Source organism: Phocoena sinus, chromosome 6 (genome assembly GCF_008692025.1).
Source record: "Phocoena sinus isolate mPhoSin1 chromosome 6, mPhoSin1.pri, whole genome shotgun sequence".
NCBI classification, from domain to species: Eukaryota; Metazoa; Chordata; class Mammalia; order Artiodactyla; family Phocoenidae; genus Phocoena; species Phocoena sinus.
This window is the reverse complement of record NC_045768.1, coordinates 54,754,338-55,907,770: the sequence shown is the minus strand read 5'-3', so window position 1 is coordinate 55,907,770 and position 1,153,433 is coordinate 54,754,338. Positions and strand designations below refer to the sequence as shown.

The following is a 1,153,433-nucleotide window of genomic DNA, read 5'->3' as shown; positions in this document are numbered from 1 at the left end:
GGCCTCTCCCGTTGCAGAGCACAGGCTCCGGACGCGCAGGCTCAGCGGCCTTGGCTCACGGGCCCAGCCGCTCCACGGCATGTGGGATCTTCCCAGACCGGGGCACGAACCCGTGTCCCCTGCATCAGCAGGCGGACTCTCAACCACTGCGCCACCAGGGAAGCCCCATAAAGATTTTTTTAATGAGAAAGAAAAATAGAGGATTGGGTAGCAAGACTCAAAACTGCAGTACCACTCAGAAAGTCTTGACCGGGTCAATAGGGAGTCTTCAAGCAGAGACTGCCTATTAGAGGAATTGCATGTGGAGCAAAAATGACCCATCTCTGGTACTCCTACCATGCTGAGTCACTGGCTAGGAGAAGCCTGAGAGAGCTTGGGGGGAGGGCTCTCAGTGTCAACTCTGCAGTAAAACTAAAAGTGGACCAACAGGAGGCCGTAAGCCAACTCCACACCTCCCAGCAGGTTCCCTTCAGCAGAGCACCTCCGTGGCTGCCCAAAGTAAAAGAAAGCAGGTTACATGGGTACAATATGGACAGCTAAGGCTTCTGTTCACCAACTGATTCTCATTTTTTTTTCCTATGCATAGGAAGCAAGATCATCAACTGACAGTGAATTTGGGTGGGAGGGGGTAGAGATGTTGAGGTTTGAAGATAAAAGAGAGGGCATGAAGAAGTTATCTACAAGAATAGAAGGATGAAAAGACCAAGGAGATGTAGTTTGAAAACCAGGCAGTGTTAAGAGCCCACTAGACGGCAAGAATTCAAAGTTAGACTCATCAGCATGGTTGTGGGTTTTTCTCCACCCACATTCAGCTGCATGAGACAAAGCTCAGAATAGAGAAAGCTTAATTAAAACAGTGTTGAAGTTTTCCTGGATGAGTAAGAGGAAGTGAAAAAGAGGCAAGGAAGTTGGGGGTGTATGCAAATAACTGATTATAATAGTTGATCATGGAATTTTAATTCGGTAAGCAAGGAAGTGAAGATATGAGGTAGGTGACAGCAACAGAAAAGAATTAGTGGTTTGTCCAGTAGGGGATTGTTTGAAGGACTCTTGGAGTTAGGGTACCTGAGAGAGTGACCTAGAAACAAAGGAGGTGGAACTACAGAAGGTAGTTGGGTTTCAGGGAAGCTTCTGCTGTCAGCTTTCCAGCTCTATTCCTATTACAGTCATCCCTCAGTAACCAAGGGGGATTGGTTCCAGGACACCCTCGGATACCAAAAATCTGTGGATGCTCAAGTCTCTTATATAAAATGGCATAGAATTTGGATATAACCTATGTACACCCTTCTGTATACTTTAAATCATCTGTATTACTTATAATACTTAATACAATCTAAATGTTATGTAAATAGTTGTAAATACAATGTAAATGTTATGTAAATAGTTGCCTGCATGTGACAAATTCAAGTTTTGCTTTTTGGAACTTTCTGGTATTTTTTTTCTAATATTCTTAATCTGTGGTTGGTTGAATCCACGGATGCAGAACCGATGGATACAGAGGGCCGACTATACTCCAAACAGGTTTTGCCTGTGCCTCATGCTTTGGAGGACTATCGTCTGCTGACCTAGTCTGAGTTCAGCAGCCACGAGAAGTCTTCTCTCACACAGTCCCTCCTCATATTTTTGCTTCACGATTACAGGCGTACCTCTAAGATGTTGAGGTTTTGGCTGTGGTGGCATGTCACATAAATTTTTTGGCTTCCCAGCGCATATAAAAGTTATGCTTATACTATACTGGAGTCTACTAATTATGCAATCGCATTATGTCTAAAAAAACAATGTATATACCTTATTTAAAAAATACTTTATCGCAAAAAAAAAAAAAAATACTTTATCGCTAAAAAATGCTAACCATCATCTTAACCTTTAGCAAGTCGTAATATTTTTGCTCGTTGAGGATCATGCCTCGATGTTGACGGCTGCTGACTGATCAGGGTAGTGGTTGCTGAAGGTTGGCACAGCTGTGGCCATTTATTAAAATAAGACAACAATGAAGTTTGCCACATTGATCGACTCTTCCTTTCACGAACTATTTCTCTGTAGCCCACAATGATGTTTGATAGCATTTTACCCACAGTAAAACTTCCTTCAAAATTGGAGTCAATCCTCTCACCCTGCTGCTGCTTTATCAACTAAGTTTGTATAGTATTCTAAGTCCTTTGTTGTCATTTCAACAATCTCCACAGCACCTTCACCAGGAGTAGCTTCCATCTCAAGAAACCACTTTCTTTGCTCATCCATAAGAAGTTAGCGCTCATCCATTAAAGTTTTGTCATGAGACTGCAGCATGTCCGTCACATCCTCAAGCTCCACTTCTGATTCTAATTCCCTTGCTACTTCCACCACATCTGCAGTTCCTTCCTCCACTGAAGTCTTGAACCCCTCAAAGTCATCCATCAGGGTTGGAATCAACGTCTCCCAAACTCCTGTAAATGTTGATATTTTGACCTCTTCCCATGAATTATGAATGTTCTTAATGGCATCTAGAATGGTCAATCCTTCCCAGAAGGTTTTCAGTTGGCTTGGCCCAGATCCATCAGAGGAGTAGCTATAGCCTTACAAAATGTATTTCTTATAAGGCTTGAGGTCAAAGTGACTCCTTGATTCATGGGCTTCAGAATGTATGCTGTGTTAACAGGCATGAAAACAACATTAATCTCATTGTACCTCAGAGCTCCTGGGGTGACCAGCTGCATTGTCAATGAGCAGTAATATTTTGAAAGGTATCTTTTTTCTGTGCAGTATGTCTCCAGAGGGCTTAAAGTACTCAGTAAATGATGTTGTGAACAGACGTGCTATTGTTCAGGCTTTGTGGTTCCATTTATGGAGCACAGACAGGGTAGATTTAGCATAACTCTTTTTTTTTTTAAGTGTATAGGTTTGAGAGATAAATATTTATTTATTTGTTTTTTAGCTGTGTTGGGTCTTCGCTGCTGCGTGCGGGCCCTCTTCAGTTGTGGTGAGTGGGGCCCACTCTTCATTGTGGTGCATGGGCTTCTCATTGCGGTGGCTTTTCCCATTACGGAGCATGGGCTCTAGGCATGCGGGCCTCAGTATTTGTGGCACGCGGGCTCAGCAGTTGTGGCTTCTGTGCTCTACAATGCAGGCTCAGTAGTTGTGGCGCACAGGCTCAGTAGCTGTGGCTCGCAGGCTCTAGAGCACAGGCTCAGTAGTTGTAGCACATGGGCTTAGTTGCTCTGCGGCATGTGGGATCTTCCCAGACCAGGGCTTGAACCTGTGTCTCCTGCATTGGCAGGTGGATTCCCAACCACTGTGCCACCAGGGAAGTCCCCAGCATAATTCTTAATGGTCCTAGGATTTTCAGAATGGTAAATGAAGACTGGCTTCAAATTAGTCAACAGCTGCATTAGCCCCTAACAAGAGAGTCATCCTGTCCTTGAAGCTTTGAAGCCAGGCATTGACTTCTCCTCTCTAGCTATGAAAGTTCTAGATGCCATCTTCTTCCAAAGTAAGGCTGTTTCATCTACATTGAAAATCTGTTTTTTAGTGTAGCCACCTTCATCTTAGCTAGATCTGGATAACCTGCTGCAGCTTCTACATCAGTGCTTTCTACTTCACCTTGTACTTTAATGCAAGTTCTTCTGAATTTTTGCATAATCACATATATTTCAATTTGGGAATAAAAATTATTTTCTCCGTTAATTTTGAATAGATCTTCTCACTGGTATTTCCATTTCCTAGAATTATGGCTGACGCATAAAAAGTCAACAATGAAAGTTTTTTTAATAAATCATGAACAACTAAATTTACCTACTGGCTACAAGCTATTATATAAATGAAGATTTCCAAATGTATGCTCCACTTAAGTCTAACTGAATTCCTCAGAATAGATTTCTTGTATTCTCTGTACACTGAATCAAAGGATTCCAGTCTGTGCTTAGAGGGATCAGAGGTTGTATGGAAATGGTTCAGGCTTTCCAGAAACAGTGGCATAACTTCCCATCAAAGAAAAAAAATTTAAACAGCATTGTAAAATTTGTATAATTATTATGTCTGCTTTATACAATGGGTTTTGCAGATAAATTTTTAAAGAACTTTGCCACTGCTCTAGTACGGTGAACCACCCAATGCTTGAATCTTTTTTAAAACCTGTCTGACAAGTGGTTCTATCTGAAACATTTCAATGTTACCTGGGACAACACATTTTTCCCTAGCTGTTTAATTAACTTTCCCAAATAAAATATCATTTACCAGAATTTTAAGTGTAGGCTAATTAATTATTATTAACTATCTTAAAGTATGGACCTCTATATAAAATCCTATATTCTATCTTTTTATTTTTTTAATTGAAGTTTCATCCAGATGTCCATACAATGGCAAGACTCATTGCTACTCAAAGTGTGGTCCACGTAACCAGCAGCACTGGTATCACCTGGGATCTTGTTGGAAATGCAGAATCTCAGGGCCACCGCTGCTGATTCAGAATATGCATTTTAACAAGATCCCAAGGTATATATACATGAACATGTGAACATATATGAACATATGAACAAACATGTATGAACATATATGTTTGAGAAGCACTGATATAATTAATTCAGAGCAAAGAGGATATCCATATTAGGCGTGAACTAATTTACATAGAGAAGAGGAGGATGTTTTCAAAAGGTCACCAAACTGGGCCACACATTTTAATTATCTGGGGAGAGAAAAAAAAAAAATACTGATGCCTGGGTCTCACTCCCACAGATTCTGACTCAACTGGCCCAGGATGAAGCCTGAGTATCTGGTGATTCTAATGTGCAGCTGAGTTTGAGAATCATTTCTCTAAATTAAAGGCTCCTAATGTGTGGTTGCACGTGAGAGTCACTTTAGGAGCTTTTTAAAAATATCAGTGCTGGAGGGGAAGATGGCAGAAGAGAAAGACACGGAGATAACCTTCCTCCCCACAGATACACCAGAAATACATCTACACGTGGAACAACTCCTACAGAACACCTACTGAACGCTGGCAGAAGACCTCAGACCTCCCAAAAGGCAAGAAACTCCCCACGTACCTGGGTAGGGCAAAAGAAAAAATAATAAACAGAGACAAAAGGATAGGGACGGGACCTGCACCAGGGGGAGGGAGCTGTGAAGGAGGAAAGGTTTCCACACACTAAGAAGCCCCTTCGTGGGCGCAGACTGCGGGTGGCAGAGGAGGCGAAGCTTCGGAGCCGTGGAGGAGAGCACAGAAACAGGGGTGCGGAGGGCAAAGCAGAGAGATTCCCACACAGAGGATCGGTGCAGACCGGCACTCACCAGCCCTAGAGGCTTGTCTGCTCGCCCGTCGCGGCAGGCGGGGGCTGGGAGCTGAGGCTCGGGCTTCGGTTGGTCCGATAGCAGGGAGGGGACTGGCAGCGTGAACACAGCCTTAAGGGGTTAGTGCACCACAGCTAGCCAGGAGGGAGTCCGGGGAAAAGTCTGGACCTGCCGAAGAGGCAAGAGACTTTTTCTTCCCTCTGTTTCCTGGTGCGCAAGGAGAGGGGATTAAGAGCGCTGCTTAAAGGAGCTCCAGAGACGGGTGCTAGCTGCAGCTAACAGCCCGGACCCCAGAGACGGGCATGAGACCCTAAGGCTGCTGCTGCCTAAACCAAGAAGCCTGTGTGTGAGCACAGGTCACTATCCACACCTCCCCTCCCGGAAGCCTGTGCAGCCGGCCACTGCCAGGGTCCCGGGATCCAGGGACAACTTCCCCGGAAGAACACACAGCGTGCCTCAGGCTGCTACAACGTCCCAAGGGCCTCTACCTCCGCAGGCTCGCCCCGCACTCCGTACCTCTCCCTCCCACCGGCCTGAGTGACCCAGAGTCCCCAAAGCAGCTGCTCCTTTAACCCCGTCCTGTCTGAGCGAAGAACAGATGCCCTCAGGCGACCTACATGCAGAGGCGGGGTCAAATCCAAAGCTGAGACCCTGGAGCTGTGAGAATAAAGAAGAGAAAGGGAAATCTCTCCCAGCAGCCTCAGAAGCAGCGGATTAAAACTCCACAATCAACTTCATGTACCCTGTATCTGTGGAATACATGAATAGACAACGAATCATCCCAAATTGAGGAGGTGGACTCTGAGAGCAAGATTTATGATTTTTTCCCCTTTTCCTCTTTTTGTGAGGGTGTATGTGTATGCTTCTGTGTAAGATTTTGTCTGTATAGCTTTGCTTCCACCATTTGTCCCAGGGTTCTATCTGCCTTTTTTTTTTTTTCTTTTTAAAAAAAATTTTTTTTCTTAATAATTATTTTTTATTTTAATAACTTTACTTTATTTTATCTTATTTCTTCTTTCTTTCTGTCCTTCCTTCCTTCCTTCCTTCCCTCCTCCCTCCCTCCCTCCCTGCCTCACGCTCTCTCTCTCTCTTTCTTTCTTTCTTTCTATTTTTTCTCCCTTTTATTCTGAGCCGTGTGGATGAAAGGCTCTTGGTGCTGTAGCCAGGAGTCAGTGCTGTGCCTCTGAGGTGGGAGAGCCAACTTCAGGACACTGGTCCACAAGAGACCTCCCAGCTCCACATAATATCAAACGGCAAAAATCTCCCAGAGATCTCCATCTCAACACTAGCACCCAGCTTCACTCAATGCCAGCAAGCTACAGTGCTGGACACCCTATACCAAACAACTAGCAAGACAGGAACACAACCTCACTCATTAGCAGAGAGGCTGCCTAAAATCATAATAAGTCCACAGACACCCCAAAACACACGACCAGACGTGGACCTGCCCACCAGAAAGACGAGATCCAGCCTCATCCACCAGAACACAGGCACTAGTCCCCTTCACCAGGAAGCCTACACAACCTACTGAACCAACTTTAGACACTGGGGACAGACACCAAAAACAACGGGAACTACGAACCTGCAGCCTGCAAAAAGGAGACCCCAAACACAGTAAGATAAGCAAAATGAGAAGACAGAAAAACACACAGCAGATGAAAGAGCAAGATAAAAACCCACCAGACCTAACAAATGAAGAGTAAATAGGCAGTCTACTGGAAAAAGAATTCAGAATAATGATAGTGAAGATGATCCAAAATCTTGGAAATAGAATGGACAAAATGCAAGAAACACTTAACAAGGACCTAGAAGAACTAAAGATGAAATAAGCAACGATGAACAGCACAATAAATGAAATTAAAAATACTCTAGATGGGATCAATAGCAGAATAACTGAGGCAGAAGAACGGATAAGTGACCTGGAAGATAAAATAGTGGAAATAACTACTGCAGAGCAGAATAAAGAAAAAAGAATGAAAAGAACTGAGGACAGTCTCAGAGACCTCTGGGACAACATTAAACGCACCAACATTTGAATAATAGGGGTTCCGGAAGAAGAAGAGAAAAAGAAAGGGATTGAGAAAATATTTGAAGAGATTATAGTTGAAAACTTCCCTAATATGGGAAAGGAAATAGTTAATCAAGTCCAGGAAGCACAGAGAGTCCCATACAGGATAAATCCAAGGAGAAATACGCCAAGACACATATTAATCAAACTGTCAAAAATTAAATACAAAGAAAACATATTAAAAGCAGCAAGGGAAAAATAACACACAAGGGAATCCCCCCCATAAGGTTAACAGCTAATCTTTCAGCAGAAACTCTGCAAGCCAGAAGGAACTGGCAGGACATATTTAAAGTGATGAAGGAGAAAAACCTGCAACCAAGATTACTCTACTCAGCAAGGATCTCATTCAGATTTGATGGAGAAATTAAAACCTTTACAGACAGGCAAAAGCTGAGAGTTCAGCACCACAAAACCAGCTTTGCAACAAATGCTAAAGGAACTTCTCTAGACAAGAAACACAAGAGACGGAAAAGACCTGTAATAACAAACCCAAAACAATTTACAAAATGGGAATAGGAACATACATATTGATAATTACCTTAAATGTAAATGGACTAAATGCTCCAACCAAAAGACACAGATTGGCTGAATGGATACAAAAACAAGACACATATATATGCTGTCTACAAGAGACCCACTTCACACCTAGAGACACATACAGACAAAGTAAGGGGATGGAAAAAGATATTGCATGGAAATGGAAACCAAAAGAAAGCTGGAGTAGCAATTCTCATATCAGACAAAATAGACTTTAAAATGAAGACTATTAGAAGACACAAAGAAGGACACTACATAATGATCAAGTGATCGATCCAAGAAGAAGATATAACAATTGTAAATATTTAGGCACCCAACATAGGAGCACCTCAATACATAAGGCAAATACTAACAGCCATAAAAGGGGGAATCGACAGTAACAAATTCATAGTAGGGGACTTTAACACCCCACTTTCACCCATGGACAGGTCATCCAAAATGAAAATAAATAAGGAAACACAAGCTTTAAATGATACATTAAACAAGATGGACTTAACTGATATTTATAGAACATTCCATCCAAAAACAACAGAATACACAGTTTTCTCAAGTGCTCATGGAACATTCTCCAGGATAGATCATATCTTGGGTCACAAATCAAGCCTTGGTAAATTTAATAAAATTGAAAGTGTATCAAGTATCTTCTCCGACCACAACGCTATGAGACTAGATATCAATTACAGGAAAAGATATGTAAAAAATACAAACACATGGAGGCTAAACAATACACTACTTAATAACGAAGTGGTCACTGAAGAAATCAAAGAGGAAATCAAGAAATACCTAGAAACAAATGTCAATGGAGACACGACGACCCAAAACCTATGGGATGCAGCAAAAGCAGTTCTAAGAGGGAAGTTTATAGCAATACAATCCTACCTTAAGAAACAGGAAACATCTCGAATAAACAACCTAACCTTGCACCTAAAGCAATTAGAGAAAGAAGAACAAGAAAACCCCAAAGTTAGCAGAAGGAAAGAAATGATAAAAATCAGATCAGAAATAAATGAAAAATAAATGAAGGAAACGATAGCAAAGATCAATAAAACTAAAAGCTGGTTCTTTGAGAAGATAAACAAAATTGATAAACCATTAGCCAGACTCATCAAGAAAAAAAGGGAGAAGACTCAAATCAATAGGATTAGAAATGAAAAAGGAGAAGTAACAATTGACACTGCAGAAATACAAAAGATCATGAGAGATTACTACAAGCAACACTATGCCAATAAAATGGACAACCTAGAAGAAACAGACAAATTCTTAGAAATGTACAAACTGCCAAGACTTAATCAGGAAGAAATAGAAAATATGAACAGACCAAACACAAGCACTGAAATTGAAACTGTGATTAAAAATCTTCCAACAAACAAAAGCCCAGGACCAGATGGCTTCACAGGCGAATTCTATCAAACATTTAGAGAAGAGCTAACACCTATAGTTCTCAAACTCTTCCAAAATATAGTAGACGGAGGAACACTCCCAAACTCATTCTACGAGACCACCATCACCCTGATACCAAAACCAGACAAAGATGTCACAAAGAAAAAATACTACAGGCCAATATCACTGATGAACATAGATGCAAAAATCCTCAACAAAATACTAGCAAACAAAATCCAACAGCACATTAAAAGGATCATAGGGCTTCCCTGGTGGCGCAGTGGTTGAGAGTCCGCCTGCCAATGCAGGGGACACGGGTTCGTGCCCCAGTCCGGGAAGATCCCACATGCCGTGGAGCGGCTGCGCCCGTGAGCCATGGCCACTGAGCCTGTGCATCCAGAGCCTGTAGCTCCTCAACAGGAGAGGCCACAACAGTGAGAGGCCTGCGTACCGCAAAAAACAAAAAACAAACAAAAAAAATGGATCATACACCATGATCAAGTGGGGTTTATTCCAGGAATGCAAGGATTCTTCAATATATGCAAATCAATCAACATGATACACCATATTAACAAATTGAAGGAGAAAAACCATATAATCATATCAATAGATGCAGAGAAAGCTTTCAACAAAATTCAACACCCATTTATGATAAAAACCCTGCAGAAAGTAGGCATAGTGGGAACTTTCCTCAACATAATAAAGGCCATATAAGACAAGCCCACAGCCAACATCATCCTCAATGGTGAAAAACTAAAAGCATTTCCACTAAGATCAGGAAAAAGACAAGGTTGCCCACTCTCACCACTCTTATTCAACATAGTTTTGTAAGTTTTAGCCACAGAAATCAGAGAAGAAAAGGAAATAAAAGGAATCCAAATTGGAAAAGAAGAAGTAAAGCTGTCACTCTTTGCAGATGACATGATACTATACATAGAGAATCCTAAAGATGCTACCAGATAACTACTAGAGCTAATCAATGAACTTGGTAAAGTAGCAGGATACAAAATTAATACACAGAAATCTCTGGCATTCCTATACACTAATGATGAAAAATCTGAAATTGAAATCAAGAAAACACTCCCATTTACCATTGCAACAAAAAGAATAAAATATCTAGGAATAAACCTACCTAAGGAGACAAAAGACCTGTATGCAGAAAATTATAAGACACTGATGAAAGAAATTAAAGATGATACAAACAGATGGAGAGATATACCATGTTCTTGGATTGGAAGAATCAACATTGTGTAAATGACTCTACTACCCAAAGCAATCTACACATTCAATGCAATCCCTATCAAACTACCAGTGGCATTTTTCACAGAACTAGAACAAAAAATTTCACAATTTGTATGGAAACACAAAAGACCCTGAATAGCCAAAGCAATCTTGAGAACATAAAATGGAGCTGGAGGAATCAGGTTTCCTGACTTCAGACTATACTACAAAGGTACAGTAATCAAGACAGTATGGTACTTTCAGAAAAACCGAAAGATAGATCAATGGAACAGGATAGAAAGCCCAGAGATAAACCCACACCATATGGTCACCTTATCTTTTTTTTTTTTTTTTTTTTGCAGTACGCAGGCCTCTCACCGCCACGGCCTCTCCCGCTGCGGAGCACAGGCTCCAGACGCGCAGGCTCAGCGGCCATGGCTCACAGGCCCAGCCGCTCCGCAGCATGTGGGATCTTCCTGGACAGGGGCACGAACCCGTGTCCCCTGCATCAGCAGGTGGACCCTCAACCACTGCCCCACCAGGGAAGCCCGGTCACCTTATTTTTGATAAAGGAGGCAGGAATGTACAGTGGAGAAAGGACAGCCTCTTCAATAAGTGGTGCTGGGAAAACTGGACAGGTAATGTAAAAGTATGAAATTAGATCACTCCCTAACACCATACACAAAAATAAGCTCAAAATGGATTAAAGACCTACATGTAAGGCCAGAAACTATCAAAGTCTTAGAGGAAAACATAGGCAAAACACTCTATGACATAAATCACAGCAAGATACTTTTTGACCCACCTCCTAGAGAAATGGAAATAAAAATAAACAAATGTGATCTAATGAAACTTCAAAGCCTTTGCACAGCAAAGGAAACCATAAACACGACCAAAAGACAACCCTCAGAACGGGAGAAAATATTTGCAAATGAAGCAACTGAAAAAGGATTAATCTCCAAAATTTATAAGCTGCTCATGTACCTCATAACAATAAAACAAACAACCCCATCCAAAAATGGGCAGAAGACCTAAATAGACATTTCTCAGAATAGATTTCTTGTTTCTTGAATGAACATTTGACATTTGTTTTTGTGATCAGAAATATGGCTAGTAAAGAGTGGCATTCAATTTTTTTTCACCTTGAAATCTCTAGTGCTTCATATAAATCCCAACCTAAAACAACTTGTAGAATACTGAAAGGTGGACTGTCGCAGTGATTTGTTTGCCAAGTTCCTCTCTGAACAAGAATACATGGTAATTATTTCACAAAGTAATTTGGAAGTAACTGAAAAATAGGACTTTATCTTATAGTTGTTGTAGTTCTCACAAAGCTAGAACAATAAACACTCTCTCAATACATACTTATTGAATTGACTTGAGATACAGAAAAGCCAAATGGCATGTCCAGAACTCTTTTACCCGACTCTTCCAGCATTCCCATCAGGGAGGACAAAAAAGAAAGTTCCTCTATCATGTTAATGATGATAATGGATAAATAAATTATGAGGCTCAATTATATAAACTTAAAATAATTTTCTACATAATTTTATCCTTTATTTTCCAGGACATTAAGTAAATGATTGAATTATCCAATGTCTTGAGTGAGGGTGGGTTGTATACCTTGAGTAAATATCTAAATACCTATTAAGAAATTTGAGTTTATTTAGACTAGCAGTAATCTTTAAAATTGACCTAATGAAAAATAAAGGTGTTGATGAACACATGTTTAATATGGAAAAGATATTCTTAGACACATTTGTATACTACGTGAAATTTCTGCAGAGAAATCCATGATACCAAAGAGGCCTATGCACATGAATGACAAAACTGAAAATATTGCTTATCTGGATAAAAGACTATCTTTAACATTAATTTTAATATCAGGCTTTAAGCCTCAACATACTCCTTAAAGAGAGGAGCTCTCAAGCTGGGTTTTTTAGTCATAACCACAGGCAGTGTGTCTAATTTTACTTCTTTTTTCTTTTGCCTTTACTAATATCAATAACAAACTTTCATCCTGTTCCTAATCTTCAAACTAATTTAGATAATTTGGGGAGATTACTTTCTTTGGAACATTTTCTTAAATGAGATTTTTCAAACTTGCTTTATTTTTTAAAACTCAGGAAAGGCTCTCCTACTTCCTTTTCTGTCACAGCTTAAGCCTCAAGCCTTAGTACTCACAGTGGGATCAGACCAGCAGCATCAGAACAACTTGGGAACTTGTTAGAAAAACATGGTCTTAGTCTCCACACAGGTGTACTGCATCAGGTTTCACATTTTAACAAGATCTGGGGGTAACTTTTAGGCACATTTTTGCAGTTTGAGAAGCACTTCTCTAAAACATTAAGAGAAAGTAAAAGTGTATATTACTTCTCGAAAAGTCTTTTGTCAGTTACAGAACCACTGCAAAAAATTCAAAGTTTAAAATTACTTATGAGGTTGGAGTACAAATTAGTATAATCCTTTTGACAATTTAGTAATAGTATCAGGAATGTTAAAATGGTTATACTTGCAGACCTAGTAACTACACTTCTGAAATGTATCCTAAAGAAAGAATCCAGTGAAATGATAAAAGCTTTATGTACAAAAGATGTTCCTTGTAGATATATCTAAAACAGCAAAAAAATTAGAAACAAATTAAAAGTCCAATCTAATAATAGAAAAATGATAAATAAATTATGGCAATCTACCAGACAGAATATTATTCAACAACCAAAATTCTGTTCATTAAAATATATATCATGGAGTGAAAATGGTAGAGTAGAGAACTCCAGGATTCTGTCCTTCTGCAAAAGCAACTTATGAGCTGGCTAAAACAGTCAGAATCACAAGATTCAACACACATTTTTGACAAAAACTCTCAATAACAAAATGAGTACAGGGACTTCCCTGGTGGCCCAGTGGTTAAGAATCTGCCTGCCAGTGCAGGGGACATGGGTTCAAGCCCTGGTCCAGGAAGATCCCACATGCCACGGAGCAACTAAGCCCATGCACCACAACTACTGAGCCTGTGCTCTAGAGCCCATGAGCTACAGCTACTGAGCCTGCGTGCCACAACTACTGAAGCCCGTGTGCCTAGAGCCCGTGCTCCGCAACAAGAGAAGCCACTGCAATGAGAAGCCCATGCACCGCAATGAAGAGTAGCCCCCACTTGCCACAACTAGAGAAAGCCTGTGGGCAGCAACGAAGACACAACACAGCCAAAAATAAATTAATTAAAAAAACAAAGTTTGACATATACCTTAACATAATGAAGGCCATATATGACAAGCCCAGAGCTAACATCAAATTCAGTGGTGAAAGCTGAAAGTTATCCCTCGAAAACCTGGAACATGACAAGGATGTCCACTCTCGCCACTCTTATTCAACCTAGTATTGAAAGTCCTAGCCAGAGCAGTTAGGCAGGAAAAAGAAATAAAAGGCACTCAAATTGGAAAGGAAGAAGTAAAATTATCACTATTTGTAAATAGCATGATTTTATATAGAGAGAACCATAAAGATACCACCAAAAAATTGTTAGAAATTAATAAATGCATATAATAAAGGCACAAAATCAACATGCAAAAATCTGTTGCATTTCTATACATTAACAATGAGCTAGCAGAAAGAGAATTAGAAAAACAATCCCACCGACAATCACAACAAAAAGAATAAAGTACTTAGAAATACATTTAACCAAGGAGGTAAAGACGTGTATATTGAAAACTGCAAGGCACTGTTGAAAGAAACTGAAGAAGACACAAATAAAAGGAAAGATATGCTGTTCTCATGGATTGTAAGAATTAACATTGTTAAAATGTCTATATTACCTAAAGTAATCTATAGATATGATGCAATCTCTATCAAAATCCAAGGACATTTTTCACAGAAATAGAACAAAAAATTCTAAAATTTATATGGAACCACAAAAGACCCTGAATAGCTAAAGCAATCCTGAGAAAAAAGAAGAAAGCTGGAGGTATCACACTCCCTGAATCAAACTATATTACAAAGCTATAGCAATTAAAATAGCATGGTATTAAAAAAAATAGCATGGTATTGGCAGAAAAACAGATACACAGAACAATGAAACAGAATTGAGAGGCCAGAAATAAACCCACACATACATGGACAATTAATTTACAACAAAAGAGCAAAGCAAATGCAATGGAGAAAGGATAGCCTCTTCAGTAAATGGTGTTGAAAATCTTGACAGCCACATACCAAAAAAAAAAGAGAGAGAGAGAGAGGGAGAGAAAGGAAGGAAGGAAGGGAAGAAAAAAAGGAAGGAAGGATAGATGGAAGGAACTAGACCACTATCTTCTGGGTATTTATCCAAAGAACACAAAGACACTAATTTGAAAAGATATATGCACTCCTATATGTTCATCAGTGTTATTTACAATAGCCAACATATGGAAACAACTTAAGTTCCCATCAATAAATGAATGGATAAAGAAGATATGGTATACATATACAATGGAATACTACTCAGCCATAAAAAAGATAAAAGTTTGCCATTAGCAACAACATGAATGGACCTTGATGGTATTAAGCTAACTGAAATGTCAGATGAAGTAAGATAAATATCACACGAATTCACTCATATGTGGAATATAAAAACAAAAAAATAAATTAACTAATCAAACCTAACAAAAATAAACACATAGATACAGAGAACAAAAGGGGAAGGGGCAGAGGAGGAGATAGGTTGAAAGGGGTACAGGGGACTAACTGTATGTTAATGAATGGAAACTAAATTTTTGGTGGTTAGCATTCTGTAGTGTATATAGAAGTACAAATATAATGTACACATGAAATTTATATAATGTTATTAACCAATGTTACCTCAGTAAAAAATAAATCTTAAAAAAATAAGTCATAATCAACTTCTGCAGAACTCTGTAACCTAGTCAAAAACTTACAACAACCAGAAAACTTAGTGAAGAAAAAAGTTGCTCCTTTATGTTGAGAGTGCTGCAATGTTTTAAATTGCCCATCAACCATACCCCATGCCCCAGATTAACAGTGATAAATGACTGAGGATCAGTAGGAAATTGAGAGAGTCTTCCTTGGTGGGATAGATGTGTACATGGTGATCGGCATCCCCTGTGAACAGATGAAATCGTGCCTACATACCCACACCCTTCTCTCATATAAAGAAAAATCAATAAGCTTTGAACTATTAAAACTAAAAATCAGTAACGGAAAACTATCTGGAAAACCACTGAAGAACTGGAAATCAACAAACACAATTTTAAGTACATCTATGGATCAATGAAAAGTATCACAAGGGAAATCAGAAAATAACCTAATGACTGAAAATTAAAATTACATATCAAAATTTGTGGGGTACAGCGAATGCAGTTATTAGACGGAAATTTATACCATCAGTTGATTATCTTAGGGGGAAAAAGGGTCTCAAATAAATAACAGAAGTTTGGGGACTTACCTGGTGGTGCAGTGGTTAAGAATTCGCCTGCCAATGCAGGGGATACGGGTTCGAGCCTTGGTCAGGGAAGATTCCACATGCCCGGAGCAACTAAGCCCATGTACCACAACTACTGAGCCTGTGCTCTATAGCCCACGAGCCACAACTACTGAGCCCATGTGCTGCAACTACTGAAGCCTGTGCACCTAGAGCCCATGCTCCACAACAAGAGAAGCCACTGCAATGAGAAGCCCATGCACCACAACGAAGAGTAGCCCCCACTCGCTGCAACTAGAGAAAGCCTATGTGCAGCAACAAGGACCTAACACAGCCAAAAATAAATAAATTTTTTTAAAAAGATCTGATTGTGAATAGAAAAATTATAGTTTTAAAAAAATAATAAAAAAGTTTCCACTTTATTAAAATAGGAAAAAAGAGCAAATTAAAATGAAAGCAAACAGAAGGTAGAAAGTTATAAAGATAAGACTCTCAAGCAATGAAATTAAAAATAGGAAGACAACAGAGAAAACCAATAAACACAAAAGCTGGTTATTTTTAAAAATAAATAAAATTGATAAGCCTGTAGATAGACTGAATAAGAAAGAAGAAACAGAAGACAAAAACTACCAACATTTTGATAAGAAAGGGGACATCACTGCATACCACATAGTTAAAGGGGTATTAAGAGAATAATATGAACAGCATACTGCCAGTAATTTTGATAACTTAGATGAAACAGAAAAAACTACCAAAAGTCACTCAAGAAGGAGTAAACTGAATAGTCCAATGTCCATACAAAATTTAATCTGGAGTTCAAAAGTCTTTCCACAAAGAAAACAAACAAACAAATGAAAAATGGTGGTGAGGATGGCAGGTTGCTAGTGCCAGAGGGAGCAGTATAAACCTTATTCTCAAACTTCTATGGTTATGGGTCTTGACCTCTCTGATAGCTCCATCAAGGACCTACACAAAGGCTTCCCTTTGTTTCATCCTACTTAGAGCATTCCCTGGGCTGGGGCCACTTCGTGAGCAGTTTTTGCTGAAAGCGTTTAAAGTCAAAGGTATTAGACACAGCAACCTTGAGAAAGGGACAACACTTGGGATAAGAAATAGAATGAGAGCCATGGAAAGAAAGGGATTGGGAAAGGAGATACATAGGAGAATAGGGATTGTAAAGGCTCCCACGTATACTGGAGAATCAGAAGACCATGAACATACACAGGGCAAGACACATGCTCAGGAAAGGCCCAAGAAGATCCAAAGCTTTCACATTCAGCTGGCCTGCAAATTCTATGCAAGCAAAAATTAAAGGCTAAGGCAGGGTTATAAATCATGTGGCAAGGCATTGACAGAGTGCCCCAACACAGAGCCAATCTATAAAGACTAGAAGAGGACTTTTTCCCTCTTTTTTTCTTTCATTGGTTCCAGGCACTTAAGGTAATTCTGTAAAAACACAACCAATGACTAGGTAGCAGAACACAGATTTCAGTGGCCATACATGACAAAGAATACACACTTTAGAAAATAGTTTAGAAGAGTCAGTTAATAAGCAAATAACAACAACCCATAACAAAGAACAACAACAAACCCTGGAGAGGGGGTAGAATCATATTTCTATAGTTGCCATATCATAATATTCAAAAGGTCCAGTTTTCAACAAAAAAAAATTATGCGGCATGCGTGAGTTCCGGAAAAATCAGAAGCTGAGGCCCTGAGGCCTGGGAGAAGAGGCTGGAAAAGAGCCTGGTCTTCCTCCACAGCAAACTGGGAGGGATTATTTAGGATCCTCTCCTTTCCCCTTCCATCCTAATTCCAAGGGAAAGAGGACAAAAGTGCCTTCCAAAAACACACCTGCCTCTCTCCCACCTCCACCTCACAGATGCAGTAAGAAGCCTCAGGGGACATGGGTTCGAGCCCTGGTCCAGGAGGATCCCATATCCCACGGAGCAACTAAGCCCGTGTGCCACAACTACTGAGCCTGTGCTCTAAAGCCTGCAAGCCACAACTATTGAGCCTATATGCCACAACTACTGAAGTCTGTGCACCTAGAGCCTGTGCTCTGCAACAAGAGAAGCCACTGCAGTGAGAAGCCTGTGCACCCTAATGAAGAGTAGCCCCTGCTTGCCACAACTAGAGAAAGCCTGCATGCAGCAACAAAGACCCAACGCAGCCAAAAATAAATAAATTAATTAATTTTTTAAAAATTATGAGGCATGAAAGAAACAAGTCAGTATGGCTCATTCAAGGAAACGAAATTAATAGAAACTGTCTGTGAAGAAGCCCCGGCATTGGACTTACTAGACAAAGACTTTAAATCAACATCTTAATATGCTCAAATTGCTAAAAAAAAACTAGGAGAATGATTTCTCACCAAACAGAGACTCTCAATAAAGAGGTAGAAACTATAAAAAGAAACTGTGTTAGTCAGTTTGGGCTGCTATACAAAGTATCATAGACTGGATGGCTTATAAACAACAGAAATTTATTTCTCACACAGTTCTGAGGGTTAGAAGTCTGAGATCAGGGTGCCAGCATGATCAGGTTCTGGTGAGAAACCTCTACCAGGTTGCAGACTGTCAACTTCTCATTGTATCCTCAACGTGGCAGAAAGAGAGTGAGCAAGCTATCTGGCCTCTTCTAATAAGGGCATTAATCCCATTCACAGGGCCCAACTCCCATGACATAATTACCTAACAGAGGCCCCTCCTGTAAATACCATCACATTGGGGATTCCATTACAACATATGAATTTTGGAAGAATACAAACATTCAATTCATAGCAGAAATATAAGTTAAAATTCTGGAACTAAAAACTAAAATAGCCATAATGAAAAATTCACTAGAAGGGTTCAACAGCAGAGTTGAACTGGAAGAAGAATGAATTCGTGAATTTGAATAGGTCATTTGAAATTATCCAGTCTTAGGAGCAGAAAGAGAAAAGGATGATGAAAAATGTACAGAACCTAAGGGACCTGTGGAGCATCAAGTGTACACATAATAGGAGTCCTGGAGTGAGAGGAGAGAAAAGTGCAGAAAGAATATTTGAAGAAGTAATGGCTAAAACCCTCCTAAACTTGATGAAAGATATGAATCCACACATCCAAGAAGTTCAGTGACTCCAGGTGGGATAAACTTAAAGAGTTCCATACAGAAACATATTAGAGTCAAATTGTCAAAAGCCAAAGATAAAGGGAGAATCTTGAAAGCAGCAAGAGAGAAGAAACTCATTATGTACAAGGAATCCATAATAATCTGATAATCTGATTAATCTGATAATCTGATTTCCACTGAAAACCATGAAGCCATGAGGCAGTGGGATGACATATTTAAAGTGCTGAAAGGAAAAAAAAGCAAAACTATGCTTCAAAAATGAAAGAGAAACTTCCAGGAGCTTGGAAGTCCTCATTCCATCTTAACAACAAGTAAAAAGCTGAACAAACAAAAGACCAACAACTCTTCTTTGACCCATCAGAGAAGTGAACTCACAGAGCAAACTGCCACCCAAAACACTGGAGTGACAGAGTGGCAGATACAGACAATCAAAGCTTACTAGAACAGAAACTCTCAAGTAGAAACCTTCAAGGGAACCAGTGCCAGGTTAGGAAAACCTAAACTGTAACTGACAAATTGCTGGAGGTTTGGTGCCTGAGGGACAAAACTCAGTCAGGGGGCCACCATATTTTCGCAAGTTTTACCTCCAAGAGCTTAACTTTGTTCTCACAGCGAATATTGGAGAAAAGTCCCCCCTAGCTTCCGGCAGGTAGAAAGTAACCATTTTCAAATATGGCACAGCATTCTACTGTTCTTAACAAGGCCTACCCTCAAGAGGAACTATTTTACCAGAGCCTAAACTACTGGGGTTTTATCAGAGCCTAACTGACCTGAGGAAGGGAAATACCCAATTCCAATCCATTGTAGCCTTCCACGTGGGAGAAAGGAAATACCCAATTCTAGCTCACTCTAGCCATCCTGTCCCACCTAACATGGCAGGAGTAGGGAGAGAGACTGGGAAGTATTTGTGAGGTTCACAGTCCAGGGGCACAGGCTCACTAAAAGACTAAGACCTAATCATAGGACTATAGAATGCTTCCCCTCCTCCCATACCTTACCACCACACCACTAAAGCCCTATTTACCAGAGATTATTTTATCGAATACATTGTGTCTGGCTGTCAACAACAAGAACAAAAAATTATAAGACATATTATAAGACAGAAAACACAGTTTGAAGAGACAGAGCAAGCATCAGAACCAAACTCAGATATGGTGGGGATGCTGGAATTACCAGACTGGGAATTGAAAATAATTATGATTAATACACTAAGGATAAAGTAGACAGCATTCTTCCAATGGATAAAGTAGACAGCATGCATGAACATATGGGCAATGTAACAAAGAATCAAAAAGAAATTTTAGAGATCAAAAACACTGTAACAGAATTGAAGAATGTATTTGCTGGGATCGTTAGTCGGGTGCACACAGCTGAAGAAAAATCTCTGAGCTTGAGGATATGTCAGTATAACTCCCCAAATGGAAAAGCAAAGACAAAAAGAAGATTTGGAAAAAATAAAACAGCACAGAATATGCCAAAACTGTGGAACAACTATTAAAGGTATAACACATGAAAGAAACAGAAGAATTATTTGAAGCAATAATTGTTGAAAATTCTCCTCAGTTAATGTCAGATACCAAATCACATATCCAGGAAGCTCAGAGAATACCAAGCAGGGTAAATGCCAAAACAAACAAGTAAATACACAAGAAAACCCTACTCCCAGGCATATCATTTTCAAACTGAAGAAAATCAAAGATAAAGACAAAATCTTACAAGAAGCCAGAAGAAAAAATGCCTTATATAGAGAGGAGCAAATATTAAAATTATATACAACTTTGCCAAAGAAACCATTGAAGTAGAAGAGGGTAGAGTGAAATATTTAAAGTGTTAATAGAAAACAACCACCAGCTAAAAATTTGGTACACTGTGAAATTATTCTTCAAAAGTGAAAGAGAAATAAAAACTTTCTCAGACAAACCAGAATTGAGGGAATTTTTCACCAACAGATCTGCCTTGCAAGAAATGTCAAAAGAAGCTCCCCAGAGGGAAGGAAAATGATATATGTCAGACACTTATATCTACATATGGAAAGAAAGAGCACTGGCGAAAGAATAAGTGAAAATAAAATAAAAACTTAATTTTTTTATTCTTAATTGATCTGATAATTTGTTCAAAATAAAAATAGCAACAGTGTATTTGAATATATATGTCCATATATGTAATATATAACATATATATGTATATCCTTATGCATGTTTATGTATAAGTGAAATGAATGCTAGCAATGATACAAGAGATGAGAGGGAGGAATTAGGATTATTTTGTTATTACAAAGTACTCGTACTACACATGAAGAGGTATGTTATACGAAAGTGGACTTGGATTAGTTGTAAATGTATACTGCAAACTCTAGGGGGAAACACTAAAAATAGTTTTTAAAAAAAGTTCCACCTACATGCTAAGAAAGAGGAGAAAATGGAATCATATAAAATGCTCAGTTAAAACCACAAATGACAGAAAAAGAATGGAAGACAAAAATAGGAACAAAGAACAAGGGCAACAAATAGAAAATAGTAACAAATATTGTAGATATTAATATAACTATATCAAAAATAACTTTAAACATCAATGGTATAAATATACCAATTAAAAAGATAGACAGTGTCAAAGTGGACCAAAAAACAAGATCCAATGTATGCTGTTCACAAGAAACCCATCTTAAATCCAAAGACACATAGATTTACTAGGGTATTGCAAATTAAAACAACAATGAGATACCACTCCACACATTTTAGAATGACCAAAATCCAAAACACTAACAACACCCAATACTGGGTGTGAAGCAACAGAAATTCTCATTTATTGCTTGTGGGAATGCAAAATGGAACAGCCACTTTGGAAGACAGTTAGGCATTTTCTTACAAAACTAAACATACCCTTACCAAATAGTTAGCAATCATGACCCTTAGTATTACCCAAATGAGTTGAAAATTTACACCAAAACTTGCCCACAAATGTTTACAGAACCCTTATTCATAATGGCCCAAACTTGGAAGCAACCAAAATGTCCTTTAGTAGGTGAATAAATAAATAAACTGGTACATTGGAACAAAGGGATATTATTCAGTGATAAAAAGAAATGAGCTATCAAGCCCTGAAAGGACACGGAGGATACTTAAATTCATATTACTAATGAATTTTACTAATGAAATTACTATTACTTTGAATATTACTAATAAAAAAGCCAGTCTGAAAAGGCTACATACTGTATGATTCCAACAATATGACATTTTGGAAAAGACAAAACAATAAAAGGATCAGTGGTTGCCAGGGGATTGTAGGGGGAGGGATGAATAGATATAGAGCACAGAGGATTTTTTTAGAGCAGTGAAACTATGTTTGATACTAAAATGGCGGATCCATGTCACTGTATATTTGTCCAAACCCACTGAATGTATAACACCAAGAGTTATCCCTAAGGTAAACTATAGGTTTTGGGTGATGATGTGTCAATGTATTCTCACTGATTATAATAAATGCATCACTCTGGTGTGGGATGTTGATAATGGGGTGGTTTTGTGTGCCTATATGGGAACAGGGGTGTATGGGAAATTTCTGTACTTTCCACTCAATTTTTCTGTCAATCTAAAATAGTTGTATCCCTCTCCTACCAAGGCCATCAGAACCTTGGCTGGTAGCTAGGAATTCCCTGGGATTTGGGGGAGCAGCCACAGAGCGGGTGCCCGACCTAGGGTAGGATTGATAGCTGTAAATGCTTACATCAAAAAAGAAATCAGGGCTTCCCTGGTGGCGCAGTGGTTAAGAATCCACCTGCCAATGCAGGGGACATGGGTTCCAACCCTGGTCCAGGAAGATCCCACATGCTGCGGAGCAACTGAACCCGTACGCCACAACTACTGAGCCTGTGCTCTAGAGCCCGCATGTCACAACTACTGAGACCATGCGGGACAACTACTGAAGCCCACGCATCTAGAGCCCATGCTCGGCAACAAGAGAAGCCACTGCAAGGAGAAGCCCGTGCACCACAGCGAAGAGGGGCCCCTGCTCGCCATAGCTAGAGAAAGCCTACACGCAGCAACAAAGACCCAACGCAGCCAAAAACATAATAATAAAATAAAATTGTATATAAAAAAATGAATGACTAATAAACTATGGTTATTTGGAATTGGGTAATGGCAGACATTTTCTTGAATTTTGGAACCCTAGTATCTGCCAACATTATTAGCTTGACAGCTTTTCAATACTTAAAAACTTTTCTGATAAGATTGATAGTGCTATGAATAAATGTCATCTTTTAAATTTTGTATAATCAGATGTGTCAACGTTTGAAAGGTCTACATAAATCAGTAAACCAATATTCTGCATCAAAAGGCACTGCTAAGCAAATGAATAGGCAAGATACAGACTGGGAGAAAAGATTTGCAAATTATATATCTGACAAAAGATTTATTCAAAATATATAAAATCCTACAATTCAATATTTAAAAAGCAAACAACCCAATTAAAAATGACCAAAGATTTAAACTGAGATTTCACAAAGGAAGATATAGGAATGCCATAAATACATGAATAAGTGCTCAAAATCATTAGTCAGTGATATACTGCTCTAAATGCATAAGAGTAGCTAAAATAAAAAGACTGACAATACCAAATATCAGTGAAGATGTATAACAACTGAAACGCTTATATACTGCTACTAAACTAAGCTGTGTTGAAAAATATCGTAGTAGTGGTTGCCTTTTGAGGGATAGGTATGTGGGGATTGTCTGAGAAGAAGCATGAGTGAACTGTCTGGTAAGGTGGGAATATTTTATATTTTGATAGGGGTTTAGGTTACCCAAGCATATGCATTTGTCAAAATTCATTGAGTGGTACACTTAAGATGGTGAATTCCCAATATGTAAATCTTAGCTAAAAAAAACCCATAAATAAATATTGAACTCATTAATAATATGTATGCTGAAGTACTAGCTGAAGTATACTGATGTTTAAACTTATTTTGAAATGCATCAAAAAATAAGATGGATTGATGGATGGAGGGATCAATAAATAGATGGTTGGATAAATATGTGATAAAGCAAATTAACTGCTAATTGTAGAATCTAGTTGACGAGTATATATAATTCACCGTGTAGATGTTTCAGTTTTTCAGTATATTTGACAATTTTCCTAATAAAATGTTGGAAAAAAACTATGTATAAAAAAGCCTGATAGGAAACACACAATTGAATTCAGATGTTGCAACTTTGGAAGACTCTTCATGTTATTTATAATGTTGCATATTAATCTTAAACAAAAAAATGTACTTCGTATTTTTAAAACTTCCTACATTTCCTTGAGGAAGAAACAAATAGGTGTGTTTTTCATCCTATACTAATCAGTGTAATACAACTTTCTAGTTAAACAATCCATTTTAAATGTTAAAGACATGAGAAAATGAACTTTATTGTCATAGTTAAATCATTTTAATAAGGATAAATTACTTGAAGCACATTTTCTTTGAGCAGTCATAGGGCATTATATGAATTTCAGGGGTCAGAGTTTAGATGTGCTCAAGAGCTTCACATTCTGACTATGGCGCTAATACTAAGCAGTTGTCACTTTATTTAGAAAATGTAACCTATTAGAGATATCTTTAAAATGGCTATTAAAATGCCTGACTCACTTTCCAAAATACTATGAAATAAAATAGAATGATGGATATAAAGACACTTTAAAAAATTAAAGTCATAAAACTCTGCTGAGACATTATTAAAACACATTCCTCTCTTAGTCCATGCTGAATACTGGCCTTTGGAAAAGCATAAATATTACTTTTATGCATTAGTCAAAGAATTAATTAAATCCTGCAATCTTTTGATTGTAAAAAATGATTGCTATTACTCGTTAAATTACCCTAGTTTTGTCTGTTCAAGAAAAAAAAGCCCTTAAGGCTATAGGGATCTTGCCTCACTTGATTGCTTCCAGAGTGCCAAGTAGCGGGAGTGTTGAAAATTGTGCTTTCTTCATTAATGAGGGATAATTGCTGGTTAATAAGAATATGTAATTTCCTTTTTCTTTAGAAAAAAGGCAAAGAGATGTGCTTTAAAGTGCCAGTTCCATTTCAGGAGGAAGTCCACTAAGCTGGGACAAGAAATGTCAGACTCATGCTTTAGTGGCCCCATTTATCCATCTAGGCAAAGCTAGATGAACTTTCTGAAACTGAAATTACTCCATCTTTCTCTGTTATTGACCAATTCTCTAATCCTTCATATCTATACAACTTCTAATCTGAATCTAAAAAATCAGGAAAAATATGAAGAAAGGCCGCTGTTAATTAAAAAAATCAGACAAAAAAAAATTCCCTAACCAGTTTTCTTTAAATCTATTACTTGCTTTTACTCTGAGCTATCAGCTCTTTTTCCCTAGAGTTTAAAGTTGTGGGACTTCCCTGTTGGTCCAGTGGTAAAGAATTCGCATTCCAATGCAGGGAATACAGGTTTGATCCCTGGTCAGGAACTAAGATCCCACATGCCGCGGGGCAACTAAGCCCGTGTGCCACAACTACTGAGCTTCAACTAGAGAGCCCAAGAGCCACAAACTACAGAGCCCATGTGCACTGGAGCCCATGCGCCACAACTAGAGAGAAGCCCAAGTGCCTCAAGGAAGAGCTCGCACGCCACAACAAACAGATCCCGCATGACTCAACGAAGATCCCATGTGCCTGCAACTAAGACCCGACGCAACCTAAATAAATAAATAAAATATCTTAAAAGAATTTAGCTTTCAAAAAAAATAATAAATATAGTTGTTTTTGAAACCTATCTAGCTTGAACTCAGATTTTATTTATCCCTTGCCTTTGCTTTTTACATTAAAACAAATGCAAAAATTTCTTAAGAAGTGTTCTCATTTTGAAAAATTAAAACAGAAACCTCCAGTTTAAAACTTTTGCCTTAAATCAGCTTCTTTTTTAAAAGAAGGCTTATTTTTGTAGAGATCCATAACATAGTAAAGTTTACAACCACAAGGAACTTCTTTTCTTGAGTCACCTTTACTTACCACATAGCAGTTCGGCTTACCAAGTGATTTCCTTTCAGGGTACATTTTACTCACTGATTACAAACTCCTAAAAACAAGTGGGGTGTGTGTGTGTGTGTGTTTGTGGGTGGGTTGGTGTGTGTAAAATCGAAAATCAGAAACTCACCTACAAGTGAACCAACTCCTACTTGGCCAGACACCCAACATAGTCATAAGCAGGAATTGTCATTAAAATGTAGTGAGCCTGTACATTCTTTAAAAGAAATATGAGGTAACTGAGATATTTTATTGTTTTCATTAGTCTAATTAGAAAAATGGAATATTTTTCACACATGGCAATAATGCTATTTATTCTGCAAGTCAGTGGGTTTTCCTTTTGAAGTATTTGAATTAATCTGTTTACACATTGTTCCTTATAGTAAATTAGATAATTGTTCTCAATTCTTCACCCCCTCCCTCTGCCATATGAACATCTAATGAGAGTTATTTCCCCATCCCAATGACTTTGGGTATAGTCATTATGTGACTTGCTGTGGCCACTGAATAACAGCAAATGTGAGTACAGGCCCTAAATGAGTGGTTTGACTTGGCCTGCCTCTTGTGCTTGGTGACCCATCAGGAAAAGAATGTACCTCCTGTAGCTAATGGGATTTTGAGGACACGTGGAGCACAGTTGATCCCAACCTGAAGCTTTGATACAAGCCTAGCTGACCTGCAGAAACAGGGCAGTGCTAGCTCATCTATGAGCCATGAACAAGGAAAATAAATTCTTGTTTTTTATGAGCCACTAAGTTGTGAGGCTGTTACTCAAATTTAGTGTAACAACAGCTGACTAATATATCCCACATTTTGGTGTGCCCAGTGGCACACACGTATCTGAAAACTGACTGACAGTCATATCCTTGTGTTAACTCTTGGTCCCACAATCTGCAATGACCAGGAGCTTTGGAGACTCAAATAATCAAGCACATCCCAATAACTAGTGTTTCTTGCTACTACCAATGGGGACCTCAGACAAACAGGAAACACTAGACAACCTTCCATAATAAAGTTGGAGAAGAAAAACAGAATAAAGAAGTCAGCCAAAATGTGCGAAAATCCTAGCTTCTGTAAAAGTCCAATAGAAACAGCAAGAGCAGGAAAGAAAGTTTGTATTTAACCAAGCAATCTGCCTTCTGCTCCACTGGCCAAAGAATCAGCAATGTAGTCCAGCTCTGAATTTTCCTCTGGGTGTCAGAGGACCCGGAGTGTTTTACTCTCCCAGCAACTCCTCCCTTTTCCTCTCCTTCATTTGTAACTAGCCACATTAGTACTTTTTCCTCCCAGAGTTCAGGGCAGTAAGCAGGGTATCCTAGAGAAGAGGAGAAGGGGTTTATCTGTTAGCATCTTATTGATACTTCAAAATTCTGCTTCTGGAAAAGCTCCTTTTCTACTCTGTGGTCTCCTCCAGTTTTGTTAGAGGAGTAGCACAGGAAGAAATTAGGGGTTGGGTATATACCTAAGATGCTTATTTTCAGAGAGAGGCTTTTACATTTATATTCTTGACACATCCCCCAAAAGGTTATAGTAATAGTTGTATATTTCTGCTGCTCAAGGTTAGTGACGCAGTTCTTGGCAACAGTCCAGATGAAAATTAATTTATACAGCACTTTTTGGTTTAAAAATGAGGCACTGGGTCATTATCTTGATTAATTATTAAACTATTATAAAACTTTCTATCATAAAAATAATTTCAGTGTATTTCTTTGTATACATGATTTTTTATATACTGCAAGAATTTTTTATGTGGCTACAAACTAGTGAGTCTCAGCATTTTTCTGCTTCCACCCCAATGACTTACTCAAGATTTTTCCTCTAGGACCATCTGGATTACACCAAGTGTTGTTTTTGTAATCATTACTTGTAATGGCTGCCTAATCTCCCACTGAGCGGATGTGCCATAATCGAATTAACCATTTCCTATTGTTGGATTTTTACGTTGTGAACCATTTTTTGCCATTACAAATAATTGTTCTGTAACAGATTGCAAATTTTCATCACATATTTTTAAATCTTCTGATTATTTCCTTAGTACAAATTCCCAGAAGATTCTACTGGGCCAAAGGATCTGATATTTTAAAATCACAGATATTACTAAATTGATTTCTAGAAGATTTTTACAATACTAATGGTAATGGATGAGAGTACTAATTTTACTTCTTCCCAACAAATATTAAATATTACTATGGGTGTTGCTTTGTTTTGTAGCTAAATGAATGGAAGAAAAAAGGTACCTCATTATCATTTTAATTGTTACTTTTTAAAATCAAAAGTGAAGTGGAACATTTTCCCAAGCTGGTTAACTAGATGATCTCTTCTCAATATCTAGTCATTTTACTTTGCCACACAAGAACAGAGGTAGCTTTCAGGCAGTGCCTATCAACAGGAAAAATATACTGATTGTTTCTTTTTTATGTGGATGCTTTATGTGGGTTAGTCTATGGATTTGTATATAAGCCTGTTCTCACAAAATGAATCTGTAAATTGGGAGCATTCTTATTTTAAGAAAGCAGTGGCAGTCATTCTGAAAACATAATTGCTAGAACATTTTACCACATTTACCTTGATCCAAAACATTGAGTTTATAGAGGAATCTAATCAACTTAGCAAATCAGCCAAAAACAACAGTACATGACAGATCAAATTCCATTTGAACAAATACCACACAGACTGGGCAATTCCAGAGGGCAGAAGTAAGACCAATGAGGGGAAGTTGAAGGGAGACAAGATTTTTGCTAATGATAGGAAGGATTTTCTAACAATAAACTCAAACTCAAAGTGGATATGAGCTGTCCTCTGAGGGAGCAAGTTTCTTATCACTCTGGTCCAGCAAGGATGTCAGGGATAGTTTGGGGTACTGTATGGGTGTGGGGGAAGCCTGATGGGGAGTAGCATGCATAGCCTCTAAAGTCCATTCCAACTCTATTTTCCCTAGAGCAGCCCTTGGACCTGGACCTCTTGTCCCAGGAATAGGGACTGATTTGTATAGGAGAGAGAAGAGGAAGAACCTATCTTGCTCTTCTTGTGGGTGGGGCTGACCCTAGCCAGAATTTTGAAATAGTCAGACTCTATCGTTGGCATCTTCCCACTTCCCTTTCTGTACTTTTGCTTACAGTCTCATCCAGACCTCAGCCTCCAAGCAGGACCACTCCTACTTCATTACTCCTCCCTCTCCAACCATTTCAAATGTCCCATTCTTTTAATACAGCTAAGCTAACCTCAGCTAAGTGTTGAGAGGAAAGCAATTTGTTTAAACCACTTCACTCTAAAATGTGAATGACTGGTAGCCCCATGACCTTCCCAGACAGATATGAGTTTTCAAAACAAGGTGTTTCTAAAACCAATGGCATCTTTAACTGACAACACTTGGTAAATTAAACTCCAATTAATAACCTTTCTAGAATTCAAGTTCAAGCACCATTACTTACTGTCTGGTCAAGTTGAAGAAATTACTAAGCCACTCTGAGCTTCAATATCTCATCTGTAAATGAGTAAGATATATTATTAAACCAAAAAATGTATATAGCCTGCATACCATAATGTCTGACATATATGTTAGTAAATGTTAGTTATTTTTCTCCCCTCTGCAGTCTCCCAGAAAAAGGTAATCATGGATTTCCTGCTCTCTTTCTTCTGTTTCTGTTTCAATGTCCATAATCCATATTCATTGGCCCGGGAGGTGAGTATCCAAATCAGAGAACAGGCAGCTGAGATTCTAATGTAAAAGGAGAACTTTCTCAAGTTCAGCTGCCTCTACTATCATTTTCTATTGCATTATTTTCTGCCATTACATTTTTTACATTTTCCATTCTCTTTTGTGTTCATTTTGGGGTTTTTGTTTGTTTGTTTGACTGCTGAATTGGGAGGTTAACTTTTGATTTGAAAGTTTGCTTAATTTGTTTTCTTTTTTAAATAAATTTATTTATTTTATTTATTTTTTACTTTTGTTGCTGTGCACGGGCTTTCTCTAGTTGCGGTAAGTGAGGGCTACTCTTCATTGCAATGCGCGGGCTTCTCATTGAGGTGGCTTCTCTTGTTGCGGGGTACAGGCTCTAGGCACACGGGCTTCAGTAGCTGTGGTGCACAGGCTCAGTAGTTGTGGCTCGTGGGCTCCAGAGCACAGGCTCAGTAGTCGTGGTGCATGGGCTTTGTTGCTCTGCGGCATGTGGGATCTTCCTGGAAGAGGGATAGAACCCATGTTCCCCACGTTGGCAGGCGGATTCTTAACCACTGCACCACCAGGGAAGTCCTCTTATTTTCAATATCCCTTATTTTCTATATACATAACACTATAGGTTTCCTTCTGGGTAGCATGTTGACCATAAACCACAGATTTTGTAAAGATTTTACACAGATTTTGTAATGCTTCTGTGTCCATTCATCTTTACATGATTTTTAATTTCCATTTGATTTTCTCCTTAACCCAAGAGTTACTTAGTAATGTGTTTTGATTTTTTTTTTTTTTGCAGTATGCGGGCCTCTCACTGTTGTGGCCTCTCCCGTTGCGGAGCACAGGCTCCAGACGCGCAGGCTCAGGGGCCATGGCTCATGGGCCCAGCCGCTCCGTGGCATGTGGGATCTTCCTGGACCGGGGCACGAACCCGTGTCCCTTGCATCGGCAGGCAGACTCTCAACCACTGCGCCACCAGGGAAGTCCAATTTGTTTTTAATGCATGGCTTTGGTGGATACTATTGATTTGTGATTCATGAATCGTCTTACTGTCTCTATATTCACATAATAAATAAATGTAGCACTTTAGGTGTTAGAAGGCAGCAGGCATCTGGTGGCTCTCTCTCCCCTCTCTATTTCTTCTCTATATATTTAGAGCTCTGTAAATGACACTAACTCTTAAAAGTTTATATTAAGTATGGGTGATCTATAAATGAGAGGATGCTTCATTAAATATATTTTAAAAACAAATAACACAGTATAGTGCTTTCAGTAAACAAAAGCAATAGGTGTCCATTGAAATTATATCCTGCAACAATAAATCAACTGTGGTCTGTTAATGTGGTGAAAAATGATGGAAGCCGTAATTAAAACAAAAGTATGCTAAGCCAGAAAAATAAAACTCTTCTTGTGCATGTAATGCAACATCTTCGCAGATGAAGGTATATCATCTGCAGATATTTATCTTTGCAGATAAAAATATTTATCTTCACACACTAAGCTAAAATTTGGCAATGTTTTATTAGTGGTTTAAACCAGGTAAGTATAATTATGTAACTGTTGCTATTTTTGTAGCCACATTTGGGAGTTCTCTGCTGATTATGAGATTGTCTTATCAAAATGAGATAGGAGAGCTGACATCCTCCCAAACTGGGTGACTTGTTTACTTACTTAAAAATGTTATCTTCTTCCCACAGGTACTGGAGACCAAGTTAGAAGCTGTATTAATGTTAAAATTAAGAGACCATAAGGCACCTTCAATTTTGAGTCCTTTGGAGTGACCAAATACTGTGGTTTGACCTGTACTGGGGGTTTCCCAAGATACGGAGAACTTTCAGTGCTAAAATGGAGACAGTCCCAGACAAACCAAGACAATTCTACTTATTTCCCACCAATAAGTCACGGCATTATCCAGGGCCGATCTTACAAGCAGGCAGATTAAGCTAACTGCCATTGACTTTGTACAATTTAAGAGCTATCAGAAAGGCCTTTCTGTCTCCCAAATTACCCCAGACTCTAATAGCACTATCCTCTTTACTGACATGCAATTTCCATGTCATTCCTTACATTATTTTTCTTTTCAACTAGAATTAGACATCAAAGGCCCAGGCATCATCTTTAGAAGGACTTTGCTACAAAGCCCAAACCTGGAAAGGAAGATGCTTCTAGGACTTTCTTCTTATCGCATAACCCAAAGAACCTTTTGAAAAACATAAAAAACCAGTCTGGTGAGGATGACACAAAATTATTTAGAGGTCTCCCTCTGTATCCCCAGCCTCCCCTTCTCTGCACCCTCTTCAGGCTGTTGGTATCTTCATTCTATCTCTCCTGTCTCCTAGAACAAACCCTCTTCCAAGAACTGGAGGTCACAAGTGGACTTACACTAAACTGTAAGGTTTAGAATGAGGTTTACATCTTCATAAAGTTTAAAGCATTACCTCTTCAAAGGACATATGCATTTTAAGTGGGACTAAAGCTTCTATTTGTCTTAAGTCAAAGAAAATAGAAACAAAGGGAGAAATTTCAGGCACAGGTACTGGCAGCAGAAAATCTGTAGTGGCCCAGGTTCACTCAGGCAACTACCTCCCCCACCCCGCAATCATGCAGAGGGTACTGTGGAGCTCCTGCAGGTAGGAAGGCTTCATTAGAGAGTGAAAGAATCCATTCATTCTTTCAACAAGCATTTGTTAAGCATTTACTACATGCGGTTACTAAGATCAATGAGATGTCCTTTCTACACACACGACCCTCTACAAGTACTGTACAAGTACAAGGACCTATACAAGTACCATAAAGACGCATGCCTAAGGTGTCACAGGAGCAGAAAGGGGGAACCCCGGTTGATAGTAGCTGAGGGAAGTCAGGGGTGGCAGGATAGTCATGGCAAGCACAGAATTTAGGCCCACGACACCTGTGCTCCTATAATAGACTGAGAGAGAAAGCCATATCCTAACAGCAGAATTCTCCCCACTTAACCTAACCTTCCTCTGAAACCGAGTTTTAAACTCAAACTACCTTCTTTGACTATTAGAAAAACCCTAAACATACAAGTTGGAAGAAAAAATATATATATAAATTATATAAAATTAAAGTAAATTTAATAGTGTAAATAACTTATGCAATCCTATGGGAACTGCAAACTCAAAAACTATTTCTCTAGGGGTGTAATGATTCAAAAATCCAAATACAGGGCTTCCCTGGTGGCGCAGTGGTTGAGAGTCCGCCTGCCGATGCAGGGACACGGGTTCGTGTCCGGTCCAAGAGGATCCCACATGCCGCGGAGCGGCTGGGCCTGTGAGCCATGGCCGCTGAGCCTGCGCGTCCGGAGCCTGTGCTCCGCAACGGGAGAGGCCACAACAGCGAGAGGCCCGCGTACCACAAAAAAAACCAAAAAACAAACAAAAAAAAATCCAAATAAATGGGAAGATTTCAGCTTTTGAGAGTAATGGGCTTGGCTTTTTATAGAAAAAAAGTCATTTGGCTTTTATCTCTTTCTGTTTCACTTTCCAGAAGTAAACACTTGTCTCTAGTCCATTATTTCCACTTTTTGAATTACATTACACACTAACTGAATCATCTTTCATGTTTTGTCTCATAATTAAAATTCGAACCCACATTTCCTTCTCCTGACTTTTATATATCAGGAATTTAGCTAAATTAACTTAGGGAGTCTAAGTTTGCTCCTACTTATTTCAACAGCACAACTTGGCACTTTCTTCAGGAAGCACTGCAAATTTTCAAGGAGACTAAGGAGATTATTATATTTTATATTACCCACCACTGTCTTATCAGTGGGCAAACCAAGGTTCAAAGTTCAGCAGTGAAATGGAACTCTTAGCTAGTAAAAAAAGAATCACTCAAGGGAATTATGGACCCTTCGCAAAATCTCTTGGTCAGACACTCTCTTGATGTATTTACTTAGAGGACAACCCTAGGGACGAAGAGATGGACTGAATCTTGAATAGGAGTCACACATTAGGTCGAGGTTGTAGGTGACCTCTAAGGGCCCTTCCAAACCTAAGATTCTGTAAAATTACTCTTTGGGATGTCTGAGAGTCTTGACTTGTCAGGACTTCACTTGTGCCACAGGAACCATGGATTCTGAGTCAGGTGTCTTCTTTTATCAGCTTTTCTGCAAGGAAACAACTGACTGACCCAACTCTTAAACCTGGGCTCCCTGATTCTGCTGCCACCCCAAACCAGAAGTCAAACAGAAAATGAACAAACATTGAGTGACCACATTTTGTATACAAGCTGCTAAACTAGATCTGGGGGGAGTTTTCAATAGTTGGCAACATGACATGTGAACAATGAAAATTTTAAACACCATGAAAGTTAAAAAAAAAAGAATAACAATGAAAAGATGTCACCAGGAAGTCTTGTACAGTGAAATGGAGGTGAATAGATAGTTTTAGATTCTCACACTGTTTACTAGCTATGTGACCCTGAGCAAGTTATTCAATATTACTAATCCTTTAACCACATCAGTAAAACAGGGGCACTAATAGTACTTTCATCATAAAACTGCTGTGAGATCAAGTGAGGTGACTACGTAAAATGATTAACAGGGTCTGTGCAGAGGAAGCGTTTGAGCTTGAGTCTTCCATTTGCCCTTCCGTACACTCTGTGCTCCTCTCCACCCGCCCTGTGCACTGGGGAGGCTGGCCTGTGTGCCTTCTGCCTGGATTTAGTCACCTGAGAGCCCTGGCAGGGGAACGGAGGGAGGAAGGAAGGAAGGAGAGTGAAGGTGAGATGTATATTCTCCAGGTCCCTACCTGCAAGGTAGCCATGGGACTGTCGAGGTCCCTTGACAGGTGGCCACAAAGCCTATGAAGTGGTCCTGTTCACATAGCCATCAGGCCTAGATGAGGTTACCGTGCCTGCCTGGGGTTACTGCAGTCTCCCTCGTGGTTTCCTACACACTTCCCACAGGACTGTAAATAGCCCCTTTGTTAAACTCTCATTAGATTACCCAGCTGGCGTGCATCATGTGATAAAATAGCCAGGGAACCACAGTAGCAACCCCAGCAGCAGCAGCAGCCATAGTTAAGATTATTTGGAGCATAAAGTTAAGCACCCAATGAATTTTACAGACACTGCAAACTACACGGTGTAATGCAATACATTCCCCTACCTGCAGAACGTAGCTAGAATATCTCAGACACAGACCATTTCCTAATTCTCAGACTTTTTCATAACATACCTGAGGAATAGCTTTTCCTTTGAAAAATCTGTCATTAGGGTTGCCTGATTTAGAAAACAACAAAAACAATGAATAATCTTTTAGTGTATGTCACAAACATTGATGTTGCTCAACTGAAATTCATTGTTTACCTGAAGGTCAAATTTAACAAAGCGTCCTATGTCTTATTTTCACTGTTTCTTAAATATGTTTTCAAGAATACACTTGCCTTTACAACTGGGTAGGAAAGTCAGGCTTCATGATTAACCAGTACTTTCCCATGTAAAAATATGTTCACTAACAACCTGAGCACACAAGTGATAAGTACAGAGAGGCCAACTCCGAGTCACATGCTATTTTAGACACACCAACAGTGTCTGCCTTTCCACTCCAGCAACTTCCAAGTACAACTGCCCTATACAGCCCACCCCACCCCGCCCAAGGAGACTATGAAACAATCACTGGACCAGAAGGACCACTGCTTGACAGTGATAGACATTATCTGGTACAGAAAGTTGAGCTGGACCAATCAGATTTCTGGTATCTCTAGAGAATTTTGCTGGAGAGAACGAGGTGGTTAGCAATGGCAGCTGTACGAGCTCAAAGAAGCCTTGGTAAGCCTTATGCAAAATGAATTTGTAAGAAGCAGAAGTTGCGGTAGAGGAAATATAGTCATCAAAAAGTGAAAGAATACAAGTGCATAACAGAAAGAAGCAGGCATACAAAGAGTAGCTAGGATCCATTGATGATGGCACACCAGAGGAAAGCTCCATTCACTCAAGAGAGAGGTCTCCAGAGCCTCTCGGGATGCAGAACCAACCCAAAGCTCTTGTCTCCCCAAGGATCAAGGTGTCTTGTTTTCCCTTGAATGGTGAAGGATGCAACCTCTCTTGTATCCTTAAAATGCCCTCCTTCTTACTTGTGATAATTCAAGTGAGTCTCCTTGTGAACAAAAGCCCAATCACTCTGTATCTGCATCACAGGCTGCTGGGCCCCAACCAGGTAAGGCAGTCTCCAACCTTAAAGAAGTTCCCATGCAACCTCAGCCTTGTGGAGGTTCAGAACACTGCTATCAGAAAGCGGGGAGAGTGGCCTTCAGCCATAAAAAGAAACAAAATTCTGGTATGTGCTACATCATGGATTAACCTTGAAAACACTATGCTAAGTGAAATAAGTCAAACACAAAGGCCGCATACTGTGTGATTCCATTTATATGAAACATTCCAGAATAATAAATACAGAAAGAAAGAAGACTAATAAGGGTTGGTGAGAATGAGAAATAAGTGCTGAATTGGTAGAGAATTTCTATTTGGGATGATGAAAAAGTTCTGGAAATGGATAGTGATGATAGTTACAAAACACTGTGAAGGTACTTAATGCCACTGAATTTTACACTTAAAATGGTAAACTATATCTTATGTATTTTTTTACCACAATTAAAAAAAAATTAGTATGTCTGAGTCCAGGGTTTCAGTGAATTTCCATATGCCACTAAAATAGTTCTAAGGCAGTGGAAAATGCTGCACATTAGAATTATCTGGGGAACACTTAAAATTCCCACTGTCAGGACCACATCTCTGACCTAGTCAATCAGAATCTCTGGAGGTTGGCATAAGTTTTTTTTTTTTTAATTAATTTATTTATTTATTTATTTTTGGCTGCATTGGGTCTTTGTTGCTGTGCACGGGCTTTCTCTAGTTGTGGCGAGCAGGGGCTACTCTTCATTGTGGTGCACAGGCTTCTCATTGCAGTGGCTTCTCTTATTGCGGAGCATGGGCTCTAGGCGCATGGGCTTCAGTAGTTGCGGCACACAGGCTCAGTTGCTCCGTGACATGTGAGATCTTCCCGGACCAGGGATAGAACCCGTGTCCCCTGCATGGGAAGGCAGATCCTTAACTACTGCGCCACCAGGGAAGTCCCGGCATAAGTATTTTTTAAACCTCCCCAGTTTATTCCTGTATGCAGCAAAGTTTGGGAAGAGTGCTCCAAGGCAATTTGCTTCTCAGATGTTAATGTGCATACAAAGAATCTGGACATCTTGTTAAAATGCAGATTCTGATTGGTAGACCTGTGGTGGATCCACAGTTCTAACAAGTTCACAGGTGGTACTAGCGTTGCTGGTCTGTGGACCACACTTTGAGTAGCAACTCCCTAAGACTCATCCTGGCCGGTTATGTATCTATCCTTTTAACAAAGAAAATTACATCAGCACTTAAAAAGTGATTTTAAGACTTAACAACCTTCATTATTAGGAAGGTCTTTATATCCATTCACATTTTCATTACCTATATTTCTTCAGCCTAATAAAACATTCCTCCATGGCCTTCCTCCAAAGGCCCAGATGTTATCATCAACTACCTTGAATTACTGAATATTTCCTATTATCACTTCCGTTTTTGTCTCATTTCACATGTTCCTGTAGATCTGAGTATGGATCCAGAAATATCCATTTAATGAGCTAAAGTTAATTCCACATCTTGGTTGCAGTATATAAAATATAACTATCAACATTTCAGTGAGACTTGTGCCTGATAACACAAGAATAAATTATACAAGATCTTGATAGCTTTGCTACTGATGTCAAAATCATTCCCTTTCCCAATATCGAGCAGTAATAAAGTTGAAAAAGTATATTTAAGACTCGCAAGGAAATGAATTGTAAAATGATACCAGTTATTTATAAATAAAGTGATTTCATCATACACTTTTGTTGACAGAGAAGATGTGGAGACTTCTGGCTCCAAAGGATCTTAAACAAAATGCATGAGGTCTCCAGTAATGATTACAATTAGGAATTTAAATATTAGCAGCCAGAGGTTTGAAAAACTCATTGGTGAGGCATTTGTAGAAGGGGTGGCAAATAGGAGTTACTACAAAACACAGTTCACTTTTAGCATCAACTTTTCAGATCATATATAAACCAAGGAGAATAGAAGAGGAATTTCAGAGCTTCACTCTAAATTAACTTTTGCCTGAAGTTGGTACATACAATCCTAGTTTAACTGGCAGAGTCCATCTAGAAGATACATAGTTCAAGAGCCACTAAAAGTTCATAAACCTGAAATGTGCAGCAGGAATGAATGATAGCAATGTGCATGTAAAGACGGTATAAAATCTAAAAACATCGATGGGAGGAACAGAAGAGAATCAAACCAACTGAGCAAATATTTGTGATAATAATTACGTAAAATATGGCTAACTTAAGCAAACTCATAATGACAATTTAAGGGTTTAATTATCATATTTGATAATGTCAATTTTATAGCAAAAAGCATTGAGAGTCAGCACTTAGAGCAATAAATAAGGACCTAATACTAATAGAAGCCATAATAAATAATGCAAAAAAAAATCCTGAATGTATGTTGCAAATATAGTAACAAATACCTAAAGTAAAAACATAAAAATAAAGTAGAAATGTAACCATGACCAAGATTCAACCAAGATTTTAATCATTGCTTTCAGAACACTATCAAAAAGATTGAGCATTAATAAGGATACTGCATATATTATATATGAATAATTTATTATATTGTTCAGTGCCTCTTAAAGATTTGCATGGCAAATTCCTCTCAGAGCTCACACCCAAGACAGAATTTCCTCTCCTGATGAACAGATACTCTTTTTTAGCTATACACCACTTTAGTGCTATTTCAGAACAATTTAAAATACAAAATCCATGTAGTTCCTGTTTTGTTGCGGCTGCTAGAAAGCTCAGGGCCAGGGACTTCCCTGGTGGCGCAGTGGTTAAGAATCCACCTGCCAATGCAACGGACACGGGTTTGATCCCTGGTCCAGGAAGATCCACATGCCGTGGAGCAACTAAACCCATGCACCACAACTACTGAGCTTGTGCTCTAGAGCCCGCGAGCCACAACTACTGAACAAGAGAAGCCGCCACAATGAGAAGCCCACACACAACAACAAAGAGTAGCCCCCACTCGTTCCACAACTAGAAAAAGCCCACGTGTGGTAACGAAGACCCAACGCAGCCTAAATAAATAAATGAAAAAAGCAACCGCTTATTTATTTATTTATTTATATTTATTTTTTGGCTGTGTTGGGTCTTTGTTGCTGTGCACGGGCCTTCTCTAGTTGTAGCGAGTGGGGGCTACTCTTCGTTGTGGTGTTCGGGCTTCTCATTACAGTGGCTTCTCTTGTTGCAGAGCTCAGGCTCTAGGCGTGCGGGCTTCAGTAGTTGTGGCTCACGGGCTCTAGAGCACAGGCTCAGTAGTTGTGGCACACGGGCTTAGTTGCTCTGCAGCACGAGGGATCTTCCAGGACCAGGGATCGAACTCGTGTTCCCTGCACTGGCAGGCGGATTCTTAACCACTGCACCGCCAGCGAAGTCCAAAAATGCAATAGCTTTAAAAAAAAAAAAAGAAGGAAAAAGAAAAAAAAAAAAAAAGCTCAGGGCCAAACTTTGATCTTAATGATGTCATTTTTCTTCAGCCACAACTTTTTAATATAGTATTTATTTTCCCCCTCTTACTTGTATTTCTGCCTTTTAAGCTGTATTATTGGTTGTTTGTCTTAGTGTATTTGTGCTTTTATTCTAAGCCACCTCAAATCCTTTTTTGAAAGTATATCATAAAAAATAAATCAGTATAAATGCAGATCTGAACATGACATCTAATAAAATAGAACAAATTGTACAGACCTGTTGGAAATCCCTGGCCATCCTCAGAATGGGCTCTTTTAAGACTGGACAGGGCCAGGCAGGCTTCCCTGGGCCACGCTTTTAAAAGACTCCTTAGCATTTGCATAAACCAGCATCAAAGTGTACAGCCTAATCCTGGTTCAGATATGAGATCCTTTCACTGACCCTGTCATATAATCCCTGCTGCTATTGTTTGAATCCGAATCTCTGAGAGGCCTTGTGTGCATGAGGTGGTCCATCTCCTTCCCAGTTCCTGGCTTGCTGTCTCCACTTTGGCTCCACAGCACTGATCTTTTTCCAACATTTACTGGCATCCTTACTAAGAACCATTCTCACCTAGTGAATCCAGAAAGCTGGCTAATTCCTCCAAGAGCCAACTCTCCTCCACTGCCCAGATCTGATCAAGCCAGCCTTGGTCCTGGCACTGCGGAAGACAGCATGAAAGTCACATGGGAATCAAGGGAATTCAAAACACATGCTTTCTTTCCAAGTGTCTCTTTCAATAAAATGTGGATTACAGAATGAAAAACAACCAACAAAGCACTTCATAATTATAAAAAAGTATCAGTTCCATATAATGGTGTAAAACTTGGAAAAAAAATAAAGACAGGTAGAAATGCTAATAATGTCTCAAAATCTGTGCAAAGAAAAACATTACAAACTATCTTAGCCTCAATATCTCTCTGCAGTTAAAAGCACAACTTTCCAAATTTCTTTTATATATCTCATTCATTCACTTATCAAAGAGTTATTGAGCATCTACTGTGTGTCAGATCTGGGCTGGGCACTAGGGATACAAGGGTGAAGGAGAAAAAAAGAGCTTGCTGTTCAGTGGGGGAAGAGACTCTACTTATAAAATGAATAAGTACAGGATGTTGTAGAAGCACAGACAAGAGTCCCCTAAGTGTGTTGCAGGAATGGGATGAACTTCCTGAGTAATGGAGACCTGAAGGATGAGTAAGGGCAGGGCAGGACAGAAGCTGTTGTGGGCGGGAGAGAAAATGAACTAGAAATGGGAGCTGGTAGAAATGAGAGAGGTATAGGGTGTAAGAGTTAAAGATGAGGTAAAATTGATGAGATTTGATGACTAAAGAGTAAGACGTGGGCAGGGAAGAGGAATGGATAATATGCAGGGCCTGGTTTGGGCAGAAGGGTGGTGCCATTCACTGTGACAGGCAATACAGGAGGAGCACGACTGGGAGGGATTATGATACACTGGGTGAGCCATGTTTCTAAGTGATGAAGGAAAGAGAGAGAGGGAGAAGAAAACGGGAGAGGGAGAGAAAAGAAGAGGGAAAGGGGGAAAGATGGTAGAGGGTTGAAGATTGATGATCCCAGATTACTGACATCTCTACTGACCACAGATGCTGGAGGAAAAAATGAAGATGACTCTAAACATACACTTGCCTTTTCTTACTAGCTGGTTATTGATTCTACACCCTTATACCTAAAGACCTAAAGGAGTCCATTTGTCTAGGCTAGAAGCAAGTTGGGTGGCTTGGAGAGAAATTTGGCAAAATCATCTTCTTGGCCCGATTCCCCTGGACCCACCACTCATGGAAAGGAGGTATGATAACCCAAAAGGAAAAATAGAAAAAGAGAGATTCTCTGGAAGTCTTGGAGTTGCAGCCCACAGACCTCCATTTCTCTAGTTCTGATCTGGTTTTCTAAGGGTGGGTATAGGGTACACTTCTTCCCCAAATAGAGGGTTCAGGCGCCTCTCAGTGCAACAGCATGTAGGGGCCCAGATGACCAAGAGACAAGCCAAAGTAGATTAGTGAGCCACAAACAGGCTGGATGAAGCAAATGTTGGCTGGATAATGCCAACAGCTCAAGAAAAACTGTTGGACTCAAAGGATAATGAACATGGATCCTAACTCCAAATATGGGGAAAGGCCTTTATAACCGTTGATTTAAACTGTCCCAATACGTTCGATTCATGGAGTAAAACTAACTGGAATAGAAGTAAAAATGCTCAGTCCCTAGAGGCATTTGACAAGTCCCAGAAGTGGGAAAACAAATCATAATTTTCCTTTGACCCACTGACAGCTGACCTAGGTAGCCAGAAGTACAGAAGGCCTGATACCTAATTCAGAGCAACCAACCAGAGTCCCACTGTGAAAGATCTCAGGACAGACAATGGGGTGCTTTTGAGAGGAAGAAGAAAACAAAGAGGTAGCCTTTCACCCAGACGTGGAGACAGTGTTAATTCAAAGTAGATGAGGATAGAGAAGGATTTTTTTTCAAATCTACACACACACACACACACACACACACACACACACACACACCCTACTAGCTTCTGAACTCTGGAGGTATTAGTCCAAATACTATTTAAAATTATTCCTTAACCACTAAAAGGTTTAGATTAGTGAAATGCTTGAGGAGTCAATGAATACCATTTCCTAGGAAATTTACAGAGTACCTCTGTGTAAACTATCAGATCTTGCACAAGCTTAGTCATGTGTTCATGGGATAGTAAGGGTAGGACCTGTATGACCTAGGGCCTCTCAGAGTCTAGGGCAAATAACAGGTGCCCTCTGTCTTAGGTTTGACATAAGGAAAGTAGAGTAATGGCCTGCCAGGTTCTGACAAGTGTTTCTTCTTCTAGCTTTTTCCTAGCACTTCTCTGTGCAGTTAACCCAACATGGAAAGTGAGTCCTTTCAAGGTGAGCTTCAAGAGAGACCTTTACCATCTTCCTCTAAGAAAGTGTCCTTTGCCATCTTTTTCTAAGAGAATATAATAATCTATTTTAGGGAAGCATAAAAGACAGCTGGGTAAGGGGTAGAGGGAAGAAGGCCTTCAAAGTAGGTCCAGACTCAGATTAGAAAGAAGGCCTTCACTTTTCCAGAGATCAGTTTTCTCACCTAAATGTCTGCACTAGCCTCCTAATTTAGGGGCCCTGGATGAATATTGTTGCTGTGATTGAGAATAAAATCTGACTCTAAGATCCCCAGAAGCCAGTGTAAAGAGGAGAGCTTGGTAAGAATTGTGTGTAGTTAGCTGAGAGAAAAAACCGTGAAAGTGCCTGAGAGGAAAAAGGTTTTCCTAGTAATGAATTCTGAGACAAATTCCTTGCAGGATACCGTATACAGGAAAACTGAGTGATTTGTTGGAGTTGTTTTGCAAGTGCAAAAGCTGAAATAAAACTGTTTTATCTTGTAGTAACAACTGATTAAATTAGAAAGCATAATATTCAAATTTAATTCAGTGAAGGAGATTCTGTTCGGAGTTGAGCTGAGTTGGGCCAAGTTAATAGTCTTTCAGGAGTTGAACCTGACTCAAAGACAGAATTTAAAGTTAATAGAAGAATGTATAGATAGTATGTCTTTGAGTTCTGTTTCCTAAATTCATTCCTCTCAAAGGGGATTTTAATAGGAGCTGTGAAGATCCAGATTATTCTCTCTAGCAAAATCCTGGAGTGCTGAAGGTATACCAAGATCAGAAAACTATATCCTGTGGGCTTAATATGGCCCACCACCTGTTTTTGTATGGCCCATGAGGAAAGAATATTTCTTGCATATTTTTATTTGTTGGAAAAAAATCAAGAGAAGAATAATACTTTGTGACGTGAGAATAATATGAAATTCAAATTTTGGTTTCTATAAATAAAGTTTTATTGGAACACAGCCACTCATTCACTTACATCTTGTCTTGTTTCATACTACAACATGAAGTAGTTGCTACAGAGACTGTGTGGCCTGCAAAGTCTAAAATATTTACTACATGGCCCTTTACAGAAAAAGTTTGCCAACATCTGGAATATACTGCTGATTTATGACAGACCTCTAAGCTCTTGAGATCAAATAAGTAAACGACAGAATTCCTTAGTGGGAGCCACTGTTGGGTGACTAGGCCCAAAATAATTTAGAGAGAGAGCTAGAATTTTCTTAAGTCTCGTTTAACCTTTTACCAGTTAGTGATGGCTCTCCTCCTATTTGTATAGATGAGAAAATGGACCTCAGATATTAAGTGGTGGAACAAACAGATTTCAGGAAAAGATGGTACAACAAAGCAGGACTGTAGAATCTTCACTGGCAACATTATTGAAATGAATAAAAAAAGAAGAAAATCTAAAAATGTACCAAACATGAGAGAGCACTGTGGATACTTCCAATCTTACAGAACATTGATCTTATGCCATAGACTTCAAAACTTGGTTGGTAACCAAGAGAAAAACAGAAGCATAGCACTGAGGAAAAGTTAAGTCAATGACATCGTAAGAACTCACTAATTATCCTCAATTTGTAAATAAAGTGAGAGATAAATAAGCAGTCCTGGGAAAAGTCAAAGTCAGGGTTTGCAGAGATAGGAAGGTCTGCTGGGGCTTGTCATTTTCCAGGGTGCTGTGCTGAGTCTAAAGAATGAGTAAGAGCCCTTGGAAGTAGGATATTCCACTGGCCGAATGGAGTGAGCTCTTTGATCTCACTCTTCTGAGGTTCCGCAAAATCTCAGCAGACGTATAAGAACCCAGCTAAAGACTGTACTTGGTCCAGACTAGCTCTTTCCTCCTTAACACCCATACCCACACTCTTGGTTTTCAGAAAGTGGATAGAAAGCAACATGTTGCTCCTAAAAGGGGTGGAATGGGAAAGATAATCTTTTCCCAGTGAAGGTGGAAACAATGACAATTTGAATTGATGGCATGAAGGAAAAGATAATCAGAGTTAATGCTGAAGAAAAACACAGAGAAATTAAGGAAGTTAAGACAAAAGATGATAGACCAAGAGAAAAATGATTGTCAACTTTGGGGGACACAATTGAGTTAGTCTCAAAAAACTCTTCAGCAACATTAAGAGAATAATACTTACAAAGTTCTATGGAAAGGGTAACCCAGAAATATCACAGACTGCAAAGTTCTTGTTTAAACAGGCAGATATTATTTCTCAAAATTTTAGAAAACTCAGATCACACAGAATCCATAAAACTCTTCTTGGAAAAACTACTTAACTATGTAGTCCAGCCAACCAAATTTGACTCAAACTAAATTCAGAAATGTAAAAGTCATGGTAAAAGGGTTAATGGTGATTACAGAAGTCTTGTATATATTAAATTAAGACTGAACAGTGGTGATCATTTTGTAATGTACAAAAATATCAAGTTACTATGTTGTATACCTGTATACCTGTATTGTAAGTTGATTATACTTCAGTAAAAAGTTTTTAATTAATTAAATTTTAAAAATTCTTAGGAAAACAAAAAATAAACAAGGAAGACTAAACAACTGGGGGAATTACAATCGTAATCCAGAATGCAAATGTTATCATTCTTAACAATGTTGAAATACATGAGCAACAAAAATCAGAAGGTAAATGCAAAGGGACGTGGGAGCAAATACAAGCGTCCATAGGACCTCCTTTCCCCCAACAAAGAGTCCATCTGTACTGTCTAAAGTTAAGCATATTTTATTTTACAAGTTACCAACTTAATGATTTTCATAATTTCTTTTCTTAACCCTAGAAGGATAGTCTAGAAAATATTCCTTGTAGTGAAAAAAATCATTATCTGAAATTTACCAACCCCTTCAGTTTCTATTGCTTTTGTTAAATTCAAATAAAATTAAAGTACTATTTATAGTGTGATTTTATGTATAATTCAAGTAACATTAAACAGCAATACTATTTATAACACAATTATAGAGTTGAACTCCAGAGTATAAGGTGTATTTATTTCTACCGATCCTTTTCTGTTTCTCATCTGTATGCAGACAGAGAGAGAGATTTGAAAATAAGTTAACCAAATGCCCCCCTCATTTTGGGATGGGGTGAATCGCTGCTTTTGTCTCTTCTTATATTTCTATATTTCCCAACCTTTAATGCATTATTTTAGTCACTTTTAAAATTTACATAGAGTAAAATTCACCCATTTTGGTATACGGTTCTTTTGAGTTCAGACAAATGCATAGTCATGTAACTGCCACCAAAATCAAGACGTGCAAGAGTTTCATCACCCCACAAACTTCCCTCTTGAGCCTCCTTTGCATTCAACCCCTCCTCCCACTCTCTGGCCCTCAAACCACTAACCCATTTTCTCTTCCTATAATTTTGGCTTTTCCATAATTTCTTAGAAATGGTATAATTCAGCATGTGTCTTTTGAGTCTGGCTTCTTTCACGTAGCATAATCTATTTGAGATTCAACTACACTGTTGTATTAGTGGTTTGTTCACTTTTAGTACTGACTTTCATTGTAAGGACGTTCCATGGTTTGTTAATCCATTCACCCGTTCAAGAACATTTGGGTTGCTCCTATTTTTGTGATCATGAATTAAAACACTGTAAACATTAATGTATTAATGGTTTTTGTGTGAATGTAAGTTTTCGCTTCTCTTGAATAAATACCTAAGAGTAGGAATGCTAGTTCACATGGTAGGTACGTGTTTAACTTTATAAGAAATTGCCAAACTGTTCTCCAAAGTGGCTGTACCATTTTACATTCCCATTTGCAATGTGAGAGTTCCATTCACTCTGCTTTCTCATCATCACTTAGTATTGTTAGTTATCTGGGTGTGTTTGTGTGTGCGTTTAATTTTTAACTATAAGTGTGCAGTGACATCTCATAGTTTTAATTTGCATTTCCCTAAGCATGATTTTTTTAAAAAAGAAATACGTCATTTTTAGAAAAATGTTTGGAAACTACTAAAAAAAGAATAGATCATAAAAAAGATTTAGAGTTTTCAAAAAAGTGATGAGATATTTTCAGTTTTTGCTTTTGAAGTGTGATGTGTAGTCAAGCTAGTGGCACCTTATCTTCTTTTCCTCAAGAGACTGTGTATCAGTCCCAGTTCTGCCACTATGTAACACTGAGACCTGATCCCCCAGGGTCTGATGCCTCATCCAAAAAAATGAGGGTTTGGACAACACTGATTGTTCTCAACTTTGGCTGAATATTAAAATCACCTGGAAAGATTTACAAATTCTGATGCCCAGGCCACACTCAAACCAGAAATTAAATTAAATCAGAATCTCCAGGAATGGGACCCAAGTGTCAGTATTTTAAAGCTTCCTAGGTGATCCTATGGGCTATCAAGGTTGAGAATGGCTCAACTAATCTTTAAATCACTTCAAATCCCAAAATTCTATTAAGTCTAATTTCAGCTTTCTCAGGCATATCTAACTTAGGTCCACTCTACTGGATAATTATCTGTTGGGGGGTGGGGGGAGGCCTCTCTTCTGCATCCCTTTCTTCTACCCACCCCCATGCCAGTAGAAGACCCCCCCCTTACATGTTGTGACAACCAGACACTGCCACACGTCCCCTTGGGGGCAAAACTACTCCCATTTGAGAACCACTGCTCTACTGCACGCCACAGTAAATCAAACACAATTCAGTGGCATTTAGAAACTTTTATAATTCATAACAGCCTTTTCTTCTGTGTTTTATCCTACCTACTAGTGTCTCCAACCCAAATTTTTATTAAATAAATGAAACAACTCTATTTCCAAACATTAATTTTGATGTTGCATTGCCAACAACCAGCAGAGGGCACCTCTAAGGTTGACAGAAACTTCTCATTTCTTCTGAGCTCCTGTGGGGGAGTGATAAGCTAAAGGCACAAGCTGGCAGGTCGGTCCCACAAGCCCTGTGTGTGGGACGAGGGGAGAGTAGGGAGGAAGACAAGACTGAGGGCTGACGAAGGATCTGAGGAGAGAAAAGATAACACAGGAGAGCCAGGGAGTTGGCAGGCCAAGCGGTCAGAGATGTGGGCCACTGAACTGGAAATTCATTACAGAAACTAAAAGCGTTTCCAGCTACATGGAGAGCAGAGGTCACTTTCAGCTTCCTGGAAAGGACTGGAGGGGGTATGGAAAACACCTAGACTTCTTCCTCTTTTTGCCTAGCCTAACCCAGCTGCCCCTGAAGAGGAGCACGTGGCAAAGGCAAGAAAAACTTCTTCCTACCTGTGACCTTGGGAGAGAGCCCGAGACACCATGTTGCACCTGCCACCACGTATCACAATTTAAAATTGCTATAACGTATTCCACTCAGGGAATATCATCTGGTTTTCTAGAAGGTCTAAAAGTTCCATAGGTCTTCTCTCCAAGCTCCTGTCATGCTGGCTTTGCTATTATTCTCAGTAAAACACTGCCATTCACTCAGTCTTCTTGAGAGCCATGAACTCTTCTAAAAATAGGTCTTCTAAAGTCAGCTTTGATTACATACCCCATCTCATTTACCAGCAGGCTTGATTTTCCCTCTAGCTTGCTTTTTTCTGAGAGCAACTTTGCAAACTCCTTTCAGAGGGGGCTTGGCCTGATGGTTCAAATAGCTCTAGCCTGACATCTCTCTAGTCTTTTGGCAAAATCAGAGCGGTACCCATCTTACAGACAGAACAGCCACCTAAGGAAGGGTCCTTTTTTTTTCAAAAAAAAAAGAATATCATATATTTTCCCATTTTAAAATAATGCATATGCAGAGGAAACTTAAATGTATATTACTATGTGAAAGAAGCCAATCTGAAAAGCCTACATACTGTGTGATTCCAACTATACAACATTCTAGAAAAGGCAAAACTATGAAGACAGTAAAAAGATCAGTGGTTGCCCGGGGTTAGGTGGGGAGAGACGAATGAACAGGTGGAGCACAGAGAATTTTTAGGGCAGTGAAACTACTCTGTATGACACTATAATAGTGGAAACATGTCATACATTATCCAAACCTATAGAATGCACAACATCAAGAATGAACTTTGATGTAAACTATGGATTTTGAGTGATAATAATGAGTCAGTGTAGGCTCATCAATTGTAACAAGTGTACCAGTCTGGTAGCAGGTGCTGATGATAGAGAGGGTTAGGCCAAGTGGTTACAGGGGGTGGTATATGAGAAATCTCTGTACCACCTGCACAGCTTAGCTGTGAACCTAAAATCTCTCTAACAAATGAATTATATTTTTTATTTTTTAATTTTTTTTCCTGGCACACATAATGTTTATTGAATACATGGATGAACATGATTGGGCTTCTCAGGCAGACCAGAGGGACATTGGTTTCCTCTTTGGATTAGATGGAGCACTGGGTGTAAGGACAGAGTTGGGCTGGGGAGCTGTATTGGAATGAGGGAAGAAACTGGGGGCCCAGGTGTGAAGGCAGAAGGTTGTGTAGGGATGAGGAGGGCCAAGCTGGGGAGCTTTGCAGAGATGATCTGTTCCATGGAGTACAGGAACTGAGACTTCACCACATATTCTGGCATATCCTGTTCTCCAAAATGTTTCTCTGATGTCATTTCCTCTGCAAAACCGCAAACTCCTTGAGGGCAGATGTGGTGTCACCTCTTTCTTCCTCAGAGGAGGTGGTCCAGCATTCACTTCCCTCCCAAACATGTAGCTAGTGGCAGGTCTCTGATCCAGCCCCTCCCAGTGGGCTTGGGCAGGGGTGCTCCCTGCTGAGTGGAGGGGAGAAGATGTCTGCAGCAGGCACTAGACTTTGTACAGATTTGGAATTTGGGAGGCCTTGGGCACTGGCTACAAGCTGCTGTGCATTGTACTGGGTCTGGCCGATGCCTACATGCTCTCAGATGGCACCACCCTTGCTTGGGACACCTGAGGCCCCCATGCCCTGCTGCTGGCCCTGGTTGGAGAGCTAGAGGGCAGCCTGGCTCTGCTGTGTGGGGAGGGGGCAAGCCCACCCCAGCTCATCTACCACCAGCCAGTGCCAGGCACCTACGGGACAGAAGCCTGAGCTAATCAGGTGGCTTGGTGGCATGAATTACATTTTTTAAATGTTAATAATATATACACAATACCAAAAATTTGCAAAGTAGAGTAAAAAAAAAGGAGAAAATAATCAGAGTTGGTGTAAATTGAGGAACAAGAAAAATCTCTGCCAGTCTGATATTCCACCATTCTAACTAAATCCTTTCCATCTTCAAGAGTCTCTCTCTATTTGAATACAATTATCTTTGGAGGCAAAAGATTTTAAACTTTAATCTAAATTATTCTTTGGAATAAAGTTACTATACAGATTAAGAACTTGGGCTCTGGAATCTAGCGGGCTTGGGATGGTTACTGGTTCTGGCACCTACTACCTGTGTGATCTTGGGTAAATTGTTTTATCTCTTCAGGTGTCAGGTTCCATCACTAAAAAATGGGGATCACAATAATATCATTTAACTCTATTATTTTGTGAGGGTTAAATGAGATAATGCATATAAATTCCTTAGGAGACACTCTGGGGCATATAGCATGCATCTTTGATTCCTGTATCTAAGAACTTTGTAATGTCTTTTGAACATACATTGGGTTTTAAAAGTCCTAAATTCTTGGGCTTCCCTGGTGGTGCAGTGGTTAAGAATCCACCTGCCAATGCAGGGGACATGGGTTCAAGCCCTGGTCCGGGAAGATCCCACATGCCGCGGAGTAAGTAAGCCCATGTGCCACAACTACTGAGCCTGCGCTCTTGAGCCCATGAGCCACAACTACTGAAGCCCATGTGCCACAACTACTGAAGCCCATGTGCCACAACTACTGAATCCTGTGTGCCTAGAGCCTGTGCTCCACAACAAGAGAAGTCATTGCAGTGAAAAGCCCTCACACCACAACGGAAGACCCAACGCAGCCAATAAAATTAATTAATTAATTAATTAATTAATTAAATCTTTTTAAAAAGTCCTAAATTCTTAATGAGGATTATGGTCTTTGGAGTATCTTTACTTGCCAGTTTCAACATATATTCAGTTCAGTATAAAGGTCCCTAAAAGGAGTAATAAAATATTAAAGTAGTCCAATACCCTACTTTATAGATAAATAAAGTTAATTCCAGAGAGATTAAGTGTCTGACCCAAGAAGGTACAGTTGATCTCAGAGCTGGGAGAACTTTTATTCTTTAAAGAAAATATTGGAAACGTGGTTCTGAATCCATTTTTAAGCCAATTTCTTATTCCAAATGTAGTTCATCCCAATTTAATAACATCACTTGTTTCACAGATGACAAATCTTGGTAAATTATAAACCAGAAGCTTTGGGGTCACTTGGGCCCAGGTTTGAATGTTGATTCCACCTCTTAAAGTAAAAAGATAACTGTGACCTTGGGCCTAGCCCAGTACCTGGCATACAGTCAATGATTAATATTGGTTGATAAAACACAAATTAATATTGTGAAGAGTATTGGGCTTTCCTTATTTATATTTTTTAGTGAGAGCAGATCAGAATATAAATATGCCCAATAGCAGATTATTTATGCCTAAAAGCTAAAAGACACTGGAGAGAAAATATTAGCACTTAGAGACAAAAGCTGGGGGTAGACATTAAAGGACAGTCCAAATGAATGATTATATAATTTGGAAGGGATGTAGATTATCATTTATTAAGAGGTTGTAAAACACTCTGTCTTATACTCTACAAATGAATAGATAAATCAAATGGGAAGCTTTGTTGGTACAAACATTGGAATATTGGAATGATTTGTCTTTGGTCTCAATTTCAGTATATTTTTCCATTTGCCGTGCAGATACCTGGGCCAGTCAAAGATGATATTTATTCTTCCTTTGGGAAGAATGACAAATACTTCAACACACCATTTTCAGCTGCTTTGTGGTACTTCAACTCAAGACTTTCAGCTGGCCTCGTTGGTCAGAATGTGATAGAGGAGTATAACTTTAACAGCAAAGAAAGAGAAAACATGCTCAATGCCCATACTTGGTTAATTATGGTTAATTTAATTATGGTACATCCAGGGAATGCCATGCAGCCTTTACAAGAATGACATAGGGCTTCCCTGGTGGCGCAGTGGTTGAGAGTCTGCCTGCCGATGCAGGGGACACGGGTTCGTGCCCCAGTCCAGGAGGAGCCCACATGCCACGGAGTGGCTGGGCCCGTGAGCCATGGCCGCTGAGCCTGTGCGTCCGGAGCCTGTGCTCCACAACGGGAGAGGCCACAACAGTGAGAGGCCCGTGTACAGCAAAAAAAAAAAAAAAAAAAAAAGAATGACATAGATCTATCCGCGCTACTATGGAAAGACATCAGTTATAGATATCAATGGGCCCTAGGTCACTCCCCTCAGTCCTAACCTCAGCTGCAGCTGTGGGGACAGTTTCCATGCATGCTCAAGGCTTCCCAACTCAAGTACCAACTGCAGTCTCAAGCGCTCTTCCAGAGCTTCCATCAAAGCTGAGAAGCTTTCTCAGCCCTCCCAGAGTGGACTGTAAGTACAGGGCAATTAACCTCTTGAGGCAACCCTCAGCAAATGAGGTTGCCTTCTGTTTTCTGGAGAGACAATTCTGAAGTACATTCTACATGGTTTCTTAGAGTCTCCATGACATTGGTCCCTAGGCCCACTGTGCTAGTCAGCCCAAAGATCCTGCTTTTAGTGGTTTGCCCTCCTCTATAATATTCTTCCTAATATTTAATTCCAGCTCATTGGAAAAGAGAGAGATAGAGATAGAGATAGAGATAGAGATAGAGACAGAGAGAGAGAGAGAGAGAGAGAGAGAGAGAGAGAAAGAGAGAAAGAGAGAAAGAAAGAAAGGGAAAGAAAGAGAGAAAAAAGAAAGGGAAAGAAAAGAAAGAAAGAAAGAAAGAAAGAAAGAAAGAAAGAAAGAAAGAAAGAAAGAAAGAAAGAAAGAAAGAAAGAAAGAAAAAAGAAAGAAAGAAAGAAAGAAAGAAGGAAGAAAGAAAGAAGGGAAAGAAGGAAGGAAGGAAGGAAGGGAAAGGGAGGGAGGGAGGGAGGGAGGGAGGGAGGGAGGAAGGAAGGAAGGAAGGAAGGAAGGAAGGAAGGAAGGAAGGAAGGAAGGAAGGAAGGAAGGAAGGAGAGGGGAAAAAAGAGAGAGGTTTATTTTATTATTTATTTACTTTTATTTTTTTGGCCTTGCTGTGCAGCTTGCGGAATCTCAGTTCCCCAACCAGGGATTGAACCCATGCCCTCAACAGTGAAAGTGTGGAGTCCTAACCACTGGACAGCCGGGGAATTCCGGTTAATGGTATCTTTGGATGATCAGAAATTTTTTATTTTGATAAAATCCAATTTATAAATTGTTTATTTTATGATTTGAAAATGTTCTCCCATGTTCTTTCAGAAGATTTATAGTTCTGTTTTCATGTTCAGGCCTATGAGTTATTCATCTATTTATATCCATATAGGTTATCCATCTTAGTTTATGTACAGGAAGCTTTCTCTTACTCATGTACCCTGATGACTCCCATAAGAACATTCCCAGGTTGCTGGAGGATAAAAGGCACATGGAGCACACCTAAATTACACCAGTCACCCCAGCCAAGAACCTTCTAGATGAGTCGTTGACCTCCCAAACATGTGAGCAAGCCCAACCAAGATCACCTAAGCTCAACCTGAATTAGGTAACTAACTACACAGACACCGGCAACTAAATAAATGTTTATTTTGAATGCTTCTGAGATTTTGTCATTCTTTGTTTTGAAACATATTTGTGTCAATAGATAATTGATATACAGAAGTATAGTACTGCTGTAGCAAAACCTAAAATTTGTGGCACTTAGCTTGAGAAATGTGACCCATGTTTTGTGGTGGAAAAATATTTGGTAAAAGCACAGCCTGTGATAACTTAGAAGACAAAGATGTATCCAATGAACACTGGAACTTGAGCATAGAGATTTTCAGGTAGGATGTTGAAAGTAGTATCAACTGGCTCTTACTAGCTGCTGAAGATAAATAAATAAGCCACCTCAAGAAAGAGAAGAACTCAGAAAGGAACTAGCCAGTTTTCAGGCAGAATTTATATAGAATATAGAGGGGCCAGAATTTGCTAAGTTGGGAAGTAGAATCGTTTTTCATGTCCAGTTTTTCAAGGCAGTAAATGGGTTTCAAATTAAGAAATAGCCTCAGGATATAGGCAAATCAAGGGTGGGGCTATGAGACTTTTGTTGGAACCTCTGAAAGATGCAAGGTAGTACACAGTAGACCCACTCAGTGGGACAAAAAGGCACCTGGGCCTCCCAGCAGTCTGATGTTCCCAAATTAGCACTGATTCAATCCAAAAGAGTGGTATGTCCCCCGAAGAATTTGGGGTATGTTTTTCAAAACATGGAGTTAAGTCAAGTTATATAAAACACACAAATCATTGAGAGAGCTATAATGGAAAAAGTAGCCACAAGATAAAACTAAATGGGATGGAGAGTGTTCAAAATGTAAAAAGGCCTCTCGGCCTCCTTCTCTGGACAGGAAGCAGACAGAAGAAATTGCTCTGAGGGCAAATTCGCTAATATCCTCTTCAGAAGAGGTGTCAAGGCGAGCAATGGAAAATGTAAAGGCCTATCAGAGAGCAGAGCCAGCAATTGTGGAGAATAGACAGGCAAACCATTCCCAGATAGCAGAGCCATGGTCTAATTAAAAAATATTTCCCACCCCCAGACTAGGGGAATCTGCCAATATTTTCCCAGCAGGATTTCAGAACTACTATGGACCAGTAACCACTATGTGCAACCTATTCTTTTACTTTGGGGATAGGAGTGTTTATTGCATTTATCTTGTCCCTGCCTTACCACTTTAGGTGAGGTAGGTGGAAGCAGATAACTTGTTTTTTTTAGTACACAAGTCTCTGCATCAAGAAGAATCACATCCAGAGTTGATATAAATCACGAGAACCTGGACTTCAAGCACACTTCCATGATTGGATGAGACTTTTGGAGGTCTTAGTAAGGGTTTGAACATATTCTGTATGTGAGAAATATTTGAACAATTTTGGTCAAAGGGAAAACCATGATGTTATAAGAGTGGCCCTAATTCTTTACCCCTCCCTATCCACACCCTTTGCTAATTATTAGAAGTTTGTAATGCTCTCTCACTCTAACTCCAAATTCAGTAAAGTGACTTGATTTGGCAATAAGATATTAGCAAATGTGACACAAGCAAAGCCTTGAAAAGTTTGCATGTTCAGGTTTGCTCTTTCTCTTGTACCTTGACTCACCTAAGTCACCTTAATAATCTCTGTAATCCCAACTGAGATGAACCAAATAGGCCAATAGCCAGCCAAGCCCTAGAAATATGAGCATGCACAGCCAAGATCAGCAGAGCCACCTAGCCAATTTGCAGTTGACTACAGATATACAAGCAAGTCCAGGCAAGATCACGTGAATCCAGTCCAGGTCACCTGAACTCACAGACTAAGCTAAGTAAAGATTTATTGTATTAATCCACTAAAGTTTTGTGATTGTTTATTATGCAGCATTATTGTGGCAATAGATAAATGATACAGATTCTTTACAGAAAAATTCAGGAGTAACTAGTAACTTTCTAAAATCAAATATACAGAGTCATTTACTTTGAGGGAACTTTTCACTTTGCTTCTTATCAGTTCTCACGAAAAGGTTTATTTAGCTCATGTAACAAAGTTATGTGTGTTGAAGGCTATAAAGGTTTGAGTAATTCTAGAACAAGTTAGCATTTTCCATCAGTTTTTCTGGTATTTTGGGCTGGACTTAATTCTATCTTGGGGTATGTATTAGAATAGGATGCAGGGTTTGGCTTTTAACTATACCATTATCATCATCACAACAATTTCTCTAAGTGTTTAGTATGCAACAGGATTCTGCTAAATGCTTTACATATGTATCTTAATTAGTCCTTGCAAAAAAGTCTTGGGAGGCAGGCAGTATAACCCTCATTTTACAGATAAGAAAACTGAGGCTCAGTTTCCGTCTTCCAATGTCACCAATTCCAATTCTTCCCTTATGCTTCGCCTCAGTCAGCACTTCCTCTCGGAAACCATCCTTGATCTCCAATTTGAGTTTGGTGGTATCTCTAAATTCCTATGGTAACTTTTATATCTTGATTATTACACTCATCACATTGTAAAACCAGAGTAAGGTCTTTCTATGTCTATATGGCTCTTCCCAGACTCTAACCTCCTAGAGGACATGGACTACATCATATTCATCTTTGTAATCTTAGTACTGTCACAGAACCTGGTATAAAGTAGGTGCGCTATAGATGTTGAACTGGTTTGCAGAAAAGGAAAGAGATGACATGGAGAACTATTAGGCCCAGAGCATACACATACCCCAAACCACAAAATCCATGCACGAACAACTAAAACCTCTCTATCTGATTAAACACTTCAGAAACAACTGACTAATATCCTTTGTCTCTAGTAGCACAGCAGTGATCTCCACAGGCAGACCACCACAGATCAGAAGCCAGGGTCCCTATGCTAGAGCTGGCTGGAAAATACTTAGACTTTATCAAAGAGTCACTCTTGGTACCCTGGTCATCATCCGTTTCCCCAGAGAAAAGAGGGACACTATACTATCTGGAGAGACTCCCTTCACTGCACTTCATAAGTTTAATAGCTTTTAATAAGATTAAAGTGGTGGGCTTCCCTGGTGGCACAGCGGTTAACAATCCGCCTGCCAATGCAGGGGACACAGGTTTGAGCCCTGGTCCGGGAAGATCCTACATGCCATGGAACAGCTAAGGCCAGGCACCACAACTACTGAGCCTGTGCTCTAGAGCTCACAAGCCACAACTACTGAAGCCCGCGTACCACAACTACTGAAGCCCACACACCTAGAGCCTGTGCTCCACGACAAGAGAAACCACCGCAACGAGAAGCCTGTGCACCGCAATAAAAGAGTAGCCCCCACTCGCCGCAACTAGAGAAAGCCAGTGCGCAGCAACAAAGGCCCAACACAGCCATAAATAAATAAATAAATAAATAAATAAATATATTAAAAAAAAAAAGATCAAAAGTGGCCCGATTGTCCATTTGCCCCTGAAAAGGGGAAGGAATTTGTGTACTGATTCTGTGCCAGGCACTGTCCTACAAATTTTTACTTCACTTAAAGACAAGTATTCTTCTCTTTCTGACTTATTTCACTCTGTATGACAGACTCTAGGTTCATCCACCTCACTACAAATAACTCAATTTCGTTTCTTTCTATGGCTGAGTAATATTCCATTGTATATATGTGCCACATCTTTTTTATCCATTCATCTGTTGATGGACACTTAGGTTGCTTCCATGTCCTGGCTATTGTAAATAGTGCTGCAATGAACATTGTGGTACATGACTCTTTTTGAATTACGGTTTTCTCAGGGTATGTGTCCAGTAGTGGGATTGCTGGGTCATATGATAGGGAACCTTCTTGCACTGTTGGTGGGAATGTAAATTGATACAGCCACTATGGAGAACAATATTGAGGTTCCTTAAAAAACACTCATTGTGATCTTTTTAATGCACAAATAGTGTTTTTAAATTGTTTTCTTATAGAAAATAAAATCCTATAAAAGTGAAGAAAGTAGAATAATGAGTCCCTTTGTAAGGGATTCATTACCCAGTTTAAATAGCCATTATTATTTCACCTAATCCTCATTTTTTTTTTGAGTATTTTAAAGCAAATCCAAAACATCATATTGTTTCACCTATAAATATTTCGGTATGCACATTATCTGGTAACATTTTTCATAACCAACATAACATGACCATACCTAACAAAATTGACAACTATTTCTTAAAATCTGTCTGAGTCCATTCAGGCTGGGTGGATCATAAACAATAGGAATTTATTTCTCACATTTCTGAAGGCTCAGAAGTCCAAGATCATGGGACTGGCGGGTTTGGTGTCTCATAAGAGCCCCATTCTTCCTCGATGGCGTGCCTTCTCACTATAATCTTCACAGGGCAAAGAGCAATGGACCTTTCTAAGATTTCTTTTATAAGGGCACTAATCACATTCATAAGGGCTGCACCGTTGTGTCCTAATCACCTCCCAAAGGCCCCACCTCCTAATACCATCGCCTTGATGTTTAGAACTTCAACATATAAATCGGAGGGGATACAAACATTAAGACCATAGCAATATTTAATACTCAGCCCATAATTAAACTTCCCAGAGGGTCTCAAAGGTATATTTTTACAGTCAGTTTGTTTGACTCAAGATCTAAATAAGGTTCTCACATTACATTTGATTGTTTTGTCTCTTAAACCTTTTTGGTTATGTAACAGTCCCCCTGCCATTATTTTTTCATGTCTTAGATTTTTCAACAACTTTACTGACGTATAATTACACCATACAATTTACCTGCTTAGAGTGTACAATTCAATGGTTTTTAGTATATTTGCAAAGTTGTGCAACTATCATCATAATCAATTCTAAAATATTTTAATCACCCTTAAAAAAATAAATTTTGTACCCCTTAACCATCATCCCCCAATCCTACCATCTGCCTACCAGTTGTAGGCAACCACAAATTATTTTTAGTCCTTATAGATTTGCCTATTCTGGACATTTCATATAAATGGAATCGTACAATATTTAAACCATTGTGACTGGCTTCTTTCTCTTAGCATAATGTTTTCAAGGCTCACTGATGTTTTAGCAGTACTTTCTTTTTATTAACAAATAATATTCCATTGTATGGATATATTGTAGTTCAAGTCATGAATTTTTTAAAAAACTGAGTTGTTTATCTTCTAGATTTGTCCTGTAGATTTGCTGACATTTTGGGGGTTTTTTGTTTGTTTTGGCTGCCTTAGGTCTTTGTTGCTGCATGTGGGTTTTCTCTAGTTTTCTCTAGCAGTGAGCGGGGGCTTTGGCTGATTGCTTTCTCTTGGTCTCAGTTAATGTGTGTTTCGGGGAGGGAGGGTGGTAAACTGATAAAGGGGTTTGACTAGATTAAGAATTAACATCATAGATAAGAATACTTCAGGTAATGCTGAATTTTTCCTGTCACATCATATCATGAGATGTAATGTCTGGTTGTTCCTTTTACGAATGTCAAAGCAATCAGAGGGTTAACGTGGCAACAGCTTGACTCCTCTACTATAAAATCCCTCATTAAATTTTCACTTTATGACTTTAATATTCACTGACAAACATGTTGGTTAGGTCCATAGGGTTGCAAACTGGTGATTTTCTACTTCTATCATTCCTTCTGCATATATTATTTGGACTTCTTCCCTAAAGAACTTTCATCAATGGTTTGGTTATTTTGAAATAAAGTTTGAAAGGCAGAATAAATACTGATTCTTTCTTTTTATTTATCAGTTTGCAGACGAGCTGGTGCCCTAGTAACCTTCTGTGGCAACCAGTGAGGTTTGTTATGTTTTACGTTATTAGGAAATTTTACATATCTGATATAAATGCAATGAATTGCAATTATTGTTCTTTTTCTGAAGTCTAGATTTTTTCCATTACTTTTTGATAACTTGCTTATTCTCTGGTACAATAAAATAATCCTGGTTTATCTAGATACATTTCTTACCACAAACCTTCAATCAGCCATTTTTCCAAGAAGCCCAGGTTCCTTTTAGTTGAAAATCCACAATTTGGAAACTAGGGGTGCTCATTGCTATTGCATTGTTATTGCTTTTAGGTCTTTTCAGAATTAGGAAGGTTAGGACAGAGTTAGGAAGTACACACTGGTTTTTGAAAGAAAAAATTCATAAATCATAAATTAAACTGATACATCCATTTCAAAGTTCAGATTACAGAGTGCTTACTTCTCTAGATTTATATGTCTTTTTTCTCCTAAAGTGAAAATCATTGGTTTCTAACATTAACATGATTATTTACTTTCTTTATCCTATGACAGACCTATAATAGTTAAAAAATAGCATTACCAGTATTATTTAAAACAATAAGACTACTGAGTGCTATTTAATATTTTTGTGGGTTTTGTTCTTAGGATATATCCTACTAGGGATGTAAACTCAAGATACTACACTTTAAAGTCACTTCTAGTAATGATTTTCTTTATGTGGGTTTAGCATCAATATGATCTACAGTTATGGCCATTTGTTTTCAATTTTTAGGGACTTCTTTTTATTCTTTAGTAATTCAATTTTTATATCTAAAACATTTACATGGTTCCAAAGTTAAAGCTATATAACAAAGTAATTTGACAAAAGTCTTGCATTATGCTTGCCTGCCCCCCTAAATGTTGTTTCTCTACATAGGCAACATATTTTATTAGTTTTTTATTTATAACTAACTGCTTTAAAAATATGATATACATATTTATGCCCCCCTTACACAAAGTATTTAGGCTACTGTAAACAGTGTTCTACATCTTACTTTCTTCATTTAAAATATATCCTATAGATAACCTATATAATGTACAGAAATCCTCGTCGTTCATTTGTACAATTGCATGGTTAAGAGAGATCTTTTTAAAATATAAATCAGACCATGGGATTTATCTGCTTAAACCTTTTTAAAGGTTCCCCAATGCACTTAGAATTAAATCTAAACTCTTGACCATAGTTCTCAAAGTCTTGTCTTATCTGGACTGCTAATAACTTCAAACTCATTTCATTCTCTGCCCCCTGTAGCCCACTGTTTCTCTTGGACATATTCTTAAAGTGAAATTGCCAGATCACGTGATATTTCTGTGTTTAATGTCTTGAAGAACTGCTAGACTCTTTTCCACAGTGGCTGCAACATTTTACATTACTACTGGCAGTATATATAGGGTCCAATTTCTGCACATCTTTACCAACACTTATCATCTGTCTTTTTGATTATAGCCATCCCAGTGTGTGTGTGAAGTGGTCTTATTTATTTTTGACTGCATGAGTTGTTAATTTGTGAGAGAGGTCTCTTAAATTCTCCCACCGTGATTCAATAAATTACAGTTCTTTATCAAAGAGCTATACTCTAGGTATTATACTAGGTGTTGAGTGATAAACATGTTTCCCTTCTACACAGTACTGACATTGAATGTCATCAAAAATTTGTGATTTAATAGTAAAAAGGGCACAATGGTGTTAAAGTGATAGAAGATAATAAATTGAGTATGTTCTCAAAGGATATCCTTGGGACTACTAGGATTAGCATTATTTGGGAAATCTTAGAAATGCAAATTTTCAGGCCCTAGCTCAGATGTGCTGTAAGAAAAACACTCACAGTGTAAACTTTTATATCTAGTGAAATAGGCTTTGAAACTGAGGGTGAAATTAAACTATTTTCAGATAAAGAAAAGCTTAAAAAAAACATTGCCAGAGGACTGACACAACAAGAGATGCTAAAAGAAGTTCTTCAGGCTGGAAGAAAATGGTATCAGATGGAAGTATGAATCAACAGGAGGAATGAAGAGTGCCTGAAATGGTAAATATGTAGGAACATATAAAAGGTTATTTTTTATCTCCTTTTAATTTCTGTGAAAGAAAACTGACAGTTTAGAGGAAAAACAATGATATTATTGTGGAAATTATTACATAAGTAGATATAAAATGAATAGCAACAATAGGTCAAAGGATGGAAAAATTACTGCTGTAAGATTCTTACTTTTTATGTGAAGTGGCACCATATTATCTTTAAGTAGACTGTGATAAACTAAGAATACATATTTTAATGACTAGAGCAAACATTTAAAGAATTATATAAAGAGATATAGCTGTAAAGCCAATACTGGAATTAAAATGGAAAAATTTAAAAAAAGAATTTCTTATAAACCTAAATATGTATCTATCCAGTTCCACTCCTAGCTATATACTCAAGAGGAATGAAAACATGTCCACAAAAAGACTTGCAGAAAATGTTAATAGTAGCTTTAATGAAAATAACTGAAGACTAGGAATAATCAAAATGATCATCAACAATTATAGTATATTTATACAATGGGATACTATTCAGTAATAAAAAAGAACAAACTACTGATACATACAACAACATAATTGAATCCAAAAAACACTACGTTGAACAATAAAAGCTGGACATCAAACACTGTATGATTCCTATAAAGTTCAAGTGATAGAAATCAGAACAGAAGTTGCTTATGAGGGATGAAGATTAACTGGAACACAAGAGAATGATTCTGGGATGAAGAAACTGTTCTATATCTTGACTGGAGTGCTAGTTACATAACTGTATCTAATTATAAAACTCATCTAATTGCAAACTTAACACCTGTGTGTTTCACTGTTGGTAAATTTTACCTGAGTGAAAAAACATTTTTAAAAATTCACGAAATTCAATTAATGTAATCCATTACACCAACAAGCTAAAGAACAAAAAGCACATGATCATATCAATTGATGCAGAAAAAAACATTTCCTGAAATCCAACACTCATTTGTAATTAAAAATAAACAACAGGGCTTCCCTGGTGGGGCAGTGGTTGAGAGTCTGCCTGCCAATGCTGGGGACGCGGGTTCGTGCCCCGGTCCGGGAAGATCCCACATGCCACGGAGCAGCTGGGCCCGTGAGCCATGGCCATTGAGCCTGAGCAACCGGAGCCTGTGCTCCGCAACGGGAGAGGCCGCAACAGTGAGAGGCCCGCGTACCGTAAAAAAATTAATTAATTAATTAATTAAACAACAAAACAAAAACCTCTCAACAGGGGCTTCCCTGGTGGCACAGTGGTTGAGAGTCTGCCTGCTGATGCAGCGGACACAGGTTCGTGCCCCGGTCCAGGAAGATCCCACGTGCCGTGGAGCAGCTGGGCCTGTGAGCCATGGCCGCTGAGCCTGCGCATCTGGAGCCTGTGCTCTTCAACGGGAGAGGCCACAACAGTGAGAGGCCGACGTACAGCAAAAAAAAAAACAAAAAACCTCTCAACAAAGTAGAACTAAGGAAACTTCCTCAACTTGGTAAACAACACCTTTTAAAAATCTATATCTAACATCATACTTAATGGTGAGAAACTAGATGATTCCCCCCAAAGATTAGGAACAAGGCAAGGGTGTCCTCTACAATCAATCCATTTCAAGGTAGTTCTGGAAGTCCTAGCTATTAGAATAAGACAAGAAAAGGAAATAAACGGTATACACACTGGCAAGGAAGGGAAAAAAAACTGTCTTTGTTGGCAGATGACATAATTGTCTACGTAGAAAATCAGAAAGAATCAACAACAACAACAAAACTTCTGGAACTAATAATTATTATATTGCTATAATCAATTTTTCAGGATACAAAGGTAATATACAAAATTCAATTGATTTCTATATTCAGCAGTGAAAGGTAAATTTGAAATTAAAAACGTAATACCATTTACAGTAGCAACCCCCAAAATGAAATGATTAAATATAAATCTAACAAAATAAGTACAAGGTCTATGTAAGGAAATCCACAAAACTCTGATAAATGAAATCAAAGAAGCACTAAATAAATGGAGAGATAGTCCATGTTCATGGAGAGTTACTGTCAAGATGTCAGTTCTTCCCAACTCGATCTACAGATTCAAAGCAATCCCAATCAAAATCCCTGCGAGTTATTTTGTAGATATTGACAAACTGATTCTAAAGTTTATATGGAAAGACAAAAGATCCAGAATAACCAAACAACACTGAAGGAAAAGAAGAAAGCCAGAAGACTGACACGACCCAATAGTAATACTTACTATAGAAAGATAAATACCATATGATTTCACTTATATATGAAATCTAAGAAACAAAACAAATGAACAAAACAAAACAAAGCCCATAGATACAGAGAAAAGACTGGTGGTTGCCAGAGGGGAAGGGGGTGGGAAATGGGTGAAATGGTGAAATGGGTGAAGGGGATCAGGAGGTATAAACTTCCAGTCATAAAATAAATAAGTCATGGGGATGTAACATACAGCATGGGGGCTATAACTGAAACTGAGCAGGATACTGCAGGGCCTTCCCAGGAGAAGATCCCCTGTATCCATCTGCCTCTTGTATGTAGAAAAGCTTTAGCATCCTAAGCCTTCACCAAGTTCCAAAGAGCAAATTTAACCAGAGAAGTAAGAAAATGCAGAAAGAAAGGAAAACAGTCAAGCAAGACAAATAAAGTAGTTTAGCCATAAAACAAAGCCAAAGACCTTTAGTTCCTCCTCAAGGGCTATAGATAATATCTTGAGCCATATCCTTGAGTTGTTTTGCAGATACTAAAATCCCCACCAGGTGAAAGGAGTTAACTGCTGGTCACTACTACATAGACCCCAGACCAGTTGGAGCCAGAAAATTGATAATTGAGATTCCTGAAACACCACCCTGTTACCTCACCACCAGCCAATCAGAAGGATATACCTGAGCTGTTCACACACCCTGTGATCCTCTCCCTCACCTTGCCTTTAAAAGCCCTTCCCTGAAAGCCATTAAGGAGTCTTTTAAGCATGAGCAGCCCATTCACCTTGCTTGGCTTTGAAATAAATGCTATACTTCCTTTCACCACAATCTGGTGTCAGCAGATTGGCTTTACTGAGCATTGGTTCAATAACATAGTCAATAATATTTATTGCAAATTTGAACGTTGCTAAGAAAGTAAATCTTAAAAGTTCTCATCACAAGAAGGTAAAAAAAATCTTGAATCAGATGCTGTCCAGCCCCTGGATCTGAGGTCTGATTGTCTTTCTAAATCTCCATTTTCTCATGTGTAAAATGTAAATAATAATACTGATCTTTAAGGATCATTGGGAGAATAATATGAAGTGCTATATACGAAGATATTTAGTAAGCAGTCTCTTATTCCACAATTATTTACTGAGCAACTTTCTAGCCTCAAGGAACATAGCAAGATGAATAAGGCCCTGTCCTTCTGGAGAAAGACAGTAATCACATAAACAAGTGAATATCCAATATTATCTCAAGTAGTACTAAGTACAATGAAGAAAACCAAGTCAGGTGTGGTGGAGGTGAGATCCACCTTCAGGAGGGAAGGGCTTGCTACCCAACTGAGGGAGGGTGGTCAGCTGATGGCCTCCAGCTGTGTGCCCCTTCAGGACCTGCCTCAGCTGCGGAGAGATGCCTCCCCGAAATCTCACTGTTCCTGGGGCAGCCTCCACCTGGAACTAAGCAAGATAAGCTGGAAAAGCCTAGTCATTTTGGCCCCTAGGCCATCTCTGATGGGCAAAACCGGTTCCCAAGCTCCCCAAATCACAGTTCCATTTCTTCCTCTGCCCAGTCCTACTTCCACCCTCTCCTCTGCACTGGCGTTGATTCCTCTTAAATATCTTGCATCCCAAACTCCATGTCTGTGTCTACTTCCTTTTGGAGAACTCAACCTGACAACAGGGTGGGAAGAAATAGAGCACTTGTGAGTTTGGGTAGGGGGTCAGGGAAAGACTTTTAGTGCAGGTGACATTTGAGCAGAGCCCAGAATGAAGTAAGGGCAGGAACAATGAGAGCATCTGGGGAAGACTGGTGCAAAGCGCAGCCACACGTGCAAAGGCCCTAAGGAAGGAAGGGCCAGGAGCAGTGCGGTCAGAGTGGAGTGGGTAAGGGGAGAGTAGTAGTAGATGAGGTCAGAAAGAGGACAGAAGCCAAGATCACATGGGTTGTTGAATCATAAAAACTACTGGCTTTTATTCTGAGTGAAATGGGAAGCTATGTGCGTTTAGAATTGGTAAGTCACGTGATATGTCCTATGTTTTAAATGGAGCACTCAGGCTGCTGTGTGGACAATGGGTTGGGGGAGGGGGGACCAGAGGAGTAGAGGAAGCAGGGAGACAATTTAGGAGAGTATTACATGACCACAGTTACCTGTTAGGAAGTAGTAGTCATCATTGTAATACAGTAGTAATACAGTAATTATAATAGTAGTTGCTGTCACAGTGGTTGGTAGGGAGTTTCCTTAATCCCACAGCACTGGGTTGCCATGTGGTATTTGCATGATGCTCATTTGCACATGGGTCATCTGCATAAGGGCTCCCATGGTGCAGTGGGTGTGTTAGAGTCTGGACCTTTAGTGATCTTAGCCCCACACGCAGCTACTTCCATCTCTAGCTATGAGAGGACACTCTGTATCCAAATACTCAGTGTACAGATTCTGGTCTCAAGCTTTGTGAGTACTGATTTCATTTTCCAGAAATTTTTATCACCCATTTCAGCTGCCATACCATCTTCTTTAGTAGAGGGCTGAGCAGAGTATGTTTTCTTCAACAGAGCAGCTGTAAACCTCAGCTCTAGGGAGGCTGGGTCTGTCTTTCTCTGCTCTGCCTTCTCAGACTCCGTATCCTTTTCCTCAGATTTCTCTTTGGCCACAGGAGCTACTACGGGTTGGAGAGGGCTGGAGTCCTGCTTGGAGAGGGTTCTTGAGGCCCTAGCTCTGGAGGAAATTCAATAATCGACTAGACTGAGTGATGTGTTTAGGACGCCAAGGCTGAAACAAACTATAATTCACATTCCCTAGGTGCCCTACTCTGTAATAAAGCCTGAGTGTCAGACAGCCCAGCCAAGAGCTAACATATCTGTTTGCACTAGTCTTGTGCTAACTGAAACATGTCAGAAAAGGAAAACATTTAGCCAACTGTCTAATGCAAAGGGGTTCTCTTCAGCCAAATGAAGCATGATCACCTATATGTGGCTATATGAGTGTGTTAAATGTTAATATCTAAAAAAGTGTTGATCCACTTAAAAACAAAAAAGACTCACTATAAAACTACAGTAATCAAGACAGTGTGGTATTAGTGAAAGAACAGACAAATATATCAATGGAATACAATAGAGAGCCCAGAAATAGACCCACATAAATAAAGTCAACTAATTTTTGACAAAGCAGCAAGGCAATACAATGGAGAAAAGACAGTCATTTCAACAAATGGTGCTTGGAACAATTTAACATCCACATGCAAAAAGATGAATCTAGACACAGACTTTATACCCTTCACAAAAATTCACTCAAAATGTATCACAGGTCTAAAACTATATAACTCCCAGAAGATAACCTAGGAGAAAATCAAGATGAACTTAGTTTAGGTACAACACAAATGCACAAGTCATGAAAGAAATAATTGATAAGCTGGACTTCATTAAATTAAAAACTTCTGGGCTTCCCTGGTGGCACAGTGGTTGAGAGTCCGCCTGCCGATGCAGGGGACACGGGTTCGTGCCCCGGTCCGGGAAGATCCCACATGCCGCGGAGTGGCTGGGCCTGTGAGCCATGGCTGCTGAGCCTGCGCATCCGGAGCCTGTGCCCCGCAACGGGAGAGGCCACAACAGTGAGAGGCCCGTGTACCGCAAAAAAAAAAAAAAAAAAAAAAAAATTAAAAACTTCTGCCATGTGAAAGACACTCAAGGGAAAGGGAAGTCAATCCACACTGGGAAAAAATATTTGTGAAAGGCATACTTGATAAAGGCCAGTTATCCAAAATATACAAGGAACTCTTCAGTGCAACAGTATGAACACAGCCTAATTAAAAACGGGCGAAAGATCTGCACAGGTACCTCTCCAAAGAATATATAAGGATGGCAAAAATGCATGTGCTCAACATTACCTGTCATTAGAGAATTGCAAATTAAAACAATAATGAGGCAGACTACACCTGTTAGAATAGCCAAAATCCAAAAACAAAACAAAACAAACAAAAAAAACCTGGTAATAGCAAATGCTAATGAGGATGCAAAAAGTAACAGGTACACTTATTCAAAATGGTACTTTGGAAGATAGTTTTGCAGTCTTACAAAGGTAAGCAAAGCCTTATCATAAAATCCAGCAATCATGCTCCTAGTTAGTTACACAACTGATTCGAAAACTTATGTCCACACAAAACCTGCATGTAAATATGTATAGCAGCTCTACTCATAATAGCCAAAAGTTGGAAGCAGTCAAGATGCCCTTCAAGAGACAAATCAACAAACAAACTACGGCATACCTAAACAATGGAATATTATTCAGCAATAAAAAGAAATAAGCCATCAAACATGAAAAGACAGAGATGAATCTTAAATGCATATTGCCAAGTGAAAAAAGCCAGTAGCAAATGCTACATTCTGTAATAATGCCTTATATGACATTCTGGAAAAGGCAAAACTATAGAGAAGGTAAAAATTATCAGTGGTTCACAGGAACTTGAGGGGGAGAGGAGGAATATCTGAATAGATGAAGCATAGGGGACTTTTGGGGGCAGTGGGGGCTTTAGTTGTTAAAATTATAGTCCATGACGGTATGGGTTAATAATCCTGATACTGCTATACTTACATATTGTAACTGAGCAATTAAGGAAATGGATGGCAGATGGTAGAAGTACAGACAGATAAGCAAGGGAAGAAAGCTAGAATGATCCATGTGGTAATAGATTTGAGTCAGAGACATCAGTATGAACTCATGTGTAGCTTAATATAGATATAAATAATTACATATAGAAATATTTATTATATGTGTATATACACAGATTATCTACACACATATATTTCCTTGTTCAGTCAGCTGAGAGGGTCTAGAAACAATGACACCCCAGTAGCAACAAGCATATCTAGTGCTCAAATGTTGGTTTTTAACACCATTCTCCAATCAAAGGAAGCAGAGCTCTTTAGAGAAATGACTCATTCTAGGACCAGAACAGGAAATATGCAAAGGAGTCTGCAGCATCTTATAGTGTCAGAAAGTAAGGAAGTGCTACAAAAAATCCACAATACCACAATAATGGGTGTTTGGAAAAGGGACACCACGGCCAAGTAAAATATCTCCAAACAGCCAAAACCGAATCAATTTAAGCAACAAAATAAGTAAGGTACTATTGGACTATAATCCAAAGTATAAAATAAATATCCATGAGCCCATACTGATATAAATAAGTGATTGAATTAATTAATAAGAAGAGACAAATCTCCCTTTCAGAACAATTCAAAATAAATTGTGTAGGTATTCCAACCTCAAAGAGGTGAGCATAACTCCCCATTCTTTATGTGTGAGCAGTATATAGTAACTTTCTTCCAAAGAGTAAAACGTGGAAAGGGGGAAAAGAGTAACTTTACAATTGAGAAACCTGATACCCCTCAAAACCGTCAAGGTCATCAAAAATAAGGAAAGTCTGAGAAACTGACACAGCCAGGATGAGCTTATGGAGACAAGACAACTAGATGTAATGTGGTGTCCTAGATGGGATTCTGAAATAGTAAAAGGGCATTAGATTAAAAACTAAGGAAATCTAAATAAAGTATGGACTTTAGTTAATGATGTATTTAATGATTCATTAATTATAATAAATGTACCATATTAATGTAAGATGTTAATAATAGAGCAAACAAGGTGGTGACTATATGGGATTTCTGTACTATCTTTGCAATTTTTTGTAAATCTGGAAATTTCTAAAAAATAAAAATTATTGAAAATTTTTGAAGGTTTTATATCTACACAGTTAGAAAATTTTAAATATCCTTCTAAATAACATTTGGGTAAAAGAGAAAATGGAAAGAAAAATTACAAATACTTTAGAAATATACAACATAAGTACATTATACCTGAGAAGCTCTGCAATATGGATTAAGCAATATGCAGAGGAAAATTAATATTTGTAGCCTTAAATGTATCCTTTAGAAAATAATAAAGTTTGAAATAAACTGAGCACAGAACTGAAGAAAAATAGTAATGTAAAGTAATAAATGAATAAATAACATAAAATTTAAAAGTAATATAAAGAATATAAATGGAAGGAAAAATTAAATTTTTATTAAATGTATAAGATCATTGGGGTCTTGATCAATAAAAGTATGTTCCTGGGCTTCCCTGGTGGCGCAGTGGTTGAGAGTCCGCCTGCCGATGCAGGGGACATGGGTTCGTGCCCCAGTCCGGGAAGATCCCACATGCCACAGAGTGGCTGGGCCTGTGAGCCATGGCCGCTGAGCCTGTGCGTCCGGAGCCTGTGCTCCACAACGGGAGAGGCCACAACAATGAGAGGCTTTCGTACTGCAAAAAAATAAATAAATAAAAAATAATAATAAAATAAAAAATAAAACTATGTTCCTAAAAACCAATAACTATAGGCAACTATAATTTTTTTAAAAGGGACTACAAAAAAATACCATTTAAGGATGAGAAATACTTAATGACAGGTATAGGAGAGATTTTTGAAATTATAAGAGAATTATCTATATTATTTCTATCCATAAATTTGAAAATTTAGGAAGTTTATTAGTCAAAACTGATTTGGATACAAATGACAGACACTCATTTCAAAATAGCTACAGCAAAAAAGATACTATATTGATTCATATACCTGAGAAGTCCATAGGATAGTGCTGGTTCCCAACATGGCTGGATCCAAGGGCTCAGTGTCATAAGACTATCTCTCTCCCCACTGTATCCCTCAGCTCAGTTTATCTCTCAGTTCATGTATCTCTCTCCATGTATCAGAGAAAACGGACATCTACAGCCACAAAATTTCATCTTCCTAGTTTAAAAACCAAAGTAGAAAAAGAAAAATTTCCCTCTCTGATGTCTTATATCAATCCAGGAGAAGATTCTGATTGGCCCTGTTTGGATCTTGTGTCCATCCCTGTGACTGAGTGTTCCAAGAATGACATTTCCTTAATTTGGTAAAGAGAATCAGAAAACTCAACACCATATTTAGTGATGAATCATTAGAAGCATTTCTGTTAGAGAAACAAGAGAATGAACTCTGTCACCACTATCTTTGAACACTGTACTATAGTTCATAGCCAATGTAATAAGACAAGAAAAGGTAAATACCTTGGAAGAAATAAACTGTTATTAGTTCCAAATATCTAACTTTGAAAAATCTAAGAAAATTAAGTTAAAAAAAAAATTAATGACATAGCAAGATTCAAGACAGACAATACAAAACTCATTAGTTGTCCTACATTAGCAATAACCAATAAGAATATAAAGTAAAGTCAATTCTTGGGACTCAGGATTGGCCACCAGAACAAAATACAGACAAATATATGTTTAATGAAAACTAATATTTGAAATGGAAGCATAAGAGCCTCTATTTACCTCACCACCACCACCAGTATCTCTCTCCCCATCTGCCACACTTTAACTTGTCACCAGAACCTCATTGGGAATTATCTTGTTAAATCTCTATCCTCTTTGACATGGAGGGATCCCTACAATATTCACAGTACATTCTATTTCTATTCAACTGTACCATTATTTTTTATATCAGAATTATTTGTGTGTGTATCTTATTTCCTCTATAGATGATCAGCAACTTCCTCTTTGTGTGCCATCCCCACAATATTTTGGGTGCAGTAGATACACCATGATTATCAACTTGAATTGATAATTCAAGATGGTATGAGTAAGAAAGAAGGAAATGGAAAACAAACTAATGAGGAGTGGAATGATAAGGGTCAGAAAAGGTTGGTGGAGACAAGTCATTTGAGCCTCTCTTATGCATTCCTTTCTCTGGGTAAATCATCATTATCTGAATTCCTTAAATTTCAAAATGATAAAAATTCTAGAGCAGAGAATTCAGTATTTAGGGAATTGCTGGTGAAAATATTAGGAAATATTCCCCATACAAAATAGCCAAAGTATGGAGGGCTTCCTGATTTTTTGAAGACTTGAATTTAATTCTTGCTTTCCCATTCTCCACAAATTCTCCCAAATATCCCTTTCTCTCTCCTTGGCCTCACCTCTACTTTGCTTTTATTCTCTTCTGTTTTCCCACCCTCTTTCCTTTCTTCTCTTCTAAATCTAGAAGGTTCTCCCTTCTCTTCCATTAAGCCTGGTGTCAAAGGGGGCTTAGGAAGCCCTGGTTTTGTGTCTAACTCAGTCATGTCCTCTGTGGTATAGGAATGAAGGAGTCAGAAGCAGTCAAGTATTTACTGAGTGCATTCCATGTTTGGAAAGAGTGAGCATTGGGGAATTAAATAGAACTGGGTTGCAATCAGGCTCCACACTTATAATCTGTGCGCCTCAGTGTTCTAATCAGGAAAACAAAGACGATACTAGCAGCTCCCATAGAGAGTTGTTCTATGGATTAAATAAGATATTGTTTGTACAATGTCTAGTTCAAAGTAGGCACTCAGCAAATAATGACTATTAGGGAACTAAGGTTGAAAACCAAGGAAGGGAACAGAAAGCTCATACTCCAGTTTTTTCTCCCACTTTCCTCCCCTCTAGACTAAATTCATAGGAGTGTGGAGAGGAAAGAAGGCTGGGAGGCGAGGGTACAGGCAAAACAATACTAAACCCTAAATCTCAATCCCTAATTTAGCTACTGAATCAAAATTAAAGACATCGTGATGACAGTTTATATTTCATATACTGGATTTATCATTTATTCCAGAGAAATTACCTAAGCAATAACATTGTATTTGGAATACAAATCTCAAAGAGGAGAATGCTCTTAGACAAAAATTACAGCAAAACTGACACACCCCAATTACTCACAGGCTTCTCAAGAGAAAAAGAAATCTGGTGATGTTATTCCTGCCCTTACCCACTCGAATATCAATACAATTTCAAATTCTCAGAGGGTAATAAAAGCTCTTGTCTTTCACACAATAACTAACAAAGCAAACTCCCCAAAACCCATGGGGGTACTGTGGTTGAGGGGGAGGGAGCAATTTTATCTAAATAATGAATTTTCCAAACATTTAATATTTGTTCTGCATAAAAAGTATGAATGCCTGTTGTAGATCATTTATTCCTAGTGGTAAGTAATTGCAATTCATTTGGAAAGCATCTTCAAAGCAGGTAGACACATTTTTCAAAACATCATTTGACTATATAATTACTGCTAAACTTATAAGCATTCCTCTGAAGAAAAACAAAAGGTGGGGGGGAACAAGTTTCACTACAGTCCCCTAAGAAAATGTTTCACTTCTCTCTGTTATCACTCAGTCTTGGCCATGTCTGATTTCAGTGTTAGTGAATCTACTGCACTTTTAAGTAATAAAGAAAAGAACACATTCTGGTCACTGCTAAAAAGAAATTTCATCAGTTTTCCTGTTAGTATGAGTCACAGTAGAGAAGAATTTGATGATTTGCAAGAAGAAACCACAGTACACTAATAAGCACTCCAAGCCTTTAGACCACAAGAGAATGGAATCAACAACAAATTTTACTCTAAGTTTTTTCTTTGAGTGCCTACTGTGTACTAGCACTCTTCTAAGATTTGTGAATACTCCTTTTAAAAATACAGGATATAGTATCTGACCTTAAGGAATGCTTAACTTGAAATTTTCTTTACAACAAATCAGCACTCAAAGAAAGAAAGAAATCAGCATTCTTTGAATCCTCTAATGTTGAGACTTAAAAAAGCAATCCAAAGAGCTCGGCCTTCACTCACCATTAGAACAAGGATAATAATAACATTAATACCCAAATTTCACCAGCTCCAAGCCTCCCATTGGCTTGACCATGGGAAGTCCAATTTCTTAGAATCTCCCCTTTAAAGTCATTTCCTAGAGTCTGCAAAGCTACCTACAAACATACACAAACATCCACAAACACTGAGCTGGGGAACTCAGAAGGGAAAGACACCATAGCAAAGTTGTTTGAGCCTCAAAGTGTTAAGTGGTTAGTCCAGCAAACTCTTTCATTTGTCACCTTATTAGCAGTTTCGGCACTGACAGTTCACCAAGGGTGTCACGCCATCCTACCAATGCTGGACATCTACTCACCTAAAACTGACCTTGAAAAATGAGAGGGAGTTGGGGATGTTCCACAGGAAAGTTGTTCAGTCCCCAAATCGTTCTGGACAGCTCACTCACAAGTTAGAAACAGCCATTTTCCTTGGAGCCCTTACTCACCAGGCTGGTAAGGTCAGGATTTTGGTAGCAATCCCTATGGTGCACCAGGAGCAACCACTCCATAAAACACTATGGCCTTGCTGCTGGGTTTGGCTTTGCTATGGCAGCTTCCTTCTTCCCTTATGGTGACTTAGTGCTCCAGTGCTCCAGTCATTTCTCCCTGTTGTCGGGCTTCTGTGGGAGCTATTCTAGTCCATCAGGCATGCTGCCTGAAGCCAGGGGTGTCAGGATCCAAGTCTTGTGTTCCAGGACGTTCCTTGGCCCCTGTGTAAATCAGTGTCTGGCTTTCCTATCAGAATCACCTGAGCCCCACCTCTGGCCCGGCCCAGAAGCTCTGTAAGGCCAACACTGGGAATATCACTACCAGATGAGTGATCATAAATGACAGACCAATGTTAATGGTAAGCACACTGAAAATGTAAAAAGCCTTCTTGGTACAAAATGATATTTTTACCTATCAGTTACCCAGTTCAAGGAGGGCAGAGGTGGTTGTGTGTGATTAGATGGCTATTTAAAGCAAGTAGTGCAAGAGAAACTTATTATGAAGTCCACAAGAATTAATATTTTGCTTACAACTTTTCTTTTCTCAAAAAATTAAAATATTTTGGGCTTCCCTGGTGGCGCAGTGGTAGAGAGTCCGCCTGCTTATGCAGGGGACACGGGTTCGTGCCCCGGTCCGGGAAGATCCCACATGCCGTGGAGCGGCTGGGCCCGTGAGCCATGGCCGCTGAGCCTGCGCATCTGGAGCCTGTGCTCCGCAACGGGAGAGGCCACAACAGTGAGAGGCCCGTGTACCACAAAAAAAAAAAATTAAAATATTTTATTTCAGAATATTATGTACTCAGAACCAGAAAGCAAGCAGCAATATACCGGAAATAATCTGCTTAAGGGATTTGAGAGATTGAATATAGCAATTTGGACATATTTTAGTTTCCAAGGCCCAGAAAGATAGAGGAGATGATAGGTAATGTTTATTGAGCAGTTTCTATGTGTCAAACATGGTGCTAAGTAATTTACATGCATTGTCTCACATGATCAAACAATGCCTTGAGGTAGCTACTATTATGATCTTCACTCTACAGATAGGAAAACCGAGATTAAGAAAATGTTCCAACATTCTAAGCTAGTAAGAGGTGGAACTGGGATATGAACACTGGGCCTCTGATTCTGACACCTCTGTGCTCACCGCCTCCCCCGTGGCTTCATCATGGGTTTGGCTGCCAAATTTGACTTCTAACCCCATTTCTGCTCCTAAAGGGTCACTTAACCCCACTACCTGTCTGTAAAATGGAAGAATGAGAATTCTCTGAGCTAACATTTGCAAAGACTCAATGCAACATTATCATTACATAAGAGGGCAGAGTTCATCCCTCATGAGAAGGATGAAGGAGTCAGAAGACCCTCCGGCTGCAGAATCCAGCTCTGGGGCACCATCAACAATGCCCAGGCACATCTGAAGAGGGGCAGCACTGTTACCAGGTGTAGTGATAATGTGATTTGAGGCTTGAAAATAATGTGGGCACTCTAGTCACACTGCTGACCTCAGACCACCACTGACTTCCGACAAGGAGGTTCAGACACACTGGATTTACTTTCATTCTTACCCAGACTATTTTTACCTTTGTCCAAAACAGCTCAAGTCAGGAACACCAGGATTATCTGCTTCTTTCATTGTCATAAAAGTTGTCTCAGTTACCAAAGCTGATTATTTTCCACAGATGCTCTCATGCTTCTTATCACAGTGTGTCAGAACACAAAAGCTCAGAGGCCCCTGACTATTTGGCAATCTCTTTTCTAAGGCTTGGATTCCCCTTTAAATGATACAGATACAGCTAGTCTATGAAGTATCTATTCTATCTTCAGTTTAAAATTGTTACCGTCACAGAAGTTTTGTTATTAGGCTCTCCATCTATACAGGCAGCTGGACACAGACGCACTGCAGGTAGCTACCTATGGAGCTTTGTGCTTTTGATGAAGTGTAATAAGGTAAGAGGAAGAGGGGAATGGGTTGAGCCCTTAGCCAAAGGACTGAGCATTCCAGCCAGCTGATGTCCTGGTATCATTTGCCCTGAAAGGTGACTGCAACAGAAGAGAGCCGTCTGCTACAGTCTGCCTGTTTAAGAAAGCCCAGTCTCTCTCCATATCCAGTCCATTCTGGGTTGAGCACTGATACTGAATATTTATCACTGAGTCCCTATATGCCAGTTCGTATTTAAATCCATCATTTGTTAATTGATTGCTATTGTCATTTCTATTGTAAATCAACATAAGTAATTTCCATGTGTGGGTTTGTTAGTATCTTATTCATTGCCCATGGACCTGGAAATCAATGGAAACCAAGTAGAGTTCCCTCTTTTCAGCTTTAATTGTAGGTAGTTTCCATTGGTCTCTCCTGGATTTTCAGGGTTCTGTTCACAGGATTGCCTCATTTTCCCTTAGACTAGACTCCCCTGATGGCATCATCAACATAATGTCAACATATGTTGAGTACTTACTATGCTTGTGACATTGTGTAACTAATACACGTATACTTCCCATGAATGACCTCACTCAATTCTATAAGGTTATTATCATTATCATTACCTCTATTTTATAGTTGAGGAAGTTAAGTCATAGAGAAGCCTCCTGCCCACAGATCACAAAACTAGAGAGGGCTGGAGCTGGAATTTATGCCCATGTGTGTGTGACTCCAAATTCTGAGCCCTAAAGAGCTCCACCATTTACACTCCTCCCTGACTAGGACCAAAAAAAAACTTCATTTCTACCAGTTTCACTAAACAGTGGCCCAATGAATGGCTCTCTCTGGGGGCAGGTTACAGGCTATTTACTAAATTATAAAAACATGAATTTAGTCTAAAGTGAAGGACAGCTACCTAAATGTGGTAAGTCTAAGTGATTGTCTAAATTAATCAGTTTCAGAAAAAACTGAGCTGCTTTGTAAGGGAAAACAGTTGGTGGGAGGAAATATGGGTCTCTTCTTTTTATTCTTTTCTGTGTGCCATTGGGTAAGTCACTTAGCTTCTCTGTGTTTCAATTCCTAGAATTGGACTGGATACAGCTTAAAGCAGTGTTTTTCAAACTGCATCTCACAAGCCATTAGTGGGTTATGAAATCAACATAGCCACAACCATTATATTTTAAGACATTAAACACAATAGAAGAGTAGAGCATAAATTTTTTTATTTTCTACTATTCTAATACTATAAATAGTATAGCACTAATATTATAAATATATTTATATATATATTGTTCAACATGACTCCATGAATGATAAGAAACCAAGGTAATACAACTAACCTCATGATATCAGCTCTGCATGTCATAACGTCTCAATATATAGGCAAAATCCTCATGAGATACTGGGTATATTCTTCTGATCTCATTTGCTTTGAAGCAAACAAACTTCTCTTGTTTGCTCAGATAGGGCTTAGAAATCTGTATATTATTAATGATGGACAGCATACATACAAAAAATGTAAAATTCATAAGTGTATGGCTTGAAGAGTTTTAACATAGTAAACATATGATAACTAGGTAACTAATCATATCAAGAAATAGAACATACTAACATACCAGAATCCCTCTCATGTTCTTTTCCCAGACTCTACCTCTTTCCAACAAGGTGAGCCAATATCTTGACTTTGAACAGTATAAACTGGTTTTGCTTTTTTTTTTTTGAACTTTATATAAATGAAACTATACAATATGTACTTTCCTGTGTCTGGCTTTCTTTGCTCAACATCATGATTGTGAAATTTATGTTGTCACTATATTTGTGGTTTGTTCATTCTTTCCACTTAAGCAGTGTTACAAATAGTGCTGAAATGATCTTATACATCTTTTGGTGCACATATATATGTATTTCTGTTGGGTAAATATATAGGAATGAAATTGTTGGGTCTGAGGGGAGAGCTCTTCAGATGCTGACCATGCTGGCACCCTGCCTGGTCTTGGACTTCCAGCCTCTAGAATCGTGATAAATTCCTATTGTTTAAGCCACCCATTTGGTGGTATTTTGTTATGGCAGCTGGAGCCTACAGGGTTTGAATGCCATTTTAATAATTTAACTAGGTTCCAAAAGAAAATTGGAAGTTAACTTTCAGAGGGATAACTTTGCCAACTATTTCAAAGCATTAGTTCACTTATTTCCAGGGAAAAAGCATTCTCATTTCTGTCTTCATCCCAGAGACAAACCCTTCAGAGGTATGTGTAGGTTGGCCTAAATCCACAGTTCCAATACCCAACATTGGCAATAATGGTCGTTGATGTAGACAAGAGCTTCCCCCCCAAAATTATTCTATACATAAAAACTGAAAATGAGTCCTAAACATGCTTATGACTCAAAACAATACTGATAGTACAATTTTTGTAAGTCTATCTATCTATGTATATCCATACACTCATACCTATAAACAGGAAAAGAAAAGAAAAAGCCTAAATGGGGAAACAGAGAGTTTCATATATGTCAATAGGACTGGAAATTGGTTAGGCCTTTGTAGAAGGCAATTTGACAAAACAGCTGTCAAATTTTAAATGCATGTGCTCTGGGCTTCCCTGATGGTGCAGTGGTTAAGAATCCGCCTGCCAATGCAGGGGACACGGATTGGAGCCCTGGTCCAGGAAGATCCCACATGCCGCGGAGCAACTAAGCCCGTGTGCCACAACTACTGAGCCTGTGCTCTAGAGCCTGTGAGCCACAACTACTGAGCGTGCTGCAACTACTGAAGCCTGCGCTCCTGGAGCCTGTGCTCCGCAAAAGAGAAGCCACCGCAATGAGAAGCCCGCACATCGCAACAAAGAGTAGCCCCCACTCGCCACAACTAGAGAAAGCCTACACACAGCAACGAAGACCCAATGCAGCCAAAAATAAATAATAAAATAAAATAAATAAATTTATTTAAAAAAAAAAGATGTGGTAGGTAGTTCTCTACATGTACTGATGTGGAAAGCTGTCTATGATGTACTGTTAAATGAAAAAAGCAAGTCAACAGAGCATTATTTAAAGTACAAGCCCAACAAAGAAACTTCCTATATATGACTCTGTGTGTGAAAAAGCATAGGAAATAGGTCTGGAAGAACAGTGTTGGTCATGGTTGCCCCTGAGGAGAACAGTAGGATAGAGGGTAAAGGGTGTGTATCCATGTGCTAGGGCTGCTGTAAAAAAATACCACAGCCTGGGTGGCTTAACCAACAGAAACTTATTTTCTCACAGTTTTGGAGGCTAGAAGTCAAGGTGCTCACAGGTTTCTTCTGAGACCTCTCTCGTTGGCTTGTGTATAGCCACCTTCTTCCTGTATCCTCACGTGGCTTTTTCAGACGGGATACCAGTCTGATTGGATTAGGGGCCACCCTAACAGCCTCATTTAACTTAATCACATTTTAAAGGCCCTTTCTCCAAATAGTCACATTCTGAGGTACTGGGGGTTAAGACATCAACATATGAATTTGGCGGGACACAATTCAGCCTATAATAGGGTGACTTCTGCATTTTGTCTATATTGTCTCAAAATTTTATGATAAGCATGTATTTTTTAAAATAAATTTATTTATTCATTTTTTTTTTGGCTACATTGGGTCTTCGTTGCTGCATGCGGGCTTTCTCTAGTTACGGCGAGAGGAGGATACTCTTTGCTGCGGTGAGCGGGCCTCTCATTGCAGTGTCTTCTCTTGTTGCAGGGCACGGGCTTTAGGCACGCAGGCTTCAGTAGTTGTGGCACGTAGGCTCAGTAGTTGTGGCGCACGGGATTATTTGCTCCGCAACATGCAGGATCTTCCTGAACCAGGGCTTGAACTTGTGTCCCCTGCATTGGCAGGCAGATTCTTAACCACTGCGCCACCAGGGAAGTCCCAGCATATATTTCTTTTGTAAGTTTAAAAACAATTAGAAAGATAGGAAAATATTGACTGGAAGACAAGTGTTAATAGCAAAATATCAATAGGAGTTATCTCTAAGGGTTATAGGTGATCCTTATTTTATTTCCTCCATGTTTTTTAATGTTTCTCTCATGTTCTTCAATGAACATGTATTGCTTTTTAATTAGAAAACAGAATATTATTTTTTAATGAAATGAATAAATCCAACAGCTTCCCCTTCAGTAGCCTGGAAATTAGACATACTCCAGGAAAGCATCTACCCTTTGGAACTGGCTAGTGTTCTCTAACAATTTACGATGACACTTCACTTATAATAAGCTATTTAAAATATGTGATCATTCAGAGATGGTATGTGATTCTTAGGTTATGAAAACTTCTCTCAATTTTCTAGGTTACAATAGTAAAGTGAATCTAATCTTAAAGTAGTAGCCTTTTCAAGCAATTATTCAAATTAAAGATTTTTCAAATGAGTATTACATTATGCCTATGGTATGAACTGCACACTTTTTCTTAATTTACTAATATTTATTAAGTAATGAGACTTAATCCCAAAACCAATAATAATAATGTCCTATACATATAGACTATTCTTTCCAAAAGATGTACATCATAGTTATTAATTAGATAACCCCATTATATTATGAAATCACCTGTGGAGAAATGTGTTAAGAATAAGAAAACAGGGCTTCCCTGGTGGCGCAGTGGTTGGGAGTCTGCCTGCCGATGCAGGGACGCAGGTTCGTGCCCCGGTCCGGGAAGATCCCACGTGCCGTGGAGCGGCTGGGCCCATGAGCCATGGCCGCTGAGCCTGCGCGTCCGGAGCCTGTGCTCCACAACAGGAGAGGCCACAGCAGTGAGAGGCCCGTGTACCGCAAAAAAAAAAAAAAAAGAATAAGAATAAGAAAACAAAGAGCTTGTGAGTCAAACACTTACCTGCTTTGCCACAGGGTTTGGAGCTCACTCAGAAACACCCATGAGATTTGCTGACTTCTGAGTTAGGCAACTTTTCCTCGTAGCCCACGTGAGCGAAGTTCCATCAGGTGATAGGTTTGTCAGTCTAGGTCTCAGGAGAGTTCCAGTCTGCATGTAGAGAAGCACAGGACAGAATTTCCTAACAAGGAAATTGCTGCACATTCCCCCATGTGGCTACTTGAAGGATGAAGCAATGACATCTTCCAAAGTGGCATCTCCTTTTTTTTTCCTTTTTTCCTTAGAAATTGCCTTTAGTGCTGGTAAGAGTGGATTTTCCAAAGACAGAAAGCAATCTAAAGTGACAAATAACTGGAAATTTTGAAATTTTCCTTTTTGTGGTCAGTAATCCCAACAGCTTTCTTCCCATTGGGGAGCCACTCATAACTCCTGACCATTCATCCACTGGAAAGTAGCAGATTTGGAAATTCCCATCCACCATTCTTGTCAGGGATCCATTTCTTCACCATGCCAAGTCTTGTCAACCACAGAAATATGCATTTAGAAGTGGGCAGGTTTTCTATTTCTTTCATGCTTTAGGAGCAATAAGTCAAAACAAATACTTTGAGGACTTTCCTGGCGGCGCAGTGGTTAAGAATCCGCCTGCCAATGCAGGGGACATGGGTTCGAGCCCTGGTTCTGGAGGATCCCACATGCTGCAGAGCAACTAAGCCCGTGTGCTGCAACTACTGAGCCTGAGCTCTAGAGCCTGCGAGCCACAACTACTGAGCCCACGTGCCTAGAGCCCGTGCTCTGCAACAAGAGAAGCCACCACTATGAGAAGCCTGTACACCACAAGGAAGAGTAGCCCCCCACCCCCAGAGAACAGGAAGGAGGCTTTTTGCTGAGTTTTTTGGCAGGACGGGGGAGGCACCTTGTACTGCTGGATTAGCTGAGGGGATTCCACGTGGGCAACTGAGCAGCATACTTTATCTATCTATCTATCTATCTATCTATCTATCTATCTATCTATCTAGTGTTCTCATCACATTTTTTTTCACACTTTAAATGACAGGGACCAAAAGAAGCCAGAGGAAGAAAGGTGAGAGGAGGCTGCTGGGCAATCATGGGATGGATGTTGGCTGCTCTTCCTTGTTATACCCTGGCAAGCAGTGAGGTGAATCCCTGCTCACCGACACTACATAGTCCTTTACAGTTTACAAAGCACTTGTACATACAATAACTCAGCTGGCTTTCTCAACACCCCTATGCTCAAGAAATAAACAGTATACACAGTAAATACTATTCTGTATCATATTTCATTACGTTTTCAGGCTTTTGAGTCAGACTACTGGGATTCAAATATTAATTCAGTCACTTTCTGGCTGTGTGAGTTTCACTAAGTTATGGTAAGTGAAATATACCAGCCACAGAAGGACAAATACTGCATGATTCCATTTGAATCAGGTATCTAAAATAGTCAAATTCATAGAATCATAGAGTGCAATGGTGGTTGCCAGGGGCTGGGGGAGGAGGAAATGGGGAGATGCTAATCAGTGGGTATAAAGTTTCAGTTAAACAAAATGAATAAACCCTAGAGATCTACTGCACAACACTGTACCTAAGTTAACAATACTGTATCATACAATGAAAAATTTAAGAGGGTGGATCTCATGTTAAATGTCCTTACCACAATAAAATTTGAAAAAGATTTAAATGTAAAACATAAGACCATCAAAGGAAATATGAGTGAATATATCATATTAGGGAGGGAAAGACCTTTCTGGGCATGATACCAAAGACAGAAACCACACAAACACACACTGATTATGAATATAGCTAACATCTATTAAGGTCTTACTATTTGCTGGGCCATGTACTGAGGACTTGCATTTTTAATCCTCACGTCAATCCTCTGAAGCAGGTATGATCTTTATCACTCTTTCATGAACAAGAAAAATAAGGCACAGGGAAGTGGATATTGTCAGTTGTCTTGCCAGAATCCATCGTTGTTCTCCCCTTCATCATTTCTAACTGAACCTCAGTTTTGTTCAGGTATCTACTGCTTCCTCATGCATAACTTGTGACCCCAGAAGTGAACTAATTATTAGTATAAGCCAACAAGTGATTGGTTCAGGAATGAGTATATGAGTATATGATTGACTTTCAGCCAATAAAACACAAGTAGATGGTTGCTGAAGAACTTCTGGGAAAATTCTTTCTTGGCTTTAAGAGAGACCAGTGTCACTTACCTGCTGAATGTGAAAAGAAGCTGTAGTTATTATTGGCGTCCATCTTGTAACCATGAGGGAAACCAGCCTCAGGACAGACAAACATATGAGAAGAAAGAGCCAAGACAGTTGAAGAGAAATGGATTGAAAGTCCTGATCATACTGCACCTGAAGTCTATAATACTGGACTTCTACCCAGATGAGCCTCATTGTTTACCAGTTTTACCCTGGTGTTTGATATTTGCTGTATCTTCAAGTTAACTGACTTCTGCTATCTCTATTCTGCTATTAATATTTCCAGTAAATTTTTATTTAAGATATTGCATTTATTAATTCTAGAAGTTCCATTTTGTTTTATTTATAATTTCTATTTTTTCTAGTGAGATTTTGAGCATATATATCATTATATATGATATAATGAGCACATTTTCATCTATCTCTATTTGTTGTTATAATAGTTATAATAGCTGCTTTTAAACATTTATTTTCCAAATCCAACATCTGAGTCATTTTAAGTTAGTCTCCATTGATTCTCTTTGTTTCTTGAGTATGGAATAACATTTCCTATGTGTCTAAAAATTTTGGATTTTATGTGGACACTATGAACATTGTAGAGGCTCTTGATTCTGCTATATTCCTCTGAACTGTGCTGATTTGTTTATTTTATCAATTAACTTAGCTGAACTCCATGTCAAATCTGCCTCTCCCTCAGTGAACTGTAGCTAAAAGTCTCTCTTCTAGCTTCAGCTGATCTGTTTGGAATCTATCTTAAGTGAAGATATCAAGTAGGTGGTTAGTTGGATACATTTATTTAGATCTCAGGAGTGAGATATGGACTAGAGATGAAAGGTTGAGAGGAATAAGCATATAGATGATAGATGAAGCCACTGGAGTAGATGAAATCACTCAAGCACTAAGTCAGAAGAAAGGAGGGTGTATTGGTTTGTTTCCATACCAACAACCAATTCTCCAACTCTTCGGACACCAACTGGGTATCCAATGATTCACTTCAATTCTGACACTAAATACCCAGAGTTAGCATCAGACTCCACAGCTTATGGCTCAGTCTGCCCCCACTTCAGACACTAATCAGAGTCCCAGGCCTCTCCTACTTCTGACCAACTTGCTATAAATTGGTCGCTCCCCTTGAAGCCCTCCTTAGGTTTGATAATTTACTACAATAGCTCACAGAACTGAGGAAAGCACTTTACTTACTATTACCAGTTTATTGTAAAGAATGTTATAAAGGATACAAATGGACAGCCAGATGAAGAGGTAAGTACGTCGAGGTCCAGAAGGGACCCTAGTACAGGAATTTCTGTCCCCAGGGAGTTGGGATGTGCCACCCTACTGGCACATGGATGTGTTCACCAACCTGGAAGCTCTCCAAACTCCTTAGTTGAGGGGCTTTTATGCCATTAAATAGGCATAATTGATTAAATCATTGGCCATTGGTAATTAACTCAATCTCCAGTTCCTCTCCCCTCCTGGGAGGTCAGACAGAGGTTGGGGGAGGCTGAAAGTTCCAACCCTCTAATCATGTGTTGGTCTTTCTGGCAACAAATCCTCATTTTGAAGCTACCTAGGCCCCCCCCACCACCACCACCAGTCATCACATTAGCATGCAAAAAGACACTCATCCCTCTGTAGAAGTTCTTGTGCCAGGAACCAGGGACAAAAACCAAGTAAATATTTATTATATCACAATATGACAACCATGTTCATGGATTGGAAAATACAGTATCCTTAAGGCATCAGCCCTCCCCAAACTGACCAACAGATTCAATGTAATCACAATCAAAATCCTACCAGGCTTATATTTTGCAGAAATTGACAATCTAATTTCAAAATGTATATGAAAATGAAAAAAATTCTAGAATAGCCAAGATAACTTTGAAGAAAAAAAAGCAAAACAAGTTGGAGGACTTCAACTACTGAATATCAAAACTTACCATAAAGCAACAGAAACACATCTCATCTGCTGATCTGCCTTACCTACACCCGTTTACCACCCACCAAGGAGTCTTTTTCGCAGTGAAAGGACAGCATATAGATATCCTAAGTTAAGTCAAAGCCTTCCCAAGGATACAAATTGACTATACACCTCAGTGCTATCATTTGGTCATGCTGTTCACAGTACAGACACAGCCAAAGCAATAAGAAAGTTCTTGATCTCAGAAGAAAATTATCGGCCTGCCGTAGATTGATTTTTGATTCTGTTTACCTCAATCCAATATTTCCCAAAGTGTATTACTTGATAATCCTGTTTTATGGGAAAGAAAGAAGGAAGGGAGGGAGGATGGAAGGAAGGTAATTCTTAACCAAATAAATTTGGGGGTTGCTGATTTCAACAAACTTTGATTTTATTTGTCGCAGGACTTCTCAGAACCTTTAGTATGCTAATGTGTATTATAAGTCTGTAAGATGGCAGACAGTAGAATTTTGTATTTGAAACCCTTTTTAAAATTAACTAGTGTTCAGTGGAACAACATACTTTGAGAAATGCTATCTCAGGCCAATGGGAAAAAGCTGCAAATATAAATTTATTATTTTTCTCTGACTCAAGAGTGAAGAGCTAAACTTCAAGCTTATTAAGTGAACCCTTATATTTTAAGTGATATGAAGCATCTGCTTTTGAACAAAATAACATAGGATTAGGCGGTAGAAAAGGTGCTCTCTTCTAAATAGCTGTGTGACCTTGGGTAAATATTACTTTGATCCTTTCTAATCCAATTTCTTCCCTATAGCTGTAAAAGCAGAAATCCCCTGGTCACAGAGTTCTTTGCCGCGGCCAAATATAAATGTATTTGAATAACACAGAATTAAAGAGGATACAAATGTTAGGATGGAAAACCCCAGACTGTCCAGTTAGAAGTTCCCTCCCATTGTCCCTGTTTCTGCTCTTTGAGTACTGACCACAGTTTGATGTTAGGCTTGGTTCTAGTGTCCCCACAGGCAGAGTGATGTCAAAGGTGCACACTGCTGGGCAAAGCCATCAGGGATGCCAATGAATAAGGCTCCACTTTATAGACCGTCCCACTTGTGGCTGTGTTCACTCAAATGTCCCCTCCCCAACCCAGCCTGTGGGAACAGGCATGGGGGTTAAGAGGCAGGGAGGGATCTTTAAAGCACACAAAGTTATGACAATCCAGAATAATACAGATAGTTAGCCCTAAGGGGAGAATCTGAAAAAAGGCTTAAGAGTTGGTGAGAATATACATGCTCCAAAATATTTTTCACCATATATTTTTTTTCATTTTATCTTGTTACAGTGAATTCTGCTAGAGATTGATTAAATGTAAGCTGATTTTAGAAAATTGGAAATATTTCTAGGAAGGTTACAGAACTATTAAACATTCATCTGGAACGTGAATTTGCTCAATCAGGCCACTTTCCTCTTAATACCTGAAATGACTTGCACTCAGGGGACAGGACTGTGATTGGCAGTGTGAGGAGTAAGAGGAGCCTGGGTGAGGGAAGGCTGCTGCAGCTGGGGGAGTGCCTGGTGGGGAACAAAGGCAGAGAAGGCATTCATACAGTGACAGAGAAGTGCAAAAGTGGAAGTGTGAAAAAGGAAGATGTTAATGATAACTTATCCAATTCCAAATGACTCCTAAGGCCTATCATTCTTTCATTTCTTCTTCTCTCCTCCTTCATTGTATGCTCTCCTGCTCAAAAGAACCAGGAAAGCTGGGACTAGGGTTCAGCTACATCATGGGTGAACTTGGTTTTTATAAGCTAGTCTGACAAGCTAAAAACCACCTATCTTTGTGAGGCCAAACGTGTTCCAAATTCCAAAGGATCTCCTTACAAGAGAAATTGTTCGGGATATAATCTATTCATGAGTTGGAAGTTTCCAATAATATCTAGTCAATAAATATTTACTGGGTACCCACTATGGGCAGGCACTGCTAGGTACTGAAGTTACAGTAGAGAATGACAGACATCATCTCTGTTCTCACAAAGCTTAATGATCATGTTTATATTTCAAAGGTCACTCATGTGCAGAAAGTGGGTTGGAGGAAAACAAGATTGGAGCCAGAAGACTAGCTTGGAAGCAGTTTCAGAAATTCAAGGAAAGAGGTGGTTCTTAATCTTCACTGAACTTTTCTGAGTGGAAGAACATTAGTATTTTGTATTTTCAGCAGAACTTGTTATTTTGATTAGTGGAATAATAGGCACTCTTTGCCTCTCTGTAGATTTATAATTAATAATTAGTTTCATTTTAATATTCTACGCCAACACCTGTTAGTCTTTGGCTGAGGAATGGCCACAGAGAGCCCTCAGACAGAACGTTCAGCTGCTGGCAGGTGAAAGTTCTGTCCTGCACTGAAGTGATAAGAGTAAGATGGTATGGTTAGGGCACACACATATCTGCTGTCCCCTGTTGGGGTGGACAGTGACTTCCACATCCCCCTACAAGTTCTGGAAAGATCACGGAACAAAGAACATTATCTTAGCCCCATCCACTTCGATACCTCTCTCAGCCATTTCTAACCAACTGTATGGGTGTATACTACATGCTCTGGTGACCCACATTTTGAGAAACACAGCTCCAGTCCTTTGCATAGCATCTAGGAATAAACATTGGTTGAAATGGTGGACATACAGTTTGTTTATGGAACAAGTTTGTGTGCATGTTCTCTATCATGTCTGTCTTCATTTCACAGTTTTAATTTTTTCTCCTGTTAGCACTTGTCCTTCTGTGCTTAAGAAGTCTGGCTTCTCAGACTCACAGATATAGTGAACAAATTATTGGTTACCAGTGCGAAGAGGGAAGGGCAGAGGGGTAATATAGGGATAGGGGAGTAAGAGGTAAAAACTATTAGGTATAAAATAAGCTACAAGGATATACTATACAACATGGGGAATACAGAATATTTTATAATAACTATAAATGGAGTGTAACCTTTAAAATTCTGAATCACTATATTGTACACCGGTAACTTATACAGTATTGTACAGCAACTATACTTCAATTCAAAAAAGAAGTCTGGCTTCTTTTGGTGCATTATCATTTAGCCATCTTTCCTCTAGGTTCTAACACCCCAGTGTATCAAAGATACTTTGATTCAATTTAGAAAATATTCCTGAGCGCCTACCATGTGTCAAACTCTGCCTTGAGTGCTGTGGGGGCCACAGAGATGACTAGGAAGAACACTGGCCCTTCCTTCATAGAGTACTTCTTTTGACCTTTTCTGACTCCATTGAAATTTTCTTTAATCCTCTACTATTAACTCCCTAGTTCTACCCTCTCTAGCTCCCCACTGCCTCTGAAACATAAATTTCCGGGCTATGATAGACTGTTACATTAAAGATCCCCAAAGAATCACACCATTCCCCAGGATAGCTCCCTCCCACATTGAAACTGAGCTTGGCCATATGACTTGGCTTTGGCCAGTGGACATTATCAAACACGATGCAAGCACAGGCTTGATAAGCATTGCAGCTTTGTCTCTTGGAATACTGCCACTACCATGTGGGGAAACCTGGTCCAGACTCCTTGAGGATGAAAGCTCCTGGAGAGAGAAGCCCAGCTGAGCCCAGCATCAAGTGGTCCTCCCAGCTAAATGCAGCCACAGGAGAGCCGAGGTAAGACCAACAGAGGAACCTCCCAGCCTTGCCACAGAATCATAAAAAGCAATTATTGTTTAAGCCAAAGTTTTGGTTGTTTTGTTATGCAGCAGTTGATAACTGAAACATATGCCTTATTTTCAAGGCCTTTCTCTGACTCTGTCATGGAAGAATTCCATTTCAGTACTGAAGGTCTCCCTGCTATGCTAAGGTCTATTCTGCAAGAAGGAAGAACCTGGGCTCTGGCATCAAGGGCTTCTTGGCTACAGGGCTTTGGATAATTTACTTAACCTTTCTAACCATCAATTTTCTGCATTAGAACAGTCTTTCTCAAAATGTGGTCCACCTGCATCAGAAATATCAGGGACATTTATTTTAAAAAAATAGTCTTAAACACCTATTTTTATAATAGTTCAAACTGGAAACAATGTCAACATACATCAAATGGTGAATGCCTATGATATATTCATACAATGGAATACTTCCAAGCACTAAAATGGACAGAACTACTGTTACATTAACATGGTTGAATCTCTCAGATATTATTTTGAGCAAAAGAAGCCAGACACAGAAGAATACATATTGCATGGTTTTATCTATTTTAAGTCTCAGAATGGGCAATATTGATTTGTGATTATCAGACAAAACAAATTGATGAAATTAGAGTAGTGATCACCTCTGAGTGGGAGGTGGGAAGGACTGACTGAAAAGAGGCATAAGGGATCACGCTGGCATGATGGAAATGTTCTGTATCTTGATTTGGGTGTAGGATACATGAATGCATGCATCTGTCAAAACATCAAACTGTACACCCAAGACCTGTGCATTTTTATTTGAAAATTATACCTCAATTTAAAAAAGAGATGGCAGAAATCATGCAGATTTGGCCTGCCTTCCAGGTTGGATACTTAAATTGGCTTTCTCAAATTCTATCTCTTATATGGAGAAGTTGGAAAGCAGAGAACATATTTCCCTGGTATCCTCAGAGCTAGGCTTCTGGGTGTGAATTGGTTCTGCCACTTAGGTGTATTCATGAGAGATTTGCAAAGTGGAAAGAAGGCAATTCCACTTTGCCATCTTTCCATGGAGCTTCAGGTCAATAAATGGGCCCTGACAAGTAGGAGTACTGGCAGGGGCCAGACTCCACACTCCACTGTGGGTGGGTGGCAGTGACAACAGTGACAGCCTAACAGACAACAGGGGCAGACTGACAGGTCAGCAGACATCTGCATCTCAGCTGTGGTGGAATGACCTTGAGACCAAAAGCCAAGTGGCTTCCTCTCCTTCAGCCCTTTCAATGATTTTGTAAGCACCTCATTCCTTGTTCTAAATCTCCTTCTGCTGGATATATCACTGGACAAGATGTAAGAATCCATGAAAGCCTAGGTGTGTGGTGCAAATACACACTCCTCTTGAAAAATATCAACCAAACTCATTCTTTCCTGCCTAACTTGCCATGGCTTGTGCTATTGCCATCAGGTGAAGCCAAACATGCTGCCTTAGCCACAGCTCTCTGAACTAGAGATTGGTAAAGAAGCCAAAGGGCACCAGACTTGGGCTGGGCAGAAGGGAGGCCAAATGCCCTAAAGCAGTTTGGTTGGATCTCAGCCAACCCTGCCCAATAGCCTTCGCACGTGGTCTCTCACATCAGCTCTTAGCCTGCTACAGTCCCTTCTCCATGGGGACTTTGAAATCTTTCAAGTTTGCAAATCAGATCATATCACTTCCCTCCAATGGCTTCTCCTTGTATTTGGGGTTAAATTGTAGGCCCTTGAAAAGCTTAGCCAACAAGGCCCCTGTGATCTAGTGTGTACCTGGTTTTCTGGCCTAATCTCACACTACTCTTTCCCTCACACCCATGCCTCAGATTAAGGTGGGTTCCCTACTATATTTCCCCTTGGACATTTTCCTTGGAACCACTTTCACACCTGTAATTGAATAATTTATAATTACTTAATACTCCGCTTCCACACTAGATGTAAGCTCAATGAGAGCAACATTTGTGTATCTCGTTCATTGTTGTATCTCTGGTACCTAGCTCAGTGCCTGGCACATAGCAGGTGCTCAGTGAATTTTTATAAATGAAGAAATGAACTAATACATCCTCATACCCTCATTGGAAAAGCATCAGCCAGGACAACCTTAGGTCTTTATGGAGGTGCATTCAGCTCAGAACCAATTTGCCTATTTAAATCTGCAGGTTGGCAATGCTCAAGATAAAAAAATAAGATCCTGGCAGTTGTGATGAGCAGATGGCAGAGTCGAGAGGTCCTGGGGCCACTGGGCTGAGAGATTAGATTCAGGTGCAGTTTTTGTCTTAGCCTCAGAGTAAGACCAGAAACTAGTCCTATTGGTCCTCAGCTTCCTTGTCCACCCTTGCAGGTACCCTATCTGGTAGTTACCACCCACACCTCAGGAGGCTGCTGCTAAGAGGACTATGTGAGACATTAGGCACCAAAGGGTTTGAAAAAAATTAACCAGTTTCTGGTGGCATGCTTTATGGTCATAAGTACCCATTTAAAAAGAACAGATTCAGAGAAATCAAATAAACTGTACTCTTTGTGTGATTGTACCTTTTAAAGGATTTTAATTTACAAGGAAATAGAAGTACCCACTGTTTCCACCCAAAGCAGAGTCAGAGCTTATCACAGCTTAGAGGGTCCCAGAAAATTCCCTTAGCTCTTCTGAAGCTCCTCAGAAGCAAACTTTCCTCCTAGAGAAAAGGCAGAGGTAGAGGCTCCCTTTTTCTTGTTTTTCTCTTCTCATTCTTTATGGTTTTCCTGAAGAATATTCATCACACACCCACCTACCATTGAAGCATTGTGCTGAACACAGGATATTACATAGTCTTGGTTCCTGTAGCACCTGTAACTCAAGGGCAGGCACCCAATGAAAAAATTATACAAACCTTCCTAACAATTCAATGACAAAAGAAGGACTGAACAGAAGTACTACAAAAACATAAAATAGGGTAGGAACTGACCGGGTTTGAGAGGTCAAGAGAATATCCATCTGCAAGTCATGGTTGAGCAGAGTTTTGAAAGATGGGTAGGAATCAAGTAAGCCAAGGGTCGGATGTGAGAGGTGCAGGCAGAGGGAACAGCAAGAGCAAGGACTCTAAAGAAGCAAGGCAAGGTTCCTGTTTGCCAGTGTTTTGTGTGCATCTTCCGTTTTATTTGTTGTTCTCACTTTTCTCTATGGACTAGAATGATGGGACTTATTAAGCCTAAACATGATGTTGTAGAAAAAGTTGGAATGGAAGTCCTGGGACCTGCGCACTAGTCACGATCTAGCCAAGTCATTATCTGGCTTCCGTGTGTATGTATGACATCTTGAGTCTTTAACCTTTTGGGGCTTCCATTTCTTCATCTGCAAAATGAGTCTTAGAATAAATGATCTTTAGGATGATTCTAGGGACCTCATATACTCTTCGAAGATTAACTGACATATGTTGGGAATTTACTGGACCTTTTTCCTCTGTGTATACCATGTTTCTAGGGTATGACCTCCCCCTAACCCCCAACCCCCAGAGCATAATTGATTGGTTTGAGGGGGGAATTGACTCAAGCTGGGCCAAACAGATTTTATTCCTTGGGAATTTTAAACTAGGCTAGCTCCTGGAATGAAGGAGATAAAAACTGGGAGGTTGTAGGGAAACCACTTTCTTCCCACTGGGTAGACTAAGCAAAGAAAGGAGGACTTCAGAGAGAGAAAAATGAAATATATTGGCAGAATGAAGCTGCCTGGGTCCTGGCCCTAAGGCCAGCTGTATGCCTTCCCTTACATTCCACAAGACAACTCTATATCCTTTTCATAAATTCCTTTTTTCTTTTAAGCTAGCTTGAATTATATAGTGGATTGTAGCAGGTATTGTGTTTGTCTAACAATGTGTTTCCCCACCCCCCTCTTTGGATTTCCCGGGGGAATTCCTCCCCCAATTTTCATGAGGTTCCAGTAGGATAAACCATCATGGATACTCCCCTCAAGGGTGAGTACATGATCTAGGGTGGCCAATCAAGGCACCCTATCTGCCTGGCCACAATGATTGGTTGGTGTATGGGCACATGACCCAAGGAAGGCCAATCAATGTCTTCTCGAGGATTGATACAGGGAGTTGGAAAGAGAAATTCTTTCTGCTGAGGTGGCTAAACTGAGATGATGTGCATTTGGGACTCAGCCACCATTTTACCTTCTTTGTGAAGAGGCCCTGTCTGCAGAATGACACCCAGCAGAAACAAGCCAAACCCAAGAGATGAAGGGGGGCGGGGAGAGAGAGAGAGAGATAGAGAGAGAGAGAGAGAGAGAGAAAGAGAGAGAGAGAGAGAGAGAGAGAGAGAGAGAGACCTCTGAAACAATGAACCTTAGATTCTATCCTGACTAAAGCCAGATCCATTCCTCGATTTTCTGGTTATGTAAGTCAATATATTTATTTCTTTGTTTAAGCCAACTAGAATCGGGTTTCCATCACTTGCAATCCAAACAGCCCTGACCCATGTAAGTTCATTTCTATTAACTTGCCTCCAAAATCCTAACTAAAGGAGCAATATAAGCAAATACAAAGTTTTATGAAGTCTTGGAGTCTAGAAAACTGTGCCTATAGAATTAAAAAGACCATTATTTTGGCAGGGGCTCTCAACCCCATAACTCCTTCCAGTCCACTTGCTGCAGATCCATCAGCCTTTGGTTTCTGTTATGGGTTGAACTGTGTTCTCCCCAACAACCCCCCCAAAAAAAAGATATGTTGAAGTCCTACTCCAGTACCTCAGAATGTGACCTTATCTGGCATTACAGTCACTGAAGATGTAATCGGTTAAGATGTGGTCCCACTGCAGTAGGGTGGGCCCTGAATCCATTATGACTGGTGTCCTTATAAGATGGCCATGTGAAGACAGAAACCCAGAGAGCACATCATGTGAAGATGGAGGATTGGAGTGATGCATCTACAAGCTGAGGAATGCCTAGAGCCACCAGAGCTAGGAGAGAGGCATGGAACGGATTCTCCCCTCAGAGCTCTGAGAAGGAACCAAATCTGCCAATAAGATTGGTTATTGGTTGGCAATAAGTTTCTGTTATTTTAAGCCACCTAATTTGTGCTACTTTGTTGCAGCAGCCCTAGGAAACTAAGCCAGTCCCCAAACCATGATGCACTGTTTGGTTGATGGTTGCAGGTACAGAAGGTGCTACACTCGCTGCCTCCCATCAAGGTTGTAATTTTATTTAGGTCAGAACAGCTGTCCTTAGACCACCTTCCTATTCCACTACTGCCCTCTCAGTTTCCTTTTGCTCTAGGGAAACTGAAAGGCTAGATGAAAATTCTGATAGGGTGGCCTAGGTTCATCTCCAGTGGAATTGGGTTCAGAGCCCAGTTTCGAGGGACACAAGCATCTGAGGAAGTGGGCGTTCATTGACTGGCTACAAGGTGGGAATACAGAGACGATGAGAACCACGTGCCTTGGCAGAGCCAGCAGCGAGCCAGGCACCCACAACAGCTGGTACCCAAGGTCCCATTCCCAGACTTTGTCTGGGCAGTGTGTCTGGTAACCATCCTGGAGAACATGGGGCTTGTCCTTCTCTATTCCCAACAGCCAGCCCCATAATCCAACACTACCTCCCAGGGCACAAGAAAGGGAGAGGAGTGGAAGGTCAGACAAGAAGTGAAGCAAGTACAAAACCTGGCATCTCTGTCTCTAGGAGAGACAAACAGAGAGAACACCCAGCTTGACTGCCTGTTCTCCACAGCAAACTAACGAAAGATGGAGATGAAACGCACCATGCTGAGAGCCACATGGCTCCACTGGAGGTGGAGTCTCAGAGAGCTGGAGAGAGATTCAGAAGATGAACTGGTATCAAAATACTTCTCCTCTAGAGGTTTTCTTCTGAAAAGACAATAATCTCCTCCCTCATTTGCTAAGTCCTCACTCTACAAGTTGAGAGGACCCCTGACCTGCACACTATGGGCCCTTCCAGCTAATTGTGGGAGCAGCTGTTGAGTGCATCTTCAAGCCTCATCAAAGGGTGGGAGCATGGAGGGGAGAGGGCGGGAGGCCACTTTCCTACTGAAAGAGAATAACCTAAAGAACAACAAGGAACAAGTTGTGGCTTTAGGAAAAAAAAAACTCCTCCTAGGAGATGTCAGATACTTGATTCCCAGCAACAGCTCCATTCAATTGTCATCTATTGATTTAGTATTCAAGTGAGGTCAGCTCTAAGGAGTAGATAAAGCTGTTCTTGCCCTTTAGTTCAAATGGGTTTTGGTGACTGAGATCCCACAGGCAGTGAGTACAGGTCAGTGTACAGGTCAGGTTCTCTGCACAATGCAGAGAATGTCTCTCCCAGGCACTGTCAGTGACCAGCAGCCTCTTCTCTCTTTCCCTTACTCCACCCCAGACCTGTCCATGCCTCAGGGGCCCTGTCCAGCCCGCACTCTTCTCTTCACTCACCTGTGAGCCCAACCTGAGCCCCCAGCTTTTAGAAATCTCTGGGCGTAGGGATGAGGGCGCTATGGGAGAGGATCACACCACACCAAGTTCTTCACCAGCTTGAGAAAGGCTGGTGTCTCCAAGGCCACCAGAGATAGTTCTTCAATGGAGATTGTCTTGGGGAGCAGAAATAAAATCCTGGATCTGGGATTTTTTTTTTTTTTTTGCATTGCTTTCAGTTTTGGATATACCACTTAAAAGTGTGTCAAATCTTGAAGGTGGAATTATGCTTAAAGACAACCCACTCCCACATCATGCCATGCACCAGCGTAGGCCCAGTGAAAATTTAATCAAAAGACCCCAAGGGGCACAGTAGCGGTTTGACCAGCTGCTCTGTTCCCAGCTTGCTTTCAAACCCCTGTGCCCCAACCCCACCCATCTGGGCATCTCCTTCTAGTGCCCACCCCATGAAAGTTTAGAGTTTCACTTTACTCCAGGTACATCTCTTTTGTGTTTTGCTAAAGGGTTTGCTTACAGTTGATAAGACGGAACAAGAAAGAAAAAAATGACTCAGTTTTATCCCCCTTTGCCATCTCTTTCTTTCCTGTAGACTCTATAAGAAAAAACTCAGTGGTCCAGAATTACCAGCATCCTTAGATGTACAAGTGATTCAAAAGGATACATCCATGGCCACTGCCAGTCTGGCCTCTGCAGGTTTCACTTGGTACAACAGAAGGATGAGGTAAAGGTGGGGATAGAACCAGGCCCTTTTTGAGAAGCAATCAGCAGAGGGAGAGAAGAGCAAGAAGTCCCAAATATAGCTGGAGCCACCAGACACTCTCAGGCAATGGTGTGAAGGGCGCCCCTGCTTATGTAAATGAACAGGATCTTCCCAAAGTAATCATCTGCGAAGGTGAGATCCTTATTTCAACAGAGAAGCCCTGTGTTATAAATATTCAGGAAACCTTCTGTTGCCTATAGGATTTATACTTTATTATGTTAGATGTCTGATGTCCTCAGCAATGGCAAATCTTTATCATTTCAGGACACATATGAGGACAGGAACAAGTCTAAAGTCATTGGGAGTAAAGCCTTACCAAGAAGCTAGGCAATTCCCTTTTAGGTCAAAATCTGGGTGTGGTTGGCTTAGCAATTATCTTTCTCTTATACCTTGTAAATTGCCCAGAAGGAGGGAGGCCAGGCTGGTGGGGCAATGATCATCATGCCCACCAGCCAAGAGGGTCTTGACAGTGTTAGGTCCAGTGGACCAAGTACATTTCCTAGCAGGGTCAGTGCCATGGAAAGTCCTTATTCTTTGAAGACCTTCACTTTTCTGGGTCTGTGACAGACTCATGTTTGGGTCCCGAGTCTTCTCTCCAACCCCCAGGTCCCACCCAGTTCCCATCAGTGGTACTTTACCAGTTTTCCTCAAACCTTGTGTTCAGGGCCAAAAGGGATTCCCCCAGATGTCCTACTATGGCTTGGTGCCTCCTCCTAAATCACTTTGACAACAGAGAAGAGAGAAAGCAAAAAGTGAAAGTCCCCTCCCCAATCTTACAAGCCTAGGCTACTCCTAGTAACACCTAGCATGTTTCCTCCCACGTGGTTTCTGCTGGGGGACTCTTAAACATGCTCTTTTAACTAAATCAATGCACATATTTTGAATGATAGAAAGAGTCCAGTGCAGTGAGCACACTGACCCACCCATTGCAGAGCCTTAAGTAGGCTGTGATTACCTCAGGCCACGATGGCTTAATTTCTAAGTCTGTATAGCTCTTCAAACAGCTACAACCCACACCAACCTCAGGTCCTAGCAGAACCCAGGTGGGTTGTGGGACAAAGGAAGCTATTCCGCTGGGCTGCCCAAGTGGCAGGGCCAGCGGTGCTTGCTAGTTCCAGCAGGCAATGGTCTAGGGCCAGGATCTGATCTAAACTCTGCCCTGACTTGGCCGAGTCCCTCTGCTCTCCAACTTCCTCACCTGGTAAAGACAAGAGGTGGAATAAGAGGAAGCCAGTTGGTAAGATGCCCAGGGAACTAATCTATAATGTAATGGAATAGAGAAAATTGTATTGATCAGCACTCTGCTTAGGGAGCATCCTGAATGTTGTTTAAGGGAATATACCGAAAAGCTGCCGGGTGTTAAAGGGGCCGGGAGAATGTTTCTATAGTACATATTTGCCTTGGCCTGCCCAGTATCCATCTTCTTGTCTTTTGGCACCAGAAGCAATATTTTCCTTGGGGAATCACCTCCCCCACTCTCAGTGCAAATGGTTTGGGAGCTTGACTCCCACATGGCTTGACGCCATCTGGCTGTAGGAATTGGCATGCAACCCAGGCATGGCCAATAGGAGCAGCAAATCCCCCTGGTTATATATAGTAAGTGATTTCTGGTTGGGCAAGTGACCCAAGTCAATTCCATGATGATCAACTCTTTGGGGACACTGCTGGGAACTGTTAGGGAGATTCTTTCTGTTGGGGCTGCTGAAAGGATAAGATGTAAGCCAAGAAATGACAGCCTCTTGCCACCGTCAGTGAGAAGACCCTGGTGGAGAATGAAATAAGGGAAAAAAGAACAGAGCTATGGAGCAAAAGTGATGGGTTTTGATGACATCATTCAAGCCCATGGATCCAGCTATGCCCAAAGTGAGATACTTCCCTGGACTTTATCTTTAAATGATCAATACATTCCCATTTTTTCCTTAAACCTATTTGTTTTCAGTCCCTTATGCTAAAAAAAAAAAAAAAAAAAAAAAAATCCTGACTAATATAACTTCCAAGGGGAATGCCTGAGCTGCAAAGATAAAGCAGGGCTTTAGTTCTGCTGAGATGTAAAAAACTGGGATGCTACCTCTAGCATTCTGCTTTTCTACCCTTTCTTCACAAGAGTTATTTCTGTTATCTCTTCAACTCTAAATCTGGATAAATATTTGAGAATACCCATTTGAAAGGGCATAGAGGCATGACCTGCTACAGACACATGCATGCCACGGTTTGGAGCTAATGGAACCAAAAGCTTTGTGTCCATGTTCCAGTTTCTCCACTAACCATGTGAACTTGGTTAATAAGTCTCATAGCGTCTTTAAGCCTAAATATATGTGCCTGTGAGGATGAAATGAGATAACGTTCGTTGAAGTGTTTTGAAATCCATAAAGGAGCGACAATTGTGAGTCAAGGAAATCTGAACACTTGCCACCTTGGAAGGCTGCTACTTTGTGGAAGAAAACATTCTGAGGGAAGAAAGCATCACTTTCTTTATCTTGAAGCAAGGAGGCTGAGCTTGGAAACATTTTAGTTATCAGCAGATTGTGATGCCAAATGGAACTTCATCTCTTTGAATGATTATTGAGAATAGCTCAATAACTGAACTGACCTCCAGTCTTCCCTCTGCCTCTCTCTCCTAACCTACCCCTCCCCCAGACACAAGCAGACAGTCAAGGTTTGTGCCAAGAAGTTCACACATTCCAGAACATTCCAGAACAATCACATGACCAAGTAGGTAACCAACAGGAGACTACTACTGGGCAGAAAATAATTACACACAATATAACAGTCATTCCACCCTTTTCAAGAAAGTATGAGGACCTCTTTTAAACATCTAAAATTTTCACAGACAGACCTGTTTCTACAAGATAGAATTTGTTGATTGAGAAAGCACTTCATGGAGTAAGTATGAATTCAGTGTTGCTTTGACATGAATTTGTAAATTATTCATAATAGCAGTAGTTCTTAACATTTGGTAAAGGAGTCGCACAAGAATGTACAAGTGGTATTAGGAATTTGGTGTTCAGTCCCCTCAGTTCGGGGGCAAACAGATGAGACAAGTAGGACAGCCCCTGAGGGACTGACCCCTGCTGTTCTCCCAGCAGCCCTCCCTGTTGTACCAAGGCTGTTTTCTTGCTAGTGTTAACTAAGGCACTCCCCACTCACGCCCTCCATCAGAGGTTTGGTTGTTTTCCAACTCCCATTTGCACTCTTCTTCCTCTCAGGTGGGTGAACAGGAGTTCAAGTTTGCTTTGTTCTTTCCTAACCTGGGTCATGTTCAGGGCTCTGACCGAACCTTTGCTGCTATTTCACCTTCTGAACTCCCAAAATACAAACCTCAGAACTGCAAATAGTACCCACTCAGGTTGTTAAGAGCTGCAAAAGCTTTTCCTTGACGTACAGCATCAACAGCTTTAAAAAGCACCCACTTAAGTTCTAAATTTTATAGACACTCAGAGTATCCACTCAGGCTCTTTCCTGGAAAGCCCATCAGCTGAGGAGCAGGGCCGGTAGGGGCTTGTTTTAAGTGCAATGTATCTTTCTAAATGCCCATTTAAAAAGCCCAATTCCTCTCCCCATTCCCAGGTTCACTGCCTTGAGGGCCCTGTCTTCACATCTTGGTGACAGCTGCTGACAAGTGGTGCCCAGGTCAGAGTTCTGAAAATCCAGGTGTTTGGGGGCTCAGGCTTGGCCTAACAGTACGGCCAACCTTTTTTCCGTGGTGCTCACTTCCTAAGGGCTTCTCCCTATTACCAAGACTTGGGCTAAGCCTCCACAAGGCTCTGGCCCTCTCCCTGAACCCCCAAGTCAGTAGAACTTCCACACACATCTTCTGACCCCTTCTTGCTGAGAGCTCAAGTGGGTTCTCTAACATGTTAAGGTTCTGAGCCAAGAAGAAAAGAACAGTCAGTGTGACTCTCAAGAAATTGGAGACACTGTAATTTATCACATGACACAAAAAAATCCCAGCCTAACCACATACCTGACCACTGTAATTCCCAGAAGCCCAGACAAGAAGGGAAGATGGTATGGGACTGGGTGGAGCCAGCGATTTGGAGCTCCTGTGTGTGCATGTTGGTGCTGTAAGGCGGGGGAAGGGTTAGCCACCAGGTTCCCTACAACTGCTCGGCTTCTTAAAAATACTTCCATCAACAACGGAAGAGTTTATACTTTCCTAAAAAATCCTACTAGAGCAAGTACCCCCAAAGTATGATCTGCAGAATAAGGGCACTTCATGTAATACTTGTGCAGGGGGCGGGTAGGGTATAGAAAGGTCTATGCTCAACTCAGTTTGAAAAGCAGTAGGCTAAAGAATTTCAGCTACAGGACTTCTCAGAGCTTCTGCTATGTTAGTGCACGTTGTGACCTCCAAACCTGGGCTAGAGACTGCAGCACTGTCTACACCTCTACTAAGTGCTTTTCAGGGAAAGCATCCCATGATGATAGTGTACCACGGAACATGCTCTGGGAAGCACTACCGCAGACCTAATGTGATCTAACTTGGAGGTGAAGCATAGTGCTCTGACCCAGAATCCTGAAGAGAGGCAAGGTACAAGTAAGCCACTTAGGTAGCATCACGAGCAGGCCTTGGACTTGAGATTCCTCTCCATCTGTGGCACTTCCTTTCACAGGCCCCAGCCACATCACAGGTTAAGTTGTGTGTGTGTGTGTGTGTGTGTGTGTTTCTTTAAGGGAAGGTGCAGAGGTGTGGGACAAAGGGGATGCTTGATCTTTATTTGCCTTGGAGCTGATGGAAGATCACAGGAGTTGTACCTGAGATTCTTAATATAAGTAAACATATACACACATAGAAACAGGTATATAACTATGAAAACAAAATAGTGCAAATTATTTGAAAATAATAGAAATACCTATCATGCCCCTATCCTAATCCCTGTCATCCCTTATATATGTCTTCAGTGCTCTTCCAGGGGTAGCTTTTTACATCGTTGTCGTTGTCATCATTTTAATTCTTGTATTCCTGGCAATGGAAAAAAAGTCCTGATCTTCCTCCCCACTCCTGAATCTGTCTTTCCAGAGGCTGAGAAAGACAGAACCACGATCAATGGACATTGCACGGGGACCCCTCTTTCCTTTAGGCTGGCCCTTACCTTTCCTCCTGGTCCACAACCCACCTGGTGCTCCCACACCCAACTGGTCACTGCCACTTCTCCTCCTTCTGTGTTATCATCCTGAGTATGCTCCCCCTTCTAGCCCACTGGCTAAAATGATAAACTTTTGCCCAGTGTCCATATTAACTTTGGCCTTCTGGATACAACAGTCTTGCCTTTGTCAGGCAACATGTGTTGAACTGAATTCATCCTTGTCCATGCGATTCTATACCATAATCCCGGAAGATTTTGGATGGTGAAAGATGGTGGTGGGCAGGCAGTGTTGTAGGATATCCTTTCAAGAGTATTCAGGGAATTAGGTTATGTAGTCTATAGTGGAAAACTTCATCTCTGCCTTCCCAGTGTCCATTCTCTTCTTTGTAAAAGCATTCAGATTTTCCTTTGGGAATCACTTTTCCTGCTCCCCTCATTCCACACAATTTGCGTGAGGCCGACATCCCTACCACTCCAGGGATGGGAACAGGACCCAGATCTGGTCAATCAAAGCATTCTGGAGTCAACAGAGGGAGACACAATTCTGGGGGATTTTTTAAAAGAAATATTGGGTAGAGAGAATCTGTCCACGAGGGTTGCTGAGAAAGTTGAATATTGAAGAGAATGCCTGCTGGAGAAGGGAGACACCGAAAGCAGAACTGGGAGATGGGAGACAGTTGACTCCTGACGACGTGCAGTTGCTTACATGGTAGTCATAGGCTACACTGTGGCCTGATGACACTGGAGCTCCTCAGTTTGGTTTGGCGGACACAGAAGCTCTAGGCTCTGACAGCCCTGAGGCCACCTGCCTGCTCACTTCACCCTGACTAGATGGGTCCTGTTGGAACACGGAGAACTTCACAGAGATGCCTGTAGGCCTCTTTTTAACTCTGTAACATCTGTCATGAGGCAGTTTGACCCCAACCCATGTACAGGTGCCATATCTTGCCTCTGGTCTTCTGACTGAGTCCATCCAAGTACCAGATGTAAAGGTAAACCCTATGACTCATGGAGACATTAACCTGTTAGGTAAAAGACTGCTTTGAATCCTCATCAGGGGGTTAACAGCTAGAAGGAATCCATTTAATACATAACCATTACATTTAATAAATCCCGTCGATACCAGGGTGGATGGCAGCTATTTCCCATTTTACAGATGATGCGGAGGATCTGCCTGATGCCATGTGTCTACCAACTCAGCTAAGATGCAAACACAGGTCTCACTGCTAAGCCTGTGTTACTTCTGCAGTGCTCGAGTGAAACTCAAGAAACCAAAATCTTTCCTCACAAATGACTGAATTCATCTTTTTTTTAAATAAAGGTTTTCAAAAATAAGTTTAAAATCATAGCCACACCAAACTTTAAAAGATCAATCCGCTCCACACCATAATAGGTTAACACAGGAGAATTAAGCAACAACTGAGTGTGTGAAGTGTGAAGACAGGGGAGGCACCCAGGGGTGCATGAGAACGTATAGTGGGGCGGGTGGTGCCCGTCGGGGCGGGTCCCTCAGGAACTGCTGAGGCGCTAAGATTGTAGAGGTGGCTCAGGGAGGAGGGAGGGCTTACGTGGTTTTACTTTCTAGGCCTCTTATGACAGCGTCGCCAAACCACACGTATTAAAATGTAGCCACATGCCAAATTTCTGAAAGGCTCTTTATAATTTTGCCTTTTAAATTGCTCGGTTGACCAGCAACCCATTTAATATATGATTAGCAATGATTCCTTGCAATCATTGCATGTGCTTGGGAATACTTGTGAAGAAACTCTCAACTGTATTGTTCTCAACGTTTTAAGTTTGGAAATGTTTCATTTTGTGGATATTTAATTATTTTTGCTCTTTTTTTGCATAATTTGGAGCCAGTATTTTTTTATTTTTTATTTTTTTGCAAGCCTTCCCACTGGTCCTTCAAAACTTACAGATCTTAGGCACGATGCCTTTAACTGCCTAATGGGTAAAACAGCAGAGAGGTGGAAACAGAGCACGGAGAGAGAATGCAGGAAGTATGGGAGCCAAGTACACTCAGCATTTAAAACCACCTGAGGTCAGCTGTTACGGTCTGAAATTGGATCCCTGCAAGCAGCGAGCCAGGCACCATTTCAAAACACGCAATCCCCACCAATATCTTCCCTTGAAGACTATATAGAGATGTCTTCAGGAATGTCCTACCATCCACAGATGCAGCAGGAACAGGAAGCTGCCTCTGCCATTCCCCTTCCTTTGGGGCAGCATCTACTCCCAAGACAAGACCAGTTACCCAAACAGCCACCAATGAGTCCGGCAGCAAGCCCAGCACCCTCACGGCCGTGGTGACAGGGTATTCACAGAGTAGACACGTGAAGTTGCCACACGTGTCATTGCTGGGCTTGTTCATTTAAGTTGGTCTCTAATTTCTAGAAATTCACCTGCCTTCATCAGTTTGAATATATGATTTCCCAAATCACAGCAGAAATTATTAATGAATTAATCAATCTGAAATTTTTGAAGTAAAGCTCTTTAAGAGGGTTGGGAACGGGGAAGAAACACACAAATAAAGAGTGTCCTGAGACCTCAGAAACATCTTGATGTTTAAAATAAAAATACTCATGCCAACTAACCTATCTGCCACCCCAAATAAACACATATAATGATGGGGGAGGAGGAGGCAATGATGCACATCTTTCTGTTTTGTGGAGCACCATCTCATACATCCACCCTGATTTCCCAGAGGAAACCAAGTGTGGGGAGGTGAATTACTTATCCCATCACAGCTGGTTAGTAGCTGAACTGGGCCAGAAAGCAAGCTGGGCTACTTAGCTCGCGAGGTCACCATCACCTCCCCTGCAGACTCAACAGAAGGGTGTCAGCAGAGCAGGATCCACATCCAGAGCCACCAGTATCAGAAGAACCAGGAAGAGAGGAAGTGGCCCATTTGTCAAAAAAACTCTGCCCTGGTCCATCCAAGATGCCAAACACTGATAAATTGTCCCACTCAAATGGCTTATTTTTTTTTTAGTGTTTATTTATTTATTTATTTGGCTGAGCTGGGTCTTAGTTGCGGCATGCGGGATCTTCACTTGCAGCATCCGGGATCTTCACTTGTGGCATGCGGGATTTTGTTCCCTGACCAGGGATCGAACCCGGGCCCCCTGCATGGGGAGCGTGGAGTCTTAGCCACTGGACCACCAGGGAAGTCCCTCACATGGCTTCTTCTGCACCCTGCCTTGGTCCCCTCACCTCAGCCAGGTGAATCCCACCCCCACCTTGGGCATGGTTAAAACTGAAGCAATCCCTTAGTTTCCTGGTGTTTCCTTTTCTCTATCTACTTTCAATTTTGTCCACTTCCACAGGCCTCCTCTACTCCAATCTGCTACTTCCTTCCCTGCCTTTTAACACCCTCAACACTTCCACTCAGTCACCACGAAACTAACTGGTCACCAGCACTGGTCTCACCTAGGAGCCTCCAGACACAAAAGACCTAGCGGAATGGCCACCTCATGATCTTCCATCGTAGCATGACAGTGAGGACAGGCACCACGGTGCAACCTAAGTTTTGGGGCTTTTTGGTTGGGTCTGTAATCAGTGATGTCCTTCACCACTTTTTATCAGAAAAGATTAAGACAAACAAACCACGAGGTTCAGCTGCCCTCTGAGGGCAATGTGGATATCAGCAGTGCCTCCTACTGCTCTTTCCCCATCAGCACGTCATGTTGCAATACCCCAGCTTCCCCCTACCCTTATCAACTGTCTTGATGAAGATGGTAAATAATCATGATGGAGGGAGGCTGGCTGGTGTTCACACAGAAGGACGGTGAAAGACAGAAGCAGGGCCTGGTACATGACAGGAAGGCAAAGGCTGTGATTCTGCCATGAGCTCCAAAACATCACAGATGTATATGCCTTAAAAAAAAAAAACAATCACTAGTCTCGCTGAACTCAGAGTGGTCTGTCTCTGTCAGCAGAGAGGAGTAGACAGGTCAAGATAGAAAGCCAAGTCCAAAATGCTGGAATCCCCCATCAAACTGCACCAGGGGTAGCTGAACCAATCAGGAGCTACGCTAAGAATAAGGCAGAGAATGAAGGAGCGGAATGTCACGAAGATGCACCAGCAACTTCTACCCAAGGAGTGCAATTGCTTCTCTTGGGCACCTGAGAAGGGGCTGGCAGTACGCTGTTTAAATAAATATTAAATTTGTCCTCCTATTGGCAATAGCATCACCACTACCACTCCAGAAGTAGCTGTGCCAGATGAGGGCTGGGACACTTCCGTGTTTAGAGCAGAGAGGGGCACATGTCCCTACTACTGCTTGCAATGATCTGCCTGGAGTCTTACATGCCACCCTAAACTGACCAACAGTACCATTTCCAGAGCTTGTCCCGAGGGACAGGAAGCCCCTGCAGGACACAGCCAAAGCCACGTGGTCCCTTAGTTCTGTATCTGAGCATGGGCAGATCTGGAGTCAAACGTCAGCAGCAGTAAATAAAACTGCAGTATGTGTGGCAGGCAGAATTCTCAGATGTCCAAGAGTCTGGGCCCTGGCTATTCAAATACTAATCTAGGTACTGCTGTAATCAGATGACCTTAAGATAAAGACATTACCCTGGTATCACAAGAAGTCAGATTCAAGCATGAGAAGGATTCAATGCCACAGAAGGATTCAGTGCATTGTTGTTGGCTTAAAGATGGAGGGAACCAAGTTGCAAGGAATGCAGGCAGGCTCTATAAGCTGAGAGTTGTCCCCAGCTGACAGCCAGAAACAGGGACCCCAGTCCCACCACCTGAATTCTGCCAACAACCTGAATGCGGTTGGAAGCATATTCTTGCCCAGAGCCCAGCCTGGCTAACACATTGACGTCAGCCTTCTGAGGCCCTAGCCAGAGAACCCAAGCAAGCCTACCAAGACCTCTGACCTACAGAACTGTGAGATGATAAATGGTATTCTTTTAAGTTGCTAAGTCTGTGGTAATTTGTTACACAGCAACAGAAATCTAACACACTACGTAGAGTTCTCAGTAAGTAGAGAGCCACAGTTCAAAATGGCCTGACCTCCTTCAGCGTTAGCCTTTCACCTCCACATCCTCCCACACCCCCAGACACGAGAGCACAGACACCTTCTGGACCCCTTTTACTGAAAAAGAAAAGGGGAGCAAGAGAACTGGGGAGGTAAAGACCTTTCCTTACTTCAAAAGCCCACGCTGGGCTTCCCTGATGACGCAGTGGTTGAGAGTCCGCCTGCTGATGCAGGGGACGTGGGTTCTGTGCCCCGGTCTGGGAAGATCCCACATGCCGTGGAGCGGCTGGGCCCGTGAGCCATGGCCACTGAGCCTGCACATCTGGAGCCTGCACTCCACAACGGGAGAGGCCACAGCAGTGAGAGGCCTGCGTACCGCAAAAAAAAAAAAAAAAAAAGCCCACCCTAGGTGGAAAACACCATTTGGAATCCTAATAGAAAGAATCAGATATTTCCCCTTCTACCAATTCTGACCCCTTACACACACCACATGTAGCCTCTATTAGTTGCAGACGAAACCACCACAGGTCCTGCACATTCTTGCTGGGGAGGCCTTTACCACAACACTTTCTCATCATGTGTTCATAGCAAGCAATCTTGAGAGGTGAAGTAATGTCCCCATCTGGAACAAAGAGCAGGCCTGCTGTAAGAGGTGGAGTGCCCAAGTGTGCATGTGCCTTGGCTCTGATGCAAACCCCCGGCATGCATGGCATCTACCTGCGGCCCCTACACATCACCAGTGTGGGACTTGGGGAGAAAGAAACCAATACAAACGTGAAGCTCATGCTGCTTGCTGTGCTCTGAGTAATAAAGTTCTTTGTCTCTGACCTGAGATATCCATTTCTTCTGCTAGCATCCATGAAACAGTAATCATCTAACTTATTAGCTTGCAAGTAGGGTGAAATTCTAGACTCTGACACTATTACACTTAGATCTTTTAAATCAGGAGATCTACTATCTTTACATTATCAATTTCAAAAGAACAGAAGTTTTTAAACAAAACCCTTTTTAAATTTTTCTTGTGGACATAATAAAATTTGCAGCACTGGGCTATTGTGGGAATAAAATGAGAAAACACATAGCACACCTGAGATACAGAAAACATCCAATAACTTTCGTTAGATCCCTGCTCTCCCTAGTCACTCATCCTCCCCAAAATCCACATACAATGAACCAGATGGGGAGCAGTATGTCTCCAAGATAGCAGTCCACTCAGAAGACAAGGGATAAAATAGTCTACTACACCAATTTCTGACATTTGCATCACACTGCACTACTCATAAAGGGCTTCCACCCATATTATCTCATTTAATCCCTACACAGAAACCAAGGTTCAGAGAGGTCAGTCCTTGCAGAACGAACAGTAACTCCACAGGTCTGGAAAAATAGCCATATGGCAGAAGCCTGGGGATGTGGGCTGAGAAAGCATTGCTGAAATGCAGCTGTGATGTTGTTCTAGCAGCACGACTGTATCCTGAAGGTACACTCTTCATCCAGGTAAGCCAAGGGAGTTCCCATCATGAATAGGCCTCCTGAGGAATGTCTGCCCTGGAGAAATGGCTGGAAACCACAAGATAGAGAAACATCTTTTATTCAGATATGCTGATGGTTTTTAAATGGAAAATTTTTAAAGTCCTTAATATAAGAGGCCATCCTGTCCTGGATGAACTTGGTCCCTTTGGTTCCTTGGCAGCTTCTGCTGTGTCCAGAGGCCTTGGGGCCTTTCATCTTGTGACAGTGTCACTTGAGGGTCTTGCTGAGGTTGGAGAAACCAATGCCAACACAAGTCATCAGCACTTTATCCCCTCCCTTGAGTTCTTCACCACATGGCTTGGTTTCAATTTTAAACATAATCTGGAAAAAGCTCTTCAAATGCCGCAAAAATTCTATCCTAAAAAATAAAAATAAAAATTTAAAAAAGGGAGGGAGAAATGAAAGAGGAATTCGGCTTTTAAAAAATTCTTCTCCAGCCTAGAACTGAAGCTTTTAATTTCCCAGATCAGGAGGAATAACTGAAATTAAGAACTTCTATCAATGCTGATTAAACAGCATTTATTTACAGCCTGCCAGATTCCAAAGATGATTTTAAACAGCTTGCAGAGATGCACACAACGTAAGACAAATTAAATAAAGAAAAAGAAAGGAAAAGGTTAGAGGTTAGTCCTACACATGCATTAGAGTGGACATGAATACGCCATTAATCTTCAAGAGGCTCATGCAGAGAGAGAAACACGTGCTTTAATGAGTCACAGTATCATGAGATTAAAACCAAGCAGGGTGACTGCTGCTGATGCTGAATGAGAGAAGTCTCTCTCTCCATTGTTCAATCTCGACAGCCCTTTCATTCATTCAACAAATATTTATTGAGTGCCTACGATGTGCCAGGCACTGTTCTTCATGCTGGAGATATTGCAGTCAACCAAAAATCCCTTCTCTCATGAAGCTTTCAATCTATATCCTTGAAATATATATATACTGCCTCCATAGTCAGAAATTTAAATAAAGTAAACAAGGCAGATGAGAAGGAAACGTAGGTATAAAATATTTGTGTGTATATGGCTGAAGGCAATACTAAATAAGGTGGCGAGGGAAGTGCTCACAGTAAACATGCAGAGGAGGTTCAAGGGGCTCTTTCTTGTCATCTCCCTTAAGACAGAGCGATGGCTTCACCCCAAGAGTACCTTGGGAACAGCAATTCCGTGGAAGGACCATGGTACTGGTCTGGCCTAGCAGATTCGGCATCAACCCAGCGAGACTGACCATAGGACTCACCTGGAGAGTTCATTTAACAAGCAGATTCCTGAAGGTTTCAATCAACTGGCAACTGGTGGAGAGGAAGTGTCCATGTGGAAGAGCCCAGAATCACAGGCCACATGTCCCCTCCTCACCCCTTACCAAGCCGTGTCTCCGCAGGGCACAGGGGCCAGAATCCTCCCTGGTGATTCGTACCAGCCCAGTTTGCGAAACACTGGTTTAGTTAAGAACAGATGATCTGCACGTCTTTTTTTTTTCTTTTTTTTTTTTAACATCTTTATTGGGTATAATTGCTTTACAATGGTGTGTTAGTTTCTGGTTTATAACAAAGTGAATCAGTTATACATACACATATGTTCCCATATCTCTTCCCTCTTGTGTCTCCCTCCCTCCCATCCTCCCTATCCCACCCCTCCAGGCGGTCACAAAGCATCGAGCTGATCTCCCTGTGCTATGCGGCTGCTTCCCACTAGCTATCTATCTTACGTTTGGTAGTGTATATATGTCCATGCCTCTCTCTCGCTTTGTCACAGCAATCAGAGAAGAAAAGGAAATAAAAGGAATCCAAATCGGAACAGAAGAAGTAAAGCTGTCACTGTTTGCAGATGACATGATACTATACATAGAGAATCCTAAAGATGCTACCAGAAAACTACTAGAGCTAATCAATGAATTTGGTAAAGTAGCAGGATACAAAATTAATGCACAGAAATCTCTGGCATTCCTATACACTAATGATGAAAAATCTAAAAGTGAAATCAAGAAAACACTCCCATTTACCATTACAACAAAAAGAATAAAATATCTAGGAATAAACCTGCCTAAGGAGATCTGCACGTCTTTAATGAAGTAGTTCAGCAACCCTGTGTTGTGCTGCCTCCCAATCAAACCATACAAACAGTTCTCACACAGAATGTACATGGAATCACCCGAGGAGCTTTCAAAATACTGATCCTGACATGCAGATCAATGGAACAGAATTGAGAGTCAAGAAATAAGCCCACACACTTGTGGTCAACTGATTTTCAAAAAGGTGCCAAGATAATTCAAAGAGGAAAGAATAATCTCAACAAATGGTGCTTCACACGCAAAAGAATGAAGCTGGACCCTTTACTCACATCACACACAAAAATTAACTCAAAACGGATCAAAGACCTACATGGAAGAGCTAAAGCTATGGAAGAAAGAAGAAGAAAACACAGGAGTAAATCTTCATGATCTTGGGTTAAGCAATGATTTCTTAGATACAGCATCAAAAGCAGAGTGATAAAAGAAAAAATGGATTAACTGAACTTCATTAAAATTAAAATCTTTTCTGGACACTATCAAGAAAGTGGAAAGACAACCCCCAGAATGGTAGAAAATATTTGCAAATCATTTATCTGATAAGGGTCTAGTATCTGGAACATATAAAGAATGCACACAACTCGATAATAAAAAACCAAATAACCTAATTTTAAAATGAGCAAAGGATGTGAATAGACATTTCTCTAAAGAAGATATGCACATAGCAATAACCACATGAAAAGATACTCAACATCATTAGTTACTAGGGAAACACAAATCAAAACCAACAGAAAGGCTATGATCAAAAAAAAAAGATAATAACAAAAGTGTGGGTGAGGAGAAATTGGAACCCTCAAACACTGCTGGTAGAAATGTAAAATGGTACCACCACTGTGGAAAACAGTCTGGCAATTCCTCAAAATGTTACACAAGGAGTTAGTTACCATATGATCCAGCAATTCCACCCTAAGGTATATACACAAGAAAAATGAAAACATACATCCACACAAAAACTTGTACATAAATATTCATAAGAGCATTATTCATAACAGTCAAAAAGTACAAACAACTCAAATGGCCATCAATTGATGAATGGATAAACAAAAGATGGTTTATCTGTACAATGGAATATTATTCAGCCATAAAAAGGAATGAAGTACTAATACATGCTACAATATGGATGGACCCTGAAAACATTCTGCTAAGTGAAACAAGCCAGTCACAAAGAACCACATATTGTTTGAGTCTATATGTATTGGACAGAACAGGCAAATCTATTATAGCGACAGAAAGCAGATTAGGGGTTGCCTAGGGCTGGGGGGAGTGAGAGGAATCAGGAACACCTGTGAATGGGCAAAAGGGTTTTCTTCCGGGGTGGTGGAAATGTTCTAAAATTAGACTGTGGTTACATTTACACAACTTTGTGAATATACTAAAAACCCACTGAATTGTACACTTTAAATAGGTAAACTGTGTGGTATGTGAATTATATCTCAATAAAGTTGTTTAAAATAACTATTTTATTTGTGAAGTTAAAAAAAAAAAGAACTGATACATGGCTCCCGTCCTCACACAGTATATACCAAACTAAGTATAAAGCCTACTGCAATGCATTTTCCACCCTCTCCCGTCCCTTTATCCTAGTTAATCTAGTCAAAGGAGGAAAAAGCAAAAAGGGGAAAAGAAAGTCTGAACAATTCCGCATCCTGTCTGCCCGAGATGGGCTAAGAGATGGAACAGTAACTAGCCCGGACAGTAGGAGTCCCGGTGATGGCTGCATGCTCACAGAAAAATTCCTCACTTCTTTGCTCTCTCTTCCACCTTGGATTGTGCTACTTCATCTCCATCTTTTAAATAACGTCCCATTTGCCACCTATTCTACGAAGCCTTCTCTAGCCAGTAACCCCTCTGGGTTTCCATAGCATTCTTGGCTCTGCTTATGGAGTCTAATGAAATGCTCATGTGTAAGTGTCTCACAACTGCCCTGGCCCCGCTCTTGGTAAATTATATAAGCACCTCCAGGGCAATGACCTTAACCCATTACACCTGCTAGGCACTATATATAAGGCACTCAGGAATGGGGCACCCAACAGAATGTGGAGGTTAGGGTTTAGGGATACTTTTTTTTTTTTTTTTTTTTGCGGTACGCGGGCCTCTCACTGCTGTGGCCTCTCCCGTTGCGGAGCACAGGCTCCAGACGTGTAGGCTCAGCAGCCACGGCTCACGGGCCCAGCCGTTCCGCGGCATGTGGGATCTTCCCGGACCGGGGCACGAACCCGTGTCCCCTGCATCGGCAGGCGGACTCTCAACCATTGCGCCACCAGGGAAGCCCCAGGGATACTTCTGAGAAATGACTTCAACATTCTTAGCAATTAAGGGAAGTCAATTCTTCCCCTGCTGGCTTTCTCATTTTACTAACCAATTGAAATTTTCAGGTTTTTGCTCTGTCCCAGCCTCACAACCTCCCTAACCCTGCCCTAGGAAAGAAAGAAAACAAACACATCAAAAAAAACCACAGATAAACAGTCCACATTTGTGGGCACAGCTTCCGGCTGGCAGCAACGCAGAAAAAGCCAGCCATCTCACCCACTTGTCTGCATTCTAAGGAGGAAACAGCCTGTTCTCTCTCGCTGCTGCTTCGGTTCTAATACAGGCCCGAGGCACGCTCTGCTTCCAGAGCCTCCCCAGCCTACTTCATACTTCACCCTGAATCGTTCAACTGTGCTGGAAAAACCAGACACCTTCCCCAGCTGGCAGAATTCCTAAGAGGCCGCAGCCTGCCTCTGATCTCTTAGAGAAGGAGGGGAGAAACACAGGCTTGAGTGTGCAGGCCTGCATAGTTGCAGCTTTGGGGTATTTGTAGCCTTTGGAATCGTTAGAAAAAGCAAAGTCAGTTTCACTTTTTACATAATGTTCTGCCAACCCTTCAGCCTGTCTGAGGAAGACTGTGTAAGGACTGAGTTAAGGTACATTTCATGATGCCCTCCACCGCCAGCCCCATTCTCCCTAAGTCTCCTGTGGCTGGGATAGCGTAAAGCAACCATGCTCAGAAGCTAAGAAATAACCTCAGGCGATATGAAATACTAACAGTATCCTTAAGAAAATGAAAACCAAACAGAATAAACTCACCCACATCTATATGCAGTTGAACAAAGTCAGGTCCAGGGCCGGTCCGTGTCCTTTTCCACAGCCCCACGCGGCACCGCTCCCCTTTCTTTCTCTTCCAAACACCATACGGTAGACCCACACTTTCTAGACACAGCTCCCCAGCCACAGAGCCAGGCAGAAGAGGCACACCGAGGACACCGAGGGCACCCCCGCAACAGTGTGACTGGAAGATTTTCAGACTAACCCTTTTAGGCAACTGGGACTCCTGACTTAAGAGAGGTATCCTTAGTGAGCTTTCTTCCCCCAGAACAAAGTGATTTATATCTTTTAAAAAATGAAAAAACAAAAAACCACCAACAACCTACTTTTCCTGAACACCTCCAGTCCATCTGACAAGCAGGTTTCAGAGAATCCTGGAGCACAGAGGTAATTCTTCCTGTGTATTTTCCAAGAGTGGGCTGTTCCCACCACCATTGTTGGTCAACAGGTGAAGGCCACTGGGCTCACAGTCATCTGCCCATTGGATCCCAACTGCCTGGAACTTGCCAGGTTGCCCGGCCCTGCCCCTTAAAATACAGCCCCTCATACCAGGTTCCCCTCTGAAGCCTGCTAGAGAGTGGTGGTGACGGGGATCACGACGCGCTCTCTCTGGCGGCTCTACAACAACAAACCATGATAGCGGGCCCCGCCTCCTGCTCCACCAAGCCACCTGGACACTGGGGTCACCTACTTCTCAGATCTAAGGAGTTGCTCTGCAAATTGAGGGGATGGAAGATCTGGGGGTGGGAAGAGAATCTGCTCAACAGGGCTCCCTGTAGTCACGACACGGCATCTTTTAAATATATCGGTGGTACTTTTTCTGCCGAAGAGCTGTTTTCCGAAAGACCAGCTGACCTCTGCTCCAGGAATGAAGTTATTAAACTCCGTTATAAAGGCAGCAGGAAACAGAGAGCCAGGCTGGCTACACTCTCAGGAGACATGGATACCAGGCCAAGTTCAGCCAAGAACTCACTATGAGCAGGTGACTGACCTCTTTGTCATCTGAAAAGTAAGGATATCACTTGTTTTACCATATGCCAAATATGTCCTGCGGCTCAAAGAACATAATAAAGGAGAACTGGGCTTTGCAGCATTTAAACCATTTCCCAGATGTAAGGTGGCGTGTGCTGTGCTGGCTCCCAGAGAGGAGTTGGGCAACTGAACCCAAAGAGCAGCATCTCACTGATCTTCACATCACTGTGCTACACACTGGGTGAACCAACTACCCCGATCAGTCCGTGTTTGACAAGGACCCTGGGCTCTCGCTCCCCAGCATGTCACAAAAGTGAAAAGAGGTCATTTATTAAAACTAGAATAAAACAAAGTGACGTAGTTTATTTTAGACTTCCAATGAAAGACAGAAGGAGATCATTTTATGACAATTTGAAACGAGGATTCTGAAAAGATACAGCAAGGCACCCTGGGCTCAGGCAGGGAGGTGCCTGGAGTCCAATAACATGTGTGAAATCTCAGCTTTTACTAAACAGCACAGTGGGTCAGGGAAGCATGCACTCTGGATGAGACGTCAGAGTCTGAACCCCAGGTGCTGACTGTGTGACCCTGGGCACACGACTTGACCACTCTGTGTCTCAATCCGCTGACCAGTAAAGTGGAGTGTACCTGCCTTCACCACTTTACCACCCTTGTGAGGTTATCATGAAACCTGAAAGAGTTCGTGTTTGTAAAGTACGTAAAACATCTGGCCCACAGCGAACACTGTTAAGTGTTCTTAAATAAACATCCACTTACAGAATTCTCAGGAACAGTAAATAAGATGTGTGTAATTTGTTTAGTAATGTAACTGCAGGAAGTTAGTCATAAATTTAAAAATTAGTGGATACAGGGACTTCCCTGGTGGCGCAGTGATTAAGAATCCGCCTGCCAATGCAGGGACACGGGTTCAAGCCCTGGTCCAGGAAGATCCCACATGCCGTGCGGCAACTAAGCCCGTGCGCCACAACTACTGAGCCTGCACTCTAGAGCCCGCGAGCCACAACTACTGAAGCCTGTGGGCCTAGAGCCTGTGCTCCACAACAAGAGAAGCCACCGCAATGAGAAGCCCACGTGCTGCGACAAAGACTAGCCCCTGCTCGCTGCAGCTAGAGAAAGCCCGCGTGCAGCTATGAAGACCCAACACAGCCAAAAATTTAAATAAATAAATAAATAAATAAAAAATTTTTAAATCTTTAAGAAAAATAAAAATTAGTGGATACAGATTTAGATAGCTGAGCAGACGATTTACAGCTGACTTCAGGCCTGAGGTTACCCAAAGCAAGTTTACCAGGCCTCCTGGTGTTCAAAGTGAACTTCACAGGAGACTGGACGTCCGTGTGCGCCCAGCACTGATGGAGCTCTGCCAGGCACACCGCGCTGCTGGGAGAGCTAAGTGCCCGACCGCATTTAAGCCTCGCTCCACCTTCACAAGCCCATAACTTCAGGACCATTCACTTTCTCTGTGGATGAAACTGAGGCTCGGAGATGCCAAAGACCTTGTCCATGGTCTCCCAGTGCTGCAAGGTAGAGCCAGAACTGAAATCCAGATAGGCTGGACTCCAATACCTGTGCACTGGCAGAACACAGAAAGTTCCGGTCACCGCAGTCTCTGATCATAAACAATTTCTGAAAGTGCTAATTAAGACGCTCGTTGATATATACTCCTACTTTCAAATAAAGTATACATCATCCTTAAACTGTAAAATTAAGCTTTTTCAGGGGAAAGTAGAACCACCATCACTAACTGTAAACCACCTAAAACTCCGCAAATTGAAAAGAAATAGATTCTCCACATACCAGCATGTTATCCAATACTATTTTATTCTACTGAAAAAAAACCTCTCTGGCCTTCCCAAAGAATTTCACACATATAGACTTACTTTCTCAAATAACACAGAAAACCATTACCAGCCACGTTAGACTTACTTTCTCAAATAACACAGAAAACCATTACCAGCCACGTCCTGCAGTAAAACAGAGAGAAGAGGAAAGGGGAAAAACAGAAAGACCCTTATTTTCCAGAAAGGGTTTGAAAGCAACACTGCTAGAAAACACTATCCTGCTTAATCCCAGTGCTCTGTAAATAGACATTTAAAAAGCTATTTATACAAATCAAAACATGCAAACTGCCAGAAAAACTACATTTCTTTAAACCAAAGAGGGTCTTGCTTCTGGTTTTCTTTAGAAATCTGAGGTTACAGAAAGCAGATTTTTATGATTTTAATTGGACATAAAAATACATGTGATATTATGGTCTCCAAAGCTCTTGAATCCAACTAGGATAAGCTGTTCCCTCACCATGATCATCCTGACTGTGGATTCTGTCCTTTTTACCCTTAACTGTATGCAAACGCACGATGATAATTTTGCCTGTCCTGGAGCACGCCTATTTCTTCCCACCTTTGCCCTTCATCTCTTTGGGCTTCTAGAGCTTTCCACAATGATTAAAGGCAAGAAGGGTCCCAAATAGATACAGCTTTCAAAAAGAAACTCCCTCCTCCTCCCTTGTGCTAGCTTACTGAAAGAAGGGAGGCTGCCCTTTCCAAGCCCCTGGCCGCCCTTCTTGCCGGAAGCCCTGGGGGGGTCAAGTAATCCAGAGGAAGACTGTCCTGCAAGTCCTAGCCCCAGGGCTCAAAACACAAAATTTTGTTATTTGTCCCACTCCTGTAAAGCTCCATTCAGAGCAGACCACTTTGTTTTCCCAGGAGATGTGTAATTTTAGGCAAGGTTTCTGGAAGACAAGACACTGCAATTAATGTTTGGTGAGGGGGTGTGTCAAGGACACAGGAACTTTTAAAAATGTCCAGTCACATCTTGACGTCTCCTCAGAGTTTGCTGACTTAAAAAGATTATACAAGGCCCTGAAGACAAACTGAAAAAAAAATCTCTAAAAGCAAAAAAAAAAGTGTCAAGGAAAAATAAAAATATACATTCCATTTTTCACATAATGTTCTGCCAAACCCCATGCCCCAAGACCACACACATTTCTAGACACCGCCTCATGCTGCCCGAGCAGCCAGGCCTTCTGCTGCCCTGAAGCCAAGGCTGGGAAAGCAGCAGCCATGAGACCAGCTAAGAGGGTGAAGGGCACTGTGGCGGCCACACGGCTGTCAGCCACTTCCAGCAAACTCGCTGGGAAGCCAATCTCTACACTTAGGGTGCTGTGCACCCAGCCCTCACCTCCTCTCCAATTGCCTTAACTACAAAGTCTCTCTGGGCAATGTTGATTCCTGATGTCAGCATGCCACTTAGGATTACTCAATTTCAGATTTCCTGTCCTGTGAAATACTTTACACAAGTTATCGGGAGATAGTGTGGTCCTCACCAGTTTCCTGCTTTCAGTCTTCCCGCAATGCTAACAATGTATTCTCTTCCATTTCCTTGTTCCAAAAAGCCTTCCACCACCAACTTACAGAAGAAAAAAAAAAAGCCTCCAAAAGAATCTTCTGGTCTCTATACTCCCAGTTCCCGGGTCCAGTGATACACTGCCCCCTCTACAGTGCCCGCCCCTTTCTCAATGTGATGGCACCACCATTCTTCAGTTATCACAGTACTGTACCTTTCAGATATACAGCATCGGTACCATGATAACCGAAAAAGGACAGTTCAGTCTCATATCTACCTGAATATTTCCTCGAACCCAAGGCCCATTCCCCCCGCCAGCTTCCCACCCACAGGTGGCCATAGAATGATCTTCAAGTATATAGACACATGTACAGAGATGTCAGTGCTCAAACAGGCTGTTTCACAGCAACCTCACTGACTATCAACAGGAGTGCTTCTTTCACTGTGCTGTTTAGAATTCAAGTCTTCTGAGGACCTGCTCTTTTATGGAGAATGCCTGCTTTAATACCCCAACAGTCAACCTCAAACTCACCTCTGCATTTCCCTCCTAGTCCAGTGGTGTTATTATGAACTTTGCCTCTTGGACAAAAAGGCAGTCCTTTTTGCTAAAGCTAACAATAAAACCCAAGCTATAACAGAAGCAGGAGTTTACCTCCAAAATGGAAACAATATCTAAAGCATAGACAGAACTGTCTAGTATAGATCACGCAGTCTTAATGACACAGAAATGACAGATGGGAAGGAAGAAACTGCAGGAAAGAAAGGAAAGCAAAATCCTTGTTAAATGCCAGATGAAAGCGACAACCTCCAGCACGTTTAAGGATCAGCATAATCAGGTGGGAACAGGATAGTGCTCATCATTTTGTTTGACTGGAGGATTAAACTGGACAGCATAAGGGGGCTGAAAGAAAACAACTCACGTGTAGGGAGAGAGTGGTCCGAGAAGGACCTTGGAAACATCCTGCTGTCCAAGGGTCATGAGTAACAGAGCCAGGCTTTGGTTGGTCGAGTCCACACATCCACCCTGTAAACACAAACACTTTAAGGATTAATCATTGTACCAAACTAGATAATGGAAAACCAACAAAACAGAGGGAAAAAAAAAAAAAAAAAAGACACAGATGCCCAGAGTATCAGAACCACACAAGAGCAGACGGCAAAATTCAAGCAATAATAAAACAGAATAAGTGTCTTTTAAAGAGTTATCCTCATATCAAATAACTGTAGGGGGTTAAACTAACAGTTAATCAAAACAATTGTAAGAGTTGAGACTATCAGAATGAATAGACATTTAAGTTTACCGAGGTATATCTAGTGAAAAATGAAACTTCGCCTTTGTAATTAAAGCCATAGCAGGACATAAAAGCAAAAAAGCATAATCATTTATAGGCAATGCATAATTACCAAGGGTTAAGTGAATGACATTTCTACTTATTTAATCTGTCATAGAACACCACAGCTAATCTGACATGAGAGGACCTTTCCCTTTCAAGGGTCTTACCTACAACACATTCGATGACATTCAGAAAACTGCCTGCCATGTCACATTAGATTCCCCTCTTTAACCCTTCCTGTGTGCCTTAGAACTGGAGAACTGTTCAGACCAGATCCCTCCATTCTTATTATTTATGCATTATGTTCCCCCATTTTCCCTGTTCTTCCAAATCAATAAGCAGGACAAAATTCTCTTCAAAAACTTTCTCCTGAGGTACAACTACTTTGGTTGCCTTTCTTCTTTCATTCTCGAATTTTTCAACCACTTCAGCCATTTTGCTTCTGCTAGATGCATGCATTACTGCTGCTTCCATTTGTGCCTTGAAGAATGTCTTTATTTCAGATCATCCTCTCTGGGATAACTTTATAAACAACAACTTAAATTTACACTGTACATACTGAAAGCAAGATGACCTTGAATGTCTACATACTTTGCATATTTCACAACAAGAAATCCAGTTTCTAACCATGGCACATCACTGTTCAAGGCTAGACTCTCCCAGACTTGGAGTGGGATAAGTGGTCACCCACTGCTGCTTACGTGGGTACACCTCTCTCCTTTTTTAATGCACGTAGGGTAGGGAATAAATCTCTTCTCAGGTACAGACACTCATTCTCTGCCGTTAGACTTCATTGAGGGCAATGGAGTAGGAAAATCAGAAGTGGATCCTACTGCCAGCCTTTATGAAACCTACTGCTCTTCCTCATTACCTGAGTTAATAAAGGACAATATTTATCTCATTTAGCAAATTTTAGGACGAGAGGAGTTCCAGCACATATATTTCCATCTAAACGGAAAACCTGACCCATGGAGAATAAAAGAATATATAACAAAATATATTAATGTAAGAAGATTTAACAAAACTCTTTGTTTTACAGAACTTGCTCCTTTTCATAAGACTGCCTAAAATTAAACCGTTCTCTTCAGTCTCTGCTTCCTAGCACTATGTTGCTATTCTGCTATTCTCAATTGATTTTTTTTTTTTTTTTTTTTTTTTTTTGCAGTACGCGGGCCTCTCACTGTTGTGGCCTCTCCCGTTGTGGAGCACACGCTCCGGACGCGCAGGCTCAGCAGCCATGGCTCACGGCCCCAGCCGCTCCACGGCATGTGGGATCTTCCCGGACCGGGGCACGAACCCGTGTCCCCTGCATCGGCAGGCGGACTCTCAACCACTGCGCCACCAGGGAAGCCCTCAATTGATTTTTATTATGTACCGAACCAAGATTTTACTGCAGTAAATATATTAGGGTCTGTGTACAGGATACAACAGAGGAAGTGGTGGGGCCGCCCGGACAGCAGGACACAAGCCTTGTGCAAAGTAGCTTCAATCTCATTACAAAGACAAAATATGCGCAGGAACCAGTAACAAGTGAAGGTGAAGACGAAGTTACGCGGCAGCTGGGGGCTGTGGGCACCGGGACTAACAAGGTGGTGCGAGAGGGGTTGTCACTCCCCTGGCACCAGAGGGAGGCTTTGGGGAGGTGGGGACTTGAGCTGGCCCTGAAGCGATGAGCAGGGTTTGGAGAGGGAGGAAGAGCAGGAGGATGTGGGAGATACAACCCAGGGCAGGCAAGGACCAGCCAGTAGGCCAGCCTGAGAGTGGCTGTCTGCTCTCTGCGGAGAAGTATGCGGAACTGCAGGGATAAGGTGGAGTAGGCAGACTGAGGTGGGGCTTTTCTAACTGGGCCACAGGTTTTGACTCTATCCTGGGGAAGTGAGAAGCTGGTGAAGGTCTCCGAGCACAGGAGTACCAAGATCAGATCGCAGCTTTAGGGGGAGATTTAGGCTGAAGAGGATGCTGGAGAGGGTATGGAAAGGATTTCCCCTCTGCAAGTAGAGAGCGCCAGTACCTATATCGGGGGAGGGGGGAATGGAAGGGAGGAGGGTGGTAGATGGGGGCAGAGAGAAGGATAGGAAAGGGCAGTTCCAGAAAGCCTGGGACAGAATCAAGAGGGCTTGGTAACTGATGAGACAGAAATGGAACAAGAGGAATTAGATCAGAGGATTAAAACTTTGGCATAAATAAACGGTACCAAAGGGGATGGATTTTTATTACTTATTTAAACCATGTCACATCACAGACTTACAAAGAATTATTATAAAAACTGCATGCATTTTCATCCTTTTAGCAATTAAAGATCATAGACACACACAAAAGAAGTTTTCTTAATGACTTAAAACAAAAAACTCAGTCCAGCCACTACTGAACGGTTTAAAGCAGAACTTAACTAGAGTAAAGAAAAAGTAAAATAAAATAACCTAATCCAGATAGCATGTTTTCGCTCTTGGGGACTGGTGGACTGTGCTTTCACCCTGAGGCTTTTACTCTGCCATTTACGGAGATACAAAACCCATATTCCAGCTGTGTCCGGGGGCTCCCACTGGGCTATCCTGTAATGGGATACATCCAAATCCCCCAGGTCCACTGGAAAGAGAGGGATGTGTCCCCACAGTCAGAGAGAAGGCCTGCAGGCCACCCCAGGACCAAGGCAGGGAAACCTGCACAAGTCAATAGCAGCTGAGGGATCCACGTGTGTCTCCAGCAGTCTTTCTTCACAAATATCTAGATGACAAACTTCCTGAACTGAGTAATTGGCACGGCAACCTCTTGGTCATTTACTCCATTTACTCCCAAATTTTAGTTACTATCCATCTTTCAAAAATCACTAAGTTTAGCGTCAAACATTGGAAAGACTTTGCATTGAAAAAGCTGAGGCCAGATCTTGACTGCTCAAGAATTATTAGAACATATCTCCTCGCTCAGAGGGATTTCTTGTGATAGACTATTTCCTTCCTCCACTATTTCCTAGCTGAATGGTGAGTAGAAGGAATGGGGTCCCTCTACTGAGGACACAGCTATAGGTCCTTTGTCTTCCATTTAATTAGATAGACACTAAATAAGCTGGAAATTTTAATGAACTTTGAAACAGTTCATTCCTACTTGCTCCACCTTGTGACCAATGAGATATTTTCAAAAATGCTGACTTTGATCAGGGGAGTAAACTGTGGCAATAAGCTGTTTTCCTTAGTGAGGCCTGTGCAGGGATCAATACCCATGACCCAGGCATCACCTTGCCACATTGATTAATAAATTACAGTGGCAAAAGGAAGAATTAAAGAACAAAATCACCACTGTACCAGCCTTACTGATTTTTTTTTTTTTTTTTTGCTGTATGTGGGCCTCTCACTGTTGTGGCCTCTCCCATTGCGGAGTACAGGCTCCAGACGCGCAGGCTCAGCGGCCATGGCTCACAGGCCCAGCCGCTCCGCGGCATGTGGGATCTTCCCGGAGCAGGGCACGAACCCGTGTCCCCTGCATCGGCAGGCGGACTCTCAACCACTGCGCCACCAGGGAAGCCCAGCCTTACTGATTTTATTTCACTGGGCTCACGTGTGATTTTTGCAACTTTAAACAGAGCAAAACTTCCTAGAAGACTTCAGGAAAGAACCACAGAGATGTCTAATAACTGAGAATAAATACACAGATAGTACAGAGATGAAAGGCTCTTCAACTCTTCAGCTGGAGAAAAAAGACAATTTACAAACACTCTACACCATCCAATAGCGAATCACCCAGAGTACAGTCGACTCTCCATATCCACAGTTTCAATCAACCACAGATTGATTTTCAATTTCAGATGACTGAATCAGCGGATACAGAACCTGTGGAGACTGGGGGTGGGGGGGGGGGGGACGGGGGGCGGGGGGGGAGTAATGAAACACAGACTTGAGCATCCACGGATTTTGGTATCCACTGCGGGGAGGAGGGGTCCTGGAACCAATCACCTGTGGACACCAAGAGATGAGTGTATAGTTCTTGCTAGTGCTCAGTTTAAGAATGTGGGCCCCAGTGTGCATCCACAGCATAGGACTGAACATCCCTGGAGCCTGTCCTGGATTCTGCATGTCAAGGAAAAGGTTTCACCTTCCTGAGGTGCAGACTAACAGAAATCTTGGAGACAGGTTTGTGACGCTCCTCTAACCAAGTATATGTGATCTTAAAGAATGAATTTTCAGGCAGCTTATCTTATTTCTCCTGCCATCATCTTTCCTTCTCTTCCAATTTCCTCCTTGCTCATTTTGGGTCGCCTCAGCTGTCCCTGGGAAACAGAGTAAAGTGTGTGTGTACATATGTGCATGTTGCTCTTATGGATCAACAGAGAAAAAGGATTGTAGCAACTGAGGGGACAGGCTTGGCCAGACTGGTCTACGCCATGTCCCACCAGTAGGGCAGCAGAAGCAAAGTGGTAATCAGTGCAGTCTTGTCCTCAGCATCGTGTCACCTTTTCTTTGTCCCCTCTTCCCAAGCCCCTACTGTGCTCTGACACAGGCTGGCCTTCCCTAGACACTCTTCTATGTGCTCCCAAGCACCCTACAAAATCGAGCCTGTTGACACTGTTTTCTATCTGAATTAAATGTCACATACAAATCCAGGTTTCCAGCTTCTCTTGAAAAATCTGAAAAGAATGAGCCCCCATCCCCCTATGGCAACGACACGGGGCTGAGAGAAGGTCCCTGCTTTGCTCCGGGGGATGTGTGCTCTTCAATTGGCCAATCACTGCCTAACCTGCTTCATTTTTCACCTTCTCTCTCCTGTATGACTCTGTTCCAGTTCTCTGCCCTCCCGATCATTAAAACTTACCTGCCAGGACTTTCCTGGTGGTGCAGTGGTTAAGAATCCGCCTGCCAGTGCAGGGGACACAGGTTCGATCCCTGCTCTGGGAAGATCCCAGATTCCGTGGAGCAACTAAGCCTGTGCGCCACAACTACTGAGCCTGAGCTCTGGCGTCCACGAGCCACAACTACTGAGCCCACGTGCCACAACTACTGAAGCCCATGCACCTAGAGCCTGTGCTCCGCAACAAGAGAAGCCACTGCAATGAGAAGGCTGGGCACGGCAACGAAGAGCAGCCCCCGCTCGCCGCAACTAGAGAAAGCCCGCGTGCAGCAACGAAGACACAACGCAGCCAAACATTTAAAATAAATAAATTTATATATTAACAAAAAACTTACCTGCCATATGTAACAAACCAGTGGGGCTGGGCCTCTGCTCACTGACTAGTTTAGCCAATCCATTAAGCTAGTTAATGCTAAACTGTCTAAAGGGTAGGAAGAGGCTAACTCCTCGACTGAAGCCCTTAAGAGAGGAAGAAAGTTGCTAACGAATAAAAGTGACAGACAAAGAACTGCTTCCTGATGGCTCCTCTCCCGGACCTGCAGAAGCGGAGGACATACCCTATGGATTTCTTCGAGCAGCAGCTTGGCACAGTTCCTGCCGAGGTCCTCGGGAAGCACCGCTGCCCCCTGGCCCTGGTGGTTGGAGACAAGTTCAGCGCTGAGGAAGGTGCCGTTGGTGGTTTCAGCAACCAGCCACAGTCCAAAGCCCGGAGACCTGGGGATTCAAAGGCACAGACACTGAGTAGCATACGAAGTGGGGTTCACATTCACCAGTAAAAAGAGAAGACAAACATCTTTTTGATGGCATTCTGTCTGGTCACATCAGGTCTTATTAGAGTCCCTCCCAGCTCACACTGGACATATACATGACGCAGTGAGGGCACACACGTGACAGAACCAAAGGTGATGCAAATTTGCATTGCTTTTCTTTTCAGCCCTCCCTTCCCCTAGCTCTCCCTTACCTTTCCCCACTCACTACATTGTAAAAGATCCTGCTGTGAGAGTTTGTAACAGTCAACATATAGAGCCCCTAGTTTCTGAGGTAGGGGCTCGACACTATTCTGCAGAGTAAATAATACCATCCCCACCTTACAACTGAGGAAATGGACAAATCAAGCGACCTGCACCAAGTCCATACAGCTAGAAAGAGACTGAGATGTGCTTCAAACACAGATCTTCCAGACTCCAAAGCCCTCGCAAGTTCTCCACCATGGCACTCACTCAGCCCTCAGTCACAACCAGCCCAGAAGTACAAGCAGCCTGGAGACCATCTGATTACAGCTCTCCTTGAGAGACAGCAGGCTGTTGCCCCATGATGAGAAATACCACACGAGGAGAAAGGGCCTAGAGAAGGCACACTTTTATGTTTTTGTCCCCAGGGGACATCTCTAACTCAGAATTCACTTAATATAATCAACAAGCCAGCACCATGCTCTCACCTGTGTGTTTCAACCCCCAACAGCCAGACTCTAACACCCTTCCTGTCCAGGACCACAAATGACTCACGTACGTGTACATCCAACAAACATTTGGGGGAAAGCTTCCACAGACCCGGGAACTGGGGCGCCATGGTAAGCACAGGAGTCCCTGCTCTCACGAGGCTTAGTGACAACCAGTTGGATGCAAAACAAAATCAGTCCACAAACAATAAAAACAAGCATCTCTCCACAAAATTTCCAGATTTGACACCTCACATCTACCTTGCCCGGTGCCTCTTAAACACACACAGCTGACCCTTGAACAACACAGGTCTGAACGGTACAGGTCCACTTATAGACTTTTTTCACTAAATACGTACTACAGTACTGCGTGATCCTAAGTTGGTTGAATCCGAGGATGTGGAGGGTCAACGGCATTAAGTCCCACGCAGGCCTCTGACTGCAGGGAAGGTCAGCACGCCTAACCCTGGCGTTGTTCCAGGGTCGACTGTACCTACTTCCCAGCAGTACACTCCACATGCAAGCACAATACAGCTTTAATAAAGCCTCCTTTAACACAATCCAACATACATATTCATGAAGCACTTTCTATGCATCTAGCACAAAACCAGCCAAAATATTTGTTTCAGAAAAACGACGCATAGAACTTATGTTTCAAATGTACTATATATGAGCTCACAATAGGGAGGAACTATACTGCTCAGTCCTTAATTTCTTTTAAAAAAAAGTGATTGTCTATGTAGCCAAGGATTAATAACACCTGCCAAGGCAAGAGGGTGCAGTGAGAATGCCGGTTCCAGGGCACTCTGAGTCACACTCACAATCTAACACCGTGCCACCCAGCAGCATCATGGGACATTTAAAGCACAATCTCAAGTTGCTGATGAGTCACTTGACCAGGAGGAGGGACTGGGCACCCGGCTCATCAGTAGAGGCAGCGGCATGCCAAAATAAAGAGCAGAAAATGCAGGGAGATAAGCCACCATCACTGCTCTAACCCACTTACATGCATTTCCTAAGAACTTCTAAACTTTTCCATCCATGTCAAATGTTTGAGGCGTGTGTTACTTATTGCAGTGAACTTCATATTTAATCAAGACCGTTCCATTTGATATTGTATTTGTTTTACAGAAAACAACACAATAACATACTAAGCTCTATGTACTCTACGCCAATCCCCACCCTGCCCCCCAAGTTGGGGTATGTGTATTACCAGGCCTATTTCAAGTTATGCTGACAGTGTAGTTGATCACCAGTGACCTCACTGAAGATGCACATTGCTACAGTTTGCAAATGACAGCCTCCAAAACTTTCCAACTGGCGAGGGACTAGATTTTTCAAAAAGTTACGACTGTGAGAATCAAAATGGGACCACACTGGACAAATGTGCACCGGACAAAGAGCTGGCACAGCCCACCAAAAATCGCTGGCCACCAAGGTTCCAGGCCACGGCCACACATAACTCTCACTCCCAGACTTCAATAAGCCTAACTTATGTGGATACTTCACTGAATTAGAAGAGAATACCTACCCATGACTTTATAATTTCATAATGGAGAAGGAAGATCACCGTTTGTCAACTGTAGCTTGAGATTTAGAAAACGGAACACAAACTTAACATCATGCACTGGTTTTAGAGGTAAATTTTAAAGTTGGAGCTTGGAGTTGATAACCCACAAGGCTACATTATGCCCACATCTCCATCCACGTGTGAGCTTCCTACTCATTGTTAGCAAGTATGGCTCTTGACCAGCACTAGGGTCCACTGAGTCGATGGCATTATAAAAAGCCACACTCTAGCTGGAGGCAGCATGGCCTTCAGGTCTGCTCTGCTTCTGTGTAGAGTGAGAGGCCGGACGACAAGCCACTGAGTCAGGCCATTCAGACAGCTGCTACCGCTACCTATCCTCCCCCATCCCTCATAATCCCCTCCCCAGAAAACAGCTGACACATAGTTCCAGGCCTGTGGCCAAGAAGAGAAGAGAAAGGAAATAACGGCATTAGCAGCTACCATTTCTGCTGCACCTATTATGTGCCAGGCATTGCATCGGTGACTTACATAGGTGACCTTTTCATCTTTACAGTAACCTAGGGATGCAGTTGTTATCACTCCCACATTATGAATGAGGAAAACACTGATGGTATTTGAGCAATACACCAAAGGTTTGGGACCAACACTGACGTTTCCAACTCCCAGAAAAAGGGCCAGCTCTGCACACAAACCCTTTCCCAACTCTAACCTCTGACATCACCACCTCTGTTGCTCTGGACTATGAGCCACCGCTGCATTTCTGAAGAGTCACCTGCATCTTTCCCTTGGGCTTCATGAAGGTCTGAGATCCCATAACACACTCACCCCTCCTTTACCCTCTTTTTCCTTCTTTTCCTGAAGTTAAAGAAAGCTCAGACAGAAGAGCTATGAAAAAGGATGAGCTGTGGTACAACTTAGGAAAAAACTGATTTTTTATCCCACAACAGTCAGTCTCTGATGTTCTTATTTTTAGAAGACACAACCTGAAAACTTCAAATTCAAAGTGTAAAGATACTGTCATTCACGTCGAAATGGTTAGGCAAAAACAAAGAAAACCCACGCACAAGGAAAGCAAATTTGGCAAAATATTCATTGTTAACTACAAGTAGTAGGAATATACAAGTGTTCGCTGTATTATCCTTTCAACTTTTCTGTATACTTAACATTTTCATAATAAAAAATTAGGTTTTAATTGCTTCCCTAACTCGCTGGTTTCTAAATATACAACCAAAGCCTAAAACAGATATTTTCATTACACAGATCATCATTAACTTTTTATTTTCTAAAGTAAGGTCTTCTGCAAAGGCTCTAACTAAACCAAACTCAAATCTGCAATAACTTTCTTTGGCTCTAGGGGTGTTTTTCCCCTTGATGGAGAGAGAAGCCGACTGGCACTTAAACCAACAAAGGATTTTTTTCCCCTAAACCGTTATTCACACAGGATAGAAGAACTTGTTTACTTTAATTTTTTGTGGGAACAGAGGACAGATGGGATTTAAAGCTTGCGGCACTGTTTATTAATAGCTGGGCTTTAATTCCCCTAGGCTGGCGTCTCAACCCCTCATCACCCAGCACTGGGCACCGTGACGCTTTCCATGTGATAGGTGCTCAAAAGATGCCTGTTGCTGACAATGGCGGTAAGTTGGAAGGAAAAAAACTGTGAATCATTCTTCCTCTGGCTGCCCAACCTCAGAGCTGGCAACTTTAGCTTCAATCAGACCAGGAGTATGACAAAAGCTAGGGTGGCTAGGGGATTAGGCTCCAAAAACGCACAGACACTTACCTCCCAGAGTTGACTCCTTTCATGTGGTCTGTGTAAATATAGATATCAGGTATAAACTTGTTGAGGATGCTCCTTGCAGAATCCACAATCCTGTTTGCCATCTGAGGTGATACGCGTACCGAGTACCTGCAACCTGGAGTTAAGGGTGTCATTCTGCTTGGACTCCACAACAAAGTCAGTCATAAAGCTAGCGAATATCTGTGGAACTGTCGTAACAAACTGGGACTTCTAATCCATTCTATTCTCCACCTGTATTTAATTACTTAACTTTGTAGTACCATAACTTAATTTTTACATTATTCTTTTTATTTATTATTATTGTATTATTATATAATTTTTTGTATTGTTATAAAAAGCCCTCGGTGAAAAACATCTAAACAATATAGACACTTGGAAAGTATAAAATAAAAGCTGTCAACCCTGCTCTAGACTGCCTACCCATCCCTCCTCCCCTAGAAATGGTTCACCTCAATTTTGGAACAAGTAAAGGCAATTGCCCCCCTGTAGGGCATGAGCCAGGCTCCCTCTGAAGTATTCTCTGACCATCCCCACTGCTGTAACCACTGAGTCTTTCTCTTAGGAACCTAAGGCCAGAACAGACACCACACTGGGACTGACCTGGGTCCCTGTGTGACCCAATCCACCCCCTGGTAGGCTGACAGGAAAGGCAGAAAAACATTAGTGAAAGAGCATAGTGGGGCTGTTTATAAAGGTATAAACAGGTTTTTGTGTTTAACTTAAGAGCCTACTTTCAGTTATTTAAGTGCTGATGATTCTATTTATGGATGATACAGGCTCCTCACAACTGCTACCCTGTGGTCAGAATATTAGTAATTAGCACTTTTACAACAGGGCACCCTCAGAAAGGAAAGGAGAAAGATATTAGCAACTCAAATGTAAAGGTTGGTGCTTGAGAAAGTGGAAACTATTACCTAAAATTAGACTTTGTTACAGAGACTGGCTCTCCCCAATTCCACCTACCAAATAAAAAGTAAGTATGTACTAAGCACTTCCGATGTTCATTGTACGGTCCAGGGGCAGCTGCGTATGTGGGACGAGGGGCTACCAAAAACAGAGAAGTAACAACATGTGATCTTCCCACTACTCTGATCCAAACCCCATGCAGCAAGTCTAACAAGGAAAACAAGGTGTGTAGTCTGCCCAGCCTCGCCCAACTGTTCGAAAATTCCTGTCAATAACGCATTTAATTTTCATTTGAGCTGCAGAAACAATATGCTCAGAGACTGAGCAAAGAATTTGACTGGCATCTGGCTCCCCTTTCTGACCCATCCTGAACATCCACAAAAGATCCAGTTTCCTCATGCTAAGGAGAATCTCCCAGTAACTCTGGGCCCTCCCAGATCTTGAGATTGGACCCCCTAGTCTGCTCGGTGTTCATCCCCAAACAGACACCACCACCCCCAGCTCCACCAACCAAAGCGTTCAAATCCTTCGGCCTGATCTGCCTGCCTTCATTCTTCAACCCAGAGCTCCCGCCCTCCTGAAATCCTCTGGGCAGCACCGACTGTGGCCTGCACTTGATCTTACCACACGTCTCCCTTCGTATACACTCATGCTGTCCTTGCTCTTCGATGAGACCGCACACTCCATAAGGAAAGGGGCTCTACTTCTGTATCCCTCAAGTCTCTAATACACTACTTTTGTACTCAGAAATGCTCGATAAATATTTGACTTGACTCAAAGGACAAACCCGAAATGAGGAAAGAGCAAAGAGGGATTTTTCAATACACACACAGACCCAGTTACATCACCACCTCTTCTGTCCAGAATGTACTTTTGACCACAGGCAGCTTAGACAAACAGTCCCAGGTCTCATACCCTTTGGACCAGGAGGGTGCTATCCTTCTGAGGTCTGAAGCTGCCCACTCTGTGTGGGAAAATACAGATGTCGTTATCCTGACACAAAAGCCCACAGCATTCATGTCTTCCAAAGTTCTTTAAGGTACATGATCATCTTATTTTATGCTCATGGTAACCCTGAGGCAAGGGCCACATATTCCTGGTTCCAGGGTCACACTTAGGACAGCTGGGTCACGGAACTAAGATTCAAAATTAAACAGATCCGAATTCCCAGAGACAGCCTTCTTCCCCCACCCTTCCAAGGATGTGGAAACCAGGTGGCTAACAACAGTGCTAATGAGGGCCAGTGGAAGCATATACTAGAATTCAGGCAGTGGAGTAAAGAAGGAAAGGGACTTTAAAGTCGGCTGCATCCCAGAGTCATTATGGAGCTATCTGGCTTGGCGTGGAGGCCCTACCATGATTGGCTAAGGGTTCTAGAATCAGATTATCTGTGTTAAGTGTCAGCTCCAGCAAACTGCATCATTCTGGGACTAATGTGCTATTCTTGGTGCCTCTACCTCTTCATCAGTAAGAAAAGGATAATCATAATACTCTCCTCACAGGATCTGGAGGCTCAAATGAAGTAATGCACGTAAAGTGCTCAGCGGTGCCTGGTGTGTGGTCGGAGCCCAGTGGATGTCAACTATTGCTTTTCCTACTGGTAGTCCAAGATTCAAATCCCAAAGCAGAGGTTCTTTCCTCTCAGGAGTAAGAGACCTCTCTGAGAATCTAATGAAAGCTATGAACCCTCTCTCAAGAAACACGTGAACACATAGTTTTGCAGACAATTTTGGGGGGTGGTGAATGTCCTGAAGGCCGTTTATGAGTACCACACTGAGAACTCATATCCAAGAAACACAAGCTCATGGCTACAGCCCGCATGGAACTCCTGCCCTTCACCCTCCCTGGTGTTACAAGTCGGAGAAAGCTAAGGTGTGTGTGTGTGTGTGTGTGTGTGTGTGTGTGTGTGTGTGTGTGTGTTTGTGTATACAAAGAAAGAGACTGATTGTCTAAGTACCTTCCCTATAGCTAGAGAAAGGAAACCAGATTGTCCAACAAATTCTACCTCACGCCCCTCTTCTGCCAGCTTCTTCACTTAACTCTTATGTACCCAGTCATGAGCTACTGGGACAGCATCACGAAACTAAACCACAGTGTTCCTTTCTCTCTCAGGCAGGGGGAGAATGAGAGTGGGTGGCAGTAAATAAAAGGCAACCGCACTGTCCAGTCACAGCTGCTGGCAGGAACACCACCAGCTCCCTCCCAATCCCTGGCCAGTCAGAGAGATGCACTCTGCTGCGGTGGGTGGGCTGGAGGGTCGGGGTGGGGGTTGGAAGGGGGCATCGGGGAGCCCAGTTAAAACCACAAACACACACCAGAGAGCGGGGCTAGTTCTCCCAGCTCGAGCCCTCCTATGGGAAATACAACCTCCAAGCTCAGCCCAACCATTAACCGGCCTTGCAAGTAACAAACCACGAAACCAGCTAAAGCTTTTTCCAAAGGCAGCTTTTTTTTCCCAGGCTCCAAAGTTGGCCAAGAAGGTGATCTCAATTCAAACCCACATTCCTTTGAGGTGTTCACGAAATAGGCAGCTTTGCAGACCAGTGGCTGGAACGTTTGGTTTGTAGACAGGGATCTGGGCAAGGGCACTGTGTCAACTCTCCTGGGGAGTTCAGAGGAAGGCTCTAGAGTCGGGGTGTATCGGGCAGCGTTCAGGTGTCCTACCCCCAGCCTCAAGGAAGGTGAGGGGCTTGGGACCTCACTGGCATCCTTCTGGCTCAGAGTCTACACAGGGAAGGCTCGAAGAACACGAGAGAGAAGCCGGGGAGGAACAATGTTGCACCCCAGGTGCCCGGGGCACAACAGCTCTTTCGGCTTTTATGTAAGACACTGTACAACCCCGTTTCCCGCCGTCTTCATCAAAGGCTTCAAAACTCTCACAAGGCTTCTGCACCCAGTACAGCGAGTACAGGTGGGATCCCACTGTAACTGCCTCTGTGAAACCCATGTTGTTACCATAGGACTGTGGTAAACAAACAGAACACATGCTGGAAATCACATTTCCAAACTAGAAAGAATGGATTCCAAGCAGAGTTCACTGCCACGACATAGCATTGAGGAAACAAATCTCAAAAGAGAAAAAACAAACTGAAATAGTCCTGAGAGTGTGTAGGAACTCCGTGTACAAGGCTATTAACCCATTAACCGCAGCATTTTTGGCAACAGTGAAAAACAGAAGACACCCCAATGGCCATCAACAGGGTTTAATTTGGAATTCTTTACATAGTGAAATACAATGTTAATTAGAATGAGGTTGAGCTATAAGTAACTGACATGGGTCAAGCAGAACAGGCATATTAAAAAAAAAAAAAAAAAACCCCACCTACTCACATCACATTTCCATCTCTCTATAACCTGTTTCTACCTCCTCTGAATCGGAGAACTTGAGAGCTGAACATCACCTTGGGTCATCAATGGAAGTATCCATCAACCTGGGGGCTCCCCAGGACAGGAGCCATTTCTCCCCCATTCTCTCCTCATATACACAGGTCTTGACCATAATCCATGGAAGAAGCTTTGTTATAAATTCCTCTGTTCTTGATGATGCCTACAAAGAACTTCAGGTAGCACCCCAAGTTTGATCTTTTATCTCATCAATGGCTCTCTCTGCCCTGTGGCTATGCCATGCCCCCATACCGTACCCTCACCACACACTGTTCAATCTACTCAAGGCCTCTGAAAAGTTAGTCCACTCCATACTTCTTTTCCTCCAAGAAGAACTACCCCAAAACCTCCTGAGAAATACAAAACTTGACTTTAAGCCCCTATCACCCCAAGAAGCATACATCCTGGTCCACCCCACTGTGTCAAATTCCCACCAGGAAAGCCACACCCAACCCCATCCAGCCCCCACCCCACCCCACCTCTAACACTTGCCCTCACCCAGATCTTGTTAGTACCTAGAATTCTACCACTCTTAATATCTGAAACCCCAAGACACAGTTCCCTAAACATAATTTCTTGTTCTTCTACACAGCACACATATCTACTTCCATTAAACCTGCTAAGGATCCCAAACCCATGACCAGGTGCTTTCTCCAGGCTGGCGAGCCCCTGCTGCATTACTCAGTAAAGAGAGCACTGGCTGTCACTCCAATGCCACGCTCACCAATATGCCCTCTAACCCGTCCTTCTGCATAACCCACTCACCCTGTCAATCCACACCCAGCCCTGGATGAAAATGGCCCTCTTGCCTCCTCTACTTCTCCTTCTAGGCTGCCAACTGCTGCTGGACCCACGGCCATGCAGCTGGCACCATGATAACATCTCACTTCAGCTGAGCCCTTATTGAAGTCCCACAGCCTTTCTCTTATCTTTAGTTACTACGTCCCTATGGGCACCCCACCCCCAATAGTGGCCCCTATGCCACTGTGACGGCACATCTTTACCACCCCTGTTACATTCCCTTATCATACCCGTGCTGATCCCCTTATCCTAGAACCCACCCTAACTCAGTAAAATTGAAAACTCCTCCTACTGGCTTCCAATCATCGTCAGACTGCTCCATCCTTACCATATACCTGCCATTTTCAATCCATCCCCTCTCAAACAATAATAAAAATAACAGCAGCCACAACTTACGAAACACTTACTTATATACCACCCCAGTGTCTTGTATCATACATCTATTACCTCATTTAACCTTCTTTACAGCCCCATACAGTAGTCGTAAGCAGGCCCAATGATAAATGTGTCAAGCAAGGCTTGGGGCCAAACATCTCCACCAGTGAGTGGCAAAGCCAGTTAGAATCCACATTTGTGTGACTCTAGTACCTGTGCTTTAATCACCTTGTTACCTTGCTTTATCAGTCTCCCTCTCTCATATATAAATCTACTTTACCCAAGCTACAAAAATACTCAAATCATCACCAACCTTTTTGTTAAAAAGGAAGGGAATCTTCTCAATTCTCTTCCTCAAGTCACCACCTTATCTTTCCTTCTATTCTCTTTCTTGTCAAAGTTCTTGAAAGAGTGGCCTCTGCTCTTCACCATTTCCCTCCATCACCCTGCAACCGAGAAATGGTTATCTGGCCTCTGCCTCTACCACCCTCTGGAAAGAGCTCCCAGGGGTATCAGTGGCAGCCTGCTGTGAGTCCCTCAGCTTGCGCCCCATCCTAATGCTGACTCCTCTGAGCCCTTCTAAGGCGCTGACCTGGGTGGGCTCCCAAGAAGGTACATTTTCTTTTTTACCTCTTTTTAGAAAAAAAACGATTTGCAATTTATTCATAAACAAAGAGTTAACATCCCTGCTAAACACAGACTTTCCCTCACCAACTTCCCTTCATCAGTTTGTACAGGAAAAGCAGAATAAATGCTTGTCTCTACCAATTTTCAAAAGAATGAGTTGATTTCCAAGTATGATGAATAAAGGTTTATTTTTTTTAAGTATCATAATAAATTTGTGGATGTAAACTTATTTAATGTATTTCGATCGACTGTAATTGTTCCTATTGGTGGTTGGATTGTCCCACCTTTGGCTAGTAGGAGCCTCTTCAAGTTGGCTTCTGTGTCTAGTTGACATGACTCTAGTAGCCTTTGACAGCTTCCTTGATTTCTGGGAATTTTGCTAGATATTGTCAAATTCTTAACCATAGGGGTTATACTGTCTCACCTTCCCACCAGCCTTTCAACAGAATATGATGTCAAACTTTAGTTTTTTACCAGTCTGATTAGTGAGAGATGGTACCTCAGTGTAGTTTAAAAAAAATTTTTTTATGTATTTTTTAAAAATGAAATATAGTTATTTGATTTCCTTATTCTCCTCTCAACTCTCTGATTTTCCCTAGTCTTCCTTCCTGGGAGCACTTACTTTGCTTTTGCTTTCAAGTCTTAGTGACCTCTCACGGTTCCACCCTCCTCCCTGCCTTCTACATGGTACCTGACTCCAAATCTTTCATTTCTAGCTCTCCTGGCCCCTCAGTTACAGTTCTACATTCCTAACTTCTAATAAGTCCTTTCTAGACTTATCCACTTACCTACCTGGGACCACCAAACCCAACATGAATAAAACTAAACTTATCTTCACTGCCACCCACACGGCCACACCCCACTCCAAACATTTGTAGCTTCTATCTGAACAAAATATTTCTATTCAGGTGCATAAGTGAGAAACATCAAAGTCACACTCAAGGATTCCCTGTTCCTCTAGCACAGACCCAGGTGATCGCTGCATCCTATCCATCCTGCCTCTAGGACCTCCATAAACTAGCAGCCCTCACCTGTCCCCCAGCCCCTACCCTCACCGGCTCTCTTTAGGGCATGATAATTCCCCACTATCTTTGCCTCTAAGTGATTGCCATCAGGTGATTAGATGGTTTTTTGTTTGTTTTTTTGTTTTTTTTAACTTGCACCTACCAAAATTTCTACAACGAGCCAAAAATAGCCAAAAGTTCTTTCAGTACCACCAGAGTTATCTGCTTGATGTGCAAAATTCTCTCTCCAAAAGAAGATTACTGACTCTGAATGAAGGTCGACTCCTCGGCACAGCCTCCCACCTTTACAGGCTCCTGGCCCAACTTTTTGTCCCATCTTCTACTACCAAACACCCCTGACTGACCTGCATTCAGGCCACACCACGTTGCCTGCCACTCCCCGGAACCACTGTGCACTGCTCCCTCCACACAGGCCCACATTTCTGCCTGAAGAACTCTGCCTTCTTTGCCCCATTTTACAAGCCTTTATTCTTCAAGGCTCAGTCCAAATGCCCTGTCCTCTCTATAGGAAAAAGCAGAGGTTAAAAGCCTGGGCTTTTAACAGAGACAGGGTTCAAATCCCAGCTCTACCATTACTAGCAATATGACGTGGGAGCAAATTCCTTTTGAAGCCTCAGTTTCCCCATCTACAAAACAGGATGTAAGAGAATTCAAACTCACTTTGAGGCTTAAGAATAAAGTATATAAAATATAAATGTATTAAACTCCACAATCAAAAGACATAGAGTGGCTGAATGGATAAAACAAGATCCAACTACATGCTGTACACAAGAGACTCACTTTTGATATAAGGACATAAATAGGCTGAAAGTGAAGGCACAGAAAAAGATACTCCATGCAAATGGTAACCAAAGAAGAGCAGGGGTGACTATACTTATATCAAACAAAATAGACTTTAAGCCAAAAAAGACTTCAAAGTCACTAGAGACAAAGGTTATTATATAACAGTAAAAGGCTCAATTGAACCAGAAGATATAACAGTTATATAAATACATGCACTCAACATCAGACCACCTAAATATATAAAGCAAACATCCACAAATCTGAATGGAGAAATAGACAGCAATGCAATAATAATAAGAGACTTCAGTACCCCACTTTCAATAATGGATAGAACAACCAGAAAGAAAATCAGTAAGGAAACAGACTTGAACACTATAAACCAAAGAGAACCAACAGACATATATAGAACATCCAGCCACCAGTAGCAGAATACACATTCTTCTCAAGCACACGTGGAACATTCTCCAGGATCACATGGTAGGTCACAGAACAAAGTCTCAACAAACTTAAGAAGGATGAAATCACCCCAAGTATCTTTTCCAACCACAATGGAATGAAACTAGATATCAATAACAGCAAGAAAATGGGAAAATTCAAATACATGAAAATTAGAAACATGCTTCTGAACAAATATTGGGTCAAAGAAATAAAAAAGGGAAATTAGAGCATATCTTGAGACAAATGAAAACAGAACAAACCAAAATTTATGAAATGCAACAAAAGGAATACTAAGAAGGAATTTTATAGTGATAAGCGCTTACATTCTTTCTACAAAAGAAGAAAGATCTCAAATAAACAGCCTAACTTTACACTAGAAAAAGAAGAAACCACATTCAAAGTTAGCAGAAGATCAGAGTAGATATAAATAAAATAGAAAAACGATAGGAAAAAAATCAACAAAACAGCTGATTTTTTGAAAAGATAAACAAAATTGACAAACCTTTAGCTAGACTAAGAGAAGACTCAAATAAGTAAAATCAGAAATGAAAGGAAACATTACAACTGATGCCACAGAAATTGAAAAAGATCACAAGGGACTATTATGAATGATTATATGCCAACAAATTGGACAACCTAGAAGAAATGAATAAACCTAATACCTATCAAGTCTGAATCAAGAACACAGAGCTTGAACAGACCAATTACATGTAAGGAGACTAAATCAGTAACCAAAACTTCCCAACAAAGAAAACCCCAGTACCAGATGGCTTCAGCAGATGAATCCACTGGTGAATTCTGCCAAACATTTAAAGAAGAATTAACATCGATCCTTCAACTTCTAAAAACTCAAACAGGAAAAACTTCCAAACTCATTTTCCAAGACCAGCATCACCAAAGCCAGGCAAAGACAATACAAGAAAAGAAAACTATAGGCCAACATCTCTGATGAACATGGATGCAAAAAACCTCAACAAATATTAGCAAACTGAATTCAACAGCACATTAAAAGGATCATACACCATGATGGACTGGCACTTATCCCTGGGATGCAAGAATGGTTCAACAAATGCAAATCAATCAATGTGATACACCACATTAACAGAATGAAGGATAAGAATTACATCATTGTCTCAATAGTTGCAGAAAAAGCATTTGACAAAATTTAACATTCTTTCATGATAAAAACTCTCAACAGGGGCTTCCCTGGTGGCACAGTGGTTGAGGGTCCGCCTGCCGATGCAGGGGACGTGGGTTCGTGTCCCAGTCCAGGAGGATCCCACGTGCTGCAGAGCAGCTGGGCCCGTGAGTCATGGCTGCTGGGCCTGCACATCTGGAGCCTGTGCTCCGCAATGGGAGAGGCCACAGCAGTGAGAGGCCTGCATACCGCAAAAAAAAAAAAAAAAACTCTCAACAAATTAAGCATGGAAGAAACTTACCTCAACACAATAAAGACCATATATGAAAAGCCCAAAGCTAACATCATCTTTAATGGTGAAAAACTGAAAGTTTTTCCTATAAGATTTAGAACAAAGCAAGGATTCCCACTCTTGCCACTCCTATTCGACATAGTACTAAAAGTCCTAGCCAGAGTAATTCGGCAAGAAAAAGAAAGAAAAGGCACCCGAACTGGAAAGGAAAAAGTAAAATTATCTGTTTGCAGATGACATGATCTTATATGTAGAAACCCTAAAGAATGGATCAAAAAAAAAAAAGAAAAATTATTAGAACTAATAAATGAATTCAATAAAGTTGCAGGATACAAAATCAACATACAAAAATCTGTTGCATTTCTACCCACTAACAACAAACTACCTGCAAAGAAAATCAAGGAAACAATCCTATTTACAATAGCATTAAAAAAAACCTAAACACTTAGGAATAAACTTCACCAAGGAAGCTAAAGACTTATACACTGAAAACTATAAAACACTGATGAAAGACATTTTAAAAGACTTTTTAAATGGAAAGACAGTCCATGTTCATGGGTTGGAAGAATTATTGTTAAAATGTCCATATTTTCCAAAGCAATCTGCAGATTCAATGCAATCCCTATCAAAATCCCAATGTTCTTTTTAATAAAAATAGAAAAAAAAATCCTAAAATTTACAAGGAACCAAAAAGGACTCCAAATAGCCAAAGCAATTTTGAGCAAGAAGAATAAAGCTGGAGGCATCACAGGTCCTGATTTCAAAATATGTTACAAAGCTACAAAAATCAAAACAGCATGTCACTGGCATAAAAACAGACATATAGACCAATAGAACAGAACAGAGGGCCCAGAAATAAACCTATGCATATCTGGCCACCTGATCTTCAACTAGGTTGCCAAGAATACACAATGGGGAAAGGATATTCTCTTCAATAACCAGTGTAGGGAAAACTGGATACCTACATGCAAAAGAATGAAACTGGACTCATCTTACACCACATACAAAGATGGACTCAAAATGGACTAAAGACAAACATAAGACTTGAAACTGTAAAACTAGAAGAAAACATAGTGGGAAGATTTTTAGCTTTGGCAATTATTTCTTGAATACCAAAACACAGGCAAAAGAAACAACAAAGTGAAAAGGCAACCTATGTAATGAGAGAAAATGTCTGAAATTCATATATATGATTAATACCCAAATATAAGACACTCATACAACTTAGTAGCAAAATAAACAGACAACCCAATTTAAAAATGGGCAAAAGACCTGAACAGACATTTCTCCCAAAAAGACATACAAATGGCCAACAGGAACATGGAAAGGTACTCAACAATCACTAATCACCAGGGAACTACAAATCAAAACCATACTGAGATATCACCTCACCCCATTAGGATGGCTATTATCAAAAAATAAATAAATAAATAACAGGTGTTGGTGAGAAAAGGGAATCCTTGTATACTGTTAGTGGGAATATAGGTTAGTGTAGCCACTATGGAAAACAGTATGGCGATTCCTTGAGAAATTAAAAATAGAACTAACCATTTGATCCAGCAATCCCACTTCTGGATGTATATCTAAAGGAATTGAAATCAGGATCTCAAAGAAATATACACACATTTCAATACTCTTTTCAGCATTATTCACAATAGCCAAGGCATGAAAGCAACCTACATGTCCATTGACAAACAAATGGATAAAGAAAATATGATATTTGCATGCAATGGAATATTATTCAGCCTTAAAAAAGGAAATGCTGTCCTTTGTGACAACATGGGTGAACCTGGAGGACATTATGCTAAATGAAATAAACCAAAGAAGAACAAATACTACATGATCCCATTTATATGAGGAACCTAAATAAGTCCTAGAGACCTACTGTACACTGTAATGCCTGTATTCTATACTTAAAAATTTGCTAGAAGGGTAGATCTTATGTTAAGTGTTCTTATCACAAAACAATTAAAATTTTAAAAATGTAAAATAATAAAGACGGTGAAAAGAAACTTTTGGAGGTGATAGATGTTTATGGCACTGATCATGTTGATGGTTTCACAGGTATATACGTATCTCCAAATTCATCATGTTGTACACATTAAATAAATACAGCTTTTTGTATGTCAATCACACCTCAATAAAGTGGTTTTTAAAAAATAAATAAAAATAAATTAAGTATATAAATTATCATAGTGCACAAAGAGTAAGCACTTAATAAATGGCAGATGTTATTCATTATTATTCATTCCTCCCACATCTTCCAGACAAATTTGCTACTCTTTACTCTTAGCTCCCCCAACCCACTGCACATCATCTATATCACTTTACACATTATAGCAGAATTATGTGTTTGTATATTTGTTTCCTTCACCAGACGATGAGCTCTTCTGAGGGAGGAACTGCGATGCATTGGTGGCCCCCAAATCGAAGCCCTCAGGATAATGTCACATACACTGGAGCTGTTTGCTTAAGTGTTAACTGAAAAAATAAATGAATCAATCAGTCAATCTAGTTATGGTGAGGCAGGTAACAAAATATCCTATCTCAGCCAATAATTATAAATTAATTATTAAGACTCTTCCAAGATTGTTGTCTAAAATGTAAATAACCCTGGGAAGAAGTAAATCGTTATGAGTTATTCTTATCTTAGGGAGGCAAGAAAAAAATAAGAAATCTGAAGCAAATGCAAAGGATACGCCATTCCTCTGATACGTTTGATCTTTCCCGGATCTGTGAGCTGAATGGGCTTCAGGACCTTCCTTACAGGACATGAGAAAAACACTTCGCCTCCTCCTCCAGGGAGCATTCCCCGTCGCACAATCTGCACCAAGTGAGAAAGAAGACGTGAGAGTTCAGTAGAGTGGATGACACCCAACCTGGCTGGTTTACACCAAGAATGACAACCACCATTAGAAAGCAGCAAGCTCTTTCATACACAACTTGTCAATCCCTTCAAGATGAACAGCACCTGATGTTAGCTCCACGGGGGCATGTGTTAAGCAAGGAGACTGTGTGGTATGTCGGAAAGAGCAGTGGACACAGAGCCTGCATGGCCCAGTCAAAGCCAGACAGGTCACTTCACCACCAGAACCTGTTTGTTCAACCTTAAAATGAGGGACTGGCCTAGTTCATCAGCTTGTCCCACTTCTTAACCATCAGGAACCCTTTTCTCCTTCTCTGGAATTAACTGATCTATCAAAACTCTACATTATTAAATAAAAATGAAGTCATTTTCCTTGTTTAAAAACATCATTTTAAAAAATAGAGATGCTAAACAGCTTAAGATATCCAGTGTTATCACATTGGATTGATGTAATTCCCTTAAATAGCAAACAAATAGATGCTTAAATTACTTCGACTAAGTTTTGAAAGTAACGTACTAAAAATTCTCAGGGACATTCACGTTGGGAGGCTCCGGACACAAATTAAGATAAATGATCTAGATCAGAGAGGCAGCATGGTCAGAATCCTGGCTCTACTACTTATTAGCTGAGTTGTTATGAGCCAAGGAATTAATACATGTAGAATGCTTACAACATCGCCTACCACGAAGTAAGTGCAGTATAACTGCTGGCTACTCCTGTCATTACTAAAGGGTCCCTTTCAGCTCAAAGTCTGCAATGTTTGGTTCATGAATCCTGTGGGTCTTCTAATAAATGGCGACTGCAAATGTGCCACACACATGTGAGGCATATAGCTCTTCCAATGAGTTGGTAAGAAAATCTTTCACACTGGTATATACCACTAACAATTGTACATTCTTACCTTTAACTCAAAGGATTCACCATCAATCCCAAACTGTTTCAATAGAGGGAGCGCTGTTGCCTTAAGAACATCAACCTGTAGAATTATTTCAGAAAAAAAAAAGCTTAGTTAAACCTTGAGAGATGGAAAGAAGAAAGAGCCCGCGAAGCAGGTGAAGGCTTAGCCTCCAGGTAGATGAAGCAGTCTAGTAAAGAGAAAAGAGGCTGGCTTACAACTGAGGGTGTGGGCCGGCTCTGCTCCCGAGTATAGACTGTGACTTTATAAGCCACTGGCTCTTGCGGGCCCCTTTTCCACATTTACAATATCATACACCTACCTTATGAGTCATCGTGAGCATCACGTGCACCAGGCAAAAAGCACCAAGAAACTGCTGGGCTCATAGAAAACAGAGACCTGTGCTCAGTCTTCATAAGTATAAACACTATGCAAGAAAATCACCTGTTTTAGTATTCTTTTTCCAACATGACTGTTTAATGTTTAGAGTTGGTGGCACTCGAGACTAAAGCAAATCAAATGAACTATTCAACCTAAGAGTCCTACCTAAGAATCCTGCTGACACCCACCACAAAGGCATTTAAAGGCGGTGATTCTACAAGGCAGCGAGGGCCTCGGGGGAAGGACAGCCTCAAACTGCACGAAGCAACACAAACCCCAGAGTGCAATGACAGCATCCACAGTTGATGACAAGACAGTGCCAAGTGTAACTGTTATCTCCTCCTCAATCAAAACCCCTTCTTGTTCATTTGTGGATTGCTCATAGAGGATAAGGTGACATTCAAATCAATGGCAACTTGCAAAAGAACAGCAATCCCTTGCTTGTTCCCAGTGGAACAAGAGATGTTTCTCGGCCCTGCGGGGGCTGACTCTATAGCAGGAGGCGCTGAGGGCACAAGTGGCCCAAGCAGAGGCTGCAGGGAAAAGCCCTGATCCTGGCCCAGGCTCTGTCTCCAGCTAGCTGCGTGGCCTCAAACAAGAAAATCTCAACTGTCTAAATTTGCTTGTCTCTGAGGTAAGGAGCTCAGCCTGCCTGTCTCCGAGGTGCTACCAACTCTAACGTGCTAAGGGTCAATAGAACGATACTCCAGCAAGGCTTTACAGCAGAGAATGCGCCCCAGCTAAATATTCTCATATCAGAAAATTAACCAGAGGTAGCAATGACCTATGAAGCCTAGGAACATGTTCAGCATGGATGAGGTGGGGCAGAAGTAGTTACTGGGAAAATTCATTAAAGATGAGCTGAGCTCATTTCAATTAAATATTAAAGCTACACACACCCACAAACTTAAAATATGCATTTGGGATTGCCAGAACCAAGATGAATCAGTCTAGGCTAGTGTTAAGGGCAGTTGGGGAGAAGGCCAAGCCAGATTCTGGAAAACGTGAGGGCTGCAAGAATGCAGGACACTCTTGCCCACATGACTCCTGGAACTAGGCAGCCTCCAGCTCTCTTGGGGAAGAGAAGCGCAAGAGAACAGAATATCCCTTCAGGTCATCCTACTTACACCTGGAGCCATAAAAGATGAGGTCAAATTGACTCTGAGGGTCAGCCAGGAGCCCAAGTGTAACTCCAGATGTGGTCCTGTCTCCTAAGTCACTCTCCATCTGACATGGAAGGCAGGCAACTCGGTTCGGTGTGACAATGGCTGGAAAAGCAGTTGTGGGCTGAAGCCCCACTCTGCCTCTTACCAGCTCTGAGACCTGGACATTACCTCCCCAAGGCCTTGGCTTCCTGCTGTATAAAGAGGGGCTGGACTGGACAAGTTCCACAGCCTCCCCTGGCTCCACACACTGGTTCTAGCAGGGCGAGGGTGGTCTGTAGGTTTTGCTTAACGGAAACTGGGCTGTGACTCTGTGCTCAGAAAGGCAGAAGTCTGACCCAAGTAGAAGCTCAGGGCAAAGGTGTCACCCTTACAGTCCAGTCAGTCAATCAACAGGTAGAAATATGATCAGGCCGCACCAAACAGAAAAAGGGAAGCAACCTGCTCTTCAGCTCCCTTGTCTGAAACAGTGATAAGAACACCCACCTCCCCTCACAAATCAAATAAATATGGATACAGACGTAAGTATACCTACAACAGTGCCCAGCACACAGAAGACTTCTTTACCCTTTCAGGACAGTACTAAAAAAGAATGGACTCTTCACACACCAACTGGCCAGCTGTTGGCACCAGTAAATATCTACTGCGGGCTCTAATACCAAATCACTGAGATTCAAAGGAGACCTCCTAGAAGTTTTCTTCTCAAAATTTCTCCCCATTTCCTATCTTTATGACTCCAAGGAAAAATGTCCCTACTCCTTTATACGGCACATCCCATCGCTGCCACTTTCAACTCTCATCCTTGTTGGATGTCTGCAGAGCTACCCTTATTAAATCCCCCTACCCATTTTTTTTTTTTTTTTTTTTTGCGGTACGTGGGCCTCTCACTGTTGCGGCCTCTCCCATTGCAGAGCACAGGCTCCAGACGCGCAGGCTCAGCGGCCATGGCTCACGGGCCCAGCAGCTCCGCAGCACGTGGGATCTTCCAGGACCGGGGCACGAACCCGTGTCCCCTGCATTGGCAGGTGGACTCTCAACCACTGTGCCACCAGGGAAGCCGCCCCTACCCTTTTTATTTCAACTCTTTCCTTCTCCATTACACCTTCGCCTCAGCCTACAAACAAGTCCAAGTTTTGTTCGTTTAAAAATTCCCAACCTCAGCTCTTAAGGAATCATCCTATCTAACTTCTGGAAGAATCTCCTAACCTTCCATGGTTCTATTTCCTACTCATTCTGAACCTGTGCCTGCCCTTGCATTCCAATGGCACTGCTCTCTCAAAGGTCAATAAAACTTCTCACTACTGAATCTCCCTGCCCAATTCCAACTCAAATCCTGCAAAGATTGACTCTTGGATCATCCCTGGCTTCTCAGAATTCAATTCCTGCTTGGCTTCTCCAAATAATTCTATCTCCACAGTCACTGTCTGCAGCTCCTCTTCCCCAAACTGACACCTTACACACTTATTCATCTTCTTTATTATTCTCAGTCCCTGGAACCATGGGGCCAAAATTCTACTGCCCACAGAGGCCAAAAAGGGAAGTTAAATGAATGATGAGGTCAGCTAAGACCTGTATGCAGCTGAAGATCTCATGCCTCATCCAAAGAGGGCAGGTGCTCCTCAGCTCCAACAGATGGCTGTCGTGGAGAAATAGCCATCCAGCGCTGCCACACCAACCTACTACCATGTAAACTCCGGGGTTTCAAACATGAACCACCAATTCAGATACACACACCACCACCACTACCAGCACACTGTACAGGCCAAAGGAAAAACACCTGTCAGATTAACTGAGCCAAAAAGCCGCCACTGTTCAGTCTTGGCACTGGTCAATCTCGGTCTCCTAGGGAATGAAATGTCAGTAGGTAAGATCCTGATGACCTATCTCTAAGGCTCCAGACAATAATTTCCAACTTTCAACTGGACATCCCCTAGGGATGTCCCACCAATATCTCAGGAAACAGGACTAAAATCAAACACACCATCCATCACCCCACAATTTTCCTCTTTCTGATCACTATCCTTCAAGTCAACCAGGACAGAAATCATGGAGTTATTTATGATCCCTTCCTCCTATCCCATCTCCAATTAGTAATATAGTTATGAAGTCCCTCCCTCCACACTGCCCTTCATATCTGTCCCTACCCTTCCACTCCCCTCTGCATAATGTTCAAATCAGTTGACACCTCTGCAATTCATCCTTCTCTCAACCTCCATAGTTACCTTCCTAAAACCATGACTGACTCTGGGGCTTCCCTTCCTCCAGAAAGCCCTCCCTAGCCCTCAGCACTTTGCTTGTGCTTCTACCAGAGCCCAGAGGTATTCAGCTTTGTAGCCTCCCTAGCTGTGTTCACAGCTGTCCACCCCATGAGACCACGTTCCCTACGGGCAGAACTCATCGTATTCATCCTTGTGTGCAGACAGTAGATGTGGACATAAACTGATGGGGAAACCACACATTAAAGAGAAAGTTCAAAATGAAGAAGCCACAGGTTGAAGAAGTTACTCTTTATCCGGGATTAGATGTATTTATTTTATCCTGGGCTGGAGCCAGGTACTAACCAAGGTCACTTCAGTCATGCAGCTAGCAAAAGCAGAAAGTCCTGTGGCATGTGAAAACAAACAAACAAAAAAAGGTTTTTAATACTCTGCAAAAAAAAGAATTAAGTACCCTTTCTAGGGAATTCATCAATTAATCTTTGTCACTGTTAATATGTAAATTTTAATACTGCCAGTGATAAAAGCTTTTAAGATCACTGGCAATTACAGAAAGAGAACAAAACTGGGACACACGGTGCCAGCGTCTCCTGTCTGCTTCAGGGCCTTTTCCCAACATTCAAGGCACCTTCCCCCTCCCATCCCAATTGGAAATGGTAGAGATCTCCTCTCATACTTTTAACTGAAGGACCCATTTCCTAGAATCTTCTGGAAAAAAGCAATCATTTGAAATTACTTTAAAATTCTAAACAGTTTATGCAACATTCCTATACAGCTAAGAATTTCAGATCTTGCACTGTACTCAGGATCCTGAGAAGAGTTTATGCACCTGAATTCAAGAATTGGGGCATAATTCTCTTAATGCCTAAGAGCATATTAACTGTGTTTATACCCTAGTCAGTGCCCTGGTAAATACCAGCAGTCCCCACTTTGGGGCTAACTGCACCACCTAATTGGACTTCCCTGGTTAGGGAAGCCACACACTCTACGTTCTGCCTCAGAAGCCACCCCTTCAGTGGTCTTGGTCCAATGTCTGCAGAGGTGAAGATAAGCGTCCTCAGTGGGAACTTCACGTCATGGCCCTCAGCTTGAAGACAGCTTCTCTGAACAGCAGAGGAGCCGAAGGGAGGGATCGTTGCCCCACTACGAGAGGCCTAAGGCAGGCCTGCTCTAATCAGTTAATCTCCCTCACCTTCTGCTTCACCCTCCCACACACACATACAAAACAAACCTATCCCAGACTGGCATTAAGACAGCTGTGGTAGCCACGATGACTACTCTATCTGTATATTAAGCTATCCTCCCAACACAGGCAGGAAAATTAGCACGCTTAATAAGAAGTGTGCTGGTGCCCCAAAACTAGCAACGCTCATATATACCTTCCCTGCCCTTGTGCCCTTTTTCTACACCTGCAGACTCTTCTCAGAAGAAGGAAGTCCTAAAGTGTATGGCTGAAGCCTGAGTCCAGATCATGCTGCAGCAATGCCAAGGAGATGTTATTCTCGGCCTAAAATGTTGGTCTGCTGCCTTCCAACCTCAACCATCATACGACCTTTTGAAAATTCCACTCTCATGCACTTCAGCCAACAGAGTCATATTTCATGTCAACCACGATGAGACGGCAAGCATCTGTTCTGAAGGTTCTTAGACGTGACAACAAAAGGCACCTTGACGAACATTAACCATGGTGACTGAATGTGGTGATTATGAGTCTTGGCTCATCTCCCTCCTGGAGTGATCAACCTCTAAATTTCTAGGTAAATAACAAAACACTCTCTACAATACACCTGTGTGTTATCAGGAACTGGTCTCTCAAATGTTGGGTTGTGACAAGAGACAAATAAACTCACATCTTGGTATGGCCTCATTACTCACCGAAGGGTCCACCTGGTCATTGGTCACTCCTCGCAGAACTATTCTCAGCGGGTGCTTCATAAATGGAGCCAGGCAGAGAAGACTTTCCAGATAATACCCAATGCCGCGAAGGATGCTGCAGTCATGTTCCACAGACCCACCATACAAGAGGCCAGGCTGATAATATAAGGTGGTTCCTTACACCGGAGAAAAGAAAGTCAGCAGGAAAAAAAAACTTAGTGTCACAAAGGCAACGAAGGCAGTAAGTCCCAAGGGGAAAGTCTGGCAAGGGCATCCAAGAGAGTTCAAAATGCCATTCCTAAGAGTCCACATACTTCACTCCAAAAGCTGACTCATTACTGTCAAGCCCCTGTAACAATAATAAACTGTGAGTGTAATTTAATAAACAGTAATAAATTAAACCCCTCCCTGAGCCATCTGAACTGCCAAAGCCGTGGCAGGGCACAGAGGAGATATCCTAACAGGCACCCTAGTCTCCCAACAGCACACTCTCAGACTGTGCTGATGTGGGGTTTACAAGTGATGTTCTGAAACCATCATGCTGGCAATCAGCTGCTTCTAGGCCCAGGAAATGAAATTCCCCATATACCACACTCCCCAAACAAGGTACCTAGAGAAGGCAAGTACTTTATGGCACTCACTTCCATTAATAGTAGCTATTTTAATTTAATAGTAACAAATGGAAATGGCTAAAATTATTGAACAGCTTTAGTGGAAACTCTTTGTTATCTTTATTTATTCTTTCAAATATTCACATCATCTAAAAAATTTCTTACTAGGTTTACATATTAGAGGAAGAACCAAATAAAATAGATGATTCAGGGAGTATGAATAAGTGAACACAGTATTTTTGATGCTAATAATCTTTGGCCAATGTCTTCTGGCACAATTTACCAATAAAGAAATTTAACATTAGAGGAAGAACTATGTTTAGTCACCAAAAGAAAAGCAGCTCTGGGCTTCCCTGGTGGCGCAGTGGTTAAGAATCCGCCTGCCAATGCAGGGGACACGGGTTCAAGCCCTGGTCCTGGCCCTGGTCCCACATGCCACGAAGCAATTAAGCCCGTGTGCCACGTCTACTGAGCCTGCACTCTAGAGCCCACGAGCCACAACTACTGAGCCCGTGTGCCACAACTACTGAAGCCCGTGTGTCTAGAGCCCATGCTCTGCAGCAAGAGAAGCCGCTGCAATGAGAAGCCCACCCACCACAACGAAGAGCAGCCCCCGCTCACTGCAACTAGAGAAAGCCCACACGCAGCAGCGAAGACTCAACACAGCCAAAAATAAATAGAATAAATTAAAAATAAATAAAAAGAACTAAAAAAAATTTTTAAAAATCCCTACATTCTTTAAAAAAAAAGAAAAGAAAAGCAGCTCTTAGGAGTTTCATAAAATAAATATAGGTTTTACTATATTAAAAACCAAAATCCCAACCATCACAATCAGAATCATATTCTGATCAAAGTGGGAAAAACTCTACATCGGTTATTCTAAATACTATTAAAGTCACAAAACAATCTTTCTTTTAGGTCAAAAATCTCTCCTTCCTCCCCCCCAGAAAAGACTCTATAACCACTGAACTCTGCAAATCTGTTATGCCTGCAAATTAACCAAATGATAAACTGACCAGATCATCAGAATGAAGGCTTCCCGGGGTGGGGGGAGCGGGGACAGACACATGAGGTGGAAAGAAGCAGGATCATGTAAATGTCTTATTTCTCAACCTAAGTTGTAGATATAACCAGAAAAGAATAGAACTACCTGCTCTCTGAATCACCAATAAAAATAGCTGAAAAAAATCCCCAGCAATTTCAAAGTAAACAAGCCAAGGAAGACTAAGGGAATCATAGCTTGCAAAGGGCATCTGATGTTTTATGCCTGAAACCTGCTACAGTTCAACAAGTCCCATGGCCACTTATGAAGCCAAGCTTGTCTTCTTTCTTAAGAGAGCCAACACACAGAAAAGTTCAGTTCCCTTTGTTGAATATATGAGCAAAGGCACATAGTAAATGGAGCCAAAGGATGCTTGCCATGATCGTCTAACAATGTAGATAAAAGAGTTTCTAGGGGGCTTCCCTGGTGGCGCAGTGGTTAAGAATCTGCCTGCCAATGCAGGGGACACGGGATTGAACCCTGGTCCGGGAAGATCCCACATGCTGTGGAGCAACTAAGCCCATGAGCCACAACTACTGAGTCCATGTGCCACAACTACTGAAGCCCACGCACCTAGAGCCCCTGCTTCGCAACAAGAGAAGCCACCACAATGGGAAGCCTGCACACCACAATTAAGAGTAGCCCCTGCTTGCCACAACTAAGGAAAGCCCGCGTGCAGCAACAAAGACCCAGTGCAGCCATAAATTAATTAATTTATTTTTTTATTTTATTTTTTAAAAAAAGTTTCCAACAGCAAAAAAACCAAAAACAAACAAACAAACAAAAACACTCAGACAAAAAACTAGAAACAACCTAAATGTTTATCAGTAGGGAACAGTTAAATAAGTTATCATGCTTCCATACGGTAGAATACAATATAAGGCCCACTGAAATACTGAGATGGACCTGCATGTGCCTGGCAAGAAAATTCCCTGAGACATCTGTGCTAATGAAAAAAACTGGCTGCAGAACAACATGAAGAGCATGACCCTGTTGATGGTTTGACATACAAAAGTGCCCACGTAAGCAAATGCACATAAAGGAGACCAGGACACAGTCCCCACACTGTGACCACCGCTGCCCCTGGGAGAGAGAATGGAAGAGGAAACAGGGTGAAGGGATTTTTCACATTTTTTGCATATACTTGTATAAACTTACTTTAAAAGACAAAATAAAACAAAAAAATTCAGCACGTACAACTACCTCAGACAGTTTGTTAGAAGATTTTATTGTGACAACATAAGTTAAATGGACATTGAAAAGTTGTATATAAAAGGTATAAAGTGTTTTTATTGTTTAAAAAGAAGAGGTGCTCGTCTGTTGATCTGAAATTTTCACTCTTCTAACTTACTTAAATCAAGTGTATTCTCCTTAAATTGGCAGATTTCACATACCATCTCCAGACAATTGTATCACAGATAGGAAACTGGGTCTTTCCATCCAAATACAATATTTATACCATCAAAAAGAGTGAATAAAAAAAAAAAAAAAAAAAAAAAAAAGAGTGAATAACAGAGGAATATTTAAGTATTACATGTAGGTGCTTTCAGGAATGGGAAGAAAAGGAGCTTACCTGTTTGGTTTATTTCAATTCGAGAACCATTAGTTATTTTGTCCAACAGCCTTATGAAGCTGGCTTCAAAATCTGTGGGGAGAAAAGAAAACAGATTGGCCTCATGCTAGGTCACCATTTCCAGAGCACATCCTATTCAAGTACTGCAGTGCGGGGTAGGTTACTTCCGGCATCATACCTGGGTTCTTCTCAGGACCTGGGTGGCTCACTGGCTAAGGAATCTGAAGCAGTTGAAAAGCACTGACTAGCATATATATGTTTAGTAGAACTATTAGAAACAACTCAGGTTTCGTATTTCACAAAAAAATAGCAATTCTACCAGCAATCTAATGGGATATTAATTTTAGCAGAGTAACACCCACCTGTCCTCCTAACCTCAGGAGTGTGTGCCAAATAAGGGAGAAAGAACAGAAAGTAGGAAAGAGTTTTAAACTCAAATTCTTACTTGCCGCAGAACACCTGACAAGGAAAATTAAATCGAGGACCACCCTTCAGTCTCAGAGGCAGTAAGAGGTTACCGTCTCTCCCATTCAACAAAGCATCCCTGGCTCCTTTCCTCTATCGTTTACTGATCTAAAAGCTATCTAATCAGTTCAGTTTTTAGTTTTATTACAAAGGTGACTGAATATACAGTATTACTGCCACCTTATTAATGCATGAAAAAAGACTGGAAGAAAAAATACAAAATGTTAATAAATAGGTTTCTCTTCATAGTAGGATTTTATATGAATTTAGTCTTTTGTTTAAATTTTAATGTATAAATTTGCTTCAACTACTTTTATGAATAAATTGTTATCTAGAATATAAAAGCTGGTTATTCTTTACAAGGTGGGGGAGGGTAGATTTTAAATGTGAAATATGGGAAGAGGTAGAGTGAAGACTCAGGATTAAACATCCTCTGTCCTCCTCAGTAGATTTTACACACACACACACACACACACACAGGCTTTCGCTTCAACCTCCCTCCCATGAACGGGGACAAGGAAGACCAAGTCTTCTGCACAGAAGGCATGGTGACTGCATGACACTTTCAGGCAGTTCCTACTCCTACAATAGACTAGCAGAGTTTGAGAGCACAGACCTTAGAAGTCACCTAAACTGATCCCAAAGGATGAAGCAGATCGACTAAGCAATTCCCATCTACCTGCTCTGTTACTTAACACTGTCCCATAACTCCTGTCATAGCAGATTCTGCAATCTGTACAAAGAGCACTGGGCCAGAAGTCAGAGAAACTCCCTTAAGTCCTGAAACAAGGCATAATGGCTAATAACAGCAGCTGTGTATTAATGCTTACCTATGTAATCCTTATAACCAGTAAGCAGGAAGTGTTTCCCATTTTACAGAAGGCTGAGGCCCAAGAATGCCCTCTAGCTTGCCCTGGTTAAACAACTGGCAAGTGGCAGAGGCAGGATTTGAACTCAAGCCTGCCCTTCTCCAAAGTCCATGCCCTGAATCACACCATAACTCAGTTTAATCCCTCAGAGTCAACCTCTTCCTCTAGAAAATTATGGTACCTTTCAACTGTAGGCAATGATTTAACTGAAGGACCCTGCAGATGATTTAATAAGTTCCCAGTCTACATTTATTTTTAATGAAATTAGAAAAGAATAAACAATATCAGAGTTACATAGTAAGGGTGCTGTTTATGAAATTTTAGTCTCAGTTTTACATATACTTGTATGTGTATTAGGTTGTGGTATAAGTAGCAACACAAAAGTTCAAAAGTAACTCAACTACAAAATCTAACTAGAAATGCTTTCTATGGTCTTTTTATATAGAATATTCTATGTTTTTAAAAAGTAGGCATGATCTATATAACACAATGCCACTTTCTACTTATGTTTACAGAAAATGCAAGGTATTCTGCACAAAAAAGGAAAACCCTTGATTTGCTCAAGCTTTCACAGTGCCTAAATGGGAGACAGGAGCAAGCATTTATGAATAAAGCCAAAGATTATCAACTCCATAGCTTTTACAGATTAGGAAAGAAAAGAAAACAAAATTACTTTAGAAGTAGTTTTTTTCTGCTGTTTTTTTTTTTTTCTTTTTGTAATCCACAGGGGCTCTTGAGCATGAACATAATTAAAAACGCCCAGCAGAGGAACATGAGTAGGAAGAGAATGGGCACCTGAAGAGACCTCCAGGCAGGACCATCCCCTGGTCACAGTAAACAGGTTCTTCAGAAGCAGTACTTCAAAGAACCAACACAGAGCTAGTTCCAGAATCCTGGTAACAGTGAAGATACAGCTGCATCACCTGGTATGAAAAAGATCTCAAGTTCACCTAATAATAGTCATACTGAAGTGTCAAACTTCATTAAGACAAGATGTATAGGATTCCTTGCCCCTTCACTTCTTCAAGACTGCTCCTAAGAGTACAGAACGTCAGATATCTAACAACATTAGGGGGAAAAATCCCCAAAATAAGCACAAGCACAATTTTACCGGATGGTTTAGGAATACATAATTAGGTTACACAGCTAGAAAGAGAATCAACATGAAGACCATAATGGTCAGGAGACTGGCTACCATTAGGGGCATGGAAGGGAGTGGTGAATGAAAGAGGCACACAGGTGTGCACAATGTTCTATTTCTTGAACTGGATGGGATCACACAGATGTTCATTTTATAATCCTATAAGACTAGTTTTATGTCTTATGAATTTTTTATGTTATTGTATTTCATATTTTAAACAAATCTGTACTATCAGGACCATCAGTTTCGGGATTTTTAAAATACTAACTCCTATACCTACTGCCCTCCCCCCTTCCCTAGCCCCCAAAGAAGTGAACGCATCATTTCTTTAAAGGGGCTGGTAACTTCTAGAAGACTTAGTGGTGGTCATCAACCCGACCCATTCCTCACTAAGAAAGGCAAAACCGGGCTTCCCTGGTGGTGCAGTGGTTGGGAGTCTGCCTGCCAATGCAGGGGACACGGGTTCGAGCCCTGGCCTGGGAAGATCCCACATGCCGTGGAGCAACTGGGCCCGTGAGCCACAACTACTGAGCGCGCGCGTCTGGAGCTTGTGCTTCGCAACAAGGGAGACCCCGATAGTGAGAGGCCCGCGCACCGCGATGAAGAGTGGCCCCCGCTTGACGCAACTAGAGAAAGCCCTGGCACAGAAATGAAGACTCAGCACAGCCAAAATAAATAAATAAAAAAAAAAATTAAAAAAAAAAAAAAAAAAAAAAAAAAAAAAAAAGAAAGGCAAAACCATGTCTCCAAGAAGGGGAGCAAGAGAAGGAATACAATCTAAAGATCTATAATTTATAACAAGATCTATACTATAAAAACAAGGATTTTTTTTAAAAAAAAATCTCAATAAGCACTTTCACTTAAAAGTATTGTAACACAACTCAAATTCTAGAAATATTAGTCTGCTTAAATAAATTATGACACATATACATACCAGAACTCACTGCTTCTATAAAATGAATAAGTTTTTTTTTATATACTGATATGAAACATCTCCATAGTATACTGAGTGGAAAAAAAGTAAGATGCAGATGGCCTTTGAGAAAGGAAAAAGTGTGTACTTGCTTATTTATGGGAAAAACAGCCCTGAAAAGAAACACAACAAACCAACGATACTGTTTGCTTCACAGGGAAAGAAAATTGGGAAAGAGACAGACAGACAAACAGAGACAGACTTTGTAAACCATTTTGTTCCCTTTGAATTTCATGTCATGTGTACGCGTTTTAAAAAAATACATAAAAATTAAATTGAAAAATACAAATAAAGGTATTGTAACAATTTAAAGAGCCAATAAACAATGCTCTCATTAAATAGCCTATGAAAGATATTTATAATACAATATAGCCATTATTTTTTTTAAACTGCTTAATTACATAGGGAAACGTTCACACTATATTAAGGAAAAAAATTTTAAGCAATATATACAGTGTGACTTCAATTTCATTAGAGATAACTAAAAGGTAAGACAGCAAACTATTAACACATGAAATTAGGAGTCATTATTTTCATCATTAAATCCCAAAAGGCAGAAATTACATATACCCAAGTCTCAGAATAAATTAAAAGATGTTTGCTCACTTGAAAATAAGGTACATATAAAAAATTTACGTATTTTATGTAATTATGCATAATGTGATAGATAATAAATTATATTTTAATTTAAAGAAATATTTACACATCTTTCCTAAATTATGAATAGGTCAAGAAAAATACATTAAAGAGACATATCAATTTTATCAAAATATATGGGGGTCTACAAAAGAAAAACTTACCACTCTAAACACTTTAGTAATTAAGAAAAAGAAAAGCAAGAGAACAATGAACTGAGATTTTAGAAATGGAAAAAAATTTCAAGCTAAAAAATAAATGACAGGGGCTTCCCTGGTGGCGCAGTGGTTGGGAGTCCACCTGCCGATGCAGGGGGCGTGGGTTCGTGCCCCGGTCCAGGAGGATCCCGCATGCCGCGGAGCGGCTGGGCCCGTGAGCCATGGCCGCTGGGCCTGTGCGTCCGGAGCCTGTGCTCCGCAACGGGAGAGGCCACAGCAGTGAGAGGCCCGCATACCGCAAAAAAATAAATAAATAAAAAATAATAAAAAATAAATGACAATAATAATCTCAAAAGAAAAGATAAACAAAATGGAAAACATAGCAGAAAAAAAGCTAATTCATTGAAAAAATACAACACAAATCAATATCCTCATTCATTTGTAAAAGGAAAGAAAATATGAATTAATAAAATAAAAAATATAATTAATACAAAAGATTGAGAGCTTTTATGGTAGACTATTCTCTATTATTTACTGACACATTTGGAATTAAAATGGATGGTTATGTAAAAAGATAACAAATCAAAACCGATAAAACAAATTTTAAAACAGGCACAAAAAGATAAACCCAAAACAAAGGGAATGCGAAAATTTATCAAGTAATAAACAGAAAAGAGCACTGATGAAGTTATTTAAACATAGATAGCGTACATAAATTGTGACGTATTAATAAAATGTAGTATCATGACACAGCAATGAAAATCCACAAACTATTGCTGCTACAACAAAGATGCATCTCACAAAAACAATACAGAATTAAAGGCAGACACACACAAAATATGTACTCTATGACTCCACCTATATAAACCATGGTTAATATTTTAGAAACCTAATCTATGTTGTAAAAAGTCAATTTAATGTTTACGCTGGGGATGGGAGGAAATGGTGTGACTGGAAGCAAGCATGAGAGGGGTTTTGTGGGTTGCTGGTCATGTTTTATTTCTTGACATGCATAATGGCTACCTGGGTGTATCCACTTAGTCATAATTCATCAATTCATTAAGCTTGTGCACTTTTCTTAATGTGTAGTATAATTTGATAAGTTTATTTTAAAACATCAAGTTCAAAGTAATAACATCTTTTAAAATATGAGAAAAGCAAAGAAACCCAATCATCTCTCAAATTTACCATGACACTAGAAATGTGATTAAATATATCTCAAAAAAACACAGTGTCACTACAAGGAAGAAATAACAATTGAGGGAAAGGCTATCTTACCAATTAAGCAAAAGGATTTCACACACTTTGATTTGACCCCACATTCCCATTTTTTATTTTAAAGCATAATTTTTGACCTGCCAATTCCACATCTAGAACTCTATCCCACAGAAATAGAAATATGCTAGACTATTGCACAAAATTTTTTTTTACTGCTGCTTTACATATAATAATCATCACTGAAGGTTACTTTTTTGCCCCATACCTTCAAATTTTCCTAGATATTTTATTTTGCTTATGTAAAAACCTGTAAAAGAAGTGAACTCAACAAAGGGCAACTTATTTCTCTGATTTATGCTGTTTTTACCACCTTCAAGTTTCCTATATTTGTATCCAGTATCTTCAGTTCTAGTCCTTTCCTTTCTCTAACCTAACCTTTCTCTAACACTAAAGCACTAGAGTATTTCCTCCACCTCAGGAAATTACTAAAGATGCAGCAGGACATTACATAATAATAAAAGGGCCAATCCACCAAGAAGACAGAGCAAGCCTAAATGCACCAAACAATGAAGGTGCAAAATATATAAAACTAAAACTGTTCAAAATGAAAGGAGAACTCAACAGTGCCATCAACCAACAGAATCCAATCAACATTTATAGAACACCCAACTCACAACAGCAGAATATACATTCTTTCCAAGAGCCCATGGAACATACATGAAGATAGACCAAATCTTAGGCCATTAAAAAACATCAACAAATTTAAAGTAATTGAAATGAATACAGAGCATGTTCTCCAAAAATAATGAAATCAAACTGAAATCAATAACAAAATGATAACTGGAAAATATACCCACACTTGGAAGTTAAACAACACACTTATAAATAATCCATGGATCAAAGAAAAAGTCTTTTTTTTTTTTTTTTTTTGTGGTACGCGGGCCTCTCACTATTGTGGCCTCTCCCGTTGTGGAGCACAGGCTCCGAACGCGCAGGCTCAGCGGCCATGGCTCACGGCCCCAGCCGCTCCACGGCATGTGGGATCTTCCCGGACCGGGGGACGAACCCGTGTCCCCTGCATCGGCAGGTGGACTCTCAACCACTGCGCCACCAGGGAAGCCCTCAAAGAGGAAGTCTTAAAGGCAAAAACACATTGAACTGAATGAAAATTAAAACATGCCAAATCAAAATTTGTGGGACACAGCTAAAGCAGTCTTGAGAGGGAAGTTTATTGCACTAAATGCCTACATTAGAAAAGAGAAAAGGTTTCCAGTAATCTGTCTCACCTCAACTTAGAAAATGCACAAAATAAATCCAAAGGAAGTGAAGGAAAAAATAAAAATAGCAGAAACAGATGAAACTGAAAACAGAAAAATACAGAAAAATCAGTGAAACAGATGGCTCTTTAAAAAGATAAATAACATGACAAACCTCTAGCAAGACTGAAAAAAAAAAAAGACACAAATCAACATGAGGAAACAGAGAGTATCACTACAGATCCTGCAGACATCAAAAGGATAATAAGGGAATACTATGAACTCTACATATATAAAACAATTTAGATGAAATGAACCACTTCTCCAAAAAACACAAACTACCACAACTCATCAAATGAAATGGATAATTTAAATAGCCCTATCACCTATTTCAATTCAGGAAATTGAAAGCATATTTTTTAAAACTCCCCAAAAATATATCTCTAGGCCTTTATAGTTTCATTGGAGAATTCTACCAAATGTTTAAAGCACTAAAATCAATTCTACACAATCTCTTTTAGAAGACCAAAAGGAAACTGTTTCCAATTCATTTTAAGCTAGTATTATTCTAGTTTAAAATACCAAAACCAGACAAAGACAGTACAAAAAAGAAAACTACAAATCAGTATAACTTATGAATATATACCCAAAAATCTTTAACAAAATGTTAGCAAATAAAATCCAGCAATATAGAAAAAGAATTACACATCATGAACAAGTGGGGTTTATACCAGGAATGCAAGGCTGCTTCAATATTTGAAAATCAACCCATGCAATATACCATATTAACAGACTAAAGAAGAACAATCACATGATCACATCAACTGGCGCAGAAAAAGCATTTGACAAAATACAACACTCATTCACACACACACACACACACACACACAAATCTTAGAAAAATAGGAATAGAAGAGAATTTCCTCAACTTGATTAAAAAAACATCTAAAAAAATATACAGCTAACATACTTTGTGGCAAAACAGTGGACACTTTCCCCTTAGGATAGGGAACAAGGTAAGGAAGCTTGCCCTCATTACATTTATTTAACATAGTCCTAGAAGTCCTACCCACTGCAATAAGGGGGAAATAAAAGCCATAACGTTCAGAAAAGAAGAAATAAAACTGTTCCTATTTGCAGATGACATGACTGTTTACATAAAAAAATCCCAAAGAATCTAACAACAACAGCAAAAACACACACTTAGAACTTTTAAGTAGGGGACTTCCCTGGTGGCACAGTGGTTGAGAATCTGCTTGCCAATGCAGGGGACACAGGTTTGATCCATGGTCCAGGAAGATCCCACATGCCATGGAGCAACTAAGCCCATGTGCCACAACTACTGAGCCCATGCGCTGCAACTACTGAAGCCTGCACTCCTAGAGCCCACGTTCCACAAGAGAAACCACCACAATGAGAAGCCCGCACACTGCAACAAAGAGTATCCCCTGCTCGCCACAACTACAGAAAGCCTGCACGCAGCAACAAAGACCCAATGCCGCCCCCCAAAAAATGAACTTGTAAGTAAATTCAGCAAGGTTGCAGAACACAAGACAAACATCCCAAAAAAATGAATTGTATTTCTATTTACTACCAATAAACACATGGAGACCAAAATTTTAAATTAGATACCCTTTACAATTGCTCAAAAAAGTGAGACATTTAGGTGTAAATTAACAAAACATGTACAGGACTTATATGCTAAAAACTACACAATGCTGATGAAAGAAAACAAAGATCTAAATAAATGGAGAGATATGCTATGTTTATGAATTGGAAGACTCAAATACAGTAAAGATGGTAACTCTCCCTAAGTTATCATATAGGTTTAACACAGCTCCTGTCAAATCCTAACAAGATTTTTTTTGTATAGATGAAGACAAGATTATTCTAAACTTTATATGAAAAGGCAAAGGAACTAGAATAGCTAAAACAATCATGAAAAATAAGAATAAAGTTGGAGGGATCAGCCTACCCAAATTCAAAATTTATTATATACATATAGTAATCAAGACAGTTGTGGTACTGACAAAGGGATAGACATATAGATTAGTGGAACAGAACAGAGAATCCAGAAAGAGACCCACAGAGTATGCCCAACTGGTTTTTTACAAAGGTGCAAAAGTGATTAAATGGAAGAAAGATAGCCATTTCCACAAAGGGTGCTAGAGCAGTTGGACATCCATAGGCAAAAAAAAATGAACATCGACCTAAGTTTTAAACCTCATACAAAAAAAATTAACTTAAATATAAAATATAAAACTTTTAGGAAAAAAAAGAAAACCTTCAGGATCTAGGGCTAGGCAAACAGTTCTTAACACCAAAAGCACAAGCAATAAAAGAAAACTTTGATAAATTCTATTTCATTAAAACTTTCCCTCTGCAAAAGACCATGTTAAGAGAAAAAAAAGACAAGCCATAGAGTGGGATAAAATACTAGGAAACCACATATTTGACAAAGGACTAGAACATGTAAAGAACTCTCAAAACCTAACAGAAAAAGAAAACAATCTTACTAGAAAATGGCAAAAGACATGAAAAGTTGTTTAATATCATTAGCCATCAGGAATATGCAAATTAAACTAGAAGACAGCAGTACACACTAATCAGAATAGCTAAAATTAAAAATAGTGACAACACCAAATGCTGGCAAGAATGCAGAGAAACTGAATCATGCCTACATTGCTGGTAGGAATATAAAATCTACACTTATCATTAGTATAGTCGTCAGGCCTCCCCCAATTCTAGTTATCAACAACTTTGAGTCCCAAACAATACTGAAATAAAGTATAGGTGCATCCTTGTGGTATAACAAGAAATGTATTTGGTCTTTGTTCCTGGCACAGAGCTCCTAAAACACCAGAAAGTTCCAGAGCCACAGGAGTCTCTTTTAAGTTATTCATATACAGAGGCCCTTTTGAGCACACCTGACTTTATGCTATGAGTTGACTTAGGGTGGAGCCCCTAGACAGCCTCAGGATGGGGCCAATCACCAGAAAAACCAAATGATTAGAGGATTGGAACTTTCAGTCCTACTCATTGACTTCTGCGGGGGTGGGGGGGTGTCAAGGTGTGCCTAGAGATTAAGCCCTATAAAAACTCTTGAACAAGGAGAGAACTTCCAGGTTGGTTAAAAAAAAAAAAAAATCCACATTCTGAGAGAGTAACAAAACCCTGTTTCACAATAACAGAAGCTCCTGTTTCAGGACTCTTCTGGACCTGGCCCTATGTACCTCTTCATCTGGCTGTTCATCTGTATCTTTTACAATATCCTTATTGTAAACTGGTAAATGTAAGTAAATGTTTCCCTGAGCTTCATGAGACATAATTTTAGCAAAATATCAGATCCCAGGAGGCGGTCTGGGAAACCAGAGGTATGAGTGACCTGGACTTACGACTGGGACTTGTGACTGGCACCTGAGGGGGTGGAGGGCAGTCTTGTGGGATTGAGCCCTTAACCTGTGGGATTTGATGCTATCACCACAGAGACAGTGTCAGAATTGAGTTAAATTTGTAGGACACCAGTGAACATCCACTGAGAATTGGAGAATTATTTGGTGTGGTGAGAAAAACCAACACATCTGGTGTCAGAAGTATTGAAAGTAGAGGATAAAAATAGTTTTCCCTTACAATCCTCCTTTTAGAACATCCAATTTATGAACAGCCAGATTTATCCCCAAAACAATATATCAGTTTGCCAAAAGATATGTTACCTTTAAGGATCTCTATGTGGTATGTTTCCTCGGCACATTTTAAAGGATTCTTTTCATTAAAATTCCACTTACCCCTCCTTTTTCAGAATCTCATCTGCTTAAGAGCAAATAACTCCTCTCTCCAGTTTCACAGCGAGGCTTAGTCATGTGACCTACTCAGGGACTTGGGTAGCAGCAGTCCCGCGTCCTAACTGCTAAACCAGGGCTCTTGCCCAAGTCCATCATTTCTGTATTCCCACTTTAAAAAATTATCATTCTTGTGGAATTCTTTCCATATGGACCTCACCTTATCCAGAAAATGTTAACTCAGCTGAACCCTGCAAAATACAGCCCTCATGAAACCCAGAAACAGAAGCACTTTGGACAGCTGCTTTATAATCTGAAGAACACTCAAGTCCACCAAGCAGTCAGATGGGAGAACAGGCCTTCCAGGCTGGAGCTGGCTGCCGTCTGTTTCCGGCTCTGTCACTGACTGGATATTCAACTTCACCAGCTATCTTACTTAACTATGTCTTGCCTTTTTTACCTTAAGTAAAACAGCAACAAAAAAAATTTTATTTCGTCCTCACTGAGGGAAAGAGTCTAATGAGACAATATAATCCTTCATGTTCCTCAAGAGTGAAGTAAAAACTACACATGTGGTTGCATAATTAATAAAAACCATTCCAGGATCATCTTTCTTTGGGATTCAAATTCTTCTCATTCTTTACAATTCCTCTTTCAAAGGAAGCAGTTTTATTTAAGAGACTAACAAATCTGCCAGAAGTCACAGAGTCTGACCTGTGTCTCATCCCCTTCTGAATCTTTATGCAGTTTTCTTAGTACCTCATGCTGCTATTCCCAACCATTAGGGATACAAGGAAAAGAAAAAGGTTAATAATTTAGTAGACCAGGGTTTTTCAACATCAGCACTGATATTTTGGACAGAATACTTCTTTGTGTGAGGAGCTGTCCAGTGCATTGTAGGATGTTTAGCAGCATCCCTGGGCTCCACCCACTAGGTGCCAGGAGCAGCCTCCCAGTTGTGACAACCAAAAATGTCTCCAAACACTGCCAAATATCCCCTGGGGAACAAAACTGCCCCTGGTTAAGAACCACTACATTATACATATAACACACAAATATTTGGAAGCCATCACCTAAAAGGAAACCTTTAGACTGAAAAGAAAACAGAAAAGACATAATTCTCTTTAAATATTTGAAAAGTTACCATATAGAAGCAGGAAAAGATTTCAAATGCCAGAGAATAGAACTATACCAGTGGACAGAAGTTACATAATAATAAAACCAGCTCACATCTATTCTTCCTACACACCAGGCACTGTTGAGTGCACTTTCAAATATTATTTAATCCTCACAATAACCCTCTGAAGTCAGTAGTATTGGCCCCACTTTACAGATGAAAAAACTGAGGCTCAGGAGGTCCAACAGCTAATAGCAAAAGCAGAACCCCATCTCAAACTGAGATCTAACTGAGCTCAAGCTCTTAACTCCCAAGCTACTACGACCATAACAAATGAAGATTTTACCTCCACATAATAAAGAAAATGAAGAACTTTTTGACTTAAAAGCTGTTTCTTTCACCAACAATGATTCCTGCAGCCACCATCTCAATCCTATCCATTCAGATCAGAAAATCCATAGAGCTTTCCTTCATAACCTCAGGGGAAGCCTCTGCTCTAACTCTGCTGAGCCCCTTTACAACTTCCTACTTCAAAGTACTCAGGCTACTCTCTCAGCTCTTCCTTAGAAAGCTCCTCGAGAGTGTGGCAACTAGCTTCTCACATTTACAACTCCACAAAGCCTTGCACATACTGGGGCTCAATAAACCTTTTCTGAATGACTGTTCCAGAGGTACCACCCCCACCCTCCAAAGCTCACACCAGAGGGGATATTTAAGCAAGCACCTTCAGGAGATATAATTCTTGCACTTGAGCTGAAGATTTTATTGCAAATGCTGAGTTTTTTCCAACTCTCAGAATCTGAGTCAGGAAGAGTCAGAAAGGAATATGACAGATAAGACAGTCCGTTGGCTACATGTCCAATCAAGCTACCACAGACTTGTTTGACTATGATCACATATCATGTGTCAGGGGCTACATGTATTTATGTATATGTGTGCATGTATACACACTTATACTTACACTTGGGTATGTATACAAAGACACATATATATGTCTATGAACGCCTGTATATACGTATACCTCAGTTCCCTCTTTAGAAATTAAGCAAATGTCTATAGTGTTCCTGAGGCCTTGAATCCAGCCAAGGAAGTCTAAATTAGGGGTCTCTTTTTTCCCCCTAGTATATTAATAAGGTAAGGCAAATAAGGCTATACACAGTATTCCTCATAAAATACCAGCACATGTGCCAACCAGTACTACCTTCCCCAGGTACCAGAGTCTGGTATCTTTTCAGGAAAATGCCAAGTGGCCAAGCCCCGTTCACGTGTGTGGCAGTGAAGAGATGCTCATGAACAGTGCACGGAGGAGAAAAGGAAACATCACTAAATTGTATCTTATGGGCACTATATTTCCATTAGAAATTGCATGTCTCCAGGCTAAAGTACTTCTATTTCTCTTCTTTAAAAAAAGCTATTCCCAGTGTTCCACAGAAGTAGAAGCCTGTCTTCTTACCACAACCAGCTAGTGGTGAGTTCTCTAGGCTAATTTAGGGGTGAAGGGGAGAGTTGGCTGGGAAGGCCAGAGAGTAGAGCAGTCAAGCAATTGCTTTGCCCAAGGGCCAGACTCAAAATAAAGGCAAGGAATGTTGAGAGGAAGAGCACCTGGCATAAACCATGCTAGGGGGCCCTCAACTTCTTCAGTGTTTTTGAGCAGTACAGTGAGGGCAGTAACAATCATGCACCAACACAAGCCTTTGTTACTGTCACCTGGTTCCTCTCCATGGTACAGAGGTTCATCTGATTCTTTCCTTCCTAATCTTCTATCTCCATCAATGACATGGCATTTTCCGCTTATGTGCAACCAATCACCATTCAAGAGAAGCAGAAATGTAACCATCCAGAAGGTGCATTCAGACTGATGATGAAATAGGCTGGCCACCTTGTACAGGAGCCAGTGCAAAATTAAACACATCAACAGGGCCCAGAAATCTTTGAGGACCAACCACAAACCCTCTCCTCCTTCAATTTGCAAATAGGTTTTTCCTTTTTTTCCTTGAACTGATTTTCCCAATTTGGGATAACCAGACAGAAGCTTTTAAATATATGAGTCATTTCAGGGGGCCAGCTGAAACTTGGAGACAATTCAACTTCATATGGGTTTAAATGGGGCCTTATTTTTCATCTATCCACCTTCGCAGGGCAAAAAGAGAGCTTGGAAGCCTATAGTTTAGCACTTGTCATCAATCCTTTACTAAAGTCAAGGCAATTAGGCCCATGATTGTTAAATTTTATCTCAAAGCTCCTGTCCTGCACAAATCAATCACAGCCACTGCTGAAAAAAAACACAGAATTTTAAAAGATTCTTTAATCCACACCCAAGGAGATGTGTGGGGGCTGCCGAGAAATCATGACGACAGGGACAGCCGGTGGTGTCCAAGGGGGCAGCTGTTTCTGAGACCTGTTTTGGGACAGGGGACAAAACCAACCAGTGGTACTTTTCTCTCCAAATTTCTTTCCATCTTTACATCTGCCGATTCACCACATTTCGGTCCAACAAACTGTTTTTCTCCATTGCGAGGTTTACAGCGAGAGCAAGAGGGACTCAAGACAAGCGAGGGGGCGAAGTCTGGGATATGTTGCAACACGTAATGCTGGAAAACGTGTAGCTGTTTACTACCAGCTCCCGGGAGACGCCGAGCGCCGAGCGCAGAAGAGCTCAGCCCCTGGTGCGCGGCCCCGCCTCCCACACAGCCTCCTGCGCGTTCGTTCGGGTGTGGGGGCGACACGCAATGAGCCCTCCCCAACGCGCCCCGGAGGCTCCTTGTGCGCCGGCCCCCAGGGCATGAGCTAGGTCTCCCTTCGCGCCCCACGCCCACGCTGCGCGCTGCCCGCCCCGTAGTTACCTCGGAGGCCGGGGTTGTCGTCTCTGGCCCGAATCTTTCGGATTTTGACAGGGCGCCCGCTCAGAGTAGACAGGACCAGACGCTGGCGCAAGAAGTTGCAGCCCGCGTAGCTGAGGGAGTGCGCCTGGGTCGCCATGTGCACGCCCTCTGCAACGGCGCGGGCGGCCGGGGCGAGGCGACTTCGGACAGGCGCGGGTATCGCGGCGACGGCGGCGACGGCGACAGCGGCAGTGGCGGCCCGGGCTCCCTCCCGCAGCCCCGCAGCCCCAGGCGCGTCCACGTGGTTTGGAACAGGAAGGGAGAGAGACGATACACCGGGTCAGAGGGGAGTGGGGCGGAGCCGGTGACCGCCTCTCCGCCTCCCGGCCCGGCTGGGGGCGGACCCAGCACCGCGCCACTCCGCTATTGGCTGGTGCAGGATCAGGGCGGTGCCCGGGGCGCACCGCTATAGGCCTGCACTGGGGCTAGGCGGTGCCTGGGCCACGCTACCATTGGCCTGCGCTGGAGCTGGGCGGTGCCCGGGCCCCGGCAACAGCGCTTGGCTGGAGGAGCGCGGGACGGGGGAGCGGCCTGGGAGCGGAGGCGATTGAGCACGCCTTCCCCACCAGTTTCCGCGGGGTCTTTCCCCGCGTGGGGGCAAGGGGAGGCGATGGACTGCGTTTGAGTTCCTCCTACATGCCCGGTACTTAGCCACACTACTTACGGCAACCTCTGGGATGTGTATGCTATTAGCTCCCCAGCCTTTTTCTTAATAGAAGAGAAAACAGGATTGGCGCGCTTTACCCTGTTGCAGACACCGTGCTGAGCGCGCAGCCGGCCCTATGCCCTCGCGCCCGCTGTAATCCTGAAACGTAGTGCCATTCCCTCCCTACACTTGGGGAAAGACTCGAGGAACATTGCAAGGCTGGCAGTGGCAGCATGCACAGGAACCAAGGTCTTCCGACACCAGGCCATTACTTATGAGACACCAAGCTTTGCCCTTTTCACATCAGTGGCTTCCCTTTACAGCCACTGTGCTTTTTGCCAAGTCAGGTCCTCCCATTTTGCATTCCTCAAAATGGATAGTTGTAATAACTTACACACACACACACACACACACACATAGCTCTTTCCCATCCTCTTCTAATCTTGCACACCAAAAGCTTCCCAAAGATTGGATTATGTCACTCCTCTGCTCAACAACCTTCAAAGATAACGCAGTTATCTATAAAATGATTACAAACTTGGGAGTCCAATACCATAATACGGTTGGTTTGTAGCGATTCTTGGACAATGTCACCAGATTATGAGTTCCAGAACACATGGGGGAAGAGGCGGTTCTGGAAGGGGTCAGAGCTTGAGTAAGATTAAAGAAGGTGGCTAGCGTTATGCGGGTAAGGCTCAGTTATGAGGAACCACTGGAAGGTCTGAACTCCTATAGGGTGACAGGTTATTAGAGGTGTATGTTGAGTTTAACAGAATCAGCCCTGAAGTTCATTGAGGGAGGTGGGTAATCCATGCACATTATTGCCATTTCTTGAGACTTCTTTTAGGAAGTTGACAGTATTGAAAACTCCAGGACCTCTGAGGGCCTCCCTTGAATCCTGCTGTGGAGGATGCCAAAGCAAGGAAAGGAACCATCACACCAGGAGTGTATGTTTTGTATATCATCTCATCTTAATTAGTCAACAACCTTAAAAAACAACTAATATCTTCTGTAGCAATCCCTGTCTGTGCCCTGTTCATATCCCTTCAGCTCTTACTATTTTCAGTGCAAACGTGCTTAATTATCCTCCAACAGCACCTAGATCTCTTTGTCTGAGGGTTTTTCCCACCTGTATGGAACTCAGCAGGGCAAAGGTGCTGGGGAATTAATGCCCCGCTCCCCCTCCCCCAGAGTCCTCAACCAATGGCTGATGGGAGTTGATGTATAAATATCCCAGCGCCCTTAAACTTTGAGTGAGATAGCTCTGAGACATAGATTCTACAGCGTTTCCCCAGGGACCCTCAGAGATTTTAATCTTCAGTTGCCTACAGCAGGGGTCCCCAACGCCGGTAGAGGTCCGAGACCCATTACGAACAGGACCGCACAGCAGGAGGTGAGCGGCAGGCGAGCAAGCAAAGCTTCATCTGCCGCTCCGCGCCGCTCGCATTACCGCCTGCACCATCCCGCCCCCACCATCCTCCGTGGAAAAATTGTCTTCCACGAAACCGGTCCCTGGTGCCAAAAAGGTTGGTGACCGCTGGCCTACAGGGGTTACTTGCTTAAGTACCTTTTACTGGCTTCCTTCCCTTCCCCGTATCCTTCCTAGCTCCCTTCTGATATTTCGTGGGATTAATTTTCAAATAAACTACTTTCACTCAAATTATTGCCTCAGGGTCTTCTTATGGGCACCTCCAATATAAGTTCTGATTTTTGATATTTGAGAACTGAGGTTCAGAGAGAATAAATGACTTGTTTAAAGTGACATCACTAATAAATGGCAGAACCAGAATAAAAACTGTCTGCCTGTCACTGTCTGTCTGTCTCTGTCATCTCATATCTTTGGAACCCTGAACCTCTAATAAGAAGTCTGGCTACCACGAAGCTGCCATGCCAGAGAGACCACAAAGATTTAGTGCCAGCTGTTCCAGCTGACAGCATCAGCTGCCAGACATGGGAGTGAGGAAGCCTTCAGATGATTCCAGTCCCCAGCCAGCCTCTGACAAGTCTTTGGAGTCACCCTAGCTGACACCATATGGAGTACAGATAAGCTATCCTCACTGAAGCCTGCCCAAATTGAGCTAAATAAATGATTGTTAGTATTTTAAGCTATGGGTTCAGGGGTAGTTTGTTACACAGTAATGGATAATGAAACTACATATCCCCGAATCCCCTTCCCTGCATAATTCTGGGTTAGCAAACCACAAGAAACATCTTGCATGAGATTTCAAAGGCAAACGTAAAGTCACAGCCACATTTTTTATGTTTGAAAGGTCACTGCAGGGTACCAGGCTCTCTTGCAGCTCACGTAGTTACCTTGTTGGCATGGAGCAGCAGCCAGGCCCAAAGCTCCTCCAGCTTCCACCTGATCCTACTTAGCAACTCCGATTCCTGGGCCAGCTGTGTATCTACCTCCATGACAGAGGACACCATCTTCTGCAGGTCACTCCCATCATTGGAGTCAGAGGCTTGGAGTCAGTGAGAGACTGATGCAAGTTCCAGCTCATCCTGCTGACTTTGGGCTCTATCACCAGGCGCAAAGACGACAGCTTCATACAGACTGTGAAACCAGCCCTCACAATAGCATAAGGTCAGATCCCTACAATAAACCTCTAGTGAGTGGTTCTGTTTTTTTTTTTTTTTTTTTTTTTTTTTTGCGGTACATGGGCCTCTCACTGTTGTAGGCTCTCCCGTTGTGGAGGACAGAGTCCGGACACGCAGACTCAGCAGCCATGGCTCACAGGCCCAGCCGCTCCGCGGCATGTGGGATCTTCCCGGATCGGGGAATGAACCCATGTCCCCTGCATCGGCAGGCGGACTCTCAACCACTGCGCCACCAGGGAAGCCCGGTTCTGCTTTTCTGTTTGAACCCTGACTAGTGCACAAGCCATTACTGAAAGCCTACTGAAATTAAGGCTCTATGCTAAAGTATTTACACACATGATCTCATTTGGTCCTCACGCCAACTACTTCAAAAGTTGGGTTGTATGTACATAGGGGTTTATAATACAGTTCTCTCTACTTTTGTTTATTTTCAAAATCGTCCATTACAATTTTTTAAATCTGCTCATAGATTTTTCTTTCACACTAAATGATAAATTACATATACCTTGCTTTGTAATCACTTCCACAAATACTTCCACTTTAATAATGATAAAAGTGTGCTTGGCTCAGTAGTGGATTTGGGGGCCAGAGTAGAAACAGATTCTTCCCAGTCCATAGAGAAAGTTACTCAACATCACACTTCTGCCCACTCTGCTATCTCATCATCTCCTTTATTCAAATCATAATGGTTCAATGGGCTTTCTCTCACCTCAGCCTGGAACTAATGCTTACACCACTCCAATTTTAGGATGAATGTTTGTGTCCTGTGCTCCTCCTTTGGGCTCCCACAATAACTATTCACAAGTACATTTCTGCATATATATCGTCCTTTTTTAAATTATTTATTTATTTATTTATTTTTGGCTGCATTGGGTCTTTGTTGCTGCACATGGACTTTCTCTAGTTGCGGCGAGCCGGGGCTACTCTGTTGCATTGTGCAGGCTTCTCATTGTGCTGGCTTCTCTTGTTGCAGAGCACGGGCTCGATGCACAGGCTTCAGTAGTTGTGGCACGCGGGCTTCAATAGCTGTGGTTTGCGGGCTCTAGAGCGCAGGCTCAGTAGTTGTGGCGCACGGGCTTAGCTGCTCCGCGGCATGTGGGATCTTCCCAGACCAGGGCTCGAACCCGTGTCACCTGCATTGGCAGGCAGATTCTTAACCACTGTGCCACCAGGGAAGCCCCCATATATATCCCCTTATAACCTCTTGAAACCTGTTTATGTGGCAGCCTACCTAACAATACTTTGTGATCCAGTGAGTGTGAGGACTGTGTCCTATCACTTAAAGCAGAAATCGTCTTATCATTGTATGCCCAGTGCTTAGCACCTAGTAGGCGTTTAATAAGTGTGACTATAATTAATTCTAGTTTAATAAGTGTGACAATAATTAAACACACATGGCTAGCCTAAATCAATAAACTCAAACTGTCTAAAACAATGGTTCTCAAACTTTATCATGCATCAAAACTGCCTGGAGGGCTTGTTAAAACACATATTGCTAGGCCTCATCCCCAGAGTTTCTTCAGTACATCTGGGGTAGGGCCTGAGATTTTACATTTCTAACAACTTCCCAGGTGATGTTGATGCTTCTGGCCTAAGGATCACACTTTGAGAAGATTAAAAAAAAAGTGGGGGGTGGAATTCCCTGGTGGTCCAGTGGTTAGGACTCCACGCTTACACTGCAGGGGGTACAGGTTCGATTCCCTGGTTGGGAACTAAGATCCCACAAGCCATGCAGCACGGCCAAAAAAAAAAAAAAAAAAACACACATATGCTTACATACACAGAATAGGAGTCCCAGAAGGAGAGGAGAGAGAGACAGGGACAGAAAGAATATGTGGGCAAAACTTCCGAAGTTTGATGAAATGCATAAATATACACATCCAAATACTTAAAGTCACTACTTTAGAAGTTGAAGTTTTATTAGAAGTGGAGCCTCCAGACGAGAACCCAGTCCTGGCTGACACCTTGATGAGAACTTTGTGAGGCTGTGAAGCACAGAACCCAACTAAATCATGCCTGAACTCCTGACCCACAGGAACTGTGAGATAATTAGTATGCATTCAAGCCACTGAGTTTGTGGTAATTTGTTACACAGCTATGTAAAATTACTACACTGGGGCTTCCCGGGTGGTGCAGTGGTTGAGACTCTGCCTGCTAATGCAGGGGACACGGGTTCGAGCCCTGGTCTGGGAAGATCCCACATGCCGTGGAGCAACTAGGCCCGTGAGCCACAACTACTGAGCCTGTGCATCTGGAGCCTGTGCTCCGCAACAAGAGAGGCCGTGATAGTGAGAGGCCCCTGCACCGCGATGAAGAGTGGCCCCCGCTTGCCACAACTAGAGAAAGCCCTCACACAGAAATGAAGACCCAACACAGCAAAAATAAATTAATTAATAAACTCCTACCCCCAACATCTTAAATAAATAAATAAATAAAAGGTGAGCAGGTGGACCTAGAGACCCCCAGGCCCCTGTTCATCTCCAGAGTCCTACGACTTTAAAAATAAATAAATAAATTACTACACTGGTTTTCAAACCCAGGTCTGTCTGGCTTCCAAAGTCTGTGCTCTCTCTCCTACACCTGATTAAACGTCTTGTGAAAGGTGTTAACCGAGGAGTTGATGGAGGTGATAGACTTTCCAAGTTTCAAGAAACACAAGTCATATGGTCCAGCCTCTCTATGACAAACAGATGCCCCTCTCCCAAGGGAACATCAAAGAACAGTGGTCCCAAACCTTTTCAGCACCAGGGACTGGTTTCATGGAAGACAATTTTTCCACGGACCGGGCGTGGGGGGTGGTTTTGGAATGACTCAAGTGCATTACATTTATTATGCACTTTATTTCTATTATTATTACATTGTAATATATAATGAAATAATTATACAACTCACGATAATGCAGAATCAGTGGGAGCCCTGAGCTTGTTTTCACTTGCCACTTACTGATAGTGTTTTGATATGAGTCTGCAAGCAACTGATTTATTATACTCTCTGTGCAGTCAAACCTCTCTGCTAATGATAATCTATATTTGCAGCCGCTCTCCAGCCCTAGCATCACAGCCTCAGCTCCACCTCAGGTCATCAGGCATTTGATTCTCATAAGGACCACGCAACCTAGATCCCTCGCATGCGCAGTGCACAGTAGGGTTCGCGCTCCTATGAGAATCTAATGTGGCCGCTGATCTGACAGGAGGCGGAGCTCAGGTGATAATACGAGCGATGGGGAGTGGCTGTAAATACAGGTGAAGCTGCGCTCGCTCACCCGCCGCTCACCTCCTGCTGTGCGGCCCGGGGTTCCTAACAGGCCACGGACCAGACCAGTCCGTGGCCCAGGGGTTGGGGACCCCGGTCTAAGAAGGTTGGGACATTGAACTATAAGACAACACCCTGAGTCCCATTTATATTTAGATGATGACTAGGGACAACCATAACTAACACTTTTAAAGATGCTTATAATTCTCAGAGACACCCTAATTGTGATATTTAACCTCTGTTTTTCTATAATTGTTAACAGTAAAAACACTGATAAAAGCTGAAAAAGTTTCTGTGCTTGTTTCAGAGCCTTTGGGAGAGGAGCAGGATGGGGGACCTCAGTCTTATTTCACGATCATAAACTCTCTTCATTGACTGTGAGAGTGAAAGAGAAGTGGATGATCGGCAGGTGATAAACTATCAGAGCAGAATTTTTAAGGCACCAGCTGCCAATCCTTTTTTTGTGTGTTTTTGTTTTCTGGCCACATCACGTGGCATGTGGGATCTTAGTTCCCCAACTAGGGATCAAACCCGTGCCCCCTGCAGCGGAAGCACGGAGTCTTAACCACTGGGCTGCCAGAGTAGTCCCACAAGTTGCCAATCTTGAAGCCATCATATCATAATTATTAAATATTAGGATTTATAACTATGAAACTTCAAATGTTAATTGATGCCTAATACACAAATGTGGCATTGTTACATAAATGACACATTCCTGATTTTCTAGGACTGTCTCAAGGTCCTATATTTTATTCACTATCTCCATCAAATCACACTCATCACTCAACAAATCACACGTTCCAATATTTGATTCAGAACCATCTATATAACAACTCTTTCACTGTCTTAAAAATGCTTAACGGGCTTCCCTGGTGGTGCAGTGGTTGAGAGTCTGCCTGCCGATGCAGGGGACACGGGTTCGTGCCCTGGTCCGGGAAGATCCCACATGCCGCGGAGTGGCTAGGCCCGTGGGCCATGGCCGCTGAGCCTGCGCGTCCAGAGCCTGTGCTTGGCAACGGGAGAGGCCACAACAGTGAGAGGCCTGCGTACCGCAAAAAAAAAAAAAAAAAAATGCTTAACCATAAAAAGGAGTGTATTGATTCATTAAAAGTTAAAGGGTATCCAAATGTCCATTAACTGATGAATGAATAAACAAAATAGAGTATATCCATGGTGGAATATTATTCAGCCATAAAAAGGAATGAAGCACTAATACATGCTACATCATGGATGAACCTTGAAAACATTATGCCAAGTGAAAGAAGCTATACACATACACACATACACACACACACATTTTGTATAATTCCATTTAAATTAAGTGTCCAAAACAGGCAAATCTATAGAGGCAGAAAGTACATTAGATGGAGACAAACATGGTCATTAGAAAATCCAGGCTCATCTTCTACCAGTTTGGCAAACCCACCATGAATAAGCCACCTCTTTCCCAGCAGCATCAGCAAATGTGGAGTAGAGCATTCACTGGCCCTGCTTGGATCACATACTCATTTCTGAACTGACCACGGTTGTCTGGAGGAGTATGGTGCTCTGATTGGCCAAATCTGAGTCACATTCTCATCTCCTTTGTACAAAAAGTAGTATCAGTGCCTCTCAAACTACAAGAATGGAGCAAGAGAGAGGAGTGGTTCCCCTAAGGAAAATTAAAGTTCTGTTATCACAAGAGGTAACAGATGACAGATAGGCAAAAACAATACATGACAACTTCACCAAACCCACACAAAGCCCAAGAGTCTCATTACCTAGAATCTCTTCATGACTTTGTGGAGTTAAAACTTCACAATATGTGGATATTTTCCCAACTCAATTCAATTCCATAAAAATTTATCTAACACCTACTAGAGTGCCAGTGTTGGCCATGCCAAGAAATGTACAAGGATACAGGATAAAGGTCTAAGAATGTAGAGATGAGAAAGACTCACACCCTGTTTCCAGGATGTTTCACAGCCTAATCTAGTGATTCTTGACTTTATTGTACAAAAAATTCACCTGGGGCTCTTATTAAAAATGCATACTCCTGGGCCACAATCTAAGATTTTCTGATTTCTTAGGTGTGGGATTGACTCTAGAAATACGTCTTTAAAAATTCCCAGGTGCTCATGCTGCACGGGGTCCAGGAACTACTCTTTGAGATTCTCTGATATGATGGAGAAGAAACACATGCAAAAAGGAAAATACAAGGCATCTGAGAGTAGCTGTACGACCAATATGAATGTCTGGGAGGTACAGAGGAAGTAGTGCCCTTGTTTAGCTTATATCACACATTTTGCACAAGACAGGGTTTTCAATAAAGGAAACTATAGGATTATATCCAGCCTACTGTGAACGTTTCTGATAATGACGAGCCTGGGGATATCTGAGAGATGAGAAGCTAAGAGCTGGCTTCATTCATTACTTGTAACAATCCTGTATATTTGCTCTCCTTTAATTCCACTGAGCATTTTTAGTGATATTGCAAATGAATTTACCCTTCAGAATTTATCCTACCCTTCAGTACTTTCTTAACTGAAAATCTTCATCCTTATATGTTCCTTTCAAATTGTTTCAACGTATAATTTTCACCTTTAAAAATAATTTACTATTATCTACTACTAGGGCTCCATTTAGATTGACTCTTCTGATCATAAGTAAGAAGGCACCTTAACCTCATGAGTAAAAGGTAGGTACCGTCCTTCAATATATTGAAAACCAACTCCGTAGTCTTTTTTATATTAGGAGAGTTTCTGAGACAGTAGTTTTATCGCTTTAGGATGTTACAGACCTGTAAAATTAAAAGGAAAAAGGAGACCAATTGTGGTGGTTTAAAAAAGTCCACAAATTCTCTGATACTCCCTTCAATAGGTAGATCCTAATTAACCTTCCTTTTAGTGTGGTTGGACTCAGTGACTCACTGACTCACTTCTAATGAGTAAAATATGGTAGAAGTGACAGTTTGACTTCTAAGACTAGGTCATAAAAGGCACTGCAGCCTTCTGCCTGTTCTCTCTCTTGGATTTCCCACTGTGAGTGAAGCTAGTTGCCATGCCATTAGGCCACTCCAGCAACCCCGTAGACAGACCATGTGACAAGGAACTGAGGCCTCTAGTCAACAACCATGTGAGTGAACCATCCTGAAAGAGGAACATCCAGGCTCAGTAAACCCTTCAGATGACTGCAGCCCCAGCCAATATCTTGACTACTGCCTTGTGACAGATACTGACCCAGAATCACCCAGCTACACGGCTCTCAGATTCCTAACACTCAGAAACCATATGAGATAATAAAGTTTGAACCTGCAACGTTTTGGAATAATTCGTTATGCAGTAATAGATAGCTAATACACTGACAGAAAAAGATGCCACCCTTTTATTTTAAAGTAAAGGACATTAAAAAAAAACTACCATCTGTTATAACCATCATTTTATAAAATACATGATTAAAATCTTTTAACGTTTTAATGTGCACAATTTTAACATGCCAGAGAAAGAACCCTCATGTACTTATCTACCTAATTCAACAATTATTAATTCACAACCAATCTTATTTCATCTAGACCCACATCTATCCATCCATATCCACCTTAAATTATTTCAAAGGAAATTCCAGACAACATAACGTTTCATCTGTAAATATTTCTAAAAGACCCATATCTCTGAAAGATAAACACCCCCTTTTAAACATAACCAGAGCTTCCCTGGTGGCACAGTGGTTAAGAATCTGCCTGCCTAAGCAGGGTACATGGGTTCGAGCCCTGGTCCGGGAAGATCTCACATGCCATGGAGCAACTAAGCCCGTGTGCCACAACTACTGAACCTGTGCTCTAGAGCCCATGAACCACAACTACGGAAGCCCGCGTGCCTAGAGCCCGTGCTCCACAACAACAGAAGCCATTGCAATGAGAAGCCCACACATTGCAATGAAGAGCAGCCCCCGTTCGCCACAACTAGAGAAAGCCTGCACACAGCAACAAAGACCCAACTCAGGCAAAAATAAAATAAATAAATAAATCTATTTTTAAAAACCATAAACAAATACCTTTACAACACCTAAAAGGATAATTTCTTAATATTGTCAAATATCCAGTCACTATTCAAACGTTTTAAAATTTGTTTAGTTTGTTTGAATCAGGATCAATTGCTTGATTTGTTTCATAGGTCTCTTTTAATTTAATGGCTCCTCATTTCTCTCTCTCTCTCCCCCCTCTTCCTTGCAATTTCTTTGCTGAAGGAACTACTTTGATTGTCTTTTATGTAGAGTTTCCCACAACCTGGATTTTGTCGATTGCAGCCCTAAGATGTCAGTTGACATGTTCCTCTGTTCACAGTATATATAATTGTATATAAATTGATTTTTTGATCTCAAGTGGGTTTCCTCAGACTCAGTTTTCTCACTATTGACATTTTGGACCAAATATTTCTTCATTGTGGGTAGCTGTCTTATGTGGTGTAGAATGTTTAGCAGCAATCTTGGCCTCTAACCACTGGACACCAATAGCACTCTCTCTCCCAATTGTGACAACCAAAAACAATCTCCAGATGTTGTTAAATATCTCCTAGGAGTAACTGATATTGGACGACTCAGAAGATTCAGGTTCAAATTTGGAGGGGGCTACGGAACAGGAGGCATACTTTACAGGTAGGATGTGCACTTCTGTCATAAGGCATGTAACGTCTAGATGTCTCTTCTTTTTACCTGTTGGCAGCCACTGATGAGCACTGCCTACTTCTATTAATTCATTAGAGGTTGCAAAATAGTAACATTCAAATTCAATTATTTATTTTTCATTTATTATCTCAAATATTTCCATAAAGAGAAACTTACTCTCAACCACTATTCGGTTACCTGAGGTGCAGTTCATAGAGGAAAGGTAAGATGTGTGTTTGTTCCTTTTCATTTATCTACCAATTTTCAAAATAATGAGCTCTTCAAAGGAGTCCACTGGGGATTTGGGGGTGTGTGAGCCTTTATGAGCTCATTAAGTTAAACATATTTGATGTGTTTCAATCCATTGCAGTTAATATTCTTAATAATGTTCAAATTATCCCCTCTCTCCAAGATGTGACTCTTGAACTTGGTTGCTGAGGATTTTTGCATTATTCAAGTGTATCCTGATAACTTCCTTGCTTTCTTGGATGAGATGATGTTCCAGCCTCAACTTGTATATTTTCTGTCTCTAATCTGGAATCAACCATTTCCCCAAGAAACTCTGACTTCTTTTAGTGGGAATCAGAGGCCATAATCTGGGCACTCTTTGTTACTTTGTCCTTGTTTCTAGGCTTTTTCAGTAGGCAAAGCAGAGAAACACCTTTTCTTTTTTAAGATAAAATATACTGTGAATTCATAGTGGCACTTCCCATTCAAATTCAGGATTCAAGGTATTTAAGTTAACTTCATTGTTCTTACATTTGTATCTCTTTGCTCCCATTGCAATAAAAGCTTAGTTCCCAAGGACCCCAACATAATTACTCATTTGCTTTATCCCACAAAACACAAAACTAGTCTCAGAACAATACTAACACCAACAATACAGTTACAGAAAAGAGTTTACAATATTTTTTTGTCCCCAGAGTATACTCCAGGAGGGATGTATAGTGAATTTACTGTGTTTTAAAAGTCTTAAATAGTTCTGCTCTGTGTAGTTGTACCATCTACTCAATATAGACTTAGGCTTATTTGTTTCATTTTGCTTCCAACTTTTAGGGATTAAGAAAATTTGTTTAACTTTGTTTCACAATTATATAAAATTTACAAAACATTATATATATAGAAAAATGTAGTTACTACCTCCATCCTTTCTATCCTGTCCCTTCCCTCCCCCCTATAAAAGACTGATTTTTAAAAAGTTTTTAGTTAATCCTTATTTTGTAAAATATAATTTTATTCCCTCTCCCTTCAGCTTTCTTAGATAAGCAGTACCGTATCACACGGAATTTTCTTCATGTTGGTTTTCAACTGACAAATACATATTAGAAATCACTCCACAGCAATACATAGAGTTATTTCTCGTTTCTCTTTACAACTTCCTTTGTGTGGATGGGCCATTTTATTAAACAATCCACAACAGTTTCCAGGGTTTTGTTATTGCAACTCTGCAGCAATTAATAGCTCATTTGCACTGTTCCTCAATGTCATTATTTCCAGACCATTCTCTTTCCCAGTCCCTCACCTCTGGACCATTCTTCAGTCTAATAATCAGGAGGACTGTGAATTTGATATGCACTAGTCTCTACTCACTTCCCCTGCCCGCTCCTCCCCACTGCCACGTTCCCAAGCTGGTAGCTGCAGGATTGGAAGCCCTTCCATAGTAAAACCCGTAAAAGACACTTTTGCTGTGACAATCCTCTAAGAGATCAAAACCATACAGAGTAGAAGAGCTAGTAGTTAGGTCTGGGACTAGAATAATAAAAAAAGGACAAATCCCTGAATTTTGCCTTCAGGGAGAAGTACTGGAACAATGGGCTTATTGCATAATTCCAGCCCACTGATTTTGGGGACCAAAGCTGTCTAAAACCAGAGAAGGGGAACCAGCTGTAGGGAATTCCAAGAAACATCAACATGTGTGTACTTCTTGGAGGGAGAGCTCCAGTGAGTTGTGGGTACATTTAGTAACTTCTGTATTTACGTATGTTTGGTGTGTAAAGGCAAGTGCTCACCCCAAAGATATTCATTCAGAAGTAGATATAGTGAGTCTTTATTTTTTAGTTAAAAAAAGTTTCCTACTTTTTTCCTGATTTATAAAATACTATACATTATCAAAAAAACTGGAAAACATGAAAAAATATACATAAGTAGAGATTAAATCATATGTGACAGGTACTCATACAATAAAATCTTTGCATATTCAAGAGACAACAGCATACCTATTAATGGTCATGTTTTATGTAACAAAATTATGGCACAAAATTATTTGTGTCCTTAAACACAGGATTCATAATTTTCAAGTTTTAACTCTCTCCTTTCTGCTAGAATTAAATACTTTATTGTAATTCCTTAATTAATAAACCCGATGACTACTTCATGGCTGACTAAACTGTCAAAGAAGTTTCCCAGTTTGGGTGTTTTCAATGGCCCATAAGAAATACTTATAGTCATTTCAAACTCAACATATCTAAAAACTGAACTCTTCCAGTCAAATCTGAGGTTTTTTTCCAGTCATGGAAAAAAACTTCTTTTTTATTCCTTTTTTTTTTTTTAGTTTATTTATTTATTTATTTTTGGCTCCGTTGGGTCTTTGTTGCTGCACGCGGGCTTTCTCTAGTTGCGGTGAGCAGGGGCTACTCTTCGTTGCCGTGCGTGGGCTTCTCATTGTGATAGCTTCTCTTGTTACGGAGCATGGGCTCTAGGTGCACAGGCTTCAGTAGTTGTGGCACGTGGGCTCAGTAGTTGTGGCTCGCAGGCTCTAGAGTGCAGCCTCAGTAGTTGTGGTGCACGGGCTTAGTTGTTCCTCAGCGTGTGGGATCTTCCCAGATCAGAGCTTGAACCCCTGTCCCCTGCATTGGCAGGTGGATTCTTAACCACTGTGCCACCAGGGAAGTTCCATCCTTTTTCTTTTTAAGAGATGAAGTAATGTTATTTTTCTGGTTCACCAGACTTACAGCATCAATGCCTCTGTCTTTTCTTCCCTACATATTCACAAAGATAGAAATTCTCCCTTTATCTCATCACAAGAAGAAAAAGATTTCCTTTATTCTTTTCTTCTTTTTTAAATTGTATCTTTATTAGAAGATGGGTGTTAGCCAAACGTATTTTAGTTATAATTTCACAACATATGTAAATAAAACTATCATGCTGTATGCCTTAAACTTGTATAGTGATGTGTGTCAATTATTTCTCAATAACACTGGGGGAAAAAAAGAACTCTCCTTTAAATTATTTAGAATTCTGTCTTGACACCACACTAGGCCTCATCAACGGGAAACATGTTAGTAAGAGGATTCAAGTTAATGTCCATCCAGCTGCCTCCATTATTCCCCCAACACGTCCTTATGTTTCATCGGTCCTTTTTCTGAACTGTGTGATAGCTCCTCGTTGTTTATTGACTAAAATCTAAACTATTTGACCTAACGTCATTCATTTTAAAACTATTCACTCTGTGCCAGGCATTGTGCTAGGCAGAAAGGATACAAGGATGCATTTAACAGACAAAGTTCCCTGCCCCCTGGTGCTGCATCTAGTGGGGGAGACAGACAATAAACTGCATGACAAGATAAGCATGCAACTTGTGACGGATGCTCTGAAGGAAATGACCAGGGTGCCCAAGAATCACAGAGAGGGTCTACTGATTGGGGGCAGGGGGTTGCTGAAAGAGGAAGTGGGGAGACCAACAAAGAGGCTCCTCCCATGGTCTGGGCAGCAGATGACAATGGTTTGGATTATTGTGGTGGCAGTGGAGAGAGAGGGAAGTGGTCATAGTAGAGATTAAGAGGTAGAAATGATAGGACTTGCTAACAGATTTGATATGAAAGGGAAGGTCTGAATCAAAGATCATGTCTAGCTCTCTGGTTTAAACAATTTGGCAGATGGTGGTACCAGTTCTGAGATGAGGAATATGAAAGAAGAGTGGATTTGGGGATTAAAATAAGGAGTTCCATGTTGCAGCTACTCAACCATCTAAGAAGATAGAGGAACCAGCCCTAGGATCACAATAGTAACAGCCACCGGGCAACAGGCTCCTGTGACCCCATCCCTTAAACCCAGCTCTCCCAGACAGAACCCAATCCTCTGGGCAGCCAGTGGCTGATCCTTATCCCAGCTGGGGACCCAGCCCAGGGCAGCTTTGACAGATGGTGAGTTTCTCTTCTACAGCCTCCAGGGCAGGAAGAATCTGGTCAAAGTTCTTCCCCTGCAGCACCTGCTCCTAACCCTCCCCTGGCTTAAGGGAAGGTGATCTCTCCAAAGGCTCCCACATCCAGCAGGGCCACCCTCTCTAGACTGCTGTGCAATAGAAGGGGAGCTCCTCCCTCCCAACCTTACAAGGGCAGGATCCCTTCCAGGAGGAAGCATTGCTCTCCACAATTCCCTGTTGATCAGGAGGAAGGTTATCTTCCTCTCTCTGATCTGGAGGATGTGCTCTCCCTGCTATGAGCAGAGAGAGCCAACGTCAGCCCCTCACTGGTCCACGGCCGTCCTGAGGCTGAGTCCTGGCATCGCTGGCCAGTGTGGATAGGGCCTCTGGCTGGCTGGCCTCCTGCTCTCCTCCAGACAGCCCTCCCTGGACAACATGAGCCAGATCTGCCTCCCTTGATGCATCACGTGTTGTGTTGTGCGGCCCCTGGAACCTGCCCCCAGCTGCTTACTCTCAACTCAGCCACCAGGGCAAGGCCCTGGACTTCCTGGAGAGAAAGATTACTGGTAGTGCTGCTGCGTTTACCACTCAGGCTGCCCAGAATCTGTAAAACATGTTCCCTGACACCCAGGGCTCACTCTGGCCAGAGACCATCGGTGCTGGCCACAGCTGGGGCAGACATGGCTCTCCTGCTTCCAGGGGACAGCTCCCTTGGGCCCAGACATGACCTTCCTCCCGGTTTGGGGGAGGGGACACTGGACAAAGACAAGAACATCTGCCACCTGACACTCTCCTTCTTGGTGGTCTCCAACCTCCCGGCCACTGGCCCCATCCAAAGGTGGCTGTGGGCCTACCCCTCATCATGAGGACAACCAAACGCACCTGGGGGATCTGGGCGGATGCTCCCGCCTGCGGCTGTGACCAGAAGCCGGCCAGGAAGTCCCAACTTGCTTAGCTCCCCACCTAATGAGTTTTGAACTTGACAGTTCAAGGAGTAAAAAGAAAGAGAAAGGGAAACTGTATCTTCTCTCATTCCTTTTAAGCACTTCCATCTAGTTTATGCTGGGTCACTCAGAACTTGAAAGTTCTTCCCACCGTGTCGAAATTACTGTGATGCCTTTAAACTGTGCCTTCCAAATAGGACTGAGACTGCGCTGAGGGCAGGGGTTTTGCTTCTCCGTCTTTGCGTCTATCATTGTGTCTACTGCTCCCTACCCCCCACCCCCGCTTTGCAGAGCGCTGGGAAGCCCCTTCCCAGCCATCCTCCCTGCGGAGGGCCTCGGGCAGAAGCCCCTACCCCGCCCCCCTCCCTGCCGAGGGCTTCCGGTGGAAAGCTCCGTGCTGGGAGGAAAACAGCTCAGCCTCTAGCTCTGGCCCTGCCTGATAGTCTTCCCAGGGCCCCACACCAGCCCTATCACTTCTGTGCACGTGGATGCCCCTGGGGGTCGAGAGGGGAGGCTGGAAAGGGGAGCAAGAGTGGGCTATGGGGCCCCTGGCTTCTAGACTGTGAGGCTCACTTCCAACACCTCGGGAGAATCAAGTATTCAGCCCAGGAGGAAGACTCAGGCTTTCAGACGTTGCATTGCAAGGGAAACGACTTTAAAAGGTTAGTCACATAGGCATTTGACAGTCTGTAAAGGAAACGTGGATGACTAACAGAATTACAGGATGGCTCCACCCTCTTACTGAAATGGCTTATTCTTTTGAATGCTTTGGGTAATTTCACAACACTTAGCGCTCGCTGGGAGCAGCTTTCCATCAGGAGGATGGAATAGGGGTAATTAGAATATCCTTCCCTTCTCTTTCATTACCTGCTCAGCTTTCTGTGACCAGCCTCTTTCCACTTGTTTTTCTTGTCTAAGTCTTCATGCCTTCAGAAAGCAATTTATTCAGGCAGGTGGGACAATGGTAGACAAACTGGGTAGGAAAAAATAAATTACTCAGCAGTCTAGTCTTGAATTCCTGTAAAACAAAATTTCCCATCTTCCTCCTCCCCGCCCCCCGGCGTAAAAGCATATATGTCGTCACAGCGCCATCTGCTGGTATCTGGAATCGCAGTAGCAGAATATTCGCTTTTTATTTGTGTTGCCTTGACCAGTGCTGCCCATTTCACTCATTGATTCGCAACACATGCATTGTGTGCCTACTTTGTGCCAGGCACTATGATAGATGCTAGAAGTACAAGAAAGCATGGCCGCTGTTTTGTCTAGTGTCAGGATCCTGGCACAAGTCAGAATCTTCTCAGGAAATTTCTAAATGCAGACTCCTTGGCTCTACCCGGTGAAGATTTTGAGTTGGTGGGACCAAGATAGGTCCCAGGAACCTGAATTTTCAACAAACTTCCCAGGTGATTCTGAAGCAGGGGGTCCACGAATTATATTCTGAGAGAAACTAATGATGGAGAAGCAGACAGTGGAATCTAATATTGAAATGTAGCCTACTAAATGCCACATACTATGGCAGGGTCTACTGGAGGCACAGAGAAAAGATGTCTAATCAGCATAGGGATGAGATTGGAGAAGCCTTCCCAAAAGGTAAGACTCTAGATACATAGGAGTTGATGAGGTGGAGAAGGGGAGCAGAGGATCCAGGCAGAAGGTGCAGCATATGCAAAGGCAAAAGGTCATGAAACTTCATGGGACTGCAGGTAGTGTGGGAAGCTGGTTTGAAGTGTGGCAGAGTGTCAGAAAATGAAAGGCCTGGAATACTAGGCTAACTTTATCCTAAAAGCTCCAGGGAATATAGAAACTTTTTTTTTTTTTCGGTACATGGGCCTCTCACTGTCATGGCTTCTCCCGTTGCGGAGCACAGGCTCCGGACACGCAGGCTCAGCGGCCGTGGCTCACGGGCCCAGCCGCTCCAAGGCATGTTGGACCTTCCCGGACCGGGGCACGAACCCATGTCGCCTGCATCGGCAGGCAGACTCTCAACCACTGCGCCACCAGGGAAGCCCTACAGAAACTTTTGAAGCAGGAGAATGACCTAGCCAGATCTGCATTTTGCAAAAATCCCTCTGGCAGCAAACTCAGGGTGCAGGACTAAAAGCAGGGCATCCCTTGGGAAAGAAGTGGCAGGACTGTGAGTGGAAGCAATGGCAGAGGAGGAAGAGGAGGGAGCAGATCGGGAGGAGTTAAGAAGGTACAGACAGTAGAACCTAATGGCTGACACACGGGGCAGGCAGCAGGTGAGATGGGTCCAAGGATGACACTAAGGGTTCTGGTCTGGGTGACCAGATGTCATTTCCCAAGACAAGACACACAAAAGGAGGGACAGGGTTGGGGAGGGGCAGGGAAGAGTAGGAGAGACACAAAAGGGAGAGAGGAAATGGACAGTGTCCCTTTCTAATATAATTGTCACTGCCCTCCTCCGCCGTTTACTGTGTGATCTTAATTCTTCCTTAACCCCACTATGCCTTGGTTGTTTCATCTGTCAAATACAGATCGTATTAGTATCTACCTCATAGGGTTGTTGTGAGGATTAAATGAGTTAATACATGCAAGGTACTTAACAAAAGTGCCCAACACTTAATAAGACTCAGTAGATGTTAGCTATCGTTTTATTACTTTTTATATATTATTCATAATAATGTTTATTGCCAGATTACTAATTGTGGTAACATTGGGTCATTGCTCCCAATGCTTCATTCCCTCCATGTTTTAGGATTTTACATCCACGTCCTTTGCTAAAGGACTTTGCACTAGGCTAGAGTACATCCCCCTGTTTGGCATCCATGACTTGCTCTGGCCAGTGCAGTATTAGTGACACTGTGACACAAGCAGAGGCTTTAAAGGTGCTTGTGAGGTTTGGCTTGCTCTTTTGTGCTTATGTCATTCACCAACCATGACCTTGTTAGCCACTGGGGGCTCAACCCAGAGGGGGCCAAGCCAACCTGTAGACTTGTGAGCAAGAAAACAAATGTTTCTGGTTGTGTGTCACTAAGATATGAGTGTTGTTGTTACAGAGCATTATGGTAACAATTGTGAACTAATACACTGATGTGGGAAAACATTCTCTGGCCAAACTTTTACACCGTTTCAGAGACTTTTGTGTCTCTACACTAGGTTCCTCGCAAGCAGAGGCTGCCTAGGCATCCTAGATCTCTGACAATATACCAGGCCTTTTCAGCCTTTGTCAAGAGTAATCATTTTAGAGGCTTCCCAAGTGGTAGCCACTGAGGGGTTACTTTGGGTGTTTTCATGTCCACAGAAGAGAGGCACTGAGCTGGAAAATTGGCAGGTGCCCAACCCACTTCTGCTTATACCCTTCCTTCCCCTTGACCAAGCTCAACTCATGGCCCTGACCACAGAATAACCCAACAAAGCTAAATTTAACTGTATGTTTGAAACCTAGGGGTGAGCTCAACTTGACCTCCAACTCTCCTAAGAGCAGCACTATTCCCAAAGCCATTCTCTGCATAGGTTGGCTACTAGAGTGGGTCTTCTTTCCCTTTGTCAGGAGCTCTTGTATTTGACAACCCATTTGCCCACATGCCATGCAGCAACTAAGCCTGTGCGCCACAACTACTGAGCCTGCGCTCTAGAGCCTGTGAGCCACAATTACTGGGCCCACGTGCCACAACTACTGAAGCCTGTGTGCCTAGAGCCTGTGCTCCACAACAAGAGAAGCCACCACAATGAGAAGCCCGCACACCACAACGAAGAGTAGCCCCTGCTCACCACGACTATAGAAAGCCCGCACAGATCAACGAAGACCCGACACAGCCAAAAATAAAAAAATAAATGAAATAAATTAATTTAAAAAAAAAGAATAAAAAAAATAAAACTCCATTTCTCAGCTGTATTTGACAATCCTCCTTTACTCTAGACAGCAGAGTGGGAAAGGCACTGGGTCAGGAGTTGAAAGACTAGCTCTGCCTGTCTGACATTGAATAGTCACTTAAAATGGCTGACTTTCAGTTTTCCATCTGTAAAATGGGGATAATAGAACCAGCCTCTAATTATCACCTAGTTATAAGGACCAAATGAGAAAGTGCTCACAAAACTGTAAAATGAAATATAAGTGATAAGTCCTATCACTAGGAACTTCAGTACTGGGGGGTTGGAGCAGGAGGAATAATTCAGGAATGGCGCCTCCTTCTGTGTGTCTCAGGAACTGCAACACATGACTGAGGGGCAGCCTTCATCCAGAGTGGGGATTTGGAGCCTCAGGCATTACAGGTTCCCCCTATCTCAGGTTCCCAGCATCAGATGCTTTACAACTTTCCTCCTGGTTTCTTTGTCACCACTCTCCCATCCCTCAATTTGGCTTAGTCTGGGCACAGGATCTTCAGAGCAGCTTAGAATTCTCCGCCACCATATCCAAACCCCAATCTCACTGTGCCCTGAGGCATCACAGTTCTGCTGCTTAGACTAACTTGAATAACTAACTTTTAAAAAGTTATTTTTTAATAAATCTGTTTTATAATAAATATATTTTAGGTGATAGTATCTTAATGTGCTATCTTAAAAGACGTTTGTTTTTAATAGCAATCTTTAAAACCTTGAGTCAAAAATGGGGGTGGTAGGGAATAAAGAGAAAGAGACTTACAATTTCAAATCACAAGCTTTGCCTAAAGAGATAATTTGGAGACAAAGCCTTTGTTTACATAATGATAAAACGTGCCCACATCACTAAGATCCTAAGTAAGAGCCCCACCACCACTCTGGGACAGGCGTGATCTCCATTTTACTGTTGAGAGTGAGGCGCAGAAAGGTCAAGTACTTGCCGAAGTTTACAGAGCTAATGAGTGACTGAGGCAGGACTAGGACCCAGCTCTTCTACTTTGCACTTCGTTCTTTGTCACTTCATTCTGTTGTAGAGAGTATTTGATGAGGCAGATATTGCAAATGTTCACTGAAGAGATAGTGATATTTAAAAGAATTGCCTGCAGATTTAAATTTTCCTTTGCTTTATTATTATTATTTTTTATTTTTTTCACAGTACTAATTACTATCCTCTTTCCCTTCCACATACGGGAAGGAAAACTTGAGTATAGAGGTTTTGCTGCGTTCACTGCTGCTACATTCCTAGAACATCAGTAAATGCTAATTGGATTAAAATGAATCTAATTCATGAATAATAAAAGTGTGATGTCATCAATTATACTTCAATAAAGTTTTAAAAAGCTGAAGAAAATCCACTTTTAAAAAAAAATAAATTTATTTATATTTATTTTTGGCTGTGTTGGGTCTTTGTTGCTGTGCGCAGGCTTTCTCTGTTTCTCTAGCTGCAGCGAGTGGGGGCTACTCTTGGTTGCGGTGTGCAGGCTTCTCATTGCGGTGGCTTCTTTTGTTGCTGAGCATGGGCTCTACGCGCGCGGGCTTCAGTAGTTGTGGTTCACGGGCTCTAGCACAGGCTCAGTAGTTGGGGCTCACGGGCTTAGTTGCTTTATGGCATGTGGGACCTTCCTGGACCAGGGCTCGAACCCGTGTCCCCTGCATTGGCAGGAGGATTCTTAACCACTGTGCCACCAGGGAAGCCCTGTCTTTTTTTTTTTTAAGGTGATATATTAGATGGGATTTGTTGGGGGTTTTTTTAAGGTGATTTTTTGGGGGTAAAAATTATATATGCTCATTAAAATTTTTTTCAAATGAAACAGAAAAGTAAAAAAAATCAACATGTCACATCTGTTATGATGGCATACACACACAGAAAAGAGGCCATGTGATGATGCAGTGAGAAAGTGGCCATCTGCAGCCCAGGAAGAGAGCTCTCACCAGACACCAATCCTAATGACACCTAGATCTTGGAATTCCAGCCTTTAGAGCTATAAGAAAATAAATATTTAAGCCGCTCAGTCTATGGTATTTTGTTGTGGCACCCCCGCAGATTAATGCTGGAAGTATGTTTACATTTCTCTTGAGTAACTGCCTGGAAGAGAGACTGCTTGGTTTTTTTGGTAGGTGTGCATTTAACTTTACAAGAAACTGCCAAACTTTTCCAGAGTGGTTGTACCATTTTGTATTCACATCAGCAATGTATGAGAATTGTAGTTATCCCAGATCCTCTTCAATATTTGGTGTGACCTGGTTTTTAAAATTTTAGCTGTTCTGGTGGTATACACTGGTATCTCATTATGGTTTTATTTTACATTTTCCTGATGACCAGTGATATTAAGCATCTTTTCATATGCCTGTTTTTCAATCATATAGCTTCTTTGATGAAGTATTTGTTCAGATTTTTTGCCCATTTTGTTATCAGGTTGTGTGTTTTGTTATTATTGAGTTGTAAGAGGTCTTTACATATCTTTTATTAGATATATATTTTGCAAAGATTTTCTCCTAGTGTATGTTTTTCCTTTACATTCTTTAAACATTGTTTTTCAAAGAGCATAAGTTTTTAATTTTGGTTAAACTCCAGTTTATAATGTTTTTCTTTTATGGTTCATTCTTTTTGTGTCCTATCTAAGAAATCTTTGCCTAAGCAAAAGTCACAAAGAGTTTCTCTTAGGTTTCTTGTAGAAGTTTTATCATTTTAAACTTTTACATGGAGGTCTATGATCCATTCTGAGTTAATTATGGCATAAGGTGAGAATTGAGTTTATGTTTTTCCACGTGGATATCCTTTTATTCCAGCAACATTGTTAAAAAGACTATCTTTTTCTCCTTTGTCAAAAATGAATTGACCCTATGTATGAGTCTATTTCTGGACTCTATTCTGTTCCATTGATCCATATACCTATCTTTACATCAACAGCACACGGTCTTAAATACTGCAGCCTTATAGTAAGTCTTGAAATCACGTAAAGTTCTCCATTTCTGTTCTTTCTCAAAATTGTATTGGCTAATCTAGGTTCCTTTTATTTCTACAAATTTTAAAATCAGCCTGTTAATTTTTATTTAAAAAACAAACCTGCTGAGATTGTGATTGAGACTATGTTGTATCTATAGATGATTTGGAGAGAACTGAGATTGTAGCCAAAACAATCACTGTTGTGGCCTCTCCCGTTGCAGAGCACAGGCTCCAGACGCGCAGGCTCAGCGGCCATGGCTCACGGGCGCATCCGCTCGGTGGCATGTGGGATCTTCCCAGCCCGGGGCACGAACCTGTGTCCCCTGCATCGGCAGATGGACTCTCAACCACTGCGCCACCAGGGAAGCCCCAAACTGAGTGTTTTGATGCATATACATAGTATGTCTTTCCATTTATTTAGATCTTCTATAATTTTTCTCCGAAATGAGTTTTCAATATTCAGTTCTTGTATTCAATTTCTTAGATTTACCCCCAAATATTTTTTGATGTTATTACAAATGGCATCTTAAAAACTTTTTATTTGCAATTGTTTCTAGTGTGTAGAGATACCAATGTTGCTTTGTATTTGACTTTGAATCCAGAACACATTAGTTCTAGTAGCTTTTTTGTAGATTCCTTATGACTTTTTATATATATGGTCATTTGTGAATAAGATAGTTTTGTTTCTTCTTTTTCAATCTTCCTTGCTTTACTGCACTGTCTAGGAGCTCCAGAACACTGTTAAAGAGACACGATGACAGCAGATATCTTGGTCTTGTTCCCCACATTTGGGAGAATACATTCACCATTAACTGTGATGTTAGCTTAGGTTTTTTATAAATGCCCTTTATCAGATTGAGATGGTTCCCATCTATTCCTAGCTTTATGAGGTTTTTTTTTTTTTTTTTGCGGTACGTGGGCCTATCACTGTTGTGGCCTCTCCCGCTGCGGAGCACAGGCTCCGGACGCGCAGGCTCAGCGGCCATGGCTCACGGGCCTAGCCGCTCCACGGCATGTGGGATCCTCCCGGACCGGGGCACAAACCCGTGTCTCCTGCATCGGCAGGCGGACTCCCAACCACTGCCCCACCAGGGAAGCCAGTTTTCTGAGTTTTTAATCATAAATGGGTGTTGAACTTTATAAACTGATTTTTGCCTCTATTGAGATAATCATATGGTTTTTCTTTTTAATTTGATAATATGGTGAATTATATTGATTTTTTAAATGGCTATTGAGATATATTTCACACATCATACAATTCACTCATTTAAAGTGTACACTTCAGTGGTTTTTAATATATTCACAAAGGTGTGCAACCATCACTACAGTCCATTTTAGAACATTTTCATACCTCAAAAAGAAACTCTGTACCTTTTAGTTATTACCACCCTATCTTCCTTGTTCCCCATATTCCCCAGCCCCAAACACTACTAATCTACTTTCTGTCTCTATAGATTTCCCTACTCTGGACTTACATATAAATGGAACTATATAATATATGGCTTCTTTCACTTAGCATAGTGTTTTCAAGATTCATCCATGTTATAGCATGTATCAGTACTTTATTCCTTTTTATGGCCAAATAAAAAGTTTCATTGTATGAATATATTACACTTCATTTATCCATTCATCCATCGATGAACATGTGAAATGTTTCCACCTTTTGGCTATTATGAACAATGCTGCTATGAACATTCATGTACAAGTTTTTGTGTGGTGGACATATGTTTTCCATTTTCTTGAGTGTATACCTAGGAGTGAAATTGGGTTATATGATAACTCTATGTTTAATTGTTTGAGAATTATCAGGCTGTTTTCCAAAGTGACTGAATCATTTTACATTTCCAACAGCAGTGCATGAAAACTCAGATTTCTCCATATTTTCACCCACACTTGTTGTTATCTGCCTTTTAAATGTTAACCTCCTCCTTTCTTTCCAATTTTTCTCTTTCCTTCTGTCCTTCCCTTGTTTCCCTACTTCATCTCTTCCCTTGGACAAATATGCACAATTTATAATATTATTGGGACTAAAGTATTTCCACCAAGAAACCCATTCCTCTGTGCTTTTAACACCTAAAAGCCTCTTCACTTAAAATCACCATTGACCTCTACACCCACATTTCTACTACATTTATCTTTGAATTTCTAATTCTAGTGGCCAAGCCTCCATCTGAATGTACTGCAGTTCATCAATACTTCTAAGGACCTCAGAGTCTGAGAAGAACCTTAAAAGTTTCCTAGTCTAACTTATTTTGTTTAATGAAGAAAAGGGTGGAGGGAAGATTGAATGAAAAGAAGGTGGGAAAGAAGAGGAGGGAAGCAGAGCAAGGAGAAGAGAAGCAGCACCTAGCATATGCCTGGCATTTTACGTACACGATCCTATTTAAATTTCACAATGATCCCATGGGATTAATATCACCCTCCCCCTATTTCATAAATGAGGCAACTGAAGCTAAGAGAGGTTAATTATTTTGCTCAAGGTCCCTCAGCTTGTGAGAGTCAAATTTAGCTGTGTGCAACTCCAAATCCTGTGACCCAGAAAACTCTTGAATTTCAAGGAGGAGGACTACCCTCAGGGGCATATGATTACCCTATCCCTGGGTCCTGGGACAGAAATGCCCTGGATGGACCACAACTTCAGAACCGACGAGGCGTTATTAGGGGAATAACACAGTGTCTCCTCTCTGGAGGGAAATCAGTGCTCTGATAGGAGTAGTTTTGTCCGAAAGGACAAGCAATGCCTCAGGCTAGGACAAAATGGTGAGGAAGTATGTTCTATGGCCAAGTTACAGTATTTGTCGCCTGGCAGGAACGACAAAGTGAGCTATGTGAGATGGTATGGAAAATTCCAAGATAAAACTTCAGAACATGCGTTACCCCAGTAGCAAAGGAAGTAACTCAGATTTCTGTAAGCTATTCAAAGAGCAGTAGCAATTATAAAAATAGACAGAACCGAGTCATTACACAGCCATGTTCATTTGTTTCATTTTGCCTTTAACTTTTACGGCTTGCTTTTGGAAACATTAAAAAAAATTAAGTCTTGCTACATACTTAACAAAGTCACTTGAATAAACCAAAGTACAATCAGAGAAGTCTGACCTCCATCTGCCCCATTCCTTCTGCCTCATTCCTTCCTTCCCCTAGAGGTAATCAGTTTTTGTTTAAATAAAACAAAAATTTTAATTTATTTTATTTTTAAATTTTTTTTCTATTTTTCTAAAACTTAAAGATATATTCATATCTTCCTCCCCCCTCTGGTTAAGTGGTAGTATATAACCTTCAGCTTTGCCTCCTTGATGTTTTTTCACTGGCAATCATGCCATAGCACTCTACAGAGATATTTCTCATTTGCTTTTACAGCTGTGTAGTATTCCAATATGTGAGTGGATCCTCATTTATTTGACCATTCTGATGGACTCTGGGATTGTTTCCACTCTTTTGCTATTACAAATACTGTTCATTGCACAACCCTATGTATATATCTTTTTGTATTTTTGCTAGTGTATCTTTAGGTTAGGTTCTTAGAAATGGAATTTCTGGATTGACAAGTGCACGTATATGAAATTTTGCTAGATATTGCCAAATTTCTCTCTCCATGGATTGTACCATTTTTGTATTCCCACTAGCAAAATGTGAATGCCTGTTTCCTCACTACCTTGTCAACACATTACGTTGTCAAACTTAGATTTTTGCCAATCTAATAGTTGAGAAATAGTATCTCACTATAGTTTTAATTTGCATTTCCTTTGTCATAAGTATGATTTAACATCTTTTCATATGGTTCTTTCAAGGGCTGTTAAATAGAGCCCTTTATTTTCATTTCTTTGTGCCTCTTTTCTCTTCCCCTACTTTTGAGAAATAGTATCTCACTATAGTTTTAATTTGCATTTCCTTTGTCATAAGTATGATTTAACATCTTTTCATATGGTTCTTTCAAGGGCTGTTAAATAGAGCCCTTTATTTTCATTTCTTTGTGCCTCTTTTCTCTTCCCCTACTTTTGTCTAGATCTTCTCTTTCTTTTTTCTCTAATATCCTTGTTCTGGACAGTTTGAATTCTACTCCAAGAATTCCCTCTCAGAGAAAGCATTTTCTATATTTCACCTAACATTTTTTGAAATTACTAATTCAGTTGTTGAATAGCTATGGGATTCTTGGCAAAACTATCCTCTGATATTTTCATCTATGCATTGTAAATGAAAAATAATCTTTTTTTTTTTTTTACGCTTAGAAATAATTTCAGTCAGTTCTCAGTCCTATCAGCAGAATCTGACTCATTTAATCACTCCCTCCTTCTTGAAACACATTCCATCGACTTCCAAGATACTGCACTCACCTGTTTTCTTCCTAATTAACTTGCCTCTCCTCTCAGGCTCCTTCAGTGTTTCCTCCTCATCCCAAAATTTTGGCAAACCCCAGAACTCAGATTTCAGACCTCTTCTCCTCTCGTCTAAACTCACTCCCTAAGTGACTTTGTACTAGCTCATGAATTTAAATATATCAACAACTCCCAGATTTTACATCTCCAGCCTGGACCTCTACTATGTAGTCAAAATTTGTACATCTAACTGTTTCCTTATCAATTCCTGTGGATGTCCCAAAGGCATCTCCAACTTAACTTACCCCAAACAACACTGATATTCTCCCCAAACCTGTTTCTCCTACAGTTTTTCCAATCTCAGGTAATGACAGTTCTATTTTTCTAGTAGCTCAGGGAGAAATTCTTTCTCCACTCTCTAATCCACCTACCCCTGGTGGTGGATTAGAGAGTCCCGTGGCTACAACTGGCAGCTCAGCTGGAATGGCTGGACCGACTCAGATCGCTGGCCCTCTCTCCACATGGTCTTCTCTCAGACTTCTTTGGATCTGGCCTCTTCAGGAGTTCTAGAGGGCAAGCCCCAACATACAAGCATTTTTACGTCTCTTTTTGACTCACACTTTCTGTTGTATTAATGTATTATTTGAGCTCAGTGTCTTTACCACTGGGGCAAGTTCAAGGGTGAAGAACCAGCCCATACAAATATGTGTGCATGGCCAAATGACTGTGCTAAGCCCAGCTGCCAGGAGATTTCTCAGTTTGGCAGTTACTTATTCATTCCTCATTCATAATCCACAAACTTTAGCAAAGCTGCAGTTAGTTGGCATTTTGTGGGGCCTGGTGATGTGACCACAACACTCAGCTTTTCCTCCCCAGTGATGGGATGATTCCTCCGCTATTTTGTTTGTTTTCTTTCTAAGCCAAATATCCCCAGGATTTTCTTTCAGGTTTGTTTTGCAGCTAAACCCTCAAATGTTCCCAGCTTTGGAGATTAGAAGGACTCTCTATGCACCTAGTTCTCTAGTGTTTCGTAACTTGTATTTGTCCAGACCTTTTCATTCTTTTGTTAGTTCTGTTTCTTAAGTTCTCTGATCCTTTCATTTATGTTCTTTTTCTTTACTTAATCCTTTCCTCTGCTTTCCATGGGTTATTTTGATGTCTTTTTTCTAACTATATGAGTTGAATGCTTAATTCATTTATTTTCTTTCTTTCTTTCTTAGTAATAGATACATACGAGCTACTAAATTTCTTTCCAAGTACAGCACTGTCTACCTATTAAATCCCCCCATCCACTCACCCAGCTCAGATTCACTGGGGAGCAAGATTTCCCTTACCACCTCACTCTGAAATAATTTCTATCTTTTAAATTGAAAGCAGTTTTGGGCCACTCATTCGGTAACTTCTGAGGAGGACGGAACTGTGTTTATTTTCACAAAGCCTTCTCGCTGCCTTAGCATAGTGACCTTCCACAAAGAAACGATAATTATAGTGGATGACTTTAATGTAATATTGAACACTTACCCTGTAGCTGGCATTACACACATTATTTTAACAACTCCATACTAATCTTCCATGCCCATTTTACAGAGGAAATAGGTAGGAAATTTTTGTCTTGTGTTTCTATTCCTGGAACATGACAAACATTCCACGTTAGGGCCTTTTCCCCTTGACTTTGTCCCTCTCCCTCCACCTTCCCATTCAGTGCTAAGAGCAAATGCCATTTCTTCAAAGCTTTACTGACCACCCAATCTAAGACAGCCTCCCTCTACACATTGTATTTTATTTTGTTCATAGTACTATCTCAAATTACCTTGCTCATTTATCTGTTTCCTTGTTATGACCTGCTTCCACCACTAGACTTTCAAATCCAAGGGGCAGGAATTTTACTGAATAAATATTTATGGCATCAATGCAAACAGTGGAGCCTGAGGAGGAGCCAGTACTTTTAGGCTCGTCTGCGTAAAAGCAACAGTTCCTTTTGAATCCGAAAGTGTGATCCTGGGAAGTAAGAGACACCCCTCAACAGACCTGTGACTTACAGCACCTCACTCATTTTCAACTGGGATTCCTCTTCTGTGAAATGAGGAGGAAGGCCCTTTTGGTTCATTGCCACCCACTGGGACTCTACCTAGACAAACGTACCTTAACGGCCTGCGTGAGAATGCAAGGGAGCAGGAAAAGTCGCTCAGCAGCAGAGGAGGAGAGGGGAAGGGAGGGGAGGGAACTGCGGGCTTGGGAGGAGGAGAGGGGGACCTCTGAAGACCCAGGGAGCCGAGGGGCACGGGTGGTGGCGAGGGGGCAGCAAGTGGGAGCCGCGCGAAGGACGGCGCTGGGGTTGGGCGAGGCCCCGGGCGGGCGCTGTCGATCCCCTGGGACTGGGCAGGACGGGGCGGGGCACTGACAGGTGCGAGGTGTGGATCTGAGGGAAGTAGGGGGCATTCAGGGGTCACGGAGGAGGGCCCCCAGAGGCAGAGGACAGCAAAGGGGATGCTGAGGGAGCTGGCGGGTGGGGAGGAGGCGCGGAGGGCCGCGGGCTGTGTGGGGCGGCCGAGTCGCTCGCAAGGGTCGCTGCTGAAGTGCCGAGGGGGCGTGGCTTGCGCGGGCCGGGCGGGGTCAGGCGCGGGGGGTGGGGGGGGGGGGTTCCCGGGTCGCCAGGGGCGGGCGCGGCAGCCCGGCGGGGCTTGGGTGGGGCTGGCCTGGAGGCTGTCGCCTCACTTCCGGGAGCGCCTGGGCGAGGAGGCCGTAGCTTTCTTGCAGCGCTGCCAGCCGGCCGGCCCCGGCCTGCGGAGCGGGTGAGCGCGCAGCCAGGCCGAAGCCCCACTGTCCGCGCGGCCCCGGCCTCTCTCGGCGGCCATGGGGGCGTCTGCGCGGCTAGTGCGCGCAGCTATCATGGGGGCGCCGGGCTCTGGCAAGGGCACCGTGTCCTCGCGCATCACCAGACACTTCGAGCTGAAGCACCTCTCCAGCGGGGACCTGCTCCGAGACAATATGCTTCGGGGCACAGGTGGGAGCCCGGGCGGGAGGGGTGGCTGTGCGCTGTCGTCCTGGTGGGGATTTGTGGGCGGAGGGACCGAGGCTCGGGAAGTGGGTCCCAGGAATGTGGGTCCAGGCGTGTGGGCGCAGCATCTCCCAATTGCCGCCCGGGGGGTGGGGGTGGGGAAGTCCTCGAGCTGCTGAGATACTGTTCCCCGAAACCTCTGGCCTCTGTGGATAGCTTCAGGTGGGTTATTGAGGGAATGCACTAGGAAGTTAGGACACATTCGAAGTTCAAAGATTAAAGAAAACCACATGGCTTTGAGAGGTAAGTCCAGCCCCAGTCGCAGCTGCTCCTAAGGGTCCGTGATCTGTGTGTGGCTTATTCTCTGTCAGCCCTTGCGCTTGGAGAACTGTTAGAGCTCTCTTTCTTTTCTTTTTTGTTTTATAAATTTATTTAATTTTGGCTCTGTTGGGTCTTCGTTGCTGCGCACTGGTTTTCTCTAGTTGTGGCGAGCTGGACTACTCTTTGTTGCGGTGCTCGGGCTCGTCATTGCAGTGGCTTCTCTTGTGGAGCACCGGCTCTAGGTGAGCGAGCTTCAGTAGTTGCAGCGTGTGGGCTCAGTAGTTGTGGCGAGTGGGCTCTAGAGCGCAGGCTCAGTAGTTGTGGCTCACAGGCTTAGTTGCTCTGCGGGATGTGGGGTCTTCCCGGACCAGGGCTTGAACCCCTGTCCCCTGCATTGGTAGGTGGATTCTTAACCACTGCGCCACCAGGGAAGCCCAGCGCTTTCTTTTTTAATTTTTTGTTTGTTAAACGCTATGGAATTTTCTGGTTTTGACCTTTCCCCCATAATCTGAAGGCCAATATTATTTACCCTCCTTGCTGTCACAAAATTGGCTTAGATCTTTAGACACGAAAGCTGTTCTTGTGCATGGTTATCTGAAAGATTGTTTTGTTTCTCATGCCAAAAAAATTCTTGCAACTCAGCACGAAATCGAGTCAACAAACTGTACACTTTACAATGGGTGGATTTTATGTAAATTATATCTTAAGAAAGCTGTTTTCCAAAAGTAACAGCAAGGTGAGTTTTTTTTTTTTTCTCTCTCAAAAGTGTTGACCTTTACTTTCCAAAACAAAGTCATTTTGAAGCTCCTTTTAAAAATTAGGACTAACCCCTTGCACAAGGTAAAAAAGGATTGGAAACAGTATGGAAGTACATAATATTAAAAGTAAAACTCTCTCTCATTCCCTGCCTCAGTCTCATTCTTCAGAGGGGAGCAGTGTCATGTGCTTGCTTTTAGAAATCTGTATTTGTGTATAAGCACATACAGGGTATATGTATATCCCATGTTTTATGCAATATGTAATCCTACTAAATATGTGTTCTGCACCAGTGTGTTTTCTCTATATCTAGGATATTTTTCCACACGAAAATACAGAAATCCATTTCATTATTTAACATTTGTATAGGTATCTATTTGCTGGATCTGCCATGGTTTATTTAACCGATCCCCTATTGATGGGTTATATAGGTTATTTCTAGGTGGGTTTTTTTGTTTGTTTCAGAATACTGACATTCAAATGAAAAAACTGTTTTTAGCTTGTCTTGTGGAGTTCTTTGGTTTATCACCTAATCTGGTGAATTACTACTTTTATTTTTCTCCTAACATTGATCTTTAAAAAAATCATAAAGTATTAAACTTCAGAAGGTTAAACTGTTTGGCTCACTTCGTAGTGTTCTTGATGCAACAGATTGCATTAGGTAACAATAAACAATCCCCGGTACTGCACCATCTTGGGGCAAGGTTATTCAAAGTGGGAAGGAGTAAAGAATACTTAAGCGATTCTCTGAAAAATAACTCAGCAGTGAGGCATAATTGAGTGTTAGAGAACACCTTCAGTGAAGAGTTAAAGATATGTTAACTTGGGAAAACACAAAACATTGAAAAAAATTAAATTTAAAGCAAATTAAATAAACTTTTATTTTAAATTAAGAAACAACCCTCTTTGTTTATCCTTAGCATCCCATGACAAGCCCGCCATCCTCTTCCTGACTCCACAACATGAAAAGAGAGGCTAGAGGGAGGGAGGAGAGGATCACTGGGAAAGATGTGCAGCCTGCCTTAGACGCTTGCTCTTTCTGGAGTCTCTACAGGCAATTCTTTAACAAAGAAAACAGAAAATGGAGTTGAGGGAGGTGTCATGAGATTGTTATTACAGATGTTCTGTATCTCAGGACTAAGAATATATTCTCAAAAAATATTTGTGAATGGATTGGATATTTCCTCCAGGATCAGAGCCAAAGGAGAGGTGTAACCTTTTATTTAAAAAATACTGCTTAATGTTTTTTGATACCAAGAGTAAAGTATATTTACTAGAAAGGAAGGAAAACACTTCATGGGAGTATAAAAAAGAAAATTGAAGTCCTGTATAGTTCTACCACCCAGAGACAATTATAATTAACCCTTTGGTGCTTTTTCTTTTTTTTCTTTCTCCTTTTTGTTTCTTTTGTTTTTTTAAATGTATATTTATTTATGTTATTTATTATTTTTGTCTGTATTGGGTCTTAGTTGCGGCACACCGGATCTTCGTTGAGGCATGCAGGATCTTTCGTTGCAGCACAGGCTCTTCCTTGTGGTGCGCGGACTTCTGTCTAGTTGTGGCGTGCGGGTTTTCTCTTCTCTAGTTGCGGTGCGCAGGCTCTAGGGCACGCGAGCTCAGTAGTTGTGGTGTGCAGGCTTAGTTGCCCCATGGCATGTGGTATCTTATTTCCCTGACCGGGAATGAACCGGTATCCCCTGCATTGGAAGGCAGATTTACCATTGGACCACCAGGGAAGTCCCTCTCTTTTTTTCTCTGTTGCATTTGTATGTCTTTGCAGACTAAATGATTGCTTAGATACCTTTTTTCACACTTATGTGAGCATGTTCACACATCACTAAGCAGTCTTTTAGTTTCATCAAGATTGCACAATTGTTAATTGAAACATTTTCCTATTATTATACACTTATGTGGTCAACCATTCTTTGTTATAATTAATACTGTTATGACTATCCTTGTACATGAACATTTGGCAGCATCTCTACTTATTTGCTTCAAATAAATTCCCTAGTGATGAATTTCTATAAATACAGTACCATCAGATATGCTAAGGAAGGATGGTGCCAATTTACTTTCCAACCACCATTTCATGATGATGCTGTATTATATAACCCATGGCTGTATTTTATAGCTAAAGTTTAAAATCATCCCAGCAGATGCGATAAAGACACTGGAAATATGTGGGAACCTGTTGACTGTAGCAAACCTGGAGTAACTGTAGACCACCACTGAACCCTGCAGTCAGGAAACTTGAGTCTTCCCCTTTGTCATTAGTCCAGCCCTCTCATTTAGAGATGAGGAAACCGAGTTCAGGAGAGGTTAAAGAACTTGCTCAATAATAAAAACCAGTCGCTGGGAGACAAAAGTGGACACCCAGGTCTCCTTGTATGCCAATTAAATTACTCTCTCCATTATGCAACATTTCCAAAATTGAGGTTCATGAGATAATTTTAGGTAGACAAAAACATTTCTCAAAAATTTTTCTCAAAAATTAAATGCAAATAAAAAATCAATAGAATTTTTAATTTCAAAGTGTATTTGAAAAATGATAACTAGCACACCAACCCTTTAATTTTGTGAACATTATAGCTTATTAAATTAAAAAGCTGGACTTCCCTGATGGCCCAGTGGTTAAGAATCTGCCTGCCAATGCAGGGAACACAGGTTCGATATCCCTGGTCCGGGAAGATCCCACATGCTGCGGAGCACCTAAGCCTGTGTGCCACAATACTGAGCTTGCACTGAAGAGCCCGTGAGCCACAACTACTGAGCCCATGTGATTCAACTACTGAAGCCCACGTGCCTAGAGCCCGCGCTCCACAAGAAAAGCCACCGCAGTGAGAAGCCCATACACTGCAACAAAGAGTGGCCCCCACTTTTAGCAACTAGAGAAAGCCTGCACACAGCAATGAAAACCCAACGCAGCCAATAAATAAATAATTAATTAATTTTAAAAAAAATTTAAAAAGCTGGGTCACTTTAAAGAAAATTATACAGTAAATAATAGTTCAGCTATGGCAGAAATTGTAAGGTTGCCATGTGATTGCCCAAAGTTTGAGAAACTGCACTGCAGCTTAGTGCTTCTCAAAGACATAATCCTGGACTAGATGGCTACCCCTTTTGGATCTCATTTGTTCTTATTTGTAAGTTGGGGAAGTTGAACTCAGTAGGTAATCCTCAAAGCCTCTGTCAGCTCCCAAGTTTCTGTATGTCTAACAAAACTTCTATTATGTACACACAGGCAGCATAGATGTGCCTAATTAGAATGATACTGACAGAGCAAGTTATTTTTGTAATGGCAAAAATTTTGATTTGTATTGAAAATAGGCAATACATTTACATGGTTTTGAATTCCAAAAAATTTAAAAGGACATTTAGTGAAAAGATCCTTTCAGAGCTATTTCATGCACATACAACCCAGAGTTTACCTATTCTTCCCTCTGTTCTTTTTTACACAAGTGATAGTAAACCGTTAAGCACAGTTTTCTACCTTTAACAATATTGCTTTCTGTGAGGATTGCTCCATTTCTTTTTTTCTAACAAGGTAAGTTAGGCCTTTCAAAAATTCCATGGCTAGAATCCAGGATAGGGACTTCCCTGGTTAAGTGGTTAAGAATCAGCCTGCCAATGCAGGGGACATGGGTTCAAGCCCTGGTCCAGGAAGATCCCACATGCCGCGGAGCAACTAAGCCTGTGTGCCGCAACTACTGAGCTTGCGCTCTAGATCCCCCAAGCCACAACTACTGAAGCCCACGAGCCTAGAGCCCATGCTCTGCAACAGGAGAAGCCACCACAATGAGAAGCTCACGCACTGCAACAAAGAGTAGCCCCTGCTCGCCACAACTAGAGAAAGCCCATGCGCAGCAGCAGAGACCCAATGCAGCCAAAAGTAAATAAATAAATAAATATGTATTTATTTATTGGGGGGGGAAAAAAAGAATCAAGGATAATCCAGGCAGCTCATCTCTCTAGCTATCCATTCATTCATCCATCCATGGATTTGTCGAGCACCCAATGTGTGCTGGGTACTGGAGATACAGAGACAAATATATTTCACTGCAGGTGCTCACAGTTGGAACATGGGCAGGCCGATGGCCATAAGTCTACTCAGGCTGCCATAACAGAATAGCACAGACTAGATGACTTAAACAATAGAAATTTATTTTCTCATAGTTCTGGAGGCTAGAAGTCCAAGATCAAAGTGACAGCAGGGTTGGTTTCTGGTGTAGCCTTTCTTCCTGGCTTGCAAATGGCCACCTTCTCACTGGGTCCTCATGTGGTCTTTCCTCTTCCTCTTCTTGTAAGGACACCAGTCATATTAAATTAAAGTTCCCCTTTATGACCTCATTTAACCTTAATTACCTCCTTAAAGGCCCCATTTCTAAATACAGCCACATTGGGGGATCAGGGCTTCAGCATATGGATTTTAAGGGACACAATGCAGTCCATACCAACATGTAAACAGGTAGTTTCAGCAGTGTGATAAGTGCTGAAACAGAGATAAGTTTGTGACATTATGGAAGTCCAGAGGAGGAACTTTTGGTTGCTTCAGAGGTTGAGGGACACCTCATCATAAAGAACCCTTTAAGATGTATCTTGAAAGATGAGTGAGAGCTTATCAGGCAACAGAGAGGAGAAAGAGGCGTGTGCAAAGGCTAGGAGGACCCAGAGTATGTGGAGCTCCTTGCTGGGGCCATAGTTTGATGGTTGGGTAGAAATGGTGGGGAGGTAGGTCGGGGAGAGATAAGATGAGGCCAGACCCACTTGGACCTTTATACAGTTCTTGAGTTGACATTCTATCCTGAAGCACAGTGGGAAAGGGAGGAATATAGACCTGGAATGGGAATTCTTTCTAGGTGCTTCACTGAAGAGGAGTCAGATTGAGTGATGGTTGGAGGGAGGACCAGGGTCAAGGGATGTTTTGATTTTCAGTATAATTCTTGTGAAATATCCCATGCATGAAAGTATTATAATTTCTTTGACGGTTAGAAGAAGAATAAAATGAACACCCATTTACCCACCATCAGACAGAAAACCAGTACTTTTGGGGTCCCCATATGTGCCTATCCATCACATTTCCTTCCTGCCCCCCCAGAGGTAACCACTATGTTGACTCAGTCTTTATTATTTGAGAAAGTATTTTTTTTTTTAAGCCCGTGATTGGGTGTAAAGCTATCATTTGACTCATTCCTGTTGTTTTCCTAGTTTTATTTCAACATGTTTTTAAAGTTTTATGCACATTATAATATAACAATGCTAAAAGCACTTTTTTTTTTTTTTTTTGCGGTACGCGGGGCCCCTCACCGCCGCGGCCCCTCCCGCTGCGGAGCGCAGGCCCAGCGGGCATGGCTCACGGGCCCAGCTGCTCCGCGGCACGTGGGATCCTCCGGGACCAGGGCACGAACCCACACCCCCTGCATCGGCAGGCGGACTCCCAACCACCGCACCACCAGGGAAGCGCTAAAAGCCCTTTTGGCAGGAACTAGATTCATTCTCTGTAGCCCTTTCTCTTGGCGTATATAAAAGAGAACTGTATTTACAGGTTGGTCAGGCCCTCTTTTGTACTTCATAGCTGCTCAAACAATAAGTTGTTTCCAGTTAGTTCGGATATGAGGTGTGGTTGGTTTGAGTAGTCTTATAAGAATGACCAGATGTTAAAAGGAGATATAGAATTAAAAATGGTTTTTTTGTATTAATGTTTCTGTGTTTTAGAATTTCTGATAATTATCCTTAAAATCAAAAGCTGGTTTTAACCCTTCCTATTCCCTTTTAAGCTTCCTTTTCTGTTTTTATTTGTGAATAACTTTATAGAAAATCAGTTTATTTTGAATGATTTACTTTTAAACTAGATTTTTGTGTTTTGTAGGTGTGGAAGCTCCCAAATTCGTTAACTTTTTGAATAAAAAAGGACATTTTTTTTTAATGTGGAGTCTATTTAGATACATTAAATTATACGCAATCAAGGGAATAAAAATTTACTAAATGTCCAAAGAATATGCTGGACAAAAGTCCTTGTGTAATTTTAAGAGGCAGTAAAAACTTGAAATGTAATAAACAAACTGCTTAGACTATGACGTAGAGAGTTGAATCATTTTTATTTTTCTTTTAAATGGAAGCATTACAGGCTTCAGATTTTGATAACTATTGTGTTTAGTGATATAGAAAGTTGTTAGTGATATGAAAATGATTATTAGACTATGCATGGGACTATCTACTCATAAAACAAAATATTTGGAGGTTTGTATATTATCAGTTTTTTGTGTGTGTGTGTGGTACGCGGGCCTCTCAGTGTTGTGGCCTCTCCCGTTGCGGAGCACAGCCTCCGGACGCGCAGGCCCAGCGGCCATGGCTCATGTGCCCAGCCGCTCTGCGGCATGCGGGATCCTCCTGGACCAGGGCATGAACTCGCATCCCCTGCATTGGCAGGCGGACTCTAAACCACTGTGCCACCAGTGAAGCCCTGTATTATCAGTTTTGATGATAATTATTCCTGAGTAATGTTGGTTTTATGAGTGGCTTTTTGTTGTTGTTTTGTTTTGCTTACCAGGTATTTTTTATCTTTAATTTTTTTTTTTTTTTGGCTGTGTTGGGTCTTCGTTGCTGTGTGCGGGCTTTCTCTAGTTGTGGTGAGTGGGGGCTACTCTTTGTGGCAGTGCGTGGGCTTCTCATTGCAGTGGCTTGTCCAGTTGCGGAGCATGGGCTCTAGTTGTGCGGGCTTCAGTAGTTGCAGCATGCAAGCTCAGTAGTTGTGGCATGCGGGCCCTAGAGCATGCAGGCTTCAGTAGTTGTGGTGTGTGGGCTTAGTTGCTCCACGGCGTGTGGGATCTTTCCGGACCAGGGTTTGAACTTGTGTCCCTTGCATTGGCAGGCGGATTCTTAACCACTGTGCCACCAGGGAAGTCCTACTTTTTCTAAAAAAACATCTTTATTGAGATATAATTCACATTACATAAAATTAACCCTCTTAAACTATGAATAAGTGTTTTTTTTTCAATTACATTCAGAGTTGTGCAACCATCACCACAATCAATTTTAAAACATTTTTATCACCCCAAAAAGACACCCTATTCCCATTAGTAGTCACTCTTCATTTTCCCCCAATGCTCCCAGCCCTGGACAACCACTGATCTTCCTTCCGTCTGTCTAGATTTGCCTACTCTGAGCATTTCATATAAATGGTGTGATGTAATACGTGGTTTTTTGTGTCTGGCTTTTTCCACTTGTCATGTTTTCAAAGTTCATACACTTTGGGACTTCCCAGGTGGTGCAGAATCCACCTGCCAATGCAGGGGACACGGGTTCGAGCCCTGATCCGGGAAGATCCCACATGCTGCGGAGCAACAAAGCCCATGTGCCACAACTACTGAGCCTGTGTGCCACAACTACTGAGCCTGCATGCCACAACTACTTGAGCCCGCGTGCCTAGAGCCTGTGCTCCACAACAAAGAGAAGCCACAGCAATGAGAAGCCCACGCACTGCAATGAAGATTAGTCCCCGCTCGCCGCTACTGGAGAAAGCCCGCGCACAGCAACAAAGACTCAACATAGCCAAAAAAAAAAAAAAAAAAGTTCATACACTTTGCAACATGTATCAGTACTTCACTTCTTTTTATGGCTAAACAATATAATTTTGTATGGATATTCCACATTTTATTTACCCACTTGTCATTTGATGAAGATTTGGGTTGTTTTTGCTTTTTGGCTATTGTGAATAACGTTGCTGTGAACATTCACATACAAGTTTTCGTGTGAACTTACATTTTTATTTCTCTTGGAAAAATATACCTGAGTTGAATTGCTGCATCATGTAGTAACTCTGTTTAAACCTTTGAAAAACTGCCACACTGTTTTCCAAATCGCCTATACCATTTATAATCCCACAATCAATATATGAGGGTTTCAATTTCTCAACATTCTTGCCAACATTTGTCTTTTTTTTGTTGTTGTTATGTCTTTTTGATTACAGCCATCCTGGTGAGTGTGAAGTGATATCTCATTGTGGTTTCCATTTGTTATTTCCCTAATGACTAATGATGTTGAGCATCTTTCCATGTGCTTATTGGCCATTCATATATCTGTTTTTTTTGTATTTAGATCCTTTGCCCGTTTAAAAAAATGGATTTCCTTTTTAAATGCTGAGTCGTAAGAATTCTTTAGATAGTCTAGATAAAAGTTCCTTATTAGGTATATGATTTACAGGAACGTTCTCACATTCAGTGGATTGGATTTTCACTTTGGTGATGGTGTTCTTTGAAGCATAAAAGTTTTAAATTTTAATGAAGTCCACTTAAGAGTTTTGTAGTTTTAGCTCTTATATTTAGGTCTGTGATATACATATTGAGTTAATTTTTTAATATGGTGTTAGATAGAGGCCCACCTAACCTAATCTGTTCTTTTGTGTATGGATATTCAGTTTTCCCAGCACCACTTGTTGAGAAGACTGTTTCTTCCCCCATTGAATTGGCTTGGTATCCTTGTTGAAAATCAACTGACCGTAAATGTGAGGGGTTATTTCTCGGCTCTCATTTCTGTTCCATGTGTTCACACAAAAACTTATATATGAATATTCATAGCAACATTATGTCTATCCTTATGCCAGTACAAACAGTCTTTTGAAATCCGAAGTGCATGTCCTCCAACTTGGTTCTTCTTTTTCAAGATTGTTTTCAGCTATTCTGGATACCTTGCATTTCCATATGAATTTTACAGTCATTTTGTCACTTTCTACAAAGACACCAGCTGGGATTTTGATAGGATTGCATTGAATCTGTAGATCATTTTCAAGGAGTCTTGCCATCTTAATATTAACTTTTCTAATCCACGAATATAAGCTATCTTTCCATTTAGTTAGATCTTCTTTAATCTCTTTCAACAATGTTGTGGTTTTCAGATTACCAGTTCTGTGCTTTTTTAAAAGAGTATATTGCTAAGTTTTTTATTCTTTTTGATACAATTGTAAATGGAATTTTCTTAATTTCATTTTCATATTGTTCATTTTTGTATACTTTTGATCTTGTACCTTGAAACTTTGCTGACCTCATTTATTAGTTCTAATAGTTTTTTAGTAGATTCCTTAGGATTTTCTAAATACAAGATCATGTCACCTAGAAATAGAGATAATTTTACTTCTTCCTTTCTGGATGCCTTTTGTTCTTTTTCTGGACTCATTGCCCTGGCTACAGTCTCTGGTACAGTGTTGAAATGGCAAGAACAGATCATCTTTTTTTAAGGCTATTCTTATACTTAATATAAAATTAGGTACTTTATTAGTTAATCCAATCATCTCAATCCATTTGTTGCCATTAGTTGAGGGCTTGGCCTGAAGAGTGAGAGGGGAGGGGAGGGACCAATACTAGTTTTAGGGATTCAGCCTTGGAGAATTATGATTTTCCTCAATACTGAGTTTGAGCTCTGTGTTCCCTAGAGCAGTGGTCAAAACCCTGACAACAGAGAGGTGCACACATATTAAGTATGTGGACCTTTCCAAGAGGGTATTTTAGAGAGTCCTGGGCGCTCTCAGAACCCAGGGCCTCTTCCAGATGCTGTTTATAAACCCAAGCAGTATACCTGTCATACGGCAGCCAATTTCCATGTAGTTAATGTGTTTAGTTAGAAATCTAAAGTTTCATGAATTTGACAATTTAGGATATGTTCTGAAGTCAGTATGTCAGTCCATACCAAGAATTATGAAAACAGTCATAAACTTTAAAAAAAAAGCTTTATTGGACTATGGTTGCTTCACAACGTTGTGTTAGTTTCTGCTATACAGCAAAGTGAATCAGTTATATGTATACATATATCTCTTCTTTTTTAGATTTCCTTCCCATTTAGGTCACCACAGAGCACTGAGTAGAGTTCCCTGTGCTATACAGTAGGTTCTCATTAGTTATCTATTTTATACATAGTAGTGTATATATGTCAGTCCCAATCTCCCAATTCATCCCACCCCCTCTCCCCCCTTGGTATCCATGAAAACAGTCATAAACTTTTACTGTTTAATCTCTGAATCCTGAGAATTTATCCATCAGAAATAACTCAGAAGCCCACCCCCCAAAAAAAAGAAAAAAAAAGAGTGTTAAGATCTTTAAAAGCAGAAGTGGTAGGGAAAAATCAAGACTAATTTAAAATTTTAAATGTCTAACAGTATATATTGCCATGATAGAGTATATATTTTTTTATTTTTTTTTTTAGAGTTTTTTTTTTTTGATGTAGACTTTTTTTTTGGCTGCATTGGGTCTTCATTGCTGCACGTGGGCTTTCTCTAGTTGTGGCGAACAGGGGCTACTCTTCGTTGCTGTGCTCATGCTTCTCATTGTGGTGGCTTCTGTTGTTGCGGAGCACGGGCTCTAGGTTGTGCAGGTTTCAGTAGTTGCGGCACGCAGGCTTCAGTAGTTGTGGCTCGCGGGCTTTAGTGCACAGGCTCAGTAGTTGTGGCGCACAAGCTTAGTTGCTCTGCGGCATGTGGGATCTTCCCGGACCAGAGCTCGAACCCGTGTCCCTTGCATTGGCAGGCGGATTCTTAACCACTGTGCCACCAGGGAAGTCCGAAAGAGTATATTTTTATCAAACATAGATATATACTGATGGAGTATTAGTTACCAAAAATGACTAAATGACTATATAAAATCACTGAAAAATATTTACAAAATCATGCTAAGTGAAAAAAGAGCACAAAACTATAAGTACACAGGTTTTTTTGTTTTTTTCTTTGTTGGTACGCGGGCCTCTCACTGTTGTGGCCTCTCCTGTTGCGGAGCACAGGCTCTGGACGCGCAGGCTCAGCGGCCGTGGCTCACGGGCCCAACCGCTCTGTGGCATGTGGGATCTTCCCGGACCGGAGCACGAACCCGTGTTCCCTGCATCGGCAGGCGGACTCTCAACCACTGCGCCACCAGGGAAGCCCAGTACACAGGTTTTTACAGTGGCATGAAAAGTTCTGAATGTGTGTAAATAGTTTGGTAAGAGATGATGAGGAAATGAAAATACTGTTGTGTAAGAATGACATACAATTATAGGTAATACATAAAAGTTGTTCATAAATTCTTTTCATGTATTTCATTAGTTAAAATATAACATGATCACAGTGCTGATCTGGTCAAAAACTGAATTGTGACAGCAGCATCACTTAGAGGATTAGAAAAATCTCTATAGTAACATGATTGCCAGCACTTAAACTGAGCCACTTAAAAATAATGACTATTTCAGTTTCTTATTTAAAAAGAAAATAATTTCAGTTAGTATATATATTTTTTCCCATAGAATATTTAGAAAAACACAGAAAAGTGAAAATATGTTAAAAAAAAGAAAAGATAACAATTCTAACAGAGATGACTACTGCTAACATATTGGTTTATAGCTTTCCATTATTTTTATGTAATGGAGATTTTGAAATAGGCGTAGATTATTTTGTAATCTCTGTTTTTATCACAAAAGTTGATGATGCACATTTTCAAATGAGTGTGTTATCCAGGGAGCGTCTTTAGGTAACCAATTTCCTAGAGGACTAGAATAGGGTAGAATAGATGCACTTGCTGACTTTTCTTTTTTCCCGCCTCTGCTATAGAAATTGGTGTGTTAGCCAAGACTTTCATTGACCAAGGGAAGCTCATCCCAGACGATGTCATGACTCGGTTGGTCCTTCATGAGCTGAAAAATCTCACCCAATATAGCTGGCTATTGGATGGTAAGTGGAATATTGAGAATATTTCAGCTGCCCAAAAGGATGCGTGCAGACAGGAGAGTGAGGATTTCATGCGCTACAGACATGGATGGTGGGCAGGGGACCTGAGTGCTGTCACTCCCCACCCTGGGGCCTTGGGGGCCAGTCATATTCTCTGGCCTGCTTTTTTTTAAATGCAAAGAGGGAAATGGACTGCATGATTTCTAAGCTCCTTCAGATATGACTTTTTGTTCCTTCCCCGCTCTTTGAGAATATTTAGGATAAGGGAGGATCACAAAAGGAAGAAGGAAGGCTGGAGAGTAACTTACAATCAGCTGTAAACATTCCCCAGCCAGAGGTGTGGCGGGATCCTTGAGGATATGTTGATGTTTAGTTTCTAGAGAGAGGTGTTTATTATAAGGAATTCGCTTACACAGTTATGGAGGTGGGCAAGTCCTAAGATCTTCAAAGTGAGCCAGGAACCTGGAGACCCAGGAGAGCCGGTGGTGTGATGGTGTAGTTTCAGTCTGAAGGCAGATGAGACCCAGGAAGAGGTGATGTTTGAGTTTGATTTCAGAGGCAGGAAAAAGCCATGTCCCAATTGCAAGGCAGTCAGGCAGGAGGAATTCCCCTTTATCTTCTGGGGAGGCCAGCAACTTTATTCTATCCAGGCGTATCCACATTAGGGATAACAATCTGCTTTACTCAGTCAACTGATTTAAGTGTTAATCTCACCCCAAAAGACACCCTCACAGACACACCCAAAATACTGTTTGACCAAATATCTGAGCAACCTGTGGTCTGGACAAGTTGACACATAAAATTAACTATCACGGCTGCCCTACAACTACAACAAGGTTGTCATCCGCCTTCCTGGTGTTATTGCTTTTGTTCACATTGCTCAATATTAACTAATTTTCTTCCTTCTCCCCTTTCTCCCCATGGCTCTTTCTTCCTTTGTTCATTTTTTTTGTTTTTTTTTGCGGTACGCGGGCCTCTCACTGTTGTGGCCTCTCCTGTTGCGGAGCACAGGCTCCGGACGCGCAGGCTCAGCAGCCATGGCTCACGGGCCCAGCCGCTCCGCGGCATGTGGGATCTTCCCGGACCGGGGCATGAACCCGTGTCCCCTGCATCAGCAGGCGGACTCTCAACCACTGCACCACCAGGGAAGCCCCCTTTGTTGATTTTTAATTTACTTTGTAAAGGTTTTCCAAGGACACTTCCACAGGCAGAAGCCCTGGATAGAGCTTATCAGATAGACACAGTGATTAATCTGAACGTGCCCTTTGAGGTCATCAAGCAACGCCTCACTGCTCGCTGGATCCATCCAGGCAGTGGCCGTGTCTACAACATCGAATTCAACCCTCCCAAAACCATAGTGAGTATTTAGGGGGGAACTGACTTGGCCTTCAGCGTAGCCAACTGTCTCCAGTCCTCTTGCACTCACAGGTGACCTTGGATACCCTTGGATGACCAGAACTCCTGAGGGCATGTTCTCAGGTTACTTGGTGTAGTCAAATCGTCTAGTCCAGTCAGCTTGGTAGTAAAGGCATCCCCAGGAGCAACGGGGGTTATTCCTTCAAAAGCATGTATTGATTTCCTACTCTGTGTCAGGGAGTGTGTTAGAAATTGGGGCAGTAGGGATTAATGACACCTTGGGTTATTTAGGGCTTGCAGTTGAGATTCCCAGTCTGTAGCTGAATCTTTTTGTATATATATGTTTTTAATGTAATATATATAATATAATATATAACATAAATATAATATATAATATAAAATTATCTAGAGGCTGCTTAGAAAACCTTTTGCTCTAAAGAGAAGGTGATTGACACTGTGGAAATGATCGTGGGGTCTCATGGCTCTGTGTCGCAATGACCTGGATTTGGATTTGATTCCATTTATTTAAAAACACATTTTTGTTTGCTGCTTGCATAGATGTCTGTTTAAAAATCAGTTAACTACCTATAAAAATATCCTTCAAAAATATGATATTTGATGCCAGCATCTTCTAACTCCCATTTAGGGCATTGATGATCTGACTGGGGAGCCTCTCATTCAGCGTGAGGATGATAGACCAGAGACGGTTGTCAAGAGACTGAAGGCTTACGAAGCCCAAACAGAGCCCGTCCTGGAATACTACCGGTGAGTTGGTCACTTTTCACAACTTCTCTTGTATGATGAATCACTAAATCATTTTCTGATTATCCATGCTTTATAGCCAAAACGCTAAAATACCAGAAGATCCAACTCAAATTGGTTTAAATAATAAAGGAAATGTTAAAATGTTGTATACTTTGATAAATTGTCTATCAAAACAAAAGCTTAAGCTTATAAGAAAGTTTTTTGCTTTCATTTGCTTTCATTGTAATAGCTGTGGAAATCAATAAAATAGACTCTTAGCAAAAAAAAATAAAAATAAATAAAGGAAATGTATTTGCTTGTGTAACAGAGAAGGCCAGAAGGTAGTTTGGGCTTCATTTGCCCCTAGGTTTGATCGGAATTTTGCTCTTCTCTCTGTTTTGTATTGGCTCTGTCTTCAGGCTTCCTGCATAGTTATACATGGTTGCCAGGAACAGCCACAGCATTCTCTTTATGAAAGGCTGAGGGGTCGCCTTCCCCACAGTGAACAAAAGCCTTAGATTGAACCAACTTGAACAGCCACTGTGGTCAGGGAATGCTTTGTATTCTAGGCCTAGGTTACTGCCCATTCCTGAATCAGTCACTGGGATGGGAGAGATTACACTCGTTGGTCCACACCCAGAGCAGGGAGTGGGTCAGTCTCACCCAAACTCTGTTGTCTAGTGGAGGGAGAGCTGGAATGAATGCCGGGGAGGCAAACCTAATGGTGCCCACTCCCTGTGACAATAGAGGACACTACAGCACAGAAGACTCTCAAAGGACGTAATCCTCAGATCATTTATTTGCCAAACAGTCTTTAGAAGTTTATATTCAAACATAGTTTTGTTAACTCTTAAGGGAAGTCATATCCCACCACAAATATGGGAACTCTACTGAATTAATAATTGACTCAGGCTAAGAAATAATTCCGTTTCTTTACTCAGCCTTCCCCTCTCCTAACAGAGGATTGATTACATTCACTTTCCTTTCATTCATTCACTTACTGAAAAATGACTCAGCATTAGGACAGGACAGTGCTGGGGTTAAAGCACAGACTCTGGAGCCAGAGTGCCTAAGTTCAAATCCCAGCTCACCATTTATTAACTTGACCTTAACCTCTTGTTTAACCTCTGTTTTCTCCACTGTAAAAGGGGGATGAGACTAAAGGGTTGAAAGATGGAGTTAATATGTGTAACCCTTAGAATTGTGTCTGACACACATTAAGCACTATATGATTATTAGCTATTATTATTGTTGTTGTAATGGGGTAACTATGCAGTGAATTCTGAAGCAGTAGTCTCCAAATTATTTTAATAGTTATTTCTGGAGGGTGAAATTACAAGGGAGTAGCTGTTACTATAATTTTGTGATTGATTATATAAAGAGCCTGGCTCTGCAGATTACCAGCTGTGTGGCCCTGGGCAAGGTGTTTCAACTTCTGTGCCACAAATTCTTCACTTGTAAAATCAGAGCAGTATTAAATAGTACCCACTTTATAGGGTTGTTAAGGGAGTGAAGTGAGAGAGCCCCTGTAAAGACTTACAGCAGTCCTGGCACTGTTAAATCACTCAGTGGTAACGATTATAATTTACTCGGTTGACACTGTGCTAGCTAGGCCCCTGGTCCACACACGTAATTAGACCCAGTCCCTGCCAGCCCCAAAGAAACTCACCTTCTTTATGAGGCAAAGTGCTGGGTAAACAATATTCATCATACAATGTGATACGTGCTTATGTGAATCAGAGACCTAATTCACCCTAGCTTAAGCAAAAGGGAAATTTATTGGTCATGTAACTAAAGGGTCCAAAGGTAGATAGTTTGGGTCCAGGTGTTCAAACAGTGTCATCAGGCCTTGGTCACTCCACTTCCTTATGTTGGCTTCAATCTCAGGTGGGCTCTCCCTGTGTGAGCCCCTCAACATTCCAGCTCACGTCCTACCAGTTTACCCCAGCAGAAAAGAGAGCCTCTTTGCCTGCAAAAGTCCTGGAGTTAGTACTAACTAGCTCTGATCATGTCCATACTTGAGTCTGGGAAGTAGGGACAGTACCATCTGAATCTCACAGACTGAGTTTGATGAAAAGGTTGTTTCCCTAAAAGGCGTTTGTTATTCGTTCAAAAGTAACCAGAAGAAGGGAGAACACATTGTTGCTGAGCAGATAAGAACACTGTGAGGCTATTAACAGAGGTAATAACAGAATGCAGTGGAAATACAGTGGCTGTAGGGATTAGTTCTGTAAAATGTGGGAAGGGAATTTGGGCAAGACTGTAGAGATGAAGTGTATGGCCCGGGTCCCTATTTTCAGGAGGTACCCTAGTCTTTCTCGGCTTCTGGCTTTTGCTACCTCTTGGCATCAATCAAAGCATTTCCGTCTAAGCTCCTGCACATAAAACTAGGACTAGACTTAACCAACAATTACAAGTGGTATTTGCAGCAGCCTTAGAGTCTGCATTGTTATTTTAAAATACCGACAGTTGTATTGTTGCTCTTAAAACTTCTCAGCTGTGGGACATCTGATAGTGTAATTAAGTCTGCGTTTACAAGCGATATGATGCTTTTACTTTTTAGAGGAACAATAGCTGAAGCTGGCTCCATTTTATTACATAGAAATTAAGGTGACACATGTTTGTCCAAGGTACACAGCTTTAGGACTGAATAGGTGCCTATAGTTGTTCCTTCAGTAATTAACCCACTTCTGACATTGGCTTGACTTTAAGGTGGCTCTTCAAGAGGCTTACAACAGTTAAGAAGCTTGTTCTCTTGAAAGTTTTACAAGATGTCTGTGAATTTAGAAGCAGGAGGGCTTTAACAGATGTTTCTTACCAAGAAAACAGTGGGAATTATTTAACATAGTCTTAACTGGCAAATCTTATGAGGTATCCAGAAAGGAATGCTTTTGTTCCCAGTGAAACATCTTAAAATCTAGTGAAAAGGTTGCACAAGTATGACAGATCCTGTTTTTAGAAAGTAATAAACCAGAGTTCTTCATTTGCTCTTCTGCGGCCTTTAAGCCAGTGTGTATATGAGTAGCTGGAGGAGGAGAGTAAATAAGAGGAATGCCAGAATCTCTGGCAGGAATCTGTTTTGAAAAGCAGCCCCTGGATTCTGATACTTATCACCACTGAACCCTCAGGAAACTGGAGTGAATAGACTTTGGCTGCTGGCATGGTAACAAGCCAGACAAATCTGCCTGGGGAGAAATGGAGAAACCCAATAGGAAACAATAAAAACAACGTTTTAAAATTCCCTTTTCCCTAAAATGCAGAAGGAGAGCATAGAGAAAAAATAAACCAAGTGAAAGAAGGAAGGATAATCAAGTATTAGAAAGCTGTCTTGCAAAGGGGTAAGTAGACAGAGAAAGCCAAGGATGTTCTGATGTTTGGCAGGACCTGTGTTTGGAAACCTACTACCATTTTGGTGAGTTGGGTTATTGCTTTACATCCCTAACACATAGTTTTATCAGTAAAATAAGGAAACTTGAGCTTTAAAGAGGATTAAATGAATTATTAGCACTTAGCACATGCTCAAAAAATGATAGGTGCATCTTAAAAGTGACCATTTGTGTTAGCCAGAGTGCACAACTGAAACCAAAATCTAGGTTTTCTAACACCCAGCCAAGTGCCTTTCTCTTTTGATCACACAGACCTATACTTACTGACACCCTTAAATCTACACTATCATCTTTTAAGAATCATTTTGAAAAGCTCATTAGGAAAACCCAGACCTGTGGGGTTTTTTTCTTTCATTTTTTAAAAATTGAAGTATAATTGACTTATAATATTATATTAGTTTCAGATGTACAACATAGTGATTCAATATTTTTTTATTAGAAAATGATCACAGGGCTTCCCTGGTGGCGCAGTGGTTGGGAGTCCGCCTGCTGATGCAGGGGACGTGGGTTCGTGCCCCGGTCCGGGAGGATCCCACATGCCGCGGAGCGGCTCGGCCCGTGGGCCATGGCGGCTGGGCCTGCGCGTCTGGAGCCTGTGCTCCGCAGCGGGGGAGAGGCCGCAGTAGTGAGAGGCCCGCGTACCACAAAAAAAAAAAAAAAAAAAAAGAAAGAAAATGATCACAATAAGTCTAGTTACTGTCACCATACAGTTATTACAATATTATTGACTATATTCCCTATGATGTATATCGCATCCCCATGACATTTATTTTATTTATTTTACATTAAACTTCTGTAGAAACCAGAAGTTTCTACCTCTTAATATCCCACACCTATTTCCCTTATTCCCCTGTATCCCTCCCCTCTGGCAACCAGCAATTTATTTTCTGTATGTGGGTCTGTTTTTGTTTTGTTATGTTTGTTCATTTGGTTTGATTTTTAGATTCTACAAGTGAAATCATACAGTATTTATATTTCTCTGACTTACTTCACTTAGCTTAATACCCTCTAGGTGCATCTATGTTTTTGCAAATGGCAAGATTTAATTCTTTTTTATGGCTGAATAATATTCCATTTTATATACATACTACATCTTCTTTATGCATTCGTCCGACACTTAGGTTGTTTCCATATCTTGGGTATTATAAATAATGCTACAATGAACATGGAGGTGCATATAGCTTTTCGAGTTAGCGTTTTTGTTTTCTTTGGATAAATGCCCAAAAGTAGAATTGCTGGATCATATTGTAGTTCTATTTTTAATTTTCTGAGGAACCTCCATGTTTTTCACAGTGGCTGCGCCAATTTCCATTTCCACCAACAGTGCATGATGGTTCCCTTTTATCCACATCCTCACCAACACTTGTTATTTGTTGTTTTTTTGATAAAAGCCATTTTGATAGGTGTGAGATGATATCTCATTTTGCTTTTGATTTGCATTTCCCTGATGATTAGTGATGAACTTTTTTTTTTTTTTTTTTTTTTGATGAACATCTTTTCATGTGTCTGTTGGCCATCTGTATGTCTTCTTTGGAAAAATGTCTGTTCAGGTCCTCTGCCCATTTTTTAATCAGATTGTTTATTTTTTTTGATGTTGAATTGTATAAGTTCTTTGTATATTTTGGAATTAACCCCTTATCAGATAAATCATTTCCAAATATCTTTTCCCATTCAGCCCATGATTTTCTTTTTTTATGCTGTCAGACCTGTCTTTTTTTTGTTTGTTTTTCATCCTTAGGAAAAAAGGGGTGTTGGAAACATTCTCCGGAACAGAAACCAACAAGATCTGGCCATGTGTATATGCTTTCCTACAAACAAAAGTTCCACAAATAAACCAGAAAGCATCAGTTACTCCTTGAGGAAAAGTGCATATAACTAGTAAGATGAGCAGAAGCTCCTTGTCTGTGCATTTAGAAGTTCATTGTCCTAAGACTCTGGCATGTATAAATTCTTTGAAAATTGTGTTTTATTTCTGCTGATTTTATTCTGGAAATTAAGGATGTGCCAAATGAGTCAGACGTGAAGATTCATCTTTTGAAATGTCTATTGTGTTTTATCCAGTTATCTTCTATGGATGCACAATTTAAAAACATCAGAGATGTCTCAACTTTTGAAAATTACTGAGCATAATTAAAAGAGCAGTTGGTAATAATCTACGTTTTGTTCAGAAGAGGAGTGGTTGATAAAGTTTCCTTATTTTTCTTGAAAAGTAAAAAAAAAATTCCATGTCACTTGTGCGAAGTGTCTTATCAGAGGCTTTTGTGTAGACTGATGCTAAAAGAGATCTCTAGCACTGTGGTACACAGTTTTGTGGGACACTGTGCCTACAGAATTCCAGAAAAAAAGCAACGGGATTTACAGATTAGTTGCAGAATGCAAATTCACTGCTGCCTTTTATTGACCTAAAACAAATAGACTGCCAGGTATTTCTCCAGCAACATGGGTTTATTCGAGATCAGCAGATAATTGCAATTTGGGGTCTGCAACCATGGTGAGCCATGTGCAAGTCCTCCTCACAGCAAGGGAAGGAGAATGCTTTTATAGAGGGAAAAGGAAGTTGGGAGGGCTATAGTAAACAAAGAGTCCGTGGCTTTTCATTGGCTGAGTCCTTGCCAGGAAAGGAGAGTTGTCTTCTTCTGTTGGGCTCTACTATCTTCACAAGTCATGAGAGCTCCCCCTTCTGGTCTCCTGACTCTAATTGAGGTGTCTATTATTTTTTTACACTTTACACTAGCAAACTTATAGTAGCCATATATGCTATATTTTGTTGTTAAACATACTTTCAGTTTACTCCAGATTTTTGATTTGCTATAAAAGTGTACCAATTAGCATATAGGAAAATATACTTTTCTATGACTTATTTTCTTTTGAAAATAGTTGTGTACTGAGGGATATGATTTGTTAGAAATTGACAGCATAAGTTCTTGCAAAAGCACCAAAGTTGAATTTTCAATAGAATATGTAATTAAACTCTTATGTTTTCAGGTGTTACTCAGGTTAAGAAATGTGTGCTTTAGGATCTACTTGCCAGTTTCTCTTTTTGATCCAAATGTATGATCTGCCTTGATGAGTAACAAAGAGAAAGAAAGAAAGAGAAGAGACAGAAAGAAAGAAAGAAAGAAGCATAAGAGAAAACCCATGGCACTACGTAAAATAAGCATACTTTTTCATTAGGAAATCAATCATGTTTGCCTGGGGAAAATTCCCTTGACATAAATAACAATCATGATTAGTAAAGGTGTAGCAATTAAAAGGATTTACATGACATGTTAAAAAAAACAGGAAACTGATTGATTTTGCTTAGAAGAGTTCTTTATTCCTAATCAAAGAAGTTGACAGCTACTAGTGTTAACTGCTATCCTACCTTAATGGGGAAGAATTCTGCCGGTGAATGTAATCTGAACAGCCATTTTAAAACGAAAATGATTTGATTCTTTAGTGGGGCAACGGGATGTGTGCTTACACGGTGGCCTGTTAGGAAGAGCAGGGCAATGAGAGGTGAAGGAGAAATCCGACAATATCTTCAATCTCTTACTTGGTGCTAGATGAAATGAAACAAGTCATCGTATAAACCATTATTAACTACCTTTGAAAATTTGGCCTGTTTTATGCTAGGCACTGAAAATACAAATGCCAGCAAGCGATTCTTACATATCTTGTGGGGAAAAAAACCTTACTTTTCTTAGATTTTTAAAAATTCAATATTGATCTTTCAAAAATGTACCAAGGCTTTAAAAAAGTATTATGGTAAACATTTCATCCTTCACAAAACTTCCTTTAATGCCTTATTTGAATGTTAATATGTGCATTCTAAAAATGTTGGGAACTACTAAACTTATGAATTATCAAACATACATTAATATCAGTGTATTAGAATTAAATGAAAATTTAGAACTGTGGATATTACATTGTCTTTGGTAATTCATAGGGCCCACTCTATCTCACCGTCCCTTCTGCTGCCCTGATGTCTCATTTGCTTCTGAATTAGTCTGCTTTCTAAATAATAATTGTCTTAAAACAGTACTGTTTTAGATATGTAGGCTGGTTTCATTTTACACTTTATCTCCTGCCATAATACTGCAGCCATACTGGCCTTCTTGACACCTTCAGGAGATTTAGAAATCAAAAAGAGGGATAGAAGAACATAGCTATGAAAATTAAGACCCTTCTTCCTGTGATCATTCCCTCCCCACTCCCAAAACAACCCAAAGTTTTGCACATACATCCATTACTTTGGGAGACGCCTGCACTATTAAAAAAAGCATTTGTTTTCTGCTATAATAACTATCATTATGATTTATGTGTCACATGAAAATATGTCTGGAGTTGAATGCCATGGCCAGAAGCTATCATGCCTTAGTTAAAAGCTAATAAGACTTCAACCCATTACCTTATTTTCTAGAGTACCACAAGTTATTTTGGTACAAATTTCATAAGCAGAATGTGCTGTGGGAAATGCAAAGTGGCGGTTAGTACCATCCAGAAATCTTATTTAATTCCATTTGAAATAGTTCAGATTTCTAAACCCTACACCACAGCTGCTTCCCCTCCAGCTATTTACAATGGTATTTGAGCAAAATATTTTGGACATTCATACTTTGTGACAAAACTTACCTATGTTAACAACAAATCATGGTAATTACAGACCTCAGATTATATTAAATTTCTGTAATACTGTAACCAACAACAATAAATTTGTATTTTAAAACATAAGTTGTCTTTTCATTAACAGAAGAAAATATTCCAAGACACTGGTAAACTGCAGAAACAGCCCTCCTATCTTTGCAATTCAAGATTCTGATTTTAGAAGTTATAAAAATTTTAAACACAAAATAGTCTAGCTGTGTTTAAAGCTTCTGGTGAAAGCCCATATGTTTTGCAGAGTCCACACCCAGCTCTAGCTTTTTTTTTTTTTCTTTAGCTCACTAATGATCACGTTTTTCCATATAGCATTGAGTAAAAAGTTAAACTGTCGTGCAGGTCAAATTGCACGACAAAGTGTAAATCAGTCTGGTGGTGTCATATTTTACCAAAGGACTCTTAAGTGTTTGAAGAGTAAATAGCATGACAAATCATGCCATTTAAAGAAACAAGTGAAATATGTGAGAATCTTTAAAAATCATTTTCATACTTAGAAAACATCAAACCTTAAATGTAATTCTTCAAGCCTTATGAGAATGGCTTCAACTTCATTATTAGATGGTAAGCAATTCATAATCAACTTTTATTCATCTTTGTACCCTCCCCCCCAGTTAGCTTACCTAGTAAGCAAGCAAATAAATACTTATTAGATGAGTCAGCTTCTTAGAAGACCTGTGAAATAGTATGTACATGTCCATTACAGATGGGAAATGAATGCATAGACTTTTAAAATGCATATGATATAGCAGCAGTGAAATGAAAAGCCTGGCCCTCAGCTGAGACAAGTACGTTTCTGTCCCATACATATCAATTTAAGAACTGAAATACATGACTGACTTTGAGAACAGTAAACTGACATCTTTTTATTTTTCTCTGAAAATGTGCCAAGATTAACTTCAGGATCCCTTTGCCTAAACCCACAATGTTTTCATCCTGTAAGAGAATCTACTTAACTAAACTATATCCATGTTCTTTGGGCATCATCTAATTAGTTCACTTTTAAAAGGGTAATAGGAATGCCAGGCGGACAGAAGTCCCAATTTTCCTAGAGAGAAGTTACAGGAGATTGTGAGCTTTTAGGCAATATTTGAAAGAGCCCACTAATGGTACAATTGGATGAGAATGTTACTCGTCTTTCTCTCCTAGAGAATAATCTTAAATCAGTATTATTTCCACCACCATTAATAAAATGAGACTGAGTTAACAGGGAATAGTGAAAACTATTTTTTAAAAATCTTAAAAAAATCTTTTATTGGAAGATTAATTTTATCAAATGAAATAATCTCTGATGGACACTTTGATGTCAAAGGTTTCACTTATTTGTTTGGACTTTCCATGGTTTGTATAGTTTGGAGAAAATTGTCTAACGTGAAATATAAATTATTCCTTTGCTTAGTATACTCTTATTATTTAAGAAACAGAAGACATTTCTCCTAATAGGAGTTAGTTCTTAGTAGTAAAGCAAAATAAAGAAAAATAAAAAGGATATCAATTTATTGTTCTGAGTACTATAGTACTGCTAAATTGTAAGTTATAGTCTTTAAGTGCAAATTATGGCATCAGTCAGTAGTTCCCAAAATAAATCCAATCACTTTCACACTGATACAACACTTCCCTTTGAAAGTAAAAGAATACACATAGCCAAATTTTAAATAGTTCTTCTGTTTTAGAAAACAAAAGCCAAAAAATCCTTCCGGAATAGTTTACTCAGTTTGTTGATAATTTCTCTCCTTCCAGTCTTCAGTTTTTAATACCTCTAACCTAAGGCAAAATGAAATTCAAAACAATTTTAAAGCTTACAGGCAAATCCTGGGGAAAAGTGAGAAGAATGGAAAGTAATGGTTCAAGTTACATTTCTGTGAAACTGGGGATTTTATTCCTATGTTCATTCTCCATTTGATAGGAAGGAAAAAGCAAGAGCTTGCTCCAGAACAGAAAAAAACAAACAACAACAAAAAAACTTCTATAACTAGGTCATTGGTTAAAAAAAAATTCAGGCTGATGAATACTACCATATAAATTAGTCAAACATTTTATTATAGAGTATGTATTTATATCAAAAGCACAAAAACAGCTTTATTCTTAAAACCAGGAAGATTGTGGTGTTACATACGTAGATTCAATAATTCCAGTCCATTTCTATGGGTACTAAGTGCCTTATCACCTCAGATTAGTTAAAACAAGGTGCAAATGAGGCCAAGATAACAGGTCTGATCACCATGTGGGTCCCTTGGCGTTACCTGGCTTCTCAAATTGAGACGCATAGTCCAAATCCCATTTAGTCATCTTCTAAATGTTTGCTACTAGTCTCAATGGGACTGAGCCAAAGACTACATTGGTTTCCAATCAAAGCTCATGTTCCTATAAGTCAGAAGGTTAATCCTCAAATAATAAGGACAGAATAATTAACATTGTCATCTCATTCCAAATAAAATGAATAATCAAATATCCTGGCATATTTAAAGTGAATTATATAGGAAGTAGTAAAGCTCAGAAGCATTCCATGGTAACTGAGCTAAAGAGAGGAATGACAAATGTAGTAAAAGCCATCATTACCAGTAAGGATCACCAAATTCTTAGAAATATGTACTTAGCTCCAAAAGATTTCTCTTGCCTTTTTAAAAAAGTCTTTGGGCCATATCAGAGTAAAACAAACAATAACCACAATTTTAAAAATCAGATTATTTTTCCCTATTTGTTCTTACAGGCCATTAGTATTCTTTTAAAACTTGCTCCCTGAGAGATCCCAGACTATGTCAAATAAAGAAATTAGGAGTGAGATTGAAGTTCCTCTCAGTAAAAAAAAAAGAATCTGTATTAGCTTTATCACTTTTTATATCACTATATAACCCTAATATTAAAATGTCAACAGGGTAAAATCAACTACTAAGGAATATAGTTCTGAGAATACTTGGGGATAAGTTTAGTATCTATATAAAATTGATATTATAGTCAAGGATTTAACTGATGGTGCCGAAAAAAACAAATGTAATATTATTTTAAGGGGAAATATTTTGTTTTAATTTGTACCACCCCACTTACTTAGTAAAGTAGATTATCAACTACTGATTTATTGCTTTTAATATGATGAAACACCAGATTTGACAGCTAAATTAGCAATAGGATACAAGTACATTTTTATCTTTAATCATTTTTGTAGAGTAGGACATGTACATATCCATATAAAAAGACTGTAGCAGATGCCTCCTAGAATCAACCAGTTCTTGTAAACATTGCATTTGTGCAGATTTTCATACTTTGATTCCAAAATTGAGAACAATAAGATTAAAGGCAAATTTAGTAGCTAAAAAAAACAAAATAATGTCCAGTTTGACTTCTTGCAACATGTGGTACCACTCCTCTCTTCAGAAAAAAAAACAAAAGAAAAAAACCTAGCAGCACATGAAAAAAATTTTACAAAACGTTTCAGTACTCTTTGTTCTCCCTCCCATCAAAAACCGAACAAAAATAAAGTGCAGCACCCATAAAAGTGTCAAGAAAATAGCCAAGTTCTTCCTTTCTTGTAACAAAATAGCACTTGGCTTCAGCAGTCTTAACCAAATTATACAGTGTCCATCATTTTGGGTTCATCATCATCTTTATGTACCACTGAGTTTAAACTGCAGAGAGCTGTATTGATAGAATACTGAAGATAATCTGGATTCTGAAAAGAAAAAAGAATGAATGAATGATCATCAGTTTTATGCCAGTATATGCAGTTGCATATTCAGTTTTGCATTCTCTATTTCTCTGCAGTATAGCAGAACAGGAAAAAAGATGGACTTTGAAGTCAGACTTGGGTTGAAACCCAAGAAGATAAAGAAGAAAATTAAATAGATTATTACCACTTAATCCAAAGAGATGTGATAAAGAGAGAATGATGTATGTGAAAAATAGAAATGTAATAAACACTACCTTTTTCCTCTGTTTAACAAAACTCTATAATTTTAATTATTTAATCATATAAGACTGTATCTTCCATATGATTATATGTACACAGCTATTGATAATTTAAAAGATAAATATGGCTTTAAGCCAGCAATGTATTGTATGTATTATGAAGATTACTAATTATAACAGTAAATACTAAAATTACAAAAACACTTGAATAAGGAAAAAATATATTTACTAAGAAAATATTATAGCTATCTTCAGAGTCTATTTTGGTTTCTCAAAGGTTAAAACAAACCCAAGTGAGAAATGGTTAATCTTTTGAAAGGTACTTAGACTCGTATTTAAAAAGTTGAAAACAAAAGAACAGTTTAATTTAGGTTTTGTTTATTTTTTAAACAGCAGAACTCAAAAATATTCTAATTTGTTCATTTCTAAAACTAGGAATAGAAAACTTTATTCAATAAATGCAAAAATAAACCCATTATTATTAAAGCATCATGAATAGAGACATAAGCCCTTAAGACCTAGGACTTTAGGAAATTCTTCCCCAAGAATTCAGTTTTATCAGTTGTTCTGAATATCTGCTCATACTTAGAGTTTTATTATGTATCACCTACTTTCATCTGTTTATTTTATTTAATAAACATCAATGAGGAAAACAGTCCACACAGGGCATAGATATCTTAAACCTCCCCATACCAAAGGGAGGCAGGGTTTTCAAAAGGTCTCCTTAATAAAGTACAATACTTTGTGATTCTTTTATTGTAAAAATCAAAAAGTAAGCCAGAAGTTAGTTGGATTATTCTCAATCAGGTTTTTATGAAGGAAGTGGCACAAATAACTGACTGAGGTCTGGAACACTAAAATAACTTTGGACCTCAGTTCTAACCCTACCTCTTCCACTTAGTATAATGCCATCCTCAAAGAGAAAATAATTCATCAAAATTTAATAACATTAAAAGCTAGTATACAGGATAAGCCTAAGGTAACTGTTACTTGTATCTCTGTCCAAGAGGCCTTGGTTTAGTTCTCTCAAAGCTAATGATAATGGTATTTGGCTTATTTCACGAGACTGCTGTCAATTAAAAAAAGAGATTAAAAGCTAAAGTGTTATCCAAATTTAAGTTTTATAAAAAATTATTAATAATCTTGTTACGTTATCCCATTCTCCAAAGAAACAGAGTGCTAAGATCTTTTCTGACCATCCAGGCCCAATTCCAAAGGCCTTCAGAACAGAGCTTACAGTTACTCTATTAAGACTAGGCTCCAGATTTTCATGGAGAATTTTGAGTATTAGAACTGGCTAAAGAGATTCTCTAGAATTCATCTACCCACCTCCTTAAGAACTGAAGACATCATCATGAGGAGACTTAAAAAAACAAAAAGCAATCCATATACCTAACCTAATGTACACTTAAATTCCACTGATTACCCTATATTCTCATCTAATAACATACTCAACACATTTCTTGTCCCAGAGACCAGTTCCTCCCAAGAGCACACAACTGAGTGTCTTGTCCTATTTCTAGCATATGATTCAACAATATTCTATGATGTAGGTCAGTGGTCCCCAACCTTTTTGGCACCAGGGACCAGTTTTGTGAAAGACAATTTTTCCACTGGCCTGGGGTAGGGGTGGGGGGATGGTTCAGGCGGTAATACAAGCAACGGGGAGCAGCAGATGAAGCTTGGCTTGCCCGCCGCTCACCTCCTGCTGTGCGGCCCGGTTCCTAACAGGCCACGGACTGGTACCAGTCAACGGCCCGGGAGTTGAGGACCCCTGATGTAGGAGAATGAATAAGCAATGGAGTAGAACAGAAATCCAGGATTAGCATATTAGCTCCATCACTTACTGTATTGACTTCAGGTAGATTACTTAACCTCCAGGAGGTACAGTTTACTCATCCATAAAATGAATGAAAATGTGTCACAGCATTTTTGAGAAGATTAAATGAGACACCATGTAAAAGTGTTTTGCAGTTTATAAACTGATATAATAAAAATGGGATGTTATTGTTATGGTTAAGCTCTTCTTCCAAATCTCCTCTCAGTTGACAACTTAGTCCCTCAGCTTGTCTCTCATCTTATCCTATCTATCATCTTATCCTTCTCTCAAATAACAGTGTTTCTGTGGATCTAGCTGAAATCTTATCTTTTCCCTCTTACGTTTAGAATCAACAACATCCTTCAAAAGTCTTTTCCTCTGCATTCATTATGTAACACCTTAGTTTTAGGAGGTTTATATGTTGAACTTACAGAGACTTAGTCAAAAAATTCCTTTGGAAAGACTGCGTCCCTATGGGCTCTTTCTCACAGAACTGAAGAGAAAATTTTCATTTTATTTAAACAGCATTAAGAGGTAATGTGTAGGACAGATTGAGAGAGAATATTGCTTACATGTCTAACTAAGGGTTAACATTACTAATTATTTAAAAATCGGACCTTAATTATTTCTATCCTTGAAAATAATATTTTTGGCTGAGTTGAATGTGATCAATTGCTTTCCTTAAATTGTCCCTTTGGCCTACAATACATATAACTAGAATAGTGAAATTATAGATACATAAGGTCAAGATATTGAAAATCTCAATTTCTACCACTCTTGAGATTTAAAAATAAATACAGGGCTCTCCTCACATTGCCTTTTTTTTTTTTTTTTTTTTGTGGTATGGGGGCCTCTCACTGTTGTGGCCTCTCCCATTGCGGAGCACAGGCTCCAGACACGCAGGCTCAGCGGCCATGGCTCATGGGCCCAGCCGCTCCGCGGCATGCGGGATCTTCCCAGACTGGGGCACAAACCCGTGTCCCCTGCATCGGCAGGTGGACTCTCAGCCACTGCACCACCAGGGAAGCCCCACACTGCCTTTTGAGTGAGACTTCCCTTTCACTGTGTAGGCAACAGGCTAAACTGGCTAAAGCTGTTCCTAAAATCTTAGGTCCTAAAAATGAGAAAATGAGAGATGACTGGTTCAATTTAAATGCTACTAGAACCAAAATGGGCAGTAACTTTTAATAACTTAAAACAGTAATCCTAAGTAGAATCAGGCAGTCCTGTGGTCCAACCTCCTCTTTGACATAAATTCTTTCACACTAGTGACATGGTTTTAGCTTATTCTAATAGCAGATTTCCAAGGGGCTCAAAGAATTGGCCAATATTACCATAAAGAACAGCTTAGCATAAGTTACATTAATTTGTAGTAAGATGTTACATCTGGTAGGCAACACCAACATTCAAAAAGATAATACTACTAAACTCATGCAACAGATCATCTTGGTTGCTACTTGGACATATGCTTTGAAGCTAATTCATCTCAATAAATTCTTAACAGTATAGTTCTACTTAGAATGAGATGTTCCTCAGGAGCCATCCTGAGAAGTTTATGATTGAGATGATCAATAGTTAACACTTGCCCTTAAGAATGCTTAGGTGGTCCTCATCCCTTCTGTATTTAAAGGAGTGGAATTTGGTATCTCTCTAAATACCTAAGAGATGAACAAGATTTAATGCCAAAATATGGCATGAGATGAAACTCAAGAGTTATCTTTTGAGGCAAGAATATTTAAAATGACCACACATATATAATGTATAAGAAGAAAGAGAAGTCCAAAAGAACAAAAATTATGTAAACTAATATATTTATAAAATAAATATTTACTTTTCCAACTTACCTGTGGTAAGGATTCTAATAAACCTATAGATCCAACACCAGAATGGGGAACATTATTCTGAACTGTCATAGGTTGGAAACTTGGTGATTGAGAATAAAGTCTTACTCTTGACTTGAAAGCTTCAAGTTCATTTTTGAATGCTTCAAAATAACCTTCTTCCTCTGCCTAGAAAATACAAAATATAAAGACTGTGTTTTTCAAGACTTCCAGACCACAGAGTAAACTCTAGCAAGCATATATTAGGCCTGAAGTGGAAGAAGTAAAGATGAGGTGAATAGTTTCAGTGTAGAAACCACCAAGATCTCTGTCAGATTTCTGAAAACTGCCTGTTTTATATGAATATTGAAGATTGGTTTGTTCCATTTCCCTTTGCTTCAGCACAATAAAACAAACTAATAAGAAACAGCCCGTCTTTACACATACACACTAATAAAATGAAAGAAGGTAGGCTTCCTCTGTATTTCTCTTGATTTATCTATATGCTTGACAGGATCCAAAATAGTCCTCATTTAACCTCTCATGTTCTCCTCTCCTCTTCCCACTGCCAAGCAACAGCCAAGGGATATTCTTTAAACCTTCTAATTCTCTACCAATTAATGAGGGAACACTATTATTGTTATTAGTAATTCTCTGACCCTAAAACCCCTATTTGTAAAAGCCATGAAAGCCAATTAAACTCAACATTCAACTTCGTTATGAAAATACCTTAATGTTTTAGTTAAGGAAGTACCTTCTTTTCAAGATTATGGAAAGAAAAAAGTACGATGAGTTATGTTGAGGGAAGGGAATTCTCTCTCCCAAGGTGTATTTAATATAAAGCAAAATTCTTAATGCAAAACATCCTTTTGGCAGTAGCCTCCAATTATAAACGTTTCCTTTGCAGATTAAAAAATGACACAGAGCACATCCTACACAATAGATCACAGAATTTAAGTTCAAGTGGTGGAAGAGATTTTGTCGAAGTCTCATTCCTGAATATCAATGGGCCCATTCGTCTGCAGTGCAATTTTTTTCTTTAATGTAGTTTACGTTGTGTAACTGGATTAAAACCTATGGATTAGTTACTAGCATCAATATCTATACAAATAATGCAGACAATGTTCTGTGCTGCCATTCTATCTTTTTAAGAATTTAGGAATCATTTCTTTAATTATATTATAGCATTTCACTTTAGTCAATATACGGTACTCGTGTAGACACATGTAATGTTAGCCTTCATATCCAAAAGTAGTCCTTCTGAAATGGTTATGTAGCAAACCATTAAAGGAATCAAGTGACACAACTGCTGACCTTACTTCATGCCTAAGGCCTAGGGATTTAGATCTAGAGAGACTTGATTGATTTTTGTTTTATTAAGCAACCTATGGGTCACTTGCTCAGTTTCTCTATGCTAATTTCCTCGTTTGTAAAAAAAGAAATAAAAATCCTTACAAAATGTTATGAGGATTTAATGAGTTAATCCATGTAAAGTGCCTAGAATAATACCTGGCACAAAGCAAGCACCTCATGAAAGTTATTCCTTAATTTAAAAGAAATTATTAAGAGCACAATGTTAAGATCTAAGACTGCATAGCTGTTCAGTTCTATTTTGTCAAAGTAAATTTCAAAGGATACATATAGTTTGACTATGTTCCATTATCTTACTAAGCACTAGTTCAAACATATCCATTAATGTAAGATGAAAAAGAAAGTATGATTTTATTTTTAATGCCTATGTGTCAAGTGAAAATTTAGAATAGTCATCAGAAGCCTAACTAAAATACCAACTCAATCGTTTACTCATTAAGGGCTTCCCTGGTGGTGTAGTGGTTAAGAATCTGCCAGCCAATGCAAGGGACACGGGTTCGAGCCCTGGTCTGGGAAGATCCCACATGCCATGGAGCAACTAAGCCTGGGTGCCACAACTACTGATCCTGCGTGCTGCAGCTACTGAAGCCTGTGCACCTAGAGCCTGTACTCTGCAACAAGAGAAGCCACCGCAATAAGAAGCCCGCGCACCACAACCAAGAGTAGCCCCTGCTCACTGCGACTAGAGAAAGCCCGCGCGTGGTGATGAAGACCCAACACAGCCAATAATAAATAAATAAATAAGTTTATTTTTTTTAAAAATTGTTTACTCATTAAAACTACTGTCTTGGGAAAATTTTGTATTTTAACAGTAGAAGTAGAAGGTAGGACTGCTGCCATACTACTTTTTTTTATTTTAAAAACACAATGTTTTTCTCTATAAAAGGAAATATGTTGACTGTAGTATATGAAAAAGAAAATGGAAATGACTTATACTTCTACGACCCAGGTATAATCAAAATTAAACTTTTGGTATATTTCCTTCTAACTTCTAATTGTGTATGCTAAAATATATCATATATGCAAAAAAGAGCATGTAAAATATTTACGTACAATTTATTGGGCAAAAATCCCACTATGTACCCACAAAAATTAGGAAATAGATCATTACTAGTATCTTAGAGATGAGTTTCAAAGAGCATTCCATCTCTCTCTGAGGTTACCATTATTGTAACTTGTCCTAATCACTCCTTTGCCTCTTCAGTTTTACTGCTTAAAATTTATGTATCATCAACAATATATTTAGTTCTGCTTGTTTTTGAACTTTATAAAAAATATAAAATTTAAAAAATGATACCAGATATATCATTCTAAGACTTGGTTTTTTTTTGCTTTCTTGTCTTTTTATCCATGCCAATGCTGATTAGTATATTACCAAATGAATATACCACAATTTATTCATTCTACTGTTAACAGACATTTGGGTTGTTCCCAGACTTTTTGCTATTATGAACAATTCTATTAAGCACATACATGAGTGTCTCTAGGGCAGCAGTTCTCAAACTTTATAGTCGCAGGACTCCCTCATACTCTTGAAAATTATTGAGAAACCTAAAGAGTTCCTGTTTATGTGGGCTATATCTATCAATACTTATGTGTTAGAAATTAAAACTGAGGAATTAAATATATATTAACTGAAATATAATAACAAACTCATTACATGTTAACATTTATAACATACTTTTTTTAAAAAAACTCTATTTTCAAAACAAACAATTTAGTGAGAAGTCTGGCTTAACAGAAGATAGCTGTATTCACACATCTGCTTCTGTATCAATCTATGCTGTACACTGATGAGAGAATGAGAGTGAAAATGGCAAATAACATCTTAGTATTATTATGAAAATAGTTTTGACTCAGGACTAATGGAAAGGGTCTTGAAAACCCTCAAATGTCCCTGGACCACATGTTGAGACGTTTTTCTCTAGGGTATATACCTAGGAGAATTTCTCGCTGTAAGCACTTGTCTTGTTCAACTTTACAAGGAAATTTTCCAAAGAGGTTATACCAATTTATACTCCTAGAGTCAGTGCATGTGAATTCTTATTGCTCTACTTCTTGTACAACTTTTAAATTATAGTAATAATTTAAATTAGTAAATTTAGTGAGTGTGAAATGTTAATCTTTCTAGACATACCTATTTTTCGTTAATATAGCTGACTTCATCCTGTATACATAAACATGTATCACTTCTTTTGACTTTATAGCAAAGCATTTTCTCAGGTTAAAAATTTTTCATAAATATAATTTTGATGGCTGAATAATATTCTGTGTACTACAGATTTCTTTTAACCATTCCTCTAATTTTCCTGAATACATACATTCATGTAAATGGCTCTCAATTTCACATACATGCTGTATAGTATAGCTTCTTATATAGCTCCTTTAAATCTATATTAGCATGAAAACAACAATATAATTTTTCTTTTCCTTATAAAATCTACAGAATTTAGCCTGTGGCATCCTGGTTGGATGGCTTCCATTGATGTGTATGGACAAATGAGGTCTCAGCTAAAACCTAACCTTCCCATTTAACAATACCAAATAGCTACTTACTTTGGCTTTCTGGAAAAATAAGCGAAAACATCCTCTTGGATCCACATTACAGTTTTTGGCCATTTCCATAATAAACTGCATTACAACTGCTTGATGTGCTATTTGTTCCATCAGAGCCCCTTTCTGAAAGTAACAGATTAAAATTATAAGAAATATATTTAATATTGTGATTACTATTTGGATTTTTAAAATATGATTTTTAAATAGGTTAAAAAAGAAAAAGGTTTATAGTATCAATACATGGGAACAAGAGAGGTGAGGGGGCAGGCAGGCAGGGAAAGCACATTGGAAACAAGTTTCCCTATGCTAACTGAAATAACTAAAAAAAATTCCAACAGTAAGCTCAAGTAGATGTGAAAACAAAACAAAATTATAATTTCATTTAATGACCTTCCTACTTTCATTTAAAGTAACGGAAAAAACAAAACAAAAAAGTAAATCAGAATTCCACTAATGTTCCCAGAAATTCAAGTTTCACATGATACCTGTTCAGCTTCTAGATGAAAACACCATAAAATAAGATATTTAGCAGTTTCTTCACATACAAGGTATGGATGGTCAGACAAAAATCTCTGACTATCATCCCATCGACTTAACATACCTGTAAAAAAAAAGAATTAAACCATGAATGTCAAATACTTTCCTCCTGTAAGCAAAGAAATGGTATTTTAAAATGATTCTCTTTAAAGACAACTCACATTACCATAGCAGTATGTTATTGGAATACATACTAGCTACTGGAATACCCAGCATATTGGAAATAGCTTTCAAAATTCATAGCAAACTTTATTTCAAATAATGTCAGGCTGAAGTAGGGTGATTGGTTTAAAGCCGTAAGTTCTACATCTGGGGAATGCCCGAAGTCCCAGGCAAATAGAGACTCCTGGTCATTCTAGGCTAAAGTAAGTACAGATAATTTCAGGAGATTCAATATTATTTATTCAGAGAATACAAATTTTTCTGTTAGAAAGATGCATAAGAAAGCAAAACCTCAAGAAACTACACTGAGCAAACAAAGACTTAATAAAAGATTCAGAAAAACTACATTTCTTCTAATTTATTAAAATATGTCTAAGATAATATGGTAAAATGTCAACAGCATGGGAAACCAATCCAGTAAGTGTTATAATAGTAAATATACTTTAACCATTTTAGTCATGTTAACCATTTAGTCATGATGACTTTATACGTAGAAAACAAAATCTTTTTAAAATTAGTTAAGCATATTTGAAAATAGCTGCCATTTTGCTTCAGAATACCAAACCAGTCCAAATACTACTAAAGGTGTACTGTCATCTTTACCCAAATTAGTTAAGAAATTTGGTCAAAAAGTTGATACCACCCAAGTAATTAACAGAACCAGCAAAGTGTTGAGCTTTATTTAGACTCATCCAACCAAGAAAGTTACTGAGTCATCATGGAAATTTTATAAGGCTATCTCAATAGTTTGGCAATAAATCTTTCCTCTAGACACAAAGTGAACTTCTGAAGTTCCACATCAGAACACAAGTAAAAACAAAACTGAGGACAAATGTCTTACTGAGAAATACACAGCAACACATGGAAATTAATTAAAAATAATGATTTTTTCCTCATTTAAAAAATTGGAAAAAAGCATTTTAGCATTTTCTCATAAAGAGTTTTACAAGCTTTAGAGAGTTACTTCCCCAACACTTTGGATACAGTGACTAGGTCATTTTAAATTCTGAGAAACGATGATTATTTAAGTTACTTTAAACTACTTCTCAAATTATATAAAGAATCTAATTAATAATTTCTGTGGGTCAGATCTAAAGAAAGCATAATTCTATTTCTTATACCTGAAGCCATAAAATAAATCCTATAAAGCAATTTTGCCTTAGCTTTGTTACACTTCTGAAGAGGGAATATTTTCAACTCTATCAACCATTCAGAGATCACTGCTTCTCCGTTTACTTCTCCATGGGCAGCATTGTGACTTAGGCACCAAATTCCTACCCATTCTGGTTTCTTTTGCAGGAAAGATATATACGAAAGGGTTAGTGACACTTGTAGGGGCCGTGAAGAAGGGTGTCACTAAACGTTAAAGGTTTTAAACTATCCACTTAATAACTGAGACAAAACTAACACTTGAGGATGACCATAGTTTTTCTTTACCTGAAAAAGAATTGTCAATACCTGATTTCAAAAATGCATACTAAATTATTATGAAATTGAGAAGTTACGTTACAAGTAGTCCATTAAGACCTCTGTGGGAAGAGTGTGGAATTTTATGAACAAAATATATCAAGAGAATCAATGGCTTAGTGGAACAGAACATACCAGAAAGTACACATATTACTTTGGAATTTATAAAGAAACTAAAAATCAAATGGAGAGTAACACAATCTAACATGATGACTCTAGGACTAAACTGCCTAGGTTCAAGTATTGGCCTTACCACACCTTGGGCAAGTTCTGTTATACCTCTATGCCTACATTTCCCCATGTGTAAAAGAGGGCTAAAAACAGCATCTAACTCATAGGACTTTTGTGAGGACTAAAGGAGTTAATACATATAAAGCACTTAAAACAGTACCTGACAGAAAGTAAACACCTGATAAATACTAGGTATTATTAACACAATATGAACAATTCATTCATTCATTCATCCATCAAATGTTAAGCTAATCCTTTTTTTTTTTTTGCGGTATGCGGGCCTCTCACTGTTGTGGCCTCTCTTGTTGCGGAGCGCAGGCTCAGTGGCCGTGGCTCACGTGCCTAGCTGCTCCACAGCATGTGGGATCTTCCCGGACCGGGGCACGAACCCGTGTCCCCTGCATCAGCAGGTGGACTCTCAACCACTGCGCCACCAGGGAAGCCCTAAGCTAATCTTTTGGTTAAGGATAATCTAGTCATTTAAACTAGCCAACCAACTTCTCTGAATGCTTGAAAAACCTTACTTTGACAAATTAAAATATTTTAATTATGTATCTTCACCCATATATTTTTTTTCTGGTGAATGTCTAAATCCCAATCCACCCTTTAGCTCTCAATATTCCATCTGATTCCTAAAATGGTCCCCAAATACACTTCATTATTTATTTCCCTTTCCTTTTTGCATTATACTGATAGAATGATAGATTTCAATCCTTTGAATTATACTAAGTATCTTAATTTGTCAATATACCAAAAACCTCCCAACTAGGTTGTGAATTTCTTAATGAATGATATATGACCTATTTTTCAATATATCCTGAGCTCCAGATCTCCTGTATTCCCAATCACCTACCACCAGACAGCTACTTCTACCTACATGCCTGCACATAAACTCATCTTATTTGAAAATGAACCCATTCTTCTCTCCCTGCCCATCTACATTGCTTCCTAGGTTCCATGTCACCCAATCAGGTATTTCAGAGATTCTTCTGACATTTCCATTCCTCCCACATCAAACTTATCACTAAGTCCTGTGCTTATGCTATTGCAATCTGTTAATATGGTGAATCACATTAATGAGTCTTCTAATGTTAAGCTATCCTTGAATTCTTAGGATAAACTCTTTAAAAATATTTCTTTTTCAGATTATAAAAATAAAGTATTTTCATTGTGAAGAATTTGAAAAATCCAGAAAATAAAAACCACCTGCAATGCTTACAAGAGATAATCAATGTTAACATTCTGATGTATTTCCCTCTGGTTTATTTTTTAATGACTTTTAGAGAAACAAAATTAGAATCATATCATACATATTAATTTCCTACTCATTTCACTTCACATTCTAAGAGTACTTTTATTAATGTTTTTCAAAAATAGGATACTGATGTGTTTTTGAAAAGCAATATGTAAGTGATTACATTGAAGAGACTGAATATCCACCTACAGCACAACTGATTCTAACATAGTATCTATGCAAATATTTACAGCTTTTAACAAAATCTCCAGTGGCAACATCCCACACAGATTCAAAGAAATGCTGAATCACAGCTAACTTTGGTTGGAAGTGAACAGATGATGTGCCATGAAAAACTGTTAGATCACCAAAAATCAGCTCTAATCATCATAAAGACAGTGATGTCAAAGATGCATATGACTTTGAAGAAAACTGTTCTGTGAAGTTTAAAAGAAAACAGACTTTATTTCTAAATTGGTATTTTATATTTATAAAACACGAATTAACTAAATTAATAAGTAAACATAAATATGGGGGAAAAAATTAATACTTCACAATATTCCATGACATGGTTGTACCATTAATCATTAGATGGTAAATTCCATCTAATTACAAGGGGTAATAAAAGCAATATAAGAAAAGACAGTCAAAAAATATCAAAAGATACCATAAGGGAAAGTTAGGAGGAAGTCTGAAGAATATACGTACGCATGAGACCACAAAGTAGTACAGTGTCAAGCCTTTGCAGCCCTTCACAACCTCCCATGTTCTAGGCCCATGTCTTCCAAGAGTCTGGAATGCAAACCAAGTTTGGAAAGCCTCCAGCTAGAAGCTCTAATCACAGCTGCTATTCCAAATGTGTTTACTTCAAAGGATTATATGAATGTAGTCATTATTCTGACAAATGCCTTTTTTTCCTTTATTACAACAAGCACACAACTCCAGAAACATCTGCTTCCACCCAGGTGGGACAATTATTAAACTTTCACTGTCTTGCCTCAGGTCTCTCCATCAACTCTGTGCCATAATTTAGTCCCCAGAGACTTTGGCTATCTCATCATCCCACATGACTGCAAACTGGTCTACTGTACTATGATGGAACTTGGTGAGCAAGAAGGAGCAGGTATCCCATTTGTCTTGGTACGATACAAACAAACATGCCAGAAAGTGGGAAATAAAAACACAGGAAAATTTTGGGAGCCTATACTACCCTAGTAACATTTCTGGGGATCCAATGGGCTGTGGCAAGTAGGATATCTTGCCCAAAGTGAAAAGTCAAGTGTATTTCCACTAAGAAACAGGCACAATGTGAATCTGGGAATGGCTATCAGGTCTGGTTGGCTTTGAAGACAGTAAGGCTCTGGTTAGTATTAAAGGATGAGACATGGAAGCCCACTCATGCAATGGCAAAACAACTGTTTATTAGTCACATATTTCCTCAGCCATCTGATTGTTTGTACAATATTTTATAAACTAAGGAGTCATGGTGGTAGATTTGAGATTATGCAGAGATTCAACAGCATGGGATCTCTTCATCAAGGGTATTCCAGGTTAGCCACTGAATACCTAATTTACCAGTAGCAGAAACCAGTGCTGAAACCTCAATATTGAAGAGGCCAGCCAACCATCAAGTAATACGTCGATAATCTTGGTCCCGTTTCATTTTGGAGGGACCAGTGGTTCCTCACTTGAACAAGACCATTTGAGATCTGGTATTGCCCTCCCTCTTTGCCATGCTTCTACCAGTAATGCATCTGTGGTCTTACTAAATGGGATGTTCCCCATACCACATTATTTCTTGACCCCAAAACTCAATTTACAGCAAAAGAAATGAAGACAACAGGCTCATGAAATTCACTGGTCTTATGAACATTACTACACAGAAGCAGTAGGTTTTATAGGATAGTGAAATGTTTTATTGAAGACACACATAATTATAGTGCCAGGTGGGTTACTACACCTAGTGAGGTAGGGATATTTTCCCAAACAAAATTCCTTCTGACCACAGCACTCAGTTTATAGCAAAAGTGAGGGAACTATTTTACATGCACTAGGTTCCCCATGGCTCCAAAGCAACTGGCCTACAGAATGCGAGCTCTGTGAAAGCACCTTGAGGGATGCTATTCTACCAGATGCATCATGCTCTGAAAGAGTAATCAGTACATGGTACTCCTTTTCCTACAGAACACGCAGGCCTGGGAAGTAAGGGCTGTAGGTGGGAGCTGCAACTCACATTATCACAACTAAGATTCATTTACAAAATTTTTGCTTTTTATTCTTATAATTCAGGGCTCCGCTTATTTAAAGATTTTAATATCTACCCAAGAGATGACTGTATATCCATTTTTTCTATTGTAAATAATACTGGAATGATAATATTTGCAAAAATAAACTTCGCTTACTTCTTCAGACACTATTCTTGAATTAAACAGAATACGTAACTTATTTCACTTTTTAAAAATAAAAAGTATGAGGGCTTCCCTGGTGGCACAGTGGTTAAGAATCTGCCTGCCAATGCAGGGGACACAGGTTCATGCCCTAGTCCAGGAAGATCCCACATGCCATAGAGCAACTAAGCCCGTGTACCACAACTACTGAACCTGTGCTCTAGAGCCCGCGAGCCACAACTACTGAAGACCGTGCACCTAGAGCCCATGCTCCTCAACAAGAGAAGCCACTGCAATGAGAAGCCCGCACACCGCAACGAAGAGTAGCCCCCGCTCGCCACAACTAGAGAAAGCCCGCACGCAGCAACAAAGACCCAACATAGCCAAAAATAAATTAAATAAATAAATTTATTTAAAAATAAAAAGTATGAGAAAAATGAATAAATTTTATGAATAAACTTTATGAAATAATTTATGAATAAACTGCAAAAAAAGGAAAAAATCTAAAGTAGTATCCGTTGTACTGACATAAGGATGAATGAAATTCTAAATACTTTGGGAGAGAAACACCAATAGGAAAAAGGTCTCAAAATGTCATTTAAAAAGCTTATTAACATACTCCAAATAAAAACTATGTTTACTAAATTGACACATATATACTTCCCAGTAGCATTTTCACTCCAGCAGTATTGTCACTGCTTATAATTCTTAGAACATAGCATACTGTTTCCCGACTCTGCCTTTGGACATGCTGTTGCCTTGCCTCCCTTATCTACATGGAGAACTCTTACATGTTCCTTATAATCTAACTCAGACGTTATCTCCTCTGGGAAGCCTTCACTAAAATCAACCCCCATCCCACTGCTTTTCCCCAATAGAGAAAACTATTTTTCAGTTCTTTGTATATGTATTTCTATTACTTATTATTTATTATAAATTATATTCTATTACTTATTAGTTATCTGAATAACAGTTGAAGCATCTACATAAATTGTATAGCATCATATCCAAAACCTGAAAAAAATGAATGCTAATCTTACAACCATAAAATAATCAGATACAAAGGAAGCAAAGATGAAAAAAGACAAAAGCAAAGACTAGTTGGGAAATGGAAAGAAATCTAGGTAGTAAAAAAGACCATGTTTTTAGAGGGTAGGATTATATAATAATAGATTGAATTTTGCTTCTCTTCACAATTCAGTTTACTCTGTCACTCTATTTTTTTACGACCAAAAAAAAGTCTAAAACAAGAGCTATACAACTGTGCCAGAAGCAGCTATGCAACTGGAGTTTGTCACTTGTCTTCTTTTTGGTCCCCATTTTATAAATCCACCTTTTGTACACATATTTATGGTACCAAACATTACAAAAGAAGGAAACTCAAGTAGTAAACTTACCAAAATGTCTGATTTTCTGCTCATGTTTCTGCATAAATGATTTTGATTTATCTTCATCTTCTGTTTCTTTTCTTTTATCCTGATTAATAAAACTCTAAGAAAAAAATTTTGAAGTTAAAATCAGATTTTATATTCTAATTGGATTTTTTCTCACTTATTGAATGCCTAGCAATCCTTCTTATACACACTATAAAAAGGTGATGTAGTAAACTCATATTACATCATTAAATTCATCTGTAAAACTCTATTAAAAATTAAAATTTTCTTGGGCTTCCCTGGTGGCGCAGTGGTTGAGAGTCTGCCTGCTGATGCAGGGGACACGGGCTCGTGCCCCGGTCCGGGAAGATCCCACATGCCACGGAGCGGCTGGGCCCATGAGCCATGGCCGCTGAGCCTGCGCATCCAGAGCCTATGCTCCGCAGTGGGAGAGGCCACAACACTGAGAGGCCCACGTACCGCAAAAAAAAAAAAAATTAATTAAAATTTTCTTGTAATGAAGTTTCATTAGTCTTACTTAAAGTGATATATATGTAGAAAATTATACAATTATTTTAGAAATCAACAGAGAAAAACAAATGAATTAACCTTTCTGTAAAACTGAATTTCCCTATCAAAGGCAGGTACAGAAAGATCCTTTACATGCATAATTTATGTTTTGCATTATTCATTTCCATTAAATATTTGCAGCCCTACTGTCATCTATGGAGTTCTTGCTGGAAACAAACTCAGAAATTCAAAGCATATAGAGTATATTTACAACAAAATTTTTGATAAGACATAAACCTAAAACAGACCTTTGCTGTAAACTTTTTTTAGGAGAGGCTAAACAGTTCGATTCTGAAATCAAGTACAAATTTCTATTAAGGAAGTGCTTCTTTTCAGTTAAATAAGTCATAAAACAGACGAAGATGAAGTTTTTATCTGGCCAGAAAAACTGGCAGAACAATTTCTCAGAACATTATGTGATCACGTTTAAACCTTGAGATCATCACTGCCAAAAATGAAAATTGAAAACTAGCTCTCTGACAGTTTACAATCAGGAAACACACAAGTTTATATATTTCAAAATAAAAGCATTTTTTTCTTTATATATTCTCCATCTAGACCAGCACTGTCCAATAGAAATATAATCCAAGCCACAAATGTAATTTAAAGTTTCCTTTCAGCCATGTTAAAAAGCAAAAGAAACAGATGAAATTAATAGCATATCTATTTAACCCAACATATCCAACATATTATCATTTCAACATGTAAGCGACACAAAAAAATTATTAATGGAATATTTTACTTTTTTTGATACTAAGCCATCAGAATCTGGCGTGTATTTTACACTTACAGCACATCTCAATTCGGACTAGCCACATTTCAAGTGCTCAATGGCACATGTGGCTAGTGGCTATCAAGTTGGACAGCGCAGACCTAGACCAGTCCTCTCAAGTCTCAAGCTCCCAGACAAAATCAATGTACGATTTTGAGCAAATGACTGGAACATAAAGAGAGTCCTAATTAATTTGTGGTATAAATGTAAGCTATGTTAGAATCCAACTTTAAAAGAAAACAATTAAAAGAAGAGACAAAAATATTTTCTTTGTGACCACTGTGTTAACAGAAGAGACATTAACTTTATAAACAAAGAAACACTGTTTTGACAATTCCCTCTGGAATAAAAAAATTATTTTAAATAGTTTTGCGGTATAAATGCAAACCAGAAATAAAGTAATACTTAAGATGACACATCCCTTAGAACAACATATACAGAGACAGCGAATCATTCAGTGAAAGAATTATTCTGTTGAGGGGAAAGAAAAATATATAAATTAGTACAATCACAGAAAAAGTCTAGAAGGATATGACTCACTGTTAACAGTGGTCATCTCTGGGAAATGGAAATGAAGGAAGCCTTTCAATTCTACTTTACAGGTTTATGTTTTTGTTTTTTACAAGAAGCATGTTGTACTCTTACAATTTATCTCCATTAAAGAAAGAAGTACTGATAGGGCTAGTGGTACTAGACATTTACCTGTGTGTATTACTTATTGCTGTAGCAGGACTAGAGCTAGTCCAGGGGAAGGAAATTAAAGGTGCTTGGGGGGGAGTGTTGAGAGTGGATGCCAGAGCAGAAACAAGTAGTGTTACACACTACATGTAGAGAATGACGGTTAAAGATAAACTGAATGCGGACTTAGACAAGAATGAGCAGTCCATACCTAAGTCTTGAGAGTTAAGTTTAGTACAAATAGAAAGAGTACTACTTTAGACATTAGATGAAAATGACTTTATTTCATTGCCCACTTCTTTTTCAGATACAAAAGTCAAAGAATAAGGCCTATATATGTAATCCAGTGAGAAACAGAAGACCGCTCTTAACAAACTAACTTGGCAAAAGTATTTTACTACTCCTTTCAGCAATAATGCTTGTAACACTAAGACCAGATTACTGTCTGAGGTTTACTAAATACATACTGGTAAATAACAGTGAGAGACTTTGTTTTATTTGATAAAACCAGTAACGATACATTAGTGTTACAAAATTGAAAGCAAGCTGATAAGCATAGCAACATCAGAAAGCACTGGTAACATCTGAGTTTTACCACATACCAGGCCCCATGCTATCTGCTTTTAAGATGTTACCTTATTTAGCTTTCATACCCACTCTTTATAGTTGATGAAACCTTAGAGAAGTGACTTGCCCAAGGTCACAAAGCCAGCTTGTGAAAAGTTGAGATTTGAGGCAGTCTGACTCCAGAATCCAGGCTTATATTCATTGTGCTATGCTGTAGCCATATAATTGGATTAAGGACTACCCACATTAGACACATTTCTGTAACAATCACTTTTCCTAAACTGTCAACACTGAATACTGTTTATAAGATTCTGTTGCTTTGTTAACAGATATGCACAACTGGTTTGTACAAACACTTCAGTCTTTCCTTCTTTCATTATGGTCCAATAAAAGAGAGTACCTTATTAAAAACATCCTTGCTAATGGCATCCATGTTCCACAGACACATTCTCTCTCTTTGTACTAGAGCCTCTTCTTTCTGCCGCCATTCTTCTTCCCGTTGCCTCAGTTCTGATACTGCTGTTTGTGCTTTGGCATGTTCCTGATCCAAGGACTCAGAGTTATGCAGTGCTAAGCTACCAAGTTTCTGCTGAGCTTCAGCGAGATTCCATTTGCACGCCACAGAGCTCTTCACAAACTCTTTCTGCTTTTGGCAAGCCATTTCAATTCCATGGCTATACATCTGGATTAAAAAACAAAACAGTATTTTTAAGAAATGAAGAAGGCAACAGAACAGGTATGTTTATGTAGCACAGTTCAAATTTCTATTAGTCATGGATTTCTGTACAATGTTTTTGGTACACAGGTATTCAGCCTTCTGTGTTTGCAGTTTAGAGTTTTATATTATAGACCTTGTTTCATCAACTAGACTCTAAGCTTTGTTGTTAATTTGTGCCTCTCCCCTGACAACTAACAGCAACAAAAAGCCTGGCAACTAGCACAGTGTCCTGCATACAGCGGGGCCTCAACAAACATTTGATTTATAGTCTTCATAATCCTGAAACAGAATAATGAAAACAAAAGCTTAAATCTAGTTCATCATCTTATCACTCAACATGCTGAAAAACAGACCTTTATAGAGCTTTGCTTTGCAAGTTCTTCACTCAAAGAACCTTTTATTTAGAAGTAATCACTTCTTGGTTTCTATTTTCTTTCTGTGTTACCCCAATCCTTGGTAATCTGAGTTGTTATTATTGGAAATTTCTATTTAAAACTGACTACATCAGATAGATAACCTTTAACTTAATCCTAATCAAAACAAAGTTGTTTTAAAAAAAAAAAGTCACTGGTCCACCCTAGTGACTCTTTTTTTTTTTAAGATCTTTACTGAAGTATAATTGCTTTACAATGGTGTGTTAGTTTCTGCTTTATAACAAAGTGAATCAGCTATACATATACATATGTCCCCATATCTCTTCCCTCTTGCGTCTCCCTCCCTCCCATCCCTCTAGGTGGTCACAAAGCACTGAGCTGATCTCCCTGTGCTATGCAGCTGCTTCCCACTAGCTATCTATTTTACGTTTGGTAGTGTATATATGTCCATGCCACTCTCTTACTTTGTCCCAGCTTACCCTTCCCCCTTCCCGTATCCTCAAGTCCATTCTCTAGTAGGTCTGTGTCTTTATTCACATCTTGCCCCTAGGTTCTTCATGACCTTTTTTTTTTTTAAGATTCCATATATATGTGTTAGCATACGGTATTTGTTTTTCTCTTTCTGACTTACTTTACTCTGTATGACAGACTCTAGGTCCATCTACCTCACTACAAATAACTCAATTTCATTTCTTTTTATGGCTGAGTAATATTCCATTGTATATATGTGCCACATCTTCTTTATCCATTCATCTGCTGATGGACACTTAGGTTGCTCCCATGTCCTGGCTATTGTAAATACAGCTGCAATGAACATTTTGGTACATGACTCTTTTTGAATTATAGTTTTCTCAGGGTATACACCCAGTAGTGGGATTGCTCGGTTGTATGGTAGTTCTATTTTTAGTTTTTTAAGGAACCTCCATACTGTTCTCCATAGTGGCTGTATCAATTTATATTCCCACCAACAGTGCAAGACGGTTCCCTTTTCTCCACACCCTCTCCAGCATTTATTGTTTGTAGATTTTTTTGATGATGGCCATTCTGACCGGTGTGAGATGATATCTCATTGTAGTTTTGATTTGCATTTCTCTAATGATTAATGATGTTGAGTATTCTTTCATGTGTTTGTTGGCAATCTGTATCTCTTCTTTGGAGAAATGTCTATTTAGGTCTTCTGCCCATTTTTGGATTGGGTTGTTTGTTTTTTTGATATTGAGCTGCATGAGCGGCTTGTAAATTTTGGAGATTAATCCTTTGTCAGTTGCTTCATTTGCAAATATTTTCTCCCATTCTGAGGGTTGTCTTTTCGTCTTGTTTATGGTTTCCTTTGCTGTGCAAAAGCTTCTAAGTTTCATTAGGTGGTGACTCTGTTCTACTAAGAATCAACAGTAATTAGTTTTAACATTTATTTAAAAATTTTTTTTAAATAAACGTATTTTATGTATTTATTTTTGGCTGACTGGGTCTTCGTTGCTGTGCATAGGCTTTCTCTAGTTGCGGCAAGCGGGGGCTACTCTTCGTTGTGGTGCGCAGGCTTCTCATCACGGTGGCTTCTCTTATTGCAGAGCACGGGCTCTGGGTACACAGGATTCAGCAGTTGTGGCACACGGGCTTAGGTGCTCCGCGGCATGTGGGAATCTTCCCAGACCAGGGATCGAACCTGTGTCCCCTGCACTGGCAGGTGGATTCTTAACCACTGTGCCACCAGGGAAGCCCACTTTTAACGTTTATTGAACCACCACGTGTAAAGCATCGTGACGGATGTTTAATTCCTTATATTCCTCAGTTCTATCAAACAAAAGCTAAAGGCACATTCTTTATGATTTCTTAGCCAAAATGTAGATCAATTTCAAACTAGGTATTCAGAATAATTTTACTCTAATCTATTCCCTTATCTTTATCACTATTCAAGCCCTTGTAATTTCACACTTTAATTATATAAATACACTCTTTCTCATTTCAAGCCATTCTCTACTCTTCTAGACTTGGAGTGATTTCTCCAAGAAACAAATATGATAATTTTACTCATTCTTAGAGTCTTGGGATAAAGTGCAAACTCTGTGGCATGGCATGGTCCCTCATGATCTCACTTCCTATTATCTCTCTAGACTCAGTCCTAGTCACTCTTCTACTTGTTTGCTTATTCTTTACATCCCCTTCCCACCCCTCCACCCCATTCAATGTGACAACTCCCCCATCCCTAAACCTCCTATCTCCATCCCAGATTCCAGCATCATGTCCCTTCCCTCTTACCCTGTCCCTCTCCACCCAAGTTATGCATATTTCTAAAGTGGTGTTTTCACACAATACTGTGCTTATTTGTTTAACTATCAGCTTCTTGAGGGGCTAGAATGCAATAAATCTTAGATGAATAAACGACTCGACTTCTTGGAATAGACTAGTGGTGGTTAGGAATTCTAAGGCAAGTGGCATGCAAGGCTGCTTTTTTAGCTAAGTCTTCAGGCAAACTTAGATTTCTATTGGAGGGAATGTGGACACTTGCTATTCAGATGTTTTACTTGTTTAGCAGGTTTGGAGCCCAGATACCACTTGGTCCTAACCAACCAAGTAAGGTATTTATTTTTACTTTTTGCTACCTTAGAATAGGGTTAAGAATAACTGCAGACTAGCTATGCTTAAAAAGGGACTAGGAAGAGGAGAAAAATGAAGCTATAAAATTTATTTTGTAAGAAAAGTCAAAGAAATACTAAGAAAGGTAAGGACAAATGAAAATATCTTGCATTGTCAAATTATGCGGGAGCAAATTCTCAAATCACCTCTCAAATCAAACACAGAAATCTTATTTCTTAATTCTAAAAATGATTTATGTTTATATCCTTCTGCACAGACTACACAGACTATGTTTGGGCATTTGAGTAAACTATCCAACATGTATTGAGATGACTGATCATATTTTAATAAACAAAGATTTGAAAAAAGAACTGTTAGCATTAAGGTCTACTAATGTAACTTTACATTAAAAAAATTCCCAAACAGGATCTCTAAGTTCCAAACTGCATTTAACTGGATCTCAGAACTATACATCACATATGACATTAATATAGCTAGTTTCCTTATATTTGGTAAAATTACACCAAGGCTGTTTATTTATAAAGATTATAAAATGTTTATATACTGAATTAAATATTTTATTCTTTCCAAATATTCCAAAAGAAAAACTTAAGTTCTAAAACTTAAATCCAGCAAGACAAGTAAGTAGGTTTGTTATAAACACAGGAACTAATTTAGGATTAGAAATCATTTTGCAAATCTTAGTACCATTCAAAGTTAGTTTCAGCCAAATAAAATTTTACATTACATCACAGGATGGGCAGTACAGTAGGTGGGAAAAAACACTGTACTAGGTGTCAGAAGTGGATTCTACTTTTAATTCTGCCACTGCCTACATGGCCTCAGGGAAATCACTTTTAATGTAGGATTTAAGCCTAATCATTTCTAAAATTCCTTTCAGCTAAATAAGCTTATAAATTAATATACAGCTATTTTTAAAATTCAGTTTCTCTTAGGTTACTCTTTAGATTCAACCACAATGCAGTGAAATTCTTGAGACCTTTCTATCCTCTCTATACTCCTTCAAAACTGACAGTGGCAGCTGCTGTTCATTCTTTTTCTATCTCTGTAACACATTCATTATGTGCTTATATAACACATTTTGTATATAAAGATGACACCAGTGATCCATAATTAGTGGGTGACTACCAACCTATCAACTCTCATTCTGTCCTCCTAAAAAAATGTCTTGCACTTTCCAGGTGACTAGCTGGCCGAAGTACAGTCTGTGGTTATGAAACAGCATTTTTCTCTGTGCAGCCAACCAACCCTGTGAGCTGGGCATAGGATCGATGACCCTACACTTATTGGCAAACAACTTAAATCACTCATTTTCATTAACAGCTAGCAAGATGAGTCTAGAGAAAAACTGTTTTAATTCAGTTAAGCCCTGGGGGACCCCATTTTGCAAGAAGCCTAGAAGGCAAATACCTATAATCCATTTCATTGAACATATTAGTGTTTAGTCCGTGATCCTGAAATATACTTCGAAAACACTCAGGTTAGGAGAAAAACCGAGACAAGGTGATATGAGTACCTAAGCACTCCCTAAGATAGGACCAGGAAAATCCTAAGTGGCAGTATATCACATTTGGATAAGTTTCAGAGGAAAGAAGGCTGGGCTGAAAACCACAAGTAGCGGCAGGAATCTGAGGAAGAAGTCTGAAGGAAAAGGCAAACGTGTGCCTATATATTTTTACTGAAGAATGGTGTGAAGCAAAACTAAAATCAGAAACGTAAGGGGAAAATAGTCACGCGAATGGGCGAGATTTATGCCAGCATCAATAGCAAGGTTTACAGAATTTGCTCAGATGTCAAAAGTCAGTGATATAAACTGGATCTGAAATCTTTATGTCAGGAGCTCAGTGAATTATTGAAATACAACCATTCACTGTTCCCATCAACTGTGCACAATTATTAGTGCCTTCAAAAGAATAAAGTGCTCGGATAAGAGCAGGCACAAGAAGACAAAGGGTCAATGTTATAGAGTGAGCTGTCCCAAATCTGGGTACCGTCAGAAGAGGGGTGGAGGGGAGAAACTTCTTCCAAGGGTGAGGAATTAGCCAAGGTGAAAAGGTGTGCGTGGAGGTGAAGGTTGGGGCTATATGGCCAGACCCTCTTCGAAGACCTCAGTAGATGCTACAAAGTGATGGGATGGCTTCAGGCTCCCGACGCCCGAGGTTGGGGGTCCGGAGTCGGGGGCGGGGGAAGGGGGAGGTGGGGACTCAGAACAGGGCACAGAAGAGGGTCGCAGAGACAGAGGGCTCTGGGGGCCTGGTGACGGCACCTCTCCATCCCCCCGCAGAACACGGGCCCCTTCTCACCTGGGTGCCGCCTCCGGGCAGCTGCGGGTAGCGAGGAGAACCGGGGGACACGTCCAAGTCACTCTCTTCCTCAGCCTCACCTTCTGCCCGAGGGAGGCTCCAAGGTCCTGGCGGCGGCCACGGCTGCTCCATGTCCGGCTGCCCCCGGCCCTACAATCCCCACTGCCAACAGACTTCCCGTGAGCGGAACCTACTGCGCGGAGCCAGCCGCCCCAGCCGGCTGGGGCCGTTACCCAGAATCCCTCTGCCGGCCGCGGCGCCGACGCACGCCCGGCGCCAGCCTGTGCCGCGCCACCGGCGGACGGTGGAAAAAGACGTACTTCACTTGTTACGTCACTTCCGGATAGGAAGGCGTGGTCGAGGGAGGTACGTCCCGGATCCTGGGAGGCGGCTGTGGGTCTGGAATGGTTTCTTGTTTAAAACTAGTTTTTCTGAAGCCTTTCAGTGCTGCAAGTTTACCCTCAACAGCGCTGAGGGTCATGTAGTATTAAATACTTGTTGTCTGGAGTTTCCTACGCAGTAAACGGTGGGTCCTAGGGGCGGGGAGGTGTTCGGACCAAGTGTTGTCCTCCACTGCGTATTGTGTAAAAACTGCAATTCATTCCTGTACTCGTTACTGATATGTAAACCAGTTTCTGAAGCGGGGGTGAGGGTGGGGGTAGTTGAAGTGGAGAGAAATTTTAAAAACAGAGACAACTTTCCTCTCGTTCTGAGTTACGAGCAACGAGGATTCTGCGAAACTTGGCTGAGGAGAAGAGTATGCCAAAGATAAAGTACTGGAAGGAGCAGGACTTTAAAAAACACAGTACCATATATACAATGGAATATTACTCAGCCATAAAAAGAAACGAAATTGGGTCATTTGTTGAGACGTGGATGGATCTAGAGACTGTCATACAGAGTGAAGTAAGTCAGAAAGAGAAAAACAAATATCGTATATTAACGCGTATATGTGGAACCTAGAAAAATGGTACAGATGAACCGGTTTGCAGGGCAGAAATTGAGACACAGATGTAGAGAACAAACATATGGACACCAAGGGGGGAAAGTGGTGGTGGGGGGCGGTGGTGGTGTGATGAATTGGGCGATTGGGATTGACATGTATACACTGATGTGTATAAAATGGATGACTAATAAGAATCTGCTGTGTAAAATAAAGTTCAAAAATTATTAAAAAAATTAAAAAAAATAAAAAATACAGTACCACAAATAGCGGATGTGTAGGAAGGGCTTCAGTGTATTTCTACGTATCTCGTTTAATCGTAAAGATTTGTGCTCTCATTATCCCCTTTTTTGAGAAGAAGAAATAGACCCCATTATGCCTAAGGTCACACATTTTAAGGGGAAGAGGTAGGATCAGCCCAGGGCGTATGACTTCAAAACGTGCACGTTTAACAATCAGGCATTGCTGCCCTACTCATAATTAGAGACCCAAATAAAAATAACGAGACGCCATTTTTTCAATCTTTTGAAGTTTGTCGATACCAAGTGTAGGCAAGGTGTGAGGAGATGCTGTTAGAATGTCATTTGTGTAACCTTTCGGGTGGGGTAACCTGAGAGTATCAGAGGTCTAAGTGCTTAGATTCGGCAAATTAACTACCAGCAAATTATCCAACAGTTATTTTTGCACCGATAACTAGTGATTTATCCACAAAGGTGTTTATTGCAGCTTTTTTCTTTTTTCTTTTTTTTGTGGCAAGGAACAGAAAGCAGAAAGTATATATAACTGTGCTGATATAGAAATATCTCCAAAATGTGAGTAAAAAAAGGCAACTTACTTTCTTATATGTATATTTATATAGCTATACGTATCTATCAAGAGACAGTAATCCAATTTATGTAAAAACAGTTCTGTGTGTGTGTGTGTGTGTGTGTGTGTGTGTGTGTACATGTGATAGAAAATTCCTGGAAAGTAAACAAGAATTATTAATGATTACTCCTAGTGGGTAAGGCTGGAGAGGAAAGTTTCTGAGCATCTTTACTTTCTTTTTTTTTTTTTAATTTTTTTGCTGTACCCCGCAGCATGTGGGATCTTAGTTCCCAAACCAGGGATGGAACACATGCCCCTTGCATTGGAAGTGGGGAGTCATAACCACCGGACTGCCAAGGAAGTCACTGAGCATCTTTACTTTCTACTCTTAAGTTTTCCTGTATTATGCTGTTCCAGTATTTTCCAGTGACTATATCTTATACCTTAGTAACTAATTACAAATAAAAGTTGAGGAGCACTGTGCCTGAACCTTTCGAGTTCAAGAGTGAAAGCCATAGGAGAAAACATGACAGCAGCTAAAGCAGGAAGGGAGAGGAGTGAAAAACAGCTTTACTCACTAGTGGCTTTTTACTACTTGAAGAACATTTCTCAGAAACTTCCAGTGACTTCCCCTTATATATTATTGGCCAGAACTGGCTTAAATAAATTGATTCATTCCCTAGACCTAAATGCATTGCCACCTGCACAAAACCGGGATTCCATTGGCAAGGAAGAAGAGCTTATGGCTCTTAGGGAGGCAATCACATTGTCTTCCATGACTGTTTAAGTTCTTCCATAACTGTGCCATCTAGTGCCAGCCTAACTCCTGAGTGTCATTTCTTAACTACCTCTACCCCCTGCCCAGTTTTCTCTTATTATGCTCATTGGCCTCCTTTCAGTTCCTCAAACATATCAATTTCTTTCCTGACTCATGGCCCTTTACATTTGTTGCTCCTTTTGCCTGGGTATCTTTTCTCTTTGTTCTTTAAAAGTCTTGTTAGTGGTCATGCTTTTCTTTTTAGGTCTTAGATCAACTGTCATACCCTTAAAGAGGCTGACCTGTCCACCGGGTCTAAATAGGGTTCTTCTTCCCTCTAACGTGTAACTTTCTATCTCACCCCACTGGATATTTCCTCCCTAGCATTTATCATACTGTTATTATCTATGTTCACATATTTATTTTATTTCTTACTTCACTAGAATGTAAGGTCCACAAGGGCATAGATTGTTTCTTGTTCACTCTTGTGCCTCCATGGTCCAGAACGGTACCTAGCACATAGTAGGTACTCAATAATATGTGTTGAATTGATGAATAGGGAACAAATGAATGGAAACAAGGATAAAAGGAAAGGTGTAGGATTACACAGAGACAGAAGAGGGTAAAACGGGAATGGGAAGAGTTATATTTTGTTAGGAGAAGAAAGGGTGGATATAATGACGTCAGAAGTAGCCTCATCTTAGCCATGGCCGACTTTGGGGCCTGAATCCTGTGCCCAAGTACAGTGGATACTTTTTACAAGTCTTGGAACTAAGTCATACTCTTTTCTGCTTTCTTATATCGGATAATATAATTCCTTGGAAATTGCTTTGGGTCATAGTTATCCTACTACTCCCATGGACATAGAACTAGCCAGCTGAAATGCAAAGGAGCAAATTAATTTTTCCTGAAGAGAAATTACTTTAAAATGGAAGGATATGCACTATGTACGTAGTCCAGAATGCCCAAGGGCAGTCCTTGTGGAAGGTTTTGTGTGGTATCATTAAGTAAGTATTGAGCCTACAAAAGCCAGTCAGTCAAAGCAGAAGCCAAAGAGTAACATGAGTTTGACTCATGACCTCTAATATAGTTTGTGAAATAGATTTCATGTGTGGGTCCAGATCCCAAATGACTTCAAGATTGTTAAAAGCTGTTCAACTGCAAGTTAATTCCTTCCCTGGAAGCCTTCCTGATACTTGGGGAAAATTCTCAAGAAGCATGTATGCTTAAAGAAGTAAGCAAATTGCCAGCTCCTGTTTTGGATATTCATGCAGAGACCACAGTTATTATAATACACTGCTGCTTTTTTGAATTACTTGTAAAGTATTACACACCACAGTAATTTTCTTCTGTTATCTGAATTTGAGTTGAATAGATCCACCATATTTTTTCTTTAAACGTATGTAAGACTTTTTTTTTTTTTTTTTTGGCTGCGTTGGGTCTTTGTTGCTGTGTGCGGGCTTTCTCTAGTTGCAGCGAGCAGCGTCTACTCTTCGTTGCAGTGGGCAGGCTTCTCATTGCAGTGGCTTCTCTTGTTGTGGAGCACAGCACACTGGCTTCAGTAGTTGTGGCTTGCGGGCTCTAGAGCGCAGGCTCAGTAGTTGTGGCACATGGGCTTAGTTGCCCGTGGCATGTGGGATCTTCCCGGACCAGAGATCGAACCCATGTCCCCTGCATTGGCAGGTGGATTCTTAACCACTGCGCCACCAGGGAAGTCCCAAACGTATGTAGGACTTCTGTCAAAGAAATTCATAGTGATGCCACCAAGAATCTTCTTGATGGGCTATCTTAAGACAGAATGAGGTTTACATAAGGATATGATTACTTTTCTTATTTAAGTATGTGTTAAAGATTTTTAAATTGTTATTATATTTTTAAATACACAAAAGTATATTATTATAGTAAACTCCATATGTCCATCACCCAGATCAACAATTATCAAGATTTTGCTACATTTCCTTTATCCATTTCTTTTGTTAATTTGCTGGAGTATTTAGAAACAAAATCTTAGGCATTAGATCATTTCTGCTACATACTTCAATATGCATCTCTAAACAATGTTGATATTTGTCTTCCACAAACACAGGGACATTATCATACCTATCAAAATTAATTAATTTTGATTAATTAATTAATTGCTTGGTGTTATCTAATACCCAAACCATAATCAAATTTCCCTAAGAGTGTTCAATATTCTGTTTAAGTTGGTTTGTCTGAATCAGGGTTCGAACAAAGTCCACATATTATATTTGGTTGTCAGGGCTTGTATCTTTTAATCTAGAACATTTCTCCTCCCCACCTTCCTTTTTTTTTTTTTTAATTTGCAGGGTTTGACTTGTTGCAGGCTAACTGGGTTAGTTGTCCTATAGAATGTTTCACATTCTAGATGTGTCTGTTTGCTGTCTTGTGGTGTCATTAACATGTTTCTCTATCCTCTAGGAAGTGAAATTAGCTCTAGAACAACACTGTTCAATAGATGTTTCTGTGATGATGGAAATATTCTACTTGCACTATCCAGTACAGTAGCCACTAGCCATTGTGGCTATTGAGCACTTTACAGGTGACTCGTGTGAGGAAATGAATTTTAAATTTTATTTAGTTTTAGTTAATTTAAATTTAAATAGCCATATGTGGCTACCTTACTAGATCATGTAGCTCTAGTGGCTCAGATTAAACTTCAAATTTCTTGGCAAAAGTGCTTCATAGGTGCTTCCTATGAATCACATATGAAGAAGACATGTGATGTCACCTTTAGTGATGTTAAGATTGATCAGTGGGTTCATATGGTGACACCCTCATCCCTCTAATATGGAGTTCCCCCAAAGGATATGATTTTAACATTAAGATTTTAAAAAAATATAAACTTCATCTTTGTGCAGTTTTTGAGAACCAAGGAAAGAGCCCAAAATAGCTCATTGAGCTCTTTTATACATTTATAGTAAAAGTCAGAAAGGTAAACTTTTCTCCTCCCTATATCAGACTCTAAGGAAACTATACTGTTAAAGAACATTTCAGAGAAAGACTTTGAAGAAGGCCAAACATAAAACACAATTAGTTCCTGAGTCTTGAGGCTGGGTCTACACTTAAAAAAAAAAATCAGTAATCTGCCATTGCTTTAGGGCTGAAATAATCCAGATTGTTTCAGGTACTTGAGGTTTCCCTGCGCCCAGGCGTTTCTCCCAAATCCTAATGAACAACTCGCTTTGGAAACTCAGTTTGCTGGTGTTATTCACATTTGCTAATGAATAATTCACTGGCACAAAAGATTGTAGGGCCTAACAAATGAGTCTGAGTCCAGACATAAAATAATGGCCTAGAACAGGACTTTGAAGATCTTTCTCACTTATTATTGAATCCAGCTGCCGTTGGAGAGACAGCTGGCTCTAATAAGTGGGCATGAATGTGATGGAGAGAAGAGCCCCTCTTTCCTTATCTGCTCATTGTCAGGTAACATGGGTGGCCCTTCTTTTTGCTATAGCAGGGAACTGAGGGCATGACAGTGGTTCCAAAACCTGATTGGACTAACTCTACCCCTTCCAGACTCCAATGAAAACTACAGGCTCTCTTCCCAGAAAAATGCACATATGCACATGCATGAAAGGTTTCCTATCATCTCAGGGCCTTTAGGATCCCTGACACATCCAGGGGTCACAGCATAAGACACCCTGCACTGGAAGCAAAAGTATCAGACACACTTGCGTGGATATTCTCACAGTATGTGGTATACAGGATGGAGCCCCAATGCTGAAGAAGCCAGTTCCTGGTCCTTCCTATCCTCCCAGATTTATCCGTTCTATTATTTTATATTTTCTACTTGTTTTAATTCATTTTCCTTTTTAGACCAAATAATGCAAATACTTTGCAAAACTATTTTAAAAGTATCTAAGGCTATTCAATGAAAAGTAAGTTTTCTCTCTGTGTCTCTACTCTAGGTTCTTTCCCCAGAGGCATCCACCATTAGCAGTTTCTAGTTTTTTCTTTCAGAAATATTCTAAGCATATATGTCTATATCATATTCTCTGTTTCTTCCAAATGGCAGCACAGTTTACACATTTTTGTTCCATGCTTTTTTTTTCTTAGCTCTATATTTTAGAGAGTTTTTACTGCTGGGACTTAGAGCTCTGCTTTATTCTTTTCCCATGCTGCATACTATTCCATCTTGAGGCTTAACCATAATTGATTTAATCTGACCATACTTAATGAACATTTAGATGGTTTCCAGTATTTTTTAAACTACAAATATTGCTGTAGCATATGTTTTTTGTACTTGTGAAAGTATACCCATATATACCTATTCCTAGCAGTGGAATTCCTGAGTAAAATGAAAAATTTTGATAGATATTAACAAATTGCTCTCCAGAGAAGTTACATGTGATAGACAGAATAATGGCCCCCAAAGATATCCATGCCCTAGTACCTGGAACCTGGGGACATGTTACCTTTCATGGCAAAGAGAAATTAACTTGAAGATGGAATTAAGGTTTCTAATCAGCTGACCTTAAAATAGGGAAATTATCCTGGATTATCTGGTGGACTCTATATGGTTACAAAGGTCCTTAAAAGAACCAGAGAGATGGTAGCATGAAAAGGAGTTGGTTCAATGTCGCTGGCTTTGAAGATGAAGGAAGGGAGCTATGAGTCAAGGAATGAAGGCAGACCCCTAGAAGCTGGAAAAGCAAGGAAATGGAAAAGATAAGGAATGTAGCCCTCACATTTTGCTTTTAAAGATCTCTGTTGGATTTCTGATCCACAAAATCAAAAATTATACATTTGTCTTGTTTTAAGCCATTAAGTTTGTGGTAATTTGTTATAGTAGCCATAGAAAATTAATACACTTTATGTATTTACACTCCTACCAACAATGTATGAATGTATTTTCCCACATCCCTGCCATTAGTGATGCCTTTTTTTAAATATATTGTCCTCCCCTCATATGAATACTCCTTCCAATGTTATTTGAAAATAAATGTTTACAATTTAGTGTCCTGTATTTTTTTAGATAAAAGGAAAATCTCAGCTATAATTATCTGTAATATTTTGTTCTTTTCTCATTATAATTAACTCTTTGGAAAATCCCCATCTGGGACATGTACCATTTTCTTGGCAGTGGCCAGGATGTGAGCAGTATGCGTGACTGATGTGTCATTTCTGCAATGCTGTTGTCACTGCTGATCAGCCTGCACTGCAGAAATACTCTGGGACTAAGAGTTGTTTAATGAGATTTGTTTTCTGCCACCTACACAGGTACCTACACAGGTAATAAAGCCAGTGTCTGTAAGTGGTGACAGTCCAATGGCTTTGCTTGACCTCCAGTGGAGGTGGCAGCCTCAATCTTTGCAAGATGGGCCAGAGGCATTGTATATGTAGCAACTTCTGTATCTCCCTGGCAGCTACGTGCCTCAGGTGACTGGGGTGGGGGAAATTAACAGAGTGTAAATATTTCCTATCAGCTAAGTTAATACACCCATGCCCGACTAGCAGAAGTAGCTGCTAGTCGGGCATGGGTGTATTTCTCATTTTGCATATTTAGTTTGCAATGTAGTGGTGGGACTTCCCCTTACCCATGTACATACATTAAACCCTATAGCCTGGCTTGACCATCTCTGAAATTAACATCTATTCAGGATAATTATTGAGCATCTACTCTGCTAGGTATTTAGGACACAAACTCTTAGCCATGCAGAGCTTACAGTTTATGGAGACAAATAGTAATCAACAATCGCAGGAGCAAATGTAAAACTGCTATTGTCACAGTTGCCAAAAAGAGGATATATATGTATGTGTGTGTGTGTGTGTGTAAATAAACAGTAGTGAGATTCTACCTTGTCTGGGAAAGTATAAGAGAGGCTTGGGTGGGATATGTAAATCTGTATACATTTGCTAATCCATACCTACATTGGATGACACCCTAGGTAAAGGATATAGAGGGAGGAAAAGAAAGAACTAGAAACACTGCTTAGCCAGGGAGAGGAGGAAGAATGGCCAGAGAGTTGAAGGGAAACCAGAAAAGGGCTGTGCCCTAGGAGTCAAGCAAGGAGATTCCAGTTATATCAAGGAGAGTTAAGCAAGGAGAGTCCAGTTAAGGCTAGGAAGAGCATAGAATGGGACACTGTGTCTCAGAATCAATAGGTTGTCTATGTTACAATGGCAGAGACGTGGTAGGGCACACCTGGATTCAAGTGTGGCTCCTTCCCTTTAGATGTGTGGCATTGGACAAAAGACTGTCTGGCTTCAGATTCTGCACCTGTAAATAAGAATAATAATATCTCCCTGAAAGAGTTACTGTGGGGATGAAGTTAATTAGCATATGCAATATCCCTACCAGTTTGTAGGTTTTCAATAAAGATTGATTCCTCCCTTCCATTATGTCTGACCACTTACTTATGTTTTGGTTGTCACTATCCTTGATGTCTTAGCATTGGTGTTGATGACGTACTTGTAAGGGTCAAGGCAGGTCCTGTCCCTGTATATAAATGCATTAGTAAGGGTGCCAGCAAGTTGTTGTGAGCTGACAAGTCAGTGCTCTGGATACTGTAGGGAGCCAAGCACCCACTGGTGTGCCTCTTGCTATGCTGACAGATCATCGAGGATTGGATAAGGACATAGTACATCTTCCTTCATCACACTGAGTTTTTCCCTTTCAGGGAAAGGCACTCCAGTTACCAAAATTAATACCTAATTCTTGTCTCAGGACATCTTTCTGCACTCACATTTCTGCAAATGCATAAATCTCCAATGCAAAATATTAGTAATAAATGACTAATTCCAATAAAATTTGTTTTGTTTAGAGACAGCATTGGCCCTCCCAGATTTTTCTGATTGGCTAGAAGCAGCCACTCCCTCCTTTATTCCTTCATTTTTGTCTGTTAAATACAGTGAATGGGAAAAAATGCAATTTCTTCTATTGGTTAAGAACTCTTGCCCTGCCTGCTACCTCTGACGGTTTTTACAGTGTAACCCTGGCTTTGGCAACTATGGTAACTACCCATTGGGAGATTATGTAATTCATTGCTTCCCTTAAGTTAACTAAACCCCAGTAAAGAGACTGAAAAATATTTCTATTGGGACTAAAACAGGATACGTAATTTTTAAACCTCTTTAGGAATTGTCCTTGTTTTGTTTTGTGGTACGTGGGCCTCTCACTGTTGTGGCCTCTCCCGCTGCCACGCAGGCTCAGGGGCCATGGCTCATGGGCCCAGCCGCTCCACAGCATGTGGGATCTTCCTGGACCGGGGCACGAACCCGCATCCCCTGCATCGGCAGGCGGGCTCTCAACCACTGCACCACCAGGGAAGCCCTGTCCTTGTGTTTTTAATTAGCACACGTTTCATTTCTTATTGACAGTGGGCATGTTTTATGAACCAAACATGAGGACGTAACATTTCATAAATATGATTTTTATAAGCATGAGAATACCTTTAGGGACATACTACTATTTTAATTGTAATTGTTACAGAATTTCCAGGGCTTGGGGGTCGTATAGATACTAAAAATGGGCAGGGCTTAAATCGTAACGGAGCTATGATCACATTCGACTTTTAGAATTGACACTGTAAAATAAACATTTTAACATAGTGATTGGGGCCCTAAAGAGAGTGGATGGAAAGCGTGGAAAGGAAGCTAGGGCTCTTAGCATCTCGTGATCCGGCCACCAGGGCATATACACTAGGACATTCTCTCGCGTTAGTGCAGTCTGGAAGCCAGCGTCGTTCCAAGTGGAGCACAGGCGGCTCACACTCTGGCGGCGCCGGGGGCCTCGCAAGCGTTCCTTGGTGGAAGGTTGCGTGTTTTGAGTGTCCATAGCAACGCGACGCTTCAGCCTTCTGGAAGCCTTGGCTCCAGCTCGCGCTGTATGAGACCCGTACCGGTGGAAGGGACCTGGGCTGGTGGGAGAACTTATGGGGGTACAGTGGGGTGGGGAGCTGGGGAAACTACTGGGAACATTTGCTCCAAGGATTGAGTTAAACTTAAGAAAAATCGGTCCAAGGCTCAGCGCAAAAGGATCTTTTCATTCCAGTCCTTTCGCCCACGTAGGGAACTATGCCTTTGGAGGTGGTGGTGGAACTACAGATCCGGGCGGTAAGAGAGATCGACGAACCTCTCCTCTTTGGCCCAAATCAGACTCTTTCCCCAGGGTTCTAAAATGGTTATGGGTCGTTTTCACCACCCCTCGCCCCACACACATCATTAATACTACCTCTGTCCCTAAGATTCTCCACATTGGTCTTTTCTTACTTTCTAACCTTTAGTTCAACTCAACCTCTTCCCACCCCTCCTGCCCCGCCCCCCCGCCGTCCCGCCCCCAAGCCTGTTTCTTGGCTTTATCTGGAATTTTTCTGTTCTTTTAAAATAACCTTGCATTAAGTCCAAGAAGGATTTTATTTTCTTTTCCGGGATACAGATTTGTGAAGATTAAAAAGCCCCTTCTTTAAATAACCAGGGAAGATTTTAATTTCAGAAAGCCAGATCACTTCCCTGATAATTTGCCACCTCTATAAACCAATCAAGTATTTCTAAGATACTTCCCCTACAGATGGCTCTGGCTTGCTAATTCCAAAAGGGATCAATCAACAGCTGTTTAATAATTATCCACTGAATCCTGCTTAAGTGAGGTGCTGTGGCAAAGTGACTCCATTGTTCCTGTTTGGGGTCAGTCGTTCCTTATTTCAGCTTCCATTTTCCAACCCTTCCATGTGTAGTTGGTGACAGACTGTCAGGCAGCTTTGCCTGAAAGCTATAAGGAGCTTCTCTACTGGCCAGGTTTATAAGCAGAACACCAACAGTTTATGGCCGTGGAAAATCTGGTTAGCCTCCATACAAGTGACAGATGCTGTGATTTCATCCTAAGTGCAGCTCTGAAACAAAGATGGAAATCTCCTGGATTTGACTGATTTTGCTGACAGCAAATAGGACCAGACTATATCATTTGTGCTATATCAACTGTGACCTCTCACAATTGTGTAGTAAGATGAAGGAATTCTTGAGACGAGTGATAAATCTGTCTTCCTACTTATTAAGGCAAAAATTAAACAAGTTTTCATCTCACTTCATTCAACATTACCGGTTAATTTTATTTTGATTTTTAAATGGTATTCTTCAGTGTACAATTAGTTAACAGGGGAATCAGTTTTTTTTTATTCTACAGTACTTAGGATGCTTCAAAAAAATCAGGTGAATTGATCTGTGCTTTAAAAGCCAGCAAACTCAGGCCCCAGCAACCAAGATAAGGGAATTCCAGAAAAATAACCAGAAAGGAGGTGAGCCTAATTTTGATCTCCCAGTATTCAGACTTGTAGATGCTGCAAGAGGAAAAACTGCTTCCAAATATCTGGCCTGAATATTGCTGCAATTAAAATAAAGGATCTCTTTAAGTCTAAACAATAAAGGAAACCACTTAGAGTGTCACAGTTTGGCTGATTCAGGAAGTGAAGATGTAGTCTGTGTTCAGGATGTTGTGGAAATGCAAATAATTTTGCTTCATTTTGAAAAGTAGCTATTCCTTTTTCAGTGTTCCTCTCACGCTCAGAAAGTTCACACTTCCACCCAATCAGAGCCTACCTGTCACAGCCATTCTCCGGATTCCTAGGTACATCTCTATATGACAGGTCAAATGCCATAATCCTTTCTATTTATAAATGTCAAAATAATTGGTTAAGATTATCTAAAGACACCAGTTCCATAGGTAATTTAAAGGTTCATATTTTCAGGCAGAGCAGCATTTAAAACACACACCCTCTTCCATCTTTCCTGATCAAAGAATAATGAGCAGAGTCCACCCTGCATTTGGAGGTTTTTGGTCTTGTGATTTGGGGAGGCACCATCGATAAACTGCTTTAATTGTGAGGGTCAATATAAATGGAAATTTAGGAGTTATATTTTGTGCCTGGTATAGCAGTAGGCTCCACTTGATGAATTTCAAGTTAAATACTGTTACCTAAAGTGTGCTGTATACAGGGAAATGGAATTCCATATGAAAAATATAATATACAGGGTCATCCTTGTGGTATATATTTGAAAGCTTATGCTGTTGCATTGCAAAGAATCAAGTTATTTTTCCATTTTATTACCTCATTAAAGAAGCATTATTCTTTATTCAGTAGAGATGGTAGGCAGCAGGGCCCATCTTCTTCCATGTTGGTCCACTGACAAAGTATGTAGTGAGCCTACCCCCAGACTCTCAGTTCCTTTGATCTCCTCAGCAGCTTCGCTTTTCTGTCCTCTGTCATGCCATGCTATTTGCTGTCAACAGAATTAAGCATGAGGCCATAGTCCCATCTTTCCTTTTCTATGGGCACTGTCGATATGACCGCCTTTAAGTGTTTCTTCTTCAGGTAAGTTCTTGGTTTGTTCTCTGAATGCAGAAAGACAATATTAGTGGGAAATAAATATCTTTTTAAAGATCTTTTGAGGAGGTAGAGGAAAAGGAGAGAAAGATATGTACTATAATCTCTCTTCTCACTACCTGATGCGCAAAGATGTAAGAGACAAAACTAAGAAAGCATACCAAGAAAATTAGGAGTAAGAATAAATCTTCCCAACTGTGGTAACAGATCTTCAGAGGATAAATTAGAATAACCTATGTCTTAGACTCTTAAAGTACTGTTTAAAATCTACCTCAGGAAAAGAACTAGGATTAGTATGTGGCTCATCTGCCTGTATATTTACAGAATGAAGGTGATTTGTTTTTTCAAAGTTCAGTTTACAAGTGATATGTTGACTTACAGGATTACACAAAACAAAATTTTCTGATGTCAACTTTTAAAAAGCAGCAATATTATAATCACCTCAACTTGGTTTCTTTGCAGTTGTCCTGGAGATATAAAAAGTTGTTGAATAGGTATATAATAGAGGGGGGGGTTGCTTTCTATAATATGGCTGTCATCAGTAATGGTCAGCACTGTGCTCTAGCCTAGCAACCCATCAAGATTGTAGGACACCTGAAATACCAAAAGGAAGCCTGAAATCCTTAGGGGGGCAAGCAGGATGGCTGCTGGTTTATGTCAGCATCGTCACGTGTAGAAACTTTCAGATCTGGTGCCATAACAAGTGAGATGGTGTCATGGTTGGTTCCACAGTACAAAGAGGACTGGAGCATTGTGCGGTGAAAGCCAGCAATAGTCCACGATGCTGTACTGCATGTAGCCCAGAAAAAAGCCAAAAGCCACGTCGGTGACATTGTGCCGCCCCAGCATGACCCTGGAGAGGCCCAAGATGAAGGCCCACAGTACCACGAGCACCCTCAGTGGAATGGCCAGCACTAGGTGGTTCAGGATGAACCGTGAGACTAGGGCGGCCCTGGTGGCATGGCCCGAAGGGAAGGAGTACTTGTCCACCGAAAGGGTGAAAAACATGTCCATCTGGTTGTGGGCCGGGCGGCGCCTGCGGACCAGCCCCTTGATCAGGGCCACCAGCAGCAGGTCCAACAGCAGGGAGAAGAGTAGGTTCATCAGCACCTCTCGCCCGGCCCAGCTGTCGCTCCTGGACAGGCAGTAGAGGGTGCCCAGCAGCCAGGGGATGCCGTGTCCCGAGATCTCCAGCAATTTCATAAGGGGCCGCACGCTGCCCCAGGATGAGCTCTCCCCCGCACACACCCCCAGCTTCTTAGACAGCCACAGGTCGATGGCCAGCAGGGAGCGCAGGGCGATGCCCAGGAAGGACGGGTTCAGGTCCATGCGGTCCTCCTCGGGCAGCGGGGACGGGAGCGCCGGCGAGGAGCCCGCCCCGGCCAGGGCGAACGAGCCGCGGCGGTGCACTGGGCTCTCGGATGCGCGGAGCCGGGCGCAGGTGGGGTCGGCGCCCGGCGCGCGGCTGCTGAGCAGGGACTGGAACTCGAACCTGCCGCCGCCGCCGCCGCCATGGGCCGGGCTGCCGCTGCTGCTCGGGGCGCAGGCGGCCAGCGGGCGTCCCTCGGCGTTCCTCCGGGGGCTCGGCATCGCGGCGGGCGGCCCGGACCGCAGCACCCGGCCAGCCTAAGGAGAAGCTTCCCGGCCCTGCAGCCTCTTCCGCTTCCGCACTGCCATCCTGGAGGGGCGGGGAGAGGAGCCAGCGAGAGGACGATTGTGACACCTGGCGGAGACTTGGGAGGAAATTGGAATTTCCAGTTTGAGCGAGGAGAGGAGAGGGGGAGGGTAGTGCTATAGGAGAGAGGTGAGGGTTACGGTTGTGGGGGAAATTTGACATTGTTTGTGGGAGGTTAGGGGAAATAGACCCTTTACAAAGCAAAACGCAAACCCTGTTCTCTATTTTTTTCTTTGTTTTTAAGATTTCTTGCCCAGGGGTGTGCCTTCCTGACAAGCAAGATGTGTTCCTTGGGGTTTACCTCCTGAATCAGTACCTGGAGACACACTGCTATCCTTCCGTGTTCCCTATTATGATTCAGCGGAGCATGAGGTTTGAAAAGGTGATCTTGACTTTTTCATTGCTAAATAGAGAAATTCAAATTCTGTTGTCTGAGGATCATTTAGTGGTTCTTATAAAAAACACAGCTTTTATAAAGTTATTTTGTAAATTTTCTTTAAAAAAAAAATACATGAAGGCACCTCAGCACAGTGCAGAATCATAGTTGGAGGACTTGCTTTTGCATCCCAGATCTGAGCCAAGTTCTGTCAAACTAGTGCTAAGTACCCTGGTAGATGTTTTCTATTTTTGGAACTCCCATGGCATTTTCTAACTGGAACAGAGAGCATTTTCTGAATGTTCTTGGAAGTGTTAGAGGCAGCTGTGTACATTCTGACAGAGATTATCAATAAACTAGCAGACCTTAGAAACAAACTTTTTTAGATTCAGAAAAATACCCCAGACTAACCAAATTAGTTAAATCCTGTATGTGAAATCCTGTAACAAAACAAGAAGGCTTTTTAGATTTACTGAGTTTCCTTAGGTCATATCTGGTTTATTTAGCTGCAGTGATAAAAGCTAGATTCCATTCCAGTGAATGTGATCATAATATAAGTAGCCAAAACGTTACCAACCCTCTTCCCACTTTCATATTTAATGGAACATTAATTTCATTACTATCCAATCACTGACAATCTCTTGAAGTTTTTGTTTTGGAATTTAGAGATTGAATCAGTTTTAACCTTGATAAGCCTATGATTTTGTCCCAAAAAATATCACTGAGGTGGTTCTATTGGGGAGAGGATGAGAATGGGAAGGCTTCAGGGTAGGGCCTGTCACTTTTAAAGGTCTGGATAGTCGTGCCCTGAAAATGATCTGTCTATTTCAAACAGAGTAGCAGAGGAAATCAGGATTGATTTTTGAAAGGGCTAGGGCTGTGTGTAATATTTTTATAAATCACAGCCCATTAATTAATTTTTTACATCTTTATTGGAGTATAATTGCTTTATAGTGTTGTGTTAGTTTCTGCTGTATAACAAAGTGAATCAGCTATATGTATACATATATCCCCAGACGCCCTCCCTCCTGAGCCTCCCTCCCACCCTCCCTATCCCACCCCTCTAGGTGGTCACAAAGCACCGAGCTGATCTCCCTGTGCTTTGCAGGTGCTTCCCGCTAGCTATCTATTTTACATTTGGTAGTGTATATATGTCCATGCCACTCTCTCACTTCGTCCCAGCTTCCCCTTCCCCAGCCCCCACCGTGTCCTTAAGTCCATTCTCTATGTCTGTGTCTTTATTCCTGTCCTGCCACTAGGTTCATCAGTACCATTTTTTTTATGTTTCCCTTGTTTTATTTTTACCTCAATTAATGTACTTTATAGATGTGATAAAATATAAGTATTATGTAAGGAGTGGGGAGAGAACAAACTATAGCCACACAATTCTTAAAACATAGAAACACACATACAATAGGGCAACAACACCAAAAAATTCTCATCTGTTAATTCAGTTATAATGTGCCTTATTACTTAATATTGATCATTACTTCCTTGTGTATCATTAAATACACATTTATGGCATCATTTCCAAAGGCTTTGACCCCTTTCCAACATACATTTTAATCCAACCTCCATTGCTGCCTTTGGTTTCTTTTTTTTTTTTAACATCTTTATTGGAATATAATTGTTTTACAATGTTGTATTAGTTTCTGCTATATAACAAAGTGAATCAGCTATATGTATACATATATCCCCATATCCCCTCCCTCTTGCGTCTCCCTCCCACCCTCCCTATCCCACCCCTCTAGGTGGTCACAAAGCACCGAGCTGATCTCCCTGTACTATGTGGCTGCTTCCCACTAGCTATCTGTTTTACATTTGGTAGTGTATATATGTCCATGCCACTCTCTCACTTCGTCCCAGCTTACCCTTCCCCCTCCCCGTGTCCTCAAGTCCATTCTCTACATCTGCATCTTTATTCCTCTCCTGCCCCTAGGTTCATCAGAACCATTTTTATTTTTTTTTTAGATCCCATATATATATGCATTAGCATACAGTATTTGTTTTTCTCTTTCTGAGCCAGCCTGTTAATTTAAATAGTCTTCCAAACTGTTTGGATAAGAGAGGAATAAATGGATATTACCTTGGAACATACAGTCCGAATCCAAAGGAACCTAGTTCTAACCATTTCAATGTTGGTCATCGTTAAAAAGTGGGTGGTGAAAATCCAGTCTATTTTTTTCCCCCAAGAATTTCCTTATTAGTTTTATCAATTGTAAATTTGCTTTTCTAGAAGACTTTAAACATCTTTTTATAAGAAGCCCAAGGATGTAAAATTGTAGAAGCTGTAAATCAATCTGTAAATGACCTTGGAGGTCATCTAGTCCAAGCTCCCTGACTTGCAGAAGAGGAGAATGAGTGTCAGAGTCACACTCTAGATGTCACAAAGCTGTGTATTTGAGATTACTAGATATCACAGACCATTTTTCATTTTATAAAGTGCAAGTAAATAAATGCTTTATTTTAAATTTTGAAAAGTTGCCTTCTTGTGTGAGCTGTTTGAGTTCATATTCAAGCTTTCTACCAGTTGGCTCTAGCTTTCTTGTATCTGTTCCATTCTCTAGCTGCAAATACTTGCAGGGAGTAGTGAAAACACTTTCTCCTCCTTGGACCTTCTGTATAATTCAGAATTCAATGTTCTAAAGCATTCAGATAAACAAGAAATTACTCATAAAGAATGTATGAGCCATTGTGTTTGAGCAGTTCATGTTGATCATTTATTCCCCACGATCATCCTTGAGAAAATTCTTAGACATGGATGAAGAGAAGGGATGAACTAATATTACTGGAAAAATTTTGGAAAAACCCCCAGCTCACTCACATTTGCTTGTTAAATCCAAGTCAGTAAGACAGAAGTGGATTACAGGGGACAGCCTCCACTTTTGTGGTTAAAGCAGACCTGGTTTTGGATCAAGAGCAGATTTTAATCATGCTTAAGGTTAAACACCGTTTAAATCAGAAATTTAATGCCTGAAAACAAACTCTGCTGAAAACTTATGTTTCTTACAGGGTTCTAGAGTTCAGGGAGAGGGTCATGTTATGCCTTTACCTCAGTCCCCCTAGGCCCTTTTATCTCAAGGACAAAATAAACATATTTGGCTGTGGGTAGACAGGTATCACAGTGTTTTTCTTGTGCTTCATGATACACCTAAAACTTATGAGGCTCTCTCTCTTGTTATTTTTGGATTCTGTGGGAGTCTAGCTATGAATACTTAGCTTTTCTTTTGTGTTGCACATAGAATTTTTATTTATGTTCCTTTTTAGCACAACCAATGGCTTGGGAAGAGAAGCCATTTATTCAGTTAACATGTAATAAGTATCTGTTGTATTCAGGATGTTTTTCTAGGTACTCAAACAAGACTCTTTCAGGTAGATGCCAGATGTGCTTTTAGCAACAAACTGTGGGGCTAGGTCAAGTAGATGACGTTTTGAACATGTGGTAGATTCAGCTAACTTAAATTTTCCTTGTACTTGGTGTTGTGTTCATTCTCATTCATTTATTCTATAGTCATTTGTTGAACTTTTAACCACATACCTGTTAAAGGTACTCCTGTTGAATCCTAAAATATTATATGGCTGGATTTGACATGTGTTAATTATTTGGAAGAATATGCTCTAGATTTTCTATAAGTATATATTAATAAAACTTTGAAGATTTATTTTCCCCATTTTTTTTCCTGCAGGTATTTGAAAATGCAATAGATCCTGGAGCTGTAGCAGACATTTTAGAAAGTAGGTACTCCCCCCTTCACCCCCAACAAAAGAGAGAGAGACTATTGTGTATATGTAATTCACAGATATAAAATTCTATTTTCTAAGTTGTGATACTTCCACATTTACCCCATATTTATGTTCAAGATAGTCTGTGTAAAATTTCAATCATGTCATTGATTCAATTACAAACCCTTTTCTAGATATGTATGGCATTTACTGGATGGTATGATTATGTTTGTTTTATTACAATTAAATGGTTTTTATATCTTAACAGAGTTGTTTAACCATCACCGTAATCAATTTTAGAACATTTTCATCACCATGGAAAGAAACCCTATACCCATTCTTCCTCATCCCTTCCAGCCCTAGGAAACTACTGACTAATCTTTCTGCCTCTATAGATTTGCGTATTCTGGATATTTCATATATATGGAATTATATAATATGTGGTCATTTGTAACTGGATTCTTTCATTTAGCATAATGTTTTCAAGATTCTTCCTTGCTATAGAATGTGTCAAGATTTCACTTCTTTTTATGTCCAAATAATGTCCCATTTTATGGATAAACCACATTTTGTTTATCCATTCATCAGATGATGGACATCTGGATTATTTTTGCTTTGGTGCTATGATGAATAATGCTGCTATAAATATTTGTGTACAAGTTTTTTTTGTAAACATGTTTTTATTTCTGTTGGGTATATGCCTAGGAGTGGACTTGCTGGGTCATATGGTAACTCAGTTTAATTTTTTGAGGAATTTCCAGATTATACCAAAGGAGTTGTATCATTTTACATTCCACCAGCAATATATGAGATTTGATTTCTCCACATCCTGGCCAACACTTGTTATTATTTATCCTTTTGATTGGTAGCCATCCTTGTGGATATGAAGTGGTACCTCGTGGGTTTGATTTGCATTTCCCTGATAGCTAATGATGTTGAGCATTTTTTCATGTGCTTATTGGCCATTTGTATATCTTATTTGGAGAAGTGTCTATTCGGATCCTCTTCCTATATTTTAATTGGGTTTTTATTATTGAGTTGTAAGTTCTTTATATATTATAGATATAACTTTCATATCAGATGTATGATTGACAAATACTTTCTCCCATTCTTTGGACTATCTTTTTGCTTTCTTAATGGTGTTCTCTGAAACACAAACGTTTTTAATTTTGATGAATTATATTTTATCTATTTTTCTTTTGTTACTTCTGCCTTTGATGTCATAACTAAGAAACCATTGTGTAATTCAAGTCAAAGATTTATGTCTATATTTTCTTCTAAGAGTTTTATCATTTTAGCTCTTACATTTAAGTCTATAATACATATTGAGTTGATTTTTGTAAATGGCATGAGCTAAGGGTCCAATTTCATTCTTTTGCATCTGGATATCCAGTTGTCTCAGCACCATTGTTACTAAGAGTAGTTTTCCCCCATTGAATGGTCATGGCACTCTTGTTGAAAATCAATTGTCTGTAAATGTGAGGTGTTTTTTGGGGGGGGTCTCAATTCTATTCCATTGATTCATAAATCTATCATTATTACAGTGCCACACTATTTTGATTATTGTAGCTTTATAGAAAGTTTTAAAATCAGGAAGTGTGAGTCCTCCAACTTAGTTCTTCTCTTTCAAGCCTGTTTTTTGCTATTTGGGTTCCCTTAGTTTGCCATACGAATTTTAGGATCAGCTTGTCTGTTTCTGCAAAGAAGCCAGCTAGGATGTTGATAGGCAATGATAGATTGCATTGAACCTGTAGATCAGTTTGGAGAATGTTGCCATCTAAACAATATTAAGTCTTCCAATTCATGACATGCCACGTGGTGAGAATTAATTGAGTGTAAGGAATTTAGAGACTGAGATAGCTTAAACGCTTTACATTACCATTGGGGTGATGGTTGGAAAAGATATAGTCCTTCTTCCTGTTTGGAAAACCCAAAATTATGGGGTGTCTTGGCTTTTAAGTTTCTTGGCATTTAAAATTCTGTCCTCATGTATTAATGTTTTTCATAAATCTACAAAGGGAGAATTTTTTTATTTTTTTGTATATATTTTTTATTGTATATATTTTTTTCAGCTTTATTTGAGGATATAATTGACATACAACATTGTGTAAGTTTAAGGTAACAGCATGTTGATTTGATACTCAGATATTTAGCAAAATGATTATTACAGTAGTGTTAGCTTACACCTCTAGCATGTTACATAATTACCATTTCTTTTTTGTGGTGAGAACATTTAAGATCTACTCTCTTAGTAACTTTCAACTACAGTATTAACTATAATCACCATTATTGTCTATATTAAAATGTTTTTCTAATATGTTGTGGAAATTGTCTTTACTGATTTTTTATTTTTATACCATTTGTATTTTAAATTACTTTCAATATTTAAATTTTATTCTTGGCCTTATAGACATTGAACATGGGCACACTATTTTTTTTTTTTTTTTTTGCGGTACGCGGGCCTCTCACTGTTGTGGCCTCTCCCATTGTGGAGCACAGGCTCTGGACACGCAAGCTCAGCGGCCATGGCTCACGGGCCCAGCCGCTCTGCAGCACGTGGGATCCTCCCAGACCAGGGCACGAACCCGTGTCCCCTGCATCTGCAGGCGGACTCTCAACCACTGCGCCACCAGGGAAGCCCTCACTATTTTTTTTTTAACATCTTTATTGGAGTATAATTGCTTTACAATGGTGTGTTAGTTTCTGCTTTATAACAAAATGAATCAGAAAATGAATGAATTTATACCTATAAATATATCCCCATATCCCCTTCCTCTTGTGTCTCCCTCCCACCCTCCCTATCCCACCCCTCTAGGTGGTCACAAAGCACCAAGCTGCTCTCCCTGTGCTATGTGGCTGATTCCCACTAGCTATCTATTTTACATTTGGTAGTATATATAAGTCCATGCCACTCTCTCACTTCGTCTCAGCTTACCCTTCCCCCTCCCCATGTCCTCAAGTCCATTCTCTACGTCTGCATCTTTATTCCTGTCCTGCCTCTAGGTTCTTCAGAACATTTTTATTTTTATTTTTATTAGATTCCATATATATGTGTTAGCATGAGGTATTTGTTTTTCTCTTTCTGACTTACTTCACTCTGTATGACAGACTCTAGGTCCATTCACCTCACTACAAATACCTCAATTTCATTTCTTTTTATGGCTGAGTAATATTCCATTGTATATATGTGCCACATCTTCTTTATCCATTCATCTGTCGATGGACACTTAGGTTGCTTCCATGTCCTGGCTATCGTGAATAGAGCTGCAGTGAACATTGTGGTACATGACTCTTGTTGAATTATGGTTTTCCCAGGGTATATGCCCAGTAGTGGGATTGCTGGGTCATATGGTAGTTCTATTTTTAGTTTTTTAAGGAACCTCCATACTGTTCTCCATAGTGGCTGTATCAATTTACATTCCCACCAACAGTGCAAGAGGGTTCCCTTTTCTCTACACCCTATCCGGCATTTACTGTTTGTAGATTTTTTGATGATGGCCATTCTGACTGGTGTGAGGTGATACCTCATTGTAGTTTTGATTTGCATTTCTCTAATGATTAGTGATGTTGAGCATTCTTTCATGTGTTTGTTGGCAATCTGTATATCTTCTTTGGGCTCACTATTTCTAAATATATTTTGAACTCAGGAAATATTAAAAAAATGTTGTTTTATGTCTAATTTATATAGTCATATAGCATACTGTTTTAAGCAAAATAAGCTTTTATAGGTTGATGGATAACAGTTGTATTTTGAATTTTTTAAATGAACAGTAGTATGTTGTTATTTCCGTGATTTATGAATACATCTTTAAGAGAGAAAGTATCATATTTTGTCAATATTTTTCAGGAGACAAAATGCTATGTTTTTTTTTTGTTTGTTTGTTTGTTTTAAATGCTATGTTTATAAGTCAGTTATTCTCACCCCATGCCCCTAATTTACTGGGTCTAGAAATACCTGAATCATTGTTGGTATGCCACTGACTATCAGTAGTAGTAATGTAAATGGGGTGTTATGGCAGTTTTAAACTTAGTAATTAATGAAAAACTCTGACAGTATTCTAAAGTATTAATATCTCATTTTTCCTTTTTAGGCTTTCTAACCAGGTTTGAGTTAATACAGCTAGTGCCTCCAGGTAATGTGCCAATAAATGAATTTCTAAATTAGTTTAATTTAAATTTAAAAGGATTTTGGCATGACAAAATGGGGACTGGCATTTAAAAGCTGTGCTTTATATAACACATGCTGTTTACCCCCACCAGTCTGTTGAGCTTTGCCCACTTTCAGAAGAGTAACTTTATGGGTTTGAAAAAGCAGTAAGCATAGCTTAAACAGGTTCTTTGACCTTCCATTTTTTCATAATTTTATCTAATAATCATCAGATAATTTTTTTAGTCCTGGCTCAGCTTCTTTCAAGTGTTTGCTTTTGGCTGTGTCGTAATTTGTAGAGTGAGTGAGTGAGAGTGTGTGTTTGTGTGTGTGTGAAACCCAAAGCCATCTTCTCTGTTGATGCTAGAACAGGGTTGGCAAACGACAGCCCCCAGGCCAAATCCAACCTGCAGTCTGTTTTTGTATGGCCTGTGAGTTAAGAATGGCTTCTACATTTTTAAGAATTAAGATTTACTTCATATACTATAAAATTCACCATTTTCAAGTGTACAATTCAATTGTTTTTAGTATGTTCACAAGATTGTGTGACCATCACCCTATCTGATTTTAGAATTTTTATTACCCTCAAAAGAAACCCTCTACTCATTAGCAGTCGCTCCTCATTCCCTCCTCCTTCCAACCCCTAGCCACCACTAATCTACTTACTATCTCTAATTGATTTGCTCATTCTGGACATTTCATATAAATGGAATCACAATTTGTGCCCTTTTATGTCTGGCTTCTTTCACTTAGCAAAATGTTTTCAAAGTTCATCCTTGTTGAAGCATATATCAGTATTTCCTTCCTTTTTATGACTAAATAATGTTCTTTTATATGAATATGCCGAATTTTGTTTATCCATTCATCAGTTGATAGACATTAGAGTTGTTTCCCCTTCTGGATATTATGAGTAACGCTTCTGTGAACATTCATGTACAAGTTTTCACACATGAAAACACATGAATATGTGTTTTCTGTTCTCTTGGGTATGTATTTGGGTATATACCTAGGGGTGGAATGGCTGGGTCACATAGTAACTCCATGTTTAACTTTTATTTTTTTTTTTTTTGCGGTACGCGGGCCTCTCACTGTTGTGGCCTCTCCCGTTGCGAAGCACAGGCTCCGGACGCGCAGGCCCAGCGGCCATGGCTCAAGGGCCCAGCCGCTCCGCAGCATGTGGGATCTTCCCGGACCGGGGCACGAACCTGTGTCCCCTGCATCAGCAGACGGACTCTCAACCACTGTGCCACCAGGGAAGCCCTCCATGTTTAACTTTTTAAGGAACTGCCAAACTGTCTTTGGCTTTTACATTTTTAAATGGTTGGAAAGAAATTTTTTTAAAGGAGAATATTTATTGATACATGAAAATTATATGAAATTCAAATTTCATCATCTGTGATGTTTTATCCATGCTCATTCATAGAAGTATTGTTTATGGCTGCTTTTGTGCTGGAATGAGAGTTCAGTAGTTGTGACTATATGGCTTGCAAAGCCTAAAATATTTATTCTCTGGCCCTTGCAGGAAAAGTTTGAGACCTCTGTGCTGGAATCATGGGACTTTAGGAGGAAACTGTTCTGTGATGACTTTGTTTTGTGTTATGCAAGAGACCTGAGCTAGTGAGAGCAAGTAGGAACTGCCACCTGGTGACACCACTTCTCAGAGTTTCTCAATGTGGCTGATTATCTGGTGATTTTAGAGTCTGTGTGTATGTGTGTGTGTGCATGTGAGAGAGAGAGAGAGAGAGAGAGGATACCTAAAACTCAGAAACATTTCTAATACTCTTCTCATATTTGCTAACATAAGCTTTGCCCTTTCCCTTCCCAGCTTCACAGTTTTAACTTGTAAAAAGCATCCCCAAATGCTGAGGAAACCTTTATTTATATTTTGGTGAACATGTTTCTTGCTATTTCTCTGTGGTTAGAAGAACACATGGATATGGAATTTTTACGTAAATAATGTCACATACATTTTCTTCTCTTACTAACTTCCCCAATTACATGTTACTGTTATACTGTAATTTTTAAAAACAGATTGAAAAGCATTATTTTTGGTATCATGAAGAATTTCATGAATTTACTTATGTGTTTTTATAGGTCTATAAAAAGTCTGTAAATAATATTTGGGGTTTTACTTTTTCACTCTACATTGTTACCTGTAGGTAACTTATTTGTCATTTTCAATAGGTATGTATTTTCCATAGTGTTATTACCAATCTTAAATTGATATTGCTGCTCATTAGGATTTCTTTGTCTTTCATATATTTATAACAATTATTTTTTCTCTTGATATATTTGTAAAGAATAGAATTGCTAGATTGAACCATATCTTATAACCCGAGAGTAAACTGATCCCCAGCAAGTTTCCATTATTTCTACTGCATTCAGCACTGTATAGAGTGCCTGTTCCCCATATCCTAGCTAATGCTGGATGCTATCATTTGGATTTTTTGTGTTTATAAAGTGTGTAATAATTCTTTAAAATATATTTCACCATATTTTCCGGTCCCTTCTTTTTAGATATGATTTGTGACAACCTTAACATTTTAAATTTACTTCAGAAATTTTCCATTTTCCCATATTATAATTTGTTTTCTTTCTTTCCTTCTGTATAGTATGACTGTCAGTGTCCTTTGATTACTTGTGGAGTGATGTCTGCATATTAACATTGCATTTTGGTATAAATTCCTGATATTTTCACCAAAGTTTTAAATCAGTTATGCTTAACACATATGTATTTCCCCTGTTTTGTTGCATTATTTTGATATTTTATTGTGTGAAACTTTCTTTTTCTTAAGAAAGCATAGGAGAAGGAAGGTGAGTCTGGTAGATGCCTCAGCTAAAGCAGAGGTGGCTGTGGAGGCTTTTATGAGGATCATGGCCCTGCCTACTGTGGCTGCTCTGCAGCAGGTCAAGGGCCCCAGTGGAGTGGAGTGGACCCAGTAGTCTGTAGTTCTTTCTTCTGCTGCTTAGTTTGTTGGCAGAGGCATGTCCTGAAAACAGATAAGAACCCCACTCTCGGTGGGTCTAGGGATGGACACACTTGTATATGTCAGTGCTTTCTTAGGTAGGCAGAACAGAGGGAAGATCAGAGATGCCTCCTACCTGCTTTTCAGAAATTCTCACTGAATGTTTTTTAGCCTAAAAGTAGCAGGCTAAAATCAGGGCATTGAGTTTTCTTCCATAATTTTTTTTTTTTTTTTTTTTTTTTTGCGGTACGTGGGCCTCTCACTGTTGTGGCCTCTCCCGTTGCGGAGCACAGGCTCCGGACACGCAGGCTCAGTGGCCATGGCTCACGGGCCCAGCCGCTACACGGCATGTGGGATCCTCCCGGACTGGGGCACGAACCCATGTCCCCTGCATCGGCAGGCGGACTCTCAACCACTGTGCCACCAGGGAAGCCCCATTCCATAAGTTTTTTATTTGACCCAATTTTATGTTCAAACGTATGTCACTGTTAACTGGCAAGTTATATTTTAGTATGCTAACAAAATAGAAGCAGGACCATTTTGATCTTATTTAATTTTTCGTGAGTTAAAAAGATTACCCAATATCTATAATAAATATCCTCACTGTAAAAATTGTAAATAACAAAATAATATAAAACGAAAAGTAAAAATTCACATTCTTCAACAACCTCTGACAATAATTACAATTAACAATTTGTTGTATATCTTTCTTAGGCCTTTTATAATGCATTTAATATGTATAATGCATTTAGTATATTCAACCAATTCTGAAATATATAGACATATACACAAACACACACTCACATATATATACATAAATATTAAATATGTCTAATATTTAGTATATGTTTATTTAATGTATATATGTATATATATAGGTTGAATGTATATTTCCTGCAACTTTTTAAAATTTGGTATATTTTTGACTGCCAGTTTTTTTTTACTTGACCGGAAATCCACCTGTGAGAAGGTTGCAAGAATGGTTCAAAATTGTGATGACTGGAGAATATTGAAGCTGGGTGCATGCTTACAGGTTATAACTCAGAAGTTAATCAGATACAAAGTGGGGGCTTTATTGTACTTGTCTTCCTTTTGTCTACAATCCTTCAATTTCAGATTGTAATTTTAGTGGAATTAAACTTGAATTGCTTGATATAATTAATTTTGTTTAGCTTCAGATGCATTACAGATTGATCCATTAATTTGTCCAACATATGTTTATTGAAGGTGTACTTAGAAAATGCCCTACACTGTGCCATTTCCTGGTGGTATGCCAGTGGCACCAGGTACAGAGTGGTGATGGTGAGCCGCCTTGATCTGCTGGTTCTTGATACTAGCTAATTAAGTAAAAATTATTTGCTTAAAGTCTCAAGTGGACTGTGCTGTGGGGTCCCATGGGCCACATTTAGGTTCTCAGGGAACAATTCTTCTTTGGCCGAATTGTTACCTTTTCATTTTGTTGTAGATATTACTGTATTTGATATTGTTTCATAGCACTTTCAAACACACTTACTATAATCAAAAGACATATTATGACCATTAAGTTTGTGATACAAGTACCTCAGATTTGCATACAACTTTACTTCTAAAGAATGAAGAGATCCAATGATTTGGCTTAGAAGTAATAAAGACTCCTCTGGGTCTTCAGTTTACGAAGATGGGAAAAAGCAAATAGACACAGGAGGGCAGCATAATTCTGTTTGACAGTGAGCTTGGTGCTTTTTTTTTATTGACCTCTTACACAGAAACTTCTACTTTGGGATAAGTCATGTATATTCAGTCCAGCTGTAAAATGCTCTTTTTTAGTGGGCACCCATTCCGTGAATCAGAGCTTGATTTTTTTTTAAATTAATTTATTTTTGGCTGCGTTGGGTCTTCGTTGCTGCTCGCAGGCGTTCTTTAGTTGCGGTGAGTGGGGGCTACTCTTTGTTGTGGTGCGCGGGCTTCTCATCGCGGTGGCTTCTCTTGTTGCGGAACGCGGGCTCTAGGCACGCGGGCTCAGTAATTGTGGCTCACGGGCTCTAGAGTGAGGGCTCAGTAGTTGTGGCACACGGGCTTAGTTGCTCCGCAGCATATGGAATCTTCCCGGACCAGGGCTCGAACCCGTGTCCCCTGCATTGGCAGGTGGATTCTTAATGACTGCACTACCAGGGAAGCCCCAGAGCTTGATTTTATACTTCATAGTGATGTTTACTAGGCATCAGCAAGGAAAGAACTCCTGCCTCAGATGATCTGGTTTTGAATTCCTGCTTTGCCATTTGGCATCATGACAAGTGTCTTCAACTCTCAGAGCCTCATTTATCTGTAAAGAAGGAATCAAGTGAGACTCCATATGGGGAAGCAAGCTGTCAATTCTGATATGCTCTCTAAATACTAGATGTTTCTAGAAGCAGTATCGTTATTAAAATTATTATTTCTCTTAAAGTCTCATTTGTTTCCTTTTTCAGAGAGAAGTTTTTCACTAATGGCATTGACGATGTCCCTGTCTGTGCCGTTAGCCTATTAAGAACACCAAGCTTTTTCAGGCATTTTACTTGGCTTATGAGACTTGCTCAGCCTGTGCACATGTTTATTTATTATTTATAACCTAGGCTCTTGCTGTAACATCCCCTTGGTGTGCTGACATTTTCACACTGGGTGGTAGTTTGGATCTTTAGAAAATGACCAAACCAGACAGATAGAATTGAGAAGCTTCACAACCTTCTGTTTCTCTAAGCCTATTTCAGTTTCTTTTTTATTCCAGTGATTCCAAAGATAGCAGATAACTCACTTCCAATTCTCGGACCTCTCATTTTTATCTTAATTCTTGCTAAATGTATGAATAGTAAGTAATAGCTATCATTTTGGATGCAGTGACAAGAACTAGCCAAAAACATATGAAAGGAAAAAGGAAAAGCCCACTGTGTAGAGCATCATAGCAGGTGTTTGTTCCCAATAGGAACATACGATCGAAAACACACGATGTTTGTGCAGACCAGCGTAGTGTGGGGAGCACTGCTGAGCTGGTATCACAGATCATGGAATGTATGATGCTAATTAAGTTAAGAATCTCAAGGTGAGATTATCCTGGATTTAGAGTGAGCCCTAAATCCAGTACCTTTTTTTAAATATATGTATAAATTTATTTAGTTAATTTTTTGCTGTGTTGGTTCTTTGTTGCCGCATGCGGGCTTTCTTTAGTTGCGGCAAGCTAGGGCTACTGTTTGTTACGGTGCGCGGGTTTCTCATTGAGGTGTTTTCTCTTGTTGTGGAGCACAGGCTCTAGGCGGGCTTCAGTAGTTGCAGCATGCGGGCTCAGTAGTTGTGGCACACGGGCTTAGTTGCTCTGTGGCATGTGGGATCTTCCCGGACCAGGGATTGAACCTATGTCCCCTGCATTGACAGGCAGATTCTTAACCACTGCGCCACCAGGGAAGTCCAAAGACGGACAAATCTTTAAGGTAGAGATGACCTCGGTGTGTTTGAGGGACAGCAAGAAGGGCAGGAGGGATGCTATGGAATGACCAAGGAGGAGAGTGATAATAAAGAAAGTAGGAGAGGTGATTAGAGGCTTGACTATACAGAGCCTTAAAGGCTAGGATAAGATGCTTAGATTTTATTCTAATATGATGGCAAGCCTATTGGAAGGTTTAACCACGTGAAAGTCACAATCTGATGTAACCTCACAGTGTGTAGGGAATAGATTTGAGTTCAGGAAGAATGGAAGCAGGGAGACCAGCTAGGAGGTCGTGGCAGCAGTCCAGGAGAGAGGAGGGTGGGGGCTTGGATCATGGTGGGGGCTTGGACCATGGTGGTAGCTGTAATAATAGAGAGAAGGGAACAAAATTTAGATTTATTTTGGAGATATAGTCAACAGAACTTGCTAATGGATTGATGTAAGGAGTGAGAGTGGAATCAAGGATAAATCCTAGATTTTTGGCTTGAGTAACTAGTACTGGTTCCTCTGATGGGAAGGTAGAGGAGAGCTGATTTGTGGAAAAAAGTCAAGAGTTCTATTTTGGACCTGTTATTTTGGAGATACTATAAGACACTTAAGGTGAAACTTGAAAGATGAATAGAATTTCAGCAGGATGGGGAGGAAGAAAGGATGTTTTGTAAGAAATAGCATAAGCTGAGGAAGTACAGAGCAGACGAGGGAAAGACACATCATCAGTCCTTTGTGGCTGGAGCATGTCTGAGAAGGGAAGAAGAGAAAGAAATATGATGAAAAATGTAGAACACATTGTTTTTGCACTTTGATCCTTGTTAGAATCCAAACATTCATATTAAATGGAATAAGTAGGAAGAAATTAATCCATCATATTATTTGATGTAAGGTCAGTTATTTTCTACACTTGCACCAAAATATACCCTCATCAGAATTCTTCAGACAAATAAAATAGGAGTCACAAAACAGTAAAGTTGAGACAGGCTGGGACCTGGGACCCTTTGCTACAATGCCTACACCTGGACACATCTATCCTCCAGCAATGAAACACAAAGAAACTATATGGGACTAAAAATAACTGCGTGCATGGGCAGTTGGGGCAAATTCTGGACAAAAGATACAAAGAGACCAAAAAACCCACCTGCCACTTCTGAAGAGACTGGAGCAAAAACAGGGTGTCGGGGAGCAAATGCAGGGTCCTGAGCATGCCGCCTGCACTCAATACATCCCACTGGAGGGGTGGGCAAAACACCTAAGCCACCCTCTGGCCTGATCCCTGGACACACCCCTACCCTCACCCCCTTATAAGGAACCAGCTCGTCCGGCGTCTGGGACCGAGCAAGCAAGGGAAACATTTGGTTTTGCTCCCACCTGAGGTCGCAGGGGCCCCAATAAAGCCTTGCCTGAGTTTCTTATCTGGCCTCTAGTCAATTGCTATTGATTGGGGAAGGCCAGGAACCCTGGTCAGTATCAAAGCTACCTCACTGACTACAGCTAATTTTTTGGTGGTGCTCTGTACAGGGGCCACTCTTGGTCCAAACCACTTGTATAGCACCTGTTTTGTAGAAGGCACCTTCTCCATCATTTAGCTCAGTGATTCTTCAATTTTTTTTTTTTTTTTTTTTTTTTTTGTACGCGGGCCTCTCACTGCTGTGGCCTCTCCCGTTGCGGAGCACAGGCTCCGGACGCGCAGGCTCAGCGGCCATGGCTCACGCGCCCAGCCGCTCTGCGGCATGTGGGATCTTCCCAGGCCAGGGCCCGAACCCGTGTCCTCTGCATTGGCAGGCGGACTCTCAACCACTGCGCCAGCAGGAAAGCCCATAGCTCAGTGATTCTTAATCATATTACACCCAAGATGATCTTTTGGTAATGAGTATTTCATACTATCTCTTTTACCGTACTGAAATAATATTCACAGTTAATATAACCAATTATATAGGTCACTGCAAAAAATATATAGTATTCCAGCCATAATATAAAGGAGAAATACAAAGGAAAATTATTTAAAATAAAATGACATGTATACTAATATGTAGATGTTGAGCAAAATGTAATATTTGGATGTGATATGATTTTCAAAATGCCAAAAGGGTCTTGGTAAATATCCAAACAAAGCAAAGTACACTTGTTCCTTAATTTACCTGGTACCTGTATTCCTGAAAATTCAGTGTATTTTTAAGTTGTACAAAAAAATGCTTTGTGTTTATATGTAACAGTTAGATTCCAGGCTCAGATAACTATAAAAAGTTTTCTTGCCTGAAAGAATGTCTGGTAGGGTGTTAAAAAGTCGAGCAGGAGTGTCTTGAGCATTGCAGGATACCTTGAACTTTGGTTCCTGCCTGTGAAATTTCTCCACAAATTTCCAAAATGTCCCTGGGTTTGTTACCAGTACTGCTGAGAACCACAGCTCTGGCTGTTCTCTGAGCCATTGGGATGCTGACATTCCTACATCACAGAACACATGGAACCCTAGTCTACACTGTAACCTTTGAGTGAGCAGGGCATTGTCTGCCTGTTCTATCCCTAGGACCTGGCCCACGGTATGTCCTTACAAAACATTTGTCTCCTTAGAAAACATTTGTCGATGTTGGATGGAAAGAGATGGATGGAAGGTTTTCCCTTTTGTTCTATTTTGTGGAGCAACCCTTTAGGTAGTCTTTTTCTCTGCAGTGACTTGGGAAGGCTTTTAAAAATTATGCATGAGACAAAAAGTAGTAGAAGTCGTTGCCTCTTGAATAACAGGTGCTGTGATCAAAATGTCTATTTTTATCTGAGTGCCGTCTCTGCCATCACTTGTCTAAGCTTTTATTTTGTTGAACTCAGGGTTGTAGATACATCATTTTCAGAACATAAATCTGCTTATGCCTTTTTTCCTTTGTTTCTAGCGTGGGAAGAGTTGGCCTATTATGAAGAAAACACGCGGGACTTTCTCTTCCCTGTACCCAGGCTGACACCTTCGTACCCTGGGCTGTGTAGGGAGGTGCTCATGAAGACAGTTGAAGGTTTTCCGGTAAGTGATCTGTGCCCAGCTGGGCTTCTGTTGGGAGAGGGATTCTCGGGACCTGAACATTTTATTCCTGACAGGACCAGTTTGTGGGCAGATCACTTCATCTTGGTTAGTGCCCCTGATGTTCTCTTCAGCAGCCCTGATTAGATGCCCCACTCAAAATAATAAATGATACTGATTCCCACTATTGATCTGAGATGTGGGAGTCTTTTTTTTTTTTCATTAAATACATTCATTTTCGCTTTCTTCCCACATCGAAATACTCGAAGTAACCAACATTACTGTGGATTGCCCTGGTTCCTGTAGGAGTACCATAATTTAGCACCATTTATAAGAATACAGATCAAGGCATTTTTCATTATATAAAAGGTCTTAAGTACAAAAAAATTATTTTAAAGTTCAAAATTAAGCTCAAACACCCCTGGTTACTGGGGAAAAGATTGCCGAGACTGTGGTTATCTCCAGCCCCATATCCTTTCCTTGGATTACCCATGTTTTGGCGAGTTCACCCCTGTGTCACAGCTACACTCAGGAAATCAACAAGAGTGAGATAAAGCTCTGGTCAGTGTTCTCCCTCACTATTAATGAGCATTCAAAATATGGAAATATACAGATGGCCATAAAGGCCTGGTGACAGAGATATACGTAATAAATGGCTTGTTGATATGACTTTTCACTACAATTGTCTATTATCTCCAGGCTTAACGACCACTCTGTATAGTTCAGTTATACTTACTAACCCATCCCACCATTCCCAGTAATAAATTTCAATTTACCATGAAAAAAAAAGCAAATGGCACAGCTCACCTTCACCCTCCCAAATGTGGCCAGGTCTCAGGCTGTGGGACCTTGCATACTTAAGGACGTCACTTTGTGACTGCAGGCCAGTGAGCAGGCACATTCATACACACGCATACATTCCTTCTGGTCATGGCCGAGCCTACCTTGCTCCTACTGCTACTGCTACCAAGGGTGGGAGCAGCCAAACCAGTTTAGTTTTGTGCTTCTCATGGCTCCAAGTTATTAACTGGATCACACAGGTATTAATCATCAGCTGCCCATGTCTTTTTCTTTTGACCTCTCACTGTTGTGGCCTCTCCCGTTGTGGAGCACAGGCTCTGGACGCGCAGGCTCAGTGGCCATGGCTCACGGGCCCAGCCGCTCCGCGGCACGTGGGATCCTCCCAGACCGGGGCACGAACCCGTGTCCCCTGCATCGGCAGGTGGACTCTCAACCACTGCGCCACCAGGGAAGCCCCTGCCCATGTCTTAATTCACTGCATAACTCAGCACTGGCTCCCTGATCTCTCCAGCCACTCAGAAGAGATCACCGAGGTTTTCTGAAAGAGTTAAGCATTACATAGTCTTCTTCTGTTAAATAGGCAACTTAAACTTTAGAAAAAGGAATTTGCAGAATCCAGGCACCGAAGTCTTCCACTGGTTCAGACTTTTATCCTTGTATAACGTAAGCCATGGAGGTCTGTCAGGCATGAGATGTGGGAGTCTTATCTAACCATTCTAAGTCACTGCCATATTCACACCATCACATAGTTATAAAAAGGTTTCTTCTTTCACCTCTTTTTTTAATTAAAAATTTTTTAATTGAAATATAGTTGATTTACAGTGTTGTGTTAGTTTCTGGTGTATAGCAAAGTGATTCAGTTATATATATATAATTATTCCGTTTTATATATATTATATATAATATGTTATTATTTATATATATTATATATAATAATGTGTTATTTATATATATTCTTTTTCAGATTCTTTTCCATTATGGTTTATTACAGGATTTTTTTTGAATTAATTAATTTTATTTATTGTCTGCTGGGTTGGGTCTTCGCTGCCGCGCATAGGCTTTCTCTACTTGCGGCGAGCGGGGGCTACTCTTCATGGTGGTGTGTGTGCTTCTCATTGCGGTGGCTTCTCTTGTTGCAGAGCACGGGCTCTAGGCACACAGGCTTCGGTAGTTGTGACACGTGGGCTCAGTAGTTGTGGCTCGCGGGCTCTAGAACACAGGCTCAGTAGTTGTGGTGCACGGGCTTAGTTGCTCTGCGGCATGTGGGATCTTCCCTGACCAGGGCTGGAACCTGTGTCCCCTGCATTGGCAGGCAGTCTTAACCACTGTGCCACCAGGGAAATCCCTATTACAGGATACTGAATATAGTTCCCTGTGCTATATATAGTAGGACCTTGTTGTTTATCTATTCTATATGTAGCAGTTTGTATCGGCTAATCCCAAACTCCTAATTTATCCCTCCCCCACCCCCTTTCCCCTCTGGTAACCATAAATTTGTTTTTGTGTCTTTTTTCATCTCCTCTTAATGCAGACTAACTGAAAGATTTAATATCCGTTTATTTAATCATAGCTATTGTTTTAGTAACAATAATAGTAAAATAGAGTAGTGATAGTAATAATGCTACCTCTCACTTATTTTGTGCTTGGGTTTTTTCATGTGATATCTTATTTTCCTCATAACAGTTCTTAAGTCAGCCAAGGCAGATATTATGGTCTCTACTTAATGGAGGGGAAACTGTCAGAGGTTCACAGACTGATATTATCGAAGGATCTTAAAAGATACAGCAGTTATTTTTTTTTTTGATACAGCAGTTATTTAGTTGATTATCTAACTGTTTGGGGGGCATTATCTGAACCCAAATTCAAAATATTCATTTTGATGTTATCTGGGATGATTTTTAACACTGCAGAAACTCTGACAATTTTCTTTACTTTTATGTCACTTGAATGACCTGTTTTAAGGGCCACATCCTTGTGAATTATAAAAAGCATACTTAATACTCAACTTTTCTGTTACTGCCCCATGAATCACCATTATTATAATTTAATAAAGTGTTATTGTCTCCATTTTGTTGAGAGTACTGTGCAGAATACATAACACGCAGGACCCCTGTTTCTAGGATGTTTATGATGACAGGACTTCTAGTTCTAATACTTCAAACAGCAGGCATTCATCAAAAGTTCTCCTAATCTGAATTCCTAATGAGCATAACTTTAAGTCCTCCAATAATCTTTGAAGGTTTGGTGAATATCACTGACATTTTTTTTTCTCAGAGATGTTCTTTGTGTATCACTTATACCCATGGTACTTGTGAGATGCTTGTCTTTATTATGTTGAGTTATTGGGATTTTGCTCTTCAGAAGCAAAAAGGGATAAAAACTAGTGAGAATTAGGTGGGAGATACTCTTTATATTAACTTTGGTTTGCCCAAGTTTTCTATTAAATAAAATCTATCTACAAACACTGGGCTGGTATCCAGCTAAGTATCAAGACAAGAAGAAACACACTTTCTCATATTTTCCCAAATGTTATCTTTGTTTAACTTTATGGGCATAAGTAGGGAGAAGAACCTATGGAAGCTGTGTTTGTAGTTATTCATAAATGCAGGTAATCATAAGTGAAAGAGCTTTAGAACTGCAGGGAAAGATCTTCATGCATTAGAGGTAAAGTATCAATGCTTACAATGAAGTTAATGAAAGTATACTTTAAACAATTTGTAAAAAGATAGAGGAGCTCAATTTCTCTATGTTCTATAAAGCAAAATAAAACCAATTGCTGAAGCTTTACTCATAGCTGACATTCATTGCATGTTCGCTAGATGCCAGGCACTGTGCTGAGCTCCTTACACGGATGATCTTGTTCAATCCTCCTTAACCCTGCAAGGTGGCTACTGAAATTTTCCTCATCTTAGGCATGGGGAAGCTGGCATGGAGAATTTATCAAAGGTACTCAGAGTCACAGACCTGGTGAGCAATGGAGCAGGGATTCTCATGCTGGCCTGTCGGGCTTCGAAGTTTGCACTCGGTCACTGCATGAGGCTAAATCTCTCATGTTTATTTCAGCCCAGGGTCCAATTTCTTTTCATTAATGTTGTAGGATATGAGAATAAATGACATGTGCGGGTCAGGCAAATCATTCACTTCATTTATTTTCTCTTCTTAGTTCATTAAGAATTAGATTTATTTCCTCCAATAAAGTGTGACTTTTTCTTTGTACTTCCATATTTTATTTCATTTCACTTGTTATGCTAACAGCCTTTTTTGCCTCCTTTTCCTGCTGAGGTCAAGAATTCTGAGGAGGGGAATATAATCTGTTTTTTTGTTAGGTAAAGGCTGAATTTGTAAATTAAGCGGAAACAATATTTTTTTAATTATTAATTTTTAGTTAATAATTTCCATTTTTCTTTAGTGCAGTGATTCTAGGAAAATCCTACTGTTAAATACATTTATTGACCTAACCATCATCACCACCATCCCATTGCTGAGGGGATTGCACAAGATAGAGCCTGTAAATTTCAGCTCTAAACTGTTATGCTAAAATCAGTACTTCTATGAAAAATACCTTCCTCCGTATTGTCTGGAAGTCACTGCCAGGAGTGGAGGTCAAATAGGTGAACAAGATGGTGTTACAGGCTGTGGATTCCTTACTGGTAGGGGACCCTCTTCGTCTTCTCCAGGCAAAGTGGAGCTGCATGTATAGCGGTTACGTGTGGACTCAGGTGGTCTGGGTTCAAGCCCAGTGTTGTCACTGAATGACTGTGTGATTTTGGGTAAATTACTTAGTCTCCATGTACCTTAGTTTCTTCATCTGTAAGATGGGACTGGTAATAGTTCTTCCCTTATAGGGTTATTAGGAGGGTTAAATGAGGTAATATATGTATAGTCTTTAGCATAATATCTGGTGTATAGTTAAGTGCACAATAATGTGAGCTGTTATATTTTATTAAACTGTCGTTCAATGGTTAATACTACTTCTCCATGAGGCATTAAGAAGACTACACCAGTCTGTGGCTTAAGAGATAACTTGTTCAGGCTCAGGCAGCTGGGCCACTGGGGACCTGGGGCTTCGTGCACCCATGAGGTTTTGGATTTCCACCAGTGGTGCTGTGGACCCTGAAACTCCCCTTCCCCCACCCTCTTCTTCATGTGGGCAGTCTTGATAACTGGAGGTGAGGCTGTGCCGGCCATGTTATTGTGCATACTTTATGGAACGCCACCTCCCCGCCGCCCCCCCACCCCGACCCCAATTATTCAACTCTGTGCAGCAACTGGGCTCTTGTGTTTATAAGCCCAGAAATCTTGAGTCACCAGTCCGGGCCTAACACTCTTATGGGCGTACTGTGCATTCTAGAGGCAAAAAAAAAAAAAAAAGAGGAGGGGGAGCTGAGGAGGTAGGTTGTGCCTGTGAGGACCTGTTCTGTAGACAAGATGAATGTACAGGACTGAATGTGCATCGGAATGAATGAATGCACAGGAATCGAGCTGACTAGTTCATCCATGAAGCCCCCTGAGAGGTAGCATGAGGTAATGGAAAGAGGATGGGTTTTGCTGTCCAACAGAGTTTCAACTCTTGGCTCTACTGATCCCCAGCTGTGTGACACTGGACAGACTAACCTCTTCAAGCCTGTTCCCTCACATTTAAAGTGGGATATAATTGTCGACTACACAGGTTGTATGAGGATTAAATGAGATCGCACATGTGAAAGCCTCTAGGAGCACCTGGTACCTGTCTAAACATGCAGTGCATGTTGGTTCCTTTTCCCTCTAGGGCTTCGGCCGATGCAAATTCTTCTTGCAAGTACTTGGAGTATGTTATATAAGTGAAATGAGCTGTTAGCAACTGGAGGGAGAAGTCACTATGGGTGTGCCTGGAGGGGAGAGGGTTAGGCCAGGCTTCAAGAGACAGGTAGGATTTGGATTGGCAGCAAGAAGAAAGGGAAAGTGTCCCCAGAACAAAGGGGTACCTGGCCAGGCGGTGTTCTCTGGGGGAGAGGAGAGCAAAGGGTCATGTTCAGAGGGGCTGCAGGTAACTGGATGGGGTCAATTGGAGACAGTGTAATTCAGCTCCAAGTCCTGTACCTGTTTTGACATTTACAAGACACGTGACCTTGGGAAAATTGCTTAATATCTCTTTCTGCCTCAGTTTTTTTTAAAGAAAAATAATTGTATTTTTTAAATATACAGTAAAATTGACTTTTTTGATACACAGTTCTATGAATTTAACACATGTATAGATTTGTGAAACCACCATCATAATCAGGATACAGAACAGTTCCATCACTCCCCAAATCTCCCTCATGCTATCTCTTTATAGACACATCCTCCGCCATAATCCACTAATCTGTTCTCCGTCATTAAAACTTTGTTTCCTCTTGAGAATATCACATAAATGGAATCACATAGTCTGTAACCACTCAAGACTGGCTTCTTTCACATAGAACAATGTTTTTAAGATTCATCCATGTAGTTGTGTGTATCAGTAACTTGTTCCTTGTTATTACTGAGTAGATTCCATTATATAGATATACCATAGTTTATTCACCTATGAAGAACATTAGAGTTGTTTCAAGTTTTTGTCCAGTTCTCAGTTTTATCATTTATAAAGTGGGTTGACGTTAATAACTGTACTTTCCTTATAGCACTATGAGAATTAAGTAGGATAGGGTATATGTATGTGTATGTATATATATGTGTATGTATGTATATATATATATATATATATATATATATATATGTGTATCACCATGTTTTAGATACGATGGTGCCGAGCAGAAAAAGAAGTATTGATCAATGAAACAAAATGAAGAGTTTGGAAATGAGTATAAATATTTTGTATGAGATATAAAGCATGTTTTCAAAGCAGGTAGGTAGGGAAGGAGAACTTCTATCCATCCCTCCCCCTAGGTAATCTCATTCAGTTCCATGGTCCGGTGTTTTAAATAGAGTAGCTAACTGCGGGGACACAAGTTGCAATGCCTGGATTCAATTACCAGCTCTGCCAGTACTAGCTGGACAAGTTGCTTAAATTCTCTGTACCTTAGCTTACACATCTACAAAGTGGAGATACTACTGGCACCAACCTCACAGGGTTGTTGTGAGGGTTAGATGAGTTAATATATGCAAAGCCCTTTGGTTGGGCTCTGGCACATAATATGTAGTATTATATGTGTTTAGCTATTCTTATTATGTATGTATTTTATTTTCAGCTTTGTTGGTGTATAATTGACAAAACCTGTATATATTTAAGGTATACACATTTATTTTTGTATATACATTGTAAAATAATTGCCACAATCAAGCTAATTTTTTTTTTTTTTTTTTTGGCCGTGCTGTGTGGCTTATGGGATCTTAGTTCCCTGACCAGGGATGGAACCTGGGCTCCGACAGTGAAAGTGCCAAGTCCTAACCACTGGACAGCCAGGGAATTCCCACAATCAAGCTAATTAACATATCCATCATTTAACATTGTAAACTGTTGTTTTTGTTCTTTTTTGTGGTGAAAATACTTAACATCCACCCTTTTAGAAGATTTCAAATATAAAATATGGTATTGTTAACTGTTGTCACATTGCTGTACATTCCACTTCTAGAATATGTTCATCTTGCCTAACTGAAACTTTGTATCCTCTAACATCTCCCCATTTCCCCCATCCTCCAGCTCCTAGCAACCAGCTTTCTATCAGCTGTTTCTATGAGTTTGTTTCAGATTGCGCCTATAAGTGAGACATGCAGTATTTGCCTTTCTGTGTCTTGTTTATTTCACTTAGTATAGGGTCCTCTGGTTTCTTCTATGTTGTCACAAATGGCAGGATCTTCTTCTTTTGAAAGGCTGAATAATATTTCACTGTACATATATTCGTTATGTATGTATTTTAGATAATGTGTGTAGATTATGCCAACTACAGAAAAGAGCATTTAGGTTCTTGGATGATTTCAAGTTAGGATAGGATGAGCAAAGACCCTCTTTCCATTTTATTTGTTATCTTTTATGCTGTTTTATTTTCAGGGCATTGCTCCCAAAATAGAGTTTTCTACGAGGACAGCCATCAGAGAACCTGTGTTTCTGCATAGAAACAGATTTCTTGTAAGTATAATTGAGAATCCAGTGATAGAAATGTTAGAAATTTTCTCCACAAATTTAAAGAATTTCAGCCTAAACTCGGTTTACCAAGTTTAGATGCAACTGGACAAACAGAAACCTGGAAACTTATTACTAGGTTTGAATTTCCATAGTCAAACTGTTCGTTCAGCCTGTCACATTAGAGTGAGTATGTTTGGCATGTATTCATCATGGCATAATTGGTGGAACAGAATGATCCAGAAGCTACGATCACAAGCTTGATGTGTCATTTAGTTAGCTTTCGTTGTTGTTGTTCCATGACTTTTACTCTTGATTTTATCAACAGTAGTGTTTCCTTCTTTCCTGTGCTGAGGCTGAAGCTCAGAGTTGTATTTGTGGGCCACCTTTGGTAACAGTAAGGGTCTTGGGGCATCCATGAGCACTACCTTCATTTTACTTTCTTGTTCAGCCCTAATTTCCCCTTCACCCTGACTTCTTTCTGTTTTTGTTTTACCTTATTGTCCATAATTTTGCAACCATGTAAAATCGTTTCTAAAATGATATAGAGAGTTAATGAATATAGTTTGTAGACCTCACCTGGAGTCCTAGAAAATGTGGGCTTTGGGTTAAGAGATACTGAATGAGAAGGGTCACTAATCTGTGCAAGTCCGTCAGTCCCCTGGGCACCATAACTCATAAATGGGAAGCCAGTGGTTAATTTTCAGGAAGGCAATAGCTGCTTTTTAGTCTCTCCTTATTTACCCACTGTTTTCTCCAATCTATTTAAGTGTGCACAGTGATCTTTCAGTTTATTATTCTTTTTCTTCTACTCCACCATTTTAATCTTGTTTTAATCTCCTAATATAGGTCTTCCTATATTAACTTTTTTAAGTGTTAACTTTTAAAAATAATAGCTTTCATTGTTTTCCTATAACAAAAGTATCCCATTTATTTTATACAATTAGAAAATACAGATAAGAAAAAAGGACAAAATAAAAATTACCTGTTATTCTTACTATCTAGAGATGAGCATGACTACTTTTTTGAATATATTCTTCTGTACACACACACACATATTGTTTTAATTTTAGAAGATTAGGACCATACTACAATAATGATATTATTTCATATCATATTTTCACTTTGAATGTCATGAACGTGTTCTCATGTCCTTAAGTATGCTTAAGCCAGGCAATTTTTCATGGCTTCATACTATGCCATTGTACAGAAGTACCATAATTTTTGGCAATTCATTTTTCTGTTGTTGGGTACTAAGCTGATATATTAGTCAGGGTCCAGTCTGGAAAACAAACCATACCTGTTACTTTAACAGAAAGATTTAATGTAAAAAAAAAAAGGGCTAAACGAGGGTTGGAGGACTGAAAGGAAAAGGGGAACAGTGAAGTGATGGAGATAGTAACTACAGGAAGCAGCTTCCACCTCTAGCGTTGGGGGACCAAAGGGAAGAGGTTGGATCATCAAGAACATAGAAATTGGAGGAAGAAACCCCATAGAAAGGGCACCCAGACATGTGGGGAGGGGCTGCTCTCCCGGGTGTTTCCTCATGATTTCAGAGGGGAGACTCTGATGAGCTGGGACTCAGATCTCTAAGGAGGGACACTGCTCATTGCTGCTGTCCCAGGAGCTTGGAGGAAGGATCCTGTGGGTCTAGACTCAAATCTCTGAGCAAGGGGCTCTCTGGCCACCTGGTGCTGTGAGGCTAGTTTTGGATTATGATAGGAAAAAACTATAAACTGGAGCCATTTGCTGCTGTCAAGGTGAAGAATGGTTGCTGGGGTGATGCTGACAAGAACAGAATGCAAAACTGGAAGTCCCCAGTCCCTTCCTCCTCCTCTAGTCTTACGGTCTCCTTCTAGCGCCCTCTAGTGGTGGAGCCTAACAAAACAGCTGGAAAAACCGAAGGGGGTTTGCAGAGTGCCGGGTCCAGTATCATAAAGCTGAGTGTAGAAAGGTGGGTTTGGAGCTGAAAGGAAAGTGCTTACTTACCAATATAGTTGGTTTCTAATTTTTGAAATGTTCTAAGAATTTCTGTAGCTATACATATAGCCATAATTATTTCTTTATAATAAATTCCTTGAAGTGAAATTGCTGGACCCAAGTTTATGCCAAATTCTCTCTCTCACTATATTTCTACATCTGTCAATCATCTGTCTATGATGGGGTGGGGGTGGGGGTATCTGATACTTTCCAACTTTCTCATAATGCAAATAAATCTCACTGCTAATAGTTGAAATATACTAGTGATACTAACCTGACCTGAAGAAAAATTTTTAAATGCCCTTCCTTAAGTTCATGTTTTATAAATCTGAGATGTTCAATCTTCTACCTTAGTTAAAGTTCAATTAAACACAGTTATATTCTGATTGAGTTTTCTTCTTTAAAAATATTGTTTCTTTTTTGGGTTTTCAGGAAGAAAGATGTAAGTCACGAAGGCCTTTATCCACATCAAATGGACCAAAATTCCACTTAAGTAGTATAAAGATGAAACCAAGGGAGAGTAATCTCGACAGACTGCCCCAAGGCATGCAGTCCCGGCCGCCCTCTCCATATTTCACCAGGTGTTCCTTTCAGGACCAGCCAGCTCAACTGAATCTTGGAGATAGTTTCAAAATACCTGGAGAAAGCAAACCTCCATTTGTAGTAAGACATGTGAGCCTAAAATTATTTTTCACAGTCCTTTGGAATGGTGAGGGTGTGAATGAGGGTGGAATAAAGGAAGGTTGGACCATGAAAACAAATGGGTAAGTAAATAAATAGAGGAAATTCAAATTGAATGACCCCTATGATTAAATTATGTTCACTTCCTAGAGTCATTGTCAGGAAAGATGTCTTATGCAGAAGACTTGCTTAGTAAATGTCTGCCATCCCTATTTTTAATTTCTGAAGATTATTAATAGAGAGTGTTATCTACATATGATAACCTGCCACTGTCCAGAAGAATCAATGAACTGTCAGTGGTAGAAGATGCATATCAAAGGCTGGCATATACTCTGTACCAATCTGAAACCAAAGCCTCATCTGTTTTAAGAAAACTGGTTTGAGTTTTCTTAGTGAGGTTGTTGCTTAATGGCCACACTTTTAAGAGCAGGAAACATATGTCTGCAGGAAGATGCAATGATGTGCCACAGTCAAAGCCCTTAATCAAAGTTATTTTAGATTTAGCCCTCAGGAAATAGTAGGCAAATTTAATCACACTTGTTCTCATAGTCTCAAGATTTTTTGACTACTATAAAAGTAAAGGAAAATGTAGAAGAGTTCAAGACAAAAATTGCCCACAGGTTCACCAGAATAATAAAATCATTGTTTAATTTGATACATTTTCTTTTGCCTTTTTTTGGTATTCATAATGCCTTATTTTTTCCCACAAAGTTGTAATTATACTGTATATACAGATTTGTTTCTTGATATTTACAGTTAATATTACATTAAAAACACTTCCAGTATTAGTTCATATTTTTCATGAACACCATTCCACATTCTAGTTCATGACTTATTCTTCAGAATGTTAACTGTTGATATTATTGTCAAGTTGATAATTTGACTTAATGATGATGTTTGTGCATTAGACACAAGAAATGAAGCATGGTAAATCTCAAAGGCAAGGTGCTTTTGAGATGACTGGATATAGAGTTGGTTTGTAGGTAGAACAGAGACGTTGTTTGGCTAGAAAGTACAGGATAGCTGTTTTCTTCATGGTGACCTGGGTAAAAATGTCTGGCAAAATCTAGCAATCACTCTTTAAACGTGGCTTCATACAAATATTGTTGAATTGAGTTTACTGAGTCTGATTTATATCATTTGACATACATTTTTATAAAATACAACTTTAGTGTATGCCATTATGGGCTAAATAAGCTTAAAATCTTGGAAGGTTTCTTAGGGAATTAAAACTTGCTTGATACTTTTATTTAACAAATTCTTATACAGTCTTTACTAATGTGCCAAGCTCTTTCCTAAGTGCTCTTTTATTTAGCCAGATTTCCTGATATCTGAAGTTTAAGTAGCAGCATTAAAATGTAGAGGACCTGATGTTGTCAAGATTGTAAATTCTAATCAAAGTATTTCTTGAAGTAGATTGAAGAGTAATATTATAACATGCTTTCTTGAAATTAAAAAAAAAACAGAAATAAACAATGTTACAAAGAAACTCCAGCAACTCTATGTCATACATATTCTGGAAGAGTCTCTATTTCAAGTATTTTGACATGTTGTCCAGTGTAGGAAAATACGGTTACCTTAAATAAAATAATACAGTCACCACTATTCTTTTTTTCAAGAATATAGACACTCAGACTGGAAGGGGATGTGGAAGGCTGAAATGTCACCTTGTGAAAATCCCTTGTCTTCAGGGAGGACCACACCTAGGCCAGTACTGCTCAGACTGTTTAGGAACATGAAACTCTGTCTGGTTCTAAAAGAATGTGAAGTAAATGTCACTTGCTGTTTTCTGGGCTGGAGCCTTACCACTGGTTAGAATATGATTTGTGCCTAGTGCTAGGCCATGTCTTCGTGTTCTAACCTCAGTGAAGGTAGGGACAGACAGGTTTCCCTGTTGGGTATAACATTTTATATACTTGGAGACTGTGATTTAATCTGTTTCCAACCTCTTTTCTCACCTGCATGACTGTGACTGAGGGGGAGAAAGGCATTACAGGCAATGAGGAGAGGGTAATACAAGCTACAGTGGGTTCAAGTCTCATTCCTTTCCTTTCCTTTCAGGTGGACAGTGCAAAGCCCTTTGGTGAGAACAGTTCAGAGCATCATTCCCAGAAGTCTAGAAGAAAATCTGCCTTTTCAAACTTTCCATTTCCAGTGAGAAGAGGTACTTGAGTTTCTTGTTATTCCTATACAGTTTCCCCATGGGAATGAATGCATTCTACCTACCTCTAAGTCTTCTTTCATTCTGAGGAATCACATGTTTCTTTGGAAATTCAGGGCCTAATTCTCAGGTGCCCTCCCGCTGTGGAGTTTCCAGGGAGGGAGTTCCCATGAGCAGAGTCAGCTGAGAAGCTGTTTCAGAGTTCCCCTAGCTGTTGAAGGAGACTGCTCTGAGTAGTGTGACCACTGAGCGTGCTCTAGCTGTGGTTGTTCCCTGGCTGGGCTGGAAAAGCAGGGAGCATCTTGTCCTGGTGGAATCTTCTTGCTAAGGCACCACTGATAGCTAACATATAGGACTCTCCATTTCTCTGGATAGGAAGCAGCAGGGGATTATTGGAGATCAGGAGATGCAACACTTACTTTACAAGATTCCATGTCAGCAAAGGAGGGGAGGCAATTTGTCTGAAGCAGTGAGGTTAAGGCAGGGGATCTCAAATGTTTAGATTTCAGTACCCTTTTGCATTAAGTATTATTGAAGACCCCAATGAACTTTGTGTATGCAGATGATATCTATCAATATTTAGTGTTAGAAATTAAAACTGAGAAATTTGTAAAATACAAGAATATACAAGCACACATTCCATTAACCATCAGAGTGGTGACATCATGACATATCATGTAGCTTTTGGAAAACTCCATTATACAGTTGTGAGAGAAAGAGAGTGAAAAAGAGATTAGTATTAATAGGAGAACAGTTTTGATCTTGCAGAGCTCCTGAAAGGTCTTAGAGACCCATGGGGAGGCCCCTGGATCACACACTGAGAGGCACTGGGTTAAGACCTCCCTGGGAGGCCTTTACTTTATGATTGAAATACATGAACCATGTCAATACTGAAGGTCAGGGCAGTGAATTTCAACCATTCCTGAATTAATAAAAATTCTTAGGCTAGAAAGGGATGGTGGTGGCCCATTCTCTTGACTCTTGGTGAGACTGGACCTGTACCATCCCTGACAACAGGGTTTCCTATGTTAGGCTGAAAGGTTTATACTTTTAAGGGGCTGCACATTCTCTTGTGGTAACTCAAGCCGGTGTCCTTGAATCACTGTGACTGTTCTACAGCAGCAAACCAAGGACAGAAGACAGGGTTTGAAGCAGAAAGTGCTTCATCACCTCTGACATTTAAGTCCTTTGGATTGAAAATCACCCATGTAGCCCATAAAAGCAGCACTGTCTTCCCCAATTACTCTGAAATCAAGCAACAGGAAATGTACTTTCCCAGGGAGGACAGTTGGGCTTAATGCTAGCTCAATTACAACAGGACTCATATATCACATTGGTCTCAGCCTTTGTCTTTCTTAATCCTGGCAGGTGGAGAACTAAGGTTCCAGAGAGGTTACAGAGTGTGTACAGGTCACACACCAAGTTTTTGGCATACTTACATTTAGAGAAGAAGTTCAGACCTCGGGGCTCAGATCCTTGGAATCCCTGTAGCTTCCAAGCCAGACTTTTCCTTAGGTCACCTGTCAGCTCATTCATTCAGGCCTAAGGCAGAATAAAGCAGTGCTTCTCAAACTTCACTGTGCATTCGAGTCACCTGGGCGTCTTGTTAAAGTGCGATTCTGATTCCCTAAGGCTGGGGTGGGGCCTGGAATCCCTCTTTTCTAACAAGCTTCCAGGTGATACCAATGCAGCTGGTCCATGGACTACACTTTGAGAAGCTAGGAAACAAGGGCAAACTCCCCGTGAAAGGGAGTGTTCAAAAATCAGTAGCAAGGGGGTTCCTAGGCAACAGGGCAGATTTATGGTTATAGCTGAAAAGGGGCTTAGCATTACCAATTCCCTGCTCAGCTGGGAGTTGGGTGGAAGAGAGCTTCTGGGACAAGATGCCCACACACCTATGTGCATGCCCAGAGGATATGACAATTAGCATGCTTTAAACAATCCCTTTTTATATCTTCCTTCTTATTACCAGTGGCATTGGGGAATCAGCAGACCCTTGTCACTGCCTAAGCCCCAGTCATGCTGGGGGAAGCCCCGGTGGCCTTAGCATAGTCTTGCAAATACTCATTTCAAAAGCATTTTTTTTTCAACCTGGAAAAATCCCATTTATTCTTGGTTTTATCTGTGTGTATTACTTCTAGTAATTCTTACCATTCTATGGCATTAGGTCTATTTACTTATTATGATTACTTGGGTAATCATAATGATTTACACTTTTGCTGTGTTGTTTTTCCAAGCTCTTATGTATTCATTTTTGTATCTACCTTGGACAAGTACACTCAAGAGTTTCTGCATAAGTAGGATTTTATGTAAACCAAATATAAAGGGAATGCCAGAAGAGGCAGAGGGTATGAATTTTACATTGAGCCAAATGGCTTTCTTTTAGGCCCTGGGCACCTGGGCAAATAAGAGTTTTCCAGGCTGCCCAAGGGCTACTGAAGTTATTGCTTCACTTTAGACTCCCGCTTACTCTTCCTGTATCCATACGTGCTGTCATTAATATAACCTCATTGTCGACCTCAAGAGGACAGTAAAACTAATAGATAAATTGCTATGACTTCAGGAAGACTTAAAGGTGATGGTATAATTTACAAGGGAGCATTTAAGTTCTCTGATAATTCATTCATTGTGTAATATTTTTGTACTGCTGTGGAATAAGTGTAACAGCAGCTTTAGGGGTAACTGGTAATAATGAGTCATTGAAACACCTGTTCCTCTTTCTTCTAGCTTCTTCTCTTGACAGCCTTGAAGCTAACGTAAAGGTAATTTTAGAAGTAGCATTTGTAAACTGATTTATTTCCAGCTGTCTAATGTCAATTATTGTGCTTTCTCCCATGAGTGGTGGAAAGTATATTTCTAGCTAATGCTGCTTATGGAATTCCTGTAGTTTAACTTGAGTTGCTTTGCTTTAGTTGGTTTATTCCCCTCACATAAACTCTTTTCATTTGTAGGATGAATCACCAGTGAGGGTGTATGTAGGCCCAATATCTACTTTATCAGTAGGGATTTTCATTACTTTTTCTCTAGTCGAGTACCTTTGTATATGAGATGGTAAATCACTTGTTCTTAAAGTTTGATTGGTTTATTCAGGTGAAGGTGCAGACTTCCATGTTACAACATGAGAATGGATATATGCAAAGAAAATGGAGTACGCTGAGCTTCCTTTGCCATAGCAGTTAAATATTTTGTCTAAAAAATTATGTCTTTCCCAAACCCAATAATCTCCAATCCTCACAAACCAAAGCTCAGAGCATGAGTTGATTTTGGCTTGTGAATATATGCCAAATGTACAGTTTTGGTTATCTTTCCTTGCCCTTGACTGCTGAGCGTTTTGTCTCTAGTCTTCTCTATTCCCACCCCTCTTTTATTTGCAGGAGATCCCTGTGGCAGGTATTCTATCATCTTGCCCCCAGTTCTCTTCCCTGTCCCACCTGGCCCCCAGCTCTAAATTAAGCAAACCAAAGCAAAAACTACAACTAACGATTAATGCACATTGTCACTCAGGTTATCAAAGAGCCAGATGAACGGATTGTTTTAAGGAATGAATCACCATTATCGTTAGATTCAAGTAAGTTTGGAAAGCCCTCGGCCAGTTACAGTCATCAAGGGGATGCCGATTTCCACTGGGAAACTTCATTTGCCACCTCCCAACACTCCAGAACTCCCAGCCCTCTTCTGGATCAGCCCCTTCTCCGAGAAAGGTCAGCAGCAAGCACCCATCTCTTTGCTAGAAGAGTGCCTTGTGGTCTGGCAGGAGTAAAGTCAGGTCACTTCATCAGTTTGCTTCCTTAGGAATATTCAGCTGGGGACACCTTGATATGAAAAATTATTATTCCTTGAAAAATAATCCCAAAAGTAAGAATTGAGACTTTTCTCTTACCCTGGAAAGCATATCTCAGAATGCTTGTTGAAAATGGGACAGACAGCTAACTTGGCATAGGTACTATTTATCTATCCATTATGATCTGTCATAAATTTTAGAACTCAAGCTTTTGGTTTCACCAGTATAAAAGAACTCACTCTCGAAAGTTTGGAAATTATAGAAAAATGAAAAGGAGTGAAAAAATAAATCACCTATAGTCCTGCCACCCAAAGATAAGCATGATTAATATGTGGGTGTATTTTCTTTCTCTTTTTCTAGACATGGTTTGTTGGCTTGTTTATATTATTGTCACACACACACACACACACAAACCCACAATTGCGTATGTCTGGAGGGCAGGCCAGAGATTGAGAGCAGGGAACTTTATTTTCCAAACTGCACTCCCAGCTGATGTGACTAACCATCTGGTTTGCCCCAGACTGTCCTGATTTTAACCCTGACAATCCTGCATTCTGGGAAACTTCTTGGTCCCAGGCAAACCAGGACAGTTGGTCACAACTCCAGTGAAGTAGCACAAAAGATAATAGTTTTAAGATAGTTGTTTTGAATGAAAGATAGGCCAGTCTTGGGCTTCCCTGGTGGTGCAGTGGTTGAGAGTCCACCTGCCGATGCAGGGGACACAGGTTCGTGCCCCGGTCCGGGAAGATCCCACATGCCGCGGAGCGGCTGGGCCCGTGAGCCATGGCCGCTGAGCCTGCGCGTCCAGAGCCTGTGCTCCGCAACGGGAGAGGCCACAACAGTGAGAGGCCCGCATACTGCAAAAAAAAAAAAAAAAAGGCCAGTCTGCTTTTCTCTGCATTGTTAGTGATGAGAGTAAGAAATCTCCACATAAAAATAATACAGTTGCTAACAAAGAGACTTGTAGTAAATATCCCAGAACAAAAGTGGCACTGAAATTTTAGTAGGAATTATAAGAAAGTGACAATGCATTCTTAGACTTTTTTCAGAAATGATAGAATACCTTTATATTAAAATGGACTTGAGGAAACCAAGTAAAATATTTTGATAAAATCTACTAAGTAATGGTGAGTCCTTGATTAGTTACTGTATTGGAAGAAAATAACACAACATAGATTTTTAAAAATTGGCCTTGGCTCCCAGAGACAGGTGGTGAGAGACACATTTACACCCGTCTCTGGGCCTGGTCTCCCTTCTCTTCTGGCTTCTTCTCTTTCTACCAGCCTGCAGCTTAACAGGTGGACAGAGCAGGTAGGGGGTTACCCCAGATGTAAAGACTTAGAATTTCTTTTAAACAGAGAAGGGGAGGAACCTTCAACTGGTGGTAGTCAGGACACTTGAGCTCTGCTCAACCTGTCTCCAAGTGCTATGTGATCTCACACAAGTACTCAGCCTTTTAGACCTTAGTTTCCTCAGCTGTAAAAGCGGTTTAGTGACCAAAGATCCATCCTCTTGCAGCCCAAAGTGCTTCTTTGCTGCCAGAACTGGAACAAGCTCATGGATTTTGCCCATGTGCCTTGTTTTCGTACATCACCCAAACTCCTTATAATCAGCATAGCAAGGTTTTCTGAGTGACTGAATTGAGCATCCATTTATTGAGAACCTATTATGTGCAGTGTATGTGATCGTGACACGTCCTGGCTTCCCAGTGGCTCACACACTAGACAGGGTGGCAGGCATACCCCCGTGTCACTAAATTTGAGATGGATTATGATGTGCACTTAACAGAAATATAAACAAAATGTAGGGGAAAGGCAGAGCAAGAAGAGGTTAATTCCATTAGGAAGGAGATCTAGGAAGGCCTCGTTTCTTTTTAAATAAATTTGTTAGATGGTTTATGCATTCATTCAACCAGGCTTTCCTGAGTATCTTTATGCAGCAGGACAGTAATTCTCAACTCTGGCTCACTGAAGAATTGCCTCATATTGAGTCAGAATCCTTGAGATTAGGACTGGGTGTGTGGAGGGGAATGTAGAATCTCTGTGATTAAAAGTGTGCCTCACCAATTATACCTCAATTAAAAAAAAAGACACATGAAGAATCAGTTACCAATTCATGGCACTTAGTAGACATTCAATAAATACTTGCTGACACAAGGGAAAAAAACAGTGCCTCAGAAGGAAAACAGGATTGATAGTCAACCTGCTAGTCCTGGAATAGAAATGCTAACATTTAAGACATTTCTTCTGATCTCTGAGAACTTGCAGAGGATGTTAAAAAAAAAAAAATGTACACAGAGAGTTTTCTACAAGGCAGAACTTTGAGAACAGTACAGACCAAATGCTATCAGAGTATAAAGGAGAAGGAAAGTACTCTGGAATGTTTTATGGAGGAGGTGGCATTTTCATGGGGGCCCAGAGGGAGGGGATTGGATTGTGATAGTTAATGGAGGGGAGGGATGGGAGGTGAGAAGGCAGGGGGTGCTGTCAGGTTCTAAAAGTTAGAGCAGCCTTAGGGAAAAGTAGGTGCCAAGGCTGAGGGTCTGAGGGGGACTGTGGAAACCAAGCTAAGGAATTTGGGCTCAGTTGGAAGGCAGTGGGGAGCTTTTGCAAGTCATTCACAGGAATTAGCACAGTTGACTGTAGAATGATGACTCTGGCTGCAGACCAGAGTTTTAATCATTTATCTCTGATGAGTCAGCAAATTCTCTGTCCAAAGTCACTCTAAACTGATAAGTTTGGAACTAATCAAACTATGAATTTGTAAATAAGGTGACAAAGTATAACATGGTCACACAAAGGCTATCTGGTTTGCCCAAGACTGTCCTGGTTATAGCGCTGAAAGTCCTGCACTGTGGGAAACCTCTTAGTTCCAGGCATCCAGGAGAGCTTGTCACCTTAACCTCCAGGGAAGTGGCACTGAAGATAATAATTTTAAGGCAGCTGTTTTGAATAAAGGATATCTCTTTGTATCCTTGGGGAAGAATCCATTCCCCATTGACCTCAGTGTAGGCCCTGTGGAAGAATCCATTCCCCGTTGACCTCACAGAGGTAGCCCTTGGAACACTAGGTGTTACTGTTATCGAACCAGGTTCGTTTGCCCTATGCACAGCAAGCCAAATGCTGAGGTGCAGAGAAAGTTTATTCACAACGCAGCCAAGTAAGGAGATGGGAGAACAAGTCTCAGCTCCACCTCCCCAAAGTTAAGGGGCTTGAGATATTTATGGGATAAAGAAGCAGGGTGGTCTTAGGCATGAGGAAATGTGATTGGAGGTAGAGAAAAGGTGAAGTAATCGGTACTTTGCCCAGGCATATCTGGGTTACATGCTTCTTCATGGGATGCATGTTCAAAAATGGAGGTACTTAGCATGATCTGAGGGTGGAGTTTTTGACCCTCTGAAGTCAAAAAATTGTTCATCAGATAACTCTGCAGACACAGTTTTAGAGTTAGTTATCCCAACCAGTCTTAGCCAGCTTGAACTAGACAGGATCCAACTCCACGTTCTTGTAAAACAACTTAAGCCCACCATTACTATAGTGACCTGTGATGTCAGAGGCTTTATCTGTAGGGGTGGTTAAGAAGTCTTGTGATATATTACCCTAGGCTATGTGAAGCTTGGAGGGTATGCAAATAAAGAAAGGAAAAAAGAATAAAAACAACTAAAGCAAGCTTAATCAGTAAAGGCAGTTTGTAAGAAGAGGGGTTTTTAACAAGCTGGTTCCTTATCTTCTGTAAGTCAAGCTCAAGAATTTCTGGTAGTCAACCATAAGGGGCGTAGTTTAACTACCAGTGCTTAGGCTCTGCCTCACTCACCGTTCTTTTCACATGAGCCACTGGGACTAGTCTCCCTCTGCTCAGATCACAGAAGTGCATGAGAAATACCTTTTGAGTTTCTGCTGACTTAATACTGAAATCAGCAAGGGCCAAGTTTGCAAGAATGAGATGGGAGGCAAGTTTTGGAGTGAGAATCAGCCCAAGGTTTTAATGGAGGAAGTGGAAAACCCTTTTAACTAGCAGCATGGGAAATGGTAGTCCCAAACGTGGGAGAAACACTCTCAAGCCGGTTCCCTAGCTCCAGTGTCCGGATAGAGTCACATCCCTTCAGCATCCATCCGCGGTTCAGCATCCATCTGCAGTCATCCCACTGCACAAGGAGAAGGCCATAATCAAGGCAGAGCACTGCTCTTGCCTGTTGACTCATCATTCTCAGAGGTCTTCAAATATAGTGTTGATTGTATATAGTAATAAGGGTAACAAGTGTACGGATAATTCTGGCACTGGTTACTCAAGACCAATGAAAAAGCATTTGCAGTGTCCATTTGGTGGCTATTTTTAAATGCCAATTTTATTTATAGCTTCAAAATATTTCTATTCCTTCATCTTAAAAATTCTTAGAGGAGTGTAGAAATGATGTGCCTGGCCTTTTCTTAAACATGGGCAGTGCTTTAGGTGGTTCGTTCATTTGCTGTGAGTCATTTTCCTGGGTTGGTAATGGATTTGTGTAGATCCAGTCATTCTCTTGGTCTTGTCTCCCTGGAAACCAGAGGGTACATGCTCGTTACAGGGAGCCAGGATGGGTGGCCTGGATGTGGGTCCCAAACCGAGCAGAGGGGCAACTGCACAGGGACTCATTAGTGTGGTGGCCACAACAACAACTGGATTGATTCTCACATGTTTCTGTCATTTCCAGTGTTTACTGTATATTAGTTAAAGAGACGATTTTATCCAAATTGCTAAAAGTTTTAGGCATTTTAAGAAAACAATATCTGTGCTTTTCATAATCAAACTGCAAATTCTGCCTCAACTTAAGAATTGGTACTCACTTCCCTCCCCAAAATGAATGAATGAATGGATGGATTCAATCATTCAAGAAATATGTATTAAATTCCTACTGTGGTATGCAAAGCCCTGAGATGAGCTATTAGCCCAAGAGGCTCAGTCCCAATTTCAGTCTAGGAGGAGAGACAGACATTAACCAAATAGTGACAAAATGTCCACTGGGGGAAGTGCTATGAATGAGAGGTGAATGGATTCCAAGTGCATGAAATAGGGAAGCCGACTCCCTCTACAGCAGGGGTCCCCAACCCCCCTGGGCCGCGGACCGGTACCAGTCCATGGCCTGTTAGGAACCGGGCCGCACAGCAGGAGGTGAGTGGCGGGCGAGCAAGCGAAGCTTATCTGCCTCTCCCTGTCGCTCGCATTACCGCTTGAACTCCCCCCCGCCCCACCCCGGTGCCAAAAAGTGTCTTCCACAAATCCGGTCCCTGGTGCCGAAAAGGTTGGGGACCACTGCTCTACAGGAAGGGGCTCAGGAAGTATCTTCCTGAGAAATCAGTAACTGAATTGAGCTCTGAAGGTGGGTAGGACTCAACATGAGTGGGGATGGGGCTTGGGGGTGGCAGCATTCTACCTGAGGGAGCAGTGCTGGCAAGTGCCTATGGAAGGGAGAAAATGTAGCCTGTTTGAGGAACTGAAAGACACTGAAAGATCTGTGGTTAAGTTTGGGTCTGGGTGGCCTAAAGTAAATGACACATAAAAAACCCCTGGTAGAAAACAGTTGGGATTAAATTTTGTATTAAAAATTTTGGGGTTACATGTTTTAAAAGTAAAAGCAGGATTTGTTCTTTAGAGAAATATCTAAAATACACAGTAAATTACAAAGAAGAAAAGAGTCACACACCCTGACACACACCACTTTTAACATCTTGCTTGTTTTTATTCCCAGTGCTTTTCCTATACCTAGGCTTAATAAAGACATTGAAACCATGCTATGCACACTGTTTTGCATGTTGCTGCTTTTTTTCTCACCTTTAAGTTCTAAATATCGACCCTTATTGTTATGCACTCTAAGTGTCTTTTTTATCAGCTGCATAATACTCCACCCTGTTTACTCTGTTGAGCAGGTTCCACCCTGGGTCCCAGTCCATGTGGAAGAAGATCCACGAAAGGGTCTGTAGTCATCTGACGTCCCACAGATCTCAGCAACACCTAAACAAGGTCAGGGCTTCTGATGGAATTAGATCTTTGCTGATAAAATAATATGGGGACTGGGTCTCACAGTCTAGCAGGGGAGACATACATTAATCAAGTAACGACAGAAATAAATGTAAATTGTGATGCTCACCAAGGAGGTTACATGGTATCCTGAGAGTGTATGAAAAGGAGTATTGGACTTAGTTGGCAGTCAGGGCAGGCTTCCCTGAGGAAGAGACAGCGGAGCTTCAATCTGAGTGATGAGTAGTAGCTACGAGTGATGAGTAGCAGCTACTTTGGAGAACAGCACGCATCAAGCAGAGGTCCTACAGCAAGAGGGAGCATTGTCCTGTCAAAGAACTTAGAGAAGACAGTGTAACTGGCCCGAAGCACATTTCCTTCTGCTCTGGACAGGAATCCCTGTCCAGGGAAGAATCTAGGGACGTGTGTGGTCTGCATGAGCTCACAACATGGAAAAAAGTTTTCCTCAAAGTGCATAAGGTGTTTTTCACTGTTTGACTTTTATGGGGGTGAGGGGAGTGTTTCTGATCCATAGATAGATAAACCCAGCGCTTTGTCTACTGCAGATGTACAGCCATTAGCTGTGACCTGTCACCAGTTCAAAAGAATTCAAATGGAAGGTTGACAGTGCCCCCTCTGGTTGGATTTAACTATACCATGTAGTTGAATTGGTCATCTTGACTTATTTAAATGCTGGCATTTAAATGAATTGTTTAAATGAATATTGATTCCCCTAATCACCAGGGTTGTGGATTACGTTATGGCCTGTCTGCAAAGTCATTTGCTTTGCTTTGTTAATTCGTAGTTTTTTCAAGTAAGGGAATCCCTTTAAAATGTAAAAAGAAGAAAAGGAAGAAAGGGAAGAGGGAGGGGGCTTGGGAGAGAAGAAGGAAGAGGAAAGAAAGAAAGCGATAAAGGGAAGGAGGGAGGGGGAAAAAAATAGTATCTATATACACACATGTATCATGAACACAATATATACGGCATATATGGGATTCATAGACCTCTTAAATGCAAAACTACACATCCAGATATCCTTGATCTGTATTACATTATGAGTAATGCAATTGCTGGATTTGTTTTTGTTATATAGGAAGACTCCATCTCTGAAGTAAAGAATATCCTTGAAAGACCAAACTACCCTCTGAAGAAATATCCGGTTCATAAACAGAGATATTTTTAAACTGCTGTCCTGTGTAAGTAAGCAGCTTAAGTGCTTCTTGTTGATTTGCTCAAATAATTTCAGCTTCCTGCTACCACATAAAGTACCTAGAAAATGTGGCGGACAGGAGTCAAGGAGGAGATAAGAGCCACATTCTTCCTTCAGACAGCACATATGAGGGTCTGCCAGCAGTCTTGCCTCTTGTATGCTCCCCCTACCCCCTTACCTAATGGTCCCTCTTTCAGCTCCTCAAACACAAGCTCCTTCCAGCTGTGGGGCCTTTGCATGTGCTCTCTGACTGGAATACTTCTTCCTGACCCTGTATGGGTCACTTCTCTTTACCTTTCGGGTCTCATGCCTTTCCATGACACCCCCTCCTGCTCTGAGGTACACCTTTTTAGCCCTCTGCAGTTTTCTTTCATACAGTATGACACAGTTTGTTGTTATATTTTTATGTGGGTTGATTGCTTAAAAGTCTGCTCGAATGATACCTTCCCGAGGTCAGGGACTCTGCCGTCCTGCTCACTATTTTACAGCCAGAATTACAGTGGGATCCCATTTAACTTAGGTGAACTGAACCACACATGCCAGGTGTGTGCCCTGAACAAGAGCCTTCCTTCCCTCCACCACCCTGTCGCCACCCTTGCATCAGATGACCTTCCACTGTGGTTGGTGCTCAGTAAATATTTTTTTGTGGGAGGCTATTGAATGAGGTGATGAGGCAACTCTTGAATTCAGGTGTGTGGTAAGAAGTTCGACATTTTGAGGGCTGTTGTCATTTCTCAGGTTTTTTCTTCTTTCCCTTCCTACCCAGGCCCAGCATAAGAATAGCTCTTCCTTATTAAGTGCTTCCTGAGTGCCAGGAACTGGCCCGAATACTTCACTTGTATTAAATGAACTAATATTTAATTATCACAACAACTCTGTGAAGTAGGTACTATCACCAGTTCCATTTCACAGATAGGGAAACTGAGGCAAGGAGAGGTTAAGTGCCTTGCTCAAGGTAACATGGCTAGTGAATGGCTCAGCTGCCGTCTGAAGCCAGGTGATCTGGCTTTTAACCATTACATTCCATTGTTCTCCAAAACTGGAGTGTGTGATAGGAGAACCCTGGGGAGAAAGAGCAGAGCCCTTTGGAACCTAAGCAGAATTGGTGGACAATGCCCTTGAACATCCCCCAGAGGGTCCTATGGTGTTGTATCATGTAGTCCCTCATTCTAGCAACATCAAGATAATTAACGAATCTTTTTAAACAATAAAGGAGTGTGGGATGATGTGCTAGGTTTTCACTGTCCTCAGGCTCCTGAAATTCTGGTTTGAGGGTCATTCGTGCTTTAGGGCACACATTGCCTTGCCCAGGGCTGGCCAGGATTTCCCGCCTTCAGCACAGAGGAATGTAGAGGACAGCTCAGTAATTTCCCACTTTGCAGACTTCTACCTTAGAACGTTCTGCTTGGTAGATTAAAGGATGGCTTCTGGGCCACATAATCTCCGGTTGCCAAAATAGTCATCTAGGCATTTATTAGGTGTTTATACGGAACACAGGCCACTTAATTACCACTTAGGGAACGTGGCCCACGTAATTACCAACTGCCAAATTGTGTTGAATTTCAACATGGCTAACATCAAGTTACATAAAGCCCTGAACCGGCAGATATGTGGACCCTGACGTGAAGAGATAGAGAGAAGGTAAGAAAAAAAAATTCCGTCTTAGTAAATAGCTTTCCTTTGTAACATGAGTTCCCACTCAGTGGTTTGGAATATGCTCATAGGCCTTCTATGAAAGCTCTCCATACCATTCTCTTCCTGTCCCAATTTGGGTCATGGATTCCTGGTGAGGCAGGGGTCCTGGAGGACTGTCAGTGAAAGTTTTCATGGTTGTAAAGAACTCAGGGGACTTTGACTCATCTTAAGCAAACAGGGCATTTAGTAGAATGAAGCTGTCTCAGTGAATCCAGGGAAGATCCAAACAAGCAAGGTCAAGCAGCTAAAATGGGACCGTTATGCCTATGGGCTGGGTAGACAGCAGCAGAGAGGAGCATTCGGCAGAAGACCCAGTGAGTTTCCACTCCATGTCCCCTGCCCTGCTTTTCTCAAGGACTCTCCTGCTTACAGCACCAGCGCTTGTCCTTCCCTTCTGCACTTCTGCTCTTTCACTGTTCATCATCTTTCCCTCTCCTGGTTTCCTGGTGACCTCAAAATTCAGGGGAAATGAAAAAGTAGATTCTTAGCACTTAGGGATTAAGTTAGGGATGCTTGGACCAGAAACCATGAGTCCAATTGTCTGACCAGGGAATGTGTGGAAGAGATGGGTCGAAGGGGTTGGACACCTGTTTCTCCTTACTCAGGATGGTTTGGGCCTTGATACTTTTGGTGTAAAACAGATGATCCTTTGTATACTTTAAGATGGTGAATTTTAGGTTATATGAATTTTACCATTAAAAAAGTCCCATAAGCGTGCACACACACACACACACACGCACACACCCATTATCCGTAGTTCTCCTGTGAGGTGTGATTGCCTCGGTGTCACCGTCCTTATCAAGAGCTGATTGCCCACGTCTGGTGTGTGCTCACTGAGATTCCACTTTCAAGGTTGGGCTTACAAGGCCTCCTCTGTGAAACCTGCTGGTCCCTCAGGCAGACTCAGGCCCTCTGCCTTCTGCCCCTCCACGTGCCTCCACTAAGGACTTCATTCCTTCATGTATTGTAGTTGGTTTTCCTTATGAAAACTCTCCCAAGAAGAGGGCAGAGGACTGGAGGGAGGTTTCTGCAAAGGGATGGGAGACTGAGCAGATGGCACCAGCTCTGGCCCACCGACCCTCCCATCCCTGTGAGCAGCTCCCATGATCCCAGCTGCCGCCGCCATGGCCAGCCTGCAACGGGACCTGGTCCACTTGTAATGCTCCCAACTTGAGGGAGGGCAAAGAACCCAGGCCCAGACACAGACAAGAACTGTAGCACAAAAACTTTTCTAAAATTAAAGAATAGCAAAAAGGAAATAAACCAAGAAAAGGAAAGAAAAAGGACAACAGTGAATTAAAATGCTGGTTTCTGATTCTGTCATGGCTCCTTAGGCCTCCAGCTCCAAAGGGAGGGGCTGCTATGGCTTCCAACCTTACCATCTCTGCTGGGCAGGCAGGAGCCATTTTACTTCCTCCCATGGGGCCCCTTCACCTCCCGTACAACCAAAGCAAAAAGCAAACCAGCCTACAGATGCCAAGCTCCAACCTCGAGGCCCTCCCTCTCTGATTTGCTCACCAGCTTCGGAGGGATTTATCATTTGATGGTTTGTGGTGATTGACACATGGATAATGACACACCTCCCTTCATCCCAGGGGCTCCTGGTCCTGTGAGAGTCTAACAGACAGACCACACAGGCAGTGGCCATACACCCAAATCACATGGCAAATTCCTGGGTCAGCAATCCTCAATGAGCATTAGAATCACCTGGGGGTGCTGAAAAATACTGATGCCCAGGTCACACTCTGGACCAACTTAATTGGAATCTCTGTGGGTGGTGCCTGGCATCAGTATTTCTATAAATGTTCTTCAGGAGATTCTAATGCACATTTAGCACCGAGAATCTCTGCAGTAGGCTGCAAATGTCTTGAGAATGGGGGACTCAGAACACCCCCCCAATCCTATACTGACCCCCTCCACTATCAAAAATAATTGTTCCATGGAATAGAATTGATTTGGGCATGTTTAACAGTTCAGCTCAATAACACCTAGCAGTTTCTGCACATTTACTATGTGCCAAGGACTGTACTAGCTCCTCAGAGTAACACTAAGAGGTAGATACTTTGCTTGTCATCATCCTGATAGTATACAAAGAGGCCAGGTAACTTGCCCAAGGTCACACAGGTGTTTGTCTTGCTAACCTAACATTGCCTCATTCCTACACGTAGAGCTACATGCCAAGATTTGGATAGAGGGAAACCATCTTCTTCTCCTTGGTTGTGTTTATTGATGGCCTTTTTCTCAGTACCACATGTAGTGTATGAAGTTGTCTTCACACTTCACAGGGGAGACTGAATGAAAGCTGGAGGAGCACCATGAAGAGCTCACTCATCAAGCCAACTGAACAACAGTTTTTGTTCTGTGTATCAAAGCACCAGTGTCTAACCCCCATTAACTCAAACCTGTACCCACCCAGTCTTTTGTACCCAGGTAAGAGTCATTGATTAAAGTGTCTGCTGTTTGGGGCTCAAGTTTTCTTGTCAAGCTGGAAAATTTGTGTTTTAGTTTGTTTATATGCTTGTTTTGAGCTTGAAAACGAAAATAATAGTTGGGTGGCCGGTGCTTTTTCATTTGGAAAGTGCTTCTTAAAATTCTGATGAGAAGGTGTCAAGATGCCTTTTCAGGTGTTCCTCATTTTTGGCAGTGGATGTGTTCTTGAAAAGTTCTTTTCTTTCCCTCCTTCCTCATTTTTTCCTCCTTCCCGCTTGTCCTCACGCCTCCCCCACCTCTACCTATTTCCCTTCCTTTTCCTTCCTGTTCCTTCCTGTCCCTTCCTGTTCCTTCCCTTTCCTCTTACATTTTCCATGAGCTCGAGGAAGCTGCTATCTAGAGGAATAAACTGATATATCCTCTAGAAAAAGACTGTCACCCTGACTTTCCATTTTTGGTAAATCTGTTTTTTTGTGGTTGTTTGTTTGCTTTTTAGTGTTAGGCTTGATTTACATGATATCAACTGAAAACCTAGGAAGAGGGAGCATTACTTCTGGAGAATTCAGGTCTTGCTTTAAAGGTTTAATTTCTATGCTACATTTGTAAGAGGAGGCTAATTTCTTTTGTTTGTTGTTTAAACCACTCCTTCTGTCACCTACCCCTCCTTTTTCCCAACAATTCTTAAATAAATTTATATGAGGAACAAAACCTTCAAATATTTTTCTGAAATAACTACACTAAGTTTGGCAGAAATGACTGTCAAAACCAGATTTAAAATTAGTAGAAGGGTGCCTTTATGAAATGCTTACCCAGTTTGAGGAACAAGAAGAGGATGGGGGTGGATTGAAGTGGACATTTGTCTTCATGGGTCTACAGACCCAGAGAAGAGAGGGCTTGAAAACGGAAACCTTTGTCTTTCCTTCATGCTATATCCTGAGCATTTTCCTCTACCATGCCCTAAAACCCTTTCAGTTTTTACAAGATTCAGTGAGAGTCAAGTTTCCTTATCTCATTATTACCACAGGAATTGGTTCATTAGGTAAATTAAGAAAACGAAATTTAAAATTAAAGGAGAAAAAAAGTCCAAAAGCCAAAATAAAACAAAATTCATTTATCCCCTTCTCAGAATTTCAGCCTAATAAAGGTATATATCACAACAAGCATTCCACCTTTGAAAGACAGACGATATGCTTAAATTACACCTGCTTGTATGTTCTCAGTGTGTCTGAAACTATAGTTGTCAGTTTGTTATTTTGAGGTCTAAGTAGTCATCAATAATAAAAAATACTGTATTACATTAAGACTGTGGTAGAGTTCTCAGAAAAGGGCCACTTAGGAAGGATATAAGCAGCTGAAGGAAATCAGTTCTAATGAATTGGTATCCGGTGGCAGTTATTGTTCAGATACCCACTGTGACACTCATTGTCCTTTTTTTCTTTTTTTATGGTTTGAGCATAACTCCTTAATTCAATTTAGGGATAAGATCTTAAATGCCCATTCTCATTTAAAGTCTTTTTTTTTCTTTTGCAAATCAATCTGCCTTTTGCTCACTTTCTGATCTGCTAACTCTATTGTTTAAGTTATTCCTATTTTATCTTTTTATTTCTCAAGGAGTTATTTCAGTTTTGAGGACTTACATTGGGGCCAGGATTGCAGCAGGATTTTGCTTTTGGAATATATAAAAATGTGAATAATTTTGTGACTTATTGGGGATTACTTTGGGAAGATCTGTGTCATTAAATGTAATAAATATCCCCACCTGTCTTGCTTCAGTTTATTACTGTTTTCTTGACTTTCACAGCGGCAGATCTATCAAAGCCTGGACCGTATTTTACAAATGTATTTTACAGGGTCTGGGTTTACAGAGGCTCCTGGGAAAATCTCCTTGGTGGAGCCTGGGCCCTCCAAGCAAAAGCCACCATACAGTAAGACCATTTCCCTATTGTCACCTGACTGACCCAAAGTTAGCTGAAGCCTATAGACCCTGAATTATAAATAAGATTTTAAAAATGAGAGTGTATATAATATGTTTAACATAAGAGAAGTCGGTCGGTTTTAAATGCATAATTGGGTCGGACTGATGGATTATGTATGCAAGTTCACCTAGCCCCTGAATGCCTGGCCGCTCTTACTAATAGTCATGGCTGTTCTTGATTAGTTCCATTAAAGGAGCCCTCTGACCTCTCTGAGGGCAGCCCGAGGAAAGGACGTGCTCTCTAGTCCGTGTGTGACCAGTGAACCTGCTAGTACTGCCTGACGGGACTGCTGTCCTTCCCTGAATAGGGGGCCCATCCCAGCACTCCTGGGGGATGTGCAGGTCTTGGAGAGAACTCCGTCCCCTCTTCCCATGGAGTGGGAACCCTGCTGACAGTGAGCGGAGCTGCAATCTTACTGCTCCTTGGTCTGCTCCCCCGGCCCCTCCACATGGGGCCTAGGGGAAGCAGTAGTTACTTCGATCATCAGAGGAAAGAGCCTGTGCTTGGTTTCACCTTCAGAACTAGGAAATTTGGCAAAAGCAGGGTCATGCCTAGGACAGGCGCTTTACCCTGGTGCAGATGGATGGCTGGCTTGTCGGAGCTTCTTCAGCAGTCCGAAATTTCCCCCTTGGGCTTCTGTATTTTTAGAGTGATCCTGCAGCACCCCCGTAAGTATATTTTTATATTCATAAATGTATATTTATGTACTTTTCTTTCTCTTATCTTTATTTTAAAAGTACCCTGTAGCCTATAGTATAATATCAACCCTCCTCATCATTCACCATGAGAATCACCTGCCAGGGCTCATTTATTTGCTCTCTGTGGTGACCACAGCTTTGCCTCTCCAAGACGCTGTGGGCAGAAGGAATACAGCATATTCTGTGGCAGGGTTTTTGTGTCATCTCAATTCCAGGAGCTCTGAGATGGCAGCACTGAGGGCCACCATGCCTGCCCAGAGACGGTGTGGGGAACTGGGGGCTGCTAGGCGGCTCAGGTACCAGGATTAGGATTTTCAAATGAAGAGAAGAGGAAGAAGGGAGACCTCTGGCAGGGCGGAGTTCGCTGTAAGGTAGGAGAGCTGAAACATATGTGATGGGTCTTTGGTTTTTGACTGGCTGGAGCTGCTTTTGGCTCAGCCAAGGTATGTCACTGCACGTCTTGCTCAGCCTGGGTGGGGGTGTGGAGTGGTTTATTCTAGGTCCTTCCACAGAGGAGGCCAGGACAAGGGCAACATCCAGGGACTTGGGAGAGCTACAGTCTGTTTTGTTTTGGTTTTTTTTTGCTGTATGCGGGCCTCTCACCGTCGTGGCCTCTCCTGCTGTGGAGCCCAGGCTCCAGACGCACAGGCTCAGCGGCTCAGCGGCCATGGCTTACAGGCGCAGCCGCTCCGCGGCATGTGGGATCTTCCCGGACCGGGGCACGAACCCGCGTCCCCTGCATCGGCAGGCGGACTCTCAACCACTGTGCCACCAGGGAAGTCCCGAGCTACAGTCTTTTAAAGACCTTACCAACTAACTCTGGGAGACCTGGAATCCCAGGAGAGAAATGGAGTAAAGGTCTTTTTCCCTCTTCCTGCCCCCTTTTTCTCTCTTTTATTCCTGTATTTACTGCCTCAGTTTGCCAGGTGCTGTATCAGGTGCTTCCCAAGGGCATTAGTAGGCGGTGTTAAGGTTGAGGGCCCTGGAGTGAGAGCACCTGGATTTGAATCCTGGTTTTACCATTTACTGGCTGAGTGACTTGAGCAAATAACGTAACCTTTTTTTGTGCCTCAGTGTCCATCTATGTGAGATGGAGTCAATGGTACCATCTATTTCATAATGTTGTTGTCATAAGCAAATGAGTTAATGCATTTAAAGCCCTTCAAATCAGTGCCTGGCACAAAACAAGCACTCAGTAAGTGTTAGCTGTTATTATGCTCATCTCATTTAATTATTGAGGAAAGCATTCCCCTCCCCCCATCCCCCCCTTTTTTTTTTGCTGAGGACACTTAGGCTCAGAAAAGCTGAGTGTCCGAGCCAGTTTCCAAACCCTGGTCTGTCCTGTCTCCAAACCTCATGACCTTTCTGCTACTTTCTGCCACCCCTTGGTTGTCACTTGATTGTCCCTGAGACTGGTGCACGCTGGATAATTCAACCTCAAGGGTTTGAAAAAAATGAATTCAGCGTCCTTCAGTAAAGTGACAGGGCAACTAAGGTCTCTTGACAGGAGTTGGGACGAGGTTAACCACTTCTTGCTTAGGCCAACAAGAGATGCTTTCTGCTCTCATTTCCTGTCATTGGAATATTATGTTTGTAAACAGCATTTTTAGGAAACCACCCCCCCTTCCCCCACCCCAAAATCAACATCCCTGTTCCTTTTCCTCCAGGAACTGGCACTTATTTAGACTGATATCTTGAACTGAGGTAAATATCACACCTATTTTAGTGGGACGACTTCTGGGAAAGACTGTAATAGGTGTCATTGCTGGAAGTGCTGGATTCATGGTGAGAACTCCTTGTCGTGAAAGCTCGTTTGTCCTTGCATGAGGGGAGTTCAACATGGCGAATGATGACATCCTTTGTTCACTGAGTCATATGGTCCCAGCCCTGACGATTAACTGAACTGGTTCTGTAGCCTTGCGTGCAATCACTGTTTTTTTTTTTTTTAACATCTTTATTGGAGTAGAACTGCTTTACAATGGTGTGTTAGTTTCTGCTTTATAACAAAGTGAATCAGTTATACATATGTCTCCATATCTCTTCCCTCTTGCAGCTTCCTCCCTCCCACCCTCCCTATCCCACCCCTCTAGATGGTCAAAAAGCACCGAGCTGATCTCCCGGTGCTATGTGGCTGCTTCCCACTAGCTAGCTATTTTACATTTGGTAGTGTATATATGTCCATGCCACTCTCTCACTTTGTCCCAGCTTACCCTTCCCCCTCCCCGTATCCTCCTCAAGTCCATTCTCCAGTAGGTCTGCATCTTTATTCCTGTCTTGCCCCTAGGTTCTTCATGACGTTTTTTTTTTTTTTAAGATTCCGTATATATGTGTTAGCATATGGTATTTGTTTTTCTCTTTCTGACTTACATCACTTTGTATGACAGATTCTAGGTCCATCCACCTCACTACAAATAACTCAATTTCGTTTCTTTTTATGGCTGGGTAATATTCCATTGTATATATGTGCCACACCTTCTTTATCCATTCATCTGTCGATGGACACTTAGGTTGCTTCCATGTCCTGGCTATTGTAAATAGAGCTGCATTGAACATTTTGGTACATGACTCTTTTTGAATTATGGTTTTCTCAGGGTATATGCCCAGTAGTGGGATTGCTGGGTCATATGGTAGTTCTATTTTTAGTTTTTTAAGGAACCTCCATACTGTTCTCCATAGTGGCTGTATCAATTTACATTCCCACGAACAGTGCAAGAGGGTTCCCTTTTCTCCACACCCTCTCCAGCCTTTATTGTTTGTAGATTTTTTGATGATGGTCATTCTGACTGGTGTGAGAAAAAAAAAACAGCTGGAGGAATCAGGCTCCTGGACTTCAGACTATACTACAAAGCTACAATAATCAAGACAGTATGGTACTGGCACAAAAACAGAAATATAGATCATGGAACAGGACAGAAAGCCCAGAGATAAACCCACACACATATGGTCACCTTATCTTGGATAAAGGAGGCAGAAATATACAGTGGAGAAAAGACAGCCTCTTCAATAAGTGGTGCTGGGAAAACTGGACAGCTACATGTAAAAGAATGAAATTAGAACACTCCCTAACACCATACACAAAGATAAACTCAAAATGGATTAAAGACCTAAATGTAAGGCCAGACACCATCAAACTCTTAGAGGAAAACATAGGCAGAACACTCTATGACATAAATCAAAACAAGATCCTTTTTGACCCACCTCCTAGAGAAATGGAAATAAAAACAAAAATAAACAAATGGTACCTAATGAAACTTAAAAGCTTTTGCACAGCAAAGGAGAACATAAACAAGACGAAAAGACAACCCTCAAAATGGGAGAAAATATTTGCAAATGAAGCAACTGACAAAGGATTAATCTCCAAAATTTACAAGCAGCTCATGCAGCTCAATATGAAAAAAACAAACGACCCAATCCAAAAATGAGCAGAAGACCTAAAAAGACATTTCTCCAAAGAAGATATACAGATTGCCAACAAACACGTGAGAGAATGCTCAACATCATTAATCATTAGAGAAATGCAAATCAAAACTACAATGAGATATGTTTGTTTTTCGTAATACTACGTGCTCCGTATTGTAATGTGCCCTGGGGGGTATGGGATGAGATATGCTAAGGAGTGTAAGATACAACCTGTGCCTCCTGCAGTCTCTGGAATTACTAGGGCAATGAGATGTTTCACGTGTGACTATCAACTGACCAGGTCTCTCCCTTCCCACACCCATCGGAGTGCGTGAGATAAAAGAACAGATTAGGGAAGGAAAAGGCAGAGAAGAAAGAATGATGGAAATGTTTATTGAGACTGAAATGGAACATTGTTCTCTTTTATGAGTTAACAGCACAGTGTGTTAAGAGGCTGGTTACAAACTCACTCCAAAATAAGGATGACCTGCAGTTCACGAATGGCTCTGTCAACTCCAGTGCCTCAAATCAGAGCAGGCTGCCAAGAGGGTAGAACCATTCAGCCCAAGATAAATTACTGATTCAACTGTATTTATATTTACTTCCTAAACAACAACCCAATATTTGCACGTTAAAATTCACATTGAATCATGGGTCCATAATTTATGTGTACATGACCATTTGGTATCATCCTCTTGTAGATTTCAGGTGCAGGTGGTCAATACTGAGCATTTTGTTTTACTATTCCATGATCTTTGGCACAGTTTCTGGTTTCTTAAATATAAAAGCACAGGCTTAAATTGGCTACGCAATACTGCAGAAACAGGACTATTTTGGATCTCAGTGTAAACACAAGTATATGGTAAGCATTATTTACAAGATGAGAGCCGAGCACAGACTTCAATACGCTGTCTTCACAAATGAGCAGAAGAATGACAGGCAACAGATTTTAATGAGCAGGGGCCAAGATTACTAGACTACTAGTTAGTTAGAACAAACTTCCCTGGAGGAGGACACAAGTTTCATACAATGGAAGAATTTCCCTGAACCACTGATACCAATGTCTCATGTTGTGGGATTTACTCTGCAAGAATCTAGGGTAGGGACAGTGCTTTTCTGGCCAATGTGGCTTCTTCAGTCCATCAAATCCATATTAAAATACAACTTAGCTGGTAGCTTGCCATTGTTGTTTGGGCCTGGTGGGTAGGAAAGGGCAAAGTACTGTCTTTTTACGCAGGTATAATTGACTTTGGAAGAATTATAGTTGGATAATATAATTATTGTATTAAACACATCCAGTTGGATAAAAACACATCCAGCCTTATATGAGTGACAACTTTGTCTATAGTCTTATATAGAGCTGATATGGATTCCCTCCCAGAAGTAGAATCTGGAAGTTGTAAATGAGTGGGCCGTGCCACCTCAGAGTATCACCAGAATAACATCTCTGCTTTGGGGCTGATACACAAACGTGAAACGATCAAACAACATGATTTCTCATTCTTATGCTTATGAGAGAGGGGTTCTGATTAAGCCCCAAAGCATATCTGGATTGAAATTGTAGTTATTATTCAAGTACAAGGAGAGCTCTGTATTTCACGTTGACAGTTCTATTGTGATCTCTGTCTGGCAAACTATATGAAAATAATAAATATATACATATTTATATATATATATCTAGCTCTATACTGAACACTGGGTTAATAGTTACCAGCGTCCCAATACAGTACATTGAAAAAAAGAACCCTTCTCTCTTCTCCCCAGACCTCACATACATCTTAAAACTGTTACTGCAGAACCGTGCTGGTCTGTTTTCTTTCAGAGTAGTTTCTTTGAAGTTGGCCGGAGATGAGTTCAAAATGGACAATTTGGCACATTAACTTGCGGGGGGGCGGGGTGTTTAGATGCATTATAATCTATAAAAATGTGAGAGGTCAAAGGAAATCCATGGCAATAAAGCCTGAGTAATGACAGAATATTTTTTTAAAAAACCCAAAACACTGGTCTGTGCATGAGAAAGCAGTTTCTCTTTCACATCTATTGATATTACCTAATTAAAACAGTTACTACTTTAAATACTTCCTAACTCTGTCTCCCACAGGATTTAAAAATTCCAGGTAATACAGCTTTCCTTTCAATCAATTTTCTCTCATCTTACCCCACCCCCAAATCCCAGAACTCGGAGAGCAAAAGCTGTGAATTCAAATATAGAAAATAATCCAGAGGTCTGTATATCAAATCAAATGTACAGTTGGCTGTTAGTGTTTTTCTTTTCCTTACTTAATGTTTGAATTTGCTAAGAGATGACTCTCCTGGAGAGGTCCTTCACCACTCCCAGTTTTCCAAAGCCACGGCCCTAGAACTGTGAGGTCTGGGTGAATGAGATGGTGTCGGACTTGTCGACAGCAAAGCCTCCGTTGACATAGGACTTCTTGGTGTCCAAGTCTTCATTGTCGAGTGTCGTGGATTCCAAGGCAAAGGGGTTCACGATGTTAACTTCAGATGAAACATCCATCTGCTCCAGCTCCTTCTTAGAGAGCTTCTCCACGATGCCAGTCCCGAATGCATCGCCGAGGACATTCACCATGGTCCTGAACCGATCCCTGGGGAGGACAGAGGGAGTCAGACAGAAGGCCCAGATTTCATTTTCCTTCAAGTTGGAGACGGGAAAGGACCCAAGGAATTCAGTTACAAATTAAGCAAAGCACAAAGTGCTGTCCCCAGGGCTGGCTGACCAGAGGCTCTCCACTTCACAGGCCTGGGCCAGAGGTGGTTTGTAAAGGCACAGAATGAGCATACAGGCTGCCCTGGGTCCCCGTCAGTCACAGTGAATCTCCTGAATTCAGCACTGAGCTCCCTAAACTCCCTCCTCTCCTCCCAAAGAAACGTGAACACGGTCTTCACAGATATTTGGGGGGGAGCTGAGGGAGGGTCAGGATTCATTAGTCTTTCACCCAACCTCTTTCTTATGGGCATTTCTGAGCCTTCTTTTGGCTAAGATGAGAGAACTTGGATGTTTTGTGGGTGGTGTGTGTGTCCCCAGTGTGCTCCTTTCTTTCCCACACAAGGTCACTCCATGAGCAAGCCATCAGGGACACCACTGAGCATAGGGTCAGAAACCCCAGCCAGACTGGGAATAGCTTACTCCTTGTGGCACTCTCAGCCAGTGGTACCCCCCAGACAGCCCAGAGGAGAGGCTGGTGGCAGGAAGCCAAGTAGGTGAAGGAGGCATCCTGGATGCTGGAGCACTGTTGCTAGGAAATGTGTACATGAATACTGTGAAAGCTACACCTGCAGGACAGAAAACGCTTACGCACGTGCTTACACACGTCCATTCTGGGTGCCCTCCTGCTATTTAGAACATGGATATTGAACTAGACCCTGGTGTGGACCAGCTAGTGTCTTCTTGTCTGTGGATCAGGTCAGGACTTTGACTTCTCTGGATGTCTTGGAAGTGAAGGTCACTTGTGTTTCAGGAAGAACCAGGGAAAGGAGAGAAGTGCAAATCCACCATCACCTCTAGAAAGAAAAATTGAAGCACCTGCCTCAATGGTAGGGTGTCTTGGCAAGAAAGGTGCCACCTCAGTTGGGCCTTGAAGAACCAGCTAGCTGCTGAGGGGGCCCCATAGCAGCTTCCCAAGTGCAGAAGCTTCTGCCTTCTGGGATGTGACGGTATCTTCAAAGCCACATGGAATGTTTCTGCTTCCCTCTCTACTATTTCAGCTGCTACTTGCAAACTACATAGCACTGTACTCCCCAGTAAAGCTGGCTGGTTCTGAGTGAAGGCTCAATATGGAGCAAACTCTCCTCTGATGGCCAGGGGACAGAGCCACACCCAGATGCTGGAAGACCACTGCACAGAGTGGGTATCAAGGTTAAAGCCAGGAACCAGGCTCATTCTAACTTTAACCTTGGGGGTCACAAAAGGCATGTTCTTACCCAGATGTTCTGCTGTGTTCCTTAGGTAGGTGTGTGCATGCGTGTGTCTGTTGTTAGAGAGAGAATGAATTGTTGGTTCAGGCCTGAATGGTCCAACTCATTCTAATCATAACAATTAAACTTGCTGTTAATTGAGCATATACTGCCAGCCAGACACTGTTCTGGACACTCCTCTCATTGTAGCTCACTCAGTCCTTATACCAACCCCATGAACTAGACAGAATCTTTCCCATCTCATAGGTAATGCAGCTGGCCCCCAGAGAGGTTAAGGAACTTGCTCAAGGTCAGAGAGCCAGTAAGACACTGAACCAGGATTCAAATCCAAATTAGTCTCATCCCAAAGCCTTTGCTTGTGCTACTGCCCTGATGGTACTGACGATCTTGGGAAGGTAGGCTGACGTTGAACCAGGCGGTTCTGAACCTATGATGCTGGGATAGGCTAGGGTGGCCTATTGGGTTTGGAATGTCTGGGGCCTTGCCCAGCTTCTTCACCTTATTATTTTATGTTTATCTCATCCCACACCCAGCTCCTAACCTTGAGCATTACCAGGTATAATGAGTTAATGGAGATCACAAGCTTTATAAAATCACTGCTTGCAGTTATGAGGAGTTAGTTTTTAAGCATGTTATCAGATGGCCTGGGCAGAGGGAAATTAAAGCAGCAACAGATGGCTCATTAGGCAATCTGAGGGGAGAATGATGACAGACTGCAGATTATCCATGGCTGGGAAGCCTGCCTTCCCATCCGCCAGAGGCAGTGCGTTTATCCCAACTCACAGGAGCCAGTCGACAGCGATGATGAGGGTGACATCCTCAGCGGGCAGCCCCACGGCACTCAGCACGATCACCATGGTCACCAGGCCGGCCTGGGGCACACCGGCAGCTCCGATGCTGGCGGCTGTGGCCGTGACACTGTAGGCAAAACACACCAACACAAAAGGAGTCAGACACCCATTTCTCCCTTCAAGGGCCCTGGTCCAAAACGGTTAGTCCTGTTGGCTGTTACTGCTCTGTCCCTAGACTGGCCAGTCAGAATCTGTTCTCTGCTGGGCACAAGCTCTGCCTCATTAGACAGCTGTGGAAGACTGAGAAGAGCATGGTCTTTTTCCAGGGGGGAGATATAGCAAGTCATTCTAACATGAGGAAGTGGAGAGGAACTGCGTGAGTGGCACACAAAAAATGAGCTAGAGAGACACTTAACAGGAAGGCAAGAGTTTACCAACCGAGGTGTTAATGGAGGACTTTATCCACCCATCCATGTAGCCATCCATCCTAAACAAGTGCCAAGTACCTCTCCACGTGCTTTCTTCCTCCCTTCCTCCATCTATTCACCCAGGCAATCATTTATTGAGCATCTAATGTGTGCCAGGAATTTACACTGCCTTGAAGGATGGTGAAGGGGTGGGGATGGGGGTGGATGGGCAAGGGTATTCCAGGTGAAGGCAAAGGAATGAGGCACTGGCCAAACAGGTTTCAGTGTACTTTCTTTTACATCACAAGTCTCTTGACCTCTCTGGGAGCTGCCCTTTAGGGCACTGAGTTGAGAAATAGCTGTGACTCCTGTCCAAGGTACAAGTGTTTATTCCCGACTGCTCCTTTTTACCAGTGGATGCACTTTGTGCAAAAGGAAGAAAGATCTGGAATCCAGGAGAGGCAGCCAAATGAACTTCGTTACCTTGTATTTAAAAAGATCCCTCTTGCACAGATCAAATGTGGCACTAGGGATCTTTCTCTTTGGAATGTGCAGTTTTTCATCAGCAACATCTTCCTGATTTAAATCTGGTCATTTTGGAGAAAACAAGAGTTTGCCCTGCCCTGAAATGTCCCTGGATTTGAATGAGCTTGAGGGGACCCCTATATTTTCTGGATACACCTTCTCATCCTTGGGCCAAGGATGCCATTGGATTTAAAGCTGAAGATGGAGACACTGTCAATTTAAACTAGAAGAATCCCTGATTCTATCTACAATTCCATACTCTGTGGGCTAAAAAAGCCTCAGAGTTCTCACCAAGCTGATTCTACTGTTCATTCATCTGCCTAGTGATGTGTCACAGGTGGTCTCTGAGGGCACGGTCAAACACAGGCCAGAGTTCTTTGACAAGTGTGGTTTCCTTCAGTGGCTGTGACCACCAACTTACAGTAAATTAGAGATTTCTGGGGCTGTCCCAATTCCTCTAAAAGTTTCAGGCTTGCATAATCCTTTAGATCTGTTCTGACTTAAGTAGTCTTTGGAAAACCTAAGTTTATGTCAGTGGTGGTCGAAAACATTTAAAGTGAATGCATCAGTGGGTTTTCTTTGTCAGAAGTGATTTGTGTCCATACCCACTGATCCCTCTTGGAAGACCCAACACATTATGGTTAACCATGTCCCTATGGATTGAGGCTGGGCTTGAAACTCAAAATCCATTTAGTCAAAGAAAACTCTGCCCTTGAGCCTTGACCTTGCTGATTAAACTTCAGCCATTTGCCTGGCTTAGGTCTGAAACTTGGAACTATAAATCTTCAGATGGGGGTAAAAATATAAAAAACCTACTTCTTCTTCTTGAACATACCCCACTTTGACTGAAGAGGGTTTCACAGAAGAAAACACAATAATCATTGGTAGAAAGTTCTTTCCTAGCACTGAGATCTAGTTTTAGGTCAGGCCATTTGAAACTCAGCTCTCCATACAGGTTGGGGACTGAGTCGTGAGCTAGAGTGAGCACAGGTTTTAGAGGCAGACAGATCCAGCTCTGCCGTTTTACTAACGGTGTGTCCTTAGGCAAGTTACTTCTCTGAGTCTCAATTTCTTGCCTGTAAGATGGGGAGAATATGTCTACTTTGCAGGGCTGCTGTTAAGATTAGATGAGGTACTATATGTAAGGCATCAAGTATAGCACCTGGATGTAGTAGATGCTTAAAACTGATGCCATTTTGCTACGTCAGCAGCTGTTACAACTACTACTGCTGCTAGTATTACTATTAAAATTATCATAAAAACATCTACTATTACCACTGCTGCTACTTTTTCCCTCTAAGCTCTTTCTAGGCCCCAAATCCCATAATTATCTTTTGTTATAAGAAACTTTATCCCATTTTCAATCAGTTGTAACCTTTGATAAGTGAATATTTTGATAAAACCACGAAAGGGAATGTTTTAGGTGGATGGTTTCTTTGATGTCCAGTCCAAAAGGACCATAGAAAGAGATAAACTATGGATCCAAAAATCTCTGTAACCATCAACCACATGAGCCACAACTGTAACCTGTAAAATTGAAAAAAAAACAAAAACACTTATTATTTGATTCTCTCCCAGGTAGAGCCAGAGGATTTTTTAAGTCAATGATTACTCTGGGCCTCACAGTTGTTGTTATTTGCTCTGGGCCAGTAGTTATCAGCAAGTATGATTTAAGAATACACCAGAGGGGCTTCCTTGGTGGCACAGTGGTTAAGAATCCACCTGCCAATGCGGGGGACACGGGTTTGAGCCCTGGTCCAGGAAGATCCCACATGCCACGAAGCAACTAAGCCTGTGTGCCACAACTACTGAGCCCGCATTCTGGAGCCCGTGCTCTGAAACAAGAGAAGCCACCGCAATGAGAAGCCTGTGCAGCACAACGAAGAGTAGCCCCCGCTCGCCGCAACCAGAGAAAGCCCGCGTATGGCCACGAAGACCCAACACAGCCAAAATAAATAAATAAAATAAATAAATTAAAAAAAAAAAAAAAAAAGAATACACCAGAGCAGGGAGAGAGGTTTTTCATGTGAATTGATTATTTAGTCTCTAGGCCCAAAGTTTATTTCTCTAGCAGTGAGGTTTAAAAAAAAAAAAGGGTTAGAAAGATCTAGGAAACTTATGACTGAGGCAGAGGAAGGGAATTCATCCCCCAAATGGCAAATACCCAAAAGAACTGGCACCTCATACAACCACTCCTTGGAAATAAGTTAAGCACAGACTGGGTTCCACAGGCTGTGGTGAGGGAGGTGGGAAAAGGCACTTGGAGAAGTAAAAGTAACAACTGCTGGAACCACAGTGGTTGTGGAACTTTCTCAGGCATGATTCAGGGTTTCACTTTTAACATACTCACTGCTACTCAAATTACAGAATTTTACCCATGCTCCTTGGGGTCTAGCTTCCTTAGCCACTGATACATTTTACAGATCAGGAGGCACTGGTATAGCTTCCTGGCTGATGTGCCAAATGGTCTAGTTTGTACTTGTCTTCAGTTAATTTCAAGCAAACTGCAGTACATACTTTATGATTTAGGGTTGGGAAGATTTAAAAATTTACTGCATTAGAATGCTGCAAGAACTTACTTTATGCCTGGGATTTATGCCTGTGTCAAGTGCTGAGGATGCAAGAGTGAATTAGCTCTGAAAGGTTCGGATTCAACTGTGTGTAGGCCTAGGGACCCGGTTTAGTCTTAAACTTCTACTCTAAACTGAAGTCTCAGGATTAACTCTAATCCCAACCCACTACTTCAAAGCAGCACTGTCCAGTAGAGTTTTCCACTATGATGGCACCTATTTCTACAGTGACAGAACCTTCGCTGTCTGCTTTGTCCAATTTGTGTGTGTGGCTAATGGCTACGATATTGAACAGTGCTATTCCAGAGAAACATCTCTGGCAAAGCTCACTAATGAGGACTTCCCTGGTGGTGCAGTGGTTAAGAATCCGCCTGCCAATGCAGGGGACACGGGTTCAATCCCTGGTCCGGGAAGATCCCACATGCCGCAAAGCAGCTAAGCCTGTGCACCACAACTACTGAGCCCGCGCGCCACAACTACTGAAGCCCACACACCTAGAGCCTGTGCTCTGCAACAAGAGAAGCCACTGTAATGAGAAGCCCGTGCACCACAACGAAGAGTAGCCTCCACTCGCCGCAACTAGAGAAAGCCTGCGTGCAGCAACGAAGACCCAACGCAGCCATAAATAAATAAATTAATTAAAAAAAAATTCGCTAATGACATTTTCACCATCTACTTGAGCAGACAATTTCAGTCTTCATTTGACTACAATTCTCTGCAAGATTTTACTCTGTTGACCATTTCATCCTTGAAAATCTCTCTTCTCTGGGTTTCCATGACACCATGGTTTCATGGCTCTCTTTACCACCTTTCTATTCCTCCTCATTCTCCTGTTGGGTTTTCCCCTTTCTGCCTGCCTCTAATATTAGGCTTTTCTAGGGCTCAGTCCTTCGTCTTTCTCTCTTCTCTACAAACTCTCCCTACGTAATGTCATCCATTCCCAACATTTACTGAGTGCTCAGGATACAGGCACTGTTCTAAGCATTTTATATGCATCATCTGACTTAATTATCACTCCTTGCATAAAATGTAGGTACTATTATTATCTTCATTTTACAGGTGAGAAACAGAAGCTTAGAGAATTCGAGTAACTTGGTCAAGGTCACAGCCAATCATGGTTAAACATACATAACTGACTCACGACCCACATGCTTGATGAGCACCATCAAGCTGATGACTCTGACTTCTGTATCTGCAGTTGTGACCACATTTCTCACTGCATATTTCCACCTGCACGTCTTAAAGGCATTTCAAATTCAATGTGTCAAAAAGTGTAATCTCTTTACGTTCCCACCTATACTTGCTTCTCTTATACTAGTCCCTGTTCTGGTAAGCACCATCCATCAATCCAGAACCATCCACCAATCCTGGGGGTCATCTTAGCCTTCCTCTGTCCCTCACTCTGAATCCAGTAAATGCCTCTTGAATTCATTAGCTCTTCTCCATCCCCCGTGTCAGTACCTTAATGTAGGCCTTTTCATACCTTACTTGCAATAGTCTTCTAACTGGTCTTCTAGCTTATGGTTCCTGCCCCCACTGGGGCCATCCACCATATTACCAGTTACCTCTCTAAAATGCAAATCTGTCCATAATATGAAAGACTGTCTAAGACCCTTCCATGAGCTCCTCACACAAAGCCCTTCAGGATATGATCCCTGCCTTCACATTGTACTCTTTATGTCAACCATACCAAATAATCTGTACTCTGTAACTAGGCCATAGTTACATCAAGACCCCTGTTAATGCTATTCCTTTTTCCAAAATGCTTTTAGCTTCCTTCCTGCTACTACTAAATTCTTATTCCTCTTCTAAGACTTAGCTAAACGTTCCCTTCTTCCAGGAAGCCTTTCCTCGCCTTCCCAGGTAGAGCCAACCCTTTCTTCTTCAGTTCCCTTTGTGCCCCCTCAACTCAGACCTCTATTATAGCCTTTACCGTACCACTCAGCACTTATTTAGATATCTTCGTACCTTACCGTTCTACCAGGAACCCCTTGAAAGCAGGGACTGGTCCTTATTCCACCTTGAGTCCTTGGTACCTACTCTGTGCCTAGCACCTAGTGGGTGCACTGGACTGAGAACACAGGGATGCCTTTGGCTATCCAGACCTGAAGCAGTTTTATGTACCACGATCCCACTACTTGTAATATAGTTGTGCTTAATCTCGGGAAGGGACTTTGTAGACCAAGAAAATCAGCCTATCACTGGACCATCCTTGATCTCCCTTCACAGATGATTTTCACTTGAGGCAATTCCAGTAAGAGAGATGAAAAGGAGTGTGACCTCATGCCCCACCTGATAGTGACAATCTGCCCAATGCTCAAGTCCAAGTCATTCAACTGTGCAATAAACACAGCTGCCACTGCTTCATAGAGTGCGGTCCCATCCATGTTGATTGTAGCACCAACGGGCAACACAAATCTAGTGATCCTCTTGTCCACCCGGTTCTTCTCTTCAGCACAGCGGAAAGTGACTGGCAGTGTTGCTGAGCTGTGTGATAACAGAGAAAGGAACTGATGGTCTAGGAATGCTGGTCCTCGATCCCTGCCTGAAGAGATACCTCTGTTCCAAAAACTAAACCGAGATCTCAAAGCATGATGGCACTTTTGGCAGGTCCAGGAATCAGAAGGCGCTGTGCTTGCCACTGCCCCCAGCTACACTATAACCCCTTCCAGGCTGCAGGCTCTGCCAAGAGGGCAGGAAATATCCAGTAGGTGAGGGAATATGTTTAAGGACATGGGCGGAGACTATGGACGTCATTTCTCAAATTAAAGGCAGCTACAAAACCCACCAGCTGCAGCCAGTGCTTCATCAGGTGAGGTGAGAGTTGCTAAGGCTTGGTTCACAGACTTCTTCCAGACACCCCTCTTCTATTTACCTGGAGGAGATCATGACAGCTGTCAGAAGAGCCTGGGCCATTCCCATGGCGAATCGGAAAGGGTTCTTTCGTACAATTAGAAAATATATCAGTGGGAGAATTACAATGGAGTGGATTGCAAGCCTGTAAACAGGAGAGAAACAGGTTCATAGATGATATCATCTCTTCATACTACTTCTTTTTTTCAAACAGCAGTTTTACTCATGATATATCATTCAACTTTCATAATGACTCAATGAGAATATGAAAAAGAGGACAGGAATATATGTCTCCAGTGCACATATGAGGAAGAAGAGACTCAGCAAATCAAATATCTTGTCAAAGATAATGGCTAAGCCAGTAGCTGAGCCCATGTTTAGGGGCTCACAGAACAAGTTGTGTCACGTTGCTGAGCCCTGTACCTGCGCTTCCTGCTATACGTGTTAACGTGCTTTCACTTCCTTCTGCTGTTGAATTCTTATTCCTCCTCTAAGACTCAGCAAAACTTGCCCCTCCTCTGGGAAGCCTTCCTTCACCTTCCCAGGTCAAGCTGACCTTTCCCTCCTTGGTGACTCTGTGGCCAGTAGTATTATAGCCCTTATCACAGCGCTCAGCCTGGGCCACGCCACTGGCTGGATGGCACCCACCACCTAAGAGGAGAATCAGGGTGCAATAAGGAGGAAGTAATCCCTGCTTTTCCACAGTCGTACTTCAGGACTGACCCTCTTTTCTTTGTCATTCCTATCTTCCAAACTATTCCTTGCCAGGGGGCTTAAGAAATGAGACTGATTTAATAGATGCCATGTAAGTGGGAACTTAGAGTTTACAGATCAGTTATGTGAAGCGGAAATAATAAGAAATGGTCATGGAAAAAAACAGATCCTGGAGGTCAGGAAAGAGGATCTTATAGACAGAAAGCCTGTGGCTTAGAACTATGAGAAACTGACTTAGTTTTCTGTTAGAAACCTAGATAGGTCAATAGAGCAGAAACCAGCAGAACCCCATTATGAAATAGCTCAGCATAATAAACCTCAGCCACACCATGACCTGGACACAGCCCCTGGCCTCCAGTAAGGTGGATGGTCCCACCTCCATTACTTCTGGGGCCCTGGGATTTGATTCTGGCTTTCTTCTCCATTGACCAGCAGGGCTATGCTTTTGGTACACACAGATTAAGAACTAAATGCTGTACCGTGGAAAGTCCCCAGTGCATCTGAGTTCCAATAGGTGAGCTGATTGCTCCAGTTGGGTGTTTGGGGGCAAGGACCTATGGGAGTCAATTGATGATGTTTAGTCATTCCCTTGGTCCATATTTCTTAGCACATGTGACGTATCCTGCCCCTAGCTAGATATCTGGGCACACCACTCATAACCTATCCCACCACATCTCCCCTCAAGAACCAATAAGTGGGCTACAATAAATATGCACACAACCTGTCTCCTACTGCCCTCCTGCTTTGCACAGTTCTTACCAATCTAAAGATTCTCCTAGCACCCTCTCCAATGATGCAGGCTGTGACTGTGCCTACCAGCCCCACCAACAGGAGTGGAACCAACCAGCCATCCCACTCCTACTTGCTCCAGTCTGATTTAATTTAGGCCCTGCTTAATTTCTTTCAGACTCGGGGTACGTGGGGCCTGTTCTCATTGGTTTGGTTGGTTTACATCCTTGAAGAAGTTAAGGCCAGGAGCAGACCAAGAGAGGCCACCAGTGGGTTTTTCTTTTAAGAAATGATTTTAAGACAACTAATAAAGGCAGTGACAAAGCATGGTCCAGGCTGTTCTGCCAAGATCTGGAAATTAGCACAGTGCGATCCACCTCCAGTTCAGCCGTTAAAGGGCAGCCCTCCTCCCTGCTGCTCTCTTATCTCTGAACCCCATCTTTCCCTGCACGTGGGAGAGAAGCCAATTTTAACCAACTGAATTGCAGGCTCTCAGCAGAAATCCATTGGCTCAAATGATGTTTCTGTTTCTTCCCTCGAGTCTGACATACCCACTCAGGACGGTGGCCATGTAAAGGCCCAGCTTGCGGAATATTTCCCAGTCTTCGACTTCTATGATCTTCCCGGCAATCAGGAACAAAATACCAACCGGCATGTAGCTAGAAAGTAAACATAAGAAAGACTCACTTCTGTCATCAAGTATTTTCTCAGGGTGGGAATGATGGGGAAGAAACAAGCCAGGGCATGCACCTGGGCTTGGCATGTGCCCTCAGCTGGGAGTCCACAATGAAGCTAAGGTCTCACTTTCAGCCCTGCTGGACCACATTGGCACCAGGTTTCAGCACCCCTGTGCACCTTAACTTCTACCCACCTAAGCTACTGTAAGGGGTACACTTGGTTAGAAGGTGTGGTTAAATTGGTACATACCCCATGCCTTGCTTCTGGTACACAAACACCCTGCCTACTGTCACATCTGCAGATCTCTCCTTAGCTTGACTGTCCAAATATGGCCACTGGCTCTTTCTGGACATGGTTGTCTTGTTTCCCAGGTAGTGGTATCAGCAACAGAGCAGTAGAACTAGTCGTGCAAGTCGTCGTAATAGCTCTGTTTGTGGAGCTGTCATTACGTGCTTTGTGTTGGGTTAAGAATTTTACATGCACCATTTCACTTAATGTACTTCTCCCAGCTCTAGCGGCAGACGTTATTATCCTTTTTTACATATGATGAAGCTGAGGTTCAGCAGGATTAAGTGACTGAAATGTCACTGCCAATGTCTATACTTTGAACCAACTTGCCATGAGATAAGCGGGGCAGAGGTCTCCTAGGAAAGGTGGACTTTCTGGCATCTCTAGGGACAGGGCAGATACTCAGGTGGTGCCACTGCTATGCTCACCAACGGCAGCTTTTATTTGGATGCGTTAGGGCCCATGTCGTACCAACTGTAAATATTCTGAAAATCCCTTCTGCCTGGGGCCTGGGAAGGAAAGCACCTTGTGTTCTGATGTGCAGGAAACTCTTTCAAATCACTCCTTTAAGAGTTATTTCTTACATAAATGTTGCTTGGTTGCAAGATGATCCAGGACTTTGGTAGAAAAGACAATGGCTGATATCTAGACTTTTGTTAGTGACCTAAGTCCTAAGTAATACATGGAATTGTTTAATACTCCAGTGTCTGGATACCCTCTTCTAAGGTGAGGTCAACTGAGAAACATAAATCTCTTCATGCTAGTTTTGAAGGGTCAGGGGAAGCAAGATGGCATTAACCGGCGTGTGCTCACCACATAATGATTTGAACGATTTTCATGGTTGCGTCACTCAGAGCATTGAAGAAATCCACCAGAATCTGTCCCCTTTCTCCCATTTTTCCAATGACAATTCCAAAGACGAGGCAAAAGACAATCAAGCCCAGGACATTTATGCCGTCTGAATACATGCCTATGACTTTGTATTCCTTTGTTCTGTTCTGTGGATCAAAACCAAGAAAATACATTGATGCATGAGTACAGTCTTGTTAGAATGCATAGACCCTGAAACAGAAAGATATGATAGCCAAACAAACCAGTGGCTCTAGCAAGAACTCTGGATCAACAACTTTGGGAAACATAATTAAAAACACAAACACCTACGCGTGGGTCAAATTTTACTGCCCCCCACCCTCTGCCACTGAAGTTTAAAGTGTGTCTTTTTTCCTTTCTTTCAACAAATCCATATTTGAATATTTCTTTTGAAGATTTCTTATTCTGGGGTGTTTTAAATTTTTAATAAGAACTTTAGAATCAAGGCACTTTTCAGGGTTATTTTAACTACTAGTTACATTTGGAGTCTGCATAAAAAAGATACAGATTAATAATGCAGGAAGCTCAAAATATTTACCAGTGTGGACATTTTTAGGACACTTTACTATCTGTTTTATCCTGATAATGAACACAGGAATATTCTTTTCTGCCTCTAATCCTGGATGACCAATAGGATTTTAGAGACATAAAAATTAACCAGACATATACTACTGTGAACCATGTCTTTGTTTTATGCTGGGTAAGAAGAGCATGAGATATACCGAGAGATAACTCAATCTGCGTTGTGCAGCTGAGATTTACTGAGAGATTTCACAGGGAGATAACGTATTCTGAGTGGTGCAAACCAGGTTTACAAAGAATTATGTGGACGAGCCACTGGGGTACCAATTATTTCTTACTTATGATCTGACATGATCAAACATATTTATTGAGCAGTTAGTGTGCTAACTGCATTGGCTACAGCATAAAGTCTTAAAATGCAGCTGGACAGACAAGACTAACTGTGAGAAACAGAAGCCAATGCTAGCAAGGTGGTGTGTAATTAGCTGCACAGCCAAGCTATGAGTTACAGGCATCATATGGAGACTGGGGACATGAATGAGGGCTGTGAGGTTAGGGAAAGCTAGGCCTGAGCAGTAGGCAGCCAGGAGATGAAAGCACAGTCCAGAAAAATGTAAGGAAAGGCAAAAGTCATCACGCACCAGGTCCCTGTACCCTGCTTGAATAATTCCTACTCATCCTTGATGGACCCCAAACTAATTTAAACCTCCCCGCTGAATGCCCCAGAGTACCCTATTCTTCCCTGATTTAATATTCATCACTCTTCACATGAGGGCATATGTCACATCTGTCTTTTCTCTACTGTAATCCCAATGCCCAGCAGGGCTTGGCTCATGGAGGGTGCTCAGAAAATCTTTATGGAACCATATCAAAAAGCAGGAATAGAAACTAATTGAGGAGGTGGATCTGGATAGAATAGATGGGGCTCACCAAGAAATAAGCTGGGAAACCAGGGAGGAGCTAGGTCATGGAGGGCTTTCTGTAGGAAGAAAGAGGAAGCTAACTGTGGCCTACTTAACCTGAACTCTTACGTCTACTGAGTATTTATTTTTTCCTTAAATCTTTCCTTTCTGTGTGAAGGCACAGTACCTTCAGGAGCGATCTACAGGACTACAGATATACTACTTTAGGTCCACACGATCTAATCTCCAATGCTGAAATCCCCAAAGTTCTCAAAGCCTGTTGATTTCATTGATAAATTTATGGCAAACTCTTGGTGGCAAAACCTATCCCGAACTGAGATGAGGCTACATATAGCCTATTTTTCTTACTTGGTAGAACATTCACAAGTTAGTTGCAGAAATACTGATGTGCTTGATTCTAGAATGTTATTGTCAATTCCACTTAAGGATGTTGTATAACATATAGTACATACACCACCTGGACCTTCTAAAGTGAAAAGCTCTGAACTCAGTATCAAATATGGGCAAAGAGTTTCAGATAAGGAACTGTAGGCCTGCAGTTTAAGTAGTCTTGCAAATCTAACATAGTTCCCAGAGGTGCCCAACTCAACTCTGGGTGGCAGAGATACAGAAGTGAGAGGGCTCATTCTTTTCTCTGCGTGGTTCAGTTGCTTCTCATTATTCTCAGAAGTTACACTCTATAAAGTGGCTGCGAACACTGAATTAGTGAATATTGAATCAATGTTCCTAGGGGAAATATAGAATTAGGTTTCTGGGAATCACTAGTCACAACATTTTTGCCAAATAATCAACATAAAACCTTGTTTTCTCTGTGTTTCAGTTCAAAGACACCTTATTTAATATATATTATTTAGTTGTTAACATTGAACTCACAGCCAACACACTTTAACTCATGTCTGAATGAAACTTATCTAACACATGTATTTTCTCATATGGCACATCAGCCTGCCTGCCTTTGGGAAAACTAACTAGACAGCACTGCGGCATGATGCTTGGGGAACATTTCAAACAGCGACATCACCAAGACAGAGTACAAAAATGTGAAAAATGTGGCATAAACACACCGCACAAAGGACACTTATTTACCGTGTAAGAGCTGAACCAAGAAGGCTGAGCTGTAGCCTTGTTCAGCCTCAGCGGGGAACATGTGCATTGGGCAACTTAAAACTTTCACCACTCTTTGTGTGTCTGTGAATGTGAGTAGGTGAATTTACAAACGTGGAATCTGCGAACAATGAGGATCTACTTATTTCCATCTCCTGCTCACTCAATGGCTCGGCCCCTGCCTACCAGGGAAGGGAGCAAACAACAGGATGGAAATGGTACCTTGGAAATAGCAGTTGTCATGATGGCTGTGACAGACGCCTCCGTCCTGTTTGTCCCTGGCTCATTGGGACGTTTCACTTCTTCACGTGTGGTTTTGTACTGCACGTTGGAGGGGGAAAAAGGTCAAAGAAACAAACAAAAAAAGAATTCTTTTTAAGCTTCTGAGGCTAAAGGAGTATTACTTTGGCCAGACAAGTGTCACTGAAAGATTCCACCTCCGAGGCCTCTGTTGGCTTCAGGTTTGGACGGTACCTCCCATGAGGCTTTGGAAGCAAAAATGGGATTGAGAAATCCAACCTCCTGATCTCCACAGCCACCATTCAATGGTGTCAAAATGCTCTCTCACTTCTGTAATAAGGGACCAATTAATGGAGCAATAATGTGAAAGAAAGCATGGGTTTTATTTGTAGTTGCTTTACCAGACAGACTCTATAGGAATCCTATGAATCATTTTTGTTTCAGTTTATTTATTTATTCATTTATTATTTTTAATCTGGAAAAAAAAAAACCTCATCACTTGGATAAATGTAGTCACCGTGACTTTAACAAACATCAAGAACTATACGGTTGTTCCAAAGTCAATAGTCCCTTTAGGGCTATTACGTGAGTGAGATTTCTGTTGAATTTCTTCAGCCCTGTTTGATTCTGCTGGACTTCAGCAGAGATGTTTAAGAAAGAGCTAATATATCATCATGCCAGGCATAAACGTCACTCCTACGAGGCTCTGCCAACACCAGGAACCTTACAAATGACCACTGTGGCTGAATTGCAAAGGCACTCCCTAAATAGAGGTGGTTCTGTACCTCTTGGAGGTCGGCAGGGAGCAATTTAATTGCCATTTTTGTTGGTCTACACAGAGGTCTCTGCTCCTGTAATTATGTAAATGAATTCAGCAGCTTGTGATAGACTCAGCTGTCTTAAAGTGCATAGATAAACAAGAGAAAAAGCCTTAAAGGAAATGGAGTGAAGAGATTGTTAAACTTCCTAAAGGAAAAAAATCTTGGCTTTGTTATATTGCTCTGTAGAGTGCAAGCAATGGGCATGTAAAGGTGCAAGAAAAGACCAAATGCCAGGAACACTAACCACCCATGTGGGTCAGATACTGATTTCCCAACACGGGAGGGAAAGGAAAGAAGAGGTGGAGGGCTACTTTTCTAACTGCATTATATCTGTAGATAATCTAAGTTTCTTCACAAATATAATGTGGTTCTCCAAAAATAGGTACTAGAAGCCACATTTTAAAACACTCATTATTTGACAGCTTCCTGACTTGCTCCAGTTGAGCCCTTTTGGAGGAAAGAAAAAAAAGCCTAAGGGAAAACAGAGGAGCTACAACAGGCATGTCACTGTGCCTGGAAATACTAGGGTTAAGAAATAGGTCACCTGATATTCCTCCATTCACAGGTGCATTTCCTGTCATTTTTGACAGGCTAATTCCATTTCTTGGGTCATAGCAGGAAAAAAAATCTTAATTGGCAAGGGGGAAGAGGGAGCAACTTGAGGGCAAAAGTCATTATTCTTACCTGCTGAAAACAGGCTTGGACAAGGTTCTCAGGGAACATATTCCTGTTGGAGACAGTACAAGCAGTATTACATTAAGGCAAAAGTGTTTTGTTTTGTTTTGTTTTTGCAGTACGCTGGCCTCTCACTGTTGTGGCCTCTCCTGTTGCGGAGCACAGGCTCCGGACGCGCAGGCTCAGCGGCCATGGCTCACGGGCCCAGCCGCTGCGCAGCATGTGGGATCTTCCTGGACCGGGGCACGAACCCGTGTCCCCTGCATCGGCAGGCGGACTCTCAACCACTGCGCCACCAGGGTAGCCCAAGGCAAAAGTGTTTTGTTTTGTTTTTTTTTGGTTTTTTTGGTCATACCCAATACTTTGATGGAAATGATTATGCGATAGAACTAGTACTCTGGTTTCTCTTCTGGCCTCTCCTTTACGTAATACTTCCTTGTATTAAGACTTATTTTTCCCTGCTGAGCTTCAACCAGGGATAGATAGAAAGCTCTCCTAACCACCTGTCACGCTTAACTGATTCACCGAGTAGCTGACATGCCTGCTGTCCTTGGTGAGATTCACACTGGCAGGTAGACATGCACAGTTAAGAGACTTCTTTAATATTTTCCACATTTCTGTTTTCATTGATAATGAGAGCCCACTGCACTTATTCCCAAATTCTTTATGCCAGTTGCAAATAATCGTTATTATTGAATTAAAAATTATGTAAATCAATGCATTATAAGTGTGAAAAGGAAGGAGCAGTTTCTATAAAAACTAAGCTGGGGGCTTCCCTGGTGGCACAGTAGTTGAGAGTCTGCCTGCCGATGCAGGGGACACGGGTTCATGCCCCGGTCCGGGAGGATCCCACATGCCGTGAAGCAGCTAGGCCCGTGAGCCATGGCCGCTGGGCCTGCGCGTCCGGAGCCTGTGGCCTGCAATGGGAGAGGCCACAGCAGTGAGAGGCTCGCGTACCGCAAAAAAAAAAAAAAAAAAAAAAAAAAAAAATCTAAGCTGGAATGCCTGGAAACTCAATGGAGGCAAGTGAGTAAAACTTCTGTGGTTGCATTAGGTAAGGAAAGACAATTGAAACAAAAAACAACTGTAAGAACTCGGCACTCAGCTTTCTTTGCTATTTCTAAGGGTTTTCTTTCTCCACTTCATGGAAACTGAATCTGGAAATTGTAGATGATGCGTTTATAAAGGCAGCCTAGGCAACAGGAATATGAAAAATCAACTGACACACTCTAAGAGAAGACCTTGGCCCGACATAAAAAAATTGGCAAATAAACGCATTTAAGTTTTAAGTGTAAACAAAATATGTAATACATATTTACGATTCTCTGCTTTAAATGCTGTTTTTTTTTTAATTAACTGATCAATCTCCAGCCCTGATTGCTTCAGATAAGAGGGTTTCTCCTGTACAATTAAAAAATGTATTTCTTCAAGTATGCTTCAGAACTGACCACCTAACACAGCCCGGCATCTTAACGCAACAAGTATACTTTAGGCATCTCTGTCCATCCTAAACCCTGACAGAGAACGCTGTTCCTTCCATTCCCTCTTGGAACCATGACGTGGTAAGCATGACTGGCTGTGTAATTTGCAGGGTCCAGGGCAAAATGAACATGTATAATAATTCAAAAATTATTAAAAATTTCAAGACAGCAACAGCAGAGCATTAAACCAAGTATGGGGCCCTGTGCGACCACATAGGTCGCATGCCTATGAAGCCACCCTGCTGGCCAGACACTCACCTGATCAGGTCTAACATGGCATCCACTGAACTGACTTCAGGGCTGCTGCCTGTCCTGTCAATTTCATTCACTTTCTGGGTGACACCAGGCTTGATGCTCACCACCAGCACGATACCTATGACCAAAGATAGCACCCACAGAGCATTAAGAACCTCCTCGGGCACCTGACACCCCTCGTGGATCCATTTTAGAAACAATAGGCCTGGTGGTACCGGGCAATACTGGGATGGGGACCCTGAGGTCCAGCCAAAATGACAAGCCTCAGTGGGGACCTCAGCAGATGCCTTTATTACTTTTCCAACTAAATGAAGCAGAAAGAACTCTTCATGTGTGTTTTTAAAAAATGAAGGGGCTGCATTCCACAACTGCTTCTGGAAACACCTGCTGATGAGAATCCTCTTTTTTCTTTTCTTTAGCTTATGAGATCAGCCTAGGCAGGGGTTAGGGTGAGAATAATTCATTTTCCGACTCAGGGCACTCACTCAACATCTTTCTGTAACTTTTACCCACAGTTGCTGCTTATTTTTCTGAGGCTCATACAGAATAAGCCCTATCTTCCTTTCATATCACAAGCCTTCAAATATCTGGAAAGCTGTTGTGTAACCCACAAAAGGATTTGGGTTAGGAAGTGTTCCGTGTGACTCTTAGGGGGTGGAATGAGGACAGGAGTTCCAAGGAGAGATAGTTCTTCTCATTGTGAAGAAGAAATGTCTAAACAGAGAGCATCTGAAAGCCCCATTTTGGCCTCTGGAGGTAATGGGTTCCTCTTGAGGTGTTCAAGCAGAGGTGGGAGGTTTTAGGAAAGACCAGGTTGTTTGACTGGAGGGGAGTGAAGAAGAAAAGGCCCCATGCCCTTTATCACTCTTCCCAAGGAGAAATGCTAGTCCAAGGGGGCGGGACTTAAGGATGCTGAATGTGTCAGTTTTGCTAATGGGAGGAGTCACTGGGTAATAGAGGGGCAATGAATGGGTGTGGTCCACTCTTGTGTCTCAGGGTTGCAGTAAATAGATAAGCTCAGCTTTGTTCTTTGCCTTGGCCTCCCTCAGGAATCTCATGAGGAGATGTAGCTTTGATTTAAGGCGGGGTTCAGGCCCTCCTAAGTCCCCTGGCCTAATACCACTAAAATGTCACCACATCTTCATCACCTTTTATGAGTTCATTAAAGCAGAGCTGCAAGGGTCAAACTGGCTGCAACATCTGAGTACACACTCCTCTCTTCCCACTCCGGGCATCCTTCTTAAGATGTTACACTAGGTCCCAAAGGATGGACCATACTTTTTTCACAAAAGAGTGCCAGAGGTATAAGAGCAACCATATTCCCTCATTAGAACATTCTCCCTCTTTCAAGTGGAATTTATACTTGGCAAGACTCTGTTAGCTCTGGCTACTACATGAAATTTGAAATGTAATGAAATGCTGTCTTTCTGGAAATACTTTATAATTATACTCAAAGCCACTATTATAGACTAATCATCAAGTTTAAAGATCATATTAGCTCTTGGCTTCATTTCCTTCTACCCGATAAGGTAGATATGGCACAGAACTGTCACCCTCCTTCTGTTTCTTACTAGAGACACTAATAAGCAGTACCACGGCTGAAATTCAGTCAGCCTTATATTGTTCGTATAAAATGTGCTGTGCTGACTTCAAGCCAAAAAGCTTCATAGTAGTTTGACAATTGTACTTTCTGATTTTAAAAAAGTGTGCATTTTTAAAAGCCAACTACTTTTAACTGGAAAGTCACAATTATACAGAAAAATAAGGATTCAGAAATAAATTTTACCTAAAATTACAGCAATGACAGTGGTACAGAAATAATACACGACAGCACGTAGACCGATTTTTCCAGATATGTTGGAATCCAGTGCAGCAACACCTGAAAAGGGGGGAGAAATCAAATTATATTACTCAAAAAGATTTCCAGGACCGGTGGTGATTCAATCCTCAAGGTGTGAAGAAAAGAGCTGAGAGCTGTGTCTGCATCTGCTAGGCCTATCTCACACATTTTGTTTGAATAAATGCAATGGGCAAAAGAACCACTTCAACATTCCAAATGCAGAATTAAGAGACAGAAGCCTAGTGGGAGGCAAGTTCCCCTCTGGCTAATCCCTACTACTTTAGCCCATAGTGAGTGCTGTGTCTTTGGCTGCTCTTGGGGGTGGTCATGAGACAGTAAAAGGAGTCCCCCCTTCTGCATCCGCTCTAAGAACTTTATCAAGATTTGTACATTATATCACTCAACATTCTTTTGGGATTCAGTATCAAGGAAAAGTTTACCTTGAAGAACTAAAAGTTCTTTCATCACATAATAAAAACCATGTAACTCATGATTGTTTCCCTTTCTGCCCTTTTTTGTCAGGAATCTCACAGTCAACTAAAAAAATAACTTTTACATGTGATTATAATATATATGTTCATTGTAATTATCTGAAGAAAAGAAAAAAACATAAAGATGAAAACAAAAATCACTTCATGTCATCAGCTGTAGTCAATATTCTGGTGAATTTTATCCCCATATTTTTTTCTCAATTTTTTGTAAACATGGCTGAGATAATTTGATAGTTTTTAATCCTCTCTCTTCTAAATACTGTATTATAAGCATCTTTTCTTATTGTTACAAATTCACCCCGCAGATAATTTTAAAGGCTACATAATCTTCTGTCATGTGGCTGTACCACAGGTATTTAATCATCTACTTAATGATGGATCTTTAGACAATCTCAGGGCCAAATTCAATAATAAATCACAGTAATTTCATTATCCATCCTGGCTAGCAAATTTCCTTCTTTTCATGATTTTTAAATTGCTTTTATGTTTACAACCTTATTCTGTATGGCTTTGATTGTGAGACTCCTTACAATCCCAGTTGGAGTTGGGATATAAATAAAAATTTCCGAGGGCACAGGTAATCAAAGAGACTTAGGACCACATTGTTAGATCTAGTTTCAGATGGTCTTTGGCTGCCAGTAAAGTGACTGAATGTTACCTGACTTGAAATGGTTGTGTAGAATGCCAAGGATAGCTGTAGAGGTGGAAGGCACACATCCCTCCTTGCTAGAAACCTCTGCGTTCCATCAAAGATGCTCATATAAATGGAATCAAATGATGCATCTCTCTAACTGGACTGCTTCTACGTGGGACACGAGGCAGGTTCAGAAGCGACCAAGTCATCTTTCAGCAAACCGTCATTTGAAGGTTTCAGACTACCCTGTCCGACTTCCAAAATGAGAATCACATTTTGAATCAAACGATCACCATAGAAAGTGATTTTTGAGTCTTCAACACACGAGTTGTTCCATAACTGTTTGCAAAACCTGAAGTACAAGGTAGCAGGAAAAACGAAGAGGTTGTCATGAGACAACCCGGAGGAAAAGGTCGTAAACCTGCAGGCTATCAGCAAGCACGAGTAGCTTTTATATTCACTCCTCATGCCATAAAAGGCCTATCCATTTTTTTTAAGTGACTAGGGGATTATGCTCCCCACATATAATCGTACATAGTTGACGTACAGGAAAAATCTGTAAGGAAGCTCTCATGATGATGATGACAGAAAAAGTCATCTCTCACTCTAAACACGCCATTCCTCTGGCTGTTGATTGCTCCTTATGAAGTTAATATTTTGAGAGAAGGGGCTCTGGCCTCTAGCAGTCACCCCAGGATGTTGTTAAGGGCTCATTAACCAACCTCCGGAGCAAGACTGTGCAGTTACCATATGATGGGTATACTGCAGTCACATACTAGAATAACCTGGATGACAGATCCTGTTCTCTTTCTTTGGGAAAAAGAATGTGGTAGGCTGAGCAGACTTTCTTTTCCTAATGTTAAGACAATTAAAAACAAGAATTCTACAAGAAACAATAACAAAAAATTAAGAGACACTGAAGGCTACAACTCAGAAAACCAATGAACTATCTCATTTAGCTTTGGTCTCTTAAAAAAGAGCAAACAATAATGCAAATATATAAGCTTGCTAAGTGTATTATTTGATTATAAAATGTTCCTATTCCATTTCTGAGCTCCATACATTATTTTGATAAACAATTATAATAATTATTCATAACAATAATGGTGGGTTAAAAAAAGAAAATCACCAACTTAACAGCACTCCAAGTAACCTGTACAAACACCTGTATCCCTGATCTAACAGAAGATGTATTTTCAGATATATTGACCTTTGTCAGACATCCAATTTAAGCATCTCCCAGTCCCTAAGGCACTGACAAGTGACAGGCTCACAGGGTGGCTGCAGAACTGCTCTCAGGTATGTGTTTCATGCCCGCTCAGGATTTTCTTCCAGCAGTGAAACAAATTAAATCTATGTGGGTAATTGTTTCCAGCATATATGGATATGTCTTAAATTGTCTTGATGATTTGGTCATGGGCTGGTGCCTCTGCTTTTATTCCAGGTCCCAGATGGCAATAAAAGGCTTCATAATAATGAGATTCTTGGCGGAAATATTTTAAACAAATACAGCCTCCGAAGCAGTCAGCCAGCTCCTCTCTGCTAGAGTACAACAACTCTCTTGTAGTTACTTTTAGGAAGAGCTTTGTTCCCCATCTCTCAAATCTACCTAGGTCCTACAGTTCTCTTGGATATATCAGAAGTGTATTCAAATCAACAGTCACACTTCTCCACCTCTCTAGAGTTACCACGCTAACTTTCTAGCCACCACTGATTGGGGGCAGCATTCACACTCAAATCCAGGTTCTCAACAATTTTTAACACAATGTTGAGGATGAGGGGTGGGTGACTGCCATAAAGGGAGGGAACATATGCAGGGAAACAGCCTAATATTTGAAAACCTTTATAACAGGAACATTACTGAACTTATTAACATGAATATAAAATGTCTGGATGGGTGGTCTAAACACCCCACCTGCCAGTAATAATGATAATTATAATAAAAATGAAAATGTTAATAGACACTGTGTACTGAGCAATGACAGCATGTTAAGTGCATCATCTCCTTTTATGCTTACTATATAACCCCATGAGCTAGGCCTTATTACTCCCATTTTACAGAGAAGGCTGTGGCTCAGAAAGGCTAAGTGACATGCCAAGGTCTTACAGCTGGTGAGTGGTAGAGCTGGATCCCAATCCAGGTTTGACCCCAAGGGCCAGATCTTAACCACTATGTCCTACTGGGTCTATCCACGTGCTATAAAATTCTAGACCAGCACTGCCCGTAGAACTTCCTGTGACAATAGAAAGGTTCTTGGTTTGTGCTGTCCATTGCAGTAGCCCCAGCTACACATGGCTAGTGAGCACTTGCAATGTGGCTAGTGTGACCGAGGAACTGATTTTAAATTCTGCTTAATTTTAATCGCAATATAAATAGCCACATGTGGCTAACGGCTACCATACTGGACATCAGCATAATCTCTAGACCTTACCAGAATGTCCAGCATTTAGTGGGTGCTCAGCAATGTTGAATGAATAAACTCAAGCTTAAATGTGCTACAAAATTCAGTGCAGGGCTTCCCTGGTGGCACAGTGGTTAAGAATCCGCCTGCCAATGCAGGGGACACAGGCTCGAGCCCTGGTCCGGAAAGACCCCCATGTGCTGCGGAGCAACTAAGCCTGTGCGCCACAACGACTGAGCCTGCAAGCCACAACGACTGAGCCCGTGTGCCACAACTACTGAAGCCCGCGCGCCTAGAGCCCGTGCTCCACAACAAGAGAAGCCATTGCAATGAGAAGCCCACGCACCGCAACGAAGAGTAGCCCCCGCTCGCCGCAACTAGAGAAAGCCCGCGTGCAGAAACAAAGACCCAACGCAGCCAAATATAAATAAATAAATAAATGTATTAAAAAAAGAAATTCAGTGCAACCTGTACCTTGATAGCACAGGGGCGGTGGAGAGGATGACGGTAAACCTGATCAGCCATCATCTCTTGGTGTGCTTTTCCATCACCATGCTGACCATAGTGCTCTAAGGCCAGAGGCTTATTCTTTTCTGGATCCTCTGTGTGTTAAATAAGATGCTTTATGAATTTTGTACTCGATGCTTTCCATGTGACAGAAAAAACTGCACTTCTTATTGGTATTCCTCTCCTCACAAAGTGAACCCATTTCAAAGATCCACTCCCGTGTAAGAGATTAGGAACTTGGCAGGTAATCTTAAAAACCACTCATACAGGGCAGTTTGGTATGGTTCCCAGAGCGGCCAACAAAAATACTTTTCACCCATAACAGACCTCCATGTGAGAACATATTTAGCATCTTAGTGTTTTTCTTTTTTTTTCGTTATTGTGTGCTCCACCCCACTCACCCCTCCTCCAGTCTTAGATATTTTTTCCTCATTGCCATCCCATGAAATTTTAATAGCACAAACCGTTCATCTGTTCACGTACTAAATGTATATACGTGCTCTTTACATGAGAAGAGTAAGTCCCCCCTCCACCCTAGGAACCAGCTTTTGCTGCCTCGAGGCCATATTGCTCCTGTTGAGAACGTGTGGTCTAGCTCAATGGATGTTGTCCTGCAAATGGTAACTTAATCCAGACCTTGGACTCTGAAGACAGCGCTTTTCAAGTGCTCTCTTACATGTAGCTGGTGGCTACTGCAATGGACAGCAAAAATAGAGAACAATTCCATCATCACAGGAAGGTCTACTGGGCAGCGCTGGACTAGATTTTGTAGCACATGCATGGGGCTAGTATGAGACAGTGGTTGAGAATATGGCCCCCTTGATAAAGGAGAATGGGGAGCTATTTATGAGTACAGAGTTTCAGTTTGCAAGATGAAGAGTTCTGGAGATGAGTGGTGGTGATGGTTATGCAACAATGTGAATGTACTTAATGCCACTGAATTATACACTAAAAAATGGTTAAGATGGTAAATTTTAGGACTTCGCTAGCGGTCCAGTGGTTAAGACTCTGCGCTTCCAAAGCAGGGGGTGCAGGTTCGATATGCCACAGGACATGGCCAAAAAAAAAAAAAAAAAGGTAAATTTTATGTTATGTGTACTTTAACCACAATTAAAAATAATTTTAAAAATTTAAAAGTCTTACAGGTGAAACATCACCATAACGTGGTGGGTTTTACTCTAAAGAGCCTCCTGGATTCCTGGCTTTCAGGCCACGCCTCATGCCTGGTGAAGTCTAGAGGACCGCCTCTCCTTACGGTCCACTCCCCAAACTCAATTCTTCTGGAAGCTAACACCTGCCCTTTAGCAACTGACAAATGAGAGGGAACTCTGCACTAATATACTGCAAAGCAGGTGCGACAGGATCTGCACAGAAATCAAAGGTAAGTGTTTGAAAGTTTATAGCAATTGAACAGAATTTTGTCTGTTGAATGTAATAATAAAAAATCGGGCAAGTGTTTTGTGTGTCTTTTCTTTTTTATATCTTCTTCCTAGTAATTCATTTCTATTATAGTTTACAAAGATTATTGATCCATGCAGATTGGAAATTTAAAAAACTGGATCTTTCCCACCCACTTTAAAAACTGGATGCTCTGTAAAGCACTGGTGCAGAGACCTGGTACCATGGGCTTTCAGAGGAGCCAGAGGTGTCACCAGGCTGAGGTGACCAGAAACAACTCGCAGCAGGCAGCATTAAGATGTGCCGGATTCTGACAAAGATTCTTTGCTTGGCCACACTTTAGTCAGGCTTCTGAACCTTCTCTTAGGCCCATCTGTGTACTTCCTTGCAAAATACACTTTTAGCAAGAACCCTGCTAAGTCAGTTTAGCCAGAACCCCCTACCCTTGATATCTGATCATCCTAGACATCTGATCAGGTCTCTTAATCCTCTACCATCTCCCAGATGATGTCTGATTACTCTGGCCTGTCTTCAACATCAATCTTATTGGGTCAGTTTAGCCAGAATCCCCCTTACCCCTGATGTTTTCTCTTAATAATTATCCATCCTGCGGCCCCCACCCCCGTTGCTCCTTGGCTATAAATTCCCATTTCCATGCTCTATTCAGAGTTGAGCCCAGTCTCTCTCCTCCACTGCAAAATCTCATTGTAGTGGTCCCTACACTTGTCTTTATGGTCCTAGCTCAAGTCTGCCTTACCATCTTTAACAAGTATCACCGAATTTCTTTTCTTTAACAAGTCCAGTTACCCGTGAGTCCAGGATTGTCCTTTAAAAACAGGGATAGTTTTGAGGCTGAGCTGTGGCCTAGAAACAGAGGTAGTCCTTGGAATTTCGGGGCACCTGCTAGCTCTTTAAGAAACCACACTTGTTTTTTCACCTCCGGAGGAGGCTTGGATGAGCTGGGGTGCTGGCTCCTGACCAAAGCAGTAACAATCTACTAGAATTTTTTTTATGAAAACACTGCAAAGGAAGCGTGGGCTAAACAATAGTATGTTTTAAAGATAAACAACTGAGGGCAAAAGACTCCTCTGAGAGCTCTCTGATTAAGCTACCACCCACCTGAGAACAAAATTTCGTGATGATCTCTCCCCACCTTGCCATTAAGGTATCAGAATTAACTGTTACTGGAAGATTTTTGGGTCTGGCGTCTGATGGTACTTCACAATTGTGAATGGACACATCATTCAAGAAACTCATTGCACTGGGGCATCCTCTTATCCAGAGGACTCCTGTCTCTCCATCACCAGCAGAGAGGCCACCGGCACATGGAGAAACAAGTATGGGCTTCGGTGGGACCCCCTGGGATCACATCTATAAAATGGAGGATTTTTTTTTTAAAATAAATTTATTTATTTTTGGTTGCGTTGGGTCTTTGTTGCTGTGCGCGGGCTTTCTCTAGTTGCGGCGAGTGGGGGTTACTCTTCGTTGCGTTGCGCAGGCTCCTTGTGGTGGCTTCTCTTGTTGTGGAGCACGGGCTCTAGGCACGTGGGCTTCAGTAGTTGCGGCACGCAGGCTCAGTAGTTGTGGCACCTGGGCTTAGTTCCTCTGCAGCATGTGGGATCTTCCCGGACTAGGGCTCAAACCCGTGTCCCCTGCATTGGCAGGTGGATTTTTAACTGCTGCACCACCAGGGAAGTCCCTAAAATGGAGGTTTTAAATGCCTCTACCTCGTAAAGTGTAATTGTGAGGAGCAAAGTGAACAACCCCATCTTGTACAGCTGTTGTGAGGGTCAGAAACAGTACCTACAGCACGCCTAGAACTTAAATTTTACTCAGTCAGTAGCCTCCGTTATTATTGAATGAAATGATCAATATGAAACGTGTCACTGGGCACATGGAAGGCACTACACAAGTGTTAACTCGTCCATTCCCTCACTCCTACCATAATCCTTCTGTACTCCTTCATCACATGGCCACTAAAGAGGTCTTTTTAAAACATAAATCAGGCCATTTCACATGCATGTATAAGCCTCTCGTTGCACTTAAGGTAAAATAGAAAACCTATGTATGGCTGCCTGCCCCCAGGCACCTCTTCCCAGGCTCTGGTCCCCAGGCAGCAGAAGGTTCCAGAATGGAGCCCGAGACTCTGTGTCAGTCCTAGGTGCTGCGCTTATGATCTGTGTAATCTTGGAAAATTGGCTGAATCTCTCTTCAATCTCCTGTTTCCTCATCTCTGAAGATAGAGAGGTAAGGTCCTACTTACTTTCATTGGGTTGCTATGAGGATAAAGAAATAAGTTCATTCCCCAGAGAAAACAAGGCTAGCTATGCTCTCACTTTGTTGATTCAGGGGGGCCTGGATTAATACTCCTGGGATGTTAAAAGGGGGAAAGAGAAAAGGCAGAGGGGAGCATGCAAAATATATTTCTGTGCACGCTTCACCTATGACATCTATTTTCCTTAGAGACATTAATACAAAGAACTGCCTTGAAATAGGTTCTATCACCTCCCAGACTATTCTGTGAAGTTAAAAAAAAAAAAATGGTCCCCAGCAAATGAACTAAAGGCTCTCACTTGCAGCCTTTGTCAGCAGGTCCACATTTGATGTTCAAAACATCTGTCAAGAAGCAATGGGCTGGTCTCCTGGTTCTTCAGCAATCCAGGTGCTGTTTTAACTTTTTTTTTTTTTTTTTAATATCATAGAGGACAGTGGTATTTGTAGTTGGGCCAAGTTTTCAGAAGATTCAATGAGCTTTTATAGGAGGCTTCTTGTTCAATAAGCATTAAACACACCTCAGAGGATCTAAGGAGCTCAGCCGCTCTCTTCAAAGTCCGTGCTTTGACATCAGGATAACTAACAGCTCAGTGAGACTTTTTCGGCTTTCTACCGCAAGCTAATTATTACCGAGCTCTCTCTTTGCTTCTCCTTACCTTACAAAGCTGGTAGCTCAGGCATCTGGGTAGAGGCTGTTTGTATGCTGAGGAACTTAACACTGCTGGCAGAGCAAGCCTTTTCCTATTATTTTCATTTCCAGAATGAACGCATTGTGTGAACTCACCTGTGTGGGCTTGATTCTAATACTGACCCTGTAGCTTCTGATGCCAACATTGGGACTGTCTAGAAACCTCTGATAGCATCAGACAAAAAAGAGTAAGTTAAAAAATTATATAGCTCTTCCAGGGCACTATGACATAGTATTATCATTATCCCTATTTTACAGTTGAGGACGCGTTAAGTAACTTGTTCAAGGTTTCACAGCTAGTAAATGGCAGAGCCAGGATGCAAACCCAGGCAGTCTGGCTCTTAACCAGTAGACTCTCCTGTTCCTCTGTGATTGATACTGACAAAGATTCTTTGCTTGACCACTTTAGTCAGGCTCCTGAACCTTCTCCTAGGCCTAACTGTGGACTTCACTGTAAAATCTAGTTTTAGCAAGAACCCTGCTAAATCAGTTTAACCAAAACCCCCATACCTCAATATCTGATCACTCTCCATATCTAATCAGGTTCCTCATTCTCCACCACCCCTCAGGGGATATCTGATTAACCTGGCCTGTCTTCAGCAAGAATCCTGTTAAAGGTCAGTTTAGGCAGAATCCCGCTTACCTCCGACGTTTCCTCACAGTAACCTTCCATCCACTGTTCTCACTACTCAGTTTCTTGGCTATCAACTCCCAGTGGCTCATGTTGTATTCATTTGGAGTTGAACCCACTCTCTTTCCTCCACTGCAAAATCCCATTGCAGTGGTACCTCTACCTACCATGATGGAATAAAGTCTGCCTTACCATCTTGGACTGTCACTGAATTTTCTTTTAAACAATACTTCCTCGCTTGTTCAGGGTGTTCCTTTGGAGATAATGACACAGGTGGGAGTCACTGCTCTAACTTGCTTCGCATGCCTACAGGCTCACGTCGACCTCCCAGGAAGGCGCACAAATCACATGAAGCCATGCCCTCAGCCTTCCATTCTCATGCCTCCTCCCCAGGTTTGCAGCATTCCAGTCCAAGTCTCACTGTCCTCCCAAGATGCCATGCCTTCTGCTATTTTCTTCTGCTTGGAATGCCTGCCTCACTTCATCTGATTCCTATCTCTTCTTCAAAACTCCACCCAATGTCCCTTCCCCGTCCTCATTCCCACAAAGCACTTATCACACAGCATTGCAATGTAGTTTCCCTTTCTTGAGGGACAGGACTTCTCTTTATATCTTGTATGCCCAGCACAGAGCCTGGGACATTGAAGATGAAATGAATGAATGAATGAATGTCGTTTCCCAGATCCATGTACTCCACAAAGGAGGTTCCTTAGAATCCTTGCATGATTTCTCACTCATTTTTTCTATTTTTTTTAACAGGAGAAAAGTATACACATTTATTTAATACAAGTTTTACAGGACATGGAAGCCCTCATAAAGAATGAAGTCCCAAAGAAATGGCAAAACCTACTTGCTTTCACATTAGGTTGACAAAGAGAGGCAATTGAGGCAATTGTGGAAAAGTGACTCAAGTATATGAGGCTCACTCCTTTTTTTTTTTTTTTTTTAAGAAACAAAACCAGGTTAACTCAGTTGAACAGAGCTGTGAACCAGTCTAGCAGCACTGGTTTAGGCAAAAGGAAAGCTCATTCAGGGTAGACTCTCTGGGCTTCACTATGTCAGGGACTGAAGCAGGGAATAGTCTTGCTGCTTTTCTCTTTATTACTGTGGCCAGTGGCACATTCATTATGGGAACTCCATTCCTTATGTATACAATGTACCCCTTCCTTCTTTGGAGAAAACACGTTGTAGAAACCCAGTTAATATAATAAGTCCTCTGGCTTCAATAACTGTGTTCTAACACAACAAAAGTTTCTTGTTGGTCTTAGGGGAATGTTTAATTCATGTGTGCGAAGCTGTTTAGGCCATCTTATTTTCTTGGTTTCCAAACAAATCTGGGAAAAGAGAAAGGAGGCACTTCTTGAAATGCAGGCAGAGTCCAGTGGTTCCAGATAGTGCAAATGAGGTAAGATGTTCATTCTCAGCCTGTGTGATTCTAAGCTCCAGCAGTAAGTTTTAAATTTATAATCCATCTTGAAGTGGCAATTTTCGTAGAGACTAAACTATATAAAAAAGCCATCAATGTTTCAAGAAAAGCATGCATACTTTCCCCCATAGATGAAGTTGATATTGGATGCTCTTAGTTACCTAATAGCAAGCTGTACAGCCAAGTGATATGTGAGTCTTCAACTCTTATACCTTCTGGCCAACAAGGGGACTCATGGACTTGCGTGGCTAGCAGAAGACCTGGGATCCATGACCAGGTGGATGGTAGGAACTTCAGCCTCTCACAGGGTTAGTTTGTTTTCACACAGTTAACCAGTGTTTTCTGAATTAAACTGAACCTGTTTCAGGGAGGCACATGCCATGATTCTTTCCACTGGAGGGTGTGGGACAGCTTCCTGGTACACAGCCGATTATGAGTAAATGAATACGTATCCTTAAAAAAAATGCCCTCCCCAGCCTAGATGATCCCAGTATGTCACCACCTGCAAAGTCTGAATTTAAAAATAGGGATCTTGGGCTTCCCTGGTGGCACAGTGGTTAAGAATCCACCTGCCAGTGCAGGAGACACTGGTTCAAGCCCTAGTCTGGGAAGATCCCACATGCTGCAGAGCAGCTAAGCCTGTGCGCCACAATTACTGAGCCTGCACTCTAGAGCCTGCGAGCCACAACTACTGAGCCCACGCGCCTAGAGCCCGTGCTCCGCAACAAGAGAAGCCACCGCAGTAAGCCTGCGCACTGCAACGAAGAGTAGCCCCCACTCACCGCAACTAGAGAAAGCCCTTGCGTGGCAACAAAGACCCAACGCAGACAAAAATAAAATAAATTAAAAAAAAAAATTAAACAAAAATAAAAATAAAAATAGGAGTCTCCAAATACCTTGATACTTCACTTTATCTGCTCCATCCTTCATTCTTGTGTGTCTTCACTTCTTATAAGTAGTATTTGCTTGGTGTGTTGGTTTGTCACTCAGATTCCATCTCAATTAGACTGTATCTTGAGAGTTAGAATCTAGTCTTAAATTTATCTCGCCAGAGGTCAGCTGCCAGCTGGTCTCCTATGATTTTTGTAAATAAACATTTTATTGGCAACGCAGCCAGGCCCAATCATTTACATATTACTGACTGCTGCCCTTCTGTGATAACCAGTTGGATAGTTGGGTAGGGACAGTATGGCTCAAAAGCCTAAAATATTCACTATCTGGCCCTTTACAATAAAAGCTTCCAGATCCCTGCTTGAAAGAAAACCTACTCACACATATATTCTAATAAATACTGTTTATATCTAAGCCTTAATAAATACTGGCTGTTGCTTAATAAATACTGTTTAAATCAAAGCCTTCGTTAAACCAGTAATGGAAAACCTTTGCCCCCGGAGGTGCGGTCAAATGGTTGTCATTGCAGCTTCTGCATCAGGGGAGTAAGACAGCATTCTGGAAAGATGCTCAGGGAATTTCTTGGAGCAGGCACCAAGGAGCTGTTCCATTCCTGTGCTGGAGGCTCCAGTCATTATAATTTGTATATTAAAGAAAATGTGACCTGAATTTAAACTCACTGGCTGATAAGAATGGGCCAGGATTTTCCAGAGCCACAATTCTAAGGCATGGCCAAAAGCCATTTCCCCTGCTATTTCCCTGGTGGTGTGATATAAATACAGCTTACAGACCCTAACGTTAACAGAGACTAAGCACTGATATTCTGCACATGGCACACGTGTGTCCCTCAGGATGTAAATTAAGGGTAGGATTCTGTTAGTGCCTACACTATCCGCCTCTGAAAATGCCTTGAGATTATGTCTATTGTTCCTCCTCTCTCTCTTTTTTTTAAATTAATTTATTTTATTTTATTTTTTATTTTTGGCTGCATTGCATCTTCGTTGCTGTGTGCCGGCTTTCTCTAGTTGCAGCGAGCAGGGGCTACTCTTCTTTGCTGTGTGCAGGCTTCTCATTGCGGTGGTTTCTCTTGCTGCAGAGCACAGGCTCTAGGTGCATGGGCTTCGGTAGTTGTGGCACATGGGCTCAGTAGTTGTGGTTTGCGGGCTCTAGAGCACAGGCTCAGTAGTTGTGGCGCACTGGCTTAGTTGCTCCGTGGCATGTGGGATCTTCCCGGACCAGGGCTCGAATCCATGTCCCCTGCATTGGCAGGTGGATTCTTAACCACTGTGCCACCAGAGAAGTCCTTCTTTTTTCTGTTTTAAAGCAAATTCCAGACATTATGTCATTTCATCCCTACATAATTCCACACACTTGATAAAAGAGCATTTTCTTACGTAACTAAATGCCATTATCACCGCTAACAAAATTATCAACAATTTCTTGATACCATCTCATAACCATTGTATATTCAAATTTCCCTGATTAATGTGACATCTGATCCTCATCATCACGTAAAGAGATATTCTTCCTGTTAAAACAGCTATAAAGTAAGTAGTTTTACATCAGCAGAGGCTTTGATGGCAGAGGTTTTTTTCCTACGTGTTATGCAAGATTATGCATAAGCACAGATCATTAGTCTTAGGTCTCAGTTTTGCTTGTCTCTACCACTAATTTATGCATCCTTAGGGCACTCACTCAACTCTCCCCCACTTCCAACATGTATTCTCCTTTGTCCTAATAAATGTATAAAATAAGCTCTTGACCTGCTGGATTTATAAAGGCTTTCAAAACTTGAAAACTGTTCTTCCTGTGTATTTTCCATAGCCATCTTCTGCTTTACTCTCCTGGTTCTGTGCTGGGTGGGGAGGTTGAGGACCACTGCAGGGTTTGGGGGAAGGACCACACACCAGGTGAAGGTGGTGCTGAGCTGCAGGGACAGGGAGCAGAGCTGGGGAGGAGAGTGGGAGGGAAACTACCAGAGGAAAGGCTGGAGGAGCACAGAGCAGAATCCATCCTACTTTCTTCTTCTGGAAGGAAGGAAGGAAGGAAGGAAGGAAGGGAGGGAGGAAGGGAGGGAGGGAGGGAGGGAGGGAGGGAGGGAGGGAGGGAGGGAGGGAAGGGAGAGGAGAGGAGGAAGGAAGGGAAGGAAGAAAGAAAATACAAAACAAAACAAAAATAACGTGTGTTTGCCTTGAAAATGCAAAGAAAGCTCAGTGAATCACTTTCTCTTAGTATCAGGATCTAATCATTGTTAGCCATTTGGTTTTGATCCCAACTCTTAAAATGTATATACATTTTAATAAAATTTGGATTGTACACAATATCTTGTTGTTTAATTTGTTTTATCCTTCTACTTTATATTGTATCAGGAACATTTCCACCTTCATTAACTATGTTTCCAAAACAAAGTGTTTAATAGTTGCATAGAATCCTAACTTACAGGTATAACATACATTTAGACAGCTTATAATTTATCACCGTTATTAAAAAAATGTTACCATGAACATCCTTGTACCTAAATCTTTGAACATATCTCCGCTTATTTCTTAGCGGTAAATTCATCAAAGTAGAAATACTACGTGGAAAGGTCAGAACGTGCTCCAAACTGCCCCCAGAAAGTTTGTTCCAATTATACAGTAACTGAAAGTGAATGAATGAGCCCATTTCCCCATAACCTTGCCTTCATATTGTTATTATTTTTTCCTTTTAATCTGACAATTTAAAACACAAATATAGCATCATCGTTTCCATTCTGCTTTGTTCATGTCCCTTGAATCTTTGATCATTTTATCACTTTATGTCAAAAGAATGGGTAGTTGTTCTGATTTCTAACTCCTGTTTAACTGCTGGGGATTTGGTGAAGGAAAATTGTAGAAATTTCCAGACCTGTGCTATACCTTCAAAAAGCAGCTAGGCTATGTGAATGGAATGCTGAGGGTTGCAAATTATTTTCCTAGATTATTTGCAAGGCTGAGCTAGCACCCAAAACAGCCAGACTGCAAAAATCTCACTAGTTATTGAATACCAAGAGCAGTATATATTTTCAAACATCCTACAACTAGTCCATAGACGTATCAATCACTAAGTAGTTTATGAACTTCGTGCAATCGCATGTAAAATACAGTATATATGTACAATCGTGAACACTTTTCTTGGGAGAGAGTCCAAAGCTTTCATCATGTTCTCAAAGGAGCCTAAGAAGAGATTAAGACTCTTCAATATGGAGAAAATTCTAAGGGGTTGTAATGGCAGTGTCTACAGGGAAAGGCAGGTAATGTAAATGAGTGAAGTAGATGAGGTATTAGGCAATAGGGAGTGGTGGGGACTGTGGCATCCTCAAATGCATTTGCTCCAAGTAAACAGAGTAGCTGTTTCTCAGCTCCAAACCACTGTTGGCGTGTGGGAACATGGCTCCAATGTTTCCTGATCTTATTTTTTTTTTCAGAGGAAGCCAGAAATCTGGATGCTTACATGAAGTCTTCCAAATTTTAAATGCTTACAATCACTTCTACAAATAAACAAACATTATATGGTACAAATGACTGGTCTGCTGATTTGGCCCTCTGGCTGCAGGGCCTAAAAGAAGCCAGTCATTTCAAAACATAATTATACTCTCTTTAGGTCTGTAATAGGCCAAGAACACCAACACCCAAGGGACTCTAGTCTGATTGGAGTTTGGCACTTCAAAAGGTCAATGGCCAAATCCACAGCTCAAGCAATGCATTGCTGAACGCAGAAGATCCTGACACCCACCCTCCCTTAACCCAGCCAATGTCCAGTACTCTACATAGATCAGTCCTAGGTCTCTTTAGTGGCAGTAGAGAAAAATGTAGAAGAGGCCATGCCAAGAACCCTAATTGCCTGGTTGTATAAAACCATGATTTTCAAGCTGGCAACACTAGTGATTGCCACATTTTACCTACTGCCAGAACGAAGGTAAGGACAAGAAACTATGGAATGCACAGAGAAGCTTACCATACCCAGACAAATGACATTTTTGTAAGCCAAATTAATCTCTATCTATATCAAGGCGCTTGTTCTTTAAAGAGACCCTGCAATATAATGATCTATAAGGAAAAAATCATTTCCAAATTCAACTGCATCACAAGTTCAGATTTAAGAAAACCAGGTTTTTAAAATATGGTGCCAAGCCATCATTAAACCTCTTCCACAGCATGTGACTGCTGGTCCCCTGGGCAAATTTCCAAGGCAAGTATGTAGCAAGTTCTGAGTTCTGTGGAGAAGTGGATGTGAGTGAGGAGAGGGGACAGAGGACTCTGCAGGCTGCCGCTGACAGGGTAGGGGGCAGGACGGATGCAGCTGAGAAACAAAAGAGTAAACCACTGAAAACATGATCAATACTGACAACCACATTTTCCCTGAGGATACCGGCTGACATCTCATTGACCAAATATGCCTTTTCTTTTCCTTCCTCATAAGACATTATACGGCTGGTCAAACGAAGATCTGAGCTGCGGTGGACAGTGCTACAGGCAGAGCAATGCCACAAAGCAATGCCACTTTGTGAATAATGAAATATTTCACTCAAGCAAATATACACTTTCCAAGTAAGGGGTGTTTTGTGTGTGTGTGTTTGTGTGTGTGTGTGATGCATCAAGTGCATTTTGACTTTTTCCATAATAAAAGAACAACTCAGGTGATGGGATGGCTCCTTAAATAATCATGGAGAATGTCAGTTTTCTCAAGGTACCTGTAATCATGCTGGATATAATTAATGGTAAAACGATGAGTTTCAGCATTCTCATTAGAATTTCTCCAGGAAAGGAAAAGTAGAATTTCTCCAGGTTAGAGAGCTTGCTGTATTCTCGAACCAAAACGCCTATGGCAATCCCTAAGAAAAACAAGAATTGGAAAGAAGAAAGGAACAACATTGAGTTCTTCTGTATAAATTTCTATGGAAAAATACCACCCCCAGTGCAAATTTTAGTGGCAAGAAAAACAATTTTGATGATCTCCCATGAGTCTGTAAATGTGAAGACTTAAAAAACAAATCACATTTTAAAAGGTAAAGAGTACAAGTACACGTTATTCAGCAAATCTGGAAAAAGTGTAGTTCGTGTGAAAGCTTTTGTTTTCATTTCTTTTCTTCCCCTTCAATTATATTTATTATCATGACAAAACATCTAAGAATACTGTGAGAAGGAAAAAAAAGTTCATCTTAGTCAACCCAATATAACTATTGTTTTTACACACCACTTTTATTCTGTCTACCTATAGATATTTTACATATTTTATAGTTTACATATCAGTTTGTATTTTTCTCATATTATTTTAATAATAACTTTAGAAATACTCTTCTCTTTTTTAATTGAAGTATAGTTGATTTATAATGTTGTGTTAGTTTCAGGTGTACAGCAGTGATTCAGTTTTATATATATATATATATATATATATATATATATATATATATATATATACATATTCTTTTTCAGATTCTTTTTTTCCCTTATTACAAGACATTGAGTATAGTTCCCTGTGCTATACCGTAGGTCATTGTTGGTTATCTATTTTATATATAGCAAGGAGATGTTCCATATCAAGAAACATACATTCTCTGAAAGCTTGCCTTAATGTTAATATGAACTTCTTCACTTGTGATGACTTTGACAACTAAAAATCACAAATTCTATCAATAAATATTTCTTCTTTATCCTCTTCCAAATGGTTCTAATAACATCTAATTGGTTTACTCCCCCCCATCCCCAGGAACCCTTACTCCCTACTACCTTTTATTAACTGAGAAAGAAATTGGGTTGGGATGACTCACACATCTTTTTTTTCTTCATCAACCTCTGATGGATGACATGCTAATTGGGAGTAAAATGACTAGAGGACAGGAAGATTCAAGGAGGATATCACTGGATATGTTAATTCACAAATTCAAGTAATTAGTATGTGAAAACTTAGAGTTATTTGGGTACCGTTAAGAATGCTAGGGCAAATGAAAAGAGATGTGAATCATAATCAATACTAGAGTTTTCATTTCAATTCTGGTATACTTCTCATGCCCACTAGTAGACCAAATAGATGAACCACATAAGATACATTTGTGTAGTAACCTTATCTTTAGCTTACTTTTATTTTCCTGCATTAGCAGGTGGATTCTTAACCACTGCGCCACCAGGGAAGCCTTGGATATGGGTTTTTATGGGAGACATAAAAGAGTCACCACGAGGAATCATTTAAAAGCAATCAAAGGTGACAAGCACAATGAATAGGTTACTATATTTAGTAATGAAAGCTTGATAGAAAGCTTTTTTGTGGCTCAAGGGCTTAGTTGCTCCGTGGCATGTGGGATCTTCCCCGACCAGGGCTTGAACCCATATCGCCTGCATTGGCAGGCGGATTCTTAACCACTGCACCACCAGGGAAGTCCACCATTCTTAATTATAGAGTCGAAATATATTTTAATGATTTTTCACAGTTTACATCAAAGGTTGTAAATGTCCAAGGCCAGAAGTCCGGGCAGAAGTGCGAGAAACAGGCCTGAGGGGCCTGTGGTGGTCCTGACAGCTCCAGCCAAGCAGTGTCACATGGAAGTGAGGGTCCAGGGTGGCCTCATCTTCTGAATTTTTTACAGAGAAACTAAGAATCTGGGTCATTGTGTGAAACCACTCAATTTTTAAATGTTAATGAAAGCTTAAAAACAATTGTTAAGCTCTGTGAGGTCACACTAAATACTTCTGCAAGCCAACTTCCTGTTGAGCTGTCATCTTTTATTCTGGTTTTCCCACTGAAGACAGTATAGGAACATGATAAAACACAAGAGGGAAAGCTGCTGTGTTCAAAAGAAAGCAAACACCACAGGGACCAGGAAATGATCATGATGACCTCGTACAGTCTCCCATGTTTTTGAGTGAATCCTGCAAGTGTTACCTAACTTCTTGCACATAACACAGGAAGAGAGGCCAAAGAGAGGATGCTGCCCCTGCCATCGAGAACCTACATTCTAGGAGGCAGGACAGGACATGCACAATAATGATAGAAGCGCTTGCGAGTCTACAGAGGAGGCCACCCCAGAGTCTGTAGGAATTCAAGACTTTCTTGAAATTCCCATTAGGCTAGATTAAGAAAGGGAGAGGTTCAGATGCACCTTCCATAATAGAATAGGAATTCAAAAGGCAGGTATTATTGAAGAAGAAGGAAAGTGGGGGAAACACCCAAAGACAGAGGAGTCAGGAGAAGAAGAAACACTCATCAAGTGCCTCTGTCCTAAGCACCTTTACAGTCATCTAATCTAACAAGCCTTTATTCTACAATGTACAGTTGTCCCTGCATTACTTTAACCACAGGGGAGTGATTCCAGGAGCCCCTGCATATACCAAAATCCAAGGATGCTCAACTACCTTATATAAAATCATGTAGCACAATGAATACATACAAGAAAGGTTAGAAAACTTGCCCATGGTCACATGGCCAGCCTTGAGACCAGGTCTGTCAGACCCCAAAGTGCAGCTCCTTCCATGAAGAGGTTACAAGGATGTGTTTGGCCAGTGGTTTGGCTGGTGCTCGAGGCGTGGTTTAGAGAACTGAGACAGAAACCTAAGTTGGGGCACACCATGAAAGGCCTAGAATGCCAGTGAGGAGAATTTATACTTCCCTAAGCGTAGGTCCCTTCCGATAACTGGGTCATTGTGCAGATTAAACAAGAGAAACCATGTGTTACACTATAACGTAATATAACAAGATTAGCTATTAGTAGAGATAATGAGAAGCCATTGAACATGTTTGCATAGCGGTGGGCCTGGACTGGAGATAAAGCTGGCTGAGGTATGTAGGGGCTGAGATATGTAGGAAACTGTCCAAATGTTCAGGCCATTCAGGGTAGGTGTACAGTGGTGTCTTTAGAAGGATGCCTGGGGTGAAGGGCTCAGCTCTGAAGTCAGACACATCTGATTTGGAACCTGGCTCTTTTGTGGAATCGCAAGTCACTTCCTTTTTCCTTGTGGCAACTCCAAAGAGGAACCAGGCTAGCCCTAGTACCAGAGCGGTTCTCTAAAAGGATCTGGAACTGAAGGCCAGTCACAGGGACGTGGCTTGAATTCAGAAAAAACATTTTTAGGTGGCTGAAGAGAAGTGACTTTCCTAACAACTTGCTCAAGTAATCTTTCAGTTCAGGGAAAACACCAGACTGGAAGGAGGGAGGAGGATCTAATTCCTTGCCCCATACTGAAAATGTACAGGACAGAAGCAATCAGAATGCTGTGCTTCCTGCACGCACTGCCTGGCCTTCCAGGAAGGGCAGGAGATTCTGACAGTAGCAGCCTGGTCGGAGAGGGGGAGAGGATGCTCAATGTGGGTCCAAGAGTCCATTCTGGCTGAAAAGATAACTCTTTGCCAAGAGGATGCTAGGACCCAGAGAAAGAATTCTCAGACTGCAACATCCTACGAGTAAAACCGGATGGATGTCTGGAGGAACCTAGCCAGGCTGAGTAAGCTCTCCATCTCCCCACCTCTGGACATTCCCCTCCACACTGATACTGGTGTTTGCCAAGGAGTTTGTATTCTGACCTCTTCATGGGCTGTCCACTCTCCCAGGGTAATCCTATCTGCTCTTATAGATTCAGTTTCCACTTCTATCTCCTGCCTCATTCTGTCTCCCAAGTTCCAGGTCTTCAGGCAATCTCTACCTAGATATATATAACTCAACATGGGACCCAACATACTAAAAATAAACCTATCTTTCCTTCTCCCAGAAGACTTCTGACTTTTCCTCCTGGGTTAGCTGGTGGTTTTAAAATAGGTCCACACATTATTTGACACTCTTCCCATCAGGAGATGGAGTCTCTGTCCCCTTCCCTTAAACCTGGGTAGGTCTTTGTAATGGCCTTAATAAAGAAAATACAGCAGAAATGAGCCTGCATGGAGTCTGAGGCTAGCTTAGAAAAGGGGTGGCTTTTGATGGTTTCTCTTCTTGGGACACTCACTTTGAAGCCCTGAGGTACCATGTAAAAAGTCCAGCTACCCTGAAGCTGCCCTGCTGGAGAGACCACATGGGAGAGCGAGTGAGTGAGTGAGTGACAGAGAGAGAGAACAGCTGTCTGAGTCTTCCAGGCAGTAAACACGTGAGTGATGGCCCTTCAGTTGACTCCAGCCCAGCCACCATATCCCTGTAATCACAAAAGTGACCTCAAGTAAGAATTGTTTAGCTGAGCCCAAATAATTCTCAGAACGACGAGGGATAATAATATGATTGCTATTTTAATCCACTAACTTTGGAAGTAATTAGTTACACAGAAATAGATACCTGGGAGTTCCCTGGTGGTGCAGTGGCTAAGACCCCGAGCTCCCAATGCAGGGGGCCCGGGTTCGATTCCTGGTTGGGGAACTAGGTCCCACATGCATGCTGCAACTAAGAGTTTGCATTCCACAACCAAGGAGGCTCCCTGCCGCAACTAAGATCCAGCACAACCAAATTAATTAATTGGCTTATTAATTTAAAAAAAGAAATAGATACCTGGAAGAGTTCCCTATCTTCCTAAATTGTGTTGTCACTGCAGACATTTTTTGAGGGCTGTGTAGACTATGGTCAGGTACTGTTCTAAGCATAATTAACTCTGACTGATCTTCACAACTCTGTGAGGTGACTTCATTTTCAGGTGAGAGACGGAGGCACAAGGAAGTAAAGTAGCTTGCCCAAGGTCCACAGGAAATAAGTGACACAGCTGAGATACCGAAGCAGTCTGGGTCTAAAGTGGTACACTTTGGGGACATTCTAGACAACTCTGCATCCCATCCCAGGCCCACATCGAACAGCCACCAAGTTCTGCTGATTCTACTGTCTAAACAACTCTCCAATCTGTCTCTCTCCCTTCCATCCTCACTGCCACCACCTTGGTTCAGGTCGGCCTCATTTCTCACTAAGACTATTTCATCAACTTCCTAACACTCTCTCCGCTTCTGGTCTTGTCTCTTCCAGTGCATCCTCCAAATCAAAGCCAGAACGATCTTTCTGAGATGCAAATCTGGCTGAGTTACTTTCCTGCTTAAAGCCCTTTCAATGGTTTCCCATCACAGGGTGGCATGCAAGCTCCTTGGTCCGCCCTACCCCCAGCCCCGCCCCAGTGCCCAGGTCTCTGAGGCTGTGCACATAGGCCCTCTGCTTTCCGACTTTACTTGTTTACCATTTCAGCAACTTCAAAACTCAGCTCAAGGGACTTCCCTGGTGGCGCAGTGGTTAAAAATCCACCTGCCAATGCAGGGGACACAGGTTCGAGCCCTGGTCTGTGAAGATCCCACATGCTGCAGAGCAACTAAGCCCGTGCACCACAACTACTGAGCCTGCGCTCTAGAGCCTGCGAGCCACAACTACTGAGTCCATGTGCCACAACTACTGAGCCTGGCGCAACCAAATTAATTAATTGGCTTATTAATTTAAAAAAAGAAATAGATACCTGGAAGAGTTCCCTATCTTCCTAAATTGTGTTGTCACTGCAGACATATTTTGAGGGCTGTGTAGACTATGTTTTCAGCCAAAACTACTGAAGCTGGCGTGGCTGGAGTCCGTGCTCCGCAACAAGAGAAGCCACCGCAGAGAAGCCGGCGCACCGCAACGAAGAGTGGCCCCCATTCACAGTAACTAGAGAAAGCCCTCACGCAACAAAGACCTAACGCAGCCAAAAATAAATAAATAAATAAATTTATTTAAAAAGACAAAAACAAAAACACCTCAGCTCAAGGGTGTTTGGAAAGCCTTCCCAACCTCCTCCATGTGACGTGTGTCCAGGTAACAAGGCAGGCCCTGGCTGGCCCTGCAGGTGTGGAGTTAAGAAGATCCCTTATCTTCCACGCCCCAAAATACCAAAAACAATTAGATCAGATATCCTCCGTAGGAGGGCAGCATCAGTCCACTGGAGGCTTCACTCTTCACAGGAATGAAAAGACACCAGAAAGAAAGAATTCCTCACACCATTTAAACATAGAACACCTCCTGAAACACTGGCCCTGTCTGTACCAGCCAGACTCTTAAGGTGTGTGTGTATGTTTAAGTGTACTTATCATACAGTAAGACTGAACTTTAGTGCACAGTCTTATGATTTTTAACATGTGTTAAAATTCTTACAACCACCGTCAAAATTAGGATATGCAAAGAGGATAGTTCTATCACCCCTAAGAACTCCCTTATGCTATACCTTTACAGTGATACACACACACACACACACCCTGTCCCTAACCTCTGGCAACCTCTGATTTGTTCTCCACCACTATGTTTTTTTCTTTTTGAGAATGTCTTGTACATAGAATCATACTCTACGTAGCCTTTTAATACTGGTTACTTTCACTAAGTATGATGCACTTGAGATTCATCCATGTTTTCTGCATATCAATAATATGTTCCTTCTTCTTGATGAATGGATCACCTCTTATAGGTGGACAGTATTTATTTTTTCATTCACTGAAGGACATCTGGGTTGCTTCCTGTTTTGGGTGATTATGACTAGAGCTGCTATAAACATCTGTGTATAAGTTTTTGTGTGAACATAAGTTGTTCTCTTTCTAGGGTATACACCCAGGAGTAGGACTGCTGGGTCATATGGTAAGTGTATATTTAACTTCTAAGAAACTGCCAAACTGTTTTCTAGAGTGGTTGTACCATTTTACATCCTCACCAGCAAGGTTTAAGAGGACCAGTTGCTCCACATCTTCATCAGCACTCAGTACTGGATTTTTTTATGTTAGTCATTCTAATAAGCATGTAGTGGCATCTTGTGTTTTTTCGTAATTTATCCTTGTTTTATTGAGATTTAATTGACATACAGCACTATATAAGTTTAAGGTGCATAGCACAGCGATTTGACTTACATACATTGAGATGATGACCACAAGAAGTTTACTGAACATCCAGCATCTCACATAGATACAAAATTAAATAAACAGAAAAAAAAACTTTTCCTTGTCTCATTGTGGTTTTAAGTTACATTTCCCTAATGGCTAATAATGCTGAACGTCTTTTTGTGTGTTTACTTGACAACCTCTTTGGTGAAGTGACTTTTTAAAGTTGGATTATTTGTTTTCTCACTATTGAGTTTTGAAAGTTATTATTATGTTCTGGATACAAGTTCAGACATGTTGGCTATGTGATCTGCAATTATTTTTTCCTAGTATGTAAGATTCTTCAGTCTCTTTCCCCCACCCAGCTTTATTGAAATATAACTGACAATTAAAAATTGCATACATTTAAGGTGTACAACTTTATGATTTGTTGTGTTCATTCTCTTAACAGTGTCTTTCATAGAACAAAGGTTCTTTTTTTTTAATAAAGTCTAATTTATCAATTTTTTCTTTTATGAATTCTATTTGGTCATAATATCTAAGAACTCTTTTCCTAACTCTAGGGGCAAAGACTCTGAAAATTTTCTTTTTTACTCTTCTTCTAGATCTATGATCCGTTTTGAGTTAATTTTGTATAAAATATGATGTTTAGGTAGAGGTTCTTTTTTTTTTTTTTTTTGCATATGAATGTCTAGCTGTTCCAATACCATTTGCTGAAAAGACTTACTTTCTTCTTTGAACGGCTTTTGCATCTTTGTCAAAAATCTGGAATCTCTATTCTATTTTATTGACTTATGTGCCTATCCCTTCACCAGTATTACAAAGTCTTGATTACTGTCATCTGTGATTCTTCCAACTTTCTTCTTCTTCTTCCAAATTGTTTGTTATTCCTTTGCCTTTCCATATAAAGTTTAGAATCAGTTTGTCTGATATATCTACAAAAAATACTTCCAGGATTTTGACTAGAATGGCATTAAAACTATAAGCCAATTTGAGAAGAACTGACATCATCATTATGATGTATCTTCCAATCTATGAACAGGTATGACTGTTTATTTAGGTCTGGAATTTCTTTCATCAGTGTTCTGTAATTTTCAACTATAGATCCTATTCATACTTCTTGTTAGATATATACCTGATCTTTTACTTTTTGGAGCTATTTTAAATAATATTTTAAAATTTCCATTTCCAATCTTACATTGTTAGTATATAGAAATAACAAATGCTTTTTTGGGAATTAATCTTGTATCTTGCAACCTTGCTAAATCACTTACCAGTTTTAGGAGTTATTCTGTAGATTCCTTGGGATTTTCTATGTAGAAAACCGTGCCATCTGTGAACAGGGTAAGTTTTATTTCTCTCCAATCTATGTTCATTATTTCTTTTTCTTGCTGTATTGCACTGGATCAAGCTTCCAGTGAGATACTGAATAGAAGTGGTAAGAGTGGACATCCTTGCATTATTCCTGATTTTAAGGGGAGAGCATTCAGACTTTCATCACTAAATATGACACTAGCAATAGGCTGGGTTTTTGGGGTTCAGGGGGTTGTTTTTTTAAAATTCTTAAGAGTTTAAAGCAAAAATTCAATTGTGGTCCTTGCTTAATTTTCCTTCCCCTCCCTCAGGCTTTAAAGTAGTTTCTGTCTTAATTATTTTCAAAGTATGTGTTTATTATCTAAACAACTTCAAATGTTTCTGTAATGCTATGAATTCAATAAAGCTTAGCAATGAGTATACGCCAAGTGCATTCAGGAAACAGTTCAGGAGCACAACAGATAAAAGGCAAAACATTTGCTGTAACTGCCACCCAATGTCCATTGTCTCTGCTGTTAATAGCATATCTCCCAACTCTCAATCTGTTTCAGGTCCAGCTCAAGTTATAACTAATTCAGAAGTTAGGGGAAGAGGGTGGGATGAAGGAGTGACTTTGGCCTGGCCCATCAGATAATCTCGTTTCCTTAGTACCAAGACTGATTATGGAATGGTCATTGACCCAATTAGGACTGAGTGAAACTCAGGCCAAGGCCCCAGAGTCTTGTTTGAACAGAGAGACATTTTCTCTTTTCTGCTGGGTATGAAGCAGGGATATAGAAACCTTGAACTGTGCTGGCAGCTATCTCACCACCAGTGGGAGTGTCTTACCTGAGAGTGAAAATAACACAAGAGTGCAAAGACTATATGTAAAGAGAGAATAGGACAGAATGATATTTTTGAACCCCTGAATTCAGCTGTACTTGAAACCACTCACCATTTCTGGGCTCTTAAATTCTCTGAGCCATAAATTCTATGCCGACCCCCCACATTTCTGGCTTAAGCCTGTTCAACTGGGATTTTCTGTCACTTCCAATTAGAAGAGTGAGGAGAGCGAAAGTGTCACTGATATTCTGGGTGCCCCCTCGATCAACCACGCTGGCCCTCTTTGCATGAAAGAAAAGCTGGTTGATGTGAGGGCAAGGCCTTCTAGCTGTGGAAGCCATGGGGATGGGCCTGTGGGATAGGGCAAGGTAGGAGAATGGTCATGCTGGTACATGGTTACAGACGATACAGGAGTCATTATACCACTTACTTCTCAAAATGCCCATAGCAGAGGCCTCCAGTATTACCAGACACCATCAGACTAACTTCTCTACCATCATTCGTAGAACTTGATAATGGTGTCCCAAGAAAACCTCTTAGCATGGCATTCAATGCCATGTGGCTCTGTGCCCGTTATTCTCCCTTTGCCCTTTAGATTTACCTTCTGATCTTTTCTGCCCCGCTTTGTGTCCCGGGAGAGTGATCTCTACCAATTGTGTAACCTGGGGTTCCTTGCCCTCTGGCTTTAGCTGGGTTTAGCCAAGGAGAAGCACTAACTGTGGATCTTAGGACAGAGAGAGAAAAGTTGGGGTATATGTTGTCTTCATTCCTTCCCTGTCCTGCCATGGTTCTGGTAGTGGCTATGTTCCTCTGTGGCCATACAGGTCCTATCAAGCAGCTCCTCTGTCGCAGCCCAGCCCCCAATGGACTGTGATAACACTGTCCCCCCTTCCCTTGACCATTCCGGCACAGGAGAGTTAACAGCTTCCCACAGTTACTAGCCCTGGGTGCCTCACCATCCCTTAACCCCACCTAACTCTGTCAGTAGTCCCTTGATTACAGTCTGTTCAGTTATATACTTCTGAGTGAGTGGATCATCTGTTTTCTGCCAGGTCTGCCCTAGCTGATATAGGCCCTCACATCTTCATCATCATTGATCTTATCATGTCCGGTCACAATAAACTCCTTGCTGTTTCTTAAAGATGCTCCTTGCTTTTGTGCGCTTGTTCGCAGATCCCCCTCCAAGGAAAACCCTTTGTCACTATCTTTGCCTAGTGAAGTGCTAATCACTCCTCAAAACAGAGTCACCTCCTCCAGAAAGCCTTTCCCAGGGTCTCTCCCCAGGTGAGATGAGTCTCTTCTCTGGGTCCTCCAGAGCTTCATCTGCATCTATTGTCCCCTCTAAAAGACCTCTATCTCAGCCCCTCCCTTCATCGCAAGTTCCCAAGGTATAAGCATTGTGTGCTCACTTTTGTACCCCCACAATGTCCCAGGCACCAGTGCCTGACACTCCATGGATGTATGGTCAATACCTGCTGCACTGAAGTGAACCAGGAATGCATTATAATTGCTATTTAATGCATATGCCCAGGAAACCACTGCATTTTCTATTCGTTACTCATCAAATCTGATTACAAAAGGCAGGAGAAAATAGCTGAGATAGGGTACCATTAGCAGAGCGTGAAAACTGGGCTATAGGAATGTGGGTACAATTCTGCCACGTTGTCCCAGGGCCATCAAACCCAGAGAGGCATCATAAATATGGCCTCTCCAGTAATGGACAACGGCTATAGTAATGTACCCATGAGAAGTTAGGTGCCTGGTTCCTACACCTTGGGACTTCTCCCAGGCTTCTGGAGCCCCTGGAGTCCAAAGAGTCCCTTGGGTTCAAGTGAGGATAAGGCTGGTTATAGGACCAACCCACAGGAATCCAGTCTCTACAGCAAGCATTCAACTGGCTTAGAGGCCCAGCTTGTTCTAAGCTAGGAACAACCAGACTGTCCCTCCCCCCTAAAGATGGGTCAGTCCCACATACGTGTGTTTGGGTTATTTCCTGAGATACCTATCTATGACTTGACTTGTGGATTCTAAAATCTCCCGACTTTCTTTATTCTACTTTTTTTTCCCCCCTCTTAAAATGGTTCACGTCTGCTAAACTTATGGGTCATTCTACTGATCAGGTTATTTTATACATTCCTGTGAAAGATCTTCATCTACCTTGTGGCCATACTCCACTCTTTCCCCTCCTTGGTACCCAGGCAAATATTTGGTCTCCAAGTCCCTGAAGGAATGACAAGTCTCCTCACTCAGACGTACACAGTTTGGAGAGGCCCTGGAATCCTTTGCTTGAAGGACACACGTTTTCCTCGGGTTTAACACCAGATTATCCAGGAACCCTACCTCTTTACAGTAACCAGTTTTACAACTCCCATAAACACCTTCTTGGTTCATTACACAATCTTAGGAAGGCTTCTTTCCACGTGTAAAAGAAATCTGACCATCTACCCCACAGTGGGCTTTAGTCAGGGGCAATTTGAGAGCAGGAAAGAGATGGACCTCTGCGAGAAAGAAGGGAGCCAGTCATCCTGGATTTTCTAGACCTGTCACAAGCCTGGAATCCCCATCTTGATGAACCCTGCATCCAGAGTGCTAAGTCTAAGTAACTGGGACTCCCCAACTTTCTCAGCCCATTCCTCACCTCTGCCTCAAAACTGTGTCACCTGCTTATTCTTACCATGTTCCTGCCTGCCAACTGTTTATCCCTCTCTTCTCCTAACCTCTATGGAGACTTAACTCTGACCTCTCCTTCCCCACTCCCAGAAGGACTGCAGAAATATTTACTTTCATCTTTAAATGAGTTAAGGTGTATTTGAAGAACTGTATAATATTTCCTAAATTAAAATGGAAGTGGTACCCAGTGTTGAAAGTTTGGGTCAGGGATTTCTGTCTCTAAATACCTCAGATGCTTCTCTTAACCCTAACTGAAAGAAAAAAGGCAAAGATAGACCAGCTTGTTTATTACTTCTGAAAGGAAAGAACACTCATGTATAGAATATTAAACATGTCATATAGCTACAAAGGGCCAGATGTCTTTTCACAGGGATGAGAGTTGGGCCCTAGAAAACACACCAAGATAACATTGTATATTAGTGTCTTCAAGGAATAACATTGTAACCAGGACTCAAGTTTTACAATTTGCATGGCTCCCTTTTTTCTTTGTTTATGGGAAACAATAACAAACATTTATAAGACACTTTATAGTTTTATAAAGTACCTCCACATGTTTAGCTCATTTGATAAAAACAATGGATTAGATTTAAGGTCTAGAGATAAGTATAAATGCATTTAAGATGACTGGCAGAGACCAAAAAAAGAAAAAAAAAAAGAATCAAACATGGTGAGTATAATCTTTTCACAGTAATACTAGAGGATTTTGTTTATTCTTGGAATCTTGGAATGTTTTACGTTTGTGAGGATCTTCAGCCTCCTTTCTCAGTATTGCCCTCATGAACAGATGTTCCAGGGCATGGGGAGAGGCTGTAAAAGGGGAGAAAGAGAGAGAATCTAAGCAAAAAGTCACAGCTGCAAACCTCATTCACTGTGACGTACCAACACTTTCCCCTGGAACACAGAGCCCTGAACCGGATTCAAAAAGCCTTTAAAAACTCAGCGATGAGCACTGCAGGATCTTGATCTTGGATTCAATAAATCCAGTCTTCTGTGGTTACTTACTTGCAATTTAAAAAGCAGCCAAGGGGGCTTCCCTGGTGGCACAGTGGTTGAGAATCCACCTGCCAATGCAGGGGACATGGGTTCAAGCCCTGGTCCAGGAAGATCCCGCATGCCGCGGAGCAATTAAGCCCGTGCACCACAACTACTGAGCCTGCGCACCTAGAGCCCGTGAGCTACAACTACTGAGCCTGCAAGCCACAACTACTGAAGCCTGCGCACCTAGAGCCCGCGCTCCGCAACAAGAAAAGCCACCGCAATGAGAAGCTCATACACCACAACGAAGAGTAGCCCCGCTTGCCGCAACTAGAAAAATCCCACGCACAGCAATGAAGACCCAACGCAGCCAAACCTTACCCAATCATTTCCACTTAAACAACAGTAGATGTAAACTTCTAATTTTTTTTTTCAAAATAAACAAGCTAGTCAGAGATTACTGGCAAATACTTATATTCAATGCAAATGGCAAACCAGTTACAAAGAAGACCTGGGCATGTTTCTCGGGGACTGTGGGTTCTGCACTGGCAGCAAACAAGAGCTCAACCTCTGTTACTCTGTGGAACTCAGAATTCTCCCATGTGATGAAACCTCAGGAAATTCTCTAGGTGTGAGAAAGAAATCAATGAAGCGGAAGCAGAAATGGAGCAAACCTGTTATGTCTCCTGGTTGACAATTAACTTTTGCTAATAAAAAAAGTAAAAACTCATCTTCAGAATCTTTAACAACCAAGTCTGGTGTTTGTCCAAGCTGTTTAAGCTCAAGGTCTACTGGAACAAGCAGCACAGACAGGCTAATTAATCTCTTATCATAGAAATAATCTCCAGACAGGGACAGAAATGGGCAGAATTTGGACAGGGATGTGAAACGATGTGTGGAGGGGGAAAACCTAGAAAAAAATTCACTGAAAGACATAGGAGTTGCCAAATACCACATTCAAAAAGACTACCATCCAAGGGTGATTCAGCTCCACGCCATGGCCCAACTTTGGGAAGCCAGATGGATCTTCCAATCTCTCTAATTCTGTCCAGTTTCAGTATTGTATGGAATTATTAGTCTAATTAGTCCAAAGAACTCTCTGGAGATCAGGCTCATTCCTGTGCTGGTTTCCTGAGAAGGTCAGATCTTCCTCAGGGTAGAAAGATGCTCTCCATTCTGAAAGCTCCAGGGTCATGCTGAGCTCACACTAAAATGGCTTCAGAACTGTTAGTGATTAGGCTTGCCCTTCTTCTGGGGCCCCCAAACTAGGAGTAAAGTATATTTCAGATGACTCCAGCTTGGATAAGAGTTCCTCAGGGTCTTCACTCAAAAAACCACGCAACTTACTGGGTAACTAGGGGGTCGATGGGATAGGCTCATCAAGGATTGACCTCTTCTTCAATGAAGAAGGTTCTATAATCAGTCAAAAATATTTGGGAGCATCTCTTATGAAGCAGGTACCAGGTTAGATGCTATGAGTGTGACAGACCCATATAAGACAGCATTTTTTTTTTTTTTTAACCCTCAGGACACTGAGATAAGAAAGAGAAGCTGTAAAAACATAACAATACATATATTAAATAGTTTCATACAATACTGAAATCGGACACAAGATAAAGACCCCTGTACCCATATCATTATCTCTACCTGGGTTTGTCATCTTTCCAATCTTCAAGCCCAGAAATCCTACCACACCTGCTCAAGGCCATTCCTGGCCTCCTCCAATTCCCAATTCCACCTGTTTCTCAATTCCCCCTCTTCTTTGAAGGCCCAAGGCGTGTTGTAGCTTTCCTGCAGCATTTACAACACTTACACTCATATTAGTGATTTCTGTGCACATATTGCCTCTGATAGACTAAGACAAAACACAGACTTCAACTCTGTATCTCTTGTCCGTTAACATCAACACTTGTTCAATTTAAATTAATTGCAAAGTGAATAGATTTTCCCAGCAATGGACAATATTTTTCGTCTTACATGCCAGTTCCCTTTGATTAACAGTAGTTGCCTAGAGAAGAGTTTTGAGGATTCTGAGGTCATAGCAAAGCTCCAAGGTAAAGAGTGCTATAATCAATTAGTGATGTCTGCCACAGGGCAGGATTAGGAGTAGTGGTTCAAATGCAGTACAATTTGGGAAAATAAATTAAGGGTTATACGAGCACAGAGAAGGGAAATCATCTCTGACTGGCAGTCAGAGAAGTCTATATGATAAAAGTGAAAATTAGATCCACCATCAAGGATGGGTAGGATAACAGTGGGTGAAACACATGAGCAAAAGCAGTAGGGCAGGAGAGTATGACACATCCTGGGAAAGCAACTCTTAGACAAGCTCAACTAGAATAAGTTCAAATAGAAGGTTTACATGGGAGATGAATAGGGGAAGGACTAAATACTGTAGAATGTCTCAGGTTGAAGGACATGATAAAGAAAAGCCAAGAGACAGACAAGGGATGGAGTAAGAAGGAGGCTACTAGGCTTTATTTAGCTATTGTACAAGAGTGAAGTCTGCAAGAATGCTCTGAACTATCAATTAGGTGTATCAAGGTTCATTAGGAAGTAGCCTTGCTTAATAGTTAAGAACTGCAGTTTTGGAGTCAGACAGTCCTGGGTGCAAATCCCAGCTCTGACTGTGACCTCACGTGACTTAAGCCTTGTAAGTTTCAGTCTCCTTTTCTGTAAAAAAACTACACTTCTTACCTCATTGTGCTAAGGCTCAAATGGGAAATAATGTGCATAAAAGTCATAATAAGCCCTCAATAAATATTACCTATTGGGCTTGGTTACCCACAGAAAAAGAAATTTTCAAAGGAGAAAATGTGTCTCCGTCATTGTCTCATAATTTGGGAAATCTTATATGAAACTTATAAAGTGGTTACGTGGCTCAGAAAACAATTAAGTATATGAAATAGCCACAGAAATAGAACAGAATCAGTTTATTTTCCAGTAATGCTCAGAGATTAGGCTTTTTGTGGTTAGGCATTTCTGGTGATGGTACATTTTTTTGTTGACTTAATTCTTTACTGAATTATAAGTAACCAGATAACTCTCAGGTGGTAGAAAAATAATTTAATTTTATAATCTTATTTAAGCATTCTCCTCTAAGGGTTTCCTCTTTAGTCAAGTAAGTAAGTACAGTTTTAACCCCCTGAGAGCACAGTTGTCTCAATGCAGCTGTAAAAATTAACACACAGTGCAGACCCCTGCTGAGGTCACTTCTGAATAGAAGTTCCAGTCCCAAAGGCCACCACTTTGCTTCAATATGCAGACCTAGCAGAGTCACATGACGCTGGTATCAGGACCCTTCCTGGACACAGGAACATCTGCTGTGACAACTGTCCTGCTTGTGGACCCTGTTATGGACTCTGACCAACAAGGGCTCTGGGAACAAAGACCTTAGCCTGAGTGTGGAGGGATTGGTGGGAGGGTCTTGTTTCCTCAGTGCTGGTTCTGGGTCTCGTGGTAGAGAACAAGGCACAGAGTCCCCACTCTCCTGGCAGAGCGGGGACCACCGCCCAGAGCTCACACAACTGGGGCTGGGCCCGGGAGAGGAACCACCCAGGACACACAGCATGAAGTGTCTGTGAGCTGGGACAAGGTCTGCCCATCCCAGAAAGTGCAGGAGTATTTGCTGGAAAGGAAATATTCTACCTCTGGTAATGGAACAGGCAGTGGGCAGATATTTTTCAAAGGTAGGGTAGTAACATTTCTGGCGATGAGTGAGTCACTGAAACACTTCCTTTCCATTAACAGAGGTGTTACTGTGGAGCGTTCTAATTACAACAGAGCACTCTTTGTCGCAGTTTGGGGCTGTTTTCCTCAGCAACTATAATGAATCAGCTCCTTCTAAATCTCTCTGCTGTGCTAAACTACAGCTCTGAAGTGAATTATTGGCTTAATAGTAACTGTCTTCAATGTTGTCTTCTATTAGATGTATGTTTAACATTCAAAATAGGAAAGGCCATTGAAAAGACTTGCTACTTTAACAGACATTGCTGTGGGGGAGTTTAAGTGGGCCACTCAGTCCCATCTAAGATGAGCTCATTTTCTTCGAGAGTGCTGGAGTCCCCACGGTACTCGTGACCCCAGATCTCCAGCGACATCAACATGGGGGAGATCTGCAGTTCCTCAGGTGAACAGAGCTGCCTGGCACCAGGCCAGCGTGTCACTGACTCCCTATATAGGACAGCTATTTTCAGTCTCAGCTCTGCTAAAGGTAATCACAATTTCTCCCAAGTAATTAACATGGAAAGCTTTCTCTCTTAATAAGCAAGTGTTCATATGAGCACACATATGCTCTCCAACAGCTAATTCCTAATCCCATTTATTTACACCGTGTCTGAGCAACCCAAGATTTTTACTCATCTGAGCTACTATATGAGCTCCACCAAATCCAAATTTGGCATGTGATAATTTTCTCCATCTTATGTCGTCATTTGAAGCTTCCTTTATTTCTTATGCCCACTGCTCAAATTTCTGACAGATGGGTTAAGTTTGATCAGCCAAAAATCAGAATCTTTTCAGTGATTCCCCAACTCTGGTGGGTTCTGATTTGGTTTCAAAACTGAAAGCACCAGGCATAGGCATTCAAAGCCCAAAATTGTTTCCCTAATCCTTCAATATGTGGAACTAGGGACAAGTCAGCTAAAGGATCGCTTCTCAAAGGTACTTAATTAAGTAACATGCAAGATATATATACATGTATAGAAACAACGTAAGTTTATTAGACCTCACATTACTGTCGTGATGAATAATTTAAGGCTGACATAGAACATTACCCTGGTAACAGTCCCACACACAATTTACATTTTTACACCCCAAGTCACAGATGTAGAACAAATGACTCAACATCAAGGTCATTTTACCCTCCAGTAATGACTTTTAACCCTTCCTTAGTTCCCTAAGGAAGACTTCCTCTAACTCCCAGCAATGAACTGAGGAATGACTATACAAGCATACAGGTAAGGGATTTTAAAGCTAGAAGAAACTTCAGGGACTTTCTGACCCAGGGTCAACAAGTATGCAGCACACAGGCCACTATTTCCTGACCTTAAGCCCTTGGCAGACATCAGTAATCAATTTCAGAACTTTTCTTTCTCAACAAACATATCACGCCAGACAGTCCACTACCTATAAATTGGAGTTGGCACATGAATGAAATCTCTTTGATCTTCCAGCTAATCCGAACCTCTCTTCCTTCTGACAAGAAACAAAGATTCACTTTTTTATATAGCATTTTAGAGTCAGTCTCATTACTTTAAGGTCTCCTTTCATTTTCTAGTGCCTGCTAAGGGTAATCAGAATGCTTTCGCCCTCTAGGGGTCTATAATCTAGTTTTGAAGAAGAAGAGTTTAACATGCTTGATAAGTATATGTAAACTAAGTGTTAATCTGTCTTACTGATGCAGATCAGAGGAGGCTGAAGTAGGCAGAGAAGAATGTATGGTGGAATTCAAGCTTAGCTTTGGGCTCATTTACTCATTCAATAAACAAGGATAACGTCTAACTATCTCTCTGAGTCATAAATGACACAACAATTTAACAAATGTATTGAGCCCACCAGGTATTGTGACAGGTGCTGTGGGTATAGAGAGGGGCAACACAGAATTCCTTCTCTCAAGGGCTCATGGGTCAGTGGGGAAGGCAGGAAATTAGAATACACTCTAACTATACAGTAACAAAAAGCAAGTAGACATTGGTTCTGTACAGTGGGAGAGCGTGATAGTTCTTTTCCAAGCTGCTGCCCCCTCCGGGACTTCCTCTCCTGCTAGACATCACCACCTCCTTCTCCCGAGGACTAAACCTAGCCAAGTCGCATCAGATTAACCTGCTGAACACCTCACAGAGCTGTCCTTTCCTTTCCACTCTCAATGCTGCTGCTCTGCTAAGGCCCGCATCTCTCTCTCTCTCTGCCTGGACCTTAACAGTAATCCCCTAGGGTGATCTGCCCACTTGCAAGATCACCCTTCTTGGATCCATTTTCCACATCCATCTGCCTCAAGGATCTTTTCTAAGCACAGTCCTGCCTATGTCATTGTCCAGTTTTGTCCTCAGGAGCATGTCTGGACTTATCAGCATGGCATTCCAGTCCCTCTAGGATCTGGCCGCCGACCTCCATGGCAGCCTTGCTTTTTCTCCCCCCATGTCCCTCAATCACACCCTTTGTGGCCAGTCACACCAAGCCACTTAGTTAGAAGGTAGAAAGGGCAGGCTTTGAAGGTGGAAAGAATAGCAGGGCAGCCTCATGGACAGAGGTGTAAGGGTGGCTCTGAGCCTAGAGTGGAGACCAGTCTGGCTGATCAGTCTGGCAAATCCCACAGGAGCAGTGTTCCTCCAGGGCACACACTGCAATTCTGAGAGTCCTGTGGAGGCATGTTGCAGCCCCTTCTCAGTCTCAGGGGAGAAAGGCGCCAACTACAGCCCAAAGTGCACACTACAGAATCCTCATACCCTATCCCGATGTGGCATACAGCCAGACCACCATGGTCCCCAGGAGGGTCTGCAAGGACCAAATATGACAGGGAGATGGGGAGCAAGATGGAGGACAGCAGTCCAAAGGGGGAGAAGGAAAAGTATAGGAAGACTGGGCATTCCCAGTTGTTATCTGAGTGATCCTGAGCGAGTCCTGCACTGTTCCAAGTCTGTTTCCTCGTCCATATAACGGTGAACGATAAGGCCTACTTTATAGTTGCAATATTTTTTTCATTGATTTTTCTTAAGTATTTCCTAAGATTTCACTAGCCATGATGGAAATGAGATTAGAAAAGTGTAAAATACATAGCAGAACAAGATCCTAACTTTCTTATACAGAACAATTATAAAATAAATCATTTTTTTAATTAAAAAAAAATACATAGCAGGTTAATTGTACTAGCCTCCTAAACTGGTCTCTCTGCTTCCACACTTGTCTCTGCTGTCTGTGGTCAAAAGAGCAGCCAGACAGGGAAAGCTGATTAAAAGATAATCAGACCATGTCACTGCTCTGCTCAACACCTTTTAATCGTTTCTCAACTCCCAGTAAAAGTCAAAGTCCTTATAAGAACTCACACCATCCTACTGCCTCTTCCCCCCACCTCCTCACTCCACCCCCATGCTCTTCCTTAAACACATCAGGATCTCCCTAGATATCTGCATTCCTTCACCTCTTTCCAGTCTCACTTCAATTCTCGCCTTCCCAGCAGGGTCTTCCCATTCTCCCTATTTCAACCTGCAATCCCCCAGCACCCTCTCTGCTTTACGTTACTCTGGAGCACTCTCACCATCTAACATACTCTACATTGTAGTTTACCTATTTTTCCGGTTTACTGTCTGCTTGTCTCCACTTGAACATAAGTCCCATGAGGACAGGGGTTTTTATTTTGTTCACTGTTATGTGCCCTGGTTCTAGAACAGTCCCTGGCACACAGTAGGTGCCCAATATATATTTGTTGAATGAGCCAATGATTTAAGCATCGGTTACTCTACAGGTATATTCCAAGGCTGAGCTGATTAGACGCCCAGCAGCACCAGGCCTGAGACCTGCCAGAGCACATGAGTTTCATGATAACAAAATACATTCTGAACGCTGAGCTGCAGTCGTCTCCCTGCCCGATCCCCGATCTTCAGGAGCTTCACAGACACGCAGAAACTGAGCAAGAGAGCTTACACCATGACTCAAATTAGCACTGCCAGATACAAGAGCTCCGGCGTAGGAGACGTAAGGCTGGGTAGGGCAAGGGTTATTACTAAGAACATGAAGGAACTGTTCTCGATTTTGGACAATGGAATCTGAATCTGTAAATGACCCCTTTCTTTAGTGCTCCAAAGAAAATTATTCCGGATGAATAAGATTGCCAGCTCCTGTAAATAACAACAGCTATTTCCTTTCCTGAAAATCCACAACCTGGAAATCAGATTTTTCAAACGACTGAAATAAAGCACAACCTGGACAGAAAGATCAGGCTTTATGTTGTGAACGGGGTGAGGGTTCCATGAGTGCTTTACCAACATTATACACGCTATGATCAGTACTGGCTGACTTGGACACAGCCACAATCACAACGCTTGGACACAGAATTATCACACACAGATTCTGCTTGCACAGAATTCCCACTTAAAGCACTAAAATTCTTCCCTCGTAATTTCTGCCCCGTTAAGTGAAATGAGAATCAGGCTATGGGGCACAAAACAAAATGATTAATCCTTTCCATATCCTTTTAAAACAGTAAATAATGCTCTGGAGGCTGGTGTTCACCTAGACAGAACATGTCATCAAAACACTTGAGTCACCTTGGACTCAGAATTCTAGGCTGGACACCAAGCAGAACAGAGAAAGACTACGAGAGACCTTATTTTATAAGAAAATATTAATTTCCTCACAATGAAATTATTCAAATCATCTTAAAATGACATTTATTGAGTACCTGTTATACGCCAGTCACACAACTAGATATTTTCACATTATCTTAAACAACTCTAATAGCAAATGAGGTAATGACCTATATCCCTATTTTCCAGATGAGGAAATTGAGGATTCCAGAGAATCAGAGATTTTGTCTAAATGGTAGAACATGACAGTATCAGAATTCAAATCTAGAACTCTTGACTCCAGGCTCTGTGCTCATACTACTACACTATGGAAGCAGGGAAAAAGCCTGAAAGAATTGTAATAGATGCAATGAAAATTGTTCCTAATCAGATTTTAGTAAAGGCCTCTCACCTGAAAATCCAAGATATTATTTCCAGGACCTTGTAGGGTTTCACAGAAATTAACAAACATGGCCACTTAACTATTCAATCCCTTTATCTCATGAATAAGAATATGAGGAAGTATTTAGCTTTTAGCATCTCCTTGTCCATGAAAGAAATTAACTTTTACACCTAATAAAAATGACTTTTAATTTCATTTCCCCTCAAATGCTGTCTTCAAAAATCAGAGGCTTTAAGATGGCTGGGAAAAACCTTTGCCCCTTACTTCAAAAATCAAAATATTTTAAAGTGTCAGGGTTGCTGAATTATAGCAGGGACAAAACATTTCAATTTTAATCAGAAGATGATATTCTGTCAGGGTAATAATAAATAAGTTTAACTGTTTTTTCTTCTTTAAGATCCACATACTGAAAGGTACAGAAAGGAGGCTGCATGAGAGTGCTTGCGATTTCTGTATCAATCAAGACTGTTATAAAAATAAACTTACTATCATGGCCTAAAGGGCTTATGGATGGACTTAGCATCCCTGTTATAAGTTGGCTGCAATTTCACTTCTGGGTTTAAACCAGAATGAGTTAGCACAGACTACACAGACAGAGGTATGATTTTTGCACTCAAGCCCAGTGTTCCAAAGAATGAGGAAAGAAGGAGGACTCTGGGAAGTGCCTTGTGATGGACACATTGAGGGTGGTGTAGGCTTGACTTCTCAGACCAGGAGCTGAAATGCTCAGGGATGAAAGAGTTCAGTTGAGCGCTTACAATTTTTATATGGTGTTTTTCCTTTCTGGAGCAAAGTATCTGAATCAAGCTCCTGGGGCTTACCCACATTAAAACTGGAGGAAATTGCCCATCTGACACCAAAGGCCACGTCTCCAAAACAGACATGTTATCTCCCGTGACTCTGAAGACGTATTTATGCAACAAGTTCCAAAGGCCAGGGGACAATTTTCAAAATCTTTGCCAAACCAGCCTCCAGTGAATCAGTAAACTCAACACTGGTGTGCCACACTTGGTTAATAGGTGAGTATCTCTGGAAAACCCCACAGCTGAAAAGGCAGGATCATTTCACGCCCATGGGGGATTGGGAGGGAAATGCCAGGCTACCCAAAACCATCCTTAAAAAGGGATTTAACAATTAATTCTGGAATCTTGTCACTAGGAAAACAAACAAGGCCATCTCATCTATTTGGCTGAAATCACTCTCTCTGAGGCATCTGTTATTTAAAACGTGATGGGGTGGGATAACTCTTCCCTTAAAAACACCCTAACCAGGGACTTCCCTGGTGGCACAGTGGTTAAGACTCCGCCTGCCAATGCAGGGGACACGGGTTGGAGCCCGGGAAGAACCCACATGCCACGGAGCAACTAAGCCTGTGCGCCACAACTACTGAAGCTCACATGCCTAGAGCCCGTGCTCTGCAACAAGAGAAGCCACCGCAATGAGAAGCCCACGCACCACAATGAAGAGTAGCCCCCGCTTGCCGTAACTAGAGAAAGCCCGCGTGCAGCAACGAAGACCCAACGCAACCAACCAGCCAACCAACCAACCAAAACAAAACAAAACAAATGCCCTAAACCATGTGGCTCTTCTTGGGGAAAAGAGTTAAGCAGTCAAGACTTGCTCCTCTACTTCTCTCTTTTCCTCCCACACGTGGCCTCTGCTAAGGTAATTCCAGAATGTTATTTATTTACTAGAAACCTGACTTGACTTTGCATAAGGATCTGGAGGAACAAATCCGACCCTGAGGAATCCATTAACCTCCACAGACTTTTTTTGGGGGGGCGGGGGGGTTGGGCACCAAGATGGGGAGCAAACAACACCAAATATTCTGAGATTCAGAAGCAGCAGCTGGAGAGAAAAGTGCATGAGGCTGGGAGAGGTACAGGCTAACCCTCTCCCCAGCTCCAGTTTCCAAATGGAAGGTGGGGTTTTCAAAGGAGCCTCACCTGCTGGGTGTCCCCACCTGTGCCAACTCTTAGAGGAAAGGAGGCAGTCTTGGCGCCAACGCCAAAGAGGAGCATCCCAGGGCCCAAGGTGTAAAACAGACTACCTGGCAGAAATTCAGAGTCTAAATAGGAACAACTCATACCTCTTAGCAATGGATCTGACATTCACCTAGTCCAGTGATTTCTCAGGAATGAATCACTTAAATACACCTTGTTTAAAAACAAGCACATATGACTTAAAAATTACTTTCAATAGAAAACCAATGTGGAGAGCAAGGAAGCTCAGGGAGGCTACCTCGGTAGATTTGCACGGGGGAAAGGGAGAAATCTGATAGCTCTCTTCCCCTTGACATGCTGCGGGCCACAACTACATACTCCTGAATTCAAGCACGAATCTGGCAGGTTTTCCGTGCCTCAGTGCGGGCAGCGGCTAGCCGCGTGGGAAGGCACTTTCCAGGCGCTGCCCAGGGTGACCGACCGAAGGTAACATCCACCTCCTCCCTCCCTCCCCCCGGGAACCGGACCATCCCTGAGGTTCAGGTGCCTCTTCCAGTCCAATGGGAACCATCATCCACACTCAATCCCTGTCCGGACAACGCACGGTTCAGAAAAAAAAGGGGTGAGCAGATAGGATTTTAAAAATTAAACACATTTGCTTCCAAACGGGAAGAACCGAGAGCTCTTGCTTCCCTTTCTCCCTTGCAAGCCCCTTTGACCATTTTGGGTAAAGCAGGAACCCGCAGCTCGCGGAACACCCAAACGGGAGTCCCGGAGGAGCTTTGTTCTTTGCACGCAGAAATCAACACCCTCAAGGGTAAGCCCCCGCGTGGTGTCCGAGGCCGAGGGGGAGCCGAGGGACCCGAGCATCGGGTGCGCCAATGCCGTGCCCACCCTCGCGCCCACCCTCGCACCCGCCCGGCCGGCACGCGGCCTGGGCGCTGGGAGGGCGTGAGGGTGCGCGCGTCGTCCACCCGCCACGCAGCTCACCTAGCACCACCGCAGCCACGGTGGAGAGTAGCAGCCAATTATTCCTCAGGAAGCGCTTCCAGTCGCATCCCTTCTTCGCCGGCTTCCCCATGGCTGGCGCCCGGGCTCCGAACCACAGGAGAGGCGGCCGCTCTTGTGCGTGGGGCTCGGCCGTGCGCGCGGGAGCCGGTGGAGCCCGGGGTCCGCCGGCGGCTCCGCGGCTCAGTGCAGGAGGGATGCGGGCGCGCTGGGGAGAGGGTGTGCGTTGGCCGCTGCCGCAGACGCTGTCGCCGCCTCCGCCGCCACCTGAGCTCGCGCGCCGCGCCTGCAGCCCCTGCTAGCTCGGTGGCCGTGCGTGGCGGGCGCGCCCGGCTCCTCCTGCCGCCGCCGCGCTCTGCGGCGCCGCGGCCAACCAGCGAGGAAAGAGGGAGGAGCGGCCGGCCCAGGGAGGAGGGCGGGTGGGTGCGTGCGTGGTGCGCCCGGGGGTCCCGGTGGAGCAGGCGTGGGAGGGCTCCCACGCTGTGGCTGCAGCGGGGACGGCTACTCAGGGACCGCTGCGCTCCTCCCCAGCCTTAGGCTGGAGACTCTCGATTTTTTTGTTTTTTGTTTTTTTAATTGGTCAGGCTAGGTTTTCGGATTTATGGTTTCCTCCTTTTCCTAATCCAGAGGGGCGGAGTCGCTGGCCCCTTTGGTTTGGACTTCATTCGGCACACCAGCAAGCCTCCTCTTTCTCCATACCAGCCACTGCCAGTGCAGCACCGCAGTGGGGAGAGTCGTGGGGAACTGAGTTCTGTCTTGGGTCCCATTTGCTTCTCCACTGCAGCCTCGGATTGGCCAGCAGCCTGAAAAGCCTCCTAGAAACCTCTAGGAGGAGGGGGAAAAAAAGAGTGCGGGGGGGGGCGGTGAGTAGGACAGGACTTTGTGAACTTTCACACGAGGCCTCAAAGTCCCCTGCCCCCACAGGTATTGTTAACTCTCCTCCTTAAGCCGAGGGAGGTGACGCTCCCACAGGATGGTCTGTGGACCCAGGGCTTGGAATGGGCCCTCTTAGAACTTCACTGCCGCTCCTTGCGACCGGCTCTGTGGCCGCGCAAGGCCCCAAAGCTGTGAGACTTGGCAGAATGATTGGGACTGAAAAACCGACCGAGCAGTTCTGAGGAGAAGGTGGGCGGGCCCATCCCTAAGGCCAGATGCTTTGGAAAGGCAGACACAGGAGAGGTGGAGAAACTAGGTAAGTGCAGCTAAGTGAATTTTCTAATTCTCTTCCATTCTTCTACCCAGTTTTTTCACCCTCGCTTATACAAAACTTTTTCCTTCCCTTTTACCACGCCACTACCTCTGCAGCTCCAGTCTGCCTTCTCATTAGCTTTCCTAACGTTAAGTCAGCCCTGCACCTTTTTGCCAGACGTCTCCTCTGATTGGGGAGGGTGGGGGAATCTCCCAGCTAGATTTTCTGGTGACTAACCCCTCACAATTAGAGCTCCATTCCTTTGGCTTAAATTGACAGAAGTGTCCTTGAAGAGAAAATAAGTTTTATGAACCATGTACACTTTAGTATGAATGAGTTTATCAGCTCCTTTCCAAAAAATAAATTTTGAGAGAAGGAAAGCTAGAGGGAAAGATCTGAAGAAATGTCAGAAGAAGGGAAACTATTGAGAAAGAGGGGACAAAGACATCCATCCCACAGTAAAAAAGCTGGAAATACTCAGATGTTCAAGGTGAAGAGTGGTAAATATATTATGGAACTGCCACGTAACTGTACATTATGCAGCGTCTATAAAAGAAGTTTATGAAATTTCTAATAGCATAGGGTAGCACATGTCATAATATGAGGTAAAACCGGAAGATGAAAATTGTATATATCACGTGATCACAACTATGTAAAACAAACCTAGAGCAAAACCATGTACTTAGAAAAAAGTCTAGAAGGAAACACAAAATTTTAACAGTGGTCATTCTTGAGTGATATTATTACTTGAATCTTTTTGCTTTCTATTTTTCTGTATTTTCTAAAGTGTTTACCATAAGCATACCTGTGCCCATTACAGTGTGGATAGGGCTGTATTTAAGAAATAAAGAGGTCCTAAAGAGAAAAGCGTGGAAGAATCTAAGCAGACTTTGTACATCACAATTTTTTGAGGTGTATGTAGTGAGATAATTACACCTGGGTTTTGGGAGTAGGATATTTAGGTTTAAATCCCAGCACTACCACTTACCAGCTGGGTGACCTTGGGCAAGTTGCTTAAATTTTTTTGTGTCTCAGTTTCTACATCTGTAAATGGGGGCATTAATAGTATTTATCTCATGAGGGTATTGTAAGAACTGAATACTAGAATGTATGTAAAAGACTTAGAACAGTGTCTGGCATACAAGCGTCATCATGAGTTTTACTTGGGGGTCAACCTGGACAGGCATCTTTTTACTTCCTCTCGTTGCCTGCCTGTCATGAACACACCCTGAGCCACTTCACACCCACAAGAACCCTGGTATACATATATTTTATTATTAATTTTTATTGGAGTATAGTTGCTTTACAATGTTGTGTTCGTTTCTGCTGTACAGCAAAGTGAATCAGCTATACGTATATATATATATATATATATATATATATATATATATGCTCTCTTTTTTGTATTTCCTTCCCATTTAGGTCACCACAGAGCACTGAGTAGAGTTCCCTCTGCTATACAGTAGGTTCTCATCAGTAATCTATTTTATACATAGTAGTGTATATATGTAAATGCCAACCTCCCAATTCATCCCACCCCCCTTTTCCCCCCAGTATCCATATGTTTGTTCCCTATGTCTGTGTCTATTTCTGCTTTACAAATAAGTTCATCAGTTTATTTTTCTAGATTCCACATATAAGCAATATTATACGATACTTGTTTTTCTGACTTAACTCTGTATGACAGTCTCTAGGTCCATCCACATCTGTGCAGACTGCACAATTACTAGAACCCTTGTATATTGGTCAATAGTAATTGCCTTTAGAATTACAATCAGTGGACCCTGAATCTATTGTACTTTCACACCTAAAGCCCATATAGTACATATTCATTTTATGCTTATTTAAATTATGCAATTTTAGGATAGTGCAATATAAAAAGAAAAATAGAGTCTAAACATATACACTCATTTTGAAATAATTAAAATCTCCTAAATTAAAAATAAAAGTCAAGAATCGAAGAAGTTCAAAGCACGTGGGCCAAGTGAATTATAAACTATGTTTATGCTATTGCTACATGGCAGGTCCACTTTAGCTGGTAATAAAAGGTAATTAATAAGCAAACACTGATAATACACTTAACATTTGCCAGACACCCTTCTAACCACTTTATACGTAGTAACTACTTTGGTCCTCACAACAACTTAATGAAGTAGGGACTATTGTTACCTCATGGGGCTGCTGGAAGAATCAAGTGAGATATTGTGTATTATTATTATCTTCATTTTACAGCTGAGGAATCTAAGGCAAAAAGAGGTTAAGTAACTTGCTTAAGTTCCCTCTATTAGTAAGAGAAGGATCAAGGGTTGAACTAGGTGGTCTTGCTCAAGCTAAATGCACAAACTGCATTAAACCAAAGGTCCTCAACCCTCGGGCCACGGACTGGTACCAGTTCATGATACCAGTTCATGGCCTGTTAGGAACTGGGCCGCACAGCAGGAGGTGAGCAGCAGGCAAGTGAGGGAAGCTTCATTTGCATTTACAGCCTCTCCCCATCGCTAGCATTACCGCCTGAGCTCCGCCTCCTGTCAGATCAGCGGTGGCAAACCCTACTGTGAACTGTGCATTCGAGGGATCTAGGGATCTAGGTTGCGCGCTCCTTATGAGAATCTAATGCCAGATCACCTGAGGGGGGTTGCTGAGGCGGTGCTGGGGAGCGGCTGCAAATGCAAATTCTCATTAGCAGAGAGGTCTGACTGCACAGCGACCATAATAAATCAATTGCTTGCAGACTCATATCAAAACCCAATCAGTGAGGGGCAAGTGACAAGCTGCATCTGGTGGCAGGCTTTATAGTGGCAAGTTAATTGATGTACTTCAGTTGTACAGCTGCATCTGGTGGCAGGCTTTAAGTCAGAATCTGACACTTACTTTAGTCCACACTTGGCCCACCCATTATTTTATGTACCACTTCCGTTCGTGCCTCTTTCCCACACTGCACACTTGTCTCAGTCACAGTTGTGGTAAGCCCACAAGCTAACCCTAGCCAAAATGAGTAAAAAACAAACATCACTGGAGAGCCTCTTTGAAGAGGGGTAAAGACCCAATGATGAGACAGCAGAAGACTCTAAGACTGCCAACAAAAAGAAAGCTGCATTGAAAAGAAAATACCAAGAGTCCTACTTAAATTACAGGTTCATTGCAACAGGTGATTCACATTCTCCAAGCCCGCTTTGTATAATATGTGGTGACCGGCTCTCCAACGAAGCCAAGAAATCTTCAAAACTGCTTCGTCACATGGAGACCAAGCACCCTGCATTTCTTTTTTCAAAAGAAAGAAACGTGAACACGAAGAACAGAAGCAATTATTGAAGGCCACCACTTCATCAAATATGTCTGCACTGACAGCATGGTCCTTAGTGGCTAACTGCATTGCTAAAGCTAAGAAGCCCTGTACTATTGGTGAAGAGTTGATCCTGCCTGCTGCTAAGGACATTTGTCATGAACTTGTAGGAGAGGCTGCAGTTCAAAAGGTGACACGTGTTCCTCTTTTGGCTAGCACCATAACTAGATGAATTGATGAAATAGCAGAGGATACTGTGGCACGGTTGTTAGGATTAATGAATCACCGTGGTACGCAGTCCAGGTTGACGAGTCTACCGATGTTGACAACAAGGCAACAATGCTTGTTTTTGTGCGATATATTTTTCAGGAGGATGTGCAGGAGGACATGTTATGTGCACTTTTGTTGCTAACCAACACCACAGCTGCAGAACTATTCAGTTCTTTGAATGATTACATATCAGGAAAACTGATTTGGTCATTTTGTGTTGGTATATGCACAGACGGAGTGGCTGCTATGACTGGATGGCTTTTTGATATCACTACTTGAGTCAAAGAGGTCACTTCTGAATGTGAGTCTACGCACTGCGTCATCCATAGAGAAATGCTGGCTAGCCAAAAAATGTCACCTGAACTTAACAGTGTTTTGCAGGATGTGATTAAAATTATCAACGACATTAAAGTACATGCCCTTAACTCACGTCTGTTCACGCAGCTCTGTGAGGAGATGGACACAGAGCACACACGTCTTCTCTTATACACAGAAGTGAAATGGCTTTCTAAAGGTAGATCACTGGGCAGAGTTTTTGAGTTACGAGAGCTGCTCCAGATATTTCTTTTAGATAAACAGTCACCCCTGGCGGCACATTCACATTTCAGTGACACAGAATGTGTCGCAAAACTTGCTTACTTGTGTGACATATTCAACCTGCTCAATGAACTCAATCTGTCACTTCAGGGGAGAATGACAGCTGTGTTCAAGACGGCAGATAAAGTGGCTGCATTCAAAGCCAAACTGGAATTATCGAGGTGACGAGTGAACATTGGGATTTTTGACACGTTTCAAACATTAGCAGAGATTTTGAAAGAGACTGAGCCAGGGCCTTCTTTCTCACAGCTGGTGCATGATCACCTGTCTCAGCTTTCAGAAGAGTTTGAGCATTACTTCCCAACCACAAAAGACCCCCGAACTGGGAAGGAATGGATCCGCGACCGGTTTGTGAATAAGCCAGGTGAATCGACTTTGTGCTAGAAGAGGATCAACTGCTTGAGATCTCAAATGATGGTGGCCTTAAAAGTATGTTTGAGACAACTTCAAATCTCCATACGTTCTGGATTAAAGTCAAGGCGGAATATCCTGAGATTGCCACAAAAGAACTGAAAAGCCTCCTTCCATTTCCAACATCCTGTCTTTGTGAAGCAGGGTTTTCTGCAGTGACAGCAACCAAAACGAGATTACGGAGTAGACTGGGCTGAAGGAAGGAACACAGTTCATGTGTCACTGTCTCCCATCACCTCCAGATGGGACCGTCTAGTTGCAGGAAAACAAGCTCAGGGCTCCCACTGATTCTGCATTATGGTGAGTTGTATAATTATTTCATTATATATTACAATGTAATAGTAATAGAAATAAAGTGCACAATAAATGTAATGAGCTTGAATCATCCCGAAACCATCCCCCCCCACTCCACCCCCACCCCGGTCTGTGAAAAAATTGTCTTCCACGAAACTGGTCCCTGGTGCCAAAAAGGTAGGGGACTGCTGCATTAAACCACCACCTCTTATATGAGGATCAAATACAGAATTGTTATGGGAAAATTACTCTTGAGTTACATGAATTTTACTTTATGCAAGATCTTCAAGAATCCCTCCGTTCACATCCAAGAGACACTATGGTGTCCTACAGTGCTGTGCTGAAGTGGAAACTGCATACATTTTATGGGGCAGTGGTTGAACTCTCGAATCCTCTCCCCATTGCTGCTACTGGAACTTAATAATTCTATGTTATTTCTCTGCCTAAGACAAGAAATGGTGTAGGAAGCACCACTTTGGGAAGGGGGGAAATTGGAGACCCCTAGTGCTCAAGTTCCATTCTTTCTTACTTTCTTAGCCTGGGATAGTCATGGACACAAATGATCACAAATTCGACGAGAGTGAAGAGGCATCTCCCTTGTAAACTCTACCTGAGGGGATCTTGACCACTCAGCTCCTGGAACAAAAACTTCACTCCCCTGGGATAAGATCTTAAACCCAAGTAGAAAGCAGTGTTAGAATTTTACCCCCTCCAGTAGATGTTAACATCTCCCTTTTTCCAGGTCCCTCACGTTCCTTATCCTGCTGAAATACACCTTTGGCCAGTTCTTACTAGATTACATTTTGCCAGTGCGCTTGCTTGCTCTTATCCTCCCTCCCTCCCTTCCTTCCTCCTTCCCTCCCTCCCTCCCTTCCTTCCTTTCTTTCTGCCATTTAAGTAACTATGCCATTTCCTTTATTGTTATTGTTCTCCACCCCCCCCTTTTAAATTGTTAACTCATGGACTCTCTTGTTAGTAATTAAAGAAAGGAGACTTCAACTTTGCCACACAAGGTTAAATGAGCAGGTGACAAGCTGGCCTTATATATTAATTGGGATAGAAATGGAAAGAGGCATTCAGAAACAAAAAGTAAGGCATCAGCTTCTGAGCATCTCTCAAAATAATATGCTGGTTGCATTCTACCACCATAAAACATATGCAGTTGGATGCTTTGTCCTCAGGCTGTGGTAATGGGGAGAAGGAGGTCATGGGTACCACAGTCTCCTTCAGCGTCTACAGCTGTGCAGCCATTCATGACTGATAGATGGTAAGAAGGATGCTGTCAGCATATTCAGATGCCCTTTTTAGCAATCTCTTTTTTATCTTCCAATCTTGATTTGGATTTCTCTTGGAATTAAAAATTATGGAGTAAAAGAACTGTAATTCATTAAATCTTCACAATAGTTCTCCAAGCAATATTTTATAAAGATGATTTGACCTGAAGAGACATGTTAGTTAGATATCCTTGAACTCTTGGATTCAACAGAACTTTGCCCCATAGGCTTTATTGCTTACTCTGACAAACTGAAGAGCAATTCCGTTTCATTTTAAAACATGAAAAAAATAAGTTATCTGCTTCGTAGAAGCTGTGTGTCCTTGAACAAGTCATTTAATCTCTCTGAACCTCAATTTTCTCATCTGAAGATATCATTTAAAGTAATACAAATGGTCAATATGTATTTGAAACATATGAAAAAATTTTCAATCTCACTAGTACTCAAAGAAATGAACATTTAAACCAATATTTGTTTACCAGCTGAACAAAGATATTTTAACATAAAATTTTATTTTATTTTATTTTTTCACATCTTTATTGGAGTATAAATGCTTTACAATGTTGTGTTAGTTTCTGCTGTACAACAAAGTGAATCAGCTACATGTATACATATGTCCCCATATCCCCTCCCTCTTGCGTCTCCTTCCCACCCTTCCTATCCCACCCTTCTAGGTCATCACAAAGCACCAAACTGATCTCCCTGTGCTTTGCAGCTGCTAGCCATCCATTTTACATTTGGTAGTGTATATGTGTCAATGCTACTCTCTCACTTCATCTCAGCTTCCCCTTCCCCCCCATGCCCTCAAGTCTGTTCTCTACGTCTGTGTCTTTATTCCTGCCCTGCCACTAAGTTCATCAGTACCACTTTTTTAAATTCCATATATATGCATTAGCATACGGTATTTGGTTTTCACTTTCTGCCTTACTTCACTCTGTGTGACAGATTCTAGGTCCATCCACCTCACTACAAATAACTCAATTTCGTTCCTTTTTACGGCTGAGTAATATTCCATTGTATATAATAGCATAAAATATTTTAAAATTCACAATTATAAAATTTACAGTTTTAACATTTTAATTATAAATTTAGAGAAGGTAAGGAAAAGTGGGCAGTGTCACACACTGCTGGTGGACCTGGAAAATGCTATGATTTTTCTAAGGATAATTAGGCATTTTGTAATCTTTCCATCAAAAGTGTTTATATTCTTTAATTCAACCAGTCTACTTCTAGAAGTTTATACCAAAATAATACTACAGGGCTGTTCATCCCAACTCAGTTGGAAACAACTTAACTGTCTAGTATAGTGGATTGGCTAAAGATTGATTAAGTGTGTAAAAATACACTGGACAGTGGAACACCACTCAGGGATTAAAAAGCATATTTTAGCAGAATATTAAATTACGTGGGAAAATGGTAAACACACACATACAACTATGTTTTGAGATAGCAAAATTAATAAACAGTGGGTGGGTTGCTTTTTACAATGAAGATGTAGTCATTTATTATTTTTAAATCTAAAAAGATAAAACTTAAACTATGCATATTATAATTCCAAGTAAGTCTCTGTGTGTGTGTGCGCATGTGTATAAGAGTGGTGATATGAAAGTTATTAATGTGCTTTTTTCGTTTTCCTTTCTGAACATATGTTCTTTGCCCTGCTAGGCCAAGGTGTTCATATGCTTAGGAGATTTGTTATAGAAGGAATTTAAAGGAAATAAAAATGTACTAACATTACACTTCTGCATTATATATAATAATAATAATAATTGTGAGAAAGAATGTTCCATATTCCTTCATCTCCCCACTAGAATATCAAAAGATCCAGTTCACAGAATTTTCCTGTAGTGTAGGAACGATACCCTTCTATCTATGGCAGCTGTCACTCTACTGGAGCAGGAGGTTAACACATAGGGGAATTAGAAGAAAAACTTACCACTTTCTAGTCAAGGGAATGGTGGGAGGAAGAAACAGAGAGAAGGAGAGATGTTGATCCTGTTTTCTCTCCAGGCAGACGTCATCCAGGAAGGGGGTGTATGTTAGAGAAAAGGGGGTAGCAGCTGTCCCCTACTCCCTATTATGAGGCTGCTTCCCAGGCTGTCCTTTACCAACCTGGGGTGCAACTACATCAATGCAAATGTGGCAGGACAGTGTGATCAGGCAGCAAGAGGCTCTGAGATTTTACTTCTCAACCACGCTCTGTTCCTGGTGGCAGGGGTGCTGAGCTGAGAGTCACAGAATGGTCATGGCAGGATGAGGGGACTCTTCTTAGAGTCTGGGGGGAAACCATGTGAACTGGCCTCATGCAGAGAGACTCACTTATTTGTTACTTAGCGATAGCTGAGGTGAGACGGAGGCTGTGGGTAGATGCCCATTGGCTCTGGCTCTAACAAAGTAAAGGAAAGGACAGAAATATATCTTCACAGCAGCAGATTTCAACCAAGAAGGCCCACAGGGCAAGTTCCAACCAGAAACACAGAGGACAGTGCTCTGGAAACCAAGATCCAAATGAGTCCACACATTACACTGGGTTGTTAATTTTGCATAGTCTCTTTTATTCTACAACAGATGCTCCTCATCTCATTTGTTCAGGGGTCATTTGTCCTACAAAATTCCCCATATTCTGGATTTGTCTGGTTGTTCCTTTCTTTTTTAAAATATGGAACGCTTCATGAATTTGTGTGCTATCCTTGCAAAGCGGCCATGCTAATCTTCTCTGTATCATTCCAATTTTAGTATATGTGTGTCTTCATGGTGGCAATTAATTTGTTTCTCTACCTCCACTTTTTCCTCTAAGCTGGTGATTAGATCTGGAGGTTTGATGTTTAGCAATGCTAAGATTGAACAGTGGATTCTGATGTTGCCAGCCTGATTCATCCGTGATAAATTCACCCATCAACCCTTTTGAATATTGTTTTGGCATCTGTTGGTGATGGTTGCTTAATACCATTTTGTTTAATTCATTCTAATTCTATCATTCCTTCTGAACACATTTGCTGAGATTCTTCCGTAAAAAGAATTTCTACCTCATCAACTGTTTGGTTACCCTGAAATAGAGTTTGTATGGAAAAGGCAGGATTCATGCTTAATTTCCTCCCTTTATTGGTTTTCTCAGTAATGAATTGGTACACTAGAAACATCCAATGGTGATTGATGAGGTTTTGTGTTTTTATTTTTTGTTAGTATTATTATGAACACATGGATTTATGTGTTGTGGATGGTTTTATGTGTTTCAGTCAGTTATAATCATGATTCTTTTCCTTGCTCAAATTGTCCCATCTTTGGTCAATGGGAGCCCCTTCATTTTGACTCCTGTGTCCTTTTGACAGAACTATTTGTCTTCAGTAGTGTCCTTATTTTCTGGGTCAGCAAGATGTCCCAAGGCCATCTCTTAGATTTCTTGCCCTGGAGCTAGAATCAGCCATTTCTCAAAAGAGTCCGGGTTCCTCTTGGTGGAGAATAGTATTTAGAAGCTATGATCTTGGTGATGGGGGTGCTCATTGCTACTAGGTTGTCAATGCTTCTAGACCTTTTTAGTGGACAGCCCTCAGAAATACATATTTCATGGTAAGAGACAAATATATAATGAGTTCATACTGATGTTTCCTGTACAGTTGTTTTATTATTGTAAAATATTCATAATTAATTTTACCACGTAAGCAATTTTTAAATGTATGAGTTTGTGACATTAAGTACATTCACATTGTTCGGCAAGCATCACCACCATCTGTCTCCAGGGCTTTCTCATCTTCCTAGACTGAAACTTTGTACTCATTAGACACTAACTCCCCACTCCCTTTTCCTCCAGCTCCTGGAAACCACCATTCTACTTACTATATTTATGAATATTTTCCCTTATGCGGCTGGTTTATTTCACTTAGCATAATGTCCTCAAGGGTCATCCATGTTGTGGCATGTAATTTCTTACTTTTTAAGGGTGAATTATGTATACATTGATGTATATACCACATATTGTTTATCCATTCATTCGTTGATGAACACTTGGGTTTTTTCCAAATTTTGGCCGTTGTGAATAATGCTGCTACGATAATGGGTGTATAAATACCTGTTCGAGTCCCTGTTTTCAATTCTTCTGTGTATATATCTGGAAGTGGAATTGCTGGATCATATGGTAATTCTATGTTTAATATTTTGAGGAACTGCCATACCATTTTTTAAATTGGTTGCACCATTTTACGTTCCAACCAGCAAAGCACAAGGGTTCCAGTTTCTCCACATCCTCATCAATACTTGTTATCTTAATAGTAGGTATCCCAATGGGTGTGAATCAATTCAAGTTTAAGATTACAGAGTTTTGATTGAACTTCTTTGATTTTACTCATATCAATTTTCTCTTTACTTCGAAAATCGTGGTTCCCAAAGACATTAATTGAAGTATTTATTTCCTAATCCTATAATGTATATATAATAGTTTTTAAAAAGTATCAATATTACTTCTAATAATAAGACCACTGAATGCAGCTTAAGAATTCTTTGTGGTTCTTTTGTCACCCAGATATATACCACAAGGGATATATAGTCAAATTTCTGTGTTTGAAAGTCACTCAACAAACATAACTAAAGAGAAACAGAGTCATAGATACAGAGAATAAACAGATGTTGCCTCAGGTTGGGGGGATGGGATGAGAGAAATAGATGAAGGAGATTAAGAGGTACAAACTTTAAGTTACAAATTAAATGTCACAGGTATGAAATGTATAGTGTGAGGAATATAGTCAATAATTATGTAGTACCTTTAGTGACAGATGATAACTATTCTTATCATGGTGATCATTTTGAAATGTACAGAAATATCGATTTATTATGTTGGGTGCCAGGAACTAATGTAGTGTCGTAGGTCAATCATACTTCAAAAACAAACAGACAAACTCATACAAAAAGAGATCAGATTTGTGGTCATTGGGGGTGGGGGAAAAGGAATTGGGTGAAGGTGGTCAAAAGGTACAAACTTCCAGTTATAAGATAAATAAGTACAATATGATAAATATAATGAACACATCTGTGCGTTATATGTGAAAGTTGTTAAGAGAGTAAACCCTAAGAGTTCTCATGATAAGGAAAGAATCTTTTTCTCTTTCTTTAATGTTGCATCTCTATGAGATGATGGATGTTCACTAAACTTATTGTAGTCATCATTTCATGATGTATGTAAGTCAAATCATGATGCTCTACACCTTAAACTTATACAGTGCTGTATGTCAATTATACCTCAACAAAACTAGAAGGAAAAAAAAAAACCACGGGTAGAATTACAAGGAAAACGACCTAAGAGTCAAAAATAGTAAAACAGCACAACACTGTGAAGGCACCAAATGCCACTGAACTGTACACTTTAAAATGGTTAATTGTATGTTATGTGAATTTTACCTGAATAAAAAAACTGAATTTAAAAAAGTCACTTGAAATAATTATTTGCCCTGTGTATTTATGCCATCAATTTGATATACAGTTAGAATTATAGGTTTCCATTTGGTGTCAATTTTTTTTATATTTTTATTTTTTGGCCACACTGCGTGGCATGCATGAGCTTAGTTCCCCCACCAGGGATCGAACCCGTTCCCCCTGCAGTGGAAGCTCAGGGTCTTAACCACTGGACCGCCAGGGAAGTGGTTTTCAAATTTTAGAAATTGGTTTTTAAAAATTCAGTGATTTTTAAGATATGTAAAAACTTTTACATAGTTCAGTCAAAACTGTAAAACAGCACAGAGAATTCTCCATCTCCTTTCTTCCTTTACTCCCCTACCTCCCACCATATGTAACAATTAGCAGATATCTCTTACTGTTTGGTTTATCCTTTAGTTGCTTCTTTTTAGGAAATAGAAAGAAATATTTATATTCTCCTTCCCTTTATTACACAAAAGTGACATTTTACAAGCCCTGTTCTAGGCCTCACTTTTTTTCATTTATCCTGGTGCTCACTCAGTGTTACGTACAGAGATCTTCCTCATTCCTTTTTCTGTTCAATACTCCTTTGTGTAGGTCTTATTGTAAAGAAAACTTCCTCATTCCTTTGAACTGCTATGGAATATTATACTGTGTGAATAAACCCATAGTTAATTTAACAAGCTCCCTACAGCTGCTATGGAGGTTCCTCAAAAAACTAAAAATAGAGCTATGATACGATCCTGCAATCCCACTCCTGGGCATATATCTGGAGAAAACCATAATTTGAAAAGATAATGCACCCCAATGTTCATTGCAGCACTATTTACAATACTCAAGACATGGAAGCAACCTAAATGTCCATTGACAGATGAGTGGATAAAGAAGGTGTGGTATACGCACACAATGGAATATTACTCAGCCATAAAAAAGGGATGAAATAATGCCATTTGCAGCAACTAGATGGACCTAGAGATTATCATACTAAGTGAAGTAAGCCAGACAGAGAAAGACAAATATGATATCGCTTATATGTGGAATTTTAAAAAATGATACAAATGACAGGAATTCCCTGGTGGTCCAGTGGTTAGGACTCCGTGCTTTCACTGCTGAAGACCTGGGTTCCATCCCTGGTCAGGGAACTGAGATCCCACAAGGTGTGCGGCACAGCCAAAAAAAAGATACAAATGAACATGTATACAAAATAGAAATAGACCCACAGACATAGAAAACAAACTTATGGTTACCGAAGGGGAAAGGGCAGGGAGAGGGATAAATTAGGAGTTTGGAAATAACATATACACACCACTATATATAAAATAGATAACCAACAAGGATTTACTGTATAGCACAGTGAACTATATTCAGCATCTTCTAATAAACTATAATGGAAAAGAATCTGAAAAAGAATAGATATATATGTATATATATGTATAATCAAGTATTTTTTTATCATTCCAATCAACTTGTTGGTATACAATCTTTATTCCTTTAGTGGTTATACTGGAGATTACTACATCCATTCTTGAGTTATTAGTGTGTAATATAAATTAGCACTTCCCACATAATAAGACTTTAGAACATATTAACTCTGTTTACATTTGATGTTTATGTTGTCATGCATTTTTAATTTTACATAAAAACCCCACAAGACAGAATTAATAGTAGTAATACTAGTATTTTTTTCATATAGTCAATATTCATTTAGGTTTACTCATGTATTTACCTTTTTTGGTGCTCTTAATTCCTTTCTGCATTCTGTATTTTGGCTCGGGATCATTTTTCATTTTCCTGAAGAATTCCCTTTAATAGTTCTTGTTGTGTTGGTCTCATGGCAATGAACTGTCTTTGTCTGGAAGTATCTTTATTTTATGTTCTCTTTCAACGAACGTGTTTGTTTTTGTCTTAGGTCCTACTCTGGCCCAGGGCAGACACTTCATGGTCCAGGCCTCGTGCTGCCCTTTTAGTGACTGGGCTCCTAATGCCGAACTCCCTCCTCATGCCCACATACCAGCTTTGGCCCATCTGAACCTTGGGAGGGTGTTTCTTGCTTGCCTGGTAACTGTGGACCAGTTCTTGCCTGGGCAACCCAGAGAACTTTTTCACTGTCGAGTAGGCTATAACTATATATTCTCCAACTTGGGTCTGCGTCCCAGCCTTGGGGAAAGGACCTTCTAAATTTGTCCATCCTTGGGAACTGTTGTCAGGGCTAGTTTATTCTTTAGCATTCTCTTTTATATATTTATAGTTGCTCCCCTGTTGAATTAGTGATTTTTTTAAAATCAAACTTTCCCCATTTAAATTACTGTGTGATTTCTCTCTACTGGTTAGACCCTGAATGATACACCAACACATATCCCCAGGATAACCCCTTCTCTCATGACGTATTATCCCTATTGGATATATATTATCCAATATAATAAATATATATTGTTAGATTAAATTTGATAATATTTTGTTAAGAAGTTATACATCTATGTTATGAGGGATAATCTGTAAGTCTATTTTCTTTTAATGTCTTTGTCAGTTTTTGGAATCAGGGTAATCCTGGCCTCATAAAATGATTTAGTGTTTCTATCTTTTCTATTTTCTCAAAAATATGTGTTTGGATTGGTATTACTTTTTCCTTAAATGTTGGATGGAATTCACCAGTGAAGTCTTCTAGGCCTGGAGTTTCTTCGTGGAAGCTGTTAACTATGAATTCAATTTCTTTAATTGAAATTGGGCTGTTCAAGTTTTCTATTTCTTCTTGTGTCAATTTTTTTTTTTTTTTTCCAGTACGCGGGCCTCTCACTGTTGTGCCCTCTCCCGTTGCGGAGCGCAGGCTCCAGACGCGCAGGCTCAGCGGCCATGGCTCACGGGCCCAGCCGCTCTGCGGCATGTGGGATCCTCCCAGACCCGGGCACGAACCCGCATCCCTTGCATGGTAGGCGGACCCTCAACCACTGCGCCACCAGGGAAGCCCCTTGGGTCAATTTTTGATAATATGTGTCTTTCAATGAATGTGTCCATTTCATCTATGTTATCACAATAATAGTTGTTCATAATATATCCTTATATCCTTAATCTTTTAGGTCTGTCGTGACGTCCTCTCTTTCACTCCTCATGTTGGTAATTTGTGTCTTCTCTTCATATTTTTCTTGATCAGTCTGGGTAGGAACTTGTGAATTTATCAATCCCCCCCAAGTAGAACTAGCTTTTGGGTTCATTGTTTTTCTACACCATTTTTCTGGCTGGTAGACCACATTCTTGGGGTTCCCTCATCTCTCTGATCTTGTACTCTAAAATTGTGGCTGCTAAGGCAATTTTCTAATGATGTCAAATAGACTTACTGCCTTTAAATAGATTTCATTTTTGTATTTTTTTCTGGCTTTTCAAGTTGTTCTCAACAGGAGCACATGTTGCTTCATTACAGCCAGAAGCAGAAACGGGAGAGAAATAATTTCAGGTGGCTGGTATTGCTGGAAAAGCACTGATTTGGAAGCAGGATTCTTGAGTTCAAGACTTTTCTCTGTTGCTTACTGATAGTGCTGTTATCAACCTTGGGCAAGTCAACTTGACTATGTTTTAGTTTCCTTGTTTGTAAAGTGGGGATAACAGTAATATCTTTTACATCACAGTGCTTCTGTACGTATTAAGTAATCCAAAGTGAAACTGTTTTATGAACTATGGAAAATGTCGTGAATATAGCATGGCTCATGTTTAATTTGTACAACTGTGGATGCCTTGGAGGCAGTGACTGAGTCTTTTTGATCATGATTCCTCAACACCTAGCACAATTCCTGGAACATATTTTGGCTTTTAATAAACCTTTGTTGAGCTCAACCAAAGCTATTTTACATGAATGGTTAAAACTCTTACACACTGACTCAGTATAAATTCATACTGTATGCCCATAGTTATTGGCAACACCTGAATTAAGCCAGATCCTGCTGAATTGTTGTTTATTATTGTTATTTAGACTAAAAATATATACAATATCATGTGTAAACTTCCTGTATTCTTATAGGATTATGCTTTTTCTGGCCACAAACAGAAACGTGTGCTGAAAATCTGTAAATAGTGGGAAATCCCTAAGGGTTGTCTCATAGGAGGAAGGGTAAAAAGATGCCTTGATTCTGGTAATGCTGTAGGATGAGTGTGCAAATATAACAGAGGTTCCTAAGTGATGTGTCACTGCAGCTTATAAGCTCTAACATTCCTTTATAGTTTCTGCACATGGGGCTGTTTGGAGGAATTTAACTACACCACCTACAGAAGACAGGTTTGTGTGTTATCTTAATAACATTTCTGGGTCACCCCTGCCCCTTTCCCCCCCATATGCATGCATATTTCTCTCCTCAGTTTTAAATTCAAGTGTGAAGTTCATTCAGGCTAGATCACTGTTTCCCCAGCTTCAAGATTCTGCATACCACCTTCATAATTCTTTCCCACATCTATGTACCACTTATACTGTTTACCTAAGATTTTCCTTGAACTAATTTTATTTTTCCTAAATTAATGTATTTTAAAAGAAAATTATCACTATCACAAATTGAAAAGCAACACCACCTTCCAAGATCGTGGTAAAAATAAAAAAGAGTGAAAATGAAACAATTTGTTTTAATTTAAATGCTACAAAGAGATCATTGCCTATTGAAGACTCTGAGCCCAGGGCCTGCTGTCTTTCAGGGATATACTGGGTCAGATAATCTCTAAGGTCTCTGATTTTAGCTTTTAACATCTATGGTGTTCCAGATATTTTCTCTTCCAACTATTTGTGTATTTCCTCCCTCAGTTCTCACTCATGCAAACTGTCCTTGCCTTATACCTCATGTACAAATGATTCCTTTTTACCAATGACTGCCTCCATTTTTAGCGTTGAGAGTCAGTATGAAAAGAACTTGGGGATTCTATGTAAGAAATAGAAAAAGGGGGGAAACTGTGAAAAGCAGGAAGTGATTGGCAGGAGGTAACTCGGACAAGAGTCATCCTGCCTCCTTGACCTAGAATAGTTTCCTCTGTTTTCCCAAACATATTCTTTTCATTTCCTTTTACTTCTCCTTTGAGGTTTGAGTTAAAATAAGCATATTCTCTAAAAAAGATAGCTACCTCTAGAAGGATTAAGAGGCCATTAGTCATCTACACCTAAGTGTAAAATAATCCAATCTACTTATTTCCTTAATACTTGAAATTGCCTACACTGAAGGAAAGGGAATGAAAGAATTTTGATGAGTGGTATGTTTTGGAAGACTAGGGGAACATAAGAGGAGAGAGGGTTGGCTGAGAAGGCATGGAGAGATAGAAGATAATAAAAGGTGAGAGAATCTAAAAGAAAAGTTTACCATAGTTTAACAATTTCTCTTTCCTCTCCTTCTTACCCTATCACCTTAATTTCTGTTCTAGAGACCCACAAGTTAAATTAGTATAAAAAATTATAGAGTTCAGCTACTTCTTAGATCAAGTCAACTTTTTTTTTTTTTAACATCTTTATTGGAGGGTAATTGCTTTACAACGTGTGTTAGTTTCTGCTTTATAGCAAAGTGAATCAGCTGGCTAGGATTCTCCCCACCATTAGTAAAATTGCTTCTAAGAGAAAATGTATTCTGCATTCTGTGACACAGTATTTCATAACCTGAGAATTGTACAGTGTTCCACACACAGTGGGTAATTAAGAAATGTTATTACTACTGTCTGCCTTTATAAATATCCAGTGGGACAGATAATGTCAGGAAGATTGTTAGTATGGCCATGGATTTTCCCAAGAGAACAGTTTAACTTTGCTTATAGTGTTTCTGTGTGGTTTAGGTCCTGTATTAGGTTTCTTATCACGCTAAGTGCAATGATTGTTCTGATGACTTCCAGGCAGCTTCTGGGTCAATGCTTTTCAAATTGTCTGTGGTGAAGAGCCGGGATTTGTGTGTGTGTGTGTTTGTGTGTGTGTGTGTGTGTGTGTGTGTGTCTGATCTGTGGAAGACCAATCTTAGTATGCACCTTGTGCCACATGTGACTCACCACATCATTCTGACAATGCACACACTGTTCTATTACCTCACTCAAGAAGACAATTTGAATAACCTTGAGTTTGGATGTTCTGGTAATGTCAAATTGCTATAACAGCTTCTAAACACACACTCCTATTTCTGGGCTTATCTCATTGAAAAATGATGAAGAAAAGATCACAGACTACACTTGAGTAGTCTGGTCTAGTAGGTGTGTTCTGAGAGTTCCTCTTATAAAATGACAAGACCCCTCCAGCCCTGGGGAGTCCTTTTATTGACCTAAAATAAATGTAATATTAACAGTGCGGTTCATGGAGAAAAATAATCTAAGAATTATTGGTTTGTAACACAAATTTTCCAACTCACTTGGCGTACTCTTATTGCTATTCTCATTTTTAAAAACTCTACCAGAAAATTAGGAGCCCAGAAAGTTTGGAGATCTTATAATTTTTGCCTATTATTGTAATACTTATATTACATAAACATAATGTGTAAAATAATTTATAAAGCACTTTCTGTCAGGTTAAGTTATGCTGCAGTAACAAATGGTCCCTGAGATCTCAGAGCTTTATAGCAATAAACATTTATTTCTTGTTCATGCTGTGTATCCATCAGGGGTCCATTTAAGCTCAGCTCCAATTTGTCTTCATTTTAGGACTCACAGTAAGAGAGCAGTCTAGGTGGAACATTGCTGGTCTTGTGGTCAGGGAAAAGAGAAGATGGCAGCCATGTGATCACTCTTAAAGCTCTACCCAAATTGTACACATTACTTTCTCTCATATTTCAATGGCCAAAGCAAGTCACATGACCAACCCTGAAGTCAAGGGGTCAGGGATGTATAACCTTCCAGAGGGAGGGGCCTGGAAGGAGGGGCAGCAAAGAATTCAAACTAATAACACCTATGACACACACTGTTAAAATCTGAGTGAGAGTTGGGAAAAAGGGTAGAGAGGCATTTCAAAGTGTAGGGAATCTAGTCTGTAACTAAGAGAGATAAAATTACTTTTACTAATTTTAATACCAGTTTGAGAACATTTAAGTCTTTTTTTCCAGCTTTATTGAGATATAATTGACATACAACATTGTGTATGTTTAAGGTGTCCAGTGTTATGATTTGATACCTGTATGTATTGTGAAATGATTACCACAATAAGGTTAGATTACATATCCATTACCTCACATAGTTACAATTCTTTCTGTGTGGGCTGAGAACTTTTAAGATCTACTCTCTGAGCAACTTTTAAATATACAATAGAGTATTGTTAGCTGTAGTTGCCATGCTGTACATTACATCCGCAGAATTTATTAATCCTAAAACTGGAAGTTTGTACCTACCTTCACCCATTTCCCCCACCCCACCACCCCAGCAACCACCAATCTGCTGTTTCTATTTCAGTTTGTTTTTTGTTTTTTTAGATTCCATATGTAAGTGAGATCATACATTATTTGTATTTCTCTGACTTACTTTGCTTAACATAATGCCCTCAAGGTTCATTCGTGTTTTTGCAAGTGGCAGGATTTTCTTCTTTCTCATTGCTGAATAATATTCCATTGTATATGTACATATATGCACCACATTTTTTTTATCTATTCATCCATTGGTGGACACTTAGTTTGTTTTCATGTTTTGGCTATTGTAAATAATGCTGCAGTAAATCTGGGGTACACATATCCCTTTTAGAGAGTGATTTCATTTCTGTTGGATCCATACCCAAAAGTGGTATTGCTGGATCACATGGTAGTTATATTTTTAATTTCTTGAGGAACCTCCATATTGTCTTCCATAGTGGCTGCACCAGTTTACATCCCCTTTTCTTTGTATCTTCCTCAGCATTTGTTATCTCTTGTCTTTTTGATAGTAGTTATCCTAACAGGTAGGAGGTGATATTTCATTATGGTTTTTATTTGTATTTCCCTGATGATTAGTGATGTTGATTGAGCACCTTTTCATGTACCTGTTGGTCATTTGAATATCTTCTTTGGAAAAATGTCTATTCAGGGTCTCTGCCCATTTAAAATTGGATTATTTGGTTTTTTTTGCCATTGAGTTCCTTATATATTTTGGATATTAACCCCTTATCAGATATATTGTCTGCAGATATTTTCTCCCATACTGTAGGTTGCTTTTTCATTTGTTGATTGTTTCTTTTGCTGTGCAGAAGCTTTTTTAGTTTGATGTAGTCCCACTTGTTTATTTTTGTTTTCATTACTTGTGCTTTGGTGTCATATCCATAAAATCATTGCCAAGACCGATGTCAAGGAGCTTTTTCCCTGTTTTCTTCTAGGAGTTTTATGGTTTCAGGTCTTACAAGTCTTTAATCCATTTAGAGTTAATTTTTGTGAGTGGTGTAAGATAGGAGTCCATGGGTTTCCCTGGTGGCGCAGTGGTTGGGAGTCCGCCTGCCGATGTGGGGGACGCAGGTTCGTGCCCCGGTCCAGGAGGATCCCACATGCCATGGAGCGGCTGGGCCCATGGGCCATGGCCACTGGGCCTGCGCGTCTGGAGCCTGTGCTCCACAGCGGGAGGGGCCACAGCAGTGAGAGGCCCACTTACCGCAAAAAACAAACAAACAAAAAAAGAAACAAACAAGATAGGAGTCCACTTTCATTCTTTTACATGTGAATATTCAGCTTTCCCAACACTGTCTATTAAAGAGACTATCTTTTCTCCATTGAGTATTCTTGGCTCCCATGTCAAGTATGAGATGCCTGTACATGCATGGGTTTAATTTTGGGCTTTCAATTCTGTTTCATGTGTCTGTTTTATGCCAATACCATAATGTTTTGAGTACTATAGTTTTGTAATATAGTTTGAAATCAGGATGTGTGATGCCTGCAGCTTTGTTCTTTTTTCTGAGAATTGTTTTGACTGTTCAGGGTTTTTTGTGGTTCCATATGAATTTTAAGATTTTTTTTTCTATTTATGTAAAAATTGCCATTGGAATTTTTTTTTAATTTAATTTAATTTTTTATTTTTAGCTTCTCTGGGTCTTCATTGCTGCACATGGGCTTTCTCTAGTCGCTGTGAGCAGGGGCTACTCTTCGTTGCGGTGCACGGGCTTCTCATTGCAGTGGCTTCTCTTTTTGGGAGCACGGGCTCTAGGTGCGCAGGCTTCAGTAGTTGTGGCATGCAGGCTCAGTAGTTGTGGCTCACAGGCTCTAGAGCACAGGCTCAGTAGTTGTGGTGCACGGGCTTAGTTGCTCTGTGGCATGTGGGATCTTCTTGGACCAGGGATCAAATTGGTGTTCCCTGCTTTAGCAGGTGGATTCTTAACAACTGCACCACCAGGGAAGTCCTGCCATTGGAATCTTGATAGGGGTTGCATCGAATCTATAAATGGTTTTGGCTAGTATGGACATTTTAACAATTTAATTCTTTATTTTACTCTGTCTTAAAGGCTCTTATGAGATTAGTTCTTTAGGTGTCATAAGTGGAAAATGTATCCCCTGTGGAAGAAGTATAGATAATTTATATTAAAAAAGAGAAACATCATGGGAATTTATCTCTCTTGGGTATATAGGGATGACATAGTAATAAGCATGATTATAAAGGAAACACAGAAGATAATAAAGTCTAATATGATACTAACTCACTTTATGTGTGAGGTTTCAAAACTTCAATATCTTTTATCTTGATTAGTGTGGTTCTTTTTTTTTTTCTTTTTTGGCTGTGTTTGGTCTTCGTTGCTGCACGCGGGCTTTCTCTAGTTACGGTGAGTGGGGGCTACTCTTTGTTGCGGTGCGCAGGCTTCTCATTGCGGTGGCTTCTCTTTGTTGTGGAACACGTTGTCTAGGCGTGCAGGCTTCAGTAGTTGGGGCACGTGGGCTCAGTACTTGTGGCTCGCAGGCTCTAGAATGCAGACTCAGTAGTTGTGGCGCACAGGCTTAGTTGCCCTGTGGCATGTGGGATCTTCCTGGACCAGGGCTTGAACCTGTGTCCCCTGCATTGGCAGGCAGATTCTTAACCACTGTGCCACCAGGGAAGTCCCCGTGTGGTTCATTTTAGAAGATGAGAATATCACAGAAAAAGAGTAACATATTCACGTTCTGAACTTGTCAGAGAATTCCTGATTTGGTAAAATACAATTCCCAGAGAAGAAGTCAGACAGGTCTTAGCAGTTCTTAAAAATTATTAATTCTCTGAGGATAGGAAAGAAGTTTCCTCAAACCTTTCTTAAAACAGGGCTCGGGCTTCCCTGGTGGCGCAGTGGTTGAGAGTCCGCCTGCCGATGCAGGGGACGCGGGTTCGTGCCCCAGTCCGGGAAGATCCCACATGCCGCGGAGTGGCTGGCCCGTGACCCATGGCTGCTGAGCCTGCGCGTCCGGAGCCTGTGCTCCGCAACGGGAGAGGCCACAGCAGTGAGAGGCCCGCATAGCGCCAAAAAAAAAAAAAAAAAAAAAAAAAAAAAAAAAAAACAGGGCTCATTCATATCAAAGAATTAATAAGCCTCCTTAAGCTCATAACATACAGTCATGGAGTAATTGGGCTCATTTGGAGCTAGTGCTCTTCAAGATCTCTTTTATCTTTAAACGACTTCAGATTTGAAATGCCTTGTCAGAAATAGAAAGAAAGAGTAAGGACAAATCCCCAGTGCATATAGGGGATTCTTCTTCTTCCTCTTTTTTAGTTTTAATTTTTTTTACTTTTCATTGTCTTTCATTCTTATTGATTTATATTACTAGTAAACACAGTATTTTGCAGTATAACAAGCAGTTTACTGTTCAGTTATATGATTTAGGAGGAGGACATAAAATTTAATCTTTTTTCTTCATAGTCCAGTGTGGGACAGATTACATACCCCTTTACCTATGCACACATTTATGAATATATACATATATCTATTCATATACACATGTACATATATAAATGTATATATACACATGTATTTATATATAAGAATAATATATAAATAAAATAATATATTATATATAAATGAAATCAACTTTTTTCCCTCTTTTATCTGCCTCTTCCCCTTCCCTCCTTGCCAATGATTTCTCTTTTTTTTTCTTTTCCCATTTCTTTTCTTTTTCTTCAGTCTTCTTTCCTCTCTTCCTTCCTTTCTTTCTGTCTTTCTGTCTTTTTTGACTTATGCTACTCTTGGGATGGGTTTTTCAATTTTCTGCTTTGAGAGCTAGTAGGAGTACATTTTCCTAAGAGCTCCCAGTGTTTAAACTTGGGGAAAAGAATTGTGTTCTTCTAGCCAGAACATCCAGCTATAGTTGTTTAAAATATATATGCTCCTTTATGGGGCACAATGTGGCCAGGGAGTGATGCCTGAAGATGTGCCACATGGGTCTGCACTTCCATTTTGTCATCATGATGGTAACCAATTATGCTTGTTGTGGTAACCTATCATGCTTGTATAGAAGTTACAGTATGTACAGAGCTCATTCATCACATTCTCTTTTTTGATCTGATTTTGACACCAGTTCTGTAAAACTGGGACTTTTAACCCCATTTTATAATTAAAGTTTAAGTTGCAGACCCAATAATGGGGAGAGCCTTGGTGACCTCCCCTTCCTCCTTCCTTCCCCCTTTCTCCATCTGCACATATATCTTAGGTGCCCATGTTCCTACATTACAGCCTGAGAACCCCCACTGTTGATCAGCCTACCACTAACCCATCAAATTACCTTTCTCCTTGGCCATAGTTTATTGGTCTAAAGGTGAGTGCTTGATCTGAGCGACATTAATCAGGGTCCATCTTTAGGATTTTAAAAACTAGAACTGAGAATTCAGCACCTCTTCAGTGGTACAGCTTTTAGAGCATTTGTCTCCATTATTTCACTGGAAACAGCTCTTATCAAGGTCACCTATGACCCCCTGTGGTCCTATCCAGTAGTCAGTTCTCAGGCCTCATTTCTCCCCACCATTTAGCAGCATTTAGCATGGTTCATCAATTCCTCCTCCTGCATTTTCTCCAGATGACTTGTGGGATATCACTGTCTCTTGCTTCTCCTCCTACCTTGCTGACTATTCCTCCTGAGCCTTCTTTGCAGATTTGTTCCCAGCTCCCAATCTCCAGCAGTTGAAGACATCTGGGGCTCAGTCCAGGCTTCTTCTACTCTCTATCTTGGGCTACCTTTGGTTCTCTCCTCTTTTACCTCCACATCCAATGCTTCAGCCTATCATGTTGACTACCTTCAGAATATATTCAGCCTCTGACCATGTCTCACCCACTCTACCACGTTATCTCTTATCTAGATTATTGAAATAGCCTCCTAAATAGGCCCCAGGCCTCCACTTTGCCCCCCTACAGTTTCATCTCCATGCAGCAGCCAGAGTGGTTCTACTAAAACATGAATCCAATCCTTTCACTTCTCAGCTCAGTATTTTCCAGTGACTTTCCATCCCAGAGTAAACACCCAGATCTTTACAATGATCTTGGATTTATATAGTTTGGGCATTGTTACCTTTCTGATCGTGTCTCTTAGCACTCTTCTTTTCTCCCACTTCTACTCTAGCACACTGGCCCCTTGCTTGTCCTTGAACATGTCAAGAGTATGTTCCCACTTAGGAGTCTTTGTGTTTGCTGTTCCACCAAATATTCTTACTACTTTCTCCCTAACTTCATGGTTTGTTCATATATAACCAAATATTAGAACACTTTCCCTGACCACTTTTATAAAATAACACACACCACCACTACCACCACAACCACTCAGCACTCCCTAACGCCTTATACTGGTTATTTTTCTCCATAGCAGTTAACACTACCTTATATATTATTTGTACATTCGTTTGTTCTGTGACTTTCTCCATTCCACGAGAACACGAGCTCCCGGAGGGCAGACATTTTCCTTGTCACTACTATTTCCCTAGTGCCTAGAGCAGTGCCTGCCATGCAGTCAGGCTGAAAGGCAACAACTATTGAGTGAATAAGTAAATGTAACAATATAGAGCTGAGAAAGGCAGAGAAAACCAGTCTGAAAAAAGGAGAACAAAGCCAGCATTCTGGGAGGAGCAGAGACCAGGTGAAAGGTGCATCCTGACTGAGCCTGAGTCCCTGATTGTTCCAGGTGCTCAGGTGCATTTCTGATCTCCTGCAGCTTGGTGGTTCAGTTCTCCCATAGAATCTATGGACCTTGGTGTTTAAGTGGCCTTGAGTTGGGTTTCTGTATCCACCAGAGTCCTAACAAGTACTGTACACCATAGTCATATATACAGAAGGAGCTACAGGTCCAGAATCCAGGTCTTGGATTTTTAATCCAGCATCATACCAGGCATTTCTGCAGTTCAAATCCCTTATATGCTTACAGGGCCAAAGATGTAAGTGCCAAAATCCACTTGAAACAAGGACACAGAGGGTGTCAAATGTGAATGATTTCCTACCAAACTTGCTAAATATCTGCAGAGGGTGCAATCGCTTTCCTTATAAATACACATTTTCAAGATCTGAAAAGGTACAAGCAACACATAGTCTTTGCGCACCCCATTATTGATCAATTTATGATGATAAAGAGTAGACTTTAGGGCTTCCCTGGTGGCGCAGTGGTTAAGAATCTGCCTGCCAATGCAAGGGACACAGGTTTGAGCCCTGGACCGGGAAGATCCCACATGCCATGGAGCAACTAAGCCTGCGTGCCACAAGAGAAGCCCCCGCAATGAGAAGCCTGCTTGCCGCAACTAGAGGAAGCCCACGCACAGCAACGAAGACCCAACACAGCCAAAAATAAATAAGTAAAATAAATAAATTTAAAAAAAGAATTTATGGTGCAAACTTGGGTGCTGTCCATGGTCCTGCCAATTTAAAGTGAATTATTTCCAACTGTACATAAAAGGCTTTATTATGATAAACAACCCAAATCAGAGTTTATTCTGATGAAACATCAAGAATCTGAAGGTAGACAATCAAGTAGCCGCTCAGATTGGGATAATAGGGAGCTGTGGAAGAAATCTTGGACTGGGCATTAAGAGGATCTAGTGCAGTGATTATCTGTGTATTTGTCTGTCTGGCATTCATTTACCTTTCTTCAGTTAACAGCACCACGATTTTCCTTTGATCAATCTATCATCCCCCATAGCTCCATACAATTCAGGTAGAGTTGACCTCATCCTCCACTTACCCCCTCCATTGACCTGTCATTGTTGCAGTGAAGGATCATAGTTCTGTGTGAGATCCCAAACTGCAGTGAATCAGATGAGAGCTCTAAGAGCTAGCTTTAGTGACCAGTACCAGTTAGGGAAAGCTTCACTACTTTGGAGGACAAATAGGACAGGAACAAAAGTGAAAACAACATAAAAGGGCAGGACCTGAACATGGAATACGCTGGCCTCAGGTGCTGAACGGAGGACTGTGCTCAGGAGGTGGACTGCTTTACACAACCTCCCATCAAAAGAAGAGATAAAGTTACCTGGGTCCTTGGGGAGGGTGTCTCTCATGAAGTCATCCACAGAGAGAAGATTTCAGCATCTCTTTCAGCAGATCAGCAGTACTTTGAGTCAAAGACCAGTCAAGAAGCAGAGTGAGGTTCAGGAAGGGTGATCAATGGTCACATTGGAATAAGAATGAAGAGTTTAATTTCTCAACATTAGTTGAGATTTTGATTGGAACAACAGACATAAAATAAGTACTTGCCATACTATGAGGTAAATGCAAGAATACATGCAGGACATTGTAAGAATATAATGGATGAACACATTGTGTGGTGTTGTGGTGGGGAGACTGTTCAGAGATTAGTTCCCAGTAGAAAGATAAGATATAATATGTGAGAAAGGTTCATTGCAGGCATAAGGTACAACATGAGCAAGTGACAGTCAGTGGGCATGTTTGTTAGAATCAGTAGGTGTGTTTGTAGAAATATAAGCTGTTCAGTGCTGCTGGCGCCTAAGCACAGGCAAGGACAGTTGGAAAGTGAGCTGAGAAGGAAGCAGGGGCTGGATCATGAAAGGCCTTTGATACCATGAGAAAGAATTAGGACATTTCCACAGGTTGCCAATTGGTAAATCATGGGCTAATTTTGACCCTCGGATATTGTTTGACCTACACAACATTATTTAGAAAATTGAAATATCATTTAAAGGGCTTCCCTGGTGGCGCAGTGGTTGAGAGTCCGCCTGCCGATGCAGGGGACACGGGTTCGTGCCCCGGTCCGGGAAGATCCCACATGCCGTGGAGCGGCTGAGCCCGTGAGCCGTGGCCGCTGAGCCTGCGCGTCCGGAGCCTGTGCTCCGCAACGGGAGAGGCCACAGCAGTGAGAGCCCCACGTACCGCAAAAAAAAAAAAGAAATATCATTTAAAAATTAGGAGGTTTGGGGCTTCCCTGGTGGCGCAGTGGTTGAGAGTCTGCCTGCCGATGGAGGGGACACGGGTTCGTGTCCCGGTCCGCGAAGATCCCACATGCCGCGGAGCGGCTGGGTCCGTGAGCCATGGCCGCTGAGCCTGCGCGTCCGGAGCCTGTGCTTCGCAACGGGAGAGGCCACAACAGTGAGAGGCCCGTGTACCACAAAAAAAAAAAAAAAAAAAAAAAAAAAAAAAAATTAGGAGGTTTTACATATCAAAAAAATCTAGATTTCTGATCTTTCTTTCTAGAAATAATTAAAAGATCTGGCAATCTTGGACCTACATGGTGATATGGTAAAAAATTACCCAGAAACCAATATTATCTGTCTTCTCTGAATGGGGCATATGCATTTCCAGTTACCAATAGTCCAGTTCCAGTACACTCCACTGATTCCTCAACTGGCAGCCAGCCTCTCTCTCTTTTTATCTGCATGACCCTTGTAGTAGTGAGAGTATCTGAGAAGGATTCAAAGTCTGAGTTGCCCCCAACATGCTGTATGTCTACAAGTAGGTCATTTAATCCCTCTGGTCCCCAGTTTCCCCATCACTTAAATCCTAACTAGTTTATTTCCAAGGTCCCTTCCTGCGCCATTATTGTATAATTTTATTATAATTAAAACAGTGATGAAAAATGCTCTAGCACTTTAGTTTTCAAAGATTTTGTATACATTTGTCACGGCTCCTGTGAGAAAAGTACTACATTCCTGATTGAATGGATAGTAAACTGAGATCCATAGAGGCTAAGAAACAAATCCTGTGCCCTTTCTCTCATACTGCACTATACTGTAAGGCTGTGCTTGAATTTTCTTCTTTCCAATATTCCCCAGGGTTGATGCATACTGATTAAAATAATGAAATGCAACCCACTAGCATGAGATAAAACGTATGAGATGTAACTCCAAGGCAATGGGATAGATTCCATATGACAAACAATATACTTAACTCTCATGTTTCTTGTAAGATGCTTTGGCATCTTGGGGAAGAAGGAGCTAAAACTGTGCCCATTAAGAAGGTTTTCAGTCATTTCTTTTCAGACAATTTATTCAAGCATAACATCTTTGAAACAATTTTGTAATCAAGTCTGAAAACAAGTTTTCAATCCTCAGATGCAATAAAGCCAGGGCTAGTGAGGTAAGAGGGTGTGCCTGCAGGGAATGCAAATGTCACTGGTTTCATATACACTAGAGGCTTTGGCTCTTCTTATGTGTTCATCTAAAAGGAGAGGTAGGGGAGGGGAAGAAAAATAAATAAAAGGAGAGGAAGCCAGACTTCTAATGATGGGATGGCTTGCTGTCTTCATGATAACTGACAAGGTAACCAGAATACCAGACTTGTGAAGTCATGTCCAGCAACCAGATGTTTTGCTTTATACAGGTGAATTTGAAGTTGCTGGAAAGAAGAGACATCAGATACACAATAGAATTACAGGAGTCTGGCTTAATGATTCACATATGAAAGAGAGACCAGAGCCAAAAGCTCATCACTCCAGTTCATTCAAGAAAAGTATGTGAACTGGAAGATACTTGAGAAAATGTTGCTAACTCAGACAGAAAGGTGAGAGGACAGCTTAGCATGTGATTATGTATCACTTCTGTTGGGAAAACAGAAAAGCATTACGTAGCTGTCTTTAAATTGTGTATGTGAGGCAGAGTAGTTATTATGATGCTCTTGTGAATTAACATAAGTGGTATACATTATTTTGCAGAAGAGATTTTGCATGTTTGAGATGCTGATTGTTGGACAGGCATCCCAAGCTGTCCAGCAGCTTGGTTTGACCAGCAACCGAACCAAACCGCCTGCTGACTCAGTGACTTTATTGGAAATATCCCAATTATCACCCAAGGGCATTTCTTTTTTCTTTCTTTTTTTTTTTTTGCGGTACGCGGGCCTCTCACTGTTGTGGCCTCTTCCGTTGCGGAGCACAGGCTCCGGACGCGCAGGCTCAGCGGCCACGGCTCACGGGCCCAGCCACTCCGCGGCATGTGGGATCCTCCCGGACCGGGGCACGAACCCGTGTTCCCTGCATCGGCAGGCGGACTCTCAACCACTGCGCCACCAGGGAAGCCCTCTCTCTCTTTTTTTTTTTTAATAAATGTATTTATTTTGGTTTTGGCTGCATTAGGTCTTCATTGCTGCACGCGGGCTTTCTCTAGTTGCGGCGAGTGGGGGCTACTCTTCATTGTGGTGCACAGGCTTCTTATTGCGGTGGCTTCTCTTGTGGAGCACGGGCTCTAGGCACACGGGCTTCAGTAGTTGTGGCTCGCGGGCTCAGTAGTTGTGGCTCGTGGGCTCTAGAGCACAGGCTCAGTAGTTGTTGCACACGGGCTTAGTTGCTCTGTGGCATGTGGGATCTTCCTGGACCAGGACACGAACCCGTGTCCCCTGCCTTGGCAGGCAGATTCTTAAACACTGTGCTACCAGGGAAGCCCCCCAGGGCATTTCTAAACTATTCTTATGAGGTTGCTTTCTGGATTGGGGTCTGGAGCACTATGTGGATGCAGCTTCAAGACTTAGAATGAGGGACAGCAAAGTGGGAGAAAGAGAAAATGAAAACAAAATCCATTTGATTTAAACTAAACCTGCAAATTAATAACTGTAAACATATAAAGGAATCTAATGGTAAGAAAGACATGAATTCATTATAGATGAGATTAACTTATTAAATTTATTAATTTTATTAATTTATCTGACAAAGACTTTGAACTAACTTGAATAGTTAGTTGAATACCTTGAATACCATAATACTGATGTTTAAGGTATTCAAGGAGAAAAATGAAGAAATAAAATTCACTGAAAATAAGACATTGTAGAACAAAAGTAACAGAAATGAAATCTGAAATGAAAAAGGATGAATTAGAAATCCTGGAAAATAGAAAAAAACTGTAGTCTTGGAAATACAAAATTTCTTTATATAAATATTTATAGGGAGAATTAATGAATTGGAAAGTAGTACTGAAGAATTCACTCAGAATGCAGCACGGAGAGAAAAAGGGACAAAAAAATTAAAGCATGTTGAAGAGGCAATAGACTGAGATTGAGAGGGAGGGACCAACACTGACCATTGTGTACATTTTGATGGCACATTATGACCCTATGTATATAATTCCTAAAGGCAGGCCAGACAATGCTATATTTAATGAAAATCTACATGTGTGGTAGGATTATACAAAATATGCAAGGAAATGATAAACACCAGATTCAAGATAAGCTGTTGCTTCCTTCAAAGTGGGGCCGAAGTTAGGGTAAAAAATACTTCCCATTGCCACCATCTCACATTCTCTTTGGCTCATTCCACCTCCCTTAGGAAAATGAGAGTCAGTCACCATATCCTCAGAGCTTCCTGTTGTTGATTACAGGGTGGGCAGACTTCAGTGGGATATGGATAAATACAGTCTACTAGTTATCTGGCCTTTCATTGCTTTTAATTAATATGGTCTTCACTACTAAAACAAACATTTTAGTTGTATCTGTAATTTTTTTTCTTTAAATATGTGTATCTAAAGAAAATACGGCAAAACATTAGGATTTATTAGGGTGGCACGATGGGTATCTGAATATTGGTTATTTCAGTCTCATTATACTTTGTTGTAGAATGGAAATATTTCATTTGAAAATAAATTTATAAAATAAAAAAGAATAAGAAGCTATGTAGTTGGTGTCAGTGTTTGGGGCACTGGTTCTGGAGTCAGATTGGTTGGGGTCATTTCCTAACTCTTCAACTACGGGGCTGTGTGACTTTGGGCAAGTTGCCAAACCTCTCTCTCCATGCCTTAGTTTCCTAATCTGTGAAATAGTTGTCATAATGGTGTCTACTTCAAAGAGGTACTTGAAAAGTAAATGAAAAAAATTCTGTATGTATGCACACAAAGCTAGAGAATTTAGAAAATGTAGATATGTAAAAAGAATAAAACCATGTCATTTGCATCATATTAATATCTTAGTGGATAAACCTGCATCTCTTTTTCCTTGTGGATGTGCATATAAATATAATCCTAATAAATGTAAGCCCCTCATGCAGTTTTGGGTCCAGCAAGCAAAATTAATATTTAAGAAATCTAATTCTTTATTGCCACTTCTACAAAACCATGAAGGGGTTCAAATACATTTCCATACTAAGTTTTCACAACTTTCATCTTCTGTCCCATTTCCTCACACCCTGATGCTGTTCTACATCCCCTAGGAAACTCTTCCTCTTCCCCAGCTCAAGATACCTTTTCTCTACATTAGCACTTTATTATGTAGATTCAGTTGCCTTTTAGATGTAAATCCTCCTTTTTCTTCTTTAGTTCTGTCTCTCTCTCCATTACCCAGATTACACATCACAAAACTCAAAGAATTTGAGAAAAGCAGAACTCTTTTCTTAACGTAAGATGTCATTGATGGGATGGTATAGGTAGCCTGGGGGTCATGGAGGCAGCAGTACTGGTAACCTGGGCAGGCAAAGACTGGACTCATTTTGGAGGTAGAGGGAGGAAGAAGGTGAATATTACAGTGTTACAGTTTTTATCGTATTTCCTATTAACATGAGATCATAGTTTATATTAATTTGAAACCAACTTTTTAATGTAATGTATTACAAATATTTCTTTGATATTTTTCTATAACACCGTTTTCTTTGCATAGTATCCCATAGTATAGATTAAACATTTCTCTATAGTTGTTTCCAAGTTTTTATTACTATAAACAAAGCTTTGTTGAGCCCCCTCATAGCTATATCTATGTTTATATCCAATTTTTTTTTTTTTTTTTTTTTTTTTTTTTTTTTTTTTGCGGCACGCAGGCCTCTCACTGTTGTGGCCTCTCCCGTTGTGGAGCACAGGCTCCGGACGCACAGGCCCATTAGCCATGGCTCACAGGCCCATTAGCCATTGCTCACGGGCCCAGCCGCTCCGCGGCATGTGGGATCCTCCCGGACCGGGGCACAAACTTGTCCCCTGCATCGGCAGGCGGACTGTCAACCACTGCACCACCAGGGAAGCCCCTATATCTAAATTTTTAGAAGAGGCATTATTGGGTTCAAGGATATACCAAATATCTAAGGCTTTTTTTTTTATAGTAAAAAAAATATCAGCACCAGTGTTGTGTGTCACAAATGAGTTTTCTTCAAGTATTCATGTTTATACCGAATATCCTTAGGATAGCTACAATTCACAGAAAATTTGGGGGGGAGATTTTTGTTATAGGCTATTGTCTTAACCTTTTTGGCAGAGATTTAAACTAAAGAGGCTTTTCAGTGATACAGCAAATCTGTCATTAAATACTAGGCAGACCCAGGATCAGATAAAATTAATATGAAAGGACCTTTGTAAGAGGATGCCTTTTGAGGGTCCTGTGACAATGGTCAGGAGACCCAGAGAAGGAAAGAAACACTTGTCTGAGGCATACTCCCCACTCTCCAATGAAGAAATGAGAGAATCTGCTCAGCTCCTGGAAACTCTACCTTTTGATTTGTCTTTCTGGGATTTTATCCAGCCTTCCTTGCGCCTGCCTCCTGCCATTGAGTTTCATAATCTCATTCAGTTTGCACTATCAGTAGTAATTCTGAGTATGAAACAGACAGTGGGGAGAGGGGAAAATGAAGGGGGTGGAGAAAGGAGAAGAAGGAAAGAAGCAAGAAAAGAAAGTGTTTGCCAGGCTAGGCACACTGTCATGGAAGGGAGAAAACTCGAGAAATTCTTTAGGTTGGCCATATTCAATCCCTCTCAACAGGCTCAAAGATGTTTATCTCCACAGATTGTTTCAGATAATTGTGAGAGACAGAAATCTCAACTTCAGCTGTATTAATGATTGTGATCTTCCCAAATTCTTGTATAACTTTGAGTGCAAATCATACAATTTGGTACTTGCTGGCTTTGTTCTGATTTATTTCTTGAATACAAATCTTGATTCTCTAGTGACATTATAATTTATTGGTGGCCTGGATCGAATCTCCTTTGGCATCTCTCCCCAGCACACTGGGCTCACAGTGAGTATGGGGTTGTATTCAGTATCCCATTTGCTTACATGTGCATTAGGATGAAAATCTCTCATTCTCAAGATTTAAAATTTTTAATTTAACAGAAAGAGAAAAACTAGAATGTCTTCTCTAGAGCTGGAGGTGGAATTGGAATTAAACCTCAATGCACACTGGAGGTCTGTATGGAAGAAAGACTAACTTACTCTGTGTAGAGGACAGTACAGGCTTTCCAAAGGTTTCTTCACATCCATCCTTCCATCCATCCATCCATCCATCCATCCATCCATTCCCTTAGCAAATATTCATTGAATATACACAATGCTCTGTAATCAAATACTTTCTCTACTTGAGATGCTGTCTTCCCATTCTCTCTAAAGCTTCTATTTAACATCTCAGCTCAGATATTATCTTTTCAGAAAAGCTTTTTCTGATCCTATAGACAATTTTAGATGCCTCTTTTCCTATGTACCACTTTGACCTGGACATACCCCCACAAAATAAATTATAATACTATAGTATAAACACTTGTTTGCAGTGTGACTCTCACGGGCTATCTCTACTACCTCTGGCACCAGTGCAGTATCTGGCACACAGCAGATACTCATAAATATTTGTGGAATAAATGAGTGAATAAATGACTATTAACATTAAATGTCAGAATGAGGCACTGGCACTGGGTGCTCCCAATTTTGAGGCGTCCATTCAGTTGCAGTCTAGGTAGACCTTACATGAATGTCAGAACAGATTTCTCCAGCAGCAGGTGGAAGCAGGGAGTCCTGCACAGAAGGCAGCTGAAATCAATGCTTTCAACACAGATGGGTTCTGAAAAACAAGCCCAACAGGTTTGTGTCAATTAGGGATAAGTAGTTCTTTTTAGGGATCTAGAAATGAAGGCCCAGCTAAGTAAGCTTCTGACTTCGTGGTTCCACCTCTATGCAAATTACTTCTCAGTATCCAAATGAGTTGGCAAAAAACTTGAGTCTATATTTTATCATGGCATACCCTTCCAGGAATTTCAATAGTTGGCTATAAATCTCTGTACATGTTAACTGAGGAACTTTTCCTAGGAAGGCTTATTTTAGATTAAGACAATGAGAATCAGAGCAACATTTATATAGCTCTATAGCTGAATAACTTTCTGTATATGTTGGTTGAGTAAAACAATTCTTCTTTGCAGATACTTAAAAATTTTATAAACACCTGAGAAACAAGCTTCTGTAGACCAATCTGGGCCTCTAACTCCCATCGCTTATAGTGTGTTAGAAAACAGTCTGTGTTTCAAACAACAAATTTACAAACAGATTTTTGGCACCCAAGATTTGTGTGTACACTTCTCAACAACTTACAATGGCTTTCTATTGCCACTATATGTCTAAACTTTAAACCTGGTGTTCAAAACCTTTTTATCTTTCCAGATTTATGTCCCTTGATTCCTCCAAATAACCCTGTGTGACAACCAAACTCAACTACATGTGCTTACTAAACCTACAATGCTTCCAGCTGCTACACATTTGCTCAAGCTGTTCCCCACTTCTGTTAAAATCCTATCCTACCTTTGAGAATCAACTGTAACCTTTCCTAATCTCCCTCAATTAAGTATGACCACTTCCTCCTATAAATACCAAAGGTACTTTATTCCTGTATTAAAAACAAAAGATGATGGTGCCATTTATTGAGCAAATCCTACATACTAACCTTTGCACTAAGCACTTTACAAACATTGTTTAATATAATCCTCAGGACAGTTATATGGGGATAGGCATTAATTTTACATGTGCCTCTTCCATGGTGCTCACTCTTTATCTACTGTCTGAATGCAGAGAGGGACAAGGTCCTAGAGCAGGGGTCAACAAACTACAGCCCACTGCCTGTTTTTGTAAATAAAGTTTTATTGGAACACAGCCGTACTTATCTATTTACATTTATTTTATATAAATTTATTTATTTATTTTTGGCTGCATTGGGTCTTCGTTGCTGCACGTGGGCTTTCTCTAGTTGCAGAGAGTGGGGGCTACTCTTCATTGCGGTACATGGGCTTCTCATTGCAGTGGCTTCTCGTTGCAGAGCACGGGCTCTAGGCATGTGGGCTTCAGTAGTTGTGGCACACGGGCTTCAGTAGTTGTGGTTCACGGGCTCAGTGGTTGTGGCTCATGGGCCCTAGAGCACAGGCTCAGTAGTTGTGGCGCACGGGCTTAGTTGCTCCGCGGCATGTGGGATCTTCCCGGACCAGGGCTCGAACCCATGTTCCCTGCATTGGCAGGCGGATTCTTAACTACTACGCCACCAGGAAAGTCCTCAATTTACATATTGTCTCTGGCTCCTTTTGTGCTGCAGTGGCAGAGCTGAATAGTTGTGACAGAGACCATATGACACACAAAGGCTAAAATGTTTTCTAAATGGCTCTTTACAGAAAAAGTTTGCCAACCCCTGGACTAAGAGATGGGATGGAAGGATCCTGAGTCCCCAATTAACCACGTGGAGCGGAACTCTTCATTCCCCTGCCTCGCCAACCCGCATTGAACTGCGATGGAAGTAAGAAACAAATTTTTATTCTGTTAGTATGTTAAAAGTTCTGGGTTACTTGATCTAGTAGTTAGCCTAGCCTCACTAAAGTGATGTAAATATGCTATCTCTCCAGGACAGCAATCAAATGATTCCTCTTTCCATGATCCAGGAATATGTGAAGTTTGTTGCTGATTTCTTCTGTTGACTTCTGATGCCTTTTAAAAATTACAAATGAATATAAGAAAAATTCTAGGACTTCAAATTAGGATATGCTTCACAAAATAACTTCCACAAACGCCATGGCAGCTGAGTTGCTAGTGATTTAACTAAGTAAATAAACACCATAGGAAAAAAGATCCCAACAATTTCTGAGGCATGTACTTAGCTGGTGTTTGAGTGGGGAAGGTCAAATTGAGAAAATCTGTGAAGTTCTTCTACATGCCAGGTCCCTCCAGAGTTAGAGGAACTGACACTAAAAAGCAGATACTTATTTGAAAAGCAGTAAAAATACTGGAAGAGCAGTTTGTTACATCTTTTTATTCCTTCAATGAAAAATGCTAGGAAAGGAACCCGGAATGAGATAAAGATGAACTTTCCCATGATCTCTGGCATACTGAAAGTGACTGCAATTCCTATTGGGAATTTGAATTAAGTTAAGGGCCATTATCAGCTTATCTTTGGACTATATTTTTTTTGGAAGGAGAGTAGCCTAGTCAGTAATCTACACATTCTCCAGCAGTGGCCATTTGAGTTCCTTGCCCATTGCCTTCCTTAGGATCATGGGAGGAAGATGTTTATCCTCCTGTGGTGGTTGTTTCTTTGCTTTAACAGAACATAGTGATCTTGGAACAATAAAGCTAGTTATAGATTAACTGATCCTAACTTTTCAGTTTTGCAGAACCATCAAAGTTCAAGTTGGATAACTATTGCTAAGATTATTTATGAGGGCCCTACCCAAATATTTTCCATGCAAGGTACAAGCATAAGTGTGTACTGACAATAGTGCGTCTTTCCTGCTACTCTCCCATGCATCTAGACTGGGTATTGCAAATTGGTATCCATAGTCCACATTCCTCCTGCAGACATGCTCTCTTTGGTCTGCACAGTGTTTTAAAATCAGAATGACTGCACACAAAAGTCAAGGTTTGAACTTCTCTTAAAAATTAGGACAGCCTAAAAATATTGGGCCTGCATTTCTGTGTACCAATAATAGTTTAGAGCTAGAATTATATGCACGTTCCAGCTGGATGTGGTTCCCAACACTCTGTCTTATCTTGGTTCTGACCTGCCTCAGCCTTTACATTACCTGCCCAGCTCCTGTCGGCACTGGAGTTCCTGGTTCTCACTCCAGGGTTCCTTGCTGTCTCCTCTGCTTATCTCAATTGTTTTAAATAGAAAGACGGCTGGATTTGGAGTCAGATAACCTTGATAGGCATCTTAGATCTACCATTTTGTGACTCTGGGCAAGTCATTTGATATCTCTAGTCTCCTTGTTTATAAAATGCCTGAAGCAAAAGATGGAATGTTTTTCAGATTAGCCAAGGTAATGCATGAAAAAAATGGCCTTGGTTTCAGTCGCTCACCTTCTCCTACAAGACCATTGCCTCAGTCTCCACCTTGGTAACCCTGCATCCAGTCTCTTCACTCCTCTATTCCATGGTTTTTAATGTTTCATTTACTCAAAAGCATGTTGAGCACCTACATGTTGAGTACCTACTCTGGCACTGGGCTGGGGATTCAACGGTCAGTGAGAACAGACTCAGTCACTATCTTTATGAAACTTACAGCTTTAATGGGGGAAGCAGACATAAATCAAATAATCATACAGATAAATGTAAAATTGTAATTGGGGCAACTCTATGAAGGAGATGAACTTGTCATTAAGAGAACATATGATGGGGCCCTTGATGAGGCCAGGGAAGTCAGAAAAGGCTCCGAGATCTAAAGGATAAGGAGCTGTACAATTGAAGAGGGTTTAGAAGAATATTCTAGGCAGTGGGAACAGCATGTATAAAAGCTCTGTCGGGGAGGAACATGGAAGGGATGAGGCACTAGAAGAGATCCAGTGGGTCAGGTTTAGAGGGAAAGAGGAAAAGTGGGAAACAGACAACTTGGGGGAGGTAGGGATCAAATGGCATTGTAGGCCATGCTTAGGAGCTTAATCTTTATCTTAAGAGCAGTAGGAAAGCTGTGGACAGTTTAAGCAGGGGGCAGGTACGACATGATCAAATTTGCTTTATGAAAAGGTAACTCTATTTGTAGGGTGGAAATCAGATGGAAGGAATATCAGATTGAATCCTATGAAGTTGCCACATGTAGACTATTTGTCCTATAAGATGGCAATTTCATATGATTCCACCTGATAAAGGGGATGCAGGGTAAACCAGATAGGAGGCTAGCAAGAGATGATTAGTGGCTTGGACTAGGATGGGGCATTGGAAATGGAGAAAAATGGACAGATCTGATAGATATTTAGAGGGTAAAAATCACTGAGCCTTAGTGATGGTTGGTGCAGGGTATCAAGGACAACTCCCAGACTTGTGTGCCTTAATGGGAAGTGGTGTCATTCATGAGTAGGGTGCTTTGGCAGATGACCAGGTTTGGTAAGCAGGGACGATTCCACATTCAGTTCAAAGTGCCTTTTGCAACAACCCCCAGGAGATGAACTTTGAAAGTGTCTCTACAGAAATACCTTGCCTTGGCTTTAGCTGGATTCCTGGGGGGATGAATGACTCTAGGCTATGTTAAATCATCAGCTAGAGGTTCCACATTATGAATGTTTTATAAATTAAGGCCCCAAACCTGTGTAATGTGGGCTCAGAGTTTTGATTTTCACAGGTAATTATTTTTACCCCTCTCAAAACCCCAGGCAGATAATGTGTTTATGCAGGGAGTTCAGTTCTATTCTTTCCCTCCTTTGGGCCTGAACTCACTTTTTTTTTTTTTTTTTTCTGTAGGTGTTAGAAGTCTAGCTCCCTTGCCCCAGGGTGTCCGTAACTCCACCTGAAACTCCTGTGGCCTCCTCCTGATATCAGCTCATATTTGTTCCTCTGACTTGATTTCATGCTATTCTTGGCACTTGAAAATTCCTTTTTTTAAAAATCAAACTTGGTTACATGGAAGGTATTTTTTGTCACATTGTATCTAGTATTTCTATGTGGTTATGTGGCAAGGGGCCTATTTGGGTCAGCTCAGTGGGCTGGGTGGTCACAAGTGGTCCAGGTAATTTTATATTTTTAGAATTATTTTATAATGATGTATGACACGGTATTCTGCCTTTTTTTTTTTGCGGTATGCGGGCCTCTCAGTGCTGTGGCCTCTCCCGTTGCGGAGCACAGGCTCTGGACGCGCAGGCTCAGCGGCCATGGCTCATGGGCCCAGCCACTCCGCGGCATGTGGGATCTTCCCGGACCGGGGCACGAACCCGTGTCCCCTGCATCAGCAGGCGGACACTCAACCACTGCGCCACCAGGGAAGCCCGGTATTCTGCCATTTGACATAAGTATACATCTTTTGTTACAAGAGAGGAAAATCTTGCAGAGTGGTTGCCATCTGGCATTGGGCTTCAAGCTTATAGAATATGAAAATTTGTATATGACCTGGGTCCTAAGCTTGAATTCCAATGCTAAAGAGCAGCTAGTTTGCAGGAGCCCAAGGAGGACATTTCTGATCCCTTACCACAGTGTATGGCACCCAGGAGTTGCTGAAGAGATGTCTGTATAATTGAAAAGGAATTGAAAAAATTTTAATTGTAGAAGATGGGAATTCTTGGCATATCCTTCATGGTGTAATAAAAATCCTGGGATTAGGACAGAGAGATGTAATCAGGATGTTTTTTCAAGACCCAGAATGATTTGTAGTCTCAATATAGCATCCATCTTACTGTTCCCTGGCATCTAATCTATTCATAAAATGTAGATGACAACAGTGCTATCTCTGGTTCTTAGATTACATGTTTATGGATGATTCATTTAAATTCAAATATCATATACTAGTTATTTGCTATGTGCAAAGGTTTGTTTGTTTGTTTTTCTTTCTAGGTTCTATGAGGTATAAAGTGATGACTAAGACCCAGGGTCTACCCTCAACTACTTTATAGCCTAATGGTAGGGGGTGGGAACAAAAGCATACAATTAAAATAAAAATAACTAGCCCTTATCAAATGCTTTCAGTGTGCCAGGCACTGCGCTAAGAATTTTACATGGATTAGCTCACTTAACACTATGAAGTAGGCTGTTATTGTCTTTGTCAGTGAGGGAACTGAAGCACAGATAGGTTAAGAAATGTATACAAGGTTACATAGCAAGAAAGACACTGAGTCGGGATTGAAACCCAATCATTCTGATTTCAGATGTCAAGAGTTCAAATATTCTGCTGTATGGCAGCCCAAATAATCCATGTTAGAAGATGTTCATACCTTAACAGATGTTCAAGCTCAGGCTGAGAGCACAAAGGAAGTGTTCGGGAAAAGCTTTCTAAAGAAGTTTATTCTTCCATGGTCTTGAAGAATGAGTGGCATTTTGACATATAGTGATGAACGAAGAGGGTCTAGGGGTAGGAAGTTGTTGAGCAAAGGCAGAAGGCACCTTGGCATGTTTGGGAAACAGCAAATAGACAGTCCAACATGGCCAAGTATGGGCTGTTTGTGTGAGATAATGCAGGAAAGGAGAGGTAGATGGGACTTGAACTTCAGATAAAGGACTTCAGAGCAGGAAGTGGGGAGGGGTGTGCAGCATTCTTTTCATTGCTGCTCATAAATAACGTAAAGCCCATGAACAATTGAAGCTTCCAGAATTGACTTGGTCTACTTTCATTTGAGAGCAGAAGTGGAGAAAAAAAAAATTGGATGACTTCAGAGGTTTTAAAATCTGCTCTGAGGTTCAAAGGCATGACATATACACACTACTATATATAAAATAGATAACTAATAAGGACCTACTGTAGAGCATAGGGAACTCTACTCAATACTCTGTAATGGCCTATATGGGAAAAGAATCTTAAAAAGAGTGGATATATGTATAACTGATTCACTTTGCTGTATAGCAGAAACTAACACAACATTGTAAATCAACTATACTCCAATTAAAAAAAAAAAAAAAGACTTCTTAGCCTGGGGGCTCTGGACTCATGAATAGGCTTCAGAGGGCCTGGCACCTCAGGAAATTGTGGGCAAAGTTTTGTGTTGCATGAACATATATGTTTTATGTCTCGGGAGGTGGTCCATAAGATGCATCACTTTCTCTAAGCATTCATAAGGTCCTTAGACCTTATGATGGTCTAAGGAGAGAAAGTCAGCAATGATCTCACTGGGGCCTTCCCCGGAGTCAGGAACTAGAACCAATGTCCTATTGTGTATCCTGAAACTTTGAGATTCTGCAGAAGTCAAAACTGAGAGTTTGAACTCCCCACTGATAAGCAAAACTTTCCACAGAAATATCATCACCATTAATCAGTAGAGGCCTGCCTTGTGTCAGCCTCTGCCTCAGGATTGCAGGTTATCTTGGTTAGCAGTCCTAACCAGGAAGGTACTAGGTAAAGCAAACCTCAATGTGAAAGTGTCAATAGGAACTGGGTCACTTTTGAGCTTCTGCCCCAGGATGTTTACAAGGGTAATAGGAAGCTATAATTTCCAGGCAGATGACAGCTGTCTGGAAGGATTCCTACCATTGCACATTTAATCCAACCCACCGGAATCACTCAACAGTAAAACAGCCTTGGCAATTGGCAACTTGTGGGCCAGGCTTATGAGAAAACCCTTCATTTCCTCCTGTTTGCAAAGCTTGCCCAGCAGGCCCTGCCATCAGTGACACCAGCTGAGGCGACTGAAGGTAGGAAGCCAGAAATGCCAGTGATGAAAACAAGGTTTCCAGGTAAATCCTTTGGTTTGCAGAAATAGCTGTGGTGGAGGCCGCTTTGGTCATTAGTGTTGTGTTTTTATATAATGATACTCTTTGATAAAGAGAAACAGAGTCCTGTGTGTATTAGTCATGATTAGGACTGTCTGCAGGTGACAGAAAACTGAAGACAACAGTGGCTTAAACATGATAGATATTGATATCTCTCTCATGTAAACCAAATCTAGAGTTGGGCAATCTGGGACTGGTTTGGCAACTCCATGAGCAGCAGGAAACCAGGCTCCCTCTAGTTTATTCCTTCCTCAAACCTAGGGAGCTACGTAGGCTCCTCAACCTCCAGCCTGGAGGAAGGAGAAAGAGGGGAAGAAAGGAGCCCCCTCTTTTAAGGACACTTCCTCAGAAGTTTCAATTCCATATACATCCCATTGTCCAGAACACAATGGCTGAAACTGGTGGTGAAGATGGTTGGAATGTAGTCTTCAATATGGGCGTCCAAATGTCCAGTGAAATATTGGGGGCCCTATTCCATACATACATATATGGACAATTAGATGTCTCTTACAGTGTCTTCAGAAAAGATGGAATGTTTTGATGCTGTTTTGATAACTCTAGAGACCTTAGCAAGCCTGGATACTCCTCTATTTATTTAGGTTATTTAGTTAGTTCTCCTCCTGCCATGAAAGGCACCTTTAAATAGATAGCATCCTTTATTTTTGTTAGCAGGAGTGTGAGAAGCAAGATTTCTCCATTCACTCACTGATTCATTCACTCATGCATTCAGGTATCAGTACTGTCATGGCAGAGATGGTCAGCTATTTACCACATTTATGCCTCCTATTCAAAGCATAGAGTTGCTCCTGGGAAGTGGTTGTCCAGCCAGGGGCTAGACTTAGCCTGTACCATAGAGGTGGGCCCATATGGCCAGCTTTTGCCAATGGAATGTGAGCAGAGGAGATGCATCCCTTCTGGGAGGAGGTGGTTAAAAAACAAGCATGCTTTCTTCATCTCCTATTTTCCTACCTGCCTCTGGAAGCAAGGGATCCTGAGACCTATCAGATGGCAGAGCCACAGGTGGAAGGAGCCTGGGCTCCAGAATCACCCCAGGAAAGCTGCCCACCAAATATGCACACTGGACTGTTACATGAACAAGAAATAAACTTCTGTCATCTTAAGCTTCCAGTATGAGGGTGTTCAGTAAGTAGCCTGCTCTGATACAACACTAGGTTGAGGGCTCACCTCTCACGTCAGATAGAACTAGATTCCAATGCTATGTGCAGTACTTACTAGCTGTGAGATTTCAGGTAATTTCTACTAATCTCTCTGACATTTATAAAATGTGGCTTAATAATAGCACATACCACATACAATATTTTTTTGGTGAGAGGCTAGTACCTATTAAATGCATCATCCATGTTGGTTTTTATTCTTATAATCACATCTTGTTGAGTTCCTCCTTTTCTATTCTAGTACGGTAGCTTTTGCTAATTTAGGGAGCAATCAAAAAGTTTGGGGGCTTCCCTGGTGGTGCAGTGGTTGAGAGTCCGCCTGCCGATGCAGGGGACACGGGTTCGTGACCTGGTCCAGGAGGATCCCACGTGTCGCGGAGTGGCTGGGCCCATGAGCCATGGCCGCTAAGCCTGCGCGTCTGGAGCCTGTGCTCCACAACGGGAGAGGCCACAACAGTGAGAGGCCCATGTACCACAAAAAAAAAAAAAAAAAAAAGTTTGGGCTTTCTCACTTATTTCTTCTCTTGTGCCCTCCAGGTTGTGTAGGTCTCTCTGCTGGTGGTCATCAGGGATTCTGCACAGCAGATGTCTCATTCCCCAGCTACTCTGTAGTAGGCAGAATAATGGCCCAAAGATGTCCATGTCCTAATCCCCGGAACCTGTGAATGTGTTGCTTTACGTGGCAAAAGGAATTTTGCTGATGTGATTAAGTTAAGGACTGATAGATGGGGAGATAATCATGGATCACCAAAGTGGGCCCAATGTAATCACAAGGGTCATTAAAATATGGGAAAGGGAGACAGAGAGTCAGAGAAGGAGATATGATGATGGAACAGATGTTGGAGTGATGAGGTTGCTATAGCTTGCAAGATGGAAGACCATGAGCCAAGGAATGCAGGCAGCCTCTAGAAGTTGGAAAAGGCAGGGAATGGACTCTTCCCTAGAGACTTAGAAGGAACACAGCCCTGCCAAACCCTTCATTTTAGCCCAGCAAGACCCATATCAGACCTCTATCCTACAGAACTGTAAATAATAAACGTATATTGTTTGTCCTTAAGTTTGTGGTAATTTGTTACAGCAGCAATAGGAAGCTAATGCATACCCTACTCCTAACATGCTTTGTTGCAACGTTCATGTGAATTTCTTTTTTTTCATCTTGGAATATAATTGCTTTACAATGTTGTGTTAGTTTCTGCTGTACAACAAAGTGAATTAGCTATATGTATACATATATCCCCGTATCCCCTCCCTCTTGAGCCTCCCTCCCACCCTCCCTATCCCCTCTAGGTCATCATAAAGCACAGAGCTGATCTCCCTGTGCTATGCGGCTGCTTCCCACTGGCTATCTATTTTACATTTGGTAGTATATATATGTCAATGCTACTCTCTCACTTCATCCCAGCTTCGCCTTCCTCCACTGTGTCCTCAAGTCCATTCTCTACATCTGCATCTTTATTCCTGCCCTGCCACTAGGTTCCTCAGTACCATTCTTTTAGATTCCATATATGTGTGTTAGCATACGGTATTTGTTTTTCTCTTTCTGACTTACTCTGTATGACAGACTCTAGGTCCATCCACCTCATTAAAAATAACTCAATTTCGTTCCTTTTTATGCTTTATTGAAACAGGAGGGAAAATCTCAGAAAGGACTCACAGTGCAAAAAGGACAAAGGCCAGGGTGGGGTGGCTAACATGAACTTTCCTTTGTATCATACAAGGAAAGGTACTTCAAGACTTGGGCTTTCCCAAGGGGGCTGTCCCCAACCCTCCAAGGATGCTCCTCAATTTCTGGCCAGGCTCTCCATCTTTGTTTTGTGTCATGGACACTTCATGGCACCCCTGCCCCAGCCCTCCCACTGCAAGCTGTGAGCCTGCCAAATCCCATACTAAGTGCCCTTTAAGTAAGAACATGTCTCCTATTTCCCTATTGGCAGGGTTCTGGCTTTGAACTTGAGCAATAGTGGATCCCATACTTGTAGTGAGAGCTTTGGGATGTTTCTGCGCCTCCCATCCCTAGACCAGGGAGCAACATAAAAGGAACACACTGACTGTGTGTGTGTGTGTGTGTGTTGAAATTCACAGAAGCCATTTTAAATTGTACAGTTTAATGGCATATAGTACATTCATAATGTTGTGCAACCATCACCTCTATCCAGTTCCAAAACATTTTCTTTGTCCCAATTAAGTAGTTCCGATTAAGTCGTCACTCCCCAAGTGCTCCTTCCTCCCAGGCCTTGGCAGCCACCATCTGCTTTATGTCTCTATGGATTTATTTTGGAAATTTCAAATAAATTGAATAATACAATATATGGCCTTTTGTGTTTGGCTTTTTCCACTTAGCTTAATGTTTTTGAGGTTCATCCACATTGTAAAATGTTATCGGTACTTCAATTCCTTTTCATGACCAAATAATATTCCATTGTGTGGCTATACCACTTTTTGTTTATCCATTCATCCATTGATGGATACTTGGGTTGTTTTCCCCTTTTGGCTATTGTGAAAAATGCTATGAGAATCTGTGCATGAGTTTTTCTTTGAATACCTCTTTTCAATCCTGCATGGACCTGTGTTTTCATATCTCTTGGGTATATTCAAAGGAATGGAATTACTGGGTCACCCTGGCCTTTGATACCTGCTTATTTTGTTGTCAAAGATAAATGTCTCCAGCACCACTAAATTACTTATTTTCAGGATCTTCTCTAGGTGGAAAGTGTGTACAGGGGCAGAGGGGGATGCTAATTTCTCTACCACATTGCTATTATCAAGCATGTTATCCCATGCATCTTTGTAGCCAAAGTGCTACCATGTGCTAAATTAACGGTGACCTGGAAGTGAGGGCTACAGGCTGCATCAGAACCCAAGACACCTTCCGTCACTCTCTGACACATTAAGCGGGTTACTTATACATTCACTGTCTAACTCCTTTACTGACTATATGAGTTCCACAAGGGCAGGGATTTGGTATGTTTTGTTCATTTCTGTATCCCGAGTGCCTATGACAGTGCCTGGAACAATGAACACATGAACATTTGGGAGGTCTGACCAGCAATGTTCTCTGATTCAATGTCCTGTCTCTCCTTGAGGTCCCAATCCTAGTAGCTGGGTCTGATACCCAGATGGAGGGTAAGACTCATATCCAGGAGCTCTTTAAATGGCACCTTTGTGTCCATTTTTCCTTTCAAGACTCAAAAATACCCTGGAGGTGTACAGAGTAGGTGTTCTTTCGTCACTTTGAAGATGAAGAAAATGATGATCAAAGGCATTAATTTGTGTCAAATAACTCAATTAGTGGGTGGTGTCAAAGGAAGGTAAGGGTGGTGTAGTAGTTTCCTAGGACTGCGGTAACAAATTACCACAAACTGGGTGAGTTGAAACAACAGAAATTTATTCTCTAACCATCCTGGAGGCCAGAATTATGAAATTAAGCTGTCAACAGGACCATGCCCACTCTCAAGACTCTAGAGGAGGACCTTGCATCCAGCTTCTGGTGGCTCCAGGCTTCCTTGGCTCTGGAAGCCCAGCTCCAATCTCTGCCTCTGTCTTCACATGGCCTTCTCCCCTGTGTCTCTGTGTGTGCTTTCTGTCTCTTATAAGGACATTCATCGTTGGATTTAGGGCTCACACTAAGCCAGGATGATTAATCTCAGGATCCTAAACTTAATTCACCTGCAAAAGCCCTTATGCCAAAGAAGGTCACATTTTGAGGTTCAGGTAGACACATCCTTTGGAGGCCACCACTGAACTCATTGCAGGTGGGTATCCCAATGAGAATGTCTCCTGATTGAGCTCTTTCTCAGTGGGAGCCTGATCTGCACTCCAGCCTTCCCAAACTGTGTCCATGTAACACTGGTTCCTTGAGACAGTAGGTGTTGTGAAAAAGAGGGCTGCAGGCAAATGAGTTTGGGAAACTCTGAGTTAAAGCTAGGCAGGAATTTTTACTGCAGGATTTCTCAGACTCTTTAACGTGCTAGTATACACTGTAAATCTTCACGAGAGGAAAACATATGGAGCACTCCTCAAATTCCTTTGATCTGGAAATCCTTTGAAAAAAGTGTAATGGAGAACAATGGAGCTCTCACGGGGTGAGGCTGCCTGGAATATATGTGGGAAGCGATGCTCCTCTCTTTCTCTTCCTTTTCTCTTGGGGGGACTCCATTCCTAGGAGAGGTCCCATCAGAAATGATATAAATCACCCCAGAGAGGCTAAAGTCAAGTGGCATGGAAACGATCAAAAATATAATGCCAGATGTATTCTTTCAATCAGTAAATGTCTAATTAAAAAAAGAAAAATCCACCAGCTGCCTAAAAATCCCATATGATTGTCATAGTGATCACGCATCCCTTAGTGGACCATATTGGAAGTTTGAAGATATTTGCTAGGATTATGTTCCTGTTAGGAATCTATTGCCTAGTGCCATGTGTGCCTATTCTAATTAGAAAGGCAGAGTTTTAGAGCTGCAAGAGGTCTTAGAAATAATCTCTTCTAACCCAGTAATTTTACACATTAGGAAACAGAGGCCCAGAGAGACAAAACAGTACAGTGGGGCTCCCCTGGTGGCGCAGTGGTTGAGAGTCCGCCTGCCGATGCAGGGGACACGGGTTCGTGCCCCAGTCCGGGAAGATCCCACATGCCGCGGAGCCGCTGGGCCCTTGAGCCATGGCCGCTGAGCCTGTGCGTCCGGAGCCTGTGCTACACAACAGGAAAGGCCACAACAGTGAGAGGCCCGCGTACTGCAAAAAAAGACCAAAACAAAACAGTACAGTGTAGAACCTGCTCAAGTTCACCCAGAGAACCAGGTGCAGAGCTAGTTCTGGAACTTACGTCAACTGATTTCAAGTCCAAGGCTCTTTCTGCTACCCCGGGCTTCTTTTCTTTTAAAATATTGCTGTAGAAGGAAAAAATTTTACACTGATGTTTCACTGGAAATGTAAGGATTTGGGGATATTCTTATAACTGAACTTTCTGCCAAAAGTCCTTTTACCTCAACTCTTGATTTGAGGAAATACTTCTAACATTTATTGTCTTTATTCAAGATGCAATTTATTTTTTCTTTAAGTATGCATGATTTTACAGTGGGTTAGGTCTGTTGTCTGACCACAGACTTAAGTGGAGATATAGACTGTATAGGAAAGAGATTAGCAACACTTTAAAAGACATGTCAAACTTTCACTGATTTTCTTGTGACATTTTAAGTATATGTGTGGGGGATGCTATGAAAAGGAATAAAGCAACTGAAGGTTTAGAAGTATCTGGAAAGGTAGTCTGATAGGAGCAATTGGTCCACTTTTCAATAAAAATGGTTCCATGTGCCCTTTATAGCATTTGTGCAGTAATTTAGCCCACATTTATTATAGGGCATAGGGCTGAATGTTCAATGACCTTGTGATATCCCCTGAAATTACTGGTTTTTAAAAAATAAATCCTTTATATGAGCTTGTTTCATAGCAACTGGGTAGGATTTTTGTAGATTTTAATAAGCTGTAAGTGATGTCGTAGAGGCTGCTCACAGACAGGAGCTCTGATGTCATTTTTTCATTAGGAAAGAGTGATTCTCCTAAAGGTCAACGCAATAGGGGCAAACGAGTAGCTTTCTCTGAATCCAGCTGGGAAAAGATGTGAAGATGTGTGGAATAGAACTCTTGTACCCACCGGCAGGCCTTGGAAGGTAAAAGTGAGAGGCATTTTAGAGGCAAATAGTTGCTGTTCCCCAATCCCTATAATAGGTTATTTCACTGCTGCAGGCCTCTCAAAATCAGGGGTGTGGGCTCCATGATATCAGGGGTGTGGGTTCCATGATATCAGGTGAAACATAGTTGTGGATCCTCTCCAGGAATGAGGTGGGACCTCTGATTATAGCAACTTTTTGTCTGAAAGGCAGACTTATGAATTGGTCTAGGAAGGCTCAGGGTTGTTCAGAGGTAAAAAGATGCCGCCCCCTGCCTTCGGTATTCCACATGTGGAGAATCTGGACATGGCATATATGAGGGCCCTCGATATACATCCCCACTGCTGTTTCTGACCACTTGTGTCCATCTCATACCCTTGGCCACCCCAAATTTCCTTTTCTGATTCCTGTGATTTGTTTCTTTCTCCAAAAAACAGGGCATGGCAGGGAAACAATTACTCCTAACTCAAGGGAACTGAGAGTTTACTTGTTTCTGTCTCAGGTCCTTTGTCCTATCTTTCAGTAAAATTCCTCCCCCAGATATCCTCCTCCAGGTCTCAGCATGACTTGTGTCCTCCGAGAGACCTTCCCTGTCCCCTTAGATGTCCCATAGCACCTCTTGGAATTTGCTCTTTATCTCATTACCCTGGTTCACTTTCTTCAGGGCTCTGCTCTCTAACAGAAATCATCTCGGTTATGTATTTCCTTATGTGTGGTTGGCTCTGACTTCCTCCACTAGACTGGTAGGCACAGATGCTGTATCCCCAGGGCCCACACAGGGCCTGGCACAGGAGAGATGGAAGCAGAATCTAGGTGGGTCCCACTGGACTAGAAAACTGGGGGGTTGGGGGCCATGTCTGCTACTATAAGGATCTCTCACACCTAGACTTTTTAAAAGAGCTCTCAGCACTGTTTTCAATTATATATTGGTGTGATTATTTCTCTAAGGCCTATCTCTCTTACTAGGGCAAGGATTCATAACCATTTTGTGCCAAGATACATTTTGGTATCTGGTGAAGCTTATGGACCTCTTCTCAGAATACTGTTTTAAAATGCATAAAGTAAATATATAGGATTATAAAGGAAATCAAATATTGAAGTAAAATCATCAAAATATAAATTTGCAATATAGTTACATATGCTTCTTCATTAAGTGACACATTAAATAACAAAACCGACCATAATTTTTAAGTGGTGATGAGCATAATCAATTTTTTGAGATGTCTGCAAAAACTGTAATGTGAGATAAAAATGTCTGTGATTTCTACTGGTGACAAAAGCATAGGTACTTTTAATACTGCTGTGTTTTGTTGCCTACATGCATGATTAAATCAAATGCTAAATTTCAGTTAGAGATTAGTGAAAATAAAGATGTAATTCTTCCCATTCAAGCTCACCGATTCCCTGAAGTCTTTCCACAGATTTGGGGGCGGTAAGCGTGGGTGGGGAAGGGTCCATGGAGCCCAAGTTAAGAATTTCTGCACTAAAAAATATCAGATAAATTTGTTTCGCCATTTTAACCCTAGTCCCTAAGGCACAGTGGTAGATACTCCTTACATATTTGTGGAAGGAAAGAAAGAAGGAGAAAAGGAAAGGAGGGAAGGGCATTCTTCTTTGCATCTGACACTTTTTGGTGCTTGCTTGCTGAATTAATGGATCCTGCAGGCAGGGCACTACCCTTAATAAGCTAGTCCTTAATAAATGAGAGTACCCCTTTCCCCACATGTTCCAAATAACAATTGTATTTTGGGTAAGGTCCTTTGTATACTACTGAAACCCACTGAGTGACTCACCCATAGCTGACACAAAATACATACCTGAATGATAAAATGCCTCTTTGACTGAGGTAACCCCTACACTGTGAATTATCAGGTATGATGCATCAGTGCTTTCAGACTTCTATCAGAACAATCAGCTTTCCCCTTGGGCTGCCTTGGGCTTCATTTCCTGTCAGCAAGTTCAGAGCTTCTGAGGCCATGGCCCTTTTATCATGACAGCACCCGTGAGTTGACACTAGCCACCACCACCCGCCCCCCACCCTTGGTGAGTCATCTTGGAGGGACCTTTTTCCTGCTTCATGAGAAGAGAAGGCCCATGGAGACAGCAGGCTCACTAGGAATCAGGCTCTATCATCTGACAGAGATTACTTCAGGCTCTCATGAATACCAGCTGGAAAGATCAGCGCTGTGGATTACTGCTCTCACTGACAGGACTTAATGAAAACTCAGGGCTAGTGGAGATGAAATCTAACTCTTTATTCAATGCTTCAAAAACAAATCCTAGTATATCAGCATCACAGATGCCAACATGCATCTCTTGGTAGCAGACACTTTTGGAAAAGTTTGGAATGCTTTCTAAGACAGTTAAGGACAAATTAATATTTATGAAAGTGCTACAAAAATGAAGGTCTATTTTTTTAACATCTTTATTGGAGTATAATTGCTTTACAATGGTGTGTTTGTTAGTTTCTGCTGTATAACAAAGTGAATCAGCTATACATATACATATATCCCCATATCTCCTCCCTCTTGTGTCTCCCTCTCACCCTCCCTATCCCACCCCTCTAGGTGGTCACAAAGCACCAAGCTGATCTCCCTGTGCTATGTGGCTGCTTCCCACTAGCTATCTATTTTACATTTGGTAGTGTATATATGTCCATGCCACGTGAAGGGTCTATTTCTTAATAGGGGAAAGATAAACAGCTTGGGAAATAGACAGCAATAAAAGTGGCTATAAAAACTAGACCTTATGCATGGACCTGTTTTATTGTAACTGCCCAGTGGAATCTTTCTATGTTATCACACAGATCAAATAGTAAATGTGTTCCGTGTTCCCTCACCCATCCTACCCTCAAATCGATTGACTTGCTCAACATAATACTAGGCAGTGACTAACTATAACTTCCTTGCATCACAAAGCCCTATGAGGGACTTCCCTGGTGGTCCAGTGGCAAAGAATCTGCCTTCCAATGCAGGGAACGCAGGTTCGATCCCTGGTCGGGGAACTAAGATCCCACATGCCACGGGGCAACTAAGCCCGCACGCCACAACTACTGAGCTTGCGCGCCTCAACTAGACCCTGCGTGCTGCAAAACTACAGAGCCCCCGAGCTCTGGAGCCCATGCACCACAAGAGAGAGAAAACCTGCATGCCACAGCTAGAGGGAAGCCCACGCTCCACAATTAAAGATCCCGTGTATCGCAACTAAGACCCGATGCGGCCAAAAAAAAAAAAAGATTAATAAAAAACCCCAACACCCTACAAGTAATGGTTTGGGGCTAGAGATGCTTGTCCAGCTATATAATCATCAAATTATCTTTCTTTAAGTTTGTGGGGTATGTGCTTTCTCAGATAACATGGTCAAGATAATGGAATATGGATTAAGCAATGGAAGAAAGTGAACTTCTTGAACTCCATAAAATACCTGGTCTCTCTGCAAATGTGACAGTGGACTTGTGGATTCATGATCCCAAAACTGCTTCTTCCTCTCCATGTGGGGTCAGTGGTCTCCTGTTTGATGATTCCTCAAATCTGTGGTTTTCCATCCTGGAAAACCACTGCCCATTAGAATCACCTGGGAGTGATTTTTCAAAATAACCACACGTGCCTGGGCCCTACTCCAGGTATTTTAAAAGCTCCCCGGGTGACTGCACTGAGAACAGTGCACTTTAGAACCACTGCTCTAAAATCTCCACCAACTACTCTTGATGACTTCTGTTCAGATCCCTGTACATGGCCCTCAGCCCACTCTCCTGTTTGAAAGAGATTAGCATCTGTTCAAACCAGATGAGCATCAAAATAGAGTCTTTTTCTCTGATATAATCAGGAAATTGAACTTTTGGGAGAGAAAGTGACAAAGAGACTCCCATATTTGAGGTCAGAAAGCAATACTCCTGGACTTCATCAGTTGGGTCTCCATCTCCCTTTCTAGCTTTGCCTTGAGTTGACTGTGCACCATACTCTACCTTTCATTCCACCACACAGAGCAGCAACCTGTTCCCTGAAGAAGTCCGCAACGTTTCCACCTCTTGCCCTGGCTCATACTTCTCCTCCTACATACAATGCCTTCCTCCTAATCTCCACCATTTGAAATCCTACTCATTCATCCTTAAAGATCCAACTCAAATACTACCCATGAAGGCCATTCTCTCTTCAAGGCCTGAATCAGCATCTTTTGCCAATTTTTTTTTTTTTTTTTTGCCGTACTCGGGCCTCTCATTGTTGTGGCCTCTCCCGTTGCGGAGCACAGGCTCCGGATGCGCAGGCTCAGTGCCCATGGCTCACGGGCCCAGCCGCTCCACGGCATGTGGGATCTTCCCAGACCGGGGCATGAACCCGTGTCCCCTGCATCGGCAGGCGGACTCTCAACCACTGCGCCACCAGGGAAGCCCCAGCCAATATGTTTTTATAATACCATTTTGTATTTGTATTTTAGCCTTTTCAAAATTCTTATATAGTCCTTTCTAATTATTAGTTCAGAAAGTTTTACTAGAGTAAATCCTGTAACATCCTTTCTTTAACCTTCTCATTTGGGCAGCATTGTGATTTGCGTAAGGTTATAGTCTACATGTTTGTCTCTCCCACCTGAGTACAGTGACCTCAATAGTTAAAGCTAAGTTTCTTTCCTACAATAAACATTTGTGGGACTTAAAAAACTGCTTTAGTATTCTCTAGCATAGTTTAAGGTTCAGGGTGGCTTATTCAAAGGACATCTGACTATACCCAGTCCATTTGTTCAGGATGGCTCATGAGTGACTGTTAAGTCTTGGTAAGAAGACTGAAACGTCCACCCAGTGGTCCTCAGCCAGGTGGTCCAATCCTAAGAGGGCTTTGGAAATATGTGGCTTTCATCAAGCCTGGAGGTGTTATAGGCATTTAGTGGGCATAAGCCAAGAATGTTAAATGCTTTGCAATGTGTAGAAAAGCTTGTACAAAATGAGTTGTTTCATTAAAAATACCAATGGTTTCCCAAACCTACACCCATCCTAGCAGATTCTAACCAATCCACATTATAAAATACTTAAAAAACAGAAACAAAACCCAACATGGTTTGGAGAAATGAAAGAGGCTCATAAAACTCACTCTGAAATCACATGAAAAGTGTCTTGGGTATATTACCAGACAGGCAAAGAAAGCTTGATGATATCTGGTTGGTGAAATAGGAATTCTCACATTCTGTAGGTGAGAGTGTAACATGATATAACCTTTCTGAGGACAATACTTATCAATATTTAAAACACATATTCCTTTAGATCTAGCAATTTCACTGCTAGGAATTTATCCTGTAGCTATATAAAGGCTCAAAGGTGCATGAACAGGGATGTTCATTACAATGCTGGTTGCCATCACAAAAAAGTGAGAACAATCTATATGTCCATCAATAGGAGGATGGTTAAATAAGCACTGGCACATCCATATGATGGTATGTGAGCACATGGAATGAGTGCCAAGTTATATTAAGTAGAAAAAAGTGAAGCCAAGGGATGCATGATATGATCTCTATTTTTCTTCAAAGTATATACATGTACTTACATACATATATACACACAGAGAATATATATATATTCACTTTGCATTGTTCTGATATAAACAAATTTTGTTACCATGGGTGAGTTAAATAACACCAGTCCCACAACAACATGATTTCAGTTTTAGTTACCAAGGTATATTAACTGTGAGTCATTGGATAAAGTACAAACTTTGTTGCTACCTCTTCAATCCACAAATCATTACATAAATAATACATGCACACCATGATCTGTAACTACTCACTAAGACTTCCTTCAATGTCTGCTGGCAATAAGTCACTGAACATTTGTTATCAGTTCACAAACAGATGGCAAAACAAGTAGTTTGTCCCTTTGTCTCCCAGTAATAAACCCACGTGACATTTTAGAAAAATTAGGTGCAACGAAGAAAAGAATAGTGATAACACTAGAAGGTAAATTTTGAATTGCACGAAATGGAGGTGTAGAAGCAATAGATGACTGTGGAAACATTGACGCTGCTGCCACTTGAGAGACTCAAGATACACATCAGGAGAAACTCAGTGAAGACCCACTTACCAGGAGCAATTAAAATTGTTGTGAGAAAAGAGATGAAGGTGCCTCAGAGGAAGTGACACCAGCAAAAAATTTCACATGAAAGGAACTCTTGGAATTATTTCCTGACATTGAAGGCATAAAATGTTGGAAACTGATCCAGATTCAAAAAGGAGTATGACAATTTGCCAAGGCATAGAAAAGACACTCTCTCCATATCATCAAGTTATATGACAAAAAGACGGCAAGGATTCCTGCTAAATTTTTTACAAAGAAATACAGCACTCTAATTCTCAGTGTTTCTAATGTTTCTAAATAAATAGTAGGTTTACTATTTTTTTCCTCTACATTTGTAACCAACAGTAAGAGAGTTTTGATGAAAAATTGTAAAGATAATGAAACAGTTATAATTTTCCCCATTGATCATTAAGATCATTTTGCATGGTTTCAGTTTGCAGTTATTTTCACAGTCCAGCACTACTGTTCAAAGCCAGGCCTGCCTGTATATATAAAATGCACATATATCTACATGTACATATATGTGTAATTTAAAATTAATAGTTACTTCTGAGGAGTGGGGCTGAGGCAGAGATGGTAGCAAAGGGAAACTTTATTTTCATTTTATACCCTTCTGAAATGTTTGACATTTTCCCCTTTAGTATGTATTAATTTTTGATATAAAACCGAACCTATAAAAATAAATATATAACAAGAGAGATAAGTTAATAAAACATTAAAAAATGTTCTGTGAACGTGATTTGTGCTGTTGTCAGTCCCTCCACCCCCACCCCAGGGAGATAATCCAAAGTTTTCATTAATTAAGAATTTCAGTAGAATTCATGACACCAAAATGGTTTAAAATCCATTGCTGTAAGGTCATATTTACCCTGTTCTCAGGCAGAAAGATTACAAAATGTGCAGGTTCTTCAGACGAATACGATCTTAGTTATTGATTTAATTTGCCTGTAGGGAGAACTAGCCTCAAAAGAAGTCCAACTGATGGTGATGTTCAGGTGCAATTTGCACACAGATGCCCTAGACAAAATGCTTCCACTGTGTCTGATGATTAAACATGCATCTGTTTAGAAGGCAGCAGGATTGAGGCCAAGTATGACCTTGTGCACAACCTTGAAAGTTTACTTGCTGGCAAACAAAAAGGCAAATACATAGCAAGGACCATTTAGAGATATAATGTTGAGATTACCGGTGTATTTACCCTGCCAAGACTTGGTATACTCAGAAAATGAAGGTCCCATCAGGATTAGGCTGAAAACTTAACCACTGATGCAGAATGAGCAGCCAGGATTCAGTATGAGAGAGTTCATAGGGTGGGAAGATCCTGAGATGCCTAAATTGACCTAAACAATATGTTTTGACCTTCTATCACATTCCCTGAGGCCTTCTGGATAGATGAGGAAAATGCAAACTTATTATAACCAGGAAAGACTCTTGAAGGTCTAGGGAGTGAACTAGGGAGTGAGCAGGAATGACTAGGTAATCCTGAAGCATGCAGGATACAAGGCATCAATCAGTGTTTTATATGCATTATCTTATGTGACTATTAAAACCATCCTATGATTATTTTTACCACCCTAATTTCACCGATGAGACAACCAAGGTTCAACGAAGTTCAAGGAGATTAAATAATTTTCCCATTACCACATAGCAGGTAACTGGTAGAGCTACGACTCCAAAGTGCTTGGAAACGCCTCTGGGCTATACAGGTTTTGCTGCATCTTCCATTTACCAGAAATCTTGCTACTGCTAGATTATCTAAACTAAAATCTGCCCAGCCCTGCTATACTGTGGTGCTTGCCATTATGGGCACTCAAGCCTTTTGATCTTGGACTCTGCCCTTTTGTGTTTCTCTTACATGGTGTCTGTGGCTGGGAATCTCCTTGCTTTTGCCAACTTCACATTCCAATCAGTTCAGAGGAAATGTACAGAAGCCTTAGTGTTTCCCCTTAAAGGACAGTATGGTTCTGACTTTCACTGACTTGGCAAAGGCTTCTATGTCTACAAATAAGAAACATCTGACTAGGGGTCTGTAAATGAAAATGATGACAAACTGGGCAGGGTGGAATTCTATAATCTGGCAAAGTTGAGCCATATTTGGATAGTCAAAACTTCATTTAGCAAAATCCAAGTTTTCATTTGGATTAAATCTTATTGGGTCTCAGTTAATAATTTGAAAAATGAAACTGTGTTCTTTTGGGGGCATTATAAGTAATGGTTAAAATGGACAGTGGAAAATATTCCCTACTTGGTATAAGACTCAGGGACATGGAGTCCCCTCCCCCATTTAAAGTCATGCTAGGTCTGGGTGGCACTGTTCAGGATGCTATTGGGGTTCCTTCCTAAATAACAGAGTCAAATCCGAGCTCTTTACAGAACTTTGTTAGCACACTGAAGAGTTTGACAATCTAACAGTTGTCCACAAGCAGGACATATTGAAAAGTATGTTTCTTGAGAGGTGGAAACTGGAACTTGCATACTCTTTGAGATAATACATAGCTGAAAAATTATCAGAGTTCATAATGTGTGGTGTCAGAAGGCAAGCCCAGGTCTGATGGAAACTCCTTTTTTTTTTTTTTTTATTAGAAAAGGGATTAAGTGTGAGACCATGAAACTGGAAGAGACCAAGAAGTCAATCAGAGAGGACTGCACTTCCCACAGTCATGTAGTCACACTAATGGTGTGATTCAATGTACTAGGCGTTATGCTAGGGTGGCTGTGGCTGATGTGTTTAAAGCCAATTGCCTACAGGTTATTTCTTTGGGAGCATTATTCTGCTTCAGAAGAGGAGTTTAGGTAGTTGAGCATAGAGCATCTAGCATGAGGGATCTCACTTAATCTTCTCAACACCCCTGATTTGGGATCAGCGTGCTAAAGGTATACCCAACGTCTCTGAGTTGGTGGGTGTCAAATGCAGAACTCAAGCCCAGGACTGACTCTAAATAGCACCCTTAGCATTATGATACCTTTCCTTCAGTAACGTCAATAAAGCATCATTGGGCTTCCCTGGTGGCGCAGTGGTTGAGAGTCCACCTGCCGATGCAGGGGACGTGGGTTCGTGCCCCAGTCCGGGAAGATCCCACATGCAGCGGAGCGGCTAGGCCCATGAGCTGTGGCCGCTGAGCCTGTGCATCTGGAGCCTGTGCTCCGCAATGCGAGAGGCCACAACAGTGAAAGGCCCGCGTACGACAAAAAAAAAAAAAAAAAAAAAAAAAGCATCATCTATTTAATGGACTGTATTAGTTAGGATAGTACCAGGGACTGAAACAAACAGACCCTAAATATCAGTGGCTTAACAAAAGAGAACTTTATTTCTTACTCATCTTAAGTCTAATTGGCAGCAAGGGGGTGGCAAAAGAGGCTCATTCAGGGATCCAAGCTGACACAGGCTCTGCCATCTTTGACACTGGCTCAAGGTCGCTCAGGGTACTAACATCCAGAGGCAAATGGGAGAAGAAAGATGGCGGGGGATCATATGTTAAGTTTTTATGGGCTGCGCCTGCAAGTGACATATCCATTTTTGCCCTATTTACTGGTCAAATTCAGTCGTATGGCTAGACTTACCTCCCAGGGAGCCTTGGAAATGTAAACTAGTTGTGGGCCCAGGAGGAAAGGAAAAAGGGTTTGGTGAATAGCCAGCCAGTTCCTACCACATTTGTGTTTTTCTGTAGTTACCAGAATGTAAGTATTATAAATAAATGTTGCCACCTACTAAATACCAAATTCCATGCCAGGTTCTGAGGATTTAAAAGTGAATAAAACCTGAATTCATGTCCCCAAGTCTAGTGGGGGACTAGACAGATACAAACATACAGACTGATATGGATTGTATCCTTTACATAAATAACTAGGCCGTTTGGCTCTTAGGTTGCATTTATGGGTGCGAGGATCCTCTCTTATTCAGAATTACTGATTTGGCTCCTTTTGAGGCTCTAGAATTGTCTGCTGCAGGGTCTGAACTTAGGTGCCAGTCTAGGGTAGGTTTTTTTCCCCCTTAAAAAAACTTTGATTATAAAAGAACCCATCTGTAGGCTCCCAACACAACCCAAAAGCCACACTGTCTACAGCTCACAACTCATTTTCACATTATCAAGCTGTCATAGCAGTATAAGCATTCCATCTTGCTACGCCTAAATAGGTGTGCTTCTTAGAAAAGCACCACCTAACCTTTAGGCTAGCTAGATACTGGGCTGTATAGATGGCAGGATAAGCAAGATATTCTCAGAAAGTCACTGAGGACAGGGGTTCTAGTAGAGACTTAGACAATTTTGTCAGAGTGACAAATCCATTATATTTTGGCCTACAACTGTAACTAAAAAAATAAGATTACCTTTCCTTCCTGTCTCTATGCTAAGGAGAAAAAGGAACTGTTTCTCTCTTGTTCTAGCTTCCTCTTAATAAATGAAAAAATAAATATTTAACTTATATGCAACCTCGTCCTTCAGATTTAAATTACATGGGGTTTTCAAGAAATTACTCCTGTTTTTGCATGTACTGTAAAAAAGATACTGAGAATCATTTATAGGCACTTGGGGATTGAGGAAATTCCAGTAGTCATGCCTGAAATCAGAACTAGCCAATAACAATGCTCTTATGTAGGCTTCCAGGTTTGCTTTCCCTGTGGCCAATATTATTTTTCTTTGACCATCTTTATGACCAGTTCCCTTTTTCACATCTATAGTTTGTGGCTTATTATTTCTTCCTCTCTTGTTTTAACTCACGTTTAATAACTCACCAAGAAAATGACTGTTTGCAGTTAGAAGCATACTTTTATTGAAATTACTAGAATCTTCAGTGTTTCTCCTAATGGTTTTCATTTATGACATCATGCTGTGACAATAATTCTGTGTATACTCTATAATGATCCAATTATACAAGTAAGCATGTTCATCTGTAGTAAATGACTGAGGAGACTTCCTGTAACCATAACAAGGGCAAATTCTGCCATAAGTACTAGCAAATAAAGTGGTATTCACATATTAATTAGGAGATAATTTGCAGAAATATTTTTGATAACATACTCAAATATGTGGTACTAATATCTACACCACTGCTTAAGTCAAAAATGGAGGACAACACCCTGATGTCCTCATCTCTGTCACACTCACATTTCATCAATCAAGCCCTACTGAGGTTTACCTCCTAAATAGCTCTACCCTTTGTGTCTCTATCCTTCCTGCTATTGTCCTAATTCAGGCCACCATCATCTCTCGTCCATATTATTTTAACTGCCTTCTAACTCAACTCTATCATTTTTCTCATGCCCTCTCTTGGATCTATAGCCACACAGAAGAGCCATCTTTTCTATAACACAAACGTGATCATGTCCCTCCCATGCTTAAAATCTTCAATGATACTCCTTTTCTTCAAACCCCTTATGTGGCTTCTAAGGTTCTTCATAACTGGAATCCTGCTTCCATCTGGGTCTTTTCTCATCCCATTGCCCATTCTCCCTCCTCCCCACCCCACTCCAGCCTCCCCTATCCTGCTCCAGCCATACTATATTTCTTTCTTATTGTTCCTTCAACCAACCACATGATCTCTCGTTTCTGAACTTCACACTGTTTCTCTGCTCAAATATTCTTCTCCCCATGTTTTCCTTCAGTTTTCAGCTAGAATACCATGCTTCAAAGTAAACTTAACCTCATAGCCAATGCTGAATTAGATGTCCCTCCTGTGGGTGCTCACAGCATCCTACACTTAGCACCATGGTATCATGTATCACAGTGTACTGGTGCTTGAGCAAAGGGACAAGGTCTTGGGAAAAGAATTGCATTCATACACACACACACACACACACACACACACACACACACACACACACACAGAATGTCTAGTAACTACACCTGGCATTGTGGTTATAAAAGAATGTCAGCATGATACAAAGGAAAGGAAAGACCAGGGCTTGATCTTGCCTTTGCTTGCTGACCATCTATGAGAACTTGGACAAGTTACTTGATCTTCATGAGCCTTTGTTTCCTCATCCATAAATTGGGGTTATTGTAAAATGTTCTGATTCTGTACCCTCCCCCCTCCTCAAAGCACAAGGGAAGGAACAGAAGATTATCAAGGGAATCTAAGAACTTGACCATCTCAGAGTCTAGAGGATGGTACTGGGTGTAGGGTGAGGTGGGAGATGGGTAGCTGAGAAGCCACTTTTAGCTAAATGAAATCTACTGACCTGTCCCTTAGATGGAACCACTCTTCATTCTGGGCTCAGGGTGGAGGATGAAGGAGGCAATTCACTCCAGGACCCCAGGGGAACTCTAGCTTAGGTGGTGAAGATGTGAAGATGGTGGTGGTGTGAAGATGGTGGTGGAGGGCACTTTAATGTGCACACAGATCACTTGGGACTATAGTTAAAATGCAGATAATGGTTCAGTAAAACAGGGTGGAGGCTGAGATTTTGAATTTCTAACAAATTCCCAGGTAATACTAAGGCTGCTGATCCAGGGAGCATACTGTAAGTAGCAAGGATGTAGAAAATAACCATTTATGCCATCTCTTACTGGTGTAATGATATGGAAAAAGTATTAGCCTCTTAGTAGGTAATGTAAGAATTCCTTTGGGGAAGAATACCCTATGTGTTAAAAAAACATACTCTGATAAATTACTGGGTTTGGGCTGAGGGAAACTGACTCACCAAAGCACATATCGAAATAATTATTGACGATCTTAAACTGCCTTCTCAGGAGGCGGGGCGTCCCATTAACTTCAAGGCCTTTTTGTCTGTGCACCAGGATGAGTGGGGCATCTGGGTTTGAAGGCAGAGAGTGATTACTCTGCAGAGGAGGAGAAGGGAGCCAGAAGGGATACAGATTGAGTGGGGGAACTAGAGAAAGAGAAACCCACATTAGAGAAGTGTCTATATCATTATTTAGAAGTTCTTTGGTTGACAATATACTCATTTTTGTTCTTCCCTTCCAAGGAATCCTTTGGACTTCTCACCAATGCTTTTGTGCATGTGGTTTCTTTCTTTCTTTGCAGGGGGCGTGGGCTTGAAGAGGTGGATGAGGGGGACAGCTCACAGCAGGGTTACACTAGCCGCAAAGGACCCTGATAGGTTCTCTTCAGCAGCTGGAGTGGGGTAGGCAGGAGCGAGGGTGGGACACATCCATCTTCTATTGTCGAGTAATATGGCTCTGCTGCTATCAAAATCAGTAATTAAAGCCAAGAGCATTAATGGGTTAGCAAAAACACAGAGGCCACAATGACAAAGGAGATGAAAATAGGATGCTTGGGAAAAGGTTAACAGTGCCTGGAGTATTTACCTAGAAAAGAGCAAAGCCATCGTGATGATCAAATTTTATCAGCCATATTCAGGCCTTCTTTATTTCATAACCTCACAAAACCATAACTCAAGGAACTGGCACTAGTTTTAAAACATAGAATCTTAACCTGGGATCCAGGAAAGGGCTTGGAGAAGTGGTGGCTTTGAATTTCCTAAAATTATGTGCAAAAATTATTATATGCATATCTTTCTAGGGAGAGGCCATGTAGCTTTCAGCAAAATGCATGCTGAATGGACATATGAAAATAGTTAAGAATCGCTGATTTCAAAATGAAAACCAGCTAGTACTCTTGCCTATGAAAATAATGAAAAAATGGGGAAAAAAGGAAATTAGGAATCTTGTCAATAAGAATTAAAAGAATCAGGCCAATGTTACACTGTCATTCTCTTAAAAATAGTGAGATCCAGTAAGAGGAAGATGAAACCTTTGCATCTGCTTAGAAAAGTAAAACTGGCTTCCCTTGATATTATTCAACAGAAAATCATGGCAAATTAATCTCTTTCTCTACAGTAAATAAAAACAACAGCAAAAACATGACATCAGATTGTAAAAGTACAAATTCAAGTTGGATCAGTAGTTCTCTCCCCCAGGGAATATTTGGCAATGTCTGGAGACACTTTGGGTTGTCTCAACTAGGGGTGTGCTACTGGCATCCAGTGAGGAGAGGCCAGGGATGCTGCTAAACCTCCTACAATGCACAGGACAGCCCCACAGCAAAGAACTCTCCAGTCCAAAATGTCAACAGTGTAGAGGCTGAGAAACCCTGAGTTAGAATAAATGAAAACTTCCTGGCTATGAGGAGTATGAATAATTGAAATAGGTATCTTAGGAACTGTAAAATCTCCTTCTATGAGGTTTTTAATGATCACGAACCTCAGCCCTAACTCACAAAGCACCTTCATTTTCTGCAGAGGTGAAAGTACAATCTATGGAGATGAAGCTCACATGAGAAAGACTTGATATTTTTCAAATTCATGTCCTCACAGTTCCTGTGTTTGCAGAATGAATAAATATCTCTGTTTACTACAAGTGACCTGCCACTAATTCGACTGCCTCTAGGGTCAAATGCCTTTCTCAATAGGAAGGATAATCATTTGTTACCAACTTGAAATTGTAAAGAAATTTAAATAGGAAGGCCATCACCTGATCTGGAATTTAGACAGACTGGTGGCAAGAGCCTGCTGGGAAGTAGTAGCAATCCCTGGTAAAGTATCCATATAAGCTTCTCAAAGGACCAGTTTGGCATGGGCTCAGCCCCTTTCAGAGGAGAGGTGTCACCAGTACCAAAGTGACCCATGAGTTGTGTGGGGATCCTTTCCCTTTGGATAGAGCATCAAAGCTGGCTGAGTAGCAGACACCACCACATGCCTCAGGCTGCCTTTTGAGCCTGAGGCATAAGATGAAAAGCAGATTGAAATCTCTGTAACAGGTATATGTTCACACCAAAATATTATAGTGAGTGAGTTGGGGGAAATAGAAAATCATGTCAGCACCTCAACAAAATTATCAGACTACATGTGCAAATCACCTTATTTTGGAAGTCATGTACGTAATCACTGGTCAATGAATACATTTATATTCTGCTTGCAAAATACTGCCTTTTAAGGGAGAAGGTGTGATTGGAGTTTAATAAGCTGAATTATTAGGATTTAAATTCATGGGCAAAATTTGTAAATTTATGAACATAGTCTGCATAAAACCCTCAACATTAACATTTCGTAGGTTGGAGACATGCAATAGAAGCCCATTTTATTCTTAATGAATAATTGGAAAGCATTTTACACTGTTATAGACTTTCTACAGAGTCATGGTTCTGAATTTTTAAGTTAGCAATTAGTCATCTACTGGATATTCAATGCAATAATAGTACTCAGTGTGTTTTCCCAAGCCAGTCTGATTAAACAGCTAATTATAGTGCTAGCTATTGCAGCTTTGGCCTCCAAGCTTAAAGATATTCATAATAGCTAGACATGGCTATATTTGGCAGTGTTTTGCTATTGCTGTAATACAGAGAGAGCTATATGAGTTATAATCTTTTCTCATTGTTAGTGAACGGAATGAAGAGTGCGCTTGGATTAGTCTGTACTCTGTAAAAACAAATGTAGAGTCAGATGTGAAAAATCAGGAAAATCAAATGAATGTAGTGGGCTACCTTTTCTGAAAAACTTTGGCATGAGATACAAAGCTGACCTTTTGAATGGATATGAATTATTTCTCACATATATTTCATCTGAATTAAAGGTGAGTCTTCTTTCTTCCACCCACTCGATGGTACACAGCACCACTAAATTAAAGCTTGAAGGTTATGGTTTTCCTTTGCTTGTTGTTCAAGAATTATGACCTTAAAGAATTCTTCTATATTTGAAGCACAGATCCCAGAACCTAACTCCATGTCCCTTGAGAGACTGAAGGCTCAAAACAGCCCCAGATCACTCCTTTAGTCCTTGAGTTGGGGCTCTGGAATAACAACAACGACTGAATTGAGTGCTCCTAAGAGAAAGATATGAAAGTCCCAAACCTCATCTCAAACCATTCTGTGCTTTATGCATTCCCTGAGAAGAATCCTGAATTGTCAGGGGGAGCAGACCAAGGCAATCACAATAAATTCAGAAATAAATTCAGTCAAAAATAAACGTAGAATATGAAAGGGATTTTTTAAAAAATGTAGACCAGTTATCCTGGAATTGGGCCTTTAATGGAACCAGGTTCACCAAGTCCCAGTTCTATGTCCTTCTGGTTCACCCAGAAGTACCATTTTCTGTTCCAGTTTTGGTTACTCTGTGAGTAGGGTAAAAAGTCCAAATTCAGGTGTACTGATCCATGAAGGTCACAGGAAAGATAATGCTTTAATTGGCAGTAAAAAGACAATCTATTAAAAGATAGCCCCTCTTATATTTTTAACAACAACGATAAGATAAAAAGACTGTCTCCCATTAATTAAGTGATCAAAATTAATCACTAAAACAGACAAACTAACATCATGTGCCTTCTGATATAATGTACCAAGAAGGACACAACATTACTTCTTTGGTTTTCCTGACAAAAATGAATAACCTGAATCTAATCATGAGGGAACATCAGGCAAATTCAACCTATGGGACATTCTACACAATAACTGGCTTGTGCTTTTCATAAAAATCAAGGCCAAATAGCACGAAGAAAGGCTAAGAAACTGTTCCAGGTTAAAGAGGAATAAAGAAACATGAAAACTAATGCAATGTGTGATACAGGATTAGACCTTGGTCTGGGAAAAAACAAGTAGTTATAAAAGATATTATTAGACAATTGATAAAAACTTAATATGCACGGTACTCCACATTATATATCATTATATATCATCTCTTAAATTAAGATGACAGTGAGATGTTAGTACATACCTATTGGAATGGCCAAAATCTAGAACACTGACAACACCAATGCTGGTGACGGATGTGGAACAAGAGGAACTGTCCTACATTGTTGGGAATACAAAATGGTACAGCCACTGTGGAAGGCAGATTAGTGGTTTCTTATAAACCATACAATCCAGTAGTCATGCTCCTTTGTCCTTACCCAAAAAAGCTGAAAGCTTATGTCTACACAAAAACCTGCAAAATGATGTTTATAGCAACTTTATTCATAATTGCCAAAACTTAGAAGCAACCAAGATGTCCTTCAGTAGCTGGATGGATAAAATGTGGTACCTCCAGAAGATGGAATATTATTCAGTGCTAAAAATTAATGAGCTATCAAGTCATGAAAGACATGGAAGAACCTTAAATGGATATTACCAAAGTGAAAGAAGATAATCTAGAAAGGCTACATACTGTATGATTCCAACTACATTCTGGAAAAGGTAAAACCATGAAGCCAATAAAAAAAATAGTGGTTTCCAGGAGTGGAGGTGAGGAAAGATGAATAGGCAGAACACAGAGGATTTTTAAGGCAGTAAAAATATTCTGTATGATATTCTAATGATAGATATATATCATTGTACATTTGCCAAACCCACAGAATGTACAGTATTACCCCTAAGGTAAACTATGGACTTTGGGTGATTATGTTGTGTCAATGTGGATTAATTCTTAGTAAAAATAATGTACCATTCTGGCAAGTGATGTTGATAATGGGGGAGGTTATGCATGTGTAGGAACTAGGGGTATATAAGAAATCTCTGTACCTTCCTCTCAATTTTGCTGTAAACCTAAAACTGCTCCAAAGAAGTAAAGTCTTAAAAAAAGAATATAGATTGTTGATAATTAGTATGGTATCAGGTTAAATTTCCTTTTTTAAAAAAATTTTGGCTGCATTGGGTCTTCGTTGCTGCGTGCGGGCTTTCTCTAGTTGCCGCGACTGGGGGCTACTCTTTCTTGCAGTGTGGGCTTCTCACTGCGGTGGCTTCTCTTGCTGTGGAGCATGGGCTCTAGGTGTGCGAGCTTCAGTAGTTGTGGCACGCAGGCTCAGCAATTGTGGCTCGTGGGCTCTAGAGCACAGGCTCAGTAGTTGTGGCACATGGGCTTAGTTGCTCCATGGCATATGGGATCTTCCCGGACCAGGGATCGAACCCATGTCCCCTGAACTGGCAGGTGGATTCTTAACCACTGTGCCACCATGGAAGTCCCCAATTTCCTAGTTTTGATAATCACAGTGTGGTTATAAGAGGACACCCTCGTGCTTGTGAAATACACAATGAATTATTGACTACAGGGGCATGGTGTCTCCAAAATTCTCTCAAAAGATTTAGGAAAGGAAAATTACAGATAGAGATATAAGTAGAAATAGAAATAGAGATATAAATAGAAATGTGTGTATAAGGAGAGACATGCATGTATAACAAATGGAGAAAGAAAGGACAATGTAAGTAGTTGGTGAATTTATATAAAAGGTATATACAAGAATTCCTTGTACAATTATTGCAAAAATAAAAAGTTATCTTATAATATAAAAAATGGCTGCCATTTATTTGAGCATTTACCATGTGTGAAGCCATGCTCTAGATGTTATATACACATTAGCTCAGGTAATTCCAACTGATTTAGGAGCTAGGATGGCCCCATCTTACAGAGGTGGAAACTGAGGCCCAGAGAAGTTAAGTGATTGTTAAGTGACAGAGAGGCCTGGTCTCATCCTGGGTTGTCCAATGCCAAACTTGGGGTTTTGGCCACTATGCTCTCCTCTCCATGAGAGGCGTATTTTTATACTTATGCATGCCAGTTACCACCCAGACCTTTCTAAATCAAGATCCTCTGGCAACTCTAAGCTGGCTCTAATACACTCTTCCTCCTTCAATGCAAAAGCCTCCACATAGCCATGTGCACATATGAGGACTGGAGTTACTTCTGGGGCCAGAGGACAGTCAATCCCTAAGCAGATCTCTGGCCTCCTAAGCCATTACCCCATCAGTAGAGCCCCCTGACCAGGCATCTCCTTTGATGTTCTTATTGTCTTCCTTCTTGGTGCTCTCCTGGGCCCCACACTTCTCCCTGATGCTCACTGGAACCCCCACTGATTTCCCTCTTTGTCATATATATATTTTTAATTTTATTATTTGGCTGTATCAGGTCTTATTTGTGGCACACAGGATCTTCATTGTGGCACACAGGCTTCTCTAGTTGTGGTGCATGGGCTCAGTAGTTGTGGCACGTGGGCTTAGTTGCCCCTCGGCTTGTGGGATCTTAGTTCCCTGACCAGGGATCGAACCCACATCCCCTTCGTTGCAAGGCGGATTCTTAACCACTGGACCACCAGGGAAGTCCCCACTCTTGCTCATTTTTTTAAGTGAAAGTTGGCTCCAACCTCAGGATGCTGCTGCCTGCTACGTCCCCCTCCAACAAAGATGTGTATTGTTCTGTTTCTCCTGTGATTCATGTTCTTGTGATAGGATTGGCTTTTCCAATTGTCCAAGTGTTGAATTGTGTCCCCCTAAAAGATATGTTGAAGTCCCAACCCCCAGTACCTCAGAATGCCACCTCATTTGGAAATCGGGTTATTACATTAGTTAAGATTAGATAAGGTCATACTGGAGTAGGATGGGCCCTGAATCCAATCGGTCTGATGTCCTTATAAAATGTGAAGACACAAGAGTAGAGAACACCATGGATGATGGAGGCATCTATCAGCCAAGAAATGCCAAGGATTACCAGTGGCAACCAGAAGCTAGATGAGCAGTATGAAAGACATTCATTTCAGAGTCTCCAGAAGGAACCAACCCCACTGACACCCGGATTTTGGACTTCTGGCCTCTAGAACTGTGTGAGAAATTTCTGTTGTTTTAAACTACCCAGTTCGTGGTACTTTGTTATGGCAGCTCTAGAAAAACTAATACACCAAGGCTGCTTCAAACTCCTCCTACATCAACTGGTAAAAATCTCAGCTCTTTTAAGGGTCCTGCCACTAGGTTGTACCTCTTCTACTCCTGATCGCTAAAAACTACCAGCCTCCTGGCCATTCTTTTTCTTTTTTTAAATAAATTTATTTATTTTTGGCTGCATTGGGTCTTCGTTGCAGCACGCGGGCTTTCTCTAGTTGCGGTGAGCGGGGGCTACTCTTTGTTACGGTGCACAGGCTTCTCATTGCAGTGGCTTCTCTTGTTGTGGAGCACAGGCTCTAGGTGCGTGGGCTTCAGCAGTTGTGGCACATGGGCTCAGTAGTTGTGGCTCATAGGCCCTAGAGTGCAGGCTCAGTAGTTGTGGTGCATGGGCTTAGTTGCTCTGCAGCATGTGGGATCTTCCTGGACCAGGGCTCGAACCCGTGTCCCCTGCATTGGCAGGCAGATTCTTAACCACTGCACCACCAGGGAAGTCCCTCTTGGGCACTCTTAACAGGTTCATTGACCCTTTGGCTCCTTTCTTCTCCACCTCCTCCCGTTACCTGCTGATATTCCATGTGTTCAAATGACCCTGTAGATGAGCCATCCAACTCCTGAGCCTCAGTTTCTTAGCCCCAACTCCAGTAAACCCCACTTTACTGGAGCTACCTCCATCTTTGGCTTAGAACCATTCCATATTAGAAATCCTAGGTAACCACTCTCTGATAAAACCGCAAGTCCTCCAAATATCATGTACCTCCTTCCTTTTTTTTTTCTTTTTTTTTTTGCAGTACGCGGGCCTCTCACTGTTGGGGCCTCTCCCGTTGCGGAGCACAGGCTCCGGATGCGCAGGCTCAGCGGCCATGGCTCACGGGCCCAGACGCTCCGCGGCATGTGGGATCTTCCCGGGCCGGGTCACAAACCCACGTCCCCTGCATCGGCAGGCGGACTCTCAACCACTGCACCACCAGGGAAGCCCTACCTCCTTTCTTAAAACTCTTGTTCTCTAGCTTCCTAGTGTCCTCTGTACCCTAAATCTCAGCCTATTATTCCAGTCATCCCCCTTCTAGCCTCACTTGTTTCCTTCCTTGACTTGGCCCACATGGTTGATGACCTAAGGTACAATTCCACTCAATCTCTTAATTCTTCTGCAGCCTGGCTTTTATGCCACAGCCACCAGGCAAAACTCAATCTTGAAATTTGCAATGTGGCTTTCCTTCTGTATCCAGATTGTTAAGTGATAGGTTGGAGAAAATCCCATCTCCAGGTGGGTTGGCTCCACTACAAAGCCAGGGTTAGCATAGTGGCTCAAGTCTTTTTCTTGTCCCCTGTCATCTTCTTTCCCTTTCCCCTCAGCAACTACTGTGACCCTCACTCTCCTCAGGTCCCTCATTCTCAGCAGAGAAGCTGTCTCCTTCATACACTACAATAGTGAGGACTTTGGTGATGAACTATTCAACATTCTAGATCCCCCTCTATAAACACAGCCACATCCATATGCACCTTTACCTCCTCCTGCCAATCTAAAAGGATAGAGTGCTTTCCTCCAAACCAAAGCCATTCCTTCTGCTTGTTCTTGTGATCCCAGCCTGCTCATTTCCCTCTGGGACCCTAATTCTTCTTTCTTATCATTTCAATCCACTGTTAAAGTTTCTCTGATCCTAAAATCAATCAGTTCTTTGATTCATCCCACTCTAACCACTGTGCTATCTTCCCCTTAACAGTTTCTTACCTCTCATTCACTCCTCAACTCACAAAAATCTGGCTTCTAATTCTATTGTACAATGAACTGCTTGTCAAGATCACCAATGACCTCCATCCTTGTAATCAATGGGTCTTTTTAGCCCTATGTTACTTGTCTTCTGTGCTAAATTTAACACTGTTAGAACATTCTCTCTTGATATTTTCTCCTTCCTTGTCTTCCATGACAATAATTCTATTTTTCCACCTATATTTCTGCCTTCTTCCTCCTTTTCAGTTCTCCTTTCCCAGTCTGTACATTTGGTGTTACCTGGGGTTCCATCCTTGCTCTACTACTCTTCCATGGGTCATGATTTTACCCCCATACGTTATTTCCTTAGAGAACTTCCACGACCCCAACTGCGAATCAGGTCCTTCTCTTAACTATCTTGTAGTAGCTTCACCTTTCCATTATTGCACTAAGCAAAAGCACAATTTTCAATGATATGTTTATGTGACTTTTTGTGTGTGTGTGTGGTAGGCGGGCCTCTCACTGTTGTGGCCTCTCCCGTTGCAGAGCACAGGCTCCGGATGCTCAGGCTCAGCAGCCACGGCTCATGGGTCCAGCCGCTCTGTGGCATGTGGGATCTTCCCAGACCAGGGCACGAACCCGTGTCCCCTGCATCGGCAGGCGGACTCTCAACAACTGCGCCACCAGGGAAGCCCTATGTGACTTTTTTGATTAATGTCTGTCTCCCCCACTAAATGGTTAACTCTTTGAGGACAAGAACCAATACTTATTTTCTGCATCTGTTGTATACCCAGAGTTAAGTGCAGTGCCTGGCCCATAAGGTATGTGACTCCTAGATCCAACCAGGCAAGTATATTCTATGATTTCCAAGTTCACAGCTCCAGCCCTGACTTCTCTCCTGAGTCTCAGATTTACGTGGCCAACTGCTTACAAGACACCTCTATTTGTATACTTCATAGTCATTCTAGACTTTTCTAAAACTAAACTTATCTTCCTCCTCCTGATGCACTTGTCTTCTATTATTTATCTTCAACCACCCAGACATCCAAACCAAAACCCTAGGAGTATCTTACGTTCTCATTCACCCCCACATCTAATCAATTATTTAATCTTACCTAGTTTAGTCTAAATCTCTCTCAAAGTCATCCTTCCTCTCCATCTCTGTATCACTGCCCACATGCCAGCCCCACCATCTCTCATTGAGACTATTCCTCTGTCACCTGCCTGGACTCTCTGCCTTTGCACATATGCGTGTGTGAGACTGGAGTGATCTAACTGAAATGCAAGTCTCACCATATCACTCTCCTTTGGAAAGCCTTTTCATGGCTCCTCATTGCCTGCAGGAAAAAAAAAAAAAACCCTCTAGATACCTCCAAATTCCACAACACCATGTAAGGTCTTCTGCTATCTGGGCACAACTAGTTTTCCCAGTTGCATCGACTGTCTCTCATTATCTGGCACTTCCTACACTGATAATACCAAATGTTCACAGGCTCATCCATACATCCCCACGCCTTTATTTCCGCAGGTCCAGTGACCAATGATGCTCTTCTCTCCATAAAAGTACATCACACCGAAAGTCATCATCACCAGCATTATCCTCCTCATTTATGTGTCTGCCACCCTCCCTATCTCCACCCAATTAGACTGAGTACCTTGACAGTTTAGCCGTGTGTAGTTCATTTTCATTGCCCCATATCTTACTAGCACCTTCCTGACACATAATAGTTGCTCAATAAATCTTTGACAGCCTGACCTGAATATACTTGGAACATAAATGTGCTGGGAGCTGGTAGTATGACAGTCTGGTTTTGAAACTGTTTTCCTGAGGTTCTGAATTATCGACCAAAGAAACTTCTTCCTTGTCCAAAGGAAAACAAAGACTTGCATGGTATCAGATATTTCCTAATGCTGCCTGTTCTGGTACATATTAGCCTGTTATAAATGGCCAAGTTAGACAATAAACAATAACTAGTCCACTGGGTCATAATGTCATCTTGAAGTGCTTTTTTACCCCCCTGATCACCCCTGCTCTCCTCACAATTAAAACAAATCAAGTTCTATTCTACATTCTTTCCTTTCCAAATCTAAAAGGATAAATATGTGCCCATACTAACCAGCAAAATAATGGGAAAGAAAGAAAAATTTACTTTTAAAATTTGACCCTATAAATACTGTAACATTAAACAATTTTTACACACACCATTATTTTATTTCTGTCAAATTCCCCAAAGTGGGATTGCTGGATTAAAGGAAACTCCTTCACTTCAAAAAACAAATTAAGCCCCACTGTTTAGGGAATAAAACAAGCAGTGATTCAGGAAGAACAGTGACCTAAAGAAGCAGTTCTGGATTTTTTCCAGTTATTTCACTCTGGCAAGTGACATCTCTGTGTAGTCTTGTGTTTCCACTTGTTACTATAAGCACCAGTAGTCCTCACTCAGAGAATGGGGCTGCTTTGAGGTGCTCCCACCAATGACAGCAGAAATAAATGATTAATTCATCTAGAAACAAAAGGGTATAAACTGTGTGTCCTTCCTGCCTTAGCTTCAATACTTTGAAAAGAATGTTGCATCTGGCGGGGGGCCGGTGATCTAGGTCGTAAAAGTAAACATTAAAATCCTGGATTGGATAAAAAAAGAAAAAGCTGCAACTGTGTCCCCTGTTAGAATCTAATAATAATAAGGTTCAGGGCTGCACTGAGAGGTAATTGGCTTCAATCCCCTTTCCCAAGAGGAACCACAAACCCCAGCTAAGCCAGGCGGAGGCAGGTTCTACCTAGAGATCCTAAGGCAATGCACCTTTTGTAAGAATAATGATAGCCTCCAGGTATTGCATGTGTGTTTCCTGGTGCTCAGTGCTTTACTGAATCTCTTTTGACAATGCAGGCCTCTTTCTGGTTTTTCTGTCCTCAATGGAGATGGAGAAATGTGATTATTTTTCAAATTCTAAATAAACATTTGCATATCAGCTGGAAAAAAAGTGAACACCCCATCCTACCCTACTCAACAAACACACACACACACCCCTCCTAGACTTTTATCAGTAAGAAACCTGATGATGAGGAAGAAGCTATTTGCGTACAGTTCCATTGTCTCAGGTGACCCAAGTAGAGTGATTTTTCAGTTAATGTAGACAGCCTTAATGAAAACCAGGCCTGAAGAGAGGTCTAGTGTTACTAATTCAAAAGGAGCAGGGTTAAAGCTATAATAACAAGAGAACATGCTCCCTATATAGACTAGACAAGGTAATCTTTGGAAGTAACTACTTCTTTCACAGACAAAGTTTGTTTGTCTTTAAGGAATGTCAGAAGGCAATCTGGAGGCAGGCCCTTTGGAGGTGAAGCACCCTCAGCGTAAGTCCTTTCACAGGAGAATGTACCCTATAGAACAATTTTACAGAAGGGGGATCAGAGAAAGCCTCCACTGGCATCCAGCTGAAACCAGAGCTTGCAGAATATTCCAGACTCAACAACTGGCAGGCACCAGGACTCTACATCCTGGCAGGAATCACAGGGAGTGACAGAAAGGGTAGGGGAGATAGGGAAGAGTGGGGTCCAAATAGAAGAGGGGAAGACTCAAAGATAAGCAAACAGAGGAAGGTTAGGAAGGTAAGACACCTTCGTGGAGATTCTTTCTAGAAGCCCACAAACATGGATGACTTATTCCCCTTCTGGGAAATAAATAGAATGTTAGCTTTTTTTTTTTTTTTTTTTTTTAAAGCTACAATTTCTGTTTCTGCCCTTAACCCTCTGCTTCTTTGGGTCATACATGACTCTTTCAGGAAAAAAAGTGATTTAAATCTTCTCCCAGTGGAATCTAGGGAAGGTGAGAAAGTATCAGGAGAGGTAGGCATGCTACATCTGATGACACCTGTTCTGTCCCATGAGGGACTGCTGGGTGGGGAAGAACCACAACCAGCTTAGGGTTCTACAGCCTGAGGGAGAGTAAGGTGATTCCCTGTGTCCTCTGGCTGCCGCCCCACCTTCTCAAGAGGGTCACAGGCTACTAGCAGTTTCAGACTTTACCTAATATACACAAACACTGTCTGGGGTTTGTACCTCCACAAAATTTACTTATGCTGTTTACTTACGCATATTATGAAGTGTTGCACTCAATGCATAGTATGAGTTATTGCACACTTCATCCTCATCTGCTGCTTTTTTCCTGCAAATTTTATTCTCCCCAGTTTGGAATGCCACACAGTTCTTCAGACCCACCATGATCTCTTAGGCATCTATACATGCATATGATCTCCTCTTCCTGAAATGTCTCTTTTTCTATTTGCTGGAAAATGTACTTATCCAGGTTTTTGCTCAATGAAGCACACAGTATGTATTCAGGAAATGTTTATGGAATGAAGGAATGAATGACTCCTTTATCCCCAAAGAGTTAATCACTCCCTTCTCTGTGCTGTCTTAGAACCTTCTGTACATGTTAGTAGTTTCACTTATCGTGCCATGTTGCCTATTTACTTATTTCTCAACCATAGACAGATTTTTTTTTGGCACCATCATATCGAATTTTATTACAACGACACTAATACAGCTGAAGATGCTCATGGTGACATGGCATAAGATTTCCTGCCTTCTAGTTTCTGTCCAAAGAGAATGTCTACCCACTTGTTCCTTCCCCCCTTTCTGGGAGAAAATCCACAATAGGCCACTTACCCAAATAAACCTCTTCATGTGTCTATTTTAAATTTTGGGGGGGGGGACATTTGAGTTCCCCTCCGAAGAAATGAACAAAAAATAAGTGTTGGGCGTCCCCTCCCCTCCCCCCCCTCCACCGGCCAAACAAGTACCTGCTGCGAAGGCATTCCTGTTGCTCCGAAACCTTTAAATAGATATGAAAAGAAACGTCATCAAACGTCCATGATGAGCAATGGCACCAAGTGGGCCCCGGAAGGCTGGCAGGCGGAGCATCTCGGGTCTGGACAGTCTCGCGAGGCGTCGTGAGGAGAACGAGAGGCTAGAGGTTGTGTGGGTCGCCGGCTGGACGCAGGCGCTGCGCAAGGAGGCGTTCCCCGGCAGAGGTGCAGTGCAATATGCCGCTTCCAATCTGTCATGGAAGTTGTCTGGGGCTGGGATGCCTTCCTTCAGACCTGTGTGCTTCCACGTGTCCCCCACAGCCTGGCTGGGGCGGCTGGTGTGGTCGAAGGGGTCTGCGAGCAGGGTCTGGAGGTGCCAGGAACGGGAAGGCCTGGCCGCTCGTGTGAGCCCTCAAGTCGGCCATGAAACCAAAGGGCCTTCACGACAAGCATGGGGGTGCCAGCCACCTGGGACTCTTCTAAGACGTGGCCCCGCTTCCTGTTCAGGACCCCCTCGATGCCACCAAGCCCTGTTGCGGACATCGGATCTCCACAGGTGGAGGGGCCCCACGGGCCGGGGCAGGAGGTCAGCACGGCATAGAGGCAGCGCCGGGCGTGGGGAAGCTCTGAATGGATCCACGTGCAGCGTCAAGTAGCGAATGTCGAAGCGTCCCCTGTAGGCCAGCCGCCACGCTGTCCCCATCTCGTTGAGGTACTGCGCGCCCTTGGTGATGTTGGGGAGGTGATGGGGCGGGTGTTTGAGGGCCCACAGTACCGCAGGCTTCGGACCTCGGCCACGTCTCACTCATACTTCTTGGCCAGTTTGAGGCCTGTTACTTGAGCTCCTGGCGGGCGGACACCTCTGGTCGGTGTCCTTGGCCAAGGAGTCTAGGAAGGGCCGTGATTTCGTGTACAGCCGATTGTGCTCATTGGGGGCCTCGGACAGGCACCACAAGTTAGAGTCCTCGCTGACGGTCTCGCTATACTGCACGACCGGCTAGGATTTCTTGGTGGGAATGCAGGTGTGGTTCTTCTCCCGGTCCTTCAGGCAGACCCACAGGTGCCGCTCACCACCCTGCTGATAATGTGCTCCCCCTATTCCTCAGTGGTGCGTTGTACCACGCGGACCGACTTGGCCGGCCTCTTCAGCCCCTCCACCGGCTTGGGCAGGTCAGCCAGTTGTTGGCCTCCGTGGTGACCCAAACAGGCTCATGCTGAACGTCATCACCCGCATGTTGTGAGCATGCTCAAAGATGGTGATGGTGCCTGTTTTCACCAGGAACTGGCCCATGCCCAACAGGCCAGCGGTGTTCCCCCAAGGCACGTCCTCGATGGACTTTACATAATGCTAGACAGATTCTTGGTGGCCGACACTTGATGGCACTTCTGGCGTCTCAGCTGGTACCCAGCCTTGTTCAAAAAATACACAGCCTGGATCATAGTCAGCAGAAGTTTTCCCAGTGGTGAGGACACGCTCAATGGTCTAAGGAAGAAAAGTTCAAGAAATCCTGGGCTTGAAAAAGACCTGAGTAGGACATGGGGATTGAATGACACTTGCAAAGGGCTGTCACATCACAGGGAGGAGGGATAATGTCTTTGTGGCCTTGTAGTCTAGACCTAGACTGGTGGTTGGTGGCTAAAAGGAAATAATTTTCAGTTCAGAATAAAAATGAATTTTCTAATTGTTAGAGTAGTCCAAAGGTGAAATATTTAGAAAGAGAGTTTACTGTCTTTAAATGTAAATAAAGTGATCCTTGTAGACAGTGTTGAGGGGGTGACTCACATATCAGATGAGGATTGAATTTAAGGACTTTCTGGCTTTTCCCAATATGGCATCCTTTGGTTCACTGAACTTGAGTTGTTTTAGTAAAAACACTAGTCATTTACTCATTGTAGCACAGCAAGGGAATCCTCCTTTATTTTGTGTAATGGAAAGAGCATGGTTTGTAGAAATAGACCTGGGTTTGAATCCCTCATCTGTCATTTTTCTGGTACACCTTTTGAGAGAACTCAAGTAAGTTTCCAAGCCTCAATTTCATCGTTTTAAAAGTGAGGGTGAAAAAAAAAAATTAATTAAATAAAATAAAAGTGAGGGTGCTACAATATTTACCGTCTAAGATTGCTGTGAATGTGAAGCACGTGACAGAGTGCCTGGCAGACAGTATGCTCTAGGAATATTTGTCATTAATATTAATGGTATTGTTGTGATTACTCTTATTAGACATCCTGAAATTTTGATTGATTAATTCTATTTCTAAGACTATCTCAAAAAATATTCATGGCCACCCACAAAGATTTAGTCAGAAAAATGTTATTACAGCCCAATAATACGTATTTATATAAGTAATTTATTATTATAATGGAATAGCACTCTAATACTGTTTGGTGACCAAATTTTTTTCTGAGTGTGGTGATTATGGGGAGAGTTTATTTTTAGTATCTCTCTCTTTTTTCCCCCCTTAATTTTCTACTGTGTATATATGTTTTTATAATAAAGAGATTAATCATAATAAAGCATTTCAATTCCTCATGCCTAGGGGTCATTGGTGCCTGAGTGGGGAACCAGGAAAGATAGCAGCATCAGATGGGAATAGAGGTGGATAATCTTAAGGTTTCTTTGTATCCTGAAGTATTGTATGCAGTCAATGAGTGGTACAGATGCTAAGTGCTATAGGAGATTAAAGGCTTGTGGGGCTCTCTGGACAGGCTTGGACTTTTGGAAATCCCTGAAGTTTGTATCTGCAGAGGGAAGCTGAGGAGAAACAGTGTGGGAAATGCAAGAGGTTGCAGAAACAGTCCTGCTATCAAACTGCAACAGATGGTACTCTAGCTGCTATTAGTTCACCAGGACAATAAACTGTCCCTGATGTGTGTCAGGAGATTTTCCTTTATTTAGAAATTTGAAGCACACTTTAAAATCTCTCATTCTCTGGTCATTTTACAAGCATTTTCTAAGAGGCTGAGCCATTTGCCCTTGGTTACTGGCCCTCTGCAGGGCAACATCATGAAATTGGAGCAGCTGAATTTTGACAGGTGACTTGAAATTGTGACAGTAACGGTTATAACCCAGCACTGTGCAACAACATCTCAACTGAGGCTCATGTTCCCAATTTGGATATCAAGGAATAGAAAGTCTTTTATCTGATATGCTTTAGATACCAAGGTTGTGTCAGGGGGTGGGGGCAGGACACAGAAGTCTGTAGATATTAGCCAGCTGATCTTAGAAATTTCTCAAAAAGAAAGGCAGTTCATTACCTAGCTTTTGTACATACAAAAGGAAGCTGGTAGATGGAGAGTTAGGTCCTGAAGTAAAGCAGTGAGTGGCATCTTGCTGTCCGGGGAAGAAAGAAGAGAGTGGCTGTTTTTTTGTTTTGTTTTGTGTGTTTTTTTTTAAGACCAGGAAAACAAGAAAGAACAAAAGAGAGAGAAAGAGGGGAATGAATTTCAGTGCCATTGGCCATGGGTAATAGTCCTTATTAAAGAACAAAAAGCTTAGATTGACAACTTAGAAAATTAACTTTTACCTTCATGTGGAGTCTCTAGAAAGTTCCTTTCCAGTGAGGGTGAGTCCTGACTAAATGAAGAGTATTGCCTAAAAAGCTGCTCCTGTCTTTTGTTTTTGGCAGGGTTGCTGTTATTTCAAAAGAGGCCCCCATAACTGAAACCCAAAGGTCATCTAGGTCCAGCAACCTGAGTTCATTGCAAGTGTGGGTCCCACAAAGTACATGGGGGGAAAACTTGTAAACACCATTGACACAGTCTCTGAACAGAGTGCTGGGAAGTTAACCCCCAAAGGCCACAGCTTCTTCAGTACTAAGTGGGGAACAGATGGGACTAGCTTGATGCCCTATAAGTGAAATGACTGATGGGCAGCCAAGGATGCTGAAATTCCTCCAGAAGATCATTGTAAAATGTAAGTAGAGTCTGGCTGTTCACTGGGAAAATGGGGGTAGTTCAGTGGGTATTTAGGGGAGTAAGTCTTGAAAGAAAGGAATCTAGGGGTATTTAGGGATTCAGGGTCTCTCTAGGACCACCCAGCTAACACAGGATAAGGCGGGGGCCCGTTTCTACAACTGGAGAGCCATTTACCATTCAGTACTTCCCTCTTCATTGAAATTTAAGCCTCTGAATACAACAATTTTGTGGTCAGTCAGTATGAAGAAAGGACAGATTATCCAGGATATTTACTTTTGGAGAGGTAGATGCTCAAATGGAGAAGATCAAGGCATGATGTTACCTAAGAAGGGTTATAAGGGACCTTTGAAGGCCCCTTTTGGATCCATAAATCTAGAATTCAGTTCCTTTCAATCATCTTAATGGATTTTTAATGCAGTCGGAGAGCTGGAATTCAGAAATGTTAAAATATAGCCAGGTCTCAGCTTGTGTGGAAGCTGCTTTTGGAAAACATGCAGTACTCAACCTGTTAGTAATTAAAATTAATTACTGAATAGATTCTATCATAGGTGAGGGTTCTATATCACCTTAAAAATAACATAATAAATAGCTCATGGTAAACCTAGATTGGTTTGCTTATCCGGGAGTCAGGAATAATTTAAATCAATAATGTGGGAATAGTAGACCTAAAAGGAAAATTAAATTGTCAAATAACAGCTCCAAATGTTATTAAACAAAAGGTGAATAATAATGCAGTCTGGGGCTTCCCTGGTGGCGCAGTGGTTGAGAGTCCGCCTGCCGATGCAGGGGACACAGGTTCATGCCCCGGTCCAGGAAGATCCCACATGCCACAGAGTGGCTGGGCCCGTGAGCCATGGCTGCTGAGCCTGCGCGTCTGGAGCCTGTGCTCTGCAACAGCAGTGAGAGGCCCGTGTACCACAAAAAAAAAAAAAAAAAAAAGCAGTTTGTTTGGAGTTTAGTTTTTCTTGCAAGCTCATTAAGCTTATTTCTTAAGCTTGTTCTTCAGAATGCTAATGCCAAGAACCTAATGCAATGAAATCTCAGGCCTCAGTCCAAGGAGAGGCTTACTTCCACTCTTTTTAGTTCTTGCTTCCTCACTTGAAGCCTGGCAGCCTCAGGACATGCCATCATTTACTTTCAGAGAACTCAGGTTATTTGCACTGTTTAGGTTTTGCTGTCTATTTTCTTGGCTAGGTTTCTGCATTTCTCTCTTAGGAAAAAAAACTGATAGAAAGATGGATGAAAAGTATGGAATCAGTGAGTCCAGGGAAGGTCAAAGTTTACTACTTGAGATGCTTTTCATTGGGCCAGAAATATTAATTGGGCAGTTAGTGACACCACCTGGTCTCCTTGGGAATCTTCACTTAGTCAGTTCATTGAAAAATGGACAAATTTTATTGCCTCTGCGTAAACTGTGTTAGCCACAGTAAAAGCTACATAAGAAATGGGAGGGCCCTGACCTTGAGGGCTTTATTATCTGAGGAATATTTTATATGCCTTTTCTACCCCATCTCTCCCACCCCTTACTCCAGAAATTCTGATTCAGGAGGTTAGGAGTGGGAGTGGGGTCCTGGCATCTGGATATGTTTTTCTGAGGATTCTGATGATCACTCTGGCTTAGGAAATGATTCAGGGGAAGACTCTGACTGATTATTTACCTGGAGAAATACTCTAGAAATGAGAGAACCGAAGAACCAAAAGAATTCAGAGTAAGTAGATCAAGGCGAGCTGGGGTAATCAGAGAGGCTTCAATGAAGAGGAAATTCTTGTAGATCTGTGTGAAAAAGCAGAACGGATAAAAAAACCCAAAACAATATAATAAGGTAGTATGTGCTAGGAGATTCTGGGATGAGAGGAAGGTATTTTATCCCCTACATATGCTATTAAATAATAACCTAATTCTCCAATTTAATTTCAGTTTCTATTCTGGATTCTTATGGAACACATGAAATTTTCTCTAATCTCTGCTTTTAATATCTAATGTAATCACGTTTCCCCTGATTTTACCAAGTGTGTCAGTCAGAGTATTGTCAAAAAAACAGAAACCATTTCTGTTTCAAATAGAAGTTTCAGAGGGAATTTAATACAAATCTTGGTCTTATGGGTGTTGGAAGGGATTTAAGAAAAAAAGAAAAAGCAAGGGAGCTTGAGAAGCAAAAAAGATAAAGAGTGATACCCAGAGATTAGTATTTGTAGGAAGCAGCTATAAACTCTAGGACTGGATCCCAAGATCAGGCTTCTAGGGGTTCCACCTAGCCAATGCTAGGGCTGTGGAGGATGGTCTCCCTGGCCACAGCTGGGACCACCAAAGAATAGCAGTTACAGCAGAAGCTTGGATCACTGATGGGACGCAACTACTTCCAGAAACACCAGCAGAAGCAAAAGAATATGAGAAAGAAATAATGGTTCTTTCTTTTGCCAGCTAATGAATGAGTCTGGGAAATGTAGTTTGTAGATACCAAACCCCAGCAATACAGAATAGTTGGAAAAAGGTGGATGTGGAGCTGAGGGGAAACAGGTACATCAGGTAAAATGAATCAAGATGTACTTCCTTCAGGAAGACAAATAAACATGTCCCAGTCAGAGGTTCATGCATGACTGCCAGCAGGTATTAGTACTAAAATATGCCAAATCTCGTAACAACCACTTAGCAGCTCAGTCCAAGAAAAGTAGAAAATGAAGCTTATGAAGTTTGGTGAATACTATGTGAATGTGCAACTCTTCCCTTGGCTTTTCTCATTTTAACCTGATTCACCGACCTATCCATCTACCTACCCATTCATCCATCCAGTTAGTGCCTACCATATGCCAGACATTGTGGAGCACACTGGGAATACAAAGATAATGTCATACAGGCTTCCTTAGCTAGCTTCCAAGCCAGGCAGGCAGTGGACAGATTTGATAGTCACAGAAAATGCTTCAAGAAATAACCATATTATTTACTCCTTATGCTTTTCAAAGTAGTTTCTCATCTCCTATTCTAAAATTTTTGTAGGATATTTTTAAAAGATAATTTCACATTGAACATATTTTATTTCTTGCCAAAAACTTTCCATGAACATTGTATATCATTTTCTTATAAGGACACTCACATTTTTACTATTTTTCACTCACCTGCCTCTTACTCTCCTTTTTGATGAATAGGCTTTTTCCTCTGACCCGTGACCTTCCTGAATCTCTTCCTTCTTTGTAGGCCTGAACAGTGGTACCATGCAAAAGATTGCCACTGTTTATCCTGTGGCCATTTCTGTCCCTCTTCCCATGTTTTTCTTTCAATTTTATATGGCCTCTTAGACTCTTGGATTTGGTCTTTTCCTCCATTATCTTCGCCAGCTGGCTCCTGTAGATCAACTTTAAAGACTTTTTGAGAGATCAGACATTGCTATGAATCCTTCTCTCCTTGCCCTGCTCTCAGGAGGGTCTTGTCTCTCCTGTCCCAGAATTTATATTGAAACAAGCATACTTTCTGCTTTCTACCATTTTCTTTTTAACTCATTGCCTTTAAAAATCTTAACTATATATTTGTAGTGACCAATGTTTTCCAAAGTGTTCAAAATGGACCACCTGCCTCTGAGTCACCCAGGGAGCTTATTAAATATCCAAGTTCCCTGGCCAACTCCAGTCCTACTGACTTATAATCAGTGGTGTGTGGTCCAGAAATTTACATATTTAACAAGTTCCCCAGATGATTCTAATCACATGAAAGTGTGAGATGCACTGATAGAGATCTTTGTCTTCAAGCTCTGAAGCTCTGAAATTCTCCTTTGGTGCTTTTGAAAACACTGGTGTCTTTAACAGAATACTTTCTTATCATCAGACTTCCCCGATGGGCAATAATGATTTGAAGTTGGCCCCCTTATTTCTGAAATCATTTCACTTTGAATCAGTTATAATTTCTTCTCATAGTAGCATACAGCCAAGATGCCTTCTGGGTTTGAAACCTTGTACCAAAATACTTCTGTGGAGTAGAGCAATATTGATGTCAGACTACAGTTGGTGAATATGAGGCTCAGAAGGAGTACGGGGCTAGTGGAAGGTCACATAGCCAGATCATTGCAGAGCTGAGATTGAAGCCTAGGCTGCCTGGGACACTTTCCCTGTCTTACCCAGTTAAGACCTCCTCTTTTTGGATTGGTATCTGTATTAAAAGATAAAACCCACACACACACAGACACACATTTCCATCCTTTGCAACGTACCATGAAATGTATTGAATACTGGCATTTTTTGGTACCTACCTTTCACAAAAGTAAAGTGGCATCTTTTCCCCAACAGCAAAAAGATGCTTGAAAATGCCTTTGTCATCACTAGCGTCACTGTGAATTAACACAGTGATGTTGATTGTAAACGGGGAGGGATGGTGCACACTGAAGTGAAGCAAACAGTTGTGATCATTTCAAGCTCCACCGAAATAGCAGAAGACAAGTCAGCTGCCACTATCCAATGGAGATGAAGCAACTCGAGGTTTAGCTCCCAGGTCTTGACATCTCATCAGCTCAAAACAACTTATAAGCATTTACATGTATTTACATGTTTACTCTCCCATCTCTAGATAATTTGCACTAAAAGAAGGGACTGATATTGTCAGTCTTCCAAAATGGCTGATAATTCCAAAGTCATTTAGATTTGACTTTGCAACTTTTTTTAATGTTTAGTATTTGAATTTGGGCTTAATGTATTCTGAAAAATTATAACATTTTAAATAACAATAACACAGTAGTGAGAACCAGGTAGTAATATCTGCCTTTCTTATTCTGCCTCTTGATTTAACACTTCTCCTCTTTATGGTCCATAGTAGGAATGCTGGTGATCTCATACTGCACCAACCAAAACTGAATCTCTGTTTCCGACTCTCTCTGTCTCTGCCTCTGTTTTTTTTCTCTCTGTCTCTCTCTTTCTCACATATATAATTATTATATTTATTTCAAAGGACTGATTTAGGGTTTCTAGATGAAATACAAGGTGCCAAGTTAAATTTTAATTTCAGGTAAACAACATAAATTTTTCGTATAAGTACATTCTAATATCTCAGATAAACAATGAATAATTTTTAGTATGAGTATGTGCAAATATTTCAGATAAGCAATGGAATAATTGCATTTTGGACATACTAAAAATTGTTTATCTGAAATTAAAATTTAACTGGCATTGTGTATTTTTTATTTCCTAAACTTTGCAGCTTGAAGTGAAAATTAGATGAGATAATGTGTGTACGGTATCTGGCTCATAGTAAATGTTCATTAAAATTATTTTCATAATTGATCTCCTGTAGACCCTAACAAATAATAATAATTAGCATTTGTATATTACTTTACTATTTACAAAGCCACCTAATATTCATGATTCTTCTGATCCTCTTAGTGACTGTGGTATCCCCATCTACCTCATGAAGAAATTAAGCCTCATAAACATGTTTTACTGACTGTACAGCAATCCACAGTATGCTGTACAATCTTTTATTTCATAGACATGTATTTTTGAATATTGGCCTCATTTCTAATCATTGCTACTATAAATATTATTGAAATGAACATCTAAGAGCATAATTTTTTTATAAGTACTTTATGAGCTCCTTAGGTCAGAGACCATGACTATTTTGTTTTCCATTGCCCAACCAAAGATACTGCTCAATACATATTTCCTAAATGAATGCAATTTCCAGATTTACTGCTAGACTCTTCTAATGAAAATAACAACAATAATATTAATACTATTTTATGATGTACCAGGCATTTTCTAGATTGCTTTCATTTACTGATAATAATCTTCACAGTACTTTGCGAAATAGGTAGCATTATTACCAGACTTTATGGATGTGGAATCTGAGGCACGAAGAGATTAGGCGATTTCCTGCCCAATTCTTTGGCTAGTAAGCAGTGGAGCTGGGAGACAATTTCAGGTGACCTGGCTCAGAGCCTGCATTCTTATCCATTTCACTCTTCAGCCTCCAGCAATGGAATTAATGGCTCAAAGAACATGCATTATTTGTAAGCATCTTAATGCACGTTGCCAAATTGCTTTTCAGAAACATTGCACCTATATATTCTTCTACCAGGAATTCATGAGTGTCTCAACACAGCTTTTCTAGCATTGAGTATTCTCATGAAAACTTCTTTTCACATCAGTTAGGTGAAAAATAGTATCTAATAGTTACTACATTGTATTTATTTGATTACAAACGGTTGAACTCTCTTTTTCATATAGTTAAAAAATATATTTCTTCTCTTATAAGGTGTATATTTATATCCATACCCTTTGGCATATTAGGACTAAGCAAGCCAATCACATGAGTCTTATTGCCATATGTTGCAAAGGACTTATGAAAATCAAGTTTGCTTGTCTTTCAGTTTTGCCTTTGGACCTTTGGCTTATGAAGTTTAATTATAAAGAGAGAGAAATATGTCAGTCTTTTGTGATTTCTTCTGTTGCTCTTGTGCTTTGAGAGCATATAGGTCCAACATTTTAAACTTGACATTGTAATCCATTGCTTTTTCAAAGTCTTTACCTAGAAAAACTTCAGCCTTTGAAAGCTCTCCTTGTTATCCTCCTAATTTTTTAGATACTCGATACCTAAAAAGGTGGATTAATTTGTCTTTCTTAACCTTTCCCTACTCACCCCTTTTCCTCCTAACAACTTCTTCTGAGAGAAAAGCTTTGCCTCTCCTTCAGGGAATTCTTTCCTCCACTAGGATCATGTCTGAAAATATTTAAGGAGCAAGGCTAAACTATTTTTTTAAAAAAAATCCACATTGCTAATCCAGCTGTTTTGAACAATAATAAGGCTTTATATTCTGTCTGGTGTTTTAGCATATTTCAGCACCCTTTCTATATGTTAGGTGACCTCAGCATCCCTGTGAAGCCCATAGCACGGGTACTTTTTCCCTTTTACAGGTGAAGAATCAGAGACAGAAGTTAAGTGACCCAAGGTCACTGAAACTCATGTAGCTAGGACTGGAGTCTGGTTATTTTAACTCCTGCTCTTGTGATCTTTTCACTACTCCAAATTTTCTTATAAATGACTTACTGTCACAACAAGAAACCTAAATACTCATATAGTCATTTTTCCTCTCTCAAGTGTTTTAAGGTTCTGATACTTTCCCACTCATGCCAGAATGTTATCAGTTGGGGACAGTGAATTCTCTGAGCATTTGCTTTATGTGCACACATTTTTAAAAAGTCAACAAACACTGATGTGTATATTCTATTACTGTAGAAGCAAATATTCCCTTAAAGAGGAGCTTGCAGTCATACTCAGCTGGTATTTCTCATAACTTCACACACTAGAAAGCCATGTGTCTTCTGATTATCTTCTGTGTCAGCCACAAGATGGTACCCTTGCACATGGGAAAATGTTCAAGATGTATTATAAAGTGAAAAAAATGGATTTCAAAACAGTATATTCAATTGTGTGCACATGTGTGCATGTGTGTATGTGTGTGTGGAATTGGATGCACAATAAATGGCTAACAGTGGTTCTCTCTGAAAAATGTAGCTATTTATTTTTTGACCTTTGAGTATAATCTACATTTTCTATAGTAAGCCTGCTTTGTGTATGTGATCACTCATCCAGGAGATGGGAAGGCTCTGCTGTCAACAGAGATTGCATTCCTATCCTTATGGTGGGGGAGATGTGATGCTTGAGTTGACAGCCTGATCAGAATCACACAGAGTTGGGAATGGGCATAGTTTCCCAAGAAAGGGATGCCAGGGAGACAGATGCCATGTGTGAGCCTAGCTGTCTTGAGGGCCTTGGGCTGGGCCTGTACGAAATGTTCTTGTAGGAATTGGTCAGTAATTGGCTGAAAGTTCTGTCTGGGTTAACCCCAATATTGGTTCTTCTAAAATATGCTATGAGGTGGAAATTGCAGGATAGCTAAAGTTGACCAACAGCACCTTCTATCTTTTTGTTTTAGAGGGGTGAGTAGAGTAGGAAGTAGGGCATAGAGGTTTTTGCCTACAACAGCCATTGATTCAGAGGAGGCAGTTGTTCTGACTCATTTTGTAACTGTTCTTGGAGCAGAAATACTTGGCAGTGATGGCAAATAATCAGAAAGCAATATCACTGAGGCAGTTTCAATAGGGAATTCTTTCTCTGTACTTCAGTAGGAAAATTAAATAGCAGAGGTATGCATTTGGACAAAGATTTCTTGTATTACCTGAGAGCCTCATACTACCTGTTCCATTCACTGGAAGATATGAAATGTAACTGTGAAAAAGGTGCACACGTATGGTATAAATTGTTCAATAGTCACAGTCTGAAAATTTCGTGTTTTTCCCCCAGATAAGGAAAAATAATTAATTTCACCCTGAGTGTTGAGAAGTCTTTTTAGACCCGGGAAAGAGTTTGGCCAGGGGTTTTGCATAACATTTATGTAATTCAAATTGATTCTTGGTATAAATTGAGTTGGGTCTCAGAAACATATGCAGCTTCAACAGTTTGTCATCCTAGGGCAATGGTTTCCAAATGCTGGTTTGTGTATCAGTTATATGAGAATCACGTGGAAGAGGTTTAAAAATACCCACACCACTCGCAAATTCTGATTCAGTAGGTCTTCAGTGGATCCTGAGAACCCCCAACCTTCCCCAGGTAACTCTGATGCAGTTGGGGTGGGAAACCATTGATCCAGACCACAGGACATGGAAGCTAACAGCTCATCTTCCACATTTAATGCAGTGGGTGATCGGTGATGTTTGAGAAGGGTGTTCTGCATTCCCCAGGTCCCATCATGGCGCCAGAAAAAGTCCAGTTTTATGTAAGAAAGCAACGTTTCAGAACTCATAAATCACAGAACCCAATGTTTCCATGTGCTTGGGACCTAGGGAACACAGAAATCACTTTCCTGGAGGCAATGCCTGGTTTTGAAATGTGACATTTAATAATCCAACTTGTGTTTTTCTTTCTAGTGTATTTTTGCCTTCTGCAAACATTTATGCAGTGCTACTAGTACTAGTTAGTGCATGAGGCATTGAGGTGGATAGAAATATCAGCCATCATCCCTGGCTCAGAGAACTCATTGTCCATTAGAGGCTGGGGAAAGACTGTGGAGTCCTACCATCACTACATGGAGTGACATCTGCCACGGTGGTGGCAGGTGGGAAGGATATGGGTGAAATAAGGACAGTATAGCACAAGATTCCTTCAAGGGTTAGATGAACTATTATAACTTTAGCATCTTTCCCAATTCTTTTTTTTTTAAGATTTACTTATTATTTATTTATTTAATTTATTTTTGGCTGCGTCAGGTCTTAGTTGCGGCACACGGGATCTTCGTTGAGGCATGCGGGATCTTTTATTGTGGCACGTGGGCTTTTCTCTAGTTGTGGCATGCAGGTTTTCTCTTCTCTAGTTAGGGCTCATGGGCTCTGTAGTTAGCTGCACGCAGGCTCTCTAGTTGAGGCGCGTGAGCTCAGTAGTTGTTGTGCGCAGGCCAGTTGTTGTGTGTTGCCCAGAGGCACGTGGGATCTTAATTCCCTGACCAGGGATAGAACCATATCCCCTGCATTGTAAGGCGGAGTCTTTACCACTGGACCACCAGGGAAGTCCCCTTTCCCAATTCTTGACTCTATTTTTAGGGTTCTTAGGAAAATCACCTATTTTAGCAGGTCTGGGCCCCTTCAAGCAAATACCACTTACAATAGGATTTTCATCTTTCAATCATCAGACAGTCTCCTAAATTAGATGAAACTAGGAAGCTTTCTTGAAGTAACTTCCTAAAGTCTAGTAGTATGTGCAGTTGCTGTGTAATTTTTTATTGGAGGGCAACTGTCCTTGGGTGGCCCAGCCCATGAATGCCTGGCTACTTACCATTAACATCCTGACTACACCCTCTGGCCCTCTCTCAGGCAGCCTGCAACAACAGGATATGTCCAGTGGTTCTTGCAGTTGGTGATACACCTGCTAGAAGCCACTGTGGATTTCCCACTTCTTTCCTAACTAGAGATGGCAGACTCATCCCCAAAAAAGTGCTCATCCTCCGCCCCTCCATCAGCATGCACTGCCAGTAGTGATGAAGTCTGTAGTCCTTATTTCTCCTGGGCTGGGACATCTCCCTTTTTCCCCATAAGGTCTGGGTGCTGTTGGTTCATTTCTGTCAATGCTGTGTTCCTTGTTTTAGAGACTTTGGATTAGAGGGAAAAGATTATGTTCTTAATTTCCATTGGAACAGACAATTTAGTCTTTAATCAGACCAAAGCACAACACATAGTAGGCACTCAATAAGCCTTTCCCTCCATCTTTATAAGTGTAATTTAGGGTTTGCTGGTAGTCAGGATAGAAAGTGGTTCCTTTTTGCCTGTGAAGGGCCAGCTACCTAATTTGCAGGGTCCAGTGCAAAATGAAAGTGCAGGGTCCCTTGTTTAAAAAGCATGAAAAAAGTGCCATGAAAGGTACTAAGAAATACTTTCTCCTTTCTTCTGTAGACTCTCTCATGATTTGTCATGGTGTTTAAAATTTGCTATTTAATGTCATTCTAAGTAATTAAAATTTTAAATTATTACCATGAATTTTACCATTCATAATTACATTGTGCAAATGTCAGTCTAAAAGCAAATATAAGAGCATTTAACTTGTATGCAGAATCAATGTAGTTGCACATTTGTATTTCATAGATCATACATGCATATGTATTTCATTCCTATCAGAACAGTAGAAATGCTACACAAAACTAACTCAGCTTTTAAATTTCACTTCTTGATATATGCACATTCTATCAACATTCTCTACCTGATAAGTAATGAATAACTTAAAGGAAAAGGAACCAAGTGTTACCCTACCTTTCCCTTTCTTTCTGTGTCATCTTTTCCACCATAAGTGATTGGCCAATTCAGGGAAGTAATGTGAATAAGGAAGGATATGATAAGGTCCTTGGGCATTCATATTTCTGTCTTCTTTCTGCACTCAAAGCAAATTCTGGTTCAAATGGAAAGAGTGGTCTCCCTAAGGTGTTAGTTTACTCCATTGCAAATGTAACATGCTCACCTTGTACTCACTTTTGAGTCTTTCTGAACTCCCATGTATATAGATTTACCAGAATTCTGTACTCATGGGGTATCACAAATGCTATATGTGATCGTGGTGGCAAGAAATAGAAGCAGACACTCATGTTGCATGTATCTCTTACACTCAAACTTTTGCTTCACTGTTCCATCGTATTTCACTTACATAGCAGAAGTTCAAAGATAAAATTATTAAAAATTTCAAGATGGCAACAGTCGAGTATTAAACCCAAGCACAGGGCTCTTCTGAGGAAAGGCCCTGTGCAGCTGCACCAGTGGTATGCCCAAGAAGTTCGTGCTACATGAATTCTTTCTAGACTAATTCCTCTTGCCTCAGGACACTTCAGCCACCCTTCATGGCATAAACAGAGCAGGCTGAGTAGGAGTTACGCTGCCACATCTTCAAAATATCAGGGATCCTGGAGGAGGGGAGGGGGCAGCATGCAGTACCTGAAACTACCCATGGAGGCTGGACTAGAAGGGGACTGAAACAGACCCAGGTGCAGTTATGGCTAGAAAAGGTGCAAACAGACAGGCAGAGCTGAGGATCCAAGGAAACACTGTTCTGTCCACATTTATTGTGAAACAGAAGGACTAAGAGGTGGCCTATACCCTTGAAGGAAAGAGTCAGGTCCTTGGGGGAGACTTGAGCCAGGCAACAGATTTGAATTTTGCTTTGTAGGAAATGTGGAACCATTGAAAAGATTAGGAGAGTTATGGGATGATTTCTATGTTTTATAAAGATGACTTTGGCCACAGTGCAGTAGTGGGTGGTGGGAGAGACAAGGCAAGGGACAGGGGCCAGTTGGAAAGCTGTAGCAATAGTCCAATATCTTGTAGATCACAACGAGAGGTCAGCAAGGAGGGCCACGCACTGGGGGTGTTGGGTGTCCCAATGGCAAGTCCAGGCAGGGAAAAGCACTGGAACTGCCCTCACTTGGCTGGGATTTGTGGGCAGGGCTCCAGCCATCAGGTGGGTGAGTGGTCAGAACAAAACAGACCACATACCGAAGCTTGAAGGAGAGAATTAATTCATTTACGGAGGAGTCTGGGGCTTAGGACTGAGGTGGTATCTAGTAGAAGAAGTGGAGTGAAGCTGAGGGGACAGCTTATGAGAGGCAATGTACTAAGGCTACTTACATGCCTTCTGTCCCCGTCTGTCAGGATTTGTCATGGGCATGCACTGAATCAGCAGGGAGAAGTACTGTTCTTCTTTTTGTGAGGAACAGAGATGTCAAGCCTGGGGGCCAGACCTGACCACACAGTTTATATATGAATCTTTTTAAGAACCAAAAAATTATATCTTTTTCTATCACAAAAATCAGGATATTAGACAATACAGATGAGTGAAATGAAAAAATCAAAGCAAAGTATAATTCCAACCATCCTGGGTCACTATTAACTTTTGGGGGCATACACATTCAATATTTTATCTTTGCAAGTTCCCCCCTTCATTTACAAAAATGTTAGTCTTTTAAGCTGAATCTAGGTTGGAGGAGGGATATCTTTTACCTTTTGAAGTTTCACTCATTTGTGTTTCCTATATAATTCATACATGTTTATCTCAAGTCCCTCTCTCTAGAAGCAGGACCAGGTCTGCTGTTTTGTTTTGAATTCCCCAGAGGATTCTAATTCTTTCTCCAGAGTCTTCATGAAATAATGTCTTGTTGACTAGAGGACTAGTTACCTCATGAAATGTACATTGAGTATGGTGTGGATCTCTTATTCCTTAGTTGAAAGAAAGAGAAAATATATAATTAATTAAATATAAAATAATTTATTTATATATAGTTATATAAAATACTTAAATATATTTGTTATATATAAAATACATACATGTTAAATATAGTATATTTAGTATCTAGAAAACCTGACATTGTGCAGCTCCCATTCCTTCAGTCCTTCCACATGACCCATAGTTTGAGATCCCATTGCCATCCAGAGGAAAAAAGACTGTGAGCAGATCAAAATCCCTGAAGATTTTGAAGATCTGGAATGATGAACCAAATGAACCAAGTTTAAAGAGCTTTATTTAAAAGAGATAAAGACCTATATTTGCAACCAAAAATCTAACAAGACCCGTAGAAGAAACACACAACTCTGAGATGGTGATGAGGCAGCAAACTATAGCTCAGGGGGAAGGATTGGAAGAACAGGATTGTTCATCATGGAGAAGTCTGAGAAAGTGATGCTGCTTACTTGTCTGAAGACGGTCATGCAGAAGAGGAAGCTCCTTACTGATACAGAAACCCATGCAAATATTACTTTGGATAGCCACAAAGTGCTATTGATTTGTATTTCGCTTCCAGTCTCCAATTCTTTTCACTGTCTCTTCATTTATGTACTCCTGCAATTTTATGTTTCCTTTTTAGTTGCTTGCTTTTTGGCCATGAACATAGGACTTTATTAGATAAACTCTCTTTAGATCTGGTGCATGGTTCCAACTTGTCAAAATCCTTTGGAGGCTTCCCTGGTGGCGCAGTGTTTGGGAGTCCGCCTGCCGATGCGGAGGACGCGGGTTCATGCCCCGGTTCGGGAGGGTCCCGCATACCATGGAGTGGCTGGGCCCATGAGCTATGGCCGCTGGGCCTGCGCGTCCGGAGCCTGTGCTCCGCGGCGGGAGAGGCCACGGCAGTGAGAGGCCCGCGAACCGCAAAAAAAAAAAAAAAAAAAAAATGCTGTGGGATTCTGATTTGTTCAGTGAGCATCTAAACCAGCTCTTGCAGTTGTATGCACATTTGATCAGCATGCCATTATTATGTTATAATCCTCCATGTATTGATGAGAAATAGATCCTTAAGAAGGATAACTACTTGCCTAAGGCCTTACAGCTAGGGTGTGTCAGAGCCCAGACTACACCTGGGTCTTCTGTTCTCAGGCCAGTGTTCCTTCCATGGAACGGTACTCTCTCAACACAATTTTGAATTTTTGGTAGAACTTGAAGATAGATGCCCCAGGCACAATGTAACAGAGACGTGCCCTTTGAGTAGTGCTTTCACAAACATTTTGCAATAAATTATTTTAATAACTTTAGAGTTGGTATTGTTGCTCTCATTTTATGAATAAGAGGCCCAGGAAGGTTCAGTATTTTTATTCAAGGTCAGAAAGCAAACTACATATCAGTTGCTGCAGAGAACAGTTAGGTTGGGAAGATGTCTTACCTTCCTGGGATTCTTAAAACATCTTAGGGAATACTTCTTTAGAAGACCTAGAATAGTAGCTGAACAGTTCATCAGGAATTATTAAAATGGGAGGACCTCAAGGTCTGATCAGTCAAGATACTAGAGAATCTTTTTATGGTGTACAGAAATTCTAAGATGAAGCAAATGTCTAAAAAGGTGCATAACAAGAAAGCATGTAAGCACCATTTGGGGTCTGATTAGAATTCTGAGGCTAGTTCTTTACTTTTAGAAGTATAGTAGTTGGAGAGAATTTTCAGGGAAAAAGAAAACATTCTTTTGGGCATTATTTGCTCTGTTTAATTAAGACTTAGTTAACATAAACAAGATTTTTATTTTTCTGACTGAAGAGTTTGAAGAGGTCTTTTAACACCAAGCAAAATCACCACCTTATTTCAAGTATAAATCAGCAAGTTTGTAGAGACGAGCTCCACTTTGAATTAGAACAATGGATTCCGTCCTCTTCTTTTCAAAAATGAGGAACCAAGTTTCAGAGACACGAGGTAGCTTAGTGAAAGTCATCCTTCAGCCTTGGGCTAGTGCTTACCTCCTAACTTTGTCCTCTTCCTGTTTTCTGCTTCATGATGCTTTGTTGCCTTCTGGTTGGGAAAGCTCACCAGGGTGACTTAGTTATTTTCTTTGTAGATATTCAGAAATTGGATATCTCATTTTAAAATATCTCTTTTTAAATGGAAGAACAAAAACACCACCTAAAGTAGACACCACCTAGTAGAGATGATTTTAGCATTACTCACTGTTTGAGAATAGTCAAGCCATGTGATGCTTTCATTGACAGGAATAAGCAAGAATTGACTGTGGTCAACTTGGGCTACGTAAGAGGAGGCATCATGCAGTAGAAAGTCCATGGGCTTTGGAATTATACTTGGGTATGAATTCTGGATTTGACATATTCTCCCTTAGAGCTTTGGCCAAGCTACATAAAACCTCTCTGAGCTCCACTCAGTTTCCTCGCTATAAATTGAAGATGATAATACTTTCCTTAATTGTATTAAATGAAGATTAAATGAAAGAATAGATGTCCAAATATCTAACCTAATGCATTGTCCATATTTGACACACAATAATATGTCGGTCCTCCTTTTCCTTTCTAGAATTTGCTTCTTCAAACACATTATTTCAATAAATATCTAAAGTCCCCGTGTTTGGTATAAAGGATAAAGAGATGACAAGCACACGCACAGTATCTGTTCTCATAGAGGACAGACTGGGGAAGATACACATTAAATAAGCAATTACAATTGAGTGTTATGAGTGATTAGGTAAGGAAATGCAGGGTGCTAAATTTGGACTGAACAGGGAGATCTAGTTTAGGGAATCAAGAAGGGCTTCTCTGAGGAGGTGATATTTTAAGTTAAATTCTAGCACATGCATAAGATTTAGCCAGATGAGATGGGGTGAGGTTGGGGAAGGGAAGTCACAACTATTCCTAACAGAGGCAGCAATCAAGTGTGAAAATATTGAAGAGAGAAAGTTCAAGAAATGTAAAGTGATGGGGAGAGTGACGATTGATGTAGCTGGGGAGGTGAATAGGGGATATATCCTCAGGGTTTTACAAACCATGGTAATGGTTTTAGAGATTAATGTTAAGGGCAATGGGGAATCATTGGACAGTTTATGAATTCAAGTGAAATGATTTTTGTCATTGAAATTAAAAGACTGTGGATATTATCTCTCTGGAAGTGTGTAGATAAAGGCCATTACTCAAATGGGCTGATAGGATTGCTTCAGGAATTGCCTTCATCCTTCGTTCGTAGAATTCAGGGATGTCTTTCTAATGGGAATGTGCCAGGATTTAGCCATTGCGCTCTGCCACAAGAGGGAGCTAGTGGTCTTCCGTGGTCAAGTAATTTTCTGTTGGTCCACTGTCTAATGACAGCATGGTAGCACTGGCAGTTGGCTCAACAGCCGGCAGTTTTCCAGGGACAAGGCCGTTATGGCAGTTGGTGGTTGGTAAATTCAGTCCCTACTCTCTGTGCCCAACCATATGTCCAGACCTTCCTAGTCCTGAAGCCTCCAGCCAGCTCAGAACAAAAACTTAGTCTGAAAAGGCCTCTCCTTGTCACCATCGCAATAACTTGATCATTTATGCTCAAAACAGCTCTCTGACAGGAAAACGTTTGTGTTCCTCCGGAATGTGAAGGAAGGTTCATGGTTTTTAAAATTCATGAATTGCGTGGAATGGAACGTTCCTTTTCTGAGTACAGGAAAGAAACAGAGAGGCTGTGTCTTCATGACATCCAAGCTATGGGTCATCTCAGGCAGGAAAAATCTAGTCAAGCCAATTATTTGGCATGGTAAAGATCCCTTTCCCTTCCATTCCAAGAAAAGGTTGTAAAATTTTTTCACTTTCCAGCTCGTTGCATTGGGTTCACTTGAGAATATTCAGGCTTAGGCAACCAGCTGAAGAAATTCAGTATTTCTTTCTTCTATTTAAAATTATACAAAGGCAGTGATTCAGGCTAGGTATATGATCAAGTAAAATCCAATTAAAAGATTTAAGTGGACTGATTTTCTTTGGTTGGTTAAATACAGCTATGAGGATAGGATAGAGCCTTGGGAAATTGTGGAGTTTATCTTTAACCATTCTTATCACTCTTTCTACGTTCTCTCCTGCCTTCTTGGGTCTATTTCTTCCTTCTGGATGCCAGATCCCCTCATACCCAAATCAGACTTCAGTTCCCCACCAAAGCATATCCAAGGACCTCTCCTACCCTGTTTGTTCTCTCATCTACACTTTTGAATGAAATCTTAGAACCTGTGAGTTTGAAACAAAGACATTTGATTAAATTGATTTACTATAAGTTTTTAATAAACTCTAATGTGTGAATGTAGGAACACCCAGCACACTCTCTAGCTTCTTGACCCTTGGGAAAAGATTTTGATAGCCCAAATGAATACTTGGTGGTGGCATTTTAGGAACACAGTATTTTGGCAGCTGGTGGAATGGGGTGAGTTGGAGCAGGCCTTCTCAGCACTGTGAGTGGGTAGTAATCTACGTTGCTGCTTTTGGAGTCTTAACTTTTGTCCTTCCATGTGAGCAAGTCAGGATGATAAGATGCAGCTCAGGTTTTCATTATGTTTGATTTGATCTTTCTCATTTTCATGTAATCTTTTTCATATAGTTAAGCCATCTCTTTTTCAACTGCCTTCCTTTCCCCATACATAATACTTAATAGCATGTTTGTGGAAACTAGAATTACTGTTTGATGATAGTGTCTGAGAAAGACTTACGACAGACAGAATTTTCTGTAGAGGGAAATACCTCTTTTATAAAGAAATCATATTGAAAGGATGTGGAATTTTTTTATCAGTTAAGAATATCCCATGTCTTCACTTTATAGTTTTATTTTAAAAGCAATACATGGGCTTCCCTAGTGGCACAGTGGTTAAGAAGCCGCCTGCCAATGCAGGGGACACGGGTTCGAGCCCTGGTCCGGGAAGATCCCACATGCCACGGAGCAGCTAAGCCCGTGTGCCACAACTACTGAAGCCCACGTGCCTAGAGCCCGTGCTCCACGGCAAGAGACGCCACCTTAATGAGAGGCCTGCGCACCACAGCAAAGAGTAGCCCTCTTGCTGCAACTCAAAAGAAAGCCTGCGCACAGCAATGAAGACCCAATGCAGCCAAAAATAAATAAATTTTAAAAATAAATAAATAAAAGCAATACATGATGACAGCATAAAGATATAGAATATATATAAAGTGTAATAGAAAACATAAAGAAGAAAGTAAAAAAGATAAGTGTGATCACAGTTTTAGAGAATAATCACTGTTAAACTATTAACATTTTGAAACATTTGGAACTTTTCAGATATTTTTCTATGCATACATAGTCATTTTTCAAACATAAATAAGCAATATTATATTATGGTTATTATTTTGTAACCTGATTTTATTCACTTCATTACACATTGTGAGCATTGTTCATATCATCATTTTAAATGGGATCACACAATTCCTTTGCTTGAAGGTAGTATCATTTACTTAAGCAGTGTAACTGATCTCCTGTTAATGGAACTGTTTACAATTAAAAATGGCCAAATATCGCATCCTGAGATTTACCCTTGCCGGGGATATAGCACACACTATTTCTTTTTTTTTTTTTTTTTTTGGCTGCACCGGGTATTAGTTGTGCCACGCAGAATCTTCGTTGTGGCATGTTTTTAGTTGCAGTATGCAGGATCTGTAGTCACAGCATGCAGGCTCTTAGTTGTGGCATGTGGGATCTTTAGTTGAGGCATACAGACTCTTAGTTGTGGCATGAGAACTCTTAGTTGCGGCATGTTAATTCTTAGTTGTGGCATGCATGCAGGGTCTAGTTCCCTGACCAGGGATCGAACCCGGCCCCCCTGCATTGGGAGCACAGAGTCTTACCCACTGGACCACCAGGGAAGTCCCACCACACACTATTTTTGAAGAGGGAGTTTTCTAATGTTCACTAAAAATACTGTGGTCCTAGGTTCTATCTAGTATTTCAGAATGAGCTTCAGAGAGAGACCAAAGGCCTACAGAGATTTAGAGAGGGATTAGCTGTCCTTTTTGGTAATAGTTCTTCAGTAGACTCAAGGATATCTTAAGATCAAATGAGAATAATCAAGTGTTTCCACTCTTACAAAGAGACCCTTGAATATACCATTCAGTTTTCAGCTGAGGTTTAACCCAGAAGGGCAGATTTTTAACTTGACTATGCATTTTGTGTCAACTGTATGTGTTTCAGCATTTAGTATACAAGTCTCTATAGGAATTCTATCCAGACTACTGTTGAACCAGAGTTACTAAAGGGGAATTTAAGCAAAGGATCAAGGACTATAGAACCTCTTTTGTAATATTGGACTGGGGGTCCTGCTCTGTGTCCTCATTCCTGGGAACGCTGTTGGAGCCTGGCATGAAGAATTGCCACGAGAGGTGGTAACCAGTTTATTAACCTCAACAGCCATCTAGCCCTTATGAGATTATCTTAGCTGGTACAAAGTGTTGATCAATGACAGTTGTATGTGTATATGTGTGTATTTTCAGAGCAGAAGAATTAAATGAATTTACTATGAGTAGAGCAAAGATACAAATGAAAAACCAGTATACTTAGAAATGTTGCTGAGTACCTATTTGTTGAGGATGTGATAGAGGTGGAAAGAATCCAGTCTGGATTAAATAGTGCTGGAGAAGCTGACCATTAAGGGGCCTTTTAATATTAATAGCTCAGACACTAAGAAACATCTCTTGGACAGGACCGTTGCTACTGCAGTATATAGGATTTCTGCTCCAAAATTTGTGTTTGACTTCTAAATGCCTTAAATATTCTTTTTTAATTAATTGATTGATTTTGGCTGCGTTGGGTCTGCGTTGCTGCATGCGGGCTTTTCTTTTTAGTTGCAGGGAGCCGGGTCTACTCTTCATTATGGTGCGTGGGCTTCTTATTGTGGTGGCTTCTCTTGTAGCAGAGCACGGGCTCTAGTCGCACGGGCTTCAGTAGCTGTGGCATGCAGGCTCAGTAGTTGTGGCACACAGGCTTAGTTGCTCTGCGGCATGTGGCATCTTCCTGGACGAGGGATCAAACCTGTGTCCCCTGCATTGGCAGGCAGATTCTTTTTTTGCGGTATGCGGGCCTCTCACTGTTGCGGCCTCTCCTGTTGCGGAGCACAGACTCCGGACGCGCAGGCTCAGCGGCCATGGCTCACGGGCCCAGCCGCTCTGCAGCATGTGGGACCTTCCTGGACCGGGGCACGAACCTGTGTCCCCTGCATCGGCAGGCGGACTCTCAACCACTGTGTCACCAGGGAACCCGTGTCCCCTGCATTGGCAGGCAGACTCTCAACCACTGCGCCACCAGGGAAGCCCCCAACAAATGTTTTTGATCATAAGAATAATGTTCAGACTTTTCCCCTATGAGGTAAGATCCCTTTCCCACTGGAGTCACTGAAGGTGGCAAACATATGACCATGAGCAACTTTAAGGGAAATTCATCATAAAGTGCCTTTTTTACTGTTGTTTGAAAAATAAGCTGTTGCTATAGGATTTTAATAAAACTGGCCCCATGCCGAGATGGAAAGCATGTGGTCATCAACTACAAAGGGAGCTTCAGCTGAGAGGGCTCATTTGGGGATGAAAATTGTCTTCCTGTTTTCTTACTGCATCAGTGATACAGCAGTTTCTTTTATAATTTCCAGTTGTGCACAAGCCAGTCAGAAGAAAAATGAATTTCCTTTCCTCCCTAGCTGAGAGAATATTCTTTTGAACCAGGGAAAGAAAGATAAACAGAAGAAGGAAAGAAAGAAGTAAGGAAAAAATCCATGGTAAAAAGTATATTTAAAAAATCCTCCCCCTCCACTGGTTTCAGGGAAGAGAGATTAGTTTGATATACAGCTTGTTTTAGATCTTATCTTAACCAGATAAGTTGCTTCACCAGGCACATGAGGTTGTTGGGGGGAACTGATGAGCACTTTTTAGTGATTCAGTATCGTGTAAGTAAATATATCCTCGTTCACTGACCATTTATCTCGTTTATTTCTGCTTACAAGCTAGAAAAAGAATATCAGTTGATCGTTGGAATTTCACTTGGATTTTCTCATAAAACTGTTCACACATTTTATTTCTTTTGGATGGGGAGAAGAGAGATAACATTCCAAACTTGCAAAAACAAAATAAAAACTTCAAAGATTACAAGGTCCTTCTCTTCATCGTCAGGGAAGGAGCTTCAAATTAGGCTGTAGATTTTCTACTGATGTGCAACCAAATTCAGGGTTTTGAGGTGTAATAGAGTCATCGTGTTACAAGGTCAGGAAATGTGGTTAGGAGCTTTCACTGACTTTTGATGCCAAGCCTTCCCAGATATATTTGCAAGGTTGGAGCAAGGTGAAGTGAGGACTGCTTATAGAGTGACTAGGGTAGGAATGTGGGGATCTGGAAGCTTGAGCTTCCACTCAGGGTTTATCCGAGGATTGATCTTGGCCCCTTGGGTGAATTACCCAGGAAGGAACAGTTCATACATCACAGCTTTGTAAATCTAAATCTCTGTGCATGTAGAACCTTGTTGACACTCGTTATGGAAGTGAAAGAGACCAACCATCAAATAATTTTTTTATAAGAACTTTTGTCTCAGATTGAGTTTCCTAGGAAAATGGGACATTACCTTCAAGGGAGTGAGGGAAACAAGATTGGGCAGAAATAGAAATTGAACTGCCCTGCAATTGCAAGAGAGATTTCAGCCAATCTTTGGGATCATCAGAGGGATCCTTTCTTGACGCTAGAGGGCCAGACTCTTGGTACTCCCCTCCATCCACCAGCCATTACGTAAAGACTGCCCACAGGGAGGGGTATAACCTTGAGTGAAGCCGCTCCCTTCTGCAGAGAGCAATTCCCCAAGAGGGGCAGCTGGGAGCTGTCAACGGCCACCATTGCCAGCAGCAACACTCTCAGGAATGAGGGGTTTTGTTTGTTTTTTTTTTCCATTTATAAAATAGGGCCAGTACTATCAACTTTATGGGGTTAATATAAAGAGTAAATGAGGTAATCCTTGTAAAGGGCCAAAGCTGGCATGGTAAATGCCAAGAGCTTAATGCATATTAGCAGTTATTATTTAAATGATAGCAATTTAATATTAATAATATTTGTAAAAGTGTTATTAGCCATCAGCCACATCCGTCTGAGAGTGTGTATTTTCCGGGTGCAAGATGCAGGCGGACTTCGGGAGAGTGACAGTGTCTCTGAGATGGATCATGTTTTTCTTATTCTTCAGTGTATTTTTTTTTTTTTTTTTTTTTGCAGTACTCGGGCCTCTCACTGTTGTGACCTCTCGCATTGCAGAGCACAGGCTCTGGACACGCAGGCTCAGCGGCCATGGCTCACGGGCCCAGCCGCTCCGCGGCATGTGGGATCCTCCTGGACCGGGGCACGATCCCGTGTCCCCTGCATCGGCAGGCGGACTCTCAACCACTGCGCCACCAGGGAAGCCTGTTTTTCTTATAACAACCAAATGTAGTCAGTCATGTGCTCTTCTGTTGTTGTATCCCTTCACTCTTGGAAGACATGTTGAGACACAGAGCCCTTTGCTGTCAAACAATCTAAAAGCCAGGGGTGGGTCAGACGCTTAGATGGTGCCTCCAGTGTTTCTAAGCCTGCTGCCTCCTTGGGAACAAACAGTGCTGTCTGTACAAGGCAAGTGCCCTTGTTGAATAAGGATGGCAGAGGGAAATGATGACTTCGTTAGGAGATGGAGAATAGCCTAGGTAGGCTTTAATTTCTGTAATTTAAATTTTTGCAAATTCTGGTATTCTATTAAAATTCTATCTATCTGACATTTGTGTCAGCATGAAAAAGAGTAAGAATACATATATTGGTACTTGCTTTTTTTAACATGAAGCTTAATTATTTTCCAGTGTAATTATTGACTGAGGTGGAGACCAGGGTAGCCTACAGTTCTCAGTTCAATAACTCTTTTTTAAAATTATAGATACTTTTATTTATTTATTTGAAATTGATTGTTTTCATTTTTTTTCTCTAGTTGCGGTGAGCAGGGGCTACTCTACGTTGCAGTGCGTGGGCTTCTCATTGTGGTGGCTTTTCTTGTTGTGGAGCATGGGCTCTAGGCACGTGGGCTTCAGTAGTTGTGGCTCGCGGGCTCAGTAGTTGTGGCTCACGGGCTCAGTAGTTGTGGCTCGCGGGCTCAGTAGTTGTGACACACGGGCTTAGTTGCTCTGTGGCATGTAGGATCTTCCCGGACCAGGGCTCAAACCTCTGTCCCCTGCATTGGCAGGCAGATTCTTAACCACTGCGCCACCAAGGAATTCCCTCAGTTCAATAGTTCTTGATGTTAACTTCAGCAGAATTCTATGTCTGCTTATTGTACTCCCAGGAGCCATTGCAGGCAACTCTACCTTTTAAAATAAATGTTAGTTCTAAAATTAAATTGAAAGCTGGGTCTTGGCATCTCATGAGTACTGTGTACTCCCAAGTTATTTCTATGAAATGTTAAATAAAACATTTATTGGCTATGTTGCCCCTGTCACCAGGCAGAAGCTGTTATTCCTCTGCATATGGGAGGAATCATTGTAAGGTGATGAAAGGTGAGCAGTAGCTCCTCAGAGGAGTCAGCCAGAAAGATTGTACGCCTTAGTCTCATTATAGTAGAAATAACCATCAGAAATCTGTCCTGATCTTTGCCCTGAAGGAATGTAAGCAGCTGTTCCTGACTTCCTGAGGCTACTGGTTCCAAAAGCAGTTCAGGTGAATCTACAAGGTCAAAGTGGAAGAGGAAACAGAAAAGGTCTGATGAGCCACATGCCAGTTCCAGGCACTCCAGCGGTGGAGCCAGTAAGAGGTTGGGAAAAAGTAGGTACAGGGCTTCCCTGGTGATGCAGTGGTTAAGAATCCACCTGGCAATGCAGGGGACACGGGTTCAATTCCCTAGCCCAGGAAGATCCCACATGCCATGGAGCAACTAAGCCCGTGTGCCACAACTGCTGAGCCCATGTGCTACAGCTACTGAAGCCCATGCACCTAGAGCCCGTGCTCCACAACAAGAGAAGCCACCACAATGAGAAGCCTGTGTACCACAACGAAGAGTAGCCCCCGCTCGCCACAACCAGAGAAAAGCCCGTGTTCAGTGAAGACCCGACGCAACCAAAAATAAAATAAATTTAAAAAAAAGAAATAAGTGCATGAGGAGATTCACATGTATGTATCTATGGGTGTGCACAGCTGTGGGCATTCCTGACATTTGGGGTTTAGTACATGCTGGAACAACTGTTAAAATTAACTTGGTTGGAGGGAGCTACTTTCAGTCCCCAGAGACTGGTAGCTAGGATGACAACCCAGATGAGGTATTTGAAGTCTCCCTTTGGTGAATGCAAACCTCTGTCTCTATAAGCTGGCATAGTCTTACCAGATGGAAATGCCAAGGATGGGACTAGTGACAAGTTTTAAGGACTTAGGGACCCAGCCATCTCCTAAACTACGCCAGCCTGGGATTTAGGGACCTGGCTGTCTCCTGAACTGCAGCCAGAGTGGAAGGTTTTGGAGTGGAGGAGTGCAGGCAGCAGCAGCAGAGGGAGCCCCCTGTGAATTCCGTAAGATAACTCTGGTTGTTAGTAAGATTTTACATGTTATGGGGACATTTTTCACACCCATCTAATCTGCTCTGAATAGAGATTTCACTGTATAGGGTTGTCTATGTGAATGCCAGACAGACTGCAACCCAGACACATATGTTAAAACACACATATGCACACACATGTAATGTGCACAGATACCTGTGTGCTCATCCCTCTGGGAGCATTTGTAGAGATTCTCACTGTATGAGGTATATCAGGACCACATGAATGTGATGCACAGACTGCAAAATTTCTGATGTAAATAGGTAGACTTTAAGAATGATGAAGGCAAAGGTTTTTGTCTCTTTTGGTCAATGATATATCCCCAGTACATAGAAGAGTGCCAGCACATATTAGGTGCACAATAAATATTTGTTGAATGAGATAGGTAATATTTCACCACCAATAACAGCAGCACCGGGCTTCCCTGGTGGCACAGTGGTTGAGAGTCCGCCTGCCGATGCAGGGGACACGGGTTTGTGCCCCGGTCCGGGAAGATCCCACATGCCGCGGGGCGGCTGGACCCGTGAGCCATGGCCGCTGAGACTGCGTGTCTGGAGCCTGTGCTCCGCAACGGGAGAGGCCACAACAGTGAGAGGCCCGCATACCGCAAAAAACCCCCAAAAAACAAAAAAAAACAATAACAGCAGCACCACCTATACTACCAAGAACAATTACACCAGCGAACTAGAGAATTTCACAGGACGAGGAGCACTTCAACTTGGGAAGGTACTTAGCATGTTGCTTGGTATGTGATCCTTAATTACTGAATGAATGGGGGAACTTTTGTATTACTCTAGTTTTTTTTAAATACAAAAGTAATACCTGGCCATGGTAAAAAAAAAAAAAAAACAAACCCAAACGTTAAAAAAGAGTATAGGGCTTCCCTGGTGGTGCAGTGGTTGAGAGTCCGCCTGCCGATGCAGGGGACACGGGTTCGTGCCCCGGTCTGGGAGGATCCCACATGCCGCGGAGCGGCTGGGCCCGTGAGCCATGGCCGCTGAGCCTGCGCGTCCGGAGCCTGTCCTCCGCAACGGGAGAGGCCACAACAGTGAGAGGCCCGCGTAACGCATAAAAAAAAAAAAAAAAAAAAAAAAAAAAAAAAAAAAAAAAAGAGTATATAACAAAAAGTAGAATTCCTCATCACTCTGGCCACTAGTCTCACTTTCCAGAAGCAACTAGTATTTACAGTTCATGTGTGTGTAGGGGAACATACTCTACACTGTTCTGTCCTTGCCTTTGTTGTGTTTAATGTCTTTCCTTATCAGATTATATAGATCTACCTCATTTTTTTTCAACAAAGGCATAAAATACCCATAGAATTGTATCATGTAGATGTAACATAACTTATTTAATTGGCCTCCAGTAGTTGAAAGTTGCACCCTTCTGAAATGTCACTTGACATTTCAAACAATGTAACAGTGAACATCTTTGTCATGCTTCAAGGGCACCATTGCCAAAGCCTCAATGGGAATGGTGCCACCTGGTCCAGCACTGTGTAATGCAGTGGTCCTGAGCCTTATACTTAGTCTTTGCACACATGTCCAAGTGTTTCTGTAGGATAAATTTCTAGAAGGACAATTGCTTGCCCAAAGCCTATGCTCAGTGTGAAGTTTGATAGCTAATCTCCATAATGTTGAATGATGTTAACATGAATCAACTGATTAGTCGTTTGTGGGAGTCTGTATTAGCCAGAGAAATAGAATGTCTACCTATCTATATATCGATATCTATTTATCTGTCTCCTATTGGTTCTCTCTCTCTCTATGTGTGTGTGTGTGTATGTATATAAAGAGATTTATTATAAGGATTTGGCTCATATGATTATGGATGGTGAAAAGTCCCAAGATTTGCAGTTGGCAAAGAGGAGACCCAGGTGAACTGATGCTATAAGTTCCAGTCCAAGTCTGACTCTGAAGGCCGGAGCTGGATGTCCTAGCTAGAAGAGAGTCAGGCAGAGGGGAGCAAATTCTCCTCTTACTTACCTTTTGTTCTGTTGAGGCCTTCAGATTGGATGAGGCCCACCTACTTTGGGGAGAGCAATCTGCTTTACTCAATCTACCAATTCAACTGTTAATTTCATCCAGAAACACCCTCACAGACACACCCAGAATAATGTTTAATCAAACATCTGAGCACCCTGTGACCCAGTCAAGTTGACAGATAAAATTAACCATTGCAGTGTACTCACTTTTATTATTTTTTAAATAAATTTATTTACTTATTTATTTTTATTTTTGGCTGTGTTGGGTTTTCGTTGCCCCGCGTGGGCTTCCTCTAGTTGCGGTGAGCAGGGGCTACTCTTTGTTGCGGTGCACAGGCCTCCCATTGCAGTGGCTTCTCTTGTTATGGAGCATGGGCTCTAGGCATGCAGGCTTCAGTAGTTGTGGCACTCGGGTTCAGTAGTTGTGGAGTACAGGCTTAGTTCTGTGGCATGTGGGCTTTTCCCGGACCAGGGCTTGAACCTGTGTCCCCTGAATTGGCAGGTGGATTCTTAACCACTGTGCCACCAGGGAAGACTGCTACTCACTTTTTTTTTTTTTTTTTTTTTTTTTTTTTTGGTACGCGGGCCTCTCACTGTTGTGGCCTCTCCCATTGCGGAACACAGGCTCTGGACGCGCAGGCTCAGCGGCCGTGGCTCATGGGCCCAGCTGCTCTGCGGCATGTGGGATCTTCCCGGACTGGGGCACGAACCTGCGTCCCCTGCATCGGCAGGCGGACTCTCAACCACTGCGCCACCAGGGAAGCCCTGCTACTCACTTTTAAAATGCAACTTGAGACTAAAATATGACTTTTATTTTTATCCTATTTGCATAAGTAAATGCACTAATACTCAATGATTTGTATGTGTTAAATTTTGTTTTCAGATTCTTGGTCTTTGAACACTATAAGATTTAGTTCTAGTGAGTATATTCTACCTTTTAAAACACTTGTTAATGTATTATGATAAAGCTAACCCTAGCTCCTGGCATAATGCTCTCCCATGAAAGTCTAATTTAACCTTCCTTTTACATACGTAATATTGCAAACATCAATGGGCATTTTACATCCAAAGGGCTTTGGGTTCAAACCTTTAGAGATTTCCTTACTGATGTTTCTCAGCTGTTACTTCAGCAAATTCCAAATTCACTCTTGGTGATTTTTATAGCTATGATAGCCATTCAATTTCATTTATAAATGAAATAAGTGGCCTATGATCATATACTCTTTGCAAAGCCTGATGCACTCTGTTGAATGTGTTTTGTTCCCTCTGTATTTTTAAAAGCAGTAGCTGCACTAGAGACAGCTTGACCTTACCGTGAGAAATAGCATTTTATCATGAAACTTGGCAGAGCCTTCAATTTCCTCCCGTTTAATATCTGTCATTCATTCCCATTGTCCAGGAAATATTCTCTCTGCTCTCCATGTGAAAGTTGTTATCTCTGGTGGCAGATACAACTTCTTTGAGGCCAGATCATCCTCATCCCACAGCTCAATCATGTAGCATTGCCGGACCCCTGTGGAAAACCAATCATGTTCTTTAAAGTGTGGCTGGAAAGTTAATGATGTAAAAGAAAGACACTGGATCCCCTAAACATACCATTAAGTTCCTGCCCACTTCCCCTAAATTGTGTGCCAATCTCTTTGACCCTGCTTATGAATCCAGCAGGCATAAAATAGAGGCTGAAATGAAAGGAAGAGGTCTTACTTACCATATCAAAGTATTGAGCTAGAAGGGACCTTAGACTTTGTCTAATCATAAACCTTCATTATAAAGACAAGAAAGCTGAGGCCCAGAGAGGGGAACTGACTTGACCAAGATCACTCAGCTAATTGGTGTTGGAGCTGGGGCTGGAAAACATATATGTTTATTGACTAATTTAACTGATATGTAATTTGCATACCATAAAATGCAGAGAACTGAGATGTCCAGTTGATGCATTTTGATTAATGGATATTTCTATGTAATCATAGCTAACACACCCACGTCCAATCAAGATATAGAATATTTCTGAGGAATTTTCCATATATTTCTTTCTAGTTAAAAGTAGGTTTTTCACTTCTGATCTAGTGTTTTTGCTGCCACTGACCTTTTCACCATCATATAGGTATGCTTACCATTTGATGAAAAGAGCCCAGGGCCAGAAACAGGGTATATGGGTTCTCCTTCCAGTTCTTGTTCAATTAACTGTATGATATTAGGCAAGCAGTTTCACTGAGTCAGTGTCTCTCGCTATTATAGGATGGCGTCCGGTGGGGAGCCAGATTGTAAAGGTGATAAAGCTTGCCTTTGGTTCTTCCTACCCTTCTTTTCTGAAATCTTTCTTATCTGGGCTGTGAAGTGTTGCTAGTTCTATCTAATTCCAACTACATTCTGTACGTTGTTTTGATCTAGCTAAGTACCATTACAAAGTAAGCTGAGTAGTCTGTTTTATGTCAAGGTATTAATAACTTTGTTCCTGGAAATGCTTGTGTTTAATAATCATAGGGACATCTACAGTTTATTGGAACCTACACTGTATATCAGGCATGTGTTAAGTACTCTATATATGTTGCCTAAATGGATGTTGCCTTATAGGAGCTCTATAAAGTTGTTGGGTCTATAAAGTTGTTGTTTAGGAGCTCTATAAAGTTGTTGGTTGTAAGGCCAGTCTGAGGCTCAAGTAGGTTGTCATTGGCCCATAATTGCACAGCTAGTAAGTAGCAGAGTTTGCACTGGGACCCAGATCTGCCCAACTCCACAATCAGGACACTTTCCATTCCCCTTCCTGCCTCAGGGAACTCTTGAAGATGACAGTGACTTCACCCAAAGGAATAACTCTTTGAAGTTAGAATTTGAGGTAGTATATCTTTCTGGAGGGAGAATGACATCTGACCGGGGAGCTCATGGACAACATATGCATCACCCCAGGCCTGTCAGTGTGGTTGTTCTCCTGGTCCCAGGACCACAGTGAGAAAGGCCTGAGAAAGCCCTGTGAACAGTGCACTGCTTTGCATGAGTTGTATGTTTAACTGTGTCTGGACAATTCTGTGCACTGGGGTTTTGGACTCAGTAAGATGGAGCAAATGGATTTTGGAGGGCAAGTATTTATTACAGCCAATATCGCCTATAAAAATTGAGATTTCAGGCCAGAGTATAGAACTATGTTAATTACAGGAAAAGAGAAAGGAATCATCATGCACTCACTCAAGGAAGTAACTCTGGCTAAGGACCTCATGCCTACTAAAGGGGTGCTCTGTCCTCTTCCCCACAACATAAAGAGAGGTTTCCTGGTTTAACGGAATGAACTGAATCTTATTCACAAAGAAAATGATTAGGAAGTTTTGCCTGAGGGAATACTCAAGAGTTTCTATTGGGGTATCTAATTTCATTCATATACCTTTGCTTCTAGTTGTCTGACTTGCAAGTTTAGCATAGTATTCTCTTTTAAAAGCCCTATTTTAAAAGTCCTATTGGGGGCTTCCCCAGTGGCCAGTGGTTAAGAATCCGCCTGCCAATGCAGGTGATGCAGGTTTGAGCCCTGGTCCGGGAAGATCCCACATGCCGCGGAGCAACTAAGCCCGTGAACCACAACTACTGAGCCTGCTCTCTAGAGCTCATGTGCCGCAACAACTAAAGCCCACACGCCTGGAGCCCGTGCTCCACAACAAGAGAGGCCGCTGCAGTGAGAAGACGACGTGCCGCAGTGAAGAGTAGCCCCCGCTCGCCGCAACTAGAGAAAAGCCCACGTGTAGCAACAAAGACCTAAGGCAGCCAAAAATAAATAAATTTATTTTAAAAAATATACTAAAAAAAAAAAATCCCTCTTGGGTATTAAGAGTTTTCCTGAAGTGGTACAGAGGAGACATGAGAAATAAAGCAACTCAACAGATAGAGGTGCCAAATTAAGTACAGCATATGTAATTCAGAGCATACTATCCCCTTGCAGGGGATATGCAGGCCCCAGGAGAAACAGCTGAGAACAATTCTGTTGTGTGGTTTATGGGAGGAATCTAGATCTAGCTCAAGAGCATCCCGGACTCTAGCCTACTACTGATTAAGACCCCCTTTTGGGTAACTTCTTGACCTTGGACCTGTTGAGAGACACTCTCAGGCAAGGAATCAGTGCAATCCTTAGTTTTGTTAGTAATGCACAGCTACACATGCCACCCTTTGGCCAATACCCAGAAGCAGTTCTGAAAATGCCTTAGTCATTTTTGAGCTGGGCTGAATCCAGAGACAAACCCTGGCCCCTGAACTTTGGAAATGCTGAGGCTCACTAGACTTGATTAGTTTTGGTGCTGGTGAACTTCAACACCTCCTTCTCATCTTTTAAAAAAAGCTGCCTGAGGTCAGAGGCCTGAGACTTCAGAAAAGCAGATCATACAGCATGCAGCTGCATTCACAACAAGACAGTGGAGGCTTTGAGGGTTGCTTGCCTATAGAAGTTTGCCCCCAACTGTGGTTTTGCCTGGTCAGTGGGGCACAGAAGTCTGATTGCCTTTGCATCAACAGTTTTAGCCTTTAGTGGCACAGAGGTATCAAGACAGAACAGTTCTCAGAGTCTGAGAGAAAAAGAGGTTGGGTCAAGTTGTGTTTGTTTGCTCAGGGATAAAAGATGAAACCGAGTCTTGGGAGGTGGCTGCCATACTCCAGGCTGGCATAACTTTCCAGAGAGCTAACTGACCTCCTGACCAAACCAATAAACCAACAAACCACTAAGAACTAGAGCTCTGAAGGAGGACCCCATATCTTAGCCTGAAGAGTCGCCACTTACACCTGTTAAATGTATAGACAGTAGGACTTGTTTTGCGCAAAGGGATGTTTTTCTTTCACAGTTCACAAAATCTTTCAGTGGTTCACCAAGCAAAAAATATTTATTTTTGGCAATGTCTGAGAATATTCATTTATGACCAATTCATTCTTTTGACCACTCCATCAAAGTGTTGTTTCCTGGAGTCTGTGGCACAAAGGTACAAGGGCAAGCTGAACTGCCCAATAACACACCTAGCCCTTCAGGCCTGCCTTGCTCCTGATTATCTCTGTGCCCATGAAAGCCTATAGGTGGCCAATGGAAGAAATCTCTCTACATAGAGACAGCCTAACCCAAGACAGAGTTCATTTAATGACCATCTGTAAGAGGCATGGCTATTTGGTTACCATTCTGTACTCTCTGATACTGGAGATCAGGAAAGTCTCTTGGTTTTACCCCCAAGATATCCCACTGTGCCCCAGCCAACTGTGTTCTCGTGCCCTCACAGGCCAAACAATCCAAGCTGAACTGTGAGCTACTTTAAAATTGGAGATCAATGATGGAGACCTTACATAAAAAGCCTAATGTAGGGCTTCCCTGGTGGCGCAGTGGTTGAGAGTCCGCCTGCCGATGCAGGGGACATGGGTTCGTGCCCCGGTCCGGGAAGATCCCACATGCCGTGAAGCGGCTGGGCCCATGAGCCATGGCCGCTGATCCTGCACGTCCGGAGCCTGTGCTCCGCAACGGGAGAGGCCACAGCAGTGAGAGGCCCGCGTACCGCAAAAAAAAAAAAAAAAAGCCTGATGTAATTTTAGTCGCCACGGGCCAGCCTCAGGTTTTCCCCTTGTTCCTGAGCCATATGCCTTCATGACCTTGAGAAAATCAGTTAGCCACCCAAAAGAGGGTGTTACTGGGTGTTGCCTGAGCTTTACTGATGTTAGCAAGGCTCAAGACATGGCTGCATTTTTTATTTAAAGGAGGAATACTGTGAACCAAGACAAGCTTCTTCTATAATGACAAAAATACACCTTTCCACATCAGTTGTGAATCTGACTTCATAAACATGATAGTTCAAGTTTACACTGAACACTTCATGAATCGGAGGATATTTTAAAAAATGATCTAGCTTACTTATTTCTTAACCAAGAACAGCTATTAACCCTCTAGAGATTAAATTAAATCTCTTAGATCCAAACACAACTCAAATAGAAGCACTATTAGTTTAATTTTTTCTCCAGATTCAGAATCCAGAAATTTTTTAAAAAAGAAAACTGTGCATTCATTTTCTCTGAACATGACTTCTTTGTGGTCCAGATTTCTAGCTCAGATATAAAATTAAATTCTTTGAAGAGGTTCAGAAACTAATTTTAAAAACCTAAGGCTTATCAATAAGTGACAGTACTTTGGGTACCATTTTATACTCCCTATTTCTAGCCACCACAATATTTTGTTCAAAACAAAATCTTTCATTGTCATTTAATGTCCATCATTAGGCAATACAGATTATAAACTTTTTGCTCTTTTTGCCCATGAAAACTACTAATTCTTGTCAGTTAAATGGAAAGTTTATTTTCAGTGTAAAATCTGAATAATAAAGAATTCTTAGAGAAAGGTATTTTTGTGTTTTAAAATATATATTTGAATACTTTGTAATAAGCTCAAGCACTAAACAGTATTTTCTCAACTGTGTAAAAGATTTTTCCTCACCCCTCCCTTCTTGATTTATATTTTGTTTGTTTTTAATTTTGGAAATTTAAAAAATACAGAACGGTGTGAAAAATAATAGACCATTACCCAATACCCACTAACATTTTATTATATTTACTTTTAGTATTTTTTTAATTAAAAAATAAGACATTTTAGATCAAATTGAAGTCCCCTTTGTTCTACATTATCTTATCCCATTCCCAGGGACAGTTGCTGTTATGAATTTAAGATATATTCTTAAAATACTTTTAATACTTTTTATGTGCATACTTATATATCAAAGGAAAATATGTACTAGTGTATGTGTGTGTTTTTTAAAATTAATTTTTATTAGCGTCTAGTTGCTTTACAATGTTGTGTTAGTTTCTGCTGTGTGTGTTTTAAATGTGCAAGAGGGACAGTTTACCCTACATATATTTTTTTGTATATATCATCTTACAAGTTGCTTTTGTCATTCAATATTGATTTAACCATGAATATCTTGATTAGTGGATGAGTCTTCTTTGCTTATATTATTTATAGTATATGACATATTTGGAATTACTTACACCATTTTAGTTTTTTTTGTTTGCTTTTGTTTTTCCATTTTGCTTGCTTTTCCCCTCTCTTCTCAACTTCTATTAGATGGTCACATTTCTTTATTTTCCCTTTTTTACTAGTTTGAAAGTTACACATTCTATTTCTAGTCCTTTAGTAAGTACCTTTAAAATTTTGTTATACATAACTCACATTATTTTAAAATAAATACTGAAGTTAATTTATACTATCCTTCTAAACAAGGAATTTAGCACATTTTTACTATAGAAAATCCTCTTCAGTCTCCCATATTAACTGTTGTTTAGAGTTTTAGTTCTACCTTGTTTTTAAATACAAAAGAGTGTTTGTTATTGTTAGCTAACATTTTTACAGTTGTTTTGTTTGTTTTCTTTTCTCACCATTGCTGTTGAATTCCATCCTTCATTCTGCCTTCTTGTTCTTTCTTGCTAAAGTCTCTCTTTCAGTAGTTCTTTTGGTGAGGATCAGTTAACTCTCTTGGGCTTTGGATGTATAAAACGTGTATTTATATTACTTTCATTCTTGAGTGATCATTTATCTGTGGATAGAATTCTATTGTGTCAGTTTTTACCCTTGAATACTTTGAAGATGTAATTCATTCTCTTCTGGTATCTGTTGCTTCCAAAGAGAAGTTTGCTGTTAGCCTGCAGCCGGTCTAAATGTGTGATTTTTAATTTTTAGATAATCTGCCTTCTCTTTCTGTTCTATTTTCTCTTAATATTCTGTAGTTTCACTACAATGTGTCAATGTTTTGGAATTGTTTTTATTTAACCTGCTCGTGACTCAGTGTGGTTCTTATTTATTTTTTAAACTTAAGTATTTCTTTGGTTCTAAAATTCTCATCCATTATCTCTTTAAATGTTGCCTCTTTCCTATTTCTCTATTCCATTCTTTTGGAATTTCTACTAGAATTATACTTTTCCCCTTTCTTTCCTCCATATCTCTTAGTGTCTTGTTCAAATTCTTAATTTTTAAAGTTTATCTGTGCTATGTTTGCTGTTTTTTCAGCTCTTGGTTCACTAATTCTCAGTTGTTTCTTTTTTTATTTAAATGAACATATTTTTATTTCTTGTATTTCTACTCAGTTCTTTTTTTTATATATAAATTTATTTATTTATTGGCTGTGTTGTGTCTTCATTGCTGTGCACAAGCTTTCTCTAGTTGCAACAAGTGGGGGCTACTCTTTGTTGCGGTGTGTGGGCTTCTCATTGCAGTGGCTTCTTTTTGTTCTGGAGCACAGGCTCCAGGCACGTGGGCTGCAGTAGTTGTGACACGCAGGCTCAATAGCTGTGGCTCGTGGGCTCTAGAGCGCAGGCTCAGTAGTTGTGGTACACGGGCTTAGTTGCTCCACAGCATATGGGATCTTCCCAGACCAGGGCTTGAACCCGTGTCCCCTGCATTGGCAGGCGGATTCTTAACCACTGCGCCACCAGGGAAGTCCCTCTACTCAGTTCTTTTCCAAATCCAATAGTTCTGGTTTCATAATCTATTTTTAGATTAGAGGTTTCTATTTTTCCCCTTTGTGATAAGGATACTGTTTTAAAAATATTTTCAGGTGTTTTATTTTCCTGTCCTGAAAATCTTATCACCCACATTGCAGTGTGACTGGCAGAAAAAGGGTTGGGAAATGCCCACCATATTTTAAAAAGACATTAATCAGTTTTTATCACCAAGTTAGGTTTTCTCTGAATCCACAACAAGAAAATAAGCTTGAAGTCCAGTCTCCTTTAAATGTAAAGAAGTTATTCTAACCAGCCTTGAGGTCTAAGCAAGAAGCCAGAATCAGTAGGGAAAGTGAAAGTCCAAAACCCACCACTTTAATACCTGCGTATAGGCAGGACCAGCTACATGGATGTGCACCCTGGCCAGTCACACAGGGACTCATGCTTAGAAGGGACCCATACTTGGTTTAATGCTCTGCTGTTACCATCTTGAAATTCCTAATAATTTTTACGCAAGGGGCCCTTATTCATTTTGCACTGGGCTCTGAAAATTATGTAGCTGGTTCTGATACTAGGGGAAATGCTGAGAGACAGGAAGAGGAAGTAAAAGAAAAATTAACTTTTGTTGGCCCCAGGGCATCATGGGTAGAAGAGGCAAGAGAAACAGTGAGTGAGACATATATAGATTCACTTCCTCCTTGGCACAGGAAAGAGGATATTATAAGATGGAGAGGAACGCCAGGAGGGGTCCTTTTGTCCCATTTCACACTTTGGACTCTGGAAGGGAAATTCAATCCCCCACCTCTAAAATGGAGATAATAAAGCATTCTGAAAGAGGCTTTAAAATAAAAATGTTTTTCAAAATTTCAAAGAGATACAAAGCAATAGGATTGTAAATTTACTCATGCGGTACTCAGGTGAACAGAGAAAATGTTTAAAGAAATTTTCTATTAATTATCCAAATTTCATTAGTAGGTCTCATCATTATAGAAGTGGGAAGAAAAATCTGAATTTTAAGTCAAATCCAGTAAGCCTGGTCCAGTGCAATAATTGAAACAATCCTTCTAAGCTTGATTTTTGTTCATGATTTAAACATGCCCAATTGCTCAGAAATCCACCTAGTCTCCCTTTGCTCTCCCAGGTACTGAGTGATGTCTAGAGGATGTAGCAAACATGGTCGTGCCATGGACCTTGAAGGATGGAAACAATTTCCTGAAGATGGTGAACTGGCAAGATAGGAACCTTGGTTTCTGATGACACTGAAGATTCCATATCAGCCCTGGATTGCCTACCTGCTCTGAACTTCTTTTAGGTGAGAGAGAAATATATTTCTATTTTGTTTAAATGATAATTATTTCAAATGTTCTCTTATATGCAGACAAACTTAATTCCGATACAGATACTTAGGCTGATTCTAATTTTTTGCTGCTATAAACTATGCTGCAGTTAGCATACTCGTCCAAACATTTCTGCACATTTGTCTGAGAAATTTTAGAATATATTCCTAGAAGTTGAATTATCAATTACAAGATTTATGAACATTTTTATTGTTTTGTGAAATATCTTGCCTAACTTGGGAAGGCATTCTGAATGGGGATCCTCTTGGGCAATGAACAAATGGGGTGAGAATATGTGGGACACTGATACTGGGAAGTGGTTGACATAACATGGGAAATGTAGATGAGAGCCAGATGTCCCCATGTCAAGCTAAAACTCCATTCTACTATTCCCTTTACTAGAATGGCTTAATCAAAGTCAAAATTATAAAAAAATAACCCAATAAAATAGTTGCATTTCAAGCCTGTCAGGTGTTCTTAAGATATTCATTTGGTATAATTGTAAAGCAGTAGACACACACACACACACACACACACACACACACACACACACACACAAGCTACTCTGCTGGGTCCACTTCCATCTATGATTTTTAGGTCACTCTGGATTATTGGGAGATTATTATTGTTAGATTATTATTGGATTATGTAAATAATTAGTCTCAAACTTCAGCACAGTTAAAAATCTATCTAAAAGCCTATTGGAAAAGTACATTTCTGAGCTTCACATATTCTGATTCAGTTGGTCAGGGGTGGGGCCCAGGAATATGCGTTTTAACTGGTATACCACTTTGAGAAGCACTTATCTAGATACTTTGAAGATTAAACTATTGGTTCAAATCCCATCCATCAGTAAATCTTACTGCCTCACTGTTAATTAATTCTTTGGTCAGAGAAGCTGACCAAAGATGGGCATAGAGGTGCAACTGAAATTGGCAGTTCTGGTGCTTTCTCTCAGTTGATTGACACTTTATGATTGTGGATTTAAAGTAATAGCCACACTTATGAATAATGAATATGATATTTTAGGAATTATTTAATGTATTTTTTATTCCTCTTAAATCAAGATGCCATATGGCTTCCCATCCTTTTAATCAATGAGTTTCAATGCTTCAGAGGCAGGGTAGTTACTGGCTAGAACACCAAAGTCATCCCTCAGCTTTGATTGTCAAATGAAGCTTTTTAATGTATTGTGTCCCCAGGGAGAAAGTGCTGTTGAAAGCTGGGCTGTATCAAGAGGGGAAAGGAATTTCTAATTTTCTAAGCTCCCTTTATATATCATTTATTTCTAATGGTATTGGATTCTTATTAGAGAATGAAGTCTGTAAAATTTCTACTTTCATACTTTCTTGAGGTTTTTTTGCAGCCATGTTCATGATCAATTTTTATAATATGTCTTTCCTTTAAAGGATGTCAGGTTCTTTAGCAATTAAAACAAGTGAGTTGATTGTAATATTCAGTTCCTCTGTATCTGTATTTATTTTTTGTCTCATAGATCTCACTGATTTGAAAGAAGTATATTAAAATCTCCTATATAACTGTATTTTATCTGTTTCTTTTTAACTTTTGCAGTCAAATTATACTCTCACGCTTAAAGAACAAAAATTAACAACAAACAAACTGAGCAACATAATCCCTGCCTTACTCCTTCCTATTCCCATATCCTCTCTCCTCAGAGGCAACCACTTTCAACTCTGCTTATCTTCTGGTGGTTACTACCATATTTCAAAATTACATGTAACTTTGATTTTAAATTTAAAAAATTATCTATTGACTTTCTACTTTGGACAGTGAGTTTGGGGAGAAATGCAGATAAACACCTGCATTCAATCTGCCACGCTTAAAGTCTTTAAGGAGGGGGGAAATGAGGAACACAGGCAAGTGGTGAGATATGTGGATCCTGGTTGCTCTTTTGCAGGTCAAAACGTCAGCTTGGGGGTAATGAATATTAGAAATAATAAAACATATTAAAAATATTTATTGAGCACTTACTGTTCTAGTAAAATGCCCTCATGAGCTTGTGTTCTATTGAGAGAGCCAGACAATAAATAAATATGTAAAACACATATGTCAATCGGTAAAAAGAAAAAAAAAGCTATGGAGAAAACAAAGCAAGGAGGTAGATAGCATAAAGAGGTGGGGTTGGGGGTAGGCTTGTGATTTTTAACTAGGATCATTATAGAAGGCCTGACTGAGATGGCAGCATCTGTGCAAATGCCTGAAGTAGGTGAGGGTACTGGCTAAGGGTATTTCAGGAAGAGCAGAATGAAAGAAAGGCAGAAGTAGGAAATGAGATCAGTGAGGTAATGGTGGGGCCCAGTGGCAGGAAAGGGTGAGAATAGATTGTGTCTGACCTTGTAAACACTTTGACCTTTACTCTGAGATGGAAACTTCTGGAGACTTTTGAAAAGAGGAGTGACCTAATGTGATTGTTGTTTTGAGGACAGACTGAAGGGAGACAAGGTGGACGCAGGATGTCAGTCAGGTGAGTAATGCCATAGTCCAAGTGAGAGATAAGTACAAGTTGGACCACAGTTACAGTAGTGAAGACACTGAGAAGTGTGAATTCTGGATATATTTTGAAGGTAGAGCCAACAGGATTGCTAATGGATGAGCTTTGGCAATCTGAGAGGAAGGAAATTGTGCCTGAGAAACTGGAAGGAGAAAATTGCTACTTCCTGCATTGAGGAAGATTGTAGACAGAGCTAGTTTTAGGGAGAAAGTTCAGAATCTGGTTGTGGACAGGTCAGGTCTGAGATGCCTGTTGGTCATCCAAGTGAAACTGTGGACTATACAGTTGGATATTGGAATCTAGAATTCATGGAAGATGTTTAGACTGAAAATGAAATTTGGGAATCATTAGCATAGATGATTTTTAAAGCCAGGAGACTAGATGAGAACACCAAAGAGTGAGTGAGTATAAAAGAGGAGACAGGAGAGAAGAGGCGTAAGGACTGAGACCTGGGTCACTCTACATTTGGAGGTCAGAATAGGAGTGGGAGATGAGTTGATAATGAAGTCAGAAGAAAACCAGGATTTCTAGGAAGCCAAGTAAAGACAGTATTTCAAGGAGAAATCTCAATCAACCTTGTCAAATGCTGCTGGCATGTTAAGTAGGATGAGGACTGGGAGTTGACCACTAGACTGAGCAATAGGAAGTCATTAGTGGCCTTACAAAGAGTAACTTCAGTGGAATGGTGGCAGGGGGGAAAAAGGGGAACCATGGAGGAAATCAAAATAAATATAGCCAACTCCTAAGAGGAGCTTTGCTGTAAAGGGCAGCAGAGAAGTGGGGTGATAGAAGGGGATGGATGAGGATGTAGGTTCAAGGTAGAAAAGAAATTTCAGTATGTTTAAGTGGGATTAAATTAACAGAGAGAAAAAAGGTGATGATGCAGGAGACAGGGGAGAATTGCTGGCAATGGGATCTAATGTTCATGTGGAGTTGTCTTTAATTAACAATGGATTGCTTGTCCTCAGTAACAGGGAAGGCAGAATATATGGGCACAGCTGCAAGAGCTGGGTAGAAGTGATGGTGTAAGCCTGTGGATGCTTTTCTATCAGTTTTCATATTCTCAGTGAATTGAATGCCCCTTCATCAGCTGAAAATGAGTATTGATGAGGAAGTGCTAGGAGTTTGGGGAGATGAGAGAAAGCATGAAATAAGTCATGGAGGCGAATGGGAGAGAAAATGATCTAGGGCAGCATTAAGGCCTACGTGAGATGAGTGACTTCAGATTTAAAATGAGACCAGTCTTCATAATCATGAGTTTTTCTCCAGCCACACTGGAGCTGTGCACATGTTAGCCTGGGACAGAAAGAGAGTTAGACTGAACCAGGGTGAAATGTCGCCAGACAATTATGAGTTTGGAATCCAGAGTAATGGAGCTTATCCCTTACTTCCTTGGGTGCATGCTGGGAAAACTCTAAGCTCCAGTGTTGCCAGAGTGCTAGTTTAGAAGTGGCTGAAGAAGGGTGGACGTGGTTGGGCAGAGAGCGCTCTTGATTCACAGAATGTAGCACATGCCTGTGGGGTCAGAGAACGCAACTAGGAAAATCTGTCCCCCAAAAGAGAACACAGAAATGCTAAGAGCAGCTATGGACCAGAAGAGATAAGAGATCATTTGGATTAGAGGTAGGCAAGATTTGCAGCCAAGAGGGTACCTCAAGGATAATGGACTCTAGGCATGGGTGTTTGCAGAGTTTCCAAAAGAATCAGGTGGGATCAGGCCCCCACAATGGTCAGCAGGTTCAGGTATCCAGGGAAAAGATGCCTAGTCTCCATGTCCCCATGGTGGGCAACAGCAAGGACATGTGAGCCATCCCTCCTACTCCCACCCTCCTGCCACCATAAATACCCCCAGGTCCAGGAGCCATCTTGGTAAGGAAAATGAGGAAGAAGCATACACCCTGAAAGATGGAGCATTTCTTCCAAAGACACTGGGGTGAGATAGAATTTTAAAATGTTTCAAACTGGAATTAAATGAGTTATATTTAGTTAGTTCATTGAGTCTTCCCCCACCCTTCTCACTTCTACCCCTTGGCACACCAGGAGCTCAAAAGTCAGATGATAGCAGTTGTGGGAAATAGAGGAAAGCAACAAAATTTTTTCTCATTTGATTTGTAGTTCATAAACTTCTACTTGGGTGTAGACATTTTGGATTATTTAGGGATTTAAATCATACATATTATTCCATGTAACAAAATATTAAAAGTATGAAGAAGTCTGGAGAAAAAAGGAATAGATCCAGACATTCTAGGGGAATACTAACCTCACACTAGACCATGAAGCCATGAAGATCTTGTGAATTTTCCAATGAGCAAGAAGCAAAGCCACTTGTAACCAGGTGGTATTAGATCTTGACTTCTCACCAATCTATGTATATTGGTTAATATCAACATGAGAATGTCTGCTCTGAGAAGTCCACTCTACCACCAAAAACATCCTGTTTTTTTCTTTTTTTCTTTTGAACAAAAATTGCTATGGAGCTTTCACACCCATTAGGGAGATTTCCAGTTTTGCACTTTGACCCTGAGGTACGTTAATGATCCCTCCGCCCCATTAGCTCTTGGACTGTATCTTAGATGTCATCAGCACCCTAATGGGCAGTGTCCTGTGATTTGACAGTGCTACAGCTGTTTGAGGATTTTGCCTTTTTAAAATCCAAGCCAAAGGCCACTGCAGCTCAGGAGAATCATGTGTACTCTAAGAGTAGAGGTAAAATGAGGGCAAAGTAGGTTTTCCAATGGCTTTGTGCATTGCTCAAAGTTGTTATGTTCATCAGTGACCCAGTGGGCAGACAAGGGCAATGAGGAAGCTTCCCTGTGGAATCAAAGGCACTAGCACCTGAGAGAATGGGCCATTCAGAACCATCTTGGGCCACATCTCTATCTTTACCAAGAGCTCAGCATGACAGAATGTCCTGCCTTAGAATGGAAGCTGTTTGATGGCATCTGGATTTGGACAAAGCTACTATTATCCCTACTTTCCTTTCAGAATTCAGTCCTGCCAAGTTGCTATAAGGATTAGTGATAATGTATTTAAAGCAGAAGACATATACTAGGTGCTCAAGAAATGCTTGCTGTTATTGCAGAAACAATGTGAATAGTATTAGTATAAAGCAGTAGTTTTCAAAGATCTTCTCAGAAGTCCATGGTTAAAAAAGGGAAATTTAATTTAGACCAATGTTTTTCAAATCTGGCTGTGGTCAGAATATTTTCTGAGGCTTGCTAAAAACACATACCCTGGTGTCAGTCCTAGACATTCTGATTCACTTTGGGGTAGGGAGTGGGCATCTACATACTGATAGTTTAACAAGTTCTACAGGTGATACTGATGCACAAACCAGTGGTTCTCAGCCTGGCTGTACATTAAAATATTAAAATAACTGGGGAGCTATGAAAATTACAGATGCCAGGGCTGTACCCTAAGCCAACTGAATCAGAATCTCTGGGCAAGCAGACACTGGTGTTTAAAAAGCTCCTCATGAGATTCTGATGTGCCACTAAAGGGTCTCTGGTTTACATCATCATCACCTGAGGTGCTTGTCAAAAATCCCAATGCACAGGCCCCACCAATGCTATTCTGTACTAGATTTATTTGAGTGGAGGCCCAGGGATCTGCATTCTAGCAAACCCCACAGGTTTTTATGCATAACCAGTATTAAGAACCACAGTTATAGACAATAATTCTCAAACCTAGCACATTGGAATCTCCTGGAATAATTTTAAAAGTACCGATAGTTTGGTCTCACCCCCACATATTCTGAATGAATTGGAATGGGCTGTGGCCTGGTCATAAAGATTTTTTAAAGCTCTTTGGGTGATTCTAATATCCAGCAAAGCTTGAGAAGCAGTAGTCCCTGGGTCAGTAGCATCAGCATTATCTTCTGGGAACCTGTTAGAAATGCAGATTCCCAGGCTTCACCCCAGACCTACTGAATCAGAAATTCTGGGGGTGGAGCCCAGTTATCTGTTTGGTTTTTTTTTCTTAATTTTTATTGGAGTGTAGTTGATTTACAATGTTGTGTTAGTTTCAGGTGTACAGCAAAGTGAATTAGTTATACATATACATATATCCACACCTGTTTAAGATTCATTTCTCATATAGGCCATTACAAGCGTATTCGGTAGAGTTCCCTGTGCTATACAGTAGGTCCTCATTAGTTATCTATTTTATATATAGTAGTGTGCATATGTCAGTCCCAGTCTCCCAGTTTATCCCTTCCACCCTTATCCCCTGGTAACCATAAGTTTGTTTTCTACATCTGTGACTCTACTTCTGTTTTGTAAATAAGTTCATTTGTACCCTTTTTTTTAGATTCCACATGTAAGTGTTATCACATAATATTTGCCTTTCTGTGTCTGACTTACTTCACTCATATGACAATCTCTAGGTCCATCCATGTGGCTGCAAATGGCATTATTTTGTTCTTTTTTATGGCTGAGTAATACTCCACTGTATATATGTACCACATCACCTTTACCCATTCCTCTGTTGATGAACATTTAGGCTGCTTCCATGTCCTAGCTATTGTAAATAGTGCTGCAATGAATGTTGGAGTGCATGTATTTTTTTGAATTATGGTTTTCTCTGGGTATATGCCTAGGAGTGGGATTGCTGGGTCATCTGGTAGCTCTATTTTTAGTTTTTTAGGAGATTCCATACTGCTCTTCATAATGGCTGTACCAATTGTGCTTCTGGTGATTCTATTGCACACTAAGGTTTGAGAACCAGGGACTAGATCTTGCTAATTAGCAAGAATCAATTAGCAAGAGTTCATGGATCAGATTAGCTGGTTGACACTTTGATTCAAGGGGCTTGACCCAGTCTGTTTCTACTGAAACAATGGGAAAGGCTGGCGGTGTGCAGCCCAGTTGAGGGGTGCCTAACTCAAGGCTGCCCAGAAAGGTTAGCCTCTGGGTGTGTGTGTGAAATGAAGAGCTCTGATCAGCCCTAAACACATGGGTTCTTTCTCATTTGAAAAGCCGTGTTCGGGGCTTCCCTGGTGGTGCAGTGGTTAAGAATCTGCCTGCCAATGCAAGGGACACACGTTCCAGCCCTGGTCCAGGAAGATCCCACATGCCGCGGAGCAACTAAGCCCGTGCGCCACGGCTACTGAGCCTGCTCTCAAGAGCCCGCAAGCCACAGATACTGAGCCCATGTGCCGCAACTAGTGAAGCCTGCATGCCAAGAGCCCATGCTTCACAACAAAGAGAAGCCACTGCAATGAGAAGCCCACACACGGCAACGAAGAGTAGCCCCCGCTCACTGCAACTAGAGAAAGCCCATGCACAGCAATGAAGACCCAACACAGCCAAAAAATAAAAACAAACAAATAAATACATTTATAAAAAAGAAAAGAAAAGCCATGTTCTACCAAAGGAGAGCCCAATGCTCTCAAGGGCTTTCAACAGCTGTTCCAAGCTTTGGTGAGAACTAAACCCTAGACACCATGTTAAAATTCAGCTTCCTGAGCCCCATGCCAACAGAGTTTGGTTCTCTGGGTGTGGGGTAGGCACCAGGAAATAGCATTTTAAACAGGCACCCACGGTGATGCTGATGTAAGTGGTGTGTAAACCAAGCTCTGAAAAACATTGGTTTTATGGGCTGCTATCTCGACACTTTGTGAGACCAACTTCTGAGACCTTCAGATTTTAGCCCTGGTTCAGCTTCAGAAGGTCTGGGCTCCTCCATCGGCATATGGGTAGCAAACCCAGGTTACTATGTGCAAGGCCACTATGTGCAAAGTCACTGGCCGAGCTTTTCTTCCAGCACCTGGTTCCAAAGTGAGGCTTTTGATGTGAGCGAGAAGCTTCTTTTGTTCCAGGCCTTCCCAGCCCCATTGTTGCACTGCAGTCTGACTTTGAAATGTCACTCTAGTGTCCCCACCCTTGCTTAGAAAACTTTGCTATATGCAAAATCCAATGTGCTTCACCTGACCCTAATTCCTTGTGACTGAGGCCAGAAGCAACAGGTCGAAGAGGCTCCTTCTGAAAAGAAATCCGAAATGCTGCACATATTTGGCCTCCAGGCGGCGCCAGCCTTTTGGAAAAGGAGGTTGTTTATGTAACAGATTGGCAGTTTCAGCGGCTGTGTAAATGTCATTCTTTAAAAATAAAGATGAAACTCTCAGTTAACTCAAACAGGAGCAAATTAAAAAGTAGAGTGAAACATCTATTTCATGAACACAGTTCATCTGCTGTCTCTGGTACTTCAAAATGATACCTTTTCTCCAAATGATAACTGGCACCCTCCCACTGGCTTTAGCTAGGCAGTGACAAAACAACAGATCAATTCACTCACTTCAGTGAAGAAGAAAAAATCCAGTCAGTTAGGATCGGCTTCATGTAACTCACACACATGGAGACTGAATCCTTTCTATGCAACCAAACATATGAGCAGAGCCACTGAAACATGACTGAGGTGTTAAGTTTGTCCCCCAAAATGCAATAAGGAAGTTTGTAATGAATCTCAGTTGTTTTTAAACCCAAAGGATGATTATTCTTTGTGAACTCACCAGGAGGGTCCTTGAAATATCAGTTTTCAGCCATTGTAAGGGTATGTCTTTAACATGTAAAGCCATCTCATTTAGAGGGCTTTCTGTCCCGTGTGCTAATGCAAAATCTCAACCTTAGCTTCAAAATGGAATCGCTTGGGAAGCTTTTAAAAATTCCAAGGTTCAGGTACATATCCCAAGCCAATTAAGTAAGGATCTGGAGGTGGGACCCAGGCAACAGTCCTTTTTTAAGCTCCTTAGGTGACATAATGTGAAACCACCCCTTTCTGTTTGCAGCTGTTTTCTCTGGAGTTCAGACCCTAGTCCTTGGGGCTGGGTGCAGGGACCAATCTCTAATACTCACACTGCTTTCTCCCAGTTTCTCTTCTCCTAGGGTCTGCTCCAAACCTCGTGCAGACCAGTCCCTAGAGGGCCCATCTCCAGTATCTTATGCCTATTATCCCAGGTGTGTCTGAAATCCAGTTGTGGCTACACCTTGACCGCAAGCTTGGGGCCCCACCACATAGTAATTGACTGGTCGATATGAAAGATAGCTCATTGTCTAGTATGATGGTTCCCAAATACCAGTCCAGAGTTAATTCTTATCCTGAATAAGAATAGCTCAAGGAGCTTGTTAAAATATGTATTTCTGGGCTCAACCTCAGAAAACCCCGTTCAGTTGGTCTGGAGAAAGACCTGGAGAGTTGTGTTTTAACAAGCTAAGCTTCTGGGGGAAACTGATTTAGTCCAGTGCCTCCAATACATAGAGGTAACAGAATCTCAGAGGAGATGTGACTTGTTCAGGGTCATTTGTCTAGTTAGGATAAGAGGCAAGATTAGAAGCAGGTGTCCTGACGACCGTGAAAAGAAGACATGCTATGGAGAAATACAATTTTTGCATTTCAAAAATATTTCAAAAATCAATGAATTTTCTTTCCAACCTTACCAATTAGATATTCCAGAAAGAGCAGAGCCTTCTGAAGTCAGATCTGTGTTCTAGTCCCTGCTTAGCAATACATTAGCTGTGTGGTTTGAGGCAAGTATTTTCATCTCTCTGAGTCCTAGTTTCTCTATCTTTCAAATGGGATGCTACTTGCCTCATAGGGTTTTGTGAGGATTAAATGACATAATGTTGGGCTTCCCTGGTGGCGCAGTTGTTGAGAGTCCGCCTGCCAATGCAGGGGACACGGGTTCGTGCCCTGGTCTGGGAAGATCCCACATGCTGCGGAGTGGCTGGGCCTGTGAGCCATGGCCGCTGAGCCTGTGCATCCAGAGCCTGTGCTCCCCAACGGGAGAGGCCACAACAGTGAGAGGCCCGCGTACAGCAAAAAAAAAGACATAATGTTGCAATGGAGAGGACTTACTTTGCACCCACATGAGATACTGTTTGGAGACTCCCAAAATTAGGGCAGGGAGAGGATTTTGCAATGGGTGGGAGCCAGAGAAATATGGTTTCTGCTGCTTTTGTGATCCCACTTTAACATCGTGCTATGTGATGATAAACAGATTGGGAAACGGAGGCCTACCAAGGTGCAGTGACTTGCTCAGGATCACATAGCACATTGCTTTCAGATACAGGTCTTCTGACTTATCAATCATTGCCCTTCCTTCTACATCTCCTACATGTCACCGAGGAAATTGCTTCAAGTCGGTAAGTTTTTACATTAGATGATCATAGTACTATATTATCTACTTGAATTTCTTGGAACTAGATACAGACACCAAGGATAGGTTGAGGGAAGGATCACTCAGCCCCCTAACCTTATCCTTCTAAATCTGATTCAGTGGGGGAAGGGAACTTAGGACACTTCAGCAAAGAACAAGGGACCCAGGGGAGGGCCTCTTGGATCCTTCTAGGATACGTATAAACGGATCCTGATGTTTCAGGTTTAAATCTTACCCTAAGCAATGTTGAAAATGCTCCCTGTTTAGCCCTGGGCTATCTGGGACCCTGCAGAAGAGATGCTAGACAGAGGCTGGGTCAGTGCCTTCCTCAGGCTAGTGGGGTGGGGATGGACCCTGGAATCATCACATTCTCCCCGTTTTCCACACCTGAAAGCTTTGTCAACACAGGAAGAACATGGAGTTGAGATGACACTTCAGTTTGAGCAAAAACCCTTTGCTGAGTAGTGTTGCTGGATATTTCTATCTGGTAAATCTGGAAACCTTATGAGCGATAGAGGATTTTTTTTTTTAATTTTACTTTATTTTTTTATACAGCAGGTTCTTATTAGTTATCCATTTTATACATATTAGTGTCTATATGTCAACCCCAGTCTCCTAATTTATCACCCCTCCCCCCCCACCACTTTCCTCCCTTGGTGTCCATACGTTTGTTCTCTACATCTGTGTCTCAATGTCTGCCCTGCAAACGGGTTCATCTGTACCATTTTTCTAGGTTCCACATATATGCGTTAATATACAATATTTGTTTTTCTCTTTCTGACTTACTTCACTCTGTATGACAGTCTGTAGATTCATCCAAGTCTCTACAAATGACCCAATTTCGTTCCTTTTTATGGCTGAGTAGTATTCCATTGTATATATGTACCACAACTTCTTTATCCATTCATCTGTTAATGGACACTTAGGTTGCTTCCATGTCCTGGCTATTATAAATAGTGCTACTGTGAACATTGGGGTGCATGTGTCTTTTTGAATTATGGTTTTCTCTGGGTATATGCCCAGTAGTGGGATTGTTGGGTCATATGGTAGTTCTATTTTTAGTTTTTTAAGGAACCTCCATACTGTTCTGCACAGTGGCTGTATCAGTTTACATTTCCACCAACAGTGCAAGAGGGTTCCCTTTTCTCCACATCCTCTCCAGCATTTGTTGTTTGTAGATTTTCTGATGATGCCCATTCTAACTGGTGTGAGGTGATACCTCATTGTAGTTTTGATTTACATTTCTCTAATAATTAGTGATGTTGAGCAGCTTTTCATGTGCTTCTTGGCCAATTATATGACTTCTTTGCAGAAATGTCTATTTAGGTCTTCTGGCCATTTTTGGATTGGGTTGTTTGTTTTCTTAATATTGAGCTGTCTGAGCTGTTTATATATTTTGGAGATTAATCCTTTGTCCACTGATTCGATTGGAAATATTTTCTCCCATTCTGAGGGTTGTCTTTTCGTCTTGTTTGTAATTTGCTTTGCAAAAGCTTCATTAGGTCCCATTTGTTTATTTTTGTTTTTATTTCCATTACTCTAGGAGGTGGATCAAAAAAGATCTTCCTGTGATTTATGTCAAAGAGTGCTCTTCCTATGTTTTCCTCTAAGACTTTTAGAGTGTCCAGTCTTACATTTAGGTCTCTAATCCATTTTGAGTTTATTTTTGTGTATGATGTTAGGGAGTGTTCTAATTACATTCTTTTACATGTAGCTGTCCAGTTTTCCCAGCACCACTTATTGAAGAGACTGTCTTTTCTCCATTGTATATCCTTGCCTCCTCTGTCATAGATTAGTTGACCACAGGTGTGTGGGTTTATCTCTGGGCTTTCTATGCTGTTCCACTGATCTATATTTCTGTTTTTGTGCCAGTACCATATTGGCTTGATTACTATAGCTTTGTATTGTAGTCTGAAGCCAGGGAACCTGATTCCTCCAGCTCCGTTTTTTTCCCTCAAGACTGCTTTGGCTATTCGTGGTCTTTTGTGTCTCCATACAAATTTTAAGATTTTTTTTGTTCTAGTTCTGTAAAAAATGCCATTGGTAATTTGATAGGGATTGCATTGAATCTGTAGATTGCTTTGAGTAGTAGAGTCATTTTCACAGTATTGATTCTTCCAATCCAAGAACATGGTATATCTCTCCATCTGTTGGTATCATCTTTAATTTCTTTCATCAGTGTCTTATAGTTTTCTGCATATAGGTCTTTTGTCTCCCTAGGTAGGTTTATTCCTAGATATTTTATTATTTTTATTGCGGTGGTAAATGGGGGGTTTTTATTGATTTCTCTTTCAGATTTTTCATCATTAGTGTATAGGAATGCAAGAGATTTCTGTGCATTAATTTTGTATCCTGCAACTTTACCAAATTCATTGATTAGCTCTAGTAGATTTCTGGTGGCATCTTTAGGATTCTCTATGTAGAGTATCATGTCATCTGCAAACAGTGACAGTTTTACTTCTTCTTTTCCAATTTGTATTCCTTTTATTTCTTTTTCTTCTCTGATTGCCGTGGCTAGGACTTCCCAAACCACTATGTTGAATAATAGTGGTGAGAGTGCACAGTCTAGTCTTGTTCCTGATCTTAGAAGAAATGCTTTCAGTTTTTCACCATTGAGAATGATGTTTGCTGTGGGTTTGTGGTATATGGCCTTTATTATGTTGAGGTAAGTACCCTCTATACCCACTATCTGGAGAGTTTTTATCATAAATGGGTGTTGAATTTTGTCAAAAGCTTCTTCTGCATCTATTGAGATGATCATATGGTTTTTCTTCTTCAATTTGTTAATATGGTGTATCACATTGATTGCTTTGTGTATATTGAAGAATCGTTGCATCCCTGGGATAAATCCCACTTGATCATGGTGTATGATCCTTTTAATGTGTTGTTGGATTCTGCTTGCTAGTATTTTGTTGAGGATTTTTGCATCTATATTCATCAGTGATTTTGGTCTGTAATTTTCTTTTCTTGTAGTATCTTTGTCTGGTTTTGGTATCAGGGTGATGGTGGCCTCATAGAATGAGTTTGGGAGTGTTCCTTCCTCTGCAATTTTTTGGAACAGTTTGAGAAGGATGGGTGTTAGCTCTTCTCTAAGTGTTTGATAGAATTCACCTGTGAAGCCGTCTGGTCCTGGACTTTTGTTTGTTGGAAGGTATTTAATCACAGTTTCAATTTCATTGCTTGTGATTGGTCTGTTCATATTTTCTATTTCTTCCTGGTTCAGTCTTGGAAGGTTATACCTTTCTAAGAATTTGTCCATTTCTTCCAGGTTGTCCATTTAGTTGGCATAGAGTTGCTTGTATTAGTCTTTTTGGATGCTTTGTATTTCTGTGGTGTCTGTTGTAACTTCTCCTTTTTCATTTCTGATTTTACTGATTTGAGTCCTCTCCCTCTATTTCTTGATCATTCTGGAAAATGGTTTATCAATTTTGTTTATCTTCTCAAAGAACCAACTTTTAGTTTTATTGGTCTTTGCTATTGTTTTCTTTGTTTCTATTTCATTCATTTCTGCTCTGATCTTTATGATTTCTTTCCTTCTGCTAACTTTGGGTTTTGTTTGTTCTTCTTTCTCTGGTTCCTTTAGGTGTAAGGTTAGATTGCTTATTTGAGATTTTTCTTGTTTTTGAGGTAGGCTTATATTGCTATAAACTTCCCTCTTAGAACTGCTTTTGCTGCATCCCATAAGTTTTGGATCGTCGTGTTTCCATTGTCATTTGTCTGTAGGTGTTTTTTGATTTCCTCTTTGATTTCTTCAGTGATCTCTTGGTTATTTAGTAACATTGTTTAGCCTTCATGTGTTTGTGTTTTTTACGTTTATTTCCCTGTAATTGATTTCTAATCTCACAGTATTGTGGTCAGAAAAGATGCTTGATATGATTTCAGTTTTCTTAAATTTACTGAGGCTTGATTTGTGACCCAGGATGTAATCTATCCTGGAGAATGTTCCATGTGCACTTGAGAAGAAAGTTTAATCTGCTGGTTTTGGATGGAATGTCCTATAAATATCAATTAAATCTGTCTGGTCTCTTGTGTCATTTAAAGCTTGTGTTTCCTTCTTAATTTTCTGTTTGGATGATCTGTCCGTTGGTGTAAGTGAGGTGTTAAAGTCCCCCACTATTATTGTGTTACTGTCGATTTCCTTTTTTATAGCTGTTAGCAGTTGCCTTATGTATTGAGGTGCTCCTATGTGTGTGCATATATATTTATAATTGTTATATCTTCTTGGATTGATCCCTTGATCATTATGTCGTGTCCTTCCTTGTCTCTTGTAACGTTCTTTATTTTAAAGTCTATTTTATCTGATATGAGTATTGCTACTCCAGCTTTCTTTTGATTTCCATTTGCATGGAATATCTTTTTCCATCTCCTCACTTTCAGTCTGTATGCATCCATAGGTCTGAAGTGGGTCTCTTGTAGACAGCATATATATGGGTCTTGTTTTTGTATCCATTCAGCAAGCCTGTGTCTTTTGGTTGGAGCAGTTAACATTCACATTTAAGATCATTATCAATATGTATGCTCCTATTACCATTTTCTTAATTGTTTTGTGTTTGCTTTTTTTTTTTTTTTTTTTTTTTTGTGTGTTTGCTTTTGTAGGTCCTTTTCTTCCCTTGTGTTTCCCACTTAGAGGAGTTCCTTTAGCATTTGTTGTAGGGCTGGTTTGGTGGTGCTGAATTCTCTTAGCTTTTGCTTGTCTGTAAAGCTTTTGATTTCTCCATCAAATCTGAATGAGATACTTGCTAGGTAGAGTAATCTTGGTTGTAGGTTCTTCCCTTTCATCACTTTAAATATGTCATGCCACTCCCTTCTGGTTTGTAGAGATTCTGCTGAGAAATCAGTTGTTAACCTTATGGGAGTTCCCTTGTATGTTATTTGTCATTTTTCCCTTGCTGCTTTCAATAATTTTTCTTTGTCTTTGATTTTTGCCAGCCTGATTAGTATGTGTCTCGGCATGTTTCTCCTTGGGTTTATCCTGCCTGGGACTCTCTGTGCTTCCTGGACTTGGGTGGCTTTCACACGTTAGGGAAGTTTTCGACTCTAATCTCTTCAAATATTTTCTCGGGTCCTTCCTCTCTCTCTTCTCCTTCTGGGACCCCTATAATGTGAATGTTGGTGCATTTAATGCTGTCCCAGAGGTCTCTTAGGCTGTCTTCATTTCTTTTCATTCTTTTCTCTTTATTCTGTTCTGTGGCAGTGAATTCCACCATTCTGTCTTCCAGGTCATTTATCTGTTCTTCTGCCTCAGTTATTCTGCTATTGATTCCTTTTGGTGTAGTTTTTGTTTCAGTTATTGTATTGTTCATCTCTGTTTGTTTGTTCTTTAATTCTTCTAGGTGTTTGTTAAAGATTTCTTGCATCTTCTTGATCTTTGCCTCCATTCTTTTTCCGATGTCCTGGATCATCTTTACTATCATTATTCTGAATTCTTTTCCTGGAAGGTTGCCTATCTCCACTTCATTTAGTTGTTTTTCTGGGGTTTTATCTTGTTCCTTCGTCTGGTACATAGTCCTCTGCCTTTTCATCTTGTGTATCTTTCTGTGAATGTGGTTCTTGTTCCACAGGCTGCAGAATTGTAGTTCTTCATCCTTCTGCTGTCTGCTCTCTGGTGGATGAAGCTATCTAAGAGGCTTGTGCAAGTTTCCTGATGGGAGGGACTGGTGGTGGGTAGAGCTGACTGTTTCTCTGGTGGGCAGAGCTCAGTAAAAGTTTAATCCACTTGTGTGCTGATGCGTGGGGCTGGGTTCCCTCCCTGTTGGTTGTTTGGCCTGAGGCAACCCAACACTGGAGCCTACCTGGGCTCTTTGGTGGGGCTAGTGGTGGACTCTTGGAAGGCTCATGCCAAGGAGTACTTCCGAGAACCTCTGCTGCCAGTGTCATTGTCCTCATGGTGAAACACAGCCACCCCCTGCCTCTGCAGGAGAGCCTCCAACACTAGCCGATAGGTCTGGTTCAGTCTCCTATGGGATCACTGCTCCTTCCCCTGGGTCCCGATGCGCACACTACTTTGTGTGTCCCCTCCAAGAGTGAAGTCTCTTTTTCCTGCAGTCCTGTCGAAGTCCTACAATCAAATCCTGCTAGCCTTCAAAGTTTGATTCTCTAGGAATTCCTCCTCCCATTGCCAGACCCTCAGGTTGAGAAGCCTGACATGGGGCTCAGAATTTTCACTCTAGTGGGTGGACTTCTGTGGTATAAGTGTTCTCCAGTTTGTGAGTCACCCACCCAGCAGTTATGGGATTTGATTTTATTGTGATTGCACCCCTCCTACCGTCTCATTGTGGCTTCTCCTTTGTCTTTGGATGTGGGTTATCTTTTTTGGTGAGTTCCAGTGTCTTCCTGTCGATGATTGTTCAGCAGTTAGTTGTGATACCGGTGCTCTTGCAAGGGGGAGTGAGAGCACGTCCTTCTGCTCCGCCATCTTGAACCAGCCTTGCGATTGAGGATTGGCTTTAACTGAATCGTTTCACTTAGCTATCTACAATTAATTGATCAAATTCACAAGTTAATTGTCTTAGAGCTTCATTTCAGTGTGTGGTATAGATGTTGATGATCTCTGGAGGTATTTTTTATGCTTGTAATTTGTGTGTTTTTTTTTTAAGGTCAGCAGATTTTTTAAAATAAATTTATTTTATTTATTTATTTATTTTTGGCTGCGTTGGGTCTTCGTTTCTGCACGCGGGCTTTCTCTAGTTTTGGCGAGTGGGGGCTACTCTGTGTTGTGGTGTGCTAGCTTCTCATTGTGGTGGCTTCTCTTGTTGCGGAGCAGGGTCTCTATGCAGGCTCAGTAGCTGTGGCACGCGGGCTCAGTAGTTGTGGCACGCGGGCTCTAGTGCGCAGGCTCAGTAGTTGTAGTGCATGGGCTTAGTTGCTCCGCGGCATGTGGGATCTTCCTGGACCAGAGCTTGAACCTGTGTCCCCTGCATTGGCAGGCAGATTCTTAACCACTGTGCCACCAGGGAAGCCCCTGTAATTTGTTTTAATTATGGCACTGGGGCCTTCAGTAAAAATAGGTGGAAAGGTGTGTTTCTTCCGAGAGCTGTTCTGATTTTAGTTGTAGGTTTATGGGAGTTGGCATGACTGTCCATGGCTGGCCACACTTTGAAACTTTGAAGGTCAGAAGTAGAAAAGAACCATGGGACACCTTCCACCCCGCCCCCCCCCCACCCCACTACAGAAAGCCTTCTATAGTGTTTTTGTGTGCGAGAATGAAAGCTGCTTCTCTTAAAGGCAGTGGTTTGGCTGAGGGAGTGAGAAGTGAAAGGAGAGGGCAGGCTAGGCAGCCTGGGGACAGCGTATAGCACTAGGCCGACTGCTTACTGGGCCTGGTCAGGCTGTTTGGTCTTCACCTAGGTAACCTGTTGCCAGGAGGATGACAATAACTTCCCCATGACAACACTGGAGCAAGGTCCCTGGCATTGCAAACAAGGCCAGAAAAGTCTGCCCTTCATTAGGCCTGCTGGTTAATGAGCATGCATTTGTGCTGCAGTCATTTCCGGAGGGGTGGAGGGGGGCAGAGGGCACTCACCAGCTTCCCAGTCTCTCCAGCCATAAGCTCCTGACAACCCCACTTTTTCTGCCCATCTGCATACCCTGGAGCTGCCTGTTTTTATAGTTGCTTGTTTTGATCTGGTTCTGTGCTTTCTTTTTAAAATTTGTATAAGGACTGAATACTATATCCAGAAAACACCTTTAGAAACAGACGATTTACAGCCTGCTTGGGAGTTTCTCTAATACAGATGACCTTTCATTGTCTCCTTGACTCAATTTCTTCGCTTGTAAAATAATCAATTCCTATTTCCGATATTTGACTGAACTTATGTGATATCACACTGCTGAGCGACACTTGCTGTAACTGTTGGTCTTGAGATTCAAATTCAAACCCCCTGTATTACAAGACTAGCATATTGCCTGCCTCATGAAGAAGTCACTTTTGTTTCTAAGTGCTTAAACCCCTAGCACTAAATCTTGTCCTTCCCTCTCCTTAAAAGGTCAGCAGAGCAGATGTTGTGGCAGCGTTCCAGGCAGGATTTGAGGAATCAAAGAATTTCTCAAAGAAAAATGGTTTTCTCTGGTGTGGCCCGAATTCCACCTTTTTTTAAGCATTATTTGAAGCTTTATATGAATATAATTTCTTGTAGGAGGATATCGCCAATCAGGTGTAACCCCTGGAATTGATGGAGAATCAAAACAGGTGAAACAGGAAGTTTCCTCCTATCTCATTGCATTGTCTAGAGCAGCCCTTCCTCAAAGTTCTGAGGAAAAGTTAATAGCATGACTTGAAAAAAAAGTGTCTCATAGCCAAGTTCACTTGGGAAACATTGTGTTAAATCAAGTTGAACAGGTCTCTTTTCTACAGGTGTTTGTCAGTGACTTTAATATTTAAATGCACAGTATGAATCCCTTTATTATGCAGTATTTCTCAAACTTATTTGACTAAGAAACCATATTTCTTTCCCACAGAGCAGGAGACCTGTTGTTCAATGGATTGAATTTGAGAAGCTAGCTCAGAGCAATGTCGAAAGGCCTTTGATAAAGATCTTGTTCTTTCACTCTTTACTGCTTAGAAAATGCTAGAAATCTCTCCCTGTCTCTTAAGATTATATTATTTGCTGATTCTTTAGGAAATTAAAGTCCATTTTTAAGAAAAGGCTTAGTTTTTTAATTTGTAAAATGAGAATAACAGTAACCTTTCTCACAAGTTGTTATGAGAATTGAGGGGGATACCCCAGATAAGGCAGCTGTCACAGAGTAGGCAATGTTATAAAGACTAACAACGAGATGAAAAGACTAACATTGAACCAAGAGTCCCTTGGTGTCACAACAATAAAGATTGTAAACGGACTTCCCTGGTGGCACAGTGGTTTAGAATCTGCCTGCCAATGCAGGGGACACAGGTTTGATCCCTGGTCCAGGAAGATCCCACATGCTATGGAGCAACCAAGCCCGTGTGCCACAACTACTGAGACTGTGCTGTAGAGCCTGCAAGCCACAATTACTGAGCCCGCGTGCCATGACTACTGAAGTCCGCGCGCTTAGAGCCCCGTGCTCCGCAACAAGAGAAGCCACCGCAATGAGAACCCCATGCACCGCGATGAAGAGTAGCCCCCACTCGCTGCAACTAGAGAAAGCCCATGCACAGCAACAAAGACCCAACACAGCCAAAAATAATAAATAAACAAAATTTTAAAAATTATAAACAAAGAGCAATATACTGCCCATCCCAGAAATATTGATACCACCACGTATAACATTCAGAATACATAGCATCTAGCACCTGGTAGATGGTCAATGTATTTACTGAACGAATGGATGGGTGGATGAATGCCTAAATATACATGTATACTGAATGCAGTCTATATCAATAGGGACCACATGAGGATGGTTCTTGCATTAGTTACAGTGGCTCAAAAGATTATAGAAGTTTCAGGCTTCCCTGGTGGCGCAGTGGTTGAGAGTCCACCTGCCGATGCAGGGGACACGGGTTCGTGCCCCGGTCTGGGAAGATCCCACATGCTGCGGAGTGGCTGGGCCCATGAGCCATGGCCGCTGAGCCTGCACTCCACAACGGGAGAGGCCACAACAGTGAGAGGCCCGCGTACCACAAAAAAAAAAAAAAAAAGATTATAGAAGTTTCTTTCCACCTCATCTAACACCCAAGAGGTGGGTGGGCCATCTAGCCTGGGTAAACTGTTGTCTGCCTCAGGAAGTCATCCAGAGACCCAGGTGATCTGGTCTGCTCTGCTATCTTCAACATGGGGCTTCCATCTCTGGGCACAAGGCTGCTATATTTGTCCTTGTTTTCAGCCAGCAGGGCAGGGGAAGAAGGAGGACAAGAGTAAGTGGCTTGTTAAAAAGGTTGTGGACTAGAACATAGTCATATGACTGTACTCAGATACAAGGAAGGCAGAGATGTTAGTCTCTAGCTGGGCAGCCATGTGCTCAGCTAAAACTGGAGTGGGGGGTGTTATATCAATAAGGAGAAGAGAGTAATAGTGGATATTGAGGCCCAGTTAACAGTCTCTGCCTCAAAATTCTGCTCCAGTTTTATGCCTAGATCTAGGAAAGAAAGGTGCTGTCAGTAAATGTTGATCATTAAGGTCAAAGTGTTGATCCTGTGGTATTGGGTTGGAATATTTTCTTCCATTTCAAGGTTTTACTTCAAGAGATTTAGGCAAGCTCTAGTGGGTTTGGAGGACTTCAACCAGGATAGTTAGTGGTGAGATGAGACTCCAAAGGATATGAGAAATCCTTAGAGGAATTAAGTATATTTAACCTGGAAAAGAGAAAATTTAGGGATAACAGTATACCTGTCTCTAAATGCATAAGGACTCCCAAGTTGGAGAATGGTTAGGATTATTCTGTGTGGCTTTAAGAGATAAAAGACAAAGGCTCAGACTTCAGTCCCAGATGCTCTCCCTCCTAGTCCCTTGTACCACTCTACAACTCAGCCATTTTGAATATCTTCGTACTCCTGTAATGAATCATATTCCTCTCACTTCTGAGCCATTGTCCATGTGCTCCCTCTGTCTGGAACACTCTTCCCCAGTGTCTCTCTTTCCACCAGATCTTCATCTGACTGTTTCCTTCCTGTCCTTCAGGTCTCACCTTAGATGTTCCAAACTTCAGGAAACTTTGCTTAATATCCAAGTCTGTGTTTGGTGCCTTTTATGTTCCTGTGGCACCCCACATTTCCTCATCATAACCTATTACGTTCTATCATAATTGTGTAATAGGCGGGATTTACCACCAACCACTCCCACCCAAGTGCAGGCTCGGGATTTTCCTGCCACTCAGTCACTTCTCTGGATGTCAAGAATTCCACCTTCTATTTCAAGGGACCAATGAGTGTCCTGAGCTGTTTGAAAAGGGAGGGTGAGGGAAGTTCAGTAAAGGTAATTTGCATGGTATAGTGGATTGAATAGTGTCCCCCCAAAATATGCACCTAGAACCTTAGAATGAGACGTTATTTGGAAATAGAGTCTTTACTGGTGTAATTAGTTAAGATGAGGTCATACTGGATTAGATGGGCCCTAAATCCAATGACTGGTGATGTCCTTATAAGAAGAGGAGAGGACATAGAGAGACACACACAGAGAAGAAGGCCATGTGAATATGGAGGCAGGGGTTAAGGTTATGTTCCCACAAGCCAAGGAATGCCTGGGGCCTCCAGAGGCTGGAAGAGGTAAGGAAGGATCTTTCCCAAGAGGCTTCAGAGGGAGCAGGGCCTGCTGATACCTTGAGTACAGAAGTGTTAAGAATAAATTTTTGTTGTTTTAAGCCACCTCATTTGTGGTAATTTGTTATGGTAGCCCTAAGAAACTAATACAAATGGCCCAAGGCATGGCCCTTTCTACTAGACCATCTTAGGGTGGTCTAGTAGATGTGCAAGTAGCAGTCAGTAGTGGGTACTAACCATACAGCAGGGGGAAGAACAGCTAACATTATCCTTTGCATGAGTGACATGCAGTGCTTGTTTAAATGGCAATTGGTGACTTGTATGCACTGGCTTAGCTCCCTTCTGGCTCCCCTGGTGCTTGTGGTGGGTGATTATGAAAAGTTTCTCAGTGTTAACTCCACTTTTTCCAAGTTACCCTGAGTCCAATCCCTCTTCTTAGAGAGCGCCACCCTTTCCCAGGTATGGCCTTCTACTTCATCTCTAGCTTGCTTCCCAGGCCAGGTGGAGGTCATTTAGTTTCCCTTACACCTTAGACTGGATCTTTCTCTTTTCAATCCACTGTCAAAGGTCTAAATCCTACACTAATGGTTTTCTAAATGTGGTCCCTGGATCAGTAGTAACAGCATTACCTGGGAAGGTTTCAATAGTGTAGGTGCTCAGGTTCATACCAGACCTACTGAATTAAAAATTATGGGTAGGTACCAGCAGCTTGTGTTTTCGTAGGCCCTCCAGGTAGTTCTGATGTGCACCAAAGTTTGAGAACCATTGGTCTCCACCTTGCTGTATTAGGGACTGCCTCTTGATTTTTAAGAGTCTTTTCTTCTCTTGGCAGTGTCCAGACTATATGAATCAGAATGATTTGGCTTTCAAAACTGTTGTTTCTTCTGTGAGCCTACATTGGATATCCCAAAAGTAAGTTTTGACCAGTTTTGTCTGTTAGCATTTCTGCTGGAATACTCCTCATTTTCATGAGGATATGTAAAAACCTTTGACTGACTTGGGGAAGGGTGTTATTCAAGGAAACATGGAAAAGAAAAGCACAAAGATTAATTAAGCTCAATATGATATATCACTGCATTCATTTATTCATCTGTGTTTCCATCTAAACTATAAGCTCTTTGAGGACAGGGATTGTTTCAGTTTGGTTCACCGTTGTATTACCAGCACCTAGCTGTGGACCTGGTCACTTGTTGAACAGATGAAAAAACTAATAAATTGTAAAGATTATGAGTTTCCCATCATTGGAGGTGTTTAAACACAGAGTAGATGCTACTGGTAGAGATATTGTATCAGTTAGGTCAGTTAGGTGGTTGGACTAGATGGATTTTAAAGTTCTCTTCCACCCTGGAATGTTGTAATTCTTTGTTATAGGACCCCACAGGGATCCCGCAGTCCTTGGTACAGTGTCTAGCTTTTTTTTTTTTTTTTGGCGGTACGCGGGCCTCTCACTGTTGTGGCCTCTCCCGTTGCGGAGCACAGGCTCCGGACGTGCAGGCTCAGCGGCCATGGCTCACGGGCCCAGACGCTCCGCGGCATGTGGGATCTTCCCGGACCGGGGCACAAACCCGTGTCCCCTGCATCGGCAGGCGGACTCTCGACCACTGCGCCACCAGGGAAGCCCTAGCATATTTTTATTGATAAATGCTTTATAACCTTTTGACTTCTCAGTGAGGTTGGTGGGGTTACAGTGACGCTGTTACCAGCTGCTGGACACCACCTAGTTCTAGGATAAATTCTGAGATGTTAGAAATACCCATTGGGAAGTATTTTACTATTCAGAGGTATCTTTTTTTCCGCTGTCACATTTGTAAATTGGAGGATTATTCTGACTTCAGTATCAAAACGTTGATTATCAGAAATGAGCTGCAAAAGAAAATAGTAAGAGCCTTAGTGGGAAAAGAAAGAAACTTCACACACAAGCACAAAGGTGCTCCCCTGGTTTTATGCAGGCCTGGGGTCACAAACTCAGAATGTTATTGCTGGAAGGGACCTCAGAGAATTGTTTACATTCAAGTAAGCTGAGGCCCACAGAGGTGGAGAACTTCTTGAGCCCACACAGCTGTCCAAGTAGACAATATATTGGGAGGATGAAAAAGGTTCAGTGTTAAAACTATAGCCTGGCAATAAGGCAGGATTTGAGAGTCTTATTCCTCACCATAAATAAGCCTTTTGTGACAAATGCTGTTGGTATCTTGCCCATGTTCCTTTGGAACTCACCTGACAAACTGTGGTCACTGGAGCTTAAAGAAAGCAGTCGGGGAACTGCAACCTGTCAGCTTGTCGTTGATGGCCTGAGAGCAGTAAGTGTCAGACTCCTGTTCTAACAGAGTAATAATATTGAACATTTATTAGATGCTTACCATGCCAGGCACTGACCTAAGTTAAGTGCTCCATGTGTCTAATGCTTTACATCCTCACATTGCTCTCTATGATAAAAACAAGTAATATCATCCTCATCTTACAGATGAAAACACTGAAGCACAGAAAGCTTAAGAATCTCATCCAAGGTCACATAGCTAAAGACAGGCATAGCAGGATTCCAACCCAGGCTGTTCCAGCCAGACTTCAGGATGACTCCCCTATAAACTGCTCCTTAACATACATGATCATGCTGGGTTCAGGAGTCAGAAGACTTCATCTTTATCAACACAGATTTTGGCTCCTCTAGGTTCCCCTGCTTCTCGGAGGCTGATCTGCCAGTGGATCATGCTTTGGGCTGGAGCTACAGTTTATCTGTCCACAGAATGGCAAGTGAGGGTCCCTAGATTCCACCCAGTGTGGCCTGTTTTACTGTGACTTTCTGAGGTGTGAACACCTCTACCTGCTTCCATTTAGTGGGTGGAATGGGTCTCTGTCTGGCTTTAGTCAACTGGAACCTCAGGAGGAGCTGTGTCCAGATCATTCTTTAGGGACCACAGCATCATGTGGGCTACCTAGGAGTCCTCAGAGGAGGCCTGAAGGGGTCTTTGTTCTCTTGCTCCAGCATTCTTAAGCTGCAAAGGGTGAGTCAGTCTCGGGCCTCTGGTCAGACTCTGTGGAACATGACTTAGTGGCACTGAAGCCCTGGAGTAGCAGCGTGCAAGGCTCTTCCCATCAGCAGACCATGTGACCAGAAGACGTATGTGCTGGGCTACACGAGCATTGCATTGATAACAGTGATAAGTGGGGAGAGAGTGAACAACCCTCCAACATGCCTCCAGTCATGCGTACATGGAGGCTTTCTTTGTCCTACTTTCTATTTGCCCAGAATTTTTCTAAAGGCTGAGGTTCATGATGTGATTTCAGTGGAATTTGACTTGAACACAAAACATTTGATTGCATTGGGCTTCAGGCACGTTGGTCACTGATCACAACCCACAGGTATACCAAGGGAAAATGGTAGATAGGAAGAAGTTAGACCCAGGTTAGGTAGCCGAATTGTCTCCCTAAAGGTCACATGTCATATGGGGCTCTTGCTTGTGCACAAGGTCAGGAGCATCATTGCCACTGACTGAAAAGTGGATGTTAGCCACTGGAGTTGTCCAGTGTGATGACAGTGATCGAGCCTTTATTCAATGAGTTTGAAGGCAGTATCCATCCAGCTTCACAAAGCAGAAAGTTCAGATTTATTTGTGACTTCTCCTTGTCTTTCATCCTTCATACTGCCTGATTCTGCATCCAGTTCCAATGTGGGTTTTTTCCCCCACCAACACGCAATTCTCAGGTACCAGCTGTGTGTCCTACAATTCAACTTAATTCTGACACTATCTACCTGGAGATAGAGCCAGATTCCACAGGTTGTCCTCCCACACACATTTCAGATGCCAGTCACAAGTCCAGGTTGTTGACTTGTGTGTTTGACCGACCAGCTATAGATCAGAGGTTCTGATGACCCATTCCTTGGGTTCTATTAATTTGCTAAAGCAGCTCACAGAACTCAGAGAAACTTTTTGCTTTCTAGATTCTTATTTTACTATAAAAGGATATAACTCAGGAACAGCCACATGGAAGAGATGCATAGGGCAAGGTATGGGGAAAGAGCAAGAAGTTTCTATGGACTCTTTGAGCGTGCCACTTTCCCCAAATCTCCACATGTTCACCAACCCACAAGCTCTCTGAACCCTGTCCTTTTGGGTTTTTGTGGAAGCTTCATTACATAGGCATGATTGCTTATATCATTGGCCATTGGCGATTGATTCAACCTTCAGCCCTTCTTTCCTCCTCAGAGGCCTGGGGTGGGGCTGAAAGTTCCAACCCTCCAATCATATGGTTGGTTCTCTAGGCAACTAGCCCCCATCCTTAGGTGTAGTCCAAAAGTCACTTCATTAATTTAACAAAAATCACTGTTATTGCTCTCATCACTTAGGAAATTCCAAGGGTTTTAGGAGCTATGTACCAGGAAAGGGGTTGAAGGCCAAGTATATATTTTATTAAAAGATAAACTGAGCATATTAAAGTTTTTAAGAGTTTATTTGAGCAAAAATTGATTTGGGTAGTGCCAAACCAAAAGTGTTTAGGAATGCTCCACTAGCAGGAGCTTGGGGAGAGGCTTTTATAGTCAACATGGCATTAGGGCCACATCAGTTTAATGGCCTCTCTGTGTAATTAATTTCCCCCTTTTTGTCATCCTCTCATACATGAGAGATTGATCAAAAATTGATATTAGCACCACTCTCAGTCACTGTCAGAGTTAAGTTGCTCTTGTCTCTTTCTGAAACTCAGGTTGTGATGTCACATCTGTGGAAGAATGGTTTTTGCTGTTCATCTCATTACCCATCCTGTTTCTCTTCTCCCAAGTACAATGAGACCATCTGATAGTAGTAGTGCTGATGGCTACAAACATGCATTTAAGACCTTTGAGAGAACATAGTGTACCAGGGAGACTACAGTGATAACTATTGGGAGAATACCAAGAGACTGAAGTATACTCCTTAGCCAGGGCCCCATGAACCAAATTAGTTGTTATCAAATAAATCAAAGAATGTACCTGAAGGGTCATCAGCCTGTTTTAACTAAGTGGCTTGTGTGTTAATTTCTTGTACTTGCTACAGTACCAGAGGTGTTGACCCAGGTACAGCAGGAGACATTTGCTATGGCATAGACTTCTCCTTGTTCAGCCAAAAAGTAATCTAAAGCATTTCTATTATCTAAAACCACCTTAGCAAGAAAGGCTAGGGAACTTAGCGGTAGATTCAGCAGTAGTTGCCAGAGTTAAGGAGCACTGTCTTCCTGTGCATTAACAGAGAGAAAAAGCAAGTAGGGAAAAGGCAAAAGGAAAAAGACTTCATATTGGAGATGAAGATCTTGATCTGTGATCTTGGGAGAGGTTGTCTGCCTCAAGATGCTGTCTGCTTCAGTGGAGGAACCTCCCTAGTCAATTTTAATTTAATATCTCCAGCTAATGTGCAGTTCCAAGAGTCAGGAGGAGCCCTTTTTAATTGGGGGATGTGGACCCAAGATTCAAGTCCCTGAAGTTTGACTGCCATCTGGGTAGTGAGGAGAACCTGGTATGGTTCCTTCTAAGGAGGTTCAGGGGCTGTCTTTGTTTTTAGTGATTCCAAACCAGAAGAGTGGAATAAAGTTGGAAACATTAGTTTGGAGAGTTGTAGCCAGATACTTGAGAAAACTAGAAGAATTCAGGATCCAGTTCGGTTTATAGATATATAACAAAACCTCAAAGGCAATAAACAGGACTAGAATATGATATCCACAAGGTTGTTTTAATTTTTTACTGAAATACAGTTTTTTCCTTTGTAATCACCTTCATTTCTATCAAAGATAATCATAGTAAGATTAATTTGTTTTCAGAATAAGTCTAGTCTCATTAAACTTGGCCTGATTATTTACATAAGAGCAGTAGGAGTAGTCACTGACCATATACACTCTGCTGGAACTTTTCACAGGGAATCTTAGATTAGACTTTTAAAAGCCTCTCCAGGCTAAGAAGCCAAGCCAAGAATTTACCATCAGACTTTGCTTGCACTGCCTATAGATTTCAGTGAATTCCTTTCTTCTTGAGGTACCCCAAATATCTTGAGGTTCCTGGTTGTGCCAGGAAGTGACCTTCTGTACTCATCTGGTAAGGTTGCTGGGAATCCTGTAAGCAAAGTACCAGGCCAGTTTTCCCAAGAGGCTTTTATTGGCTCCATAAAGCCAACTTTAGTTCCTTAAAACTGTTTGGGCATATCTGATTTTATGCATATTCTTTTTTTTTTAAAGACTGGTTTTGTTTGTTTATTTATTTATTTATTTTTGGCTGCATTGGGTCTTTGTTGCTACACGCAGGCTTCTCATTGTGGTGGCTTCTCTTGTTGCAGAGCACAGGCTCTAGGAACACGGGCTTCAGTAGTTGTAGCACACAGGCTCAATAGTTGTGGCTCACGGGCTTTAGAGTGCAGGCTCAGTAGTTGTGGTGTACAGGCTTAGTTGTTCCGTGGCATGTGGGATCTTCTCGGACCAGGGATCGAACCCGTGTCCCCTGCATTGGCAGGCGGATTTTTAACCAATACGTCACCAGGGAAGTCCCTATGCATATTATTAAATATGACATTCTAGTCAAAGGCTTTGTAATATAACCAGTGTTTCCAATTGTGTCCAGTTACAAGGAGAACAGATTCTTTTTGAATGTATGCATATAACTGTATTGCCATGAAAATAAGAATAGAGTTTCTGAATTATAGAGGGATCAGATAGGGAGAAGAAAATAAATGTTTCATCTTTGTTCACAGAAAATGTATTTTACCAAATTGCTGAATAGCTTAAGAGGAAAGAGAAAAAGTTTCCTAAAATTTGGGAAAATAAAACACTGAAGGACCACAGTGTTTCAAACAAAGTTCTTAAAGAGTATAATCATCCTCATCAGTTCATCCAGTCCCATGTAATTAATTCGTACTGATCTTGATCTTTTGTTAGCAGTTGTATGAAGCCATCAGTTTCTCCATTAGCATGCTGCAAATTCTTACTCAGTTCAGTGGTATGATCTGAAAGTTAACAGAAACCTGTATCTGTGAGTCCCTTCCATGAGTCTCCTTAAAGATGAAGTACTTTTGCAGGAACATTTTTGCAAAAGCATCAGAGTAAAACAATAACTGTCTGTAAGTGATAAGAGACATAAAAGTGGCCGTGGTTAAATATCTAGTGAGAGCTCCTTATAATGCTATTGACAAGAAAACTTGGTTATTTCTGTGACATACAACATTTTAAGATAATAACTAGAACTACAAGTGATAACATTATACTAGGACATACCAAATTTCTAGGACACTTATTATTGATATCATATATCCATATAAATCTAATGTAAACATTACTTCCTATTTGACAGTGCTTCCCATGTAATATAACATACAAAATAAGCCTAATTAGTTCAGTATCTCTTTTTATAAGGAGAGAGAACAACTCTTGAGATTTTCCAGGGACCCTCTGTAAAATCCCAAAGTTACTTCCAGGTCAAAAAGACTTCATTTAGAATTTGAAGTTTGCAAAAATATCAGAAGGATTTAGACACATGGCCAAATAGGATCACAGATCATTATGAAACAATATACTTAATTATCTATTTAACCAAAGTGACAAAAGATTTTAAAGGCAAATACAGAAGGTTACATAGTTGTGAGCAAAAATTAGCTCTTTTAATATTGAGAAGACTCAGTTTTCTTAAGTATTTTAAAGACCTGATAAAGACAATACAATACACAGGAAATTATTTTAGTAAAACACAAAATCTTTGCTTTCTAGGAGGATTACTTAAAAGGTAAAGAAAAAATCATTCAGAATCTCATATCATCAAGAGCAGAACAACATTGTCCAGGAAAACGTTGTCTTTTTAGCAGATGAAAAATGAATTAAGTTTTAGTTTTACATAAGCATACCACTATATTAAAGCTTAGTTTAAAAATCCTTATAATAACAATTCGATTTTAGCCAGCTTTACTACACAAGGTAAACTTTTCTCTCTTTCTCTCTCTTCCCAGCTTTCTATATCCATTTAGTTTGTCTTCATTCTCTATTTTCCCATTCTGAAGAAACCAGCTTTACTTTAGAACAAAATTACTTTCACTTCTCATAAACAAAAGTGCATCTCCATACCTCATAAACTTTTCTTAGCCAAAAACACATCTTACTTTCCTGGCATAGAGTTGTTTTCCTTATTATTTTTAGTGGTTTTAATTACACATTAATTAGAATTCTTAATCCTTAAGAACCTTAATTTATAGTGAAAAGTAAGAAGTAAGCAATTGTGAACTGTTACCCCAGCATTCTTTAGATTGGCAAATTTATGAATACATTTCATAATTTCTAGAAGCATATGCTTCCTCATAGCATCATTTTTCAATGAAACACAGGCATGTTTACTAATAGACCCAAGTATGTTTAGTTCCTCTGTAATAACCCAAAAGTAGATAAACCTGTGTTCAGTAATTAATGTTTCTGTATTTTACCTTATTTGGAAGTGGTCTAGATATTCAGTGAATATCCATCATTTAACTTATTTCAGTATAATTTTAAGGTTTCAAGTTACCAAAAAGATTTTGGGAACTTTCTTTTTTTTTTTTTTTGCTGTACACGGGCCTCTCACTGTTGTGGCCTCGCCCGTTGTGGAGCACAGGCTCCGGATGCGCAGGCTCAGTGACCATGGCTCACAGGCCCAGCCGCTCCGTGGCATGTGGGATCTTTCTGGACCAGGGCACGAACCCGCGTCCCCTGCATCGGCATGCGGACTCTCAACCACTGCGCCACCAGGGAAGTCCTTGGGAACTATTTTTAAGTAAATATACCATAAAGCATAATTATTCTTTAAAAGTTCATTTATAAACTTTTATCTTACCTGCATCTATTTAATTTACTTGTTCTTAACAATTATGTTTAGATTATTCATGAAAATTTTATAAAATATTAAACGGCTCACCATTATCTTAAGATATATTTCTTGTTGACAAATTCTGTGAGAGAACATGAGTTTTTTTTTTTTTAGTAACCTAAAATAAAAGTATTATATTTAATGCTGATAACTCTAAAGATATGCCTATTTTAATTAAACTAACAAACTTAAAAGAGCTTTTATTTACCGAAGATTATCCTAGATCATGTGAAGTTGAAAAACATTTGGGTTAGTGTTTACATTTCTGAGAGTATACTTAATTTCTTAATTTACATAGCGCTTGTTTGTCTTTCTTTTTTTTTTAGGCTGTGCTGCACAGCTTGTGGGATCTTAGTTCCCTGACCAGGGCCCTCAGCAGTGAAAGCGCCAAATTCTAACCATTGGACTGCCAGGGAATTCCCCATGCTTGTTTTTCTTTAAGCCAGTTAAATAGAGCTCTTTATAAACTAATTTTGGCAGTAATATCCAGAGGTAGAAAAATGTTATACATCTATAACATACATGCACAGATGTACATAAACAAACAGACAGATACAAATCTTACAACTTTCACTTAAAAATTTTAGCCGGGGACAGGTATGATAATGCAGAAATCATAGGTTTGTAAAGGAATAGTTGGCTCCAAATTGTGTTTCTGGCAGGTGATATAAGTTTACTTTCCCAATTGGCTTAAACTTTTTACTAATGTTGTGGAGAAGATTTTTAAGATTTTTCATTTGCCTAGTTTCCAAATAGCCTTTCCCCCACTTTTCTCTTTTAATTTTTATCTTCTGATTTAGAATTACCTCCCTGAAGTTTGCTATTCAGAGATAGCCCTCAGTTTCCAGAGAAGACTGGGTAGAACATTTACATCTCAAAGGCACAGGCAAAGAATGCAGGTTCCTTCAAGAAGGACTTTTGATCCTAAATACAGAATTTTACAACACCTACAAGCCTTTTGAGATGAATAGGGGAGGCTTGGGGTTGGTAAAAAGGATAGATGGTCTTTGAATTATTTCTAGAGCAGCATTTAAGTTCTTATAAAGATTTGTAAGACAAGTACAGTTTTTAATTCCTTAAAGAATTGAGTTGCTGCTTGAATGATATCAAGGCTGACCCATCCAACTACTTTATCTTCAGTTTGCTTCTTATGTCAGGGAAAAGATCATTTCAACTAATATGGAAGTCAAAGATTCCTATGTTCTAGATTTAGAGCTGTTTGCCTTTGAATGTTTTTCTTCCCCTCTGGGTACAGAGCTTCTTTTAGCTTAGGGGAGCCTAAAACAAAAGAACAAAAGCAAAACAAAAAAACCCCCTTCTTATCAGGCTCTGAAAATCAGCTTCCAGTTTACCCAACTTTTGACCTTAGAACTACTTTTAAAAAATCCTTTCAAATATCTTATAGCTTTTCCTGGCAGTATTGAACAACTCCATGGACTTAAGAGGCATCCCCAAAGAGGTACAAAAGATACTGCCGGGCTTCCCTGGTGGCGCAGTGGTTGAGAGTCCGCCTGCCGATGCAGGGGACGCGGGTTCGTGCCCCGGTCCGGGAGGATCCCACATGCCGCGGAGCGGCTGGGCCCGTGAGCCATGGCCGCTGGGCCTGTGCGTCCGGAGCCTGTGCTCCACGACGGGAGAGGCCACAACAGTGAGATGCCCGTGTACCGCAAAAAAAATAAAAATAAAAAACAAACAAAAGATACTGCCCTCCTAAAATCCAAAGCCACTCCCCAAGATTGCTAAAGGAACGAAAGAGACAATTTCCCTGAGAGCTGGCAGCAGTAAGACCCTAGCCACAAATAGAGTGCAGCCCACATTTCTGCCCCCAACCTGGTTACTGCCAAAATAAGTTCTCATGACACAAAATGAGGCAAACAAGAAGGCAACAGCTGTCCCTGGGAGAGAAAGAGTTGACAACCAGTGACTACCGGAAAGCAAATTTACGAGTCACAATTCAAAGACCTTATTCTCACAAATGTGTTTTTTTTTTTTTTTTTTGCCTGCCAATCTGAATTTGGAAAGGAGGGGACAGTGTGAAATTTTACCTTACTGTCTTGTCCAGGCACCATAGATAGAGATCTAGGAGGGCTGACTTTGGTAAGAATTCTCACCCTTTGCCAGCTTCTGCCTGGTTTTCCAGGATCCCGTCTGCAGGCTCTGAAGCAAGTGAGGTGTTCCAGTGGGTCTCATCATGGTCACCAGAAACAGTAGAGGAGGAAAACAAATTTCCCTCTACATTCTATGGTGAATGCTTGGCTGAGACCCCGTTTTCTCTAGGTACCTCCTAAATGGAAAAGCTTATCTAGGTTAAAAGTTCCCTACTGTGGTCACTGTAATTCAAGATTATCTCTGGTAAAGTTAACCTGCTTCTTCAGCCTTAAAACAAAATTTTATTCATCTGAGGCTTCACACTGGTCTGCGTCCAGTTTAAGTAGACCCAGCCCAACCTCAGACCCAGTCTGTTTTCCAACTCAGACCCAGTCTGTCTCTGGCCAGTTTCTGGACCCAGTCTGGAAAAATAAATGCTAAAATGAAGACTAAAAGTTCATAATGCAAAAACTGGTGAACTAGGATCTGAGAGGTACTTACCCACCACCTCCAAAGGTGCAGCAAATTCAAGGGGCTCAGGTCGCTTCCCCTTGTTGTTCATTGCTCCTGGGGGCCGTGGCGGGGGCAGGGATCTCCTTCAGTTCCCTCTTCTGACATCAAAACTGTCAAAAGATAGACTGAGACACAGTAACATTTTAAAGAGCTTATTTGAGCAAAAACAGATTTGAATCAGGCAGCACCAAACCAGAAGTGGTTTGTGGAGCACTAAACTACTGGAAGCTTGGGGAGAGAATTTTATAGAGAAAAGGCAGAAGGAAAGTTGTTGGCTATAGCTTAAAGCCTAGTTGGTTGTTCATGGTTGAATGTCCTTAGTGGTTTTGATTTTGTAACCTTGGGACATTTATAGGCTTAGATTTTGATTTGCATATGTAGGCCACCATGGCCTTAGTACAGCCACATCAGTCTAATGGCCTCCTTGTTTAATTAATTTAACAATTTCTTATTATAAATCACAATATCATAATAACTGATTCATCTCAAAATCTAAATGCCACTTGAATATGCCTTGTCTCCTCATCTCCAGCACTTCCCTATCCTCTCACATCTACTGTCCCTCATATGGATTACTGAAGTAGCCTCCTAACTGGTCTCCCCATATCTCTCTTGACCCTTCTTTCCAAAATGCAAACCTGATTATGACATCTCAACCTCTTTTTCTCCCCTACTCCCACCCCCAAAACAACTCCAGTGATTCCTCTTTGCTCTTAGGACAAAGAACACAGGTTTGAACATGGTCCCAGGCTCTGATATCTGTCCTCTGCCACCTCCCCAGAAACATCCTGGTCCCTTTGCTCTCTTAACTTCACTGCTATGTTCAGGTCCTAGAAACCTGTGGTTCTTTCTGCCTAGGACACACTCCTTTCTCACCTCCACCCCACTGCATCATTAAATCTCACTCTTGGCTCATGCCTCACTTCCTCATCAGACCTTCTTGACATGGATCAGATGTGTAACCTCCATATGTGATTGTTTTATGTCTTTCTCCTGCATGTGACTCTAAGCTATATATCTTGTTTAGTGCCGTACCCCCAGTGACAGCACAGTGTATTCAATACATATTTGTTGTTGTTGAAGGAATCACTTTGCCCTTAAGTGGGAGGAGAGAAAACTGTGTCACTGTGAGAGGACAGACAAGCCCACAGCCATGGATCCGTCACACCAATGCCAGGCCCTCTGTCCTCCCAACGAAGCCCTACACCTCCCCCTTCTGCGGGTGCTTCCAGCCTGAGTACATTTACAAATCGCTCTTGTTCTTTGTCCCCACTGTAGTTACAGACTCCATTATAAAAAAAAAAAAAAAAAAAGTGTGGTAAAATACATATAACATAAAATTTACCATTTTTACCATTTTAAGTGTACAGTTCAGTGGTATTAAGTACATTCACATTGTTATGGAACCATCACCACCGCCTACCTCTAGAACTTTTTCATCTTTCCAAATTAAAATTCTGTACCCATTAAACAATAACTCCCCCTCCCCCTTCCCCCTGTTAACCGCTATTCTACTTTCTGTCTCTATGATTTTGACTACTCCAGGTAGCTCATATAAGTAGAATCATACAGTGTTTGTCTTTTTATGACTGGCTTATTTCACTTAGCATAATGTATTCAAGGTTAATCCATGTTGTAGCATATATCAAAATTACCTTCGTTTTTAAGGCTGAATAATATTTCATTGTAAAAAAATCTCTGTGTATCTATATCTGTATCACATTCTGTTTATTCATTCATCCATTGATGGACATTTGGGTTGTTTCCACCTTTTGACTATTGTGAATGATGCTGCTACGAATGTAGGTGTACAAAAATCTGTTCAACAGACTCCTTTTTTTAAAAAATATTTTTTTATTGAAGTATAGTTGATTTATAGTGTTTCTGGCATACAGAAAAGTGATTGTTATACATAAATACATCCATTATTTTTCAGATTCTTTTCCCTTATAGGTTATTACAAGACATTGAATATAGTTCCCTGTGCTATACAATAGGTCCTTGTTGTTTATCTATTTTATATACAGTAGTTTGTATCTGTTAATCCCAAATTCCAAATTTATCCCTCCCCCCTTTCCCCTTTGGTAACCATAAGTTTATTTTCTATGTCTATTCGTCTATTTCTATTTTGTGAATAAGTTCATTTTTACCATTTTTTAATATTCCACATATAAGTGATATTATGGGATATTTGTCTTTGTCTGACTTACTTCACTTACTATGATAATCTCTAGGTCCATCCATGTTGCTGTAAATGGCATTATTTCATTATTTTTTATGGCTGAATAATATTCCATTGTATATATATTAAACACACCTTCTTTATCCATTCATTTGAACACACTCCATTTTTAATGACATGTTATAATTGTAAGATCAAAGGATGATATGTCCCTCACATTGATATAATGGAGTCTTTTTTTTTTTTTTTTTTGCACAGAGAGGTTTTATTGAAGAATGAACTATTATTTTGACTTCGTTTTTTTTTTTTTTACATCTTTATTGGCGTATAATTGCTTTACAATGGTGCGCTGGTTTCTGCTTTATAACAAAGTGAATCAGTTATACATATACATATGTTCCCATATCTCTTCCCTCTTGCGTCTCCCTCCCTCTTACCCTCCCTATCCCACCCCTCTAGGTGGTCACAAAGCACTGAGCTGATCTGCCTGAGCTATGCAGCTGCTTCCCACTAGCTATCTATTTTACGTTTGGTAGTGTATATATGTCCATGCCACTCTCTCACTTTGTCACAACTTACTCTTCCCCCTCTCCATATCCTCAAGTCCATTCTCTAGTAGGTCTTTATTCCTGTCTTACCCCTAGGTTCTTCATGACATTTTTTTTTTCTTAGATTCCATATATATGTGTTAGCATACGGTATTTGTCTTTCTCTTTCTGACTTACTTCACTCTGTATGACAGACTCTATGTCCATCCACCTCACTACAAATAACTCAATTTTGTTTCTTTTTATGGCTGAGTAATATTCCACTGTATATATGTGCCACATCTTCTTTTTTTGTTTTTGCGGTACGTGGGCCTCTCACTGTTGTGGCCTCTCCCGTTGCGGAGCATAGGCTCTGGACACACAGGCTCAGCGGCCATGGCTCACGGGCCCAGCCGCTCTGCGGCATGTGGGATCTTCCCGGACCGGGGCATGAACCCATGTCCCCTGCATCAGCAGGCAGACTCTCAACCACTATGCCACCAGGGAAGCCTGTGCCACATCTTCTTTATCCATTCGTCTGATGATGGACAGTTAGGTTGCTTCCATCTCCTGGCTATTGTAAATAGAGCTGCAATGAACATTTTGGTACATGACTCCTTTTGAATTATGGTTTTCTCAGGGTATATGCCCAGTAGTGGGATTGCTGGGTTGTATGGTAGTTTTATTTGTAGTTTTTTAAGGAACCTCCATACTGTTCTCCATAGTGGCTGAACCAATTCACATTCCCACCAGCAGTGAAAGAGTGTTCCCTTTTCTCCACACCCTCTCCAGCATTAATTGTTTCTAAATTTTTGATGATGGCCATTCTGATCGGTGTGAGATGATATCTCATTGTAGTTTTGATTTGCATTTCTCTAATGATTAATGATGTTGAGCATTCTCTCATGTGTTTGTTGGCAATCTGTATATCTTCTTTGGAGAAATGTCTATTTAGGTCTTCTGCACATTTTTGGACTAGGTTGTTTGTTTTTGTGTTATTGAGGTGCATGAGCTGCTTGTAAATTTGGGAGATTAATCCTTTGTCAGTTGCTTCATTTGTAAATATTTTCTCCCATTCTGCGGGTTGTCTTTTGGTCTTGTTTATGGTTTCCTTTGCTGTGCAAAAGGTTTTAAGTTTCATTAGGTCCCATTTGTTTCTTTTCGTTTTTATTTCCATTTCTCTAGGAGGTGGGTCAAAAAGTATCTTGCTGTGATTTATGTCATAGAGTGTTCTACCTATGTTTTCCTCTAAGGGTTTGATAGTTTCTGGCCTTACATTTAGGTCTTTAATCCATTTTGAGTTTGTTTTTGTGTATGGTGGTAGGGAGTGTTCTAATCTCATACTTTTACATGTACCTGTCCAGTTTTTCCAGCACCACTTATTGAAGAGGGTGTCCTTTCTCCACTGTACATTCCTGCCTCCTTTATCAAAGCTAAGGTGACCATATGTGCGTGGGTTTATCTCTGGGCTTTCTATCCTGTTGCATTGATCTATATTTCTGTTTTTGTGCCAGTACCATACTGTCTTGATTACTGTAGCTTTGTAGTATAGTCTGAAGTCAGGGAACCTGATTCCTCCAGCTCTGTTTTTTGTTCTCAAGATTGCTTTGGCTATTCGGGGTCTTTTGTGTTTCCATACAGATTGTGAGATTTTTTTGTTGTAGTTCTGTGAAAAATGCCAGTGGTAGTTTGATAGGGATTGCATTGAATCTGTAGATTGCTTTGGGTAGTAGAGTCATTTTCACAGTGTTGATTCTTCCAATCCAAGAACGTGGTATATCTCTCCATCTATTTGTATCATCTTTAATTTCTTTCATCAGTGTCTTGTAATTTTCTGCATACAGGTCTTTTGTCTCCTTAGGTAGCTTTATTCCTAGATATTTTATTCTTTTTGTTGCAGTGGTAAATGGGAGTGTTTTCTTAATTTCACTTTCAGATTTTTCATCATTAGTGTCTAGGAACGCCAGAGATTTCTGTGCATTAATTTTGTATCCTGCTACTTTACCAAATTCATTGATTAGCTTTAGTAATTTTCTGGTGGCATCTTTAGGATTCTTTATGTATACTATCATGTCATCTGCAAACAGTGACAGCTTTACTTCTTCTTTTCCGATTTGGATTCATTTTATTTCCTTTTCTTCTCTGATTTCTGTGCTAAAACTTCCAAGACTGTGTTGAATAAGAGTGGTGAAAGTGGGCAACCTTCTCTTGTTCTGGATCTTACTGGAAATGCTTTCAGTTTTTCACAATTGAGGACGATGTTAGCTGTGCGTTTGTCATATATGGCCTTTATTAATGTTGAGGAAAGTTCCCTCTATGCCTACTTTCTGCAGGGTTTTTATCATAAATGGGTGTTGAATTTTGTCAAAAGCTTTCTCTGCATCTATTGAGATGATCATATGGTTTTTCTCCTTCAATTTGTTAATATGGTGTATCACGTTGATTGATTTGCGTATATTGATGAATCCTTGCATTCCTGGAATAAACGCCACTTGATCATGATGTATGATACTTTTAATGTGCTGTTGGATTCTGTTTGCTAGTATTTTGTTGAGGATTTTTGCATGTATGTTCATCGGTGATACTGGCCTGTAGTTTTCTTTCTGTGTGACATCCTTGTCTGGTTTTGGTATCAGGGTGATGGTGGCCTCGTAGAATGAGTTTGGGAGTGTTCCTCCCTCTGATATATTTTGGAAGGGTTTGAGAAGGATAGGTGTTAGCTCTTCTCTAAATGTTTGATAGAATTCGCCTGTGAAGCTGTCTGGTCCTGGGCTTCTGTTTGTTGGAAGATTTTTTTTTTTTTTTTTTTTTTTGTTGGAAGATTTTAAATCACAGTTTCAATTTCAGTGCTTGTGATTGGTCTGTTCATATTTTCTATTTCTTCCTCATTCAGTCCTGGCAGGTTGTGCATTTCTAAGAATTTGTCCATTTCTTCCAGGTTGTCCATTTTGTTGGCATAGAGTTGTTTGTACTAATCTCTCATGATCTTTTGTATTTCTGCAGTGTCAGTTGTTTTCCTTTTTAATTTCTAATATGTATTGATTTGAGTCTTCTCCCTTTTTTCCTTGATGAGTCTGCTTAATGGTTTATCAATTTTGTTTATCTTCTCAAAGAACCAGCTTTTAGTTTTATTGATCTTTGCTATCGATTCCTTCATTTTTTTTTCATTTATTTGTGATCTGATTTTTATGATTTCTTTCCTTCTGCTTACTTTGGGGTTTTTTTGTTCTTTCTCTAATTGCTTTAGGTGCAAGGTTAGGTTGTTTATTCAAGATGTTTCCTATTTCTTAAGGTAGGGTTGTATTGCTATAAACTTCCCTCTTCGAACTGCTTTTGCTGCATCCCATATGTTTTGGGTCGTCGTGTCTCCACTGTCATTTGTTTCTCGGTATTTTAAAATTTCCTCTTTGATTTCTTCAGTGATCTCTTGGTTATTTAGTAGTGTATTGTTTAGCCTCCATGTGTTTGTATTTTTTACAGGTTTTTTCCTGTAATTGATATCTAGTCTCATAGTGTTGTGGCCGGAAAAGATACTTGATACAATTTCAATTTTCTTAAATTTACCAAGGCTTGATTTGTGACCCAAGATATGATCTATCCTGGAGAATGTTCCATGAGCACTTGAGAAAAATATGTATTCTGTTGTTTTTGGATGGAATGTCCTATAAATATCAATTAAGTCCATCTTATTTAATGTATCATTTAAAGCTTGTGTTTATTTATGTTCATTTTGGACGATCTGTCCATTGGTGAAAGTGGGGTTTTAAAGTTCCCTGCGATGAATGTGTTACTGTCGATTTCCCCTTTTATGGCTGTTAGTGTTTGCCTTATGTATTGAGGTGCTCCTATGTTGGGTGCATAAATATTTACAATTGTTATATCTTCTTCTTGGATCGATCCCTTGATCACTATGTAGTGTCCTTCTTTGTCTCTTCTAATAATCTTTATTTAAAAGTCTATTTTGTCTGATATGAGAATTGCTACGTCAGCTTTCTTTTGGTTTCCATTTGCATGGAATATCTTTTTCCATCCCCTCACTTTCAGTCTGTATGTGTCCCTAGGTCTGAAGTGGGTCTCTTGTAGACAGCATATATATGGGTCTTGTTTTTGTATCCATTCAGCCTGTCTGTGTCTTTTGGTGGGAGCATTTAATCCATTTACATTTAAGGTAATGATCGATATGTGTGTGCCTATTCCCATTTTCTTAATTGTTTTGGGTTTGTTATTGTAGATCTTTTCCTTGTCTTGTGTTTCTTGCCTAGAGAAGTTCCTTTAGCATTTGTTGTAAAGCTGGTTTGGTGGTGCTGAACTCTCTCAGCTTTTGCTTGTCTGTAAAGGTTTTAATTTCTCCATCAAATCTGAATGAGATCCTTGCTGGGTAGAGTAATCTTGGTTGTAGGTTTTTCTCCTTCATCACTTTATATATGTCCTGCCAGTCCCTTCTGGCTTGCAGAGTTTCTGCTGAAAGATCAGCTGTTAACCTTATGGGGGGGATTCCCTTGTGTGTTATTTGTTGTTTTTCCCTTTGTGCTTTAAATACGTTTTCTTTGTAGTTAATTTTTGACAGTTTGATTAATATGTGTCTTGGTGTGTTTCTCCTTGGATTTATTCTGTATGGGACTCTCTGTGCTTCCTGGACTTTATTAACTATTTCCTTTCCCATATTAGTGAAGTTTTCAACTATAATCTCTTCTAATATTTTCTCAGTCCCTTTCTTTTTCTCCTCTTCTTCTGGGACCCCTATAAGTCGAATGTTGGTGCATTTAATGTTGTCCCAGAGGTCTCTGAAACGGTCCTCAGTTCTTTTCATTCTTTTTTCTTTATTCTGCTCTGCAGTAGTTATTTCCACTATTTTATCTTCCAGGTCACTTATCCGTTTTTCTGCCTGTTATTCTGCTATTGATCCCTTCTAGAGTATTTTTAATTTCATTTATTGTGTTGTTCATCGTTGCGTCTTTCCTCTTTAGTTCTTCTAAGCCCTTGTTAAATGTGTCTTGCGTTTTCTCTATTCTATTTCCAAGATTTTGGATCATCTTTACTCTCATTATTCTGAATTCTTTTTCAGGTAGACTGCCCATTTTCTCTTCATTTGTTAGGTCTGGTCGGTTTTTATCTTGCTCCTTCATCTGCTGTGTGTTTTTCTGTCTTCTCATTTTGCTTATCTTACTGTGTTTGGGGTCTCCTTTTTGCAGCCTGCAGGTTCGTAGTTCCCGTTGTTTTTGGTGTCTGTCCCCAGTGGCTAAAGTTGGTTCAGTGGGTTGTGTAGGCTTCCTGGTGGAGGAGACTAGTGCCTGTGTTCTGGTGGATGAGCCTGGATCTTGTCTTTCTGGTGGGCAGGTCCACGTCTGGTGGTGTGTTTTGGGGTGTCTGTGGCCTTATTATGATTTTAGGCAGCCTCTCTGCTGATGGGTGGGGTTGTGTTCCTGTCTTGCTCGTTGTTGGGCGTAGGGTGTCCAGCACTGTAGCGTGCTGGTCGTTGAGTGAAGCTGGGTGTTGGCATTGAGATGGAGATCTCTGGGAGATTTTCGCCGTTTGATATTACGTGGAGCTGGGAAGTCTCTTGTGGCCCAGTGCCCTGAAGTTGGCTCTCCCACGTCAGAGGCACAGCACTGACTCCTGGCTGTAGCACCAAGAGCCTTTCATCCACACAGCTCAGAATAAAAGGGAGGAAAAGTAGAAAGAAAGAAGGAAAGAAAGAGAGAAAGAGGGAGGGAGGGAGGGAGGAAGGAAGGAAGGAAAGAAGGAAGAAAGAAAGAGGATAAAATAAAATAAAGTTATTCAAATAAAAAATAATTATTAAGAAAAACAATTTTTTTAAAGTAAAAAAAAAAGACGGACAGAACCCTGGGACAAATGGTGAAAGCAAAGCTATACAGACAAAATCTCACACAGAAGCATACACATACACACTCACAAAAAGAGGAAAAGGGGAAAAAATAATAAATCTTGCTCTCAAAGTCCACCTCCTCAATTTACGATGATTCGTTGTCTCTTCAGGTATTCCACAGATGCAGGGTCCATGAAGTTGATTGTGGAGATTTAGTCCGCTGCTTCTGAGGCTGCTGGGAAAGATTTCCCTTTCTCTTCTTTTGTTCGCACAGCTTCCGGGGCTCAACTTTGGATTTGGCCCCGCCTCTGTGTGTAGGTGGACTGAGGGCGTCTGTTCTTCGCTCAGACAGGACGGGCTTAAAGGAGCAGCTGATTCGGGGGCTCTGGCTCATTCAGGCCGGGGGGAGGGCGGGGTACGGATGTGGGCCAAGCCTGGGGCGGCAGAGGCCAGCATGATGTTGCAGCAGCCTAAGGCATGCTGTGCGTGCGTTCCCCCGGGGAAGTTGTCCCTGGATCACGGGACCCTGGCATTGGCGGGCTGCACGGGCTTCCCGGAAGGGAGGTGTGGATAGTGACCTGTGCTTGCACACAGGCCTCTTGGTGGCGGCAGAAGCAGCCTTAGCGTCTCATGCCCCTCTCCGGGGTCCGGGTTGTTAGCTGCGGCTCGCGCCTGTCTCTGGAGCTCCTTTAAGCAGCGCTCTTAATCCCTCTTCTCCCACACCAAGAAAACAAAGAGGGAAGAAAAAGTCTCTTGCCTCTTCGGCAGGTCCAGACTTTTCCCCGGACTCCCTCCCGGTTAGCGGTGACGCACTAAACCCCTGCAGGCTGTGTTCACGCCGCGAACCCCAGTCCTCTCCCTGCTCTCAGACCAAAGCCCGAGCCTCAGCTCCCAGCCCCCACCCACCCCGGCGGGTGAGCAGACAAGCCTGTCGGGCTGGTGAGTGCTGGTCGGCTCCGATCCTCTGCGCGGGAATCTCTCCGCTTTGCCCCCCGCAACCCTGTTGCTGCGCTCTCCGCTGTGGCACTGAAGCTTACCCCACCCCCCCCCCCCGCCCACGCCCTCGTCTCCACCCGCGAAGGGGCTTCCTAGTGTTTGGAAACCTTTCCTCCTTCACAGCTCCCTCCCACTGGTGCGGGTCCGTCCCTATTCTTTTGTCTCTGTTTATTCTTTTTTCTTTTGTCCTACCCAGGTACTTGGGGAGTTTCTTGCCTTTTGGGATGTCTGCGGTCTTCTGCCAGCATTCAGTGGGTGTTCTGTAGGAGTTGTTCCACGTGTAGATGTATTTCTCATGTATCTCTGTGTGGGAGGGGGGAAGGTGATCTCTGCGTCTTACTCTTCCGCCATCTTCCCCCTCTCTCCTATTATTTTGACTTTGGTTTGAGGAAAACTATAGCTGTTGTACAGCTACAATGTATAACAGCACAAATCTAATATCAGAAATAGAGAAGACTGAATGTGGATTATACAATTAAAATAATATGACAAAGTTATTTGGCATGATTCCATGGCTTCTTTTGTTCAATAAACATTTATTATTACAGGAATGAAATTAACTATCATTTTTTAAAAATTGGGGTATAGTTGTTTTACGATGTTGTGTTAGTTTCCGCTGTACAGCAAAGTGGAGTTCCCTGTGCTATACAGCAGGTTCTCCTTAGTTATCTATTTTATACGTATTACTGTATATATGTCAATCCCAATCTCCCAATTCATGCCACCCCCCCTTTCCCCCCTTGGTGTTCATACGTTTTTTTTCTACGTCTGTGTCTCTATTTCTGCCTTGCAAACAGGTTCATCTGTACCATATAATGGAGTCTTGAAGTGAGTATTAACTTCTTCCCAAAAAAGTACCTGCTAAGTCTTTCAGCAAGCCGGCACCAAGTTAGACATTGCCCCCTCTGAGAAATTAACAAGTATAGGGCAAGTCTGTGCCCCAAATGGCAGGTATACCTGGATGAGGAAACAAGTTCTGTGGAGTTTTGAATGCTATGTTATGTATTCAGACAATCAGAATTCAGAGAAGGGAGAGATCAAAGTGGACTTGAGTGTTAGAGAGGTATATTAGTTTCCTATTGCTGCTGGAACATACTACCAAAAACTTAGTGACTTAACACAAATTTGTTCTCTTATTGTTTTGGAGGCCAGAGGTCTAAGATTATTTTCACAGGGCTAAAGTCAAGGTGTGAGTAGGGCTGGTTCCTTCTACAAGCTCTGAGGGGGAATCGTTTCCTTGCCTTTTTCAGCTTCTAGCGACCTTCTGTATTCCTTGGCTTGTGGCCCTTTCCTCCATCTTCAGAGCACATCACTCCAGTCTTTGCTTCCACCACTGCATTGCCTTCTCCTCTGAATCTGACTCCTCTTGCCTTCCTCTTATAAGAACTGTTTTGATTACATCAGGCACACATGGATAGAACCTTACCTTAATCATATCTGCAAATTCCCTTTTGCCATATAAGGTAACACATTCACAGGTTCCGGGTATTAGGATGTGGGCATATTGTGTGTGGGTGGGTATTATTCATCTTACCACAGAAGACTTCCTATAGAAGCATGTGAGATGGCCTTAATAATTGGCAGGCCCTGTAGGAGAAGCCGGTGGAGACAACATTCCAGTGAGGAGGTAGATGTGTGCTGTGCAGTCTGCCTCCCACTAGGCAGTAGGCCTTCCTTTTCCTGTGTATGATTCAACATACATGTACCCAGCACCAACTGTGAGCCTGGACCCTCCTCATTGTACCTGTTTGAGTATTCTGTATTTTGCAAGTACCCACTATGTGTTTCTGACCAGTGAGCAATGCCCTGATCCCTGGATGTATAGTAGCAGTGGAGACCATTGGCATTGAATGCTCATGGATCTTTAAAAGATTCACTCATCATCTACATTTTTGGGGCACCTCCAAGTGCCAGGACTATGTTAGACTTTTGGTCGCAGATAACTGACATGTAGTCCTCTCACCCAGGGCATCTTTTTCTTTTTTATTTCTCAAGTTTCATACCATGAACAGGACTACTTTTATAATTCACAAAAAACCAAAACATAGTATTTATCTAAAAATATAAAGGAGTTGCTTTCAATGCCAACTTTAGGTGAAAGTGAATCTAAAGTACGCTTTTTCTTGTTTTAGTGCAGATGAGAGTTTGAGAAGGTAAAAAAGACATCCTTCGTTTTGGAGGTGATTGCAGAAACATAGATGTTTTCCAGGAAAGGTATGGATATCAGAGGATGGGGAGTAACCAGAATGCTAAGTGGGGACAGGCTTTGGGACCTGGGCTTAGTAAAAATTCCTAGTAGGCTCTGAAAGTCCATCGCAAATGGTGAGTTAAAGATGAACTGGTCTATGGCTATACAACCCTGAACGTGCCTGCTCTCATCTAAAGATGAACTGTATATTCTTCCTTAAACCTTTCTTTCTTTCATGCTTGCCCAAATGTTATGCCCTAGCACATTTCTCAGAGTTCTAGTCATCACATTAGGGGGTCCTCTACTCTTTAAAGTGGTTTCAAGGGGGACTTGTCACTCATCAAGAACGCATAAACAGCCCCAGAATAGGTCCTATGCTAGCCTCAAAAGTAAAACATAAAGGAGGAAAAAAATGTGATAGGGTTTGCAATTTGGAAAACCCAGACTTATGTATTTAAAGGTCAAGAGTGTGCTGAAGAATATGGGCTTTGCAGTCACACCATATGTGTTCACATCCCAGCTTAAGAATTTACCCACTGGATGGCATGGGCAATTTATTTAATTTCTCAGTGATTCCTTGGCCTCGTCTATAAAATGGGGACAAAAATGGTACCTACAGTATCAGGCAGTTGTTAAGGATTAAAGTATTTAACATATTACTCAGCATGTAGTAAGTTTTCAGTAAATGTTAATTGCCATTCAGCGGGTCAAGATGCTGTTTAAACTTATAGGGGAACACCTTTTAGTCTTTAAAGCAAGGTAAGAGAAAATGACCAAAGTTAATGACTTTTTTAGAAACTTGAAAGAAATCACCCAAAGCCAAAACAAATCAAGTGACTTACAGAAAATGGGGCAAAACAAATCAAATGATTTACAGAAAGTGGCGCTTACTGAGTCATTGGCAGGTTTCCTGCTTCCTTGCATTTTCCTTAGCAATTTATTTGAATCCTGGAATATGTGTTCAGATTGACCTCAGTCTCTTTATGAGGAGATATTTCAGAATCCAGACCTGCTGCCAAACTTATGTCAAAGGAGGGAAAAAGTTTGAAATGATCAAGGAAAAATAGTTATCATAATATTAGCTACCATAACAACTAACATTTGTATTGCGCCTATGGTTGACAAAGAGCTTTTTCACCTGTTTTAGCTCATATGGTTCTCCAAATAATCCTGTGAGGTATCTGTGGTGGGTGTTATTAATTTGGTTTTACTGATGAAAATACTAAAGTTGAAAGAAGTTAGATAACTTGTCTAAGATGACACAGAAAATAAGTGGCAAGGTTCATGGCTCTACATTTTGTGCCTTTAGAAAAAGTCAGCATCCTATGCTATCAGCATCACTATGAAGAGATTTAAATAATAATAAACACACCCTGTTCTATGCAGTAGCCTGAGAGTGTTGTTTTTCACAGTGGGCACTGTTGGGTGCTGTGAGCTATTTTGACAATGTGGCTGTTGTGCAAGCATTTTTAGGATGCTTTTCCAATTATGACACACACATACACACGCATGTTTCATTATTTTTTAATTCCTTCCCATTGTTGATCCAAAATGCTCAGTGATTCATTAGCCTTGGTTTCAAGTGACGTTTTGCTGTTTCAAAACTCAAATCTGCCCTTTTCAGATGTGACTTGAGATCAGTAAAGATACTCAAATAAAATCCACAGACCCTATTGATACATCCAAAAGATTTTAAACCAGAATAGCCTTATTGGAATGTACTGGAATAATGTGTCCCTTCCTCAGGGGACAATTTTGAAGGGCATCTGTCATATGGGTGTGAAAGTTCTGGTATGTTTGTTTAAACACAAGGGTCATATTACTTTATCATTGTGGTTTTAGGAAGTCAATAAATAACTTCATTTCTTCCCCACCCAAATTAACTACCAGTTGAGAAATGAGACAGGGAAAGCAGACAGATGGAGATCAAAGTGTGAACTCTATTACTGATAAGCTGATGGGAGAACTGACTTGATAACTGTGGCCAAAAGTGTTGCCAACAACCTAGCCCAAAGTTAGAGAGGTTTTCTCACCAATCACCTGCACCCCCATGTGGAGCCTGTTTCATTAAGGTACCACACTGTAGAAGGGCAGAGCCGTATGTCTGAATTCTACAGCTGGACTGATGAGAGCTGTTGAAGGGTTGAGAGGGCAGAGGAGAGTTGGGTGCAGGGGAGCAGGGATTAGAGAAGTGGGGAGAGAGAGAGAGAGAAAGATGGAGTAGGAGATGGAGGAGGAGGTGACTGCAGCTAAGCCTGGATGTTCACTTCTCCTAAGTTCACTGATGTTACTCCTCCCCCTTCCTAAAAGAAAAGTGAGTAAGGGGTGGGGGGTGAGGCCAAAAGTGTTACAACAGGAAAACATGGGGTAAGTGGAAAGTGGATTCCTATCTAGCATTTTCCAGGTATTTATCTACTTTAATGTGACCAACATTTCCAAGAGTTAGAGTGGTTGGTTGAATCTGCAGATGAAGAACCTGTGGAAACAGAGAACCAACTTACTATGCCATTTTATATAAGGGACTTGAGCATCCCCTGATTTGTTATCTGAGCCAGGGGTCTTGAAACCAATCCCTCTGCGGATAGTGAGGGGAGACCATATAGATAATTTCCAAAAGTCACACAGTAGGTAATAGTAGAAAGGATTTGAACTCAAGTGTGAATACAAAGCCCATGTTTGTTCCAGTACATCAAAAAGAACTTTGGATCGTGCACAAATAAGCGCTGTGTGTAAGGTAGTGTGTGGTCATAGCCTAGAGACTGAAGATCATTCCATCTGGGAAATAGGGAGGTATTTGGGGGGATGTGGCATTTGAAGCAGGCGTTGTGTAGGATTTAAATACTCACAAACAAAGAAAGGACTCTCTGGAAGAGGGAACAGCATAACCAGAGATGAGGTGATGAGAAATTGTCAGGAATTGAAAGGTAAAGGAATTGAAAATAGTACATGTGGAAGTCATACCGGGTTGGGATGGTATATTGGGGTAAGCACCATTTTCAAAGTAGAAAGAACAGAAGTGAGCAAACAATTAAATGTGAGGGGTCAGGGAAAGACCAGAATCAATCAGACCTAATGTCAAAAATTTTAAGCCTGGTTAACTGTTAAAGAATGGTGATGGCATTAAAAATATATGAAAGTCAGGAATAGAGACTGGTTTTACAGTTATTTGTCTTTGACCATGTTTAGTTCGATGTACTGTTTAGTACAGATACTTATTTTCATGATTTATCCATTCATTTAAGTAACAACTTTTTTTTTTTTTTTTTTTGCTGTATGCAGGCCTCTCACTGTTGTGGCCTCTCCCGTTGCAGAGCATAGGCTCCAGACGCGCAGGCTCAGCGGCCGTGGCTCACGGGCCCAGCTGCTCTGCGGCATGTGGGATCTTCCCAGACTGGGGCATGAACCCATGTCCCCTGCATTGGCAGGCAGACTCTCAACCACTGCGCCACCAGGGAAGCCCTAAGTAACAGCTTTTGTTGAGTCTTTATGATGTGCTAGGAGCTAGGGATTTAATAGCAATCAAACATAAGCATGGTGCCTGCTCTTGGGAAGCTCATAGCCAAGTGGATGGGGGAACAGATCACAATCAAACAATCACATGATGTGAAATTGCTACTGTGGTAATGGCTACAATGGAGATATTCAACGTGTTTTGAAAGTCTGTAATAAATAAGGGGGTCTTACCTGGTTCTGAATGTCAGAAAACATCTAACGAGGTAACACCTGAGCTGAGATCTGAGCGATAAGTAAGAGTTAACTGGGCCAAGAAGAAAAATTGCTTTGCAGGCATGGGGTCATTCACATAATGGAATATTACACAGCAATAAAGATGAATGAATCTCTGCTACTCACAGCTACCTGCAACTCATGACTTTGGATGAATATTGGTGACATAATGTTGGATGGAAAAAAAGCAAGTTCTAAAGATTATATACTTCATGATACCTTTTAATAAAGTTTAAAAACAAGAAAAATTAAACAACACATTGCATAGATATATATGTGATTTTTAAAAAAGGCAATGAAAAATAAACACAAAATTTAGAAAGTGAAAATTCGGAGTAGGAGTGGCAGGGGAAGGGATGGAGAGGTTCATAAGGACATGTAAATTTTTGTAAAACATGATGTTCTAGATACTGGGGTGGATGGGGAGCTCTGAAAAGTTCATCATATTATTTAAATAAACAGAGCCACGTACCAGCCAATTTTAGTGGCATGATAAACTAAGGATTATGATTAATCCAATTTTGGGCACCTGAGATTTTTTTTTTTTTAAGAGATTATGCTGAGTATTGGGGACTTAAAGAATATCAGGATGGCTGGAATAGAGAAGCAGAGGGGAAAAGACAGGAAATGAGGCTGCGAAGATGGCTGAGCTCTGGACCATGTATTGCAGGCCGTTTCAGGCAGTTTTCCCATTATCCCAAGAGCTGTAGGAGACATTGAAAAGTTTTTAAGCAGGAGACAGGCTTCAAAATTTGCATTTTGAAAAAAGTCACTTTGCCTTCAGTGTAGTGACCAGATTGAAGAGAGGCCAGAAGGAATGTGGATGAATCACTTAGAAAGCTTTGTCTAGAAATAAGATAGTGGGAGCTTAGGATAGGGTGGATGTTGCTGTGCTGGTGGTGATGGTGATGGTGATGTTGGTACTGGTGGTGGTGATGGTGATGTTGGTTGTGGTAGTCCTAGATGGGATGGTGGTTTTAGTGTTGGAAATAGGGCTAAATGGACAGATTTGAGAATATTTAGGAAGTAGAATCTTTAGAATTTAGGGATAGATGTGACCTATGTGTTGATGGAGAGGAAGGCAGACATCAAGGATAATTCCTAGGCTTTTGGCTTGTCAATAAAGTGGGGATGGTGCAGGAAGGAGAAATCAGTGATTCAGTTTGGGGCATGCTGAGTTTGAGATGCTTTTTCAGGTTCTACCTCTTTTGTAACCCCTTTCCAGAGATAGTGATTCACTTTCCTCTCTATTGCCTAAATGAGAGCTCACAAACTCCAGTTCTTTTGGGGGTCAGGTGGGTAACTGGTGTGACTAAAGCAGGCTGAGTCAGGGAGAGATTCAGAATGGTGAGGACTTCAGTGACCTGTGGAAAACATGACCCATCAAAGAGGGAGTGGTGGTGGCTGCGACTCAGCCCAAGTGTCGTTTTGACTCTTGAGTTTTCAAGTGGAGCAAAAAAAAATCATGGTTTTAATGTTTATTAGTTAGCAGCTAATCTGACACACAAAAAGACCTACTATAAGGGCTAATCCTGTGGGTGGGCCAAACGAAATTAATCTGTGACCCATAAGTAGCTAGATTAGAATTTTGGTTTTAAATCATTTATTAATATTAATTTATTCATCATATTATTGATCAAGTACAGTTCAGTACAGTTATTGGGATACACATTTTCTGATAACAGCACTATTAAGAGCTACTTGCATTTGAATTTTACGGAAATGTACTATATACTCAATTTTATTTTTAAATTTTCCATGTTACTATTTAAAAAAATTTTTTTTTCTATTTTCTTTTCTCATTTAGGTTATTACAGAATATTGAGCAGAGTTCCCTGTGCTGTACAGTAGATCCTTGTTGGTTATCTATTTTATTATTATTTTTTAACCCCTCATTTATTTATTTATTTTTGGCTGTGTTGGGTCTTCGTATCTGTGCGAGGGTTTTCTCTAGTTGTGGCAAGCGGGGGACACTCTTCATTGCGACGCGCGGGCCTCTCACTATTGCGGCCTCTCTTGTTGCGGAGCACAGGCTCCAGACGCGCAGGCTCAGTAGTTGTGGCTCACAGGCCTAGTTGCTCCGTGGCATGTGGGATCTTCCCAGACCAGGGCTCGAACCTGTGTCCCCTGCATTAGCAGGCAGATTCTCAACCACTGCGCCACCAGGGAAGCCCTGGTTATCTATTTTAAATACAGCAGTGTGTGCATGTCAATCCCAAACTCCCAATCTATCCCTCCCCCCCTTCCCCCCAATAACCGTAAGTTCATTCTCTATATACTCAATTTTAGAACATTTTTTAATATTTAAATTTTTCATTTTGAAAAATATTAAGTCCTCAGAAGAGTTGCAAGAACAGAATAATGATTCCTTCACCCAGATCCACCATTTGTAAGCATTTCTTCACGTTTGTGTTCTCTCCTCCACCGTCTCAGCCCCTGCCCCCTCACATCTGGACCATGCCAGAGTTAGTTGCAGACATCATGACCTCTAATACTTTAGCACGTATTCCCTGTACAATGACATTCTCTTACATCACCACAACACAATGATTAAATTCAGGATTGATACAATACTGTTATCTAATATACAGTCAATATTCAATTTGGCAGTTTTTTTCTGATCTAGAATCCAGGGTAAATCATCCATTGTATTTGGTTGTCATGTATACTTAGTCTCCTTTAACTTGGAACAGTTCCTCGTGTCTTTTATGACAGTGACCTTTTTGAAGAGTACAGGCAAGCTGTTTTATAGAATGACCCTCAGTTTGAGTTTGCTTGATTGTTTCCTCATGATTAGGTTCAGGTTATGCATTTTTGGCAGGAATACTATGTAAGTATTGCTGTGTCCTCAGCGCATCACATCAGGAGGCACATGATGTCACTTTGATGATTTAGGGTGGCTTGTGTCTGCCAGGTTTCTCCACTTACAGGAACTTATCTTCTTTGTAATCAGCAAGTAATCTGTGGGGAGATAGTTTGGGACTCTGCAAATATCCTGTTCACCAAGACTTTCACCCAATAGTTTTAGCATCCATTGAAAATTCCCATCTGAATCTGTTCCTACTATGGAGGTTGCAAATTTGTGATTTAAAAAACCCCTAACATTTCTTCTACGTGTATTAGCATTCTACTGTAAAGAGGCGCTTTGTGTTGCCCATTTATTTGTTTGTTTACTTTGTCTTTTTTGTATCTGTATAGACATCTAGATTCTTTTGTATCCAAAGTTTTCTAACCTATTGTTGTTTTTATGCTAAAATTGCCCACAGTTTTATGCTAAATTTCCAGCACCTTCAAGCTGGCTCCTGTGTTCTTTGACATCTTCCCATCAGTTTTTGAGGATTTACTTTCTGCCACAAGATGCTATGGCTCTCTTTGTGCTTTCCCTGTCCTAGCCCTGGAATCTGCCATTTACCCAAGGAGCCCTGCTTCCTTTTATTGGGGAATGTGTTTAGAAACAAAAATCGGAGACTACTTGTGCTAATCACTATTGAAATGTCATTGATTCTAGGTGCTTTCAGTGGACAGAACTTGTAGGCATGCATTTTTTTAAAAATCCATGGGTTCATTCCGATACTCCTAATTCCAGTCAAACACTAGAGGGCTCTTCCTTGCTTTCCCCTCAGTCCATAGGTGTATTTCTCTTCTCTCATAATGACTGCCTGGCCCCTAACAACATCAATGTATTTGCTCATTTAAAGAATGTGTTTTATACCAAATGTAAAATAGCTAGCTAGTGGGAAGCAGCCGCATAGCACAGGGAGATCAGCTCTGTTCTTTGTGTCAACCTAGAGGGGGTGGGATAGGGAGGGTGGGAGGGAGACACAAGAGGGAGGGGATATGGGGATATATGTATACATATAGCTGATTCACTTTGTTACACAGCAGAAACTAACACACCATTGTAAAACAATTATGCTCCAATAAAGATGTGTATAAATAAATAAATAATGTGTTTTAAAGCAAGGGAGATTTCCTCCTTTCCCAGCTGCTGAGATAATTTATTTTGACATTCCTCAGTTCCCATAGTTTTTCCTAGTTAATTTTTTCATATTTTAGGCATGTTCAGATTTCTCTAAGCATATCTTTGCAAAGATTTCACCATGTAGAAGTACTATATTAATATGATTTATCATAAATCATATGGAGAGAGAACAATTCCCTTCTTTTGAGTGAGGCTAAAATGAGGGTTGTTGATAATAACTTCCATCTGCTTGGCAGTTTACAGTTTGCAAAGTACTTCTTTACATGTACTACTTCATTTACTCTTAATGGTTTGAATTCTTTAGGTCCCATACAAAATGAAGAATACATACGTAAACCCAGAGCTTCGTGAATGTTTCACATGGTAGGACTCAAATAATACCTGCTGATTTTTAAAAAGATGCATTTAGAATCTATGGCAGATGAAAACAGGTATTATATAAAAGTGTTACCGAGTTCAAGCTCACTCTGCTTGCCACAAGACAGATGAATAAATCGAGAGACGAGGTGTCGAGGCAAGGAATAGCGACTTTATTCGGAAAGCCAGCAGACGAAGAAGATGGAGGACTAGGGTCCCCCAAAAAACATCTTATCGGAGTCTGGATGCCAGTTTCTTTTATAGAACAGAGAGGGGGAGGAGGTTAGGAAATAAAAAGGCCATTTATCTTGTAAAATAGGAGGGGAGGTGTTAATTTCTTATTTTCTGCAGCCATTCACAGGTGGGCAGAGTCAGAATGTCTCTCTGTGAGCTGAACAAAGGCCCTTTAGTTTAACAGTCAGGCAGAGGGGCAGGGTTCCCTGTGGCAGGCCATTATGTATGCTTACAGCTGTAGATAGTGATTATAATAACAAAAGGGACAAAAAGCAAAGGTTAAAGTAAAGGAAACAGATCCAACATGGAGTCAGGATTGGCTCTTCCCTGTTACAAAAGCATGAATAATCCTCAGCAATAGATGATCTAAAACAATTTTTTTTAAACATTCAAACTTTATTTTTTTGGCCGTGCTGTATGGCTTGTGGGATCTTAGCTCCCCAACCAGGGATTGAACCCGGGCCCTCGACAGTGAGAGGGCAGAGTCCTAATCAATGGAACGCCAGATTCCCTAGATGATCTAAAAATTTTTATGCTCACATTGGCACTTTTTGCCATTGCTATTTTGTAGGAATTTTGTGTCTTTCTTAGAGTGATATTTTGAAAATATGTCTGCTTCCTAAACATACACCAAATTACAAATGCCTTTAAAGCAGTGGTTCTAGGGACTTACCTGGTGGTGCAGTGGTTAAGGATCCACCTACCGATGCAGGGGACACAGGTTCGATCCCTGATCCGGGAAGATCCCACATGCCGCGGAGCAACCAAGCCCGTGCGCCACAACAAAGAGTATCCCTGGCTCACCACAACTACAGAAAGCCCTCACGCAGCAGCGAAGACCCACTGCAGACAACAATAAAAAAAAAAAAGCAGTGGTTCTTAAATATGGCTGTATGTAGAATTGCTTGGGGAGATGTGGGTGAGGGCCGCATCTCTTGCCAATCAAATCAGAATCTTTAAGGTAGGCATCAATACGTTTTAAAGCTGTCCAGATAATTCCAATGAGCAGCCACTGCACTGGTGAGAGAAGGCTCTGCTAAGTTTTGGTGAGAGTGGCTTGGGTCACATATAGACACAAGGTAGCTTGATCTGAGCCTGATTTCTGATTTAAAGACTGATGCTTAGAGTATGCAGGAATATATTTTGAGCTTGACTTAGCAGTTGAAAGGCACCAAACATATTCTTTTATTTTTTCATTAGCTAGCCATATTCTCTTTATTCTAAGGTTTACATGATTTTCACATTTCAGTGTTTCTGAAATCATGTCACGACCTAAAATTAAGTGTATGTGTACACACATGCATTATAACATTATAAAGCCATATATAGAACAGGGCTCTTAAACCTCAGTGTGAATCATAAATATTTGATTAGTTATTATAAATGCGGAATGTTAGGCTGGTTGGGGGCCTTTTGAAAGGGCCAAGGTTAACCAGCACCCTGGGTGATTCTGATCCATCAGGTCCTTGGACTTTGCGTTACCGAGTCCAAGCTCACTCTGCTCGATGAACAACTGGACAGTAAATCGGGAGACGAGGTGTTGAGGCAAGGAATATGACTTCATTTGGAAAGCCAGCAGACTGAGAAGATGGCAGACTAGTGTCTCCAAAAAACCATCTATCTTATGGGGGTCTGGATGCCAGTTTCTTTTATAGAATCAGAGAGGAAGAGGCGGTGAGGAAGTAAAGTAAAAAGGCAGAATAGAGAGGAAGAAGCAGCGAGGAATTAAAGTAAAAAGGACGTAAGTCTTACAAATATCTCCTGGAATGGCCAGCCAGCCTCAGAAGGGGATGTTTTAATTTCTTCTTTTCTGCAACCATTCACAGGTGGGCAGGGTCAGATTGTCTCCCTGTGAGCTGAACAAAGGCTCTTTAGTTTAATATTCGGCAGAGGAGCAGAGTTCCCTGAGGCAGGCCATTATGTATGATTATAATAACAAAAGCAAGAAAAGAAAAGGTTAAAATTCAAAGAAACAGATCCAACATGGAGTCAAAATTGGCTCTTCCCTGTTACATTTGCTTGCTTTGAACAGTGGTTTTCAGAGTGGTTTTACCTCCTTCCCCCCAAGCAGTAGCCATGTCACCTAGGAACTTGTTAGAAAAGCACATTCTCAGGCCCTACCCCAACCTACTGAATCAGAAACTCTGTAAGTGAGGACCCACAATCTGTATTTTCACGGGCCCCTAGGAATTCTGGTGTAGGATAAAGTTTGAGAACCACTATTTTGAGGAACACTGCCAGTGTTTCCCATACTTCTTTGATGATAAGAATCACCTAGCATACTTTAAAAAACTCCAAATCTCGGCTCCATCCTGGATCTATTGAATTAAAAATCCAAGGGGGGAAAAATATTCCAAGGGAACAGGTGGGTAATCTGTATATTAACAAGCTTCCCAGGTGATTCTTATCCTCAGACAAATTTGGGAAATACTGAGATGGAAAAATCAAGGATTTGTCAATTCACAGCCTTACATTCCCTATTTAGGTTTATCTTGGGTTTTGTGTTTATCATCGCATTTAAATTTTATAACAGCCTTATGAAGTAGATACTATTATCAAACCTGTTTTATAGATGACAAAACTGAGGTTTGAAGATCTCAAAAAACACACTGGGGGGCTTCCCTGGTGGCGCAGTGGTTGAGAGTCCGCCTGCCGATGCAGGGGACACGGGTTCGTGCCCCGGTCCGGGAAGATCCCACATGCCGCGGAACGGCTGGGCCAGTGAGCTACGGCCGCTGGACCTGCGCGTCTGGAGCCTGTGCTCCACAACGGGAGAGGCCACAACAATGAGAGGCCCGCGTACCGCAAAAAAACAAACCCACGGAGTCATTTAGATAGTAAACCAGAGAGCTGGGACTCAAACCAAGAACTTTCTGACTCTAAAGCCTTGGTTCTTAAACTGTTCTAGGGTAACTGTTTGCAAATCGTTGATGTTGTTGTTGTTATAATGTAGGGTAGCTTTGCGGACAGATACTTGCCCAGAGACATTCCTTGGGTCAGTATTTAAGAACTGCCATCTGTAATCCCAACCCAGATTTGCAGACTTTGTTCCCTACTGTTTCTCAACATGAATTGTTCCCTCCAACAAGGCCATATTACTCCTCATCTTTGACCTCCCTTTGCTCACTCCTTCCTTTACTGTTGTATTCACTGTACCTTTACTGATGAGAAGTATCCATCCTCTTGTCTTCTAGGCCTCTTAATTACTCATCCCTTATTTCTTCCCACAAAAGGATTTTCCTTCCTCTTCTCAGTCCAAAATCTGGCCATGCCACAAGACTATTTCAGTTTCATTTCCCCTGTGAAGAACCCCTGAACACACTGGGCATCAGTGACCTCTCCCTTCTAGGACTTACAGTGACACTCTTGGCCTGCACCCTTTATTTGGTCCCCATCATGGAGTGCCCTGCTTATGCATCTTAATCTTTAATCTAGATTTGAAGGTGCTACTCTGTTCCTGGCCAAGTAGTAAGAGTGCCAAAATATCTGTTGACCTGCAATAAAGTCAGTCCAGTTAAAGAATCACAGAAAATGAAGATGGATTTTAAAAGCAAAAAAGACAAGTTGTGGGACCTTCTGGGAGAATCTGTGATGGGGTTACACTGACTGTCACGTGAGCCGTCAGTGGATTTGCAAGGGTAGTTAGGTGAATTTAATGATTATTCCTTCGAATTTAGTTTGCAGGATTCTTACCCTCTCTTCCAAACTCAGAAAAAGGTGGGGGCATCTCTTTTGGTGAGGATGGAATGACAGTGGAATTGGGAGAGGGGGTGGAGGTGTGGTGTAGGTTTTGTAAGCGGGAATGACTTTAATTTAAAAAAAAAAAAATTCCATTGTGATCTCATTCCAGACTAGAATGTATTTTCTTTTAAAAATACAATGGGTAATGCCTATTTTGGTTCCCTTCCAGATGTTAAGGTAGCATCATGTTTTGGAACCATAGCATCCTACGAGGTAACATGAGACTTCAGATCTGAAAGTCCTACATTCTGGAAACCCCGACCTGGCAGAACATGTCCAGGTACCTCTGAGCTAGGGTCAGGGCCAATGCTGGGGAAAGGGTGCCACCTACTGACCAGCCATAGTCACACTGTTTCCTGCCAGAAACGTTTCATTTGGTTTGGCTCAGAGCTCTTGCCTCAAAGAGGCTGGCCCCAGAGGCCCAGGGAGGTTCTCTGCCAACACCCATTGTGTTTCACGGGGAAGTTCATGAGGACATAGCTACACAAAGTGAGGTGTTCCAAGGGTATGTCTTCTATGAGAATATCTTTCAGGAAAAGAGTTTTCCTTTGAGGAAAAATATCAACAGCCTCTGTGTAGAAAATGACAGAAAAAGGGCTTCCCTGGTGGCACAGTGGTTGAGAGTACACCTGCCGATGCAGGGGACACGGGTTCATGCCCCGGTCCGGGACGATCCCACATGCCGCGGAGCGGCTGGGCCCGTGAGCCATGGCCGCTGAGCCTGAGCGTCTGGAGCCTGTGCTCCGCAACGGGAGAGGCCACAACAGTGAGAAGCCCACGTACCGCAAAAAAAAAAAAGAAATGATAGAACAAATATTTGGTTGAATGCTGTTACGTAAAGTTATGGTTCCATCACATGGATTTCAAAGACAGTTGCGTTATTAAGGGGTGGACAGAACAGAAGGTGATGTTTAGGACTTAACTCTGTTTTAGAACAGTTTGAATCCATTAATGGTTTAAATAATTAGAGGTCCATTTCATTTAAAAATAAAATTATATTTGCTACCATATTATTAAATGGGGAATATATATATAGAAAAGTTTTATTCTTTTATTTAGTGTAGGTTGATGGAAGACACTGACAGAAAGAGAACCAGTGCCTCCTGATATACCATTCAGTGTCAAGCTCCTTGACTAGGAGATAGTCATAATTGTTTGTCTTCTCAAGACCCTGTTGGGTCAATTTGAAAAGTGCATTAGAGGTTGACAAGATGGATGGATGGGATTTGTTTCCTCCACCAGGAAAATGCGTCCGGGACACATGATTGCAGGTGTGAGAAAGGCTACTTCCTAAATCAACTGAGATCCAAAATTAGACTCTTGCTTCTTTGGTGGGAGTGGTATCTTTTTTTTTTTTTGGGGGGGGGGAGTGGTATCTTAAAGAAAAGACGCTTTCATTGAGTCAATACACAGGGGAATGAGAGAGGAGAAGGAGATGTTTCTATGGCAGCTGGAGAAGGACTTCACAAGCTGCATCTTGGCAAATTGGCTTTTGGGGGAATCCCACTGTCACCCTCTGCAGCACTTAATCCCCGGGGAATTCCAGCCCTCTGGATCCTGATAAACAAAGTCACATTAAACTAAACCCTCCATTGAGATGTGCTATCAAGAGGGTTTTCCTAAACTAGAATGAGAGGAAGGGAGTGCTGCTTAGCCCAAAGGAGTAGTACTGACAGGCAATGGTTACTGGTACCAGGCACTGTGCTAAATGCTTTCCACAGATCAGTTCATGGGTGCTCCCTACAGTTCAGTGAAATAGGAATAGCATACGCTTAGGGATAGGGATTAAGGAACTTGCCTAATGTCCCAAAGTTCATGAGTGAGAGGGCTAAGATCTGAACCCAGTTCTGCCTGGCTCCAGAATCAGTACTCTTACCCATGTGACGTTCTGAACCTCTAATGGTGGCATTTCAGAAATTGCTAGTGGAATTATCTTGGAGTTAGGGAAGCTATGAAAGACACCATGGCTCACTCTTTTTTTGTTATAAGGGGTTACCCTGTGCCATGGTTGACAGAGACCCCCCTAATTTCTTTTCTTTTTTCTTTTGACTGAAGATGTCGTAGCTTCCTCAAGCTTGTGTGTGTGTGTGTGTGTGCATGCGTGTGTGTTTGTGTATGCATATGTGCACACACATATACATGTCTATGCATCTTTTTTGCATGGAGTGGGTTTGTTGAACCAAGAGTAGTGACACTGAAGGAATGGAGAGCAGTCAGCTACACAGTGCCGGGAGAGAATTCAAGTACAGTGAGCAGTGAGCAGTCAGCTACACAGGGCCAATGAGAAAATTGAGTCACACAGAGGTTGTTACTTGCCCCAGGTCACACCAGCTAATAAATGGTAAAAAGTTGGCTTAAACTCAGGCAGCCTGACTTACTACACTAACTATTATGTAATACTGTTTCTCAGCTAACTGATGTGCGTCAGTTAACCTTTCCGTGCTTTAGTTTTTCCTATTTATAAATTCATATTTTTAGCAAATATTGAGTTCCTAGCTTGTGTCAGAACTTATAGATCAGGTAGAGATGGAAAAGACCATGCACACAGAGTGCAAAATGCCAGAGAGAAAGAGGTTAAGCAGTCACATTCAGGACCATTACAATCTTATAGTAGCATGTAAGTCAAATTAATGGGGGTAAAGTAGATAGCTAGTGGGAAGCAGCCGCATAGCACAGGGAGATCAGCTCGGTGCTTTGTGACCACCTAGAGGGGTGGGATAGGGAGGGTGGGAGGGAGGGAGACGCAAGAGGGAAGAGATATGGGAACATATGTATATGGATAACTGATTCACTTTGTTATAAAGCAGAAACTAACATACCATTGTAAAGCAATTATACTCCAATAAAGATGTAAAAAAATTATAAATAAATAAAACAATCTCAAAAAAAAAATTAATGTGGGGAGAGACTGGAGGCAGGGAGACCAATGAGGAGGCCAGAGAACTGAAGAACTCAAGTTGGGTGGAGAGGCAGGGGTTTAACAATGGGAACAGTTGCCAGAAATATCAGGAAAGCAGGATGGTGAGGGTGAGACAGGGTGGGGGGAGGTAGTACAGCGAGCAGAATGGCTAAGTGAGAGGTTGACAGTGGCTTGCAAAGGAGGTCAGTTCAACTGCTGACTTCTTCAAACTAAGATTCCTGTGGACTCTGTACTCTAGATCAGAGCTATTGGATTTATATGGCTGAAGCTCAGAGTAATGATCTTTGGAGGAATATGATAATGACAGGTATGTGCCAGGCATTCCCCCCACTCACAGTATCTCTAGTCAGCAGAAGAATATTGTTCTACGGGTGCATGGCTTTCATTTTGGAGGGATTTTCCTTCCCCAAAGAGGCAGCATAGCATAGTGCTAGCAGGGCAGGCTCTGAAGCCAGAAGACTAGAATAAGTAGAGGACCTACTGACTAGTTGTGTATCCTGGGCAAGAACTTTAGTCTTTCTGTGCCTCAGTGTATGCATGTGTAAAATGGGGATAACACCACCTGCTTCATAGGGTTGTTGTGAGGATTAAACAAGTTAATATATGCAAAGTGCCTGGCCTGAGTTAGCACATAGGAAATATTAATTATTCCTGTTGATGAGTAAACTGAGGAGCAGATGAAATGATTGGTTGAGGACTCACAGCTCAGGATTCAAACCCAGGCCTGCCTAGCTCCAAGCCCTCCTTAATGTCCACTGTGCCATGCTGGACTAAGATGCGAAAGAAGTGAAGAGGATTGTGGAAATAGCACATCAGGTGGCAGAGGATGAAGAGCAATATGAGAAGTAACAAGGTAAAATTATGAGGAAGAACAGGAATAAAGAACTTTAAAAAACCTTTCCTGTTTTTCTGATTGTTAAATTGAAACAGCCTCACTGTAGAAATTAAAACATCGTAGAACTAAATTCCTGTCATCTAACTACCTCCCCTGCTCCCCTATCAGACTTTGAAAAAACAAAAACAGACCAGGACTTCATAGTATCATAGAAAGCAGCGGAGACTCAAAAGAGCAGAAGTAGTTGACAAAGCTGGATGCAGGATGGTCAGGGCCACAGGCTTGGTGTTGGGAAGGGCAGAGAGGGGACGTCATGGTAGGCGTTTGAGGGGCAGATGATGCAGATCTAGTAGTTAGATTTGGAATGAATCTGGTGTGGGAGGGAGGGAGCAGTGGGCATAGGCAGCTCCGAAATAAAGGGGGTGGAGCAGAGAGTTGTGGGGCAGGAGACTTTTGTGCTATAAATCCATTTGGGAGCCTCATGAAGCTTAGGGACCTCTTCTCAAAAAATGTTTTAACACCTAAAATAAAAGACGTGAGGTTACGAAAGGTTAACACTTCTCTCCACAGACCTCTTGGAATTCAGAACCCCTGTAAAGACACTACCAGTTTTAAGATTTGGTACTTCAATAAAGTCTCCATTCTTAGAAGCTACTTGCTGCCCTTAGAATCCTCTATATCCTGTCTGTATAGAAACCCAGAGATACCTCCAGAATGCAGAATGAGTCCAGATATCTGGCTCCAGGCTGATTTTAGATGAAGACCTATCTTCAGGTGATTTGGATACCCTAAAATGTAGAGAAGTTGTATAAAACATCAACATCACCACCCCCATTTGCTTATTTCAGAAGGATGTTGCCAGAGTGGAAAATGTTTTGGAGACTATGTGCTGACCAATCCTCATAATGTTCCAAAAAAAAATTTCACTGAAAACCAGAGAAGGGTAATCCTGGGTTATTGACTCATTGTAGGAGGTTCTCGGTATGCTTCACATGCTTGAAAGATGGCTGATGTGCTTTTCTCTGGGGTTGGATCCATTCCCTCACCCCCATATGGGCATATTTGGGATTTAAGTTTGCAAATGAAACTCAGAAAATCACCAATGACTCTTCTTGGACTAGGTGGAGGGCAAGGGGAAGCCTGGCAGCAGGCATGACCCAGGGTGGACCCGTTGGGGCATATACACTAGAAAAATGAGTTTCTGAGATTCTCTTCTTCACCCATTCAATCAGAAACTGGCTGAGCCTGCCTATGAAGTCATTATTAATACAGTAGAGGAGCGGTTTACATAAAATAATCCCATTTACTGTTCAATTATGTTTTTATATTTTTTACCAGGTCACAGGAATGTGTCTACAGGAAAAGGGTTTTTCCTACTCCTTGCCTGTAACTTGAAATTAAAATCATCATCCCAACAACATCCACTGTTGGAAGTACTATTTTGGGTTGGCCCTATGTAATGTGAAATGAGGAGAAAAAGTGTGTAGCTGAATCCCGATATGGAAATCCAGACTTAAAAACATTCTCTGATGGTTTGGCATCCGTGGGATAAATTGGTCATAGTTTTCAACAACTCAGATCAAAGCCAAATGCTGTTTGCATTCAGACAGTGATTCAGGGACCATGTCTTATTTGGTTTCTTTGAAAATAGAGCACAGACATTTTTTCATACCTTTGAGAGAAATCTTTCAGCCGCCAAATTTGTGCCTTGTAAATGTTATTGTACCCTAATACAAAATTTTACATCTTGTCTCAAATGTCTTTTTCGCAGTTATTCCACCATCCCCAAGTGCGTGGCTTGTTGCAATGAGGGTCTCCTGATGTAATATAAAGAGAAAAAATAGGCCAACTGGTAAAGATAAAAAAGAAATGAGAGTAAATAAAACACATATGGAATGTCTGCTTTCAGAGTTATAATGTATATGAGCATGTATGCAAATCAGCCATCCAAATAGAAATCTAGACTGGGCCAACCAGTTATGAAGGGGAAAAGGCCTTTCACTTCCCTTACCTAGATATTCCTCCATCACCTCTACCTCTCTCCTTTCTCAGGCTACTTTTTTTTTTTTTTTTTTTGTGGTACGTGGGCCTCTCACTGTTGTGGCCTCTCCCGTTGCGGAGCACAGGCTCCGGACGCACAGGCTCAGCGGCCATGGCTCACGGGCCTAGCCGCTCCGCGGCATGTGGGATCTTCCCAGACCAGGGCATGAACCCATGTTCCCTGCATCGGCAGGCGGACTGTCAACCACTGGGCCACCAGGGAAGCCCCTTAGGCTACTTCTGATCCTTCCCAGTGAGGGAATCAGAATTGCTTGGTTTCAGTATTCGCTTTGGGACTCCTACCTCTGCCATGCATGCACTTCCTTTCACTTCTACTGCCCTTCAAATGCATGTGTCCTTTGCCTCCTTTCTGTGGACCTTGCTTGTTAGGGAGGAGCTGCAGTGGTAAGTGAGAATTATTTAAATGACAGTTCTTAAAAAAATTAACTCATAACCAGTTATTGATTTTAATGAACAGATTATGTGTTTTTTAAAAAATAATTAATTAATTAATTTTTGGCTGCATTGGGTCTTCGTTGCTGCATGCAGGCTTTCTCTAGTTGCGGTGCATGGGCTTCTCACTGTGGTGGCTTCTCGTTGTGGAGCATGGACTCTAGGCGCTTAGGCTGCAACAGTTGTGACACACAGGCTTCAGCAGTTGTGGCACCCAGGCTCTAGAGCACAGGCTAAGTAGTTGTGGCGCACGGGCTTAGTTGCTCCGTGGCATGTGGGATCTTCCCAGACCAGGGCTCGAACCCATGTCCCCTGCATTGGCAGACGGGTTCCTAACCATTGTGCCACCAGGGAAGACCTATATGTTTTTTGAATTGTTTTCTGATTTTGTTTTGTTCACTTAACAGACTTTATTGAGTGTATATTATACAGAACACAATGGCTCTGGTGTAGTGGGAATTATAGGAGAGCCCAGTTGTTAACTGGGGGCGGGAGTCATATACACAAAATGTTAAACAGCATGGCAAGATAGAGTAACAACTTGGAGATGACACAGCTGATTTTATCTAGTGAATTCTTATATTGTACATTCAGTGTGGCAGACACTTTTCTAAGTGCTTCTCAAGTATTAACTCATTTAGTCTTCAAAACAAATATTTAACCCATTTAGTCTTCAAAACAATGCTCTGATATTATTACTATATTCATTCCCATTCTGCAGATGGAGAGATAGGCAGAGAGAGGTTAAGTGACTTCTACAGGGTCACTCAGCTATTAAGTTTGGAACAAGAACTAAATCCCATCTGTTTGGCTCCAGGGTCTGGGTCCTTAAATCATCTTGATGCAGCCTCTCCAGCTTTAGGCGATTAGTGCCAAGTGCGAGACATAGACAAGGGCTCTGAGTTTGACAGCAGGACCCACTCTAGGTGAGCTGAAGAGGTTGGAGAGGGCTTTGTGACAGTGGTTCTTACCCTGGCTGCCCATTACAGTGATCTGGGAAGTTTAAAAAAAAGTCTCCATGCTTTCATTACACCCAGGCTGATTAAATCAGAATCTCTAGAGGTGAGGTCTGGTCAGTTATATGAAGAGCTTCTCCACATATTCTAAAGGTCAGACAGCATGGAAACCACTGCAGGGAGAAGGCACTAAAACTGGATCCTGCAAAGTGGGCTGGAGCTCATGAAGTTGGGAGGAGAGAGGGTGGTCAGGTGGGAGATGGGGAGGCAGAGAAAAAGGTCCCTCCTCTGTTTTCTTTCCCTCTTCTCTCCTACCACTATGCTTTTGGAGCTTCCTCCAGCCACCCTTCCTTTTTTCTCTTTTCTGACTTCATCGTACCCTTCTTTCCTTTGATTCTCTCCCCCTCTCTCTCGTCAACCCTTTATCCCTTTCCTTCTTACGTCCTTCTGCTGCCTAGTCCCTTCCTTCTAGTTCATGACCTTTTGGTCATCTCACTTGCCATTGCCCCTCGTCCCAGCAAAAAGTGAGCAGAGGTTGAGGCTTTTGGGTCAGTCACAAGGCCCATTCATAGTGCACCTGAAAGGAATTAAAGGAAAGCCTGGGAGTACAGACCCAACTCCCAAGTAGTATAATTAGTGTTAAATACTGATAAGGACTGTACTGTATTCTTTGGGGAGCTAGAGCATGTGGTATGCCTGGCTCTGGGGTGAGAGGAGAGAAGAGAGCTTGGAAGATGTATTAGTTTTCTACTGCTGTTACAACAAATTACCCTCAATATAGTGGCTTAAATAACTCAAATTCATATCTTACAGTTCTATAAGATAGAAGTCTGACTTGAGTCTCACTGGCAGGGCTGCATTTCTTTCTGATTGCTCTAGGAAAGACTCCTTTTTATTGCCTTTTCCAGCTTCTAGAGGCTGCCCACATTCCTTGGTTCATGGTTCCTTCCCCTGTCTTCAGAGCCAGCAGCATAGTACCTCTCTGGCCCTGCTTCCATGGTCGTCACATTACTTTCTCTACCTCTCTTCTTCTGCCTCCCTTTTCTACTTGTAAGGACTCATAATTACATTGGACCCACCTGGATAATCCAGGATAATCTCCCTATATTAAGGTTATTTTATTAGCAACCTTAATTCCATTTGCACATTAATTCCCTTTGCCCTGTAGCCTAACATATTCACAGGTTCCAGAGATTAGGATATGGACATTTTGGATGGGATATTAGTCTTTCTACAACAGAAAGCCTCACAGAATAGGAGGAAATGGACAGTAAAGGTCATTTCATGTAGACAACAGCAGATACAAAGGATTGGGGGCTTTGGAGAGTGTTCAGGGTAGGTTTTGAGGAACTATAGTTTAGTATCACTTCGTAGTATCATACAACAGGCCATCACATGTGCCATTTATCCAATATGTTTTGTTCTTAAAGTTTACATATAATTATGTTTACCACATATCTCAGCAAAATATCTTACAATAAGCAGTACTCTTTGGGGGCAGTACAGTGTTACAGCTAAGACCATGTGCCATGGAGCCATAGGCAGTGGGTTCTAGTCCTACCTCTACCATTTATTAGACTGATACTGGTAAGGATTCAATGAGATCAAGAATCTCAAGTACTTTGCTCTGCCCCTGGCATATAATAAGCCCTTCATAAATGTGAGCTGTTATTATTGTCACACTTAAACTATGCCTTAATCTAATGGCTTATAACTTGCCACTCTCACTTTCTCCTTTTTGTTTTTTTGGCCTCGCCGTGAGGCTTGTGGGAATCTTAGTTCCCCAACCAGGGATTGAACCCCGGGCCCTAGGCAGTGAAAGCACGGAGTCCTAACCACTGGACTGCCGGGGAATTCCCTTACTTTCCCCTGAATGTCTGCTTCTTCCTGGAAAAAAAAGAAAGCAACGATAGGAAGATTATTTCTGACCTATGCAACCTGCTGAGATAACATCGTTATTATCAAGCTCAAACTGTCTAACTGCTGGGCCCTTAATTCAATCTAGAATCTAAGGACTCTCTGCCCCTGCTGCTTATGCCAGCAACCCCAAATGGTATCTATAACTGAGTTTTAATTTGGTTACGAAGCAGAAGACAGAAGAACATGGGGGTTGGGGAAGGGGGTGTTCCAGGCTGAACTGAAACTTTCGAAGGCAGGAGTAATAACAGCAGCAACAACAGCAAAAGTGAGTGGGACTCAGAGATGCCTGGATACAAATCTTTTTTAATTTCTGAATGTAATTCCAGGAAAATCTTGGCTTTATTTTATCTGGGACTGAGATAAAGTCAAATTTCGATAGGAATTTGGGAATACATATATTTCCTATTAGGTGCTGAGTTCTGGGACTACATTTGTTAACCAGTGACTGAGAACATGTAGAAATGACCTGGCTTTTCAGGTCAGTTGTCTGACAACCAAATGGATACACTACTTTATCTGACCCCCAAAAGTTTACCAGCTGTTCTGAAAGGGGGCACTGGGCAATTACGGGGGAAGTGGAATGTTTCTTGCTTAATATTATACTGACAAAATGGTAGGAGGATCTTGAAAAGAGGATGAGTTATAACGTTTTAAAAATAATCAGGCTAAAATGATGTCACAAAAACTATTTAAGTAATTATTAGGTAGTGAGCACTTTTAAGTTTGTCTCGCTTATCTTTGTACCCTCCATGGTGCCTTATAGAACACTGTTGGTACTTCTGTGACTTGTTGTCAGCTATTTGATTAAAAAATAAAAGGGATCTTACTGGCTCCCACAAATGAAAAAGTCCAGCGGTCAGATGGAAATCAGGTGTGGCTCCATCAGGGCTCTGGCCCCTGCTTTTTGCAACCTTCTCCACAGAGACACTCCACAGAGTGTCAGCTCTCTCTGTAGGCTGAGAGGAAGACAGCTTCACTTCTGTCTCTTCACAACACATAGAAGAGGAAGGGTCACCTTTCCAGTGGCTTCCTAAAGCCACTTTCCTTAGAAGCTACCAAAGAAACTTCTCATGAGAACATCTCAATAGCCTAAATTGGGTCACATGCCTATCACTGAGTCAATCCCTATGATCAGGGCTTTCCTCTTCACATCTTATTGGCCCAGATTGGGTCACATGCTCATCAATGAACCTATCCGTATGGCCAGATGAATGTCATGCATTGGTTGGCTTATGTATGGACTTATGAGCAATTCACTTTGACCAGGGGAGGGAGATTTCTCTCAGAGTCATCAAGCCCATTCCTGGAGCTGGGGCTGGGGTTCATTTCCCCTGAAGGTGTTAGACTGTGTCCCTTTTCAATAGAGAAAGCCTCTGGTTGCACATGTGTGCTGGTCAGTGTTGCAGTTCCCATTCAATCTTTGCAATAACTCACGTAGCTGAACTGAGGTCCTCCCCAGTGGCTCAGGAACCAGCTGAAGGTCTCCCAGTAAGTGGTGGAGTTAGAATTTCTAGGTTTTCTGATTCCCAAGTCCATCCTCCTCCTAACACACCTCCCTTCCTGAGTGAATGAACAAATAAATGTATGGTGGAAACAGGGCTCCCTGCTCTGAAAGGGTAAGAGAGTAATGGTTAATGTGGGAGAATGTTTTTCTCTGAAGCGTGGCCATTCCCCCAGAAGTTAGGTGACACTGAGAAGACCTCACCCCTCTCTCTGCTTGTTTCCTCATTTATAAAATAGTAGTTGTGCTAGATCTTACCTCATTGGGATGTTGTGAGAATTAAGTGAGGTAATGCAGATAATGAACTTGGAACAGTGTTCCCGGCCTGAAGGCGGTCAAAACCTTACCCAGGGCAGGTCTACTTTGGGGGTAATTGGATATTTATCCAATGGACAATAAAATTACACTTCTCCCTTCTCTACAGGATTAAAAGGGGATAGAAGTATTTATACATGTGAAAACCTCCTGAGTGTTTAGCATCATAGGGATTTAGAATTTGTAGAAAATTTCCAAGTGTATTCAAACTCCCTTGCAAGGGTATTTGGAACTTGAGGTTAGTTGGGGAGAAGTCTGAAAATCCATGGAATCACTTTTTTTTAGAGATTAATCATGCCCAAAACTTATTCATTGTTCTCAGTTATCCCGATGATGTCCTGATGCTGTCCTGCCTTCTTCATTTCTTCTCAAAAAACTCATCTTCCTCTCGGCACCCTCATTCCATCTTTTCTCCCCATAATTTAGTACATATGTGTATATTTTTTCCTACAAATTTGAGATAAGCCATTCTTTTTTTGTTTTAATACATTTATTTTTATCTATTTATTTTTGGCCGCATTGGGCCTTAGTTGCTGTGCACAGGCTTTCTCTAGGTGTGGTGAGCGGGGGCTGCTCTTCGTTGCGGTGCACGGGCTTCTCATTGCGGTGGCTTCTCTTGTTGCCAGCACGGGCTCTAGGCGCGTGGGCTTCAGTAGTTGTGGCTCATGGGCTCAGTAGTTGCGGCGCCCGGGCTCTAGAGAACAGGCTCAGTAGTTGTGGTGCACTGGCTTAGTTGCTCTGCAGCATGTGGGATCTTCCCAGACCAGGGCTCAAACCCGTGTCCCCTGCATTGGCAGGTGGATTCTTAACCACTGTGCCACAAGGGAAGTCCCAGTATGTATATTTTGGGGGGGAGGAATTCACGGTGTGATGCAAATGACCGGTTTTGGAGTGGTGTGAAGGAGGTAGTGGGATGTCAGATAGGGAGGGATCATCTGGTCATTGGAGGGAGAGGCTCACCCTCCTGGTTCTAAGCATTGCACAGAGACTGGATTTTCTTCCCCAAGAAATAGGAAATAATATTTTAATCTTCAGTTTACAATGAAGAGCATGGGGGCACACAAAGAGAAAGACAGGTGTTTAGACTCTTTTGGAGTATTGAAATGATTGTGCATATTCACAAAGACAATAGTTAGTGCTATTCACCATCTCTGCAAGTAGGGAAACCATTCTTTGGCTTCCTCATTAATTCATACATTCAGTTAGCGTTAATTACTTACAAGTGCCCAGCACTATTGTTAGGCCATGAAGGGCTTATGAAGAAATGTAAATTCTGTCCATTATAAGGCATTTACAGAAGGCAGTTATGGATAAGATAGCATCATGATCAGGTAATGAATTTTATAATTATATAAGTGGCCAGTTTGGATATCAAATGAAACTGGAAACTGCCACAGGAAACTGGCTGCCTGTGGAACATTGTGTATATCTATGAACTTATTTTTATTTAGGTAAACTCGTTGGAGATAAAACTTAGTAATATGTCAAGAAATATCCTATAAACCTTTGTAGAATATTAGATGCATCTCAATTGGGTTTGTATAAAATAGGCGGAAAAATTTTACTGGTAATACAAGGCGGAGAGACATTGTATAGAGTAAAATATTTCGACATTGTATAGAGTAAAATATTTCACATTTTGGTCAGTTGTTTGTGGAGTGATACATTTTAGACTCTGACTTATGGTTTTGGCCTTAGAAAGGAAAAGAGGCATGATGCTATGAACGTAATGGGTATAAATAATAATTTTTAAAAATTGCATCACTGATGTGTAAGCAGGAGAGTCTGGGCTGACTGCACTTGTGGCAAAATTAGTAGAAAGATCAATTTAAAAGTTTTATTAGAGTATCACACACTGATAACATTCCACTATTTGTATTACTAACTTAGGAAGGTGAAATGGAAAATTTTCATCTTAAACATTTAGCTCCCCTCTTTAAGTTGGCAAACACTGACTTTTTCCACTGTATTTCTACATACTGGACTCTTGCTAGCTCCTGGGTGTGTATGTGTCTGTGTGTTGATAGTTAGGCATACTATCACTGATGCTGTTAGCTCAACTTATCTGCATTTTTGAGGTAAAACTCTCTATAGACACTTTACAGCAGTAGGAATCTGATCAAGGTTCTTTGCAAGTTTGTAAATGCTGTCAGATCACTCAGACTGACACAAGTAACAGTTCTTCTGAAGGTTTGCAGTTAGGATGTTCCCTCCAGGGTCTACTGTGTTCCACTGCTATAGCTCTGAGATTGTGAATTATCCTATTTTGTATTCTAGCTTTGTGTGAGCAGATACCCTAGAGTTAACGCTTTTTGTGCCCTTTCTGATGCTGATTCCTCCTCTTGAAATGTTCTCCTTTGTTTATCAATTCTCTACCCACTCTTTGAAGCCCAGCTGAAACAGCCAAGCTACTTACTCCATGTTCTGTAGTAGGAAATTATTCCTTCGTCCTCTACACTCAGTTGTGCTTGTCTGACATTAATTAGAAGATGCCTTTTACTTTATACCCTTGCAATGTATTTTACACACATTCAAAGAGCATGCATGGTTATTTTGTAGGATAGCAATGTTGAAAGGACTTGAGGCTTCTAGACTGGCAAACCTAGATCTGTCTCCTACTCTCCTTAACTGTTTACTGAGTTTCAAGCTTCCTTACTCCTAAATAGGAGACTGCCAGTGGGCATCTCATATGATTGCTTTGATGAGATAATATATGTAAAACACCACCATTTCTTGAGTGTTTGCTATATCCCAGGCCCTGGGCAAAATGCTTTATGTAACATCCTCCCATGTACAATGCCTACATCTGTTGATTCCTTTGCCCCCAATCCTGGGACAGAGTAGGTACTCGCTGAATATTTCTCAAATGAATGAGAACTGGACTTGAGCTGGCAGCAGGGCCCTGTCTTCTGAGTCAGCTGCCATGAGTCAGCCGTGGAGATGCATGCAACTAATGACTCCAGAGAGGAAAGATACAACTGGGTTGCAGTTCCCACCTGTCTGGCTGAAAGGCTACCATGGCATTCCTAAGCACAATGGAAAGCTCATGGAGAAAGGAGAGTGTCATTTCTGAACTGCACTATTTCCTTTTCCACCATCTCATTATTCTCCCCTCCCCAACTCATGCTGACCAGTTCAGTCCAGAAGGTACAGAGCTCATTCTGAGTCATTCCATGGTTGTATTGAGAACACTGCATTTTAACTATATCCCATGGAATATAAGGACATTGCAGATCTACCTTCCTAGCAAAAAAAAAAAAAAAGAAAAATGTAAACCAAAGCATTGTACCTGTTAAGTGGTAGGTAAATGTCTTAGGAATGTTAGAAGCTTGTGAAAATCCCACCTAAATAAAAAAATGGCATTCCCACCTTGGGCTCTTATAAGTGAAGAGAATTTTGGGAATCTAGGTTGATGACTCATAACTTTCCCAGTGTTTTATTTCCATGAGCCATTGATTAAAGTAGGGTGTAACACTATATATTTCTCTTCCAGCTATTCCCATCAAGTGGGAAGTTTTGGAAGCTTCTGTAAGCCCCTAGGATATAATTTCATGCATCGAAACCATTGTATTTGAAATGATATTTAAGGTACGTTGGAAAGGTTTTTTGCAACCTCCATTGAGGCTTGTCTTGTTCCTGGGGAGCAGTATGTACAACAAAAGAATCTGGATGAAGAGAATTTCCCGTGATGCATTGAAGGGTCAGTGTTCCCATCTTGCTCTGCTCCGGAAGGCTGGAGTTAATGAGGAAGAGTTTTTATGTGAATGTCAGGCCTGTTGCCATAACTAGCCACAGTGGAATAGTCATGGCAACTTCCATCACTTGGTTTCTTTGTTTTTGTGATACTGCTGCATGCTTCATTTTATGAGTATTTTCTTTTCTTGTGTGTGGTTGAACCCCCTTCTATTGCCATCTTGGGCTTGGATACTTGTGTTTAAAAAGAGAGGAAGAACAGAGGGAGAAACTGGAAAACTGACAGAATTACATATCTTAAGGACTTATTACTTTATTTCCCTCCCTCCACTTCTGCTGATAGATATTCTGGTTATTAATATTCTGATGAGTTTGTGTCTTTGGAAAAGGAAAAAAATGCCTTCCCTGAAGGGAATCTTGAAAAGCGGATCATAATGAGACAGAGGAAGTATTGTGAAAACTGGACTTTTTTGGTGATGGCATACCTTGGATACAGACCAACTCTAGTAATATTATTTCTGAAGTAAGATAAATGAAAATTTTCAACAATCTTTGGTGAGTCATTTGTGTACTTGAGGGCTTTTATCTTGATCACAGCATCTGCTACCTGAATGGTAATTTATAGTTCAGTGAGAGCCCTGGAATAGAATACAAGGACTGGTGAGAATCTAAGTGTCTTGAGATATCCTCATTCATTTCATTCATGAGGGTGAATAATATTCTCACTGTAGAAAGGTCTAACTGGAGAATACTGTGTGCTTTACTTACATTGACTCCCAAGGTGGAAGTCCACGCATCTGTGGCAGTACAGGTAGGGAACCATTAACAGTTGGCTTTCTGGGGACAGCCTCTTGAGGTCTCTGACCAAACCAAGCAGAAGGGCTGGGGTCACAGCTTAGATGGGGTATGAAGTTGAGGATGTTGGATTCTTAAGAATGGTCCACTATATAGGTGCAACATATGCAGGGAATGTGCCTCCATTCCTAGCAGCCCGTCTTTAGAATTTTACATCTTGTTACACTTCCATCACCTTCATCTCTTTTCTGCTTATTCTTTACTTTAAAAAGTTGCCAAAGGCATCTTCACCTATCCATTTTCCAAGTTATGTGCATTCAATCCTGTATATTAGAAAGACCCTTTTGCCATTTTCCACTTTTTAATTTTTCTCTCCATTTTACTACTGCGTGTTTTTTTTTTTAACTTGTTTATGCTTTGACATTAACTCTTGTCGAAATGCTGACGGTTTTGCATGTTAAAAAAAAAAAAAAAAACCCGTTCAATAAATAAGGCCCAAGAAGAAGGTGAAGTGTCCCCCGGCTGTTAGCCGGTTCTGGAGTTCTTTGACTCCCTGGCGCAAGGGAAGGACTATGTGCTTGATCGCGTCGAGAGGGAGACACAAGCTCGGCCTTCGAATTGGCCAGCCTGGTGACCAGCGAGCCCGTCCCCCCTTCCCCCTCCCGCGCTCACACTCAGGAAGCAGCTGCCTACAGGCCGGCCCTCGGCGGCCGCACACACATCCACTCTCCTCCCAGGCCGCCTCCCTCCCTCCCTCCCTCCCTCCCTCTCTCCCTCCCTCCCTCTTCCCCCTTCCCCTCTCCCTGCAGCCGCGTCCACACTGCGCCGCCAGGGCAGCCCAGAGCGTGGCGCGCACGGGCACTAGCGCTGGGGCCGCCACCACTGCCCCTCCCCGCAGTCCCGTTCGCTGCCCGCAGCCGTCTAGGCTAGCACCAGCGTCCTCCCGACGGAACCCGCCGAAAGCAGTTAGCCAGCATCCCACGCCGGCCCCCAGACGCACCCTCAGGCCCAGGGCGAGGATGAACAGGACGCGCGAGGCACAAAGTCGAAACTCAACTTTTTAAAGATATTATTTGCTCCGTGTGTGTGTGTGTGTATGCGCGCGCGGGGGGGGGGGCGGCAAAATGAGCTGATGCCGAGGGTACAGCCACCCCACTTCTGCCCCCTCCTCCCCCTGCCGCCGCTGCCCTAGCACACGCGCGCGCACACACGGCACTTGGGCCGGGTTTCCGCGCTCGGTCCCCCTGCTTGGATGGGAGTTTTCATTTCCGAAGGAGGCAGAGCCGGGGGAGCGCGCTGAAGGGCTGGAGCCCCAAGTTTCTCCTCGCCAGCGCTGGCCGCCCGCTGTCACTCGCTCAGGCTGGCCGGGGGAAGGGACCCGCACGCCAGGCTTTGTTGTGGAAATCCCGGTTACCTGGTAAGTGGATGCCATAGGAACTTTGCTCGCAGGCGAGAGACGGGAGAAGCCGGGCGCTTGAGAATGTGGGGGAGTTGCAACGCTCAGAGATACAAACTAGGTATTAGAACTGTTTCCACGCTGAGCGGGTGGCGTTCGCTCAGGTTTAAGAATACGTGCACTCCAACACCCAGATTCTCTAAAAGGTCTGTTTACTGAGATAGATAACAATTCTCAATTAGGAGTCAAGCCGTGTTCCTTGTCAGTTGCCTAAAAGCGTCGACTGAAGAAGACGGAGAGGAAATCAACAAGGTTTTAAAGTTTTTCTAATGAGGACGACTTTTTTTGTTTTTGGCTTTTCTTCTAAACTACAGGGTCCAGAAGGCTACAAAATCAGGGCAGGTTACGGAACGCAAGGGCATGGTTGTGCACGCCACCCACGAGTCCCCACTGAAGGGAAACTTTGGAGAAGTGGGAATTGATGGGTTGACATGAGGTCTCTCTCGCGCTCACGGGGCTTTAGTTGCCTTTGCCAGTTCCACGTGTTTGTGGAGCTCTAACGAAGGCTGTTTTCCATGTTGTGCCTCACCCAAGCCCATGTCCCTCCCCATTGCTCCGGAGGTCCTCCGGTAGGGGGTACATTAACTCCTCGTGGGGACGGGTCCAGCGACTCGCAGCCGCCAGGTCTTGTAACTCTAACTATAAACCCACGCCGCAAAATGCACAGATTCAGGCGCGCACACTCCCCACTAGGTTTGTCACCTCGCATTTACATTTTTATAGGGCCCGACAAAATGTCAGCACTGTTTGGGAAATGTCTCAGTCTCGGGGACTTTGTCCTGCGCACAACTCCAGTCCCTATAAATGACCCTGTGTGTATTTTGAAGTCGCCCGAGGCCGCTTTCTGGAAAGCCTGAGTGAGCAGCCGGCTTTCTCCTAAACACACACCTTGCCCAGAGAGACACTTCCAAGTTACTCACTGGAGCTGACAAGTCACTTCGGTGATGAGGAAGTCACCCAAATGTCTGGAAAACTTGGCCCTGACGGATTTGTCATCCTATGGATGATTCAATTAGGTACCTGTAGGGAGAAACTTTCTGAAAGGTCATTTCTGGCTTCCCGAGTCGCACCCTCGACTTGGGGGTGTCTAAGAGGCAAGAAGTGAAAGAACAAGGATTAGGACGATAGTTGGGTGGGGGCTTCGGGCCGGCGGGAGCGTGCGCTCCCGGGAGCGGCGAGCAGGCTGCGACTTCCTCGGGATCCGGGATTGGGCCGGGCAGCGCGCTGCTCCCTGCCTCTTGGACTTCCCAGCCGCGGGCCAGCCGCAGCGCTCATTCGGCCCCGACTTACTCAGGACTGGGTTGCACAACAGGAAGCCTGCACAAGTTTGTTTTGTTTTGCTGCCCTCGGTTGCGGACAAGGCCGAGGGTTAGGGGCAGAGGCGGCCAGGGAGTAACGGGGTCGCAGCAGCGCGTCCCCAGCAGGGCTTTGTCGCCTCTGCCTCCCCGGACCCGCCCCTCACTCCTTGCCAGAGAGCCCAGGGGCATGGGCCTCGGATCCCCGGTGGCCAAGATAGGGGGGTCATGAGCAGATAAGGGCTGCCCTTCTCCTGTCCTGCCCCACACGCTTCTCCTTCGCCCGGCGGGTCCCCGGCACCTCTCCCGACCTCTCCAGCCCTCCTCCTGGCTGGAGGGCCCCCCCACCTCGGTATTCCTCACCCCCTTACTAGGCTTTCCCGGACATCAGCTGGGCCCTCATCCCTGCAGCATCTAAACCCAGGGCAGGGGGTGGGGGTGGAGGGTACTTCCGGAAACGCAGGGACTTGATAGAAGGAATTGCGGCCCCTTCTTGCAGAGAAGAGGGCTTTGCACCCTCTCCCCACCTACTTGTAGGACATAGCGTCGCCCCAGAGTTTGGGCCTGGGGCTCTGGAGTTTGAGAAGAGGAATGTTCTGCAGCTCCCCCCAGTGGACCAGTTCCCTTTAGGTTGTGGAAAGAGGGAATCTCAAGTATGATGGGATCTTGGTTATCACCTACGGATGAGGAAACTGAGACCCAGAGAGTTTTAGGAGTTTTGCCCAGGGCCTCAGAGCCAGTTGTCACAGTCGCAGGGCAGACAATCAAGTTTCCCAGTTCCCAGTTCAGAGAGCATTCCTTGGCCTGAAGGTGAACTCAAGACAAATGCAGAGTCTCATTCTGTCCCTTCTGAAAGCTTTGATGAGTCATGATTTCTGCCTTGGGAGTTAGCCAGACGTCTGTTTCCCTCTCTGTAGCATTTCTGACTGGACCTCCCTTTTTACATAAATGGGGAAACTTTTTTTTGTATAAAATTGATTTGTATTGGTTTAAATTTTCCCATTCCTTCTTTTCTCCCTCCTTCAAGTTTGCTTACAGTGAAGTGTGAAACAGCTGCAACCAGCAAAAGTTTGTAGAAAAAGGATCTGCCACAATGAATGTTTGAAGCCACTTAGAGACAGGAGAGTGTGATGTTATTTTTGCAATTGGGAACTGTTGAAGTTTAATGATCGCCTTTGAATGCTTTACAGTTTTCATATGTTTTCACTTGTTGTCTATGCAGCCAGATTAGCCCTAACACTACCTTGGAAAGGAAGAGTGGGGGATTTCTTTTCCAGTTACTTTCAAACACCTTTCCTTGTTGGTAGTTGAAGTCCTTTCCTTTGTTACCCAGAGGACTCAGTAATCCTGCAGTGTGAATAGTTAAATCTAATTGCTGCTGTAACTCCATCTCTCCTTGGTTCACATTAGGCCAGTTTGAGAGAGCATCTTTTCTCTGGTTCCCGATACCATACAAGTTCCTTAATAGTAAAGAGTTTGTCAGAAATTGAATACTTGGGGGGTTGGTTGGTTTGCTTGGGAGGAACTGATCATGTACCAGCCCTGCCTTCATTTATATGGCAGAAAGTGGTCTTTCCATCATTTCAGAAGAGAGCTCAGTGTTCTCAGTTTTTTTTCTCTGAGTGTTCTTTCCTGCTAGTAAATTAATTTGAGGACATTCTTTCCGGTGTTGTCTCTCTCATATTGTAGTTATTGATCTCTGGAGTTGTAATGTTAATTTGTAGTTCTTCCAGAGTATAGAAGGAGTACTTCTTGAAGGAGATAATTCAGGAAGTGGCATCCCGTGCACATTCTCTTCCTTGGAGAAGTCATTTTCTGTGTAATTATTTTCTTTAGAGGATATTATAAGGAAGATTGAAATACAAGACTTAACATTTAACTTCTCTCAAAGTTTGGTTGGCTCATAGACTCAATCAGGACTGAAAATAAATTTAAAACATAAATAAACGGCACATAGGAAATCTGTGCAATATAACCATGCTGCCTTACTCTTTCCAGGAGGATAAAACTTACAATAAAGTCTTTGAAATGACATTAACATGTAATTTGATTAAAAGATGCTCAAATTCCAAGTTTTCCTAGTTTTCCACTTACTTGAGGCAGAGTTGACACAAAGTCCAAAATTTTTATTGAGAAAATATTTTTACTGAGATAAAATAAAATATTGATAAAGTACATACATCTTAAGCTTGATGAATTTTCACAAACTGAACACAACTGAGTAACTAGCATCTGGATTAAGAAATGGAACATTACCAACACCCCAGAAACATCACTCTTACTCTCTTCTCATCACTATCTTCCCCTAGCCCTTCCAGTCACTGTGTTCTCCTCAAGAGTAATGACTGCCTTAACTTCTACGAGATGTAATAATGTTGCCCGTCTTTTTAATACCTTATGTAAATGGGATAATTCAATATGCACCCTTGGGTCTGGCTTCTTTTGCTGATACAACAACCTTTTAGTAGGTCAAATAATTTGGACTCCCCTTTAAAGTTTAGGGGAACATTTTGGCTTGCAGAAATTGGTTGGTCAGGCGTTACTTAATATGACAGAATTAAGGAAAAACGCTGACAGAAGCAGAAGCCCTATTCTCCATCCTAATGACTGTCTGATTAGGGAGACTGAACATGAGTGAAGCCAGCTTAGGGTGAGCAAGGAGAATGCTGAGGAGCAGCTACCACCGTGACAGCCCAGAATGCATTCGGCAGTCTCTCTGTTAGGGATAGCACCCCCCCCCCCAACTCCCCCAACACGCAAAGAAGCGCCTGGGTGAAAGTACTGAAATGACTGTATTTGTTTTGTGACTTTTAGTTAGGATTTCTCATTGTTCACGAGTATGCCAAGGTAAAGACAAGAATAATATGCCGGCTCAGAAGAGTGAGATGGAGTTTTTATGCTACTTTGTTCTAAGAAAGAAAGGAATAGACTGGGAGGAATAGACCAGGAAGCACACAACTGTAATTAAACTGGTTCCACAAGGCATAGAGCGTAAGGTTCATGATTTTATGGTCACACCTTACTTAGACTATATTTATTCAGGCAATAAATGATAAATATAGGATATTAATATATAAATATATAATTATATATTTCATTTATACCATGCTTTTCAGTATAAATAAGCAGTACAGTGTGATAACTATAAATATAATAAGTATATGTGCACAAATGTATATGAAAAGTCAATATGTATGACACAGGTAGTGTGAAAAATATAAATATAAAGGTATAATATAAAATAATCTGTGTACCTATAAGGGCTGGGGAGAGTTCAGAGGTAATTTAGACACAGTCCTAAAACTTAATGAAATTAGAATTTAGACAGGAAGATGAAACATAGGCAAATAACTATAAGGCAATGCAGAAAGTTATGAATGTTAAAGGAGGTGTACATAGAGTGAAATAGTCAACATTTATTGGATCCTTCTATGTACCAGACAGTGTGCTAAACAAGTAACGTGCATTATCTCATTTAATATTCTGTAATGCTGTGAACTAGGTACAACAGTGTAATTCTCACCATTTTACAGATCAGAGACAGAGGGATTAAGAGAGGATCAGAGAAGGCCTAAGGTGGGGTGGGCCTGGAGGTTGAATAGAATCTGGATTTGGGGAAACAGGGCAAAAGAAGGGAGGAGGGGAAACACCACTCAGGTGGACTCAAAGGCAATATGTAGGATGAACAGAAACAAGGATCTAATCATTTTCTACTTTGGGAACAAAATCGGGATTTATTTGTAAAACTGGAATCATGAAGGCTCTAAGTAGTTGAAAGCAGACTTGAAGTAAAGAAAGCTGGTGGGGGCCATTCTTGTCTGACATGATCTCTTCAGGCCAAGAATGGGAACAACTACACATTCCTTCAGCTGCAGCAAGCCTTGCTGAACTGCAGATGGGCAGATAGGATTATAGTGCAAGATCAGACCCCGTCCTAGGCTCCTTGATAAAAAGGTCAGGCTCTCTCAATGTCAGTTATTTCAGAAGTTCTGAGCCAGATCTATGAAGTTTCATTTCTAGGCCTGCTGAATACTGTACACACAAAACTAACCAGATGCCAGGCCTATATATGAATTCTTGTTATTCCTGTGTGTGAAGAAATGGATTAATGTTTTCTCAACCTTTGCAGCATGACCAATAGATTCCACTTCTGTCTGTAACTTAACTGAGTCATTCATGTAGGGTTTTTTGTTTTTTTTTTTAAATAAATATGTTGTCATGTTGGTTAAGGGCCTAGTCATTGTTGTGGACATTCATACTTCTGCAGTGATGTCAGTGAACATAATTTAACTTGTATAAAACTTCTGTCTACCAACAGCTAAAAATAGTTACATTGGTTACTTTTAAGCAATAACTAACTACACTGAAGGAAAGAAATCACTCAGTTACACAAGTGATAGGGATAATTTAATATATTTGAATATTTGGTTTAATGAGTGCTAAATTCAACTTATTTCTAGAATCTTCCATAGGTAGATGTTTATTATCCTTTTGAACATATAGTGAGTTTTAGCTTTGCAAATAGCTATTCACATGGGCTGAGTAGTTATTTATACATACTAGGTGACAAAGAATGCACTTTCATTTGCCGTATTTTACAACCTGTGTATCTCCTTGTGTGAGGATGGATTTTTTTTTTTAAAGAAAAATCTCCAGGCAGTTACTTTTCTTTTATATTTCTGAAGAAGGCTTTGTGTCTCAAACCATGGCCATGTGATGTTTGTTCACTCTTTGCAATTCAGGTAATTAATTCAGTGGTGACATCACGGGGAATGTGTTCGTTTTTCCATTTCAAATTCCTCTTCATAGGATCTGATGGTTAACTTGTATTAAGAACAGATTTCAAAAAAAAGTCAGTTCTCAGAGGCAGTTATGTGTTAATTTATACTCGCCCTCTTTATCACTGTAAAAGTGAAGTTTTATTCCAGGGAAGGTCATGTACCCTTTACAACAAGGAAGATATAAAATTGTCAGTCATTTTGATCCTGATTCTGGTAGTCAGTTGGTTAATTGATAATTGTAGAGCACAGTTGATCAGTTGATACTAAATAAAAGATAAAGTGAAAGATAACAGTGGTAGGAGTGTAGCTTTGTGTGATTTAAGGCTTATTTTTCATAAAGCTAAAAATGTCAAACATTTAGATCTTTTCTTTATTACGGCTATATTATGGTATTTGTTTTACTTTGGTTGTTTAATTCTGTCTGTGTCTACAGATATTCCTGTTAAGTACCTGGACAGGCAGATAGTCCAAATGCTTCCATAACAGTAGCTTTTATGCTTTTTTGTCTGCAACCCACCAGAAAATATATTTTTCATCTTACCCAGAATACACTATATGCATATAGATATGCAGACATATACACCCACAAATCATTAAAAGGAAACAATTCTTAACCATTAATATATTTGATGCACATTGATAGCTTCTGTTTTATTCTAGTTGGTTCTATTTCATTAAAAAAATGTTTTGCCATTGAATAATTGATTTCAGGGCTCACCAATGGATTGCCGTCAATTTGAAAAACAGTGCTTTAGAAACATTACTTTGTTAAACATAGATCTAGGAACTTATGGCCCATATTCACCTTCGGCCAACGCATGGGCCAAGGCATGGTTACCTTTCTGAACTTACCTATGTTTGTCTCAAAAATCTTTTTGGTTTCAAGTTCATTCTCATTGTGTGTGATTTCTTGCAGCTGACTAAGGGAATCCCTAACTATCCCCCTCTCTGTTGCCGTTTTTTGGTAGGGCCATATTTTTCTAGAACTTTCTGTACTCATTGATGAGTTCATGACTGAGGCAAAGTTGATGAAACACTTGTAGGTAATTGCTACTAAAAATAGTGACATTTAGTAAGTTAGGGGGATATGAGAGTTGCATAGATGCATTGAAGTGTGGAAAGTAGATTCTAAGAGACGTTATTGAACTTCTAATAATGCCCTCCAGCAGTATTTTCTTGAAGGTTCTGAATTTCTTCCAGATACCCATAATCACTAGCATCGTGTGGAATGTTCTCAATGCTGCTTCTGATTTTTAAGTTAGGATTAACTAGCTACAGAATAAATTCCTGCATTAGATTTGGTCATTTTTTTAGCACTCCCTCCCCCTCCCCTTCCCTCTCTCTCCTTCTTTCTGTCCCTCTTCTCCCTTTCCCTTTCCTTCCTTTCCTCAGTGTCCTGTCCATATTTACTACCCACATTTTTAGTATCGTAGCCACTAAATTTGATTAAAAAGGTATTTTACTCCATAAATTTAGGGAAGATTATTTTTATTTTTGAGAAAATTTTATATGAAAAAGTTAAAATGTGTATATCTCTAATTCGATGGCAAAGAGTTGTAATCACAGATTAAAACAGAGTCAGGAATTCTATTAGGTGGGATCCATAAGTTCATTATATAATCTTTTCTGAGTGGTCTTTGGTAGAATGGTCTTGAATTTCTGAAGGGAACACTGATTTGTCTTCATACTTTGAAGTATGGTATAACTCAAAGCTAAACTTCTTTGATTTCATTTTATCAGTGATTATATTGCTTGAGTAATAGCTATAAACATCTTAGTATTCAAAATAAATATGTTAATATTCTCAAATTACATATATTAGACCTTGGGAGTGCCCAAGTGACTATACGGTCTATATGTACTAGTTACAAGGTGTAACCTCCCCAAGTTTCCACTCCACATCCCAAATGTGGAATTATTCCATCCCTGTTTCTGTGTGACCTCTGTTGTAAAGTCTGTGAGAGTGCCAGTCTCACTGTATAAAGTTATGAAAACACGGAAATGATCAACTAAACTTTGTTGCTGGTTACTTAATATACTTTCAGTTTAGAGAAATGATATTGTATGCATCCAATGCATTTCCTCTGTAGTATCCTCCAGCTTCGCAGGCACATGTTTGCATTTTCCTCTTGTTAAAATTGCAGACAAGAATAATTTTGATTTATTGGTGACATCTAATATAGCTGTGTTTATATTGTTGCCAATAAAATGACTTACACGATTGGTTTTTGTTTATACAATCTTTTCTGAGGAGTCAGTCACCTGTGTTAGGACAAGGTACATTCTGCTTATTAAAATGAACTCCTAGGATCTAAGAACATTCAGATCTATCTGTCCTTGATTGAATTGCAAAACGTGCTTCACACTGCAGCAGTGCATGAGAATACCTTATATTATCTATCAATAGGCTTTTCATTTCTATATTCTTCTGGCTACAAAGCTGTAACTAGAGAAACCCATGGGAATAGCAGGGGCCTATTAGCGATCAAGGCAGTGATGTTGAAAAGGCAATGTTAATGAAATTATACAATCATTAACCCGAAGCGGGAAAAATAAAAAGAATCAATAAAAACTCTATTTTAGATGGTTTAGACGTATATATAAGAAGCCAGCCCAGGAGCAGTTTGTTTGCTGACAGGCATTTTGTGTCTCATTATCAGGTTTTCTATGCAGGGTAAGAAATGCTTGTGGCATAAGGAATGGAAAATGTAACAAAGGCTAAATGTAGCCTAAGGAAATGAAATGATGTATGAAAATTAATAATTAACTGGCTCATCAGATGAATTATGACTCTAGATGAGTCTGTTAATAATATTAACTAAGAAAGGGCTTTTGGCTGTAAATAGACATTATAGAACTCGTGTTTTTGGAATTTTCTTGAAGGGATGAGTTAACATTGTTCTGTGTAATCCTTTAATCCACACGGTACAGTGCCTTGAGCTTTGGGTAGAAGGTAGAGTCATGATCTTGTATTTTGATTAAAGTCATAGCTTTTCCAGAAATCTAATGAAATTATCATTAAGTGATTTTGTGCCTTGGTTTTCTTAGGAGTTAAGTAACTTCCTCTCTGACTTGACTTACAGGAATGTGTTTTAAGAGTTTTCAAGTGGCCGAAAGGAAAGATTTATTAACTTATGTTGACTCATATAGCAGGATGAATGAACATTTTCATTGTTAGAACCAAAGGAGTATTAAAAATCTAAATGTATTAATATGTCAGATCCAAAGTACCCTAAATTTATACTTCCGGGGGTTCCATGCTTTTTCTTTTTCTTCTTTTTTTCTGTTGATGCTTGGGTTTACAGTAGTTGGATGGAGGACAGAGGAGAAAGTAATGGTGGAGAACTTGATTAAGTTTTTAAATAGAAAGATGTTCTTCCAGTGGAATCCTACCAGTCAGGTTTTGATAGTGATTAGTAGTGATTTTACTTTCTGGCAAAGTGTAGGAAAATTTAACCCCAATGTTCATTTTTCAAGGTGGGTGTTGTCTTTCAGCACATCTCTGTTGTGATGGAGACAGTAGAGATTACTGTTATTTTTGCTTTCATATCCACCCCAGTCCCTTTGATTTAAGTGCCATAGGTATAAAAATCTACATATTTATCCTTCATCATAGTTAATGAGTATTTTCCATAATCTTCCTTTTCTTAATTATCTAGAAGAACAAAATTTCAAGTGATTATCACCAAATTCTTCATTTTGTGGATGAAAAACTGTCCAGAGATGTTGTAAATGATTTGCCACAATTAGAACAATTAGAATTAGAACACAATTAGTTAGGTGTCCTAACTTCTAGTTGAGTACTCTATTCACTCCGACTCAGTGAGGATGGGTCTTTCTTAAAAGTTAGCTGTTTATTCCTTTTTTGTTACCAAGTGGGCTTAGAATTATGATAATATGACCTGGCCAAAAAGCACGTAAAATATTATATAATATGAATAAACAAATTGATTTTTAAATTCTGGTGTCTAATGCTTAAAAAATTTGTTGGTGTAATGAATGTGAAAACTGGATTATTTGGCATATTTTCTCATACAGTTTATTTTATTTTTGTCTTGGGGCTGGTTTTTCTCAGCTCACACACCATTGACCTATTGGTTTTTCTTTATGGTATTAATCACTTTACTTTCTGGCTATTGCTTTCTGAGTAATAAAATTTAAGTACATTTTTGTTGTTGTTTTTACTTTCACCCTAAAGCTATTTAAAACAGGAGTGTGATTTATAAAAAAATAAAAATAAAATAAATATCCGGGCAGGTATGAGTTCTGATAATTAAGTTCTCAGTTCTTTAATTATTTTTCCTTCTTACAAACTCACCTTCTTAATGATCTAACCAAATGCTGAGTACTTACTTATATATATATATATTTTTTTTTTCTGTGGTATGCGGGCCTCTCACTGTTGTGGCTTGTCCCGTTGCGGAGCACAGGCTCCGGACGTGCAGGCTCAGCGGCCATGGCTCACGGGCCCAGCCGCTCCGCGGCATGTGGGATCTTCCTGGACCGGGGCATGAACCCGTGTCCCCTGCATCGGCAGGCGGACTCTCAACCACTGCGCCACCAGGGAAGCCCTTACTTATCTGTTTTTACCCAGATTTTTTATGAGAATTCCTGCTTATATATGATCTTGATGCCAAAATCGACTCCCTTATTTTTAAAAAACCTGGAAATGGGCATAGTCTGCAAATCTGCAGAAACTTGTCACTTGGCCCATGGTCTTAGTGACTCATATTTCCAGTCATGTTGGATCATTCCTCATTTTCAACAAATTGCCAATACAACATATTTATTTTGCCTTTTTTTTTTTTTGGCTGGTACTGAATAAGTGCTTTCTTCTGCAGGGTTCAAAGTGCCTCAGAAAACACTGTTTTATCAATGAATGGAGAATAGATGGCCAATATCATCTGGCAAAGCACAGAGACATTAAATGACTCTTGCCCACAATCAACCAGTGAATCAACAGAGAGCTGGTAGTATACTTGAGTTCTTCTAAATGGATGCAGCAGAAAAGGCATTGGAATTTTTCCATCATTAAAAAAAAACCTTACAGCCAGTCTGATACCAGGGTTCATTTCTTATTGTTCCATAAACAAACTTAAATGATGCAGTTTTGGATAATCTTCATTAGATTTATTTGTCCCTTCTTGGCAACTGTAGTGGAGGGAAGGACAGGAGTGAGACCTAGGATTGTTTCCGAGGAGGCATGTCAGTATTAAATGTGGCAGACTGATAGAATTCTTAATAAAATGGAGACTTGATAAAGGTGAAGGAAACATTCCAGTTTTATATTGTTGGTAATTTTGGAAGTTCCTCAACATATGGGCATACACACTCAACTTTGCAGAAGGCACAGTGAGTGCTTGGCTTGAAAATTAAATACTACAGGTTTCCCCTGCTATCTGAAAGTAGAGTGTTCCTATGAAATCTTTCATCAGCTGAAATGGCATAAAACGAAGAAGCAATTACCTTAGGACACATGTTGCTAAGGGATGCACAAAATAAAATGAGATAAAGCACAGATGTTCACAGACACAGTTCAATGCTCTGGAGGCTTGAAGTTGAGATGCTGAGCGTAGTTCCCAGCGAAGGAGCACTCTCACTGCTTGGGGTGAGTACTACCTCTGTAATGGCCCCCTGCAGAACAAATGCTAAAGCTGTTTTTGCTTTTCACCTTTTTTCATAAAAGTGAAAATCCTCCTCAAATTTCTTTTGGTTAGTGAAAACAGGTACTTAGGTAAGTTTTGTAAAAGCAAAGTGGCGTAAGGTGAAATTTTGAAAAGCAAGGGATACCTGTATTTTTGATTTTCTAAAACAGTAAAAAAAAATTCTTCACAAAAGGTTTGCTGTTCTTGATATCTTGTACTTGATGATTTATGGAGCATTCATTTGGGAGTTGAGTTGGAAATATTCGTCTAAGACATTGAGTGGATCATAGAGAAAAAGTAGGAATCATCCAGTTGAGGATATCTGGCCATTACTACTTTGCACTCAGTCTGTATTTCTTGTGTTTGTTCAGCTTTGGCTTCTTTCCATGACTATCATGTCTGTATAAAAGAATACAGATTGTGACTATGTCGGTCATTTATTTGGAGTAGTGGCACTTAGTCATGTTATTACACACATTTTGGGGAACTGTGGATCAAGGGAGGAAAAGGCCTTTCCTAATGATTTATAACGAGGAAGTACTGACATTATTATATATGGGTGGATGATGATGTCCTGTGGCCACGTCACTACTTTTGGTTCTCCCTCTGCCACTTGAGGAAGGGAGTGGTAAGATGACAGATGGAAGCTTCATGGAACTACTGTCAGTTTACTGTGTGTGGTGCATGATGAACATACTCACCTTTAGAAGGGTTGTTTTGTCCTTATGCTTTCCATAAAGCATTTCACACAGCCTTTTCCTTGTCTAGGATCTTACTGGAAGAAGAGAGTATTGTGATGTTGATTCTATTTCCTTCCCCATAACTCAGGATCAGTATAGAACCAAGACTCTAACGCTGCTGTGAATATTTGGATATATGGGTATATGAAGCCTTTGTGAGATTCCCATGCCTATTTTTTTATCCTTTGTAAATCTAGGGACTGTGAAAAAGATTGCTCGTAGAGTAAAAATCTGAGATGGTTTAATGTCCTCATAATCTCTTTTAGAGGTTATATCGGCTTTTTAAAAATTTTTCTTGATTTATTTTTGGCACTGGGTCTTTGTTGCTGTGCAGCTTTCTCTAGTTGCTGTGAGCGGGGGCTACTCTTCGTTGCGGTGTGCGGGCCTCTCATGGCGGTGGCTTCTTTTCTTGTGAAGCACGGGCTCTAGGCGTGCAGGCTGTAGTAGTTGTGGCTTGCGGGCTCTAGAGCGCAGGCTCAGTAGTTGTGGCGCACAGGCTTAGTTGCTCCGCGGCATGTGGGATCTTCCCGGACCAGGACTCAAACCCATGTCCCCTGCATTGGCAGGCGGATTCTTAACCACTGCGCCACCAGGGAAGCCCTGTATTGGCTTTTTGTTTGTTTACTGGAATCTTTGAAGCACTAGTCTCACAGCTCATGAAGGTGATGCTTTTGGGTTTCCCAGGATGCACTGTAGCAAACGTGAGCTACTACCGACAAATCCTCTACGGAGCAAAATAAGTTTCATTTTGCAAGCTGGCACCAGTAGATTGGTTATAGTTGCCAAGAGCACTGTATTGAGAAGGGTTCAGTGGCAAAAAAAACAATGCAGTGATCCATAATCCATGTCTACAACGAGTGCAGGAGGGGAGAGTGCCTGACAATGAACCATGTATTAGATAACCCTGTTCTACATAAAAGACCGTTTTGCTGAGAGTGCTTCTTTTCTTCCTGATATGAATGCTACACAGGTTGAAAACTCGTTGTAATTTATTTTCCTTTTTACTTTTAAAAATGCCTGCATTTATTTTTTTAAACAGGCTAATAAACCACACCATGGATAACTTATTGGACTTTGCCTGAAAGGAATCATTAGTGTCATTGGATATTTGACCAACCTGGCTACAGGTTTTGTCAGAATGAATGGAAGGTCATGCAGCATGAATCTCCACCGGACATCAGGAACCCCACAGGGGCCTGGGATGGTCAGTGGCCAACATATTCCTCCCATTCGAGCCCACTCGGGGACTCCTGGCCCCTCGTCCTGTGGCAGCACACCAAGCCCTGCCATTGGAAGCCTTGCTAACAGCCTCCATCTCAAGATGCCCTCAGGAGGAGGGATGGCTCCTCAGAGCAACATGAATGAGAGCCCCATCCATCTGCCTGCCTTGAGCCCCAGGAGACAAGTGCTCACCAGTGAGAAGCCACGTTTCCAGGTCACCCAGACTGGAGGCATGTCAGGGCCACACACTTTAAAGCCAAAGCAACAGGAGTTTGGAAGCCCCTTTCCTCCAAAATCTGGGAAAGGTAGGATTGTCTTTTTGGGATCTTTTAAAAGTGGACACTATTTTTTTTTCTCCTCCTTGTCTCTTCTCTGCCAGCAAATCCAATGGAAAAATACATGATTCAGTGTCAGGGTCAAAGTTTTTAGTCTCATAATGATATGTAGCTTTCTAGGAAAGGATGTGGACGTGTACACGTGTACATACATGTGAGGGTGAGGGCACCACAGTGGTAAATGTGTCATCTCATGGGACTGTGAAATAGAGTGGAAGATGAGATAGAAAGATTGGAAACAGGGAGGTAGGGTGGGTGGTGGCAGAGGAAGGGCAAGAGCAAGTTTATTATGATCCTGCCCTCTGGATACACAGAGCTCTGCCTTGGCTTACCAGGGGCTGGATTCTGCAGGCCATGGAGGAGATGAGTGGCTGGAACTGTCATTATGTTAGCTGGATGCTAGAAGAAAGGTGGTGTTTGGAAGGAAAAGGATTAAAAAGGGAGAAATTTTAACAGCCAATAAAATGAGGAACTAGTACATAAAATAAAAAATTATTCTAAGAGCAAAGCCTATAATTTTTAAAAATTTTTATTTATTCATTTTTGGCTGCATTGGGTCTTTGTTGCTGTGCACAGACTTTCTCTAGTTGCGTTGAGCGGGGGTGCTACTCTTCGTTGTGGTGTGCATGCTTCTTGTGGTAGCTTCTCTTGTTGCAGAGCACGGGCTCTAGGCGTGCGGGCATCAGTAATTGTGGCTCGCGGGCTCTAGAGTGCAGGCTTAGTAGTGGTGGCGCACGGGCTTAGTTGCTCCGTGACATATGGGATTTTCCTGGACCAGGGACCAAACCCGTGTCCCCTGCAGCGGCAGGCAGATTCTTAACCACTGCGCCACCAGGGAAGCCCCTAAACCTATAATTTTTATAATACAGCTAGTGACAAGAGAGTAGGCAGCTAGAAGAGTATAATGAAAAGATGTATTTTTGTGCTTGTTGAGAACTAGAAAAAACTTGTTAATTTGAAATGCAGAGCGAATGCTTTTAATTAAGCAGTGTTTGAATTACCATACATTTTAAATTAAGAATAATTTTTGGAGAATAACAAATTATTTGAGTGACATGCTCTCTCTAGAAACTGTTGTTGACTTAATGAGGTTATATTGCTAATGATATGTGTATTGGGGCTAGAAAAAGAAGGAGTATGTATCCCATGTAAAATATAGCTCTGTTATATAAAATAGCATGATTATATATTCCTTTAGTTATTTTTAGCATTTAGTTTTAAATGTTTATACTAAGTGTTTATACCACCAAATAAAATTACTAGCAGCCTTGTGAGTAGCCATTCACCCAGTTAACTCATAACTTATCCAATTATGATGAATAATGATTTATATCAGGCAAGTTACCCCAAAGTTGTTTGTTTTAGTGTCTGTGTATTTCTGTATATGGAGAAGTTGGTATAAATGGGTAGCTTAAAAAAAAAAAAGTAAACATGTGTAACTTTTTCTACTTAACTTTGGTGTAGGCTTGGTTTTGAGGTGTTTTATTTCTCAGAGCTACTGATATTTAGTGTAACTATAGGAAAAATTTTCCCTGGGGGCTGCATCTGAAATAGCTCCGTCATCGTCAGGTTGCTATGTTCATGACGTGGCAAGCTAAGGTTCTTAATGTCAAGCTCATGTGTTTGTATTTTCAGGGACTGAGGCCCAGTAAAATCTTTCAGCTCATGCTTGACTAGTGAACTGTAGCTTGCTTTTATATATATACTTGTGTTTGAAATCCTGACTGGCAATAATAATGGTGATAATATTAATAACTTGAACTTATTATATCATAACTTAGCATGTGTCAGGCACCATGTTAAGTGCTTTCCAGTACATAGTTATTCCTCACGACAGCCCTGAGTTGTATGCTATTGTTGATTAACTGATAAGGGAACTAAGGTCTAGAAAGAATAAGTAACATAAGCCCTGCCAGGCAATAAGGAGTTTGGGAATATTACTTTAATAGTGATTAGAAGTGGTTATAATTATAATCGTAGTTTATAAAAAATGCTTCAGGTACTTAAGGAATAACGAACTATCAGGGTTAATACATCTTGGAACTCATGTAAAAATTAGAACTGCTTCCTGATTCTCTTTTTTTCTGTTTTCTGGCTCCTTGCTCAGCTTACAAGTTTGCAGTGCCTGTTCTGGATCTGCATGATTGGGGCATGTGTGGGCATGGGTAAGGGGTTGAGGACAACTGTATTATTATTCCCCCTTGCCTTGCAGCTTGGATACCACTAGTGGTCTGGATGGTGCCAGGAGTGGCTGAATGTGTCCCTTTCACATCTTGGATAACAATTCCTAAACTAAGCCAGTAACTGTTTGAGAATGGTGATCTGGGACTGTTTGAGCTTCATCCAATCATTTGCTCTACAAATAATTATTGAGCATATGTTATGGGTGAGCCACTGTTTTGGGGATATAATAACCAATAAAACATAGTCCTGACCCTCAAGGAGTTGAGAACTCAGAAAAAATAAATGGGCAGTTAGAATAAAGCATAGTTAAGGCTCTGGTAGAGATACACTCAGGGTGATATGGCAACATTGGGAGGGGTTCCCAGCCGGTGCTTGAAAAGTGGTTCTGGGAGGAGAGTAGGGTATCTAGGCAGACACCTGAAGAATGAGGAGCTAGCCTTACAATCATGGAAGAGTATGTCCTCTGTGTGTGTGTGAAGGGGCAGGGGCTGTCTGGAACTTACTCTGGGTAGGGAGAAAAGCACACTCAAAACCTGGAGGGGAGAGATCATGGTGCATTTCATGGACTTCTATCTGGTTTCACATTGAGGGGAGGTGTGGAGACTTTGGTAAGAGATGAGACTGGAAAAGAATAAGCAGTAGCCAGATGAAGGGTCATGAGTGCCATACCAAGGAGTTTGGATCCATCTTGAGGACACTAGCAAGCTGTGGAAGGATTTTAACCTTGGGGATGATGTGGATCCAAATAATCGTATGTGAATATCTTATTCTGTAACAGCCTTTCATAGCATTTTTAATTATTTATTTATTTTTTTGCGGTATGCGGGCCTCTCACTGTTGTGGCCTCTCCTGTTGCTGAGCACAGGCTCCGGACGCGCAGGCTCAGTGGCCATGGCTCACGGGCCTAGGCACTCCGCGGCATGTGGGAATCTTCCAGGACTGGGGCACGAACCCGTGTCCCTTGCATCGGCAGGCGGACTCTCAACCGCTGTGCCACCAGGGAAGCCCTCATGGCATTTATTGATGATCCTTGTATGAATCAGTTATGCTGCTGATTGCATAATAGTTATTTTCTGATTTTATCATTCCTTCTAGGTTTATTATCTGGTATTCTTCTAGAAGGGAGAGCTTCTTTCCCTTCTCTTTTAGAGTCATTGCAGATTCATGTATTCCTTTAAAAAATTCACTGTGCTATAATTCACTACCATCATTGTTTTTTCTGATGCTCAAACTGTCGCCGATTTGGCCAATGGGAGCCCCTTCAAGTCAGTTCTTATGTCCTTTTGACATGTTCCCATTAAGTACTTCCTTGGTTTGAGACAAAGCAAGATGTTCTAGGCTCATTTGTACTTCCCTGCCCTAGACCTGGAATCAGCTATTTTTCCAAAAAGTTCAGGTTCCTTTTAGTGGGAATTGATACTTGGGAAACTGGATGAAAGGGTGATCTTATTGGCTCTGGGGTGTCATTGCTTCTAGGTCCTTTCTGTGGACAGAGTGAGGAGATACACCAGACCAAGATAATGAGTTCCAGTTAAAATACATCACAGAGTTCTTCCTCACACTTCCTCACACTTCCTCATTGTGAATTTGTCAGTGAGAACCCTGGCTCTCAGGAACATGAGTGTATTTGTTTATTTGCTTTGTACTACAGCAGAGAAAAAAGTTACTTGTAGCTTTATATTTCTAAGATATAGAAATTTGTTTTAAAAATGATTGCTTACCACATGTCAATTTTTAATGTGCTGAGATAAGAATTTTCATATTTATCTTTGCTGGTGAGTGACTGAGTTTGGAGGACTTTCTGCAGTTGGCAACTTTCTGGCCCTCCTAGAATTGGTGAGTACAGAATCTAAGTTAAATTGTACCACTAATGGCATTTCTCCCTACTTCCTGCTCAACAGTTACAGACTGTAATTAGACTGGGAGAAATGCATTTTTCAAAGCATCTGGGAAATCAGTTTTATGATCCTCACTATAAGCACGTTTGACATAGCTATTTAAATATTTAAGACAATTCCACATTCGCAGTACCCCTAGAACTATATAATTGGGAAGATTTTCATAGTAAAGGTTTTTTATTTTTCTTCAGGGCCTATGACATATCTTGTTGGGCTCTGCTGTCCTTGGAGACAAAGGGAGTTAGTTATTCATTAGTGCTTGTGGGTTATTCATTATTGTTGGTCAGAAAAAGCAGAATAATATCAACCAAGGACACTAAACTAATTGCGATTTAAAAACTCTTCTGTGTCACTTAAGGCTGGTGTCTCTTATAAAGACCTGGTCTAAGAAAATGTGTCGTGTGAGCCTGGGAGGTCTAAAAACTAGTGTACTTTAAATAATACATCAATTTTTATTCTTTACTGTTTGTGGTTTACTAATTTAATTGGTTATACCCTGGAGCTTAGGTTACAGCTTGATTCCTTAGTGGGTCAACTAGCTTCATAGTTTTCCCCCACTGCTACATCAGAAAATTTTAAAATACTGCCACTGATTTAAAAAGTTACTTTCCTATATCATTCCTTTACTTATGTTGATCCCTGGTAAAACAACAGACAATAAAAAAAAATCTGCTAACACCAGTGAGTGAACCATGTTGAGTGTAGTCATGTTAGAAGTGGGGCAAGAATAGCAATTGGGGAATCCCACATTTTTGAAGAGATACAGTTGATATATTAGCTTAAGAAAGTTGGGGCAAAATATGTGGTTACTTTTTTCCCCCCTACTTCTGCTTTTTAATCATTTATATTTCCTTGCACTTCCAATGTGGCTTCCTGCAGAATTAGAGCAAATAAAGTTAATATTCCATAAAAGGTTCCAAAAATAACCAAACCAGTGAGAGACTAAAGGCTTTATTCCAGTTGAGGTAGCCAGAGTTTTCATTTCATCTTGCCAAACAAGACAGGTGAAACACAATGTTCACTTTTGTTTACTCTTTGGTCTGCACAGGGTTCACTTTGTGAGATTTATTGATGCTGAGTATAAGTCATATTGGTGATGGATTTCCAAGTATTACTGAGTGGCAGGCACAATTTGTTCCAGTTATGAAAGTGGTTTGTCAGTCTCATAACATTCCACCTTTAAAAGAATATATTCTGTTAACACCCCTACCTTCTATACACACCTCAAATGCTATGGGGCATGACCTTGAAATGTTAACATCTGTTAGTAACCTATAGCATTTTCTAAGGCTGTTAAACAGCAACAACTTTGGATTTGTAAAGTACTTTGTAGTTCATAACCTTTCATAGTGACTGTTTCATATGATTTTAGCAAAGGCATAATCCCATGAGCTAAGGCAAGTGTAATTGGCCCCATTTTAGGGATGAAGAGACTGAGGCTCAGTTTTCTAGAGATCTCATTTTTCATGTGCTGCATGGGTTGCCACTGAATAGGACTCCATAATCTGAGAGTTCCTGCTAGAGGAATTCAGAGAAATCTTGCCCCCTCTCTTCAGTAGAGTCTAAGGTTGCTGCCATTCCTGAAAAAGTATATCTTTAAAAACTCAAAACCGTTCAGCCATCATTTCTATCCATGAGCTGAGGATATGGGCCCTTGCTCCTGTTTTAGAAAATTGTACTTGACACTTTTCAACAATAGGTCCTTCTGAGCAGGGAGGGCATTGTCTACCTGAGCAGGAATCAGGAAGCCTTTGTGTGATGGCCACCTGAGTGACATCGGTATATGTACAAGCATAAAGTCTTTAAACCCAGGCCGGAGGATATCATAAATATATGAATAGATTTGCTACTTCTGACACATCAGATTTTGAGGATACAATGGATGGTGACTTGTATTTAATACCTATTTTCATGGCTGCATTATTTGAGTAATGAAAGAAATAGAAGGTGTGTAATTGGCTCTGACATAATAAACTGGTTAAAAAATGAGACTTGTGGTGTAGGATCTTGATACTCAAGGGTAGTCTGAGGCCAACAGTGTTAGCATCCTCTGGGAGCTGGTTAGAAATGCACAGTCCCAGGGCCACCCCAGATCTGCTGAGTCGGATCTTGCATTTTAAAAGATCCCAGGTGATTCTTGTGCTCAGGGCTGGCTTAAGGGTGACTGCACAGTGCCCTGTCTCAGAAGGGGTGCCCTGTACTTGGCGTATAATGCTCTGGGGTCACTGACTTGACATTATTACTAATTTTATCTCTGAAATTGTGTTTTGTAAGTGAAGTCTGGTGGGACACTGGAGCTTGCGGGGGGAGGGGAGCTTCGAGTCTTAGTTCATACGTAGTTCCACATCTGGCCAGGATGGCCACTGTCTCCCTTGCCCCACCCAGTGTCCACTACTGCCTTCTGCCCTCAGCAGGGACCTGAGCATTGGTGTGGGGAAGTCAGGGTCAGATGTGTGTGCCCCACATGCCCAATCATGGGTGAGGATCTGGGCACCTTTGAAGGCCTGCATTCACTGTGAGTATCCCTGTTTGGAAGTAGCCCAGTGTTAAATAACAAATAAAAAAATACCACGGCAAGTCAAGAGATGGGAGAAGAAAGGAAAATGCTGTTTTCCTCCTTTTTGAACAAGGGATCCAGCATTTTCACTTTGGTCCCTGTAAATTATGCTGCTTACCTTGCAAGTGCACACTGAAATTTGAGAAGCATTAGTATAAGAGAAAGAGCATGGACACTAGAGTCAGAAGACCCACATCTGGTTCACACTTTGCTGGTATGTGACATTGGGCAAGCCACTTGACCTTCCTGACTCAGTTTTCTCATCTGTAAAATGGGAGTGATGTCTTATGCTCCTTTCGCAATGGGCAGGGTCTAGGTAAAGGGCAGACCTGGCGACATGTCTTTGGTAGGAGTGTGTCCAGAACACCTTTCATCTTTGGCTTCGGTTTCATGAGGCTGGTAAACAAACCTGGACATCATGGCCTGAGGGTGGGATGGAGGTGGAGGGCAGGGTTCAGAATGGGAGAAGAAGGTCAAAAACATGGGTTTCAAATCCTTGGGAGTGGATGGAAAGCAAGAGTCAAGGAACTGAGGAAGACAGGGACTGGGGATTGTGGGTAGGGAGAAGTGAGCATCAGAGAGCTTGTGAGCTGCACTCATAGGTTTCCCAAGTGGTTACCCACTTGTGTGGAAATCTCAGGCATGCATGAAATTGTGGGACAGAAAATGCGTTTGCTCTTGAGAGTTAAATTTGATGATACATGTGAGAATGCGTTTTACACTGTAAACTGCCGGACGCATGTAAAGTATTGTTCTTCCTAATTACAGGGGCAGTATGGCTCTCCATAATCCACAGCACCTGCTGCTGAATGGAATGGCCTCATCTCGATACCCTGTTCATTCATGGATTTGTCCTTTGAAGTAAAGGCCAGCTTAGTCATAACTCCCAAGTCTGGGCAGTTTGAAAAGCTACTTGTTGTGTGGATGTAGAACCCTAAATTCTGTTTTTACGGTTTGCCTCAAAAGCTAGAGAGAAAAAAATTAAAACACAATAAACAAGCCTTGAGATGAAATAACATCTTTTAAGTTAGTCTTCCATCTAAAGATTTTACTGTAGATAGGGTGATCATATAATTTATTATCCAAACCAGGACACTTTCAAAAGTGAAATGGGGCCCTATTAATAATTATGCCCAGGACTACCCAGGATGAGCTGGAATGAAGGCAGGGTTGCCCTACATTAAGGGGAAAGTTTAATTGCGTTTAAACTCGGCATCTTACTCAACTTCTTTAAGGTAAAGTAGTTCAACCTACTTGACAGGATTATCCCCATGTAAGTTATTTCTTTCAAAATTATTTCTTGGGGCCATTGAGTGATTATTTGTATATTATTAGGTAGAATATATCAGTTTCTGGTTGTTCTACGGTTGGATATAAGTGAGCTAGCAATTATTTAGCACTTTATATTTTGTATAACTGTGCTTAGGTTTACATATTTTAATTTAATCCTTCCCAGCTCTGTGAAGTATCCCCACTGAAAACATGAGGAAAGAGAGGCTTAGAAAAATTAAGTAACTTGACCAAGAACACATGGGTATTTTAGCCCATGCCTCACTGACTTCGGAACCCTAAGTACTTTTATAGGATGTTGTTTTGGTTTTCTGGCACAGGGTTTGCCTCAGCAGGCTAGGTTCTTGGCAGTTGAGTACGATTTCCTGAAAGACATAATTATGTCTACCATAATTTCTACCATATAGTGTTGTAGTGTCTGTATATATTTATTTTGAAGAGAACAGTGAGCTGAAGCAGAAAAATCACTGTCAAGTAAATTGTTGCAGGTGTTTGTGTCAATTTGTGTTAAAAGTGTTCCTCCTTACTTGATTAAGATAGTGGTTTTGGTGGCAATCAGGTAGGCAATGTGATATAAAAAGGATACAGCTGGGCTTCCCTGGTGGCGCAGTGGTTGAGAGTCCGCCTGCCGATGCAGGGGACGCGGGTTCGTGCCCCGGTCCGGGAAGATCCCACATGCCGCGGAGCGGCTGGGCCCATGAGCCGTGGCCGCTGAGCCTGCGCGTCTGGAGCCTGTGCTCTGCAACGGGAGAGGCCACAGCAGTGGGAGGCCCGCGTACTGCAAAAAAAAAAAAAAAAAAAAAAAAGGATACAGCTAATTTTTTTAAACCCTTACTCTGGGCTAGCTGCTGCACTGAGCAGAGCTGCTGGGCCATGCAACTAGAGAACAATTCAGAAGCCTAACATGATGGCCCTGGAGCTCAGTTCCTTTTAATCCTTGTAACAACCCTATGTGACATTAGATCAAGAAAACTAAGGTTTGAAGAGGTGAGTAATTTAGCAGCAGTCATGTGGCTAGAATGTGGCAAAGCTGGGAATTGAATCCAGGTACTGTCTGAACCGAGTGCCTTGAGTCTTAACCATCCTACTGTCTTCTGTTGGGATGAGTCAGGTTACGGGGGCTGAGCTGGAGACCAGGGCCTTCTGTTGCATGTGTACTGATTCACCAGGTACCTTATTCAAGCCTCTTCTGGTTTCAGATAACTTGAAATCCACTGGGCTAGCTTATGTAAAAGGGGATTTATTATAAGAAACCAAGGGTGTTTCATGGCACCCCAGAAGAGGATGGACCACAAGATCTTCTGAAGGACTATAAAAACAAGATACTTCTCCACACTGCTTCCCTCTAGGCAATGTGATTTTTTATCTCTGCTGCTTCTGTTTGCACATTACTTCATTCTTCTCCCTGCAGATTGATTTTCTGTTGTGTGTGTGTGTGTGTGTGTGTGTGTGTGTGTGTGTCTGTATTAGTCAAGGTTCTCCAGAGAAATAGAACCAACAGGATATATTTATTTTTCTGTTTATTTATTTATTATAAGGTATTGGCTCATGCAAGTATGTACACAGAGAAGTACCAGAATCTGTAGTCGGCAAGCTGGGTACCCAGGAGGGCTGATGGTTTAGTTCTAGTCCAACTATGAAGGACTGAGAACGAGGAGAGCCTGTGTTGTAAGTGCCAGTCCAAAAGCAGGCAGCCTCGAGATTCAAGCCGAGTCAATGTTTCAGTGTGAGTCCGAAGGCTGGAAAAGACTGAGGTCCCAGCTCAAAGCTGTCAGGCAGGAAATGTTCCTCCTTGCTTGTGGGAGGATCCACCTTTTGTTCTATGTACACCTTCAACTGATCGGACTAGGCCCATCCACATTGGGGAGGGCAGTCTCCTTGATACAGTCTACTATTTCAAATGTTAATCTCATGTAGAAACACTTCACAGACATACCCAGAATAATATTTGACCAAAATATCTGTTCACCCCATGGCCCAATTAAGTTGACCCATAAAATTAACCATCACAATATCTATGGCCTCAACATGGCTTTCTTCCCCAGCCCTAAACAGGTAATGTACTCAGAACTTCTGTGCTATGAGTCAACTGGGTAGTGTCCCTCTATCCCAGTTTTAGGTTCCTTGGAAAGAAAGAAAGAGAGTCTGGTTGCTCCAGCTTGGGTCAGGTCTGGTTCATCCAGCTGGGTAGGGAGAGCCTCATGGAATAAACATGGGTCCCTCCTGCTCAGAAAAGGAGCATGTAGGTTGAGTGATACCTAGGACTTAGTCTCCTAAGTAAGCATAGTTTGGGGATATGCTTCAAATAACGGTGACGTTTCCAAAGGTATCACAGAAATGGTGTTCTTTAGCTGGCAGGATTCCAAAGTAAGGGAGGAGATTGTGGAATAATGACCACCAGAAAAAGTTAATTCTACGAGAAGTTATTTTTTTTAATTTATTTTTCTACTTAAAATATAAACTACTAAACTGTGATTGTGATTGTGTTACTTTGCATTGCTTTTCAGTAGTGGCCACTACAGTTTATAAGGTAAACGATTTTTTAAATGTTACCAGATTTTCAGTCCTGGATGTGGGAATTAAGAAAGAGCATATAATAGTTGATCCATTAAGCATTTAGGTTTATGTTGTATGGAGAGTGTAGTGAAGGTGAGGGTTGCCAGGGTTCAGATATGCAGACAAATTATTTCTATTTGAAATCACCTTGAACAGCACAGCAATTTGAAGTAGTTTGGCTGTCAGTTTTGAAAAATTTCAGCATAGCTATTTCTTGTTGCCTTGGGTTATATAATCAGAGAGTATCTATTCATGATTTGAATACTCTCACAGTTTTAATAGGAATCTATCAGGCATAAAACACATACAATTAATCAGTGAGTCAAATTTTTAAAACTTGGAGTATATGGATTGGGTGTTGAAAGCATATTTTCTTAAATATTTGGCCCAGGTAATTTTCCCACATACATAGAAACAAATTCTGTATAATTACCTATACATTATTGTGACAGGCAGACTCTAAAATGGCCCTCAATCTTTCGGCATTCATGCCCTTGTGTAATAGCCACCACTTGAGTATAGGCTAGATGTAGGGACTTGCTTCTAACCATGACAAAGGTGATGAAATGTTACTTCCATCATTAGGTTACAAAAGGTTTCACTGTTGTCCTGCTTGCAGACTCTCTTTATTGTCCTCTTGGTTTGTATCTTTGATTAAGAATGCTGTGATTTTGGAAAGGCCCATGTGGCAAGTAACAGAGAGGGGACTCTGGCCAAAAAACAGTGAGGAACTGAGTCCTCAGTCCATCAACTGTCCTGAAACTGAATTCTGCAAACAACCATGTAAGATTTGAAGTAGAGCCTTCCACAGCTGAGCCTTCAGATGAGACTCTAGCTCTAGCTGACACTTTGATTGCAGGCTTGTGAGAGACCTTGAAGCAAAGGGCCCATCCAGCCATATTCAGATTCCTGACCCACAGAAACTGAGATAATAATACACATGTATTGTTTTAAGCCACTAATTTGGTGGTAATTTATTATGTATATAGATAACTAATACAGTTGTTGTCTGGACTTCTCTCTCTTTCAGCAGGCACAAGAAATTGGGCAACATCTAGGAGCAGGTGGGTAGGAATTAACCTCTGGGGTTTTTTTTTTTTAGGTTTTGATTTTACTTTATTTTTTAAGATTTTTTTTATTGAATTTTTTTTTTTCTTCACTGTTATGTTTGCCTTCAACACTTTTTTTAAAACATCTTTATTGGAGTATAATTGCTTTACAGTGGTGTGTTAGTTTCTGCTTTATAACAAAGTGAATCAATTATACATCTACATCTGTCCCCATATCTCTTCCCTCTTGCATCTCCCTCCCTCCCACCCTCCCCATCCCACCCCTCTAGGTGGTCACAAAGAACCGAGGTGATCTCTCTGTGCTATGCGGCTGCTTCCCACTAGTTATCTATTTTACGTTTGATAGTGTATATATGTCCATGCCACTCTCTCACTTTGTCCCAGCTTACCCTTCCCCCTCCCCGTATCCTCAAGTCCATTCTCTAGTAGGTCTGTATCTTTATTCCTGTCTTGCCCCTAGGATCTTCTGACCACTTATTTTTTCTTCTTTTTTCTTAGATTCCATATATATGTAATAGCATAAGGTATTTGTTTTTCTCTTTCTTACTTCACCCTGTATGACAGTCTCTGGGTCCATCCACCTCAGTACAAATAACTCAGTTTCGTTCCTTTTTATGGCTGAGTAATATTCCATTGTATATATGTGCCACATTTTCTTTATCCATTCATCTGTTGATGGACACTTAGGTTGCTTCCGTGTCCTGGCTATTGTAAATAGAGCTGCAATGAACATTTTGGTACATGACTCTTTTTGAATTAAGGTTTTCTCAGGGTATATGCCCAGTAGTGGGATTGCTGGTGTGTATGGTAGTTCAATTTTTAGTTTTTTAAGGAACCTCCATACTGTTCTCCATAGTGGCTGTATCAATTTACATTCCCACCAACAGTACAAGAGGGTTCCCTTTTCTCCACACCCTCTCCAGCATTTGTTGTTTGTAGATGTTTTGATGATGGCCATTCTGACCGGTGTGAGATGATATCTCATTGTAGTTTTGATTTGCATTTCTCTAATGATTAATGATGTTGAGCATTCTTTCATGTGTTCATTGGCAATCTGTATATCTTATTTGGAGAAATGTCTGTTTAGGTCTTCTGCCTATTTTTGGATTGGGTTGTTTGTTTTTTTTGATATTGAATTGCATGAGTTGCTTGTATATTTTGGAGATTAATCCTTTGTCAGTTGCTTCATTTGCAAATATTTTCTCCCATTTTGAGGGTTGTCTTTTGGTCTTGTTTATGGTTTCCTTTGCTGTGCAAAAGCTTTTAAGTTTTATTAGGTCCCATTTGTTTCTTTTTGTTTTTATTTCCATTTCTCTAGGAGGTGGGTCAAAAAGGATCTTGCTGTGATTTATGTCATAGAGTGTTCTGCCTATGTTTTCCTCTCAGAGTTTGATGGTGTCTGGCCTTACATTTAGGTCTTTAATCCATTTTGAATTTATTTTTGTGTATGGTGTTAGGGAGTGTTCTAATTTCATTGTTTTACATGTAGCTGTCCAGTTTTCCCAGCACCACTTATTGAAGAGGCTGTCTTTTCTCAACTGTACATTCCTGCCTCCTTTATCAAAGATAAGGTCACCATATGTGCGTGGGTTTATCTCTGGACTTTCTACACTGTTCCATTGATCTATATTTCTGTTTTTGTGCCAGTACCATACTGTCTTGATTACTGTAGTTTTGTAGTACAGTCTGAAGTCAGGGAGCCTGATTCCTCCAGCTCCATTTTTTGTTCTCAAGATTGCTTTGGCTATTCGGGGTCTTTTGTGTTTCCATACAAATTGTGAGATTTTTTGTTGTAGTTCTGTGAAAAATGCCAGTGGTAGTTTGATAGGGATTGCATTGAATCTGTAGATTGCTTTGGGTAGTAGAATCATTTTCACATTGTTGATTCTTCCAATCCAAGAACGTGGTATATCTCTCCATCTATTTGTATCATCTTTAATTTCTTTCATCAGTGTCATAATTATCTGCATACAAGTCTTTTGTCTCCTTAGGTAGTTTATTCCTAGATATTTTATTCTTTTTGTTGCAATGGTAAATGGGAGTGTTTTCTTAATTTCACTTTCAGATTTTTCATCATTAGTGTATAGGAATGCAAGAAATTTCTGTGCATTAATTTTGTATCCTGCTACTTTACCAAATTCATTGATTAGCTCTAGTAGTTTTCTGGTAGCATCTTTCGGATTCTCTATGTATAGTATCATGTCATCTGCAAACAGTGACAGCTTTACTTCTTCTTTTCTGATTTGGATTCCTTTTATTTCCTTTTCTTCTCTGATTGCTGTGGCTAAAACTTCCAAAACTGTGTTGAATAAGTGTGGTGAGAGTGGGCAACCTTGTCTTGTTCCTGATCTTAGTGGAAATGGTTTCAGTTTTTCACCATTGAGGACGATGTTGCCTGTGTGATTGTCATATATGGCCTTTAGTATGTTGAGGAAAGTTCCCTCTATGCCTATTTTCTGGAGGGTTTTTATCATAAATGGGTGTTGAATTTTGTCGAAAGCTTTCTCTGCATCTGTTGAGATGATCATATGGTTTTTCTCCTTCAATTTGTTAATATGGTGTATCACGTTGATTGATTTGTGTATATTGAAGAATCCTTGCATTCCTGGGATAAACCCCACTTGATCATAGTGTATGATCTTTTTATTGGATTCTGTTTGCTAGTGCTGTTGGATTCTGTTTGCTAGTATTTTGTTGAGGATTTTTGCATCTATGTTCATCAGTGATATTGGCCTGTAGTTTTCTTACTTTGTGACATGTTTGTCTGGGTTTGGTATCAGAGTGATGGTGGCCTCGTAGAATGAGTTTGGGAGTGTTCCTCCCTCTGCTTTATTTTGGAAGAGTTTGAGAAGGATAGGTGTTAGCGCTTCTCTAAATGTTTTATAGAATTCACCTGTGAAGCCATCTGGTCCTGGGCTTTTGTCTGTTGGAAGATTTTTGTTTTTCGTTTTTTTTGTGGTACGCGGGCCTCTCACTGTTGTGGCCTCTCCCTTTGTGGAGCACAGGCTCCGGATGCGCAGGCTCAGCAGCCATGGCTCACAGGCCCAGCCACTACGCGGCATGTGGGATCTTCCCGGACCAGAGCACGAACCCATGTCCCCTGCATCGGCAGGCGGACTCTCAACCACTGCGCCACCAGGGAAGCCCTGTTGGAAGATCTTTAATCACAGTTTCAATTTCAGTGCCTGTGATTTGTGTGTTCATATTTTTTATTTCTTCCTGGTTCAGTCTCAGAAGGTTGTGCATTTCTAAGAATTTGTCCATTTCTTCCAGGTTGTCCATTTTATTGGCATATAGTTGCTTTATTGGCATTTTATTGGCATATAATCTCTCATGATCCTTTGTATTTCTGTAGTGTCAGTTGTTACTTCTCCTTTTTCATTTCTAATTCCATTGATTTGAGTCTTCTCCCTTTTTTTCTTGATCATTCTGGCTAATGGTTTATCAATTTTGTTTATCTTCTCAAAGAACCAGCTTTTAGTTTTATTGATCTTTCCTATCGTTTCCTTCATTTCTTTTTCATTTATTTCTGATCTGATCTTTATGATTCCTTTCCTTCTGCTAACTTTGGGTTTTTTTTAATTCTTCTTTCTCTAATTGCTTTAGGTGTAAGGTTAGGTTGTTTATTTGAGATGTTTCATGTTTCTTAAGGTAGGATTGTATTGTTGTAAACTTACCTCTTAGAACTGCTCTTGCTGCATCCCATAGGTTTTGGGTCGTTGTGTTTTAATTGTCATTTGCTTCTAGGTATTTTTTTGATTTCCTCTTTGATTTCTTCAGTGATCTCTTGGTTTTTAAGTAGTGTGTTGTTTAGCCTCCATGTGTTTGTATTTCTTACAAATTTTTAACTGTAATTGATACCTAGTCTCATAGCACTGTGGTCGGAAAAGATACTTGATACAATTTCAATTTTCTTAAATTTACCAAGGTTTGATTTGTGACCCAAGATATGATCTATCCTGGAGAATGTTCCATGAGCACTTGAGAAGAATGTGTATTCTGTTGTTTTTGGATGGAATGTCCTATAAATATCTATTAAGTCCATCTTGTTTAATGTATCATTTAAAGCTGTGTTTTCTTATTTATTTTCATTTTGAACTGTCCATTGGTGAAAGTGGGGTGTTAAAGTCCCCTAGTATGATTGTGTTACTGTTGATTTCCCCTTTAATGGCTGTTAGTATTTGCCTTATGTATTGAGGTGCTCCTATATTGGGTGCATAAATATCTACAGTTGTTATATCTCCTTGGATTGATCCCTTGATCATTCTGTAGTGTCCTTCTTTGTCTCTTGTAATAGTCTTTGTTTTAAAGTCTCTTTTGTCTGGTATGAGAATTGCTACTCCAGCTTACTTTTGATATCCATTTGCATGGAATATCTTTTTCCATCCCCTCACTTTCAGTCTGTATGTGTCCCTAGGTCTGAAGTGGGTCTCTTGTAGACAGCGTATATATGGGTCTTGTTTATGTATCCATTTAGCCAGTCTATGTCTTTTGCTTGGAGCATTTAATACATTTACATTTAAGGTAATTATCAGTATGCATGTTATTACCATTTTCTTAATTATTTTGGGTTTATTATTATAGGCATTTTCCTTCTCTTGTGTTTCCTGCCTAGAGAAGTTCCTTTAGCATTTTTTGTAAAGCTGGTTTGGTGGTGCTGAATTCTCTTAGCTTTGCTTGTCTGTAAAGCTTTTAATTTCTCCGTCATATCTGAATGAGATCCTTACTGGGTAGAATAATCTTGGTTGTAGGTTTTTCTCCTTCATCTCTTTAAATATGTCCTTCCACTCCCTTCTGGCTTACAGAGTTTCTGCTGAAAGATCAGCTGTTAACCTTATGGTGATTCCCTTTTGTGTTATTTGTTGTTTTCCCCTTGCTGCTTTTAATATTTGTTCTTTGTATTTAATTTTAGATAGTTTGATTAATATGGGTCTTGATGTGTTTCTCCTCAGACTTATCCTGTATGGGACTCTCTGTGCTTCCTGGACTTGATTAACTATTTCCTTTCCCATATTAGGGAAGTTATCAACAATAATCTCTTCAAATATTTTCTCAGTCCCTTGCTTTTTCTCTTCTTCTTCTGGGACTCCTATAATTTGAATATTGGTGCATTTAATGGTTTCCCAGAGGTCTCTGAGACTGTCCCCAATTCTTTTCATTGTTTTTTCTCTATTCTGCTCTGCAGTAGTTATTTCCACTATTTTATCTTCCAGGTCACTTATCCGTTGTTCTGCCTTAGTTATTCTGCTATTGATCCCTTCTAGAGAATTTTTAATTTCATTTATTTTGTTGTTCATCACTGTTTGTTTGCTCTTTAGTTCTTCTAGGTCCTTGTTAAACGTTTCTTGTTTTTTCTCCATTCTATTTCCAAGATTTTGGATCATATTTACTATCATTATTCTGAATTCTTTTTCAGGTAGACTGCCTATTTCCTCTTCATTGTTAGGTCTGGTGGGTTATTGCCTTACTCCTTCATCTGCTGTGTGTTTCTCTGTCCTCTCATTTTTCTTATCTTACTGTGTTTGGGATCTCCTTTTCACAGGCTGCAGGTTCATTGTTCCCATTGTTTTTGGTGTCTGTCCCCAGTGGCTAAAGTTGGTTCAGTGGGTTGTGTAGGCTTCCTGGTGGAGGAGACTAGTGCCTGTGTTCTGGTGGATGAGGCTGGATCTTGTCTTTGTTGGGCAGGTCCACGTCTGGTCATGTGTTTTGGGGTGTCTGTGATCTTATTGTGATTTTAGGCAGCCTCTCTGCTAATGGATGGGGTTGTGTTCCTGTCTTGCTCGTTGTTTGGCGTAAGGTGTCCTGCACTGTAGCTTGCTGGTCGTTGAGTGGAGCTGGGTGTTGGCATTGAGATGGAGATCTCTGGGAGATTTTTGCCGTTTGATATTACTGGGAGCTGGGAGGTCTCTTGTGGACCAGTGTCCTGAACTTGGGTTTCCCACCTCAGTGACACAGTGCTGATGCCTGGCTGGAGCACCGAGAGCCTGTCCTGCACACGGCTCAGAATAAAAGGGAGAAAAAAAAGAGAGAAAGAAAGAAGAAGATAAAATAAAAGTCAAATAAAATAAAAAATAATTATTAAGAAAAAAAATTTTTTTAAGTAATCATAAAGAAAAGAAAAATAAAACGAAAAAAAACGGACAGACAGAACCCTAGGACAAATGGTAAAAGCAAAGCTATACAGACAAAATCACACACAGAAGCATACACATACACACTCACAAAAAGAGAAACAGGCAAAAAGTATATATGTATCATTGCTCCCAAAGTCCACCTCAAGTTGGGATGATTCGTTGTGTATTCAGGTATTCCACAGATACAGGGTCCATGAAGTTGATTGTGGAGATTTAATCCGCTGCTCCTGAGGCTGCTGGGAGAGATTTCCCTTTCTCTTCTTTGTTCGCACAGCTCCCGGGGTTCAGCTTTGGATTTGGACCCATCTCTGAGTGTAGGTCGCAGGAGGGCGTCTGTTCTTCGCTCAGACAGGACGGGGTTAAAGGAGCAGCTGATTCGGGGGCTCTGGCTCACTCAGGCCGCGGGGAGGGAGGGGTACGGATGCGGGCCGAGCCTGCGGCGTCAGAGGCCAACATGATGTTGCACCAGCCTAAGGCATGCTGTGCGTTCCCCTGGGGATGTTGTCCCTGGATCACGGGACCCTGGCAGTGGCGGGCTGCACAGGCTCCCGGGAAGGGAGGTGTGGAGAGTGACCTGTGCTCGCACACAGGCTTCTTGGTGGTGGCAGAAGCAGCCTTAGCGTCCCATGCCCGTCTCTAGGGTCCGCGCTGATATAGCCACGGCTCGCGCCTGTAGCTGGAGCTCCTTTACGCAGCGCTCTTAATCCCGTCTCCTCGTGCACCAGGAAACAAAGAGGCAAGAAAAAGTCTCTTGCCTCTTCGGCAGGTCCAGACTTTTTCCCAGACTCCCTCCCGGATAGCTGTGGCGCACTAGCCCCCTTCAGTCTGTGTTCTTGCCGCCAACCCCAGTCCTCTCCCTGGGATCCGACCTACGAAGCCCGAGCTCCAGCTCCCAGCCTCCGCCCGCCCCAGCGGGTGAGCAGACAAGTCTCTCGGGCTGATGAGTGCTGGTCGGCACCGATCCTGTCTTTGCAAGGTAATCTCTCGGTTTTGCCCTCCGCACCCCTGTTGCTGCGCTCTTCTGCTTGGCTCCGAAGCTCCCCCGCTCCGCCCCCCGCAGTCTCCGCCCACGAAGGGGCTTCCTAGTGGGTGGCAACCTTTCCTCCTTCACAGCTCCCTCCCACTGGTTCAGGTCTCGTCCCTATTCTTTTCTCTCTGTTTTTTCTTTTTTTTTTTTTTGCCCTACCCAGGTTCGTGGGGGAGTTCTTGCCTTTTGGGAGGTCTGAGGTCTTTTGCCAGCATTCAGTAGGTGTTCCGTAGGAGTTATTACACATGTAGATGTATTTCTGATGTATTTGTGGGGAGGAAGGTGATCTCTGCATCTTAACTCTTCTGCCATGTTGAAGTTCCTCCCTTATTGAATTACAATGTTGTGTTAATTACTGCTGTACAGCAAAGTGACTCAGTTATACATATATACATTCTTTGGCATATTCTTTTCCATTATGGTTTACCACAGGATATTGAATATAGTTCCCTGTGCTATACAGTAGGACCTTTTTGTTTATCCATTCTATATATACCAGTTTGCATCTGCTAATCCCAAACTCCCAATCCACCTTTCCCCCACCCCCTCCCCCTTGGCAACCACCAGTCTATTATGTCCCTGATTCTGTTTCTGTTTCATAGACAGGTTCATTTGTGTCACATTTTAGATTCTACATATAATTGATATCATATGGTATTTGTCCTTATCTTTCTCACTTACTTTACTTATGATAATCTCTGGTTGTATCTATGTTGCTGCAAATGGCATTATTTTATTCTTTTTTATGGCTGATTGGTGGAATTAACCTCTGTTGAGGGCCCATGATATGCCAGACATGGTGACAGGCTCTAAGATTCAGCAGAGCCAAATTGTAAGGCCTTTGTTATTACCTCCATTTTACAAAAGTGGAAATAGACATTCAGAGAAGTGAAATTATTTGCCCAAGTTTACATGACTTATAAGAGGCAGAACCAGTGTTTGAATGCAGGTCTGTCTTACTCCAGTGTCTCTGTTCCTTCCGTGCATCTGGCTAACTCCTTCAAGCTATGACAAACACTGGTGTGGCATTATTACCTAGAAAAAAAGGATTAAACAAAGACAGTTCATATTTAAGCATTCACCAAGTAGCCAAGTACCTTCTGTGGCTTGTTGTCAGGACTCACCCCCACCCCTTTGTCTTTCTTCTCAGTGTCATGTTCCCACCAGCTATTCTTTTGCTTCTCTCTTCCTGCCCTCCATCTCCATCTAAACCTGTGTTTCATAGCCCTACTTGTATTGCCCCCTTTATTATTCTCAAACAAAATTCATGGACAGTATTGTCTACCTACACATTTAATTTTTAAAAATGGATATAATTTCATAACTGAAGTACAAGGAAAATAATTTATAATAAAATAAAATGCATTTAAATATGAAAATGTTCCAGCGCAACTATACCAGAAGACATAATGAAGTAGATAAGCTTTCACGTAAAAGTGGAATTAGCTAAAATTCTGATGATTTAGAATTGTATTTGTTGTATTGGTGGCTCAGATATCTAGTTGTTTGCTTTCAGTGATAGGATTTCATGAAATGGTAGACAATACTTCATAGTATTTCTGTCAAAACAATAATGCACTTGATTTGCACTATAACTTCATTTTAGATAATTTAGTATAAATGAGAATTATGAAAATAAAATTGACTTCAGTTCTAAACTCAGATGATTATAAACAGGTTTTTACTATGTGAATGTCTGGTGAGACACTTGAAAATCATATGGGATAGTTTTTTATTGTGTGGGATTGTGTGGCATCCCTGCCTTCACCACTGAATGCTGATAATGATAACAGCCCAGAATGCCCCCAGAATTTCCAGATGATACATATCAATACATATAAGTATGAAGAAAATCAATATGAACACAATCAAATATGAAGAGAGAAGGAGAAACATTAAAAAACAAGTGATTGCATGAATAATAGTTCATTAACAAGAATAGATGAATTTCACAGGCTTTATGTACTTATATGTAACTCACAACATGTAAGTATATAAAGCCTTTGAAATGACATATATTATATGAACTGTATAATATACTATTTATATTATATATGCTAATATAACTATATTATTTATGTTACAATTTTTACAGAAAGTCTTTTATTAATAAGTAAAAGTTCCCAGAGACAACTTTTTCCTCCATTGTTTTTTTTTTTTAATAAATAATATTCTTTTTTCTTTAAAACCCACATTTGTTTATTTTTGGCTGTGTTGGGTCTTCGTTTCTGTGCGAGGGCTTTCTCTAGTTGTGGCAAGCGGGGACCACTCACTATCGCGGCCTCTCTTGTTGCAGAGCACAGGCTCCAGACGCGCAGGCTCAGTAGTTGTGGCTCACGGGTCTAGTTGCTCCGTGGCATGTGGGATCTTCCCAGACCAGGGCTCGAACCCGCGTCCCCTGCATTAGCAGACAGATTCTCAACCACTGTGCCACCAGGGAAGCCCTCCTCCATTGTTTTATACATTGGAAATATATCTTCATACATAGATACCTTTATATCCCAGGGAGTATGTCTTTAGTTTACATTGATAAGAGAAGAAGATAAGCTAAGAGGAGATCTCATATCTCAAGTGGATAAGTTGAAATTAGACATTAAGAAGAGCTTCATTTGAGGGACACAGGGTGTTTTAACATGTTTCAGGTAAAGGATTGGTGTTGCGTTCTCTGTCGATTATAATGATAAGGGGTGATTTGTATAGTGTGAGGAAGCTGGGCCTAAATGTCCATCCAGTGATGTATCAGCCATGGCCCAGTCAGGAAAAGAGAAACCACTTCAGCTATTTGAACAGAGATAATCTAATATCAGAAATTAACAGGTTAAACAGATATTGAAGGACTGAAAAGGGGAAACGAACAGAACTCTGAGGTAACACATAGATAATAATTGTAGAAAGCAGCTACCATCTTAGGGCTGGAAGATCAAAAGGAAGAAATTCACAGTTACCAGAATTTAGAAATTCAAAGGAAGAGCCCACAGGGCTGGGACCCAGACCTCTGAGGAGGTGCTGGTACTTTGGAGAGCTGGGACACACTTCCCTTCCAGTGGCTTTTACAGAATCAAACCAACAAGTATGAACTCCTACTCTCTGTGAAGCATCACTACAGACCCTAGAGTACCCTACACAGATGTCAAATCAGTAATGATTCTCAAAACAAAAGTCATGGATTAGATCTAAACACTGGTGGGACATTTCCTCCTTTTATTCTTGTCCTTAAATTACCTAGAATAATTACACTGGTTAGGTCTAGGCGTAAGCCACTAAGCCATACTATTGCATTCCTTTCAAACTGTTTGTATCAAGAGAAGCTTGCATATTTGACAGTGTTCAGAACAAGCCCAGAGAAATAAAGCAAAGTGAGACCTTAACCTCCTTTTCGTGATTTGTTTACAGTCTTAACAAGATTGGAAAGAATAATGTTATCTAATACTTACATAACACTTATGATGTGGTAGATATTATATGTGCTTGATATCTGATTTTTTAAAAATGTATTATTGGGACATGTTTAAGTTGCCCCCAGACCCAGTGAGGTGGGGGCCATCATGCTAGTTGTTGTTATTATTATTATTCCTCGTATTTTATAGGTGAGGAAACTGAGGTATGGTTGAATAACTTGTCCAAGGTCACACAACTAGTAAGTGCAAAGTTAAGATGTAAACCAGCCAGTTTGACTCTAGAGTACATGATCTTAACTACTAAGCCATATTGGCAATTTATATCCATAAAACCTGTGTTCTTATTTGTCTATGGATGGATAGCAAATCAATTCATTTCTTCAGCAATGATGTAGTTTAGTAGGAATGCTGGCTTGGGGATTGGGAGAATGAGGTTCAAAACCTAAGTCTTCCAGTAATTTTCTTAGAGATTTTATGAGAGTCATCCTAGCAGTTTGGGCTCTTTGTAAAATGAAGAGGTCGAATAAAATTATTTTAGAGATTTTTTTCTACCTATCATTGTTTTATGATTTGTAAAAGTCGTTACTTTTTAGGAATTGGGAGCTAGAGGTGAAGCCTGGCTTGCAGGGTGAGTTAGCTGTCAGTTTCCTAATATGTGTCAGACATAAACTTGGTAGGGGTAGTGTGATTGATAGCTAAGTAGACGGAGATTGTCAAGGACAAATAGAGTAAGGACTCATTTTATTCAGACATTTGGGCACTATGGGTTGACCGTTGTTTTAATTCCCATTTTTTGCTGAATTTCTATTTTTCTGCACTAGAAGTCAGTCTTGCTGGGAACTTTCAAAACACTGCTTAGAAGTAATTTCATCTCTGGAGCTTTAGCCAAGAGAGGATGGTCTCTTCTGCTAGCTTCCCTTGCTCCTAAGGGACTGTCTACTTTCCCAGTTTCCCTGGTGGTGCAGTGGTTAAGAATCCGCAGTGGTTAAGCTATCTATCTATTTATAGATAGCTCATCTACAGACTTACCTTTGATCCAAACACTGGAGAGCTAGAGTCCAGAGACTGAAAAATGCCCACAAACTAGAAAAATCTAGCAAAAGTGTTCTCAGATTAGAAGATAGGCGATGAGGGGCTTCCCTGGTGGTGCGGTGGTTGAGAATCTGCCTGCCAATGCAGGGGACACAGGTTCGAGCCCTGGTCTGGGAAGATCCCACATGCTGTGGAGCAACTGGGCCCGTGAGCCACAATTGCTGAGCCTGCGCGTCTGGAGCCTGTGCTCCGCAACAAGAGAGGCTGCGATAGTGAGAGGCCCGCGCACCGCGATGAAGAGTGGCCTCCGCTTGCCACAACTAGAGAAAGCCCTTGCACAGAAACGAAGACCCAACACAGCCATAAATAAATAAATTTAAAAATATCTCCAACTCACGGTGACCTGTGAAAACCCGATGCTAAGTAAAGGAAGCCAGACATAGAAGTTCATATGTGATGCATTATTACATTTATAAAAAAAAAAAAAAAAAAGAAGATGGGAGATGAGTTGTGTTGGCTTAATAAACCTTATCCTAAGGTTATGGAGGGAACATGGGTGTGTGTGGAGTGGGTGTATGTGTGTGGGGAAAGCTTTTCTCTTATTCTCCAAGCAGTGACATTCCCTTTTACCCTTAAGCATTCTCTTTTTTTTCCATTTCCTTCTCTCCTACTCACATTTTCCAAAGCCTTGATTTTTATGAAAGAGCTGAGTCTTCAAAGCCTTTACATAAATGGGTTGTATTGTAGCATGTAGCACTTATCAGCAGTTCTATAAAATTAATGGGTTTATTTAGAGTCAAAAGTGATTTCAAATTAGGTTCTAAGTGTTGCCAAGTGTCACAGTTGACGTTGTTTTGGTAAATTTAGAACAAAAGAATAATTTTGGCTCATGTTTAGTAATAAAGTTGAATACAGATAACGTAGTTTGTTTTCCAAATAATTCTTTGTAATCTTTGAATTGTGTCAGGATATTTTTTTTTACTATTTATAATATTGCAGTGAAATATATTTTTTTACTATTTATAATGCAGTGAAATAAATGCATCATTATCATAATGGATGATGTCCATCCCATATACACTCAAGAACCACAAGGCTGATGAGAAGGGAGTGTGTGTGTGTGTGTGTGTGTGTGTGTGTGTGTGTGTGTGTATAAAATGTATGCCTATAGTTGTAGATATGCTAGATAGCATGGGCAGTGAGAATGAGTGGCATCTTGATAGGGTACACATATGGGCTATTCCTAATTTATATTGCAGTAGAAGAAAGAAGCGAAGTCACTTTACTGCATCTCGAACTTGTGGTACCTGTTCTTAGGTCTTGTGCTCTTCTAGAATTGAGCTAGAGGATCCTAGAGAATTTTCCTGGAGCTCTGTCAAGCTGTAGGAGGGACCCATCTGAGGCACTCCATCCTGCACAGTCAGGAGTTAATGGAAGTTTGAGGCAAGAAGTTGGTTTGGTTCTTTCTGCATAAGCCAGGCAGCTGATTTTCCTGGTGACAGATGAAGAGCCAGGATGAATGTGTTTTACTGAAGTATTTGGCTTTGGTTTACTCCAGGCTGTGAACTTGTCACCTCTAGTTCTTATTTAAATTTATAATCTTTAGAGGAGAGGAATTCATAATGTGGGTAATATGGGTGATGAAGTAGTATGACAAATGTCTTATTTGATGCCTCATCACCATAACATGGCATGTGATCTCTGTATGTGCATGTCTCTGCATTTGCCTATGGTCAGTTTTCTTCAGTTAATTGTGTATTTGGGTAAATGAGTTCTTGTGATTTAACATAGAAATTAAATTTCAAGCAGTACAAGTGACAGCATTTTTTTTCTTGTGATAGGAGGTAGACTTGAAACATTAGAGGTCATTCTAGCTCAATCTCTCCATTTTACAGGTAATGACATATAGAGGCAGTACATAGCATAGCATATTGGTTAAGGGTGTAGACCAGGAGTACGATACACCTGAGATTGAATCTAAACTCTCCCTAGGATCACCTCTGGGACCTTGAACAAGTGACAACATTTGTACGTACCTCATAGAAACTTAGAAAATTAATATATGTTCAGAATTTCACATAATTATTGATACATAAGACATGCTAATATGTTAAGTAGCATAGTGTGAAATTAGCACAGTAAACAACAGACTTTAGACCAAATAACCAGGTCTTTTGAGCTGAAAGTCTTTGCCTTGTCATCTTTCACCAGATATAAACTCTGTGAGGACAGAAGATTGTTTTTTCACTAAGAATTTGAGAGCCCATTGTATGCCCATGTGAACAAGAAAAAGTCTCACCTTATATTCTAATGGGAATAGCAATCAACAGGTAAATACCTAAGATATCTTTTCATAGGGTGATAAGTACAATAGAGAGAAGCAAAGCAGAATAATAGGGCTCAGAGGGATGGGGATAATACTTTAGAATGGATGTCCAGAGACAGCTTCTGATTTAAGTGGGGAGTAAGCCATCTGAAGATCTAAGGAAGAGTGTTCCTGGAAGAGAGAAAAGCAAGTGTATCGGACTTGATGTGATTCTGGTTTAGCCAGATCATTTAGGTCCCTAGAGACTGAAATAGGGAGTTCAGAGATTTTAAGTGTGATGGGAACTCCTTTGAAGGGCTTTAAGTAGAGAACTGATATTATCTAACTTATAAAGAGGAGGTTCTGGTTACTGTGTTGAGAATAGACTGGGTGGGAGGGAAAGAGTGGAAACAGGAAAACCAGTTAGGTTATTGCAGCAGCCCCAGTGAGATGGATGGAGGGTTCAGATCTGAGATGGGTTTTGATGACAGGACTTGCTGAAGGATTGGATGTGATGATAAGAAAAGGAAGAATCAAGGAAGAACTCTAGGTGTTTTTCCTGAGCATGTAGTGAATGGCAGTACCATTACCCTACATGGAAAAAAATTGAGTTTGAGGGTAGGAGATCAGGATTTTATTTTGAACATATTATATTTGTGATACCTGTTTAGTCCTTCAAGTGAGGATGTCAGGTACATAGTTGGATATATAAGTCTGGCCCTCTGGAGTGAAGTGGGAGCTAGAGATAGAAATGTGGGAGTTAACAGTATAGAGAAGATATTTGATGTCATGGGACTACAAGGGACTTCCCAGGAGGAGAGTGAAGATGGAGAAAACAGCCAAGAACTGAGCCTTGGGGCAACCAACATTGGAGGCTGAGAAGAGGGAGAAATTGATAAGTTACAATCAGCGGGGTAAGAGGAACACAAAGATAGAAGATGTCCTGGAAACCAAATGAACAAAATGTGTGAAGAAAGGAGTGATTAACTTGGTCAAATGTTGCTAAGAGGTTGGGAAAGATGAAACCTGAAAATTCTCTATTGAATTGGAGAAGATGGAGGCCACTGTTGGCCTTGACAAGAGGACAAAGGCCATGTTGTTGTGTCTGGCTTTTTCACTGCTATGTTTCCTGTGAAATACATTGTGTCTGGAACATAACAGAAACTTAAAAACATCTGTAGAATGCTGGATGAATGAATGAATGAATGTATTGACAAGCCAGACTTTCCTCCTTTTTGTAGTCTCAGTGCAGTCTTTGCTTATTTTAGACTTTAGTTATTTTTTTTTTAACATCTTTATTGGAGTATAATTGCTTTACAATGGTGTGTTAGTTTCTGCTGTATAACAAAGTGAATCAGCTATACGTATACATACATCCCCATAGCTCCTCCCTCTTGCGTTTTCCTCCCACTCTCCCTATCCCACCCCTCTAGTGGCTGCTTCCCACTCGCTATCTATTTTACATTTGGTAGTGTATATTGTCCATGCCACTCTCTCACTTCATCCCAGCTTACCCTTCCCCCTCCCCGGGTCCTCAAGTCCATTCTCTATATCTGCGTCTTTATTCCTGTCCTGCCCCTAGGTTCTTCAGAACCATTTTTTTTTTGTTTTTTAGATTCCATATATATGTGTTAGCATACGGTATTTGTTTTTCTCTTTCTGACTTACTTTACTCGGTATGACAGACTCTATGTCCATCCACCTCACTACAAATAACTCAATATTGTTTCCTTTTATGGCTGAGTAATATTCCATTGTATATATATGCCACATCTTCTTTATCCATTCATCAGTTGAAGGACACTTAGGTTGCTTCCATTAGACTTTAGTTTTTGGTTTTATCAGGGACAAAATCATATGATTATAATAAAACACGTACATGGCTTTCTCTCAGCTAACAGTCTGTAATATTGACTGAACATTTACCTCACATGTTAATTAATGAAGTTTATAAAGCACCATAGTTCTAGACAATGTCCTGCATTATACAGTAGAATGAAGTAGTTAAAGAAGTGATCGATCCATTAATACTCTACACCCTGTCCTCCCTGTTCCTGAGTCTGCAGAGTCTCTCTGAGTCACCCTGGGGTTTATCAGTTACCCAAAGGCTGCTGTGGCTTGAATGTAGAACACTGTTAATAGAACAGACCAGAGGTTACTTCAGGCCATTTCAGTCTGGGCCATACAGATCTTTTCCCCTTTTCTTTGAGATGTTAACCAGCAAGGATACTCTCAGTTGGTTGCAGTAGGAAAAGTCCAGCCTTGCAGTTTCTCATACAGTTCTCTGAGGTACCCTGGGGTGACACAGGGAATTCACTGGGAGGCTGTGGGATTAATTTTTTTTTTTAAGGAAGACAGAAATAAACATCTGTCAGTTACTCTGTGAACTACTGGTTCAAGGTAGTTCATAGTTTCAGTATTAGATCACTGCATTACTTTTTAATGATGTCATATCTTTGCAAAGCTGGGCTCCTGGGGTTCACTGCCCTAAAAAAACAGTACTGTATAAAAATGTGGAGCAGGAAATGGGGTGGGGGGGTTCAAACTCATTTCAGAGTTTGAGAAGCTGTGCAGTGCCAGCAGCATACACATCTTATTAAAAATCGTGGTTATTTAAGAATGAAATAAAAACATTACTTTCATATCAATTTATTTCTAGTTTGTGAATGACTACCAAGCTGTTAGAACATAAGTACTTATTAAGTTGTTTGGAGCTACCTATTTAACAGATGGAACTGCTAGGTATCTCTCTTGGCTCAGGGGAGCCGTGAAAAAATTACCAAGACACCAGGAACTGATAGATTTTGAGAACCTCTGGTTTAGCCTTTTTGGCTTCTAGCAAGAAGAAAAGGAGAGAGGGAACCATTCTGCTGCCATCTCCAGCTTGGCCTGTTTGATTCCCAGCATCTCACCTAAGTCCACGCCGCTTAGTGTTCTGTGAGGCATTCCTGTGAATGATTGGGTGAATTTGCAAAATTAACAGGTATTGATGAACATTCTTATATTACAGCTGTGCCAACAACCCTACTTATGGGTGGCCAGTGTTACCTCTCACCCAGGAAAGAGTGACAGCATTTTCTGTCCTTTTTCCTCTTTCTCCCCCTTGAGCTCTGTGCCACAGCTCCTAGAACCAGGTTCAGATTTATTGGTTAGAGAGACTTTTCGGACTAGCCTGGGTCTCTCCCCTAACCATTCATTTCTGTTTTATTTTCCTCTCCATGGCAATGTATTTTGAGCACTAGACAACTACCTTACATGTGAACTTTCAGAGCACAGCCCTTTATAACATGGGGATCATCTGGATTGGTGGAGAGCCGTTTCTGGAGATAATATTAGAGGATACACTTAGTTATGATGTATTATATTTGGCCCTTAAAACCTTAAGAAATTCATATCTGTTCATAGGAGGAGCATGGTGCTTTGTGTGTGTGTGTGTGAGATTCAAGAGAAGAAGGTGAAAAAGATCCATTTCACAGGTTCATGAGCAGTGCCATGTGATTTAAGACTTTCTGAAATGGGAATTGCGCTTAGTGAAATTGTGGGTTTATGGTCATTGACAAAGGTGAAATGCAGAGAAATGAGAGAATGTGATGTGTCTTTGTCTGTTTTGCTCAGGGGTATTCTAAGGGCTCAGAATGCCAGAGATGTATCCTTTACCTTCACTTTTGTGCCTTTTTCTGCTGAGTGGGTTGACTCTCTTGAATTATCTCCTTGGTTACTTGTCACTTTATTCTTGATACCAGCCTTCTCAGTTTTAGTCTTCAGAATTACTGTGAGTAGTGGGAAGGGTGTTTGGTTTTTTCCCACCATAGACGTATTCTTCCCTATCTCTGTCTGTTTCTTCTTAATCTCCATCTTTTCATTTCACCATCTCCTCTGTTCTCTTTTCATCTCAATCTACCCCTCCTCCTTCTCTCTTCTTCCCCCTCCCCCTGTCTCTCTTTCATCCCTTCTCCTCCATCCCCGTATCTCCTCTTCATTGCTTCCATCACAGCAGCGTCCTCAAGCCCCATGTCTCACTCTCACGTATCCCCAAAGGAAAGAGGTGCTCACACTGAATTGTGGGTATCTACCCCAGACCTGAATTGAGCATCAAAGCTTTTTGATATTTTCTGTGTTGAACTTGTGGATGGGACACAGATGATTTCTATAAATGAGTTTTACCCTGGGATGAGTTAACCAGGACTCAGTTCCCTCATCAGTTTTCTAGAATTCCATAAAATTCAGAAAACTTAGCCTGTGTTTGCTGCTTGGGTTTAAATGTCTCTAATACTAGGACCACATTATCTCCAGAGCAGCACTGCTGTGTAGAAATAATGTGGTAGCCACAAACATGAGCCACAGAAGTAATTTTAAAATGTTTTAGTAGGCACATGAAAAAGTAAAAAATCAAATAGTGAAGATAATTTTAATAATATATTTTAGTTAGCCAGATATATTCAAAACATTATCATCCCAATATATAATCAGAATAAAAAGAGATTAATGAGATATGTTACATTCTTTTTTTCTTACTAAGTCTTTGAAATCTGGTGTATATTTTATACTTAGAGCACATCTCAATTTGGACAAGCTCCATTTCATTGCTTAAGAACCACATGTACTAGTGGCTACTGTATTAGACATTGAAGCTCCACATAGAAGGACATGGAGAAAAAAGATTGATTTTAGGCAATTAATGAACTGAAAGTATTTCTTGAGCTTCATGCTTCCAGAATGCTGAGTAAATGGAGCAGGTGCTCGACTAATAAGATGGGCTTGGAAAGCACCTTCAAGTTCAATATCAGTCTTTTAATGGCCTTAATCAAATAGCTGGTTGGCTGTGGGGTCTGGGGACTTGACCTGAGGGATAGAAGGCTAGGGGTCACTGCCATTTTCTGTACAACCTCCCAATTCCCCCTCTTCTATATTTCTACCCCCCATGGAATTTTCCCACTTCTTGTAAGTCTAGGACTTAAACAAATAAGGATTAGTCCTTCTGGTGAAAATAACTTAGCAGTTAAGAGCTCAAGTAGGTCCTTTAAGTTCTGATACACATTCTCTTCCTTTTTACACCTTGGTTTGCATGGCAAAGGAGATTTACCTTTTTCCTTGAAATTAACAAATGACTTCTTATCCCAGAAAGGCTCAAAAGTCAGCAAATTTAAGTAATATATTTTCATAGTTTGCATGTCACAGTGACAGGAAGGTGCTGCTTACCTCCACCCCCCATTTTGAACAGAGACAAGTTTGAACAGGCCCTGCCCCTTTCACCTTGGTTAAGCATTATCTTGTGTTCTTTGGGTTACTCTTGCATAACACTATCACAGCGTAAACTGAAAGTGCCCCCATTTAACTTTGGTCTGAATCTGCCCTAAGGATGAAGGGATAGTGTTGTGGGGGTGAGGAGTTGGTGAGTTGTCAATAACTAGGTAAATAAAATGGGAATATGGTTAACTTTAACCCCTCCCACCTAAGTCTCTCCACACTTAACTTCCATTTATTTTCTTCCACATGAAATGAGGAGTTTGATTAGATGAGAAACTCCCAGTGTTTCTTCTGAAGAAGGTCTGTTTTCCATTCCTTATGTGCTAAGGGGAAGGTAGAGGGTGCTGCCTGTACTAGTGGGGATTGGGAACTCCTGGTTCTGCAACCCGTTATCTGGCTTTTCTTAGAAATGAGCAAACTGGAGACCCTTGGATCTCATGTAACCTAAAGTCCTCTGGTAGTTTCAGTTTCTAGGTTTCTGACTTTTGTAGAATCCTTGAAGTGTTGCTTACCTATGCTTTTGCAACAAAGAGGTATTGATAGGATCTGAGTGGTGGGGTCTCCATTAATGAAGTACCTGGAATGTTTGGTTGCGGGGAGGTGTTATGCAGGCAAGTAGGGAACAGGTAGGAGATGGCAAACCCATAAGGGCCCATTGGTGTTTACCAGAGTAAATTTGTTTGCTGGATGACATCTGGGGCTTTGTGATAGTAAGCTATGCTTAGAAATAGCATTGGAGAAATACAGAGGTTGAATGATTTCCACATGTTAGGAATGTGGAGGGTTGCTTGGATAAAAGAGAAAAGAATCCAAGCAATGTCATACTAGGGTAGTCCAGTATTTTGTTTTCAAGGGACTTCAAAATTTTAAATATATTTACATTTACTATTGTAGCAATAAAAAAAGAAACCAACACATGAAAACATAAAATCACCCGCATTTCTGCCACACAAAACCAACTGGTCTAGTTTTCTGTTGTTTCTGAGAGTTCCAAGGGCTGATTTATAAGTGAACATGGCTCCCCTTGGTGACAATATCCTCAGAAGCAAAAGGCCATCTTCCAAATACGCTTCCTTTCTCCCTCCCTCCCTTCCTTCCTTCCTCCCTTCCTTTCTTTCTGTTGCGCCGGGTCTTAGTTGCGGCAGGCGGGCTCCTTAGTTGCAGCTGGCAGGCTCCTTAGTTATGGCACGCAAGCTCTTAGTTGCAGCATGCATGTGGGATCTAGTTCCCTGACCAGGGATCGAACCTGCGTCCCCTGCACTGGAAGGTGGATTCTTAACGTCTGCACCACCAGGGAAGTCCCCAAATATGCTCCTCCTTTACGCATTATGAGTCTGCCTTTTTTTTTTTCTTAAACTAAATTTTTTATTTTGGAACAATTTTAGATTTACAGAAATATTGCAAAAATAATACAGAGATAAAACCCCAAAGACAAGCGCCTGATACTTCCCTGCAGGCCAACTATCTGACTAAGGTTATTTGAGGACTGACAATGAACTTTAAGGTTCATGAACTTTCCCAATCGCATCTTACTGGCCAATATTACCTAAATTACTTTTTATTACATTTGTCAAACCTAAGAAACCAATATTGGTATACAGCTATTCACTAAACTCAAGCCTATATATTCAGATTTCATGAATCATTGTGGATCTTTATTAGTTCATTTAAGTTATTTTTTGAAGTTTGGAATTGTCTGTGATACTACTTTATTTAAATAATGCTTTTTTCTCTCTGAAAACAATATATATACATATTTTTTTCATTGTAGAAATTAGGAAAATACTGAAAAATATAAAGAATAAAATAAATTGTAACTCCATTCCTGCCCTAATTTTGTGTTGAATGTAAGTATGTATGCATTAGCAAATTAAGTTCATTATGTTTACAGCATAGTTTAGAATTGCATATTTTTCATGTAGTATTACTTTAGGAGAAATTTAATTAAAAATCTTCAAATCAAATGTGTAATTAAAAAAAGTCATATTCCATTGTGTAATTACTCATTTATTGATGAACAACCCTTAGGCTCATTCTAACTTTGGCTACTATAATTTTTTTTTACCATTTCCCTGATGATGTTCTCAGTGTAAATTTCTAGGAGTGGAATTACTGCATCAGTGGACCTGCCTTGGTGTTTGTTGACAAGTTACCATCCAGAAACATGGTACCAATTTATATTCCCAAAGTATTCTTTCAGATACCTTACTTCACCTTTACCAGCACTGAAAGTCATAATTTTTAATCTTTCACAATTTGATAGGTGAAAAGTTGTATATCTTTTTTTTTTTTTTTTTTTTTTTTTTTGCGGTACACGAGCCTCTCACTGTTGTGGCCTCTCCTGTTGCGGAGCACAGGCTGTGGACGTGCAGGCTCAGCGGCCATGGCTCACCGGCCCAGCCGCTCCGTGGCATGTGGGATCTTCCCGGACCAGGGCATGAAGCCATGTCCCCTGCATCAGCAGGCGGACTCTCAACCACTGCGCCACCAGGGAAGCTCTGTATATCTTTATTTTTTTAATTCTCATTTCTCTGTCACTAAACTTGTCCTATATTTTCTTAGCTTATATAAATGACCATATTATGCTTAATGTTTTAAACCATCTCTGATTAAATATACATTTACTGAATGGTGTGATATTACTATAAAGGTCTAAAAGGCCTTTTTCTACATAGTTAATGTACCCCCAAACTATAATTGAGTATTGCTTATCCTGTTCTCACTGAATTGTTATGTTCTTTTTTATAGGAGTATCTCTATCTGAGATCACTCATCTGTTCCAGTGATTTTTCTGTATCTTTGGCCAGTACCAATATTATTTTACCATTAGAACCATTTTTATTTAGGGCTTGGGCAAATTCCTTATCCTTTTATTCCAAAAATATTTTAGCTCTTCCAACCATTCCCGATGAACTTTGGAACATTTTGCCAATTTTCAAAAAGGAGTCTATACTGTCCAACTTCATTGGAATTGCTTTATAATTGCTAGTTTTCTTCATCAGTAATATGGCATGATTCTCTATTCAGTCTTTTAAAAAATTCTGTTTCTCAAAGTGATTTGTAATTTTCCTCAAATAGATCTGATGCATTTCTTGTTAACATTACTTTATGTTTTGTTGTGGTTGATGTTATTGTGAATGGAATCTTCATTTACACATATCTTCTAATTATTTTTTATTGGTAGAGTTAATTACATAGGGCTTGATTGAACCTTATTGATTTTTTTACCCCTTATGCCTAGTGCATTACCTGACATGTAATAAGTGTCAATTAGTTTTCAGTTCTTTATTTTGTATTTTCTCACTATACTGTCATATTCTGTAAGTAATGATAGCTCTGTTTTAATATTTAAATGTTTTGTTTCATGTCTTATGGAATTGTCTGTATCTTCCCAAGAAATGCTAAATTATAATGGTGGTAGTAAGTATTCTTGTCCATGATTTAATAAGGATGCTTTCTGGTGCAGGAATTCTTAACATCCTTAGAGATCTATAGATGGGCTTTGGGAGAGTCTATTAACCACCCAAATATATGTGCAAATTTGATTTAATGAGAGAGATTGTGTGTGGGAGAGAGTATTTATATAGCTATTCTTATATATTTTATATTAAATTTATAATTTTAAATCATATAAACAATATATCTCTTTATTTCTGTACTTCTTTTTACCATGAGATTATTTTCCTTTGAGTTCTTCTTTTCTTTTATTTATTCTAAAACAACTGTCCTTTGAGCTTTTTTTTTTTTTATAATTTTTTCAGGGCTACTGATTTTTTTTTTAATTTTTAATTTAATTAATTAATTTATTTTTGGCTGCATTGGGTCTTCATTCCTGCGTGAGGGCTTTTCTCTAGTTGCGGTGAGCAGGGGCTACTCTTCGTTGTGGTGCACGGTTCTCTCATTGCGGTGGCTTCTCTTGTTGCAGAGCGCAGGCTCTAGGTGCGTGGGCTTCAGTAGTTGTGGCACGCAGGCTCACTAGTTGTGGCTCACGGGCTCTAGAGCACAGGCTCAGTAGTTGTGGCACATAGGCTTAGTTGCTCCGCAGCATGTGGGATCTTCCCGGACCAGGGCTCGAACCCATGTCCCCTGCATTGGCAGGCAGATTCTTAACCACTGCACCACCAGAGAAGCCCCTCCTTTGAGCTTTAAGGATATGTCCCCTTAAAATAGCTGGTTTTGACTGAAGATACTGTTAGCAGAGGGGAGAACAGCTATTGAGAAAATCCAGGCGATTGTGAGATTTAAAGCTTTGTAGGAGGCTGGAGATACTTAAAAATGGCAGTGAGAGGCTATTTTAATGGCCTTTTTTGTACACATTGAACTCATGAAGACCAAGGCAAGGATGACTGACAAGGTGTTTTTAAAATCCAGTGTTTGAAACACTCAGATGTTTGAGCGACAAAACATATTGAATAGAGACTATAACCCATCACAAATGTATTATCTTACGCTTAAACCAAACTAAATATGAGCTAGTTTATTTAGGGTAAAGCTTTTGCTCCCTTTGGTGTCAGAGTTTGATTAAAGGATGTGAAAGAGCCTCAGGAAAATGACAGAGACTGTCTCATTGGACAGTAGTCATTAAAACAAATTAAATACAATTTACAGTTTCTGTCAGGAGTTAAAAGGAACAGAACTTGAAAAGCCCCTTTAAGAGCTGCAAATAAGTTCTACAATGGGCAAAATGCAGTTTTGTTTTAGGAACTGACAGGAGGAAAAGGATGAGACCAGTACTTTCCTTTAACCTTAACAAATTTCATATCAGGTAGATGCCTTTAGTCTGTAGCAGTTAGTGGGGATCCTGAAATCCATTGTTAGTTTGGAAAATACATTACTACAGTGATGGCTGTAGCTTCCTCAGCAATTACTCATTACTTAAATTTTAGTGGGAGTCATTAGAAATCCTAAAACAACCAAAAGAGGCACTTAGAAAAAATGCATGTAAATTGTAGTCACACAGAATCCCCTATGGAGTTGTAGAAATATTTTACCTTAAACAAGATCTTGAGAAGCCCATTTCCTATCTGTGTATCTGGGAACACAATGTGGTCTATTTCTTCCTGTAGGCAATGACTGACTTCATCATCTACATTGTTTTGTGTGTGCAAAAGCACTCCAAATGCTGATCAGCAAAAACATTACTAACCATTTAAAATAAAAGAAGTATTTTAAGAGGAATTTATTGCTTCTTAGACTCATAAATGATATGGTCCCTCCTTGAAATAGGGTGTTTCCTTTTCTAGCAGATAGGGGAGGTGGAAACACAGGCAAGAATTACTTTTCCCTGATTATTCTTTATGTAGTTTGCTAAGTCAAACTGGAAAAGGAAAAATAATTGCCAGAGTAAGGAACAGAAGATATGAGAGTGAACAAAACCCATGAGCTTTAACGACTTTGATAGTCAGTTGGAATTCTGCATTCAGACCTACCTTGCTTGGCACAGGGCACTTTGACATACTCTCTGCTGACTTAGAGCTGAAAAGAGAGGTTTTCGTCCTGGAGGCATTTAACAAGAAGGGAAAACTTAATTACAACATAAGGCAGATACCGGGTTGTAATAAAAATATATAGTGTTGTGGGTACCTAGAGGAACTGGAAGAACAGAAAAGGTGGAGAGTTTTGAGCTTTTCAACCCAGAGGTGGATTTTCTTAAGAATTCCATTACAAGCCAGAGTTAAGAGTGGGGCAGATCCTGGGGCATGGAAGTGTTAAGGAAGAGTCTGCAGTCTGTTGTGATTCATGGTGAGAGAGACAAGACTGTGGAGCTGTATAATATGAAGTCCTTCAATGCAGAGTCCTTCAGTGTGTTGGCAGAGGTAAGTTACTGAAGGATGTTGAGGAAAGAAATGACATGATTTGAACTGTGTTTTAAGAAGACAACTTTGGGGGTGTGGAGTCAAGATGGTGGTGTGGGAAGACGTGGAGTTTATGTCTCCCCACAACTAGGGCACCTGCAGGATGCTGGTGGGGGACCTTGATGCCCAAGGTGATGGGAGGAACCCACAAGTGAACTGCCGGGGGTCAGGCCGAAGCTCCTGCAGTGGGAGCTCTGTGTCCGAACCACTGGACTAACAGAGAACCTCATACCCTAGGGAATATTCATCGGAGTGAGATTTCCCAGAGGTCCTCATCTCAGCACCAAGACCCAGCTCTACCCAACAGCCTACAAACTCCACTGTTGGGAGCCTCAGGCCAAACAACCAGCAAGACAGGAACACAATCCCACTCATCCAAAAAAAAAAAAAAAAAAGAAAAAATGAGACTGCAAAAAAATATGTCACAGATGAAGGAGCAAGGTAAACACCTGCAAGACCAAATAAATGAAGAGGGAATAGACAATCTACCTGAAAACGAATTCAGAGTAATGATAGTAAAGATGATCCAGAATCTTGGAAATAGAATGGAGGCACTGATTGAGAAAATACAGGAAATTTTTAACAAAGATCTAGAAGAACTAAAGAACAAACAAACAGATGAACAACACAATAACTGAAATGAAAAACACACTAGAAGGCATCAATAACAGAATAATTGAGGCAGAAGAACGAATAAGTGAGCTGGAAGACAAAATGGTGGAAATAACTGCTGAGGAGCAGAATAAAGAAAAAAGGATGAAAAGAATTGAAGACAATCTCAGAGACCTCTGGAACAACACTAAATGCACCAACATTCAAATTATAGGGGTCCCAGAAGAAAAAGAGAAAAAGAAAGGGTCTGAGAAAATATTTGAAGAGATTATAGTGGAAAACTTCCCTAACATGGGAAAGGAAATAGTCACCCAAGTCCAGGAAGCACAGAGAGACCCATACAGGATAAACCCTAGGAGAAACACACCTAGCGTTAGACACATATTAATCAAACTAACAAAAATTAAATTCAGAGAAAAAATATTAAAAGCAGCAAGGGAAAAACAAAAAATAACATACAGAGGACACCCCATAAGGTTATCAGCTGACTTTTCAGCAGAAACTCTGCAGACCAGAAGGGAGTGGCAGGATATACTTAAAGTGATGAAAGAAAAAAAAAACTACAGCCAAGAATACTCTACCCAGCAAGGATCTCATTCAGATTTGACGAAGAAATCAAAAACTTTTCAGACAAGCAAAAGCTAAGAGAATTCAGCACCACCAAACCAGCTTTACAACAAATGCCAGGGAAACTTCTCTAGGTGGGAAACACAAGAGAAGAAAAAGACCCACAAAAACAAACACAAAATAATTAAGAAAATGGTAATAGGAACATACGTATTGATAATTACCTTAAATGTAAATGGAGGGCTTCCTTGGTGGCGCAGTTGTTGAGAGTCCGCCTGCCAATGCAAGGGACACGGGTTTGTGCCCTGGTCCAAGAAGATCCCACATGCCGAGGAGCAGCTGGGCCCGTGAGCCATGGCCGCTGAGCCTGTGCATCTGGAGCCTGTGCTTCACAACAGGAGAGGCTACAACAGTGAGAGGCCCGCGTACCACACACACACACACACACACACACACACACAAAAGTAAATGGATTAAATGCTACAACCAAAAGACATAGACTGGCTGAATAGATACAAAAACAAGACCCATATATATGCTATCTACAAGAGACCCACTTCAGACCTAGGGACACATACAGAATGAAAGTGAAGGGATGGAAAAAGATATTCCATGCAAATGGAAATCAAAAGACAGCTGGAGTAGCAATACTCATATCAGATAAAATAGTCTTTAAAATAAAGACTGTTAGAAGAGATAAAGAAGGACACTATTACATAACGAGCAAGGGATCAATCCAAGAAGAAGATATAACAATTATAAATGTTTATGCACCCAACATAGGAGCACCTTAATACATAAGTCAAATGCTAACAACTATGAAAAGAGAAATTGACGGTAACACAATAATAGTAGGGGACTTTAACACCCCACTTACACCAATGGACAGATCATCCAAACTAAATAAATAAGGACACACAGCTTTGAATGACACAATAGACCAGATAGATGTAATTAATATTTATAGAACATTCCACCCAGAAGTGGCAGAATACACTTTCTTCTCAAGTGGGCATGAAACATTCTCCAGGATAGATAACATTTTGGGTCACAACTCAAGCCTCGGTAAATTTAAGAATATTGAAATCATGTCAAGCATCTTTTCTGACCACAATGCTATGAGACTGGAAATCAATTACAGGAAAAAACCTGTAAAAAACACAAACACATGGAGGCTAAACAGTACGCTACTAAGTAACTGAGAGATCACTGAAGAAGTAAAAAATTACATAGAAACAAATGACAGCAAAAACACAACAACCCAAAACCTATGGGACATGGCAAAGGCAGTTCTAAGGGAAGTTTATAGCAATTCAGTCTCACCTCAAGAAACAAGAAAAATCTCAAATAAACAAGCTAACCCTACACTTAAAACAACTAGAGAAAAGAACAAAGAGGACACAAAGTCAGTAGAAGGAAAGAAATCATAAAGATCAGAGCAGAAATAAATGAAATAGAGACAAAGAAAATAGCAAAGATCAATAAAACTAAAAGCTGGTTCTTTGAGAAGATAAACAAAATTGATAAACCCTTAGCCAGACTCATCAAGAAAAGAAGGGAGAGGATGCAAATCAATAAAATTAGAAATGGAAAAGAAATCACAACTGACACTGCAGAAATACAAAGGATTATAAGAGACTACTACAACAACTATATGCCAATAAAATGGACAACCACAAAAAAATGTACAGATTCTTGGAAAGGTACAATTTTCCAAGACTGAACCAGGAAGAATTAGAAAATATAAACGGACCTATCAGAAGTAATGTAATTGAAACCGTAATTAAAAATCTTCCAACAAACAAAAGTCCAGGACTAGATTGTTTCACAGGCAAATTCCACCAAACATTTAGAGAAGTAACACTGATCATTCTCAAAGTCTTCAAAAAAATTGCAGAGGGAGAAACACTTCCAAATTCATTCTACGAAGCCACCATCACCCTGACACCAAAATCAGAAAAAGATATCACAAAAAAAGAAAATTGTACACCAATATCACTGATGAACATAGATGCAAAAATCCTGAACAAAATACTAGCAGAGTCCAACAGCACATTAAAAGGATCATACACCATGATCAAGTGGAGTTTATCCCAGGAATGCAAGGATTTTTCAATATATGCAAATCATTCAATGTGATACACCACATTAACAAATTAAGGAATAAAAACCACATGATCATCTCAATAGATGCAGAAAAAGCTTTTGACAAAATTCACTTCCGATTTATGATAAAAACTCTCCAGAAAATGGGCATACAGGGAGCCTACCTCAACATAATAAAGGCCATATATGACAAACCGACAGCAAACACCATACTCAGTAGTGAAAAACTTAAAGCATTTCCACCTAAGATCAGGAACAAGACAAGGATGTCCACTTTCGCCACTCTTATTCAACATAGTTTTGGAAATCCTAGCCATGGCAATCAGAGAAGAAAAAGAAATAAAAGGAGTACAAATTGGAAAAAAAGAAATAAAACTGTCACTGTTTGCAGATGACATGATACTATACATAGAAAATCCTAAAGATGCCACCAGAAAACTACTAGAACTAATCAATGAATTGGGTAAGGTTGCAAGATACAAAATTGATGCACAGAAATCTCTGGCCTTCCTATACACAACAATAAAAAATCAGAAAGAGAAATTAAGGAAACAATCCTATTTACCATTGCAACAAAAAGAATAAAATACCTAGGAATAAACTTACCTAAGGAAGTGAAAGACTTGTATTCGGTAAACTATAAAACACTGATGAAAGAAATCAAAGATGATGTAAACGCATGGATTCCATATTCTTGGATTGGAAGAATCAGTATTGTGAAAATGACTATACTACCCAAAGCAATCTCAGATTCAGTGCAGTCCCTATCAAATTACCAATGGCATTCTTCACAGAATTAGAAAAAAAATTTTACAATTCATATGGAAACACAAAAGACTCCGAAGAGCCAAAGCAGTTTTGAGAAAGAAAAACAGAGCTGGAGGAATCAGGCTCCCTGACTTCAGACTATACTACAAAGCTACAGTAATCAAGATAGTATGGTACTGGCACAAAACCAGAAATATAGATCAATGGAACAGGATAGAAAGCCCAGAGATAAACCCATGCACATATGTCACTTAATTTATGACAAAGGAGGCAAGAACACACAATGGAGGAAAGACAGCCTCTTCAATAAGTGGTGCTGGGAAAACTGGACAGCTACACATAAAAGTATGAAATTAGAACACTCCCTAACACCATACACAAAAATATACTCAAAATGGATTAAAGGCCTAAATGTAAGACCAGACACTATAAAACTCTTAGAGGAAAACAGGAAAAACACTCTTTGACATAAACCACAGCAAGATCTTTTTTCACCCACCTCCTAGAGTAATGAAAATAAAAATAAACAAATGGAACTTAATGAAACTTAAAATCTTTTGCACAGCAAAGGGAACCATAAACAAGACAGAAAAGCAACCCTTACAATGGGAGAAAATATTTGCCAATGAAACAATGGACAAAGGATTAATCTCCAAAATATACAAACAGCTTATGGAGCTCAATATCAGAAAAACAAACAATCCAATCCAAAAATGGGCAGAAGACCTAAATAGACATTTCACCAAAGAAGACATACAGATGGCCAAGAGGCACATGAAAAGATGCTCAATATCATTAATATTCAGAGAAATGCAAATCAAAACTACAATGAGGTATCACCTCACACCAGTCAGAAAGGCCATTATCAAAAAATCTAGAAACAATAAATGCTGGAAGGAGTGTGGTGGAAAAGGAGCCCTCCTGCACTGTTGGTGAGAATGTAAATTGATACACCCACTATGGAGAACAGTATGGAGGTTCCTTAGAAAACTACAAATAGAACTACCATATGACCCAGCAATCCCACTACTGGGCATATACCCTGAGAAAACCATAATTCAAAAAGAGTTATGTACCCCAATGTTCATTGCAGCACTATTTACAATAGCCAGGACATGGAAACAACCTAAATGTCCATTGACAGATGAATGGATAAAGAAGATGTGCCACATACATACAATGGAATATTACTCAGCCATAAAAAGAAACAAAATTGAGTTATTTGTAGTGAGGTGGATGGACCTGGAGTCTGTCATACAGAGTGAAGTAAGTCAGAAAGCGAAAAACAAATACCATATGCTAATGCATATATATGGAATCTAAAAAAAAAAAAATTGGTACTGATGAACTTAGAGGCAGGGCAGGAATAAAGATGTAGACATAGAGAATGGACTTGAGGACACATGGGGTAGGGGGAAGCTGGGGTGAAGTCAGAGTAGCATCGACATATATACACTACCAAATGTAAAATCGTTAGGTGGTGGGAAGCAGCAGCATAGCACAGGAGATAAGCTCGGCGCTTTGGATGACCTAGAGGGCTGGGATAAGGAGGATGGGAGGGAGGCTCAAGAGGGAGGGGATATTGGGATGTATATGTGCATGTGGCTGTTTCACTCTGTTGTGTGACAGAGGCTAGTACAGTACTGTGAAGCAGTTATACTCCAATAAAGATCTAGTAAAAAAAAAAAAAGACAACTTTGGTAGAAAATAACCATACATTTGGGGGAAAGAATAACAACGTGTTTGGGTTGTGTTTAATCGTTGCAGCGATTTCTTAAACAGTGCTTTCTCAGGACCTCCCTGGTGCTCCAGTGGTTAAGACTCCATGCTCCCAATGCAGGGGGCCCAGGTTCGATCTCTGGTTGGGGAACTAAGATCCTATATACTGCAACTAAGCCCTTGTGCCGCAACTCCTGAGCCTATGTGTGCTGCAACTACTGAGTCTGCGTGCTGTAGAGCCTGTACAGCACAACTAGAGAAGCCTGCACGCCTCAACTGGAGAGAGCCTGTGCACCACAACGAAGACCCAGCGCAGCCAAAATAAATAAATTAATTAAACAAACAAAACCAAGAAACAGTCCTTTCTCCAGGTCATCAGGGTCTTAGGGAGTTGTTCGTTTATTTCCATCCTTCTTCCTTTGTATATTCATCTCTTTACTCATTCATTTAGGAAAAAAATGCTGAGCATTCATCACTACATCCTTTCATGTATATAGTTCCTTGTACTTTTCAAAGTACCTTTATAATATTGTCTGTCTTGCTTCCTTTAAGTACCCTGTGAAGTAAGTAGGGATGATGTTATGGTTCTTATTTTATAGATAGAGCACCTGAAAATTGCTCCAAGTCAAGAGCCAGGAAGTAGTGAATTTGTATCAGAATTTGGGTTTTCTGATTCCTTAAGCAAATATGACTTCTTCCTTTTGTACAACACTTAATTCTATGTGGAATGCTGAGGACTCTGGGCCACGATAATCTTTTCTTTGAGAGAGGGACAATTTTTGTGGGGTCTGAGGTCACATACCTCCCAAGCAGTATAATCCCTCTTAGCCAGCATGATCTGGACTGGTTATTGTCCAGATAATTAAAAAAAATTGTTCATGTGGGAAATCAGAAAGCTGCTATACATTCATACCTTAAACATGTTACAGCAACTTAAAGCATCTAAATACATATTTATTTACCAGACTTTTGATTTGGGACCAAGGTCCTTTTTTTTCATTAAATGTCTTCTTCTTGGAGTCCACTTCAATCATCTGTCTTGTATATCTCTTCTATAATTTAATGTGGAGTGAGAACTTAAAACATTTGTGAAGCAATCTTGAGTATGGAATCATTTTAGATTTTAAAATTTCCCCCTAAGATCTTTTACAAATATCTACCCCACACCTAATTTAGCAATAGGTTTTTTTTTTAAGTTGTTGACCTTTTTTTTTTTTGACTCTTTCCAATGTAGTTTTTATAGGAAAACCACCTGCCTTCTTTTTCTATTCACTTTATGTAATCTTTAACTAAAGTATGTAAATATAACAGCATGCAACTGTCATAAACATGTCTATCATAAATGGGTTTGGGAACAAACACAACGACTCTTGGTAAATAACCTACTCAGTTGGTGGGGGCTGAAGTACACTGACATATTTGAAAGTAGCTTCCTAGCCAAGAGCATTCACTGTGCCATGGACAACAGTCAGTATATTTCACAGAGGGTATGGTGGACATTAGCCGTTTCAGTGAGTTGGTTAAGAGAGATTCAACTGCAATGTAATCTACAGCAGCATATACCACTAAAGAAGTTCAGAGTGTGGGTGGGTTGAGGTGGTCCAGAAAGATTTGTGGATGGCTTGGAACATTAGTTGGGGCGGGAAAGATGGGTGGGATTTAGGAAGGGAAGTTCTGGTTGTGTGGGTGCATGGGTTTGTGTGTGTGTACTCAGAGAGAAACAGAGAGATAGGGAGCAAGCAGGGAATGGTCAGGTGTTGTCAGAAAAGGAAGGAAGTCCATTTCCTTGGAATACAAAAAAGTGGACAGTCAGACCAACTATATCTATTCAAAATCCTGTTCTAAATTCTACCTCATGAAGGAAATCTTCTCATAGTAGGTGGTTTTGTGAGGATTTGGACTTACTTCCTATTGTAAACAAAATAATTGTGGTTCCCATACAAATTAAAATGCTTTTGTTCTAGTTCTGTGAAAAAATGCCATTGGTAATTTAATAGGGATTGCATTGAATGTGTAGATTTCCTTGGGTAGTATGGTCATTTTAGGTATTTTATTCTTTTTGTTGCAATGGTAAGTGGGGTTGTTTCCTTAATTTCTCTTTCTGATATCTAGTTGTTAGTGTATAGAAATGCAACAGATTTTTGTATGTTAATTTTGTATCCTGCATCTTCGTTGAATTCATTGATGAGCTCTAGTAGTTTTCTGGTGGCATTTTTAGGATTTTCTATGTATAGCATCATGTCATCTGCAAACAGTGACAGTTTTACTTCTTCCTTTCCAATTTGGATTCCTTTTATTTGTTTTTCTTCCATGATTGCTATGGCTAGGACTTCCAAAACTATGTTGAATAAAAGTGGCTAGAGTGGCATCCTTGTCTTGTTCCTGATCTTAGAGGAAATGCTTTCAGCCTTTCACCATTGAGTATGATGTTAGTTGTGAGTTTGTGAAAAATGGCCTTTATTATGTTGAGGTAAGTTCCCTCTGTGCCCACTTCCTGGAGAGTTTTTATCATAAATGGATGTTGAATTTTGTCAAAAGCTTTTTCTGCATCTATTGAGATGCTCGTATGGTTTTCATTCTACAAGTTGTTAATGTGGTGTATCACATTGATTTGCAGATATTGAGAAATGCTTGCATCCCTGGGATAAATACCACTTGAAAGTGGTGTATTGACCCTTTTAATGTATTGTTGGATTCAGTTTGCTAGTATTTTGTTGAGGATTTTTGCATTTATGTTCATCAGTGATATTGGCTTATAATTTTCTTTTTTCGTCTGGTTTTGGTATCAGGGTGATGGTGGCCTCATAGAATGAGTTTGGAAGTGTTCCTTTCTCTGCAAATTTTTGGAATAGTTTCAGAAGGATGGGTGTTAACTCTTCCCTAAATGTTTGGTAGAATTCACCTATGAAACCATCTGGTCCTGGACTTCTATTTGTTGAGAGTTTTAAAATTACTGTTTCAATTTCAGTACTGGTAATTGGTCTGTTCATATTTCCTATTTCAGTCTTGGGAGATTGTACCTTTCTAAGAATAAATAGTGCCATTTGTAGCAACATGGACGGGCCTAGACATTAACATAGTAAGGGAAGTAAGTCAGACAGAGAAAGACAAATATCATATGATATCACTTATATGTGGAATCTAAAAAAATGATACAAGTGAACTTATTTACAAAACAAAAGATTCACAGACATAGAAAATAAATTTATGGTTACTAAAGGGGAAGGGAGGGGAGGGATAAGTTAGGAGTTTGGGATTAACAGATACACACTACTATATATAAAATAGATAAGGAACTAGGACCTACTATATCACACAGGGAACTATATTCAATATCTTGTAATAACCTATAATGGAAAAGAATCTGAAAATGGTATATGTGTGAATAACTCAATCACTTTGCTGTACATCTGAAACTAACACAACATTGTAAATCAACTATACTTCAATTTAAAAAATCATTGTGGTAGCTATTTAGTCTTCCATCTCCATTGTGGACTACACCTGACCCATCCCAGACAGATTAAGGGTTACCCAGTTTTAAGAAAGATGCCAAAGAAGAATTTATGGTTTCCCTTAGTAATCCATTCTGATGTTCTGGCCCTCTGTAATAACCCTTCACATATTTAAAAATGATTATTAAATCTTTTTTCCAGTGCCTAGGCTGGATTATCCCAAAGTGATAGAACCATCATTTCATATATTCTTTATTCTAAATTTACTGAGTAGAAAGAAAGAGAAATTACAAAGCATAGATTTCCCATTCACAATTTCAAATCAGCCATGAAGGATGTTGGTACTACATATATATATCTATGGTAGTACTATGTGTGTATGTGTGTGTCTGTATAGTTGTGTTTATATATATATATATATATATATATGCATGTATGAACATACATATGTGTCTAAAACAGTGTGTAAATATAATATATATACACAAATGCATACATATACATACACACACACCATAGCTTTTGGAAACCAAAAGATAAAGGTGCCGAAGGCAGTCTTACAGGTGTAACTTGAAAGTCAGAATGTTGAGGTTCTGTCTGAGATCACCTGACAGGGAAAGTTGATTGTTTGATACCCTTTTACCGTGATCATTTCTGGCTGTTCCTTTCTGGCCACTTCCTCCTCCTTTCTGTCTTCTGTACTCTGTCACAGGTTAAATAAGAGTTGACCTTTATATCAGTTTGCTGAGCTCCTCCTGATTATTAAGTGGGTTTGCTACTAAAAATGGATTAAGGTATCGTTCTCCTTAAGGTTATTTGTTTCTTAAGGGAGGACTTTTGGAGACAAGTCTTTGCAGACATAGGTCTTGAAGACCCAAGGCCTGGAATCTCTAATGTGGGATCAAATGGTTGAAGGGTTAATCCCACTAGTTTGCCAGGCATACACTGAAATGTCATTGATGTACATACAAAGGTGGGCTTTTCTGTATGCATAGCTTATCTAGACCAGTGCTGTACAATAAAATACAATGTAAGCCACACATGAGCCATGTTGTAATTTAAAATTTCTTGTAGCCACAGCAAAAAAAGTAAAAAGAAACAAGTGAAATTAATTTTGTTAATTAATTTATTTTTTTGTGGCTTAATCAATCTCTTCCTTTTTTAAAAAATTCCTTTCCATTATGGGTTTATTATAGGATATTGAATATAGTTCCCTGTGCCATACAATAGGACCTGTTGTTTGTTGTTTATCCATTCTATATATAATAGTTTGCATGTGCTAGTTCAAAACTCCCAATCCATCCCTTCCCCACCCCCTTCCCCCTTGGCGACCACAAGTCTGTTCTCTATGTCTCTGAGTCTGTTTCTGTTTTGTAGATAAGTTCATTTGTGTCATACTTTAGATTCCATATATAAGTGATATCATATGGTATTTGTCTTTCTCTTTCTGACGTACTTCGCTTAGTATGATAATCCCTAGGTCCATACATGTAGCTGCAAACAACATTATTTCATTCTTTTTTATGGCTGAGTAGTATTCCATTTTGTGTGTGTGTGTGTGTGTGTGTGTGTGTGTGTGTGTGTGTGTGTACGTACCATATCTTCTTTATCCATTCATCTGTCAATGGACATTTAGGTTGTTTCCATGTCGGCTATTGTAAATAGTACTGCTATGAACATAGGGGTGCATATATCTTTTCGAATTAGAGTTTTGTCTGGACATATGCCCAGGAGTGGGATTGCTGGATCATATGGCAACTCCATTTTTAGTTTCTTGAGGAACCTCCATACTGTTCTCCATGGTGGCTATACCAATTTACATTCCCACCAACAGTATAGGAGGGTTCCCCTTTTCTCCACACCCTCTCTAGCATTTGTTATTTGTAGACTTTTTAATGGTGGCCATTCTGACCAGTGTGAGGTGGAATCTCATTGTAGTTTTGATTTGCATTTCTCTAATAATTAGCAGTGCTGAGCATCGTTTCATGTGCCTTTTGGCCATCTGTATCTCTTCTTTGGAGAAATGTCTATTTAGGTTTTTGAAACCAATTTTAATAATAGGTTTTATTTAACATACGTATATAATCAATGAAAAATTTCATCAATGAGATATTTTAGTGTTTTTGTATTAAGTCTTCTGAATCTGGTGTGTATTTTGTGTAATGCATCTCTACTTGGATTAGCCACATTTTAAGCACTCAATAGCCACATCTGGCTGGTGGTTACTCATTTGAATAGTGCAGGTCTAGAGACCTGAGAGTGCCACACTGAGGACAGGGAGCCTGTCATTTCTAAGTGTTGGATCCCACTTAGTACAGGGAGCCTGTTGTTAGACAACCTCCATCTGCCAGGGCATTCCATGGTATGCGTTGGTCATGCCCAGTAAGTAGAGGGAGTCAGAGTGTTTTGTTGAGCATGGGACTTTAGAATAGCACTTTGTGTTTGATTTCACCTCAGAAGGAACAGATTGATTCCTATACAGCTCTGAATAAAGTGAATTGTTCCTCAGAAAGAAAGTTGTTGAGCAACAAGTATAGGATTTCCTGGATAATAGCCAAGCGTGAGCAGGTTTTCTATAGATTAGCTGGCACACATTTTTTCCCACTTCCTGGAGATGCTGGAGAGTTAGAGATGAAAAACAGCCAAGTGTTACAGTGAGGGGCTATACAAGACACAGTGTACCTGAAACTGACCAGGTTAGAAGTTGTTTCCGGGGGTCTGGGATGGATCAGGAAGGGTCCATAGCAGCAAACTGGCTTTCCTCTACTACTCAGACTCCTGAGGCACCCTGTGAGTTTCTTTTCATTGCTGAGGGCCTCAAAGCCACAAGATAAATATGGTATAATTTTACTCCAAGACTTAGAGAACAGCAGTGTTATTTTTATATTAAAACAAATGTGGCTATTTTATGAGTGTAATGCAAAATTCCCTTGCACCTTAAAACATAAAACACCTGAGCCTTGAGGCATGACTGAAAACCTAGAAGTGGGATCTTTATCATTCCAGAATGATTACTTTTTTAAACCACAGGTCCAGGTTTTTGGTGTAGCACTTTCATTATCAATTTATATTACCTTTTTTACCCCCAATTTCATAAACTCAAACTTTTTAACATGGTTTATCAAACTGTTGATTCTCACGACCTGATTAACTCTCTCATAAAATATGCCTTTTGTTTTGCAATGTTTTTTCCACTGTTTCACTTGAGATTAATTCTATACTGAGAGCATAACGACTGACAGTTTCATTTCTGTCTTCCTGTTTTTGGAAACACTGGAAGCATATTTTCTCTCTTCTAGTCCTCTGCTACTTCAGGACTTTACCCAGTTGATGTGGCTTTAAATAACTTTCCCTTCCTCAGTTAATTCACTAGCCCAGCAGGTTTCACATGGACAGGATGAGTCCCCACACATTCTCTTTATTCTTATCTTTGACCAGTGACTATCCAGATCTCCTTTCTCAGAATTTCTACCTAGGAGTGCTCTAGAACAAAAAATGTCTCCCAAATTTCCTGTTGCCAATTTCCTGTTGTCACTGGTACGTCTTGTTTCCATACCACTGAGCACAATGTCAGGGCCTTTAGGTCTACCCCCTGAGAAAGGACCTCTCAGCCTGTTTCATGTGAAGTTGATTCCTCTACAGAGCTTCCTAAGAGACAGTGTAAAACAATGTAGCTAAAAGGGAGACCAAAAGGGAGGGAAGGGAGGGAGGTGATCTCTTAGTAGACAGTATTTATCAGTATTTATCCCTCTCCATCCCTAACCTCTGCCCAAAATAGAAGTGATACAGAAGACGGAATTGTTACTTTGCTATGAAGAGGAATAAAATATGAATATACTCCTATTTGTTCGAGAATGAGAGAGCCTTCCTGCATGAGAGAAGATATTAATCATCCCCCAACATTCTAACTTCCTTCCTGAAATATACCTAGACCTAGCAGTTTACAATTTAAAAAAAATCAAGTGCCAGATATCCCCCCACCCTGCAGTGCTAAAACTAAAACCACTGTGGCTACTTGAACTCAGAAGGCCTCTATTTAGCAACCAAGGAAACCATCACCATTTATGGGCAGCATAACACAAGTGCTACCAATGTTCTTTCAGTTACTGATAACAGGAAAATGCACAATTTTCTGAACAAGTGTTCTCCCTGTGTGTCATTCCTTGTGGGTCAGACACCTTCTATCACTGTATTGTGTGCCTACCTGATATCTTTCTTCCAGAGTTGGCTTTCTTTAATTAAACCCTGAAGCCCTCATGTGCTAAAGCATTCTGTAAGTCAGGCTTTCCCTGGAGTTCAGACTTTTGAAATGGCCAGCAAAGAGATGTGCTATAACCACTGTAACTACTCAGCTGCAGCTGCTGCTGCTGCTGTAAATTCTTCACCGTGAGGAAACGAGTTTAAAACAAATTATGAAAGAGCTGTTCTCTCTAGCCACAGCAGTCACAGCTTCTTTTCCTCTGTGACTGGGAACGATGACCTTCTCATACTTTTGTATTCCCATGAGCAGACATAAGTTGTGGGCTGCAGACTCTGCACCGTTTCTAGAGACCTGGATGCCAACTCTAGTACTTTTGTCATTAATGAGAAAACAAGGTTGAGAACTACTACACTGATGCTCTCTATCTTTCCTTAAATTCAATATAAAAGAAGGCTTGGACATTGGGAGTTGTAGGGGATCTCATCATCATTAGGTCCCCTTTTTTTTCACTAAAAAAGTGATATAAAATTTTTTATGGTTTTCCATCACTTATTTCCCTTCTCTGACTACATTACACCTAGAATATTAAATAAATATAAACATTAAATAGTTTCTACTTGACTATGCCAACAGCTGATTAAAAAGTACTGTGAGGCTATGCCTAGTAGAAAAGACAACCATGGACAATGAGCACCACCTACCACAATCACTAGATTTCAGGAGTGTTAGCAAATGGTGTCTATTTCCTCACTCTGAATCATAAGACCTTTATCAGAATAAAGGGTGATAAACCTTGTCTCACCCATCTGCATTATGTTATACACTAAGTTACTTTTTTAACTTTAGTTTTTTCATGCTGAATTATTTCTTCAACCATTTAACTTGATCTTTTTACAAATGCAATTGCAATTGATAGAAAAAATTATAATATGTAAGTGATGGACATATATCTTATCTTTCTCATGATTATTTCATCACCTAAAACCTAACTTCGACCCTCTGTTCCTAAGGTTTTCCCTTCAGAAATTTTTTTTAAAACAGCAACAATCAGGGACTTCCCTGGTGGCGCAGTGGTTAAGAATCCGTCTGCCAATGCAGGGGACACAGGTTAGAGCCCTGGCCCGGGAAGATCCCACATACTGCAGAGCAACTAAGCCCGTGTGCTACAACTACTGAGCCTGTGCTCTAGAGCCTGCGAGCCACAAATACTGAGCCCACACACCACAACTACTGAAGCCCGTGCACCTAGAGCCCATGCTCCACAACAAGAGAAGCCACCACAATGAGAAGTCTGAGCACTACAACGAAGAGTAGCCCCCGCTCACCACAACCAGAAAGAGCCCACACACAGCAATGAAGACCCGACACAGCCAAAAATAAATAAATAAAAATAAATTTTTTAAAAAACAGCTACAATCATAAACAAGAGTATAAGATAGCACTACATCACAAAACTAATAGATAACTTTATCTTATCCATATAGTCAGAATGCATTAGTCTTATAATTTGAGTAAAGCAAAAATGTTAGAAAAGATTTAAAATGTAAGTTGGATATATACAAATATTGAATCATTATGTTGCATACCTCAAACTAATATATTATGTGTCAACTACATCTCAATAAAATTAATTACCTAGTTAAATAAAATAAGAGGTACAATGCTAAAGGGAATAAGTCAACTATCTAAACAGCATATCCTTATTCACTGAGTTTCACTAAAAGAAATATTCAAATGAAAATAAATGACATAGGGTAAGAAAAGAGAACTATGGCTACTCTGAGGAAGAAAATATGTATGGGTATATGTGTGTATTTTTTAGACTAATTTCTACTGAAATTAACCTTTACAGGCAATTTGTTATCCTATTTTTTTCAAAATATTGATTTCAAAATAACTTTACTCCCATCACTGGACAATCTCCCTTTATAATTATGACCTTACCCGAGTTTCCTTGCCTTTTTGTGCATGCTCTGAAACCTGAAGGTGCATTAAACTTAAGACTGGAAGAAGTGTGGTGGGGTACATAGGAAAGGCAGCACTTCTACAAGTATTCCCAACAAGCAAAGGAAAATGAGCTCCAAGCTCAAGGAAAAAGATGGTGTGTCCCAGAGTAATTCAGTGTCCGTTGTTTTTACAAGACTGCATACCTCAAACTAATATATTAGTTTGACCCTGAAGTAGAGATTCCTTCTTGCTTTCACTGGAAACTACTATTTTTGCTTTTTTGCATATTTAAAAATATTTGTAGTCATAGTATAGACTTAATTTAATAATATGATTTTTTTCTTAGTTAATGTAAAGTTGCTATGAGTAGTTAGTTCATGTTGTCATAATTTTTATGGCTGCATAATATTCTACTTAGAGACGGTGCTTAACCATGTCTTGGTGTTAGATATTTAGGTTATTTCAAAGGGCATTGTCGTTATTACAAATAACCCACTATGAATATCTTTGCTTAGTAAACCCTTTCCTGTTATTTTTGGATTATTTCCTTAAAATTAATTTTAAATAGGATGGGTGAAGGAAATGAGTGTCTTTATGACTATACTTACTGTCAAACTGCTTTCTAAAACATTTCTGTGATTTTCACATGGTGGAGTTAGGAGTGGATGTGTCCACTTGTGCCTAATGAGATTATACTGCGTGAAGGATTCCCTAGATTTAATGCAGCTGGAAATGATTCTCCCTTGAGGTGATGTTGAGTCATCTCCCAAGGGAATCCTGGTCTCAAAATATTTCTAATGAATTGCTCTGGACAAAAGAAGGAAAAACATCTGCCAATCAGAAGTTTTAGATAGGCTTCAGAGGAGGGATTTTTATTTTGATTATTATTTTTTTGGTTTACATTATCTTATATAAGTGTTTTTGGCCTAGAATCTGGGAGTAAATACAACTTTAATAAATTGAATTTTGTTTTTTATAAGATAGCACCTAAAAATGCCTCATGCATAGTGGAGCTCTGTAATATTTGTGAGTAAATGAAATGCTGTGGGAAACTTGTCATTGAAAGTAACCCTGAAATGAATTTTTTTTTTGATCAACAGAACAGAAATTAGACTATTCTGCTTGAAACTTCAGATATTTTTCCATCTAGGTTTTCTTAAAATGAGGTATGCTTCTACAGTTCACTGCTACAGCCAATATTTGCAAATACTGTAACAAAAAACTGTTTAAACATAAAAACAAATATTCAGTTTGTCACATCCCAACCCATGTGGAAAAGGGAAATACTTTTTTAAAGTGGGAATTCTTAATATTATAAAGTGTTTGGTTGGAGCAGCAACTATTTAAAAACTCACAACTTTAATAAGTGAAGGAGATATACTGATGTAAACCACAAACATGTTTAGTGCATGAGATAGTTCAGACTCCTTCTCACCTTCAGCACAAAAGGTTTTCCTTCTTCTCTGGTTTTTTCTTTTTCCTTTCTTTCTTTCTCTTCTTTCTTTTCTTTTCTTTTTTTTTTTTTTTGACAACCATGTCAAGTTTTCCTGGCTGTGGCCAGGGAGCAGCACTCCAGCTATTAAGCTGTGTGAGAACAGTGAACTTGGTCAGCAAGGATCATTTGTCTCCAGTTGTCAACAAAGGCTTGTTTTACTAGGAACAATGACTACGCAGGTTTGTGCAGAGTGTTGTGTGCAGAAACGTTAATCAGTAAGCAGCCTGAGCCATACTCAAAATCTCTTTTACATAGTTATTTTGCTTTTTAGGGGTGATTATTGTCTCTGTCAATTGGCACCATCTGAAAAAGAAGTTCATCAGTATGCTGAGATGCTCTCTACCGAGAAAGCTTGACTCAGTCCTCTGTTTCTTTCTTTTGGTTCTCTTTAATCAGTTTTCACCAGTGCGCAGCCCCGTTACTATTGATGTTTAAGTACAGCGAAGTGATTAAATGATAATGATCTTGGTTTCCATCCAAGATGACAGATTTTTCTAGCTTTGGGAATTCTTCAGTGCCCTGATGGAATGCATTTTTTACACACTCACCCACTTGTGCATTCACATGCACACATACACTCACATGCTTCACACTCACAGAGGACCTTGATTCCAAGAAGTACAGAAAGGATGACTGTTGGCTATTAGAAAGGGTGCAGTCTAAAGCCAGTAGGAGTAACTGGGGGTGAATGAATTCTTCTGCTCTGTTTGGCACTTACCAAAAGGACTGAATCACTCCAAGAAACATTCTGAGCTTAATTCCAGCATGGCTGAATCACTGAGATCAAGTTGTTAGAAATTTGAAGCTGATAGAAATTTCACTTTGAATCCAAAGAAGTGGTACGTGTGTGAGCCTTCTCTCTGTGTACATATTTCAGGAGATTCTTCCCAACATTTCCCACTCAGTGATTACCTCCCTGCCCATCACATTTTTATTAAGTTCAGTGGGGTGCAGCTTTCCATGACTGACTGAGGCAAGTGAGACTGGTGTCAGGGAGTACATAGAGTGGCATATTTTCAAGTCCTTCCACCTTCAGAGAGTGTTTGTGAGGGGGCAAAGAGTATAGTGTCTAAGAGCTTGGACTGTGGGGTCGAATGCAGATAGACCTATGTTATAATCTTGACACTGTCTCTCTTTTTTTTAAAATTAATTTGTGGCTGCGCTGGGTCTTCGTTGCTGCACACGGGCTTTCTCTAGTTGCGGCAAGCGGGGGGCTACCCTTGGTTGTGGTGCACAGGCTTCTTATTGCGGAGGCTTCTCTTGTTGCGGAGCACGGGCTCTAGGTGCACAGACTTCAGTAGTGGTGGTGCGTGGGCTCAGTAGTTGTTGACACTGTCTCTTAATAGCTGTGCAACCTTCAGCAAGTCACTTAACCTCTCAGTATTAAGAGTCAACGTACAAATAATGGATTAACATAATAATAGTTTAACACTAATTGAGCTTTCACTATATACTGGGTACTATGCTTAAGCATGTTACACATGCTGTCTCATTTAATCCTATAACAGTGCATCCAGGTACGTCCTGTTATATATGTGAGGAAATTCAGACCCGGAGAGGTTAAAAATGAGCAGTCAACTGCATCTCTTGAGCCATATTCATTCCACCATACCATCCTGCCTCTCCCTAAATGCCCTGGTGTGATTTCTTGTATACCAGGATTCCTGTTTCTGAAAGATTGAATAGATGAGATAGGGAGAAATGGTTGACCAAGGATCTCCCCAGATTCTAAACTGTGCTTGCTTTTAACCGCTAATGGTTGGGAAGCAGGCGATGGGGGGATAGACCTATAAGAACTAATATTCTAACTAATTGCTGGTCAAAGTGGTTTGCAGCAAGCAGCTTAGGGGTAGTGAGACATGGAAAGGGATACAAAAGGCTGAGGCATCCCATAGACACATGGTCCTGGGAGGGACCATGAAGTAGCAACATCAGTGACAATGCAGGAAAACCCATGTGAGGGTCCAGTGACTCACTTTAGTCAAAGGTCTTTCACCCCTAAGGCTGAAGGTATGAGGATTTTTGTAACTAGACCACAGTAGTTATACCAAGTCTTGGAGTGTGAGTCTTTAGAAATGCTCCTTCGTGCATCCCATAAGCCCTGTAGACTTCATTGTCGTTGAACAGAGTTTCCCCTAGCCAAAGGTGGACAGAGTTGAAGGAAGTTCTGGATTCCTCAAGATTAGCAAACCTGGGATAGTACCTGAGCAGGAGGGGTCAATACTGCTATAAAGTACAAGCCTTTCTGGAAGGACCTGGCTAGTCCCTAGATAAGGGGTTTCTGTGGTAATGGTGGCCAGCTCTAACTTCTGGGTGTTTGAATGGAGAGTGTCACAAGAGTAGCAGTAGTTAACCAAGAGCATCAAGAAATCACCTCGTCTGCCAGTCTTAAGGATTGAAGATAATGTGGGAATACTCTCTGAAAAAGGGGTCACCAGTATATTTGTATCATTGGTACCAAAATTATGATTGGTCATTGGAACTCATCCTCTTTGTTAATATAGATATTACTATCATGTGGTAGTCTTGGGAGCAGAGTTGTTGGTAATATTCTAGAGTAGAAAAGAAACAGGCCCAAACACAAAAACACTTTGCCTGCATACTGGTTCCACTGGAGGTATTAGGATTAACATTCTACTCTTTGGAATGGCCAGTGTTTCCTGGGTAATTTTACCTATCATTTACTTATATCTTCGATTTTGATTTTCAGAAGTTTGCTAACCATCTAACTGTAGTTCCTTTAAGAGTTTTGCTTTTTTCTGATGTTTTTCTGTTTTACCTCAGTGTATTAAATGTAGATTTATTTTTACTTATCTTGTTTATGCTTTCAGTATAAGGACTTGTTTCTTTCTCCGATTATGGGAGATCTTTGTAATTCTCTCCATTCTTTTCTTCTGGAATTGTTATTAGACATGTAATGGAGCCTCTCAGTCTGCCTTCTGAATCTCTTAATTGAACTTTAATATTTAAGAAAAACCTTTTTTCCCCTTGTCTTCCTTTTGGATGAATAAAATAATACCTCCTTAGTATTATCTTCTAATTCACTGTTCCTTTTTGGACATGTAAAATATAGGTTTTACCTCATCTATTGAATCTTTCTGGTTCAGTTAGTATACTTCCTAAAATTTTAAAGTGTTTCTTTTTTGTGTCTACCTGTTTTTATTTTGCTTTTTTATTTTTATAAATCTATTCTTATTTTTAATGGCTATTGCTTCTTTATTTATCTTATTAACCATCCTAAACCTATGTACTTTAAACTCTTTGTCTGTTCTGTGAAATTAATTTCATTTGGGCTGAATTCATAACTTGATGGTTGATTTGAGTTTCTTAGAATTAGATCCTTTTATATGTTTGGAATTTTAGTTTGTGGTTTCATTTTGAATGTGAGGGATTTTTGCTTTCTTCTGTTGTTTCTTTCTCTCATTCTTCCTTCTTGACTAATGCTTTTGTGGTTTTGCATTTGCCTTTACCTGGTGCCTCAGGCCCAGTCCATAACTGAGTATTATAACAGTGTTTATTATATCCTTGCTCTGTGATGATTTGGGGAACATCACAGATTCATGGAGCAAGCAGGCAATCTGACCCAATTCCTCTCTTAAGTCTTCTTTCCTCTTTCCCTATACCCATAGCTTCTGGTAAAGCTTAGGAGTCTTAAGCAGTAGGTCCTCTGTTACTTCATCCAGGTTCCTTTCACAAATGTGTGGGTACTTGGACATTTGCAGAGGAGAGAGGGAGCCTCACTTCAGCCTCTGGCTTCAAGCAGTAAGTCAGGCTCCATCTCCACCTAGCACGTGACAGTTTAGGATCTCATACCCCTCAGAAGTATACTTCTCTGCTGCTGCTGCCTGCTCCTGATTTGGGAGTCCTGCATTTCTTTAATCTCAGCCGTACTTGATTTCTGTTTCTTTTCTAGTTGATGGAGATTTATCTTGCCTTTGAGACTGATGATATCTTATTGATTTTCTCTTTTTTAAATTAAATTTTAAAATGTAAAATATGTCTTTGGATCAGAGAAACTGTTTTGGAGTTTGGACTTACAGGGCTGACTTGACCTGAATTGTACCATTTTCACTTTGCCAGCCTGCCTGTTTTAAAAGTCATTTCCCCAGGAATGCCAAGGGTACTATTGTATTGCTGTCTGCCTGGCCTTTTTTCCTCTCTTGTTGAATTGCTTCTGAAATTAAGGGACTTACTTTCTACCTGGTGTTATCTTGATTGGGTAATATTGAGAATAAATTTCAAGACTCCATCTTCACTGTAAATGTCAGTATTATCTCGAGTTAAGGAGGATAATATTAAAGAATAAGTAAGCTTACAGAAATTATTCTCCAGACCAAATTTCAGGAGATGTGACATTTGATATGATGTGTACTCAAGTATAAACTTCTACTTGGCTTTCGTGTGTGGTTATGAAATAGCTGAAAAAGCTTCATGAGTTGTTAGGGTTTTCTTTTTCTTTTAAATAAGAAATAATATGGTAGTAAAGACTTTATATCAAAGATTTTAAGAAGGTAAATGTTAATAAAACTGCAAATATTTTCTTTATTTTTTTCACATCTTATTAAATTCAAAGAACCAAAAAATATCCATGTTTCAGGGCACTTTTAAACGTACCTTGAGTACTTCAAGTTTAAAGGTAACATTGTGCTATAGACAACTTCTCTAGTCTTCCTTTAAAGTCTGTTGAAGACCTATTGTAACTTTCCTGTCATTCCAGTAGCTTGTGCTCTTATGCTCAGATCCTGAGCTCTGGGAACTGGTCATGGTAACCAACCTAAGTTAGATCTCTTGAAATCCTTTCTGTATGTACAATAATTTAATATCAGCTATTTTCAAAATTTTTATTTATTTTAAATGATCCTTAAAAATCTTTCAAAAAGATAATATGTGTGCATGGTAAAGTTTTCACACAAAGCATATTCAGTAAAAGCAAGTCTCTAATTCTATCCCATTCCTGTAGGCCTCCTCCTAAGAGATGGCGAATGTTGGTGCTCTGTATTTCCTTCTTGAGATCTTCTAGGCACGTATGTGCATATTCCGTTTTTTCATAAATTGTAGCATATCGTACATACCGTTCTGAACCTTGTTTTTTATATCTAACAACTTACTTTGGAGCTCATCCTCTAATGGTATATATAAGGCTACCTCATGATTTTTTAAATTAAAACTGTTAATTATTGCTAGAATCTTCTTGTATTCCATAAAGCATTATGTAAGAGCTGTTAATATCCATCACAAGTTTATTTTAGAGTAGAGTGAACTCTCTTTATTCGGCTCTCCTGGACAGTAGGTTTTGAACTTCATATGTGAGTAGATAATAGAGCAGAGTTTCACTGTATGGAAGTCAGCTCCTAAGCTAGCCTTTCAGTTCTGTGTTTTCAACAATAGGTGGCACCAGCAATTTCTGTATTTGGGCTGTATGTAGATGGGAAGCATCATCATTTTGATAATTTTTCGCTTCATATCGTTGTGTTCACAGATTATTAATAGCAAAGATGTGTTTACCTGAAAGCCTAGAGGCTTGCAAAACATGCGTACATACATGGGGGATTAAGAAGCACTTTGTAGAAAGGTACCTGGAGTACTATGCTGCTTTCCTTCCCTTGCCCTGGATTTGTAGCAGTCATCTAATGAGACCAGACATTTATTTAATTATGAATATTATTTTATGTATACAAACAGATCTTTGCAGGGGAAACTTTTGAGATTGATTTTGGTGGAAATTTGTTCCTTGGCCACACACATGAGAATTTATCACTGCAGTGAGGAGTCATGCATTCTCAAGCTTAACCTGTCACATCTGTGCTGACAGTTCTTGTCTCTGTCTCAACCCCTCCTGCTACCCCATGATCCTTGTCAGCTGTGCCTAGAATGTCCCCTCAGCATTTAAAACACAGCATTTAAAAAACTAAATGCTTGGCTGCACAACGGCTTGAAGGTGCACCTGCAGGCCGGTTCCCTAGCAGTGCGCGTTTACTTTTGAGGGAAGAGCCACTACCCTGTGGTGCTGGGAGCTTCCTGTCACGTCACGTCAGGAGGAACGTCCTGTGTTCTTAGGTCGTCGGGAAACAGACTGAGCCTGCATACTTTTTTCTCAGCTGTTACCCATAATGTATTTGGAATCATTTAGCCTGCCATTGTTTCCAGAAATAATTACAGGCCTGTCCTGAGTGGGAAAGAAGTGGCCTGTGAGCAGGACATCTAGAGCAAAGTCCCAGCTCTGCTGCTGTGTGGCTGTATAACCTCGGGCATGAGTGTCACCTCTCTCTCGGGGAATAACAGCACCTGTGTTAGCTGAAGTCTATCTCTTGGCCACCTCCTCATCCATCACCACGTCCCATCTCCTCTAGTCCATTTGGAGGTGAACCCCACAGACTCTGCCCTGGAGTCCTTCAGAGACAAGAGTGGAGACGTGTGTGTGTGTGTTTCCTTGTGTGATTTTTGTCTGTTTAGTTTCGCTTTTACCATTTGGTTTGGGGTTCTATCTGTTTTTTTTTTTCTTTTTTTTCCTTCCTTTTTTTCCTTTTCTTCTGAGCTGTGTGGCTGGCAGGATCTTGGTGCTCTGGCCAGGTATCAGGCCTGAGCCTCCAAGGTGGGAGAGCTGAGACCAGGACATTGGACCACCAGAGACCTCCCGGCCCCACAAGAGCCCTCCCAGAGGTCTCCAATACCAGCTCCACCCAACGGCCAACAAGCTCCGGTCCTGGACGCCCCATGCCAAACAAGTAGCAAGACAGGAACACAACCCCACCCATTAGCAGAGAAGCTGCCTAAAGACATACTATGTTCACAGACACCCCAAAACACACCACCGGACATGGCCCTGCCAACCAGATGAACAAGATCCAGCCCTACCCACTGGAACACAGGCATCAGTCCACTCCACCAGCAAGCCTACACAAGCCACTGAACCAACCTCCCCCACGGCACAGACACCAAAAACAATGGGAAATATGAACCTGCAGCCTGCAAAAAGGAGACCCCAGACAGAGCAGGTTAAACAAAATGAGGAGACAGAGAAATATGCAGCAGATGAAGGAGCAAGGTAAAAACCCACCAGACCAAACAGATGAAGAGGAAATAGGCAGTCTATCTGAAAAAGAATTCAGAATAATGATAATAAAGATGATTCAAAATCTTGGATATAGAATGGAGAAAATATAAGAAATGTTTAACAAGGACCTATAAGAAGTAAAGAGCAAACAAACAATGATGAACAACACAATAAATGAAATTAAAAATTCTGTAGAAGGATTTAGCAGAATAACTGAGGCAGATGAACGGATAAGTGACCTGGAAGATAAAATAGTGGAAATAACTGCCGCAGAGCAGAATAAAGAAAAAAGAATGAAAAGAATTGAGGACAGTCTCAGAGACCTCTGGGACAACATTAAACACACCAACATTCGAATTATAGAGGCCCCAGAAGAAGAAGAGAAAAAGAAAGGGTCTGAGAAAATCTTTGAAGAGATTATAGTTGAAAACTTCCCTATCATGGGAAAGGAAATAGTCAATCAACTCCAGGAAGTGCAGAGAGTCCCAAACAGGGTAAATCCAAGGAGAAACATGCCAAGACACATATTAATCAAACTATCAAAAATTAAATAAAAAGAAAAAATATTAAAAGCAACAAGGGAAAAGGAACAAATAACATACAAGGACATCTCCATAAGGTTAACAGCTGATCTTTCAGCAGAAACTCTGCAAGCCAGAAAGGAGTAGTAGAAGATATTTAAAGTGACGGAAGGGAAAAACCTACAACCAAGATTACTCTACACAGCAAGGATCTTATTCAGATTCGACGGAAAAATTAAAACCTTTACAGACAAGCAAAAATTAAGAGAATTCAGCACCACCAAACCAGCTCTACAAGAAATGCTAAAGGAACTTCTCTAGGCAGGAAATACAAGAGAAGGAAAAGACCTACAAAAACAAACCCCAAACAATTAAGAAAACGGTAATAGGAACATACATATCAATAATTACTTTAAAGGTAAATGGATTAAATAAATGATCCAACCAAAAGACATAGACTGGCTGAATGGATACAAAAACAAGACCCATATATATGCTGTCTACAAGAGACCCACTTCAGACCTAGGGACACATACAGACTGAAAGTGAGGATATGGAAAAAGATATTCCATGCAAATGGAAATCAAAAGAAACCTGGAGTAGCAATACTCATACCAGACAAAATAGACTTTAAAATCAACACTATTACAGGAGACAAAGAATGACACTACATGATGATCAAGGGATTAGTGCAAGAAGATATAACAATTGTAAATGATTATGCACCGAACAGAGGAGCACCTCAATACATAAGGCAAATGCTAACAGCCATAGAAGGGGAAATTGACAGTAACACAATCATAGTAGGGGGCTTTAATACCCCACTTTCACCAATGGACAGATCATCTAAAATGAAAATAAATAAGAAAACACAAGCTTTAAATGACACATTAGACCAGATGGACTTAATTGATATTTATAGGACATTCTATCCAAAAACAACAGAATAAACTACTTCTCAAGTGCTCATGGAACATTCTCCAGGATAGATCATATCTTGGGTCACAAATCAAGCCTTGGTAAATTTAAGCAAATTGAAATCGTATCAAGTATCTTTTCCGACCACAACACTGTGAGACTAGATATCAGTTACGAAAATAAAATATAAAAAATACAGACACATGGAGACTAAACAGTACACTACTAAATAACAAAGAGATCACTGAGTAAATCAAAGAGGAAATAAAAAAGACCTAGAAACAAATGACAATGATAACACGACGACCCAAAACCTATGAGGTGCAGCGAAAGCAGTTCTAAGAGGGAAGTTTATAGCAATGCAGTCCTACTTCAAGAAACAAGAAAAATCTCAAACAACCTACCCTTACACCTAAATTAATTAAAGAAAGAAGAGCAAAAAGCCCCCCAAAGTTAGCAGAAGGAAAGAAATCATAAAGATCAGATCAGAAATAAATGAAAAAGAAATGAAGGAAATGATAGCAAAGATCAATAAAACTAAAAGCAGGTTCTTTGAGAAGGTAAACAAAATTGAGACACCATTAGCCAGACTCATCAAGAAAAAAAGGGAGAAGGCTCAAATCAACAGAATTAGAAATGAAAAAGGAGAAGTAACAACTGACACTGCAGAAATACAAAGGATCATGAGAGAGTACTACAGTCAACTATATGCCAATAAAATGGACAACCTGGAAGAAATGGACAAATGCTTAGAAAAGTACAACCTTCCAAGACTGAACCAAGAAGAAATAGAAGGTTTGAACAGACCAATCACAAGCACTGAAATTGAAACTGTGAAAAGAAAATCTTCCAACAGTCAAAAGCCCAGGTACCAGATGGCTTCACAGGTGAATTCTATCAAACATTTAGAGAAGAGCTAACACCCATCTTTCTCAAACTCTTCCAAAATTTAGCAGAGGGAGGAACACTCCCAAGCTCATTCTACGAGGCCACCATTCACCCTGATACCAAAACCACACAAAGATGTCACAAAAAAAGAAAACTACAGGCCAATATCACTGATGAACATAGATGGAAAAATCCTCAACAAAATACTAGCAAACAGAATCCAACAGCACATTAAAAGGATCATACAGGGCTGCCTTGGTGGCACAGTGGTTGAGAGTCTGCCTGCCGATGCAGGGGACACGGGTTCATGCCCCGGTCTGGGAAGATCCCACATGCCGCAGAGCGGCTGGGCCCATGAGCTATGGCCCCTGAGCCTGCACGTCTGGAGCCTGTGCTCCACAACAGGAGAGGCCACAACAGTGAGAGGGCCGCATACCACAAAAAAAAAAAAAAAAAAAAGGATCATACACCGTGATCAAGTGGGCTTTATCCTAGGAGTGCCAAGAATCTTCAATATACGCAAATCAATCAATGTGATACAGCTTATTAACAAATTGAAGGATGAAAACCATATGATAATTTCAGTAGATGCAGAAAAAGCTTTCAACCAAATTCAACACCATTTATGATAAAAACTCTCCAGAAGGTAGGCAAAGAGGGAACCTACCTCAACGTAATAAAAGCCATATATGATAAACCCACGGCCAACATTGTCCTCAGTGGTGAAAAAGTGAAGCCATTTCCTCTAAAAATCAGGAAGATGACAAGGTTGCCCACTGTCACCACTATTCAACATAGTTTTGGAAGTTTTAGTCACACAATCAGAGAAGAAAAAGAAATAAAAGGAATCCAAATCAGAAAAGAAGAAGCAGAACTGTCACTGTTTGCAGGTGACATGATACTATACATAGAGTATCCTAAAGATGCCACCAGAAAACTGCTAGAGGTAATCGATGAATTTGGTAAAGTAACAGGATACAAAGTTAATGCACAGAAATCTCTGGCATTCCTACACAGTAACGACAAAAAATCTGAAAGAGAATTAAGGAAATACTCCCATTTACCATTGCAACAAAAAGAATAAAATATCTAGGAATAAACCAAACTAAGGAGACAAAATACCTGTATGCAGAAAACTATAAGACATTGATGAAAGAAATTAAAGATGATATAAATACATGGACAGACATACCATGTTCTTGTATTGGAAGAATCAACATTGTGAAAATTACAACACTACTGAAAGCAATCTACAGATTCAGTACAATCCTGATCAAACTACCAATGGCATTTTCCACAGAACTAGCACAAAAAATTTCACAATTTGTATGGAAACACAAAAGACCCCCAATAACCAAAGCAATCTTGAGAAAGAAAAATGGAGCTGGAGGAATCAGGCTCCCTGACTTCAGACTATACTACAATAAATAAAGTAATCAAGTATTTATTGTACTACAATAAATACAGTAATCAAGACAGTATGGTACTGGCACAAAACCAGAAATATAGATCAATGGAATAGGATAGAAAGCCCAGAGATAAACCCACGCACATATGGTCACCTTACCTTTGATAAAGGAGGCAAGAATATACAATGGAGTAAAGACAGCCTCTTCAAAAATTGGTGCTAGGAAAACTGGACAGCTACAGGTAAAAGAATGAAATTAGAACACTTCCTAACACCATACACAAACATAAACTCAAAATGGATTAAAGACTTAAATGTAAAGCCAGACTCTATAAAACTCTTAGAGGAAAACATAGGCAGAACACTCTGTGACATAAATCAGAGCAAGATCCTTTTTGACCCACTTCCTAGAGTAATGGAAATAAAAACAAAAATAAACAAATGAAACTTAAAAGCTTTTGCACAGGAAAGGAAACCATAAAGGAGACAAAAAGAAACCCTCAGAATGGGAGAAAGTATTTGCAAATGAAGCAACTGACAAAGGATTATCTCCTAAATATACAAGCAGCTCATACAGCTCAATATCAAAAAAAGCAAGCAACCCAATCCAAAAATGGGCAGAAGACCTAAATAGACTTTCCTCCAAAGAAGATATACTGATTGCCAACAAACGCATGAAAGAATGCTCAACATCACTAATCATTAAAGAAATGCAAATCAAAACTACAATGAGGTATCACCTCACACCGGTCAGAATGGCCATCATCAAAAAATCTACAAACAATAAATGCTGGAGAGGGTGTGGAGAAAAGGGAACCCTCTTGCACTGTTGTGGGAATGTAAATTGATACAGCCACTCTGGAGAACAGTATGGAGGTTCCTTAAAAAACTAAAAATGGAATTACCATACCACCCAGCAATCCCACTACTCGGCATGTACCCTGAGAAAACCATAATTCAAAAAGAGTCATGTGCCACAACGTTTCTTGCAGCACTATTTATAATAGTCAGGACATGGAAGCAACCTAAGTGTCAATTGACAGGTGAATGGATAAAGAGGATGTGGCATATATATACAATGGAATATTACTCAGTCATAAAAGGAAACAAAATTGAGTTATTTGTAGTGAGTTGAATAGACCTAGAGTCTGTCATACAGAGTGAAGTAAGTCAGAAAGAGAAAAACAAATACTGTATGCTAACACATATATATGGAATCTAAGAAAAAAGGAAAAAAATGGTTCTGATGAACCTAGGGGCAGTACAGGAATAAAGATGCAGGTGTAGAGAATGGATTTGAGGACATGGGGAGGGGGAAGCGTAAGCTGGGACAAAGTGAGAGAGTAGTATTTACATATATACACTACCAAATGTAAAATAGATAGCTAGTGGGAAGCAGCTTTATAGCACAGGGAGAACAGCTCCGTGCTTTGTGACCACCTAGCGGGGGTGGGATAGGGAGGGTGGGAGGGAGGCACAAGAGGAAGGGGATATGGGGACATATGTACACGTATAGTTGCTTCACTTTGTTATACAGCAGAAACTAACACACCATTTTAAAGCAATTATACTCCGATAAAGATGTTAAAAAAAGTAAAATGAAAGCACACACACACAGAAACTAAATTCATCATTATTCCCTTTTCTTTCTATTGCCACCTTAGAGTTCTCTCCACCAGTTTCTAATTTGCCCTTTTGTATTTCAAAAGATTGCCTTTATTTCTGTTTCCTGGCAGTCCAAGACTTTGGTCAGTTTATAATTCTGTAATTCTCCTGCCCCACCCTCCTTATGTTCTTTTAAAGTATAGGGAGAAAAATCCTCCTGACTTGAGGATGGAAAATCAATAGAGGGGTCCTCAACAAGGTTTTCGAAGTTAAACATGCACTGATTCCAACAAACTGTGTGATTCAATACAGGTGTGAACACACACATTTTGATGTCATCATCTTTTTGCCCACATCCCTTGGGTCCATGGGCAACCTTTGGAAAGGAGCAAATGAAGGGAGATTCTACGACCCTCAACAGTGCTGGCTTTCAGTTGAGTCAGCCTTGCTTCTCTTTTCCTTTCTGAAGGGAGTTCAGAACTCCTTGGCCTTCACCTGCTATCATGCTTTGGTTTCCTCCCATGATGATATTTGTGGGTTTCTGTCTTTATAGAAACGTTTTGATCTTGTAGAAGTTCCAGATAGGTCTGCTGTGTATCTTTAAGTCAAGACCTTGTATTTTCCAGAGTTCCTAAATCTTCCTCTGTGTTCTGTAATTCAGTACTTTACTCTTAGGCTTTTTCAGGTATTTTTCAGGTACTTCAGTGACTTATTCAAGTCACTCTGTCAGTAAATAGTCAGTTACACAGAAATACCAGATCACACATTCAGAATGACTATTCTTTGTGCTCAAAGCTTCTGATTTATCAGCCCCGTATTTTGCCATTTTATTAGGACAAGGGTCTGTACCAAAGAGGCCAATATAGTCCTGGAGTCACTGCCTTTTCTACAGTTTTTGCTTGAAAACCTTCAATAGCTTCTTCCCAACTTTCCATTCCAGACAGACCATCATTATGTGGACTTAATCTACTTCTTTGTGTGTGTGATGACCCAGAGCCATCTTTGGGAGTCTGCAAGCTCAGACCTGTCTTTCTGGGACCATGAAAGGTCACCTGCCTTAGAGAGGAATACCCAAGAGAGAGAGAAAGAGGAAAAACAGGGGTGCTTGGTGAGGTTCCAACTGCTGCAGAGCTGTCTCCTTCTGCACACTCTCTGTCAGCAAAGCGAAGGGACGGAACTGCCTATTACCTTTCTGCAGACCTCTCCCAACAGTAGGCTTCTTCCTTGTGTGCTAGGACTTCTGCTTTTTTTTTTTTTTTTCCAAGGATGCTCCTAATGATTATTCTGACTGGATTTCTCATATATATATATATATATATATATATATATATACACACACACACACACACATATGACTATGTATATATGATTAACTGGGCCCCTCTCAGAGATTAATTATTCTTATTCTTTTAAAAACCTGGTGGAGTGATAGTCTAGAAATTTACTTCAAACTAATTAATTAATAATACTAGCCACTGCTTATTGAGGTCATGCTATAAGCTAGACATTTTACACCCATTGTCTTTTTAGTCCTCATCAACAACTCTATGCCATAAATACTGTTACCTCTGCCCCATTTTGCAGTGGAGGAAATCAAGGTTCAGGAAAGTTAAGTAACTTGCCTAAGGTCACATACATAAGGAGTAGCCAGAAGGAGACTTGGCTCTTCGCTTCATACCTTGTTATCTCCATACTTTGAGGCAATGCTATAAAGTTCTCCTTCAGTAAGAAGCAGGAAGCCATGCAGTTTTCTTATCCTTGCTTGGCTCTTTCTTACCATTCACTCTCCCTTAGGCATAGACGGGTCGTTATACAGAGTTTGAGCCTAGGCATAGCACCCTTTAACCTTCTCTAGGGAAGAGCCAGTATTTCTCTGTTTCAGTTTTGCAACTTGTCTTTGTTGGTAATTTTTTTTTCATTTTTTCGCTGTATATATGTATTCTAATGACTGTGTGTCAAGCACTGAGCATACAGGTGTTCAACAGACATATATGGTCCTATCTTCATAGAGTTTTATAGATTAGTTGAGGAGAATACAGGCTATATGTATATAAAAAGTTAATTAGCTAAGTAAGAGACCAGCTTACTGCTGTTCATCCTTACTGTCAAGATATTGGAAAGCAGAATTAACTTGAGCATCCAATGCACAGTCTGCTGAGAGAAGATACATACGAATACATTGTCTCCTGGGCAGGATTTAGTAATTCAAACCAGTAATGTTTGAAGTTGATTAAAGAAAAATAGTCAGATTCCTGAATAATGATTTAAATGTGCTGGAACATTACCCATTACCCACACATTATATAAATATATTTTAAAATTCTGGCCAGTTGTTGAAATGATAATATTTCAAGTAGGTGGCACTAATAAGTATTCGTGCAATCATAGAATGTTGTTAGAAAGTGTTGTTTGACCTTCCTGTTCCTTATTTTATCTGAAGAAGTTAAAACTCAGAAAAATTGCCTGTGCAGTGTTCCCTTACTTTCCAAATTCATGACTTGTAGAATGAATAGACTCTGGTTTATTCAGGGTCTCAGGAGTTCAAGTTGTCAACATTTCATCCTCTCACACATTAGCAGCGTCAGTGACTTGGAAATGAATATGATTTGAACTTCGTGATTCTTTCTCTTAGATGTGGTTGAAGTAGTGTGAGCTCATCATCAAGAAACAGTTAGTTAGATCTTCTCTTCAGCCTGCCTTGTCTAAATTTCATCTGCTACTACTAAATGGTTTTTACTAGTTCTAGTGACTCAAGAGGCAGTTTTACTCTGTGTGACTACTAGCAGACCACATTAAAGCATTTATGTTCCTTGTTAAGTTGCAGGAATGAGTTTTCTTAATGCCATCACTGAATTCCAATGGAGGAAATAAATTACTCATGCATTTTCTAATGGTTACAAAATTTTCCAGCATCTTGGCTGTCTAGTTCTCATCATGCTGAGGTTCTATTACCAAAGAGTAATTGACATGATTTTGACTAGCAGGCTGATACTACTTAGAAAACCAACTAAATAAAACATCTGAGTCATGGATCCTAGGAGAAAATTTCAAAGAGTAAACTATATAAGAGACAAAATTTTGTAGTTATGGGGAAAAATACTAGACTTGGGAAAAAAGCGTGTGGTCTTGTCTTATTAGCTTTGTCAGTGTGGGCAAGCTGTTTAACCTCTCCAAGCCTGTTTTCCTCATCTGTAAGCATGAAGATAATCATATTAATAACTGCTGCAACTATTTCATATGATTGTTGAGAAAATCAAATGAGATAACAAATGTAAAGGCTCACTAGAAAAATACTATGAAGATCTTTGTAAATGTAAGGGCCGAAAAGTATTGTAGTAATGATAATGATACTCAAAGTGACAATTGTGATCTAAATCTTGGCATAGAATTATGTATAAGAGAACATTAAATGGGTGCTTGGATGCTCTTATGTGTTGGTATAGCGACAGTGTTTGAAAAATGCAAGTCACTAAAAGAACGATTTTGCTGTTTAGCATTGATGTCAGTAAATGAAAATAGCTTGAAATATCTCCTTTGTGTCAAAAAAGGTTAAAAATACTTTTCAAAGATATAAACAATAGAAAAAGATGAAAAAAGGTAAGTGAGGAAATGGGGAGAAGGGAAAGTGGGATGAAACAAAGGGTTAAGTTAGGACCCCCCCCCCAATGCATCTCATAGGGCCCTACACCATTTGTTAGAGGTGAGTCAAAGATTGGGTTCTCAGTTTTCCTGCAGCCAGTGCAAGGAGAGAAACAATCAACTATATGAATCATAGTGCCCTTAAGGTTCTGTAGTGAAGGAGGGCTGGCTATTCCTAATAATGAGACACAAGACAAAAGATTTTCCCAGGGAGTCATAAAAGAGGACAGTGTATGATGAGCAACATCCCACAGGACATCTTGATGATAAGCATTCATACATTTTTTGACGTTATCGGTATGATTGCCAAATGAAAAACTGACAAATTCACTGTTTGTTAGCAAGTTTTTTAGTTGCTTGGTTATAATCATGATTGAATGTATGTTAGGACTAGAAATAATCTCTGAGATCACCTTGGTCCCTCCTTATGTCTTGTGGATTAGGGAATTGAGGCCTACAGGAGTTGAGTGAAGGCTCAGGGTTAGGTGGTGGGTTTATATCAGAGCGCAAGGGGCTTCAGTGAAGATAGTTTCCTCTGAGCCCAACCTGTGTGACTGCGGGAACTTTCCTTGTCTCGATATAAATACCATTTGGCACTTTCAACATGTTTCTAATTGTGAGTTTAGCAGTTTACTGTGGTGGGTTTTTTCGGGCTGTTCGTTGTAGAGTATAGAAGCCGTTGACTATGATGGCATCTTCGTATCTTGTTTGTTTTGTTTTCATGGTAGAAGTTACTGATAAGCCTGCAAAACTGGATCTGAAATTTATAGAGAACAGGTCTCAAAATGCAAAATTTCCAAAATTTGTAATTATACTGCCTGCAGTGCCCCTCCTCATAAACTTAACACTGTCGTCAAAGACATAACTAGAAAATGCCCCTCCTCATAAACCTAACAGTATCATCAAAGACATAACTAGAAAATGTAGACATCAATATTTTAAGCCAATTGAAAAAAAAAAAAAACCCAAACCGTAATTTTGAAACATAGATGGAGTTTTAAAATATTGGCTAAAAGCCTAAGGGAATTTTAGGTTGGCTTCTGTAGTGAACTTATTTGCTCACATTCATGGAAGGTGGCTTCTAATGTAGGCAGCAATTGTTCAAGAGGTTCCTGTGGTGTTTTAGAGGCCGAGTAAAACAAACTTCTTTTATCAAGGAACCATGAGATCAGCTGTGAGAATAAACAAGGGGGCCTAGGTTCTAGAGAAAATGAGAGTGGGTCTCCAAAAGGATCAGTCAGTGGGTTTGAGGGATTTTAGGGAAATTTGACTTTTTATGGTCAATTTGTGAGGCAATGTGTGTCTTTGAGAGAGGCACACTTAATGAACTTTTAACCTAGGAGTAGTGAATCATAGAATGTAAACATTGGAAGCAGTGGTTGTGAGAAGACGTCATGTCTGTCTCATCCACAAGGTTAAATGACTTGACCAGAGTCACAAAGTACAAAGGATTGAGACTTGAATATTCGCAGTCCAACTCTAAGATATGTGGGGATGTGCTGGAGTGGAGGGGAAGAATAGGCAGTGCAGATGTTAACATCCTTTCCCCATCTGTCTTTTTCTTTCCTAATTTGTAAAATTAAAAATCAGGGCCAGATTATCTCAAAGCAATTTCACAAATCTAAGAAGAATTCCTCTTGTGGAGTGTAGGTGTGGGAGATGTAAGTACTTTAAAAGTAATCTTTCTCTTTCCTTAAAAAAACCCCAGCCTACCTAAAAAGTATTTTTTTCTCTCATTCTGTAAGGAAGAGCAGTTAAAGGAGTTAACCTGAAGGCTACTGAGATGAACAGAGCGGAGCCATAATCTATTATCCCCCTTCTGCTTGGTATAACCCTGTGAATGAACATGTTGGCTCAAGAAATGGCATGCTGCATCTTTTTCATCTTACTGACAGCAAAATGAGTTTGACACCTTTCATCTCAAACATAAGCACTTTAGGGGCTTCCCTGGTGGCGCAGTGGTTGAGAATCTGCCCGCCAGTGCAGGGGACACAGGTTCGAGCCCTGGTCTGGGAGGATCCCACATGCCGCGGAGCAACTGGGCCCGTGAGCCACAATTACTGAGCCTGCGCGCCTGGAGCCTGTGCTCCGCAGCAAGGGAGGCCACGATAGTGAGAGGCCCGCACACCGCAATGAAGAGTTGCTCCCGCTTGCTACAACTAGAGAAAGCCCTCGCACAGAAACGAAGACCCAACACAGTCATAAATAAATAAATTAATTTAAAAAAATGAGCACTTTGTTAAGCCAATGTGTTAAGATGCAAAACATATACCACTTTTTTTACTCAAATTGCTTAGTGTGTAAAGTATAACACATTCCCCTGGACTTGGTACTGCCCAGACTTGGTTCAGGTGATGCCTTTATTCTTTCTTTTAAAGTACCACTGTCCTTTGACCCTTACATCCAAAAACTTGCCTACTGAATTAGTGATCTGTGCAAGCACTTGACACTAAATAGTGACATTGTGACTTGAAACATTGGGTGAGCTACAATGCTGTGGGGTTAAGTAAAGTCTTGGCTGGGTCTGTTTATGTTTGTTGTTAGTGATGAGTGTTAAGTGATTCATGGATGAAAAGGTTAAACACAAGGCTGGACCCATTCTAAACATCTCATTTTTGCATGTCCATTTTCTATGTTGTAAGGTGAGTCAGTGTAAGGCTTTCTGGAAGAATTGAGTCATGCAGAATCCAATTCAGAGAGGTTGTATTTTAGATAAGTGGATAGTGAGAGAAGCTGGGTAGATAGAATAATATTTTGCTTGGGAGTTGCAACAGGAGAAGAGAAAGAGGAAGGTGCACTTTGCTACAGTGTCTAGAGAAATTGTGCTCCCTAATGGTTTATGTTTATACAAAGCTTAGAGCTTTCAAAGCAGTGTCACATACCTGGTCTCACTGACTCTGGGTGGAGAGAAGGGAAGGAGGGAGAGGAGTCTGGAGGTGGCACCAGTGGCATGAATGTTAAAATACAGACATCTCGAGGGTCCTTTGGGTCTGTAGCAAAGCTCCAACTCCATCATCCCAAGAGCCTAAGTAGCTTCTTCCTCCTTCCCTTTCTGGTCTGTCCAAGGGCAGCTGATCTGGACACCTTCCCAGACCTGTATGGGTCCTCTTTACATTGGGAAATTTGCCCAGGTGGCCTCTGGGGTCCCTTTCAAGAGCTCTTAGAGATGATTCCTAGCGCTGGGACTTCTTGCTTAAAGACAGATGATACTGCCTTTTCAGACTGTCTGATTCCTATCATCAGGTTTGCCTTGGCCTCTTCTTTCTTGCATTGTCAGTACCTGCAGTGCTTTTCTCAACTGTTTCTGCCTCTTGGTATTTCCGTATGTTATCTTTGCCCCTTTCTCTCATGGTATAACCACGTTAGCCAAAGTCAAGTATTAGATTTTCCATTCTGTGTGTTGGTAGTTCTTTCTTTAGACATTCTTTGATATCAAAGGAGGGTTTTGGAAAAAAATTAGGTCAGTTGCCTGAATTAAATCTAGATAATTTTCAAAACCTCTTAGCTCACTAATTGATCTTTATGTTCTCATTCATCTAAGGAAAATGTGAGAAAAAAATTTTTCCAGCTAATTCATGGCCCCTGTATTATACATGTATTTTGTGCATGCTTGAGGGTTCCAAGAAAATGCCAAATAAAAAATTATTTATTTTTTACCTGTATATTTTTGGTTAACTTAAAAATTTTTAAACAATGTCAAACTTCAAGAAAAAGTTGTAAGCCTGGTACAAAGATTCCCATATGCCCTTTACCCAGATTCACCAAATTTGAACATTTTACCTCATTTTTGCCTTATTATTCTTTCTCAGCTCTTCAAAAATGTCAAGCTCTGACATATATCCATATATCTCTCTATATGTATTTTTTTCTGAATCATTTGAGAGTAAGTTGTAGACATGTTCCAATATCTTGAAATATTTCAGTGTATATTTCCTAGAAGAGAAAAAAAGAAAAAAAAAGACAAAATCCTTCTTTTATTTTTCCCTTTCCTTTTTGCTCTGGGATCCAACTTAGAGTGTTACACATTGTTTTCTTCATGTCTCTTGGTCTCTTTTAGTTAGGAACAGTTGCTTAGTCTTTTTCAGTCTTTTTTTTTTTTAACTTTGATGAGCTGACGTTTTTGAAGAACACCTGCCTCTTACATTGTCCATGTTGCTCACGATGAGGCGTTGTGCTTTGGGTCTGAAGACCTCAGATACAATGCTGTGTTCCTCTTGAGGAATCATATCGGGGCATCAACGTGTTCAGTGCTGGTGATGATAACTTCTGTCTCTTGGTCAAGAGAGTTGTGCCAGGTTTCTCCTCTCTAAAGTTAATTAATATTTTGTTTTCAGGAATTTATAAGTGACTTATAAGTTTGTGATATGGAAATACTTTGAGATTATCTAAATATCCAATTCTTCATCAGACTTTTACCCTCTGCTTTTAGTTACACAGATTATTTTCTAACCTCATCATTACTTCTAAATTTATTAATTTAATTCCACAGTAAAAAATTATTTATTTATACAGTATGTCATGGATTTTAATTTTCTCAGCATGTTTTAAACCATTGCTATCAATATTTATTTTGATGCCCAATATGTCCCAGATTTGTCCAGTGGGAGCCCTTTCAAACTGTCTCCCGAGTCCTTTTGAAATGTCTCTATCATTCCTTGAGCAATTTTTTACTTTCTGTTATGATTAGATGTTCTAGGCTTATCTAGTACTTTCTTGCCCCTGCCCTGGAATCAGTCACTTCTCTAAAGAGCCCTGGTTCTTTTTGGTGGAGAGTGGTATTTTTAGAAACCAAGGTTCTGGGTGGTAGATGTGCTTATTGGTACTGAGGTATCATAGCTTCTAGGCCCTCTCAGTAGGAAGAGCTGGGAAATATATAGGTATGTACACACATGCTATATACACACAAACATCTATATGTCTTTCTATATCTATCTAACCATAGATATTAAAAAGCTTGAGTTTGTACCAATACCTCTAATTTCCAGTTTAACACCACAAGGCTTATCCTAGTTGTATCCCTTTCCACATTTGTATCTCCTTCTGCAACAGTGAGAACCCTGCTCCTGTTATTCTTGTTTACTTATTTCCTCAATTTCCTGGCCACATGGGCTATCTCCTGAGTCCAGCCTCTTCAACCTAACAGTCATCTGGGACAAGCCCCTATCCCTGCTCTGCCCATTATGGGTCTGCTGCACATGCTGACTGTACCAGCCAAGGCCTCTCCCTTCCCTTAGCTCAGCTGCGTTATTTGTGAGTTTTAAAAAAATATTAGTGTTTTTCATTGAAAGATGCTTAGAATGGTGATTGCCATAACTAAAGTCAAATTTGTAACTGGTGTATTTTCATCTTTCTCCCTGTTCACTATGAGTATGAGAGAAGTGACTGATTTCTAAATATTTGAATGATATTTTGAGGGTTTGTGGTTTGATCACATTTATTAAAGGGTGGGTTCAGTGGGTTAGCAGTGCTCCTCAACAAGTTTTGTATCTTGAGGCACGTAGATAATGGTGATATTTGTTCAGCACACAGAGTTAAATGGATAAGATTTGTAGAGGATGCAGTCAAGAGGCCTGGGGGCTGTGGGTATTCAGGTTCCCTCATCTTGTTATACCTGTCACCCAGTAAGGGCATACTACTGTTTTAGAAGCTCTGGTTTAGACCTTGGTACTCCTAAGCTGCTCAGATAGTTCAAGGACCTAATTCCAGTGTCTGTAGCCTGTGTGCCTGATGTTGGTCAGTTCTCTGTCAGATTTGTGCCAGTGGTCACAAGGGGACTCTATAAGAGGGCATGGATATATAGTGACAGCCCGCTGGCATGTTAGGTGCAAAAGCTCAAAGCACTTGTTATTTTAATGGATGGACTCACTAATCACCTCCATTAGTGGAGGATTGCTGTAAAGCAAAACATAGAAGATAAAATTAAAAAAATGTCTATTCCAAATTCATTGATTTATTACTTTAGCAATTACTTATTGAGCTCTACTTATGTGCCAGGCACTGCTTGAGTTAATAAGGATATAATACTGACCAATTTTGGCTCTCATAGGCCTTATATTTTAGAGGAAGAAACAGATAATAAAGAAGCAATTAATAAAGATTATTTCAGATATCTATGAGTGCCATGAAAAAAATAAACCCAGGGGAGTGTTTTAAGGTGATGATGGGGCATGGGCTGATTTGGTACATTGTGATTTGTATTTTTAAAAGATCAATTTGACTGATATGTAGGGAATAAATTTTAGGGAGCAAAGAGTGAGTGTGGGAGACTAGGAGAAAGATGATGATGATTAACACTTGGCTGTCCATTATGGTAGCCACTAGCCATATGTGGCAGTTTAAATTTAATTCAAACTTAATTAACATATCTGACATATGCTACAATATGGATGAGCCTGGAGGACATTATGCTAACTGAAACATGCCAGTCACAAAAAGATAAATACTATATGATTCCATTTACATGAGGTATGTAGAGTAGTCAAATTCATAGAGACAGAAAGTAGAATTGTGGTTGCTGGGGGCTGGGAGAGGGGAGTAGTAGTTTAATGGGTGTAGTTTCAGTTTTTCAAGATAAAGATTTCTGGAGGATGGTTGTACAACAATGCAAATGTACTTACCTCTTCTGAACTGTACACTTAAAATGGTAGATTTTATGTGTATATTTTACTACAGTTTTTTAAAAAACAGTTAAAAGAACTAGCTAAAATCTTCTGCATGAGAACACCAGAGATAAGTAGAAGTTTGTGGAGTAAGAGAAGGATGAGAGGAGAAAGAAGGAAGAGTAGCAAGATGGCATGAGGCTAGGGTCAAGAGAGGGAGAGAGAGCCAATCTAACATATCTCAAGAAATAGGATATGGAAAGACAATTAAAAACATTAATATATCCCCTCCCCCACCCAAAATTTTTTAACCTAAAGTCATTTTTTTCCAGTTACGCTAGCCACATTTCAGGTGCTCAATAGAAACATGTGGCTGGTCTCTGCCATATTAGACTGTACACATATAGAACATCTCCATCACTGCAGAAAGTTCTATCATACAGCTCTGGTTTAGACCATGGTGGTTGTAATGGAGGTGGGGAGAAAGAAGTAGATGGATTTGGGAAATATAATCAACAGGACTTGCTGATTGATAGGATATTGTAGTAAAATGGAAGCAACAAATAAGGGATGATGTGTGGCTTTTCTGCTTGAGCAACTGGGGTAGATTGATAAGACTGAGTAGGAACGGGCTCAAGCGTACAAATCAAGAGAGTTCTGCTTTAGGCACATTATGCCATCTCTTCTAGAGCAGAATCTAAATAACTCTTAATGGAAGTAGAGGGAGAAGGAAAAGTCCATTTTGATGAGTTTTTCAGTCTCATAACAGATGCTAAATAAGTCCCATATGTTTCTAAGTCCTCATCTTGCTTTAATTTTAGAGAGGCCATTATTGTCTGTTGGTTGTTTTATTAAAATACTATTTCATGCTGCTGCAAAATTTAATTCCACAGAAATCCTTTTGTTTATTTTAATTTTGTTTGAATTGTGATTTGGGATGCCAACTGAAAGTGACCAGAAAATGGGGGGTTTGCTCTTGATTCTTTGCTGAAGAGTTACTTACTAAGAGACCACAGATGGAGGACCCTGACTCAGTATGACAGGTAAATTAAATTATACTAGCTTTACCTTTCTGGAGCTTAACACTTTAAAACATATAAGCAAGGCATGTCTTCTAAAGAAGGAACTGTACGGGATGAGGGTACTGCAAGTGGCCTGCCTTAGAACCAAATGACATTTCTTAGTCTCTTTAGAGAAGGGTGCTACTTTCAGACACAAGGACAGTCCATGCTGAGCACTGTTATGTGGCTGCGTATCCTTGAAGTTTTTCCCTCTTAGAAATTTCTGCCAATGTTGCCCCCTTTTTGGAAGGAGTCACTTGCCTGTCCATGTTTAGGGTAAGAGGCCCTATATTGACAGTTGTCATGGGGGAGAAGGCTAAGTAATTTTTTTTTAATATCACAATGCTTTTATGGCTAATGGCTTACAAACAGGTGTCAGGTCTGAGCCAAGTGAATGAGTCACATCTATGCTTTGTGTGTTTCCCTGCACAATTTTTCTGAAGCATGAAAGTTCTCTTTGGCTTCTTGGGTTGACCACTTTTGTGCTCATGAACCAGTCACTCTAGTGCCCTGCTTCCCATTTCCAGACCCTCTTTATTCTTCTGTGGGAGTGGTAGAGATTACCTGACAAAAGCAAACTGGGGAACACTTGGGAAACATCACCCTCTCCTTTGTTTGCTTTAGTAGCACATTTTCCAGCACCATGCCTCCTGGCAGCAGCAGTCTCCTTAGTGTGGCTCTGTTCCCCTTTGAATGTTCATTGTTTAATGTACTGAGGTCTCCATTCTCTTATGCTGTTGTGCGGATCAGATCGATTCCAATTTGCCATTCAAGAGAGGAGGAGTTTTGATTTTTAATACAATGCATCTGACATTCTTTGTCTGCTTCATCTCTTCTTGTTGTGACAGCCCCCTCCCCCACATCCTGCTCATCAGGTAGAAAATGGATATTTACAGATCCATAGCTTTAGTAAGAATAAACTTAGCAGGAACATATAAAGAGTTTTGAAAACTAAGTCCTCGACCACATTGGACTGAGGGTATACTAGAAATCATAGAAATACTGAGATAGGACTAAAAACAAAGAACAACCAGGTATGCATCACAGTGAACTTATATGTGACAGCTGAACTTGGCTTTCTCTAGCCTTGCTTCAGAACCCTGTGGTGGGGCTCTCTAAGTCCAATGCATTTGCCAATTCAACCCACATTTTCTCCTTGCATGGAATTAATTTAGAACTAGGGAAGAAAAACTGCCCTGGCATCTGTCTATTTAAATAGAAGGAAAAGTCAAAAGCTTTTTTTTTAAAAATACAATCTTCTCTGAGCATATGTAATGAATTTATGTGGACATGATTTTCTCAAACATTAGGAAGGCTGCACTGGGACCATCACACCAAACAACATGGAGTCCAGCATCAAAATGAGAAATATATTTGGATTTAGAATTGCATTAGAACCATATTTTTGATTTTTTAATTCTCCTGTGTCTATCCCTATATTGCAGAACAGTTTTAAGAAAAGGATTTTGAAAACAACTAAGTTCATCTTTCTTTTAAAGGCAGGCAAATACCAACTAAGTATTGTTATACTGTTGAAGAAAACAAACATTGAGATCTGGAACATGACTTTGTAGTAACACAGTGTCATGAGGAAACTTTGAAGTAGTAACACAGACCTGTTTTCAGAGTCTAGAGCTTTCAGTAGGGATTGAAAATGGATGCTGTTGATGGGAACATTCAGTGCATCAAAACTGAATCATAGAAAGATGATTCCATGGTATACACCCAGGCAATGGCATTATAGTGAAGCTTCAGGGTTTTTGATGCTTGGAAGATGAAAGTAGAGCATTGGAAAATCCAGGAATCTTTTCTTAATAGAGTGGTAATAAGACCAAACATACTTTTTCTTTTCTTTTTTAAATTAATTTTTAAAATTAATTAATTTTGTCTGTGTTGGGTCTTCATTGTTGCGCACAGGCTTTCTCTAGCTGCAGCAAGCGGGGGCTACTCTTCGTTGCGGTGCGCAGGCTTCTCATTTTGTTGCGGAGTGTGGGCTCTAAGTGCGCAGGCTTCAGTAGTTGTGGCAGGCGGGCTCAGTAGTTGTGGCTTGTGGGTTCTAGAGGGCAGGCTCAGTAGTTGTGGCACATGGGCTTAGTTGCTCAGCAGCATGTGGGATCTTCCTGGACCAGGGATTGAACCCGTGTCCCCTGCATTGGCAGGCAGATTCCTAACCACTGTGCCACCAGAGAAGTCCAAACATACTTTTTCTTCATCATAAATGGTAAGTGATGTGTCTACCTCCACAAAAGCGTGCCATCATAATTAACAAAAGAAGTGAACTCCCTTCCCACCTGAAAGTGAGTGTATATATAATATACACGCACATATTTATTTATATGTGCACACACACACATGCATGTCTTTCCTGTCGCTTCACTGGCAAACGTATGACCAGTGACTGTGCATGCAGAAGTTTAGCTCAGTTCTAATTGGAGAATTTCAGAGGTGTGGTGGGAAGGTTTACACATAGATTTATTTGCTTGCATATTAATCCTCTCTTCCAACAAGGAGGCTGGAGGTCATCTCAGTGAAGTTTTGCTTCTATCTGCATGAGGCCAAGATTTTAATGTCTTCTCCGTGTTTGAATATTGGCTTACCTATGTACCAGTCAACTAGTGCTATGAGAGCAAGAATCATCATTTTTTTCTAATGACCATTTATACAGGGCTTTTAAAACTGCAGAGTGCTGTCCTGCCCTGTTTCCCCTAGTTTTCACAACCAGGAGAGGTGGGCAAATATTTTTAAAGTCCAGATGATCCTGTTGGGGAATCTCCTCTTGGGTAAGTGATTAACATAAGTTACATGCTGTTGACCAGCCTTACAGTCTTTTTCCCAGCATACGAAATGAACTTTATATTCTGACATGTTTCCCAGCTACATGATTTGTAATCCCAATGGTGTTAGATGCTACAGTAGCTAAGGGAAATTTCATTTTATGCAAGATGCTGAATTATGAAATAATCTTGGTTTTAGGAAAGGATACAGCATTCTTGGAGATTTTATGACCAAGGATAAAGGACATTCAGAAGCTAAATGAAAACCAAAAGAAAGAAAATGGTGTAACATGCTCTGCTCAAGTTTTTTTTTTTTTTTTTTTTAATGTGTGGTTTCTCTTCTTCTTCCTGGTGTGGGAGCTCCTGGAGCGCAGGCACTAGTAGGTTCCTGTGCCTCACACTTAGGGAGATGCTCAGTAAATGTGGAGTAAATTAAATTACAAAACAGAAGATACATGCTTCAGGTGGAGATTTTGATTGGCTGCTGGTTCTGACACATGTTGTGACACTGGGTAATTCAGAAGATGTTTCCCCCAGAGTTTGCAGAAATTCTCTGCCTGCTGGGGCTAACCATTTGACATATTAATAGCTCTGAAACAGAATATGGGTCAATTTTGCCACTGCCTTCTTTCCACAAAAATGCATACTTGAAAGCTTTTATGACAAGATGATCAGAGAGCAGAATTTATTTCTGAGCAATTATCTTACTTTCTGTTAAAGTTTGTTCCATTAACTTTCATCATGAGTTTTGTTTGATATGTGCTAGAATGCTAGGGCAGCAGAGGCTCTGGCAAATACTATTAGTGAGATAAAGTATCATTAAAACCAGCACATACTCTCTCCATTACTCTCTATCCCTTTACTTTGCTTTATTTATTTATTTTTCATAACACCTCTCTCCGAAATTGTTTATTTTGTTTTGCTTAATGTTTATTTTCTGTCTTCCCATTAAAGTGTAAGCACCACAAAAGCAGGGTATTTGATCTGTAACGCTGGTATCTAGAACAGTACTGGGAAATTTCTAGGTGCTTGATAAGTGTTTGTTGAATGAATGAATGCATGTAACTATGGCAGTCTGAGCCTGTCTGTATTACTTATTCATTATATAAATATTTGTATATTTATCAAGTTCCTATTATGTACCCCATGCTTTTATATATGCCAGAGTTTCAGCAGTGAAAAGATACAGTGCCTGTGTTTACAGATTATAATGTGTCGTGCTGTGCTTTCCAATATGATAGCCACATGTGGCTATGTAAATCTAAATGTAAATTAATAAAATTAAACATTCTGTTCCTTAGTCACACTAGCTTACATGTAGCTGATGGCTACTATAAGTGCTTACATGTAGCTGATGGCTACCATATTGGACAGCACAGATATAAAATATTGCCATTATCATAGAAAGTTCTATTGGATAACACACATTTAGTGATAAAACAGATCAATAATTGGGCATTTGCATTGCAGAGGGATATAATACATGCTGTGTAGAGAATAAGCACATGTTTCAAAGGGAGCGTATAGGAGAGGCTTTTAGCCTAGAATGTGGCTGTCAGGGGTTGTCAGAGATGGCTTTCTGGAGGAATGGCTTCTAAACTGAGAAATCAAGAATGCATAGGGATTAGGCAGGCCAAGGGGAGTGTCTGAATCAAAGGAAACAGCTGGAGGAGAAGGGGCTAGAATATGTACCTTAATATGGTTAGCTGCAGGAGGACCTTGTACTTTATTCTGAAGCCTACCCATGAGTGGACAGATAGCATGTCCATTCATAAACCACCTCCCATGCAGGCAGATATTTTTGTCATGGCAGCTACTGTCTCTTCTCAGGCCCAGCCCAGCATCAATCTATAGCAGCCTCCTAAAGAAACTTCCTGCTTCTACTTTTGACTCCTCAACATTTTATCTCCAGCGAACTCCAAATTTTGTCATGTTATTCACTTGCTGAAAACATTTTATTGCCTCCCTGTACCACTTTGGATAAAGCTCAAACTCCTTAACGTACCTGTGAGCGTCTTTATGATCTGACCCCTGTTTCCTTTCCCAAATTTATTTTCCTACTCTTCACTTCTCACACTATGACTGAGTAGCATCACTTCTGCAAATGTTCCATTTCTCTGGCCTCTAGGCCTTTGCACCTGCTGTTCCCTCTGCATGGAAAACTATTCCTCTTCCCTGACTCATCTTTGTTTCCATACTTGCTTTTCAGACCTCACTTGAGAGTTTCTTCAGGATCCCCTGATATCGAAATCAAGGTGAGGTGCCCCACCGTATTCCCTGTCACACCTTTGTGTTCCCCTATTGTAGAATATATCACACTGTCTTATTTTGCCTGCTTTTGTGTCTGTAACTCTCAGCCCTGGGACTGCAAGGAATCACATCTGCCTTGTTCTCTTTTTTGCCCCAAGTACCCAGCATAGTGCTTCAGTAAATATCTGCTTATGGAATGAATGAATAGATTTGATGATCCATCCTCCTTTCTAAGGTGTGATCAATAAGAAGTATGGTTCTGAGATGAAGGGGCCCATTAGAAGAAGCTCCTAAAATTCAACCACTGGGGGAGAAAAGAGAGAGAAGTCCGTTCGTGAAGAAAGCAGATCAGTGACCCTTATTATTTGTTTTTATGCTTAATTTTTTTTATTGAGGTCTGTTTTCTTTTTCAACTCAACACCATGCACAGAAGCATGCAGTCCAAGGACTTAAGGTAAATTCGTAGAATTGTGCAACTATGACCATAATCCAGCTTTAGAACTTGTTTGTCATCCCAATAAAATTGCTCCTCTATGTTTACAGTTAATCCTTGTTCCTACTCCCAGTCTCAGGCAACCATTAATCTATTCTTTGTCTCTGTGGATTTGTCTCTTCTGGGCATTTCATGCAAATGGAATCATATAATATGTGGTCTTTTGTGTCTGACTTCTTTTCCTTAGCAAAATGTTTTTAATATTCATCCTGTTGTAGGGAATATCAGTATTTAATTCTTTCTATATTCAATAATATCCCATTGTATGGATATACCACATTTTATTTATCCATTTATCAATTGGTGGATATTTGGGTTGTTTTCAGTTTTTGGCTGTTATGAATAACATTACTACGGACATTCACATATGGATCTTTCTGTGGATGTATGCTTTCATTTCTCCTGGGTAGATATCTGAGAGTGGGATTGCTGGGTAAATTTATGTTTAAGTGTAAAAAATTTTTCTTAAAATTTTAATTTTGGTAAAATGCACAGAACACAAAATTTACCATAATAACCATTAAGTGTACAGTTCAGTACTGTTAAATACATCCACATTGTTGTGCAACCAATACCCAGAACTCTTTTTCTTCTTGCAAAACTAAAACTCTATACTCATTGAGTAACAACTCCCCATTCTCCCTCCCCCTCAGCCCCCAACAACCACCATTCTACTTTCTGTATCTACGAATTTGACTACTCTAGGTACCCATATAAGTGGAAACATACAGTATTTGTCTTTTTGTGACTGACTTACTACGCTTAGCATAATGTCCTCAAGGTTCACCCATGTTGTACTGTGTGTCAGAATTTCCTTTCTTTTTAAGGTTGAATAGTATTCCGTTGTATGTATATGACTCATTTTGTTTATCCATTCATCCGTGGATGGATACTTAGGTTGCTTCCAACTTTTGACTGTTGTGGATGCTGCTGTGAACATGGGTGTACAGATGTCTCTTTGAGACCCTGTCTTCAATTGTTTTGTGTAAATACCCAGAAATGGTTTTGCTGGATCATATGGTATTTCTATGTTTAATTTTTTGAGGAACCTCCATACTATTTTCCATAGTGCTGCACCAAGGTTTTAATTTCTCCACATCCTCCCCAAAGGTTGTTATTTTCTGTTAAAAAATCTTTTTTTTTTATTAGAGCCATCCTAATGGGTGGATGTTTAACTTTTTAATAAATTGCCCAATTGTTTTCCAAAGTTACTACACCATTTTACATTCCTACCAGCAGTGTATCTGGTGTGACCTTTGTTCTTAAGGGGCTAACTTTAACCAAGGCAGCATACCCTTTTATCCCTCCACCTGGTGTTGTGAGCTGACAGTTAAGTGACACAACGTCTCTTTCCTTGAAGAATAAGGGATTGGCAGGATTGTGGCAAAGTTTGGTAGGTCTCTTTCTGCACCGATTGTGAATGAAACCTCTTCAGGGAGTCTCTGTTTTAGGAGTGTGCTGGAAAGCTCACTGCCCAAAGCCATCCCAATGAGAATTCATTTTGTGGGTTTTGTTAGAGTTGGGCCCAGTGGACCTTGAATTTACATAATTACATGGAATCCAGAAGAAATGTACATAAAGAACAGGGCGCAGATTCATACATTTAGCACAATCTGAAATACCTCTGTAAACAAGTTTTTATTGAGCAGTCACCATGTGGCCAGGATTGAGCTAGATGCTGGTGGGATGTGGGTTTCGTAGATGCCGAGGGAATTTAGTCTTGTTGGGGAGATCAATTTAATCCAAAAGAAGCCACAGCTGAACCCTCTAAGATAGGATTTACTTAAGTGGGGAAATGTGTGGTACAGATTATAAGTATGGTAGCAACTCCAAGTAGAGGACTATCTATGAGTGCTGGAGGTGTTGGAGTTGGCTTCCTGGATGAGGGAAGGTAAGGGTATATGGAGTTTACCTTGAGAGAGGGAAATGGGGGACATTCCCGGTGGGGGCCAACATGACAAAAGGCCTGTAACTGAGATGACTCATGGCTTATTGGTGACACCATGAGGAGACTGCTTGACCAGAGCTGTGGAAAATAGGACTGGGCAATGAAGCTGCATCAAGACCTGGAGCCTGGTGTGGGCCTGTAGGAGCCCCTTCCTCCCCGGACTAGCAGGATAAGTGTTGTATTTCTTTCTGTATTTTGAGGCTTCCATTTTCTAGGGGGCCTTGCTTCTTTTTAAACTGAAGACTGAGGTTTTCTGCATTGTAGAATCCCAAGATAAGAAAAAAAAATTCCCCAGGGCAGCTTACTAAAGTTTGCTCTTAAAAAAAATATTCCTGCCTAGCAGTCATAAATAGCTTGCTAGATATGAATTTAAGTAGGCCAACTTTGAAATTCTATTCTAATTCAAAGCATGTTGCAAAGCCCTGTTTTCAGATTGGCAATTCAAATGCTTTCCCAGATAATACAGTGGGATGTTAAGATAAACTAAGGCTACCACAAAATAGGAAAGGCAATTGGATGCCAGACTTCACTGATAACAACTGGCATGATAATCTGATGGTTACTTTCTGGTTGGGTTGCTCAAAGATGGAATGATTAACCACACCACAGATCTTTTATATATTACAAAGCTATCATAATAGGTGCTTTCTGATATTTTCTCAAGAAGGTCTTTGGGACTTCTGTTACTGGAATTAGGCTCATTTATTAAGACTTGAGTTAACTAAGGTACGGATTGTTCTGAAGAAGGCTTCTTTCATTCAGTAAATACTTATGGTGCACCTGCTACGTGCCAGGCATTGTGCTAACACTGGAGATACCAAGCTGAACAAAACATCATCCTTACATTCTGTGAATGGTGTACCCTAACTTCACACCAAGCCATAGACTGATATCGACAGAAGAAATTAGGGATGAGGTGATGGGATGTCTCATCTCCTTATGCCTATGTAGATTTCTTATTTGCAGTTTTGGTCTAGAGCAGTGGTTCTCAACTGTGGGTGGTTTTGGCAATGCCTGCAGATATTCTGGTTGTCATACTGGGGAGATGTTACTGGATTCTGGTGGATAGGGGTCAGGGATGCTGCTAAACATCTGAAATGCACAGGAGAACTCCCCACACAAAGAATTATCCAGCCCCAAATGTCAGTAGTACCAAGGTTAAGGAACCCTTGCAGAGGGACTTCCCTGGTGGCGCAGTGGTTGAGAGTCTGCCTGCCAGTGCAGGGGACATGGGTTCGAGCCCTGGTCCAGGAGGATCCCACATGCCGTGGAGCGGCTGGGCCCGTGAGCCATGGCCGCTGAGCCTGCGCTCTAGAGCCCACGAGCCACAACTGTTGAGCCCGTGTGCCACAACTACTGAAGCCCACATGCCTAGGGCCTGTGCTCCGCAACAAGAGAAGCCACTGCAATGAGAAGCCCACACACCACAACTAGAGAAAGCCCTCACACAGCAATGAAGACCCAACACAGCCAAAAATAAATAAATAAATTAAAAAAAAAAAACCCTGGCAGAGAGGTAGGAATTCTACAGAGGCTCTAGCAATGAGTCTTTCTGACAACTGTTATGATGAAGGTTGTAGAGAAAAGTGAAATGGAATAAATGTGACTTACAAGAATCCAAGAGCTGGTGCATTGAGAATAACAGAGACTCGTCACTGATGACGTTTCTATTGGGAAAAGGAAGCCCTTGTGAGGGTTGCTCCCAACAAGGGCCCTATTGCCATTTGGACTGGAGGATTCTTTGTGTGGGGGACTGTTCTCTGGATTGTAGGTGTTTAGCATCCCTGACCCACACTCATGTGTGCCAGTGCCACACCCAGGCATTATGACAAACCCAGAGACCTTATGTTCTTCCAAATGTCCTGAGGTGAGGTAGCACAGACCAATGTTGAGAACCTTCAAGGAGTACTGATCTAGGGTCAAGATGTGTGGGTTCTAGGTGAACTTGGTGACTCCCAGTAGAAGTAATTTTACCTCTTTGAGCTGAGTGTCTTCATCTATAAAATGAGAGGATTGGGTTAGTTCAGGGGACTCCAAGGTGGAGGATGGATATCCATTTTAGTGCAGGAAGAAAATCTATAATTTTGTCTACTTTTCTTGTGTTCTTTTAAAATGGCACTTTTATGTATGTTTTATAATGTACCTGGCATGGACAGTAGCATGGGTACATAAGTTATATAAACATGAATGTGCATTTATGGTGGGCATGCTCAGTGGTGTTCTACTGAAGGGGTGCACCATCAGAGAAGTTGGGCACCGTATTCCTCTTCTGACAGCCTAAGTTTGGGGAAGGAATGTCACAGGAGCTGGAGACTTTCTAGCCATGGATTCATCTCTGCTGAAGGGCATACAAGGTGATGGATATCAGTTTTACCAAGAAGCAACCACCCACAGAGCTTTATCTCCTGGTATGTGGAGATTGGCATAGGACTTTAGGCAAAAAAACTACATGTTCCCTCATCATGTAGAGCCAGAATTTGTAAAAACTGGCAAGCCACTGGGGTTTTTAAAATTATTCTCTACATGGGTGTGGAAAATACTATTCCCTGACAGAAAATTTGATTCACACTTTACAAAGAGTATGGATGGGGACATGGTTAAATTGTGTAATCGCCACTCACAAGAGGGTCCTGAGTAGAACAGCCTCTTCCAACCCTGCCCACTTCAGCTGGAGCAGAATAGCACACTTGTTTTCAAACACTTATGCTACACCATGTTGAGCAACTTAGTAGATTTTGTATTCTTAAGACCACTCCTTTGGAAGCTGCTCAGAGGCACAGTTCTCACTCAGTCCCCTTTCCATTGACGTCAGGCTGAGCTGCAGGGAGATCAGAAGTTGTCCACAGCCATTGTAGTCTCAAGATCTAAAATAGAAATCTTTGCTGTCCCCCATTCCCAAGCATGTTAATTATCACTTCTCCTTTTGTCATTTATCTTGGGGGAATGTGTACTTGGTAGTCATATAAAGAAACCATATTTTAGAAATCAGCTAGTTTCTTAGATTACTTATGTGTGGCAGGAATCTGCTTTGACAAATAAAAGTTTCTCCCCAGGGAGTGAACTAAAATGAAAACTACAGGCCTGCTTAGGCCTGTACTTGGCAGAAAAGGAGGTTAATGTGACATTAGTAGAATAGAAGTAACTTTGCTGTTGGTGAACAGAATGGTTATTGAGTCACACACACTGACCGTGCTGTTTTAAGCACTCTGTCATTGCTCCCAGCTTTGCTCCAGGGACGTATAGTATTTCTGTGGCTGTTAAGGTGGAAGTACTTTACTTTAGCTAGGTAAAGCAAAGTTAGAATTGTAGAATCACTGTCCTAAAAGTGATCTTAACAAATCATTCCATTTGCTTCCCTGTCTCCTACCCTGCTCAGAGGCAGTATAGTACAATGGTTAAGGGCACGGACCCTGGGCCAGGCTGCTGGCTCTGAATGTCCCCTCTTCCACTCATGAGTTGTATGGCCTTAGGCAACCTATTTATGCCCCCTGTGCTGCTGCTTCCTCATCTGCAGTGCAGGCACAATGAGAAAAATGATGCTTATGTCATAGCATTGCTGTGAAGATGAAATGAAATAATATCCATAAAGATCTTACTATGTGTAAAGCACATAGTAGTATGTTAGCTATTATTATTAGCTATTCTTAACTTTAAAGAGGAATAATCATTAATCCCAGATTTGTAACCCATCTCTAGATTACTCAGTAAGCATCATTTTGATGTAAAGGCATAATGGGAAAAATGCACATTTTATTCTGCAAATGTTTCTTTTTCATTCTGAGTTTAGGTAAGGCTGGCAGAGGCAATTTCCCCTCCCTATAGTGGAGGAACTTGGGGGGCAGCTACGGTACGGGGCTGCTTTGTGTGAGGAGAGGATTTGGGGTTAGATCATAAAGTTGAACTGGGTTACAGAAAGAGGTTTTTGATTATTCTTCGCAAATCATTAGGAATTGGGAAGAGTGACCTGGAGGTAGGGAATGAATGTGATGACTTTCTAGGTGCCCTCTGGTCTAAGATTCTGTAATTTTCAAAGGGCAAGTTGTCTTCATCGGCTTCTAGCCCCTCTGGCTTCACACAAAAAATGTATTTGGTTTCTGTGGACATGAGTGTCCAAATAAGAATGTTAAAGTTGTTGTTTGTCAGTATCAAGGATTTAGTCCCTCCCTGCTTCCTCCCAGTGCAATATGCCAAGTATCTACTTTAAAATGTGAAAGCTATTTTAATCTCTCAATTGTACGCAGATTTGACAGGTCAAATTTCAATAGACTATTAAAACAGTTCAGCTTTGGTGTAAATTGACCCAATTTACGTTCATATCTATTAAAGATGTTCATTTATGCAGTTACCACAATTCTGCATTTTTCACAGATATATCATTTCGTTTATGGATGGTTCAGACTCCTCATTAGACCTGAGAATTTGAGGTGTGAGACCCATGGTTCTTCCAGCCCAGCAACGTGCTATGGGAGAGATTATAAAGTATTTTGTTATTTCAGTGAACTCAAAGGTTAGGGAATATGGAGGTTTCTTTAAATGTCTAAAGTGCATATACTATTTAAGGTTTTCCTAAGCAGTTCATAAAGCTATGCCTGCATTTTCGACTGGTAGGCATTCTGAGTTTTACATTATCACAGCTTTCCGTTGGAAATAGTAATTTTCATATGTAGCAAATAAACCTCTTTCAAGGTTAGCGGATACCAGCTAGTCTTTGTGTACTGAAATTTCGTGAGTGATATCTTTTTTTAATTTGTTTTTTTGCTTGTTTGTTTGGTTGGTTAATAATGCTTTATTTGACAGTATCCAAAAATGCAAATGTACTCCTCTAGGTGGACATCTTACTTCCACTTTCATATGCATAAATTTTTCTCTTTAAATATCATACTTAAAAACACCAACTGGTGAATGAGACCTTAAGTCAGTCTTTTTGTAAATTTTTGGAAGACTCTCATTATGGCCTCCCTAAACTTTCTTCTTAGAATAAAAACTTTGATTTTTTTTTTTATGCCTTTGGTGAAGGTATAGGAAATAAAGCGAATTTGCAAATCCCCTTGAACACTTTTAAGATCTTCTTTCCAGACAGTTCTGTTATAGATTTCCTTAGGTTTAGTGACAAGAAAGCAGATAGACTTTCCCTTCATAATTTTAGAGTGGAAGCATCTTGTACCAGTTATTCACTTTCTCTTCTATACCTTCAACTCTCCTTTGTTCTAAATCCTAACTATCAGTTTTCAAGTTAGATTCCGGTATCCTGCATATTGAAACAAACAAGCAAGCAAGCAAGCAAGCAAGCAAGCACACAAACAATGAGCATTAAAACAAAGCAAAGCAAAACAAAACCAACCAAACAAAAAACTAAAAAAAATCCTCTTTTGACCACAGCTGATCCTTCTTTGGGTGCTGCCTAAATTTTTTTCCTTTCATTCAAATTTCTTTAAGGAGAAATCAACCGCATTTAATGTATCTACCAATCAATTGAAACTGCTTTGCTTCAGGTCACTGGTGACCCCTTGTATCAGCTGCGATTCTTTGTCTTGCTTTGTTGAACAAACTCCAACTGGCTTAAACATAATGGAGAATTCTTGACTCATGTAAATTAAAATCCTGAAGTGAGTGGTGACCTTAGGTGAGGCTTAATCCGGTGCCTGAAATGATTCACCAAGGACCTGGGTCCTCTCCATGTCTTTGCTTTGCCTCCCATGTTTCGTCTTCATTCTTTGGCTCTTCAGTGTCACTTACTTATCTTTCCACATCCCAGCCCTAGCCTTTCCCCTCTTATAGTGACATAAGTTGCAAGCAATTCCAGATATCCTATCCTCACAATAAAAACCTTACAGGAAAAAGACATAGGAAGTGTCTTTTTTTCTCAGAAGCCCCAGCAAATAATCTCCTTGCACCCCATTATCTCTGCTTGGATTCCTGCCCATCCCTGAACCAATCAGTCACTCTGGCCAGGGGTTTTGAAATGGGGATTGACTGAAGCCAGTTATGGCTTGTCTTTGGAGCTAAGCATTGCACCAGTAAATCCAGATCACATGACTAAAAGTGTGGAAAGAGTGATTCCCAAGGCAAAATTGGGGTGCTTTTAACAAAATGAGAGAAGAGGGTTTGGGGCAGTGACAACAGGGGGTGCTATCTCTGAAATGTCATAACCTTCCTTCTTGAAACTTGACTCCCTTGGTATCAATCCTCTTCTATCATGATCTCTCTACTTTCTTGGTTCTCTTCACATTTCTTAGACTTTCTTACTTAAGTTCTCTTTGATGGCTCCTCTTACTCTGCTCATCAGTAAACATTGATTTCTTCAGGATTCAACCCTTTCTTCTTGCTCCTTTTGCTTTCATATTCTGTATCTTCTCAGCTTCTGCTCCCAGATTAATGCAAGGAGTCTCCTACTCTCAGATATAATGAGTTCCTGAAAATGTGTCAGATGGTTACACGTACAAAAGTCAAATATATTCTAGAAGGCATTGGAATGTGTGTTGAAAAAATGGTAATAAAACACCTAATTATACTTCTCCTTTTAAACAGTATCATCAACCAAAAGATATTTCCAAAAATGTGTACCTATATTCTTTAATTTAGTGCTTTTCCTTCATAATGGATCATGCTTTCATCAACTTAGATCCAATGACTATCTGTACACAATAATTTCTGACTTTTCTATCAGTAGTGTCAGACTTCAGTTTTCTTTTTACCTCTTTTTTTTGGATTAATTAAACAGTAAGCCCAAAATGTAATAAACCCCAGTAGCCAAAAAGTTACACAAACATTGAGTGAAAACATTGTTGCTACTACCAGAACTGAACATCTGGCTGATAAGTATTGTCACCACATGATTGCTCGAAATATTTATTCTTCAGCTGAGGAAACAAAATCCATATTTGGCATATGAAAAGTGATTTACGGATTTTAGATTACAATGTACAGAGGTGAAATGGATGAGAGTTCATTGCAGCTTACATTTCTAGCTCATGTATATCCAATTGCCTCCAAGACAACTCCACAGAAATATTTTCAAGGGCACCTCATCCTTCCAGCATCCCTCCTGCATTCTCTAGCTCAAATGGAGACACCACCACCCTCCCTAGTTGTTCAAAACAGAAACCTGAGACTATCCCTGATGTGACCTTTCGTTGTTAGTGTATAGGAATGCAAGAGATTTCTGTGCGTTAATTTTGTATCCTGCTACTTTACCAAATTCATTGATTAGCTCTAGTAGTTTTCTGGTAGCGTCTTTAGGATTCTCTATGTATAGTATCTTGTCTTCTGCAAACAGTGACAGTTTTACTTCTTCTTTTCCAATTTGGATTCCTTTTATTTCTTTTTCTTCTCTGATTGCTGTGGCTAAAACTTCCAAAACTATGTTGAATAATAGTGGTGAGAGTGGGCAACCTTGTCTTGTTCCTGATCTTAGTGGAAATGGTTTCAGTTTTTCACCATTGAGGACAATGTTGGCTGTGGGTTTGTCATATATGGCCTTTATTAGAGGAAAGTTCCCTCTATGCCTACTTTCTGGATAGTTTTTGTCATAAATGGGTGTTGAATTTTGTGAAAAGCTTTTTCTGCATCTACTGAGATTATCATATCGTTATTATCCTTCAATTTGTTAATATGGTGTATCACATTGATTTGCGTATATTGAAGAATCCTTGCATTCCTGGGATAAACCCCAGTTGATCATGGTGTATGATCCTTTTAATGTGCTGTTGGATTCTGTTTGTTAGTATTTTGTTGCGGATTTTTGCATCTGTGTTCATCAGTGATACCTGACATGACCTTTGATTTCATTCACACACTTTGCTGATTTGATACTATATGTTGTGAAATTGCCCTACCCTCTTTATCCCTGTTATCGCTTACCCTAATTCAACCCCATGTCATTTTTCAACTGGTCTTCCTTCTTTTACCCACGTTCTATACTAGGGGTCAGCAAACTTCTCTGTAAAGGGCCAGATAGTAAATATTATAGGCTTTTCAGGTCGTATGGTCTCTTCCAACTACTTAACTCATCTTTGCAATAACAGTCATGGATACAATGTAAATGGATGATTGTGGCTGTGTTCCAATAAAACTTTATTTATAGACACGGAAATTTGAATTTTATATAATTTTCATGTGTGACAGGATATTTTTCTTCTTTTGACTTTTTAAAAATCTTAAAAATGTAAAAAACTCTTCTTAGCACACAGTCATACAAAAGTCTTGCAGGCTGCAGTTTGCTGACCCAAGTTTTACAGGGTTACCAGAATGAGATAACCAAAATATAAATCTGAAAATTTCATTTGCACCCTTAAATCCATCATCAAAGTTCTGCCACCATGAGATAACAGAATAAGGTCTATCTTCCTTGAAATGGTCTGTTAATTCCTTCACGATCAGAGCTTCAGCCTTATATCTTGCCAGTTCTAGTCGTGGACTGCACAATTCAGAATGCTGACTTCCTTGCAGTTCCCTGCCCACACTGAACTTTTTTTTTTCTTAGGCCTTGACTGCTGTTCTTGGAAGGTCTTCCCTTCTTCCCTTCTCCCTTTCTTCCTTCCTTCCTTCCTTCTTTCCTTCCTTCCTTCCTTTCTTTTTTCTTCACAATGTATTAGAATTGTTGCATTGTTTGCCCCGCTAACAGGTTTCCTGCTGGCAGGACCATTTATTACTCTACTTTGTGTCCCCATTATCTCACTTCTAGCCCAGTGCCCTGCTAAAGTAGGTACTCAGTAAATATTTGTTGAATGCATGCATGCATGAATGAATGGACAAATGAATAAGTGGAATGGAATAGTTAAATGAGGCAAATTTTCTATTTTGCTAACAACCCTGACCAAAGTGTTGGTGAGTTCATAGGTTGAGACCAGTACAGGCAGTTCTTAACATAGGAATGGGTTGGGTTCCAAAAGCTTGTTTGTAAGTTGGTTGTTCAGAACTTGGAATGCATTTTCCCATATAAATGATTTTGTAAATTATACCTAACTGTTAGCCCTACTCCACCAAGGATTATTTGATGCATCATGTCACTGAACTGTGGAGCTGAAATTTTAAAAACTTAGAATATAATAAGTGAGATGTCATGGTTTAAATTCTATTAAAATATTATAAGCCCACATTTCATCTCAAGAAATGTTAAAAGGTGGCATTTTGTAATACTATAAATAAAACAAAACTGAATGCTGGTAAAGGCTTAGTGTAGAAAAGATGGTAGGAAAATTCTACCTCCTACCTTTTTCCCATAGAAAAATTCTATGGGAAACAACGTTTACAAGAACATCAGTTTTTTTACTCTTCTCATTATCACTTCAAAACTTACAGTTTTCTTTGCTATGATAAATGTTAATCATTAGAACTTCTTTGGGTTCATCAGAAAAGGTTATGTTCAATTTTGGACTCAAATGTAAATGATACATAGACACATTTTAGAGGCCAAAAAAAAAAAGTCTTCTTAACCATTTACTTCTAACCTCGTTCAGCAAAATTTCATGTTATTTTATCCTTGCTTTTTTTCTTGCTTTAGAATTATTGTTTCTCTTTTGTTCTCTTTTTCTTCTTGTTTTTCTCTCCGGCTTATCAGCATGTTACTTGTGGTGTTTGATTTCCTTGTATCTTTGCTAAGAGGTCAGGTAGGCACTTGTGGGATCAATGATAAGATCATTAGCTTCAAGTCACTTTTATTTATTAATTGAGTTGTTTACTAAATCTTTCCTCTATTTGATATGTATTTATCAAAATGCTTTCTAAATCTAAGGCAAAAGGCCAGCTCTGAATCAGTTAGGGAAAAGGGTTTGGAAGGACAAAGTGGAGTTAGTAGGAATGAAAGGAAGTTTGAAGAGCAAGAGCAAGGCTTGGTATTCAGAAGCCAAGTCTTGATGATCTAAGTCTTGGTAATAGAATACACTCATTGTAAAAAAATCCTGACATTACAGGAATTCTTAATTTAGACAAGGAAATTTACTCTTAAACTCCCCCATTGCAGATGAGGTATATACATCCAGATATTTCATGTGTATATGAACATATATTATTAATAACGATTTTTACAAAATTGGGATCATATCTTATTTCATCAAATCTAAAATTCTCAATTAAAGATGTACCATTACTTTGTGTATCACTAAAAAAGTAAAACTTTGCCAATTTAAACAATGCCAGATATATATATGTTGATTGCTCTTCCATATCCATTCTCCACCCTTCTCCACACTGTCCTCTGTTCTGGAAGACTGACTGATCTGTATGGACCATGTCAATGGTCTCCCTTGCCCTCTGGCTTCCAGTTGGGTTTGGCCAATTGGGAACCTCTGCAGGAGATGAGAGGGAATGAGAAGAGTGAGGAAAGAGGATTTATTCCTAAAACTGTTCCAGGGGACCTTGTGCCAAGTGTGCTCCTTGATAGAAGGACACTTTCTTCTCAAGGTGGCACTTTCTTCTCTTATCTACTCCCCTGCCTCAGCCCTACCTTTGCCTTTATATTTAATCCCTTTATTATACCTTCCTCAAATTATCCTAATTTGAGCATGCCATCTGTTTCCTCTTGAGACTTTGATATATAAATGATTGATCCTAATTATTGAGATGTTAAAATGTGAAGCTCTTGGAAGTGATGCTATTCTACATCTCCTCCACTGCCCGCCACATAAAAGTCTATGTTGTTGTGTCAATGCACAGATTTGCAGGTGAACATTCATAGAAGCATTATTCATAATAGCTGAAAAGTAGAAGCAACCCAAATGTCTATCAGCTGGAGACTGGATAAGCAATATGTGGTATATCCATAGAATGGAATATTATTAAGCAGTAAAAATGAGTGAATTCTGAAATGTGCTATGATATAGATAAACCTCAAAGGCATTATTCTAAGTATAGGAAGTCAGGCACAAATGACCACACATTGTGATCCCAATTGAATTAAATGCTCAAAAAGTCAAGTCAGTAGAGACAGAAAGTTGATTAGTGGTTGGCTAGGGTTGGGGGTGGGAACAGGGATTAACTGTATACAGGCACCGTGGATATTATTGGGATGATGGCAATGTTCTAATTCTAGATTATGATGATCATTATACAACTTGGTAAATTTACTAAAATTCATTGAGTTGTATACTTAAAATGAGTACAGTTTTTAGTATGTAAACAATAAAGTTGTTTTGGAAAAGTACACCTCTTGGATATCTTTTATATCAGTAGTTGTGGCTATAACTGTAACCCATATGTTTATATGCTTTTTGCATATAATTCTATTTTTCTGCTGTGCAATATTGATGTACAACTTCAGTCCCTCCACATTCCTGCACACCCCCAAATAATCCATTTTCTTAAAAGCATTGAAAGTGCTGTAGTCCCTATCAGAGATTCTACAGGGGAGTTAGTATCCACAACAGAGAGGTCTGCTGTCCCAGGTCTCTCCCAGTCTTCTCCTCCAACCAGGGGCTTGCCCATCCCTGGAATTTTCCCCTGCGTGCAATGTCCAACCTGGGTTGTTCTTCTCCTCTCTTCTTCCCCCCACTTCCCTTCCCCTTCTCCCCTCTCCTCCTTTGTCCTCCCCTCTTCTCTCTAGCAAATAAATTATTGATCATACTTACTGGATAACTGTTCTATCTGTGTCTCTCAGTCCTAGATTCTAGTGGCCCTCAGTTTCAGGTACCCACCAAGGAGGGCTTATCCACCCAGCAGAAAAACAAGTCTCTGTCTTTGGGGTGGAGGTATTCTAATACAGCTGATAGAAAAATAAGTTTATCTTTATATTATTACATCTGTTATTTCTATTCGATTGCTCTGTAGTATTTCATTTTATTAATGAAATAAACTTTTTATCAAGTTTTCTCCTGAACAACATGCTTGTGCTATTGCATATCTTCAGACAAGAATATAAGGACTCCCTACTGTTGAATTTAGATTAGACAGTGTTTATCCACAAATTTGCTTTTAATCCATGCCCTCCCACATTGCCAAAGATAATCAAGTGGTTGTGCTGTAATCACTCATACTTTGATTTGGATACGTGATTAATTTATATGTAAATATTATATCCTGTTAATTGGTGTTTTCAATATAAATGGCCTGAGTTAAATTTTTTTCCAGGGCTTTTTTTTTTTTTTGATAACCAGAAAGTCAATTTTTTGTGTTCCCCATTGATTTCCTGTGGCAATAAAAATAAAAGGTACTGAATTTTTTAATATGAAGTTAAATTTCACTGAATTTAACTATGTAGTTTAATTAAAGTGCTTACTATGCTAGGCAGCAGAAGTATGTTAGAAGAATTATCTGCAGTTCTTTGCCCTCAAGGACCTGAAGGGCTAATGGAAAGTAGGACACGTAAACAACTAACCTATAAAAGATCCGAAAATAATTGTCAGGATCCTGACAAGGTAAGAAGAAATAGAAGGAATTCCTTAATCAGTTGGCATGTAAAGCTAGTCTAACTGAAAGTGATTTAGAAAGTGTTATTACTTAAAACATTTTTTAAAAGATAACAATAAGAAAAAGTTGGATCTGAAAGAGACCTTAGAAATAAATCTAATTAGTGCTCTTATTGTACAAACAAAGAACTGCCGTCTAACCTGGTAGAGGGGCTTTATAAAGTCACACTGCTTGGAGTAGAGGAGTCAGGAAGATGAAGATTCATAGAATTTTCTCCAGTACAGTGTGCTAGACCATGTAATGAAGCTAGATTAAGTTAATGAAAATGAGGCTAATTAAGTTAATAAAAAAGGACATGGAATCTTTGCTTAGGAAATCTATCAAATCAACAGTGAGTGGCATGGTAACCTCTGGATGTAGAAATGTGGGCTCTTTGCAGAACTCCTGAGCTATACGGCTGGTGTTGCTTTCACAGAACCCTGGACTCATCCTGGTTGAAGTGACCCCAACACTCACTGAATTTTTCCTTAAAGTTCTATGTTGAATTAAAATTTTTGTGCCTAAGACATCTACCCACCTGGTTTCAGCTTCGTATCTCAGAAGTAACATGGAAGTCATGTACTAGTCTTTCACTTGGCAGTGCCTTAACAACCAAAAGATAGTCAGCTGTCCTCTCCAAGCCTCTCCAGGCCAAATAGCACCATGGGAAATGCCTTCCAGACAGCACACTGGCCTGACCACTATCTTGTGTCAGCCACACATAACTGTCCCTCACTGGGATTGAGAAAGGGCACTAGAGTGAGAAAGGACTGAGTGCCATTTACTAGCTCTTGTGTGGCGCTTGGTGAATTCATCTCTGCTGCTCATTTCCCTATATTTGTAAACTAGGAGTTGTTGGGAGAGTCAGATGAGATGACAGTTATAAAGCATTTAGAATGATGCTTTTATATATAGTATGTGTTCAATAAATGGTGGGCAATTTATTGAACACCCTTGAGTGATTCTATTCATCATTACTATTGCTTTTCAAGACACTAGTGGTGACCAGTCTTTTTTTTTTTTTTTTTTTTTTTTTGCGGTACGCGGGCCTCTCACTGTTGTGGCCTCTCCCTTGTGGGCACAGGCTCACGGACACGCAGGCTCAGCGGCCATGGCTCACGGGGCCCAGCCGCTCCGCGGCACGTGGGATCTTCCCGGACTGGGACACGAACCCATGTCCCCTGCATCGGCAGGCGGACTCTCAAACCACTGCGCCACCAGGGAAGCCCGGTGACCAGTCTTTGAGATAGCCTCCAGTGATCCAGTTTCCAGCTGTTATACCCTGTATAGTCCCCTCCCATATTGAATCAGGGCTGGCCTATGTGACGAATAAAATATTGCGGAAGGTATGTGACTTTTGAAGCGAGGTCATAAAAAAAAGACCAAGAACCTTCTGTCTTGGTCTTTTGAATCACTCGCTCTGAGGGAAGCCATCATGTTGTAAGGACACTGAAGCAGCGCTGTGGAGAACCTCATGTGGGGAACTGTGACCTCGGGACTTCCCTGGTGGCACAGTGGTTAAGAATCCGCCTGCCAATGCAGGGGACACGGGTTCGAGCTCTGGTCTGGGAAGATCCCACATGCTGCGGAGCACTAAGCCCATGCATCACAATTACTGAGCCTGCGTCCAGGGCCCGCGAGCCACAACTACTGAGCCCGCGTACTGCAATTACTGAAGCCCATGCGCCTAGAGCCACGTGCCTCCGCAGCAAGAGAAGCCACTGCAATGAGAAGCCCCGCGCACCGCAGCGAAGAGTAGCCCCTGCTCGCCGCGACTAGGGAAAGCCCACATACAGCAGCGAAGATGCAGCCAAAAGTAAATAAATAAATAAAAATAAATAACAAAAACTGTGCCCTCTTCCTAACAGCCAGTGCTACCTTGCCAGCCATGTGAGTGAGTCACCCTAGAAGCAGATTCAGGTCAGGATGAATCTTTCAGTAATTGCAGCCCTAGTGACATATGACTGCAGCCTCATGAGAGACCTCAAATCAGAACTGCTTAGCTGAGATACTTCCAAATTTCTGACCCACACAAACTGAAAATAATGAATGTTTATTGTGGTCTTAAGCTATTAAGTTTTGGAGTAATTTAGTTATGCAGGAATAGATAAATGATTCAACATATTTTCTTGTTTTTTATTTCTTCACTGGGGGAACCATGACTCATGAAAAATTTGCCCACATAAAAAGATGAAGAGTGAGGTCTTGTATGTTGTGAACATTCTCCAAGATGTTGTTGGTTCTACTCCCAAGTCTTTATGCCTTCTCATCACCTCCCCCAGTTTTAATCCACTTTTCAGTTCATATCTCTGCTTTGTCCTGTCACTGATAATAAAATATTCCTATCAGTAGAGGAGGTTCAAGTTTTCTATACCTGGTGCCCCATAACTTAAAACTGCAAATGGTCAAAACTGAGGGGAAATCAGATGTCTCTAGAGCCCATCAGGTGAGTTAAATGGTTCTAGGAGGTGGTAGACTTTATAAAGTGGTGAGAATGTGGCTGAACTGAAGAGTACATGCCCCATGTAAAGGGACTCACATTTCAAAAAAATTTTCAACATTCTGTGCTCTTTGTCTACAGAATTCAGCCAGATGGTACCAATTTGATAACTCTGATCAAAATGAACAGCCATATTAATAAACCTAAAGGGACAAAAGTTTCATCACTGGAAAATTTTTATTCCCTTTATATCTTCCCATTGGCACGTAAAAGCTCACCATATATGTACTTAAAGAATGGATACATATGTATCTTGGAAGAGCTATACTTGCTTTCTCACTTACCTATTGCAACGTAACAAACCACTCTAAAATTTAGTTGCTTAAAACAATACATGTTTATTATGTCTCACAAGTCTGTGGATTGGCAGATTGATTCTTCTAGTCTGGACTGGCTCAGCTGGGGCTCGATGACCTAGGATGCCTCACTCACTTATATGGGCCCTTAGCTGAGAATATTGGGACAGACTGTCTCTCCATGTGGCCTCTTGATCTCAAGGATGCCTAACCCAGACTTCTTCACACAGTGATCACAGGGTTCCCAGCAGCAATAAGCTTCAGTGCTCAAGTACTTGTCAGGTCTCTGCTTGTGGTCACATTTGTGAACGCATCATTGCCAAAGCAAGTCACATAGCCAAGCACAGATTCAAAGAGTACGTAGACTTCACCTCTTGGTGGGGGGAATGGCAAAGTTACCTCCATGTGCCTGGAAAACTGTATGGCACTTTTTGTTTCCATAGGTAAGGAAGGCTCTGCTTGGTGGGAAATTTTCCAAATAAAGGAAGGAGAGTTGTATGGTGGTTAGGCAAAAAGGACAAATGTCCACTACAGTTCTTCAGGCACAGCTTGGAAGTAGCAGCCTAGATGTCATGGAGCACAGACATGCTGGAGCACCTAGCTGTCATCCATCAGCTATCAGAGAGATAGGGAGGAACAGGCAGAGTAATCAAATGGCTGGAGTGGGCCTGAGGATGGTGCCTGCAGGCCTCATGGATCATGGAGGACAAAGGAAAAAAGGGTGTCAGCGTAGAGTAAGTGCTGTCTATGGTTAGCCCCAGTGTCCAAGAGATAGACAGGGCCTGATCAGTACCCACAGATCCACAAGGGAACATTTCTGAATGATGCCTGTGGAGAGGAGCTATGCCTAAAGCCCTTCTCGTTTCAATCAGGCAAAAGTATGCCCAGAATGGGTGAATGCCAGGCATCTGCTCACCTTTCAGGACTGACTCCCACCTGTGCCTGGAGACTTTGCTCAGCTCATCTTTACCTACACGGGGTGAACACCTGCTTCAACATCCAAGGGTACTTGTAATTCTACCTCCAAATAGAAGAGTGGCATTCTGGACAGCCAGGCAGATTGTGGCAGACGCGGAGTAGAAGAGAATGCCACCACTCCCCCCCTCCCCCAGCACCTGTGCTTGGGTAAATCTGAAAAAAACCAGTTTTGAGATTTTGTTTCACTAGCTCTTTACCTCCAGGCACCTGCCACCCCTAGGCTTTGTGTGAGAGACAGGAGGAATTTATGGCCTTTTTTTTTTTAACAGTCTACTAACTTGCCTTAGGGAAAGGAGAGTAGGAAAAAGTTATGTAGGTGGGGGAGGGGACGTGTTCTCTGGTGAAGCTGAACAAGAAAGTACCCCTGATGAAAATTGGAAAACAGAAAGTTTCCAGAAGAACACAAAAAGATTTCTGATGACAGGCCTGACATTTGATGAGCACCAGCTATGTACGATACTGGGCAGTAAGTCACAAAGAATGTTTCATTTGTGTCCCAAAATAACCCTAAAATTTATGTGAGGGTTTCCTCATTGTTGACGAGGAAACTGAGGCCAAGAGCAGCTGAACATTCTGAGTGTGCCCACTGAGCTAGGAAGAGGCTGAACCTCATGTTGTTTCCTTGTGTCATACTGCTTCCTGTAACTATATGGGGGAGCAGGGTGGAGACATCTGGGTGGGGTGGGGTTATCACTGACGTAGGACTGAAGTAGCTTTGGGAATCATGATGATAGGAGACTCTGCCCCATAACTCTGCCCCTAATTCTCCCCAGACTCCATCCTCTCCTAGGTATTCCCCCTGCCCCTGATCCCCATCCTGTTCCCTGTTCCAGGATCTCTGTCTGTGCCCCTCACTGACCCTTTCCACCTCAGGTAATCATTGGTAACTTGGAGCTGGAGAAAACTCTAAATCAGGTATCTGTCCAGTGGCAAAAAGAATGTTGTTGCAGGTCCAAGTAGATGACACAGGCTCATGCAGAAATTCAAGTTTGAATTTCACACCTACTTTCTTATAAAAATTCTATTACACAGGTAGTTCATTCCTTTTGCTAGAAATTTATTTTATTTTTAAAATTATTTATTTATTTTTGGCTGCGTTGGGTCTTCATTGCTGTGTGCGGGCTTTCTCTAGTTGCGGTGAGCAGGGGCTCCTTGTCATTGCGGTGCGCGGGCTTCTCATTGTAGTGGCTTCTCTTGTTGTGGAGCATGGCCTCTAGGTGCACCGAGCTTCAGTAGTTATGACAGCTGGGCTCAGTAGTTGTGGCACGCGGGCTCAGTAGTTGTGACTTGAGGGCTCTACAGCGCAGGCTCAGTAGTTGTGGCGCAGGGGCTTCGTTGCTCTGCGGCATGTGGGATCTTCCCGGACCAGGGCTCAAACCTGTGTCCCCTGCATTGGCAGGCGGATTCTTAACCACTGCTCCACCAGGGAAGTCCCCTAGAAATTAATTTTAAACGAAGGATTTTAAAAGTGCTTATATTTCTTCTCTTTCTATCAGAGGTTGCATCCTGGGTTAAAAACTAGAGAGACAATAACTAGGGTTTTCAAATAATTTATCATCCAAACTGAGCACTTTTGAGAGCGGAAGGGGGCACTGTTAATAATACCCCAGGACTCTCCCACATAAACAGGGATGTATAGCTAAGGGAATTTTAGGATAGAACACCTTTGAAAGTTTGGGACTACCTGCACATATTTTATGATTTGACGATATGTTGTTTTAGGTAGTGTCTTAATAACTTTAAAGAAAATACATGCACGTCTCTGGGGCAGACTTCTAAGCAGTGAAAGGAAGAGTAACTTTTTGGCTTGCTCGTTATTAATAGCCCAGTGCTTTCAAATTGCCGTTAAGTTTCTCTTGTCTGGTTCACACATTTGGATTCTGTCTTTCATACTGAACATTTGCAAACTATCCAAATATAAACATCTTTAATGAAGCAGTAAGATACTGAGGTGAAACAATGTCCAAGGTGTGAATTATTGCACCATCCATAACTCAGATTGAAGTGTGACTTTTTGTGATTACAGAATAGCTGTTTGCCAAGTTGTATACCAAAAAGCATGGTAATTACAGCCCTAAATAATTCATATTATATTTAAACATCTTTTTTTTTTTTTTTTGCGGTACAGGGGCCTCTCACTGCTGTGGCCTCTCCCGTTGCGGAGCACAGGCTCTGGACACGCAGGCTTAGTGGCCATGGCTCACGGGCCCAGCCGCTCCGCGGCATGTGGGATCTTCTCTGACCAGGGCACGAACCCGTGTCCCCTGCATCGGCAGGTGGACTCTCAACCACTGCGCCAGCAGGGAAGCCCCTCTTAGTAACTTTTGAGAAGTATTATTTATAATTGATGGGGGTTAGATAAGGGTAAAATGTCTTTGGTGAAAGACTTCCTATAAATCAATATACATCAGGCATAATTCTGTACACTAGAAAATGGTGTATCAGACCTTCTGAATTTCTTTAGGAAGTTTAGATTTTTATTTTCCTAATTTTATCATGGTTACACTGTGATTCCCTTGACATAAATTATATGCATGTACAAGTTTGGAATACGTAAGATATATGTAGGACAGACCCTAGGCAAAACCACATAACAGGCAAAATTCGACAACACTCAATAGCTTTTTGTTTGTTTTCAGTAATCTTGACACTGGATGTTCCTAGCTCCAGATTTTTTTATGTATTCCTCTCTGATCCCCAACTCTTCCTTATCCTGTGTCTTTGCCTTAAGATTCTCATCTCTACTCAACCTAAAGACTGTTTTTAAGTGATGATGATTCCTATTATCTCCTATGCCACCACTTTGTTGTTGTTGTTGTTAGGATATCTTTTAGAAAAGTGACTTAGAAGAGTGAGTAGGTACTCAGGCACTGTGGCAAGTCAGTTGTGAGGACTGGAATTTGGGGGGTAGGGGTATATTTCTCAGCACCCCTTAGTGTTCAGTCCACCTAGCCTTCTTTCATTATGCAACGAGACCATAGTCATTCTCATTCACTTGGAAATAAGAATGTATCTTTAAGAAAGTCCCATGGGAAGATGTACTGAAATGTGAGGCTTTTGAGAAAGGATGCAGTAATTGCTAGCTTTGCTCCATAAATCACTATATTTCCCTGAAGATAGAGATAATCAATGTTCTTTGACTCTCAGCTTCAGCTGGAAGAATCGAGGAAGAAATATTTCACATTGATTTGTCTCATCCATGACCCAAGCTGTGATGGGAATTAGTGAATTCTGAAGAATGGCTGATACATCTGCTGGAAACATTCAGCATTTGGAATACTCCTGTTTCCCTGTCATATAGTTTATTCAGTATTGCTTTTTTCCCTCTGCACCAACTGCATTTTCAGAGAGAGAGAAAAAAACTCTTCAGATTCACCAGGAATACTTTCTATATGAAGGCTTGTTACTATGCCTCTGGGATGCTGGCTTTCTGAACTCACCAAATCTTACTGTGTTTTTTAAAGCTTTCTTTTGCATCCTAGGAGTGATTGGTTTCATAGAAACTCAAAGAGATCTTAGAAATAAACATGCTCAGTAGTGTTTTATTTTATTCTTCAGAGCCCTAGGGTTCCTCCAAGGTGTTTCAGAAGCTGTGAGGGGCCCATGCATAAGAAGGTAAGGTCCCTTGCTTCAGTCTCAGCACCTTCATTTTTTTTTTTTTTTTTTTTTTTCGTTACGCGGGCCTCTCACTGTTGTGGCCTCTCCCATTGCGGAGCACAGGCTCCAGACGGGCAGGCTCAGCGGCCATGGCTCACGGGCCCAGCCGCTCTGCGGCATGTGGGATTCTCCTGGACCGGGACACGAACCCGCGTCCCCTGCATCGGCAGGTGGAACCTCAACCACTCCCCACTGCGCTGGGAAGCCCAGCACCTTCATTTTTATCTGTTTTATACAATGGGCTCTGTGTAAAATTCTCTTGACCATGTCAACCAAACTTTGAAAGAGTTTGGTCTCTGTCAAGTGATTAGTCCCAAGTGATCCAACTAGTTAATGGCAATGTCTAGGTCTAGGATATGCCTTCTGGTCTGTAGACCTCTTGTTTTGTTATATTGCTGTACCTCATAGAAAGGGAACCAAGGCCATAAACTGCCAACCAGTAGACAGAGTCATGAAAAGACCACTCATAAAGAGGAAATAAGCCTTTTTAGAAAATGCTCAACCTCACTGAATTTGGGAGTATAGATTAAAGCAGTGTTTGTTTTTATTGTGTTTTTTTGCCTTTATCAAATTGGTGAAGGTGATACTTAGTGGATAAGCAGAACACATTGAGATTGGTGTTATCAATACCTGTTTTGGGTGTATAAATTCGGCGGGAGGCATATTTATGTAGTGAGCTTGAAAAATATTTAAGATACATTCACATTATAACCTGGTGAACACTGGTGCAGCCCAGCAGATGTTCACAAGCCACATCCCTTCTGACTGGTCCGTGTATGTATTCTGACTGGGGGATAACCATGCTATACAGGGATTAAAGGTGTTGACTGTTGTTCCCCCATATAGCCCAATAACCTTACACTTTTAGGAATTGATGCTAACAAAATAATTTGAATTATAGTAGAAGAAGTGTGCATAGAAATGTTCTTTGCAACATTTTCACTATTTTTTAATAGTGAAAAATGATCTCCTCCCTAATGCACACAGTAAAGGAACAGTTAAGCAAACTCTTAATGTCTGGATGGTGAAATATTAAAACTAAGTTTACAAATAGTTTCTTGAGAAGTGTTAAAATAATTTTAGTATACAGTTAAGTGAATAGAACTTCATATAAAGTATAGACTGGAATAATTATCTCTGGGCAGTGAGATTACGAGTGATTATTCATTTCTTTATTGGCTTTTAAAATATTTTCCCAGTTTTCTGTGGTGTGTATGTGTTCCTTTTATAAAAGGTGAAGGAATTAGTTTTTTCTTTTCCTGATAATTCCACTGAAAGTGCCACCAAAATCTTAGTTTGGGCTATTTTCTGATATAACTCAGGAGTGAGGAGAAGGCGAGAGCCTGCCTTCCACTGTGCTGTTTTGGTTTTGTGAACAGAAGAGATTTTCACGTGTCATTTGTCATTTGGCACACTCATAGTTCTCTGCTGGCAACAGTTGCTCCCTGAGTCTTTTGACTTAGCATCAAGGAATTCCGGGTTTATGTTTGGGAAAGTATAACAGCAATGTGGGGCTTCAGTTAGGGTTTAGCAACTTAAAGACACTTTCTTCTAGCTCACAAAAATGAGAAGCCCTGCGTTTCAGTTTTGGCTATGTCACTTCCTATCCATGTGACTTGACTGAATGTAGAAAGTCCCCGAGCCTCAGTTTTTTCATTTGTCAAATGAGAGTGATGCTACCTCTTTTATGGTGCTATTAAAACAAGAAAAGACAGGTAATGTGCCTAATGTAGTGCATGGCATTAATGTAAAAGAAACCTTCAATCTGTGTCTATTCCATTGCTTTATTTACTCTGGGCCTCCTTCCTTTATTATGCGAGTTATGTAAGGGGAAAAGTACTGTGCTTTGAAAATTTATTCCTTATCCAATACTGTGGAGACTTGGGTAGATACAATCCTAAGAATCGGAAGGATAGTCCTAGATGGGTAGATCATTCTGGCAACTCCAACAGAGCAACAAATGACAGTTTCTGTTTTTCAGGACCTGTGGACTGACATGGTTAAGGACTTTTGTTTATGTGAGTGTCTCAGAGGATATATAAAAATTACAGTTCTTTATCTTCAGTAGCCAGAGGTCCAGCTTTTTATTATTTGTGACTAGAGAAGGTGCCTAGCACAGAATGTGTTCTAAAACTCTGGAGGAGACATTTCTTTTCAGTCTCCTTAGTCCATCTACATCTACCCAGTACCCAGTACCTTAAATCTTTCTATCTTCCTTTTTGCCCTTTCAGAAAACTGCAGTCAGATCCTTCATTCTGGGAAAATATATCAGTATTAACAGATTTTGCTGTTCCCTTTTTCTTTTTTTTTTAATTTAATTTTATTTATTTTTTTACACTGCAGGTTCTTATTAGTCATCCATTTTATATACATCAGTGTATACATGTCAATCCCAATTGCCCAGTTCAGCACACCACCATCCCCACCCCACCATGGTTTTCCCCCCTTGGTGTCCATACATTTGTTTTCTACTTCTGTGTCTCAATTTCTGCCCTGCAAACCGGTTCATCTGTACCATTTTTCTAGGTTCCACATATATGTGTTAATATACGGTATTTGTTTTTCTCTTTCTGACTTACTTCACTCTGTATTCTTATGACAGTCTCTAGATCCATCCACATCTCTACAAATGGCCCAATTTTGTTCCTTTTTATGGCTGAGTAATATTCCATTGTATACATGTACCACATCTTCTTTATCCATTCGTCTGTCGATGGGCATTTAGGTTGCTTCCATGACCTGGCTATTGTAAATAGTGGTGCAATGAACATTGGGGTGCATGTGTCTTTTTGAATTGTGGTTTTTTCTGGGTATATGCCCAGTAATGGGATTGCTGGATCATATGGTAATTTTCTTTTTAGTTTTTTAAGGAACCTCCATACTGTTCTCCATAGTGGCTGTATCAATTTACATTCCCACCAACAGTGCAAGAGGGTTCCCTTTTCTCCACACCCTCTCCAGCGTTTGTTGTTTGTAGATTTTCTGATGATGCCCATTCTAACTGGTGTGAGGTGTTACCTCATTGTAGTTTTGATTTGCATTTCTCTAATAATTAGTGATGTTGAGCAGCTTTTCATGTGCCTCTTGGTCATCTGTATGTCTTCTTTGGAGAAATGTCTACTTAGGTCTTCTGCCCATTTTTGGATTGGGTTGGTTGTTTTTTCAATATTGAGCTGCATGAGCTGTTTATATATTTTGGAGATTAATCCTGTGTCCATTGATTCGTTTGCAAATATTTTATCCCATTCTGAGGGTTGTCTTTTCATCTTGTTTATGGTTTCCTTTGCTGTGCAAAAGCTTTGAAGTTTCATTAGGTCCCATTTGTTTATTTTTGTTTTTATTTCCGTTACTCTAGGAGGTGGATCAAAAAAGATCTTGCTGTGATTTATGTAAAAGAGTGTTCTTCCTATGTTTTCCTCTAAGAGTTTTATAGTGTCCAGTCTTACATTTAGGTCTCTAATCCATTTTGGGTTTTTGTGTATGGTGTTAGGGAGTGTCCTAATTTCATTCTTTTACATGTAGCTGTCCAGTTTTCCCAGCATCATTTATTGAAGAGACTGTCTTTTCTCCATTGTATATCCTTGCCTCCTTTGTCATAGATTACTTGACCATAAGTGCGTGGGTTTATCTCTGGACATTCTATCTTGTTCCATTGGCCTGTGTTTCTGTTTTTTTTGTCAGTACCATATTGTCTTGATTACTGTAGCTTTGTAGTATAGCCTGAAGTCAGGGAATCTGATTCCTCCAGCTCTGTTTTTTTCCCTCAAGACTGCTTTGGCTATTCGGGGTCTGTTGTGTCTCCATACAGATTTTTAAGATTTTTTGTTCTAGTTCCATAAAAAATGCCATTGGTAATTTGGTAGGGATTGCATTGAATCTGTGGATTGCTTTGGATAGTATAGTCATTTTCAAATATTGATTCTTCCAGTCCAAGAACACGGTATATCTCTCCATCTGTTGGTATCATCTTTAATTTCTTTCATCAGTGTCTTATAGTTTTCTGCATACAGGTCTTTTGTCTCCCTAGGTAAGTTTTTTCCTAGGTATTTTATTCTTTTGGTTGCAGTGGTAAATGGGAGTGTTTCCTTAATTTCTCTTTCACATTTTTCAACATTAGTGTATAGGAATGGAAGAGATTTCTGTGCATTACGTTTGTATCTTGCAACTTTACCCTATTCATTGATTAGCTCTAGTAGTTTTCTGGTGGCATCTTTAGGACTCTGTATGTATAGTATCACATCATTCACAAACAGTGACAGTTTTACTTCTTCTTTTCCAATATATATTCCTTTTATTTCTTTTCCTTCTCTGATTGCTGTGGCTAGGACTTCCAAAACTATGTTGAATAATAGTGGCTAGAGTGGACATCCTTGTCTTGTTCCTGATCTTAGAGGAAATGCTTTCAGTTTTTTACCATTGAGAATGATGTTTACTTTGGGTTTGTCATATATTGCCTTTATCATGTTGAGGTAGGTTCCCTCTGTGCCCACTTTCTGGAGAGTTTTTATCATAAATGAGTGTTGAAGTTTGTCAGAAGCTTTTTCTGCTTCTATTGAGATGATCATATGGTTTTTCTTCTTCAATTTGTTAGTATGGTGTATCACATTGATTGAGTTGTGTATATTGAAGAAACCTTGCATCCCTGGGATAAATCCCACTTGATCATGGTGTATGATCCTTTTCATGTGTTGTTGGATTCTGCTTGCTAGTATTTTGTTGAGGATTTTTGCATCTATATTCATCAGTGATATTGGTCTGTAATTTTCTTTTTTTGTAGTATCTCTGTCTGGTTTTGGTATCAGGGTGATGGTGGCCTCATAGAATGAGTTTGGGCATGTTCCTTCCTCTGCAGTTTTTTGGAAGAGTTTGAGAAGGATGGGTGTTAGCTCTTCTCTAAATGCTTGGTAGAATTCACCTGTGAAGCCATCTGGTCCTGGACTATTGTTTGTTGGAAGATTTTTAATCACAGTTTGAATTTCATTACTTGTGATTGGTCTGTTCATATTTCCTATTTCTTCCTGGTTCAGTCTTGGAAGGTTATACCTTTCTAAGAATTTGTCCATTTCTTCCAGGTTGTCCATTTTGTTGGCATAGAGTTGCTTGTAGTAGTCTCTTAGGATGCTTTGTATTTCTGTGGTGTCTGTTGTAACTTCTTCTTTTTCATTTCTGATTTTATTGATTTGAGTCCTCTCCCTCTATTTCTTGATCATTCTGGAAAATGGTTTATCAATTTTGTTTATCTTCTCAAAGAACCAGCTTTTAGTTTTATTGATCTTTGCTATTGTTTTCTTTGTTTCTATTTCATTCATTTCTGCTCTGATCTTTATGTTTTTTTCCTTCTGCTAACTTTGGGTTTTGTTTGTTCTTCTTTCTCTGGTTCCTTTAGGTGTAAGGTTAGATTGTTTATTTGAGATTTTTCTTGTTTCTTGAGGTAGGCTTGTATTGCTGTAAACTTCCCTGTTAGAACTGCTTTTGCTGCATCCCATAGGTTTTGGATTGTCATGTTTTCATTGTCATTTGTCTCTAAGTATTTTTTGATTTCCTCTTTTGATTTCTTCAGTGATCTTTTGGTTATTTAGTAACGTATTGTTTAGCCTCCATGTGTTTGTGTTTTTAACGTTTTTTTCCTGTAATTCATTTCTGATCTCATAGCATTGTGGTCAGAAAAGATGCTTGATATGATTTCAATTTTCTTCAGTTTACTGAGGCTTGATTTGTGACCCAAGATATGATCTATCCTGGAGAATGTTCCATGTGCGTTTGAGAAGAAAGTGTAATCTGCTGTTTTTGGATGGAATGTCCTTTAAATATCAGTTAAATCTATCTGGCCTATTGTGTCATTTAAAGCTTCTGTTTCCTTATTTATTTTCATTTTGGATGATCTGTTCATTGGTATAAGTGAGGTGTTAAAGTCCCCCACTATTATTGTGTTACTGTTGATTTCCTGTTTTAGTGCTGTTAGCAGTTGCCTTATGTATTGAGGTGCTCCTATGTTGGGTGCATATATATTTATAATTGTTATATCTTCTTCTTGGATTGATCCCTTGATCATTATGTAGTGTCCTTCCTTGTCTCTTCTAACATTCTTTATTTTAAAGTCTATTTTACGTGATATGAGTATTGCTACTCCAGCTTTCTTTTGATTTCCCTTTGCATGGAGTATCTTTTTCCATCTCCTCACTTTCAGTCTGCATGTGTCCCTAGGTCTGATGTGGGCCTCTTGTAGACAGCATATATATGTGTCTTGTTTTTGTATCCATTCAGCAATCCTGTGTCTTTTGGTTGGAGCATTTAATCCATTCACGTTTAAGGTAATTATCTATATGTATGTTCCTATGACCATTTTCTTAATTGTTTTGGGTTTGTTTTTGTAGGTCCTTTTCTTCCCTTGTGTTTCCCACTTAGAGAAGTTCCTTTAGCATTTGTTGTAGAGCTGGTTTGGTGGTGCTGAATTCTCTTAGCTTTTGCTTGTCTGTAAAGCTTTTGATTTTTCCATGGAATCTGAATGAGATCCTTGCTGGGTAGAGTAAATTTTGGTTGTAGGTTCTTCCCTTTCATCACTTTAAATATATCATACCACTCCCTTCTGGCTTGTAGAGTTTCTGCTGAGAAATCAGCTGTTAACCTTATGGGAGTTCCCTTGTATGTTATTTGTTGTTTTTCCCTTGCTGCTTTCAATAATTTTTCTTTGTCTTTAATTTTTGCCAATTTGATTACTATGTGTCTTGGCATGTTTCTCCTGGGGTTTATCCTGTGTGGGACTCTCTGTGCTTCCTGGACTTGGGTGGCTATTTCCTTTCCCATGTTAGGGAAGTTTTCAACTATAATCTCTTCAAATATTTTCTCGGGTCCTTTCTCTCTCTCTTCTCCTTCTGGGACCCCTGTAATGCGAATGTTGTTGCATTTAATGTTGTCCCAGAGATCTCTGAGGCTGTCTTCATTTCTTTTCATTCTTTTTTCTTTATTCTTTTCCACATCAGTGAATTCCACTATTCTGTCTTCCAGGTCACTTATCCATTTTTCTACCTCAGTTATTGTGCTATTGATTCCTTCTTGTGTAGTTTTCATTTCATTTGTTGTATTGTTCATCTCTGTTTGTTTGTTCTTCAATTATTCTAGGTCTTTGTTAAATATTTCTTGCATCTTCTCAATCTTTGCCTCCATTCTTTTTCTGAGGTCCTGGATTATCTGCACTATCATTATTCTGAGTTCTCTTTCTGGAAGGCTGCCTATCTCCACTTTGTTTAGTTGTTTTTCTGGGGTTTTATCTTGTTCCTTCATCTGGTACATAGCTCTCTGCCTTTTCATCTTGTCTGTCTTTCTGTGAATGTGGTTTTCATTCCACAGGCTGCAGGATTGTAGTTCTTCTTACTTCTGCTGTCTGCCCTCTGGTGGATGAAGCTGTCTAAGAGGCTTGTGCAAGTTTCCTGATGGGAGGGACTGGTGGTGGGCAGAGCTGACTGTTGCTCTGGTGGGCAGAGCTCAGTAAAACTTTAATCCATTTGACTGCTGATGGGTGGGGCTGGGTTCCCTCCCTGTTGGTTGTTTGGCCCGAGGCGACCCAACACTGGAGCCTACCTGGGCTCTTTGGTGGGACTGCTGGTGGACTCTGGGAGGTCCCACGCCAAGGAGTACTTCCCAGAACTTATGCTGCTAGTGTCCTTGTCCCCACGGTGAGCCACAGCCACACCCCACCTCTGCAGGAGACCCTCCAACACTATCAAGTAGGTCTGGTTCATTCTCCCCTGGGGTCACTGCTCCTTCCCCTGGGTCCCGATGCGCACATGACTTTGTGTGTTCCCTCCAAGAGTGAAGTCTCTGTTCACCCCATCCTGTCGAAGTCCTGCAGTCAAATCCTGCTAGGCTTTAAAGTCTGATTCTCTAGGAATTCCTCCTTCCGTTGCCAGACCCCCAGGTTGGGAAGCCTGACGTGAGGCTCAGAACCTTCTCTCCAGTGGGTGGACTTCTGTGGTATAAGTGTTCTCCAGTCTGTGAGTCACCCACTCAGCAGTTATGGGATTTGATTTTACTGTGATTGTGCTACTCCTACCGTCTCATTTTGGCTTCTCCTTTGTATTTGGATGTGGGGTATCTTTTTTGGTGAGTTCCAATGTCCTCCTGTCAATGAGTGTCCAGCAGCTAGTTGTGATTCTGGTGCTCTCGCAAGAGGGAGTGAGAGCACGTCCTTCTACTCTGCCATCTTGGTTCAGGGCCTGCTCTTCCCTTTCTTAGGTGTACTTGCTTTTAATGAGAAGCCTTGGAGCTAAGAGCATGGGTTTCTAAATGGAGGAATTCTAACTTTCAGTTAGCAAGAGAGAATTTTGGATGTTAAGAGACCATCCAGAAAGGCCTTAAAGTAATTCCTGAAGAAACCTCCTGTTTGGACTATTTGATCTTTAAAGGAAGGAGGGCTGAGTTCAGAAGACCAGTTGTTTAGGGAGGGTCACCACTATTGATGCATTGTTCACTTATTCCTTTTCCTTTGTGTCCTTGGCCTTTTTCTGAGTCATCTCACTACTCCAAATGTCACCAGCCATATTTGCTGTGAAGATGGTTAGATCTAGATTGTTGCAGGTCTGAGGGATCATGTTGGAAGGACCTAAAATTAAACCAAGTCACATGCCAATATATAAGGAAAATGCAAATGAATCATTAAACAATTAAAAACTCAACTGATGTTTACTGCTGCCTGGAACACAGCCTGGGAACCTGGATGCAAGATAGGTACACATCTCGAAAATAAAGCAACTGAACTATGGGATTTAAAAGCCAGTAATTCCAAAGGAACAATTAATTTAAAAAGGAGGTTAATTCACAGTTTACAGACTTAGCAGCTGCTTGTTTAGCATATGCAATAAAGAGCAAACCAGTGGTAGATTTATAAAAATGTCAGTTAAATGATTTATGATATATGCATGCTAATTGTTTTTGCATAATCCAGTTCCCTTTTCCCTTTCATGACCCTCACTGAGATATTGTTTTAGAACAGAATGTAGTGCTTATACTCTATGTCTTTTTATGATTTAAATATTCTAAGTTGAAAGAATTTATATATATTTTTTGTAAGCTGTTTGTCTTTGGAATTTCGGAACTTGGTGTTTGTTTATTTTTTTCTTTAAATCGGGGAATTGAAAATTATCTATTTGTGTATATTTTTTCTTGGCATGTCCAAGTTATCTTTTTTAGCTGAAGTTCACAGGTTATCTAAGTATATGTAATAATAGGAGTCCTGTTTAATTTGCCGATAACAGGAACTTAAATGCATCTTATTGTAATATGAAGAAATTCATGTGTTATTGCTTTATCCTGGCATATATGTATTTACCTTTATTCTGTAGGAGCAAACTATGATTTTAATTGCTTCTTCTTCTAGAGAGAGGTTCCTACTGCAAAAGGTTTTTATGGTCTCACCTACTTATGTAGAATTTCCTACAGAGGCCTAAATATACTGAAACATGAGGGTCAAAACTGAGATAGAGATGTGGAAATCTAAGGTTTTGGTGTTTTTTCAAGTTATATTTTTCTATATGGAAATGAGAGAGAGAGAGAGAGAGAGAGAGTGTGTGTGTGTGTGTGTGTGTGTGTGTGTGTGTATTTTAACTCAGACTAGGATTCCTGTCTTACTTTGAAAGTCTGAAGAACATAAATCATTTGAAATAAGGATCTTCCAGTTTATTCGAGTAAAAATTTTGGATATAGAATTTTCCAATAACATTTTTTGCTTCAGAAAAATCTCACCACTCAGGGATCACTTCTTGTGTTAAAAATATATTGCTCCTAAATATAGTAATACACTTGCCTGTAATTAGAATATCATGAACATCTGAAAGATAATTTTTTTAACATCTTTATTAGAGTATAATTGCTTTAAAAGGGTGTGTTAGTTTCTGCTGTATAACAAAGTGAATCAGCTATACTTACATACCCATATCCCCTCCATTTTGTGTCTCCCTCCCACACTCCCTATCCCACCCCTTTAGGTGGTCACAAAGCACCGAGCTGATCTCCCCGTGCAATACAGCTGCTTCCCACTAGCTATCTGTTTTACATTTGGTAGTGTATATATGTCCAGGCCACTCTCTCACTTCACCCCAGCTTACCCTTCCCCCACCCCGTGTCCACAAGTCCATTCTGTACGTCTGTGTCTTTATACCTGTCCTGCCCCTATACGTGTTAGTATGAGGTATTTGTTTTTCTCTTTCTGACTTACTTCACTCTGTATGACAGACTCTAGATCCATCCACCTCACTACAAATAACTCAATTTCCCTTTTCTTATGGCTGAGTAATATTCCATTGTATATATGTGCCACATCTTCTTTATCCATTCATCTGTCGATGGACACTTAGGGTGCTTCCATGTCCTGGCTATTGTAAATAGAGCTGCAATGAACATTGTGGTACATGACTCTTTTTGAATTATGGTTTCCTCAGGGTGTATGCCCACTAGTGGGATTGCTGGGTCATATTGTAGTTCTATCTTCAGTTTTTTGAGGAACCTCCATACTGTTCTCTATAGTGGCTGTATCAGTTTACATTCCCACCAACAGTGCAAGAGGCTTCCCTTTACTCCACAACCTCTCCAGCATTTATTGTTTGTAGATTTTTTGATGATGGCCATTCTAACTGGTGTGAGGTGATACCTCATTGTAATTTTGATTTGCATTTTTCTAATGATCAGTGATGTTGAGCATCCTTTCATGTGTTTGTTGGCAATCTGTATATCTTCTCTGAAGAAATGTCTATTTAGGTCTTCTGCCCATTTTTGGACTAGGTTGTTTGTTTTTTTTGATTTTGAGCTGCATGAGCTGCTTGTATAGTTTGGAGATTAATCCTTTGTCAGTTGCTTTGTTTGCAAATATTTTCTCCCATTCTGAAGGTTGCCTTTTCATCTTCCTTATGGTTTCCTTTGCTGTGCAAAAGGTTTTAAGTTTCATTAGGTTCTATTTGTTTATTTGTGTTTTTATTTCCATTTCTCTAGGAGGTGGGTCAAAAAGGATCTTGCTGTGATTTATGTCGTTGAGTGTTCTGCTTATATTTTCCTCTAAGAGTTTTATAGTGTCTGGCCTTACATTTATGTCTTCAATCCATTTTGAGTTTATTTTTGTGTATGGTGTTAGGGAGTGTTCTAATTTCATTGTTTTACATGTAGCTGTTCAGTTTTCCCAGCACCACTTATTGAAAAGGCTGTCTTTTCCCCATTGTATATTCTTCCCTCCTTTATCAAAGATAGGGTGACCTTATGTGCGTGGGTTTATTTCTGGGCTTTCTATCCTGTTCCATTGATCTATATTTTTGTTTTTGTGCCAGTACCATACTGTCTTGATTACTGTAGCTTTGTAGTGAAGTGTGAAGTCAGGGAGCCTGATTCCTCCAGCTCTGTTTTTCTTTCTCAAGATTGCTTTAGCTATTTACGGTCTTTTGTGTTTCCATATAAACTGTGAAATTTTTTGTTCCAGTTCTGTGAAAAATGCCATTGTAGTTTGATAGGGAGTGCATTGAATCTGCATATTGCTTTGGGTAGTAGAGTCATTTTCACATTGTTGATTCTTCATTTCCAAGAACGTGGTATATCTCTCCATGTGTGTATCATCTTTAATTTCTTTCATCAGTGTCTTATAGTTTTCTGCATACAGGTCTTTTGTCTGCCTAGGTGGGTTTATTCCTACATATTTTATTAGTTTGTTGCAGTGGTAAATGGGAGTGTTTCCTTCATTTCTCTTTCAGATTTTTCATCATTAGTATATAGGAATGCAAGAGATTTCTGTGCATTAATTTTGTATCCTGCTACTTTACCAGATTCATCAATTAGCTGTAGTAGTTTTTCGGTAGCATCTTTAGGATTCTCTATGTATACTATCGTGTCATCTGCAAACAGTGACAGCTTTACTTCTTTTCTGATTTGGATTCCTTTTATTTCTCATTCTTCTCTGAGTGCTGTGTCTAAAACTTCCACAACTATGTTGAATAGTAGTGGTGAGAGTGGGCAAGCTTGTCTTGTTCCTGATTTTAGAGGGAAAGGTTTCAGTTTTTCACCATTGAGAACGATGTTGGCTGTGGGTTTGTCATATATTGCCCTTATTATGTTGAGGTACATTCCTTCTATGCCTACTTTCTGGAGGGTTTTTATCATAAATGGGTGTTGAATTTTGCAAAAAGCTTTTTCTACATCTATTGAGATTGTCATATTGTTTTTTCCTTCAGTCTGTTAATATGGTTTATTACGTTGATTGATTTGCATATATTGAAGAATCCTTGCATTCCTGGGATAAATCCCACTTGATCATGGTGTATAAATCCTTTTAATGTGCTGTTGGATTCTTTTTGCTAGTATTTTGCTGAGGATTTTTGCATCTATATTCATCAGTGATATTGGCCTGTCGTTTTCTTTTTTTGTCGCATCTTTACTTTTGGTATCAGGGTGATGGTGGCCTCGTAGAATGAGTTTGGGAGTGTTCCTCCTTCTGCTGTATTTCAGAAGAGTTTGAGAAGGATAGGTGTTAGCTTTTTCTCTAAATGTTTGATAGAATTTGCCTGTGAAGCCATCTGGTCCTGGGCTTTTGTTTGTTGGAAGATTTTTATTCACAGTCTCAATTTCAGTGCTTGTGATTGGTCTGTTTCTATTTTCTCTTTCTTCCTGGTTCAGTCTCAGAATGTTGTGCTTTTCTAAGAATTTGTCCATTTCTTCCAGGTTGTCCATTGTATTGGCATAGAGTTGCTTGTAGTAATCTCTCATGATCCTTTGTATTTCTGCAGTGTCAGTTGTTACTTCTCCTTTTTCATTTGTAATTCTATTGATTTGAGTCTTCTCCTTTTTTTTTCTTGATGAGTCTGGCTAATGGTGTATCAATTTTGTTTATCTTCTCAAAGAATTAGCTTTTAGTTTTATTGATCTTTGCTATTGTTTCCTTCATTTCTTTTTCATTTATTTCTGATCTGATCTTTATGATTTCTTTCGTTCTGCTAACTTTGGGGTTTTTTTATTCTTCTTTCTCTAATTGCTTTAGGTGTAAGGTTAGCTTGTTTATTTGAGATCTTTCTCATTTCTTGAGGTAGGATTGTATTGCTATAAACTTCCCTCTTAGAACTGTTTTTGCTGCATCCCATAGGTTTGGGTCGTCATATTTTCATTGTCATTTGTCTCTAGGTATTTTTTGATTTCCTCTTTGATTTCTTCAGTGATCTCTTGGTTATTTAGTAGTGTATTGTTTAGCCTCCATGTGTTTGTATTTTATACAGTTTTTTTCCTGTAATTGATATCTAGTCTCATAGCATTGTGGTCAGAAAAGATACTTGATACAATTTCAATTTTCTTAAATTTACCAACGCTTGATTTGTGACCCAAGAGATGAGCTATCCTGGAGAATGTTCCATGAGCACTTGAGAAGAAAGTGTAATCTGCTGTTTTTGGATAGAAAGTATAATCTGCTGTTTTTGGATAGAATGTCCTATAAATATCTATTAAGTCCATGTTGTTTAATGTATCATTTAAAGGTTGTATTTCCTTATTTTTTTTCATTTTGGATGATCTGTCCATTGGTGAAAGTGGGCTGTTAAAGTCCCGTACTATGATTGTGTTACTGTTGATTTCCCCTTTTGTGGCTGTTAGCATTTGCCTTATGTATTGAGGTGCTCCTATGTTGGGTGCATAAATATTTACAATTGTTATATCTTCTTCTTGGATTGATCCCTTGATCATTATGTAGTGTCCTTCTTTGTCTCTTGTAATACTATTTATTTTAAAGTCTCTTTTGTCTGGTATGAGAATTGCTACTCCAGCTTTCTTTTGATTTCCATTTGCATGGAATATCTTTTTCCATCTCCTCACTTTCAGTCTGTATGTGTCCCTAGCTCTGAAGTGGTCTCTTGTAGACAGCATATGTATGGGTCTTGTTTTGTATCCATGCAGCCAGTCTGTGTCTTTTGGTTGGAGCATTTAATGCATTTACATTTAAGGTAGTTATCTACATGTATGTTTGTATTACCATTTTCTTAATTGTTTTGGGTTTGTTATTGTAAGTCTTTTCCTTCTCTTGTGTTTCCTGCCTAGAGAAGTTCCTTTAGCATTTGTTGTAGAGCTGCTTTGGTGGTGTTGAATTCTCTTAGTTTTTGCTTGTCTGTAAAGATTTTATTTCTCTGTCGAATATTAATGAGATCCCTGCTGGGAAGAGTAATTTTGGTTGTAGGTTTTTGCCTTTCATCACTTTAAGTATGTCCTGCCACTCCCTTCTGGCTTGCAGAGTTTCTGCTGAAAGATCAGCTCTTAACCTTATGGGGATTCCGTTGTATGTTGATTGTTGCTTTTAATATTTTTTCTTTGTGTTTAATTTTTGATGGTTTGATCAATATGTGTCTTTGTGTGTTTCTCCTTGCATTTATCCTGTATGGGACTCTCTGCGCTTTCTGGACTTGACTGACTGTTTCCTTTCCCATGATAGGGAAGTTTTCAACTATAATCTCTTTTTTTTTCTTTTTTTCAACTATAATCTCTTGAAATATTTTCTCAGTCCCTTTTTTTTTTTCTCTTCTTCTTCTGGGACCCCTATAATTCAAATGTTGGTGCGTTTAATGTTATCCCCAAGGTCTCTGAGATTGTCCTAAATTCTTTTCATTCTTTTTTCCTTATTCTGCTCTGCGGTAGTCATTTCCACTATTTTATCTTCCAGGTCACTTATCTGTTCTTCTGCCTCAGTTATTCTGCTCTTGATTCTTTCTAGAGAATTTTAAATTTTATTTATTGTGTTGTTCATCATTGTTTGTTTGCTCTTTAGTTCTTCTAGATCTTTGTTAGACATTTCTTGTATTTTCTCCATTCTTTCCCAAGATTTTGGATCATCTTTACTCTCATTACTCTGAAGTCTTTTTCAGGTAGGCTGCCTATTTCCTTTTCATTTGTTTGGTCTGGTGCGGTTTTACCTTGCTCCTTCATCTGCTGTATATTTGTCTGTCTTCTCATTTTGCTTAACTTACTGTGATTGGGGTCTCCTTTTCACACGCTGCAGGTTCATAGTTCCCATTGTTTTTGGTGTCTGCCCCCAGTGGGTAAGGTTGGTTCTGTGGGTTTTGTAGGCCTCCTGTTGGAGGAGACTGGTGCTTGTGTTCTGTTGGATGAGGCTGGATCTTGTCTTTCTGGTGGGCAGTACCACGTCCAGTGGTGTGTTTTGGGGTGTCTCTGAACTTATGATTTTAGGCAGCCTCTCTGCTAATGGGTGGGTTTGTGTTCCTGTCTTTCTAGTTTTGTGGCTTAGGGTGTCCAGCACTGAAGCTTGCTGATCGTTGAGTGGAGCTGGGTCTTAGCATTGTTATGGAGATCTCTGGGAGAGCTTTTTGACATTTCATGGGGCCGGGAGGTCTCTGGTGGGCCAGTGTCCTGAACTGGGCTCTCCCACCTCAGAGGCTCAGACCTGACACCCTGCCAGCGCACCAAGACCCTGTCAGCCACATGGCCGTCCAAATATATCCTCCATACAGATCTCTTCCAACTGCACTCAGAGCTGGCGAACTCTAAGAGTACGCTCTCCCCGGGGCTCACTATACATCAGAAACCCTGGTCTTTTCTCCATCCCTCGAACAAAACATTATTCCTCTTTTGGCTGAGTTCTTCAGTGGTATTGGTATGCTACTCCCACCTCCCATCCTTTGCCAGACTGGAAGATAAGGGAAAAATAAGCAGTGAGTTCTTATTGATATGTAGAAAGACTTAGGTAGGAGATTACTAATGGATAGTCAGTTTTCACTGGGAGAAACTACTTGCAGTGTATCTGTTACTTGGTTTGGGCACTGAATAACCTTGGTAGACCAGGCAGTCCTACATCCCTGTCAATGCCCAGCTTACTCTTAGCTTAATATATACAGCTAAGAGGCTGTATATATTAAGGGTTGGAGCTGAGCCATTACTCCAGAAAAGAAAGCTCACTGATAGTAAGAAAGACAGATGCAAATACAAGACTTTCCAAGTAAATAAGAAAATATATATTCATGTGGATTTATTCCAAGCCTGAATGTGATTCATTTTGGGTTCACATATATTTTTTTTTCGCAGATCCTAACATTTGGAGGCAGAGCTAAACTTCAGTATTCAGAAACCCTTAAATACAAGGTACTTGATATAAAAGAAGCATTTTATGAAAAATAAATATTTAGCATATCTGTTAATTTTTGGAATTTAAAGAAAAACAACAAAAACTCTTTGGTCATTATTTCCTCAAATGCAAGCAAAATACAAAGATTTCTCAACCTTTGATTGTTGACTTCTCTTTAAATGACTTATAAAATTTTATTCCTTAGAAGCCAGCCCTCTCCAGTCATTTAATCTTTCAGCCAATTGACATTTGGGCGTTTGTTCTATGTGTGGTACTGTAGTTCCAAATTACACTTGTTGAAAACCTGCAGAGTCTAAACACTGTAGACCCAGTTTAAAGCTTAATCTATGTTAAAAGAAAAAGAGTTCAAACCATCTTAGTCAGATTCCTTCCATATGACTGCTTTTGTCATAAATTTTTATGTCATGTGATAACTTATCAATACATTAAAGGCCACACTGGATGATGTAAGCAGTTCTTGTCTCAGATAGCTAAAGATAAATTATTTAAAGCAATCAACCAGCAAGAATGTTTCCTTATTCCAAATTTTGAAGTCTGCATCTGATTTTCAAATTAAGTGGATGAGGTTTACTCCATCTGTGTTTCTTTCCTTTTCCTTTTTTTTAACACTAAAAATGGAAGCCTGAAGACAGCTTTTGAGGTGAAGAACAGAATGCAATAGGTTAAATTTTAACCTAATTTCTCTCTAAGCAGCTTCTATGGAATCTTTATTACTAGACTTGGGTACAACACATTTCATTTTTGAAGGCTTAACTTAAGCTATTCCCGAAACTCTTTTAGTGAATAAAAAGAACTCTTTTATCTCCATACTGTTTTGGTGAATATTGTACATATATATATATGTATATGTGTATATATATATATATATATATATATATATATATAGAGTCATGTTCATCCCTACAGAATTGAATTATAATAAATACCCCTTCGATGATGGAAAGTCATAGCATTTCAGGAGTGAATGTCTGGTATGCTAAATATGACTTACAGATGATGCTAATGAAAGTGTGTTCACCGTGTATGTGGTGGTGATAAATCTTATCCTTAGATAAAAGCTTGATCACTCTCATATGACTCCGTGTGTGTGAGATCTGTATGTGCTAAGTATCATGAACACAGTTCTAGGTATGTGATTTCTTAAGTAATTATTAATTGATCAGTTCATTTTTCTACCTTATTGTGTTCCCTGCCTGACTCTGTGTGTGATCCCCAGTTATAAGAGGTTCATGGTTTTTACTTAGTGTTTATAGTGGAAGCCTTTGGAATGTTCCTGCTTATATGAATTTAGGTAGTTACTAGTAAGACACACACCCTGAACATACTGGTTGGATAGAACATGGGCACTTTTCTGAAGATTTTGCAGAGTGGGGAAAGGAGTTCCACTATATGTTTTAGTCCTGAATGAGATTTTCCTGCGTTGTGGTTAGAGCATTGTGTTGACTGTATCCAGTGCTTGATCTTTGGGATGTTGTATTGTGTATATACTTGGAGAACAACACATGCATGCCCCTAGGTGATTATCTGAAAGACTTTAATACACTGTACATGGCATATTGAGTCAGAGGTTTCTTATCAGGCTGGGAGGGTCCTCTAACCCTGGCTCCCATGCCTTGGTTGCATCCTCACATGTGGTGTTGCAAAACTGATCTGTTGACTAGTCCAGTTTCCCTCAACCTAGCCAGACAAACTTACCTGGTCTTCCTGGCAGGAGACTCCCTCAGGCCTGCTGCCACCCCTCTGTTCAAAAGAGTGGCCCTTATATAATTTCACTGTTGATCATCTTTACTACTTTTAGGATTCCACTTGAAACTCATATCTTCTAGAAAGTTTCTCCAGTTAGGTTTAACTCATCCTGAACACTTATCCTTATTTTATCATTTCAGCCTTTTTGAAGGCTAGAATCATATCCACTACTATTATTATTTTCTCCATGTGTTTCAGGAAAATTACTATATCAGTGATTCACTGCTTTTCGTAGAATCAGAGCCACTTGGGGATAGCTGGATTTTAAAAAATCCTCTGGTTGTACATGTGAAGTTCTCTTTTGTCGTACGTATGAAGATACTGTTAAATTATCATTCTGTGAATATTCACCAATTGCTGATTATATACCTAGGACTTATTTTAAGTTTTTATTTTGAAATAATTTAAGACTTAACAGAAAAGTTGTAAGAATAGTACAAAGAATTTCCTTATATTCTTTACTCAGATTTCTCAAATGTTAACTTTTTACAGTATTTGCTCCATTATTCCCTCTCTGTTTTTTTTTTTTTTCTGAACCATTTAGAGTACGTTGCAGACATGGTGCCCCTTTGCTCCTAAATTCTTTAATGTGTGCTTCCTAAAAACAAGAAAATTCTTTTAGGTAATTGCAGTACAGTTATCAAAATCAGGAAATTAATATTGATCCATACTATTACCTAATATATAGACCTTAGTAAATTTGCCAATTAACCCAGTGTCCTTTATAGCAAAGGAAAATCCTGGATCACACATAAGTGGCATCCGTGAGACTAGCACCCAGATCTTTGAGCTCATTCTCCCATGTTCCTTTTGTCTCTCTACACCAAAACGACATTTCTGAGGCCACCATGGAGTTATCTGAAAGCCTTGGTAAACTACTTAGAGCTTTCAAAGCTATTTAGTAACTTGCAGAATCTGGGGCTAGTAATGATGTTATTTTTTAAAGGTCAGTGAATGACAAGAAATCTTGTCATGCTTTCCTTGTGTATGCCAAGCTGTAGAGGTCTCATTTATGAGATTGAAACTCAGAGAACTACCAGTAGGCAATGTTTGACAGAAGCAGAACCTTGACCAACAATTAACTAGGGTTGGAGATGCCTGAAATGTACAGACAGAACAATCAGCTTTCTCCTCCTTCCTCATTGAAGATGGTGGTGATGATCTTTGACCCCATAGGAAAAAATATCAAAAAACCGTGAGCTTAAGTTTAAATAGCTCATCACTTATAAATTAAATAACGTATATCTTCCTACGTTGCTACCATGATTTTCATCTTCTAAATTCTAAATAAATTAAAATAAATAAATCCAATTAATCCAAACCTTATAAACCAGTGAGAGAATCTGTATTAAACAGAATGATGTTTCAGTGATTAGGCCCAACTAGGGTCCAAGGCTTATGTCTATTTCCATAGAGTTTCTTGCTTAATTTACCATAAGGCATCCCAACATGGTCTTCAGCATTAAAGAGAACATAGTAAAGCAGCATATGAGCTGGAAAGGAATTTGACATTGTTCAGAGGTTTGAAGGATAATTACAACACCCATAAAACCAGAAAATGATACATAAATCTTTTATAAAGTAAAAATGTTGGCTTATTTCTCAAAATGTTTCTATTACTTAATACTCTGAATATCAGATCCTTTGTTCAGTACATAATGTTCAGAATAAATTGGTAGACATGAACTAAAGATCCTTTAAACAATTCACTTTTTTCACATTTCAATTTTATTCCTCTATTCAGGCATGGTGACATTCATTTAGTGACTTTGTTGTGGGAACATTTCTTTGCATATAATATACAGACTTGTTCAAATGTAGTCTGTTTTGGGTCATTATCCATTTCTTCGGGTTTCTTGGATGGAACAAATAGAGTCCAGTTAACAGCCTCAAGTAAAATATATCTGAAAGACATGACTTCTCTTATATATATATAATTAGGAAAGAAACCCTTCATTTTCGGATATACTTTAGACAGTCATTTACAACAGAGAGCTGGTCTGAAGCTTTGGCAAGGAAGAGAGGAGAAAGAAAAAGAGAGAGAGGGAGAGAGGAGAAAGAGAACAATTAGTCTGACTTGCTTGCTGTGTTTAACCTTTGCTATCAAGGAGGGAGGGAAAGATTACATTTAACCAGGCCAGTTATGTTATCTCTACACAATAGGAACAGACTTCAAACTGGAGCCCAAGACCAACGTGCTCTTCCTGTTGTTCTGCGCCTCCTCGCTGCTGGCGCTTGAGAGTGTGTTCTCATCAGCACCCTTAGAGATACTGACCATGCTTGGCCATTGCAGAGGAGTAACCAGACCAAAAGTGGCATCTTGAAAAACAACACTTTGAAAGCAACCTAGGACTTAAAGAAAAGGATGAAATAGCCATATGCGTGATAAAAATCAGCCACTGCATCTGTTAGAAAATAAGTGTTTTTCTTGGGATTGGAGAAAAGTATACGAAAGGTGGTCCATGCAGTGAAAGGAACACAAATGTACTATGGGCTCAGACAATCCCAACTTCAACTTCAGATTCCAGTGGTGCTACTTTTACTAGCAACACGACCCACCTTGAATATATAATCTCTCTGATCTTCACTTTATGCACCAGGAAAATCTTAACAATTCAGCAAGCATATATTGGGCACCTACTGTGTACCAGCACTTTGTCAAGCACTGAGGTTCATGGATGAATAAGATGCTGCTCCTCTCCTCAGGAAGCTCAGAACCTACGAGACTTACAGTCACGAGGTATATGAGAACATACATGAAATAACTCAGCAGAATGTCTAGCACATAGTTAGGGCTTAACGTATTTTTTTTCCTTTCCAGTTTGTCCTCTCAGCTTTCCATGAAAATGGGGAAATCCAAAGATCTCCCAAGAATTTAGCAATTGTAGTCAATTATTCCCATTACCTCCCACATAAAACCTCTTATTAGGAGATGTCATAATTTGGAATTTGATGCATACCAGTTAGAGGCATATTTCCATGGAATGCATACTTTTGTGGTACTGAACGGAGCCAGCAAACAAGAGCTCCTATTCCAGCTTTGCGTCACTGTTTGCTCTTGGGTGATTCACTTCACCTTGGGAGTCATCTGGTTCAGTGTTAAAATGGGTATTGTGAATTAGTTAAGCCTTGTTGTTTATTGATTGATTGATTGATTGATTGCTGCATTGGGTCTTCATTGCTGCGCGTGGGCTTGCTCTAGTTGCAGTGAGCGGGGGCTATTCTTCGCTGTGGTGTGCCTGCTTCTGATTGTGGTGGCTTCTCGTTGTGGAGCATGGGCTTCAGTAGTTGTGGCATGCGGGCTCAGTAGTTGTGGCTTGCGGGCCTAGTTGCTCTGTGGCATGTGGGATCTTCCAAGACCAGGGATCAAACCCATGTCCCCTGCATTGGCAAGCGGATTCTTAACCACTGCACCACCAGGGAAGTCCTAGGCCTGGTCTTTATCCTTTCAGATCCAACGTTAATAGGTTTACTTCTGATTTTCCACCTGAATCAATGTTACCTGCATTTTTGCCTTTCTTATATCCACCTTCCTCTTCCTCCACTCTCAAAGCCTTGTTGGAGTTGCTATGAACAGGAACACTGCTTGGTTTCAACCTTTTTTTTTTTGTAAATAAAGAAATCAGAGTTTTTTAATTCATTTTTCTTTTTTAAAAATATTTATTCATTGGCTGCATTGGATCTTAGTTGTGGCACGCAGGGTCTTTTGTTGCGGTGTGCAGGCTCTTTGTTGTGGTGCATGGGCTTCTCTCTAGTTGTGGCATGCAGGCTCCAGTGTACACGGGCTCTCTAGTTGTGGCGCCCCGGCTTAGTTGCCCTGCGGCATGTGGGATCTTAGTTCCCCAACCAGGGATCGAACCAGCGTCCCCTGCATTGCACGACAGATTCTCAACCACTGGACCGCCAGGGAAGTCCCTGGTTTCAACCTTGATTCAGTTGATTTTATCCTTTCTTTCCTCTCATATCTGGTTTTGGGGCAAATTGAGGAGGAAAAAGAAGAGGAGGTAAGACATGGCTGTCTCCACTTCTTAAACTACAGGTAACTCTTGGGTTCTCTGTTTCATGCTGAGAACACAAGAGGCTAAAGTCCCTCTGATCCCTAATGTCTTCACCAGTGTTACTGCTTTCACTTGTAGCCATTGAAACCCTTAGGCTAACTTGTAGAATACCAAAAATCATAAATTGTCAGAACTGGAAGAGGTTTTAGTTGGCTGTTTTTTTTTGTTTTGGGGTTTTTTTTTTTTGTGGTATGCAGGCTTCTCACTGTTGTGGCCTCTCCTGCTGCGGGGCACAGGCTCCGGACGCCCAGGCTCAGCAGCCATGGCTCACGGGCCCAGCCGCTCCGCGGCATGTGGGATCCTCCCAGACCGGGGCACAAACCCATGTCCCCTGCATCGGCAGGCGGACTCTCAACCACTGCGCCACCAGGGAAGCCCTAGTTGACTGTTTTGCATGTATAAAACTGAAGTTCTGGAAGGAGAAGGAACCTTTTCAAGGATGTGCTGTTGCTTAGCACTCAGGTCAGAACTTGACCTCACATCTCTAGTGCAGCTCTCTTTCACTCTGCCATTGCTGTAAGAATAGTTATTTTTATGATTTATTCTCCACGTCACCTCTTAGGCAACCAAACATCACGAGCTTCTTTTTTGGTAAAGATTTTCTTGGGCCCCATCTTCATTCTACTGTGGTCTCTCTTTGCCTTATGGGGTTCTCCCCACTGTCTCCTTGGCTGAAGCTTTCCTTTCTACTCTTTGATGTATTCAGAGCAGTTCTAGAAATAGATCTGAGATGCTCCTAGTCACCCATAACCTTCTATATCTATTCCTATAAACATATTAATCATGGCTAACAGTTTTTGAATGCTTAATTATGAACAACACACTGTGTCAAGTACTTTCCATTAGAACAACTTTGTGATGTGCTGTTGTTTTCTCCATTTTCCAGAGGGGAAATGGAAGTATAGAGAAATTCCGTATTTTATTTGGGGTTCCAAGTCTGTAAGCATTAGTTTCGGGATTTGAAGCCAAGTGGTTTCACTCCAGAGTCTGTGTCTTTAAATATTGTGGCTTCCCACCTTGCTTCTTCCTGCTCACCCCATCCCACCCCAAAGATACTTTATCTTCCACTTTTGCAGATTCCTTTTTGCCTATAGCCCTAAACATTGGAGATTCTCAGAGTTCTATTCTTTTTCCTATTCTCCATTCCCTATATATGTGATCCTTGGGCAATCTCACCTGCATTGAAGACTCTAGGTTTATTCATAGCCCCAGGACCTGATTCTGCCCCATTTCCAGGTTCTCCCTTACAAATGCCTGTGTAGTTCTATCTGGATTTCTACACAGGCACATCATACTCAACTTGTTCAAAACTGTGTGGCATCTTAGGTGACTGGAGTGATTGCCCTTCAGGCATCTGCCTGGAGGGGGAGATATTTTGAAAGCCTCCCAGGTTCTGCTGCAGTGAAACTCTAGGTGTAGCTCTATGTCATAATGTGTAGGTCTGGATGTTAGAAAATATTTTTGATAAACATTTACCTATAAACAAATAAATTAGAAAGCCTTTTATTTCCCCTATGGAAAAGGATGTAGTTTATAAAGCATAGGCTGATTTTTTTTTCTTTTTTGCCTTGGATATTCAAGTAGGTGTTTATATAAAAAGGAACTCTGCCGAGATGACGTTGGAAATGGCTTCTTCAACATGTTTGAGGACCCCTCCAGCCTCCACTGTCCTGTATCCATGGAGCCTCAAAGGCAGAGGTGCTCTAGAGCCTCTCACAGTGTGGAAGAGACACAGCCCATGAGAGTTTCCACAAGTTCCAGTAACCCAGTGTATCAAACCATAGTGTGATACCTTGAAAGGGAAACCAAGAGCAAAATTCAGAATTAATCTGTCTTCACTCCCCTTCCCTACTTCTGGTCTCCAGCTGCTCTGCTATCTTTGGTTTAAGTGGCACTATTTTTTGCCAAGATTAAGCATCTTTTTATTTCTTTTAAGTCTGGTTTGTGCCTTGCTTGGGAGTGTTCATCTGGATTTTCCTCTCTTCCTCCCTGATCCATAAATTTTTGTTCTTAAATAGCCCTCTCACCTAATACAGTATTATTTGCCTCCCAATATTGTTTACTCCATGCTTATAGGATGTTCTTTGCCATCTAATTTTAGATCCTACATAATGCCCTTCTTTGGATAAAAGCCATAGTTAAGATGTCACTTCCTATAAATCAGTTTTGGTGAAGATGAAGGCAGCTGTGGACAGGGGAGGAGGGCACAAGAACTCATGAAGTCTGACTCTTTCAAAGTCGACTTAATCCTCCCTCTTATCCCAGCTGTCTTTGTGCTGCTCTTTGGAGGATGGATGGACCTCTTTAACAAGAAGGAATGAGATTTTGCATTGTTGGACTTTGTCACAACAACAAAAGCCCTGGAAAATTCCAATTAATTAGCAAGCCGTGGGCTAATGAAAGAATAAAACTGAAAGAGAAATGCTCTAAGCTTTTGAGAGGAGTGTGCATGTGAGGACAATGCTGATTTCAAATATTTGGGGCTGTTTGTATAATTTTCCCAAGGTTTGCCTTCCTGAAATTGAAAGAGATAAGATGAGAGACAAGAGCAAGGATTTGTTAGAGTCAGGACGTAATAACACTGTTAGCTTTTCAGGACACTAAATGACCGACCATCATTTGAAGAAGTCAGTTAAATGTGGACTCACACAGTCAGGGAAATTAAAACCAGAATATAGACCCTTTGTACGTTTGGGTTTAGAGGAAAACATGGCAACTGGCCTGGCATAAAGTAAATTATGAAGTAAGGTTGAAGTTAATTATTATGAAGGACCAGGAAATCACTGTATCATTGTGTCCTTGAATGGGGGAGTGCTTGCAACCAACGTGGCTGCTAGAAATGTATAGTGATGGAAAACACTGAAGTTATTCATTTGTAGCTTTTTATTGAATGGTAATAATAATGATGATGATGATGATGCAGTAGTAGTAATAAAACTACAACAAAACTGCTACCACAGCTAACATATATTAAGCATTTAATGTGCACTAGGCACTATTCTAAGCATATTTAATCTTCTCAGCAAGCTTACTAGACAGTAGATATTATGTGACTCATGTCTTTATTACCTCCATTTTATACTTAAGAATATTGAGGCTAAAATATTAAGTGGCTTACCCACATATATAAGTGACAAGCCAAGATCCGAATCTGTGCAGTCTAATAATTTGTGTCCACATTCGAAACCACCACTTCCACCTACCTGTGATATGGTTTTACGACATAGACCTACTAGATAGGCTAGATATTGCCAGGCTGGACGAGGAGGCAGAACCTCTGGGGCTCTATTTCCAGTTTGGTCACTAGTTTTTCCCAGGGACCAAGTCATTCAGTTATCATTTCTATTCTCCAGTGTGTTCATCTATAAAATGAAATTGTTGTAGTAGATGATAGCTGAGGTGTTTTCCACTTCTAAAATTCTGAGGATTAAGAAAATGATGTGTTTTAGATACAGGGTACATGAAATGGTCATTTCTGAAGTGTGTGTGTGTGTGTATGTGTGTGTATGTGTGGGTACGTGCTCAGACATAAAAAAATGAGATATCAGCTCTGGATTCAGGTAGATCTCTCTACTTGTGTGACTCTCCTATATGACTTGGGGCTGATTGCTTTATCTCTGTGAACTTTAGTTTCTTTTCTTCTGTTGGAGATGATGATACTATGTGTCCAGAGTGCCTAGAATAATGCCCAGGCATTGTTGGTACTTCTCCTGCCTGTCCTCATGTAGATGGTCTGAGGGTTGAGTAGAAGATACCCCACTTAGGGAGCTGGGTCCAGAGAAGTTGGTTCAGCCAAAAGGGTCATTTTCCTGAATAGGTGGCTGGCTGGGTATTTTTACATGATGGATCTGTTGGTAATTGACCTCATAGGTGAGAATAATTCAGACCTGGAATCACCAAGCTATTGGCAGTTTCACTGTTAGACTTTTTTTTGTGAATTATATCACTTTCCTTTCACTGTTCTTCCATGGGCAGTTATTTCATCTGCACATATTCTTCAGATAGCAGTGTTCTTCAGACTCCTTGAAAGGATGTTGCTTAGCAGTCATACTGGGTCGAATAGTGTCTCTCTCAAATTCATGCCTGCCTGGAATCTCAGAATGTGACCTCATTTAGAAATTGGGTTTTGTAGTTGTAATCAAGTTAAAAGATGATTTCATACGGGATTAGGGTGGAGCCTAATCCAAAAACTGGATCTTTATAAAAAGAGGGAAATTTGGACATGGATACCAAGATGAGAATGCCATGTGAAAACAGAAGACACAGGGAGAACATGGTACGATGACAAAGGTAGAGACTGGAGTGGTGTGTCTACAAGGCAAGGAATGTCAAGGATTGATTATTGGCAACCACCAGAATCTAGAAAGAAGAGAGATCCTCCAATAGAGCCTTCAGAGAGAGCATGACCCCATCAACACCTTGATTTAGGACTTTTAGTCTCCAGAGCTTTGAGAGAATACATTTCTGTTATTTAAAGCCACTCAGTTTGTGGTACATTTGTTATGGCAGCCCTAGGAAACTATTACAGCAAGTAAGGTACCTGTTACTACTAATAATCAGGGCTGCTTGAGAGGGAGAAAGACACATAGACACTGACTAAGTGGGGAAGGAAAATACAATGCATCCACAAAGGCGTGATTTGGAAGCCATTTATTGTCATCCTGGCTTCTCTGCACAGTGTAAGTAAAAGCTCTTTTTACTCATATTGTCCAGGGTCAGAACAAGTGTCATAGAAATGACAAAACAAAACACTTGACAAAGATTGGATTTTTAGTAGGCTAACATTTTTTTAATTTGACTTTCATAAAACCAATATACTATAAACTACAGTGATTACCAATGAGATACTGAAGTGTTGGCCACTCAGTGAATATTAAGAGAAGTGCTGCTACATGGTTTGTCAATTAATTTGAATATTTTTTGAAGTTACCTGCATGCTTCCAGAGGTTGAAAAATGGTTAGTATTTCAGAAACATTTACTTGGCTATAGAATAGATTGGAAAGTGCAGTGTTCCTTAGAATCAGGTTATCAGTTGTAATTTGGGAATCAATCTTGAAATTGTAATAAGAAAAATAAATCTTAGTTACCTAAAAGGCAAGGACTTTGCAGAAAACAACACGATAATAAGACAAAACTGTCAAATAGGCTGGGGCTATGTGGATTCAGTTTGTTTCCAAAAAGCTCGTGAATTCTGTCATCAGGCAGTGAGGCCCATATCACATGTCACTTTACTTTGTTTTTAACATGTGGCTAAAGCTATGCCAGACCTGCTGCTGTGTGGGAGATGTACTTTCTGACAAAATAAGGCATTTTCCTGGCATCACGCCCCTTCGGAATTTTTACTGGTATGCATAAATCCAGCAAGTTTGCATTTCCCACACATATCCAATGTAGTCACACTTGGCTTTCTGGATTTGTGGTGGTCTCAAAGCCCGTCAGTGCCAACCTGGTCATTTCCTCATCACTATTGGGACTTACTCTGAAGAAATGAAACCAGGTGTTCATTCATCCATTATTCAAAAATTATCTCCCATCTTCCGTGCCTGATGTGAGGAAGAAATGGAGGAGGCAGAATAATCCAATTTTGAAAGAACTGAAAATGTTTTGTAGAGTAGAAATGAAAGTATTTCTAGTAGGCTATCTCCTTTTCCTCTTTCTCCTTATCCATCCTGATAATAAAGTGCACTGGGAAAGTTCATTTATATTATTTTGTGTTCAAAGTGATGATGATGACAGTGATGACATTAATATTAATTCTTGGTTGTTCATTATCGGCTGAATTTAAGTACTATATAAATAAACAAATCTCAGGACATGAGTCTGAGCTTTTCTAAGCAACTTTTAAAATTAATTAATTAATTAATTTATGGCTGCATTAGGTCTTCGTTGCTGCACGTGGGCTTTCTCTAGTTGCAGTGTGCAGGCTTTTCATTGTGGTGGCTTCTCTTGTTGTGGAGCATGGGCTCTAGGCGCATGGGCTCAGCAGTTGTGGCTCGCGGGCTCTAGAGCACAGGCTCAATAGTTGTGGTGCATGGGCTTAATTGCTCCACGGCATGTGGGATCTTCCCAGACCAGGACTTCAAACCCATGTCCCCTGCATTGGCAGGCAGATTCTTAACCGCTGCACCACCAGGGAAGCCCTAAGCTACTTTTTGAAATCTTATTAGGTTGCCCTTTTAATTCCTGGTTCTCTTCTCCTGAACGTTTTGATATTTTATTCTCAATCACAAGAGCCATCCGCGAAACAATATGGACCTCCAAGCACAAATTCATTATCTCTGATGGAAAAGTAACTAAAAGAACCTTCTCCAGCATTAAGAGTCCATGATATGTTATCTTTGCATAGATAGGATAGAACATGATCATCCATGTTGAAAGAAGGGGCTGAAAGAAGGCAGATTGTACAAAGCAACAGAAAAATCCCCAGTGTTTCACATACAATCTTGGGAAATGCCTCATTTACTTTATTCATTCAACACACATTTGTTGACCATGTGTCATACATGAGACTAAGGACTAGAGCTGCCAACTCAAGTGAGACACAGGCCGTTTTCTAGGAGCTATAGTCTAAAGTCAAAAGATTGGCAAGTCATCTCCAAATTTGTCTGATGCTGTGCTCCCCTTTGCAAAGTACATTTCATTCAGCCTGGTTTTCTTTTCCTTTCTCCAGCATGCCAAGCTGGATCCGCCTTTAGGTCTTTGTACTTGCAGCTTCCTCTGCCTAGGACTCTGCCCGTGTTGTTGTATGGCTAGTTTCACCATTTGTATCTCAGCTTATGAGCCGTCTCTTTCACAGGCCTTCCTGCCATTCAGTCCAAAGTAACACCCTCACCCCCTGCCCATGCTTCTTAAGTCCATCTACCTGTTTTCTGTGTTTCATGGCACTTATCCTTGTTTGAAATTATCTTGTTCATTTATTCATTCACTTGTTCTATTGTGTACCTCCTTGCCAGTAGAATGTACACTTTATGAAAAAGCAGATCTTACTTGTCTCGTTTACCATTTTGTTGAATGAGTGGATGAATGAATGAATGGATAACTGTAATACACTATAATACAGTCTGTAATGGAAGCATTAACAAAGTGCTATAGGAAATTAAGGAAAAGAGTGACAACTTCCATGTCTGAGCAGGTTGGGGATGGCTCCACAGAGAAGATATGTGAGCTGGACCAGGAAGGCAGGAGAGAGTGTATCAGAAGGCACTATTTCTCTTAGGTAGATGAAGCCCTTCCTTCCTCATCCTGACCCTCCTCAACTGATGATTCACTGATAGAGTTGACTTAATACCTGACGGGATAAGCCCAGTAATTGTGACCCTTGCCCTCTCTGGGTGCATGTATCAGGGAAGTAAAGAACACGTTTCCTGAAAACTTCTCTTTCATGCTATGAGAAGTTGCTAAAAGCTTGTCTGTCCAGTAAAGAGAAGTTGGGATGTAATGGTTAAAAGGAGCTTATGAAACATAAGTAGGCATTCTTGACAAAATAAAAATAGAAGCTTAAAAGATGCATCATTTTTGGAAAGTTAAAAAAGAATTTTTTCCCCTACTGTAAGAAAATATGTGTGGATGAAGCATGTGTTTTAAACTATAGAATAACATTTGCATATTACTTCAGGGTACTGCAACCATGGCAATTCAGAGTTTTGTCGTTCCTGATAGACTGCTTGCAATATATACATCCATTAACAGGATTATCACTTGAAGAGACAATCGTATTTTTACTGAAAAGGTTTTTTGAGGATAAAATTTATTGATATTTAATGAAGCATGAAGCTTCTAAATGAACCATGAAAGCAATAGCTAAACTAATTAACTGCACACAAAAGCTCCCAGAATACATATGTGATGTGGGCTGTGTGCTTATCAATTGTGCCTGGTTACACTGACATCCTGGATAACATGCTCCTCATATGTGCTTTGTGGAGCAACAGTAAATCCTTCTGTAATGCATGCAATAAAAGAGGAAATAACTGTTTAGGTTTCCTGCAAATGCGGATGGGATATTTAAGACAAGCGTTGCAGGGTTTATAGGTTATAATTTTAGCGGAGTTAAGACTAGTAATAACAACATATTATTTCCACACACTTGATTTAAGCCTCTATCTATGCTATTTCATTGAATGATAAATTGTTCCCTGGTTCTAAAAATACACATCTTCCTCCCTCCCCTTTCCCCTCTAAAGAAAGACCAAGGATACTAAATAACATGAGGTGAACATTTCATTGTGCAACAGGGATTCTTGTGGGCTTTTTTCAACTGCATGTGAAAACATGCCCTGTTGGAGGGCTCTAATTTTAAAAAGAGAGCAAACCACTCTGGCTTTGGCGGTCATTGCAAGTTGCACCAATTTGGGAGGCAAATGACTTACCCTAACGGAGCTGTTCACATTGACCTTTATCAGTGACCATCTTCCTTTTTAATCCAGTGGCTACCTACTCAGCCATAGACACCTACTCTCTGCCTCATTATCACAGAGTTTAGCTCTCAATGAGTACCTTATAATTTCCTCATGCACCTTTCTGAAAATGATATTCGTATACTAATAAAGGAGTCTGACAAATCATTAAGACCCATAATAATCGTGCATAGTAATGCTATAGAGGCAGGCACTCTAAAGGACATTGGAGCATTGAACTTGAGTGTGCATCAGAATCCCCCAGAAGGCCTGTGAAAATGCCAGTAGCTAGGCCCTACTGATTCAGTAGGTATGGGGTGGGGCCTAGAACTTGCATTTCTAGCAAGTCCTCAGGTGATGCTGATACTGTTGGTTCAGGCACGACACTTTGAGAACCATTGCAGTACTACATGCAGACTAGGGTGGAAAAGGCCATTTCAGGGACGCCCTTCAGGGAAGTCACAACCAGGGAAGGATATGGTTTGTCTCAAATAGCACCTAGACTCCCATCTAATATTCTTTTCTTTCTTAAAATGTATTGCCATTTTTTCTCTAAGACATCCTGGGCCCTCTTCACCAGACAAGGCTTCGAAATTTATTCAAACTTAGGTGTAAGTGACCCTTGGCAGTTTAAAAGGCTGTCCTTAACAAGGATATGTACATTTTAATGGGGGTGAAATGAAAAGAATGAAGCTCTGAAGAAGATATTTCATATATCTGCTCTGCAAAGAAAACAAATGGGCTGAATATTGAAAGGGTAAAAATAAAGTTTATAATGCGGTCATACTGAACAATTACATGAGAATCTGTGTCATGGCCGGGTCATGAGCCTGGGAAAATGACTCGGTTGCAGATCAAATGGGCCGTGTAATGGGTCAGTGGTTCCAGGTGTAATTGTCCCTGATGTCACTGGCTGCACAATCACGTTTATTCTCCCGCTTTTTACTGGCTTTTCAGTCTTTCAGCAGTAATTTAGTAACATGTGACCTTTTCAGTTTTTCACCCATTAGTACTAGTATTTTTTCTTTAAATAGCTTTTTTTTTTCTGAGTATAAAAATAATGCATGTTTACTGTAGAAAACAATTTTAAATACTGAAAAAAAGATAAAAATAAAAGAATAATGTAAAATCACCTACCAGTACCAGTATTCCCCAAACACAGAGGTATCCAGTGTTAATATTTAGGAGATAAATATGTGTGAATATCCTGTGATATATGATAGTGGTAATAAATATCTTAATAAAGTTTTGTGTTTTCTTGTCTTTTCTTTCACTACCTTGTGTTATGAACTTTCCCCCATGTATTTCAGTATTCTTTGAAAGTACAGCAGACATTATTTTCAGTGTGTGAGAAGTATACTATATTTATTTAATTAAGTTTGGTTTCTTTTTTGTTAAAACTATATTATCACAAATATCTTTTTAAATGATGGTAGATTATTGGGTCAAATGAACATTTTTTTTAAATACCCTTGACTGTATTACCAAGTTGCTTCCCAGATGGGTTATGTCACATTTTATACTTTCTACTCGATCTACTAGCAGAAAATTGAGAGTGTCTATTTTATGTCTTGTCTACTGGATTCTTTTTTTTTTTGTGAACTGTGGAACATAGGAATGTTTGTCTTTATTATTGATTTGTAAGGCCTCTTTACATATTAAGCCCATAACCCTTTGTTATGTAGAATGCTGGTATTTTCCTAGTCTTTTGATTGCTTTTCAATTTTGTTTATGGTACTTTCTGAGCTAAAATATTTTTGCAGTTCTATCTATTTATCTTTGCCTTCTGCATCCTAAAATTTAAAAAGAATCTCAGATATTTTCTTTTAGTTGTTTTTTATTTTTGATAAATATTTATTAATAATATTTAGCTCTTAATTTCCCTGGAATTTATTTTGGTATGTTATGGCTGATTGTATGTTCGAATGATGACTGAAACCATCTCTCCCATTCCATGTGCTTTTCTGTAGTGTGACTTTGCTGGTTCCTTCTTTATTTTTCCACTCCTTTGAATTTGAGGGAGTCCTGAGATTTCTTTGGCCAGCAATATATGGCAGAAGTAGTGCTGTGCCTGTGGTAGGCGTGGCCCTTAACTGGCCCGAAAGTCAGCCGCTATGCCGTGAGAAACCCAAGCCATATGCAGAGGCCATGTTTAGATGTTCCCATTGACAGCCAGGATATGAGGGAACCACCTTAGAAGTCTACGCAGTTTACCCTTCAGGTAACTGCAGCTCTAGTTGACATCTGAGTGCCGTGCATGAGAGACCCTAAGTGAGAAGTACCTTCCTGACCAGTCAACTCCCAGAACCACAACAGATAATAATAAGTCGTTGTTTTAAAGACTCTAAGTTTTGGGGTGGTTTGTAGCAATAGATAATTGGAACATATCTAATGTGAATAGGATTTAGCTTTGATTTTTCCCCAAACAGTAAACAGTTGCCCCACTACCATTTAATGAAGGATCTCCTTTCTCCTACTCATTTGTAATGCCACCATATGCTAGTTGTTATTATATATCTGAGTTATCTGAGGTCATGATCTTTTGCTTCTGTTCTGTTTCTTGTTCAGTTTAACTACTCTTCTATATTTCACAATTTTTACCTTCATAGCTCAATAATATATTTATTTTCTTTTTCAAAGTCTTCTTGACTATTAGTATAGTTTATTCTTCCATATGAACTTTAGAATCCATTGTCAAGGTACTGAGTGAATGAGGAAGGGCCTGTTAGGACTTTGCAGTAAGTCAGTGGTTCCCCACCTGAGCGTTGTTGTCCCTTGGGGATATTTGGCAATGTCTGGGCAGCATTTAGTTTTGGTTATCAACAACTTGGGGGAGTGCTACTGGCATCTAGTGGGTAGAGGCTAGAGATGCTGCTCAACATCCTACAATGCACAGGGTCCCCCCTCTGACCACCACCAAATAAAAGCCCAAAGAATTATTTGGCACAAACTGTCATTAATGCAGAGGCTGAGAAACCCTACACTAGGTCTATGAAAAAGTTTGGAAGAGTCAATACACTTACTATATTTAGTTTTCTCACCTGAAAATATGTATATATTTTTTCATGTCTTCAGAACAAAAAGTAGTTTTTTTTCATATTACATGCTATTCCTAGGTATTTTTAATTAAACTTTTTTCCATTAAATTTTGAAACTCATAATTGATAGTATATAAGAAATTTATTGTTTTTGCCATATTTATGTTGTGTGTTGTCACCTTAATGAATTTTCTTTTCCTGTATAGTGATTTTTAGGGGATTCTGTTGAATTTTATGGGTAGGTAGAATTCCTAAATTTAATTTGGTAAAAAGGAGAGAGAGTAAACTCAGTGTTCACTCAGAAAATGTTTGAGCTGGAAGGGATTTGAGAGATTACTTAATCCCTGGCCTTCATTTAAGTGATGATAAATCTGAAGCCTAGAGATGTTAATTTACCTGCCTTGCATCACATAGTAGAAGCCTAGAGCAGAAAGAAGCACACACACACACACACACACACACACACACACATACACACACAAAAGCCTTTGAATGAGGGCATTGAAATTTCTCATAATTTACATAAAAATATGAAACTTGACACTGTGTTTTAAGCCTTTTGACGTGTTACATAGAGGGGGGAATGACCTTAGAAATGTTCTCTTCTAGTTCCTTCTCCCTCTACACTCTCTGCAATATCCTGGCAGCCCTTCCGTGTATTCTTTCAGGGACAAGAACTCTGCCTCACCAAGAGTTCCCAAGTCACTTCTGCTTGCTAGAAGGTTCTTCCTTTAATTAAGCTGTATTCTGCCTTCTTGAGGCTCACACAGCCATTATAGTTGAATGGTGCTGGAGGAAGCAGAGCTTTTACCTGCTGCAAAAGTGGCAAGTAATAGATGTTTGAAGGGCAGTGGGAAAAATTGTGTTACTGGTTGGTTGACTAGGTGAGCTATGGGGTTGGGAGGGTTTAAAGTTCTGGTTTCCAACTGTACAAGACCCGTGTCAACTGGGCATCCCATAAATACTTGTTGAATAGAATGTAATTTTATATGATGATTTTGCTTTCTACTTCTTTCTCTTCTTTTTTTTTGAGAAGCCTCGAGATAAAAGTTTGGCCCAAGGAGGACTAAGGGTCTTAACCCCAAATGCCCCTCGTTCTGTCACCTTCCAAAGGCTCTCCTTTTGTTGGGGCCTCAGCCAGGGTTCCCCCCGCTGTGGAGGGTGTGAGCAGGTTTAACTAGGAACAGACAATTCTTTTTTTTATTTGGAACAGGCAATTCTTATGCTTCATTAGCAGGCTTCGTTACCAGGCAAGGTCCCTGTGCCATGGGGACTCCCTCCAAACTCTTATTGACATAATGAAGAACTCTTTCATTATTTTAGGCTCCTGAAGGCAGAATTCTTCTTCAGAACAAAGACAAAGACAGTAAGGCCACAATGCAAAGGAATTCCCTCAGTGCTTAACAGCTAATTGGACAATTTTCTGCAATTATTATTATGCCTGGAAATAATCTCCTTACAGCCTCACTCATTGCTTGTAAACTTTCTTTGAGATGGGAATCTTTTAAATTATGCTGTCAAGTTTGATATGCTGAAATTAGATTTTTTTCCTTTTCCTTAACAAGGTGCTTGCTGTCCCCAAGAAGCCTGAACATTGGTTCCATGGCAAACTTATATTTGGCAGGTAAATAAGCAGGCACTGGTTCCAGTAAAACCTGTAGTTCAGCAGTGATTCTACTGAAACCTAAGGTTTAAGAAGAGTTGAGCAAACTCAAACTGAACCTCTTTTTTAGACTATTGAAAAAGATGGTTAACCATCTCATTTCTCTTTTCTCCTGAAAATTCATGCATTTTGTCTGAGCCGGGAGAGTGGTAGATTTTGTATTCTCTAGGTTTGCAGATAAAAGGGAGGGAGAGGGCTTCCCTGGTGGCGCAGTGGTTGAGAGTCCGCCTGCCAATGCAGGGGGCACGGGTTCGTGTCCTGATCCTCGCGGAGCGGCTGGGCCCGTGAGCCATGGCCGCTGAGCCTGCGCGTCCAGAGCCTGTGCTCCGCAACGGGAGAGGCACAACAGTGAGAGGCCTGCGTACCGCAAAAAAAAAAAAAAAAAAATGGAGGGAGAATCTGTCTGGGGGTAATTCCAGATTCAATTGGTGGACTGAAATGGAATTGATTTTTGGGCACAGTTGTAAAGTAGGGTGTCTCTGTGTCCCTTTTCACTCCTTATCCCCTCCTCTGTGCTTACCCCTTTTCTCCTCCAGTGTATCATCTCTTCATGAACATTCCTGTCCCATACCCGACACTCATTGTGTAGAAGGAGTCTACCATCTGCCATTTTCATTCTATTTTGAAAGCCAAAGACATTTTTTTTAAAAATCTTTATTGGAGTATAATTGCTCCACAATGGTGTGTTAGTTTCTGCTTTATAACAAAGTGAACCAGCTATACACATACATATATCCCCATATCCCCTCCCTCTTGCGTCTCCCTCCCACCCTCCCTATCCCACCCCCTCTAGGTGGTCACAAAGCACCGACCTGATCTCCCTGTGCTATGCGGCTGCTTCCCACTAGCTATCTGTTTTACGTTTGGTAGTATCTATAAGTCCATGCCACTCTCACAGTTCGTCCCAGTTTACCCTTCCCCCTCCCCATGTCCTCAAGTCCATTCTCTACGTCTGTGTCTTTATTCCTGTCCTACCTCTAGGTTCTTCAGAACCACTTTTTTGTGTTTTTTTTTTTTTAGATTCCATATATATGTGTTAGCATATGGTATCTGTTTTTCTCTTTCTGACTTACTTCACTCTGTATGACAGACTCTAGATCCATCCACCTCACTACAAATAACTCAATTTTGTTTCTTTTTATGGCTGAGTAATATTCCATTGTATATACGTGCCGTATCTTCTTTATCCATTCATCTGTCGATGGACACTTAGGTTGCTTCCATGTCCTGGCTATTGTAAATAGAACTGCAATGAATATTGTGGTACATGACTTTTTTTGAATTATGGTTTTCTCAGGGTGTATGCCCAGTAGTGGGATTGCTGGGTCGTATGATAGTTCTATTTTTAGTTTTTTAAGGAACCTCCATACTGTTCTCCATAGTGGCTGTATCAATTTACATTCCCACCAACAGTGCAAGAGAGTTTCCTTTTCTCCACACCCTCTTCAGCATTTATTGTTTGTAGATTTTTTGTTGATGGCCACTCTGACTGGTGTGAGGTAATACCTCATTGTGGTTTTGATTTGCATTTCTGTAATGATTAGTGATGTTGAGCATTCTTTCATGTGTTTATTGGAGATCTGTATATCTTCTTTGGAGAAATGCAACAGACTTTTTTTTTTTTGCGGTACGCGGGCCTCTCACTGTTGCGGCCTCTCCCGTTGCGGAGCACAGGCTCCGGACGCGCAGGCTTAGTGGCCATGGCTCACAGGCCCAGCCACTCCGCGGCATGTGGGATCTTCCCGGACCAGGGCACGAACCTGTGTCCCCTGCATCGGCAGGCAGACTCTCAACCACTGCGCCACCAAGGAAGCCCGCAAAAGACATTTTTGACTGCCTCAGAGGTATTTGCACTATTAAGCAAGTCCAATGAATGTAGTAGAATACAGTAGAAAGTAGGATTGGTTGGGTGCTGATTACCTGGAATTTTATCCTGACTTTGCAATTGAATAGCTGTGTGACCTGGGATAAGTCACTTTACCTCTCTGGACTTGAGTTTTACCATCTGTAAGGAAATTGGAAACATGATCTCTGTTATTCCTTCTCGACATATAAATCTGTGAATTCAAAGCATGGTGGGAGCATGGATCCATCATTTTCTCATAGGGGAAACTCTTGAAATGATTTCATCCTCTATTCTGGTTTGAGGGTAGTCTTTTATATTATGAGAGGTGAAAGGTTTTCAGATGTGATCTGGGTAGGAAGGGGAATTAACGCTTACTGAATATTTGGTTTGTGCCAGCCAGGTGCTAGATAGTTCATTATATGTTCTCACTAAGCTAAGCTTGGCAGGGAGGTTTAGTCTAAGTGATTTGGTCAAGTTCACACAGCTACAAAGCCACAGACCAAACTTAGCCTCCTGGCCTTATGACTTGGCTCCAGCAGGCATAGATCCTTTTCATCTCCATACTGCTGACCCCACCCACCGTACATCCACATTTTTCTCCTTCTTATGTCAATATTTTTATTTCATAGCGAAAACAGAGAGCAGCCACATGCCTGGGGACAGTTGGTGGCTGGTTAGACTCTGCTTTTAGGTCAGTGCAGTTTTGAAAGATGAAATTTTAAGGCAGAATTTTATAAAAGATTCCTTTAAAGGATTCATTTATATTGTTTTTAAGGTTGAGATTGCTAGTAGAAAGGGGCCCTATCGAACTGCATGGGAGGGTTGCCCTTCAAGCACCTCATGTTTACTTTTTGTTGAACCTGACACACTGTGTAACTGTCTTTGTGCTCCTCTGTGTGTGTGTGTGTGTGCACGCGCGCGCGTGTGTGCATGCAAGCGCCTATCATGTTCTTAATCTCTAATATATATCCTGATGAATTGTGCAAACTTAAGACTATTAATCAACAGAAAAATCAATAAATACCTTCTATAGTAAGATTCATGGAGATGCTTATTTTCGTATTGTGTTCCTAAATATTGTCATCATTATCAGCATCATTGTCTCCTCAACGTTCCAACAGCTTTTTGATCGTCCCTTTTTTTTAAACAGATATCATTTTGTGTTGTAATTCTCTTGATCTCTGTTTTACCTTCTCTTTCTATGCAATTTAACCCCTGACTGAGTGAATGAAGAAATGAAGTTGATGTTATGTATCAAAAATTCCTGAAAGTGAGAGGGGTTATATAACGGACATTTATCTGCTACCATAAAGGTTAAAATAATGTCATCTATTTATACTTGCATGCATGACACCTTTTATGGCACCTACAGGGAACAAATTAAGGTATTGTTCCTCACTTTTGCTTATATATGGAAACCAAGATGTTGGAGGCTGTGGGTGCTGTTTGTTCTAGCTTTGGGAGAGAAGAATCAGTTTCCAATTGTCCTCTCTTCTCCCCATTTCGTACTATCTGTCTAGTCGTGTGGAGGGTGGTGGTCAAGGATTTATGAGCTCATGGACATCTGTGCATGTTTTTGGAGTGGGGCTACCTGAGTTTGAATCCTCACTCTGATGGAATTACTGTTTTCTGAATCTCAGGTTGTCTCCTCTGTGAAATGGGATGGTAATAATCAGGGTTGTTGTGTGAGCTGACTGGTTAATCCAAGTATAGAGCCAGGCATCCTCCCCTGGTACCAAGTAAATCTTCCACTAACGTCAGCTCTCTTTTTTTTTTGGCTGCGCGTTGCTGCGTGCGGGCTTTCTCTAGTTGTGGCTAGCGGAGGCTACTCTTCATTGCGGTGTGTGGGCTTCTCATTGTGGTGGCTTCTCGTTGTGGAGCATGAGCTCTAGGTGTGCAGGCTTCAGTAGTTGTGTCACATGGGCTCAGTAGTTGTAGCTTGCAGGCTCAGTAGTTGTGGCGCACAGGCTTAGTTGCTCCACGGCATGTGGGATCTTCCTGGACCAGGGCTCGAATCCGTGTCCCCTGCATTGGCAGGCGGATTCTTAACCACTGCACCACCAGGGAAGTCCCTCTCATTTTGTTTTTAATGTATAGATGTATTATTAGTAGTAGTAGTAGTAGCAGCGATAGTAGTAAAGTATAAGTTCTTGGTGAGGAAATATGATCACCATGTTGATATCTGTGTAACCTCTACGTTTCCTTTGTGATATTTATGAATAGCTAAGAAGAGGGAGAGGAGAGGAGTTTGTTATACTCCTGTTTCCATGGAGGGCTTCACAGAAAAGGTGACAAGTCCCACAGTTTGGAAAGGGCTGTGTCCATGGGGAGGAACTGTGTGTGTAATGAGGTGTAGAGTCAGCCTGTGGGGAGTGAGAGAGGAGGACAGGTTAGGAATGGCAGGGACAACAGAAAAGAGCCCCCCACCCCACCCCAACACTGGGCATCCCAGCAATCTCCCTATTTTGAATAATAAAACACTTTTTTCCTTTTAGCCTTCCTGCCACCTACCTGTGGAAAGTGGCTCAGTGTTAACAATAAAAGGTATGGGCATTACCTGTCCATAGACATTTAGTGAGTGTCTGCCCTGAGCACAACATGATTGTAGCCTGGTACTCTGGGGGTGAGGGGTTGGGGGTGAAGGTAGATAAGGTAAGTTCTCTATCCTCATGTTCCTGCCAGTTATAAGGCGGAAAGGTAAGATATAGGTACAGGTAATATATAATGTAGAAGTGATCAGTAACACAAAAGATTCAAAAATAACATTACCTGGGATTTTAGAGGAGGGATAAAAGCACCTTAAACTTGGGATAGGAGACAGGAATCTGGAAGGTTTGTTTCAAGGAGGGGGTAGAATGTTAGCTGGTCTTTAATGGTGGGAGTTGGGAGTTGTGGGTCCTGAGGGGCAGTGGGCAGGGATTCCCAGCTGCCTGGAATGGAGTATGTATGAAGGAACTGGGGCCTCCTGTGAGTGCAGCAAGGAAACTGATATAGCCAGATCTCATCTAGGGTCTGTGATAGTTAGTAAGAGTTTTCCTGAACCTATTTTTGCTATAATAAAAGGGGGGAGGGGTTGAGAGCTAAAGCATTCTCAGTATTCAGAGTTAAATGTTAACTCCTTTGTGTAGTTAACGACTAACTTATTCTTTCCTATGCAAAAGAAAAAAAAAAGAGAGGGAGAAAACAATGCATTAACCACCTAATTTTTTTAAAAAATTGCGGTTTACTTGTGTGGTTGCTTATTTTCAAGGTAATATATATGTAGCGATTATAAAGATGTGTGCAAACTTGAACAACAGCAGACACACCTTCGTAAGTTCCCTGTGTGGCTTCTGCAGGGTTCTCAGAGAGTTAGCTATTTTCGAACACATTCCTAGTTTAGCCATTAGAAAATTATGGGTTTTATTTGTATAAACTCAGCAGCTAAAATAGCATTTCCAGAAAGGTGGGTGAGCTCATCGCCCTCTGAACCGGGCAGGTTAATGACCTGCCCAGTATTGTTCACGCGGGCCAGTGCTGGCTGACTTCACCAGCAGTTCCACTTGAAGGGAGACATTGTTTCTTAGGCTGCATTTGTTAGATGCTTTCCTCTCTACACACCAGCCCTTGCTGAACGTGCTAGCAGTCTCTGAATGTACAAGCCCTGCGCATATTTTATGAAAGCAAAGAGCAGGTAGACCTGGAAATGTATGCAAAGTACTCTCTGCACAGCTGTCTGAGGCCCCCAGCCAAGAAAAAGATGTAAACACCTTTATCCCCACACTTTTACACGAACTGCCTATGGAAGCTCCCCAGTGAGAGAGCTTCTTACTTCTACCACTTTTAAATGTCAGTGACCAAACAGCCTGGGAACATGAATAACTTAAGCATGAGGTGCTTTTGCTGGTGATTCTGATGACTTTTCAAGAAGAATAATGGTAAAGTATGGAATGGAGGGATGCAGGGGAAGGGGATTAGGGATTGTAGAATTTGTATTTGCTGTGAGAAATGAAAATATACCGTGGTGTTGAACTTTAAGAACTTAGGATATTACCTGCATAACGTTCAGTTTGGTGAAGGAATAAATGGCTGGATGAGATGTCGAGTGCTAGGGCAAGGTGGCTAGAAAAGTAAGAGGCAGATGGTGAGTGAAACACCTTTGATTATACCAATAACGGTGAATGGGTTTGACTCTGAAGATGCTATTCTGCATACAGTCAATGGAGAAAGAAGAGCAATGTAGTTTTAGAAAGTCAAATTGAATGCTCTTCAGAATGAGTGCCAAATAGAATCCTGGTACATTGGTTCTGGCCTCTTTTAAATGAGTGATTTTTGCATTATCCTCTCCTTCCACTATGCTTATCTAGAGTACTGTTTAATTTTTATTACTAGGCTAATCCCTGTATTAAAGACATAAGACCTTTCATCTGTAGGTAGGAGAATAGATGTTTGAGGTGAACTTTCTTCAGGGTTCTGTCCTTACTGCAGAAAAACCTAATTCACTGTTGAGTGGATTGAAACTGCAGATGCTAATTTAGAAATCCGTTTGCCAGATTCAGGTGACTCTGATAAGACTTTTGTTCTTTACAATCTTATGTGTTTGTGCGTGCATTCTTGGGAAGATTGCTGCTGGGTAGTGTTGCATGTCAGAGATGAGGGAAGTTTAGTTATTAACCCCACGTAGAGGGTAAAGGGGGTGCAATAGGCAGACTGTGGAATGAGGAAAGGGCCAGGTTGAAACATTTCCAAAAGGTATTTTTGTTGTTTATACTTGTTAATTATTAATATTAATTATTGATGAAAAGCAGTTTTGAGTTACGTGCCACACATTGTTTAGGAATAAATTATCACATTTCTTATCTGGAACTATAGTAGATATTAAACTGTTTCAAATAATCAATATGTATTAATTTAGCAAGATTTTCCCCCTCCTTCAACATTAAAGACAAAAATTCATTAATTTCTGACTCATAAAGAGTTTTTGTGAAAGTGTGCTCTTCCCTCAGCTTTGGGTGGCTTTTAACACTAAATGAATATGTTAAGAACTTTAACCAAATTAGGTCAATAATTAAAAAGTATCTTTAGAACAAAGTATATATTTTATGAAAGACACATAGATAATACATAAGGCTTTGTAGGTTCAAATTGCCAAATTAGTTGTGAGTATCGTGCTTTGTCTCAAATATCTGAGCGTTTTCAGATATGCACTCTATGATCATCTTAATTTCTTGGAAATGAGCTTTTTAGGTATTTCCATATTTTGTAGTTTATCATATAGGTTTAAGTGAAGTATATTTTGTTCAAATTCCAGTGGGCAGAGATGTACAGGATTGAAGACAGCTCTGTGAGTCAGAACTGGCTGATGATCATAGTCTGTGTATGTGTGTGTGTGGGGGGAATTGGGGGTAGAAGGAGAAGAGGGGAGGAGAGAGAGGAGAGAAAGGTTGAGATTGAAGGTCTCTCAGACAGAAAAGGAATTGATATGACTTGGAGACCTTGCTCTCACAGTCAGGCTATAAAAGCCAATGTTTAATTCTTAGGTATTACAGGCTTTTTGAATGTTATTAAGATTCATTTTAGCCTCAGTCTTAAGGACTGTGTATTGGGCTTCCTGTGGCCTTTACTCATTCTGATTATTTGGTTCTACTATGTAATAGCATAGCAGTCACAGCATTGGCAACCCAAAGAGTTGTTTGCTTGAGAAAATAGCACGCACAGGTGAACCATCTCTGGGGTTTGCTGGCAGTGTATTTTCCCAGTAAGGAGAAGTTGTAATAGTGGCTTGAAAACCTTACCTAAGGTGGAGTAAGTAGTCTGATCCTGGATCAGTTCATTCTCTCTGTCATCTGAAAAACTTGCCCACTGACCTCATCCATAGCTCGGTGTTTGATCTCTGTGAGAAATTGATTCACCACTTTTCACAGCCCCAATCTAAGATTCTCTGGGGCATCTGGAAAAGTCTGCCTTACCTTTATGAAGGTTATGGCCATTTAAACCTTGCTTTTGATGGGCTCACTTCATTTTGGGAAGAAAAATTCTGCATTTGTGAAAAATGAGAGACACTTGGCTTTTTCAAGGGAGCTGACAGCTATTGGTTTCTCCAGAGAGGATTACTGGTGAAGACAGTTATGAAGAGAACAAGTAACTCTTTTAAATGAACAGCATGTTCTTGCTTAAATATTTCCCAGAACAATTCTAAAGAAATATAATACAGGTAAGTTTTATGTTCTCATTGTGAATTATGTTTACAAGAAATAAAAATAGGATTAGAATCATAGAGGAGGAAAAGCTTTTTTGTACTGGTGTCTTATATTTTACATGTCATGAATTCTAACCATTTATAAAATTATCTGGTTTCTTGCCCCTACTCACGGTTGATGTTTTTCTTCCTCTTTTTCCATCTAGAGAACTTTGAATTATTTTTATTCGTAAGTGAAAAATGTATTACAGCTTTATTTCCTTTTATTAATAATTCCTTCTTGCCCTTAACCACATCTCTGACTTTTTGGCATGTTAAAGTCCAATGAGCTCATGCTTAATCATGTATAAACAACCATCTAATTATATGGTTTTGAATTTTCATTTGACCAACTAAACAAAATTGACACAGAAAAGAGAAACCTGACAACCTCCCTGTCTTTGGATACCTGGCCTTTCTCTCCCTCACTGTCTATTCTTGCATTTAGTAAAATGCGTGTTAAAACTTATCAAAAAATCAGTTTGCATTTGCCAAGTTTCTGAGGTAAAATTGTTCTTTTCAAGGCTACGTGTCAAAAAACAAGTCAGTTAAGCTGAATTATATGTCTTTTTTACAAATTTTTTTCGGACTCCATTCTTTCCTCCTCTAGAGGGAGGTGTTACTAGAATTCCTTGTGCTACTGGTGTCAGATGACAGAGCATCCAGTATTCATGAGGCAAGATTTCTCAATCTTCATCCCACTTTCTCTACTGAAGTACAATATATTACAAGGATACCAGTTGCCACATCTTCCCACCCTCCCCTGGACCACTGTGACTAACACATTTTTGAAAGAAGATAGTGGGAAAGTCTTTCCAAACAAAGGTGCTTACTGTGTTTAGGGAGGAAGGAAGTTGTCCATTCCCTTTTTTTCTCATTGGCTTGGTCCTAGAATTAGAACATGGAGCAAAATCTCTTCTGAAATTTGCAATGGTTTTACCATAGCTAACTTGCTGTGTTTGAAAGCAGAAGACCAAAGAAAAGATAACTCCCTTTATTATTATTTTTTCTGGATTCTTCACAAGATCAGTACCTAGGAGAGTAGGTTTGGTTATCTAGTACCTAATAGCTATAAGAGAGAAGAAAGGAAAGGAATACCTTTGAAATTTGGTGAAAGTGATTTATTTTCTCACTTTCTTCAGCCTTAAGATATAACTTGATTTCTCAAAGTACTATGACTCTGAAGCATGCATATCTCTAAGTGCTAAAATTTATGTAATTTTATTAAACTTACTATCTAAGTAGGTTTATTTAGAAGCAAATTATAGACTCCATTTTGAAAATTTAGACTTAGAATGATCACACTAAGGTGATTGCCTAAACAGTTTTCTTTATTGAAAATATTTTAGCAATACCTTTATAATTTTTCTGCTCATTGTAAGTAGCTAATATTACCCAGTGATTCACAGGTATTTGTGTAATATTTTATTTCAAACTGTAGATTTGTATCAAGGTTCATGTTCCTCTCGTTGTGCAAGAAGATCATAGTGAGACTTCTGCCTTTCCTTGTTATTTTTGTTTTGTTACGGGTGTTTAGAACAAAGAGAAGAACAAATTCCGGCAGACTTTATACTTTGGTTCAGCTGGAGCAGTCACAAGAGGAGGTATCTAACCACGAAATCAAGGCCTTTACTTAATTGACCTTTGGAGAATTGGGGAGGAATTTTATTTCTCTCCTTCCCATTTACATTTAAAGCCATAGGAATTTTTTATGTTGCTTATGATTTGTTATTAATTCTCTTCTAAGAATTTGTAAATTATTTAGGAAATGTTTTTGATTCAGTTAGCATTCAACTTTTTATTCACATTTATTTTCAGCTTTCATATTCAAATTCAGGTAAATAATAATACTCCTTAAAAAAAGTATTACTTTAGGGAGAACATAAGCACCACTTTTTTTTTTTTAATTGAATGAAAGATTCTCTGACGTCTATAGTGCCTTACAGTTTTCAAAAGTTGTTACATGATTTCGTATAATCCCACAGTAACCTTTTTTCCCCTACCCCTATGTTGCTCCTCCCCCCTTCCCAGTTCCCACTGGTAACCACTAGTTTGTTCTCTATGTCTGTGAGTCTGCTTCTTTTTTGTTTTATTCACTAGTTTGTTGCATTTTTAGATTACACATGTAAGTAATATCATATAATATTTGTCTTTCTCTGTCTGACTTACTTCACTTAGCATAATGCCTTCCAAGTCCATCCATGTTGCTGCAAATGGTAAAATTTTCATTCTTTTTTATGGCTGAGTAGTATTCCATTGTGTGTGTGTGTGTGTGTGTGTGTGTGTGTGTGTGTGTGTGTACCATATCTTCTTTATCCGTTCACCTGATGATAGACACTTAGGTTGCTTCCATACCTTGGTAGTTATAAATAGTGCTGCTGTGAACATTGGGGTGCATGTATCTTTTCGAATTAGTATTTTTTGTGGGGTTTTTTTTGGATATATACCCAGGGAGTGGAATTGCTGGGTCATATGGTAGTTCTATTTTTAGTTTTTTGGGGGAACCTCTGTACTGTTTTCCACAGTGGCTGCACCAATTTACATTCCCACCAACAGTGTAGGAGGGTTCCCTTTTCTCCATATCCTTGCCAACATTTGTTATTTGTGTTCTTTTTGATGATAGTCATTCTGATAGGTGTGAGGTGATAGCTCATTGTGGTCTTGATTTGCATTTCCCTGATGATTAGCGATGTTGAGGGTCTTTTCATGTACCTGTTGGCCATCTACATTTCCTCTTTGGAAACATGTCTATTCAATTCTTCTGCCCAGTTTTTGATCAGGTTGTTTGTTGTTTTGATGTTGGGTTGTATGAGCTGTTTATATATGTTGAATATTAATCCCTTATCAGTCATATCATTTGCAAATATTTTCTCCCATTCAATATATTGTCTTTTCATTTTGGCGATGGTTTCCTTTGCTGTGCAAAAGCTTTTAAGTTTATTTAGGTCCCATTTGTTTATTTTTGCTTTTGTTACCTTTGCTTTAGGAGATGGATCCAAAAAGAATTATAAGCACTACTTTTAATTTAGATCTTTTTCATACTGGCATCAATCTGTATTATGATTGCTTTTTTGTTTTGATGAGAAAGAATTTGGGTTGGAATTGGTGTTCTTTTTTGTTTGACCTAATTTCATTATTATTAGTTCAGTTATTGTTGATATAGTGTCTGAATTAGCACCTGTAGGATATAGAGATAAAACAGTCACAATTACTTTAATGCTAACTCATGCCCCAATTATATTTACAGAAGTGCTTAGATTACTCTACTTCTCTTGTAAGTTCAAAAATGGCATTAAATAAAAGAAACACGGGGAACTTGCACTATGTAGGCCTTAGATTGTCTGTGTGTTGAGACTTGTGATGTTAAAATTTTAAAAAATATTTTGGTAGTTGGGGTAATGTTATGTAATTTTACACAATGACAGGTTTCAAGTTGCTTGAGCCAAAGGGTAGATATTTCAGCTTTCCAATCTCTCCAGTTTTAATTGAATCTGTAGTGGATGTGACTTACTCTACCAACTCAGGTATAAATGAAAGCGTTCTTTAAATTATTTCCTTTAACTGAAAACAAATCAGACTCCAGTACCCTGAAATTTAATCTCAGTCATTGTCGGTTGGAGTACCTAACACCTTGCCAGAGAGACGAGATCCCAGGGTCTTTGTGCAGAGCAGAATATACCAAGAGCTTTTCTGGTTCTTGGTCCAGGTTGATGCTGAGGTGCCTGCTGACCAAGCCCACATGGCCTCTAGAAGTCTGCTCCTTGTGCATTGCTTGGGCACAGAAAGCTTTGCCAAGAGCTGAAGAGCTGGGAGCCCCTAGACCTAGAGCCTGGCCTTTGGACATTTGCCATTGCAGACATTCTCTTCACCCTCACTGCCTTCTCTGAGAGCTGCCTCACTACCTGGGGGACTGTCAAACTGATGTTCTTCCCAGACTTTGGGCAATCTCCCTTCTCCTGGATTTCTCTTCATAGGTACTCAGAGCACTTGGGTAATCTCAGTGGATTTAGGCCTCCCCACAGGACTAGAAGAAAGGACGAAATCAAGCAGCGTCTACTTTTGGCCCTTTTATAATAACTACCCTGAGACAAAGGAGCACAAAATACAAATAGTAGCTCAACAAATTTTCTTGCGTATACCTGGGCTGCTGAATGGACTTTGGAGCCCAGAGTCAAGAATCTAAAGCCTAGAAGCAAAAGATATCTGGTTGATGAGACAGTTGAACAACCTGTGTGACTTCTGGATGCAGGAAGCCGGGCATTTTCTGGTTCTTAGAAATATGGGTGACTTGATTTTTAGTATAAGAGAATGTAATCTCCATAACTGCCATTTCTTTGGGTCGGATGCTTCTGGGCATCTCATCTGAACTTGCAAGCCTGTGTAGAATATGTAACAGAAAAAAATTATGATATGTATGTATCTCTTTGGACAGTTCTGCAGAATTACTGTTTGGTGGAAAACAAGTTAGTCTAGTAGCTCTTAGTGATGGCTGTGTAAGTTGTGACTTTTAGATACTAAGAAGTTATCTCTGTTATGAAGGATCGAATGGGATTTTCCCTTGGAACCAGCTCTTAGGTCCTAAAAAAAAGTTCCATTGATTTGCATTGACTGCCTTAGACTACTCTCCCTTCGTGTCAAGTCATATGTATGTGCAGGGAGTAAGGAGAGATGCAGCAAACTAATAATATTTCCAGCTGTTCAGGAACTTAGAGATAAGGACGTATCAACAGTTGTGTTCACCAGGGATCTCTGTCTTTCCTTCTCATATATCACAACTCACACTTAAGAGGGAACTTCTTAATTTTATTTGTGTCCTTGAACTATATTTGCCTTAGAAGTCATATTCTTTATTCATTCACCCAACAAGTATTTGTTGAGCACCTCCTCTCTGACAGGGGTCCCAGTCATTGTTCCATACAATGAGAGGTCTTTCCAGTGGGCAGCTTTGCCATTTCTCTTCCAGTCTCTGTTTTTAGTTGACCTAGAGGGGAAAAGCAGCTTAGGGAAAACACAATGTTAATTTATGGAGAAGGGTCTGGAATCTAGTACTTCTTACAGTCCCTTCAACAACCCTCTTATTTTTTTTTCTTCATAAGATAATTTGGGGTTACTCTGTCCCTTTTATTTACCTCTGCTCAACCTGGTCCAGGCCTTGTCACTGCATCCTGAGCTCAAAGCAACATCTTCCTACCTTGCTCTGCTTTCTTATGTGCTGAAAATAGTGAAATTGTCTTCTTCATAGTCCCTCATCACGTCACACTCATGCTTAAAAGCCTACTATAGTTCTTTTGGAGGGCCTAGCCTTAGAGGGCCTGTGTAATCTAAGAATGCTTTAATAAGAGCATGAATACCTAAGGCTTATAGAGTACTTACTGTGTGCTGGACACTATTCTAAGTGCTTACATATTTTGACCTATTAGTTCTCCAAACAGCCTTATGAAGGTAGATACAATGATCATCCCCATTTTCTAGGTGAGGAAACAGGCACAGAGAGGTTAAGGAACTTGCCCAAGGTCACAGAGCTGGTAAGTGAAGCCATTTTGGCTCTAGCATCTCCGTCCTTTACCACTTCCCCATGCTGCCTCCATATGCCTTCATAGTACATTTCCTCACTTCACTTTGGCAAACCCCCTTTTTGTACCGTCCTCTGCCCTCTGGCCATTAAAAGGCTCAGATCAGGTTTCACCTCCTCCACCAAGCCTCCTCCAGTTTAACAGATCTTTTTCTTGTTTGATCTATCTCTTTGCTCAGCATATGGCAACTCAGTTTAAGATTGGGTGTTTCCTCCTGTCAGAATGGCCATCTTCAAAAAGAACACAAATAACAAATGTTGGCGAGGATATGGAGAAAAGGGAACCCTCCTACACTGCAAATTGGGGCAGCCACTGTGGAAAACAGTATGGAGTTTCCCCAAAAAACTAAAAATAGAACTACCATATGACCCAGCAATTCCACTCCTGGGTATATATCAAAAAAAACCCCAAAAACACTTATTTGGAAAGATATATGCACCCCAGTGTTCACAGCAGCACTATTTACAACTGCCAAGGTATGGAAGCAACCTAAGTGTCTATCATCAGGTGAATGGATAAAGAAGATATGGTGCACACAGACACACAGACACACACACACACAATGGAATATTACTCAGCCATAAAAAAGAATGAAATTTTGCCATTTGCAGCAATGTGAATGGACTTGGGGGGCATTATGCTAAATGAAATAAGTGAGACAGAGAAAGACAAATATTGTATGATATCACTTATATGTGGAATATAAAAATACAACAAACTAGTGAATAAAACAAAAAAGAAGCAGGCTCACAGATATAGAGAACAAGCTAGTGGTTACCAGTGGGAAGAGGGAAGGGGGGGGCAATATAGGGGTAGGGGAAATAAGGTTGTTATGAGATTATATGAAATTATGTGTGTGAAACTTTTGAAAATTGTAAAACACTATAAATTTTAAAGAATCTTGTATTGAATTAAGAAAGAGATTGGGTGTTTCCTAATTTTTTCATGTGTTGATTAAAACTCTTTCCAACTGGTCGGAAGCTCTTTAGGGGAAAGCCCAATGGCCCAGGACTCCATTAGTACAGCACAGCACCAAGCTCACAGGTGGTGCTTAACAAATGTGACCTGTTCATGGGCTTTGGGAAACTCAGGTAGTTTTCTCCCATTAAGTATGCTTCCTTCCTCCTTTTTTTTTCTCATCCTTTCTTATATTTGTGCAAGTCCTATTTTTATAGAGTAAGTATAATTTCACCTTGAATTCATATATTTTCACAGATTAATCCCATGTGTAAGCCTTGATGTAAGCCTACTAAATTAGATGGTAAGCAAGAATTGTTTAACCCATCTGTGTATCCACACTCCCTAGAGTATATACTATAGCACAGAGCAGGGGCACAATAAAGGAATACCTGATCAGTGAGACAGAATTACTGAACTATGCCAGTACTGGTATTTCAGTTTTTCAGAGTAATGGTTTGCTTGTTTAACAAATATATTCACTCTCTTCTCATGGGATTGTTAGAAAATTTGTCCAGGGAAAAGCAGTAAAATGTGCTTACATTTCCTCTTTGGTTTTCTAGGCTAATTGTTGGTGAACTTTATTTAACACTCTTGCTATACTAAGAGTCTCAATGGAGCAAAGCAGCTTTCAGTTAACTTGGCAAATCATTACAAGAGAGAACAGAAGGGTCAGCATAAGCACTCTGTACTAATTAGTTGATAATTGATGTACAATAGCTGACTGATGGGACTTTAGAATATAAACTTTGGGAATGCTGTTTAATATATCTTTACATCTTTATGAGGTGGTTTGGAGCTATGTGTTCTTAATAACATGTTATCAGGAGTGCCCAGTGGTGGGGAGCAAGACTGAGACTTCATGTCCAGGAATCCAGGGCACTGAGTGGTTCAGAAAGGAATATGATATTTTTTAATCTCTTGGAGTATAAATACGATTCCATTTAATGCAGGGATAAAATAAAAATGAGTAATGCTGTTGATTCCATACTTTGTGGCCAACATTCCTGAATACTGACTAAGGTTAGAAGAGTGTTAGTGTGAAAGTTATATTATTTCTGGGATAAACTTGGGAGGGAGGGCAGAGTGGTGGGAGATTGCCCAATTCGTGGGAATCTTCATTAATCTGGGTTAGGATTTAATCTATTTATTATCTGGGATCAAGTAATTAATTTCAGATTGGAGTTACAAAAATAGCCTTTATATGACCTCCTCCTCCTTTTTAAACTTGATCTTCTAAATCTTTATCAACCAATTATATAATCCATAAATTACTCTTAACTTGCTTCCCTAACCGTTGCCTTCTTACGCTGTCATTTACTACCACATGGGCTTCTCCTCATTGTTTGTCCAGCTTCTGGTTCATGTACTCCTCCATCCTTTCTCCTCATCTCCACCAGATTAATCTTGGGTGAACTTGGCTTCTAGTGGGATGCACCACTATCTATAGCACAGGGTCCCAGGTGCATGTCAGCAGGCCAGTTACACCAGCATCATCTGGCTTAGTTGGTTTGAAGTGAAGCCTATGAATTTGCATTTTTGGAAAGCTTTCCTGGTGACCCTAATGTGCAGCCAGGTTTGGAGCCATTGGTGAATACATAATGTCCAGTTGTTAAATCAGGCCCACCAGGCTGACTAAACAAGTCCTCTAAGTCTGTCTTCTCCCTTTTTTCTGGTCAAGCCCCCTCATGCAGGCAACCCTGACTTCTTTCTCTTCATTTCCCTAGCACATATCACACCTCCTCCCTTCTGTTTCCGGGTCCACACCTTACTATTTCCTTCCCATTCGTGTGCTCGTTTTTCCTTCATGTTTTACCTCATTGTTTTCTAAAGAGTGTTCTTTAGTATGCGAGTCTTGGTTGAGTCATAGGGGGAAAAAAGTACCCTAAACAAATATATTTTGCATATTATTTGCTCCTCTGGGAGATTTATTATCAGCATTTGCAATTTTTAAAGGCTCTGAGAAGACCTGTAGTAAAGAGATACGTTTAACTTTGTTATATTAGAGTTTCCCAAAGCTATTTGACTATGGATCTCTCCATGACCCCATCTTATTTGTTATCACTGAACACCTTTGGACTTCCTGAAGACCTTTGGGAAATGCCTTTTTGGTTAAAATTGTTCTTCTTCAGTGAATTATCTGGTAAACAGTGATTTCCACCTTTTCTGAACTCCTGTCTCTATGATTCAGTCTCATGCTTTATTCTGTACAGTCTAGTATCATTATCTGATTGTTCCTAGATGAGTGCATCTTATCTCTACGGAGATGTAAGCTCCATGGAGGCAGGATGCTCTACTCAGTAGTCCTTACCTCTCATAAGTTTTGTGCAGTTTCGAGCATTTGTAACATACACTGAATTTAAATGCTTTGCCCCTGAATAAGGAAGCCAGCTATTTCATTCTGATTCTCATCCTTTGGTGTTCTTAGTCATCTACCCCTGCCTTAACTGTATTTCAGAGTAACACACTACACAGTCACATGTATTCATGAAGTTGTCACTACTGTATTTCAGCAGTAAAACATTACATATTTGACAAAACACTGTATAGCAAGCCTAGTATGTCTAGTATGCAAGAATATCTTATTTCTAGTTCTAAGGAGGAATATGAATGAAAGCTGGGGAGAGTCTAAGAGTAAGATAAGATGGGAGTGAGGAAAGGCCTGAAGTCTGGAGTCCATCGATGGGAGGATAAGTCTACTGTGTGTTGAGTAGAAGGCCTTGGGTCAGGAGGTATCAGCATGCCATCCTTGGTCACTAAGGAAAAGAGGTGCTAGAAATATCAGAAAGGTACCAGAAATGAGTTTATAATGTATTTATTAAGTGCCAGGCCCTAAATATATTACACATATTAGATCATTTAATCCTCAGAACAACTCAATGATGTAAGTACTAGTATTAACCCTATTTTAGAGATCAGAACACTGAGGTACAGAAAGCTTGAGTAATTTGCCCAAGGTCACGTGGCCATTCAGTGGTGGAGCTAGGGTACAAATCCATGCTTTTAACTATTGTGCTGTGCACTGTTACCTCTCACTTCTTTTCTTTCTCTGATTTTCTACTTTTCCATCAACCTTCAGTGCCCGGGTGTCCATTGATTTACTATTCCATTCTTGAAGTTCCATCTCAGCAAAACCTTTCCTTGAAATGCATGATCCTGGATTCGAAAACAGTTGCTCTAAAGGGTGTTATTGGGATAATTAGTAATATTTGACTATAAATTGTGTATTATGTACTAGTACTATGTCATTGCTAAATGTCTTGAATTTGATGATTGTGTTATGATTATGTATTTAGGGGTGAAGGGCATAAAATCTATGGCTTATTATTAAATAGTTCAACAAATTAATGATAATTAAAACAATAATCTTATATATACAGAGATGGATAGATGAATAGATAGATCAACAGATGGAATTTATCAATTGATAAATTAGATAAAGAGGATTCATGTACTACTTACAACTATTCTGTAGGTTTGAAATGTTTTAAAGTGAAAGATTGGGACGAAAACCCTGATCCTTAGAGATGGTAAAGCATATAATAATATATACTAACCCTTTCAATCCTCATAACAACCCTGTATTAGGTACTATTAACTGTCCTGATTTTAGGGACAGGATACTGAGGCACAGAGACTTTTAAGGACCTTGCTCAGTGTTGCACAGCCAGTGGGTGGGTGAGACAGAATTCAAATCCTGATATGCATTATTTCTGTTTCCAAAACACTCTGCATATGTGTTAGGTTGAACTATATAGAAACTGCTCTTATTTGATCATGTTTGACCTGTAAAGAAAGACATTTCATATGACCCAACCTAGGAGCAGGGATCTCTTTTATATAATGGTTGCTTTGGTATTCCTCTTCATGGGCAGACTGTGGGCTCTGTGGGGGGGTGGGACTCTGTCTATCTTGCTCACCATTGTCTCCAAGGACTGCCCAGTTCATGGTTGGCATTTGATTAGTGTCAGTTGATGAACAATACAATAAAAAAAAAGTTGATTACTTCTCCCTACCCCCCTCCCATATATATATATATATATATAATATATATGTATGTATGCTATTTCTGTTCCCCCAATATCTCTGTCATTTTTAGAGGAACCAGTGGATAAACATAAATCATTCTGAAAGTTGCAGCCTCAGCAGGGGTAATTGCAACATAGTCAACTATTTGACTTCAAGAGAACTCTTTCAACTAATGAAGATGTTAATTAAAAACATGCCCCTGCTAAGATGACCTCTCAGTTCAGGAAATGCAAAACGTTTGCGCTCCCCACCAGCATGCAGTGATTTTGGCTAGAATGTATGTAGTACTCAGAATGCCATCCACTCGAATCCTTATTTGAGCAGTAAACACATTTTTAAGAAACACTGTACAGTCTCTAAAAATAAGCAGTATTTCAAAATGAAAACCAGCATACAAGTAGTTGGCACATCTGGTAGTCAGAAAAGTTGTACAGTTTGTTTTCAGGGAATGACAAGCCAAGGAATGTTCAGACTTGGCCAGCTGAAAACTTTTCTTCTATCTGTGATGACACCTGGTTTTAAAAAAGTTGGCTCCAGGCTCAAAGCAGAAAGAAATGGGTAGAGAATTAAATAGTATCATTTACTTGTATCTTGTTTTGTGCAAGGAATTATAAAGAACTGTTTTCTTCTTACTTCAAGAAAGAGAATGTAGCAAAAAAAAAAAAAGTGATGACAGGCATGAACAATAATAACAACAACTACAACAAAAATTGCAGCTAACATCTATCAAGTACCTACTATGCCCTAGGCGACATGTGAAGTCCTTTACGTGTGTAATTAATACTAGATGCACAGTAACACCTTATAAAGTGGTGTTATTTTTATTCCCATTTTACAGATGAGGACACATAGAGATAAACACAAATATTTAAGTAATTTGCCCAAGTCACACAACCAACCTGGGTTGGGGGTTCCCAAGCAGGCTGTCTCCAGAGCCCATACTACAATGCACTACACAATTCTGAGCAGTCTGGAGGTGTTCATTCTGTCGGGCATTATGAAAAAAAATTGGCGTTAGATGGTTGCATTAAGCACAGTGGTTCTTGGTCAGACTGTTATTTGCCTCCCTGTGTGAGAGTGATGATGCCATTTTACAGAACATTCTTACAGCTGCTCCACAAACATAATGTGTTCCCAAGAAATTTACCGTATAGCTTCGTGCTAAAGGTATGTGATAGTCAGAAGCTGTCACTCCTCTATGGTTAGATGAGGCTCAAGTTGACCAGTGAATTTGGGAGTAGAAGGTGTTATAGTGAAAATGATGGAGACACTGGGGAAGGGAAGATTAATGTTTCTTTATTACAGTTGGAGAAAATACTGTGAATGTGAGGATCCAGGGTATAGGGTTACAAGGGCAGCCTTGACCAGTGTAAAATTCTAGTCCAGGGAGATAGATTTATAGTTACTACTCCCGCAGCTTCATCTTCCATTCAGACCTAGTTAGCCACACTGTGGAGAAACATCAAAGGATTGGCTTAGTTTGAGTCTGTTTTTGAAAAATGGCACTGTTTTAGACAAGAAGACCAGGAGGGCTTCAGTGGAAATAATGTGTATTTAATATCATGTATAACTATCTTTTATTTTCATTCATTCATTCTTAGCTTCATTGACAGACTTTATTGTGTACTGTATAGGCCCTGGGCTAGGTGCTGAGGAAGCAGCGATATCTCAGACAAGAGCTTTGTCTTTAAAAAGCAATAAAGTATAAACGGATGACAGGCATGTAAACATTTCCGTTCCCTGAAGGTGCTGAGGCAAATGTGTTACGAAAGACTGTGGGGGAACGAAAAGAAGAATTGGTCAGATTTGCTCAGTTGGCAGTGGGGGAGAGGAAGTCACAGAGAAGATGACCTTTGAATCAAGACCTTGAAGACAGAGGTGCTCCTAGGTAGACAAGTTAGAGTAAGGCTGTGCCAAGCAGAGAGAAAAGCAGGAACAAGAAAAGGGCTAAAATAATTTTTTCAGCAATCTTATTGGTATTTATCTATGCTAAGGTGTGCATTATTTTCACATCGGATTATCTCTGAAATATTAACACCATGTACTAGTTTATTGTTCTTACTGGTATATAAAATAATGGTATGACGTAATATATGGCATCTAAGATTTGATGAAATAATGTATTAATATGCTTTGACACCAAGTAGTATTTGTTGGGTGTGCTGTTCCAGCTGCTAATATGTCTTTGTTTTAGAGGTAGATATTAATACCATTTTGTGGTGAAGGAAACAGGCATGAAACGAATGAGTTCCTTAGATGAATATGTGACACTGAATTTGACAGAATACCTGACATCTAATGTTGCTTTTAGTAGCAGTGGCTGGTAGGGATAGAACCTGGGGATAGAATTCAAGTGTCTTATATACTGGGCTAGGGTATGAACCATTACACTGCCTTTATCCAAGGTAAAAAGGGGGTTTGAAAAGCAAATCACATGTAGCTTGTTGGAATTTATAAAGATATTAAGTCTATGATCATTGCACAAAAATGTACCCACTACTCTTAGTGTCAAGATGAAGCCCTGATGGTACAGTGTTATATGAGTTATGAAAACAGAGGGACTATCATCTATAACTATAACTGATCTTTCAAGGCACAAGAAGATGCATCAGATAGAAGCTGCAGGGAGAGGGGAAGGTTCCGGTTTGTGTATCTGAAAAAAAAAATCAGACAGAAATTTCTTTTGGACCTTTCTTGGATCTTGGAAAGTATCCAAGGAAGAAACTAAGCATCCAGCACCTAAACTTAAGGACACAGGTGCCATGAAAATACACTCTTGTAGACTCCATTTCTGCTCTGTCAGTAAATCCCTGTGTGATTTACTGACACAAGTCAGTTAACATTTGATTTTAGTTTCCCAGAGGCCTGGACTAGAGAAGGCTTCCTGCTAGCTAAAGATGCTGTGACTCTCCTAGCACTTTGGAGATGTGGTTTCATTGATGAGAGCATTGGTGATTACTCTAAGGTCTTGTTTATCCTTAGTTTGTGGGCTGTTGGAATAGAATGTTACAAAAGATGAAGAAGTCATTTTTTTGGCTATTAACCTAATTTTTGAGAAGACAAAATAAAAAATTATACTCCTTAGGGCTAAGGAAAGTTACCGTGATGCTTTTCTACTACTTTGATCCCAAATATATCAACGAGCAAGATGGGGAATTTGGTGAGAAAATTTTAGAGCCAATTTGCCAGAAAAACCTGAGATCATATTTATTTTGATTTATTTGAAATGGGAACTGAGACTGGAACAGGTAGTTTTCAAAAACTGTTTGAAAAAGTATATCCATGCAAAAAGAATGTCTAGAATGATTCAACCACTATTATTATTTTTTATAAATGAGTCATGGCAGTGTTTACCTTTCTCCTCTTTGCTCTTCACGTTTCTGTAATGGCACAGATTCTTGATGGTTTCTTTTTTTTCCTTTCCCTTCTGGGATATGTACCAAATTTTACTACGTTCGAAGATTGTTACTAATGAAATGAAAAATTTATGTCAAATTTGGTTAACATGCTACTTTTAGAATGAATGTTTTGTTTAGGGTTCTCTCATCTTGATTTTTAAAAAATTGTGTGTATGTCCAATGAAAATATATTAGGATGAAGAGGAAAAATAAAGATTGGAGAGACACAGCCAGTCTATATCCTTTTAAAGAGGCATTTTGGAAGACCAGACTTGGAATGAAATGAACCAGTTAAACAAGTTTTTTTCAGGAGTGTCAACTTTCCTTGCTGGGTCATTCAAGATATTAGCTATTCTAGAAAAAACATGGTTTGATACAAGTAATCCCATCTACTTACCACCTTAACCCTTTAGGTAAAGAGATGATAAAATATGGTTCTTAATATAACTGGACACTTCTATATAGAAGAAGCAAAATGTAAGCATATTTTGTATGAGTGGTGATTATAGAAGGGTTTCTATTGTAGCATTATGGATTTTCATCGGAATTAGAGAAAGCTTTTTTCTATCACTAATACTGAAAAAAAAAACCAAAAAGGTGATCCAAGGACTGTCTCTAAAGATGAGTCCTGATATAAGCGTGCACATATGTGTATTTACTGATTTCTGATATAAGGGACATGAAAGCTAACCTGATTCGTTTGTTTTTAGGGGCTCTTGGCTTTGGGCCTCAGTGCAAGTCCATTGGAAAAGGCAGCTGCAACAATCTAGTGGTCACCAGCAGTCCCATGATGGTTCAGCGACTGGGACCCATTTCACCACCAGCAAGCCAGGTCTCTACAGCATGCAACCAGATCAGTCCTAGCTTACAGAGGGCAATGAATGCAGCCAACCTGAATATACCTCCTTCAGATACCAGGTCTCAAGTTACTTTTTTTTTTTCCCCTTCTTATGGTATAATCACACCCATGACTGTTTTTCCTTTCCTTACTGAATGCATGCCCACACAACACACACACACACACACACACACACACACACACACACACACACACTCAAGCAGCTCTTTTAATTTGAGCTTTGTAGGGGAATGTGTATAAAAACTGTGTGTGCCATAATATCATCTTAATTGGGAAGAATGGTTTAATACCTGCTGGCTTACAGTGTGAGTGAAATTAAGGCGCACTTTGAGATTTTGGGGCCTCTGTGACTAAATACCAGTGTGTTAATCTGTTGATTCCTGGTGAAGCAGGTCATATCATGGCCTAAAAAGATAAAGATGTTCCATGCACATCCATCTTAGCTGCTCGTTTTTCAGTGTATGAGTTGCAGCATCCTAAGGCTGCTTTACAGCTGTTTTGTCTGTCCAGCCATACATTCACACATCTAACCAAGCATCTTAAATATTTATGGTCCTGCATAATGTAATAGTTGAAGTTTAGGGAGATAGTTGAAAAAGTAAAGATAGAAATCATGAATTTCAAGACTTTATGATGCGTCTAGGAAGACATACTTTCGTGTGTGAGTTCCATAACATTTCAACACAATGTCTGATTAGGTGCTGGAATAAGTAGGTCCAATAAATGCTATACATCTATCTCCATGGGAGATAATTGAATAGGGAAATTACCTTCTCAAACAAATTTTTATATCTCTTAAGGTCGATATTACAGGGGACATAAAACCAAACCACTGTGCAAAGTATAAGGTCTATTTCTATGTTTGAAATGAATTATTTCATCTTCTGTAAGTAGTCTTCTTGGAGAAATACAATCCAAAGTTTTTGCTTCAGTCCCGGATCTGTTGTAACTGTGATTTTGCGAAGGAATTGGACCTCTCTTCTGTGGACCTCTGTTCCTCTTCTTGGGGGACTGGAATCTGCTGAGATGCCTTGTAGTTCTGGGTTCTGTTTCTTCCTCTTCTTCCTCCCCTTCATTTTTCTTTTCCTCTTATCCCCCTTTCCCCTTCTTGTGTCTCTGCACTGTCCTCCTAGCTGCTATTAGAGACTCTGAAATCACAGTTCCTGGATCATTTTTTATGCCAATTTTTTCATGAGATGGAAACTTGTTTTTCACCTGAGATTTTTTTTGTGATGGGAAGCTGCTCCTGTCATTTTCCTATTGATGATTATGCCTTGAGGGACTCTTCAGACTTGCTGAGTATTGCATGTAAAATTAACTCGTGGGGTAGATGTCATTGGGAAGCCTTCAGCTTCCTGTCTGTGGCAAGTCCAGCCCATGCCTTGAAGGCAGAGAGTCATAATTAATGGAGAAACTGAAGGTAGGCAGGGCACAGGCTGCTCCAGCCATGCATGTATCTAGTGCAGTCCCTTTCATGGGTCGGGCAGGGAAGGGTCATTATCTCAGTGTTTTCTGGCATATTTGATTCCTTAGCATAAATTTTTATCCTTAAAAGATAACATCTTAGAGATGCACTGATATATATGTTTTGATTATGTATTCTGTGAGTCCTTCTATGGAAATAATTTTTGTAGGATGAGCAAAGAAACAGGAGTTGGGAACTGGCTTGGTGAAATATCGAATTTACTTTTAGCAATTTGGAAAGGTCACATTTATTTGTGATACTTAAATTGGTTTGTGTGTTCCATAAGAGGAGAGATAGGACAGGAGGCAACAGTTCAACTTGAAGGCATTTTGCTATCTAGAGATGGAGAGAGAATCAGCTTTGTGTATTGGGGGAATGCCCGGGGGGGGTGGGGGGGGTGGGGTGGGGAGCTGGATGGGCACATAACTGTTCAGTCTGAGTGATGGCCACCCTATAAAAAGTTGTAAAATTTATTGTTTTTTCCTGATTATCTATGTAATTCTTACTCATTGTAGAAAATGTGGAAAATATGGACAAGCACAAGACAGTATATGATAGTCATCCCGAATCCTACCACTCACAGGCAACCATGGGTGGAATTTTGACATATATCCTTCTAGCTGTAGGCAAACATATACATCATAAGCATACGTTTCCCTTTCCATCAAATTGATCTATAATGATCTACATAGTATTATATTTACTTTTTTCGTTAATATAAACACTTTCCTTTGTAATAATCTTTTGTGGTAAAAATATATTTAGCATCATATAATGACTTCTTCCTGCCCAAGATTCCATTTTATTAAAAAGTATATAAATAAAACTATAATTTTTATCAGTATCTTATTACTGGGCATTTGTTTCCCTTTATTTCATTATTATAAGTAATACTTCATTGGATCAATTCTGTAACTCTTGTTGCCCATCTCTTTTTCATGACATATATGCATATATATGTACACATATATATGTAGTCATTTTCTTAAGCATCATTTTGAGGAATTCCTTGTCATATATACGTTAGTATTTCTTTTGAGCTTGGCATTGAACCAAGCAGTTCAGCTTGGTTATTACACCTCTTACGGCCCCATGAGAGTTACTGAGCTCTTGCTTCACCAGCTACCCTAACCTATTTCACTGTTGGTTTCTGAATTTTTCATATTGCTTTTATTTTGTTTGAGTTATCTTTCTTTCACATATAGCTTCAAATTAACCAGTCACCAGAAATAATATGCTTAGGATTAGATGAACATATGGAAATGGAGATTTCTCTAAGTATGGTGATAGAACCACAGCTCTTTGTCACTTTCTTTCCCATAGGCTTGGTGTGGGTAGCAGCAGGGATTATAGGCAAGAGTTCTTTGCAATCTTTCACAGTCATTCAGCATATTGTTTCAGAAGGAGAACAGAAAATGTGTGCTCCAGTTGTAGCTCGTGTGACTTTAAGCCTCGTACACCAGGTCTTTTAATCAAGCAGAGCAGCATGGACCACATGTGGGGTATGTTGTGGGGAAAACAGTGGAGGATGTATGTGATCCAGCTAGGTGACTGCCTATCAAATGCTGCTTTATTTGTACTTCTTTAAGAAGTTTTGGTCCTTTTTCTGGTGTCACTGGGAGGAATTTCACAGAACCTTGGTTTTATTCTCTGTAAAACAGAGGTTATTTAAACAATCCAATTTACTTACTTCACAGGCTATATTAAATGAAATAATACAAAGGGAAAATACTTCATAAGTTAAAAATGATGGTTATCATTATATTGATTGATTACTCACCTTAATCAATATTTTTTTGGAAAACTTTAACACTCTGGTGGGTACTGGCGGAGATAAAAATGACCCCTTTTTTTGGAGGACTTTGAATTTTATTGAGGAAGATAACACCCACAGATGCTTGAAGTTAGCTATGTTTAAGGCTCAGTACAGACAGTATATAATTTTTCTGGAAAGAGGACTTTTACTGAGAGCTACTATCTTTGGGGCAGGTTTCATGGATTAGAACTTTGAAATATTAAGAGATCGGGGGTAATTGCTTAGAAGGGAGGTAGGCTGCTAGGCAAAGGCCATTTGTTGGAAATTTTGTTCTTATTAGGTGTTTAAGATAGAAGAGAGAGTTCTCCATTCATATAACTACCTTAGTGAATAGAACATAGAATTTGCTTTCTGAAAAATATACGATAACTGTCTTAGAAAACTGAGATGTCCAAGGAGTTAAGGAATGTGCCTGCATGGAGTTATGCTCAAATTTAAATCGAACGATACTTTAAGTGTATTTTGAGAAAAATAAGAAACATCTCTTGACAGTGGAACAAATGAACATGTCTCACTCACTATAGGCAGCCCTCAAACCAAATAATATAATTTCAAATGCAAAGTATATACAGATGGGTAAAATACTTTCTGCCTGCCATTCACTGCTTAAAAATCTGAAATCCTCCAGTATGACAGTGACCAGGCAAATGCACCATTTGAGAATGTTATATAAACCATCTAAACCTCAGGGTGTAAAGCAAAGTCAGTTGTCTTTGCCTCATATATGACACGACTACTGATTGGACTTGGGTCAGAAAGCAATTCTGTTATCTCCCTGGGGAAGGGACCAAAAGGCCCTTGACATCCTATCACCAGGAGCCTTCAGCTGAGCTCTGCAGGGAGAGCTACAAGCTGCAGGTATGCTGGGAAAATAATTGGAAGTGTCCATGGGGAATTAAAAAACAGATGGTTCAGAAACCACTCTGGGGCTTGCAGAAGGACTTCAGTCCAAATATAAGGATCTGGACAGAGGAAAAGAAATCTGTGTCAGGGGCAACTGGACGTAAATTCCTGCTGTGTTTGTCATCGGTAAACATTACTTCATTTGATGGAAACACCACATCGACAATGGTGTTATCTACCACCTTATACTGTGCATTTTGGAGCTGAGATGTTTTCTTGCTGATTTCTCATGCTTGTAGGAAACAGTGTTTCTGGCTTCCATTTTGTGAAAAGAAGAGGAACAGATGGGATGAGAATGCTTCTATTTTTCCCTCAGTTCTTTTGCAACAGGTTGCTGTTTAACAGCTGGAAGTAGTAAATGGGTTCATTCTGGGAAGATAGACATTCTATACAATATTTTATTTTAAATTTTTTGTCAGAAAAAAGATCTCTGTAGAAAGCCAGTGCAAGTACATATAAAGAAGTCAGGTTTTTCTGATACACTACAACTCAGAATACACTATTCTGAGTTGGGAGTACAGTGAATTATGAATTATGTCCAGCCTCTTTGTGACAAATTTTCCATCCAAAGGGCATAGCTTTTCTCTTCAATGATTTTTAAGGCAATGATGTCATAGTAAAGCAAAATGAATTTTAAAGTGGCCAGACTACATTACAAAGCATTCTGTTATTCAGCTAACTGTTGTGACATGTGAGGCATGTTTTGTAAAGGGTAAGAAGGACAGGAGAGGAATTGTTGCAAAAGTGAAGTACTTAAAGCACATGCTTTGCTCTCAGTCCAAATCTGCTCTGATTCAAGGACAACAGTTCATGGAAGATCCAAAACTAGCAGGTGTGATTAAACCCTGCACGGCCCAAATGCATAATTACAAATATGACTTGATTTCAGGCTGTCACTCCCATATATATTACAGCTGTATTTTATATATATTTTATTTCTGGGGCAATTTGATGTTGTGACTGAGTACTTACAGTGTGAACTGCTGTCTTTTATAGAAACATTTAAAATTCCTTAATGTCAGTGAAATAAACTTGTGAAATTATTATTAGGTCCCCTGGATGACTTTGAGGATTTACTATTTTTTTCTTTTCAAATTAAGCATAGGTTTATGTTTACCTCACCAAACAGATTTCACTCAAAGGCTGGGACTCTGTTTAGACTTGTGTTCTGCGATACCTATTTGTAGTGTGCTGCACACAGTAGCTGCTTAATAAATACTTGTTTATTTGGTTTGCCATAACAAGCTTCAATAATTATTCCTACGTCTCTAATTTTTTCCCTGTATTAAAAAAAGATATTTAAAAATAAAGCAAGGACGATTTATTATCATTTAAAGTATTAAGATTATTTATAACAGTAGGTCTTTTTGTTTTATTATTCCAGTGAGCATTAGCTTTTATTGTTCTTCTTGGTAAAATGTTATTTACCTGGAACTAAAAGCCTTGGGTTTTATCTTAGCCAAAGAATGTGTGTTTAGCCGAGAATGTAATTAGGGGAAATACTTAAGGGATTGTCAATGCAATGTTCTTTTAGCTCTTAGGCAATCCATATCCTGCTAAAATGTTTGTCTTTTTTTTTCTCCCCGCCTTCTGGCTGCTGTTCCAGGTCCCTTATTTCGCGTGAGTCTTTGGCATCCTCAACTTTGAGTCTGACAGAAAGTCAGTCAGCCTTGAGCGTGAAACAAGAGTGGTCTCACGGCTACAGGGCTCTCCCTTCGCTCTCCTCCAACCACAGCTCTCAGAATGGCATTGATCTAGGGGACCTCCTCAGCCTTCCTCCTGGAACAGCCATGCCCAGCAACAGTGTCTCTAACTCATTGCCATCCTACCTGTTCGGGATGGAAAATAGCCACTCTCCTTACCCTAGTTCCCGGCACTCTTCGGCCAGGTCCCACTCGGCCCGCTCCAAGAAGAGAGCACTGTCCTTGTCCCCGTTGTCCGATGGCATTGGGATAGACTTCAATACCATCATCCGCACCTCGCCCACGTCCTTGGTCGCCTACATCAACGGGTCAAGGTCTTCCCCGGCCAACATGTCCCCACAACCAGAGGTCTATGGGCATTTCCTGGGGGTGCGCGGCAGCTGTATTCCCCAGCCAGGCTCGGTGGCAAGCAGCCAGAAGGGCGTGCGGGTGGCCAGTGGTGGCCTGGCTCTTCCAGCCTACGACGAGGACAGCGTGCTGGAGTATGAGCGCATGCAGCAACTGGAGCACGGCGGCCTGCAGCCCGGCCTGGTCAACAACATGGTGGTGCAGCACGGCCTGCTGGACTCTGACGGCCAGCCGGCGGGCCTGCTAAAGACGGAGCGCCTGGATGACTTCCCGGGCGGCGCTCTGGACTTGCCCCCGGCACCCCCTCTGCCTCCTCTGCCACCTCCGCCCCAAGGCCCCCCGCCCCCCTACCACGCCCACCCGCACCTGCATCACCCAGAGCTCGTCCACCACACCCAACCGCTGGCCCTGCCTCAGGCCGCCCTGGAGGAGGATGGGGAGATGGAAGACGTTGGGGGCAAGCACTGCTGTCGCTGGATTGACTGCAGCGCCTTGTATGACCAGCAGGAGGAACTTGTGCGGCACATCGAGAAGGTTCACATAGATCAGCGCAAAGGGGAAGACTTCACTTGTTTCTGGGCCGGTTGTCCTCGAAGGTACAAGCCATTCAATGCCCGCTATAAACTGCTGATTCACATGAGAGTCCACTCGGGGGAGAAGCCCAACAAGTGTTCGGTGAGTCGCCTAAAGCCCACGGGAGTTCATTGAAGGTGTATGTGGTTTAACAAACGCTGCTACAAGTTAGGCGGCATTTTTTTCTTTTATGGAGTTTGGATGCTAGGGGTCTAGGTATCCATGGTACCTAGGTATCCTCTTCAGCCTGAGAAAGGGGAAGTCTTCTTTAATTATTAGTGGCTGGGGTATATCTCCACTTCTAGATTCTCTTCTGCAGATGTACATGATCGGGGAGGTTCACACTGCCACACTGTCCAAAGTCTTGGAAAATTGATTCCCACCAGGCACCAGCTTGAAGTTGCTGAAATGTGCAGGGCAGAGGAACACACACTACACCACCAGCAAGCTTTAGCTATTTTCCAAAGTAAATATTCAGTGATTTTCCCTTCCCTCCAATAACTGGGTGAGTGTTAGGGTTAGAGGGGTGGTTCTGATATTTAGAAAGGAACTCACACTTAGCAACTTGGCTAGTAAAAGTGTTGCTGCATACACCCACACGCCTGCACACTGCACCCTCCAAGGTTGTAAGTCTAGTTAATGATTTATAGCCAGCATGAGAACACTCAGGGTTACCAAAGGAGCTGAGTCTTACTGGATCTCCCTGAACTTTAAGGAGAGGGAGTTTGGTGGAAAATGTATAAGGAGAAAGAACCCAGAGGGGACTGTGTCTTTGGTGTTGAAGGAAGCGGGCATGGTGTCTTTCTCCCCACTTCCCCCTTTCACAACATCAATCCTGGAACTATCTCTGTTTCTTGGCAGAATTTACTGTTTTTGAATAATATGACTCTTAGATGGTTGCACAAACATTTCACACCTAACAGAAACCCTCAGGGTTTACAAGCAGGACATCACCCTTGGGATCCCAGGGTGGCTTTGCACAATCTCAGACAGCTCGCTTAACTCTTGGAAAAAGAAGAGCATGTGTTTTATATTAGTTTAGATGGACAGGAATATTTCTTTTACAGTTAACAATCTGAGAATTTTAGGTATTCCCTGGATATTGAATATGCTACAGGTCACTAAATGTGTGTAAAAAATATATATCATTTGGAAAAGGAACTTATTTAGATGGTGGTTCCCCCAGCCAGAGTCCCTTCTTTCTGTAGTATGTCTTGATAATAAAGAATCTGGGCCATGTTTACCATGTTTATGCTTGATTATAGATTGGCCAAGTTGTCAGATTCATGTAAAAGCAAACCAAACAGGTGATAGTTGTAAGGCAAGTATGAGAAGCGCTTTTTCACCATCCAGTAGGTATTTTTGAAAGAGTTTTAATAATTTCTGGAGGAATGAAATTGCATTTCTTGTCCTTACATTATGCCCCATGTTATGATTCTTCTTAAGGAAAACTTGAAACTCATACATTGTAAGAATGCCAGGTTATATGACTGAAAAGAATAATTACATTCCAGCCAACAAAACCTTACTCTGTCAGTAAGGTTCTGCATTAAAAATGCCAGAAAGAGACAAGCAATTGAAGGCAATTCCGTTTACTCTGTTTGGAACACACCGGCCTATTGCAGGCAAGAAAGACATTCAGTCTCTGAAGGAAAACAGTCCAGCCTTTTAGTTCTGACTAATCCTGGCTGAAAATAGTTTGCTGGATTTGGCTTTACTGAAATAAACATATAGGCTTGAATTATCCAAAAAAATATTTTTTTGCATTGCAAAATTAATTTTTGTGCAAAAGGATTTCCCTATTTTCCCACTATACCCAGATTTTGAAAAGGCGTATAACTTTATAAAGTTGACTTTTGCTAAAGTGCATGATGACTATTAAAAATAGAAATACTTCAGTGAAAGAATAAGCTGAGAGGTGAATGTTTGCAGGCCTCTGCATAGCTTTTCATGGTATTATTCAAGATGGGTATGGGAGGTGATTTTTCTCTCTCCCCTAGTCTGCCTACTCCCCATTTCTAGATGGAATCTTTGCAAAATTTAGATTGCTAGATTTAATAACATATCAAATCTAGACCCACAAAGCATTAAATCACATGTTATAGTGCAAATGTATTGTACAAAACAGGGTTTCTTAGGGGCTGACTAATGCTGCAGTTCTTGCCTTGGGACTGTATATTTTTAGCAGGAATATAAGACGTACATATCATGAGCATCGTGTCTTGTGAAAACTGTTATGTTGCTGCCTGTCATCTGCTTGATTTGTAGGGTTGTAGCTAACTGGCAGCAAATAATTTTGCCCTGAAAGTTGAGCAGCCTCTCAAGTTGTAGCCCGTGGAGAGAAGACGTTGTGCTTAATGTGGATGCGCATCTGAAAAAGAGGCATTCTTCTGCCTCTTGCAAAACCAGTCTTTACACTCTTGGAATCCAGACACAGAACTCTTAAAACTGAACAGCTTCATCTCTCACTTTTTTAGAAACTGATGGTCGTTGATTCAAAGCTCAAGATCCTTGCCAAGTAAAATGACCACATTCTTCTTTTGGAGACATGAAGTGATCTTTGGGTTTTTGTGGCTGTGTCACATGCTGCAAAAGGCTAGGAGCAGTTTAAATTATAAGGCCCTGTCCACTTTTGTTTTACGTATGTTTAACTGCTGTTAATTTTCTGTGGACCATAGTTAGAGTTAGTCATCCTTTTCACTCACTTAGCTTATTGACCCAAGAAAGATGTGATGACCCAATTGTGTTTGGTGACCATGACTACAGGCAGCACAATGAGCTTCTGGAAGTCATGTGAAAAGGAGGATGTGTGAAAGGGCTATTCAGTGACAGCCTGCTTACAGTAAGAGGCTACCACTGGTGTCCTCCCTTGATGCCAAATTCCATCTCATGCATGGGAGAACACATTCTCAGAGTCTCTGACTGTAACTCCTCAGCCTTACCCAGAACTCTGGGATTCAGATCTCTCAGGACTTTAGGTGGCAGAACTGGGGGAGGATTGTTAATTTATTATTTGGTTAACTTACTGGAAGGAGAGAATGGTTTCTTTTCCCTTTCCCACCCAAACAACTCCACCCTTCTGTAGATCTCATTCTTACTACTTCTGTGGAGAGCCAAACCAGCTGCTTTCTTCCCGCTCTTGGCCTTGATTACAGAGATATTCCCAGCCATCGGCAAAGGCCTTGAGAAGTAAAGGCCTCAGCAGGCAGACAGACGGACCTCAGTTAAATCAGAAACTGGAATATGGCAATATTATATTAAAAACACCTGAGTCTATTCACTTCTGTCTACTAATAAAGCAATTTGTAGGTGCCAGATCATTCTATTTAGACCTTCCTGAGCTTAGACCAACCTCAACATTGATGAGTCTCAGAATTATCAGAACTTTTGAACATTCCCAGGTATAACTTTGCTGAATTCTATTATGTTTTTCTGAGATGATAAGGTTTCAAATTCTCAAGTCAGAGCAAGTAATGGAGCCTTATAATTAGTTTCTTTCCCAACCCCGTGTTTCATGTTCCTAAAAGGACAATGTAAAGAATAACCCCAAACTATAGATGTACAGTAACCATCCCTAACAGTAGCCATAGTAAGTGTTCCACTGAATGCACACTGAGAATGTTTTTACCGTAGTAGGTCTTTTTGCCATTAAGTTGAAGAGTATGCAACACCTCAGTAGCGTTCCCAGGAAGGTGTCCTCTGAATGAGATCAGACACACTTCTCATGAGAAAGCCTATCTGATCAGGGCAGAGTGAGCAGAGGGACAGGGTTCTGTTGCCAGGATCAGAAACACTGATCCTGGCCTTTGTGCACAAAAGAAAGCAGTTGGGCTGGGAGGTTAGGGAGTGTTAATGAGGGAATTAGGGGGAATGTGGGTCGCCACTTAAATTTTGCTTATTTTTCCTGGATGAATTTTATCCAATAGCAAAAAGGAATTTTGTAAAACTTTTACCCACCCACAGATTTTCACAAAAATGTCACTGACCGAAGACAGCTTTGAATCTTGTATGAATTGACTCATTTCTCCACAGACATTTTGCCTGGCAAAATGCAAAGTATTTGTTTTGGCTTGACTATTGGGCCGTTTGCTTTTTAAGTAACATTGGATTATGGAATACAAGAAAATAAATACAGAGCTGGGGCCATGTCCCCATTCCTCTTTTATGGCCTGATTTATGGGTTATGGGCCAGCCTTAGCCATGTAAGACATTTCTTGAGGAAAAGTAAATTCATTGTAAAATACGGAAGGAGGTTTTTTTTCCCCCACATCCTTTATTTTATTATTTTGATAAGACTTGGCATTGATGTGGTGACCACAATTACCTGACTAGAAGGGACCTCAGGAAAATATCATCTAGGCATAATTATTAATTATCACTCCACAGTCTTCATATTGGCAACAATTAATAAATTCTCGGGCTTCTCTGGTGGCGCAGTGGTTGAGAGTCCGCCTGCCGTTGCAGGGGACATGGGTTCGTGCCCCAGTCCGGGAAGATCCCACATGCCGTGGAGCGGCTAGGCCTGTAAGCCATGGCCGCTGAGCCTGCGCGTCCGGAACATGTGCTCCGCAACGGGAGAGGCCACAACAGTGAGAGGTCCGCGTACCACAAAAAAAAAAAAAAAAAATTCTCATAATGTCAAGTATTGGAGGGTATGGAGAAGGGGATGTTTTAACATTGTTAGTGAGAGTAAGCTAGTGTAACCACTTGGAAAAATTTTTGAGAATATCTAGCAAACGTGAAGATGAGCATATCCAACAAAACCATGTCTAAGTATCTATCCTAGAGCAACTCTTGGTGGCAGGAAGACATGCCTTTGTGGTTTTTTTTTTTATAAATTTATTTATTTTTGGCTGCGTTGGGTCTTCACTTGCTGCAAGCGGGGGCTACTCTTTGTTGCATCACGCGGGCTTCTCATTGTGGTGGCTTCTCTTGTTGTGGAGCACAGGCTCTAGGTATGCGGGCTTCAGTAGTGTGGCACCCGGGCTCAGTAGTTGTGACTTGTGGGCTCTAGAGCCCAGGCTCAGTAGTTGTGGCACATGGGCTTAGCTGCTCCGCAGCATGTGGGATCTTCCCGGACCAGGGCTCAAACCCATGTCCCCAGCATTGGCAGGCGGATTCTTAACCACTGCGCCACCAGGGAAGTCCCCATGCCTCTGTTTTTTTAAAAAAGTATAAATAACCTATCTGTCCATAGATAAGGTGAGTCAACAAACTGTGGTTTATTCCTAATGAAATAATATAAAGGAATTTAAAATTAAGAAGCTATATATAAATCGATATATCTATAGATTGATAGATAACAACATGGATAAATAGATAACAATGTTGAATGAAACAATTACATGCAAAAGGGTATATACAGTGTAATATAATTTATGTATATTTAAACACATGCTAAGCAGTATTATACAGTTGTTGTAGATACATAATTACTTGGTTAAACAATAAAATCATGTAGGCAGGATAACCTTAGGATAGTGGATACTTCTAGAGATGAAAGAAATAGGAAGACACGGGATGTATCTTTTATCCAAAGAGGGAGAGAAATGAAACAAATATGGCAGAATATTAAAATGTTTGGTGGTGGCAATACAGCTGTCATAGGTATCTTATAATATTTTCTATGCTTTGCTGCCTGTTTGAAATATTTTATAACTGTAAATATATATTTTTATCTAAAAAGAAAAGAAAAGAAAATCGATGAGTATAATACTCTTAACTCCCTTCCACACATACCAGTTTTTCAGAGAGGAGAAAAAAGCCTAGGGAAATTAAGCGATTTTTCTAAGACTAGAAAGTTGTTTGGCCATTGCCTACTTACTCCAAGGAGGTGGTTTTCCACTTTGGCTGACATTGGAATTGCCTGAAAAGATTTAAAAAATACCCATACCTGGGTCCTACCCCCAGAGTCTGTGATGTAATTGGTGGGGTGTGTAGCTTTCCAGGTGATTCTAAAGTGCAGAAGGGTGAGAACTAGTGCTCTAAAAGCTTCCACATTCTGACACTGAACTCTAGATAGACGAAAGCTTACCTTGTCATTTTAGTTAAGGCGTAGGGAGGCACTGTTTAGTAGCAAGTACATTTTCATTATCATCGGTGTCCTGACAATGATTAGGATAATTTCGTGTTCCCTTGGAATAAAATTCAAGACAAGGGATAAGAAGATAACAGAGCAGCGCTGGTCGTGGCAGAAGGCTTTCAACTGAGTGTCCATTTCATATGCAGAGTATTCTCTCTCTACAATTAATAGTCAGTTAAAGGTTGGGATGAGTCTGTGCTGAGTAATGAATGTCATTGCCACCTCCTTGCCTCTTGAGTTAAAAGTGGAACTGACAAATCTGTCACATTGCTCCCATTTTTAAAGGTAAAATAGAGTCTTTCCCCTAACAACTACAATGCAGCCTTTCTGCTTTTAATATAAAATGATCTTCAAAACATTTTTGCTACTATGGATGTTTCTGAAGAGTTGGTAAATTGCTAAAATATTGAATTTTCCCTTTTATCAAATCTGCCTGATGTGATTAAATAAATAAAATTAACATTAATATCCTCTTTGTCTCTTGAGGCTGAAACACCACCAGTGAAACATCTGGTAAAGATCAGAGAGAGCGTAGCTTCCAAATTGTATCCCACAAGGCATCAGTCTGTCAAGTATTTAATGCAAACTCAGTGATTTTAAAAAGATACAACTAAATCACAAGATTTTTTTCCCATTGATTTTACATAAGAAAGAGATGCCACCATATTTATCTGTGTATAGACATATCCAACATAGTGTAGACATATATATGTCACTATAAATTACAAACCCGTTAGTATAGGTAAAAACAAAACCACAGAAATTCTCATCAGATGGGGCATTGGCCACAGTTTATAAGGCGTCTGTCAAATTGGATTTTACATCCCAAAACACAGTTTAGAAACCTTCCATTTGGTAGTGGTTTAATTTTATTTCCCTTTAGAAGGCATTTAATCCACTTTACCTGAGGAACTGGCCTTTCATGAACTTTGTCTTGAAAATAAATTCATAGCAGATTTGGGCAAACGTTTCATAGCAAATCGTGGCTTATGTTTCTTTGCCCGGCACTTCTAAGATTAATGAAAAACAATAGATAATGAGAGAAACTTTAAGAGGCTGAATACTTGAGGCTTTATCCTCATTAAGCAAAATCATTAACTACATGACAGTTAATGTTCCTTTTAGTTCATATTTGTTTTGTGGTTTTTCTCTAATTTCATGCCCTGAAATAATGTTTTTAAAATTACAAAAAACTATGGTAATCTTTTCCTAAAAGATCTGATTAAGGGGATATATTTTAGATCTCCTGAGGTTTGTTCATATGTAGGTTTTATTTGATTTTTTTTTATGTTTATTGGAATATAATTGCTTTACAATGGTGTGTTAGTTTCTACTGTATAACAAAGTGAATCAGCTATATGTATACATATATCCCCATACCCCCTCCCTCTTGCGTCTCCCTTGCACCCTCCCAAGCTGATCAAAGCACCGAGCTGATCTCGCTGTGCTATGCAGCTGCTTCCCACTAGCTATCTATTTTACATTTGGTAGTGTATATATGTCCATGCCACTCTCACTTCGTCCCAGCTTACCCTTCCCCCTCCCCATGTCCTCAAGTCCATTCTCTACGTCTACGTCTACGTCTTTATTCCTGTCCTGCCCCTAGTAGTTTCATCATTTCATCAGAACCTTTTTTTTTATAGATTATATATATATATATATATATATATATATATATATATATATGTTAGCATACAGTATTTGTTTTTCTCTTTCTGACTTACTTCACTCTGTATGACAGTCTCTAGGTCCATCCACCTCACTACAAGTAACTCAATTTTGTTTCTTTTTATGGCTAGTATTCCATTGTATATATATATACCACATCTTCTTTATCCGTTCATCTGTTGATGGACACTTATGTTGCTTCCATGTCCTGGCTACTGTAAATAGTGCTGTAAGGAACATTGTGGTACATGACTCTTTTTGAATTATGGCTTTTTCAGGGTATATGCCCAGTAGTGGGATTGCTGGGTCATATGGTAGTTCTATCTTTAGTTTTTTAAGGAATCTCCATACTGTTCTCCATAGTGGCTGTGTCAATTTCTATTCCCACCAACAGTGCAAGAGGGTTCCCTTTTCTCCACACTCTCTCCAGCATTTATTGTTTGTAGATTTTTTGATAATGCCCATTCTGACTGGTGTGAGGTGATGCCTCATTGTAGTTTTGATTTGCATTTCTCTAATAATTAGTGATGTTGAGCATCCTTCATATGTAGATTTTAAAATGTATTTTTCTTAGTTCATTCTCCATCAGTGTGGAAAATTAGTTTGGTGATTTATTAGAAATGTCTTTTGTGACCTTTGGAATATTTCTTGATTACGTTTGCTCTGAGTGGTCGTGTTGACATCTTTGAGTCCAAATGGAATTCAAGTATGTAGAGTGAAAGACCACATATATTTTTCCATAAAAGAGGTAGTCTGATTCTCTTTGATCTTTCAGAAGTGTTTTCTTCAAGCTCTGGGTAGAATGATGTGGAAAAGAGATTTTTTTTTTTTTTTTCTGGGCAGATTTATTAGTTTCTACTGTAATTACTGAGTCAGGGCCTCTGGACTATCAATAAGACAATGAATGTTGTAACCCTGGGTGGTGGATGTGTGGCTGGCAAACACACAACCTGGGTGGGCAGGCTCGATTTCCCCTTGGCTTGAACTGTGGGCAGCCTCAACCAGAGGGGAGATTGGTTGGTTTAGTGGGTGTCATCGCTCATATGGGAGGTTGGTGTAGATAGGAATTTGATGAGAAAATGGAATGAAACCTGTGTGTTCTTATTTTGCAGCACAGTATTTATTTTTATTTTCTTGGTCCATGAATGCTGGATTTGAGTACAGAGAATAACTAATAATTTTGAATTTTGAAGACTTTAAAAAATAGTTAATTTGAAAAGTAACTGAGAAACTGGAAAATGAGATGACCTAGTTCTGGGGAGGCAGGGGCAATGTGCATGAGTAATTTACACCATGCTCCAAACTTAAGGTGAGCGTATAGTTTATTGTTCAAATTGGGACAATTTTGAGAGTGAAAGGGGTTCTCTTTCCCTGGAATATCTGTGCAAAACAGGCTTGTCCTAGGAAAACTAGGATGTATAGTTGTCCTGCCCAAATAGTATATGCAGGGACTTCCCTGGCGGTCCAGCGGTTAAGACACCGTGCTTCCACTGCAGGGACCATAGGTTTGATCCCTGGTCGGGGAACTAAGGTCCCTCATGCTGCGTGGTGTGGTCAAAAAAATAGAAAAAAACAGAAAAAACCAAACAGTATTTGCACTGATGTGTCCAACCAATCAATGCATGCTCATTCATTTATTTGATCACTGAATACAAGCCACGTGCCATGCTGTCCTGGAAGCTGGGAGTGAGTAGGTATGGAAATAAATGGGACATTCTTTTGAAGAGATCACAGTCTTCTAGCAGTGACAGCTGTGAAAATAGTTATTTACACAGTAATGAAACAAGGGCTATGATATAGGTCTATGCAGATTGTTTTAATGGGAAAACAGGGGAAGAACCTTCCAGCTCTGTAGAGTCTTAGAGGAGGCGACTGCATCTTGAAAGAAGACAGTGATTCTTGCAGAGAAAAGGAAGGAAGCCATTCAAATGGAGCACCACAATATGTGATAACACAGGGGTGTGAAAGAGTCCAGGAAAGAAACAGTTCCTAGGTAGTTCGATGGTCCAAGACTAGGTAGGAGTGTGAAGGGAGGCTGGAAATTCACCTTGGGCCAATAACAAAGGACTTTTACTATCAAACAGGGATAATATTTTGAAAATTAGAAAGAATTACACACCTAGTTAATACAAATGCAAATTCAGTTAAAACAAAAGAAGTCTTAGGAGGCACCATTATTAAGGAAGTAAGCACAGTGCTTTAGTGCATGTGAAATGAAACTCTGATGTCCCCCAAACCATCTCATTGTCTCTTAAAGTTTATAGTTTCATTCTTCATTGAAATCTATCTCTTGACAGCTATAATATGAAACACAAATTTTTCTTATGCCAAATGATAAGAAACACATAAATGGAGTGTTTGTCTCCACATAAATGGAGACAAACGTAAAAGTATTTTCTGTGGTGGGCTTTAAAGAAAATTAAAAACCCGAGGAAGACTAGGGACCAAAGGCTATTTGAGCAGTTATGTGGAATGACTAAGAAGTGGACAGGGGCTGCATACATTATCCTGTGTACGAGTAGCCTTCTATTAGTTAAATATTTCCTTTTATAATCCGTAAAGTAGTGAAGTACTGTTAGGCAAAGGTTGGACTGGTATTCGTCATGTTGAGCTTGTCAGCCCTTTCCAGACTTCCTCCCACCCTCTGACTGCTAAGATTTACTGTGGAATTTTTTTCTTCTCAGACTGAATTAATACAGAGCAGAGCTAAATGTTTGAGATGGTTAGAGGAGTGCACATTAAGTAAATTCTCATCAAAATGGCACCCATTCCTGCTGATTCAATCTGGAGCACCTTAGGGCCTCATGCCTCTTTAGACAGGGGAAGGCAGAGTGAAAGCAGAGACTGGCCTTTTGTTACTTGAGCTTCATGCTCTAGAGCACTCACCTCACCTGGGGCTTGAGCCTCCCAATGTTGGGCTATTTGCCTGTGTGACCAGAGAGCACAGCCTGGAGCCAACGTCAGTAGACTTAGGTGTTCAGAGTGCTCCAGATAAGGCATCGGACCGGTCTTTGTCCTTAAAATTTACGAGGCAGCATCTCAGGCTTGTATTTATAGAACAATTTCTTTTTTGTGCTTTACCATGCTTATTTGAAAATGCTTTAAGTTTTAAGCTGGGAAAGCTCATCCTTTGATTAGAAATATTGCTACAAGTAAACTCTTTCTCTTCTGCCACTTCCATCTCCCATTCCCAGTCAGTTTCTAGCGTGAAACCACCAAATGGTGCTTTGTTAGCCAAAAGAATGGATTTGGAGGTGGAAGAGCAGTTGTAATGAAGGGAAAATGGGGGACCCCACCTTAAAAAAAATTCTGAAATGGAAATTTGTCTTCCATTACGTTTGTGGTAACTCTTATTGTCTCCTTCCCTCAGAATTTCCATGCTGCCTTAGGGCCCATGCTTTTGCTCCTTATTTTTTCCCTCCATCTATTCAAGGCTTGCTTTTGGGAAAAAAGTTCAGCAAAGATAAAATTCTACATATAAATAAATGGTGAATGACTGAGAAAAGATTCAGTGCACTGGCCTTCCCAGGGGTAGTTGCTATTTTCACTAGGAAGAAAGTGTTAAACCTCTCCCTTAGACAGAAACTCATTTAGGGAAATGAAAAGGGAAAGAAAATAATGGTCTTACAAATTCTGAGCTACTAGATTGCTTTAATCTTCACCATAGCCCTCAGAGTGAAGTAATTTGTGGAGCTTGAGATTCACATTCTCTTCTTTATAACTACATATTCCAACATCATTATTCATCTTTGAGTCCTACCCATGGCATCTCGCTCAATGATTAGAATAACATATAGTATCTCTCAAATATATATACATACATCTCTGTCTTTTTACTAACCAATCAACTGATCTATCTATATCTGTGTATATGTATATGTGTGTGTGTGTGTGTGTGTGTGTGTGTGTGTATATATATATACACACACACACACGTGTGTGTGTGTATACATATATTCTTGGAGTCAGGATGGGTACATGGAGGTTATTATTATTCTATTGTTTCTACTTGTGAGAAGATTTGAAATTTTCCATAATAAAATGTTAAAAATAAGCAAATAAAGTTTTTGAGTTAACTTTTAGGAAGCAAAAGGACAGTTTGTTTGTTCCCTCCAACACCTCAGAAAATGTTGCCAGCCATTTTTTTCCTTGGGTATCCTGTGTTCTGATCTGAAAGCAAATTAATTTTTTCCATTGCTCTTAAAGGTCTCTGAAATAATTTTGCTTAAAAATGAGATGAGAGATACTCTTAAGCAATAACATGATATTTGAAAAGGCAAACGATAACAAGGAAGCGCTATTGGAGAATGTTAAGATGATCTGACTTCTGTAATAGACAGCCCCAAATCTCAGTGGCTTGGTACAATAAAGGTTTGTTTCTTATTCATGTTGTAATACAGCTTGCTCCTTGTGATTGTTCAGTGGCTCAGGAACCTTCAATCTAATAGCTGTGCAATCTGAGTCTAGGGTGGAAGAGCATGTTGAGGATTGTGCAGAAGGTTTGGAAGCTGGATCTGCAAATGACACGCTTCACTTCTTCCTGCATCCCATTGGCCCGAACTTAATCACATGACCCCAGCTAACTGGAAGGGGGGTTGGGAAATGTGGTCTTTATGTGTGCACAGGAGGACATTAAACACAGAATATTGTATCTTCAGCAAGCAACTAGACGTCCCTCTCCTGCTTCACCCCTGACCTATCCTGGTTCTCTGTATCCCCTTGAAAAGAAGAAACTGTCAAATCTTGATCTTTGAGTTTTTCTTGAGTGGCCACCCTATATCATCAAAGTGGTTTTGTAAAAGACCATTTCTTTTCTCTTATCAGTGCTGGCTTCTATAACTTGCTTTTCAACTTACTAAATCTTTCCCAGCCCAACCATTTTTTTCTTATTTACTCTCCAAGGATTCCATTGCCATACAGTCACCACTGCTGGGAAAACTCTTGTTATCTCAAGTGAATTACTCAGTTTTTCCCACCTTGTCCAAATTACATGTTCTTGGTGCATGATTCCCCACTGCTCATCATCTTTCTAAGTCATGAGGATGTGTGATGTCTTCATGTCCCACAGGCACTCACCTTTGAGGGAGATCTGCTCATGATCAAGGGCAAGGTCATAAATGAATCACAGAGAGATACACCATCGTGAACAGAAATGTGGTGTGAAGGGCTATTTTACTAAGACCCTGAAACACAATATTCCCCATCTGTTCATAAAGTAACTTATTTGATACACACAGTGTGGTCATAAGTGCTCTTCTATTCTCTGAATGCTTGCTTTTGGTCATGAACTGGCACACACAAAAGGAAAAAATGACAGTGTGCCTCTATGGACACTTTTGGTCCGTTTCCATAAATATATTCAAACAAAATGAAATTGCCTGGCTCTATATAATATGTCCTTTAGTGTGTTTAAGCTTGCAAAATTACCCCCAAGGATGACAAATTGTAAACATCATGCAATACCACAGCCGTGGTTCAAGGCCTGTCTCAGTGTTCTGCCGACATTCACCCTTCCTAGAAACGTTTAAAGTGTTTTAGGAAAACGAAGCTAGGCAAACAAGCTTATCAGGAACGACAATAAAAAAATCATTGATTCTAATTAGGAGGCGTCACACATACAGAAACAAAGCTGCTTTTGTGTAGTGGAAAGTCTATCTGTTCTCTGAAACACATGGAGTGTTTTCCAGTCGCTTTAGATAATGAAGCTGACAAAGTTTCAGGGCCCTGACCTTTTGGCCCATCTCAAGCAATGCAGCTGCACTTGTCGAAACTTGAAGGTGTTGGTGGGAGGTGTGCTGGGATACAAGTTGTTATAAAGGTGACAGTGAAACAGGTGCTATTTTTTCTGAAAGCCCCAAACTACATCATAAATTGAGGTGGGGAGTATTTAGGTTCTTGAGGCAAGGACTGAGTTTATAGCAGTTACCTCTAGTTGTTCCTGTAGCAAGTACTTCCCCCAGCAGCCCAGTGCATTGACCCACCACTGGTGAGGACTCCAGCAACTCCGGCTGTCTGGGTCAGCCTGCTCCTGCTCCTTCGTGTGTCCTGGGGAGATCAGCTTTATATTGTAACCCTGGTTTTGTGCTATGCTCATGGAATGGGGTCTTTATGGTGGAACCAGGCAAAAAGGAGCTGTATAATCTGAGCAAATAATGGAGAAATCACTCTAATTGCTTTACACCATTGAGGTAGTAAATCAGAATCCCCAGCTGTGTCACTGTCACTTCTCTTGAATTCAGGACTTCAGAAAAATGAATTTCACTAGACCACAGGGTCAGGAACATAGATCATAGTAAATCGATGGACAGCTTAGTTCAATATTAAGAGTACATATTGACCATTTGCAGTGTCAATGATTTATTCTCAAGGAGGAGTTTCATAGAAGACGTTTCTAGTTGCTTGATTGTACATTTCCTCGGAAGATTGGCTTGCTAATCACTATTAATGAGTAATAGGGGTTGCCCCACCCCGAAAAATAAAGCCCATTGTGTTCTGAAGGAATGATACTGCCAAGTGTCTTGACAGGCTCCTGCTGCACTTGTCAAACACCTGTGCCTGGGTGTGAAATTTTGAAGTTGGATTCTCACTTAGCCAAGATTAGAATAGGTTTAATTGAAGGTGTCTGAAACGGGGGACAATTTAAAATTCTTAAATACAGAATTCACACATTTCTAAAAAACATTGTACTGATCATTTCTAAATTATTTGGTTTCTGCCTTCATTTTTACTAACATAGATATTATATAAAATTCAAATGATCATAATATAAAAGAAAATTATCTTAATATGGAAAATGTTGTAAAGTTATTTGTATAATTTTTTTCACTTAAAGATCTTTAAATATTTGGTTTATGTTTACATTTTAATACTGAGTCATTCCTCTATTTGCAGGTGTGCGTGCTCTCTGTGGTCTCTAAAAGTGATCCGCAGGTGTAAGACAAAAAGGTCTCTGATGACTATCTCTATTTCACTCATTCAACTATTGAGCAATTGAGCAACTATTTCATAACAACCACTCTTCTAGGCCCTGGGGATATAGCAGTGAACAGATCAGACCCCAAACTCCCTGTCCTCTTGGAGCTCTAGAGGGAAGGATAATAAATAATGCAGATGCTTGGGGGAAGAAGGTTTCAGACAGAGAGAACAGCAAGTGTAAAGGCCTTGAGGCAGTAGTGTTGGCCTGGTTTGTTCTAGAAACATCAAGGAGTCCAGGGTGGCTGGAGTAGAGTGAACAAGGATGAAAGAGAAGAGGAATTCAGGGAAAAAATGTTTAGGGTCTAGATTGTTTAGGGCTGGTAGTCCATGAAAGGATAGTTTTGAGTAGAGGGATTATATGATTTATATTATGTTTTTGTATAATTGTTAAATGCTGTATGGAGTGTACATTGAAGAGGAACTAGGAATAGAAGCAGGAAGACCAAGCCTCAGTAACTGGGATCATTGCAGTAACCTTCTCTCTGGTCTTCCTGCTCATGTCCAGAGGTAGAAGTTAGGGTAGTCAATTGAGTTCTGGCTATATAAACATAGCCAGAACTCAGTTGACAGAATTTCTCAGTGGATTGGATATGGGATGTGGGAGACAGAAGTGTCAGCTGTGACCCCAGGGTTTGGAGTCTGGGAGGATGGGAGTTACCTTTAACTGACTGTGGGAGGTTTGGGGAGAAAACAGAGAGTTTGGTTTTATTTTTTAAATTTTATTTATTTTTGGCTGCACTGGGTCTTTGTTGCTGTGCGCGGGCTTTCTCTAGCTGCAGAGAGCGGGGGCCACTCCTCGCCGTGGTGCGCGGGCCTCCCACTGCGGTGTCCTTCCCCGCTGCGGAGCACGGGCTCCAGAGCACAGGCTCAGTAGCTGTGGCACATGGGCTCAGCAGTTGTGGCTCATGGGCTCTAGAGCGCAGGCTCAGCAATTGTGGCACATGGGCCCAGTTGCTCTGTGGCATGTGGGATCTTCTTGGACTAGGGCTCAAACCTGTGTCCCCTGCATTGGCAGGTGGACTCCCAACCACTGTGCCACCAGGGAAGCCCAGAGTTTGGTTTTAGGCTTGTTAAGTTTGAGGAGCCTGTGGTGTGAGTCCCAGGGTGAGTCTGGAGATCAGGGAAGTCTAGACTGATACTATTTTGGGGTTACCTATGTATAGGTAGTATTCAAGGTTATGAGATTGTCTGACCTGATTGAAAGTGAAATAAGTAGAGTCATGAAAAAATTGGTGTCTGTACTCCTGAATTCCATGAGGGGTGGGTGAAGGGAGAGATGAGTTGTAGTAGTCAAGTCCTCTTTCCCAAACAGCTTGTATCTCCTTTGCCCTGCTTTGTTGTGTTGCCCTGACCCTACCTTCCGTATATCTAGGAGAATTTCAAGGTGCCATTGAAGAGAAAAAGATAGGGTTGAAGAGGTTGGTTCAAGTTGGACTGCCATTGACATACCTGTATTTCTGTTTCCACATCAGAAGATAAGCAGACAGAAAACAAGGAGTACATGATTCAAGAGAATAAATAGGTTTCTACTGTCATAGTCTTATGCTCTTGAAATTGGGGGGTTGTTAATAATAGGATCCATATATCTTAGTTTATACAGAACTTAACAGTGTGTAAGCTCCAAGAAATAGTCTTAAGTCAGTTCTATCATTGAGGTGACATGGAGGTGACAAGGAATCCAGGAACAGATTGGATGACTTCTTGGTCAGTTTGTTGAGGGGATTCAAAAAATAATGGGTAATTTTTTTCTCCTTTTCCAACAGTGAGATTCTGAGATTCTGTCTTTTAATAAATTAATCTCTCAGTGAATTTGATGGTAGCTTGTGTTCCAGAATTCATGTTCTCAATAGCCTGGCTGATCTCTGCTTAGACAGCCAGCTCCATGAATGTCTCCATAATGTTGATAGGGAGCAATATGAAAGAGCTGTGGGTTTGAGGTTTTCAGGGGTTGTACTTGGGTTCATGTTCTAGATGTGTACATTGTGTGAAAGGCTCAGGGATTCTGTTCTTGGCCATTGAAGCCCAGGGAGTCTGTGGAAGTAATTTTAATTTTAAGATCACACAATTATATTTCTTCCTGCTCTAGAAACAGCTTAATGAAATACCTTTTGTGTACCATGTATTGGGTTTGTTTACTGTAGATTGTGATAGCTAGGGAACAAAACCTTACATTTTAGCTTTTGGAAATTTTTATGATGTTCATGTCTTTGGCAATAAAACTTCGTTGGCTCCAACAAGATGCCTCTTTTGTTTGCCTGAAGTGTTATGTCAGGTCTATATTCAGAGAAGGGATAGGGATTTTTTTACATTTATTTTTCCCTTCTGTTTCCTCTCTTCTCCCCCCATTTTCTAGCACCTACTCATTCACTTTATGTTTTCTTTCTACACAGAGCTATTGAAGGTGAGTACAAAGAGAAAATGGAGGTTTTAACAGTGCTTAAAATCTGTGTGTGTGTGTGTGTGTGTGTGTGTGTTTGTGTGTGTATTTCCATCCAGTGACTGCGAAAGTATATTCAGTGCTTAAAAACAGTGATATTTAATATTTAAGTCTATATTTTATAGAGTTTATATCTGTTGTAGGGACTGTCTTATATTTTCTAGCAGGGTTTACTGTTCTACTAGTTAGGGCAGGGCTTCACAACCTTACGCTATTGACATTTTGGACCAGATAACTCTTTGTTGATGAGGGCCTCTCTTGAGCATTGTAGGATATTTAGCTGCATCCCTGGCCTCTACACATTAGACGCTAGTAGCACCCCCTTTATCCCTGGTAGTGACAAAAATATCTCTAGGCATTCTGTATGTCTCCTGGGGGGCAAAGTTGCTGCAGGTTGAGAACCGCTGAGCTAGGGGAGTCTGAATTTATCTGCCTTATTCATGTGGAGACAGGGCAGTTATTTTGAGATTGCAGTCAGTGCCTGAAATGCAAATATTTGGCTTAAAAAATGTTCACTTGGCATATCCAAGTGAGAGCTTATGGGAACCTTTTCTTCTCTGGCCTCACCAAGGGCCCTGGCCATGGCCTCTGTAACTTCTGATGACCAGTTGATGAAGAAGTAGTCCTTGATGCATTCAGGATTGTAGTAGGGAGGGATGTAAATTGTTCCAAGAACCTACTTGACCCAGAATTGCCTTTTCTTATACAAATACTGATGTAAATGGAGGGTTGGTTCCCTGTTCCAGAAAAATGGCTGTATCTAGAATGTATCCTCTTCTGTTGGGGAAGTGGGAATTTATCTAGAGCAGAACTACTATGATATTTTAAGCCAGAATCCCAGTCTTAGGTGAGAATAATCCCTATCAATATTCAACTTCTCAATTTCCGTATTAATAATGAAAGCATAGTACTGAAAATATACAGAAATTTAAAGGCCCAAATTTGCAGTTTCACTGTGTTTGTCTTTGCAATGCTCTGCCTTTTGATTCTAGAAGTGAAGCCCATTTCACTCTCCCATTTAGAACAAGTCATTGAGAGGGTGCACTGTTGGTGCCCACGATGGCACTAGATAAATGACTCATTAACAGGAAAGGGCTCTTTCCATCACTACTTGACTTCAATAAGGAAAGCCAAAGAACCTTTAGATCTACAACTGTATCAAGCCAGCAGTGCTTACAAGATTAAACTTTTTTGAAATCAGCTAATTAGAAGCAATTTTAAAACAAACAGCTTTCTGGAGCTTCATCAGGAAAATCATAGGTATAATTATCAGTAGTTACATGTATTATCCTAGAAGAATAATTTTCAAAATATAAGACACTGATTGTTTGCCTAACCTGTTCCACCCAGGGGACTTTTTGAGTCAAGACTGGGTTTGGAAATATTTTACACAGAATGACTAGTGGCAGTAATAATAGACATTGACAAATGAAAGTGGCCTTGTATGGTTTATACAGAATAATAAAAATCACCCTATGCTTATGACAGAAGAAAATTAAGTAGAACAGCTGTATTTGGACATTTACTTTTGGACCCCGAGGGAAAAAAAAAAAGTTTTCACAGTTCGAGACAGACTGTTGGGAAGCTGAACTCTACCCAAGATAATAACATCTTCCATTTGTTAAGTCAGGTTTACAAAGCACTGTCCCATGCATAATCTCATTGGATTCTCACAATAATCCTTAGAGGTAGAAAAGGTAGTTGCAGTTTTCATTTCCATTTTAGAATAAGGGAGCAGCTCATGTGACTTTACTAAAGTTTTACAGCCAGTAAGTACTAGATTGCAAACCAAGACCCAGGTCTGTTGGACTCCTGGACCAGCATTTTTTTCCATTCCACCACAGCCTTCCATAAAGCTATTGTGAGTCATGTTTATTCCATTTCCTACTCTGCTTTTTTCTGGGATCCCAATCCTAGTTCCTGCCCCTACTCCACTAGGACAGCTGCATTGCACAACCCGGGGCACCATTCATTTTGCACATCCCCTGGTGTATTGCAACTAGAGGATCCCTGGAGAAGCACCGTGTACATAGGCCACATGAAATTCCATCCATCAGGAGAGTTTCTACCTGTGTTCATTTACAACTGCACAGCAATACAGTGGGTGAGTAAAGTGGCTCTCTATGCCTAGAAACTTTAAAAGAACTATTTTTTTTCCTTCTTTTCTTCCCTCAATGTTATACCACTTAAAACATCATATAACTCTATGGTACGACTTGTGGAAATGGCTACTTGGGTTCTGCAAAAAAGAAAAACTCAAAAAAGCCACCACGGTTTCTTTTTATTTGGTTAAAGAAACACCCTGGTATCTGACACAGAATCATTTCATCTAGTTTAAGATGATGTAATTTTGTTCTTTTGAATTTGGTTATTCTGGAAAAGGCACATTTTTACTTGTTACAAAAGTATGTATCTCAGAACAAATGTATAGACACCAAGGGGGGGAAGCGGCGGGGGGCGGGGGTGGTGGTGTGATGAATTGGGAGATTGGGATTGACATGTACGCACTGATATGTATAAAATAGATAACTAATAAGAACCTGCTATATGAAAATAAAATAATGTCCAGCGACCAAAAAAAAAGTATGTATCTCTGAACCATATATTATCAAGGAGTATTAGAAGTAGGTTTTTATTTATTTATTTTTGTCTGCGTTGGGTCTATGTTGCTGTGTGCGGGCTTTCTCTAGTTGCGGCGAGCAGGGGCTACTCTTTGTTGCGGTGCGCAGGCTTCTCATTTTGGTGGCTTCTCTTGTTGCAGAGCACGGGCTCTAGGCACATGGGCTTCAGTAGTTGTGGCACGTGGGCTCAGTAGTTGTGGCTCACAGGTTGTAGAGCGCAGGCTCAGTAGTTGTGGCGCACAGGCTTAGTTGCTCCGTGGCATGTGGGATCTTCCTGGACCAGGACTCGAACCCCTGTCCCCTGCATTGGCAGGTGGGTTCTTAACCACTGTGCCACCAGGGAAGTCCTTAGAAGTGGGCTTTTAAAAATCATGTTTTTGCTTAATTAGTCAGGTGTCTTTTATACTATTTTGTTGTACCTTCCCTCCATTAAAAATATACTAATACACTCTCTCATGTTTTCCAAAAGTTATTTGTCCTCTTTTCATGAGCGATCAATTTTGTGGGAACAAAATGCATGTAAGAAGTTTAGTGACTAGGATAGTGTGTAGTTTAACAGGTCAGCCCTGGTGGGCAGTAATGCCAATTAAGATGGAAGGAAAACAACCTGCCAGTGTAAACCTCATTCTCTTATACTACCCCATCTGTTCTGGTTTCTGTTGTAAGAACTCTGATTTCTATTACTAGTGTAAAACAGACAGCTAAGTAAGAGTAAGAATACCATGACTTTTTATTATTATACCATTTTACACCTTTTCAAAACATCCTCATATAGTATGTGTCATTTTATTGTTGCAGAATCCAGTATGGAAGGCAGAATGGGCAGTCTTATTATTTCCATTTTACAGGCTAGGAAACTGAGGCTCAGAGAAGTTATGTGAGAGGATTGCCCAAGTTAATAAATTATAGGACATAGTCTTCTTTATATTTTTTGTTGTAAATCTTATCATTTTCACCCAAAAATAATGTTAGGAATTCAAAGGTAAAAACACATTTCAAGCAATTTAAATTCTTGGAATGAGGTGAGATAAATTTGCCAACAACATCTTAGAACACGAAGTCACATATTTCAGTTCATACTTAATATATAATTTATTGTGTCCTGCAAATCAGAAACCAATAGAAATTGTGTTTGGAAGGGGCTTAGAGAGTCAAACCTCATCTTGGAACAGGGTTTTGTTATGGGTTGAATTGTGTCCCCCCTAAAAGATATGCTGAAGTCATCACCCCTCAGTACCTCAGGATGTGACCTTATTTGGAGATAGGGTCTGTAATTGTAGAGGTAATCAAGTTAATTAGGGTCATTAGGGTGGATCCTAATCCATTATGATTAGTGTCCTTATAAAAAGAGAAAAGTTGGACACAAAAACAGACATACACAAAAGGAAGATGATGTGAAGAGAGGAACATGGAGAATGCCATGTGAAGATGAAAGCAGATACTGGAGGGATGCATCTACAAGCCAAAGATTGCCAGCAAACCACCAGAAGCTAGGAGAGAGGTCAGAACTAATCCTCACTCATAGCTCTTAGAAAAAACCAACCCTGCCAACACCCTGATTTTGGCCTTACAGCCTCCAGAACTGTGAGACAAAAAAATTTTTGTTATTTTAAGCCACCCTGTTTGTGGTACTTTGTTACAACAGCCCTAGGAAACTAATACAGACTTTCCTCTGTGCCTGCCTTTGACAAACTGCTGCAGGTGCCACTGCCACTGCTGCTTTTCCTCCTTTTTTTTTTTTTTTTTTCTTTTTGGCTGTGTTAGGTCTTCGCTGCTGCACGTGGACTTTCTCTAGTTGTGCTGAGCGGGGACTACTCTTCGTTGCAGTGCACAGGCTTTTCATTGCGGTGGCTTCTCTTGTTGCAGAGCACGGGCTCTAGGCACGAGGGCTTCAGTAGTTGTGGCTCGCGGGCTCTAGAGAGTGTAGGCTTCAGCAGTTGTGGCACATGGGCTTAGTTGCCTTGTGGCATGTGGGATCTTCCAGGACCAGGGATCGAGCCCATGCCCCCTGCATTGGCAGGCAGATTCTTAACCACTGGGCCACCAGGGAAGTCCTGCTTTTCCTTCTTGGTGTCATAACTATAGAAAACCATGCAGCAGAATGCTGGACTTCATCTTGAAGGCAGTGGGGAGCCCCTGGAATGTTTTCAGAGGAGAAGGAAATGATCAAATCTGTGTTTTAAATGTTCACATTGGCTGCAGTGTGGAGAAATACATTTGAGAAGCATAATGGGAGCAAGACCATAGACCTGTAAGGAGGTTTTTATGCTAGTCGAGTTGAGAGATGAAGAAGGCATAAATTATAGTGAGGACCCACTGAAGTATCATCCATTCCTTAGGTTTCAGTACAGCCTCACCTGCACACATACTCTCTTAGCTTGTGGGCCAGAGCAGGATGGACCAGCTGTCTTGTGGTACACGTTCTAGTCTGCCATGCATCAGGGCTCCAAGCACACTTGTAGTTCATGTTTTCTGAAACCCAACTCATGGGAATTTGGGGATTATCACACCCTGCCCTGGACATAGGTATCCTTACTTTGAGCTCTGCGTGCAGGTTTGTTTAATGTGTTTTGGAAGTGTGTGAGAGCTAACTTGGAGAGACAAATGAGTAAGTTTCTGGGAGGAATTAAATCATGAGTCTGTCTATATTTGAATTAAGATCCCTGGAATTTTATGTCTCAACTTTGATCATTTTTTTTTTCACTGTAAATAAAAAGCAAAAAGGTGAAGAAGAATGACACTGTAGCAAGGGATCAGAAGAATTTTTCAACAACTTAGAAATTAAGTTTAGAGCCACCCGATACTTTTTTTTTTTTTTATACACGGGCCTCTCACTGTTGTGGCCTCTCCCGTTGCGGAGCACAGGCTCCAGACGCACAGGCTCAGCGGCCATGGCTCACGGGCCCAGCCTCTCCGCGGCATGTGGGATCTTCCCGGACCGGGGCACGAACCCGTGTCCCCTGCATCGGCAGGCGGACTCTCAACCACTGCGCCACCAGGGAATCCCCCGATACTTTTAAGGCACATTTTTACTGTATACAGTTGGAAGAAGGAAATGTTACAGAGAGAGGCTTTAGTTCACATCCAGTTAATCTCTCAGGATAATTTGTTTACTGGATTCTGCTGCCAAACCTATGAGTTGCTTTCTTCAGGGGTGAGAGTTCGTCGATGAAGTGATTTATTATGTTTCTATTACACAGCATATTGATCATGCTCATGGAAAATGTTAACGGTGTCCCTTCTACATCATTCATCTTCCACTCTCTCCTTCATTATTCCCATCCCCCATCAGTAGTTCTTGTATCACAGAGGGACATCTCATTAGGAATATACCAAGGTCGGTGAATGACATGGCTCTGTGTGTTGCTGCAGGATTTTTAAAAGGCATTCATTACTTAGAATTGCAAGAGGGAATTAGCATTTAAGTAAGAAAGTGTTACAAAGGCTTGAAAGTGGGTCCTTCCATAGCTTCGGTGAGAAATTAAATTCTGAGAGACAGAAATTTGTTTTTATTTTCATATCTCTCAACCGTACCAGCTCTTCCTTCTTTAATCATCCAGTGTCCTGCTGTGTAGAAGAATCTGTGGGCCTCTCCGTGTGATACTGAGACCCTGACTTTAAAAAGTTATGAACTAGTTCTGAATACGTAAGACTGTAAGAATATTACAGTGAACACTCAAATAGACTGATGGAATAGAATAGATTCCAGAAATGCCCCACAAATAAATGGAAGCTTAATTTTTCAGAATTCTGTGTTGTTTTGTTTTGTTGCTTTAACTGAATAGTGGGTCTTCCCACTGCTTTTGGGGGTGATGCAGCCCCAGGACAATTGGGTTCTTGAGACATCATCTCCCAGTAAACTCCCCATGTTGATCATAGTCAGGATATAATGAGGATATATTACTGACAATGCACAAAGTGCTTCACATTCTACAACAGCACAGCACACTCCCATGATTATATTTTTAAAAAATATTTTATCCTGACGAAATATTTTGGTCACTGTGTGATGCTGTAAGAGTGACGTCCTGCATTGTAATACCTACTATGATATCTTCAGTTAAAAGCCCCAGAACAGGGAGGAAACTAGTGGAAGTGGTCATAGGAGATGCCGCCTCCCTCCATCTGCCTTCTTACTGAAGGCTGCATGGGTGTACCTCTAAGAGGAAGTGACAAGAGCATCAGGTGAGCCCACTCTTCTGCCCTGAGATGAGCCTTGAAGCCCAGGATTTCAGGTGGGCCCCTGATTCTCCGTATTCCTTCTCATAGTGTAGACATCCTATTTGTGCTATAGGTCTTCACTCAGCAGAGACTCACTCAAACCTTTTTACTCTCAAACCTAGAAGAAACTTTTCCTTTTGTCTCAATTTACAGTAGAGGCAGTCTTGGTTCCAAGTGGCTTTGGACGGCAGTAAATCCTAGAAAGGATGCTCCTACCCTAACGGATTAGAGGTGTGCTGCTCTCTGAACCTGTAGGTCCTTCTTGGGAGAAAGATTTCTGCAAGCAGAACCCTCCCCGTGGAGTGAGGAGTGACTTTTTTTCTAGTTTACTCCACCCTTTGTTTCCTTTATTCCACTAATTTACAAGGTGTCTTCCCCTGATGCCACCTCTGCCGCTCCTCTCCCCTCTCTCTCGAGCCTTGTTTTGAAAAATAGATTACATTTCAAATAGATTACATCTCAAATAACTTCTGAATTCAGAGAGGGAATAGTCTTCACTACAAATAACCTCAGATTAAAGATTCTCCACTATAATTTTTCGTTTAGTCCTTCAGCCACTAGATTTAAGTAAGTTGAGTAACAACTATATTGCCTCATCCTCCAACCCCAATTTTTAAAAATTATAACTGATCACCGAATTAAAGAAAGGGCCATTGAGAGCTTAGAGTTCTGGAGTTATTCATAGGATGAATGCATTACTTTTGTTTTGGGTGTGACTTAACAATACAAATGACCTTTCAGTTGAAACTATTCCTGGACTAGGTGTAGGAGTGATTCAGTCTATGTCTTTATAATGCAACAGGTAGAAAAAAAAGAACCATACACTCATATTTGCATTATTTTAAATGCAGTCAATTAACAACAAATCATCTTGTTATTTTAGTACTATGTAGAAACAAATTTTAAGTCACTTTTGGTGATTCAGAATTTTTCTTAAAATTATCTATTTAATTCTTTGGTGAACAAACTTATCTTTTTTCTTTTTCATTATTTTCCTTTAAATTATTTTCTCTTTTTGCTTTTGCATTCAGATGTATTCCTATTACGACAAAATCTATGATAGAGAAAATTTTTTTCTTTAAGTCTGGATTACTGGATATAGAAAAAATACAGCAAGAAGCAAAGAACCCACATTTGGGGTTAAAGTCAACTGGGTTTGAACCCTTGCTCTGCCACTTCCGTGTTCTGGAATCTGGAAAACTACTTAACTCCTCTGAGCTTCAACTTCCTAGCCTGTGGAAGGAAGATGATAATACTTACCTTGTAAGGTTGTTGGCAGGGTTAAGAAATGGAGAACTACAATGGCAAGCAATTAGGAGGAAATCACTTCTTGTTTTTGTTTTGTTAAAATTTTTTTTATTGAGGTGTAACTGATACATAACATTATATTTGTTTCAGGTGTACAGTATAACAATTCAATATTTGTGTACACCTTGAAATGATCACCACAGTAAGTCTAGTTACCATCCGTCCAGCAGCATACAAAATTAACTTTTAGGATTTATTATCTTGACAACTTTCAAGTATGTTCTACAGTATTACTGACTATAGTCACCATGCTTTATATGGTGTATCCCCATGACTTAGTTACTTTATAACTAGAAGTTTGTACCACTTGACGCTTTTCACCTGTTTTGAACACTCCCCAACCTCACTCCCTTCTGGCAACCACCATTCTCTTCTCTGTATCTATGATTTTTACTTTGTTTAGTTTGTTTTGTTTTTTTAGACTTCACATATAAGTGAAATCATACGGTATTTGTCTTTTTCTAGCTGACGTATTTAGCTTAGCATAATGCTCTCAGTGTCTATCCATGTTATCACAAATGGCAAGATTTCATTCATTTATTTATGGTTGAGTAGTCGTCTGTTGTATATATATATATACCACATCTTTATCCATTCATTCATTGATGGACACTTAGGTTGTTTCCATATCTTGGCTATTGTAAATATGCTGCAGTGAACAAGGAGGAACTTATATCTTTTCAAATTAGTATTTTTGTTTTCTTCAGATAAATACGCAGAAGTAGAATTGCTGGATTACATGATAGTTCTCTTTTTAAGAGGAGCCTCCATACTGTTGTCTATAGTAGCTGTACCAATTAACATTCCCACCAGCAGTGCATGAAGGCCCCCTTTTCTCCACATCCTCACCAACACTTGTTATTTCTTGTCTTTTTGATAATAGCCAATCTAACAGGTATGAGGTAATATCTCATTGTGGTTTTGATGTGCATTTTCCTGATGATTAATGATGTTGAGCATCTTTTCATGTGCCTATTGGCCATCTGTATGTCTTCTTTGGAAAAATATCTATTCAGCTCCTCTGTTTAGTGTTTCATTGGATTGTTTTTAGTTAGGTTTTTTTCGTTTTTGTTTTGCTGTTGAGTTGTATGAGTTCTTTATATATTTTGGATATTAACCCTTTATCAGATATGATTTGCCAATATTTTCTCCCATTCGTTCGTCACCTTTTCATTTTGTTGTTGGTTTCCTTTGCTGTGCAGAAGCTTTTTGGTTTGACGCAGTCCCACTTGTTTATTTTTGCATTTGCAGTCAGATCCAAAAATTCCTCACGGAGACCAGTGTCAGGTAGCTTACTACATATATTTTCTTCTAGGAGTTTTATGGTTTCAGATCTTACATTCAAGTCTTTAATCCATTTTGAATTCATTTTTGTGTATGGTATAAGATAGTGGTCTAGTTTCATACTTGTGTGTGTGGCTGTCCAGTTTTCCCAACATCATTTATTGAAGAGACTATCTTTTCCCCATTGTATATTCTTGCCTCCTTTGTCATAAATTAATTGACTGTACACATGTGGGTTTACTTTTGGGTTCTCTATTTGTTCCATTAATCTATATGACTTGATATGATTCAAGTCTTCTTAAATTTATTGAGACTTGTTTTGTACCTAACATGTGATCTGTCCTGTTTTTATGCCAATACCATACTGTTTTGATAACTGTAGTTTTGTAATATAGTTTGAAATCAGGGACCACGATGCCTCTAGCTTTGTTTTCCTTTCTCAAGGTTACTTTGGCTAATTGGGTTATTTTGTCGTTCTATATAAATTTTAGGATTGTTTGTTATGTTTTTGTGAGAAATGTCATTGGAATTTTAATTGCATTGAATTTGTGTATTGCTCTGGGTAATGTGGACATTTTAACAATATTAACTCTTCCAATCCATGAGTGTGGAATATCTTTCCACTTCTTTTGTGTGTGTCTTCTTCAGTTTCTTTCATTAGTAACTTATAGTTTTCAGTATATAGTTCTGTCACCTCTTTGGTTAAATTTATTCCTAGGTATTTTATTCTTTTTGATGCAGTTATAAGGGATTGTTTTCTTAATTTCTCTTTCTGATAGTTCATTGTTAGTGTCTAGAAACACAACAGAGTTTTATGTGCTAATTTTGTATCTTACCACTTTATTGAATTTGTTTATTAGTTCTGACAGGTTTTTGTGGAGTCTTTAGGGTTTTCTCTATATAAAATATGTCATCCACAAATAGTGACAGTTTTACTCCTTCCTTTCCAATTTGGATACCTTTTATTTCTTTTTCTTGCCTAATTGCTCTGGCAAGGATTTTCAATACTATGTAGAATAAAAGTGGGGAGAAGGGGACATGCTTGTTTTGTTTCTGATCTTAGAGAAGATGCATTAAGCTTTTCACCATTTGAGTATGATGTTAGCTGTGGGCTTGTCAAATATGGCCTTTATTATGTTGAGGTACATTCCTTCTATACCCACTTGGTTGAGAGTTTTTATCATAAACGGATGTTGAATTCTGTCAAATGCTTTTACTGCATCTACTGAGATGATTTTTACTTGTGATTTTTCCAGTTTTGTTCTTTTTTTTTTTCCAGTTTTGTTCTTATAATTGATTCTAATTTCCATACCATTGTGTTCAGAAAAGATGCTTGATATGATTTCAAGTCTTAGATTTATTGAGATTTCTTTTGTGGCCTAACATGTGATCTATCCTGGAGAATGTTTCTTGTGCACTTGAGAAGAATATGTGTTTCTGCTGCTTTGGGATGGAATGTTCTATATATGTCTATTAAGTCCATCTGATCTAATGTGTCATTTAAGGCTGATGTTTCTTTTTTGGTTTTCTGTCAGGATAATCTCTCCATTGTTGTAAGTGGGGTGTTAAAGTCCCCTACTATTATCGTATTACTGTCAGTTTCTCCCTTTAGGTATGTTAGTATTTCCTTTATGCATTTGGTGCTCTTATGTTGGGGTGAATATTTATTTACAAATGTTATACCTTCTTATTGGATTGACCCCTTTATTGTTATGTAATATCCTTTGTTGTCTTTTATTACAGTCTTTGTTTTGAAGTCTGTTTTGTCTTATATGAGTATAGCTACAGCAACTTCCTTTTCATTTCCATTTCCATGGACTCTCTTTCTCCTTCCCTTTACTTTTAGTATATATGTGTCCTTATTTCTGAAATAAGTCTCTTATAAGCAGCATATAGATTAATCTTGCTTTTTTTAAATCCATTCACCCTCTCTATGTCTTTTGATTGGAGAATTTAGTTCATTTACATTTAAAATAATTATGATAGAATCTATACTTATTGCCATTTTTTAGTTGTTTTCTGGCTGTTTTTGTAGTTCTTCTCTGTTCCTTTTTCTCTTGCTCTCTTCCCTTGTGGTTGATGACTTTCTTTAGGTGTATGTTTAGATGCCTCTCTCAGTTTTGGGTGGAGGGGTATCTGCTTTAGGTTTTTGCTTTGTGGTTACTGTAAGGTTCGTATGTAACATCTGATGTATATAGCAGTTTATTTTAAGTTGAAAGTCACTTAAATTTGAACTCACTCCAAAACCTTACATTTTACTTTCTCCTCCACCATATTTTATGTTTTTGATATCACATTTTACATCTTTTAAAGTTATGTATCCCTTAACTAATATATATAGTTTTAGTTAATGTACTGCTTTTGTCTTTTTAGTCTTCATACTAGCTTTACAAGTCATTAATTTACTACCATTACCTTATAACTACCTTTGCTAGTGAGATTTGCCTAATTGCTTTCTTGTTATTAATTAGTGCCTAACTGCTTTCTTGTTATTAATTAGTGCCATTGCTCAAAGAAGCACCTTTAAAACATTTCTTGTAAGGATGTCTTAGTAGTGATGAACTTCTTTAGTTTTTGGTTGTCTGGAAACTCTTTCTCTCTCCTTCTGTTCTGAATGATAACCTTGCCAGGTAGAGTAACATTGGTTTGGAAGTGTTTCCTTTGCACACTTTGAATATATTATGCCACTACCTTGTTGTCTGCAAAATTTCTGTGGAAAATTTGCTGATAGTTTATGTGTGTAAAAGTTTGTTTTTCTCTTGCTGCTTTCAAGACTTTTCTTTATCTTAACTTTTGCCATTTTAATTATAATGAGTCTTGGTGTGAATCTCTTTAGGTTCATCTTATTTGGAGATTATTGGGCTTCCTGGACCTGGCTGTCTGTGTCCTACCTCAAGTTAGGGAAATTTTCAGCCATTATTTATTCAAATATTTTTTCTGCCCATTTCTCTCTTTTCTCCTTCTGGGACCCCTATGGTGTGAATGTTATTCTGCATGATGTTGTTGCCTATGTCCTTAAGCTGTCTTCTTTTTTTTTCAATTCTTTTTTTTCTATTTACTGCCCTTTTTGGTTGAGTTCCATTGCCCTGTCTTCCAGATTACTGGTCCATTCTTCTGCTTCATCTAATGTGCTGTTGAATCCCCCTAGATATTTTTCAGTTTAGTTATCATGTTCTTCATCTTTGTGACTTCTTTTTTGGTACTTTTCTTATATTTTCTGTCTCTTTGTTGAAGTTCTCACTGTGTTCATTAATTTTCTCCTTAGTTCAGTGAGCATATTTATGATCATTACTTTAATTTTTTATCATACTTTAAATTTTTATCTCGTTTCATTAAGGTCTTTCTCTGAGGTTTTACCTTGTTCTTTTGTTTGGAACATATTTCTCTGTTTTCCTCATTTTTGCCTTGACTCTGTTTCTCTGTATTAGGCAAGATAGCTCTTCTCTCAATCTTGAAGGAGTGGCTTGTGTAGGTGGTGAACCTGATCACTCAGCCTTGCCCTAGCTCTTGGTTGTCTCTTGAACCTTTATGATTGTCTAAGCAGCCTGATTTATTCTTGATATGTCCCTGTTGGTTGAGGGTATGCCAAGACCTGTCAGTGTTCCAAGGGGAGGGATCTCATTTAGCACCTAGTTTCAGGCTGATTAGAAGCAGCAGCTTTTAAAGTATGTAAATAAGTACAGCTCCATGGGACTGAAATCATAATCCCTGCTGATCTCCAGATCACCCCTGGGTGACAGTTGCAAAAAATAAAGCTCCAGATGAGTATATAAACTCTTTTCTGGAAGGTATCAGTGAGCTGGAGTGAGACCAGGGAATGCTCAAGGATAGCTCCCTGCTTATGTTACCTGGGAGTGCCCTCTGTAGCCTCTAGACGTATGGCAAACCTGAAGCTTGTCCCTTATGTGGATCCAGGACAAGTAAATAGGCCTTTTTAGCAGGAAGACTGGGGATGTGTTTTAGTCTGCTGTCTGTGTGGTACCCTGAGGAGTGGTAGCCTGCCAATAAACTGTCTTTCTGATTGTTACAATCACATGGAGCCCAGGCATACAAGCCTCCTCAACTACCAGGGCCAGGTGATCTAGAGGTGTCCCCTGTGTTGACTGTGCATGCCTGCTGGCTTTAAACAAGGCAACTAAAGAGAAAAGGGGGCAGAGCATGCTTTGGTAACGGAGCCAGAGAATGCCATGACTGCTCATGCTTGCTAGCCACAGCCTGGGAGCAGGGGAGTACGGCAACTGCCTGCCCTTGTTGGCTTCAGCAAGACAGCAGGATGGTGTTGCAACTTCTCGCCCCCACAGGCCTTAGCAAGGCAGCAGGAGGGTGTCATGTCCTCACGCACCCACTGTGCTAGCACGGTAGAGTGAGAGTGCAAAAATGGTATTTGCCAGTGCCTCATCTCTGGAGAAAGTCCCCAGCTGTTCCCCCCCTGCCCCTCCAGCAGATGCTGGAGTAGCAAATGAATCTCCTTCACATATAGTCCAGGCATTTTGCAAATTGCTGCTTTGGTGCGGGGTCCTGGGGCAAATTTAAAAGGCAAATCTTTTAAAAGGAGAATCTCAGTTTCCTATAGCCCTTTAGGTCCATTGGACATAAGCCCTGTTGGTCTTCTAAGCCAGATGTTTTGAGGGCTCATCTCTCTGGTGTAAGTCCCAAGGGTTGAGGTACCTGATAAGGGGCACAAACCCTTCATTCCTCTGAGAGAAGCTCCAGGCTTATGAGATCCCTTCCTGTTGTGAGTCACCACACCAGGGATGGAGTTTTTGGTAAGACCAAATTTCTCCCTGTCTTACCTGACTACCTATGGTCCTTTTATCTTTTGTTGTGGAGGAGCAGTTCAGCTAGTTTTCAGTTCTTTTTCAGAGGGAATTATTCCATATGTAACTGTAGATTTGGTCCATCCAAGGGAAGAGGTGAGTTCAGGATCTTTCTACACTGCCATCTTGGTCTGCCAGGAACTCAGTTTTTCAGTGTTAGTTCCTTCTTCTTTTTGTGTCAGCACATTGAGATTCAGCTTAATTTAGCTGTTGTAGAGATGGATCAGTAAAAGTGAAGCAAATTTGTAACTAATTCACATTTGTCATTCATGGATGAGGGAAATCAGAGGAGTGAAGTATCTTATTCAAGAAGGCAAAATTATTGGCAGAGGAGAGATTAGAACCCGCCTGTCCTCCTTTCTCAAACCCAGACCTTTCTCCTTACAGTAAAGCTTGTCCGTTGATCCAATAAGCTTTACCCTTGAACGCTATAAAACATAGCATCCACCTAAACAAATCTCCCAATCTAATCACCAAAGGAATATGAGCGAAATATGATCTCTATCTGCTTGGACATCATATTTGTTATAACATAATTTGTTAATTAAGATGAAGTTAAGGACTTCCCTGGTGGCCCAGTGGTTAAGAATCTGCCTGCCAATGCAGGAGACACAGCTCCGAGCCCTGGTCCGGGAAGATCCCACATGCCATGGAGCAACTAAACCCATGTGCCACAACTACTGAGCCTGCGCTCTAGAGCCCTCTAGCTGCAACTATTGAGCCCACGTGCCACAACTACTGAAGCCTGCATGCCTAGAGCCTGTGCTCCACAACAAGAGAAGCCACTGCAATAAGAAGCCCGTGCACTGCAATGACGAGTAGCCCCCACTTGCCACAACTAGAGAAAGCCCACACGCAGCAACGAAGACCCAATGCAGCCAAAAATAAATAAATAAAAATTGAAAAAGAAAAGACAAAGTTATACTATTAATTAAGATGAAGTTATACTACGAATAACTTTATGTCTGTGGTTATCGTGAACCCCGTTCATTAAAATCTCTCCTGAAATTTAGCAGTACTCAGAATTTGGATGTCTTTTTGGTATAGCGTGAGATGGCACCCAGGTATAAGGTTAATATTCGGGGAATGGCTTATTCAAAGTGTCTGTGCATTTAAAATTGGACAAATCTTGGCAGATTTTATCTCCATAGGCAGTTGTACTGATTTATACTCACTAGCCATATATGAGAGTGCCAGTTTCTCCTACTCCTAACTGCTATAGTATGTCAGCAAACTTTGATATTTGCTAATCTTATAGATGAAAAATGTTCATCTTTTTAAGAATTCAGTGATCCATTTTGACTGTCTTTCTTGTTCCTCAGTCCCTCTGTCATCCCTGCCATGTTCCTTTCTTGTCTCTTTCCGTTCATCATCTGGTGGCTTCGGTTGAGATTTTAGATTGCTTGAAGTCTTTTATGCATGGAAAAGGTGATCTAGAAAGGATCCAAAGTTAAGACATTTGCAGGAAGCTGAATTCAAAGAGGATGAAGAAAGCAACAAATTATTCCCAAGAATTAGTCAATAGCAAAATATTGATTCAACACACGGTTGACCTAAAATTCCTTGGTTTTTGGAGTGGGACTTTATGAGATGAGGCCTCAGGGATATTGAAGAATTGATAAGGCCTTCTGTTGAACTTGTCCTATTGTGACCAATGAATGTGTCTTTGATCTCAAATGGCCTAAAATTCAAACGGGTGGGCGGTAACAGGTCCAGTATACCCACTGCAATCTATGGAAGTTGTAAATGGACAAGTCAACCTCACTTCTGGGTTGGGAGGGAAGCTGAAGATACCTTGGCCTCCTATAAGCTTCTTCAAGACCAATATCTAGTCTTCCAGTTATATGTAATCCCTCATGGTACCATAGAAGGCCAAGCTCATAATAAGCATTTGTTCCTTGTTAGTTTAAAACATGCTATAAACTAAATGACTTTGGATTCAGGGCCAAGACCCTGAGTTCCTTTTTGTGTCTTTAGGCTACCCTCCTGTTCTGACTTTGGCTGGAAAGCCTCTGCCAGGCAGCACTGAGTTGACCTTTCTCTGCCCTCCAAGTGCCTTTGTCTTCCCTTCCTGTGCACTTTGCAAGAACTGTCCACGCTTATTGAAAACAGCAGGGTCAAAGTGATTGACTCTTTTCAGTATTTTTCTAGCAGGAACATTCATTCATTGTTTTAACTTTTTTTCAGGCAACATAGCGTAGTGATAAAGAGCATGGGCTCTGAAGCCAGACAGCCTGGGTTTAAATCATGACTCTCGTGACTCTGCCACCGAGCCTGTCACTTACACTGTGCCTCAGTTTTCTCATCTGTAAATGAGGATAATTAAATATGCATACATATGTGGGTGTGTGTGTATGTGTGTGTAGCTTAACAAAGTGCCTACCTTATAAGTGATCTTGTATGCTTATTGTTACTAATAATATTATTTTTACTTCAAACACTGTAAAGATAAGTAGAAAAAATGCTTGCTATATACAACTCCTGCAAAACATTTTATACAAATAACTTCACTCACAATAACTCCATGGATGTTATCATCCTCTTTTTATATAAGGAAACTGAGGCACAGGGAGGTTAAATGAATTGTTCAAGGAACCTACCTAAGTCCGAAAATGGCCCAGCTGGGATTTGAAGTCAGACTCTAGAGCCTGCAGTTGTAAACACTGTGCTGTGCATGAAACTCCTCTTCACAGAGCGCACAGTCTAGTGACTCTAGCATGCTGGCAGTAGTAATAACAACAGTCCCAGCAATAGCAGTAAAAGTACTGATACCAGCCTAGTGGTAAGAGGGTGTATTACCCTCTGCTTCACATACCTTATGAGGGAAGTACTATTAGAATCCCTGCCGATGAGGAAATAGAGGAACACAGCTACCATGGTGGCTACATATATCTGAGTCATAGTTTGAGCCTAAACCTGTCTGATTCTAGTGTCCTGGGCCTTAATACCACCCTGAATGTCTCCAGTTCAGATTCCATGTCCTGGGCCAGGTGGCCTGAGTATGTCAGGCAGGATATCAGTGTGGGTTCAGTGGACTTGGAAGCTTTCCTTTTTCCTTCCACCTTTAGCTCTCTCTTACCTGATCCTTCCTGGGAAGCCTCATTTTTTTCTTTTTTTTTTTTTGAAGTCCCAAAGAAGGTTAAAATACAAATTCTCTTGTGACACACCAACAGGAGCTGTAATCAGGAGCTTTTTTTGGTTTGGTTTGGTTTGGTTTTCATTGAGTGTCAGTTTAAGATCCTCAATGAATTTAAGAGGTTTCCTTAAACTTGAATCAAATATTGATTAAGCCAGGACCACAGTTTTGGATCTGTTGGAGTTTATAGGTAAGAAGCTAGTACTAAGAAATCTAGTGTTCTCTAGAAGATGATGAGGGCACTGGGCCTCTGTAGAAGTGAAGAGGCAGTGTAGATCATCTGTATCACAGCTCTGTTTAATACTATCTCTGGGACAAGTAAGCTGACCTAGATGGGATGAAAATGTGAGATACATACCCTGAAGTCCCTGGGAGCCCAGACAGGACAGCTCTCACTCACACAGGGCAGAAGGGATCCAACAAGGAGCAGAGTTCTTGGACATAACACCTCTTATGCCAGGAACATGGTACATAGTGGGAGGTACCACTTCTTCTTTTTGATCACATGGAAATGTGGATTTCCCCTCTTCACTACCTGATTAATGAAGATACCTGAGAATTTAATTTTTTAATGTTTTTAATATTTTTATGTTTTGGCAATGTTCCTTGTCAGTAATTCCCCAATAATTTTGAAATAGTAATATATTTTCATCTCCCCTTTGTTTCATATATTTGAATTTTAAAGCCATGTATATAAATACACAATTTTGCATTATCTTCAGTATTGTATATGTATATATAAATATATGTATATATTCATACACACAAACGCATATACTTACATTTGTTTTCTCTTAAAACTTTTGTAAAGGGGAAAAACATATTATCCGCTGCATCCACTATTCAAGATTGGACTTTTCAGGAATTTTTATTTTTCATTTTTGCGATAAATTCATTACACCGAGCTATTTTATAGGTGATCAATGTCTCCTTTATATAATGGAGTGATGTATCCTCATAGAACCTGAGCTTAAATTGCCACACTGCAGTTGTGACAAGCATTAATATTTGGGTTATTAAGAGGCATGAAAAACTAGCCCAGATAGGAATATTTGTAACTAGTCCATAAAAATAAAAGTAAAGCCAACATTTACGTTTTGTTTGAAGAAAGTTGTGAGGGAGAGCCTTTCTACCAGCTTTGTTTTAACATAGACGCATTGATATAGATGTTTCTGTCAAAATTAAGTCATTGGTAACTCCATTTGAAGAGCTATTTCATTTTCTTTCTGAGGAATGACTACAGGCCTTTTGGGGTGAGGCCCTTTTGACTGGCAGGCTGCCGTGTAGGATTTGGCTGTGAAGTACGTGGGCTTTTTTTTTTTTTTTTCTCCCGTGGGCTTTTTGAAAAGGAGTATTAGTATATCTCTTTTGGCCATGGTTTTAAAACATAGGACTTCATAAATACTGTGAAATGTCATCGTGTTTTTTGCATCATAGTAAAAGGCAGTGCACTTTACAAGGGACATGACACTAGATTGTAAGATCGTTGAGGGGAAGGACAAGGTCTTATTTATCTCTTTGCTCCCTAATATCAGAAACATACCCCACATATAGTTGGTGCTCAATAAATACTTATTGAAGTGAATTCAGTTTAAAATGGTGAGTATCCAGTTTTAAGAAGATAATTGCCATGTGAATTTTTACTTAAAATAGCCTTTCAAATTTGGCTTAAGGGACAGACATCTTATTGAATAACTTTGGGACACCTTAGGATGGGGAAAATAAGGGAGGATTGTATTTCTCTTCTGTTGACCAACATTCATTTCTCATTTCAGTAGGTACTAATTAAGTGAGAACATTTCTTTTTTTTAACCCTTCTCTCCCCTTTGATTAACTAATTGATATACCAAATATTTATTAGGCATATGTTTTATATCAAGGATTGGGCTAGGCTATGGGACTGCAAAGGTAAATAAAATGTAATACTTGCTTGCAAAAGGAGGCAGGTCAATAAATTAATGGTTGCAAGTTGCCTTGATAAGAAGCATTTATCTACATGGTACTAACCTCTGTTCTATCACATTTTCTTTCCCATCTTCTCTATTCTTTCTCCCTTTGAGAAGTAGAATTCTTGTAGGTTTTGTGGGGGTAGAGGAGAAATCCAGATCTACCATGCTGTGACAAGCAAACATTGTCTGGCCAGTCAGCTGTGTTCCACTGTGGCAAATGCATTGAGAGTTTATTATTTAATGAGATGTGAAGTCTATCTGCAAGTGATCTGAAGTTCATTGGTCGATCACATGGCTGTAACTAACTGTAATACAAAATAGATAATGGTAAATGGGATAATCAGGGATAGATAATCTCTTCATGTGTTTAGGGGCCCGAGAGACCACTTCTGTGTGTGGAGGCAGAGGGGGGAAAGGAGGATTGGAGGAAGAAAAGTGAAGACTTCATGGAGAAAATGGTCAGGTTTGGGCTGGGTAATAAAATGGGTACCTTAGGGCTATCACGCCACATAGGAATATGGGTACTGCATATTTCCATATTAGGTGCTCAATGAATATTTATCTCACATATATGAATCTTACGTTGTTGCTTTATTTATTTATTTATTTTTGGGCGGTACGCGGGCCTCTTACTGTTGTGGCCTCTCCTGTTGCAGAGCACAGGCTCCGGACGCGCAGGCTCAGCGGCCATGGCTCACGGGCCCAGCCGCTCCGCGGCATGTGGGATCTTCCCAGACCGGGGCATGAACCCGTGTCCTCTGCATCAGCAGGCGGACTCTCAACCACTGCGCCACCAGGGAAGCTCTGTTGTTGCACTTTTTTCCCTTAAATCTCCTATTGTTTTCTAACTTTTAATGTGGTGGTCAATATAAGTGTATTTTCAGCTCTGTGAGGACAGAGTTCACATTCTGTACTTTTTGTTCTTTATAGCACAGAGCTTTCAGACTGTTTGAAAGGCACTGAAGGATTTAGTTGGAGTATTTTCACCAGAGGAGTTTGGTTTTAGATCTATCTGGAAACTACTGATTGTTTTCCTATTTTGTTTGTTAGGATGTCATTTTGGAATCCATTTGCCTTTTCTTCTTTTATCTCAAAACTTTTTATCACCTTCACTCAGTAGTGGTTCTGTACAGTTTTGGCTGTGCATACATTCAAGGCTCTCACTTGAAAGTAAAATATGTGTTTTATCCGCGACCTAATTAATGGATGAAAAAACAAACAGTTGATACGTTTTAACAGCTATTCTACCTCTGCACTCAGTCTGACCATAATAAACCTAAAATTTATTGCTATTACCTATTAGCAGTATTTTAGATTTTTCTCTTCCTTGCCTCCACTTAACATGAATTATTAGCTGCAAACTAGTATAATTATTGCTTTTTTAAATTTGAAACTTAGACATATTTTCTTGGTCAATCCAAGTTTATGAAACAATTGCAAGTTGACTGTAAAGGGTATGCAAAGCACTATACTAGAAGCTTGTAGATGCTGTGGAGGTGAGGAGGGGAGAGTCCCTGCCTTCTAGGAGCTCATTACCCAGCATGGAGGACATGTCTATAAATCATTCCATTATCAGTTAGACTGTGTAGAATGCCACAACTAAAGAACAACACGACTTTGTAGGAATTGAGGGGGAGAAAAGAATAATCTACACAGAGGTTATCCAAGATCATAGGTTTCTTTGGTTAATGAAGTTCCATGATGCCTAAAATCCCGACTGTGCACAGTGCCAGGTACATAGAATAGTGCCTCCTCAGGCTATGTTGAAAGGTAGTACGCATGGGTGGTAAAAAAATCTAAAACTCTATAAAAGGGTATACAGTGGAAAGTAAGTCTGTCTCTTAACATATTCCATCATCTTTCCTCACTAGAGACACCCGCTTTTCACAATTTCCTGTTTCTGATTAATTGTTAAAGATTTATTTCTGGAAGATCCTTTTAAAAATGTCATTGAATTCAATCCAGCATAATAAACATTCTGCAAATGCGCCAGGTGCTGTATTAGGTACTGCCAATACAAGACTGGGATTCTGATTCCCGAGAGTTCACAGTATGATACAATAAAGATATGACTTGAAATATAACATGTTCAATGATTTGATAAAAGTTACGGGATAGGTGTTCTGATAACTCAGAGGAAGAAATGAATGACTCATTGCCCTAGAGTGGGGCTGGTGCAGTTTTAAAGAGGTCATGATCTTTCATCTGGGACTTGGAGATGAGCATTTCACTAGACTGAGGTAGAAAGAACCATATGTTCAAAGAAATAGGAGACAAAATACATGTTGAGTATATCAGTAAGGCTAGAGTGTAGGATGTGTGCAGTGGTAAGCATCTGGAGGTTGAGGCCAAATTGTTGGGGACATTGAATTTCTCATCTCATGAAGTGTGGATGTCATCCTGTATGAGGGTGAAAGGAAGTGGTTGAAGGTGTGTGAGAATGGTAGGGACACAAGGCATATCTGTCTTTTGGAAGGATGATTTTGGTGGTCCTCTGAAGGCTGTAATGGGCAGGGGAGAATGTGTAAGTTTGGGGATCAGTTAGGATTATAACTCTGGCTACTACCTGGACAGGATGACTTGAGATGGTGTCAGTGGAAATGAAGAGAAAAAAGATCTGAGAGATATCACAGAAGGAGAAATGACAGGCTCTGATGATAATAGGAACGTATTGGCCATGTTCCTATCTCAGGATTTGTACTCTTGCTAAGGGACACTCGTGGATGAATTAGACATAGTTTTGTCTAACAGTCTAGTGAGAAGCAGAGCATTTTCAGGATTCAGAGCAAGAAATGAGAAGGGAATCCCTAGAAACCATCAACATTTAAATGGCGGGTGAATAAAGTCATCGGTGATAGAAGCAAATTGATTGATTATAAAGCAGAATGAGACAGTCTAGAATAGCAGTGGTGAGAGTTTGAGCAAGGAGAAAGTGTTCCATAGTGTCTGACCACTGATACTGAGAAGTCAGGTAGAGTGAAGACTGAGAGAGCTTAGGCAGTTCGAAAGTCAGTGTTGGCTTCTGAGGGAGAATATGACTTATTTGGCAAGGAAAGAAAGGTCAAGGCAGAGGGCCTTGAGGGAGAGGAGATGAATTATGAACCGCTGGCTATGAAGTGGGCATCATGAAAAGACGTAGGACTGGGCATACCATCTCTCCTCGTGCCATCTACTCAGTGAATTTTGCCCAGGGTGGTTGGTAAATATGAATCTAAATGTGGGAACTGGAGGAGACAGGGTTGATTGTCTATGGTGTGAAGGATGGCAGTTGTAAAAGATGGCGACCAAGGCAGGGAGAGGGTGAAGGTTCTGCAGAGCCGCCATGGGGCATCCGTTCTTGGCAGTGAGTCTGGGATGTGTCTGTCCACTGCCTTCACTGGCAATCTCTTTTGTTGTTTCTGTTGAGTATCTAATTTTACGTATAAACTCAAACGAGATCATTTTCTCTGGGCTTTTTCTTTTTTTTGCCCGGAAAAGTTTCGCATTCTTTGCTTGTAAGACTTGATAGTCGCTTTTCATCACAGATGGGACCAACTCTGTCTGCATTTTTCTGACCTGCATCAATGTGAATGCAGGAGGGTTCTTGGGAAAAAAGCAGCGCGGTGCCAGATATTATAGAAGGTCCCTGTGTGTAGCTTGAGATGTACAGATTAATGGCCACAGTCCTGACGTGGTGTTCTGGAAACAGCGTCAATCTACACAAGGGGGAAGCTGAGGAGTTTGTTAGGTCACCAGAGCCTGGAGCTTGAAGCGCAGCTTTAGTGTACGGCATGCTTCTGTTGTTTATAACTTTCTGTAATGTGTGATAACAAAGAGCAGTGTGTGGTAACAAAGAACACTCTGTTACCACAAGTTATTTTAACCACCAGCCTTCGGCTGCTCATCCTTTCTTCCCCTTCTTCCTCACAGCTCTGTTTCTGGCTCCTTGTCTCTGTCACCCACTTCCACCTCCTCCCCAGCTGCTCTTCCTTGTCTCCTTGTATGAAGTCCTTCCTCATGGCTGTTTCTCCTCCACCACAGCAAACCTGCTGGAGGCTTTTGGCTTCATAACATTAGCGGTTTGCCATGATTTTCCCCTCCCCTTGCACTAACATTTCTCTCAAGGGTTCTTCAAATTTAGAGAAACACAAGATGAAGGATATTTTATGGGTCTTTTCAGTTTAACGGAAGTCTGGGAATTGTGTGTGTGTGTGTGTGTGTGTGTGTGTGTGTGTGTGTGTGTGAGAGAGAGAGAGAGAGAGAGAGAGAGAGATCAGAGGTTTTGAGGGCTTCATAGTCATTTTCTCTCTTCCCAGAGGACTCCATGTCTTTTTAATGCTACTAAGCTAAAAATATAGAATAAGCTTTATTAAATGGACCTGGAGAAGTCAATGTGTTTTGTTCTTAAAAACCTGGCCTGAGATTCTGAATGGTATCCAAACCCTGGAATAACATGTGCCCCTGTGAAGAGAGGTGGGCAATCAGATGTGACCATGGTATAAATGGTGATGAACCCAGAATGGTCAAACAGAGGCAGTTTCTTTCTCTAGAGATAATTTCTACATGTACAGCCTTTTTCTTTTTCTGGCATGAAATAGCAAGTGAAATCAGAATTGTTGGTGTAAGCAAATGATACATGACGTAAGCTTTACTGATCATGTTGCATGAATTTAAAGGTAGAGAGTGATTTTTTATATTTTCCTTGTGCTTTCTGTGGTGGATTTTTTTTTTTTTTTTGGCTTAGTTTATTGAACACACCTGAAATGTTCTTCTCGAACCCCTTTACTCTTAAATCTTGTTGTTCATATTTTCAGTAGTATAAATCATACCTGGAAAGAATATAAAAAGCAATTCAAAGATTTCAATTTAAAAATCCCTGTGTATTGACTTTTTGACCTTTGAAAAGTCAATTAACACCTCCATTTCTTAGTTTCCTTATCTGTGGAATGGGGGAGTTGAACAACATAAACTCTAAAGTCTTGTCCATTTTAAACATACATTAATAATAGGACAAACTCAGGGCTGGATATACTGGATTTCACCTAGTATTTCAATTCCATGTGTCTGGTTGCAGCTACCTAGAGGGCTATGTAAGGATTAGAGACTGCCAGGCTCAGTTGGAAAGAGGAAGGTATTGATTAGTGATGTCTGCCTTGAATGTAGTATTTAGGAGTGGTGGTATGTGTTTTGAGTTTTTTACCATTTTTTCTCTAACCCTACTAAGAGGGACCACAGGGCAATTATGTTTTCATATTACACACACACACACAAATACACATCTCACTTGAACCAAATCATTGATGAGACCACAGGCATGGGTTCTATTCCTTTTTCTGATGATTTAGCTTCAATTAAGTCAAATTTATGCTCCATGACTCATGTCTTAAAACCAAGAGGAATAGAGAAAAGGGTGTGTAAGTGACTTCTTTTAAATACATCACTGCTTCAGACCCAGATGTTCTAAAAACTTGTTCACTTGCAGAGGACAAGGTGCTAAATTATAGCCAGTTACCACCTAATGTAGTATATCATTGAGCCCTAAAATGTTACTTTTTTTAGTAGCCATGGCTAGGAACAAAATGGTGTAGAGAAATATATATGGAAATTGTGTAAACTAAATCTTAAGTCAGTTTCAAAAGTTTAATTTTTATAATTATAATTAGTTATAATTTTATAACTAATAGTTTTTATAACTTCTTTAGGAAGTTTGACAAAATTATGCTTTCAAAATATCCAAATGAAGAGTGGAAGAGCTACAAAACAGTATTTTTAGAATGCTAGATAAAGATGGGTAACGTTCATCAGATTTCAAGGTTCATCTTGACCTGCTGCCTCTCGGGACACTGATCAAAGTTTCGTGAATCCTTCTGATGCGGAGTTATTCATTAGGGTTCTCAGCACATAATTATGGACTGTCAGAAGATTTCAGTTTTGTGTAATAAATGAGTAGCATGCCCGCAGCTTGCTGAGGTGCTAGCTTAATAACCTCATAAGATAGGTTGTTTTTCTTATCCCTCAGGACCTGAGAAAACTGGTTTTTATCTTGCCCACCCCATCTCAAATGAAAATGAAAAGTTGAAGACTTAGATTTCTTTAAAAGTTTCTTTCTTTTTTTTTTTTAACATCTTTACTGGAGTATAATTGCTTTACAATGTTGTGTTAGTTTCTCCTGTATAAGAAAGTGAATCAGCTATATGTATACATATATCCCCATATCCCCTCCCTCTTGCATCTCCCTCCTACCTTCCCTATCCCACCCCTCTAGGTGGTCACAAAGCACCTAGCTGTTCTCCCTGTGTGATGCAGCTGTTTCCCACTAGCTATCTGTTTTAACATTTGGTAGTGTATATATGCCAGTGCTACTCTGTCACTTCATCCCAGCTTACCCTTCTGCCTCCCTGTGTCCTCAAGTCCAGTTTCTATGTTTGCATCTTTATTCCTGTCCTGCCCCTAGGTTCATCAGAACCATTTTTTTTTTTTTTTAGATTCCATATATATGTGTTAGCATATGGTATTTGTTTTCTCTTTCTGACTTACTTCACTCTGTATGGCAGACTCTAGGTCCATCCACCTCACTACAAATAACTCAATTTCATTTCTTTTTATGGCTGAGTAATATTCCATTGTATATATGTGCCACATCTTCTTTATCCATTCATCTGTCGATGGACATTTAGGTTGTTTCCATGTCCTGGCTATTGTAAATAGAGCTGCAGTGAACATTGTGGTCCATGACTCTTTTTGAATTATGGTTTTCTCAGGGTGTATGCCCAAGTAGTGGATTGCTGGGTCATATGGTAGTTCTATTTTTAGTTTTTTAAGGAACCTCCATACTGTTCTCCAGAGTGGCTGTATCAATTTACAGTGCAAGAGGGTTCCCTTTTCTCCACACCCTCTTCAGCATTTATTGTTTGTAGATTTTTTGATGATGGCCATTCTGACCAGTGTGAGGTGATACCTCATTGCAGTTTTGATTTGCATTTCTCTAATAGTTAGTGATGTTGAGCATCCTTCATGTGTTTGTTGGCAATCTGTATATCTTCTTTGGAAGAATGTCTGTTTAGATCTTCTGCCCAGTTTTGGATTGGGTTCTTTGATATTGAGCTGCAGTTATATTTTGGAGATTAATCCTTTGTCAGTTGCTTGTTTGCAAATATTTTCTCCCATTCTGAGGGTTGTCCTTTTTGCCTTGTTTATGGCTTCCTTTGCTGTGCAAAAGCTTTTAAGTTTCATTAAGTCCCATTTGTTTATTTTTGTTTTTATTTCCATTTCTCTAGGAGGTGGGTCAGAAAGGATCTTGCCGTGATTTATGTCAAAGAGTGTTCTTCCTATGTTTTCCTGTAAGAGTTTGATACTGTCTGGCCTTACATTTAGGTCTTTAATCCATTTTGAGTTTATTTTTGTGCATGGTGTTAGGGAGTGTTCTAATTTCATACTTTTCCATGTAGCTGTCCAGTTTTCCCAGCACCACTTATTGAAGAGGCTGTCTTTTCTCCATTGTATATTCTGGCCTCCTTTATCAAAGATAAGGTGATCATATGTGCATGGGTTTGTCTCTGGGCTTTCTATCGTGTTCCATTGATCTATATTTCTGTTTTTGTGCCAGTACCATACTGTCTTGATTACTGTGGCTTTGTACTATAGTCTGAAGTCAGGGAGCCTGATTCCTCCAGCTCCATTTTTCTTTCTCAAGATTGCTTTGGTTTTTTGGGGTCTTTTGTGTTTCCATATAAATTGTGAATTTTTTTGTTCCAGTTCTGTGAAAAATGCCAGTGGTAGTTTGATAGGGATTGCATTGAATCTGTAGATTGCTTTAGGAAGTATAGTCACTTTCACAATGTTGATTCTTCCAATCTAAGAATGTGGTATATCTCTCCATCTGTTTGTATCATCTTAATTTCTTTCATCAGTGTATTATAATTTTCTACATCCAGGTCTTTTGTCTCCTTAGGTAGGTTTATTCATCGGTATTTTATTCTTTGCCTTGCAGTGGTAAATGGGAGTGTTTCCTTAATTTTACTTTCAGATTTTTCATCGTTAGTATATAGGAATGCAAGAGATTTCTGTGCATTACTTTCGTATCCTGCTACTTTACCAAATTGATTAGCTCTAGTAGTTTTCTGGTAGCATCTTTAGGATTTTCTATGTATAACTACCATGCCATCTGCAAACAGTGACAGCTTTACTTCTTCTTTTCTGATTTAGATTCCTTTTATTTCTTTTCTTCTCTGAGTGCTGTGGCTAAAACTTCCACAACTATGTTGAATACTAGTGGTGAGAGTGGCAACCTTGTCTTTTTCCTGATTTTAGGGGAAATGGTTTCAGTTTCTCACCAGTGAGAATGATGTTGGCTGTGGGTTTGTCATATATGGCCTTTATTATGTTGAGGTACATTCCCTCTGTGCCTACTTTCTGGAGAGTTTTATCATAAATGCACTTTGAATTTATCAAAAGCTTTTATGCATCTATTGAGATTATCATATGGTTTTTAACCTTCAGTTTGTATATGGTGTATCACATTTATTGATTTGCATATATTGAAGACTCCTTGCATTCTTGGGATAAACCCCACTTGATCATGGTGTATGATCCTTTTAATGTGCTGTTGGTTTCTGCTTGATAGTATTTTGTTGAGGTTTTGCATCTATGTTCATCAGTGATATCAGCCTGTAGTTTTCTTTTTTGTGACTTCTTTGTCTGGTTTTGCTATCAGGGTGATGGTGGCCTCACAGAATGAGTTTGGGAGTGTTCCTCCCTCTGCTGTATTTTGGAAGAGTTTGAGAAGCGTAGGTGTTAGCTCTTCTCTAAATGTTTGATAGAACTGCCTGTGAAGCCATTTGGTCCTGGGCTTTTGTTTGTTTGAAGATTTTTTTTTTTTTTTCTGGTACGCAGGCCTCTCACTGTTGTGGGCCTCTCCCATTGCGGAGCACAGGCTCTGGACGCGCAGGCTCAGCGGCCATGGCTCACGGGCCCAGCCGCTCCGCAGCATGTGGGATCTTCCTGGACCAGGGCACGAACCCGGGTCCCCTGCATCGGCAGGCGGGACTCTCAACCACTGTGCCACCAGGGAAGCCCGGAAGATTTTTAATCACAGTTTCAATTTCACTTTTTGTGATTGGTCTGTTTATATTTTCTATTTCTTCCTGTTTCAGTCTTGGAAGGTTGTACTTTTATAAGAATTTGTCCATTTCTTCCTGGTTGTCCATTTTACTGGCATAGAGTTGCTTGTAGTAATCTCTCATGATCCTTTGTATTTCTTCAGTGTTAGTTGTTACTTCTCCTTTTTCATTTCTAATTCTGTTGATTTGAGTCTTCTCCTTTTTTTCTTGATGAGTCTGGCTAATGGTGTATCAATTTTATTTATCTTCTCAAAGAACCAGCTTTTAGTTTTATTGACCTTTGCTATCATTTCCTCATTTCTTTTTCATTTATTTCTGATCTGATCTTCATGATTTCTTTCTTTCTGCTAACTTTGGGTTTTCTTTTGTTCTTCTTTCTCTAATTGCTTTAGGTGTAAGGTTAGTTTGTTTATTTGAGATTTTTCTTGTTTCTTGATGTAGGATTATATTGCTATAAACTTTCCTCTTTGAACTGCTTTTGCTGCATCCCATAGGTTTTGGGTTGTCATGTTTTCATTGTCATTTATTTCTAGGTATTTTTTTTCCTCTTTGATTTCTTCAGTGATCTCTTGGTTATTTAGTAGCGTATTGTTTAGCCTCCATGTGTTTGTATTTTTTACAGGTTTTTTTCCTGTAATTGATATCTAGTCTCATAGTGGTTTTGGTCGGAAAAGACACTTGATAGGATTTCAATTTTCTAAATTTACCCAAGGCTTCACTTTTGACCCCAATATATGGTCTATCTGGGAGAAATATTCCATGACCACTTGAGAAGAAAGTGCATTCTATTGTTTTAAGAGGGAATGTTCTATTAATATCAGTTAAGTCCATCTTGTCTAATGTGTTGTTTAAAGCTTGTGTGTTCTTATTTATTTTCATCTTGGGTGATCTGTCCATTGGTGAAAGTTGGGTGTTAAAGTTCCCTACTATTATTGTGTTACTGTCAATTTCCCTTTCTGTGGCTGTTAGCTTTTACCTTATGTATTGAGGTGCTCCTGTGTTGGGTGCATAAATATTTACAATTGTTATATCTTCTTGGATTGATCCCTTGATCATTGTATAGTGTCTTTCTTTGTCTCTTGTAATAGTCTTTATTTTAAAGTATCTTTTGTCTGGTATGAGAATTGCTACTCCAGGTTTCTTTCGATTTCCATTTGCATGGAATATCTTTTTCTATCCCCTCACTTTCGGTCCGTATGTGTCCCTAAGTCTGAAGTGGGTCTCTTGTAGACAGCATATATATGGGTCTTGTTTTTGTATCCATTCAGCCAGTCTTTTGGTTGGAGCACTTAATCCATTTACATTTAAGTTAATTATCAATATGTATGTTCTATTACTATTTTCTTAATTGTTTTGGGTTTGTTTTGTAGGTCCTTTCCTTCTCCTTGTGTTTCCTGCCTAGAGAGGTTCCTTTAGCGTTTATTGTAAAGCTGTTTGGTAGTGCTGACTTCTCTTAGCTTTTGCTTGTCTGTAAAGGTTTTAATTTCTCTGTCAAATCTGAATGAGGTCCTCGCTGGGTAGAGTAATGTTGGTTGTAGGTTTTTCCCTTTCATCACTTTAAATAGGTCCTGCCACTTCCTTCTGGCTTATAGAGTTTCTGCTGAAAGATCTGCTGTTAACTTTACAGGGATTCCCTTGTATGTTGATTGTTGCTTTTCCCTTGCTGCTTTTAATATTTTTTCTTTGTATTTAATTTTTGATCGTTTGATTAGTATGTGCCTTGGCGTGTTTCTCCTTGGATTTTTCCTGTATGGGACTCTCTGCACTTCCTGGACTTGATTCACTATTTTCTTTCCCATGTTAGGGAAGTTTTCAACTATAATATCTTCAAATATTTTCTCAGACCCTTTCTTTTTCTCGTCTTCTGGGACCTCTATAATTCGAATGTTGGTGCGTTTAATGTTATCCCCGAGGTTTCTGAGACTGTCCTCAATTCTTTTCATTCTGTTTTCTTTATTCTGCTCTGTGGTAGTTATTTCCGCTGTTTTATCTTCCAGGTCACTTATCTGTTCTTCTGCCTCAGTTATTCTGCTATTGATTCCTTCTAGAGAATTTTTAATTCCATTTATTATGTTGTTCATCATTGTTTGTTTGCTCTTTAGTTCTTCTAGATCCTTGTTAAATGTTTCTTGTATTTTCTCCATTCTATTTCCAGGATTTTGGATCATCTTTACTATCATTACTCCGAATTCTTTTTCAGATAGACTGCCTATTTCCTCTTCATTTGTTTGGTCTGGTGGGTTTTTACCTTTGTCCTTCATGTGCTGCGTATTTCTCTGTCTTCTCATTTTGCTTAACTTACTGTGTTTGTGGGTCTTCTTTTCGCAGGCTGCTGGTTTGTAGTTCCCATTGTTTTTGGTGTCTGTCCCCAGTGGGTAAGGTTGGTTCAGTGGCTTGTGTAGGCTTCCTGGTTGAGGGGACTGGTGCTTGTGTTCTGGTGGATGGTGCTGGATCTTGCCTTTCTGGTGGGCAGGGCTGTGTCTGATGGTGTGTTTTGGTGTGTCTGTGAACCTAGTATGATTTTAGGCAGCCTGTCTGCTGATGGGTGGGGTTGTGTTCCTGTCTTGCTAGTTGTTTGGTATGGGGTGTTCAGCACTGGAGCTTGCTGGCCGTTGGGTGGAGCTGGGTCTTAGCGTTGAGATGGAGATCTCTGGGAGAGCTCTCGCCGATTGATATTACGTGGGCCGGGTGGTCTCTGATGGTCCAATGTCCTGAACTTGGCTCTCCCACTTCAGAGGCTTAGGACTGACACCAGGCCAGAGCACCAGGACCCTGTCAGCCACATGGCTCAGAAGAAAAGGGAGGAAAAAAAAAATAAATTAATTAATTAATTAAATTAAATTAAATAATTAAAATAAAAAAGAATTATTAAAATAAAAAATCTTTACAGTAATAATAATAATTTAAAAAAGAGAGCAACAAAACCAAGAAACAAATCCACCAATGATAATAAGTGCTAAATTCTATACTAAGATAAACAGAAAAATCAGAAACTAGTCAGTCGCATACAGCAAACCCCAAGTCTACAGTTGCTCCCAAAGTCCATCGCCTCAGTTTTGGAATGATTCATTGTCAATTCAGGTATTCCACAGATGTAGGGTACATCAATTTGATTATGGAGATTTAATCCATTTTTCCTGAGGCTGCACAGAGAAATTTCCCTGTCTCTTCTTTGTTTGCACAGCTCCGGGGCGTTCAGCTTTGATTTTGGCCCTGCCTCTGCATGTAGGTCGCCCTCAGGCATCTGTTCCCGCCCAGCCAGGACGGGGTTAAAGCAGTGGCTGATTAGGGGGCTCTGACTCACTCAGGCTGGGGGGAGGGTGGGGTATGGTAGTTATAATTGGAACGTGGGGCTAGCCTGGTGATTGCAGAGGCCGGTGTGACATTGTGACAGCCTGAGGAGTGCCGTGTGTTCTTCTGGGGAAGTTGTCCCTGGATCTTGGGACCCTGGCAGTGGTGTGCTGCTCCCGGGGTGGGTGTGGATAGTGACCTGTGCTTGCACATAGGCTTCTTGGTGGCTGCAGCAGCAGTGTTAGCGTTTCATGCCCATCTCTGGTGTCTGAGCTGATAGCCGTGGCCTGCACCCATCTCGGGAGCTCGTTTAGGTGGTGCTCTGAATCCCCTCTCTTTGCGCACCCCGAAAGAATGGTCTGTTGCCTCTTAGACAGGTCCAGACTTTTTCCTGGACTCCCTCCCGGCTAGCTGTGGCTCACTAGCCCCCTTCAGGCTGTGTTCACACAGCCAACCCCAGTCCTCTCCCTGGGATCTGACCTCCGAAGCCTGAGCCTTAGCTCCTAGCCCCCACCTGCCCCGGCGGGTGAGCAGACAAGCCTCTCGGGCTGGTGAGTGCTGGTCGGCACTGATCCTCTGTGGGGATCTCTCTGCTTTTCCCTCTGCCCTCCTGTTGCTGCGCTCTCCTCTGTGGCTCCAAAACTTCCCCCCTGCCCACCCCCTGTCCCCGCTAGTGAAGGGGCTTCCTAATGTGTGGAAACTTTTCCTCCTCCACAGCTCCCTCCAAGAGGTGCAGGTCCCATCCCTATTCTTTTGTCTCTGTTGTTTTCTTTTTTCTTTTGCCCTACCCAGGTACGTGGGGATTTTCTTGCCTTTGGGGAAGTCTGAGGTCTTCTGCCAGCATTCAGTAGGTGTTCTGTAGGAGTTGTTCCACGTGTAGGTATAGTTTTGATGTGTTTGTGGGGAGGAAGGTTATCTACACGTCTTACTCTTCCACCATCTTGAAGTTCCCCCCTAAAAGTTTATTTCTAAGAGGAAGAAACACAGCTTCTCATTTTGTACCCCCTTCCTTTGTTCCATCTTCTTTTGAATTGGAAGCATAACAAATTTTGTTTTTATACTGGAATCTTGATTAGGACGTATACGTTTTTCTCCTATCACGCATAGTTATATACAGTAAGATGTTAGTAAATCAGTGCTGATAAGCACTGCCATGTTTCAATTGCTGCCTGCATGATACTCTTACTCAGGGATGCAATTATTTCCCTTGGTTTTGACAAAGATTTCAACTGTGATATTCACAGAGCACAAACGTATCCTAAGACACTGTAGTGCGTTAGAAATCTTTCCAGAGGAGGACTCAAGCTTCTGCCTGGGGCTCCCATTCTGACTCTCTCCTCTGTTTTTGGATGTTTGTTTATATTTAGATATTAGCTGATTATGCACATGAAGTGGCATTTAAGAAGCATGAATCATTCTATCTAGAGATCATAATTAACAAGGATTTCTAGGAATATTTTTGCCTTCATTTTCAAGTTTGAGAATATAAAGAAATGGAGGGCAATTCATCGTTAGTCACTTTATTGGTAATGGTGGTGGAGGCACTTGTTTATAATAGCTTCAAGAGGGAAATAGAGGTGGTTAATTTACTATAGAATTTTATTGCACACCTACTATGTTCAGCTCACTGTTGAGAATACAGAGATGCATCAGATACAGAGCCTGCCAGTGAGGAGTTTATAGTCTAGTTGAGGAAGTAGATCAGTCAGGATAGGCTGGCTGCTATACCAGACCCCTAAATATCAGTGGCTTATACACTGAGCTTATTTTATTGATATTTATTTCCAGTCAAAGTATATTTCCAAGTTTGGGGCTTTCCTTGTTTCATCCAGAGACACTTGCTCTGTCTACCTTTGACTTCATTGTCTGGCGGATCTACAGTATTCTCTCCATTTAACTAGATAAGGAGCAAAGGAAAGGTAGATTATACATGGGAGGTCTGAAAATGGGTAAGTCCCTCCTATTCATGTCCCACTGGCTAGAAGTGAGGCACATGGTCAAATGTTGGTGCAAGGGAGGCTGAGAAATGTAGCCCAATTTCCTGAACAGCTGACAGCCTCTGCCACCAGAGATAAGAATGTGCAACAGAGGAGAAAGTGTTGGATGTGGTAAGGACAGAGTGGGAAAGCCCGGGAGAGAGGAACTAGATGCTTAAGAATATTTTGAAAAGAAATCAAGTGGGTCATTTTGTACCAGTTGTGTCTGGCAGTCACATTCCCACATAGCATGGTAATCCTCAGTGCCATGTTGGAATTTGAGTGCCTGGCCTGCATTGAGTATGAAGCTTGTTGTATAACCCAAGAACAGCTAAGGGATCCATGGTGGCCAGTCAGTTCTGAAGCAGACTGTACTGTCCTGACCAAGAGCCAGCCAGGCAAATCTGGAAAAACGCCCTGTGGGGTGGAAACCCTGCCTATGGAAATACAGTTACCCTATGGAGCTGCGTGTGTAAACAGACTGTGAAAGACAAACAGAGCCACCTCAAACAGCCTTTTTTCCATAGGCTGTTTCTTCAGAAATGAAAGGAGTATGAAGGTTGTATGATGTAGCATAGGAAGATCCAACAGAAGGACTTGTAGGTATTGCTGCTGACCAGCCTTGTGTCATTTGCCCCTTGCTTTTTCTCAGCCTCGATATTTGCAATATATCCTAACGTCCCTAGATTTCCCCCCATTGGCGACTATGGAATTTCAGGTTTCAGCCAACTATGAGATATGTCTTATTCAGGGCCAGGATTAGAGTTAGAAATCTAAGGCGGTGCCAAAAGCTCATCAATCAAGATCAATAAAATTTTACTGTAAGATTTGAAGTAATCAATATTAATATAGAAAAATCCATAGTGGACAAAACATCAAAATTTTAAATAGAACAAGAGCATTATTACTAATTTTTCTTTCTGCCTCAGCTCTGCATGACCCAGCACTGTACTCTTTGTGATCTTGTCTTTATTTAAAATCTTAATATTTTATTCATAGTGGATTTTTTTGTAATGATATTGGTTACTGAAAATATTGCATCAACGTATTACTTATCTTGATTACTGAGTTTTTGGAGCCCCGTTAAATTGTGTATCTAAGGCAGATGCCTCCCAGCTAACCTTAGTCTGAGCCCTGGCCTACTTACTTCTGTGTCCCCAGTGTATAGCACAATGCCTGAGATATAGTAGATACTCGGCAAATGCTTACAAATGCAGGAATGCTGGAAAAAATAATGGATAAACTAACAGATGAGGTGTCTTGAAATTGGAATACAGGATAGTTTTGGAATTATAGTGCACAGTTTCCAGGTGAATCATAAGGCCAGTTTTCATAGATACCCAGTACGCTCAGAGTCCTTAGGTCTTAGTAGCAGGCAGATTCTTGCATGGACGTTTTTACAACAGCATTTTTCCAAATGGATCCTTGTTTGTAATCTTAAATGATTGTGCATATTTTTCATCTTTTAGGATGAGAGTATTCATAGTGTTCTGTATTTTATCAACAAATATCTGTGGAATACCTAGTTTTTCTTTTTTTCTTCTCTCATTATTAGTTTTTTTTTTTTATGGTAGGGCAATGTTTATGTTTATGAGCAGCTATGAGTCATTGAATTTTCCTTGTGTGTTTGTTGCTTCTAATGATCCCAGCAGTCTTTTGAGGTAGTGTCTTTTGTTTGTTTTTATTTTTTTAAATCCACTTTCAAAGGCGGAAATAGAGGCTGATCTTGGGTTTGAGTGGTAAAGCTAGGGTTTCAATTTAGGTTTCTCGGGCTCCATAGCCCATGCTCTTCCCAGCACTGAAGACATGCCTGGGAATAAAGGCACTTCCTTGGTTGTGACTGGAACTGTGTCCCAAAGGCAGAGGAACAGGGTGAGGACTTTGAAACTGCCCTGACCTCTGCTGATTGGAGAAACTTTCCTGGAGAGGCAGATAAGAAAATCCCATCAATGGAACAAGTTGCTCCAGGTCTGCAGAAGTTTCAGGATTGCTTGGTCTCCCTTTTTTGCTTTCTTCACTTTGGTTTGCAGATACTGCAGTTTAGGAAAGCAGCATACCTTTCAGAGTAAGCACAGGGCAAGCATCCAGGGAGTCTTTCTCCTAGTCAGGCTTTGACAGGGATTTTAAGCAAGTCAAATTCTCTGGGCTTCAATCTTTTCTTATGTGAAGAGGGAATAATTCTAATACCTGCCACTTACCACCTTTATTGACAATTGTTGAAAAGATATAAAGAAAAAGTATTTGCAAGTTATAAGTGTTACCTATACAAAATTTGAATGTTTGGAATTTGTTCCAAAAGCAATATGACCCTATTTTGGGGGATCAAAGAAGGTAAAGACATAAGCTTAAACAAACTGCAGTGGGACATGGGTGCAGGAAAACCACCTTTAATATGAAATATATTGTTTGCATTAAACTGCTTTACATTTGAAGAGTCTGAGTATCACAAAGACTTGGTTCAATTTAACAATTTCCTAAAGAAACAAGACTACATTTTTAGCAAATGGCCTGGAATTTTTTTTTTTTTTTAAAGAAAAGAAAGCTTAATAGTTTTCTAGGGGGAAATGGAGGGTATTTCAAAGCACAGATTTCTCTTATTCAGGACTTTCAATGCCCTCTCTGAGCTCTGAAGTAGCTAAACACATTTTTAGTAGCTTCACTGAAAGAAAGTACAGCCTGGAGCCAAGAGCTTTCATGCCAAACTTTAAGCTAGAGCAGATTTTTTAAGTCATGTTAGAAACCTCCAAAAGAGGAGGGATTATAATGAAAAATGTTGACCTGTCCTTAACTTAACAGCAGGAATGGCAGCAGTACAATAATAATGATTTCTCTACTGTATTACTCCCAGCCTGGCTGAAAAGGATCTCTTGGTTTCCTTTTGTGGTCAAAAGATGGAGCTATAAATGGGACAGCTAGATGTATATTAGGCACCCTGTGGCAGGAGTCTTATGCACTGCTGGAGCTATTATTGGGGCTACATAGATCTCCAGAGAGTCCTGGGGCCATGCAAGAAGAATTACATGGTTACAGAATCATAAGATTTGGAAGGGAACTCAAGTTGTCTGGATCAGTGGTTGCTAGACTGGGTTCTACTGAACCCAAGAGTTCCACAGAAGGATGGGGCAGGGCAGGGCAGGTGGGAGCAGGCTCTGTAGAAGCTTCTGGTGGAGTGGAACCATGCAAGTAGGGGCAGGATGCTCCATACCCCTATTTTAGCCAAAGCAGATTTGCTTTTATATGCTTTATATATAGTTTGGCATGAAATTATATTTGCAAAAAGGGTTGCATTGATAAAAATAATTTTAAGACTACTGATCTGGTATAACTTTCTCTTAGTCCAGGAATTTCCTTTACAATAACCTAGAACAGAAGTAATTCCTTCTCAACTTACCTAGCTCTAGTGATGGGGAACTGTATCAGTCAGTCAGGGCCCACTGAAAAGACCACAATCACACCAGTCATTTTAACAGAGAGAATTCAATGTAAAGAATTGTGATTCTTAATAATTCCAAACAATTTTTTTTGCAGTACGCCTTTATTCCCAGACCTCTCACTGTTGTGGCCTCTCCCGTGGCGGAGCACAGGCTCCGGACGCGCAGGCTCAGCGGCCATGGCTCACGGGCCCAGCTGCTCCGCGGCATGTGGAATCTTCCCGGACCGGGGCACGAACCCGTGTCCCCTGCATTGGCAGGCGGACTCTCAACCACTGCGCCACCAGGGAAGCCCCTCCAAACAATTTTTAACAATTCCAAACTAGGTATGGGAAAAATGAAAAAGTTAAAAGAAGGGGAGGAAGTAACTGTGGGAAGTAGCTGTCACCCCTTGAAACAGGAACAAAGAGAAGAGGTCAGAATTGTTAAAATTTAGGAGCTTGGAGAAGGCTGCCAGGGAGCTGGGAACCAGGTCTCTGAGGAGGAAACTCTGAGCCGATGAGGCTGGTTCTGGGCTTGTTGGAAAAACTACAAATTGGGATTAATTACTGTGGCCAAGGTGAAGGCCTGCTCCTAGGGTAATCCTGACAAGAACAGAAGAACCTGGAAGGAGCCAGCCCTTTCTCCCTCCAGTTTTCCTCTAGCACTCCCAATTGGTAGAGGCTAACAGGGAACCACCTGGCAAAGGAGAAATGAATTGCAGCTTCCCAGCTTTAGCAGCACAAAGCATAGCAAAGAAGGGCGGTTTTGAAGCTGAGATGCAATACCTTAATAACCAGCATAGGAATATACCCTTTCTCAATGTATCCTAGTGTATTGTTCTTTTGTTTGTTTGTTTTTGTTTTTAACATCTTTATTGGAGTATAATTGCTTTACAATGGTGAGTTAGTTTCTGCTTTATAAAAAGTGAATCAGCTACACATATCCCCATATCCCCATATCCCCTCCCTCTTGCATCTCCCTCCCACCCTCCCTATCCCACCCCTCCAGGTGGTCACAAAGCACTGAGCTGATCTCCCTGTGCTATGCAGCCTAGTGTATTGTTGAATCAGCTTTAAGTGAGAAACAAAGAAGCAGACTAGTAAACAAAAACCCTTTCCATTTTGGAGGGAATTTATCCTTCCTTCCCAGGTTTTCTTTTCTCCAGGCCAAATACACCCAGTCCCTTCAGCCTGCCTCAAGGACATGTGTAGACATTTTGGTTGTCATCCTTTGGATACCTCCCAGTTTGTCAGCATCTCTTTTAAATATGGTTCTCAATTTGTTGGTACCTACTGAAAGCCTTAAGAATGTGCATACTTTTTTTCTTAGCACTTCCACTGCTAGGAATTTATCATTATGAAGTTTTCATAGTCTGCATAAAAATTTAGCTATAAGGGTATTAATTTCAATGTTGATCATTTTTTAAAACTTTGGAAAACCATAAATGTTCAAGAATAGGGGATTGGTTGTACTGTACAGTACTCAGCAGGTATTATAAATGATGATGAAGAAGAAAATTTAACAATATGAAAACAAAGTCACATTGTTTTTTTAGGTAAAAAAGTCAGGTTATGAAATGGCTTACACATACATACATACATACACATTAAAAAAAGGTTGGGAGGATATATACTAAATATCCAGCATATGATTGGTCATTATTTTGAGATGGAGATATAATGGACAGTTTTGATTTTCTTCTTTCTAGTTATCTGTTTTTTTTGTTTGTTGTTTGTTTTTGCGGTACGCGGGCTTCTCACTGTTGTGGCCTCTCCCATTGCGGAACACAGGCTCCGGACGCTCAGGCTCAGCGGCCATGGCTCACGGGCCCAGCTGCTCCGCGGCATGTGGGATCTTCCCGGACCGGGGCACGAACCCATGTCCCCTGCATCGGCAGGCGGACTCTCAACCACTGCACCACCAGGGAAGCCCCTAGTTATTTGTATTTTAAACTTATTTTCCAATTAAAATATATTTCCTTTTGTAATAAACTGAGAAGTAATCTGGTGCACAGTTTGGAGTTTAAGACTTTATAGGTATCTTTTGACTAACACATAATGGAATTAGTTTCCCTTCATCTGAAAAACATAGTTCTATTAAGACAACCTAAGATTGCACTCTTTTTTTTCTTTTTTTGCAATTATATTACTTTGTTTTTCCATTGTAAGGTTTTAATCATTTAAAATTCAATATTTTTTTAATACGAGGATCATGGTTCTCATGGGATAGTACGTAGAACCTATTAATCAAGCTTTCCTCACCCTCTACAGATCTAAAATGTATTTTTAATCAACTTTATTGGATTTTAATTTACATTCAGTAAAATATACTCTTTTTTTAAAAATTTATTTATTATTTATTTTTGGCTGTGTTGGGTTTTCGTTTCTGTGCGAGGGCTTTCTCTAACTGCGGCAAGCGGGGGCCACTCTTCATCGCGATGCGTGGGCCTCTCACTATTGCGGCCTCTCCCGCTGCAGAGCACAGGCTTCAGACGTGTAGGCTCAGCAGTTGTGGCTCACGGGCCCAGTTGCTCCGCGGCATGTGAGATCTTCCCAGACCAGTGCTCGAACCCGTGTCCCCTGCCTTGGCAGGCAGATTCTCAACCACTGCGCCACCAGGGAAACCCTAAAATGTACTCATTTTTAAGTGTAAAGTTCCATGAGATTTGACTAATGCATTCACCTGTGAAACCGCCACTCCAGTCAATATGTAGAATATTTCCATCACTCTGCTAAGTACCCTTGTGTCAGTTTGCAGCCAACGCCTCTGTCAACTCTGGATTGAGATAACCACTTCTTTGCTTTCTGTTACTGTAGATTAAATTTGCCATTTTAATCATTTGACAGAAATGGAATCATCCAGTATGTACAATTTGCTCCTAGCTTCTTTTGTGCAGTATAATGTCCTTGGGATTCATTTATTATCATATATTGAAGTAGTTCATTCCTTTTTATTGCTGAGTAGTATTGCATTTATATGAATATATCATAGTTTGTCTGCCCATACACTTGATGGGCATTTCAGTTGGGGCTATTGTGAATAAAGCTTCTGTGAACATCCTAAAATCTTTTAAAAACCTATATCTAAGACTATGTTAGCTCCTATTTAATATCTTTTATTTGGTTTATTTCCATCATGTCAGCTCATGTCAGCCTTTTAAAAGCTAGTTCTATCATCTAATGTATTTGTCATTCTTCTCATCATATGCCAACTCCTTATTTGATGAATACGGCTTTTATATCTTCATTGTGAAATTGCATCGGTAGAAAGATTGCTGGAGCAGTCAGGAAGCTATAAACCTCCTCCTGTGTGTCTTTGAGAAAGTCTCTTAAACAAAAAACTTAAGTGTCTGTATCTGGAGAATCAAGAAGATTGCTGTAGATGATCCTCTTAGATTGGCTTTAGCTCCAGAATTCTGTGGTTTGGTGAAAATGCCTGATTACCAAATAGAGGCAAAATCACATTTACCAAGATCGTGTTTACTTTGTAGATGACACAGATGACTGAGACCAGGTGACTAAAATGTAACTAGATCCTATGTGTGATCCTATGTTGATGATTTTAACTAATGCTATCTAAGAAAATGTCTTGGTACAGGGATAGGGCCCTAAACATGGCTCTTCATGGTGATGGCATTTCCAAATCATTGGAATATGGAAAACAAATCTCCTATGATGTAATAAGGCATCAAGGTATAAAATATAGACCATAAGAGAATATAATCCAATTGGGTAACCTCCATATCTGACAAAGGAGGAAAGGAGTTTAGAGATTGACAGCTGATAAGAAATGTAGAACTGGGACTGAAATGTGGCCGAATCTCTCAAGGTTATGGGGTTTGTAACACCAATCATCAAGAAAGAATTATCAGGAGTAGTTGAGTGTATTTAGAGGTATATAAGCCACAAAAGGCTTAGAAATTAAGTGTTTAGAAAAGAAAACTAAATTCCTGGAATTTCTGTGACAAATCCTGGGTGATGAGGATGCCCAGTCATGGCTTAGGTGGAGCAGTTTCAACCTGAAACCAAAGTATTTGGGGAGACCTATACTGAAATGGCTCTGCTCCTCTGGAGATTCCTGATTCATGACATTGATTATCCCCAGTCTGGGGCTAGCTCAACGGTAAATTAGCAAGAAGACTCTATTCCCTTGGATTGGGGAGGAAGGAGGAACCAGCCAGCTGGAAGGGAGATGGAGAGATAGAAATGCCAGAGAGTGGGACAAAATGATTGTAACATGCTCCTTATGCAAATTTGAGTGAATAAAACTGTAAACCTGCCCCTTGGCTCTCGGTTTGAATAATGGTATTCTGCAAGTTACTTCTTCAATGACTATTTTGTGTTCTGCATTTTAAGCAGGGGTTTATGTACTTACACACATCAGACACACACAGTTCAACCACTGAGCACCTCCTATATGTCAGGTGCTGCTTCATATACCTTGCATGTTTTGGTTTACTCAAACTTCCCATTAATTCTGTAAAGTAGATGCTCATTATTATTCCCATATCATGAATTAAGAAACTGAGGCAGAGAGAAGTTAATTCCTTTGAGGAGTAAGGATTTGAACCTTGGCAGTCTGACTCCAGGATTTACATTCTGAACCACCATGTTATGTTGCTCTATACCTTGTATGCCCTGGTCAGGATTGGGGAAGAGTGCTGTGTTACCCAGTAGAGGCCATCCTGAGTTTCTGCTTTGTGGCTGTGAATTGTATTTCTCAGCCAGCTTTGCTCATGTTGTCATACCCTGAGAGTCTGTCTATCAGCTTTTTCAGCCTGGGAGTAGAGATGCAGGCTCCTCTTATGAGTGAGTCCCAAAGTGTGGTAGTTCATGATTTTTTTTGAATGACCTGGGTGCTCGTTCTTAGGCCCCACCTAAGATCTTCTGAATCTGAAACTTTCAAGGTGAAACCTGACAGTTAGAAGGTGTAACACATTCTTGGGTGATTTGGGTGTACACAGAAGTTTGAGAACAGCTGTTTAAGCATCCTGTATTTAGATGATTTTTAATCAATTCTCTTTTGCATTATCATTCTTGTAAATCAGTCCAGATGGAATGTATCTCTATCTCCACTGTACTATAGAAATCTGGTGGTGAGGGCTTCCCTGTTGGCACAGTGGTTGAGAGTCTGCCTGCCGATGCAGGGGACACGGGTTCGTGCTCCAGTCCGGGAGGATCCCACATGCTGCGGAGCGGCTAGGCCCGTGAGCCATGGGTGCTGAGCCTGCGCGTCTGGAGCCTGTGCTCCGCAACGGGAGAGGCCACAACAGTGAGGCCCGTGTACTGCTAAAAAAAAATAAGAAGAAGAAGAAGAAATCTGGTGGTGGGTATTAGAGGAATAGGTGTGCAACACAAGTGTAGTGGTTGCAAGGTTATAAAGCTGGTTTCCAATTTGAGATTGGTAGCCATTTGAAAAAGAAAGAAGGATACTTAAGGGGCCGATATTTAAAAAACAAAGCAATAAACCCAAGTGGAAAACGATCATAAATGCATGCATCATGCTTTATGGCTAAAACATATAATTTTATTTGAGTTATTTTACTACTAATTTGGCCTTTCAGTTCTATTTGGGACTGTATGTGAACTTTACACTGATGAGCATGGCTTTGTTAGGCTGCCCATGTATATCACAAGGTTCTGTTTTAATTCATTCTACTCTTAGAGAAGAAACAAACTAAACAGTCACAACAGCAGCACAATAATATAACAACAAAAAAGCACAGTCCTTTCTAGAAAGCCAGTTCTCTTGTTAGGTGCAGAAATCTCTGTAATAGGCAGGATGTCATTAAAAAAAGGTTCATGCTTGGCTAGACTTTTCAGTAAATTGTAAAGAGGAAGAAATGTCATGTTTTATTTACAGTGAATGTATTTCATACATAGGAACTAAATTTTGTTAACTCAATAATGGCTATTTAAAATGTCCCTGGAAGTTTTACAGAAAACTCTTCTCCTCCCCTTCTGAAAATTAACTCAGTAGTGCCCAAAGGTTACTGATGGATTGGAGACACTCTGACTCCATTGTCATGGAAGAGTGGACCCGCCATGAAAGTACCCACTCACCATGTTGGGAACATTGTACGATTTTCCTTGTGCACTTGTCAACTAAGGGCTTTACAGACTGGCCCTTTTCACAACAGTCCAAACTTTGCAATGGTTGTGAATAACACAGAAGGCCCATCTTTGAAGGATTTGAGTTGTGTGTGAGCACATGTTCTGAAATGGTCAAAACTAAATATTATTATCAAGATGAACTCTTCTCAAGAGAGAAGATGAGTAGCTTAAAAGCACTCTTTGGAGGAAAGAACCACTGAGAGAGGCACAGAACTAGAAATAAAGGATGAGGGGACTATTTCCATGATTAGAGAAAGCATCCTTCCACAGCTTTGCCTGGCCTTCTCTGGCATCTGAAACAATAGGATGACCCAGCAGGTGGGTATATATAGAGCTCCATCCTTTATGTTGTACAGAGCTGTGGGCTTCGTTCTCTGTCCAAAGGGGTGTTATCAAGGCAAGTAAATGCAACGTGTTGCTTTTCTTCTTTGGGTGTGTTTCTTGATGTTGTGTTATCTCTTGCTTTGTGATGGATGAATTTTTGTGGCTTTTATGAAACTCTCAGGGTGACTTTTTAAAAGATATATTAAGAAAGTACTTTAAAATTATAAAGCCACCTTAGTAATTCTCCTCCCAAAGAATAAAAATGCCAAATTAGGAATTGTGGACTCCAGGGAGTATGACAAAGGGAAACTGAATTTTATCCTTTTCCCTCTGGTTGGTTCTAGCAGTGCTGGGAGCAGATACTAGTAGTAAGATCTCCTAAACGGTAACAGTGTTGGCAGCTGTCACTTAAGCTTTTTCATAGTTCTTTGTTCCTTAACCACGTGCAGATATCCATGTACTCCTTTTAAAAGTCAAAATCTGAGATCCAGGAAAGAAAAGGAAACATTGGTGGAGACTTCAAGGTCATGGATGATTTAGAAATAGCTTATTTCGTACCCTGATTCTAATCCAACCCCAGCACACTCTGTTGGCAAAGCTAGTATCAAGTTTATTTTCGGGATAGTTATAACTGATATTACTTTCAATTTCCATATAATCATGTCTGGATTGTTTAAGGAGTTCCTCTGTACTTTGAAAAAAGAAAGAGAAAAACAGCAAGGTTTAGATTAAGGACATCTACTTGTGATTTTATTTTCCTTATTCATATTGGCCCAGTGGTTACATAACAGATTGCTGCTATGAATATTTCCTGTCACATTGTATCTTTGAAATGTACCTATAGGCATTTGAAGCCCATGCCTCCCAATGATGCATTGTCTCCTTATTTAAATTCAAGGAATGTTTTGTGACCATTGCTGATTCCTGAGTGGGAGCTTTTGGTGTATTAGCATGCTTTGCAGTTGAAAGGCCTTATAGATCTCTTTGCATAATATTGGTCAAATCATCATAAACCAATTTTAAAGGAAGAAAAAAGATCCCAGTGGTGAAAGGAAAAAATAATGACAAAGAAACCTGCTTCCTGTGAGTGTACATGTGCATATCTCTGAGTGCTAAAGTACAGATATATAAAGCAGGGGGTTTAACCTTGCCACCATGTTGTGAAGCTCTTTTCTATCTTAGCAGGGCTTTTCTAGCTGGCCCATAAAAGAACTCTAAAAGGTGTTCTCATAAATAATTGGAGGCTCACTGGCACTAGATTAATTAATTACTTAATTATTTGAGTGCTGATTACTTGCTTTGGTATATAAGAATTTGAATATGTGGGGCAGAGAAATAATTTTACCCATTCTCTTTCACCTGGGTGTGTGAGAGAGAATTACATAGAGCTTACACATAAACATGCACACACAAACACGAGTTACCGCCGCCTATCACCTTCTTTGGCGTCTTTTTTGATACCAGAGGGTTTAGACAGTCAGTAGTCGTGTCTGGGGACATAGTCTTAGATAGCTGAGAGATCTTACTTAACAAACAAAATTTCCCAGGAAATAGCCCTTATTTGTCAGTTTTCTCATTATTCTTACTTGGTGCAAATCTGAACTTATGCTAAGTCATTATCCATTAAATCGTTATACTCAAGAGAGAGGAACTCAGTACAGAATGGATCTATATGGAACTGTCTTATAAGGAGGGGATTTGAAAATTGAAGAATCTGAAGAACTTTTCTATAAAGCTATCTCAACTATGAAATATCAACTTTAGCAGAGATAGTGAGGGCAGAATTAAGATCCAATATGTAAATTACCTTGAATGTAAATAGATTAAATGCTCCAACCAAAAGACACAGACTGGCTAAATGGATACAAAAACAAAACCCGTATATATGCTGTCTACAAGAGACCCACTTCAGGCCTAGGGAAACATACAGACTGAAAGTGAGGGGATGGAAAAAGGTATTCAATGCAAATAGAAATCAAATGAAAGCTGGAGTAGCAATACTCATATCAGATAAAATAGACTTTAAAATAAAGACTGTTACAAGAGATAAGGAAGGACACTACATACTGATCAAGGGATCAATCCAAGAAGAATATATAACAATTATAAATATTTATGCACCCAACATAGGAGCACTTCAGTACATAAGGCAGCTGCTAACAGCCATAAAACAGGAAATCGACAGCAACACAATAATAGTGGGGGACTTTTAACACCCCACTTACACCAATGGACAGATCATCCAGACAGAAAATAAAAAAGGAAACACAAGCTTTAAGTGACACAATAGACCAGATAGATTAAATTGATATTATAGGACATTCCATGCGAAAGCAGCAGAATACACTTTCTTCTCAGTGCACATAGAACATTTTCCAGGATAGATCACATCTTGGGGCACAAATCAAGCCTTGGAAAATTTAAGAAAATTGAAATCAAATCAAGCATCTTTCCTTACCACAACATTATGAGATTAGAAATCAATTACAGGAAAAAAACTGTAGAAAACACAAATACATGGAGGCTAAACAATATGCTACTAAATAACCAAGAGATCACTGGAGAAATCAAAGAGGAAATCAAAAAATACCTAGAAACAAATGACATTGAAAATATGACAGCCCAAAACCTACAGGACGCAACAAAAGCAATTCTAAGAGGGAAGTTTATATAAATTCAGTCTCACCTCAAGAAACAAGAAAAATTTCAAATAAACGATCTAATCTTACACCTAAAGCAACTATAGAAAGAAGAACAAAAGAACCCCAAAGTTAATAGAAGGAAAGAAATCATAAAGATTAGAGCAGAAATAAATGAAATAGAAGTGAAGAAAACAATAGCAAAGGTCAATAAAACAAAAAGTTGGTTCTTTGAGAAGATAAACAAAATTGATAAACCTTTAATCCAACTCATCAAGAAAAAAAGGGAGAGGACTCAAATCAATAAAATTAGAAATGAAAAAGGAGAAATTACAACTGACACTGCAGAAATGCAAAGGATCGTTAGGAGACTATTACAAGCAACTATACGCCAATAAAATGGACAACTTGGAAGAAATGGATAAATTCTTAGAAGGGTACAATCTCCCAAGACTGAACCAGGAAGAATTAGAAAATATAAACCGACCAATCACAAGTAATGAAATTGAAAATGTAAGTAAAAATCTTCCAACAAATAAAAGTCCAGGACCAGATGGCTTCACAGGTGAATTCTGTCAAACATTTAGACAGCTAACCCCTATCCTTCTCAAACTCTTCCAAAAAATTTCAGAGGCCACCATCACCCTGATACCAAAACCAGATAAAGATGTCACACACACAAAAAAAACTACAGACCAATATAACTGATGAACGTAGATGCAAAAATTCTCAACAAAATCTAGCAAACAGAATCCAACAACACATTAAAAGAATCATACACCATGATGAAGTGGGATTTATCCCAGGGATGCAAGGATTCTTCAATGTATGCAAATAAATCAATGTGATACATCATATTAACAAATTAAAGAATAAAAACCATATGATCATCTCAATAGATGCAGAAAAAGCTTTTGACAAAATTCAACACCCATTTATGATAAAAACTTTCCAGAAACTGGGTATGGAGGGAACCTACCTCAGTATAATAAAGACTATATAAAACAAACCCATAGCAAACATCATTCCATCATTCTCAATGGTGAAAAACTGAAACAATTTCCTCTAAGATGAGAAATAAGACAAGGATGTCCATTCTCGCCACTATTATTCAACATAGTTTTGGAAGTCCTAGCCACGGCAGTCAGAGAGGGAAAAGAAATAAAAGGAATCCAAATTGGAAAAGAAGAAGGAAAACTGTCACTGTTTGCAGATGACATGACACTATACATAGATAATCCTAAAGATGCTACCAGAAAACTACTAGAGCTAATCAATAAATTTGGTAAAGTTGCAGGATACAAAATTAATGCACAGAAATCTCTTCATTCCTGATCCAATGAAAGATCAGAAACAGAAATTAAGGAAACAATCCCATTTAGTGTCACAACAAAAAGAATAAAATACCTAGGAATAAACCTACTTAAGGAGGCTGAAGACCTGTACTCAGAAAACTATAAAACACTGATGAAAGAAATCAAAGATGACACAAATGGATGGAGAGATATACCATGTTCTTGGATTGGAAGAATCAACATTGTGAAAATGACTATACTACCCAAAGCAATCTACAGATTCAGTGCAATCCCTATTAAACTACCAATGGCATTTTTCACAGAATTAGAAAAACAATTTACAATTTATGTGGAAACACAAAAGACCCTGAATAGCCAAAGCAATCTTGAGAAAGAAAAACGGAGCTGGAGGAATAAGGCTCCCCGACTTCAGATTATGGTACAAAGCTACAGTAATCAAGACAGTATGGTACTGGTACAAAAACAGAAATATAGATCAGTGGTACAGGATAGAAAGCCCAGAGATAAACCCATACACCTATGGCCACCTAATCTATGACAGAGGAGGTAAGAATATACAATGGAGAAAAGACAGCCTCTTCAATAAGTTGTGCTGGGAAAACTGGACAGCTACATGTGAAAAAATGAAATTAGAACACTACCTAACACCATACACAAAAATAAACTCAAAATGGATTAAAGACCTAAATGTAAGACTGGACACTATAAAACTCTCAGAGGAAAACATAAGTAGAATACTCTCTGACATAAATCGCAGCAAGATCTTTTTCAATCCACCTCCTGGAGTAAAGTAAATAAAAATAAACAAATGGGACCTAATTAAAAGCTTTTGCACAGTAAGCAAAGGAAACCATAAAGAAAGTGAAAAGACAGCCCTCAGAATAGGAGAAAATATTTGCAAATGAAATAACTGACAAGGGATTAATCTCCAAAATATACAAATAGCTCATGCAGCTCAATATCAAAAAAACAAATAACCCAATCAAAAAATGGGCAGAAGATCTAAATAGACATCTCTCCAAAGAAGACATACAGGTGGTTAAAAAGCACATGAAAAGATGTTCAACATCACTAATTATTAGAGAAATGCAAATCAAAACTACAGTGAGGTATCACCTCACACCAGTCAGAATGGCCATCATCAAAAAACTTACAAACAATAAGTGCTGGAGAGGGTGTGGAGAAAAGAGAACCTACTTGCACTGTTGGTGGGAATGTAAATTGATTCAGCCACTGTGGGGAACAGTCTGGAGGTTCCTTCAAAAACTAAAAATAGAACTACCATATGACCCAGCAATCTCACTACTGGGCATATACCCTGAGAAAACCATAATTCAAAAAGACACCTGTACCCCTGTGTTCACTGCAGCACTATTTACAGTAGCCAGGAGACGGAAACAACCTAAATGTCCATCAACAGATGAATGGATAAAGAAGATGTGACACATGTATACAATGGAATATTACTCAGCCATAAAAAGGAATGAAATTGGGTCATATGTAGAGATGTGGATGGACATAGAGTCTGTCATACAGAGTGAAGTAAGTCTGAAAGAGAAAAACAAATACCGTATGCTAACACATATATATGGAATCTAAGAAAAAAAAAAGGTCATGAAGAACCTAGGGATAAGTTGGGAATAAAGACACAGACCTACTAGAGCATGGACTTGAGGATATGGGGAGGGGGAAGGGTAAGCTCTGACAAAGTGAGAGAGTGGCAAGTATATATATATATATACACTACCAAACGTAAAATAGATAGCTAGTGGGAAGCAGCCACATAGTACAGGGAGATCAGCTCCGTGCTTTGTGACCACCTAGAGGGGTGGGATAGGGAGGGTGGGAGGGAGGGAGACGCAAGAGGGAAGAAATATGGGAACATATTTATATGTATAACTGATTCACTTTGTTGTAAAGCAGAAACTAACACACCATTGTAAAGCAATTATACTCCAATAAAGATGTTAAAAAAAAAGAAAGAGAAAAACAAATATTGTATATTAATACATATATGTGGAATCTAGAAAAATGGTACAGATGAACCTATTTGCAGGGCAGGAATAGAGACACAGACGTAGAGAATGGTCCTGTGGACACAGAGGGGGAAGGGGATGGTGGGATGAATTGGGAAATTAGGATTGACATATGTACACTACCATGTGTAAAATAGATAGCTAGTGGGAACCTGCTGTTACCACTAGCACAGGGAGCTCAGCTCAGTGCTCTGTGATGACCTACATGGGTGGGTTGGGGGCTGGGCTGGGAGTGAGGTCCAAGAGGGAGGGGATATATGTATACATATAGCTGATTCATATTCATATATTAGTATATTCATACTAATATAACATTGTAAACTATACTCCAGTAAAAAAAAAAAGCCAACACGTAAATTATATATGTATATGATACAATACAATGTGTATTATATCTATGTGTATACATATATATAACGTTTTGAGTCAGAATCACTTGACTGTCTTATTACAGATACATGCAAATGTAAGCTGGACCGAGTAGAATGTGCATGAAATGGCTGCCTATGCACCTTGGTACCATGTTCTGTGGGTCTCTGCCTGGATCCGACAGTGATGACACAGGTGGCTGGAGCATATTCAGAGCTTCTCTTCCTGTCACCCATAGGCTTCTTTTCCCAAGTGGAAATTGTCAGTTACACTTCAAACTGGAGAAGGCAGAGTGTCCTTGGGGTTGGTTTTCTTTTAAAATCTACTGAGGTATTTTAGAATGATTCCGAAATCTTTCATAAAAGAGCTTTGGCAAAATAGCAAAACAGCTGTAAAACGCTCTTGACTAAATTTAATGGCTTAATTTCCCTGCAAGTATGCACTGTAGAGCAAAAAGCACCTCTCCACACACACTTTCATTTCAAGGTACTTTCTGCTTCAATCTGGAGGTAGGCATGCAGTTGGCAAAAAACCTTTTGATGTTCTGGGGAAAAAATAGCCTACTTTTTGGCAGATAGTCTAAAAAGAAACTTAGGTTTTTTAAATCGTAAGTATCTGTGAGATCCACTGTGGGCTCTTACAGACCCGGACTGGACCTTTAGTAGGCTTGTAGGCCCATGCGCATTTACATCTATTAATGATTTTTATTTCTAAATATCTTATCTTTAATCCTGCTTTCTCCTGGGGATAGCAACTGGAATATTTATGAGCCTGAGGTTTGGAATGGCTGAGGCGCTATTCCAAGTTTAGCTGCCAGCTGGGCAGCCTCTGCAGTGGTTTTAGGCACAGAGGCTGAAGAGGACCCAAAGGAGCAACCTCCAAGTCTTGAAATCTGGAAGACACGGTAGCCAATTAATTTCCCAACCCTAAAGTTTTAGAGCTGGCTCGTATCTTAGGAATCTACTCTGCTCAGTAAGTTCCTATATATTCAACAGGGCATCTTTATTGAGCCTTATCTGAGGCGCTAAAGGCTTTGTAAAACTATGAGTTTTATAGTATTCTGCTAATCCCATGCATTTATTGGAGCTAATGCTATTGGCTGAATGTGTACAAGTTACATACTTTTCTGGGCCTTAATTCTCAATGAGTGAGACCAGGGGGTTGGATTATAGATGATTTCTAAAAATCCCTTATTTTTCTGATATTCTTTAATTAATGATTAGACCTGGATTTATTGGTCAAGTCTCCATCGAGAAGTCAAATAGACCTGTTAAGTACACACATACTCACACACACAGAGCAAAAACCCCCAAAAATCTATAGTCAAGAAAGAAAAGACTCCCTTGACAGCACTCTCTTTCAACGTTTCATATTACAACTAGTCTTGTCTCCTTCTGCTGGTCTTATGGAGGCAGATATAGGACCATGTAGACTGACGTACTTTGCAGTTAATGACAGGAGGAATGTCTTCTCTGAAATTTTAGCTTTGAGTTCCAGGGTTTTGTCTAATATTTATTATTTTGTTTCTGATTATACAGATTATACTTCATCATTGTAAACAAATTGGAAAGTACAGAAAAATATAAAGGAAGAAAGATAGTAAATCCATCACGCAAATACTTAACATATTTTGGGGTATAATGTTGGCCTTTTTACTTAGCATACATATAATATTTCTTTATCCTTTTCACCGTTTGTGATTTGGAAGTTGTTACTTTTAGGTTAAAATTAATTTTATAATTAAATAGTGTGCAACTTTTTCTCTGGTTGTCAAAATCATGAATGAAATACTCTTTTGACTTTCCATTTGGGCAACATAAGAAATATAGCATCTTTCGCCAACTTCCCTGAACTTTAGAATGAGATTATTATAATGATTTAAAATTTGTTTTTTTTTTTACATTTTGCTTTTAATACTTTTAATTCAAAAAATTTTTAGAATTTGCATTTTTTATTACCTTATAAAATGTCATTTAATTTTAATTAGAAAATTTAGTTTCTGAACTCATGCTTACTACCAGCCTTTTCCTACTAATACTTCTCCTTTTTTGAGCTCTTAATTTTGAGTCCTTTCTCTACCAGTCGGAAGTTGTTTGAGAACTCTTTTCAGGAAGGATATATAGTGTAATGCTTTCTGACTTTATACACCCTGAGAATTTTTTCTGTTATCTTTACCTAAGAATGATGACTACAGGATATTGAACAACTGTATCATAAGCTTTTTCTTTCAAAATTCAGTGGTTATTGCTTCATTTTATTTCTAATTATTGTGAAGGAGAAGTCTGGAATCCATCTATTCTTTGCTAGTGATCTTTTTTCCTTGCTTTGATGCTTAATTTTTTCTTGAAATGAGGCATTATTAATTTTTTTTTCTCCCTAGAATCCAGTCTGCTATACCCTATCTTAATTGTGGTTTTAAATTTGGCAAATCTGTTTTATCTCAATACTGTCCTTGCTCTAGTTTTGTATATAAAGTACCAACTTGAATCTAGTTGAAAAGACAAATTGGAAATTCAGAAACATTCTCTTGGTTCTTTAAGCAAAACTATTTCACAGGAATGCTTTTACTTTGATCCTTTGTGGCTGCTTGCTTCTTTTGGCAACATCTTTTTACAGCACTTTCTAAACAGCATCTTTTCCTGTGTTCTTTGCTCTTACTCTCTCCTTTGTTCACTCCTATAAAGAAGCTTCTTTGTTTATGCATTGTTAGAGTGTTGAGACAGGGCATCAGGCAGGGTCCAGTCAGGAGACAAACCTTGACAGTGTTTTGAAGAAGAACAATTTAATGTAAAGTATCATTAACCGATCAAAGGTGTTAAGTGCTAAAAAGGATAAGAGGATTCTGAGGAATACTTGAGTGGCAAATGCATGGAACAGTTGCTTCCTCTAGGGCTGAAGGGGACTAAGTAAGCAAGAAACTAAGAATTTAGAAGCGAGATTCCCCTCTTGTCCAATCAAGGTTGAGAATTAGACCTCATTGGAAAGGGTGTGTTTGCAGCTGTGTGGTGGACAAGTTCACTGGGTGTTAGCTGACCAGAGCTGTTCCACATGAAGCCCCTGCCGGAGTGCCATCTGACCACAGCTGTTGAACAGGAAGTCACCCACCATGATGCCAGTGGGCTGGGGCTGGTCCACGGGATGATGTGCACTGGGGTACTAGAGAAACTCCCTAGAAAGTTAAGTACCACTGGGCCTCATACACACTGCTGCAGGAATGCAATAGAAGCAAGAAGAAAAGCACACCAGAACTAGAAAGAGAAGCCCCTTCTTCCACTATGCCTTGCAGTGGCCTTCCAGTTTCTTCTGTTGACAAAGCCTAATATTTTACCAGCTGGCAAAGAAGAAATGCTTACAGGGTTCAGCTTTAGTTTTACTAAGCAGAGCAAAGAAGGGTGAACTGGAGTTGACAGTCAATAAGCTGCTAACTGACACAGATGGTCTCTCTGAGGCACAGATAGAGGAAAGAAGGAAGAGTTTTTAGTATTGTTTATATTATCTGGTAAGAAATCAAGCAGCCTGGAGTAGCAGGGAGAGAGCTGAAGCCATAGCATTGGCGATGAGGAGCATCAGCTTTGTGCTGTTGAGCTTCTTTGTCATTCTTTCTTGACCACCAAGAGGAGGCTGGGACCGTGCTCTTGTTCTGCAGATGGTACAGGTATCAGCATCAAGGGCAAACTGGGAAACCAGAGGGTTTCCCCCCAGGGGGCCTCCCTGCCTGGATGCTTCTATAAACCTGCTGGGGTTCAGATAAGTTCCCAACTGCCCCACAATAATGAGTGTTAATGAGTTTCTGCTGGAGCCTCTCCAACTTCTGGGCCAGAGAGTTGTATATAAGGTCAGCCTTCCCTACAGACAAATACCATTTGCTCTTTTATTAAATAGAAATATCTTGAAATTTCTGGTGTGTGAATGTAACGCTTTCTAAATTCCTTAAAGGATGTAAATTTTCCCAGTTTTTTATATTCTTTGGGTCATTTTAATGAGATTATGGAAGGAGGCAGAGTTATATGTATACTTATACACCTGGAAGTCTTATATTTTTAATGTGCCGCAAATCTGTTTTCCTATACTTGTTTTAACTGTATATTAAAAAGTCCAGTCTTAGTCTGTATTTCTTATGCCCTTTCTAATTGAATTTAGAACTATGTGACATTATTTCAGGGCTAAAAATATATTGCATGCTTTAACATTTAATTTTTATGAGTGTCATCTATACATACAGTGTAGCCAAATTCTAGCATCTTAAACAGACCTCTTCACCTGGAATATTCTGTGCTTGTCAGTTTAGTTAATTAGCATCACAGTGATTTATGGGTTGAGAAACATTTGGGTTTTGCTACTTTTTTTGCTGGCTGGTAAGAAATTTATAAGGTTAATACAGAGAGTTCTATTTTAGTAAACCTGTTTACTAATTGGTAGAACATGACATTTGTGTTACTTAATACATTAAGGCAGAGAGGTGGGAATTTGTATAAAACAAACAAATTTGATATTAAAGTTTGAAAATGACAGAGAACTTCTCACCTGGGCTGTTGTGCAGTATTGGTATGAAAAGATTCAAAAAGTAAAATAAAAAGTGAAGGGCTCTATATAGCATGTGGAAAAAATCCCAAATATTGTAGTACTTAAAAAAATAAGCCATTCCACTTGTCCTTGACTCATTCTTTGTTCAGTATCCCCTGATGCTCCTCTTTCTATCTGGTTTGTGTTGCTCTTTACAAGAATGGCTCTGAGTCAGGGAAAACCTGAGAAGGGACCCAGAGGAGAGACTTTGTCCCAAGGAAGGGTCTGGTTTGCAAACTCCACAGCCTGAAGGAGTTCTGGGAAAAAACAGAAATTCAGACCTACAGAAGAAAAAATAGCCAGTTCTATATTCTTGATGGGACATGGGATTAAATGTATTGTTTTAAAATTAATTAATAATTTTAATTTGAAAATATTTTACTAATAAAAATAAATTATTTTATAATTTCCAGAATCAAACTTTTTTCCTTTTCTAAAAAATTAGGAACAGTGCCAGTTTTAATCTTCAGGTGTCTCTGCTCTACTCTTAGACACATTGATAGTGGAGCACTACTCATGTCTACTAACAGCACCCTGGGGGATTAGGACCCATCAGCACCAGGACACTGGGACCCAGTTAACATGACTACATGTTCTCTTGCTAATTTTTTTTCATCTAATTCATCTTAAATTTCAGTTTGAAGCCCATTTCGCTATATGAGAAAATGGAAATGAAATGGGAATTAAGTAGCTTCCTCTCTGACATTGGTTAATTTTATACATCTTCTGTGAGCAGAGGGTCTGAAATTGAGTGTGATAGGAAAGGGGTGAACTAAATGGGGATGTGGATCTTGCATAACCAATGTTATAAATCCAATATTTATATTTTATGGAATAAAAATTAGAAATGCAGAAAATATGACAGTCAAGGAAAACCTTGAACTAATGTATAAATTTTATGTAAGTAATATCTGTGTGCTTTGTTGTGTAAAAGCTTTACATTTTTGTTAGTCACATCCTTCAATAGCTTCTATTATTTGTGGATTTTTATCTTATTTAAGAAGGTCCTTTTCTCCTAATATTAGAAAAAAATTCTCTGGTATTTACTTCTAATACTTAAACTTTTTCTACTCACTTTTATTCCTTGTAGAATTCATTTCTGTGTATGGTACAAGGTACAAATATAGGTTATTTTTTCCCCTCAATAAATGTAAGTTCTCCTGGCATCACTAAGGTCTATCTTTTTCTACTGAGATAATATGCTACCTTTAGCACAAACTATTCTAATTTTTGCCTTATTCTGTTACTTGGTTCTCTCATCTGTTTCAGTGGCCTAGTTGTCAGTTATTGTAGAGACATTTCAGAGTTTCCAAAAATGTCTTATAGCTTTAAAATATGTTTTGACATCCAGATAAGATGTTTCCTCTCATTATTAGACTTTTTCAAAATTTTGTTGACCTTTCAATTTTAATGGGCCTCAGAATCAGGAATTTGATAAGTTCCATTAAAAATCTTGTGATTTTGATTGAAATTGCATTCAATTCACAGATAAATATTTAATCTCACTGTTCAGATTCTGATATGTTCCCTGTTTCTTCATTCTTCCTTTATGTCCTGTGGTAAAGTCTTATGATTTTCTTCACATACATATTTTACTTCTATCAGTAGGTTTACTATTGGACACGCACACTGTCAAATATACACACACACTCTGAATATCTTCACCTTTCAGTTGGTTGGTTGTGTGTAGAAAAGTTATTTTTTTCTCTGATGACCTTGTGTATGACCAACCTATTAAACTCTTATTTGCCTTAATATTTCCTTTCAATTGATTTTCCTAGATCTTCTAGGTATTCCTTTCTAATATTTACATCTCATTTGTTTTCTTGTTTAATTGCCTAATTTAGGACCTTTGATACATAGTTGAGTTCTTAGTGGTGAGATGATAGCAAACCTGCTTGTCTTTCTTCGGATTTTAGTGAAGGTGCTTCTAATACAGTATCATTTTTAGAATTCTTATTTTTTTGTTTTTAAATCATGAATTGGGATTGAATCTTATCAAGAGCTTTTTAAAAATCTATTGACAGTCATCTGGTTGGATTTCTGATTCTGTTAGTGTACTGAATTACATGAATAGATTTCCAGATGTTTATTCATTGTTCATTCCTGGAGTAAACAATTTGTTGTGGTAGGATTTGGTTTTCAATAATATTATTCTTTCCTGCACCAACATGCCAAATGTATCACCCCACCTTCCAGGATAATTTGTTACATACCTCTAAAAGTCTCTTCCACACCATATGAGTTATCCATTGTATTATATGTTTTATAAGAGAATTTTACTAAGTGGGGAATAAAAAAGAAGAATAAGTAAGAAGAAAGGATAAGTCTCATACATTTTGCTCCTGGGAATATTGTAAAATGTACAAATCACATCCCTAGACAGACCTAAGATGGTGTTGGCTCAGAAACACATTTTTCTTTTCTGCTTTGTTTTTTGCAGAAATTGAACTTAATTTATTAATCATCAATATATTAATCTGATGAGGTTAAAGATTCAAATGATGTAAATGACTTTAATCTGATGAGGGTAAATCTGATGAGGGTAAAGATTCAAGTGATGTAAATGAGTTTATTCCAAGTGCTCAGTCAACATAACAACAGTAAGAATTTGTGTCTCTTGTACACTGTGCTTACTGTATGCATAGCATTCTTAACATACACCATCTAAATTAATCTTCACTGCAATGATGGGGGCAGGCAGAAGAGTTATTATCACCCCGTTTTATAGGTACGAAACTGAGGTTTGGAGAAGATTAGTGACTCAACTGAGGTCACATAGCAAAGGAGTGATATGGTTAAGACTAGACCCCCAAGTCTTCTTAATCCTAAATCAGTATTCATTCCATCTCTGTCTCGGACCTTTTGTATGATGAAAACTCTATGTGGCAGAAACTGGCACAGAAGTGAAGAAAGATGAGAACCCATTCTTTCCCTTCCACCTCTGTCCCACTCCCTCCAGTAATTTCAACATGAGGAAATTAGCAAGGAATCTTCAAGGAACATTTCTACAACATCATGAAGATTTTTATTTTGAACTGCCTTTTCTTCCTCTCCTAAATTAAGGAAGTCACTAAGCCACAGGGGCAGTGTATCATTTTAATATGACTGCATTTGTTGAGCTCCTTTGGGTCAAAGAACGCACAGTCCTGTATAGACATTAACTTTCACAACCTGCGTACTTAGTGTGGGTAGGCAAGGACGTAATTCAATCTCCATGTTGTGGGTAGTGAAGTCATGTCAGGGAGAGGTGCTCGGACAGCCCAAAACCTCAGAGCAAATGAAGTGAGAATGGAGAGGACCAACACACCTGCAGCCCCTCTCCACTCCCATGACCCCTGTTACCACCTGACTTAAAGAAGCTCAGCTGTCCCCAAAGAGAAGAAGCTGTCTCAGGATACCCTGATCACTGAAAAATCAAAGGAACAGAGTAGTAAAATGTGCAGAGAGTCCTTATAAGTCACATGTGGCAGTCTAGCATAATTCTCCATGGAATATGCAAATATAAGCTTACAGAAAGAGTAGCATGTTGTTTTTTTCCTCTAGAAACACTTCAGAATATCATGATGTTGGCCTTCATGATGTTTTTGATAATTCAGATACTTTACTGGACTGTCATGCAAACATGAGACTAGAAAAAATTGTTAGCATCTCATTTTTATACTAAACTGTGATAATATATACTCTGTGTAGTTCAGTCTTTACAAGTGTCCAATTAAACCATTCTGTGCCTAGTTACACAAGGTTCCAAGTCTAGAATAGAAGCCCTCCCCCCGCACCCCCCCACATGTAGCATTGTAATGTTAACAATTGAGCAGCAGCCATCACAAAGCAGGCAAATAGTGGTGTGCAAGTCTATCTGAAAACCAGAGGATTGGGGTAGAAACTGGATCTGGAGCATAGAATGGATAGGCCAGAAAGTAAGGGCTGGAGGGCAGGCTCTGAGTGTAGAAAATCTATAGGTGGGGGTGGAGGGTGGTAGGGCATAAGAATGGTACCAGTGAGCAGAGCTGAGACTTGCTTCTGGGGCAGAGCCTGGTTGACTTAGGGAGAAGAAAAGAGAATACCACTCCGAATGCAACTCGTTGGTGAGCTGGCAGGGAGCACCTCCAGGTGAAAGGACACCAAGGATTATATTCAGTTGAGAGGACTTGGGTAAACAGATTGGCTGAGAGGAGAATCCGGTACCAGATTCATGTTTAAAAAGACAATACTTGTTAAATTGGAAAGTTGAAGAGAAGACATAAATGGGAGACTCAGTAAAGGCAGTTTAGTCCTGGAGAACTGAAAACAGAATGAGTGAGGGGTAAAAGTTCCATTAAGTGAGAAGTTCAGGGTAGGCTGGAATTCCAGACTGGGAGCTTGGCTGAGGACATCTTTGAGTAAGTGTCCGGTGTGTGCTACGAGGCCTGAAAAATCGGCTCAAGGAAGCTGCCTGGGCTGGCCAGGAGCCTTAGGTTCCAGGAGGAAGGCTGCATGTAAAATTCAACATGGCCTTAAAAGTAGGAGTTGAGGACTTCCCTGGTGGCACAGTGGTTTAAGAATCCTCCTGCCAGTGCAGGGGACACAGGTTCAAGCCCTTCTCCGGGCTTTCCCACATGCCGCGGAGCAACTAAGCCCGTGTACCACAACTACTGAGCCTGCGCTCTAGAGCCTGTGAGCCACAACTACTGAGCCCATGTACCACAACTACTGAAGCCCACGCGCCTGTGCTCCGCAACAAGAGAAGCCACTGCAATGAGAAGCCCGCACACTGCAACAAAGAGTAGCCCCCTACCCTGCTCACCGCAACTAGAGATAGCCCACGCAGCAATGAAGACCCACCACAGCCATAAATAAATAAACAAATAAATAATAAAAGTAGGAGTTGAGTTCTAGTTCAGATGTAGAAAATTGCAAGAGACCTTCACATCTACTCTAACAATGAGAATAAGCAATAGAATTACAGATGGTTTTAAACCAGTGATAGAGCCAAGGACACAAAGAAGTAGACATAACTTCTTTCTCTTCCTAGGAGAGAAGAAACCCAGGGCTGCTTTCAGTCCTGGAAGAGTGGTAGGAAGAGGAGGAATATGTTGTAGGCAGAGTAAGAAGAAACTAGCCCAATTTCAACTAACTTTGAGTGAATGCATGTTGGCTGGCATGACTGTTTAGAAAACCAAGGATCCCTAGCCACAGAGCAAGCCTGCATCACCCTCTAACTTCTCTGTGGGCTTTTACCAAGTGCATAGGGGTGACAGGCAAAAGGCTGAGAGTAGGACAGAAAAGCGGATAGTTTCCTTTTAAGGCACATGTGGGCTTTCCCAAGAGTAAGACAGTGACTTGGTCAAGGCTGACTGAAGACAGGAGAGGAGAGCTGAGAGAAATTCTGTCACAGCACTCTGGAGTGTTCTGTAGTCACCATCCAAAGGTTGAGGGCACCCAAAAGTAGGGCAGAGAGAGCTTTCCAGAGATACAGAAAGCCAGGAGCTGTAATGGAGAATGAAGAGAATTTCTTAATGACCCCAAAATATGCCTGCTGGACTTCAAAGCTGAGAGAGATAACCACCAGTTTTGAAAGTTGATGGTTTACCTGTAAACCATAGGGAGATCTTCTGGAATCTTCTTAGTACTCAGATCTCAAGCCCTACTAAAAAAGAGTCCTGATCGCATCCTCTAAATATTAAAGCCAGTGGTGAATTGAATTTAACTACAGCTGCAGTAAATCCAGACACAGATCAACTATAGACTAAATGACAAAGTGCTCCTTTCCCCCCACCAAAGAAGGATGAGGCCTTTTCTGTGGATAAATATTAACTTAGTCTCCATTGTTCTTCTACACAAAATGTCTGCAAAAAATAATTTATAGACCTATGAAAAAACAAGTGAATGTGACTCTTGCCCAAGAGAGGAAATAGTCATAGACATAAAGATGGTCCAGTTTTGTAATTATTAGGCAGGATTTTAAATGATTATCCTAGGTATCTTCAAGGATCTAGTGGAAAAAATGGATAACATGCAAGAACGGATGTGGAATTTCAGTGGAGAGATGGCACTTTCTTTCAAAGTTGGGGCAGGAGAGTCTAGAGAGTCAAAGAGCTCAATAGGGAGAGAAAGGCCCTATTCAATAGGGATGTGATTCTGTACCCAGGGCAGTGACAACTTATCCTCTGCCATGCTCTTGTGCTCCCTATTATACATGTGTGTTCATAGTTGCTAATCATGGAAAAACAAAAATAAATTAAAACCAAAAAAAAAGCAAAACAAGGAAAAGAAAGCAAAGGCCTACAAGCATTTCTTGGTCTGGAGAAATTAGTGGCACAAGAAGCCAGGCTCATAGCTAAATCCTGGATTCACTTCCTTTTCCCTAGGAATAAGGTACATTTGTGATTCTGTACAATCCACACAATAAGTGATATTCTTTGTCTTTTTCCTTAGCTTTATTTGGAGAAATCACTCATCCAAAGGGGCAGATGCACCGGAAGAAAATGTCTGAGTTCCAAAGCCCAGAATAGCAATAAATACCTATATATAATTTTAGAACATATTTTCTTTACAGTTAATTTTGTTTAACCTGTAAAGTAGATCAAAGTTCATAGCAAGGGGCCTGGGCTTTTTGCATAAGCCCATCATCAAAGCCTGTTTTCTGAGGTTTTTCTCAATGAAGACCACTTTTTCTTACATCATTAAAAGTACTGTCATGTCTTTGCTGAGAATTGTCAAAAACTCCTTTTGATATCATGGAAAAAGTTGAGTAAACTGTTTTTGTTTTTGTTTTATGCTGCATTTTTCTGTTCCCTAGGAAGTTGGTTGACCTTTCTTTCTTTTTTATTTCTTTTTCAATTTTCTTTCATTTGAAGAAGAGTGAACTGGTTCACACAAAATGTGATTTTATGTTGTGCTTATTAATTGAGAACAAATAATGAGTCTGAAACAGACCCCAAGTGCCTGCCTTTTCCAGAAATGAAAAAGTTCTTCTCTTTATTTATCTGTGATTATCCATTTTAAAATTGTTCTTTGTCACCTGTCTCTGTGCTTTCCTGTTCAGCTTTTTAGAATAAAATTTGTATCTTCATTAGATATTTTTCTTGGGTACAGACCCAACCAGAGAGAATTCAGTTTGAAATCAGTCAGGACCAGCTTCATAATTTGCAGGGCCCAGTGCAAAATGAAAATATGGGACTCCTTGTTCAAAAATCGTTAAGAATTTTAGGCTGTCACCATCCTAGGTGAAAGGCTCCAAGTGTGGAGCCTTTGTAAGGGTGAAGCCCTGTGCAACTACACAGCTTATATGCCCATAAAGCCAGCTCTGGAATTTGGATTATCTCAGCTTCTGGTTCCTTAGGACATCGTTGATCTCTCAAGAAGCTGCTCATTCAGATATTCTAGAGTCATGGTCTTGAATGAGATGAAATTTAGGAGCCTAGTTGTTATGAAGTCTGCATGGCCAGGATGTAAGGCTGTGCAGGTTGTGCACTGAACAATCCTAGGGAGCACCATTCACATTCTTAGTCATCATAGATTTAGATAATTAGTGGCATTTCTTCCTGGCATGTGGCAAAAAAGTGTCTTGGGGAAGAAGATCAGCCTTTTCTAATACACAAAGTTATTATTTGGGCAAGTAGTAGCTGCTTTTGCCAACTCCCTTTTCCCTATTCATCAACATTTTCTTTTTCCCTGTCTCTTGACCTCACAGTTTGTGTGTGCTTGTCTATGTCTGTCTCTCTTTTCTTCTTTCTCTCCTCTCTCTCCTCTCCTCTGTTTTCTTCTCTTTGGTTTTTTTCTCCTTTCTCCAGCCTTTACTTTGCTCCCAAAGCCTGGCTCCATAGAAAGTCTCCTGAGAAACTGGCATTCAATCTTAGGTTGAATTTCATTCAGTTTGTCCCATCTTTAAGGGAGTATTCCATTTAAAATCCTCAGTTCTAAATCCTCATTTTAAAGCACACATTCTCTATCTCATATTTATGTATTCTAAACTTTCATGTGTCTCAAGATTATAAGCCCTGAGAGGTAGCTACTCATCTACCTCATCTTGGAACCCCCATTTTCTTTGCATACGGAAGGTGCTCAAGTATAGGAGCTTTTTGGTGATGCTGAGAGATATTAAAAAATAGGATCAGGAACCGGGATACACAGAGGAGCCCTTGATTTCATCTTACCTAGAATTTAGAGTAATCTGAGGCCAGTCACACTCTGCCTAGTCAAACTCTACATCTGCAGCTACATGTCTCAGAATAGTCCAAGAAAGAGAAAACAGGGACTCTTGCCAAGTCTATTGATGTCAAGGATGACAGCTCCATATGCTAAGAAGAAGGAAGCCCCAGTTGCCCTGTTCATTCTTGGTCCAGGATGAAAAAGTAATGGAAAGGAGAAAGATGAAGCATATCTGGCATCATCTTTTCTTTTTTTCCCCTTACCCACAGACCCAGAAGAGAGGAGAATAGAATTTAAAAAATCAAGGTAGCATCATAATGATTTTTTAAAAGCCCTAGATATCAGTGTTAGGGCAAACCTTGTTAAATCCCAGAAAGGTAAATTAGTAGCTCTTGTGGGAAAAGCCATGAGAGCACATTAATTGGACCAATATCTTCATTTTTAAAAATAGAATCTTCTAAGCACTGAAAGCCCATAGTGGTCAAGTGTGCCAAGGAGCAAGATGTTGAAAACTGCTGGTTTCTCAGGTGATTTGGTCAAGAACACCACCACCACCACCCTCCTCCCATGGTAGCACACACCAAAATTTTTAAAAATTTACTCTGGTTTCAAAATGTTCTAGTTTGGCTGTCCATGATATGCTGCCATTATTATTATTATTATTTTAGCTGAGGAACAGCACAGGTCTATAGAGAAAATAAGTAAATAAGCCAAGGCCCAGGAAAAGTGATATTCATGTCTTCAAACTCTGAATTGCCATGGAGGCAGCTTTGTCACCAGTGTTCCCTGTGATCTGATTCTACCTGAAGCCCTGATCAGGCCTGCATTTACGTCCTTCTCCCATAGAAGGCCATTTCTGTACCTGTAGAACCCACAGGCTCTGACTGTTGAATTTACTCCAGAGCACATCCTCATGGGACTCTAACCAAGGTGTTTAGTGTCAATCCTTAAATTCAGGTAGTTCTTCAGAGCTTGGGAAAACACATTTATTTGTTTTGTGCCTTTGAAAGCTTGGAAACGTGGAGGTGCTGTGGAGCTGAGGGAACATCTATTGAGTATACTGCAGGCATTGCTCTATTCTGAAATCAAGCAGTGACCACGAAAGGCAAGGTCTCTGCCCTCATGGAGCTGATGTTCTGCTGGCAAGTGTAGATGGGCAGTGTGCCCTGCCACCAGGGAGCTCTGTCTTTGAATAAGCAGTTTACTGCATGAAGCCATGGGGTCTTCATCTCCTAAAAGAAAGAGTGAGACCTTTAGAAGGCTTTGTGCTCAACTCAAAACATTTTCTTTTTGTTCCTCTTTCTCTCTTATTCAAACAGCAGGAATCTGATTGTTGTGAAAAAGACCCAAGTTGGGTAAAAGCAAATGTGTACACATTGAGGGATCCTGCAAAGTAACTTGACTTTTTGCTTTGACTTTAAAGTGAGTTCTTGGAGGCTTCTATTTGATAAGCAGAACAGAACAAAATAAAATCAGAGCTTGAAGCAAACTTACCTTAAATGCTAAGCTCTTTTGTCTTAACCTCAGGAACAAAACCAACCAATTGCAGTGACATCTGGTCTATGAAAGAAAGGCCGAGACTTAAATGCACAATTGAAACTAAGCAGTCTACAGTTAGTTGGTCAATGGTGTCACTAATTGGGTGGCCTTTGAGGCCACATTTGTTTCCTTTCTTTGGGCTTTAGAGCCTGTTGCCATCCAGAATTACTTTGTTTTGTTTTGTTTTTGAGAAGAAAGAAAATTAATAGGCACTGAGTCTGGCTCTTCCTCTGTCTTGTAGGAATTCTTTTTAGCCTCAAGCACTCTTCAGAGATTTATTCACTAAAGAAATGCCTACTGTGCCTGGTACTGTTCTAGGCACTGGGGATATAGTGGTGAACAAGACAAAAGAGTGCTGCTCTCATGGAGCTTACATTCTAGAAGAGAGAGGTAGGCAATTAACAAGCAAATGAATAAATAAATAATTTCAGAGAATCTGAAAGTGCTGTGAAAAGAGTACAATAGGATAATAGCCTGGAAGTACCTGGGGATGGCGAGGAGGGGCTGTTTCAGTTTGAGTGACCAAAAGGTTCTGTGTGAGGAGGTGCCCAGTTAGCTGAATTGGGGCAATATGGAGAGGCCAGCATAATTGCTTGTTCCTGCACTGACTGTTCATGTTATTTAATAATAGTTATAAAATTAAACACAAATGGGGTAGCCCTGGAGAAACATAGTTTGGTGGTTCCTCAATAAGTTAAATGTAGAATTACCATATGACCCAGCACTTCTACTTCTAGGTGTATACCTAAAAGAATTGAAGACAGATGTTCAAACAGGAACTTGTACATGAATATTCATAGCAGCTCTAGTCACAGTAGCCAAAAGGTGTAAAAAAACCAAATGTCCATCAATGGTTGAATGGATAAACAAAATGTGTTATGTCTATACAGTGGACTATTATTCAGCCATAAAAAGGAATGAAGTACTGATAGATGCTACAACATGGATGAACCTTGAAAACACTGTGCTAAATGAACAAAGCTAGACAAAAAGGCTACATATTATGTGATTCAACTTATATGACATAGGTAGGTAAATCCACAGAGATAGATAGCAGGTTAGTAGTCGATTAGTTTATGGGAAGCAGAGAATGGGAAGTGACTGCTAATGGCTATGAGGTTTCCTTTCAGGGTAATGAAAAGGTTCTGGAACTAGATAGGGGTAATGGTTGTACAACACTGTGAATGTACTTAATACCCATGAATTGCACACTTTAAAGTGGTTAAAATAGTATGTATATTTTACCACAATTAAAACAAATTAAACCCAACTGTGATTTTGACACTAGTCCATACCAAGAGACATTTGCATACAGTTGGAAAAAATCCTGAAAAGTAATTGTGGATTGTCGGGCTTAGCCCTTTATTTTAGGGAGGAAGTTTAATTTTGTATTTATTTAGGCCCATACCATCTGGATTGATCCCTTGATCATTATATAGTGTCCTTCTTTGTCTCTTGTAACGGTTCTTATTTTAAAGCCTATTTTGTCTGATATGAGTATTGCTTTCAGGGACTTATCAAGGTAAAATTGAACACAAATACAATTGTACAAATATGCAGATGCGCACATCTCTCCAATGAATCTATTCTTTAATGTCTTAAACCATTTAGAAGTGAATAGGATGTGTTTTATACACAGGCCTCCCCCTGATGTACTTTAATGTCTAACTTTTTTATATGTGAGGAACATTCTCACCTGTGAGCTTGCTGACTGTTCCTGAGGTCTTAGTGAAAAGAGAAGGCTCTACAGTTGAGGAGTGGGTGCAGGGGGAGGTGATACTCATTGTTAAGAACACCAGACTTAGAAATAAAACAGGTGGAGGAGGTTTGGACAGGTCTCCCAAGACCAAGTTGAAGACATGGCCATAGATAGAGGTAGCATGGGGGAAGGAGGAAGGGCAGAACAGTGGCCTGGCATTCCAGAGGCCTGGCCTCACCTGTCCCTAACCTGCCTTGTGCATCTAGGATGTTATTTCAATACATGTATATATGTATTATCTATAAAGTTTCATACCTTTCACAAGCCTAGCACCTAAAGTAAACACAAATGGGGAAAAATAAGCACCTTTGATCAAACTTCAGAATATTAGCCATAGCAGTAGTCCCATATTTCTTCATTGAGTTTGGTGTGTCATCCATCTGACATTTCTTAGAATGAGAAACTGGTGAAAATTCTGTAGTCCCCCCAGATTATTGACAAAACATCTGAAGAGTTTTCAAACCTCTGGTAAGAATGATGGCTATGCTCTTTAAAAAAAAATTATATCTCAAGTAGTATTCATTTAGTGTCTCAAGTTGTTATGACCTTTTTCTTTCTTCAACTGACATAAATAAAATGCTACTGAGGCCTCCTTGTTTTTTCTACCACTTCCTCTGATCTACATAGTTAGTGGGAGGTGGAGGTATATTTAGATATATTATTGAAGAGGTGGTTTTGATATATTGAGGCTCAGGTATAAGGCATTCCACCAGACTGTCTTAAGAAAATGTTAGGATTGTCACAATTTCCAACAATCCAGAATGTTCTGTCTACTTGTCAGTGGCAGCCTCTCACCCCCACATACACCTTTCCTTTTTTTTCACTTACTCTTCCTACTACACTCACCATTGGAAATAAGCAGTGCTATGTCTTGCTTAGGCAGTGTTTGAATTCCCTCATAAACACGTGAAAGAGAAGTGCATTCTGTTCTGTTTGTCTGAGGCCCATTGTCTGCTTTCAATTTTGACCCAGTTTCTTTTGGGACTGGGAGTACAGGGAAAATTTAGGCCTTACAGGAGATTATCAATGGATGCTTTCAGGCAGTCCTCTGAGACGTGTGCCTGAGTGGTAATTACTTGTCTAGGATCCTACATTCACCAGAAGGAGTATAGTGTTCTCAAACAGGAAGAAAAACAAATCTTTGTAGTTTATTGTGAAACTTTCTACTTCCCCCAACTACAAGGACCCAGAAGGCAGGTTTAGGGTTACACCTGCAGGTGTAAAGGCTTACTATCTTTTTTTTTTAATAAATTTATTTGTTTATTTATTTTTGGCTGCATTGGGTCTTTGTTGCTGTGCATGGACTTTCTCTAGTTGCAGTGAGCAGGGGCTACTCTTCGTTGCGGTGCGCGGGCTTCTCATTGCAGTGGCTTCTCGTTGCGGAGCATGGGCTCTAGGAATGCAGGCTTCAATAGTTGTGGCACACAGGCTCAGTAGTTGTGGCTCGCGGGCTCTAGGCGCAGGCTCAGTCGTTGTGGCTCACAGGCTTAGTTGCTCTGCGGCATGTGGGATCTTCCCAGACCAGGGCACGAACCTGTGTTCCCTTCATTGGGAGGCAGATTCTTAACCACTGCGCCACCAGGGAAGTCCTAGGCTTACTCTCTTTATCCCCTCTTACATGAAGGCTTATCTCTGATGGGGGGGTTAGAGCCTAGCCAGACTAATAAAAGTGATGCCAGTGACTTTCGGGGGAAACCTAGTATTGGAATATGGAAAAAAGTCACAACTAAAAGATTTGAATCCTGCTAAAAAAATGTATGAGAACAATAAAGACTCCTAACTTAGTATAGCTTCTTCTATATGAGATATATACTCTGTGATCTTAAGACATTCTCAGAGGATTCTTATGCAGAGAGAGAGCTTAATCCTATGTGTCCATATGTGTGTTGGAAGCAGGGAGATGTGTATAAAAGAGGATGAGGGAGAGAATCAGAATATTAATCGGCTCACAGGACACTCTCGCTAGCATCCCTGGGCTGTGGGCTTTGATGATAGTCACCGTCTTTAATAGCTGGTCTGGCATGGCACTGACCAGTTGGAATGGATGCCAACTATATTGCTGACGCAGAGTCCTGGACAGCCCATTTTGTGCCAGGCTTTCATCCTTTAGCTATCATGTGGGGAAGGGATCCTATAAGAGGAATCCAGGTGGCCATGCTAGTGGCAGGGGGAAGTTAGGTATCACGGCAGTGGTTATTTACCAACCAGTATGAATGCATTTGAATATTTCAACAACCAGTACACAAGCTGCAGGTCTGTGACTCTCTCTGTATCCTAGGCTTGTAAAGCAGTTCTTATCAAGATGTAGCCTACTTGGTATCTAGGACGGCTGGTTGTTGTTGTCGTTGTTGTTATTGTTGTTGTTGTTAGGTGTTTGTTTCTTGGCTAGTATGATTATGTGATCATTTGCTCATATATCCTTGGTGTTCATCTGAATTGCTACCTGGTTAAAACCCAGCCTTTTGTCCTCAGCAGTCTCTATGCCTATGACATTCAGTACAATAGAGGCCTGCTGACTACATCAGGAACCCAAAACTATTTTGAGTACTGGCTTGCTGTGAGTACTTGAGTACTCATCTTACTGCTTTGTGGTGACTATTTCAAAGTGATAGGATGCAGTAAAGTCACTGAGTCTCCAGAGATGTTTTTTTAGGAGAACTACATTGCCTATTTTCAGAAAAGAGCTAAAATATTGGAAGTCACAAAGTTGTTGGTAAGATGTTTGTGTAGAGGTCCTAATAGGTGTACACGCTAGGCCTGGTTGCATGATGGGTGGCTGGAAGGACAGTATTTGAGAGGGGTGAACGTACTAAGAAAGTTTGCAGCTGGGACATCTGATTTCCACAGAGAGGACTTCAGTGTTAGAAGAGATGCTGCCACCTTTCAATCCTGGTCTTAAATGGTGCTTTCATACGCTCCATGAAGAGATACTTCTCTCTTCATTAGGTCATTGCCTTCCAAGTGATTTAATGCGATGTAAAAATAAGCACACAGTTGAATACTATAATGTGGTTAAGCAAGCTGTTTCTGACTGTGCAAGCTAACTTTTTTTCTATTTATGAGAGTGGCTTATGTTATATTATGCATATACTGAGCCATGGTGTGACTATATGATAGCCCTGTGTAACATCAGCATTTAAGGTGGGCTGTTGAAATAGATCCACAGGGAAATAAGTTTTCAGCAGGATCCCTTACAGTGCATGAACCATCTCACAGCTTGATTTGTACCTTTACATCTTCTGCTCAATATGTTTTCTTCTCTTGATCCTCATGAACGTCATTCAGTATTAAAAAATACTGTCAGCTTAAATGTTGCATTATGTTTAACTCTAACATGCCCTGTATGATAGAATCTGCTAGAGAGTCAGAGTAGGGTTTGATGCTCAAATGTTACCACTCACCCCTCTTCTTCAGGGTTTGGCTAAATTCGGTATGAACACACAGAACTGCAGTAAATAGGACAAAGTATGTTTTATTTAGGGTTCCCTGATCATGGGTTAGAGTGCAGCACACAGTGGTCTTACCCAGACTTCCCATCTGGAAAAATTGGAAAAATTCTGGAAAAATTGGAATTAGAGAACGAAGACCTTCCTGGGTCTACCAGATAGCAGCTGGTTGTGGAGGGTGTAACTAACTCCCTGGTTAACTGGGTCCAGTGGATGTCAGAGTCTCCTTAGTATTAGTCACACTCTCCTTCCCTAGGGAATGGCTAGGAGGACCAGAAGCCTTATACAGAAAATCTCTCTCCTAAGGAGGGCCTTGGAAATCCATTCTTGGATGCGTGACTTTGGTGAGGTAGGATTCTGCTTGCACCCCTTCTATCCCAACAGAGTTTATCTCACAATAGTTCATTGGCCTTGTCTAAACTACTTTGAGTTACTTTTCTATGTAACCGAGAGAGTGTACAGAAAGGTCCAGGTTGTGGCTCTAGAGCCATAATGCCAGCTTAAGTCTTCCATAAGGTCTTCCCTGGCTTAGCTAGGGGGCCCCTCTTCTGTGCTATAATAATGTAGCACACTGAGCCCACTCCATCTCTTTTCACTCTGACAGCATTATGTTAAAATTCTTTCTCCCCTTAGATTGTGAGCTCCTTGAGGCCAGGGACCATGCATTGGTGATATAAAATTAGCTCTTAGCATAGTGCCCAGATTATAGTAGGTACTCAATAAATATTTGTGAAACTAAAATGAAAGGCAAATGAAGCCATCTGGTGGAGGTCTTTAAATGGTATGTCTAAGGGTGTGGATTTAAGCCTTTCTGTAATTGGGAGCAATAGCATATTTTGTGAAAAGACATGATTGTCTGGAATATAAGACTAAAAAAGTAATATTTTTTTAAAAGCATAGACTCTTAAGATTAAAAAGGACCTTAAAAATTACCCAGTCCAGCTACACATGTTAAGGTAGCTATAACTTAGTGGTTATTGGGCCTTTGAACACCTGCCAAGGCAGCCTATTCTATTTCCAAATGAGCTAAAATATCTTCTATAGCTTCATCCCTAATTTTTCCTTTGGAGATACCTAGACAGTGTATTGCCTCTCTTCTATATGACAGCCCTTCATTTATTTCAAGAAAAATTGTCATGTCCCCCTGCCCACACTTGCTAAGTGAACACACCCAGTTTACCATTCCTCATATGATAACAATTCAGGGTTCCTTCATTATCCTAGTAGCTATCCTCTAAATATTTTCCAGTGAATGAACACTGCTCAAAAATTGCATTACTAGAACTGAAGGGGATATTTCACGTATGGTCCAGAGTAGAAAGGATTTATTGCTTCTCTAATCCCAGAAGCCATATGCACATTAAACACAACTTACCTTATTAGCTTTATTGATGACCTGGTCCCATCGCTGCATCCCGTTTGGCTTTCTGCTGATGAAAACGTAGTCTTTTCCTATGCTGCTGCTTAAACTGGGTATCTCAGCCTCTACTTATGTAATTGCTTATTTGGACCCAAGTAGAGAACGTTACATCCTGCTAGGTCTCTCACACCTGCCAACCCTTTCTGGCTCCGTACTGTGCCATTTGATGTATCTCCTACCTTTCTCAGTACTGTGACCTCCCAGGATTTTATGGGCATCCCCGTATTATTACTGTCTTCATTCAGCTTCATATGAAAATGTTCAGCTGGATGGGCCAAGGATAGGGTTCTGTGTCAAGCTGCTGGAAATCTCTCTGTGGTGGGTGTCGACTTTGGGAGTGGTTTATGTTTATAAGGTTTACATCCTCCCTCCCCCACACATAATTTGTAATATCATAAGAGACCTTGTAAAATGCATTGTTGAAGTCCACATTTTGGTATAATCAAAGGGAGATATGACCAATTGTGGGTAAAATTTTGCTGCCTTCTGGTGATGGCAGTTTCTCTTTCTGGCTTCTCGTGAACAATCCCTTTAATCAACCATTTTGGATTTTTATCAAGGCGACCTGTATACAATTTTTTGAATCTGCCTTCTTCTTCAGATTGAAAACATGAATGACATTTGCCAGTTCCCCAGTTTTTGGCACATCTTCCATTTTCCACAATTACTCAAGGATTTCTGACAGGGCTGGAGTATTAGCGATCTCTTTTGCGAGGATTCATAATATCTAGGCTGTGCTTCCAAGGCTATGTTTAATTTCACCTGAAGCCTGTTGTCTGATTTTTTCCAGGCCTTGACTGTTGAGAACACAACTTTTCTTTTTGCGGAGTTGTTACATTGTATGTACAAAAGAAAAAAAATCATTTTTATAGCAAAAAATGTCCAGAACACTTCACCTTCGTGAGGCTTTCTAGTTACGTTAAATGCACAAGTCCCAGTGTGTGTGTAGGTTTCTTTCATAAGTGGGCTTCTTCAAGTAATAGAGCTTGTTGTAAGGCTGCAGGTGGCAATAATAGCAAAAATGGCTCTTTGGAAATGCAAAGTTGAATCAAGAAATGGCCAGGACCTGGAATTGGAAAATCAACATCAATTCTAGGGACTGTGCTATCTGGACCCTACAGTAGCAGCAGTAGTTCACTGACTCCCCACCCCAGCACTACGCCAAGGACAGGCTCAACTCCCTTCTGCCCTCCTCCCTCCCCCCTCCCCCCACCTGCCTGCCTTCCTCCTTCCTTCCCTTCCTCCATCCCTCCCTCCCTTCTTCTCTCCCTCCCTCCCTCCCTTCCTTCCTCCCTTCCTTCCTTCCTCCCTCCCTCCCTCCCTTCCTTCCTCCCTCCCTCCCTTCCTTCCTTCCTTTCTTCCTCCCTCCCTCCCTCCCTTCCTTCCTTCCCTCCCTCCCTCCCTCCCTTCCTTCCTTCCTTCCTCCCTCCCTCCCTCCCTCCCTTCCTTCCTCCCTCCCTCCCTTCCTTCCTCCCTTCCTTCCTCCCTCCCTCCCTCCTCCCTCCCTCCCTCCCTCCCTTCCTTTCCTAGAGCTGACCTCAGGCATAGTTTATTTCCTCAGCTCTTTTCTTTGCTTTATCTTTTACTTCTGTGCTACAATTTATTGACTCTTTACCTCAGAATTTACATTTACCCATATTTTTGGCTTGCTCAAAACTTTGCCTCCCCCATGGCATTTTGTGGGCTATTTCTTACCCATTCTCTTGTCCAGGGAGACTTTTAAGATGGTGTTTGGAATAATTTAGGAACAGATCTGCCCAAAGACTTCAAGACATTAAATAATCTATACTTGTCCTAGTAGAACCGAATATTCCTCAGAATATTCCTCAGGTTTTTGCTTTTCTTTTCAAACAGGTATGCGAAAACTTGCTAATTGTGTAACTCTGTGACAATATCGTGAGCAGTAACTTGTCAGTCATGCCCACAGTCTCTTTCTGAGGGTAACTGCTCACCTTCTGGACCACCATGTTTTACTCCACTTGACCCTTGCTCAAATATGGCTGACTGTATTACGGGTACGCAACTGACCCAAAGACAGCAGTCCATAGGCTGGCCAGCAAAAACCTCTTCCCACACAAGGGTGAAATGGGCCAGTCAGATTCCTTCTATCTGGAAAGGAATTCTATTTCTAACTGAAAAATGGGAATAGGAGCAGGCAAACAGGAGCTCAGAAGATGGAAACCCACAGAGAGACCGTGAAAGACAAGAGAAAGACTAGGTGCTGTTTTCCTGAGGGAAAGGGGCAAAGATTATTTAATGTCTCTCCCAGTCTTTGGGCTGATCCATATAATCATATGCATAAGTAAATACTTTATGGCCGTTTTATAGAACTTGGCATGAGTGGATGGAGAGCAGGAGGTTTTAGGTAGAGTTAGGAGCCACACACACTCCTACTTCATTCTGTTGTAGGAGCTCCATTCTCCTCTTGAGTAGATCAGATTCTTCTCTCATCTCCTTTCTACTGGGCATCCCCAGGCAGTCTCCCAGCTTCTCTGGGATACTGAAGCATACCTGCCAGTTTCCTCTTCTGTGCCAGCCCCTATTGGTGATGTTTGTCTGCTTTGCCTCTTGGCCCTTACCTGTGCTCTTAACAGTGCCCAGCGTGCTGCCTTCCAGTATGGGTGACACCACCTTGCTGCGGTGCTGGCTGGTGCTCCATGTGCTAGGTTCTGCTGCTCCTGCAGCTGCTATACCTGGGAGCCGTGTCAGAGGGTACCAGATCCTGACATTAATTAAAGTGGTGAAGGCTGATTTTACTCAGTAACTATTGTAATAGAGGAAAAGAGACTCCAATATAGAACTGGGCACAATTCTAAATACGAAGACACATGGGACTTCATATACAAGGAGGAGGAGGAGCAGGTCAATGGATGGAAATTACTAAAAGGAGACATCAAGGGTGGGGGGTTTCTTGCTTAAATGACTTAGCAGGATTCTTGCTACAACTGGACTAGACAAGCCGAAGACAGGACCCAAGGATGAAGCCTGGTTGAAGGAGGGCTCAGAGGAACCTTCGTAAGGTTTGGTTAAGGAGAGCGTCTTTGCCAGCCCTCAACCCACCACATTTTTATTGGATTTCTGGAACTACAGATGAACTGAAGCTGCATCTTATTTTTGTCTTGAATGAGATTCTCTTCTCCCTTTTGTGTTACTTGGTTACATTCTCCTAAAGAGGTACTGTGTCAGTTCCCAGCTCAAACATGGTGGGAAAATATGTCTTTGCATTTGTTTCTTCAGGCTTCATTCACAAGCCCATGGCTGCCAGGACTTGCTGGGTGAGAAGTTTTTCCTGGGAGAAATCTGAGTAATAGACAAAATGCTGTACTCAAAACCATGTCTTCTCAGCCCTGTAACAGCTGAGGCATTGTTTGGGACTAAACTTGTCTCTACCCTTGAGATCTTCTGTGAGAGCCCCTCTCTAGCCCTTCCTGCAGACGGACCCTAGTGGAGTTGTCAGCCTGACAGTCACCTCAGATCAGCCACACCCGAATACCACCTGGGCATCCAACCAAGGCTAAGCCAGAACTACTCCCCACCCTCTTTAGTACTTGGAAAAGAAGAAAATACATCGAAACCTAATGCACTTCACCCTGACACCTGCCTCTAAACTAAGAAAACTGCATTTACTTCTTAACACTCTCCAGTTTATACTTTAAAAAAATTAATTCTGACAGAACCACCTCAGGCCTGTTTCCAAAAGAAGTGAAGTTTTACTGAAAATGATTGGAAAGAAAGGCACAAATGAATGTTTAAAAGAATTAAAATGCAGGCGTTAAAGTAGGACTTTGAGTTGGGGCTGTGGGGAGTGGAGAGGGCTGAAGAGAACCATGGCTGAGTGTATTGTGGCGCTGAAACTAGGGGAGAAAAACCATTTTTGGTTCTCAGTAGAAGAATGGCCATTTCTTTGGATATTTCCAAGATTGCTGCTCTTGAGGTTTGCACTGCTTTTTCACTGCACCTTTTTTCTTTTCAAGAAACTGCTAATGATTTGGCATCCCGCACATAGCTGCATTCTCCTTATAACTATGTGTACTTTCAAGTCTTTACTCAAATTCAGTATAATTTATTTCAGAAAATCATCTTTCAGGAACATGGTATTAATTCAAGAAAGCTCTTGCTGCTTTTATTGTCACTAAAAGCATATATTGTTTTTCACAGAATACCGTCATTTGTTTGTATTTCCCCACAGTTTTTATTTTGGGGAGTTTTGTTCTGTTCTAGTGGTACCTGAAGTGATTTTGAGTGTTTGCAGCATGATGTTAATTAACCAAATGTTTCAACCTGGAACTTTAAACACCTGGGCTGACATAAACTGCTTTGAATCAGTGTGGAAATCGTTGGAACGGTGGATGTTGAAGATTTGGGGTAAAACACAGTAGATGGTAAGAGATTTTATGCTCTAGTCATTTTTTAAGGCAGAATAAAAGCAGATGAATAAGTGTCGGGCTCGGTAGCAGAGTTTGTTCTCAGCAGCAGGCATGTCTTATATACTAATGAGTCAGCCATCAGCAGCTCCCAGCATCTGTCTGGATGCAGAGAGCATAGGTCTAGTTTATGTTTGGCTGAAATATGACCCTGTTCCCATTTCACTTCTCTATTCTGCCTACCCTTCAGCTTGATAAGTTAAAAAACTTGGATAGTTGCAAATGAAGAGTCAAGGCTAGTCATGGGAATTGCTAGGGCAAAGGATTTGGCTACCTAAATCCTTCCACTTATCCTTTCTTCCCTCTGAGGAATTCTGACCGACAGAACATATGCAATAAGAACCATATTTGAATGGAAAATGAAGCACCGTTTTATTAATAACTGAGCAGGCACCTGATAAGCTCACATAGACACCTGCACAAGAAAGGGGGCTCTGGTAAGGCTGAAGTGAACCAAAATGGCTGTGCCTGTGGAGCAAACCTACCCTTTCTTCCATCCAGTCTAAGGTACAAGAGCTAAAATGGATTGAGAATAGTTGATTTGTCTATCGCAGGGTTTCTCAGAAGCAGCGCTAATGGCATGTGGGATAGATAGTTCTTTGCTGTGGGAGCCGTCCTGTGCATTGTAGGAGGTTTGGCAGCATCCCTGGCCTCTCTCCTCAGTAGATTTCAGTAGCAAGCTTTCTGCACCCTTGTTGTGACAACCAAAAAAGTCTCCAGACACTGCCAGACATCCCCTGGGGGCAAAATTGCCTCTAGTTGAGAACTACTGGCCTATGGGAAGCAGACCCCCAACTGGTCTGGGTTTCCCAGTGATACGTAGGTTATAAAACACAAGCTTAACCATGGACCCATGAGGAGAGGGTCTAGAATAAGATTTTTTAAATTGAGTACATAATATGATTGAAGTGCTTTCAAACAGTGGTTTCCAAATGTTACCTATTAGAATCACCTGGGGAGCTTGTAAAAATCCTGATGCCTTGGCCACACTGCAATGTCAATTAAGTCACAATCTCTGGGGTGGAGCCAGGCCCTCAGGGTTTTTTTTAAAACTTCCAATGTGCAGCCAAATTTGAGAACCAGTGCTTTAAAGTACAGTCACTAGCAGGACATGGCCAAATTGCCTGACTTGCAAATATCCTGTGTAATGAACAGCTTCTTGCTGTTATTCTTTCTACATAACTGGTGAGTAGTTCTCAAACTTTAGCTTGCATCACAATCAGCTGGAGGGCTAGATGTTGAGAAAGAAATCTTTCTGATTCATTAGGTCTGGGGTGGAGCCTGATGTTTTGCATTTCTGAAAAATTCCGAAGTGGTCTTGATGCTGCTGACCAGGAACCACCTTTGAGAACCACTGCTGATCACCGTCACTACAACCCTTTTACCTGAGGAGCAGTGGTCCAACTGTCCCGAGTCAACAGCACCACCCAATGACAGACATGGAACCATCTACCAAACTTCACTAGTCTTCATCTCTCTTCATCTTCTTATAGTTTTCTCCTTTTTTCCATCTTTCCTAACTCACAGCCCACATCGTTCCACTGAAGGCACTCCGTGATTGTAGTCAACCTTAATAGTCCTCAGAAGTACTCAGAATTTCTATTCAGAAATTTCACATGCCTTCCATACGCTTATTCGTTGAATCCGTTTTTCTTCCTTTGCTAGCATTTAAAAAGTTTAGGAAAAGACCTCTTATTTAGTTTTATTGTTTTCAGATTGCCCTTATCTGATGATACACTGTCAGTGAGGATTTCTTCCATTTTCACTGTAGCATGTTGTAATACTTTGTTATTGAAATAGATTTTGAGGATTAACTTAGAAATCTAACCGTGATTTTAAAATGATGAATTAATTTTGACAAAATATCTTTGGAATTAGGAGACTATATATTCAGTGTAGCAGGTTGTTTTTTTTTAACCTGTTAGATGCAAGGCTCCATAGTTTAAACATATTATTTAAAACACGATTGTCTTGCTTTAGAAGTATCAAACTCTTTGAAGACCAAGGCCATGACTAACATGTCCCTATTTATGTCTCCCATTAAAATGACTACCCATTCAGAAATAGAGATGGTGTTAATGGGTAGATATTTGGTCAGTTAAGTACCAGGGCTATGCCAGGGGCTTGTCTGCAGGATGACCAGAGGATGTCATTTTATTAAGGAGGAGGTCTCAATTACCAGCTGCTTAGAATCCTTTGAAGCAGGGCTGCCTGCCCTTGTCTTGCCTCTTGACCCACAGATCTTCCCAGACAGTTTGAGATGGACTGGCCCTGTGTTTGGTATTTGCCCATTGGCTTTGCAGACTCAGTTTCTCATAGGCATTTCTACAACCCTATCAGAAGCCATTTGGATGGATTTCGAAAAGAAAATAATATGTCTTAGGAAATATAGTAAGAATTAACGTTGGACTGGGAAGCCAGAACTGGGCTCTCTCTAGTCCAGGCTCTGGCACTAACTAGTAGTGTCACCTTGGACAAATCACTTCACTTATCCTGCTTTCATCTTTCCGGTCAGGAAAATCGAGGGAATTAAAGCAGGTAGTCTGTAAGTTCTTCTCTAGTGCTGCTACCCTGTGATGATGTGAAGTTAGATATTCTGTAGGCTAGAGACCTATGGGAGCCTAACTGCTTCTGTGAAGTGTGGGCTTCTTTCCACAGTCAGTAACTCAGGGTAATACATTGTGTGGAGGAGGGAAAGACATGAACAGAGAGTGTTTACAGCTTCTCCTTGTTGCCTTTTAGCACCTGAATAATACTACATTGAACAGCTAGGGAAAAAAAACCTTTGTTTTTCAATCAAGCTCTTGAATTTTAGTCCTCACAACCAAATTTAATATATGCAAAAATACCTTACTGAATGACAGTGCTGGAACCTCTCCAAAGGATAGCTAAGTGGCCTATTAAATTCCATGTTAAGCAGGTAGAGTGTGGAAGCACCCTAGGTGTGAAAAGGGTCCTTTAAAATGTTCCTTCTTAACTTCTCATCCCTTCTTAACTCCCCAGAAGTTAAGAAGGGATGAGAGTAAGGTCTGGTGCCCAAGCTTGTTACATTGGTTTTCTTTTTTCCCTGAGTTTGTAAGAGATGAATGGTTCCCAGTGTTGTGGCAGGCTCTCCAGCTATGCTCTGGCTCACAGTGAAAGAAGACGTGGGGTTATCAGGCAGTTCGTCAATTGTGTAAATTAGTCTGCCTTGGAGATTAGTGGAGGAGAAAAGCAGGTGATCAGAGTTATGAGGGAGTCCGGTGTGTCCTCTTCCTGATTTTTCCCACAGATAAGAACACTTGTATGCATAGTATTTAATATATATAAAGGCTGGGTCCCATGCCTTTAAGAAATCAGGATTAAGGAAGCTGTATAAATGTAAACTTTGAAGAAAAAGAATGAACAAAAGAGTACTGGAAAGTTGAATACATATGGCCAAACTATGTCACAAGCCAAAGGACCAGTCATCTTTATAACATGCTAGCACAGTGGCTTACAGAATGGATTCTCATGCATACTCCTAGGACAAAAACACTAAAGGGACATACCCAGGAAATTCCTTTTCCTTAAATCAGGTTGAAGCAGCATATTGAGACCTGGGGAATCGTATTAGATTTCACCTTTAATCTCCCAGACGTCAATCTTTTTACAAGTGGTCATTCTCAGAAAGGTACAAGTCGGGAGTGCTTTGGCATTGAGTTCCAAAATGGCCTTTATCATCTTGATGACAATTTTTCCAATTTAGTTAACAGTTTATTCAGTTGTAAAACTATAGTGACTCACGTAGAGGTTTCCCTCTGTGTCAACAGCGAGGATTTTCAGAGCTTGGTAATGAGTTGGACAACTTTTCTGCCGCACTTCAAAAGAAGTAATCAATCATGGGATAATATTTGTAGAATGTCAGAACTGGAATATGGCCAGATGCTAATCATCCTCAAATAAAACCCTTGATTAATTACAAAATGAATTATCCAAAAGTGACAAAATTTACTTGGGCCTTATTGAAGTTTTACCAGGTTACCTGCTCCATGCTAGGTGAACAGGAAGTGGGAAAAGATGTTCTTCTCCTTCATCAATGTTCAACTTAAAACAAACATACAAACAAAAACAAAAAAGCTACAGAGCTCACAAAAGATGGATGAGAGACCCTGTAAAAGTTTCATCCAATGAAGTGATTTTTTTTTGTACTTCCTGCATTTCATATCTTCCCTGAATGTGGGCAGCTGAAAGGTGTTTATAAAATATTTCTCAACACCAAAGTGAAATTTCTCCACAGCAGTCATAATAATAGTTCATTAAATAAATGGTATAAAAAACTGCTTGAACATTTCACAAGCATAAATGAATCACAGCAAGTCTTGGAGAGATACTACAAATTAATTAAGTGACCACAAGGACAGGATGAAAATCTGAAATTTGAAATTCAGATTTTGTAGGAGAATTGTAGGAGAATTCCAGCTATGAATCCCTTGTCAAGGTTGTCATCTGATTTTCTGCCCCTGAGAGGTTTATTGTTTATTGTTTATCTCCTGTTGCTTGGGTCATAGGTTAGGTTACGCCTGGGCATGTGAAAGTTCTGACAGGATCCATTGTTATTGTGTGTGGGGGGGGGAGGGGTGCACCCCGCAGCGCACAGCATAGTACCTGGCTTATGGGATAGTCACAATCCATGTATTTATGAAACATGTATAACATTACTTCTTTAGATAAAAAATTTACTCATTTATTCCTCATGATAACCCTATCAGATAGTCACTCATCCCATTTTACAAATGAGAAAACTGAGCCTTGGAGAGGTTAGTAACATGCCTAAGGCCATAAAACTAGGAAATGACAGAACTAGAATTTAAATCCTGGGCCATGTGGTTTTAGAGTCTGTGATCTGTGATCCTATGCTGTGTTGCTTCTCTCAATAAATCTTCATTGAAATAAAAATAAGTCTTGTCTATGAAGAGTTTATAAAGCAAATTCACATATCATTTCATTTGATCGTCAAAGTACCCAGTAAGGAAAGCATAGCTATTCCCATTTTAGGATGGAGAAAACTGAGGCTTGGACAGGTGGATGATTTTTCCAAACTCACCTGGCTAGTAAGTTATGGGGGCAAAAGGTTGGAACTTGGATGGCCCATGGCTTGAGCTCTGGCTTTCTTTCGGCCTTAGCTGCAGTGGAGTAGTAACTGTTATGAACCAGAGTCCACTGCACTCTGCCCGTTTTATTTCTAGCCCCCTCCACTGGTTTTCACTTCTCCTTGAGGTCAGTAGTTACACTCAAATGAAATGAGTGGGGAGGGACTTTTGCATCAAAGCAGGTTCCTCCAAATACCAGCTTTTCTGAACTTTCTCTTGGTATGTCACCAATCTCTAGTATAGTTTTCTCCAACTCCTGCCCCATGCACAACTAGCAATCACTTATGGTGGGAATGAATTTGGGAAGTCAAAGTTAAGTAAACATTTCTTAGGTAGTGCTCTGTTTACCGGATACCTGGTTCATATCTGGACCTCAGTGCTTAAGGCTATAGCTTCAGAGTACCATAGCCCCCACCCCCATTTTTTACTGTGTCACCCTTTGAGTCTCAGGGAGCAAACTGCTTTCTTGTTTCAGTCCTGTATCCTTCCCTTTAGACTATGGACAGAAACTGTAACAAATTTTGGCTGAGTTCTCCACTTTTTTCCCCCATAGGAATCTTACTTTCAATGCAAGTTGTCAATCATTTCTCAAAAACCTAATCTTTATTTATATGTCTGTCTACTTATATGCCATCTTCTTCCATAGGAGTTGAGGTAAATTAAAGGAAACATAAAATAATAAAATACAAGGAGAAAGTAGAAAATAAAGATTGGAGAAGATAGAAATTAGAATAGGGCAGGAGTTGAGGATAAAGAGAGATTTGACTTCTAGCTTTTTAGCCAGAAAAAACCAAATAAGAGCAAAAACAAAATGTGAAATGCAGTGAATTTCAGAATTCTTGTTGATGAAGAGGAGGATAAAACCCTTTAACTCTAAAGGAAAATTCTCACTTGAGGCTGCTTTCAGATGGTAATTCCCTATGAAAAGCATTGTAGGTACTGTGGTTATAAAGATGATCTTGAATCTTTCGGTCTAACAGGTGAGACAGGCAAATTGAAACCTATGGAATAAAATAAATGCAGCTCAAGGGCAAGTCAATGGGAGCGCCTAGGAAAGGAAGATCCATTTTGACAGGAGATTCCTGGTTGAGCTTTGAAGGAAGGATTTGATTTTGATTGAAGAGAATGAAAAGATGGGCATTCCAGCCCTAGGGAATGGAATGAGCCAGACCAAGGTTATGGGCTTGTGTTTGGGGTGGAACAGAGAGACAGTCATTTGGGTCAAGTATAAGAAGACCAGTGTGGAAGGCAAGACAAGAAGAGAGCTTAGTATGAACCTGTGGCTTTTAGGAAGCTGGATGATTTCTGCGGAAGGGCTGTGTCCTGACCTTGCTTGGGGACGTTCATTCTGGCATCAAGGTGAAGATTGTGTCACAAAAGTGAGGGGCTGAATGAAGGGAGATAAGTTAGAGCACTGCTGCAGTAACAGAGAAGTGACCAGGTCCCAACTAGGCCAGTGGCAATGGAAATGAAAAGTAGAAAATGGAGAATCTATGGGAGCTAAAATTTAAAAGATTTGGCCAAATGTGGAGGTTAACTAGGAGACAGATAGGATAGGGCAACAGGAGAAAGTTAGGAGGTAGGTTTGGGGTATGCTCAGATAATCCAGCATGCAGAGATCTGACTGAATCTTCTGGAGTCTTTTCTACTTTTGTTACAGTATGATACACTGGTCAAGAACTTTGAGTTTGGTTGACTAAACCTGGTTTTGAATCATGTCTCACTAGCTATGTAATCTTCCATAAATAATCCAAGCCTTCATTTTGCCATTCGTAAAATGGGAATAAAATCTGCCATAAAATGGTGTGGTAAAGATTGAGGGAGAATGTGCACATTTGGAAAACACTTAGCACACCATGCAGCTGTAGTAAGCAGTCTTATTGGGATCATTTCTACTCCTGGTACTTTCAGGCTGGTCTTGGGCCTTCTCTTTGTACTTCTGCTCTGTTTTCTCATCTGCCATTCTGTTGCAAACATACATTTCTCAAAACATATTCAGAGCCTCAGTGTCCTGGCTCACCTAGCAGTAATAGTACACACAGCAGCATGGTGAAGTCAAGCACAGTCTTGCTGCTGCTAGAGTATCTGAAGTGATGAAGACCCTCAACATTTGTGTTTTGGCCCTACTCACCACTAGGTGAAGAGGAGAGACACTCTAGGATACCAAGTGACATTCAGGTTCTGAAGGCAAGACTTTGCACTCTGTGATGTGAGGGTCTGCACTGCTAAAATCTTCAACCAAGAAGTGCTCTGGGTGAAGTTAAAGTGCCCCTAAGGACAGAGAAGCAGACACTATTGAAAAAGGGAGTGCCAGGATTTCAGTGTCACTTGGTTTCCCAGACTACTTCTTGAAGACATGTAAATGTGACAGCCTGCAAAAGCAGCAGCAAAAGTGACAAGTGGTAGAAATTGTGATGTGGTCTTCTGTGAGTCCCTGAGGGCAGCTAACACTAGGAGAGTGTCTCTCATGGGTCAGTGATTTGTTATAACGTTCCTAATTATCAGGCGTTGTCAGCTGAGCTTCTTATTGGGAAATTCTCTTTCTAATTAACATATCCCTGCTCTGAACATGCTCACAGGTCTCTGCTAATTCAAGGAACAGTGGAAGAATGTACCAGGAGCTCAGCTTTAATTGAAAATGTAATAATTAGACTGTGGAATCCTACTTTTAATTGATAGAGCCAGATGTTCCTTGGTGTCTAACTTATTTTCTCATGATATTATGCCCTGACAGAACTAATAAAATTTCTGGGAATCTGTTACAATTTTTAAAAAGTCTGTGACTCAGTCTCAGTCCAGAAGTGTAGATGGGACCCATATCATTCCACTTGTCTTGGATCCTTTGCTTGAGTTGTTGGAGAACTAAACAAGTCCCTGTGTTGTCATGCACGTGAATGGAATGTTATTTCATCTGAAATAGCCTACCTTCACTTTCAAAGCTGGTTAAGTAGTATATTAAAGGACTGACAACTGCCAGACACAACATCACCCTTCAATTTGGACAAAAGGGGCCCTGTGCCAATCCCATACTTGAACTTCAATGTGCATATGAATCACCTAGAGATTTTGATTGAGTGGGTCCAATCAAAATCCCAGTGGGGCCTGGGATTCTCCATTTCTAGTAGGCTCCCAGGTGGTGTTCACTCTCGTGTTGGTGGAGCACACTTTTGAGGAACATAGCTCTGAAGGACCCCACTCTGGCCCTTCTCCATCTTCTCCCTTCCCTGTGGGATAAGGAATCCACAGATCCAAGGAGATGTGCCTATCCACAGCCTGTGCCCCCTCCTTCTAGACCTTGCTTTAGGTACTTAGAGTGCTAGAATTCCCTGCCCAAATGGCCTAGCACCTTTTTCTAGAGTCTTCTCTGACCTCCTTCTCAGGTTCATTCACCTGAAGTGGGTGAACCCCAGGTCTGAGGGGTTGCTAAGGGGCAGCTGTTGTGGATGTGTGTTCAGTGCCCCTTGTGGTATAATATAGAACTGAGGTGGAAAGAAGGGGAAAAGTCAGGGTATGGGTGGCTCTCCTGGCATGGCTCTATTCTAGTGCAGAACCCTGAGAAGTTGAAGAAGTCTATGTTCAACCTGGATTCCAGCCTCAGATTCTTTGAGGAACTTAAAAGGAGAATGCCATTATCAGTAGAGACTGGGGGCGTCTTGTGGACAGGAGTTGCCTGTCTTGAATTGGATGGGGTGAGCAGATACTTCATGGCATATGATATATGGGCCTCCATTTGTACTCTTGCTCCTGTCCTACAAATGTTGGGGTAGGTCTAACTGGAAGATGCCTTATGACCCCAACAGAGAAAGATCTTCATCCCTTCATCATTTGATATTTTGCATACATTTATTTTCCTTGATACACATTAGAAATATGCATATTTGTTATGCTGCTCTATGGTATACAGTCCTACACCTTTGTTTTATGGGCCATTCTGCCATCCTTAAATATATTTATCAGCAGACAAATTCTTTTAAAAGTAAGATTTTTTTAAAGTTATAAAAGTTAATACAAAATTTTAAAAAATTATTATCTGAGGAAGAAAATAAGATGATATGCTTTTACACTTTATGATTTTGGTAGATTTCAGTAAAAGTTGTTTTTTTTTTTTTTTTAAATTTTTATTTATTTATTTTTGGCTGCATTGGGTCTTCGTTGCTGTGTGCGGGCTTTCTCTAGTTGCAGCGAGCAGGGGCTACTCTTGGTTGCGGTGAGCAGGTTTCTCATTGCGGTGGCTTCTCTTGTTGCAGAGCACGGGCTCTAGAGGCGCAGGCTCAATAGTTGTGGCTCGCGGGCTCTAGACCACAGACTTGGTAGTTGTGGCTCACGGGCTTAGTTGCTTCGGGGCATGTGGGATCCTCCCGGACCAGGGCTCGAACCCCTGTACTCTGCATTGGCAGGCGGATTCCCAACCACCGCGCCACCAGGGAAGCCCCTGCCATCCTTAAATATATTTATCAGCAGACAAATTCTTTTAAAAGTAAGATTTTTTTTAAGTTATAAAAGTTAATATTAAAAAATAATAATAAAAATTAAAAAGTTAATATAAAATTTTTAAAAATTATTCTCTGAGGAAGAAAATAAGATGATATGCTTTTACATTTTATGATTTTGGTAGATTTCAGTAAAAGTTGGTTCTTTATGGTTAGACTAGTGAGGACCGAAGTTCCCAGCTACAGATACAGATTATAGGAGCGATGCTGAGTGAAAGGAGTGAAGGGCCTTCTGCTGAACCCAGCACCTTGTGTTCTGCTTTAAGTTTTCATCTGCACTTTTGAAACCTCCTTCTGTATGCAGTGAACATCTGTGTTAAAGGACCCTCAGGCCCAGCACAGCAGGCACTCTTAGCAGGACTCAAGGCTAGGATCTAGCACTTCGGATGGGGATCTCCCTAGGTATCCCTTGCTGCTCAATGCTCCTGTGCTGCCTCTGTCTGAGCTTCTGAACACCGCACCCTTCTGCCAAGGTTGAGAGGGCCTCCTGGGTTCTTTGGGATTTGCTGAACTTGACCTTCTATCTATCTAGATTCGGTATCTGCCAGGCTTTTTAGGCTAGTTGAGTCTAGGCTTCTTGCCTCCTATATATTGGCATGAAAAATGAGAGTTTAAAGAGAATGATTTCAAACCTTTATTGGGTCACTGAAGAGAAAGAGACTGGAACCACTGGAGCAATTTCTAATTGATTTCTCAGTTGAATTGCTTATTTGTTTTCTTTTCACCTTTATACCTCTGGGGGTAGTTCTTTCTTTGGCACCTATGAGCAGTTTCTATTTCCTTTTTTGCCCCCTCTTTGTTTTCCTTTTTTCTTTCTTTAATCTTTTTTTTTTTTGACATTTAAAAATATTGAAGTGAGAGCTAACACCTATTCTTCTCAAACTCTTCCAAAATATAGCAGAGGGAGGAACACTCCCAAACTCATTCTACGAGGCCACCATCATCCTGATACCAAAACCAGACAAAGATGTCACAAAGAAAGAAAACTACAGGTCAATATCACTGATGAACATAGATGCAAATATCCTCAACAGGGCTTCCCTGTTGGCGCAGTGGTTGAGAGTCCGCCTGCCGATGCAGGGTACACAGGTTTGTACCCCGGTCTGGGAAGATCCCACATACCGCGGAGTGGCTGGGTCTGTGAGCCATGGGCGCTGAGCCTGCACGTCCAGAGCCTGTGCTCCGCAACGGGAGGGGCCGCAACAGTGAGAGGCCTACGTACCGCAAAAAAAAAAAAAATCCTCAACAAAATACTCTCAAACAGAATCCAACTGCATATTAAAAGGATCATACACCATGATCAAGTGGAGTTTATTCCAGGAATGCAAGGATTCTTCAATATACACAAATCAATCAACGTGGTACACCATATTAACAAATTGAAGGAGAAAAACCATATGATCATCTCAATAGATGCAGAAAAAGCTTTCAACAAAATTCAACACCCATTTATGATAAAAACCCTGCAGAAAGTAGGCATAGAGAGAACTTTCCTCAACATAATAAAGGCCTTACATGACAAACCCACAGCCAACGTCATTCTCAATGGTGAAAAACTGAAACCATTTCCACTAAAATCAGGAACAAGACAAGGTTGCCCACTCTCACCACTATTATTCAACATAGTTTTGGAAGTTTTAGCCACAGCAATCAGAGAAGAAAAAGAAATAAAAGGAATCCAAATCGGAAAAGAAGAAGTAAAGCTGTCACTGTTTGCAGATGACATGATACTATACATCAAAAATCCTAAAGATGCCACCAGAAAACTACTAGAGCTAATCAGTGAATTTGGTAAAGTAGCAGGATACAAAATTAATGCACAGAAATCTCTGGCGTTCCTATACACTAATGATGAAAAATCTGAAAGTGAAATTAAGAAAACACTCCCATTTACCATTGCAACAAAAAGAATAAAATATCTAGGAATAAAGCTAACTAAGGAGACAAAAGACCTGTATGCAGAAAATTATAAGACACTGATGAAAGAAATTAAAGATGATACAAATAGATGGAGAGATATACCATGTTCTTGGATTGGAAGAATCAACATCATGAAAATGACTCTACTATCCAAAGCAATCTACAGATTCAGTGCAATCCCTATCAAACTACCACTGGCATTTTTCACAGAACTGGAACAAAGAATTTCACAATTTGTATGGAAACACAAAAGACCCCGAATAGCCAAAGCAATCTTGAGAACGCAAAATACAGCTGGAGGAATCAGGCTCCCTGTCTTCAGACTATACTACCTCAAAGCTAGAATAATGAAGACAGTATGGTACTGGCACAAAAACAGAAATATAGATCAATGGAACAGGATGAAAGCCCAGAGATAAACGTACGTACATATGGTCACCTTATCTTTGATAAAGGAGGCAAGAATATACAGTGGAGAAAAGACAGCCTCTAAGTGGTGCTGGGAAAACTGGACAGGTACATGTAAAAGTATGAAATTACAACACTCCCTAACACCATACACAAAAATAAACTCAAAATGGATTAAAGACCTAAATGTAAGGCCAGAAACTATCAAACTCTGAGAGGAAAACATAGGCAGAACACTCTGTGACATAAATCACAGCAAGATCCTTTTTGACTCACCTCCTAGAGAAATGGAAATAAAAATGAAAATAAACAAATGGAACCTAATGAAACTTAAAAGCTTTTGCACAGCAAAGGAAACCATAAACAAGACCAAAAGACAACCCTCAAAATGGGAGAAAATATTTGCAAATGAAGCAACTGACAAAGGATTAATCTCCAAAATTTACAAGCAGCTCATGCAGCTCAATAACAAAAAAAAACAAAAAACCCAATCCAAAAATGGACAGAAGACCTAAATAGACATTTCTCCAAAGAAGATATACAGATTGCCAACAAACACATGAAAGAATGCTCAACATCATTAACCATTAGAGAAATGCAAATCAAAACTACAATGAGAAAAAAACAAAAAAACCCAAAAAAACCCAAAAACTACAATGAGATATCATCTCACACCGATCAGAATGGCCATCATGAAAAAATCTACAAACAATAAATGCTGGAGAGGGTGTGGAGAAAAGGGAACCCTCTTGCACTGTTGGTAGGAATGTAAATTGATACAGCCACTATGGAGAACAGTATGGAGGTTCCTCAAAAAACTACAGATAGAACTACCATACGACCCAGCAATCCCACTACTGGGCATATACCCTGAGAAAACCATAATTCAAAAAGAGTCATGTACCAAAATGTTCATTGTAGCTCTGTTTACAATAGGCAGGACATGGAAGCAACCTCAGTGTCTATCAACAGATGAATGGATGAAGATGTGGCACATATATACAATGGAATATTACTCAGCCATAAAAAGAAACTAAACTGAGTTATTTGTAGTGAGGTGGATGGACGTAGAGTCTGTCATATAGAGTGAATTAGGTCAGAAAGTGAAAAACAATTACTGTATGTTAACACATATATATGGAATCTAAGAAAAAAAAAAAAGGTAATGAAGAACCTAGGGGTAAGACGGGAATAAAGATACAGACCTACTAGAGAATGGGTTTGAGGATATGGGGAGGGGGAAGGGTAAGCTCTGACAAAGTGAGAGAGTGGCATGGACATATATGCATTACCAAACGTAAAATAGATAGCTAGTGCGAACAGCCGCATAGCACAGGGAGATCAGCTCGGTGGTTTGTCACCACCTAGAGGGCTGGGATAGGGAAGGTGGGAGGGAGTGAGCCGCAAGAGGAAAGAGATATGGGAACATATTTGTGTGTATAACTGATTCACTTTGTTATGAAGCAGAAACTAACACACCATTGTAAAGCAATTATAGTCCAATAAAGATGTTAAAAAAATATTGAAGTGAAATTCACATAACATATAATTAACCATTCAGTGTGTAGTACGTTAACCTATTCTGGACATTTAATATAAGTGGAATCATGTAGTATGTGATCTTTGGCCTCTTTCAGTAACCTTTTTGAGGTTCGCCCACATTAGCATGTGTCAGTACTTCGTTTCTTTTTATGCTGAATAATAGTCCATTGTATGTATGTACTACATTTTGTTTATCCATTGATGGACTTTTGGCTGTTGAGTAGTGAGTAGTGCTGCTATGAATGTATCTGTAGAAGTATTTGTTTGAATACCTGTTTTCACTTCTTTTGAGTGTATACCTGGGAGAGGAATTGCTGGGTCATATAGTAATTCTATGTTTAACTTTTTTGAGGAATTGTCTTCCACAGGGGCTGCACCATTTTACATTCCTATCAGTAATGCATGAGTGTTCCAGTTTCTCCGTACCATTCCCAGCACTTATTTTCCATTTTTACTATAACCATCCTGGTGGGTGTTTGAAGTGGTATCTCATTGTGGTTTTGACCTGCATTTCCTTAATGACGAATTAAGTTGAACACCTTTATGAGCAGTTTCTTGATGTCGGTACATGATGTTATGATGTCAGTGAGTAAGATACAGTTCGTAGTGGAATATTTGAACGAAACAGACAGCTCAGCATTTCTTGCCTCATCCTAGCTTTCTGTATGGGCTGTGAACCTCTTGGTGAGTGCGAGTTACATGAACTCTTACTGCCATGCCATCAAGAATGGTAGGGAGCCACCCATGTTGGTCCAGTGGGAAGAAAAGACCTGTTGGTCATTTCTAATTTCTATTCCTGAGGAGCAAATAGTATTAGAGTTGGCTAGATGAGAATTTTTAAAATTTATTGTCTGAGGATCCTAAGGGTTTCTGTGATCGTTTTTAAAGTACTGAGGAGGATATCAGTGCTATTTAAGTTTTAGATGTATTTTTGGGAAATTACTGGTTTGTATTTTAAGTGTGAGTGATGGCAGTTACTTTCAGAGTTAAATAATTTTTCTTCTTACTACAAAATACACTTCTTCTTGATGTCCTCACAATCTGGTACCACACTAGAAAGCAGATATGATGAGTTTCATTCAGATATGAATGTGTAAATTTTCTCCTTTTTGTTCTAAAGTGTTTGGATAAAGAGTAAGAAGAAAAAAGAGCCCAACACTGTCCTAGCAACATATTGACATTGCTGTCAGTGTATTTATTTTTATAACTTACTGTCCCTTTGGCTTAGCTGATTAGCTGCAGTATCCTGCATTCCTGTTTGCCTTTTGCATGTGTCAACATTATTAAAAAGTTACTTGATTCAAAAGCAGGCAGATGTAATCTGTGGTGTTGGGATTCAGGAAACAGGTTATTGTTGCAGGAGAAATGGCTGGAATTGGGCCACGAGGGGGCTCCTGGAGGACTGGTTATAATCTTTTCTGATCTAGGTTACATGGGTGTGTCACTTTGTGTAAATTTAGGGAGTTGTTCCCTTATGATTTATGCTCTTTTCTGTATGTATGTTATACGTCAGTAAACGTTTTATTAAAAAATAAAAAGAGGGAAAGAGCCCTGCTTCTTCCTCAATGTGCTGTATGTTCTGGATTGTAATATAAAGGCTGCATGATTTGAGAAAATGGGGAAATCTTTGGTCCTGATAAAGGGAGAAAAAAGGAAGGAAATTGATTTTGGGGAGTCATGCATTATATTACATAATGCATTATCTCATTTGGTCTTCACAGCAATCCTGTGGCATTGTATGTTATACCCATCTTGCAGATGGAGAAACTGAGACTTAGAAAATTTAAGAAATTTAGGGAGGCTCATCTAGCTTTCTGTAATGGAGTCAGGAATTGGCCCTAGAGCTGATGTTGCAAAGTTCTCTACAGTACATGGTGTCTTTGTAATCTAGTCAGTGTTCAATTACTATCTCCTCCTTTGTAATCTAGTCAGTGTTCAATTACTGTCTCCTTAATAGGTGAGGGAGTTAATTAGGAGAAGGAAAGTGCTATGCTGCTCCTCTAGTGTGGATCTGGTTTGTGCTGGTTTGGTCTGGTACAGTTTGCAGATGGGTCCTTAGAAATGGAATTGACAGGACCCCCACCCACTAGGTTCCCCTTTCTCTCAACTCTGAGCTAGTCTTCAGTTGGACAGAGCTGAGCAATCTTGAGAGATACTGACAGATTGACGGCCTGCTAGCCGGAGTGTACCTGTCCTGTGAGGGTTCCACCAGGGCTCTTCTCATTTAGAGCTGGGTGTCTGAATGCCTCGACCTTCTGGAAACTGGCAGGAATAATGGACTGGTTGGGACACTGAATTGAACAGGATCCTAGTGAGCTGTCAAATGTGATTGCTGAAATGGTTTCAGTATGAGCTTATCAGACTGTTTAGGAACAGAGAATAAGCACAGTACATGTTATTTATGGCATTCACACTTTTGCAGCTAGAAACAAAATATAGCATGTCCCAGGCTCAGATTTAAATTAGAATATTCTGGCGTGCACAGATTAACTGAACAATAGATTTGAAGGATAAGAAAGAGCCTCAAATTTAGAGGAGGAGAGAGGGAGAGACAAGCAAGAGCCAGAGTGAGAGAGATTGAGGAAATGTGTCTAATTTTACAGTGCAATTTGAAAATGTTTCAGTCCTCAAATGAACTGGTTGTCCTTTACCAACTGTGGGAATGGGAAAGGCATTCTAGTATATCCAATTGTGAACTATTTTAGTAAAACTCCTGCTGTGAACTACTGCTGAGTTACATTGTTTTCTTGTGGCTTACAGACCTGTTTAGGTAGATCTTTCAGTATCTTCTGTAGTTGTTTTAGTGACTTTGAAAGGACTAAGGTTTGTTCAATTAAATAGATGTGTCCTGTTAGGCAGGTTACTAAAATTGTATTCTGGTGGATTGTTAACTACGTATCAGTGAAACTGATTATAGTGTAGCAGATGAGTGTGTGTTTGTGTCCTGAAGATTGGTTGACTTGTATTTATTGTTGAGAGAAAGATGGGGCAGGTTTGAGATTTGAAGTAGCCTCACTGCTGACCCCACCCCCACCTACCCTGCAGGCATCTGGCTGGTGTGACCCACCAACATATGTCCTCAAAGCCTGGGAACCCAAGGCATTTGGAGTCAGGTAGACCCAGCTTTGAATCCAGCCCCACTTTTTACCAGCTGTGTGATTTTTCTCTTTCTCTGAGTCCCTCTTCTCATTTGTAAAAGAGTGATAAAACCTAAGTTGAAGAGAGAGTGTGAGAATGAAATTAGATAATATTTACAATGCCTGATCAATAAATGTTAATTTTTTCACTCATCTCCTTTCACCCCTGGTAATTTGAATGGATGAAATAATACTGGTAAAAGTTTAACACATATTTTAAAAATAGTCTAATAAGTATGCTTAAAGAAAATGGATGTTAAAATATCTTCTTGTTGGGAGGCTCTTAGGTTTGGAAGTTCATTACAAAATGATTAATATTTTACTGCGTTATTTTATGTAAACTGCATTGTATATACTGATGATTTTTTTCTTATTTGCATGTTTGTCTTTGTGTATACATATATTTTATAGATACAAAATATATAATATACATTATAATTATATATTTTATATATATAAATAATATGTGTGTATCCTTTTTTGGGCCACCTCAAATGTTTTTTAGAAAATGGAAGACAATAAAGAAATTTAAAATACATAGATTTTTATACTTTTGATGAGCTTTCACACTTAAATGCATATTAATAAAACTGACTGCAGTCATTGTTGCTTTAGGATTACAGAAAAGCATTTATTCACATACACAATGATAAAAGTAATTGTGTATTTGCTAGGAAAAAATTAATGGACCTCTGTTTATGGGGCTTAATAATTGAGACTGTTTGACAGCAAATCTACCGGCTTATTGTTTCTCAATAACTACTAAATGGGTAAACCCTCTCTTTGCAACTAAAATAGTGATGTCCTAGCCATCCAGGGATGTTGTGGGCCTGCTTGGTGAAGTACTTGTGCATTTATAACCTTGATGTTGGAAGAAAGCCTTTTTGGCTGTGTTAGGCAGTTGGGCTACTGTGGTTATATACCAGAGACTGGGTAGATTATAAACAATATAAATTTATTTCTCATAGTTCTGGAGGCTGGGAAATCCAAGATCAAGGTTCAGTGTCTGGTGAGGGCCCGATTCCTTGTTCATTGACGGCCGTCTTCTTACTGTGTCCTCACATTGTGGAAAGGGCACAGGAATTCGCTGGGGTCTCTTTTTAAAGGGCACTAATCCCATCCATGAAGGCTCCACCCTCATGACCTAATAAGATCCCACCTCCAAATACTATGATAATTGGGGATTAGGTTTCAACATATGAATTTTGAGACGGACACAAACATTCAGTCTATAGCATAGGCTAACCATATTCTTGGTTTTTACTATCTGCAGTTGATAATGTTCTTGGGAACTGTGATTTGACCCAAAACATAAACAAGGGTATATTATATTAAAATTTATTCCTCTCTACCATGACTTTTGTTTTTAAAAATTATTTGCAACATTTTATCCTAATTGCAATACAGGATAACACAAGTCTTTTTCTCTATTGATTATTTCAAAAAAAGAAAACTGTTTCATTTACAAAACTCCCCATGGGCAAGAATCATGAATTATGTATTCACAGTATATTTCCTACCCCTGAATTCTTAGAAATTTTTATTTCCTTTTGAGCTGATAATAAGGCCTCCATGGGCTATTGAATCTTCTTTAAATTTTTAATTATATGAGACTCGTGATTAATTTTATCTTTTAATCTAAAAACGTGGACCAAAGCATTGTATAGATGGTCTAATATGTGGAGACTTCACTTGTTCAGCCATTCATTCACTTATTCATTCATTTCTTCTTTCAGCAAACATTTGTTGAGTATGTTCTGTTGCTCATTGCTGTGTTTAAGTGCTAGGAATCCAGTGCTGAACAGGACAGGCATGGCTGCTGCCCTGTGGAGCTTACCAAACTGTAGGGGACGTGAACACCAGTCAGAAAATCACTGGACTAAATTTATCCTCTCTGTGATAAGCAGAAGGAAGCAATCTAATCAGGAAAGTTGAGGAAGGCCGTCTGAAAAAGTGACAGTTGACCTGAGATACGAAGGAAGAATAAACGTTAAGTAGTTTCTTGCCTATGAATTCAAAGTCCTGGCCTCCATTTTGCCCATTTGAATCTGTACAGTCTCAGCAGCAATTATAAGGAGCACACCTCCTCCCCTGCACTCCTGTGTAGTATGAGGCAGGCTGTCTATACCATACACTCTGAGTTCCCCCACAACTAATCTTTGTGAGAAACATGAGAAGTGAGGAGACAGAGTTTTCTGGGCCAACGTTTAGTTCTACCCTAATTAAATGTAAGCAGTGGCCACATGGAGCAGCCCCATCTGTGCCTGCTACCTTTGCTGCTCCAAAACAAATGGGGCTGATTCAGGAATAAGTGTGTTCCTACAGGGATGAAAATAAATAAATAAATAAATAGGAAAAGAAAGAAAGAAGAAAAGAAAATTAATTAATCCACTCCTCATAGTCACTATCATGACCTTCATTTTTTGTTTGTTTGGTTTTTTGTTTGTTTGTTTTTGCAGTATGCGGGCCTCTCACTGTTGTGGCCTCTCCCATTGCGGAGCACAGGCTTCAGACGCGCAGGCTCAGTGGCCGTGGCTCACGGGCCCAGCCGCTCTGCGGCATGTGGGATCTTCCCGGACCGGGGCACGAACCCGTGTCCCCTGCATTGGCAGGCGGACTCTCAACCACTGTGCCACCAGGAAAGCCCATGACCTTCATTTTGATTTTTGATGTGATGACAACCATATCTGCAGCTGATACAACCATGATACTAATTAGAATGGAAACATAGCACTTTTGATAAACTTTCTCTTTGAGAAGGTTTATTTAATTTCTCTTTACAATCTCAGTCTGAACAGCTACAGACAGGCTGGGGGGCTGCATGGATTTGACTGGATGAAAGCAAGTGACCTCTTTTTGGCTCTCGCCATCATCACTTTGGGAAAAATTAACCTTCACTGAGTAAGACGTACTATAAAACTGTGCTTCTTAAACCATGTGTGGAGGAGGATCAGTTTTTTCTTTTTGCATTTTAAGCCACTGTAAATGGAACATGGCCCTCCTGTTCATGGCTGGATTCACCAGCTGTGTTTGACAACACTGGACCTGGTCTGTACCCTGCTCTATGAGCTTCTCAACACTCTTAATTTCTGTACTTATCTCACTGAGTGTCAGTAACAAATAGTTTGTGACCCAGCACTGGGTCACAAGCATAGTAATCCTAATGCTTCTGTATCAATGAGAGAGCAATGAGGTGGGAGCACATCCAGAGCTGAGAAAACTTTCTAGTTGCTGACCTCTTGTGGGCTAAATTCTATTTCATCTTCTTTCCCCTAATCCCTTGCCTTGTAGAAAACCTAAAGTTCAAGCTCAGGATTACCATGGCTTTCAGAAGCAACACTACCTGTATGGCCCACACGACGTACCATGTTCCTCAGCACAAAGAGGGTTTTGGAGAAGTTCTGAGACTTAGAGTCCTGAGTTTTTGTCAGTCCTTACAGGCATACCTCATTTTATTGTGCTTTGCTTGATTGTACTGTGTATTGATACTATAATTTTCACAAATTGAAAGCTTGTGGCAACCCTCCACTGTCAGATGATGGCTAACATTTTTTAGCAAAAAAGTACTTTTTAGACTAAGGTATGTCGTGTTCTTTTAGACATAATGATATTGCACAGTTAGTAGACTACAGTATAGTGTAAACATAACTTTTATATGCACGAGAAACCAAAATATTCTTGTGACTTGCTTTATTGTGATATTTTGCTTTATTGCAGTTGGTCTGGAACTGAGCCCACAATATCTCTTAGGTATGCCTGTATGTGTTTAGGAACAAATGCAAACATTTCCTTGGTGACACTTTTTTAGGGTCGGTTGGACAAGCTAGCAGGCTCACTCTAATCTGCTTCCAGGATGTCTTTGAAAAGCAATGAAAAATATCAGAATGGAGTTACATTTAGATACAATTCTCTGAAGAGTTGCAATGCCTAATGCTGTGCTCTGAACTGCACAGAATTTAAGCTAAAAATGAGAACTTACTGTTGACTATCAGGAGTTTAGAATCTAAAGTAAACAGTGTAGATAGCTCAAACTATATATTGTGTCAGATAAGGGCCGGGCAGTTTCACAAAATTTTGAGTATTTTTAAAAAAAGATTTGATAACTGGAGTTTAGTATGCACATTGTTTCCTTTAGAAACCCTTATAGTTTATTTTCAAATTTATTGAGGTATAATTTATATATATAATAAATTATATCCTTTTAAAGAGAGAATGCAAGTTGTTTCACACCTGTATATGCCCATGAAATCATTGCTCCAGACAAGATACAGAGAGCATTTTCATCACCCCCAAAAGTTTCCTTATTCTGCTTTGCAATCTGTTCTTCTCTCAGTCTGCGATCCTAGGCAACCGCTGATCTGGGTTTTGTCACCATATATTAGTTTACATTTTCTAGAATTTCAGATGAATGGTGTCTTACAGTATGTACTCTTTAGTGTCTGGCTTCTTTCTCTACTATACGTGTCTTGAGATTCATCCATGTTGTGCGTCTCAGTAGTTCATTCCTTTACAATGCTGAGTTGTATTTCATTTTATGGATACAACATATTTTGTTTATCCACTTTCCTGTTGAACTGTTACCAGTTATTGACTATTGTGAATAAAATAGCCATGAATATTTTTGTACAAGTCTTAATGTGGACATATGTTTGCATTTCTCTTGGGCACATACCTAGGAGTTAAATGTCTGGGTCATATGGTAGGTATACGTTTAACTTTTTAAGAAATCAGGACAGAGCATTTTTGGGTAAATTTAGCCACCAAGCAATGCATACACATTTGCATTTTAGAAAGTTTAATTTTTATACATGAATGGATAGAATCAGGTTGGGGGGGGTAAGGATTTTCTGTAAAAATGAATGCTGAAATATGCTCTTATAAAATAGACTTTCAGAACAGGGAAAACTGAGATATGAATAGAGTGAATTCTAGTCATATAGTTATCAAACCAAGCACAGGACCTGGGGCTTGAATTCCTCCATTTCCTAGTTATGTGACACAGACCAGTTGCTCTACCTCTCTAAGGCCTCCATTTGCATATCTGTGAAATGGGGATGATAGTAGTGGAGTGACAGTTCAGAATGTTGCTGTAAGAATTAAATGCAGAAGTCCAATGGTCTTACTAGCACAATGTCTAGGCATAGCAAGTCTTCGGATACTAAGTTGTTGACATCTCTGTTGTATTTAAGAAAGCATCTGAACAAAACCATCTGAGAAGTGCATAAGCTGCATTGGAGACAAAAAAAAAAAATTGAACTGCAATTCAGCATGTTTTGCTTGTGATTAAATGTATCTGATTTCTGCTCTTTGACTAAGCAGTGCACCAGAATTACTACTTTAGGAGCTTCAAATTGTAGAAACACGTTGCTCCAGATAAACAGAAAAGACCTGAGTTGCTTTGTGAATTATCCAAGTGATGCCCAGCTGGTCACATCTTGAGTTCAGGAAAAAGTACAGACAGCTTGGCAAGTGCTTCAGCAGCTTGCTTCTGACAGAAAACCAGAAGCTCCTTAGAACTTGCTCAGGGAAAATCTCTAGGCCCTCGGGTGTATTTTGTTAGGAACCTGGAAAGAGCCTCTTTATGTTAAATGCAATGTTACATTATATTAATTAAAAATGAGATTCTAACTGTGTTAAATTGTTGAACAGGAAATTTGACTGGGACACAACTGAAGCTTGTATTTGTAAACCACAAATAAATAATGGGTAGCCATCCAAGGCTGAAGTTACCTCATGTCAGGCAGATCTGAAGCTACATATTGCCATAGCTGTCGTATTCTGTGAAGTTGTGCTGTGTAGAGGATGAAATCTTGTCTCTATCTGCTGGTGACATTAACTCATTAAACTAAGCATTAGTCAGATAAATTTGGCCAGGAGGGGTTTTGCAAAGAACAGAGATAAATTTCTTATTCAGTTGCATCAAAACCACCAAAAAAATGTTATAAATTATTTTAAAAAGAATATGAATTAGTAAGTTAGGTTTATTCTTTGAATTATCATTTTTTATTTCATTGCAAAAAGTTCAGAGTTAGATATCTGAATTATAGTGCCTAACTTGGGCAGAAGTTAGAATTAGTAAGCCTAAAGATTTCCATGCAGTTACTCAATATATTTTCATATGTAAAAGTAAGATATATATATATATTTTTTAATATCTTAACATACCTCTGGATCAGGAAGAGTATTTGTCTTCATAAGAAATGAGAGAGCAAAAAATAATTTGAACCTTTGGAATATATAAAAAAATTTTTTAAACATCTTTATTGCAGTATAATTGCTTTACAATGGTGTGTTAGTTTTTGCTTTATAACAAAGTGAGTCAGCTATACATATACATATATCCCCATATCTCTTCCCTCTTGTGTCTCCCCCCTCCCACCCTCCCGATCCCACCCCTCTAGGTGGTCACAAAGCACCAAGCTGATCTCCCTGTGCTATGTGGCTGCTTCCCACTAGCTATCTATTTTACATTTAGTAGTGTATATATGTCCATGCCACTCTCTCACTTTGTCACAGCTTACCCTTCCCCCTCCCCGTGTCCTCAAGACCATTCTCTAGTAGGTCTGCGTCTTTATTCCCATCTTTTTTTTTTGGATTCCATATATATGTGTTAGCATATGGTATTTGTTTTTCTCTTTCCGACTTACTTCACTCTATATGACAGACTCTAGGTCCATCCACCTCACTACAAATAACTCAATTTCATTTCTTTTTATGGCTGAGTAATATTCCATTGTATATATGTGCCACATCTTCTTTATCCATTCATCTGTTGATGGACACTTAGGTTGCTTCCATGTCCTGCCTATTGTAAAAAGAGCTGCAGTGAACATTGTGGTACATGACTCTTTTTGAATTATGGTTTTCTCAGGGTATATGCCCAGTAGTGGGATTGCTGGGTCGTATGGTAGTTCTATTTGTAGTTTTTTAAGGAACCTCCATACAGTTCTCCATAGTGGCTGTATCAATTTACATTCCCACCAACAGTGCAAGAGGGTTCCCTTTTCTCCACACCCTCTCCAGCATTTGTTGTTTGTAGATTTTTTGATTATGGCCATTCCGACCAGTGTGAGATGATATCTCATTGTAGTTTTGATTTGCATTTCTCTAATGATTAATGATGTTGAGCATTCTTTGATGTGTTTGTTGGCAATCTGTATATCTTCTTTGGAGAAATGTCTGTTTAGGTCTTCTGCCCATTTGTGGATTGGGTTGTTTACTTTTTTTGATATTGAGCTGCATGAGCTGCTTGTAAATTTTGAAGATTGATCCTTTGTCAGTTGCTTCATTTGCAAATATTTTCTCCCATCCTGAGGGTTGTCTTTTGGTCTTGTTTATGGTTTCCTTTGCTGTGCAGAAGATTTTAAGTTTCCTTAGGTCCCATTTGTTTATTTTTGTTTTTATTTCCATTTCTCTAGGAGGTGGGTCAAAAGGATCTGGCTATGATTTATGTCATAGAGTGTTCTGCCTATGTTTTCCTCTCAGAGTTTGATAGTTTCTGGCCTTACATTTAGGTGTTTAATCCATTTTGAGTTTATTTTTGTGTATGGTGTTAGGGAGTGTTCTAATTTCATTCTATTACATGTAGCTGTCCAGTTTTCCCAGCACCACTTATAGAAGAGGCTGTCTTTTCTCCATTGTGTATTCTTGCCTCCTTTATCAAAGATAAGGTGACCATAGGTACGTGGGTTTCTCTCTGGGCTTTCTGTCCTGTTCCATTGATCTATATTTCAGTTTCTGTTCCAGCACCATACTGTCTTCATTACTGTAGCTTTGTAGTAGTACAGTCTGAAGTCAGGGAGCCTGATTCCTCCAACTCCGTTTTTCTTTCTCAAGATTGCTTTCGCTCTTCAGGGTCTTTTGTGTTTCCACACAAATTGTGAATTTTTTTGTTCTAGTTCCGTGAAAAATGCCAGTGGTAGTTTGATAGGGATTGCACTGAATCTGTAGATTGCTTTGGGTAGTAGAGTCATTTTCACAATATTGATTCTTCCAATCCAAGAACATGGTATATCTCTCCATCTGTTTGTATCATCTTTAATTTCTGTCATCAGTGTCTTATAATTTTCTGCATACAGGTCTTTTGTCTCCTTAGTTAGCTTTATTCCTAGATATTTTATTCTTTTTGTTGCAATGGTAAATGGGAGTGTTTTCTTAATTTCACTTTCAGATTTTTCATCATTAGTGTACAGGAATGCCAGAGATTTCTGTGCATTAATTTTGTATCCTGCTAGTTTACCAAATTCACTGACTAGCTCTAGTAGTTTTCTGGTGGCATCTTTAGGATTTTTGATGTATACTGTCATGTCATCTGCAAACAGTAACAGCTTTACTTCTTCTTTTCTGATATGGATTCCTTTTATTTCTTTTTCTTCTCTGATTGATGTGGCTAAAACTTCCAAAACTATGTTGAATAACAGTGGTGAGAGTGGGCAATCTTGTCTTGTTCCCAATCTTAGTGGAAATGCTTTCAGTTTTTCACCATTGAGGATGATGTTGGCTGTGGGTTTGTCATATATGGCCTTTATTATGTTGAGGTAACTTCCCTCTATGCCTACTTTTTAGAGGGTTTTTATCATAAATGGGTGTTGAAATTTGTCAAACGCTTTCTCTGCATCTATTGAGATGATCATGGTTTTTCTCCTTCAGTTTGTTAATATGGTGTATCACATTGATTGATTTGTATATATTGAAGAATCCTTGCATTCCTGGGATAAACCCCACTTGATCATGGTGTATGATCCTTTTCATGTGCTGTTGGATTCTTTTTGCTAGTACTTTGTTGAGGATTTTTGCATGTATGTTTATTAGTGATATTGTCCTGTAGTTTTCTTCTTTGTGACATCTCTGTCTGGTTTTCCTATCAGGGTGATGTTGGCCTAGTAGAATGAGTTTGGGAGTGTTCCCCCCCTCTGCTATATTTTGGAAGAGTCTGAGAAGGATAGGTCTTAGCTCTTCTCTAAACGTTTGATAGAATTCGCCTGTGAAGCCATCTGGTCCTGGGCTTTTGTTTGTTGGAAGATTTTTAATCACAGTTTCAATTTCAGTGCTTGTGATTGGTCTGTTCATAGTTTCTATTTCTTCCTGGTTCAGTCTCGGAAGGTTGTGCGTTTTTAAGCATTTGTCCATTTCTTCCAGGTTGTCCATTTTATCGGCATAGAGTTGCTTGTAGTAATCTCTCATGATCCTTTGTATTTCTGCAGTGTCAGTTGTTACTTCTCCTTTTTAATTTCTGATATGTATTGATTTGAGTCTTCTCCCTTTTTTTCTTGATGAGTCTGGCTAATGGTTTATCAATTTTGTTTATCTTCTCAGAGAACTAGCTTTTAGTTTTATTGATCTTTGCTATCGTTTCCTTCATTTCTTTTTATTTCTGATCTGATCTTTGTGATTTCTTTCCTTCTGCTAACTTTGGGGTTTTTTTTGTTCTTTCTCTAATTGCTTTAGGTGTAGGTGTAAGGTTAGGTTGTTTATTTGAGATGTTTCTTGCTTCTTAAGGTAGGATTGTATTGCTATAAACTTCCTCTTAGAATGATTTTGCTGCATCCCAGAGGGTTTGGATTGTCGTGTTTTCATTGTCATTTGTTTCTAGGTTTTTTGTTGTTTTTTGTTTTTTGTGGTACGCGGGCCTCTCACTGTTGTGGCCTCTCCCGTTGTGGAGCACAGGGACGCACAGGCTCAGCCGCCATGGCTCACGGGCCCAGCCGCTCCACGGCATGTGGAATCTTCCTGGACTGGGACACGAACCCATGTCCCCTGCGTTGGCAGGCCGACTCCCAACCACTGCGCCACCAGGGAAGCCCTTGCAGGTATTTTTTGATTTCCTCTTTGATTTCTTCAGTGATCTCTTGGTTATTAAGTAGTGTATTGTTTAGCCTCCATGTGTTTGTATTTTTTACAGATTTTTTTCCTGTAGTTGATATCTAGTCTCATAGCATTGTGGTCAGAAAAGATACTTGATACGATTTCAATTTTCTTAAATTTACCAAGGCTTGATTTGTGACCTAAGATATGATCTATCCTGGAGAATGTTCCATGAGCACTTGTGAGGAATGTGTATTCTGTTTTATTTGGATGGAATGTCCTATAAATATCAATTAAGTCTCTCTTGTTTAATGTATCATTTAAAGCCTGTGTTTCCTTATTTATTTTCATTTTGGATGATCTGTCCATTGGTGAAAGTGGGGTGTTAAAGTCCCCTCTATGATTGTGTTGCGTCGATTTCCCCTTTTATGGCTGTTAGTATTTGCCTTATGTACTGAGGTGCTCCTATGTTGGGTGCATAAATATTTACAATTGCTATATCTTCTTCTTGGGTTGATCGCTTGATCATTATGTAGTGTCCTTCTTTATCTCTTGTAATAGTCTTTGTTTTAAAGTCTCGTTTGTCTGATATGAGAATTGCTACTCCAGCTTTCTTTTGATTTCCATTTGCATGGAATATCTTTCTCCATCTGCTCACTTTCAGTCTGTATGTGTCCCTAGGTCTGAAGTGGGTCTTTTGTAGACAGCATATATATGGGTCTCGTTTTTGTATTCATTCAGCCAGTCTATGTCTTTTGGTTGGAGCATTTAATCCATTTACATTTAAGGTAATTATCGATATGTACGTTCCTATTACCATTTTATTAATTGTATTGTAGGTCTTTTCCTTCTCTTGTGTTTCCTGCCTAGAGAAGTTCCCTTAGCATTTGTTGTAAAGCTGGTTTGGTGGTGCTGAATTCTCTTAGCTTTTGCTTGTCTGTAAAGGTTTTAATTTCTCTGTCGAATCTGAGTGAGGTCCTTGCTGGGTAGAGTAATCTCGGTTGTAGGTTTTTCCCTTTCATCACTTTAAATATGTCCTGCCACTCCCTTCTGGCTTGCAGAGTTTCTGCTGAAAGATCAGCTGTTAACCTTATGGGGATTCCCTTGTATGTTATTTGTTGTTTTTCCCTTGCTGCTTTTAATATTTTTTCTTTTTATTTAATTTTTGATACTTTGATTAATATGTGCCTTGGCGTGTTTCTCCTTGGATTTATCCTGTATGGGACTCTCTGTGATTCCTGGACTTGATTAACTATTTCTTTTCCCATATTAGGGAAGTTTTCAAGTATAATCTCTTCAAATAGTTTCTCAATCCCTTTCTTTTCCTCTTCTTCTTCTGGGACCCCTAAAATTCGAATGTTGGTGCGTTTAATGTTGTCCCAGAGGTCTCTGAGAGTGTCCTCAGTTCTTTTCATTCTTTTTACTTTATTCTGCTCTGCAGTAGTTATTTCCACTATTTTATCTTGCAGGTCACTTATCCGTTGTTCTGCCTCAGTTATTCTGCTATTGATCCCTTCTAGAGAATTTTTAATTTCATTTAGTGTGTTATTCATCATTGTTTGTTTGCTCTTTTTTTTTTAAAAAAAATATTTATTTATTTATTTATTTATTTATTTCTGGCTGCATTGGGTCTTCATTGCTGTGCACGGGTTGTCTCTAGTTGTGGTGAGAGGGGGCTACTCTTTGTTGTGGTGTGTGGGCTTCTCACTGCAGTGGCTTCCCTTGTTGCAGAGCACGGGCTCTAGGCGCTCGGGCTTCAGTAGTTGTGGCACACGGGCTGAGTAGTTGTGGCTCGCAGGCTGTAGATCACAGGCTCTGTAGGTGTGGCTCACGGGCTTATTTGCTCCGTGGCATGTGGGATCTTCCCGGACCAGGGCTCGAACCCATCTCCCTTGCACTTGCAGGTGGATTCTTAAGCACTGCGCCATCAGGGAAGCCCCTATTTGTTTGCTCTTTAGTTCTTCTAGGTCCTTGTTAAACATTTCTTGTATTTTCTCCCTTCTATTTCCAAGATTTTGGATCATCTTTACTATCATCATTCTGAATTCTTTTTCAGGTAGACTGCCTATTTCCTCTTCATTTGTTAGGTCTGGTGGGTTTTTACCTTGCTCCTTCATCTGCCATGTGTTTCTCTGTCTTCTCATTTTGCTTAACTTACTGTGTTTGGGGTCTCCTTTTCGCAGGCTGCAGGTTTGTAGTTCCTGTTGTTTTTGGTGTCTGCCCCCAGTGGCTAAGGTTGGTTCAGTGGGTTGTGTAGGCTTCCTGGTGGAGGGGACTAGTGCCCGTGTTCTGGTGGATGAGGCTGGATCTTGTCTTTCTGGTGGGCAGGTCCACGTCTGGTGGTGTGTTTTGGGGTGTCTGTGGCCTTATTATGATTTTAGGCAGCCTCTCTGCTAATGGGTGGGGTTGTGTTCCTGTCTTGCTAGTTGTTTGGCGGAGGGTGTCAAGTACTGTAGCTTGCTGGTTGTTGAGTGGAGCTGGTTCTTGGAGTTGAGATGGATATCTCTGGGAGATTTTTGCCATTTGATATTACATGGAGCTGGGAGGTCTCTTGTGGACCAATGTCCTGAACTTGGCTCTTCCACCTCAGAGGCACAGCACTGATGCCTGGCTAGAGCACCAAGAGCCTGTCATCCACACGGCTCAGAATAAAAGGGAGAAAAAAAGAAAGAAAAAGATAAAATTAAATAAAGTTTTTTAAATAAAAAATAATTATTGAAAAAAATGTTTAAAGTAATAAAAAAAGAAAGAAAGAAAGAAGAGAGCAACCAAACCAAAAAACAAAGTCACCAGTGATAACAAGCGCTAAAAACTATACTAAAAAAAAGAAAGAAAAAAAAAGGCGGAAAGACAGAGCCCTAGGACAAATGGTAAAAGCAAAGCTATATAGACAAAATCACACACAGAAGCATACACATATACACTCACAAAAAGAGAAAAAGGGGAAAATATGTATATATCGTTGCTCCCTAAGTCCACCTCCTCAATTTGGGCTGATTTACTGTCTATTCAGGTATTCCACAGATGCAGGGTACATGAAGTTGTGGAGATGTAATCCGCTGCTCCTGAGGCTGCTGGGAGAGATTTCACTTTCTCTTCTTTGTTCGCACAGCTCCTGGGGTTCAGCTTTGGATTTGGACCCGCCTCTTAGTGTAGGTCGCCTGAGGCCATCTGTTCTTCGCTCAGACAGGACGGGGTTAAAGGAGTAGCTGATTAGGGGGCTCTGGCTCACTCAGGCCGGGGGAGGGAGGGGTACGGATGTGGGGCCAGCCTGCAGCGGCAGAGGCCGGCGTGCCGTTGCACCAGCTTGAGGCGCGCCGTGCGTTCTCTCGGGGAAGTTGTCCCTGGATCCCGGGACCCTGGCAGTGGCCGGCTGCACAGGCTCCCCGGAAGGGGGTTGTGGATAGTGACCTGTGCTCGCACACAGGCTTCTTGGTGGCGGCAGCAGCAGCCTTAGCGTCTCATGCCCGTCTCTGGGGTCTGTGCTGATAGCCTCGGCTCGCGCCCGTCTCTGGAGCTCATTTAGGCTGCGCTCTTAATCCTCTCTCCTCGCTCACCGCGAGACAAAGAGGCCCAAAAAAGTCTCTTGCCTCTTTGGCAGGTCCAGCCTTTTTCCCGGACTCCCTCCCGGCTAGCCGTGGTGCACTAACCAACCCTTCAGTCTGTGTTCACGCAGCCAACCCCAGTCCTCTCCCTGGGATCTGACCTCTGAAGCCCGAGCCTTAGCTCCCAGCCCCGCCCGCCCGGGCTGGTGAGTGCTGCTCGGCACCGCTGTGCGGGAATCTCTCCGCTTTGCCCTCCTCACCCCTGTTGCTGCGCTCTCCTGCTTGGCGCTGAAGCTTCCCCCCTCCGCCCCCCGCAGTCTCCGCCTGTGAAGGGGCTTCCTAGTGTGCGGGAACCTTTCCTCCGTCACAGCTCTCTCCCACTGGTGCAGGTCCCGTCCCTATTCTTTTGTCTCTGTTTTTTATTTTTATTTTTTTTTGCCCTATCCAGGTTCATGGGGGAGTTTGTTGCCTTTTGGGATGTCTAAGGTCTTCTGCCAGTGTTCAGTAGGTGTTCTGTAGGAGTTATTCCACATGTAGATGTATTTCTGATGTATCTGTGGGGAGGAAGGTGATGTCTGCATCTTACTCTTCCTCCATCTTGAAGCCCCCTCTCAGGTTTATTCTTTGATAGTCTACGTTATCCAGTTTGAACCAACCCCCCAACTTGATTTTTATTCTTACCATAGATAATACAGGATATATAGTCTAGTATAGCAAATTATGATATATATATATATATATATATACACACACATACACACACACATATATACACACACTATATATAATATAGTAAAATTGTTAGGTAGCAGTCTCAGCAACCTGCAAGTCCTTTCAGGGACTTATCCAAGAATTGCAGATGCTCAGTTCCTGTTACTCTTGAAAAAACTTTGCATCAGACCTGTGTCTTTTTTAATCCCTACGACCCACTGCTTACTCTAGTGCACAGAAATCTCTGAGCTGCTGTATTTTTGGCACTGTGAGCAGGTGGAAGTTGATTTGTGGTGAGTGTTACTGTGGCTGTGATCAGGAGATGCGTGACCAGTATCATTTGCTTATATCAGGGTGACAGCAAGGGAGAATTTGAAATGAATCCACCATGTGTGCTGCTGCTAATTATTTACTTTGTTCAATGCAGCTTGGCACTAATTCTCACAATATCAGACATTTATAATCTGGTGCTATGTAAATGACTGGGGAGAAGTCTGAAAAGTGTCTCATAGCTGGAAGCTCAGGCTTATTGGGAAAGTTATTAAATCTCATGGTTAAAACCAAGGTGAAAAGCCTGGTATCAGAATCCATGTTACTAAATAAGTGTTTGGTGTGTGACTCTCTTCCTAAAGATCTTAGACTGCACATGAAGCCAACCTGATTGGTTTAAAGGGTGAAAAGTCCCAAAGACTTTTAAAAAAAATTATGTTTCTCTAATACTAAGAAAAGGATTTGGTGAAATTTCCCTTAAATTGACCAGATGTTTTGGTATGATATAAATGTAAACAGACAATGGCATGCTTGGTTTGAGAAGGGCCTTGACAACTCAAGTCCTTGTGAGGAAGAACTGCAGTTTACTCACATACAAGCCTCTTTTATGCCAGTTCTAAAAGCAAATAAATGGACTTTCCCATCTATTACCTACCTCTTCTCACCCCACGCTGGCCACAAGGGCCCCTGTTCCCCCTGCACACAAGACTCTCTCCTGACTTAGCATCCTTGCACTGGCTGCTCCCTCTATGTGGAAATGCCCTCTGCCCTCATCTACTAACTCTCACCTCCTTCAAGGCTTTGCTCAAATGTCGCCTTCTCCATGAGGTATACCTTAGCACCTGATTTAAAGTGGAAACCCACACTTTCCCTGCTCTAACTCTCCTTTTTTACTGTAGTGTTTACCAACTTTCAGCATGCTGTAGTATTTACTTACTGTGCTTCCTGCTTTTTATTGGCCTTTTCTCCCCATACCTCTCCCTGAGGGCAGAGTTCTTTGCTGTGTTGTTCACAGATGGGTCTAAGTGGCACATAATAGGCACTCAATAAATATTTGCTAAGTGAATAAATTTATGGTATGAGCACTGGGAAAAAAAATATCTTGGGTGGTAAGGTTGCCAGACCCTGAGCTGTCTGATGTAATCCCAGAGATGTGCAGGCAGAGTCTGTTCCTATCTTTGAATTTCTTTGCTAGATGCATGATGTCAGGCAAATGACTTGACCTCCTGGGCCACCATTACTTTCTGATAATCCCTGGGGATTCTTGTGAGGGGCAAAGAAGTCACAAGTATGAAAGCACTGTTTAAACATCCTGTATAAACTTTGATCCTGTGTTACGGAGTTTTAATGTTCCAAAGAATCAAGATTATTTCTGTTTTCACCAAATTCTTAACTATCATGTTTTATGTTGCATTGAATGAATCAAACTAGCATTTATTGACTGCCTGCTAGTTGACACTGTGCTGGGTACCTTCCACAAGTCACCTCATTGCTCCTCACCACCACTGCGTGAAGTACGTGCTCTTACCTCATCTGCAATAGGAATTAAAGGCCCAGAGGGGTACACACAGTAAGTAGGATGTCTTGAATTTGAACATCAGCCTGTGTCATTCACAGATTCTTCATGTTTGTTCCTCTAAGCGAGAATACATGATTCTTCTTTTCTAGTTAGGAAAAATTGCTCTCATTAGCTTACTGCCGTTTATATTCTGTCCCCCTATCATAGTGATTCCTGAGGGGCATGTATCAGTATCACTGGGGACACTCTTTTTCCAAGTGTGTACACCTGCCTCCCTGGGGATTGGGCCTCATTGCCACAGCTATTACTGAGGGGACTATGGGTTTAGGTCGAAGATAGTTTGAGAGCTATTGCACTTTTGATTTGAAATCTACTCTCTTAAGTCACCCTCCATAGCTTCTCCCTTCTCTGAGCCCCCTAACCCCAGTCAAGTTCCCAATTATAGCTAAGAATCTGTGAAGGCCCTGATATTTTAGCCTGTTTTACAGGCTTAATTTAATTCAAAGATGATAAACTGTGACTTAGAAAGAACATCCCAAGTGTTCCTTTAATTCATGAAAAAACAACCAGCAAAAGAGGTGATTCATCTTATTTCCTTCCTCAGTGACTTCTCTTTCAACTGTGGGTTCTGGGAACAGGTCTGTGTATCCTCCCCAGGGCTTCCTGAGCCAGCTCTTCTGTTACTGGCGAGGGTGGATGAAGAAGTACAGCCAAGAACTTACCTCTAAACTTCAACCTAATTGTCCTATTTTTATATTCAACATCCCTCCTATTAAGACAGGACAAAGGTCACAAACAAGTAGCCAAGTTTATTTCAGTTTCATCCCTCCCTCCTTCCCTCCCTTCCTTCCTTTCTGCCTTCCTGTCAGGATACACTTGAAATTTTTGATTACTTTATAGGAAGAGTTTTGTTTCTCTATCAGTCCAAGCATGCAAAAATCATGTGTTTATGAGGTTACCCACAGCCCTGACATGTAGCCATGTTTTCATATTAGAAGTAGGTTCCCTGGGGGTGAGGCTGGGCCCAGGGGACAAGGCCTGCCACATTGGTTGGTTGGGGAGCAGCCATGTTAAAAAAAAGATGGTGCTTTCAGTCAGTTTGGTCAGTACATCACACAGTCCTACTGCTAATGTTCCAACTGCATATTGAACTGATTGACCTTTGCATTCACACAATTTCTGCTGAATATTTTTCATCAGTCTTAGCACCCATCCTTAAATATTGTTGCTAGCATGTATTTTGAGGAGGGTATGTATTTTCCTCCTGCAACTTCTCAGCCTTTTCCACCGACTCACTTTGTTACCAGGCTATTCATTCACAGAGTTCTGTCTTTGCTTGTGGTACTTCCCCTATTGGGAATCCCCACGAACTTCAGATCTTTGCATCTCAACCCTAGCCACCTTTCACAGCCTCTGTCTGATCATCTCTACTCTGGGAAGATTTCTGGGACCGCCTGAAAGCAGAGGAGGTTTCTACCTTCTCCAAACAGTTGTCCTCACTCTCTGTCCCTCATGTGATATTCGTATACTCCCCGTGTTACTCGTTTGTGTGTGTGCATGCATGTGCGCACAGATGGATTGCTGACTTCTTGAAGGTAAAGACAGCATATCTTCTGTTTATTTCATGGCATCCAGCACCCAAATTGCATCATCTGTTGGGTGAAGAAGTACATAGCACCTGCTACTCCCTGCTGCAGAGTGAAGATTAGTCAAGGAATAAACAACTTCTTGAGCTGGTTATAGTTACTAACCTAGAACTAAACCAGCATCTCTTTTTATTTTTCCAAGCAAACGGCTGCCACTATTCAGAGACAAGCATAAGGCTAGCTTGTCTAGCCAGCTGGTCTTGGCAAATATCTAAGTGGTGGTGTGTTGGGAAGAAGACTGAAACAATTTAGTGGTTTCTGAAAGGTAAAAGGTTTTCAGAGGGGGAAAAGGGCCAAGCTGCCTTTTTCAGAAGCACTCAGGACCAGATGACAGGCACATGATGGCCGATTGAATGGTTGTTCCTCGATGTTGGAAGCATTTTGCAATGTGATTGTTCAGCTTATGGATCGGGTATCAGAAGATCTCTCGGGCTGCATTGCCCAAGAGTGAGACCTCAGCAGCTCCTTGTGCGGTTTGTTTGTGTTCCCTTTAGTTATCATCTGATCATATGCCAGCTTGTAATGAGATTGTAGTGGCTTTGCACAACAATGGAGTCCTCAAAAGGCTGAGAAAACATGACAGAAACGGTGAGTGGCAGAATCCTTAGATCTCTCATTTAATGCTGGTTGATTGAGTGCATCCATGTGGAGGAGGTCTTTCAAGTCAGCATCAGAGCAGAGCAATTTCAGAAAGACATCAGAGCCTTCCTCAAATGAGAAGGCATGGATGGGCAAAGGCACTTTTTTGCAAACAAGTTCAGAAATCTCAAGGCAGAGGAGTTGTATTGTTTTCAGCATTAGGGAACCTTACTGTCATTTCACGTGAAATCTTCTAAAAATGCCCCTTTGGTGTTTCTGGCCTGATGTATTATGGTGAGTTCATTCAGCCCCTTTGTTCTGTTTAGGAAGATATACTTCTTCATATTTATTTAGTGTAAAGTGGAAATGAGAAAATAAAGGAATCACAAAACTTAAGTTCCCAGAAAGAAAATGAGATAGTTTGACCAGGAGCTCTTTTTCAGTAACAATGGGGATTTCACTAGTTTCTGATACACCTGACTTCATGGTTGACTCCATGTAAAATAGCTTCAGATGTGTGAAGCTTTTTATTGGATGACAGTGCTGCATGGCCACTGACTTTCTGGGTGACTGGTGACTAGTGGTTGGGGTCAGCCAGTCATTCACTGCACTCAGTTTACTTTGTTTTTGTTTTGTTTTGTTTTAATATTTATTTATTTATTTGGCTGCACGGGGTCTTAGTTGAGGCATGCGGGGTCTTTAGTTGCAGCATGCAGGCTCTTTTAGTTGTGGCAGTTCAGTGCATATAGCAAATGAGAGTTCCCTTTGTCTTTTTTAGGCTGAAAGTATTTTGTGGTTAACATCTCATTAACATAGCTTGATAAGACAATGACGTTATCTTGCTTTTGTATGAGCTTCCAGGAAAAGCAGTGTGGTGGAAAGAAGATTGATGAAAAGGTCAGAATCTTTATCTGGAATTTTCTCTTCTAGTTCTTACTCCCTCATAAACCCCATGTCTGCACACGTCACCCTTCCATGATGTGGTGAACTAACTTTAATTTATCCTTTTGATTTCCTCTCAAATATCACTTCCAGGGAGCCTTTGCCTGATTTCCAGGTTAGGTCAGAATCCCTATCATGTGCTCTCATCATCAGACACTGTGTTTCTCTTCTGTAGCTTTTGTCCCACTTGTAATAATTTAATAATTCTTTAAATAGTTGTTTATTATCAGTCAAATCTATTAGAATGAAAGTTCCATGAAGGAGAGGTCTATCATTGTGTTTTCTAATGCACAGTGACCTCTTCTAAGTATAAAAGCAGTCCATGAATATTTATTGAAGGAGTGAATGAACAGTAAGTGAATTGTCCCAGGTCTGCCATGATTCAGCCCTGTGATACTGGGTCGGTTATCCAAATCTTTCTTGGTCTCAGTGTGTACATCTGCCCTTCAAAGGCACTGGACTACATGATTTCTGTATTAGCTACCTGTGGCTGCCATAATGAAGGAACATAAACTGGGTGGCTTAAAAGGACAAAAATTTATTCTTTCACCATTCTGGAGGCTAGAAGTCTGAAATCAAGTCATTAGAAGGACCATGCTCCCTCTGATGGTTCTAGGGGAAAGTCCTTCCTTGCCTCTTCCTAACTTCTAGGGATTGCTGGCAGTCTTTGGTGTTCCTTGGCTTATAGCTACATCATTCTGATTTCTGCCTTCATTTTCACATGGCCTTCTTCCCTCTGTGTGTCTGTGTTGTTCTTCTTCTTATTAAGACACCAGTCATATTGTATTTAAGGCCTACCCTACTTCCAGTATTACCTCATCTTAACTAATTAAATCTGCAGAGACCCCATTTCCAAAATGAGGTCACATTCTGAGGCTCCGGGTAGACATGAACTTTGGGGAGACACTGTTCAATCCAGTACAACTTCTAAAGCCCCTTCCCAGTTTTTTGATTCTGTGACTTAGCTTTCTGTGATTCCATTCTCCCATCTTCACAGCTCCACTCTCCTCATGCTGGTTTCAGAAATGTTTCAGGCTCAGTTGAGACAAAAGCCAGGAGTTGGTGTTGCCACCAGCAGGGCATGTATCAGAGCTTACTGTCTGGTAGGGAATGTTGAGTCCCAATGGAGATCTTCTTCTTCTTCTTCTTTTTAAAATTTTATTTGGTTGCACCAGGTCTTAGTTGTGGCAGGTGGGCTCCTTCATTGCAGCTCACCTGCTCCTTAGTTGTGGCATGTGTGCTCCTTAGGTGCAGCATGTTTGTTCCTTAGTTGTGGCAGGTGGCCTCCTTAGTTGCGGCTCACTGGCTCCTTAGTTGCGGCTCGCTGGCTCCTTAGTTGTGGCTCGCCAGCTCCTTGGTTGTGGCATGCGAACTCTTAGTTGCAACATGCATGTGGGATCTAGTTCCATGACCAGGGATTGAACCCAGGCCCCCTGCATTGGGAGCACAGAGTCTTAACCATTGTGCCACCAGGGAAGTCCCCAAATGGAGATCTTCTTGATTCTTGGGCCCCATGTCAATTCCTTCTTCAAGTTTGTCTGCATTTCATTGCCCTTGGCTCTCTCAGAATTGTAATATGCTCATATGGTACTTTTACACGAAAGAGTAAAAGATGCCCCCTATGTTTGGCATTTCAGCTCCCATCACCCCTTCGCTGGGCATACTTGTGCTGCCCAATTGTGTGCTGAGGCCTTGGCCTCTCCATTTTTTGACAAATGCCCACCTGGACTTGTGTTCCTCTGCCTTGCCTTGCCTTGCCACTTCACACTTGAGTCATCCAGGTTTGCATCTATCTATCTGGCCTGCCTGTGACTATACTAATCCTTGGAGTCTTTTTTGTCCTCACACAAGACATTTGCCACCAAGAGATCAAGCACTGACTAGAAAAGTGAAGGTAAAGGTGGCCTAATACTTCATACCCACAAAATAATAAGCTAGTAATAGTAGGTCTCGAGCCTGCCTATGTTCTCTGTTGGATAGAGAAGCCAAATGAACATTTATTGAGGACCTGCTATATGTCAGGCCTTACATACCTGTTATAAATGGTCTAAATTTGTATACAGAGTAGGCATCTTATTCCTATTTAATGTATTTAAATGCAGCAATCATATAGAAACAATGAATTTCTAAGGACAGAAAATTTATTATATAATGAGAAAGTGTGCTTTGACTCTTAACATAATTGTTACTGCTTCCTTTGATATTGGGAATAAATGTCACAACAATCATCAAAAGAGAAAATATATAAGGAAGAAATGGAGTTTGCTATGGAAGTGATTCTTAAACTTGTAGGGTATCTTAAAGTCTGTACTAGCTCATCCTCTGAGAAGTGTGTGCTCTGGTGTTTGGAGAATTGGGGACATGGGACATCATGGGCCACCAGAGATTATAAATCAGTTCACAGGCATCACCACACTGTGATCCCAGCTGCCACAGAGAGCTAAAGGTTCCCAAAGATAGTCACAGTTTTGCTCTATTCCTGTACAAGAAACCAGGGAGAGGTGAAGTTCCAACATGTGAAAAGGATTAGAAGAAAACAAAGTTCAAGAGAAATGGTGGCTGGGGCCCACCAGGTGCCCCCATTTCCTGACAGATCATAAAGGGACATGATAGTCTCCACAAAAATGTAAGGAAGAATGTTTTTACATAGTAGTTAAAGAAACAGGAATCTCAATGTCCTCAAGAAATTGTATAAATATATAAATAATAGCATCAAGAAGGGTTTATATGTTCAGTTCCTTTGGAGAATTATTGGAGGAGAGTTGGGAATGATCATCAACCTTTTTTTCCTTTTTGCTCATGACACAGGTGAAAGAATAAATACAATAATTATCAAAAAGGATCTAGTTTGCCTAGATTTCTAGGCCCTGCTTTTGATCTCCATAATGTGCATTGACTACTTTTATCTACACTCTTCTAATAATTATTAGTAACTCACTGATTCATTTATTTACGGGTATTTTTCAATGCTCATATCTGGCAGACATTGCAGCGACTGCTGTGGAAAGATTGGAGTTGTAGAAAACATTGTTCATACTTAAGGGGTTTACAGCCTAATATTAGAGTACGTATGAACAGGTAATGGGACAGTGGTTTAGCCCCTATACTTATGAAATTGCTTTGAATGACACAAACAGTGTTAGAAGGGTTTTTGTTGTACTTTAAAACTTTTTCTTTGTTCTCCCCATGATGTTTGCTTTACAGGCAGGCTTTCTTCAAATGGAAGCAAAAAAAATCTCAGTGCTTCTAGTACTTCCCTCTCTACTGTCACCTTTCCGACTTCTGCCAAAATTAATAATTTTTAATGAGAATTCTCAACCATAAAAATCTGACTGTGGAAATCAGTGCTGGAAAGAAAGATCAGTCTCTTGGCGGGTACGTCAAAACAATTTTTTAAAAATCTTAAAAGATTTGCCCAGTTTCCTGTGAATAGCTAGAGTTTTATGAAAGTCATAGCAAATGAAAAGTGAAGTATGGGGACAAGATATCTGTCCCACCCAAACCAAACTCACCAGATGAAAGCATTACCAAAATCAATTAGAAAAATAATGATCATACAGCAACTCCCTCCTAATTGGTGAGGGCAACTGGACCAGAAACAGCAGGCTGGAAGCAGTTCAGTGCATTATTCACCAGATAGATGGGATGCCAGGTCTTTGGCCCCCTCCCCTGCTTGGGAAGCTTTATATTCTAGACGCTTTGTGAGTGGGCTACCTATCATATCTGTGAATCAGGGAGAGCACTTTGTGGTGCATAGCCCGGCGTCTGCTCTTTGAGGCCTTGCTCATAGGACCAAAGACACTTATAGGCCACCCAATGCCATGCGCCTCTCACCAAGATGTGTCACCTTATTTTCTGTGTCTTCTGGGCCTTGCTTCTGTTTTCGTCTGCCATTTGACTATGAAAATCTTGAGAACAGAGACCCTGATTCTTACTGAGCCCTTTCTCTCCCCAGGGCCGGGCACAGTGCACCTTACAAACCTGCTTCTCTAGAGCGATCAATCAACAGTTGTTTGCTACCTTCTCTGGCTCTGGGAGTACTTCCTCCAGACTTCCAGTTTAGCACTTTGTATGCATGGAACTGGTGTGTATTTTAGGATTCTTCTCTTAGTGCAGGGATTTGCAAACAAGGTGTTTCAGAGGCTTAGGATTCTGCAGGTGTAGGGAAGAAGTATGAGCAAGTGGTAAGCCACATGGGCACGCCCTTCACCCAACACCTATCTATCTTGAGAAGCTCCACTTTTACCTGTTTTGTACTTTGGGATTTTCTTTGCAAATAAAGGTTCTATATAGATACACGCATAAATACATCATCCATCCATCCATACATCCATACATCCATCCATACATGCATATCAGTGCATCACTATTCCCAGGAACACTTCTGATAGTAGGATTTTAGTAACTTGATCAAGTTAATGGGTTCATAGTTAGAGTCTGGTCTGGAAAACAGGACCCACCCACTCTAGGTACTTTAAGAAGGAGGGGATTTCGTACAGGCAATTATGCCTTATAGAACCATTGAACAGGCAAGTGGAGAAAGGCTCAGGGAAAACTGCATCTGGCTTTCCAAAAATTAAGAGGGTCCAGAAATCAAAAGAAAGAGTCACAGATGACCTCAGTCATTTAGTGCACCAAAGCAGGGACTTTGCAGGAGAAGTCTGGAATCTGAGGCAAATTTCAAGTCTGTTCTATGTACCGTGGCTCTGTTTGCTATTCCTAGAGGGGGAAAATGGCTTCTCCTTCTCTTCTGTTTCCAATTTGCACAAGATGACTCTCACTGGTAGGCTCTAAAGGTGGAGCCCTGCTGGTAGGGATTCTGGAAGAATGAATATTTCCTGAGCTCCTCTGGAGGGAGGGAATGCTTACTATAGGCTAGACACCATTTCTGAGTGTTTTCCATATATGAAATAAGTTAATATTGGAGCCACATGATAAAGTGGGTTCTGTTATTATCCTCCTATTTTACAGCTGAGGACACTGAGCACAAAGATCAAGTGCCATGGCTAAAGTTATCCAATCTTGTAAGTGGCAGAGTTGGGGTTAAGAGCCCAGGCAGTCTGGGGCCTGAGTCTGTGCTCTTGACCTTGACACCAGTGTTCTCAATTGGGAGCTGTGCTAGGGGACAGGGGACATGTCTGGAGATATTTTTGATTGCCACAACTGGGGAGAGGGGGTTGCTACTGGAGTTCAGTCGGGAGAAACCAGGGATGCTGCTGAACATCCTGCAATGCACAGGACAGCTTTTTACAGTGAAGAATGATCCATCCCAAAATGTCAATGGTGTGAGGTTGAGAACCCCTTCTATACACCATGCTGAGTGTGAGCAGAGGGGCTTCTCCTGTTCTTTGGTGTGTGCCACTTGAGAGCCTCTTTTGTGTCCTATGTCCTGGGTTGAGGTGACCAGGCCCTTCCCCTTCCCCAGCTCTACAAAGGACTGCTTCTCTCTTTGCAGTGAATCCAGGTTGGACCTGGCTGAGGTCAGAGGATGGGAGGCCCTCCTGTTCCAGAGACTGCCAGGTCCCTTAGTGTTTGGCCCACACCTTTGGCGGTGCCTAGAGCATTTTTCAGATACAACATTTTGTCTCTTCCTTCTCCTCCTTGCTCCTCTTGCTCCAGGATTGTCATTCTTCTGCCAAATACAGCACAGACCCACGGGGGAGCCTTAGAGTAATCTTAGATTACTCTAAGGCTCCAGTCATGGCCCCAACAACCCAGGCAGCATGAGTGTGCTTCTACCCCTTCCCACAAATGGCCAGCATGAAGCCAGTCCCACTTCTGCTCTCTGCTGGGAAGTTTGTGGAGGGCTATGGGATCCAGGGCTTGGGCCATGGGCTGCACTTGCTGGCCCTCAAGAACACTACCCATCTTCTTGAGCGGCAGCTGGTGCCTGTCACACGTGTCCTGGTGGCATCTCTGTTGGAAGTGAGGAGTGATCCATGCCAGCTGGCTTGTCAGCTGTCAAAATAAACAGTGAGCATGAGCTACCTTGCGTCTGCAGCACAGCTGAGGGGTTGTCTTTGCACGCGGGCTGTGCGAGGGAGGTGGGCAGCCTCCTCACGCTCCATATGAGCAATTTCCATTCTGTTGTTTTCTCTCACACATGGTGTTCTGGAACAGCTCTGGAAGGAGAGAGAGGGAGAGAGACTGACTCAGTGTTTTAACTTAGATTCTGTGAGATTCATCTATGGATGCATCCATTTTCTTGTGAGTAGCAGGAACGCCTCTTCTGTATCACAGAGTATCAACCCATGAAGAACTCTAATGCTGTGGTGGAAAGGGCACTGGGCTGTGAGTTATGACTCAACGGGGTCAAGTTCATGACCATGGTTTTCTCACCTCAGTTCTCCTCATCACGATTTCCTCATCTGTAAAATGTAGATATTGGAACAATATCACCTTTAAACTTTCCTCCAACTTTAAACATCAGTGGCTTTAGAGTTCATTTCACAGCATTTAGACTAGGGTCAGAAGCTTCCAGATCTCCAGCCCGTAGCCTTTTTGACTATGTCACAGAATTCACATAAGCAACATGTGGAGCCAGTCCTCTGAATCGCTCTAGATGAAGAGATGAACATGGAGTGCTCTGAGTGTCACCCCCGGCCACATACATCAGTCCTTACCCCCTGTGTTGAAAGATGTCAAGTTAAGGATAAAATAAGATAGTGTAACCCACGTAGAATTCTGCAGGCCCTGCCTGTTTTATCCAGGGATGTACTGTGGGGGGCTAGGTTTGAAATACACTGGGAGCATTTTGGACAACTTCTGTCTGCCTCTTCACCTGGGAATAGAATGAGAGCAGGGAAAGGCACTGGCCGCTATAGCTGGGATCAGTGCTCATGTTGGAAGCTGATGACAACTTCTGAGCCCACATGAAAGGCTGGACTTGTCCTGGCCGAGCAGTTCAGAGCCACTAAACAAATGTAATATGAGGGCCTACTGTGAGCCAAGCACCATGCTCTGGGTCAGGCCTTTGGAAGTGATCCTGAGGAATCTCAGAGCATACCCTTCTGAGCCATGTAAAAACAAGGCCAAGCCTTCTCTCAGCCACTCACAGGCCCTTTATAGTCAACAGACTTTGCAGAGACTGGGAGGGTTTGTTGGATAGAGAGAATTTAAGAAACTGTGGAATTAGGGGCTTTCTTTGGGCAAGTGAGAGCTTAGGTGCAGAGGGATCAGGCACATGCAGCCCTGGTGTACACACAGAAGCATGCTGACAAAAGACTGGCCTTTGGTCCCAGAGCCTTGGCTGTCTCACAGAGGCCTGGGGCGATACCCCTAGGGACATTGGGTACATCGCGACATTTGGAGGTAGGCAATAGCCTTAGGAATGTCTGTGATTGCCACCGAAGTCTTTATCTCTCCAAAGTGAGAATATACATCGGTACTTCTTGATTTGTAGCTTATGGATATACTTAAAAAAAATTATATATGTGTGTGATCTTTCTTTTATATCTTTCTTATGTGTGTATGTCTGCCCACGTGTGCAGGTAAGAATTTGTGTATATCATCAGCTTTTCATAGTTTCTGAAATTCTACCACTAGATATTCATTTCCTTTAGTTTCTTTAGATTTTTTTCTTAAATTGTCAATAAATCCCCACTGAAATTCCAACTATCCCTGGGACTGTTAGCATCATATTTCTTTTATAATTGGCATTTTAGTAGGGATTGATCTACCTCTTAGTTTTGGCAGGGGACTGAGAAGATGGCATCCGGGGAGAGGGGTGCAGCCGGCAGTGAGATGAGGGAGGTGTCCTTGAACCAGGAAGAGGAAGAGGGACATGGAGAGTGTTGGACTTTATTTTTCACATTAGCCTAAGTGGTGGGAAGTAGGGGTCATACCACCTAAAGCTCAGAGCTTGGCTGTTTTCCTGTCCAATCAGGAGGACAGCCAGGGCTCTTTGCTACTGCTCAGGCTAAATCCTGGACGTCCCCTGTCTTTTGGGGGCCCCTGAAGCAGGACAACACCCACCAGGCTCAAGCAGGACTGAACCAAGCGCTGTGAGACCCTGTGGAGTGTTTGGATTAGCAGCTGGCTTCCTATGCTCTTCTCCCAGTAGTCTGTCCCTCTAGGAAGATGAGTCAGATTCTTGGTCTCAAGGCTTGTGCCCCCATAAACAAGAACCTCCAAGTGACTTCCCAGAATGCTGCAGGTTACCAATGTATTATCATTTCATTTTGGCCCACAAAGAAGTACATTAATGACTTTGGGCCTTGGCTGTTAGCATTTGCCTCTTTCCGGGGCAGCTTGGATCCAGGACTTTCCGATCTGTCTCCTCACAGTGTTTCTCTTGGTCAAAGAGCACCATTAAGAGTTTTTTATAGACCTTCTATCTATTCCTACATTTTCCCTTAGCCTTAACTATTATTGAAATATAGTGTCCTACCCCAAAATGTTGGGCTTTAGAAGTGCGAGCACGGGTTTTAGAACCAGCCAACTTGGTTTTTAAATCTAAGCTCTGTCACGTTCCTGCTAAATAACCTCGAGCGAGTCTTTTAAGCTCTCCAAGCCTCAGTATTTTCATCTACAGTGTGGAGATGATGACTCTTAGTTCATAGGATTGGTCTGAGTACTTAAGGTATGTATAGTGCCAGGCATTTGTTAGTCAGGAACATGCCTTGGTTCCCCTTCCTTTCTCTACTCCTCACCCACAATCCATCCTAGGTCTTCAAACCTTCCTCGTCTCACATATGCTGAAGGTATGACTTGAATTCAGTGATGACACATATTTTTTATAACCTAGCCTGCAACTAAGTTATATTCTCATCTACTGGTTTGCCCCTTTGTTCTATTTTCAAAATTTCCATACGATTGGTTAAATGTGGTTTAGAAACACTCCCGTTTTCTTGAATCATATGAGTAACTGTAGTTAAAACCAGTGCTCAGAATAATCCATTAAGGGAGCATTCATGCTATTTACCTGTCAGGCAAGGAGTGTGAAAGAGAGAATTTACAGCAAAGAGCCTAACACTGTAGGTCCAGGCAGGAAAACCTGCATTCTGCCCAATTATTTTGGCAGCTTTTGTGGAAAGTCTGTTGAAAGCAGGGATGAGAAGAAGGTAGTTCAAGTGTTTTCTTCCCATGATAGCTGCGACTTGAAGAAGTGAAGCAGCAGGTAGGAAGGACCTATGTGGGTCTGTAAAGATGTTATGTCCGTGTGCAGATACACATGACTTTAACCTTTGTATTGTCTCACATTTCCGCTCATCCTGAAGCACTGACCATAGCAGTACTAATTCAATAAATGGCTAAGAGGCAACTGAGGGGGAAAAAACTCCACAGAGCCCCAGATAGAATTCTTTGCCTGATGCATGTGTATTCTTTCTCTTCTGGACAAGCAGCTGATACAGATAGATTTCAGTGCCTTCAGTGGTAATATCATTTTCTCTTATATGGATTCCATCTCATGAATCCAACCATCCTATTCTTGGCAGATGTTTTGGTTATTTTCAGATTATTTTGCTAGTACAGTATTTGACTGAAAATCATAATAATAGCAGCTAACATTTGTACAGTACTTTATACTTGTTGGCCTAAGCCCTTTACATGTATAGTTGATTTAATCCTTTCAACAAGTGTATGAGGTAGGTACTATCCTTTTTTTTTTTTTTTTTTTTTGCTGCATTGGGTCTTCATTGCTGCGCACGGGCTTTCTCTAGTTGCGGTGAGCGGGGGTTACTCTTCGTTGCGATGTGTGGGCTTCTCATTGCGGTGGCTTCTATTGTTGCGGAGCACTGTCTCTAGGTGCACAGACTTCAGTAGTTGCAGCATACGGGCTCGGTAGTTGTGGCTCACGGGTTCAGTAGTTGTGGCACGCGGGCTTTAGAGTGCAGGCTCAGTAGTTATGGCACACAGGCTTAGTTGCTCTGCGGCATGTGGGATCTTCCCGGACGAGGGATCAAACCCGGGTCCCGTGCATTGGCAGGCGGACTCTTAACCACTGCGCCACCAGGGAAGTCCCAGTAGGTACTCTTCATGTCCTAACTTTATAGATAAAAAAACTGAGGACTAGAGATCCAAGAGGCCTGATGTCACATTAGAAAATGGTAGAAGCAGAAAGAAGCATCATTTGAATTCATGAGGTTTAGCTCCTAAGGCCATACTCTTATTCACTACATTACTCTGTCTCCTGTTATTAGCCTTTTGTGTGTATATGTGTGTATTTGTGGATGTATGCTATATACATCCTTACTTTTATGGCAGGACATACTTTTATTGTAGAGCAGTAAATTAAATTCTTAGCAGTGAGATTGTTATATAAAGGGTATGTGCATTTGAAATTTTGATAAGAATTGCCGAATTGCCTCCTCCACTCCCACCCCCCAAAATAGAATGCACCAATTTACTCTCTTACAACAGTTATTTCAAGATATATTTTCCACTGTTAGGTGCCACAGAGAATACTGAATGGAGAAATGACACCAAAACATGTGAAGGTAGACGCTGAAGTTTGAATATGTCTAATGACAGTTTAGAATAGACCAGAGAATTCACCACTGAGGGCATTGTAATTCAAGGGGTTAGACCACTGCCTGTAAATTGAGGAACTGCCAATTTTAATCCTACTTTGACTTTGCTTTGGGAGGGTTACTTCATTTCTTCATTCAGTCACATTTTAAATTTATGTTATCATAGATAAATAATACATGGTAGAGCCAGGACCCAAATCTAAGTATGTTTAAAATCCATATTCTAAGTCTAGTAGAATGGGATTACTAATTGGTATCTCACAGGGTTGTTGGAAGGATTAAATGAGTTAACGTGTAAGGACCACACAGTATCTGTTCAATAACTGTTAGTCTCCATCTCTTTCAGTGTTCTGTGAAACCATATAACTAATCCCAGTGCTCCCCCTTGCAGTATTCCCGCAAACCAGTAGACCTGCACAATGAACAGCAGCCGCTGGATGTGCCAAACGTGTGCTCAGTGATATTGAACTTCCCTGAACTGTACTTGTCCTGTGACCAACCTTCTCAGTCTTCCAGCTATTCCAAGTAGTGTTCATACAACAGTATCTGGCTGGATCCTCATTTAATCCTTCATGTTTTGAATGACTTTGGAGAACGAGTTCACAGCTAGTACCAATCATGTCTCCAAAGACATTTTTGGTATTTGTGGAGGGATTTGAGTAATTTGTGTATTAAAGTCCTCCCACTGCCTCATCATTTCCATCTATTCTTTTATTTTCTTTACTTGAAACAGTCCTGATATGTTGACCTACCAAATGTCAAGGAGTCTTTTTCTTGTTTACCACCCTTGCTCTGGTCTTCAATCAATCAATCAATCAGTCAGTTAAAAGGAGTTTTTTTTTATCCATTCCCTCATTCCACTCAAATAACTTGTAATTTCCCTTTTACAACTCATAACATATATTTACTTGTTAATGTCTATTACTTAACCAGAAACTAAGCTTCACAAGGATAAGAATTATAATTTCTCTCTGTCTCCATTTCTAGCTCTGTGCCTGCCATTGAGTAGGTCATCCACATAGGTTGTTGACTTCAGCCTCTGAATGTTTCGGTGCACTGGGGCACTACAGTAATAGTCATTATAAATGGAATGTTCTAACGAAAAAGCCCATTTTAGATCTCTGACTTTGCCGTAAAAGATTTACCAAGGAACTGTAACAAATCTCAAATTTTGTAAGACAATTAATGGTATGAGTACCAAGGTGAAATTTTAGAAAGTTGGTATAGTTTAATTCCCAGAATAATCTTCTGTCTTCTTTGGCACTGATTTCCTCTAGACAGTTCACTATAATTTTTATTATTACTCTGGGAATTTTATGTTATGTGTAGTCTCCAGCACACTGGAGTACTATATTTGGAACTGGCAAATTAAGCCTCCTTTAGTAATATTTTGAGTCAATTTGGTTTTGGGTTTGCAGAATGGTGATGGAGAGACTTAGAGACACTCAGTACATTGATGTTAGAAGGAGTGATTGGGAGCTTGGAAGTCTCAATTTGACTGTCATTGCAAGTTCTTCAATGTGTGTTTATAACATGTAATTCTGCAAGGTTGAGCCAATGAAGGTGGATACATCTATTCTTCAGCATTTCTTTTTCAATTTGTAGTTTCATAGTAATGACTGAAGTTTCATTTTGCATTCCTTCCTTCCTTTCCTCCTTCCCTCCCTCTCTGTCTCCCTTCCCTATCTCCCTCTTCTTTCCTTCTTCCCTTTCCTTTTCTCCCTCCCCGTCTCCCTCCCTCCCTTTCTCCCTCTCTCCCTTCCTTCCTTCCTTCCTTCCTTCCTCCCTTCTACCTTCCTCCCTTCCTTTCTTCCTCTCTTTCCTTTTCTCCCTCCCTCCCTTCCTTTCTCCCTTTCCTTTTCTCCCTTCCCCTCTCCCTCCTTCCCCCACCCCCCTTCCTCCCTTCCTTTCTTTTCTTTCTTTCCTTTCTATATATACCAGTGCACAAAACTATGTGCTAGAGAGGTTTCTGTTATACTTTCCAAAGCCTCAGTGATCTGGCTGCTTATGGTATTGCTATACAATGGGGGCTACCAGAGAAAAGTAATACATTAGGAGTGCTTTCAAGCTGCAAGTAACACCAACCATACTACAGTGGCTTAAAAAAGAAGGAGCTATTATTCTCATAAAACCAGAAGTTTTCAGACATAGGCAACTATTGACTTCGGCTCCATGACTCAGCAGTATCAGAGCCCATGTCTTTGTGGTTCTCTTTGCCTTTTGCTCACGACAGCAAGACAGCCACTGCAGCTCTAATCATCACACTCATATTCAAGGTAGGAAGAAAGGGAAACGGTCACACTGGTCCCACCTTTCCTTTTCATCAAAAAAGCAAAAGTTTTCCTCAAATTTTCTCTTTCTCCCAGCAGACATCCATATGCATCACTTTTCAGAACTGGGTTATACTGTCATCCCTCTTTACAAGAAAGGCTGGGAAAGAGTGTTTGACTTTCTAGCCACTGCAGTGTGAGGCAGCAAGGGAGAGTGAATTGGAAGTAGTTTCAGGGTAATTAATCCACAGTGTCTGCTACAGGCAACAAACAAGTATCAGGTTCATACAGATCATACCAGAGCACAAGGGGATAACCAGTAAGACATGATGATAGTTTCAGAAATGAGAGAATTGGGTATTATGTGGGGCCAAGGAAAATGTTAGGGCAAGAGAATGTATGCAGGGATACAGTCTAATCAGTGAGTGGATTCCTTTTCTATTGCTGTTGTAACATTTACCACAAATTTGGTGGCAAATCAAACAATACAAATTTATTATCTTACATTTCTGGAGGTCAGAAGCCCAAAATGAGTCTTCGTGGGCTTATTGGGTGAAAGTCAGCAGGGCTGGTTCCTCCTGGAGGCTCTGAAGGAAGAATCTGTTTCCTTACCTTTATCAGCTTGCAGAGGCCACTTGCATTCCTTGGCTTATGACACCTTCTTATCTTGATTCCATTGTCACATCTACTACTAATAACTCAGATCCTCCTGCCTTTCTCTTAAAAGGACCCTGTGATTACATTAGGCCACTCAGAGAATCCAAGATAATCTCTCCATCTCAAGACCCTTAATTTAATCAATCTGCCAAATCCCTTTACCATGTAATGTAACATATCACAGATTCTGGGGATAGGACATGGACATTGCTGGAGGTGTCATTATTCTGTCTACCACAGTGAGACTAGCGAGAACCACCCCGGAGGGTCAGAATAAGATGTCTGTTGAGAATGATAATACATTTGTCCACCAAAGAATAGAGGCCAAGGAAGGGAGAAGGAAGCATTCAGATAGCATAGCCACATCATACAGATGATCCTTACTTGCTTTTCTGTGTTTGGTTTGTTGAAAGCTAGTATCTGAGAGATGCATCATTTTCAGTATTCTTTGGCATATACTATTCATAAGTGACAGATCTGAAGACTGACTGGGTGCCTAAAGCTGCTTAGGAATTTTAAAACTTTAAAGAAATGCTTGATTTGGACTTTTCCTTGGGAATTTTTTTCCTTTTAAAGAAAGCGAACAGCAAGTTAACATGTTTACAAACAGAGGTTTACTTGGGAGAGACCAAAAAGGAATACTTTCACTGATATTTTCCAGTTCCACACACAACTTGTATTTTTGCTTGGTATTGTGTTGTATAGTGGGTCTAACTTTTAATTGGTTGGTTCTGGAAATTCCATCAGAATAATTAATAATTAATAATCTCCTTTAAGATACACTTTTGGTATTTTTTTCCTTAGATAAACTTTAGTTTTTGACAGATATATACAATTTACAGCCTTAAAAAGTCATGGATTTGTAAAACCACTGAAAGCATGATTCATTGCCAAAAGATTTGTTTGTTTATTTAAATAGGAAAAGAGTAGTTCTGTTTGTCCCTTAGTGTGTTCATTCACTGAGTGATTCATTCATTGATTCATCAGACATAATTGAATAATCTGCAATATACCAGGCACTGCAATCAGCATAAAGAATATCGACATGAGTATAACTAAATTGCAAATTCTTTGAGGGTAGAAAATACAGCCTATTCCTGATAAATTCAATGTCCAGCACAGTCATAAAATTAACACACAGGAAATGTTGGTTGAACTGAATTGAAAACATAGTCCCTGCCTACAAAGATCTCACAGGCAAGCAAGGAGGGACATATAAGCAGATAAATTGAAATATACCTTGTGAAAGCACAGAAGAAAATACGCATCAGAATTTTTCAGGGAAGACTCTACTAAGGATCTGGCATTTGCCTAGTTTGAAAACAGGAATTGGCTAAATTGAGACAGGAAGAGTGAATGTCAGGAGAGGGAGCTGCAGGTGCATAGCTTAGGTGTGTGCTTGGGGATCTGATAATTCAGGTGTCACTAGAATACAGGTAAGTCATGGGGGTGGTGATTAGGGGGAAGATGGAGGGAGGCGAAGCTGCAAAGTTAGTTGGAGCCCTGATGGGGAAGAGCCTGTAGTTTTTCTTGGTAGGAAGTTGGATTTTATCCCCTAGACAACAGGAAGCCACTAGAAGCTTTTAGGTAAAGGACTAAGAAAATCATCTTTTCTTTCCTTCCGTTAGACTTTTTGAAATTGTGAAATGAATCTTACCTACCAAAGAGGGAATATAACGTATATGTCTATTTTAAATGAAAACAGTAATAAAATAACACTGATAATTCTAATAAGAGATGGATGATTTTCCTCTTAGAATCTCTCTGTCTCCTTTACCGATCATATCCCCTCTCTCCCCATCAGGGGAAATTACCATTTTAATATTGTATTAATAATTTTCTTGCTTTTACTTAAAGTTTTACCACATGTGTAAATATCCCTAAAAATATATTGTTTGGTCTTGCCTGCTTTTATATAACGTGTATAATAGAATCATACTGAATGCATTTCTTCTGAGATTTTCTTACTTGCTCCACATTGCTTTTGATTATCCATGTTGATTTGTGGACCTATGGATCATTGATTTTCACAGCTATCTAATAGTTATTAAATGATTATACCAAATTTAATTATCCATTTACCATCATGGATATTTAAGTTATTTCAAGTTTTTATTATTATGAATAGTACTGTTTAAATTATTCTTGTACTTGTTTACTGGAGGCATGTGTATGAGAGTTTCTCTCGGAGAGAAATCATGGGGTCATCGTGTATGTGCATGTTCACTTTTTCCACAATGAATCTACCAATTTATACTCCCACCAGTATATGAGTTCTTTCCTCAGATCCTTACTTGGTATTATCAGACTTTTTAATCTTTGCCCTTTTTTGTATATAAAATATTCTCTCACTAGAATTTTAATTTGCATTTTTTCTACATACTAGTGAGATTGAGCCTCTTTTCATATGTTCATTGGTTGTTTGTATTTCTTCTGTGAAATACAAATTTTTCTGCCTATTTTAAATAAGGTTGTTTGGTTTTTACTTATTGATTTGTAGGAGTCTTCCATTTATTCTAGATACTATCCTTTGGTGGTTATCATCTAGTTTGTGACTTGGATTTTTATTACCTTTAAGATCTTTTGATGAGCATTCTTGATTTTAAGTCAAACATTAATTTTTTCATTATTGTTTATGTTTTTTTAATTTTTTTTATTTTTGTGGTATGTGGGCCTCTCACTGTTGTGGCCTCTCCCGTTGCAGAGCACAGGCTCTGGACACGCAGGCTCAGCGGCCATGGCTCACGGGCCTAGCTGCTCCACGGCATGTGGGATCTTCCCGTATCGGGACACGAACCCGTGTCCCCTGCGTCGGCAGGCAGACTCTCAACCACTGTGCCACCAGGGAAGCCCGGTTTATGTTTTTTTATGTTTTATCTAAGACACCTTTCCTACCTTATGATCTTCAAAGTATTATCCTATATTTTTTGCCTAAATATGTTAACCTTTTGTCTTTCACTTTTAAGTTCTTGATTTATTTGAGAGTTTTTTTAATGGTGAAATCTACTTTCAGTTTTTTCCTCTGGGTGATCAGTTGTTCTGGAAGCATTTTTAAATAATCCATACTTACAGATCTGCAATGCCAGCTCTGTCATATATCAGGTTTCTGTATATGTATAGGTCTGTGTATGGGATCTCTGTTCTTTTCCATTGGTGTATTTTTCTATCTCCGTGATTAAATATTAAATTACATAACGACTAAGTCTTGTTTCTTGATAGAGCAAGTCCCCAAACCTAGTTCTTCTTTAAGCCTGTCTTAGCCTCTCTTTCTTGGCTGTTTGCTCTTCTGTATACAGTTTAGAATAAATTCATCAAGGTCCTTGACAAATCCTATTGAGATTTAAAAAAAAAATCTTTACTGAACATGTAGCTAAATTATAGGATCATTGACATATTTACAATAGTAAGTCTTTCGATCCATGAATATGTCTTGTCTCTCAATTTATTTATATCTTCTTTAAAGTCTTTCAGTAAAGTTTAATACTTTGTTTACCTAAAAATCTCACAAAATCCTTGTTTTTTCCCCTACCATATATTATATATTTTTGTTGTTGATTTTGTAAATGATAACTTTAAAAATTTACAGTTTATATTATTGATTGCTGGTGTTTAGAAATGCAGCCTTGCTCTTAAAAATACACTCTAGGGGCTTCCCTGGTGGCGCGGTGGTTGAGAGTCTGCCTGCCAATGCAGGGGACATGGGTTCGAGCCCTGGTCCGGGAGGATCCCACATGCCGCGGAGCAACTAAGCCCGTGCGCCACAACTGCTGAGCCTGCACTCTAGAGCCTGCCAGCCGCAACTACTGAGCCCGTGTACCACAACTACTGAAGCCCACGTGCCTGGAGCCCGTGCTCCACAAGAAGTCACTGCAACTAGAGAAAGCCCCCACACAGCAACAAAGACCCAATGCAGCCTAAAATAAAATAAAATAATTTAAAAATTAAAAAAAAAAAATACACTCTATTGGAGAGTCTAGGAAAAAAAGCATTCTCATTCATTGCTAGTGAGAATGCAGAATGGTTACAACCTCCATTTTGGGGAATTTCATGGTATCTAACAAATCTGCATACCTGTTTACCCTTTGGCCTAACAATCCCACTTCTAAAAATTTACCTTGATGAAACACCTCTATAAATATCAAGTAACATAAAGATAGTTATTTGTTGTAGTTTTCTTTGTAATGGCAAAATATTGGAAACCCAAATGTTCAATTACAAAGACTGGTTGAATAACCATGGCATATCCATACAACTGAGTAAGTACTATGAAGCTGTAAAGTATCATGAGTAATATTTCTATAAACTGTTATGGTGTGATAGCCAGAATAATTGTTAAGTGAAAAAGCAAGGTACAAAAGAGTATGTATTGTATGCCACCTTTTGTTTAAGAAAGAAAGGGAAATAAATCTATATATGTGTGTATGTATGTAGGTATGGGTGTGTATTGCTTAATTTTTCAAAAAGAAATACAGGAATTATAAACCAAAAGGTAATTAAAGTGATTGATAAGATGGGGTGAGTGGTAATTGGGTTGAAGGTGATAGGGATTGGAGTATACCTATTTATATAGTTTTGACTTTTGAAATATATAATATTTTACCTAATAAAGGTAAAATTAAAATCATAAAGGATGAAAACATATCAAATCTTAAAATTGAATGGAAACAAAAAGAAAAGAATCCTAACTGTATATCAAATAGATAACATAACCACAGAACAAATAATGAATTCACAGTATTTTTAAACATAGTACTCAGAATATATATTTTCATGGGATGTATTCTAAGGAAAAAAAGAACTGCAAAGAAATCTTAAAACTCTACTTAGTAGATTTATTGTTAGTATAGTGTTTGTATTATAATTATAAAAAAATATTGTAGGATAAAATAGGTAAGTAAATATACTAATATAATTATAAACCGCAATGTTTTACTGTAAGAGATAAGAGATATATGTATACATATATAATAAAATAAGATTAAAAAGCTTCTGTGATATTAAATTTGAATTGGTTCTATCAGATGAATTTATTCTTTAAATCATATATTTCCTAGCTCTGTACATTAAAAGGACCTAGGAAATGACACACAATTAGCAATAAGCACACTCAGCACACAGATCTTGGTTTCTAAGTATCATTACTGACTAAAAGGAAACAGGACTTCTTATAGAAATAGCTAATTCCAGATCTGGAGCAGGGAAGGACCAAGGTGAGCCTGGATTATCTTTTTGGCCCAGAAGGCAAGGAAGCCCTCAAAGAGTAATCAGGATCATGTCAAAAGAACACAGGAGCTGGCCTCAACAAGTTTCCACAGGCATTTGGGTCAATTAAAGCATCAAAAAGAACAATGACAAGAATTAATTATTACATAGTGATGAAAAGGAAATAAATGAAACTTCATTAAACTTTTAAATTTGAATAATTTTTAGATTCTTTAGGGATTTTTATGTATAAGACTATATAGTCTACATATAATGATTTTTGTGTCTTCTAATGCTGGCACATTTTATTTCTTTTTCTTATTACAGTATATAAACTAGAACCTTCAGTTTGATATTGAATAGAAATGCTGATAGTGCATGACCTTTTCTTATGCTTATTCCCTTAAGGCCATGCTTTTAACTATTTCACAATTGAGTATAACATTTTCTGTATGTTTTTAACAGGTTAGCTGCTTCCCTTATATGCTTAGTTTGCTAAGAGTTTTTATTCTGAATGGTTGCTGCACTTTATTAAGCCTTTTTTATTTTCTTCTACAGTGGTAGTTAATTGTTTTCTCCTTAATCTCTCAGTGACATGATCAATGAACCTTACATTCCTAGAAAAAATGTTCAACTTGGTCATGATGTGTTATATTTTTTATGTATTTAATGAGTTAGTTTACCAATATGTTAAGATTTTGACATTTAAGTTAATGATGAGGATCACCTAAAGTTTTCATTTCTTGTTCTAGTCTTATCTCATTTCTGTACTCTTGGTAGATTTTATGTGAGTGTGAACTTTTCTGTTTCTTGAACGTTAGTAGAACTCAAGTGTTAAGCCATTTAGACCAAGTGGGAAGGTTTTAAATTTCTGACTTAATTATTTTAATGGCTGTATTGTCATTCAGGATTTCTGTTTCTTCTTAAGTCTGTCTTGGTAGTTTGTATTATTCTAGACACTTGTCCTTTTCATCTCAGTTTACAAATTTATTGACATAAAATATTATCACTTCTTTAATCTCTGCTGCATCTGTAATTCTGTCTTCTTTTCATTCCTATTATTAATTTGTGTCATCTTCTCCCCACCTTTTATTAGTCTTGCCAGATTATCAATTTTATTATTCTTCTAAATGAAGCAATTTTGGACTTCATTCATCCCCTATTTTTTTTTCTGTTTTATTAATTTCTTTTCCTATCTTTATTATTTTTTCCTTCTGCTTTGATTTTATTTGCATTTTTAAATAACTCTTAATAATTTGTTATTTGTTAACACAAGCATGTCAGGTTAAATATCCCTGGAAGAACTGCTTTAGCTATATCCTACAAATTTTGACATTATAACATGCATATTTAACTTAACAAAAAGTAAAGTCAATCAGTATTTTTACCTTTTTCCCAAATGGCACTCTATCCATTCCCCACCATAATTGTGTGGGGAGGATGCTCCAGAATTTATCAATAATTATTTATTAATCCCTAAAATTAAATCTTAGTGTTATTATTTTAATGACCAATATTTGTATTAACCCACATCTTTTCTACCTTCTTTGGTCTACTTTCTTTGGTTCTTTTTCTTGTTATTAGAACTTTCTTCTGAGATAACTTTACTCTTTCTTAAAGGACATCCTTTAGAAGTGTTCGGGCCTCTCACTGCTGTGGCCTCTCCCGTTGCGGAGCACAGGCTCCAGACGCACAGGCTCAGCCGCCACGGCTCACGGGCCCAGCCGCTCCGCGGCATGTGGGATCCTTCCATACCGGGCCACGAACCCACGTCCCCTGCATCAGCAGGCAGACTCTCAACCACTGTGCCACCAGGGAAGCCCTAGTGTTTTTAGTGAGAATCTCAGTTTTTGTATTTCTGAAAACATTTTTATTTCATCCTTGTTTTTGAAAGATATTTATACCTTGTGTGCAATTTTAGATAGTCAATTATTTCATTTCTCATAGCAATTTGAAGATATATATCATTCTCTGTCCTTTGGCTTCCGTTGTTGCTTTTGAGTCTAACTGTCATTCCTACTATAATCTATCTTTTCTGTTGGACTGCTTTTAAAGTCTCCCCCTTACCTTGGTGTTTTGCTACAATGTGCCTAGGGGTGAATTTGGTTTTATTTGTTCTACTTAGAATTCACTGGGATTCCTAAAACATTATGTTTTTTTTTTCAATTCAGGAAAGTTCTTATTCATTTTGTTTTCAAAATATTGCCTTCCCTCCCTCACTGTGCTGTCACTTCCTGGAACTCTGATTAGAAGGCTACTGTATGTTTTCTGTTTACCTTCTATGTCTTTTATATTGTCTTTCATAATTTTTTACCCCTTTGTCTCTTTGCTGTGTTCTACCTAATTTATATAGATCCATTTTCCAGGTGGCTAAGTCTTTCTTCAGCCACATCTTCTTTGCTGCTTAACTCATAAATTAAATTTTTATTTTTTTATTTTTTTTTTTATTTATTTTTTTTTTTATGCGTTACGCGGGCCTCTCACTGCTGTGGCCTCTCCCGCTGCGGAGGACAGGCTCCGGACGTGCAGGCCCAGCGGCCATGGCTCACGGGCCCAGCCGCTCCGCGGCACGCGGGATCCTCCCAGACCGGGGCACGAACCCGCGTCCCCTGCATCGGCAGGCGGACTCTCAACCACTGCGCCACCAGGGAAGCCCTAAATTTTTATTTTTAATTATTACGTCTTTCATTTTTAGAAGTAGTTTTTATTTTTCAGAACTGCCTGATCAGTTTTTGAAATTTCTTGTTTCTTTGGCATACATTAATTTTTCTTTTTTACTTCTTAAAACATTTAAATCATACTTATGGACCTGATATTTCCATGCTTGTATAGTTGATAATCTTTTCAGGTCTTCTGCAGTGTGTAGTTTCTGCTGACAGTCACTCAGTGGTAAATTTGTACTGTGAGCTCATCCTTTAGAATTTTATCTTCGGGAATTCTTTGTGGCCTAGGTTGAAAGTACAAAAGACTCTATCAACTCTGTATCACTTTCAACTAAAATATCAGCTTTGAGGTGTTTTAGTCCATACAAGTACATGAATTCAAGATCCCAATTCAGGTTTTGTGGTTAGGAATTCTTAAGGGAGCTTTCCCTCCTTTACCAATTGCCAAGAAAGGCATTTTTTGCCTACTGGCTCACTCTATATGTCAGGTTTATTTATTTGTTTTTCCTAGTTCATTTGCTGATTATGTTGCCATTCAGAAGCTCCTACTGTATGAATGGATATCTTTCAAAACTGTGGATCCATGCTTTGTTTCCCTGCCCCCCACCTAGCCCTTTAGAAGCCATGCTTTAGGGTGCCTGGAATTAGTAGACTATCCCCAGCTCTTACTTACCCTTGATTGCTGAGGGTTTTGTGTGTATGTGTGTGTGTGTGTGTGTGTGTGTGTGTGTGTGTGTGTGTGTGTGTGTCCAGCCTCTAAAGTATTCCCTTACTCTATTGCCAGGTGAGCCATGCATTAAAAAACATATTCTTTGGATTCCACATATAAGTGATATCATATGATATTTGCCTTTCTCTGTCTGATTTACCTCACTTAGTATGATAATCTCTAGCTCTATCCATGTTGCTGTAAATAGCATTATTTCATTCTTTTTATTACTGAGTAATATTCCATTGTATATATGTACCACATCTTCTTTATCCATTCGTCTTTCAATGGACATTTAAGTTGCATGATACAAGTGAACTTATTTACAAAACAGAAACAGACGCACAGACTTAGAAAACAAACTTATGGTTACCAAAGGGAAAAGGTGGGGGAGGGAGGGATAAATTAGGAGGTTGAGATTAACATGTACACACTGCTATGTATAAAATATATAATCAACAAGGACCTACTGTATAGCCCAGGGAACTCTACTCAATACTCTTTAATAACCTATGTGGGAAAAGAATCTGAAAAAGAATAGATATATGTAGGTATATAACTAAATCACTTGACTGTACACCTGAAGCTAACACAACATTGTAAATCACCTATACTCCAATATAAAATAAAAATTTTTTTAAAGATATTTAAAAAAAATTTTTCACCAATGTTTTCACATGTGCTGCCTCAGAAATGATTTCTTTGAGCACCTAATTTGCTGTATTGCTAGGGACAGAAGTAAATAGGCAATCAGTTTTGATTTTTAGAAAGATATGTCAGGTGGTAGGGTTGAACGTAGGCTGACAGCAGGGAGAGTCTAGATGCAGGGAGAAAGTTTTTTGTTCTGATGATTTATTCTCACAATAATGCACAAATCCTGTGTAAATACTTAGATCTCATTATACAGGCAAAGCATGTAAAACAACTCAAAATCAAGATATTTAATACTCATTAGTTATGGAAATAGTTATTTACCCCTTGTGGTGTTTTGAATTATGTTTGTGAGTCAGAGTGTATTTTCACAGCCTAACCTTAAGGAAGACATATAGTTGCCAAATCTTGAGTGAGAAAAATGAATCCCAAATCGAGGTACAGGTGTCTAAATTGCAGTCTCTCCTGCCAGCATTACTTATTTGACAAACATTTTTTAACATAAAGAGGGCACCTGAGCACATGCCAGGCCATGGACTGTGCTGTGAAATGGCAACTGAAACAGCTTTTTATTTCTCAATGGGAGGGTAAAAAGAGATGATACCATAATGATAAGCCTCTTGATGTATCAGTTTCATAGATCCAGCCGGTGCATCTCTAGAACAGTATTTCTCAAAGTGTGGTCCAGAACATGGAACTTGTCAGAAAGCAGATTCTCAGGTCCCACCCAAGACCTTCTCAATCAGAAACTCTAGAAATGGGGCCCAGAAATTTGTGTTTTAACAAGTCTTCCAGATGATTCTGATGCATACTAGAGTTTGAAAACTACTGTTCCCAAGAAGGCTGAGTTGAAACAGAAAGGAAGTGATTCAGAAGACAATCCATTTTCCATTGGATTTTTCCACTGTCAAAATACTTTTAAAATGTGACAAAGCAAATTATTTATAACAGACAAAAAAATTGGAAGCAAACTAATTGTCTGGCAGTGCAGTATTAGTAGAATGAATTATGGTATAAACATTTGATGAAATTATGCAGTCATCAAAATTACTTAAGAGTATTTAATAATGAGGAAAATGCTTATAATAGAATGTTTAAACACATGTTCACATGCATACGCAAACATACATGCTTATAATGGCATATGTAGACATTCATCGGATCCCAGAGAATTCCTTACTTGTCTTCGGAAATACATGAAAATGATGTTGGTACTCCATAGATAGTAAGATTATGTGATATTTTTACATATACCTGTAATATACATATATATTACTACTTTATGTATTTCTAAATTGTCTATGACAGACAAATATTATTTTTATAAATATTAGCAACAAGGAAATAAAGTATTTTTTAAGCTATAGTCAAATTGCATTGCATTGCAGACTTCAGAAGATTAAAGATTACACCTGCCTCACTGCTCTTCTGTGGAACAGTTAGGGGAAGAACCAGTACAAAGAGATCCTGATTTGACAGATGGTATGAGGCCATGGCAGAGTGAGGTGCATTGTCAATGGGTTTTACTCTGGGGATGTTGTCAGGCCAGTTCATGACATTGTTGACCGGCCATAAAAGTTTGAAAGCTGAAAGTTTGAGAGCTGGAGTGAGAACACAGGAAACACAAAAACCTTTTTCCCCACGATCCTGTAGCTCAGAAAATCCCCAACATCTGGCTCACGTGTGAAGCCAGGAAAGATACGATTTACACTGGCAGCCAGCCTTACTTTGAGCCTTAGCTAGTTGGCTTCGTGTCACACAGGGAAAACACTGGATTTGCTGAGGATTTTATTCCCATGTGGAAAATCTTCATACACATCAAACTAAACTAAGACAGTTTTGTCTAGCACCTTCTAGGGGACAAAAGTGACCTTATGGGAATTGGTCAAAGTAGAGATTATCGGCTATCACACTGTCTGGTCTTTGTTTTACACTGACCAAATTAAATCTGGAATAATGTTCAGAGAGTAGGAATACCTTCACAAGCACAGCGAATCCATTGTTAGCCTCTTTCTTTACTTTTATTATGGAAATTCACAAAAATTGTCAAAAGTTTAAAGGACAGTTGTAATGAATATGCCTATCACCTTGCTTTAAAACCATTTACTCCTTAATAATGGAAAAAATATATTGAGCTTCTGGGTTAATCTTATCAACCTTATCCCATAAATGAGTATCTCTTCTTTTACTTTGAGAGGGGTTTAATTTAGAACCTCTCAATTCATCATTTACCTGTGGGGAAAGGGGGCATGCAGTTTCTTTGAACACTTTTCAGCAGAAACTTTAACAAGGAAAAGCATTTCTTTGTTGCCCCCTTTCTCAAAGAAGCAAGTAACAATAAAATACACAAACTAATTTTCACTAATCCCTTTTCTTTGGTTTTTACGTTTTACACTTTGAATAGCTGAAAACAAAAATCACTTTTTCTCCCCAAAATTACTGCTGGAAAATGTGGGGGTTTTTTATGCTAAGCATTAGTCTAGGCACCATGTAAGATTAAAGTGAATGCCACTGTTTTTGTCCTCTGAATGTCCACATTCTAACATCATTAGTTGTGGTTGTGACATGAACAGACAAAGCTGCCCTAAAGCAACATTTTCAAGGGGGACCTCTGTTTTCTCATTGACTTTGTACTAAAAAATCTGACTTCAGTTCCTCTAAAAGTAATTGGCCTTAAGTTACAATAAAACTTCAATTAAAAATTCAACCCACATGAAGTCATGATGAACTATGTAGTAATAAAATATTGCTAACTCCCAAGGTAAGCTACAGTTAAAATACAAAAATACAATTAAAACAAAAGTGAAAGTATCAATAATTTCATTTATCACCATGTGAAGTATGGCAAATGAAGGTATCGTTAATGGAGTGAACAGACTCCAGGATGTGTATAATTTTCCTAAGTGTTCTCAGCATATTAAACCTTCAAGCAAAGTCATAACTTCAATGATTATATCCAGAGTTTTTAAACTACGTGATTCACTTTGTTTTACTTCTGCTATCCCTTGCATATACTAATCTTCCTGCAGATTGGAGCCCAGTGACATCTGCTGAAACTCTTTGACATTTTCATTAAAGAGGCTTTTGGGGGGAAGGTAAAAGTAAAAATCAAAATGGACATTTGATGTAATGATAGCTACTGATGTACCAATTTGTACACTAATTTTCAAGGCATCTCAATAAAATACTTTCCAGTTTTAAAAACTGACACAACTTGCTATTGCAAAATGTGTGACGTGCAATTTTTTCTCAATACCCTTTTTATCCAAGTCATTGCAAGAGCTGAGTGCTTCTGCTGTTATGCTAGGAGCTATTTCGGCTTAAGAACTAGTTGGAATAAAGATATAAGGCTCTTGTCAATTTCCATAGCCCTGATTTTCTACATCAGAAACATCATTTCGGTTCCCTGTTAAACAAAACTGTTTCATTTTGACATTTCATACTTCAAAGAACTCCATTGTTGTTTGGACCTGTTTTTAAAATTTGGGGGTTGTGTGTACTGACAGGGATGAACCTTTTCTTATTTGGAAGGGATGGGGGTAAGCTGAGTTCTGTCATTTAACTTGTATAAAAGTTAACATATTTTTAAAAATATTAAAATAAACATGGAACACAACACTGTAAATCAACTATACTTCAATAAAAAAATAAAATAAGCATGGGTATGGTTGGATATTTGACAACTAATTTTGACATTAAGCCTGGACAGCTTCAGGTTATATCCTTCAGTTTTCTCTGGCAGAAGGCATGGGCTTAGGCAATGGTTAGAGTGCCAGGAAATTCCCGTTTGACCTACGGAGCCAGAATATTGTGAACTCCTAGTTGGCAGGAATTTCTTTTTTAGTCTCACTGTGTTGGGTGTGTATTTTTTTTTCATTCAGCAATCAACCCTACTGAGTGCCTACCATGAGTCAGAGGCTGTGCCAGGTGCCGATCAGTCTTTGGTGAATGAAACAGATGTGTCATTGCCCTCTGGAATTTAAGACTTACTGTTATCAGTAATTGTTAATTGACTGATAGGGTGTTTACTAGCATCTGTCTTCCTCCTGACTGATTCTTATACTGTGTGAATGTAATATGCCCTCCTCCTTTCTCTTATAAAGCAGTGGCTTTTCAGTGATGATTAACTGAATGATGAAAAACTATGCACAAAGGCAGGTTGCCCAAGGCCCTTTCCATGCTGTACACCTGGCCTTGGTTGCCACGTGCCGTGTTTGAAAATTAACTTCACGGTAGAAATATTACCTGGTTTCATCATTCAAATTGTGATGGTATTCAGGTTTTTAAAATTGAAATGTTTATTGAGGTAATTACAGATTCACATGCACTTGTAAGAAATAATACAGAAATGTACATGTGTGTGTTGGCACGTGTGTGTTTGTGTATAATTGTATTGCCTGTTTTTGTATTCACCACCACGGTCAAGATACTGAACATTTCCATCACCCCAGGGATCTCTCCTGTTTCCTCTTCATAACCATACACTGTTGCTGTCCATCTCCCTATCCCTGACCTTTCTAGCATTAATCTGTCTTCTATTGCTAGAATTTTTTTCAACTCAAAAAAGTTACATAAATGGAACTATACAGCATGTCACCCCTTTGGGTTGGCTTTTTTTTACTCAGTATAATTCACTGGAAATTCATTTAATTTGTTGTGTGTATCAATATTTTATTCCTTTTTATTTCTGAGTAATATTGTATGGTATGTGTATTCTACACTTTGTTTAACTGTTTACCTGGTGAAGGACAATTAGGCTGATTCCATCTTGGGGCTATTACAAACAAAACTGCTAAAAATTCCAAAATTTTAATTATGATTGTGTCTTAGTGTGGATCTTTTGGGGTCCATTCCCTTTGCCATCACTATGTTTCTTGGATATGTGGGTTTGTGTCTTTTTCTACATTTGGGAAGTTTTCAGCCATTATTTCTTCATACACTCTTTCAGCCCCATTCTCCTTCTCTCCCTCAAACATTGATGGTACAAGTGCTGGATATTCTGTTACTGTCCCACACTTCCCTGAGGCTCTCTTAGTTATTTTTTTCAGTATGTTTTTTCTCTTTTTGTTGAGATTGGGTGATTTCTCTTGTTCTGTCCTCAAGTTCACTGATTCTGTCCTCTGTAGTCTCTACTACTGAGTCTATCCAGTTAGTTTTTACATTTCAGTTACTTTATTTTCCATACAGTATTTTCTGTAATTTCCACTTGATTCTTTTTTATAGCTTCTATTTATTTCCTGATATTTTCCATTTTTTCACTTGTAAGAAAATTTATAGTCGATTAAAGCATATTAATAACAACTGCTTTAAAATCCTTTTCAGATGATTCCAATGTCTGATCCACCTGATTTATTTTGGTACTGGCATTAGTTGTTTATCTTTTTTTCATTCAAGTTGCGATTTTCTTGGTCTTGGTTGATAGGTGATTTTTTTATTATATCGGGGACATTTTGTCTATTGTATTTGGAAACACTGGACTCTATTTCAATCTTTTATTTTAGCAGACAGTCACCCTGTTTAGGTTTAGCATGTGGGTCTTCTCCTACTTTTTAGTGGGCTGTGGTTCCAATAGCAGTGTAATCTTTAGAGCCCTTGTGGTGCTATTTTGGTTGGCTCAGATTGCCTAGTGCCACTGGGGCTCCCACTGGGCCCTGTCGGTGCTGCCTGAGGGGGCAGAGAAGGTTTCACCACCAGATGCCTTTCACTGAGGGAAGGGTGTGGTGGATTTTTCCTGTCAGTGTTTCCAGATAGGGGAGGAGAATATCAGGCTCATGGGGACAAAGAGGATTCCCGGATAGGGTCACTTGCTGTACCTGGATCCCTTTTACTGGTTCCAGTTGTCTACCAGAGTATCCAATATAAGGTGTATGAATAGCCTCTTTATTAAAGATTTTTTTTTTCTTTCTTTTTTGTCCCTGTATTATAAGTGCTGGTATCACAGTTCTTTATGCATTTCTGGACCTCATTCCATCCTCCCTTATTAGGGCAAAAGTTCCTTTGAAATTAGTGGTGTGCTGGGTTAATTAAGTGGCATTAGGCCTACAGGACCTTACCCAGGTTGATGTGTAATAACCTGCTAACTCAGCCCCCTGGTTGCTTTGGTTGTGTGTGTATTATTGGATCTGGTCCTGTTTGTTCACCCCCAACTGTCCATATTCTCTGTCCCTACCCTCCCCAAGGCCTTAGTGCAGCCTGAGTGAGGTACATGGCTTGTCCACTTGAATGACCTCATGTGAGCAAGTAACCCACCAGTTTGAAGCTCCTTCCTGGTCTATGCAAGAGGCATTACCTTGTTGACCAGTTATCCCATTTTATTGAACATTGGGCCTGATCTCAAGACTTACTTAATATTTCATTGGAAGACCAATCTTGTGCCTCAGAATACAGCTAGCTGTGAGGAATAGCTTCTGTTACTTGGTAACTCAGTGATACATATGGTACTGGGAACGAAAGATCAGACTGTGGATTAATGGTGAGGTAGGCCTAATTTCACAGTTTCCAGTAAATCTGCTTGAGAGATCAGAATGGGGGCAGGCAATGAGGGTGGAATTCTGTGAATAATTTATTATCACACAAGGAAGCTTCAGTCCATATTTAAAGTTTGATTCACGTAATTATCAAAGCCCCAGAGCAAATTATCTGCAGCAGCATCCACAGCCTCCATCCATTTCCAGTCTTCATTGACTCCTCAACTGCTGAGCAACTGCATTTAGCTCTGCTCTGCTCTGTGTGGAATTAGCAAAGGACAGAGGGTCCCTTGTCACAGGACCCAGTGGCTCCAAAGTATTGAGAATTTCTTTGGTAGTTTTCATTTCTATAAATTATTCTATAATTTAACTAAAAAAGACTTCCTTTTCCTTCAGGGAAGTTATTCTTTTTTTTTTAAACATTTTTATTGGAGTATAATCGCTTTCCAATGGTGTGTTAGTTTCTGCTTTATAACAAAGTGAATCAGTTATACATATACATATGTTCCCATATCTCTTCCCTCCTGCGTCTTCCTCCCTCCCACCCCTCTAGGTGGTCACAAAGCACCGAGCTGATCTCCCTGTGCTATGTGGCTGCTTCCCACTAGCTATCTATTTTACGTTTGGTAGTGTATATATGTCCATGCCACTCTCTCACTTTGTCACAGCTTACCCTTCCCCCTCCCCATATCCTCAAGTCCATTCTTTAGTAGGTCTGTATCTTTATTCCTGTCTTACCCCTAGGTTCTTCATGACATTTTTTTTCTTATATTCCATATATATGTGTTAGCATATGGTATTTGTCTTTCTCTTTCTGACTTACTTCACTCTGTATGACAGACTCTAGGTCCATCCACCTCACTACAAATAACTCAATTTCTTTTCTTTTTATGGCTGAGTAATATTCCATTGTATATATGTGCCACATCTTCTTTATCCATTCATCTGATGATGGACACTTAGGTTGCTTCCATCTCCTGGCTATTGTAAATAGAGCTGCAATGAACATTTTGGTACATGACTCTTTTTGAATTTTGGTTTTCTCAGGGTATATGCCCAGTAGTGGGATTGCTGGGTCATATGGTAGTTCTATTTGTAGTTTTTTAAGGAAGCACCATACTGTTCTCCATAGTGGCTGTACCAATTCACATTCCCACCAGCAGTGCAAGAGTGTTGCTTTTTCTCCACACTCTCTCCAGCATTTATTGTTTGTAGATTTTTTGATGATGGCCATTCTGACCGGTGTGAGATGATATCTCATTGTAGTTTTGGTTTGCATTTCTCTAATGATTAATGATGTTGAGCATTCTTTCATGTGTTTGTTGGCAGTCTGTATATCTTCTTTGGAGAAATGTCTATTTAGGTCTTCTGACAATTTTTGGGTTGGGTTGTTTGGTTTCTTGATATTGAGCTGCATGAGCTGCTTGTAAATTTTGGAAATTAATCCTTTGTCAGTTGCTTCGTTTGCAAATATTTTCTCCCATTCTGAGGGTTGTCTTTTGGTCTTGTTTATGGTTTCCTTTGCTGTGCAAAAGCTGTGAAGTTTCATTAGGTCCCATTTGTTTATTTTTGTTTTTATTTCCATTTCTCTAGGAGGTGGGTCAAAAAGAATCTTGCTGTGATTTATGTCATAGAGTGTTCTGCCTATGCTTTCCTCTAAGAGTTTGATAGTTTCTGGCCTTACATTTAGGTCTTTAATCCATTTTGAGTTTATTTTTGTGTATGGTGTTAGGGCGTATTCTAATCTCATACTTTTACATGTACCTGTCCAGTTTTCCCAGCACCACTTATTGAAGAGGCTGTCCTTTCTCCACGGTACATTCCTCCCTCCTTTATCAAAGATAAGGTGACCATATGTGCGTGGGCTTATCTCTGGGCTTTCTATCCTGTTCCATAGATCTATATTTCTGTTTTTGTGCCAGTACCATACTGTCTTGATTACTGTAGCTTTGTAGTATAGTCTGAAGTCAGGGAGCCTGATTCCTCCAGCTCCATTTTTCGATCTCAATATTGCTTTTGCTATTCGGGGTCTTTTGTGTTTCCATACAAATTGTGAAATTTTTTGTTCTAGTTCTGTGAAAAATGCCAGTAGTAGTTTGATAGGGATTGCATTGAATCTGTAGATTGCTTTGGGTAGTAGAGTCATTTTCATAATGTTGATTCTTCCAATCCAAGAACATGGTATATCTCTCCATCTATTTGTATCATCTTTAATTTCTTTCATCCGTGTCTTATAATTTTCTGCGTATAGGTCTTTTGTCTCCTTAGGTAGGTACAGGCCAATATCACTGATGAGCATAGATGCAAAAATCCTCAACAAAATACTAGCAAACAGAATCCAGCAGCACATTAAAAGGATCATACACCATGATCAAGTGGGATTTATTCCAGGAATGCAAGGATTCTTCAATATACTCAAATCAATCAACTTGATACACCATATTAACAAATTGAAGGAGAAAAACCATATGATCATCTCAATAGATGCAGAGAAAGCTTTCGACAAAATTCAACACCCATTTATGATAACAACCCTACAGAAAATAGGCATAGAGGGAACTTTCCTCAACATAATAAAGGCCATATATGACAAACCCACAGCTAACATCGTCCTCAATGGTGAAAAACTGAAACCATTTCCACTAAGATCAGGAACAAGACAAGGTTGCCCACTCTCACCACTATTGTTCAACATAGTTTTGGAAGTTTTAGCCACAGCAATCAGAGAAGAAAAGGAAATAAAAGGAATCCAAATCGGAAAAGAAGAAGTAAAGCTGTCACTGTTTGCAGATGTCATGATACTCTACATAGAGAATCCGAAAGATGCTACCAGAAAACTACTAGAGCTAATCAATGAATTTGGTAAAGTAGCAGGATATAAAATTAATGCACAGAAATCTCTGGCGTTCCTATACACTAATGATGAAAAATCTGAAAGTGAAATTAAGAAAACACTCCCATTTACTGTTGCAACAAAAAGGGAAGTTATTCTTGACAGTTTCTCACTTAATTTTTTTTAATTAACAAGACTGATTTATTTCTCTTCTTTTCTCTACAAATGAGTTTATTATAATTGATGTGGATAGAACAAAGTGTGAAGCTTATAGTTTAATAACATTATAAAGTTTTAGTTTAAATTGGAAATGGCAAAAACTAGAAGGAAACATTAAAAAATAATTTTTATGGAACTAGATTGTTGCATCACGCAATTGTTTTGGGTTTGTACATAATACCCCTAACTAACACATAGGACCTCTGCTTCTGTTGAGTGTTACATATCAATAAACCCTTTCTTTTCCAGAGTAATTTGGGATTTCTTACAGGAAAAGCAGAGGTCCTATGTGTTAGTTGCTTTCTTTGCTAAAATGTTTATTACTTGAAAAATCTCTTGCTATTACTGATTGACATATTTTATTTAAAAAATAGTGAACCTGGTAGTAGCTGATGTATATCCACACTGTTTGTGTTAGAAGATGGTATCCTAGAGAAGAACATACGTCTACCTTCTGGCCTCAAACATCCTGTACCAGAAATCAGTGCCTTGCAATTAATGATCCCTAAAATTGTGGAATTTTCTTTGTGACACAAGAATTATATTTAATTTTGACTAAAATGGTGAAGAATAATTTTCTGAGTGAATTAAGCTCTGTGTGTAGGGAGTGTACCAAGTACAAGAGACTGTTGTTTACTGGCTAAGAGAGCCTTAGTTGTGGCCTTTCACCTTTATTTTGACTCTGATTTCTTTTGATTTAGCAAAGTTTGGATCCTGTATCATTCCTGATGATATTTAAGAGCCAGTGACCCTAAAGTGACCCAGATCTTGATTGTCCTACCTTCTTTCTGGCTAGCTCCCTGAAGGCTTCTATAAATGACAGGAAAAATAAAGGAAGTTAGGATGTAAGCCAGTTTCCTTTCTGCTTCTGAGAAAAGTCTTGGTAAAGAAAAGAGTTTGAAACTATCCTTTGGTTAAATATGTCAGTGGATATAGATTATTTTTGCCAGGCTTAGCCCTTCTGACTGAGGAAAAACTGAAAGAACCTTATATATTTATTAGTTTGTGCTTACTTAGACATTAAATTTATGGAGCATCTTTTCCTGAATTCATAAAGGGCCCCACTATATCAACAAGAGAAAAAAACAAGAAACTTCTCCTTTGTTTTCCGTCATGGGCCACTTGTTAAAGAGGAATGCAGTCAGACATATAAACATTGTAGTATGTAGCAGAACATTTGATCTTTACAGGTCGGAATGACTAGAGTGGTAACAAGCTGTGCAGAGCCTGGCAGAGTAACCATGACTTTACTAGGGTAGGGGACCTGGGGGAGAGATGGAGTCTCCATGCCAAGATCACCCTGGTTAGGAGTCATATTTAATATGAAGGAGGGAGAAAGAGACAAAAAGACGCAGTGTAGTCAGTTGATTCCTTTCTTAATTTATACAGCTGTGTAGGAAAAAAAAGTGAAGTAAAGGTACCCCATGCTGGTAGAGGAAGGGCAAATCATGGGAAAGAGTGCATTTTGGAATGTTATGTTCTTTTCTGTTCTCTGCTTTAACAAGTAAATACAATAGCACTACATGGAAACAACAAAGGAATTAAAATGTGCCATTCTGAAAGGCATAATAAAATCAGACAGGCCAATCCAGGACTTTTTTTTACGTGTAAGCAATTACTTTGCAGGTAGAATAAGATTAAAGCTGTTCCATAATTCCCTCCCTCCCTCTGTGGCAGAAATGCAGAGCTCAGAGCCTACCAGAACTCTCTAGAAGCTTTTGGGATATCTCTCAAGGTTTTGAATGTCCTTCTGTGAAAGAATTTGCCAGCAAGTGGCTGGGCCTCTACCTGGGAAGGATACCATCTTTTGGACCTGGCTGGTTAGGTAATACGATAGAAGACATCTCATGACAAGGATTAGGTTATGTGATGCCTCCCACAGGCCCAGAAAACCAGATCACAGTCCACATCACAGCCCCTAATCAGTGTTCTTGGGGTTGACCTAAGTTTGTTGTAAACCATGAATAGCAAGGTTCTCTTGCAGAGTCTCATGTTAGAAAACCTTCAAGAAGTGCGCATATGCTAGCAAAAGGCATGAATATGCTAGCTTCCATCCATCTGCCCATCTATCCAACCATCCATCTAATGAGTTTTGAATTCCTTATTTGTTCAGACTGTTGGGGAAGATCTTCATACCACCTTTATTAAAGTCATCAAGGAGCCGCAGACAGCCTTGGATTTTGCTGTTAGGTCACCTCTGTTGCAGTGCTCTGTTAATGACCAAAGAAGGAGTTCTAACCCTCCCCCACAGAAAGTACCCCACCAAATTAACTATCAATGAGACACATTTTCAAAAGAGCATGGAACGTTAGTTTCTACATATTTTTTGATTTCTAAAATGGTAAATATCCTGATAAACTGGCGAAGTGTTAAGTGGTATGACTCCAAACCAGCCCTAAAATGGACAAACAGCTCTTCATGTATCTTGGGAAGCAGAACTGCACCCAAGCAAACAGGACAAAAATCTCCCTGGTTTCACTGCTTTGTCTCAGCCACTTGTAGGTGAGCCTGGGCAAAAGAGCAGGTCTTCGGAGTTTGACTTGTTAATTCCTTGTCTCTTTTCTTCTTTGCATTTTATCTCTGGGATCGGATCCTTTGCCTGCTGCTCTTTCCCCTCTCTAGTTAACCAGTGCCGTTTGTTTTATTAGCCCCTTTCCAAAGGACTCTGCTACCAGTCCTTTGGCCTTCTTGACTGACAAACATTTACTATGCATAGTTTCCATATGTTGCCTCCTCCTACTTGCATTTTAATCTTTTCTTTCAAGTGTGGATGAAAGTCAAGGCCCCCGGGACACTGGGAGGGGCTTCTTTCCAGAAATAATTCCACAGTGGGCCTACTTTCCCTGTTGAGGATCCTGAAAGTTTCCTGTGACTTCCTACTCTGTATGTTCAACTTGTATCCCCTATTCCTCCACTGCAACTAGGCCACTTCTCACCCTCCCCTCACCCCACTTCTCACCCTCCCCTCACCCCATGCACACTGTAAGTGCCTGCCCAGCCCTGCCTTTGCCCAAGGGTCTCCTTCCCAATGGTGGTGAACTTTCTCCTTTATTCCCTGGCCTAACAAATTGTTCAAGACGTCCTTAGTCCTAACTCCTTCATGATCCTTCCCATCTCCCGTCAGCTCCCAGTTCATGCCTCCAAAGAGCCTCTGTATTGATGAGAAAGAGGAACCAGCATGTTAATTTGACCCCATCTCCCTAATCTCTCTGGAGGCCCTGGAGAGAAGTAAGGATAATTGTTTTTAAGTAGTAATGAAGAGAGAAATTCTTGGACCCCACTTGAAATTCAAGAGATTTAGGATTAGAATTGAATTGTACCTCACTCATCAGAATCAATTTTGATCCCTTTGAAGCATGAAAATTTCTCATGTAAAATAGCCTTAAGCCAGGCAACTTCTAACAAGATATTCCTGGACCAGTAATTTTCATATCTCTTATATCCTTGCTTCCTTGAGATATTCCTTCTTTCTGCATTATTTAAGCACTTTTTATGTGTGGCCATATCTACTGACTATACTTTGTCAGGTTCACTTTTCCTACTAAGTTGTAAATTCTGTGGGAATAATGACCCTGCCTCTTTATTGTACATTGTCCCTAACACTACTCACTGGTCTTCCTATGAAGACAGAAATATTTAGAGTGTAGTGTCTCTTAGTGTCACTAACTCTGCTGATTTTATGTTCAAAATGCCAGCAAGGTAAGTGTTCGAACTGCATTTTTCAATTCTGGAACCAGCAATAGGTGCCTGGAGCTAATTATATTCCATCCACGGGACAGGATAGAGAGGAGATGAGGACAGAGAAGTGGAAGGAGTTTGGGGTAAGGAAAGCCAATGGTATTTTGCAGAATTTTTCATCCCATAGATAGTTAGTGAATGTCTCCTATGTGTCAGGACCTCTGCTAGTAACTAGGAGTAGTACAACTGTAACGAACATACACAAGGTCTCCGTTTTCATGGAGCTTGCAGCCCCCTGAGAGAGACTAATAATACAGAATTATTTACTTAAAACGGGTTAAGAGTCACAAAAGAAAAGTAAAAGTGTGCTTTCAGAGTACTAAAAGGGTGGGGGGCTTCTACTCAGGAGCTTCGCTGAGAGATTCATCAAGATTCAGCTGGCCTGAAACTAATCTGAAATGCTTTTTCTCAGTGTCAGTGAGAAACACCATTGTCACGTCAGGAAGAATTTTCCAGCCCCAGGAACCAATGGCATATTTATAGCCTCTTTTACGTCAACTTGTCAAGCAGCATCTTTAACACAGCCTGCTCCCTAGAAACATCTCACACTCGTTGCAGGCTGTGGCAGCACCGAAGCCAAACATTCTGTGCTCTCCGTTTCAGTATAGCAGAGGATGCCGGGAGTTAGTCTACCCACAGCACACTGTTAGCACAAGCATCTCGAGTGAGCCAAAAGACAATTGCAGCTCTGATTCCCTGGAGTCTGGAGGTACTTCTCTGGCCAACTGGTCTCATATGTAAGCCTCTAACCTTGGAAATGGTTGTTGGTAACTGATTGAGAGGCTTAATTCTGTTTGTGTTTTTTAAATGGTGATGATAACATGACGTTTTTTAGACTCTTAATACACCTCCAAGTGTAGATTGTTAGAATTTTTGCTGAATAATACATATCAGGTCTAACTAGCAGGAGTGCAGTGATGCTTGTTATTGGGACACTGCATGTTATAGAAATGTGTGCATAAAAAAGAGATAGAATTTAAAAAAAGAGAGATAGAATATATTATGCTGGAGAAGAATGATGTTATTCACAAATGAAAGCTCAAACAGAATAGTAAAATGAAGACTATGAAGAAAAGATAAACAAAAGGTGAATCTTCGTTATGTAGCTAACTGGACCTTAGGAGTTCACCCGTCAAGTTTCCATCATCGCCCGACTTGCTCCCAACAGCAATCAAGGTGATATGATTTTGTGTACAATTCCACATAGGAAAGCTCAGCGTAAGAAATTATATCATGCTCATTATGAAAAATCATAATAGTCTGTAGCACATCCATAAGCTTGATGCCAGTTTTCTCTGTGCAGAGAGGGAACTGTATTCAGGTAGCAGTGCTTTAGCCATCTCAGATCTTTTGTTCAGAGGAACAGGTCTTTCTCTGGGCTTTCCTTGATGAGTTTCTGAAACCTGGATCAAGCATAATTGCTTTTAAATGGACTATAGCACTCCAAATCGTAACCCATGTGAGATCTGGAATCAGGAAGGAATGGCTGGCTCAGTGAGTTAGGAAGGGCTTTGCTGAGGAGGTGACATTTGAGCTGCATCTTTGAGGAAATGCAGGTTATGCCCAGAGCACAGAGGATGACAAGAAGAGTTTTCTCTCCAGAGGGAGCAGTATGTGGTAAAGCACAGAGGTACAATATCTGTAGGAAGCAGCTGATAGGGGTGCCTAAAGATAAGGTCGTGGCAGGGAGGGGTGGGTGAGGGGATGTGCCAGCTTCATCTGCTTGCCTCCAGACTTTCTCTTGAAAGAAATGAAGATAAATGCAGCCTTTTAAAGTAGTCAAAGGATGGAATCACATTTATTTTTCAGAGAATTCTGATGACAAGCAAGAAACCAAAGACAGTAAGAGATATGATGAAGCCGAAATAGCAGATGCTGAAGACCCAAGGCCTTATGTGGCAGTGGGTAATGCAGGTGGGGACAAAGTGAAGAGGAGCTTAGGAGACGTCTGGGTCAGAACCTTTACCAGCAGAGAAAACAAATACTCTGGGGAGATACAGCATGTCCATTGCAGTAGGCCAAATACGGAGGATGGTTGGAGGAGCTGTAATCAGCTGTGACTTCCAACCCCCTTTAGTCCTTGGGACTTGGAATCTGGAGATTTTCCCCTTCAGCTGCAGACTAACAGTGAGAGAATTTACTTAAGGTTTAATATGCAGTTGGCACTCTGCCAAGCATCCTACTGGTGCTGTATAATTATATCCTTACTGCAGACCAACCATATAATGTAAGTATTACTATTACCTCCATTATGTGGATGAGGAAATTGAGGCCTAAGAAGCTAAGTAGTTTTACTGGGGCTTCAATCTTGGGTTCAGACCCTAGAGCGCATCCTCTTTACCCCATACCTACTGCACAATAGAAAGATTTCTCGGTTTCCTCATAGGTATATAAAAAAGAGAAAGTTCCAAACAGAACCTCCTGACTCCCGGTTGCATCTCTCCATTCTCCATTATTTTTTTTACGTTATTAATGAGAACACTTCTTTTACTGGTTTTTCTAGTTTTACTGAAACTAGAAAATGTGAAAGCCCCTGACTCCACCTTCTCTGTCTCCCTCTTGCCCATCACCAATTAGTCCCGACCCCCGAACTGTGTCTCCTCCTAAATACAGTTGAGGTGTTATTCCACTGTGAACCAGCCCTGCCTCTCAAACACTCTATTCCTTATAAGTGCTTTGCAGTCTGTGAATTCCTGTTTCTCTTACATTCTCCATTGGGTTATAAACTTCTTACAAGTAGGGACTATGTCATATGCATTTTTGCATGCCTTTATGGGCTCTAACATTCTCTGTGTCTTACCAACAGTAGAAGTGTAAAATTATTTACTAATTGACTTAGGGCTTCCCTGGCGGCGCAGTGGTTGAGAGTCCGCCTGCCGATGCAGGGGACATGGGTTCGTGCCCCGGTCCGGGAAGATCCCACATGCCGCAGAGCGGCTGGGCGCGTGAGCCATGGCCGCTGAGCCTACGCATCCAGAGCCTGTGCTCTGCAACAGGAGAGGCCACAACAGTGAGAGGCCCGCGTACCGCCAAAAAAAAGAAAAAAGAGAGCCTTTAACTATATGATGAAACTTTAATTGTGCTTTACTATTCGTTTATTTTTGTGTTAACCCAAATTGGGAGTGTAGTTGGGGGTGTGTGTGCTGCCCCTCTTACTAGAGAACAGCAGTTGGGATCAATGAGTTGGACAGAGTTGAGGATTGGTTTCCAGACCTTCTCAAAAGGGCAGATTTCTGTAGGAAGGCCTTGGAAAAAACATTTGGACTTTATCCGTGACTCAAGGCTTAGGCAGTTTCAAGGTCCAGTGTGGAGTGAAGTGCTACAAAGCCAGCAACTCCCTCCCCCATAGATCAGAGTAAAGAGAACCAACTTCAGGGGACATATGCTAGATTACCAGACATTCCTCAGAAGAGGATCTGTTCTTTTTTCCCTCTTATATTCTTCATTCACTTTACATTTTAAAATTACATGTGGTATAGTCTGAGTTTTTAATTAAGAAGGGAAGTGAATTTCATATTAAATTACTTTAAAAATTTGCAGATGTTATTTTCATGATGAAATAACCCAATTTTATTTACAAGTGAAGTTTTAATTTTGTCAACTTTTCTCTCCTGTATCAAATGATCATTTTAAATCTGTCATCACATGATCTCCATTTTTGCCTTCCCTGTCATTTTTGAAAACATCTATGTTAGTGTTCATTGGCGGGGTCCAGCCTTCTGCTCAATCATCAGAATTGTGGTCAGAGTATGGGCCTACAGTGAAGATTTTTCATTCTGTAAGAAGTCATTAATTAGGATTCTGTTGCTTTAGATTTGTGGTAATTTAGGCCTGGCAAGTATTACTGACATTGAGTAAAATGTTTGGCCTTTTATGTATAAAATTGTCCTTTTTCCACTAATTTTCAAAATTATAGAGCTCAAGGAACCACAAAAGCTTGTCACAGATGCCTTACTTGACAGATGAGGAAACCAAGTTACAGAGGGTGGAAGAATATTTGAAGGTAGAAAAGCCCTGATCCTCTATCTTCAGATCCCCAAGATACCATGTAAAAAAGAGATACCTTTTGGGGCTTCCCTGGTGGCGCAGTGGTTGAGAGTCTGCCTGCCAATGCAGGGGACACGGGTTCGTGCCCCGGTCCGGGAAGATCCCACATGCTGCCGAGTGGCTTGGCCCGTGAGCCATGGCTGCTGAGCCTGCGCGTCCGGAGCCTGTGCTCCGCAATGAGAGAGGCCACGACAGTGAGAGGCCCGTGTACCGCAAAAAAAAAAAAAAAAAAAAGATACCTTTTTAAAAATTCCAAAGTAGCTCTCACTTTGAACCCTGTACTGATGCAAGCAAGGCTTTCTTATCCACTATCTTCTGACCCCACCCATTCTCATATTATTCTAACAGTGAAGTTATCTTTCTGTCCTATATGCCAGTAGGACTTTAATTAATCTAGAAATAATTTTGGAGCCATCACTGTACTAGAAATGCATCTCCTCCACACTGCTTTCCTTCAAAGACAACCCTAAAGTGGCCACTTCTGGTAGAAAGAGAAAGAATAGAAAGCCATGTGGTCCCCTTTCCTTCACAGCTGATGGTGCAGCCTGGAGCCAGAGCTGGCTTCCTCCTTCTGCCAGCAAGCCCTTAGTTGAGCCACCAACCCCTTAAGTCTGGCCCCCAAGTTGACTTTGGATCTTGCAAGTTCTTGGAGTTCATGGGCAAGCTCAAGGGATTGGCTGTGAACAGCTGCCACCCTGGAGGCTACTTCCATTGTAAGCCTTGTCCCAGAATTTTGGAAGAGCACTAGTTAAGGTCAAAAGGCATCTCACATCTTTCTCCAGAAGCTCTAAAACAATAGTGTGCATCCTTTGGGGATATGGATGGCTTTGGGACTAATGAAGACTATGGATACGCCTCCCACCCCATCCCCAAATATAGAGATGCATGTGCACAGACACACAATCACACAGCTTTGCCTGCTATTTCAAGGGATCTGTGGGTTCTCTGAATTCCATCTACAGAGTGTAAAAATCAGTCTCCCTAACCTAGAGAGTTCAAATTTATGATGAGTATTACGTAGATTTGTATAGCACTGTATGGTTAATGACACCTTTGAAATACATTATAGCATTTTATCCCAAATACCCTCATGTGGTAGGTATATTTCTCCCATTTAATAGATGTAAAATAATAGAAAATAATAGCAATAATGACATTATTAGTATTATTTATTGCTAATATTTATTGTTTGCTGTGTGCCAGCTACTATTCTAAGCACTTTACGTGTATTGACTCCCCTTTATAATGTCCTTTGTAAGTAGGAACTATTATTAGCCCTAGTTCAAACGTCATCAAACTAAAGCAGAATAGTAGGGTGCTCACAGGATGGATAGGGCTTCAGGACCATGCATGGGGTTGAGTGGAATCTAAAACATCTTTCAGGAAATTCGCTGGTGGTCCAGTGGTTAGGACTCTGCTCTTCCACTGCAGGGGCATGGGTTTGATCCCTGATTGGGGAACTAAGATCCCACAAACCGTGCGGTGCTGCCGAAAAAATAAAAAAGTAAAACATCTTTCAGAGTTTGTGAATCAGTCTTAATTTTGTTCAGTACACTTTCCCTATGATGAACAATCTCCAGCCAATTAAATCGCTTACTCAAATGCAGTGCCCAGGAGAGACTATGCAATATTGACCCAACTTTTAATAGATAGCATGCCCGACCCCTGGCTCAACCGGTCCCTGTGGTTTCTCTAGAGGGTGGCCAGCTCCTGGATTTATCCTTGTACTCATACTATACTTCATGATGAAGAACTAATTCTCCCAAAAGAAGTTGGGGTGAATTAAGAAGGGAGAATGAATATTGGGCAGCTAAAAATGATAAATGAATTGATGATCTGTTATTATCCCTTCCAACCATGGGATTTTGTTACTTTGTGATTCTGTGCCATCCCTCGGTTGAGCGATTGAATGAATTAATGGTGATCGAGTCCGTGCCAAATGTCCAGTGCCAGCAGCTGGAACTGAGGCTGAGTCCACACCCTGGGCCTGGAGAGCCCACCACATGAAAGGATACAGGAAGCCAAGCCTGTTTTCCTTTAAAAAAAAAAAAAAAAGGTAGTTGAGCTAACCACCATATTAATATAAGCTATTTTCATGGGAAAAGAATTTTATGTGTGGGGCAATGGGCCATAGTAAAAACTTTATTTTATTTTTAATTAAATGCTGGGTTTTCAGATGCCCTTGGGCCATACTAATATGTGAAGAGTAAATTCGTAATTTGTTGGGTTTTTACAAGGATTTATTGTGTAAAAGCAGCTCTTTGCTCCACTGTAGTTTTTCTGAGTCTCCCATCACTTTTGCCATAACCAACACACGTGGGGCTGAGTTTTTTACTCAGCACACCTCACAACATCTATTCATGTATTTCAGTCCAGATCTGATATTTTTACAGGGAAGGTCATAAATATAGACTGCTCCCCACACATGAGCACTCCCACACACTTTTCCCCCCTTTTAAGGCTTCACACCCTGAGTAGGCACCTCAGCGAGGTAGTCCGATTGCTATAGTTGGGGTGTCATTGATCTTATGGAGCTAGAAATAGCATGACAGGGTAGGAAGAATACAGACTCCAAAGCCAGATGGATCTGGCATCCAATCAAAAACTCTGTTCAGTTTTTTTAAATTCTCTTTTTTCTCTATGTTTCATTTTGGATATTTTCTATTGCTCTGTCTTCAGCCTCTCTAGTCTTTGCATCTACAATGTCAAGTCTGCTGTTAATCCCTTCCAGTGTAATTTTCTTATGAGACATTGCAGTTTTCATCTCTAGAAGTTTGCTTTTTTAGGTATCTTCCACGTCTCTTCTTAACTCTTTTAATATAAAGAATACAGTTATAACAACTGTTTTTTAAATTTTATTTTATTTTTATTTACTTTTGGCTGCGTTGGGTCTTTGTTGCTGCGCGTGGGCTTTCTCTAGCTGTGGCGAGCAGGGGCTACTCTTCGTTGAGGTGTGTGGGCTTCTCACTGCAGTGGCTTCTCTTGTGGAGCACAGGCTCTAGGAGCATGGGCTTCAGTAATTGCGGCCCATTGGCTCAGTAGTTGTGGCGCACGGCCTCAGTTGCTCTGCAGCATGTGGGATCTTCCCAGACCAGGACTCGAACCCATGTCCCCTGCATTGGCAGGCGGATTCTTAAACGCTGTGCTACCAGGGAAGCCCTATAACAACTATTTTAATGGTTTTGCCTGATAACTCTAACATCTGTGTCATTTATCAATACAGCAAAACCAGATTGATTTTTTTCCGCATTGTGGGTCACATTTTCCTGATTCTTTGCATTCCTGGTAGTTTTTGATCAGATGCCAGACAATGTGAATTTATTTTGTTGGGTGCCTGATATTTTCGCATTCCTGTAAATATTCTCGAACTCTGCTCTGGGGTATGGTTAAGTCGCTTGAAAATAGTTTGATCCTTTCCAGTCTTGTTTGGCTAGGCAGCCTGGGAGCAGTGCTCGATCTAAGGCTAATTATTCTCCACTACTGAAGATGACTATCCTGAGTCCTCTACTTAACATCCTGTGAACTCTGAGTTTTCCAGTCTGACTGGTAGGCATAACAGGGACCCTATATGAGTTCCCAGCACTGTTTCCTCTAATCCTTTGGTGTTATCTTTGCACTCAGGTAATTTATTCACATGAATGTGCTTACGTATCTGTTCTTGGCTGAATACTTGAGAGGACCCTGTGCAAATCTCTTTCTGGGCTGTTCTCTTCTCTGTACATTTTTTTATTCTGTCCTGTAAGCTCTAGCTGCCTTGTATCTACTTGCTCTATTTCCTCAATTTAGGGAGTCTACTGCTTTCTGCCTGGGCCCTTCTTCCCTGTGCTGCCACCCAGAAATTTTCTTAAGGCAGTAAGCTGGGGCAATAGTAGACCTCACCTCATTTGTTCTTTATCTTGGGGATCCCTGTCTTTATTGCCTGGTGTCCAGTGTCTTGAAAAGTGTTGTTTTATATATTTTATCTGGGGTGTGTGTGTGTGTGTGTGTGTGTGTGTGTGTGTGTGTATTTCAGATCAGAGAGTAAACCTGTCCCTTTTACTCCATCTTGACTATAAATTAATGAGAAGTATGGCATATATAAAGAGGGTACCACTCAAGGATTTTTCTCCTTGCATACTGGTTACTGATTTCACTCAAAAATAAAATTCCCATAGTAAATTATTTTCATGTAGATTAGTGCTCCTTCCATCCTCCCTCCCTCCCTCCCTCCTTTCCTTCCTTCTTTCCTCCCTCCCTCCCTCCCTCCCTCCCTCCCTCCCTCCCTCCCTTCCTTCCTTCCTTCCTTCCTTCCTTCCTTTCTATCTTTTTTAATGCAATAGTGGCTAGCATGTTTAGGGTTGCTCAGTTACTCACTTTTCACAAATACTCATTGAGCATCTACTAGATACCGTATGTGCTGCAAGGCACTAGCAATATAATTTATTTATTTATTTTTGCTGTGTTGGGTCTTTGTTTCTGTGCGAGGGCTTTCTCTAGTTGTGGCAAGCGGGCCCAGCTGCTCCACGGCATGTGGGATCCTCCCAGACCGGGGCTTGAACCCGCATCCCCTGCATTAGCAAGCAGATTCTCAACCACTTCGCCACCAGGGAAGCCCCGGCACTAGCAATATAAAGAGTGATGTGATGGTTCTTGCTTCAGAGTGGCTATAATGTGGTCATTGATTGAAAATTTCTCCAAAAGCACCCGTGAGTCAATTTCTTGCATATAGCCTATGAGTTGCCTTTTTTAATGAGAAAAACAAAGGCTTTTAAAAAGGAAGAAAGAGAACATTTGACTAGCAAGTCTTATGAACAATGTATGGAAAATAGTAGGTGCTCAATAAATACGTATTCTTTGAATGAATAAAAATTATCTGTGAATTTAATAATCATATTGATGATTTTAGGACCATATTTAGCTCAGTATGGCTTGAAGGGATTTGAAGATACTTTTCCATCTCACTTGCAAAGCAGTTTAATTGAAATTATGTATTACACCATTGATTTTCTTAGGTCATTGTGGTTGGCACTGGGGCCATGAGTGAGACATGGTTCCTGTCCTCCGAGCTTATGGTCTAGAATTGTGTGAAGTACTGGTTGTGTCAGAATACCTAGGAGCATACTTATCCCAGAATCATTGAGTCAGGGAGGGCTTCCAGGAGGAGTTGATGGCTAAGCTGCAGCCTGAACAAATGATACCTTTGGTGAAGAGGAAACTTTTGAATGAATCTAGTTCTTCCAAGGCCTAAACTACAGCTTTGGAAGCTAGACTCAGACTGTCATACCCACTGTCTACTTCTGTCCTCACTAATAGGTTTCATATAAAATTGGGTGAGCCATCATGGTAAAATCATCTTCCAAGCATGTACAGTGCAATATCCTGCCAGTACCTGCTTGAAATGAAAAGACCTAAAGTTCTGTCACGTTTAATACAGAATCCATTAAAAAGTATCCCAGCAGAGGGCTGAGCACAGAGGGCTAAGGTCTTAACAAATGCTTGTTTAATTGAATTGAGGACATAAACTCTGAGAGGTGGCCAGGAGAGAAGTTGGGGAATCTGCTGCCCCCCTCCTCTCAGTTCTGGGCTGCTGCCTGAGTTCATCTTTCTTCAGTTGGTCCAGCTCTGCAACAAAGGAGTGCTTCAGTTCAGCAGAGCAGCATAGAGCTTGCTCGCATGCTGAGCAGGAGGGCTGTCGAGAGAGACTGTGTAGTAAATAAAGAGCGCTCATTGAAATGCCAAGTGTCACTACTTTGGCATTTAATTATCTGACTTGCTGGCAGCTGGAAGTAGGGAAGCAAGAGGAGAAAAAGAAGAAAGGCAGCGAGGAGCAGAAGGCAGAACTGGACAGTGATCTGATGTGGACAGTCAGCCAGGAGCACCACTTTCTAAGCACATCCTTAAAAAACACTCACTTTGTATCGACTGTTAGAATTACCTACATTTTTGAGAAGAAATTTCAGTTAAATTGCCTTATGATTTTTAAGAAATCACCGCTTGGAACATACAGAGGCACAATCAAGGAACTTTAAAGTGAAGATCATTTTAGGTTATGTTCAGCGTGGGCTGTCAAAGGTGTCTAAACACACAGCAAGGTCGTGTGGGAAAGACATTCAGGCAAAGCAGTGCCAGTACTGTGGGCGTTCTGTCCAATGTGAACGAACACCACTTGGCAGCCTGCTGGTCTTGCTTACTCCTCCGGTGGGTAGAGAGCTGTGGGCTCTAGAGGCAGCAGAGAAAGGTTTTAATCCCGGCTTTGCCACTTACAGTGTGAATTTGGGCCTGTGTGTGTGTTATCAGTTCTTTCAACACTTAAAGCTTAAAACACTTAAAGCTTCCTATTGGAAGCTTTCGTTGTTTGGGTGCTGGCCTAAAAGTCACTTTCTGTAGTGCCGAGCACTGAGCTGATTATACTTGGGGATGTGTTTGAAAAATCTTTTTTTTTTTTTAAAGCAGCAGATCCCTTTTATTAAGCAAAATATTATATAAGGCATTTGTGTCTGAAACCAACAGAAGGAGCTAGCTGCTCAAAGGAGGAAGAGTGACCTCTCCCAACTCTAGACATCTTCAGGTCTTCATTCACATGTCACCTTTTCAGGAGACCTCCTCATACCCCACTTCTGCCTAAGCACCAAGCCCTCCCCAGCCCACCCCCAACTGCTGGCATTACTTTCCCCTTACTCAACTCCTATTTTTCTTCGTAGGAGTTACTGTATCTGCCATACAGTACATTGATCTATTAGCTGTTGGTTTGCTCCTCCCCCACTGGAATATGTGTCACATGTTGTGTTCTGTGCTATATCTCTAGCAAAGAGGTATCCCTAGTACCTGGAACCAAGTAGGCACTCAATCATTATCTTTTCGGTGAATGGTGCATAAGTAGTGACCAATATTAACACATACGGTTCCTGCTCTGATAGTCTCATGTTGGGGAAAAACAGGTAGTCAGGCAACCATTGAACTGTGTGGTTAAGTGTTGTGCTGGGTGAAGTGTGAAGTGCTGTGGGGACACAAGGAAAGGCCTCTGACCCAGACATGGGAGGTCTAGGAAGGCTTCCTGGAGGAGGAAACCTGATCACATAAGAAACTGAGGCTCATAGATGGTAAGTCCTAAGGTCAGGTAGACTGAAAGGTGGAGGAGCTGGTGCAAAGTAATGAAATAGCACTGGTACAAAGGTGTTGGTCTCCTCCATTCTGAACATGTGATATTTAGAATCTGCAGAAGTTTTAGGACTTTAGTTGTGCCAATGGGGAGTCAATAAAACCACGCCTACGTCATTGAAGATTGATCAGAACAGGATGCCTTGCAGGGATTGGGTCCAGGGAAAGTTCATATTATTCTGGAGAGTGAGAAACAGCATTGCTAAGGAGGTAGAGGTGAAACTGTGGATCTGTATGACTCTATGAAAGTGATAGTAGCAAGTTTGGGGTTTTGTCAGTATCTGATCCAGGAGAAGTTGCCTTTAAAACAAACATTCTGGGCTTCCCTGGTGGCGCAGTGGTTGAGAATCTGCCTGCCAGTGCAGGGGACACGGGTTCAAGCCCTGGTCTGGGAAGATCCCACATGCTGTGGAGCAACTGGGCCTGTGAGCCACAACTACTGAGCCTGCGCGTCTGGAGCCTGTGCTCCGCGACAAGAGAGGCTGCGACAGTGAGAGGCCCGCGCACCGCGATGAAGAGTGGCCCCCGCTTGCCACAACTAGAGAAAGCCCTCGCACAGAAGCGAAGACCCAACACAGCCAAAAATAAATAAATAAATTTAAAAAAATAAAAATAAAACAAACGTTCCATGTCTAGGCATTAAAACGGTGGCTATCCTATAATGCAAAACAAAATTTTTTAATGAAGATACTTTGACCTAGGAGTCCCAATTCTAAGAATTTATCCTAAGGTAATTCTAACATCATAATCCAATTATATGTGTGTGTGTATAGTACATGTTCATGTATGGAGAGTACATGTTTATGTACTCTATATTATTGTTAATAGTATATATGCATATACACATATCATTGCAAAATAATTGGGGACTATCTAAATGTCCAACGAGAGGGAGCTGATTAAATAATATGGGTAATTCATGATGGAATATTATGCAGTTGTTAAAAGTGACAATTTTGAGATATATTTATTTACATGGAAAGATAACTAAGTTATTAAGCAGAATGCCTTATAGTATATAAAGTATATATATTATATATATATAGCATGATTTCATATTCTAAAGAAAAGTGTGTGTGTTTATGTGTATATATATATAAAGCATTTATATATTTCCATGGGATAAACTACAGAAGGGCATACATCACTATATTAACTGTGTTTATGTATATTAACAGTGTTTGTTTATGCAATCAATACATTTTTATTCATGTAATGAGAATCACTGGAAAGAAGTACAGTGATAATTATATACACACCACCCCTTTAAGAAATGGCTAGACATTTGGCAATAGTTTTTCTCCCAGCGGTCATCACCTCTGCCTTCTCTTGGGCTGAGAAGTATTCCCAACTGCATGTGAACTTCTCTGGAGGGCTTCTACCTTTCTCCCAGATCCTCCCCTCCTGTGAGCTTTTCACAAGAAAGGTCCATTTTTCAGTACACAACCAAGACTGCCATTTGTCTCTCAGGTTTAGACCAGTGGAGAGTGCACCCAGTGGCATCAACTGGCCTTTTGCTGTCATTAAATATTACTGTTTTACACTCACAAATAAAAGTTAGCAGCATTTCATTGCTTCATAGTGTGAAATTAGACCTCCTAACCAGCTGGATGCAACAGCCTGGCGTAGAAATGGTGATGACTGCTAGTGTTCGTGGTTCAATTCAATTAGGAATATTTTTTTCTCCCCTTTGGTGAAAGGGGTAGTCAAGATGAATGCCTCACAAACTTCTGAAATATGTAATTGTATAAAATAACTATTAAAGTAGAGTAACATCTCTATGATCTTTGAACTAAGCCGTCATTCTGCCATTATTGATGTAGCTGCTTTAAGCCGCCTAATTAAAATCGGAGTGACAGATTTGTTATTGAAAATCTCAAACCCAGCTCACATCCCGTACAGCACATCTGAGCAGGGTATATATCTGCTGTTTTGATGGACTCTTAAAATTGCTAAGCTGTGCCGGGTGCCAAAAGGAATTCAATAAATCTTTTCTTTTCTTACTGAGCAGCTCTCGTTAGTCTTTTTAATAATAGCACTAGTGGATATCAACTTTAGTTCTCCAAAATAAATTAAGTGTGTCCATTAGGGTTGTAATTATAGCATCGGATATGAGTTTATTCTGCTACAAAGAGATGGCCAGGCTGATAGAGCCAAGAGCTCTCCTCTCGGCCCTCTGCATTTCAAACATTGTTTTGTGCATAAAATGTGGATCTAATATCTGAGTTGGGGAGGGGTGGCCTCTGAAGGTCTTTTCGTCATCTGAACTGACAATATTTCTCCCTCCTTGGAGTTCTGAGCATACGGTATCAAGTGGTGTGAATTTTGCAGATACTAAGTGAAAGCTGGTCACCAACGAGCAGCCCGCAGTTCAGAGCCTGCTAAACAAACTGCATAAACCTTGGAGTAGGAGAACATGACAGAAGGCTGCGTTATCTGAAAATTTAGCTAATTTTCTTTTTAAAACCATCTGTCATGGTTATTCAGATTTGAGGGCTAAATGGAACTGAAGGTATTGCTGGGGGATTAAACAAGTTCTCTGAAAATATTTTCATACCCTTCCCTCTTGTCAGAAGCTTTTTTTTTCACGAAAGATGTCATTCGAGTGTTTGGGTTTTTTTTTTTTTTTTTAAGTTTCTGTCTTCCATGCCATGGGAAAACTTTGTTACCCTGTTGGTACTAAAGAATGGAGTGGGATGCAAGTAGATGAGTTTGTAGTGTGTAAGGTTTATCCTGGACTTCTGGATCTCACAGCCTTATAATGTCATTCTCAGTCCTGATTGAGATGTCTGGATATTCTAAATTAATCCATAAGAGATTTCTGCAGAGGTTGGCAGAGGGTAACATTTAAGCAGAGCCCTTTTCCTCCCCATGCCCAGAAAAGAGGAAGGAATTACTGAGCAGAAAAAAAATGAGCAAGGGGGCCAGAGAGTGCATTTTCATAGCAAGAATCTACCAACACTCTCTTGTCATAGTTATTTTTCCACTTCTTCCTCCATTTTGGAAGAAAAGTTCCTGTTATTTCTTAATTCATGAACGGTAGCACAGATATTAGAAGCTCTGTTTTCTTGGGCAAGTGTGGAAATAGGAAGTTTGAAAAGATATTTACATCTTTTAAATATGTATGGAAGGTAACCTCCCTCCTTTCCCATCTTCTGACTTCATTATTAAAAGAAAAACATTCACGTGGTGATGTGAAGGCAACTGAGTGTCATTTCCCTTTAAATAGTACAAAACATATAGGGGCAGGATTGCATTTGTCACAAATTGTCAAAATATATTTTTTTAAGAAACCAAAATCTTATAGGGATGGTTCCAAATGTGCCTGATTTCCCTGAGCAGTGAGCAACTCGACCTTTACATTAGCAGATATATTTATAAATACACATATGGCCCGCTAGGACCTGATTGGCTACTGATCTGATGAGCCAGCAACAGAATTATGGTGTATCACCTGCATGGAGTTTAGTTTGCTTTTAGTTTTTTTTTTTTTAAGTTACTGATTTACCTTAGAGGTTTTCACTTGCAGTCACCTAATTTATCTGCATTCATTGACAGGTGTAATTTGTTAATGCAGTCTGTGAAAGCAGAGAGGTTTTGAATGTTTTGATGTGTTTTGTCGGATCTTTACATGATAGCTTTTTTCCTCATGAATCCGTGACACTTGTCAAGATGGACCACAACCAAGCGCATAAAAGAGAGCTGGACTCACAAGGTTTGTGTTACAAAAATGAAAGAAAATGTTCTGTATTTAAAATATAAGATTATAATACTTAATGCCCTTTTAAAAACTATACCACAGCCCCAGGAGATTCTACTCTTTTTCCACCTGAGCTGGGAATCACTGATTTAGGAGGCTTCTCCCAGCTGCTGCTTCTTCCTCATCCTCCATACGCATTAGCATGCTTTCTAAGCCAATGCCTTTTCTTTTCTTTTCCTTTTTCTTTTTCGCATTCACATTTCTGGCTGCCTTTTAATTCCTAAATAATCACCTTTCTCTAGCTGATGACATTAAAGGACATTTTCCCTACATTAAAACAATGAAATTGCCTGAGTGAACTGAGTACTTTTGCAGCTAAGTTCATTTCTTTTTCAGCTTCACAGGCACAGTGAAATGTGTAAATAGGGACCTTAATTTTCCCTCAGCTGCAATCTATAGTCTTCAACACTTCTGAGGTGGAAAAAACATACGAATGCTCTTCTTTTAAACTTGTAATAGTTTCATTGTAAATTCCCCATATACTCTTTGTCCTCTGTAATAGAGAGCAGTTGCTTTTTCTGAAGGCACAAATGGAACTGATTGACTTTTAGAGAATAGTAGAGGCCACATGGCTCTTTAGGGAAGTTTTCCACCCTCACTAGGTGTCTTAAAAGCATTAAAATCACTAAGAAACAAAAATTTCAAATGGAGCAGAGGATCCTTTATGGAAGTAACTACTTCTTTATATTTGTAGACAAGGTAATCCAGAAGCTCTGTTGAATAGAAATATAACCCCACTGTCAGCTCTGTATCAGAGAGAGGTTTTGGATCTAGAAATTAATTAGTAAAGAAGAGAAGGGATAAAATTAAATCATGGTTCCTTCATATCATCGATTTTCTTGAGTGCAGTAGAAACCATTCATTAATTTATTCAAACCCAGTTCTTGACCTGCCACTGTATGTAATTCATAAAGTTTCATGTAGGAAAAGAAGAAAAAGGTGTGAATCCAGAACTTTTCACCCTGTTTTCATGTATGGTAGAAAAGGTCTTGAAGAGCTTTACACATCTCACTTGCAAAATAAAGTAGAAATGAGTGAGAATTTGTACCATATGTCCACCTATTTTTTGCACTTACAAGAATCACAAGTGATCTGAGTTCATAAAATGCTGATTTTTTCTAAGAATTTTCCTTTCTCTTAGGATATCTCACCTAGGTCTGCGAGGCTTCAGATGGATTACAATAAAAAATTTGATTAGCTTTCAACAGCAAAAGTTCAGTAAACATGTGAAAAATTTACAGAAATAAAATATTGGAAACATTTATATTTTCCCCTTCTTAATTACATAGTTTGAAACGATGTGTATTTTTCAAGCTGTTCTTCCATGACTCTCATTTTATTTTTAACTATTATTTGGAGGTTGCCGTTTTGATAGTCTTAGTTTTATGTTATCAGAGATATTTATTCTCAGATCTAATTTGCTTCGTATTAAAAATTTTCACAACAGTTTTGTGTGAAAATTATTTCCATAGTGAAGTATAATAGCAAAAGGAATAGGCTAGGATTAGCATGGTCAGTAAGAACAGGTAAATTATTTGTGTAGTAAAGAACTTGGCCTTGCCCAATGAGAAGTTTCCTCTGCCTTCAGCTTCTGGGAGGTAAACCTGTGTCATACCTGATAGGAGTGTCTTTTTTTAGAGTGGGAGTTGCCCACAACAGATTTAGGGTGAGCTGGCCACACCAGGAAAAATTTTATGGTGTAAGTTAGGGTGAGGGCTTTGGGGTCTCCTGACATCAGTCAACCTGGAAGCTGAGATCAGCCATGAGAGCATTCAGTCAATCAAGCATGTCTATGTAATGGAGCCCTAATAAAAACCATGGGAGGGCTTCCCTGGTGGCGCAGTGGTTGGGAGTCCGCCTGCCGATGCAGGGGACACGGGTTCATGCCCCGGTCCGGGAAGATCCCACATGCCGCGGGGCGGCTGGGCCCATGAGCCATGGCCACTGAGCCTGCGCGTCCGGAGCCTGTGCTCCGCAACGGGAGAGGCCACAACAGTGAGAGGCCCGCATACCACAAAAAAAAAAAAAAAAGAAAAAACAGAAATAAGGAGACTTAAAAGATATAACAAGAAAATGCAAGGTTCAGACCTTATTTAGATACTAATTCAAACAACTCCTGTTAAAAATATAATTTTGACACAATTGAGAACATTTAATTTTTTTAATTTAGTTTTAAAAATTTGGACAGTGCTTTAGAAAAACCCAGGACAAATCTGATAATAGTATTGTGGTTATGTAACAAAATATTTATATATTTTTAAAATGTACATTGAATTATGTAGGATTTACATAGCATGATATATGAGATTTACTTTAAAATATATCAGAAATAAAAGGAAAAGGATTAGGTAAAGGATGCATCAAAAATCTTAATAATGGTTGAATGGTAATGAAGGGAATTGGAGGGTCATCACGCTATTCTTTCTACTGTTGTATATGTTTAAAGTGTTTTATAATAAATTGTTTTCAAGTATTCTTTTTTTAAATGAAAGAAACAAGAAATAAGGTGGACTTTTGCTGACCCTAAGTACTGAAGAAGCTCATGCTTACTTGGGGAGCCCCCTGTCTAGGACATCATTATCTGTAATGCAGGGTTCTTGGAGCCTGAAGAAGCTAACATGCCCTCCACAACTGAACAGCTGTACTCCCCACCCTCTGTCCCATTCACAGGATCCAGAGGTGTAACCAGTAACCAGAGTGTAGAATGAGGAAAGTTTAAAGTTAAACTAGATAGAGAAATAAAAGAATTGGGTTGGTTTGTCAGATGCACAGATTTTATCCTAAAACAGAGAAGAATGATCTCAAAGCCCTCAAAGTCATACTGGGGACTTTCATACTTCCCAAATCAGGCACTACTCTTCAAAACAGAATATTTTTTTTGTAAATAATGTACAAGTTCAGCGTTCCATAGAACAACATACCTCTCTATGGCATCCTAAGCTAGATATGAAAACTAGTGCAGATATGAAATGCTAACCTGCTACAGTGTGTTCCATGAAAGTTAAGGGTCCTAACACACCTTTTTGAACAAAAGCCTCTATCTACTTGTATCACAGATGGCAGGACAATGCCTGCTTCTCAAGTAGTTTCTTGTTGGCAAACAGGTGCTACTCAAAACAGCGGCACCCTCAGTACTGCAGTACTGCCTCCAGGGGCGACTGCTGACCTGAAGGAGAAGGTGAGATGTGTCACCTGGTCTCTTTCCAACTCTGGAAATAGACTGGCGTTCTCAAATGTAGTAGGATCTAATTGTTGGAGCCAAATCATCAGTTAAATATACAGCAGTCCTTTTCAAGGAACTGTTATCACAGGCTTAAGTGTAAATACACCAAATGGAGTAGTTGCAGTGCGCCCATCAGATAACCGTATGCCCATCAGCTATTGTGTGTTCCGCAAATTAATTTATTGTGTTTAGACCCAGCTTTGCATCCTGGCAGTCATGGTGCCAACAGAGCCTGAGCATGTCAGTTGTGTCTGCCTCTTAACTGTGTGATAGATCTCTTTTCATTTCCCTTTCTCTCTTCTCACAAACCTGTTATTTAGTTTCCCCAAATAGCATATTCAGAATTTTCTCATTTCTGAAGAATACCATTTTTAGGTGCAAATGATGACTGCATAGAAATTGAGTAATGACTCCTTTTGTTATGCTGGGTCAATTTTGTCATGACCCAGTCTTACTTTGTGTCCGTGACACCATTAAAATACAAAATAGAATTCATCCTCAAGCCCCTTCTGATGTAAGTGACATCAGACAGAAAGTGTTTGTTGTCTTCGTGTGGACAGGAAGGGTCTGAAATTAGCCCCCCAGATGTCCTCACTTTAAAGAGGAGTAACATGGCTACCTTGCCATGGCTCCATTCATCATTGATGGTGGAAACCACAAGGCTCCTTCTCCCCCTCCCCCTTCCCACCTCCCTCCCTCCCTCCCTCCCTTTCTTCCTTCCTTCCTTTTTTATTTTACCCCAGGAGACCAAGGTCATACAGCAGGACAGATATAGCCAACTTTGAACCTCTGAGTCTGCTTTGAATTTAGGGAATACTCATCTTCTCATCTTTCTCTCTTTAATTGCCAGCTTCACATTAGGGTGGTTACTTGACAAAAGTTCTCAGAAGTTTAGAAAAGGTTGAGCTGTGTTGACTGGAGTGAGGGTTTTGTCTGTATGTCAGTGATCAAAGCAATCTCAGCTTCTGCTGCCACAAGTAATCTTGTATCACCATATTCTAGGAGAGGGCTTCTCATCCTCAGTACTACTGACATTTTGGGCTGGATAATTCTTTGTTGGGGGACTGTTCTGTGCATTGAAGAATGTTTAACAGCATCCCTGGCCTCTACCCATTAGACACTAGTAATGTCTCCCCCTGCCCTCCCCCTACACACACTCAGAGATACTTAAAAGTATCTCCAGATATTGACAAATGTTCCCTGGGAGGCAAAATCACCCATGGTTGAGAATTGCTGCCCAAGGATGTAGCACTGGTGATCTGTTTCAAATTTTTTGAGAAGATGGCTATGGCACACTTTCAGGTTGATAAAATGATAACTTCTCCTTCTTCAAATAATGCATCTGTTTTCCCAAGGTGACTAGGGAAGAGAAGAATTTGCATTTTGAACTCCATGTCCCATAAATTACCAGAATTTTCAGTTAGAGGAGAATCAAAACTATCTTGTCCTAAATATAAGAACTCTAAGATCAAATTACTTTCGCATTTTTTTTCACCATTAAGGTATCTTCTTCATGACAATTTTAATCCCAAATCTTTACCAGCATTAGTGAAACAACAAGGGTCTTGTTTATTCTCCACTTTAGGAAACCTCTGAGCTTAAGCAGAAGGATCTGTGCTAGATATTTGGTGATTATATGTGTGTACCAGCTCTGAAAACCACCTTTAATAATTGTTTTCAAATTACCTTATGTGCCAGCTTTTTGCACTTAAGCAGATACGAAAGCTAAAATGAAATTACTGGCTTCCTGGTTGAGAGTGAGGGTGTGTGAATGCAGTACATGTTATTAATTTGGAATACAGAAATGACTGTACAATTCTAAATGAAATATTTTATCGTAGGTAGCATTTATCCCCCAAGTTGCAAGACATATCCTGAAACAGGAAATAACAGAATCAACTTAAAGTCCCTCATCTAGCTTTCTTCCCTAAAAGTATACTCTGAAAATGCTTCTTTTTGAATTTTACTTAATTTCTGGACAGAGGTGCTAGATAGCCTAACTTTCCAGTCATCAGGAATGGTTGCTCTGAAAGCAACCATTTGGGCTTCTAACAAGGGGAGCATGGAACTTAAAAATTAAGGATGCAGGTTATTTTGGTTAATTCATACACAGCAAGCTGAGTCCTTCACGGTCATTCTGTTTGGTTGTGAAAAAGAAATCTCCAGAAGAATCAAAAAGCTATCCTGGGCTTTCAGAAGCTTTTTTTGTAAAAAAAACATTTATTTATTTTATTTATTTATTTTTGGCTACGTTGGGTCTTCATTGCTGCGCTCGGGCTTTCTCTAGTTGCGCCGAGTGGGGGCTACTCTTAATGGCGGTGCACGGGCTTCTCATTGAGGTGGCTTCTCTTGTTGAGGAGCACAGGCTCTAGGCATGCGGGCTTCAGTAGTTGTGGCACGTGAGCTCAGTAGTTGTGGCTCGCCGACTCTAGAGTGCAGGCTTAGTAGTTGTGGCGCATGGCCTTAGTTGCTGCTCCGCGGGCATGTGGGATCTTCCCAGACCAGGGCTCAAACCCTTGTCCCCTGCGTTGGCAGGCGGATTCTTAACCACTGCGCCACCAGGGAAGCCCCAGAAGCTTTAACACAGAGATATCTGCTTTCATGGAATTGATCCTGATCACCTTATATCAATTCTGATCAAGTCACCAAATAGCTATGCATCTGGTATGTGCAAGAACAAAAGATCTACTTTGAGTGGAAACGTTGGACATTAATAAATCGTTTCCCAGGACCTACTCTTCTTTGGAGATACTTCTTGTCATGTATAGGGAATCTGTAGGGTCTGCTTACTTTCTTTTTAAAGTCTTTATTGAACTTGTTACAGTATTGCTTCTGTTTTATGCTTTGGTTTTTTGTCTGCAAGGCATGTGGGATCTTATCTCCCTGACCAGGGATCACCCCCTACATTGGAAGGCAAAGTCTTAACCACTGGACCACCGGGGAAGTCCCTCTGCTTACTTTTGAACTTCTGCATTTCTCACCTGAATGTGGATTCTAGGCAACGTTTTATTCAAAGAAAGAATGATAGATTAAAACAGAGATTGGTATTCCAACCTTCTGAGTCTTCACTTTGTGCTGACAAATTAATTGTCTGTTTTACCTTCTTTGAACAGCGAGGTTCTATTTGGTTTGTCGGGTCACGTGCATTTCATTACACTACACCTTGGTGACAAAGGAAGCTTAGGGGTAAAAATGAACCCAGAGATGAGTCAAGCATTTGGCTTGAGCTCTGTGGCTCAAAAATGGACAAGTCATTGGTTCTGACGGTGCGTCCTCTGACACATGGAAAAGACCTGTGGCAAGTCGTGTTGATGGAGCCTCACACATTTTCCAAGGGATGTTTTGTCTCTAGACTGTGGAGTCATATTTGAATTTGCTCATTCACTCATATTTAAATTTTACCCAGACAGCCCAGTCTAAACCCCAATGGATGGGATAACTGCCTAAATATACCAAACGTATTTAGTAATTCAGACTTTCCCCTCTGGAATTAAGGATTGAATTTCTTTTAAGAATAATGATGAAATGTTCTATTTTTTGATCTACGTGGCAGTTACATGGGTATGTTCAATGTGCAATAATTAATTGAGCTATATGCATATCATTTGTATGGCTTCCTAGATATAGTACTTAAATGAAAAGATTTATTTTAAAAAGAGTCATGCTGAAATTGACAAGACTAGCAAAAGTTTATAAAAGGGGAAAAAACTTACCTGTGGAAAAAATCAAATCACAGCACCTTAGTGAGCTTCCAGCTATCATTTGTATAGTTTAATCAAACATCTTTGCAAATGTACCTCTATTAAGCATTTTTATAGGAGGCTTACCACAGAAATATGTATTTTTCATATGTGCGTACAGTCATGATTTCATTTTGTAATGCTGAAAATGCTATCTCCTTTAAAAAACATCTTTGTTGCTTTACTGATAAGATTTCTGTATTATTTAATTAGACTACAATGGGTATTGAGACCAGTACCATTGGACTATATACCATTTCATCAGCACCCTAATTAGTCTAAGCATTTACTGTATCTCCACTGCTCCATTCAGTTGGAATAATTTTGAGAGCCAGTAAAGGTGAGGTTTCATCCTGAATATCATGCCACTTCTGCTGCATGATAAAATCATATTGTCGAGGGCTTCATCCCCTTCAACCAGCACTGTGAATTTGAAATCCAGTTTTGAAACCTCTTCAGTTATAACCCAGACGTCTCCACAATCCATATAATATTTTAGCCCACACATTTGGTAAAACCATATGAATTTAGAATTATGGTGAGGAGGGAGAAAGGAGAAGGAGAAGCTAACCTGAGTTAGTGGAAAATGTAATTATCGTTTTTAAAGATATTATTTATGGGATTTTTCTTTGCAAAGAGCAAAGTGAAATTTGCTCACAACGATGTACGAAGTATTTTCCTCACCTCCTGCTCCCAATCACCCTCCCTCTTAAAATAATGTGTTAACAATTTGATGTCTGTCTGTACATTCTTGATGATTATAGAAACATACAAACATATGCACACATATGATTTTTTCTTTTGTATTACAGAATGGGATCATACTATATATATTTCTCAGCACATCGTATATCATGGACATTTCTCCAAGTCAGTCCATGTAGCCCTAATACATTCTTCTTAATAGCCACGTCACGGCCTATAGCATTGATGTATTGTAACTGAGGATTCAGGCAATGTCCTGTTTTTCTGCCCCTATAACAAATGAAGCAATAAATACACTGGTATATTTATTCTTATATATTAATATTGGGTAGAGAACTTTTAAAGAAAAGTGGATTTAAGAAACTATTTTCGGGCTTCCCTGGTGGCGCAGTGGTTGAGAGTCCGCTTGCCGATGCAGGGGACACAGGTTCGTGCCCCGGTCCGGGAGGATCCCGCATGCAGCGGAGTGACTAGGCCCACGAGCCATGGCCGCTGAGTCTGCGCGTCCGGAGCCTGTGCTCCGCAACGGGAGAGGCCACAACAGTGAGTGGCCTGCGTACCGCAAAAGCAAACAAAAAAACCAGACTATTTTCAGGTGCATGTAGTAACTGAAAATGAGTTAGCCAGGCACAGGCAGACAGAGATTCTTAGTGGTGGTTTTTACTAAATGCCCAAGAAGAATAGCACGTACTGTATCAATCGTGTACATGATTGAGGGGTCCTCAAAATGTCAATTTTTGGCAGAAAATAGATTGCCTGGGTTTGGGATGGGAACAAAGATTCACTGTAAATGGGCTGAGCTGACTGATATTCTCATCATTGGGATGCTGAGAATGCTCTAAAATTGGACTATGGTGAGAGTTGCACACCTCAGTAAATTTACTAAAGAGTAATTTAATTGTACTTTGAAACTGAGTGAATTTTGGTATGCAAATTATACCTCCATAAAGTTGTTTAAAGAGGTAAATTTTTAAAGCAGTTCATGGGACATCTTTTTTTTATATCATCAATTAGCATTATCTAAGAAAAAAGGTTTCCTTCAGTAAAGGCAATTCCAGCCCACCAACACCTGTTTGATTTATTACAGTCTCAGAATTCTTGGACTTTGCTCAATAAATATTTTCTGCATTTAACTAACTAAACTTTTTTTGCTCCTGCTGACCGCAGTAGTCATTTTCCAGGGTGACATTTAAGAAAGCCATGATCTTATTATTTAGACACTGATGAGTTTTATCAGTCCCATTCAGTCATTCACTCAGCAGTTACATACTGAGTACCAGTGTATGCCAGGCACTGTTCTAGTAATTTGGAATGTATCTGTGTCTAAGAAAGTTGAAGACACCTGCCCTCTTGGAGCCTGTACTCTAACTTAAAGTCAGAGAAAGGAGAGAAGACCATTATTTCATATTGTAAAGCAGGGCTTCCCAAGTGAATTACCAGGGTTTCTTGTTAAAATGCAGCTTTTGGTTCAATAGGGACGCTGTCTGGACTTCTGGATTTCTGCCAAGCAGTCAAGTGATGGTAATGCTGCTGGTCTGAAGACCACACTTTGAGGAGCAAGGTTTTAACATACAGTGACATGTATGTACACGACAGTCACGCTTTTATGAGGTTGTACTGTATTTCACACCCTGTGTTCTCCTCGATTCCCTCCATTTGCTGGGACCCAAATAAACAACACAGGTGGGAATGGGAGTGTTGGTGGCCTTGATAATCACCTGGTACCTCTTCAGCATTCTTTGCTGGATGAGAGATGTGCTGCCTGCTCCAAAGAGTAGGAACATAGCTGGTCTTGGAAGTAGCATCTTCTGGCTACCCCTTCCGCTGCACTGGCCTTCCTCTCCGCATGCTTGGTCTGGAGGTTAGGAAGCTTGAATTTTTCTGCAGATCTTCTATAACTCTTCTATAGACCCTTGATGATTAAAACATAGTAAGCTACTGAAAGTTACAAACCAGTGAATTCTAGTGATTGAATTAGGAAAGACGTATGGTGAAGGGAAACTAATATCAATATTTTTGAGTGACTACTCTGTACATTTAAGCATTCTGTGATGCATAAACTTTAGGAAGTCTTTATTATTATTTTCATTTTCAAACATGAAAACTGTGGCCCTCAGAGTATTCTGCTGATTTTTTTTTTTTTTTTAGTTTGCTCAAGATCACACAATGGGTAGTTAGCAGAACTAAGATTAGAATAGAATTATTTGTATCTGACTTTGAAGAAGCAACAATACCCTTAACCTTGTACCCTGCTGGAAAGTTCTTAGTTAAGGAAAATTTCTTGTCTCTTAAGATCTCCCTCAATTTTAAAACTTTTGAAGTCAAAGCACCACAATTTCCTTGAAAGATACCACTTCATAAGTCAGAAAGAGAAAAACAAATACCGTATGCTAACACATATATATGGGATCTTAAAAAAAAAAAAGGTTCTGAGGAACCTAGGGGCAGGACAGGAATAAACACGCAGATGTAGAGAATGGACTTGAGGACCCGGGGAGGGGGAAGGGTAAGCTGGGACGAAGTGAGAGAGTGGCATGGACATATATATACTACCAAATGTAAAATAGGTAGCTAGTGGGAAGCAGCTGCATAGCACAGCGAGATCAGCTCGGTGCTTTGTGACCACATAGAGGGGATGGGATAGGAAGGGTGGGAGGGAGACGCAAGAGGGAGGGGGTATGGGGATATATGTGTACGTATAGCTGATTCACTTTGTTATACAGCAGAAACTAACATTGTAAAGCAAATATACTCCAATAAAGATGTTAAAAAAAAAAAAACAAAAATACTTCACCCTCATGCCTCACTACTACTCAGAAACTCTGAAAATACAAGGGCCTTGACATTGTCTGTTATAAATCTTTGCACCTGATAGCCTTTTGTGAAGACAGAATAAGAAAAGGTTCTGTTTCTGTATCTTGTTCTTTTTGAGTATTCCAGCATGACAGGCAAGATATGTTCTAGACACAGGCAACTTTAGAGATATAGAAACATCATTTGTTGGAGAATAATTGATCCTTGTTATATGCCTGATAATATTTTTGGCTAGTCATCTTCAGAACATCAGATTTAATTAAACATAGTCACTAATTAAAGTACAGAATGTGTGCTTGAATTCCTGGGAAATTAGAAATAGAAAATTTCAGAAAATAAGTAGAATTCTCTTCATATGTTTCCTCCCCTCCACTTTTTTGGTAATTTCTTGACCTTCTGTCAAATGCAGTGCAAAGAGAATGTAATTAATGCAAGTGTGTTTTATATGCCCAGTAATAGATTTTTTTCACTGAAACATAACCTTTATATGATGCTTCTGTTATTACTGGCTGTCAGGTGAAAACTAAATGAGCTTGCTCTGAGCTTCAGATTTATCTTTCAGTCTACAAAAGTCTATGTGAGAGTTTGAGGAGTTACATAGCTTTTACTGATGATTTGGTAAATTAGTCCCATCAATCTGTGATAAACATAATACATCCTCTTCTTGAAGCTAATGGCTGGGGCCAGCAGTGATACTTTGCAGTCCAGCACTCTGTCTGTGCCTTCTGCTTGGAAAATACCTCCAGCTGCCAGGAACTTCTACCAGTTAGTGTGCTGATGCCGTTGTTTACTTAAAACGTGCGTGGCAGCCAGAAGCAGTTCATGCACCCTCTCAGATCGGGAAAGGCACCCGACTTACCAGTGTTTGGTTCATTGCAGCCTTACGGCAATCAGATTCAAAAGTGAAACTGAAAACTGACCTAAGGGATACAGAAGGCCAGTCCCTACACTGTCTCCAAAGGGCTTGTCCTTTTATACTTTCTGCACCTCGAACATCGTCCTTGATTGTCTCCCCAAGGGATAGTCCCCACCATCGAAAGTCCCCCAGCAATATTATCAGTCTGGGTTGGCAAGGATACCACCCTATGCTTTACCTGCATTTCTAAAGCTGAACCACAAAGCAGAAATTGACTTCTAAATGGCCCTTCTGCTTTGTGTGTGTGAAACCTAGGATGGAGGAGGAAGCCCCCTTATCCATCAGTCAGTGTTCCTCATGTGTGATGTCTGTTTCAAAGGATAGTCCCAGAGAGCTCAGAGCTGACTTGAACTCTGGCTGAGTCACCAGGGACCTGGAGATGGGATCCCACTTGGCCAAGCACCAAAAACATCTCTGGTTTCCTGTGGCAACTCGGATTTCACAGGGGTGTGGAGTCTGACCTCACATCTTATGAGAACAAGCAGCACATCTCCAGCAGGGCCAGAAATACTGCAGGAGCAGTCCTCGCTTCGCTATTCCAGCACTCTCACTGCCAGTTTTGTTCAGAGCACCAGAAGTGCAGGGGATGTGTGAACATGTCAAATTAATGAAAAACAAAGTTAAACATTTCAGAACCTGCAAAACGGTTCAATTCCAGAAATGAGCAAAGGTTTGGGAAGAGCCTTATTTTTTTGGCGAGGTTTATTCTTCCTCCATAGACATAAAAATAAGTCTTTCAAAGAACACGAATATTTGAGGCATTTGGCAACATACAGACTCTGGCAACCTCTCCTTATTTATACCATGTAGTTATACTTGCCTTTATATGTCTGTCCTTTTCATTATTGAGCCTAACATGGTCTTTTGTGAAATTCCAATTATTGATTAGCACTGGCAACTCAAATGTGGCTTTTTATACGTCAATAAGTCTCTCTTTTCCCTCTTCTTAAATCACAGCAGATCTTGTTGGACATTTGGGGAGAAAACAACTTAAAATTCACATCCAGATCTTGGCTGCCAATTCAGGACTTTGTTACTATGAGATTTGCCAAGCGTTTAGCTTACTCCTCGCAGAAACTGCAGAGTTTGGGGGTGGGGGATCCCTGTCGCCAGAGTAAAAATGGAGTGACATCATTAGAACTCAGCTAAATCTGCAGCTCCGGTGAAATTCTGGCCTCCACATCTCCCCCCAACCCCTTTTTTGTTTCTTCCCTCTCCACTGCCCCTCAACCCATTATACACTCAGTTCTCAAACTAAAAGCAAACAAAAAACATCTCAAAGGCATGACATCAGAGACCAACTATGAGCCTATCAGATTTGTTTGAATAAATATAAATAAACAACCAAAGACTTGGCCTTTTTTCAAGAGATTTAATCCTTTTGCCAGTTGTATACTTACGGTGTTAGTTTTCATTAGGGAACTGGTGCCCCTTTTAAAAGGAGAAAATTAATATTTCTGGGGAAGAAACGAATGAGGCATGAGCAGGAGCATCAGGTATTTCCAGCTTCCCTTTAGTATTTACCCAGGTTACCATTGTGTCTAATCTATAGTGCAACCAAGAAAATATAGTAGCAGCCAGTTGTTCTAAACTCAGTTATATTTAGGGTAGAATCTCTTTAGAAGAAAAGAACCAAAGTTCTTTGATAATGCTATTTTCATATTACACATTTATATCAAGGTACATTGATATCATAATTTATTGGAGAGGGTTACGTTAGTCCATGTATTAAATGGTACCCTTGAGCCTGAAAGTGTTAATGCAACTTTTCATGCTGCCTGCTTTGCAGTCACTACAGATCCCCTCATTCTTTTAAAATTAATAGACTTGTTCTTACCTTTGTCTGATTGTGCAGAGATTTGCATGTAGACCTGCTAAACTTGCCAACTGTAGCAAATGGTTAGTAACTATTCTCAATATGGGTGAGCACACAAGGTACTCTTTCAGAACTGAATGCTATTTCCTCACAGCAAGTTTCCTTCTTCCTATTGAACGTTGGCAACCTTGATTTTGGAATATTTTTGCATTTACAATCAAGAAACTTTCAAAGAATGTTTTTCTGTCTTATTAGGAACCCATGATTTATGGCATGTTTAATTCCACCTGACTTCCATTGGGTGGTTGCATGGAGAGAACATGGAATGTGTTCAGATTTTGTCAAAGCCCAAAAATAGCATATTTTTGTCATATATCAGATTCAAGCCTGTATTCCAAGCATTTATATTCATTTTACTTGTGTGTGTGTGTGTGTGTGTGTGTGTGTGTATATATATATATATATATATGTATATATAAAACACCAAAGCAATTAGTATGTGGGTTTTGAGACTTATGTCACTTATAGGATACTGTTTCCACATCTTCTGGGGTCAGAAGGCCAGTACAAACCATACAGCAAGAGCACAGTGGGTTCTGATGAACCATTTACTTTCTTGTAATGCAAGAGCCTATTTAGGGTGATCCTGTGCTGCTGTCAGAGCAATGAGGGTCAGCAGTTGTGGTGACAGATTAGTTTTGACAAGCTTAATGACCCCAAAGAAGAAAAGTCTGTGGCTCTGATAGCAACTGGGGAATAATTGGTGAGCTCAGCCAAATAGGGAATGTGTTAAAATTCCCCAATTCTCTATGGCAGGCCAATTACACCATTCAGCACAGGGGTGGAAGGTTGCCATCCACTTCTTTAGCCTTACAAAAGCATCAGCAGGCTATATTTCAATCAATTGAATTTGGTTTGGCAGGACATCAGGACACTGAAAGAAACAACTGGATCTTTCAAACTATGTTCATACAAAAAACTTGGGCAAAGAGCAAAACGAGAATTTTTGTAAGGCACCAGTGGATAATGCTAATCTCACTGTTGGCAGATTCTGCTGGTGCACTACAAGCTGTCTCTTATCTGCCCAGGGTGGGGAGGCCCTGGAAACATAGGTTCCATAGAGTGCATGATAAGTAAATGATTGTCAATTATCAGTCCAGCCAAACGCTATCTTTTCATTAACCTATTTAACAAAAAATTTATTGTGAACCTACTATGTGTCAGGGCGCTTCTGGGGTCAGGGAATGAGATTTTGTTCATCTCATGCCAAGAAAAGACCCCTGCTTGCCTGGAGACTATATTCTAATGGATAGATACAGTTATAAACAAGTAAGAAATAAATCGGATGATTGCCACCATGGTGGCAAGTGATATGGTGTATTAGTTCGCTAGGATTGTCCTAACAAGGTGCCACAAACTGCGCCTTTAAATAACAGAAATTTGTCGTCTCACAGTTTTGAAGGCTGTAGGTCTGAAATAGAGGCACAGCAGGGTTGATTCGTTCTGAGAGCCATGAGGGAAAGATCTGTTCCAGGCCCTCACCTTGACTTGTATATTGTTGTCTTCTCCCTCTATTTTTGTATCATCTTCCTCTGTGCAAGTCTCTAGTGTCCAAATTTCTCCTTTCTATAAGGACACCAGTCATATTAGATTAGGGCCACACACACCCCGCCATGACCTCATGTTAATTTCATTCCCTCTGTAAAGACCCTGTCTCTAGAAAAGACAGCCCTCAGAATGGGAGAAAATATTTACAAATGAATCAATGGACAAAGGATTAATCTCCAAAATATATAAACAGCTCATGCAGCTCAATGTTCAAAAAACAAACAACCCAATCAAAAAATGGGCAGAAGACCTAAATAGACATTTCTCCAAAGAAGACATACAGATGGCCAAGAAGCACATGAAAAGCTGCTCAACATCACTAATTATTAGACAAATGCAAATCAAAACTACGATGAGGTATCACCTCACACCAGTTAGAATGGGCATCATCAGAAAATCTACAAACAACAAATGCTGGAGAGGGTGTGGAGAAGAGGAAACCCTCTTGCACTGTTGGTGGGAATGTAAATTGATACAGCCACTATGGAGAACAGTATGGAGGTTCCTTAAAAAACTAAAAATAGAACTACCATATGACCCAGCAGTCCCACTACTGGGCATGTACCCTGAGAAAACCATAATTCAAAAAGAGTCATGGACCACAATGTTCACTGCAGCACTATTTACAATAGCCAGGACATGGAAGCAACCTAAATGTCCATCAACAGACGAATGGATAAAGAAGATGTGGCACATATATACAATGGAATATTACTCAGCCATAAAAAGGAACGAAATTGGGTCATTTGTAGAGACGTGGATGGATCTAGAGACTGTCATACAGAGTGAAGTAAGTCAGAAAGAGAAAAACAAATATCATATATTAACGCATATATGTGGAACCTAGAAAAATGGTACAGATGAACCGGTTTGCAGGGCAGAAATAGAGACACAGATGTAGAGAACAAACGTATGGACACCAAGAGGGGAAAGTGGCAGTGGGGGGGGCTGATGGTGGGATGTATTAGGAGATTGGGATTGACATATATACACTAATATGTATAAAATGGATAACTAATAAGAACCTGCTGTATAAAAATCTAAGTAAAATAAAATTTAAAAAACAACCCAACAAAAACCAGACCCTGTCTCCAAGTAAGGTCACATTTTGAGGTATTCGGGGTCAGGACTCCAACATACAAATTTTGAGGGGGACACAATTCAACCCGTAACAGCAGTTAAGCCACCTACAAGAAAGTGGTCACAGAGTACATCCTGGAGGGAGTGATAATGGAGTTGAGGCCTGAGAAGAAGAAACCAGTCCTTGGAACAAGTGGAGGCAGAGTGTTGGGGCAGAAGAAACTGCATATATAAACGACCCAGAGGTGGTATGTGTCTTAGGAAGAGTAGCTAGAGTGCTTGTAAAGATGAGAGAGGGCTTTCGGTCAGAGGTGTGGCAGGGACAAGATCACATGGGCCTTATCGGCCAACTGCAAAGAAGAATTTGGATCTTACTGAGAGTATGGTGGGAAGCCAGTAGAGCATTTTAGTCAGAGGAGCTAGATGTTCTGCTTTTCATTTTAAAGCCTAGATTATAGAGTGCCTACTGAAAACAAAGCAATACGTCCAGTGCAGAGTGGGCTCAAGGCTTTTCTACAGTCTTTACCACAGCCTACCTTGCACTCTTACCCTGTATCTAATCACCAGGACTTCTTGCTGCTCTCTCTCGGCCTGCTCCCACATTATGTTGTCTGTTTTCCCACCTCTAGGCCTTTTTCAGTGATATTTCTTCTACCTGGATTTCCCTAAGTGCTCAGTCTGCACATTGAACTCCTATTCCTAGTTTGACACCCATCTCAAAAATTACTTCCTGTATGGTATCAGCTCAGGTTCACACAATCCATCTCTGTCTTTGCGCATATCTTTTATTGTATCACATTGTATTGCATCTGTTTGTTTACATGCCCACTTAACCAATTACCGGGTGAGCTCCGTGAGGGCAAGGACCCCAACCCCATTCATCTTCATGTGCTGAGAGCCTACCTCAGCACCCAGCCCAGAGTCGGAGCCCAACACCCACTTATTAAATGAATGTCTAAATGACTTATAAGTCAGGGCTGTGTGCTTAAGAAGAGAAACCATTAAGAACTCTTGGACTAGTGGAGTATTAAAACTCTTGGACTAGTGGAGTATAGTGGGGAGAATGAGGGGCTTTATAGGCACACCAGCATCAGTCTGAATTCAACCGCAACTTGGGTTACTTCTGGGCATTGGTGCTTAACTTCTTAGAGCCTCCATTCTCTTAATAGTAAAATGAGCCTAATGATTCATGACCTTTTTTAAAAAAACTAGGATTTAACTTAGGAAACTTTTGTGACTGCACCTGGTCCATGGCCTGGCACAAACTAGATGCTCAATAAAATGGTGCTTTCTTTCTCTTCGCCTCATCTTCAGAAAGCCTTATTGTTATTACACGCAAGGAAAAGCACATAAAGATTCATTGAAACTATGAATTGGGCAATTGTTCACTTACGGGCTTGGTAGTTATGTATATGGCAAATATTTACCTCAAAAATGTGTTTTTCAGCAAACTGAGAGAGTGGAAGGCAGTGTTGCAACACTCTGGTGGAAAATCGGGGGTTTGGAGGGGTGGAGGAGTCACAGCTTTTCATTACTAATCAGCTTTTTATGAAGAACTTTAAGAGTGTAACATTTGCTACCACAGAATACCAGCATTGAAGGTCTGATTCATTAACTGTGATAATCCCTTTGTTTGGGGCTTTATTTCCTATTCCCAAGAGGCTGCCTGATTTGCAACGTGGACATTTCAGGCAGAACATTTTGCACAGTCTTGCAACATTGATGGTGTGAGTCTTTGTGTGGACCTGAACAGAAGATGCAAATGCTTAATTTTTGAGACAAAAGGAAAAACATTAAGCAGCTCTTTCCTTTGTGAACCCGAGCCAGACTGGGAATGAGAATTCAAGAAACCTCACCATGAAGTCTGTCGGTGCTAAGATTTCTTTGTCTGTTTTCCAGAGTCGTGGTATATGTATGTGGCTAATAGCAAGGTTTTAAATATGGCTTCTATTTAAAATCACTGTTCTCTCGTGCTGCCTCTGGGGTGAGGATCTCATTTTCGGTGTCAGTACTGACCTGGGGGTATAGCCTTAGGGCGACTCGATAAGTCTCTTGGTTGACATGTCTGCAGTATGCAAATTCCATCTGGAGGTTCCTCTCCAACTCCCTGTAGTTTCGGTCTTTGTTCCTCGTGCACTCACAGCCTCAGTGCCTTCTCCTCACTGCCACCTCAACAGCAACTTTTACAGTCTTCTTTTAAATGTGCTGATTATAAAGGTGAACGCAAAGACGTTAACTGGCTAGGCAGCTACACTGGAGAAGTGTTATTCAATCCAAATATATTGATTACTGCATAAACAAGAACAGGTTTGATGTGTAGGCAGTGTAAAAGACTCTCAGGCAAGGACTCCAAACCCACTGATTGATGATGATTTTATCCTGCTTTTCCATTTGGGACCCCTAGGCCACACCTTCAAAGAAAGAACAGATATGTAGATACGGAGCCACTTTGAGATTTTTCTTCCCATTCCACGGCACTGTGGGAGGCAGGTGGCTGGGAGGTCTGGTAAAGATTTTTCAGGTTTTAGTTCTAACTGCTTACACCGTGTCGCGAGTCCCCGGGCAAGTTCTCAAGGACGGAGTTCTTAGACGCAGTGCCAGGGAAGATGCAGGGGCTTAATCAGTTTGTGACTACAGGTGTAGATTATTCTTCTCGTTTGATGTGCCTGTGTGTTGAGGCAGAAATCTCTCCTTTTGGGGGAGCTCTCATCGTTTCAGCGAAGCTGCAGAAGAAAAAGCCTGATAAAGGCTAAACATCCAAAGTTGTTAAAGCATGGTCAGCGCTCTCATGTATGAGGCTGTTTCTGTAATATAATTACTGTTTGGGGATATTCAAAGTTGGCTCAAGGAAGAAGCCGCTTTGGTAATGAAAGGAGAAAAAAATTTAACCGGTCCGTGGGATCAAAAGAAAAAAAAACCTGCATGTAATGTCTTTTGGTGCACCCTAAAGCTAGAGGTGAGATCCAGTGTATCGGGTTACTTAAGCATGGACTGAGAATCAGAACGATGACTCCAAGCCCTTTGGCTTTCTGGGTAAGGTCTTTATTTGACTGGCCAGAAATATTCCGCTTGAGGATTGGGTCTCCACAGAATTAAACAAAGGACATCAAAGCCTGTTCCATGGTGATCTGAAGGCTTCTGTCCGGGATGTTTCTGTTGATTTGGATACCAACTGTAGTCTCAAACCCAGGGCACTTCGTTGTAACATTTTACTAGTCAGCCTGGATTTTTGGCAGGCTTTAGTTTATTTTTCTCTAAGCTTAAGACATAAGGAATTGAAATTTGAGAGCACTGCTGTGCCTTGGAACTTAAAATTTAAAAAGCTTTTGGAAGTGATTTTCTTTCTTTCAACTACTGCATTGAAGAATAGAATTTAACTTTTATAAATGACCATTGGGTAACGTAACCACAACGGTTTTTGTTTTTGTTTTCATGGACAGTGTAAGCAGGTGGTTCGACCAGAGTTGAAGAAGTCATTTCTTTTTTCTTCTTTTTTTGCCACATCCAGAAGATGTAGATTGTAGTAGGGAGTATTTATGGGGGGAACAGGCTATGGTATGGTTGTAGCCAATGGCTGGTTCATTTATACTACCTCATTCAGGTTCCTCCTCTTTCCCATAGCTGCCATTAAAGGGAAGCCTCTCTTTACTGATTATATTGACACCTTTCTTTTCCTAGATTTTGCTTTTTATGCTCTATCTCTTAGGCAACCAAACTCAATGTGGGGATTTTTTAAGAACTCAGTATATTATTCAATCACCAGGTAAACAGTCTATCCTTAAATACAATTTATCAGTTATTTTTCCCTATGGCTTTTGAGTCCCTAAATGCTGGGAGAGAAAACCTGACATTTTGGTACTTTTTATGCTTAACTCTTTACAACTTTATTTGGTAATGATCTGTTCTGAGACCCTGGAAGCATCTTGTATTCTTTAATACAGTGCCAGCCATAACCACTGCTCATGACCCCTCTTTCATTCGTATGATGCATTTAAGTTTTCAAAATATTGTGTATATATTATCTCTTTGAGCTTCACAACAGCCTCTTGAAGCAGGCCATTCTCTGTGGCAGAAATTCCTTCTCGGGCACCATGATATCTCTGTCCTTATGTCTTCCATGGAATTCAAGTGCAGGGGGTTTTTGTTGAAAACCCTTGGTTGAACTGTCTTTCTTCCCCTCCCTGCCTCCCTCCCTCCCTCCTTCCCACACAAAATGACCGTCAACTTTTAATTTAAACTCTTGAAAGAGACAGGCAGAACACCACATGTCTTCGTGGGTGTAGTGATTGGAGATGAAAGAGCTGACTTTCACGCACTATCTTCCCTCGCTGCTATTCTGAGAGGCCATGTTTTGAGACATGTCTCCGATTTACAGCTCTGTTTCCTCCGTCATCTTCCTTTGATACAACTGCTAGCTTCAGCCATTCGTGCTCTCTCTCTCCAGCCTGTCCCCTTGTCCCCTCCACATCGTGAATTCTCTTGCTTTTGCAGAACTTCTGCTCACCAGGTGGGTCCTTTTGAGCTTTCACATCTCTCTTTTATTTATTTTTACCCACAGTCTTATTCCATGTACACCATTGTCTGAATTGTCATGAATTTTGGATTTAATTCCAGATAGTCAAAAGCATGTTTTCAGCTGAACAAACCAAATGAAGTAAAAAGCCTCGTTCCCCTTTTACTTTATTCTCATTACCCATCCCAGCGGGGAGGATGAGTAAAGAATGCATCCTCTAGATCCTGAAAGAATTTCTAATATTCATTCTTTCTCTATAAGATACAGAGCTTAATCCTTTCTTTAGACATTTTCTTTTTTTCTAAATAAACAGGGCCTAATTGGAAAAAGCTGAGAGAGTTAAGCAGAAAAGAATAGAAAACATTTACTGAGTTTGGAAGTGCATATTGAATACTGCAGGAAATTTGCATATGGATTACTTGGTGAAAAAATAGAAACATTCTCAGCCCATTAGTTACTGTGATGGACTCCCACTGACTAAAATCCAAGTACTTTTGCCTTGTTTTCTCCAACTGTTCTTTTCTGTAATCATTTCTCTTTAACCGCAGGGCAGCTATTCTGTTACTGCACTTTGTACTAGGGAGAGGACAAAATAAGGAACATAGCTGTGCCTAGAAAATGAGCAGGCGATCTCTGATTTAATCCCTGAACTTTGCACCGTTATTTCTACGCTTTGGCGGGAGGGTTGCTTCTTTATTAGAGGGGACTTCTAAGTCATATTTTCATCTCTATAGTTGTAAGTGACTATCCTCGGTTCCAAACCTTAGGTTCCTCCTTGGTGCCTCAGTTTCTCCAAATGCAAAATGGAAGGTAATATTTAGCAGCACTAATGGAAACAGGAGGAAAAGAATCAATGAATATTTATAAAAGTAAATTGAGTCCCTGGGATATAAGATCCCACAGAAATTCAAAGCATAATTAAAGTAGGGAGAACAGATTAGTGTTAAATATATGTGTGAAGCACATTTCACATTTCCTTCCAACAAAGAGTGAATTTAATTTACTCTAAGAGGAGAAAAAAAGGAAAAAAGTGGTATTGTGAATTAGGATTCTAAATTTGGTTTTTGATATGTTGATTGGTGTACTACAGACATAAAGCCACATGTTGACTTTTTCAGCAAATGCATGCTATGTGCATGTGTGTGTGTGTGTGTGTGTGTGTGTGTGTCTTGGAGGTGGAGGAGGGATATACATAAGTAAATCTAATTACCATTGGCAGTACTCCTCTAGGAGAGCTGCATCAAGTACTAGCAAAAGAATTGTTATCAAAGAGATATTTAAAACTCTTTACCTTTAATCCATAGAAAAATCATTAAACATAGATCAGCTCTTTGTATTGTGGTATGAGGCAAGACCATGTGAACAAAAAGATGTTCAGGTATTGCCTACAGAAAACATCTACATTATTGTGTCATTGTTTGAGGAAACAACCCAAACTCTGTCACTTTACAAAAGAATCATTGAAAATTAATAGATGTGGAAGTTGGTATAAAAGATCAAAATATCAGGGGCTTCTCTGGTGGCGCAGTGGTTGAGAGTCCGCCTGCCGATGCAGGGGACATGGGCTCGTGCCCCGGTCTGGGAAGATCCCACATGCCGTGGAGCGGCTGGGCCCGTGAGCCATGGCCGCTGAGCCTGCACGTCTGGAGCCTGTGCTCCACAATGGGAGAGGCCACAACAGTGAGAGGCCCGCGTACCCCCCCCAAAAAAAAAAAAAAGAAAGGTCAAAATATCAATATCTGTCAGCCTGTTCCAGGCTTTCCACAACGGCTTGGAAACTGCTGGAAAAAAGTTTTATGCAACATTGATCACAGAAATGGAAAGAAATGCTAATAGATAAAGAGGACCCTCTGTGTTTTATAAACACTGAAGTGCTGCATATGCACTAATTTGTCAAAAGAACTAAAAAAAGACAAATATTCTCAAGAGATTTTATCATAAAAGTATGTCCTATAGAAAATCCAAGTTCACTTTTTTTCCTGGCCAAGTTCTCTTGACACAAGTAAACCTTTTGTTGGGATAATGAGGACATGGCTAAATTTTCTGGTGAGATAGTGTTCACCAGAGAATATGTGTACAGACCCCAGGTCCCAGAGGAAATCAAGAAGTGGTGATCCTTCATCCTCCCAAGACGACATCTGTGAATACCTACACCAGGAACCACCTAGGTAATAATCACAATGTGATTTCTTTTTTAATGCAAAATAAATAAGATTCATGTTGGGGGAAAGCTGTGTCTGAGTTGTCAATTTGACCTGTAGGAACTTACTACACAAAATGTGGCCTGAGGACCATCAGCATCTCTTGGGAGTTTTTTTTAGAAAGGTAGACTCTCAGACCCCATTCCAGACCTGCTGAATCAGAGTCAGCCTTACAATGAGTTATTCAGGAGATTTGTGAGCACATTAAAGTCTGAGAAGCACTGTCCTAGGATACCACTTGGTAGCTGATTGCTTCAGGTCTTATGCATTGTCTCCATACAATAATTAATAAACTTTTGGTAATTGATTTTGGGTCATTGAATAAATGACGATTGAGAGTAGCTTTGACATTTGGATGATCTGACCTAATATTACCCATCAATCCCAGATTTTTCCATTTCATTTAGTGAGCACCTGACAAGTTCCAAGCACTGTGCTAGGCTCTGGAAACAGGGGTACGGACAAGAAAGAGCTCAGGAGATAACCATTATGCAGACGATTACTGAAATTTTTATTTAATGGCAGATGAGTAAAGAATTATGAAGAAGAAATACAGTGTGCAAAGAAAATACAAATTGGGTGAGCCTGGTTGCGTCCAGAAGATCAGAGAGTGCTATGGGATCCTGGAGTGGTGGTGCTACCCTTTGGAGGCTTCGGGTTCAAGTGGGCCTCTAGTGGGTGGATCCCAGATAGGCAGAAGAGCAGCGAGGTAGATTACCATTCCCCAGTAGTAAGGTGGCTAAGAAGGTAGGAAGCTGTTGCCTTTGAGCTAACTTTTTTTCCCCTTGAATAAACATTTTTATTGGCCATATGATTTTTTTTTTTCTTGAGATGCCGAAAGCTTACATGGTTTGCTCAAATTAGAAATATAATAAACACCACAAGTCCAGAGAGCATGCAAACAAGAGCTCTAAATAGGTCAGCAGTTCCAGCTCAGGTTTGTTGATTGTTCTCCAGATTATCTTGGTCTGGTTAGACCTGTGGCTAGGCAGCTTCCTCCTTTGCCTCTCACCTTCAATGGGTTTGTCTTAAAGAGATCAGCAGTGTCCCCATCTATCTTTACTGTGGCTTCAGCTGACCTCTTATCATTCGGAAGGACCAGTGTTGTTTTTGTCATGCTTCTCTCTCCTCTTCTTCCTTCTTTTTTTCTTGTTGAGGTTGCTTTTCCATCTCAGTCATTTCAAGTTTGAATTTGATTTGCATATCTAAACTGCTAATTGTACCAATTACTTGCAGTGCTTCTGAATTCCAAAAAAGAAGTCTGAAACTGACCACTTTCATTAAAGTCAGTGTCAGTTTGCCATGAAATTTGGAGCTATGGAGACAAGTCCTTTTTTTTTTCCTTAAAAATATATTTTTAAAAGGCCAGCTGCCAACGACTGTATTTTTCAGGTCCCAATCGCTCATGTTTCTGGTGGTGTTTTTCTGTAGTCCAGCATACATTCTTTAACTAAATACTACTCTTGAAAGATCAAAAGGAGTACTCCCTGCTTTCATTTTGTTCTTGGCTGTAGCTCACGGATGTCTATTTTTTTTTTTCTTAATTTACAAAAAGCTTTCTTTCAGAAGAAAAAGAAGTGGCTCTGTGGATCATAAAGCGATCATTAGCATTTACTAATACAGTCTGCTCTTAAGTTGCTTTCCACCACATCTTTTCAGTATTATTTACTGAGCAGCTGAAAGAATTGGGCTTTGAATTTTTAGATTACTATAAAGCAAGACCTATTGTCACTTATTGCTGGGTATAATTGCACCATATATATTTAGTGAAGCTATTTATTCATCTCCCTGGTGGATAACTTTGTCAAAATGAGTTGAGATATTTCTGTGTGTGCAGTTGGAATCTAGAAAACATTTGCATTTCATGTAGCACTTCGAAATTATAGTTTCACAAATATTTTTTTTCTCCAGACATGAGGGTCTGTTCTTAAGTTCCACTCATCTTTTATTATTCCCCCTTGTTTGTTAGAAGAAGCACTGTTCCTATGAGTCCATAGTTACTCTGAGTGGATTTTAAGCCCTAACAACATGGTTTTAAAAAGAGAAAGGAAGGAAGGGAGGAAGGAAGAGAAAGCATTTTAATATAAATAGCTTGTATTTTAATATATAATAATGCATTTGTTCATTATTCAACAAATCTACATTAGGAGCTTTCTGTGCACACTAGTGCATCATGAAAAGGACCATCCTGGTCCCCTTCCTAAAGGAGCTCACGGTCCGTGAGGATGTTATAAGGGCATATACATGGGAGACTAAGCCTAAGCTTGGGGACAGAGACTGCTTTCCTGGAAAAGGTATATTTAAGCTAAGCTCGAAAAGATGAGTCATATTTAACCAGGGAAATAGGAGGAAAACATTTTTCCAGGCCAAGGAAGTAGCATGTGCAAATGCCTTGAAGTAAGAAAGGGCATGACGGCTCAAGGAACTGAAAGACCAATGTGGCTGAAGCCGAAGGAGCGAAGGGGAGGACGGTGAGGTGAGGATGAGGCTGAAGAGTAGGCAGGAGCCAGATAAAAGCAAGTCCTTGGAAGCCATGGTTAGGCTTTGGTCTTTATCCCAAAACCAATGAGAAACCTTTAAAGAATTTGACACGGGACAGACATGATCAGATTTGTAGTTTTCAACCAATTACTCTGGCAGCAGCGTGGAGACTACATGGTGGATGAGGGCACAAGTGGGAGGGGGAGACCTATTAGGAGATTACTGAGGTAGACCACGTGGGAGAAGTTGGTGGCTTAGTCTAGGGGAGGTCAGATGTTGATGGAAGAAGTAGACATGTTTGAGAGATACTTCTGAGGACCTAGATATTAGAGATGGGTGTGTGAAAGAGGGCTGTCAAGGGTTACTTCCATGTGCTGGGCTGTACTGTTGGGTAAATAGAGAGCAAGGAGTGAAGCTGTGTTTTGGGGGAAAGGTCATTGTTAAATGTTGGAATATTTACTTTGAGGTACCTTGGACCATCAGTATACAGAGATATTGAATAGACAGTGCGACCTGGAGCTCAGAGGAGAGGTCTAGGCCAAGTTTAACAGTTGATAACCCTGTGATTTCTGATGTGATACAGTTAGGAACCATATATCCAACAAAGTAAAGTGAACTGTTTTTCTCTTTCTGGATGAATTTTGCTTCAAATTAGAAGTGCTACGACAAATATTTAGGCAAATAATCATTAACCATTTTTCAAAAAGAACATTTATTGAGCACCTAATACATATTAGGCACCTATTAGATTATGGGAACTGTTAAAACATCTTTCTTTTCTCCATAAGTAAAGTTACTTTGAAGAAAGGCTTAGCCACATAGGCATCTAAGAAGGACCAAGTTTTGTCGCCACTGGTAAATTAGTAGTAAATTCAGAAGCCCCTTCATTTGATGAAATGAGTTAAGGGTTCATGCTGTATTTTATTGTTTGGCTGAGTATGCAGCCTTGAAGTTCTTTCAGAATGCTCAGGTTGACTATTTCACATTAGGTCTGATGTTGTATTTGTTTCCAGCAGCATAAGCATCTGAGTGATTTACAGATGCATACCACTTTTTTTTTTTAATTTGAGAATTACAGTTATTAAAACAAAAGATTATCCCAAGAACATAAGGCTCACAATACTTTTTAGTCATTATCAATGACTTCCCTTTATGCTCAGACTTTGGTGAGAATGATTGGTATAATTTAGGATAGTTGATGGTATTTTCTGTAGTGAATTTAAACTACTAATATTTTTCACTTCGTAAAGGGGCAAAAGAAAAAGCGTGTTTGGATTCCTTCCAAAGCATATTTTTTCCTTTATCTCTTTAACCTCTTGAGAAATAACATTACCTTGGCGTTGTATAGAGGAAATGGTTAAATAATTGAGCCAGAAGGCCATGATTCTGGTTATCCATCTGACACTAGCTCTATGTCTGTGGCAAATCACCTGACTTCTCTAGGCCTCGATTTTCTTCACTTGTAAAAGGGGGATAATAATACTAGATAATTTGAATACATGAAAGAAATAATGGTTAACTTTTATTGGAAATTTACTCTGTGCTAAGTATTTTCACGTCAGGATTGTTGGCTCTGTAAGATGGCTAAGGACATAAAGCAAGAAACATATCTTAGAAACAATATCTTTTACTCATTTTTTTACTTCTTTGGAGAATAAGAAACAATTGTAATTTAAATTCATCAAATTAAAACATCTGAGATGATCCACATACACCACAAACTTGACAATTTTAGGTAATATTTTATGTAGCCCTATTATTCTTGTGATAAATGGAGTCATGTTCAGGGCCAGGGAGGGGAGGGTTGAAGTTGCATTAAGTAGAATAGTCAAGGGGATTGAGATTACAATTCTTAGCCAAGGTATTTGCTTAAGAATTGTAGGGATCAGACTCAGTGCATGCATACAGTGATTGAATACTCTGTGGGTCTCAATACCTAAAAGGTCATACTTGGAAGGGGTTAATGAATTTGATGATAGTTTCTTGCCCATGGGTGAACCATGGACATATATATAGGAAGGTGATTTTCTCAACAAAACAAAAAGGCGAAGGGCTCAGAGATGGGATAGGTAGTTTAAAATCAGAACCAGGAAGGAGAAGAGCAAGTAGAAGAATTGGGAGATGTTCTGAGCACCTGCTACTTGCCAGTCAGGCATGTGATGGGAAAGCCATGCAGAAAAGCTCAGCTGTGAAAGAAAGAATATTGGAGATGATGCACTTTGGAAGCAAGTGAGTGAGTGGCCTTGACAAATCTTGTGGGTTGTCACAAAAGATTGTCAGTTCTCGGACTGTGAAGCTGCATCCCTCTGAGCTCACACCTTTGTAATGGCTGCCAGGGCTAATGCAAGGTTTTAGTTCCATTATTTTCATATCTGCTTCTTTTTTAAGCAGCCAGACACAGATGACTTTTAGCAAGTACAGAACTTATATTTAAGCAATGCATAATGAAAATCGACGGCTTTTTGTTGAGAAAAGCATGGTGTCAGGAAAATATCCCTGCCACACTCTTTCCTCCTGTCACAGTGGTGGAAATTTTACATTTGAAAGTGAAAAGGCTTAAGATATAATTTTTTAATCCCATCTTTCCTGCCCACTTGCATCTCTTCCAAAGCTTGTCAGGGCCAGATCTGGAAAAGTAAGAGCCATTAAAAATTTGGCATCTTGCACTCTGTTTTTTGGAGTAAATTCAGTGTGGGCCAATTTATGGTAAATTATTCTCTTCGTGTGTGAATTTCCTTTTCTCTCTTGGCAAATTCATGCTTGCCTCTATACCCCTGCACACAGATCTTAAATATACACATTTATTACAGAATCTGTGTGGGATATGTGTGCAAGTGTTAGTGTGTGCCCATGGCTGTACCCACAAGTACATATGCACATATTTGCACCTGTGTGCCTATATGATAGCAAATTGACTTAAACAGTTTGTCTTGGAAGTTTGTGTTGCTGTATGTATGTTAGCATACATTCTGTTGCAACCCACAAACAGTTTCTCAGTCAAGAGATGACAGAATTCAGCAATCATTTTGGGAAACACCATAGTAAATAAATATATTGCTTAGCTCTGTTAAACCAAGCATGCCAATTCTTAATAAAACTGAAGGCAAGCAGTGGCATTTCTCCTCTTTGCAGTCAAAGACAATTACAGGGGAGCCAGTCCACTGCCAACAGGAAAGGCAGAGCCAAGGCCTTGCTACGGCCCCTTGCACTCTGAATACAGAAAGCTCTGGGTTTAGGCATGGTTATAACCTGGGATTATATGGGGCTGTAATGGCTGCCTCCCATTCAGAGAGGCTGGCTATAGGATGGTGAGCAGAGGCATGGCATGGGAAATTGATTGACCTGCTCTTTGGAGATATTTGACTCAGGCAGTTTAGGGCAAGGTCCCAAAGATCTTTTTTCTTTGCACGAGGCTCTTTCCTGGCATATTTGAGAGCATATTAGCTCAGCTTAGGGCAATTTACATCAGTTTATTTTCCTTTATGAATGAAGAAGGCACACATTTATGTGCCTTGAATTACTGGTAATAACATGTTCCCAATGGGTCTGTGTATGTTTAGCTCAAGTTGGTGTGGTAGGAAGACCGCTCACTCCCTTCACCAGTATTGCTACAGATTTCTCAGAACATCAGTAAAGAAGTTAATGCATTGCATCTACAAAAAAATACAGCCATATGTTGTTATTAGTATTGTTTCCCCATGTGATTAGATATTAAAATAATTATATGTTTTACAGTAATTCTATAGAACATTAAAATAGAGCAAAACCCATAAAGCATTTTACAGCTTTTGCGATGTTGACCATTTGATGTCATCAAGAATGGTAACTGGCCCTACCTAATTAAAAGGCCTTAATGAGCTTACTACACAAGGAAGTCTAGGAAATCAATATGCTTTTTATACAAAGAGTTCATTCTCTCCATTTCATTTAGCATTTATTTAGCAAATAATCTGTGGTCACTTTGAGCATATGCCAAGCACTGTACCCAGTGCTGGCCATAAAAAGATTAATAAGACTCAGTCACTTATCCTCATAAAGCTCACAGCCTACTGGGGGAGACAAACAATCCAATTAGTGTATCTCCAGGCATTACCAAGGCAGTGGGCAAGGCTTGGTTTGTGTGTGTAGGGAGTGGCCCATTGTGCCTTGGTGAAAGCATAAAGGAAGGCATCACAGAGGAGGTGACACCAAGCTAAAGGTTCAGTAGGATGTCACCAGGCACAGGGAGTAGCACAAGCGGAGGCAGAGGCAAAGCAGAGCATGCTGCTTAATTAGGGAACCGCAGCTGGACTGGCCTGGAGTCCAGTGGGAAGGGTGGGAGGAGAGAGGGGAGGGGACAGGCCTGACCGCATACATGCCAAGACCTTCTTTGACCCGTAGCCTCTCTCTCCTTCTCTGTTTCTGTTTTTCTACTTCTCCTTTGCTTTTGCTTACTTAGTTCTCTTTTACTTCATCTATCCCTATCTGTCTTCTGAAATTTGAGAGACCTTTAAGAGAAACTAGAGTTTTAGAGAATGTTTCTGCCATTTTTCTGAAATGCAAAAAATAATGCCTAAAATCCAAAAGATGATTCCTCCAATATCTCTGTTTTCCTCACCTTTAGTATATAGAAAATAATTTGAGGGTGTTGGAGTAGGCTGGGTCAGATTCAGAATTTGTTCTGAGTATATGTCTATCTCCTGGAATGTACTGTGAATGCAGAAAAGGTAGGATGGGGCTTCCCTGGTGGTGCAGCAGTTAAGAATCCGCCTGCCAAGGCAGGGGACACGGGTTCGTGCCCCGGTCCGGGAAGATTCCACATGCCGTGGAGCGGCTAGGCCCATGAGCCATGGCCGCTGAGCCTGCGCATCTGGAGCCTGTGCTCCGCAACGGGAGAGGCCACAACAGTGAGAGGCCCGTGTACCGCAAAAAAAATAAAATAAAATAATTATAAAAAAAAAAAGAAAAGGTAGGATGGAGCCTGGTGGTTCTTTTGTATCATCCACACAGCCTATAAAGTGCTGAATGTACAAGAAACTCAGTATTCCCTGGTCCATTGGTATATAGACTGATACTTAAAAAATTGGAAAAATTGTTTTCTTTAATATAGAGTAGCAAAATACATGACAGTTGCTTTTATATGTAGACTTTATATATACTTAATAGAAGTACTGTGTAGATCCATGTATATGGAATTGTATATGACTATGTGGTGGTCAGAAACACAGATACACAGAAAATTAAAAATACACAAAATACACAGAAAATTAAATAGTTTGATTTCTTTTAGGTATATTTATTCAGGGCCAACGACATAGCCTTAAATATATTTGCTCTACTGACATGTAATCAAAGTGCATTTATTGAGGTCTGACTGTGAACCTCTGAAGGATACATGCTCTAGTGGATATATATTTGCAGACTGCATGAAATCAATGCTAATAAACAACAACAAAATTCAGGCAACTTATTGTTATGTTTAAACAACCCCCAAACAACCAGTTTTCCATTATTTACCCACTCACGGAACAATTATTTGCTTGACATTGTAGTTTTCTGGCGTTGTATTGACACAACATGAATAATATATGATATTTTATATCTGTTGAATAACCGGAGACAGCCATATGATATGTTTTAAATATCAGTGTTGCACTGTGGAGTATTCTTTTTCCAGTTGTGAATATAATGCCCATGATGAGGTTCCATTTATCCCCAGCTCCTTTCAATTTTTATAAACCAGACACTTGATAATTTCCATAAAAATTTAATATGGTTCAAATGTTGGCACAAAAATAACATATTTCTCTCTACATTGTCATGTAGCTTCTCCAAAACATTTTTTCCATTTTCAATTTTTATGTTACACCCTTATTTATTTTGCCACCTCATTTAGAGTGTCCTTTTAAAGATCAGCTGCTGCCCATGACCCAAAATGTTAAAAAACAACAAATTGCCTTAAACCGATAAGAAACACATACATACTGCCCATTTAGGTAACCTTTGTTTTATACAGATTTCTTAATCAAAAACAAGAAGCACAACAAGCCAGGAAGTTGCATTTATGAGCTAGTTAATAGATTCATTTTGTACACTAGAATAAGAAGGAGAAACATAGTAACTGGGATCTCTTTATTACAGTTTAGGAAAACATTACAGAAAGGGTTTTATATTAATTCTACAAAATTTTAATAGTTCCAGAAAATCTGGATAAATGAGTATAGTAGGCCATTTCAGAATGCCAGATGAGTGGCATGCACTGAAGTGGTTGACTCATTGAAGCCAAAGTGTCAGAGTCTCTTCCCCACTCTGGCTGCCCCAGCCAAGCCAAGGGACCGGGAAACTTTGAAGGCTGTCCTAGGAAATGCAAGTGCAAATCTATTTAGGTGTTTGGAATCTTTGGAAAATCACTTGGGAGTGCACTGATTTCCTTGAAGTAAAGAGAAATATCAAATTAACCAGGGTTACCCTACCACAATTTTAAATAATTTTCCAGCTTCTCTTGGTAGAACTTTGAAATATTTTAAAATCAGATATTACCTTTAACAACCAAAAGGAAACATAGAAACTCGTTTTCTGTGGGTACCTTCTTCCGTTATGGATGAGAAGGTGATTAGACTGAAAACATGAGTAAAATCACAAAGTGAGAACCTGCAGAGACATCTTCTCCATCCTCGTTACAGAATTAATAGTCTGAATGAAGCATGGAGAGGAAGGAACTCCATATTATTCAGTTTAATAAATTCATGAACTGGATACTTTTTGTTTACTTGTTTGTTTGCTGTACGCAGGCCTCTCACTGTTGTGGCCTCTCCCGTTGCGGAGCACAGGCTCCGGACGCACAGGCTCAGCGGCCATGGCTCACGGGCCCAGCTGCTCCGCGGCATGTGGGATCTTCCCGGACTGGGACACGAACCCATGTCCCCTGCATCGGCAGGCGGACTCTCAACCACTGTGCCACCAGGGAAGCCCTAGATACTTTTTAAAAGCCTCAAAACATTTGAATTATTTTCTTTTTCTCCCTTTATGTAACACTTTATACAAACTGATGTGGTAAATACTAAGATTTGCTGGAGCATCCAGTCCTAATAAGAATGCACTGGGAACAGAAACCACAGGGTGGCACGAGGCAAGCCGTATGTCCAAATGCGAATGAGAGTGAAGGAGAAACAAGATCAGATTGCCCCAATGTGCTTCTGCAGTCTTTCTGTTTTGATTTCTTGTCCTTTTTTCCCCCTGACTTTTCTTCTTCTTTTCTTCCCCCAGACAACACTTTCTGTTCTCTTCCCAACCTAAGTTTAACAATTAGACTTTACTCTTCTGTACTTTTAAGGAGAAAGCAGCAATAGTTTGGTTCATCAAAAGTAAGCCCTTTACTTTTTTATTCTTGCTCTAGTTCTTTTTTTATTTTATCTCTTTTTTTTTTTTTTCTTTAAATCCCATCAAACTGTACATATTCAACCTGAGGGTGGTTTCATGATCCCTAGAACCTTACTTCTCAAACTGGAATCTTTGAACATTCAACATTTAGAAGTATGACCTAGGAGATAGTTAGAAATGCAGAATCTCAGGCCCTACTCCACACCTACTGAATAACAATCTGTATTTTAATAAGATGCCCAAGTGACTTATGAGCACATAAAGATGGGAAGCACTGTCCTGGAAGGAAACTTATAAATCTCAGCTGAACATATGAGTCAGATTTCTCACCTCTTCTCAGATGTGTGGAGTGGCTCTGGGCCCTCAGCCGTGCCTTTGGCCCCCTCTTTCTGAGTCACAGAAGAAGCCATCTTTCATTTATACCTTTTGCAGGTATGGCCATGATTCAAGTGGACTTGAACTCCTGGGCTTACTGTGGAAGTCATCTTGACTATATCCACAGTGTTATAAATATTTGCTGACCTTTCCACCAAAGCCTTTCGCCTCTGTTGTCTTTGGGCTGTACCTGGAAGTTGTAAACTAGCATATAATTCATCAGTCAGTCCCCAGCGCTGCACAGCATGACGCAGTATCAGCTGTCACTAATGGGATTAATTGGTCTTGACTGATGAAATTGTAAAACTTATTCTTCCAAGGGTCGTAAACACTGAGCCTTAATTGAAATCAAATGTATATTTTTAAAAAGCGTGTCCAGCATCATAGACTCCTTTCTGTTTTGGTTTTGTTGACACTAGTGATGGTATAGAAACCTGACTGGGAAAGGTTTGCTGTTATTACTGCTTTGAATACGAACTTGTGCTTCTCAACACTCTAAATTGCTGATTAGGGGAGGGAGTAATATTCTACTTGATTACTGGTTACACATATGGAATAAATCCTATTTTAATGGTGTCTAATGAGTCTTTCCTTTTCAAAACCTTACACAAAAGCCTCTAATAGAAAGGGAAAGTAATATTTCAAAGGTCATCTTAATGCCACTTAATGTCAACAATCTGTAATCAAGCCTATATATATAGAGAGAGAGAGAGATGGTGATTACAGACCAGTTGTGATCCTTTAAATATGAAATAATCTCCTAAATTAACAAAGTGGTGCAAGCTAAGGATCTCTGGATTTGAGGTAACTTATACTTTTTAATTAAGGTTTGTTACTTGAAAACAGCCTCAGAGTTAAAGAGATTTTTCTCAGAGTGAGGCTTCATACAATGCAGTATTTTCAAAACCCCATGAGATTTAAAATTCTGTTGCTTACAGTTTCATGCATTGTTCTTACATGTGTCTGTAAAGCCACTGAAATGTGCGATTGGAAAATGATGACTCCCCGTCAGTGCTTTTTTCTCAGCAGTGAAATGTAGTAGGCGCTAGAAACATGGGATGTTTTGTTGGTCAGGAGGCCACTGAGGGAACTGTTAGGCATACCTGTTTCAGAACTAGACATCTGCTTGGCAACAGATTAAATAATCAGGAGTTTAAAGAATCTCTAGTATGACATTGGCATTCTGGAATTTTGTCTCATTTGCAGTGCAAATGGAGATAACCCTGCTTTATCCTGGGATGGAGATGTTTCCTTTCAGTCCAGGGCTGCTGCAAGCCCATATGACTCTTGTCCCAATTAGAAATGAGTGAATTCTGCAAGACACTTTACTTCTGTCAGGAGATTTTCTTAAGAACATTAACAGTGATTACAAAATGAATGGCATTCCAAACTCACACTGTAGCATCTGAATCTCCTGGAGGGCCCCTTAACACTCAGACGTCTGGGCCCACACCCCCAGGTTTCTGTTCTGTAAGTCTGGGGTTGGGCCAGAGAATTTGTGTTTCTGACAAGTTCCCAAGGGTATGCCGATGCTGCAGGTCCGCACACCGTGTCTTTGAGAGTCACTGCTCAAGGTTCACCATTGTGTGACCTGTCCAGCCATATGCATTGATCTTGCTTCCATCTTCCCATGAGTAAAATTTGCATTCATCTTGTTCCTCTCATTGCTTAACACATAGTGCCATGCTCATAGGGCTTACTCAGTATTGGTCGGGGGAAAAAAAGAATGCTATTTAGATAAAATTACTAATGGGTACCAGACCCATTTCCCACCACCACTCCCTCCCGTATTACCATTCTGCATTTGTCTCTCTTTTTGTTCCACTTTTCCTTCTTCTGCTACCCCCTTGGATTCTGAGAGCTTGTTTATTTGTTGTTTTTCTCTCGTCTTCCTATATATGGCTTGTGTTTGAACCACGGGCATCTTCAGGCCTGATGACCCAGCTGTGTGTCAATGGGCCTTAGGTTCCTGGCTCTACAGGAAGTCCAGGAAGGGGATGACCAGGGACTAAGATATTGGTCAATTTTTGTATAGAGGTTGGTTCGTGGCAATGACACAAGCAGTCAGGTGACAATTTGGACCTTAGATCTCAGGATAGACTCTACACTTCAGGAATCTTGATGAGAAAGTTTGTGGTCAAATTCAAGGAAACTCTCCTTCTATGATTCCGGCTTACCTTTATGTTTAGATGTTCCTTTACAAGGTGAGACTCATTTTGAAAGATTTTGAAAACATGAAGAAATATAAGTAGAAAACAAAGCATCCATTTACTCAAACACCCAAAACATCCAGTTTAGCTGTATTTTGTAACACTCTTGTGTAGTTCTACCTAAATGTTAGTTTATTTTTAATGCATTGGCATTTAATTGAACTTATAAATCTTGGGGTAAAATTGCCTGAGGGAGAGGAAACTCCTGTGCTGAATTACAGGTTTATTCCCATAATGAATGATAATGATTCATTATGAAATCATTTGCTTTCAAGTTTCATCCAGACACCTTTAGAGAAATGAACAGCACCTAATTTCTCTTCTTGCAGAATTGTTAGTGTGGCACGTACGTTCAATCAGGTGTGATTCTCTGCATACTCCTGTGATGGGTTGGGTGTTAGGAGCACCCCCATGGAGCCATTTGTCAGTTCTTCCATGCTGGATTTTATTGGTTTGGCGTTCATGGTTTCTTCCCAGTGAATTTCTTCAACAAGAGTGAGTGGTTGATGTTTATTATGAGCCCCTGAATACATGGGGTTGCCTTGTTCTTGCCTTTATTCATACAACTCAGTGTGGTCAAATCCCTTCACTCTTAATCTTTTCTCCTGAAAATTGTATAATGCTAGTACAAGTACTACAAATACTTTTGTCTTCTGGCCTTTCTTGTTACAGAGGAAACATCTGAGATCAGTTGGATTTTCATGATTTTACTGATAATCTTTTTGTTGTCATTTTCAGTCTGGGTGCTCATATTTTCCTCCATCTTTGCTATTTTTATTTTTATTTATTTATTTATTTATTTCTTGTGGTACGCGGGCCTTTCACTTTTGTGGCCTCTCCCGTTGCGGAGCACAGGCTCTGGACACGCAGGCTCAGCGGCCATGGCTCACAGGCCCAGCTGCTCCGCGGCACGTGGGATCTTCCCGGACCGGGGCTCGAACCCTTGTCCCCTGCATCGGCAGGCGGACTCTCAACCACTGCGCCACCAGGGAAGCCCATCTTTGCTATTTTTAAAAAATGGTCAGGGTGTTCTGAGCTATAGTTTACTTTTCACTGATTTGCTTGGAATGTAGCAAGCTCTTTGGTCTTTGATCATTACTTCTGTTAACAATAACACTAGCAATTAACTGAGTTCAACTGGACATTTACATGGACATTTAACTGGAGAGACCTTAGAAATGCTAATCTACATTCATTTTACATCTGATGAAGTGGGCAGTTGGAATTAGTTCTAGGACATGTTTGGGATCCCCTCTAATCACTCTGTGGTAGATCCAGGGGTCTTATCTGTCTGGTGCTCACAGAAACCTCATTAATATATTCTAAAGTGGTCCTCCACTCCCATGTTGGTGCTGAGACAGTGCAGCCTTCTCTCTGACCAAGAGCTAGGGTGACTATAGAAGGGAGTGGTTGTTGGGGCCTACTCAGGTCTGGGTATGCACCCCTGGAGCTGGCCCCAGAATGGTGCCCACCCTACAAAACAGCCTTGCTAGGAACTAGGCTACAGGCTTGATGCGTCCAAAACCACAAGCTCATTTTAGACCTAAGTGTGGTCTACCAGGTGATTCTAAGACAAATGAACTGAGCTCCAGAAGTTTGCACTGAGTTATCATTCAGAGTGAACCTTAAAAACAGAGGTTTGGTTGGCAGAGGCCTCTTAGCCATGAATTGGGGGTTATCTTTGAGCCCCTTTATTCTCAGATTTGAGACCCATTTGAAAACCTGAAGAAATAAACCACTTAAGTCCCCTCTCCCTCTAGCGATATAACATTATATGCCTTTCACTCTTCGTCAGCAATCATCTTCTGTTCGGGCTAAATTTATTTTTATGTGAAATAGAAATCAGGAAAACACCAAAATTATTTTAAGCAAAATATCAAAATTGAAATAAACCAACATATGTCTGTGAAACATGTATAACTCTCAATCAAAAAGAAGTGCAACTTTCATAAATTTCTTAAAATACTCCAGCATGCAAAATCTGGACAACTTAAATAGATGGAATTGTGACATGTTCGATTATTCTTCCTCCTTAGTTCATCCTTTACTTAAAGGTGAAAATTCAAATAACCAAAACCTGGCCAGCTCTGTGTCATCCCTTCATGGACAATGTACTCATCTGTTATAATAAGTAAGAGAACCAAGGAATTTTATAGCATTTCTTGTAGTAAGCTTAAGTTATACCTGCTAATTTTTAATGAAAACCATCTTCAATTTACCCTTCTTTACTTCTGTTCTCCCCACCAGCCCCACATTCCTCTCTAAGGAGTGAGGTTTCTTAATTGCAGTAAACATATTATGTTTTGTTCTGATAGTTTGGGGTTTTTCTTCTTTTGGCCATGCTCCGCAGCATGTGGGATCTTGGTTCCCCGACCAGGGATCAAACCCGCACCTGCTGCATTGGAAGCGCAGAGGCTTAACCACTGGACCACCAGGGAAGTCCCTGATAGTTTTTTAATTCAGTTTTCCTTGCATTGGGAACTCTAATGGCATTAAAATTGTCAAAAGGACATAATATTCTGGGGCTTAGCATCAAAGAGAAAGTTAAAGGATAAAGGCCCATCTCACATTTATGCTTCATGTATAGGCTTTCTCTAACACATTTTCTATTAGATTGTCACTTCAAGGATTGAAATCACTTTGACCCTCTAATAGTAGCTGATATTTTGCCCACAGAAGACAGTAAGTAAATATTACCATCAATAAATATTATTGACAAACCAATGAAGCATTTCTTGAGATCTTCAACTTTTTATTTTAAGCTCTTCTCTTTAAGAACCAGGTAACAAAATTTCTTAAAAAAATAGAAATAAATAAAACTATAACTTTATTTGGAATATGATTTAGCAGTAAACGAATTGTCTTCCATTCCCTTTTTAAAAGCATGTTAAAAACTTTATCTCATTAGGCTTGGCATCACCCTGTATATTAACAGGGTCACTCTTGGGAGTTGAAAACCACTTAAGATAGAGTTAAGAAAGTTTATGATCTTAATGATTCAGCAGACACATGTCCTTTTCATCTCTCACTCTTGGATAGTCTATTTACTTTTTTTTCTCATACATCACTCTTTTTTTGTTAGTTTATTAGTTGTAAAAAGTTTCTTCCTTCCTGGTTCTTTCAATTTGGACCAATTTGGAAATGAAAAAGTGTGTTAATTTTTTAACAAACCTTTAAGGCACGCATTAGTGTATTTTTATTAACTGAGCCAGATGGCTCACAGCAAATTTTCTCTGACATAAGTAATCACAGAAATCAGTTTGGGACCCAAATCTGGTATGGAAAGTGGCATGTATATTCAGTGGAAAAATGCAGTTCACATAAACATACGGATCTTTTTAGAAGTAATATTTTTACTGTTTGGATTTCATTTTATTTTTTTGTTTTAGGCTAAGTACAAACTAAGGACATTTATTTTTCCTGTCCCCCAACCCCAAACATTCAAGGTCCTTCTCAACAACCAAAAATTGTTTTCTTTTTTGCAGTTTGAAGGTTGCAAGAAGGCCTTCTCAAGGCTCGAAAATCTCAAGATTCATTTGCGGAGCCACACAGGCGAGAAGCCGTATTTGTGCCAGCATCCGGGCTGTCAGAAGGCGTTCAGTAACTCCAGTGACCGCGCCAAGCACCAGAGGACACATCTGGACACTGTAAGAACGGCAGGAGCTTTCCAGCTTCCAGCCCCAAGCCCCGGTGTGCGGAAGTGCCCGTTTGACAGTGGGACGGTGAAGGTGTTTGCTTTATGACCTGCAGGTTATAGGGAGAGTGCCAAGGGCAGCAGTGAAACCTGGTAAAGAGCCAGAAGGGGCCCTGTTTGGTTCTTTCTTTTCCATTTTTCTGTAGTCACAAGTTATCCTAAATATTACAGCTGCCTGGGACAAAGGGGGTTCCTTGGTTACCTCTGTATACGAAGCAAAGGCACTTTAGGGGCTGTCGTATAGTAGATTTTAGTACAGAGAATGACTCCTAGAGATTGGACATTGAAGTAAGTGTTCAAATATCAAGATATACTAAGATAGGTAAGATACGCTATTGTTAGAAATAGGAAGCACTTTTTTTCTTACCCTGGTTCTTTTCTTCTTGACATAAGAACTTTGAGACTGGCATGATTTTTGAAAGTGAATCTAGCCTTTTGCTTTAGAAACCACCTGGTATTTTCACCTTCAAGTGATCTAAAAAGAATCAGCAAATCTTTCCCAAGGGTTCAGTTTCATCACGCTTCCTATGTGTTAACAGCCACATATCCATTGACATAAACCTTAACTCTCTTAGTGCTGAAACATTTTGTTCATTTGCTAATGCCCTTTCCTTGACTGTCTTTTATTTTCTAAATTATGTTGATTGTCTTCCTTTGCATTTCTCAGGTTTTGATGCCATTTTCTTTACATGAGGCCAGGTAGATTATATGTAATTTTAGTTCACTTAACAAAGCCATCAGGATAAATGTATTATACACATCACAGATCTCTTATCCCACGTTCTTGCAAGTAATGTATTCATGACAGTACTTTTTCAGTGTTAACATTCTGATGTCTATTATTAAACTACACCAGAATTTGAATTTTTAAAAGATACTGTTATTTCTACACACCTTCTCATACATATTTAAGATTCTTCTGATGTTATAGCTGACATATTTATTAAATTTTATATTAGTCTCTATTAGTCATACTAATAGAAGTCATTTTAGCTATATGTCACATAACCTTTCTAAACAGAATTACCTCCTGATATATATATAAATGGGATGGTTTGCCTAGTAAATATCTGAAATATAATTAGAGTAATATGGGTGTAAGATGGACCCTTTCTGCTATAGCTGAATTGAATTCAGTGATTTTAGGACCAAAAGAATGGAATATTAAGTGAATAAATTTGGTGAATAGCAGTATTTTTTAAAGGTAGAAGAAGGAAAAAAAAGAATGAATTATGTTTAAATGCCCGATTTTATATGTCTAAAATGGTCTTGGTAGAATCTAATAAATTTTCCAATTTGTCATTAAACTTTATCATGGAAGAATGAACATTCATGAGACAAGATTGTCTTGAGAAATTGCTTCTTCTCTAGCTAGTTATCTATAGTTTGAAAGAACTATTGTAAGGCTAAGTGTTATGGCTCTACAATACCCTTCTTTGCTTGGAGCTAATTTTAGCTAATCAAACTAAGAGCATTTTCTAAAATCATTTTGAATTAAAAAATATATATCCCTTTTAAAAACTTTTGAGGAAAGCTACCTAAGATAATAATTTCATGATTAAGTTCAATGCAGTAGCTTTTAAGACTTAGCTGTTTTTATTTTTTTTAATTATTTCTCTATTAAATCTTTTAAAACCATCATTTTTCCTTTGAAGTCCAAACTACCTTCTGTTTAAATTTTTATTGCATTTAACAAATTGGTAAGTTCTTTTAAAATCTTCTACAATTTTAAGAAATTAAACATTTATTTAAAGAAGGAAACTGTAGTTGCTTGTAGAATTTATTATTTAAATTTAGGTCCCCATTCCCTTTCATTAAGTACTCCTTACGCTAATGCTGTCAGAATTTTGGATAAAGTATTTCTTCAGTTAAATGGATTCTTTACTTATAGGAAAATGATTTCCCCATAAAAATTACTGAGTTCATAATTCTAACCCTGAAAAGTGTTATTAATTCATTTCTCTATTAGCATCTTAATGTCTCAACAGGGGAAATAGTTTTATCGTACAAATGGAAAATAATGAAGAATATAGTTTGATGAAGTGTAACATGCCATTTAAAGCTCAGGTAATCTGAGTTAAAATGACCAGCATATCCGTACCACTTAGACCATCCCCTGATGTTGCTCTTTTGGCATACTGATCCCAGGTGGCTGATAGCAGGGCAGAGAGTGACATCTCAAAATCAAATACAAAATGACGTTACCCATTTCTTATCTTTCTAACCCAAGTAATGGTGACTATTGTGATAATTATGGCATCGATTTATATAACACGTTAATATTCCCAAAGATTTTTACATGCAACATCTCTAATGCTCAAAACATGAGCTTATGTGGTCACAGCGTGACTGCCAATAAAGATGTTGGCTAATTGCCCCCATAACACCAGGGCAGGACAGGAAAGACTAGGGCAAGAAAGCTGTGTGAACCAGAAAAGATTCCCAGGATAAAGGAAACCTTTGTTTACCCAATGGAAACTTCCTTGGCAAGTGACTTCAGCCCATAATTGGCTCATCATTTTGCAGAAACTGTGACATATTGAGAGGCTGGTTCATCCATTGTTCACTGTTAGATCCCTGATATGTAACACAGTGTCCAGCGTGTTACGGGAGCAAAAGAGTTGCTGGGTGATTTACTCATTCAATCAATCAGTCAGTCGATGAACAAACACATCAGGTAATCAAACTTAGAATTCAAATTGGGAGTTTCAAACTGAATTATATATTCATGACTTTACCTTGTTCTTGGAATCAAAAATGGTAACAGTAGCAACAAAAAAAGTGAATCACATATATGGCTTCCTGCAGGGCAAATAATATAATCCACATATATGTTGGCCTACAAAATGACAAGCAAGTGCATGAAAACAGGAACAAAATATAAACAGTAGGGGAAAAAAAACTGATTTTTCGGGAGAGTTAGGTCAACAGAATAAGCAGGTTTCTAAAGAAAGAATTCTATTGTAGAGACAGGGTTTTAATTCTCTTCCTTACATTTCACCTCATGCAGGCATAGCTTTAATATGTCACCTGATGAGATACTAAGTAGATGAGTGACTATTAATACATCTTATAAACACAGTTAATCTTGTGATTTTTTTCAGTTCTTAGGATAAGCGATTTTTATTTATTCTACAATTTAAAAGCCGTATTCCCAAAGCTTTGGTTTGAATTTCGTTGTTACAATAGGAATAGTTGCTAAAATTTGAATCAATGTGTAGTGCTCTCATTCATTAATTCATCATTCCTAATTAGCATCTACCAATCACCAGGGACATGAAAATAAAAGATTCTAGACTCTGCCTTAGGCTCCACACCTTACATCTCTCAGGCATATGGGGGAATTGGAGTAGCCAAAACTTGTGTTCTCGTCATGCTCAGCCAAGGGCTTATTCACCTAACCCAGGCTTAACACCAGGACTCCTCTACTACTAATAATATTTATGTTTCTCTGGCTGATTTTTCATGTGTCTGTTGTTTGAAACCTACTGTCTTTTACTCACTTTCCACTAATTTTCCCTTTTAATTTTCTCCCTCTCTCTTTCTGAATCAGGTTTCTTCTGAAACATTCCCAGTCTTTTCTGGACTTTTCTACAGCTTCTTTATACCTGAACTCTTAAAGAGTATGTGTTTCCTAATTTCTGACAGTACCAAAGATTGTTTTCAGGGGAACGTAACTGTAAGTATGACTGAAGATACTAATAATTTCCATATTGAAAAATGCCACAGGAGGTTTCGCGGTAAGAGTGCATTCTGTAGCAGTCTCTTAAAAATCTTCAAAGATAAGCCATCTCTTTGTTTCTTGAAAGTTTACTCTTCTCTTCACCTTGATGCAAACTTTCTGGGCTTTCTAATTAAAATGAATGAGTATCACATAGCATTTCACGTCAGTCAGTTGGTAACAGTTCATGCTCTGAAGTCAGTCGTCTTTGAGTAGACCTTCCCCAGTTACCTTTATGATTTAACCACAGCTGTTTCTTTCTTTCTTTCTTATTTAGAAACCTTATGCTTGTCAAATTCCAGGATGCACCAAACGCTACACAGACCCAAGCTCCTTAAGAAAGCATGTGAAGGCACATTCTTCCAAAGATCAGCAAGCAAGGAAAAAGGTAATTTTGAAAGAGAATTTATCCAGCCAGGACAAGAACATTTAAATTCCTCTTGCAGTACTGGGAGCTTCTGCAGGGCATTGGTGATTCTCATACTTCTCAAGGTATAACATGTTTTAGACTCTGAGTAGAGAAGTCATCCATGAAGTAGTAGCAAGGCTGTGATTTTCATAACTGATGTAACCAGATATGAATTTCTGGGGAGGGTTTGTATAATAGGAATTGGAGGAAATTAGTGAAAGTCACCTAAACTGGAAAGTAACAAAATTCAGTCCAAATAGCTAAAGAAAATTGAATTGGGAAAAACAGCACAACAAAAACCCTTTCTGGAGATAAGTGTTTTTTCATAAAATATCAGTTGGCTAAAATAATTACGTCTGATGAAGCAGGTAGGGTAAGTATAGAGCATTCTTCCCTTTAAGCTTAGAAAAAACCACATTCCTTAATAAGTATTACGTAAGAAAGTCTGAGAAAGGAATTGAACCTAAAATTACTTTGACATCAATGAGGGCTTAGTGCATCTCTCAAAGTTCATAGAAATTATAGTATCTCTCAGATTTGGAAGAAATGTTAAAGATCAACCTGCCAACCCACCTGACTTATTCTCCTGACCTCATAAAATCTCCAGCAAGTGGTTGACCATGCTGTGCTTTAACACCTCGAGAAATGAGGAGCTTACTGCCTTTCTAGGATTTTCTAATAACTGAGTTTGTAAATTTTTGGACCAAAAAGTATCTTCTGATCATGGCAGAAAATAAGTTGACCTGACCTTGGCTTTTTGAGTGTTTCATTTGTGTTCAGATGGGTACCTGGTTCATCTAAGGGCCCTTCATAACAAATTTAAGGGAAGTTTAAGACTCTGCTTATTTCAAGTGATTGAACCCCATGGTGTGATTAAACCCTATGGCTGTGGTTTTCAGATCACCATGGCTTCTAGTTAACTAGAATCGTTTATTCTTTTATGATTTATAGGGATTTAACTCTTTTATGTTGGGAAATGCTCTGTAATCTTTTTGTTACTTGAGATTTTTTCTTCCTTGAGAGGTGTTAGCACAATGCCAGTTGAGGGCTCATATATGGAAACAATTTGACCCCTTTGCTGTGAGTTAGAAAAATGGCCAGTCAGAAGGATTTGATAGATATTCTTTTTTAAAAAATAGATATTCTTAACGGCATACATACCCACTCTTGTAAGTCAATTGTTAAAATTATTTTTTTCTCTATAAATATAGTTAAGTGTCTTTAATTGGAATCCCAATAAACTGATAACAGATGATCATTATCAAGAGATGATAATAGATGATCCTTCAACATGGATTGGATATGTTCCTGTATTTTAAAACAGCAAAGAAACTGCTAAGTGAATTAATAATATACATAAAGTTGTAAGGAGGATGCTTAATATTCTTAAAATAACACACCATTGTTGCATACTGTTAACTGTATAGGAGGACCATTGTCTAATGTTTTTTGTCATTATCCATGTATATCTTATAAACTTGAAGTAGTAAGTTGTGCTTGTTAAAAAATAAACCTTGCTGAGTTTCTTCCCCCTAAATCTGACCATTCTCCACCTCCAAGTTGTCCCAAATGTATGAGGTTTTACTGTAATAGCCAATCTATCGTCAGATTCAGATTGAAGAGCACCTTCACAGAGAATAACAACTGTCATGGGCATGACAGAATGTAAGTCTCACATGTAGACAAGTAAGCAATAATATGATATTCAGCTTAAGAGGGTAACCTAGGTTGACAGTAGGTATGAAAACAGAATGGGATATTTTTAGGAATTACTAATGGTTTCTATTGTTCAAACATGGTGTGTTTCAATCTCTTTATAAAGGAAGAGTAGTTTTGATTATGTGAAAGATTCTTGAAGCACTAATTTAAAAAGAAAATCAGATCTTAAGACTACAGAATACAAATTTATAAACAATTTGCAGACAGCCTTCAACAGGCAATCCAGATAACAAGGATATGCTTTCAAGGAGCAGTATTATAATCTAATGTCAGATATTACAATATTCTCTTAATTTTGTCTTATGTAAAATGAGGTATTATCTCTCCAGTGATTTAGCTTTTGATGTTCACTCTTTTTCCTGCGAGTGGTTGAATTGGATTTGGCTGACGTTCTGACATTCATTGCTTAGTCCTTAGTGATAAATCACTGTGTTTACTTTCCAAATTTTAACCTGTCCTTTTAATCTGAAGATTTAAAAAATCCTGTAATGGACTAATTTGTGGAAATTAAAATGATGAAAGTTGCTCCATCCAATAAAAAGGGGAAATGCCACTCCCAGGAGAAGCAGTGCTAATAAACCTCAAATCAATCAATCCACATTTTCAAACCTTGAGCTGGTATTCCGGTGTGTAGTATTTACATGGTACAATGTTGTTACTAGACCTCAGAGAGGTTCTAAGTGCTATTCACGTCAGGGCTTGGTATTTGAAATATTTCCTGGCAGCAATAATAAAAAAAAGTAAGAAACAATAACCCTTTTAAGGCAGAATTAAGATTATTTACGACTTTAATTAAAAATTGAAAACTGGCATCATTTCAAAAAGCCTTTACAAAAATGTGAATTCATCAAAAATAACCATAAAAATTCCAAGGTGATAAAGGCACTGTGGAGTAATGGTCCCAGCCCTAGGGAATTGTTTTGTTGAAAAGAATAAAACCCTTTTCTGTCACACCCTGTTAGTCATGGACTTGTTTAATATACCCTGCCTGCCTGCCTGCCTCTAATCCTCTTTTTAACCTCCCCCTAGACACTAAATGACATTATTTTGGTCTTAACATGGCCGGCTTTATGAAGTCCTACAGTGAAATCATGGCCAGTGACAAGGCATCCTCACCCATAAGACAAGTGTTTATTAGGATGGGTAGAGATCTCATAAGTGATGCCCTGGTCATGGCCATGTGGCCCTTTTCCCACACCTGTTGGATCCTACTGAAAACCAAGAACCTGAAATCTCAGCTTAATATTATTCAAGCTATGAAAAGAAAGAAGAAGGGGGGAAAAAAAACTCTCTGCAAAAGAATTGGGATAATTTGGCTCATTGCATGCAGAGAGTAACTTTTCTCTTTGTCTAATGTGTGCACACCCACACATCCCATCAGGTGACGTACAGACTTCTTCCATCGAATGTGCTTTGCAGATCTTGAGTCCATTAAATAGTGGGCTACACAGATAAGTGAGCAGCAAAATACTCAAGTCACCAGCTATGGTCTCCAGAGTAGAATTCAGAATAGAATTCAGCTTGCAGAGCAAAAGACAGAATCCGTCCTTCAATTCTGTCTGATAATGAGTGTTGAAATAAGAGAAAACTAAGGCAATAAGCCACTTGAAATTTTCCTCAAGCCTGTGAGCTTTATCAGAATTTTTCATTTTCACCTTGGAAGTGCCATAAACAAGGAGGTTTCCTTCAACTCTGGCCTGCTACCAACATGGACTTTTTAAAAGTGAATGCAAAGAATGCTGGGCCAGAAGTTAGAGATGACATGAATCTTTCGTCCATTTCACACTTCCACAGAGATTCCAGACTTTGGGTGTGATTCGTTAAATGTTTGTTAAACATTCACCTTTGACTCACCATGGTTGATAACTTTCACTTTTGTGACCTCTATGTGGGCTGTTTTAAACCAAGCAAGTATAATGTGAATGCAACACGTATGTATTTTTCCTACTTAGGGAACAGCTTTATATAGCTTTCTGGCTAAAATAGAGCTGCTTATTTAATGCAACTCTCTTCATGTAGAACTGATGATTCTCTGGAATCTGTTCAGAGCCACCACCACCCCCTATGTACTCAAAACTATAAACAATTTCATTAAATACAACATAGGCTCACCTTGCTTTGTGCAGTTGTTGGAATCTTAAAAAAGCTATGTGAAAAAATACATTTTCCCCTGAATGAAAGCATGTATAAAAGAGCTAGTGAGGCTCACTTTTCTATCAGTTGTTTTCTGTCATCATCTACGTGGCATACGGCATATACAAATGGGGTACACAATCAGAGGCCTTCCCAGATTTTGACAATCCTCCTTCTATCCTCCCTGCCTCCCTTCCTCCCTTCCTTCCTGCCTTCCTTCCTTCATTCCTTTTTTTTCCTGCTCAGGAATAAATTAAAAACCATTCCAACTCTCAATGGAATGTCAGTCATAGGCACATATTACAAATATATTATTTCAAGATGAACTGGTAGCTCCCCTTCTTCCTCTCACATTTAGGAAATCATATTAGAATTTGAGTAATAGTGATGCTATTACAGGGATGACATTTAAAGGGCACTAGTGTGTGTGTTTTTTTTAAGTGGGTCACATTAAGTTTTCTACTTTAACAATTGTTGCTGACAAATTACGTACTTTACACCTCAGAATGGTGGTGAGACATACTACCTACCTGCCTGAATGTCTTGATGTCTCAGTTGAGGGTAATGGATTTCAAGAAAGGTGCTAGGTATGCTTTTGTAAAACAAACAATTTTGGTTCAAAATAATGATGCTAACTAATAATTAAATTTAAATTTAAAAAAGTCAAGTTAACCCCAGATTGATTATACTGATTTGGAGTTGAAACCAATTGCCTGGAGGCTTCTATTTTAAGTCGATACAGTATGAAACCAGCTATGATTTTGAGAACATTTTGATGCTACATGGTGATTGGAGCTTTTAAAAAGGAATTGAGGATTCACATTTGGGTGTGGGAAGGTGGAGGGGTAGGGGTGGTTGTCCATGAGAGTAAACAGTTAGTGAGAAAAAACATCTGTTCATTTCTGGAGGTAATGGAAAAACTGTTTTCAGCCTTGTGAATACAGAAAAATAAATATTCGCATCTCTGAGCCTAGCCCAGTGTCTTTTTTAGCCCGTAAAGCAGTGTTTCTCAAAGCATGTTCTTTAGAACCTTATCAGATCCTTATCTTTAGGATCTTATCAGATAATTCTTTTTTTCTTTTTTTTTATTTGGCTGCACTGGGTCTTAGTTGCGGCACTCGGGATCTTCATTGCTGTGCGCGGGATCTTTTAGTCGAGGCATGTGGAATCTAGTTCCCTGGCCAGGGATCGAACCCAAGCCCCCTGCATTGGGAACGCAGAGTCTTAGCCACTGGACCACCAGGGAAGTCCCTCAGATAATTCTTTTAGAAAGTTTTTTGTTATATAAATTTGGGAAATGCTGAGTTGAAAAATATTCAATGGTTTTCTTCTTGCAAGAGTTCTCAGAGCCTTGGATGTACCAATATTCCAGAGAGAAAATAACATTAAGCATTGTTCAAAATTACTTGGCCAACAAAACAATCTTCTTTTTCCTCTAGAGCATCTCATCAAACCATTCTTCTGTAAATTACTTTAGAAATACAATCTCAAGTAACTTCATTTATTCCATTCAACAAATATTTATTAAGCACCTACTGTGTGTCAGGCATTTATTAAAACCCATGGATGCAAGTGTGCCTAATACAGACATATTCTCGGTTCTTATAGAGCCACATTGTCTTGATGAAGTCCAGCAACAATAAAAAGATTGACAGAAAATAAGTAACATAAATGTAGGCAAGGAAGCAGTGAGAGAGTTGATATGGAGATTAAAGAGGGGGACCTGTTGAGGTGAGATGGTCCGGAACACATTCAAGTGACCACTTTAGAAATTAGAAAACTGTATTAGCTGCAAAAAGTTTTAAAGCACTGCTTAAGTTAAAATACTGTACCTTTCTGTTTGAGCTTCTTTTAAATAATTCTGGTGCTAACTAAGAGCACAGCAGTAGATGTCAGGATCCTCTTAGTTTGTTGTAATTAAACTTTTTGGCAGCCTTTCCTCAATTGCAGTGTCATTAGGGGAACTGGATGCTAGACATTGAAAAGCATAGCTTATTATCTCCCACCTAAGAAAATGACTCAGATGGTCAGCATTTGTGGTTCGCTGAGCAATCAGCACAGGTAGCGCAAGTGAGGCCCTGCATCAGCTCTGAGGATTTAAAAACAAGTGAGATCTGAATTTGCCCTCCTACAGATTACATTCCAATGAAAGACACATGGAGATACGTGCTTTCTGTATGGTAGGAGAAATGCTGTGATTAAAGTCACACAGAGCGTGCTTGTGGAACATGGTATCTGGGAGTTCCTTTGTGACTGACAGAGATTCTTAAGGAGTGAAGTCTTAGATTCTATTATTTGAAAGAAATGGGGAGATCTTTGGAGTTCTACATTGTTCTTGATTATATTACAGTTCTTTGTCATATGTGGCAAAGTAGTTTTTGTTCTATCCCCCTTGAAAATTCTTAATTGGAACAAAAAATAGGAGTGTTTGGCCCTGCTCTGGCCAACTATGTAAGGAATGAGGACCATATGACAGGTGCTTTAGTGAGCTATTTTATAGAAATCGTTCCTAGAAAATTGTTTTTTTGATTGATTGACAGAAACCTAAGCTTCTCCTTCCTTTTCTCTTATTAGATTTTGTGGATTCTTGATAAAAATGATTTTGGAATAGAAACATTTTCCCCAGACTTTCTGCTGCCTAAACATAATGTCCTAAAATATCATGATACAGCTCATCGTGGCCCTCCTCGGGTTTTTGCTCTGTCTCCACTTCTGAAGTACTGGTTCCCCTTGGAATTACTGCTTCCTCTGCTAGTTCTCTCTTGTCTTTCCTTTTCATATTCAACTGAGTTTTGTCTTTGATGTCCATGGGTAATATGTTTCTATTTGTTTGTGTCGGCTCTCTGAGCTCTAAAGATTTATTTTCAGGTGACTTCACACAAGGGCTTGGATAAGCCTAATGTGAAAACTTTTCATGGTGGTTTCTGGATGGGTGACTGTGTCTCAGAGTACTGTTTGGATTGGACGTCAGGAGGTATGGGCTCCTTTTATGCAGTGCTATGAATTGCTTTGTGACTTAGCTTAATTTACAGTCCCCTAGTTTTTCCATTTCCCCATCTTCATAGCTATCTTGAAAGGCAAACACGGGGCCTCAAAGGTGAAAGGGTAATCATTTCAGTGTTGTTATACATACCTACAGTCCAGGGTGGTCTATTGTGAATGACAACAGAACAACAGTGTCCTTGGAAATACTTTTTCTTTGTGAGAACTGAATATTCTTGTAGGTGAAGTCCCCTTTTAGTGATGACTATAGATCATCTTTCTAGGTCATATGGTTGTTTGGATGATGGAGCAAAAAAGATCCAAATGAGGGAAAGGAAGCTGAGACCCAAACCAGAGGAGATTAAAATCAAACTTGAACCTGTGATATTTGGTTCTATTCATAGGTTATTAATCTGGGATCCATGGACCATAAGGGAATACATGGAAGAGTGGGTTTTAGGAAGTTAATGAAATCCCAGAAATGTAAAATGTAAAATGTATTTTTCTAGGGAGAAGCTCCATAGGTTTCATTGATTCTCTGAAATTAAGACTTCCTGATGACCAAAGGGAAAAAAAGGAAAAAATTCCCACAAAGGGGACACAAGGAAACACTCTGGGAGGTGTGTTACATTTCTACTACATTGATTGCAGTGATGGTATCATGAGTGTTTGCATATGTCCAAACTCATCAAGTTGTCCATATTATTATATGTGCAGTTCTTTGTATATCAATTATACCTCAATAAAGCTGTTGAAAAAAAGACCCTCTGAGCCAAAAGAAATGCAGGATGCCTAGTGACTGTTTCACCTGGCTTTAATTATAATGCCCCCCAAAACTTTGCCCAACTAAGAACAATCTATGCTCTTATGTTCTGGGGGATCGACTCCTACTTACCCGGCATTTACTGTGTGTCTGATATTTTGATAAATGCTTGTGAATACAAAAATGGTAAGATAGGCTCCTTTCCCTTGAGGCAACCAGAGATGTTAAAGCAGGACTTCGACAAGCGGTGGGATGATTGTATAGATGGTGAATTGAAGTATGGAGGGGAGGGTACAATAAATTAATGGAGGAGTCTGAAGCAATTGCACCACTTAGGATGGTATGCACTTTTACAAGATTTAATGAAGGCCAGGACAAGGATAGTGGCAGTTGAGATGAAAATGAGTGGACAGGGGCTTCCCTGGTGGCACAGTGGTTGAGAGTCCGCCTGCCAATGCAGGGGACATGGGTTCGTGCCCTGGTCCGGGAGGATCACACATGCCGCAGAGCAGCTGGGCCCGTGAGCCATGGCCGCTGAGCCTGCACGTCCGGAGCTTGTGCTTCGCAACAGGAGAGGCCACAACAGTGAGAGGCCCACGTACCACAAAAAAAAAAAAAAAAAAAAAAGAGTGGACAGCATGTGGTGATGGATTGGATGCCAGGGATGAAGGGTAGAGTCAAGATGTCTCCAGAGTTCTTACTTCTAGGATTGGATGAGCAGTCCACAGGTGAAATTTCTTCTTTCTCAGGGAAATCTCAGTTCTGCTCTTAAGACCTTTCAGCTGATTGTATTAAAAATTGACTGTATTGACCCACCTCCTAGAGAAATGGAAATAAAAACAAAAATAAACAAATGGGAACTAATGAAACTTAAAATCTTCTGCACAGCAAAGGGAACCATAAACAAGACAAAAAGACAACATTCAGAATGGGAGAAAATATTTCCAAATGAAGCAGCTGACAAAGGATTAATCTCCAAAATTTACAAGCCAGCTCATGCAGCTTAATATCAAAAAAACAAACAACCCAATCCAAAACTGGGCAGAAGACCTAGATAGACATTTCTCCAAAGAAGATATACAGATTGCCAACAAACACATGAAAGGATGTTCAACATCACTGATCATTAGAGAAATGCAAATCAAAACTACAATGAGGTATCACCTCACACCAGTCAGAATGGTCATCATCAAAAAATCTACAAACAATAAATGCTGGAGAGGGTGTGGAGAAAAGGGAACCCTCTTGCACTGTTGGTGGGAATGTAAATTGATACAGCCACTATGGAGAACAGTATGGAGGTTCCTTAAAAAACTAAAAATAGAACTACCATACGACCCAGCAATCCCACTCCTGGGCATATACCCCGAGAAAACCATAATTCAAAAAGAGTCATGGACCACAATGTTCATTGCAGCTCTATTTACAATAGCTCGGACATGGAAGCAACCTAAGTGTCCATCAACAGATGAATGGATAAAGAAGATGTGGCACATATATACAGTGGAGTATTACTCAGCCATAAAAAGAAACGAAATTGAGTTATTTGTAGTGAGGTGGATGGACCTAGAGTCTGTCATACGGAGTGAGATAAGTCAGAAAGAGAAAAACAAATACCGTATGCTAGCACACATATATGGAATCTTAAAAAAAAAAAAAAAAAGGTTATGAAGGGCCTAGGGGCAGGACGGGAATAAAGACGCAGATGTAGAGAATGGACTTGAGGACACGGGGAGAGGAAAGGGTAAGCTGGTATGAAGTGAGAGAGTGGCGTGGACATATATATGCTACCAAATGTAAAATAGATAGCTTGTGAGAAGCAGCCACATAGCACAGGGAGATCAATCAGCTCGGTGCTTTGTGACCACCTAGAAGGGTGGGATAGGGAGGGTGGGAGGGAGATGTAAGAGGGAGGAGATATGGGGATATATGTATATGTATAGCTGATTCACTTTGTTATAAAGCAGAAACTAACACACCATTGTAAAGCAATTATACTCCAATAAAGATGTTTAAAAAAATTGACTGTAAATGTTAATCACATCTAAAAAAAATACCTTCATAACAATACCTAGATTAGTGTTTCATTGCATAACTAGGGCCTAGAGGCTAGCCAAGCAGACACATAAAACTGACCATCACACCCAGAAACTAAAATTCATTATGTTAAAATTTAACTGAGGCTACTTTATTTGAAGGTGACACTAGCCACACAAAAATGGGGCATGATAAACTTCAAAATGTAGTTTATATTAGTGCAAATTGATTATTCACTAGGAAAACTTAAGGAAATTAATTATTGGATATACTGGTTCTACTCCCTTTTCTTATACCAGTGATGGTTCAAAGCAAATTTGTTCATGCCAATTAATTTATAGATACTATGCTAAGAGAGTACAAGAGGATTATACTTTAAGCAAATAGGCAGATACTTTTTTAAACATGTATTTTGTGTTATGTATCAGAGAATTTACAGAATCATAGAAATTTATCATAATATGTTAACTTTTAATTCAGTCATTTTTGTCATAAGTTTGTGTCATATAATATTTGTTAATACAGTATGTTTGTATTATATTAAATGAAATAATGACAGTAAAATGCTTAGCATGGTGCTTGATACGTTATACATGGCCAATAAAGGTTAGCTGTTACCACTAGAATTACATCATGTAGTCCATTGAGGGTTTCTAAGAGAGAAGACAAGGGTTGTTGAAATTTTAGTGAGTTGGTTTTCCCCACTCCAGACTTCTCCATTAATTTATTTTACCTCAAGGAGATTTTAGCTGCTTAAAAACAATTAATGGAAACTGAGATTATGACAGAATTGTGAATTGTTTATATATCCATTTTGTTTTTTCTTCATACTAGAAACACATTTGTGTTCATGTTTGCCTGTTTTAAAATCTCAACCAGACAAACTTACTGGATAGAATCCATGTCTTTGGGTTGAAAATCTCTGCCAGTTGTCAGTTTTCCTGTAGGTATTGTTATGTGAATGGCAGATGGATGGATATAGGTTTCATGCAGAAGAGCTTTACTTTTATACCCGTTTTAGACCTTGATTGTTTCCTGACTTTTCCTCTTCTAAATTGCTCTCATTTGTGAAATCTGGACAGTAACAGCAGTGCCATAGGTATGTGGTAGCTACTAGTGAGGAAACACACGTGAAGTGCTTGTTGCAAGCCTGCACAAGACGGAGCTCAATCCTTGGAGGAGGTATAGCTGTGGCCACGGTGGTGGGAGTTAGAAGGTGTTACAATAAAGAGCAAAGTGCCTTGTCGTCCCCTATTTCTGCTGGGGAAACTGGCTTTTATTAGTGGTGTACAGAGCAAAAGTCAGATAATGGCAAGAATTTTCTGAGGGGAGAAGAGATTTTTCCTGCCTCAGCTGTTTTATGTGGATTCTTGCTTGAGAAGTTAGAGGAACTTGACGAATAGACCTTTGAGCCTTCTGCAAGGCACCTCTTGAGTTGTTCAGCAAGTGGAATCCAATCTCTGTGACTCAGTTGTTTTAATAGTGATGGTGATAACCTTATTTTGCCCACGTTTAATGCTTTAACATTTCAGAACCATTTTGTATACATTATCTTATTTGATTCTTTTGGCCTTTAGAGTCAGGATGAATTTGTTATTACTACTTCTACTCTCTTTAGTTTGTTTCTGAGAAATGAGAAAGTTTAGAAGTGGAAGGGGAACCAAGTATGATGCCAAAGGTGTTATGCTGTTTTCCTACAAGACCCACAGAATGTGCTCCAGAATTAGCTAATACTGCCTAACGCAAAGCCGTCCGTTAAGCCTTGATGTACTGTTTGCAATCTTGGCATTCCACAGAACATTTTGGCAAAAGATTATTCTCCCTCCCAGCAATCCAGACCCCTCTTTATAAACTCTAGCAAAGTGTCATGTGACATCTTAAATGCTCACTGTTTCCACTGTTTGTTCAGTCCGGACTAACTCTTTAAGTAACTGTTAAAGGACTGCAGATAGTCGCTGCCTCAATAGGGCTGTCCTTTTCACTGGAATAGAAAGATGTTTTTCTTCTTTTGGCGATGGGTGCTTGCTGTGCTGCCATTATAGGGGCCAGCTGTGGGCACAGCTGTAGTCCATTAGAATTATAAGCATCCTTAAATGGACCCTCATCTTCCCTGGAACCCAATATGGGGAATCACATTCAGAAAGTTCCAAAAGATATTCATGACGACTCTTCATGAAATCTTAAGCTTTCAGATTTTTAAGACATTTTTTTTTAATTTAGCAAGTCTAATATGTCCAAACATTCTTTATATTATTAAGTCAAAAATCTACCTTCCTGGAACACCCACACAGGAGCTCTAGTTCTGTCTTCCAGGTATGCTTCTTTGTTTCCATCAATGACCTTACTGATGTATGCAGAAATCCTGCATTAATATTCCTGTTACCAACAATTTTTACTTATTACCCAGCTTCCAGATTTTTTTTAGCATACAGATTGCATGCCTTTCTATTCTCTCCCTTTCATTTGTGCCATAGAATACAGTTTCAGGTAGGGTCACGGGAGACCATCAGTGATCTGATGACCTTATTGGCTTTTGAGGCAGCACTGAACTGAAAAGGCAGGGAACTGATGTCAAAGGGCCTTATATATCATACTAAGATGTTTATAGATAGATCGTGGTCAGACTTCTGATTTAGAAAGATAATTATGGTGGTAATGTGGGGCATGATTTAGGGATCTCGGGTGAAAGGAGACAAGACAATTAGGTTGGCATATTTTTGTTAATCAATATTGTTTAGATACAGTGGCTCATCTAATTATGATTATATCCAGCAGGGCTATCATCAATTCCAGGTTTCTCAGTCTTCTCCAAAATGCTATCGTGAGAGACTTTACTAAATAAGTTGTTGTAATCTAGGCTCATTATATCTGTGGCTTTCAGCTAATGGTATCTAAAAAGGAAATGAGGTTTCTCTGGTTGTTCTCAATAACCCCATCCTAGCTCCTATTGACTTACTTTCTCTTGAACTGCTCACCAACCTATATTATTTCTATAATCTTTCCAAGCATGAAGTTTAAGCATTCTGGTTATCAGTTGCGTTTCTAGACTTTATCTTTTTTTGCCTTGTTGAAATTTGAGGTATGGATTTCTGGTTTTCCATTTTTCTGGGCCTTATCTCTTTGTACTTTCTCAAAACATATTTTTATAATCATGTTTACAAGTGTTTTTGGTAGCAGAGTTAGTGTAACATTAGAATCTTGAATCCCCTGACTAGTTAGTGGGCTCTCTTGCTGTCTTCTCTCCTATGCTAGGCCTTGCTGTCCTCTCTCACACTACTTCCAGCAATCGTTTTTCTAATGATTCTCATTTGGGACTCTGAGCTATGGGATATATAGAAGCCAGGTAGTAGCAGAATTGTGATGTAGTTGATCAAAGTGGCTTAACACTGCTGCGTATCTTTCCATATATTTTTCTATCATATATAAACATGGGACCCCTCTGTTCTGATTCTTTTTACTCCGTAGCATATAGTAAAAATCACTGCCATGAGGAGCCTTTATCACTCAATATTGGCAAGAACATCACTGATCTCTGAAAAAGGAGACTCAAAAGGGAAAACAGTTAAAAAGGTGACAGAACACAACAGACAAGAAGCTCTGTTTCACAACAATGCTTTGGGCTAGCCTAGCATATAAGCGCCAGCTATATAGGAATTTGATAATATTTACCCACTGTAGACTTTGAATAGAAATTGTATTTTGAGATGATAGTATTACAAAGGACATCCTTGATGTTTCCTCATATGTACATAAGCAAACACAGAAATCAGATTTCATTTCTTTGTACTCAAATTAGCAATCAAGGATGATCCATTCCCCTGCTCCTTTAAAAAAATCTTGTTCTTTCATATGGAAAAATGTCAAGAACAAGTTCCCCAATTTTCAAGTCATAAAGATTCAGACATGTTAGGGTGCCCTCAATCTTGGCATAAGTGAACAGAGGAACCCAATGTTCATGATGTTTTCCCCACCTCCCATCTCTACCCCAATTATGAGCCCCCTCCCACCCCAGAATATTTAGCTTGAAGTTGATTAAAGCCTTCAACACAACAAAACACTCACAAACTCAGTACCACTAAATCTCTTCAACCATTGGTGATGGCAAGAAGGGGTGAATTGGCATTTAAAATATCCAGTAATAACACAATGGGTGCAATTACCCATTTTTATTCTCTTCCCTTATGAAATAAGTATTTAAAGGAAACGGGAAGAAGAACAATAAGAGCCATTAAATACCTGTGTAGCACAGTTTACTGGGCATTTTCATGCCTGTTTAGCTCTTTAATCTTCACAACAGTTATACAAGGTCAGTGTTGCAATTATTGTAATCCCATTTTAGAGATGAAAGGCCTAAGCTTCTGAGAAGCTAGCTGTCTTTACAAAGCACACTCAGTAAGTAGGAGAACCGTACTCCAGCTGTGTTTTTCTGACTCCACATCCAGTGCTCCTTTGACTCTACTATTCTTACTACGGGCTGTCTGATTTTCCAACACGGGAAATGGTGTAATTTGTTTGCAAGCTCTTGGCATGATGATCATTCCCAGAAGCTCTGTAGTAGCCTTCTGTTAGAAGATGGTAGCAGGGCCCCTGACTGAGGCTCTGCCCCTAGAGGCCCCCCATGCTTTGGAGTACCTTCCTCAAATTTTTCTAAACCCTTTTTTGGTGACTGGGCCAGCAGTACCATCCAGGTGGGGAACCCTGAGCCCAGACTAGCACCCACAGAGGTGCCAGCCCTAATTTCTCTCCTTCAGGGCATTCTCTACCCCATATGTGGGGTCAACTAGGTGCCCTGATGAGCTTTTCAACATGCCTGTGAGATCATCCTGAGGACCTGTAGGCCAGACCTAATTCCAAGAGGGCAGCCTCGGGAGCAGATCACTTGTGCTGGCCAATGTGGTATTTCTTTTGCTGAATCACTTGAGATTGGCCCTCTGGTGTGATGCTGACATACTGATTTGGGGTGACTCAAATTGATTATTTTGACAGAAGCCCTACAAAATCTTTTGCCTAGGGCTCTGTACATCCTGTGGATAGTCTTGTAAATGGCAGGAACTATAAAGCATCTGAGATTTTACCCTAGGTACAAGCTAGTAAATTAGCCTGCCACAGTTTCATGGATGCTGGCAGAAGACATGAGCCTCCTGGGTCAGAGACAAAGGTGAGGTTATTACTCACAGCAGTGGCGGTAGCCAGAGTATCATCTTTTTCTTTTTCTTTTTTTATAATAAATTTATTTATTATTTATTTTTGGCTGCGTTGGGTCTTCGTTGCTTCACGTGCAGGCTTTCTCTAGTTGTGGTGAGCAGGGGCTACTCTTCATTGCGGTACGCGGCCTTCTCACTGCAGTAGCTTCTTTTGTTGTGGAGCGCGGGCTCTAGAGTGCAGGCTCAGTAGTTGTGGCTCACAGGCTTAGTTGCTCTGCGTCATATGGGGTCTTCCCGGACCAGGGATCAAACTCGTGTCCCCTGCATTGGCAGGCGGATTCCCAACCACTGTGCCACCAGGGAAGTCCCTCATCGTTTTCTTGTGCAAGTTTCTTAAGTCTTAGTTCCCACAAGGTGACACAAAGAGGGCCAGGTGACACTTGCACACTCAGTGGATTGTGTTACAAGAGGAAAGTTCTGAGCTTAGGGAACCCAAATCTTTTATATAGATTTACCCTGCTACCCAAAAGTAGAGCATTCCTGTGAAACCTTTCTTAAGCAGAAATGGCATAAAGCAAAGAAGCAATTACCTTAGGACACATCTTGCTAACAGATGCACAAAATGAATGGAGATAAAGCACAGATGCTCACAGACGCAGTTCAATGCTGTGGAGCCTTGATGCTGAGATGCCGAGCGTAGTGTAGTTCCTGGGGAAGGAGGTTGGTGGTGCCACTCTCACTGCTCTGGGTGTGCACTGCCTCCGTAACACCTGACTACAAAACAAATGCTGAACCCTATTTTCTCTTTTCGCCTTTTTTCATAAAAGCAAAAATCCTTAAATTCTTTTGGTTAGAGAAAACAGGTACTATGTAGGTCTTTTGTAAAAGCGAAGTGGCATAAAGCAAACTTTAGAAAAGCGAGGGATACTTGTAATGGGTGAAAGTATGCCTGCCCTTTGCTAAGGAGGAAGATACTAACCTAGTCAGTTTTCCAAAGCCCTTTGGTATAGAAACATGCTTTAAAAAGATAGTCTAATAAGGGAGTCAGTGCCTCTGTTCCCAAGACGTAGAGAAACTTGAGAGACCCATGGAGAATTGCCTCTCAACAGTAGGTTCTTATTGCTCCCTCTTGATTGCAAATGTGCAGGAACAGCCAAACAGTAACCCCAGCCTGCCCTGGGATGGCCCTAAATCTTTAGGATTGTCCCAAAATAAATGATTCCCAAAAGAAAAGGCTGAAGCCAGGAAAGAAGGAACATGGATGTTTGAAAGGAATAATTGTATGCCTTGTGGGTCTGTATATAACTTGCCATTTCCATACACGTTTGTTTCAGATACTACAGCCCTGCCCATGGGTAGCTCCAATTATCTCATGGTTTGATTTGTTCACCTGTACCTAGAATTATCTATACCACTAGCTTGTTACAGTGCATAGAATTGCCACCATTACAGTCATTCTTTCCAGTTACTGTCTACAGATTGTCTCCAGAAGATCTTGTATAATTTTGTTCTGTTATATGGGACAGGCAATGCAACAGTCCCTTCACTCCCAGAATGTATCAATATGGCTTCAATTACAAATTTTCAAGTAGCAGGTCTGTCTTCCATGGATATTGTGAGAGGAAGATGGTTTTAATGGGAGTATGAGATCAGAAGAAGTGAGAAATGATGGGTATACTTGGATCTGGGGGAGGTGTTTTCAGTAGGGTCTCCAGGGGATAAAGGAATAGTTTGCACCCACTGGAGGGTAAGGCAGAGGAAAACCAAGCATTGGGGAGCATTGGAAAAAACTGGCTGGGGTGATGTTTTAGAAGTCACTCCACAATTTACCCTAGAGCCTATCCTCCTATTGGACTTTCAGAATAGATCTGAAAATGGGTTTTTTGCTATTCCATCTCCTTAGTTTTCCTTGGCTTTTAAAAAGAATGTAGGCAGTACATTCTAAAATGAATGTCAGGGGAGTGTTTTTAAAGGAATAACTCAAATGCAGTTGTGTTTGCTTACTTGTCTATCAATGTCACCCTTCCGTTTTGACGCCCAGCTCAGCATCAGCTGTGTGCACTGTACGTGCAGACATCCTCAGCCCTGACAGCACCTGCTGTTCGTGGCTATCACCTCTTTGGCCATACCCCTATGCAGATGCTGCCCTCAATGACTTGGATACCAAGCAGTGATATTTACATTGATATGCTTAAGTTAACTTTGTGGTGGTAAAAGCCTCAGTTTTTCATTTCCTGGCTGGTATTTGCAATGTGTAATTGCAACACTGCATTTACGTGTGTTTTTGCCTTTAAAATGTTCTGTGGTGTTGCAACATTTGAGAAATTCCCAGGGACCCTTAATCTTCCTACAAACACTGGTTTGTAAGCTAAGAGCCAACTCACTATCTCAAAGTAAACTCCTTGTGCCCCTGCTACATAATTCTGATTATCATTTGTGTATCTTTAGACTGTCCCTGTGCTGTCTTTTAGTTTGTTTCACCCTTGAGGGTACCAATAAAAGAATGAAGGAAAAAAGATTTTTTTTAAAAATTCTAGTTTCTTCTTTCAAGAGCAATTGAACTTAAAGCTACTTTCCCTATTGTTTTCCGTGAAGTTGCATTTAAATATTTTATTAATGCACAGACGTGTATTCAGGACTAAGGACAAGTGAACAGTAGCCATGGCAACCAGGAAGCCATTCAGGAGGTGAAAAAAATGCAGTAAAGAGTAAGTGTTTTAATCCTTAACTTTAATCCCTTTACTTCCTGTTCTCAAAATGAAATATAAATCAGGCACCATGGAGCGCTGCAATTTTTCTCTGAAAAGGATGTTGGCAAAAGAGGATTAGTAATGGACAGACGTATTTAAAGAATTTAATCACACAATTTGTTGTAAAACTTTTGAGACCATGAGTGACCAGTTCTTTTGAGGGCCGTCAATGAGAACCAACAAAACATACTTTGAAACTGATTAGAGAGTTGGCGCAGGGGGACACCTCTGCTTGCTGTTATTGTTACATCATTTCAGCCTGTGGTAATGACATGAGAAACCAAGGAATTTGCTTGGTTCCCCTAGTGGGGTGGTAGAAGACTGGGGGTGGGGGGGGGTGTCTTGTTGTTAGAATAGAGATATTCTTTTGATCTTCAAAATACCAGGGAAAAATTAAGTCTCCTGTATTTCACATACTACCTTTCCTTGATGTTTGATTACTATGGGAGTTTTACAAAGATGTGTGCTTTCCATTGTCAACAGACTCTGGATTTCTGCTAAAAACCACAGGCTTTACCTTCTGTGGACAATAAAACAGAATCCTCAGAAGGATAAATTATTACTTCTTAGTGTCTCTATTTTTTGTTTCTAAGATTTTCTTTTACATAGAGCACTGCTGACTTGTTAATTTCTGTTTAAAAATAAAATATCTGTTATTTTTTCCTTTAAAGTCAGACCTAAAATATGCCCCCTACACTGGCTTAAAACGTTGGTTGTTTGACTCTACAGCACATCTCTTTTCCCTTGTTCTACTTTGGAGGATTATTTGGGATGAAAGGGGACATGTCTTTTGATGGCACTTTCCCTTTCTTACATATATATATATATATATATATATATATATATATGAGTATTTTTTATTTCTACTGGACTAAGAGTTACCAGTACACAGGACTCTTGGCAGAGGTCTGAAGTAGCCACAACTTCTACTAGCTCCATGCATTGTCAGAATGTGAAATCACTTCCAATAATAACATCTTCCCAAGGGGGTGCTAATAATGATGACAGATAAGCAACATGAGACCTAGAGCATTTGAGAGTGGAGTTAGACACAGCAGAACACTGAGTTTGGAGTTCCTTATAGACCTTGAAAACAAAAGCATACATGCTAAGTCCTGCAGGTGGCAGGACATCTGGGGAAGAAAAATAGCATCATGTTCTCCAGCTTAGAGGACAACGTGGAACATTGACAACTGCTGTTTCTGCTTCGTCATCATGACCTACTGTCATTTCTCCCCATACTGTCAGAACCAGCAAGGCTTGCATAGTCTAGGACAGAGCTTCTGAAATGTAATGCATGCACTGTGAGTGGCTACTGGCAGCCATCATTATCCTTCCATACTTTCCTTGGATTTTTTGGCTTTCTAGTCTGCAGTTCTGGGGTGCAGTTAAGTTTTCAGAGAGGGGATTGGAGTTCATTGCAGTGGGTGGATGACAAGAAGAAAGACAAAGTAATGTCAGTGTCCAAAGGAGGAATAGTAGGTTCTAAACATGAAAAAGACTTTGGCAGAAGCTGCAGAGACTACAGGAAGTCTCAGGAAGAGTCCAGTTCCTGTCTCAGGCTTTACTGTAAAGAACTTCTCTGAACCAGGCCTCCTTTCCCATGACCAAAGAGAAGAGCTTCATTTCACCAAAGCATTAAAAGTTTATGTGATTCATGCATCACTCTTAGATATACAGTCCTCAGTCGAGAGAGGGGAAGTTACCTACAGTAAAATGCTTCTGTGCCTTGATGAAAATAACACCAGGGGCAAGCTCTTATGTTGGTTGGCATTACCTCAGGGGGAAAAAGACCCTGGAACAGCATTAAAGCCTGAACATGGAGCAGTGACCAGGGAGACCAGGGACATGGCTGGCCACTTAATCAACCAGGGTCCAAAAGATGGAGGGTCTTGTTTTGGCGATGTACATTGTCAAAAAGGGTGCTAGAGTGTGTCATTTCATGTCCACTTGGCTCGAAATTTCTGTTCTGCTTGTCAAATATATGCTAGACAGTGAATCTTTAAAAGCAAGGTAGAAAGTTGGATTTGTTCCCAGCCCTTCCAGGTGGATAAGAGATAGGAAGTACAAATGTAATGAATGAGCATTTCTGGAAAAATTGCTCATTTGCACATTCCAATAGACAACATATAAATGTGAATACTTTTATCTAGTGAAATTTGGCATGAACGGGGACTGAGCATTATAAGGAAATTAACTTCCTAAGTATCTTTAAAAAACAAAAAAACTTCTGTTAAGATTTCACTTGTCTAGAGGCAAGACGGGAATAAAGACACAGACCTACTAGAGAGTGAACTTGAGGATACGGGGAGGGGGAAGGGTAAACTGGGACAAAGGGAGAGAGTGGCATGGACATATATCCAGTACCAAATGTAAAATAGATAGCTAGTGGGAAGCAGCTGCATAGCACAGGGAGATCAGCTCGGTGCTCTGTGACCACCTAGAAGGGTGGGATAGGGAGGGTGGGAGGGAGGGAGACGCAAGAGGGAAGAGATGTGGGGACATATGTATATGTATAACTGATTCACTTTGTTATAAAGCAGAGACTAACACACCATTGTAAAGCAATTATACTCCAATAAAGATGTTTAAAAAAAAAAAGATTTCACTTGTCTAGTTCCTGTTTTATTCTCAGTTGATAATTTCAGCATGCTTAAACTGCCTCACTCTTTTTTTTCCTTTTGTATTGCAATGAAGACATGATTTTATCTGCCTTTAGGAGCTGCCCTAAAGGATAAGCATGGATTAATGAATCCTTAGCAGCTATTGATTCATTTGTTATTCATTCCTTTATTTGTTCACACATTTCCCCAAATACTTATATAGAGTACCTTTCATGTGAAAAGAAGCACTGTTTTAGCTTGTATGATTAAACAGACATAGTTTCTGTTTACAAGGACACTTTTTAATCTTTTGTGACACACACACACACACACACACACACACATATAATGTATAAGTAAGTATTATAGAATGTAGAAAACCACAGTACTATCAAAGTGATACAGAGAAATTGCTATTGGAATGTCTAAAAAGGAAGAAATTATTTTGGAATGGAAAGATGTGGGACAACTTTGAGGAAGAGGTGACATTGAATTGGATCTTGAAGAATATGTAGAATGTGTTATAGATATGCAGAGTCTGGAATAAGGGGGACTCCAGATGAGGGAAGCTTGTGGCCAGAAGTACAGCTTAAGACATGAATGAGAATGAACAAAGGTTACAGAGGAGAGCATGTTGGCTCTGTGTGACATGAGGCGTGGGACATGAAAGCACACAGCTAGGGGAGAGCCCACCTGTTAAAGCTGGTGAGTTTGGGGGTAGGTAGTGCTTGGTAGAGAGTCACCAAAGGGCTTTGGAGCGGGGGTGGGGGTAATGCTGTCAGCAGTGTACTTGGGGAAAATTAAACAGAAAGCAAGTGCTCTCCTTTGAAGTTACAGCCTTCAACTTTTAGAAGTAGGCATTTGAAAATTGTCCAAACACCGATATACGTGAAAATCAGCCTTAAATCTTTTCGTGAAAATCAGCCTTAAATCTTTTTCAGACAATCTGTTTTAATTAAATGAAAGGAAGGAAAAAATAACTTCTGCAGTTAGTCTCTCCCCACTCCTCCTAAACTATAGCATCGGCAGGGGTTGTAGTCAGAAATCAATTCAAAGGGACACAATAAGGAGCTGGGGGAAGTAATTACTAGATAGCTGGCTGCTTTAATTAAACCTTGAGAATACTTGAATAGAAAGAAAAATGCTACACTTGACTGGATGGGATGGAATGTGTGTCGTCACATTAGGGCAATGAGCTGGTGTCAGGAGGAATTTATGAAGCTATGATAGAAGAAACCCTTCTTCTTGAGTCTTTACAACCTCATAACCAGGCCTCAAAGGGTGAAGGAGGATGTTTTCCATGCCATGTGAAATTCCATGTTAATATTTCTGTATTTGGCTAAAAAAAGAATCCATCCTTCAGTTTAATGTTCTGCCTTTTAGGTGTTCCTCCAAATGAAGTTTGAATCTACCTTTAACTATGTTCATTTATATATCATTTTCCAGTCAGAGAACAAAATGTAGGATTCTTGGTGTCAATTTTAGAGTAATATTGACTTAGGAGGAATATGGTGTTTTTACAAATGTAAACAATGCAGAAAATCCAACCTGCATGCCTTTATGATTTCAACATACTTTTGAACCTCAATTCTCCAACTCTGTCCAGGAGAGCTAGATAGTGGTACAAACTTTGGTAAATAGGGCATCTAGGTAAGTATTAACATCCCCCAAAATGTTCTGAAAATGTTTTGTTGTTGGTTTTGATTTCTAATATATTTTGGGAAAAGTCCAATTAAAAAATTGAGTAAAAGCTAGCTACATTCTTCTGAGATAGAATAATTTCAGAGTGATATTCATCTGTGAAAACTGTGCTAATGTCTTGAATAAGGCACTGTTTGGCCCCAGACTCTATTTATGAGGCTAAGCAAGACCACAGGGGGTTCTAACAAGTTTCACTCTTAACAATTATAATAGCTTCTCTTCTTGAGCAAAAAAAAAAAAAAAAAAAATTAACTATGTACTACACTAGCCACTTTCTGTAGGTCATCTCATGTAATCCTGTAATAACCCCACAGTGTTGGTGTTATCACCACCATTCTACAGAGGATGGTACTGAAGCCTTTCAAGGTTAAATATCTTGCCAAAGGCCACGTGTTAGTAGGTAGCAGAGCTGAAATTTGAACTTGCATCTACTAGACCCCAAAGTCTCCGTTCTTTTTCCTTTGTCTTATTGCCATATTATGGTATGATAAAAAGAAAGAGAAAAATAACTAAAGATGGATGGGAGAAAAAAAGAAAATAAAGGTGCATGTTATACAGTGTTGTAATGTTTCCACACTGGATATTAATGGGAAAAATGTAAGAATAGAAATGGTAGTTACATGTGTTGAACGTTGACTATATACCATTATTGGTGAAATAATTTATTATCTCATGTTATCTGTTATCCCCAACAACCACCTTATAAACTACCCACATTGTACAGAGGAAGCTGAGCTAAAGAGATGTTAAACTACTTGTTAACAGTTGTCTAACATTTCATAAGTAAGGGTACAAAAGCTCAAATCCAGGTATTTTGGGTCCAGAGCCCACACTCTTATTTTTCATGACCCATATGCTAAACTATTATTTGAGTGGCTGTTAATATCAATAGAGCACGGGCTGTTTTTCAGAGATAACTCACTCTTGTTTAGAGATTTAACATCATCATTTAATACCATCTTTGATGCCAGAGGATATTTTCATCAAGTTTATAAATGGCCCCAAAGTGGGGAATGTGGTAGCCAGCTGAGTGACAGAGTCAAATGAAAGGCAGCCAAGAGCTTCTGTACCACCAAACGACAATGGAGATGTAAAAAGTTAGCTTCTGAATATAAAGAGCCATCAGAAATAAAGAGCATCACATTTGAAAAGAGATCTAGAAATTTTACTTAATGGCACGTTTTATTTTAGCCACACTATAAACTCCATGAGGGCAGGGAACCAGGTTATCTTGGGCATAACTTTATCTTCTAGGCCTAGCATAGTTTGGGGAACACAATAAGGGATTCAATAAATGGAATGAATGAATGAATGAATAATGTAACATGGACTTTAAAAAGCTATTGATTCTTTTAGGTTAAATTGATAGAGGTAGAACATCTAGAACAAGGGATGTGTTTGTTCTGTTACACTCTCTCTTGGTCACACAGCTAGTTCACTGTATTAGTATTGGTATAGCATTTGCACATTTACACATCCAGTGAGGTCCAGTGTTGAGAGTAATTGGTGTGGTGAATGGAATAATATGCTACATGAGAAAGCAGGGACTGACATTTTAGGTAAGTGACTTCTGTGTAGCAAACATGGTTTCAAGCACTTTCTCAACCTTATCTAATTTATTTATTAAAGCAACCAAGATAGCTCAGTGGTATCATCTTTATTTTACAAAAGGGGGACTAAACTCAGGCAAGTCAATATATCTGCTCTGGATCACCCAGTAGTTGAACCAGTTTGTCAAACTAAGAGGCCCAATCTCCTTCTACCTGAGATTACTCTTGTCTATATTAAAAACTAAAGATATTCAGCCTGGAGAAAAAACTGCTAAGGGAGGGCTGACAAAGAAAGTAAACTACTGCCCCTTTTAGGGCTGAAATTCTGTGATACTGTCGCATTTTGAGGCTTCTCAAATATTAAAAGAAATATAAAGTAGACCACAAGCAAAGTTATTCTGTGTGGTCTGGGGGAAGAGGGGAGAAATAAACTCCAGTGAGTAGAAATTATGGGAGGCAGATTACAGATCAACTTGAGGCAAACCTTTCTAATGATTAGACCTATTTAACAGTGGAGTGCAATGAGTCGTGAGGAAGTGAGTTCCCTGTCATCGAAGGGATTTAAACAAAGGCTGAGCTGCCACCATGATATGCGGTAATGTTGGGCAGTTCAGTACCCTACATTTAAATTTAAATTAATTAAAATTAGATTAAAATAAAATAAAGTTTGGTTCCTCAGTTGCACTAGCTACATTTCAAGTGTTTATTAATCACATGTGACTAGTGTCTACCAATTAGTACAGTACAGAACTTTTCTATCATCTGAGAGAGTTCTGTTGGACAGCACTGCTATCGCACTGGTGCATAGCATTACTGGACTCTGGTTCCTTTTTACTCTGAAATTCTCTTTCTGTGAACCGTTTCCCATCAATCACTATTTTTTACTAAATAACCAGTAGTTTTGTTGTATCTATATAGGAGTTGATTTTTCATGTCTCTTATTGAGATATACCCTGGTATGTGTATTTATTCAAATATTTTGGCATGTTCATTAAGTAGCTATAGAAAAAATGTGTGGCCTTTGGAGTCAGTGCTAACCAAATAAGTACTTCCTATTATAGAAATTCAGGGTGTCCAATTGGACAGTACCTCTTGTTCCTGAAGAGTTTTCTTCCAATACCATTTTTCTAAGTCTTCACTCTCATTTCTTTCCTTCTTTGCAAATTGGTCATTCCCAAAGGAAATGAATTTGACAGCAGATTGTTGGAGATTAATTATCTATGATATGCCAAAGCCACTTCATAAATGTCAGTGCTGAGGAATCCCTAGAGAGAGAATTTTTAGATTCAACTGGAAATTAATTGTAATTAATATAATAGGTTAATTCATTGTAATTATTTTTAAGCCTTTTGGCAGTGAGTTAATTCCCCAAGATCCACATTGCTCAAAGTGTCATAGAGAATGCTTGATGAGAATGTTCTGGTACTAAACCTTAACCCTCTCGAAAAAAATGCTATTTGTCTTTCCTTCTGGCTGAGTTTCTTCAGAAACATATTTTGGTGGCATTTGATTTCTGGAGAACAAAGGAATCCCTGCAAGGTGCTGTATAAACATCACAGCCCAGATAGAGGATGCTCATTGGAGAAAGGGAAAACAAAGGCCTTTGATTGTGCCTCGTTTTCTTTGGAAGTATGTCTTGCTTCAGACTAACAGAATGCCTTTGCTCTTGGAATAAAATGTAATGGAACTGAAAATTGAAGAATCTGGGCCTTTTTCCCTTTCCTAATTATTTCCACTTGACTCACTTAATCTTGGACGATTATTCAATCATATCTGAAATGGGAAAATGATGGGAGTAGAATTTCCGTCTCTTGTTTCAAGAGCTTATAAACATTAACAGAATAGTCTTGAACAAAAAACAAATACAAATCACAATTGACGGTGCCTCGTTTTTAGATATTAGAAAAAAATCCCTGCATTGTTAGGGAAGCAGCTCAAGTTTCCAAATGCGGGAACCTTGTCAAGACTTGATGCGTGATTTCACTATTAACGTTGAAAAACTATCATTTAGAGCAAATATTTCATAATGGCAGATTGTAGAGAAGCTAAGGAGCCAATTGATTTACTTGCACCTGGATAGGCCAAGAAATTAAGCCCTAAAATGGATCCTTAATGATCAGGATCATTAACACTCAAAGATTCGCAGGTTGGTTTCTGAGACTCAGAGATGTCTCATTTCTTTCTAGTATGTTTATGAGCCTTACTGCAGGTTTATGAATAGAAGGACACATGCAATCCTGATAATTGCTGAGAGCTAGATCAGGACTCAATATGCAATAAAATTCCTGACAATTGGGACTGTCTAAAATTAAAGCTAACTGCCAAGATAGGGAAGTAAGTTGCCTGTTATGATAGGGAAACAAGCAGAGTCTGAGAGCCACCTACTGGGGTTGCTGTAGGGCAACAGTGCATAAGACAGAGGTTTGGCCCCAGTGATATCTGAGGCTGTTTTGAATGCTAATTATTCTTGTAAATTAGGGTTTTGTTTTTAATTTAGACTCCACAATTATGGTTTTAGTATTATCCATAATGGCCCAGAATACCCCACTTTCATTAAACATCTAGTTACTATACTGCTGGTGTGTGGGCAGAGCAGGAACTGAAGAAAAGGGAACAATGTATGTCTGAGCATCTTATGAGTACTGCTGATTGGCTCTCTGCATTCCTGAGGCAAATAAAAAGAATTTGGGGGCGTTTGCTAAATTGGGTGCTCCCAGAAGCAGGCTGTGAGCCAAGGATTCAGGTGCCTGTGAGTTGTTAAAGAACTGCTCCCAGGAGAATACAGGAGAGGAATGAGGGAAGGGGCTAAAGCTAAACGGGGTGTGTGCCGGGGGGTGATCCTACAGGGAGCTCTGGAGCATAATTTACACTTCAGAGTTTGTCCCACTTTGGCGCTAAGCAGAACTGGTTAGCCATGCATATGTCTGTTGGTGGGGGGTGTCTGCGAACTGCTGGCTGTAATGTACGCAGAAGCTGGGGGATGGGCACACAAAGCCAGGAGAGGGGGCAGTACAGAGCTAATCAAAGGGATCAGAGGGGATCTGGCAGAGCAGCAGCAGCCTCTGCGCTATAGCTACTATTATCTGTATCTTTTAAAATTCTCCGTCAGGAGAGGTAATTAAGACACGACCGCGTTGTATTTTTAGACACATCCACAGGCCACTAGAGATTGTAAAGTCCTTTAGATAAAGAATTGTGTCTCATTCTTACAAATCCAGTTAGCACTGTATGATTTACCCGGATGCTGGTCCCACCCTGCCAGGTGCTGCAGGGTTTTGAAAGTTTAAAAGGCAGTCAGCCAACCAGGTCCTCATGGACTTTATAATAGTGCAGACTAAACTCATAACAAGAAACAAAGCCTTGAACATACGTCCAGTTGCAGGATTGTTGAAAGCAGACTCTTCAGCTCTCCCTGTACCATTGGGGGCCCCGTGTGGGCTGACCTGGTCAGAGGGGCTTCATTTAGGAGGGAGCCATAAACTGGGTCTTGGAGGAATTATACTGAGAGGAGGGAAGCCATTCCAGGCAAGAGGAATGAACAACATAATAAATGGGATATTTGCAGACAGCAAGATATTGCTCATGAAAGGAGCAGAGGCTTTTGTCGAGGCCTAGGGGAAATATCTATCCTTAGTATGTGGTGGAGTCACGTCACAGAAGGTCTTCTTGTCTTCGCCTTTTGGGACTGGTGTACTAAGAGAGGAGAGGATATTTGTTTCTTGGGTATGGCATAATAAACTCTATTTTAGGAGAGTCTGCCTGAAATCCCAGTATGGATTGATGAGGAAAGAGGGCCTGGAGGGAGAAGTAATGCCTAGCAGTCACTATTAGCAGTCCAGCCCCATTTTTTTTTTTTTTTTTTTTTTGATGTGGACCATTTTTAAAGTCTTTATTGATTTGTTACAATATTGCTTCTGTTTTTTGTTTTGGTTTTTTGGCCCCGAGGCAGGTGGGATCTTAGCTCCCCGACCAGGGATTGAACCAGCACCCGCTGCATTGGAAGGCAAAGTCTTTTTTTTAATTTTTTTTTATTTTTGGCTGCGTTGGGTCTATTTTTTGGTTGCAGTGTGCAGGCTTCTCATTGCAGTGGCTTCTCTTGTGGAGCACGGGCTCTAGGCACGCGGGCTTCAGTAGTTGTGGCATGCAGGCTCAGTAGTTGTGACTTGCGGGCTCTAGAGCGCAGGCTCAGTAGTTGTGGTGCATGGGCTCCGCGGCATGTGGGATCTTCCTGCACCAGGGCTCGAACCCCTGTCCCCTGCATTGGCAGGCAGATTCTTAACCACTGCGCCACCAGGGAAGCCCCTGAAGGCGAAGTCTTAAACATTGGACCGCCAGGGAAGTCCCTCCAGCCCCATATTGCTCCCTGAACCTTGCCCTCTGAATTCTAGCTGCCTGCAGATTCTTTCCACCAGGATGTCCCAGAATAATCTCAGAGTTAACATGTCTCAAACCAATCTGCTGATTTACCTCCAACCTACTTCTCTGTTCTCCTTTGCTGTTCCTCAGGCCAAAACTTGGAGCCGTCCTTGACTCTCCTTCTCTCATATTTCGCACCCCATTCAGCTCCACCCTCAAAACAAAGTCACCAGGGACTTCCCTGGTGCAGCAATGAAGACCCAACGCAGCCAAAACCAAAAAACAAAGTCACCGCCTCTGACTCTAGGCCTTCGGCATCTCCCATCTGGATTGTTGAGATAGCCCCTAACTGGGCTCTCTTGCCCTCCTACTGTCTGTTTTCCACACAATAATCAGAGTTATCTCTTCACATTATAAGACAAACCAGTTGCTTTCCTGCTCACAGCCTCCCATTAGTTGCTGTCACAATGAAATCAGTCCGCCCTCAATATCCTTGTGTTCCGCATCTCTGGATTCAACCAACCACGGGCCAAAAATACGGGGAGGGCTTCCCTGGTGGCACAGTGGTTGAGAGTCCGCCTGCCGATGCAGGGGACACAGGTTCGTGCCCCGGTCCGGGAAGATCCCACATGCCGCCTAGGGGCTGGGCCCGTGAGCCATGGCCACTGAGCCTGCGCGTCCGGAGCCTGTGCTTCGCAATGGGAGAGGCCACAACAGTGAGTGACCTGCATGCTGCAAAAATAAAAAAATAATACGGGGAAAAAATTCCAGAAAGTTCCAGAAAGCAAAACTTGAATATGCTTTATGTGCCTGCAACTATTTACATAGCATTTTCATTTTATTGGGTATTACAATTAAGGTAGAGATGATTTAAAGTATACGGGAGGATGTACATAGGTTATATTGCAAATATCGTGCCATTTTATATAAAGAACTTGAGCATACGTGGATTTTGGTAGGTATCCCCAGGGGTCCTGGAGCCAGTGCCCCTGGATACTGAGGGATTGCTATGCTAAATCTCCCGGTGTTGAAGGCTGGACACAACCTGACTCTGGCTATTTCTCCAACCCCATGAGCCTTATCTTTCCCATTGCTCCCTTGCTCCCTCCTCTCCAGGTGGTTGTTTTTAGAACCCATCAGCCTGTTCCCTCTTTAGATTTCTTTCCTTTCTGTTCCATCCACATAAAATGCTCTTTCTACCATCTTGCCTCTCTCACTTCATTCAGGTCACGGTCCATAATGTCCTCTCCTCCCAGAGGCCTTCCTTGACCCCTCGTCTAAAAGCATGGAGATACGAGTGTCATCCCCACGAAGTCTGGCTGAGCTCCACAGAAACAGGAGTGAGGGCCAAAGAGAACATCAGGGAAGGGATGAGAAGGGGAAGAGGACCCAAGGGAGGAGCATAGGGTCAGAGACTCAGGAGAGAGAGAAGTAAGATGTCCTCTTTCAGAGAGGGGTACTGAGGTCAGGATGCCCCTAGGTTAAGATCATCTCCTTCAGGGGCCCTGAGGCCACTCTGCATGTGCTTAGCATGCAGATCTTAAGGAATGTTGGGTGCCATGCTTTATTTTTCCCAACTGCAGATATTCATGTTACTGGCCCAGGACTGAACCAGGTGACAAGCCTCTGGGGAAGGGGAAATGAAAACCAGACAGTGGTGCTTTTTGTTTCTCTGTCTCTACTCCAACAAAGACCCCTTTCCCTCAAGGGCATGGTGTCAGAATCTACACAGTGATAATGAGATATTCCAGGAACTTTTCTGGAGAACCTAGGGACCCTTTGCTCTTTCCCCAACTAGACCAATCTGAATGACAGTCTCCTGGCTAAAATACTTAAAAGTCCTAAGAGGAAGAAGGAAGTGTATGAATGTACGTGATGTGGTACAGGAAAGGAGGAAGTTGGGGGTGGGTTATTTCTTGAGGCTGTATAGTGTAACTTTGAAGAGCCTGGTTTGGGATTCTGACACCCAAATCCAACTCTGACCTTTACCGGATTGTGTCATTCCAACTTTCTCATCTCTGAAATGGAAATCACAATAGTGTGTGCCTCTTAGGGTTGCTATGAGGCACACAGTGTCAAGTACACTACACGGATTCCATATATGTTTATTGAAATGGAATGCAATCTTTAAAACTGTGTCATGGTGACTCTGTACATCCAGCCATTTCCTGTGGAATTTATGTGCATGATCCTCTTTTCCTTGCTGATTGGAAATAGTCATCATATGGTTGTGTCTTTCAAAGTGCATTCTAATAGGATCTGTATCAGTCATGCTTCTCCAGACAAGCAGAACCAGTAGGAGATATCTATATGTATGTATCTATATCCATATCCATATCTATAGATACAGATAGAGAGAGAGAGATTGATAGATTTCAAGGAATTGGCTTACCCAGTTGTGGGAACTGGCAAGTCAGAAATCTGTAGGGTAGGCACACAGGCTGGAAACTCTGGCAGGAGCTAATGCTCCAGTCCAAAGGAAGAATTTCTTCTTTTTCAGGTAACTCTTAGGTTTTTGCTCCCACAGATTGGATGAGGTCCACCCAGGTTATAGAAAATAATCTCCTTAAAGTCAGCTGGCTGTAGATGTTAACCCTATCTACAGAATTCCTTCTCAGCAACACCTAATATTCGATTGAATAATTGGGTACTATAGTATAGCCTCGTTGACACAAAACTAACCATCAGTGTATCCATACCCTACAACTCATATGGACTCTCAAAGAAAGGGAGACACAGTGCCTATGAGGCTATAGATAATAGGGGATGAAATGAGCCTCCCAGGAAGTAGATGGTGAAGACCCTATAAGGGTTTCCTGCTGTACTAAGACTAAAAGCCAAAGTGCTAACTGAGTGCTGCAGGGTCCTGTGATCTGGCTCTGCCCCCACCTCACCTCTCAGAACTTATCTCCTACTTCTCTCTCTAGGTCACACCCCACTCCAGCCTCGCTGGCCTCTTAATTCTAGAACTCTCTTCCCCTTGATATGTACTTAGCTAATTTCCTCAGTTCCTTCAAGTCTTTGCTTGAATCTCTTCTCAACAAGACCACAGTTCTCCCCAACATAACAATCCCACCTACCTTTCTCCTTTTTTTTTTTTCCATAGCGCTTACCACCTTCTATACAACTTACTTATTTAGTTCATTTATTTACTGTTTACTCCTTCCTCTAGAATATAGACTTCTCAGTAGGGATCTTTGTGTGTTTTGATTACGAATGTATTTCAAGCCCCTAGAACAGTGTCTGGCATATGGTTGAGGCCCAAGAAATGCTAATTCAGTGAATGAAAGAGAAGGATAAAGAAGGGCAGTGCTACTCAAGAACTGATAGGGTGTGGTTAGGGCAGCTGAGTTGAACGACTCCAGGGGTGCCATTCACATAGATTGCAATATGAATAAATATCCCTGGTGTTGTGCAACACAACAGCCCCTTAAAATAGATGAACTGATGAGTGGGACAGGGGGAGTGGTTGTTCAAATTCCATTTCTTTCTATAAAGAGCAGTAAAGGCTCCATAAAGGGCAAGTCCTTGTTGTCCTCTAAGGGCAGGTATTAAAATGGGTTGACATTTTTTAACCTTTTTTATCCCTGTGAAAGGGTAAAAATCCAAATTGTTCTTAAGAAATGAACTTCATGTAACCATTTATTATTATGAGGTCTGAAGGGAGACATAATAAGAAATGGTTACATGAGGTTCATGTCATAAGGACAATTTGGCTTTTGTAATTCCTTATTTCTACAATTCATTTCCTCTTCTCATAACCAGAAAAATCTCAGCTCTTCTAGAATCAGGATTCTTAGAGAATCTTCTCATCAGGATTCTTAGTGGTTCCAAAGTGTGGTTCCCAGATAACAGCATTATCATGACCTGGGAACTTTCCAGAAATGAACTGCAGACCCAATGGATCATTAGCTCTGCGTTGGAGCCTGCAGGTGATTCTGATGCATGTCCAGGTTTGAGAACCACAATTAGAGATCATCCCCATTGAAAAACTTTCCTCTTTCTTTTTTATATTCCTAGGAGCTAAGAAGATGTTGTTTTATATAAATAATTGGGTTTCTTACTCCAAATATAAAACCATAGTACATTGAAAGATATCCCTCCCAGGAGATGCTGCTGTGTGCCTCCTGCTTCACCCATTGGACAATTCCTGGACTAGAGAATGTTTAAGAGCCTTAAATGATCCAGAGGGCCTTTTCCTGGTCTAATAATCTGGGAGGGAGAGAGGGATACTAAATTTGCATATCATTACTGCATTTCTATGCATATGGCCCTCCTTCGGAAATTTTGCATAAGGTGCTTGAGGACCTTCTGCAAAAAAAAAGGTCCTCAAGGCTTATTTAATTTAAGAGGCACTTTCTAGAACCATGTCTAGTCCCAGAGAAAACCAAATTAACTCTCACCACAAAGCTGTATGGAATCACACTCTTGGAACACATGAATACTTGTCACAGCTAAGGAAGAATTGCCTGCCTTTGGATCCAGGAGTAACCATGGCTGTGAAATGCCTTAGAAAGACCTCATCAGTACTCATATCTGTAAAACCCTAGAATAGTTGGTAATAGAAAGCAGAGAGATGTTCATGTCTACTCTTAGTAAAACATGTGGGCCCCAGATCACATTTTAACGATGAAAGATAAATTAAAAGTGATCACCAGAACTCATTCTAAGCCTTGATTTTTTTCCAGTTTTTCTTACGTGGCATGTATTAGGTTAGTACCAAAATAACAAACATACCTTCCAAAGCCCCTGAGAGGGTTACGCATTAACCCAGATAGTCTTGGTCAGACATTCCAATATGGCTAAGCTGAGGAAATTATGTCTTGTTCACGACATGTGTTAAACGCTTCTTCCCTATACTTAGGGTCACTGTGCCCTTTTCATATTCTTGGACTAAGACCTGGATATGTGTTTGTCTCTTCATGAAGCTTTTTCAGTTCCAAGAAATACTGCTCTCTAAATAGTGACTTACTGATGTTTTGTACCTGTGTGTATGTTTTTCTTTCTGATCAGAGTCATTGTCGGTGGTGTGCTCGTAGTGTTTAACAACCAGCTTTCCAGATGAAAAAGCCCCAGTTTGTAGCATTTGTCAATTTCCATAAATGTGTAAATGCTATCACCATGACCAATTTCAAGCTATCAATATAACATCACTGCAAGTAAAGTTTGGAAAAAGTACACACAATTGGTATTCTTGGATTGGTGCAAGCCAGCTCCAACACGTCATTGGAATGTAGAAAATTTGGAAAGCAGAGGAAAGGATAAAAAGAAAACAGAGGAAATAAATTCATGATATTGCTGCTAAGAACAAAAATCACTTTTAATATGGATTACATTTCCTTACAGTATTTTGTCTTTGTTTTAATGTAATTGTTATCATTTTGTATACATAATTTTGTGTTTTGCTTTTATATTCATGAACATCATTTTAATGGTTGCATAATATTCCATCAAATTAATGTAACAATAATGCTATATATCAAACTAGAGCACTGCGTATAAATCTTTCTTCACCTTTCTGGCTATTTCCTTAAGGCGAATTCTAAGAACAAATGATTTCAATTATGGGTCTTGAAAAAAATATTCCCAAGTACCATTTGGAGAGTTTGAAACAGTATACACTCCACCCAACAGTGTTTAAGAATGCTTCTCTCACTCTACCTTCACTACAACTACTTCTTTTTTAAAGTGTTGGATAATTTGATACGTTCTTCTTTTTTTAACATGTAGAATATTTATTTATTTATTTTAACATCTTTATTGGAGTATAACTGCTTTACAATGGTGTGTTACTTTCTGCTGTATAACAAAGTGAATCCGCTATACGTATACATATATACCCATATTCCCTCCCTCTTGCGTCTCCCTCCCACACTCCCTGTCCCACCCCTCTAGGTGGTCACAAAGCACTGAGCTGATCTCCCTGTGCATTGCAGCTGCTTCCCACTAGTGAGGTGGATGGACCTAGACTGTGTCATACGAAGTGAAGTGAGTCAGAAAGAGAAAAGTAAATACCGTATGCTAACACATATATATGGAATCTAAAAAAAAAAAAAGGTTCTGAAGAACCTAGGGGCAGGACAGGAATAAAGATGCAGACGGAGAGAATGGCATGGACATATATACATTACCAAATGTAAAATAGATAAGTTTTTTAAAAAAAGTTTAGCATTGCATTTCTTTACAATTGTGCTGAACATTATGTTTATTTTCATTTCTATTTCTCCTTTTTAAAAATTTTTGTTCATGTCAAGGGCTGCATAGTGAGTCAGTCCCCTCCCAGGAGATTCTGCTGTGTGCCTCCCTCCTCACTCATTTGATAATTCCTGGACTAGGGAATGTTTAGGATCTTTAAATGATCTGGAAGGCCCTTTTCTGGTCTACTCATCTGGGAGGAAGACAGAGAGGGACACTAAATTTGCTCCCTCTCTCCCCTACTTACATCTCGGCTTTTTTCTATTTCTCTACTCCAAGCCCCAGACTCCCTCCACTTCTGCCTTACTATCCCTCAGATAATCCAGGCACACCACAGAGCAACAGGTTCTTCCCCCATATGTCTGCAGGACTCACTCCCTCACTTCTATCAAGGCTTTTTACCAGTGCCATCTCCAACAGACTTTCTCTGATCCCCCTGTGTCAGGTTGCCATCCCTCATTCCTACTCACTGTCTCCCTTCTCTGAGTCACTCTTCTCTATAGCATTTATCACCATCTGCTATGGCATATATTTTACTGTTCATCATCTGCTTCCCCTCTAGGATATAAGTTCCATAAGACAGTATCTCTAGAGTCTAGAGGAGCGTCTAATGCTCAATAAATAATTGTTGAATGAGACTCAAGCCCTGTATCTAAAGGGTTGGTTTTATCTTGATGAAGACAAAATCAATTTATATGTTCTCTTTAAACACTGAAGATAACTATTTGCAATATCTGTAAGAAATATATTTCTACATTTTTTGAAGATATTATGTTTTTAGACAAAGAGAAGTTTGGTATTTTTATGTAACTAAATCTTCCATTGTGATTTTTTTCAATTCAAATTACACTTATAAAATTCTTTTTCATAAAGAAATTAGATAACTTTGCACCCGTACTTTATTATGCCATTTTTATGGCTCTTTAATATACAAAGAATTAATTTTGTTATTGTGATAAAATGAAGTCTAATTTTTTAATGTGACCTACTGTTGGGATAGTTTGTTGCTTGTAATGACCTTGCTTTTTCTTGTTACCATGTTCCCTAATATTTTAAAACTTAACTTGTGTATTTTCCTCTCATGTAAAATCTACAGGTATCAAATCTCAATGGACATTCTTAATTATCTCTAAGATATTTTCATGATAGTATCTCTGTATTTTAAAAGCACTTTACGGAGGGGGAGGTGGTGGTGGGATGAATTGTGAGATTGAGATTGACATATATACACTAGTATGTATAAAATAGGTAACTAACAAGAACCTGCTGTATAACAAAATAAAATTAAAAAAACTAAAAGAAAAAGCGCACTTTACAATACAGACTAAATGCACTTGAGTTTGTTTTTGTTATCACTACAAGTTCTGATAGGATACAGAGCAAATGAAAGAAAATATAATAGGAAGTTGGGTTCCCAGAAGTGGAAATATCAAGGACTGAAGTAAAATCTGCCTCTAGCCACATTTTTCCTGAAACACCTGCCAGGTGTTATTAGAATTAGAAAGCTGACCCTTTTATTGACTCTGTAAGTCCCATGCCTAACCTGTAGTTGTTGCTTGATAAATATTTGTGGACTGAATTGCCTGAGCCTTACAGCATGATAGCCTTTCCAGAGAAGTATTCCAAGGAATCGCCTTCCTTTTCCATCTGTCTTCTGTTTTCTCCTTCTCTTAGCTGCGGTCCAGTGCAGAGCTCCATCCTGACCTGCTCACAGATTGCCTCACCGTGCAGCCCCTGCAGCCCGCCACTTCCCCACGAGATGCTGCCGATAGGGCGGTGGGATGCTCCCCAGGGCCCGGGACTGACCTCTATCCAGGTAATGTCAGCAAAGGCAGACCCAACCACATCAACTACCCTTCTCTAGGCCCTTCACTTTGGTTAATGGAAATGCACACATAAAAATGCTTCTAAGATCATCTGTATTTCACTTTATCAGTAGACTGCAAATTATCCCCCTCCTGTCCTCCGCATTTGATTCCTGAGCTGGGTTTGGCAGCAGACTGTTTTTTCTCATAAAGAAACAAAGTAAAATAATGCATTAACTCTTTAGGTTCTGGACTTCTGCCAAAAGTTCAGTGTACCCAACCCTCCCAGGTATCTTAAATTTATTAATTTGATTTAGACTCAAAGGAAATGTTTTCCCTAATGGAACAGTCACTATTGTCTTTGCATTGTAAAAGGAAGCCCCAGGTCTCTAAGAAAAAATTTCACATCAGTAAATCAACTTGTAAGAATGTCCATTAATGTTTGTCAACCACTGGGGGAGTAGGGTTGGGGTGGCACTCCCAGAATAGCTTCCTTCTGCCTAGGTTTGAATAATAGATGACTCTACATCTAGAAAAATGTTATGTATGCAGTGAAAAATGAGAAAGGATTAATATGCAATAAGGATGTTATTTTTTTCATTTACTTTCTTGCCTGGATTTGTGTGCATTTTCTACTCTCTATAATGGTGATATACTTGTGCAAACATGATTGGTTAGTCATCCTCATATATGGAAAGCTCTTACTGTCATGCTATGAACATGAAAGCAAAAGTCCCACCAGCTCCACATTCCAGACAATGGGAATTTTCTGTTTTCTGTGAATTACAAATTCTTCTCCCACTCCATCTGGTTCCAGAGCCAGGTTTTGGCAGCAGATTGCTTTTTCTTTTTAAAACTCCTAATAAGCCATAAAGAATGAAGAATTTACTGATGCATAACAGTGGAATAGGAGAAAGACAAGCTTGTATAACTTTTTAAACTTCACAGTTCTCAGCTGATCCAAATGCAGGGGAAAAGGCATTAAGCAAATATTTCAAGGGGGTCAGAGTCATCAAGACATCCTTAGTGTTGTCCCAGTGTTGGTAGCCCTTTATCAATTGCTTTGGGTACTTATTCTTGGAGAAAACAAAGCCTCAGCTTTTTGAGACCGTAGGAGATTAGATTAAAACTTATTTGAAAGGCTGACCAAATCTGACAGAGATTTTGAGTGCAGGTACACATAACACATGAAATATGCCAATGTACAATGTTACCAGCACCCAAATATTTTATATTAGATATATACATGAAAAAGTGTGACTAGCTTTTGTTTGTACATATGTCTGTTTGATTTGCCAAACATTTGATATATGAACATTTATTCTAGCACATTAAATTAGCAATCAGTTTAAAACAGCCTTTAGGGCATTTCCCTACTTATTTAGTCCATAAATCCATGATCTTACTATTATAAATAGCTGGAACCCAGCAATTAGAGAGTAAGAGCTAACCAGAATTGATTGAAAAATGATCCAACATCCAATATAAAAAAATATGGTGATGGGCTGGTCTTGTTGCATTTAAACTTCTTGGAAATGGATTTGGGAAGCCATGATATCTTTGTCTATGAAAAACATTAGTACCTTTGCTGTATGTGGCATACAGTATATGGCTCACTTTCAAAACTTAGGAGTCACATTTGTCTTGATATGTGCTTTTGGGTGTCTGGTAGTATTGTTAAAGTTTTTTTAAGAGGTTTAGTTTGAAACGGCTTTGTCATTCCAGACAGAATTCCTCTTTTTGTTCATGATGCTTTTCTGCATTTGATCTTCAAAACAAGCTGTTAACTTTGAGCCTCTAACTGTGGCAGGCGAGCTGCCAGAGCAGACAAGGAGCCTAGGTTACCACGGCGTCAACAGAGCGTCTTCACATTGACTCGAATTTTCTGTGGCTCTGGGAATATTAGAAACAGGCAGGTGGCCATCTTGCTTAACTTTGTTCCTAGAATTTTACTTCTCTAGTTAGCTTTTAAGTATGAAAGTTTATCTGGCCTGCTTCTTTCTTTACTCCTGCTTCCTTTAGGCTCTATTTTACTTTCTTTGCTCTTGACTTTTTTTTTTTTTAGTTGATTATGTTCTCTGTTTTGCTGAGTAGGCAACAAACAGAGCAGAACAAGGCAGTGAAACTAAAACAACAATTTTCAGCCTTCCTTTTATAGTTCTAGAAATGCAGTTACCAGCAGTGCATGTTCACACCAGTTTCAGACCTGTGCTAAAGATTGATGGAAAGAAGCCAAATAGCAAAACATGCCGAAAGAAAAGGAAGCTGTTCATCAATTAGTTAAATGTAAAATCTGAAGTGTTAAGGTAATTTGATGAAGATTAAGAGTTGGCTAAATGGCAAAAAGAATTTGGAGTCGTTCCCTTAAAATTCTATTATACAAAATCAAGAAAATATTTGTTTAAAGGTTGTCAAGAACTTATACCTATAAGTGCTAGTAAATTGATTTATCATAAAAATATTTTGATGGAAACTTATTGAGTGTATATGGGTGCAAAGGACCAAAAATAGTTTAGCATGAATATCATGATTTTTTAGAAGCCACAATGACTGGGGACTTGTGGTTTGAAGAAGTCATGGTTTCGAAATGGAAATTTTTAGTGGCTAGGAGACAGTGATTTGTAAGATTCCAAGGTAGGAATAGTTTGCAGAGCATTAAGGTGAACAGGGAAGATGGCAATTCTGACACATACAAGTCTTGCAAGTCTCCTAACATATTGGCTTCCCTTATTGAAACAAACTTTTCAGTTGATAAGACAGAGTTTGAGTGGAAAGGATTGCACGAAAAGACTTTTATTTCTTTGGAAGAAAATAGTGCCCCAGGTTAAAGCAGCCAAATATTACTTGAGGTCACACTGAAGAAGATTTAAAATTGAGGTGTTGTCTACTATTCTGAAAAACCCAGGGCTCCTCACCACCGCTCCTGGGTTAACCTGAGAGTAATTTTGTGATCTAACAGGGAGGCCAGGGCAGTGATGAGTAATTCTCAAGGATGGCTCACTTAGATTTTCTGTGCTTTTGTTCAGAAGTTCTGTAACCCAGATAGATAATGCCCCAGGCCAGCCTGTAAATTTAGGTGATTTATCTGGTAATCTGAGGGAGGAGTATTTCATAGCCAGTAGATCAAGGTGTGAATGCCACACTCAAGCCTAAATGCCTGTGTAGATCTTCCCATCAGCGCCCTCGATGAGCTAATAAAGTGGATAAGCCTATAATTAGTGAGTCTGCAATATCATGGACAGCCTGGACCAGTGCCTGGTCTTGGCAGAGAGTCCATTCAGTAACAAAGCATGCTCTGGGGAAGAATTTCTGTCCCATGAGTGATCATAAAAATTACATCTCCCTCCAAACTGAAACTGTACTACAGACTCAATAAAACATGGCCTTTGCAAATGCCCTTAGCCATGAAGACATCATAGAGGCCAGTGTGGTTGAGATATTTGAGTCCCACAGAAACCACCCATGAGGTGAAGAGCTAATGCAACTGGAACAAGGAAATCTGCAAGAATGGGTGGGGGCGGATTTTATTGTTACCACTTCTATCGAGTTATAAAATAATGATGTTTTAGAGCTTATAAGTCCTATTGAATTATCCCAATTTTGAATGTAACTAGATTTTTCAGGAGAAAAAAATGTGTTATGTTCAGATATCGTAGGGCATTGTAGAAAAAAGTCAATGACTTGTTTAGGACAGGAATTTTTGAAGCCGTGTAATAGTCGGTCCTCCATATCTTCAGATGCAGAACTCAAGGATACAGAGGGACTTCAGCATCCAAGGATTTTGGTATTTGCACGGGGGTCCTGGAACCAATCCCCCAAGGATACTGAGGGATGACTGTATTGTCATTCCCTTCTCTTCGCCTCGTTACTGGAAAATGAAAGCTTCTCTCTTACAATATCATCATTTTTTTTTTTTACAATGTCATCACTTTTTTAATATATAGCACTGTATTAAATCCATACAATATTTAGCATACTTTAAGAAATAGTTAATGTTTCATTTTAATGTAATAGCTAATGTTTCATTTTAATGCATGGTATATGTTTTAATGCATTTTCTACATTCTTGAGTTGAGTATATTTGCTATCTTGGGACAGCTTGCCGAGTTTCAGGGGCTAGAAATAGTTTCATATAAATGTGCCTCATATAGTCTACTCTCAAAAAGTGGTTGTTAATTCAGGGACTTTATTAGAAGGTTCTAAATTGGCACACAAATTTCCCAATAGGTTAAACTTTATAGGAAAATTGTGAAGATTGAAAAACATGATCTATGTAAAAGTCCTTAAGAGGGCATAGTGCACTGGAAAAAATGCAATAGTTATTAATTGCATTATTTTCAAAAGCACTGCTTTGTTTAGAATTCACAAGAGGTGAAAAAGGGACAGAACAATTTGGAATTGGTGTTGGACCAACACTAATGGGCCAACACCAAGAAGGAGGCAGATACTGGGGTTACAGAAAGGATTTAAAGGGAAACGTTTGGCAATAAAGTTATTGTCAAGTCTCTTTGATGTTGCCTTGAACTGCTGTCAAAATCTTGCATTGTTTTTGTAACGTCTCGTGTCTGTGGTTTGTCCACAGATTGCATTGGATCCATGAGGGTAGGAGCAAGCCTCATCCTTCTCTATTGTAGGCACTGATAGCTTTAACCTATAGATTTAGCCCTCCCTGCCCCTGAGCCCATCCTTTAGTATGCATTATGTCACCTGAAAGACTTATGAGAACAGGCTGCTGGGCCCCACCCCCAGAATTTCTGATTCAGTAGGTCTGAGTGAGTCACAGAATTTAAACTTTTTGCCAGGTATTTCTAACAAGTTCTCAGGTGACACTGGGTGTTGCTGGTCCAGGGACCACACTTTGTAAACCATTGCTCCGGGATCATAAAGTGTGGGAATGTGACTTTTAGCAAAACATGATCCGAATTTTGACTGGTGGAGTTAAAATAAGAATTGCCCCTAATTAACTAGATGGGGGGAATCCTTTCCCAATGAATACATATAGCAAATCACCACGATGTACACTTTAAATATCTTACAATTTTAATATGTCGGTTATACCTCAGTGAAGCTGAAACAAAAAAAGAAGTATTTAAAGATGAAGCAAATTTATCACGTGAAAACAGCATGATGGAACTCTGTCCACAAAAGGGAATTTTATGATATTGCTGATATGCTATATATTTATAATGATAAATGGAATAATGCTGCTCTGGTACTTACAATTAAATAATTACAAAGATAATAAAACAGAATCAAATAGTGGGGAGCAAAATGCCCTGCAGTGTATATTTCTGTTTCTTATTATAGTGACCCTATAGATTGATATTAAGCGTGTCCGCCCACACCAGAGTTATAATGGCACTGCTCATATTTTGGTTAAGAATAAGATCTTATAACCACCCAACTATAACCAAGTAAGTGTTCAGCATCTATAGTTAAAGAAAATTAAATTCTGATTCCCAGCCAGCACAGGGCACATTTGTATGTATGCAGCTAATGTTAGTGACTTTATATGTTTACAGGCCGCCTAATTTGGTGCTTCACACTTACTCCCTTGTATTCATGTTAGTTTTTCACACAAGATTAAGCTGAATTATTCAGTTATATAATATGTACAAGTTTTTGCTGTAAAAATATTTTTGTGGGTGAGCAAACACAATTCCACACCTTATGGAGGAGGAGAGGAAGGTAGTGAAGCTGGATGATTATAGTTGTGTTCTCACTGGGCAAAGTCTTCCTTGTCTTTATACAATATTTCTCCTTTCTCTCAATTTATGTTATTTTGTTGACGCTCAGATGGGGTGTGGGAAGGAAAGGTTGGATCTACTTTGAAGTGTACCCCAAGCAGGTCTTAGGAAGCAGACAGATGGCAAGATAGAATTCAGGATAGAATTTGTGGACCGAGGAGCTAGTAGCTTTTGTGATTAGGAAGTTATGGGCCAAACTTCTGGGTCCAAAGTTCTGACTTTCTGCTCCAAGGAAAGAGGGATAGAGGTAGTTATATCTCTTTCATGTGGAGAATAAACAAAAAAGAAACTGGACATTTTCAAGGTGTTTGTAGCCACAGTGAAAGTTCATTTTTTACATTTGTATAAGCACTGAAAATGAATGTTAGGAATAGCATAAAACTCTAAAGTGAAGGACATTACTGCATTAGCTTCAATATTACTTGTCATGTTTTGCTGTTAACAGTAATAAGGGAGCATATTGCAGGCATTGTATAAAGAGGATTTTGTGGAATTGACCCATTCCAGGCCACCAACAGCACTGACTCCAAAGACTGACTTTTATAGTGTCTTCCTCAATATTGTCAGAGGATTATCTGCTCCTTTCAGGTGCCCTGGCCATGTCTTGAACCATTAACGCTTCTCTAACAGTAGGCATTCATCCATCAGAAGTTACAGCTGCCTCCTTGGGGTCTTAATTTTCCTACCTAAGTTTCGAGGCTGCTCTAGCCTCACTTTCATGACATTGTTTCTAGTTGCTACCTGAGTTTAGCTTCTTGGACTCCAATCCTGTTCTCTCTTAGTGAACTTAGCTGCTCACATCTGGCTTCTGCTCTGACTCTCATCATCACTGATTTCAGAGCTGAGTCCTACCCTAAAGATCTGTTAACACCTAGCCACATCCTAAAAAGCCGGGGATTTATAATCTTCATGGAACTTTTCTCTGGGGATTTAATAAAAGGTCTATTCCTATGTTATAGGAGAGACTGCAGAAAGTAAACTACCCAGTTGACCCTTGAACAATGCGGGTTCAAACTGTGTTGCTGCATTTATACATGGACATTTTAAAATAGTAAATACTGCCATACTACACAGTGTGTGGTTGGTTGAATTCTTGGATGTGGAGGAGCTGCGGAGATGACTGCGGATACTGACGGCCAACTATAAGTTATACATGAATTAACACCTGCATTGTTCAAGGGTCAACTGTATTCATTATTGAAAAGAAAAGGGGATAAATTCTCATCAGCGTGCATAAGGGTTTGCTCCTCAGACAGGTTCACAGGGATGCTTATCAAGTTTTCTGAGAAATGGACACACTTCATGAAAATGAATTGCATCAGCTGCCCCAGAAGATTTTGCAATTGGTAAATAACGATCTAGGTTCCATAGTTCTGAAGTACTAAGACAGTTGGGGATCATATCTACAGAAAAGTAAGGATAGGCAATATTTAGCATCTCTTTTCTTAAGTCACATTACTGGCCACATTTTGTACAAGCCCCCGGATCACTGTGTAGCCAATCTATGCTCAAATAGAACATTTATAAGTGGAAATGTTACTTCTTCCTCTAAGTCAAATTTATTTCCCTCTTACTGAGATAAGTTACTGATCTGACATACATTAAATGACATACAGAGTGCTCAGAACAGTGCCTAGTACACAGTAAGTGTTCAGCATCTATAGTTAATATTATTACTTTTATCCAAATACTAGAAAAATATATATTATGACTCTGTAAAGCAGATAGGAAACAGGTGCCAAAAATTACCCACCACTCCCATTGTTTAAGGAATGGGAAAATATGGAAGCCTAAACAAATGGTAAATTTAATAAGCATCATTTAGTAGAATAAAAGAAAACTAAAATACAGTCCTTTATATTTCAGTAATTTTCCCAGTAGTTCACATAGCATTTTTTAAATTCTACTGTAGGTCTCTAGAGAAAAACAAACTGGAATCAGAAGCCCACTGATTCACTTGGGTGGCAATGCACCCAGAATCACAAAGTCCAAATTCTGTTTTGATTGGTACCAGTGTTTGTGTATTCAAATATAACACCGTTTTTTGTTTGTTTTTGTTATTAATAGGCCAGTGTGGTATGACAGAAAGAACGTGGGGCTAAATCTGAGCCCCAATCCTGCCTCTCCACTCACTGAATGTTTAGTTTGGGGAGATTACCTTTCCTCTTTGTAAAATGGTGGTAAGGTTACTGATTCCATTCTCACTAATTGTGAGAATTAGGTGAGTTCACATATGAGAGTTCAGTACACTCCCTGCCTCTGTTAGATGCTCAATTGATGCTCCTTTCTTTTTTTTCCTTCCTCTTTGCTTAAAAGCTTAGAGAATTACTTAGAAACCAAGTCCATGTCTGTGACAGGGACTAGAACCTCTTCTATCCATTCCTTTTAGTACTGGGTGCTACTACTTGGAGTTTAGAAATAGCTGTCCTGAGATAAATTATTCCTTCTGAGAAGAATTCAAGTCAAGATGAGGACTCAGAACTCCCATATTCTAAGACCCAACTTCAGATCTGTACATTAGACATTTTTTCGGTTGCCATAAAGATTAGAAGTATACTTAGGCTGGTCATTACAGAGTGAAAAGGTGCCTGATTGATAAATGAACTTAATCAACATCGAATCTGTGAGGGTGAGGTAGGAGGAGGAAAAAAGAAATAGGATTGATGACTTTGACCAACACAGTTTTACACAATCATTGTGTTGACCTTGCTGAGGTATAACCTTGGTCCCTCCTAATGTCATTTTGTAAATAGACTCTTCCAGGACATGTCATTTTTCTCAAAATATACTACAAAGTGTCTAGAAAACTATTCTTGACTACTTGCTTACTTCAAATTGCTTTTCCATATTTCAAAACAGTTCTCTAGTCTTTTCATGAGGGTTCTTAGTAGTTAACATGCAACAGCTAATGTATAACACCATGGGTCAAATCTGGCTTGCCTGCTTCCTGTTTTTGCATGGCCTGAGAGTTAAGGAGGGTTTTAAGATTTTTAAATGTAAAATGTAGAAAAGATTTTAAAGCCTTTAAGTGAGAACAGTTGCTCAAAGAATTGAGGACATTGCCTCTTGCCTGCAAAGCCTAAATATTTACTGTCTGGCCCTTTATGGAAAAGGTTTGCCAACCACTGCTTTATATTGACATCTGGGACATTCATCAATTACTGAGAGAGATCAAGGAAGCTTATGACTTCCATGTATTTTTTAAAAATATTTATTTATTTATATATTATTTTGGCTGTGCCAGGTCTTAGTTGTGGCATGTGGGATCTTTAGTTGTGGCATGCATGCAGGATCTAGTTCCCCAACCAGGAATCCAACCCAGGCCCCCTGCACTGGGAGCACAGAGTGTTACCCACTGGATCACCAGGGAAGTCCCTGGCTTCCATGTATTTAATCATATTTTGTTTTACAAATCTTCTAGTACATAAGGTTTTGTTGATCCCTGTAATATTTTAGATGTAGCAAATATTTTAGTAGTTTTCTAGTCCATGGGTTTGCAGAGATTTTTATAAGGCCCAGTGCTTAAAACAGATCACAGCAGAGCTGTTTTAGTTGAAGGGATCCAGACTACTTGTACTGCCTATTGCCTAGCATTCCTAGTCCTCCCTTGGGCATTCTGTGGAACCCTGAATGTATTGGCTTTCAAACGGAATTATCAGCAGTAAAGTCCTCACGTTGCAAGCAAACACCTTCAGATGCAGCCTGGGCCATGGTGGGAAGGTGTAAGCCCTCAGTGTTGTGGCTTCCCCTTAGGAAGAAGCTTCCAGAAGATAGGCAAGATGTGGTTCTGGTTCTGATGAGCCCAAGGGTGACAGAGCAATGAGAGGAAGCAGTCATAGTTTAATTCTACCCAGGTCTATTTTTCCTAAAAAGAGAAAAGTCTCAAACCCTTGAATATCCAGGATTATGTTATCTAAAATCCAGGTCTGTTGTAGATATATGTTAATGTCCAGGAGAAAAGCAAAAAGTTAAAATATTGGGCTTCCCTGGTGGCGCAGTGGTTGAGAGTCCACCTGCCGATGCAGGGGACACGGGTTCGTGCCCCGGTCTGGGAAGATCCCACATGCCGCGGAGCGGCTGGGCCTGTGAGCCATGGCCGTTGAGCCTGGGCGTCCAGAGCCTGTGCTCCGCAACGGGAGAGGCCACAACAGTGAGAGGCCCGCGTAATGCAAAAAAAAAAAAAAAAGTTGAAATATTGAACTTTAGGAACCCATGTGGTCACTTTCCAACAGGAAAGATGCTTACTTCCTCAAAAATAACTTTCTACCAGCAGCAAAGATGCTTGAAGTTCATATAACTGAAGACAACTGTCCATTCCACAGGTAGAGAAAAGCCTTTAAATTCCTTGAGAAAGGTTGTATGTGGGCACAAATTCAGGATAACATGTAAATGACTTATCAGAGTCTATCTTGAAAGTAAACTAGGAAGAAATACTGAGTATCTGAAGGCAAAAATGGGAAGAGTGTCCACTTCGTGGGCAAAGTGTGAAAAAAGAGGGAAGGGTTTCTCTGGAGTCACAAGGAAACCAAATTCTTCAGCTATGGAGGTTTTCCCAGGGTTAGTGGCAATTGCAGGCTTCGGTTCCCCACTATAGCACAGTTCCCCAAAAGGGCTATTGTAACTCCATCATACAGAGCTAGGAAAGGGAGAGGTGTGCTGGGAGAGTTCAGAGTTGGTAAATCAGCTCTTGAGTTGGCTGAAGGAATATTGCATTAAAAATTGGATTGGCTATCGGTGCTAAAAATCTGTTTCCAGAAAGCCTTCTCTGTGAAATGTTTTCAGAAGTCACATGAAATTAGAGTGGGTGGAGTTATCTCAGCAGTATCTGAAAGGGAGGAAACATCTTTTGTGGTTAACATGATACAGGTAGGAGATAGCTAAGGGATGAATAATGAGGAGTTGGAGAACCCAGTATGTTTCTTTACTAAAATTTCCGGTGTTTTGACTGAGTCAGACTTTATTTGCAAAAAAAGAGATGAGGAACATTCCTGTAAGAATTTCCAGGAATGGTTGTCCATTCCTGCTCCATCTTTCTTCTTTCTTTCTGCTCTCCTACTCTGCTCAGAATGGGATAACATAACACACAGATGCAATACTGGATTTTTTTCAGAGTAGTCTGAGTTGTTTGCTGGTTCAAATTATTTTAATGACTTTCTCTATAACTAACTCTCTGCGAGCAAATAAGTGTGCAGGTTGGGGAGTGAAGGAAAGAAAGCTAAGGTATGAGATTTGAGGTTAGATATGTCATGCATTGTCTGGAAAGACCCAAGAGGGCTGCGTGAAATGCTGGTCCCAGAGAATTTGAGACAGCTGCCAGGTGATGCCATTCTACTTGTAACTGTCTTTGTTCTGAAATGCAGATGTTTTAGAAGCTTTTCCTAACATGAAGTTAATTACACCTGGTGTTTCAGAATGTTTGATGGTAACCTTTGGCATTTACATGCATGATGTCAGCCATTATCTTCTAGTTGTGTTGCCATGTGTTCCAGAAAGGCATGTAAGCATGTATCCTCTTCCAAACACTAATAACTTCTTTCCTGGCTATAAATCCAGCTGCGTGATGTGGAAATGTAATTGAGCAGCCTACATAGATGTTTGGAGCTCATGTGGGAATATCTATTTGTAAGAGAACCTGAATATTCATGTAACTGTCCAGACATCAATAAACTTTCATTTTACCGTGTTTATTTCTGTTCCCCAGTGAACAGCAGCACTCTTAAGCTCAGAGTTAATAGGCACGTTCTTCAGAGATGTACCCTCTCTTACCTTAATAGGACATCTCCCTAACACATTTGTTTATCGGTTGCCAGGTAGCTCTCCCATCAGGTGACATGAGTATGTTTTCTTTGTCTTAGTGCACAGGTGACAGTTACCATTGTTTGCCATCAATTAGCTTGGGGTAGCATGTCAAGGATGTACAGGTGGTGTCACTTTACTCTGACAGCCACCCGATCCAGTTGAGGAGGGATTGTTTCATTATCCTCTTATCAGGGCTGCTGGATAATGATACTCTACACTGCAAAGTGGGAGAAAAAAAAGACAGGCAGAAAGAATAGATTTTTAGGGATTGGCAATGTTAAAATTATTCATGCCTCGAGGAGAAGGGAAAGATTAGAGAGCTGACAGGGCAAACCCTTAAGAAGCTTCTTTTTCCTAATACAGATGGAATACGGAATGATACCCTTACTGATGGAGAAAGAGAAGAGGGGGGAAGTGCCCAGACATTAGGAGGAAAGAAAAAGAGGAACTAGTCCCTCCTGCTCATAGCGAGCAGGCAAGGATTAGCTGCCATCTCTCTCCCATTCTCCAATTAACCTCAAATTCAGCCTTCCAAGTGCCCATACCGGGACCTTTTCCTTGCTAGAAAACTCTCTGGTTTGTGGACTTAGGTCATGAGAGCATTTTCCACTGAACAACAGTGCAACTGAATGGTTTCATGGTGAAATACAAAGAACTGCAGAAGGTATTGGGACACAAGTTTTCATTATTGAGGACCAAAACTCCAGTCACCACCACCCACCCCGCCCCGTGTTGGTCATTTTCTTCAGAATGACTGAAGGGAAGTCTTTTTTGAATTCTGAAAATTAACCACGGCTGGATCTTTATGCTGTTGGAGAAACAAACACAAAGAAGTGCTGAAAATGTAAAAATACTTCAAGATAAACTAAGCTTCAAGGTGGACAACTGTGTTGACATTTTAGTCACAGCCCATTTTCGCTCCTTAACGAAGTGCAGTCATGCTTGAAAATGACTTATCTTTTAAACTGAAACGCATTATGGGTTGTAACTCAAAGGTGTGTATTACTCATGTAAAATAAAGTACAGCATTTTAACCCTATGAGGATTCTTTCACAGGCCCTGAACACTTTATACCAACTTGCATTAGAAAAGTTGAACAAAAAATGCTTATTATTAGAGAGTATGATGTATATGCTCTTTTGCATTTTAAAATGACTCTAGTTCACAGTTTATATTTATATGCCTCTTTAGGTAAGAAGCCATTCTTTATTGGAGATTTACCATTTTGGAGCAACATGCCTTTGTCTTCTCCATCCTGTTAATTATAGGAATAATTACAATAATATAAATAGGCAAGGAATAGCAACAATGGTTTGTCGAGCACTTAACCATGGTCCAGACATACTTAACACTATGCTAAGTGTTTTCTATATATTGTATAATCCTCCTCGCCATCCTGTGAGGTATTATCCTTATTTAAGATGAAGAAACTGAGCTTAGGTTAAGTGACTTGCCCAAGACACATTGCTAGTAATTGGTAAAGCTCATTTTCAAACCCAGGTCCATCTGACTCCCAGTGTGTACTCTTTGTTCCTTTAATAACCACCCTGACACTATCGCTCCTGAGTGCCCAATTTCTGGTAGGCCAAAGTAGCTAAAATTTTCATTGCAGTTCAGTCATTTCCTGAATCCTTCCTAGGTTCAAATTTCTCCTGGAGGGAGCCTTGAGGAGGAAAGACAGAGACAAGATTGAGCTCACCCTTTGAATGGGGCCTGTAATTATTTTTTAATATCTCTGTGAAAGCCGACTTAGCCTGATTTCATTGATTAGTTTACCCCTCTGTACCCAGACCCTGGAAATAATGCCCAAGAGATGAGTAGTGAGCCCATACCTCTTCCCATGTACCAGCCACCAAGCATTAAATGTCATTCCTCTGTGTCCCAACTCTGGCACTGATTATAAGTGAATTCACAATCTATGGATAAGATTGGTTCCCCTTGTCCTATGAGAGCAGGCCCTCTATGAAGTGCAACACCATGGCTTTTCAAGTAATCATAAATGACTCTGAAAGCATATTTACTGTAACTGCTAGGTGGCAACAGATCTGCCCAGTACTTCTCTTCTTCGTGCATTATTGACAGAGGCAGTGGCCTTTCAGCCCACGACATCAACATCGTGCTCGCTTGTGGTAACAGGTGCATATATCTGATTGCTCATGAAGAACCCCTCCCTGCCTTCCTTCTTTCCCACCAGTGGATCGACATGCTCCTGACAAGCATCTGAAATCTTTATTTCAGAAAAAGCCCATCTCCTACCGGCTGTTTGTTTTCCAAACCAAATAATTCAGTTAATTTCTTGCTTGAGTTAATTTTCAGAGCTGGAAAATTTCAGCCACGTTGAGGTCACTTTAGTACTTTCAGGCTGGATAGAAGCAAAAATGGGAATCTACTTTTTGGATCCTAACCAGCATTTTGGTGTTTAAAACTACCCATGTGCTTTGTGTGTGGTGGGGGAGGAGTGCCTAGTGACTCCAAGCAGCCTTTACAAGTGGAGTATGCAAGGGTTCTGATACGGTATCAACACTCCTATGCCTTTGTTTTTGCATCCATCTTGCATTTGAGAGGCAATATGTGTGATGGTTAGAGGCACATGATCTGAAATCAGGTTTCCCAAGTTTGAATTCCAGGACCACCACCTACCAGCCACAAGACCTACATACGCCAGGTAACCTAATCAAGAACCTGATTAGGCCTCAAGTTCCTCAATAGTAAACTGGAGAAAGGTTTGCAAAGTACTAAATAAATGTCATCTATTGAATCTGGGGATTGGGGCAGGCAAGAAGATGAAATACAGCAGAGATATGGTCCAACACCTACTGCTCAAAGTGCAGTCCCCAGACCAGCAACCCCAGCATTGCCTGGGACTTTGGGAATTTGATAGAAGTTCAGAATCTCAGCACTTGCTGCCTCCAAGACCTAGTGAATCCGAATCAATATTTTACCCTGGTGAATTGTTTGCAAATTAAAGCTGGAGAAGCAGGATTCTAGCTGCCCATACAGTTTTGAACAGAAATATGCCCTCCAGTTGACTGTTTTTAATATACCTCAGCCTGACAAGGGAGGTCTTCTTCCCTGCCCTCTAAAACGATGAAAACATAGTCATGAAACAATGCCTATGGTAGCATTCCCTGTCTCTGGGGATGGGCCTGAGACAAGTAGACTTCATTTCAGGAAGTTTCCTTGCCTGAAAAACTCCTTGCCTTTCTCTAGTCACACAGTGAATACATGACAGCTGAAGTGTCCCCAAGGGTGCCCTGTCCACACCCGTTAGACTTATAGATTAATTGTTTTCATTTGGATAGAGAGAGTGCTGCCTGTTAACCCAAACTAACCTGAGCCAGTTAAAGCCTCGAGACTAGAATGCCCTGGTCCCAGTAGCTGGTGAGATGGCATCTGGGGACCACACAGATCAACAGATGCTGCTTTGTCAAAATTAAAAAGCCCAACTGTGTCACCTCCACCTACCTCTATAAGGAGATGGGGTGAGGGACTGTAGCGAGCTAAGCCCCAGAGAGAAAGAAAGACTAAAGCAGCAGGGAGGCCAGCTCCTGGTCCTCTGCTGGAAGTAGGGCTCACAAATTCATCTCAAGACCAAGCTTTTATTCCCTCGGGGAGTCCACCATCTCTTAATCACAAAAGCAAGAAGAATTTCCAGTATGTTGCTCCGCCATGCCTAATCAGTTGTCCAGCTGCCAGGCACCAGTGCAGTCTAGAGGCTCACCTAAAAGCCCTCCTCCAGCCTTGAGGTCAACAGTGACCCCTGAGGTGACATAGACAATGAAGGCTGCCCCCGTAGGTAGCCTGTGTGTGCTGCCTGATTTGATCACAACAGCTTTGTTAATATTGCCCTAGATGCTGGAGGGTTCAGTTCTCCTCCTTATGCTTTGATTAATAGGCCTCATTGTGTGCCCCATTAGTGGAGTTTGGAAAATCATTTTGGAAGGAAATTTTTCCTTTTGTGAATGACCTTACACTTGCACTCTGACATGGAGATTTTCTTCCTGAGGTTAAAAAAATCACTTGGCAAAGCCTGAGCATCTGTCTGTGGGCAGGTCTGTGTGAAGGTCTCAGGTATTTGACTTCAAGCATTAAGAGACTAGTGCCTGCCTGGTACAGAGTAAGGGCTGGAAAATTGTGTTTGAATGAATGAATATTCTTAGACTATAGTAAGATAGAATCCTGGATGTATGACTTTGATAGCTGGAAATTCCTAGAAGTCAGTGTAAGTAAGAGGCATTTCCTGTGCCATAGTGGCAATTTCTAAGAAATATGGATCTTTGGTAGAGGTCAAAGGCAATCCTACTGAAGCCACTGATACCTGACTCCAGAGTTTTGTCCATTTTGTACGAAGGATATGTGAGATGGGAGTTGGATGAATGTTGGAAAGCCATGCTCTATTGTTACTTCCTCTGAATCTCTGGTCATTGTATTGATCCCAGGCAACATCCACAAACATTGCCCTGGGCTCTGCATGCAAAGTGCTCTGTGTAGACACTGAATTATAAGCGTCTTCTAGGTTATCTAACCGGAAGAGAATTTGTCTTACATTCCTCATCCCATTTGTTAGAATATAGAGGCAAGTCCCAGGCTTCATTTTGCTGACAGGCAATTTCGTACACCCTACGTAAGAAACTGTTTCATACACTTTTTTTATATACTTTAAATTGAACCCTAAAGCCTCCCTTTCTTCCTCTTGTGGGGTCTGCAGTCAAAGGGTCTCTGCCTGTTCCAGTGTCATTCGCTGGCTGTAGCAGTGGAAGGAAGGGCTGTAGATGTGTGTTTGACTGTTGGTCAGTCAACACGTGACCTCAGCACAGCTGGAGGGCATGTTTCTGAGCCTCCGGCCCTAAACCACACACCTCTTATGTCCCACCTCACATCCCCTTCACCACGTGTTCCTACCAGTGGCCATTGCTACGGCAACCAGGCATAACTTGGCAGCATCCCCTCAACTGCACTGGCTTTCTGTCCCCAGGCTTCTCTGATGCCCTGGTCTTGGACATCTCTGAGAACCTTTAGCCACTGTGGTGCATGCGCCTACTTGGAAGTATGAGAGAAGTAACACCCTTTACCAGCGGGGAACAGGAGTTGGTGGATAGATGTTCCTTTCTGTCCTTGTCCTACTCACGGAGCCCAAGACGGACTCCAGTGGCATTTAGATTGTGTTTGTCTTTGTTTACTCAACAAACATGAATGACGTGTTGACAAACATGAATGACGTGTTGGAGACAGTAGGCACCAAGGTTGTCTGGTTCACTAGTCTATCCCAGAACCTGGCTCAGTGTCTGCCAGGTGGTAGGTACTCCGTAAATATTTGTGGAATAATTGGCTGCTGAGAGAGGAATGAGAAGAACGCAAGTAACTGCACACACAGCAAAAATATTAAAATAAGTACAGAAAGGTAGAGGACATTACAGGCAAAAGCATAATAACGTAAATTGCCGTGACATAGTTGAGGTGTGGTCAGTTGTCTGATTTGGCCAGAGTTTAGGGCACATTTTGGGATTTGGGGGGCACAAATAAGGCAGTGTGTTAAAGTGTTGAACACCGTTTGATGTTCTATACTAGTAAGTCTCAGTATTTTGGTATAAGGATTTATAGAGGTCTGTTCCCCTCATTCAGCTGCCACCTCCGCAAGGACAGGGGCACACATATTGTAGAGTGGCTAGCATGTAGTAGGCACCAAATAAATATTGAATTTAAAAATTAATGGTTGGAGGATAGATGGATGGATGCATGATGATGGATGGTTGGTCCTGGCTATTAAGCGGGCTAAAGGAGAGGACCTTAACCAGGCCTAACTTTCAGTGTGTGGCAGGCTGCACACAATACCAAATTTCCCAGCCTATTTCTTTGCAACTGATGCAAAAACACGGCTAATATAGCTAATGTAGGCCTTTGGGAAGCAGCACATTTTCTATTGAAGCATAGAGCAAAGCATGGAGTGTGTACACCAAGTTTCTGTGTTGCTCATGGGTTGTAAACAGCAAGGCAGCACTTCTTTGTGAAAAACACACACACATATATACAAAAATACCTCCAGCGGATAATGTGATGGGTACATTCAGCAACTACAACAAAATAAATAGGAGAGCTCACGTTTCTACATTAAGGCAGAAAAAAGTTAGCTGTGTTTCCACAGTGTCTCTGTGACCTTCTCATTATTCCATTAGTTTTTGGAATAGTATATAAAACACCAAGCTTCATGCTGACAAACACCGTATTGAAACTATTGCCGCAGTCAATCCAAACAGCCTTTTCCCGTGGGTAAGATTACTATTTGGAATACAAGCAGAATGCGGCTGCTTGAGCAAGCTGAGCATAAATGAGGTAGTGATCCATAAGGTGACTCTAGCGAGTCTGCAAACGTGCAGCTTTTCTGGAGGCTGACACACAGCAGAAGCTCTGCATTGCCCTTTTGAGCTGGTAAGCATTTTCTAGTCTCACCACCTCTTCAGGACTTGGAAGACTGTGGAGGATGCAGGCGTCTAAGGACAAGAGTTAACCTGACACAATGCTGACTTACCAAAAACAAAACCTTCAAATGAGATCACACTCCTATCAGTAGCTTTTTGAGCGCGAAGATGATAACTCTGCTTCTTCACAAGTTCCTTTAAGTACTTGAACTCTTGTTCCATTGGATTAAGCTTTCAGGGGCTGGGTCATTTGGGGGTATTAACTCTATCCTGGAGAGGTTGGAGAAAAGTGGTGCTGGTCTAAAAATACAGCTCCCTGAACTTTTAAACCTTCAAATCTCTTTGATTATGTGGCTTTTTTTCCTTAATCCTGAACCTGGTTTTTTAAATTTTTAAAAAATCCATTTATTCTTTGATATCAGTAGAGTAAGTTCAAAAAGAGCTAAGATGGGTATAAAGCTTGGCGTAGCTTTGTATAGAGAAGGAAGTTAAAGAGAGTCAGCATAATGATGCTGGTATGATTGCAGCATAATGAGACGTCTGCTGAGTAGATCCAGGCACTGAGAGAGCTTCTCTGATAGTGATAGACTCTGAAAGTGACAAGCCCCATTTTCTTCTGTGACATGGTACCAATTAGCCGATCTAAATGGGCACATATTTAAGTTTGAGGTCACGTACAGTTCTCAAAGGCTAGGCTGCCCCCAACAACGAGGCTGTAACTCACACTCTGTGTCATAATAGACAACAGCGGGAGAAGATCCCGGAGCAGTTTTTGAGGCCCCTTTTCCATATTTTGTGGTGTTGGGAGAGGAGTCATGTTTGCTGAAGACTAAGTACATTTATCCATCACACCTTTGGGAAATGCCCAGGGTCGGTTAGACTCTGAAGTTAAAAGAGTGTAGGATGCTGCATTGGTACTAGGATCAGGGGAAGCTCTGTTCTCATTACATTGATTTAGCAGTGACACAGAGACTGGGCATGACCCACAGCGCCTCACTGCAGCACGGAGAAGAGGAAGAAGGCCTGTGTCGTATCCTTCTGGGTCAGCAGACCGCATATTCTGTTACCTGACTGTCCTCCCCTGTGACTGAAAAGTGCTAATACAGAGACCTTCGCCCAGGTGCAGACATTACAAGATTGGCTAATTATACAGTGTCCAGACAGGGAACTTGCCGGGCAAGGCAGCTCTTATGAGACGAACCGTGAATGTCAGCCTGGAGCGAGCTGAACATGGACTCCTCAGACAGCAGTAAAGGCACATTATCCGGGGAACCTGTTCCACCATAAACACAAAAGCTGTGTATATCCAATAAGGGGAGAACTGTTCCCCTAAAGCCACCAAAGAGAAAAACAAACAAGCCCCTAAAATGTGCTTGCTGCCAGCCTTCAGTATTTAAAGAGTGCGTGCTTCCTCTGGGGCGCGGTCTGATGCTTGTTTTCCCTTGATTTCAGCTTCAGTTTTCTCCAGCAATCATTCAGGCCGAAGCGGGACAGCTGCTGGGGCCATGCCAACCCCACATCCAGTCAGTCACCCTTCTCCAGGACATAACGTACAGGGGAGCTCCCGCAACCCCTCCTCCCAGTTACCTGCACCCACAGCTGCGGACACGGGAGCTGAGAGGTAAGGCCATCCGTCTCTCTCTTCTAATAGGTGGCACCGCCAAACCTCCCTCCACCAAGAAGAGCTTTGACAGTTGCTGAAGTTTATTAATAATCCATTGGTGGGTTGAATTACCCAAAGGTGACATTTTAAAAGTACATGCACAAAACACGTGAACCGAATATCTCATTATCTGTTTTATTTTCCATGGGAAAAAAAATAAAGATACTGGCAATAGCCCACTGAAGTGTCTGATGCTGGGGAGATGCATCAGAATGTTCCTGTCATTCCTCAGTTTGTTTCAGGGACTCAATTTTAAGATAATGTCCCTACAGGTTGACATGCTTTCCAGAAGTAAGGTGGTACCTTCAGCACATAGATCAGTGGTGTTATCTTAAGAATATAGCATAAAAGGGCACAGGATTTTATACGCACTACCAGAAAGGGGCTGTTCACTGAATACTTTATGTTGATACCACCCTCATAAAGAGTTTCTGGGAGAAAATTTTTCAATCTTGACACTTCGGTCCCTGTCTTTGGACTGCCCAGCCCTCCAGTGGTGTGGACAGCATGCTACTTCTTTCATTCTCCTCTCCACTCGTCATCTGGCTTGAATTGACCTAGACATCCACGGGAAAAAGTTCTTGTGGGCACCCCTATGCAATCCTGGAATAGTAGGCATTTGGTAGACAAAATAATGGGTTGAATAGGCAACTGGAGTAAAAGTTTTGAATCGTTGATTTCACCAGCAGTCTGTGGTTTTGTTGGTGTTGGCCTGGTCTAGGAGTTTTTTAATGTGTTTTTAAGTCCACTAAGCCATATTTTTAAATTTTATGCCTACCCTTTATTAATACATCTGTTCATTTAATAAGCATCTGTTGAATACTTGCTATGTGTCGTACATTTTGCTGAAGATGAAAAGATGATGAAAACCTGGTCCTGCCATTATAGGATTTGGTAGTGAAGGCAGACATGCAAACAACATATAGTAATGCTGGTTGGATAAATGATGTAACAGAGGTGCCACAGAAGCTCTATCTCTGCCTTGGGGAGGGGGAGAAAAGAAAGACAAGAGTGATCTAGGCATTACAGGAAGATTTATCCACCACTCTTCCAGGTGGATAAATGGGGAAGAGCATCCAAGGTAGCCAGAGGAACATATGTAAGACATGAGAGGGGGAAGGACACATGGAGGGAGCAAGGTGCCAGTAACTCAGGTGGCATCATCAGGTAGACATGGCGGATGAAGTCAGGTGAGAATGGGTTGGCTCATGGGGAACAACCACGCTGAAGATTTTACCCCTGATCCTACTGGAAGTGAAGAACCATTATAGACCCTTTCTTAGGAGAGAAACACATCAGATTGTCATTTTAGAGAAGCAACTCAGGTGACAAGATGGTAAAGTAATTGAGGTTTGAAGCAGGGATGAAAGGTAGGGAAAATAAGGAGGTTATTATAGAAGTCCTTATGAACAATATGAGGACCTGAGCTAAGGCAAAGCAGTCAGGATGGAGAATTTATTCAAGGGCGATTAGTTAGGAGGCAGAATCACTAATTATAAATATATGTGTGGGGTAAACAGGAGGGACTAAAATTAATTCCTGAGTTACACCCCGAGACATCAAGATGGAAAATGGTGCCGTTAACAAAGGAAAAGAGGGTTTTGAATAGAGGTGAGGGTGGGAAAGAAGGAATGATAATAAATGGACTTTAGGGTTTGGACTTTCAGGTGGCTGTAAAACGTCCAGGTGGATGTGTCTGGTAGGCAATTGAAACATGGATCAGAATATGTTAGACTTAATCCTAACACTTCTATGTACATGGTTATGTGTAAACAAATTATTAGCCTTCTCTCACAGGATCTGTCAGCAAAGCAGTGCAAATGCTAATCATCTATTAAGTTCACAGACTTGCCAGTTGTTGAATGTATTTCTGTAAGTTCAGATGAGCTTATTCATTTTAGGATTTTATTTAGTTCCCAGTTGAGTTTTAAATGATATTATCCGTGGGCTTTTCATCATCCCATTTCATTCTGCCTGGCCAAGCATCATACCCTACAAGATAGTGAAGCTAAGAAACCATCCATAGGGACTTCCTCCTCTTTGTCTCATCTTATTGGTAGTTATAAAGACTCTTTACAAGAATATAAGAAAAAGGTAATCTGTGTGTCTTCTTTTTTGTACACAGCCTTTAAAAGAATCAATGTAGAAGAAGATTTTAACCATTATTAGAGTCAAAAACAACAACCACCCAAACACCTGATTAAATCCCGGCTCTCACAGTTGCTGATTGTTTGAATGTGTTCCGTGGATGCTCCTGCTGCTTGGGTTGTTTCTGGGTTTGTTTTTAACATTTCATTTTGTTTTATTTTATAATTATTTTTTCAATTTCGTCTTTTGAATGTTGGTAACATATTAAAAAATTTCAAGAACGGCACAGTGAACACCCATATACCCTGCACCCATGTGCACCCATTGTTAACATTTTGCCACCTTCTCTCTCTCTTTCTGTCTCTTTCTCTTTCTGACTTGAGAGATCCTTTATTTGTCTGTTTGCTTGCTTCCCTGTTGTTTCTGAACCAATCTGAGAGAATATCTTGGGGCTTCCCTGGTGGCGCAGTGGTTGAGAGTCCACCTGCCGATGCAGGGGACACGGGTTCGTGCCCCGGTCTGGGAGGATCCCACATGCCGCGGAGTGGCTGGGCCCATGGGCCATGGCCGCTGAGCCTGCGCGTCCGGGGCCTGTGCTCCGCGGCGGGAGAGGCCACAACAGTGAGAGGCCCATGTACCGCCAAAAAAAAAAAAAAAAAAAAAAATCATCTTCTTCTTCATTATTATTATTATTGCTTTTTTCATGACATTGACAGTTTCTAAAGAACTGAGGAGATTTATTTTGCAGAATGTTCCACAGTTTGGACTTGTCTGATATTTTTTCCTCCTTAATAAACTTGTTCGTTTAGGGCAGGAATAACACATAGGTGATGGGGTGTTCCTTAGCTCTTTTGAGCCTTAGTTTGCACTCATGGGGAATTAGGATTAGACGAACCAAAGCAGGTAAAGCACCTAGCTTGTTACATGGCATAAGGACAGGCAACCTTGGCATGGCTGAGAGATTCAGGTTTGTAAGCCAGAGGATGTTGTCAGATGATTGCAGTGGCTGATAATATAATCATGGAAGGGAAAATGGAGAGGCAGAGGAAGGTGGTGTACTTTGCATGGCTGGGTGAATGAAGTGGATATTTTCACTTTTGTGGCTTTGCCTTTTTGCTCTGCTCTCCCCACAGGATGTGAGCCCCATTCCTATGCCAGCCCAGCTGGCAGGAGCAAGGGCGTGGAGGTTTATCTCTTCCAATCAGGTTTGGAGATGAGGATGACTGGAGAAACAGCCCTGAATTATTCACTGTGTTTGCACTAATGTCCAGCATAAAAACACTAAGAGGAAATGTGCTTACCTTCCGCTTTGGGTTTATATATCTTTGCCTCTGTTTGCCTGGGAAATTCCCCAGTAAAAACCCCAGCAGTTTTCCTAACGGAAATAAGTTTATCCACTTTGCGATTTTTAGTGAGAAACTGGCATTTTTTCCCCTGCTTTGTGGGCATTGATTCATCATTTATTTAGCTTTAAATTGTTAATAAAATGGGCTGAGTCACTGTCATAAGTCAGGAAAGGTCCACTACATCTATCCAGTTAACATCTGTTTCTTTGATCCTTACCACCGTAAAATAAAGTAAACGCAAGTTCTCTCAATTTGATGAGGTTCCATTTTTATTTTGAAATATTATCTGAATGACACATCGTTTCAGTGATTTAAGCTGAACCACACCACATCACCCAATGTTGGTTTAAAATTATTATGGGAAGTGGTGTTTTACTATGTCATATTGAACGAGCCAGTGGTACTTTATGACAGTGGGAACTCGGCGTCTTCGGAAGTGTTAATTTATTGGGTTTCAAAGTATGTCTTTTAGCCGAGAGAAAACAAACATTGATGGAAGTCCCTTTTTGAGATGGAGAAATCTTGCAATCCCAAGAAAAAGTCAGCTGGATTTGTGTCACTCATCTTGTTCAAGAGCATGTTGGCTGCCTCTCCCCTTCTAAAGAATGCCACAAATATGGTGTGCTCTGTTGTATAAGTGACAGAGTTTAGGGGGACTTGTGGATTTACCAGAGTGGAGCGACATGTAAAGGGCTTCCTACAAGCCCCACCTCTGAGCCAGAGAAGACTGAAAACAAGGAAAGGATGTGCTCTCCCCGTAGAGAATGCATTCTAGTACAGGAATCGAACAGCAGAGAATGTTAGGGGCAATTTTTTTGGAGAAAGTAATCTAAACACCTTAGCTAAATAAGGAATGTCAGTTTCTTGAATCTGTATGAAGTATTGGGAAGCCTTACTGTTTTCCATTCATATCAGATGTGATACTGCTAGAATTCTAGGGACTTTGATATATGTGCAGTCTTTCTACGCCTTTGGGTACCCAGGGCTGGTCTTCACAGATAGCATTTTCTTATTCACCATTGGGAACATATTGTAGCTTTCCTGGATGCCAAGGGGTTAAAGATAGCAATTATTTTCTATGTCATGTCTTTGCAATCATGTAAAGTTCTTTAGCTCTAGTCAAACCAACCTGCTCACTGACTTAGCTTGGTTGTTTTCTGCATCTTAATTCAGGATCTTTCTCTACCTAAAGAGACAATAAGGATATTCCCTCATTATCTTATTCTTGACTAAATGTTATCAGCCTGGGGCTTGGCTTAGTTTTCAGCCCAGAAAGCCTCCTTGCCTCTTGCAGCTCCCCAGTTAAATCTGTCTCATTTATTTTCCATTTCCCAGATGTCCACTTGCTACCTGGATTATTAGTTCTTTGAGGGCAGGAGCCCAAAATTTCCTTGTAACCTCCAGGGTTCCTGTGATGCTAAGGCAAGTTTGACAAGGGAAAAGGACCAGTGAGGGGAATGCCTAGGAAACAGGGGGTCATTGCCAACTCCCACTGCCCAGGTGGGAGATTCCTAGAAAGGATTACTCCCCTTGATTCATTGGTCTGAAGGATGGTGACCTCAAAGTTCCAGTATCTTATGTAACCTGCATACTTCTTTCTATACAATACATAGTTGCTCTAATACATATGTTCACACACACACACACACACACACACACACACACACACACACACTGCTAGGAGTCTCTTGCCATCACCCATTGCTGGGGTTCCCTTTGCTTTCCTGTGGTCTTTAATACTAGATGCTCAATACTAACTATTCCCACATATTTGTATCTGTAGTATCTGAACAGCTCAAAACTAGGCCTGCTGCTTTGCTGTCCTTCCCACCGTAGGACTTTCTTAGTAACAGGGACACTGATATCTTCACCCACTCAGCTTTTCCATAGACAGACACACATACACATTCTCTCTCTCTCTCCACATAATCTTTTCTCTCTCTTTTTAATCTTCTAGTATGTGTGCAATAATGGCTAAAATCATAAGCATCATACAAAATATTAAAGTTTATCAAAATCAGTCCTAACATTGAGGTTCATTCATTTATTGAATCATTCAGTCAGCTGGTATTTGGGCACCAGGCAATATACTGGACACTGAGGACATAGTGGTCAATGAGGCTGACAGGAGCCTGGCCCTCTCAAAGTACCTAGTCCAGCAAGAGCTAACCTGGTCAATAGGTGATCATAATTTTGGATGCTATGAAGGGGCACTACAGGAGGCTGTGGAGGCATACAGAAGGAGTACCTAACCCAAAACTGGGGAGGCAGGAATAGAAGAAAAAATATCTCCATGAAATCTGAAGGTCTATAGAACCCGGCCAGGCAACGTCATATATACAAAAGCTAAGAGGAGAGAGAACAAGCGAGGACGGAGCTTCATAAATAAATGTAGGAGGAGGCTCATGAGCTGCGTCAAGGAGCTTGGGCTTTATCTAGAGAATAGGCTTTTGTGTATTTGGCTAAGACAGGTACCCTGGTGACTCTGGCATACATTTCAAAGGCCTCCATATCCTGTTATCCACCGAGCAAGAGTTCAGAACATATTCTGTGCCCAACAGAAGAAGAAATGATGAAGAATGTACGAATGATTTGTCTGGTCCTCAAGCAGACAAAGGCTGTCCTTTCCATATCCTAGACTGATAAGGCAACACAATGGGTTTTGTGTTATTTTCCTTTTTAACACAATTTGTAAAGACAGTTTTGCCCCTTGCAATTCCAAGCTTGTAGTTTATATAGTCATGACCTATTTAAGAAGATTTTGAAGAGTCAGTGTCAAAAAAAAATTACCTCCATGTTAGAGACAAAGTGCCAAACATCTGAAAGTTAGAGCTCTAATATCAATAACTTGGCCTCACTGTTCTTATTATAAAAGAGAAGACTTGAGTATTATTAAGAAGTGTCCACGTTGCTATGTGTCATAATTTAGTTGCAATTTACCCAGTGAGCACTGCTCTCAGAGGCTCCTTGATATGTGTTACAGACCCTTTCCCACATGCATAGATAGCTGACTTATAAGGCAACAAACACTGGCAAAACAAACAAACAAACAAAGCTTGTCGATCTTTATCACTGAAATAACTGAGAAAAGCCATAGTCAGAAAATAAATATAAGCCTCAAATATCCATTGTTATCGGCCTGAGTATTGGCATCTACATCATCCTCTGTTAGAGTCTATTGATAGGATGCTCACCTAATGTCATGTGGCCAAGAGCATCATTCTTTCTCTTTGGGCTTCAGCACTTTATATTCAGAAAACAGTTATCCACATTTAACATCCCATTAGGGGTCAGTTTCTTTCTAGAAAAGAGACTTCCACAGATGTTCAAGATTAAGAGAGGTGGGGTCCAAAATCTACCCCTCTCCCCACCACACGTCTACTTGAGAATTGCTGAATGTAACGAATGTTGTTCCTGATGTTGATGCTGTGAGCACAAAGAGGCAGAAACTTCCAATATCCTAGACTTGAAAATGGAGATACAGCATTGTATCTTAGACGGAAAAGCTTGAGGTCCTTTTTCTGTTCTGTTTTCTTTAAATCTGTGGAAAATTCCTGGTACTTCTTGATGTTTATTCCAGGGCAGAATAGCCCACCAGTCTTAAAACGTCTTAAATATTGATCCATGAGCACAGCCATGCTTCATCCTCTCTGGAAAATATCAGTGGGGTTATTGGCCTTTGGAATGACCTTTCTTCTCACAGAGGTCTTCACCTTACTAATAGCTTCTTATAAATACGCCACCCTGACTCAATCGTAATAGTTACACGTACAGGGAAATTGGTGATATTTGTTACTTTCTTCTTACCTACCTAATGACTGTGAATGGCTCCTCTGGAAGAAAAATAAAACAACAACAACAAGGCATTGCTGAACTAGCTGCCATAGCCCACCCTGATCTATCTCTCATTTAAATTTCTGGGTGGATAACAGGATATGGAGGCCTTTGAAATGTATGCCAGAGTCACCAGGGCACCTGTCTTAGCCAAATACACAAAAGCCTGTTCTCTACATAAAGCCCAGGCTCCTTAATGCAGTGTGGTCTGTGAAACTTTTATGAGCCTAATTACCAGAGTCCAATATATTTCTTGATAATGGAGGAAAATAATGAGCTAGGTCTACATGGCTGTCTTCAGCTTACTATTAAAAACCTAAAAAGCCTAGGAGTCAACTTTGATTCCTCCCTTTGCCCAAGCACTTTCATATAGAATTAACCTGTAAGTCCTATTAGCTCTGCCTTCAAATACATTTGAAGCCTAATCAGCTCCACTCCTCCACACCCAGCTCACCAGTATCCCCTCCTCTCTCAAGTACAACAGCCCCCTAACTGGTTTCCCAACATCCAGTCTTGCTTACCCACAACCTTCTACTTTCACCCTACCAGCACACCTGGCCTTTGCTCCACACCACAACAGGAGCTGCCCTTTAACACGTAAATTGAATCATTGAGGATTTTCTGCTCACATCTGTGTTCCCACCATACTTAGAATAAAGTCCAAACTCATTTTTATAGTGTGAAAGGCAGCAGTAACCCTGAGCAGCTGATTGATGCACTTCCATCTCCACATTCTCCTTTGTGTTGCTTCATGGCGAAGCAGGAGATGCTGATGTGGGCATACACGTGTCACTCCAGCAAACAAATGGCTTGACTTGTGGTTCAAGTATTCGTTCACATCAGTTTGTTTTCCATGGATTTTAAATTTTGAAATGCACTAAATCATCATTTTAGATTAATTATAAATGCACATTACAAGCCATCTATTGGAAGGTCTGTAAAAGGAACTATAATTTTTAAGTGCCAATGAAGTTGTTTCACCTCTGAATGCCAAATCAGCCATCTTTATTGCGTTCCCACATTCCAAACAAATCCACTTCATGAGAAGCCCAAGATGATGTTTTTTTAGTCCCCTTGGATTTTCAATCAGGAAAGTGAGTCATGACAGTAACAAGGAATGCTTGAGGTAAAATAGAATTCCTTTTCTTGAAACCTCTACTTTAGTGCATTAGCGTGAAGCAACATGGAGTTCGCTAAGCCATTATAGTATTCAAATGTGGCAATGTGTTCTTTTCATATGCTTCATCTGAAACAGCAAGTCATAGGGAGCCAGAATTCCCAAAGTGAAAGCCCACGAGCCATTCTAGCCTGAGTCAAGATATCCACATATTACAAAGTGCCTCATCTCTGATGTAGAAAAGGCTGTTCCAAGGAAAGCCTCTGTTTAATGTTTTAACAGTGTGATCTGGAGATCACCTTCATCTTTTCCCCTCTCAGGTGGGGATAGTTGGAGAAATGGGCTCCTAAGAAACTACATCTTTTTTCAAGGGAAGGACTGTTTGTTCATTAGTGGTGAGGAGTCTATTGAAGTGAGCAGAAACCAAGAGACAAAGTTCTTTGGATTAGTCTTCTTGCCTCCTCTTCTGAGAAATAATCTTTAGTTGCTTTTCTGTTTAGTTGCAAGGAGAAAAACTTTTCTCTGTTTTAATCATCTTCCTCAGAGTAATGGTTGGAATCATTCTCCTGAAGAAAATGTTCTCCCCTCAGAACCAGAAACTGGTTTCTGGACAAATATAATATTCAACTGGCCATTTGCACCAATTCGACAAAGGTACCATCCACCTGGACACAAGAATTGGCACTGGGCTTCCCTGGTGGCGCAGTGGTTGAGAGTCCGCCTGCCGATGCAGGGGACATGGGTTCGTGCCCCGGTCCGGGAAGATCCCACATGCCGTGGAGCAGCTGGGCCTGTGAGCCATGGCTGCTGAGCCTGCACGTCCGGAGCCTGTGCTCCGCAACGGGAGAGGCCACAGCAGTGAGAGGCCCACGTACCGAGGGGAAAAAAAGAAAAAGAATTGGCACTAATTTGGGAGCCACGTCTTTGGAACCAGTGGTCTCTTCAACAGAGTATTTCTTCAACAGCAACAGCCAACATTTATTAATTATCTTTGCATAGTACTGGATGAGGTGCTGAAGATACAAAATGGTAGCAAACATCTGAGGATTTGATGCTCTTTCCATCTGTAAGAGCCAAGACCCCTTCTCTAATTGTGAATTTTTAAATATATGCTGTTTCTTTTCATTCATTTCTGTAGCCAATTGTTGAGTCTCGTCTTCAAGAGAAGGTATAGAAAATTCATTTGTGGTTATTACAATAGTAACCTGACATCCTTCAGATGAAGAAAAAAAAAGCACATATAAACAGCACATGTTATTACTGAGCAAACCACCACCCAGCTACTTTCTTTTCAAATTTATGGATTATATTGACTTCTGAGGTCTCATTTGGCAGTGGCTCTCAAAGGCACCTGGCTGTACTTGGCAGGAGTACTTCATTGGAAGTTAGTTCTAAAAGTTCTTCTGATGTCGTCAAGAGACTCGTGTTTTCAGTTTGTGACCATGAGAAAGGTATGCAAGAAGCTTTTTTTTAATCTACCTATACCTCTCTTTCTCACGTTTGGAGAAAAATAACACTTTTTTCTCATTTCTCATCTAGCATTCTCATCACACTTTCTTCCGAATGTTTTTCTTTCACCTAATGCCTTCTATTTCAAAGCAGACTGAACTCTATGCCTAGCACTGTGCTGAACAAGAGAAAGTCTTCCCTTTGCCACAGGACTATGAGTTAATCCCCTTGATTTGACCTACTCAGAGCTGCCCAAGGGACGATATCATTACAGAATTTTTTTTCACCGCAGAATTTTTTGACATGAAATGTCTAAGACCACTCTGGATAAATTTTCTTCTGGTTGGCACTTTTTTTGTAAAGAGGATTTGGCAGAATCAGACTTTTCTTTCCTTTCTCCCCATCACATCAGATTCTGAAATAGACAACCAACCAAGTCACAGCCAATTCTGCAGTCAAGATATTCCAAAAAACCTGGCTCTTGGTTAAATGTGTCCTGCATAATTCATTTTTGTAACATATCCTGGATGTCCTCTCCTCCTCCCTCTGCATTTCCACAGGGGAATAATAGTGTGATACCGTGGGCCGTATGTCACTGTATACAAGAAAAAATACACTTCTCTGCCTTGGGCATTGATTACTTTGTTTTCTTGACTTACAACTTACTCCCGAAACCCAAGTGGAGAAACGTTCCTCCAGAACACTCTACCCTTTCTATTTCCCACAAGCACTCACTCATTATAATATATATATGTCTTTTTTAGAAAGCCTTGGTGATCATTTCACCTATAGCCAACTTCACAGCCCTCATTTTGTCATGCTCTGTGGAGGCTCAGGCAGTCATTTTTGAGTCTTAGTCTCGTCCAATGTGATAAATTATTTGTAGTTAATATTGACCCAGACTCTTGTAAGGAGAAAGAAACACTAAGCCCTTCCTGGGGATGGCTTCAGCTCTTCGACTAGTTTGGAACAGAGTCTGCAGATGGACATACAGCTCTTGGCCTGCTTTGGTCCTGCCCAGATGGACAGTGTTGCAATTACCCACACTTCCCCAAGGCTGTTTCTTCATTTCTGAAAGCTGGTCTTGATTGTCTCAGAAGCAGAATTCAATTTGCAGTTCCCCCAGTAACGTGCTGTGATTCATTCGGGGACAAATCTGGATTGAACTGAGTCCAAGTGTCTCTTTTGTGAGACAGAAGGGAAGTATAAGTAGATACTATAGTCACCCAGATGATTCAGCCAGGAATTCATGAAGTGATTCATAAATCGTTATAAAGACCACTAAAGACTACTAAAATGGAGCACTGTCTGGCTATACAAAGTGGGGTATTATCATTGGGGGGTTTTTTTAGATGTTAAATCAGATGTGTAATCCTTAAAACTGTGCTTTTCTTTTTAGGTTTTGAAAAGGATTCCTTTTTTCCCCCTCTGCAGTCAGCCAACTGCTAAAGCCATTTTTCATTGATTAGTTTTCACAGATGAATTTTAAAACCACTACAGATGATACCCCACAATTCTTTGGGGGAATGAAGAATACCTCCCCAAATCTGCCATAGACCAGTTTCTATTCATTATTTCTACTCCCTGGCAGCAAATCAATAATATTTTTCATGTGAATGCAATGAAACTAGCTGTTCTGTTGCATTCTTCCTTCTTTGGGAGGTCTATAACCCCCATGGAAGAAAGAAGGCGGGGCGGGGGGTAACTATCCAAAGCATATACCAACCAACATCTAATCTAGCTGACCATGAAAACACCTCTTTTCAGAGTGTCAACCCCCAAAGCAGTGCTAAAACATACAGTCCCACATGGCTTGCACTGCTTGTGTATACAGTACGAATGAAGAAAAGTGAGACATATTTATGACATGTGCTTGATTTGCAACACAGCCTATTAGTAAATTTTGTTTGAAGAAATACAGTTGTTAGTTGACCTAGAAATACTTTGGATTTATACACAAGGGAAAGAGTGTAACTGAAAGGCGTTATTCAGCTGGAAAGACTAAAGGTATAAGCCTGGCTTGGGCACAAAGAACCCCAGTTTAGAAATCAGCAAATTCACCAAAGCAAACTGGGGAATCACATTGTCAGTTTTTTTTTTTTTTTTTTTTTTTTTTGCGGTACACGGGTCTCTCACTGTTGTGTCCTCTCCCGTTGCGGAGCACAGGCTCTGGGTGCACAGGCTCAGCGGCCATGGCTCACGGGCCCAGCCGCTCCACAGCATGTGGGATCTTCCCGGACCGGGGCACAAACCCTGGTCCCCGGCATCGGCAGGTGGACTCTCAACCACTGTGCCACCAGGGAAGCCCACACTGTCAGATTCTTAAAGGCAGTAGGTTGCTGGTACCCCCATCCCCATCATCTGGTGATGAGGAGAAAAACCTCAGATGCCCACAAGAGTCCTCTTCCATCCTCCCTCAAGCCATCTCTCTGCCTTGCTTTGCATCTTCACTAGAGAATGTCTTACCTTCTTGGGATAAAGTGGTATCTGGAGAACTAGCTGTGTGACTTTGGCAAATCATTTCATGTCTCTGGGCTAGATACAGTGGTGCTCCACTGCCCTTCAGCTCAAGTATTCTGTGATTGTATGGATTTGTGAGCTCAGGATAATTCGTTGGGAAAGCCGGTACCAAAAAAATGAGACTCTTACAGAAGACCACAACTAACTGCTCCTGGAACTAGGAAATTATCCAGATGAGTAAAAGCCTCACCTTCTTTGAGCCTCTTTCCATAGTCAAGAGAGAAAAGAGTGCTAAGAGTTTTTTAATTTTTTGAGCTTCATAGATATTCTAACACAGTGCATTTAGACAGCTCTCAAGCATTGGGTATATTTTAAATCAGGGATACCTTAAATGTACATTCTGTTTAGAGCAGTCATTCCATAAACGTGTCAATCATCTGAAAGGTGTCAGACATTCTCTGTTTAAAGTACTTGGATATCTGTGAGTTCCTAATTTAAAATTTTTCATAGTCCACCCCGCCCCTCACCTGCATCCTTTATTTTTCTCTGTAGTACTCATTTCCTCTAGCTCAATACGTAGTTTGTGGGTTTAAAATTGTTCATTGCCTGCTTCCTCTTACACAAACACGGAGATCTGTGTCATGTGTTACTCTCTCCGTAGTGCACTCGGAGCACTTGGTTGGTGTTCAGTAAATACCTCCTGAATGAATAAATGAATATGTTATCTCAGATTTTATGATCCCCAGTAAGAGTCGAGGTTAACTGTATTTTGCACTTAAAACTGAGGCTGGGAGAAATCAGGGTATTTATTCAAAATCACCCGGCTGGTAAGGGATGGAGCCACACTCCAAGGCCGGGGGGTCTGACTTCTACTCCATCTGTCTTCTACGACAGCCGTCTGCTTCTCCTGCCATTTGCAATTTCTCTGCACATGAACCTCACCAGTTGTATGTGTTTCAATTGGGACCTATTGTTCTATGAAACAATCTAAGATTGAGTACTGCATCAGCAGGAGAGCTCTTTGCTTCTGGCCCACATCACTGCAAGGTTGGGAAGCTCAATGTGAACAGAGGGTGGGAGCAGGCCACAAAAGAGAAGGAGCATAGCCAAGTAAATACCCCCAAATAATCAGACATTTCCCAAGGTGGGTATAGATAAATATTTGCAGAAATCTTTCCAAGGTGGTTTTTAAATTTATTTTTTTATTTTTATTTATTTTTGTGGTACGCAGGCCTCTCACTGCTGTGGCCTCTTCCGTTGCAGAGCACAGGCTCTGGACGCGCAGGCTCAGCAGCCATGGCTCATGGGCCCAGCCGCTCCGCGGCATGCGGCATCTTCCCGGACCGGGGCACAAACCCGTGTCTCCTGCATCGGCAGGTGGACTCTCAACCACTGCGCTATCAGGGAAGCCCGTTTTTTTATTTTTTCCCCAGATCTTTGGTGAGCACTTTAAAACCTGTTTCCTTCTCTCTGTCTCTTTTTTTTTTTTTTTGCAAACCATTAAACCATGGCTTATGCTAAGGTTATATAAACTCCTCCACTAAATGAATGGAAATGGTTGACTCAATTCTCTGGTTTGCTTTTGTGTGATCTGCTTCTGGTAAGCAGTGATGTTTTTAAAAAATTCTGTTGTGTGCATTTTTACATAACAATCTTCTATTGTTTCAAAGAAGTATGAAAGGCCAAAGAAGAGACTGGTAAGCTATATCAAATGAAATCTGTGAAATGTCAACTGCAGATCAGCAGCTGGGGAACAGAGTTGGACCCAGAAAGACTTCAGACAGTCTGTCTTCTGGCTCTTGGACACTGCTGTCACTCAGAATGAATGAGAGTGATGTCATCTTGTCCTGACATAGTGGGGGAATGAGATATTCCTTAGGAGAAAAATTATAAATCACTGCAGTTTATACTCAGCGTCAAAATTATTTGTTTATTTATTTTAGTATCAAAAAATTTAATTCATCTTCTTTGGAGTTAAAGAAAAATTTTCTGTTTGGGGCAGAAAATTCAGACTGTATTCATTTGGCCATGTGTGTGCGTGTTAAAAAGACTAGGTTGGAAAATAGGTGAGGACACTAAGAAAATGGGATTTCGAGGCCCCCTCTACTCTACCTTCAGTAACAATAACATTTTATGTTTTGCTTAGCAAGTTCCTGTTTAAGCATGCATGTTTTTTGTTTGTTTGCTTGCTTCTAGAGTAAATGGCCTCAAACTACTCAAGTTTCTTGAGTCTCTTTGGCTGTTTAAATAACATTCCTGGCATCTCTCTTGCTGTGATTTAGTGATTGCTTTTGGTTGCTCCCAGGGCCTTGCCTTGAACAGTAGGGCTCTCTCCTTCTCTGCTCCTCTCCTGCCCTCTCCTTGATTCTAATTTGCTCTTTCTATTTCTATGAGCTAGTTAAAAAGTAAGCAAGTTTATAAAAATTAAATAAGTTAATAGATTGTGAGAGATTTTTCAGTAAAATACAATGTAGTGTTTTTAGGCAGTAACAAAATTGATTCTATGTGCTGTACTTGAAAGTCAGTCATTTATGCGCTCGTTTCTTACACTGGGCTTTTTAGTGCTAAATTCTTATTTATTTCCTTGTTCCTAGAAATTGTCTGGATCACAATCAAGATCACATCTTGTTACTTTCCATCTTTTCTTTATATATGTAAAAGTTAGAGTTTTTGTACCAATTCTTTCCTTTCCAAAGCAAAGACTACTTTAAGTGTACATTTATTTCATTTAGAATAGTATATATTTAAATTTTTATTAATACTTTATATGGAGTGACGTACTGTATTTTGAAATTATATTAACTTATACCATATAATCTTATTTATTTGAATAACATGGTGAAAAATCCAGACTGAATTAGCAAAAAGCAAAATGTAGAGTCGGTTGAAGGCTCAGTGAGTATTCTTTTATCCCCCCCCCCAGGTATCTGAGATAGATGATGCTAAAATCTTGATGCGTATGTACTTCCACATTTTTTTCTTTGTCAACATTGCTATTACATTAAGTAATATGTGGTAACCAAGAGAGAATGGCCAGGGTGTGAAACTTGTGTGAATAAATAGATAAGAATGATTTGTAATTAGCATATAATTATATACTCTCTAGATAGATAGATACATAGATATATAATTTATATATAGATATATCATCTAAATGTAGATATAGAGGTCTGTTGTATAAAATTAACATTCCAGATGACACCTAAAATGCTCAGATGAGTTCTGTTCTTTTAGTTGGTTGAATACACCCCTTTTTTATAGCTAGTAATCATAATTCACCCTATAGTCACATCATCCCGAATTATAAAAATGTAAGGTTTTATATTGCTCACAATCTTTGCTTCCTTCTCCTTCCCCATACACATTTTCTACTCTTTGTTAATCAAACCTTCATTTATGAGTCAGACTTACTGTGCTGTGGGGGAGGGATTTGTGAAACAAAATTATTCTCCTCCGTCAAGCTGGTGATACTAAGGTCCTACTTCTAAATACTGCAACTTGCTCCATCTACACATCTCTGCACCATCAATCCTTAAGAGAAAGGACAGGTGGCAGAGGTACCAGAAGAGAAGACTGAAAAAACACCAAGAGCATGTTATATCTTTTATTCCCAAACACAGAAATATAATTAAGAAGGCAAAGGATCTTGCTGCTTTGCCCCCAAAACACAAAATTGAGATGCCAAAGATGGCTATTTAGCAATGACATAGGTTTCCTTCCAATTCAAATCCACCCCTTTCCCTCCCTCCCTGGACATCTTCCGTTCACAGAATTCTGGTGTTGGTTGGTGATGTGGACTCCTTCTAGCCCCAAAGTCTGTGATCTCACAATTCCTCCTGCCTCTCACACAAGCCCAGAGCAGCCTGTGAGACACATTGAGGACATGTTCCCCAAGAAAACAGCCTCTATACGGGGAATCCCGGCATACAAGATTTCATAGATATTCTCAGGACACTGCCAGCGTTCATTTGCTCTGTTTTTCCTCAAGGCCATTCAGCACATCTTTTCAAGCTAATTCCAGTTAAGATGATGTGCTTGGAAAATATATATTTACCAGGCACAGGACACTCAGCTACTATTCTCTTCCAGCTGAGTGAAGATCTAAGTTCTTGATTAAGCAGGCATCCTAACCCAGCTAGTTTCTTTAAGCCTCCTCTGAATTGTCTTCTCCGTAACTTAACCAGTCCAAATCCTCCCTTCTTGGCTCCTACATCATCTTACATAGTCTTATCAGACCTCAGCAAGGGGAATGCAAAAACAAATGGGATTTCATCCCATGGTTTCTTACTGCAGCAATACAAATGTAGAAGCTCTGCCTTGTTAAATACTATGGTTCAAAATGTTGAAAATTGCTTGATAAACTTGACTGGTTCATCCTCCCTTTGATCACCTATGGCCCTACACAAAAAGCCCAGAAAAATGAAGTGACCTGTTTCTATGAAATAAGTGGTGTACATAGATGGCGACATCTACGTGTTGGGATAAAACAAAGCCTGTCTTTCTATACAGTGTAAGAAACAGCCTATTGAAGGTTTTCAATCACCTGAGCCTTTGCAGGGGAGACTAAACTCTTCATTGCTAATATAGTTTTTCTACACATCACTGTGATGCTTGTTTTCACTGCACTGACAGAGTCCCTGCTCCTTTCTCCACCACACTTGCACCAGCCCCCTACTGAACTGGCAGATTGAATGTCGTTTTGATAGTCTATGGTCATTGTTCAACTTTAAAACTGTTCCCACGAGTACACTTCAAGGGAACTTCAGTGTTAGAAAGTATAAACTGTCCTTTTAAACCTAGTGAGTCAGATCCTGCCATTTTTCTGTACAATTAGAAGATCAATGGATAGTTATCCATTTTATATCTCGGGTTAGTTGATGATGTCACCTTATTTAAACACCTGTATGTCCCACCTCAGAAACTACCATAATCTCATTATGATTGGCCCGTGTGACTGCAAAAAATGTCCCAAATCGTGTGTGAGGTTCCTGTTACACCCTGGGCAATGTTCTTTGCCAAGCACAGAACCCACATAGATCTTTTGGGTTCTGGATTTCAAACCACACTTGACCTTTGAGGTTTAAGTTAATTTATTCTTGGCAAAAGAAAATGTATAGTTTAAAGAGAATAGGACTAGAGAGGCTTATAATAAAGTCTTATAACACTTTTTGGACTTCAGATATGTCTTACAGAACAAAATGTTTATGAGCTAAGTGTAAATGAATCAGAAACACACAGATTAAATTTCCCTTAAAATGCAAACGGGTCTAAAAATTAGCAGAAAAGGGGTCTGGCAAAGATGTGCTTTGAATTTCACCAAACCCAGAGTATTTGAAATGCATTTTAAGAAGCTTGACAAACTCAGACTGTGACTAGATTTTCCCTTTGTTGATCCCTTTTACTCCTTCAGTATCTCAATTGAGAAGTCAGTGGTTAAAAATGGGAGAGAAAAGTCTTAAGTTTTTTTTTAAAGGGCTTTTTGTCACACTCTTATATAGCCAGAATAGGGAATTAGAATTTGGCTTTGAAGAGTTTGTCTTTTTTTTTTTTTTTTTTGCGGTATGCGGTACGCGGACCTCTCACTGTTGTGGCCTCTCCCGTTGCGGAGCACAGGCTCCGGACGCGCAGGCTCAGCGGCCATGGCTCCCGGGCCCATCCGCTCCGCGGCATGTGGGATCTTCCCGGACCGGGGCACGAACCCGTGTCCCCTGCATTGGCAGGCGGACTCTCAACCACTGCGCCACCAGGGAAGCCCGAAGAGTTTGTCTTTGTTCCTGCTATTTTACATCTCTTATGTTTCCTTTTGTAATTGTTTCCTCAGGTTTGCGCCTTCTGCCCCATCTCCTCACCACATCAGCCCCCGGAGAGTGCCTGCTCCTCCTTCAATAATGCAGAGAACACAGCCTCCCCATACCCAGCAGCCCTCAGCATCACACCTGAAGTCTTATCAGCCAGAAACAAGCTCTTCTTTTCAACCAAATGGAATCCATGTCCATGGTAAGCAAGTAGCTGACAGTCCCTTGAGTTTTGAAAAGTGATGTTGTGCTGTTGCTTTTAATCAAGTGTCTTAGTTACCTGTTGTGGATTTCAGATGTCCTGCTATACACCACCAGGCTTTGGCTTTAATAACTTTCCTCTAAAATTTCACACTTAATCAGCATGAAATCTTGCAGTATCTTCCTGGCTTTGACCCTAAGATGGTATGACTTAGGACACCTCCAAGTGGTCAGCCCAAGGTGATGATCCATTCATTGACCCAGCACTTTTAACACCTCATGGTTAGGCCCTAACAATAGCATCTTGTTTCCTAAACAGTAAACAGTGTAAAAGGGAAACAACAGGAGTCCTTTTGCCCATGCATGCCTCTCCTCTCACAGGTCTTTGCCCCCATTCCCATATGCCCAGATCCTCTCCATCCTTCAAGGCCCAGATGAAATGGCACTTCTCTCTGAAGCCTTTCCTGATCTCCTTGCTGGATGTAATCTCTCCTGGCTTTAAACACTTGATTGCATATCACCTGTATTTCTGATATTATTGATACTTATGCTCTCTCTCCTTGTAATTTACTTCTCTGTGAGTAAAACTTGTCTTCACTGGTAATGTGTAAACTTCTTTCTAAAGTCAGAATTTTCTGACCCACTGTTCTTTCTTTTAGAGAATTTAGCACAGTTCTTCACGTGTTGTAAAGACACATAGATACTGGATGAGTTCATGGAAGAAGAAGAGGGAAGGAAGGCAAGAGAAATCATGATGGTTTTCAAAATGTGTTTAACCCAGAACATGCATGGAGAACTAAGTGTAGCTTAATTTCTTCTCTTAAACCAATTTCTTCTCTTTACTTAAACCAATTTTGCTGACTCAGACAGATATCTTAGTGAACATCTATAGAAAGTTGAGTTGTCAAATCATATAGACTCAAAGTATACATAGGCTTTTACTTCCTAGGGACAGACACACCTTCTGTATAAGCAGAAGGGATACCATACATTTAAGCTGAGAGTTTCAGCACCTGAGAAACATGACTCTTCTCCATCTGTCTCATGTTGGTTCCTGAGTTTGCTCTTTATGAGTTATTACTTGAAATTAATGGGTGGAATGGTATCCCCAAACAAATCTAAATCAGTATTCAAGCTGTGTGGATAAGTGTGAATAACTTCCCAAGATGGCAGAATCAAGCAGTACTATGGAGCTAGGTTTGGATAAGAACATCAAAGCAGGGGTCTAGACAGCCAACGAGGAGACAAAATGCAGAGTGGCAGGTTGCTGGAAGGGAAGAATCTTGGAAAGCCCAGGGCCACTGGCTCTGGCTCAAAGTTCCATCCATTGCTTCTCCCCTCTCCCTGATAGTAGTCACACAAACCCCCCGTTCCCTAACAAAACTTGGGCCTTGGTCATTTTTACCTTCTTCTGTCAGTAAATTTCTTCTCAAGCTTTATTATGTGTTTACTCAACCAAGAAACATTCCTTGAGTGCCTACTATGCGTAAAGCAATGAATGTGTGAGGAAGACAAACAGAGCACTCTGTCTTCTGAGGGGGGCCTCCCAACCCTGACAAGGAGTTCTTCTAATGTGGGGGAGATTCAGGTGCTCTGAAGCCACCCTTACCTACAGGCAGGAGGCAAACAACATGAGTTCCGGGTTTGTGGAATACAGAATAGGTCACTGATTCTAAGACACACAATTTTTACCTTCATATTTTAACACTGCTGAAATCTGAACATATCCCAGTCAGTGGCATCATGTAACTGGCAGTGATTTTTCTTTCTGGTGCTATATAGAACAATGGAGCATTTCACAGTCAATTGTGTCATAATTCCAGTGAAATGCAATGTAACACACTTTGATTACAATTGTGAAAAACACATTTTAAAATTTCAAAAATTAACCTACTTGCATGAAAAAATATTGGAAGGAAGTTCTCCAAAATGTTGACAGTTTTTTTTTAATCATGGTGGTAGGATAATGGGTGGTTCTTTTTCTTCTTTTTTCTGCTTTCTAAAGAAATTCTAAAAGAGATTTTGGAATTAGACCAATTTGAATGCAAATACCAATCTACTCAACTGTGTGACTCTGGACAAATTATTGAGCCTCAGTTCACTTTCATTAAATGAGGGGAGTCTTACCTACCTTCTCTCATCAGTTGTTAGGAGAATTCCACAAGCAGAGCACCTGGTACTGTGCAGGAGCTTAACTAATTAATGTTCTTCCTTCTACTCCCTTTTCTTGATTAGACTATTTGAGAATAGGAAAAATATTTGTAGTCTTAGGGCAAGCATAATACTTGGTGCAAAGGAGGCATTTAGTAAGTATTTACTGAATAAGTGATTGACACTTTCTCATTCACCAAATGAATAATGAAACACGAGGGTACAGATAATGGGGTTTACCTTATCATTTTGCCCTGCCTCTTGGCAAAAGACTCTTCTGCCATATTTCTCATTTTTAGTTGAACAATGAATTTTCTCAAGTTTAGCTGAAACTTGAAATTGTGGTTTTATTTTTTGATTTCACTTTAATTGTTAAAAATTCCCATGGCCAGTGAGAAACTGCTAATAGTGTTACCGATCCTCCCTAGTTACTCCCCAACAAATGTCCTGCCCAGTGTTGTTGGAGCCAATAGAACGAGACTGAGTTCGTTTCAGAAGCAAAGGAAAGCTTTATGCTTTGATCAAAGAATGGAGAGGCTCCGGCTCCTGCTCTAGAGCACAGGCTCTCCCAGAAAGGCTGGAGGCTGGGCTGCTTTATAGGGTTCTCTCCTGCCGAGGGGTGGGAGGAGTTCCTGCGGGTCCCGTGCAGCATTTCTGCAAATAGCATGCCATCCTCATCTTCAACTGCAGTGTCATGCTCAGTGCTTCTGCACAATGCATGACAAGCTGAAGTGTCTGGCGCAGCGGTTCTGCACTGGGAACTCAAATCCGACATATTAAGTGCAAGGCCCGCTATAGGCAAGTGAAAGTAAACACAAAAGAAGAGGTTATCTTATCACCTAGGTTGTGTCTTATTTTTCCCGGGGACCCCAGTGGACTTTGCCAGTGACAGTAGCAGCTCTAAAACAGATACATACAACAAGCCTTTCTGGAAGAGATCAAGATATAGTTATGCAAATTGGAAATCATGACTTTCTCCCAGGAGGATGGGCAAGTGGCTGCAGTGAAGAGCTTGCAAAGAGAGTGTTCATGCATTAGCCCCTGGGCAACTGCTAGGATTTAGGGAGTAGGGATCCAGATGCAGACTTAGCCTCAAGCATTTTTTCTGAAAATGTTTTTGTGATACTTTCTGGGCATGAGCATTTCTCTTCAACTACTCCTTAGGATAAGGGCCCAAACTGATCTAATATTTTTCAAGCGGGAGATACACTGCTGGGAGTGAGGGGAGCAGAGACCCTCTAAATGAGTTGCTGTTATTGGCCGTGCCTTTCAGCTTTGGTTGCACTAGTTTGCTCGATGGTGTTACATAGCATCTTGGTAACAAGGAACTTCACCCCCATTAAAAGTGGATTCTTAAAGCCCCAAGCAGTGTTGGGATTGCTAACATGATAGCTACAGTGAATATTTGTTCTTTCTTTCAAGAAGTTCATGGCTTTAATGAGCGTTGTCACCCCCATCCTCTCTGTGCTCCCTACTGCAGGTAGAGGTCAGAGAAAAATGTCATCACTGTATTTTTAGAGATGGGACCTGAGACATAGAAGAATATTAAATGTCTAGGCATTGCTGCCTTGGCAAAGTGCACAGACATCTTTAACAAGAAGTCCACATTTCCAAGCCACATTCTTAATCTACCATTTTTAAGTCAAAGGCACATCAAAATAAATATGTGTTTATATCTATCCATGGAATATACGCTTGTATGTAGATGCTGTTGCATTACATAGAGCCATGAAAGGTTAGTACTCAGAGTGGCTTTAGTCTTATAGATGAAGAAGGAAATGAGGTCCATTGAGTTTTGCTCATGGTGTACTAACTGATAAGAGCTTAGATGTTGTGTGCTCTATGTATATATTTATTACGAGGTATTTTGTAAAAGGCACACTTTGAAAAGATTAATAGCACTGCTTTTTCAAGTTCCCTTAACCTAGTGGATGACCCGGGACCAGAGCTCAGTTTTGTTGATTCTGCATCCACTTCATCCATTCTTACTGCCTTCGTTAGTAAGGGTGGATAAGGTGTCATTTCTTTTAATGTTTGAATACTGGTAGCATTTACAGGTCTCTGGGTGGCATCTCCAAGGCAACTTCCTAGTACATTTTAGTCTTTTATTTAAGATGTAAACAGAAGGACAACTCTTTCCAATCATGTAAGCTTGTTCTTCAGTCTTTTCTTTCTCTTTAGGACCATTGTCTTGCCCGGGCAAGCTTCAGAATTTGGCCTGGATTAGTTGCCTGAGAGTTGATATTTGTACATTTTGTTATGGTACTAATGGATAATTTCTTTTTAAATGCTCTATTCACTCCAAGCTGTTAGAATGCTGTGGGAATTCCTAGAACAGTATTTTCACAACCTTCCTGCTTCTGGACCCATCAAGGAGAGGCCAAGTTCAATTCAGCAAGTGTTTATTGGTCACCCACTTTTGTCAGGCAAACATGAATGTCATTTAATCAATGCAATGTGATACATGCAATAACAGAATGTATCAGAGGCTCCCAGTTTATTCAGAAGAAGGTGTCAGTGAAGGGGTCCTAGAGGTGAATAGAGTTTCTTCTTGAATAGAGCTTTGTTTTTGTTTTGTTTTATACTGGAGCATAGCCGATTAATAATGTTGTGATAGTTTCAGGTGCACAGCAAAGCGACCCAGCCACACATACACATGTATCCACTCTCCCCCAAGCTCCCCTCCCACCCAGGCTGCCACATAACATTGAGCAGAATTCCCTGTGCCATACAGTACGTCCTTGGTGGTTATCCGTTTTAAATATAGCAGTGTGTACATGTCAGTCCTGAACTCCCAGTCTATCCCTCCTCCCCACCCTTCCCCCCTGGTAACCTTAAGTTTGTTCTCTAAGTCTGGGAGTCTGTTTCTGGTTTGTACATAAGTTCATGTGTATCATTTCTTTTTAGATTCCACATATAAGTGATATCATACGATATTTCTCTTTCTCTGTCTGACTTACTTCACTCAGTATGACAATCTCTAGTTCCATCCATGTTGCTGCAAATCGCATTTTTTCATTCTTTTTAATGGCTGAGTAATAGTCCATTGCATGTCCAGTGGTTAGGACTCCACACTTTCACTGAAGAGAGTTTTGATGGTAAATAGATCACTGGGTAAGCCAAGTGGCGAGAGGCATTCCAGGCAGGGGGAAGCAAAGCACACAGGCAAGAACACAAATGACAGCATGGTGTGTGCTTAGAGAGATGAGCCAAAGACAGTTGGTGTACGGCTGGGATATACAGCTTCAGTCGTGGAGTAGAGGGAGAGAAGGCTGAGGAACCTGCAAGACCAGCTAATAACGGGATCTGTGGCCACACTGAGTGTAATGCTGCCAAGTGAAGAGGCCAGCATGGTATTTAGGAAAGTCAGCCAAGGCACTTTGTAGAGAATGGAATGGGCAAGGTAGGAACATTACATCCTAAGTCTTGGGATTATACTGGCCTGCCTGCATAGAACACCCAAACAGCAGTGACTTAAATAAACAGTCCAGTTCACTCAGATAGAAGTGGTAGATAGGGGAATGGTGTCAAAATAATGTGGAGCTCTGGTTGTTCACACACAATCTTTCCTAGGCAAGAGGAGCTGAGATGGCAAGAGAAGGAGAAAATGAAGAAGCCCTCAGCCTATCTGCTGCATAAGCAGAATCCCTTTCTGCTCTCTTTCTATAAAATTTGAAATGAGCATGATCCCAGGGGCTGTGTCCCCAGAAAGGTGCACACCTGGCCTGCCCAGCCCTCAGCTGATGGCAGATCACAGTTCTTCCTAAGTGCTGGTTCTATCACCTGTTGTCTCAGTTCCTGCAAGCCATCATTTCCAGTCAACATTTTTGCCCATTTTTAATAACCACCAAAGAGCCTCCAGCCACATTGAACCGGCTGCCCAAATCCTCTCTTGATTATTTTGTTACTCCTGCAATGAGTAGGTTTCGTAGATTTTGAGTGGTCTGTCCCAATCCTGGTTTTCCCAAAGAGCCTGTTATTTGTAATACACATTTGTACAGAGCAAAGGGCTTCTCAGGATTTGTTTATCATGTTATAGCAGCATGCCCAGTGTACTCTTCCCATGTAACAAGACATCTGAAAGTAGACAGTGCATGGAGGAGAAGCAGCCCCATGGAGCCAATGGTGCACCAGTCTCCTCCAGCTTTCTGCTTTGCCATCTTTAACAGTGGCTTCCATCCTCCCGGTCACAATATGGATGCTGATGTCTCAGTTTCAGGCAAAAGTGAGGGAGAAGAGTGAAGGACAGGTGTACCCCAAACTTAGTCCCATGGCCACCCTCACATGCAAGGGAGTCTGGGAAAACAGGTATTTTAGTTCATTGCCATGCTCGACAAAACTGAGGTTCTGTTAATAATGTTTATTGGATAGACAGACTACAGGGTGTGCCAAAGATTCTCTGGAACCGTCTTCTAATCTGTAAAATGGAACTATCTCACAGATTCATTCACATTGATTGCCTCTAGGAAATCAGTGGTAGAGCCTAGAGACCTCTTTCTGAGGGTTCTGCCCCCATTTTCTGCCCCTCTTCCCTATTCTCTTAGGTTTCTATACTTTCCACTGCTTGCTCCTATTTTCACCCCTCTGGAGTTGCCAGTTGCCAACACAAAGATTTCCATCATCCAAGATCCAGTCATTAGATTTCATTAGAAAATCACCATGAAGCTGTCTCCCCAGCCTGAGCTGTTTGATATCAAGGCAGCAGCGGGGGAAAAGCAGAGCCTTCTCTGCTGGACCTGGCTCCTGTGGTTCATGAGCTGTCTTTCCCATGATTTAAAGTGTGCCTGCAGGCCCCGAAGAAGCAGGCCAGTGAGCTCCCAGACAATAGTGGCATTTTCCCACCTCAGTGTGGACAACAAAAGGTTTCCAGACACCAACAGGCCTCCAAGAACAAAACACGTTGTAAATGGCTTGTCCTACCAAACAACCAAACCATCTTTCAAACTGAAGAAACCTCAGAGCACTGATACTTAAATGAAATGGAGTGGCAGGTACAAGCTTAACTTCTTCTTCTGTGTTGGCTGTTTACTTAACAGTGATTGTGCAATGGTACTTTCCAGAAGAGCCCTATGGGTTACAGCCATAACTGATCTCATTTCTGGGAGTTTATAGTGTTAAATGTTTAAAGCTTATTTTTTTAAAAGGCAAATTGTAGAGACAATAAACATACTTCCCTCCCACAGGAAATTTAGTCACATCTGCATATGTGAGGTTGTGAAATAATAAAGCAGTAAGTCTAGAAATTATATTGCTTAGAACTCAAGCATGTGTCACAACTTTGCCTTGAAATCTCAGGAAGACAAATCAGATTGATAAATCAACAGTGTAATAGTCTTCACTGAGGAAGTTGTGACGTATTCACAAGGAGGATGAGCCAATGAGTGTACTTCACGTTATTCTGATGTTATCAGTGGATATTATCATCAGCGGTCATAATCAGGAATAATTTTTGGTATCAGCCTTGATGTTATTAATGCTTATATAGTACTGGGGATTGATGGTTAGATCCAGGGAAATTCTTAATTACTCTTATATATTTAATTACTACAAAATTATCCCAAGAGCAATTTTACATTCCTAGTACTTGATAAATTCTGACAGTGTGCTAATTCTATAAAACAAAAGTTAAATTTAAGTGTGTATATGAGTGCAGTCAGAATTTCAACATGTTGGGTTTTATGACAGGCATGTAATATGGTCATCTTAATCAGAAGAGCTGTTTGATTAATTATGGAAAATTGAACTGTGAATAATATACATATGTGATTAAGCACACACACTCACAGGTTAAACCCATATATCAGTAAGGATATTAGAGGACTAGATCTAAATCAAATAATCATCACTAAATTCTAAGTTTCCTTAGGACAGGAATCGTATCTCTTCACAATGTTTGGTACATGGTAATGCTTAATAAAAGTTTATTGAATAAATATGAATTAATAAAAAGGGGAGGAGGAAGAGAGGGATTTTGCCCATGGTTTCTTTTTTTTTTTTTTTTTTTTTTATGCGTTACGCGGGCCTCTCACTGTTGTGGCCTCTCCCGTTGCGGAGGACAGGCTCCGGACGCACAGGCTCAGCGGCCATGGCTCACGGGCCCAGCCGCTCCGCGGCATGTGGGATCTTCCCAGACCGGGGCACGAACCCGTGTCCCCTGCATCGGCAGGCGGACTCTCAACCACTGCGCCACCAGGGAAGCCCATTGCCCATCGTTTCTTAAACTGGTTGGTGGAGCCAGCCGTTGGCAAAATTGAGACTTGGAATCAAGTTTTCAGGGCCCGTCTTTTCTCTGGGCACTTCCTCTTATTTTCCTGTTCGTCTCTTTAGATATCCAGTGCTTACCAACTGCCTGGGACCTCTCCCTAGAGGAAATAGGATGATTTAGTGATTCACTTATACATTAAGGTAAATTTAATGCAATACTCCTTCTCATGAGTATTTGCACATCTGGTACTGAGTGTCAAATAGTGAAATTCTGAGCAGTGGCAGCCCTGTGGAAGAGGTATTTTGAGGCATTCCCAGGGCTCGTAGGTGTAAGTCCCTTGTTTTTGAAAGCACTTTTCAGTTTTCAAAGCATTCCCAGCCACTAGCTTACATACCCTCAAATTGGTCACAGTATCTCAGAAGAGGAGATTTCCAGAAGAGGAGGTTGTGACTTGCCCAAGGTGATAAAGGAAGAGAAACAGTGAGCTGTAGAAAAAGCTGTAGAAAAGTCTGCAGAAAAAGACTTTGGAGTCAGGCAGATCTGAATTGGAATCTTATGAGCAAGTCATGCAATGTCCTGAATCTAAGTTTCCCGACTATTTTATTTTTATTGAAATATAGTTAGTGTACAATACTATGTACACCATTTTGGGGTGTACTGAAATTTGACATTTACATGCATTATGAAATAATCACCACAAGTTTAGTAACCATCTGTCCCCATACAAAGTGATTACAATATTATTGACCATATTCTTTATGCTGTATATTACATCCCTGGGGCTTTTTATATAACTGGAGATTTGTACTTCTTAGTCTGCTTCACCTGTTTCACTGACCACCCTCCCCTCTGCAAAGCACCCATTCTCTGTATCTGTGAGTCTGTTTTCATCTTGTTTTGATTCTTTGTTTTGTTTTTTAAATTCTGAGTATTATAGGGGGATAGTGATACTTCTCCTTCAGAGTTGGTGTAAGAATGAGAGAAAATGCCTGGTCTGCAGGATATGCTCAGTTAATTAGAACTATTATTATCGTTGTCATTTTTCTACTGTGTACCAGATACTGGATGTGCTGGATACTTCCACTTGTATTGTTTAATCCTCACAATAACATTAATAAAAATATTAATATACTCTAGCCTCCCAGGTGAGACTGAGAGTTTAAGCACCTTGCCCCAAGTCACATACCTAGTGAATATCAGAGCTGGTTTTATAAACACAGTCTGACCCCAAAGCTCGCACTCATTCTCCTTCATGGTGATGCCTGTAGCTACAGTACTGTAAGAGTTTTTAGTTAGCTTGGGAGTTATTTTTGTGTGAAGGTTAAATGTGGAACCATTAAAGATGAGGTTCCTTACAGGGCTAAAATTCTGCTGGCAATACAGGTACTATGATTCATGAGACAAAGTGATTTCCCACCAACCACTTGTCTTGTGTATTTTGCATACTGATTGCTGAAAATGTTTGCCTTTTTTTCCCCCTGTGTCAGGCAGTATGGTGCATGTTTACAGTGCCTTTCTTATTAGTCCTCATAACAACCCTATAAAGAAGGCATTGTTTATTCCCATTTTACAGCTGAGGAGTCTGAATCGCTAAAACATTAAGTAACTTGCCCATGATTTCTTAATCTTGAAATGGTAGAGCTGGAGACTACACCCAGGACCATCTGACAACAGTCTATGCTCTTCACCACTGGATTAAGAGCCGTCACGGTCCCTGTAGGGAAGGGATAGCTCACCCTCTGATTGCCCCCAGTGGTGTTACCCCACAGGTGTGTATGTGTATTGGTGTGTTTGTGTGTCTCTGTGTGTGTGTGCCCACGTGCATGCACGCACCCACGCTCTCATGTGCCATGTTTGCTCAAGCACACGCCTGCTGGGAGAAACTGTTTGGAAACCTGATTACTAAATCATCAAACCAGGATTACTGGATTCTTAGCACATTCCTTAAATGCAGTTTTTAAATTCTTATTGACTTTTTAAATTAGAAAAAAATTTTTACCTGTTCATTTTTTTAAAGGTACTTAGGGTACTTAACCTTATAAAGAGTTTAAGTTGCTTCCCAGCCTATGTTCACCTTAATTCCACTGCTCAAAGGTAATGATTATTAAGATTGGTGAGTATTCCTTTTAGACTTTTAAAAATGCTTCTGAAAATGAAATATATGCATGTATATGTACATAACATGTGCCCTGTTATAAAGTGGCCTCACATTCTGCATTTTATTTTATGACTTACTTTTTTTTTTAATTAATTAACTTATTTATTTTTGGCTGCATTGGGTCTTTGTTGCTGCGCGCAGGCTTTCTCTAGTTGTGGCGAGCGGGGGCTACTCTTTGTTGCAGTGCGCGCGCTTCTCATTGTGGTGGCTTCTCTCATTGCGGAACACGGGCTCTAGGTGCGTGGGCTTCAGTAGTTGTGGCACCCAGGCTCAGTAGTTGTGGCTCACGGGCTCTAGAGCACAGACTCAGTAGTTGTGGCGCATGGGCTTAGTTGCTCCATGGCATGTGGAATCTTCCCGGACCAGGGATCAAACCCATGTCCCCAGCGTTGGCAGGCGGATTCTTAATCACTGTGCCACCAGGGAAGTCCCACTTTTTTTAACTTAACAAAATATATGCTTTTGCTTTCTAGGTCAATGTATGTAAATCAACTCCTTTTTAATTGTATAGTTTAATACTTAAGGGAACTTTTCATTTTTTAATCATTCCACTGTTGAAAGACATTTATGTTTTTTCCACTTTTTGCTTTTATTAACAATGCTATATTAAATCTCCTTATGTATATTGTGTGTTTACACAAGTACTCTCACACACATATATATCTCTTTGCATTCTTTCTTTAGGAAATATTTCTGAAAGAGAAATTGCTGGATGAATGGGTATGCACATTTTAAAGCTGGATAGATAATGCCATATATCCTTCACAAAGTCCGTACCAATTTAGACTCTCATCAACAGTGCATTAGAGCACTCATTTCCCCACCCTAGATATTGTCAGTCATTTATTATTTTTGTTTAAGTGTTTTGAATTTTTAAAAATTTTTATACAGCAGGTTCTTATTACTTATCCGTTTTATACATATTAGTGTATACATGTCAATCCCAGTCTCCCAGTTCATCCCACCACCACCACCACCACCAGCCCCTATCAGTCATTTTAATACTTGCCAATTTGTACAGCAAAGTTGTTTTGATTTTTCCTTTGGTTAATAATGTGACTGAGCATCTTTTAATATTTTTATTGAGCTCTAAAGGTAGTTCAGTTATAATAGGAATTAAGTAACAGGAGCTACTATTTGGGTATCTATATTATTTATTAAGTAGTTCACTTGCTCTTTCACCTGCCAGTCAGGTTGTGTCATTGGCAGCATGACAGTTTGTTTTCTTAATTGGAACTCAAAAATTTATTGAAGAGGAGGAAAAGATCCAGAAAATTTCTGTTTCATTGACTACTGTGACTTCTCTGTCAGTTAACTTAAAAACTATAGAGGGGCTTCCTGGGTGGCACAGTGGTTGAGAGTCCGCCTGCCGATGCAGGGGACACGGGTTCGTGCCCCGGGCCAGGAAGATCCCACATGCCGCGGAGTGGCTGGGCACGTGAGCCATGGCCGCTGAGCCTGTGCGTCCGGAGCCTGTGCTCCACAATGGGAGAGGCCACAACAGTGAGAGGCCCACGTACCACAAAAAAAAAAAAAAAAAAACTATAGAAAAGCGTTTAATGAACATTATTGCAGATTTAGTGCTTTTTCATTCTTTGGGGGAAGCAGTGACATTTTTTCCAGAAGCAAATGTTTTGTCTTATATCTGAAACTCATGAAGTTTAGCCTCTAATGAATAGAGATCTTAAAATCAAGTTAAATATTGTCTTATAAGTCTATTTTAGGGGCTGCGCATTTGAACTCTTCAGGTCTGAACATACTAATGGCAATCCGTGTCTTGTAATTCTTGTATTTTTAGTTGCAGTTTTCCTTGTAAATATGATAAGCAACTCATCGTTTAGAAGAAAAAATGTGAATAGCTGTGGTTGGAGTTTCCTTAAAGGGAAAACCCACACACACATCAGAAACGTGTTGTTACTGGTAGCAAGACCACTGTGTTAATAAAACAGAACAGCAACAATAAAACGCTAGAATTGGCTTGATCTGTGCCCATTCAGGTCATCCGGGCTCAGACCATGTTGCACAACAGTCCTAGTTCCCTTAGAATTTCTAGTTGATTTACTTACAGTTATGAGTGCTCTTTCTCATTACAGAAATTTTTGCTTTCTAACCAGACTGCTCTGGCTAAACTCTCTATTTCATTCTTTTGTAAGGGCTTTGAGAACTAGACCTTAAAGATGCAAGTCTGTTGAAGTAAAAACATTCAGGCATTTTTCTAGATCATTTAAGTGTAACGACCAGCCACTCCTCTCCTACATTCCTCCACAAACCCAATCTCATATCACACATCCCTTTACTTCAGATTCTTAAATTCTGTCATCAGAATGGCCGAATGATTCAGGGGATCTGAATTAGCCAAATATTTACCCCAAGGTTGTTTGTGTCTGTGGATCTGGGCTGATGTAGGGTTTTTATCAATACCATTGAGGTCAGTGATAGAACATACATTTATATTGCAATATGTGTTTTATAAATTACTCTTAGGTACAAGATCATTATCATTGCCTGGTAGCTATAAAGAAACTGCTCAATAAAATATTTGTTGGATGAATACCTGGATCCTCATTATAACTTTATGAAGAGAGTAGGAAATATATTTCTGCTCCTATTTAGAGATGAAACTCAGATTAGAAACTCAGAAACTCCTTGACCTTGGGATGGTTTCCTAAAAGAGTGCAAAGTGTTCTGTGGATGAGTTGAGCCACTTAATTCTCCTGCCCACTCTTGTTCCTCTTCAGGTTCAGTGGCCTCCTGGCATCCAGCAGAAAATGGTGGCTTGGAGCAGCAAAACTCTCCAGGTCATCTTGACAGGGCCAATTGTATTTCCATTGTCTTTGTTTCTTCCTCCATTAAAAGAAAATTTCAGTGTTAGAAAGGGAAGTCACTTTATTTTTCTGAAACTCCTGATAGGCTATTATGTACAAAGTTCATAGATCAAAATCTTTGAGCTCAGTTATGGTTCCTCTTACCATCAGTATCTTCACCAAAGGCTCTATATGTAAGTATCACTCACTCATCCATTTATTCATTCTCAAATATTCAGCTCCTATTATGTGCCAGGTCCTGCTTGGGGTGCTAAAGCTACATCAATAGAGAAAATAGAAGTCCCTGCCTGTCGTGAGCTTATATATAAGGAATGGTTCTTGGCAAGCAAAACCTTTGAACTCAACCGTGAGACAGTATTCTTCATGGTCCATATGTAGGCAAGGAATCATGTCATCTATTTAATCCCTGTAGTACATGGCACATTTGAGATGCCTAATACATACTTTAAAATCGAGAGTTTGGTGGGCAGTGGGATGAGAGTAAGAAGAAAAGGAAAGACCCTGTAGACTAGACATACTCATCAGAGTGTGACCCCCAGGTGGTAGTGGGAAGAAGGCTGTCTAGCTGGAGGGGTGGAGCAGAGGATGGCAGATCATAAATTGACTTATCCACGTTAGGAGTCAGTGTCCCCAAGGTTTGACAAGATGAAAAGGCAAGTTTCCTGGTAGCCAGATGGAAAGGAGTGACAGGAATTTGGGGATCCAATGACATACATCAGGTTTTACAAATGCAGAGTCTGCTCTGCTTTCTTAAACCCACCTATATAGATTTCTTTTACTTCAAGACCAGATTTCATCTCACTATAATATTCTAGACAGCAGATTTGGGGGAAGCTTCACAGTATGTAACAAGGACTTAGCTGTGAGGCAGAGGTTCAGCAGGAGAAACAATCAACCCATTGGTGCAAGTGTGAGCTGGTGCCCACTCTTAGAGAGATTAGAATGCTGGAAAGTTGTATAGTCATAGACTTGGATTCAGGGAAACAAGAAATCACCTAGTTAGTGGAGCGGATATAACATGGGAGTTTGGTTACAGCTAGACAGCAGAAGTCTAGGCCACAAGATCAGTGTGGGACCAACAGTAAGCCCAGAACTTCTGAGTCACTCAACTGAGGTCCCGTGATTGCACCTTGCCCAAGAAGAGAATGGTACTGGGGTGGGGAGGGAGATCATCCTGATCTATGTCTGTAATCTAAAGTCACTTTGGGACAGTCATCATTGCTTTATCCCCAAGAGCCCCCAGAGTCCAGCAGAAAGGGCTGGGGGTGAGCCCAGGAGGAAGAGATGCCCATACAAAGAGCTCTCCTCCTCCATTTTAAATGAACTCAGAGCTGTTCTGTTTTTTCCTGTTGGTATTCCATTTGGAAAACTTGCCAAAGATTGAAAATCATGTAAAGATGTTCTTAGGGCTTCTAAACCTTTAGTGTAAGAAACACCTTGTTAACATGAACACTCCCAGGCCCTTCACCCAGAAATTTGATTCACTGTGTCTGCCGTAGAGCCCAGGTGGAGCTGATGCTGTGGCCCCCACTTTAACAACCACAGGCCTAGACCCTAAGTGTAGGACTTAGTGCCACCTCACCGTGCTTCCCCTATCAGAGATAATCCAAAGGAAGCAATTGGCCAGTGACTGAGGGAATACTTTCTGGCTTCCTTCTCCCTTTACCTTCCGGGGAAGCCCTGTAAATGCAGCATAACCGAAAAGCTGTAGAGAACCAGGATGGCTCTCAGGGGAGGCTGCAGCATTTCATGTTAATGTCCCTTTTAGTCTCTATCTGGAATCCTCTTCTCTGCCAGACCTTTCTTACAGCAAAGCATGCTTGGAAGGACAAGGACAGATAGAATTAAATCTTCATTCTCTGCCGTGCTTTCCTTGTTCTGTTTTTGGCTCAAGTACTCCTGAGTCAAAGGGTTGCTTGTGAACTTTATGCAACAGAGCTTGACACAACTGAGGGTCAATTTACCTTTGTACTCAGAGAATGTAGGATGATAAGTAACACCAGGCTCATAATGAGACAGTAGGGGCTGGAATTTTCAGTGTGTTTTACTGTATGCAAAATATTTTCACACTTATTATTTCATTTGATCGTTGTAGCCACCTAGGAGGGTTATATACACCAGTAACAGAGTAACCCCCTCTCATAGAGAAATTCCCAACTCATTCCTTTCAACCTTGACCCATGGCCAAAGTGTTTACTTCACACACCCATCAGACTAAGAATGTCCAACTCCTCCACCCTTCATTCTGGGCTTTATATGTATCCAGGATTTTTGAGTCATAGGCAGGTGATGGAGTACAGGAGGCAAATCATGGGCAACTGGGCACTGAATCTCTTTCCGTTTGTTCCCTGTGCTTCTCCCCCTCCCTATCATGAGGATCATGCTGCCACAATAGTATTATTTTCCCCCTTTTATCAATAGAGACTCATAGGCTCAGAGAGGCTATGGTTTCCTCAAGGCCACACAGCCAGTAAATGGCAAAGCTGGCTTTAATATCCATCTTAAGAATCTTTGGGTCTTCTGGTTTTGAGCATCTCTGTTTTATATAATTGCCATACGTGCATTGTCATTATCAGGATTCACTGAACCATTTTACTGTAACTGTACATACCCACACACGGCAATTACTGAGACACATTGCAATTAGTTTACTTCGGCAGCTTATCATTCTGAGAATTTGGAAGCCACAGGCCACCACGCATTAGTGTTTTGGTTGGGTTGAAGATATTTTAATGAAAATCGATTACATCTTTTAACCAAAAGGGTTTTATACATGCCTTCCTTCTCACTCTGCTTTCTCCCATTTCCTTTTTGCCCTTTTCAGCAAAATGCTCTGCCCACTCTCATCCCCTTATTTGAAACTTTGCAGACATCAGTAGCAGACCATCTTCCTCTTCCCCTACCCCATGTATACAACTTGGAGAGCGAGTGTGGCTCACAGTAATAAATGCTGTTAGCAGCTTGCTTCAGACCAGGTGAGGTTCTGTGAGGTGCACTAGCAGAGGAGAGCACCCAGAGTGTGCAGAATGCATCTCTCTGTGGCCTGCAGGCTAGTGGTAGAAGCTGTAGAAAATGGCCCCACTTCTTGGAACCAGGTGGACTTGTCTAACTTGAAGCCCACTTGCTGCAACCCATCTGACCAGGGGCTAGGGGACCAGGAGGTTGCTCCACTGGTCAGCTTTCTAACCACTGTAACCTGGTTCCTTCAAAAGGAATGTGCCAAATGGAATGTTCAGGGTTATTATTTCCATTATTTTCCTTTTTCTTAGTACAGTAGTTACTTAAATGTCAGTCTTAAATAGCTCGAGTGCTTTGCAAGCTGGTTTAGTTCTCAGCCCAAAGAAAAATCTGTCTTGCTAACACAGTCTGTGAGCTGTTCCTGTAGCTTCCCCATTTATAGACTCCATATTAAAATGAAGAGTCGGTTTCTCCATCACTTCCAGGGAGGAAGCTTAGTAGAGTTCTGACTACATGAAGACCTGGCTGAGGTTGTTGGCCAAGACCAGGAGCTAAGGGGAAAAATGACAACCAAACTGTGGAGGCTTCACTTCCAAGATCAGCATCATTTTATACCTAAGGGTGGTGGGTTATGAGAGATAAACTGCTTAAGAATTGCATGTGCATTATACAGAATCTACAAATACAGCTAAGCTTATTTCATGGTAGTAATAATTGCTACTATTTACTGAGGGCCTACTACATGCTGGGGAATGCACTAGATGCTTTTATAAATGCTCTCATGTATAATGTTTTCCACAACCCTATAAAATAGATATTATTTTAAAAGAAAATGAGGCTCAAGAAGGAAAATAATTTATGCAAAGACACACAGTTGGTTAATGGGTTATCCAGGCTTTGAACCCAGATCCAGGTGGTTCATGCAATGGATAGAAATAAAATAGTGACTAAATCAGAAAATTGGCCAAGAGAAATTTCCAAAATGTCTCTGTTTCTACTCTTCAGGGTTTTTCGAATTTTTCAGTGTTTAGGTAATTTCATCAATTTTGTTAATTAATTCAATGCTTTTCTCCCTAATGAAAATGTATATATTTTATGAAATGTTGATCCAGTCTGAGTAACTTTGCCTATAATCTGGCAGTGAGGGACCTCAACACAAATGGCAAGATTTTGTTTGAAATGATTTGTCTGTGAGCTTAAGCCCTAATAGTCTCTATGAACTGTTACCAAATAGACCAGAGTTTGAGTCCTGGTTCTGAAACTTGGTAGCTATGAGGATTTAGGTAAGTTATTTGAACTTTTTTGTTTCCTTGTCTGTAAACTGGGGACAATATTACTTAACTCAAAAGTTGATGTAACTTAAAAAGAATGAAATATTGCCATTTGCAGCAACATGGATGAACCTAGAGAATATTATGCTTAGTAAAGTAAATCAGACAGACATATTATATGATATCACTTATATGTGGAATCTAAAAAATAATACAAATGAATCTATATACAAAACAAAAACAGACTCACAGACATAGAAAACATACTTATGGTTACCAAAGGGAAAGGTGGGGGACAGGTAAATTAGGAATATGGGATTAACAGATACAAACTGCTATACATAAAATAGATAAACAACAAGGATTTCCTGTATAGCACAGGGAACTATATTCAATATCTTGTAATAACCTATAATGGAAAATAATCTGAAAATATATATATATATCTGAATCATTTTGCTGTATACCTAAAATTAACACAATATCATAAATCAACTATATTTCAGTTTCTTAAAAAGTTGTAAAAATGAAGATTTTCTATTTAAAACACCTAAGATAATGCCTATCTCAGAGCAAATAAATATTAGTTCCTCTCCTTCCTTCTGAAAGAATTCTCTGAGGGGTTGGTGTAACACTAATCAAAATGTCTATAAAAATGCCAAAGCAAAGGGACTGTAAATGAGAAAACTCTGGACTTAGTAGAAAAGTATGTGATGACTGTTTTAGCTCTGCTCCCCATTTGTTTTAAGATAAAGGCTAGATCCATGAATAATTGCAAATAGCTGGATGTTTTTAAATATTAAAATGATTGTATGAATTTTCCACTTTTCTCTTATTTGCACAATAACATATAACCATAGCATTGGTTTAAAGGCATGTGATTCAACTTCCATCTCTTTGTCTATAAAATGAGAACATTTGTTTGAATCACCTACTTATAAGACAGGTATATCAGAGGCTGCCTAAGAAGGAGTTTTTTTAAGTTTTTTAAAAAGGTACCATGTGAGTAATAAGTGTATGATTCCCTGGGCCTTTCTCTGAGTAAAGTTGGAGGTCATTAAATCATGCTGAGAAGATGGGATGCCAGAGATCATATTCTTAGAGCCTTTAAGAGCTTTACCAGAGACTTATCTATTTTTTTCTCTTTTCTGCTCATTGGCTTGTATCATGGATTGCAGAAGGTATTTAAAGGGGGGAGTGCAAGGGTCCCCAGAGAGTACAAGGGAACGCACAAAGAGCCATAAGAGTGTTGGAGAAGAAGAAATAAGGGTAGCGAAAGGGAGTAGGCCATGCATCTTCTTTCTGTGTCCCTGTCCCTGGAACTCTTTGATTTGAGCCCTCTCGTTCATCACTTAGGCTTATCCATGCCCCTTTACATGCAGCAATCATGACTGAGGCCCAAAACTCTACACTTCCTAAAGTAACCGACAAAATTATAGTCTCTGTGGAAAAATGGTTAAGAGTTGTAAAGCTCATAAACATACATCCCTGCTTCCACTTGGCTAGCAAACAGCTGTACCACCAAAAAGCTGAGCACTGCCAGCTCTGCCTCTGTCACTGACATCTGCTTATTCTCCTACCCAGGCACGAATTGATCAGTACCATTGGCAAAAAAAAGAAAACCCACTCTGCCAGGGCTGGTCCTCAGCAGAGCTATGGGATGACCTCCTAATTATATCTACCCTCACCAGACAGGACCAAACAAAAGGGACCATAATCACTACTCTTTTTTAAAAGTTTTGGGAGTGCCCAAACTTCTTTTTTATTTTAGCTTTTTCCTCTTCCTATCTTGAATGCAGTCTAGAGAAAAGAGTTGCATCTCTATATATTCCTTAAAGAAAATTTCCTTTTTATTGTCACATATAATATTAAATTGTATTACTTGATTTCTGATTTGTATGTCTATCTTTCTTTCTCACTGAAACATAAACTCCAAGAAGGCATGGAGTATGTTTTATGCACCACTGTGTCTCCAGCGCTCGAGTAAGTGCTTAGCATATAGCTGTCGACTAAATGAAGGCATAAAAGTTGAAATGTTTGTGTTATTAGAAGAATAGGGAAGAAAAGTGAAAAGAAACATTTGTAGAGTGATGTGTGCAGGTACATGCTCAGCCCTTCACACGGGTCATCTCTTAATCCTCTTTAATCTCTGAGGTTACCTTATGAAGTAGATACTGTGAACCCCCATTTTATAAAAATACAATAACAAAGGCAAGCACATGCTTAGCCAGTGTTTCTTCTGAAAGGTCGAGGGGACAGATGACTCCTGAGATGCAGGCAGTATCTGAAAACAACAGCGTTTGGCCTGGATGCCTAAAATGATGCTCTCCGATCACATGGGAATTGAAGGGCTTTCTTGTCTGAAGATATTGAGGGGTCTTGGGAAGCAATTGCTCTCAGCATTGTTTCCAAGGAGCTTCACAAAGGGTCCTGCCCAGCCTGATCAGGCCACACTCTGGTTGAGGAATTAGTTCTGGGGGCCCTTCCTGATGCCTGTGATGGGCTTCACAGGTGGGCTGTCTGCATCTATAAGTTGGCATCATGGTCTGGGCAGAACCTACCGCAGGAAAGGGTCAGTCTTGATTCTGAATGTTGTCCATCCAACTCTTTTCCTGGTGCCCAGAGTTTGGTGGTGGTTCTCAGCCTCACCATAAAGGAGAACAAGAATTTGTTTTGCAAAGCCATCTGCTATGTATATAAACAAACCCATTAGGGGCACAGCTCCTGACATAGCACCTTGACAAAGTTTAGGCTGATGGTATTCATCTCTACCCATAAGTGTAAGGTAGAGCCTGTGTATTGAACTTTATTTCATCATCAAGTGGTAGGGAAATCGGAGACCCACCTATGCTGTTGCCACTTCCATACACACAGTGAGCTAGGCCCAGAGTCTGCAGGAAAGAAAGTGGCTGATGTGTTTCCTTTTCCTTCTCTTACTTCCAGAAAGGAAAGTGGTTCCTGCAGGAGAACTGAATTGCCCTGGAAGTTTAGCTTAAAACAATGCGCATCAGCCCTCATGAGGGCTGTGAGTTGGGTGACCATTATTTATTTATTGAAGTATTTATACTCTGGTTCCTTCTACCAAGACTAGAGTGTAAATTTGTAAGGAAAGATAAATGTAATAAAGAGTCTAATATACTTCTTATCTTGAACGCCAGGAGTCTAAGAATCATTATCTGGCTTTTATTTAAACTCTTGGTGGGTCATATGTTTTTTCTCTAGGAATTTAATCAGAAACATTACTGAAAATCTGTTAAACCTGAGAATGCAGATATCCCTAGAGTTGTGCTGTCCAGTACGGTAGCCACAAGCCACATGTGGCCATTTAAATTTGAATTAATTAAAACTACATAAAATGTAGAAGTTGGTTCCTCAGTTGACTAGCCACATCTCAAGCGCTCAGTAGCCACATGCAGGTACTGTATTGGACAGTGAGATAGAGGTCATTTCCATCAACACACAAAGTTCTCTTGGACAGCGCTGCCCTAGAGAATACCCTTCCATTACTGTATTTAGTCATGTGCTTCCTTTCTCCTCTAACTTTTTCCACTCCCCTTCCACGTTGGGAAGGAAATCCACACTCAGCTTCATGGGGCTACTTCATCATCATTAAGCAGCAAGAGTAACCATGAACTCCTGATCTAACGGATCATCACAGAGCTGTCAGTGACCCCACATGACAAAGTAAAGAGGAGAGGTTTTTGAGAATGAATTTTAGGGCTTCCCTTGCGGTGCAGTGGTTAAGAATCCGCCTGCCAATGCAGGGGACGCGGGTTCAAGCCCTGGTTCTGGGAAGATCCCACAGGCTGTGGAGCAACTAAGCCCGTGTGCCACAACTACTGAGCCTGCGCTCTAGAGCCCTTGAGCCACAACTACTGAGCCCATGTGCCACAACTAGTGAAGCCGCATGCCTAAAACCAGTTATCCACAACAAGAGAAGCCACCGCAATGAGAAGCCCGCGCACCACAACGAAGAGTAGCCCCTGCTCACCTCAACCAGAGAAAAGCCCGTGCATAGCAGTGAAGACCCAATGCAACCAAAAAAATAATAACAATAAAATAAATAAATTTATTGGGAAAAAAAGAATGATTTTTAATACTATGTGAGCTCATAGGTAATATTAGGGGAGAAAACAGGATACAAAACAATATGTATAACATTCCAGTTTTGTGTGTATATATCTGGCTAGGTCTGAATTGTAGGAATAAAGATAATTTTTCTTTTCTTTGCATATACTATTCTACATTTTCTAGTTGGTACAATTAATTCAAAATATTTTAATAATTAGAAAAACAAGTTTGTTTTTAGAAGGGAAAAATACTTCCCAAAACTGACAAGAGGAGGAATGATTCTCCTTGACCTTCAGGAGCTACAACTTGAGTAAAGTCAGTTTATCTGCAAGTTCCTCTTCTCCTTCTCCATTCTTGGAGGTAAAATAACTTCTAAAATGGGGGAGGGGTGATTTTCTAACTAAATGTGATGACTAATATTTATTGCCAACATAAACTTATGCGTGCATTCTTCTGCTACTATAAGTGTATGTGTTCTTGTTCCAACTGCATTATCAATCCTCAAGGACAAGGTGTTATCTTCTAGTTCTTTTGTCTCTCCTAAAGCACCTTGACCGGTACTCAGTAACTGTCATTGACTGACTGACTGACAGATTGGCTGACCTTGCCATCACTCTTATGTTTTATGCCCACGAAATGTGTTAACATCTTGCTGCGTTTTGCTTTGGGTCCTTGACGTAGTGTTCCTTCCAAACTTACTACATGAAATTCAGCAGCTGGAATACAGGAGCCATTCATCAGAAAATGAGTTAGGCTTTCTCTGTTTTTTTGTGTGTGGCAAGATCCTAATGGAATCTTTTAAAATTATGTTAGTTTTATGGAAATAGCAGTGGGAAGAGGCTATGTTAAAGCTCTTTGATTTGAGTGACCACAGTCATCCACACCAGTGTATTTGGCATCTCTAGTAACTGGCTTCTTGAAGGGAGGGATTTAATAAAGAGGATTTTCTCTTCCTGAGTTGGCTGTGAGAGTGGTAAAACATGCTTGTGGGGCCATTCTGGTTTTGACTGTTTCTCGTGTCAGCCAAGAAAGCCACAGGCAGGAACTACAGTTCACTCGGCCCTCTCACTCAGACCCAGATGGACAGGGGAAACTGGGAGATGGAGCTCAGGATGTTGGGTTTACTATTTAACTTCACCGGGTGTATTTCATTGCATTATGAACCTTTTGTACCTTACACTTTACAGCACTCAAATGTAGATTGAAGCCATGTGAAATTCCTGCCATGTCTTCAAAGCAGGGAGAAGACAGGAAAGAGAGAATGAATTGGTTTTCACAAAAGGCCAGTGGAAGTCTCTATCACTGTCCCTGACATACCTGAATGATCAATGTCCCTATGTGGGGAGTTGTGGGAGTCTGTCTTCCTGGAAGGTTAATATTACACTGAGGAATGCTATCAGGGTATATATGAGTGACAAACATGAACAGAGCCAGCATAGGGATATAAATAGCAAATATTGTCTATTTTGTTCAGTGAGGCAACATTACATTCTAATAAACCAACTGTGATGGTTCCTGGTAATGTTTTCCTCCTGATGGTGATGCCGTGATTACATGTGCCTGGCCACTGGGTACCCAAAGTCAAGATCAGTCCAAGAAACCTCCCAAATGAAACTGCACATCCCAGGTCTTTCAGCCCACTCAAGTTTGTTGCTGTTGTGAGCCTGCATGGGGGCAAGTGAAGAAATCAGAATGTGTGTAAATTAGTGAAGGATCTAGGAACCAATATGGGAAAGAGGTATATAGCCCAGGTCCCGAGGGCCAAGAATGTTCCAGAGGATTCCACCTGGGAACTGGAAGTGAGCTACATGCCCACTGCCTTGTCCATTCTTACATTTGGTTATTGTTGAAGGACTTACTTGTTGCCCTTTTGAAAATTTTATTTCTCTTAATAAACATTTTACTTTTGAGAGCTACATTATTGTGATGTAATTTTACTTTTTTATTTGTCTTATTTAGCAAACATATATAAATTGTGTTATTAAAATATATTATATAAATATTAATTATATTCTCCGATTATATTGTATAATATGTAAATATTAACTCAATTTAATCTTCATAATAACTCACTAAGGTATAGATACTACTTTTTATTTTTATTTTTTTATTTTTGGGTGCATTGGGTCTTTGTTGCTGTGCGTGGGCTTCTCATTGTGGTGGCCTCTCTTGCTGTGGAGCGTAGGCTCTAGGCTAGCAGGCTTCAGTAGTTGTGGCTCACGGGGCTCTAGAGCGCAGGCTCAATAGCTGTAGCGCGTGGGCTTAGTTGCTCCGCGGCATGTGGGATCTTCCCGGACCAGGGCTTGAACCCGTGTCCCCTGCATTGGCAGGCGGATTCTCAACCACTGCGCCACCAGGGAAGCCCCTAGGTACTACTTTTAATCCCGTTTTACAAATTAGAAAGCTGAAATACTGCAAGGCTAAATAATTCACCAAGACTACACAGTTGGTAAGCAGTTGAGCTAGGATTTGAACCCAGGAAGTCTGGCTCCAAAGTACTTGTCCTTCGCTGATACTAAAATTCAGAAAAACATAAAGCCAAAAAAACCCCAAAGACAACTATAAATATGTTGCCTTGCAATCTGTCCTATACATAGTCTTCCACATAACTGAACCCAGTCTCCCTATTCAGTTTTGTATCTTGCTTTATTTTCCAACTGAACCTTATAATGGTCTTTCCACGATGTTAACTCCTTGTAAATACTGTTTTCATGGCTACTTAACATTCCCATCAGGTAAATGTGCCACTGTTCAACCGTTCTCTTATGGGTGGCCATTTTTCCTCCTCTGTTGGTTTTCTGTTATGACAGCTAGCACTGTGACGACTACCTCTTGCAGAATTTCTTCTGTTTTTCAGAATACACTTTTAGGATACATTCTTGGAAGAAAAATTCCCCTGTCCAGAAGTATGAACACTTTTAGGTTCTAGATGCAGGTTGTCAAGTGATTTACAGAGGCTTATACTCCTTTGCAATGTCTGCACACTCTGCACAGGTGCCTTTGTCACCAGTCTCAGTCCAGCACCAAGAATGACTTTCAGAAATCTTTGCTAATGTGTTAGGTAGAATATGGTATTTTATCATTGTCTTGATTTTTATTGCTTTAACAGCTAGAGAATTGCCAGTTGTCCATATTGGTTGATAAATTATATGCATATCTGAGTGATCTGTTTGGGTCCTTTGCCCGTCTGCCTACTGAGTCCATGCAGAAGACTTAGGGCATCAAAAAGAGAAGAGCCAGTAGTTTTCCATTCTTTCTTCTCCTGCCTTGACATGGAACTTCCTTATGTTTTTTCCTAGTCTATACTGCTAACATGAATTTAATCTTCCTCCCAAACCTTATATGGATTTTTCTCTTGATTCTACATAAAGTATACTACTGTTTACTTACAAAGAATGTTATTTTGTTTTCTACTGTGAGTGTACCCTGTTCATAAATCTGTATCCATCCTCTGTCTTGTATCATAAGCTCCTAGAGGGCTGGTCTGTGGCTTTGTGAGCAGTTCAGCACACATTCCTTGGTGATATTCCTAGCGACCATAGAACAAGCCTCCTGGCCAAGGGTAGTCTGCCTTGAGAGTACTAATCAGAAATGAGAAGGGTGTGAGCATAATAGGTTGGATGTGTTAGTGTGCCTCAGTTGTACTTAAAGAGAGCTAAAAAGAACCCAACCCAAATAGCACCTTCCCTACCTCTTGATAGGTGACTCCATAAGAAGAAGCAGTTCTAGAGGAGGAAAGCACACAGGACTAGGGCTCCAAAGGCCATGAATTAGTTCTGTATTCACCATCGTGTAATGTTTGTGGAAGGAACCCTGGTGGCACTTCCTCTACTAATCCCTTGTTTTTTTCACCAGAAACAGAGTCATGATATCAATAACTGACATTCATAAAGCACTTTCAAATGTTATATATGGATTTCCTTATCCAATGACTTGCTTAATCTTCATGATCACCCAGTGAAATAGACAGTGACTTTCACATGTTAGAGCTGAGGAAACAGGTACCATGAAATAAGGTATTGAATGAAGATTTCATTATATTTTTAAAACCGTATACTCCAGAAAGTAATCTTTTACTTAAATTTATTACGAGACAAGGAGGAAGAGGGAAATGGTAAGGTATCATGGAAGGTGTGGAGAATCATAGAAAAGGACCACATAGGACCCCAAGGGAAAAATTCCATTGAGTAAGAAAAAAATTGAAAAGATAAATGAAACAAGATTAGCAAAATGTTGATTATTTTCAAATATTAAGAAATCTTTCCACATATTTCTTCATTATATTGTTTATTCACTTCCAGTTTTTCTATTTACTGCAAAGATCAGCAATAATAATAGTTAAGTAAATGGTTGCATATCTGACTATGAGATACTGTGTACCTATTCAAAATAATGAGGAAGAAAAAATATAAATGTGTATGAATGTATCTGTTGGAAGTACAGATGGATAGATCTATGTTGCATTTTTTAAGCTGAGCATTGTTAAGAGCTTTATTCGGGTTTTTACGAAATGTGGGAAACAGACTATAAAATAAAAGAAGTTAAGGAAGATGCACTTAAAAACTGGTGAGAGGGCATGGGGTAGGAATGTCCCCTGAAGGACAGGCCTTCAGTGTCCAGGACTCTTTGGAGAGTCTAGGGAAGGTGTGAAGCCCTTCAGCTTCTGGTACTAGAGCAAGAAATAAAAAGCCCCTGGAGGTAGAAGAGCTTCTGCTCAGGTAGTACATTATGGATGCTTGGTCAGAAGATTTTGTAGGTGGGCTTAAGGGTTAAAGGCATTTTGTCATATGAAGCCAGGCTGAGTGAGGGTCTAGCCAGGTTGAAATGATCTTCTGAACTTGTGCCCTGCAGTAGCTCAATGCCATGCTTGCATTTCAGGATTTTATGGGCAGCTGCAGACATTCTGCCCCCCACATTACCCTGACTCTCAGAGAACCATGCCGCCTAGCAGCTCCTGCAGTGTTGTGCCTTCCTTCGAGGACTGCCTGGTCCCCACGTCTATGGGCCAGGCTGGCTTTGACGTTTTCCACAGAGCCTTCTCAGCTCACTCGGGCATTACAGGTGTGTTGGTGTCTGTGACTTAGACACTCGGGCAGACAAGCAGGTGAGATCAGGTGGGTTTCCCGTGACCAGCCTGGACTAGACTTGACCCAGCACATGACCACATCAAATCCTGTTCGGTCTGCCCGTGAAATGTCTCTCCTCTTATCTTCCTCTCCAGCCCTTCTCCAGCCCCACTTCCAGCACCCTCGTTCAGGTGCCATCATGTCTCTCCCAGACTTAGGCAACAGCCTTCCAACAAGTTCCTTGAGTCAGCTCCTTATCTTTACCATTCTGCCCTCCAAGCTACCGTAACCATTGCCTTCCAAAAATGAAGGATAAAATAAGGTACTTTCCTGTTCAGCTACCTTCAGTAGTTTGTAGTTTCCCAGAGAATAAAGTCGACTGTCCTCAGCAAGGCATTCGAAGCCTGCAGGAGTTGAGCCTGATGGAACTCTCCGGACCTGCGCTCACGTCTCATGTGCCCTCCTCACATGTCTCCCTACATGCTCTGTACCTGAGCTTTGCCAGCACACTTGGCCCCACGTGTCCCCTCTCTGTCTTCGCTCCCTCTTTCCCCCTCCTGGAATGTTCTTTCTTTATCTCTCCGTCTGTGAGAATCCCATCCTTTTTTATGGCTCAACCGTAATATCACCTCCTTTTTGAGGCCGCCCTCACTCTTCCCTACAGAGCTTCACTTTCATTGCTACTCAGCCCATCTCTTGTGCCAAGTCCTATTTTAGCCACCTGCCTGCACATCAGCCTCTTCCCCCACCTGAGGAGACCGAGGACGGGGAGACCCGCTGAAGGGCCTGGCCCGGCACCGTTTCCTCCTCAGCCCCAGCCAGCATTTGCTCCCTGCGAGCCCGGCGTCTGCGACAAGGTAGCAGTTGACTTGTGCGCTCTTTCTCTTCCAGTGTGTGATCTACCTTCGGGTTCCTCAAGCCTTTTTGGGGAGTCTCTTCGCAGTGGACCTGAAGACACCACGTTCTTGCAGATCAGCGCTGTGGATCGCTGTCCTAGCCAGCTCTCCTCTGTCTATACTGAAGGCTAAAAGCTCCCCTGGCCTCCACTACCACTGGCATCCAGAGTCTTTTTGTTCCTTGCCACCTTTTCTTCTTATACTTTCACAGACTGTAAGAAAAAGGATGTCAAGCGAATCAGCGGAACCTGCCAAGTCCCAGGTGTGTCTTTGGAGGGCAGGGCTGAATGGTCAGAGCTGGGCTTTGTAGGTGTGTTTGCAGCTGTTCCTTTTTCTCCCTGGGTTTGCCGGTGACCAGCAGGACTCTTTTCAAAGGGAATTCAGAGTCTCACTCTACCGAATACCTGTTACTCCCTGGCTGCCAACCTTCAAAGGACACCAGTGAGATGATGTGCACGTGAAAGTGTAATTTGGGGATTTGCTGAAACTCCAAACAAGGAAGGGCGACCCAAATTGCCAGAAGCACAGTGAACTATCCCACCCAAGAGCCAGGCACAGCAAGGGGAACCCACTTCCAAAGCACAGCGTGGGCTCAGCTCTTGGAGGACCCCAGGTTTCCCAGCGCCGGCCTGCCGTCCAGTGAGCTGGCTGCCTCTCTCCTCTTAGATATTCCCACACTAACCATTTGCTTTCAGTGTTTCTCCAAAAGATAAATGAGAAAGTTCTGTCAAGCACAGGCCCTTGAGAAGCACTACAGCTTGTTTTATGTTCATGCAACCTATCTTAGTTCTTTGATTTTAAAGACTTGTTACTTACGTCTACTTTTTAAAGGAAAACAATGTTTAGAGGTCTGTTCTTTGGATGGAAATAATTATTTTAATGCCCCCAGCTATGTACATCTTGCCTCCGCTGTGGCTCTGCTTGCCCGCACCCTGCAGCACCTGTGAGCGCCCAGAATGTTACTGTTGCATTAGCAAAGGCTACCTGAGGGACATGGGGTAGGCCACCCTCTTCCCAGTGCTGCCACAGAGACCCTCGTGGGTTGACTCTTCAGCGGCTCCACCTCGAAGACATTTTTCAAAGGAAAAGGTCACCTGACGGGCTCACCCATGGCCTCCGCTCTGGTGCTCTGCCCAGGGACCTGCTAGAAGCTGTGAGAGCAGGGACACACGGACGTGTGCTCCTGGGTTCTCAGAAAACCAAACTAGAGATGCCTGATGTCTGGCTACTTTGTACAGCCTCTGCTCCCTCCGTTAGGATCTCCCCTCACCTGTCTGTCTGTTGCTCCCTTGCCTTCCTTCTCTCCCTCTTTTTGCATTGCTCTCACCCTCTTCTTGACTGTGGTTCAGACATGCCCACCACCCGCCATTGCCTGCTCACCACCTCTGAGCAAGGTCTGGCCAAAGGCAGGTAGAGAGGACAGTTCTGGAAAGGTGGCCAGAAGGAGGCAACCTTTCTGTCTGAAACTCTGTTTTGAGGGCCTGGAATTTACCCAGAGCTCTCGGCCATTTGATCTCAAACCTGAATAGGATGCCATTTTCTGTGACGCCTTTACCAAGTTATTAAAAAGATCCAGAGTCCTATGACATAGGCTATAAAAATTGCCAAAACCCAAAAACACCTGGTAGATTCTGACATTACAGTACTCTCGCCTCTCACGATTTCTTTTCTCTCTCTTTAAAAATGTTCTCTGAGGGAAAATGAAACAATGCTATTTGTCAAACTGGGATAATTATAATCTTCAACAAGACAATTAAACAGCTTGGTGTCAGACTTGGGATCCGGTGACAGTTTTTATCCTGACAGACATGTCCTTCCCGTCTGGCCGCACGGTCGGTAGTGTTCTGCCTGATTCCGGACTTCATTCTGACACGAAGTAGAATCAGCCGAATAAAGAACAAAGTGCAGGGTCCGTTCTGACAGTGCACTCAGTCAGTCTAGTTTCTCTGGCCAGTGGGCTCTGATCTGAGGAGAGCCATCACGCAGACATCCATGTCTGCAAAAGAGACAAGTCATTCACTTTACAAAAATCTGCTCTGCTTTACAAAAGAATTCACGTCAGGCTTTCTTTCCACATGAGTTCTCAGACGGCACACAAAGTCCCACCCCTCTGGCAGGCTTTGTGGGTTGTGTCACTTGGCCTAAACAGGGACCATGTCCTTTGTCACACCCTGCGGAGAAGGGAAAGCTCTGGTATCTTAGAGAGACAATCTATTCATTCTAAATCCTGGAGCCTCTACAGGGAACTCAAAACACATTTCATTTGTGTGATGAGGAGGAAAAAAAATGGAAAGGCAAGGTTGTTACTGCAGCTGATGTTGTCTGCCTGCCTGTGGCTTTTGCTATAATTTCAGGTGAAAACAGGTTAGGAGGACAAAGCCAGAAGCTGAACCTCAGAAACTTAGGCTGGAGGACATCCTCGTGCACATCTGTAGTCTCCCCGTTGGCCTCGCTGGGGCCCGAGGGAACCAGAGGGTGCCAGACAGCAGCGCACCTGCGGGGCCTCCTTCCCCAGCAGGAATTGGGAGAGGGAACAGGCCCAGTGCAGCCTGCAAGGCTGGGTGCCCCTCACTCCCCTTCCATGTTTCCCCTCAGCTGCAGGTTTGAGCTTAGGGCCCCAGGACAGGACACCTCCAGGTTCCTTGGAGACAACACACGCTGCCCTGAGATTCCAGAATCTCACCTGACCTTAAAATTTGTTCCTTGCTTGCTTTCACACTGCACAAGATTTATATATGCTTTCATCATTATGTTTGTAGCAGTAAAAGTAGAAACTTCAAAAACTCTTTTCCTTCCATTTCCTGGTCTTTTTAACTCTTGATATGTAAGCATTTTCGTAAACATCTGAAGAGAGATTGTCATTCCCCTCTTTTAAAAGACTGGTGCTTGTGAAAATACACACAGCGCAAAGCCAATTATCCTATTACATTAAAAAAGAAAAATCAGTATGCCTAGAGACATTTCATTTGCTGCATTGTCTTAATTCCCTAAAGGGACTGCATCAAAATGTAAGTTGTAATTTAGCCTCTGATCAGCTGCTAAATATTATTTAAATATTTACTAGTCCTGTGGGGTATCTCCCATTACCCATGTCTACCCCAAATTATTTAGGTGATTCCAAAATGAACAGAAGGTGTTCAGTCAATCACAGCAAAGTTTCGCTTTGGTGTTGTTCTGTTGTTTTAAAATTAGCAGCTGTCAAGCACATTAGCATACTAGAACAGAGGTAAGTGTTCAACCCCCTATCCAAGAACCTTGCTTCCCAGTTGCCTTGAAATATTGGGAATAGTGATTGTAAATGTCCAATTTAATTATTTGGTATTTTATTTGACTGTTTTGACCATGTCATTTTATAGCAGCATTTTTAATGGCACTTTTTGTTGGTGGTGTGGAATTTCTGTGGTTACATTTTTTTTTTTTTTTTTTTTTGCAATGAGTAAAGAAAAAAAAAACACTCATTGGAGAGATGGCGAGTGTAGGAAAGAAGAGATTTATTTTGTACAGACAGCAGAGCATCCTGTGTAATGTTGCTGACATAAAGCACTTTGGGGGGAAAAAGTGGAAATCTGTTTCCCATAAATCACACAGACTCTTGTACATAGTTATATACACTCACGTAGAGAAGTGAACTGCATATATCATACTGGATATGGGGCTGATTTTACTCTAGGGGCACATCTGGTGCTTATTGTCATAAATCTTTTAAAGAATTAGGTACACTTTTTTCTATTAATATGTATAGTTTTGTGATTTGTCACAGTTATGTTTCATATAATCATAAGTTATTTTGTCTTGTTTCATGAAGTCCTTTTTTTATGTCGAAAGTAAAATGAAGGGATTGTGCACTTGGTACATAATAAAACTGGAAATAGAGGATGCGCCCACCTGCCTGAAATCCTCCTTTAGCATTTCGTTTTAAAACATGATGGCAACAACCATTTTTTGTTTGTTTGTTTTATTATTTTGTTTAGTTTTACCATCCGCCTCAGTCATATTGGATTGGTAATTATAATTAAAAGCAGATGGGGGTGGGGGAGGGAGTGTCCAAGGCCAGTTTTAAAATGACGCATCGCTTTGGGCCAGAGCTGCAGCCTGGATTTAATTATAGATATGAGGACGAAATGGCAGTAAAAATGAATGTGTCCCTGAATCCTTTACATGTTGGGAGTGTCCATAAATAAAACATGAAGTTTTATTTCATCAGATTTAATTAAAGCTTTTATACATGTTTTATTGGTTATTCTATTAATCTGCTTCAAAAACTGGATAAATGTGTGCTAGGGTTTGGGGTTTATTTGTGCCTTTTCAATGTAGTGCTGCATCATGCTTCAGAAATGCCTCTAGTGCACGGTCCTCCAGGTGATGGGGCTTCGGCCTGCTGGCCATTGGAGTGGGCCCTTTCTGCCCAGTTTTCCTAAAACCCTGCCAAGAAAGACACAAGCATCAGCTTCCTGTGAACGAATACCCTGACCTTTAAGTCCTCTGATTTCCCAAAGGAGAAAGGGGCAGTTATCATTTCCCTGATTCCTTGTCGTGTCTGATCGGCTTCTTTCCTCAGCTCCCATCCCGAGGGGACAGGGAAGGGGAAAGGGTTGTCAGGACATTCACACATCTGACTGCCCCGTGAGCCAAGCACAGCACTCTAAATAAAAGACATCACGTTATCTCAAGGATTATTCTTAGAAAATTGACAGTTTTCTCACTGAATTTTTAAGACTTGAGAATTATGTTCACGGAAGATACAAAGCAGAAGGGATGATGGCTCCCATGCCCCTCATCTGGCTCTTCAAGGTGCTGGGGGAACATGCAGCAAACTCATGTGGTCCAGGCTTTGGAGGTGAAAATAGTGCTGACTGACAAGACACAAACTGTCTCTACTCCCTAGAGGGATGCAGCTGGTGGGAGGGTGATTTGGTCCAACCTCTCTGGAGGACGGTGTGGCATTAACTGGTAGAGTTGAAGATACACATACCCTGCTATCCAACAATTCCATTCCTCTCTTGGGAGTCAATGGTGGCTCAGTTATAAGATGTCCAATGCTATTTACAATGGCCAAAACTGGAAATGACCCAACTGTCCACCAACAGTAAAAAGAATAAGTGAACTGTGCTAAAGTAATGAAATGCAATGCAGTGCAGCAAAGGCAGTCACAGACCTGCAGCCACATGCAGTAATTCAGAGCTGAGTCTCATGAACTGTGTTGAAAGAAAATACAAGACAGAAAAGAAAATATACAGTGTTATTCTATTTATACACAGTTCAAAAACAAACAAAATTCAAATATGGAGTTTAGGGGGCAGAAGTATAAACAACAGCAAGGAATATACTACCACAAAGGTCCAGGTACTGATGAACTCTGGTCAGGAAGAAAGGGCAACCCAGAGTACTCCTGGGGTGCTGACCAACAGTGTTTTATGTCCTGACCCATGTGTTAGGTTAAACAGGTGTTTGTTTTGTAATTTAACTGCGCATACATATTTTTTTAGTTTTTAGTTCAAATGCATGGGAAGGTCAACTCTTATATCCTCTACCCCCGGGGTCTGCAAACTTTTTCTGCAAAGGGCCAGATAGGACGTATTTTAGGCTTTTAGGGCCATATGATCTCTGTCTCAACTACACAACTTTGTTGTAGCTCAAAAGCAGCCATAGACAGTATACAAACAAATGGGTATGGCTGTGTTACAATAAAACTTTACTTATGGACGCAAATTTGAATTTCCTATAGTTTTCAGATGTCATGAAATATTTTTCTTCTTTTGATTTTTGTCAACTATTTAAAAATGTAAAAAACATTCTTATTTCACAGGCCATACAAAAAGAAACAAAAAAGGCAGCAGGCAGGATTTGCCATGGGCCATAGTGTTCTGTCCCTAGTCAACTGAGGGAACATTCCCCTGCCCTACCCATAAATATCTGCCCAAAGAAAACCACAGTGAGGAGCCCCTCTGCTTATTCTTCAGCTATGTTGGGTCTTATTCCTGGAGGAAATTCATGAGTTCTATTGATTAAGCTTTTGTTTGTTTAGATTCTGGGTTCTGCTCCCTGGGATACAGATGAATGCTTAGAGCCTGGAGTGCCACTTGACTTTATCTCTGGATTTGAAGTTTTTAATAAAAAGAACTGGGCATACAGAAATCTGTGAGAATTGGAAAATGAGCACCCATTCTTTCCAAGCTAACTAAATATTTGCTGGATCTTGGCAGCCATAGCCAGCCGTTTCCTCTGAAATGCTGAGAGGTTATAAGTATTGGGAGACTTCATTTTTCTCAGGCCATAGCTCTTATGAGAAGCTGGAGTTGCCTCTCAAAACCTGCAGCGTTCTCAGGGAGAGGAGAGTCAGTGTTTTATGTCCAAAGATTCCACTGAGATGTCTGGAGCAGAGTCAGGGGGCACTGACAGCGCTAACAGTCTGTGCCCTCTCCTCATAGCAGGAGAAGGGGCTTAACACCCCAGCACCTTCTCTGGCCTCTGGTTTTCCGCAATGCCTAGCTCCCTAATTCCCAAACTTAAGGGTTTGTCAGCCCTGACAGTGCTGCCTGTCAGCCACTCATGCTCATGATAGAGACTGAGACTGAATTCACGTGGTCGTGAGTGTATACTCTCTTTGTATCTCTAGCTTGTGATAACATTGATAGTTTTAAAAGTATGGTTGTTCACGACTCCTGTGGCATTTTTAAGTACTAGCATGGACTAAATCCTCTTCAGTGGGTCTCCCTGGTGGTTTTGTGTGCTTGGCTTTGTGTGTTGTGTATGGTTTGGATACTAAAGCTGCAGGGAACACAGTGTCTTGCGTGAAATAATCTGAACTTTATAAAGAGAAGTTTAACCAAGAGAAAGCTTAGAGAACATTCAGTCCAACTTGATCTTTTACAGAGGATGAAATTGAGGTTGTTTCATTCATTTGTTCATTCATTCATTCTTTTAACATTTTTTGTGTAAAATACACAGACGTAGAAGTGGCTGTCATGCTCACATAGCTGACAACAGAAGATTCCAAGAATCATCTGCCCAAGAACATTGCCCGGGTGCCTATTCAAAATTCACACTCTAGAGCTTCTGTATGCAAACCCCAGAGTTACTGAGTTGGAATTTTTAGGGGTAAGATGGTTGCATCTGCATTCTTAAATAAACTCTCCAGGTGGCTGTCTATGGAAACTAACTTTGACTGCCTCCCCACCCTTGATTTAGTGGAGGAGGCTGACCATTTAACAAGGCAACGCAGTTTAATAAGAGCTAACAAAGAGAGCCTTCCAATCCCTGCCTGGGGAGACAGGAGAGTGGGGTCAGTTCCCTGGGGGATGGGATGACTGCCTGAGTTAGTCCTAAAGGTCAAGTTAGTCTTCAAGAAGCAAAGAAGCAGCAGAAGGGTGTACCAGGCAGGAAATGGCACGTTTGCAGAGCTGCCAGGAAGGACAGTAACTCGCAGGCGTCACCCAACAAGCTAGTTGGAGAGTTGGGGATTGTCCCGTCTCTGGGCAGTGAGCGATTTTTCTTCTCTGGCCCTGAGCCCCAGCCCTTCCTGTGTCAGCCCCACTGAGCTCAGGGTACTGTTTCCCAAACCAGCAGGGGCTGGTATGTTACTAGTTACTCTGCAAAAAAAGGGTTCCACTTTCAAATTAGTTTGGGGAATGGTGGGTCAAAGTTGGGGTTTTTTTTCACGGGGGGGTGGGTTGTTTTTCTTTTCTGCGGGACCTCTCAGAGACTTTACTATGCTAAAGTGCATTGTGACTCTCCAAGAAAGAGTTAGAGGATGAAGTCTATTGACCATGGAACCCTTTTTTTCCAAAAAGTACCTTGTTAGCACTGTAGAAAACAATTTGGCAGGTCCTCAAAAAATTAAATATACAATTACCATATGATCCAGCAATTCCATCCTTATATACATACTCAAAAGAATTGAAAACTGGGACTAAAAACAGATACATGTACACCAATGCTCCTAGCAGCATTATTCACAGTAGCCAAAATGTAGAAACAATCTAAATGTCCATCAGCTGATGAATGGATAAGCAAAGTGTGGTCTATCCAACACTGAATGTACAGCCAGCCTTCTGTATCCACAGGTTTGGAGCCAGCCAATTGTACTCTGCCATTTGATATAATAGACTCGAGCCTCCACAGACTTTGGCATCCATGGAACAAATCCCCCAAGGATACTGAGGGACAACTGTACTTAATGTTGCTAAACTGTGCACTCAAAAATGGTTAAAATGGTAAATTTTATGTTAGGTATATTTTACCACAATTTTAAAAAGTATAATGTAAACAGAGTGCCTAATAGGGTGCCTGACACCCAGAAGACAATTTTAAAAATAAGTGCCTTGTTAGGTAAGTGTTCCTTAGGACACAGTTTGGGAACGTGACTCCAGAGACAGGTGTCAACTGCAAATTGGCACTTGCCATTGGCACTTGCCATCTACCTCTACAAGGATTACATCATGAGCTGCTGCAGCTGCTGATTTTCAACACCCCTGAAAGGAGTTCAGGGTGGAGAGTGGAAATGAGGCACTCTGTGCTCGGGGGAAAACTGGCAGAACAGGTCTCCAGACAAATATTTTCAGGAGCTGATTTTATGAGCCCAATTCTTGTATCTCCTCCCATCTACAAAAGCACTAAAATCCTTCATGGTGACGACTGCTCCTCGTGACTAGCAGAAACCTTCATGAGACGAGCAGAAACCTTCTGCAAAAAAATGTGCTTGAAGACACAGAGAATGGACTTGAGGGTACGGGGAGGGGGAAGGGTAAGCTGGGATGAAGTGAGAGAGTGGCATGGACATATATACACTGCCAAATGTAAAATAGCTAGTGGCAAGCAGCCGCATAGCACAGGGAGATCAGCTCGGTGCTTTGTGACCTCCTAGAGGGGTGGGATACGGAGGGTGGGAGGGAGATGCAAGAGGGAGGACATATGGGGATTATGTATATGTGTAGCTGATTCACTTTGTTATACAGCAGAAACTAACACACCACTGTAAAGCAATTATACTCCAATAAAGATGTTAAAAAAAAAGAAGTGCTTGAGTGCATGTACCCCCCTTTCACCCAGAATCACATATATACTGACCATCCCCCCTACCTCTTTGGAGCAGTTTCTCAGAGCCGAGATGCTGTCTCCCAGGCTATAGTCCTCATTTTGCCCCAAATAAAACTTAACTCACAACTCTCATGTTATACATTTTTTTAAGTCGACACAGGTGAGTAGAGCCCTCGGGGTGGGTGTTGGCCCCCGACAGGTGGAAGTGGGTGCTGTGAATGGTACCAGCTGGCAGAGAAAGCGGAAGAGGACGAGAAGCAGAAGAAGACGTGGCCAGCTGGTTTGGAGCAGCTGCAGAAGGTGGCTCTGAGCACAGGGTACCGTGCCCGACATAAATTCTCAGGTAACTGAGGAAGGGAGAGAAAGGCAGACAGAAGGAAGGGGGTGGATGTCAGTGTGGCAGAAGGAAGAGGTAGTGAACTGGAGGGGAAGACGGGAGGCACTGGCATAGACCCCGCTGATCCCAATGTGTGCAAATGCAGAGATTTGGGTTTTGTTCATTCACCTAACCATTGTTTACTGAGCTGCATACCCCTCACCGTGTGCCTCTTACTGTTCTAGGTGCTGTGATAATGCAAGAAAGAAAACACAGCATCATCCCTGTCCTTACGTCATTGTATTCCAGTGGACTGGAGATTCGAATGGTTTGCTCTGGTTGTCTGTGAAGTGTGAGCCTCTGGAAGGTCGTTGACGGTTGGGTTCTCCAGGAAGCAGATGCTGAGGCAGAGTTGGGAGTGGAAGCGATTCTGAAGAAGTTTTGAAGAGTGACCCCAGTGAAAGGAAAGGGGCTGAAGCTGGATTGGGCGTGAGGCACCATCAGACTGTGATGCTAACTGGACAGACGTTCTGCCAGAGACTGCTCTGACCCGCTAGAAGAGTGCCATGCTAGGTGGAAATAGCTAGGCCATTGTACCACCCCCTTGCTGAAGTCCATCCTGAGAAGGGTGTGTCTTGGCTATCACTGTCTTGGTCGTTCATTGGCTGAGGTCCTTCCAGAGAGCCAGAAAGCTGAGAGGACACTGAAGAAGTTAATAGTGCCATCTAACCACACACAATGTAGCTGGGGGTCTGAACAGCATAGCTCTGTTCCTGCCACAGAGGGTGTTAGGAAAAAGCATAGGTCCCCCATCATTTTGTTTCCCAGTTTGTAATAAAGAGCGTATTGGGGACATACATTCACACACACTATTGAAAATGGTTTTCTGACTCAGCCCTTCCTCTGGTAGCTCTAAAACACACACACACACACACACACACACACAGAGTCACTGGGATTTCAGCATCTCAAGAGTATTTTCGCTCAAGGCTAGCACACTCCTTCCTGGGAAAGAGTGGTGAGAAATTTTGAGGGAGATAAGGAGGTAGATGACCTGTTGCTTTTTCTCTCATCCAGGAGGCATCAAGGACTATCACAGGTTTGGTGTCAGGCAGACCTTGTTCTCTGTCACTTTGCAGCAGCAGAAGTAATTCCTCAGCTGCACTGCCCTGAGCCCATTTCTTATTCTTCCAGCAGGAGTGATCACGTTCATCTCACAGGCAGTGAGATCACGCGGATATCTGGCATAGTCCCAGTTACATGTAACGCACTTGCTAAAGAGTGACCACCATTTTTTTAAAATTACTGATCCTGCACCCAGAGTAGAATGATAATTTGTGAGGAGACCACAGAAAGGATTATGGTTCTGAGATGAGTGCATGGAAGCAGGAAGGACCTGAGCTAGTCTGGAGAGCAAGCAAGTCATAAAATCACCCAGATGACATTGCCCACAGAAGTCTCTCTGTATCTAGAGCTCACAGCAACCTGTAGTACAAACAGACACCTCTTTGGTGTCTTCCTGGGACCACCAGGATAGATAGTACTGCCTTTGGAAGCAAACAAGAGGATCTTCTGTGCCGGGTCCTGTGCATCAAAGGCTCCCCTCTGACCATCCTCCAGCCATGCCCTGCCCCAAAAAGTGAGGAGCTCATGTGACGAAAGGTATGTCTCCAGCCCAAACCCACTTTCCTTCCACTTCTAGACCCAGCCCAGGTACCTGTAAACTCCGAATTCCCAGTCCAAATGGTCCCGCGCTGCTTCCAGGGCCGGCACAGTCTTCTCCCTCAAGCCCATCCTCCCAAGAGTGGATCAGATCTTCAGTGTGTTCCTCCCTGGGCCTGCGAGGTAGCCAGAGAGTGGCTGTTAGAGGGACTGTGGGTGAAGCTAGACATGGAGACTGGGCTGTCCATAACTGAGCATAAAGCCTCCTCATGGCTGAAAACAGAACCAGCATTTTGGAGAGAAGAGGGGTGGGTTAGAGGCTGGAGGCCGGACTGGCTTTCCTGGTACCACCAGGTTCTGGCCAAGAAATCCAAGGAGTCTCTGATCATTCTAAATCAAACCTGGCCTTCCAGGTCGTTATGAAAGTATATTTGTTAACAATTGTTCTAACTTTCTTTGGAATTCTAAAATATTTAGATCTCTGAGTTTGTGGGCTTCCATTTGCAATCTTACCCTGGGGCCCTGTAAATGTTAGAGGTGGGCCTGGGGGAATGCTTAGAGCCTGGAGTCAGTAGGCCCCCAAAGTACCAGGAGAGAAGGTGTACAGTGGAGTTTCCAAAGCCCGTGAAAACTCTTTAAGGAATGTCAGAGCATCAGGACTCAACAAATACCTAGACAGTTGCCAGACAGCAAACGGTGTACAGTGCAAACATTTGTTGTAGTCTGACGCCTTTAAAAACAAAATAATGCGTTGGTATTTCTAATCCAAGAGCTTCCTGACTTGGCTGTGCTCTTCAGTCCACAGTGAACATCTCTAGACCATGTCCCCGTGTGGTCCATGGAACATCTGTACAGCTCAGTCCTTGTTGCTCATGTTTATAGCATGACCCATTACACTGAAGAGTTGCTTCACAGGGTGCCCCTCACCCCTGTCTCCACATCTGCATGGCACATTAAGCTAACAGTCTCTCTGGGGTACTGGGGGGCACATCTGTGTAGCCCACCCACACAGCTGGGTCTTCCATCATCAACTCCAAATCATCCCCTCCCTTCTCCCTAGCTTGTATCCTGTGCTCACTGCCGCTTAGTCTTTCAAAAGGCCAGACTCATGTCCACAGAAAGGGTTTATGTCTGAGGCCTAGGGTTCATGATGGAACAGGCGCATTTGTGCTCCAGTCCCCCATGGATGCCTGAGTAATCCAGAGCTCCATCACGGGACACTATCCGGTCCAGGTGCCTTTGCTACTGCACAGGAACCAAGATGCAGCATCAGCAGCTTGTCCAAGGCTAGTAAGTGAGATGACCAGACCAAAAAGCCTGGGCTCTTCTGTTTATACTGTGGTCACTTTTCCTCTGCTCCCAGGCTTTCTAGAATCTTTGCCCTTATCAAAATCTGACTGGGCTGTGCTGAGCTATTAGTGGTCAGGCTTGCTCACTGCTCATAGTAGAGGCAAAGCTGCTCTGGGAACTCATGGTCTCTTGTTCCATTCTTCTCTTTGCAATAGATCTCAGGCTGCCTGGCTGGGCTCTGACCATCAGACCTGAGATCAGTGCTTCTCCAGCCATGCCAGTTGCACCGTGATAGAGGCAGCACGGAGAGAGGTGAAGAGTACTGGTCTGGGCTCCTGAGACCGGGCTCCCTCTGCGTGATGATGGCCAAGTCACTTCTGACCAGAGCTTGAGCTCTAGCGTGACATGGCCTCAGAATCCACTCCATCTTCACCACTTAAGCAAATTACTTGACTACTCTGAACCTCAGACTCTTCATCTACACAATGAGGATAATAACCTGAGCCACGGGCTTCTTAGGGATTCATGTGCCCGTCACATGCTGGGCCCTTAATAAATCTTGGTTTCCCTTCCCCAACTGTAAACTTCAAGGAGAGGAAGCAGATGATCTGTACAGCTCTGACATGCTTTCATGCTGTCACTTGGCTTCCTATTCCAGGATTTTTCCCAGGATCCATGATTGATTTCCTTATGGGGTCGTTTCACACCTCAGCCCTGCGGTGTTCATTGGAAAATTTGCTATGAAATTGTGTTGTCCGTCACCTTCCCAGGCCATGAAGGGATCTGCAGCCAGAGTCATCCACCTGGCGGTTGGCTCGATTAATGATCCACCCAGAAGATGGATCCAGGAAGCGACCTATCACAAGGTCGCCTTCTGTGCTGCCTGAGAGAAGTTCTGGGAGAGCTCTGAAGTCAATGGGACGTGCCATCCTGAGGCATGGGAACCACAGGGATCACGCAGGCAGGGGAGCCTCTACTCAGAGGCTGCAGCCCTCAGAACAATACCAAGACTTCATTTCCTGGCCTTCCTTCCTCTGGGCTGCAATCTCAGGACAGGTGCAGACAGAAGAGTACTGGGGGCTAAAGCCAAGCTGTCAGGTAAAAGAACAGCTCTGCACAGCCGGGTGGAACTTATATACTCTTTGTTTATAAGTAACAAAAGCCACACTGAGTTGCTTAAGCAGTGAAGGGAAAGTTATTGAAAAGACATGGTAGAAAATAAGGAGATACCAGGAATGGAACTGAAATGCTAGCCCAGCTCTCTCTCCCTCTCTCGTCTTTCATCTCTGCTCATTTTGGCCTGGCTGTTCTATTCTTCTGTCTCTGCAGACCTGCCTCATCTGCTTCTCTGATCCACACAACCGGCAAATGATGCCGTGCATCCTACGTCTCAAGGTTTATGCTTTACCAGCATAAAGAAAGAGAGTCAATCAGTCAACCTTTCTCCACACGTGGATAAGTATAGATGTAGATGTAGATGTAGATATAGACATATAGATGTGGATATGTATCCTATCAATCTGGATTTCAAATCCACAAAGAAGGCCTTCTGAGGTATCCATCCTGACTCAGGTACCCACCTCTGGTCTGATCAATTACTCCCGGAGCTTGGTAGTTTAGTTAACTGGACCGCACCCCCCCTCCCCCGCCCTCCAATGAGTGAGGGGACAATAAAGGGAGATCTCTGTGTTCCTGGCATAGGCTCTAAAAGTTATCCATGGCAGCCTAGCGCTCTGAAAGCCAAAATCATGAGTCTAATATCAAGAGGAGCCCAGTCGTTCCAGGATTACCGTATACTAGTAGTAAGTGGGTAGCGACCCTTAGACAGCAGGACGCTTCTCCAAACCTGCCCCAGTTGACTACTGTCTGGCAGACCTGCTTCTTCCAATAGTTCCTCAGTACTTAATTCTCCCCTTCAGAGATAAGTAACACTGCTTTAAGAGGAAAGAGTAGGGAGAGAGATTTTGAGAACGAGAAGAAACGAAATTTGTTGAGCAAATTTACTGGGCTGTCCACAGTCTGTATACATTACTTCTTCGATCTAAATACAGCTGAGAACTGAGGTATCTTTGGGCTGAAGCAAGAAGTGCGGGCTGCTGGCATGCCTGTCCTGGTTACTGCTGGTCTCCCTCAGTGGGGTTAGGAGTGGTTTGGCAATTGTCTTCCACTGATAAGGTAACATTTTAAAGAAAACAACAACAACAGAAACAATAAAGGTGTGAGGGCTAATAGGCTTCCCTTCTCACTACAATTTGTGTGCAGGGATTTAAGTTTTCTTTATTCCACCAAAGACAAATCAGGTACCCCTTTGACAAGTATCCCCTTCCTGCCCACTGACTTTATAAATGCTACTTAAAAGTTGATAACAGTTGTGTGTATGCGTGTGTGTGTGTGTGTGTGTGTGTGTGTTGGGGGAGAGTCAGGGGGAGAAATTTTAATGGGGAAAACACTTTTTATTGATTCTCAAACTGTGTGTGGTAAACATATGTGATAGGGGAGGATATGCAAGTAAGTACAATCTGGGGCACCTCTCTTAACTAAGGTGCTTTATACACGTGAATGCACGCACTGCAAGGGATTTCGTCAGGCATTTCCTGTGTACTTGAGGCCTGAGGCCCAGAGTTGAGAACCCCATGGGGATGTTGTGAAGTTTGAATGAGGTAACATAGTGATGGTCAAACTTTCTTTAAAATTTTTTTTGGAGTATAGTTGCTTTACAATGTTGTGTTAGTTTCTGCTGTACAGCAAAGTGAATCAGCTACACATATACATATATCCCCTCTTTTTTGGTTTTCCTTCCAATTTAGGTCATCACGGAGCACTGAGTAGAGTTTCCTGCGCTATACAGTAGGTTCTCACTAGTTATCTGTTTTATACATAGCAGTGTATATGTGTCAATGCCAATCTCCCAATTCATCCCACACCCCCCTTCCCCTCTTGGGTTATGGCCAAACATTAATGTGCATTTAAATTAGTTGAGGGTCTTGATAAAACACACATTCTGATTCAGTAGATTCGAGGAATGGCCTGAGATGCTGCATTTCTAATAAGCACCCATGATGCTGGTGATGCTAATTGGGGACCACACACTGAGAACCACATGCAGAGACAAAGACCGGCACCTAAATCAGGAGTGGACGCTACCATATGGCCACATCCACACAGTCTATTCCCTTGCACACCCTGGCTGAGGTCATCACTTACTACTTAGTAAGGAAAAAGTAAAATCTTAAATGCACCTGCTTTGTATTTCTTGCCACCTGCCTATTCCAGTTTTTCACACATTTATCTAGATGTTCAAAATTTTCTGAAATTTTAGTTAAAACTCCTTCAGCAATAGATTGCAAACCTCTACATTTTTGCTTGAACATAACGGACTGTTTAGCAATTTGTTACAGATATGGATGTGCACATGTACAGAGGTAGACATTTCTCCCTCAGAAAGGAAGATAAGTCCTACTTAAAGGGAAATTAGCCAATCTCTGACATATTGGGGGGATTATTTCTTCACATTTTCCAATATTCATGATACTTAATATCCTCAGCACTCTGGGCCCATCCCATGCGATCTGGTTGATCCATCTCTGTGTTATTTTCTTCCTGTTTTGCACAAAAAGTTGCCCGGTACCCACCAGGAATTATGAGACCAAAGCAAAGAGATAAGAAAGCTACAGTGGACCCATTCGAATGTTCACCCCCTCTCTGAAGTTTCCCCCCAACACAGTTTGCCCTCCCCTCCCCTCGCTACCATTTCTGAAGAATAAATCCTTCTGTGTTGCCACAGGCCTTGGAGCATGCCCCCTATGAGGACCCATCGAAGCTTATTATAGTTATTTACTGATGTCTGCCCTATTCCACTATTTTGTAAGCTCCCCAGAGAGCTTATGACTTACGCATCATTGTATTTTCTGAGCATAGCAGAGTGTTTGACACAGAAAAGGTCCTTAATAAACGTTGTTGAATTGAATTAAACTGAATTGCAGGTGAATGAAAAACTTACTTCCATGTTCTTTGGAGAAAGTGGAAATTATGGATTCTGGAGTAAGAATGGGACACGGACAGATTTAGAATGCAGAGCTGTGAGAGATCACCCATGCAAGGGACTACAAATAGTTCAGTCTGGCTGGTGTGTACAATGTGAGTAGGTATCAGGAGAGAAAGGTAAGCAGGAAGCAGATCCTCAGGGGCCATGGACCCCTACAAAATAGTTCAGAATATATTCTATGAGATCTGGAGAAGTATTAAACTGTGTTAAGCCTGTAACATGATCTTTTTGGCTTGTAAACAGAACACTGGCAGCAAAATAAAGGATAGATTGGAGCAGACTGAGACTAGAGGCAGGGATTTAATGATCCAGACCCTGGTTCTTGGAGGTTGGAAGAATAATGTTCAATGGACCCAGGGTAGGGGTGCAACTGTGCCTGCATCTCCGGTAGCATCCTAGGGCTGCCCAAAGATGTTCAATAATTTTTCAGAATTTTGAGAACCCACTGGGTTACATTTGAAAAACAACAAAAAAGGGTCTCTCCTCCAGAGATATAAGAAATGTCTATTGCATTAAAAGCCCCATAAACTTATTTAAGATTCTGGAGCTGGCCATTCTGGCAGAATGAATTTCCCATCAGCCTACTCGATTTCACTTCCTGCCTTTCATGAAATATATGTATAGAGAAAGCATGATATTCCCCGGCGGGCTCTGCATTCAAGTGCATCTGCTGTCCAATTTACAGCTTGCGAAGGAGGTGTTAATTAGCTGGCAGAAGCACCTGAACAGGGAGTACTGGGTTGGCTGAGGGGGTGGGAAGGTCTCTGGCATTTCCTTATTCACAGAGGCAGGAAAAAAAAGAAAGGAAACTCACATTGCTGTCCAAAATGGCAACCTCCAAGCCAAGGCAAGTAGCAGAATCATAGCAGGTACCTCTCTCTCTAAAAAGAGTCTATTTCTGGATTCGTGTGATTAATATCAAATGTTAATACGAATTTACTTTAAGTTTTACCTTCATATACGACTCTCTGAATTTTAAAGATCTCTCCCAGAAACATGGGTGAGTTTTTAGCCATTGAGTAGGATAAAATTAACATCGAAGAAGGGATAGAATGAATTCCCACAGGAGAAAAAGCAGAGAACCTGTCTTCCAAGAGAAAGGGCAGTGACCCAGAGCCAGGAGAGTCTAGGAGGTGGAGGGTAGGGAAGGGAAGTCTCAAATCCAGGTGGGGCCGAAAGGACTTTTCATTCGGGGTCAATTTTAAAAGTTGGCTGGGTTGAAGTAGGTGGTTCAAGGCAACCATTTGTTGGGAGGAGAATAAGGCTAAATAACGATCAACTCGAAATTTCTTCAATGTGTATGTCAACAAAACTCGCCAAATCTCTTAACTCAAAATAAACAAGCAGTTGATGAAACAAAAGGAAGACAGAGTAACAGGATGTCATCTGATACAACATTTTCACTGTAGAGATGGCACAGCTGAGATTCAGAGAAGTAGAGTAACTTTCCCAAGGATATTGATGATGGAATCATAACTTGAACCTTGGGTTCCTGACTTTCCGCCCGCTTCTCTTTCTAATATACTCCACTGTTGTTTTCAACGTACTTGGGGTTAGTACGCCTAGTCTGATCTGGGACAGCAACTCTTAACAGCACTGAGATATTTCTACAATATTACTGCAGAATAGCAGGAGGGCCAGACAAAAGAGACATGACCAGAAAGAAGACATGGACACAGAAGGTATGAAACACCTAGTTATTTAGCCTCTAATGACCATCAAGAGGAAATCAATTTTTTTTTTTTTTTTTTTTTTTTTTGGTACGCGGTTCTCTCACTGCTGTGGCCTCTTCCGCTGCGGAGCACAGGCTCCGGACGCGCAGGCTCAGCGGCCATGGCTCACGGGCCCAGCCGCTCCGCAGCGTGCGGGATCTTCCCAGGCCGGGGCACGAACCCGTGTCCCCTGCATCGGCAGGCGGACTCTCAACCACTGCGCCACCAGGGAAGCCCGAGGAAATCAGTTTTTAAAAGTTGGACAAATATAAACTTGCAGTTAGTTAATAAATATTGCATGTACCAGTGTGGCAGAAGACATTGTGTAAAAAATTCAGAGGTGCTCACATTACACATATAAAGAATACATGGGGAGACCACTTACTTTCTGCTTTGAAAAATATCACTGAAACTTCATAAAGTACAACTTGTTGTAAAGCAAAGCAAAAAGGAGAAAGCGGCATAAGTCGACCTTTTGGCACACTCAGCAAGTACTCTTCAGGCTGCCAAGGTACAAGGCACCTGCACAAAGGGAAGAGAGACCCTTTACATCCGACCGCAGGATGGCTGCACCGGGTTCCCAGTGGAGCTGAGGTGTCCAAACTGAGGAAGACAGGGTCAAGGAAATTCAGTGAGGAACACAAATGAGGGCAGGGCCTCTCTGGAAGATCACAGGGCTCCAAGCCCCGCTGCTTCCTTCAGCAAATCCTAATTAGCCCAGGAATAGACAAAACACAATGTGTTTTCAGGACACGCCCCGGAGAGAGAGAAATTCTTGAGGTATGTAATTCGGCGCAATTAGCAAGGGCTGGAGGGGAGCGGATAGAATGTGGAACAGGCTTGATTGGGTAATAATTTCCCTGGGGAATTGTGGGAGGTGAGCCAGTGGGGCTTTTCTGAACTGACTTGCCGTGGACTCTGCTCTAAAGCTTGAGGACAGAGATGGGAAAATCAAAGGGGATTTTCCTACTCAAATGTACCAAATATTTCCTCTGAGAATTGCTTTAATCCCCCAGTTTCTAGGCCAGTATGACACGTAGTAGATTTTCAGTAATGTTTACTAATGAGAAAATAAAGTAAAATGAAATGGTGAAGGAAATTCATGCATACCCTGTCTGTCTTCAACCCCTATGGAAGTTTTGAGGGTGTTGGCAGAGAGGTAGAACAGGCTACTTTTAGTTATAATTCACTTGTCTTGTACTAGCTCCCAAAAGCCTGTAAAACCCAGAAAAGGGATACAGGGGAAAATTTCCACTGCTTGGAGATTCATTAGGTGTAATAAAACGTAATGGGCCTCCTGTAGCCTATGTGGACGAGATCCAAGATCCATTGCTTCCTAGCTAGGTGACCTTATGAAAGCTATTTGATCTTCTGAGTCTTGGTTTGCTCATCTGCAAAATGGACCTGACTTACCCAGGGTTGTTGTCAGGATTAATAAGATCATGGCCCCTACTGGCTCTAGTGAACAGCCCAGACAGCAAGCCAATAAATCCATTTACACAAATGTGTGTTCTGGAATCAGCTTATCTTGGAGAGCTCACCAGGAAACTTCATTGCTCAAAATTAGACGTTCTAAACCTGGGAGATTTATTAGGATTTTTTATAGCCAAGGTGGGTGTTTGGCAATGCCTGCTTTTAAAGATTGTCAAGTTAAAATTATATGGTGAGGCTCTGTGGTGTCAAATTTTGAGGCCATTCATCCGTTTATTGGAGGATTCCTGGTATACTTTTTTCCATGCTTTATTTCCTAATTGTGGTAAAATACACATAATGGGTAAAATACCCATTCCTGGTATACTTTTTTCCATGCTTTATTTCCTAATTGTGGTAAAATACACATAATGAAATTTACCATTTTAACCATATTTAAGTGTTCAGATCTGTGGCATTCAGTGTATTCACATTGTTGTATTCACCATCACCACCATCCATCTCCAGCACTTTTTCACATTCCCAAACTGATACTCTACCCATGAAACACTAACTCTCTGTTCTCCTCTTCCTCAGTCCCTGGCAACCACCATTCCTACTTTCTATGAATTTGACTACTCAAGGCATCTCATATAAAAGGAATTATATAACACTTGTCCTTTGGTGACTGGTTTATTTCACTTAATATAATATCTTCAAGGTTCATCCATGTTGTGGTATATCTCAAATTTCCTTCCTTTTTAAAGGCTGAATATTATTCCATTGTATGTATATACCACATTTTGTTTATCCATTCATCTATGGATGGACACTTGTGTTGCTTCTACCTTTTGGCTACAGTGAATAGTGCCGACGTGAACATGTGTATACACCTAATTTATTTTTTAAGAAGATTTGACCTTCTGCATAGGTACTGCCTTGATCTACCTCTGATAATAGCTGGGCTGGTTGTCCCTTCAAGCACATTGCCTCCTCAGATTTTTAACATCTCACAAAAAAATGTCAGCCCTCACCCCAGTTCTGTTAGCTGTTGAAACATATAAGTTTATAATTAACCTCCAAACACTGAATAGCTGCATTCCAGGTACTTGTCAGAAAGTATAATCTGAAATTTAATGTGGCTCAGTATCCTTCCAAAGATCAGTTGAAAGACATACATTATGAAATGGGAACTGCCTGAAGCTTTACTCTTTCAAATCTATCCCTAAATTAAGCCAGACCCCATCCCAATAACTGGGATGTGTTTCTTTATTGTACACAGAAGTGATCTCACTGAATTATGCTTTGGTGAAAGGGCTAGATCTAGCTTCAGTTTTTCTCATGTGCAGTTTTATGAACCTGTATTGTATTTAGTGCATAGGTAACGTGCAGGATGTTGTTTACTTTTTCATACTGTTTCCTCTTTAGGAGGATCCATGGGAGAAATTATTCTTTGGTGTCAGCATGAACCATGGCTTCCTGGAGCTACTGGTTTATGTTTTTTTCCTGTGGGCACAGAACTGTGTAACAAATTGTGTTCCTATCATCACTTTGGCTACTAGGAAGCTTAGATTCAAATGTGCTCCCACCTAAACAAAAGGCATGAAATGTGTAACATGAATTTTGTGTATTGAAGTCACCTCTTGCTATGTCCTATTCTTAAATAATTTTCTCTTTGCCATGATTTTCTCCCTTATTGCCATTGTGTGTTTGTGTAAATCACCAACAGGGAGAGACAGATAGACAGAGAGAGACAGAGAAACAGACAGAGTGGGACAGAGAGAGAGGGAGGAAGGGACAGCAAGGAAAAGAGAGGATATGTTTTAAAATAAGAATGTATCATTCAAAATTCTTGGCTGCAAACAAAGAAACCAATTCTAATTAGCTTCACCACAAATTAATTAGTTAATTTAAAAGGGAATTCACAGAAAGACTAGCAGCTGAGCTCACAAAATCATTGGAAAGGTGGAGAATGGGGCTGAAAAAATAGGCAGCATCCCAGAACACTTGGGCAATGGGCACTGCAGGGCGCTCTGTACTGGAAGAGGAGGGTAAGATGTGAAGTAAGAGAAAGTTTTCTCTTTATAACCCCAAACCCCATGTGGCAACAACCTCAAACATGTACAACTGACAAGTCCATCTCTTCCTGGCTACCTCTTTAGTACGTGGTCCTACTTCTTCTGACCCTAACATAGCACTCACTTGTCTGAACTTGGCTTCCAACTCTGTTAAACGAAAGCCCTGTAGTGACTAGAACCATACTGCTCAGACTGCAGTCCACTGACTACCTGTTGCTCTCTGAGCGTATCCACACTCCCCCACACCCCAAAAAAACACACACATTGATGTCAAGTGGCTCATAAAACAGTCTTCAACTCTACAAAAGGCTGTCCTTTAGAAGAGTTCAGGTAAATGCAAATTCCTCCATCCTACTGTACATCAAAATCTTCACCTCCTCATTCAGTGCACTGGAAATTCCACTCTGCCAGAAATGTCTAAAAAGTTTCAGATGTACCTAGGGTCCAGCATTAGCATATCTAAAGCTCTTGACCCTCCCCCCCCTTTTTTTTTCTCCACAATCCCAGAGAAAGTATATTATCACAATGAGGCATTCTGTGTGGAACCAGAACGAGGGCTGTGTCAGCCCTGTTCACAAGAGGAAGTTTCCTGACCAGACAGCTGGAAGATTCATCCCCTTTTGTACGCAAATACCCAATATTCTCTTCATGTGGTGGGGATGTCTGCATTAAATCTGCACAGTTCTACTGCCATGTTCACCAAGTAAACTTCGAATTAAAACTCGAAATATGGTTAAAACTTTTTTTCCCATGTAGCGTTTCATATGAGGGAAGGATACAATGACATGAATATCTGGGTGGCCTCCTTGCCTTGCTGTAGGTAAACACATTGGCAGAGGGGCAAGAAACCCTTTTGTGAGTTTGTGAGCCTAGTCTGTGTGGGATAATCCCCCTGGGTCCCTTTAACTGTGATCACCCTGAGGTGGTCACTTTTCTAAATCTATAAAGCTGAGCATCGCACCGTGATGCCCAAGGCCCATTCATCCACTTACTCTTGCCCTGTGAGGCCCTGTAGACACAGCTGACAGGATTCTTGAATGATAACAATGCTTACCATTTATGGAGCACTTATAACAGGCACTATTATTCTACATACCCTGTTGTAAAAAAGAAAATTAACTAATTTAATCCTCACAGCATCCCTATGAGGTTGGTACTGTAATTATCATCATTTTACAGATGAGAAAACTGAGACACAAAGAAGTTAGAAACGTGCCCTAGTGGGAGAGTCAGGGTTCAATCCCAGGCAGTCAGGCTCCTGAGCTTACACTCGAGAATGTTATGCTATAGCGTCCCCAGGGATTGATGACATTTACATCTTTACAACTTATATTTTGGACAGATTACAGGTAGCGCATCTGGAAATTGTTCATCTGAAGTCATTGGATAGAAGCTCTGCTTTGATATTGGAAAGCAGAGCAAAACAAAATGGGAAGGAAAAAACCCCAAATGTGATATATGCCAGGTTGTTCTGTAAACTGCCCCAAAGTCATGTCTTTAGCATGGGAACTGACCAAGGAGACTTAGCCAAAAATTCACATGGGTGTTGAAGGATCATTCCAGGGGAAACCGTCCTCCTTCATTGCCTGACGTGACCTTTCTAGATTTCTGCCTCTGTAAGCACAGCTCCTCAATGCGGGTGATTTGTGACATCTGCATTCACAGTCATCACAAGTACGGTGGGGAGTTTGGAGAGTGAGCCGCTAACGTCAAGCCTCAAACAAAGGGAAAGATGACAATATGGTGGACCCTTTAGCCAGGGTGTCCTTCCTGTCGAGTAGGTGTCTGATCAGGCCACCCAAGATGGCTGTTCTCCTGCTCTCTGTACATCCCCTGCTCCATCAGTCCCTGCCCGACCTATACCCTACTCACCTAACTGACCTTCCCGCGTAATCATAGAGCCTAATCAAAATGCCCATGTGCTTGCCTCCAGCCCCAGCTAATTATTGTTCTAATTAGAACTTCTCCACTATGATAGCTGATCAAAGGGGCGGTGAGGGACATGCCCCTCTGCTAGTTTCCCTGGTAACCAACAAGACAGCCTGAAGTCAATTACTCCTGTAACTGGTAACCTCCCCTCCCCGAGTCGTGAAGGCTGCCGCCATGTTCTGCCCGCTGCCGTCTGCCGTCTGCTCTCTGTGGGATGTCGCTCCAGGACCTCGCTTCAGACATGTAAGCTCCCCCATCCATTAGAACACTGATGTCTCTGTCACCGACTCTGGGCTCTTTCTTCCATCTCGAGGCTGGGCAAGTACAGGGCTTACTAGGCCTGTGGGGTGCAGCCCAACAGCAGGAGTCAGGCATTCTGACTTGCTAAGGAGCAATGTTTGCTTCCTTTGACTTTCTCTAGACACATCAACAGGACTTACAGCACAAACTGGAGCTGGTTCACTGTAGCCATTCTTTCTTTGCTCTTTTATAGCAAAAGCCTGAGCATTTCAGGGTTAGAGCATGAGGGATTCCCACCACCACAACTCCACGGCTAAAGCCCAGGCCATACACCAATCAGGGGGAAGCCTAGGTTGGGATGTTCCCATCAATACTGAAGCCATTTCTTCTGAGGAGGACTTGCCAAAAGCCAAACATTTGATTAGAAATTCTCCTCTAGAGTCGTCCAGGGTCAACTCTTTGCCTACGCTGCCTGAGAAACCACCAAATCCAAATCTACAATCTTCTCCACTAAGCTTTACCGCCTCTCTTTCAGTGTTTGTACATTTAACTATACCATCTGTGGTCATGGAATATAGGATTCCTATAGCTAGAAACAATTTTCATCAACAATAAATTGTGGTAGGAATATTTACCATTAAAAAGAAAAATTCCACATCATAACTTGCAGCTTCCTGCCTGAGCAGCTGTGCCTGAGAATAAAACCTGGCCCTGCCCCCAGCCTGGCCCCAGTCCCTACCTTCCAGCCTCCTCTCGCCCAGTCTCCAGTGGGGGTCCACCCTCTGTAACACATGGCACTGGTCCTGATCCCTCTGCCTGATCTCCTAATCTGTGACTAACCACTGACTCTTCCGCTGCTTGGAACCCTCTCATTATTCCATGACTGCAACTGCAGGTAGACCCTCTGGCCCCAGTGGCTGAGGACCCAGCCTCTCATGGAATGCCGAGCTCCCTGCCTTTTCCCTCTCCCGCTGACCGTACTCTTTGAGTGACTCATTGATTTTCATTTCAATATCTCTGTCCTAGAGGCAAAAAAGCCCTTAAGTAACATGGACAATCTCCCCATCTCCACCCTTCCATCCTCTAAACAGCTGAGACCCTTGCCTTTATGGCTGGTTTAGCAACTAATCAGTTGGCTCAATTAAAAATACATTTGTCACATGTTCTGTTGCTTACAAAATAATACATAGTTACTGTAAAAATTTTTAACTTTGCAAAAAATATATAATAGAAAAAGTGAAGGTCCTTATTCACATCCCCCTGAGACAATGACTGTTAACAGTTAGGTAGACATGGGGATATATGTGTGTGTGTCTGTCTGTGTGTGTGTGTGTGTGTGTGTGTGTGTGTGTCTGTGTGTATGTATTTTAGTGTCTTAGAACTGTATTGGAGTTATACTATACATATTGTTTTGAAACTTTTTTCTACTTAATATACCCTGAATGTCTCTTCTTATCAGCACATAAAATCTACCTCATGTTTTAAAACGTTACATAGTGTTCCTTGTATAAATGTAGCACAATTTATTAACAAATACCTAATGATGGACATCTGGTTTATGTTCAATTAATTTGTCCTGACAATGCACAGAGAACATGCTTGGACACTAATCTTTGCTTGCTTGTATATTTCTGTAGAGCTTAGATTTGGGACGCGGCAAGGCAACTCTGAGCCTCAGCTGCTCTTTCGATAAAATGAGGATAACTGCAGGAGGCTGTGAGAATTAGATGAGATGTTAACACTGAGGTGGACATGTGTAATTCACTCTAGCTCCCTTGTATCTAAAGCTCTGAGTCAGGAATTCTCCAATTATTGAGTCTTGGTTGAGGATACTTTCTTCCATTAGAAATACCCAAAATGCCACATACTCACCTTCCCAGAGACCTTAGCAGCCAGGTAAAATCATCTGACCTAGGCTCCACCAATCAGATGATTCACAGTACACTGATTTGGGAGTCAGTGACACAACAGCCAAGGTTGGGTAGCACACTTTCTCTCTTTCATGGCCATGGTAGTTGATGATGTAAACAAGGTCAAGTTCTCATCAGAGAAACAGCAACAGTGCAAAGTGTTTTTTCCTCTGCCTCAGTGTTTCTCATTGGCTGTCCATCAGAATATATTGGGGAGCTTTAAAAAATACTGATGCCTAGATCCCAGCCCCAAAGATTCTGATGTAATGGATCTGGAGGAAATCTTGGACACTGGGATTTTTTTAAACAGCTTTATTGACATCTAATTTATATAGCATAAAATTTACCCATTATAATTATAAATTCAATTATTTAAAAATATATATTTATAGCATTGTGCAGCCATTACCATAACGTAGTTTTAGAACACTTCCATCATCCCCCAAATTTCCCTCCTACCAGTTTGCAGTCAACGCTTGCTTCTTTTCTGGCCTCAGACAACCACTAATCTACTTTCTATCTCCATCCATTTGTCTTTTGTGGGCATCCATGTAAACAGGATTAGACCATGTGCAGTCTTCTGCCTCTGGCTTCTTTAACTTCTCCTAATATTGTTGAGGTTCATCTGTGTTGTAGCATGTTCCTTTTTATCGATGAACAGTATCCCACTCTATAAACACTCCACATTTCGTTTATTCAGCAGTTGATGGACATCTGGGTTGTTTCCAGTTTGGGGCTATTATGAATAATGTTAGTGTGAAAATTTGTGTGTATGCCTTTGTGTAGAAATATGTTTACATTTCTCCTAGGTATATTTCTAGGAGCCGGACTGCGGACTCATATGGTAAGTTTAACTTTTTAAGAAACTGCTAAACTATATTCCAATGTGCACCATTTTACAGTTCTACCAGCGATGATTAGGGGTTTCATTTTGCTAACACTTAGTATTGTCAGTGTTTTTAATTGTTAATTTGTATTTCCATAATGACGAATGATATTGAATATCTTTTCAAGTGCTTATTAGCCATTTGTATATTTTCTTTGGTGAAATGTCTATTCAAAGTTTTTGCCCATTGTTTTCATCAGATTGTCTTAGTAGTAGCTTGTAAGAGTTCTTTATGTATTCTAGAAACAAGAATTTTATCAGACATGTGATTTATATTTTCTCCCAGTCTTTGACTTATCTTTTTATTTTCTTATTGGTGTTGTTTGAAACGCAAATGCTTTTAATTCTGATGATGTGCAAGATATCAGGTTTTCATTTTACAGATTGTGCTTTTGTGTCATATCTAAGAACTCTTTGGTCAACCCAAGGTCATGTAGGCTTTCTCCTATGTTGTGTCTAGAAGTCTTATGGTTTTAGCTCTTGCATTTAGGTCTATGATTCATTTTGAGTTGTTTTTTATCTATGTTGTGAGGTTTTGCATATTTTGATATTAATTGTTCAAGTACCATTTGTTACAGAGACTATCCATTCTTCATTGAATTGTCTTGGCATATTTGTTGAATGGGCACTGGAATTTTAAGTGTCCGTGGTGCAAAGTTGAGATCCAAGCTGCCTGAAGGTGCTAGCATCTAGCATTGCTAGGTCTCCTCTGTCTTTCCACATTAGAGAAAGATATTGATATGTTCTAGAATCTAGAACACTCTCCTAACCTGATGAGAATCTTTGGGATTTTTCCTTGGATTTTTTGCAAATGCTGTCACCATCTACCTGAACAGATTATACAGAAGTGATCTTCAATAACTACAACCTACACTTAAAAAGCTGTTCTATTATATCCTGCATGAGTCACAACTAGGTCTGCTTTTCCCATTAGACTGTGAGCTGTTCAAAGGCAAGGACTGTGTTTTAACAATGAAAACAATATGAACAGCTACCAGTTTGAGCATTTGTTCCAGTGCTATGCTCAGTACCTTATAGATTTATCTCATATAATCATCATTTTCCAAGACTTCTGAGAGGTGTTTCACAGAAGTTAAGTAACTTATCCAAGGTCACACAACCAATAAATGGCAGAGACAGGATTCATACCATGGAGAATCTGTGTATAAAACCACAAAAAATAATCAAGCAAATATTTCTAGATAGCCCAGTCCTTCTCAGGAAATGGCTCCAAGTTCTCCAACCCGTTGCAGACCAATGACATGGTCATTGTAGCATGAAAAATGTATATGTAATCAACAGGGATGAGAAGCTGAGGCTGGCAGAGACTTTGGGCTTGGGTGGGTTAGGACTTTCCATATAGAGGTGCCACTAATAGGTTTTGTTTTTCTCTTCTGTTCTGATGACAATTTGGAATTTTTACCCCACTGCGAGAGTGATGGTTCGTTTCACGTTTTACATGGCTGGTTTATTGTGCTCTTGACAATTTTTCCCCTACTCTTGATAATTGTGAGCATTGATCTTTTCTCTGGAGTGACAGGATATTACACTGAGACTTTGGGGAGGCTCGTGTTGCCTCTCACCAGCCATCCACAAATGCATGATGCTTGGTCTGTATTCCTCTATCACTACTCTCAGACCCTCTTCATGGTGAAAAATGATGCCTGTGCTATCCCTGACACTCCTACTCAGAGCACATTTGCACAGGTGAGGCTGATGAGCTGGTAAAGCCGTGGGCGGGCCATAGCTGTGGGTGGATCTGGCCTTCTAGACTGTGCCTATCAAAAACCAGGGCAGGGCTCAACCCACCTCTTGACTTGGCTACTCGGGGTTTCACGTGGAAGAATGGAAGAAGCACTACTCGGGTCATCACGAAGTCTGTGTCTCACCCTAAGCCTACCACTCTGTAGCTGTGTTACTTTGGTCAGACCACTTAATCTCTCTATAAGCTTTAGTTTCTGTATGTGAAATTGGGACTAGCTCTGTATTTCCCAGTTGTTGGCCTATGTATCGCAAACCTGTAATACTCTCCAGTTAAATTGGGCTTAGTAGCCAGTTCATTTGGGGAGTCTTCTTTGGGAATTCGTCTGTCCTCCTGGAAATCTACACCTCCTTCAAAGCCCTCCCCTAAACTTGGATTCCTCATGAAGCTCACCCTGGTCATCCTCCCCAATGGAATTCATCCCTTTCTCTCTCCTTCTCCTACACTACTTTTCAAATTCTTCTACCGTAGTCCTCATTCCGTAGTGCCCAGTTTATTTTCACATATGTCTATCCATCAACTACCTGAACTCTGAAGGCCAAGATCTTGCCCCACTCATCTTCCAAGACCTAACACAGATATGACACTTATGTCGTAGGTACAACATAAATGTTGATATGAATAACTAATAACTGTTATACTTGGTGATCTTGGCATGTGTTTACACTTAGCTGTGCACCTGTAACCATTTGTGTTGGTCATCCACACACCTTCCTTCCTTCTCTTCCTTGGGAAACAGCTTCTCCCCAACTCCAATTCTATAATCCTGGTGGGGCTGCCTGTCATAGTACTTGGCGCCTTGCTCACAGGAATAGCCATGATGTGACCCAGGCTGGCCTACTCTTTCACGTTGGCAGGTGTGTGACCTACACTGGGCCCATTGTGGTTCTTCTCTGAGATTTATTTCATTGTTGTTCGTGGGTCCTTTATCAGATTTTGTTTTTATGTTAATTAATACTTTAAAATCACCTCTACATGGAGCCGCACATTTACGACAGTTAACCAAATTAATGTGACAGCATGGGAGCAGCAGAATTCAAGAAGAGGGCTGAACAGTGATGTTTACACATCCGCAATATTATGTGCACAGACAAGTGTGACTTTGACTTTTTTGTGTGACTAATCTTGTAAGGACCTTTTCCATCACATTCTACTTGATCCCTCTGTGGTGTCTGATACCTCCTCCTTGAAACTCTATCCTGCTCTGGTTTCTGTGACGTAGCTCTCCCAGGTCACCCCTCTCTCATCTCCGTTGTGGACTCCTCTTTCTCTGGGCTGTGTCCTCAAGTGGAGAGGGAGAGAGCGTGTCTTGTATTTTGGGTTACAGAAGCAGGAGGACATGAATTAGAAACTGTTGGTGGCCGTCTTCCATCATCTGTGGAAATCTGTTTCCAGCAGGAGAGAATGAAGTCAGGCAGAACTGCATGGAGTGGAGATGAGAGAGAGGATGGGGGAGAAGGTGTCCGAGTGGCCCCTGACAGTAGCAAATCCCTTAAAGTCCAGCGGTTTCTCTCCCTCTGATTCTGTTAACCTCCAGTGTCTTTCTAACATAGCCCCTTAATACTTAAGTGAGTTTGAGCTCCCATTACTTAACAGCCCAACTTTACTAAAACACAACCACAACCCATCCTTTAGATTATATCATTCTAGGAACATGATTACTGTACTGGCTTAGCAAAATGAAATAAAGACAAAGTCTAGGTCTCAAACAGGAAGGCAAGATTCCAGGGCCAGAAATGGTTTCTCCAGACCACAACTCAGGAAACTTGCACATTTTGTAATAATTTTTTCTTCCTGAGTAGACTTTTAAAAATCAGTCTACCTCCTTCCTCCAGCACAGCCCTCTGAGAAACCTGCAGTCCTTCAGAAGGATTCCTATGTTTGGGTGCTGACTCAGCCCCCAAAATTTTTTTTCTCCCCCAACTAATTGAATTCTGCAGGCCCCACCGGTGACTGACAGTGTTCCCAACTGGGAGCAGTGACTGAAGGCAGCAAGTTGCCTGCTGTTATTTTCTGCTTTCTTCTAGTTTAATTGCTTTTGTACCTGTGCCTATTACATGAAGAACTAAATGAAAACTCTACAGGACTGAAAATAGCACTTCAGATGGGATTATGTCCCCTCAGAGTCTCCTCTTTGACTCTGTAGCTAGACAGGCGTTTTTCAGCAGAGGGAAAGATTTTTTTTTTTTAAGTTACTGTGAATCTGGAGGAAATGATGGCTACAATTTCACCTAGCCTATGCTACCCCTCTGACATATTCTCCCATTAAAATGACAGGTTTCCACCACGAAGCCCACCAATAAAACACTTCACATTTGATGATGGCAAAAGAGGTAAAAGTAGTGTGAAAATTCCTAAGGGAAAAGTTGTCATTTCCTTAGTTGGATGGGGTTGGGTTTGCATAATGGGAAGCTTTGATTATAAACATGGTGCTGTGCTATTTTTACATTGTCCCAACTTTCCTCCCTGTTCAAGCAGTAATAGCGATTGTGGTTACTATACTGTGGATCGGTCCACTCCTTCCCATTCTTCTTCTCTATTTGGGAACATGGGGAGGGGGTGACCCCCATAGCTGTTTCATAAGCAGCTGTAACATAGGAGGCTTCCTAAAAAGTTGGCCAGTGGGAGGAACTGGTTCTCATTCATCTTCCCACCAGGATCTGAGAGTCCATCTGAGAATGCAGCAGATGGAGAACAGGCAGAGGACAGAGGTACAGAGAAAAACTCACTTGGGCTTCTGGATCAAGCCATGCCTGCATTCAGTCCATCTTTGGGCTTTTCACTTATATGAGCCAATAAATGCCCTCTTTTTTTTTTTTTTTGGTCATTTGCAACTGAAAGAATTCAAACCAATACTGATGATTCACTGTTTGGATTCTTCCCCTATGAAAAAAGATCTTCCAAGGAACCATGAGAAACATGAACAGCCACCTTCATTCACCTCCATGCCCAACCCTCAATTCCCAGCTTGTCCTCGTGCTGCTGTTTGGTCTCATACCTGTGTTAACTTTGTTAACAAAGGGTTCAATTCTGAAACAACCGTTTGGTTTTCCTTCAAGGAGCCACCCAAGTACAAAGCGTGGCAGAAGTTCTCAAAGTGTATGATACAAGAGGCAGTGGCAAGTGCAGCCCCTGCCTGGGAACTTGTCAGAAATGCACATTTTCAAGCCCCGCCCCAGATCTCTTGAGTCAGAACTTGTAGGGGTGGGGCCCAGAGACCTGTATTTTAACCAGCCCTCCAGGAGACTTGAATGCAAGCTGAAGCTTGAGAACTCCTGGCATAGAGGGTGTCCACAGTCGTTGTAGACTGTAGACTGAAAAAGCCATAGTAAGACCAGGATGGTGTCTTACCAGGAATGTTTCATGACGCAGGGGCTGAAAATTTCAAGTGGTGCAATAAGCAAATATGACAAGTGGGGAGACCGAAACAGGGTTAGGACTTAAAGAACCCCTTTACTTTTCTGCACAGCAGTGCAAGCAAGCTGGGATCCTAAGAGAGGGGGTGGAGATTTGGATGTTTCTTTTGTGGGTGAAATCACTTGTAGTTGCTTCATAATACTTTTCTCAGATGCTCACATTTTGATATCATCTTGGATGGTTTCAGTCTAGTAATGTGGAAAGTTTGGGGGAGGTCATCATTTGCTGTCTGTGTAAAATAAATTTTGTTTCTGTCGTAATGGCAGCTTATCCAGCAGCATCCTACCTTCTAGGGCTGCCTGTAACCTGGAAGAAGCCAGGAGTACCTCCTTTTCTCTTTTGATCGCTCAGAGTGCTTGGCGGCCTTGTTCACTTAATGCCTCACCGCACCTGGGAGGGGCGGTTTATTTCTGACCAAAGCCCAAGTGTTTTAGCAAAACACTCTCCACCGCCAGCACATCTCTGAGCCTGAACATTTAGAGTGAACATAAAGTTGAGGAAAGAAACCCACCCCCTCGGCCAGGGCGAGGACTGACCTCGATTTCTCTGTGTGTGTGCCCTACCTGCCTCCCCACAATCCAGCCTTCTTTCTAGAGAGGGCCACTGTGATAAGTGGCATTCTCTCCACCCTCGGGGACGGTCCATGGTATTAACGAGTGGAAGCACAGTATTAACCTGGAGCCTAGAGAAACAGGTAACCTGGCCCCAGCTCCAAAGCCCGATGGCAGATGGTGACGGCAGGATGGGTCCTGGGCAGCAACTTTAGGAGCAGCCTGGAATTGCCTTTTCTGAGGCTCTTTCCTGAAAATTCAGCCTTGCCTCTCAGGTTCAGAAAACTTACGGGAAGTAAAGGGTTTGTGGGGCACTCCGAAAGCAGCACTTGTTGGTGATGCCTCTTTCTGGAGGATGTCTGTGTTTCATCCCGTCAGGTGCGCTCTGGCCCATCTATCTCTCAGTCTCTCCCTCTGTTGCCAGATGATTAGTTGGTATTCACTAATGCTGCCTTTGTTCAATGCCTGCTGAATGAGGTAAGGCTCTAGGATGAAGGCCAGTGCCGCCACACACACACACACACACACACACACACACACACACACACACGTGCGCAGCGTGTCTTCTCAACCATGAGGTTCATTATTTATTATTTTTTAAAAAGCTACAGCAACAAGATGGAGCGAGAAAAGCTCGCTTTACTCTTTGCTGCAGCATCTGCCACGCTGCCCCATGTCAGCATGACTAGCGTCATTCCTGCCGCCTGCCCGCGCTGCTATCCATCAAGGCTCCTGGTGGGCTTTCCGCCCCCCTCAGGTGTGACAGCAGGAGCCCAGGACTTGCCATTGGGCAGACCTGAGTCCAAACGCTGGCTCTACCACTTCTTTGGCAATGGATACGAGAAAGAAACATAAATCAGGTCAAGGGGGATAGATTTACCATGTAATTGGGAGATCAGTTTGCAAAATTCAACAGGGTACTCAGCACCAGCCTCAGGAGCAAAGACCTGAAGGTGAGAGACTTAGATGAGGGGGGCTGCTTGAAGGAAGAGTGTTCCGGGCACAGGGGACAGCTGGAGCAAAGGTCCTGAGGCAGGAGTGTGCCTGGGGAATTTGAGGAAGAGAAAGGAAGCTGGAGTGGTAGAGTGAAGTGAGCAATGGGGGAGAAGTGAGAGGGGAGGTCAGGAGGTAATGGCAGGCTGGGATTAGCTTGGCCATGAGAGACAAATGTCAGGACACCGGCTTTACTTTAGTGACATGGGAGCCACTGCAGGATTTCAAGCAGAGGTGTTAGGTGATCTGACCTGGGCTCTAAAGGACTCACCCAGGCTGCAGTGCGGAGAGCCGCCTGTAGGGGCAGAATCAGGGAGAGAGATGGTGGGCTGGGCCAGGCTGGCAGCCGTGAAGGAAGAGAAGTGGTTGAATTCTGGATGTGTTTGGAGGTAGAGGACTAACCTGCGAGCTGGATGGACTGGATATGGGGTGTGAAAGAGAGAGAGGGGGGATGTCTCCAAAGCTTTTGTCCTGAGCAACTGGGAGAATGCTACCGTTTTGCGAGAATTAAATGGGACACACATCCCACGGAGACTGGCACGTAGTCGGCACTCACTAAGGGTTCCCTTCCTCTGCAACAGCCTCTGGGTCACTCTGCTCTTTCCTCCTCACGTGGCCTTCCAATGGGCCAATGGCAGCATCTTTAAGCCTCAGTCTCCTAATCTGTAATGTGGGGTCAGTAGAGCCAGGACTGTGCGGAGGATTACGTACGAGGAAGCATTTTGCAAGGCCTGGGCACAGAGTAAATGCTCAGCAAATGTTGGCTTTTACTAAACAGAGAGAAAAATGTAGCCAGTTGTTGGGCACTTCAGCAGGAGTGATTTTGGGTGGTCTTCCCACTTCCTGTTCCTGCAGCTTCACTGGGGGCCTCATGAAGCTTCTTGAATACTGGCCTAATCATGACACCCAGCCGCTCACGTGCAGTGGCTCCCAGCAGGACCCATGAGCAAGGCCGGGCTTTTAAGCAGCAGCTATAGGCCCATCACACTCCACTCTCGTCTCCTCAGTAGCTATTCCTCAACAGCTTACACTCAGTTCACCAGCGCATATGCTCACCTTCCCAACCTCTGCACGCATATTCAGGCCACAGATGTGCTGGTCCCACTGGGCTCTGGAAGGCCCCCTCCCTTCTCGCCCCTCTGGGTGATGTCCTACTCTTCCTGTAGGACACAGACGGAATGCCGCCACCCGGAAAGCTATCTTCAACTCCCCCAGTGTTATTTTTCCTACTCTGTGCTACCATGGTAGAGTGTACACATGTATCTTGTTGGACTGCTCCCACATCACAAAGTGTGGATGGTACTAAACTATATAATAGGACACCGACCTATCAGATTAGACACCAGCCATAAGCAGCCGGTGCAGGACAGCTGGATACAGCCTTCCTGTACAGTGTCACGCATTGACTTGCCCACCTACTCTCTTGATTCTAAGGTCCCACAGGCTAGAGACCACCACTTATCTATACCTATTCCCCAAAGGACTGTCTGACATCTACTAGCCTCTCTATAGATATTTTCTACAGTCACAGGGAAAAGGGATGCAAAGGCCCTGGCTTCCTTTGACATCACCGCACCGCAGCAGTAATTTCTCACCCCCGGTGCTGCCTGGATCAAAGAAGCCTCCCTCCCCTCTTGCCTTCTGGCTGCGGGAAGGCCTGTCCCCTTCCTCTTGCCTGATGCTCTGCGTCAGTCAAAGACAGTCAGATTGGAGCTGAACGTGTCTCCCCACAAGTAACTTTTCACAAGTGGTGAAGCCGTAACCTGCAACATCCTCCTCTACCATCCGTTCCAGAGCGCACACTTGGCTTTGAGTGCCCAGCGGGGCACACGCGTCAGGGAGATGGAGGTGCTTTGAATTTACTGCTTCCATCTCAGCTCAGCGTTGGCAACTTGCGCTGCCCATTTTTCCTCACTTGTATACTCACCTTTTCTAGCCTGAACTTAAAAGTGGGTTTTGGAAATTGATTCCCTCCCCATCAAGAAAAACAAGCTCCAAATAGGCCAAAGGAAATTGGCTGGGTATTTGAATAAATGATTACTTTTCCTAAGTGGCCTCTCACACATAGCCAACACCCATGATTTTAGCTCAAAAATAAATAGAGGGAAAGTGAGAAAAATTAGATTAGAGAGTGTTGGATCATCTACATAGACTTCCTCAAAATTCAGGCTGGAAGAGGCCGTGGAGATCAGCTACCTCAAGGTTTCTCAAACTGTGTTCTGAGAAGCCCCAGGAGTTTCAAGCAGCCCCATCAGGAGGACAGGAGGTGGAGGGGAGCAAGTGGGGCTCCAGGCCCCCCAAGCACCTCTCCAGCCAGCTTCGCTAAGGACCTGTGTGTTTTGTACAATGATTTGTTTAAATTGAGAGCCTTGTAGTTAAAAATGCTTACAGATTACTGTTCCAAGCCTAATCCACACATTTTACAAACGAGGAAAGCAAGGATGAAAGAGGTGAAATATTTTGCTGGGGCTCTCACAGTGAATCAGTGATGGAGTCAGAGCTCAATTTCAAGTCTTTTAATACAGGTACTTACGCCTCAGTACCCGGCTGCCTCGTGATATTCTACACCTGGAATTGTTGTCACCTACCCAGTATTCTTTTTTCCCTTTTTCCTTCTTTGGTCCAGGGACTCTGCTTCCCCTGCTACAGGTGGCTGAGGAGTAGGGTACTCCCAGAGCCTTTGGTACCCAAGGGCAGAGTGATTGGCCAGGAGTGAGTATGAAATCCAAGCAGAGTCAGCCAGAGTCCTTTCTTAAGAGATAGTAATGACACAGACAGAGTACAATGTCTGTCCTTCTGAGACTGAGAGCACTAAAATCCCATGTAACTTAGAGCTGTTGGAAGCCCTGTTGCAATCATGGGGAAGAGTCCATCTGAGAATGAAACGAAGGCAAAGGAAAGCAAATCAGAGTGATGGAGAGAGATTCAGCAGTCCTGAATCCATTGTTTGAAACCTTGGACCCTAAACCTTGTGCAACCTCTGGTCTTCTCAGTCAGGTGAATCAATAATTTGTTGTTGTTTTTTTTTTTGCTTAAATTAACTTGCTTAAATTAACTTGATTTGGTTTCCATCTTTTATTGCAATGAAGTGTCATAACACGTGTCCTAAAGTAACTTTTATTTATAGAACATTTTCTAGAACACCAAGCTTTTTTCATTACCCCAAGTCAGAGTTGGATGGAGCTATAACCCCCTCCTCCCAGAATTTCATCGCCTCCCTTCTGGCCAGGAGGACACATGAAACCCAGGATGTTGCAACATGCCACAGAGACTTATTTGCTCGACAGATGCTCTTTGAGAGCCCTCTAAGTGCAATTCCAATTTCCCTCACTCTTGGCGTGAAGTCACAGTCTAGCTGGCCAGAAGGTAGATGACTTGAGATTGTGTTAGATGTCTTCAAAATAAAGGGAAGAATATGCGTGTATCAGTCAATGTCTGATCAGGAAAACAGGAACTACTGCAAGAGTTGATGACAGAGTGGATTATTCAGGGAATTGGTTACACAGGAGAAGCCACATGAAATGGCCTTCTTTCCAGAGGGTTGAAGTAGAGATGGTGTTTCAGCTGGGCCAGAGAAGTACAAGGTCCTTCTCCAAGCTTGAGGCATCTTCAAGCTTTGCTACTTTTGTTTGGGAAAATTGTGTTCTCTTTATTTCTGTCACTTTCACACTGAGAGGATGCTTGCTACTGTTACGTTAGCCAGGCCTTGGAGACAAACAGTGGGTGTGAGGCGCAAGCCACATGTCCAGAAGCGACTGGTTTAGGCTTTTGTTCCTTGCCTGTTGTAGTCATTGTTCTGGTGGCTTCCATTCAGCCAGCTGAAGGGACAAGTGTTTGTCTGTAGGCCCACCTATTTCAGGAACTGCACGGTTCTGAGCCTGCCAATGCGTCATTAAGAGAAAGGCCGTCCACGGGAACCAACCCTATTGACAAATTCCAAGGAAGAAGACAACTTCCTGAAACTCTTTGCTCAACTTCTCTGCCTTGTTTTATTTCTCTGTGGAATGTGCCAAGCCAAGAAAGACAAGCAGGTCATTGAGCAAAGTTAATCATTTATTGGTCTTTTACTTGGTCCAGCCCCAATTTGTTAGTTTGCTTCTTAACAGCATCAGTCTGGCAAGGAAATACTGCCTAATTTTTGTTGATACTGGGAGGGTCTGCAGTTCAAGTGGAAAATTAGGATTTAATGAGAAATGAGTCTTAGGGAGGAATTGATACATATTCTTGTGCTTTACGTGTTAGAAAGGGTTGTGTGACTTCTAACTGCTTAATTATGGTGCTATTCACTCACCAAACATTTGCTGAGTAACCTGTTAGTGGGTCTTCTTAGTTTTTCCTCAGAAAACAAAACCGATGAGGGCAGAACCATGACAGCCTTCTGTAAGTATGAGAGATTCACTTTACTATTTGCTGTTTTCAAGAGACCACTAAAGTCTGAGCAATTTTGTAATGACCAAATTTTAGATGTAGGAGATGTTTTACTAATTCAAGTTGATGTTACGGAGTGGAAAGAGTGCAGATTCTGAAGACAGAATTGAATTTGATTCCTGACTTTACCGTGTGTCAGCTTTTTGGATACAGGTGAATCATATCCTTTCTGAATCTCAATTTTCTCATCAAAAAAAAAAAAAAAAAAAAAAGGGCTTCACAATACCCACCATGTAAGGGAAGAATTCAGGATAAAGAAACCTCTAACATATTAACACTCTGTTGGCACATAAGTGCTCACATAATTGTGCGAATCATTATATTTACGCAGCCTCTTCATACCTGTCTCTTTGCCAAACTGAAGTGAGGTCACATTACTTAGCTCTGCCCCAGTCTCATAACTTTCTCCCTTCACTCCCTAATTAGGCTAACAAGGTACTAATATTGTGTCCTCTCTGATAAGGGCCCCTGCTCTGGACATTTTGTGATCTCTCTGCCATTGTGCTGTTCTCGCTTTGTGTAAACGCACAGAGTAAGCTCTCAGCAAACACTTGTTGAATGAATGAACAAGTGCTCTACCCGATCTGATAAGTGAAATCATAGGGCTACATGCAAATTTGTCACCAATCCTAAGTACCTTGTGCATATTTTAGGATGGAACTTCTGAAGCAATTGTAAATAACCAAGAGGAGGTTCTCACATTAGCATGCGGGGTCAACGCATAAGGTAAATCTTTTTGGGGGGAAGTTCCTTGGAGTAGTCCTCAGATCACACCCTGGAATTATACTCTGACATCCTCTGTAAGGCACTGCTCTTTGCATTTTTTATGGGAAGTATTGGATTGGGTGGTTGGATGATAGTTAGATAATTACTCGGACTGGCTTATAAGCTTTTAGAAACATCGCATAAAGATTGTTTCTAATGCCTGAGTATCTCACCTCTGACTTAGACCTACAGTATGACACACACTTATACAAATTATTTGGAAAGCAATGGTGATCGGTGTGCTCAGGATGAGATGATGGCAGGACCCCAGACCGAAGCCTGGACTGTAGCCTGTGTCCACATAACACTGGTGCTCATGTCACTGAATCTCTTAATTTGGCCTCATCAACACCAGGGTCTAGCCAAGAGAGCTATTAACCACAGACTGGGCACAAATAATCAAAGTTCCCATATCCATCCCAAACATTCCTTCTGGAAGAAAATAAACTATCGAATATTTGGTATTTCTGATGATGCTGAGTCTAGGAAATATTCTTTTCTTGCATATAATTTATAACTGATATGTTACTTTCGTATGCATTTTACTCCCCACAGAAATAAATGAGGTGTTTTGCTGGTGGTTCTTTGCCTTGCACTCCCCCATGTGATCTCTGCCTTTCTCCACCCTGCTCTGTGCTTGGAGGAGGATGGGGCTGGCTCTCCAGACCGTGTCATTCAGGCACCCTCACCAATAACTGCAGGTTGAGAAAAGGAGCCAAGGGGAAGTGCTAGCAAGAGATTGGAGGGCAGACCGAGAGAGAAGTCAGGGTATTTCTTCCCCTGCTACTCTGCTGCATTGTGCTTTGTTCTGGCAGTGACTGCATCTCTAAGTCTACACCTTCTTTCAGGGAGCCTCTCCTTATAGCTCCAGTTCACATCAGGCTCCAGGAACACTGTTTCTTCACCTGTCCCTTTAGGACTAAGTGGTAATGGCTTCTCACTATTGCTAGTCTCTAAATGCCCAATACCCCCCTATTGGTTTCTTTAGTCCTTCCATACCTGTACAGAGACTCCAGTAATTAATTTTCTTCAAAACCCAAGCGGAGTGCACTTTCTGTTTCTTGCTGGGAATCCTGAGTTCTACAGGTAATTGTGATGTAAAAGTATCATTCTCAGAATGGCTTACAGAATAACAACCAACTTATAATGTAGAGGAGCCAGGAAATGGCCTCAAGACTTGAAACTCTGTGCCCTCATCAAGTCACCTCATGGAGAATAGAAAATGTCTTGGAATAACAATGCCCTCTTGCGTCCTTAGCCATTTCTTAGACATCTGAAAGTATCTCAACTTCACAGCATTGTACCAAGAGGAGTTACGTTTATAAAAATTCATTCAACATTCAACACATTCTACTTTGGGGAAGAATTTGGAAATTCAAGACAAGAAAGACATGATTCCTATCTTTGAGGAAATTTTCCATTCTAGGAGATGAATATGGACCTCAATAAATGAATCCTGGAATTGAGTCTTGAGGGATGAATAGGTGTGTTCACCAAATAGACCAAATAGGGGTCAGAGACAGAATTCCATGCAGAGAGAGCAATTTAACAATGGTTGAAAGAGGAGAGAAATAATCCAATTGTTCAAGGAACTTCAAATTGTCTATTGTGCCTAAAGTACAAAAGGAAGGAAAATAAAAAGGGGACAACACAAGAGATTTGGTTAATAAGAGTTAAGAAGGGACCAGGCTTCCCTGGTGGCACAGGGGTTGAGAGTCCGCCTGCCGATGCAGGGGACACGGGTTCGTGCCCCGGTCCGGGAAGATCCCACATGCTGCGGAGCGGCTGGGCCTGGGCGCCGTGGCCACTGACCCTGCACATCCGAAGCCTGTGCTCTGCAATGGGAGAGGCCGCAACAGTGAGAGCCCCGTGTACCGCCAAAAAAAAAAAAAAAAAAAAAGAGTTAAGAAGGGACCAGAGCATAGGGGGCTCTGTGTTCCATGCTTAGGAATTTAGACTTCATATTTAGGGTAGTGTACCCATTGAGGGCTTTTAAATTGGGGAGTGGCGTGATTAGATTAGTAGCATTTTGTAGTAATCTGATGTCATCAGGAAACATAGGTTAGATGGGGCCATAACTAGAGACTTGGAGATCATCAAGCTCTTACAAGAATATTGCATTTGTCTAGACTTGGGAAGGCTGGAGGAAGCTGGTCACTGAGTGGGTGGAAAAAAGTGAACAAATCCAAGAGAGAGCAAACGTACTAGTCAGGGTCTAATCAGGAGACAGAACCACACAATAATTTGAATGGGAAAAGTTTCAGTTCCAACGAGGAATTGGCTGGTAAGAAGTAAGGAGAACTCTAAAGAATATAGGAAAAGCAGGTGTGTGAAAATAGTCACACACCCTCGGGCTGAGATAGAATACCCAAGGATGAGAAAAACAGCTGATCTAATTAACAAATCAAAATTGTAATTTAAAAAATTAACGAACTAGACAAACCACAGGCTAACTTGATCAAGGAAAAGAAAGTAAGCACAAACATACAAATTAAAATGATGAGGGAGATATAACAATTGAAGCAGAAGAAATTAAAAACAGTATAAGAAAGAACTTTCAAGACCTCTATGCAAGTAAATTTGAAAACCTAGATGAAATGGATAACTTCTTAAGGAAATTCAAATTACCAAATATGATGCCATTAGAATTTAAAAGTTTAAGCAGACTAATTTCTACAGAAGAAATAGTGTTAATAAGAAACTAGCCCACACTAAAAATGCTACCATACCCAACTGGCTTCACAAATTATTTCCACCAAATTTTCAAAGACCAGATTTTTCCAATGTTTTAAAAATTATTCTAGAATATTAAGAAAAAACAATTCCTAATTCCTTTTATGAAGCAAGTATAAAATTATGCATAAACTAAAGACTATACAAAGAAAGACAATTATAGACCAATATCACTTGTGAATACAAATGCAAAAATTCTGATCCAAAAATTCCCAATCCTGCTGGGATTGAAGAAAATTTACTGAATGGAGTCTTTATAGAGGAATGGAAAAGTTAAGAGAACCAACAAACAATATTAGCAAACATAATCCAACATCACATTAAATGTTATAGTATAATACGGCCAAGTAGGATATACTCAAGGAATGCACTATTTCTGCAGATGCTGAGAAAACCTTTGACTAAATTCATTACCCATTCATGATAAAAACACTTAAGGAAATAGGAATTGAGGGATACTTTCTCAACATGATAAAATATGTATGCCTTTGTCCTAAAGCTAGTATTCTACTTAATGGGGAAACACTAGAGGTATTTTCATTAAGACCAGGAACAAGGCAAGAATTGAACATTAGGCAGTTAGACAAGAGACAGTAGTTAGAGGTATACGAATGGGAAAGAAAAGGTAAAACTACTTCTATTTGAAGATGATATGACAGTACTCTGAAAAACCCAGAGAATCAATGATAAAACCAATTTGAAGAGTAGGAATTCAGTGAAGTGGCAAGATATAAAATTAACAAACAACATCGATAGCCTTCACATATAAAAGAACAGAGGACATAATGGCAAAGAACACCCCATTTACAATAACAGCCAAGAAGATGAAATGCATAGCAATATATTTAACCAGAAATTAGCAAAACCTATCTTTTTAATTCTGATGGCATCAAATTTGGTGATGCCTATATGAGGACAGTTTTGAAACACTCCTGAAAGACACAAAGGCAGACCTGAACAATTGGAAATCCATTCCTTGTCTTTTGCTAGGATGAAACATTAAAAAGCTGTCAGTTCCCCTGAAGTTAATGTATAAATTGAATGCATCTCCAATAAAAATACCAAGTTATTTTATAGACAAGCTGATACTAAAGTTCATATGGAGAAACAAACATGCAATAGTCACTAGGGAATATTGAAAAAGAACACCTAGAAGGGAGGACTAGCACTAACAGACATTAAAGCATATGTAAAGCTACCATAATTAACGCAGGGTGGTATGACACATGAGTAGACAAACACTATAGATCAATGGGATAGAATGGAAAGCTCAGAATTTGACCCAAATACTATTTCTGAAAATTTCCTGTAAGCCTAAAGATGGTTCAAAATACAAAACTAAAGCTATATAAACACAAATAGTCAGTAGGGGAATGCAAATCAAAACCACAATGAGGGGGACCTTCAAGATGGTAGAGGAGTAAGACGTGGAGATCACCTTCCGCCCCACAAATACATTGGAAATACATCTACATGTGGAACAACTCCTACAGAACACCTACTGAATGCGGGCAGAAGACCTCAGACTTCCCAAAAGCTTTGCTTTTACCATTTGTCCTAGGGTTCTGTCTACCGTTTTGTTTTGTTTTTTTTTTGGTATAGCTTTTAGCGCTTGTTATCATTGGTGGATTTGTTTTTTTCATCTGGTTGCTCTCTTCTTTTTTTTAATTACTTTTTAATATTTTTTATTTTAATAACGTTATTTTATTCATTTATGTTTTCCTTCTTTCCTTCTTTTTTTCCCCTCCCTTTTCTTCTGAGCCATGTGGCTGGCAGGGTCTTGGTACTGTGGCCGGGTGTGGGGCCTGAGCCTCTGAGGTGGGAGAGCCGAGTTCAGGACATTGGTCTACCAGGGACCTCCCAGCTCCACATAATATCAAATGGTGAAAATCTCCCAGAGCTCTCCATCTCAATGCTAAGACCCAGCTCCACTCAACAGCCAGCAAGCTACAGTGCTAGACACCCTATGCCAAACAACTAGCAAGACAAGAACATAACCCCACCCATTAGCAGAGAGGCTGCATAAAATCATAATAAGGTCAAAGACACCCCAAAACACACCACCGGATGTGGTCCTGCCCACCAGAAAAACAAGATCCAGCCTCATCCACCAGAACACAGGCACCAGTCTCCTCCACCAGGAAGCCTACACAACACACTGAACCAACCTCACCCACTGGGGGCAGACACCAAAAACAATGGGAACTACGAACATGCAGCCTGTGAAAAGGAGACCCCAAACACAGTAAGTTAAGCAAAGTGAGAAAACAGAGAAATACACAGCAGATGAAGGAGCAAGGTAAAAAAACCCCACCAGACCAAACAAATGAAGAGGAAATAGGCAGTCTACCTGAAAAAGAACTCAGAGTATAATAGTAAAGATATCCAAAATCTTGGAAATAGAATAGAGAAAATGCAAGAAAAGTTTAACAAGGACCTATAAGAACTAAAGAGCAAACAAACAATGATGAACAACAAAACAAATGAAACTAAAAATTCTCTAGAAAGAATCAATAGCAGAATAACTGAGGCAGAACAATGGATAAGTGACCTGGAAGATAAAATGGTGGAAATAATGACCGCAGAGCAGAATAAAGAAGGAATAATGAAAAGAATTGAGGACAGTCTCAGAGACCTCTGAGACAACATTAAATGCAACAACATTTGAATTATAGGGGTCCCAGAAGAAGAAGAGAAAAAAACAGGGACTGAGAGAATATTTGAAGAGATTATAGTTGAAAACTTCCCTAGTATGGGAAAGGAAATAGTCAATCAAGTCCAGGAAGCACAGAGAGTCCCATACAGTATAAATCCAAGGAGAAACATGCCAAGGCACATATTAATCAAACTATCAAAAATTAAATACAAAGAAAAAATATTAAAAGCAGCAAGGAAAAGGAAACAAATAACATACGAGGGAATCCCCATAAGGTTAAAAGCTGATCTTTCAGCAGAAACTCTGCAAGCCAGAAGGGAGTGGCAGGACATATTGAAAGTGATGAAAGGGAAAAACCTACAACCAAGATTACTCTACCCGGCAAGGATCTCATTCAGATTCAACGGAGAAATTAAAACCTTAACAGACAAGCAAAAGCTAAGAGAATTCAGCACCACCAAACCAGCTCTACAACAAATGCTAAAGGATCTTCTCTAAGTGGGAAACACAAAAGAAAAGGACCTACAAAAACAAACCCAAAACAATTAATAAAATGGTAATAGGAACATAAATATCGATAATTAAACAGGAAAGGATTAAATGCTCCAACCAGAAGACACAGGCTCATGAATGGATACAAAAACAAGACCCATATATATGCTGTCTACAAGAGACCCACTTCAGACCTAGGGACACATACAGACTGAAAGGGAGGGGATGGAAAAAGATGTTCCATGCAAATGGAAATCAGAAGAAAGCTGGAGTAGCAATTCTCATATCAGATAAAATAGACTTTAAAATAAAGACTATTACAAGAGACAAAGAAGGACACTACATAATGATCAAGGGATCAATCCAAGAAGAAGATATAACAATTGTAAATATTTATGCACCCAACATAGGAGCACCTCAATACACAAGGCAAATGCTAACATCCATAAAAGGAGAAATCAACAGTAACACAATCATAGTAGGGGACTTTAACACCCACTGTCAGCAACAGACAGATCGTCCAAAATGAAAATTAATAAGGAAACACAAGCTTTTAATGATACATTAAACAAGATGGACTTAATTGATATTTATAGGACATTCCATCTAAAAACAACAGAATACACTTTCTTCTCAACTGCTCATGGAACATTCTCCAGGATAGATCATATCTTGGGCCACAAATCACGCCTTGGTAAATTTAAGAAAATTGAAATCGTATCAAATATCTTTTCCTAACCACAACGCTATGAGACTAGATATCAATTACAGGGAAAAAATCTGTAAAAAAAAAAATACAAACACATGGAGGTTAAACAATGTTACTAAGTAACCAAGAGATCACTGACGAAATCAAAGAGGAAATCAAAAAATACCTAGAAACAAATGACAATGAAAACATGACGACCCAAAACCTATGAGATGCAGCAAAAGCAGTTCTAAGAGGGAAGTTCTAAGAGGAGGCAATACAATCCTATCTCAAGAAACAAGAAACATCTCAAATAAGCAAACTACCCCTATACTGAAAGCAAGTAGAAAAAGAAGAACAAAAAACCCCAAGGTTAGCAGAAGGAAAGAAATCATAAAAATGAGATCAGAAATAAATGAAAAAGAAATGAAGGAAATGGTAGCAAAGATCAATAAAACTAAAAGCTGGTTCTTTGAGAAGATAAACAAAATTGATTAACCATTAGCCAGACTCATCAAGAAAAAAATGGAGAGAACTCAAATCAACAGAATTAGAAATGAAAAAGGAGAAGTAACAACTGGCACTGCAGAAATACAAAGGATCATGAGAGATTACTACAAGCAACTCTATGCCAATAAAATGGACAACCTGGAAGAAATGGACAAATTCTTAGAAAAGCACAACCTTCCAAGACTGAACCAGGAAGAAATCGAAAATATAAACAGGCCAATCACAAACACTGAAATTGAGACTGTGATTAAAAATCTTCCAAGAAACAAAAGCCCAGGACAAGACAGCATCACAGATGAATTCTATCAGACATTTATTTTATTTTATTTGTTTTATTTATTTATTTTTGTTCTTCCAGTTGAGTCAACTGCAGGCTTATTTTAAAATTTATTTTCTGTACAGCAGGTTCTTATTAGTTATCCATTTTAACATATTAGTGTATGTATGTCAATTCCAATCACCCAATTCATCACACCACCCCCCCGCCCCCCGGCGCTTTCCCCCCTTGATGTCCATACGTTTGTTCTCTACATCTCTGTCTCTATTTCTGCCCTGCAAACCGGTTCATCTGTACCTCTTTTCTAGGTTCCACATATATGCTTTAATATACGATATTTGTTTTTCTCTTTCTGACTTACTTCACTCTGTAGGACAGTCTCTAGATTCATCCACATCTCTACAAATGACCCAATTTTCTTCCTTTTTATGGCTGAGTAATATTTCATTGTATATATGTACCACATGTTCTTTATCCATTCATCTGTCGATGGGCATTTAGGTTGCTTCCGTGACGTGGCTATTGTAAATAGTGCTGCAGTGAACATTGGGGTGCATGTGTCTTTTTGAATTATGGTTTTCTCTGGGTATATGCGCAGTAGTGGGATTGCTGGGTCATACGGTAATTCTATATTTAGTTTTTTAAGGAACCTCCATACTGTTCTCCATAGTGGCTGTATCAATTTACATTCCCACCAACAGTGCAAGAGGGTTCCCTTTTCTCAGCACCCTCTCCAGCATTTGTGGTTTGTAGATTTTCTGATGATGCCCATTATAACTGTCGTGAGGTGATACCTCATTGTAGTTTTGATTTGCATTTGTCTAATAATTAGTGATGTTGAGCAGCTTTTCATGTGCTTCTTGGCCATCTGTATGTCTTCTTTGGAGAAATGTCTATTTAGGTCTTCTGCCCATTTTTGGATTGGGTTGTTTGTTTTTTTAATATTGAGCTGCATGAGCTGTTTATATATTTTGGAGATTAATCCTTTGTCCATTGATTCGTTTGCAAATATTTTCTCCCATTCTGAGGGTTGTCTTTTCATCTTGTTTGTAGTTTCCTTTGCAGAAGCTTTTAAGTTTCATTAGGTCCCATTTGTTTATTTTTGTTTTTATTTCCATTACTCTAGGAGGTGGATCAAAAAAGATCTTGCTGTGATTTATGCCAAAGAGTGTTCTTCCTATGTTTTCCTCTAAGAGTTTTATAGTGTCTGGTCTTACATTTAGGTCTCTAATCCATTTTGAGTGTATTTTTGTGTATGGTGCTAGGGAGTGTTCTAATTTCATTCTTTTACATGTAGCTGTCCAGTTTTCCCGGCACCAATTATTGAAGAGACTGTCTTTCCTCAATTGCATATCCTTGCCTCCTTTGTCATAGATTAGTTGACCACAGGTGCGTGGATTTATGTCTGGGCTTTCTATCCTGTACCATTGATCTATATTTCTGTTTTTGCGCTAGTTTTGTGCTAGTTTTGTGCTAGATACATGTTACAGCAAGGATGAAACTTGAAAACAATGCTAAATGAAAGAAGCCAGACACAGTAAAGGCAACATATTGCGTGAATGGGCACATCTACAGAGACAGAAAGTAGGCAATGGTTGTCAGGGAATGAGAGGCAACTGGAATTTCTAACATTTACAGGGCTTCTTTTTGGGGTGGCGGACCTGTTATGGAATTATATAGTGCTAATGTTGCACAGCATTGTGACTATACTAAAAACCCATAGAGTTGTATACCTTTAAAATGGTGAATTTTATGTTACATCAATTTTGTCTCAATTTTTTAAAATGGAAAAGACCTCCATACAATCAAGAAACATTGTGCCAGCTAGCACAGGAAAAATATTTAAAAGGGAAAGGTCCATTTACACAGAGCAGACAAGGAGGCTGATTTGGAGACAAGAGGTGACAATAAGCCGATAAATGGCACAGTCCATCCCTTTGACTACGCAACTTCCACAAGTATCCTTCAAGCATCTGAACCCCCATGCACTTTGAAAACAGAAAGTTCTATACAATTATGAATGATTTCACAGGATCTACTTATATTCTTGTATCTTTTTTCCTGCCTTTTCTGTTTGAAAACAATTCCATTTGAATTCCAAAATTTTTTGGATCCCACAGGGTGACTTTACATCTCTGCCACCATGTTAGAGGAAGGGAATGAAGATTATATGTGTCTCTATCTTTAGTGAAGTTAGAATCAAACAGAAGAATGAAACTACCTGGGATAAGTAGTATGGGTGAGATAGCCGGAGAAATCCCTGAATTTTTTCTATACTCACCTCTGGGCCCTGAGCAAAAAGGGAAAGTAGGACTAAGAGGTTTGCTTTTTTATCTCCTTTTTCCCTCTTTTGTTTCTCACCTCTACAGACTAAGCCTTCTTCTGCAAGGCCAGACTATGAAGGAGTGACAGGGAACCCAGAGGTGGCTTTAGATGGAAATTTCTAGAATGGAATGTGATATATATTATTTCCCTACACACTGACTGGCTTGAAGATAACTACTTTAGAAACACTGGTCCTTTAAATCTTCCTCTGCATGTCCAATGTTGCCATTTCCCTGAGAGGGCCAGCTGTACACAGGCCTGAGTGAATTCGCTCTGTGAGTAATACTTCATTGTCCAAGAGCCCAGTGAGGTCCACTGTCTAGCTCCACGTGAAGCTCCTTAAAAGGTCTGTATTCATCTTAGGGTCTATCAAGTAGTACGTGTTCTCAGGGGAGAGCGTCCCTTTTTCCTGCGGTGAGGTAACAAAACAGATGGCTCCGGCATGCTGTGCTCTCACCTAAACTGTCAGTGAGCCAGCCATCCTGTCTCAGTTCCACAAACAAACATCCCAGTCCTTGCAAAATGTGGAAGCAGCAGAGGATCTTGATTCAGCATTGGCTTCAGCAGTGAAAAAATGAAAGCATTTCGCCATTTCTCATAATAACAATTACCTAGGAGGTAAATTTAAGAGATTTAGTTTCCAGTGAACACTTTCATGGTTAAGGGAATACAGTCTACTTGAATATCCTGAAGTAAAAATTTCAACTGTAGTTTTGTGTGGGCAAGAATTGGGTGAGTAGAAGAGTGTGAAATTGTACACCTTCAACTGTTTTAACCAGGACCTCCAATTAACTGGAAGTTCCCTCTTTCTTTTTTTGGAAATGGGGGAGTGGGGGAGGGTGATGCTTTAAGAACTCACATCCAGGATCTTAAAACAATTTCCAAGACTTTTCTTAGAATCAATCTGCCTTCTAGACCTCTAATTCTGTAGAAATAGAGCTGATGGTCAAAAGAAAATCATGAGTAACTAGAAAATCCCCAATTATCGAAAGAATCAACTGTGGTCATTCTACTGCTGTACTGAATAAGACAAGAAAGAGGAGTGATGAATTTATAAACACTTTCAAGGGAGTTTTTTCAAAAATTTAAATGAGAAAAATTTTGGTTATTGTTTAATTAATGACACAATTCACTTGACTTGGGTCCTGAACTTTCTGGGTAATTGAGACTTTATGAGGATTTATATATAAAGTTGTGTATATACATGTTCTCTTTAAGAATTCCTAAACAAGAGAGGGACTTCCCTGGTGGTCCAGTGGGTAAGACTCTGTGCTCCCAATGCAGGGGCCCAGGTTCGATCCCTGGTTGAGGGACTGGATGCCGCATGCATGCTGCAACTAAGGGTTTGCATGCTGCAGCTAGAAGATCCTGTGTACTACAACTAAGACCCAGAGCAGCCAAAATAAATAAACAAGTAAATAAAAATAAATCTTAAAAAAAAAAATTCCTAGAACAGTATGGAGGTTCCTTAAAAAAACTAAAAATAGAACTACCATACGACCCAGCAATCCCACTACTGGGCATATACCCTGAGAAAACCATAATTCAGAAAGAGTCATGTACCACAATGTTCATTGCAGCTCTATTTACAATAGCCAGGACATGGAAGCAACCTAAGTGTCCATTGACAGATGAATGGATAAAGAAGATGTGGCACATATATAGAATGGAATATTAGCCATAAGAAGAAACGAAATTGAGTTATTTGTAGTGAGGTGGATGGACCTAGAGTCTGTCATACAGAGTGAAGTAAGTCAAAGAGAAAAACAAATACCGTATGCTAACACATATATATGGAATCTAAAAAAAAAAAAAAATGGTCATGAAGAACCTAGGGGCAAGACGGGAATAAAGACACAGACCTACTAGAGAATGGACTTGAGGATACGGGGAGGGGGAAGGGTAAGCTGGGACAAAGTGAGAGAGTGGCATGGACGTATATACACTACTAAATGTAAAACCGATAGCTAGTGGGAAGCAGCCGCATAGCACAGGGAGATCATCTCGGTGCTTTGTGACCACCTAGGTGGGGTGGGACAGGGAGGGTGGGAGGGAGGGAGACTCAAGAGGGAAGAGATATGGGGACATATGTATATGTACAACTGATTCACTTTGTTATAGAGCAGAAACTAACATACCATTGTAAAGCAATTATATTCCCATAAAGATGTTTTTAAAAATTCCTAGAAATGTTAATTTGACTGTAAAGTGCTTATCTTAAAAATGTGGCAAGTAGGCTTCCCCGGTGGCGCAGTTGTTAAGAATCTGCCTGCCAATGCAGGGGACACGGGTTCGAGCCCTGGTCTGGGAAGATCCCACATGCTGCGGAGCAACTAAGCCCGTGAGCCACAACTACTGAGCCTGCGCGTCTGGAGCCTGTGCTCCACAGCGGGAGAGGCCGTGACAGTGAGAGGCCTGCGCACCGCGATGAAGAGTGGCCCCCACTCGCCGCAACTGGAGAAAGCCCTCGCACAGAAGCGAAGACCCAACACAGCCAAAAAAAAAAAAAAAAAGAAAAAAGTGGCAAGTAATTGAGTTACTTTTTTTTCCCCCCAGTGAAAACATTCAAAGACAGTGTTCTGTTTCAATCTGCAAGGATTATTTGTCTCTTGCTTTGTTTAGGAGAATCTTACCCTGGTATCCCTCAATAAGGGACTATTTAACTTTCACTGGCCAAAATCCGTTGATTAGGAGCCCCGTCTGGGAGTTAATGGGCAAGTGTGGTGGCATGAGGCAAGTGCAAGACGCAGTATCCACCTCCCACCACCAAGCCAGGGGTCCAGCGTTGTCTCGCCAGCTTAGTGATTCATCACGCTCCTTCACCTACTCTTTGTCTGCATTTGACGGAGCCCCGCCGAACGGAAAACAGCTAAGGTAGCACAGAGAAGCAAATTTGACAGAGCCCTTTAATTAGAAGCTAATGGTTAAGCTCGTTTGGTATTCTTCGTACCATAATGACATTATTTATCAGGAATTCTTTTGGTGGGAACGTGGCTGCCTTTTACACTTCCCAGCAACATTTCTCATCTATTATCACAAAATAATCTTGAGTTCTTGTAAATCCCTTAGCAAAGGCTTCTTATAAAAGAACTTAAAAAGGAATAAATCCTCTGAGATATCACAGGATTCTTGCTGTGTGCCTCCCACAGACTTGCATGAGAATTGCTCGGCTTGAACCATGTACGTGGCTTTGAAGATCCAATCCGTGCGCCTGTAATTCAGGCAGGAAACAAAAAAGTCATAAATGTTTGTAATGGAGCTCACGTCTGTATACGTTTGTGATATTTTTGGTACGGTAAAGGAGGGGAGAGTAAAACTCCGATGTTTCTTTGCAGCCCCCCTTTTAGGGGGAATTTCAGTCTGCCTCTTAGGGGCAAGGAATTATAATTTCACGTTGGCGAACATGGGTAGGGCGACACCGGAGGACGGGTGGAGATGGAAATGAGAGAAATCAAATAATTTTTTGGGGGCCTACTTCTTATTGTTAAGAAGTCATTTATATATTTGCTCACAGAAACGTCTGAAATGTTGCCTCTCCCCCTCCCCCAACAAGGGCGTGTATGAACACCTGCCGCGCACCGCTCTCCCCAGCTGCCGCCGGTGATTTCAGCTTCCCAAGGTATATGGCCCTGCAGCTGCCAGATGAGCGACTTTCATGATTGCAGAGTTCCTATTTTTAATCAGACGTGCAGGAAATTGTGGGCATCTCTGTTTTATTTACTTGGTTTTTAAATGTTTCCTGCATGAGTTTCTTTTCTCAGCAGCGAAAATAAATGGTAGGAGGTGGTATCTGTGCCCTTCAAAAACCTTCTGTCGGTTGGGGGGCTCCTCTTTGCATTGTCTGTATGCGGGCCTCGAATAACCAAAGTCCTGAGTCTTTCGCCACTATTTTCTACATGTAAAATGTTTTTCCTTCATTTCAGATGTCCAGTAAATAGCCTAATAAGTGGAATTTGACTGAGGGATGTTGCATAGCAGCAAAGAGCTTTCTGGTGCAGCTCCAGTGTGGTCAGGATAGAGCAAGGTCACTTCCTTTTCATTCCACCATGCCGAGTAATTCTCATAATACCAAGTCACCAAAGGAAGGGGCAGAGCCAAGATTTTAATTATATTTGATCAAATCTATGAGGGTGCTAAGAAAGAAAAGAAACCTTCCAATTAACCCTGACAAACCATCAACTGAATGACTGATGTCAGAGATGTTCAATGTGATGGAAGAGTATGCACCTTGGAATTGATGAAAAGTGGTCATTAGTCCACAATTTTTTCCCTGCACTTTGTGTGCCCACCCCTTTGGATGCTAATGGCCAAAACATGAGACATGGCCCTGGTGTCAGAGAACTTATGGTCCCTTTGGGAGAGATAAGATTATGACCACATAAATAGCATGGATAGGGCTCAATGCCATGAAGCAGGGAGTTGGGAGAAAATCTCATGGGAGTGGTTTACAGGAACCAGAAAAGCTGAATCTTAAGGATCATCCCATGCGTAGACGAGAGCATTCTAGGGAAAGACAAAAGCTTTGACGTCTGTGGAAATGATAGGCAATGATGTAGGTGGTCAGACTCTGGAACCAAACTGCCTGGATTCAAATCCCAGCTATGCCAGTGATTGGCTGTATGACTTTAGGCAAGTTGTTCAACCTCTTCTTGCTTCGGGTCGCCTACTTGTTAAAGGGAATTAAATTTGTCATTGTGGTTAGCATGTTACTTAACACACAATAGGCGATCAGTGAGAATTAACTCAGAAAAACAGTAATAATGGCATGTAAAGGACTGAGTGGGCTGAAACAGGAAGGGAAAAGTAGGGAACCTGGAGGGGGGTAGTTGTGGGGTATTAGAGAGGGTGAAGTTACACTGGTCCCTTTGCTATTCCTTAAACACAGCAAAGTACCAGGGTCTTTGCACAAGCTAGTTCCCTGGCCTACAATACTCTTCCCCTAGCTAGCTGTCTGACTTTCTCCTTTAGATTTCTTTTTGGTCATGTAATCTGATCAGAGAGATCTTCCCTGACTCTCCTACATAAGATGGTACCACCATCCCTACTCAGTCACTTTCTATCTCCCTTACTTTAATTTTTAAAAATAGTTCTTACTACTCCCTGTTATTTTATATGCTGATTTATTGGGTTAAGAGTGTGTGTGTGTGTGTGTGTGTGTGTGATCATTCTCTGGCAGCCAGAATGGAAGTTAGAAGAGAATAAGGCTCAGATAGATAAGAGTAATGGGAAAGAAGAACAAGTCCTCAAGACTGAAAGACTTGGAAACATCTTCAATGAAGGGGCTCAGGATGCACCACCCCAAAATATACCACTTCGACTTAAGGATTATTTTGAGCTAAAGGCAATTAAGAAGCAGCAAATGTAGAAAGAGATTTCTGACCTACTCCTATCTGCTGAAAAGCAGGATATTAATTTCCCTTTGTGAAGATGGTCCCCTTCCCCTCTCCCGCTCCAGGAGGGCAGCCTTTGTTACTGGAGACAGAAAGTCTGCCCTAAGATGGGTCTGCACAAACAAACCTTACTGAAACAACCCTTATTCTCCATCAGTTTTCCCCACATACTTACCTTCCCCAAATTTCCTGCCTTGAGGAACTCGAATCCCTCTCCCTTTGTTTTGTCACTGCTCCAAAATTCATCAGCCTTTGTTAAAATGGTATATAAGCTCCCATGCCTGTTTTTGGGGTGTTTTCACTTCTTTTCTGTGAGGCTCCCCTATGTGCATATGAAATAAACCTCTTCTACTGTTAATCTGTCTTTCATCAATTCAATTTACATGCCCTAGCAGCTAAACCTAAAGGGTAGAGAAAAAGATTTTTTTCTCTCCCCTACAGCAAAAATAATGCCATCAATGAATTCTACTTCCAAGGATATAGAGTCTACATTTAAATAATAACAACAACAATAAAAATTAAAAATAAAAACAACAACAAAATTGTGGAGCCCTTTGAAGGCAGGGACTAGGTTTTTTTGTAACCTCCATACCTCCTCATATCCTGTTCTGTAGTAAATGAAGAAGAAGCATCTCCATGATAAAGATGCCTCCTTGGGAGAACAATACATTCTCCTGGCGCATTCACTGAAACCCGTGACTCAGAGGGCTTGGGATCTCTCACTGTAGTAGGCTGAATAATCATCCCACAAGGTTCCTAATCCCTGGGACCTGTGAATGTTACCTTGTATGGCCAAAGGGCCTTTGCAGATGTGAGCAAATTAAGAATGTTAAAATGAGTAGATTATTCTGGATTATCTGGAGTAGGCCCTGGGTATAATCACAAGTGTCTTTATAAGAGGGAGGCAGAGGGACACTTAACTACAGAAGAAGCAGCCAGTATCAGGATGGAAGCAAGATGCCTTCAGTGCTGGTTTTGAAGAAGGGGAAGGAGGAAGAGGCCAGGTGCTAAGAAATGAAAAAATTGTAGCTCTAGAGAACAGAAGGAAGCAAAGAAGTGGGTTTTCCCCTAGAGCCTCAGGAGGATGTGTGGTCCTTGATTTCAGCCCAGGGAAATAGATATCAGAGTTCTGGTGTCCAGAACCGTAGAGTTGGTGGTAATTTGTTGTTACAGTGGCCATAGGAGACTCCTACACTCATTGCTGTCTTTGTGATGTTTCGTAGACACTGAGCAATTTGTTCAGGGCAGTCGTGGTTCAAGACAACAAATCTAGCAGAGTCTTAGGAGTTTTCTCATTTTGTTTAGGTTCAGGACAGAATTTTTTTTTTAACACTTTATTCCATCAAAATGTTAAGTCACTGGCTATAAGTCATGGTTCTCATAGTCTTTCAGCTTGTCCTTCTTGAACAGGACAGGAGGCAATATGCACCAACAAATAAGAATTCTCTGAGCACCTACTATGTGCCTGTATTTTGAGGCATAAATAAGCTTTAGAACACTTGGTCTAACCTTGATCATACTGGTAAGGGAATTGAGATGTGGAAGAACTCATATAAAAAGTATATAAAGAAAGCTTTGAAAACCAAAATAACCTACATATAAGAGGTATTTTTATTGCCTAATACTGTGTTGGACCCACGTACAGGATCAATAAATATAGTATTTAAGTGACATAGTCCTTGTTAATAAGCTTACAATCTAGGGAAAATATTTATACAGGAAAAACAAATAGATTTTCCTGATTAATAAAATGTACTATAAAACTCTGGTAATTAAAACAATGTGATCTGGTGTAGGAATAGACAGTCAGATATCTGGAATGTCATAAAACTCTAAGAATAGAATAAGAATTTAATTTATAAATTTCAAATAGTGGAGAAAGAATAGATTATTAAATAAATAATGATGATAAAAATCAGCTAACATTCTGGGGAAAAAGGCTTCATTCCTTACCATACATCTTACACCAAAAGGAAGCTGGGATATAAATGGAAAAACACACAATATAATAAATTAATAGAAGAAAGCATAGATTAATATTAATTTTATTTTAAAGTGCAAAGACATTTTAAAAACATTGCACAAACAGAAATGGCATGAATTTTAAATTTTATAATCTGGTGACAAAAAATTTTTAATTTCAATTTTTATGTCCCAAAACAGAATATACAAATTCCAAAGATAAAGAATCTGAGAAATAATTAGGGAGTGTGAAAATATTTATCTTCAAGAGGTTCGTTGCAATATATACAATGTGTGTGTATAAAAATCTAGAAGGAAAACACTAATATATTAACAGTAATTATATTTTGTTAGTAGGGTTACAGTAGAGTCTGTCTAGCTGTCTATCTAATCTCTCTATTGAGATACATATATAGATGATAGATAGATAGATATTTAATTTATTTGTTTCTTTAATAATTTAACTCCTGGTAAACTGCTACCCCACTATCATTTAATTTCCAGAGTAAGAAACACATGTATTAACATGGATCTGATTATAGGGTTTAGTATCAAAATAGAGTGGAATGAACTCTGAAGGAAAGCAGAAACACTTTAAAATTCTATACTCTTTCCTCAATTTATTGCTAGGGATTTCATTGTTATTTTAAAGGCAGAATACTTTGAATGACTATATGTCTGCACATAGATTATCCTTTAATTCCTTCCGTTAGTTTACAAAATAAATCTCAAACTTTAGTATGTTTAATGTAAGTAAACTCTACTTGGAGTGATTTAAAATCCTCTAAATCACTTAAATCACTTACTTTTATTTAAAGAATTTTTAATGTTGGATTTTAACTTTGGAAACAAACCCTGTATAAATGCAGTTGCACTGCATAGATGAATTTTATTTTTCTTTTTATTTAACCTATTTTAATATGGAAACCTACATAGTTTCTTTGTTTTCCCTTTGTTTACAACATTAGAAGATTCTAATCCATTTTAAGTTAGTGGAGGGAACAGCTATTCCCTGTAGGCTGATTTACAAATATTCCTCAGAGGAGTATGAAGATTAAGCCCTAAGGACAAAGAATTGGCTTTTCTGTTGCCAGTGATTCTGTTTCAAGATTTAGTGATAGTGAAATAGACAGTTTCTTTGCTCTGTGAGGTGAGGATTGGGGTAAGAAGGAGAAGGCAAGAAAGTCACATGACAGATTACCGTAATCTGAGAGTTGATCCTGGGAAGGTAGCCAAAAAAATAAAAAGATAGAAGGGGGCTAGTGGCCTTGGAGAAGGGCCACTTAGAAGGATGATATTCAAAGGGCTTGTGTTCACTAGCCCTTTGAAAATCATGTGTGGGCTCAGGCCCAAAGAATGAGACTCTCCTATCACCAGAATGCGGGCCCGTGACAGTAAATTCTCCAGTAGGTGCAGGTGAGAAGTTGGTCCCATTTGGGCCTCACCAGTTGCCTGATCATCAGGGGCTGTGCCCATCTGTGTCTTGAGACTAGGCTTGGTCTTTGTCACGCTACTCGGTATGGGCATCCCCCTCCTTACAACGTCACATATTTTTCAGCCCAGAAATTGTGTCTGGGGGTGGGGGGTAGGAGAGAGTTGGATCCCTGTACTGATGGTGATGAGAGCACTGAATTGAGTAGTTGGAAACATCTGGGCTGGGATATGACTAGCAACACCCCTCACATAAGCATTTTCTAACTTGCCTGAAAATTAAATTTGAAATACCTTAAGCAATGGAATAAAATCACAGAGCAAAATGTCTATAGCTAAAAAAACCTCAATCAAGTTCTGCTTCCAAAAACAATATGAGCCCGATTAAAAGGCAAACAGTATACTGGGGGGGATATTTGGAACAACTGTATCTCTCTTCCCCCCCAAGTGGCAATCGTTTCTGCTATGGTCAAGACTGACCACATGTGGACAGTCAAGCGTGGGAGGTTATTTTATTTAGGTTAATTGCTGGAGTGATTGAGGATTAACCTGTGTTTTCTCAGCATGTGAATCCAGGGGCTTTGAAAATCAGGAGTTGCTGGCAGAACTTTGCCCTTTCCAGTGGAAGACAGACCAGGATATTTTGGACAGGGTAAATTTGAAACAGAAAAGAGTAAATATTATGGAAGAGACGTATATCACAGTATTACATGGTTGTCTGGGTAGTAGGTTTATAAGCGATTTTTCATTCTCACATGTGCTTTTAAATATTAACCCTGTAAGACATATCTCACCGAAAGTTTCAAAATATGCCTAAATAAAAATTGAAGTCCCAAATGTGAACACATTAACCCTCAGTACTGAAATGCATCTATATTTTTCTCATAATAATACCTGTCATCCTTTAAAGATTGTTACACTATTCTGTGCTTAAACTATACCTATTTGTTCAAAGAGGGATGTTATTTTTTGGAAAATTGTTGTATCTATACTGTGATACAATCTGGAAAACATAAGCCTCAAAAACTCCCAGCCTTTTACATTCTCCCTCAGCGCGTTCCTTCTAAATAGGGTACTGACCTTGCTTTGGTGTTAATGCTTTCAGATTGGCAAATTTTCAGATTGGCAAATTCCAGATTGGCAAATTTACCCAAGAGAGGAGAACAAACTGAGTGAAGAGGAAATGAAAAAAAAGTGAAACAATCAAAAAATACTAAAAAAAAAAAATCGCAAAAAAAATCTTGATCTTGTTTGAAGGGTATTGAATCGATGTCATCATTTTCCTTTTAATAGAAACATGTGGGAGGAGAAGCTTCCAGCCTCCCACTACCTAGATGACCACAGACTGTGCCTGCACCAAAGTTGTGACTCTAGGGATTCGATTTCTTTCTGTTTTGTTTCCAGGAAGTGCATTTGTACCAGATAACTCTAGCATAACAAAGGTTACCCTAAAAGCTGGTCAATAATTTATATGAAAGAATTTATGGAATTTTGTTGTTCCCTGATTTTCTTGTGGAAAGGGAGAGCAAAACAAGCAAAAGCCCTAAAAGCTTTTTGAAATGAATGTTACAGCAGGTTCCAACTTTCAAAACAACCACGACTGTGATCGTGTGTGTTAGAGGGCAACGTGCTCCTGTGGTTTGGTCTGTGGCAGAGTTGCCAAAACTCACCGGCCTGTTGCTTCATTGTTCTCTGCTCAAGAAGAACAGAAACAATGAAATGGGTTTGGTTTTTTTTTAAATTTCCTTGCTGGTTTTCACAGTTCTTTTCCAGTCAGTGTGTTTGTCCAATTTGGCCACAACCTGGCCTTGTTTCTAGAAATGGGGTTAGTTCTCTCAAGGGTTTACCATGAAATATAATGCATCACGTCTTTGTCTAAGCCTCCCTGGGTGGCTATTGTGTATCAAGTCTCGTGTGTTTTATGCAGAGCTTTTGGATTTTCAGAGTAATTTTAGGTCTCCCCTCTCACTGAGATGAGATAATGAGGATATGAACTATTATCGCCCACTTAACAAGAGAAAAAAAAAAAACAACACTGAAGTTTCAAGAATTTCTACAGGGTATTTATTATTAGTTTGTGGATCTTCTGGCATTCAAATCCCCCTTCCTGTTAATACCCGAATATGACTTCTGGAGGACCCCACACGATAGCCCAGATCCTCCCTGTTCCTGCCCTGGCACAGTTTCAGGCACATGGCATAGACTAAACCAATAGGATGCTCTCTCCTGGGATTTTGCATCTTGAATGTGACCCAAAGACAAGGGGACAAGAGATAGCTAATGTCCCCGATTCCTTTCCTCCCATTCTCTGCCTCTCTCTCTCTGTCTCTCTCTGTCTCTGGGCATTTTTTTGTTTGTTTTTGTTTCTGTTTTGTTTTTTTTTTAATTTATCCTTTTAAAAAATCATTATTTATAGTGAAATCTAGTTGAAGAGCAGAGAAGTGCTATATTTAAAGTTTAATTTTATTTGAAAGTGAACACATGTATAATGACCGTCCAAGTCAAGAAATAGTCCTTTGCCAACACCCAGAAGTTCCTGTTAAATACTCTTTCCTGACTGCATTTCTCTCCTTCCCCGGGGTAACCGTTAGCCTGACTTCTGTAGGTAATTACTCTCTTGCTAGTTTTTAATTTTATCACCCAAAGATGAACCTATAAACAGTATAGTTTAGTTTTGCCAGTTTCTGAATTTTATGTGAGTGAAATCAAACACGTATTCATTTGTAACTGGCTTCTTTCACTCAGCATTTTGTCTTTGTGGTTGGGTGAAACCACAGTTCATTTATTTTCATTGCTATGTAGCATTCCATTGTATGAGTATAACACAATATATTCATCCATTCTACTGCTGAAGGCTACCTGGGACATTTGGACTGTTAAAAACAATGATGGTATAAACAGTCTTGTACATTTTATCCTGGTGCACGTGGACACAGATTTATTTAGCTATCTGAGGCTGAGAGTGGTACAGATGGATCATAAGTTTTATTAATCTTCAACCTTACTTCATGATACCAAACAACTTTCCAAAGTGGTTGTTCCAATTTATATTACCACCAGTAGCAAATGAGTGTTCCCATCACTGAACATCCTCACCAACACTTGGACTCGTCAGACTCTTAAATATGGGATTATCAAATGATTTGCACAATTTTAACTGTTTGATTTGCGTTGGTTAAAAGTGAGCCAGAATATTTTCCTCAGTCTCATGAGTGGTGGGGTAGTGTAGTGGTCACAGTGCTGACCTTGGATTTAGTGTGTTTGAGTTCAAGTCTCAGCTCTACAGTTTAGCTGTATGACTGTGGGAAAGTTACTTAACCTTTCTGTGCTTCATTTTTCACATTTATCATAAGTTGGATAGTAATAATGCCCAACCTCATAAGGTCATTGTGATGATTAAATGACTTAATAAACATAGAGCATTTAGAACAGTATGTGGCACATAACGAGTGTGTATAATAACATACTCGTTATTATAACATATTATTATATGTTATAATAACATATTATTATGTTATAATAACATATTATTATATGTTATTATAACATATATTATGTTATAATAACATATTATTATATGTTATAATAACATTTTATATGTTATAATAACATATTATTATACGTTATAACAACATATGTTATAATAACATATTATTATATGTTATAATAGCATATGTGTTATACTAACATATTATTATATGTTATAATAACATTATTGTGTGTTATGATAACATGTGTTATAACAACATTATTATGTGTTGTAATAACATTATTATGTGTTATAATAAGTGTTTGTCATTGTTATTATTCTGGTAAAAGCAAAAGCATGTCGGATCAGGTGTTGCTAAACATTAGAATACTTATGTGTTGGAAGAAAATAGGATTATTTATTTATTTATTCATTGATTTAACAATTCAACAAACATTTGAAGGACTATGGGGTCTGAAAAGATGAGAGACATGAGAGATAACTCACAATTTAAGGGGAAAGGCGGGTACACAAACAAGCAACACCAAGCACAACATCGTAAGTGCCATAGTGGTGGATATACACTGAGGAGGAAACTATTAACTAAGCCTGAGAATGGGGAGTTGGAGTAAAGAAGGCTTCACCTTAATAGTAGAGATGTGCTTCACAGTTTGAACAAACAGAAATATGAAGAAAGGACATTCCAAACAGACGTAAAAAAGCCTGGGGAGAAAAATGACAGAAGCATGAGAGTTTAGTGCCTATTTGGAGGACTTAAGCTGGTAGGAGACACTTAAAATATTTTGAAAGAAAATTAAAAAGTGATAGAAAATTAGATCAAGGTTGGATTGTATAAGGATTTTAGGAAATGCCAAAAAGGTTAGAATATATTCTTTGCTTGGTCGGGATTCACGATAAGTCTTAACCAGAGAAATGACTAGAACTTTATGGTAGAGTGATAATAAGCTGTATTACAGGGATCAGCTTGAAAGGGGGAGGGGAAAAGTAGGTATACAACTATATTTGGGTCCTTTTCAGAGGAGTGGGACCAAGTGCACTTTCTCTGCAGTAGCTCCACTTTCTGACAAGGCTCACCATCATGGTCATAAGACCACTGTAGCAGTGTAGATCTTACAGCCTCTTTTCTTCAAATCCGTGAGAACAGAAAAAGTTTCTCTTTCCCCCAACAACTACTGGTTGACCGGGAAAGCAAATAGATGGTGGGTGGCAAAAATGGAGAGTTGTCCATGTCCAGATCATGTAGGGGATAGTTGAGCAGATCAGACAAGAAGTTGCTAGAAAAATTAAATGGAAAGAAGAGATGAATAGGAAATATGATCATATCTGACAATGGATGGGATATGTGGGAACAGTGAGGGGAGAAGGCTAATATGATTCCAAAGGTGGGGGCCTGAACATTTGGGAGGAGGGTGATGTCATTTACTGAGATAAGAAACACAGGCAGAGGAACAGGTTTGGGGGCCAGATGAGTTTTGTTTTGGACCTGCTGAGCTTGCGTCCTGGCAATCTATCTCTGTGGAAAGGTTGACCAGGCAGATGGAAGAGCAGGTCTGTAGGAGGCACAATACCCTGCACACAGCTTCCCCATAAATGTTTATTAAATACAAAATAAACAAAGATGAAACCAGTTTCCATGTTAGCATTCCCACAGTGATATTTACTGGTTGGGTCCTTGCCGAAGTGAGGCTTGAATATATCCAACTTAAAAATAATTGCTTACCACTTCTGTGCCCTCCCATATGTTTCTCCTTCCAGTTACTAGTACAATCTTTTTTTAATAATTAAGATTTTGAAAAAAAAAACACCATTCAAACACACTGTAGTCCTTGCCCTCGTATTATTAATTACTGGAGTGGTAAGGCTTATTAAAAGCATTTTTAACTGTGTGCAGTAACACAGATTGACAAGGGCCCTGAACTTGGCTTTGAAGTGAACACGTTTTTTCTTCCTCATTGTACAATGGTACTGCAGCCTTTGATCTCATGCTGCCTTAGTCAGCTCAGGCTGCTATAACAAAATACTACAGACCAGATGGCCTATAAAGAAGAGAACTCTATTTCTCACAGTTCTGGAGGCTGGAATTTCGAGATCTGGGTGCCAGCATGGTTGGGTTCTGGTGAGAGCCTTCTTCTGAGCTACAGACTGCTGTCTTCTCATTGTATCCTCACATAGCAGAAAGAGAGAGCTAGCTGTCCAACCTCTTTTTCTAAGGGCACTAATTCCATTCATGGGGGCTCCACCATCATGACCTAATTACCTCGCAAAAGTCCCACCTCCAAACACCATCACATTGGTATTAGGGTTTCAACATACAAATTTTGGGGGAACATTCAGTCCATAACATTCCCTTTATAGCACATACTTCAAAAATTTTGTCAGAATATGTTAGATAATAGGTTTCCATCTTTGGTTCCAGAAATATGCTTAATGTAGATATGGTTGTCCAAATCTAAGAAGGTAGCCACATTCCTTTCTCCTGCCCTCAAGTTACACTGTCAGGCTAGGGTTTAAAAGTATCTCCAACAAAAAAATCTCTCATTTAAATTTGGAAGTAGCAGGGGCAGACAAACTCCATTCTCAGACTGTGTTCCACAAATTCATGTTCTTTTGCCCCCTTCACTCCCATCCCTGTAATATGTAGTTGTTTATCTCTTTCCCTGAAATATCGCCCCCCTCAGAAGGCTTGCTGAGCTTACTTATCCTGGGCTCCCTCACCCTAGCTTAGTGCTCGGCACATAGCAGTTCCTCAAACAAAGCACATGCAGAATACACTGGATCAAACGATTGTTTGTCTGGTCAGGTCTACTATGAATCACCACCCTGAATGCTTATCTTGCTCCTGTTTAATCTTGTGTAGTGGGTTAGTGGCTTTGTTCAGGCCAATTAGAAGTTGGGATGATTTATGGGATAGGAGAAAACAATGTCATACATTTTTCTATAGTAATAGGACCAAAGTCTGGCTATGGTTTGCTTTTTCTCAGTTGGAAGCTGTTTAAACACCTCTGCTAGAGTTTCCTTTTAAGTCTTTCAAGAAAGAGTTTCTCTTCACCCCCAACCCTACTCATCCCAGCCAGGTGCCCAGAACACCACAACAAGGGAATCGCTGACTCACCCTCACAAAAGTGAAGCTGTGTAATAGGATACATTCTTTTCCAACCAATTTCTTCTTCTCAACACATGTTGACTCATTAGAAATGGTAAGAAGAAATTTAGCAAAAGTCACTGACTTTTACTGCTTCCTTTGCAAAAAAATTTTTTCTGTTCTTTATGACAAATTAATCGCATAGTCAGTACCATGTAATTCAACACCCATTTCAAGAGTACCTACTAGGGAAAAGGCGCTGGGAACTGCTTCCTTTGGAAGTCATAAAAATTAAGAAACTAACTAGGGGAAAAATGGTCTTAGCATGTTTTTGTGGCTGCACATAAAGTACCTTGGTGAGGTTGATGGGGAATCTTTGAAGAGAAATAGGGGACAGACCTCAGTGTAGAGGAAAACTTGAAAAGGAACACTGAGCTGGGGGATGTCTTTGAATACATGTATGCAGTAAGGCTGTTTACTCCTAAAAGGTCTCTTTCAGATTGCGGCAGAAGGGAGGCATTCTTCCTTGTCTCGAAGGCAACAATTCTGGTTCTTTGAGCGTTTTTTCTTATATTTTTATAAATGGCTGTTTGTTGTGTTTTGCTTCTAAGATAGGACATGTGCTCCTGAGCAGGGCTATAGAAAGTTCTCCCTGAGGGTCCACTCATGCCTGTGAGTCCAGCTCAAATTCTACTTCTTTGGTGAATCCCTCTCAGAGTCCCCTAGTAGTCTCTCTCTCACTTCCAGGTGTTCCGTGGTGTTTCTATCTCTGATGCCCACTACCCTATAATAGAGCATCCCAAAATAGATGGTTTAAAGCAAAAACAATTTCATTGCTTGATAGTCTGTGGGTGAGGAATTTTAGCAGGGCTCAGCAGGGATGGCTCATCTCTGCTCTGTGTGGTATTAGTGGATCCACTGGGGCTGGAGGATCCCAGAAGGCTTCATCCCGTGTGTGACATCTCAGCTGGAGCAGCTGGGATACATGGAGGATGGTCAAGCCTTCATTCCAGAAGGGTATGAACAAACAGTTTGAACAAACAAAAATATGGAGAAAGGAACTTCTTCAGGGTAGCTCAGGGCTCCAGCAGAATGAAAATGGAATCTCTCCGGCTCTTAAGGTCTAGGTACTAAATTGACATAGTAGCACTTCTGTTGCATTCTAAAGGCCAAAACAAACCACAAGGGCAGCCTAGATTCAAGGAGAGGGGAGATGGACTTCACCTCTTGATGGAAAGAGTGTCGTGCCCAGATAGAGAAGAAGAAATTGATGGTGGCCTCTTTACAGACAGTCCTTTGTAGCTGTGTTGAAATTTATGGTCCCAATATTCTCATTATTTGTCTGCCTACCCTGTAATTCTGTGAGCTTCTCAAAAGGCAAAGCCAAGCTCATATCTATTGCTGTTTCTTCCCAAAGTTGGGATTCAGGGACCATTTGGATAAATGAATCGATTTGTATAGGCTAAGGACACAGAGTAGAGAAATACCTTGGAAAGATTGTCAGGTTTGGAATCAAACACGGTTTTGATTCCCAAATGTTGCACGTATCTATGAGCTTTAGATGTACCCCTTATTTTTAATTTCGATTTCCTCAAGTATAAATTGAGGTGATAATTCACAGTCCATAGAGTGATTAAGAGTGAACAAGTTACTGTCTGTGAAGTTATCTAGCACATGGGCTAAGGTTGGGAAATGAGTCTCATTCTTGACTTTTGGTTTATGTCTTCTTTTCTCTCCTCAAATGTTCAGATACATTTTGACATACTTGATGACACATTTGAAGGAAAAAGTTTTCTCATTGAGTGGTTAGAAGTAGAACAATATGTTAAACACAGCCCAGGATATAACCGCATTAGAATGCAGTAATTGGCACTTAGTGGAGTTGCTGACAAAAGACACTCCTGCATTCTCATGAAGCCCCCGGGCACACAGGCACATGTGGATATCAAATTAAGGGTCCAGTTGTGCCAGCAGCCAGGTTCCTTAATATTACCTCTCACACCCAGAGCTGACTTTTCTTTCAGAAAACTGTCTATGATCTGTCCATAGATTACCCTAGCAAACCATAACTAACAGACACACACTAGAGGACAAAAGAAGCCAGTAGGGAGATGTTTAATGTAGCAGCCTTGACATCATAAAGAGCAGAGAGCCATCTCTCCCTGGCTAATTCGAATTCAGTCAGTCTCTTGTGCAAAACCAAGGACAAATAGCAATGATTCACATTTCTTTCGTGTAGTAGTCCTCAACCTTCTCAGTCCCAGCTCTCCCTTTATAAAGCACATATTCTCTGCTGCCCTTTTACTATTCTGAAATCAAATCCATAGATAAAATAGCTTATCTACAAGCGTAAAAATCTCAGTAGATGCCCTAACTGTAGCATAAAGAACAATGATGAAAAAGTAATGTATAATCAGATAATATGTGTTTCAATATGTAAATACTGAGGAACACCACACTTAAGAGAATCAAGAATTCGTTAATTAGATGCTTGCACAAACTTAAAATTCACAAATTTGAAATTAAGATAATATTCAACTGAAGACTTCCTGTTTAAACTTTTTTTCACATTTGAAAAATAAAGGTTATGTAAGTATTGGGGTGGCCAAAAAGTTTGTTCGGTATTTTTCTGTATCTTCCGGAAAAACCCGAATTTTGGCCAACCCAATACATATATATGTGTATGTATATAAATGCATATATGTGTGTATACACGTATATTTATATATATGTATGTATATATAAATTGCTGTAAATACTACAGTTACAAATGTAAACTGAAACACATGTATTGTATTTGTGACTCAATGCTGCTTTTGCTGGAAAAGTTGTAAACAAAACTAAATTCTGTATTTCCTCAATTTACATGGCAATTTTCATCTGGAAAATTCAGTGCACATTCCAACCATGAAAAACTACTTGGTGTTTATATATTAATCCAAGTAAGGATCTACACTCAGATTATTATAAACACATTTTTCACTTACACAAATGTCTGACTTCTCAAATTGAAGTCTGTGACTTTAGAAAATTGACTGAAGGCAGAACAATTTTTCCTTGTACAGGACTGTCTGCACATTGCAGGATATATGGCATCTCTGATCCTCGCCAATCCAATGCTCCCTAAATCACAGGCATCCAAAATCATTGTGATAAAACAAAGCCCCTACAACTGTTGAATTCCACCAATTTAGTACAGTAAGTTTCCAAAATGGCCCTTTCCAATGATATGATCTCATTGGATCATCACAGTGAGAGATACTATTATTTTCATTTTTTACCAGTAAAGAAATAGGCTCATGGAGGTTAACTAACTCACATGGATCGTAATTAGTGGTGTTGACCCATATCTTCTTGTATTTGGTTTAGAATCTTCCCCTGTGCTCAGATTTTATTTAAAAAAAAAAATAAAAGACTTATTTTCATCATGTGGTAGCCTTTTCAGACTTATTAGGGGGTGCTGAGTCAACATTGCAGCAGTTAGGATTTGCTGACTCATGGTAGAGATATAGCTTCCTTATTCAGCTATGACTTCTGGCTTTTCCTCATTTATCTTTCATGTAGTCCATTCATTTTTGCTTACCTGCTAAAGAGGGTTTTAGCGGCTCTGACATCATAGGGGTAGTTTAAGGGGGGAAAATGACTTGATGACTGCAGGATGCTTTGAGCCCATTAAATGAATTACATGAGTTGATACAGACTAAGTGCTTGGAACAGTGTCTCACACTCAGAAAGTCCATAAAGTCAGCTTAATAAATGTTAGCTAAACATTTTGGGGAAAATGGGTTTTTATAATGGTAGTGGAGGTGATAGTGACTGGCTTTCTTGCATTTCGGTTCAACATCTTTGTTTTGATTGCCTACTTGCAAGTCTTTGTACGAGGGTATTCCTTGAACAGAACACAATCCTTGCCCTGAAGGACCTTATTAGTCCTGCTGGGGAGAGGAGTCGGGTTGAAGAAGTATGAACAACACAAAATATGTACATAGTTTCTTTACAATAGCCAAGATATGGAAACAACTTAACTGCCCATTGATGGATTAATGGATAAAGAATATGTGGCATACACACACATAAACACACACACACACACACACACACACACACACACACACACAATGGAATACTACTCAGCCATAAAAAGATGAAATCTTGACATTTGCAATCTTGACATTTGCAACAACATGAATGGACCTTGAGGGTATTACGCTAAGTGAAATACGTCAGATGGAGAAAGACAAACATTGTATGATTTCGTTCATATGTGGAATATTAAATAAATGAACAAAACAAACAAACACATAGATACAGAGAACAGAGTAACAGAAGTTACCAGAAAGGGAGGGGGTGGGGGAGAGCAAAATGGGTAAAGGGGGTCAACTGCACAGTGACAGACGAAAACAACTTTTGGTGGTGAGCACACTGTAGTGTATACAGAAGTCGACTTACAGTGTTCTATACATGAAACTTATATAATGTTATAAATCAAAATTACCTCAATTAAAAGGATGATGTAGAAAGATAAATGCCTTGAGAGGCAGAAACTATATTATAAGTCATTAGGACTTCCAACTTCTGGTAATAGCAGGGAACAAAACGAGAAATCGCATTCATCTGGAAATCAAGAAAGTTGAGGTGACGCTGAACGATGATGATCTGATTGTGAAATTGGAGGAGAGGCCCAGAAAGATTCAGAATCTTAAGAGGAAATTGCTGTACCACCAAAAGCACCAGGTAGCATTGGGAAGCACGTTCACAGAGCTACAATCAGCTAGAGCAGCCTCCCCAAACCTGCTAAACATGAAAATCACCTGGGGAGCATTTAAAAACCGATTCCTAAGGTCTAGCCCAGCCTTACTGAATCAGAACCTCCAAGGGTGGATTTAGAAACTTGTATTCTTTTGTAAACTTCTCAAAGAAATTCTGATGATCAGCCTGGTGTAGACAAGTTCAGAGGTTCTCAGACTGGTCCTCAGCACCTGTGGCTGTGTAAGAAATCCAGGTTCTCAGATCCCCTGAGCCAGAAACCACTGGGCTGGAGTCTAGCAATCTGTATTTTCACAAGCCCTGCAGGTGATTCTGAAGTACATTCAAGTAAAGCCCAGAGTAGAAAAATGCACTCAACTGTCAATTTCTTCTTTTTTTTGAATAGAGTGAAGATGATAGAGACCTTTCTGAGTTTTTCTTGGAGACAAGGCATTTCAAGGTATGCTCTGACACAATCAGACTTTTCTTGTCTTTCTTTTTTCTTATTGAGGTATAATTGACATATAACATTGTATTAGTCCAAGGTGTCAATTTCTTGAGTGTAAAGGGTTAATGAATGGGAGGGTGGCAAAAAAAATGGAGATATTGGCTCCACCTGCTTTTTGGTGTGCATTTTTTTTTTTTCTTCTTTTTGTTGCAAGAATTTTAGTAGTGAAGAATTGAGAAAAAACAAGGTAGAATTCTTCCTCTTCACTTAAATTATAATAGTGACGACCGCAGGCATCAACAATGCCAGCCTCTTCTAATATTTTTCTCAAAGTCTCATAACAACCTGAGAGGTAGGTTGATATTATCTCTATTCTACCTATGAGGAAACACTCTCAGAGATTTTAAATAATTTGCTCAAGATCACATAGTTAATAAGTAGCTGAGCTGAGATTTGAACTTAAGGGTCTTTCACACTATGACAGGCTGCCTCTGCTCTGATCTTTCTCCAGTTGGGGCAGTTAGAACTGTCAGAGAATTGAGAGACAATGAATGCCAATCTTCTAACTTTACCACTGACATCTGAGGTCCAGAAGTGTACATTAAATCACCGCAAATCACCAAGCAGGTTGGTGACAGAGTTGGAGTGAGAAGCCAGAAAGAGCCAGTCCAGGGCTCTTTCGAACATGCCACCTTGAGGTTCCTTCTCAAACTGCTGGGACACTTGTTACATAATGTTTCAATTTATGTAGGAATGTGACTAATCCACATATTTTGGTATTTGATCAGATGTAGAATATAAATGAGGAAAGCACTTAATTGAAAATCTCAAGAAATGGGAGAGCTGGGGAGGGCTACAGTACAGAGCAACAATGAAATGCAGGCTGTGTGAATTTTTTCAGGCGTTATGGATATGAACTAGTTTAGTTTACTACATCTGCTGAGATCAATTCCGTATTACAGCTAAACAAGCACAGGGCTGTGTGGCATTCATGTCTGATTGAATTGAGGATTTGGTAATTACTAACCTTCCTGACTGATCGCTTCATCTATGAATCAAGCAAAAATTAAATGTTTGTTGCATTGCAACCTGTCTCCAAACAACTGTCTGTTTTATTCAGCAAAGCAGTGATCAAAGCAATCTTCTCATCATTTCGGATTTTCTCTCTTCTGAAAAGTCAATATTTAAAATTCATTTTTGCTATAGGAAAGATAGCAAAGATAGCAATGAGTAGAATTTCCTTTCTGAAGAAACACCTGTCATTTGAAGAAGCACAAAGACTGTAGAGGGAAAATACGTACCTTAATCATAATTTTGTGTCCTTTTAATTATAATTATATTAGAGCTCTGGTATAAAAATATAGAACATTTAGCTAAAATAGATAAAACAGATCTCAAAATGTTGCCACTAAAGGACTCTAATATGTTATTATGCCTAGCTGATTCCAAATGTCAGACTATAATCACCAAAACTTAAAAAATGATCTGTAGGTTGCTGCTTTTGACCTGAAATTCTAAAAGGTTAAGAAATTAGGATAATCAGATTATTGAAACAAATTTACAGATTCCAAGTTGAAGTTCTTACGTGGCTAAGAATCTTCTGCAGTGTGAGTCAATCGTGTTCATGACTGTAGCTGACACTCTTGGTCGTCTATACAATATCTATTGCCATATACCACCTCCTTGCTCTGCTTTCCTCCCCCAGCAAGAACCTCATTTTTACTCAGGTATGCTTCCTCCTTGGCATGGCCATATGGCAGGGGGTGAGTCTTGACTGGTTTCAGCCAATCATGTTGGTCCCATTCAACTTGCCAATAACTGGCCAAAGGTGGTGTTGGGTGACAGAATTCTGGCCTTTGAACCATGAGGGCAAGCCTCTTGGGAGGACTTGGGAAAGGTGTCTCCACTCTTTGAAAAAACAAAGGAAGAAATGGCTCATTTTCTGCTTCATGGCTCATTTTCAGCCATGAGGGGAGTCAGCTTGAGAAGAATGACAAAAGTAAGAGAAACAGAGAAGTAAAACCTGGCCCTGATCCTGCTGCACCCAGAGATACTCTGTACTTCCTGCTCAGTGAGGAAAGTAATTTCTTTATTGTCTAAAACAGTAGCTCTCAAACTTTCGCCTTCATCAGTATCCCCTGAGGGGGCTTGTTAAAGCACGGATTTCTGGGCCCACCCCCAGAGTTTCTGACTCAGTATACCCTGGGTGGAACTGGAAAATTTGCATTTCTAACAAGTTCCCAGATGATTCTGATGTTGCTGGTCCGGGGATCACACTTTGATAGTCACTGGTCTGAAAGTCAATTGCCAAGGGTTTCAGTTACTTGCAGCTGAAAGCCTCTTAATTTATATTCATAGGTGCTGAGAAACACATAAAGATGTAAAGGCCTCTAGCCTTCCAGGAAGTTTCAAGCATGATTTATGTTAAGCTAACCAGAAAGAAACATTCTATCCTTCTTTTTCTTTCCATTTACAATGACACTCCTTAAAAACAAGTTGATCAAAACCTTGAAGCATAACATGTTTCTAAAGAAAAAGCATGGGCGTTGGAGGCAGGCAGTCCTGGATTTAAATTAGAGCTCTACAATGCTGTCTGTACTTGTAAATTATTTAGATTCTCCGTTTTCTGATTTATAAATGGAAATTAAGACTTTATTCTATAGCCTTGTTGTGAGGATTATATGAAATAACATGCAGAATTCTTCCAGCATAGTACCTGCTATATGGTAGATTAATTTTCCCTCTCTCTTTGTGTTTATACACAACATAATTTCTATTTGTTTTCCTAACTTCATAACTGAAGTACAACATACAGGGCAAAAAATAGGAAGTCCTCATTATCCAAAACTTTGTTATCTAAAATCCTGTATTTATAAGATTGTCAATGGAAACAAGAGTCTTCATAATACAAAAATATTTACCAATGACCTGTCCACTTATAATATTAATACACATTCAAAAATCCTCCCTGCTAAACAGTAGTGTCTTTCTACCAATCCATCCTAATATTTGTAGATGAGTCTCTACTAGATTGTAAATTGTGAACATCTGATAATAAAAATCGATTACAAATTGAGGTTGCATATCTTGCAAGTGGTACAAGATTTCATGACGCTAATTAAAGTGATGTTGAAAAACTCATCATACCACTCTCCAAGTTCCTGGCATATGAGGATCTAGCAGAGGTAGACCAGTGAAAAATTTGAAGTAAAACATCTGGAATTTTGATACTAGGATAGACTCTTTAAGAATGATGAATATCGGGCTTCCCTGGTGGCGCAGCGGTTGAGAGTCCGCCTGCCGATGCAGGGGACACGGGTTCGTGCCCTGGTCCGGGAGGATCCCACATGCCGCGGAGCGGCTGGGCCCATGAGCCATGGCCGCTGAGCCTGCGCGTCCGGAGCCTGTGCTCCGCAGCGGGAGAGGCCACAGCAGTGAGAGGCCCGCGAACCGCAAAAAAAAAAAGAATGATGAATATCAAAGGCCTAAGAGAGGCTCCTGGTAAAAGTGATGTATATTTTCACATAGAGATTCTCTCCAAGATCATATAGCAGAAGACAAATGGAAACAAAGAAGTATTAGATCATATTATTTTCTCATCAAAATGATGTCAGATTAAATGATCACCATTTCACTCATTCTTGGAAAAAACTAAGGAATAAGGAATATAACCTAAATCGTGTTAAATATTAAATAAAATAAATGAATTTTCAGAATTTTAGTATCAGTTTTCAAGGTAAAATTGCACCTGAAACTTTTCCGTCACTACTTACTGTAAAAATATAGCTTCTGCTTTAGGTGGATTTACTTTAAAATATTGAGGAGACAGAAATCCAGACAGTAATACTATGTTGTTTTTTTACAATGCCTGAACCTCTTTTAGGAGAAGCTGCCAGCCACATCTCGGTATCTGTTCTTCTCTTCTCCCACAGTAACAGAAGCCTGAGTGTTAGCTGGGCCAGTGCTGTCCAGATAGATCATTTTGTTTGCGAGCCTTCTTTGACTCTATACCTGGCTGATGAGATGTGGTGAAAATGTTCTGTGAGGGTTCAAGTAAAGCTGCTTAAACGGGAGGAGGTGTGCCTCTCTTTATTTCCCACTTCCTGCTGTCTGGGATGTGGGCAGGGCCTCCAGCAGATATCTTGGACCATGAGGTGAAAACCACACACTCAGATGGCGGGAAAGAAAACTAGACATCCGGGTTCTTGCCATGACCATGGAACTCCCATACCAGTCTCAAAATGCCTACTCTTGAGTTTCTTTACATGATAGACAAATAAATAATTATCCCATTAAAGCTACTGTTATTTGGCATTTTCTGGAATATATAGCATAATTATGTCTCATATACCCTCTGAGATTTGCTGAAAAGCTGTTGTTATTCTTCAAGTGTATTTTTGCTCATTGTTTTAGATGATGAGGATGTGGGAAGTGGGTCAGCAATGTCGGGGAGGGGACAGGGAGGATAAAAGGCTCAAGTTTGATATTAAATAGAATTACAAAAAGCAAGGCAGTCATATTTAGTTGTTTCACATCTGATTTAGCTCTGAGTGTAAATGCACTCAGTAGGTTGCTATTGTAGATTATTCACATCTAATGTTATATCGAGTCTACAATATTTGAGCAGGAAGGGACTTTTCAATCATCTAATGCTACATCTGTCCATTTCAAGAGTCCTCTCTACCACATCCCTGTAATATGGCCAATCCAGCCTCTGCAAAAAGACTTTGGTAAGAAAGTATTAAAGGTAATGGCAGGGCTTCCCTGGTGGCACAGTGGTTGAGAGTCCGCCTGCCGATGCAGGGGACATGGGTTCGTGCCCCGGTCCGGGAAGATCCCACGTGCCGTTGAGCGGCTGGGCCCGTGAGCCATGGCCGCTGAGCCTGAGCGTCTGGAGCCTGTGCTCTGCAACGGGAGAGGCCACAACAGTGAGAGGCCCGCGTACCGCAAAAAAAGGTATAAGGCAGCCCCTTCAGTTGATGGGAAGGGCTTCCTTGTGTTAGTTTTGAACCTGGCTCTTCAAAACTTGCACCTACAAGGTTATGGTTCTACAGAGCCGAACTTCCTCTTAATAGCCCTTTGGGTTATTATAGAAAGCTAACGTGCTGCCTTAACATCTTCTCAGTTTTTGGCTAAACACCCCCAGTTCTTTCAATTATTCTTCTTTTGAGGTCGTTCCCAGTCCTCTCACCCTCCTGATTGCTCTCTGATGCATTCTAAATTGTCAGCAGTCGTCTCTGCAAAAACCCATTTCATCATGCTGTGCCTTACAGGAAACAGAGGGTCACCATCAGCTATAATTATACTTTTTATAGCTGATGGTTACCATGAGCGCCCTCTGAAGCCTTCTCCTCACAAAACAGAAGCGAACTGTTTTTTTGCATCTTTCATTAAAGCCCCTTAAAAACATTTAATCTCTATCAAATAGGAGGCATGGAAACAGTCTCCAAAACAAAAACAAACCAGCAAGTAAACAAAAACTTGGCTAGTGAGAGGGCAGACTTTTGAAATATATTCCAGAGTGTTTAAATCCTCCAAACTAAAATGAGATAAGACATATGAGTTTTTAAAAAAGATCACATTCCCCATAGTGTTGGTAACCTGTTGGCCTCAGTAAAATACATGTTGACTGACAATTTTCTGGGTGTGGGGAGACTGGGGCAAGAACTGATGCATCTGAGGATAAGCAAATCACCCATTGTCAGAGGAAATAATGGAGAAACAAATAAGAAATGTTGGACCAAGCCAACACACACACACACACACACACACACACACACACACACACACACACACGCTTGCGGTAGTAAAGCCTTGCAACTTGCAGTATTTCCCAATTGTCTAAAAAAAAGAAGCTATGGGCAGCTCCAGGCTCTCTTATCTTTTTCACAGGTATCTGCCTCCTCTTGGTCCTGGGATTAAATCTTCTCTTGATCACTATCTTACCCTTTAGCCATTCATTCCCCATTGACAGTATAAATGTCACTTTGAAATAACTGTCCCTGCTATTTAGTTTGAGAATGTTTGAAAAAGGTAGTATTTTTGCAAGAGTTGATGTTGGGTTATATGATTTCGTGTAAAACAGCATGGGGTCAGCAGACAAGTCCTGCTTCTTAACGGTTTTCTAGCTCATCTTTTAAGAAAGAGTTTGTGTGAAGAGAAAATAAAAACAACTCATCTTGCCTTGGCCTCCTCCACTCCCCCTACCCCCCCCCCCACTTTTTTTTTTTTTTTTGGATCACAAATCCTTGTTTTGTTGAGTTTAATAGGTCATGAGTAGTGGTTCATTAACGTAAAAGCCAGGCACTATGCTGCTGTACATTTTGCAGAAATGTTTGTTCTCGACCGGTGTGGAGTGGTGATTTCCAAAGGCTTCTGGACTCTCAGTGGGCTTTGCCTAACCAGGTTTCCCCATCTTGAATCAACTCTCCCAATCTCTCCTAATAACAAGCCTTAGCAAGCCATCTTCTTCTGTTGACACAACTGTGATCCCCATGTGTCGCATAATATTTTTATTTCACCACTGACGAGCGCAAAAGAGGATGACCAGCAGTCTTGGGGTCAGGAGTCTTGCTTTGCTACCTTGTGGCCTCGGTGCTCAGAGCTAGATTTATCAACTGTGCCATTGGTCAGAATTGATCCCCTCTTTCTTTCCATCCTCTGGACTGCCTTTTTCAACAGTACCCATGGTTATATATTTTGGATTGTAAATCTTGCCCACATTTTATTTGGAAAGAGTACCATAGAATAAAGTGAATAGGTCCACTTTTGTCACCAAATGACTCGAAGCAGTACTTTCCTTTTCTGAGACTCAGTTTGCAAACATGTGAGATAAGGATTGAATTGGATTTTGAGGCCACATCCAGCTCTTACATTCTACGACCAGTGACTTTTGCATTTTAAAATAGAGCATAGAAGGAATATAGATCAAATACCTTGAATAACAAGGCTATTTTTCTGCCTATTTGTGGGCAGGAGGAAGGGTATGTGAAGCCACTGTCGATTTTTAAATAGGAGCTATGCAGCCCTGGAAAGAATTCTGCAACCTGAATTTACTCCTCATTGTGGCTGAAGCATGGCTCACTTTCGAGCTTTCAAAGGATGCAATCTGGTTTATTCAGAGGGTACAGGTAGGAAAGAATACATCTGGCTCCAAAGCCTCATGCTAAAGACCTTTAAGGATGCCACAGAAAAACTGAGATAAATACCCTGAGCTGCTAAAAGGAGGTCTTCAGTCCAGACACCATCAGGAACACCACGACCTGTGGGATCCTTCTTCTTCATGCCAGGGCCAAATCTTCATCAAAAACTTCCATTATTTACTTGTTCAATGAGGCTGAAAAAGTCTCACGGAATAACATTAACTTGTTCTTCTGTTGACCTCCTCTGGCCCTCTAGGAACCCAGCTACGGAGTATGATCTGATGAAAGGGTGTCATGACCCACTTGCTTTCCAAGTATGCAATTCACTTCATGGATCCAGAAAACAGCAGTTTGCTAAGCCTTCCATTTTCCAACTTTAAAATATGGAGGCAAAGTTTATTAAAACAAAAAAATTAAATATCATGTTTCTTCTTTTTTTTTTTTTTTTTGCGGTACACGGGCCTCTCCCTGTTGTGGCCCCTCCCGTTGCGGAGCACAGGCTCCAGACATGCAGGCTCCGCAGCCATGGCTCACGGGCCCAGCCCCTCCGTGGCATGTGGGATCTTCCCGGACCGGGACATGAACCCATGTCCCCGGCATCGGCAGGCGGACTCTCAACCACTGCGCCACCAGGGAAGCCCTCTCTTTCTTCTTTCTAATAGATTGTTTTAGTTAGAAAAGGCATTTTCGTTATGCATCTAACTGACTTTCTCGCTGCAATGCATTGGTGGAGGTCTATGAAGAATAACAGCTCAGTGCTAAATAGTGGGGGTGGGCCTGTCGTGGTGTGGGGAGGAACTGCAGGCCACATTTCCTGATGCACAAGTGGAAAGAATTCAGTAGCTCTTGAGTATACAGTGTACATATGAGTCAACAAGTAGACAAAGAAAATCCAGACCTTTGATGACCCCTGGTGAATAAACTAAGCACTGCATTGAAATGCAGCTAGAGCCGCAGACTTCCCTTGCAGGCTAGCCCCTGGATTGCTCCTCTCTCAAGCAAGGCAAAGGGTTTTTTTCCTCCTAAGTGCTTGTTTCGTTCGCATTACAGACATGCGTTACAGACTTGAGGCATCCATATCCCTCTAAACAAACCTGATTTTGGTGATCTCTGTTGGTAGATTAAGAAATGTGTGTGCCTACACGTTTTTATATCTGTGCTAGGATCCCGTTAGACACAAACAGTGTTATTTAGGAATTCAGGGATTCATAAATCAAGGTCTGTAACTTTCTTTCAGATTGGGTAATTTCTTAATATTGTTTTATGGAAGAGTTATGAAGGACAAATAAGCCTTCTTATGTAACCCAATTTTAAAGTCAGAGTTGACAGGTAATCACTTGTCTGTATAAACCCTGAGTAGCAGCTAAAATGCTCTTCTATGCAACAAAAGTCTGCCTTTTCATAAACCACTGTATGTGGCCAGCATGTGGTACGTGTGACCCAGAAGGCAGGCTTTGTTTTGTCAGCTTGCAGGAGAGGAAAGAAACTTGTTAGTGTAAAAGATGACGTGGGGGGATGGAGGCATTTTGGGGGTGCACCCAGGCATCCAATTATAAACGTGGTAATGCCAGGTGCCTATTTGTAATCACCCAGAAGGGAATGTACCTGACAGAGTTATCATAGGGTCGAATTCTAAACAGTTTATAGTATTCTGCCAGTTAGCCTATCAGTAGTTTGTGTACCATAATCACTGGCTTTTATGTCTTTGTTGCCTGAACCAGAGATATTTTTTATATCTCTAAGGTTGATGTATGTGGGGTGTTGAATTTATTCTCTCTCCCCTCACCCTTTATTATCACCACAAAACTAAGAATTATGCCTTTATTTCTAAAAAAAAAAAAATCACTAAAAATTTTTCATGAGAAACGTTATATATTCCAAAGGTTTGCTTCGGCTTTGTGGGAAGCCATTTGGTCTCTTCACTGGGATTACAGGGGCTCATGTAGACACGCGCAATCACATAAGCAAAGGCGGGGATCTTCAGCACAGCCATACGAGGTAGTCCTCACCTGCTGGATCAGGAGGCTGGCATTCTGAGACTTTAATCAACTTGCCAAACAGACATCTAAAATTTCAAAGGTGGGAAGAATCTTAGATGTTGTCTAATTCAGTTCTTCCACGGCCTGCTCCTCCCGAATGAGCAAACTGAAACCTAGAATTGGTTGATAATTCCAATGTCGCAAAGCCAAGCACAGAGGTCTGTTCCCTCCCGGTCCAGCTGTCCATCCTTTGCCTCACTTTGCCCTCCTTGGGTCATGTTGAATGTACTGTGTCTTTGTAGAGGGGACCACATCACCGTTGGGAATTTCGGGTAAATTGTTGACTGAAACGTGGGAGGCAGGGGAAGGGATATACTGAAACATTGGTAATTTGAGAAACAACTCAATTTGAAGATACATTTATTTTATCATTTTTAAAGTTTCTTTTTCAAATTAGAGAAAGTGTGCTTTGATCTTAACCCCCAAATCCATCTATGTTTATTATTTCACTATATGTTTTAATGAAGAGTTACATTATATACAGAACATGGTAATTTGAAAGGTTTGTCATGATATCCTTATTGATGTGGTTGGGCATGTATGTTCTACTCTGTGGCTGAAGGACAAACAAATTGCTAATGATTTATATACTACTATACATCTCAACTGCTAAAAGTAATTTCTGAGAATTTTCACCTAAATATGATGTATCCTGAAATCTTGACGATTGCTCATCCCTCATGTTTATATGAAGTACATATTTTGATTGAACAAATGTAACATTAAAAAGCCTCTCCCTGCATGATGCCAGCAGGCCACTGAGGTGGGAAAGTAGCTTTGCGTGAAGTGTTGGAAGACATGTCCAAGATGTCTTCAAATTCAAGGTCATGGGCTCTAAGCTACCAAATACAGCGTGAGACTATCCACGCCTGACTCAAGGAATCCTTCCTTTCAAAAGAAAATCGGTTGGACATGATAAGAGGTTCTTAGTAACCTGTTCCAGGTCTTAATAATCCTGAAGGCTCAAGTATCTCACAAAATCCCTTGTAGATATCAAGGCTTATTTCCTAGTTGTCAATCCCTAGAATTAAGACACGTTTCTTATTGGAGGTAGCAGAGCTTAATGGGAAAAGCAGTAGAAATCTGAAGACTTGACTTTGCATCCAGACTTTCTTCTCTCTAGCTGTGTAACCTTGGGCAGATTATTTAGCCCAATGAGCCCAACATCGGGGCTAGGGAGATTGGTTTTGTCATAATATGTGGCTACAACCTGAAGTTCTTCTAGGTCTGCTTATGGGGTAGTGATTAAGGGGGCCACAGCTCAGGAGAGTGAGCTACACCTATCTGTGAAGCCCACTATAATGTTGAAGCAGGAGCATCACCACACCACAGGAGTGCCGAAGCATCCCCTGGGACAGGGCAGGACCAGGTTTCAATGGCCACACTGGCTGAAGACTGACACCTATAGACCAAAGGACTTTCAAGTCTCTCCTTTGTCTAAATAAGTCTTCCAGGTGCTCGGACATTTTAAGTCTGGGTATGTTGGCAGGGGAAGGGAAGTGGGTGTGCATCAAATGATTGATCCTAGATTTTCTTAAAAGGTCAGGTCTGGGGCTCAAACAGTTGAATTGGAAAAATAATGCTGACCTGAGCAGTTGAGCTTGAGGCTTAGATTTCTTGCATATTAAACTGCTAAGGAAAATTAATAATTTACCGATAATTCAACCATCTTAAAAAACAAACTCTTCCCACATTAAGACAAACAAGCACCCAAACAACAATACATTACACATAGAAAGGTGACATGAGTTACACTGTTCTCAGTACTACCGTCGTCCTTAGAGGACTGCATCGGAATCTCCCAGGTTGGGAGGAGGCTGCCTTTTCCTATTTCAAGCTTGTCACACGCCCCTTTCTCTTCTTAGAATGACTGCTTAATTTCATGACAGCTTTTGCCGGTGGGTGTGAACACTGTGGAGTCTGAGAAGAGGCTGCAAAGTTCGGGTTTAACCACAAATGCAAGTAGATAAAAGGAGCTGATTCATCATGTGGTGTAAGATTCTAGAACCGCACAAATGGGAGCAAGCATTGTTCAGGTCTCCAGCAAATGTTTATCCAATGTTACCTTAAATTTCCTACAATGATGTTCACTTGGCATGGTATCTAAGGCCTTCCATAACCTGAGTGACATCTACCTGCCTACAGGATCTCCTTCCACTGGCCCTTTGAGTTCAGGTAATTCAGAATTATTGACCTTTACTTAAACCCATCATGCTGTTTCATGCCTGTCCTCCTTGACAGGCTACTGGTTTTTTCTGGATTGTCTTTTTCCTGTAGTGAACTCCTACTCAATTCTTAAAGACCTGGTTCAAATGCCCTTTGCCACCTGCCTTTGCCCTGCGAAGTCATGATTAATCGCCATTTTTCCTGCATATGCTACATTGCAGTCTAATTATTCATAAACAGGTTTTTATAACCATCTAGACTATAAACTCCCATGAGCAATCACAGTGTTATTTGTTGTTCACTGCCAGTTCCTAGAACATAATAGGTTTTTAAGCACTATTTTTGAATGAATGAACACATGCATACATGAATTCTCAGCACTGTATCAAAGGGGTGGTAGGTGGAGCTACAAAAATGAAGAGATGCCTTTTATCCTCAAGGAGACTATAATCACGGGGAGGAAATAGACATGTTAATCTTACCTTCACTGTAAGACAGGTTTCTAAGGAATATGCTAGAGATACAAAGTGCTATAGGAGTATGTATGCCTAGCAGTAAAACTTTTGTTGAAAGAATAATGAAGGAAATAAATATTTATTGAATGAATAACAAAGGGAAGAACAATGATGAGAGAATTATTTTAAGAGATAGAAAAAGTTTGGTGGAGGAGATACCATTTAAACTGGAGTTTAAAAGGTGATGGTAAAAATTAGAAAGGCTGAGTGGTCACACCGGTAAAAGTAGAGCCATGAGCACATGAAGTGTTAGGGAAATGATCAGCAATCCTGTTTGGTTGGAACATAGTGAATATGGGAAGGGATGGTAGGAGATTTGTCTGGAGACATATATTGGCAGTACTAGGAAAGCCTTGGATTTTATTGGGGAAGTCATGGAGAGCTGTTGAAGGTTTTAGAGCAGGGGAATGAAGTGATATATTAATACATGCCTTATAGGATTAAATGAGATAATACATGGAAAGTGTTTGGAACAGTGATCTGTAAACAGTAAATACTCAACGAATGTTCGTTATCCTAGTTAGATATTTTCTGGAAGAAGAAATAAGGTAAGAAGAAACGGAAGTCAAGGAAAAAAGTAAGCTATAGCAATTGTCTAGATAAGAGATAATAAAGTCCTAAACTTAGAAAGAGACTGTAGGCATGAAAAGGGATTATATTCAAATGACATTTTAAAAGTAGATTGGAAATAACTTTATCACCAGTTGGTGAGCCAAGAGGAATCAGAAGCTTCTAGCCTTGCTTTCTAGGAGAAGAGTGATGTTATATAAATTATAAGACCAGAGGATGGGGGGATTCTGGGAGGCAGGTAATGGGTGTGTGTTGGAAATGTTGAGTTTGATGGACACTGGGACTCAAAGATGTCCACACAACTGTCAGATATGTGGGTCTGAGGTGGACAAGAGATGTGAATTTGTGAATTACCAGCAGAGAGGTGATGGGTGACACCATGCAAATGATTTAAATGACCCCCCCCCCTCCTCAAATGTAGAGAAAGAAAAGTAATGAGGACAGAAAATTTGTGATGCCTGATTTTTATTGGGGGTGGACTTTATGCCTAATACTTGAGAATTTCAGAATATCTTCCTTCCTCACCAGTCATACTATTTTGAGTGCCAAGGGCTGCTGAGTATGGGAAAAGCAGAACACAACATGGCAACATCAATATGTACAAGCTGAGACAACATAATCAACAATAACCATCTTATCACAAAAAAGTGCAGGTGCTTTAAAGGGGTGAAATAAGTATGCTAGGATCCCACCATAGTGCTTCTTCATGTACTACTAACCTGATCATTGACATACTTTAGTGTGTTTCTTCATTAGGAGCAAGCTTGATCATGACACCGAAAGGAAAACTCCGTGTTGCTGGATTTCAAAAACTGAAATCTGACTAAGTGCTTCAGAATGACCACATTCCTCAATTTGTGGTACACCATCATTGTTGATCCATGTAAGTTTCTCCTTTATTTTATTTTTCTATTCTTCATTCCATATCCTCCATTTCCAATCCTTTTATTATCACAGAAGTTACCTATACTCATATATATCGAACATAATGTTGGGTAAAAAACGTAACTGGAATGAGATGTATGGAAGAGTATCATGTATGTTCATTTAAAATATATTCATAGAAAAAATTCTATGTATTATTTATGGATAAGTTTATATGCATGTGGGGTGGGGGACTAAAAATATAAAAACCCTTTGTTACCTAGGAAGCTTCTGGGAGTTTTACTTTCCAGAGCAGAAATCTTAAGGCGTAGAGCACTTGTTGTCAAAATTCAGCATGAATCAGAAGCTCTTGAGGGCTTGTGCAGACACAGATCACTGGGACCCACACCAGAGTTTCTGATTGTCTTGGGTAGGGCCTGAAAATTTGCATTTCTAACCAGCCCCCAGGTGGTATTAACGCTGCTGATCTGGGCCCAGACAGTTACTCTCCAGTGGTAACCACTAGTTTATTCTCTGTACGTCTGTTTCTTTTTTGTTGTATTCACTAGTATGTTTTATCTTTTAGATTCCACAGATAAGTGATATCATACAGTATTTTTCTTTCTCTGACTTATTTCACTAAGCATAATACCCTCCAAGGCCATCCATGTTGTTGCAAAGGGCAAAATTTCATTCTTTTTCCTGGCTAATATTCCATTGTATGTATATACCACATCCTTTTTGTCCATTTCTCTCTTGAAGGACACTTACATTGCTAAATACTATTTCCTACTAAAAGGAATCAGAGCTTTTTAAAGAAAAAGTGATTTCTGGTCTGTGGCAGTAATTGTACAAGGTGAACCTGAAAGCTAAGAAGTTTTTAAAGATTAATGTAGTAATGTCAAAAGGGGCCAGATGTAAGGAGTTTGCACAGACCAAAGTTAGAATAATTTGAATATCAAAAAGAATAATGATCAATGGTCAAATAGGGAAATCTATGGATATCAGGAATTATAGTTTTCAATATGATAATGGTCTTGGATTATGCAGGGAATTTCTTTAATTTTTAGAAATGGATGCTAAAATCCTTATGGGCGATATGTCATGATGTCTGTAATTTATTTTTAGTAGCTCAGCAAAAATTATCTAGATAGATAAAACAAATATGGCCAATTTTTGAAAACTATGACTATGGATAGCTAGTACATGTGTTCATTTTTCTGATTTTCTGCATACTTGAGATTTTTCATAATGCAAAAAATTCTGAACTTAAAACATTTAATATTTATATATGTAACGTGTATTTTTTAACTTATATGTGCGTGTGCATGGATTACCTTTCACAATTTGTAGATGTTTAAAAATTGTTAGTTCCCTGCTTTAGACTCAAAAAAGAAGAAAAAAACAAACCCTATCCTTGTCTTGGCTTTAATTCTTTTTTCAGAATGAAGTGAAGTTTAAACACACACACAAATAAGCAAACAAGCAAACAAACTTCTCACCCCACCCCCCTCCAACCCCATTCCTCTAATTGATTTCCTTGGCTTCCCTTTGTTGTATCAACAGAGACTTCAGCTTTTAATTCACATTGGATAGTGCCAAAGACATTTTGCTCTTATTCAAATCATAAGGTCAAAGAGAGAGAAAGTGGGAGAGAGAGCATGCAATGAGAAGCCAGATGGAGTGGAGAAGAGTTATGAGACAGATGGGCCTCTCGGAACAAGCAATGTAGCCATGATAATAAAACTGTAAAAACAAGTCAAGGAGAATGGTTAAAATGCTAAGAGCCTGACGCCTGGTTTGCTAGAAATTCAACCAGAGGTGACCTCTACTCACCCTAACCTGCCTAAAATCAGAATTCAGGTTTTTTTCCTCCTAATGGAAGGTCACCTTGGCCTATTTACATATAGGCAGGCCAAGTTCATTCAAATATTCATGTCTAGATCGAGGAATGTATAATCATAACTCATTCAACAGATATTTATCAAGCTTCTACTATGCGCCCGGCTCTTTTCTAGCAGCTTGGGATATATCGGAGGACAAAACACATCAAAATCCCTGCCCTTATGGAAAGGCAATAAACAGCAAATCAATAAATTAAACGGGGTGTGGGTTGCAATTTAAATTAGAATGGTCAGGATGGGCCTCATGAGGTCAGGCATTTGAGCAAAGACTTGAAGAAGGGGAAGGAGTTAGCTGTGCTAATGACTGTGGGAAGAATTTCACAAGCTAAAGGAATGGCAAGTGCAAAGACCCCGTGGCAGCAATGTACGTTGCAAGTCCCAGGAATGGGGCAGAGGCCAGGGGGGCTAAGAAGAATGAGACTGGGGGAAAATGGCAGGACAAGAGGTCAGAGGTAACAACGGCCAGGTCATGAAGGGCTTTGAATACACTGAAGAATTTGGATTTTTCTCAAAGTGAAACGGGAGCGGAGGAAAAGCTTTGAGTAGAGAAGTGACACAATCTGGCTTATGTTTTTTAAAGGATGGCTCTGGAAGCTATGTTGCAAATAGACTGCAGGAGGGCAAAGGTGGACCCAGGGAGACTAGTTAAGGAGCTGCTTCAGTAATCAGGTGAATGGTGATGCTTGCTTGGCTCAAGGTGAAAGCAATGAAGTGGAACAGCAAATGTAATTGGGTCATGTGCTCACAGTGTGGAGAAGCAAAAAAAATGTATTTAGTTCCCCACTTCTCCATATCAAATAACAAGATGTTTACTTTTTCATCTGGAGATAAACTTTATCCAACATTTAAACTCTAGGAGTGAATTATCTGGTGTATCTTTCTGCAGAGTTTATGGAACAAGATAATGGGAAGTATGTTTAGGGCTGATGGGGGCAGGAGTGGAGGGAGCATACATAGCAAGGACCCAAGAGTCCACAAGAAATTCCAGGGCCCCACTATCCTGGATGTCAATACAAACTTTGTTTAAGACCTTTTAGGCAGACTGCCCTTGCTGGTGTGCCAGAAAAAATTGTTATTGTTGTATTTATGAGATCCAGGCCCACTCTCAGGAGGTATTTTCTGGGGCTCTTTAGTGATAGTTACTTTTTAAAATGCTAGACATCCTTCCTGTTGTTAAAGGCAAAAATATGAAGTGAAATTGTAATCCTGAAGTCGCTTTTAAGGGATGGCATCAGAGACTTGACACGATTCAGGAATAGAGTTTAGAGAATCGAGAGGACAGAGTGAATCATGTCCGAGCTGTGT

The 1,153,433-nt window shown here is 40.6% G+C and overlaps 8 protein-coding genes, 1 long non-coding RNA gene and 2 pseudogenes across 33 annotated transcripts; 3 read left to right on the top strand and 8 right to left on the bottom strand.

The window, feature by feature from the left end:
* Positions 1–105,786: 105,786 nt before the first annotated feature.
* On the bottom strand, positions 105,787–163,824 carry RCL1 (RNA terminal phosphate cyclase like 1). Its single transcript, XM_032636028.1, has 9 exons — positions 163,516–163,824; positions 149,061–149,132; positions 145,835–146,010; positions 140,206–140,280; positions 139,137–139,261; positions 126,651–126,776; positions 122,456–122,612; positions 116,646–116,749; positions 105,787–106,591 (listed from the first exon to the last, which is right to left on the bottom strand). The coding sequence occupies exons 1-9, from the start codon at positions 163,649–163,651 to the stop codon at positions 106,441–106,443; spliced, it is 1,122 nt and encodes a 373-aa protein (XP_032491919.1). The 5' UTR covers positions 163,652–163,824; the 3' UTR covers positions 105,787–106,440.
* A 13,730-nt stretch (positions 163,825–177,554) lies between these two features.
* LOC116755212 lies at positions 177,555–180,743 on the bottom strand. The gene is made up of 3 exons (XR_004350269.1): positions 180,647–180,743; positions 179,718–179,813; positions 177,555–177,672 (listed from the first exon to the last, which is right to left on the bottom strand). It is a non-coding gene; the product is annotated as an uncharacterized LOC116755212 (long non-coding RNA).
* On the top strand, positions 180,313–226,975 carry AK3 (adenylate kinase 3). 7 transcript variants are annotated; one of them, XR_004350268.1, is made up of 6 exons: positions 193,591–193,886; positions 206,521–206,640; positions 207,822–207,994; positions 208,640–208,758; positions 211,998–212,075; positions 213,862–216,833. XR_004350268.1 is itself a non-coding variant. In XM_032634263.1 (6 exons), the coding sequence occupies exons 1-5, from the start codon at positions 193,736–193,738 to the stop codon at positions 213,980–213,982; spliced, it is 684 nt and encodes a 227-aa protein (XP_032490154.1). In that variant the 5' UTR covers positions 193,592–193,735; the 3' UTR covers positions 213,983–214,001; positions 226,115–226,975. The 7 variants fall into 7 exon arrangements, 6 of the variants coding, with proteins under 6 accessions (XP_032490158.1, XP_032490156.1, XP_032490154.1 ...); XM_032634263.1 differs by lacking the exon at positions 211,998–212,075 and adding an exon at positions 226,115–226,975 and having other exon boundaries at positions 193,592–193,886; positions 213,862–214,001; XM_032634264.1 differs by lacking the exon at positions 211,998–212,075 and adding an exon at positions 226,115–226,170 and having other exon boundaries at positions 193,592–193,886; positions 213,862–213,988.
* LOC116755004 (vegetative cell wall protein gp1-like) lies at positions 191,415–193,737 on the bottom strand. Its single transcript, XM_032633880.1, has 3 exons — positions 193,598–193,737; positions 193,025–193,453; positions 191,415–191,448 (listed from the first exon to the last, which is right to left on the bottom strand). Exons 1-3 carry the CDS (start codon positions 193,735–193,737, stop codon positions 191,415–191,417), a joined length of 603 nt encoding a protein of 200 aa, XP_032489771.1.
* On the bottom strand, positions 219,820–244,497 carry CDC37L1 (cell division cycle 37 like 1). Of its 2 annotated transcripts, XM_032634262.1 has the most exons (7): positions 244,199–244,497; positions 238,609–238,890; positions 235,646–235,739; positions 228,716–228,831; positions 228,231–228,353; positions 224,328–224,492; positions 219,820–220,428 (listed from the first exon to the last, which is right to left on the bottom strand). In XM_032634262.1, exons 1-7 carry the CDS (start codon positions 244,328–244,330, stop codon positions 220,327–220,329), a joined length of 1,014 nt encoding a protein of 337 aa, XP_032490153.1. In that variant the 5' UTR covers positions 244,331–244,497; the 3' UTR covers positions 219,820–220,326. The 2 variants fall into 2 exon arrangements, with proteins under 2 accessions (XP_032490153.1, XP_032490152.1); XM_032634261.1 differs by lacking the exon at positions 219,820–220,428 and having other exon boundaries at positions 220,441–224,492; positions 244,199–244,467.
* Positions 244,498–244,533: 36 nt separating this feature from the next.
* SPATA6L (spermatogenesis associated 6 like) lies at positions 244,534–305,934 on the top strand. 8 transcript variants are annotated; one of them, XM_032635940.1, is made up of 16 exons: positions 244,549–244,564; positions 244,913–245,104; positions 245,899–245,953; positions 254,740–254,784; positions 258,968–259,105; positions 262,786–262,834; positions 266,914–266,955; positions 276,248–276,372; positions 284,177–284,254; positions 286,661–286,900; positions 288,971–289,073; positions 291,798–291,832; positions 292,575–292,771; positions 298,755–298,848; positions 299,939–300,041; positions 304,036–305,934. In XM_032635940.1, exons 4-15 carry the CDS (start codon positions 254,746–254,748, stop codon positions 300,026–300,028), a joined length of 1,230 nt encoding a protein of 409 aa, XP_032491831.1. In that variant the 5' UTR covers positions 244,549–244,564; positions 244,913–245,104; positions 245,899–245,953; positions 254,740–254,745; the 3' UTR covers positions 300,029–300,041; positions 304,036–305,934. The 8 variants fall into 8 exon arrangements, with proteins under 8 accessions (XP_032491838.1, XP_032491831.1, XP_032491832.1 ...); XM_032635947.1 differs by lacking the exon at positions 254,740–254,784 and having other exon boundaries at positions 244,534–244,564; positions 286,661–286,891; XM_032635941.1 differs by lacking the exon at positions 244,913–245,104 and having other exon boundaries at positions 244,555–244,724.
* On the bottom strand, positions 255,756–258,756 carry PLPP6 (phospholipid phosphatase 6). The gene is made up of 2 exons (XM_032635948.1): positions 257,490–258,756; positions 255,756–257,056 (listed from the first exon to the last, which is right to left on the bottom strand). Exon 1 carries the CDS (start codon positions 258,636–258,638, stop codon positions 257,763–257,765), a length of 876 nt encoding a protein of 291 aa, XP_032491839.1. The 5' UTR covers positions 258,639–258,756; the 3' UTR covers positions 255,756–257,056; positions 257,490–257,762.
* A 4,691-nt stretch (positions 305,935–310,625) lies between the features above and the next one.
* On the bottom strand, positions 310,626–373,381 carry SLC1A1 (solute carrier family 1 member 1). Of its 5 annotated transcripts, XM_032636039.1 has the most exons (13): positions 373,007–373,381; positions 348,526–348,666; positions 332,419–332,511; positions 330,636–330,750; positions 328,906–328,948; positions 327,383–327,481; positions 324,555–324,739; positions 323,327–323,434; positions 322,526–322,600; positions 321,355–321,477; positions 320,772–320,966; positions 314,970–315,104; positions 310,626–312,856 (listed from the first exon to the last, which is right to left on the bottom strand). In XM_032636039.1, exons 1-13 carry the CDS (start codon positions 373,095–373,097, stop codon positions 312,610–312,612), a joined length of 1,650 nt encoding a protein of 549 aa, XP_032491930.1. In that variant the 5' UTR covers positions 373,098–373,381; the 3' UTR covers positions 310,626–312,609. The 5 variants fall into 5 exon arrangements, with proteins under 5 accessions (XP_032491930.1, XP_032491932.1, XP_032491934.1 ...); XM_032636041.1 differs by lacking the exon at positions 322,526–322,600 and having other exon boundaries at positions 373,007–373,351; XM_032636043.1 differs by lacking the exons at positions 322,526–322,600; positions 348,526–348,666.
* LOC116755003 lies at positions 373,323–562,218 on the bottom strand (annotated as a pseudogene).
* GLIS3 (GLIS family zinc finger 3) lies at positions 374,115–1,076,729 on the top strand. Of its 7 annotated transcripts, XM_032635005.1 has the most exons (13): positions 374,115–374,216; positions 409,377–409,498; positions 488,126–488,296; positions 575,743–576,229; positions 738,387–738,594; positions 744,326–745,445; positions 962,676–962,837; positions 966,883–966,993; positions 1,002,622–1,002,763; positions 1,022,167–1,022,335; positions 1,040,493–1,040,668; positions 1,067,185–1,067,367; positions 1,068,264–1,072,499. In XM_032635005.1, exons 4-13 carry the CDS (start codon positions 575,842–575,844, stop codon positions 1,068,398–1,068,400), a joined length of 2,796 nt encoding a protein of 931 aa, XP_032490896.1. In that variant the 5' UTR covers positions 374,115–374,216; positions 409,377–409,498; positions 488,126–488,296; positions 575,743–575,841; the 3' UTR covers positions 1,068,401–1,072,499. The 7 variants fall into 7 exon arrangements, 6 of the variants coding, with proteins under 6 accessions (XP_032490896.1, XP_032490897.1, XP_032490901.1 ...); XM_032635006.1 differs by lacking the exons at positions 374,115–374,216; positions 409,377–409,498 and adding an exon at positions 475,730–475,806; XR_004350388.1 differs by lacking the exons at positions 374,115–374,216; positions 409,377–409,498; positions 488,126–488,296 and adding exons at positions 562,091–562,203; positions 1,076,332–1,076,415 and having other exon boundaries at positions 1,068,264–1,068,530.
* Positions 382,996–383,095, bottom strand: LOC116756242 (annotated as a pseudogene).
* Positions 1,076,730–1,153,433: the final 76,704 nt, after the last annotated feature.

Bases quoted from the DNA above. Each gene is read 5' to 3' on its own strand.
- SPATA6L (XM_032635940.1), top strand. From the start codon at position 254,746: ATGCCTTTGGAGGTGGTGGTGGAACTACAGATCCGGGCG. The intron at 276,373-284,176 runs GTAAGTGATCTG...TTTTATTTTCAG, and splicing joins AGACAGTTGAAGGTTTTCCG to GGCATTGCTCCCAAAATAGA. The intron at 292,772-298,754 runs GTCAGCAGCAAG...TCTGTTGAGCAG, and splicing joins CAGCCCCTTCTCCGAGAAAG to GTTCCACCCTGGGTCCCAGT.
- LOC116755004 (XM_032633880.1), bottom strand. From the start codon at position 193,737: ATGGCCGCCGAGAGAGGCCGGGGCCGCGCGGACAGTGGGGCTTCGGCC. The intron at 193,454-193,597 runs GTGAGGCGACAG...TCGGCACTTCAG, and splicing joins TCGCCCAGGCGCTCCCGGAA to CAGCGACCCTTGCGAGCGAC. The intron at 191,449-193,024 runs GTACGTTTGTCT...CTTGCCCTCTAG, and splicing joins TTCTCACGCAGGCCGTTAAG to AACTCCTGAAGAGGCCAGAT.
- RCL1 (XM_032636028.1), bottom strand. From the start codon at position 163,651: ATGGCGACCCAGGCGCACTCCCTCAGCTACGCGGGCTGCAACTTCTTG. The intron at 149,133-163,515 runs GTAACTACGGGG...TTCTCCCCACAG, and splicing joins CGACAACCCCGGCCTCCGAG to ATTTTGAAGCCAGCTTCATA. The intron at 122,613-126,650 runs GTAAGTGTCTGT...TTGAATCCCCAG, and splicing joins AAAGGAGTCAACTCTGGGAG to GTCTCCGGGCTTTGGACTGT.
- AK3 (XM_032634263.1), top strand. From the start codon at position 193,736: ATGGGGGCGTCTGCGCGGCTAGTGCGCGCAGCTATCATGGGGGCGCCG. The intron at 206,641-207,821 runs GTAAGTGGAATA...TACTTTGTAAAG, and splicing joins ATATAGCTGGCTATTGGATG to GTTTTCCAAGGACACTTCCA. The intron at 207,995-208,639 runs GTGAGTATTTAG...ACTCCCATTTAG, and splicing joins TCAACCCTCCCAAAACCATA to GGCATTGATGATCTGACTGG.
- SLC1A1 (XM_032636039.1), bottom strand. From the start codon at position 373,097: ATGGGGAAGCCGGCGAAGAAGGGATGCGACTGGAAGCGCTTCCTGAGG. The intron at 332,512-348,525 runs GTACCTTGAGAA...CCCCCTTTTCAG, and splicing joins TATATCCAGCATGATTACAG to GTGTTGCTGCACTGGATTCC. The intron at 324,740-327,382 runs GTACCATTTCCA...TTTGATCCACAG, and splicing joins TGACAACTGCTATTTCCAAG to AACAGAACAAAGGAATACAA.
- PLPP6 (XM_032635948.1), bottom strand. From the start codon at position 258,638: ATGCCGAGCCCCCGGAGGAACGCCGAGGGACGCCCGCTGGCCGCCTGC.
- CDC37L1 (XM_032634261.1), bottom strand. From the start codon at position 244,330: ATGGAGCAGCCGTGGCCGCCGCCAGGACCTTGGAGCCTCCCTCGGGCA. The intron at 235,740-238,608 runs GTACTCTCTTTT...TTTTTTTCTTAG, and splicing joins GCAAGGATGTTTTTAATAAG to AGTTTTATTAATCAGGATAA. The intron at 224,493-228,230 runs GTAAGTAGCTAT...TGTATTTTCTAG, and splicing joins TATTTTTCCAGAAAGCCAAA to GCAGAGGAAGAAGGTTATTT.
- GLIS3 (XM_032635005.1), top strand. From the start codon at position 575,842: ATGAATGGAAGGTCATGCAGCATGAATCTCCACCGGACATCAGGAACC. The intron at 745,446-962,675 runs GTGAGTCGCCTA...TCTTTTTTGCAG, and splicing joins AGAAGCCCAACAAGTGTTCG to TTTGAAGGTTGCAAGAAGGC. The intron at 1,067,368-1,068,263 runs GTGTGTTGGTGT...TTTCTCTTCCAG, and splicing joins AGCTCACTCGGGCATTACAG to TGTGTGATCTACCTTCGGGT.